The sequence below is a fragment of the Vulpes vulpes genome, chromosome 4 (assembly GCF_048418805.1).
Source record: "Vulpes vulpes isolate BD-2025 chromosome 4, VulVul3, whole genome shotgun sequence".
Classification (NCBI taxonomy): Eukaryota; Metazoa; Chordata; class Mammalia; order Carnivora; family Canidae; genus Vulpes; species Vulpes vulpes.
This window is the reverse complement of record NC_132783.1, coordinates 17,077,106-18,080,489: the sequence shown is the minus strand read 5'-3', so window position 1 is coordinate 18,080,489 and position 1,003,384 is coordinate 17,077,106. Positions and strand designations below refer to the sequence as shown.

Here is a 1,003,384-nt window from a genome sequence, read left to right as displayed (position 1 = left end):
GAATTAGGCTTTTTTTTTTCCTTTTTCTTCATGCTTTTTTAAATAAAGGTCCAAACACTCCCCACTGCAGGCAAGGAGGAACTCTGCAGGGGACTGACCAGTGGGAAAGAGAAGCCAAAACCCAAGAGCAGAGTGCACACAGCCTACACCAGAAACACTTCCTAAACTGCCAGGCCCTGAACAGTATATGACCTCTTTTTAATGTAGTATTACTCTGAGGTACAGGAAACATAACAAACTTTCATAACCTACTGCAAAAGAGAGAAACTTGGCCAAAATGACAAAATGGAGGAATTCTCCCTGAAAGAAAGGTCAGGAAGATATCACAGCTAGACACTTGCTTAAAGCAGATATAAGAAATATATCTGAACAAGAATTTAGACCAACAGTCATAAGACTACTAGCTTGTTTTGAAAGAAGCATAGAAGAAAGCAGAGAAACTCTTGCTGCAGAGATAAAGACCTAAAAACTAGTCAGGCTGAAATAATAAAAATGCTGTAATTGAGATGCAAAACTGAATAAGATTACAATGAAGACTGAAGAGGCAGGCTAGAGAATAGGTGATATAGAGGGTAAAATCATGGAAAATAATGAAGCTATAAGAAGAGGGAAAGAAAAAGATCACAAAGGTAGACTGAGAAAACTCAGTGATTCCATAAAGAAAAATAATATCTGTATCATAGAAGGTGTAGAAGAAGAAGAGTGGGAAGAAGGGAAGAAGGAGTGGACGGTAAAAAAAAAAATATTGAGATCATACCATGCATATTTTCAGACCACAAAGCTATAAAACTTGAAGTCAATCACAAGAGAAAATTTGGAAGGACCACAAATACATGGAGGTTAAAAAACATCGTACTAAAGAATGAGTCAACCAGGAAATTAAAGAACTTAAAAAATACACGGAAGGGGGCAGCCCGGGTGGCTCAGTGGTTTAGCATCTGCCTTCAGCCCAGGGCATGATCCTGGAGATCCAGAATCAAGTCCCACGTCGGGCTCCCTGCATGGAGCCTGCTTCTCTCTTGGCCTGTGTCTCTGTGCCTCTCTCTCTCTCTCTCTCTCTCATGAATAAATAAAATCTTAAAAAAAAAAAATACGTGGAAGCAAATAAAAATGAAAACATGACAGTCCAAAACCTTTGGGATATAGGAAAGGCAGTTCTATGAGGGAAATATAGAGTAATACAGGCCTTTCTCAAGAAGAAAAGTCTCAAATAGACAACCTAAACTTATACCTAAAGGAGGTGGGAGAAGTAAAGCAAATAAACCCTAAATCCAGCAGGATAAGAGTAATAATAAAGATTGTAGCAGAAATCAATGTTATCAAAATTAAAAAAAAAAAAAACACAGTAGAACAAATCAATGAAACTAGGAGCTGGTTCTTGTTTTGTTTAAAACAGAAGGAGAAGAGACAGAGACAAAGGCAGAGGGAGAAGCAGGCTCCATGCAAGGAGCCCGATAAGGGACTCGACCCCAGATCCTGGGATCATGCCCTAGGCCGAAGGCAGATGCTCAATCACTGAGCTACCCAGGCCTCCTAGGAGCTGGCTCTTAGAAAGAATTAACAAGATTGGTAAACTCCTAGCCAGACTTATCAAAAAAACAAAACAAACAAACAAAAAAAACTGAGATGTCCATTCTCACCACTGCTGTTCAACAAGTCCTAGCCTCTGCAAATCAGACAACAGAAAGAATAAAAGGCATCCAAATCATCAAGGAAGAAGTCAAACTTTCGTTCTTCACAGATGACAGTATACTCTAGGTATAAAACTTGAAAAACTCCACTAAAAAAATTGCTAGAAATGATATAAGAATTCAACAAAGCCACAGGATATAAAATCAATGCACAGAAATATGTTCCATTTCTAAACACCAAGGATGAAGTAGCAGAAAGAAAAATCAAGGAATTGATTTCTCTTGGCAACTGGCTTACAACTGCACCCAAAACAATAAGATACCTAGGAATAATCCTTACCTAAGAGGTAAAAGATCTGTACTCTGAAAACTGTAAAACTGAAGACACAAAGAAACAGAAAAGCATTCCATGCTCATGGATTGGAAGAACAAATATTGTTAAAATGTCTGTAACTCCCCACAGCAATCTGCACATTCAACACAATTCCTATCAAAATAACACCAGCATTCTTCACTGAACTAGAACAAACAATTCTAAAATTTGAATGAAACAAGAAAAAACCCTGAATAGCCAAGTAATGCTGAAAAGAAAACCAAAGCTGGAGGTATCACAATTCCAGATTAAGCTGCATTACAAAGCTGTAATCAAGACAATATGTTACTGGAAAACAAAACAAAACAAAACAAAACAAAACAAAACAAAACAAAACAAAACATAGATCAATGGAACAGAATAGAGAACCCAGAAATGGACCCCCAACTCTATGGCCAACTAATCTTCAACAAAGTGGGAAAGAATATCCAATGGAAAAAAGTCTCTTCAACAAATGGTGTCAGGGAAATTGGACAGCCACATGCAGAAGAATGAAACTGGACCACTTTGTTACACCACACACACACACACACACACACACACACACACACACACACAATTCGAAATGGATGAAAGACCTAAATGCGAGACGGGAAACCATCAAAACCCTAGAGGAAAACACAGGCAGCAACTTCTGTGATCTCAGCCACAGCAACTTTCTACTAGACACGTCTCCAGAGGCAAGGGAAACAAAAGCAAAAATGGACTATTGGGACTTCATCAGGATAAAAAGCTTCTACACAGGAAAAGAAACTAACAAAGCTAAAAGGCAACCTATGGAATGGGAGAACTTAACAAACTCAACACCCAAAAACCAAAAAAATCAGATTATGTTGGAAGATATTCTCAATGATCTCCCACATTTCCAAATCTAGCCGCTCCTTGTCCAGGACAATAAATATTGTACACAATATTTATTACAAATATTTCAAGGATATTTGTATTTCAGTCAATCTTGAAAAACAGAGATAGTATCTACCTCCAGTGCAAAGAGTAGATTTGCTCGCAGCCCTGGAAGATACTGTGTCTCCTTTGCCATTATAGAAAATTAGATTTCCCTTAGTTCGGAGTTCTACTCTAACACACCCCACTGTGCATGCAGCATGCATCTGGACCCCTACATACTACCTCCATGTGATCCTGAAACAAGTAGAACTATGTTGACATGCAGATAACCATGCCATGAATAATAAAGTCCTTAGTCTCTGACCCAGGAGTCTTAGCATCTTCTACCAGCATCCATGAAACTGGGGCAAGCTAACTGTAAAGCTTTAAAGCAGAGTAAAATATCACACCTTTCACAGTTTTGGCAGATTATTTAAATAGGGAGTCTTTATCCATGTGTCAGTTGATAGATGCTTGGGCTGTTTCTGTAATGTAGCTATTGTAGATAATGGTGCTATAAACATCTGGGTGCATGTATCCCTTTGAATTAGTATTTTTGTATTCTTTTGAGTAAATACCTCATAGTACATTGCTGGATCATAGGGTAGCTTAAACTTTAGAAGAACCTCCATACTGTTTTCCACAGTGGCTGCACCAGTTTGCATTCCCACCAACAGTGCAAAAGGGTTCCCCTTTCTCCACATAGCCAACACCTGTTGTTTCTGTTGATGAGTTTAGCCATTCTGTATTGTGTGAGGTGATAGCTCATTGTAGTTTTGATTTCTATTTCCCTGATGATCATGATGTTGAGCATCTTTTCTTATGTCTGTTGACCATCTGTATGTCATCTTTGGAAAAATGTTAATGTCCTCTGCCCATTTTTTAATTAGGTAATTGTTTTTTGGGTATTCAGTTTTATAAATTTTTTGTGTTCTGGATACTAGCCCTTTATCAGATATGCTGTTTTTCAGTTTTGTTGATTGTTTCCTTTGCTGTGCAGAAGCTTTTTGTTTTGATGAAGTCCTAACACTTTTTGTTTTTGTCTCCCTTGCCTCAGGAAACGGATCTAGAAGGAAGTTGCTATAGCCCATGTCAAAGAGGTTACTGCCTGTGTTTTCCTCTAGGGGTTTTATGGTTTCATACCTTATATGTAGGTCTTTAAACCACTTTGAATTTATTTTTGTGTATGGTGTAAGAAAGTAGTCCAGCTTCATTGTTTTGTATGTTGCTGTCCAGTTTTCTCAACACCATTAAAGAGATGGTCTTTTTCCCATTGGATATTCTTTCCTACTTTTTGGAAGATTAATTAACCATAAAGTTGTGGGCTTATTTCTGGGTTTTCTATTCTGTTCCATTGGCCTCTGTGTCTATATTTGTGCCAGTACCAAACCATTTTGATAATATAACTTTGTAATATAACTTGAAGTCCAGAACTGTGATGACTTTAGCTTTGCTTTTCTTTTTCAAAGTTGGCTATTCGGGGTCTTTTGTGGTTCCACACAAATTTTAGGTTTCTTTTAGCTCTGTGAAAATGCTGGTATTATTTTGATACAGATTGCATTAAATGTGTAGATTTGGGTAATATAGACATTTTAATAATATTTGTTCTTCCAATCCATGAATAGAATATGTCTTTCCATTTTTTGTGTCTTCTTCAATGTCTTTCATCAGTGTTTTATAGTTTTCAGAGTACAGGTCTTTCACCTCTTTGGTTAGGTTTATTCCTATGTATCTTGTTTTTGGTGGAATTGTAAATGGGATTGATTCCTTAATTTCTCTTTTGAAGCTGCTTCATTATTGATGTAGAGAAACACAACAGATCGCTGTAAATTGATTTTGCATCCTGTGACTGAATTTGTGTATGAGTTCTAGCAGTTTTTGGGTGGAGTCTTTTCAGTTTTCTATATAGAATATCATGTCATCATGTGAAAGTTTTACTTCTTTCTTGCCACTTTGAATTCTTTTTATTTCTTTTTGCTGATTGTTGTGGCTAGTAATTCCAGTACTATGCTAAATAAGAGTGGTGAGAATGGACATCCCTGTTTTGTTCCTGATCATAGAGAAAAAGCTCTCAGTTGTTCCCCATTTAGGAATCTACTAGGTATTTCATAGATGGCCTTTATCATGTTGAGGTATTTCCCTCTAAAGCTACTTTGTTGAGGATTTTTATCACAAATGGAATTTAACGCAACATCCAGGCAATGATTTTTTGGGAGGGATTTGACACCAAAAGCAAAGTCAACAAAAGCAAAAATAAACAAGTGGGACAACATCAAATGAAAAAGCTTCTGCACAGCAAAGGAAACCATCAACTAAAGGAAAAAGCAACCTATGAAATGGAGAAAATATTTACAAATCATATATCAGAATAGGGTTAGTTAATATACAAAAAATATATAAAATATAAATAATACAACTCAGTAACAAAACAGAACAATCTGATTAAAATACGGACAGAAGATCTGAACTGACATTTTTCCAAAGAAGATGTATGGATGGACAAAAGATATATGAAAAGGTGCTCAACATCACTTATTCTCAGGGGAATGCAAATCAAAACCACACTGAGATATTACTTTACATGTAATAGCTGTTATCAAAAAGAGAAGAAATAGCAAATATTAGCAAGACTGTGAAGAAAAGGATATACTTGTGCACTATTGATGGGAATGTAAATTAGTGCAGAAATCATGAAAACAGTATGAGGTTCCTCAAAAAATTAAAAATAGAATCATTATATGATCCAGCATTCTACTTCTGGGTTGTTGGGGGAGGTCATCAGGAAGATGACCTGCTGGTTACCTGACCCATGAATTGGAGCTGGCAATCACTCCCTACCTTGTCCTTAGAATATGAATTCCACTTGCTTTCCCCACTCCCAGAACCTGCCCCAAAGACACAGCCTTGAATTAGTGAGGTGGTATGGAAATCAGCTGTATGGTGTGACTAAACCCAATCGATGTCTCTACATAAACTGTTAAGTTTGATGAGTAGATGCAGAAACCCACTCATCTGGCTGTCACCTGAGAGAAATCTTATATATAAGTCCCCTTTGCTTATTAAAACTGCCACCTACCAATCTAGAATGACCTCTTTCTTTGGTCTTCCTCTGCCCTCCATGTACAGGGACAAGTCTGATTATACCAACAATTGCTTAGCCAGTCCGGAGACTGAAGAAATTGGCCTTGGAATTGAGATGTCCATGGGGGAAATCCTGAGTTGGCTATCGACCTCTATGTGGGGGGGGCCCATATGTCAGATGCTTGTGGACTGCCATGTGAGCACAGGAACACCCCTAAAACGCTAGCTGCTTTAACGGGTTTTGAGGAACTGCACATAGCGCACTAGGGCAAAAAAAGGGAAACATTGCTACACAGTGGGCTGGCCTCCACTCTGAGCAGTTGCTGAGCTAGAGGCTGAAGCTCAAGTTAGAAGAGCTGAGCTGATACAAGAACATATGAGTGTCCACTACTGTGTTAGATTTGGGGCTGGCAGACAAGCTAGGAGAGCAGGATAATAAGTGAGAGACTTTAGTGTCATGTTTGCAAAGCAAGGAGAGCACAAGAGGCCCCAGTTTAAGATCTAGGTACTTCTGAAAAAGCCTGATTAGGACACCAGGAGGTGGAAATCTCTGGGAAAGTGATCAAAAAGAGGAGGACGTTGTGGTAAATAACAGTGAAATAGACAAAATACCTGATGCAGGCCAACTCACAATACAAAGTAAAATTTTAAATATGTTACCCCCAAATTCCTGGTAAACTTGCATTCTTTCCTTGTCCTTGGTAAATCTTACCATGTCTTTGAAATATAAACACCTCAACAGATAACTGAAACACTGCCCACAGAAAGTAAAGAAGAAAAAGCAGGGCGGGGGGCACTTTTTAAAATACAGCTTGCCCTACAAGTTCCCTTACTCAAAAATCTGGTCTATAACCTCCATAAGGTCACACATATTAGAAAAAACTCCAGCCATGTGAGTGGGTACCTGATTCATGACCAGAATTATGGAATGAGAGCTGTGGGGTTTCTGTTTGTCTTTCTGTATGTTTATATACATCTATGAATTTATGTACATTAAAAAGAAAAAAGGAGAGGTTTTTTTTTTAAAGATTTATTTATTTATAATTATTTATAATAGACATAGAGACAGAGAGAGGCAGAGACACAGGAGGAGGGAGAAGCAGGCCCATGCCCGGAGCCTGACGTGGGACTTGATCCCGGGACTCCAGGATCGCACCCTGGGTCAAAGGCAGACGCTAAACCGCTGATCCACCCAGGGATCCCAAGAGTTTTAATACCAAAAGTACATTAGTACAAAATTGGAATTTGGGTTTCTCGCTGTTAAAAGAACAAAGTTTTCTTAGATTATTGACCTGCTTTTAATAAGAAATTGTAAGCGAGTTTTTCTTCACTTTTAATGTAATCTTCCTAGAAAACAAAGGCTTTTTTTTTAAAGATTTATTTATTCATGAGAGAGAGAGGCAGACACAGGCAGAGGGAGAAGCAGGCTCCACACAGGGAGCCTGACGTGCGACTCGATCCCAGGTCTCCAGGACCACACCCTTGGCCAAAGGCAGACACCAAACCACCGAGCCACCTGGGGATCCCCACAAACAAAGATTCTATCTTGTCTTTACCAGAGAATTGCTTTAAAAAGCCAAGTCTTCTCTATTAAAAGAACGAAGTTTTTTTTTTTTTTTTACAACTATTTAACTTTTTGTATACAATAAATCTCATGAGAAGCATTACCAAATAAGTGATGCTAAACTTTCCTTAGGGTGTATTTGTGTGGAATGCCTAAAAGTCTGATATGGCCTGGTACAATCACGCTTTTAAAATGTTTGTCACAAAAATAACCAAATTCCCTTGTCAACTGCATTAGAATGACTCTCACCAGATCTTTATCCACGGCCATTTTTAAGTCTTCTGTCATTTATACACAGTTACTGCTTTACTTAGATGCTTTGGTAAAAAATGTTCTTGCACAAGTGCTTCATCTTCAAGGAGATTCATGGGACTTTGACAGGTTTCTGATAAGATCAATGTGCTTTATATGGGAGGAACAATAACAAGCCTTTCAAGTGCTTCCCCAAGGTTACCTGCATAACCCAACACTGTCATTTGATGGTAGCCCACAACCCATCTCTGTCCTCTTTCCCCACATAAGTAAAATAGGCCCATCACATTGATGACATAACATTAATGCGACTATGTGCCTCTGCTGCAAGACACTCTGCAGGCTTTGGTGAAACTTCTGCAAGGGAGAGGCTGGGCAGTGAATCTATAAAAATTCAAGGCTCAGGCACTGCTATAAGGTTTTAAGAATCATTTGGTCAGGTAAGATGGATGTTGCCCCCAAAGCTATGATTCCTAAGGTGCCAGCTTTTTCAACCCCCAAGAATGTGAAAGAGGTACAAGCCCTTACACAGATTTTGGAGGACTTTCAATCCTTACCTTGCACAGTGCATTCATCCCATTCAAACTGCCATCTACTGACTTGGAATGGCCTCCTCTCTTTGCTCTCTCCCTACCTTCTATGAATGGGGACCAGTTTCAGATTACACCTGGGAAGCTCCCAAGGAGCAAACCAACATGGATATTTAGCCTGAGGAAATAAAAACACTACCTCATAAAAATATCTATACCCCCACATTCATTGCATTCCTTATAATAGCTGTGACATGGAATAACCTAAATATCTGTTCATCAACAGATAAAGGGATAGGGGCACTTGGGTGGCTCAGTTGGTTAAGTGTCTGCCTTTCAGCTCAGATCATTATGCCGGGGCCTGAGATTGGCCCTGTGTTGTGGTCAGGCTCCCTGCTGGGAGCAGAGGGAGTCTGCTTCTCCCTCTCCCTCTCCCCCCAGTGCATGCTTTCTCTCTCAAAGATTTTTTAAAAAACAGATAAATGGATAAGGATGATGTCACACACACATACACACACACACACACATAAATGATGGAAAATTATTCATCCTTCATCCAAATAAAATAAAATCTTGCCATTTGGAACAAGATGGATAGACCTTAAGGGCATTATGCAATGTGAAATAAAGTTAGATAAAAATCACAAATCCCATATAATCTCGCTTGTATGCGAAATGCAAAACAAGCAACCAAGCTTATAGAGAACAATGAAGAGAGACTGGTCACTGGTAGCGGCCAGGGGTGTGAGGATCAAAAGGTACAATCTTCCTGTTATAAAATAAGACCTGAGAATATAGAGCATGGTGACCATAGCTAATAACAGTGTATTGTATAAAAGAATACCTCACTCTATTGTGCTTCACTGTATTGTACTTTGTAGATACTGCCTTTTTTTTTTTTTAAACAAATTAAAGGCTTATGGCAACCCTGAGTTGAGCAAATCTATTAATGTATTTCTCCAACAGTATTTGCTCACTTCCTGTCTTTGGTCCCATTTTGGTAATTTTCACAGTATTTCAACTTTTTTCATTATTATTGTATTTGTTATGGTAATCTGTAATCACTGATACTTAATGTTACTGTTGTAATTGTTCTGGGGTGCCAAAAACTGCACCCATATGACATAGACTTAGTTGATAAATGTTGTGTGATTATTCCACTGACCAGCCATTCCTCCCTTTCCCTCTCCTCGGGCCTCCTTATTCCTTGAGTCTCAACAATCTTGAAATCAGGCCAGTTAATAACCCTGCAATGGCCTCTAAGTGGTCAAGTAAAGGCAGAGTTGTATGTATCTCACTTTAAATCAAAAGGCAGAAATAATTAAGCTTAGTAAGGAAGGCATGTTGAAAGCCAAGACAGGTTGAAAGCTAGGCCTCTGGCACCAAACATTCAAGTTGTGAATGCTAAGGAAAAGTTCTTGAAGGAAATAAAAAGTCTACTCCAGTGAATACCAATGATAAGAAAGCAAAGCAGCCTATTGAATACAGAGAAAGCTTCAATGGTCTGGATGGAAGATGAAAGCAGCCACAACATCCCCTTCAGCCAAAGCCTAATCCATAGCAGGGTTCTCACTCTCCTCAATTCTAAAAGGCTGAGAGACGGAAGGAAGATGCAGAAGAAAATTTGAAGCTAGCAAAGTTGGTTTATGAACTTTAAGAAGCCACTTTCATAACATAAAAGTACAAGATGAAGCAGCATCAAGTTACCCAGAAAATCCAGCCAAGACAATTAATGAAGATGGCTACACTAAACAACAGATCTTCAATGTAAATGAAATAGCCATCTGTTGGAAGAAGATGCCATCCAGGACTTTCAGGCTAGAGAGAAGTCAATGCCTGGCTTCACAGCTTCAAAGATCAGGGTGACTCTCTTCTTAGGGGCTACTGCAGCGGTGAGTTTAAATTGAAGCCAATGCTCATTTGCCATTTTGAAAGTCCTAGGGCCATTAAGGATGGTGTTACTCTGCTTATGCTTTTTTTTTTTTAATTAATTTTTATTGGTGTTCAATTTACCGACATACAGAAAAACACCCAGTGCTCATCCCGTCAAGTGTCCACCTCAGTGCCCGTCACCCATTCCCCTCCAACACCCGCCCTCCTCCCCTTCCACCACCCCTAGTTCGTTTCCCCAAGTTAGGAGTCTTTATGTTCTGTCTCCCTTCCTGATATTTCCCAACATTTCTTTTCCCTTCCTTTATATTCCCTTTCACTATTATTTATATTCCCTAAATGAATGAGAACATACACTGTTTGTCCTTCTCCGATTGACTTATTTCACTCAGCATAATACCCTCCAGTTCCATCCACGTTGAAGCAAATGGTGGGTATCTGTCGTTTCTAATTGCTGAGTAATATTCCATTGTATACATAAACCACATCTTCTTTATCCATTCATCTTTTGATAGACACCGAGGCTCCTTCCACAGTTTGGCTATTGTGGCCATTGCTGATAGAAACATCGGGGTGCAGGTGTCCCGACGTTTCATTGCATCTGAATCTTTGGGGTAAATCCCCAACAGTGCAATTGCTGGGTCGTAGGGCAGGTCTATTTTTAACTCTTTGAGGAACCTCCACACAGTTTTCCAGAGTGGCTGCACCAGTTCACATTCCCACCAACAGTGTAAGAGGGTTCCCTTTTCTCCACATCCTCTCCAACATTTGTGGTTTCCTGCCTTGTTAATTTTCCCCATTCTCACTGGTGTGAGGTGGGATCTCATTGTGGTTTTGATTTGTATTTCCCTGATGGCAAGTGATGCAAAGCATTTTCTCATGTGCATGTTGGCCATGTCCATGTCTTCCTCTGTGAGATTTCTCTTCATGTCTTTTGCCCATTTCATGATTGGATTGTTTGTTTCTTTGGTGTTGAGTTTCATAAGTTCTTTATAGATTTGGGAAACTAGCCCTTTATCTGATATGTCATTTGCAAATATCTTCTCCCATTCTGTAGGTTGTCTTTTAGTTTTGTTGACTGTATCCTTTGCTGTGCAAAAGCTTCTTATCTTGATGAAGTCCCAATAGTTCATTTTTGCTTTTGTTTCTTTTGCCTTTGTGGATGTATCTTGCAAGAAGTTACTGTGGCCGAGTTCAAAAAGGGTGTTGCCTGTGTTCTCTTCTATGATTTTGATGGACTCTTGTCTCACATTTAGATCTCTCATCCATTTTGAGTTTATCTTTGTGTATGGTGAAAGAGAGTGGTCCAGTTTCATTCTTCTGCATGTGGATGTCCAATTTTCCCAGCACCATTTATTGAAGAGACTGTCTGCTTATGCTTTATCAATGGAACAACAAAGCCTGGATGACACATCTGTTTATAAGATGGTTTACTGAATGTTTTAAGCTTGTTATTGATACTTACTGCTCAGAAAGATAATCCTTTCAAAAATAGCACTGCTCATTGACAATGTACTTGGTCACCCAAAAGTTCTGATGGAGATATATAATAAAATTAATGTTATTTTTGTTAATACAATATCCATTTTGCTGCTCATGGACCAGATTAACTTCAACTTTCAAGTCTTATTAAGAAATCCATTTATAAGGCTAGAGCTGCCAAAGATAGGATTCTTATGATAGATCTGGGCAAAATAAAGGGAAAACCCTTTGGAAAGGATTCACCATTCTAGATGCCATTAAGAACATTCGTGATTCATGGGAAAAGGTCAAAACATCAATATTAACAGAAGTCTGGAGGAAGTAACTGCAGGTGTGATGGAAATAACGAACTATAATTAAAAGTGGACCTGAAGATGTGACTGACTTGTTGCGATCTCATTGATAAAACTTGAATGGATGAGTTGCTTCTTATGGATGAACATGGAAAGGATTTTCTTGAGAAAGAACCTACACTTGGTGAAGATGTTATAAAGAGTGTTGAAATGACAACAAAGGCTTAAAATATTATATAAACTAAGTTGATAAACCAGCAGCAGGGTTTGGAGGATTAACTTCGAATTTGTAAGATGTCAGTAAAATGGTTTAAAACAGCACTCTGTGCTTCAGAAACATTAGTGAAAAGAAAAGTATTGATGCAAGGAACTTCATTGTTGCCTGAAAGAAACTGCCACAGCCACCCAACCTTCAGCAACACCATCCTCATCAGTCAGCAGCCATCAGCAGCAAGGCAAAAAGATTACTACTCCTTGGTAGTATCTTTTTTTTAAGCAACAAAGTATTTTAAAATTAAGGTATGTACATTCTGTTTTTAGACATAATGCTATTGCACACTTAATAGACTGTAGTATAGTGTGAACATTACTTTTACATGCACTGGAAATCAAAAAATTCATTTGATCTGCTTTGACATTCACTTTATTGCAGTGGTCTAGAACCAGACCTGCTATATCTCTGAAATATGCTTGTATTTAAAAGTTGCTAAGAAAGTATATCTTAAAAGTTTTTTACTGGCAGCCCAGGTGGCTCAGCAGCTTCAGGCTGCCTTCAGCCCAGGGCGTGATCCTGGAGACCAGGATGGAGTCCCATGTCTGGCTCCCTGTGTGGAGCCTGCTTCTCCCTCTGCTTGTATCTGTGATTCTCTCTGTGTGTGTCTCTCATGAATAAATAAAATCTTAAAAAAAAAAGTTATCACAAAAAAGAAAAAAATTGTGGGATGAGCGTAACTATATAGTTAACAAATCATTACACTGTACACCTGAAACTAACTTATGTCAATCATATCTCAATAAAATTTAACTTAGAAAGCATTTTATTTTATCCATTCATTCATTCATGAGAGTCAGAGAGAGAGAGAGAGAGAGAGAGAGGGGGGCAGAGGCACAGGCAGAGGGAGAAGCAGGCTCCATACAGGGAGCCCAATGCCAGACCGATCCGGGGTCTCCAGGATCAGACCCTGGGCTAAAGACGGTGCTAAACATCTGGGCGACCCAGGCTGCCCGAAAGCATATTTTTTAATAAAAACCATAGTAATAACAGCTGCAAGCAAGATCTACAGATTAATGAAAATTAGTAAAACTCCACGGAGAAAGAGGGCATTTGCATAATCTCAAATTATCTCCCTCAAAACATTTATTAATATGCTGGCGGGGCACCTGGGGGGCTCAGTTGTTGAGCATCTGTCTTTGGTTCAGCTGGTGATCCTGGCGTCCTGGAATCGAGTCCCACATCAGGCTCCCTGCATAGAGCTCCCTCTACCTGTGTCTCTGCCTCTCTCTCTCTCATGAAAAAATAAATAAAATCTTAAAAAAAAAAAAAGGCAGGGGAGCATTTATAGACTGTTATAATGCTATCTATCCCTCACTTCCTTGAATTTCTTCTGGGTTAGGAGCCAAACCTGGTCTGTAATTTACTAAAGAAAAACTGAGCCAGGCATTAGCGAGAAAGTAATGATTTAGTCATAGATGTAGTGTGGTCCTTGAGGAGGACGGAGGGCTTGAATCCCTATAAGGTGATTCCTTTACACATCCATAAGTAATTGGGGTTAGTTTAATAAAATCAGCTCCCTGCGATCTGGGCCAAGACTGAAACCACTAGCACATATTGGAATCTTGTGTACAATATCATAAAGTGCATAAATTAGGAAACCAATTTATTTAGACTTTCCAATATATTTAGAAAGCCTATTACATACATGTAACCACCTGTCAGCTAACGCCTCCGTTAGAGTCGGCTTCAACTTTCACGAGCGCCAAGAACGAAAACACCCACAAGGGGGGCTGATCACTCAGCCTGCACAGCCATTAGCTCTCAACGTCCCCACCTTTTTTCAGGGTTGTTCATTGTTGGGCTCCACAGGTCTAACTTCGGCAAGAGCCCAAGGTGGTTTTTTTCTGTGAACATTAAAGACAACGTTGAGGTTGAGCTCCTGCCTTCGGCCTAGGGTGTGATCCTGGAGACCCGGGATCGAGTCCCACGTCGGGCTCCCTGCATGATGGAGCCTGCTTCTCCCTCTGCCTGTGTCTCTGCCTCTCTCTCATGAGAAAAAATAATAATTTAATTAAAAATTAAAGACAACGTTGAGGCCCAGCCTTGTCACGGGGCCTTCTCAAGAGAAGCCCCAGGGAAGGAGCCCAAGGTTTCCTTCAAACCACCCGCACACCGGTACCTCCAGGCCGGCCTCCGTGCGTCGTGGATGAGGAGACGCCGACACAGGGCTCTGCGAGGACAGTGGTGGGGGCGGGGGGGCCACTCGGTACCACACTGACCCGGCCGCGCCGCACGGCCTCACCCTCCGCCGCAGTGAAGGCGCCGCGGGGCCTGAGGAACTCCACGTTCCCAGAACGAGGCCGGCGTCACCTACGGGGCCTCGAACGCGCGCGCCTGACGTGCTGCGTCTCTCCGCTTGTTGACGCTTGTTGACGCAGGACGCACGCACGCAGGGCGCGCCGAGCCTGGCCAGCCTAGCCCTCGGGGCACTGCGCTGGCGCGAGCTCAGGCCCACAGGCGCCGCGGCAGAGACGGTTGGTGATTGGATGAGGCCCAGCGTGGGGGGGTTGGTCCGGGTGGTGCGGGACGCCGCTGCGAGGCCGCTTTTGAAAGACGCAGCCCCGGCCGCGTGGCTCTCACGCAGAGCGCCCTGAGGCCAGAGGTTGAGGCCCGGAGGGGGAAGCAACGGCGTCGGCGGCTGGGGCCGGCGAGCCCCGGGCCTGCGGCTCGGTCTCCCGCCTGTAGGACAGGAAGGCCGATTGTGGTGGGTGGGAGTTGGGCTCGGAAGCGGGCCGTTGAGGGGCTCGTGTTTTTGGGTTTTTTCCTCTTTTTCCCCTGAACCCCCCCCCCCCCCCAGTGGATGTAGGGGCTCTCCCTGCCGACCGCGTTGACCCTCCTTTACCCTTTGTAGCGCAGCTTTGGAAGGTGCGTAGGAGGGACGAGCCCCTGCCTGTTGAGACTCTAGTCAGAAAACAGTCGTGGCAGCAGTTACGGAGATTTCGTTTTAGGTCGTGTGTGTTTAAGCCATTTAGGGGAATCTATATTTTTAATTTCGGAATATTTTTATCTAGTTCTTTGTTTTTGTTTTTGTTTTGTGTGTGTGTGTGTGTGTGCGCGCTGCCGACTTTGTAGGTGAGAAAATGTCTGGCAACAACGACTGGTTCCAGAGTTCCCGGGTCCCCAGCTTCGCTCAGATGCTGAAGAAGAACTTGCCAGTTCAGCCCTCAGCCCAGACGGTAACTACGCCCACAGGATATTCTTCAGAAAGCCACAGCCTGTCGAATATGGCTTCCAAGGTTACGCAAGTGACGGGTACGACTTCTTTTTCGTTTGCAATAACTATTACTTCAGTTATTTTAGGATTCTGGGATGGCCAAGGAGGACTCTTGAGCTTCCAATTTAAATGTTGCCTAGATCTATATCCCATCTACCAGTACCAGTGGCTGTTTCCCATCTGGAACTCCAGTTTGGACACTGTGAATGGCCCGTAGAAACCCTTCTTGGGGCTCAGTTACTCTTTATTAACTGTTCACCCGCTTCAAGCATGTCTTGCCTTTTTTTTTTTTTTTTTTAAGATTTTTTAAAATTTATTTTTTCATGAGAGACAGAGAAAAAGAGGCAGAAAGAGAAGCAGGCTCCATGCAGGGAGCCCTGGGCTGAAGGCGGCGCTAAACCGGTGAGCCACCGGGGCTGCCCTGTCTTGCCTTTTTGAGGTGAGGTTGTGTTAGCCCCTTCAGGGCAGGGACAGGACTTCCGCCGGTTTCTATTACACGTATCGCTTAGCTAATTACAAAGCAGGGACTAACACTTGAATTTAACGTGAAAAGTGATGTAAAATAGTGAATAGGATACAGAATGATCTTAGTCCTGGGTCTGTGCCTTTAGTCCAGGCCTCAGTGACATAATGTGTGGGGGGGAAAAAAAGGCTTTGAGAGCCTTGACATCATTAAAAAAAAAACAAGGCTTTGAAGACCTTGACATTATTAAAATTCTGTGATTCTTTGACAATGATAGCACTTATTTGCAAAAATGGTTTTAGTACGCCAAAAAGGTTTATGCATCAACAGGTTACACTCCTCAGCTGTGTCAAAATTTTTTAATAGACACTTACTTGTAATGAACACATACACCTACATGTATCAGGGATAATCTTCCACTTTAGAAGAGGATTTAGTAAAAAAAAAAAAAAAAAGAGGATTTAGTGTTTTTGATTTTTTTTTTTAATTTTACTAAACTGACAACTGTAAATATTTATTTTTAGGTAATTATCCAGAGCCATTGCTTTCCAAAGGTCTTTCATCTATTTCAAATCCTGTCCTTCCTCCAAAAAAAATACCTAAAGAGTTCATAATGAAATACAAACGTGGAGAGATAAATCCTGTGTCAGCTTTGCACCAGTTTGCACAAATGCAGCGGGTTCACCTTGACCTTAAGGAAACAGTAACAACAGGCAAGTGCACAGTTGTATCTGGTTATTACAGTACTGGAAGACATTTTCCTTTTAAAAGCAGAGCATATAAATAGTACTGAATTTAATTATTTTCTGTATTCACGTTTGTGTATGGCTGGTTGAACTGAAATCCCATTAGCCACATGGGTTATTTTCAGGTGTAAATAGTTGTAGACTAAACACACTTTTGAAGAGTTGTTAAATATTTGAACTATGATTAGTTAGAAGGATTTTGTGATATTGATACCTAACACAATTATGGTCTAATTTAGCTTCTGAAATTCAGGGTTTAGAGGTGAAAATAGCACTTACATGAGCTACTCCATCTGTAGACTTGTCTGTGACTATTTTCTCCATTCTCTTTTAAACTACACCCTCCCCCCCCCCCCCCCCGCCAACCTGTGGAAGTCTATATAGTACAGCTTCTGATCTCTTTTCCTTATGACCTGTGATTAGAAAGAACTTTATAGAAAAAAAAAAAAAAGAAAGAACGTTATAGGAAAGTGGAGGGTTAAGAGAATAAGTGTTCTTGATAGACATGGACGGGGTAAAAGTATGAGACTCAAAGAAACACAATCCTTCATGTACAATTATGTGTGTGTGTGTCTTTGTATATATACAAGACATCAAGTAGTTTTTAAAATTTTCTCTTACCGATGCTAACTTTTGCCAGTACAGTCTCAAGGCATCTTTGCTAAAGAATTTTAAGTTTTTTGAGATTTTTAGCTAGGATTGTCATAGGTCGAATTTCCAGGCCGTGATTTTGGACGAAATGACAGTAAACAGGTGACAGAAATAAAATTTTAATATAGAAGGTGGAGTTTTCTTAGGTCAGATCACTGTTGGTTGGATTATTTCATGGTCAGTACTGTGGACTTAATTTTTGTGTCACTAGTTTTCTAGTGACACAAATATTCTTTTCAGACTATTATTAGAAAATGTAAACTATTGGTCATGGTAAGAAAAAAATGTGTAAGGGCAAATCTTTATTCATCTGAGCAGAAGCTACTCAAAAACACAATCATTGATTAGTAATGATATTCACTTTGTGTGCATAGTACTAGTTGGATAATCTGAATCAGGTTTAGTGATGGGACAAGAGTATCAGTATTTTAACAACTCTACAGGTGATTTAGGTGTATCCTAAAGTTTGAAAACATGCAGTATGATGGGATGAACTTAAAGACTCAGCACTCTGATGCAGAGTACTTAATTAACAAATTGGATGTGTGCTGTCTCACAAAGTAAAATCATCTGGGCCACTAATTAAATATACAAAATATTCTTAGGTTTTGTAAATTTGGATTAGAACCTAGGTGATCAATAAGGAAGGAACTTGGGAAACTGAAGTCCTAGATAGAGGAAAGCAGTTTACTCAGATGCAGTCAGGAGTTGCTTGTAAAACATTGATGTACATCTCAGTCGAAGTTAGTGTAATATTTGAAAATGATGACAAGGCTTATGTGGAGTGACATTGTACCTAGCCATCCATAACCAGAGTAGAGTCTTAAATTAACAAGGCTTTTTAAAGTCTAAATAACAAGTAAAACTTGAACTGAAAAAAATCTTTGCCTTATAAATACAGATGATTCCATTTCATTTTTCATTAGGCAAATATGAAAACTAGGTAAAAGTAATTGTGTATAGGTAATCCTAGGAATTTTGGATGGCTGGACATTCCTTTTAAATCTTTAGCATATCTTCTGTATTATTTATGTTTTGGTTTTCTTTGTGGATTCTCTCCCCTCCACTTGCCCTCAAGGGTATGGTTGCGTGAATTGCTTACCATAACACCCTGGTAAGTTCACAAGATTTCTGCAAAGGGATCACTTTTATTCTGGAACTTACTAAGAATATCAGAGCACTCAGAAGGTGGGAGAAATTCAGCTTTATTGGTATTGAATTTCAAAAGAAGAGCGATGTTGCCAGAGGCTCCACATTTTTTACCTCTCATTGGTAATTTGGTAGATATTTGGATGCTTATTATTGCCAGGTTTCATTAAACAAGACACTGTTTCCATGTACAATCTGTACTTTAAAGTTTTCCCTACTGTTCATGCCGAATATGGAGCTAATCTGGCTGCTCTATAGGTTCCTCAGAACTAATTTAGGGGCTCATCCAGCTTTATGTTTAACTTGCATTAGCTCTAAAAAACCAAACACAAAACTGATAGGTCAGGATGATTTTTCACAATTTTTGTAGTGGGTTATTTTTCTATATAAAAATGTCATTTGTAAGTTCATACTGTGAATTATGTAGCATTCATTCCGACTTATTTTTAAAGGTAATGTTATGGGACCTTATTTTGCTTTTTGTGCTGTGGTCGATGGTATTCAATATAAGACTGGACTGGGACAAAATAAAAAGGAGTCTAGATCGAATGCAGCAAAATTAGCTCTTGATGAGCTTCTACAATTGGATGAACCTGAACCAAGAATTTTAGAAACATCAGGTAATTACTCTTAATTATAAAGTATTTGTAAAATTTGTGTTTTTCCAGAAGGAGTCACCTGAAGGATTTGTTAATGAAGAGTTATTTGGCAACTACAGGATAGAGCTAGCAGAACTTATTTCCTTCCATTGCTATCTGATTGCTGCGACATACTAAATACTAGTTAAAATGCTCTTGTATAGGGTATTAAAAGTATACTTATGGTCAGAGTCCTGAGTAATGCATGGAATTGTTGAACACTATATTGTGCACCTGAAGTTAATGTATATTATCATACTGGAATTAAAAATAGCAAAGTGAAAAATAAAAAGATTTTATATAAAAGAAAAATGCTCTTGTATTTTTCAGCATTATAAGCTATAAATATGTTGGCTGAATTGTCTGATAATTTGTCAGATTCTCAGTAGCTTCATATCTAGAAACTTGATTTTTTTTTCTGTGATTTATTGGATTCTTACTCTCTTAATATTGTGCATTTAATGCTTAGAGTTTTTAAATACAATTTTTGTGAAGTTGGTCTATATTAAGTTCATGGCAGTTACCATTCTATTTTCTGTCTATATGAATTTGACTACTGTAGGTACCTCACATGGAATCCTGTAGTATTTGTTTTTTCATGGCTTGCTTTTTTTCCACTTAAAATGTCCTTACAGTCCAATCTACATTGTAGCATATGTCAGAATTTCCTTCCTTTTTAATGCTGTGTGTATATACCAACCACATTTTGTTTATCCACTGGTGGATACTTGGGTTGCTTCAACTTTTGGCTATTGTGAATAATGCTGTTATGAACGTAGGTGTACTGATACCTCTGTGACATTCTAGTTTCAGTTCTTTGGGTTTTATACCTAGAAGTGGAATTGCTGGATCATATGGTAATTTTTTTTTTTTAAAGAACTGCCATATTCTCCATATTGACTACACCATTTTACATTCCTACCTACAGTGCACAAGGATTCCGGTTTTTCCACGTCCTCACCAATACTTGTTATTTGCTGTGTTTTGTTTATATATATATATATATATATATATATATATAGTAGCCATTTTACTGGGGATGATGTGCATCCCATTGGGGTTTGATTTGCATTTTCCTAATGATTAATAATGGTGAGCATTTTCTCATGTGCCATTTGTATATTTTCTTAAGAGAAATGTCAGAATTTTTCCCATTTCTGAAAGGATTTGTTGGGTTTTAAGAGTCTTCTATACAGTAGTTTCCTCTCTATTCACGGTTTCACTTTGCCTGGCTTCAGTTACCTGTGGTCAGCTGTGGTCTGGAAGCAGATGGTCTTCCTTCTGACATATCAGAAGGTCATTAGTAGCCTAACACTATGTCACAATACCTATGTCATTCATTTCACTTCATCACATTTTATCTCACATTATTACAAGAAGGGTGAATACAGTAAGATATTTTGAGAGAGACTATATTCACATAATTTTATTCCAGTATATGTATTATTTATGTTATTCTATTAATCTTTTACTGTGCCTAATTTAAAAATTAAACTTTATCATAAGGATGTATATGGTATATAAAGGGTTTGATATCTGTGGTGTGACTAATCCCTTCAAAAGAAGGGAGGACTAAAGTATATTCTGGATATCAATCACTTATCAGATACATGATTTGCAAATATTTCTCCCTTTTTGTGATTTGCATTTTTACTCTGTTCATAGTGGTTTTTGATTCACAAAAGTAATTTTGATAAAGTCCCAACTTTTTTTTTTCTTGTACTTTTAGTGCCCTATTCAGGGGACTGTTGACAAATCCAGTGTCTTCATCAAGCTTTTCTCCTGTTTTCTTCTAAAAGTTTCACCCTTAATGTTTGGATCTTCAAAGCATATTGAGTTAATTTTTGTATATAGTGTTAGGTAGGAGGTCCATCTTCAATCTTTTGCATGTGGATACCCAGTTTTTCCAGCATCATTTATTGAAAAGACTGCCCTTTTCCCCCTTTGAATGATACTGGCCCCCTTGTCAAGAATCATTTGACAAATATGTGAGAATTTATTTCTGGGTTCTCAGTTCCATTGGTCTATGTGTCTGTATGCCATTACTCTAATGTTTTGATTTAATGTCACTTTGTATTAAGTTTTGAAATCGGGAAGTGTGAGTCCTCCAACTTTGTTCTTTTTCAAGATTATTTTGCCTGTTTGTATATGGTGCAGGCCAACGTGTGCAGTCACATTTTCTTTGTTGAAATTATTTGTGCTTAATAAACAAGGTTTAATATTTTTGGTTTTCATTCTACCTGAACCCAACTCTGAGTAAATGGAAAAAAAATCCATCTTTTTCTGAGTTTTTAAAGTTCTATTTTTCTATAGTCCAGAATGTATGTGTCTAATTATAGTTATCCTTTGCCTAATTAATGTGAACCGCAACTAACATTGCTAGTCTTTCCTTACTAATTTTGATATATTAAGTCAGTATTTCATCTTACTCAAAATTAAGTCCGGAGTAGTAGTTTTTTTGCTTCCTTTGTTTTTATGAATGATTCTCAGGAGATACTAATTACTTTAGTTGAACTTTTGCTCCTGGAACCTCTTCATTTAAACTTTTCTGATCTTTTTATTTGTTTCTTTGGTTTAGTGTCATGTTCTTTTATTGTTTTCCTCAGTTCCCTAACTCGGGATCCAAATCGGAAAGCCATTGCAAAGAATGGGACTACAAGCTTTGAAAACTCTGAATGTAGTACCCCGCTAGGAAAAATGATAACTTTTACTTATTAAATTTTAATAAGATATTAATTTTAAGTTTTTTACATAGTATTACTATAAATAGAAAATTGTTCATGAGCATCTGAAACAAGGTTCATTTTAAATACTTTTAGGATTTGTGGCATCTGTGATAATGCAAAGTATATAACAGCATAAGATTAGGAAATCCAGAACTGTGTGTGTATAATTTCAACATAGGAAAGACCTTTATCAAGGATGAGCTATGGATATTTGATGGCTTGGAGTTGGCAGAACTATACAGAAAAAAAGTCATTCTCAGACTGCTATTTATTAAGAATAGTAAGGTAGGTATCTGCTCTTTGGAACATTGATGTTTTATGTTTCTTTATGTTTTTGTTTTATTTACAGGTCCTCCTCCTATCCCTGCAGAACCTGTTGTTTCACCTGAACCAGCATATGTCTCAAAAGTACATTATGGTAGGAAAGTCCCTTATGATCTTTTTTAGTATAACCCAATAAAGAATTATAATTAAACATGTATTAAAATATGCTTAGATATGAAAATATATACTAGTATTTTATTATTCAAACCTGTAACACTTCTACAAAGAGGAGACTTTCCTTTTATATTGTGCTAAAAAAGAGAAATAAGGAATGGAAGAAGAAAGGTTGAAGAAAATTTGAAGAAATGACTTTTTTTCTATAAGGAAGTGGTTCATCAATTTCATATAGCTGCTCTTTTGAGAATGCTTTGGTAGGCTTGTCATTAATGAAAACCAGTGGCTTTCTGATGCTTAATGGTTGGGGTTTTTATTTTAAATAATTATTTACTTTTTTTTTTTGACTTTATTTTTTCATGAGAGACACACAGAGAGGCAGAGACACAGACAGAGGAAGAAGCAGGCCCCACGCAGGAAGCCCAACGTGGGACTCGATCCCGAGTCTCCAGGATCATGCCCTGGGCCTAAGGCAGATGCTCAACCACTGAGCCACCCAGGCATCCAATATTTGTTTACTTTTAATGGCAGTTATTTGTCACTCAAGCTCAAGAAAACTGCAATTGCAGTTACTAGTTGTATGACCTACAATCAGCTACTTCTCTATGCACCTTAATTTTTTCATTTATAAAATGGCTATAACAGTAATTACCTCAAAGGGTACTTATGAGAATTTAATGAATTCATTCGTGTAGAATACTTAAATCAGTGCTAGTAGATACTTCCTAAATAGTAACTTTTTTTTTTTTACAACATTTTGTCATATTCGGCATTGTATGGTAGTAGTTGTATACTTTTCATATCAGATCATAATTCTCTGAAAGTCAGGAAATTATTTCTACATTGCCTACACAATAGTTAATACTACAGACTTTAAAGTTTAGAGTATTTACAGAATTAAAATGAAAAATACCCTTCTCTTCTAGGTCTAAAGATGAGGGTTTAAAAAACAGGAGGACCTGTAAATACATAAACATGAAACATCAATGTTCCAATTTATGCCTATTCAGACTTGGGTTGTCCATTGTCAGTCACTCTTTTTTTTTCCTCCATTATCATTCTAAAACAGAAAACGTGTGCTTTTGTGAACTTGTTTGGAGTAAAAGAACAAACAGACCAGGGAAATAGACATATTCAAATGACAAAATCCATCAAAGTTCAATACAGTAATTTAATCTAACAATCATAAGAATTGGTGAAAAGAAGGGAAGTGAGGGTTGAATCCAGCAACAATCATCCCTTAATATGGGGACAGGGCTCTAGTGTGTCATTTCAGCCTCTGGGCAATTTTAATTAATGGCAGGACAGAATCTCTGGTCAGTAACTGACAATATAGATTAATATACCCTGAGAAAACAGACCAATCTGTGAGGAAGGAAGAACACATAGTTAACAGTGTTTAAAAAAATACATGATTAGAGTCAGGTTTTAGTAGGCTCAGACACGAGTCAAGTTGTCATAAAAGGGAGAGCAAACTCATCCTTCAAGCTAATGGGTAAACACAGGAGTTGGATGTTATTGCCTTTGGGAAAAAAAAAAGATTTTAGACCCACAGTAATTTCCAGGACAGATCCTATTTGGCCAATTAGAGAGAGTATTGGTATTACACAGACTGTCTGCTTTGCCCTGTTTCTCACTGGACCATATTTCATGAAAAATAATATTTTGGGGCACCTGGGTGGCTTAGTTGGTTAAGCGTCTGCCTTTGGCTCAGGTCATGATCTCAGAGTCCTGGGATTGAGTCCCAATCTGGGCCCCCTGCTCAGCAAGGAGTCTGCTTCTCCCTCTGCCCTTCCCACCACCCATTCCCTCCCTCCTTCCCTCCCTCCCTCCCCCCTACCCCCCTCCCTCCCTCTCTCTCTCATAAATTAAAAATAAAATCTTTAAAAAATGATATTTTGAGGTGACTGGGTAGCTCAGTTAGTTAAGCATCCAACTCTTGATTTAGGCTCAAGTTATCTCTGGGTTGTGAGGTGGAGCTCCACACTGGACTCCACACCAAGTGTGGAGCCTGCTTAAGCTTCTCTCCCTTTGCACTTCCTGCCCTGTCTGCAATAAATAAATACAAATTTTTAAAGTGGTATTTTGGCTCTGAGGATACGTTCAGGTGACACGATACTAAAGATCACTTGAAATTAGCTACTTAAAACCGAAGAAATGGTGTTAAATGGCATTATGTATGTCATGTTTTTATCTCATCCTTCATTTTCAGCAACTTGGGAGAACATTTTGTTTCCTCAATAGCCAGGACAAATGTATAAGGGAAATGGTATTGCATTTGATTTTTATTCTTTACGTGCATGGTAATAAGAGACACGTTTAGTAACTAAGACTTGGTTATATTCACAGTATTATTTCCTTCAACACTGAATTAAGATCAAGAGGTATACTTAAGAGGTATACTTATATGTTGTTAAGTCCCAAATGTTCTTTATGATATTTAGGTGCAACCTTTTAAAGTGTAGCAGAACATTTTTTTGCCCATCCACAATTCTTATTCTGTCAGTACTAATTGCAGTGTGTTTTTCTACTCCATAACACAAAATACACGCTAACTATATATGACATGATTAAACAAATTATAGTACGTTCATTCTGTGGACCCACAGAAAGGATGAGGTAGTCCCTGAGTGATGTCTGAGACCAGGTAAATGCAAAAGGTGCATTTCAGAATGTTCCAGTTTTTGGTTTTTTGAGTGACATATGTTTATATTTACAGATTCTAAAAGTTTCTATTAGAAAGTGGTAATATTATCTGCATTTGGCAAAAAGTTAAATTTAGGGCAGCCTGGGTGGCTCACAGGTTTAATGCTGCCTTCAGCCCAGGGTGTGGTCCTGGAGACCCAGGATCGAGTCCCACATCGGGCTCCCTGCATGGAGCCTGCTTCTCCCTCTGCCTGTGTCTCCGCCTCTCTCTTTCTCTGTGTCACTCATGAGTTAATAAATAAAATCTTAAAAAAATAAATAAATAAATAAAATCTTTAAAAAAATAAATAAGATAAAAATTAAACTTAAAAATATTTTTATTTATATATTTTTTATTATTTTTTTCCTCTGTATCATGAATTTTTGGTGATAAGCAGAGCCAAGTTGCTGAGTAGTTCTCATTACGTTTTTATTGTGTAAGGACCAAAAACTAATTCATACACCACACATGGATAGTTTTGTTGATAACAGTTTTGGTGAAATATATGCTAGCATGCAATTGTAATAATTTACATCTCCACATTATATGCTTTGTGATGAGATAAAAGAATATAGCCCTTCATTTTTTCCGGAGCTTCATTTTGTGATTGATTTTGTGATTGTTCGCATTCTTCGTGATAATGTGAATTTGTTTTTGCCAATAAGAGAGCATTAACAATAGTAACAGAAAAATTAAAGTTTAACAAATATAAACAAAGCATGTAAATGGCCTAACTGAAATGTGTTGTGTCCCATTAGTAGGATGTTAGTTGAGAATGCTAATATCATACTTTTATTATTTGTGTGCTTTTTTAACGTAATGATTATTGAGCAGGTAAAAAGAATTTCTGTGAAAATAATTCATTTCTTATGTAATGCATGACAGCAAAGTTGTTTCATTGCTTTTTGTTCTCTAAAAATGTGAAACGGACTGCAAACCACTTGGTAGACTGCTTAGCAATCATCATGAAACATCAGGAGCTATTGGTGATTTGCAGCTAATCTTGGAGAAACACTGTATTGGATTCTGCAACCTCTCATTCTCTAGAACGATGGTTCTTCAGTAGGGGTACACAAAACAAATGGCCAAGGCCCTACCCCAGAACCTTAATTTTAATAAGCTCTGTCATTTTTTTTTTAATCCACAGGTAACTTTTTATTATAATCTTGATTATCAACTGTTTTCTAGTAATCCTAATTACTTAAAATTATCTTTATCCCCTTGCAAAGTGCAGGACTTCTTCAGTGGGAACATGGAACTGTATCAAGGGTCTAAGTGCTTAGTGCTTTGCAGTGGTTCTCAGCGGGGCGAGTACTAAGGGGAATGTATTTTAATTGTCACAGTGTTGAGGGAAGACTACTGGCATTTGGTGAGATGTTAGTTGGCAGTGTGGGACAATCCTATTAAATGACTTGTGTCTTGTATAATTTTTAAATACTTCATCAAATATAGATCAGTAACTAATATGAAGTATTAATCTTTTTACAATTAATTTTCCATAAAGCTCAGTAACATGTCTTTTTTAGAATTGAATGTTTTAAAGTATCAATCAGTGGCATAAATTATAATTTGTTCACATATGTAAATTACAAACTCAATTGTAAGGTTATAATAGGAATAATAGAGGCCTCTGGGAGAAAGCACTGTGTTCTTCAAATCATATTCCATTTGATTTTTTTTTTCCAGAAGGGAGACATATTCAGTATGCAAAGATATCACAAATTGTTAAAGAAACATTTAATAAACTAATTTCTAATCATTCCGAATATCTGAAATGTAGCAATTCATTGGCTGCTTTTATAATTGAAAGAGGTAAGTCCAGATATTTGGGATGTGTTGGTTTATGGAAAAAGTGTTAAATAACCTCATCATTTGAACCATATATAGTAGTATTTTGACTCTTTGGTCCTTTTTACAATGGTGTTGCATTGATTTGAAGTGGCCTTTTCTAGTGGATGTGGATCATTAAATACAAAGGCTCTCAATGTTACAGTATACTGACCAGAAGCCAATAGAGAACTGCAGAAAAGTAAAATGCCTAACATTTTAAACTAACTCTGTTGGAACTACTACCAACTTGAAATCTAATTTTCCATTGTAATAAACATTGAGAAGGACCCCATAAAAATGAACACATTTTCAAATACGAAAATATTATAATACGAAAAATCATGAGCTTCTGGTTTTTTCTTGTGGATATTATGATACGATTCTAACTACATTTTATCTTTTATTTACCCTTTAGTGTTCTAGGTTAATAATTTAATAAAAGTATTTGAATTTTATGGTCATCTTGGAGTAAGATGTTGTAGATGATATAAAACAATTGAGATTTGGTCTATTTTTTTTTTTAAGATTTTACTTATTTATTCATGAGAGACACATAGGGAGAGGCAGAGACACAGGCAGAGGAAGAAGCAGGCTCCACACAGGGAGCCCGAAGGGGATATTGATTCCCGGGGCCTCCAGAATCATGCCGTGAGCCAAAGGCAGGTGCTAAATCACCGAGCCACCCAGGGATCCCCAGATTTGGTCTATTCTTAAGGAGTTTTTATAATTTAGGGAGAGAATATTTATACACACATATATACACACACTGTTGAAAGTCTAAGTTGATAACAGGTATTTTCTGTAATCCAAAAATGCATGAAAATTAATAGATTGTAGAGAGCCAATAAGGTTGAAATCTTTGGGACATGAAACTAAGGGTTAATAAGGCTTGGATAAATAGAAGAAAAGACATTCTTGAAGAGAGAAAGGCATAAGGGAAGAAAGTGGGAGTGAGAAAACTTTATGGAACAATGAGAGAAATTTATTACTAGTGCAGAAAAGTGTGTACGTATGTATGTGTATGTGTGTGCATAATACAAAATATAGTTAGGTTGATAAGATGTTACCAGATTATGGAGTCCTTTAAAATCCAGTCAGAAGTTGGATTTCATGAAATAGAAAGTGGTGAAAGATTTTTGGTTAGGGATTGATACTGTACTCTAATTGTTGGATACAGCATGAGAAAGTGACTTTGGGCATGTTATATATTTAACATCTCTCTGCTACAGTTTTCTTCTAATTTCTGAAAAATAGAAGTAATAACTTCTACTTCATGGAGTACTAGGATTAGATGTGATAATATAAATTATTTGGCACAGTACTTGGCATTTAGGAAAAGCTTAAATTACATTTGTAATGATTAAAATAAGTTGATGTTTAAGCAATAATTGCCAACAGTTTTTTAAAAATACTACAAGGATTGGTCCTAAATTAGAGTATCGTAACTTAGATTATTGTAATGGAGCTGCTTACATTAGAGTTGAGAAAGATATGAACAGGAAAAGAAGATATTATTTTTTAGAAATTGATGTGATTATATGAAAGTGACAATGACAGATGAAATGAAATAAGACCTAGCATTTCAAGTTTACATAGTAGAATGATCATTGTTCCCATATACACAGGAATCTGGAAGCTGATGTGAAGTTGTATGAATAGCATGGATGAGAGTAATAAATCTGGTTTTAGTGATACAATTGTAAATCTAGGGTGCCGAGACACTGAGTAAAATTAAGTACACGTTCCTGGAATAAGTGACTTGATCAATGCATACTTAAAATGTATTAGAAGCCTCAAGTGGATATTCTTCACTGCCCAGCCAACCAGTGTCTAGCAGGGTTGATCACACATGCCCTGAAATGTCTGCTTCATACTTTGCTTTGTCCTCAAATATCCCAGATCCTCTTTTCTATCCCTGCTTTTAACTAATGGCCATGTGTCATTTTTTTTTAATTTATTTATTCATGAGAGACAGAGAGAGAGAGGCAGAGACACAGGCAGAGAGAGAAACAGGCTCCATCCCGGGAGCCCGACGTGGGACTTGATCCAGGGTCTCCAAGATCACACCCTGGGCTGAAGGCGACGCCGAACCGCTGAGCCACCCAGCTGCCTCATGTGTCATAATTTTTTATTGTGTCTGTAAGAAACTATCAAATCCAAACTTCCTTTTGTTCTTTACCATCAAATCTATGTAATTTCTTGCATTTGAGCTCATCTTCTCTGCTGTGAGTAGAGGAAGGATCTTTCCTTTGATAGCTGATCCCTTCACTTAAATATTGGTTCCATTCCCTCTTTCAACTTGATGAATCCCTTCTTTTTGTTACTGCCTTTTACTGCATTATGAAACTAGTATCTCCCTGAAACATGACAGGTCCTGTTACAGAGTTTAAATAGAAACTGAGTTTCTATTTATAACTCAGAACTTTACATCACCATTCCAGAACTTAGTGACACTATATAATTTGCTTTTACCACCACCATCCGCTTACTGAAGCAGCTACATTTGTGATGATGGAACTTCTTATTTTTCCCATCTAATTCTATTTCCCCTCTAGCTTTCTCCATCTCAGTAATTGGCATTTTCCCAGTTGTTCAAGCAGGCTAAAAAGCTGATTTCTTTCCCTAATAACCTAATAACAGTTTATGTCTAAGTTTTGTTATGTCCCCAAACACTACATCAGATCTGATTATTCTTTTCCAACCACTCTTCATTACTCAAGTCTTAAGTTATTATGTCTTCAGCTTCTTGGACCCTAAATATCCATGTAAAGGAATGATCTTAAAATGTAACACAATATGGTTTTCAGTTTCTTACCCTCAGCTTCACCATACATAGCTCTTGAGTAAAATCCACAGACTCCTTAGCATGATTTATGATGACTCTCTGACCTCATCTGATGCCATTTCCATACCTCTTTACTGGAGCAGCTATACTGGTCTCCCTGCCCAGGGTCCACAGAAGCTTGCTGTTTTGACTGCAATGCCCCTTACCTCACACCTCATGTTGAAACTTAAATTTCCGTTTCATAGAGATTCTGCAGCTAGTTTGTATGAGGTAACCTCGCCCTCCATTATTTTTTACATTGGCCCCTTTAAAGCACATGTCATAGTTTGTGGTTTGTTTAGTCTTTTTCTGTCTTTATTAGAAGCTTCATGGGGGCATGTCTTGCTCAACTTTTTATTCCTAGCATATCCTTTTTAGTTCTTCAGTTTTTGTTGAATTAATGAAAGTCCTTTTAGGTATTTGCAAAGGTGAAACCGTTTTATTTAAGATTTATTTATTTTAAAGAGAGTGTGTGAGTATATGAGCGGGCAGAAAAGAGAGTCTCTAGCAGTCTCCCTGCTGAGCATGGAGCCTAGCCTGACTGAGGGTTCTGTCGCACAGAGCTCAATCTCAGGACTCTGAGATCATGACTTGAGCCAAAATCAAGAGTCAGACACAACTGATTGAGCCCCCCAGGCACCCCTGAAACTGAACTTTATTTGAAAGTCTAAGACTAGAGATTTTCTGAAATAATCAATATGAAGTAAAAGAAAACGCAAGATGTTCAGAGGAGAATATTCTAGAGAAAAAAGAGCAATGAGCTTAGTGACTACACTATAGAAAGGCCTTAGAGTTAGGATGTGAAAGAAAAAAGGATTATGTAATCTGAGCATAGAGTTTCAAGAAATCTCAAATAAGGTACAGAAAAATAATGGAGAAGAACTGTTAGAAAAAGAATAAGGTGCTTGTTTCTTTAAAACAGTTTCAGGGGTGCCAGGGTGGCTGAGTTGGTTAAGTGTCTGCCTTTGGCTCAAGTCATGATCTCAGGATCCTGGAATCAAGTCCCTGGTTGGGGTCCCAGCTCAGTGGGACGACTACATCTTCCTCTTCCTTTCCTCCTCCTCATGTGGACACACTCTCAAATAATCTTTAAAACAGTTTCAGTAGAACAGAGAAACTATGATTTGCAGAGTTTGAGTGGATTAAGAAAAAAATAGGAAAAAAATAGTCATTAAATAACTTTAAGGCAGAAGTAGAATGGCAAATGAATTCTCTAGTAAGCCAAACACATCTAGATGTAGAAGAAATAGATGTGTAGTTGAAAACTAAGAATATCTGATAATTCTGTTGATGGTGGTAAAATTTTAGATGAACTATCATAAAATATCTGCCTTTTTAGGAATATTATTGAACTATTAAAAAATGTTCCCAGAAGACCCTCAAACTCTTATTTAAAACTGGGATTTTCCATTTTTTTGGTCAATATATTTTAGTAACTTTAAAATGGTAAGGTAGAATATAGAGAATGGTAAGAGGTTGAATATAGAGAAGAAAGAGGCCAGAATAACCTGTTACTGTTAACCTTTTCCTTTCAGCTGGACAGCATGAAGTTGTAGCTATAGGCACAGGTGAATACAATTACAGCCAGTGCATTAAGCCAAATGGAAGAGTGTTGCACGACACTCATGCTGTCGTTACAGCCAGAAGGTCTCTCCTTAGGTAAGGTAACATATATTTAATGCCACCAAATATTAATTCTTTCAGCCCAAAGTAACCACATATCAGTGTCTTTATTTACAAATGGCATTTTACTGATCATTGAGTCTTGGATATGACAGTCTCTGATTATTTCTATGTCATTTTTTTTAAAAACTTTACAATAAAAGCAGTGTCTTAATTTGTAGATTTTAGTGGCCTTTCTTATCAAGACTTTATGAACTCAGTTTTAAGAGTCCTACAACTTTTTTCATAATATACCATCTTTATTACTGATCAAAGTAACTGCGTATATAGCTTTAGATCTGGACCAAGTAGACTTGGTGTAATATTCACCCCCAAATTAGCCACATTTAAAAACATCACTAGAAGCCAGTAAGTTTGCATTCATGATGTCTATGCAGAGTTTATAGCAGAATGTAGATAATGGTATTCTTTTTATTAAATTGAGATATAGTTGACATATGATGTTAAACATGTTAGTATGCAGCAGTCACCATGCTCCGCATCATGGTAAATGTAGTTACCATCTGTAACTGTACAATATTATTGACTCTGTTCCATTTGCTATACTTTTCATCCTCCTGACTTTTTCTTTTTTAAATATTTTATTCATAGAGGCAGAGACATAGGCAGAAGGAGAAGCAGGCTCCATGCAGGAAGCCCAGTGTGGGACTCGATCCCGGTACTCCAGGATCACGCCCTGAGCCAAAGGCAGAGGCTCAACTGCGAGCCACCCAGGCATCCCTGTTTTTTGTTTTTGTTTTTATAACTATAAGTTTGTACAGAAACTGGCAGAAAAGGCTGAGATGAGCATACCTGTTTCTTAAATTCATTGGTAGTCACTCTGCTCTTTACAAAAGGCGTGAATAGCAGGTAGAGAAGCTAGGAATGAGAAAGAGAAATAGAATGAGAACGAAAGTGAAAATAGCAGAAAGAGAAGCCAGGAATGTTACTCCTTAAAAGTCCTCATGAAAAGTGAAGAATTTGTTACTTTTTCCAGTATCTACCAGATTTTGGTTCTGTTAAGCCATTGAGTTTACTTTTTTTTTTTTTTGAGTTTACTTTCTATAAAACTTTTTAATGGAAATTTTCAAACAGTAAGAATAGGATAATGAATTCTATCATTCAGTTTATTAGCATTCTGATACCAATATCTGTGATCATATCCAGTTATCAGCATATTTAGTTATAGCATTCTGTTCTTATTTAATCTTTGCATCGTCACTTTTTGTTGGTATTTTCAATGGTAGAGTATTTTAAAACAAATTTAGACATAATTTTGTCTGAAAAACTTAAGTACATGTTTCTATAAGGAACGAATCCTATAATCTTAAAGGGAAAATTTTGGGGAAGTTAATGCAACTCATTGTTCTCTAATCTTCGTTGGTGCTTATTGAATTATTTGACCTCTTTAAAATTACTTCTTTTATTTCTTCCCATGTTGGCCCTATTATATGCTTGTGCTGAGTCTTTAAAATTATTTCTGATGAAAGGACTAAAATGTTTTTAATAAGCAAAATAGTATTTGTCCCCTGATTGATTTGTATTAGTTTCTCAGGAAATTTGTTCCACTTCTTACTGTGACTTATGATTTTCATCGTATTGTTTTTGCAATTCTTTGTTTTTGTCTTCAAAACCACTATGAAGCAGGAACCACAGTGGTTGGTTGTTTTGTCAGGGAAGGGAAAAAGAAGCAAGGAGAATTTTTACACTTCACGTAGGAGGCTGAGAGCAGAACTGAGAAAAAGAGAGGAACCAATAGAGAAATGGGTCATTAGCTGGATGACTATGACTGTTTAGGACTCAAATGTGAAATGAGTGGAGTAGTAGTCAAGGAATGGTGCTTTTAGGCCGGTCACATGTCAGACTGGGCTACAGTTGAGGACTTCTTACAGGATTTAACTCTTCTCTAAATAAGGCAAACGTTATTTTAGGAATTCTTAATTTCCAAACTTTCCTTTGGAGAAATAGCCTTTCAATGAGGGACATTGTTCACGACACACATGAATATGATGCTTAAAATAAATTACTGTAAAATTTTATTACTTAATAAAGTTATAACTTTTTTTTAGGTACTTTTATAGACAACTTCTACTCTTCTACAGCAAAAATCCTGCTATGATGGAAAAATCAATATTTTGTACAGAACCAGCTTCTAATCTACTGACTCTGAAACAGAATATCAACATTTATCTCTATATGAACCAGTTGCCTAAAGGGTCAGCTCAGATTAAGTCACAATTGTAAGTATTATAGAAGTTGTTTTTAAAAGCAGTTAGAATGGCTAGATGATATATTCTAAGTCCCTAGAACAGCACTAGAACAAGTAAACTCATACCTATTCGTATTCTCCCTCTGACTTGAGGTGTTATTTGTGGCCTCTAGCAGGGGCCTCTCCTCCACTCAGTCTGATCTGTTACTACTACTACTAAAATTATTCCACATACTTCTGTGCTGTTGAAAATTTTCTTCTTTCGAGTTTTAAGACTTCATAAATGTTAGGAAAGCCTGGTTTTATGTATTCTCACATACTAATACTGGAGTTAATGGAGTTTTTCTGAGTCTGTAGCTAAAACTTTATTATCTTGATGAATGAGTAGCATCAGCATGACGCTTAAAACAGCACAGACAAGCACAAAGGAGAAAAGCAAGTCTACCTAGAGATAACCATGGTTAATATTTTTTTTTAGAAATTCTTCCAGTTATACCTTTGAAAACAAGTGCAAGGACTGTTCCTGGAGAGAAGATTCAGGACAAATGATTTTACATTTTTTTTAACATATTTTACTGGAGATTAATCTTGAACACAAATTGTCAGGCTTTTTTTTTTTTTTTCTTCATTCTCTTGTAAATTTTTTTAAATTTTTAAAAAAATTTCAGAGAAAGAAAATGACTTAACTGTGGAAGGAATAAAACTTAAGTTTTCATTTGATTTTAAGGGACATAAAGGCAGTAAAAAGAATTTATCTTTGCCTAGAAGCTCTAAATATGGTTAATTTCTGTTTGGTATTAATCTTAAGGAATGGCAAGTTAAACATGTTTGAAAACAATTCTTAAGTACATATAGATTTTACTTTGTCCACTTGTTTAAATTGTTTTAATGTTTATTTAAATTCCAGTTGACGTACCGTGTAATATTAGTTTCAGGTGTACAATATAGTGATTTAACACTTCTGTATGATCCTAGTGCTCATCACAAGTGCACTTCTTAATCCTAATCACCTTCTTTTTAACCCATCCCCCCACCCACCTCCCCTCTGGTAACCTTCAGTTTTTTCTTTGTAATTGAGAGTCTGTTTCTTGGTTTGCCCTCCCTCTCTTTTTCCCTTTAGCTCATTTGTTTTGTTTCTTAAATCTCACATATGGCTGAAATCATATATTTGTCTTTCTCTGACTTTCACTTAGTATGCTAAGTGCATGTCATTGCAAATGGCAAGATTTTGTTCTTTTTTATGGCTTAGTAATACCCCATTTTGTATACTTTGTTTTGTAAAAGAAAAAAAAAAAAACCTTTCCTTTTTCTAGGCGTCTTAATCCACATTCTATATCTGCATTTGAAGCCAATGAAGAACTGAGTCTCCATGTGGCTGTTGAAGGCAAAATTTATCTCACTGTCTACTGTCCTGCAGATGTTGTTAATAGAGTAAGCAGTATGTCCTCAAGTGACAAATTGACAAGATGGGAAGTGCTTGGTGTACAGGGAGCATTGCTGAGTCACTTTATACAGCCAGTTTACATCAGCAGTATACTTGTTGGTAAGTGGGATTTCAGTACCTCTTGGCCTCTTTTCATTAAGTAAATATATCAATATAAAATCATATTTTGCATTCATGATCCTTTATTTAAGGTAAACCACATTCATTGTTGAGCTTTTTATTTCACGGTAACTTGTAATCATACTTGGTATTTTGCATGAATAGATAATATAGTTCATACTTTTCTGCATCTTGCTTTTTTCATTTAATGTATTTTGGAAATATTTCCATGTCAAGTATGTAAGAATTTCCTAACTATTTCTCACTGTATGGGACGTCTTTGTATAAAGGTATCATAATTTATTTAAGCACTTACAGGTTGAAGGAACTTTAGATTATTTCTAATATTTTTTTACAGCTACCAAAATGCATAGTGAATGACTTTTTTATATTTGTTATTTGCACTTGTAAGTCTGTCTCTAAGATGAATTCCTAGAAATAGAATGGCAGGTAAAGATGTATGCATTTGCAATTTTGAAAAATGTTACTAAGTTACCCCCCAAATCACATTCCCACTGGTAATATATGACAGTGCCAGTTCTTCTTACCCTCAAAAGTAGTTACTTTTCTACCTCTTCTTTTTCCAAATATGAATTCTTGTGGATAATAGTTTCTTAGATTTAATTTGGTTACAAAAGTTCTTTGCCATATTTCCTTTTAGGTCTGATACTCTCTCAGATACTTAAATTTTTCTCGGTCTCCTTTAAGAAAGGCTTTTTCTTCTTGAATGTCTATTAGGTCTGTAAGAATTGTCTATGCTTTCACTAGAATCATAGCTTTCTTTGATGAAGATGTAAAATTAGTTGCTTATATGATATAATTCCATGCTATATTTAGTTTCTTAAAAGGATGGATGGTTATAGATTTTTGTAGAATTACTTTGTAAAAGCTAGTGGTTTGGGACAGGAGCTTAAAAATTAAATCTCTTGTCATTTTGAGTTTCATCTTGCACCTAGCAATGGGGAACATCAGGTAGCAATAAAAACATTCTATAAGACTTTGTAAAATTATTTCTGTTCTCCTTCTTGGCATCTTTGTGGAACACACCTAAAGCTAATTTGCATTCTGCCTGGTATAACCTAAATGATTTTTAATCTGTTTAAGTTGTTTATTAAAAAAATGCAGAATTTTGAACATCTTGAGATCCTTATTCTGCCTGGGGAAGGGGGTAGGAGTTTTGAGGCAGAGGGATACACATTTTAGAAGCACCACTAGGTGATTTGGATACAATTATGTGAATGGCTCTTTGAGAAACACTCATTTAAAATTTCTTTAAAAGAGATTTGGAGAGCTAAAAGAATCTTCAGAGTTCACTGAATTTTATTAGTAGGCTAGTACAGCTTCTTGCTTAGTATATAAACTCTTTTTATGCCATTCCTGATAGAATATCATCTAACCTCAGTTTAAGAGCATCCAATAATGTGGGTTGTAGGATTTAAAGTCAGTCTGTTAAACAGCTCCAATTGTTTTTTTTTTAATTCCTCCTCATTTAGAATTGAAATTTGCTTCCCTTTAATTCTGTACTGACAACATAAGTGAGGGTAATGACCTCATCTTGTTCTGTTGTATATCTTATGAAATCTTTTACAGTTCTTTAATTGTTAAAAACCTAAATTACTAGATCAGTTACCAATGTGTAGAGTATTACATTTTAAGACTTCTTTAACTTTTCAAAAAGTTTAGAGAAGCAAATTTTATGCTGTACATGTTCATAGATGTTCATTTTATCACTTTATGGCAGTATTCTTTTTTAGGAAAAAAGTCTTAGGCTTGCATTAAAAAGACATTTATTATTATTTGAATAGAAAATAATCCACAATGGGGTGCCTTGGTAGCATGTTGGGTTAAGCGTCTGACTTGTGATTCTGGCTCAGGTCATGATCTCAGGATTGTGGGATCACCAGCATGGGGCGCTATCCTCAGCATAGAATCTGCTTGAGATTCTTGCCCTCTCCCTCTACGCTTCCCTCTGCTCATGCATGTGCACGCTTTCTCTCTCAAAATCTTTAGGGGGAAAAAAAAAGGAAAATAATCCAGAGCAATATGGAAGAAAATTCAGTTTGCCTAAGTACTTAAAAACAGCTGGATTTATATTACTTTTCAAGCTTTTTAAGGTATATCTTGCAAATTAGGTATTCTGTTATGGTAAGATCATCTGTCTAAATATTTCAAGAGTGTTTATCCAGAGGTATTTCCATCTAGGAGTTCTTTTCATACACAGATTTGAATTGTACATTTGGAGTGTAAAGCATACCAATTGCTAATTCCCTCCTAATGAAAAAATCTGTTTTAAACATAGTTCATGGACTTCTAAGAAACATTTGATAATGTTAGAGATTCTGTTATTCATTCCCCCCCCTTTTTTTTTAAATCTCAGTAAGAGGTTCAAATGTTAGTTAAATACTTGCCCCATAGCATTCAGTTTGCCTGTTGGCAGAGTCTGGACTCAAAATCAGTTTTATAACTTCTCCTACTGCTGCTTTTTGTATTAAGTTGAACTCTGATAGCTTTTTTTGAGCATAGCCAGTGACAAGAATCTCACTGCTATGGCTGTTAAACTTGACCATCTTGAAGGCAGATCCTTTGCCACACTCATCTTGGTCCAATTTGTGCTGGAGGTGTTGGTCAGTAAATGTTTCATGAATAAATGGTTTGAATCAGCATGTTTTTTTGTTTTTGTTTTCGAAAGTGCTTTTATTTTTCTACTTAAAACTAACTCTGGAATACAGGAAAAATGTTATTCTTGTTGCTTTTATTCCCACCCAGGAAGCTTTAAAATAATATGAAATGGCATAGGTATTAATATTCCCAATCCTTAAAGATTCTAATGTGCACCCAGGATTGATAATTACTGCTCTCTGATAATATATTTTATATTCCTTTTTTGTCAGGTTTTTATTGAACCATCTATATGGTTTTTTTTTTCATTTACTATATGTTAGGTGTTGTGCACTGTTGCATTATTCTCAAAGGTACTATTCATGTAATGAAATGCAGAGTGAGCATTATGAATACAAAGGCAAGATGCTTCTTGCCTTATGTCTTCTACTCACACATTTGTGTTTCACAGGAACATGATTTGTTTTCTCCAGTTCTGTGATAAGCGGGTGGTGGTGTTAAAATGTAATGCCCCAGACTAATTATGTTCCAGATGTGGTAGGGCCAGTACATAGTTCTTTAATGTTTGATTCTTTGATTTATGTACTTTATTCTTATTCATGCAGCCTTTTTAAGAGCTGTTTCCACAACCATTTCTGTGGGTTTATATTACACTTATGGTAGATTAATCTCCTGAGAATCTTTGTGTATAAAAAGCTGTCCAGTCACGTCTGCTGTGGTCTTTGATTAGATTTAGTTTTTGACTTACCTTTGAGCTTCATGTTATTTTAGATAACTTTAGATAAATCAAATTTTCCCTACTATATGACACATTATTAGATCTGTATTTTTCCAGGAACAAGATTTAGCCTCTGTATATAACCAAAACCATACTTCATATTTAGTTAATAGTTAAAGCATACATATGTAAAGGGGAACAGTAAAATTTCTAATATTAATATTCTTTTCTATAAAATTATTGTTTTTATATTAAAACATTTTTAAATAAATCAATTTGGCATGTAAGGAATCTTAAATGGAATTTGACTTGCAGGGCTCTTTTTCCCCCCACATATGTCTTTGTATTTTAGGCACAAACAGTGCCATTATCTCATTACAGTATGTCTTTGGGATGCTACAATAGAGAGGATGTGATAGATACCTACAATGGAATATTACTCAGCCATAAAAAAGAATGAAATTTTGCCGTTTGCAACAACATGGATAGATCCAGAGGGTATAATGCTAAGTGAAATAAGTCAGAGAAAGACACATACCATATGATTTCACTTGTGTGGATTTTTTTTTTTTAATGCAGCTCACAATTTTATACTGTACTAATGACATTACATCTTTTTGAGCTTTCTCTCAATAGTTATTTTAACTGGTTTTGTTATTAGCAAAAATTATAATCAGGAATAGACATTATTTAAATGATTTTGTGTTGTGAAACTGAAGCATTGTCCTCCTGGAAGAGGTGTAATTTGTGGCCCTTAGATATGGAAAAATAGCTTAATCTCACCAACTATTTCTCAGCCATGCTTATCCTTCTATATTATGTGCTGGTTTCATGCTGTAATCTAAGGAATCAAGACAGGATGAGCCAGTTCTGTTGGGCAGAATCTTATAAACAGTACTATATTTTTGAGAGGACATTTCTGGCTCTTCATTTTTATTCACTGGAATGTCAATTTGTTATTTTCTGTAGATTCTATTTTGAATGGAAATTATGACCATTGTTACCTTGTTCTGATACTGGTAAAGAATTTAGAAGTAGTTGGTAAGAGAGAGGTGGGAAAGGAAAGATATTATTGCAAGATAAATGATAACATTAGACTATTCCCCCCCCCCTTTTTTTTTTGGTCTATTGATATTGAACTTCTCAGCGTTTTGTTTTTACTTTCTAGGTGATGGGAATTGCAGTGATACTAGAGGTTTAGAAATTGCTGTAAAGCAACGTGTTGATGATGCACTTACTTCAAAACTTCCAATGTTTTACTTGGTCAACAGACCTCATGTTAGTTTAGTACCTTCTGCATATCCACTGCAAACAAACTTGGAATATAAATCCTTGAGTCTGAATTGGGCACAGGGGGACATTTCTTTGGAGATTGTGGATGGCCTGAGTGGAAAGATCACTGAAAGGTTAGCATTACTAATTTCTTTTAAAACCACGTATTTAAGCAGGGCACTTGTGAGCAATGAGTGTTGTTTGTAAGTGTTGAATCAGTAAATTGTATACCTGAAACTAATATTACAATGTGTTAACTAACTGGAATTTAAATAAAAAAACTAAACAAATCATAAGGAAGAGAAAATACAATACTGTACTGGATTTATCAGAAAAAAATCTACATATGAATGGAACTGTGCAGTTTAAACCTGTGTTGTTCAAGTGTCAACTGTATTTAGAAAGGGCCCGCACAAGTATAAGGGGCCCAGAAGTTAAGCTTTACAGTAAATCTACCTTGGTCTATACTATAATATAAACAAAACAAATCGCTTAAAAAATATTAAGCAAAAATACATTTTAATAGAACTTTTAAAATTATTATTTCTTAGATGCAGTTTTTAAAATTCTGAACAATAATAATAGTTATTGAGTATGACAATTTTGCAGGCATTGTACTAATTAAAAAAAAATCTTTGTTTTTCTGATGAGAAGACAGAGCTGGAAAAGTTTTATAACTTAAGTTACATAGTAAGTTGAATGGAGCCAGCATTGAAAATCAGTCTCCAGAACCTATAATTTTCTGAGTATCATTTCATGATTATAATTAGCAAAAAAATCCTATAATGTATTTGTTTTAAAAATTCATTTTCTCGAGGGGAGGGGCAAGATGGCGGAAGAGTAGGGTCTCCAAGTCACCTGTCCTCAACAAATTACCTAGAAAACCTTCCAATCATCCTGAAAATCTATGAATTCGGCCTGAGATTTAAAGAGACCAGCTGGAATGCTACAGTGAGAAGAGTTCGCCCTTCTATCAAGGTAGGAAGACGGGAAAAAAGAAATAAAGAAACAAAAGGCCTCCGAGGGGGAGGGGCCCCGCGAGGAGCCGGGCTGAGGCCGGGGCGAGTGTCCCCAGGACAGGAGAGCCCCGTCCAGGAGGAGCAGGAGCTGCACAAACCTTCCCCGCGGAAAGGCCTCCCGGGGAATTGGAGCAGGATCCCCAGAAAGGCGGGGGTGCCCTCGGGCTCCCTGGGACAGTAACAGAGGAACTGCGCCCCGGGGAGATGCACTGAGCTCCCTAAGGGCTGCAGCGCGCACGGCGGGACCCGGAGCAGCTCGGAGGGGCTCAGGCGGAGGCTCCGCGGAGGGGGCTGCGGGGCTCCAGGAGCAGCTCAGCGTCGGCGGCGGCTCGGGCGGAGGAAGAAGCTCCCCGCAGAGGGGGCGGCGCGGCTCCGGGAACAGCTCGGAGGGGCTCGGGCGGCGGCTCCGCGGAGGGGACTGCGGGGCGGGAGCGCGAATCCAACAGCGCAGGCCCCCGGAGCACAGGGCGTCGGGACAGAGCCCAGGATCCGGCCTCCCCCCGGGACAGGCAGAGGCCTGGAGGGCCCAGGACAGCAAGGACGCTCCTGCCTGGAGCTGAGCAGATCAGCGGCCCCGCCCGGGAGCCCCCAGGCCCTGCAGACCGAGAGCCCTGGAGTTACTGCGGGGGCTGACTTCAGGGTCCCAGAGCTGCCCGGGGCCTCACGGGATAAACAACCCCCACTGAGCCCTGCACCAGGCAGGGGCAGAGCAGCTCCCCCAAGTGCTAACACCTGAGAATCAACACAGCAGGCCCCTCCCCCAGAAGACCAGCGAGACGGACCAGTTCCAAGGGAAGTCAAGGGACTTAAAGTATACAGAATCGGAAGATACTCCCCCGTGTTTTTTTTTTTTGTTTCTTTTTTTGGGTTTTTTTTTGGTTTGGTTTTGTGCTTTTTTTTCTTTCTTTCTTCTTGATTTCTGATTGCTTCCCCAACCCCACCCCCCCTTTTTTCTTTTTTCTCCTTTCTTTCTTTTTCTTTCTCTTTTACTTCTCTTTTTCCCTTTTTTTTTCTTCTTTCTCTTTTTTCTTTTTCTCTTTTCTTTCCTTCTCTCTCTTTCTCTCCTTTTCCCAATACAACTTGTTTTTGGCCACTCTGCACTGAGCAAAATCACTAGAAGGAAAACCTCACCTCAAAAAAAAGAATCAGAAACAGCCCTCTCTCCCACAGAGTTACAAAACATGGATTACACTTCAATGTCAGAAAGCCAATTCAGAAGCACTATTTTACAGCTACTGGTGGCTCTAGAAAAAACCATAAAGGACTCAAGAGACTTCATGACTGCAGAATTTAGACCCAATCAGGCAGAAATTAAAAATCAATTAAATGAGATGCAATCCAACCTAGAAGTCCTAACGACGAGGCTTAACGAGGTGGAAGAACAAATGAGGGACATAGAAGACAAGTTGATGGCAAAGAGGGAAACTGAGGAAAAAAGAGACAGGCAATTAAAAGACCATGAGGATAGATTAAGGGAAATAAATGACAGCCTGAGGAAGAAAAACCTACGTTTAATTGGGGTTCCCGAGGGCGCCAAAAGGGACAGAGGGCCAGAATATGTATTTGAACAAATCCTAGCTGAAAACTTTCCGAATCTGGGAAGGGAAACAGGCATTCAGATCCAGGAAAGAGAGAGATCCCCCCCTAAAATCAACAAAAACCGTTCAACACCTCGACATTTAATAGTGAAGCTTGCAAATTCCAAAGATAAGGAGAAGATCCTTAAAGCAGCAAGAGAAAAAAAGTCCCTGACTTTTATGGGTAGGAGTATCAGGGTAACAGCAGACCTCTCCACAGAGACCTGGCAGGCCAGAAAGGGCTGGCAGGATATATTCAGGGTCCTAAATGAAAAGAACATGCAACCAAGAATACTTTATCCAGCAAGGCTTTCATTCAAAATGGAAGGAGAGATAAAGAGCTTCCAAGACAGGCAGGAACTGAAAGAATATGTAACCTCCAAACCAGCTCTGCAAGAAATTTTAAGGGGGACTCTTAAAATTCCCCTTTAAGAAGAAGTTCAGTGGAACAATCCACAAAAACAAGGACTGAATAGATATGATGACACTAAACTCATATCTATCAATAGTAACTCTGAACGTGAACGGGCTTAATGACCCCATCAAAAGGCGCAGGGTTTCAGACTGGATAAAGCAGGACCCATCTATTTGCTGTCTACAAGAGACTCATTTTAGACAGAAGGACACCTACAACCTGAAAATAAAAGGTTGGAGAACCATTTACCATTCAAATGGTCCTCAAAAGAAAGCAGGGGTTGGCATCCTTATATCAGATAAATTAAAATTTACCCCGAAGACTATAGTGAGAGATGAAGAGGGACACTATCTCATACTCAAAGGATCTATCCAACAAGAGGACTTAACAATCCTCAATATATATGCCCCGAATGTGGGAGCTGCCAAATATTTAAACCAATTAATAACCAAACTGAAGAAATACTTTGATAATAATACACTTATACTTGGTGACTTCAATCTAGTTCTCTCCATACTAGATAGGTCTTCTAAGTACAACATATCCAAAGAAACGAGAGCTTTAAATGATACACTGGACGAGATGGATTTCACAGATATCTACAGAACTTTACATCCAAACTCAACTGAATACACATTCTTCTCAAGTGCACATGGAACTTTCTCCAGAATAGACCACATAGTGGGTCACAAATCGGGTCTGAACCGATACCAAAAGATCGGGATAGTCCCCTGTATATTCTCAGACCATAATGCCTTGAAATTAGAACTTAATCACAACAAGAAGTTTGGAAGGACCACAAACACGTGGAGGTTAAGGACCATCCTGCTAAAAGATGAAAAAGTCAACCAGGAAATTAAGGAAGAATTAAAAAGATTCATGGAAACTAATGAGAATGAAGATACAACCGTTCAAAATCTTTGGGATGCAGCAAAAGCAGTCCTGAGGGGGAAATACATCGCAATACAAGCATCCATTCAAAAACTGGAAAGAACTCAAATTCAAAAGCTCACCTTACACATAAAGGAACTAGAGAAAAAGCAACAAATAGACCCCACCCCCAGCAGAAGACAGTTAATTAAAATTCGAGCAGAACTCAATGATATCGAGACCAAAAGAACTGTGGAACAGATCAACAGAACCAGGAGTTGGTTCTTTGAAAGAATTAATAAGATAGATAAACCATTAGCCAACCTTATTAAAAAGAAGAGAGAGAAGACTCAAATTAATAAAATCATGAATGAGAAAGGAGAGATCACTACCAACACCAAGGAAATACAAACGATTTTAAAAACATATTATGAACAGCTGTACGCCAATAAATTAGGAGATCTAGAAGAAATGGACGCATTCCTGGAAAGCCACAAACTACCAAAACTGGAGCAGGAAGAAATAGAAAACCTGAACAGGCCAATAACCAGGGAGGAAATTGAAGCAGTCATCAAAAACCTCCCAAGACACAAGAGTCCAGGGCCAGATGGCTTCCCAGGGGAATTCTATCAAACGTTTAAAGAAGAAATCATACCTATTCTACTAAAGCTGTTTGGAAAGATAGAAAGAGATGGAGTACTTCCAAATTCATTCTATGAGGCCAGCATCACCTTAATTCCGAAACCAGACAAAGACCCCACCAAAAAGGAGAATTACAGACCAATATCCCTGATGAACATGGATGCAAAAATTCTCAACAAGATACTAGCCAATAGGATCCAACAACACATTAAGAAAATTATTCACCATGACCAAGTAGGATTTATCCCCGGGACACAAGGCTGCTTCAACACTCGTAAAACCATCAATGTGATTCACCATATCAGCAAGAGAAAAACCAAGAACCATATGATACTCTCATTAGATGCAGAGAAAGCATTTGACAAAATACAGCATCCATTCCTAATCAAAACCCTTCAGAGTGTTGGGATAGAGGGAACTTTCCTCGACATCTTAAAAGCCATTTACGAAAAGCCCACAGCAAATACCATTCTCAATGGGGAAGCACTGGGAGCCTTTCCCCTAAGATCAGGAACAAGACAGGGATGTCCACTCTCACCACTGCTGTTCAACATAGTTCTGGAAGCCCTCGCCTCAGCAATCAGACAACAAAAAGACATTAAAGGCATTCAAATTGGCAAAGAAGAAGTCAAACTCTCCCTCTTCGCCGATGACATGATACTCTACATAGAAAACCCAAAAGCCTCCACCCCAAGATTGCTAGAACTCATACAGCAATTTGGTAGCGTGGCAGGATACAAATTCAATGCCCAGAAATCAATGGCATTTCTATACACTCACAATGAGACTGAAGAAAGAGAAATTAAGGAGTCCATCCCATTTACAATTGCACCCAAAAGCATAAGATACCTAGGAATAAACCTAACCAAAGAGGTAAAAGATCTATACCCTAAAAACTATAGAACACTTCTGAAAGAAATTGAGGAAGACACAAAGAGATGGAAAAATATTCCATGCTCATGGATTGGCAGAATTAATATTGTAAAAATGTCAATGTTACCCAGGGCAATTTACACGTTTAATGCAATCCCTATCAAAATACCATGGACTTTCTTCAGAGAGTTAGAACAAATTATTTTAAGATTTGTGTGGAATCAGAAAAGACCCCGAATAGCCAGGGGAATTTTAAAAAAGAAAACCATATCTGGGGGCATCACAATGCCAGATTTCAGGTTGTACTACAAAGCTGTGGTCATCAAGACAGTGTGGTACTGGCACAAAAACAGACACATAGATCAATGGAACAGAATAGAGAACCCAGAAGTGGACCCTGAAATGTATGGTCATCTAATATTCGATAAAGGAGGAAAGACTATCCATTGGAAGAAAGACAGTCTCTTCAATAAATGGTGCTGGGAAAATTGGACATCCACATGCAGAAGAATGAAACTGGACCACTCTCTTTCACCATACACAAAGATAAACTCAAAATGGATGAGAGATCTAAATGTGAGACAAGAGTCCATCAAAATCATAGAAGAGAACACAGGCAACACCCTCTTTGAACTCGGCCACAGTAACTTCTTGCAAGATGCATCCACAAAGGCCAAAGAAACAAAAGCAAAAATGAACTATTGGGACTTCATCAAGATAAGAAGCTTTTGCACAGCAAAGGATACAGTCAACAAAACTAAAAGACAACCTACAGAATGGGAGAAGATATTTGCAAATGACATATCAGATAAAGAGCTAGTTTCCCAAATCTATAAAGAACGTATTAAACTCAACACCAAAGAAACAAACAATCCAATCATGAAATGGGCAAAAGACATGAAGAGAAATCTCACAGAGGAAGACATGGACATGGCCAACATGCACATGAGAAAATGCTCTGCATCACTTGCCATCAGGGAAATACAAATCAAAACTACAATGAGATACCACCTCACACCAGTGAGAATGGGGAAAATTAACAAGGCAGGAAACCACAAATGTTGGAGAGGATGCGGAGAAAAGGGAACCCTCTTACACTGTTGGTGGGAATGTGAACTGGTGCAGCCACTCTGGAAAACTGTGTGGAGGTTCCTCAAAGAGTTAAAAATAGACCTGCCCTACGACCCAGCAATTGCACTGTTGGGGATTTACCCCAAAGATTCAGATGCAATGAAACGTCGGGACACCTGCACCCGATGTTTCTAGCAGCAATGTCCACAATAGCCAAACTGTGGAAGGAGCCTCGGTGTCCATCGAAAGATGAATGGATAAAGAAGATGTGGTTTATGTATACAATGGAATATTACTCAGCCATTAGAAACGACAGATACCCACCATTTGCTTCAACATGGATGGAACTGGAGGGTATTATGCTGAGTGAAATAAGTCAGTCGGAGAAGGACAAACAGTGTATGTTCTCATTCATTTGGGGAATATGAATAATAGTGAAAGGGAATATAAAGGAAGGGAAAAGAAATGTTGGGAAATATCAGGAAGGGAGACAGAACTTAAAGACTCCTAACTCGGGGAAACGAACTAGGGGTGGTGGAAGGGGAGGAGGGCGGGTGTTGGAGGGGAATGGGTGACGGGCACTGAGGTGGACACTTGACGGGATGAGCACTGGGTGTTTTTCTGTATGTCGGTAAATTGAACACCAATAAAAATTAAAAAAATAAATAAATAAAAATAAAAAAATAAAAATTCATTTTCTCTTACTGACTCTGAGTTTCTGGATCTAAGGCTAAGGATATGTGTTCTCATATATTATTCACATATACTTACATGTGAGAACTAATGTACTATGTTATACTGCCTTCTTAAAATAACCCTGATTACATGGTGCTGTTGCTCTTTGACAGATAAACTGCTTCAAGCTAGGTTTATTATTTTTCTTGATGTCACACACAAATAATAATACAGCTGGGATTCTTATCTGGATATTATTTCCAAAGCCCTTGTCAATAACCATAATATGTTATGCCTTTTAGACATTTCTTTGTAAATTCCTGCCATTGATTAGCAAGTAAAACTACAGCTGCTCTTCTAGTGTATGCTCTTCTATGGTCACAACCATACATTTTTAATGAGATGATAGTGTTAAAAATTAAACTGCTTTTTTGGTGAAAGATGGATTTAAGACCACATGCAAGCCAGTGTTACAATCAACTAGGCATACTATTGTTTACTTCAACTAGTGTGAATTACACTGTTCTTGCTTTGAATCAGCACAAAGTAATATCACTGTTAACAGTGGACAAACTGTGCACATTAAAAAGTCTTTTACTGAAAACACAAAATACTAGCATAAATAAGCTGAAATGTAAAATGAGTTTAATTTATTATAGCTAAATACTTGCCAGGTGATTGATTACAAGTAAAGAGAGCACATATGATCTAAATAGTAGATTACACTGTTGGTGGGAATGTGAACTCGGCCACATTCAGCTCCAAAGCACTACATAAAAGATACTATCATTGTAATGTGTAATTTACAAGGAAGAAAGAACCATTAACAGATATATGTGCAACAACATAGTATCATTATTCAAAAAAAAAAGAAGTTACAGGAGGAAAAATAGAAATCCAGTAGTAATTGAGACAGTAATTTACCTTTCAGTTCATGATCAAATGAACAAAACAATAAGCACAAGGATACAGTGGTTTTTAATAACAAAAAGGTAGATTTGATTAACTTATATAAAACTGCACTGTAAAAATATAAAACACACCTACTTTTGAGGAACCTATAGAATATTGAAAAAAAAAATGATCCTATGTTATTCCACAAAGAAAATCGCAATTCTGAAAGTTAGAAGCCATGTGAGAACCTAGAACTGGACCCTCAGTTCTATAGTCAGCTAATCTTCAACAAAAGCAGGAAAGATATTCAATGGAAAAACACTAATCAACAAATGGTGTTGGGAAAACTGGACCACATTTTACACTATACACAAAACTAAACTCTAAACGGATGAAAGACCTAAATGTGAGACAGGAATCCATCAAAAACCTAGAAAAAAACAAATGCAGTGACAGCTTTCACCTCAGCCGTGGCAGCTTTCTATTAGGCATGTCTCTAGAGGTGAAGAAAACAAGAGTAAAAATGAACTATTGGGACTTCATCGAGATAAAAAGCTTCTGCACAGCAAAGGAAACAACAAAACTAAAAGGCAACCTATGGAATGGAAGAAGATACTTGTAAATGTCTTATCAGATAAAAAGCTATAGTAGTATCCAAAATCTATAAAGAACTGAACAAACTCAATACCTAAAAACCAAAAAATCCAGTCAAGAAATGGACAGAAAACATGAAGTGTTATTTTTCCAAAGAAGACCTACACATGGCTAACAGCCACATGAAAAAATATTCAACAGCAGTCATCATCAGGGAAATAAAACCACAATGAGATACAACCTCATACTGGTCTGAATGCTAAAGGAAAAACTTAAGGAACAACAGACGTTGGTGAGGATGTGAAGAAAGGGGAACCCTCTTGCACTTTGGATAGGAATGCAGACTGGTGCAGCCACTCTGGAAAATAGTATGGAGGTTCCTCAAAAAGTTAAAAATGGAGCTACTCTATGACCCAGCAATTATACTACTAGGTATTTATCCAAAAAACACAAAAATAGTGATTCAGAGAGCCAGAGGCACCCCAGCGTTTGTAACAGCAATGTCCACAATGGCCAAAATATGGAAAGAACCCAGATGTCCATTGACTGATGAATGGATAAAGAAGTGGTATACACACACATATACACATAAAATGGAATATTACTCAGCCATCAAAAACAATGGAATCTTGCCACTAGCAACAGTGTGGATGGAACTAGAGGGTATTTGTTTTAAACTAGAGGGTAAAAAAAAAAAATAAACTAGAGGGTATTATGCTAAGTGAAATAAATCAGAGAAAGACAAATACCATATGATTTCACTCATGTGGGATTTAAGAAAAAAAACAGCACAGAGGAAGGGAAAGAAAAACAAGATAAAAACAGGAAAACAAACTAAGGGTTGCTGGAGGGGAGGCAAGGGTAGATGGGAGAACTGGGTGATGGACATCAAGGAGGACACTTGATGTAATGAGCACTGGGTGTTCTATGCAACTGATGAGTCCCTAAACTCTACCCTGAAACTAATGTACACTGTATGCTAACTAGCTTGAATTTAAAGGTAGAAGTGATGTAGATAGTATTTTTGGTTGTGATACAGTAAATCTGTAAAAAACAAAATCAGTATACTAGGAGTTTCATTGGTGGGGGGAGTCTTCTAACTTTTGACTCAAAGAGGAAATATAAGGGATGCCTGGGGGTGCTCAGTGGTTAAGCATCTGCCTTCAACTCAGGGTGTGATCCTGGAGTCCCAGGATCAAGTCCCATGTTGGGCTACCTGCACGGAGCCTGCTTCTCCCTCCTCTATATCTCTGCCTCTCTCTGTGTCTCTAATGAATAAATAAAAATCTTTTTTTTAAAAAAAAGAGGAAATATAAAATGAAACAGCAGAATATTTGAGACAAGGATATTGAAAGCATTCAATATATTCTATATATATATAGTTCAGTATATCAGAACTTGTAGGATATACAGCTAAATGCAAAGCTGAATGGAAAAGACAGTAGTTGAAATGCTTATATCAGGAAATAAGCAGAATGTAGAAATCAACAAAACTAGAAATGTAACTTAAAGAGCTAAATAATTTAGGAAGTAGTCTTAGAAATCTGAGTCTGTGAAAAAATATCTCTAGCGAGTCTCTTGTTTAGTGAATTAAGGGAGTAATTAACAGAAACTGAAAATTAAAGGTTCATAAAAACTTCTCTCAAAATGTAAATATTTTTTTAAAAATCCTGTGAAATGCATATATCTTTAGGAAAAATTATTTATATAACTGGTACAAAAGAGGGAAAAATCTCAACAATATTTTCATAAGAAAGTAAGGTACCCTGTTTGCAAAGAAAGAGCACCGTGCTGAGGTGGTTCAGGGGAATTTTAAACCTTTATAAATAGAAGAAATTTCCAGTGCTATCTAAGAAGATGGAAAACATTAAAATTCTTTTATGAAGCAGGTGTATCACTGCTACTTAAATCCGATAGAAGATTGCTGCCCTCCCTCCACAAAAGTTGTATATGAAGCTTTCTTTTATATCCAAACAAAATATTGCTAAATAAATTAGTAGGAATCAGGATGTAGTAGTATATTTAAAAATACATATTTTATACAACAATACCAATTAGTATTTTTTATAGGAGTGAGGATAGTAACATAATAGGAATAACAACAGGCTAGAAATAAATTCTTATTAAAATAGTCATATTGATTTAGGGACATAATATATTCATCCTATATAAATTCTAAGAAGGCATATAATATAGCTCTTTAGCTATTCTAGATAAAGATAATAAAAAAGGAATAGTTTGATATTTTTGTTAAGGATAAAATGTGTGTTTTATTAGTCAAAAGTATCATCATGGTTGATAATATCCAGAACAAGAAACGATTGTTTACTGTTAGTGTTAATATTATACTTAAAGCATTTGGACAAGAGAAAGAAATGAAAGATTATAAAATATTGGAAGGAAGAAGGTAAAATTACCATTCTTTGCATATGGTATCATTTTATACCCTAAAAGCCCAGGAGAATCATTGAGAAAACTACAACCAAAGGTATCATGATGAAAATATTAACAAAGAGATAATTGATTTCATACATAAGAGCTTTTGTTAATTATTGCTGTGAATAAAACTACCTCAAAACTTAGTGATTTAAAAATAACCGTTTATTACTGCTCGAAGTTTTTAGGTCAACTAAGCTGGATATTGTGGAGCTCCCTCTTTCATCCAGGGTTAGCTCTAGGTCAACTGAAATTCAACTTGGCTGAACTTAGAAGGATGACATGGCTCTGGTCCACGTGTTGTCTCACCCTCTTGTAGACTGGTCCCAGCTGGTTCGCTGGGCAGAGATAGGATTCCCTAGAGAATGAGAACACAAACCTATAAGTCCCAGGCTCAGAACTGACACATCATCTATTCTGTTAACCAAAATAAGGCACAAAGCTAGCTCAAATTCAGGGAGATGGGAAATCAACCATAGTTCTTGAGAGTAGAATCTGGAAAGTCACATAAAGAGTATGGAGACGGGAAATGAAGGATTTGAGAAATTTTTGTAAATACAAGAACAACGAATAAGATAAAGCAAAAAATTTCGTGGTCTATGGACCCACTTTTAATTAGAAACAAAAAATATATGCAAGGACATATACAGAAGGTCATGAGGGGGTGTATATATTCTTTTAGTGAGTTAAAATTTACATGTAGTAAAATGGGCTATATAGCTTCATGACTTTTGATATATATACACCTGTACTACTATTACTCCATTAAAATGCAGGACATTTTCATTATTCCAGAAAATATTTCTGTCCCTTTTTCCAGGCAGTTCTAGTACAGCTTTTAATTTGGATCAATATAGATTAATTTTGCTTCAAACAGTAAAATGTTCCAGTATCTGCTTTAATTTTTAATGCAACACTATAATTTAAACTGTAATAAAATTAGCTTCAGAAAGTAAATATTCAGAATGATTTTATGTAAAAATCTTTCACTATTTTCATTGTACATAATTGGAAAAAATATTTGTAGATTTTGTGTTGATTTTCATCTTTACAATTGTCAACATCCTTGAATAATGATTGTGAATGTTTCATTCTTTCTACTTTAGTTCCCCATTTAAAAGTGGTGTGTCAATGGCAAGTCGGCTTTGTAAAGCTGCAATGTTAAGTCGATTTAACCTGCTTGCCAAAGAAGCTAAAAAAGAAGATTTACTTGAGGCTAGTACATACCATGCAGCAAAGGTAAGTCCTTAAAGGAATGAAATTGATTGTAGAAATAAAATTTAAGAAAACAAAAATGTAATTTTATGATAATGAGACATAGGAGAAGTTGGTTGAAATAGTTCCTGAGTAGGCAGGGGCAGAGCAGCTCCCCCAAGTGCTAACACCTGAGAATCAGCACAGCAGGCCCCTCCCCCAGAGACCAAGGAGACGGACCAGTTCCAAGGGAAGTCAAGGGACTTAAAGTATATAGAATCGGAAGATACTCCCCCGTGGTTTTTTTTGTTTTTGTTTTTGTTTTTGTTTTGTTTTGTGCTTTTTTTTCTTTCTTTCTTCTTGATTTCTGATTGCTTCCCCCACCCCACCCCACCCTTTTTTTTCTTTTTTCTCCTTTTTCTTTCTTTTTCTTCTCTTTTCCCCCTTTTTTTTCTTCTTTCTCTTTTTTCTTTTTCTCTTTTCTTTCCTTCTCTCTTTCTCCTTTTCCCAGTACAACTTGTTTATGGCCACTCTGCACTGAGCAAAATCACTAGAAGGAAAACCTCACCTCAAAAAAAAAAGAATCAGAAACAGCCCTCTCTCCCACAGAGTTACAAAATATGGATTACACTTCAATGTCAGAAAGCCAATTCAGAAGCACTATTTTACAGCTACTGGTGGCTCTAGAAAAAACCATAAAGGACTCAAGAGACTTCATGACTGCAGAATTTAGATCCAATCAGGCAGAAATTAAAAATCAATTAAATGAGATGCAATCCAACCTAGAAGTCCTAACGACGAGGCTTAACGAGGTGGAAGAACAAATGAGTGACATAGAAGACAAGTTGATGGCAAAGAGGGAAACTGAGGAAAAAAGAGACAGGCAATTAAAAGACCATGAGGATAGATTAAGGGAAATAAATGACAGCCTGAGGAAGAAAAACCTACGTTTAATTGGGGTTCCCAAGGGCGCGGAAAGGGACAGAGGGCCAGAATATGTATTTGAACAAATCCTAGCTGAAAACTTTCCGAATCTGGGAAGGGAAACAGGCATTCAGATCCAGGAAAGAGAGAGATCCCCCCCTAAAATCAACAAAAACCGTTCAACACCTCGACATTTAATAGTGAAGCTTGCAAATTCCAAAGATAAGAAGATCCTTAAAGCAGCAAGAGAAAAAAAGTCCCTGACTTTTATGGGGAGGAATATCAGGGTAACAGCAGACCTCTCCACAGAGACCTGGCAGGCCAGAAAGGGCTGGCAGGATATATTCAGGGTCCTAAATGAAAAGAACATGCAACCAAGAATACTTTATCCAGCAAGGCTTTCATTCAAAATGGAAGGAGAGATAAAGAGCTTCCAAGACAGGCAGGAACTGAAAGAATATGTAACCTCCAAACCAGCTCTGCAAGAAATTTTAAGGGGGACTCTTAAAATTCCCCTTTAAGAAGAAGTTCAGTGGAACAATCCACAAAAACAAGGACTGAATAGATATGATGACACTAAACTCATATCTATCAATAGTAACTCTGAACGTGAACGGGCTTAATGACCCCATCAAAAGGCGCAGGGTTTCAGACTGGATAAAAAAGCAGGACCCATCTATTTGCTGTCTACAAGAGACTCATTTTAGACAGAAGGACACCTACAACCTGAAAATAAAAGGTTGGAGAACCATTTACCATTCAAATGGTCCTCAAAAGAAAGCAGGGGTTGGCATCCTTATATCAGATAAATTAAAATTTACCCCGAAGACTATAGTGAGAGATGAAGAGGGACACTATCTCATACTCAAAGGATCTATCCAACAAGAGGACTTAACAATCCTCAATATATATGCCCCGAATGTGGGAGCTGCCAAATATTTAAACCAATTAATAACCAAACTGAAGAAATACTTTGATAATAATACACTTATACTTGGTGACTTCAATCTAGTTCTCTCCATACTAGATAGGTCTTCTAAGTACAACATATCCAAAGAAACGAGAGCTTTAAATGATACACTGGACGAGATGGATTTCACAGATATCTACAGAACTTTACATCCAAACTCAACTGAATACACATTCTTCTCAAGTGCACATGGAACTTTCTCCAGAATAGACCACATAGTGGGTCACAAATCGGGTCTGAACCGATACCAAAAGATCGGGATAGTCCCCTGTATATTCTCAGACCATAATGCCTTGAAATTAGAACTTAATCACAACAAGAAGTTTGGAAGGACCACAAACACGTGGAGGTTAAGGACCATCCTGCTAAAAGATGAAAAAGTCAACCAGGAAATTAAGGAAGAATTAAAAAGATTCATGGAAACTAATGAGAATGAAGATACAACCGTTCAAAATCTTTGGGATGCAGCAAAAGCAGTCCTGAGGGGGAAATACATCGCAATACAAGCATCCATTCAAAAACTGGAAAGAACTCAAATTCAAAAGCTCACCTTACACATAAAGGAACTAGAGAAAAAGCAACAAATGGACCCCACCCCCAGCAGAAGAAGACAGTTAATTAAAATTCGAGCAGAACTCAATGATATCGAGACCAAAAGAACTGTGGAACAGATCAACAGAACCAGGAGTTGGTTCTTTGAAAGAATTAATAAGATAGATAAACCATTAGCCAACCTTATTAAAAAGAAGAGAGAGAAGACTCAAATTAATAAAATCATGAATGAGAAAGGAGAGATCACTACCAACACCAAGGAAATACAAACGATTTTAAAAACATATTATGAACAGCTGTACGCCAATAAATTAGGAGATCTAGAAGAAATGGACGCATTCCTGGAAAGCCACAAACTACCAAAACTGGAGCAGGAAGAAATAGAAAACCTGAACAGGCCAATAACCAGGGAGGAAATTGAAGCAGTCATCAAAAACCTCCCAAGACACAAGAGTCCAGGGCCAGATGGCTTCCCAGGGGAATTCTATCAAACGTTTAAAGAAGAAATCATACCTATTCTACTAAAGCTGTTTGGAAAGATAGAAAGAGATGGAGTACTTCCAAATTCATTCTATGAGGCCAGCATCACCTTAATTCCGAAACCAGACAAAGACCCCACCAAAAAGGAGAATTACAGACCAATATCCCTGATGAACATGGATGCAAAAATTCTCAACAAGATACTAGCCAATAGGATCCAACAACACATTAAGAAAATTATTCACCATGACCAAGTAGGATTTATCCCCGGGACACAAGGCTGGTTCAACACTCGTAAAACCATCAATGTGATTCACCATATCAGCAAGAGAAAAACCAAGAACCATATGATACTCTCATTAGATGCAGAGAAAGCATTTGACAAAATACAGCATCCATTCCTAATCAAAACCCTTCAGAGTGTTGGGATAGAGGGAACTTTCCTCGACATCTTAAAAGCCATTTACGAAAAGCCCACAGCAAATACCATTCTCAATGGGGAAGCACTGGGAGCCTTTCCCCTAAGATCAGGAACAAGACAGGGATGTCCACTCTCACCACTGCTGTTCAACATAGTTCTGGAAGCCCTCGCCTCAGCAATCAGACAACAAAAAGACATTAAAGGCATTCAAATTGGCAAAGAAGAAGTCAAACTCTCCCTCTTCGCCGATGACATGATACTCTACATAGAAAACCCAAAAGCCTCCACCCCAAGATTGCTAGAACTCATACAGCAATTTGGTAGCGTGGCAGGATACAAATTCAATGCCCAGAAATCAATGGCATTTCTATACACTCACAATGAGACTGAAGAAAGAGAAATTAAGGAGTCCATCCCATTTACAATTGCACCCAAAAGCATAAGATACCTAGGAATAAACCTAACCAAAGAGGTAAAAGATCTATACCCTAAAAACTATAGAACACTTCTGAAAGAAATTGAGGAAGACACAAAGAGATGGAAAAATATTCCATGCTCATGGATTGGAAGAATTAATATTGTAAAAATGTCAATGTTACCCAGGGCAATTGACACATTTAATGCAATCCCTATCAAAATACCATGGACTTTCTTCAGAGAGTTAGAACAAATTATTTTAAGATTTGTGTGGAATCAGAAAAGACCCCGAATAGCCAGGGGAATTTTAAAAAAGAAAACCATATCTGGGGGCATCACAATGCCAGATTTCAGGTTGTACTACAAAGCTGTGGTCATCAAGACAGTGTGGTACTGGCACAAAAACAGACACATAGATCAATGGAACAGAATAGAGAACCCAGAAGTGGACCCTGAAATGTATGGTCATCTAATATTCGATAAAGGAGGAAAGACTATCCATTGGAAGAAAGACAGTCTCTTCAATAAATGGTGCTGGGAAAATTGGACATCCACATGCAGAAGAATGAAACTGGACCACTCTCTTTCACCATACACAAAGATAAACTCAAAATGGATGAGAGATCTAAACGTGAGACAAGAGTCCATCAAAATCATAGAAGAGAACACAGGCAACACCCTCTTTGAACTCGGCCACAGTAACTTCTTGCAAGATACATCCACAAAGGCAAAAGAAACAAAAGCAAAAATGAACTATTGGGACTTCATCAAGATAAGAAGCTTTTGCACAGCAAAGGATACAGTCAACAAAACTAAAAGACAACCTACAGAATGGGAGGAGATATTTGCAAATGACATATCAGATAAAGGGCTAGTTTCCCAAATCTATAAAGAACTTATTAAACTCAACACCAAAGAAACAAACAATCCAATCATGAAATGGGCAAAAGACATGAAGAGAAATCTCACAGAGGAAGACATGGACATGGCCAACATGCACATGAGAAAATGCTCTGCATCACTTGCCATCAGGGAAATACAAATCAAAACCACAATGAGATCCCACCTCACACCAGTGAGAATGGGGAAAATTAACAAGGCCAGAAACCACAAATGTTGGAGAGGATGCGGAAAAAAGGGAACCCTCTTACACTGTTGGTGGGAATGTGAACTGGTGCAGCCACTCTGGAAAACTGTGTGGAGGTTCCTCAAAGAGTTAAAAATAGACCTTCCCTACGACCCAGCAATTGCACTGTTGGGGATTTACCCCAAAGATTCAGATGCAATGAAACGTCGGGACACTTGCACCCGATGTTTCTATCAGCAATGGCCACAATAGCCAAACTGTGGAAGGAGCCTCGGTGTCCATCGAAAGATGAATGGATAAAGAAGATGTGGTTTATGTATACAATGGAATATTACTCAGCAATTAGAAACGACAAATACCCACCATTTGCTTCAACGTGGATGGAACTGGAGGGTATTATGCTGAGTGAAATAATTCAGTCGGAGAAGGACAAACAGTGTATGTTCTCATTCATTTAGGGTATATGAATAATAGTGAAAGGGAATATAAAGGAAGGGAAAAAAATGTTGGGAAATATCAGGAAGGGAGACAGAACATAAAGACTCCTAACTCGGGGAAACGAACTAGGGGTGGTGGAAGGGGAGGAGGGCGGGTGTTGGAGGGGAATGGGTGACGGGCTCTGAGGTGGACACTTGATGGGATGAGCACTGGGTGTTTTTCTGTATGTTGGTAAATTGAACACCAATAAAAATTAATTAAAAAAATAGTTCCTGAGTATATGGTATTGCCATGTTCTGATAGAATTATTTTTTATTTGAGATTACATATGTAAATGAGTGTTGCCACTTAAAGTAGCCACCTTAGTATGGTATATACTTATTTTGATGATACTGATCAAAACCTGTTTTCATACCCAGAGGGAAAAAAATGGTAATAAAATTTCTTCTTGTATATATTAACTCTGCTAACTGTAGAAGTTCAGTATTCTAAAATAATACATTAAGATATTCATATAAATTAATTATCCCATTAAAGTTGTGGAACTGCTATAATATCAGCAGGAGTTGAACCTGATTAAGTAGATGGTGTACATAGCTTTTTTCTCTCTTGAAAGATATTTTTTTTAGTATTATAAACATAATGTATGTTTAGAGAATTTGGCAATCTTTTTAAATAGGAAAAATACTACTAGTAATCCTTCTATTCAAATTATGACACTCTTAATCTTCTAAGCATGTTATTTCAGTTTCTGTTTATGTGTGGCATGCATATATATATGTATTTTTGTATATCTTAAAATATTAATATACTAAATGTGTTTTTTAATCTTTTTCATTTGGCATAGTCTGACATGAACCATGTTATCATGATAACATTGTTTCTGATAACTTAAACTCATTTTCAGTTAATAATATAGTATCATATGAAACTCTTAATTTCAACAATATGTTAATGCTTAGACTTTATAATCTGTTATATATAATATAATTGAAACAATTATATTAACCACAGGTTTTTGGGTATGTACACACATATTTAAGTATAAAAACTTATGTAGGCAATTTCTGGCTCTTTGGTGGCATGAAGAAGTTGTAGATCATGTTTAGAAAAGCAAGTATAAAAACTGGACAGAATTGTCCAAAAAAAAAAAAAAAACACCTACCACTCTGGAAATTGAAGACAGAAAACATTGAGAAGTGTATATTGTTGAAAAAGTGCTTGAGCTTTGGATAAGAACAAAAGGAGTTTGTGATGCCTTCACCATGGCTGTTCCTGTTTCTCCCTCCTCTCTGGTAGTTTGAATGGCAAAAACTATAGTTTTTACTAGAGTGAGGATGCCACTGGAAATAGATTTGATGCTTAAGAGTGGACTTACTTGGGGTAGAGCATAAGAATTTGAAGCTTTGTCAGCTAAAAATGCCAATCCTAGTAGGAAACAAAGGGAAAAAATAATAATTTTGCTGGCCCAAGGTTGAAGTCCTGGGTGGGGCAAGTGATGTACCAACTAGTAACTTAAGTAGATTGTAAAAATGAAAGAGCCACCCAAGTGCCGAGAAAAATTCTCTATATATCATTGGCTGAATGAGAGCCTTCACTCATGCAAGGAAGACCGAACTCAGTAAAGAGTGAAACAGTAAAAGAGAACTGACTGCAACTATAAATCCTGTAGTCCCTCTTTATCCAGAGGGGATACTTCCAAGAACCCCAGTGGATGCCTGAACCACAGATATTACTGAATCCCATATACTGTTGTTTTCTTATACATACATACCTATGATAAAGTTTGATATAAATTAGGCACAAGAGATTAACAACAGTAATATTAAATAGAACAATTACAACAGGGATCCCTGGGTGGCGCAGCGGTTTGGCGCCCGCCTTTGGCCCAGGGCGCGATCCGGGAGACCCTGGATCGAGTCCCACGTCGGGCTCCCGGTGCATGGAGCCTGCTTCTCCCTCTGCCTGTGTCTCTGCCTCTCTCTCTCTCTCTCTCTGTAACTATCATAAAATAAATAAATAAAAAAAAAATTAAAAAAAAAAAAAAGAACAATTACAACAGTGTATTATAATAAAAGTTATATGGACTCTTTCTCAGAATACCTTATTGTACTGTACTTTGTTGTGATAATGTTAATGATAAAATGCTTATTTGCTAAGATGAAGTGAGATGAATAATACAGGCATTGTGACTTAGTGGGACATAGTGTGAGGCTACTAACCTCCTGATATATCAGGAGGAGGATCATCTACTTCCTGACTGTGATTGGCCGTGGGTAACTGAAATCAGGGAAGAACGATGGATAAGGTGGGGGGACTATGTACACAACTCCCCCCACCCTGCACATACACAATTTGATGAGACGGTAGCTGCCTAATAAGTTTAAGGTGTTTGAACAGTGTCTACTTAAATCATTATTATTAAACTATGCAGATACAGGGTAACCATTAGGAAACCAGGCTAAAGTATAAAAATAATAGAAAAACTGGAAGAGAGAACAGTAGCTTCATACCATGGAGAAAACCGATCTTAACAATTTAAGCAAGCTAAATTAAAAAACAAAAAAACTTCAGAAAAATCATATCCAGAGTTTCTACAATATATTGTCTAAAAAAGTTTAAGATTCAACCCAAAATTATGGGATATGTAAAAAACAGGACAGTGAAACCTATACTCAGGAAAAAATAACAGTCAGTAGAAACTGGTTCTGCGTAGGTCCAAATGTTGAAGATATCTAAGACTTCAAAGCAGCTATTATAAATAAGTTCGGATGAAAGGAAAATATAGATGTGTATCAATAAGTAGGCAATCTCAATAGAGAAATAGAAACTACCAAAAAAATTCTAGAACTGAAACAGTAAAGGTGAAAAATTCTTTAGATGTGCTGAATAGCACATTTGAGATGGCAGATATAAATAAAAGAATTTTGAAGATACATCAGTAGAAATTATTTTAAAGACAAAATGAAAACAGATTGAAGAAAAATAAACAGAGCTTCAGAGATTTGTGGAACAGTATTAAGTGCACCAACATGTCTGCACTAGGAATCTCAGATGGGAAGGAAAGAGGAAAACAGGAAAAATATATGAAGAGATAATGACCAGAAAAATCCCCCAACTAGATGAAAAACATTAACATATTCAAGAAACCCAGCAAATCCTCAAGGAAAAAACATTTGAAAAGATCCATACCTGCTAGATCTATTAGTCATAGAAAGACAAACACCATATGATTTCACTGATACATGGAGTTTAAGAAACAAATGAACAAATTAAAAGACTCTAAACTATAGAGAACAAACCGGTGGTTGCCAGAGGAGAGGTGGTTGGGGAAATCAGTGAAATAGGGGAAGAACATTAGGGTACATTTACTGTGATGAGCAGTGAGTAGTGTATAGAATTATTGAATCGTATTGCATACCCAAAGTTAATATAACACTGTATGTTAACATAATGGAATTTTTAAAATAATTTTTTCAAAAGATCCATACCTAGATATGTCAGGTATGGTTGATTTCTCTTAGCAACAATGGAGGCCAATGTAAAATAGCCCAAACAGTCTTGAATAAGAAGAATAAAGTTGGACAGTTCACACTTCCTGGTTTCAAAGCTTATCACAGAGCCACAATAATCAGGACACTGTAATACGACATAAGAATAAACCGATAGATCAATAGGATACAATTGATAGTTAAGAAATAAACCATAGTATTTATAGTCGATTGATTTTTTTTTAACAAGAGTACCAGATAATTCAGTGGGGGGAAAAATAGTTTTTTCATCAATTAGTCTTGGGACAACTTGATATCCACGACCTCATACCATATACAAAAGTTAACTCAAAATAGATGATAGACCTATATAAGAAAACTATAAAACTCTCAGGAGGAAACACAGAAGAAGATATATGTATTTTTAAGTTAGAGAAAGGTTTATTAGATCTGATACCAACAGTACTATCCATAAGAAAAAAAATAGTATTTTAGACTTTATAACAGTAACAACTTTTGCACTTCAAAAATTAAGAAAACGAAAAGGCAAGCTATATAACTAGGAGAAAATATTTGCAAATCACACATCTGGTAAGGGACTTATACCTAGAATATACAAAAACTCTTGCAACTCAGTAATAGATACATGACCCATTTTTAAAAATTACCAAAGAATTTGAATAGCCATTTCTATAAAGAAAGTGACTAAACCAATAAGAATATTAAAAGACATTCAACATCATTAGTCATTAGGAAAATACAAATAAAAATCAGTGATTTACTACTTTATACATACTAGGATATATCAATAATAAAAGAGATATTAAGTGTTGGCAAGTATGTAAAGAAATCAGAACCATCACACATTGCTGGTAGGAATGTAAAATGATATGGCTTCTTTGGGAAACAACAGTTCCTCAAAAACTTAAATATAGAGGGAGGGGTGGCTGGGTGGCTCAGTTGGAAGAGCATGTGGCTTTTGATCTTGGGGTTGTTTGAGCCCCACACTGGATGTAGAGATTACTAAAAATTTTTAAAAACAATATTAAAGAAGTAATAGAGTATAACCCAGGAATTCCACTTCTAGGTATATGCATTAAAACATAAATTAAAAATATATTCACACCAAACTTGTACATGAATGTTCATAGCAGCTGTATTCATAATACACAAAAGGTGGAAACAACCCAGATATTTATCAGCCAATGAATGGTTAAATAAAATGTGTCATATCTCTTTAATCTTCCATAAAAGAGAATGAGGTATTGATACAGCATGGATTACCTACAGCATGGATCTACCTTGAAAACATTAAGTGAAGGAAGCCAGACACAAAAGCCCACAGATAATATGATTTCATTAATACGAAATGTCCAGAATAGACAAATTCATAGAGACAGAAAGTAGATGAGTGGTGTCCAGGTACTGGGGGAAGGAGAGAATGAGGACTGACTGCTAATAGGTATAGGATTCACTTTTGGAGTGATGAAAATTTTCTGAAATTAGGGATGATGGTTGTATAAGTTTGTGAATATACTAAAGACCATTTATTTTGTATACTTTAAAAAGGAACTTGATGACATGTGAATTATATCTTAACAAAGTTGTTAGAGAAGCATGCAGTAAAATGTGTTTATGGATTGGAAGAACACATACTGTTAAAATGTCTATATTACCCAAAGCAATCAACACATTTAATGCAATCCCTATCAAAATACCACCAGTTCACAGAGCTGGAATAAATAATTTGAAAATTTGTGTGGAACCACAAAAGACCTCAAATAACCAAAGCAGTCTTGAAAAAGAAGAAGCTGGAAGCATCACAATTCCAGACTTGAAGCTGTAGTCACCAAGATAGTATGGGTACTGGCACAAAAACAGATACTTGACTAATGGAAGAGAATAGAAAACCCAGAAAAGGTCAGCTAATCTTCAACAAAGCAGGAAAGATTATCCAAAGGAAAAAGTCTTTTGAACAAATAGTGTTGGGAAAACTGGACCAGTTTTTTACACCATACACAAAAATAAATTCAAAATGAATGAGAGATCTAAATGTGAGACAGGAAACCATCAGATTCCTAGAGGAGAACATACAGACAGTACCCTCTGTGTTGCATTGGTCATAGCAACTTCCTACTAAACACATCTCCAGAGGCAAGGGAAATAGAAGCAAAAATGAACTTCTGGGACTTCATCAAGGTAAAGAGTGCAAAGTATACGAGACAGTCAACCAAAAGGCAGCAGAGAAGATATTTGCAAATGACAAATATAAAGGGTAAATACATGAAATACATAAAGAACGTATCAAACTCAGCACCCAGAAACCCAAAAAGTCCAGTCAAAAAATGGTGAGAAGACAGCAATGGACAGTTTTCCAAAGAAGACATCCAGATGGCCAGCAGATACATGAAAAAAATGCTCAACATCATTCATCATCAGGGTAATACAAATCAAAACCATAGTGAGATACCACCTCACACCTATCAGAATGGCTAAAAGTAACAACATAGGAAACAACATGTTGGCGAGGATGTGGAGAATGGGGAACCTTCTTGCACTGTTGGTAGGAATGCAAACTGATGCAGCCACTAGGGAAAACAGTACGGAGGTTCCTAAAATAGTTAAAAATAGAACTACCCTACTATTCAGCAATTGCACTACTGGTATTTACTCAAAGGATCAAAAGTACTGATTCAAAGGAGCACGTGTACCCAGATGTTTATAGTAGCATTATCAATAATAACCAAATTATGGAAAGAGCCAAATGCTCATTGACTGATGAATAGAAAAAGATGTGTGTGTATGTATAATGGATATATGTTACATATATTAATATGATGGAATATTACTCAGCCATCAAAAAGAATGAGAACTTGCCATTTGCAACAACATGGATGGAGCTAGAGTATATTATACTAAGCAAAATAAGAGAAAGAAATACCGTATTATTTCACTCGTGGAATTTAAGAAACAAAAGAACATAGGGGAAGAGAAAAATAGAGAAACAAACCATAAAAGACTTTTAACTACAGAAAACAAACTGCTGAGGGTTGCTGGATGGGAGGTGGGTGGAGGGGGCTAAACGGGTGATGGGTACTAAGGAAAGCACTTGTTGTGTTTAGCACTGGGTGTTATGAGTGATGAATTACTAAATTCTACTGAAGCCAGTATTACATGATAACTAGAATTTAAATAAAAAATGTAAGAAAAAAATATGTTTAAAGTGCTGAAAAACCTGTCAGCCAAGAATTCTATAGCAAGATAATTCTTAAAAGCAAAATAAAAAAATTCCCAGGCAGACAAAAATTGAGAAAATTTGTTGTAGGCAAAACTTCCCTAAAAGGAATTCCGGGGCAGCCCCGGTGCCACAGCAGTTTAGCACTGCCTTCAGACCAGGGTGTGATCCTGGAGACCCGGGATCAAGTCCCACATCGGGCTCCCTGCAAAAATAAAAAAATAAAAAAAAGGAATTCCGAAGGAGGTCCTTAAAGTTTGGAAGAAATTAGACCACTGATACATAAATCTGCAGGAATCTACAGGAAGGAATAAAGAATACTGAAAATGGTAATCATAGAAGCAAATATAAAAAGGGTGTGTTTCCTCTGATTTTCTTTTAAAAGTGGAATTTCTTTAAAACAATTTTAACTGAATTACTGATTTTGTAGGGAAGGTAGATGGAATATAAACAGCAATAGTATAATAAGGACAGAAATAAATCAGTACTAGAACAAATTTAACTGTATTCATATGAACATATGAATCTGAAATAGAATACGGAGACATATTATAATTCCTAAAGTAACCGTGAAGAAAATAACTGGAAAACTACAGGCAGAATATTGGCACACTAATTAAAATGATGTAATAAAATGCATTTTAAAAAGACTAGTAGAAGGCAGTAAAAAGGAAGTAGAGAAATAAAAGACATGGGCCTTCAAAAATAGTGAAATGGCAGACATGAACCCACTATATCTGTAATCACATTAGATTCTATTAGACTAAATGCTCCAGAGAAAAGGCAGAGAATATCAGAGTGGGTTAAAAAAAAATAAAGCAAGATCCAACTATATGCCATCTGCAGGAAACATGAAATTCAAAAACACAGATTGAAAGTAAAAGGCTGAAAGAAACATACCATGCAAACAGTAGCGATAAAGAGAGCTGAAGTGTTTACATTAACATCAAACACATTAAGATGAGAAATATGAGACAAAGAACAGCATTTTATACTGGTAAAAAGGCTAATACATTGGAACATATAACAAATATCATAGTTATATATAATTAAATAGTAATTGCATGTGTTAGTAACAACAGAACCCCAAAATACATAAGCCAAAACTGACACAATTGAAAGGTAAAATAGATCATTGACAATTATTGTAGGAGGTTTTAATAGTCTTGTCTCAGCAGTTGATAACATAACTAGACAAAATAAGATTATAGAAAAACAGTGCCAACTAAACTGGCCTGTCAGCAACACTACATCACAGCATAATATAAATTATTTTCAGGTACACATGGAATATCTTCCAGTATAAACAATATAGCAAGTCTCTATAAGTTTGAGAGGATTAAAATCAGACATACGTTCTTAACCACTATGGAATTAAATTAAAAATCAATAACGAAATGAAATCTGGGAATTTACCTGTTTGAGAATTAAACAGCATAACTTCTGAATAACCCATGAGTCAAAGAAGAAATTATAAGAAAATTTAAAAAGATCTACAACTGAATGAAAATACAATATTAAAATCTGTGGAATCAAAGGCATGGTTAGAAAAAAAAAAGCTTTAGTCACTTACATTAGGAAGAAGAGAATTGTAAAATCAGTTATTTGAACTTCTACCTTGAGATGTTAGAAGAGCAAATTAAATGTAGGAGAGAGGGAATAATAGAAAATAGTATGGAATTCAGTGAAATAGCAAAAAAATCAATGAAATAAAAGTATTCATTAAAAAAAAAGCATCGATAATCCTTTAACTGATAAATTGGAGATAACACAAGTGATCAAAATTTGGAATGAAAGAAGGATCATCACCACATACCTCAAGAGCTAAAATAATTATAAAGGAATAATATGAACAGTGTTTTGCCAAAAAATTAGACCTGTTAAATGAACACATTCCTAGAAAAAATCTAAAACCTGACTAAAGAAAATACGTAAATTGAACTAAAGTAGTTTAATTATTAAGATTCTCTTCCTAAAAATAGAGACAAACCAAGAAACAGACTGGGTTAAAAAATTAAATAAAACCAAGATCCAACTATGTGCCATCTGCAGGAAACATAAAATTCAAAAACAGAACAAACTGATGGTTATCACAGGGGTTGGGGTATGAGTTAAACAAATAGATGAGGATTGTCTCTGAGTACCAAGTGATGTATGGAATTGTTGAATTGCTATATTGTACACTTGAAACTAATATAACACTATATGTTACCTGGAATTAAAATCTAAAAACTTACTCTTTTCCTAAAGAAAAGCAGAGTGCAGATATAGCCTTACTGGTGCATTCTATCAAATTTATATGCAGAAAAAAACCCCAAATTCTACAGAAACTCTCCCATAAAATAGAAAACATTTCCAGCTTCTTTTATGAGGTCCCTATAATCCTGTAGTTTACAGCAGCATTATTCATAATAGCCAAAAACTGCAAACATTCAATTGTTCATCAGTTGATGAATGCGTAAACAATGTGATAAATCCATATGATGGAATACTAATCAGCAGTAAAATGGAACAAACTACAAATACATGAAACAATGTGAATGAATCTGAAAACATTCTGCTAACTCAGAGAAACTTGACACAGAAGAGTTTGTATTCTGTTCATCAATATTTATGAAATTTCTAGAAAAAGCAGAACTCTAAAGACCGTAGATTCATGGTTGAGTTGTATCTAGGAATACAGATTGGAAGGCAAATGGGCACAGTGGAACTTTTTTGCAGGTGATAGAATTGTTTTACAACTTGACTGTGGTATGATTGCATACCTTTATAAATATACTAACAATCATCAAACTGTATACTGTGAGTGCATATATGGTATGTAATTATACTTCAGAGCTTTTTAAAAAGTTCATCTATATGTTCATTCATAAAAAGTGAAATCAAAATTGTGATGGTGGTTATCTATAGTTTGGGGATTACAGGCAGTTTTTATTTTCTTCATTAGATTTTCTCTGCTTTTCAAGTTTTCTGTAATGAGTATGACTATTTTTTAAAAATGTTGGAAACAAATTGTCTTTAAGGAATGTCAGAAAACAAAATGGTTAGCTTCAAAAATAATAAGAAAAATAGGAATTCAAAAATATTTTCATTAATTTTTAAAATGTCAGACTGAAGAAGATTAGGGCTACTTAACTTTTCATAAGCCAAATTCTGCCTATATTCTATAATTCATTTTTTTTCTTTCTATAGTGTATGTCTGGATCCTATCAAGAAGCTAAAACTTTGTTGAAATCCTACTTGCAGCAGCATGGCTATGGCTCCTGGATTGTGAAATCTCCCTGTATAGAACAATTTAGTATGTGATTTAGGCAATCCATTGTCATATTAAAAATCTTTTATTTTTTGGTGTCTTTGACTAGTAAATATGTTTTAAAATTTTTGGTGGTTTTCAGCTTTCAGAACAGTCTTGCAACAGCAGTGTCCAGATATTGCTGAAAATAATAATTTGCATTGAAATGTTGGTTTTTTTTTCTTTTTGGAAAAATTATTACCTGAGTCATTATGCAGCAATTTTGTATTTATTTTTACAGGCATTATAAAGCCACTACCCTTTTTGTAGTTTAGTGGAAAATTTCTTCTAAGTTTTTGCTTAAAGCTGTCCATACAGCAAATATAGTCAACATTATTTCTGGATAGTTCACTCAGGTTGTTTATTTTTTAATTAAAATTAGAATATGGGGATACAAATAATAGTTCTTGCTATTGATTAATTCAACAAATATTTGAGTGCCTAATATTTGCCAATCACCATGCTTGTGTGATAGTAAAAATAGCAACTAAAACATCATTTCTCTTGTCAAAAAAGTTTATGAATGCAAACTGCATATATGCATGCAGAAAAATGTTTACCATGTTAGAGAATAATTTTATAAATTAGCTATTCTGATTAAGGGTCATCATAAATGTTTTAAATAAGATTGCTCATTTCAAGTGTTATATATGATCTATCCAAATGTGATTTAATATTTATAATTTAGATAAGTAGGCACTTCTGATAAATAACAAAAGATTATTTAGCTTACACTTGTATTTTTCACAGTGATTAGATCAAAAGAGAAAGTTTAGTTATACTTGAATTAGGCTATATTAGTAATTAGTAAAATTGTGAGTTTGTTCCCTACTTCAACCTCTTCAACCTATTCCTTAGTTTCAGTTGCAGATGAATTAAACATTACTGGTTCTCAGACTTTGTTCCTCTTAGCTTGGATCTTTATGATCTCCAATGAGGTCAGTATAGGGTTTTTTTGTCTATTCTAAAAGTATCTTAGCAGGATTGAAATTGATACTAGTGGTTGTCATTCTTTGTTCAGAGTTAGAGGCTTGATAGAAAGGACTCTGAATTGGCCTACATCAAAAGCAGCAATGCTTAATTCTTTTATGTATTCTGGTTGTATAAGATACTTTGCTTGAAGAAAAGCAAACTTGATCAATATAAGAAAGTTCAGATTTCTAAACTTCAACTTTTAAAATTGTTCAAAAGCCACTAAGCTAGTTACATCTAAGTTTAAGTCCTATTTTAACTCTCAGGTTCTGTTATCTGAGATAAACATTAAGGGATGGGTAAAAATTAGGAAGGCTGAAACGGGAGAGAGAATGTATTCCAGTTGGAAATAATAAAGCAAAGATTAGAAAATGATACAGTGTTTGAGGCTATAGCATAGAACACTGGATGGGAAAGTTGAGGATTGAGTCTAGCAGATGTTCTCAGTTGGGTAGGTCAGAGGGGAACCCTTGAAAGATTTTGTGTAGGAAAAGACACCATTCCACAACGTTTTTTTTGTTTTGTTTTGTTTACTTACTATAGAAATTTCCAAACATACAAAAATAGAATAATGGATGAATCCCCATGTACTCATCACCCAGCTTCAGTAATTATTAAAACAACAATCTTATGTCATATATATCTTCTCATGCTGGGTTATATTAGAACAAATACCAGACATGTTCGTTCGTTCTTTCTTTTCTTTCTTTCTTTTAGTTTTTTATTAAATTCCAGTTAACATACAGTGTAATATTAGTTTCGAGTGTACAGTATAGTGATTCAATACTTCCATATATCACATGGTAATACATCATCACAACAAGTGCACTTCTTAGTTCCCACCTCCTATTTCACCCATTCCCCCACCCACTTCTCTCTGGTAACCATCAGTTCATTCTCTATAATTGAGTCTGTTTCTTGGTTTCTCTCTCTCACCTGAAAATACTTTGATACAAATCTGTGAAATATGAGAACTCTTTAATACACACACACAACCACAATCTAGTTAGTACACCTTAAAAATTAATAGTAATTCTCCAGTATGTAGGTGTTGTATAGGTTGTTGGAATCAAGATCAAAATCAACATCGATATTTATTGGAATTTGTGTTAAATATCTATTGACCTATAGATTTTTCTCTTTTTTTTTTTTCTTTTGGTTAGTTCCTGAAAAACACCTGGGTTCTTAATGGAGTCTTCTGCAATCTCATTTTTGCTGCTTACATCTCCATGATGTCGTTTAATGTGTTCCTTTGTGTTTTGTATTTCCTGAAACCGATAGTTACAGCTAGAGGCTCTTTCAAATAGAGGTTCAGTTTTCCTAGCAAGAATACATCATAGGTAGAATTGTGTACTTTTATCACAAGATACAATGTCTGGGTTGTCATTTTTTTTAAGGATTTTATTTATTCAGGAGAGAGAGGGGCAGAGGGAGAAGCAAGCTCGCTCTGGGGAGCCTGATGTGGGACTCGATCCCAAGACCCTGGGATCACCACCTGAGCCAAAGGCAGACGCTCCATCACTGAGCGACTCAGGTGCCCTGTATGGGCTGTCTTTTTGTGATACTCACAGTCATTGATCATTGTCTAATTCCAATATTTCATTAGGAATTACAGGTGATACTCAAATTCTCTCATTAGCTGGAATCTTTCTGTTAAAAAAAAAATGTTTGCTTATAGATAATTTGATACCTGAGGGGTAGTTGGTACAAGGCTAGATTGTTTCTCTGTCTCTATGTTTTTAAAATAGTTGGTTCCCTGTCATTTTTTAAAGTTCCTCTGTGAGAATTTTTTTTCAGTATCATTATGAATTTAAACATATATTTGTTTCACTCATTACAATTCATATTGTTCTTTTGTCAGTAGGAACCTATTCTAAACCTCTCCGTGTTTTCTTCTAGTTGATGTTTCTAATGCTTTAGGTAATATCATTTTGTATATTCTATTCTCTGTTTCTGATACCTAGACAGAAAACTATTTTTTTTATTTTGGCCTTATATCCAGGCACCCTGCTAAATTAATTCTAATAGTTTATTGTAGAGCTTTTGGGATTTTAGTCATACACAGTCATGTCATATGTGAATAATGACATGTTTTATTTCTTCTGTCCCAGTCTTTATCTTCTAACTTTTCTTTTTTCTACTGGCTATAATTTTCCGGTACAATGTGAATAGAAGTGGTATAGCTATGTTTGTGTCTTACATGAGAACTGTGTCATGTTGATGCCTTTGTCTTTTGAACATCATCTCAATAGTCTTTGTTATTTCCTTTCTTTCTCCTATGACCAAATGTTCTTGCCTCATCTTGTGCATTTGTTGCCCTGTTCTTGTAATTGGTTGTAATTTCTCTCCAGAAAGCTCTATTTCCTTTTCATAGAAAGTGGTAATCTGGATGCTAGGATCTGGTATCATTAATACTGAGTTTTCCCTCCCTAGGTCTTTTTAGAGAAAAAGACCTTGGAAATATGTACATTAAAGTAAAATGTTTATTTGTTCATGTTGATGCTTTCATTTCAAATTTAGGTCCGCAGGCTTTTTAATTAATCTCGTAAGTCTTAACATTTGTATCTCCTTTCTCTCATACGAAAATCCTGACTGTAATGAATAGCTACATGATTTCTTATTCATTTTTTCCAATAACTCCTACACAGTAGTCTCAGAATAATATATACCATCAGTAATAGGATTGCTGAAAACAACTTTTTTTGATTCCTGAAAACAGTTTAAAATTGGTTTTGTCCTTAGGATGTATTGTACCAGATTCATACAGCCAATTTGTTTTATTTTTTAAAAATTTTTAAAAAGATTTTATATATTTATTCATGAGAGACCCGGGGGGGCTGGGGAGGGCAGAGGCACAGGCAGAGGGAGAGGCAGGCTCCATGCAGGGAGCCTGATGCGGGTCTCAATCCTGGGGCTCCAGATTCAGGCCCTGGGCTGAAGGCGATGCTAAACTGCTGAGCTACCCAGGCTGCCCAAAACCAGTTTCTTTTTTTTTTTTTAAAGATTTTATTTATTTATTAAGGAGAGACACAGAGAGAGAGAGAGTCAGAGCATAGGCAGAGGGAGAAGCAGGCTCTATCCAGGGAGCCTGATGTGGGACTCGATCCTGGGTCTCCAGGATCACGCCTGGGCTGAAGGCGGCACTAAACCACTGAGCCACCCGGGGTTGCCCTGTTTTAAAGTAACTTAAAATAACTTCCTTATAGTGAGTTGTGCCTCTAACTCAAGACACAGTTATAATTATTTAATTTAGCTCTTGATACTTAAAAATTGAGATTTAAAAATTATTATATAAAAATATAACATATCTAGGGGTGCCTGGCTGACTCCAGTCGGTTGGGCTTCCAATTCTTGGTTTCGGCTCAGGTCATAATCTCAGGGTCCTGAGATGGCATGACATGTCAGGTTCTGCACTCAACAAGCAGTCTGCTGGAGATCCTGTCCCTCTGCCCCTTCCCCCATTCATGCGTGGGTGTGCATGCACTCTCTCTCTTTCAAAATAGATAAGTCTTTAAAAATATCTAACAAATCTGTAATACACAGTATATGCAGAAACATCTATCTTTTTTCCCCTGTCCCTTCCTGAGAATGTGTGTGCATTTGTACTCTCTGGCTTTATTTACACCCATGTAAAAAAAAAATATATATATATATATATATATATATATATATATATATATATATATATATGCATATGTACATAAAATTATTAGGTTTTTCATTTATCCTTTATTTTTAATGTAATATACACATAAACATGAATAGTCATTTGGGTTGTGGTTTTTTTGCTATTATAGTGCTCTAATGGCAGGTTTTTTTTAGGTTGCTTAGAGTAGAAGAGACTAGAAAGGCAGGAGGCCATTACAGTAGCCTAATAAGTGATGATGACCTCAATCGAGGTTGTGACCAGTTATTAAAGGAAAGAAAAATTCAAGCAGTGGTGGGGAGATAGGACCTAACAATAGAATATATGAAACAAAGGAGAAGACAAAATGAAAATGATACTGTGGGTTTGAGCTAGAAACTGGAGGTACTATAAGTAGAGGAGTCAAAAATGGAATCTGATGTGGCTGAAAATATTGGAAGTTTTGATACATATTTTTAAGGGGGTAATAAGATCATCAAGTGGAAATATTCAGCAGTTGGAAATATAAGTACAGAGGTCTTTTGAGAAAGCTGTGGAATAGGATAAATTAAGAATCCCTTGCAAAGAAGCAGTTCTCAAGTTGTGAGAAAAGATGTTTCCTTTTTGGGGGAAAGTATGAAAAAATAATATTGGGACTAGATTCCCAGGAAACTCTTCTATTTTGCATTTCGAAAAATAAGCAACAGGTGGATGAAGAATGAGGTTGGCAAAAAGATATTTGAAAGAACAGAATAGGCATTCTTAGGTGCTCTGCAGGTCAAGAAAATAATTAGAAAAATACCACTAGAATTGGCAACCAGGAGTTTACAAATGACTAAAATAGCAGTTGCCGAAGCTGATTGCTCAGGAGAGCATCACTTTTTTTTTTTTTTTTTTTTTTTTTTTTTACCAAACCCAGTATTTATTGAGAATAAAGGAAACCAGCTGGCATAGAGGCCCAATTTCAATTCATCAAATGTCAGCTGAGGAGGGGGAACAGGGAGTGGCCAGCCCTGAATTCACCCTCCCAGGGAGGAGCCAGCTCTGGGAGAGAGGGGCTGTCAGACCTCCAGGGCCTGGCTGGGTCTTGGCAGAGGAATGTGTGAAGGGGGAGGGGTGAGCCGATGGCAGCACCCTGCAATGATCTACTCTGATTGAGTAGATCTGGGAAAAGCCCCCAAATCCACAATTTAACAAGTTTTTACAGATGTTTTGATGTGGGTAGTACATTTACCACACTGAAAAACACCACCCCGCAAAGTAATAAAAGTTTGGTGGTGGCAGAAAGATTGGTCACAATTAAGGAATAAATGGGAAATGAGGATTTGGAGTCAGTGGCTGAATTCTATTCTTTCTAGCAGCTTGATGATGAGACTAATACGGTTGTTTGGATTTGGGGGATTTTTTTGCTTATAAAGAAGGGGGAGATCCCACCAATGTGTGTGAATTTATAGTGGAGCCACATAATGTGATGTTTATGACTTGCTTTGGGGAATAGGGGATGTTAGGTCAGATAGTTGGCCTACTTACAATCAGATTAGCCCTACTTAGGGAATTTTGGGTGATGTGAATGTATTCCTGAAATGGCTCAAGCCAAAATGGAGGAAATACACTATGAGTACATAGAAATAAGTGGAAGTAAAACAGTTTCACTGAAAGGGCAGATATGAAAGAATAGGAGATTGTGTTCAGGTTATTTTCAAAGTCTGAATTTTTAGATACTTAATTCTGGTCTATATTTTGTCAGGTTCCCTTCACCTCCAGTCTTACTCAGTTTTTAGAACTAATACAGTGGTTGAAATCTAGGGATAAAAGATGGCTTATGATTTGAGATTTAGTGTTCATTCCATTCAGTCTTTGAGGGATCTGTGTGGTGCCAGAGATAGCTAGAGCCCTGAACAGTCAACTCTGGCCTTAGGCAGCCTATTATTTACCCCCATGTTTAATAGTGCCATTTTCTTGTCTGTGCCATGGTATGAAAAAGGTTAGAAAGAAGTATTTTAAACTTTTTTTTAGATTTTACTTAAATTCAATTTCATTAACATATGCTGTATTACTAGTTGTACAGGTAGGATTTAGTTATTCATCAGTTGCATGTAACACTCAGTGCTCATATCAAGTGCCCTCCTTAATGCTCATCACTCAGTTTGGTTACCCTATCTCACCACTCAACCTCCCCTGAAGCAGCCCTCAATTTGTTCCCTAGAGTCAAGAGTCTCTTATGGTTTACCTCCCTCTCTGTTTTTATTTTACTTTACTTTCTCTTCCCTTCCCCTATGTTCATCACTTCTGTTTCTTAAATTCCACATATGAGTAAAATCATATAGTATTTGTCTTTCTCTATTTCGCATAGCATAATACGCTCTAGTTCCGCCCATGTCATTGCAAATGGAAAGATTTCATTCTTCTTGATGGCACACAAAAAGGGTAATGTTCCCTTTGTGTGTGTATATATGTATATATATGTACATGTATACATATATACATATACCACTGCTTTATCCATTCATCTGTTGATGGTCTTTCCATATTTTGGCTATCGTTGACCAATGTTTATAGACTTATCTGTAAACACTGGGATGCATGTGTCCCTTCTAATCACTATTTTTGTATCCTTTGGATAAATATGTAGTAGTGCAATTGTTGGCTCATAGGATAGTTCTGTTTTTTAACTTTTTGAGGAGCCTCCATACTCTTTTCCACAGTGCACCAGTTTGCATTCCTACCAGCAGTGCAGGAGGGTTCCCCTTTCTCCACATCCTCACCAACGTCTGTTGTTTCCTGAGTTTTTCATTTAACCATTCTGACAGGTATGAGGTGGTATCTCATTGTTGTTTTGATTTGTATTTCCCTGATGATGAGTGATGTTGAGTATTTTTTCATGTCTGTTAGCCATATCTGTATGTGTTTGGAGAAATGTCTGTTCATGTCTTCTGCCCATTTCATAACTAGATTTTTGGGTTTTTGGGTGTTGAGTTTGTAATGTTCTTACAGATTTTGGATACTAGCCTTCTATCTGATAGGGCATTTGCAAATACCTTCTCATGATTCTGTAGGTTGTCTTTTGGTTTGTTGATTGTTTCCTTTGCTGTGCAGAAGCTTTTTATTTTGATGAAGTCCCTCATTTTTTGTTTCCCTCACCTCTGGAGACAAATCTAATAGAAAGTTGCTGTGGCTGAGGTCAAAGAGATCATTGCCTTTGTTTTCCTCTAGGATTTTAATGGATTCCTGTCTTCTATTTGGGTCTTTCATCCATTTTTGAGTTTTATTTTTGTGTATGGTGTATGAAAGTAGACCAGTTTCAGTCTTCTGCATGTTGCTGTCCAGTTTTCCCAATACCATTTGTTGAAGGGGCTTTTTTCCACTGAATATTCTTTTCTACATTGCCAAAGATCAGTAGACCAATTAGTAGAGAGTCCATTTCTGGGTTCTCTATTCTGTTCAGTTGATCTGTGTGTCTGTTTTTGTGCCGGTATCATACTGTCTTGATGGTTACAGCTTTCTAAACTTTTTAACAAAAATTGTGATGATGTTGATTATGTATTAAGGCACTACCTATAGGGAGGAGAACAGACATTTAATTATATCTGTGTTAGAAAAAATTTCTAGATTGGGTGGTACTTTTAGATAATGATATTTCATTTTGCACTTAAAGTGAAGTGACATGACTGAGCATTACTTTAAGGAAGCCTTAGATGAAACCTGTGAAAAATAATTTGAGTAAAATATATACATTAAATATGTGCAAATACTTTGAAAATAATGATGGGGACTGGATATGAATGTTGTCAAGCTTCATAGCAGTTAACGAAGAGTCACTGTTACTTTCAAATGCAAGTTTATTTTCTTTCAGAATGAGCTAAAATTGATGGTTCCTAGATAAAGATAATTGTTCTTTGATGTGAAAAAGGAAAAAGAATATTGTTAAGTAAACAGGAAGCATGAGAATTTCCTCTTTAGAAATCTTTTGATCCTGAGACCATCCTATAAATTGTTTTAAAACACAACTTTCTCTGTCACTTATGTTATTATAGATGTCAAAAATGTCTGATTTTGTTTAGTGTAATAGTTTTTGTAGTACCAAAGGAGCATGTCAAACACTGTCAAAACAGCATCTGTTTTTGGAAATAACATAATTTTTGTTAAAAATTCTGCAATTGTCAAAACAATTTGACATCTGAATTGTTTTCTGTTTTCATAGAAACCATAGTTGTTGTTTGTTACATGATGGTCGAGGTAAAAATATACCAATCCTGGAAGGTTGGTATTATCATTTAAAACTTTAAAATGAATTATTTCTTGGGAGTTAGAGTTTTAATTGTTCTGCATGTATGTGTATGCTTGTCAGTTTTGCTTTTCATTATGACTGTAATATAGAGGAAATTCATTGTTGTAGAGGAAGCATTCTAATATGTAACTTGTTTGGACAGATAACTTGATGAGAAAATGAAGTTATATCTGTGGACGCTTTTCCAGAATTTCAGTAATTTTTTCTACCCACTCTGAATTATTCCACTAATTGAAAAATAAAGTACAGTTTTATATCATTTTCAAATTAAACTTTGAATATTTTAACTCTGAGACTGTCAGACTTTACTATACTTGAGAACTGAAAAATACAGTGTTGGCACTGCCTGCAGTGTTTTTTTACCATAGGAAAATCCTTGATTTGGATTTTTTTGGGGGGGGGGTGTCTACAACAATTATTCTTCCAGTTTGCTTACTACTTCCTACTTTATTGTTTTTTTAGCCAGTTAAGATAATTCTGCATTTTTAAAAATGTAGCCTGTCTTTCCTGCTGTATTGTCTTATGTTCTTCCCTCAAATCTGTAAGACCAATATCTCTAGTTTGTCTTACATATAACAACTTATATTTATAGCAACCTATTTTAAATTGATACAACTTAAGTTTGAATGCATTCTGAAGCCCCTCATTTTTACTCACACAACCTGCATTTCATGTTTTTGACGTCACAACTTAAATATTATTTATCCCTTAAATAATTATTATAGTTACTTTTACTACTATTATCTTTTAACTTTCATATTATTCTTAAAATTGCTTGATTCACTACCTTAACAATACATTTACCTATACCAGTGAGATTTATACTTTCATATATTTTCCTGTGACTTAGTGTCCTTTTGTTTCAGCTTAAATACATTTAACCTTTCTTGTAGGGTGTTCAATGGTGATGAACCCTTTTATCCTTTAACTTGTGCTTATCAGGAAAACTCTGTCTCTCCTTCAATTCTGAAGAACAATTTGAAGAGTATTTTTGGTTGGCAGGTTGTTGCTGTTTTTCTTTCAGCACTTTGATTATATTGTGCCACACTCTTCTGGCCTGCAAAATTTCTGCTGAAAAATCTTATAATCTTATGGGGATTTTCTTGTACATAACAAGTTGTTTTTCTCTTGCTGCTTTTAAGATTCTCCTCTTTAAGTTTTGTTATTTTAATTATAACATCTTGGTGTGGGTCTCTTTTGGTTCATCTTAGTTAGAACTCTTTGGACTTTTTGGATCTGGATGTCTGTTCCTTTCCCCAAGTTAGAAAAGTTTGTAGCCATTATTCTTCAAGTTTTCTTACCCTTTCTTTCTGTTCCTTCTGGAATTCCTTCAGTGCAAATATTGGTCCACTTGTAAGCTGTCTTCATCTTTTTCATTCCTTTTTTTCTTTTTGCTGCTCTGATTGGGTGAGTTCCATTGCCCTGTGTTCAAGTTCACTAATTGTTTCTTCTGCTTCATCCAGTCTACAATTTTGTCCCTCTGTTGTATTTTTTATTTTTTTATTTTATTTTTTGAGGTTTTTTATTTATTCATGAGAGACACAGAGAGAGAGGGAAAGGCAGAGATGCAGGCAGAGGGCAAAGCAAGCTCCATGCAGGGAGCCTGACGTGGGATTCAATCCTGGGTCTCCAGGATCATGCCCTGGGCTGAAGGCAGCGCTAAACCGCTGAGCCACCCGGGCTGCCCTTTGTTGTATTTTTTTAGTTCACTTACTATAGTTTTTAGCTCTTTGACTTCCTTTTGGCACTGTCTTTTATATTTCTGTCTCTTTGTTAAAACTCTCATTCTGTTTATTCATTATTCTCCTAAGCTCAGTGAGCATCTTTAGGCCCATTGTTTTGTAGTTTATCAGGTAAATAACTTCTCTCCATTTCATTAAGGACTTTTTGAGGTTTTATTTTGTTCTTTCATTTGAAACATACTCCTTTGTTTCCTCATTTTCCTTGACTTTTTGGTTGGTTTCTGTGCTTTAGATAAAACAACCTCCAGTGTTGTAGGAGTGGCCTCATGTAGGAGATGAACCTTACTGCTCAAATTTTTTATAGCTCTTATTGTCTCTTAAGCTTTTGTGAATGTCCAAGCAATCTATTTTTGTTTTGCTTTGTTTTAGTTTTAGTTAGTTTGTTTGTTTTTAAGTTTTTATTTAGATTCAAGTTAGTGGCACTTCCTCAACCACTTGGAACTATTAAGTATTCTTTCTTTCTTTCTTTCTTTCTTTCTTTCTTTCTTTCTTTCTTTCTTTCTTTCTTTCTTTCTTTCATCTGTATATCTATCTACATTCACACACACACACACACAGTATGCCATATTCCAATACAGAACTGAAAAACTGTTTTATTTCTAATAGCTCCCAGTAGTTTAAGGTGTGCCAAGGCCTCTGTGTCTCAAAGGGGAGGATCTCAGATCTGACTGGAAGCTAGATCCTCAGGCAGCAGTTTCTATATATACAGTCCTGTGTGACTGCTAGCTTAAGCCCTGCTGACCCCAGAGCCAGGCAATCTCGAGGTATCCTCTAGGCAGCAGTCATAAGGATTTGGGCTGAAGACAAGTGTACAAGCTCTTTTATAGGAGATACTAGTGAACTGCAGCAAGATAGAGTGCAAAGATGATGTCCCCAAACTTAGCTCCCTGAGATGACCTCTGTAGTCTCTAGCCATATACCAGACCTAAAGCCTGCTACTATAGAAACTCCAGGATTAGTAAGTAGGCCTCTTTCACAGAAATCCTAGGGTGGGGGTGAGGGTATGTTTTACTGCTGTGTAGTGCCCTGGGAGTGGTAACCTCCCAAGAACTGTTTCTTTGATTGTTACAGTCCCAGAGGATCCAGGAACGCAAGCTCCGGCTACAACCCACCAGCCACCAGAGCCAGGTGAGTGAGGGGTGTTATCCCCTGAGTGGCAGCCACAAAAACTCTGTCACCAGATGTAAAAGTCAGGGTACTCGATGTGTAGAAGATCCTGTCCAGGAGATATTGTCACTAGGGTGTGTGGGAGAGGGAGAACACAATGGTGGCACCCTCGGGCTAGAGTGAGGCAGTAAGGGAATGCAAAAATGACACCCACTGCAAAAAAGAAAAAAAGGAAGATGATACTCACTGGCTTTAGCAAAACAGAGAGCAAGAAGATGGCACCCGCTAGCTTCTGTCCCTGAAGGATATCCCAGAAGACCCCTGACCTTCAGACCAGTGCTTTAAAATTAAGAAATAACTTCTTTCATATAAAGTCTGGGAGCTTTTCAAATGGTTACTTCTGTGCTGGGCCCTGGAACAGCTGGGTCGGTGCACAAGCCCTTTAAGAACTATTCCTCCCCATAGATCTCCTTGGCAAGAGTCCTATTGATATTCAAAGCCAGACAAAGCCAGGGGCTTGTCCTTCAGATGCTGGTTTTAAAAGCTGGGGTACCTGCTGGTAGGATACAGACTCTTTGCTCCTCAGGGAGAAACTGTACATTTTCAGCAGCCCCCCTGACCCTGCCCCAATTCTGTGTCACTGTGCTGAAAATGGAATTTATGGTGAGATTGCGTCTCAGTTCTTCCTTACCTTTAATACAGTTTCCCTCCTATTTGCCCAATGTGAGGGAGTTGGCCTGGAAATTTTTAGGTTTTCTTCAGAGAAAATTATTCTACGTATATCTGTAGGTCCAGTATGTCTGTGGGAGGAAGTGAATTAAGGATCTGTGTTGCCATCTTGAACTGGAAACTCCAATCCATTTGTATCAAAATTCTTCCCATTTTAGCTAAGCTTATAAAAGTTATATAAGTATAACTTTTCCATGAAATTTTTCTGAAACCTTTAGTGTCTCTCCTATCTCTAAAATCTTATATATCCTATCCTTATTTTATTACATTTATTTTTACACATGTATTAAATTGTAAATTTACTCATTTTTTACTTATTGCCTCTTGGACAAGGACTTTCTTCTAGTAATTAGTTCATATTTATTTATTGAAAGGTGCAGTCAATTAAAACAAAATTTTCTCAAGAATGGAAGGTACAACTGTCTTTCATATCAAGAAATAGTAAAGTTTACTACTACAGAAATTTGGAGGATTTATTGGCTCCCATAGCTATATGTTCTCGTAGATGAATTGTCTTGTTTAATAATTTACTACTAGAATTTTAATGACTACATGTCCTATATAATTGTATACTTACTAACATAACTTATATTTTTAGAATCCAAGAACTTTTTGAATTATTAAGGTATATGATGCTAAGTTTAAGGTGTTCTTTTTTAAATAAAGGAGTTATTTTTCCTCTAAGAATTTTAGAAACTCTTATTTTGAAATAATTAAAGGCTCATAAGTTAGTTTCATAAATAGCACAGAGAGATCCTTTGTTAGCTATTACCCACCTTTAAAGGTGCATTTACTTAATTATAGAGCATTATCAAAACCAGGAAATTGACTTAGGCACAATACTATTAAATAGACCACAGAACTTAGATTTCCTCAGTTTTCATATGTACTCCTTTCTCTTTTTTTCTTTTTTTAAAGATTTTATTTATTCATGAGGGACAGAGGGGAAGAGAGAGAGAGAGAGGGAGAGAGGGAGGGAGGGAGGGAGAGGGAGAGGGAGAGGGGCAGAGACACAGGAAGAGGGAGAAGCAGGCTTCATGCAGGGAGCCCTACATGGGACTCAGTCCCGGGTCTCCAGGATCACACCCTGGGCTGAAGGTGGTGCTAAACTGCTGAGCCACCCAGGCTGCTCTGTACTCCTTTTTCATGTGCATAATTTTATGAAATATTTTCATATGTATATATGGATAAATTACCACCATAAAAGACAAATTTGTTCCATCCACAAAGGAACTCCCTCAGGCTTTTTTTTTTTTTTTTTTAAGATTTTATTTATTTATCAGAGACAGAGAAAGAGAGAGAGGCAGAGACACAGGCAGAGGGAGAAGCAGGCTCCATGCAGGGAGCCCGACATGGGACTTGATCCCGGGACTCCAGGATCACGCCCTGGGCTGAAGGTGGCACTAAACCGCTGAGCCACCGCTGAGCCACTGGGGCTGCCCTCCCTTGGGTTTTATAGTCAAGTCTTCTCCCCCACCCTCTGGCAGTTTTTCTCTCGTATAATGTTTTTGTTTTGAGAATGTTGAATAACTGGAATTATACAGTATAATGTTTGAAAATTGTCTTTCTTTCCCACTCATGATGAGGACCTTGAGGTCTGTCCAAGTTGATGAGTTTTCAACAGTTTGTTCTTTTTTATAGGTGGAATAGTATTACATTTGGTATAGTGCCACAATTTGTTTTCTCTCTTCACCATTTAAGGACATATGAGTTGTTTCCAAATTTGCCTCTTGTAAATAAAACTCTAATGAATAGTCATGCATTTTTTATTGTTATGAAAAATATAGAAGAAAATTTACTACTTTAACCGGTGCTATTTAATACTGTACAATTTAGTGGTACTAAGTACATTCATAATGTTGTACAGCCATCATCATTACCCACTTCTGGAACTTCTAAAATCATCTCAAACAGAAGTTTTGTACCTATTAATAACTCCTATTCCCTCCTTCCCCCATCCTCCAGGTAAGCACTAGTCTATTTTCTCTCTTTGAGTTTGCCAGTTAAAGGTACCTCATATAAGTGGAATCATACAATATTTGTCCTTTTATATTTGGATTATTTCACTTAGCTTAAAATTTTCAGTTTTGCTTATGCTATAGCATATATTAGAATTTCCTTTTTAAGGCTGAAGAATATTTAATGGTATGGATATACTGTATTTTTTGTTTATCCATCTGTTGATTGGTATTTGGCTTATTTCCATCTTTTGGCTATTATAAATCATGCTGCTATGGACATGGGTGTATAACTATGTTGGAGTCCCTCCCTTCAATTCTTTGTGCATATACCTGAAAGTGGAATTTCTTAATCATATGTTAATTCTGTTTATCTTTTTAGGAATTACCACTATTTTCTATGGTGGCTGTGCCATTTCTCTTACAAGTAGCGCACAAGAGTATAAAGTTTCCACATTCTTGTCAAAGGTTTCCTTTCCTTTCCTTTCCTTTCCTTTCCTCTCCTCTCCTCTCCTCTCCTCTTTCCTCTCCTCTTTCCTCTCCTCTTTCCTCTCCTCTTTCCTCTCCTCTTTCCTCTCCTCTTTCCTCTCCTCTCCTCTCCTCTCCTCTCCTTTCCTCTCCTTTCCTCTTTCCTTTCCTTTCCTCTCCTTTCCTCTTTCCTTTCCTTTCCTCTTTCTTTCTTTCTTTCTTTCTTTCTTTTTCTTCTCTTCTCTTCTCTTCTCTTCTCTTCTCTTCTCTTCTCTCTCTCATTCTCTCTTTCACATAGTGTTCAAGGACTTTCTTTAAAAAAAAAAAAGTCTATTCAGTTGGCCTGGCAGTAATTTTGAAAAGACTGTTCTTTCCTCACTGAATTATTGTTGCTCAGGTCACGTAACTTTATATACGTTGGTCATCCTCTTCACCACTGCTCTGTCCTTCCATCAGTGCCACACTCTCTTATTTACTTAGTAGCTTTTTAATGTCTTGATGTTTGGTAATGTGTTTTTGTTTTTCTTAAAGAACGTCTTGGCTATTTTATGTATTTATATAATTTATTTTTGGATTTATTTTTGTAAATTCTAACTACAAAATAAGGGTAATTGTTTTGTAAGAAACAAAATGAAATAACTTCAGTTTTTTAAAATGTTAATTCCAGTTACTTACCATACAGTGTTATATTAGTTTCAGGTGTACAGTATAGTGATTCAGCAGTTTTGTACAGTATTCAGTGTTCCTCAAGTAAGTGTACTCTTAATCACCTTCATTTATTTCACCCATATCCCATCCCACCTCCCCTCTGGGAACCATCAGTTTGTTCTCTCTATAGTTAAGAGTCTGTTTTTTAGTTTGTCTCTCTTTTTCTTTGTTCATTTGCTTTCTTAAATGCCACATATGAATGAAATCATATGGTATTTCTTTGACTTAACTTAGTATTTTACTCTCTAGATCCCTCCATGTTGTTGGAAATGCCAAGATTTTATTCCTTTTTATGGCTGCATAATATTCCATTGTGTATATGTTTGATACACACACACACACACACACACACACACACACACACGACTTCCTTATCCGTTAAACTATCTGTGGACACTAGGGCTGCTTCCATAAGTTGGTTTTATACATAATACTACAGTAAACATAGAGTGCATATATCATTTGAATTAGTGTTTTTGTATTTTTCGGGTAAATACACAGTATTGCAATTAGTGGGTCATATGGTAATTATATTTTTAACTTTATGAGGAACCTCCATACTGTCTTTCACAGTGGCTACACAAGTTTACATTCCCACCAGTGCGCAAGGGTTCCTTTTTGTCCACATCCTCCTTGCCAACACTTGTTTCTTGTATTTTTTATTTTTGCTATTCTGACAGGTGTGAGGTGATATTTCATTGTGGCTTTGATTTGAATTTCCCTGATCATGAGTAACATTGAGCATCTTTTCATGTGTCTGTTGATCATCTATATGTCTTTGGAGAGATGTCTATTCATGTCTTCTGTCCATCTTTAATTGGACTATTACATTTTTGAGTGTTGAGTTGTAGAAGTTCTTTATGTATTTTAGATACTAATACTTTATGAGATCTGTCATTTACAGATATCTTCTCTTATAAGGTAGGTTATCTTTTAGTTTTTTGATTTCTTTGCTGTGCAGAGCTTTTTATTTTGATGTAATCCCAATAGTTTATTTTTGCTTCTGTCTCCATTAGGACACTTACCTAGAAAATGTTGCTCTGGCTAATATCAGAGAAATCACTGCCTGAGTTCTCTTCTAGGATCTTTATGGTTTCATGTCTCACATTTAGGTCCTTAATCCCTTTTGAGTTTATTTTTGTGTATTATGTAAGAACATGGTCCAGTTTCATTCTTTTCACGTTGTCCAGTTTTCCCAATACCATTTGCTGAAGATACTGTCTTTTTCATTGCATATTCTTGCCTCCTTTGTTGAGGATTAATTGACCATGTAATCCTGCTGTATTTCTGGGCTCCATCCTACTGATCTGTATGTTGTGTGTGTGCATGTGTGCCAGTACCATACTATGTTGATTGCTACAGATTTTTAAGAAATTTTCAGATCTGGGATTGTGATACCTCCAGTTTTGTTCTTTTCCAGGATTGCTTTGGCTCTTCATTGTCTTTTGAAATTCCATAATAATTTTATAATAATTGTTCTCGTTCTGTGAAAAACGCTGTTGGTATTTTGATAGCGATTGCATTATATCTTTAGATTGCTTTGGGCAGTATGGACATTTTAGCAATATTTGTTCTTCTAACCCATGAGCATGGAATATCTTTCCATTGTTTGTGTCATCTCCAATTTCTTTCATCAGTGTTTTATAATTTTCAGAGTACAGACCTTTTACCTCCTTGGTTAAGTTTATTCCTAAGTATTTGAATATTTTTGCGATTGTAAATGGGATTGTTTTCTTAATTTTTCTTTCTGCCACTTCATTACTAGTGTATATAAATGCAGTGTATTTCTGTATATTGATTTTGTGTCTTGTGATCTTTCTGAATTCTTTTTTTAAAATATTTTATTTTTAGAGAGAATAAGACAGTGGGAAGAGGAGCAGTGTATTTGTCTTGGCTATTTTAGATTCTTTGTATTTCCATATAAATATGCCTCACTTTCATGATTTTATCTCTACTTTCACCACATACACACATGTATGTGTGTATGTCAAAATCTAGAACTTTGAATGGGATTACATTAACTCTAGATCAATTTATGAATAATTAATATAAGAATACTGAGTCTTGTAGTTCATGAATGTAGTTTATGCTTTCATTTATTTAGGTCTTAATTTCTCAGTAATGTTTTCAAGATGGAGGTATATATATTTCATCACATCTGTTCCTAATTTTTTAGTACTTTTGGCTCTATTGCAAATGATATTGTTTTTAAATTATCTTTGTCTGATGCTGGCATATAAAAATACAATTGAATTTTTATATAGTAATCTTACAGTGTTTACCCATGAATTCTGATAGATTCTTTCAGATATTCTATTTATACAGTGGCATTTGTGAAAAATGATTTTAGTTCTATTAATTTACTTCTTTTTCTTGTCTTGCTAAATTTGTTAGAATCTCCACTTCACTACTGAATAGAAATGGTAATACATATCCTTGTCTTAGTTTCAAACTTAGTGTTCCATATTTTATCATTAATATATTAGGTGTGGTTTTTCTGAGAAAGATACTCAGGATAAGAAAATACCCTTCTAGTCATAGTTTTCTGAGCATTGTTAATTTTTATTTCAATTTTCTTAAATGATATTTATACACCAATTGAATTGATACATGTAGTCTGTATCAGTTTATTTGTATGAAGTGAGTTACATTTTATTTTTTAACACCAAGCCAGTCTTACATACCTAATTTGGTTACATATGTCACCTTTTATATATAATAATGATTTTTATTTGCTAATATTTTATGAAAGCTTTTTGAATCTATATTTATCAGAGATATTGGCCTATACTTCATCTTTTTTTAAAATTTTTATTTATTTATGATAGTCACAGAGAGAGAGGCAGAGACATAGGCAGAAGGAGAAGCAGGCTCCATGCACCGGGAACCCGATGTGGGACTCGATCCTGGGTTTCCAGGATCGCGCCCTGGGCCAAAGGCAGGCGCCAAACCGCTGCACCACCCAGGGATCCCTTCATCTTTTTTTGTAATGTTAGTTTGGTGTTTAGATGATGCTGGCCTTAGACAATGATTTTTGAAGTGTCCCTTATTTTTCTACTCTCAGACTGTTTATGTAAGATTGCTTGTGTTTATTCCTTTAATATTTGAAGAATAAAACAGAAATCCCATTTAGTTCTGAGGTTACCTTCATGGGAAAATTTTAAATTGCAGAATCATTTTCTATTATTTTTTATTATTTTTTCAAACTTTTTTTTCTTTCCTCTTTTTCTGGTATTCCTATTACATATATGTTAAGTAATTTGATATTCTTCAACAAGTCGTTGAGTTTCTTTTTTTTGCTTTGTGCTCTAGTGTCATTGTTTCTTTGGAATTTATTTCAGAGTATATTAAGTTCATTGATCTTCAGTGTCTAATTTTTAAAAGGCCGTCTAGTGAATTTTTCATCCCATATATTTTTCAGGTGTAAAATTTCTTTTCTAGAACTTTGGTTCATTTTTTAGTTTTTTAAATAGTTTCATCTTTGCAGTTTTCATTTCTCTCAGATTCTCTATTTGTCTCTTCATTGGGTTCAGCTTATCCTTTAAATCTTGAACTTATTTACAGTAGTGAATTCCATCATCTCTGTCATTTTTTTCTGCTTCTATTGAATGTTTTTTCTCTGCTCATCATAGGTCACATTCTCATACCTATTCATTTTTTATTTATGCTGGCCTGGATTTTGGTTTTTATTTTTTATTTATCTTTGTTTCAAGTTTTTATTTAAATTTTAGTTAATGTATAGTATAACGTTAGTTTCAGGAGTACAATTTAATGACTCATCACTTACATACAACACCCAGTGCTCATCACACGTGCCTTCCTTGATGCACATCACCTACTTAATCCATTCCTCTGTACACCTCTCCTCCAGCAACCCTCAGTTTGGTCTCTCTAGTTATGAGTCTGTTTTATGGTTTGCCTCTCTTTTTTTTCTTTCCCTGTGTTCATCTGTTTCATTCCTTAAATTCCACATATGAGTGAAATCATATGGTATTTGTCTTTCTCTGACAGACTTATTTGGCTTAGTATAATACACTTTATACTCCATTCATGTCGTTGTCTTATTTTAGACAATGTTGAATTTTGTTATAGAATGGAAACTTGGATTATCTTGAGTCTTCTAAGATTTCCTAGGGCATGTGTAGAGTGGTCTTTACAAAAGGCTAGATTGGTCCAAACTCTTAAGTCCTGGTCTTTTTAGGATTTCTACCAAATTTCCAGGGCTTTATTCAGTAAGGTTTCCCTGCCATGTTAGAATTTGAGCATCTTCTAATCTTGTACAAGTTTTTATGGTTGTTTAGACCACAATTTTTAAGAATTCATGCTTTCCCTGTTAGTTGTTCCTTGTTTAGCCTTGTGGAATCTCACCTCTAAATAGCCACAGCTTAGTATTCAGCCAAAAATATAAATAAATAAATATCTTCTGTACATATTTCTGATCCTTCCCTCTGCAGCTCTCTTCTCTCCAGTGTGCTGCAGCACAAATTTCACTTGTTTCAGTAACCTTGAAACTCTGGTCTCTGTTGCTTTAGCTCAATGAGGTTGTTGCTTTAGGACTCACCTTATTTGTGTGTGTTTTCTTAGATGTCACATTTCTGTACTGTCTGTTCTTCAATGTTCACTTTTATGGTTTTAAGAGGAAGACTAATCTGGTACCGGTTACTCAAAATTGGAAAGCAGAAGTCTTGTTCCATATATTTTGAAGCTATGAAATTATTAGATGGATCAAATTGAGAATTGTTACATCGTCTTATGGAATAAACTCTTATCATTATGAAATTTATCTATCTATAGCTATATCTTTTGCTTTAAAGTCCCATTTTTAAAGTTAATACAGCTATCTCCGTTTTTTGGGGGGATGTTTTGGTTTTAGCTAGTGTTTGCATTGTATATCCTTTTTTATTCTTTTAACTCCTCTATTTATGTAAAGCATGTTTTTATAAACAATGTAATATTTTATCTGAAAATGTTTAATTCGAGTTTTTAACTCATTTTTATTTAATGAGATATTGATGGGGTTTAAGTCTCCCTTCTTGCTATTTGTTTTGTTTCATTCTTCATTTAGTTTCCCTTTGTTCCTCATTTCTTGCCTTTTTCTAGGTTGAATATTTCTGATATTTCCTGATTTATTACTTTTTAGTTATACTGTTCTTTTAGAGGTTACCTATATTATAATATGCATTGACTTATGTTAAAACTTCAGAAATAACAGGAATAAAACCAGTGAATTACTAAAGCAACAGTAAGTACATTTTGCTGGAAGCACTCAGACCAAAAGATAGACTGAGGCTTTGGATATATTTAAATCAGCTTACACAGTGGGGGAGAGCAGTAACTCTGTTCTTCATGGTGATAGATTATATTAAAATTTTCTTAAATTATAGAGAATTGTTCAGTGGTTATCTCATATCAACCTGGGAAACAGTTCAAGTTTTATTTATGATTTCCAGAGGCATAAACAAGAAATGACCCAGGTCAAGTTAGCCTTGCAAAATAAGCTAAATTAAACTTTGGTTTGTATGATTAACCTGGTTTTGTTTGCTTAGGAAGTTTCAACACAGGTCTCCATTTGCTCTTTATTTTAACACTTATTGCAGTCAACCTAAAATACATTCCTTTAGCACTTCCCAAACAGTGCAGGGATCCTGTAACATTTTAATTTTTATCTATCTTAATTTTCATTTATCATCTTTACCCTTGTTTTTTTGTTGTTGTTGTCAGATATGTTACTTATGTATATGTTAAAATGTCTTAACTAGCCCTGATCGACTGTATGTAGTACTCTTCATTTCTTTTTCTTTCTTTTCTTTTTTGTTTTTTTCAGGTTTGTGCTTCCATCTAGGAATTTTCCCTTCAACTGAAAATTATTCCTTTAATACTTCAGGTCTTCTTTTGACTAGTTTCCTCAGAGTTTTGTCTGTAATATCTGTTTCACTTAAATATCTTAGGAATTCTGGGTACAGAATTCTAGATTATACATTTTATCACCTATATGTCATCCATTGTTTTTCCAACTTCCATGGGGTTGTTGAAATATTAGCCAACAATTTTATTAAGCTCTGTTGAAGGCAGTGCCTTTTTTTCCCCATTGGGTGCTTTTTGTCTTTGCTTTTCAACAGTTCTGTGATTTCCCTAGGTGTGGACTTGAGGGTTTTGGATGTTTTGTTGTTTTGTATTTATCCCACTTGCTTTTTTCACTTTTTTCTTACGTTTTTCTTGTTAGCACCTTCTTTTTTCCTCTGGGCTTCACTATGGATATATTTTTATTGGCCTGTCTTTGGATCACTAATCCATCTTCTGCTATGTCCAGTATGCTGATAAACACATCTAGTGATTTCTTAATTTCAGGTACTGTATTTCTCAGTTCTAGAATATTACACTTAATTTTTTCAAATAAATTTCAATTTTCTGCAGAAATCTACCTTTTCATCTATATTTAGGCGTTATACTATTCTCTTGAGCATATTAATCAGTTATTTTAAAGTCTGTGTGTCATAATTTATATCTGAATAATGTATTAGAGATTTCTATTACTGGTTTTGCCTCAATTTTGAGTGTTTGTTAGTATGCCTCATAATTTTTTTTCCATATCATTATTTTTAATGTCCAACATTTATAATATGAGGGCCAGGGCTTTCTCTTCAACTCAAGTTTATAAATTTTCGATTGGCTTGTGAAGCCAATAGGGATACTTCTTGTCTAATTTGGTTTCTGGGAAGAGTTCATTCAGGTCCTCAATGGTCATCTGATCAAATGGAATTATGTTCTTCATCTTCTCCAGCTCTTTTTTTATATTCTTCAATCCTGGCTTTTGAGAGGGACAAACACTCAGCACAGCTTTTCACATCTTCTTTTTCCTCAGCATCCACCTGGACAGTGTATTTATCCTCTGGCACAGGAACCTTCAGGGCATTAAACTTCCTCTCAAAGTCATCTACCAAGCCAGCCTTTGCCACATTGGCCTTGTAGTAAGCCCAGTCGATAGCAGGTGGTTTCTCAGGAAGAGTAGCCAACCTGGAGGTAAGCATCTCATTCCAGGATTTCAGGGAGTTGGCAATGGCCATCTGGTTTCAGGGTATGATCTCCCCAAAAGCTACCCAGTCAATGGTTTTTAGAGCAAGTTTTTGCCCAGCCATCTTGAGATCCTTCACCGACCCCAGCGGCCCACTGCCTCATAATTTTTTAATGCCACATGTGGATGAAATATAATAGAGGCTCTGGATGATAGTGTAAGTAAAATTTTCTTCAGGAGGCAAGTAGAATCTGCCAGATACCTTTGATCCTTTTGAAGTTTGGTTTTAAGCTCTGTTAGAGCCTAGTATATTTCAGATATGACCTTATATTGAGGCTTGTTTATCTGGAACCTTGGCCTTTCTTTTTTCTCATCTGAGTCCTGACATGCTTATTAGATCTTACCCCCATGGCAGAGCTTAAACTCCAGCCTGCGTCTCCTCAGCACCACACAACTCTATATAGCTTATTTGCCCCCTAGTTGCTGTTTTCTGCCATTTTATTGTAGTGGTTAATAGGTGCCTTAACTTGTGCATGTGCAGCTGATGGATCAGTCACCAAAGAGAATTTGGGGATGTGTGGGCTCCTCCACAGTTCCCTTTGTTCTGATTCTCAAATCCCATACAGTTTGAAACCCTGAACTCCTACTTCCTTGTGGGACTACCACTTGGATTCCATTTCTCTGTGCCATAATTTGGAACATATCCTCAGAGAAAATCCAGGATGTCCCTTGTGCACATTCCTTCTTTTGAGGAATGTGACCTGCAAGACCTGCCTGCATTGGTTTCTGTGCTCACATAGAGAAACTCCGACCACACTTAGGCCTGAAGGGAGGAAGAGTGAGTAGATTACTAGAAATTTAAGGACAAAGGCATAAAGAAAGGACCACTTTGAGAGGAGTATATGTTTCATCAAGTGATGCAGTCATCTTGAAGTGATCCTTCATCCAACTTTGGCCAAACTCAGCCAGAAACCAGAAGGCAAGAAAACACATTAACATAGTCCACACAAGTTAGCTTAGCAGGGTGGGGAAAGATGTAGAGTCATCAAGGAGAAAATAGATAATATTTAGCATAGTTTACCCCTTTATTCTTCAATATGTATACTTTTTCTTCATTTGGGAAAAAGTGTCTCAACCAAAGGAGACACATGAAGTTCTACCAACTCTGGTAGCATTGTGAAATAGTATCAGTTCAGAAATACTTTTCCTGAAACTTAAAATGTTAGGCACCACTAGAATTTTTCACAGAAAGAAAGCAAGATTATATAAAATCCCATTTTGCATGGCGTGTGACAAGAAGAGAGAAAAACAGGTGTCTGCTCGATAGCTAGTCATGAGAATTGGTAATCATAGCTTCCTTCTTCAAATAGTCTGCATATTCTCCTTTACCCTCTGCCATTACTTTGCTGGATAGAATTCTTTACCTGGTAGTGGACTTCAAATCTCAATTCTAGGGAATCTGAATCTTTGATGTTCCTGCATTTTGGGGATTGGTACAGTTTTTCATTGACCAGTACTTTTGTAAAGAGTGCTGAAAAATGCCCTGCTGGATTTCCTGGGTTCCAAATACAGTGCTACCCATTGTATAGCTGTTGCTTCTGTTTGGTAGCAGGAACTTCCATTTCCCCTTGTCATCAAAATCAATCAGTCTGGCCAGTACAGCAGTCCTTTATGTACCTATTAATTCAGCTGCATGGAAAGTCCTTACATGGTCAGTACATAGTCTTAGCTTCCATTTAATCAGTTTTCTGGTAGAAGTCAAGATTCCTGGTAAAAACTCACCTCCTTGAGCACTAGGTCCTTAAAATGACAAAGCTAAGGTTTTATTGACTGGAGGTATACATTTTTCAAGTCATTAAGTATGATAATGAGAGGGACCACTTTTACTTCTGCTGCTTGATTGCCAGACTTGTGCAATCCATCAAGGGGAGACTGTATCATATATTTGTTGCTGGTTTAAAACAAATAGTGCATCCTCTAGGATGATAACTTATCTTCATGATATTGTTTTCAACAGATATGGATGGTAGCTGAACCTTCAGTATAGGTCATTTCACTCCCTTATCAAGCCAACTGTTTCTGAATGATGGAATACATAGTGAGATCAGTAAAATCCATAAGCATGATGCCATTGCCATACTTCTTTTGTCATAAACTATATTCTTTGTTTGAAAGCAGTGTTGTAATAGATAAGCATTCCATAAATGATGGTGCTGCAGAACATGAGGCACAGAAAGAAAATCTGAATTAGAACACAGATCTATCCTTTTAAGGACAAAACTGTTCACCCTCAAGTGATAGGGATCCATCAATCTACCATCAGATATCCAGCCAGCTGGTTCCTTTGGGGGATGGTGCCATATTGAAAGCTCAGCATGCATTGACTTATGCTTTTGGGAGGTTGGACACTCAACAGTGGTGGTAACCAGATCAGTGTTTGTGAGTTAATGACCATGTTGTTGGGCTCATACATAATCTCCATCCTTGTTGCCTTAGCCACTTTGTACATAGGTCTATTGAATAAGCACTGTATTAGCCAGGGAAAGAAGCTGGCTGGCACTCACAAGAAGGGTCACCTTGTCCACTTGAACAATGAGAGTCTTCTTTATAGTGGGACATTAATATTTTTATATTCTCTGCTCATTCAAGAGGTCCGTTCACATACCACTTACCCACATCTCTTAATCATCATTTTTCCATTTTCTTTTTCAAATCTGTGGTCATCTAGTGAACTTGTCACTTCCCGTAAGTCACTCTGTTCTAGATCCATACCTACGTTCATTATCCTTTCGCATGAAATAGACAAATGCACAATTTTGAATAGGGTTATAGATGTGGGATCATCCATTTTCTGGCTGATAACAGCATCTGATGCAAATCCATTTTTAAACTAGGTTCCTATTCCTCTCTCTTAATGTGTGATAGGAAAGTCCCCAAGAAGCCAAAAGAATGGACTGAGGACGAAGGGTTAAATTAAGTACCATGAGATTCTAAATTGACTGCTTATGCAATTTAGGTATCCCTCCCGTACCTGTTCAAACCTACTCAGTTTCATTTTATGATGAAATTGTTTGTCTACCCAAATTATGTTTCAGTACATCAGTTAATGACTAGCTCATGATGGAAGTTCAAGCGGCATAATCATTTGGTGTCCTGTGGTCAGGCATTTTTTTCTACCAGGGTTCTGTCACAAGCCAGGTAATGTTTGTAAATCAAGTGTTATGTGCACAATAGGGCTTTTCTTTTTTATGAAAACTAGGGACTTTCTGGAGACTTCTAATAGCATTTTCATTATACATTTGATTTTAGCCAAAAGGCCAAGAAGCAGCCAATGCACAGCATTTCTGTCATAATATCTTAAACAGTCCTGGGTCTCCTGGGTCATAAAGCCCATGTGGTTGGGGAATATATATTGAGGCCTGGACCTGTTAAGGAGCCCTTTCTTACTATGGGCCACATTGAAAACTGACAGCCTACTGGGTTACTTCCCCTGACCAGATGGCTCAGAGTAACAAAGCCCACCAACCTTTGTACCTCTTTGTAGTGGGCTGTTCAAACACATCATGTAGTCCTCCACTCTAGAAGAATCTCTTAGTATGCATGAAATGCCTGAACTTTAGAAACTTCAATCTCCTGATACATCCCTGAACTTTTGTAGGACTTAACTCTCTCCTTCTGCTAAACAATTACCTTGCTCAGGCACTACCTCTGTTATTTCTCATCAAATCAGTTAACATAATATCACTAATGTAATGGCCCAGCATGACATTCTGTGAGATAAGAAGGTTAAGTACTCTCCAGACTAATTACAACAGAACAGAACTGATTATATCCTTGGGACTAGACATTTAAGGTATTGTTGCTTATTCATATAAATGCAAATGACAACAGCTAGAGATTGCAAGTCCTCTATGGTGTCTTGAAGTCCTAAACAGTGTGCTTCCTTGGCCACTATAGAGGTATGTCACAGGTAGGGTCTGTGATCCCTTTGGACCCTCTTAAGATGGACTCAGGCAAATGTTCCATCTCTGATGTGATCCCCATAAGTCCCAGGCTGGAGGCTCACATGGAGTTTCAGAATAACAAGGTACACTTAGAGCCATTAACAAATAACTTCCAGAATATACAGACATTTTCCATTTCTCAGTAAACGATCTCCTTGTCAAAAAGCTCTTCCAAAATGGCTTGGGAGAAAAATTGATAGTATTTATCAGTGGTCATATTATTGGGCCCTTCCTTAGAGGGATCGAGCCTCCTTGGAGACCAGGTCTAGGAAATGGCTCAATTTTGAGAGCTGGAAACAGATCACGAATTACAGTAATTTTTATTTATCTCTGCCCAGCAGATTTAGTCTTTTAAATTTTGTGATCATTAGTCATCATTAGCACTCCGCCCTATAGTTTATTGTAGTGATTGCTTCCACCTTGTCTCTGAGGGCTAAATGCTGTTTACCTGGTCTTTATCACTCCAGGGTTCCATTATTCTTGGACAGATCAGGGAAACCAATCCCACTGCAGCACCATCTGTCATTTCTGATTTAATGAAGAAAAATTACCACACAACTGTCATGGATGCCAGTGTCTCCCCTTACCAGTGCCTTCCTAGGCAAGATGAGAAGACTGCACATAATAGATCCATTCCAGTATTTCCATTTCCATGGTCCTTTGGACTCTTTGTTCTATAGGGAAATTCTAGCATTTAAATACCATTTAAAAAGGCCACTGTGGAGTCCAAGAATTTATTCAACTAACTGTTAATGCTGTTGCAAGTTCTCATTAAATTCTGAATCCCAGGGAGTTACACATCTAAATTAAATCAGCCTACACATGACTTAATTTTCACCTTTGTTGGTCTAAAACACCTTTTTCTTACTGCCTCAGAAGTGTTGAGATCTTAACTTTCATTTTAGGCCTAGAGGCAATGAAAGGTGGTAGAGGTGAGTGCTGAGAAAAATTTCCCTTAATTTGTGAGTCACTGGAAGGTTTTTAAGCAGAGGAGTGATTTTTTTCCTCAAAAAGGATACTATTAAAAGAAAAGGGTTTGCCTCTGTCAGTAGGATATTTAAAATTCTCAGCCTCTGTGTCTGGCAAAATACATTTCATATCTCATGGTTTCATTTCTTCCCCATTCTTACTGTAAGAAACCTGGAAGGCTTAAATTTTTAATTGGCACTATACCTTTACAGACCTTACATCATGCTCTTGGCTTTGTCCTATGTCGTATGCGCTGTCTATAGCAGAAGAAGGACTCCTTCAAAACTGCCTGCAAGTATTTAATTGTATATCCATAACATTTTTAACATCTCTCTTATCTGAGACCATCAGAAGAATTTAAGTGATAATCATAATTTTTATAACTGTTCTTATTGTAGCAATTAAATGTCATGACCATTTGATCTCACATCATGCTCTCAATCTGCATTTCACCTTGTGCTACCATTGATGCTAATTAGAGTAATCAGGATGCTAGTACATCCCATAGATCATTATGTTCTTAATGAACCCAGTCCCAGATCTGATCTTGATGGTCTATTTCTTGGGGCTATTTCTGGTATGATTACTGTGTTTGAGCCAGAAAAGAGATGGCATACTCAAAATAAGTCAAGGAAGATCTAATAGACCATTTACCAGACTGTGGTCATAGTATAGGGTTAATGCAAGGGGAAATGCAGTACACTAGAGCGGTAATGGTAGAAGTGTTACTATACCTAGGGCTGAAAGGAGGAGTAGAAGGGAAGTTAGCAGAACCCAGAAGGAAAAAGTCTTGAGAGAAACTGGATTCTTTGGGAGGCACAGCCATCCAGAGGCTTCACATGGAGAGTCAGGGGATCTCTTCTGTCCTACCAGAGCTCCCCAGTAGTGGGACCCATTGGTAAGCCAGAAGACAGGGGAGGCCTTTAATATATGTTATAGAGGTCAGCCTCCTGACAGCAAGTTATAAGATGATGGAAAATGGATAGAGAGGCACATCAATTAAATGAAGAGTTTCTATAATATTATTGGAATCTTGTTAAAGGCATAGCCTGAAGAAGGAAAGTAGTATAATTTGATGAGGCTTTCTTAGACTAGAACTAAGGATCCAGTCAGCTTGGGAAAGGAGAAAGCAAGAACTTTGAGAAGCCCATTTCCCTATTCCACATACCTCTCCAGGGAAAGAGTGACTTTTGTAAGCATCTTAACTATCTTATGTGTTCACATGAGTAATTCAGAAATGTTTTACTCTGTACTATTTCCAGGATAATAAATGGCTTGGCTTTTTATTCATCAACTTTATTAAATAATTTTATTAACTGATCTACATAGACATCATATTTAATAGTTCAATATAAAAAATAAATATTTTGGGATAAATAAGTGAGTTTTTAGAGCCCCTAGGGCTTACAAAAAGAATCTTAAAAGATCCATATTTATCATATGAAGTATAAGAATAATAATTACAAAAGGTAGCAAAACGTACATCAAAAAATAAATATAAATTTTAAATATTTAAATAAATAGCCTGATACATTTTAAATAGGCACTTAATTATCAAGTCAGTGTTGAGAAGATGCTCTGACAAAAGGTAATCCATTTGTTCAGAAATTCTGTAATGGTTGCTGTCTCGTCATCATATTCACAGTTGTAACTTGTTTCAGATCCCTATAAAAGAAAAATTTTAATTTTTTTAGTTCAAAGTAGTTTTTGATATATAGTTATTCTCAAATAACTTATAGCTTATGGCCTTTATTTTTTAATATGTTTAATATATTAATCATTCACAATTTATTGAAATGATCAAAATACATGCCAAAAAGTTATATGTTGATACAAGTGATGATAGCATATAAACCAAGATTTTCCTCATTTGTCAATTCTTTCAATCTCAGTGAACACAAGAATTCTTTTTCCTGAATTGTATACAGGTAAACATTTTCAATAAAAACAGTTCTAGAAAAATATTTCATTAAATGTTACATGCAAAATAAAGTTGTTAAACCTTTCTTTCTCTGGGCATGTCTCTATGTATGGGTTACATGTATGCAGTCATAGACTCATTATACTTAAGTTTCTATATATTAACTTTAGTGAATCTCCTCATAATTCCCCAAAGCAAGATAGAACCAGCCCAGAGTCAGGACAACCTTTTGTTTGGAAGAAATTTGTGTGAAGAACATTTTTAGAAATATTCATACTGACTTCACTCCACCTTAGTTAGCATCAATGCATGCAAGTTTCCCAACTTTTAAAACTCTAAACAATAGAAATTTTGTTTGTGGACTGACTTGTTAGAAATTAACCTCCTCTGCTGATAGGAGCTATTTCAACTCAGCCTCTAGCTGACAAAATATTTTGAACTATAACAAGAAAAAAGAAAAGGCTTTTTCAAATTTGAGGTACTTCCTATTCTGGAAATATAAACCAAGTAAGATAAGTATTCTCTTTAAACTGTACCAGTTTAAAGGGAATACTTACATATAATCATTTAAATATTATGACCTTTTGGGAAGGTTTAAATTTTTTTAAATAGCTGGCTTTTGAAACACATTTCTGACTTTCACATATTTTTAATTTTGCATCAAGAATTTAGAATGAGTTTTCTGATGGTCAGAAATTCTGGAGCAAACCTTCTGACATATATATTGTCTATCAGTATCTAGAGGCCATTGATTTCAATGTATTTTTTTAATTACATGGAAAGAAACAGTGTACTAATACAATGACTTATTTGGAAACAACTGGGATAATTTTAGAAACTTTGTTCTACTTATGCTATGTAGGATGGCTGTTAACTCATGAAGTTTGTACTTTGGTAGATGGGATGAGAAAACAGAGCCATGAATTTCTTCATATTGCCTGAGTCCCTTGTATATCTAATATTTCCTGTGCATTTAAAAATACTTAAGTTCTTGAAAGTATTACCTCCAAATAAGGAGTTAATTATCTAGCCCATTGGCCATTTTAGTAATTTCCTTTTTTTTAGATAAATCTCTTAATCATTCCACTAAGTAATAGGAAAACCCCATACACACACACACACACACACACACACACACACATACATATATATATTTTTAAAGATCGTATTTATTTATTCATGAGAGAGATACATAGGCAGAGGGAAAAGCAGGCCCTATGCAGGGAGCCTGATGTGGGACTCCATCCAGGAACTCCAGGGCCATGCATGCCCTGGGCCTATGGCAGACACTGAACCGCTGAGCCACCCAGGAATCCCAAAAACTCCATTTTAAAAGCCCTTCAGGTAGGGATGCCTGGGTGCCTCAATGGTTGAGCGTCTGCCTTTGGCTCAGGTCATGGTTCTGGGATCATGAGATCGAGTCCTGCATGAGGCTCACCACAGGGAGCCTGCTTCTCCTTCTGCCTATGTCTCTGCCTCTCTCTTTGTGTCTCTCATGAATAAATAAATTTAAAAAAAGAAAAGCCTTTCAGATAATCCATATTGGCTATTCTGGAAAATGATCTGAAAGAAAATATGCAACAAAACCTGCCTGCTTTTTGTGAAATTCAATTGTCTTCTCCCACTCCCAGTTTTAATATGAGAGAGAGGTAACAGAATGTTAGGTTACAGACTTATCCCTGGGTGGATGGAAGAAATAGATTATACTTCCCAGCTCCATAGTATATCATCTAGCATAAAAATGGTTCATGTTCACATTGGTTTTAAAATGCATGAGAACTTTGCCAAATTATAAAAATGTTATACCACTTTAAAATGCCCTTCCATTTATTTTATTTTCAGGAGAACAAATAGAGTAATGCCTTACCTTTAGTTTCAGAAGTGTTACATTCATATTGCTGATTAATTCCTTGGTGTCTGTCAAGTGAACGTTTTTGCTTTGAGGTAAACCTAGCACTTCCTCCAGGTTTTTGAGTTCTTCTGCTAGACATTGAAGGTGTGTAAATTCTGTGGCCTTGAATAGTAATAAAAATAATTACCAGGTCAGTTTTCCCTAAAGGTAATCAAATTAATCTCAAATTTATTTTATTAAGGGCAGTTTTTTATTCTCCCTCTTCTCAGCATTACAGTGTAGATGGACCAGTATAGTTTATAAGACTGGAAAAACTAGAGTTCATCTACCCATGTTAGCATTAAATTTGTAATAATGAGGGGTGCCTGGGTGGCTCAGTAGTTAAGCTCTGGCTTCGACTCAGGTCATCATCCCAGGGGCCTGGGATAGAGCCCTGCATACAGCTCCATGCTCAGTGAGGAGTCTGCTTCCCCCCGCCATGCCCCTCCCCCATTTATGATCCTCACATGCTCATGTACTCTCTCAAAATCTTTATAAGTGAATAAATAAGTGAATATTAAATAATGAGTCATTAATTTCAGCTTAATTTGGCTTTGCCAAAGGCAAACATCTCTGTACCCAAATGCAAATCACAGACATAGGCAGAATTCTATTCTAGTCTATAGAAATTAGAACTAGAGCAGCCACAGCATGGAAGTATAGGATCACATTGTATGATTCTAATATTTCATAATAGTTAAGAATCATAGGATGTTAAGGATAGAGGAATGCTTGGATACTGCCATAGTCCCAGCATTTTATAGATTAGGCAATTGTAACTGTATAGTAAAGACTTTCAATATAGCAAGTCCTATAACTGTCCTAATTTTTTACTCTTCTATAATAAGTGTATTCAAATGCATTTTTTAAAATTCTGTATCACAACCAAATAAGAGGTTAGAATATTTGAAGGACTTTTGGGTGGCCTACCTGATTTAGATCTGTACACTCATCCATCCATGTGGCCTATCTTAATGGTAGTATTTCATACTTGTACATTATAATTTTAAAGTGTCTTCTTCTAAATAAGACCATTTAAGTCTCACAGGCCCCCTTTGAGATAGCAATGCAGTGTTGTCTCCATTTTACAAATAAGGAAACTAAATCTCAGAATTTAAGTGTTTTCCCAAGGTCATATATGATTAGGTGGAGCCAACATTACATTTTAGTTCTCTTTGTAGCTCTAACATAGCATCCTTTGAATTAAGTGTTTTTATAACTTTCTAAAATTTTTTTTGCAAACATAGAATGGTGGTAAAATGAGCAAATGAATGGAGTTTATCACCTTACTTTGGGTTTCAAATAGATTTTGAGTTGTCATTTAGAAACTTAGATTTCAAAGAATTTTGCCACCCTCCAAATTATGCACATAATCTCATCTTTCTAAAAATCTTTAAAGGGAGAGAGAGGACTACACCACATGCATTTTATGACCTTTCCATCCACTGCACTTTCAACTTGCTACTACAAGTTCAGGGCTTAAGTTTCTGGCATAGCAAATTGGAGCTGTTTCCCTCGGGAAGCAGTCTAGTGTGTTAATATTGCTGGAGTTAAAGAGTTATGTAGCTCTGATTAAGTTGAAGAGACATCTCTTAAGTTATTTTCAAAAGAGTAGTTGGAAGCATAATTTCCTTCAATGAATATGAGATGAATGAAATTGCATCCATAACCTTTAAATCCCTTTTTTTTTCTGAGCTTGGATTTACCCTGTGACAAACTTTCTAGAACCAAGTTATGTTTATTCTCTGTTTACTGGCACAACTACTAGGAAATTTTATACTCTTAGTATAGGTGTAGGAGCTTGGATAATCTGTGTTTATCTATCTGAATCCCCAAATGAACAAATCTTGGAAAACAAGTCATATAGCATCATAAGCCTCTAGATCTATTGGCATAAAGGATGCGTAAGTCCAGAATTTTACTTTATAATACTCCCAGGGAGAATTCTGTTTTTACTATTACCAATAACTAACGCTTATAATATATTTACCTATGTCAGACACTATTCTACTCAGAATACATTTACCCATTAATCCTCACAAAGCTATATGAAGTACATAATATAATATTTATATTATAATAGCATACAGAATATAATATATTTACCTATGTCAGACACTATTCTACTCAGAATTACATTTACCCATTAATCCTCACAAAGCTATATGAAGTACATAAAATCATCATTCACTTAAGTAGATAAGAAAGTGAGAGTAGATAACTTGCCCAGGGTCACAAAAGCTAAGACATGACATAACTGGGATTTCAGTTCAGGTAATCTGGCCCTAGAGACTATGCTATTGGTCACAATTAGGCTACCTCTCAAAGATAGACCATTAGGAATTTTTCCTAAAACAGTAAAGGATTTTTAAAAATTGGCTTCTCTGAAATCAATTTTTATAATTTGCATGGTAAAATGATATACTCAAATATCTCTCAAGTTTTACATTTTTAAATAATCAGTCAACATAATCTTTTAAAACTGTCCCATCAATAAACTGGGAATGTTATTCTTGTCTCTTCCCCTCCCAAAACACACACAAATACATTAAAAAAATATATAGGCAAAGCTATTTTACAGAAGCTTCATTACCAAATTGTTTTTTTTAATATTGATTTTACTGATTCTTTTTCTCAGATGAGGGGCTATAAACCTAATCACCTACAACTTTTCATATTTGAATCTTATTAAGACATAAATTGAACATAAAAAGTTGTACTTACCTTCTTGGGTGTGTAAAACTTAAATGTGAGCATCCTGGAGAGTTGGGGGTTCTCATAATTCTGAGAAAGCATAATATATTTTCATTAAAAAATGAACTCCAGTTCAAAAAAATTGTAATTTTAGTAAGAGATAGAATATACTCACATTAACTCCATTCAAAAGCAACTGTAAATCCAGCAGTAATTGCTCCATCTGTTGCTCTGTTTCCTTCGTTGAGCTTGAAGTAATAGGTGCACTGTTTGCGACGAGTACAAGCATCAGTGCGATGCAAGACAAGAGTTGCATTTTGTACATTGTGGCAGGAGTTGAGGTTACTGTGAGTAGTGATTACAGAGGCTGATAGGAAGCTCTTGAACAAGAGAAGCAATTTATACTGTTAATTCTGGAAAAATATTTATGGGGGTGTCAAAATGTTTTACATATTACACATATTTTCAAAGATTCTACCTGTGTGGCAAAAAGCATTACCTTTATTTTTCCTCTTCTGATGACTCTTTGGAATTTCTTTAAACCCCCATAAACTGACTGAATGGATGTAGGTAAAATCCCTGTTGGTTACAGGAGCCCACACTTAGGTGGCAGTTGTAATTCATACAACTAACGCCTTCTGTATGAAACAATTTTTCCTCCCTCTTTCTTTAAGGGGGTGGGGATACAAAAGTGGCTCATGAAAATTTTCTCTTTGTCATAAAACAGTGATGAACATGTGGAGCACTATGGTGTGGTGGACAAGAGTAAATAGTTGAAAAGAATAAATTTTTAGATTTGTTGATTAAACAGGAAGAATATTGGTTTCCTGTTTAGGATGGTTTTACCTTTTGATCTACACAATGACTGCGCTAATGCATACATGATAGATTACTACTTACACAATCAGCTAGAGAAACTGAGATTAGAATACATAAAATACTCATTGAGCTTGAGGTACAGTTTTGTGCTATTTTAGTTTTAATGTTTTTTGTATCTGTTTTAATCTCTTAGTATCTATTATACATTTTTAAAAATGGATATGATGTTTAACAAATATATACCCAGAAAAGGGTTTGCATGCAAGGGGGTACTACTAATGTTAGTTTTGGGGAAGAGGGTTTGGACAAATATATTTTTGCTGCTTTATTATTTTTGCTGGGCATCAAGGGCATATAAGTTGAGTTGGAATGTCACCAGTACCAAGGATGCTTTTTCTTCCTCTTGGTCTCAGGGAGAATAAAGGGATCACCAAGTTTGTTTGTAGGAAGCTTACTAACAAATTTCTAGACACTATTTGTACATTCTTTAGGAGAATGATCTGGCTAGCTTGAGGTGTGCCAATACTGACCTAAGTAATGTGGCTGGAGCTGAGAAAGTTATGGTAATAAACAGCCCAGGAAGCTGAGGTGGGTCATGGGGTGGGGAGTGTTTGTGTGTATATGTGCCTTGTGGAGTAAAAGCAGTACTCAGAGAAGGGATATTTGGGCTCATTTATTCCAAGATGATATACAGAGGCCAGAATTAAATTGACAGAAGTTACTAAGAAGGGGTATCCATTACAATTTTGGAGCACCTTTTATGAAACAATGAGTAAAGTACTATAAACAACTCATGACAAATAGAAAATGCTTTGCACCCAAGGGTGCTGATGCTAGTTTTATAATAGACTTTTTATGTGCTGTATGTAAGCCAATCCACAAATTTCTACTTGTTATGTTTCACCTCTTTAATAGACTTAGGTTTATCCACTACAGCATCTAGGATACTGTATAAAATAATAGTGCTGAAATAAGATCATATTGATATTTTTAAAGTCAGTACACTGTGTGGGACACTTAGGGCGTGTGTTAATGTTTCCTCAGTATAATGCACTAGCTGCTTTGGTATAATGATGGGCACAAGTATATACCTATAACTCAAACTTGTAACCCTTCCTCAAAGAGATTGCTTATAACTCCTCCAATTTTACTACCTTACTCATTTTGTGTCTAGTCTTTAGAAACACATTTATCTAGCACCTCAGGTATAATAGGAAGGGAGAAAAACACAGCCTAGTTTGTGAAGTAATGATTCCCATTTTGCAGATTAGAAAACTGAGTCTCAGATACATTAACTAATTTGAAAAAGCTGAATTATATTGTGCCTACTATTCCATCTCACTTCACTTTATCAGTGATAGCTGATGAGTCAGTAGGTCATGAAGCCCTTACTGCCAATAAGTGGCAGAAGAAGGATTTGAAACCAGAATATTCTGACTACAAAGGCCACTTTTACCTTTTGTATTCTTTCTTAATGAACCTGATGTGAAATACAGAAGACTTGTACATAGACGAGCATAATCCTAGGTAAAACATAAAAATTGTTGTTTCAAGAGAAGTGGATATAAAGAATTTTGAGGAAGGAATATAACTTCAAACTGGATTTTGACAACTTCATTAAACTGTAGATATGTAAATTTAGGTTTAGGAAGCGTGTAGTAGGCAGGAATGGTTAACCATTCTAAGAAGCATTTGTACTACAAAAAAATGGTTTAGTACTATTTATGCATTAGATAACTGAAGAATATAAAACATCTTTGTAAAATTTAAAAATAAGCATTAAATAGTTCCTCAGGTGGAAAAAAAATGAAGGAAAAGACAGATTAGGAATCAATGATTTTTTGAAAAGATTAGCAATAAGTTAGGAACAAATGATCATGACCTTTTCTTTTTATTACTAAAAAATGCCAAATGTCTCTCCACATCTTTCAAATCAAAACTATGAAATTAGCATTAGTTCTAAGGGAAAAGGCTATTTAATGATCTGTGGGTCAACTTTATTATACTTGTTTTTCTTCTTTAATGACTTCAGTGTTTCATCCCAGCATCATCAGCTCAGGCCTTTACCCTTCCAGAATGGAAGAATTCAGGCCCACACATTTTTTCTGTGTGGGGGCTTTTCCAAAGAGGCCTTTGATGTTCTCATAGTCATGATATTTCTATTTCTCCAGCTATTTCCATTAGAGAATGGGTCAATATATGGCTACATTTATGGGACCCTGTAGAAAAGTGAGTTCCCAAGCACCTGGCTTATCCCGATTATTGCATAACAGGCACCATTATGGAAGCTGGCCTTATAATTTCTTTCTTGATATGCTTGGGGATAAAGCTACCATACGCTGTAGCATACTTTCACTTTTTAACATGTCTGACACATCAGCTGGCTTTTCTGGCTACAGTGGTGGTAAAGACAGTGGCAGACTGCAGGCTACTGCATGTGTCACACCCCCTACTTCCCCTTTGAAAATAAAATTCTACAATTCAGTAAGAAGCTATTTTCATTGCTAAGCATTGTTTGTGACTCAGCCTCTTAGATTCAGGAGTAGCCCAAGTTCTTTAAAAAGGAAAGCCCTAGTCTATGAAGCTGCCTACCAAAGAGATTGGTCAGTCAGATGCATGCACTGTTTATCCATCAAAACTGACTTTCAAGGACTCCACCTCCTGCAAGAATGTTTTCTTTCTGACCCTTTCTCGTTGCTTTATAAAACTTTAATTTAGACTGGCGCTTGATGCCCATATAAATGCATCTCTTGTTAGTCCCTCTACAGGCCTCTTTTCAAGATACAGTTATCTTCCTTTGAAATTAGGACAGATTGGTGAATAATCTCCATACCACCCACAGAGTATTCAGCTAGGAGCTCTGTGTTTCCCATGAGACCTGAATTTTCTCAGGCATAGGTTGGTGCCCAGTCTTTGTCTTTATCAGACCTGTGGTCCTCCATGATGTGATAATACTGTAAATCTATCTGTGGGTCATAGTCAAGTCTCATTCATGTGTGCTTTTCTTCCATATGGTAAATTTTAATGATGATCTTTTGGGATGGAAGAACTATTTCCTTGGTACGTTTAGTTTTACAAAGTATTTTCAAATTCATTATCTCATTGAGTCACATTTTACTGATAAGAAATTTGACGTTTGTGCAGGTTAAGTGACTAGCCTGATATCACATTCTTAAGTTAGTGGTGAAGTTAGAGTAAAACCCCAAGACTTCCTGGCCCCTAATGATCTTGTGTATTTCCGGTGTAAAAGAGTGATGCCAAATTCTAGGTGCATTAGGCCACAGAGAAAAAGCTGAATTATATTGTGCCTACTATTCCATCTCACTTCACTTTATCAGTGATAGCTGATGAGTCAGGTGAGGCATCATCCATTTGGCCTAACCCAATACCTTGTCTGGGCAGTTTTAGGATTTCTAAGAAGTTAGAGCAGCTAAATTCACGCAGCTACAGAAGCTAGGTTTTTACTTATGTTTTTTCATCTCTTTTGGGGGGTCTTTTAAAAGCAGTAGAGCACTAGATGTTTCCTAACACTTCTCCTATATCTGAAGTAAGAAAAAGATTTCATCTATTGTGGATTTAAGTTGCATTGTATTTTCAAGAGTACAGCATTCTAAGGCTGACATGGGGTTATCACACTAGGCCGTTGTCTGCATTTGGCAACCAGGAGACATATTCACTGCCTAAATATAATGAGAATGAGAGTATCTTCAAAACTCTTGGAACTTTACTTTTTGTGTAAATATAAGACGTCAAGTTACATAGCTGTTACCAGAAGTAGAATGGGATAATCTGACAATAATGGCAATAGATTTATTTGCAAGGCATTTCAAGTTTTATAAAGTGCTTTCACATCTATATATCTCCTCTTATGGCAAAATAGGTAAAGAAACATTTTCTGGTTATGTGTATTTTACTAAAAACTTTTCTCTGTACATCACAAATTAAGCTTGCAACTTACAGATAAATAGCTTTCTTCTCTGCCAAGATAAGTGCTTTCATTAAAAACTTAATGAAAGTTTTAAACTTATCTTGGCAGATAAGTGCTTTCATTAAAACCTTGTAAAAATAAAAGTTATATACATTTATCTTCATCCAATTACTTTTCCTGTCTAACTTTGTTTCTAAGTTCATTTAATTATTCTTTCCTTTTCTACAGTAGCTTTGTCAATGAAGTTGACAGTCCATTGTTCCATCATTCATGTTAAAAGATAAACTGAGACGAATTTGAAATTTAAGAATTCATTTGAGCAAAAACTGATTTGAATTGGGCAGCATCCCTCTAGCACATAGAAGAGAGCTCTGAGGAGTTGTACTAAATGAACAACTTTTATAGCCAGAGGGAGCAAGAGTTAGGAAGTTACGCCAAACACACACAACATACACAGGGTTCATTATTACAAGGCTACTTTCTTTTAGGGGATGACATGGGGCTATCAAGTGGGTTATATAGTGCTGATGATCAGGCAGTTTCCAATTGACTGACTGACTTGCGATTTCATTCCTGAGAGAACTGAGGCTGTAATTAAGTCTTGGTTTAGTGACATGGGGCTTAGCATAAGTGACTTCATTTTGAGCCTATTGTCTTGTTTTTAACACTAATAATAATTTTTAAAGACTATAGCCTAATTTTTTGTTTAAAAATACATTATCTAATCACAAAATAATACATATTCATTATAGAAAATTTGAAAACTACAAAGAAGCTAAAAAAGAAAAGAATGAAAATCCACAATTATCTTACAGATAGAGGTAACTGTTGATACTACATACTTATACATATATAAGTCTATCCAGTCTTTTTTTTCTGTGATACAGCTTTTCATGCTTATTTTTTCTTTTAACGTGTTATAAATATCTCGTGGATTTCTTTAAGACATTATGTTTAATAATTGCATAGAATTCTCTTGTGTGACTGTATTCTGTTATTAGAGTGTACATTAATTCGAATGGTTCATCAATGTGAACAGTGCTATAATTTACTGAAATCTTAAGCACATAGATATTTGTGTAAACTTCTAGTCCTCTTATTAGGATAAAATCCTAGAAGTGGAATTACTGGGTCAAAGACTATGAACATTTTAAGGCTTTTAATGCTTATTTAGAAAGTTCATAAAAATTTAATATTCCTTAATAATGTTTTTTTTTAATTGTAATTTATTTCTTCATGAGAGATGCAGAGAGAGAAAGAGAGAGAGGCAGGCACAAGCAGAGGGAGAAGCAGGCTCCATGCAGGGAGCCCGACGTGGGACTCAATCCCGGGTCTCCAGGATCAGGCCCTGAGCTGAAGGCAGCGCTAAACCGCTGAGCCACCCGGGCTGCCCCCTTAATATTGTTTAAAATGCATAGGTATGCATGTAAGTAATTAAAATTGTCGATTTTTTAAAATGATGACATTTGCTTTGCATAATATCTTGATATCCAGGTTTACTAATCTGCCTAATCTGAGGGTTGAGAAAGAAACAGATAATTTTACCATGCCAACATTACCCAAATTAAAATTGAAATTAATTTAATTAACCAAATAATGTTTAATCATTCTAGAGATAAGGTTATTATCTAGAGATAATAAGGTTACTAGAGATAAGGTTATTATTCCATAATATGTCAGTCCCATCTAAAGGGGATCTCTGTCCCTTGTAGAGAAGGAATGAGCATTTTCCCTCTACCCTCCTAGGTGCTTGGCAGAGAGACCCTTCTTATAAAAAGAAAGATTAATAGAAGAAAAAATTGACAATTTTAATTACTTACATGCATACCTATGGAAACCCCAGAAATATATTAGACTCAAAAGGCAGCTAAACAACTGAAGTGTATATCCCATCCTGAGCTAAGGAAAGGGTTGGGGATCTGTGGTTTCAAAGGAGGGAAGGTAATTCATAGGAAGGTGAGAAGAGGAAATGTTTGGTAAGCAAAAGTTGTTTTGCCAGCAAGCTAAGTCTCTCAGGTGGAGAACTTATCTCTGATAATAGCTTTCTTCCAGGCACAGGCTCCTTTTGTCCCCCCCCCCCCCCCACAGGCTCCTTTCTAATGTAATTTCCTTATAAACATAGTTTTCCTTTGTAAAAGGCTACCTTCTATTTCTATTTTCAGAGCCTCTTCTGGGTCTGCAGTTTTGCAAAATAATCTTAATGCCAAAGAAGCATATTTTGGAATGTCACATTCTGCTACCACTCACCATCATGATTGATTTATCCCGATCTGAGTTAAAAGACAAACTCATTTCTTTAAAACAACCAAAAACCAGAAATTTTTTTTTTAAAGTCCTTTGTGCAGCATAGCTTATAGTGAAGATGGTAAATGGGTTTCCTCTCATGTGCTGAATTATTAGCAGTGTATACTTGGAGCACTATACTGAGAATAATTCTATCCTCAGTAAAGAATCATGTTGTGGATATTCAGTCTGAGATGGGCTCTGGAATGTGGAGTATTAGCCTGGATATCCTTTATTTCTACTATGTCTATGCTTTCTTTAGGCCCAGTTCTAACTAGCTATGTTACTTGCTTTCAAGAGCATGGGAGCTGTGAAGGAACTGTGAGAATTGGGCTGTGTTCAGAATAAATGATCAGTTTAAAAGGATTGGGCATACAAGGCAGATAGAAAAATAGAAAACACCTAAAGTATTTAAAAAGTGAAGTAAATATAAGGACCAAAGAGAAGTACAGCCTTCCGGAACCTTAGTATATGACCCAGTCATCTCATGCACCCCAGCAGGTCCTGAAACTCCTGTGTAATATCAGAGTATAGTGATTGACATTCATAGTAATGACTCTACCTCCTCAAAAAAAGTTGAAATTATGTTTTGCTTTGTTTATGTCTGCTTTTAGGAAGCCAGAGCATGTCTAATATTTTGAGTAGGGATTTCCATTTCAAATGATTAAGATAAAACAGATGTGATGTTAGAGCAAAAGCAAATAAGAACACTTCATACATCAGCAAGTCAAGAAAAAAATTATTATAGAAGACAGTAATAAGAGAGAGAAGGAGGAAATAAAGTAAATCACCCTCTGTCAGGGCATACCCATGCAACCAACCCATAGTGATGGGAGGAGGAGCCAGCCTCTGCAAATAAGATGCATCTATAGCTTTTATTACTAGGTACAGAGAGAAAGCTTTCACCACCTCATGGAAACTGGACTTCTTACACTGATAGAGCTTCTAGAAATTATTATATAGGTGGCTAATTTTATTTAGAATCAAACTTGCATCTTATGTTTTTAAATAAATTTATGAATACCTATTCTTAATTATCTTTGATAAGTATCAGGCTAGTCCCACAGTATTGGGCAAATAATTCTGAACTACTCACCTGGTGATACTTAGATTCTTGTAGTATTTTTAGGCTTAGCTTGTTTATAGACTAACCCATATAGACCTTCTATCTTTATATGTGTATATATCTATAATTATTTCTTAATTCTTAAGGATTCCGGCAAATTTTTCCATGGAGTAAGAATGTATTATGGGTTTTTAAGTATTTTTTAAAGACTTTTTAATTATTTATGAGAGAGGGAGAAGCAGGCTCCATGCAGGGAGCCTGACGTGGGACTCGATCCCCGATCTCCAGGATCACGCCCTAGGTGGAAGGCGGCACTAAACCCCTAAGCCACCGGGGCTGCCCTGTATTATGGGTTTTACAGGCATTGGCAAGTCTCTGGAATATTTTAATCTGATTCATAAATTGTGAGCCATAATCATTAATAGATAAGGGTATTTTAACCAGGAATAAAATCTTGTAAGTAAGCCTGTTGATAGTTACTGTATCAGTCTTTGTGTACAAATATGACAAAGCTTCTACTCATCTTAAAGGCACACAGTCACTGAAAATATTCACATTAATAGCACTTTTCCTATGCAAAATCAACCTGGAGAAACAGATTTTTTTTCATTCCCACCCCACACTCTTACTCTCTCCCTTTCTCACTTTTCATGAATTTCCCCCATTGTGAGTCTGCAAAATAGGGTAGTTCTTATAAAACCATTTAGCTAATTTTAAAATATGAAGCAAACCAAGAACAATTAGTTATCTTAGCATTCCTTCTTTCCTAAAGTGAGGGAGTAAAACCTTGGAGCAATCCAGAGACCATCTGGAAGGTACCCTAGATGTTGTGGGTATAATGGACATCCTTGCAGTTTTGTTATTCTGAGTTTGGGTTATAGCTTGGGGGTGGCAACAATAAGAGTTCTCCAAGGAGGGGCAGCCCTGATGGCTCAGCGGTTTAGCACTGCCTTCAGCCCAGGGCCTGATCCTGGAGACCCGGGATCAAGTCCCACATCAGGCTCCTTGCATGGAGCCTGCTTCTCCCTCTGCCTGTGTCTCTGCCTCTCTCTCTCTCTCTGTCTCTGTCTCTCTGTCTCTCATGAATAAATTTTTTTTTTAAAGAGTTCTCCAAGGAGAACACTTGCTCAGTGAAAACACAAGTACAGTTCCTAAGGGATCCCTGGGTGGCACAGCGGTTTGGTGCCTGCCTTTGGCCCAGGGTGCGATCCTGGAGACCCGGGATCGAATCCCACATCGGGCTCCGGGTGCATGGAGCCTGCTTCTCCCTCTGCCTATGTCTCTGCCTCTCTCTGTCTCTCTCTGTGACTATCATAAATAAATAAAAATTTTTAAAAAAGTACAGTTCCTAAAAGAAAGAGTGGCTATAGGTTGGCTGCTTCAGGTACCAGAATGATAATACAATGTTTTGAATATAGCAGGAAGAAGAATAATGCGTAAAAATTTTACTTCTTCAAATGAGAAATTACTGTTGTTTGATTTAGAACTACCCATGAACAGGGTAGGAGGCAACATAAAAGTATAAAAAGTATTCTTAAGAATTGAAAGTATATATACAGGTCAGGCAAAAGATAATATGTTGTCTGTGTAGAATATACAGAAAACGGTGAGTTTTGGTTGCCTCACAATTGTGTAATCCAGGATAACATACTCTCTTACTCATACAGTCTCTGTGGTTGGCTATGTGGTGATGAAAATCCCAAGTATTAGAACTACTTTGTGTGGCTAAAATATCACTGAAAGTTCTGTTGACTTGCTCATATACTAAGAAGAATTAATGTAAATAAAACCCTAGTATTTCTTTGATTTTAAGAAATTAATTGGTTGTTTTCTACACTAGAGTAGGTTCTTATAAAATGGAACACTAAGTTGGATAGATTAAGCATTTAGGGAAGACTTAGATTTAGATTGTGTGGTACTATTCCGTAGGGAATAGAAATTTAAGTGCCACACCCCACTGATGAGGATAGAACCACATAAGGGTCCCAATTGGCTAGGGCATCAGAGCTGAAGTAAAGGAAGAACAAGCTCCATATCCATCCCATGCTTGTCTCAATCCAGTCCTGTAGGGGCAGCTACAAGACAGTAAATCACCTTGGAGCTTCCTAAATACCTTGCTTCTTCAGGCCCACAGGGATTTTGAAAATTTATTCTGTTATTTCTGTTGTAGAGAATGCTAATTTTATCCTAATATCCATCCTTCCCTCCTGCTTAGAAAAAGAATTTTGATTCTTAGCTGGATATGTTGCTGCTTCTCAATAAAGATCATATTCCCTAACTTCCCTTTGCAATGAAGTATGGCCATGCAGATATAATGGCTGGAGATCTAGTAACTCTTCTGGACCTTAAGGATAAGGGACCATACTCTGGGAATGTTAAAGCTAAGAGCTGTGTTACTAATAATTTCATGTAGCTGCCAAATCAACTCTGATTGCCTAAGTTCTTTTATGTGAAAGGGAAGCAATTATATCTGTTTAAGCCACTGTTATTTTGACTTTCTCATTACAGCTGACCCTTGAACAACATGAGGGTTAGGGGCACCAAGCCTTGCACTGACTCCTCCCCAAATTGAATTAATAGCCTGTCGACTAGAAACCTTACTGATAAACAGTTGATTAAATCATATACTATATATTATATGTATTATATACTGTTTTCTTAAAGTAAGCGAGAGAAAAGATGGTATTGTTAAGGAAATCATAAGAGAAAATACATTTACAGTATGATACTATGTTTTTTTTTTAAAAAATCTGACCTGTGTAGTTCAAGTGTTTAAGGGTCAACTATATATGCAGTTAACAACACTGTATGAGTACATTAGGCCCATGTTCTTTTTAGACAGTCCTATTTGGGTTTTTTTTTTTTTACTTGAAAAATGGTAATTTAAGGTACATTATCAACATCATGGGCTATAAGAAGACAAAAATAAGTAGCTATCCTTAGCCTACAAAATTTTACATTTTAGTAGGAAAGATAGATTTAATAGGAATGCTTCAGTATAAAACTGTGAATGCAAAGGGATAGGTGGGCAGTTAGTTCCTAAGCATACAATTTGCTAGCTTCTACTGGCATAACAATAGACATATAGATCAATGGAATAGAATTCAGAGTCCGGAAATAAACCCTTAAATTTATGGTCAGTTAGTTTTTGGCAAGGGTGCCAAGACAGTTTAATGGAGGAAGGAATAGTCAACATCTGGTGCTGAGACAACTGCATATTTATATGCAAAAAAATAAAGTTGGACCCCTACTTCATACCATACATTAACATTGACCAAAACTGAATCATAGACCTGGATTTTATACCTAAAATAATAAAACAGAGGAGTAAATATTTTTGGCTTCCTATTAGTTGATGGTTCCTTAGATATGTCATTGAAAGCAAAATCAACAAAAGAAGTAAATTAGACATTATCAAAATCTGAAACTTTTGTCCTTAAAAGGACACCATAAAGAAAGTAGGAAGGTAACCCACAGAAGGGAAGAAAATATTTGCAAATCATGGATCTTATAAGTGGTTTGTATTCAGAATGTATAAATAACCCTTGCAATTCAACAATAAAAAGGTAAATAACCCAATTTAAAAATGGCCAAATGATTTGAATAGACATTTCTCCAAAAAAGATGTGCACATGTGGCATATCCATATGATAGTATAGTATCTGACACTAGAAATACTGAAGTACTGATACATTCTGCAACACAGATGAGTCTTGAAAACATACTAATTTCAAGAAGCTGGTTGCAAAAAAGCCAAATATTGTATGATTCCATTTATATGAAACATCCAGGAAAAGCAGATTCATCATGGCAGAACCTAGTTTACTGGTTTCCAGGGGCTGGAATGAGGGAGAATGTGAAGTGAGTGCTAATGAGTATGGGGTTTCTTTTTGGGTGAAAATGTTCTAAAATTAAATAGTGGTGATGGTCGCCTAACTTCATGAATATACTAAAAACCACTGGATTTATACTCATGTAGATTATATCTCAAAGTTGTTATTTTGTTTTGCTAGTTTCATAATTGTGGTTGAAATGGCTATAAACAATGTCCCTAAATGAAACTATATTTATATCTAAGAATTGTGTATATAACCAGTGTATGTAAAACAACTGCATTGTTAAAATTAAGAAGAATGAAATCAATAGATTAAAATTTAAGATTGTCATTATTAAATAGTAAAATATATATTCAATCAGTATCCCTATTGCCAATTATCATCATCTAGTTAAGGTTCAAACATCAAAGAAGTGGTAATGCTTTTTCTTTGAGTGGCAAATGAAAATGGTATCTTTCAACACATCAGTATATTTGAATGTTTAAAATATATATTTAAGATAAATAACTGTGGCAGTGGTTCCAGAAAATATGATTCCATAGGTTGTCTTTGTCACTCGTTATTGGGAATTCCATATTCTACTAATTGCTCAAAACAAAAATCTTTGTTTTCATTCTTTCTTTTGTACCTCATATTCAACCTGTCAAGAAATCTCATTGGTTCTGTCTTCAGAATTTATCTTTAATCCAGCACTTCTAACCACAGCTATCTCTACCACTTTAAACCATTATCAACATTTGTTTTAATATTTCAATCATTCTCCTAAATGGTACTCCTTCCTTCAGTTCTTGTTCTACTAAATGCCTCTTTTCACATAGGAGACTGAATGATCCTTTTAAAATATAAATCAAATTATGTCCTGCTTATCAGAATCTTCAAGTGGCATCCTGTCTCACCAAAAGTAAAAGCCAAAGTCATTAATTGGCTTACAAGCCCCCTCCCACCCCCCCCACCCCCCACCCCCGCCATCAATAATGTCCTCTCCCACTACTGTTCTCTCTTACTCCCCTTCAGTCACACTGGCCACCTTATTGCTCCTTGAACAAAATAGCATGTGACAGCCTCTGGGCCATTGCATTTGCTGTTCTACCTAAAGTGCTCTCTACTTCAATATCTGCTTGACTTATTCCCTTACTTTCAATCCTTTGCTCGCATGTTTTTTTTTTCTTTTCTGATCACCTTATTAATATTGAGCTCCCAGGAACTAGCTATCCCCCTCCCTAACTTTTTCCCCCTCTGTAGCTTATTATCACCTTCTAATTACTCTGCATAGTTTTTAAATTTATTCTGTAATTGTCTGTGTCATTCTACTTTAATATAAAGAAGGGAGATTTTGTTTTGTTTGTTGCTATCTCTAGGGCCTATAACAGTATCTGACACATAGTTGTCATTCAATAAATATTTACAGTATGTCATTCTAAGGAAGTAGGATTTTTCCTGAGAACGATGGAAAGCCATTGATAGATGTTATTTATTTTTATTTAGCTATCAATAGATTTTATATTTGCATTTTATAGTAATATTACCAAAGAGAAATTGGAGAAGCCAAACATAGGAATTACTTCTTTTTCTCATGTCCAAATTTTGCAGAAACACACTATTTGGACCATAACATAAGGAACAGCACATACCATTTCCTTGATAAAAACCTTGATTAATTAAATAAAAGATAAAAGTTTTTACAAATTTTATTTGCCAACTTGTGAGCATGAGGTACAGCATCAGTTTTGTATGTAAATTTATCATGTATTGAGAGATTTAAAATGAAGCAACACTATTATATGTGGAATCAACAAGAGTGTTGAAAGTTTTGGTAGGCAAAGTTGGAGTGGGGGAGAAAGATGTGTACAGTAATCCATCTGAAGTTCTGACAAAAAATTATTTCATCATGAGTAAGCAAGGAAATTATTATTTTTTCTAATTTTGGCCAACAAATAACCTGTAGTAGGTATCCATTTTATAGTGTTCTGGATGGAAAAAGTTAACTGCTTCTCAAATAAATGAGTGCCTGAATTTGAGGGGAGCAGAAGAATGTGTCCTTATAAAAACAACCTTCTTTGTTGATTTCTGCTATGCATGGTCAAGAGTATGTCCTGATTTCTTTGGAAGTTTATAATCTGAAATGAAACATTGGCCTTTCCATGGAACTTTTCCATCTTCACACTACTCTTCATTGTTAAATGGCATGCTTTGACGGTTTTCTCTTTGTGATTAGGCTGTATATTTTTTTTAATTGTGATACTTAGTTATACCAGGATAGATAAAGTCTGTTTTTCACAATTACCATAACCATTTAGTGTGACATGTAGTTTATTTCCTAAGAGTGTATTTTCTATTAATCTACATATTGCTAATTTTCTGGCCAAAAAGAACGGAAAGAGCTGTTGTCTTAAATTGGATAGCTGATTGAGAGACCATTGCTTCTGCCCCACTGAGCAGATAACAATCAAAGGAAGACTTAGGCACATCATTTGTGATATTTCTTCTTGGGTTTATTTTTTCATACCTGTTCCTTCTTGGATTCATATAATTTACAATTATATGATAATTTAATTTTATAAAACACAAATGTCAAGATGTTAAAATTGGATTCATTAATCAAAGTAAGTAATATTTATTAAAAGAAGGTTGTATTAACATGACCGAGAGACCCCTGTTGTCAAATTGTGTGAGTTACATGGACTGAAGTTCGTGTTCTCAGCCACACAAAGAGTGATAACTGGAGAGAGAGGTCATTTTCCCCTTTCCTATTTTTGTGCAATAGAGTGTTTCTCGGTTGAAGTATTGCCTCCGTTTCATCAAATAGGGGCAAACCAATCTTTTATAATCTACTTTTACCCATGAATATCTACAGTTTTTGCAGAATTTTACCAAGAAAATTGCCATACTGAAATCTTTTACATTCTTTCAAATATTCACCCCCTAACAGTTCCACTGGATTTCAGTGTTTGCTTGGTCATGTATATTGGGCTTAGAATTCCTATCCAAGTCCTAAATAAACCAGTAACTAGAAATAGTGTAGGTAAAACATGAAAGTTATGAAGTTAGTAGGAAATGGTTAACCTCCCACTGTCTCCAAATTTACTATTCAATACAAATTATTTCCTCTGTCTCCAGATATTAAGAAAGCTTTGTGGGGAGTGGGGAAGCAGGGAGATTGGCATCAATGAGCTTGCTTTCCCCCTACTCAATCGTTCCCAGTTGCTTCTACTCAGGTGTTTAGCCTCAGAGAGATTCACTTTCTGAGAAAAAAAACAACTCTCCAATTTTAAGTCAGTTGAGATCTAAGATGGAAAAACAAAGATAAAACCACAAACCCATGGCATACAAAAGAGATTTAGATCTTCCATGAATGAGCAGTCGTAGAAACAACCATTATATTTTAATTCTGTCAGCAATATGCTTGTGACTCAAAAATCTTGTGTAGCTAGGGATATTATTTCATGGGCAAATGTTTTATTAAATTGGAAACTTCACATTTTATGGTTGACCACAATAAAGAGATAGCTCAACCATATCTGAACCTAATTTCTAAGAATAGAGATGCTTTCAGGCTTTATTAACTATTTTTCTCCCTTTAATTTTTTAAAGTGTTTAGATATTTGAGAGAGAGGAAGAGAGTGTGTGTGTGGGGGGGGGGGTGAGCACAGGGATTGGCAGGGGGAAATCCCAAGCAGACTCCCTGCTGAGTGTGGAACCTGATAGGGACTCAGTTCCATGACCCATGAGAACATGAGCTGAGCTGAAACCATGAGTTGAACACAATTAACTGAGCCACCTAGGGTGCCCCTTTCCACAACTTTATTGAGATATAATTGATATACCAAAAAAATGCACGTATTTAATGTATGTAATTTGATGAGTTTGGACATAAACATACTCATGAAACCATCACCACAATTAAGGTGATAAACATTTATCTTATTATACTCTCCTCGTTTTTCATAGTAATAACACTTAACATGAGCTATGCCCTGTTAATTATTTTTTTGAGCAGACAATATAATATTATTAGCAATAGTCACTATATTTTACAGCAAATCTCTCAGAACCTATTCATCTTGCACATGTGAAATGCTTGAAAAATAGCTTCCCATTCCCCTGTCCCACAGCCTCAGGCAACCACCATTCTACTCTGTTTCAATAAGTTGAACTATTTTAGATACCACACAAAAGTGGAATAATGCGGTATTTATCCTTCTGTGACTTTTTTTTAAGATTGTATTTATTTTAAAGATAGTGTGAGCAGGGGGAAGGGCAGAGAGAGAGATCATCCCAAGCAGACTTAATGCTGAGTGCAGAGCCTGATATAGGGCTTGATCCTAAGATACTGAGATCATGACCTGAACCAAAATCAAGAGTTTGATGCTTAACCAACTGAGCCACCCAGGCACCCCTGGTGGTTAAATAAGTGACTAACTTATTTCAATTATCATAATGTCCTCCAGGTTTATCCATGTTTTTGTATATAGCAGGATACCCTTTTTAAGGCTGAATAATATTCCACTGTGTGTATGTACCATATTTTTTTTATCCATTCATTTATTGATGAATATTTAAGTTGTTTTCATACTTTGGCTATTGTGAATAATGTTGTAATAATATAGGAATGCATACATCTTTTGAAATCCTGATTTTAATTCTTTTAAAAATACCAGAAATGGAAATGCTAGATCACACAATAACTATATTTTTAATTTTTTGAGGAACCACCATATTCTTTTCCTTAGCTGCTGCACCATTTTACATTTCCACCAGCAGTGTACAAGTGTTCCAATTTCTCCACCTCCTTAGCAACATTTGTTATCTTTTAGGCTTTTTACAAGAATAATAGCCATTCTAACAAGTGTGAGGTGATAGATAGAGGTGATAGCTCATGGTGGTTTTGATTTGCATTTCCCTAATAATTAGTGATGTTGAGCTTCCTTTCACATATATGTTGGCCATTTATATCTTATCTGGAAAACTGTCTATTCAAGCTCTTTGCTCATTTAATCAGGTTATTAATGTTGCTTTTTGGCTTTGAGTCCTAGGGGTTTTAAAATATATTTTAAATATTAACCCAATATCAAATATATGGCTTGCAACTATTTTTTCTCATTCTGTAGATTGCATTCTGTTCTTTTTGTTCTTTGCTATGCAAAAACTATTTAGTTTTTATGTAGTCCTACTTACAGATTTTTGCTTTTGTTTCCTGCAATATTGGTATCATATCTGAGAAATCACTGCTAAGATCAGTGTCAAGATTTTACCATATGTTTTCTCCTAGGAGCCTTATAGTTTCATGTCTTGCATTTAAGTTTTTAAGCCATTTAGAATTGATTTTTGTGTATGGCATAAGACAAGGGTCTAAGTTCATTCTTTTCCATGTGAATACCCATGTTCCCTACACGATTTGTTGAAAAGATTATCCTTTCCTCATTTTGCATTGTTGGCATTTTTGCTGAAAATTAATTGAATATATATGCATAGGTTTATTTCTAGGCTCTCTATTCTGTTTCATTGGACTACATGTCTGTCTTTATACATCATATTTTAATTGCTCTAGATTTGTAATACATTTTGAAATCAGGAAGTATAATGGCTTCAGCTTTGTTTTTCTTTCTCAAGATTGTCTTGGCTATTTGGGGACCTCCATGGTTCCAAATATGTTTTAGGATTTTTTTTTCTATTTCTGTAAAAAATGTCATTGGGATTTTGAAGAGGATAACATTGAATATATAGATTTATTTGTGTAGTATGGGTATTAAACAACATCCATGAACATGAGTTGTCTTTCCATTTACTTGTGTTGTCTTTAATTTCTTTTACCAATGTTTTGTAGTTTTTAGTGTATACATCTTTCACTTCTTTGGTTAAGTTTATTCCTAAGTATTTTATTCTTTTTGATACCATTGTAAAAGTGATTATTTTCTTAATTTCTTTTTCAGATAGCTCATTGATTTAGAAATGCATCTGATTTTCATATGTTAATTTTGTATCCTGCTACTTTACTGAATTTGCTTATGAGTCTTAATAGGTTTGTATGTGTGTGTAGTCTTTAGGGTTTGCTACATGTGCGATCACATCATCTGTGAAGAGACAAATTCCATGTCACATTTTAGGATCTGAGACTTATAGCCTTTCAGTTTCAGGTACCAAATTCAGTGTCACATAGAATACCCTCAGCCACAAGTAACAGAAGCCCTTCTTCAAATTTGCCTGAACACCAAAGACATTTATTTCATGTATTAGGAAGTCTAAAAGTGGGATAGACTCCAGAGCCAATTGATTTAGCAGCTTAGAGATGTTATTAGAGACCCTAATTCTCTGCTGCCATGGAGTTGACTTCCTGCCAAAATGGTAACTCTCATGGTCATAATATGCTTGCCAGCAACAACTAGAATAATATACTTCCTTGATTATTTCGTTTTGTTTAAGATTTTTTTTTTTTTTTTAATTCATGAGAGACAGAGAGAGGCAGAGACAGAGGTAGAGGGAGAAGCAGGCTCCATCCAGGGAGCCTAATGTGGGACTCAATCCTGGGCCTCCAGGATCTCGCCCTGGGCTGAAGGCAGCGCTAACCCACTAAGCCACCAGGGCTGCCCCTTCCTTGATTATTTCTAATAGGAGACTGACACTAGCTCTTTTTCCCAGGTCCTTGATCCATATTGGCTTAGGTTTACTCATCCCTCAATTAACCAGTTCCAGGGGGCATAGTCTTATCATGATTGGCTTACACTAATCTTCTGAAATAAAATGGATGTTAGGAACATTAGCTCCAATATCCTCTATAGCCAGGTCTTTGCCAGTGTATTCATATGTAAATGAAAGTCCTAACTTCCTAATATCTTTTCTCTAGCCAACTTTATCACTGTGCTCTTATACTGAAGGTCTTAGAGTGAAGACTATTGTGCATGAGTAGATACTGGCAGAAAAATTATTTAACAAAGCCATGCATCTCTCAGTTTACTTGTGGCTTAAGTCATTATCTACAACCAACACTTTATTTTTATTATTTATTTTGATTACAGTATAGTTAATATACAGTGCTATACATGAGTCGATCATCATGATAAGTGAGCTCCTAAATCTCTTCACCTATTTCACTCTATCCACCTCTCTGCTGGTAACTGTCAATTTGTTCTCTGTAGTTAAGAGTCTATTTTTTGGTTTGTCTCTTTTTGTTTATTTGGGTTTTTTTTTCTTAAATTCCACATACAAGTGAAATCATATATTTGTCTTTCTCTAATTTATTTCACTTAGCATTATACTCTCTAAATCTATTCATGTTGTAGCAAATAGCAAGTTTTCCTTCTTTTTTATGGCTGAGTAATATTCCATTGTGTATATATACTACATCTTCTTTACCCGTTCATTTATCGATGGCCACTTATGCTGCTTTCATGATTTGGCAATTATAAAGAATGCTGCAATAAACATAGGGTATATATCTTTACAAATTAGAATCCTCATATCCTTTGGGCAAATACTCAGTAGTAGAATTACTGGGTCATATGGTAATCCTTTTTTTTTTTTTCATTTTTTTAAGATTTTATTTCAGAGAGAGTGAGCACAAGCAAGGGGTGAAATGAAAGGGAGAAGCAGAGTCCCCACTGAGCAGGGAGCCCAACGTGGGACTTGATCCCAGAACCCCGGGATCAAGACCTGAGCCAAAGGCAGACACAACCAACTGAGACACTTAACCAGGCCCCCCTGGTAATTCTATTTTTAACTTTTGAGGAACCTTCATACTGTTTTCCAGAGTGGCTGCTCCAGTTTACATTCCCACCAATAGTGCATGAGGGTTCATTTTGCTCTGGATACTCTGTTGTTTCTTATGTTGTTGATTTTAGCCATTCTAACAGATATGAGATGATATCTCGTTGTAGTTTTGATTTGCATTTCCCTGATGACAAATGATGTTAAGCATCTTTTCATGTCTGTTGGCCATGCATATATCTTCTTTGCTCATGTCTTCTGCTCATTTTTATTTGAATTATTTGGGGGTGGTTATTTTTTGGTGTTAACTTACATATAAATTCTTTATATTTTTTAAACACTAACCCTTTATTGGATATATCATTTGCAAATATCTTCTCCTATTCAGTAGATTGTGTTTTACTTTTGTTGGTTGTTTCCTTTGCTGTGCGGAGGACCTTTATTTTAATATAGTCCCAATACCTTATCTTTGCTTTTGTTTACCTTGCCTCAGGAGACATATCAAGATATTATTATAGCTGATGTCAGAGAAATTACTGCCTATGCCCTCTTCTAGGATCTTTATGGTTTCAGGTCTCACATCTAGGTCCTTAATCCATTTTGAGTTTGTTTTTGTGTATGGTGCAAGAAAGTGGGTCCAATGGCATTTTTTTGCATGTAGCTATTCAGTTTTCCCAACATCATTCATTGAAGAGACTTTTTCACACTGCATATTCTTGCCTCATTTGTTGAAGATTAAATGACCATATAACCGTGGGTTTATTTCTGGATTCTCTATTCTCTTCCATTGATTTATGTATCTGTTTTTGTGCCGGTACCATACTGTTTTGATTACTATAGCTTTGTAGTATGTCTTGAAATCTGGGATTGTGGTACCTCCAGGTTTGTTTTTCTTTTTCAAGATTGCTTTAGCTAGGGGCAGTCAGTTAAGCATCTGACTGTCGATTTCAGCTCAGGTCATGATCTTAGAGTTCTGGGATGGAGCTCCACCTCAGGCTCTGTGCTCAGTGAGCAGTCTGCTTGGGGATTTTCTCTCCCCTCTTTCTCTATCCCTCCCCCTGCTTTCACTTTCTCTCTCTCTCTGTCTCGTAAATAAGTAAATTTTTTTTTTTTTAAGATTGCTTTGGCTATTCAGTCTTGGAGTTCCATATAAATTTTAGGAGTTTGTTGTAGTTCTGTGAAAAATGTTGATATTTTGATAGGAATTACATTAAATCTATAGATTGCTTTGGGTAGTATGGACATTGTAACAATATTTATTCTTCTAATCCATGAACATGGAATATCCTACCATTTGCTTGTGTTGTTTCAATTTCTTTCATCAGTGTTTTATAATTTTCAGAATACAGCTCATTTATCTCCTTCATTAAGTTTATTCAGAGGTGTTTGCTTATTTTTGATGCAATTGTATGTAAGACTGTTTTCTTAATTTCTCTTTCTGCTACCTCATTATTAGTGTGTAGAAATGCAATGGATTTTTGTATATTGATTTTGTGTGCTGCAACCTTATTAATTCGTTTATCAGTTCTAGTGTTTTCTGGTGGAGTCTTTAGAGTTTTCTATATATAGTATCGTGCCATTTGCAAATAGTGAAAGTTTTACTTCTTCCTGGCCTATTTGGATACCTTTCATTTCTTTTTTTTATCTGGTTTCTGTAGCTAGGACTTCCAGTGCTATGTTAAATAACAGGGGCACCTGGGTGGCTCAGTGGTTGAGCATCTGCCTTTGGCTCAGGTCGTGATCCCAGAGTCTTAAGATGGAGTCCCACATCAGGCTCCCCACACGAAGCCTGCTTCTCCCTCTGCCTATGTCTCTGCCTCTCTCTGTGTGTCTCTCATGAATAAATAAATAAAATCTTATAAAAAAAGATAACAGTGTTAAAAAGGTGGACATCCCTGTATTGTTCCTGACCATAGAGGAAAAACTCTCAATTGTTCCCCATTTAGGATGACATAAGCTGTTGGTTTTTCATATATGGCTTTTATTATGTTGAGGTATGTTTCCTCCAGATCTACTCTCTTGAGGGTTTTTATCATGATTGGATATTGTGCTTTCTCAGGTGATTTCTCTGCATCTATGGAAATGATAATATGGTATCTATCCTTTGTCTTGTCAGTGACACTTTAATAATTCAGTAAAGCAACTGGACTCCCTATATCATTTAGGAAATCTTTAAGGTTGTAAGTGACCCCAAAAGAGTGGCTTAAAACAAATAGTTTTGTATCACAAAAGAAATCTGAGCATATGTATTTGCTTATATTGGCTCTGTAGCTTGACAATATCAAGATTACTGTCTATGATTTTCAGCCCTTTTTATATAGGGTGACCCCTCCTAGTGACAAAATGGCTGCTGCAATTTCAGATATCAAGTTTATATTTTAAGCAGGAAGGAGTAAAGGTGACCCTACTTATATATAATTAGCCAGAATGCGTGAATGACCCATGGCTTCCCCTGGCTAGTAGGCGACTAAGAAGGGGCCTGCAAACATAATATTTTCTTCACACTATGAACTTGATGATGTATGTAAGCATACATAATTAATTATAGCGTAATACTTTCTTCCAGAAGATGGAAATGAGTTATAGGTGATGATAGGCATAAATTTCTAGATATGTCCAGTCTAGCTACCCTGTTCTGTATGAGTGCTGCAGGCTGTTTACTTGTGGCAGCTCTCCTAGACATGGGAGACTCTGCTAAGCATAGCCCCCTCTTACCTTTTGGTTTTCAGCCCAACCTCCTGGGTTCCTGTCCTAAAGAACCCAGTTGGTCTGGTGAATTGAATCACAATTGAGGCTGGAGGAAGCTGTGGTTGACCTGTTTTCTTTGTTACCCCTATAAAAAGCCTATATGATCTATTCTCATAACTCTTTCACAGTGTCTATGTGAGGAATAAGGGAGTCCTTATCACTGTCTTTCTTCCTCAGTCCCCCAAAGTGGCTTTTGTTATTTTGGATTGGCAAGCTCTGACAGCTCAAGAGTTGTCCTTTTCTTTGCTTCAACTCTATTACCTCCTCTCTTTATCCTTTATAACTCACTGGATACTGGGTATGAAGAGGCTACAGTAGATAGAGAAAGGACTAAAGCAAAAGTGATTTCATTTTGGCCTTCATTAAGTCTTGCTTTGTTCCCACAGCATTTAGGAGCTGGATGCAGAATAGGACAAGACTGGAGGATCTACTTCCCACACCTCCACCATTCTCAGATTCATCCTACTCTGAACAGAGAAAAGACTGAAGCCCTTCTGATGACTCCTTGGAATCCCAGACCTACTAGGAACCAAGGCAGCAAGTAGGAGGTAATTGTCTTCTGTTGCCTCCGGTTCCTATTCTCTTCTGTTAGAACAGAGCATTGCTGTCCTCCATATGAACTTCCTTTCTGAGCCTGCTTCTTAAATCCTATAATGGAATTCACCCCTCCTACACTAATGGTTCTGTTCTAAGGCAAAAAGAAATAAAAAAAGTTACTTTAGATTTCTGAGTCTCAGGACCTGGCTAATTGTTTTTTCTTTTGGTGCTTAATGGAATATAGTACATATTTTTGTTTTTTGATGGAAACTGGTCATTCAGACATAAAAGTGATATACATGTAGAACATCAACACCAGAGATCCAAACACAACTCATGAATGGATGTGGCTTCCAAGGCAATGAAGATTAGGTAGTAGGAAGTGTTCATAGCCAAAGACGCTAAGTGGTGACAGCATTTTACATGTACCCAGGACTCCCTATGTTCTTTTCCAAACACTTCAGGTTTTATCAAAGAGGCTTAAGTTTACAATAAGCACTTGATTGTTTGGAAGGACAAATTTTTGTAAGATTTTGGGTTGTTTTTTTTTTTTTCATCCCAGTGCTGGGCACAGTACTTCGTGAAATACTCAGAAGCTGACCTGTATTGGTTTAACAGTCTCTCAGTGCTCTCTGTTGTTGGAGAGAAATGAGTATCCTTGGTTTTATTTTATTTTATTTTATTTTTTTAAGATTTTATTTATTTATTCATGAGAGACACAGAAAGAGGCAGAGACATAAGCAGAGGGAGAAGCAGGCTCCCTGCAGGGAACCTGATGCGGAACTTGATCCCAGGACCCCAGGATCACGACCTGAGCCAAAGATAGATACTCAACCACTGATCCACCCAGGCGTCCCATATCTTTGGTTTTAAAACACATCCCTGATTCCCTGAATAGATTATTGGCTGCTCAGGAATGATTCTTAAGGATCCTATAAATGAAAAAAGGGAAGGAAATCTTGGGCTTTTAGTAAAAGGGGTTCATTAAAATGTTTTAAATAGAGAAATGTAATAGCTTTTTCTAGCTCAGGTGTAAAATATTAGTTTTAAGGGATGAGAACCAACAGTATATTAACTGGTTAGGAAGCTATCAAAATAGCCATGCAAGAGACAGTGAGGACAGTGATAATACAGATGGAAAACAAGGTACAGATTTGAGGAATGTTTGGAAGACAAACTGATAATTGAATTGATATGAAGAGTGAGTGTCAAGAATGAGTTCAGAATGACTCCTAGGTTTCTGGCATGGGCAACCTATGAATGCTGTCTCTTTAACTGAAGTTTAAGGACTTAGGACAGAAAACTGGTTTGCAAGGAAGAGATGAAAGATACTCAGTTCGGTTTGGGACATTTTATGTTTCAAGTACTCCAAGTCTACACTTTTGAATATATGCATCCAAGTTCAAGTGTCATTTTTTCAAGGAAAGCTGCTCTGAGCAGTTATATCTCCATCTCATAACTTCTTATATTTTTCTGTTGTGCTAATCACAGTTTAAGGTAAGTAACCAGTTTTGCAGTTAACTGTTTAATGTAATCTTCAGGAAGACAGGTTCTATTTCCCTGGCCTAGGCCAGAACCCTTGCCATAGTAGACTCTCAGTAAATATCTAATGAGTGAATTCTCACTTAACTTGGTGCTTCTCTATCACCTAAGAGTTAGTTATTGTTATCCTGCATCTTACAATGCAGAGCTAGAAGTTTTGAGAAATAAAGTACCTTGTATGTGGTCATACATTGAGTGAGAGTAGGGTTGCAAGATTTAGCAAATAAAATAAAAATACACAATGCACAGTCAAAATTGCATCTCATAAATAGCAAATATTTGTTTAGTATGAATATGTCCCAAATATTGCATGCAATAGACAATAAACAGCCCTAAGTGTGTGGCATTTTATTCAGAACGTGTGATTCCACAGTCCAACTTTTTCTACTCTTTTATTCAGAGAATATCACTCCTATACTGAAAACCTTGTTAGGGATTATACCAGCATTAGTCCTCTTCTCTGTTAATAAAAGTTTTTGTTTTATTTCACTTTGTTTTTAAATTCTCACTTTGATGAAAAGTAAGTCAACTTATCCTGGGTGCAGATCAGCAACTCTAACAGATTCCAAACATTTGTTAAAGTCTTTCGGGGATGCCTTCTCCAAATATAAAGGTAAATTAAAATTACTTGGACTTTCTGAAATATCAGATGCAGGGAAATGAGGTTAAGGACTCTCCCTGAGTAGAAGCACTCCCCACCCACTTCTGTGGTATTTTGAGCCACTCAAGGACTGTGGCCCTATCAGATGACTATGTACGTCAAAGACAGTGCTTTATAGTTTATGAGTTTCCTCATAGATGTTCTGAATCGCTCTGGAAACAAGATAACAATGTGGTTCTTGCAATTTTCCTGAGCGATCTTTAGGGCTGTCCTGTGTGGTTAATTTGATCTGTGGAGCTGCTGTGTTATGGGTAATTTTGAAACATGGGGTTTGCTTATCTGTCTTTCTTCCCTAGGTGACAACATTTGGGTACTGATTCAAGGGGCAGTACCAGGCTTTTCTTGAGGGACCTAGAAAGGTTCTTGCATAAGCTCACTCTCCCTTCTTTTTTGTCTGTCTACATGTATGTATATACATGGAAAGACACATATAAATTCTATCCTAAAATATTAATTTTAAATTAAATATAAATTCATATAAATTCTATCCTAAAATATTAATAGTGATTATCTTCTGAACAGCGTGATTTTGAAATAATTTTTGTCTTTCCTTTATATATTTCTATATTTTTTTAATTTTTGACATAAGCAATATTACCTTTATAATAACAATAACAATAAAGACTATTACCTTCCTGGCAGAAAAACAGCCTCAACTCTCTTTATCAGCCTTGGGTTATCCTCATACCTGATACTCTTCTGTTTCTTTATCTTCACTTAGGAAAGAATGATAAAAGAAAAATAAGATAAAAAGGAAAGAATCTAAAAGATTAATAAAAAGCAAAAGAAAAACCAAAACAGCTCTTTAGAAACTATAACATTGGTCATAATCATCACAGAGAAACAATTACCACTGATTTAAATATAAGCAAAGAGAACATGTAAGTTAAGAATTTGATGTACAGGCTCTTTTTAAAAGAAATTTGAAAGCAAGTATTCCTAAAGTTTAACTTTTTTTTTAATTTTATTTATTTATTCATGAGAGACAAAGAGAGGGGCAGAGACATAAGCAGAGGGAGAAGCAGACTCCCTGAAGGGAACCTGATGTGGGACTCAATCCCAGGACCCTGGGATCATGCCCTAAGCTGAAGGCAGACGCTCAACCACTGAGCCACTCAGGTACCCCAAATTTGACATTTCTAAGTAGTAAAAAATTTCAGGGCAAGGAGCACCTATTAGAACATTGAGCTTTAGGCAGGAATATGTGTTACCACTGACAAGACAAGGCAATTGTCATCTTTCAGTTCCTAAAGGCTGATTCTTATCCTGCAGTATAGGCCCATTTTCTAAATGGATTTCTTTTCTGTAGCCCCCAGGCAGCTGCTACCATTTAAAAGGACTCCTGTCAAATAGCTTTGAAACAGTTTTGTTTTTTACAGATTTTATTTATTTATTTGACAGAGGGATTGAGAGAGCAAGAGCACAAGCAGGGGGAACAGCAGAGGGAGAGAGGGAAGCAGGCTCCCTGCTGAGCCGGGAGCCCAATGCGGGGCTTAATCCCAGGACCTTGAGATCATGAGCTGAGCTGAAGGCAGTCACTCAACTGACTGAGCCACCCATGTGCCTCTGAAACATTTTCATCTGTAGAAAACAAATAGAATGCAGAACACCTGATGGGGTTCCATGGAACAAATGTTGAAGCTTCAACTATATTTTAGGCTTTGTGTCCCCAGTCCTAGCTCTGGGGCGCAAGCAGAATCACAGTCATAGTCAACAAAACTTCCAGATGCTTTCCAGATATTCCTCCCAGCTAATTCTAAAAAGCCCAGTGGGAGGTCACTTGTGTTTGCTAACTTAGTTTCTGCCCCACCATTTTCCATTCCTGCTCTTCTCCAGCTCACTGTGGTGATATCCTGAAACTGCCAATATTGTCAAGGCCCTATTGGCTTCTGACAAAACCTTCTCCTGATTTTACTTTGGAAAGCACTGTCTTGGGTTTCTTAAGGTCTATAAAGGTTAGTGAAACAACTCGTTCAATTTTTATTCATCCTTTATTGTAGCTTCTTCCCACCCTGCACACCTGAATTAAGTGCATAGGAGTTGGAGAAAAAGACAATCTGAGTAGTAAACACCATGGTCTACTCCCTTCTTTGACTTCCTTCTTTGGCTTCCTTCTGCATTACCCACCTTGATCCTTTGTTCTTGAATCAAACTTGAGATGTGGACACTTGTGTTTGTTTGAATGAATTCTTTCTTTCCCAGGAGGCTCTTCAGTCCTTTAGACAAATAAGCCCATTGTGGGCCACCCTGCTGGCTTTCTGGCTATGCTCAGACATCCCTGCATTCTAAGATAAATGTGGCATAAGTTATCAAATCCACTCTGTTTTCCATGAATTTAGATTTGGGGTTCCAGTCTAACAAAGTGCTGTGGGATAGAAATGTAAGAACTTCAACCAGCACTTGAAGCTGCCAGGACCTACAGGCACTTCTTTTTCAAGATAGTCATTTGAATGATCCCATATAGTTATACAAACAAAAGGCACACAGGTACCTATTGCCTCAGGAGAAGGGTGAAACAGAATGTCAATATGGCCTGACTATAAGACCTCTCTTAAGGCCCTGTGGTGTACATGGCTAATCACTGGAAAAGAGGTACAGATTTGCATAGATGCCAAGCAACTTCCTGGGAGAAAAAAGGGGTGTAAAGCCTTTTAAAGTTCAGTTCATTAGAACCTTTCTGATGAATTGGGATGGTTCTCATTGAGATTTTACTGCAGTTTTGAAAGGATAAGAGGTCCCAGAGGAAAGCATACCATACAGGATGAGAAGCCTGGTTTGATGGGTTCATGAGGCAGGGGAAAATCTGTATCACATGGATGAGGCTGCAAGGTCTCCCCAGGGAGCGCCTCTGGCCTAGAACTCAGTCTTTAGAACAAAAGACTTTGAACATGTGGACTGGCTGGCCCTCTCCTTAAAGCCCAATGTGGCAGTACTTCAGCCTGGGCATGATCTGGAACAGTAGAACATCAGTTTACCTGGAGAAAGTGTCCATTGGTCTGTGTGGCCACAGCAGCAACCAATGCAAGAATCTCTTCTACCTGGTGCTTAGAATCAAGACTGACCTTCCTGAAATGAATAGGCACCTGGCTTTCTTGGCAATTCACATGGGTTGGGGGTTGAGGAAGTATGAAGGGCTCAAAATTGAGATATTAGACTTGTTGATGACTTGCAGGTGAGGCTAAAACAATTAATGGCTAAAATTAGAGCATCATGACAGCTGTTGTGCCTCTAAACTGATAAAGCCAGTCATGGGTTATACAAACAAAAAGAAAGGGCTTACCCACTTTTTGTTAGTTTTATTAACAAAGACAAAAAAGGCTCACTCATTTTAAAATTTTTGTTAGTTTTAAAATTACTGTCCATTCTAACTCAGGGTTCAAATGAGGTTGCAGATTTACACTTTTAACTTTAATTCTTAAAATATTAAATAATTCTGGGTTTTAAAAGTAGAAATTAATGTGGTTATTTGCCCTACCCTGTCAGGACCTATCCACATAGATCTTTCAAATTAATCCTGATTGTCTCCTCCTCGGCTGGTACCACTCACCAGTTCATGCCCTGAGATTTCTGACTCTTGAGTCCATCTCCAGATGTTAACCCCTCCTGTCTGCCCAACCCTCCTAGACTGACTCCTTGTTCTGGGCCAGATTTTTTAGGGAGAAGGGGGCAGAGATACTCTCCTTCCAGCCAGGCCTTTAGCAAATACCTACCTATCTCCTGCCCTCAGCTCCTACTCCTAAGCTGCCTCCTTAGTGGAGGAGAATAAGCAGGAGCACCAGGAAACAGAGACTGGAGTTCACTCCATCACTACATGTCTCTGCACTGTAGGCTAGTCTTTCTCAGCTATTTCACACTCTGCTGCTTCACCTGTGAACGGCAGAGAGAAAACTAGAGGTTCCCACTGTGCATTTTGTATTGAGAAACAAACATTGTTTTTTGTGTGGTAATATTTTTTGTGAGATACACTTAAACAAATTTCCCTCAAATCAAATGTGAATTTTAGCCTTGGAGTACTCGCAGTACATTCATAGGTCTCAGTTTTTGATAGGATCATGATGATGTGAAGTTTTTAAAAAGTTAAACCTTTGAAAAAAAATGGAAATTTTTAACAAGTTACAAAGCATCGTATCTAACCTTGGTATGTATTTCCCCTTCTGAAGAGGGAAAGATGAAAGTTGATTAGAGTTGATACAATGGAAAGAAATGCTGAAATCCTGGCATTAATTTTACCTTAAAAATCTGGAGTTTTTATTCACATCAACTTGATAATATAAGCAAAAGCAATGGAGAAATTTGCCCAAGAGTTGGTCTTCCCACCTTTATTCAAATTACCATCTTTATTACTTTCCATATCTTAACAAGGGAAAAACTGAAAGTAAGGGAGGTGTGTACACCACAATGACTGCAGTCATACCTTCCATCACTGAAAATGAGAATGAGCAAGCAATTTGTTTTTCCACATTCAGAACTTTATTTTTTTAAAAGTGCAATTTTCAATGGCATTAAGATTAAAATCAATCAACAAAGGCAAGAAAATTCACTATGGAGGAAATGAAATTCCTTCTTAAATCACAAACCCAAGAAAACATAGTCTAATGGTTTGATCATATCAGGAATCCCCTGCCCATACTCAAAATCAATCTTTTTTCCCTGTAATACATCTTTTTAGTCATGCACAATGGTGTTTCTCATACACACAATCATGAACAGATTTTTTAAATCAAATTCTTAAGAGCCTTGTTAGGATGGCTTGTATCTTTCTTTGAGGTTCTTTGACAAGAACAATCAAACTACAAAAACTTTCTAAGATTTCAAACCTGAAAAGATCATGTTTAATTGGACGGGGTGGTGGGGGAGTAGCAAGACAGGTCTAGTTTTTATCTTCAGCGAAATCAAGATGAGTAAACTGAAAGGAAGATTGGGTTGGGGTTTATGCAAACAGTTTCTTCCTCTCTACCCCCTTCTGCCTGCAGAGAAATTTACCTCTGCACTTCTGTATTTATCCCTTCATTCCCAGAGCACAGCTAACCAATCCTGGGCAATTCTAGCATTTTATGTAAGTCTTGATTGAATGAACAAGGTCAACATTTCTTAGGGTTCACCCTGTAGAAGCAGAACCTCCAAACTGAAAAATATTACAAGACACACTGTTCATTCAAACTGACATGAACAGAAACCATTTGGAGCTATGTGGCCATGACTATCAAGAAATACTGGGCAGCCCCGGTGGCTCAGTGGTTTAGTGCCACCTTCAGCCTAGGGTGTGATCCTGGAGACCTGGGATCAAGTCCCACGTTGGGCTCCCTGCATGGAGCCTGCTTATCCCTCTGCCTGTGTCTCTGCCTCTATCTATCTATCTCTCTGTGTGTGTGTGTGTGTGTGTGTGTGTGTGAGTGTGTGTGTGTGTCATGAAGAAGTACTTGTTAGGGACCCATTTATGTCAAAAGCTGAGGTAAAATGTACAGTTCTGACCCTAAGAGACATGGTTGGTAACAATAGTAATGATAGCCACTTAGCAAGTAAGTGGTTATTGTGACTACTTTAAGGAGAAGGAAGCAAAGTTTAGAATCATTAAGCAATTTGCCCAAGGTTGCACACATACACTTTGTCTCTGAAGAACACACAACTAGATTGTATTCTCCTTGAGCCTAAATGAAGACTGAGCATGTAGGACTTGAAATAGCCTCTTTTCATTTGTTTGCTTGATTGTAAACATATAAATGCATCCCCCTTGGGTGGAGGGGGGAAAAAGAGAAAATAGTAAAATGTCTTGTCCAGATGGCCCAAGACACTAGCCTCCTGGAATGACTCCCTAGAGAGAAATTAGGAAGCAGATACAAAGGAACCATAAAATATCTATAGAGCTTTTTTCCCCCAGGTGAATGAAGTTTATAGAAGAAATACACTCTAATTAAAGATGTAAAGAACACAGAAATGTGTAAAATAATCCCACCAGAGAAGATTGCTGTTAATGGTTTGTATGTATTTTCCTGGATTCTTCCCATATAGAAATATATAATTGTCTTAAGATAATTACATACATACATACTTTTCATCTAATAATATGCTACATAATTTTTTTGTATCTTCATTTTTTTCCTGAGAGTTCTCAGTATTACATTGTATGGCTATACCATAATTTATCTTACATTCTGTTGATTTAGACATTTGAATTTGTTTTAAATTTTTCATTATTACAAATATTATACAATAAATATTTTTGTATACACATCTTTTCAATATGTGTAAAATAACTCCCTGGAAGTGGAACTGTCAGGTAAAAGGAAAGGCATATGTAAAATTTTACGGACTATTGTCAAATACCCTCTGCAAAATGGTACTATTTTGTATTTCTACCATCAGTGTAGGATAGTGCCACACATAGGATAAGACATTAAGTGGTAATTATTATGGGAGATTTTAGGGAATTACAGACATAGTCTTTACCACTCCTGTAGCCATCTTAATGGCATGTTTTAAACTTGTTTCAGAAAGAACTGACTCCAGTGGAGCATCAATTAAAGTCCAGTAGTGCTTATGTGTGTTTGTATGTGATTTAGATATAGACTCTGTAGGAGATATGGAAGAAGCATTAGACACAGTCTTTACTTTCAGTTAAGTCTCCAATTTGGTTGGAAAAAATAGATTTTCATTCAGGAAACAAATGAAAACACAAATAAGGATGCTATTAAGTTCTAAATTGATACAGAGATGCATTTTAGGTTGTAAAGATAAAGTTGTAAGAGGGATGGAAGTGAAGGCCTTGAAGAACGCATGGAATTTGTGCCAAGAAAGGGGCATTCCAGGTTTGGGAAACAGCATGAACAAAGCCATAGATAAAGGATTCTGTGTGTCACTGTGCATCTCTGCAGATGGTGGGGGGAAATGAGGAAAAGGGTGTGAATGAAGGCAGAAAGGAAAGGACATGGCCAGGGCAGAATTGTCGGGAATATGCTGGAATAAACATGTTGAACTAAGTAATCAAGGGTTACAGCTGTGGGCTCAGTATTTTGGAGAGATACCACAAGGGTCTGTGACAGTATGAAGTTTGGTGACATGGGCTTATCACTAACAGAACACTGTGAGCACTCACATGGAAGTTGAAGCTGTGACTGTGGATGAGAATGTAAAATGAAGAACTGCATTTATTGTCACTAACATTATCAATAATGTAACGTAAAACGGATTTTCAAGAGGTTTGTTTAATCTCATCATTTAAGCTTGCCGTTATCACTTAACACTACAACAACTGTAATAATTCAGGTGACATCCTTATTCTAATTTTACAGCTGAAAATATTGAGGTATAGAGTGGTTAAGAAACTTGCCCGGGAAGAGAGAGCTATCTTCATTAACACTAACAGGATCTTTAGAAAAGCCACTCATAAAATCAAAGGCCACATTACAAAGAATAAACACCAAGCTCTCACCCTCTTTTGAATGCGCCTTAGGACATAGGTCGATAGGCAAGATGAAGATGGGGTTACAGTGTCTTGGTGACATGTGCACCCTCATAGTATGATATATCCAACGGCCTTTCAGAGGATTAGTGAAAAAATAAGGTTCACAGATCATCAGAAAAAGTCTATTCAGGTTAAAAAAAAAGCGTTCATTTTTGACTCATTGGTGTTCTCTGCTCATTGAGTCATGATTGCTTAATGTTGCCAGGTGCTTCAATAATGCCCTCTTTCCTTTTTTGACTATTAGGTACTTTCTCTCACTTTTCCTTTCCAGTTTTGGGGATTTTTTTCAGATTTTAATTTGCTACTAAGAAATGGGGAGAGAGAACCATTGATTTTTATAACAATTTTAACATTTAGGTAAACCATTATTCGCCTCCGAATAATCAAGAATCCTGCCCAAGAAAACGAAGTTGATCCCTATTAGCAATAGAACTCAAATGTCTGAACATTCTTCTTTGGATCTTTTTTATCCAAGTACTTTTTATAAAGTTACCAGATTCTGGGATACTGTGCTGATTTCCTTCCTGAGACCTAATAAATTCAGCTTTTATTTTCAAGTCCCTAAAAGCAAGCGAGTCATTCTCTTGAGGAGACTAACCCTTAGGTGAGTTAAATGACCACCCAGTAAAAAATGGAGACAATAGGAAGTCTGACAGATAATCTGTCCTGAAGTTTACCTATTCAAAAGGCAACTATGGGAAAGTTTTTTCATGTAATGAGCAGAAATCTGTTTTCCTGGAGTATCAACTCACAAATATAAGGCTGAACCAAATTGAGTGTTTTATAATGTGAACTCAGAATGAGTCTGGGATTCACTCTCCCAATCCAAGGATCAGAGGAGCATAACTTCGGTGACTATTTAGATTATGCTTCTTTTCATTCATGTTTTCAGAATACATAGTGCCAGGTGTTTCAAATCTGAAGTATGAACAGCCACTTATTATCAGTGAGAACAGAAACTCTGCTACATGTTAGGTTTTTTTTGTTTTGGGTTATTTTTTTGGATTTTAGAAGACAACCAAAAAAAAATATTTGATATGCCTGTGGCTTACATGAAAATACTTTTCTTTGGTTTGTAAGAATTCAGGAATAGATGCATACTTTTCGGTAGATGATATATCAGCAAACTGTTGTTAGCATCTCTATACTATATCTCAGATATATCAACTTGCCTTCAGCCCCACTATAGCTCCCCAGGTCCAAGTCACTCATTATCATTTTTTCTCCTGGACCACTATAATTACCTCCTGGCTTGGTTTCTAGCAGCCAGTATATTTTTTAAATCAAAAGTCATTTCTGAGTTCTGTTCTGCTCAGAATCTCCCAAGCCCTACAAGCCCTTGCCTAACCTGGCCTTTAACTACCTTTTCAGTTTTGTCTCATTCTACTCTTGCCCCAGCCCTCTGGCCTCTGGCGTTCAAACTTAACCAAGGTTGTTCTCCCTAGTGTTGCAGAATTGGTTTCCTCTTCCTGGAAGTCTTTCTTGTTTGGTACAGCAACCTCTTTCTTCTCTTTAGATCTCAGCCTGATGTTAGTGCCAGAGAGAAACCTTTCCTTACTACCCTAAGCAAGACCCATATTTTTACTCCATTTCTTTATCTTGTTTATTTTATAACAATTATATTAATTTTTTATTTCTTTACTTTTTGTTATTTTTCTTTATAAAAAATATGAAAGCTCTTTGGTAGCAGAGGCCATCTCTGTTCACTACCATATACTACCTAGTGCTTGGTAACATGCCAGGAATACAGTGGGTTCTGATGCATATTGATTTCTTTATGTTCCAAAGAGGAACTTAAATGCATTTTTGCTAGTCGTTTTTGTTTTGATAATAAAGGAATAGTTTGAAATTTGATTGTTGGGCAGCCCTGGTGGCTCAGAGGTTTAGCGCCACCTTCAGCACAGGGCGTGATCCTAGAGACCCAGGATCGAGTCCCACATCGGGCTCCCTGCATGGAGCCTGCTTCTCCCTCTGCCTGTGTCTCTGCCTCTCTCTCTCTGTCTCTCATGAATAAATAAATTAAATCTTAAAAAAAAAAAAACTGAAATCTGATTGTCAACAAGGTTGACTTTGAGAAGACAACTAAGACTGGGCTAGTGATATAGATAACTAAGGCATGCCTACGAGTCATTGGAGACATTGGTCTCTAGGCTAAAATGTTAAAGTGGCCTGATTAATCAACAGATACTTGCACTGGTAATATTTCAGTGATAACTCCATATTCAGTTACCAAGGGACTGTGGCAAAATCAAGTGTCTTTGGAAGAAGACAGCGAAGATGAGGAAGGGTTTAGAAAGCATGGGATTATAGTAGAAAATGAACAGTGACGGAAGAAAAGAAGATGAGGATTTTAATGTCAGCATGAGGATAATATTGTAAAAAAAAAATGAGATGAACCTCAAAGGAGTGTTATATGGAAGAAATATTAGATTTATTCTAAATTGTTCCAGAAACAGAACTAAGATCAGAAAAAAATACATTTCAGATCATCATAAGAAAGAACTTGAACAGCTGTTCAAAAATAAAATCTCCTTGTGAAGAACTTAACTTTTTGTCATGACAAATATTCAGGCAAGACCAATAGCCTCTTCAAATGAATATTAATGTAAAAATTTTACACATATTGACTTGTATGGAATAAACCCCCTTAATTCATATTGTTAAGTAATTGAAACTAAAGTGATGGATATGTTAATTAGCATGATTGTAGTAATCATTTACAATTTATGCATATGTTAAAACATCACATTGTGCCCCTTAAATATACACAATTTTTATTTATCAATTATGACTTCGTTAAAGCTGGAAAAGAATTCACATTTGGTAAATAAATGAATGTATTACTTTAAGTGGCTGCACAAATCTAGAATGCTAACACTCTGATGTTTCTAGTATCCACTCTGCACCATGTGGGAGTTACAGAGAGAAATCAACACTTGCTTCTTGCCTTAAAAGTTGCTGAAAAGATAAAGGAAACGCTTGAAGCAATGAGAAATTCTAACAGTGTTTTAACAGAGGATGTTAGAGAAGGTAAAACCCCTGAGCTGCTGTAGTTTTATTAGAGGAGTTGTATGAGTTGGTTCCTGAAAGTTTAATGAAAGTTCCTGAAAAAAGATATGGCATTTTAGAAAATTAGTACAAAGCTCTAGAGATAAAATTGAGCATGATATAAGGGACAGACAGTAGATAAGCTGGTTAGAGTGATGTGTTCACCTGGCAAGGAAGAAACAAGGCAGTGGGCACATAGAAGCCAGACTGAGAAGTTTGGGTTTGATTCAGGGAACACATGGAAGTTTCATAAATTATTAGGTAGAGGTGGGTCATAATTAAAATGTGTATGAGAAACATTCACTTACAGATTCATGCTGGACAAAATAGGCGTGTGCTTTTCAAATTGAGGTGTATAGCCACTCATATTCACATACCCAAATGTTCATGAGCATGGATTTTTACTTGAAGATTCTGGGGAAAGATAATTTAGCTTGTAAGTAATTGAAGACATTATTTTATATCAAACAAATATGATAAAACCTGATTTCAGAGAAATGATGTTCTTGTTGCAGAACGGCCATAGGTCCTGCTCAAGGGTCCTGCTAGCTCTCATGGGCTCTCTGTGGTAGGTGGTTCTCAGATGGGGAAATCTGATGAGCAGCTTGTGAGGGAAGGCAAAAGAGCCGAAGACAATGCTCAGTTAATAAACACCGAGAGGGCAGCCCAGGTGGCACAGCGGTTTAGTGCCGCCTTCGGCCCAGGGCCTGATCCTGGAGTCACGGGATTGAGTCCCATGTCAGGCTCCCTACATGGAGCCTGCTTCTTCCTCTGCCTGTGTCTCTGCTTCTGTGTGTGTGTGTGTGTGTGTGTGTGTGTGTGTCTCATGAATAAAAATCTTAAAAAAAAAAACAAGAACATGCTGCTCTGGACACTTGCGCTAAGTTCTGGGGGTGGAGAGGTGAAGTCAGTACTGCCCTGGAGTCGCTATTCATCTGGGAGGGATAGATATAAAAGAAGATAAATATATTTTGGAAACAAATAAAAACCAGGTATTCACAGAATGAGGTCTGGGGTAAATTAGAGGAAATAACTAGAATATAATGACAAATTGAATACAGAGGCTAAGGGGGATGACACAAAAACCAAACTAAGATTTCTGCCCTGGGAAACCCAAGGGATGAAGCTGTTTCTAACAGAAAATGTAGTTGTGTGATTAGTGCCCAAAGTGGTGACTGTTACAGAAGAAATGTCTGTTAACCGAGAACTCATGCCTAGGAAGAAAACAGCACATGAAAAAGACAAACACCCACTTAGAGAACTTGTTGTTTGCACCCACACTGTCTTACCTCGCTCTATGGCTCTCCCACCTACCCATGTACATGAGCTCATTTCCATCAATGGTTTTAATGCAGAAGTTCTGATATTTTCCTATATTTAACTTACCCTACCTATTAGAATAAAAGCAGTTGAAAACTCCAGAGTAACCTTTCCAGTAAAAAACCCGGAGTCTTACAGCTCTTGATAACAATTAAAATAAAGATCTAAACGTATAGAAATAGAATGTACCAAAAAAAAAAAAAAAGAAATAGAATGTACCTTGTTGAGAATGGTACTTGAACTATACACATGACTTGGATGTTTAGGTTTTTGTGAAGAAGAAAATTATAGCAAATTTGAAACACATAGATTCTACCTTTCTTATAGAGCAGTGGTTTATGTTCATTGAATTGAATACCAGTGGCACATTGGCAAATGAAATCATTTGTTATTAATAATGGTTTTCAAATAATAATCACGAGTAGCTATTGCTAGCAATTAACATTTATTGAGTACTTAGTCTATGCTAAGCACTGGTTTAGCTCAGCACTTATTCTTGGTGCAAGAAATGAATTCACTTGTCACATGACCAAATTTGGTGGATATCATTATCTGTGTTTTATGGATAAGGTAAATGAAGCAGTGGAGGTAAAGATATCTGTCCAAGGTAACATAATTAGAAGATGGCAGGAGTTGGGTTGCTTAAGAACTCCAGAGCTCAAATGCTTATACCTTACTCTCTAATAATAATAATCTCTATGTGTGTTGCCAATAAACAGCATCTGAAATATTTTTGAGAAAATTATCCCAAAGGATTTCAAAAATGGGCCAAATATTAGGTAATTCAAACTGACAGGAGATCACCCACAGCAATTAGTTCTTTGGAAACTGTATCAGATCTGGTTTATGCACCTTTACAGATTTACTCAGACCCACCTGCCCTCTGGGTTCTTACTGCCTGGTCAGGGGAGTGCCCTGGCCACCACTGATACCTCCACCTGCCGTTACCACCTCCTCAGGGTGATTTCTGGGCTCCAATATGGTCTCTGTTTTGCTTGTGGAGAATGCAGATGTAATCTGACCAAACCTACACAGAATCTGGCTCCTCCCATCACTCTAGTCTCAAACGAAGCATATTAATGTAAGGTGTGGTATCTGGCTTCTCCAGGAGCTGTCTGGACAAGTGGGGTAGGACAACCAAGAAGTGCAAGGGAGTTAATGTACCATGTGCCAAACTTGACTTTTGAGGCATGGAAGATGGAAAGTGATTGGATGATAATTCCTCGACTTGATGAGTTGTTTGAAAATAATACGACTCCAGAGAGCCTGTTTGAAATCTATGTGACTGAACAGTCATTAGTGTTTTCTTGTGAAACTAGTCAGCTTGTTAATACAATACCTGTCCTTGCTTTCTGTCCTTCCTTGCCTCATATTTCTTTTCCCTTTTTCTGCCCTAAATATTGTACCTCCAAATAAAGTCTTTACATATAAACGTTTCCTCAGGCTCTTTTCTAGGAAATGTACGCTAGGTCAAACTAATTATCCACTATATAAATGGCTGTTATGCACACATGTATAATTAGATAATCCCTCTCCTCAAGACTTCTGCTCCTGAGGAACGCCTGGGTGGCTCAGCAGTTGAGCGTCTGCCTTTGGCTCAAGGCGTGATCTCAGAATCCTGGGATCCAGTCACACTCACATCGGGCTTCCTGCATAGAGCCTGCTTCTCCCTCTGCCTATGTCTCTGCCTCTGTGTGTGTGTGTCATGAATAAATAAAATCTTTAAAAAAAAAAAAACTGTTAGCAAAATGAAATCTTGCCATTTGCAGAGATGTGGATGGACCCAGAGGGTATGAGGCTAAGCAAAATGAGTCAGAGAAAGACCAATACCTTATGATTTTACTCATATGTGGAATTTAAAACAGATGAACATAGGGGAAAGGAAGGAAAAAATAAAATAAGATGAAAATTAAGAGGGAGGCAAACCGTAAGAGATGCTGAACTCTAGGAAACGAACTAAGGGTTGCAGGAGGGGAGGTGTGGGGGGAAAGGGGTCATTGGGTGATGGGCATTAAGGAGGGCACGTGATAAGAGCATTGGGTGTTATGTGAAACTGATGAATCACTAAATTCTACCTGTGAAACTAATAAAAAAAGAATATGAAATAGAAGTGGTGAAAGTGGACATCTTTGCCTTGTTTCAGATCTTAGGGAGAAGGTATTTAGCTTTTAATCATCAAGTATGATATTAGATCTAGGTTTTTCATACATGTCTTTTATCAACATGACAGTGTTACCTATTCCTGAGTTATCTGAGAATTTTTATCATGAATGGGTGTTGAATTTTGTCAAAGTTTTTCCTGTTTCTATTGAAAAGATCATATGAATTTTTTACTGTAGTTATTATATTAATTTTTGAGTATTAAACCAACCTTTCATTCACAGGAGAGACCTCACTTAGTAATGATGCATTATCATTTTTATATATTACTGAATTTGATTTATTAATATTTTGTTCAGAGTTTTTGCATTTATGTTCATGAGAGAGATTGATCTGTAATTTTTCTTGTGATGTCTGACTGATTTTAGTATCACAGTAATACTGGCCTTGTAAAATGATTTTAGAAGTGTTACTTATCCTTAATTTTCTGAAAGAGATTCTATTAAATGTTTAATAGAATTCTCCAGTGAAGAAATTGGATTTAAAAAATTTTTATTGGAAGGTTTATAATTATGAATTCAATTTTTTAGTAAATATAAGATTATTCAGTTTCCTATTTTTTCTTACAAGAGTTTTAGTAATTTCTATGTTTAAAGAATTTTATCCATTTCATCTGGTTGTCAAATCTTTTGGCATAAAGTTGTTTGTAACATTTCCTGATTATCTTTTTAATATCTGTAGGATCTGTATTGGTATTTCTTTTTTTTATTCCTGATTTCAGTAATTTGAATACTCTCTTTCCTGTCCTGATCATTGTAGCTAGAAGTTTATGAATTTTATTGGTTTTTTTTAAAGAATCATCTCTTGGTTTCATTGATTTTATCAGTAGCATGTCTATTTTATATTTGACTGATTTCTGCTCTTATATTTATTAATTCCCTTCTTGTACTAGTAGCCAGTAAGAAACAGATTTCAAAACTCATTTTCATTTTTGAGGAAAGTCCACCAGACTGTAATATTATTAATATGCTTTTATGGTAAAAGATGGTATAGTTCTTTAAAAATAAATTAAGAAATTGCTTTCTTATTATTTGAGGAACTAATTATACTTTATGGGCAGTATAAATATTGTTTTCTATGTCTGTTTTAATTTTTCCAGCTTTATTAGAATATAACTGACATAACATGTATAAATATAAAGTGTACAACATGATTTTATATATATATATATATATATATATATAAATGGACCACCAGAGTAAGGTTAATTAACACATCCATCACCTCTCGTTGTTACTGTTTGTGTGTGTGTGTGTGTGTGTGTGTGTGTGTGTGTGTGTGTTTGTGGTGGAAATGTTGAAGATCAACTTTCTTAGCAACTTTCAAGTATACAGTACGGTGTTAACTGTAGTTACCATGCTATACACTGAACTAAATTTTTTCAAAGTTGAAATTAGAGTAAATGAGAAAAACTAATGTGGGAGGGAAGGAGAATTAAGCAATAAGATACTGAGAAAATTAGTTTCTAACAAACTTTTTTAAAAGTCCTTTGAGTTTTGGGGTGAAAAATAAACAGTACTCCTCGTAAAAGTCCTGTGTCTACAATGGGAAAGGACCTAGGTCCCTTTCTCTGTTATTGTTAAGTTTTCGAATAATTTAACTTGAGTAAATTCCATGTAACTGAAGTATCTTTTGGATAGATAGTTTGCATCCTTACTCACTCTTCCCAGTACAATCATCCCTTTCCAATAAGGAGAAATAGAAATTTGCTAAAAATAACAAGGCTAAAAGAGAGCTCTCCAACATTTGCCCTGTGGAATTTTAGAAAATATAGTTTGGCATGTTTGTTAAAGGGAGATGTTGATAGCAGACTGGTGTCATACCATAACTCCAGAAGAGTGGTCTTGGGCAAGATATTACATATTCTGTGCTTTAACTTCCTCAAAATGGAAATGAAAATGGAAATGATGATAGCCACCTCAGGGTCATTGTGAGTTCATGAATATTAAGTGCTTTACAAAGTGATCATAGGGAATTCCTCATGAGGCCATAGGTGCAAGCTGGGAGAGACAACAGTATAGCAGGACTGGAAACTATGGGCATTTGGGTACTTCTTCATGTAACTTAATTGTGCCTTCAGGGCCTGATCAGACCTGATCACATATATATACCACTGACATCTGATGAAGGAATGTTGCTGTGCATGTCCAACTCTATGATTCGATGGGTCAGGTAAAACCAGTTCATGAGAGGCAGCTCAGGTTACATGTGTCAGTGGTCCATGTTTAAGCATTCAGTTTCTGTGAAGGCCAGGAGCAGTTTCTCGGGAGGGAAGTAGAATGACAGGGTTTTGCTCCAGTATCCTAAGGGCCTACACCTATAGGGACCTTCCTAAGGCTTCATACAGCATCCTTGTCTGCCACTGACATTTCAGGCACCATTGGATATACTAAACCATATGATCCAAGAGGTGAGGAGGCTTTCACAGCAGCCTGGACCTGTTGCAGAGCCTTCTCTTGCATTGAGCCCCACATGCGACTTTAGGGATAACCTGATAAATGGGCCAGAGTAACATTTCCAGATGAGTAATATGTTGCCTCCAATATCTGAAGAGGTCTGTTGGGCATTGCACCTCTTTTTTGGTTGTAGGAAGAGCTGGATCCATTAACTTATCCTTCACCATAGAAGTGATATCTCAATGTGTCCTACGTCACTGGACTCCTAGAAATTTCACTGAGGCCCCTGAACTTTTGTCAGATTTATTTTTCACACTCTGGCATGCAAATATCTTACCAATAAATTTAGAATAGTTCCTACTTCTTACTCAGTGGGTCTGGTCGGCATAATGCCATCAATGTAATGAACTGGTGTGATACCTTATGTACATGAAAGATGATCAAGATCCCTGCAAACTGAATTGTGACATGGGGAGCATTTTTTTCTTGTGCCATATGTGTAGGTCTTCTTTTGAGAAATGTCTGTTCATGTCTTCTGCCCATTTCTTGACTGGATTGTATGTTTTTTTGGGTGTTGATTTTGATAAGTTCTTTATATATCTTGGATACTAGCCCTTCATCTGATATGTCATTTGCAAATATCTTCTCCCATCCTGTAGGTTGCCTTTTAGTTTTGTTGACTGTTTCCTTTCTGCAGAAGCTTTTTGAATTGTGACATAGGATTGTAGAGTTAATACATCCCTGAGGTACAGTGAAGGTATATTGCTGGCCTTGCCGCTGAAACCAAGGTGGTCCTTACTGACAGGCCTAGAGAAAAAGACATTTACTAGATTGTTAGCTGCATACCAGGTGCCAGAGGATTTGTTAATTTGCTCAAGCAATGAAACCACATCTGGTATAAACCTTCAGTTGGAGTCACCACCTGGTTAAACTTATGATAATCCAGTGTCATTTTCCAAGATCCATCCATCTTCTAAAGAGCTAGATAGGTTAATTGAATGATAATGTTGTGGCAATCACACTCCTACACCCCTTCCACTGACAAAACTCTTCAGAATTTAGATACTTAATGTCCCCAGCTTCATCAGAAGTCTTTCCATACATCTCTATTCCAGATCATATCATGGAATATCAATGCTTTATTACTAGATATAGAACCATTAACATATTAAAATCTAATCAGAATAGAGAATCAATTCCAGAAATAATTCAGAAAACACATCCTTAACATTCTGTTTTCTAGAACCACTCTCAGTACCAAAAACTATTAGTCAGGGGTTCTCCAGAGAAACATAACCAATAAGAGATAGATAGATGGATAAATACACAGACTTTTTGATCATAAGGAGTTGGCTCACATAATTATGGAAGCTGAGAAGTATCAAGATATACAGTTGGCAAGCTGGATAGCCAGAAGAGCCAACGTTTAAGTTCCAGTCTGAAGGCCAGAAAAGATCAGCATCCCAGCTCAGTCAGGTGAGAGTTCCCCTCACTCAGCCTTTTTGTTTTATTTAAGTCTTCAATGGATTGTATGAGGCCCACCCACACTAGAGGGCAATCTGCTTCACTCAGCCTACTGATTCAAATATTAATCTCATAGAGAAATATCCTACCAGACACACCCAGAATAATTTGCCAAAAATCTGGGCATTTTGTGACCCAATGAATTTGACACATAAAGTTAACCATCATAGCCATCTTATTTTCATAAATATTATCTCTAATATTTGTAGAATAGATTTAATTCAGGTCCTCAACATTTCTTACCTGAACAGACTTACAACTAATCTCCTAATATCCAATTTCTCCTTCCTTGCATTCATCCCTTAAAGTACCCAACGTTATATTACTTTTTTTAACAACACAGATGGGTAGTGTTTTCCACCCTCAGCCCTTTGCCAGAACACTGTAGCAACCTCCAGTGGTTTTTCTGAGCTACAGGATTCAGTACAATCTCAGTGGTATGGGCATGAGGAAGTCTTGCTATCTTCTTCCACTCCACATCTCCTCATGGGAATGCCTACTCATCCTCCTGAAGATAAATCAGTGCAATACAGTATATTTACTATCAGATTGAACCATATGAAATTGCCGTTTTTGTGGGTAAAAGATGGGAAATTGGCAGACTGTGTTGCAGTTTAATCCAATAATATAAAAGAAGGAATATACCTGAAAACTCTAAAGGGTAGATCACTCGTCTATTTCATCTTCATTTACCTAGCGGCTAGCATGATTTTGGGCACATCATAGCCCATTAGGAAATGTTTACTGAATTAGTCATTTTTATAGTAAAGAATAGTCAAGAAGTGAAAAGTTTGCAGTATATAGTAAATTTTTATTATCTTAGATTTTTCTCTGACTTTATACACGACTCTACCATTTTATAAAAATTAGAATTACATTCAAAGATTCAAGTTTAAAACAGTTATTCTCATAGTTAAGTATTAGTTTATCTAGACATTTTTAAATGTTCTTAGTCTGAATGGAAGAAAAAAATAAGAGACTACTTTAATTTAATTTAAGCTAAGTTTTACTTCAATCACCTGAAAAGTAGCTCACTGCTTGTGGCCAAAAAACTTCCTTTTTAAAATAGCACTTAGGGTTTGTTGGGATTTTTGGGTGGCTTTTTCTGGCTTCAGAAAAAAATGTTAAAAATATAACTTAACTCATGGGAAAAGTGAAACCTTATGATCAGGTAGAGCCTATTCAATCCATGAGAGCACCGAATCCTAACCTCTAGACCACCAGGGATTATTCAGTCCATGAAAGCACTGACCACAACTTTTAATTTGACAGGAAATGGAAAGATTTTCAGTAGAGGGTCTCTCAGGGCTAATTATAATCCACATATAGAATTAATTGGAGGGCTGGTATGGACTTTGGGAAATCTGTTTATCTGTTCTCTGGTAGTAGAATATTTAAGCCATCCCCAACAGGTAAGAAGAATCTATCCTGTTTATAAAAGGCCTGTAAGAAGTGGAAATTTAAAATCATAAAGCCTCTTATAAACATAAAAGTATACCCCCAGAGGGACTGCCAGTGTCATAATTAATTCAACATACGAAGTACCTGGGACATAAGCAGTCAATAATTATCAGCTCTAATTAATTTTGCATAATTAAGATGACCAGAAAAAGCATATTCCTGAGGATAAGAAAAATAAAACTTCTCTTAATTTAAAAAAGCAAAGACAAAGTGTGTATACTTATGTGATTATTTTGGAACTGGATGGTACATATGAAACACTTGAAAACATGAGCTATAGAGCTCCTAGTAGATGTGGGCCTAAATTTCTTCTTAAAATGGGGACAATTACACATATCCACCTTGCAGGACTATTGTGGAGATTAAATATATTATTTGTAAAATGTTTTTTACAGTGCCTTCCCATTGTGGGCTCTTCACAAATAGTTCCTATTAATAGTAGTCGGATTCAGCTTAAGCATTAATACATGCTTACAGAAAGAGTGGATGATGAATGCACTATACAGTCAGTCTGTGAAGCGATAAGCACAGCTCTACAGGGAAAGTCTCATTTCTTACACTTCCTGCAAAAGCTGGATGTTTACAAATCAAGAATGTTAGAGTAGATATTCCTCCATTTGAAAGAAAGAACTGCATTAGTGGATCACTGACAGCTAATCCCTCTCTAAATCACCTAGGGAAACTTCTGAAAATACATTCTTGAACTCCAAGTCAGATCTAGAAAATCAGCCGCTCTGAGGGTAGGGAAAGAGAGAAGAAATCTTGTATTAAAAAACAAAACAAAAAAACAAACCAACAAAAAGCAACCTAGGTGATTCCCATGATAAGTTAGCGAGATGACCTCTCTATCCCCTTCAAGATTAAGATTCTGTGATTCTAATCACCCCTTCTAAGTGACTCAGAGCTCAGAGTTATGCAAAATGAAGTAATTTGTGGCTTCCTGTTTTAAAATTATGGTAGAGGGAAGTATCACATAATGAGTATTGTCTGATAGATTAAGGGAGATGTTACAACATTTTCATAGAAAAATGAAAACTTGCCTGATTAAACCCTTAAGCTTTCCAGCCCTAATATTCTGGCAAATAAGGTGAACAGAGCAGGCTGAATTTTAACATGATGGATATATTCTGTGGCCATAAAAATTCCTGACAAAAAGGGAAAAAATACCCAGGGGATACTCAAGCAAGCTGCAAGGGAGAATTAAGCTGAAGGTAATAACAGACATAGAAACCTTGCTTTCCCTTAACTGAACCACTGAAGTCTTGAGACTGAATCAGTAAAGAAAAAGAATAAGCCTTTGTAGGAGGACCAGCGTGATATTTTTTTTACAAAACTGAAGCATGATTGCTGTCTGAGGCCCTTATGGCCAAGGGAAATACTGCTAAATTAGAGTTCACAAATGTGTTTGATTCAATCCAAGGAAGAAATCTCATATTAATTTTGCAGTGTGTCACAGACTTATGCAGCAGATCATGACCCCCAGGATAAATCATTCCTGTATAGACTAAGAACAAACTTCTGTATTCTGGGGGTACCTGTGTGGCTCAGTCAGTTAAGTGTCTGCCTTCAGCTCAGGTCATGATCCCAGGGTCCTGGGATCAAGTTCCATATTGGTCTCCCTGCCCAGCGAGAAATCTGCTTCTCCCTTTCCTCCTGCCCTTCCCCTGGCTCACGTGCATGTGCACTTTCTCTCTCTCTCTGTCTCAAATAAACTCTTAAAAAAATTTATATTCACAGCACTGTATGTATCTGGCTTTCAAAAAGACACTAGTGTTTATAATGGCTGTCAGGTTCCAGAAAGCAGATAATATTTTCAGTGGTCTCATTCTGGGAAGGAAATGAGAGGGTTGCCTTTTACTCCTGAATTGATATAGACAGAACTAAGATACAGGCAGTTGATGATGCCACCTCTCAGAAATATTTGCCTACATCATTGACATACATGGAATCCGTTCTTTTGAAACTGGGGTAGTGCTGGTTATACCACACACTAACCTTGGGAATAGGTAGGCTTCCTAAAGACCTCAAGTCTTAGCAAAACAGCAGGACAAAACCATGCTTTCAAATAGGTGTACAATTTTTTAAAAATTCTCATTAATTTACATAATTTTAGGATTCTAGCTACTGGGGTATTAACATACTTTGGAAAGGGTAAGTACCCATATAGGGCTATCTCTAAGACCCTCATCAAAAAAGCCAATCACTTACAAGGTAGAAAGGAATCGATTCTTAAGTGTCTGAGTCTTATACCTCTCAAGTATTTTGTGGCTTTACACCATCTCATAGCTGAATAACCCTGTCCTGTCACTTGTTAATCCACCTCACAATGATTTGTATCAGCGTTGATAAAGTTGAGGTTTAGAGGCTAACACTCTCTTCGCTATAAGAGGGAGTTCTCAAGGACTCCATATCGTGTCCTGTTTTTAACTGTCTGAAATATATTAACCTATTCACCCCTGTGTAGATGACACAGAAAAGGAAATGATCAGGTTTTATGACTATTTTTAACTTTCTGATTCATTCATGGTCTCAGAGATCTGTGGGTGTATACTACAGTTTAGCAACTTTCTTTCATAAAGTAATGCCCAGTAAACCTCTTCTTGGACCACAGCCAGGTACAAATGGTCTCATAATCCCATTTTGCATCAGTGCATTTGATTGCCTTCAAAGGTGAGGACGATGCAAAAAGAAATTCCTCCCCAGGAGCTAACCACTAACTGGAAAGGATTCTTGAATGCTAATGAATATTTTCCACTTAAACTCCTAGATTTGGGGCTGTATTTTAAAAGGCCCACTTAATGGAAGAACTTAAGTCTAGTTGTAGAGTGATTTGGGGGAAATCAAACAAAGCTGTGTGCTTTCCCTGAGTGTCGTCATGTCTGTGGCAACAAGCCAAGAGGGGAAAACTGATTTCCTTGGAGTTCTGTCTTTGGAACAAGGCACTGAGTTGTAAAGTCGTCCCAAAGTACTTGAATCAGCAATTCTAGGAGTATTTCCCGTCTACGATGAAATTAAGATAGTTTGTCTTATAGGCTTTCTTCACTTTCTCTTTCTTTTTCACACTTACAATGCATTCCTTTGTTTTACTGCATTCCCTTTAACTGCTTCTTGTCCCATTCCCTTACCTCTTTCCCCCTTATCCTTTAAGAACTTCTCAGATGGAGTGTTGATGGGACTAGTAGAAAAAAAACATGCTCATCTGACTTAAAAGCCCGATAAAGGAAAAATAATCCGGGATTTCTGTTTGTTTTCTAAGGTCAAAACTCTCTAAATCTGTTAGGGGATCATGACTCCGGAAACCCAGTCATATCAGTTGTGCTACTTAGAAGTTGTTCCAAGTTTGTTGATGCTGTTTTCCAAAGTTTGTCTTTAGTTTGAGGTCAGTTTGGGGTAGCACTTGAAGGTCATCTGGCCTTAACTTGAGGTGCCACTAATTGGGTTTAAACAGGAGGCCTGGTAGAATGAATGGTTTAGAGCTGGGTTGGCAGCAAAGTGATGTTGCATCACCTTGTGAAAGCCCAATCTTTTTCATACAAAGGAAAGAAGAATCAGTTGGAAACAATCTGTTAGATATACTTAGCATGTGTGAAGATTTTGGTGGGGGTTGTCTTCACTACTAGCAAATGGTGCACAATTCTTGGTTTCAAAACTAGTACTGTAAGATGGCCTGTGATGATTTTACTGACAAGTTGGTGTCTTTTGGTGTATGAATTACAATAAGGCATTTGACTGAGTGACCCAGGGCTTGAACACTGCTATCACAAGAGAACATCCTCCCCTTTTATCCCACCTGCCTCCACCCCCAGCAGTATTTTTACATCCACAGAAAAGCAGGAGAATTTGGGAGGTAGAGGAAGGAGACGTTTTCTGGGGTTTGAGCCACAGCAGAATAAAGAAACTGAAGAAAATGGAATGATGGTATAGCTTCTGTCCTCTATCTAGCTCCTAGAATTGGGCCAGGTAATGGGATGGATGTGGTATTTAAACTCTGCCACCCTTTGGAATAAGAAAGAAAAGCCGATGGGCAAAGGAGGTGTGTTTTGGATAGACTAAGTGACAAAGCACACCAAGTTATAGAGAGAATTACTTCCTGGAGCCCATATACTGTCCTGCCTTCAGAATTATCAGCTTTGGGAGCACTAGAGAAGCATCCTTGGCATGGGCCTTGATGTTTCTCATGAGGGGCTACAGTGATGCTCCTTCCAATGGCCCTCTGAACTGTGGACACTGGGAAAGTGTGGCAGATTTAAGTCAGACACATGTGAAGTATACCCTTTGAATTGGTGCTCTCAATTATGGGAGATGTTGTGGGAAAATTGAAATCTGCAATCAAGCATAGGGACATAGTAGTTTGGAAATTTCTAATGAAAACTGATATATGCCTATTAAGAAAATCAGAAATGTCCTCTATATGACCCTGTGGTGTGTGTGTGTGTGTGTGTGTGTGTGTGTGTGTGTGTGTGTTTATGTTAGAGGTAGCCAGGATTTAATATTTAGTATAATTACATAGTGAGGGGCATCTTTATTTTATATAATTAGATCTTTTTCTTGGCATTCTCTTTCCTTTATAATTCTTAAAATATCTTTCTTAATCTGGTGATTAAGAACTGGTAGAGACTAGGTATAACTGCAACATAGTTTACTATAAAGAACATTTTCTCACCAAAATTAATCTAAGGAAAAACCTTGTAGACCCAAAGATATTTCTGTCTTTCCTCCCTCTAAGCCTGTAGTTAATATAGTCTCATTTTGCTTTAGTTTACCCTTTTTTCTGGTAAAATGAAAGTATATGAAGTATAGGACATTTGAAATTATGGAAATTTAGAAAGAAGTAAAAATATCACAAATCATATACTGCCATAGGCCTGTTTTGGAAATCACAACGTGTACTTCCAGGATCAGAGAAATGGACTCCAGTTCATTCATAGGTGAGGATCAGAATTGCCCCTCAGTTTATTTATAGCAGAAACAAAACTGAAGCAGTATTCCAGTCTGCTTCTAACTATATTTTAATATAGTGGCTTTCTGGAGACAGTGCCTTGGAGAGCACCTACCCTTGGGGATTTCAGACCACATAATAGAGACAACACAAGAGGCTATTGGAGAGCCATTGTAGGTTGACAGGGTCCCTGTTGTGATTTGAGCCTGGATGGGGACTTTAACCCTAATGGGGTTTGCAAAGAAGGCACAGGCAGAGGAGAGAAAGACAAGAATCAAAGAGTCTCTGTTAAGGAACCCAAAGCTATCTATTTCTGCCCATATTTCCCATGAACAAAATACGATATTTCTGTTCTATCACATTCTATCCAAAGGAAAACATCAGAAAAATTAGTTTACTCCAATCTAAATGTAATGTCTCCCCTAGAAACAGTTGCAACTGTTATTTACTTGCTTGCTTGCTTACTTATTTTTTAACAGTTGCAACTTTAAAGAGAGACTGAAGATGTAAGTCAGGGAATTAATTTTTTTAGTCTTCTTTTTTTTTTTTGAAGATGTATTTATTTATTCATGAGAGACACACAGAGCAAGGCAGAGGCTGAGGAAGAAGTAGGCTTCCTGTGGTGAGAGCCTAATGCAGGACTTAATTCCAGGATCCTGAGATCATGACCTGAGCCAAAGGCAGACACTTAACCCCTGAGCCACCCAGGTGTCCCTCGGGGAATTAATTTCTTTTTTTAAAAAGATTTGATTTATTTATTCATGAGAGACAGAGAGAGAGAGGCAGAGACGCAGGCAGAGGGAGAAGCAGGCTCCATGCAGGGAGCCTGACGTGGGACTAGATCCTGGGGCTCCAGAATCACGCCCTGGGCTGAAGGCAGGCTCCTTCACTGAGCCACCCAGGGATCCCCCAGGGAATTAATTTCTAATTGTGAAGTTTCCAGTATCACTAAATAAAATGAAGAAACATTGACTAAGAGGCTATGGCATTAGTATATCATTATATATCATTATATGATACTGCGAAGGTACTATCTGAGAAGTCCAGGGCCAACTTCAGGTACTCCAAACCCTAAATGAGTCGTACTGAAGCAAGTTCAGAGCACTCTCATGGATTGTATTTCAGACACCAGGAATAAGACCAAGAATGACTTAACTAGACTGAAGGCATTCATTCATTCATTCATTCATTCATTCAATACATATTCATTAAGCACATAGTATTTATAAGATTTAATCTTAGATTTTGGAGAAAATAAAAGATGTTTAAATTTTATTCCTAAACATATATAGAAATAATTTTAACAAAATTAGGTAAAAAGTGGTGGTGTCATTAGAGAGGTTCTTTTAAAAAAAAAAAAACCTAGAAGGTGCTAGAGAATGATTATTTAGAAGAAAAAAATGTCAGCGGGGAGGGGATGATTACAGGGTCAAGAGAAAGAGATTTTTTGAGAGAATGATGCTCCTGGGATCAACTTGGCAGAGTAGTGGGAAAGAGACATAAAGGAAGGATATGTGTGTGTGTGTGTCAGAGAGAGGGAAGGAAGGAGAGAAATACTGAGAAAATGTTAAGTTGAAAAGGAAGAATGCATAGATTTATATTGAGTGGCCTTGGTCTACATTAACTAGAATGGAAAGCTGTTTATTGAGAGTGAATATGGCAGCCGGGATACATAGAAATATTTAAAGTAAATGTCTAGAGACTTGTTATCAAAGCATCCATAAAATAGAGAGCCTTGTGAATTAACAGTGAGGACTCAAGTAGGGTCATGTTGGGTGGTTTAATTGTGGATTAATTCAGCCTAGGTTTGTGACTTTATTCTAAGGTTGAAAGCAAGCACAGAAAGAATGGATGGGGACTTTAACTTAATGAAGTTTGACAAAGAAGGCACAGGTGGAAGAGAGAAAGGATCAAGAATGCCAATAGGAACATCACTAAAAGGATGAACCAGGGCTTTGGTTGGTGGGGAAAATGTATCTGGAGCTAGAAGGACCGGAGTATCTGAGAGGATCCAATACTGGTACTCTCCCTGACACATTCATCTAATCTCTACCATCTCTACCTAGTGATCTCTACTCTGCCCTGTGAGTGAATCCCTTTAAATCTAAACTTTCTTGGTAGGAGAGGAGTTGGGTGAGTGTGGTGATAGGGCTCCAAAGGGCAGAGTATTAATGCAGTGACTGACTTTGAATGCAGCTAGACTTCTTATAATTCATGGAAATAAAAATAACGTTATATTCTTTCCCACTTAAATTCTTGAAAATGTGAGCAAACAAGACAAAAACATCTATGTAAGTCATATTGCTAAAAATTACAGGAAAGATGATTAAATAAATAAAAACAGGAACAGTTAGGCACTTTACAAATGCTTAGCTTTCACCAATTACTACTTAATCTTACCCTGTTTCTTTGCACTCATATAGGTTTCTTTTTTCTCCACCTTGACTCTTTATACTTAGAGTTGGAAACCATTCCAGAATTGGAAAATGTATACCAGGAGTCAGTATATCTATGGTTTTTATTTTGCTATAGACTTTAAATTCCCTGGAATGGGGATTTAAAAAAAAACAAAACTGTTTATTGGTCCTTTCTATGTGTTCTAAAATGAGGAAGAAACGTTTTTTTTCTCCATTGCCACTTCTGAAAGAGAACAGATGAAGTCATCAAGAAAACCCTGGCTTTCTCCTTGGTTAAGATTTTCTAGTTAATTTTTCTTCTTGGAAAAGACTTCTTGGAAATTTTTCTTCTTGGAAAGGACGTATACTTCTATTCCCATGTCCCAGTCAGCATCCTCTAATGGTTATCTCCTTTGGGACAGCTAATTGCTCCACATCAATGGATGAATTCTAACATAGAATTTTGGTTGTAAAATTAGACTTACCAGAATGTGTCTTTTAACAAGAGAATTCACCAGGCTTTTAAGGCAAAACTTAAGTTCCACGTAAACTTGTGGATGAATCATTTCCTCAGCCATGGGCCATTTAGGAATGAGAGGTTCTGGGGCCCCCTCCAACAGAACTTCTGGAGTGTTGCCCTAGGCCCTAGCTCCGTCTAGCTGATTTAAAAATAGTGTGCACCCATTGCCCATCTTATGCTTTAACTTCTCTGCCATGCCAGGCCCCCATGTGGTCTCCTTTGTGACACTCCCAGTGCTCAGATTGATTGGTTATGTGGGCAACATTTAAAGGAAAAGGCTTTAAAAGAAATTAACTTAAAATAGCCAACAAAAAGGATAAAGATCGCAACTGAAACAATGGCTTTTCCCTGGAAAGTAGCAGGCAGCTATAGGCTTGGATCCAGGTTTCCTTACTTGCTCTGTGAGCCTAGGCTAGGTGCTAGGGCAGTCCCAACTCTATCAGCAGCTCATTCTGTTTTCTTCCCAGTATCACCTTTGTTTTTTGTGGGATTTTGTGTGTGTGTGTGTGTGTGTGTGTGTGTGTGTGTGTGTGTGTTTTCAATAGGACCAAACACAATTTAATGTCTTATGTCCAAATGGCCTCAGAAAACAAAAAAAACACAATCCGTCTAAACCAATATCTGAAAGCTCTCGGTAGATAGCAATTATGGTCAATTATTTACAGTTCTTTGGTACTCACATCAAATTACCATATCCTACTCATTCTATTTCTGAATATCTTGACTTAATTACCTTTGGAAGGAAAAGGAATAAAGCACTGATCATACCAGCTTTGTAGAGTGAAATCACTCTTTGTGCCCCGACCCTTCCTTTCTTCTTTTGGTCTCTGTGCAGGAGTCATGTCACTGTGAGGTTCCCTCCCAGGGGCACCTGGGATTGGTATTGTGGTGAAGGCTCCTCCCCAGAGTGGTTGGCTTCTCCAGGACTCTGGCCTCAGATGTGCTGAAGTTAGGGCTGGGTGGGCTCTGAAAGTTTACAGTTGGGTTTCAGGTGAGCTTCAGGACAGGATGTATAAAAGAGCAATGGCAGGAGTTTGTGGTGTGTCTAGATCAGAGTTTCAGACCTGTTTGTACTTTAGAATCGTCTCAGTAGTCTCGAGAAAATTCCAAAGACTGGGCCCATCCCCCACACTAATTGAGTTAATATCTGAGTTAATATCTGGGGAGTCCAAGCACCAGTATTTTTTGAACAGTTCCCCCAGGTGATTCTAATGCACAGACATGATTGAGAGCCACTGGCCTAGAGCTTGGTCGTCTCCAAGGCCTCATTCTTTATGTGTATAGTCTGCAGCTAACCGACCTTACTGGCCAGAGAGGAAGCAAAGATTAACCTTTATTTGCGATGTAGCCACTAAAGTGCTCTTGATGCTATTTCCTTTTGTTTAATGTGAGTACATTAGTTATTGAAGGGTCTATAGATTAACTATTCAGTTTTCACAAATTCCTATATTGTTTATTTGGAGGCAGAAAGCATCATGATTAAATGCACAGGCTCTGAAGTCCACCTGCAGGCTTTCAATTCCAACTCTACCACCTACTAGCTTTGTGACCTTGGGTAATTTAGTTAATCTCAGTGATTAAAGGACCATGAGTTTGAGAAATGATAGTATCTTCCTTTAATTTGTGTGTATGTGTGTTTGTGTGTGTTGTAAATTTAATGAGTTACTGTATCTAAAATGCTTAGAGTAGTGTCTGACATAGTGATTGCTCAGTAAATGTTAGGGTTTTTTTTTTTTAAATCATTTTACTACCAAGTCTCAGAAGCATTTAATAACATTTAATAATGGCTTGTCTTACTCAGGGAAGCCTTGCAACTAAAACATATTTTATGGTTTACATCTGCTGAGAAGCACATTTTTTTTCTCAGTTATGCACACCAAGTAATATATCTTAAATATATTCATTTTTGTAACCTAATCCAAATACATCCAATACAATTTTGATTTCATAGGAAAAGTATATGCCACTGACCTAAACCAAAAGTATTTCCAATGTAATTCCCCTTAGTGCAGTGCTTCTCAACCTTTTTTCTTTTTTCATTTGTATTGCCTTTCTTCATGGAGTATTCATAGGCATTTTTTCTCCTAATTGCTCTCCACATGAAATTTTAATACCAAGAATATGTTATGTATATGTTTATGTAATGTATACAGATATATTGTATACATAAAAGGTAAGATGTTTCACCTCTGTTAGGAGCAATATCACCCCCAGTGGAAAGCATCCTTTATCCAAATCCCCTCAAATGTTTATGCCATTCTCATGCCACTCAACCCAAGGGGAAATGTGACAGAGTGTAAATTGGAAAGGAGAGAAACATATGACCATATAAACACATTGATAGGAACCCTCCTAGTGCTGTGGAAGGGATCAATTTAAGTGAGGAGTCCCACGGTTTACCCTGTCTTTCCTTCACATTAAATATACCTCTGCCAACATGATGTGACTTTTGTGGCCTGACAAAAAAAAAATCACAGGGAAAAATGAGAACATCCTCTCCCTTCAGAAAACCAAGCAAATGTCCTATTATCATTCTTATCTCTCAGAAACATTTCATATGCTCATTCCAGGTCTAAAAAGGCAATGAAATAAACTAATGAAACCCCAGAAAAGGTTGTGAGAAATCTACAGATAAACTAATCCCTATTATTTCAAAACTAAGTGACTTACTTTACAATAGCCATATTAGCAATTGATTTCATAATATAGCCATGTGTTTTTTTAGATTAATGTTTCTTATAAAGTGTTCATTGATTTTGCAGTGATAACTAAAAACATTTAAAATAATCGGAATATTTATATAGTTGTCAATATATTAGTCTAATTATTGGCTTTGAAAACAAACTTAAATTTATTTTTAAAATGTCAGAATTTTAATAAGTAATAAGAAAGTATTCAAACTGTAGCCAGTATTTGTAAATATGGGCCATTTAGTACTATGGTACTACAAATAGAATTACTGATTTTCACATTTCCTCATGCTTTGAAGGAAAAGTGAATTTGAAGTATGTGCATATTGATATTACTGTGATTATAGAATATATTATGAGGATCAATAGGGTCTCATATACCTAGTTATTTAATCTCCGTTGAGCTGTGAAATGCTGCTTGATGTGGCTGTTTGCTAAATGTGGGTCCTGAGAATATTGATTGCATTATAAAGGATCATTCAACATGTTTTTACAAACTTAAAATAGAAAGACAGGTTTTACTTTTTTCCCATGTAGGAGAGAGTGGAACATTTTAAAATTGAGAAACTTAAAAAGAATTCCAAGATAAAAGAAAGTGAGACTTGAAATTTCTAAGTAGTTCTGGGCCTTTTAGTCACAGTCCCCAAGTCATTTCTCATAAGGTGCTTTTATCTTTGGTAAATATGTCCCTGCTTATATAAGAAAAAAATCTTATTTATAGTATTTAGGAGTACAAAGGTTTAATACAGAAAATTAAGAACAATTATCAAGTAACGTTTAGTACAGAGTATGCCAATAATAAACAGTGTCATGTACTATCATCATTGAAATGTAAAAGGAGTCCCTCAGAATACCTTAACTTTCCTAAGCCACAGTACCGTCTTTTGTAAAGTGTTATAATAAGATATTTCTCAAGTTTGCTTATGGATTAAATGAGATTACATGTTACAAAAGTTTAGGAGTCCCCCTTTGCTTTGCAAGTATGAAGAATCATTGCCATTATTATTGTCATTATGAGCTCGAGTATCAGGAAAAACACAGAACCTCTTAACTCAAGCTCTCCTGATAACTGGGTGTTGATCTACTTGTATGTTAACACCCACATTTTTAAAATACAGGAATTAGCAGGATTTGCTTTGACTATATTATACATAATTGTCTATTGATTGTGTTGTGATTGTCCTCTGTTTACATTTCCTATTTACTTTTTTGTATCCACTACTAACCTCTAAGCTAGAAAGGCAGTATATTTGTCTTACTTATTTGTTGCTCTACCCCAATGTCTAGTGTATATGACTGAGCACCCAGTATGTGCTCAATTATGTGTTGAATGAATACAGGAATAGGTGGCAATGATATCATGATAGAGAATTATATACTTTGATTTCCTTAGGTAGAATGTTTTTCCCATGTGGTTTTAAAACCTGCCTCAATTGTGACCTGAGACCTCCGTGACTCATTTGGCCTCCCAACGAAAAACACCAGGAGTACTAATTACTGTAAAAGGCAATGTCTTCAGAAAGAAAAGTTGTCTACCTACAGTAACTAAACAGAAACCACCTACCATCAAATTTTATGTTGGCTCATGAACCACCAAAGAGCAGGAATGTTCCATTCCCATCTAAGAAGACTGCTGTTTAACAACTGGTCTAAATCACTTTAGAAGGTGTTCTTGAAATAAAGAAAGCGATCTACCGTATCCTCAGAGCCTACTATTTTTATGTTTCACTCTATATAGATTTTTGCTTCTTCTACTTAGTACTGTAGTTGAGGAGAACCTTTGACCCAGGGTCCTTCCTGATCCTCCTTTGGATGTAAGAGTTCATAAACACAAAGGCTGGCTTCAGGAAGCCAATGAAAGACTTAATTCTGGCAGAATTTGAGGTGGAGGAAAAGGGAACTGGATACTCTTCTGCTCTGCAGTCCTTTGTTTCCCCATGATGTTATCTCTGCCCTGAGGAAGGCAGGGTAAGGCATGTGGGAGCAACAGAAGGCAGTGTGGCCAGCCTAAAACAGGTTGGTGAGGCAAGAGGGACTGAGAGCTACTGAGTGGGAATACCACTGAAAGGTTAAATCCAGAACCATTCTTGGAACAATGAGATAGTGATGGGAACAAATGGATAGGTAGAGATAGAGTGATGAGTGGCTCAGAATCAAGGCTAGGTTAAAAGTGTGTTGCCGGTAAGACTATCCTATGGCAATTGAGCTTAAGCTCAATTTTCCTTGAGCTGGTCACCTTTTCATAAAGGAAATGTTTAGGTGAAGCAGTGGACAGGGGCCTCATGTATGGCCTGGCCTGGCCAAGGCTTAACGGGAGCCAGCCGTATTGGGATTTATATTTCCTCTGTATCAATTAGGACTGGTTTCTGCCTCATGTGTCACTTCATGGCTCTAAGATGGACACTGGAGTTCAAGATATCATATCCCCATTCTTCCAAGACATTAAGGAGGGGCAAGGAGAAAAGAGTTAGAGTCAACAGATTTTCTCTAACGTCTTCTTGCCAGGATGGTATCACTTGGTAATGCCTGGGGATTCTAGCAAGGAAGGCAGGAAATGAACAAATGAGCTTTTGCATCCTCTTGAATAGATAGAATCAGTAGAGAGCTGATTTGGGTATGGGGAAACCAACATACACTGTCTTTCACTGGTTCCAAAACACTCCTTACCACTTGCTTCCTTCCCATTCTATCCCACATGACAATGTTTTCTAAAAAGTAGAGAATGCTCAAGGATGTTTCTAGTGGAAATAGTCATCGAACTCATTTAAGTCCTCTTCGGGTATCCACCCAATCTGCTTGGATATGCAGAAAACCTATTTCTCTTGTTTGATCACCTTTCATTCTTGTAGCAGATGTGTTTCCTCTTGGCCCACCTCTGATTTCAACTGCAGCCATGGTGGACATTTCTATGCATGCCACTAAAAATCTTCCACCTCAGACACCCACCTCCTCTCTATTTACCTGCCCCAGGGTTTTCAGCAAACCCAAAACAATTCATTGGCCCATACATGTGAGTAGCCCAGAAGTACAGGAAAGCTTATTTTCCTGGAGATAACCCTTCTTCAGGGGCAGACGGGAGTCAGTAGACAATACCCCTAATCTGCACTTGGACAATATTGAGGAGCATTCTACATGCTTCTTTGAGGTTCCCAGCTAGTTGAACACTGTGGAAAGCAGCCCAACAAATCCCTCTTACCTGTTTGTTTTCTTCCTCTGCCTAATTCTCCCTTCTTTATCACTCTTGCTTCTTGGGATCACCTGTATAGGTGAGGAGGCCTGCACCCACATCCTTGTCTCAGACCCTGCTTTGAGGGGAACCCAAACTAAATCTCATTGGAACTCCGTGATAATTTTTACCTTTTGGCGTTTCCACAGTATCCTTCTTTTTACATACTACCTTTTGAAGAGAAGCTAGGCTTGATTTCTCCATGAAAACTAAAAATTTAGGTATGTGAACATACCTAAATTTAATCTATTATACAAATATAAACATGTCATATGTTTTTCTGTTGGGAGAAACAAATATGTCAGAGAGTATTCTTCTCTCAGAATCCCTTATTGGACCAAGGTATTGACTGATAATTATAAATGTGTATGTGTCTAGGAGAGTCAGCAACAATATAGAAGCATTTACAAAATAGTGTGCCAAGTGCCTGGTCCAATGTTATGAGCGAAGAATCCACCATCAAACAGACATAATTTCTGCTCTCAAATCACTCATGGAGTGGAGGTGGGGTGTGGGAATGGTCAGGTAAACAATGATCCATGTGGTAAATGCTATAAGAATCTGCAGATCTTTGTGACTGATGAAATGGGGAATGGGAACAAAAAAGACATAGGGAGGACGACCTTGGATGACTCCAAGCTTTCCAGCCTGATGACTGGGTGGATGGGACAAAATTAACCAAGACAGAAAATGCAAGGGCAATAACAGATTTAAAGAGAAAGATGACATGTTGAACTTTAAATTATTCAGGTGGAATATCTAGTAGACAAAAAATTAGGTCTAGAGATAAGGAAAGAAATCTGGATTGGACTGCAGGTTTGGAAATAAGGTTAACAATGAATAAGGTTGATACTATGGAAATAAATTAGATCAGCAGGAAAAGAAAAGGGAAAAAAATCAAGTGGAAGATCAACCCCAGGAAGCAGCAGGACTAATAAAAGGATTAAGAAAGAGGAAACAGCAAGGACTGAGAAGGATTGACTTACAGAGGTAGAAGAATCAGATGGGAGTGTTTCTCAATTCTTGAAAGACAAAGGAGGTGAGATGCAATTTATAGTGCCTGATGCTATGCTATGGAGAGCTTAAGTAAGAGATAAAGACGAGGGCCTTCAGTGTCAGTGACTTCAGATATCAATTTCAGTAGAGTGGTGGACAAAGGACATCTGGTACATTATTTTACTTGCTGCAGCCTGTGTCTCCTCAGTAGCCATAAAAGACAGGCATTAACATTGCTTTCTAGAGCCTCTACGTATAATCCCAGCTTCTTCTGACAACAGAAGCAGTTTTCTTCACCTTCCTTTTTTTGTTCTCCTTCTCCTCCCCAAACGTACTGAGATTTATTTTCCTCCTATGTGGAGGATCATTCTCCCCCCACCACCTTTCTATTTGCCATGTAGAACATGCTGCTGTTTCCTCGCTTATTTGCACACCAAGTTGTGGTAAAAAGAACTGTCATACCAACAGAAACTCTCTGAGTTAGTGGATAGTTTCTAATTTGTGTTAATGAACTTGGCAAAAAAAACCCCACTAGACCATTACTCCACCAACAAGGCTATGTGGCACATGCCAGATGATTGGGTTAAAACAATTTGACTGAAAAGACAAATTGGTAGAAACCCCAAACTGGTTGCAAAACCATATTTCCAATCACTTGTTTCACATCTTTTCAGACATTGATGCTTGCTTATTTTACTTTATCATGACGAGTCATGTAAAGAGACTAGTCCTGCACTTGGAGTGGGTTTGCTAAATGCAGAAAAATTACAAAACAAAACAACCCACAAACCCACCTGAATTTTTTTTTTCAAAATGGTTATGGGAACAACCTAAGATCAGAAATAAATTGTGATGTGAAACATAATACAAGTTATATAGCAAGCTGTTTAGCCCTAAGGCAGTAAATACTGAGAGGGTTTAGGAAACTATGTGCTGTGAGCTGGTTATGTGAGTGTAGAACACTGTGGAAGCTGGTTTAGGGATTCGGTAAGATGATTATAAATCTGGTTCTAGACATACTGAATTTGAGATAGGTCTGGATACAATCTATAGAAAGGTCTAGATGAAAAAGTCAAAAAGGAATGTATAAATGGGAAAGGAAAAGCTGAAGAGAAATGAAGCTGAAGATTTGAGAGGCCATCCATGCCACTGTTACTTTCAACTGAATGTGATCTAACTAATGCAACACAGGGTGAAAAAGGAAAGAAGTGCTAAAGAAAAAGACAAGGCGAAATCTAACATCAAAATTTAAATCTTTCATCCAATTAAAGTTTATCCTACCTGCCAGCTCAGAATTGACTCATGGCTATAAACCAGCCATGGGGAAAGAGGGAGTGGGATACTCTACTCTTTCACTATCCTTTCTCTCCCCTTGCAAACACACATTTTTCGCTACCCTTGGCTCCTTCAGGGCCAGGGGCAGAAGAGAAACAAGAAATAAGGCATGATGCTTTAACTAATTGGTGCTGTTGACTATACTCTCTCACACTGGGGATTCAAATGCTGACTCTTTCATGGCACACATTGGTGAATTCCTCAGGGATCTCCACTTGCCCTGGTTCTTGACTTAGGTGGTTTCCTCTCCGGATAACCTCTTGTGATACCCCATCAGCTTCTATCCCTGGTGATAACCCCACATGACCTTGTTCTGCCATGATTCCCTCACCCCAGTGCACAGCCTTTTGTGTTGGAGCCCTTTAGGAATGGCTCTCAATGTGACCACTTCACTACCCATTCACCCAGAACTGGCCTGAGTAACATTTGGCATCTTTGCTCTGCCCAGTCCTATTGCTGCCTTCTCCCCTTGTCTTGCCCTCTTGGACTACTCTGGTTTCTTATTCGCAGTGCCCCTAAGCTCCTAGTAGCACACATAGGTTTGACCCCAAAACTCATCTGTGTGCACTCTGGTCATGGCAGCACATGGCAAGTGTTGAACCAAGAGATGCAAGGTCAGCTCCTGTTCTGGCAGATAACCCTAGTATCTAGGAGTCCTTCTCTTGAGGCCTCCCAAATGTACTTATGAACATGTAGCTCCTATCTTTCCTCATAGAGAGAGCAGGGGAAATGCCTTCTCTACAATGAACTCTGTGCAAAGATTTCTCTTCCCAGGAATCCTTAATTTGCTTTTATACAGTGTGTTGGGGGTGAAGGTCACAGAACTAGGTTAGATACTTCTCAGCAAATCATGCTGGGATGTATCTAGTGACTATAGAATGTAGAGGGATTACCCATTATCTTCAGCTTTGTATTTTAGCTGAACTTTCAAGGCAATAGGAAATGTTCTATTCCATTGCTTGCTACACTTGTGCTTGAGAGTGTGCGGTAATTTTTATGGGTTACTTATAAAATGAAGAGGTTGAATTCATCTTTCTAAAGTCTCCTCTGTCAGTAAAATATGCTAGGACTTCCCTGAATCCCTTTATTTGAATCTAGCTTCTCGAGAAAATAAAAAATCAGGAAGTAATCTTCAAAAGGCCTCAGAACAAGTAAAAATAGAATTTAAAAACACATACACAGCACGGGTACTTAATTTAGTAGGAGAGTCCCTTGGTTCTCTCCTCAGTGCCTAATTACCCTGTTTCATATACCTTAGCTCAGATTAAATAATTGAATACTATAAAAATTAGTGTTCTTTTGTTGCAAATAACTTAATAGTGCCTATCAACTAGGATATGTATTACAATCAAAAATCTAACTCAAATAGACTTTAAAAATTTTTAAAAAGGTACCATCCATGTAAGTGACATGTCTACAGGCCTCAGGCAAACTTTGACCCAGGTTCTTAGCAAGGACCTAGTTTCTTCTCTTTTTACCTGCTGGTTTTGACTTTATCTTAAATCTAACTTCCCTTACCGTTGTGAGGAGTCTATCAGAAGCACCTGACACTTAAATATCTCATTTATGTCCACTGGGCATTTTTGCTAACTCCTTTAAAAAAAAAAAGATTTTATTTTTTCATGAGAGACACAGAGAGAAGGCAGAGACATAGGCAGAGCGAGAAGCAGGCTCCTTGCAGGGAGCCCAATGTGGGACTCGATCCCAGAATTCTGGGATCATGCCCTGAGCTGAAGGCAGATGCTCAACCGCTGAGCCATTCAGGCATCCCTTTTTTGCTAACTCCTAAGAATGAGAAAGGAAACTTTTCTCTCAGAAGTTCCCAGAAAATCCTTTTAATAGCTGAATCAGAACAAATGAGGTCAATGCGCTCACTTCTGCATCAATAACTTTATACAGGAGTATAGAATGTTCTAACTGGCTTCAGTCTGGGCCCACTCTGATACCAAAGTTTAGTATCAATTCTACTCAAAACATATGACTGGATATTTGGGGAGTTGTTAGGAAGGAAGAAATAAAGAATGGATGATGAGAAGCATCAACAAATGTCCACTACACCAACTAGGGGGAGGGAGAACAGAAATTATTATCAAAATATGGTAATGTCTTATAGAACCTAAGGACAGGAATGTTCTGGACCTCAAGAAGGATGGGTATTATGCTGAGTGAAATAAGTCAATCGGAGAAGGACAAACAGTGTATGTTCTCATTCATTTGGGAAATATAAATAATAGTGATAGGGAATATAAAGGAAGGGAAAAGAAATGTTGAGAAATATCAGGAAGGGAGACAGAACATAAAGACTCCTAACTCGGGGAAACGAACTAGGGGTGGTGGAAGGGGAGGAGGGCGGGTGTTGGAGGGGAATGGGTGACAGGCACTGAGGTGGACACTTGACGGGATGAGCACTGGGTGTTTTTCTGTATGTTGGTAAATTGAACACCAATAAAAATTAATTAAAAATAAAAAAAAAAGAAGGAAGGGTATTGGTAATGATAGTTTCTTTGTGAATCCTTGCACACTTTTTCACGGCCTCTTGCTTCTCCTCATTAAGCATCTACTTTACATAGATCTTAGAAGACAGGCCATATGATGGGCTTAGCTAATATCTTCTCATAACTCCCAAGTTCATGTATTACAATTACAGACTCACAGAGAATTTGATCTCACTCTGGGTCCAGACTCCCCATTACTGAGAGGGACCATTGATTAGTCTAGTCAGATAGGCTTCCCTTCATGCAGTCAACTGTTACCAGGCACTGGGTACCATAAGTAAACTTTGCTTCTTCTAGGAACATGCTCCTGTTTATCAGGGAGGCGTTAAGGTCACCACAGCGAGCTAGGCACCTTTCACACAATGTGTCTACCACAAATAGTAACTGCTTGAGACAGACATATCACTGCAACCTGTTAACAACAAGAGAAAGAAAAAGAATTTACAAATCAGACACAAAAATTTAAGAGTATGGAAATTTATCAAGATAGTTCCAAATGACCCAATAGTCCATATTCATGATGATAATGCTGAGTCATTTAATGAGACACTAGGTTTACTCTTTTCTAGTTAAATTGAAATTTTATCCTTCTGGAATTATGTGGGGCCACTGTTATCTAGTTAGTGTAACCTACAGCTACCCTATTCTGTCTTTTGTCATTTCCTTAACCTCTATACATTGTTGAGATTAATTGTTAAGATTCCCTTCATTGTGCGTATCTGCAGTTATTTCCAATTCTGAACCACTACAGTTGTTTCTGACATGAGTTCTTTCAACACACATTTCCCTCTCACCAAATAGAGATGCTTGATGATGATTTTCCTCTCGCTAAATAGTATGCTTGCCTTCTTCCATAATGTATATGTTTTTCTTTACATAGTTTTGACTGAAGTGATGAAGGTGGATGTTATTTATTTTAGTTCCCAGAGGAGAACTTGTCATCAAACTGTTTATAGATATCATTATTCCCAAGTTTTGGTCACAAACTGAATATGTGTACTAAATGGTTTTTCTGTGCTGAAGTCTGATCTACTTGAGAAATAATGCTGTCTGTGCTAAAAGACCCTCAAGCACACAGAACTAGAATAAAGTAACAGAGATTTATTACCAGAGAAACCAAAATAAATTGTACTCATCTATCAGTGTGGCAGGAATGCTGAGAAGCTAGATCCAGGACCACCTCCCTTGAGCGTCTGTCTTGTTTTTCCTTAATTTTTCTAGATTTATATACCCTTCTGGAGACAGAGCAGCGTCATGGTTCAAAATGCAAACTCTAGAGTTAGGAAACATGGTAGCAGTTAAAAACATGGGCTGGATTACAATCCGATGTCTTTCACAGGGAAATTAGGAAAATTACTTACTTTCCCTCACTCATTTTTCTTCTTTATACAAGAGTAATAATGATAATAATACCTACCTCACAGGGTGGCTGTATAAATGCAGTGCCCATATTTAGTGCACTCCGTCTATAACCTTCTTTTGTATTCTTTACTAATCTGTTTTCTTTTTCTTGTATTTAAGGGGGAAAAAAAACATTTTATTGTGAATAAGCATTAAAACCTGAATACACATTACAAGCAATCTCCTAAAAGATTGCAGAGACAGAAAGATCTCATCCCCAGTTACATAAGCTGAACCATAACTAGTCCCCAAGTAAGACAGTTTGATAGTACCATTTGTCACATATAGTTTATCTTAGCTTACCTGGTTATTAGAGTAATCCTTTGCACTAGCTAATTGACTTTATCTGAAGGAAAAAAAAAAACAGCTTTCCATTTCTGTGGCAGGAGGTGGTATTATATCTTGGAATAAGGCACCCATCTAAGATGGGTTTCTATCCTCCTACAGAAATTGGAAGACAGAGGTGCTTATTTCCTTTGTTCTACCCTAAATTACCAAGAAATTTGATATTTTCAGTATTTTTTAAGGTAATTTAACTTTAATAAAAGATTGAGAGGGGCACCTGGGTGGCTCAGTGATTGAGCATCTGCCTTCAGACTTTGGTCATGATGCCAGGATCCTGGGATTGAGTCCCACATTGGGCTCCCTGCATAAAGCCTGCTTCTCCCCCTGCCTGTGTTTCTGCCTCACTCTATGTCTCTCATGAATAAATAAAATATTTTTTTAAAATGTTAATTGAGATATAATTAACAAATAGCATTATATTAGATGCAGATGTACAGCACAATAATTCAATATTTGTATATATTGTGAAATAATTACCACAGTAAGTCTAATTCTTCCAATCTTAATGAATCTTTATATACCAATGTAAGATATCTGAAAAATTTCACCATACTTGAATATCAAATCATTCTTTTTTTTTTTTTTCAAATATTTCTCAACACTTTTCTGAAACCATCTATCTTAGTTAAAGCCTAACTCTCTTGGTCAGTTCAGATTTCTAAGGAGCAAAGGCCAAATTCCTTGGTAGTGACTGGTACTTTCTTCTGATCTAACGAAGAAATTGCTGGCCTGTTTTTTTTATCTCTCTTTTCTGGAAAATGCCTGGTAATACTCTGGTGCTCATTAAGGATTAAATAGTCACAGTTTGAACTAATGACTGAGCAATGGCCATATGTATCATAATATTTACCTTCCTTTGCCAGTACCTTTATTTATAGTAATGAACTCTTAAAAACAAAGTAAAGAAAATACTAAATCCACATTATAATAGCAGATGCTTAGGGATAATGGAATGAAGCCACTGCCCCTGAGGCAGGGGCTAGGAGTCCTCTTGCTGGAACCAGTCAAAGCTGGTTTACAGGCATTTACTTCTAAGAAGTACCTCATTATTGTAACTTTGTGGTTTGTACCCAATGGAGGCTGAAGTGGAACGTGTAATGACCTCTGGGTCTATATTTTGATATAGCACCATGTGTTAAGTAGCATCATGTGTTAAGTAGCATCTTACAGTAAAGGGGACTTGAAACAGAATCCAAGATAGTCCTATTTATTAAAACATTGATATTAATAGAGATTTACAAGTGGGCCTATAACCAGAATTTAAGTTTAAAAGTAGAGGTGTAAAAAAAAATAATAATGGAGAAAGACAAATTTCTGAAGCACAATTTATGGAATGATTTTATCAGTAATGCTTTCTAGTCTAGAGCAGCAAACCCCTTGAGCCAGTTTCTTTAACTGTACTGCCCCCTGGTGGTAGGATGATTTAGTTCATTGACAGAGGCAGGTTGGAAGGAAAGGAGAGGCTGGAACAAGGCAGGGGCAACAGGTCAGATAAGTAGAAAAAAGAAAAAGAAAGAAAGAAAATAGAAAATAAGTTTGCTAGAAGAATATTCAGGAGATCCTGCCAGTGAGAATGTTGGGGACAGCACTTGGTACCCTGTAGGCGCTGCTTTTGCTGCCCATCTATATTGGTGAGCGCTCTTGAATTCCTTAGGACAGACAACGTTTTGTTTCGTTTCATTTTACTTTACTTTGAAGCCCTGTGCAGGGTAGCTGTTGTGATACTGAGTCACAGTTCTCAGCCACCACTATCTCAGTGCTCCCTATCATCTTGGAGAAATGTGGCCTAGGAAATTGGAGGATACTAATCCACAAGCATACACTTGGCAGAGGAGATGTCAGAGTAGCTCCGTGGCCCAGCGGAAGCCACTTGGAGCTGATGGCCAAAAGAGGGCCTTGATGCTTGTTTATAAGTTATGCCTGTCTAATTTCAGTGAGGTGAGGAGGCTTATAATAAAGATCCCATTTAGAGAGATGTTTGAAAAGTAAAAAAAGATAACTAGAACCAATGTTGAGGAATCAGCAGAAAGTGCCAGCGGCTGTGGCACAAGGTGATTGTCACAATTGAGCATTACCTTTAGTTTTAAATTTCCTCCTACCAAGGAAAAACTGGAAGTACAGGGACTAATATAGTGTGCATTGCATGAAAGGATGAAATATAACTGTCCTTCAGAGATACATAGTTTCTGTGATTGGATGGAGGTGTTAACTAATGCTGCAGTGGTAATCATTTTGCAATATATACATGTATATAAATGTATCAAATCAACATGCCGTAGTAGTAGTACGTACATAGTAGTACGTACACCATAAACTCACACAATGTTGTATGTCAATTATATTATATTTCAATAAAACTGAGGCAAAATTTTAGATGATTTAAGAGATACAGGGGTCCTGGCATTACTTTCCAAAAGGAATTTATCCTAGAAATTCTAGACTCATAAATAAACACTGAATTTAAAGGCATCCAGATGCATAGTCAATTCTCTTCCACCGGAGCTTGCAGATCTGTTACTTTATCTAGGTGAGTACTAGATATGATGAATAGTTCCCGTTTGTCAGTGATTCCTAGCCTCTGGTGGGACCCCTAGTGGGCCATGGAGTTATTGCCATGTGTCTGTGAATATGTATTTTAGATGCATGATTTCAGGAGTAAAAAATTAATGTAATGACTGCTAGAACTAGTAATATATAAATTTATGTAAAAGAGCTGAATTCACACTAGCTTTTGGTTATTATATGTTTTCTAAGTTAGATTCTACTAACAATACAGTTGTTAAAATTTGATATTACGAGTAGGTCCTTATGCTTGACCAGGTTATGAACCATCACTGGTGCAGACTGTCTAGATGGTGTTACTGTTCTGAGCAGAGAAAGAAGACTCCCCAGTCCCAACCCCCACCCCTTCCCCAGTCACTACTCTCAATAACTGTTTTTTGTTTTCTGAGATGAGCTCCAGGAAAGGCACCCATGTGCTCAGATGCTCTGGGGCTTTGTTCAGTAATCAGCTTTGTGGTTTTAGGAGGCCCAAAAGAACTTCAGGGCTTTCCACTCTGAGCACTTTGTTCAGGAAGCTTAAGAGACTTGTTGTGGTTTCAGAAATGACATGCTTGAAGTTCTGGAGTTGGCCCAAATTACTGCTCCTGCTCAAATTGATGGTAGGAAGAGAGGCAGCCATAGGGGCTGTTGGCCCAAAAACTGAAGCTGTGGTTATCTCCACAGACAACGGCTCTTTAGCAAGCTTGCAATTGCTCCAAAGCCCTTTCATGTGGGCAAAGAAAGAACTTTATCAGACAGAGAGTCTCTATTCTCTTGAAACGCTGGGGTGAGAGGAGAGGAAGTTGGGCAGTAGATCAGGGCAGAATTTGCAACAGGGAAAATCACGTTTCTGTTGAGTTGTTCCTTATCACAGGGGCAACTCCATGCCCCTGGATGCGTCATAGATGCTCATGTGCTGGCTGATGCTCAGACTGTAGCATGAGGCCCCCAGAGAGAAGGGAGATCTCTCTGAAGCAAGTTTAAGTCTTAAGCCAGTGGACTCTGGATCACCTGTCTTGGCTTGGCTGTTTAAGGACAGAGGCCAACGGCTGCAAGATTGCATGGGCATTGCAAAGCCTTGTGAGAGAAGCAGAGGTACACAGTATTTCAGCCTTGCCCCTTGCCACAGTGCCGTTAAAACAAGCCATCCAATCACCACCCAAGGACAAGCTGGCACATTTGTTAAGGAAAGTACCAAGGTCACAAATTGTACATCTTTAGTTATAACTCTAAGGGCACATATAAATTTGAGCATCCAACCAAAAATGTCTTTCCCGCTATTTATCATAGCCCTTCAGCTGTACCATTGGAAATTTATTTCTTGGAGTCAAGAGTCTTTTCAATCTCTCTTAGAATACAGAATGCATCCAGATGGTGCAGTCCATTGAGTAGCCAAATAGTGGTTTCTGCTCCAGTCATGATTTCAGGGTCATGAGATGGAGCCCAACATCTGGCTCGGGCTCTGTGAAGAGTCTGCCTGAGTTTCTCTTGCCCTCTCTCTCTTCCCCTCCCCACCTCTCTTTCTCTTTCTCTCTAAAATAAATAAAATAAATCTTGTTTAAAAATACAAACATTCTGGTGGGTTTATCCAGTAGGAATAGAGGAAATGACATGTCTGGAGGTGGGACAGATTGCTGGGAAGGAGCACAGAATGATAGAATAAAAAGACATTGTGTTTACAGCTTGTAATACCTGGAATAGTAATCCATGGTCAGAAACAAGGTGGCAAGATCACAGCCTGTGCAGAGTCTGACTAGCTTAAAGCCCAAATTCTCAATTCCTCCTCCTTTCCTGCCAACCCCTCTTCCACTCTGGCTGACTTAACCTCAGACTTTAAACTCTTCCCTTACTCCTTTTGCTTCAGCAAACCCATCATATAAAAAGCACTGAACCAAGGAAATCTTCACTCACATCTTGATTCTTTAGGTAAGGAATTCCATTTTTATTTTCTCATATAAAAGAGAGCTAGTCCCATCATGGTTCCCTGATGCTAAAATTTAAAAAAAAAACCATATTTTTCTTGCCTTTCTGAAATATGGAAACCTCTTAAAATGTGTACATTTAATATGGTAGTGTTTCTTTTTTTATATATCCCCAAAAACTGTTACTAAATACATGGTGTATCTTCTAATTAATGGTCCCATAGCACTAAAAAGATACAGTTTGTTTTTGTTTTGCTCTTTCTCACAAGTTAATGTAAGGAATGAATGTGATAATTCTTGTGAGAACTTGGCAGTATATCAAGGTAGACAATAAAATGCCATGGGATTTTTTTTTCCCTAAACGGCCTCTTATCTCTTTAATGATGGTTCGAATGATTCCCAATGACATCCTATACAATAGACACATGAGGCCTTCTTTCCTAAAGGCACGATGTTATGAAGCTGAGTTCTATTATTGAAAAATTCTTTAATATCATAGAAGTGTCCTGATCATTAAAATAAAAAAGAGATAAAATACAAATATATGTTCTTACAAACATTAAAAGTAAACATAATATAAATTACATGTTACATATATTATATACATTAATTAATACATATTGAAAGGAAGCATTATATATGTTCCTATAGGGATTTTTCTGCATGTCTGGGTTGACTAAAGTTTCTTAAAATATTTGGATAGGATATTTGGATATTTGGATAGGAAATATCTTCTTATTTTCCTAAATATCCCATAGAAAACATAGTTGGTCTTGATTACTCTGAGACTTATTAAGGTATGATGATTGTTTTAGGGATGATGGCTCTTGGGTTTCTGGGAGACCAAGAAACAGGAAGGTTTGGGTACAAACCTTGTGAGTACCTCTCGTTGATACTAGGTAAATAGCCCCCACTCTTCTTCCTGGTCTATTCTTTAGAAAATTTTTATATAGGAGGTATTCTTTCTGAAGTGTCAGACTTCAGAATATACAGTGTCAGGGCTACTGGGGGTCTGACTATGGTCATCATTTTCAGATTCCAAGAATTGATTTTCCCAAAGTTAGATGTAAATTTCTGGCAATCAGGATTCAAACTTAGAACCCCTGGTCCTGTGTCCTATGGGTATAAATATTTTTTGCAGCTAAAAAATATGTTATTTGGTGAATAATTACTATGTGCTAAATTCCATAGTAGGCATAAGATATGCAAAGATGAATACATGCTCTTACAAATGGATAAGGAAATATGATAAGGACATAAACTAGAAACTCACAGAAGAGAATTCCAAATTGTCAAAAACATTTAAATGTGTGTGATTTGCTAGCAATTAAAAATATGTTAAGAGTCTCCGTGGGGAGCCAGGTACAGGTGACCATGTGGCAGCTGCTTGAGCCAGGGGGCCATTCCTGTGAGCAACACTGTCAGATTCTTAGGCAGTCCTGCCCACCAGTGGGGGACTACAGATGCTGCTCCCAGTGGCAACTTCTGAAGATGTTTCCATTCCTGAAAAGCCTAAGCTTAGATTTGTTGAAAGGCACCACTTATGCCAAAAGTGGGAAGAGAATCTAAAACCTTGGGTGACATATGTGGACCTTTACTGAAGCTACTGAGTTCACTGAAGGCAATTTTGCAATCTTGGCACTTGGTGGTGGTTACCTCCATTGGGACCATTTTAAAATGATGTACCTGACAATGAACTGCTCTGTGGACCCCAAGAACAGGTTTGCCTTATGGAGAGTACCACCTCCTTTCAGGCCTATCACCTGCAAGGGTATGAGACAGTAAGTGGGGGGAGGCGAAAGTTCCTTTGGTCACAATATGACTTGTGAAGGCTGGCTATCTCATAATAGAGATGAGTGGGAATTGTGAATTCAAAGAGATACAAGGTTTCCTTGACTATATTGCTCACAAATTGCCCTTCTTGGAAAGGAGAAAAAATGAATGGGAAATATCAGAAAGGGAGACAGAACATAAGAGCCTCCTAACTCTGGGAAACGAACTGGGGGTAGTAGAAAGGGAGGTGGGTGGAGGTGACTGGGTGACGGGCACTGAGGGGGACACTTGATGAGATGAGCACTATGTGTTATTCCATATGTTGGCAAATTGAACACCAATAAAAAATAAATTTATAAAAAATAAAAAAAACAAATTGCCCTTCTCAGCAAAGTCTGTGTGTATAAGACTCTAGAGAAGATGTGGAAAGATCAAGAGGAATGAGAACAGAACAACCAAACCCCTGTATCTTTCAGCATATAGCCACTGCCAACACTGAGGATGTGGGAAGTCCTGAGCCCATATGACTTTATCCAGAAAGGCAAGTTCTGTATGCCTAAATGTGTGTAGTGATAATGTAAGAAATAAATGTACAAAGGTTACTGAGAGAAAAAGAATCTACACTTTTATTCCTCTCATTCTACCCTTAAAGTCTTTGGGTAGCTCTGATGTCTAACCAAGGAGCAGCATATGAGTAGATGATTCCTGAAAAACTGTACAATATCTGTTGATTTTTTTTATTTTTTATTTAATTTTTAATTTTTATTTATTTATGATAGTCACAGAGAGAGAAAGAGAGAGAGGCAGAGACATAGGCAGAGGGAGAAGCAGGCTCCATGCACCGGAAGCTCGACATGGGATTCGATCCCGGGTCTCCAGGATCGCGCCCTGGGCCAAAGGCAGGCGCCAAACTGCTGCGCCACCCAGGGATCCCTATCTGTTGATTTTTAAAAATCTTTTTCAAGTTTTTAAATTCTAGTAGTTAATACACAGTGTAATATTAGTTTCGTATAATTTAGTGATTCAGCACTTACATACAATACCTGGTGTTCATCATAAGTACTCTCCTTAATCCCTATCATTCATTTAACCCATCTCCCCACCAAACCCCCCCCCCCCTCCAGTAATCCTGTCTATTCTCTGTAGTTAAGAGTCTGTCTTCTGGTTTGTCTCTTTTTTTTCTCTCACTACTACGTTCATCTGTTTTGTTTCTTTTTTTTTTTACTTTTTACTTATTTATGATAGTCACAGAGAGAGAGAGAGAGAGAGAGAGGCAGAGACACAGGCAGAGGGAGAAGCAGGCTCCATGCACCAGGAGCCCGATGTGGGATTCGATCCCAGGTCTCCAGGATCGTGCCCTGGGCCAAAGGCAGGCGCTAAACCGCTGCGCCACCCAGGGATCCCTGTTTTGTTTCTTAAATTCTACAGATGACTGAAATCATGTGGTATTTGTCTTTCCCTGATAGACTTATTTCACTTAGCATAATACTCTCTAGCTCCATGTCTTTGCAGATGACAAGATTTTATTTTTTATGTCTGAGTAATATTCCACTGTGTGTGTGTGTGTGTGTGTGTGTGTGTGTGTGTGTGTATCACATCTTCTTAATCCATTCATCAGTCAATGAATATTTGGGCTCTTCCCATAATTTGGCTATTGTTGATAATGCTGCTATAAACATTGGGATGCATGTATTCCTTCCAATCAGTATTTTTGTATCCTTTTGGTAAATACCTAGTAGTACAGTTGCTGGATCATAGAATAATCATATTTTTAGTTTTTTGAGGAACCTCCATACTGTTTTCCTGCACCAGTTTGCATTCCCACCAACAGTGTAAGAGGGTTCCCCTTTCTCCACATCCTTGTCAACATCTATTGTTTCCTGTATTTTTAATGTTAGCCATTCTGACTGGTGTGAGGTGTTACTTCACTGTAGTTTTGATTTGTATTTCCTTGCTGATGAATGATGTTAAACATCTTTATATGTCCTGGAAAGAGGAGAGAGAAAGGAGACAAAAGTTTATTTGAAGAAATTATAGCTGAAAAATTCCCTAATCTGGGGAAGAAAACAGACATCCAAATCCAGGAGGTCAGAGAACTCCCATCAAAATCAACAAAAGCAGGCCAACACCAAGACATAATGTGATAAAGAAAAAAATCCTATGGGCAGCCCAGGTGGCTCAGCAGTTTGGTGCTGCCTTCGGCCCAGGGCCTGATCCTGGAGACTGGGGATCGAGTCCCACGTTGGGTTCCCTGCGTGGGGCCTGCTTCTCCCTCTGCCTGTGTCTCTGCCCCTCTCTCTCTCTCTGTGTCTCTCATTAATAAGTAAATTTTTAAAAAATTTTAAAAAAAAGAAAAAAATCCTAAAAGTAGCAAGACAAAAGAAGTCCCTAACTTATAAGGAAAGACAAATAAGGTTAGCAGCAGATCTCCCCACAGAAACTTGGCAAGCCAGAAGAGAATGGCATCATATTTCAATGTACTGAAAGGAGAAAATCTGCAGCCAGGAATACACTAGCCAGATGGCTGCATTCAGCATAAAGGAGAGATAAAGAGTTTCCATGACAAACAAAAACTAAAGGATTTCATGACCACTAAATCAGCCCTGGAAGAAATATTAAAGGGGACTCTGGAAGGGAAGACCAAGAGCAACAAAGACTAGAAAGGAACGGAGAAAATCTCCAGAAACAATGACAAAACAAGTTACAAAATGGCACTAAACACACATCTATCAAGAACTAGTCTGTAAGTAAATGGACGAAAAGTTCCAGTCAAGACATAAGGTATTGGAATGGATAAAAAAATGCAAGACCCATCTATATGCTGCCTACAAGAGACCTAAAGACATCAGGAGATTGAAAGTGAGGAGATGGAGAAACACTTATCATGCAAATAGACCTCAAAATAAAGCTGGAGTAGTCATACTTAGATCAGACAAACTAGATTTTAAACCAAAGACTGTAACAAGAGATGAAGAAGTGCACTATATCATAGTAAAGGAGTTTATCCAACATGATCGAACAATTGTAGATTTTTATGCCCCCAACTTGGGAGCACCCAAATATGTGAAACTATCTGTTTTTTTAAGTGCATTATTATACTTACATTAAATAAAGTTTGAGGATTACCTCAGGAAAAAAATGTATATCTGTAAGTTAATATGAGAAGTCATTCTTTTCTTTTTTTGCTCTGTTTAAAAATAATGGCTGTATCCAGTAATAGAGAAGGTATGGGTAACTTTCCTATACTGTTGATGAAACAGGAGTTTGGCAATATGTATGAAAATAAAAATATATATCTTTAACCTGACAATTCCCATTTGGGAATTTAAGCAAGGCAAATAATAGAAAAAGGAGCTCAACAATATGTATAGATTTTCATTGGAATATGGTTTGTTTGGTGTTTTTTTTTGGAATATGTTTTTAAATAATGGTTTCATATAAGCTTCATTTATAGTGTTGTTAAATAATTTATGTTACATACTTTCAGTGGATTGCTGTGCAGTTGATTATGTATTCCTATGTTAGGAAAGCGATCTACAATGTAGACCAAGTAAAAATAACAGAATGCTATATACAGGCTCATCCTGTTTTTAAAACAGGATTTTCTATTTCTGTTTTTAAAAAAGTATACATACTTATATGCATACTAAGACATTAAGAAAGATCCTCCAAGATGATAAACATGGACCAATCTTTCATTTCTTTTTTATACTTCCCTGTAGTTCCTTAAATTTTTTGCAATGAGCTTTAATTACTTTTATTATATGAGAAAGGTATTAAAATATAAGTATCAAGCACACTGTCCTCAAGGATGTCACATTTGTATACACAGGCATATTTTTCCAAGATGAAGTAAAAATGTCTAATAATTCTAGAATTTGATGAATTGGCAGAACTAAGCTGTGAGTTCATCTCTCATTTCAAAGCCCAAAGTCCAGCTCCAGGAAGAGAGCAGGGGATCCAGACAAGTCTTGCCTTCCTGTCTTCCAGTGAGCCAGCCACTCTGATCCTTTTCTCAGCATTTTTCTGCTTATGGTAAATCAGATCCAGGTGATATCATTTTCTTCAGCAGGAGAAGAACTAGAATAAAACAGGAGGTTCCTAAGTTCTAAGCACTCTTTTAGATACTCATATATCCTCCACTGATGAGGTGAGTGTTGATAGAATAAGTGGCCCTAAATTGACAGGATCATGACTCAGCTCTAGTCTTCTAGTTCCAAAATCCAAATACACTTCTATGTATTTGTGTGTTCTCCAACATATAGATTCCTGCTTTAGTGTAAAACAGTTTGTGCCTAAAGGTTTGCATTTAATTGAGTCTTCCTTAGAAGACGTCTATAGAGGGCATATTTCTCTATGTCTTAGCTTTCTTTAACTGGCTAGAGACCTGCACACTCCACCCATCCCTCCATCTGTCCTTGCATCCATCCATCTATCCATCCTTACATATATTATCTCCATTTACCCATTTTTCCATCTAGTATTTGTTAAGAGCAACATTGTTTAGAGTTTAAAAGCATGGTCCATAGAATCAAATTGGCTGGATTCAAATCGTAGCTCTACCATTTACCAGATAGAGACCATGGACAAATCATTTAAATACTTTGTGCCTTTTTTTGTAAATTGGGGATAAATTGTAAATTGGGGATAATTGTAAATTGGGCATACCAGTACTTACCTCATAATGTTGTGTACATTAAATGACTCAATGTACATGAGTACATGCAAGTACATGTACTTGCCTTGTAATAAGTATATTTCCTTGCATGTAATAAGTATATTTCCATCATGATTAATATCATGCTTCAGGCACTGCACTTGATACTAAAATTTCAAAATAGAATAAAATAAGATTTCTGCCTTCAAGACTAGCGTATAGTCTAGAGGCAAGGACAGGCACACCTATGATCATAAGCACAAAGTTCTGTGGGGGCAACACTGGAGAAGGCGGGTGTTAAAGAGGGTTCCTAGGGAAGAGATTGTCTAATCTGAAGTCAACCAGCTAAAGATGGGAAATGCTGGGAAGAAGGCCTGGAGGCAAGAATGTGTGGCAAGCTTGAGGTACCCAGATGGTTCAGAACAACTGAAGTGCAGAGTGCCGGAGGGAAGGTCAGCTGGCTCTAGTTCTTTGACAACTTTTATAGAAGTTCCTTAAATCTAGTGGCACTCACGACACCCCTTCCCCTTTACTTGCATTTAAATCTTTTTGCCTATTATTGCCCTTAATTAATAACAACACATCAGACCTAACATCTAAGTTTGGAGTTCATGGGTAAAAACTCTCCTTTCATCATGCTTTCAGTTTCTGGGGTGAAATGACTAAGTGTTTCAGCTACACCTGTGTCTGGAAACTTCACCATATTTACAGTCTCAGACTGTGGAAGTGGGATTCACAGTGTCCCCAGCTTTGGGGAAAAGTGATTCCCCCAGCCATTGGATTTGGCAGGCTTTTTGGGACCAGCTGCCTCCCAACACAGAGAACAAGGACATATAGTGGACCCACACTCCTGCCTTCGGTGGAAATAACAGTGTGCCTGGCAGACTGACCAGCTTAAGAAGGCAGATTTATTTTATAGTTCTTATATTGTCTTTCTCTATGATAATAATGTTCCAAGGAAGGAACTTGAGTGCTGAGACTACCACTGACTAAGATTTTTATGACTGTCTTGACTATTCCCAAGTCCTACTCTCCCTCTATTTCTTTGTTTGCCTTTAAAGTATCAAGTATTAAAATATTTTTTGATTACTCAGTTTTAACTGATGCCTTATTCATCACAAAAGTTATGTATTCTTAATTTTTTTCTTCAATTCTTTTCGTATATTTTCTCTGAAGTATGTGTCTCCTGTTCTATTTTGAGATTCTATTTGAAAGTAACATAAGGATGCTCACTGGCCTGGTTGCCAGTTTCCAGAGAAGGTTCAAATCTTGTTACCTATATCTTCAAAAGGATTTCTGTAGCTCTGTCATAACACCTTCAGTGTTTCTCTGTCGTCTTCTGCTTTCTTTCTGTTTTTTGGTGTAACATCCTCCAGAGGGTATTTTTGGCAACAGAGCTTGTCTGAATCAGTCTCCCTTTCATTTCTGAGGCAAACCAGTGATTCATCTTTGGTTCAGGAGGACTTTCACAAACACAGCTATATTGTTTTGTATCATTAAGGTTTGAGTTAGGGAGACAGATCAACGGGAACTGTCTCAGGGGCATTCAACTTTCCAGTTAGGTCCTCATTGTTGCTTCTGTCAACAGTAACAGGAAGACTATGAGTGCAAGTGAAAGTCTTCTGAGCCTGATTTTGACACCTCCTCCCCTGCTCAGGAGACCATGAGGTGGGTAGAGGAAGAAAAGCTGGAAGTTGAAATCACAAGTGAATTAAAGAGTAATGAAATCATGTGTGTCCTGATGTGCTATCCTGAAAAGGGGCAGGATCCCCTATATTGTATTCCTGCCAAAAGAATTTAGTCTAATTATGCAGAAATAATCAGTCACATCCAAATTATGAGATATTTTGCAAAACAGCTAGCTTAGGATTTTCAAAAATATCAGTGTAGTAAAAAACAAAAGATTAGGAAATTATTCTAGATTAGTTTTTAAAATGTGCCAGCAGCATGAGCATCACCTAGGAGTTTATTGGAAATACATAATTTCAGGGCCCACCCCAGAGTTAAAATCAGAATTTGGATTTAACAAGATCCCCAGATGATTTGTGTGCACATTAAATTCTGAGAAGCTCTGATCTGATGTACAATTCATGCTCAAATTTCCCTCAGTTGACCAATAATATTCCTTTTGGCTGTTCCCCAACCCACCCTACTCCAAAGTTGAATCTAACCAAGTATCACACCATGCATTTAGTTGTCATATATCTTTATCTTTTAATCTAGAACTGTGGCTCTTACTCTTTAGCATGCATCAAAATCACTTATAGTGTTTTTAAAATATAGATTGCCATCTCCTAAGACAAGGGAAACAAAAGCAAAGATAAACAAAAGCAAAGACTACTCCAAAATAAAAAGCTTTTGCAAAGGAAACCATCAACAAAACAAAAAGGCAGCTTACTCAATGGGAAAAGATATTTGCAAATTATATATCTAATAACAAGTTAATATCCAAAATATGTAAAGAACTTATGCAACTCAACACCAAAAACAATCTGATTAAAAAATGCAGAGAGGACCTGAATAGATATTTTTTTCCAAAGAAGACATACAGATGGACAACAGGCACATAAAAGATGCTCAACATCACTAATCATCAGGGAAATGCAAATCAAAACCACAGAGATAGCACTTTAGACTGTTAGGATGGCTAAAATCAGAAAGATAAGAAATAACGTGTTGACAAGGATATGGAGTAAAAGGAACACTCATATACTATTAGCAAGAATGGAAATTAGGATAGCCACTGTGGAAAACAGTAGAGTTTCCTCAAAAGCTTAAATATAGAAATGTAATGTGATCCATTATTCCACTATTGATTATTTACCCAAAGAACACAAAAACAAAACAAAACAAAAAAGAACACAAAACCCCTAATTTGAAAAGATATGTGCACTTTTATGTTTCTTGCAGCATTATTTCTAATAACTAATATATGGAAGCAAACTATGTCCATTGATAAATGAATGGATAAAGGACATGTGGTATATATATGCAATGGAATATTACACAACCATTAAAAAACGAGATCATGCTGTTTGAGACAATGTGGAAAGACCTAGAGGATATTAATGCTAAATCAAATAAGTCACACTGAGAAAGACAAATATCATAGGATTTCACTCATATTTAGAATCAGACAAACAAAAATCCACAGATGAATAAACAAAAAGCAGAATCAGACCCATAAATACAGAAAACAAGCATGGTTGCTAGAGGGGGGACAACGGGAGGTTGGGCAAAATGGGTGAAGTAGCATGAGAGATACAGGCTTCTAGTTATGGAATGAATAAAAGGATAAAAAAGGGATAGCATAAAAATATTGTTTATGATATTGTGAAAACATTGCATGGTGACAGATGATAGCTATACTTGTAGAGAACATAGTATAATGTGTAAACTTGTTAAATAGCTATGTTATATGTCTGACACTAGTGTAACATTATGTGCCAACTGTACTCATAAAAATAAATAAAAATAAACTTAGAACCTTTACAGGATTCCAGGTAAATCAAAACAAATTCTATAAAATTCAGTGTTTTTGTGGTGCATTTTAGTGGAAGTCTTTGTCTTAATCATTTCACACTATGAAACAATAGGTCTCTTCCCAAGTGCCGTATTTCAGGGGCTGTTTATTGAGCACCTGAAATAGGCACTGGATTCCAAGACAGAAAATAGAGACAATATTTCTGCCTCCCAATGCATACATTGCTGGGAGGCAAAATGTGGGAATAACTGGTCTACATCACATCTTTGCATGTCTGGTTTAAAGAAAATAGTATATCAAAACTAAGCATGCCTATGAAATTCTTTGATTATATTAACATAAAAATAAAAAATTTAAAGAAAAAAACCCAAATCCCACACACCCTCCAACTTCCAGATACTGAGAGTTCCTAGAGGTGAGTGAGGTCAGATGCTGCTGGCCCTAGGACCACACTGTGAATAGCAAGGAATTAAATAATAGCATTAGTTCAACGTGAAATTTCTCAGTGTAATAATTAGTTTGTATAGATAAAAGACTGTCTTTGGAGATTCTTGCTGAAGTATTTAGAGATGTAGTGTCATGATATCTACAAATAACTCTCAAAAGATTCAATAAAATAGATAAATAGCTATATGGTTGGGTGGATCATGAATGCATAAATAAATGGATGGATGGGTGGATAAATGGATAGGCTGATAGAGCAAACATTAACAATCAGTGAACGTAGATGAACAGTGAACATAGTGAACAAAAGAAATAGTGAGGAAACAAATCAGCTGTGGGGAAGGAAAATCTTCTCTGCCCTTTCAGGTTTATTACCTGGGGCTTTTCATATTGTATTGACAAAAGACAGATTAACAGAAAAAAAAGTCATGCAAATTGTATTTGATGTCAATTTTTATAGGACATTGTGGTTTTTCTGGAAAAGAAGGAGGACTCAAAGAAGTGGATAGGCCTAACAGCTTATATAGCATTTTTAACAAAAAATGAGAAATTATGGAGGTGTCACGACAAAGGAAAAAGCTTTGGGCTTCCAATGGTGGCAAACTGTGGGCAGATAAATACATGGAGGAAACTAATGAGACATAAGGGCTGTCCCAGTCAGGTTTATTTGTACAAGTCCATCTCTGAGATGGGGGATGTATGGCAGCTCTTGTTTCTCAGTACTTTCTGCCTTTAGTCAGATAAGGAAATCTCTGGGGAAGCTTCTTTATGTATCTGTTGATTCTCAAAAATATTCAGCTCAAAATAATCCTTATGCCAAAGTGGTAGCAGGGTTCAGAACACACTAACCCAAAGTATGATACCTTGGCATATTGACTATTTTAAGCTGGAGGAGTTTGAGAAATGGAAGGGGCAGAAGGACTGTCTAATTTCCTCCATTTCCCCTGAATTAGGTCTTAAGATGCTCATGTGAGAGGTGTCCTCCTTATAACGAGAGGAAAGGAATGTCCTTATCTCCAAAGATAGAGGGACCCTGAGAGGAATCTGAACCAATAGCCCTTGCTAAGTTTCCTCTGTTTACTACCTTAATTCATACCACTTTGTCCTATCACATTTTCCCATGACTCTCCACACTTCATCAAACCTCGCATAAAAATGCTCAGGTTTAAACCACTTCTTTGAATCTCATTTCCTCACATAAAACTTACATTACATAATTTATGTTTTTCTCTGTTAATCTGTCTTTTGTTAGTCTAAATTTACAGGATCCCAGCCAGTGAACCTCAGGAAGGTGGAAGAAAGCATATTTTTCCCCTCTCCCCAGTGGCATATTTTGGAATGGCATAATCTGATCTCCTTCAAAATAAAAAAATGTCTACGTTGAGATTGTAGCTTTTACTGTCCCTATTAACATTATACCAGCATGGAGTAGTGTGGAGTGTGGTAAGAGCAGTCTTTGGGCGGGTCTGATCTGTACCACTAAGGCTGCTGGATGAGTGGAATGTAGCGTATGGCTCAGTAACTGGCCTTTGTGGTTTTAACCTGAGAAGCTGAGTAATTTTTATAGATAAAATAAATACTCATAGATAGTGTTTTGTACCATAAGGACTAAAATGAATTGTGACAATGAACTGATTTATTTCATTAATACCAGTTAAGTCCTCAGTCAGTCGTCCGACATCTTTTACTATTCCTATGGGACGTCAGGAATATATGACCCTTGCCAGCTGTGTCCAACCAGTGATCATCCTCAGGGACTTACAGCAGGAAATACTTCAATCTCTGGGAGGGGTGGTTCAAAGCACCCTGGTAGAGGTGAGGAAGGAATGCAGATTCTGCCTCAGGTAATGCCAAATTAGAGAGCCATGGCCTCAGCAGGTCGCTCAGGCCTTTTGGGACTGTTTTCTTGTCTCTAGCCTCACCATTGTACTGGGGCAGGAATTTTCAGATTGTGCTTTGTGGAACCTTCAGAGATTCCCTGAAGAGAACTCAGGGGCCCCCGGAAGGAGTGAGAACACACTTTAGACAGGGCTGGAAGGTAGTCCCTCTCCTGCTTCAACCACACCTGTGAGCTATCCACCCCTGCACAGCAAATGACAGTCCTGATGGGCATTATAGGTTATCCAGTGGTGAGTGGGGCACTGACAGGAGGAATGGGATGGCAGGGTGGAGAGAGAATACAAAGGAAAGAAGAGGCTTCTACCAGGACTGGGAAACACACCAGAAAGCCTCATTCTTCTCAACATTTGTTGAGTGCCTCCTGACTTAGACCAGACAGTCTACATAAGGACTGAGGAGGAGGTGATGACAGCACAAGGTCCAAAGTGACCATACAAGGCTTCTTACAGGAGATATTTTTCAGTTAGATCCCAAAAAGGAATCCTGATATCGAGGCCGGTGTATGTCCTGCCTTCACCTTCCATAGCAATGAGAGAGGACTCTTCATGTTGTCTTTGTAAACGCCTTGTGAAGCTCTGTGTTTCAGTAGGAAATGCCAAGTATCCCCTAGCACCAGGCAAAATTGCCCATTACTTGTGAGCCTAGGAGAACAGGTCATGTTTGTTGGATCATTAACTGTTGCTTATGCTTAGATATAATTTTAAGCAAATGAAAACAATTTTGCTAGTGAGTTGTAGTGTTTACACTGACCATTATTAAGGTATTTTCTTAACAGCACGTCTTGCCACAGGGACTGTCCCACCACCAGGCCCAGGTCTGTAGGCTGCTTCCTATTACAGGAAGAAATGGCAATGTTAGCTGCAATTTCTGGTGTTTAGCATCTGCCCTTACCAAAAACTCCCTCATCCACAGTTACTGGCTACCTATTAGTCACCAAGATATAAATTTGAAATGTAAATAGCATCATATTTGCTATTGTTTCAGGTTCAGTCCAACAGCTAGTCCTAGTTTAGTACTTACTCATCCAGTCATGACTCCAGGTGCTAGAAAATAAACCTTTAACATATTGGAACCCCATAGTCTCAAATGTTGCAGTAGGCAAGAGCTTGATATTTCTTTAAAAACATGAATACACATGCAGAGAGAGATAAGCTTCATATTAAAGATTTCTTCTGGATTTGCATTTACCCCCACTACATCCACTGCTGCTTCTGGTTACACTGACCAGTTCATAGCCTTGCATAAGGAACTGAGTTTTTCTGAGCCTTAGTATCTCATTTATAAAATGAGAAGGTTGCAGGCTCCTGAATGGCCATCCTATCTTTGGTCTGATTCCATGCTATGTCCTTTGCTGAGAAACTAATACCAAACCTCTAGACCAGTTTTGCCTCTCAAGAGACATTTGGCAATGTCTGGAGACATTTTGGGTTGTCACAACTTATGGTGGGGCTATGAATGGCATCTAAGGGATAGAGACCCGGAATACTACTAAATGTCCTATAATGCACAAGGCAAGCCCTCACTACAAATGATTATCTGGCCCAAAATATCCATGGTGCCAGGTTCCTAAACTCCCTTCTAGAACTGGTAATTTCTGCAAGTCTTTAAGCCTGCAAGGTAAATGTCACTTCCCACAGGACATTTGATCTGATGCCCTAAATTGAACATAAAGCTGTCAGAACACTTTTCCCCATATGCTATAATTGTTTACCCATTTTTCTCTGTAGGAGATAAGGTAGTATATCTTGTTTAGTGCTTTATGTCTCTCGAGCTTAGTATGTAACATAGTTGAACAAAGAAATATGAGTGGACAGTTGGAGTCAGCTAGAGCTGTTATAACAAAGTATCACAGACTGGGTGGCTTAAACAACAGAACTGTATTTTCTCACAGTTTTGGAGGCTGGAAGTCCAACATCAAGGTATTGGCAGGTTTTGTTTCTTCTGAAGCCTCTCTCCTTAGCTTGCAGAGATGGTTGCCTTCTCATTGTGTCCTCACAGGGCCTTTTCACTATGTACATGCATCAGAGTCTCCTCTTACAAGGACATCAGTTAGATTGGATTAGGGCTTACCTGATTTTTAACTTCTTACCTCTTTTAATGTAATCACCTTGTTCAAGACCCTGTCTCCAAATATAGTCACATTCTGAGGTACAAGGCCTGAGGTAGTTAGGACTTCAACATATGGATGGGGGCGGGGGGGGACATAATTCAGACCATAACAATAGGTTTTTATTATCTCTTACATTCTGAGGTTTAACTCCATAGGAATGTTTCAGTTGAGAAAGAACAAATCTCCTTATCCCTTTCCAATTCTGGCTCTTCTTCAACAATCTCCCCACCTTCTGCCTCCAAATTATGGACAGTTATGAGATTAAAAAATGAAAACATCTGGTTTTCTTGGCACTAACACCCTTTCACAGGTGATCAGAGGCAGATATCAGTGCATGGTTAGATCCTGCCTCGCCAATAACAAGCTGAAGGATCTCAGGAAATCTTAGTTCTTATTCTGAAAAATAGGACAATTTTTATATCAGTCTCTTAGAGTTGGTGCCAGGATTCATCAAGATAATGCATAAGATGTGCCTAACACAGTGCTCGGTACATAGTAAGTATTCAATAAATGTTAGCTTTATTTGACCATTGTTTTTTTGGGGGGGCGGAGGGTTGGCAATAAATTAGACATTTTTTTGTATTACAGCAAAGTTCTTTCTTTCACCTTAGAAGACCTTGATCTTTATAAGACGAAACAGTTTGCTAAGTCTTTCCTTTTTAACTGACATTATAGATGATTTGAGAAACCCAATTGTCATCTAGTTTTTGCTTACAACTCCTACCTTAGTACCCTGTTTGCCATCAACTCTCCAAAGCTAAAGACAGACTAATCGGAAAATGAGATTCAGATTTCCTCTGAAACCTTGTTATCCCCTTCTCACCCATTCTGGAATCCACACCTGCATTAAACTTGTAGATTCTACTTCTTTACTACCACTTAAAGTTTTCTATCTCTCTACAGGCCTCTCTCTCCATCTTGACTGGAATCGTCACGCTTTCTTATCTAGTGCCACTTTAGAGTTCAACTTCCCTGACCCTGGATGAGTCCCTTCACACCCACCCCCTACACTACTCTTAGTTTGATCTTGCCAACAAAAAAAATGCCTCAGTGGCTTCCCCTGGCTTTCAGGATTGAACTTCAAGCTTAATTGCAAAGCCCTTTCTAATTTGGCCCCTACTTCCTTTTCCAGCCTTCTGTCTCCCAGCTCCTCCCCCTAAAGGCATTGTGCAGTGTCACACTTCTGTACCTTTTCCAAGGGTCACACTGTCTACTTCCAATCTCCTTCCATCCTTCACCTGGGCAACTCTTACTTGTTCTTTAAACATCTATCTCTTCCTGGAAGCCTTTTTACTGCCCCCTAGCTCCAATTATAGCTTTTATTTATTCAGGGATGTTTGAATACAGTGAAATGCACAGATCTTAAATTTCTAATTCAAGGAGTTTTAATAAACTTATACACATTCACGTAATCTCTACCCCAGTTGAGACATAGAAAATTCCCTCATGCTCCCTCTGAGTCCACCTCTACTCCACTCCCCACCCCTGCATAGACAACCATTCTTCTAATTTCTATCACCACGGATTAGGTTTTTTCCTGTTCTTAAACTTTATATAAATAGAATCATATGGCATATACTCTTTTGTCTATATTTATGGGTCTTTTGGGGAGCTTTAGTCTATTCCTTTAATCTATTTATCTATGTTTACACCAATACCATTTTGTCTTAATTGTTATAACTGTGTGTAAGTCTAGAATTCAGATTATTCAGACTTCACCTTTGTTCCTCAAGACTATTTTGGTTAATCTAGGTATTTTGCATTTCTATTTTGCATTTCTGGGTATTTTAGAATCAACTTCTACCAAAAACAATGCCTGTTGGAATTGCAAATGTGATCATAATTATACTGAATTTATAGAATTTTGAAATGAATTGAATTTTGAATTGAATTTTGGGGAAAATTGACTTGGTAATATTCAATCTTTCTAATCCATGAACATAATCTACTTCTTTATTTATTGAGATCTTTTCAAATTTCTCTCAGCAGTGTTTTGTAGCTTTTAGAGGTTCTGCATATCTTTTATGAAATATATTGCTAAGCATTTTCTAATTTTGATACTATTATGAATAAGATTAAAAATTTTTCATTTCTCAGTTTTTGTTGTTGGTATATATATAATTGATTTTGTATATTGGCTTTATATATTGAGATCTTGATAAATTTAACTATAGTAGTTTTTTCACCTCCATGGGGCTTTCTATATAATCATGTCCTCTGTAAATAGAAAGTTTTCTTTCTTCTTTCCAATATTTATACTTCCTGCATCTTTTGTCACCTTATTACACTTTTTTGGACTTCTGAAACAATTTTGAATAAAAGTGAGAGTAGACATCTTGTTTTACTCCTGATCTTAAATATTAAGAATTTAATAGTTGATAATTAAGTTTGATGTTAGCAGTCCATTTTTTAAAAACTGCTTTTTATCAGACTAAGGAAGTTTTTTTTCTATTTTAGTTTGGAGAAATTCTTTGTTGTTCTTAAATCATGAATAGGTATTAAATTTTATCAGATGCTTTTTCTGCATCCATTGAAGTGATACTTGGCTTTTTCTTTTATTCTATTAATATGTAGATTACATTCATTGATTTTTGTATGTTAAACAATCCTTTCATTCTTTGCATGAATTACAGTTGGTCATGCAGTAATAAAGTTTTATGTGTTTCTGGATAAAAATGTGCCAATTTTAAAGCATTTTTGTAACTATGTTTATGAAGGATATTGGTCCATGATTTTTCTTTTCTCAAAAGATGTCTCTTAAATTTTGGTGTCAGAATGCTGGTCTCATAAAATGAGTTTGGAAGTGTTTCCTCATGCTCTGTTTTCTGAGAGTTTGTATAACTTGACATCATTTCTTCCATAAATGATAGAATTCACTTAGGGAAGCCATCTGGACCTGTAGGGTTTTTTGTGAGATATGTTTTTATTATGAATTCTATTTCTTTTTTTTAAGATTTATCTTTTTATTTGAGAGAGAGAGAGAGAGAGAGAGCATGCATGCGTGCACATGTGAATGAGCAGGGGGAGGGGCAGAAGGACAGTAAGAGAATTCTCAAGCAAACTACGGGCAGAGTGGAGAAGCCAACTCAGGGCCCATCCCAGGACTCTGAGATCATGGCCTCTGAAATCAAGAGTCAGACACTTAACCAACTAAGCCAACCAGGCATCCTTGCGTTTTATTTTTTTTAGTAGAGATAGAACTCTTCAGCTATTCTATTGTTCCTTGTGTCCATTTTGGTAAATTTATGTTTTAAGGAATTTTTCCATTTCATTTCATTTTTAGAATTAATTAATACAAATTTTAAAATAATACTGATTTGTTATAATGTCTATAGAAGCTGTAGTAATGTTTCTTCTTTTATTTATATTAGCTGTCTACATTTTCTTTTTTTGTTCATCAGCCTTGCTTGTTTTTAAAGTGGAATCTTAATTTTAGACCTTTTTATTGTCTAATACAAGCATATAGTACTAAAAACTATATATTTTTTAAAGATTTTATTTATTTATTTGCGAGAGAATGAGAGTGAGAGAGATCACCGAGGGAGAGGAGAGGGAGAAGCTGACTTACTCAACTTGGGGCTTGATCCTGGGACTCCTGGGGCCCCACAACTATAGTTTTTAGTACTGCTTTAGATACATCCCACAATTTTGATTTTTTGTGTTTTTATTATTACTAATTAAAAATATTTTCTAATACTCCTTATTTCTTCTTTGATGCATGAGTTATTTATAAGTCTGTTTCTTAATTTCTAAATATTTAGGGTTTATTGGGATATCTCAGTAGTAATGACTCTGATTTAATTTCATGTGGTTTAGGGGCAGCTAGGTGGCTCAGCTGGTTAAGTGTCTGCCTTTAGGTCAGGTCGTGATCCCAGGGTCCTAGAATAGAGCCCTGTATAGAGCTCCCTGCTGCCTGCTTCTCCCCCTCTCTCCCTCTGCTGCTCCCCCTGCTTGTGCTCTCTTGCACTCTTATCTCTTTCTCTCAAATAAATAAATAAATAAAATATTTAAAAAATAGTAATTTCTTGTGGTTTAAAAATATATAAATATATATTCAGATTTTGAAATTTATTGAGATTTATTTGGCCAAGCATATGGCCTATTTTGGTAACTTCCATGCAAACTTAAAAGGAGTGTGTATTTTTAACTTAAGTTGTTGGTGTTCCATAATACTAGTCAGATCAAGTTGGTTGATAATGTTATTAAAATATACTGTATATTCAGTGTTCTATCAATTACTAAAAGGTGTCTCAAAATCTCCCATTATAACTGTGGATATTTCTATTTGTCCCTTTAGTTTCCTCTATATTTGCTTCATTTATTTTGAAGCTCTATTTAGATGCACACAAATTTATAATTATTATGTCTTCCTGATGAAGTGATCTTTTTATAATTATGAAATGTTCATCTCTTCTACTGGTAATGCTTCTTGTTTTTAAATCTATTTTGTCTAATATTAACATAGGCCCAACGTTTTATTATAGTTATTTTTTATTGCATATCTTGTCCTATCCCTTTACTTAGAACTTATTCTTATATATTTACAATATGTCTCTTGTAGAAAGCCGTTAAGTTGTGTCTTATTTTTTTTATGCTGCTAAGTCTCCACTTTTTTTTTAAGTCTCTACTTTTAAATAGAGAATTTAGTTCATCTTCATTTAGTGTAATTAGTTACATATGGTTGGATTTAATTCTCTCTTTTTCCTATGTGTTTCTCTTTCTCCCATCTGATTTTTTCTTGTGTATCTTCTCCCCTGCCTTTCTAAAAGTTAATTAAATATTTTTACTATTCCATTATAATTTCCCTAATTTTTAGCTATTCTTTTTAAATCCTTTTTAGCTGTTACTAAGATTACAGTGTCATAGTTGCTGTAGAGTTAGTATTATACCATTATGTGTTAAATTTAAGGACCCTGTACAATATGATTAAATTTGCTATCACACCATCTTGTATGCTATTGTTGTCATATTTTTTAATAATTTCCACAATAAAATGTTTTGTTTTTCACATTGAACAGATACTTGTCTTTGAAAGAAATAATAAGAAAAAAAGATACTATGTTTATCTACACATCTGCCATTTCCAAGAATCTTTATTCCTTCCTCTATATTTGAGTTTCCATCTGCTGTCATTTCTTAGTTTGAAGAACTTTTAGTAGTTCTTATAGGAATTCTATAGGCTTTTAGAAATGCCTTCGTTTTTTTCTTCATTTTTGACATTTTTGGGGTATAGAATTTTGGGTTGACATTTTTTGAAGCATGTTAAAAATATTTTCTTCATTGTCTTCTATATTTCTTATTTCTGATGAGAATCAGACAGTATTCTTATTTTCATTCCTCTGCCATGCCCACTGATGCTTTCAGAGATATCACTCTCTTTGGCTGTAGCAGTTTGTCTGTAGTGTGTAGAATGTGGTTTTTGTCTTTATACTGCTTGAGATCCTCTAAGCTTCTTAGATTTGTAAGTTAACGTTTTTCACCTAATTTAGATAAATTTTAGCCACTATTTCTATAGATTTTTTTTCTGCTCAATTATCCCTCTTTTCTCCTTCTGGGACTCCAGTTTCACATATTAGACCAGTTGATATTGTTTTATATGTCCCCAAGGTTCTGTTCATTCCTCAACTTGTAGATAAATATTTGAGCTTATCCCACTTGAGGAACATGGAGAAAGAAAATTTAAGAATGAATTTTTTTCCATGCAATGAATGTTTTACTTCTGATACTATACTTTTTGGTTTTATAATTTCCATCATTTTTATAGTTTCTATGTTCCTAATGAAATTCTAAGCTAATCAGTCATTGTGGCCATTTTTCCCCTAAGTCCTTAAACATGTTTATAATAGTTGCTTTAAGGTTGTTTGCTAATACAGATATTTGAATTATCCTGGAGTCTGTTTCTCTTGAATACTTTTTCTCTTCAGTTTGGATAACATTTTTTTATTTTTTTTGCAAGTCTACTAATTTTGTATTGATATTATGTATTATGCATTGTAGAGACTGCAGTCTGCTGTCTTTCTGTAGAAAATGTTGATATTTGTTATAATAAGCATTTAAACAACTGGCTCATCATTTGAATTTATGTAGGCTTGATTTTTACATTTTCTTAAGGTGAGCTTCTTTTAGTTTGTTTTGGGCCATGGCCCTTCTCACTCTTGTAGAAGGGATACAGATAAATAATATTTAGTCCAGCCCAAATAGATTTCCCAGGTCTATGAAGCTGCTGTGGATTCCACATGAGAAAAAAATGGAGAGTAAGGTAATTTAAAGTGTTAGGATTGAGGGATCTATGAATTTAAAGATCTTCCAGTCATAGTGACAGAAATACTATTGAAACTAGGTTAAATATAAAAGGAAATTTATTGACTCACATAATAAGGTTTAGTGGTGAACCTTCAGGCACAATCTGTCTCCCTCCCTCTTACTTACTCTGTGCCCAGAAAGCACTTCCCAAAGAGTGACAAAATAACCACTGGCAACTCTGGCCTAAATCCCATCAGCTTAGCAACCCCTGTAGGAAAACATTTATTTCTAAATAATTACAACAAAAGTCACAGGAGGACTTCTTCATGCTCTGGCTTGTGTTATGATTCCCAACCCTGGAGTGGAGAGGAGGTGAGACCAGCCCCAGTTGACAACAAGGACTAAGAGTTGGTCAAACAGGGATTCCTAAAGAAAAAGAGGGATTCTAATACCAGAGGAGGCAAATAGATGCTGGACAGACAAAACAAAGAATTTGAGTTCTTTGTTGGTTTATGTGTTGCTCCTCAATAGGGAAAAAGAAGTTTTAGCACTAAAAGTAGAAGCAATAGAGGCCAGAATATCTGAGCCATCATTAGTCTAGACCTGATGAGGAGGGCAGAAATGGGAAATGAGAGAAGCAAAATGATATAGAATTGGTTAAAACACTGATACTATATTGAGAAGAGTTGTATTATGCAGAAAATAAACTTTTGAAGGGAGGGAACATTAGAAAAAGATTTAATTGACCTGTTTGATTAAAGTGCTGCAACCTCCCACTCTGGAAAACTGTGTGGAGGTTCCTCAAAGAGTTAAAAATAGACCTGCCCTACGACCCAGCAATTGCACTGCTGGGGATTTACCCCAAAGATACAGATGCCATGAAACGCCGGGACACCTGCACCCCGATGTTTATAGCAGCAATGTCCACAATAGCCAAACTGTGGGAGGAGCCTCGGTGTCCATCGAAAGATGAATGGATAAAGGAGATGTGGTTTATGTATACAATGGAATATTACTCAGACATTAGAAACGACAAATACCCACCATTTGCTTCAACGTGGATGGAACTGGAGGTATTACGCCGAGTGAAATAAGGCAATCGGAGAAGGACAAACATTATATGATCTCATTCATTTGGGGAATATAAAAAATAGTGAAAGGGAATAAAGGGGAAAGGAGAAAAAATAAATTTATAAAAAAAAGTGCTGCAACCTCAAATCTTTCTTCTGTGGCAACCACTGGAGCATTTTTTTAATTATTAGGAAGCTGCATATTAAAATACAGGTCAGGGCACCTGGGTGGCTCAGCTGGTTAAGCATCTGCCTTTGGCTCAGGTCATGATCCCAGGGTCCTGGAATCAAGCCCTGCATCTCCCTCTCCCTCTCCCTACTGTTCCCTCTGTTCATTCTTTCGTGTTCTCTCTCTCTCTCTCTCTCTCTCTCTCTTTCTCTCTCTTCTGTCAAATAAATAATTAAATCTTAAAAAAATAAAATGAAAAATAAAATTATATAAAATACAGTTCAATGAGGTCAAGGTTATAAAAAAGAGGTTATGTCTTGAGCTATTTGTCATGAGAGAAATTCCCAAGCAGAATGAGGTAAATGGGAATTCAGCACAAACTAATTGTCACTAGTGGCAAAATAAGTCTGAAACAAGCTCCTATATTATCAAATGTGTAAACACTTTATAAGGCACTTCCATGCCTTAGGTCCTTTATCTTTATGAGCACTCTATGTTATGGAAAATGCTTGAATTTTACAACTATTTCACAGGTGGGGAAATCTGCAGTGTATTTCTGGCTTCATCCTAAGCAAAGGATAAAGATTGACAATGTCCTGACTAAGAACTCCTAAAAGGATCCCAACTAGATTACTGTTACTTTACTGGGATCTAGTGGCCTGGCATTATGCCTATTTAAGGAACCTGCAAGGTCTCATTTCAGATATTTCTGTATGAGCAGGATATCAGCTAATGATACCAGAACAGATTTCAAACACTCCCATTTTTGTTCACACTGAGTTCTGTAGGTCCTAAGAGAAATGGTTTTCCTGGTACTGAAGCTCCTTTTATAAAGTATCTCAGTAGTAAAAATTTTCATAAAGTCCAAGACTGAACGAGCTGAGAAAATCTTTTAGAGTTAATACCATTTGCTTTTCACAGGATCCTGACATTTTAGAATTTGGGTGTCGGTGTGTATTTGCAGTTTCAATAGGTGGCAGCATGTCCTCTTCTTTAAACGGTATCTTTTTGAAAGGACATCCTCAGTGAAAAGCTTCTGCTGGGAAAGTAAGAGGTACTACTAACATATAAAGTAAATTCTCTTTATGACCCACCATGAATATGCTCATGGTCACAACTCAAGTACAACAGGTTTTGATCCCACAGGAATAGCTTCAGTACAAATGTAGCATGACACTTCTACTTCAGATTCTAATGCTATTTGGTTCTCTCCTCATCAGTGACTTAGCATACTGGAAAAACTGCCAGACAACACTGAACACTCTTCCACTCACCATTTTGTGGATGATTCTGTTTCCATCCTGGCCGCACCCTTTCCTTCTGCACCCTTTTCAGAGTGACCAGCTCCAAACACTTTTTTCTTTTTCTTTTTTTTTTAAAGATTTGTTTATTCATGAGAGACACACAGAGAGAGAGAGACAGAGACAGAGACACAGGCAGAGGCAGAAGCAGACTCCATGCAGGGACCCCGACATGGGACTTGATCCTGGGTCTCCAGGATCATGCCCTGAGCTGAAGGCGGCACTAAACGGCTGAGCCACCGGCTGCCTACACTTTTCTCTTTTCAAGATGGATTTATCTATCAGCATATATAAATGTTTTAATTCCATATACAATGGCATTTCTTCCAAGGGACCCTCCAAGGAACGGTTGGCTCCGAGTCAAAAAAAAAAAAAAAAGCAGTAGGGAGACATACTAGAAGCTTGAAATCCATCAACTGCCCTGTGTTCTAAGAATATGAATATCTTATCAGAGAAAATCTTTTCTGTTTTCAGTATGGGAATGATGGCTGTCTTGGGTGGGAGTGGTAATGAGGGAAGCAGTTCCTGTTGGTATTCAGGACGTGGGGTCTACATCAGTGGTGTTGTATTATTGCCCTTGAGCACTCACTCTTTGTGCTACAAATACATTTCTCTCCAAAACTGGGCTTCTTTAGGTAAAGTGGGCTTTTGAAAATTAAATTGTGGCCCCCAGAAGGAATTAACCTATGTAAAATATATACATAATAAATATATACATAATAAATATATACATAATTCTATATAATTACATATGCACAAATATATCCTAACTTTCCTAAAACTACCTCTGTTTTGATAATAAAATTAATCTTTGCCTAAGCCTTCTTCTTATCTTAGAAAATAAACTTCCAAAAGAAAAAAAAATTCACTCTCACTGTAACAGAGTTAGTGCCTGTTCAGATACATTTTGATCCTTTCCATCAGTTCTATGCACTCATCCCATCTGTGTGCTTTGATGGCCACTTGTTCTTGGGACGCTCAGAGGATGGACCTTGGGCCCTGGAGCAGCCTCACATCTGTACTGAAGTTCCACAGACAAAAAGAGTAGTTGTGGGAATACAAAACCCTAGTTCCTTTGTCTCCAGGCAGAACTAACAACTCATGTGTAATCTAGGCTCCAGTGCATCTTGCAGGATCAAGTAGAATATGACACTTCACCTGAATTTACAGCCAGGCCTCGATTTCCCCCTTCTCAATCCTGGCTTCCACATGCCCTTCCTGGTTTCTCTGGGGGCATTTGCTTAGTAAGCCACTTGCACCAGAATTCTGGATTCAGGCTCTACTTCTCGGAAAACCTGACCACCGACCAAGGATGTTTACTATTTTTTTCCTTCCCCTCCTCCCTCTCCCTTCCACCTTCTCCCCTCCCCTCCTCTTCTCTCCTCTCCTCCCCTCTCCTCTCCTATCTCTCATTTTCTCTCTCTCTCCCTTGTAAGTTATATTTGGGAAATTGCTTGAATTAATATTATAGAGGGAAAAACCACAGCAACACAAACGTTTCTTTTTGAAATCAGCCATCTCTCAGCCTAATAGGAAGACTGTAATGATCAGAGCCATTTTTAAAAACGTTATTTTTGAATGAGGTACCAAAATCTAGAATCTTATCTTCCGTTGTGGCAATTGCTCTGTTTTTCCCCTTCCTTCCCTTCCCTTCCCTTCCCTTCCCTTCCCTTCCCTTCCCTTCCCTTCCCTTCTTCTCTGTTATCACTTAGCCAACGGTTTCTCTCTCCATGCTTTTAAAACTCTCCAGGTAATTCTAGTTTGTAGTCAGGACTGAGAACCACTGAATGAATCAAAGTAATGCTGACATATTATGGCTAGGAGACAGAGATGATATATACTACAAAATTACAAGCACAATAATGTACCTTTTTTTTTTTTTTTTTTGGTATAAGCTCTAAAGATGACTATGATGCATGCCAGAACTGAGAACCATTTGCCAATTTGTTGACATTTGTTTGATGATTAATTTGAACTAAGTCCATTTCAACACTGTACCTTAAAAAATTATCTTTCATGTGACTGCTGCTCACTTTTGTATTATTACCCATTTAAACACACTGGAAGTAACAAAAGATTCCACTGGATATATAGGATATAAGTAGGTTTTCATCCTACTTAAAATTTTCTCCAGAAGGGCTCCTGGGTGGCTCAGTCCTTTGGGTGTCTCACTCCTGTTTTTGGCTCAGGTAATGATCTCATGGATCTTGAGATGGAGCCTGGTGTCAGGCTCCACACTCAGCAGGGAATCTCCTTGAGGATTCCCTCCTCTGCCCCTCCCCCCACTCTCTCTCTTTCAAAAAATAAACCTTAAACATTTTTTTTTCTTCATCTGCCTCACACATGCCCCCACCCATACCCTTTCTCTGCCTGTCTTTCTCCAGAGCACTTTATCATCTCATTCAGAATGAATGAATAAAGGAAAAATTTTAAAAAGTGAATAAAATAATTTGTAACATAAAAGGGACTTTCTTGAAAGTAATATCATGAAGGAAGATTGAAAAAGATACTTCTAGAGACAAGGGGTTTTGTGGATGCTTTGAACTTTCTATTTTTATAAAGGGAGAAAGGATATCATTTGGAAAATATAGAAGAGGTGTGGTCACATTTGATAAGAGGATGGGGGTAAATTTGCAGAAGGTACAAAATACCCAGAGATGAGGGAGAAGCTATGAAAGAAAAAATTCAATAGTACACAAGTTGACTAATAAAGAAAAGGCAATTAAAACGCTGTGGGACAATTGCCAAACTGTGGAAAGAGCCAAAATGTTCACTGAGAGATGAATGGACAAAGAAGATATATAACAGAAATTACTCAGCCATCAGAAAGGATGAATACTTACCATTTACAATGACCTGGATGGAACTAAAAGGTATTATGCTATATGAAATAAGTCAATCAGAGAAAGATGACTATCATATGGTTTCACTCATATGTGGAATATAAGAAACAGTACAGAGAATCATAGGGGAAGGGAGGGAAAACTGAATGGAAGTCACCAGAGAGGGAGAAACTTGCACCATGAGGGACTCTTAACTATAGGAAACAAACTGAGAGTTGATGAAGGGGAGGTGGGGGAGGGGACAGGGTAATTGGGTGATGGGCATTAAGGAGGGCATGTGATGTGGGGAGCAATGGGTGTTACACACAACTGATAAATTATTGAACACTACATCTGAAAGAAATGACGTACTATATGTTGGCTAATTGAGTTTAAATTTTTAAAAAATAAGGGGACAAAACCTTGTGGGTGAACTCCAATACCAGCTATAGTATGTAGAACACACCAATTCTTTCTAAAAAAATTTTGTGACTTCATTCTATGTTCAAAGCATTGTTTTAGGTGCCAATTACATGGCAGTGAAAGCAACAAGCAAAAATCTCTGCCCGTATTGAGCTAACATTGTGGTGGGAGACAGAGACAATAAACACATAAATTATTAAAATACATATGAGGGTGGTAAGTGCTATGGAGAAAAATAAAACAGTGGTGTTTAGGAGAGCTCCAATTTAAAAGAGGATGGTAGTCAAAGAAGACCTGGTTGAGGAAGGACATGAAGGACAGGAGGAAATGGACCATGTGGACATTTGGCAGGAGAACATTCCAAACAGAGGAAACAAAAAGTGCAACTGCCCTAGGTGGGCAGTGTTCTTGGAGACAGGAAAGAATACCAATGTGGCTTGAGTTGAATAAGAAGAGTGAAAATGAGGTCAGAGAGATGAGGGCTGTAGAGGAGACATGACCATGTAGGCCTGTTGTAGAACTCAGGCTTTATCCTGAATGAGGTGGGAGCCATTGGAAGGTTTTGAGCTAAGGGTGACATACTCTGGTGTTTTAAAAGATCTTTCAAGTTGCTTGTTGCAAATTGGTAAGGAGCAAGAACAAAATCAGGAAAACTATTTAGGAAAGTATTACAGTCCTCTGAGAGATTGTGGTGGTGTCGAATAAGGTGGAAGCTGGAGATGGTGACAGGTGGTTGGCTTCTAGAGATATTTTGAAAACAGAGATGACTGTCTTTGCTGATAACTGGATTCAGTGGGTAAGAGAAAGAGATGTCAAGGAAAATTTCTGTTCACAATTATGTATTTTGTATTTGGTTCAATTCAATTTTGTAAACATTTGTTTTCTACTGTATATTATCGACTATATGTGAGGCACTGTACTAGCAATTTCTTCTACCAAAGAGACTTATATTCTGGAAAGGGAAACAGATGTATCAGTCAATAAATGTGTGTATACCACATTAAAACTAACAACCAAAGTATGATCAAGTTCTAAAAGTGGGAAGAGATTAATATTGTTACAGAGATAGAAGAAGATGGTCATGGAAATCCTTCTGGAGGAAGTGATAATTAAGTTGAATATTGACAAATGCATCAGGGGTTTTCTGGGTGTTGAGCAATATTCCAGGGAGAAGACACTGCAAGTACAAAGACACAGAGAAATGAAACAGCATGGTGTGTCCGGGAAACTACAAGCAGATTGGACTGGCTGGAATTTTGAAGTTCAAAGTGAAGAGAGGCTGGGAGCTGAGTGGAGCAGATGATTAAGGGTCTTAAATGCCCAGTTTTAAGCCTAGGCTTTACTCCAAAGAAGAACCAGTGAAGGGCTTTCCAAAAGGAGACACTGTGATTGATCAGAATTACATTTTATAAGGTATTCTAGTGACTGTGCAGAGATAAATTGGAGAGAGGTGAAAGCAGGAGTCCAGAAACCCAACAGAAAGTTGTAACCGTTGCTGAGAGCCTGCATGAAGATGATGGCAGAGGGCATAGAAAAGAAAGGATGTACTTAAGAGATTGTAATAGCAGGGTCTAATGACCAGTTGGTTATAGTGAATGAGAGGGAAGGCAGAGACTGGGAGGCTAGAGATTCATTCCCATTAAGATTAGAGAACACTGAAAAATAAAGGAGGTTATGAAAGTGGGAAAAGTGATGAGATCAATTTTGGCATGTTGAGATGAAGGGCTTGGAGGATAAAGATGGAAATCTTCAGGGAGAAGTTGAATATAGGGGACTGGGAATTAACAGAGATGTCTGACCTTTATCTATAGATTTGTGGGTCAACAACATACAGGGAGGTATTTAGAACACCAAGAATCCACTGGACTATCAGGGGAAGAGGTTTAAAATGAAGAAGTGTCCAGGACAGAATGCTGAGGAACATCAGATTCTAAGGGGAGGATACAAGAAAGCAAACCAACAACTGACATTGTGTAGTAAGACAGGTAAGACAAGAACCAGGAAGAGGGCCCTCCAGAGTCAAAGAAGGAAAAGATAGAATGATTAAAGGTAACAAAAGCCATGATAAGATCACATAAGATAAGGACTTAGACACATTTGTGAGTTGGGTAATTTGAAGATCATCCTTGACCTGACAAAGGTCAAGTTTGATACAGTGATAGGATATAGGATGTTAGAAATCAGACTATCGTGATTTGATGAATGGATAGAAGTTGAGGGAGTATAGACACATGTAGAGACTACTCTTTCAAGGAGCTTAACTGTGAGTTCCAAATCTTTCCCCTCCACATGAGGTGAGGCTACACCTGGACTAATCTGTGAACTACAAAAGGTGGAGGCAGATAAGTGGTGGAAAGCAGATGAGTGTTCAGAGCTATGCATGAAGTGAGAAAGTAACTCTAGTAGGCCAGATAGGGAAGTTGAAAGTGTCCCCAAAGATGAGGAGTGAGATCTTGTATTTGAAGCTAGAATAGGAGACCTAGGTTAGAACGGCTAGGTAGGCAGTTTGTAGGCAGCTTGAGAAGATTGCTGGGACTGACGTTCAAAGGATTGATCAGGGGCCTAAGCTCTGTGGAGACAAAGAGGAATTAGTAAACTGAGAGAATGGTGAGGGGCAAAGGCCTGGCTGTCGTGATGGGGTCTTGAGACAGAGGGGTAGAAGTAGGGAAGTTTGAGAACTAAGAGACTAGCAGATAATGGCTTTATATATGTAAGGATCTCATACAGAGAACAGTTTGAGGCAACAAACTCTGGCACATGGCCATGGGAATGGGATGATGATGGGATAAAAGATGCAGGTGTTTGGCTGAGGTTGGTAAGGTTCTGGAAAGTTGCAGTGATGGTGGAATCTTCCCCATGGGCACTCAAGTTACCCAAAATGATGGCAGAAGTTGGATTCAAGGGAAAAAACACGCCTAACTCCCCAGTAAAGATAAAGGAGTGACAAGGAGATGACAGTCATCAATAACAAGTAAGGGGATAGAAAAGCTAAACGGGGTAAATGTCAAAGCAGGAAAGATTTTTACACAAGAGTGTACACATAACGGCATCAGGGAGGATATCTTCAACTCCTCCAGGACCTGCCATACATTTGGGAGAGCTGCAAAAGGAAGTGGTATCCTTGAAGTAGATACAGGAGTGAAAGTTTCCATTTCAGTGAAGTACGTAAGGAAAGATTGTCTTTGTAATATACATATAAAAGCAATATGCTCCCAGAAACTAAGGATTTTATTTTCTGCTAAGGCTATTGAATTAAGGATTTCCAGGGAATCACAGAAGACAGTTGTACTGACCCGGAAGTATTTAATATGATCAAGTCTTAAATAAGAAGCCATGAACATAAACATTTAAAACCAAATATATAATAAATAATTATTAAGTTATAAAGTACATAGTTCGTATTAAAACTAAATTCTCAGATGCAAATGTAAATACAACAGAGCAATAATATAGAATAATAATGCTACAATTTTATACAAGCGTCCAAAGAAGACACTTTCAGCTACAATAGTAAAAATCATGATTAATTTTCCCTGAATTTCCATGACCTACTGCAATGTTTTTCTATCTTTCTTTTCTTCCTTACTTCCTTTTTTTTTTTTTTTTTGGAACATCTTTTTTGTTCCTGCAGTGAGTGTTGCTACAAGTGCTTTTGAATAAGATTGTGCAACTAAATATCAGATTCAGTAAAAGTTTTACTCAGAAGTATGGTCAGATGTTCCCATAAGAGTATCCAGAACCTTAGAGACTCATAGACACGTGTATAAAGCTCTAAAAAAGGCAGAATAGACCTTAGAGATTCAGTTCAACACCCTCATTCTACAGATAAGGAAATGGAAACCCCCAGAATTTAAGCAAGTGACCATGATTTCACAGCCAGTAAGATTTCAGGCCTCCTATATCACCATCCACAGGTGAAAGTAATGTTTTTAGGTAAGCCTTATATCCCTTGTGAGAGCTGATTAAGCCTTGAACACAGAGCAGTGAAGATGGAACTGTTCAAGTCTTCTTCATCTTGTTTATTCCAATGCAGTGCTTTTCTTGGGGGTGTTGCTAGATCTTTACTTGAGTCCTCAAACTCAGTTTAGTGAAGGCTCTTAACCAGCACCCCCATTTAATTATTTTTACTTTTAAGATAGAATCTCTGGTCAAAGGATTAGAACAGAGATTTTAACAGTAAACACACCAAAATAAATACATTATTTTAAATATAAAAATCACAGTGTCAAAGAAGTCAACAACTATAAAGCCAGAAACAAGAAATACAGACTTCATCCTTCCCTAGTCAACTTTATGGCTGCTTTCTACTTTTATCCCAACAATCTGGCACCATTTGACATATGGGTAGGCTTTATATGCATGTTTTCATCATTACTGTTTACATGATCGATCCCTCTGTAATAACATTTGAAAATTTTAAAAAAGAATACCTTGTTTCTGATGATACAACATTTCATCAAGAGTTGATAAAATCATTGATGGCTAATATAGCTTTTAGAACTATGAATTTTTCTGTACTTGTTTTTAAAATACTTTTAAGTAGATAATTTTTTCTTCTCAGGACATACAGTGTTTCCCATCCCACATCCTCTTGCACATTCACAGCCATTTTAACAATAAGAGATTCTCAAATAGCTTATAACATTCTAGCAAACATTTTATTTTTCTAGAGTTTTTAACTTCATATTTAAATAAACTCTACTGGAGTTGATATGAAATGGCAGTTAAAGCAGGTTGCTTATTTTTACTATCCATGGTTGAAAGATTGGAATGTTTATGCAGAAGTCTGTTTTCTATTAGGACAGGAGTCTTGGCCTCTTGATTTGTCTCCTGATTTTGATCTCATATAAGTGATTAAATTTGTTTTAATGCAAAGCATGCAAGAACAAACTGTCACTTTTAAAAGAAGAAGGAAAAGAAAGGAAGGAAGGAAGGTGACTGACATTTGGAGTTACTAGCTTGCTCCCACACAATCATTATAACAATTTGAGATGAGAGCTATAAGACTTTTTAAAAATATATATTGTTCCAGAAAACCACCTGATGTATGTCCCTCTATAGGTTTTAATTGCCATTTCCACAAGCTTAAAATATTAGCTTATAAGGGACTTGAACTGGGAAAGATACTGTTAAACCCACTTAAGGAAAAAAAAAAAAGACTAAAGAGTGTCTTCCATAAATACATTCATATCTATAGCATTTAAATATTTTTTATAAATCTCAATAAAGGAATAAGACTTTTTTGTAGCCATCTAGTAAAGCTATCCCCTGGCACATAAATAAACTATATATTTATATGTTAGGTATTCTGAGATAAAAAGTAAACTCTTCAGATATACATTTGTAACACTCCACTTTTGTTTCCTTAAAAGAATAAAGACCAACTTTTTATCTTGACCCTATGCTTCTGTATTTCAGCTTGAATAGAAGGTAAATAACTTTTAAGTTATGAGCCTTAGAGACCTCATTCTTGTAATCAAGATCAAGACAAAAATAAGATCAATAAATTCCCAAACTACATTTTTGGTTAAAAATTTTAAGCTTCTCTCCTAATAAAGGAATGTCATAGTTGGGCAATAATATAAAGTAAAAACTTTAGAAACCATAGAAATCCATAACATAGGAAGTCAAACTCTAATTGAGTAGAAAGCTTTTTCAAGCTTTGACCAAACAGAGCATGTGAATCAAACTGAAGTATTGCATAGTAATTAAGGGGAAATAATCCTGACTTTGAACAGCTATCTGAGTCTTTTTCCCCATCACTAATATGTTGTACTCCTCCATTTAGAATACCAAGAAGTGAGTTTCACTACTGTATTAGAGTATGTAATATAGTGTCCAGCTTCAAGTTAGATCCTCAGGAACCTTCATATCTCATGTGTTCTAGGAGAGATGTTGATGAATCATCTGTGAAAATAATATACCATGAGTAACATAAATATAAGCAGCAATCTGAATAAATAAATATGAAGTAGAAAATCAAATATAATTTCAGTTACATACCTTTTGGATGAGTGATTTCAGTCTTTCTAGGAATTCTTTGGGTGGTGCTTTCTCATAAGAATCACATGAGGGGCATGCCTAGAAATCAATGAAAAAGTAACAATTCTTCTTTAAAACATTTTTCCTATTTAATAAAATGTTCAATTAAAATTTTTTTCTAATTAGAGATATCATTCATGTCCACTGAAAAAAACTCAAGATGTGCATAAAATTGTTCAGGAAAAAAACAATGAGAAAAATCATTTGTAATTCCATCCTCAGAGATCACCACTGCAATCTTTTGATGTATATCCTTCCAGTAATGTTTTTTTTTCTTTGCATTTATGTTTTCTACAATGGTTGGTAATTTGCTTTATTTACACTCAGCGTATCACAAGCATTTCCTATATGTTAAATATTCTTCAAAAATATGATACATCATGGTTGCTTTGTATTCCAACATTGGATCAAACTATTACTATTTTTGGACACGTAGATTGTTCTAACTTTTCACTATTGTATATAATGCTGCAAGGACATTTCTGAATAACTTTTGTATGCATCTTTATTTTATTTGATAAATTTCTGGAAGTAGAATTACTAAATTAAAGAAATAAAGATTTTTGTCTCAATATATATTGTAAAAAAAAAAAGTATGCTTCTATTCATGCAAACCATTCTTACTATTGTTGAGTATTGTTAAAAACTTTAATTGGAAAGAAGCAGGATTTCCTTACATTGCATTGATTTGATTATAGGGAGACGGAACAATTTTTATATGTGTATTGCCCATTTATATTTCTTTTAAAAAAAATTCTAGGGACGCCTGAGTGCCTCAGCAGTTGAGCAGTTGAGTGTCTGCCTTTGGCCCAGGGCGTGATCCTGGGGTCCTGGGATCAAGTCCCACATCGGGCTCCCTGCATGGAGCCTACTTCTCCCTCTGCCTATGTCTCTGCCTCTCTCTCTCTCTCTCTCTCTCTCTGTGTGTGTCTCATGAATAAATAAACGGAGTCTTAAAAAATGAAAAAATTCTAGCTTTTCTCCTTTATCCTTATTCCTTTTGAGACACTGAACACAAGGCTATTGTTTAGTATTCAGCATCTCTAAGCCAATTTGAGGTGGTGAGAGCATTTGACCAAAGGGTAAGAGATATAGGTTGTAGTTCTCATTCTGCCACTTAGTGTTTGTGGGGCTTGGGACAAATCACTTAGGCTCTTTAGGTCTCATTTTCCCATCTACCAAATGAAGGTGCTTAACTAAATAGTTCTAAGTTCAGTTCCAGCACTGCCATTTCATGAGTCTGTTGTTGACTGGCTCCTTTCTTTCTAAGGAAAGTTTTATTTATTTATTTTTAATTTATGATAGTCACACAGAGAGAGAGAGAGAGAGAGGCAGAGACATAGGCAGAGGGAGAAGCAGGCTCCATGCACCGGGAGCCAGACGTGGGACTCCATCCTGGGTCTCCAGGATCGTGCCCTGGGCCAAAGGCAGGCGCTAAACCGCTGCGCCACCCAGAGATCCCTCTAGGGAAAGTTTTAAAGCAATACTCTTCACAGTGCACCTGGCTAAGCAATTAAAGGAAACAAAAATCATCTTGATAATGTCATTAAGATATCATTTGAATCATATGTGAAATTCCTTGGAAGAAAAGAGGACTGATTAAAAAAATATTTTGGAGGGACACCTGGGTGGCTTAGTTGTTTAAGCATCTGCATTTAGCTCAGGTCATGATATCAGGGTCCTGGGATCAAGCTGCCTGTCAGGCACCCTGCTCAGTGGAGAGTCTGCTTCTCCCTCTCTCCCTCTGTCCTTCCTCCCCACTAAGGACTATTAAAATTCTTCAGCCAAATAATGAGGTCTATCTATTTAAATATAGTACTGACTCTGTGATTGTATAGGATAATAATATTTTTTAAGAGAAGAAGGGCAAGTTTGAGATTTTTCTTAGTCTCTTGTAGGCCATCTCTTTTCTTGTAGGAAAGCTAAGATATAGGTCCTGTTAATAAGAACACAAGTTATATGTGACCATATAATGAGAGAAAAATATTTAACTCCTAGGTCACAGGTGGATTCTCAACCTAGTAACATCCTCACCTTGGGAAGTTATATTAACATTTCAGCTACCAGGGACTTTTAGCAAATTCTGATAGGATTTCTGGGCACTTTCAAGTCTGTGGATTTGGAAGAGGTGACTGCATTTCTCAAAGCACACCATACATAGATAACATGTAACTGGAAGGAAGGCACTGGAATCTCTAGCTACAAGTGTGTGTGTGTGTGTGTGTGTGTGTGTGTGTGTGTGTTATGTCATGTAAGATATAATTAATAAGTACAAATAAAATAGATGGCAAATGACAATCTTACTGGTCTGTGTCTCTGTCTTCTGCCTGCATTTGTGGGAGGTAGTTTCCTCTTCAGCTGTTTAGTTAATACATTGATTATCTGTTCATTGCCTCCTGTGTTTGCTGCCTTTAGTTGGACCTTCTGAAAACATGAAAAAGCTGACCGCTCACAATGCCTCTGAAAGAGAAATTAATTATATATATGTTAACAAAGCAAAAGTTATCCATAAAGTAAAAATGACCTTCCCAATTCTCTTTTTCTACTTCTACAACAGTGTATTAGATTTCATTTATTCCCACGGATGATGAGGAATGAATTCACATCTTACTTAATGTTTGGGCTGAAGAGAAGGAGGTCCTGCAATGTAAAATTTCACCCTATATTAGGGAAGAGAGGATATATTCCTGCCTTGCAGGCAAGAGGAAGGAGCCTCACCTTTCCACAGCTCTCTATTCCTAATTCCATTTGAGGTCCGGGTGGTGGGCAGGATCTTTGTGTTTTGTGAGTTTGGTTTTAGAAAAAATTTTCTAAAAGTTAACACTGACTGGTTGCAGCTTTGGGTAAGATAAGCGGTAGTCCAATTAATAATCTCTTCTATTTGTTTTTTGTTGTTGTTGTTTCTTTCCACAATTTACTGGAAGCATCTAACAGTGACATGTCTTGAGCAGCATCTTATCTTGTACAACACCTGGCATCATATCATGTCTTATTGCTTTAATAAATATGTATGGAGTTGACAAATGAAGTAAATGAGTCAAAGCCCCTACTTTGGGGAAAGGAAGTGGCTACCTACTTTTGTTGGCATATTCCACATCTAAGATTCAATACACCTGCACAGACTACACATGACTCTTCTAAAATCGTATTCACACTCTTAGGTCCATTAGAGTAGGATTCTGCATAAATCAAGCAGTCAAGGAACAGAATTTGAGTCAAGGAACTTTCCCAACAAATGGGAGGGAAGACTGTTTTTCAGAAACTAAGGGTAGTGTCTCAAAGAATGGAGAAGTGGACAGAACAAAGATCAAAATCTTGTCTCTTAGTTTAGTCAAATAACTAGTGAGTAGTGAGTAAGTCAAAAATTTTAAAAATCAAACTAAAAATAAAATGAAATTTATTGGAAGAACAAAATTTAAACTGACTTATTGAAAACCTTTTAATGCTGATCTAAGAATTTGCAGCCAAGTGTCTTTTTTCTTTTAGCAAATGTGTGTATATTATGGTCTTCTATCCCCACCCCACCCTACTCCCGTTGCTGTATCCTCATTTCTCTAATGTGTATGGAAGTCACTGCCATATAACCAGAAACCTCCATCTTTCTAAGTTCCTACAAGGGCAGTTCCATATTTAACAAAATTACCTGAGTCTTCTCATGGACAATCAGCTGAAAATAGCATCTGGCCTGCTTTGCATTTTCCAACCCATATGCTTACCCAATATGAATGTTGATTAATAACATGCATCTTTAAGACACAACCCCATCAGGTTTGCTTTGCATACATAGCCACAAGCCGAGAACCAGCTTATCTGGTTTCCTTATATCAGAGCAACTTGCCTGTCTCATAGGGCAAGGTAATATCCTTTCCATGTTTGCCAAAATGCTTATTTAATAGAAACTATTTATAAATGTTAATTATAGCACTTTTTTTTCCTTGAAAACCACATGTTCATGTTTGTTGAAGTTTTTTCTTTTCTCTTCTTTTTGACCACAACCGGCTTAACTTACTGGAAAAAAATAATATTCATATTTAAAGAGGTAAATTTTCCAGCTGAAACTGAAAACACTAACTGCTTCATCCGTGATGATCTGAGAAACCAGCATTTCTCACAGAAGCCCATTTTGCTGAGTTAACATTTACATGTGTATGTTGAAAGAAAGTTATGTTCCAAAGAAGTATAGGGGCCCTACCAAAAGAACTCCCTTGATATTGCCAGGAATGGTCAAGATCAGTGATGAAAGATTTTATACCTGAGAAAGCTTTTCTGAAAGCCCCTGAATGGCATCTGGATACTGATGCCCATATGGACATGCTGTGCTGTCTCTCCTACCCTTCTTTGTTCACTGGTCTCAGTAAACAGTGGTGTTGCTTTGTGCTTTCTGCAAGTAGCAGAGTGGTGCCTGGCAATGCGTGGTCCAGGACAAGTAGCTGCTGGATTTGGCTTCAGATGCACATCAAAGGCAGCCTCAAAAAGGAAAAGAAGTGGAGGAAGTGTCCTGATAACCGCCTTGAGGATGTACTGAGAAGGGGAGTGAAGAGATTAACCTTGCTTCAGACAGCCACCATGCCCTGTCACTTATGGGGTTTACAGGATGAACCCAAATGCATGCACAATACCACTATCTGGGAATATAACAATTATTTTCCTTTGCTGTGTCTCAGTGACAGCAAACTAGGAGGGCAAGGCTTTGATTCCTTCATCCTCTAATGCTTGATAACATGAAGAGTTATGTGTCCTACATTAATATTGCAGAATAGAGGGAGCAATACAGAAGTGAAAAGCAAGAGTAACAAAGAGAACGGCCAAATGTTGCTTTTGCAAGGGAGTGCATTTGGCTTTGTTGTTTTGCAATTGAATATTTGAAAATATTTTCCTCCTTATAGTTTATTTTTAACCTACTTTTTCCCCCTCCTCACAGAAAGGCCTAGCCACTCACACTATGAAGTCTTGGGCAAGATTACCTTTGTCCCACACACAAACCAGGTCTAAATTGAGGTTTCTCAATAACAACACAATTGACATTTTGGGCTAGATAATTCTTTGTTGTTAGGACTGTCCCATGCATTCTAGAATTTTTAGTAGCATCTCCTACCTCTCACTACTAGATGCCAATAGAAACCACTCCCCTATACCACAATTGTGACAACCCAAAATTTCTCCAAACAATGTCAGATGTTCTCAGGTGGCAAAAGCATTACCAGTTGAGGACCACTGGTTATGTAATTAGAAAGAGATTGATGCCTGGCAAGGCCAATTAGGGATCAGAGATAATCAACATTTATCAACATTTACATGCAACATGTAAATGAATTTATTTTCCTTAAACTTTTTAATCTTTTCAAATTTCTAATCGACAGCTGCTTTGATGCTAGCCCTGAAAAACTTGAAATAATGCTACTGTGGCCTTGAACTATTTTCTTTCTTCCTAAATTTGCGTATCAGCATAGCTTAAAGATCTTAGTTACAACATTACTCACTTGTATCATAGCCAGCATTGTTTGAGAAGATTGTCAGATAGAAACAGTGTCACTGAGACAAAATCTTCTCATTATGATGTAAGATTAAAAAAAAAAAAAAAACCTCTATCTTTAACAAAGCATAGATATTTAACAAAGGAAGCACCCACAGGATCAACTCAAGTTAGAAAATGGGAAATCTTTCTTATTTCTCATTTTGCAAGTTACAGATGGGGCTAGTCCAAAAGGAGTCTAATCACAACAGTTAGACAAAATGCATGAGATGCTAAAAATGCATGTTTTGATAATTAGGTCATGATTAAGAAATATTCTCACTTATTGGAAGTCTTTCCAATAAGCTGAATATGCTACTTTCATTTTAGATGCTGCTTATTAGAAAAGGACCTAGTAAATGAGAGTGGTTAGGTTCAGAGCTAGAGAGTGAATTTTAGAGAAAAGCAATAGTTGTGACTCATTCACTTTCTAAACTTTTACACATAGTCATTTACGATAATTGTTTTCTTTCCAATATATCTTCATGTCTCCCCCTCTGCAGTGTCCTAATTACTGGTAGCACTTTTATAGGAACTCTAATTTATTCAGGTAAAGGTCTGTGACAATGAAAACATTTCCCCAATTGCATTTATCTCCTCAGGATACCAGACATGAAGATTAGAGCGAAGTTACTAAGGAAAAGATCAGCACACAGCACTCTTAAACTATAATGCTAGATGTTTTCTTCCTGGGACTTAATGGATTTAAGTGGCTTAAGAGAATGGGATGAGTTTGTGGAAACAGTCCTCTTGAAAGACCTCTCCAAAGGCCGAAGGCAAGACCCACTGAGGCCAAGGTATATGGGAATTCTACTGTTTTTCCATGCTTTTCCTGCAATTTGTTCTTTTTTCTTTTTCTTTCTTTCTTTCTTTCCTTCTTTCTTTCTTTCTTTCTTTCTTGTTATTAAAAGGTGAATTCTGCTTCTTCCGGTGTGTGTCTATATTTCTTAGATAGGTTTGCAAAGGAGGACTCAGTAACTTTCATGCACTAGCTCTTAAATGTAATTTAAAAATTGTTCAGAAACTGATTATAGTATAGTTTTCTTATTCTGTCTCAACAGTACTACTTGAAAGTACTCTTAGAGATAGTTGGAGATAAAAAAATATTTTATAAGGTATAAAGGTTATTTTATTGGTTGGCTTGTTGGTGAATCAATGAATGTTTGACCAAAATAAGAATAACTATTTTACCAACTATTAAACCCCCAAACTCATTGAAATTATGTAGATTCCTTGATAATTATATTAATGCCTTTCTTAATTGGATTTAAACACTTGTACCACATATATTTTCACAAATAAATTCAACTGGTCTTACCTTTACATCTTCTGGAGCTGGCAGAGATTCAGGGTCCTAAAGCAAAAAAAAAAAAAAAAAAAAATTAGTCCTGGGTTATTTTTTATAAGTCAAAAAGCTCCTTTTATATTAATTAAAGAATATTATTTAAATTTTGTTGTGACGAAAATGGCCTTACCAAGTCATTCACATAATTTTTAAGCTGATCAACAATATCTATAAGTTGACGCATTCTAATCAAGAGAAGATCTTGCTCTTGGAAGCTTGATTTATGGGCCACTGTCCCCAAGAAGATGACCAACAGGCAGATGACTATCTTCTCCATGTTGCCAGCACTGGATCTTCTAAGTGCCAGTAGAGCAAGACCTTGGTCTCAGTTTTCACTGCAGTTTGACTGTGAACAGGTTGTCAGTAAAGCTACCTATTTATTCATCCTTCAGGGAGAGGTAAAGCCCTCCCATTGCAGCCTGGAAATCTTTGTAAAATGGATGAATGTGAGTAACTCTTTTTTCTTTTCCACTGGCTAGGTATACGTGTGCATGTGCTAATGCGTGGGGGCAGGGATTGATGGAGTCAACGAAATGTGCCCCATCTGCATCTTACACAGGAAAAGAGAAATGGGTGAATTCCAATTTTCAGCATGAATCAAGAAGTATGCATGGTAAACAGTAGGTACTACAAAACTTCAAAGAAGTAAACAAAAACACTTTGATCTCTCTTTCTCTGCCTCCCCTGGCATCTTACCTGTTCCCTCCAACAGTCATAAGGACACTTCAATAATGAGTAAAGTGGCAACAGTGCTTTCTTGCAGGAATTTTTCTTATGGTAATAACAATGCCTTTTGACTGAAATCATCCAGTATTCCATTATAAAGGTAGTAGGAGGGGAGCTACATTTTAGGAAATTTTAAATATTGGGGTATTTTCCAAACTAGCAAGACTATTTTAGGATTTTAATGAAGTTAAAGAGTTTAAAGTAGAATTTGCTTACAGTTGTTCCCAAGAGCATCTTTAAAAAAATTAATCTTGGCCTCTAACATTTTACTTAACAATGTGGTTTTTATATATATATCATAAATGATTCTAAAAGACTCTGAAGTATCTCCCAATCAGGATCCCATTCTACCTTCATTTAAAAACAAAAAGTAAAACAAAACAAAACCTCTCTTATGTCGATCTCTTCTATATAGTACATCAATTAAATGAATTCAGGGTACTAATACTCATTCCTGTCCAAGCCAAAAAATTTTTCTACAGCAAAATAAAAATAGCCATAAATGATCCCTTTTCTTTTGAGGTAGTGTTACGTATTTCTTTTAGATATTAATTCCTCTGGGGATGATCAACACATTTCTAACTATGACCAGGTAGAGGTTATAAAAGACTCAAAGTCCAGAATTGATTTTATCATCTTCCTCTCTACTGCTTCTTTTATCCCTGTTACTCTACTCATTTGAAAAAGTTAAATATAGTATTCTAATCAGAGTAGTTTTGTACCACAGTCAGTTAGGTCTTGCAAATTTAACTCTTGACAATAGATTTTACTTATTCATTTATTCCTTCACCTATTTCATTGCATGCTTACAGCCATACTTTATTCTAGACTGGTATGCAGCCAAGATAATTTGAATTTGCACTTTCTAAACTTCTACTCATAGTCATTTATGATAATTGTTTTCTTTGCATGTTTTTGATTTGCTTGCCTATAATTTCTTATCATAAATAACTATTCAAGGCTACTCAGGTTTGGTCCTATAGAGCAGATAAGAATTCTTACTGTATAATCATTAAATTCTGTAGGGGAAGGTTCTAGGTAAACCTGCGAAATACTGTGGACTAGGGGTTTGCCACTTGGCACCTTGACATTGCCTGCATAGTCTTTGTACATGCTCTCCTTATCTGCCTCTTTAAAGAGATGTGAGTCTCCGTGTAGAAACTAACCACAGTGGTTAAGAGTTTAATTTCTAAAGTAAAGTGCTTAAGTTCAAAACCAGGCCTTAGCAATTAATAGCATATCTGACCCCAGGTATGTTAATGCAAAAGGAAGATAAGTACAGACCTAATCATAAGGTTGTGGTGAAATAGACATTCCAAACTTGGAATGTCCATACTTAGGGCTGACTACTCCACATGATAAAATCCCAGAAAGCTTGTGTGTTGATTATGGATAAGGAAGAGCATGGCAAGTCAGTGGTCAGCCAAAACACACAGGTATGGTTGTGCTGATTGTAAAAAAAGCTCAAAAGTCTTTTATACTGCTTAGAGAGAACTACTCCTCGTAGTCCTGGAATGCGTCACCAATGCCCTACATACTCCATTTCCTCCCTGAGACCTCTCAGACCTCTCTACTATCCATCAACTAGTGTGCCAGGATCTCCAGGGTCCTGCTTCAGTATTATGAAAAGACTTTGCTGAGCATCAGACACCCTGCCCTCAATGGTGTATCAATTGTTGAGCATTTTGAATATCACTACTGGTGTAATAAGCTAATCCCTGGAACCTGTGAATGTGCTACTTTCACAAGTAACAAAAGGGACTTTGCAGATGTGATTAAATTAAGGATTTTGAGATGTGAGAGGATCCAGACTATCCAGGTGTGCCCAATATAATCACGGGGGTCCTTATAAGAGGAAGGCAAGATGAAGTCAGAGAAGGAAGTCAGAAAGGTGTGCTAACAGAAGCAGATGTCAGGGTGATACGGGGCCAGAAGCCAGTATAACAGGAAGCTTGTAGAAGCTGGAAAAGGCAAGGAACAAATTCTCTCCTGGAACCTCCAGGAGTGCAACCCTGTCAGCACCTTGATTTTAGCCTCATAAAGCTCATTATAGACTTCTGACCTCCATAACTGTGAAATAATAAGTTGGTGTTGTCTTAAGTCACTGATTCTGTGGTAATTTATTAAAGCAGCAATAGATTCTGTGGTAATTTGTGACAGCAGCAATAGAAATAATACACCTATGTATGGAGTTTTTACTCTTGGAAAAAAGGAAAGAGAGGAAGGGGTAATGAGAGACTCCATAAAGTCTGGAATTTTGTTTTATGGGCTTTTGGGGGTGCACACAGAGGGGACAAGAAATGGTAGAGAAGAGGGAAGTAAGGTTAGTGTTGGCTGCCACATAGTGTGGGATGATAAGAATAAAAATGTATAATGAGGATTTTTCATGAAGTCTGGTGTGTATTGTTATAAGTTCTTCCCAGCACCAAGAAGGCTTTGCCCAGGGTTAACAGGATGTTTCAAGGTTATAGAGCCAAATTTGCATTTTACTTGAATTTATCACAAGTTTGAGATAGAATTTAGGACAGGAGTAAGAAAGCTCAGATTTAATTGAGTTACATGTTACCTGCTTTGAGATAACCTTATTGCTACTTTTATGGCATCATTCCATTGGGTTATTAATGACCTTAAGTTTTAATCATTTTTATAATCTAGATTTAGTCAGTCCTGCTATCATCTCGTGTTGAAATGAGAATTCATTCCATTGATTATATATACCAGGGAACAATTTGAGCATAACAAGAATTTTGTGTTTGCCTACATGTGATTTCATCTACAAGAAACGCTAAGTGAATGCAGGAAACTGCCTCCAGCTGAATTGAGCTGTATAGGAATGCACAAATGCACACACGCCTCAAACATCCTCCAGCTGCCTCAGTTCACCAAGTGTATGATGAGCCATATTCATCCACATCTGGTGTTACAACCTTCCACCCTTGAAAACGCTCCCTTGCCATTTCTCAATAGCTCAAGAAACCACCTCCACAAGCAAACTTCAGATATTTTTTCTAGGCAAAGTGCCATATTTATAGTAGTATTTATGTGTTTCTTAACAATTTAATATGTACAAAACTGATATATTTATTATTAGGGTCCTATCATCTTTTTAAAGTATCTCTGACAACATGTTTTGAGTCCTGTGCCCTTAATCTCATTTTCCCCCTAAGCTCTGTGATGGTTGCTGTGCAATGTTGTATAGTACAATGATTTTTAGGGAAGTATGTGTCGTGTTATAGAAGAACTGACTGTATTTTGTCTGGAAGTGGTCACATTTAAGCCTCAACAGTGACTAGTTATGTCCAGGCAAAGAGCAAGACTAGGATATAGAATTTATTCTTGAGGAGGGAGGGGGAAAAAGATGGTAGAAGGAGGGAGAGAGAATAAAAAACAAACTATTTCATATTTTTACAGTTGGCTCAACTGAGCTTGGGTGTTTTAAAACTCTGGTGTGATTCCTCCCATGGCCCTTCCCCATCAGCACAAGAGAGTTTATCTTGGCATCTGGGGATCCCCCGGGACCACTGTCAATGTATTTCAGAGGTCCATAAGCCTCCTGAAATTATTCACAAAATTTTGTGTTCATGTTTGTGGTAAGAGGAAAACATTATATTTCATCTGCCTCTCAAAGGAAATGTCAGGCAACTGCTATTTTTATTTTCCAGAGACTTCTTTGAACACAAAAGTAAAACAAAACAAAACCTCTCTTATGTCGATCTCTTCTATATAGTACATCAATTAAATAAATTCAGGGTACTAATACTCATTCCATATTTCTGCATATATGTATCACGGTGTAAGTGTGGCAGCTTCAGACCTTCTATCTGGAGAAGCTTAGGGGCAGCACTTTGTCTGAAAGCCATACTTATATAGCAAACATATTGTTTTTACTTAGCTTCCATGTTTATTTAGCACCTTGTAGTGAGGTGGTGGGTTCTGCTAGATGCATTCTTTCCAGGAATATAACTCAGATCATCACCATGAAAGCATGAAGCTCTAGTCATCCATGAAAGGGATTATGGACATATTTCAAGAATTTTCTCTAATTGGCTGCTTAGAGACTACCTGGTTTGTGTAGGAATGAAGCCTGGAAACTGAAGGAAGGCTTCCAGCCAGGGAGAAGAGGGTAAGGGTGAGAAGAATAAAAGGAAGGAGGAGTTGAAGTCTCTAAATGAATGCTACTAGTTCATGGTTTTGCATGGGAAAGCTGTGCTGGCAGCTATTTGGCCCAAATCCTTTTTCCTATCTTGCAGCTCTTCCTAATGATCATCATGTATCAAATGCTTTCTTTCTGTTTCATTTGCTTTGTCCCCTCATGAGTAGAAGAATTAGATGTTTTTTATAGCAAACTCAGAGAGGCTTCCACTGTTTTTTTTTTTTTTAAACATTTTATTTAGTTACTCATGAGAGATACAGGGAGAGAGAGAGGCAGAGACATAGGCAGAGGGAGAGGCAGCCTCCATGTAGGGAGCCCGATGTGAGACTTGATCCTGGCACTCCAGGATCATGCCCTGATCCAAAGGCAGATGCTCAACCGCTGAGCCACCCAGGCGTCCTGGCTTCCACTGTTTTGAGTAATATTAAGTTTTTACAATATGTAGCGCTCCTACAAACTAACGGTATTCAGACAGATGGCTCATCCCTCGGCTGGTCTCTAGGTAACTATGACACCCATCAGTGAGGTTAGAGATCAGATGTTCATCATTCTATCAACCAAGTTCCACCCCAACCTCACACCAGGAAATGTGACAAGCTCCATCAGCCTTGCCTAGAATCCTTGTCTATGATCAAAGAAACATTATTCTTTCCTTCCCTAGAGTGATGAGTAGCTATGAACATCTTCGGTCTTGGCTCTGGAACCCCTAACACATGGTTATAAAAATTTTATTTATTTATTCATGAGACACAGAGAGAGAGAGTGAGGCAGAGACAGAGGCAGAGAGACAAGCAGGCTCTATGAAGGAAGCCCGATGTGGGACTCGATCCCAGGACTCCAGGATCACTCCCTGAGCCAAAGGTGGACGCTCAACCACTGAGCCACCCAGGCATCCCAATAAAATGGAATTATATATGAAGATGAGGTATATGGAAACAAAGAAAGAAAGATGCAGACATAGAAAAATGTGTTTTTAATACAAATTTAATCTTACTATACATACTCTGCAACTTTTTTTATTGACAATATGTTAGGGACAGCAATCCATACAGTATTCATATACAGGGCTATCTCATAGCTGGGTTAAGATTTCATTATATGAAATATAATATTTCATAATTTCATATAAATTTCATAATTTATTCATTCATAGCCCTATTGATATATTTTTATGTTGTTTCCAATTTTTATCCCCTACAAACAATGTTTCAATGAACACTCTTAAACATCTATATCTTTAAGCATATGTGAAATATATCCCTTTAGGATACATACACCACATTTCATTTCCCAAGTGGAAAGATTATATCCTTTTAACAGTTTGATAGAAACTGCCAAAATGCCCTCCAGTATATCATATCTACATATTGACACTCTTACCAACAACAGAATTTCCTTTGTTCCTCTACTCGCAAACACATGATGTTATGAATATTTTAAATATTTGCCAATATGCTTAGGCAAAAACATAATTTGTCATTGGTTTGTCTTTCCTTAATCAATAGTTAAGTTTGGTTCATTTTCATAACTTTATTATCAGCTTATTCTTTTTTCTGGTAGTAATTGCTTTAGTGTTCATCTTGTTTGAGTAATTCTAATGCCAGGGGTGTCACTATGAACTCAGGAGTGCTTTTAAATGAATTTGCATTTAATTCATCGCAAGACTAGCTATATGCTTTTTTGAAAATAATACATATATGGTTGAAGATGATTTAGCCAATTTATAGATAATGCCCCATGCATTGATGGATACTGTTTTAGAACAAAGATTGGACATAATATGTAATCATTTTGTACATATAAATCCAATCTTAAACCACACTCATAGGGGCAAAGTACTGAAGAACCCTGAAATGACATCTGAGTCATCAAAAATCAATATTTTTCATTGACATTTTAGTGCTGAATGTTTAGGACAGTTTTACTACTTCAATTTTTAAAATATTGATTGTCCATGTACAGTGTGCATAAATGAGAGTGACTACTTAGCAAAGTAGAGGTCAGGAAAACAGACTCCTTGAGATTTGCTCAGAGGCTCAGGGCTCAAAGTCTCAAAGAAATCAGCCTTTAAATTGAGAAATAGTTACACCTAGGAGAGGTCTTCTGCTGCAAATAAAGAGGATAGGGGTAGCTCCTGCTAGAAAAATACCTTGGACCAATAAAAAAATAGTAATATTAATGATTATTAGAACAAATGCTTATAGGGGCACCTGGGTGGTTCTGTCAGTTAAGCGTCTGACTCTTGATTTCAGCTCAGGTCATGGGTCTTAAGGGCTTAAGATTTGACTGCATTGGACTCTGCCTGTCTGTCTCCCTCTGCTCCTCTCCCCACTTGCGCATGCGCTTTCTCTCTGTCAAATAAATAAGTAATGATAAAATCTTTTTTTTAAAAAAAAAAAAGGAAGAAAAAAGAAACAGAACACTTGTATACCTAAGTGCTTTACAGACATTATCTCGCTTAAAGCAATAAATAATGTGAGAAGTAAGTACTCTGATTACACCACCTTATAGACAAGGAACCCAAGGCACAAAAAAGTTAAGTAAAACATTGAATGATTGGATGAACTGCCTCTAGAGACTGACCACTTCTCTCCACAACAGGAAACTGCCTCCATTGCCAATAACATTGAGTTCTAACAGAACAGTCTGTGCAGTTCATGATACTCCATGAAAGGATTGGACCCCAATAATGATGCGTCTGACACATGGATTTGGGTAAGGTGGGGTAAGGAGTCCTTTTGCAAAATTATTCTTGGTGGTATGCAGAATATAAATGTGTATCTTTTCTGGATTAATTAAATAATCAGCTTTCAATCTGGGTTGGAATATCCAATTGCCTCTCTTTTATTTATTTAACCAGTGACAACCTGGTCCAGTGCTAAGACTTGACAATAATTTCTGATATTTTATATCCATAAAAAAGAAAGAAAAAATGAATAAACTCCTTGAATAACACAGACAGAATCGACAGAAAATCAGCTATCTTGACAGTTTAATGGCCAAAAATGTAACTAAGTTATTTACATTTATTTCATCAATTATTGTTCATTTTCCATGTTATTTGAGCCTTCTCATGGTAATGAGAACATTAGAACACTTACTTCTGTTCCAGTTAGCCCCCAGAACTTTAGAATAGACACCGAGGGGCAAATCAGTAGAGAGGAAGACAAAAGGAACATGCTTATAAAGGGAGTTAACTAGGGATGCCTGGGTGGCTCAGTGGTTGAGTGTCTGCCTTTGGCTCACAGGATCCAGGATTGAGTCCCACACTAGGCTCCCTGCGAGAAGCCTGCTTCTCCCTCTGCCTATGTCTCTGCCTCTGTCTCTCTCTCTCATAAATAAATAAATCTTTAAAAAAAAATAAAGGGAGTCAACTAAAATTGAGGCTTCATGATATTAAGAGATGGATAGTTCAGTATTTGTGGATATCTATAGTTAAGTCATCATAGGTCATGTCAGCAAATTTAGCAAAAGTCCTGTTAGTTCTGCTGTCTGTATGTGCATCAGCTGGAGACTTTAATGGCATAACAGGGATGTAGACTCTGGCCCTTGAGTTGATTTTTACCCGTCCTTCAGAACCACTGCTCTGATCATTGCTGCTATATTTAGAGAATAATTTTTAATGGAATTGGTGTTTAGATCATCATTTAGAATGGAGCCCTTAGAAATGTAAGGATTGGGTGCCTGGATGGCTCAGTGAGTTAAGCATCTGCTTTCAGCTCAGATCATGAACCCAGGGTCCTGAGATCAAGCCCCACATCAGGCTCCCAGCTTACCAGGGAGCCTGCTTCTCCTTTTTCCTCTGCCTGCTGCTCTGCCTCCTTGTGTTCTATCAAGTAAATAAATAAAATATTTTTTAAAAAAAGAAATATGAGGATTAAGGCAGTTGAAAAAGATCAACAGTGATCATGGAGAATGATGACCCCCAGATGACCACAACCCAAATGATCCACAGAATTCAGGAAACTTCTTAGTATACACATCCTGCTTCTTTTGACTCTGTCTTACTTTCTCTCTGGATGTCTCTATTCTTCCTTTCTATTTTGTTTATTCAAATTTCTTCTTTCTCTTTCCCCAGCTTTGTTTGCTTTCATCCCAATTTGTTTCTTGTTCAGTCCTCATACCACGAAACCAAAATATATTTTAATTATAATTCTTTCAATATATAAAGCTTTCTAGTTTCTAAGTGTTCATTTAAAGTAATATGACTTGAGTGCTATATTTTCTTTTAGCAGCAAAGAAAGCCTTTTTTATGACCTTTGGTATTTGATCTTTGTTGCTTTATTCCCCCTTCTCTCATGAGTCAGTGATACTTTTACAGGAAAACAACCCTTCCTTTTCCTGATCTATGAAAATATAAATCAGGGAAAGCTGTAAAAAGGCAATAGGCAATATCTGCTTAATATCTGAGGAAGATATAATTTGGGAATATCCTGTTTTCTTCCTGAATCTCAAGTAGCTATTTTATTTTAGAAAGAGTTCTCTTACCTGTGTTATTTTTTTCCTGTGTTCAGAGCTCTCTGAACTGCCACAGTCATGGACCTCTGTGGAAACCTCTACACTGTTAGTTCCTACTTTGCACATAACACCCCAGACCTGAGAAACACACACACACACACACACACACACACACACACACACACATACACTTTCAGCAGGTACCACCAGGGAGAAAACACTCTTATGTGAGTATTTCTATTTTATTTCCTTCACCTACTAAGTTTTATGTGGATAATCCAGGAAGAGAAAGTTGTTTGGTAGGTTTATGTTTCCCATATAATATTGTATATCATAATTGGTGCATAATAATAATTAATTAAATTTATTATTGGGTGGAGGCTTCCTGAGACAGAACTCAAGGAGAGTTTCAAGAAAAAGACATTAGAGGGGTGCCTGGGTGGCTCAATTGGTTAAGCGTCTGCCTTTGGTTCAGGTGATGATTTCAATGTCCTGGGATCAGCCCTATACCGGGCTCTCTGCTCGGTGGGGAGTCTGCTTCTCCCTCTCCCTCTGCTGTTCCCTCTGCTTGTGCTCTTACTCTTGCTGCAAATGAATGAATGAATGAATGAATGAATGAATGAATAAAATCTTAAAAAAAAAGACAAAGGCATTAGATTAAAAAGTCCTTGATAGCTGAAAGCTCTATGTGGAATAAAAGCTGGACATCCTTCATTTTGTGTTATCTGAGAGCATTAGACTACATCTGGGGGGATCACAAGGTGACTTGGTTGAGATGGAGAGACAATCTCAGTCATATGCAACAGATTCAGGGAGTTTAGAAACAAAACTAGAGGAAGGCAAAAAAAGTACATGGAAAGTGTGTTCTGCGTACATGTCTAGTGCACATATCAGGCACTCACATGTGCCACAAATAAGGTGACATTTCAATAAGGTAAAATTTGACAAAGTTTAAAGTGATTAACAAACACCTGTAGAAGTGTCAGGAGACTCATTATCTTACTATGTTAATGAAGCGATAGCGCTGCCCTGCAAGTGAAGGGGAGGGAAGATGAACAGCATTTTGTGCCCCTCCACTCCTGCTTTCATCAGAGAAAATGCTCTTTTATCTGTTTTGCACACTGAGTCTTATGTAAGATTTAGTGTAGAAAAACAGCTTACCCTCTAGGAAAAAAAAAAAAGTTTTAAAGCGACCAATTGAGCTCCCTATTTAGGGAGTCCAGGGTAGTGGAGCCTTCTCCCCATGTCCAGGTGTTCTGCCTTGGGTGAGGGAGCCATGCACTCCATGGCCCACAGAGGGTTTGGCAAGCCCACTTTTGCACTGTGACCCACGGTTTGCTAATAGATCATTAAAGTTAACATTTTTCGGGTGCATACTCTGTGCCAGGCATTATTCTCAGTTTTGTACATATTCTTGGGCAATATATTCATATATTAATATATCATATCCAGGCTGCTTCTTCCAATCAATGGCAACTTAAGGTCTATGAAGTACAATAAACTACCTAATGCTCACCTTTGCGAGGTAACTATTATTATCATTCACTTTAGAGATGAGATAACTGAGGCACGAAGAGCTTGGGAAATTTGTCCAGGTCACACCTGTAAGTGCTAATGTGATGTGTACTGCTAAAACACATTGGCAAGGTGTTAACAGGCCCAGGATGATTCCTATTAGTGCTGGGAAGAGACATTTCGATGTGGGAACCAGTGACAACAGATCACTGGCATCCTGTGAAATTATGTGTAACCTGCTGGGAAAAGAGAGCCCAAGACTCACAATTCTCCGTATTTCTATAAACTCTGACCACTAATCTTCTTATTCACAGTAAAAATCATCAGTGTTTTTTTTTTAAAGATTTTATTTATTCATTCATTCATGAAAGACACAGAGAGAGAGAGAAAGAGGCAGAGACACAGGCAGAAGGAGAAGCAGGCTCCATGCAGGGAGCCCAACGTGGGACTCCATCTCGGGGCTCTGGGACCATGCCCTGGACCTAAGGCGGCGCTAAACTGCTGAGCCACCCAGGGATCCTCTCATCAGTGTTTTAATGAGAAACATGATAGGAAAGTTTTTGCCTTTAAAGGGTATATGTTAAGTTCGTTAAAACTGATCCTTGTACACAGCTGGATCCATTAAATGTTAGTTCCCTGACTTTCTTCGGGGGTCAAAAAAAAAACCCGCTTTCACATGGATCATACTTTTAAAATGTCATACTGGTGGCTGCCACATCCGATGTTAAATTCATTTGCTAAATAGGATTGGGGAATTTTGTGGTTAGAGCTTTGACAATCTCAGTTGATTTCTGAACAGATTTAAAATATGTAAAACGATTTTCCTGACTACGCAATAGAAAGGAAAGGCCTTTAGGCAAAGGAGGATCATCTCTAATTGTTTGCTATAAGCTCATCAGAGTAAAGGTGAAGAGAGTTAAAATGAATCGCTCTGATCAGGTACAGAATGTCTTGATTGTTAGAAAGATGAATAAGAACAAGACCCACAGGGGAGCTTGGTATACTTCCGCTTTGTGTGTGCATGAGGTGGGGAAAATACATGGTTTCCCTGTCACCTAGTGAGAGCAAATGGGCAAATGACGTGAATTTAGCATACGTCACCTAAGAGGCCCGTGGCTTAGGAACATGCTGAGTCAATTTGCTACTTGAGAATTTACATCACCTTGATGGTGGACTTCCCCAAAAGTGGAATTCTAAGCAACCTCACATCCCTACCTGGGGAGAGCAGAGATTGCCTTTTTCCTATATCTCTGACACTCCAAATCGTGAGGTGGATACAGATCAGACCTTATTCCCTCCACCCACATTTTCCTTTACATAACAACAGAAAAAGATTTTTCCTACAGCTTAGTCACTAGCAGATTAAATAGCATTCTGAAAATTAGGAGGCAAAGTGACAAAACTGCTTTCAAGGAATTTGTTTTTCATCTCTAAGTTGGGGAGTCTTGAATTCATTATTCAGCATTTACCCTAAACAGGTACCAACCTGAAAGATAAAGTAAGTTGCTACTTAAAACAACAAATAGGAAGCATTACATCATCAGAAAAACACTTATGGAGCCTGTGTGTATTTGGTATTTCTTGAGATGCTATCAGGTCACTGCTCTGTGAAGACACACGGCAAACTTAATGACACACATGCTTGAGAAAATGAAAGCATGCTAGCCTTTATGTGTGAAAATGACACTAAATATGATCAGACAAATGTGCGCTCGAGGTTTGTTTTTCAGTTGCACTGAGGTTTTTTTTTTTCCATAATTTCTGATCACATTTACAGCTGGTGACCCATGTCACGATTTTTAAATGATTAGCAAGAGTTATAATTATAATCTTTGCTCATAAAATGTTTTTAGCCTTTTAGATTTTCACAGGAATTAAAACCGTGAACAAGTGCTTAGTTGGCATCATACTATGAATCTTCAGTAAAAATAATCCGGACTTATATGAATTTGGGGACAGGCTAGGAAAACACATATCTTACTGGTAAGATATGGAAATCATGACAATATTAGTTACATCTGAATTAATCTGATAAAATTAGTTGGGTGAATTATTATGGAATAAGAATTTCAGCTATTTAACATGCTGGTGAGATTCCTTCATTAGGCTTAGCATTAGAATTCATCTCAGTCATCTTGATAATATTGGGTTATATTTCTCGGTCACTTTTTCCATTTTTAGGGAGAACATCAGATAACTGTCACCTGCCACAGTGCAAAGACTCTGTATGACTGTCATTCTCACTGCTTTTTTTCCGGAGTCTGGCACAATGCCTGACATGGAAAGGCACTTAATAAATATTTGTTGCCTGTATACATTAATAATTGATTGATTGAATGATTGAAAGATTTAACTCATTGATTATTGGCATGTACAAGAAATGTAATCGGATATAGTAGGAAACCAATCACCTGCTCAACCCTGATTCTTACAAATAGAATGAGATTTAGCAGACACCAAAATGAGAGAGAACAATCAGTCTATTAATCTAAGCATCACAAAAGTAGATAACTCAGGGTCTAAAAAACAGATGATGACTTTCCTGCAGTTATAGCCCCAAAAAAAGCCTGCAGGTGTACCCTAGATAAGACAGTTTCCGCTCGTGAAACAGAAGCACTTGTTAATTAACGTAGAAGCCGTCACTTGAACAGAAAGCTAGGCAAATGCCTTGAGCCGTTAAAAAAAATTTCCTTCAGAAAAGCATTTCTTTTGATGATAACTTTTAAAATAATTTATGTAGTTTCTTTTTCAGTAGCTGTGCTCGATCTATATCGTGCAGCATTATTAGCATTTGTTAACAACAGAAGTGGTAAGGAAATTACTCACCACAATTGTTAGACTGGGTTATTAGAGGCAAAGAGAGAAGAGTGGCCTTCATGAGTACTCAGTTCAGATTGCTGCTGTCAGCAGAGGTGTGGGCCATAGTGGGGGAGGATGTGAGAATGGAGGAGGGAATTGGCTTGCCTCAGTTTCTGGTGAAGCATTAAAATTTGTAAGGTAAGTCACCTAGCTTACAAGAGCAATTGGTTTCTTTTGTTCTAGAAGAGAAGGGTTGCTGAGGAATACATTCAGATGAGGAATAAACATGACTCTAAACTTTCTTTGAGTTGGAATTTCATGAAAGCTTCAATTATAAAAGTAAGGTGATGGCTCAGGAAAGCAGTATATATACAATTTAAAAATTTTTCGGACTGGAAAATTAGATTGTATCAATCATTTCTCAAGAATGATTTGGTGCCGTGGATTGGGTCTCCAGTGACAAATTTGCATGTACTATGTGCTTTGATCCCTGTGTGTCTGTGCATAATGAAGACATCTTTGTTCATTTAAAATTTATTTCATTCAACAAGTATTTATTGTCCATCAACTAGTCACATTTGATTTTTTCTATGTGTGAAAAAATGGAATGGTCTTTAGCTGTGTTTTATTGCACACAACTTGCAAATGTTTTAGCAGGAGTGTCCTAACATTGGTGAAAATGAAAAATAAAAACAGCTCCCTCTCTATGCAAAAGAATTATTTTCAAAAGTGCCCTTTCTTCTGAGAAAAGGAAGCCCTATGTCCTGGCTGAGAGGTGTGCATTCTGGATTTCAGCCCCTAGCTGGGCACCATTTTGCAGTACACAAAAAGTATACCTATATGTGGAAGCTAGTCTTAGGTGCAGCCTCACAAAAACAGTTTGGGTTTTGTCCAGTTTTCAGTGATTTGGACCAACTGTAGGAGAGTTCCTTCAATCTATCTTAGACAAAGAATCTGTATATCCAAAGACTCTGGTCTCAGTTGCTCATCTGTCAAATGAGGGAGTTGGACTTGATTCCTTTTTCTTCCCCTAAAAAATACGTATTTTGGTTATATAGCAGGGAAGTCAAGAGCATAGGCTTTGGAATCAGACTACTTGAGTTTGAATTCTGGCTCTATGATTTGAAAGCAATTCCATCTTGGAGAATCTCTCTGACCTTCAGTTTCTTTATTTGTAAAACAGAGATGATAGTACCTAGTATGTAGTTCATAGAGTTATGATGAGAATTAAATGGGATATGGCACACAAAGCACTCAGTACAATACCGGGAGTAAGTATTCAGTAATTATTAGCCATGAGGATGGTGTTGATGATGATTATGACGATGATGACCATGTGATTCCACATCTCAAGAAAACCAAGAGCATTTGTCTAACAGGGTTCTAGCATCAGTAATCTCATTAATACTCAATAGTCTGTCCACATTCTCCACTCAGCCCGTTAGAACACCTTCTGGGTCACTTATCTACAGTAAATAAGGACATTCATTTTGTAGACCTTGACAAGGCTACTGCCCTCTATCACCTAATACTATTGTAATACTCCTATAGATACTTGCTGTCTTTCTAGGGGAGAGTCAGATAGCAGTCAGTTTTGCCTGCATCAAATAATTGGTGTTTGAACTGATACCTCATCATCCCAAAAGCAGCCTCTAGGGAGTCTTAAGAATAATCCCTCAAGCAGATGAATTCCTGAAGCACCTAAGAACCATGATGTATCAGTTAGCCATTGCTGTATAACCACAATCCCAAAACATAGTGGCCACAAACAACCGTTTATTATTATCATAAGTTGTAGGATGGCTTAATAGCTCTGCTGATCTGGAGTAGACTTAACTGATCTTGGCTGGGCTCACTCACGTGTTTGCAGTCAGTAGCAGATTGGTCTTTGCCTGGACACTAAATTCTCCTTACATGGATCCCAAATCTCTCCAGCCTAGGCATATTTTGATAGTGGTGGCAGGGGTCCAAAAGAGAAAGTGGGAAAACAACTCATTTTTTTTTTAAGTCTTTGCTTGGGTCAGGTTTACTACTATCTCATTAACCAAAGCAAGTCACATAGCCAAGCCTAGAGTCCACATGGAAAGGTACTACTGAAGGATATGGATAGAGGGAGGCATGAAAAACTGACACCATGACTATAATCTACCACACATAGTAAATATTACTTTTAAAGATTACTATCAGAAATTTATCTAATAGCTTCATTGTCTTACTATTCAGTCACTAATATATATATTACATATAATATCTATAGTTGTTTCTTGCTTTATTCACCAAAAATGTCTTAAAAAGCATTACAAAATCCAGAGGTAAGTTTCTAGTTCCTAATTAAATGATAAAATCATATCTGAAGCATTCTGTTTTGTTTTCTATTTCCCTGTATGGCTTAGTCAGGTTCTTTAGAGCATTGGTCATCTCAGATATAATTGCCACCAACCATAACAGCTGAAAGACTTTCCTGTACCCCAAAAATTGTTTTATGGAAGCCCTCTAAAAGCTCCATGTGCACTTTAGACAAAGAACAGAAAGAAAGCTAACAGATATTTGAGTGTTAATGATTGGGCAAAATCTTGGTCAAGTTCTCTTCATGAACTCCCTCTGATATGTTGTTTTAGAAATCAGTTAGCAGAATCCTTCTAAGGCAGATAAAAAATGAGGGAGGGTGACTTTATCCCTGCTAAGGTAAAACTGAAGTATTGAATTATGCACTTAAGTCATATGCTAGGGGATGCCACTAAGACAGTATAGAAGCCTGGGCTTTCCCTTTTCATAACAATTAGGTGTCCTGCCTGCATAGAAGCCAACCCGGAGATGGCAGACAGCACCCATCAAAGAGCTGGTTCAAAGTGGCTTGCAAAATCCTAGTTATTAAAACCTGCAAGTCCTCCAAAGTGGAAGTTGTTTATTAGGATTTTCGTTTGGACCTTCGCTTAGGATCTACAAAAACACTCTTGAAATTGTCAAATACACCTCCTAATTTATTTCATATCTCCAAATTCTGACATACCAATACAAGGGCTCAGACCCTTAAAAAAAAAAAAAACCCTCGACATATTTGAAGACACTGTGTGGTCTACTCTCCTCTAACTTACTAATCAAACCAGTTTAATATTTTCTCATAGGACCTAGTTTCCAACAATATCATCACTTTGTTCCCTGTTTTTCTCTAGACCTTGCAGCTCTTGGCCACATCTTCTCTTAAATGTGGTGACTGTGCTGCCCAGGGTATGATAAATTGGGAGAGTTCCCAGGCCTTGTGTCCCCCTCCCACCCCCCCACCTCACATACACAGGTGGCTAGGAAATGACTCAGGAGATAGAGTGTGAAGGAACAAGAGATTTCCAGCACAAGTGTAGAAAAACACTTGAAAGTCTCACATATAAGTGTACTCCATCAGTAAATTCATCCTTCCTTACCACAGCAGATAGTACCAGAGTCCTTCCCTTTTTCCATAGACTCTGTAGGATGCATGTGACTAATTAAGATTCCTATTTTCTTCAAAGTCTGTCTTTAATATTCACTTCCAAGTTATCTAAGTCAGCCCTAAATGATGTGATTTACCCTCACCTGTCTCACAGCACAAACCATTTTTAGTAACCACCATTGTTGATTACCACTAACAATGACTCCAAGTAATAAGCAAAACTCTAATAATGGCAAAAACAAAAACAAAAACAAAAACAAAACAAAACAAAAAAACGAACTCCAGCTTGTATAAGTCATTCTTCTAACCATGCAGCCCAATATGTGTTTCTCCTTGGATCAGTACTCCAATACTCACTATATTCAGGTTGGACTTCTATAACTCTCTAGTCTTTTTTCCCTTGTTCTCTTTTGCTTTCCTTTTTTTTTTTTTTTTTTAAGGTACTCAAGTCTTAGCATTTTCTCACAAAAGTAGCAGAAATAGATTGGCAGTGTGCATAAAAAAGAAAGTTACCCCCATAGGTCCTGCTTTACATATTTGCCTCTTCCTAATGGAGTATTTGCATGTGACAAGTCCTCCAGGAGCCACTCCGGACTAACTTTTATTTTTTATTTATTAATATTTTATCTATTTATTAGAGACACAGAGACATGGGCAGAGGGAGAAGCAGGCTTCATGCAGGGAGCCTGATGTGAGACTCGATCCGAGTCTCCAGGATCACGCGCTGGGCTGACAGCAATGCTAACCCGCTAAGCCATAGGGGCTGCCCTGGACTAACTTTTAGAGACATAGCCCTAGCACAGAGCTCAAGCATCCCTCTCAAGGGAAGCAGCTGAACAAAACAAGCTTCCCCCACTCAGGTTTTCCACCTAGTCATTGAGTTCCAACAGGCTAAATTCAGCTGCCACCACTCAGAGACAAATGGAGAGATAATATAAAATACCCTTAAAGTTCTTTGTTAGTAACCTAGCATGTAAGTAGGGATATTTACTGTTTTCTCCCACTGGTTTTATGAATCTAGAGTTTAGGATTATTCATTCAATCAACAAATAATCGAATATTTTGTGCCAGGTAAATAGACCAAGAAACCCAGAGCTCATGGAAACAGATCATGGACAGATAATAACACAAAATGTAAGGTATATCAGACACTGATAGTTTCTTAAGACAGAAACAGTAGAGGAAGATAGAAAATGTGGGGTTTGGGGGAGTAGGTGCTGTTTTTCATAGTGTACACAAAGAAGGCCTTAGGAATGAAGAAATGAGGAAGTAAGCCTTGTAAATATCTGCTGGAAGAACATCCCAGGCAGAAGAAATAGCCAGTGGAGATGTCAAGTAAGCAGTTAAATGTACAAATCTTGAGTTTGAGAGAGAGTTCAAGCCAGGAAATATAAATTTGGAGTGATCAGCCTGCATACGGTGTCTAGGCTGAGAAGCCAATTGAGATCACCAAGAGATCTAGTGTAGATGGAGAAAAAAGATGGTGTAAGAATTAAACCCCAAAGTTTAAAGTTTGGGGTGATGAGGAGCAATCAGGAAAGGAACCAGGCAGATTGCACACTGCTGAAGGAGTAAAACCCAGAGAGAGTGGAAGCCAAATGAAGAAAGATTCAGTGATTGATACAATGAAATGCTGATAGATGAAGTAAGATACAGGCTGCAAACTGACCTGGTTATAGCAGTGGGAAAGTCGTCGGTGAACTTGAAAAGGGCTATTTCAGTGTAGTAAGGACAAAATCTGGGTTTAAAAAAGAAGCAGAGGAGATAAAGAGTCAGTGAGATCATTATTTCAAAGAGTTTTGTTATAAAGGGAAGCAGGGAAATGAAATCATAGGGAGAGAGGGGTAAATAATCAAAACTTTTTTTAAAGATTTATTTATGTGTTTGAGAGAGAGCACAAGTGGGAGAGGGAGAGGGAGAGAGAATCCCAAACAGACTCCATGCTGAGCACAGAGCCTGACGTAGGGCTCAATCTCACAACCCCAAAATCATAACCCAAACCAAACCAAGAATCAGATGCTCAACCGACTATGCCACCCAGGTGCCCCAAAGCTATTTTTAAGATGGGGAAAAATAGTAGCCTGTTTTTATGCTAATGGGAATGATCTATTAGAAATGAGAAAAATTAATGGTTTGGTGTGTGGAGAATTGCTACAGTGATGTCCTTGAGTGGTTAAGTGAAGGTGGGATCCAGGGCACTAGTGGAGGGCTTGCCCTTAGACAGGAGTACAAACCATTTCTTCAGTGTAACAGGAGGGAATGCTGAGTATATGGATACAGCTACAGCTAGGTAGATAGATAGGGTGGTAAGAACATGAAGACGTTCTCTTCTGATTGCTTGATTTCCTCAGAGAAAATGGAAATCAGTCATTAGCTGAGAATGCAGATGAGGAAGGTGGTATCTGAAGAGAAGATGTGAAAAATCATATGGGAGTTGGAGAGAGTGAATGAACTAGGGAATTTTGTGAGATTATTTGGTGCCTCTGTGGCCCATTTGAAGTTGATGGTTATGCATTTTTAGTGAGGCCGATAGGCATGGATGCATGTTTTTCTGTAGCCAAGGTTAGCTCTGTGCATGTGAACACACAGTAGGTGTAGACACGGATTTAACCATGGCTGTAATTTTGCCACATGAAGACAAGAAAGTGAGTATGAGGATGATAATGATGATGGATAAGAGGCAAGTGATGACATTAGGATGGAGTAGGGGACAATAGAAAGTTAGTAGGAACAATAAATTGCAGGAGGTGACATGAAGGATTGTTGGAGTTAAGGCACTAAAGAGAATAAACTGGAAAGACAGGAGATGGTGATCAGGGAGTGGGATGCTTGGAAATGAGATTATAAAGGGATTAAAGTGATTGATAACAACAGGGTCTAGTAGGATGTGTCCATGGAAGTAAGTGGCAGAGAAATGATATAGGCAAGATCTTTGAGAGAGGTGAGTGAAGGAACTGACCAGAATATCAGAAGGATTATCTATGTGAACATTTAAATCATCAAAAATTGTCAAGAGCAATGTTGAAGGAAGTAAGCAACAATTAACTAACAGTTAAAATTTCAAGGAATGAGAGAAAGGGACCTGGGATATGTGGTTAGGGTGTGGGGGCGTTGGGTAAAGACAGAAACAAGGAAACTAGCTGGTGCTATGGGCCTTATGGCATGCAGTTCAATGCAGGTGCTTTATTTTTAGGGTGGAGGAAGGAAGAATAATCTGAAATTAGCAACAAGGAGCAAGTCATTTGCATCTTGCCTTCTTTCCTCTTCATCTCTTGTATCTCCTATAGTATATGCTTCCAGTTAGGTATTTTAGAGGCATATTGCTTCTTGGCTTTCTTTACTCCTAAACTTTTTTTTCTTATTTTGTTCACTTAGTGCCCTAGGGATCCAATGCTTAGGCCTGACTATAAAGTAGAATCACCTGAAGAGGTATTTGAACATTACACTATACACAGGCCCTTTGAGCTATACTTATTAAATTGTTTTGGGATGGGGTCCAGGTATCTAGAGTCTTTGAAGTTCTCCATGTGATTCTATTGGACAGGCAAATTAGGAGCCACTGTCCTAGGGAAAAGTTTGAAAAGGTTTGAATCTTTGTAGACATCTGCATTGTTATGGAGAATGCTCCATGGTTTTCATTATATCCTTGAATATATTCCTGACTCAAGAAGATTAACACTAAGCCCCTTATTTTTCTAATGAGAAAACTTGAACCTTAATTTATTTTTTAAAAATATTTTTCATTAGAGATGGAGATAAAAATTGGGAAAAGGGAGAAATCTAGAAAGAATGATACCAACTATGTAAAATGATGGTGTCTTTTCCAAAACATCAGTAGGAATTTGAAACCTCCATGAGTAGAATCCATGAAGCTAGCCCACTACCCTGTGCATCCAAGATCATCTCTGCCTCTCTTCCTGCCCTCTAAAAATGTGACATGTATATGGGTAGCTGACTCTGGAGCTCTCTCACAGATGGTTTCTGCGTAGGAGTGGTGCATACGCTAGGCTCACTTAGCACCTGCGTTTTATGATGTGAAAACTGCACATCCATCATATGATCATCACCTCAAATTGTATAATTTTTTCTCACAAAGTGGAAAAAAGAGGTTTCAGAATATGCATTCAACTTCTGCTGGCCTCCTAAAGGAGCAAGATGGGTCAAGAATGAGGTTTCAAAATTGGGGAGCTCAGGAGGCAGAGGCCCTTTCAGGCTGTGATGGCTGCCACTATACTTCACTTACTGTGTCCACACCCTTGTTCCTTCACTGCTGCAGTAGGGCCAGCTGCCAGTGCACTCAGTTTTGTGAATTTACTCACGTATTAAAATGTTTGCCGATGTTAACTCAATGGTTCTGGTTCCTTCATTACAGACCTTAATCCTCTGATAGGGAAGACAGGAATGTCTTGGAATCATGTGGTTTAATTATAACCATCATTTTTACTTAGCCATCTTTTATCTATTCAGTTGGGATCCTGAGATGCTCAAACTAAGCTATGACATTTCTAAGCAGTTAGCACAAAGATAATAGGGAACAGTTTAGAACTTGTTAGACAAGAAAGATTCTAGTGAAAGCAGCAGCCAGGAGAAATTACTGAATATATTTGCCTTGGCTATGAAATTGCCATATCTAGCCCAGTGAGTATTAACACTTGCTTGCCTCTGCACATATGAAGGAGAAAAGATTGGCAAATAGAACATGTCCACAGATGTACTGGGTGAAAGTGCAAATGGCTTCTCCTTTGTCTCTTGTTCTCTCCCTTTCTTCCTACCATTGACCATCATATCCCCTTTTTTCTTTCTGCTTATAGTCCTTTACACCGACCTCACACGCACACTTGATTTCCACCCCCACATGTCATCCACTGACTCATGCTCTCATAGTCACCCACACAGTTGCTCACTGTGTGCTTCTTTCATATCCATTTCTGTCCAGAAGCCTCGGCTTCTTAGCTTTTGCCTGATTCTCAACAGTAGTAGCCTACAGGTCTGCAGGCCTTTGGAGTCCAAAATGCCTAAACCAACCATAGGTTGTTAACTTGTGACTCTCCTCAGTACTCCATAGTATTTGGATCAACTTTTGGAGGAACCTGTGATGACACACATAAATCTAATGAATTCAGCACAAGACCTCTGGAGTGGAGGTTGAAAATTAGCAGCTCTTAGGTGATTCTGGTCAGTGTTGTCTTCATCCTACACGGAATCTTAAAAATACCCTTGGGGCCATGTTATCTTTTTTTTTTTAATTTTATTTATTTATTCATGAGAGACATAGAAAGAGAGGCAGAGACATAGGCAGAGGGAGAAGCAGGCTCCATGCAAGGATCCTGATGTGGTACTCCATCCCAGGACCCCAGCATCATGACCTGAACAGAAGGCAGACTCTGAACTGCTGAGCCACCCAGGTGTCCTGGGGCCATGTTATCTTTAACAAAAATATTGAGTCAACATTTAAAGTTAGGAGATACTACAACTTTTATGTAACATTGAGTCTGCATTCCCACCAGGCAATTGTCAGTTAGAGTTGATTCACTCCTGTGCCCCTTTATATAGGTTTAAATTTGCCAGTTTCCCATAGTCCCCACTACCCCTCATCCATCCCAACCTCCTGCCTTTTCATTTATTTATGGTAATTGTCTGGCTCATGGAGGCATTTGTGCTGGACATATTCTCTATAGCTACCACAAATGGAATCCAACCCAGCTGGGCAACCCAAAATTAAAAAGATAAACTACCCTGGTGGTTGTGAAAAACCAAAAGGAAGAGCTGCCTCCTGGCTCTTTGATGTAATAGAAAGACCATCTGCTTTGGGAACAAATATGTCTAAGTTCAACTACTTGCTAATAGTTTAACTTTGGGTGATTCATTTATCTACTACAAACTTAAGTTTTCATTTTTATCAAATGGAGTTATTAATGGAGACATTGCTGTAAAATAATGTATTTAATAAAATACCTAACACAGTAAATGCTAGCTGCTATTAGTATATACTTCCCCTCCCCTTTCTTGAGTACTAATGAGTACACATGCACAGTAGTGATGAAAATGTCAGCAGGAGAGAAAGGATGATGTCAGCAATACTGGCCAATAATGATGAAGCCAAACAAGCTCAATGGTATTCCTAAGATTTTGGGGTGCCCCAAGAGCTAGATGGGCAGAAGCTCTTGCCATAGGGCCTACAAGAAGGACCTGAAAATTCATCAAATGTTTTGCATCTCTGCTATGCTGATAGGCCAGAAGAGAGACGCCAGGGATCTGTACTAGAGCAATTATAGTAGAGAAGGAAAGAAAGGGACAAAAACTTAAGAATTAAAATTGATTGATATGTAAGGATTATGTTGATTTTATACTCTGTCAACTTTGCTAAGTTGGAATTGCATTTTTCATAATTTCCTTCTCTGTGTGGATCAAGGGTGACCACATAAGGCATTTGGCCATGATTTGGAAGGTGGAAGTAAAACAGCAGACATCATGTTGTCACTGACCTGCTGACTCACCTGGTCAGCACCAAGCCCACACCTTGTCTAGCTGTTACCCATCTCTTCCTTCAGCCTCTCCAAATACTGGGCTGACACATGAACAGTTCTCAGATTTGTGGTAGCAGCTTTTCCTGCTGGTCATCAGGATTAGGTACAGTGAGAGAGACATGAACTCCAGTGTTTCCTTTTAGGCTCTAGTTTATTCTTTGATTCTAGTTTTTTCTCACTCTTCTCCACAAATGTCCATCTTTCCTTCCTAACTGCCAGCCCTCCTGACCAAGAGTGACCCCAGGCTTATCATAAGATAGTTCGCTGGGATTCACAGAGGCAGTTGTCACAAAGAGCCAACAACCTTCCACAAACTTCAACATCAGCTTTCTTCATCTTTCCACTCCAGCAACTGGTTAGTGATTTTTCTCTGATCCTTTCAGACCTTTATTTCCCTAGATTCTCCTATAATTGTATGAGGTCTAATTTCTACAATGAATTCCTTAGTCCTTAGTGTCCACAGTGGTTCTGCTTCTTAAATGGAACCCTGATCAGTATGGGGAATAAGGGAAGGAAATGATGGAAGGTTTCCGGGCCACTGGTTTGGAGATGAACTAAATGGATGTATATGAAGAATATCAAAAGATATTCTTAGCTATCTATCTATAGATAGCTAAAGACATATATCTAAAGCTCTTGAAAAATACCCCCTGCCCAAAGGCTCTCAAAAGAATGGAAAAAGCACTGAATTAATCTAGAGAACTCAGATATCTAGGGAAGTTCTTATTCCCAATGTAGGACTCACCCTTTCTTTCTTTCATTCATTCATTCATTCATTCATTCATTCAGATTTTATTTATTTATTTGACAGAGAGAGCACAAGTAGGAGGAGCAGTAAAGGGAGACGGAGAAGTAGGCTCCTTGCTGAGCAGGGAGCCTGAAGCAGGGCTTGATCCCAGGACCCTGGGACCATGATCTGAGCTGAAGGCAGATGCTAAACCAACTAAGCCACTCAGATGCTCCCAGGACTCACTTTCTTTCCTTCCTTTTTTTTTTTTTTAAGATTTTATTTATTCATGAGAGACACAGAGAGAGAGGCAGAGACATAATCAGAGGGAAAAGCAGGCTCCCTGCGAGGAGCCTGTTGTGGGACTCTATCCCAGGATCCCAGGATCACAACCAGAGCCAAAGGCAGACACTCAACCACTGAGCCACCCAGGTGTCCCAGCGGTGACTTTCATCAAGGCTTCCATCTCTAAGTCACAGCTTCATCCACTTTACTACTCTGGCTGTGCATACTCTAGGGATAAATCTGTCTTTGGATGTATCAGGTACTATCCTCAGAGAAGTCATGGCTATAAGTATTTTATCCGAGATCTTCACTTCTTTTTGTTGTTGTTGTAATATCACTTTCTAATATTTCATAATTTATTAATATGCTATGTTTATTATTTATTTTCTGTATTCTCCCACTAGAATATAAGCTCCTCAGGGGCAAGTCTTGGCTCTCTGTACCTTAGTGCAAATAAAATACCTAGACTGTGGTCCTAACTGTGGCACATAGTAAGGACCCTTAAAATAGTTGTGGAGCTAAACATAGTGAGATTCAGCAATTGCAGCATAACAGGCTCTATTATATGTGTTCAAAATCAGAAACAAATGTGCAAAAGATATGAAAAAACTTGGTTGTAGAAGGTATTGGTCATATGGGACATGATATAATCAGAGTTAATGTACTTACAGCTTTTGGGTCCAGACATGATGAATGTTATTCAATGCACACCAATACCGCAGCCACCTGTTGTCCTAACAATGATAGAAGCAGCTATCTCAAAATATGAGAAGAGGCAAACAAAGCATGATTTGGAAGGGATACTCAAGTACTAGCATCTGAAATAATTTACACTTTGTATAACATTTCAGGATGCAGAATTTCCAAGAATTGAGATATTTTAGACTTTAGTAGCTATTGCAGGTTTCCAACCTGGTAGATATTGTATGAAGTACTTTTTGTGCTTTCACTCATTTTATCCTTCCGCAAGCCATCAAATAGATCTTATCATTCTGCAAATTAGGAAATGCTTGTACCAGGCTTGTACCAGGCTACATCCTAAGACTTGTTTCTTTGGTAAATATACATCTAAAAAAAATTGCAAAAAATTTTTGTTTTCTTATTTGTAGTTGCAACATGGGTAATCTCACTCTCTTGCCCACTCTTTCCTTCTAAAAGGATTCTTTGCTTTTGAGGATAGTTCCTGAGCTCTTCTTTTTGTAGTATGGAATGCAAATACTGAGAGGATAGAAAAGCTGAAAAGATGGAGGTTAATATAGATCCACATAATAAAACTCTGACCAATGAAGAGAGTGGTAAAAGCCTACCTTGCTTGAATTTATGGCTCAGTTTTTTGGAAGATCTTAAAGACAAATTTTGGAGCTAAGTTGGTATCAAGGCAATATGGAGGATCAGATGGGAAATGAGATTTTAAAGAAATGTAACTAAGTAGGGCACCTGGGTGGCTCAGAGTTTGAGTGTCTGCCTTTAGCTCAGTTCCTGATCCTGGGGTCCTGAGATCAAGTCCCGCGTCGGGCTCCCTGTAGGGGATTTTAATAATAAAATCTTAAAAAAAAAAAAAAAGAAATGTAACTAAGTATTCTGAAAGTGGTCCCCCTCCAGCATATTTAGGAGAGACTGTTGTAAAAGATTAAATAGTGTTTATCTACTTTTTAGTTGCCAGACAACTGTTTCTTTGAATGAAAGTCCACATGAGATGGGATCACAAAGTGGCTTGCTTATATGGATTATGTTTTGAAAAGAAGAAAAATTGATGATGAGCTCCATCATTACCCAAGTCTGAAATCATAAAATAGTCCGATACCTCCTCTATTAGCTATCTATTGTTACATAGTAAATCATCCCAAAATGTAGTAGCTAAGAACAATAATAAGAACTTATTATGTCTCTGAGTTTCATCCCCATGTGGACCTCCCTATGGGACTTTTAAGTAGCCTCATAGCATGGTGGCTGGCCACCCACAGAGTAGGCAAACCAAGAGAGGTGGTAAAAGCTGCTTTTATGACTTACCCTCGAAGGTCACATGTCATCACCTCTACCACGTCCTACTGGTCACACAGGTCAGCTCTAACATGAGAGGAACTCACCAAAGCATGAATACCAGAAAGCAAGGATCACCATAGGGAGGGGGCTCATCTTAGAGACTGGCAACTACACTTCACTGTTTCTTTCTCCCTAAAAACAAATGGTCTCTGAATATGGACTGTTCTTCCTCTATGCCTCTTCCTATTTCCATTATCTGTACTATTTAACTCCTTCACTTTATCTTGAGTATGCCCTGACTAATGCAATGGTCTCTTAATTGGTTTTCTTACCTCCAATTCACTCCATATCTCTTTTTACCATATCTATCCTTCTTCTTTAACAGAGCTTATTCTAAAAAACAAACAAACAAACAAACACACACAACAACAGAGCTTGTTCTATAATTATAATTAGTTACATATATTTCTACCCATTTATTTGCCAACTAGGTTGACAGGCTTTGAAGGTAGTTATTGTTGCATACATTTGCATATTTCACAGCTCCTAAACTGTGCCTCAGAAAGGTGTGATAAGGGGAAAAGCAGTAGAACCTAGTGGGTAAGCACAGAGATGGCTGAGCCAGACAAATGTTGAAATTAAATCCTAGTGCTGCTACTTCTAAGCTGTGTGATCTCAGGCAAGCTATTCAACCTCTCTGAGCCTCTGTTTTCTCACTTCTAAAAAGCAAGTTAGTCATAACTAATTAATAATATTTATAACAGATATAAGTATTAATAATTATTAGTAGTATGATCATTAATAATGTCTGCCTTTCAGAGCATGATAATTAGATAAATGATGTATGTAAAGGGTTTAGCATTATGTTTTGCACATACTAAATACTTAATAAATTGTAGCCAGTAATACATCACATAGTTGGCATTTAATCACCTTTTTAAAAATTAATATTGAAGAAGGAAGTATTTGGCCAAAGGGCCCCAACTCTGACAATTCTCTTTCCCCAGCTTTCAGGGCCTTTCTGAGGAGTTTTAGAGCAGCAGTATCCAGTAGAATTCTTTGAAATGACTATTCTATATCTGCACTGTTCAGTGGGGAAGCCACCCACCACATGAGGTCACTGAGCATGTGATATGTGGCTAGTGTGAAGAAGTGTGTTTTTAGTTGTATTTAAATTTAAATAGCCACATTGGTAAGTGGCAATCACAGTATTCAGGACACTTCAATAATCTATAGTTCTCACAGTTTACAGTCTACCATTATATAGTCTATATTTCTATAGTCTATAGTTCTCTGGTTTTATAGCACCATGTTAGGCATCCCAATAGACAGACCTGATTTCCCTCTTCTTTATGGACAGGTATGGTGCTATAAAAACTCCTCTATGAAAATCTGAAGTTGAATGCTTAAAGATAGAACAAAGATCATGTTATATTTCTCTTACTCAAGAAGTGTTGACTGACTACCCTCTTTTTCTATGAAGCAGGTATGTTGGAGAGTAAAAAGAAGTGACTTCTGTTTTCAGGAAGGTATGAGGATCTAAGGCATTGAAGCTGCATACACACTAGGAAATAACTTGATTAAGAAGTGAGAGAATAATTAGTATACAATTGCTAGTTATGATTTTATTGTCAATTAAAACCATTTTAACGTAATCCCATGTATATCATCCTTACCACATTCTCCATCTCATCCCCAGGCCCTCCGCTTCATACTGTGTTTAATCCTTGCAAAACCCTATAGTATAGATGTAATACCCTCCTTCCTTTTTATAGATGGGGAAACTGAGGCTCTAAAAGGCTAGGGAACTTTCCTGCAGCCATACTATCAGAAAGTGGCAGAGCAGGGCTTTGAACTCAGTACTATGAGGATCCAAAGCCTATTTTGTTAATCATTCTGCTGTACTACCTCATTCTTTATAATGTGTCCTTCACATTGCTTGCATGGTTTTGAGTGTCCATTTACAATATTATTTTAATTATACAATTACATGTATTCATTGGAGGAAATTTTAAAATATAGAGTTGCTAAATAAATAAATAAATAAATAAATAAATAAATAAATAAAATTTAAATTGGCAGTTGTTGTAGCCTTGTTGACCCATTGCCAAGAGTAATCACAAAACATAATCAACTACCAAGCCTGTCTACCCAAGGGAGAGAGGGACAGCCCAGTGTGAATTTCTCTAGAGGGTCAGTTCACATGAGCACAACGGAATGTCAGCCTCTCAAGGGATATACTGAGTACAAAGGATTCGAGACTGATTTGCTCACTCTCAGAGGAGAGAATTAAAGACCCACAAGTTTGAATAACTTGCAGTGATAATTCTCAAGAAGGTAAAAGTATTCCTTACAGAGAAAAGGCAGCAGAGCATTCAGAAACTCATCTATGCACATATAGGTTATATTTCATTTTATGATATTCCTAAATCCATTTGTTCATAAATTCAGTGACAGTCTATAGGCAGCCACTACTGCCATCTGTTGGTGGTCAGCAGAGTTGATGCATTTCTACACAGGCGCATAAAATGGTTCTTATCTAAGTCTGTAAGTTGAATCATCATAACAGGAACTTCTGTATTCATGAAAAAAAAAAAAAAGCATGTGGAATCAGATAGACTTGGGTTCACATCTTGGCTGTGCCTCATGTGAGAAGTGTGACCACTTTCATTCTGGGTTTTCCATTTTTTCAATGGGGATAATATCAAGTTCATATGAATGTTTTAAGAATTATGCAATGAATGTATATTAGTTTGGATAGATGCTAGCCAAAATATCAGTGGCTTAACACAGTCGCTTGTTAACATCATAGTGTCTTGCTCATAAAACAGTTCAAAGTGGATGCTTCAAATCACCAGGCAGCTCTCTTCCAAAAGGTGATTCTGGACCAAGCATTTTTTATCTTATGACTCTATCATCTACAACTCTGGCCTCCAGGGTCACCCTAGAACCCAACATCAACCATCAGAGCAAGAGAAGAGGGCGTGGGGGTGTGCAAGGAGGTTTTTATGAGCCAGACCTGGAACTACATACATTACTTCTATACTTCTTCCATTTGCCCCAACTCAGTCTCATAACTGCATCTTACAAGCTGTTTTGTAAAACTGAGAAACATGGCCCAGAAGTCTCTCTGTCACAGCCATAATTTTAAGTAACAAAAACATAAGCATCACTCAAATGCAGTTGTAAATTTTTCTTTATGTATTATGTAATGTTATTTATATTTTTCTCAGTCATTAGTATGATGTAGATATTAAAGTAAAAGGCAATGTGATAAAATGAAAAGAGTGGTGATCTTGGAGATGTAACCTAATTCTGTGTGATCTTGAACGTATTGTACTCAGTAAATCTGAACTGCAGTCCTTATCTGGAGATTGGTGGGGTGAGGCCAACAATGTATTGTGTCTTTTGTTCCACCCCCATATCCCTAGCTCTAAAAGTTTACACTTTTTGCACAAAAGTAATACAAAACAAAACTCTCAGGGGCTCCCAGAGCAAGCAAGTGATAGAACACAAGTCTTGGATGGAATTAGAGGGAAAGGTTTCTAGAAGACAAGCAGCTTTAAGCCCATTTTTGGAAGAGGAGATAGTTCCAAATAGAGGGAATAAAGTATGGAATGCCATGCAAGAAAGGCATAAAGAAGATCATAAACAAGAGTCTGGGGGAAGGGGAATGGTAAGAATAGCCTGGCTGAAAAGCACTATGTTAGAGTGAGGTTGGGGATGAATTTAAGAAGTAGTTTGATAGGTAGAAAGAAAAGACATTAATGTTAAGCTTCCAGACTTAGGCGGCCATATTTAATCCAAAAAGATCCCAGAAGAAAGCCAGTTATGGTTTCTGTATGGGCAACTGACATCATGAAAATCCGTTAGTCATTATGAAAAGAAATGTGATTAGATCATAGCACCTGACACGACAGTACCTTCTATTAAATTGTTGGATGTCCAAAATCTAAATGCTCCATAATATTCTTCCAAATATGCCGGTTATCTGAATTCTATACACATTTCAAGGAAGAAGAGTTTTATGTGGTAATGGAGAAAAGCTGAAGATGTGGGAAGACTCAAATAGTTCACATTGAAAGAGAGCCCTCATTTCTTGGCTTTATTTTGTTTTATTTTTTTTTTTTTAATCAAGGATAAAAATGTAGGTAAGACATGAGTCAGAGCAAACTCAGAAAGTACCTAGAAGCCTTCAGCATTTGAAGCCTGCTGGCTAGTTTCATGTGGGTGAAGTTCGGTTTTCAGAAAGACAAATTGAAAATAGAACTTGTTTGTTTAGATTTTGCCATTCTCTAGGGGACGTGCAAGAATGTTCAATGAACTGGGAGGGGGGAAGAATTTCTTCTTGGGAACTGCCCCAGAGGGCCTTGGTTAGAGAGAATATTGCCCTAGAGCAGACCCTGAGCACGTTGCAGTTTTTCTCTGGACCAAGTCTGAGGAGACATGGTCTTAGCCAAGGTAAGCGCAAGCAGAAGTTCAGCACAGTCCTCCAAGCAGGTTTCCAGTAAAGGCCTCTGTCACACTCTCAGGAAACACGAGATGATTGAAACATTCCTCGGGAAAGCTATCGGTGACAACTTTGACTCTTCTTCAGCTCTTGGGAAGCACTATTTTTGTTTTTATTTTGAAGAAAAAGGTTATTTTTGATGGGTAACTTATTCACTGCATATTAACTTTTTTACATAAATAAAAGATTCTATTAATAACCACGTGACTGTGGCAAGTCACAAGCTTTTCTGGGCTTCAGGCTTTGGTTTTCTTCTCTGTAAAATATAGAGACTAGATTATATAATCTCCGAGGCCTCTTCCTGATCTGAAATGATAAGTTCTAATTCAAACAACTTCCTCTTTCTGGTGAAGTAACATGAAGCCTGAGGTTACTTTATCACATTCTTCTAAATCTCTATCACTCTTAAAACGTATAGGAAAAAAACGAACAGCCCATTGAGCATGTACCGCGGGAAGAATCCTCTGTTCAGCGCAACAGCATGTTGGTTGGGAGCACTGAGCTCAGAGCTACTTTCCTCCCACCCCCAGGACAAGGGGGAGTTCACATCTTTTTGCTTCTTAGAAACACCAGTGTTTTTATTGTGGCTGTACAATATGTTCTCTGGCTGCACTTTCCAGTTTGGCAATAGTTTATTTACTATCTTATTCTTTATTTCATCTCCATGTTTTTAGATGGGTTCTACTTCTTTCTCAGGAGCTAATTCCCTCTAAATAAAGACCATATATTAAATAGAGCAATTTTATGTACGGTGTCCAGGACAGAGTATGTGATGATAATGTGATAGGCCACGATGATGAGACCCAAAAATATATCAAGATTTCAGAGCCAGTAGCCATTAGCCATCTGTGGCTTTTACATTGAAATTAGCTAGAATTCAATTAAATTAAAAATTCAGTTCCTCTGCCCTACTAGCCACATTTCAAGTACTTAGCAGTCACATGTGGCTAGTGACTACCAGTTTGGACAGCAGAGAGATACCACATTTTTATCACTGCAGAAAAAGTTCAGTCGGATAGTGTTGCCTTAGAGATCAACTAGTCACAGAATCATATTCGATAGTGTTGCCTTAGAGATCAACTAGTCACAGAATCATATTCTTAAGGAATGTCAGGGAACTCAGAAACCACTTAAAACATTCTTCTAGCCCGTCCTGGCAGCTCAAATCTCTCCAGTACCAGAAAATTTATCACCTTTACAAAGTGGTTCATTTCATTTTTTGAAAACTTTATATTAGAAAGTTCTTCCTTAAACTGGGTCAAAATCCATATCCCTTTAACTTCTACTCTCCCTCTAAACACAGGATAAGTGAATGGTTCTTCCACCTGGAACTTCATCAGAGCATCAGTGCCTCTATTGTATCGACTTAGACTCCTCTTTTCCAGTTAGGCCATGCCACAAATGAGGCAGCTGAAGCATGGAGCAGTTCTGCCTCACGATTCCATGGCAAAGCTGGGGCTGAATCCAGGTTTCCAGTTGGTGTGTTCCAGTCAAACCTTACTGCTTCCAAGTCTAGCAACTATGTCATTAAAGAATGTATGTATACAAATTCATAGAGTTGAAGCTCTTGGTCTTTTGTCTCTCTTCTTACTTTGTTGTTGTTGTTCCATTTTTATAGTTTTCTTTTTTTACTGCATGAGTCTCACCTAAGAGACTCAAGGTTATTTCTTCCCCAGTAGAACAAAGTGTGTGTGAAGTCTGCACGAATATTTCAGAACATAAAACTATTGCCTTCCCTCAAAATAATCTCAGCTGGCAAGTCCACAGATAACACCAAAAGGCTTGCTTCAGTTTGCTAGTTTCAAAGCAGTATGAGGATGGAAGAGGAAGTTAGAAGCACTAAAGAGAAATGACCTACTTCCAAATGGTGTCTAGAAGAGAGGATGCTCTTGATGACTATTCAGTACGAAAGGGCATCTACCTCTCCATCGGGCACTATGGAGACTTTGCAGGTGAGATATTGTAAATGCCAGTTACAGCTTCAGATCTGTGCAACAAGCACTCACTGAGGTATGGGGTCTGTGCTGGAGCAACAAAAATGACTGAAACATTGTCTTTACCCTCTAGTCACTGACATGGAGGCGGGGTGGAGTCAATAAACAGCCAATTACCACTCTAGACCACTCCATTGAGTATGTCAATGGGTGTGTTTCAAAGGAACCAGCAGATCAGTCTTGGAGCTCAAATGGTCACAGCAGTTGCTGTCATAGCAGAGCAACTTCTGAGAGTCACTAATTAGGGGGACACCCACAAACCGAACTTCTTAGGAAAGAAGACTGCTCAAACTAGCCTGGGCCCAACAGAAGATCTGGCACTGAATAAACAGCTATCTTCTCTAACAACAAAAAACTGCTCCCTGATTCACTTCATTAAACTTGGCATACCATCAGAAATAATGTCACCAGCCTCCACCACCAGCCATGCCCCTTAACATTCAGGTCACAGTTGACTATATATATGTATGTCTCTGTGTATATGTATATACATACACATATATATATAAACAACACATGTAGTTAGGATAGATAGGGCTTTATATAGAATTATTTTATATATATGTATGTATACAAATACATATATGTATGGTTTTATAAGTTATATTTTTAAATATTTTAACAGTCTCATATTTACACATAGGGGCATATTTATATATACATACTTCTAGTTATTTATACATACTTCTAGTTGTGTACAGTTATAAATATATGTAATACTTTTATATAAAACATATGTATACACACATTTTTGGAAGGATACATAAATTTTTCATGGTGGTAACCTTGGAAGAGCTGGCCTAAAGATCTTGGGGGGCAGTAGAGAAGGATAAATGTATCCTTCCTGAATTTTATTTTATAGCTTTTGTGTATTTTATATTTTTTTACTAGCTATTAATTACTTTTAGAACAACAAAAATATTTTTATTAATATTTGGTTAAACTAAGGACACTGTCATCTATCTTTGCTCTGTTTTCCAACATGGATTCCAAAGTGCAAATAGAGTTAAAAGACCTTGTTTCAGGCTGGGCTCACCCAGGTACTTTGCCTTAGAAGACTTAAATTGCTATGTTTTTCTCTACATCTGCTGACCGGAGACAAGTAGGCCCAAATTAAGATTATATGAGATGATATATGTGACACTGTGACAGTGCTTTGCAAACCATAAACTATGTGCAAGCCCCAACACTGGCTAGTGGATGAGTGCCCAGAACTACCCATCTTGATTAATACCACCTGGGTCCTGGTATGTGTGTGGCAGACAGGGATGGGTGTGATGTAATGACAGGGAAAGGAAGAGGAGCAGGAAGAAAAGAAATGAGAAGGGACAGTAACAGAGGCTGAGATAGGGTAGGGTGGACAGGAGTCCTTGGGGAGTCCTGATGCAATCCGGGTCTCCATGCAGAAGGGTGCTCTGCTCTGGCATAAGGCCTGAGCTGCCATAGCTTGCAAGCTGATACCTGAATACCTTCATTAGAACAATAACATATTGTTCTAGACATTTTCATGAGAATATGGGGAATTCCTATCTCTTTGTCCAAAAGTTGAGCTTCCTCCCATTGTCCTAGAGTCCTTTGTTAACTCTCTTGGATCCCCTAATTATTAATTCAAACCAGCATACATTGAGTTTCTCCTCTCAGCCAGGCACCGTGCTTAGTCCTAGAGACATGGGATGAATATAATCATCCTGTTAGTCCTGTCAATAGTGGGTAAGGGCAGGGAAATAACAATTGCAATCCAGCATGCTATTACAGCAGGAAGATGTGCAGAGATGTGCTATGATGGTGACTATACATAGGAAGGGGGAAGAGACATTGAGAAATAGGTAGGAGTTTGCCAGACAAAGAATTTGAACAGAGAGGCTTGAAAATGCATGAGAGATTCAGAGGAAAGTGAGTAATTGGGTTTGGCCAAAATAGAGAGTGAGGGCAATGTGATAAGTTAAATCTGGAAGTGCTGAGCTGAGTTGGTTGTAAATGGCATTTTGTATTGTGCTAAGGAGTTTACACTCTTGTTCAGTCAGCCAGAAGGGGCTCAGGAAAATGAGAATCAGCTCATTTGATTTTACATCTTTTATGAAGGAAAGCTTATATAGCTACACAATTATTTACCTTTAACAAACTAATATTTTATTCATAGTAAGAACCTTTCAACCTACTTATTTCACTGTAAAGTGCAACTTATTATTTATATTCTATATCTCTCAAATAATTGATTGGCCACTCACTATTATTGGGTATACAGCACAGAAGAAAATTTAACCTTGTTTGGGAATCAGAATCCCTGGTTAGATGAATTGATAAGTTATGATTTTTCTCCTGTGAAAATGTAAGTACAAAATATTGCATATAATTTCAGGGAATTCATGGAACTCTTTTAAAAATTCCTAAGTTCAAGAGTTGTAGAGATAATCAAATGACAGTTTTTTCTTGACAGTTTGTTGGGTTTTTTTCTAGCAAGGAAATCATGTACAGAGTCTTAGGTACTTACCTAAAGCCTCATACTAGATTTAATAAAATGAATTCAAAATCTTATTTCAGTGATAAAGTCTGAGGTCATCTTCCGAATACAGTGTAGAATATTGAATTATTTTGAAGTATTGATTAAATGAACTTTAACACATATTTTATTAACAAAGAGAGAGTCATTCAGCTATTTAAGGATGACCATACATGAAATGATAGAGGAAATAATTATATTAAATAACAAGTCTGTCAGACATAAAATTTTCAAAAGCCTTCTCCTGCTGATGCCACATTAGTGCTAGACTAAGTCTAGCCATAAATAAAAATCTCTCGAATATCAAGGCTTGCTAGCATTCAGAGTAAAATATGATTCCTTTATGGGTTTATTAATCTAGAAACCCTTGAAATTGCAGCTCTTTTTGCACATGGAACAAGAATAACATCTTTTGGAAATATATTACTGGGCTTTCCTATTTGGAACCTGCAGAAAAGGCCAGGGGCAAAGGAGAAGCTGGAGGTGGAGGGAAGGTTGTGTATTTGAACTTTTTGTGGCAGGAGTGCAAAGAAAGATTCACGACTTGCCTTCTGAAAACCAAAATAAGGTTTTTCTTTTTTCAGATTTTTTTGAAAAATAAAACACTTTTCCTAACACCTTATTAACATGGGAAGAACCTGATCCGGAGACTTGATCTTGAAGTTTGGTGTAAGGAGGGAGGATTAGACAGCTGGAACAGGAGTGTGAGAAGAACTTGTGAATACGTACATGTGGGGAAAGAGGCAGGTGACGAAAGGTGTCCTGGCCTCTTCCTCTTGGCTGAATCCCCAACAGGGACAGATCTGCTAGAGTAGCAGAGCAGCTCTACTCCTATCTGTCCTGGTGGGAGAGCACTGGTTTGCAGTGCATGCTGGGCTACCCCACATTTAGAGAGTGTATGAGATGGCCCTCTTGAGGACCCTTGGCCCTCAGACAACACAGTGAGTTCTGAAGTTTCTGCTGGCAGGAGGAGAGCTGCAGAAGAAAGCAGATGGTGTTGGCTGTCCAACTTGGCAGAAATCTCCAGGCCAAGCAAAATGGCTTTGAAGCTAGGTTGCAGCCAACCTTCAAGGGCCAAGTCACCAGAGAGAAATCTTGGTCTCAGGCTGACCTGAGAAAGCACAGACCCATCACGCCAGCCTGAGAATTCAGGAGCAGCCACCAGCAAGAAGCCCAGGGGAAGAGGCAAGGCGGTCAGATTTCAGAGGACGGCAGCCAGTGCATGGTGGCCAGGGATATCACAAAGAGCACAGGGAAAGCTCCTCATACACCCAGCTGCTACCCAAAAGGGCGGGGTGGGGGGCATTCTAAGAGCCTGAGAATTGACTGAAAAACGGGATCGCCCAGAACAAAACATTTAAACTAGTTCTGATTGATGGGATCATATCATATTTGAATAGATTGGAATTTAGACTAAAAGGATACTGTTTAAATCATCAATCATTTGTTGGTGCCTCTAAATGTCTGCTCCATCCAGCAGGATAGAGGCTCATAGGGGAATGAAGTCAGCCATAGAGAAATGAAGAAGCTACATGTCCTTTGCACGTGTGAAGACACTGCGAGTGAATTTGGAATCCAGCTATACCTTTTTCCTGCTACACAGTTCTGCCACAAATTCAGGATCATATCATAATGTATTACTTTCCTTGAAAAAATGAGAAAAAAATCCAATTTTAATTATCAGGGTTTATTATTTTAAATACACTAGGCAAATATCATTATATGTGTTTAACAAATCATTGACTTGTCTGTTACATAGACCATATATTTTGTACATGTGCATGTGTGTGTGACACATACATGTATGTATCTTAATATTCTCTATTTCCTTTTTTTTTTCTGGTTACATTTCCTGTGTGCTGAGCTGGGGTATTTATTCTTCTGAATGATGCAATGGGTTAACAAGATAATAGGAAGGAAATCTTTTAAGGTACAAGGACCTTGACACTACATTTTGTTTCGATTTGATTAAACAGATGGAATTCCACGCAAGTGGAAAGTTGTGAAGGCGGACACCTATAGCATATACAACATCAGTGAACAAAAGTGGTGGGAAGTCGCAGAAATGAAAGGCGGCAGAATGGTTTCTAGCATCTCACCTTTTACCAACAATACTCTGCTGCTTTGAGCCTTCTCTACATTCAAAATCCAGGTTTTGTAACAATAAGAAAAAGTGATGTTTTTACTTGCGAAATACTAAATCCTAACCATCAGAGAATGGAGTGGGTGATTGCCTGGAAAACGACTCATACATGCTTTGAACATCTCTCTCAAAGAGTAATTATTTTATGAACATGTAGAAGAACCACTGGGAACTACAGTAAATGTGGGAGTCTTTTCTGAATAAAACTATTGACATCTATGATAAGAAGTATTCTTCATGTTGTCATACGTATTACCGGGATGGCAAAAGCTAAACTTTAAGTGTCATATTTTAGAAGGTTTGATATGACCCAATTTTAGTTAACCGGGAAAATTTCTAATTAAAAATGAATATATTTGGAGTGACAGAAGGCTGAAAAGACGCTTGCTTCCCAACTAATTCTGTAATGTTGAAACTAGAATTAGTGAAAGCAATACTATGAAGATCCAAATTTAACTTCCTTCATTTTTGAAAAGGACATAAACCTTGTCAATTTAGAACCTATTTCTCTTTTTTCCTGCTTAGTTGCATTTTGGTATCACAGAATTGAAAAAAAAATTTTAAGTTTTATTTATTTATTCATGAGAGACACAGACAGAGAGAAGCAGGCTCCGCAGGGAGCCTGAAGTGGGACTCGATCCCGATCCCGAGTCTCCAGGATCAGGCCCTGGGCTGAAGGCGGCGCTAAACCACTGAGCCACCTGAGCTGCCCAGAGTTAAAGAAATGATCAGCACTCCGGTAAATATCTTAGCACCATTAATTTTACATACATTATTTTAAATGAAGAAAAAATATCCAATTTAAAGCACAGAAAAGATACTTAATGTTAATAGACGTATAAGGTGTGCTCTCTGTAAAGAAAATAGTAAAAGGAAAGCGTATGTTTTAAGACAGTATCCATCAAGGAGGTAAAGCAAGAAATTATGTTTTTTGCCGTGTAACACTTGTACCATTGCTGCATGCTTGATTTTCCTTTGTTCCTTCTTCTGTTTAGGGGCACAAGTGGTTTGTGGCCAAAGAAAGTGCAGGCTGCTTCATTATGTGCCATCACCAATACCCACCAGCCCTCTGAGAAACAAGCCGCTCAGTGATGGTAAACAACACTCACGAGGAAACCACTTCAAAAAGCTCAGGTCAGTGTTCACAGTTTTCCTGCCAAGTGCCATGTAAAATGAACTTTGATGCTAAACAGAGGAGAGCTTAGGGAATAATGCGGTCAAGGGAAGAGAGCACAAGAAGACCGCACAGATGCAGGGTTTGGAGGTGGCACTGCCCTGGATTTCAATCCCAGTTTCTGTACTTGCTGGGAAAAATCACTGGAGCTCTCTGCACTCCCATCTCTTCACATATCAAATGGAAGGAAGGATACAAGCTTTATTAGGTGGTTATGAATATTAAATAAGTCAAACAGATAAAGTGCCTGGACTTTAGAGGAGTGTATCAGGTCCCCTTGCCAGTATTCCTACTCACATTAACAAATAGGGACACGGGGATTAAATGCTTTAACATAATCACCTGCTTGTTCACATGTGCACACAAGCCATCCCGGGGCTCTCACCCTGGGTGAACATGGAGTGATTTGAGGAGTCATTAGTGCCTACGCCAGGCAGCTCTAAATGGTCTTCATCTAGAAGCTTTCCTGCCCCATCTCCAATTGTAAGTCAGATACTCAGATGAATCCTCTGAGCTCTATCAGTTTTATGATTATGTTCTGCTCATTCAGCAAAAACCAGATGTTTTTTTTAATCCTTTCTAGAATAATTTAAATCATCTAGAATAAATTAGAATCATCTACAGAGGGCCCTCCTTTGCCATGGACTTTAATTTCCCTCACCCCCTTCTCCCATTTAACATTAACAACAATAGTAACGGTAACACAACTACCATTTAATGAAGGTCTGCTAGGTACCAAGCCCTACTCTCAGTCCCTTGTGGATATGATCCTTTCCGTAATTCAGGGAGGTGAGGTTTTTATCCACACATGGGTTTCTGAATATCAAAGACTAACCTTTCCAAGGAAACATTCCTGGAATATTTTGGAGTCCCTTAGAAGCAAGCTCTCTGGACATTCTGATGCTGCCTGCCAGAGGTCTCCTCGGCTGAAGGGATTATTTCTGCCACCTGCCATCAGAGACAGCATGGATCCCCAGACCATACGGCCTCATCCAGCAGCGACTTCCACTTCTTTTCTGCAACCTTGTATGGCCATACGTCTCTCACCCTTCCCCTGGCCCAGGAGAGAGAAAAACCCAACGCTGGCCCAATTATAGCCTTTCTTGTTAGTGCAGAAGGTCCCTTAGCTCTTTGTGTCACACTGTTCCTAGCCCAGAACTTCAAGGTAAGATCCTTGAATGTCCTCTTGACTCTCTCACCTTCTTCTACCATACTGTGTATAACATTAGTGATTCCACATCTCCTTAAACTGCATTGGTGTAGATGAATCCCTCTCTGTCCTAAACACTCTCACATTAAATAATCTCTCTCATAATACTCATAATAATGTTCAGATATTACTGATAAAGCTGGGACTGAAGCGTAGAGATATCAAATAGTTTTGCCTAAGATGACCCTGGTAGTGAGAGCTGGGACTAGGATCTAGATCTTTTGACTTCAAGTGCCAGCGTTTTTATATTTATACTGTTATTCTGCTTCATGATCTTGTCAACAATTAATATATTTTCTGGAATGCCAGAAACAAGACACTGTCCCTTCATATCTCATTTCAATACTAACTCAATTCTATGGAAAATGATGATTTTACAATGCTGTTTAGCAGCATTCATATATAGTACATTTAGCAAATATATTAAGTGTTGAATGCTAAGGAACATTAAGTACTTAAAACATTTTAAAAAAGTGATTCACTACTATTACTCAGAAAATATGCAATGAGGATGATTCACTATAGAAATTTTAAATGAGACTTTGAAGTAGACATTGTACGAATCATAAATTTAAAAAAAATGTTTAAGACAGAGAGAGAAGAAAAAAACCCTTTGTGGTTGCTTTTCTTACAACTAAATATCATTTTACTAGAAAAGGGCTCGGCCAACATATTGATTCATCCTGGACGGATGCTGTTTTTTGTTTTAGTTTTTTTTAAGATCTATTGTTCATTTTAATAATTTCATTTCTTTTTCTCCTCCTTCTCATTCTTGATCTCCTTTTCTCCTCTTATCTTCTACTTCCCTTTCATTTTTTCATTTTTTGGTGTATTAAAATTAGTTCACATGAAGAAATTACATATTGTACTACATCTATCAACATTTATGAAACATCTGTGTTTGGCTTCATTTATTCTTTCGCCTCATCTGTAGATAATGCCTATTCTTTTTCTCCAAGAAAAATAAAGGTATTAGAATGGTCTGCCTCTAAAAATAGAATAGAGGAGAGTCAGTGTGGAGACATTGTGAACTCACTCTCCAAAGAAGTTTCCAAGTTAATGTAGGATAGAGTCTTAGAATTCTCCAGAGAATCAGAACCAACAGAATATACACATATGTATAGAAAGAGAAAATTTTATTTTAAGGAATTGGCTCATGCAACTATGGAGGCTGGCAAGTCCAAAAGCTGCAGGGTAGCCTGACAAGCTAGAGACACAGGGAACAGTTGATGCTGCAGTTCAAGTCTGAAGGCAATATGTTGTCAGAATTCAGGAGTGGTCAGTCTTTTTCCATTAAGGCTTTCAACTGCTTGGAAGAGATCCACCCACATTGCAGAGTACTGGTAATCGACTTTACTCAGTCTGCTGATTTAAATCTTAATGTCATCTAAAAAATACTTTCACAGAAACATCTAGAATAATATTTGACTAAATTTCTGGGTAGCATGGCCTAGCCACGTTGACACATAAAATTAGCCACCATGGATGGCCAGATATTTCCTGTAGAGAGAACACTGCCCCATGTCCCATTTTCAACTTTATCAAAAAAAGTAGAGTGGTCCCTCAATAAACAATATCAGATACAACTCATGTTCTTTCTCTGGCTTAGCCAGAAATGTTTATGTTTTTACTGTCTAAAACCTGGTTCCCTACATTTATGGAAATTCAGAAAGAAAAGTGTTACCTCAACTCGGCTGGAGTGTGATAAATCAATAGCAATTTTCATAGCTGGCAAAGCTGGTAAAATTCTTTCCTGCAAGCTCCAAAGATTTTTTTTTTTAGAGATTTTATTTATTCATGAGAGACACACAGAGAGAGAGACAGAGACAGGCAGAGGGAGAAGCAGGCTCCCCACAGGGAGCCCGATGCAGGACTCTATCCCTGGAACCAGGATCATGCAAAGAGCAGAAAGCAGATGCCCAAACACTGAGCCACCCAGGCATTCCCAAACTCCAAAGATTTAACCATTTCTTCCCTACTAGTCACTATGGTATAAATTTATGGAATATTAGAATCACTTTCCCAGAATGTCATAATTCCAGTTCTCCATTACTTTCTTTAAGCTTCTAATATTGACTCATCCCTTACTCTATTACTCATTTCTTATAGATATAAAAATAGCTCAACAGCAGTTAAGTTAAACCTGGGGAAAGCAGGGGAACTTGTGGGTCCTGACTTCCCACAATTCTAAGTAATCCTATCTTCCCCAGGGCTTACACCTGAGGAAATTGTTATATTCTGTGTGTGTGTGTGTGTGTGTGTGTGTGTGTTTCTCTCTCTCTTTCTGTGTGTGTGTATGTGTATCTTTGAAGGGTAGAGATCAGAATTCAAAGAAAGATGCAGAGGACAGAGAATAAAGAGGGAATTGGAATTTTTGTGGGGTTTTTTTTCAGTTCGCTATCCCTAAGTGCCTAAAAAATTAGGACTGAGAAGGTGTAATGAAATTTAGAAAAGAGATACTTTCTGTATTATAGTAAGTTCCTCTAAATCTTTCTCTAGCAAGATTGGCCTCATGCTGGTGCTATGAAGACTAGAGTGTAAAAGAGGGATTCTGGAGGGGAAAGGCATCCCAGGGCCCAGGAGCATGCGCAAGTGGCAACAGTTTGTGAGAAAGTGGCCTGACCAGCATGGACAGCGGAGAAATAAGGTTGAATAAGGAGCATAAAGCCACATTTTGGAGGCCTTGGAAATCCTGAGATAAGACTTGTCACAATTGCATTGTGATGAATAGGGAACAGACATGATAGGGGAGGAGCAGGTTGAAGAAGAATGAACAGAGGGCCATGGAGGGAGCTTTGAGGAAGCCCTGCTCCTAAAAGATGAGTGGACATCTGTGTATCTTGTCTCATGACTGATTTCCTCCCTGGAGTTAGAGGAAGGTTATCTGATGATGGTAAAGGTGAGAGGTTAGGATTGAGGGCTTGAGAGAATATTGTTCAGTTGAATTGCATAAATTAAACAATTTATGAGCTTCTGCTCTGAACTGGACACAATGCTAGGTGTTAGAAATATAAAAATGAATAAAATATGTCCTATCTCTTCTGGAATCCCTTTATCTTTCAGCATCAAGAAGAAAAGAGTTTTTAATGAGCTAGCAACACAAGCCAGGCTTGATCTCCTATTTGACTGTGAGCATTGAGACTTGGCAGTCTAGTGGGAGTTGGAGGCAGCTTACCATGGAGGCCACTCTAGTGTTGACAGGTCTTGTCAGAGTGAGCTGATGATTGGAGGTCCCAGGTGAATAGCAAGTTCTATACATGCAGGGAGTTGGGTGAGGCTCATGCATAAGACAGTTGTAGCTTAAGATTCAGTATAGATTCTGAGATCCCACGATGAGGTCCAGGGAGGGAGTACACAGATATGCTGTTGCTTTGTAATGGAGATGGAGGTCAAGAACTAGAGTAGGTGAAGAACCTTGAGATCCAACGGTAGGATGAGTTGTTAATGGACAATAACTTTTGTGCACTTGTGACAAGGTGAAATTGCTTCTCAGAGTGGACTGAGAAAATATTTCTTTATATCTCCATAAGGCATCTCAATTTCTTCATGACTCCATCTTCTAGATAATAGAAAAAAACACATAAATATTAGGTTAGTCTATAATTAAACTTAAAACATTGTAATGAAAAGGAAAAGCTATGCAATTTGCAAGGCTCAGCACAAAACGAAAATGTGTCTTCCTCATCAAACATTTCAGAATTTCAAGATGGCTACAGGAGAGTATTAATCAAACCAAAGGTGCCGGTGGTAACACATTCAGAATGCTACACCTGGTAACAAATTCAACAATACCTTTAGGGAATTGTCCATCTGTTTAAAGTGCTTAGGGTCTTATTTGTTTTCTCTGCCTCTATCTCTCTCTCACACACACACACACAAACACACAGAATTTTATCTCAAACATACTCATCAGTGTACTACAGTCAGCTTGTACCAACGCAAGAGAGTCAACAACTGCCCATCCCTTTCCAGCTCTGTATTTAATGATATTATGTGGGTAACTTGAAATCAGCCATGGTGGGTGAATTTACAGCATGAAGTTAGCAAGTACTAGAAAACAGAGCCTTTTTCTCCAAAGAGCCAGTTAATAAACATTTACCAGCACACCATTGTATGTATGTTCCCAAACAAAGATGGCCTCCTTTGTTCACTTATTATATTCCTAACACTCAGAATGATGCCCACTGCAAAGAGGACACTAAGCTGTTTAACATATGAATAAATAACCTTCTCCATCTATAGAATATCATGTTCATGACCTAGACAGCACAGTTGAAGGTATCATTTCTGCCTACAGAAGAAATTCTATCACTTGAGAGCTAAATGAATTTAGAAAATTCTCTTTTCAAAAAGTCCTGCTTCACCAAGTGCCTTTTACATAAATCCTATAGTACATAAGCTGAAAATTAATGTTTCTATTCTCTTTGCATTCCTGTCAGAACAGTTCTAAACTTCTGTTAGCCAAATAGATGCCTCTGGAAAAACTGGAGGGAGCAGTCTATACAAGGGCATGTATGCAAAATGATAAATATTTCAAAAAATATTAACTCAGATACACATTACTTTTTTCAAGAGACTAAACCAAAGAGAAGGCACTATGGCTGGCAATTATAGACACTGAGGAGGACAGGATGCCATAAAAAGAACCAAAGAGAGAGATTATACTTCTATCAGACATGTGTCTTAGAGTCATTCAAATTATTTCACAAAGATGGAAAGTCTATTTCTGTAGTGTGGAGGGGAAAACTATACTTTTCCTGTATGTGTCTCTCCTTTACTCCTCAAACAGAACACTTCACTTTTGACACTCTGGTCACCAAATGTATGAGGACTTTTCCCCCAAGCAGTGCTTCTGAGACAACAGCTGGGTGTGCTACAATTCGATTCAATTCTGGTGCTAACTTGAATTAGTGCAGGACCTACAGGTTAAGAGTTCAGTCCTATAAAACTGCCCCCCAACTTCAAGCACCAACCACACATAGTAGGCCCTAGATTACCCACATCTATCCAACTTGGCTATGAATCAGAGGTTCCTATGACTTTTTTCCTTGAACTCAATCATTCCCAGAACAGCCCACAGAACTTAAAGAAAAACATTTTACAGTTTATTATATAATAATAATTAATTATATAATTATTATATAGTAAAGAATATCATAAAGGATACAGATTAACAGCCAGATTAGAGGCACATAGGATGTGGTCTGGAAGGGTCCTGAATGCAGCAGCACCTGTCTCCATGGAGTTAGGATATACCACCTACCCTGAATGCAGATGTTTTTACCAACATGGAAGCTCCCCAAATGTACTTGCCTCATGGAGGCCTGATCTATCATTAACTCCATTTCCAGCCACTTTCCCATCTCTGGATGATGGGGGATGGGGCTAAAAGTTCTAAGCTTCTGATCATGGTCTGGTCTTTCTGGTAACCAGATCCCATCCAAGATCCCACCAAGAGTCACCTCATTAAAACATAAGACATTCCTGTCACCCAGGAAGTTCAAGGGATTTAGGAGATCCGTGGCAGGAATTGAGGACAAAGACCAATATATATTTTTCGTTTATTTTACACAAAGAGGACCAGTCACACTTCTTTATATGTATGAAGCCACAGCTTATTTGCAAGAAATGCAGAATTAAGGAAATGCTGTTTGTTTTTAGATAATCTACCTTCTTCTTCTCTCTCGGCCTCTCGCCTCTTTCTCTCTAAATGTGCCCTCTATTCTCTCTCTCACTTTTTTCATTTTCCCCTTTTTCCTCTGTACTTCTACCTTGGGCACCTCCCTTCTATAGACAGTCCACAGTAAGGCAGATTACTGAGTGTGCATGAAAGGAAAAAGTAAAGAAATAGGGCCAGAATTCCATCTCAGAGAATTTTACATTCCTAGGAATTGAAGCACCGGGTGCTCTGTGTGAGTATAGGCATGTCTGCGAATAAGTTTATTTACATTTTGGTATATTTCTAGGTGTGTTATACATTTTGGAAAATCTTACATGAATCTTTTTATGGAAAGAAAAATTAATTGTGACATTTTATGCATATTTAAGTGACTATTATTTTAGTTTTTCCCATACCCTCCCTCACATGGCAGAAAGAGTCCTATATGTTTATTATTATCATTTTTAAAGATTTTATTTATTTATTCATGATAGACAGAGAGAGAGGCAAAGACACAGGCAGAGAGAGAAGCAGGCTCCATGCAGGGAGCCCGACGTGGGACTCGATCCCGGGACTCCAGGATAATGCCCTGGGCCAAAGGCAGGCACCAAACCACTGAACCACCCAGGGATCCTGTATATGTTTATTAAATCTTAATTAGTTTTCTTCTTGCTAGACTATAGAGAAGACTATATTTCCCACTTCTTTTGGAGCTCAGCTAAAGCCATATGATTGAGTTTAGGCCACTGGAAATAAAGCAAACCTAGCCATACAAAATCCATAACTAACTATGTTCTCCTCTCCTTTTGCATTTGCCATCATTTGCTTAAAATGGCAGTGTACAAAATGCTAGATCACTGAATTAACCACTTAGAGAGTTGCCCAAAAAAATGCCTTCTTCTCCACATGAGCATTCATGTCTTAGATGAAATAAACCTTACTGAGTTAAGCCCCTGAGATTTGATATTTGTTACTGCAGTCTAGTCAATCCTATCCTGACCCTTTTCTGAGGAACATCCTCATAGGTCCTAGGATTCATTCTAATTGTGTATACAGAGGTCATATACCCATCCTGAAACAATTAGTGTGGCCAAGGAGCATTTGGCACATAAATAATCATGGGTCATATGCTGCACTCCGGGAGTTGGACAGAGAACCTTAGCAAATAACCTGATTGACATTGAAGTAAGAGTTGATATGCCAGGAAAAAATCATGGAATTAGTTTGTCTTTTTTTTTTTAAGTGGGAGAGCCAGGGAAGGGACAGGTGTACATGCTGGAGTCCAAAAACATCATGGGCTTTTAGGAATTATAAGTAGACTGTTTTTATTTTAATAAACACTAATGTTAAGAATTTGTTTGTAGACAAGTCTAGAAGGGCAAATTATTTTTTTTTTGATTTTATTTATTTATTCATGATAGACACAGAGAGAGAGGCAAAAACATAAGCAGAGGGAGAAGCAGACTTTTTGTGGTGAGCCTGATGTGGGACTCCATCCCAGGACCCTGGGATCACAACCTGAGCCAGAGGCAAATGCTCAATCACTGAGCTACCCGGGTACCCCTAGAAAGGAAAATTAAATACAATTTTAGAAATTCAAACCTGGAATACCAATATAGGTCATCTATTCTATACAATTTAGGGTATCATATATGTTTTTGAGGTGAGAAGTTATTTGATATGCTTAATGGAAGCAGTTTTTAAAAGAATAATAATTTGAGAGCAGTATGCAGGACAGATTGAGATTGGAAAAAAACTGAAATTAAGAAAGTTATAAGAATCCAAAAATGCAATGATAATTGATAGTAATGGTGGTGAAGGGAATGACAAAGAATTGACACATTGAGGGGTATCTGGGTAGCTCAGGCAGTTAAGTGGCCTACTCTTGATCTCAGTTCAGGTCTCCATCTCACAGTCATGTGTTCAAACCCCACATTGGTCTCCACACTGAGCATCGAGCCTACTTTTAAAAAATAAAAAAGGAAGAATAATTGACACATTGAGTTACATAAGGAAGAATGGAGAGGACTTCATGTCTAATGTGATGTGGAGAGATAAGGAGGAATCAAAGATGATTTAAAGGTTTAAAACTCTCATAGGAAATTACATTTGAGAAAGATGGTGATCTTCAGCACTTTGAGTCTGAGATGCCTATTAGATGTTCAAATAGAAGTTAAGCAGTTCTGCAATTGTAATGTGGGGAATGATCTGATCTAAAAGGAAGGATTTAAGAGGCATCTACATAAGGATATTTGTAGATAAGATTACGCAGTGGGAGTGATTATGTGGAACAAAGTCCAGAGGACAGCTCCTGGGACTATAACCACTGTTGGGATAGAGCTGAGGTAGGACAAATGGAATGAAGAAGGAAGAAGAAACAAAGGAATAAAAGGACAAGAAGGTAGTGTGTGTCAAGGGAGGGGAAATCTCAACGTTTTCTTAAAATTGCCTAATGCTGCACAGAGTGACACTGAGTCACTGAGGATCTTGAAGTTTCAACAGAGTGAAGATGAAGTTTCAGAAGAGCTACATTTTGAAGTGTTAACAAGATAGCAAATGGTAAGGAAATGGTGTTAAAAGGCAGGGAGGAGATAAAATGGTAGTTTGTAGGCATATTGTAGTCGAACCAAGATTTCTCTAGGACTGAGCAGACATGTGCATTTTTTTTTTTTGACATGTGCATTTTTAAATCAGAGGAAAGAAAGCCAGGGAGGAGGAATAATTTCCATTGTTCATTGTTGTGTCTGTTTGTTTATTTGTTTGTTTTTGGCTGCTTTTGTTTTGTTTTTTTTTTTTTCAGAATACTAGTAACAATAATAATGATACCTTTATTGTCACCTAATAATGTGTCAGGAGCTGTGATAGGTGCTTTTCAGTTATATTTTTCCAAATATTGTACTCATTTTACAGAGGAGGAAGTGAAAAATCAGAAAGACTAAGTAGCTTAACAAGAACAATCAGCTCTTAAGTTGTGGAGCAGGATCAATTCCCCTTGATGTGAATTTACTGTTAGTGATTCCCCATAGTCTCTGAAGTGCCCAACAGTGCTGTCATGATATAATCCGTCAGAAAGTTCTAAGAGAATGGTAGATGATGTCTAAGAGCCTGGGTATAATATGAAAGTTTTCCAGGAATTTCTAACAAGGGCCCATGAAAGTAAGCAAGGGCCCTGACCCTGGTGGTTTCTCTTCTGTGCCCATTTACTAAAAGCAATAACGTAGTTACATGTGGTTTGAATTTTGCATCAGGAATTAATCACTCTTTGAAGGTAAACGAGCTTACTTTGTTTGATCATATAAAAAAAAGTTCAGCTTTTTAGGCAGCTGGTTTTAGGTTAAAGTATAGAAGGAATATAGTCAAATAAATGTTTTAGACGACTACTCCTGCAATCCTGTAGGCCAGAGTTGAGCGATTTTCTCAAGATGTAGCCAGATGAGTGGTTCACCTGCCAAGGCGATATAGTTATTTTGCCTTTTAAATTAAGAAAAGTCAAGAACCAAATTAAAAATCCAAGAGGTGGGCAGCCCAGGTGGCTCAGCAGTTTAGTGCTGCCTTCAGCCCAGGGCATGATCCTGGAGACCTGGGATCGAGTCCGCGTCGGGCTCCCTGCATGGACCCTGCTTCTCCCTCTGCCTGTGTCTCTGCCTCTGTGTGTGTGTGTGTGTGTCTCTCATGAATTAAAAAAAAAACAAAAAAACAAGAGGTAAGAGATCAACCCAAATACTTGAACACATCTATTGCCTAGTGACCTTTGTCTTCCAGTTATCTTATTTTATCTTTATTTTGCATTTTTTCAAGTTCTTTGGGTATCCTTTGGGAAAGTCAGTGATACATAATGTTGGATTTATGCTGTATATACTGCCTTGTTGAGTGGTGGTTCTTCTCTCTGGAGAGAGCTGAAGGATGGGTAAGTTTTCGGCAGGAATACATATTGATGAGAAGGACATTCTAGATGAAAAATAGCATAGGCAAATAAGCAGAAGCAAGCAAGCTCATTTCAGAATACAAGTAGTGCAGTTTGGTGATGTTATAGAAATACGGAATAAAATGTTTAAATTAAGAAGTTGTTGCTTACCATGCAAAAAGGAGAGAGAGTACAGGGTGCCTGGGTGGACAGCTCTACACTCTCAGCTCCCCTCAAAACTATAAGGTTCATTGTGTGCAGCCATATGCAAATTCAACATGCATAGCTAAAATAGCAATGTGAGCAAACCATTGGGGATTTTTATCTAAGAACTGTCTCTCTTCGGAAGAAACACTTGGTTTGGCATGTCCAGAGGTTTGTGATGACACAGTGAAATTGTAGTCAGGGATACTTTCAACCATGATGAGGAGTGTTTGGACAAAGTCTCTCGAGTCTGTGTCATAACTGAAGATTGAATGCCAGAGGAAGAGCAGAAGCTCTCTTTAATAGCTGTTTGATCAATCAGCATCATAGATAATTGATGCTTCTCATTCTCTCTGTAGACTTTGTTTTCTGATGCCTCCTGCCTCTGGACTTGTGAGACTAAAATAATTGATATTAAATTAGCTATGTATGAAAAAGTTCTTTCAAAAATTGGAAAAATATATAAAACTCCAGAACCACAGCTCAGGTTGCTTCACAGGTATCTTTCAGGTCTTGTTCCACCTTAAAGAAATGAAAGTTCCAATCATAAAGTGGTGTGGCCTGCAATGTGGCTTAAGTAAGAAGGCACCTCTCAACTCCACCAGGACTGCTGCTAAGGACGAGGCCCTGGCTCCATATGATGTGTACTGCCCATGCTTCAAAGCAAGGTTAAGATATGAAGGTGTGTTTGTGGCATTTTCTCTGATTCCTCATTTTAATTGATTTCTTCATTTAGTCACTTAATTATGGGTCATAAGGAACCACTGGAGATTTTGACATAATGAAGTGGTATATTCAACACAATTACAGTGGAATTCATTCTATTCAATAAACATTTTTAGCTGCCTCTCAGCATGAAAATTTCAAGACACTTGCATTAAAAATCCATCAGCTTTCAGTATGGGTTAAATAGAATTTTCTCTACAACTGAATTTGACATTAAGGTACAAATGCAATATGATGATGTCATGGGTCTAGAAGAAGACTAATGGATTTGAGTTCTGGCTTTACCACCTAGCAATACATAACTGGACAAGTTAGTTGGCCTCTCTTTGCCTCAGGTTCCTCATCTTATAAAGGGAGTTTAAGAATAGAACCTATCTGGGCTGAGATTAGGGGTAAACTTATTTCAGAGACTCAAGGGTATAGGATACTTTGCCTGATATAGGAAGATAAGGATTTTGGTGAACCTGTACTGTACCTTTCTAAAATATATTAGAAAAAATTCTACAAAGTGGACACAAAATCCATAAAACTACTACTTGATTATCTTGCTTCTTAATTATATACCAACCTGGCTATTTGTCAGCAATTCTGAATACCTGTTCATGTACAAGAGCATTCTAGTCAATTGGGAGTGTCTGGTATGACAAAGGAAGTCTTCTTTCACTTCTTCTCCTGGGGCTAGTTATCTCTCTAGACCTATTTGGATATAGATGTGCTATATCAACTTGAGCCCAGAAGGAAAGTGTTTGCTAAGTCAAAAGCAGTTATTATAATTTCCCTTTGGCTAAAGATCATATTATAAAAAGCAAAATTTTTAAGCTTTCTACAAGGAATACTAAATATCAGATATGTCTTTAGTAAAGGTATAAAATGCAATATATCAAAATATAATATTCCTGGGGACCAGTCTTGCTATGATGCTCTGAGACTCAGAAGATTTTTTTTAAAGGTTATATGTGTATGTATGCATGTATGAACCCAGAATAAAAGAGACACAAAATTTAGAATACCTCATATATGTAAGTAAAAATTCCCTTTTTTTTTTCTTAAAATGATATTCTGAGTCATGTTTCTGACAGCTTTCAGAGTTATAACAGCTTTTATAAACATCCTTGAGGTCTATGGATACCTGTGATATTCAATCATTGTCCTCACCAAGTTTCACATGAATAGTAATGAAAAATTTTTAAAGAAAGAAGAAAAAGAGAGGGAAAGGAAGTAGAGAGGAAGGGAGGATGGAAGAGAGAGAAAGAGAGGAGATTTATTGCTCATTATTGCCACAAGTGAAAAGGAAGAGAAACTGTAAGTGGAGATAATCTTTCTGGAACATTCCTGCTTATAAACAGTCCCCCAGATTCCAGTAACTCCTTTTGGACATGTCTCTTTTCCTCTTGTTCCCTACTAGATGAACTGGAGCTCAGCTCTAGGAAAGCCCCGGCAGAAGGAGGGCAGAGAGGGTGTGAGGTAGCCAACCTTTCCATTTCCCTTCTTGGGCTCTGTTTTTCCATCCTACGGTTTACCCTGATTCAGAACGAGAAGGTGAAAACATACAGAGGGAGATGGCATCAGCCACTTTCCCTCTATGACCAGACCACACAACAACCAAGCCTTGATAACAAAGAATCCATGAAATGAAGGCCTCACCATTCAAGACAGGCTAGTTTCAACTCCAGGTCCTGCTTTGTCCCATGAATGTTGGACTTTCCCAAAGGAAAGAGTTTGGAGCAGTTGTTGAGCAAACTTCCTGGCAGCCACAGAGGCAGTGGATTCTGTAATGTACACTCACAGCCTGCCCTCACTGACACTGCCTCCACTTGTCCTGACTCCCCTGTATCATTAGCCACTGCCAGTGATGCAGATGATGTTTTTTCTTTTACTCATCAGCACCCAAATCCATGGGGTTGTGAAGATTAGCAGCCTTTCTTATTAATAAGAAACTAGTCGGCCCTGTGGTTGGAGAAGCAAAATGAATCATGGTTAGAAATATCCATCTCTGGGACTTCTAGGTGGCTCAGTCATTTGGGCATCTGACTCTTGATTTCTGCTCAGGTCTGATATCACTCTGGGTCATGGGATCAGCCCCTGCACTGGGCTCTGTGCTGATATGGAGCCTGCTTGAGATTTTTTTCTCTCCTCCCTCTGCCCCTCCCTTCCTCACACTCTTGCTCTCTTTCTCTCTCTCTAAAAAAAAAAAAAAAAAAAAAAAAAAAAAAAAAAATCTCCCCCCTCCCTTGGTATGATGCCATCAATTAAAGCATCAAAATATGGAAAAATCTCAATTTATAAAGTCCTAAAAAGAAAAATTGAGTTTAAAACTTTCCTTAATTATGCCAGTGTTCAACAATAAACTTTGGAGTATGAAATCTCAGCTCACTGCCCCAAATATTCATTGACTTTCCTTTTACATCAAGAGAAAAATGTGTTTAAACTTTCTCTTATTAAAACTTCTTTAATCATGCCAAGGCTTAACAAAAATATATATAATCTAAAAATCAAGAGTCACTACCGATATATTTACTGATTATGTTTTTAAAGATTAAGAGATTCAGTTATAAGCAGAGAATAATATTATTAAACATTACTTTCTGCAAATAACTGAAATTGCTACTCCTAGTTGATACTTTACTTCTATGCTAAAGTATCACCAGTTTGTGGGGTGAATGTGAAGAATAGAAACTTCTCTCTCACCACTATTACTTCATCAATTTCCATCTTACCGCTGGCCTCTTTCTGCCCCTTTGTTCATCTGTCCCAGGAGAGGGGGTGGACTTTGGGGAAGACTGTTTCAAAAATGGCTTCCATATTTTCTCTCTCCCTGGCCCTTTACAATATGACTTAGCCACTTGTACCACCCGGAGGTGAAATTAATTTCTTCAACCTTTCAATCTTAGCTGGTTTTAGGATTGACTTTCACCAGCAGAGTGCGTTGCAAGTGATGCGTTGTGGCTTCTGAACCTCTCAGTCTTCAGTTGCCTTGCAGCTTCTGCTCTCACCCCTTGTGTGCTGCCACTGCATAAGAAGCCCAGACTAAGCTTCTTAACAAAGAGAGAACACATGAGAGAAAGGCCCAACCAACAACCAAAGTCAACCACCAAATGTGCAACACAGCTCACCTTAGACCATCCAGCCCCAGTCAAGCTGCAGGTGACTGCAGCTACATGTGTGACCTAGACAAGACCAGCAAAAAGACCTTCCACTGGGTTTGGTGCAAACTGATGTCTCATGGTATTTTTTTATTGAGATATAATTTACATATAGCATTGTGTAAATTTCAGGTGTACACTGTGTTAATTTAGTACATTTATATATTGCAATATGAGTACCAGCACAGCTTAAGTTAAATCCCTCTATAATGTCACAAAATTATCACTTCTTTTTCGTGGTGAGAACATTTAAGAGGCTTTTAGCAATTTGAAGCATGTAACATGGGACTGTTGACTGCCATCATTATGCTGTGCATTAGATCTCTAGAACTTACTCATTTTCTAACTGCAAGCTTATGTCCTTTAACATCTCCCCAATGTCCGTACCTACTAGCCCTTGGTAACTACCATCTTACTCTTGTTTCTATGAGTTTGCCTTTTTTAGATTCCACACATGGGTGATATCATACAATATTTGTCTTTCTCTGTCTTCTTATTTCACTAAGCCCAAAGTCCATCCCCATTGTTGCAAATGACAGGATTTCCTTCTTTCCCATGCCTGAATAATATTCCATTGTATATACCACAACTTCTCTATCCATTCGTCTATTGACAGACACTTAGATTGTTTCCATATTTTGGCTATTGTGAATAATGCTGCAATAAACATGGAAGTGCAGATATCTTTTCAACATGCAGTTTTCATTTCCCTTGGATACATATTTCCAGAAGTGGGATTGCTGTATTTTATGATAGTTGCATTTTCAATATTTTTAGGAAACTCCACACTGTTTTACATAGTGGCTACACCTATTTACATTCCCACCAATGGTACATAAGATTTCCTCTTCTCCATCCTCATCAACACTTGTTATCTCTTGCCTTCTAGATGATAGCCATTCTCCAGATATGAAGCAAGCACAAATATGAAGCGACACCTTATTGTGGCTTGTATTTGCATTTTCCTGATGACTGGTGATTTTGAACATCTTTTCATGTATGTGTTGGCCATTTAGATATCTTTTTTGGAAAAATGTCTGTTCATTTCTCTGCCCATTTTTAATGGATTTGTTGTTGTTAAGTTGTAAATTCTTTATGTATTTTGGATATTAATCCCTTATCTATGTATCATTTGCAAATATTTTCTCCTATTTCAAAGATCAACTTTTCATCTTATTGATTGTTTTTTGTTTGGTTGGTTTTTTGCTATGCAGAATATTTTTAATTTGATGCAGTCCTGCTTGTTGATTTTTGTTTTTGTTGCTTGAACTTTTGGTGTAATATCCAAAAAATTCTTGTCAAGACCATGTCAAGGAAGTTCTTCCCAATGTTTTCTTCTAGGAGTTTTACCCTATGTGCTCTTCTGTTTAAGTCTTTAATCCCTTTCAAGTTTATTGTTGTGAGTGGTGGATGATAGGGATCCAATTTTCTTTTTTTGCATGTTATCATACAATTTTTTTTAGTACCATTTGTTGAGGAAAATATCCTTTCCCCATTGAGTTTTCCATGTCAAATATTAGTTGACAGTATATGTGGAGGTTTATTTCTGGGTTCTCCATTTTGTTCCATTGGTCTATTTCCATCTTTTTTTTTTTTTTGGTCTATTTCCATTTTATGCCAATATCACCCTGTGTTAATTACTACAGCTATGTAGTATAGATTGAATTTGAGAAGTGCAATAACTCTAGCTGCATTCTTCTTTTTCAGGATTCTTTGGCTATTTGAGTCTACTCTGGTTTCATACAAATTTTAGGATTGTTTTTCCTATTTATGCCATTGAAATTTTGATAGGGATTGCATTGAATCTATAGATGGCTTTGAGTAGTATTGGGTAGTATAGATAATTTAATATTATTAATTCTTCTTATCCACAAACACAAGATCTTTCCATGTATGTCTTCTTCAGTTTCTTTCATCAAAGTTTTGTAGTTTTCATTGTATAGACCTCTCACTTCCTTGGTTAAATTTTATTCCTAAGTATTTTATTATTTTTGATGTTATTGTGAATGGTATAGTTTTCTTTATTTCTTTTTCAGACATTTTGTTATTGGCATATAGAAACATAATTGATTTCTACATGTTGATATTATATCCTGAAACTTGACTGAATTCATTGATTAGTTCTGTCACTCTTTAGTTCAGTTTTTAGGATTTCCTACACAAGATTATATCATCTGTAAATAATGAAAATTTTACTTCTTCTTTCCTATTTGGATGCCCTTTATTTCCATATCTTGCCTGATTACTCTAAAGAGGAGTTCCAGTACTATTTTTGAATGGGAGCGGTAAGAGTGGGTACCTTGCTCTTGTTCCTGATCTTAGAGAGAAAGCTTTCAATCTTACACCATTGAGTATGATGTTAGCAGAGGCCTTGTCATCTATGGCTTTTATGATGTTAAGATGTGTTTCGTCTATACCTAATTTGTTGAAGATTTTTATCATGAAAAGATGTTGTATCTTGTTATATGCTTTTTCTGTACCTATTGAAATGATTACATGGCTTTTATCTTTTATCCTATTATTGCAGTGTATCACATTAGTTGATTTGTGTATATTGAAACATCCTTGCATCTCAGGAATAAAACACTTAATGTGTTCTTGAATTCAGTTCACAATTATTTTGTTGTATGTTTTTGCATTTATATTCATTAGGATATTGTTTTATAGGGTTTTGTTGTTGTTGTGCGTAGTATACTTAATCTGGGTTTTGATATTAGGGTTATGCTGGCCTTGTAAAATGAAGATGGAAGAAAGTGTTCCCTCCTGTTCAATTTTTTTTTTTTTTTAGAATTTTAAAAGTATTGTTAATTATTCTTCTAGTGTTTGGTAGAATTTACCAGTGAAGCTGTCTGCTCCTGGGCTTTCCTTTGTTGGAAGGTTTTTGATTACTGATGCAATCTCCTTACTTATTATTGGTCTGGTAACATTTTCTATTTCTTCCTGATTCAATCTTGATAGGTTGTATGTTTTTAGGAATTTACCCTTTTCTTCTGGTTTATCCAATTTTTTGGTCTATAATCGCTTATAGTAGTCACTTATGATGCTATGTGTTTCTGTAATACCAGTTGTAATGTCTCCTGTTTCATTTCTTATTTTATTTATTTGAGTTTCTCTTTTTTTTTCTTAGTTGGTCTAGCTAAAGGTTCCCAATTTTGTTTATCTTCTTAAAAAAAACCAGCTTAGTTTCATTGATCTTATTAAGTGTTTTTTCTGGTCTATATTTTATTTCTACTCTAATCTTTCTTATCACTTTCCTTCTCCAACTTGGGTTGTTTGTTCTTTTTCTAGTTCCTGAAGGTATAAAGTTAGGTTGTTTGGGATCTTTGTATATTCTTAGCATATGCATTCAGTGCTATAAACTTTCCTCTTATAACTGCTTGTGCAGTATCCCATGTGTTTCCATTTTCATTTGTTTTGACATTTTTTAAATTTACTTTTTATTTCTTCTTTGACCTATGAATTGTTCAGGAGTGTGTTGTCTAGTTTCCACATGCTTGGTAAATTTCCAACTTTCCTCTTGCTGATTTCTAATTATACTTTTGTGGTTGGAAAAGATACTTGCTATGATTTTAATCTTCTTAATTTACTAAAACATGATTTGTGGCCTACCATATGATCTATCCTGGAGAATGTTCTGTGTGCACTTCAGAAGAATGTCTATTCTCCTACTGATGGACAGAATGTTACGTATATGTCTATTAGGTCCATTTGGTCCAATGTATGGTTCAAATTTAACATTTTATTATTGATATTCTCCCTGGATGCTCTATCTATTCCTTTAAGTGGGGTATTGAAGTATCCTACTATTATTGTACTATTGTCAGCTTCTCCCTTCAGAATTGTTAGTATTTGTTTACTACATTTAGGTACTTTGATGTTGGGTGCATATATTTACAATGATTATATCTTTTTGATGAATCAACCTCTTGATAATATGGAATGCTTCATGAATTTACATGTCATCTTTGTTCAGGCACCATACTAATATTCTCTGTATTGTTCCAGTTTTAGTTTATGTGTTGCATGAAGCAGGCACAGGCCGTGGTATTGTGAACAGATAATATTGCTGTTGTTTAAAGCCACTAAATCTTCAGGTAAATTTTAAAGAGCAATAAATAATTGATAAAGATTTAATCTGATTGATGAGTCAAGAAAGAAGTTGAGGATGCACAACCCGACTTCTTTCTCTCATTCTTCTTTAGTGAGTAAACAACCTACTAAGAATCCATGTTCTCTTTCTGTGATCTGAACCATAAATCTTACAGAATTAGATGCACTGATACATATTTTTTGCAAATGCTAATGAGCCAGGAGTTAAAGTTCATATTTGGCTGATATCAAGGCCAAAACCAAATACTGCAATAAAGAGAAAGAAGTAGGAATCAAGCCATGTTCTCTAGCCCAGCCCTTACCAAGAATACCTCTGGAAATAATTTTAATAACTAGTATAATAATTTTAGTAGTCACAAATTGAAGATGATCAGTGAAACGAAAATGTTTTAAATATTTTTTCTACAATATATCCCATTTTCCTTTCTCTTCACATTCTTTATTATGTCAAAATTAAAAGTAATTTATCAAGATTTTGATTTTTTTCCTTCCTATGAAACTTTAAGGTGGCAAAACTAATTTAATTCATCCTCATAAGACATGAAAAATTCTCATATAGGACTTTTTATTGAAAACAATGTCTTTGGACAGCCCCAGTGGCCCAGTGGTTTAGCACCGCCTTCAACCCAGGGTGTGATCCTGGAGACCTGGGATCAAGTCCCACGTCAGGCTCCCTGCATGCAGCCTGTTTCTCCCTCTCTCTCTCTCTCTCATGAATAAATAAATAAAATCTTAAAAAAAAGAAAAAAAGAAAACAATATCTTTGTATGGGTTTTGGCCTTGACACATTTCTGTTACTCATTTTTATGTGAATTCAGTTTTCCTGATTATCAGAAGAACATTTGTTTTAACAACTCCTGTGTTTCTGTGCAATGTTTAAAATTTTTTTTTAATTTTTTAAGGTGATTTTTCTGAGTTATTTCTGCTTTTGTTTTTTTGCTCCATTTGTGGGGAAAGCCCCACTTTCCTTTATCCACATTGTTCCTTCCTAATCAATTTAGATTTAGCCCTTCCTATTTTGCCTGAGTCTGAGCCCCTTGGAAGGTGGGAAGGTGATGCTGCTGATAAGCCATCAGCTGGCTTGCTGCAGGACCCTTGCCTCATCTGCTAACCTAGGGAAAGATCTCTCTCATTTCAACTGTTGCTCTCACTGACCACTGTGCCTCCCCATGGATGGCTGTTTTGAGGTCTCCTCTTGTCAGGTTGTCAGTCATCCCATGGCTTCTCTATGCTTTCTCCTGAACAGATGCTGTTAATGTGTTGGTCTTGTGGTTTTTGGTGGTTTGCATTTCAGGGTTCCTGGAGTAGCTTGTCACCTAGTTTTAATGTAAATGCTGTCCATTGTTTTTTTGTTTTTTTATTTCAATATTTTTGTGTTGGAATTTGGCAAGATCTAAAAGCTATGCCTCTTCCACCAATGCCATCTTTGCAGAATTCGATAAGAAGAGTTTTAATGCAAGTTCAATCTTGACTGTTTGCCCATAATTTGAAAGTGAATACTCAGATATTTCTTTAGGTTAATGATAAATCAAAATTACATTCTCTTGTTCATATCTCTTGTTTGTGTTACTACCACTGCTACACTAATTAGCTGTGATGGTCACCTATAATATCACATGAAATCTGATTATCCACAAGTTTGAAGATATGAGAAATGCTGTGAAATGGCCACCTGGATGGCTCAGTCAGTTAAGCATCTGCATTTCACTCAGATCGTGATCCCACAGTTCTGAGATCAAGCCCCTCATGGCGCTCCCTGCTCAGCAGGCAGACTGCCTCTCCCTCTGCTTCTGTCCTTCCCACTACTCCCTCTCTCTCTCTTTCAAATGAGTGAATAAAATCTTTTTTGAAAAATGCTGTGAAAGTAAGCATCTGTCATTTGTACCTTCTGGCAAAATAACCAAGGTAGGTTCAAATTTAGGTACATCCCTGTATATCACTGACATATTTGTGATCTGGCTGCCCTGATACCAGATGCATACATTGAATCCTGGGCTTCAGTATTAGGGACCCCACCTGCACATATATGGAAGCCATGTTCTCTAGCCCAGTCCTTACCAATTAAAAAAAAAATTTAAGGTTTACTCCAAATGCTAACCAACTCCTTCATATCACTTTTTGATTACCTTAGAACTTGGAAAGAAAGAATTTTTCCCTTTATTATATGAAAAATAAACTAGGAATAAAGTATCGGAGAGCACTTTAGTACACTCATCCTCAACACATGGAGACTGAGACATCTGGCAGGGCTGGAGAGGATAACTTTAAGTTTTGGTGGCTCTTACTAAGTGTTGCAGGTTGAATTGTGTCCCCTCAAATAAGATATGGTAAAGTCCTGACCCTGAGTCCCTCAGAATGTGATCTTAGTTGGAAATAGGATACTTATAGATGTAATTATTAACCAATTACACGAGGTCATACTTGAATTGAGTGGAATGTCCTTATGAGAACATGGCCGTGAAGACAGTTAAAGAAAGAATGCCATGTGAAAACAAAGGCAGAGATTGGAGTTATGCAGCCACAACACAAAAGAATGCCTACAAACCACTAGAAGCTAGGAAGAGGCAAAGAAGGGTTCTCCCGTACAGGTTTCAAAGGGAATGCAGAGCAGCTGACATTTGATTTCAGACTTCTAGACTTCACAACTGGGAGTCAATAACTTTTGTTGTCTTAAGCCACCCAATTTATTGTGTTATGGCCCCATAGGCAACCAATACTCTAAAGGCTAATGGGAGCTTCTTATCTTCGTGGTCTGCAGCCTATATTGAGCAATGCAGCTGGTTTTATAGTCACAAAAAGGCATAATATAATAAGAATCTCACTGAGTCTTTACTGAACACAGAGCTCAAGACCTAAGAATTTGGAAGCATGAATGTCGACTAACATTTCTTATGGTAAAGTGTTTTCCTTTAGCCACACCAACTACGAAAAGGCTATTTGGCTCTAGTTCAGTATCAAATACAGCAGTCTCTTACTTGCAATAGAGAATATGCTGAGTGATATGATGTAAAAGAGATTGAGGACAATGTTGGGGAACTACAAATTTTTAAAAATCTGCCAACCAAGAGAAATTCTCTACAAAAGTCAAAGGGAAAAAAACAGTTCTATACTGAATAAGTGTTAAACCAGAATGTGATGCACATCTCAAGTAATCCACTGAAAGATTGCAAAAACAGAAAGAAATCTTACCTTTTTATATAGCCAGGCAGATACAATTCATTCCATAAAAGTTGTCAAAATAAGCAGTAACTAGTCCTCAAATAAGAGGACTTGACAGTACCGTTTGTCACATAGAGTTCACCCTAAATTAAAATCTGGTAGTCGGGGTGCCCATCTGATAGTTAATTGGCTTTATCCAAAGGAAAACAAACTTGTCATATCTTTATGTAATTTGGAGCAAGGTGCCCCTCAAATTAAGCTGCTTCTTTCCCACAGAAACTGGGAAGTAAGGCTTCTGTCTTGACAATTACATCTCAAAGAGATGGCTTCTTGGTACTTAGGAAATATACTTTCAAAAAAATTATTGCAGTGGCTAGATTCAAATGAAATAGCATTAATTCTTCCTTTATGTGTCTGGTTTCTGTAAGAATAACTCAATAAATCAGTTTGCCAGCCCTAGCTCTCAGACTCTTCCAATGAATTGCCTTGGATTCTTAGTGGTTGAGAAAATACTGTCAAAAGTAATGGGGGCACCTGGGTCATTCAGTCAGTTAAGCATCTGCCTTCCACTCAGGTCATGATCCCAGAACCCTGGGATTAAGAGCCCTGCATCTGCTTCAGGCATCCTGCTTAGTGGGGAGTCTGCTTCTCCCTCTCCTTCTACCCCTTCCTCCCACCCCTCCCAACTCACTGGTGTTCTCTCTCTTGCTCTCTCAAATAAATAAATAAATAAAATATTTAAAAAAGGAATTAATTTATATCAACGCTTTCACAACTTTTTTTTTGTGATATGCTCCATGAAATAAAGAGTTTCATGGTTATGGCAGAGATTGTTCATGGTCCTCTCCGACTCTACCACAAAAATAGAATTTTTAACCAGGCATGTGGCAACACAGAATAAAGACTACATTTTTAGCTCTGTTTTTCAGGTAGGTATGGCATAGAACTAAGTTCCAATCCATAGAATATAATCAAAAGTCACTTTGCAACTTCTGGGAAGCTTCTTTAATAAATTAAGGAATTCTCTTCTTTTCATTTTCTCCTTCCTTCTGGATGGATCATGGATGTATTGGTTGGAGCAAGAGCAGCTATATGGGACCATGAGGTAGTCTTAACAATGGAAGACTGAACCATGATACTGTAAAGAGCTAAGATTGCTCTAGACTATATATCTGTGAAACTTTACTTGAGAAAGAAATAAACTTTTTTCTAGTTTAGGACATTAAGACACTTATTTTTTAGATTTTTTTTCTGTCACTCCTAGTGAATTTAATGCAAGAGTCTAATATAGCTGGGAAATTCGTGTATCTTATCTATTAGGGGATACCGGCATATAGAGACTCCAAAAATATCTATAGCAAATAGTTTTTTTACCTCTGGAAGGATCCACAACAAAATGGCAAAAATGCTAGCTTCTAGGGATCCCTGGGTGGCGCAGCGGTTTGGCGCCTGCCTTTGGCCCAGGGCGCGATCCTGGAGACCCGGGATCCAATCCCACATCGGGTTCCTGGTGCATGGAGCCTGCTTCTCCCTCTGCCTGTGTCTCTGCCTCTCTCTCTCTTTGTGACTATCATAAGTAAATAAAAATTAAAAAAATAAAAATAAAAAACATTAAAAAAAATAATAATAATCTATTCCCAGTGTTTTCTTTTTTTGTTAACGTGCTGCAAGGAGAGTTAATTTCCATGTTATTAGTACATAATAGAGGGCCCTGCTACAAATGCATTAGATTTCCTATAACAATACACCATTGCTAGTGTTGCTGCCATTTGAACAACTAGGATCTCCATATTTGAGCTGTAGTCTAATGAATATTCAGCTCCATTCTTTGTTCAGAGTGATTTTTCAAATATACATTATATTACCTGAATTCCATGAGCAAAGGAGGGTGGGTGGGCAATACTTCCAGAGTCTGAAATAAGTTGTCACTTAACAGGTTAAGTCATCTATAGACATTTCAGGGCATATACTTACTGAAGTCTGTTCACACTAATGTCAAGAGGTTATAATGGAAAGTATTCATTCATTTCTATAACAAGGAGTCTCACTGTCTAGGGTCTATTCTTCAGTCAGATTTGGTTCACTCAATCGGAATCACTGGATGACTTTATCATGAGCTACAGCTATAAGTCAATTTTGTGACACGTCATCTAAGAGATACCTAAATTACAGTGTTGAGACTTAACCTTAATACTTCAACAAATATAGCTTTAAATGTAGCTTTAGTCTGACCAGCAATATATTTTATTCATGTAATTTTAATATCTGGCAGTACTGAAAAGACTGTCGTTAATAGATCCACAACTCATCAATATTACTATTAAGCTAATACAAAAGTTCCTGGAGGGCATGGCTTATTTTTCTTTACAACATCTTTGGTGACAAGCACAGGGCACATGTATGAATTGAGGTTATTGCTAGGTGGGATGGAGTGGAATCACCAGGGTTCTCTTAACAAGCACAAAAGCAATTTCACAGAAGCTATATGTCAATAGGTTGCTTTAACAGTGCGTCTTTTTCTTTGCTTCTCATGAAACAGTTAAGGATTTGTTGGGTTTTTCTTTTAACAACTTAATAGAATCTATTTTGGTTTCCCAATATTTGAACTAGTCTTGATGCGTATACACAAACATGAAGGGCAAGAAAGTTTTAAATTATGCTGAGGTCCAAGTCTTCTGTAATCTAATTTGGTGATACTGATATTTTTAGAAATCTTAAGATCAGAGGCACATTCAGTGTGGTCCACAGCTCAGGTCTATCTGCCCCCAAAGCCCTTGAGAGGCCATGTGCCCTGCACATAGATTGCCACCTTGCATTCTTCTGTAACGATAACATTATTTTTTTCTTTTTCTTTTTTTAAAAGATTTTATTTATTTATTCATGAGAGGCAGAGAAAGAGAGGCAGAGACATAGGCAGAGGGAGAAGCATGCTCCCAGGACCCCAGGATCACAACCTGAACCAAAGGCAGATACTCAACCCCTGAGCCTCCCAGCTGCCCCGATAACATTATTTTCTGTCATGAAAAAGTTTTGTTTGACTTCAGGATGGGTGAAGCTTAGACATCTTCTCTATTAGAATTAGTTTTTTTAAGTTCTGAATCATCAAATACAGAACACTTTTTGTTGTTAATTGTAAAAACGAACAGATAGCCATTAGAGAAGGATTCTGACTTTAATTCTTCTCGCTGAAGCAGGAGCTGCTTGGGAAAGATTCTGCAGCTATCATTCAAAATAGCATCAAAGATAAAGCCTTTACTGTGATTGGAGAACCATATGAAAACATTTTCTGATAGTTTCTTTAAATGAAATACCAAATAATCCTGCCAAAATCATACCCACATTTGAAGCCATTACACCAAAGATAGAGGGTATAGTTTTCTATGGGCCATTCCCTATTAAAATTTAAACTTGTTCAGAGTTGTAGGACTTTCTTTTCTTGTCTCACTTAACTCATGTTTTCCCTCCCCCTTTAATGGTCTCAAAGTATTTTTGTGACTCTGGAACAGTTGATTTTTCAAACCTAATTATCCATGAGGCTCAAATTCACAGATTGATTCAGTACAACTCGTCTGAATTCAGAAAATCATATATATAACAAGATCCAGATATTTATTTCTCTTCTTTTCTTTAACACTTTGGGGCCATTCCCACAACTGGCCATTCCCTATCACTGCCACTATCTCCTTCCTTCACAATCATCTGAGGACAAAAGAAGCAAGCTTTTTAATATCTGGACCTCTGTAAAAAAAACTCCATAAGGAAAAAAAAAAAAAAAACTCCATATGGTAAAATTATATTTGGCCAAGTCTGTTCCTTGATATGTTAAATGGGGAGTTAAGCTGGTGGTTGTGATTTTATTTAATGCATTGATTAGTGAGGGACCCATCAAGATAAAGAAAAAAATCTGGTTCAAAAGGACACACGTACATGCATGTGCGCACACACATACTATTAGGAATACTGAAATAAATTTGCAAACAGACAGAAAACTGGTCAATAATCCACAGGGCTGTGATAAATTGTATTCCACATGAAAATACCATTTGCATTTCTATGGGAAGAAATAATTTACATTACTGTAAATTATCTAAGACTTACAGAGTTGTAAAACAGCCTAAAGACTGGTCTCAGACCCCTTGTAGAACTGGATGACCTGGCGGATATGTAAGTGATTTTTTTTTTTCCATTTGAACATCTTCCAAATTTTTTCCTGACACAGCCAGAGACCTAAATTTCCTTATCAATAAAATGAGAGATTTGGACTAGTGACTTTCAAAAAAAGTTGTATTTATTTAAGAGAGAGAGAAAAAGTAGAAGCAGGGGGAGGGGCAAATGGAGAAGCAGGTTCCCCACTGAGCAGGGAGCCCAACATGGGGCTTGATCCCAGAACTCTGGGATCATTGACCTCAGCCAAAGGCAGATTCTTAACCAATTTAGCCACCCAGCCACACCTGGACTAGTGACTTCTGAGACCCTTTAATCCCAACATCCTAGTCCTCTGATTTCTTGGCCATTATCTATGTGTGCCTTTACATGACATATGAATGTCTTCAGATGGTTCTCCAAGCACAGTAAAGGCTTTACTTTGATGCAATGGAATATTTTTTGTTCCTCAGTCAGACTGTTCTTGCAGTCATTTTTATTAGTCAAATCACCCATAACTATGAGTGTATCCTCTTGCAGTCTCTGCCTAAAAATAAAATCAAAACACAAATTCTACTTTTTTCCCAGTTACTGTTAGGCCATGTGATCATATGTGTGTGTGCACTTGCAAATGAAAGCAGAATCTGAGCATAGGTATCCTAGGCATATTTGTTCATTGTCTTTACCAAATGCTACCTACAGAAGAAACTGGTAACTTGGTTAATGTGACAATTCAGGACAATATTGTATAGATTTTGCAGATCTTTGAGAAGAAATGAATCAAGATTTCTCTAATTCCTGTAGACTTCCTGTCGGGCAAATACAGCAGACCTTTTTAAGATTGCTTTGTGATGGCAGAGATGATCATATTGTTACGGGTTCAAAAATTGGCAGAGTTGATAGAGTCCAGTGTCAGGCAGTAGAGAATAGCAAGATACTGAAGTGTGATTTTTGTTTGTTTGTTCACTTCATTTCTCTCTATTAGAGTAGGCTTTAAACTTTAAAGCAACGGAGAAGGACAGAGCCTCTTTAGCTTTGTAATTTAACAAATATTTGTTGAAAGAATAATCAAAACAAAATTCAAATCAAAATTCAAATCAAAATTCAAATCAAAACAAAATTCCTGTTCTGGAAACAGCCCAGGTATCCTAAAAAAAAAAAAAATCTCCTAATATATTGAGTTTTTAAAAATTTTACCATATTGGAAGGGGAGAAATGATTACATGCAGCTGATGTTTTTTGAGAATAAATATTCTGGTTTGTAGATTTTATCAGGTAAAACCCCACTCAGTTTAGAAATTGTCCTCAAAACTTCTTTTTTATTTAAATTTGTTTATTCTCATCTGAATGGTCTCATTTTAACTAAAACAATATTCTTGATGGTACAACATGAAAACAATCACATTTCTTTGTTTCAGTCTTTCTTTTCTTTCATCCTAGTCATTTCTGTAAAAACAGAGACCAAAATGACTGGGTAGCATTATGGAGGATTTCTGGTAATAATACACCTACACAGTGTACTGCAGGAAGTAGAAAGCCCATACCTGATCCCCTCAGTAACTTATGACATGAATCATATAAGATCAGAGGACTATTGCTACTGAATGTTGAAGATTCACGTCCCAAATATATTTTTCTGCACCAATAACGTAACATAGGTTCAAGGGGCAAAAATACTGAAGCCTGGACCTTATCTACAACACGTATACATTTATATCTGTGTACATAGATATGCACATCCATAAATGTGGTTCCAAGTAAGGTGCAGGGGGTGGACGGAGAGGGTGGGATGATGAAAAAATAACTGATAGTAATTAATACAGCTTATGTGGGAATGCAATGACATTCGTTCATTAATTTTTATCATCACAATAACTCCGAGAAGTAGTTTCTAGTGACACCATTTTATAGGCAAAGAAGATGAAGCCCATATCTGAAACAAGTTCTCCCCGATTCCAAAACTAATAGGACATATAATAAGATTTTTCCTGTTGTCCCCGAACTGCAGCTAGATTCCAAACTAAAGCCAAAACTCAGTGAGTAGGTCCATTTTAAAATCAGAGAGCTGCCAGCATCTAGATCCAGCCAACTTCTCCCAGAGTTTCAACCAGCAGAATTGCTCCTGCCACCAATCCTATGTACCTCGACCTCTGCTTCCCCTGCTGAAAGGACTAAGAGGGAAAGAGACGTAGCTTTCCCTTCCCCAAAGCTAATGGGAAGGAAAAAGGAGAAAAGAGAGAATTTTCCTAAAGATTTGGATACCTCTAATTAGAGGACAACATTTTTATCCTCATAACAGGATTTGGTTCAAGAGTGGACATGTTGCTTGGTCCCCATGTGATGTGAATAGGGGCACAGATTTGGAGAGACAGAGCAAGGTGAGATCCAAGGACCACTCTGCTTAATATCTGTCAGTTTCCATTAGAAGATGAATCCCATGTGTCCCTGCTGACCTCATAGTTTGCTAAAAAATGAGAACCAGGGCTAGTTTTGGACAATGTAAGTTGTGTGTGTGTGTGTGTGTGTGTGTGTGTGTGTGTGTGTTAGAAGCAGGATGATAGCAAAGAGGGTCCCTCTCCCCTACCATTCGTGAAGGATGTTGGAGCCTCCTCATCAATCTGTATAAACCTTGCACACAAGTACAGTCATAGGTTAACCAAGAGGAAGTCTACAACTTTGCCCTTCTTCCCCACCTCCACTTGAAATATAATTGGAAGAGGGAGAAGGAGGTGGATATGGATGCAACCATGATCCCTCCAGGCAGATTTAGCCTGAGCTGGAGGAAGGAGATCAACCTTGAATCATGTTTGAGAAGACAACTGAATCTTAAATGCTAGAATTAGACTGTTCTAATAACCAAAATAGGCTGAAAATTTGTAATGACTGGCCAAGATGTTGTTAAAGAAACCAATACTAGAGGAAAATGTTGGAGGGAGAGGATCATTTAGAATAGCTGCCAGGAGAGTTATAGGAAACTATAGAAGCTTTTTATTTATACACTCCCACTCCTAGAAAAGTTAAGCATAGTGACCAGGCCAATTATTCTATCATTCTTTCCTCTATGTGATCTTGATAAAGGTATTGAGCCAGAGGGATATCTCTAGCACTTCAGGGCTCTTCTTAAGACTTCCCCAATCAACTGGGACTCCTCAAAGCTGGTAAAGGTCCACCTATTTCCTATAATTACTTCCCCCTTAGGTGTTCCTGCCTGTGTTGGGCATCCACCTCCCATCAATCTGATGGGAAAGTTCTTGGCTGGTTCTATTTGTCTCAGCTCAAAGATGGCGAAAGATGACTCCAACTTTCTGTACAGGAGCAGTGGACCAAATGCTTTAAATATTCTCAGATCCAAGGAGTCGTAAATCTCTAAATGGTAGGTTTAAGTATTGTGCCTTGCCATGACATGCCACTCAAAACCTTACCCAGCCCCCCTTTCCCTGACCCCTAACTCCTATGTACTTACAGAGATATGCGAGTCTTCAAGGAGTAGTATCTAAATTAAGTTTATTAGACCAGTGATCACTGTGCTAGATTGCATCATTGGTTCCAATTCTCTGCCCCTTCCTGTGTCCATGCCTTTTGCCATTGACCTTACAATCCTGCCCACTAAAGGTTCAGAGTATATTTCCCCAGCCCTTGACTTTGACTTAGCCATGTGACTTGCCTTGGGCAATAGAATGAAATGGAAATGACAACGTACCAATTATGAGCCTAGGCTTTAAGGGGCTTGCATATTATCTCTCATGGACATGTAAGTCCGAGATTTTGTTTCAGCCACTAAATTTTGGGATGGACTTTATAATGCACTAAAAGCTAACTGATACAATTATTTTTTCTGCCACAGAGAATAAATACAGGATTTAAGCCAGAAAAAAAATGCTCTTATTTCCAGAATAACTTTCCCTTTGATTATATTTGCTAGCTTAATAAATGATTATATTAATTCCTGTTTGTATTATTTACTGAAATAAGTGTATTTCTGGGCATAGTCCAAGAAGAAAATACATCTATACTCTCATTCTATAGAACTCTGGGAGGACTCTCCAGTCATTGCTGACAAAGCATCCTCCTAGATACATCATCATAGTACAGGATGCATGAGCAGTTCATTTGAAAAACAGCTAAATCTGCTTGATGTGTTGTAGTCCAGAACTTCATTTATGAGTCACTTATTTAGAATTCATAGAAACAATATTTCCCCATAGAAACAATATTATAATGTTCCAGGGCAAACAAACAAAAGGCCATTTAGCCCCATAATAAAACTGAGTGATATTAATAATCCCAAGGTGATTCCTTGGATTCCCAAGGTGATTCCTGCTCGTGTTTCCTTCTCTTTTGGCTCCCATTTCTCTTTGTTTGCTCTTTCCAAAGGAAGAGGAGCAGCTGATTGGTTAAAGTCTACTGTTTGTTGGGCCACCTTTCCTAAGTAGGTAGGATCACTGTAGGATAGGTGATAAGGACCACCACTATCTCAGCCCTGTCGTCTTCTCACAATTGTTTACATTCACAGACTTGGAGTCTGCTCTGCAATCTCTCTCACACTTTCTCCCTCTCCCTCTCTCTCTCTCTTTTCTTCCCTAGACATACCTGAGCCTACAGTTCCCGCATTTCATGCTTGCAAAGGTATCAGGAAATTACAATTTAGTCTCAGGCCTAAGATGGGTTTTTCACCACAGAATACTCCAAATTCCTTAATCAAGGAGTTTTTAAAAATGCTTGTGCAGATTAATAAATCAGTGTTTAACTTCTCTTCTTTGACTAAGGGTCCTTACTAAATACATCATTAGTCAGAAAGCTGAAAGGCCAGGGATAGCTGGTGTTTAGAAGTCCTAATACCTGGCCCTTTATGCTCCTTGTTTCTGGAAAAATTCTTCCCATGTTCCAACCAAGGAAGCTGGGACACATCTCAAATTCAGCCTCCTTTCATGTCCTGGGTGGGGTACTGCCTCATTTCACAATGATTCATCTTTTGGAAGAATCTCCAGTTCTTTTGTGGGGAAATAGTGGTCATAGTTTTGTTAGAAGAGGGACATAAAAGTTGATTTTACAGAAACTAAAAGAGATAGTTGGAAGTATATGTGTGTTCCATTTCTTTAAAAATTGCATTAAAATGTATTAACTTGTTCTCTGTTCAGAATGCAGAGATTTAGCTGTTTCCTAACCTTAGCTTCAAATTATATACTTATTCCAATATAAACTCTCAACGTCATGTTTTCAGAGAACTCTGACATTCTTCAATAACATTATATTCTTATTCAATTAAAACTTTATTATTAATTTTATCTCATTTTTTTAAAAAAATCAAACTATTTACCATAGCCATATGACCTTTCTGTTTATAACCAGAAATTTCTCCTTAAATTCCTTCTGGGAGCCATTTCTCTCCATAATCTATGTCTTATAAGAGCTTTATATACTGAAAAAAGATCATGGAATCATCACTGAACTGTTTTCCCTAAAAATTTTATAGCCAGTAAAACATTACCAATAATCATACATTTTAACTGTAAAAATGTAATAACATTATTAAAACTTTGAGATTTTCCAGCCCTCATTTAATATAGCTGGTATTTATGAATAAGTTTAAGTCTATGTATCTTGTCATATATACAGTCCAAATACTTGTAAAGGCCATTGTAAGACTTCATCTCTAGTTAACAGGTGACTTAAACCAAGGGATTAAAGACTAAGTAAGGTTATCTCGTGAATCAATTCTGAGTACCCAGCAAAATCACTTCAAAAACTCTCTCAGGGGGATCCCTGGGTGACGCAGCGGTTTGGCGCCTGCCTTTGGCCCAGGGCGCGATCCTGGAGACCCGGGATCGAATCCCACGTCGGGCTCCCGGTGCATGGAGCCTGCTTCTCCCTCTGCCTGTGTCTCTGCCTCTCTCTCTCTCTCTGTGACTATCATAAAATTAAAAAAAAAATAAATAAAAAATAAATAAATAAATAACTCTCTCAGGAATGCCATATTCTTACTGTTGAGTGGCCCACCCAAGCTGGACCAGTGGAAGCTGCCACCCCTAGTCAGGTCAGTTGCACTATGTATCTGTGGCAGATAGAGATGGAAGGTTTTTGGGTTTTTTTTTAAGATTTTATTTATTTATTCATGAGAGACACAGAAGGAGAGAGAGAGGCAGAGATACAGGCAAAGGGAGAAGCAGGCTCCATGCAGGGAGCCCAATGTGGGACTTGATCCCGGGTCTACAGGATCACACCCTGGGCTGAAGGCAGCGCTAAACCGCTGAGCCACCCAGGCTGCCCGAGATGGAAGGTTTTGATGCAGTGGGAGGCCGGCTTCTCCCGTGCAGAAGAGGCTCTTCTGTGGAAGAGTACCAACATTCTGAGAGAAGCAGGGACGAGCAAGGGAAAGAGAGAGACCCCTGATAAAATTTGATCCTGACTTCATGTGCCCAACACTGGGTACATCCCTGTGCCTCCCACAGGTACATGAGCGACTAAATTCTCTTTAAAACAGGTCAAAATACTCTTGTCTTTGAACAGCAGAGGTAGGGACATGTCCAGAGTCTAACACTACTTTTGGCCTCTCTACAAGCCCTCCAGTGAGACAACTACCAGCTAATGAGGCCTCAGAGAGGCCAAGCAGAGGAGTGGGTTAGTTTCCCATAGAGAACACAGGCATGAGCCACACCCTTTTGAGATGCCCCTCTTCCTAAGCTTCGGAGGAAGTAAGGCCCTACTACCCAACAACTTTCTCCTAAAATGTATAAATGTTTCTTACTTTTAGAAATCATAGCAAAACTACTACTAGTCGTGGTTTACAAGTCTCTTTTACAAGAGAATTTAGTTTACAAAACCTCTGTGCTCCCTTCGGCAGCACGTATACTAAAATAGTTTACAAAATCTCTTTTATGGACTATAGATTTTGGGATCTAATATCATAAATATAAAGAAACCATCAACTAATCAGTATTTCAGTATAGAACTAAGGCTTTATTGTTATTATTGTCAACAGTATTAATATACAAAAGTAAAACATTTTATTCTTTGGGGTTCCAAGGACAAAAAGCATGCATCCTAGCAGACAAAACAAAATCAAGAAACTGTAGATATGGATCACTTGTTTCACGAGTGTGTATAATGCATATATGTATACACATATAATATACATGCACTAATCAAAAATGTAAAATAAGGATTATATACATAGGAATATGTGTAACATAAGAATTATAAACACACAAATTCCTTTTTAGTGTTTAAGGATTTAAGAAGGTGGCTCTTCATGTTAACAGCTTAATTGAAGACAACTTGGGGAGAAATTTTACCTGTTAATAGATTTTATGCTTTTGGTCCATTTATGTAGCTTTTTCTTTTTAGGACTTGTTTCACAGCAAATAATGGCAGCATTTACTCAGTGATTCTAAAAAAAACTATTGTAAATTGTGATAAATGAAATAAAATTGGCAAATGAACGCTAAGAAATAATAAATGGGAACCAAAAATATAGATTGAAGACACAGCTGGTGTTATGATAATTAAAAGGGTTTTACTCTAGTTGGATAACTGCCTTAATGCTGTCTCACTTTGACCCTGATAAAGGAGTCAATGATGATATGAATTGTAACACCCAGTGACTTCAAAAGAGGTGTCCCAATAATGATCATACTAATTACTGATTTTTGAGCTATAAAAATGATGCTTATTTACCCTAATTATGTATGTATACATTCAAACTGTAAGATGTTTTTATATAGATCAGCTCCTAAGGAGTAGAAATTAAAGTTTTAGCCGTCAAAAACCAAATGGTTTGACATATAGAAATATTCAGGTTTTCCTTTGAAGGTTGAAACCACCTTAACCTAAGTCTTTTCATGTATATTATGTTTATTGCTCAGCAGCATGGCAGAGACACATTCCTTCCTCCCTTCATAAAGAGAAACATTATGGTGATTTCTTGATATTTCATGCCAAAGACAATGAATGGTAGGTTATCCAAAAATGGCCTAATTTGAGTATGAGAGAAACATTCTAAAAATCCAGAGTCTTTGAGATTGAATAATAAAGATCTCAGGCAAGAACAACTGTAAAGCTATTCAACTACCCCATGTTGACTCTTACTCAGAGAACTTTTTTCACCAGATAATGCAGTGAATCTGCATAGCACTAATTAAACAGGTATTTATCGGTTTGTCACTCAGAGAGCTAGGATTATTCATAAATGGTTGCATGTATTAATTTTTTTAATATTTTATTTACTTATTCATGAGAGACACACAGAGAAGCAGAGACATAGGCAGAGAGACAGCAGGCTCCCCGCAGGGAACGGATGCTGAACTAGATCCCAGGATCCTGGGATCATGCCCTGAGCCAAAGGCAGACACACCCACTGAGCCACCCAGGTGTCCCTTGCATGTATTCATATTTAAACACTTTTCCCAGATCCTGCTGGGTTAGACGGGCATGATGTTACAGTGGATAAACTGACAGACATGGAAAGAGGGAGCAAGGGACAGTGAAGGGAATTCATTATGACATGCAAATGTAAAGTTCCCTACCTAGAACAATGAAGCATTTAAGAAATACATATAAAAGTATTGTGGTACTTTTCCATTAATTTTTCAAAGGTCTTGACCTCCTAAAGAAAAATTTCTGACTAACAGGGGTTTTCCTCACCACTCAGTTCCTTCTTCTGCTGGGTCCTACAGAGAAATAATGCTCCTATATTTGGCCCTTCAGACAGTTGCCACGGAAATGAGAGCTGCAAACACTTTCAGCTTTCTGGCTTCACTGTGGGATCCAGCGTAGACCATGATTAAGCTGTCAGAGAACCTCCCTAAGTACAGTTTTACCTGATAAGTAAGAGTTTCCAGAAAAATGTGACACATACAGGAAGGAAAATAAATTGTTTAACTCACTGAAAAATCCCTTTGATTCATAGACTGTCTACAAGATTGAAACCATCTCTTTCTCTAATCAGACTCTTCTCAATTCACAGACAAGTACCTCAGGGGGGCAAATAAAATGCCCCTACCTTTGCATGAGGAATCATCACATTAACAAAAGGAAAATAGGGTTCCTGAGTGCTGAAGAAATAAGAAAGCAAAATGCTAAAATTGGGGGAGGCCAGAGTGAAGGAGAGGGAGAGAATCAAATGCCATTCAAACCATTTTAAAGAACATTAAATACGCTATCGGAAAAAAGAAAAATCATTGTGGATGTCAAAGAACACTGGCTTTTCACAACTGGAAACAGAGATGATTGGATTTGAAGAGTCTTTATTACAGTAGGCTCAAAATTGTGTTATGTTTTGTTTCCAGCAAATGAGACCTGGCTTCTCTGGAGAAAACTCTAGCTATCACTTTGAATCCACTGAGTAGTTCTACTCTACATCATTGACCCCTAATGAAACTCTATTGATTAAGGTCAGTATTTCTTATTAGTTTTAGAATTACAGAAGAGAACACATCACTCCATGTGGTACCATGGCTGCAAATGAAAAAATTGGTTGGCAGAAGGCCATGTTTAGACAGCTACTTGGAAGAAGACTTTCCAGATAATGGTGGAATAGGAAAAAGAGGTTACAACTTGAAAAGACTGTACCTTCTATCTTACATTTGGAATTTATAAGTTCTTTTCGTTAAAAATACCCTGTCGTCTATATACTTGCTGGTGGGTGTATAAATTATTGCAATCATTTTGGAGAACAATTTGGAAATATCTAGAAAAATTGAAGATGTTGGATTCCATTCAAACTAGCAATTTTACTATAGATAGATGCTATGAATTGCAGTGTCTTCCCAAAATTCACATGCTGAAGCCCTAATCCCCAATGTGACGATATATCTGGTGATTGGGTCTTTAGTAGATAATTACAGTTAAATAAGGTCATAAGGGTGGGGCCTTAAACTGATAGCATAAGAACAGGTCTCTCTCCCTCCCTCCCTCTCTTCCTCTTTCTCTCATTTCCCCTCTTTCTGCCATATGATGACATAGCTAAAAGGTAACTGTCTACAAGCCAGGGCAGAGCTCTCACCAGAACCCAACCACGCTGGCACCTTGATCTTGGACTTCCAGCCTCTCGGACTGTGAGAAAATAAATTTCTGTTGTTTAAACCACCCAGTGTATGGTATTTGCCTATGATAGCCCAAGCTGACTAAGACAGTAGCTATCCTAGAAAATGTAAAAATGTGCATTATATTGTTATTCCTAAAAGTTCAAATATGGAAACAATCTAACTTCTTGTAGAAAAATAGATGTACACTGTTCACATAACAGAATTGTACAGAGTAGTTGAAATGAATGAACAAAAGTAACATGTATCAATGTAAATGAATCTCAAAAAGAAAATGTCCAGCAAAAATTCAAACTGTAAAGGATATTTATACATGCTATCATGTAAATTTTGAAATACCTAAAACAAGAGTTTATAATTTTAGGGGTATATACTTGTATAATAAAAGTACAAACATATGCCTGGAAGTGATACATACCAACTACTTCTGAGAAGAAAGGGAAAAATAATAGTTAAGGCAAGGGAGTGACTTTTGCTATATCTGGAATTTCTTTTTTTTTTTTTTTAAGATTTTATTTATTCATGAGAGAGAGAGAAAGAAAGAGACAGAGACAGAGACAGAGACACAGGCAGAGGGAGAATCAGGCTCCATGCAGGGAGCCTGATGTGGGACTTGATCCTGGGTCTTCAGGATCAGGTCCTGGGCTAAAAGCAGTGCTAACGCACTGAGCCACCCGGGCCACCCTGATAGTACTTTTTTAGACAGATTTCTTATCCACCTTTTATATATGCTGCAATAGGAAGCCCAGAGAAGTTAGGTGACATGGCGAAAGTGTCCAATCTAGTTAAGTGGTGACCTGAGGACTAGAGATGAGTTGTCTGCCCATAACAGTCTCCATATGTCTGTTAATTTTCTGCTATAGAGACAATAATTCCACCCCTGTCATCAAAGACAGAAATAATCCAAATCACATCTAACTATGGAACAGCACATTTGAACTCATTAGACCTTTTCTGTCCCCCAAAATTAAACACCATGATTAATGTATTAACATATCTTGCTTTCTTGCGGGCATCAACATAACCTAAGAGAGTTCAGATTTTCCACTTTTGAAAAAAAAATGATGTGAGGAAACAAGACTGCTTACCAATCTGCAAATTTTCTGAAACAATTGACAAGTTAGCAGAAGCCTTAAAAAGGGAGTTTTACTGACTATAATTAATTTTAGTAAGAAGATTTTAGGAAACATATCCTTTGTAAGGTAGAATTTTAATACCATTCAACACAGATTTACAGCATGAGAACTAATAGCCATTTATACTGAATTTCCAAATTAATTTGAATAATTGAGTTTTTGGCATGAAGGATTTCATGACATAATATTGAACCAATGGGTAGTAAATGCTCAGGGACATTAAGAAACACATTAAGTGTTTTTTCTGCCAATACCTAACATATCAGACAAAAATAATCATTATTTAACATGTGCTCTTTATCATGTTTTACATAGTTGGGGCAAGAAATTTTGGCTTTGTAAATTAGGTAGTGTCGACTCACTTTAAATAGCTGATAGGATTCTTTAATATTTTATGAAACATAAATAAATGCATATATATATAAATAAAAAGGACTTGAAGGAGGATTGAACTTATTTTGCGAAATAATGACTATACAACTTATGCATAATTTCAAACTAAAATTTACTAAAAATACATAGTTGGGGGAAAGTGATATTTACACAATGGCTGGTGTGCAGAAGTGCACACGGGCACCACATTACATGCTTAGCCAGGTCTCAGATTTGCTAGAATTAGATAGCTGATTTTTGTTTTTCTATTATGTTCATTTTTCTGATTCTTTAGTGTGTCCCAAAGTATTCTCATCGTTGCTTCCATCATCACAGGTCTTACCTCTATTTGCTTATCTGACTGCTCAAAATTAATTAAAAATCTTATGTTGATAAGTAGTATTCCTAAAATGTTCTCTCCTTTCACCATGCTTGGCACAAAGTTGTGTGCACTTTATTCTCGGCCAAATGCCTCAGTGATACTCGCATACTGTGTTCATGGAAGAGATATTTTAATTATAGTCCTTTGGGTAGGAAAAGTGCCTTTTTGATCAGATTAGCAGTAAAAACATGAGTCTTGACACTTCTTGTGCCCAACCCCTAAACACTCCTAAGGGCATAGCAAGCTGTTCGAGGGTGTTTGGTAAGTGATAACATGATTACTTGCTACTTGTATGCTATGTTATAGGCTTTTGCTTCATTATTTTTAAATGGTTTGATATGTAGCTTATTCATAGTATTTCCAAGAGAAGTAAAAGGTACTTACATATTTCTAATAAAAGAACAGAAATAAATAATGCATTATAGTGTACTTATAAATTTTTTCATTCTCTTAAAATTAATCTAAAGGAACTTATTTGAGAACATAATTTATTTTAACTATCGGTGTTCAATTCTCAAGTAAACTAGTATATTTAGTGTTAGAACAAATTAAATAAGTTTTGTTTCTGAAGACCCCAATACTATATACAATGCAAGATGCTAAAATATACAGTTAACACTTTTCTTTTTTACTTCATATTGTAGAATGCTTATTTGTATCACTTAGACTTGTATTTATTCATATTTAGGGAGATTTTATAAACTTGGACTTACATTTCTAATTAATTTTAAATTGGTGTCCTAACCCAGTTTTTAAGTGCACCGAAGTTTTTATCTCTTTTTATTTAAATTGTAAAATTTATGTTCATAAAAATTCAAACCATATGTAGATATAGTGAATAAAAAGAAAACACCTTTACCTTCTCTTTCCCCAGAAGTAACCATTGTCAACAGCTTAGTAAGTCTCTTTTTAGTCACTTTTATAAGAAACAATTGAATTCCTACTTCATAGAGGAAAATGTCAAACATCTTCAAAACTGGATTGGAGGGAAAAATATTTTTAAAAAATCTTCAAATAATAGATTTCCCCCATAATCCCATGGTTTACATTTTGAGTAGTGTTAGATTTGGTTTTAAGTGCAATTCTTGACTTTTAATTAATATAAACAATTAGTTTCCATGAAAGTGAGATAAATAAGAATATTATTTAAATTTATTTTATTTAAATGTAAATTTTATTTAAATTTCTCCAAATTGTCCTAGATAAATTACATCTTTAACTTTGATCTTTCCTTAAATCCTTCTCTGATTTACATCAAACAATCAAAATAAGCATAAATCAAACCACACCTTCATTCACCAAACTGAGACAAGACCTCAACGCCCTCTAGTGGGGTGACCTCCATCCTCCATCATGTATGACCAACCCCCTGATTCCAGTGGGTAATGAAGTAACATGAGCTCTTAATGTTAGAATTATACTTCCCTCTTTTATTCATTCAACAAATATTTAAACTTGAACTGAAAATTTTCTGGTTAAAATTAGCCATCACCGAGAAAGCAAGGGAAATTTATTTTGGGAGGAAATGTCTGTATATATCAAGTAATAACTTATATCACTATAATCAGTCTCTGATCTTCCAAGTTATCCTCTTGCCTTAATTGCCTACTCTTGGCCACCTCCTGACTCTCTACTATTCAACTTACAAAGAGTTAAATCTATTCTCTCACTTAAAAAGGAAGAACAGGGGCAACTGGGTGGCTCAGGCAGTTAAGCAATTAAGCATCTGCCTTTTGCTCAGGTCCTGGGGTTGAGCCCTTCATCTGGGTCGCAATTCAGCAGGAAGCCTGTTTCTCCGTCTGCTCCTTCCCCAGCTTGTGCTTTCTCTCTCTCTCTTAAATAAATAAAATCTTAAAATAATAAAATAAAAAATAAATAAATAAGAAAAACAGATTCATCTTTTTCTTTGGTTTCACTTCTCTGGATTTATCACTTTCATTAAGTATTACTCCACTTATTTTTCCAAACAATAACAAAAAGTATTCAAGAACCACCGCATCCATTTTTCTGCTTTTCTCCCTTTGGAATATGTGCTGTCAACCTCCCCCACTTAAAAGATAACACCCATTCCAAGGAATGATGAAGGCATAGTGGTTAAGAGCACAGAGGGTGGAGCCTGCAGGCCTAACTCAAAGTCCAGATGAGCCACTTATTGTTCATGTGATATTTTGCTAGTCACTTAAACCATCTGTATCTTAGTTTTCTTGTCAGTAAAATCAAACTGATAATAGTATTCCATAGACATAGGATTTCAGAAAGTCCATGTACAGGAGGTAGAACAGTGCTCAACTCAGTAACTCAGTAACTGTTATGTAATACTACTCTTTCATCATAGTTCTGTGAATGAAAATAAGATAGCCTGAATAAAGAGTCATACCTCTTTTTTTCCAAACCAAAGGCAGCTATCCATTAGGTCCTCACCATCCTTTGTTTAAATTATTGCAGTAGCCTCTTAACTGGCCTTTCAGCCTGCAGTCTTTCCCTATGCCAGTCCAGGGTGATTAATCAGATTCATTTTCCTAAAAATAATATTTATATTTATAGTTCAGGACATGATGAACTACTATTCCTGCTGAAGACAACTATAAAAGCTACTATATGAAAAAAGAATTGTGTGCAGGAACAGGAAAGTACCTAGTTTAGGCAAGATTGGAAAGGAAAATTTGCAATCATTGAGAGAAGAGAAGCACTGGAGAAGAGCACCATACTGATCATGACTTTTCCCCTTAGGGCATTTTCCAATTCAAAAAAGTAGGGAAATATCCCTGATGATGAGTATGCTGAACATCTCTTCATGTGTCTGTTGGCCAATCCAAAAGTCTCTTTGGAAAAATGTCTATTCATGTCTTCTGCCCATTTTTTAGCTAGATTGTTTTTCAGGTGTTGAGTTTTCTAAGATCCTTATATGTTCTCACACTGGTCAGAATGCCCAAAATTAACAACACAAGAAACAACAGGTGTTGGCAAGGATGCAGAGAAAGGGCAATCCTCTTACACTCTTGGTGGGAAAGAAAACTGTGTAGTCTCTCTAGAAAATAGTATGAAGGTTCTTCAAAAAGTTAAAAATAGAACTACCTTATGATCTAGTAATTTTACTGCTATTTACCCAAAGAATATAAAAATACTAATCCAAAGGTATACATGCACCCTGATGTTTATAGCAGCATTATCAACAATAGTCAAATTATGGAAAGAACCCAAATGTCCACCCACTAATGAATGGATAAAGAAGAGGTGGTATGTGTATGTGTGTGTATACACACATATACATATAATGGGATATTACTCGGCCATAAGAAAGAATGGAATCTTGTCATTTTCAATGATGTGGATGGAGTGAGAGGATATTATGCTAAGCAAAATAAGTAAGAGAAAGACGAATACCATATGATTTCAGGCATATTTGGGATTTAAGAAACAAAACCAATGAGTAAAGGAAAAGAAAGAAGCAAACCAAGAAACAGACTCTTAAGTATAGAGAATAAATTATGTTTACCAGAGGAGAGGTTGATGGGGCGATGGGTTAATAGGTGATGGAGATTAAGAAGTGCACTTGTGATGAGCACTGGGTGTTGTATAGAAGTGTTGAATCACTAAATTGTACACTTGAAACTATTAGTATGTTAACTAATTAAAATTTAAATAAAAACTTAACAAACAAACAAGCAAATAAATAGGAGAAATAAGCCCCAAGCAGAAAGGCAGAAATCTTACTGAGATGAAGAGAAACAGGTTGGAATTTGGGGATGCCAAAGTATCTAGCACTTGGGAAAAAAAATTACACAGAGCAAGGATTCAAGGAAAAGTTAACTGAAAAACTGTCCAAATACACACCTCCTCCCATCACTGGCTAACTCCTCAGTTACAGATGCCCAGGGTGAGATTCCAAAAATGCAGCAGAAACAAAGACCTAAGCGAAGTTTAATTAAATAGCTGTGTGATACTGCAAAGATTAAAATTTGAGTTCAAGCCCAGGCAAGGTTAAACAGGATAGTGTGGTGTCAGTAAGTGCCCCTGGGCTTTCAGTCAACACAGAAGTATCACATCTGGGAGTAAAGGCAAACATGAAATAGAAAATCCTTAATAGTGATGAAAACCTTTCTCAAAAGAACAAAAATTATACTCCTATATTTTATATACCTGCTGGAAGAAAACAACTTTCTGTGAAAGAAGATGACAGCATCTATAATCTCTCCAATTTTTCATCCACAATATCTGGATAAGGAAAAAAAAAAAAGAACCAAGAACCTAAAAGCTACAATTTAAAGGAACAATAAAAATTGACTTAGAGGTAAGATATTGAAGTAATCAGATGAGGACTTTCATAATAATGATAATTTATATGTAAAATAAAACTGAGGAAAATATGGAGAATTTCAACTGAGACCTGGAATCTGTAGAGAACTTCTGGCAAACCAGAAAACAAGTCAGTAAATGATATTTAGTTTGAAGCACAGAGAGAAAAGGGAATAGAAAACACCAAAAAAGAGTGTGAGAGATATATGAAGAATAGTGATAAAGTCTAACATGCATTTATTTAATTGGAGTCTTAGAAAGAGGGGATGATGGTTCAGCCAAACAATATTTAAAGAAATACTGGCTAAAGTTGTTTCAAAGTTAATAAAAAGCCATCAAACAACAGAATCAAGGCACTATGAATCTCATGTAGGATGCAAGTATAAGGAAAACCACAGGTACATCATAGTTATGCTGCTAATAAAAAGACAAAAATCTTAAAAGCACTCAGAGGGGGAAAAAACCCCACACATTATCTTCAAAGACTCAACAATAAAGCTATAAGCTTACTTTTCAACAGAAGTTATGGAAATCAGCACATAATGGAATAACATTAAAAGGCCAAAAAAAATTTTTAACGAGACTTTCTTAACATTTCACCTAGAATTCTATACACAGTAGAAATATTATTCAGGGAAAAAAAAGCAAAAATTACTGCTTTTTCAGACAAACAAAAGCTGAGAGAATTCCTCACCAGTAGATCTTCACCACAACAAATGCTAAAAACTTATTCAGGCAGAAGAAAATGATCCCAGATGGAACCAGAAGCTTGCATAAAAGAATGAAGAGCACCAGAAAGGGTATGTAAGTAATCTGTATGAAATAGACTGGTTTATAGAAAACAAGTAATAATAATATCTTGTATGGTTTGGATTATAAATAGAAATAAAATACATGACTTTAGCACAATACATCAGAGAGGTAAATGGAGTTAAACTTTTGTGAAATTCTGTTTTGGGGGAATTGTAAAAGTACTAATTAAAGGTAAGGTATAATTAGCCTAGGATGCATGTTGTATTCTATTGTTGTTCAAAATACCCCAAAATTTACTGGTTTAAAATAAGAACAGCATTTATTTTGCTTATAAATCTACAATTTAGGTAAGACTCAATGTGGATATCTTGTATCTACTCAGAATCAGCTATGGTGGCTCAAAGGCTAGATGCTGAAACCATCAAAGACTTAATTATCTGTCTGGCAGTTGGTGCTAGCCTTTGGCTTGAACCTTGCAGCTATGCCCAGAATACCTCCATGTGGTGGTTCCTTGTGGCTACCTAACACCATGGTGGCTGGATTCCAATGTTGGGTGCTCCAGAAAGAGAGCCAGGCAGAAGGTATATCACCTTTCCTAACCTATCGTCACAAGTCATGCAATGTCACTTCTGCTACATTCTATTGGTTTATAAACAAGTCACCACGGACAACTCATATTCAAAGGGAAGAAAAGTAGGACTCTTCCTGTTGATGTGAGGAACATCAAAGAACTTGTGAATGTGTTTTAAAAGCATAAAAGTTTCAACAATTCTCAAATAATTGCTATTATACAGATAACTCTTCCTGACAACAATGCAATTCGGCTATTAATCATTATCAAAAAGCAGCATTTAAAATTTTAAAAATTCCCTCTATATTTGGAAAATAAAGAGCACACTTGCATTAATAACATATCGGCCAAATAAATCAATAAAAATTAAAAATTACTTGGGATGAAATCTCACTAAACCTACTGCATACTGAAATATATATTTAGAGGGGATATTTAAGGAAAAACTGTACCCTTAGGGAAAAATGCTGAACAGTAGTAACAGAAAGAAGTAACTTCAAAAGTAAAAAGCAAAAAGCAATAAACAGAGAGAGGAGGTAGTAAAATACAAATAAAATTAATAAAATAGAAAACAAAGATAAAATAGGATAAAGTCAAAAGTTTGTTGTTTAAACATTCTAGCAAAACTGATAAACTTCTAGCAAGATCAAGGGAAAAATAGGACAGAATTATACAACATTTGCATCAAAAAAAGGTATATAACTAAGATGTAACAGAAATGTATTTGGTTGAAAATGTTTGCATATTCATTACAGACATTGTTTCTTTTCAGTATTGGTTCTGATAATTAATAAGGAGTGGAAAACAAAGGAAGGTCCACTAGGTCCTTTTGCAATTGAATGGCAGCCCTCTCTAATATGTCAATGTGTTGGCTGACAAGTTTTCCTTATTCTGGGACTATCTCTATGTTGCTAGTATAAATGACACAAAGTCATGATGCCTAACAGTGTAGACATGATTTTTAAAATGTTTTTATTGAAGTACAACACTCACACAAACGCACAAGCCAAACAAACAGCTCAATGTGATAAGACAATACAAACACTTAGGTAATTACTGTATAAGCCAAGATACACAAAGTTGCCAGCACTTCAGAAATCCCCTGTAAGCCTTCTTCTCCTCCTCCTACTTCCTCCCTCTTTCCCACTATCTGACTCCTAACTCTATAGTTTAGGTATGCCTGGTTTTAAACTTTATAGAAATGGCATCTATGCAAGACATATGGTTTTGTTCTTCATTTCTTTCAGTCAATGCTATGTTTCCAGTTCATCCATGTGGCTGCATATAGGTGAATTGTCTTTTTCATTACTATATGCATTCCATTGTACAAATATGTAACAGTTTGTACATTTTATTGTTGATGAACATTTAGAGTGTTTTCAGTTTTTGACTATTAGGTATATTGCTGCTGTGGAACATTTTTTGTAGTCTCATGGCACGCACATAAATTTCTGTTGAATACACTGGTCATGACATATATGTATGTTCATCTTTATTAAATTATGCCAACTATTTTCAAAACAATTGAGCAACGTGCAGCAGTAGTTGAGAATTCCCATTGTCTCACATTCATTTCAACACTTGAATTATTTGTTATTTTAGTTTTACCCATTCTGGTGGATTAATAGTACTATCTTAGGATGATATTGACTTGTATTGCCCGTGTATTAATTTTCTGCGACTGCTGTAATAAATTATTCACAAACTTGATGTCTTAAAACAACAGAAATGTATTCCCTCACAGCTCTGGAGTCCAGAAGTTCAAAATCAAGGCCCAGATCAAGGTGTCAGCCAGGATACAGTCCCTCCTGAAGCTTATTCTTTAACTCTTCCAGTGCCTGGCAGCTGCCAGCATTCCTTGGCTTCTAGACACATCGCTTCATACCTTTAGTAGTTAAAATTTTCTTCAGTCTAGAAGGAAGTGCTATAGAATTAGGAGTTAAAGATATGACCATCCATGCCATTCTAGCAAAATATTTTCTGCCTCCATGATTATATTACTCTCTCTTCTGTGTGTCACATGTCTCTTTTATAAAGATACTTGTAATTACACTTAATGCCTACTGGGTAATTCAGGAAATCTAACTTACTTGTCCTTAATCTAATCATAATGCAAAATTCTTTTTGTTTGTGTGGTTTTTTGTCATATAACATTCATGGGTTCCAGGGATTAGGAAATGGATCTTTTTAGAGGCCATTCTTCAGCTACTACTATATCCCTTAACTTTAACACTTTTTTTTATATCATTTTTATATGCTTTTTCTATGAAGTGCCTACTCGAGCCTTCTGCTTACTTTTTAAAATTGGGCTTTTTCTTACAGATTTTTAAAAGTTGTGTGTTCTAAATACAAGCATTAGGTAGACTTAATGAAAATACCTTTTTTCCACTTAGTAGCTTATGTCTTCATTCTCTTTCATGAAGAGCAGTTCTTAGTTATAGTACAATTTATCAGTTTTTTCCTTTAAAGTTAGTGGCTTTTGTGTCCTAATTAGAAATCTGATCTCAAGGTCATGATATATTCTTACCTTTCATGTCTCAACCAACAATAATTTAGAATTAGTTTTTATGTACAATGTCAGGTTGGGGTTATGTTTTCTCTTATTCTTTTTGATAGCCTATTGACTTGAAACAATTTATTATAATGAAAACGTCCCCCTACTCTGTAGTTATCTGTGTCTTAAGTCAATGGCCATATACATATGAGTCATTTCAGGAATTTCTGTTCTATCCCATTGGTCCATTAGTCTATCCTAGTTAACACCACACTATTCTAATTATTACGACCCAATAATAAATCTTGATAATTGGGCAAGCTAGCTTCTCACCTTGTTCTTTGAGTGTATATTGGCCCCTTGGATTTCCATATAAATTTTAAAATAGGCTTGTCAAGTTTCACAAAGGCTAGGATTTTGATTGCACTATGGCTATAGATCAATAAAGGGAGAATTGACATCCTGAGTTTTCCTATCCATGAACATAGTATTCCCTCATTTATTTAGGTCTTCTTTCTCTCTGTACTCTTTTATAGTTTTTGATGTGGAAGACCTGTGTATCTTCATTAGGTTCAGTCTTAAGATTTTTATACTTTTAATACAATTAATAGTCTCTTAAATTTCATTTTCTAATTATTCATACCTGGTTTGTACAAATAGAATTGTGCTTATATTTGTATTTGCCTAACAACTTTTCAAGTGGCAATCTGTAAATTCTTTAGGATTTTCTATGTATACATATAATGTCACCTGCAAATAAAAAGAAGTTTATTTCTTCCTTTCTGATCTTTTTTTTTTTTTTTTTCCTGTTTCTTGCCTTAATGTACTGCCTAGTACTCCTGTGCAATGTTGACTGAGGTAATGATAAAGGACATTCTGTCCTAGGGAGAACTGAGGATTGAATGAGGAGACTTCTATTTAGAAATCTTGGAACTTGTTGATGTGTAATTTTAAGTATACTACCCACTAAAGAATATAAATCATTTAACAACTTAAAGGCCATAATTTTTACATATGAAGCATGTTTAATAGTTATATCTTTAGAAGAAAATGCTGCATAATTAGGAATTAAAGATACTGTGAAACACTTAATGAGCATAAGCATAGATGCCATTCTAGTTTCAATTGAAAAAAACCTCTCTTGTGTGGACAAAACCTTGAAACTTCATTTCAGTTGAGCTAAAAATGAACTAGGTGGGGCAATTAAAGTTTGTTTTCTATAATCTTTTCTTGCTCCAAAGATCATTACTTAGGTTTAGAAATTTTATATCCAGCAAGTGGCATCTGTTGCCCATTATCAGGAGCAGAAATCTGAGAGCTTCTCCCAGTGCATCTAGGTATCAGTTTAATTGACAAGGAAAACACAATTACTGAGTGGAACAATGCTTCACTCATATAGAGACAGAGCAGTATCAGTTTCAGTAGTGAATGTCAGTTTCCCATGGCCAGCAGGTCCCTCCCAGAAGCCTATACAGAGCCTTGTTTGCAGATAACACCCATCTTGTTGTTTCAGCAGAAGGACCCCACTCACCCCCAAAGGGGACATCCCCTTTCCGAAGCGGGGTTGGTCAGGTGCCATATTACACACACAAGCACCATATTACACACGTGCTTAAGCAGAAAAAAAGTATACATGGAGTCTGAAATGCAAAGATATTCACAGACAATTCCAGCACAAGCTATAGAGACTCTCTCTCGGTAAGGAAGTGTTCCAGGCCCAAGGCCCAGTCTTGTGTGACCCCATGGGGAATCAAAAGACTGTATCTAGAGACCGCCTTCCCAACAGTTTGGCTCTTTCATAGAAAACGTTAAATTACAAGAGTCGTAATATTAAATGAGTTAGAAAATATATACGTTATCTTGAGATTTATCCATAGGATAGCTGCGTAGTGAAGCATAGGATACAAGACTTAGAATCCATGTTTTATTTATCTATGAACAGTTGAGCAATTTTTAAATTCTCTGAACTTTAGTTTCCCAAAATACAGTAAAATAGAGCCAATACTACCAGCTTCCAAGTTGTAACATATTGAGATAACATATGTAAAATCTTTAGCACCTCCCAAAACAGAGGTATTAAATGCTCACTTGCAGGGTCAAACTTATAGGAAAATCTATATAGTATAAGTGCTGCTTTGAATTTTCCTTATAAGAAGAAAAGTAGCAAATAATGTAGTTGCTAGGCAATTTTATTTAATACTTTCCATATCTGAGCAACTGATTAAAAAGCAAATATGTATCAGTTTCAAAGAGTTGCACAAAAGGAAAATAATAAGGAAACTAATTGCTTGTTTGCCAAATCCATTTGCATGTGGGGTAAGTTTCATTAAACTTAAAAAAATGCTAAGTCTTTAGATCCTGGAGCTCTAAAGTAGCAGTTGGAATTAAATACTGGTTTTGGATCCACGGTTCACAGAAATCATTACATTTTCTTTGTGTCTTGATGCTGCAGATTAAGCAATATTATTGGTGGAAACATGTAACTTCTCATAATGCTTAGACATCAAGAAGCCAATTTGTGCATATAAACTAAAAATTTTAAAGAATACATTCAGATATTATGGAACTGTTTAACAAATATAAAGTTGTTAAACACTTTCCAAAAGGAATTTTAAAAAGTATTAATAAAGAGTGGTATTTTTCATCATTCTCAAAAATTCTTCCTCATTTATTTCTCCATCCCTATCACGATCAGCTTCATCAAGCATTTCCTGTAAAACAAAATGTAAATATGATGTGATATCATTAAAAATGAATAATGATATAATGTTCAAATATACAAATTTTATTTTGATTGTATTTGCGTCCAACTAAAGACTATAACTATAAATTATATGAATTATATGTTATAATTATACATGTGTTATAATTATAAAAATAGGTAAAAAATTACCTGAAGTTCATCATCTGTTAAATTTTCCCCGAGTTCCTTAGCAACCCTCTTGATATTGCTTAGTGTTATGCTTCCAGTATCATCATCATCAAATAATTTGAAAGCCTTCAATATTTCTTCTTTTTCATTTTTTTCACTCTTTAAAAAACAGAAACAATTAAATGTAATTAATCTTTCATTTATCTTTTCTATCAAATTGGCCTTATGGGTGTTTGAGGTCTAGAGCGCAATGTATCAGGTAGCTGAGTTCTGACTTTACTGCTCTTTTTTTGTTTTTAAAGATTTTATTTATTTATTCATGATAGTCACACACACAGAGAGAGAGAGAGGCAGAGACACAGGCAGAGGGAGAAGCAGGCTCCACGCAGGGAGCCCGACGTCGGATTGGATCCCGGGTCTCCAGAATCGCGCCCCGGGCCAAAGGCAGGCGCCAAACCGCTGTGCCACCCAGGGATCCCCTGCTCTAACTTTTAACACTTATTCCAACGCACTCACATCTGCTCTCAAGGTATTTAAATTCAGGGTTTGTTGAAATGGAAGAGACCAGGCTGATAAAGAGAACATATCTTGTATTAATTAATACCAGTAATTAATACCCATTACCAAAAATGTAAGCTCTAAGAGAACAGGGAGGTTGTCTCATTCAATGCTCTGTAGAATAGTGCATGGCAAAAACAGGCACTCAGGAGATGTTTGCTGAATTCAAGCCTTCAAGATGCTGACCCCATTCTTTCTCCAACCATATATCCTTATTATTTTTTTAAAGATTTTATTTATTTATTTATAAGAGGTGCACAGAGAGAGAGAGAGAGAGAGAGGGAGAGAGAGAGAGAGAGGCACAGACACAGGCAGAGGGAGAAGCGGGCTCCATGCAGGGAGCCTGACGTGGGACTGATCCTGGGTCTTCAGGATCACGCCCTGGGCCGAAGGCGGTGCTAAACCACTGAGCCACTGAGGCTGCCCTCCTTATTATTTTCTAACAGGCTTCTCCACACTGAACAGTTTTCATTATTACCCTGAAATAATCTTTAATCTTGCTAACTATATCTATCTAAATCCCATCCATCTTCAAAGTCTTCCTCTGTGAAACCTCTGCTCCAACTAAAAAATGTAGGTTATTGCTTATATTTCTTTGAAAAACAAAATCACTACTATACCATTTTTACACTCATTATGGCAAAAAAATCTTCAAAAGTAATGGTGCCAATTCCTTCTTTGTCGATTTCAGCTATCATTTTTTTAATTTCTTCTTTCTTTGGTTCAAATCCTAAGGCTTGCATTGCAATCTGAAATAGGAAGCAAATAAATTATACTATGCCACAATCTCATTCTTAGTTTTTAAATTACCTCTTAATGACTAGATTTTCTCTTTTTTTACTATGGACTATGCATAAACCTAGAAAGTCAGGTCAGCAGGCCTAGGTAGGTTCCAATCCTACTATGCCATAGGATATGTCACTGTCAGATCTTGTGTTTTGTTTTACTCATTCATAAAACAAGGGTAAAATGTGTAACGTGATACTATTTTGTTAGTATGGGGTAGGTGTATACACTGAAGGTGTAGGTATCCACACTGAGGAGATTTTATACCAAGCTTTTAGAAGGCTGCTGTTAAAGATTGAAAAATTGGCACAAATAAGTAATGGTTTTTACAATGTTTTAGAATTAGAAGTAATTTCAAAACCTTCAATTCTTTCACATCTATGGTTCCAGACCCATCAACATCGAATAAATCAAAGGCCTCTTTAATTTCTTGCTTTTGGGTTTCATTCGATTCAAGTTTTGCTGCTCTTTTCTTCCATTGGTCTGAACCTATGCAATAGTTGGATGCCTGTAATAAATATGCATGTGCATGAATAACTGGAAAAGTTACCAGAACCAGAATAATCAATGATAAATAAGCATAGTCAAGAACCCTATTCCCTACTACACAATGACCATCAGCAATTTCCTCCTTTCCCCTTTGCTAACATTTGTACTTTTAGTTATTAATATCTTGGTGGAAATCCTGGTTCTTTTTACCACTCAAGTTTTTCCTTCAACAAACAAGTGCCTTTGAAAGAAGAGGCAAAAAAAAAAAAAAAGAAGAAGAAGAAGAAGAAGAAGAAGAAGAAGAAGAAGAAGAAGAGGCAAAGGCACGCATGCTTAACAGTAGATCTTAAGTTCCAATACGACTGGCCTTACTTGGTATATTTGAAAAGCAGTGCCTAAGGCATCCCTTTTATCTAGGCCTCTATGTCTCATAATAAAATTTGTTTCTTTTGTGGGATATGCTTGACCGAAACATAATATCCTTTCCCATCTTTTAGCATACTTTTCTATATTGCAGAAGCTGAGAAATGGGGAAAAAAAAAAAAAACACCTACATTTTCCGGGTGAAAAACTATTCCAGGGATCTGAGTAAGAATAAATGTTGGGCTAATTATCAGTATCCGGGGGTATGGTGGAGGTCATCTTGCTGCTTTGTGCCAATCCCCGCTGACAAGCAAGGTCAAAGAGTTGCTTCTGGGGTGTTGCTGCAGCCTTATTTCGGTATCTGGTCTCCAGCTTCCGGTCAGGCAGCAGTGGCAGCAGGGACGGCAGCTGGACCTCGCGTTCCTGGGCACCTAGTCTCGGGTTCCACGTGGATTAAGGGTTCCTCGTGGCAGCGGTGGATTCTCTGGCCTCGGATTGCAAATACACCGGTGTGATCTCCAACTTAACAGCTCCAGCCTTTAGGACCTTTACCTTCCCAAGAGTGGGAGGGCGGAGCTACCCTGGCCGGTCACTTTCTCCGAGTTCAGGACCTCTTTTGTAGAGGTCTAGACCCTCCAACAGTTTCTTTTTAAAGATTTATTTACTTAAGAGAGAGGCCGAGGGAGAGCAGGCCCCCTGCAGGGAGCCCCAGGTGGGGACTCGATCCTGTATCTCCAGGATCACACTCTGGGCCGAAGGCGGCGCTAAACCGCTAGAGCCACCCTGGCTGCCCCTCCAACAGCTTCTAAGCCTCTTATTCTCCGTCCTCAATTCCTTTCTGTTTCCATCACGGAACCTATCGCAGAGCGCGGGTATCAGCGGCTGGTGGGGTCGACGAGGGAAGAATGAACTGGAGCCCCGCCCTGGCGTGTCCCCCAGAGCCAGGGGCAACGTGCTTCCCCTGGGCCACAAGAGGAGGCGCCACTAAATGACACTCGAGGATCAGGAGGCCAATAATACATTGCATAAACCAAACAAAATTCCTCCCCTGCTCCGAGGTGACACTTCAACCCGGGCCCCGGCCCAGCAAGGGCTTACCGGCTTGGCACTCACCATGTCACCAAGCGGTGCCCTTTGCCGGGACCTCCGGGTCTCAGCCGCCAGCCGCGCAGCCCTGCTGCAGTCTTCCCGGCTCAGCAACCGTTGCTAAGGCCGCTCTCGCCCGGCTCTCCAGAAGCCCCGCCCACCAGATTTGCCTACCGACTGACAGTCATTCCACCCAATGGAAAGAAAGCAGGGCCCTTGAGGCCCGCCCCCTCTCTCTACTCTCTACCAATAGAGTAGCGCTCTGCTTTTCCGAGCCGACCGTGGAGCAGAACTCTCCCTCTGGGTAATCTTAGAGACCTGCCCCACGCCGCCGGCCCCCCGCTTGCTCCGCCTCGCACATGCGCAGAGAGGGGGGCGTCCTCGGCCCGGCTCCTCGGCGCCCCGGTGCCCGCGGGAACGCCGCCGCCCGAGGCGGGCAAGCGGGGATCTGGAGCCTCGCGTGGGGACGGAGAGAAGAGCGAGGTTAGTCGCGAGGTACTTAGTGCGGGCGCGGAGAGCCCGTTTGCTTTGTTGCCCTCTTCGAGCCCCGGGAGAAAGAATGAGAACCGGGGCCTGGCGGGCGGGGTAAACTGATCCAGTCTTGGCTTAACGACCCTGCTGGGGTTATCGGAGGTGGCGGGGACTGAGCTTCCCCAGGGCCGCTAGATAGTTTTTGGCCTCCTCCGTGCCAGGGGCTTGGCCTGTAGTGTTTCGGTCTTGCCCGGGTCGGAGGGATGCGGCGCGGCAGCCGCAGGGGTGGAAGGGGGCGGGCGGGGGCGGGGGCGGGCCGGGCGGGGCGGGCTGGTGCTGGGCCGCGCCTCGCCTCGCCTCGCAGCGCTGCAGCACTTGCTGGCCGGTAGGACTTTGGCTCCAACCGAAATCACGATCAGACACCTCCCCCTCTCCCCCTGGCCCACCCTCGGCCATGCCTGTGGCTGAATGAATGAGGTCCGGGCGGCTTTCCGGGCCTGGTATCCAGCAGAGATCACAGTCGTGGGCCAGACGCAGCCTCATGATCCTGCCGGCCAGCCCCTAACTGCTGCAGCTCCAAGCAGACTCTTGTCCACGGGGCCGGACTTGTCGGTTTGTCCAGTCGTGAATCCGGTCAGAGACCAGCTAAAGGGTGGGAGAGAATGAGGTGGACCTCTGACTTCCCGGTAGAAATGACGAGGAGATAGCTCCTCCGACCTGCAACTCTGTTCCTTACGCCTCAGGGCTCTGCATCGGGGCTCTCCTTACGCCTCCTGCAGTGCCTTCTGCAGAGTAAGTACTTTATTTTCCAGGAATCATACTGGATTCTGCAGCAGTGGATTGATGAGGAACATTAATTTTTGCCTAGCTGGTTTTTTTCCCCCTCCCCTTTCTCCCACTTAACCCCCTGCAGGTAGGGCAGGTAAAATGTGCAAAGTACATTCTTGAAGCAGCCTCCCAAATCACCGTTCCTATTGTAATATGTAGAAACACGGCACATTCTCCAAAACCATCATCCTGTCTGCTTCACCTTCTATCCCAGTTACCCAGGCTTTGTAATCATAGATAAACAACACGTTAGGATTCTGGAAAACTGATAAGATTATTCTAATGTTAGATTTTTAAAAAATATTATTTATTTATTTATTTATTTATTTATTTATTTATTTATTTATGATAGAGAGAGAGAGACGCAGAGACACAGGCAGAGGGAGAAGCAGGCTCCATGCAGGGAGCCGACGCGGGACTCGATCCCGGGACTCCAGGATCGCACCCTGGGCCAAAAGCAGGCGCTAAACTGCTGAGCCACCCAGGGATCACCTATTCTAATATTAGAAGTGATTTTTTTAATATATAAAGTTGCAGTGGAAATTAAAATTACACAAGTTCAAGATATTTTGTGAGTTAAGTAAAGTGTTCATTCGCTTGATTATAATATAGTAGACCCTTGCTTGAACAACAAGGATTTGAACTGTGTGGGCCTATATATATGTGGATTTGGGGGGCGGGGGGGATTTGCCACAATTTGAAAAAAACTACCAGTTGAACCTTGTAGAGGTACTACAAGATACTAGAGATATTATTAAGACACTAGAGATACTGAAAAAAAATTAAGAAAAATATTATTGTAAGAATACAGTATATAATACATATATAAAATATGTGATAATTGACTACTAATAGTATTGGTAAGGCTTCCAAACAATTGTAGGCTATTGGTAGTTAGGGTTTGGGGGAGTCAAGAGTTATGTTTGGATTCTCACTCCTGCAGTGGTTGGGCCCCCTAGAAGGGTTAACTGTGTATTGATTTTTCAGCCATAATCTCACTGGGAAAGTTGCTCTTGATCAGTTTTAAGGACATTTACTTCATCTTTACTACTAATATTAAGGGGACTTCTGAGACCCAGAAATGAATAGTGACCAAATATATAGAATCAAATTCTAACCTAGATCAAGTTTAATCTCATGGCAGTTCAAAGGCTGAGTAATATGTTAACCTGCTTTGATATCTCTTTATGATTTAGGGTCTTATATTTAGGAAGTTAACTTCTAGTAAAAATGATTTTTTTGATGATAGGCTCAGATTGCAATTTCTAGTTCTTAGGTAAGAAATACTTAGTCTTGAAAAATAGCCGTTACTAATCTAATTGTATTATAAAACATTAGTAATAGTAATGATAATAATTAGTCTAGGAAAATATAAAATCCATTGGCACTCTTAAATCTACTAAATTTACCTACTGCTTTTCACATGTCCTATACTGTGTCAACTATTGAGTTTGAAAGGAACTGAGTGTTGAGTATAAAGATGAATAAAAGCAAGGAACCCACAGATTAGTGGGAGAGAAAGGGACAGACATAGATACAGAGTTTTAAATTCAGGATGCTAAATGCTTTAGTATGTGTGTGTAGAAAGTGACTGAGCCCAGGAAGGAGGCTGGACTTCCTGGGGCATTGGACAAGATTGTATCAAAAATGTGGCATTTGCCTTGGGTCATGAAAGATATATAGCATTTGCCAAGATGAAGAAAGGGTGGGATATTCAAATCTGAATATAGCATGTGTAAAAATGAAAATAAATGTTCTAGTGAGGCAAGATCTTAGGATTCATAAGGAAAGGTGGAAAATGAGTCATAAATTATACTGAGGTCCGATTATAGGATACCTATGTCAAACTAAGGAGTAAAGATTTTATTTTCTAAGATAAATAGATGTTTTTAGACAATGGAATGCTTTAATTAGGTTTATGCTTTGCAAAGATAGTTCTGACAACCATGTGAAGGAGGAACCATTTTGGAAACAATTAAAGGTCTCACCTAGGGACGCCTGGGTGGCTCAGTGGTTGAGCGCCTGCCTTTGGCTCAGGGCATGATCCCTGGGTCCTGGGATCGAGTCCCACGTCGGGCTCCCTGCATGGAGCCTGCTCCTCCCTCTGCCTGTGTCTCTACCTCTCTCTCTCTCTATCTCTCATGAATAAATAAATCAATCTTAAAAATAAAATAAAATAAAATCTTTAAATAAAGTAAAATAAAGGGTCTCACCTAAGGCAGTGCCAAATAGGAATCACATAACCTCTAAAGGTGATTGAAATTTAAATTTGTGGAGAATAATACTGATAGCGGCATCTGTTTGATCTTGTCATTTTTATACCTAAAGGTAAGATAGCAAATATGGTGAATGCCATTCATTCATTTGCTCACCAAATATTTATTGGGTGTCAGCCGTGTGTCAGACAATATTCTTGGTATGTGGGATACCTCAGTGACTAAAAATATTTCAATAAGTTTCTAGGTTCCAGAATATGTAAAGAAATCTCACAATTCAACAACAGGAAGACAACCCAGTTTCAAAATGGGCAAAAGATTTGAATAGATATTTCTCCAAAGAAGGTATTACAAATGGCCAACCAGTACATGAAAAGATGCTTAACATCATTAGTTGTAGAGAAAAACAAATCAAAACCACAATGAAATATCACTTCATATCCACTGAAATGTCTATTATTGAAAAAAAAAATAAAACGAAAAACCAGAAGATATGTATTGGTGAACATATTGGGTTGAATAGTGTTCCCTCCAAAATTCATGTCCACACGAAATCTCAGAATGTGATTTTATTTGGAAATTGGGTCTTTATAGAAGTAGATAGTTAAGATGAGGTCATACCTGATTAGGGTTGGCCCTAAGTACAATTAATGGTGTCCTTTTAAGAAAGCCATATGAAAGAAAAGCAGATATTGAAGTTTTGTTACCTTCAAGAGCCAGCTAGAAGCTGGAAGAGCCTTTTCTAGAGCCTTCAAAAGGATCACGGCCCTGCAAACCCCTTGATTTCAGACTTCTGGACTCTAGAACCCTGAGAGAATAAATATGTATTGTTTTAAGCCACCCAGTTTTTGGTAATATTGTATAGCAGCCCTAGGAAATCAATACAACAAGAATATGGAGAAATTGAAACCCTCATCATATATTGCTGGTGGGAAAGTAAAATGATTTAGCTGCTATGGAAGACAGTTGGCAGTTCCTCAGAAAGTTAAACATAAAATGACCATGTGACCACTCCTAGGTGTATACCCAAAAGAATTGGGGACAGATACTCAAACACACTTGTACACAAATGTTCATAGTAGCACAGTTCACAATAGTCAAAAGGTAGAAACAACTGAAATTGTCCATCAACAGATAAACAAGATGATACATACAATGAGATTTTTCTCAGCCATAAAAAGGAATGAAGTACTGGTATATAATACAATATGGATGAACCTCAAAATACTATGCTAAGTGAAAGAAGCCAGACACAAAAGGTCACATATTGTGTGATTCTATTTATATGATATACCCAGAATAGGTAGATTCATAAAGACATAAAAGATGAAAACCATAACAGTTTTAGAAGAAGTATAGAAGAATATCTTTTGTACACAGGGTTAGGCAAAACTTTTAAAAATAGAACCCAAAATGTAATAACCTTTTATAAACAGGAAGAAAAAAAGATAAATGAACTAGGGAAGTAGATTGCCAAGCAACAATAAAGGCCATTTGAGGTTTGAAATGATACCAATGTGGTTGTGTTTGTTTTTCTGTTTATTTTCAGTTGATGCAAGGTAAGCATGGAGTGGACAGAGTTGGATTTCATCAAGATTAGTGGCTTTGCAAGGTGAGTAGGATGGACCTAAAGAGGGATAAGGATTTTGAGAGTATATGTGCGAGGGAGTGATAATAATAATTGACAGGTAGGAATTTAAACTAGATAAGTAGAGAATAAATACGGAGGTAAAAGGTGAGGGACAATGAAAACATGTAAGAGCAGGTAATTAAGATATGATGGGTTTCAGGATTTGAGTATCAGAGTCCTAGAGTATATTTTGGTGCTGTCTAGGCATGTGCCTAGGTGTATCAAGAGTTTTATTTTATAGAATTGAAATTTTTACAGAACATTTGAAACTGAGTTCAAGCAATTCATTATACCATTTTCTAGGCTCTATTAGCTTTTCTTCTTAGTCCTTGAAAGCTTATAGGAAGCTACTCTTGAGAAATAGTTGGGTTATAGCTTCTTCTGATCTCAGATATCTCAGATAGTGGTGTTCCTCAGCTTCAAGGATGAATCTTGGTATTATAGACACAAATTTATCAGATGAAAATCAAAACTCTTGCTTTTTGACATTTTGGATTTAAAAGACTGTGATAAAAATATCATTCAAAGAATTATGAAGTCTTAGAGTTGGAAGAGAAGTTTATATTATCTACAATTTTACTTCTAGTCCATTAAGTGAGAGCTCATACCTCAAAAGATAGGTCATTTTATTATAGACAGCTTTTCAATTAAGGGGTACTTTGTTAAAAAGTTCTCTTTACTGGGCTAAAATTTTTCTCTTTTAAGTCTTATCAAGTCCATCCTCTCACCTGCATCCCTCTTCCACACTCCTTATCTAGATAACTATAGATGATTCTTAGCTGGCCTCTCTACCTCCAGTGAGGCACCCACCCAGTTCATTCTGTGTTATTAGAGTGATGATATATCCAAAACACTAGTAGTAGTAGTAGTAGTAGTAGTGGTAGTAGTAGTAGTAGTAGTGATACTCAGAAGGGATTATATTCCAGGCATTGCTATAAGCACTGTACTCATTTACTCCTTATAATAACTCTATAAAGTAGATTCTGTTATAGTCCTCATTTTTCAGATGTGTAAACAGGGTCGAGTAGTTAAATAACTTATGAAGTCTACACAGCTCATAAGCATTAGAGCCAAGTTCAAATCCAGACTTCTACATTCAGAGCACATGCTTTCACACTCTATATCAAGCTGTTTCTTAATGTTCCTTTCCTAAAACACTTCAGTGGTTCCCATCATAGGATCGGGTTTGATATGGCACATAATGCTCTCATGATCCAACCCCTTTTCTCTTCTAGAGCTTCATCTCCTGTTTCCTACTATTTTCTTTATTCCTGTAAAAATAAACTACTTGTATTATCCCAATACACTGTGTTTTTTCACATATGTGTGCATTTACTCCCTCCTTCAACTTGCTAACTCTTTCAGATTATTCTTCAAGACTCATTTCAGGCATTGCCTTCTTCTGGAAACACTACCAGGTTGATTGCCTTCATGATCCACTTCCCCTACTGGATGAAGTGTTCCCTCTCCACATGGCCATACCTGTATCATAGTGTCATTATACTACTATATCTTTCACTGACCATACTTAATGGAAACTGTTTCTCCCAGAAACCCCTCAAAGGCAGGGACTATATCTGATTTTTCCTTTATAAGCAATTATAATCATGAATTACACTGAATAAATTTCCAAGTTTTTATTTTATTTGCAGATGATGATTCATGGTGATGGCTTGCAGGGTCATAAATAAAAGAAGGCACATGGGACTTCAACAACTTTCATCATTTGCAGGAACAGGAAGAACTTTCCTAGGCCCAGTAAAATCATCCAAATTTATTATAGATGAAGAGTGTCATGAAAGTGTGTTAATCAGTTCAACCATAAGACTTCTTGAAAGTTTGGATTTAACCAGCGCAGTGGGACAACTTCTCAATGAAGCAGTTCAAGCACAAAATAACACATATAAAACTGGAACCAGTACTCTTTTGTTTCTTGTTGGTGCATGGAGCAGTGCTGCTGAAGAATGTCTTCATTTAGGTGTCCCCATTTCAGTAATAGTGTCTGTAATGTCAGAAGGCTTGAACTCTTGCATTAAAGAAGTAGTTTCCCTCCAAGTACCTATCGACGATGTCTTTGACCATTTAGATAGCACAAAGACATTTTCTGGACTTGAAACATTTAATATCAGTTTGTGCCCTTTTCTACAAATCCCTTCAGATATTGGTTTACAGAAAGAGCATGATCTCAATGATGTTGCCTCTCCATCATTGACCACTTACAGTCTTTCTGGGATACCTGTTAAATCACCTAAACTCTTTAGACGTCAGACTGAAGTTGAAGCAGATAAAAACACGTTACAAAATCCTCAAACTCTGAAGAACAGTCTGCTCGCAGGCAGCCATTACAGAAAGTCAATACTAATCCACAGTAGGCATTTTAATAGGACAGCCAATAATCAACGAATAAACAAACCAGATGGATTTCTAGAACAACATGGTGCAGCTACTCCCAATTACAGATGTAATGATTTGGTAGAGTTGGAGATGGGTTTGAGTCATGGAGATCACAACAGCATGAAATTAGTAGATGAAGCAGTACGGCTGCAATATCAGAATGCAAGTATTCAGCAAGGTAACTGTACAATGCCGTTTAGGTTTGACATTTCAAGAATCTTCACTTGCTGTCTACCAGGTGTACCTGAAACTTTTTCTTGTGTCTGTCCAGGATTTATCACTGTTGTATCAATTTCTAATACTACTCTGATCAAGGAATTAGAGAATCAGCCAGTCCGGGTTATTCTCATTGAGGGTGATCTCACAGAGAATTATCGCCACCTGGGATTTAATAAGGCCACAAATATTAATACGCTATTAGAAAGCATGAAGATTCAACAAAACAGCTCAGAAGAAGTGTGGACAAATGATGTATTACAGGTCTTAATGAAATTCAATGTGAACCTTGTGCTGGTACAAGGAAATGTGTCTGAACACTTAATTGAGAGGTGCATACACAGTAAGCGGTTGGTAATTGGGTCAGTGAATAGCACTGTGATGCAGGCTTTTGCAGAAGCTTCAGGAGCAGTACAGGTGACCTATATTACACAAGTAAATGAAAACTGTGTGGGCAATGGGGTCTCTGTGGCCTTTTGGAGAAGTATTCCCTCGGATGTCATTGATAGGATCAACGTAATCACAATTGTGATAAAAACAGAAGGAATTAATTTGGTTACAGTAGTGCTCACCAGCCCAGTCACTGCACAGATGCAAACCAAAGAAGATAGGTTCTGGACTTGTGCCTATCGTCTGTATCATGCTCTAAGAGAGCAAAAGGTCTTCCTTGGAGGTGGTGCAGTTGAATTTTTGTGTCTTAGCCATCTTCAAATTCTTGCAGGGCAATCCCTGAGTAAAAGAAACCATGTCTGTTCAGGATGGCTTCATAATACTTCCTCTTGGCTGGCCTCATCTCTGGCACTATACAGACCAACTGTGCTTAACTGCCTAGCAAATGGATGGCACAGATACCTTTCAACTCTCATGTATAACACTGCCAGTTGCTCATCGGAATTTGAAGCCAGCACATTCATTCAGCAACATCTACAAAATGCCAGAGACTCTGGCTCTCCTTCATCTTACATCTTGAATGAATATAGTAAACTAAATAGTGGAATTTTTAATTCAAGCATTTCAAATAAACTGGAACAGATTCCAAGCATTTATGACATTATTATACCGAAGATTGAGGCATGGCGCCGAGCTTTGGATTTAGTACTGTTAGTACTTCAGACAGACAGTGAAATTATTACTGGACTTGGACATACACAGTTAAATTCACATGAAACAGAGGGTTTTTTATTTTTGTAGTGTTACTGGCTAAGTCTTCGGAAAATATATTTTGTAATATATCATGCTATTATAATTTTCCTAGTAGCCAAGCCATAGTGCCTAAAATGCCAGCCAATACCAAGAAGAAAATTATTGATGTCTGTCAATAACTACAGGGCCTGAGATTTCAATACCCAATTTACAAGCTCACAGGTTAGCTCACAGGTTACATTGCTACAGAATACATGAGACACTTGGATCAGAGACAAAGCACTTTTATTATTTACAGTGAAAGTGTTAGCCAGAGCTTCCTATTGGTTTGTATCAGTTCCCATTTCTCTGAGCCCCATAAAAGCAACATAAAAGGCCAGTGATGAAAGCCTGAACATGCAGTGGGTTGTGTTACAGAAAAGGAGCACTGACCTTGGGACATTAACTGCTTTTATAGTGACCAGAAACAATCCTGTTTTTTGTCCAAGGGCAGCTGTTAACTCATACCTCAGGGTTGCTCAGTGTTAACACAAGCCTGAGACATGGACTGGGTAAAGATAGATCAGGTCCTTGCATTCATGGCATACCCAGAAAGTATGCAATGTGTGATTCAGAGCCCATAATGGATAGCCTCTTCCAGCTACTCACTTTTTAATCTGACATGCTTTTGGTCAAACTTGAATTTTCATGAAGAATGCCACTCTATTGGCCAGTCTGATTAACCTGGCAAACAAGTTGTTTAGTCAATACCAAATCTATTTGATTGATTTCATATAGCAGTTAGTTAAGGTTACTATCAATAGACGCTGAACTGCAGGATGAAACCAGTCTAGTAATGACCTCGAGTCACGTCCCCGAGGGTCTTGAATTTAGTGAATTTTAAATTCCAAAGAAGGAGGGTCTTTTTATTAGCCTGAAGTATTGTAAGACCAATGTATCATACGTTATGACTCACACAAGGGAGCTTTGAGTTGCTGATCTTTGGTGTCAATGACAAAATTATAGGAGGCAGTAGATGGGCAAAAAAAAAAAAAAAAAAAAAACCTCCCTAATGAAGAAATCTATAGCCCGTTTTCCCCACATACCAGCATATAACCCCAATGGGGTGAGGTCACTCTACTTCAGAATTTGTTGTGAAACCTGATTTGAATCACCATTATATGGATGAGCCTGGGTGTCTCAGCAGTTTAGCGTTGCCTTCTGCCCAGGATGTGATTGATCCTGGAGACCCGGATCGAGTCCCACATCATGGTCCCTGCATGGAACCTGCTTCTCCCTCTGCCTGCCTCTGCCTCTCTCTCTCTCTCTCTCTCTCTCTCTCTCTCTCTCTCTCTCATGAACAAATAAATAAAATCGTTAAAAGATTTTAAATCTTTTTAAAGATTCTTTTAAAAAAAGGAATCGCCATTATATAGATTTGATAGGTGGTGTCACCCAGTAGTTGCGGCCTCAGTTGCTATACATGGCAAAATCCAAGGCTACTCAAACATTAAGGAAAGCGTAAGATCAGTCAGATTAAAACAAGGTTGTCCTGGTTTCTGTGTTTGTACATTTTCACATCTAGTCTAGCAGGTGCCCTTGATGGCATTATGAACTACCTCCAGTACTGATAAGAGTTTTAATTAGGAGAAAACATTTGTTTGACTCCCAGAGAGATTAAGTGCTATGACTGTCCAAATGATACTGAGAAACTACTTTTGGGTTTAGCAGCCACGTCTGCTGGTGGAAGTTAATAATGGCCACAGTCAGAACCATTGGGACAAGCTTCTAACTTTACCAGAACATCATCTATATAGTGAACATTAGGGATATCAGAGTATAGAGGCACTCACACTGAATCCCAACCTATCAATAGGTTAGAATTGGTTAGGGCACAATAGTAGATGGAGGAAATCTGTCTCATTCCTCTATCTGCAGCAATATCTTGATGGGAAAAGCTCTAGAACTTTATAAGCATTTTACGGTATAAGCATATAACACCTCAGTACCAGTTACGTATTTTCATAACAATTTGTGCTAATCTTACCAGTTGACTTCAGTCACTTTTTCCCCATATGGGAATATAGACCAAGAAGTTTAACATTGACACATTAGGAGCTCTAACATTGCCAAGGAATTATGTTATCTCCCTGGCTGGTTGCTTAGGAAGGAGCAAGGGATAAGGGCTGCATCCAAGGAGACTTTTTTTTTTTTTTTTTTTTTCTTTTCTGGCCTTGTCTTAAGTGCTGGTACCAACTTCTTTAGGTGTGCACTTCCTAGTATCTGAGAACACCCAGACTCTGGAGATTTTTCTCACCTTTCATGTAACACCACCTCTTCAGTGTCCTGTAGCCCTTGGCACTTTTGACAAACCTATGCCCAATACCAGTTTCCCCTATGGGACTGGGTAGAATGGTGATTTGAGCTGTATCTAACAGCTATAAAAGTTTGAGTCACTTTGTTCCCCCAAGTTGTCACATCACATTTGGCTTTTCCTTAAAGCAGCTGAGGTCAGCTATCAAGAAGTGTGGAGGGAGAGAATGGGCCCATGCTAGTAAGGAACACTTTGCATATACTTTTGGTTTGGATGAGCTGCCCAACCTATGCTCAACAACCTTGTGATTTTGGTCTACTTGGAAGTTTTATTTCCTTATTGCTGGTAGATTTGTTTCAGCTTTGAGGACCCCCTTGACAGCAACAGCCAAACTTCTTGACTAGAGCCCTGGATATGCTGCCTTGTTATCAGATTAACATCTGCTCTTCCCACCCTGAAATGAGTGAGCAACAACAATACACCATTTGGGTGGCTTGTTTTAATCCTCCTCACTGCTAAGCCTCCAAACATAAATTAACAGGTAGGACAGTGGGGGACTCATTCCCCTTCCTCTTTCCCACTAGTTAAATGAGACATTTACTGTTCGGTCCCAGGGAGTCTTAACCCAGCCCATTGAGGCCCTCATCTTTTTCAGAAACCATGGCTCTCAGCCAAAACAATCAAGAACTGCAGGGTCTGAGATTTTGCCCTGTTTACAAGCTAACAGTTAAAAATATTTTTTTTTTTTTAAATCACACCGGTCTGCTAGTCTTTATTATATCTTTGTCAGGCTGTTTCTGAGTAGCTTTTTATTTATGCATTTTTTTAATAAGCTGTATGCCCTACATAGGGCTTGAACTTATGACCCTGAGATCAAGAGTCAGACACTCTACCAACTGAGCCAGCCAGGTGCCCCCTTTAACAGTTAAAATTTAATAGGATACTGGCAGAAAACAGAATCCTGGATCATAAACAAATGACTTTATAGTGGCCAGAGCTTCACATGGGTTTGTGTTGGTCATCAGTCCTTTCAAGTCTCACAGGGGTGACATAAAGAGCCCATGATGAATGCCTGCATACACTAGGTTGTATTACAGGAGAGGAATGCCTAAGTTGGGCAAATAACAACTATTGCATTAAGCAGAAGTAATCCTGTTCTTGGTCTGGAGTGAGATATTATGTCATAATTCAAGGTTACTCACTGGAAACATCCCTGAGAAGTGGCCTGGCAAAGGAGAGCTCAAATCCAGCAAGAACACGCAGGGATGCTGAGAGCCCATAGCATTCTGTGTATCCCAACAAAGTCTTGCTCTTTTGTTACTAGCCATAAATTGAACATCGTGAGAACTGAATTTTTTGTGGAGTTGAATATTAGAAAAGCTCTGGGGAAATAATAACAGTAGTAACTAAGTTATTGATTACCTACCAAGTTCTGAGCACTGTTCTAAATTCTTTAATTTGCTAGGGTTGCCATAACAAAATATCACATATTAGGGGGCTTAAACAGCAGAAATTTATTTTCTCACAATTCTGGGGGCTAGAAATCTGAGATCAAGGTGTTGTCAGAGTCAGTTTCTTCTGAGGCCTCTTTCCTTCACAGACATCCTTCATGCTGTAGATGGATGTCTCCTCCCTGTGTCTCACAATGTCTTCCCCTCTGTATCTGAGTCCTGATTTCCTCTTGTAAGAACACTAAGTCATAATGGATCAGGGCCCTCCCTAATGACCTCATTTTAACTTAATTACCTCTTTAAAGAGCCTCTCTCCAATACAGTCACTTCTGAGGTATCACTTCTGAGGTAACATGAATTGGGGGAGGGGACACAATTCAGCCCATAACCCATATATTATCTCAATCTTTGGAACATTCATTTTCTCCATTGTATGATGAGGAAGTGAGTTTAGTAAGGTTAAGAAACTTGCCCAAAGACTTACAGCTAGTAGGTAGTAGAGCTGGAGTTTACACTAAGATTTTACCTGTCTCCAGAGTATATTTCTAAGTATTAACGGTAATAGGAAGCTTTTTCTATAAAATAACAAACCAACAAAACGAGAAGAATGCCTAGTTTATTTATAGGGATAATTTAAATGTATTAAAAAATATAAAAAAAAATATAACTTGGTTATCTTCTATTCAGGTAAAAGAATATAGCTTTTGGTTTAGTGGTTCTCTTAAATGTGGTCACATGAAAATCTTGCACAGATAATCATTCCAGTTATATGTACTGTCTTTGTTCAGAGTTAGAATAACAACATTAAGTGTTGAACTGTTTTTAAAAATGAAGTGTATTATTTCACTTGTGTAGGTATTGATACTTTTACTCTCCTGTGTACTATTAACACTTAGTTTTTGTTAAAATATTATAAAGGTTAGGAGCACCACTAATATTAATGTAGATGCTCAGCTCACTTCATATAATAGATTTTTTGTGAAGTTGGTATTTGCATGTATTAATACTATTAAATATTTAATAAAATCTTGTTATACTTTATTTTGACACTAGAAGTGTCATTTTAATACAGATTTGTAAGTTCATTTTATTTCCAGATTGTAAAACGCTTTGTAATAGTGTGTGGTTTATCAGCTATTTTTCTAATTCTCACAAGAAATACCTTTAAGTTTTAATTACTCAAGGAAATGTTCTGTCCTTGCAGAAGGCAGTCCCTCACATAAACTCGACTCATTTAAGTAAGTGGGTTTTCCAAGAACCCGTGTGCATAATCAGGTAGACATTTCTCAAAAGACCAAAGAAGTATTGACATCTTTGAGACCAATCTGCTTCTTTAATATTATAAACTACGAAGAGGGTTGCAGTTATCCTACAGTGACATGATAGCCAATCTTTCCAAATATAAATAACTCTTCCTGGACCAGGGGTTAACTGGCTCATCAAAAAATAATCTTTAAGAAATTCCAGCAATGAAATATTCAGAATATGGGCAGGTGTACCTGCCTACCTAGATGCTGGACAGAGGCAGAAGCAAAAAGGAAATGGGAAGCAGCAAGAGTGAAAGGGTTACTGACTGGTCACTGTGAGCTATTGTCCCCTAAATTGTTGAAAGGATTCCACCTGAATGGAAATACGGGTAAACAAATTTGAGACACAGGCATCACATTCTGGGAGAGTCCAAAGTGACAACAACCCCACTGTATGTGTAGATGGAAGAGAATTGACTAGCACTGTAGTGGTCTAAGCTCTGAAGAATATCAGAAATATTCAGCACATGCTTCTTCCCAGGATGACTGAGCCATACTCTGAGGGGAAAAAATGTTGGAAAGAAATAAAATAGAACAGGACAGAAAGATTTTGAATAAAGGAGAGGGGAAATTTACATTTGGGAACGGTAAAACAATGACATTTTGTATTTTGGATGGCCAGCAGAATCAAGATGAAAAGATCTCTAAAAATAACAACCTTGAAGTTGTTAAATGTAAACCTTGAAGGCAAGGACTGTAGACTTCTAGGAAACACAGAGCTAAAGGCAGAAAATATTTCCAACTAGTCTTAGCTTTGACAAATAGAGAAGGGTTACACAAAAAGGCTATATTTTTGGTTCTTCATCTATAACAGGAGCGAGACCATGAACAATGAAGCTGAGAAACTGACCATGGCCCATCCACATCTCCATAGGAAACCCCTCCTGTGATGGGATCCACAAAAATCCCTGTAATTTGGACATGGGGGAAAAATAAATGCTAATATTTAACCTCAAATGACCTTAGTACAAGAAAAGAGATTAAAATGGATTAAAGAATTTTGAACAGACCATGAGAATTTAACCAGAAAAAAACTCTAGCTATAAGGCAGATGAAAATATTTTTAAATGAGTCAAATCATTTAGATTGAAGTTTTTGAAAAAGCAGCGCACAATAGAAATTAAGGTCTCAGAAATTAGATGTCAAACAACAGGTTATGGAATGACAACTGACACAACTCAAAAAGAATTGGATGAAATTACAAGTAACAGGAGCCCATGGAGTCCAGAGCAAGCATGGTAAAGGAAGTAAGTTTCTTTCCCAGGAACTCAAGAGAGGAATCTCTTTTACAAACCCCTCTAAATTTCCATAACAGAGATCTACCCTGTATCTTTTTTTTTTTTTAAGATGCTGTCTTATGGGGGTGGGGGTGACTGGGTGACGGGTACTGAGGGGGGCACTTGATGGGATGAGCACTGGGTGTTATTCTATATGTTGGCAAATTGAACACCAATAAAAAATAAATTTATATAAAAAAAATGCTGTCTTAAATGGCCCCTCTTTACAAAGAATGACTTTCCTGTACAAAGCACAGACCAGTATAACATTAGAGTCACCCTCTGGAACTTTACAAAGCCATTAATGACTCATTTAAGTTCAGAGCAGTCCGTGGCTCGCTAGTTCATGCTATCATTCAACTCTAAAAGGCTCTGTTACGTGAGGGGAAAGCAATGGTGGGTCAAAGGGGTCCAGGGTCTCTCAGGGTGCCAACACCTTGCAGTCCCCAAATGGCAGGGTTTCCATGAGTATAGCTTTCCAGGCCCACAAACTTTTGTCAGGTTAACAAGAGATAATCATCAGAGGAATTAACTCTTAATTTGTACTAACCAAATTCACAGAGAATTGTGTAAACCAAGATGCTATTTCATATTTGTAACATAACTCTACTAGAAAAAAACAATACTCACATGAAGTGAACCAAGAATTATTTTCTCCAGTGTCTGAAAGTCTCTGGGAAGCTAGAAATATTGCTTGTTGGATGAATTGAAGCCAAGGGACCTCTCTGATGCAGCACTGGCCAGATACCTCCGTCAGAAGAGTGCACAACACCCACCACTAACCAGGAAGGTCAGCTCTTTGCTCACTTCTGTGTTAATTAATTAGACACTGCTTTGCTTTTACTCAATTATATTTCATACTTTGTCTCTGGTGACAGCATCCCATAGCTTCTCTGAATGTTAACGTACTGATTTGGGAGACATCTCCCCTGGGGTGATATCTAATAACCACAGTCACCACTTTGTGATGTTTGCTAACCCCCCCAGAACTTAACCTTATATTCAGATTCTGGAAGCAACAGATCAGTCTCCTATGGACCAACTAGAAATTCTCCCTTCCATGATGAAAGAATGATAAAAAGGAGGTATCTATCAGCTTCCAAAATATACTTGTAGTGTAGTCAGATAAGTATTAGACTTAAAACTAGGAGAACTTTTTCATAATCTAACTTTGCCCCTGTGTGATATTGGGCAAGTCACTTAACTTCTCTGAAATCTGTTTATCTGTAGAATGTATTCTTAAAGAGACTTTGAGGTTTAAATATGCATTCTTGGGACGCCTGGGTGGCTCAGAGTTTGAGCACCTACCTTTGGCTCAAGGTGTGATCCTGGATTCCCAGGTTCAAGTCCCACATCAGGCTCCTTGCATGCAGCCTGCTTCTCTATCTGCCTGTGTCTCTGCCTCTCTCTCTCTCTCTCATGAATAAATAAATAAAATCTTTAAAAAAATAAATATGCATTCTTATAACCTAACTCAATATAAACTGCATGCAAATATCTAGGAAAATACATCAAGCATTTGAAACTTCATTATAAAGGAGTTTTGTGAGATTTCTGTCCCTTTCCTAGCTTTACAATTTTAGCGGCTCTCCTTTGTGCTCCTTCCTCCCTTGCCCTTCTTATAGTGATTAGAAATAATGACCATGAACTAAAACGGTCAATGTGCCTATCTTAGAGATGAGAGCAATAGGAAAGGAGAGTACTAGGCAAGATGTATTTCGCTTCTCAAGATGCTTGGAGGAGAAAAGAACCCAGACAGATGAAGATAATAATGACAAAAAATAATAGTAGATTTGGTGTAGTGCTTTACCCTTTTAAATGGTTACTGACCCTTGTGGGCCACTTCTAAGAATGGCAGGGCTACTATATCCCACATGGATTTGCTGGCCTAAGGGAGCAGAGCCAAGCCCAACCTAGGGAGACTCAAGAGTAAGCAACAGATGATTGTAGACCACAGTACCCTTCTGTCAGCCTCCCTTGAAGTGTGTGTGTGTGTCATTTGTTCCAAATCATGTTGTCAAGCTCTTATGATTGCCAGATATTTTACTTTAGTATTTTGTTTACATAGAGCAATATTTCTCAACTTTGGCTTCAAATAAGAATCAGCTGGGGAGCTATTATGACTGCTAATGTCCTGACCACATCCACAGATTTTAATTAGTCTGAGATTAGGGCGCCAGGCATTGGTAGTGTTAAGAGCTCCCCAGGTGATTGGAACATGTAGCCAAGACTGAGAACCATTGACATGAAGTGATCATTTTTCCTTTGCTCAATGGTCTTCAATCCCTGACTGTGCTTTTAGTATCACTTGGGGAGGCTTTAGACAAATTAAATCAGAAGCTCTGGAATTGGGGCCTGGGTATATGGGTTTTTAAAGCTTCCTCTATGATTATGATGTGCCACCAGAATTGGTCACTGCTATAACTTAAATAGTATATGAAGTATACTATTTGTATATTAATACAAAATAGTTGCTATCCTTCCTTGGGGAAACTGAATCCACATGTTAGGGGAAATACACAGCTGCAATTTGGCAAAAATATGAAAAATCTTGCACTAAGCTCCTAGTTAAGGAGATAATGTAGGAAAAAAGCACAGAGATAAGGAAAAATAAAAGATAACAAATCTCCGTGCATTATTTTATATCATACAACTTGAATTCCTAAAATACAAGATATAATCAACTTTAAGGGGATCCCTGGGTGGCGCAGCGGTTTCGGCCTGCCTTTGGCCCAGGGCGCGATCCTGGAGACCCGGGATCGAATCCCACGTCGGGCTCCCGGTGCATGGAGCCTGCTTCTCCCTCTGCCTGTGTCTCTGCCTCTCTCTCTCTCTCTCTGACTATCATAAACAAATAAAAAAAAATTAAAAAAAAATAATCAACTTTAATTCATCGATCTTCTAAAGAAGGATCATTCCTTGCAGAGTATCGATCATAGATCATATCTATCATTAAAGACTACTTCTTCATGCCAAGCATGATAAGGAGCATTTTACAGGCACTGGTTCACATAATCTTCACAGCAATTCTGTGAAGCAGGCTCTATTATTATCCTCATTTTACAAATAAACTGAGACACAGAATCTACGTGTCTTGCCCAAGTTATACAGCTACTTCAGAGGTATAGTTTGGCGGTGGATCTTGAGAGACCCTAATGGCAGCCAGTGATCTCTGAAGAAGGGCAGAGGCACAGACAGGAAAGTACAATGTAGTGTAAGAGGAATATCTTAGAATTTCTACTACCTATTTTTTTTTTGTAATTTTAACTTTTTTCTTTATGTTATATAATTTACATATATTAGTTTGGTAGGATACATATGCATATATATATAAATATGCATATTTGGGGTCATACATTCAAAAAAGTTTGAATATCACTTCTCTAGAAGCTAATGGGTACACAAATAACAAACACAAATATACAAATTTTGTATATGGCAGGAATCTAGGAGCAAATTATTCATTTGTGGGTGAAAATCAGGGGCTCCTGGCTGGCTCAGCAAGAATCATGGGACCTTTGATCCCAGGGTCCTGAGTTTGAGCCCCCCATTGGGTGTAGAGATCACATAAATAAATAAATAAACAAACAAACAAATGCATGTTTAAAAAACAATAATAAAGTGTGAAAATCGAATGAATTTTGGTTAGCTCTATCTTCTATATGTAACAGCATTGAGACTTTAAAAATATATATTTTAGTGACATACCCTCAAACATTTTGAAATATGTTTCAATGAGCCATTCTAAAAACTCTAGCTTCTTTGTTATTTTTATTTTTTCTTTGTTATTTTTAAATGAGTTTTTGCCTGTGAACTTTTAGCAATATGTTTTTATGGAGCTTTTTAGAGACCTTAGGTCTTTACTTAAATTAGAATTTTTTTTTAAGATTTTATTTATTCATGAGAGACACAGAGAGAGAGAGAGAGAGAGACAGAGACACAGGCAGAGGGAGAAGCGGGCTCCATCAGGGAGCCCGACGTGGGACTCCTGGGACTTGTGGGACTCAATCCCGGGACTCCAAGATCACACCCCGGGCCAAAGGCAGGCGCTAAACCGCTGAGCCACCCAGGGATCCCCAAACTAGATTATTTTTTAAACCGTTTTTAGATTGACCCGTGGGGTAACAAAGTCCATGTTGTACAAGTAGCAAGCGTGCTGACTTATCTGAGCCCTTTTGTGACTTTACTTCCAGACTCCTACCTCTGTCATCTGACTGTATCATTGATCAGTTTTATTACATGTTCTGGCACTTCCATTCTTCCTAAGTACTTTTATTTCTTTTCTCATAACCAGACCCTATTCTTTTTTTTCTTTAACTATGTACTACCTTGTTCTCTTCCCTATTTACACTTCCATCCTGGGAGTTGTTTTTGTTTCGTTTTGCTTTTTAAAGCACATTCATCGAGTCCCACATTGGGCTCCCTGCATGGAGCCTGCTTCTCCCTCTGCTTGTGTCTCGGCCTCTCTCTCTCTCTCTCTGTCTCTCATGAATAAATAAAATCCTAAAAAAAAAAAAAAAAAAAAAAACACATTCATCCTTAAATTCTTTCCATTATTCTTCAAGAACATTTTTAGAGTAAGCTCTTACTCTCTTTTCCCCCTACACATCAGAGTAACCATTATTAATATTTGGTGTGCAGTTTTCTGAGGCCTCGGCTATGTATATGGATGTATATGTGTTTTTTTCTAATTAATAAGTCAGCTCATACTAAGCATACTGCCATAAAATCTATTTCTGTCAAGTAATATATTAAGAGATTCCCCCACATTATTAGAGTTCAGTAAAATAATTATAATGGCATCATATTATCCCAGTATAATAACCTACTATAATTTATTTAACCCATATCCTATCATTTAGTTCAATTCTGCTTGGTTAGTGTTATAAACAAAGCTATAAAAAATGTATTTGTATTGAATCTTACCTCTTATTCTTTATTATATCCTTTGGATAAATTCTTACAGATAGACATTGGGTCAACAGTTAGCTGGACATTTTAGCATTTCTCATATATTTTTGCCATATTGTTCTTTTAACAGCCTCCACAAATTAAAGTGTCATTTCCATGGCCATTGTCAACACTTATTATTAAAATAATAAGGATCTTATTATTAAAATTTTGACTAATTTGTGAGAAAATGTGATCTCGTCTTACATAATCTTCAAGAAAGAACAGTGGTCTCCTTTATATCTCTAATGTTTGTAAAATATCTATATTTTCCTTTGATTTTCTTCCTTTGGTGTTGTGTTTAGAAAGATCTTCTCGGGCAGCCCCAGTGGCACAGTGGTTTGGCGCCGCCTGGAGCCCAAGGTGTGGTCCTGGATACCCAGGATCGAGTCCCATGTCGGGCTCCCTGCATAGAGCCTGCTTCTCCCTCTGCCTGTGTCTTTGCCTCTCTCTCTCTCTCTCTGTGTCTCTCGTGAATAAATAAATAAAATATTTTTTAAAAAATAAGAAAGATCTTCTCTACTCCAAGATTATGTTGCAATCACCTATACAGACTTCTAGTAATTTTATGGTCTTGTTCATCTTTCACATTTAAATATTAATCCAGGGAGGCCTGGATGGCTCAGGGTTGAGAGTCTGGTGTTGCCAAGAAACATTTTCATTGCTTTCTAATTATGGATTTATAGTGTTCAGTGTTCAATGGTCTGCCATTCTTTTTTACAAACATAGCACCACATACTGTTGGAAAAGGAACCCTATAGAAGCTTGTCAGACCAACAGGGATGAGAATGAAGGCAGCATCCCCGTGATAAAAGTCTTCTCATGCTGTATTGAGAGCCACTCCCCGCAAAGAAATGTTTTAAAACACACCTTTGCTTTATAAGGGTCATCAGAGCTTTACTTTGGAAAAACCTTAAAGATTTCTTCTTTCTTTTGACCTGTAGGTGGCAAACTTCCACTCTTATCCTCTTTTACAATTTTGACCTGCTCATTTAAAGTCCACAAAATGAAAGGTGAGATTATTTTAGTATGGGTTAGCATAAATAAGAAAGTGAAGAGATTTAAAGTAAAAATAAAAGGCAGTTCCTTTTACTATTGTATGTTTTGAGATGACTAGAGACAAGGGTCATAGTCCCAGCTCTGCTGTTAATTAACTAGCTGTGACTTTGGGAAGGTAATTCAAGTTCTCTTGGCCTCTGTTTTCTCACCTTTAAATCACAAAGTAGAATGAGGTCATCCCTATTATACTTTCCAGCTCTAAATTTTATGATTCTTGTTACCAGTTTAAATCCCTGACAGATTTGGAGTGATAGTGAAATGCATTTGAAAGGGAGTAAAAATGTCAAATTGTTCTTTCAGAAATTCTGAAAAAATTCTTAAAAGATTATAATGCTGGTACTCCTGGGTGGCTCAGTGGTTGAGCGTCTGCCTTTGGTTCAGATCGTGATGCCGGGGTCCTGGATCGAGTCCCACGCCAGGCTCCTCTCAGAGAGCCTGCTTCTCCTCCCTCTGCCCATGTCCCTGCCTCTCTCTCTGTGTCTCTCATTAATGAATAAATAAAATCTTTTTAAAAAAGATTAAAATGATTAAACCAGATGTTAAAGTTGATTACAAAAGCTTTAGTGCATGAGGGTTTCAAAAACTGGCCAATTATAGATTGAAACCTTTATAATGACTTATTTTATTACAAACCAGAAGTTATATAACAGTGAACTAGCTTTTTTTTTTTTTTTTTTTTTGAGTTGGCTGGACACCCAGCTCAGAGCCCAGTGGAGGGCTTGAACTTACAACCCTGAGATCAAGACCTGGGCTGAAACCAAGTTGGATCTTTAACTGAGCCACCTAGGCATCTCATAACTTTTTCAATGATATGAAAAAGAATTAACTTAGATCTATTGTCATTGCAGCCATATCCATAAATTACAATGGGTTCAAAAGAAGTATGTAAGTTGTAAATCTTCAAGAAACCAGAATATAAAATATAAAACCCAAAGAAACCAGAATAACATATTCATCCCTTTTGTGGGTGGGAGATAAATTAGTGGATATTAAAAAATAAAGGATGCCATTGAACACAAGATACATTTTTCCATACTACAAGAATAAAAACATTTTGAAATGACAGGAAAAACTGAATGTGACACACTATTAAAAGCTTACTATTTAAAAAAAAAAAGCTTACTATTTTAAATGTATAAATATGTATAATCCAGGCAGCAGCGTACCCTAAACTCAGGTTAAATCTGACCCAAATCTTAAACCCAGTTACTCTGATATCAAAAACACTGGCTCTGTGGGTGGAGTGTGAGACTCTTGTTCTTGGGATTGTGTGTTCAAGCCCTATGTTGACGGTGGAGATCAATTAAAAAATTAAAAAGACTACTCAGAATTTGATTGTGCCCTCCCAAATACACACACACACACACACACACACACACACACACACACACACATATTTTTGCTGCTCTCTGCCTTCTATATTTTATTGGCAAACTATTTTTTTCTTTCTTCTTTCCACCCTTTACTTCTCTAAACTTAGTGTCTACAACTAATCTACCCATTCATATTATGTACTTCATGCATTTTTAAAAGTACTTTAAGATCTGAATAAGTTTTAGAGCAGATATCAAAACATGTAGCGTTGACTTTTCACTATTTCCTCATTACACTCTTCTTTCTTGCTTTGCCTCTTTCATTCCCCCATCCTTCTTAATAAAGTTATCCCTAGTCTCAAAATAGCTCTTCTTATATTTGCCCTTGACTACAAACTCCCATTTTCCAAAGAAGCCAGTGCTCCCTAAGAGGATAATAGTAAATAAAACTTCCTCCATCTAATTCCATCCATGAATTGGCATTTAAGTTACCATTTGAAAAAGAAGAAACAGTTTTCACAAGGAGACATGGAAAAATGAACAACTTTGGTCCAATAATAACAGTATACAGCAAAGCAAATTTAAAGCAGCATTGTAGACTAAAATAGAGAATATATGAAAGAACTCAGAGTTGGTGATTATGCAGAAAAGCCTGCATTACGTAGATTGCAGGAGAAAATGCAAATAAGTTCAACTTTATATTGTTCTTGTCCAAAGGTATTAATAGTAGTATTATAAAAAACAGAAACAAACCAAGTATTCAGCAATGAGGTTAGTTAGTCAAATACAATATTTTAGTATAATAGAATGAGCCCTATTAGACTGCTGTAAAAACATCTAGTATATATTTTATTTCAACATGTGAACAAATTTATAAATAGTGAAAAATTAAAAAACAGAACGCAAGGTAAAATGAACTTTATGGCTATGTAAGTAAAAGCAATAGCAAAGATTGGAATCCAGAGGAATGTAAATGATTTCATTTCTTATTTATAAAATTAAGTTTCAATTTTTAGAAATGACATAAGTCTATTAGTCCTAAATAGTCTCTCTTGTATTATACCTCTACATACACTAAGACCAATTGCTCAAGTCTATTTGAATTGATTCTAGTAGTTTGAACTATCTCCAAAAGAATTTTTTTCCTTTTAGGATTAAGTTAAATTTTTCTAAGGTGTTAATTGAATCTAAGAATGAATTAAGTATCTTTAAAAGTTTATTTGTATGTGACACTCTAAAACTTATCTGACCAGCACTGCTCAAAACTGTAAATATTATAAAAACCAAAAAACAAACAAAAAAAACCCAAGGGAAGTCTGAAAAATAGTCACAGCCCACAGGAGTATAAGGAGACAAATCTGAACAAAGTATGGATTCTGGATTCTAGTTAATAATTACATATAAATACTGGCTCATTAGTTGTAATACATGTGCCATACTAATAATTATATTATAATAGGGGAAACTAGATATAGCAAACTAGATAGATACTGGGCTATTTTCACAATTTTTCTGTGCATCTAAACTATCCTAAAATTAAAATTTTGCTTTAGAAATGTTCGTATGTTTAGACAACTATAATCCCATGTAATGTATTGAATTAATGTACTAAATAACAGAACCTACTTTACTGTTAGTGACCAATTGATAAGATGAAAAATTACCAGGTCATATTTATAATCATGCAGTAGATCAAAAGAGCATTTTAATAAGGAAAGATATCTTTCAAAAATGAGAATGACACGTTATTATTAAGAGCTGAGGATGTGAAGAGTACTGTATATAAAGCACTGTCTTTGCCCTGGGTATGTATAAACTATCTCCAGCAGGACCAGATGATAGAAATACATTCCAAGGGCACAATGGCAACTCTAGCTTCTAAAAAAATGTTCTTATTTATCAATTTGTAAAGTTGTTACTATTATACTACAATATATAATGAAGTCTGTTTCAGACTGTTTTGGGATGTCTCTTCCTTTTCTGATTTTTTTTCCTTTTCCATTTTGTTTGCCGTTTTTCTTGGCAATTGCATTTTCAAAATTTCCCAATATGTTTATCTGGTGATGTGAAGAAGATTCTTTGTACGTTGTCCACTACGAGTGAAAAAGCAAATTGCAAATTTCAGAGTCTGTTGACAACCCTGAGACTGGATTGATGTCTAAAAAAAGAGACCTGTTTCCTGTGCTAACCTCAGAGCAGGAGGTGGAAAAGGCTACTTCCCAATAGGTTTTCACTTTGGACCAATATCAAATTAAAAGAAATGAGGCAGACGTAATATATTTTGTCTCTCATCACTCTAATTAAATCACACATGAAAATAGTTTTTTTTTAATGTATTAAAAAGAATGTATTAAACTGGCATTTGTTTTTTCTCGTTTAGAAGCAATAGAAGCCTCTGTTGATGAAGTCATTTATTTTTTTAGAAATAATTATTGGTTTCCTGCAGTATTTCTGAAACTACCTTATAAGAAGCACATGGGTCACTTGTCAAAATGCAGATTCTCACTGTTTCAAGAATCTAATTCAGTATGCCTGAGGGCCCAAGAGACTGTGTAATTAGAGCCACCTTCTCTTCAGGCTGTTTTACTAATTAGTTGTTTGTAGTAGTTCTTAGCTCTGGCTACACAACAGAATCATCTGGATAATTTTTAAAACTACTAAAGCCCCAGCCTATCCCTACCATACCCCCAATATAATTTATTTATCTGGAATAGGGCCTACCCATTAGTGTTTTGTTTTGTTTTGTTTTGTTTTGTTTTTTCTTTAACTCTCCCTGGTTGCTACTACTGTGCAAACTGGGTCTAAACCATTGTTTTGGTATGGAACCATAATTAGAAAAATCTGCTCTTTACTCCTTAGGCTCTCTTCAAAAAAATATTGGCTACTGAACACAGCATATGAATCTCACAAGCACAATTTTGAGCAAAAGAAGCCAAAAGCGAAAAGAGAACATATAATTGGGACTTACTGCTAATAGGTACAAGGTTATTTGTGGGATAAAATAGCAGATGGAAGTATTCCTGAATTAGATAGTGGTGATGATTTCACAACAGAGATTGTAGTAAAAACCATTGAAGTGGGGCACCTGGGTGGCTCAGTGGTTGAGCACCTGACTTTGGTTTAGGGAGTGTTCCTGGGATCCCAGGATCCAGTCCCACATCGGGCTCCCTGCATGGAGCCTGCTTCTCCCTCTGCCTATCTCTGCCTCTCTCTCTGTGTCTCATGAATAAATAAGTAAAATCTAAACAAAAAACAAAAACATTGAAGTGTACACTTTTTTAAAGTGGTGAACTTGGGACATCTCGGTGGATCAGCAGTTGAGCATCTGCCTGGTTGAGCATCTGCTTTTGGCTCAGGGCATGATCCTGGTCCAGGGATCAAGTCCCACATCGGGCTCCCTGTGAGGAGCCTGCTTCTTCCTCTGCCTGTGTCTCTGCCTCTCTCTCTCTCTGGGTCTCTCATGAATAAATAAATAAAATCTTTAAAAAAAAAATAAAGTGGTGAACTTTATGTTGCATGAAGTATATCTCAATTTAAAAAGCTACTAAAAAAGAGAACATATGGTTTAATCATTCTTGTAAACTTCAAAATTAGGCATATCTAAACCAAAGTGTTTGAATTCAGGTTAGTGGTTATCTTTGGGGAGACAGCCTGGATAGTGCCTGGCAAGGGGAACAAGGAGGACTCTGGAAGTGCTGGCAGCGCTCTTATTTCATGACCTGAATTGTAGTTACAGGGGTGAACTCACTTTGTGATTATTCATTTTGGGGCTGCATATTTATAATTTGTGCTTCCAGAAAAACTGAGTTGTCAAGAAGAGGTTAAAAGATATTTAGACTCCTCCACTTAAAAATACACGAAGATTATCTGAGTAATCTAAATCTATAATAAAAGCAAGTCTGACGAGATTAAGGTAATGTTTGACAGTACAGGTCACTTAATATTGGAATTGTTTTCCAGACATGGCTATAGAATCTCTGTCTTCAGAACTCTCTGAAAAATAACCTTGCAGTAAAATCAATTCTATTTTGAGATGGTATCTTGTAGTAATTGGCCAGATAATATTTTGAGATTTGATCTAGTTCTTTTGAGTCTACCTTTAGTTTATATTTATTTTTTTACTCTGGGAAATAAACAGACAAAATAAAAATTACGAGAACTTTGAATTCCCATAGAGAATTGACTAATTCACATATTTTTTAGTTTCAGCAAAACTTACTGTAATCTGTTTCATCAGTCATCAAATTAATTTTTTCTAAGCTCAATTTAATTTCCTTTCTTTTATATTATCACCAATAATTTTTCTTAAATGCCATTAATATGCTGATAATCCTGGATTCTCCTTCCTTTCTTTGCTTATTGCCTTTTCAGGCTCAATGAATTTAGTTGTTTCGGCTTTCTTTCTTCATATGTTCCAGGATTTCATTACTTTTTGGTTCTTTTATATTTCTTTAGCTCTACTTATATTTCTAAGACCTTTGGTTTCCAGAGATGACTACAATATTATGAGGTTCTGGAAAATATCCTCTTCCTTTTGCAACAGTGTTTATAAACTACAGTATGGTTCAACATTGACTTTTCTTGTTCCAGGATTACGTCTTTAGAATTGAGTCAATTTAACATTGCCACTGATTTCATAACCTCTGTTTTGTATGCAATCTATTACCTTTGAAATCTTTTCATGAATTTCCAGAACTCCTTATTCCATTAGCCACTTGTAAACTATGGTTTTATATTCTTATATCTAATGTTTGGGGTTTTTTTTTTACAAAGAAAACAAACATCATTTTAAATTTGCTTTGTTCTTAATTATTCGAATTTTTCTGAAGACATCACCATAATATAAGCACCCATGATATTAGCCAGATTCAGAGATAATGAGTAATTTTTTTCTTAGTTCTTTTTTTTTAAGATTTTATTTATTTATTCATAGACACAGAGACACAGACAGAGGGAGAAGCAGGCTCCATGCAGGGAGCCGGATGTGGGACTCGATCCCAGGTCTCCAGGATCACACCCCAGGCTGCAAGCTGCGCCACCAGGGCTGCCCCTCTTGTTCTTAATTTTTTCAATTATTTCTTTTTTGGTTGACAAATCTCATGTTGACTATTTTACTAATGATGCTATTTTAAGGAAAATAAAACCACAGAAAAAAGAGTGTATCTTGTTTCTGAGCAGCTAAGCAAATATATATATTATGTATATTCTCTTTTATTGAAGATAAAATTTTGTTGTAGCCATGGATAATTTTGTAGCTAGATGGAATTTTGTAGATTATTTTTTTCAATTTCCATAACTACAGATGAAGAAGCTGATACTCGGAAAAATCCACATAGTTAATTAATGATAAAGCCATTTTCTTCCACATTCTTTATTGTTTCCTTGTACTTAATCTTCATCTTTTTTTTCTATGAAATTTATTTTTTAAAGATGGATTTTACTGACTGATTGAGAACCAGGGGAGGGGCAGGAGAGGAGGGAGAAAATCTCAAGTAGACTCCTTGCTGAGTGCATAGCCCCACACAGGGCTCAATCTCACCACCCTGGGATTATGATCCAAGCTAAAATTGAGAGTTGGATGCTTAATCAACTGAGCCCTCTATGCAGGTGGCCCTCTATGCAATATTTTTAACATGTAAGCACAATGCATCATTTTAGCTTTTTTTCTCATTTAATTTCTTTAAAGTTTTTTTTGTAAATTGGTTAACTCCTTTTTAGTACTAGACATTCAAGCTATTTCAGTACCATTTAATACATTATGATATTAGCACAACTTTAAAACCTTCTTCAGTGCAAAATACTTTTCTTTGTTGGTGGCGGTTTTTAATATATTATATTTTTTCCCCACCCTTTCTGAATTTTCCAAACCAGATACTCCCAGAAAAGATCCATCCCTTCACATTGGATAAGAAGAGCAGCTGACGGATACTGAGCTCCATGTTAATTGTTCCCATTTTACTGGCAAGATAACTGAGACACAAAGATTTTTTTATGGCACAATGAAATGAGACCTAGGCTTCCTTATTCTGGATTTGGTATTTAACTTTTTATATATATTCCTTTAATAATTTCTATTTTATGTGTTTCATAATGTCCATTATATACTTTTATGTAGTATTTGTAAAAGTAAAGAATTAGTCTAATCGAAAGAGAAGCCTGGCATTTGCCCTCAGCTCCCAGAAGATGATGGCCCAGGAAATGATCTCTTGGAATGTCCTGCCTGATAACACTGTCTTTATTTACCTGAGGACCTTGGGCTACACTAGATGGTTTAACAACGTAATAATGTATATTAGGGGCTTTGGACCCAGTAGTATCAGCTTAACCTGCAGAGGAACTGGACGCTAATGGTGTGACCAAATCCCAATAAAAACTCTGGACACCAAGGCTCAGGTAAGCTTCCCCTGTTGGCAATACTGCAGGTGTAATGTCACACATTACATTGCCAGAAGTTAGTGCCATTCATGACTCCATGGGCAGAGGACAGTTAGAAGCTCCATCCATGGAATTCTCCTGGACTTTGCTCTACATGCCTCTTCCCTTGGCTGATTTTAACCTGTATCCTTTCACTGTAATAAACCATAACTGGATATAACAGCTTTCAGTGAGTCCTGTGTGTTCTTCTAGTGAATTACCAAAGCTGAGAGTAGTCTTGGGGACCACCTGAACTTGCAGTTGTTGTCAGGAGTGAGTGTGGTCCTGGGAGCTCTGAAACATCTGATCAGAAAAGTTTGGAGCTATTAGTCTAGACCACGTTGGCAAATGATTATCTATTTTCTTCTTAAAGATCTTTGGAAATGTAAATATCTGTCAGTGACCTATTTTACAGTGATGGTATAAATATAAAATCACTGCAATAATAAAGGTCAAATTACACCTGCTCTAAAAGTATGAGTCCTTTTTCTTTTCTTTCTTTTTTTTTTAGAATCTCTTTGGGTTATTTTGTTTTTATCTTCTTGGTTCTAATGACTGCATTAAAAATTGTTGATGGCTCCATCTCTCTTAAAACTTTAGCTGATCTCATAGTACCAAAGGTCCCTAAGAGCTGAAACCACAATTTATTTATATTTTTAGTCGTAACACTTAATACAATGCCTCAGTTCCTTTTGTCAGGAGAAAAAAACTAAATCGTTGTCTCTATATTAGAGATAGTATTAGAAAAAAAGACATTTCTAGTCCCTGTTTTTTTATTTGCTTTGTCAGCAGTGAGTAAGTCACTCACCTTCTCTGAACCTCTTAATCATCTGTAAAACAAAAAAGGTGGGTTCAGTGTTTTTTAACTTTCTCTCTTCTCTTTCTTTCTTTCTTTTTTCTTTCTTTCTTTCTTTCTTTCTTTTTTCTTTTTTTTTTTTTTTTAAATTAATTTTTATTGGTGTTCAATTTACCAACATACAGAAAAACACCCAGTGCTCATCCCGTCAAGTGTCCACCTCAGTGCCCGTCACCCATTCCCCTCCAACACCCGCCCTCCTCCCCCCTTCCACCACCCCTAGTTCGTTTCCCCGAGTTAGGAGTCTTTATGTTCTGTCTCCCTTCCTGATATTTCCCAACATTTCTTTTCCCTTCCTTTATATTCCCTTTCACTATTATTTATATTCCCCAAATGAATGAGAACATACACTGCTTGTCCTTCTCCGATTGACTTATTTCACTCAGCATAATACCCTCCAGTTCCATCCACGTTGAAGCAAATGGTGGGTATTTTTTCTTTCTTTCTTTCTTTCTTTCTTTCTTTCTTTCTTTCTTTCTTTCTTTCCTTTCTTTTCTTTTCTTTTCTTTCTTTTCTTTCTTTCTTTATTCTTTCTTCCTTTATTCTATCATTATGGCACTATTTTCAAATGAAATCTCACTCAAAAGCCCACTTGAAGCCCAAGCCAGTTGGAGAAGCTATGAGAAGGTACCCAGGGCCTCCTCTGCTCAGAATCCTCCCTCTCCCTCTCCTGACCTCAAAGGCCCTGCAGATCCCTGTGACTCTTGAGAGCAGCATCAGAAACTCACTGAGCTACACAGTTTTCACAATCCTGTCAGGTTTTAAAATGCTGTATTCTGGAAGCAGTATCAAAGTATTTTTTTAATAGTAGTATCATCCCGAATGTTATTTAATGGCCAAAAAAAAATTCATTTGATTCAATTTTGCTTTCTTTTTTTAACACAATATTTACATTGTAAAACAGATTCAAACTGAAGCCCTGAAGAGATGGAATGAAGGACACAGTAAATTGGAAGCCAAATCCATCATTTTCCTTTTTTTTTTCCCCAACTTAAGTCCACTAATGTTAAACAGATGGTGAGAAATTAACCATCCCAGAATACTTCAATGAGGGTGCTTCATCTTGTCGGGAGGCTGTCATTCCTGTCTGCTGGGAGAATGGGAAATCCTAAGATGAGAGGCACTTATACAAGCTGAGTACTGAACTTTCTAAATGATTTGGGAACAGTCTTCCAGTTAGTCTGTCTTCAAAGTTATTGGTAAAACCTGAACTTGGTTGGAGAGTGAACAACATTTTGCATTGTACTTATCAAGCGTTTACATAGCATTTATTTCACCGAAATCTTACAACTTTATGAGCTGAATGTTAATATTTTATTATTATTGTCATTGTTAATTCACTAATAGGTTTAATGCATTTATTTTTATTGTGATTAATAATGTTTGAACTGACATTCACCAACTTATTCTATGCTTTTTTACCATGCATTTTCTTAACTGTCTGTTATTGATCTGCTAGACAAGAGGAAGATTATACTATTTCTGTTCTTTAAGTGGTTACTCTTAAATTTTAATATGCATATTTAATTTAATGAAGTTTAATTGATAGATAATCCTCCTATCAAACAATGAACCTTAATATTCAACTGACTTTTTTCCATACCTATCCCTGGGTCAGATGTTGTGGTTTTCTGAGCCCCATTTTATGGCTGAAAAGCCATTTCTGGGCCTCTTAGATCCTTAGGTTTATGAAAGGACCTCTGCTCTAGCACCTAACACACATGGGGCCATACATACCTTGACTTCTTTCCTCCCATAATTATAATCTCCAGCTCTTTAGCTGTATATCTTGTTCTGTGACTGTATTTAGCACTAGCTCTCCCTCCACATCCTGGTTTCTTATTTCCTCTTTGTTTCATTATTTGGAGATCTCCCTTTCTTACATTTTAGACTATTTTAAAACTTTGTGGAATGAGCAAATCTCCGATGACGGTTTAATCTACCATATTACCTGGAAATTTCAGAGATACTTTATTACCTTCTTTACAAATATGGAAGCAAGCATAGAGAAGTTATGACTAGCCCATGCCAGTATTGAAAAATAATAGGCAGATTCTATTTTAGATCTTATAATTCCAAATCCAATATTATTTCCATAATATTGAGATACTTTCTTTTTCCCTTCCTCCTTACTTATCCCTTAAAGTTTTTCCAAGATTCCTATTGACTCATAGAACACCAGTCAAATTTTACCCTTCCAAAGAAAGTCCTGTGCATTCATTATGATCCCAGAAGCCCTAGCCCCATTTTTACCAGTATAGTTTTTTATAGCCATATTAAGCCGTTTTTCCAAGCCCAGGATCAGGGAAAAAAATGTAGATGCTAAAGTTTTAGATGAATCATGAAAGCTAAGGTTTACTTTAGTCCTCTTTTACCTCTCCTATCCTGATACAAAGCTATGTGAACCTTGTCCACTTTATTCCTAAGTCCACACCTTTCTTTTACCTTCGTGAATAAGAAGTAGTAGCCTCTGGACTCCTGTGAACCATGCATGAGAGACTTACATCCATAGCCATCAGTATTCTTAGCTTTCAAAAAATTACATCTCTGTGTCATTTTAAAAATCATACTCTTTCTCTGAAGAATTATTCCCATCTTCACTATAACAAACATTTCCCCTATCTCAGTTCACACCAAGATAACACTCAGCTCACACTCATACACAGGTTTCTTAAAGTTCACTATTCATCCAATGATCATTTTTTTACTGTTAGTCTTGGCTAAGCACTAGAATCCCAAGGATGAGGAAGAGAGCAAGTTTATTGTGAAATCAACGCTGGCATAGTCATATGCAGATTATACTACAGAGTAAGAAGGAGCATTTACTCCTTTGGAGATAGAAAGCGCAGGGATAGGAAGAAACTACAGCATGTGCAAAGGCATGGAAGTCAGGGCACCTCCAGGAAACTGCAAGTCTGTCTGGGGTGGGGGATCTCAGATGGGAAGAAAGCCTGGCAGGGAGGATCCCAGAGAGGCTGGCAAGGGCTGGGCTGTTTATGTCACATTCAGGTGTTTGTTTCATTCCGGAAGCACTGGGCAGCCTTGGAATAACTGTAAGCAGAGAAGTGGATTACAGTAGGGAAAGCTGGACCCAGAGAGGCACAAGGGATAATGATAATGCCTGGCTCCTAGTTAGCACTCAGTGAATGTCAGTTGAATTGTTACATTTTTATTCATGGATGAGTATCCATCCCCATATTGGCCAGCACACATTTAAAAATTTTAAGTGTAGAAGAATAAATGGTGTCTGCATGAAGTAGACACTAGTTTGGCTAGACCACTTTCATTGTTTACATTCCACATGTTCAAATATCCTCTTAATAAAAATGGGCTCATTTAGCTTGCTATTTACTTAGTAAAAGCAGCTCGGTATCTGACCACAGCTGGCAGAAACCTTGCTTAGGTTCTGCACAGGATGTGTTCACAGCTACTTTTTGATTACTCAGAGCCTCTGTTACTCTATTTATAATCCAAGTCCTTTGCTGTTCTTCTTGTTCCTTCTGGTGTCCAATGTTTTACACTCACAGTTAAGGACTCGTCACCTTTGCAGGTAGTGGGGAGAATGAAAGAACAGAATAAGTTAACTTTTATAAACATTTTTGGAATAGGAATTCTCACTAAAACTTTTCCTAAATCCTATACACTTCACTAAAGATTTTAATATCAGACATATATTTATGCACTTTGAGAATGAGGTTCTTCTGTGCAGAAAATAGCCATTCCACCCAAATTTTGTTTATTTGGAAAGCTATTTACACAGCAGTAAAATTAAATTCCCAGTATTACTGATTTATTTTTCTGACTTGTTTTTCTTTATGGACAGGTGACAACAAGAAAAAAGAGAATTCATGAGTTTTGTCTTAAATATTTCAATAGCTTGAAAATTTATGCCACAGTGTTTACGCTTTGCTTGACATAGGAGTTAAAGTTTCAAATATTTGCTGTACCTTTGTTCCGAGTCAGTATTTTCCACTATGCTACCAGAAATAAGAGGAAAAGTAGTGGCTGTGTATCTATGTAATAAACCAAACCAAAACTTAGTGGTTTAAACCAACAACAATTTACTATTTCTCAAATTCTATGTGTTGGCTGGGTGCTACTGTTTTTTCCTGGCTAGAGGTTCAAGATGGCCTCAGGCATATATCTGGCAGCTGGTGCGTGGCTATCAGTGGAGGCACTTGGCTCTCCTGTGCCCTCTCATCCAGTAAACTAGACTGGCCGCCTCACATGTCATTCTCAGGGCAATATTCTCAAAGAACAAGTGGAAGCTTAAGATCTAGTTTGGAAGTCATAACTTCACTTCTACTATATTCTTTTGGTCAAAGCAAGTGATGAGAACAGTCTAGATTTGAAGGGTAGGGAATAGACTACTCTTTAAGGGATGGGTTGCAGAAAGAGTATGTTGTGTTTTTCAGTCTACAATGTAAAAAGACTTGATTAAATGACTTGATTAGGTGAATAGCTTCATTGAAGCCCAAATAAAATGGCTTAACTTTTCATTCAGTAGGTAAGAATACCAGTTGACTAAACATCTTCATTTCTGATCACAGCAATAAAATCACTATAACACTAACAAGTCACAAGGATAGAAAATTAAGGAAATTGTCGTAGACCCAGAAAATATTTGCAAGAGGATGTGGAGGTACTAAGTTTTATTTCTGTAGGCAAAGTGACCAAACTGGTTTCCAAACCTCAGAGAGTTATTCCAAACCTCTTTAGTTAATAATAGAATGGAGAACACCAGCCAAAGATTTTGTTACTTACAGGGAATTTGCAAATTAACTGTCTTAGGTAACTATTGGTTGGCCAATACTCACTGACAGATGTTTGCTTTTTTACCATCTACCTTGCATAACTGATGTAAGTGAAATGAGTACACTAATGTGCCTAGTGTAATACCTGGTTTCTCTTTGTCTCTAAAAAGATATAGTTGTTACTATTATTTGAGGCTTCAAGAATTTACATTGTTTAACGATAGATAGCCATTGTGTTAGGTACTTTCTTAATATATATTATAGTCAAAGTGGGTGCTTGATAAATTTGCTTTAAAAACTTTCCAAGCTAAAATTATCATTGCTGTATTCTATGGGGTAAAAGTTTAGAGCCTCCACTTTCTAGCTATTCATATGTCGGAAACTGACCTAGCACAATTGCAATAGTCAGCCATTGGTGTGTAACAAATAACCACACACACACAAAAATCCCTGTGCCATTTAACAAAAGCTTTTATTTTGCTCATGGATCTGTGAAGTAGCTAGGGAAGATGTGCCTCAGCCTGCAGCACCTGACTCTGCCTCATGCTACAGGTCTACAGATAGGATGGAACAACTCTGCTCAACACCTGTTTATTTTTAGACCCAGGTGAAAGGGACAGCAACTATCCAAAGTAAATTCATTTTATGGTAATAGCATAGGCTCAGGAGAACAAGCAAAAATATACAGGATCTCTTAAGGTCTAGGTTCAGAACTGGCATACTGTCACTTCTGTGCAAGGCACTGGAATAACCAACTTCACCTTTAGTAGGAGGAACTACTGAGTAACAGGGCAAGTTCCAAGTTATAATAAGGTATGAGGAATCGAAGCCAATAATGCAAACTACCACAGTAGCATTTAAAGAATTTTGGCCTACTGTAAGACACTCCCTACTCTTAACTCCTAAAGAGGCATGCATGGTTAGGTTAGTTTTCTCATACTTTCTCAACAGGACATAAATCATTTGGTTGATTGACTATTGAATCTTATTATTCCATCCTCAATTAATAATATGGGATGTCTGCCTGTTAGTTACCTAACAGAGCATATCTTTGAATTCTGAATTATGCTGCCTCATAATTATAAAATCTCAGTTTGGAAAATCACACTTATGTAGGATTCCCTAATGGATCATCTCTTTCTCAAAATAGTCTAAATTTCATACTTGGACCAGGCCAGGTTACAGAAGAATTTCTAAGTACAGCATATCATATTGCCCTCTGATAAAACTGATTTATTTAACTATGCTTGGGTCTTAAGCTCTCTATGTTGAAGAAAATTATAAGGAAATTAGGTAATGGATCTAATTATTAGAAGTCAAGATTGGCATTGGTGTGCTCTACACCTACCAGTTTTTTTAGGATCCATGGGAGAATTTTCTCTTGACTCACAAAAACAAGAATTTTCTGAAAGAAAATTTGAAAGATTAGCTAATTTTTAACTTAGAGTCACTGTGATGTAACTTTTTGTTGTTCCATTCTTAAATTGGCCACTAGGAAGCTCTGAGGCAGATTTACAAGCCATCTCTGCTAGAGCAGAACCTCATGTAGAGTATAGCCATTATGTGTCAAGCTTTAAGTGAGTTAATACATACTAAGTTCTTAGAAATTGCTTGGCAAAGAGTAAATGCTATAGATATTTGCCATTTTGATTATATATATATATATTTCAAGTGTGGTTGGCACACAGCGCTACATTAGTTTCAGGAGTACAACTCAGTGATTTGACAAGTTTATACATTATGATATGTTCACCACAAGTATAGCTACTATCTGTCCCACTACATCACTATTACAATACCATTGACTATATTCCTTATGCTCTGCTTTTTATCTCCAAGAATTAATCATTCAATAACTGGAGGTGTGTATCTCCCTCTTCCTTTCTCCCATTTTGCTCAACCCCCCACCCCCCTTTCCTCTGGTAACCATCAGTTTGTTCTCTGTACTTCTATTTCTGATTTTGCTTGTTTGTTTATTCATTATTTTTAGATTCTACATGTGAGTGTAATCATATGGTATCTGTCTTTCTCAGCCTGACTTATTTAACTTAGCATAATATCCTCTAGCTCCATCTGTTGTCTCAAATGGCACCATCTCGTGTTCTTGGTTTTAACAGGTGTGAGGTAATATTTCATTGTGGTTTTGATTTGTATTTGCCTGATGGCTAATGATGTTGAACACCTTTTCATGTGTCTGTTGGTCATCTGTATGTCTTCTCTGGAAAAATATCTGTTCATGTTACTGCCCATTTTTAAATTGGATTATTTGCATTTTTGGTGTTCAGTTGTATAAGTTCTTTATATACATTGCATACTAACCCTTTATCATATATTTCATTTGCAAATAACTTCTCACATTCAGTAGGCTGTCTTTAAGTTTTCTTAATTGGTTCCTTTGCAGTGCAAAACCTTTTTATTTTGATGTGGTCCCAATAGTTTATTTTTGCTTTTGTTTTCTTTTCCCTTGGGAGAGATATCTAGAAGAATATTGCTATGGCAGATGTCAGAGAGTACCTATTACTACTTGTGTTCTCTTCAGGATGTTTATGTGTTTAGGTCTCACATTTAGGTCTTTAATCCATTTTGGGTTTATTTTTTGTATATGGTGTTAGAAAGTAGTGTAGTTTCATTCTTTTGTGTGTGGTTGTCCAGTTTTCCCGGCACCATTTATTTATTGAAAAGACTCTTTTCCCCCATGGTATATTCTTACCTCCTTTGTCATAGATTAATTAGCCATATAATCCTTGGTTTATTTCTGGGTCCTTTATTTGATTCCATTGATCTATGTGTCTATTTTAAAGACAGTACCATACTGTTTTAATTATTACAGATTTTTAGTACGTCTTGAAATCTGGAATTGTGATACCTCCAGCTTTGCTTTTTCTAAGGATTGCTTTGGATCTTTGTGGTCTTTTGTGATTCCATGCAAATTTTAGTATTATTTATTCTAGTTTTGTGAAAAAATGCTGTGGGTATTTTCATAGGGATTGCTTTGAATATTTGGATTCAATATTAATTCTTTCAGTCCCTGAGCATGGAATATCTGTTTGTTCATGTCATCTTAATTTTCTTTCAACAGTGTTTTGTAGTTTTCAGAATACAGATATTTCACCTCTCTGGTCAAGTTTATTTTAAGCATTTCATTATTTTTCATGCAATTGTAAATGACATTGTTTTTTAAATTTCTCTTTCCATGACTTCATTGTTAATGTATAAAAATGCTACTGATTTCTAGGTGTTAATTTTGAATCCTGCCACTTTACTGAACAAATTTATTACTTCTAGTAGTTTTTGGTGGAGTTTTTTTAGGATTTTCTAAGTATATATCATGTCATCTGCAAATGATGACAGTCTAATTTCTTTACCAATATGGATGCCCCTTATTTCTCTTTTTTGTCTGACTGCTGTGTCTAGGACTTCCAGTACTACATTTAATAAAGGTGGCAAGAGTGGACATCTTTGTTTTGTTCCTGATCTTAGAGGAAAAGCTCTTAGTTTTTCACAATTGAGGATAATGTTAACCATGGGTTTTTCATATATGGCCCTTATTATATTGAGGTGTTTTCTCTCTAACTCCATTTGAGGGTTTTTTTCCCTCGTGAATGGATATTGAATCATGTCAAATGCTTTCTCTGCATCTATTGAGATGATCATTATATGACTTTTATTCTTCTTTTTTTGGTATGGTATATGATGTTGATTGATTTGCGAATATTGAGCCATCCTTGCATCCTGGGAATAAACTCCACCTGATCATAGTGGGTAACCTTTTTAATGTATGCAGTTTGCTAATATTTTTTAAAAGATTTTATTTATTTATTCATGAGAGACACACGGAGAGAGAGAGGCAGAGACACAGGCATAGGTAGAAGCAGGCTCCATGCAGGGAGCCCGTTGTGGGACTCGATCCTGGGACTCCAGGATCAGCCCTAGGCCAAAGGCAGCGCTAAACTGCTGAGCCCCTCGGGCACCCCAGTTTGCTACTACTTTGTTGAGGATTTTAGCAGTCATGTTCATCAGGGATATTGGCCTGTAGTTCTCTTCTTTTGTGGTCTCTTTGTCTGGCTTTGCTATCAGGGTAATCCTGGCCTCATAGAATATATTTGGAAGCTTTCTTTTCTTTTCCCTTTTCCAGAATAGTTTAATGAGAATATGTTTTGGTTCTTCTTTAAATGTCAGGTAGAATTTACATGTGAATCTGTTCAGTCCTGGACTTTAATTTGTTGGTAGCTTCTTGATTACCAATTCAATTTCATTTTTTAATTGGTTCATTCAGATTTTCTATTTCTGCCTGGTTTGGTTTTGGGAGATTATATGTTCCTGGGAAATTATCCATTTCTTCTAGGCTGTACAGTTTGTTGGCATATATTTTTTCGTAGTATTCTTTTATAATCCTTTGTATTTCTGTAATGCCAGTTGTTACTTCTCTCTTGTTTCTGATTTTATTTATTTGGTTCCTCTCTCTTTTACCTTGATGAAGCTTGCTAAAGTTTTGTCAATTTTGTTTATATTCAAAGAACAAACTCTTGGTTTCAACAAAGTTTTTCTATTTTTTTTTTTTTTTAGTCTCTGTACCATTTATTTCTGTTCTGATCTTTATTATTTCCTTTTTTCTACTCACCTTGAGTCTTGCTATTTCTTTGTTTTCTAAGTTCTTTAGGCATATTGGATTGTCTATTGGAGATTTGTCTTGTTTCTTGAGATAAGCCTATACTGCTATATACTTCTCTCTTAGAACTGCTTTCACTGTGTCCTGGAGATTTTGGACCATTGCATTTTCTTTTCTTTTTTTTTTTTTTTTTGTTTGACCATTGCATTTTCATTTTCATTTGCCTCCATGTATTTTTTTGTTTCTTCTTTGACCCATTGGTTTTTTAGTATCATGTTAGTTAGTCTCCACATGTTTGTGTTTTTCCAGTTTTTTCTTGTGATTTATTTCTAGTTTCATATGATTGTGGTCAGAAAAGATGAATGGTATGATTGCAATAAAATTTATTGGAGCTTGTTTTGTGGCCTACTATGTGATTTATTCTGGAGAATGATCCATGTGCACTTGAAAAGAATGTGTAATCTGTTGTTTTTGGCTGGAATGTTCTGTATATATCTGTTATATCCATCTGGTACATTGTGTCATTCAAAGACATTGTTTCCTTATTGATTTCCTGTCTGGATGGTATATCTATTGTTGTAAGTGAAGTGTTAAAGTCCCCTACTATTATTGTGTTATCATCAATTTCTCTCTGTATATCCATTAATATTTGCTTTATGTATTTAGGTGTTCCAGTGTTGGGTGTGTAGATATTTACAACTATTATATCTTTTTATTGGCTTGATCCTTTTGTCATTGTGTAATGCCCTTCTTTGTCTCTTGTTAGTCTTTTCTTTAAGTCTATTTTGGGGATTCCTGGGTGGCTCAGTGGTTGAGCGTTTGCCTTCAGCCCAGAGCATGATCCTGGAGTCCTGAGATCAAGTCCCGCATCCGGCTCCCTGCAGGGAGCCTGCTTCTCTCTCTGCCTGTGTCTCTGCCTCTTTCTGTGTGTCTCTCATGAATAAATAAATAAAATCTTAAAGTCTGTTTTGTCTGATATTAGCATTGCTATCCCAGTGTTTTTTTTTTTCTCCTTTTGCATAGTGAATGTTTTCCATCTCTTCATTTTCAGTATTTATGTATCCTTAGGTCTGAGATAAGTCTCTTGTATGCAGCATACAGATTGGTCTCTCTTTTTTTTTTTTTAATCCATTCTGCCACTCTGTCTTTTGATTGGGGCAATTAGTTATTAATGGGTATGTACTTATTGCCATTTTAAAAATTTGTTTTCTAGTGGCTTTTATAGTTCTATGTTTTCTTCTCTAGCTTTTTTTCTTTGTGCATAATGAGTATCTATAGTGTTTTGTTTGGCTCTTTTTCACTTTATTTTTTGTATATGTATCATATTACCTAGTAAATAAATAGGCCAAGTGTTAGATGGGGATATTTTATTCTCCTTCTACTTAACTAATGCTTTACTGATTAAGGTTAATTTTGTATCATTTGGCCAAAATAGATTTCCACTTCTTGCCAAGAACACTTAAATGAAATAAGTGAAAGCTTCAGTAAAGCCTGGAGTAAATATTATTAAAGAATGGACAAGAGATTGAAACTCTCTCTAATGGCTTGGTGGGATAGGGGTTGGGGAGGGTAAGAGGTCCATAAGGAACTCTCTTTTTTATAATACCTAAGTTTTGGCCTAAGCTGGACCACTAAAATATGATTTTCTTCCTCTGTACTGTGGCTCAGAGAAATAAGGGATAGACTGGAAGTGAGGATATTTGGAACTGAATCCAAAATCAGTTAGCATTGATAATCTCACTAATTAAAACACTACTCCCACTGGGTGTTCTGCAGGGGCAAAAGACAAAAGCATCAGTATTCTTCCTTTCGAGTTTGATGCACCCTTGCCTTAATGGTCTCCACAGTCTAATAACACAAAGAAAGAAAACAATTGTTTTACCAGCAGCCCACAGGCAAAACAAAGACCACAAACTGTCAACCCCCACCCCTCAAACTCTTGACCAGAAGGAAAAACTCAAATAGTTTCCTGGAATTAAGGAGCAAAGAATCAAGGAAAAATTTCCCAACCAATTTGAGGCTAATTCTGTTATTCAAAAGAACAGATTTTGGTTAAAGAACAGAAACTGAATAAAAAATTTTTTAAAGAAAAGAATAGAACATAACATGCAAAAAATATATGAAAAATCTATACTAGAAGAGGACAATCCAGGATATAATTTCAGGTAATTAATTGGAAAGATTTTATACTCTAAAGTAAATTAAAGATTATATTTATAGTGAGGAGTCTACAAATACTTTATATTTCAATGACAAGAGTATAAGAGGAAAGTTAAATTAAATGTAGGTAACTAAAATTAGATATTAAGATGCAGACTATTTAATTAACTACATTAAGTTAAATTGTAGATAAATAAAATTAAATGCAGATAGTTGGTTTTTAAAAATAATACCAGGCAGTTTTTATAAGAAATAATCTCTATAAAGATATCTATAGGGACGCCTGGGTGGCTCAGTGGTTGAGCATCTGCCTTTGGCTCAGGGTGTGATCCCGGAGTTCTGGAACCGAGTCCTGAATCAGGCTCTCTGCATGGAGCCTGCTTCTCCTCCCTCTTCTATGTCTCTGCCTCTCTCTGTGTGTCTCTCATGAATAAATAAATAAAATCTAAAAATATAGAAGTGACAAATGTCGATAAAAGGACTTTATCCTAGGTATCATATGTGTGTAAAATATGTGTAAAATCATATATATGTGTTTAAAACGATGTACACATGAGATTATTTACTGAAATACTGTTTGTGAGAGTAAGATATTGGAAATGATGTAAATGCCCATTAATTGGAAGCCAGCTAAATAAATTATGACAATTCATACATTGGAATATGCAACCATTAAAAGAATGAGGCAGATATTTATGAAATAATAATGCAAACTTTCCAAGATATATTGTAAAGAAGGTGTGGAAGAGAGACGTAAAAATATTTATTTGCGGGGATCCCTGGGTGGCGCAGCGGTTTGGCGCCTGCCTTTGGCCCAGGGCATGATCCTGGAGACACGGAATCGAATCCCACGTCGGGCTCCCGGTGCATGGAGCCTGCTTCTCCCTCTGCCTATGTCTCTGCCTCTCTCTCTCTGTGTGACTATCATAAATAAAGAAAAATTTAAAAAAATATATTTATTTGCATTTACTTGTTTACGCATACATATCTCTGGAAGGATCCACAACAAAATGGCAAAAATGCTAGCTTCTAGGCAGGACCTGAGTATCAAGTGCAGAGGGAAGAAGGGAGTGTTTTATTCTATATGTATGGGTTCCTTTTGAAGTTGATATCATATGCATTCAAATTTATTAAAAATAATATCATTAAGGAAATGATTTATGCAAAACAGCAAGTAGCAAAATTGACAAGGTGCTGCTGTGATGTGAAAGACAAGCTACAGTAAAATAATCCAGAATGCAGAGAAAAAAGTCAGATTGTCCAAAGATATATGGAAGACACATCACAAAGCTTCAACTTATGATAAGTATCACTAAAGTATGTATACTACGATTCTAATTTTATAAAGATGAAGCTATACATATAAATTACCTTATATTTTTATGTATAAGTATCTACTTATATGTAATTGTGTAATCATCATCATCAATAAAAACCACACTTGCTATGTACCAGGCACTATTCTAAGTGCTCTATGAATGCTATTATTAATCCTCACAACAACTCTATGAGGGAAGGGATCCCATCCCTGTACAGATAGGATTCTAAGATACTAAGAGGTCCTTGCCCCACAGTCATACAGTTAATAAATGACTGACCTAAAATTTTCACCCAAGGAGTTTGGCTCCCAAATCTGTCTTCTCATAGCGGGATAAGCAGCAGTTGGTTAATATCTGGAGAATGAAACTTTTGGGAATTTTTATCTTTTTAAAAATTTTTAAAAATATTTTATTTATTTATTTAAGACTGTGATAGTGAGACAGACCATGAGCAATGGTGAGAGGGAGAAGCAGACTCCCTACTGAGCAGGGAGCCTGATGTGGGCTTCATCCTAGGAACTTGGGATCATGACCTGAGTCAAAGGCAGACATTTAATCAACTCAGCCACCCAGGCACCCTGGGAATTTTCATTTTTGCTTGCTGTATTAAATGTCCGTGTCATTTGGTTTTCTTTTTTTTTTTTTTAAGATTTTATATATTTATTCATAAAAGACACAGAGAAAGAAGCAGAGACACAAGCAGAGAGCGAAGCAGGCTCCACTCAGGGAGCCAGTTGTGGGACTGGATCCCAGGACCCCAGGATCAAGCCCTGAGCCGAAGGCAGGTGCTCAACCACTGAGCCACCCAGGCATCCTGGGTTTTCATAATGAAGTAGTGCCTTTGTAATTTACCAAAAACTAGCTACAAATTAAAGAAAAGATATAAAATACTAAACAAATATCTGAGACCATTCACCCTAACTCACCCTTACTAATTAAAGTTTTGTAAGAAACCATGTTTTTGTAAGAAAGCTATAGGGCCTATAATAACCCCTTCCTCCAAGTGCAGTGTTTGGGGTTCACTCTGATACTCTCTAGTTAGATAGTTAATCAAGCTCTCTAATCTCAGGTAATTAATACCACTTTTGCTCACTCACCACATCACTCTCTTAAAACAGAGTATGCTCAGGATTCCTTGTCCCTCCAACCTGCTGTCAGACATCTAAACCACTGGGTTCTGGCTCCTACATTTATGTATATAGTTGAACCTTGTTGCTACTCTTCTAACCATCATGTCAGCATGAAAACTCTAGCCTGGACATTAGGGTCCTCTCTGCAAGGATTACTTTTCTATATCTTCCTCTTTCAGTTAAACAATACCACATGTCTTAGTTCAGGCTGCTGTAACAGAATACCATAAACTGGGTGGCATATAAACAACAGAAATTTGTTTCTCATAGTTCTGGAGGCTGGGAAGGCCAAGATCAGGGAGCCAGCAGTTAGTGTCTGGTGAGAGCTTGCTTCCTGGTTCATAGACAGCCACCTTCTCACTATGTCCTCATTCAGTGAAAGTGGCAAGGTATGACAATGGAGTCTCTCTGCTAAGGGCATTAATGCTATTCTTGAGGACTTCACCCTCATAGACCTAATCACCACCTAAAGGCCTCAACTCCTATTACCATCACACTGGGGATTAGGATTTCAGCATATGAAATCCTATGGGGGGTGGGGGGTGGGGGGAGGAGATACAAATATTCAGTCTACAGCAAGCAACATAGCAAATTTAGGTGAACTTATGATAGCAATTGCAACACTTCCAAACCCCAAAATTTCAGAGATATTCCAAACCCAAAGCAATGGTAATCAATAACCTTTCAATAATAAGAATTGCATAAGAATGTAATTCTTATAATACTTTAACATAATTTCTATAATAGAATACTATACTATTCTATTATTTATCAGTACATTTATAATAGTGTGTACTTCTATACACACACACACTAGATATTTACCATGTTAATGATGAGGGACACAGATTATTGAGGTCTGTTTGAAACTTAGGCTTTTCACCAGAGCATTGTTTGATTAGCTATATGCCTCATATCTTAAAACTTCCGGTGCTGATGACATTTACCCTTTTCATGACAATGGGTTATCACTTAGTAAGACACTAAGGCTTATATACAATATTTAAAATTATTAATAAGCAATTACAAAAATTTCAAGAGCATCTTTCCCTCTCAAGAACCTAGATCTACATCAAAAACCTAGATCATCTTACAGTTAAGTTGATGGTAGACTTAACAAATTCCACTTGTTCCTGGTCTCAATAGGGTTTATTATATACAATAACTACTATATGTGGGCTTTCACTGAGACTATAGATATGACATGATGTAGCTGTAATAAAGATAAGAGCTTCTGTATGTCTGTGCGTGGTGGGATCCCAGCTTGAACTTAAAGTATATCTACAGTTTTATTGACAATCCCCACCCACCTTCTCCCACCATTGCGTTATCAGGATTCCACAGGGCTCTTGGTTTGGAAGAAATCCAATCACCAAACATGCCCAGACATGTTGGAACAATGTGAGATTCCACTGCTTATGATTTAGTGCTGTTAATATTATGGGTCTTCTATATAAGTATAAAAGAGAAAAGTTTCATATCACTTTTTCCAGTAGATTCCTTATATGCACGTTTGTTTCTGTGTATTGCCTAAAGATCAGAAATTACCAAAAGCCATGGGACAGAAATTACAAAAGGCCACTAGTTGGTCTAGTTTCCTTAGCATTTCAATCTCATGAGTTAATCTTGTGTTTCATTCTTTTAATTCTGGAATCTGGTTCTTATTTAGCCATCTGATTACTAGGAATTACTTTTGAAATATAACATTACAGGAAGACACAGGCTAGAAGAAAGCATTACACATACGATTTCCTGTTTATAGATTTGCAAAAATACTTTAAGACTCTAATTAAGTAATTGATGGAGGAGAATAGAATATATCTAAACAATGTACTCACCACAAGTTTCTACACAGCTACGCTGGATAGCTTGCTCTAATGCTTGACTCAGAGTAAAACATTCTGATGCATTCATGTACACAAGAGAAGAAATCTGACCTTGATAGTAGATGGATCCAAATGTTGGGGTCTACTGGGAAAGAAGTAGCAATGTTTAATACCTCATTAAAAAGATTTCACCCAAAAATAGTATTAGGATGCTGAATTTTTTTTTACTTTTTTATTTAAATTCAATTTAATTAACATATAGTGTATTCATTTCAGAGGTAGAATTTAGAAATTTCATTAGTTGCATATAATACCCAGTGCTCATTTCATCAAATGCCCTCCTTAATGCTCCTCACCCTGTTACCCCATCCCCCTACCCACTTTCCATCCAGAAATTCTCAGTTTGTTTCCTATAGTTAAGAGTCTCTTATGGTTTGTCTCCCTCTCTGTTTCCCTCTTATTTTATTTTTCCTTCCCTTTCCCTATGTTTATCAGGTTTGTTTCTTGAATTCCACATATGAGTGAAATCATCTGATATTTGTCTTTCTCAAGCTGGCTTATTTTGCTTAGCATAACACTCTCTAGTTCCATCATTGCAAATGGCAAGGTTTTGTTCTTTTTGATGGCTGAGAAATATTTCATTGCACATGCATATATATACATACCATATCTTCTTTATCCATTCATCTGTTGATGGACATCTGGGCTCTTTCCATATTTTGGCTATTGTGGACATTGCTGCTATAAATATTGAGGTGCAGGTGCCCCTTCGAATCACTGTGCTTGTATCCTTTGGATAAATACCTAGTAGTACATAGGGTAGCTCTATTTTTAACTTTCTGGGGAACCTCCATACTGTTTTCCAGAGTGGCTGCACCAGTTTGCATTCCCACCAACGGTGCAGGAGGATTCATCTTTGTATCCTCACCAACTGTTGTTTCCTCAGTTGTTAATTTTAGCCATTCTGACTGGAGCGATTCTGAGTTTCTTAATTGACAGGATATTATGCTGTCAAATTGTCTATCAACACTATTTAGTGTCTCTTTCCTTATAACTTCAACTTCAATTCTCCGTTCTTTTTCCCACCATTTAAAAAAATAAATATTCAAGAAAGTCACCAACAATAAACTGTCACCATTTTAATCTTCTAACCTCAAGCAAATGTTGACTGCTCCCTCTTTCTACAGTATTTCTGATTGCAGAGCAGAGGAATTTTCTGATTTCTTAATAGCAATAACAATATTTGGAATTTTAGTATTTTGGGAGTTTTCTCTAAAGGGCACATTAATCTTATATGCTCTCTCCAAAAATTACTATATGATAGTTTCTAATCTTATTAAGACTGTTTTATCTATGCAGAGAGAATTCAAAGGAAATTAGTATTCAGTACTCATTATCAATTTTTTAAAAAGGAGAAGTCTGCATTTTATTTCTTTTCTCCACATCTATAGTATATGTCAAGGAGTTCCTCAAAACTTTTAGAAAAGAAAAAGGAAACTTGAAAGGAAAAAAGGAAATAGATTCTGTTCAAGCTTAGAAGGTTCTTGACTTTGATGAAGTTATAATATAAACAGCTTAAGGGAACGTGGGATTTAAAAGCAATTTTATATGTTGGAAAACAAGCAGCATTTTTATGAGGCTAGTCTTGGAATATCTACCATTTCCAACTCCTACTTTTAGAGCAAATGAAGTCTTCCATTACCAGTCCCTTAGCCAACCTGTTCCGTTCCAGCTAAAGTTTTGTAAGGTATGTTTTCCCATGTCAAAGACAAAACAGAATGACAGCAAAACCCTGTCACTAATGAGCATTTTATTAAATATACTATTTTCCAGCTATTTTTTTTTCTTGTTGCTTAATTACAGGATAAATGGGTTATTTCATCTGGGTCCACATCTGAAACTCTTTCTAGTGATAGGTTTGTTGTAAGGATCAGAAAGACACTATATATGAAAGTGCTTTTAAACATAAAAAAAATCCTACAAATATAAGTCAGCATCATACCAAATCATTTTATGATATGTACATTTTCTCCTTTTGTTTTTATTTTTCTCTCTTATCCCATCATTATTTTCTGAATAATCAAAACTATTATATTAGAATTATAATGTTATTTAGTTAGGTTGAAATGTTAAACCTTTGGTTTTGCCTTTCTGTAAAACTAACAACAGTACTCTACACTGCAAATTTGTACATCCAATTAAGGCTGGTACATTTAAAAAGATTAGAAAACATGATCTAAAGATCTTATTTTCTTATTTTATTTTTAAAATTTGTTTTAATCTGGTGAATTTAACATACAATGTTATATTAGCTTCAGGTTTATAATATAGGAATTCAACAATTCCATATATTACTCCGTTTACCTAAGTGTAGTCTTGATCCCCTTCACCTATTTCACCCATCCATCCACCCACCTCCCCTCTAGTAACCATTAATTTGTCCTTTATAGTTAAGAATCTAAAAAAAATAACTCTTTTTTTCCTTTGTTCATTTGTTTTGTTTCTTAAATTCCACATATACATGAAATTGTATAGGGAGATATCCTATCATCTATCATCTATCTATCTATTATCTATCTATCTATCTATCTATCTATCTATCTATCTATCTCACATCTTCTTTATCCATTCATCTATCCATGGACACTTGGGTGGTTGCCATCATTTGGCTATTGTAAATAACGCTGCACTAAACATACTGCATATATTCCTTCATATTAGTGTTTTTGTATTCTTTGGGTAAATATCCAGAAGTGCAATTACTGTGTCATAGGTCAATTCTGTTTTTGATTTTTTAAAGAACCTCCATACTGTTCTCCACAATGGCTATACCAGTCTATATTCCCACCAACAGTACAAGAGGGTTCCTTTTTCTCCACACCCTTGCAAACACTTGTTGTTTCTTGTCTTCTTGATTTTAGCTATTCTGACAGGTGTGAGGTCAGCTCTCATCGTAGTTTTCATTTGCATTTCCCTGATCATGAGTGAAGTTGAGCATCATTTTATGTATCTGTTAGTCATCTGTATGTCTTCTTTGGAGAAATGTTTGTTCATGTTTTCTGCCCATTTTTAATTGAGTTGTTTGTGGTGTTTTTTTGCTATTGATTTGTATAAGTTCTCTATATATTTTGGAAACTAACCAAAGGGTTAGTTGAGATATGTCATTTGCAAATATCTTCTCCTATTAAGTAAGTTGCCTTTTAGTTTTATTGATGATTTCCTTGCTGTGCAGAAGCTATTTTGATATGATCCTAATAGTTTATTTTTATGTTCATGTCCTTATGTTTGTGTCTCCTGTGCCTCAGGAGACATATCAAGAAAGAAGTTCCAATGGCTGATGTCAGAGAAATTACTACCTGTGTTCTCTTCTAGAATCTTTACGGTTTCAGGCCTCACATTTAATCCCTTCTGAGTTTATTTCTGTGTATGGTGTAAGAAAGTGATCCAGTTCATTCTGTTGCATGTAGCTTTCCAGTTTTCCCAACACCATAGGTTGAAAAGACTGTCTTTTTTCCATATTGAATATTCTTGACTGCTTTGTCAAAGATTCATTGTCCATATAATTGTGAACTCATTTCTGGGTTTTTCTATTCTGTTCTATTGATCTACTTGTCTATTTTTGTGCCAGTACCATACTGTTTTGAATACTATAGTTTGTAATATAACTTGAAGTCTGGAATTGTGATACTTCCAGTTTTGTTTTTCTTTCTCAAGATGCATTGGCTATTTGGGGTCTTTTGTGGTTCCATACAAATTTTAAGATTGTATTAGCTCAGTGAAAAATACTATTGGTGTTTTGATAGGGATTGTATTAAATGTGCAGATTGCTTTGGATAGTATATTTTAATAATATTTGTTGACATTTGAATAATATTTGTTCTTCCTATATATGAGCATGGAATGTCTTTCCACTTGTTTGGGTCAATAAAGACATCATTTTCTAAATAGTAGTTTTTCTCCTTACTTTTCAGTGATTAAACAGCTGCTTTTGTTGTCATTAAAATTGTCATGGAAGTAAAATTTCACAACATGGTACACATCCCTCAGAAATCTTGTCTTATATTTCAAGGTAATTCAAGCTGTTCCAAAGGCACTAAGGAGAAAGAAATGAATGGTCATAATAAATTATTTCTTTACTTGGTGTTTATAAATAAAGATCTCCTTTGGGAAACTGAATGTATACAAAAGAAGACAGAGAAAACAAGAACAAATTGTCAGATGCCTACAGACATAGGGAATATGGTCTGTATTTGGCCTGTGTCCCTTTCCAAGGGGGTTCTGTTCAGACCAGTACTATAATGTGCATATATTTTGTATATTAAACATGCAAAAAGGAAAAGTGAAAACCTGAAATGCAGTCCACTTCCAGTCATCTACATGCTTATTAATTTTTTCTGGTTTATAAAAAAAAATGTTTCATATGAGATGAAGGCTCTGGCTTACTCCTATGCTGCTTCCCCTAATAATTACTTTGTGTTTACTATGATATCATAACCTAACTTTTTATTATTATCCTAAGTAAAAATAAGGGAGAAAGAAGTAAACGTGAATGCATTATAAAGAAAAAAAAATGGAATTTGGGAGTTAGTGCAGTTCATGTGTCTAGGATGGATAATTATAAGGAGCTCTTGGGCCAGAGTATACCAACCAGAACAGAGGCATGTGCAGAAGGCAGACCTACCTCACTGTTAGTTACTAGTCCTTAGTTTGTCTTCACTCAGTTTTTGCTCATCCGGAGGACACAAGCATGGAAGAGCCAATGCCAATAAAAGAATGTTCTACATCCTTTACCATACCTCTTCTTCTGAAAGTCCTTTTCTCCCACAGCTTAGTCATTTTGCTCTCTTCATCTTTAAAAACCTATCAAGATTAATTTACCTTAGAATCCACAGTGAGGTTGAAGAATGGTGGAATATGCCTTGCCAAAATATACCGTTTTGGCATAAGGATTATTTCTAATTGAAGGCACTTGAAAAACAGCATTTGCAAGAAGGGTATTCTGATTTCCCCATTTTCTTCCTGAAAGCAGGTGGTAAAACTTCCCCATGAAAGGTGTCCTTCCAGGACCAGGAGGAAAGAAACATTTTATCACCAGAGACAGGGAGTGGAGGCTGAGAGAAATCTATACAAACAGACCTTGTTAAAATAACTTCATTTCCTATAGGTTTTAATTACTTCTTTATAATTCTCTCTCTTTGTTCCACCTAGTATACAGACATGGCCTAGCCACTTTCTTGGGTCTTCATTTTCTCCTGAAGTTTCTTATGTACATGTAAAAATAAAATTTGTATGCTTTTCTCCTCTTAATCTGTTTTATTTTAACTTACTTCTCAGGCCCAGTTGGAGACCCTAAGAGAGTAGGAGAAAAGTTTTGTCCCCCCAAGTGTAGACATTGTGTAAGATTCTTTTAGCTCAGATTCTTTTAAACTACGTTTTCTTTATTGCTTGCTGGTCCTCTAGCCCATCTGAACTAAAATTGAAATTGTAATCGTAAAGCTCATCTTCCACGCGATTCTATTTACTTTCTGGTTTCTTGCTTTTTACTCGAACTTCTGCCTTGGGTGGACATTAAAGAGGGAGGTACTTCAGGAGGAAATGTGATAAAAGCTTTCAAATGACACACTTCAATAAAATAAAATATGCACACATTTTCACAGATGAATGCTGTATATTTTGATAGCCAAAATTTCTATTAGTATCCCATGCTGATCTGTTTAATACTTTTGTTATGCAAAAGTTTTTCCTCTTGAAAAATCACCATTAATATTTGAATAAAAATGAAAAATTCATACTGCCTATATATTTTAAGCAAATGTTTTATTTTTGCAGACATTTTTTTTCTTTTTGAGACAGAGTGTGTAAGTGGGAGAAGAGGGGTGGAGAAAGGGAGAGAGAGAGTTTTGAGCAGGCTCCACCTCAGTCTGGAGCCTGATGCAGGGCTCCATCTCACAACTCTGAGATCATGACCTAAACCAAAACCAAGAGTAGGACACCTAACCACCTGAGCTACCCAAGTGCCCCGTGGTTAATTATTTTTAATAGTATTAAAATTTCTCTACAATAAACAGTGCTTTCTTACATTTTTAAGTTCTCACTTAAAGGTTTAGTTTATCCTGAAATAAGTTACGGAGGAGAAATGGAAGGATTTTTTTGAAAAAAGTAAGTTTTGCATATATTATGTAAAACCTCTGCATTTCCAGTTATTACTTGCTGCACTAAATTAAGTATGCCATCATTGAAACTAATAGGAAACATTAGGTTTGAAGCTTTTTATTGACTTTGACTAAACCACAATTTGCCTTTATTTACTTATATTGTGAAGAACCATATGTAATAAGATAAAAAGTATGTTTTGGATTATTTTTTAAGTTAGAAATTGAATTACAGAATTATAACATTTCATAAAAATAAAACACATAGAAACATAGAAGAAAATTAAATCGAATATGAATAAGGTAAAAACATAGTGAATCAGTTTGTCATAGTGACAAACAAAAATAGCAATACAAGGCAAAATTGGTATCACTGGCCAAATTATACACATCTTGTATTCATTTGTGGTGTGGAAATTAATTCAGTTCTTCAAATATGTCTCTCTCCCTCTCTTTCTTTACACACACACACACACACATGTTCACATACAGATATATTCAACTACTTTGTGCACAATCTACCAGAAAACATTTTTTCTTTTTTTATTTGAGTATAGTTGACATACAGTGTTACATTAGTTTCAGGTGTACAACACAGTAATTCAACAAGTTTGTATGTCATCTGGGCTGACCACAAGTATAGCTACCACTTAATGTTCCAATTTTATTTTATTTTAAGATTTTATTTATTTATTCATGAGAGACAGAGAGAGAGAGGCAGAGACACAGGCAGAGGGAGAAGTAGGCTCCATACAGGGAGCCCGATGTGGGACTCAATCCCAGGACTCCAGGATGGCGCCCTGGGTCAAAAGCAGGCGCTAAACCGCTGAGCCACCCAGGGATCCCCCTGCTCCAATTTTAGTATATGTGCCATGGAAGTGAGCATGACAATATTTTTTTCTCAATTTAATTATCTCCAACAAATGTGTTTTGAATGCCCTCTATGTAGTAGAGGCTTTGAGGATTATCAAGTTAAGGAAGACCTGGTCCTCCAAGAACTCATAGTCTAGGGGGAGAAATGAATTACACACACAGTTATAATAGAAAATGGAATCAAATAAGCACCATACTTGAGAACTCGACAGTACAGGAATCCAAGCAGTTCATTTTGCTTGGGGAAACCAGAAACATCTTATGGAAAAGGTTTCATTTAGTGTGGGCTTTGCAGGATGGCGAGCTTTTTATAGAAATGAAGGCAGAAAAGCTGAGAGGACTGATATCAAACCAACAGCATGAGCAACGGCAGAGAGAGAGCCCGTGTAGAGGAATTAGGATCCAGTCGTTCTGTTTTGCTACAACGTGAAAAGTGGCAAGTAGCTGGCATGGCAGGAGGGTGGAGAGAAAACGAGAAAACGAGGGAAATCACTGGTAGAAAATGGGCCTTTATTCAGAACACAGTGCAGATTCCGCAGGGGTTCCGGAGGAAGAACCTGGCATAATCAAGTAGCAGCTCAAACAAATTATTTTAAAAATGAGTCTGTAGGTTAGACTGTCACTACAGAGACTGATTAGCAGGTACTTGCATTGCCCCGAAAACCAAAGGAGGCAGTGGAAGTGAACAAGAGGACACAAAGCCAGAGATATTTCAGAAGCAGAATCTTTAGGACTTGGTAGTCAGGAGAATGAGGGAGCTAAAGGTGGTAACAGAAGGGTAAACTGAACTAACGTAGGCAGAGTTTACAAAACCCAGCCCCAGAGCAGTGGGAGCCAAGTGGAGGCAGGGAGCCAAATGCCACCAAGTCTCTCATTTCCTGTCTTCCCTGCAGGCTAACACCAACCTTTCCTCCCACAGAAGAGCTTTTTCCACATGGCAAATGGGACACCAGCATCTCCTGAAGTTTATGTCTGAGAGGACTGCTGAGGGGAACTGACAGACAGACATGGCTTTCTTCTCAAATCCAGACATCCCAGGGTATAACTGTGCCATTGTTAGGTGCTTTCCCTATACGGGCACCATGCTAAGCAATTTACATGTATTAGCTCACTTAATATTCATAAAAGTTCTATGAAGTCGGTACCATTATCATATTGATTTTATAATTAGAAAAACCCACGCAACCTGGATAGAGGACAGTAGCGTGGTGATGGAAGTCCTGCCATTTGACTCCCTGGTCAAGCCATTTACCACTGTGTATGAGAGCTCTTTAGAAGCACACTGGATCTACCCTGGAACCAATCAACTGAGGCCAGAGAAGGTAAAATCCCGCAAGACCATGGCCACGTAGCTAGGGTGGGACAGTCCTTGAAGAAGCAGGGGTGGCAGACAAAAAAGCCTCTAGGAAACCACTAAACAAAGAAAAATCCAATGTTTTGAACCAGGGTGCTGAAAGGTAAATCATCAAGAAGTAACCATCTGCAAGGGAACAGAATGAGCTTGCCATGGATTAGTTTAGTCTGTGCTGGCCACTTACGTAGGTGGATGTATCTACCAGGTAAGTGGGGATGAGAGGCCCATACATCCAGATAGAGGCTAAGTTTGTAAATCTAGAAGTCACACTCTGAGCAGTAATCGAAGCAAAGGAAGTGGATGTTTTTTGAGGGAGAAAGTATGGAAAGAGTTCCAAAAATATAAGAAACAGTGTGAATGCCTGGTGGAGGAGCTGGGGAAAGGAACTTGGGAAATACTACTGTATATGGAGAGCAGAAAAAGGAACAGGCAGTAATAATGGAAACAGAAAAGAAGCCACCAAGAAAAGAGGAAAAGGATGAGAGAGGAAATCCAAAGACAAGAACACTGCAAGATGAAGTGTATCATCCTACACCAGAGGAGGGCCAAAAAAATCCAATCACCAGTATCTATTTTTCAGCAAAGTGTGGGAAGGAATATTCAAACTAATAATGGTGTAGAGAAGAAGGAGGGAAGTGGGTCAGGAAGTGGCTTGCAGGTATAGATGAGTCTTTGAAAAGGGTCAGTGGTAAAGGAAAGGAGAGATATGGGATGGAAAAAAGCATTTTACGATAGGGGAGCCTAAAGTCTGCCCTAGACCTGGAGGAGAGAGCCAATAGAAAAGGAGAAATCACATGTGGAGAGCTCTGGGAAGGAAGAACCAAGAAGCAAAAATAGTATGAACAGCCAAAATCAATGCCGTATTCAGTTAAGCTCATGGATCTTACATCAAAGAAAATGGATTCTTTTGTAAAACAGAATTACACTTATTCTAGTCTAGATCAGAGATGAAGAAATATTTCTCCTGAGCTCTAGTATGACAACAGAAAACTATACCCACATATACACATAATAAAAGGTTAAATAAATCGAATTCCCATTTAATGTGCTAAAGATGGCCATGGAGCAGGAACGAATGCAGCATATTTCAACATGGCTTTCCTTGACCCCAGAGTCCCTGGGATAGGAGAGGTGGGATAAGAGCAAAGGGATAAAACTGATACTGTCCATACAAGGTAAGGTTTTTCCACCTAGAAATGTAATTCTGGCTACAATTCTGTCCTTTTTTATTTTAAAGTTTTACTTATTTCTTGAGAGAGTGAGAGAGAGCATGTGTGTGTGTGGGGGGGGGGGGGGGTTGGGCAGAGAGAGATGCAGACTCTTTGCTGAGCAGGGAGCTCAAAGCAGGGTTAGATCCCAGAACCCTGGAATCACAACCTGAGCTGAAGTCAGATGCTTAACTGACTGGGCCCCAGGGGCCCCTACAACCCTGTCCTTTTACACTTGGTGTTCAATTACCATGCTACGACATGCTAACACCGTATGTCATTACATTTAATGAAAGGCTTATAAACACCAGGCTTTCCTGGTTCTTGAACTAAACTCAGCATCAGCAGGACAAACACATCAGTGTACATTCAGTGCCCAGGTAACCCCAAATGGCAGTTCTGCTTCCAGTTTTCTAGTATCCTAGAAAGTACATTTCTCTTCTAAATGCCAGAGGTTCCCTGGTGCCCCTGTGTCCCTTCACTATCCTGCTATGTGCCCTGGGAGGCAGATCGGTATGGCTTGCATCAGCGGAATCTATCTTGCTTTCTATGGGCTTAAGCCATTGGAAGAACTGAAAGGACACTGGAATATATGAGGAGAATGAGGTCAAGGATTTATTCTCACAACCCATCTCCCTCCAAGCAGGGTCTTTGTAAGTTAGCTGCAGCCTCCCACTCAGACCATAGCTCCTGGCAGCAGTTAGATCTAGGTTCCAGAATCTGACTTCTCCCTCAGACCTAGAGTTTGCATTTATCCGCACTGTTAGTAACTCCAGAGTATGGCGGAGTGCGGCTTCCTTAAACCCTACTCAGACTTACATAAATAGAGTATTATACTCTTGTCACATCAACCCAGTTTGAGGTGCTATTTATTTCTTGCAGGACTTGACTGCTACAACTATCTCATAGCAGATAGGTTTCAGCTCCCATGCCAATTCTGGGCAGTTGGTAGGAGCTCCTTGGAGCATCTTTTGTGAATGATTCTGAGGACCACATCTGGGGTTTTAGTGATTGATGGGTAGTGATGGGGATGAGTAGCTCTCGTGCTAGGTAATGGCAATCCTTGTTTTGGATTCTCACAATTATGACCACCTCATGTCCAAATTCTCAGAAGGTTTAAAACCAAACAGAGAGAGACCCATTACAAGTAGAGACACTGAGAAAGGGGTAGTTGACAGACTAGCAGAAGAAGAATGAAAGGAAAGCTCAAAAGTAGACAAACATACAAGCAAACAAAACCACTAGTGCAGACAAGAGCAGAGTGCAGGCCAATCTAGAGTTCAATCTACCCAGTTAATGGTGTTCTTGAGCAATTACAGAAAAGGCAAAAAAATATATATATTTGACATACTTTCCTTGGAAAAGACAAAAAGCAGATCATGCATTGAATAAAGATTTCTATCCCAAAGGGCTAAAATGTGTATCAGTGATGTGAAAAGCTATTTTATATCTTGCTGGCTGGTTTATACTCCATGTCAGCTCATCAGTAACTAGAGAGATTTCATGAAAGATCAATTACTCATTTATTCCCCACTGTTGCCATTGCCAAAATTCCTAAAATTCTTGACCATCACAATAGACAATGGCAGCTGGTGACTCCAGCCCTACTACAGATCAAGAGCCAATGATGCCAAACTAGTGATGGGGAGACAATGAGCTGTCTGTTCTTCCCCTGCAGTACTTAGGGCCCTTGCTTACTCTGACTTCCCAGATCTTGTTGCTACCGTTCCCTTTTTCACCCTGTTGAAATTCATTGCTTGGGCCAGACTGTGTTTTAGGCAGTGCAATGCCAATAATTTCTTTAGGATTAATAAACTAATGAGAAGAAATGAATGCGTCTTCCTCTGATCTGAGAGAACAGAGATCCTGCTTCACATCAACCTTCTGGAGCTGGGCAGCCCCCGTGGCACAGCGGTTTAGCGCCGCCTGCAGCCTGGGGTATGGTCCTGGAGACCCGGGATCAGGTCCCATATCGGGTTCCCTGCATGGAGCCTGCTTGTGTCTCTCTCTGCCTGTGTCTCTGCCTCTCTCTCTCTCTCTCTGTGTCTCCATGAATAAATAAATAAAATCTTAAAAAAAAAAAAAAAAAGAAAGAAAGAAAAAAACCTTCTGGAGCTATGTGGCAGCCACTGTTGAGGCTGTGTCATGCAAGGAACAGTTATTATGCAGCTTACTTAAACCCTACTCAGGCTTCTGTAAATTGAGTATTATACTCTCTATATAGCTTTGTAGGGGGTGCAAAATTGTGTGAGAACTTGATGCTCATCTGACAAGCTTCCAGTCTGGTGAAGAAGGCAAGTATGAACATTACTAACTACAATTAGAGAAAAAAACTTTGCCAAAGCAGTCAGCCATGCAACCTTGAGCATGCTAGAAAGCCCAATGTATTCAACCCTGGACCTCTCTCAGAACAACAAGAGCTGTGGGAGCTCTGAGAACTGGACCTCCCTTCCATGACAGGGCCAATGTCATGTCCAGCTGGAAAGAAAAGTTTTTGATCTGCCATGTAAGCCAACCAGAGATATGAACTTAGACTTCTTTGGTGAGTTTCCTACTTTGTGCCTTATCCTACCTCTAACCCTAAATTCCTGTTCAAGTCATTTCTTGAGTGATATGGCTCTTCCTTCCCAGGTGAAAGAATATGCTCAATTTTGTCTTGTATTGTTTTTTGGCCAGCTCTCTTGGTTTTTGTACTTTGATCTGACACTAGAAACATGCCAATAAAATGGATGCTGTAAAGGGGTGGCAACTGATCTGGACTGTGAAAGACGAGAAGCACTCTGACAGGTGAAGAAGAAAAGTACGTCTTCTACGTATAACAGGGTCAATACTTCACAGTATGACCTCCTGTGTGAAGGAAGGTAGTATTTTAAATTTTTTATAACTAAACTTAGTCTTTGCCTTTTGACATAAGATTACTTTGAGCTGGGGCACCCAAGTGGCTCAGGCAGTTAAGCATCCAACTCTTGATTTTGGTTCAGGTCATGACCTCAAGATCATGAGATCAAGCCCTGCATCAGGCTCCATGTGAGTGTAGAGCCTGCTTCCGATTCTCTTTCTCCCTCTCCCTGTGCCCCTCCCTGGCACGTTCTCTCCCTCTCTCTCTCTCCCTCTCTCTCTCCCTCGCTCTCAAAAAAAAAAAAAAAAGAAAAAAAAAAAGAATTACTTTGAGCTAAAGGCCTTGGAGTTCCTCAACCCATTATCTGCCTCAAAGCAGAACCTCTCAAAAGAACTCAATAGTCATAAATTTTCCTAGGAGCAAATCTAATCTCTTCCCAAAGAGAAGCTGAAAAGTTGACAACACACCCAAACAGGGTCACAAATTGTCATATCTCCCATCTGTTCTCCTAAATGCCCTTTCATCTTCTAAAAAAGTCATTTTTGTTTCCATAAGTGCCTTCTGCCTTCCCTTCTAAGAAGTCATTTATTCTCCTAGAAGTACCCCTTTGCCCTTCAGCATCACTTATTAATATGGTACATATATCCTCAAATCCTACCACTCCTTTGGGTATTCACGACTTTCTGTGATGTTCCCATGCATATAAAATTAAAAATTAAAAAACAAATACCCACCATTTGCTTCAACCTGGATGGGACTGGAGGGTATTATGCTCAGTGAAATAAGTCAATCGGAGAAGGACAAACAGTGTATGTTCTTATTCATTTGGGGAATATAAAAAATAGTGAAAGGGAATATAAAGGAAGGGAAAAGAAATGTTGGGAAATATCAAGAAGGGAGACAGAATAAAGACTCCTAACTCTGGGAAACGAACTAGGGGTGGTGGATGGGGAGGAGGGCGGGGGGTGGAGGGGAATGGGTGACGGGCACTGAAGCGGACACTTGACGGGATGAGCACTGGGTGTTTTTCTGTATGTTGGTAAATTGAACACCAATAAAAATTAATAAAAAAAAAAGAAACTGAAAAAAAAAGAATTTGTATGCTTTATCTTTTGTTATTCTGTTTGTTGTAAATTTGGTTTACAGGACCCCTAGCTATGAAATCTAAGAAGGTAGAAGAAAAGTTTTCCCTCCCTACATATGTCACCTGATATCTCAAAACATAATTGAGTCGACTCCAGTAAATTCGATCATTTCAGTAAGTTTCATAGTTATTTCAAATTTAAACTTGGTCAGTCATTCAAGAATTCTCCCCATCCTCTCAATTCTCCCCAAGTGACATCTGTTTGAGACCGAGTGTCTTTGTTAGATTCCCTAGAAGCAGAGCCTAAAGCAGAGATTCTTCTAGAAGTGATTGATTGAGGGAGTGCTCTCAGGAGAAAGTTGTACAAAAGTGAGGTTAGCTCAAGAAGAAGCTAAGTACAATGCAATTTCTGTTGAAATCTAACCTCAGCTTGCCAGTGAGCCCTGGAGTGTGAATGGCACCACAAAATTGACAAGGGAGACAGGGTTCCCTGGTTGGGATGGGGTGGAGGTAACCTCCCAGGTAATTTGGGATAGTTCCTTGATGAGAACAATTCTCTGGAGAAAAGAGTGGCTCCAAAAGGTGATATTAACAGCGAACACTCATAACAGCTGAGGATGGTGTACTGGTCAAATAAAGAGGATTGGATGAGGCCAACAGTGTCTACTAGAAGGGACTTCTGAGGGATCCAGGCATTAGGCCAGTGTTCTAGATATTTGGTCTTCTCCACTCTATCATGTAGCAGTCTCCATTTAACACCAGTTACTGACACTTGTGCCACACAGATGTGCTATTACATTTGATTTTCAAATGGCCATAATCAACTGAGACATAACTGAGAATTCATCTGATCCCCAGATGTAGCCATTGTAGCACCTCTGCCTCCTAGCCCTGAGAGCCCTATTGCTCCCCCACCCTCTCTCTCACTCCCTCACATAACCCTTCTGTTCCTCCCAGGGCCTGGAAAGCACTGACTATGCTCTGTACCTTGCTGCATGAACAAGGTGTGTGAGGGTGGACCAAACTTACTGCCATCCCAGAGCTACATTTTAGGACTTGAGGCTCCCCAAACTCGGCATTCTGAAAACTTTTTTGGTAGATTTTTTTCAGTTACCCTCCAGGGTTTCAACTCTATCAGCAAGTAGGACATGCCCCTTTCCTGACCCATATGCCAGCCATTTCCTCTGAGTCACTTTCCTCTCCTCTGCTGGCGCAATGCTTTTCTAGGCTGTAGCCTGAGTGATTCTTCATCTACTTTTTCTAAAAGATATTATTTCTGTTAAACTTTATTTGAGGGATTCTTTTTATTGATACTTAAAATTAGCCTTTTGGAACTAAAAAATCTTTTCTCTCTTAAAAACCCCTATTTGTTTTTTCTTTCTTAACTATTGTCCCAGCTATGGGTTTCACAATCTATTCTTGAAACACAAAAGCTGAACAATAATCGCTTCTTTGTTTTTGCGTGACTGCTTTAACAATTCTAATCCTTGAGGCACTGGATGCCTCCAACCAAATTAATAGACCCTCTGGAAACAAGGAGGTTTTCAGAAAAGAGGGGCACAATCCTGCCATAGCCATGAGAGGCACAGAAAAAAGCAGGCCCCATCTTGGAGTCACTTGAAGGATAGGAAGTTTTTTAAAGAGAAAGCAAATGTGTCAGAAAGGCAAATGGAAAATGAATGTGGAAAGAAATCAAGATGAGTGTTTTCATTTTCAGAAGTTTCAGTTTCATGCTCAGTAGGGGAAATCCCTAGGTTACTTCACCTCGCCTAGGGCTACCCTCAGGAAGACGTGTCCAGACTTGCAGAATCTGGACCCTGAAGAAGAGAATAAGATGGGAAGGAATAGGAAGAGAAACCACTCTAAAGTGGTTCAAGATATTTAAAATAGGCAGCAATGAATATTTGGCCTAGGTCCCAAATACATACTACTAGAGAAGAATTTAAAAGACATGAGAATTTAGTTCAAAATATACGTGGCAGCTAAATAACAAGAGAAATATGGAACCAGTCAGAGGAAAATATTACTTTTCTTCATTCTAGGAAATACAGATGAGAAGGGAATGTTATTTTGGTTTAAAAACCAAAATTAATGGCATGGTTGAAAATGGGCTTAGTACTTTAAATAAAAATACAACTATCCAGTGTGTTCCAGAAACTCACCAGTGTAAACTGAAGCTTGGCCACATAATCCTTCTTAGCTTCAGATATTTGGGTCAAAGAAATTTGGCAAAGGAAAAATTTTCTCTACCCTTCAAGACTCTTCTAGCTGGTCTAAGAATTAAACTGATTTGAGACAGATTAACAGGAGAAAACCCCCCATACTCTAATTACGTGTTCATGGAGGTCCAATAATGACATTGAGATCTAAAGAAATGACTAGGGTAAATCGTTTTTGTACTTTTTAGACAAAGAAACAATAAGTGAGGAATTAAGAGGGCAAAGAAAATGTATGTTTGGGAGCTCCAATTAATATGGAACACTAAACAGAATTTGAGCTGAAGTAGTAAATTAGTAAAAGTAACAAGGTTTGTTTATATAGTCTTTTCAGCTCTAAATTCCCTGTAGCTGATGAAAAGTACGTCTCTTTACCTCTTAGTACAGGGAGAGTATCCCCTTTTTTTAAAAAAGATTTTATCTATTCATGAGAGACACAGAGAGAGAGGCAGACACAGGCAGAGGGAGAAGCAGGCTCCGTGCAGGGAGCCTGATGTGGGACTCGATGTGGGACTTAATCCCAGTTCTCCAGGATCAGGCCCTGGGCTGCAGACAGGCGCTAAACTGCTGAGCCATCCAGGGATCCCCCCCGGGAGAGTACCTTTTGTGTGGGATATTTATTTCCTGTTTTTTGGAGACAAAAGAGGGTCAGAGTGTTCCCTCCTGCATTGGCTGTTTCTTAAGTGACTTTTACTTCAAAATAATCAATATACCAAAGTGGCACATTTTATTATTTTATTTTATTTTATTTTATTTTATTTTATTTTATTTTTATTTTTATTTTATAGAGTGCACAAATGATTGGGGGTGGGGAAAGGGCAGAGGGGGACCGAGAGAGAGAATCCCAAGCAGGGCTCAATCTCATTACCCAGATATCATGACCTGAGCTGAAATCAAGAGTCGTATGCTTAACTGACTGAGACACCCAGGCACCCCAGCACATTATAGGGCAGGCTGCCCTTGGCCCCTACAGAAACATTTGCAAAAATTTTAAAGCATTTCTGTATAAATAAATACAAGTTTATCTTTTACTTTTTTGGACTTTAATTAATAATTCATTATCGGTCAGTCAGCTCTGAATTGGTTTATAGTAGATAATCATCTTATAACATTTACTGGATGTTTATTATATGCACTTCACCAGGAATAGCTTATTTAATACTCACCAGAACCTGATAAGATGGATACTATAATATGCCCAGTTTACAGCTGAGGAAAGTGAGGAGATATTAACTAACCAAATACATGTACAGGGACTGTATGCTTTGTATATAGTATTTCATTTACTCCTTTAAAAAATAGCTATGAGAGCCCCTGGGTGGCTCAGTCAGTTTAGTGTCTGCCTTTGGCTCAGATCATGATCCCAAGGTTCTGGTATCAAGTCCTACATCAGGCTCCCTGCTCTGTGGGGAATCTACTTCTCCCTCTGCCCCTCCCTTGCCCCCTACCTGTGCACATGGACACACACACACAAATAAAATCTTTTTTAAAAACTTTAAATTCTTGGCTCATCTAATGTTGAAAAGCTCGAAAGAATAACAACAACCCTTACTAAACAAGTCTTATTTCCTATAAAATTCCTGAATACCTTTCTGCAATTTACCACTTAGGAGCCCAAAACTCCTTTTGCTTTGTTTATTCACTGCTTCACAATTTATTGCCCTTTGTTAAAATGGCACATAATCACGGTCTAATTGCTCCTTTGAGTTTTCATCTATTTTCTGTGGAGCCCCTTTGCATGTAACAATATTAACATCAATGAAGAAACATGATTTTTCTCTTGTTAATCTGTCTTCTGTCAATTTAACTTGTAGCCTCCAGTAACTAAGCCTAAGAGGAAGAGGTTTCTTTTTCTCCTGTACTTGTCAGCATTGTGTTACTTGTATGTCTTGTTTTGGTAATAAGAAAAAAAACAATAAAAGAAGTAATAAAAGAAAAAGCATCAAATGTGGTGGTGGGAATATCAGGATATATATATATGTTTATGAATATATATATATATTTTTCTAATTGCCTGCCTGCCTTCTTTCTTTCTTGCCTAAATAATTTGATCTCAAAACCAATAGGTAGAGTTGAGCAAAAGTAAGCCTTCACACTGGAGAGTGGGTGTTAGTGGCCCAGCACAAGGAGGTGGAGCCCAAGAGGGATGAGAAAGGCATCCACATGGAGTAGAGTAGTAGCAATGGTATGGCAAGTGGAGCCCAAGTGAGATAAGGACAGCATCCATACAAGGGAGAAATCACTCAACGTGGGATATTGGAGGCAGAGGGAGGTGAAGAGGATGCCCATGCAGGGGCGGTGGTACTGAGAAGAGATTGATTACATGGGGGGTTGGTCCAACAAACAAGTATATTGCATTAATGGGAGCTAACTTTCTTACTGTTAAAATAAGAAGTTACAAATATGGAAAGGGATAAAATTGAGATAAACCCTATCATTATAAGATTACAATGGATATACCAGTGATTTTGTGTTTTCCATAGCATATGTGTGTATATGTGTGTGTGCGCACACATATCTATAGATGTATATTTCCTAGCTCTTTCCATTGGGAAGGCCTAAGAACAGTGTCACTGCAATAATACTGAGCATACCTAGTGTTCAGATCTCAGTTTCTAAATAATAGTCTCTGCAAATAGTAACAACACTAATAAAACAAAATCAAACAAACAAAAAAGTAGAGGTCTTTGAAAAAATGCTTGATTCAAGGGCTGGCGCAAGAAAAGTGCAAGGTAAATCTGTAACATTTTTGTGTATGTAACAGAAAATAAAAAAAGCATTCAAAGATGATGGGAATATGTCAAAAAAATGAGGAAGAGTGGTGAGGGGTAACTAGGAAGAAGATGAGGCAACCATCATCCCATCCCAGCTCCAGCTGGATGTGATATTATTAGGGTCTTATACTATTTCCATTGCAGATTGAATATTAGTCACTATTTCGTAGGATAGTTGCACCACATTTTAAAGGACTCCTCCACAACATATACAAACAATTCACACAAAAGCTATTGGTAAATTGGTAAATTATGTACGTGAGGCACTTTGCCACAGCAGTATTTGTAACAATGGTAAAACTATTTCAGGCCATCGATGTGGCCTGAAATAGTGGATAGTGAAATGAAGTATATACATACCGACTTGATGACATTTAATCCTTAAAATATGAATTCTGTAAATAATGTAGCAAGATAAGAAATTATAATGGCAAATAAGGAGAATAGAAAATAAAATTGTTCCTAGACTATGATTGCAACAGTCCAAAAAAAAAAAAAAAAAAAAAAAGGACATTAGCCAATGAGCAAAATAAGAAGAGAGCACAAATAAAATGAGAATAACTGATGTCTGAGGCCAGTGGAATTTGGGTGACATCTTTTTTGTTGTCATACAGTTGCTTAAGCCATAGATGAAATCAAAGTTCTAAAACAGAAACAAATGGGTGGAAGTGGAAGAGATGACTATTAGACAGTCCTTTAGGAATTTTGCTGTAGAGAGAAGTAGTAAACAGGTAGTATCTGAAAAGTAGTGATGTGGGGTCAAGGGAAGAGAGGGGCTTTTTTGACCATAGGAAAGAGATGGGAGTAATCTACTAAAAAAGAGGAAAAGTGATGCTGGAGAAAATTCCTTCATCAAGAGGAAAGGAAATTTGACCCAAGGCTTAGGTGGGAGTAGGCAGAGGACAGAACAGGGGCTGGGTAGACTACATATATGAGGCCAGAGCAGGTAGTTGGTTATTTTATGGTGGGAAGGTAAGGAAATTCTATTCTTATTGATTCCATTATCTTCAGTAAAATAAGAAGCAAACAAGATGTCAACTAAAAGTGAAGGCTGTTTGATGTTCAAGAAAGAAGTATGAAATGGTCTTAGAGATTAAAAGAGTTAAGGGACCAATAAAATATGATCGGATTTCTTGAGAACTGAAGATCTACTCAAGGTTTGGGCAGTAACAGGTCTTATTAACCTGTCTTGACTATATAATGGCAATGCCTTGCACACAGACTTTAATTTTTTCTATAATTCTTTTTTTTAATTTTTTTTTTTACAGATTTTATTTATCTATTCATGAGAGACACAGACAGAGAGGCAGAGACACAGGCAGAGGGAGAAGTAGGCTCCATTCAGGGAGCCTAATGTGGGACTCAATCCCGGAATTCCAGGATCACGCCCTGAGCTGAATTCAGACCAACCACTGAGCCACTCAGGCATCCCTATGATTCTTTTTTTTAAAAGATTAATTTATTTGAGAGAGAGAGAGAGCAGGGGGAGGGGCAGAGGGAGAGGGAGAGAATCCGAAGCAGACTCCTCACTGAGTGCAGGGCTCTGTGATCCTGAGATCACAACTGAAGCCAAAATAGAGTCAGAAGCTCAACTGACTGAGCCACCCAGGCACCTCTATTTTTCCTACGATTCTTAAAGAAAAGAGTTCAGTTTCAGTATCGTAAGTTGCTGTTACATTCCCTCTTCATTCTGTGTGTGAATGGTAATGTTGAAACTACACTGTGACCAGTTGTCTTGAAGTCTCAGCTTACATTTACTCTGAACATTTTATCATTATACAAGAATATTCTCTAGAAACATCACAATGAGCTGGACCTAAACACTAACACCACCACCCATCAGAAGCCATGACCTGTGATTAATGGGTGTGAATTAGATTGTAGATCTCAAGAGAATTGATACCCCTCAGCAACTGCAAAAAATAAAGAAATCTGTATCATATTGCTTCATATGAGTGATGTAGTTTTTTTTTTTTTAATTTTATGGCTTTAAGTGAAGACAGGGCCACACAAATTGCATGACTAACCCCTCTCAAAAGTCAGATACTTTTTGCAGCCTACACACTGATGTCATTAAGAGTACTTAATACCAGTGATGTGGCTATGACTGCACACTGGAATTTATTCTAAGTGGATCAGGAAATGGAGAAAAGAAATGAATAAGGAACTGTGAAGGAAAACAAACACATTAGAAGCAAAAATAAAATTAAGACTAAATAATTGACCAGAAAAATGGTTAATGTATATTTTACCTTTTGGTCCTTTAAAAATACATATTTTATGGGAAACATGATGAGCAGAAAAGAACAGCCAAAAAGTAAATCTACCTGACTGGATTTCTTTTATATTCCCTCAAATATCCAGCTCATAGAGATTTCTATGGTTCATTTTTGTGCAAACATGAGACTCATTCCCTTTCCGACTAAAAGTTAAAGTTCTGGATGTTTATAGCCTAAAGATATTGCCTGTGAATCTGGTAACTTAGACCAGAGAGTGTTGCTTTGAACATTGATGTTTTAGGCACTTCTCAGAAAACATTTAAATGACTGTGTCTTAGCACTTGTCACACTTAAGATTAACGAATCACAAAACAAAAAGACAAATATGTCCAATAAACTCATGAAAAAGTGTTCCATTTTTAAAAGATTTATTTATTTATTTATTTATTTATTATTTTTATTTATTTATTCATGAGAGACACACAGAGACAGAGAGAGAGAGAGAAGCAGAGACACAGGCAGAGGAAGAAGCAGGCTCCATGCAGGGAGCCTGACGTGGGACTTGATCCCGGGACTCCAGGATCATGCCCCTGGGCTGAAAGCAGGTGCTAAACCGCTGACCTACCCAGGGATATCCTATTTTTAAAAACTTTTTAAAGACTTTATCTTTTTTTTTTTTCAAGAAAGAGAAAGAGACAGCATGAGCAAGGGGCAGAGAGAGGGAGAAGCAGACTCCTCTCTGAGCAGGGAGCCCAATGCCAGGAGAGATCCAGACCCATGTCCTGGGATCATTACCTGAGCCAAAGGCAGACACTTAATCAACTGGGCCACCAGGTGCCCCGAAAGTATTCAATTTCTATCATAACTTTAGAAATCCAAATTAAACCAATAGTGAATTGCTTTTTTTTTTTTATGTCAAGTAGTTCAATGATTGTATTTAAGACAACACGTGAGATAAAAAGAATGTAGAAAAAGAGGTTTCCACCATGCTTTTGGGAAAAGTATAAATTGACACAACTTTTTCAAACCAACTTGATAAAATGCACCCAAATGAATGGAAAACATTCATTTGTTCCATCAGAAGTACTATTGAGGGTTTTCTATATCAAAGACTGGAAATCATACTCTATCAGTGAATAGACATTACACAAATAATTATAAGCACAACAGTCTTGTGAAAGGGAAATCAAAAGGAAATAAAAGCAAGGAATTAGGGATGCCTGGGTGGTTGAGCACCTCCCTTCGGCCCAGGGCATGATCCTGGAGTCCCAGGATGGAGTCCCACATTGGGCTTCCTGCATGAAGCCTGCTTCTCCGTCTGCCTATGTCTCTGACTCTCTCTGTGTGTCTCTCATGAATAAATAAAATCTTTAAAAAAAAATGTTTTTCCTGATTTGCTTCACCTTTTGCAGGGACAGTGAAAACACTAACTTTAGCTCAATCTATTCAAATTGCAGTGGTTCTAAATGGAATCTTCACTGTAATTTCATTTCTCATTGACTAAACTACTGGCCAAAACGTTAGCTTTTCAGAAAGCATAATGTTCTAGAGAATTTCAATCAATGAAATACATTTTTAAAATTTTATTTTATTTTTAAATTTTAATTCCAGTATAGTTAACATAGTGTTACATTAGTTTCAGATGTGCAATATAGGGACTCAACAATTCTATACATTACTCAGTGTTCATCATAACAAGTGTACTCTCAATCCCCTTCACCTATATTGAAATACATTTTTCTATTATAGAGGGACTACTGAAAAAACATTTCAAGTTTTCAAGTCTAGTTAATTCCTGTTCAGCTTTTTAAAAAAGTCATTACTCATTCTTTCTGTATTACTTTTGTGAAAAGACCTTAACCTTAAGAATACTAATTTCAGATAAAATTTTGTATTCTCCTAATGACTAGGGGCTGAGGTGTTTAAATGACCTTTTTCATCCCAGGAGATGGGCTGCTGTAGGTCAGGCTTGAGGTCATCGTCTGATGAGTTACAAACAAAGTCATAGTTTTGGCTGATGTTACAGTAAACTTGGACTACGGACAAAGCTGATGCTTCCTCACTGATGAAAGAAAAAAAATATTCAATCCTGCCCTCTGAACACAAATAAACACGGGCTATAATCAGCCAGTTTTGGTGAGTTGGAGTTTATAATATTTCTAAATCTGGTACCCATTGCTGTGTGACCATATGTGGTCAGGTTAAAGTTAAATGTTTGGAAAGATTTCTGGGAAAATAGAAGTATTTCCAAGGAAGGAGAAAGAATCTTAGAACTGAAGAGAGGGAAAAACCCTATTCTTGGTCTATTTCATTCTTTTGTATCCAAAAAGACTAACAAAGAAAGAGTCCATAAGTGGATACTCTATTCGGAGAACTGCAGGAAAAGTGTTCTTATAACTTCCTGCTGTGATGCACTCTAATTCAGTCTTTGAATAAAAGAAGCTAATGATGCATGGGAATTTGGATGATTACCACAATACGTGAATATGGTGATGAGAGTTGCCCCATCTTGAAAACTATTTGTCTTGTTGGTGTTCCTTTAAGATGTGAACATTCAATACTTAACGGAATTGTAACCTCCGATCACCTGGTCACTAAACATCTACTAATAAAGACCAGTTATTTTAGCTTTATTTACCCTACCGGTTTCTACTAACCATGTGTTCTTGTAGGGAGATAGGGAGTGCAGAAGTCATCAGAGAGCTGTCTCCTGGAATCCCACAAGACGTAGCCAGAGATGACTGACACACAGCATTTTACTTTCTGGACCCTCTGCATTTACTTTTTTTTTTTTTTTAAGGATTCTCATAGAAAATTATTATATTTTCCTTACTACATGGATTCTAAAATAAGTTATTTAAATGAGAAAAAGTAGTACATGCATGTGGTTAAAAATTAAAGTCACACAAAAATAGGACAATTGAGAAGCCTTCTTTTGCAGTTTCCAGTTCCCAGTTCTTCCCAGATGTAGACATTACTGAAATACTCTATGCCTATCCAAGCATACATATTGTGGGTGCATGCATGTTTTTCCATCATGAAAATGGAAGCAGAAGGGCACCTGGGTGGCTCAGTCTGTTAAGCACCTGCCTTTGACTCAGGTCATGATCCCAGGGTCCTGGGATTGAGTCCAGGGTTGGGGCTCCCTGTTTAGCAGCAGCCTGCTTCTCCATCTCCCACTCTCCCTGCTTGTGCACTTTCTCCCTGTCAAATAAAATCCTTAAAGAAAAAAAGAAAGAAAGAAATTGGAAGCACACCATACACATGGCAGCATGCCTTATATTTTCCACTTGTTTTCCATTTTGTCAATATATCTTGGAGATCATTCCATAGTCATACATAAAGATTGACTTCATTTTTTTTTAAATTTTTTTTTTAATTAATTAATTAATTTATTTATTTATGATAGTCACAGAGAGAGAGAGAGGCAGAGACACAGGCGGAGGGAGAAGCAGGCTCCATGCACTGGGAGCCTGATGTGGGATTCGATCCTGGTTCTCCAAGATCGTGCCCTGGGCCAAAGGCAGGCGCCAAACCGCTGCGCCACCCAAGGATCCCTTTTTTTTAAATTTTTTTTTTAATTTTTTTTTTTTATTTATTTATGATAGTCACAGAGAGAGAGAGAGGCAGAGACACAGGCGGAGGGAGAAGCAGGCTCCATGCACTGGGAGCCTGATGTTGACTTCTTTTTTTTTTTTTTTTTTTTTTATTTGCTATAGTTCATTACAGAATTGCATCTGTAGTGATGGGCTCTCAAAAAATATTTATTAAATGAATGACTTTATTATAATTTCATTTATAGGCCTGATAGGTACTGATACCCCTCCTTTTTTTTTTTCCATTAGGCTCCACCCTGGGCATGGAGCCCAATAGAAGACTCACCACCCAGAGATCAAGACCTGAGCTGAAATCAAGCATCCGATGCTTAACTGACTGAGCCACCCAGGTGCCCCAATAATTTTTTTTTACTGCTTAATTCCAGGCTTTTGCAACCATAAACAAAGCGGAAGTACATACATTCATACATCTATGGACACATACATCTGTAGGATAAATTTCTAGAAAAGACTTGCTGGCTTCAAAGGAGCACACTTCAAATAATTGAGTGCTCTAGCCAGTTTGATCTCAGACGAACAGTGACAGAGAGTGCCTATTTCCTTCTATCCCCTAATGCTATACATTGAACTTTCTATGTCCATCTGAGTAGATCAATATATCTCATCCTAGGTTTAATCTGCATTTCTTTTACTCACATGTTTGATATTTCATTTATATATTTTGTAAGGTAATCTACATAAATATTATGTGCTTATCTATATACTTTGTTTATATTTCTTTTTCTATGAACAATTTGTTCATATTTCTTTGCCTCTGAGTCTTTTCTCAGTGGTATTTAAGGACTCCTTACGTGTTTAGAAGATTCACTTTGAGATCATGGACACTGCATATCCTCCCAGTTTGTCATTTACCTTCTGAGTTTGTTTAGAGCAGGGGCAACCCTGGTGTGGGTATTTGTACTAAATCCCTATCATTGAAGGGGTCATTCATAGTGCTTTCCCAAAACCAAGAAAGTTTGTCCCAAAGGTAATTTCGGGTTCCCACTTTTTCAAGGTTGCTTTAAGATGACTGGTATTTTGTTGCTGTTGTTTTCTATTAAAGTCCCAACTGGGATCTCTGTCCATTCCCACAACCCCAGACCCAGGGTGCCCTCCCAGGCTGATAGAACACTGACTGAGTCCCAGAGGCTCCCATATGCATGGTTTGTTCCCACAACCATCCCCTCAGCTATTGAGCCCTTAGGACCGTTGGATAGGCCACACCATAGCCTGCCAGACATCCTGGGAAAGCGTTTCCCGCCCTGCGCTGCCATGATGCATAGGTTTGAATGCTACTTCCTGACAGCCCTCATCTGTGGGACTAGTGGCCAGTCAGGCCATCTTTTTTTTTTTTTTTTTTTTTTTTTAGATTTTATTTATTTATTCATGAGAGACACAGGAGAGAGGCAGAGACACAAGCAGAGGGAGAAGCAGGTTCCCCACAAGGAGGCTGATGCAGGACTCGATTCTGAACCCCAGGATCACGCCCTGAGGCAAAGGCAGATGCTCAACTGGTGAGCCACCCAGGTGTCCCCAATCAGGCCATCTTGATGGATTCCTAGGTGTCTCCCATCTCACACAGCTCAGTTCAGACCCAGAATCTAAGATAACAGGTTTTTTTCTCTGAGTTTTGGCACATAAAAAAAAGTATCTTAATTGAGGGCCAGGATGCCCATTTAAACTAACGTCAAAATAAAAACAAATGGTCAATGAGATTAGTTTCTGAACAGATTACACAGAAAATAAAGAATAACAGAGCTTTCAGGTAAAGGGCCATCTTTGTCACGTATTTATTACTAATAACATGTTTGAATGGAATGAATATAAGGACGGCTGAGCTCCTCCTTTGATTTGATAGCTCTTCCCACGTAATTCTTACTATTGAGTTGACCTAATTAAAAAATATAGACCATATGAAAAAAAAAACTATTACTTTTTAGCATCCCCTTCTTTAAAAAGTAAAAGAATAAGTCTTTGTGGTTGTCCCTTGGCCCTCACAAAGGCCCCAAAGATACCTTAAGAGTAAAAGACATCATGAAGTTTTAATTTTTCTGAACTTAGGGGTTCAACTTGGGAAAGCAACATCAAAGAGTCTAATGAAAGGAGACTAGTTGCTTGATTAATGGAGTCACATAGGTAACTGAAAATAATGAATGACTAGATTGGCTATTTAGTAGAGTGACAATATAATATTTAAGAATAAGGGGAGGTGGGCAGGGGGATGGGGTGACTCGGTGACAGGCACTTGATGGGATGAGCACTGGGTGTTATGCTACATGTTGGCAAATCTAACTCCAATAAAAAAAATACAAAGAAAAAAAGAATAAAAATTGCCAACTGTAACATAATTAAGCCTTGGCTATTTCAGGAACCTTTAGGTGTTTATTGTTTGTTTATTTGTTTTTCAAAATCAAGAATAAGAAGTCAAGATAAAGCACAGAACATTATTCCGGTGAGATCAGGATCTGCTACCTGGACATAAAAGATAAACAGAAAAAAAAAAAAAGATAAACAGTACTTTTTTATACCTCTTGTGGAAGCAAAATAACAGCTGATAGTCATAATGACAACTTGAGAAGTGATAAAATTATTTTTGATGTACAAGGTTTTAGAAGACAGTCATTTCTGCATTTTAGTGGGATTTCATAAAGACATAAGTTTAGTGTGGTTTCATTAAAAAACAGTTAACATTTAGAGTTCCACAGTCATTGACCACACCCATACGTAATGTAGACAAGGAGTGGTTTTCAAAAACAACTTTTTAAAATGAAATTAATGCACACATTCTTTTAAAAATATTTGTTCACGCCCTACTTAGAGCAACAAGGCCCAAGGATACTACAATATTTAGGGTAGAAAGAGCCCTCCTTTAAGAGGTCTTGTGTTCTACTAGAGTAAAGGAATTGATAATAAGTAAGGAAATAAATAAACAAGATACAATTTTAGGTAAGTTTTATGTGATAGTAGCCAGAAGTTATTGATATAAAATAAAAATAATTTGACTACCCAAAATAATGAGTACTAACATTTTAACACATATCATTCTAATATGTGTTTGAGAGTATCCATATGGCTACACAGAGCATGTTAGTTTGTATGAATATAACACGATTTATTCAAATTAGTTTGTTCACTTTGTTGGTCTCTCATTTTTTTCTCCATTAAAATCAATGTTATAAAGAAACCAAAGTTGCAAACATCTGTAATTTTTTTCTTTAAATTTCTTGCACCAAACCTTATTGGCTCAAATGAAATTTAATTTCAAAAGTTGAAGGACTCAATGCACATACTTTTAAACTGCCCTTCCAAAATGATACAGTAATTTATCCTCCATCCATCAGTTCATGAATGACATGACAGTACTAACATCAGTTCTTTTTTTCTTGCAACTTTAGGGGAGAAAATTTTCATTTTTATTCTAGCATACATGTCTCTATTTGTTCTAATACGTAATTTACATACCAAAACATTCACCCCTTTAAAGTGTACAATTCAGTGTGTTTTTAGTATATTCATAAAGTTGTGCAATTATCACAGCTATCTAATTTCATCACTCCAAACAACAACAAACCCATACCTATCAGCAGTCATTCCCGATGTCTCTCTTCTTGTAGGCCCTGGCAACCACTAATCTGCTCTGTGTCTCTGTGGATTTGCCTATTCTGGACATTTTGTATATCCTACAATATGTGGGCTTTTCCATCTGGCTTTTTGACATAGCATAATATTTTAAGATTCATCTATGTTTTAGCATGCATCAGTTCTTCACTTCTTTTTATTGCCAAATAATATTCCATTGTATGGACATACCACATTTTCTTTATCCATCGCCAGTTGATGGACATTTGGGTTGTTTCAACTTTTTGGCTATGAGAAATGATGCTGCTAAAAAAATATGATGCTGCTATAAACATTCATTGACTTATTTTTGCATGGCCATATGTTTTTGTTTCTTCGGTATCTATATGTATGAATGGAATTGCTAGGTCATATGGTGACTCTGTGTTTAATTTTTTGAGGAACTACCATACTACCAGACTGTTTTCTAGATCAGTTTTATGTTCCCGCCAGCAGTGCACAGAGGTTCCAATTGTTCCACATCCTTGACAACACATGTTATTTTCTGTTTTTAAAATTATAACTATCTTTGTAGGTATGAAGTGGTATCTCATTCTGGTTTTGATTTGTATTTTCCCAATGACTAATTATGTTGAATATCATTTTGTGGGCTTATTGGCTCTTTTTTTAAAGATTTTTTTTTTTTCATTTGAAGAGAGAGCAAGAGTGTAAGCAGGAGGAGGGTCAGAGAGAGACAGAGGGAGAAGCAGACTCCCCTCTGAGCAGAGAGATTATGACCTGAGCTAGAAGCAGATGTTTAACCGACTGAGCCACCTAGGCACTCCTGGCTAGTTTTATACTTCTTTGGAGAAATGTCTATTCAAATACTTTGACTACTTTTCCTTTTAAAATGGGTTCTTTTGATTGTTGAGTTGTAAGTGTTCTTTATATATTTTGGAGACTAGATTCTTATCATATATGATTTGCAAATATTTTCTCTTATTCTCTGGGTTCGTTTTCATTTTCTCAATAGTTTGATGCACAAAAGTATTAAATTTGGATGAAGTACAATTTATCTATTTTCTTTTGTTGCTTGTGTCTTTAGTGTCACATCTGAGAAACCATTGCCTAATCCATGGTTACAAAGATATACACCTATGTTTTCTTCTAAGAGTTTTATAGTTTTAGCTCTTACATATAAGTCTATGATCTTTGCTATTTTTTTATATGGTGTAAGGGGCCCAAATTCACTTTTTTTTCACATGATTATCAGTGTCTCAGCACTATTTATTGGAAAGACTATTCTTTCCTCATTGAATAGTCTTGACACCCTTGTTGAAAATCAGATGATCTTAAATGTCAATTATTTCTTGACTGTTAGTTCTATTCCACTGATCTATATGTCTATCCTTATGCTAATACTATACTGTCTTGTACATTGCAGCTTTGTTGAAAATTTTGAAATCAAGTCTTTCAGCTCTGCTCTTCTTGTTTAGGATTGTTTTAGCTATTCTGAGTCCTTTGTGTGTCCATATTAATTCAAGGATCAGCTTGTCAATTTCTTTTTAAAAAAAGAATTTTGACATTTTGACAGAGAATGCATTTAGTTTGTAGTTTAATTATCTTAACAATATTCAGTGTTCCAATCTATGAATACAGATATCTTTACATTTGTTGACATCTTCTTTAATTTCTTTCAAACAATGCTTTGTACTTTTCACTATACAAGTCTTAAACTCCTTTAGTTAAATTTATTCCTAAATATTTTATTCTTTTTGATGATATTGTAAGTGAAATTGTTTTCTTAATTTCATCTTTAGATTGTTCTTTGGTAGTATAAAGAAGTACAACTGATTTTAATATATTGGTCTTGTACCCTGCAACCTTGCTGAACTCATTTATTGGCTCCAATTGTGTATGTGTGGGTGGATTCTTTAAGATTTTCAATAAGATCAGGTCATCTGTAAATAAGGGTTTGCTTCTTCCTTTGTGATCTAAATGCCTTTTATTTCATTTCTTGCCTGGCTGCCCTTGCTAGAACTTCCACTATAATGTTAAGTAGAAGTGATGAGAGTTAACATCTTTGTTTTGTTCCTGATCTTAGGAGGCAAGTTTTCTTTTTCTTTTCTTTCCTTCTTTCTTTCTTTCTTTCTTTCTTTTTTTTTTTCTATTTTAAGTGTTGTGTTAGCTGTGAGTTTTTCATAAATGCCCTTATCAGGTTGAAGCAGTTCCCTTCTATCCCTAGTTTGTTGTGTTTCTGGTTTCATTTTTATCATGAAAAGGCGTAGGATTTTGTTAAATATTTTTTAAAATGTCCATTGATATGATCATGTTTTTTTAACCTTTATTCTGTTCTATTAATATGATGTTTTACTTTGACTGATTTTGCTATGTTTAACCAAACTTGCATTGCTGGAATAAATCCCATTTGGGCATGATGTATTATCCTTTTTCTATGTTGCTAGATTCTGTTTGATAGTAATTTGTTGAGAAACTTTGCATTTATATTCATAAGGAATATTGGTCTATGGTTTTGTATTCGCTTATGATGTCTTTGTCTGGTTTTGGTGTAAGTATAATAGTAGCCTCTTGAATGAGGCTACTCATTACTTCCTCTTCTATTTTGTTCTTGTTTTTGGAAGAATTTCTGAAGGAGTGGTATTAATTCTTCTTTAAACATTTGATAGAATTCACCAATGAAACCATTTGGTCCTGGGCTTTTCTCTAGTGTGTGTGTGGGATATTATTTGATATGCTTTTTTGATTCCCAGTGACACTAAAATTTTTATTTTGTTTTTTACTGTTGTTTCTACTTGTTATTTTTTTTTGTTTTTCTTTTTAATTTTAATTCCAGTAGAGTTAACATACAGTGTTATATTTGTTTCAGGTAATAGTGACTCAACACCCAGTGCTAGTCACAAATATACTCCTTAATTTCCATCATCTATTGACACTAACATTTTAAAAAATATTGTTTTCACTTACAATCCTTTTAGGTACATCTGAAATATTAATCCTTGTATTGATCTTTCAATCGCTGCATGCATCTGTTCACAATGTTTTATATAAAATAGGTTTATAAAGGTATTCCCCAGTTTTTGGAAGTTCACATCATGCTACTATGCTTTTGTGAAAGACCTATATCAGTACTTGTTTTTAGTAACTGAAAGAAATCTGAAGATGTTTTTCACTTTCACAAAAATAGGCGAAAGCTGAAGGTTGCACTCAGCGTTGGTTTTGTAGCAAGCTGTTATAGAAGCAATGCAAACCCCAAACAATGAGCAGCCTTGCCAAGCTCCTTCCCTGAGAACTGTACACAGTATTTCAGCATCAAGCTGCCAGAGCTTTGAGCTCTGTGAGCATCTGCACTTTATCCCCATTTATTTTGTGCATATATTAGCAAGATGTGTCCTGAAGTATCAGAAATGGCTTTACAAGGTTATTTTTGGGGGCCTGAAAATAAAAGATTTTCCAAATACATTAATGGTAATTGCTTCTTAACCTTACATCATTTTGACTTAATGAAAGTTTTCACAGGAATGGTCTACTTTTGGATAGTTGAAGAAAACTATAATACTTTTTAACATCTGTAAAGGGCAAGTTTCTCTTCATTACTCTTACTATTTTAAAGGATAGCTTTTTTTTATTTATTTTTTTTAAAGGATAGCTTTTTAAAAGGTAAAATCATAACTGTCATGAAGACAAAAAGTGAATATTAACATTTATATCTCCTAAAATATAGAGTTTATGTTATCTCGTTAATTCATGAGGAAACCAGTAGGACGTGACAACAGTTTTGAAAGAATTCAACGAGCCACACATATCAAGGCAGAATAGCTTATTTCATAGGTAGAAGATGTATACTCATCAGAGTTCTCCAGAGATAAGATCCACGAAGATACACAGATATATGTAGATAGAAATGTTAGCGATATATCAGAGATTTTTATAGAACTTGGCTTATGTAGTCATGATTGTTGAGAAGTTTCATAGTCTGCCATCTGCATGCTGGAAGACTAGAAAATCTGGTGGTTTTAACTTATTCTGAGTCTGAAGGCCTGAGAACCCGGGGAGCCTACGGTGTGACTCCTACTCTGAGGCTGAAGGCCTGAGAACTAGGGATTTCCATGTTTGAGCGCAGAAGAGAGATACCCCAGTCCAAGGAAAAAGAAAAGAATTCATTATTCCTTCAATTTTTGGTTCTATTCAGCCCTCAGTGGATTGGATGATGCCCACAGCATTAGAATGAATTTTCTTTACTTGGTCTACTGATTCAAATGTTAATCTCTTCTGGAAACATCCTCACAGACATACCCCAAAACAATGTTTTACCAGCTCTCTAGGCATACCTAGCCCAGCCAAGTAGCCAGGTAGCCAAGTAGACAGGTCAACTGACCTGTGAAATTAACCATCACAGAAGGGAACTCAACGTCCTTCATCAGCTATACTTCATTTGTGTGTTATTGGCTATTGTATTAGTTGGCTAGGGCTGCCATAACAAAATGCTACAGACTAGGGGGTTTAAACAACAGAAATTTTATATTCTCTAGTTCTTGAGGCTAGAAGCCCAAAGATTAAGGTCCTGCCTACAGGCTTGGTTTCTGGTGAGACCTCTTTCCTTGTCTTGCAGACAGCAGCCTTTGGCTATCTTCAGATGGTATTTTCTCTATGTGCATACTCCTGGTTGGTGTTTTGTATAAAGACACCAATCCTATTGGATTAGGACCCCACCATATGACCTCATTTAATCTTAATTATCTCCTTAAAAGGTCCTATCTCCAAATCTACTCATATTGGAGGTTAGAGCTTCAATATAGGAATCTGGGAGAAAGAGGGACACAATTCGGTCCATGACAGTTAGCTACAGTATGTAAAGCTAAGTTGTAAAGTTGCTCAATTAAAAGTATAGAGATTCCATAGAATCAGATGCCTAGATGATGCCTAATTTTCCATTGAAGATATTTTATAATCTTTTTAATCCTTTCAAAAGTCATTCACATTTTTCCCTACAATTAGAAAAAGTATATGCTATTCTTATGCTTATTTATCCAAATGAATTTTACAATACTCTTGTATAGTTTTGAAAACTGTGCTACAATTTAAACTAGTATGGTTTTAAATTTTTAAAACATGGTGAGAGGAATCTTACATTGGTATTTTACTATATGTTTCCATCCAGGAACATCTGGCTTTTTTTTTTTTTTAACTCTCATTAAATCTTTGTGTTTTTCATCATTTGGATTCTGAACAATTCTTAATTTCAAAGCAATTTATCTTGGTATGGTGAGGTAAATTTCTCTTTCCTTTGTAAAAGTTTTTAAATAGTTATCACTGGAACTTAGTGGTTTTTAAAAATAATGAGTTTTGTACCCGTTGTCTTACATTTATTTTTATTTTTATATTCATCCTTATAGCTGGGTAAATTGAGAATGTAAGTAACTGGACCACTCATAGTTCCAGTAAGAACAAACTGATTGCATCTAAGAATAGTGTGTCTATCTCTGCATGTGTACAAGTGTGTGTTGGGAGGGGGCTGGGTAGGAACTTGAGACAACTATCTTAAGGATGCCTTCTTGGAATTAACACTATTTATCTTGGAAACCTAGATTCCCAGAACTGGATTAACCATTTCCTATGATATCTCCTCTCCTGGATTTGGAAGGACTAGGAAACAAGGGGTTATTGTACATGTAATGAAGTTCCTTGAGATCCACAGTGCATCAGCATACAAATTACTTGACTGCATGTAGCTGTTCCTCAGATTTCTGGATACTACTGTTAAAAAAAAAATGTTTTGATTTAGATTTTATCCCTTTGCTCTTGGAATACTCCGCTTTCTCTGAGAGAGTTCAAGGCTTATTCAAATCTACTTTCTTACAAAGTAAGTGGCAATCTCATGAGTGCTATAGTACCAGTAAGCGTTCCCTAGGATACCTACAGAGATCATCTGGAAGGGATTATTTGTTTTAACAGATAAGCAATGCAGATAAAACCAGTCCACTTTGGAGAGGCCAGAGAACATATACCAGCTCAGAGAAGAGTATGCTTGGTTTTAAAGCTCCAGTCTTCTATTTACCAACATAGGAATGCATGTAGATTTACTCTACATGCATTAAACGCCTCATGGAGACTTAGAGCAAATGCTTTTGATGCGCTGATCTTTTGAAACCAAACATCTTTCTAAATAGAGGAACTACCATATTCTCACATATTCCTAGTGGCTTTCTCTAACCCCTGTGTACCCCCAAAACTGAATTACCCCTTGTCTGACATCTTACACCACCACCTCATTTTACTCTTGTAGGGGCATTTTGTGGTGTTCATCCTGCCCACGGATCGCACCTCTGTGCGGAGGTCCTGTGTGATCCCAGCACCTCCCACTGAACTCAGGCAAATGCTTTGCATATAGTAGACACTTGAGACTCAGAAATTTTCTGGATGAATATTTGACTAATCCGTAGTACCTGTTCTATTCTACTGAAAATTACCCAAATCCAGTTAACTTCAATTTTGTAGTTCGGGATTCTCAGAAAGCCACCCTCCCTCCTGGCAACACCTAACCATTTCGCCAGGGCTAGTGCCAGCTTCGGAGTAAGACAGTAGCATCCTTCCATCACACGAGGGTTTGCGGCCTCTCCTCGTCTTTCCACGTCTCCTTCAGGCCAGGGTGGTAAAAGGAAAACCTTTTTCTCCCAGCAATGCGGTCTGCTCCCCTCCTCTGGCCTCTTTCTTTCCTTTTGTTAGTCAAAGATTTCGGCCTCGCCTTCAAGTTCACGGTGTGCGCCCACGCAGGCCCCGTCTTCTGCAGATCAGAGGCGCTCAGAACTCGCACGGGACACAGAACCCCCCATTTCCGATTCCTTTACTTCTTGGGGGGGGGGGGGAATCGTTATTGGCTTTGAATCGCTGACAAGGAAAAAGAAGGGGGTGGGGGGGGGAGTTGCCTTTAAACGTTTCAAAGCGGAGTCACGGCGGGTGGCACAGCCAAAGCTCCGCAGCGTGGAGACCGACCCCGTGCGGCCGGGCCGGCGCGGCTGCGGGGGAATTTCGCGGGGTCGAGCCCCGGGCGCGGCGGCCTCCGCGGCCCCCCCCCGCCCCCCGCACCTCCCCGCCCCCTGCGCTCGGGCCCCCCCCGCTGCTGTCGCGCGCTTGCGTGCTGCGGCCGCGGCTCCCGACCCGGAGGCCGGCCCCACGGAGCCCCCAGCGAGGAGGGGGCGGCGCGCAGGAAGGGAGGAGAGCGGGGCGCGGGGGGGCGGGGGGCCTCCGGGGGTGGGAGGTAGAAGATGTGACGCCGCGGCCCGGCCGCTGCCAGACGGCGGACGCGGAGCCCGGGCTGGCTGCTGCTCCCCGCGCTGCGCTAGGGGAGGCGGCCCTCCCGCGACCGGCGGCCGCGGACACGCCCGGCCCCGGCCCGGCCCCGAGCGCAGCTCCCCGAGCCCGAGCGCAGCTCCCCGAGCCCGAGCGCAGCTCCCCGGCCCCGGCCCCGGCCCCGAGCGCAGCTCCGCGAGCCCGAGCGCAGCTCCCCCAGCCCGAGCGCAGCTCCCTGGCCCCGGGCGCAGCTCCCCGGCCTCGAGTGCAGCTCCCCGAGCCCGAGCGCAGCTCCCCGGCCCCAAGCGCAGCTCCCTGGCCCCGAGGGCAGCTCCCCGGCTCCGAGCGCAGCTCCCCGAGCCCGAGCCCTAGCGCAGCTCCCCGAGCCCGAGCCCGAGCGCAGCTCCCCGGCCTCGAGTGCAGCTCCCCGGCCCCGGGCGCAGCTCCCCGAGCCCAAGCCTGAGCGCAGCATCCCGGCCCCGCACCAGCTCCCGGCCCCGCGCCCAGCTCCCGGCCCGCGCGCAGCTCCCGGCCCCGCGCCAGGGCAGCGGGCGAGGGGAGCGGCCGGGCGGCGCGAGGCTGGGGGCCCGCGGGCGCGGCCGCGCGCTGCCGGGCGGGAGGCTGGGGGGCCGGGGCCGTGGCCGCGCCCCGGACCGGGTCGGGGGCCGGGGCCGGGGGGCGGCGGCGGCTCCTCGCGCGGCTCCGGGGGCGCGGACACCCCGGCAGAGCCCCGGGGGGCCCATGGCAGCCGGGAGCATCACCACGCTGCCCGCCCTGCCGGAGGACGGCGGCAGCGGCGCCTTCCCGCCCGGCCACTTCAAGGACCCCAAGAGGCTGTACTGCAAGAACGGGGGCTTCTTCCTGCGCATCCACCCCGACGGCCGGGTGGACGGGGTCCGGGAGAAGAGCGACCCCCACGGTGAGTGCCGGCCGCCCTTCCCCGCGCTCCCCGCGCTCCCCGCGCTCCCCCCGCCGCCCCATTCCCGCCCCTTCCTTCCCTCCGACCGCAGCGGGACGTGTGGCTCCTTTCCGCGCGGCCCTCGGCGGTTTCGGGTTCACCACTCGCCCCCTCCGCGCCGGAGCTGCGGGTCGCGGTGGGCGCTTCCCCGGGCTCCGGGTAAACCCGGGCCTCGACCCCCCCCACCCCCCCGCGCGGGCCACCTGTTGCCGCGGGGATGCCCGGCGGCGGGGAGGGGAGCGGGGAGGGGAGCGGGGAGGTGGGCGGGGAGGGGAGCGGGGAGGGGGGCGGGGAGGTGGGCGGGCTCGCCCTGCGCGCCCCGGACCCGGGAGCCCAAGCAGGAGGGACCCAGGCGGAATAAATGCTCCTTATTGGAAAAATACCTTCCCAGAGTCGTGCCCTTAAACTCCGATTTGGTAGGATCCGAGCCAGCGGGCACACTGCTCTCCCCCATCTCTGTCCTATCCTTTCCTTTCCCTTTTCTTTTCTCCTTTCTTTCTTTTTTTCTTTCTCTCCCCTTTTCTCTTTCTCTTCCCTTCCCTTTTTTCTTTTTTCTTTTTCTTCTTTCTTTCTTTCTTTCTTTCTTTCTTTCTTTCTTTCTTTCTCTTTCCTCTTCCCTTTTCTTTCTTTCCCCTTCCCCCTTTCTTCCTTCCTTCCTTGCTCCCTTCCCTTTCTTTCTTTTTCCTTTCCTTTCCTTTCCTTTCCTTTCCTTTCCTTTCCTTTCCTTTCTCCTTTCCTTTCCTTCCTTTTCTCAATTACCAAAAGCTTTCAGGGCAAAAGATATGGACTTTGTTAATAAACTGCGACACACTTTTCTTTTAATGGTGACAAGAACTGCAAAAACTTTAATCTTCCACCTGCAGTTATTAGTTTTGGGACCTCGAGCCAGGTTCCTCATTCTTGAAGTGGGGATAATGTCTACCTTGCATCAGGTTTGAGGATCAGATGAGAATTTCTCCAAAGTGCACAGAGGACTCGATTTACTACTGTACACTTTTGTGTTCAGTAAAAAACAATCCATTTGTGGTATAGAAGTAACGCTAGCCTACAGTCATTGGTTCTCAAACTTGAGGGGTGCGTTAGAATCACTTGGGGGGGTGGGGGTTATAGCCTTTGCCCAACCTTGTCTCCCAGAGTTTCTGATTCCTGAAGGCTGGAGGGAAGCCTGATGATTTGCATTTCTAACAAGTTCCCAGGTGATGCTGACCTGGGACCACACTTTGAGACCCAGTGATGTATAGAAAAGATGAGGAAAGGGGCATGAAATGGACTGATTAACAACACTGATGGAATTTGAAGTGAGAGAAAGAGGATCAGTATATTTTAACTGTCATCCTGTAAGAGCACGTAAAACATCCATTTTAAGAGCTGTGTGTCTGGCCTTCCTTAGTGGTTTTTCAGGTGAAGAATCCAATCCTCTGTTTGCCTGACAAAAGACCAGCAGGAGTCCAGGGCTCCACTCCACAGCAGTTACCTCTTTATCATAAGTTGCTTCATGGAATGTCTGTCATTCACACCTGCGGAGCCATAGGTAGAGGCCACCTGAGTTGACCTGAGCTCAAGCAACCTGAGTTGACAAACGAATGGGAAATGTGCTTTTATATTGCTCGAGTATTTATTGATTCCAAAATAGCAACAAGCAAATGATACAAGTCTTTAAGTTTTTTTCAGGCCTGCCATAATTTTTGGATTTTATTAAGCACCCACATGATCCAGTAAAACTGAAAAGATACTTGTAACCCAATAAATATGTGTTAGTACTGTTTCTCTATTTTATGGGTTAGTACTGTTTCTCTATTTTAGTAACTTGAATAGGTTTCACAAACTTAAGTTTTAAACTTTGTGTTTGAAGTTTATTTTGCAGTTGGCTGCTAGGTTAGCACAGCAGATTAGGGCCAGGTGCCTATGTGTCCCAAATAGTCTTGTTCTTTTCTAGTAGCGCAAATGGTCTGTAATTAAAAATAAATAGAGATGCCTGGGTGGCTTAGCGCTTGAGCGACTGCCTTCAGCCCAGGGTGGGATCCTGGGGTCCTGGGATCAAGTCCCAGTGCTCCCTGCATGGAGTCTGCTTCTCTCTCTGCCTGTGTCTCTGCCTCTCTCTCTCTGTGTCTCTCATGAGTAAATAAATAAAATCTTAAAAAAAATGAATAATAAAAATAAAAAAGGTATGTTCTATGATTAGAAGACAGAAGAACTCTCCTCCAGATTAGGTTCATGTTGAGACTTCCCCTAGTACTTTCTTTTTTTTAAAGACACTTATTAATTGCTGCATCATTTTTTTTTTCTTTGAAGCTTTTGATACTCTTTCCTTTAGAATAAAACTGTACAGGGGCTAGTGTGGGAAGATAATTCTGAATTGCCATAGCACACTACTGCCCTTGTAATAACAGCTGTTAACTTTTTCTTCCTAACTATGAGTTTTTCATAATCTTATTTTAATTCACTGGTTCTCAGAGGGGGGTGATTTTGCCCCTGCCCTCCCACCCCCAACGTTTGGCAATGCCTAGAGACATTTTTGGTTCATATTTGGAAGGGTGCTACTAGTACCTAGTAGGTAGAGGCCAGGGATGCTGTTAACCATCCTACAATGCACAGGATACATCCATTATCCCCAGCTAAAAAATTTCTGACCCCCAATGTTAATAGCGCTAAGGTTGAGAATCCTGCCTACTTGATAACTAGCTAAAGACCGCATGTTAAAAGTGAAGAGTAGAATACTTCTCCAGATTTGTGGAAGGTATTTAATTTTTTTTTAATCACCTTTTACCAGGCAATAGACTGATAAGAATAAAAACCTAAAATGATGAATTTAGACCACTTCTGTGTAGCCCAACCTGGACATAAGTTTAAATACACTATATTTTCTGACATGTCAAAGATGTACTGATAGTTGACCAAACCAGGGCTAGACTTTCTTTGGATACAAGAAAAAAACATGATTATGGATGTGCTATAACCATATCTTCCCAACCACATCTCCATTACCCAAACACAAGACTGACCAGAAAACACCGAGAAAGAAAAGCAAGAGCTCATGGTTGCCACAATTTCCCACTGAATTATGGCTCAGAAAGCCAGACTTATTTGAAAAGTTGAAAATTGCTGATCTTGTTCCTCAAACTGTTTTGTCCAGTTAACCTGAAAATCTTTGAGAGATTTATTAACATTTTCTGTCCAGACGTCTTGTAAAATGCAAATACCTTTGAAAAGAAGAGTTCAGTCGGTAACAGATTTTAACATTTCGTGTGAGTTAAATTGTGAGCTGACGCCACAGCTGACCAGGACCAGAATTTAGGGACGGGTGGTAGAAATGTGGGGTGCTGATTAGGGATGGGGGGTGTGGTGCAGGTGCAGAAGGGGAGACAGGGCAGGGGGGGCAGACCAGAAATGAAAGGGGAGGGAGAAGGTGACTGAACATCAGTTTTCCATCTTCGAAGCGTGGTTGAAGGTCACCTTGGCCTCACACCTGGGTATTCTCCTATGGTGTTTTTGCTTGAAAGGGCTGGTTTTCCTGCAGGATCCCCCTAGTCCTAGAGTGACTTTTATTTGACATGAGAGTTTTGATGAAAGCAAGATAGAGTACCTGTTTCTCCAGCGTGTGTGCTGCTCACCCAGCTTCCCTTTGGTGTCTTGGATGTTTTGATTGTCCTCTTCACATGTCCATGGATTGTGTAACATGAAGTATATACTCTGAAGTCATGACCCATATAAAAACTTCAGGAAAGAGAACATTTTATCCCAAGTAGCACGTACAACACGTGATAGAGTGTAGTAAGTGAAATGTACGCTGGCTGCTTATGTATGTTTTAGCATTAAATTTGTTCCAGATGCTCTTAGGAGAAAATGGAGGTGGTTAGCGGTGTTGCTTCTACCCTTGGGCTTCTCCTAGGAGGTGACCGCCTGTTTGCCATACTTCTCTGCTTCTAGGCTCTAGAGGATACTGAGACTTGGAGAGGCAAGAGGGAACTGCCCACTCCTGTGTGGGGCAGGGATGGGATCCAGGCCCGCCTGACACCCCTGCCCTTTGCCACGGCACGTATCCCATGTAATTCTGGTCATAAAAACAAGGGCTTGTGAAATTCAGAGGCATCAGACCTTTTAGTTCCCTGGTCTTGTTTTATAGAAGAGAGTGCAGTGTTGAGGTTCAGCACAACTGATCACCTGAGTTCATCTGCTGATTTCCCCTGGGCTGCTCATCTCCAGCCAGCTTCTTGCCCACCAGGTCCCCTACCCCCCCCCCCCCCCCCCCCGCCCCACTGCACTCTTCCATTCAGTAGCAGAGAGCACCCTCTGGGGCACCCTTCTATGGGCTGCTTCTGTAGTGTTGGTGAGGCCAGCCCCCTGTGGAGTGGAGCCCTCTTACTAGTTCATGGGTGGCCCCTAGTTGTGTTCCTGGGGTATTGGAGAAAGTCACCTTTCATTCTCTTCCTTCCTGGCACTATTGATGCTGTGTTCTCTCCTCTCTCTTCTTTGGGTAATATCTGGCAAGTGGATCCCCCTAATTTGCCTTAATAAACACAGTGTTTATTTACAGTACTGCTATTTACGTGCAGTAAACAAGTGAAGTAAGAATCTAATAGCTCACTTAATCATGGAAATCATGTAATTGGTACAGCAATGAAAGAACAATTTATGAGTCATAGATATTACCACACCTTAGAAGCCTTTTAAGAAGAGTTTCATGCCAAGTGACTTCAGCCTAGAAAAGGCAATATCCCCTTGTGACACACCCTGAGGGCTCTCCTTGTGTTTATAAAATGGCCATTGTGTAATTAGACTTTGACAATGGTGTAACGTTGGTGTTCTAAGTGTTCCCACTTAGATTTATGATACTATTTTAAATGCATGGCCATGATTTTTAAGTTTGATTTAAAAATAATAATATTACAGATGTAATAAAACACAAACCATTCTTTATATATTATAAAATTGACTTCATTCATCTATGCAGTGATTCTCAGAAATCCCCATCTGCGATGCTGAAAAAGGTAATTTTTAGGTCTCACATCATTAGAACTGTTATTTTTAAACCACAAGATGCCTGTACAACAGGATAATAACTACACATGTGCCATAGCCTTTGCTTGTTTTTCCAAATTCCAGTGTTTGTTGATTTTCCAAAAACCCTGCTTGGGCCCCTTTGTCCTGTAGCACACATCTGTTAGAAGGCTGGCCTGGGGTAAGAGTCTAAGACGTGAACTGGAGCAAGGCAAATCGCATTCAAGGCAAAAACCTTAACCCTATGATTGTATTCTATCTAAGCAAATGTATTTTGTTCTGTTGCTTTTGAGCTAGTCATTTGAAATCTGATATCTGGTCTTGTACTGTCAATGTTCAATAAATATTTACTGCTTGATTGTTTGCAAAATCATTTGGAATATTGTGACATTAGGAAATCATGCAGTTATAGAAACATGATTTTCAGTGTTTCCTTGTTGTATCCATTGTTGGATTTGCTATTGTGTTCTCTTTTGCTATCAAACTCCTTCTGGAAGCTGGGTTATTTATAGCCCCAGAAATTTAGGCAAGGACTCAAAGTGGTGACTCCCAGGGAACCTCACCCCTTGAGCCATATACTGGTTCTTAGAAGCCAGACTAGTCCCATTCTAAATTCCTGCAGGATATTTTTAGTTTGAAGAAATTTGGAGGACCTGGAGGCAACAGCCAATATTTGGTGTTTAATTTATGTCTCATCCCAGCTGTCCTCTGTCACTCTTTCTATGCAAGGTGACTTTTGAATTGACCAGTGTATCCTTAATGCTTGCTTATTCATTTACAGAAATCTGTAGTGGATGTGTGTTTATATTTTCAAAGGACTACTTACTTCTTCACATTAACTTACTTTCTAAATGGAATTATTCTGTAAAATTCTGGAGTGGAAGGTTTCCCGATTTTTAAGATATTCTGGAGATAAAAGAAAACAAGGAGGAAGTTCCAAGTATAATTGAACTGTTGAAAGGAATTTTCCTGTTTAATTTATTATTTATTTAGGGATCCCTGCGTGGCGCAGCGGTTTGGCGCCTGCTTTTGGCCCAGGGCGCGATCCTGGAGACCCGGGATCGAATCCCACGTCGGGCTCCCGGTGCATGGAGCCTGCTTCTCCCTCAGCCTGTGTCTCTGCTTCTCTCTCTCTGTGACTATCATAAATAAATAAAAATTAAAAAATTTATTATTTATTTAATTATTTAAATTAAGCTATACATTAATTTGACATTGAAATTTATAATTAATAACCAAAATGAGTCAATAAAGAAGTGTTTGGGTTTTTTTTTTTCTCCCTAAAGGAAATTTGTACAGACTAGTAATGATCTGGCTAGATTCTCTGAGTACGTTGTTCTCTGTTCATAATTGAGAAGGTGCTGGGACCTTATGGGTGGGGACCATGAACTCTCCATATAAATAAGCATCATAAACAGCTTAGGACCTTTAACTTCAGGAAGCGCTTACTAAATGTCAGCTGCTGATGAAAACATTTTGTGTGGACCACCTACCCTGTGTAATAAGTGTTCATGGGCCAAATACTGTAGAAAGCTTAGTTGTGGTGTGTTGCTTTCTTGGCATAGTAATGCATACATTTAAACACTTGGCCAATCTTTTAATGAAGATGATTATATGTAAGAAAGTCATATTTGAAAAATATCTGGAAATCTTAGAGGCTGGCTATTAGCAATTCATAGAATAGGCCATATAGAAAATTGAATCATTTATAAGGATTCATAGTTTAAACTTGTTAGGAATTCTGTTTTCCTTAAAAAGCATTTTGGATTTTTATCATATACTATGTGGTATAAAATTCCTTAGGTCTCCTGTACATTGTTCATTCTTTTGTGGCCAATATCCCGGAATCCTGTGCGCTCTTCTAGTTCATCTCCTTTTCACTTTTTAACTCTGGATCCTGCCCCTCAGAATTCTACTTAAATCATTCTGGACCCCAGCAGTTTTTCACTTCAGTCGTGTGGCCTTATCCAATTTGTCACCCTCCTTGACACTTGACACCCTACAATTTGACAACTTGATATTATTTTCTGTCTCTAACTTCTTGAGACTTCTTTGGCTTCTGTTATACCACATCAACCTGATATTCTCAGTCATCCAGCTTCTGGTTTTGCCTCTTTTTTGGTCTTTTGATTTCATATCCCCCAAGGCTCTGTTTTTGGCCCTCTACTCTTCTTTCTGTGCACTCATACTTCTTTAGCAGAACACTTAGAGTCTCCATCTAAGTCCCTGATTTCCCATCTGTGTTAGGACTGTGTTTCCCTCTGCTTGAAGGACAGATAAACTGCCTAAGTCTCAACTCAAAATGCATGAAGAAGAACTTAACAACTTTTTCTCAAACTCGCATCCCTTTCTGCCAACTTTTTGTTTGTAGTGAAATTATTCTTCTAGTCTTCAAAGCTAGACACCTCAGAGTCCTCCCTGCCTTAGTGATATTTCTTTGCCCTTTTGATTTCCCCCGCCCTTTACTTACCGGAGGACTAGACCAGACCCTACCTGACTTCCCTTTTCAAATGTCATCTACTGGCTCAATCTTATTTCCCTGCTATTACCATCCATACTCCCCTGATGCTGCCAGTGCTCTTGCTTAATTGTAGCCTCTCATCTGACTGTCGCTGTTGCAGTGATTGGCTTTCCTCATGTGAGCCTCGTTTTTGGAAATCCTTTTCCTTATCAATTCCTCTTACATACACTCTTTCCATTCCCACCTTTCTCTTTAAAAATCTCCTAAGAGCTAGCTTGCCAGTCTTCTCCTTTGTGAAATGTTCCCTACCTTTCCATGGAGAGTTAATTGTTTTTATTTCTGTTTTCCCTGTGGTGCTTGGTACTTGTTCTCCTATAGAACCTAATGATTGGGACACCTGGGTGGCTCAGCGGTTGAGCATCTGCCTTTGGCTCAGGGTGTGATCCTGGAGTCCTGGGATCAAGTCCCACATCGGGGAGCCGGCTTCTGCCGGCTGTCCTCTGCCTGTGTCTCTCCTTCTCTCTCTGTATCTCTCATGAATAAATAAATAAAGTCTAAAAAAAAAAAAAGAACCTAATGATTTGTTATACATTGTTGATGCATTTCTCTCCTGCAGTGGGAATGAGCTCCTTGCTGGCAAGGACTGGGACAGATATTTTGTATCTGACCTCATGCACAGTGGCCACTCAAAAGAGTGTTTTCTAAGTTCTACATGTAGCCGACAAATTAGCCGAGTCTTCTCACTTCTGTTCTGACCTTCTCACATCTTCCTCTTCACTTCAGTCCAGCTGTTTCCTTGAGCTGGAAAGTCCTCTCAGTCCTTTTACTTTATCCTAGTCGAAATTATACTTCAGACCATATTTCTTTCACACCATCCTGGACCATCTTTCCTTTCACATGTGCTTCTAATAGTTTGATGTGTTTTAATTTCATGTCCCCTAATATTATTGGAAATTCCTATTTGGGAAGGATTTAAAAAAAATCAAACATTACCTAGTAATCTCTTACTCTCTTTTCTTCTCTGAGGGTCTGAGCCTGAGTTGACTCATCCCAGATCCTCTTAGCTCCAATTGCTGAATGAATGGCCAGGCTGAAGCCTATGAAGAAGGTCAATCAACATTTGCCAAATGAGCTAGAACTTTAAGTAAATAAGCATAAATACTTCACTATGTAAAGTATAAATACTTCACTATGTAAAGTGGACAAATTGAATGCAGCATCACTGTACTTCTTTCTACAGACACCTTTCACATTATTCAAAGGAAGTAATAAAGGTAAAACATATCATTTGTTAGGATCACTTTTTATTGTGGAAGTTTTCAGGTATTGAATAACATCAATATTTCTAGCCAATTCCAGAACTAGTTCTAATCCTCTAATAATTAAGGAATACAGATCTGAGAATTCACACTTGAATCAGACACTTTATCCTTAAACCTCTCTCTCTCAAATCTAAAACTAGTGAATCATCTTATAAATTAGGATTAAGAACTATCTGGTACCATTGTTAGTATCTTTTTTGGCTGTGGGGGAATGGCACAAATAATTTAATCCTAATATTCAGATATATGGGCCAGAATTCATTACAACAATCTTAAAATTCTTAAAAGGATAGAAATTGTATGACAAAGTGAGTCATAGTCTTTGTGATGTGATGTCTGTAAGGGAGGGTGGGAGAAATTGCTGAATGACCAGTCTTATTCTACTCCTTTCTAAGCTGAATCATTTTGCAAATAGAAAACAATTCATAGCTTTCTCAGTGGTCATTCCAGAGATAGAAAATGGAAGAAAGTTTAAAAAAAAAAAAGAAAGAAAGAAAATGGAAGAAAGTAACAGAAATAATACCTCTGTTTAAAAAATTACTTTTTGAAATGTATCCCTTGATGAACAGTCTTTATCTTGAATTAGAAACAAAATTAATTTATTTAATGCTTCATAACACCTAACACCTTCAGTTTCCCCTCCACCCCCTCTTATCTATTAATTTTTAAGCCTAGATTTTTTTTTAATTCTCCTGTGTAATTTGACCTTTCTCTTTATAGCTTTTTCTAGTATATGTGTGTTCAGAGAGGGGAGGTGTCATTTACCTCCTAGCTCAATGGCTACTTGAATTGGATAGAGACTCAAGGAAAGAAAGTCTCTCTCTCTCTTTTTTTTAAGATTTTATTTATTCATGAGAGACAGAGAGAGAGAGAGAGAGAGAGAGAGAGAGAGAGGCAGAGACACAGGCAGAGAGAGGGAGAAGCAGGCTTTATGCAGGAAGCCTGACATGGGACTCAATCCCAGGTCTCCAGGATCACGACCCAGACTGAAGGCGGCGCTAAACAGCTGAGCCACCCGGGCTGCCCAAAGAAAGTCTCTATAATCTTGGAAATTATGATTCTGGGTTGACATAACCTTGCATTTTGCCTTGTTGGTCCTCTTTTGTTACTTTTCTTCTTATTAGAAACAGAAGTTGGGAGAGCTTTTCTCAGAGTCCAATTTAGTCTTTAATCTTTAAATGTAAGATTAATTAACCTTATTTCCGTATCTTCTTTGAGGGTAAAGCATTTGTCCAGAAAATTATGTAAAAAAAGAAATAATCTCTTTTGAGTGTGTTTCTAAGTTTTAGAAGTTCTTCTAACATGCTTATATTTTTACATTACTCTAATCTCAATAATTTAGTACTAGGAATATAATGCAAGTAAAATTGGGAAGACAGTCTTGTTAACTGGTTCATTAATAGAGATAGTATATATAAAGAAGGTATATACAACAAGTGTTGGATTAAAAAACAGTGAATTATAGCATCTCTCTAGGCTGTTACATTGTGGGAAAAGTGAGGCACAGATTATTTTGTAGGGAGGATTTTAAAGCCATGAAATATTCAGGGATCTGTCCAACCTTGGCTACATGCCTAGGGAGATTGCCATAGTGATAAGCAAAATCTCTGTACTGGGCAGTAGAGGAAGGGCCAGTTGTTTGGACTTCACCTCTATAATTCTAGGACCTTGGTGTTTACGGAGTATTTTTTTTTTTTTTTTACGGAGTATTTTTTTAATGAATGAATGAAATTCTTGAGAATATGCTCTATGTCAGCTTTACAAATAACATGTTTAATCTAGAGTACAAACTTAAAAAGCACAAGTATCATTAACCTCATTTATAGATAAGAATAGTTTTTGCTATTGCCTTTTCAAAACACGTTCTCTTTGTGACGAGTAATGAATTATACTTTCTAGACTTCTTGGTGTTTAGAATACAGATTCATGATCAGAATTCCAGATAGACAATGTAGCAGAAAGTTAAACAGAAATAGCAATTTCAAAAAAGAATTTGAACTCTTCCCAGAAGCTTTGCCAGGTCCAGCAAAGTTAGGGTCTGGGCCATCTTTTCTCCCACCATGTTATTGCATTATTTTTGTTTAGAAAATATTAGTCATCGAATATAAAACAATTCCTTAAAATTTAGGCATTGTTTTCTGAAGAACTCAAAGATTTTTGAATGGCATGTAAATAAACTAGGACATAATTAAAGGTAAATACTATATAAGAATGGAATGAACCTTAAAGGCAGGATCTGGAAGATTAAAATGCAGGATAAGCTGGGGCGTACAGAAAGTACAAAGCAAATAATTGAAAGGGTGTTTTAAAAGCTAAATCCTTTCAAGGAAATTCAAGATAGGCCACTATTTAAGAACACGTGGTATAAGACTAAAAACCAATCCGTTAAAAGCAGATGTAGTTTGACCTATTTTATTTTTATTTTTATTTTTTATTATTATTCTTTTTAATGATAGTCACACACAGAGAAAGAGAGGCAGAGAGGCAGAGACATAGGCAGAGGGAGAAGCAGGCTCCATGCACTGGGAGCCCGATGTGGGATTAGATCCCGGGTCTCCAGGATCGCTCCCTGGGCCAAAGGCAGGCGCTAAACCACTGCGCCACCCAGGGATCCCCTGACCTATTTTATTTTTAATCTTCCATTGCATTTTAAACTTCTTTTAATATGATCCATCAGTAATTTTTTGGTGTCTGCTACGTGAGGAAATAAAGACCAAGATAGAAAAAGACATGTCAAGAAAGCACTTAACCAGACACATCCAGAGATGTGTCTAAAATTGAGCAGCTCTTTCCTTGAAGTCATTTGCTCCCCTTTTTTGACTCCCCAATATTTTTCAACAGGTTTACCATCTTTCTTGCCAGCCAGGCCCACCTGTTGGAGCAAATGTCTACTCTTCATCTTCCTTAAGGGTCACATCCTTTTCTCCAGCTGTGTGCAATTCAGTTATGCGATGTCTTCTGCACTCACGCTGGTCTTTGCACCCTTGCAACTGCTGCTGTGATCTGTCCCTGACTCTTGCAACTGTCTTCTAACCCATCCCATCTGTGTATGAGTTTGCTGGGCTGCTGTGACAAAATACCACAGACTGAGTGGCTCAAACAACAGAAATCTATTTTCTCATAGTTCTGGAGGCTACAAGTCCAAGATCAAGGTATCTGCTGGTTTGATGTCTTTTGAGGCTTCTCCTTGGTTAGTGGATGGTTGCCTTCTTGCTGCCTCTTCACTTGATCATCCCTCTGTGCAGGCACAAAGTTCTACTTGTGAAAGACACCAGTCTGATTGGGTTAGGGCCCTCTATAATGGCCTCATTTTAACGTAATCACCTCTCCAAAAACCTGGTCTCCAAATACTGTCATTTTCTGAGGCAGTGGAAGTTAGGGCATAAGCATATGAATTTGGGGTGTGAGATATAATTCAGACAGAGTAATCCTTCTGAAGACCAGCTCTCATCATGTTACTCCTCTCCTCACTAAAACATATGGACTGGAAGGTGTCCAACCTCTGGTATGCACATTGCTTACAGATGTGGGCACTGTTGAAAATCTGTAAGAATCATAGAGAAGAGGAAATTTACCAGCAGATGAGTAGTTGTCATATCAAAAAGCAGAAAAAGATGTTTTCCGGAAACTAGAGACAGGTAGTAAGTTTAATGTAGGTCCTTGTTAAAAAAAAATTCCAAGAGGCTTGAGAATACTAAGAAAACACAATAAGTAGTATATAGGGTAATATAATAGAAGAGTAACATGTGGGCTCGTGGGTGGCTCAGTTGGTTAAGTGTCTGCCTTCAGCTCAGATCATAATCCCGGAATCCTGGGACTGAGTCCTGCATCAGGCTCCCTGCTCAGCAAAGACTCTGCTTCTCACCCTGCCCCTCATCCTACTCATTTTCTTTCTCTCTCCCAAATCAATAAATCAACAAATAAAATCTTTAAAAAAATAACAGTAACATGCATACGCTTAATATGTTGATTTCAATGGGGTATCTGACCAATATTTTTCAGATTTTATAATATTTATACTGTTTTTAAAGTTTTTATTATAATTTCAGTTAACATACATTGTTATAGTAGTTTCAGGTGTGTATACCTGATATATCAGTATAGTGATTCAACCCTTCTGTACATCACCCTCTGGTCATCACAACAAGTACTGTCCTTAATCTTCATCACCAATTTCACCCATCCCCCACATGCCTCCCTTCTGGTAACCATCAGTTCTCTACAGTTAGTCTGTTTCTTGATTTGTCTCTTTCTCTCTTTTTTTTCCCTTTGCTTGTTTGTTTTATTTCTTAAATTCCACATATGAATGAAATCATATGGTATTTGTCTGACTCATTTTGTTTAGCATTATAGTCTAACTCCATCCATGTTGTCACAAACAGCAAGATTACATTTGTTTTTACAGCCAAATAATATTCCAAAGTCCCAATTCCATATTATTTATATTCCAATTCCATATTATTTATACACACACACACACACACACACACACACCTCACATTTTCTTTATCCATCAACTGATGAACACTTGGGTTGCTTCCGTGTCTTGGCTAATGTAAATAATGCTGCTGTAAACCTAAGGGTGCATGTATCCCTTAGAATTAGTGTTTTTGTATTCTTTGGAATACCCAGTAGTGGAATTAGTGGATCATGCGGTAATTCTGTTTTTAACTTTAGAGGAACCTCCATACTGTTTTCCACACTGGCTACACCAGTTTGTGTTCCCACCAGTAGTATACAAGGGTTTCTTTTTTTCCACATCCATGTCAACTCCTGTTGTTTCTTGTATTTTAAAATTTTAGCCATTCTGACAGGTATGAGGTGATATCTCATTGTGGTTTGGATTTGCATTTCCCTGGTGATAAGTGATGATGAAAATCTTTTCATGTATATCTTCTCCTATTCCATAAATTGCCTTTTACTTTTGTTGATTGTTTCCTTTGTTGTGCAGAAGATTTTTATTTTGATGTAGTCCCAATAGTTTATTTTTGATTTTGTGTCCTTAGCCTTGGGAGATATATCTAGAAAGGAGTTGCAATAGCTGATGTCAAAGAAGTTACTGCCTATATTTTCTTCAGGCCTCACATTTAGGTCTTTCATCCATTTTGAATTTATTTTTGTGTATGGCGTAAGGAAGTAGTCCAGTTTCATTCTTTGCATGTTGCCATCCAGTTTTCCCAATACCATTTGTTGAAGAGATGGTCCTTTTTTCCATTGGATATTCTTTCCTGCTTTGTTAAAGATTAATTGACCATATAACTGTGGGTTCATTTCTAGGTTTTCTATTGATATATGTGTCTGTTTTTGTGCCAGTACTGTAATGTTTTGATTACTACAATGTTGTCATATAACTTGAAATTCAGAATTGTGATGCATCCAATTGCTTTTCTTTTTCAAGATTGTTTTGGGTATTCGGGGTCTTTTGTGGTTCCATTAAAATTTTAGGATTGTTTGTTCTGGTTCTGTGAAAAATGCTGTTGGTATTTTTGATGTGGATTGCATTAAATGTATAGGTTATTTTGGATAGTATGGGCATTTTAATATTCTTCCAATTCATGAGTGTGTATTGTCTTTCCATGTCTTTGTGTCATCTTCAATTTCTTTCATCAGTCTTTTTTTTTTTTTTTTTTTTTTTTAGTTTTCAGAGTACTGTTTTTTAACTTCTTTGGTTCGGTTTCTTCCTAGATATCTTATTATTTTGGATGCAATTGTAAATGGGATTGTTTTCTTAATTTTTCTTTCTGCTGCTTCATTATTGGTGTATAGAAATGCAACAGATTTCTTTTTTTTTTTTTAACATTTTATTTATTTATTCACAAGAGACACAGAGACACAGGCAGAAGGAGAAGCAGGCTCCATGCAGGGAGCCTGATGCGGGACTTGATCCCTGGACCCCGGGATCACGCCCTGAACCAAAGGCAGATGCTCAACCTGCTGAGCCACCCAGGTGTCCCGCAACAGATTTCTGTACATTGATTTTGCATCCTGCAACTTTACTGAATTCGTTAATCAGTTTTAGCAGTTTCTTGGTGGTGTCTTTAGGATTTTCTGTATATAGTATCACATCAGCCAATAGTGGATGTTTTACATCTTCCTTAAGGATTTGGATGCCTTTTATTTCTTTTTGTTGTCTGACTGCTGTGGCTAGGGCTTCCAGTACTGTGTTCAATAAAGGTGGTGAGAATGGACAACCCTGTTTTGTTCTGACATTAAAGGAAAACCTTTAGGTTTTTTCTAGTTTTCCCCCCATTGATGATGATGTTATCTGTGCATTTTCATATATGGCCTTTATTATGTTGAGGTATGTTCCCTCTAACCCTACTTTGTTGAGAATTTTCCTCATGAATGGATGTTGTACTTTGTCAAAGGCTTTTTCTATGTCTATGTAAATGATCATATGGTTCTTTTCTTTTATTGATATGATGTATCACATTGATTAATTTGCAAATATTGAGCCACACTTGCAACCCAGGAATAAACCCTGCTTCATCATGGGAAATGTTTTTTTTAATCTGTGGTTGAATTTGATTTGCTAGTATTTTCTTGAGAATTTTTGCATCTGTGTTCATCAGGGATTTTGGCCTGTAGTTCTCTTTTTTAGTGGCGTCTCTATCTGGTTTTGGTATCAGGGTAATCCTGGCCTGATAAAATGAATTTGAAAGTTTTCCTTTTCTATTTTTTGGAATAGTTTTAGAAGAACAGGTATTAATTCTTCTTTGAATGTTTGGTAGGATTCACCTGTAAAGCCATCTGTTCCTGGACTTTTGTTTGTTGGGAATTGTTTGTTTGTTTCTGACTCATTTTCTTTGCTGGTTATCGATCTGTTCAAATTTTCTATTCCTGTTTAAGTTTCGGTAGTTTATATGTTTATAGGGCTTTATCCATCTTTTTTTTGGTTGTACAATTTATTGGTATATAGTTTTTCGTAATATTCTCTTAGGATTGTATTTCTGTGGTGTTTGTTATTTCTCCTCTCTCATTTGTGATTTTTTAAAAAAAATTTGGGTCCGTTTCTTTTTTTCATGGTAAGTCTGTCTAGAGGCTTATCACTTTATTGATTTTCTCAAAAAAACCAGCTCCCTGGTTCACTGGTTTATTCATCTGTTATGGTTTTTTGTTTTGTTTTGTTTTGTTTTAGTTTCTATAGTATTTATTTCTGCTCTGATCTTTATTATTTCCTTCCTTCTACTAGTTTTAGATTTTGTTGTTCTTTTTCTAGCTCCTTTTGCTGTAAGATTAGGTTTTCTATTTGAGATTTTTCTTGCTTCTTGAGGTAGGCCTATATTGCTATGAACTTGCCTTTTAGGACTGCCTTTGCTGCATCATAGAAGTTTCGGACTGTTGTGTTTTCATTTTCATTTGTTTCCATGTACTGTTATGTCTCTTCTATTATTTCCTAGCTAGGAAGCATGTTATTCCTAATAGTTTGTTATTTAACCTCTATGTATATGTGGTCTTTCCAGAGTTTTTCTTGTAGTTAAGTTCTTGTTTCATAGTTGTTGTGATTAGAAAATATGCATGGTATGAATTCAATCTTCTTGAATTTGTTGAGGCTTGTTTTATGGGCTAATATGTGATCAGTTCCAGAGAATGTTCCATGTACACTTGAAAAGAATGGATTTCGTATTCTGCTGTTTAAGAATGGAATGTTCTAAATATATATGTTAAATTCATCTGGTTCAGGATATTCAAAGCAGTTGTTTCCTTGATTTTCTGTCTAGATGATCTATGTATTGATATAAACGGGGTGTTAAAGTCCTCCGCTGTTATTGTATTATTATCAATTAGATCTGTTTTGTTTGTATTTAACTGTTTTATGTGTTTGGGTGCTCCTATGTTGGGTGCATAAATATTTACAATTGTTGTATTTTGTTGGATTATCTTCTTTATTATTATATAGTGTCATCTTTGTCTCTTGTCACAGTCTGTTTTTTTTTTTAAAGATTTATTTATTTATTCATGATAGACACATAGAGAGAGAGGCGGAGACACAGTCAGAGGGAGAAGCAGGCTCCATGCAGGGAGCCCGACGTGGGACTTGATCCCGGGACTCCAGGATCGCACCCTGGGCCAAAGGCAGGCACTAAACCGCTGAGCCACCCAGGGATCCTGTCAGAGTCTGTTTTAAAGTGTACTTTGTTCAGTATAAGTATTGCTACTCTGACTTTCTTTTGACATCCATTTGTGTGATAGATGTATCTTCACTCCCTCACTTTCAGTCTGCAAGTATCCTTAGGGCTCAAGTAAGTCTTTTGTAGGCAGCATATAAATGGGTATTTTTTTAATCCATTCTGTCACATTATGTCTTTTGATTGGATTATTTAGCCCACGTATATCCAAAGCAGTTATTGATAGATGTGTAATTATTGTCATTTTATTATTTGTTTTATGGTTGTTTCTGAAATCTTTTATCTAATCCTTTCTTGTCTTTCTCCCATGGTTTGCTGATTTCTCTCAATCCCATAATTGGATTTCTTTCTCTTTTTCCTTTGCACATTTATTAGTGTTTTTTTGTTATATGGCTACCATTAGGTTTGTATAAAACTTTTGCATATAGCAGTCTACATTAAGTTGATGGTCATTTAAGTTTGAACCCATTCTTTACATCCCTCCTCCCCATATTTTAGGTACATGCTATTATATTTTATATCCTTTTATTTTATGAGTTTCTTGACGTTTTTTTTTACAGAAATACTCAGTTTTTTACTGCTTTTGAATTTCTACCTTATGTTGTCACTTTTGGTTTGGCTTTTGCACTCAAAGGCTCCCCTTAATATTAATTGAAGGGTTGGTTTAGTGATCATGAACTCCTTTAGTAATTGTTTGTCTGGGAAACTCTTTATCTCTCCTTGTGTTATGAATGATAGCCTTGTTGGGTAGAGTATTCTTACCTGCAGATTTTCCCCATTCATGCTGTTTCCTTCTAGCTTGCCCAGTTTCTCTCAAAAAAACCTCCTGTCAGCCTTATGAGTTTTCCCTTAAAAGTTACTGTTGTCTTTTGTCTTGCTGCTTTTAAATTTTTTTTATTGTGATTATAGTTTGACAATTTAATTACAACATGTCTTGGTGGGGGCCTGCTTTTGTTGATTTGGTGGGAGTTTTTTGTGCCTCCTGGATTGGGATATCTGTTTCCTTTCCCAGATTAGAGAATTTTTCAGCTATTATTTCTTCAAATAAATTCTCTGCCTCATTTTCTCTCTCTTCTTCTTCTGGGACTCCTATAATTGCAAATGTTACTATGTTTGATAGAGGCACTGAGTTTTCTAGGTCTATTTTCATTCTGCATAATTCTTTTCTCTGTCTTTTGTTCAGCTTGATTATTTGCTATTACTCTCTCTTGTAGGTTATTAATTTGTTCCTCTACTTCTTCCAGCCTGCTGTTCATTCCATCAAACATGTTTCTCATTTCATTTTTGTGCTGTTTCTCTCTGCTATGTTACTCCTTATTTCTGTGCTATGGGTCTTACTCATGTCTTCCACCCTTTTGTCAAGTCTAGTGAGTGTCCTTATGATCATTACTTTAAATTCTCTATTAGGCATGTGACATATCTTTTTCACTTGGGTCTCTGGCCATGGCCTTGTCTTGTTGTTTGGTTTGCGATGAATTTCTCTGACTTCTCTGACTTTCTCTGACTTATTTTGTCTAAGTCTGCATGTTTATTTGTGTTAAGAGATGTAGCTAACTTTTCTGTCTTTGAGGGCAATGTCCTTATGAAGAAGAGGTCCTGTAGTGCCCTACTGTATGGTGTCCCCTACTCCCCAGGGCTTGGTACTTCTAGGAGTGTCTCTAATGTGTGCCATGTATGCTCTGCAGTTTTGTCCTGGCCTCTTCATCTTCAGGCTAGTCATCTGTACAAGTTCTCAATGTGTGTTGTGGGTGGCATTTGGTTCCTGGCCTGAAGATGGTGCATTGTAACTACATGTGCCTGGTGTATTTGTGAAATGAGACCTGTTACCACCACTGCTGAACTGAGGCTCTACAAAACTCCCCTGTCAGGAGCCATGGTGTGGGCAGGGGTTTGGGCTGGGGAAAGGGTCCCGGTGTGCTGGGCCTGAGGCAAGTGTGACAGGGAGGGGTGGTTCCACTGGGGCAGGGTGTAAGCAAGGCAAGCAGGGCTTGGTGTAAGCAAGTTAGGTAGCCAGTGTCTGAGCTGTGCTCATTCCTGCAGGTGACTGGGGAGAAGGTGGGGAATGGTGCCTACCAGTTCCTATGTTTCTGGAGATGCCTTTCCATGAGCTACCTCTCTGGGACATGCTTTGAGATGAGCAACTAACCTCCTCATGTGCATCCCATGCTCCTAAGATCACGGTTTCCCTGCTATATGTCCATAGGCTATTTCCCTTGCCCTTTATCCAAGAGCAGAACAATGCCTTTCAGCCTCTTCCAGAGCCAAGCATGATGACCTTTAAAACTACAGGCTTTAAGTCCCACTAGTTGTAAGAACTCACAAAATTCATTTTCCAAGCCAATTGCTATGGTGAATCATTTCCCCCTTGAGCTCCCCTGTGTGTTATTCTGTCTCTTGCCCTTCTCTACTACTGTGACTCCCTCCCCACCCCATGGGCCATGATCTATTTCTTTCCCAAAACATGTCTCTGCACTTCTATTTTCTTTGATATGTCCTCTTCTCTATCTATATCCGTGGAGTTTGTTCTGTCAGTCTTCAGGCCAATTTCTTGGGGTATTTAGATGATATGATAGTTGTATTCATGGAACAAGAGGAGCTTGACTCAAGGATATATAGTGTATTTTTACTCCAGGTTGGAGAGTTTAACTTGAGGGACCCATCCATAACCAAGCTTTTAGGCTTCCATGATTCTTTAAAAATAAGTGAAAAATATTATGCCGGGGTGTTTTTCTGAGAGGATACATAGCAATTTTTATCAGATTTCCAGAGTTGTCCATGATCCAAAATATGTTAAGGACAGTACACTAGAATCACTAAAATATATCTTATAATTAGCCTGACCAGAAGTGAGAGAACCAATTTGAATGTGTGGTTGGTATGAGCCTTTAGCTTATGGTGAATGATTTTTGATTCTAACACCTGTAAGGAAACTAATCTCTGTGTTAAATATAAGAATTGTTTTAAGTTGCTATTTATCTCATTTCATAGTGTCCACTTTGAGGTCCCTTGGGAAAAATTTCTCTTTGGTAACTATGTCAGAAGTACTTACGCTTCTCCTTAACAGCCAGTTTGTTTTAACCTTACTGTCTCTGAGAAACTTGTTACTGCTGTTGGCTTCCAGGATGCCAAATATGTGGTCTGCTTCTTGCGTGTATAATGATCTCAATTCTGGCTTCACCAATTTTTAGCGCTTGAATTTTTTTGCCTCATTTATTTTTCTTTATTTGCCTCATTTAAAAGCCATTTTTAACCTTTTTTTTTGCCTTGATATGTTGTCAATATCTTTGTAACTCATCTTAAAAATTATTTGGGACCTGACAAGTTTTTATCTCAATAAAAATAATGTATTTGTTGATTTGTTATTTTAACCACAAGATGTATAATATATTGTCATATATGGCATTAGATACTGAGAATTAAAAAGTCAAATAAGATAGACCCATGCCCCTTAAACATGTATTGTCTGGCAGGACAAGAAGAGATGTAAAATGTTTTGCCTGCTTTGCAGTGTTGTGTCCTTGTGTTGTAACAGAGTGGGGTCATTCCAAGGAGAATAGTCAGTTCTAACAGGAAAGCCTGAAAAGGCTTCAAACAGGAGTGACTGCTGAACTGGGTCCTGGGAGGCAAGTAGGTATTACCACCAAAAAGTAATGTTTTAGATTTTTATTCTAAATTAAAGTTATAACTTTTTGGTAGACTCTCCACCCAACTTTCAAGCAATGTGACTAATATCCCCATTCAGGAGAATTCATTTAGTTATTTACATATATGTTTTGCAACTCAGTTTTTCTTGGAAGGCAAATGAGGGCATGAAGGCCAAGGAAACAGTGCCAGGTCTGGTATGCTTTAGAAACTGCAGAGGGTTGGTATGGCTGGAGTGTAGGGTTATGGTAAACAGCAAGGCCAGCCACATAGGAAGGGACTGGGTTCTGATGGGCCTTGTAAACCATGCTGTACAATTTGATCTTTATCCTCAAGGCAGTGGGGAGTCAATGACCTATTTTAATCAGAGGAATAAGAGTATCAGATTTGGGTTTTTATGAAAGCACTTGGGTGTGTGGGATCAATTGGAAGGTGTAAGGCTGAGAATAGGGAGGACAGTTAGGGAATTATTACAGTAGTCCAGTTGAGAAACATAATTTTTACACCATTGCCTGGCACTCTGTAAATGATGTATGAGCACCAGGGTGGAAGGGTCTCTATTTTGTCAGGAGAAAAAAGGAAAGTATTGGAGCAATATTACCTGAAAATATTACCCCATTTATGGAAATTCATACACACAAAAGGGTTATATACTTACGGACTATGTAAGACTAAGGTCTGAAAAGGATACACACCAAACTGCTAACAAGTGGTTATAACTTTGGAGAGAGGAATGGAATTGGGAGAGAAGAGATGAAGGGGAATCTTTACTTCTTTACCCATTTATTGAGAAAATTTTAAATGTAATATATCCACATGTTATTTACATACATAACAGTTTCTGAGAAGAATAGATGGGAAGTAGGGGAGTGGAGGCAGATGTTGAATACTATTCTCTGTGGAATGTGAATGTGAAGGGATGGAGACAGATAAGATAGTGACCTATAGGTTCCTGTCTCAGGAGGTACAGGTGAACAGAGCACACTGATGGACTATGAGAGCACTGCTTGTGAGCAGTGTTAAGGCCGTGCCTTTCTATTAGAAGGATCCCACCTGTCATTCATCTATCCCTTGGCTTCTCTCCTTTTCACTCCCACTCAAGAGATGCATGGCCTTGGCTATTCTCACTGTAACTGCTTTACTTTGCTAACAAAATGAGGTTTAATTAGTACTTGAAAGCAGAGCATTATTTATTTCTTTTTTTTTTTCAGAGCATTATTTCTAATTCACTGTATAGTCTAAGTAAAAGCACACCACAAATTTAAATCTGAACTTGCATAATGCACTTTACTTTTCTAAAGTTTGAAAATCATAACTGTGTTCTTTGGGAAACTCCTATACTGAGAAAACTCCTATACTGAGTATACTCCTATACTGAGAACAATGATTTAGGATGGATGTGAAGGGACTGGATCAGAACCCAGAGGGAGGGACATGTCACTGTGCACTGGGCTTGATGTATGAGCAGCGATGCTCACCGAAGGTCAGCCTGGCTTTGGACTCCCGTCAGAGGCCAGTCCTTCTGGGTGGAGATGCTGCAGCCTAGAGCTACAACTGGACAGATGCTCTCTCTAATGGCCTAGCAATTTGATTTTTAGGAGTCCTGTATGAGTGAGGGTTTACCAGAGAAACAGAAGCATTTGGAGACAGATAGAGATAGAGAGGGAAGGGGAGGGGGAGAGAGATTTTTTTTTTTAATTTTAATTTTTTATTTATTTATGATAGTCACAGAGAGAGATAGAGAGGGGCAGAGACACAGGCAGAGGGAGAAGCAGGCTCCATGCGCCAGGAGCCCGATGTGGGACTCGATCCCGGGTCTCCAGGATCGCGCCCTGGGCCAAAGGCAGGCACCAAACCGCTGCGCCACCCAGGGATCCCAGAGAGATTTATTTTAAGGAATTGGTTCATGTGATTATGGAAGCTGGCAACCTGTCAGGCTGGACACCCAGAAAGAGCCAATGCTGTGATTCAATTCCAAAAGCTGTCTTCTAGTAGAATTCCTTCTTATTCAGGGAAGATCAATCTTTTGTTCTATTAAGGTCTTCAACTGAGTGGATGAGGGCCCCTCACGTTATGGAAGATTATCTGCTTTACTCAATGTAGAATGATTTAAATGTAAATCTCATCCAAAACCATCTCCACAGAAACATCCAGAGTGATGTTTGACCAAATATCTGGGTACCATGATCCAGTCAAAGTGACACATAAAATAGACAATCACAGGGCCTTTATTGGCGTAAATTTTAGAGTGACCTGAGGTATCCAGGCCTGGCTTGAATAGGACTAACTTCTTCGCTGTGATCTCCCAGGGACGTGGGTCAGAGAGTTCCTGATAGAGGGACTAGACCGGCCTCTTGTTAATCCCAAGAGGTTTAGTTTTGCTTTGGTCCCAGCTCATCACTGAGGCCCTAAGGCAGCTCCCTCTTATGTGACTGGTGCTTGCCGTGGGACAGGGAGTCTGGCTTCTTTCTTCTCTCTCTCCCCCATCTCCTTTCCTTCTTCCTCCTCTTCCTATTCTTTCTCTTCCTCCTCACCCTCTTCCTCTCCTCCTCCTTCTCTTTCCCCTCCTCCTCCTCTTCTCCCCCCCTTCAATACAATTGACGTTGCGCGTTACATTACTTTTAGTGTACAACATTTGATGTACGTATATTGTAAAATGATAACCACGGTAAGTTTACTTAAGAGCCATCACCTCACATAGATTTTTTTTTTCTTGTGATGAGAGCTTTTAGGATCTACTCTTTTAGTCATTTTCAAATATGTGTTACAGTTTCATTAATTATAATTACCATGTTGTACGTTACAACCCCAGGACTTATTTATCTTATATTTGGAAGTTTGTACTTTTTGACCACCTTTACCCACTGTGCCCACCTTCCTACCCCCTGCCTTGGCAAACACTAATCTGTTCCCTGTATCTATGAGCCCGTTTGTTTCGTTAGATTCCATATACAGGGTGTCTTTGTCTGACTTATTTCACAGAGCATAATGCTTTTGAGGTTCATATTGTCATAAATGGCAAGATTTTGTTCTTTTTTTTATGTCAGAATAATCATTGTGTGCATACGCACACATATGTTTATCAATTTTCTTAATCCCTTTATCCATCGATGGGCACTTAGGTTGTTTCCATGTCTTGGCTATTATAAATTAGGCTGCTGTGAACATAGGGGTGTGGTTACCTTTTTAGATGGTGATTCTGTTTTCTCTGGTTAGATATACCCAGAAGTGGAATTGCTGGATCATATGGTGTTTTTAGTTTTAATTTTTTGAGAACCTGCCATAGTATCTTTCATGAGCTTTTTCTGCTTCACTTTTTCTTTCTCTGCCATGTATGGGTTAATTTTGCTTCTTTAAGATTTCCAAAAGCCAGAATAATGCTCCTATTCTAGAAGAAAGAGTGCATTATTAAAGCAAGCAAACAAATAGAGGATTTCCGGCAAGATCACAGAGAGATTTCCCTGTGAAGCTGTTTTAGGCCACTGCTGCCTGTGATCATGGCAGGACTACTAGTGTCTCTGATCCCTGTCTACTGCCATCTGCCCAGGGGCTGCCTTGCTCTTCTCTTTTCACAGAACTGAACTGGGCATCAGATGCCTGTTCCTGAGGACTTGTCAGCAGAGGGGAGTGGAGGCTGTAGTCTGATTGGTAGGACAAGTGCTAGTTTTTTTTTTTTGTTTTAAAGTCTTATTTGGGTCTTACTGGGCATGTCTGTTGCTTTTGTCATAGCATCCTCTTTTTTTGTAGAGGAAAATCACCATTGATTAGAAGCAGTATAACCAGAGGCATTTCTGCTATAGCTTTTTGAGCCTCTGGGGAAGTCCAAGGTAACAAATGTACGCATCTCATTGGCACTCCTGGGAGAGAGCTGGAGATGTGAGGGTGTGGGTGGGATTAGGTGCTGGGCCAGCAGGGAGTTCCTCTGTGGTCTGCACATGTTCTTTATTTCCACCCTGGACACTTGGGTCTCCTTCACTGGCTCTGTTTATCTTTATGACCACAGGGGCAAAGTGATTCCCCCTTGGGAAGCTAAAAGGCCAAACCAGAATACCACCAAATACACAGAGATTTCGCTGTTGTAGCAAAATGGCACAAGATGACAAACTCTCTTTGGTAACTTAGTTGTTGCAAAAAAATAGATGAATGTGTTCAACTAAGTGATGAGCTTAGCTTGGCTAGCACAGTGTGGGCAATTAGGTTTTTAGATATGGGAACATTTAGGGACATATGTCTGTTCTAATCAGATTTTTCTTTGAAGTAGGGATAAACATATGTCCAAGAAATATTGTGCAGGCAGCCATGAGGAGCAGAATCAGTAGCTCAAGTTTTGCATTGCTTTTTGTCATTAAAAATTTATTTATTTATTATTATTATTATTATTATTATTATTATTATTATTTTACAAAGAATACCCTCCACTTGGGGTGAAAATATTATCTGGTTAAGTACAAAATATAGTTTTTATCATACAAAAAGATAAACAATTAAGAAACAAATGAAACCACCTTCAGCCCACATACTTTCTCAAAAAAGGGTGGAGCTCAGTGCTCTGACACAGGACAGTGAACAAATTGCTAAGGCTGAGGGTGACTGACCAAGGGCTAGGGGCTGCAGTGAGAGGGCTGTCAACATCCTTGCCTCCTAACATTGGGCAGAAAGGGAGCCCTGGGGGCTTTGGTTAAGACTTGCCCTCTCATTTCTCATGGCAATGTCTGGAAAGCTCTGATCGCAGTGTTGTGGGCATCTTGATCTGGAGTTCCTCCTTTGGTGTGGAGAAGTCACAGTGGACAAGGGTGACAGGAGCAACCCTTCTCAGAGAATTAGTGTTAGAATTACAGAATTCTGTACATTCGGACAAAGTCTCAAAAGTGAGGAATAACACTACATTTGTTTTTTGTCATTGTGCTTACTCCTAGAAACATAATAGACCAGATTTAGCTTACATTTGAGATAGGGGGAAAAAAACCACACACACAAAACCCAAAAGTTGACAGGAACTAAAGTGCTAAGAATGATCACCTCAGAATCCATTCCAAGGAGTCATATGAAAAGAAAAACACTCTCCCACATGAAAATGTTTGTGAACAGGAGAACACAGTGCAAAAGGCTCTAAAAACAGCTTTTAAGACCTTTGGTTGGGCATAGTTAGAACTGCTTTAAGCCAGATTCAAGTACATTCTAAGCAAAGATAACCTTAGAGCTGCTTCTCTTGAATTGACATGGGAAGCTGTCTCCAGAGTTCAAACCAAATGCCCAGCTGTGGGCTGGGCAACCTTTGAGCATGGTGTAAGTTTATATGGCTGCTATAGAGAATGGGAGAGGAAAGAGATCTGGGGTATACCCATGGCTGCTGGACACTGGCCGAGGGCTCATCTGAGGCTGGAGACCCTACATTTCTAATAACACCTAATGACACTAATGACTGCCAGATAGATTTCTGTCATGTATGTTCAATAGTTTGAGTGTGGGAGTGGAGAAGCTAGATGGCTATTTTGATCTAAAACTGGGGCTTGGGGGATGCCTGGGTGGCTCAGCGGTTGAGCATCTGCCTTTGGCTCAGAGCATGATCCCGGTCCTGAGATCGAGTCCTACATCTGGATCCTTGCAGGGAGACTGCTTCTCCCTTTGCTTATGTCTCTGCCTCTCTCTGTGTGTTTTTCATGAAAAAATAAATAAAATATTAAAAAAAATAAAATTGAGGCTTGGCTTTAGAAGTGTTAGAAAGAAAAAGCAGGAGAATTGAATGATACCCCAGAGAATTTAGACTGATAATGAAGTAAAGCCCAAGAAGCTGAGAACTGGTGGATAAATGGAACCCAGGTCAGTAAAGTAAATGAGGCTGAGAAACCAGCAGAGGGAAACAAGGAGAAACTGTATTGGAGACTAAGATGAAGCAGCAGCCCTCTAATGTTGTCATGGCATGGGAGTGGTAAGTACAGGGTGTTGGATTTGGTAAATTGAGGATCTTTGAGGTTGGTGGCTGGTTAGGACCTCTATCTGAGCATAAGGTCTTTTAAGAGGATGAGAAAAGATGGGGGAGGGGTGCCAAATTGCAAAGTTTTCAGTGAGTGACAGTGACCAGACAGTGGATGGCACCAAGAAGAGGACATGAGGGTATGAACCTTGAAGAAGGAAGGACTTCATTCAGCATGGCAGCCAGAAAGTCAGAGTCATAGATGCTGGCACAGGAACCTGGAGAAAGGCTTTGTACCCTCAGAGGAGAAAGACCTGATCCCAGTTGAAAATGGCTCTTCAGAAGAATTAGCTGGGCCCCAGTGTGCTTAGCTCCCAGTGGTGTTGCAATGGCCTGTGGTGACCAGCAAGCCCTTAGGATTTGAGTGTTGTAAGGGAGAGAGGTCTGGATGGAGTAAGAAAACATCTTTGGGTTGGGAGCCTGTTTTCTGTTTTTAAAAACATCAGTATTGGAACGAGTGATCTCCAAGGCATCCTCCTGGTTTAAAAGTTCTTTCCATGTAGCTGAAAAAAATGCACATCAGGAGTTTGATCCCTTGTATTGCCCGGCTAAAAGACGATGGCTAGATTCTGAATGATATTTTCTGTGTGTGAAAATCACCATTCCCTTAGAGATACAAAGTAGTATACTTTAGAAATTCTTGGGAAAATTAGATAGCTATAGTAAAAGGTGTGAGCTGAACAAAATGAAATGCATTTGTATCTGGTCTCGGAACAGTTTACTTGGGAGGGCCAGACTCCCTTCCCTGCCGGAGATAAGATATTTCAGTTCAGGACTTCTGAAACGGAATCACTTTCTGTGCCTAAAACCTGTTTTTATTCCTCCAAAAATAATACTGAGATAATGGTGGATGCCTTTATAGATGTGTGGGTTTTTTCTTTTCCTTACATAGCCTCATATATCTTTTGAAAGAAGCAGAAAGAATAAGTCAGGGGAGCAGACAGTAACGGAGGTGGGAAGTGGAAGAGAGGAAGGAAGAAGGAGAAAACAAATAAGCACCCAAGATGCACAAGAGAAGATTTAGGCTGAAACAGACTTTCATATTCAAAACTTGTAAGTAATTAGTTGTATGGGACTCTTGGCGTGCTCTTTAGAGGATGGTTCCAAGTCTGACAGGGAGAAAGGAGCAAAAGAAAACAAAGTGACAGTTTTTGTGGCACACGGAAAGGAAGTACTTTTAATAGTTGTGATTTTAGGCTCCTTTTTGGGGGTAGAAATAGGAATAGTAGAGCCTGAGCTCTATTTGCTTTACTACTTGTATACTTTTATGACTTTTTTTTAACTTTACAAACTATAGTAATTAACTCTTTGTCTTTTGATTATAAAGGATAGGGAGAGATCACATAAGATTTTCTTTAGGAAGGTAAGACGTCTTATTTCTTGGTATTTTCCTCCCTTCCCCTTCTTTTCCACCACCCCTTCTACCCCCACATAACTACGTGAAATGAGGCACAATTTTAGCATTATTTCAACCAGCTATTCCTTGAGGAATGGCAATTGAAGAAATGATAGTGACGCACTTCACAGAAACAGTGTGGTTCAGCATCCAGCTGTAGGTGAGGACTGGGATTGCTGATCTTTGGCCCTTGGTCACTACCAACCCAGGACTCTGCTTCCTTATCTTTATTTGTTTTTAATTTTTAAAATAGATTTCTTTTCCATGAGAGACACAGAGAGAGGCAGAGACACAGGCAGAGGGAGAAGCAGGCTCCCTGTGGGAAGCCCGATGCAGGACTCGATCCCAGGATCCCGGGATCACGACCTGAGCTGAAGGCAGATGCTCAACCACTGAGCCACACAGGTGTCTCTGCTTCCTTATCTTTAACTGAGAAGTGTGGACTAGATAATTTCTATGGACCAGGCTTTGAGGATTTTTGGCTCAAATTCTGCTGGAGGTTCAAAGAATCAGTTTCTGGAAAGGACTCATAATGTCATAAGAAATAGGCATGGCCAAAGGACAAGAGTAGGAGCCCAGAAAAGAGGGTGCTTTGTGTCAGGCCTGTCCCTGGAGATGGCCAGAGTGATCCTAAAGTGATAGACTTGTGAGGCCGGACTCCCTTAGCTAATAGGTGGCCTTCAGTGTTGGCTCTAGGAGACAGTGTTGTCATCAGAGTGGACGTAGAGGGGTAGAATGACAAGCAGGAGCCAACCTTCTAAATAGGGGCTAGAGGTGATTCTTTAGCAAGAATGTGTTGAATAGCTATTATTGAAATTGGAGAAAAATTCAAAACTGTGATCAAGTGATTGTTCTTTCTGGCCCTACCCCTACCCTCTGTTTTCTTTGTTCTCATTTCTTTGTTAAGGTCATTCTCATGGCTTCATCTTTCACATTTATGCAGGTAACTGGTAGATCTGGGTTTATGTCTCAAATGTGCCTTTTTAAAAAAAATATTTATTTATTTATTTATTTGAGAGAGAGCGCACGTGCACACACATGTTGGGAGGGGCAGAGGGAGAGGGAGAGAGAATCCAAGCAGATGCCACCCTGAGCACGGAGCATGGGGCTTGATCTCACAACCCTGAGATCATGACCTCAGTCAAAACCAAGAGTCAGGGTGGCTCAGTGGTTTAGCACTGCCTTCAGCCCAGGGCCTGATCCTGGAGACCTGGGATCGAGTCCCACATCGGGCTCCCTGCGTGGAGCCTGCTTTTCCCTCTGCCTGTGTCTCTGCCTCTCTCTCTGTCTCTGTGTCTCTCATGAATAAATAAATAAAATCTTTAAAAACAAACAAAAAAACCAAGAGTCATACACTGAACTGACTGCACCACTCAGACACAGTTGTATGATTGTGTGTATGTTGCTTAATTTCTCTAGATACCAATTTCCCTATCTGCCTAGTGGTAATGCTAGCTGCTAATGGATACTATTAGGACTAGTGTTAGTCCTGTTGTATTAACACCAAATGACACAGGCAGAGTATTTAGTATGGTGCTGTCAGATAGAAAGCCCTAATGTTAGCTGGGACTGTTAATTATTCCTGAATCTCCCTTTGTATCTCATCTGCTCTCTAGAGCTTCAGTTACCTATTGCTGTCTAACAAACCTTTCGAAATCTAATGGCCTAAAATAACCATTTTATTATTTCTTATGATTATGTGGATTGACTGTGGTTCAGCTGGATGGTTCTTCTGCTAGTATAGTTTGGGATTTCTCATGTACCAGCAGTGGGCAAGGCACCAGCATGGCTGGGTAAGGAATATCTAAAGAGATGTTACTTACATGTCTGTCACCTTGGCAGGGGTAACTGGAATCCTGTGGATCTCTTTATTTCTTCATGTGGCGTGGGCTTCTTTACACAGTGGCTGGATCTCATGAGCAAAGTTTCCAAGAGAGCAAGCTCCAGTGTGTAAGCACTGTTTACGTCATGTTTGCTAATGTCCCATTGACCAAATTCAGTCAATGCGGCCCAAGACTAGAGTCAGTATGGGAGAGGCTACACAAGGTATGACTATCAAAAGGTGTGGTTCATTAGAGCCACCAAAATAAGTCTACCACATCCAGTTTCAAAATCTCCGCTGTCTGGAAAACATCTTCATTTGGACGTCACTCTGTTAGTTTGAACCTAACTAACTTCACTTCCAATCAAATGAGCAATTCATTGTTGTTTTTTTTGATGAGCATGGAGTACTGCCTATTATAAACTAGATGTCCTTATTTTATCAACTCTCTCCCAGATTATTTCATTTCAGTTTTCATATTTCCAAGTTGAAGAATAAACACAACTTTTAGCTCTTCTTGTTTTTGTTTTGTTTTGTTTTGTTTTTTAACCAAAATTCAGACTTAATGAAACCCTGGCATTTATTCCTTTGTTCTCCACCCTCACTGTACCATCAAAGTCTGCATCCTTATTATCTTACATGTGAACAGCTACAGTAATAACCTTTCAGTTAGGTTTTCTTTAAACACCATTTTTAGTCTGATGCATTTCTTTTCAAGAATCTGTGGTATGATTATAATTCTTGTTGAATTAAACTAACTTTCCTGCTTGTTTTTTTCTGAGGCCCTTATTTATCTGACCCTATTCCATTTATATAATGTGGTTTTTAAAAAACTATCTTGTGTCATTCACACTCCAGAATCAGAGAGTGAGGAGGGAAGATACTTAAAGTATGTTTAAACCCATCTACACTATAAATATCTTAGAACAGAGAGGGATGGAGGGAGCCAATGTAGAAGCAGATCAAAGATCCTGAAAACAAGAGAGAAAGTGGAAGAGACTATTGTTGCTATTTGTATTTTTAAGAATTAGGTAGGAGGAAAAGGGGGGAGTCAGATATTTCAGGGGATTAGAACTTAAATCCCCTTTAGTGGAATATCTTAATTAAAAAAAAAAAAATCTTGAACTGTCTTTTGTTCATTGTACTACCCCTGACTCAGTTGGGTCATACATCTGAAGTCTTTTTTTTTTTTTTTTTCAGTCTTTTTTGTTATTATCAGTGATGCCAGGGAGTATGTTCTGGGGCCGTGCTCAGTACACAATGAGTGCTTTATAAATGTTTTTTGGATGAAGAGTATAAACAAAATTTAGTTAAATCCATACATATATAAACTAAATAGGTATCAATAAAATAAAATAAAATAAAAGGGTATTTTTTTATATATTAAATGAAGAGAGATGCAGAACCTAGATTTATGAATTCACCATTAAATACTGACATTTGTTAAGTATTCAATACATGTACTCTAAGGACGGAGACTATAGCTGAGGTGAATGAGGGCTTAGCTAGTTAGACCACGCAGTGAGAGTCCCTGTCTCTTCTGATAGAGCATATAAAACATGTTAGGAATGTGGGAAGAGAAAGCCATTGGGTTGTTTTTTCTTTTCTTTTTTTTTTTTTTTCTTTTTTAGATCTATGAGACTTTGAATCAGATAACATTTTTAAAATAGGGCGTTGATTGAATAGCTTCCTGTTCATTTGAGGAAATAGCATTTTAAAGTGATAAACATAGAAAGGCATTAATCTAAGGAGGTTTAGCATATTAAGTTATTCACTGATTTATTTTGATACTGTTCATTTCCATCCCAGGGCATAGTATTTTTGTGAAACCAGTGAAAGGTATTTAACCTCAGTAATTAAGATACTGTATAAGGATATGGCAAACATTTTTGAAGAATCTTTCCCACCTCTCCAGCATTTAACCATAATTTAAAATATTCTATTTTAGAGAACTCAGCTGCAGAGTAGTCCACTTAACTTTCTCAACTTGGATTTCAAGGCAGGGACATTCTTGGGGGTGGAGCCATGATCTTCTTTAACTGTGATCCTGTTTTCTCCTTTTAAATCCTCAGCACAGCTGAAGAAGGGGCCCTGTTTCTTACTAGAGACTTTCAGGCAAAGGAGCGGTTTCCAACTTCCTACTAAATCCACCCAGCTATGTCATGCAGGGGATGCAGGGAAGAATTTTCCTTGGGAGGGCCTCCTCAGAAGTTTTGGAGATGGGCCTTGAGCTCTTGGCTGGAATCAGGGTTTTCCAAAGCGGAGGCTGGAGTACTGCTCGTCACTGATTGGGAGACGTGCTGCCTGGATTATTTTCATAGGAGTCAAATAAAACTCTCTTGTCTTAAGTCTGCTTTGAAAGGTGTTTTCCTAATGATTTTACCAGTCAAATAGAATGACTGTGTGGGAGAACGTAGTTAAATAACTGGAACACTCTGAGCAGCTTCCTTCTCCACCCTGTGCCCCTGCTTGCCTTCCCCTCCAACACAAGCTCCTCCTTTCCCAGGCACACACTTGCGGCTCTGTTTTCTGTTCTGGAGCTGCCTGAGTTGTATGATTTTTGTACATGAATGTGAACTCTTCAATCCAGAAAGAAATGCCAGGAACACAAACAGTCCAGCTAACTGGCATTCACCCCTAGGGGAGGAGCATGACCAACTAAGCTGGTTGCATTATCTCCATGGGGCACTTAACTTTGAGAGAAACTTTAGGCTTTCTCATATCATCCAAGAAGCATTTCAAAAAAAAAGAAAGAATCGCCAAGAAAAGGCTGTAATCAGGAGGTGCTCCATCTCTTGGGTATGTTGGATTGATGGCAAAAATACTTGCTTGTGGCAGCGTATATTTTTATCATTAATCTTATCCGAGCTGTTTGTGATTTCAGGGTACTCCAGCCAGGGTAATAGCCTTTGGGAAGAGGGATTTCAAATTGGTGACCCACAAACCAGATCAAAATTACCATGATAGACTCTGAGTGTGAGTGTGTGTGTGTGTGTGAGAGAGAAAGAGAGAGAGAGAGAGAGGGAGACAGGGAGAGGGAGAGAGGGTGGGGAGGGAAGGAAGGAGGTTTGGGAGTGGAGGAGATTCAATCTCTGCACTTCAGTGGTGCTGAATAGTGGCTGCCCCACTAGCTGGGGATCGGTGTCCTCTAGTCCGTGGTCCGTGACCGTTCCCCCCTCCTCCCTACTTCCCTTCATTTCATCACCCAAACTGATTCACTGTTCGGGGTTACTTGCATGGTCCCGACCTTTGAGCTGGCTACCCTGCTTTTAGTACAAGTATTTTCACGTGTTCCTTGAATGCTGAACTCCATTTACTCTGAAACACACCATAGGGATTAAGGACTTCTCCAGAATTGATTTGTATTGTAGAACTAAAATTTAGTAATATCAGCAGTTGTTTTTCAGTGAAAATATTTTGCAGCTATACCAGTGGCCGACCCCTGACTGAAGATCTGACTTTCAGCTCTTTGTTCCATGTTACCAGATTGACTTCCTCTAGGGCCTGTCTGCTGCTGTCATCTAACAGCAGAGCAGCTCTTCTAAAGCCCAGTGCCTCTCCCTCCAGCTTCAGAAGGCCTGTGCTGGAAGGAATCTTCTCACAAGCAGCACAGATCCCTGCCCCAGGGGCCAGTGAGCTTCCTGCTAACTCAGTAAACATTGTAGGGCTTACAAAGAAAGGTGAAGTGATCACATGTTCTGTATTCACCAGAGCAGTTCTTGGAGTTCTTTTACTAATGAAAAATATAAAAAACTGTAGACATTCAGCTATGTAAGGCACAATAAAATCTTTTTGTCTTACTTTGTACTCCTTCTACCACCTAGTGTTTTAATATGACAAGAAACAGGTAGCAACAAGTGATTTTGGAACATATTTCTTTTTTTTTTTTTAAAGATTTTATTTATTTATTCATGAGAGATAGAGAGAGAGAGGCAGAGACACAGGCAGAGGGAGAGGCAGGCTCCATGCAGGGAACCTGACATGGGACTCAATCCCGGATCTCCAGGATCACACCCGGGGCTGAAGGCGGCGCTAAACCGCTGAGCCATCAGGGCTGTCCTGGAACATACTTCTTTCTTTGACCCTTGTATCCTCACCTTTTAAGTGGAAGTAGTCAGAGGCTATGAAGAATAGAGAATGGGGGGATCCCTGGGTGGCTCAGCAGTTTATTGCCACCTTCAGCCCAGAGCGTGATCCTGGAGTCCTGGGATCCCTGAATGGAGCCTGTCTCTCCCTCTGCCTGTGTCTCTGCCTCTCTCTCTCTCTCTTTCTCTCTGTCTCTCCTGAATAAATAAATAAAATCTTAAAAAAAAAAAAAAAGAATAGAGAATGGAAGAAATGGAGAACCCCATGGTCATTGAAGAGCCCACAAACCACATAATCAGCCTCTGAATAATTGAGAATCTGATAAGTAGAATAAAACAACAAAAAAAGAATTTTCAAATAATGATTCCTCTTTGAATCATTTCGTGTATTTTCCCAGGATTATTAGAGTAAAATTAAAATTTAGTATTAACTGAAACTTTACATCAGATTTTTATGTTATACAGTTGACCCTTGAACAACACAGAAGTTAGAGGTGCCCATCCCCCACTGGATAGTTGAAAATCAGCATATAACTTTTGACTCCCCGAAACCTTAACTACTAATAGCTTATGATTGATTAGAAGTCTTGCAGATAACATAAACAGTCAATTAACACTAATTTTGTATTCTGTATGTATTTATATACTTTGTTCTTAAAGTAAGCTGGAGAAAAGAAAATGTTAAGAAGGTCATGAGGAAGAGAAAATACATTGACAGTGCTATACTATAAAAGCTCTGCATGTAAGTGGAACCACACAGTTCAAACCTGTGTTGTTCAGGGGTCAGCTGTATTGTGTTGTATTCCATGTGCCCAAATAGGACCGAGGCTCATAGTGAGTCAACAGTAAGTTGTAGAATGAAAACACATACAGTAGAGGCCAATCATTTGGGCTGTTCTACCTGTGAGTTCTCAATTTCTTCCATTTCTATTTTATATGGAAAATGAAGTTACAGTAAAAATAATGTCTAGAGGGATCTATCTTCCTTACATTCCTTGGCTTTTATTTTTTTTTCCTCTCAAATAAGTCTATGTATTTTAAAAGTGTTATTTTTCAAGTGTTACTAATTAGATGAAATTTTTAACTAAGCTGACTTTTTAAAATTAATATTATTTGGAAGTAGTATAGACTCATTAAATGTTTAAATTGTAGGAAATAATACAGAGAGATTCCGTGTTCTCTTTACTCAGTTTTCCCCAATTGTAACATCTTGCAGTACCAAAGTACGATATCACAATCGCGATATTTGATGCAGTCAAGATAAGAATATTTCCATCCTTACAAGGATTCCTCAGGTTGTCCTTTTATAGCCACATTCAGTTCCTCAATCTCACCTCTGGAAACTACCAATCTGTTCTCCATTTCTATAATTTTGTGGCCAGCTTATCTTTAGAAACATTTCTCTGTCGGCCTCTGGGGAGAAAAGATCATGTAACACGTATATAGGGTTGATGACTTTTATAGGCAGGAGCTTATATTTACAGATGCATGTTGTCATTGACGCTTTGTGTTGCTGTGCCAGCGGACAGCGTGGGCTTCTGAAATCCAGATTACTGAGACATCAGTACTGGTGCTGTTCTTGCTAGAAAATGCCCTTGCCAATGGTTGACAGAATTTTCCTGCACGATTATGCTGCCTCCACAAAGTGGGCCAAGAAGCACCCCTGCTGGCAGAGCAGTTCGGGCCTCTTCCTGATGCTAGGAGAATCAGATGCTGTCTGGAGGCACTGGCAGGTGTGGAAGGAGTGTGGGAAGATGTTTTCTCTGCCTGTCTACTTGTTGTGACTATTTACTGATGAGCGCTGAGACGGTGGACTCTTTCCTTTTCTCTCCATCTTTGAAGTTATGTGCAGCCCTACTTGGACCCTATATTATATAATTGGAACTTCTGGAATGCATCAAGATGCCAAATAGTCTTTATCTGATGCCACTTATAGAAGTAAAACCAATCACCATTCTTAAACAAGCAGCTGTGTTATTAGAAGAGTCAGCAATCCTCTGACCTCTACTGCCATTTGGGTCTCCTGTTACACTTGCTCTTATCTGTAGCTCAGCTAGCCCAACTGCTAACATTTTAGGTCATGAAGTTTAAAATCCAGTAGAGGAGATACTGGAAGAAACAGATTTTTGTGGGGTTTTTTGGTTGGAATTTCTTGTAACAGCCCTCTCTTTGGCATAAATCAGCTGTACATTTTCAGTTTTTTACAATTGTGGAAATTAAATGATATAGTATAGAAATAAAACAATTATGGTAATAAATTTGGTATTTCAGACATAATATATTTCACTTATTTAGATGTTTTTAAATATTTTGTCATTATCGTTCCATAATGAAAACAATTTTTACTTTATGGATATGAGTTGATATACAGATTAATGGCCTCATAAAGCCATGTCCTGACTGAGGAGTAATGAAGGAATTAATGAATTTCTAAAGTTCTTCCCGCCCTTCTTTTCTTCCTTCCTGTTTTTCTTTCTCTCATAATTATGTTCAATTTAAGCTTTTTTTTTTTTTTAAGATTTTATTTATTCGTGAGAGACAGGCAGAGACATAGGCAGAGGGAAAAGCAGGCTTCCTGTGGGGAGCTCAATGTGGGACTCAGTCCTGGACCTTGGGGATCATGACCTGAGCTGAACGCAGATGTTCAATCACTGAGCCACCCAGGTGTCCCTAACCTTCTTTCCAAACTGAGGAGTTGCTAAGAATTTTAATCAACCATCTGTGTGCTGGGCAGTGAAGAAAATGGGGTGTGGATTTTGGGTTCTGGGATAATAGGCAAAAGGAAGTAATAAAAAAAATGAAAGTGTAACGAGAGGGGCTTGTTAGTTGTTTTGTGTTCACAAAAAAGGGAAGAACGAAATAAATAAATTTAGGTTCCTGAGCTTTGTTGATTATTACCTCAAGTTCTCCATATAGGTATGGAGATTTAGAGTTTTTCATTTTCAACAAATGGGTTTCTTGTGTTACCTAGGCTCCTTTGTCAGTTATCTACATTAAAAAGTTTTTAGCGCCTGGTCTTCAGTATTAAATTGGATGTTTCCAACATATTGTTTTGACTCAAAAATATAATTCTAGTGGAAAGCTAACACTCACTCAGTTTTAAAAGTAAGTTTATTTTGAATGACTAAGAAAATAATGTACAGTGTTCTTAGATGAGGATGCTAGGAAATAGGAGTGCCTGTCATCTGCAGACCAGTAATCTAGTATTAGACAACTGCTTTTTTTTTTGAGAGAGAGGACAGGTGGTGAGGCATAGAGGGAGAGGGAGAGAGAGGATCTTTATCAGGCTCCATGTCCACAGAGCCCAATGCAGGGCTCAATCTCATGACCCTGAGATTGACTGAGGCACACAGGTGCCTCTGGATAACTGCTTTCTGATTATCTTTGTGTATTGAGAGTTTCTGTTTGCTTCTGTTTCAAATTACTTAAATGACAAATAATATTAATGCTAGCCCAAAAGAAACATTGTGCAGTTGCCATTAGAAGGTATGCTCTCTGAGGGCAGAGACTTTATAGATCTTGGTTACAGTTGTACTTCTAGCTCCTAGAATACTCCTGACGTAACAGGCACCAGGACCACTTTATTGAATGAATGAATGAATGAATAAATAAATAAGTAGTAAGCACAGGGTAATAGATTGAGAAATTGTATGTCTTTGTCTTCTCATTTTGAGAATAGTGAAACTATAATTTATTTGCTGTAGGTAAAGAATCAGCCTCCCTATGGTAAGATATTATATATGAGATAAATGACATATTTTTATAAGATGCTCCAGCCACATTTTGTATGCTACAGTTGCCCTCCCCTAGTTGTTTTCATGCTCAAGTACAAGGTTTCCTAACAATATAATTCCTTGAATCTCAAAACAAAGCAATAGAAAAGAAATAGAGTAAGAGCCCAACATATTTGATGATTACTGTGTACTAAAACATGTATATAGAGAGATCTAATATCTCATCTTCACTATAGCCTTGTATAATAGCAGTTCTTATCCATTGTGCAGGTGAAGAGGTAAGCTCAGCCAGTGGTGAATCCTGATTTTGAGTCCAGTTCTGTCGGACTCCAAAATCCATGCAATTTGATACCATGTTTTTTCTGAGTACCACATTCCAATACCTGTGGTTTATTTCAGTCAAACTTCTTAGAGAAGTTGTATTTACTGTTCCCAAATTCTTACTGTGGTTAAATTCAGTGAATACTTTTCAATCATGTTACCGGCCTTCTTTTGCACTCTTTGACTATGAAGGGTTTGAAGGTCCCACTTGAGATTATGTCTTCACTTGTTTTTTTTTTTTTTTTTTTAAATTTTTATTTATTTATGATAGTCACAGAGAGAGAGAGAGAGGCAGAGACACAGGCAGAGGGAGAAGCAGGCTCCATGCACCGGGAGCCTGACGTGGGATTCGATCCCGGGTCTCCAGGATCGCGCCCTGGGCCAAAGGCAGGCACCAAACCGCTGCGCCACCCAGGGATCCCCTTCACTTGGTTTTTACTCTTCCTGGTTTTCTACTACTGACTACGCCCTTGAGGTTTCATTAAATTTATGGATTGTTTGAGGGGGGAGAAGTGACATCTTAACTATATTGAATTTTCCCATTTGCAAGCTTTCATACTTCCCCTTTTAAGGCTTTTACACATGACTTTTGATAAAGTTTTATAATTTTCTCCATAAAAGTCCTAGGAGCCTTTAGTTATTATCACAAATGGTATCTTTTTTTTTTTAATTTTTATTTATTTATGATAGTCACAGAGAGAGAGAGAGGCAGAGACATAGGCAGAGGGAGAAGCAGGCTCCATGCACCGGGAGCCCCACGTGGGATTCGATCCCGGGTCTCCAGGATCATGCCCTGGGCCAAAGGCAGGCGCCAAACCGCTGCGCCACCCAGGGATCCCTACAAATGGTATCTTTTAAAAAATAATTACATGTTTTATCAGTTTGTTGTGAGTTATAGAAACTCAATTGATTTTATATATTCTTATATCAAGCAACCTTGCTGAATGATTTCTAATAGTTCATTTGTATTTTATTTTGACATTTAAAACACTTTATTTAGAAATAATCTTAGATTTATGGAAGAGTTGCAAAGATTACAAAGTTCTCCTATACCCTTCACCCAGCTTTCCCTATGCTTAACTTCTTATGTAACTGTGACACTTTTGTCAAAAGTTAAAAAGTTGATACTGATATGTTACTGTTAACTACAGACTTTATTTGGATTCCACCACTTTTTCCATTAATGTCCTTTTTCTGTTCCAGGTTCCAGTCCGGAATATCACATTGCTTTTAGTCCTTGATTTTTAATGTAGAAAATTGTACTATCTGCAAAGACTAACCGTTTTGTCCCTTAGTTGTGTGTGTGTGTGTGTGTGTGTGTGTTTGTGTGTGTAGGTAGGTATCAGGTGTGTATATACATACCTTCTTGTACTTGCTTGGGCTGATGACTCTTACCCAGGCTCTACTTGCTCTACATCCTTGTTGGTGCTTCCCAAGATTCTGTCCTTTGTCCTTAATTTACACCTGCTACACATTGGTCGGGAGGGTCTCATCCATTTTCTAGATCCCTAGGTGGGATTAGGTGTAGCCTCTGCTCTATGCAGTCACTTGTTTGCTATAATTATCAAATCTTTATTTCCAGCATAGATTTCTTCTTTGAGCTCCAGATTCATATAACTGTCTTCTGGATATCTCTTTATGGATTTTCCGCAGATTTTCGGTATGTCTTAAGGGAGTACATCTCATTGTCTTCTCTTGTCCCTCCTCTTTTATTTCCCATCTCCATTATTTCCCAGTAATCCAGGATAGAGAAATCTGGGATTCATACTGAACTCCTCCCTACCTTTCTTCCTCCCTCTTTTTTTCCTTCCTTCCTTCTCTGCCTTCTCTTACCTCCATTCCCTTCATATCTGCTCCTATTTCCTTCATTTGTCACATTTTTACCAACTTCTCTCCATTCTATTTCATTAAGAGCCCTTATCATTTCACACTATCAAACTCCTTAACACATTCAGAGCCTCTGGCCTCTCCACCTTACCTTGTCCCACGATGCCCTTTCCACAGCACACACAACACCCTTACTCTCTGTGCTAGCCACCCCTAATCACTTGACATTCCTTGGATATGCCATGCTCTTCCCTTTCTCCTTTGGAAGTTGTATAAGGATACTTATTTTTGGTTTCTACTTTTTCTTTTCCTGACTAACTCCTGCTAATTCCTTTGGTCCCCATTCAGCTGTCACTTTCCAGGAAACCTTTAATTTCCCGGACTGGGTTATAGGTACCTCCGGGAACTCTCAAGGTAGTTTGTCTTTATTTCTCTCATGGCACTTAAAGTATTTAGCTTGTTTAGTTATTTGCCTGTATCCATTGATCTTCTCCTTGACAATACTGTATGTTCTTCAAGGTCAAAGAACAATGTTGTATTTTGTTTTTTACTTCCCCATTGCTTAGCATAGAACCTGGCACATAGCCATTATTAGCAAATGTTTATTGAATGAATGAATATATTCACCATTCTTGGAAACACAGACTTGACTGTTTCCAAAAAAGATATCTTTCACTATATACAAAAGTTTCTAAATGTCAGCTTCCTTATTTATAAACGAGAAGGGACTAGGCACTAGGCAGTGTACTCTAGGCACTAGGGTACACTGGATGATCTCTGAAGTCCTTTAAAGCTCTCTAACAAATTGGTTTTTATGACTTTAAGATTTATCATCCTTGAGCATATTCAAAAGAAAACAATACAAATTATGGGGGAATTCCGAAGGAGTTCCAAAATATTTTGAGCAGCGGCAATAATACTAGAATAATAATTTGGCTTTTTTGTTATATTACATAATTAAATGTGTCAAGTGCTTAATAATCTGAGCACTTGAACATTTATTTGAGTGGTTTACTTAGGATGATCAGTTTCTGTTCCTTTGCTTACATAGCCAAATTATTTTAGAAAGACTGTAAATTTTCCTTTAGTGAAGATTTTCAAGTAAAAGTAAGATAACTGCCTCTCATGGATATTGTAGATGGGATTTAAAATGTAATTGTATAATGAGGGGACTAATTGACCAGTAAGGTCTTGCCTAGTGATGAGATCTTTCAATTTTGTGGTTTACGGCTTTTGGTTTTTTTTTTTCTATAACAACAACAAAAAAAGGGTTGAATTATAAACTTGAATAGCTCAGTATTTATTTTTCCAAGTTCATCTTACTGGATTTAATATCAACAATAGAAAGCCACCAGAAGTCTATGTTTATCAAAATTGTTGACTTCTATGCATCCAAAACTCAATATAGTGAATGGTCTCTAGCTTGCTGAAATGATATGGGTTAAATCAGTATCCATATTTAGTATTTTTTACAGTATATATATATATATATATAGTTTCCCAGAGTAGATCTAATATATATCATTGATACAGAAAACCACATAGAATATCTTCTATTTTAATAAATTACTAGCTGAATATTCTTATAACTGTCACTCAGATTAAAAAAACAAAACAGAATTTTGCCAGCCACCTAGAAACCTATGTCTCCTGTCCCAGTCCCTTGTCTTCCCAATAAAAGTGTACAGATTTTTAGTCACTTTTTCTTATTTCTTACTAATTTCATCACACCAATAGACATCCTTAAATATTCTACTTTGTTTTGCTTTTTAAATATATGTGTTTTAAGCTCTCAGTCTGGATTTTGTTGATTACTTTAGGTGTCTAGGACTTGGCTATTTAGGACAATTGTGGTTTATTTCATGCTTCAGTTCTGGAATAACATTCTACCTGGAATTCCTCCTTGTTTCCCTACCCTGTACCTTCTTCGTGAAATTCTTTCCTCGTACCCTTCAAAACTTAGGTGAAATCTCATCCCTCCTAGAAAGATTCCCTGATTTTCCATCTAATTACATGTCCTTTTCTAATAGTCTCATAGCACCTGTATAAAACTCAAGTATCACACCAAGGGCATTGCTGCAATTGTTTCTTTACCCATTTTCTCTTTCATGAGATGCTTTCATCCACAAAACATTCACTAGATACTTGTGTACACCTGGCACTGTGCTAATACATAGGTATAGAGATAGATAAGGTACCTCTCTCTGCCCTCAAGAAATTTATAGTCAGGGAGGGACAGACATGTATAGTATAAAATTGTTCTGAGTGGGGAAAACAGGACAATATGAGAGTATAGAGGAGAGGGTTCCTATCCTAAACTAAGGAGAGAAGGGAAGAGGGAATGACCACAGGTTTCCCAGAGTAGATTATAATTCCAGAGTCTAGCTCAGTGTGTGCCACAGAATAGTACTTATAACAAAAAGGAATGTTCTATTTTATAGTCATTTATTATTTATGTTTTAAGAAAGATTTTATTTATTTGAAAGAGAGCAAAAGCAGGGGTAGTGGTAGAGGGCAAGGGAGAAGCGGGGCTCTATCCTAGGACCTCAGAATCAAGACTCCAGCAGAAGGCAGATGCCTAACTGACTGAGCTACCCAGGTGCCCCTATAGTTATTTATTAAGCACTTTTTAGGTGGCAAATTTCATAGTATTATCATGGAGAAAATATCTTTTTAAATACCTATGGTAGACAATTTTCAAATGTATAACAAAGCCTATATTTAAAGTAGGTTTTAGTTTTTATATAAGGTGAAATACAAGGCTTTAACCTTTATCTAAGTATAATATTATAATTTTATATTTCCAGACACTTTTAAATTTCCAGGCTGAGGTTGATACTTTCCTGGTTAGATGCAGACAGAATGGATTTTTATGGTTCAGAAGAGTTGATGATTAAGTCATCCTCCATTTTTCAGAACAAATTTTGTTTTGCAGTCTTGTCTGTTATGTTTTATTTCCTGACAAATGTGGAAAATTTTACAATGTACTCTTGATATGGAAATTTAATGTAATTCCTTTCATTTCCTATCTGAAAGTATTTAATATTTAAAACTACTCCTTATGAACACCTTCTTCCCCTTTTCTCCCCAGCAAATGAAATGTGTCTTTGGCTTATGCCTTTGCTAGGTCATAAGATATAATGACTTATTAAGAGTCTTCTAAATCTCAAGTATGATTATTGTATCTTTCCATCCCATGAAGCCAGTGCAACATGGAAGAGTGACAACTAAAAATCTAACTTGAATGCGACCAGGTTTAGTTTCACTGGACTGTACTGTTCAGTCTTGAGTACTAGCTGAGATTTCACATTGTATAGAATCTGCAGAGTATCTGAGGGACTCTATCTGGAACGTTAACACAATTTTTATACGTGTTATGCACTGAATCTTTGTGCTCCCCCCCCCCCCCCAATTCATACATTGAAGTCCTAACTTCAGTACAATGGTATTAGAAAGTGGAGCCTTTGGGATGTCTTCTCTCACCACTTTTATGCAACACAGTACTAGAAATCCTAGCCATAGCAATCAGATAAGAAAAAGGGATAAAAGGCATCCAGTGGTAAGGAAGAAGTAAAACTTTCACTATTTGCAGATGAAATGATACTATATACAGAAAATCCTAGAGATTCCACCAAAAACTATTAACTGATAAATGAATTTGGCATGATTGTAGAATACAAAATCAATGTACAGAATTCTGTTGCATTTCTATATGCAAATAATGAAGCCCCAGAAAAGGAATTTAGAAAACAATTCTATTTACAGTGTACTAAAAATAGTAAGATATCTAGAAATAAACCCAGCCAAGGAGGTGAAAGACCTGTACTCTGAAAACAAACACAACAATGAAAGAAATGGACGATGACACAAATAAATGAAAAGATACTCCAGGCTCATGGATTGGAAGAACATATATTGTTAAATTGTCCATATTATCCAAAGCAATCTACAGATTCAATGCAATCAAAATACCAACAGCATTTTTCACAGAACTAGAACAAAGAATCCTACAATTTGTATGGAACCAAAGAAGACCCCCAATAGCTAAAGCAATCTTGAAAAAGAACAACAACAACAACAAAAAAGAACAAAAAAAAAAAAAAAAAGAAAAAGAAGAACAAAGTTGTAGGTATGAGAATCTAATTTCAAGTTATCCTACAAAGCTGTAGTAATCAAAACAGTGTGGTACTGGCACAAAAATAAACACAAAGATCAATGGACAGAACAGAGAGCCCAGAAGTAAATCCACGATTATGTGGTCAATTAATCTTTGACAAAAGAGGCAAGTTTTTTGTTTTTTCTTTTTTTTTTCCTATGGGGAAAAAAGATAATTTCTTCAACAAATGGTGTTGGGAAAACTGGACAGCTATATACAAAAGAATGAAACTAGGTCACTTTCTTACACCATACACAGAAATAAATTAAATTTAGATTAAGGACCTAAATATGAGACTTGAGGCCATATACATTCTAGAAGAGAGCACAGGCAGTTGTCTCTCTGATATTGGCCATAGCAACTTCTTTCTACATAGGTTCCCTGAGGCAAGGAAAACAGAAGCAAAAATAAACTGTTGGGACTACATAAAAATTAAAAATTTCTGCACAGCAAAGGAAATAATCAATAAAACTAGAAGACAGCTACTGAATAGGAAAAGGTATTTGCAATAACATATTTGAAAAACAGTATCCCAAATATATAAAGAACTTATACAATTCAGTACCCAAAAAACCCCACCAAGTAATCCAATTAAAAAATGATCAGAAGATATGAATGTACATTTTTCCAAAGATATACAGAGGTAAACAGACACATGAAAAGTAGCTCAACATCACTCATCATCAGGGAAATGCAAATCAAAACCATAATAAGATATTATTTCAGAATGGCTGTCAGAATGGCTAATATCAAAACCACAAGAAACAAGGGTTGGCAAGGATGTGTAGAAAAAGGAACCCTCTTGTCTGTTGGTAGGAATGCAAAGTGGTGTAGCCACTGTGGAAAACAGTATGGAGGCTCCTCAAAAAGTTAAAAATAGAACCACCCTATGATCTAGTAATTGCATTCCAAAAACCAATTCAAAGGGATACATGCATCTCTATGTTTATTGCAGCATTATTTATAATAGATTATGGAAGCAACCTACATATCCATTGGTAGATGAATGGATAAAGAAGATGTGGTGCATGCAACACACACACACAGGAATATTATTCAGCCATAAAAAATGAAATCTTGACATTTGCAACAACATGGATGGATCTAGAGAGTATAATGCTGAGCAAAATCAGAGAAAGAAATACCATAGGATTTCACTCACATGTAGAATTTAAGAAACAAAACAAATGAACAAAGGAAAAAGAGGCAAACCAAAAGACTCTTAACTATAGAAAACAAACATGATTACCAGAGGGGAGGTGGGTTGAGGGATAGGTGAAATAGGTCAAGGGGATTAAGAGTACACTTAATCTTGTCAAGATTTGAATAATATATAGGACTGTTGAATCACTACACCTGAAACTAATATAATACTATAAGTTAATTCTACTAGAATTAAAAAAAAAGGGTGGGGCCTTTGGAAGTTGATGAAGTCATAAGGGTGGAGCCCTCATGAGTGGGATCAGTGTCCTTTTAAAAGAGACCCCACAGAGCTTCCTAGCCACATAGCCAATGAGCACATAAAAAGATGCCTAATATCATTACCCATCAGAAAAATGCATATCAAAACTATGAGATATCACTTCACACCTAAGTAGGCTAGCTGTAATAAAAACAAACAGAAAAATAGAAAAAAAAAAAACCCCACCCCAAACACAGACTATAACAAATATGGTCAGGAGGTGGGGAAATTGGAACCCTCAATTTCTAATGGGAATGTAAAATGGTTGTTTTGAAAAGTCTGTCAATTCCTAAATGAGTAAACATAATCACCATAAGACTTAGTAATTTGGCTTTTCAGTGTATATGCAGAAGAAATGAAAATATATCTACTCCAAATCTTGTTTCTGTAGCATGTTCACAGCAGTATAATTCATAATAGCCTAAAACTGGAAACAACAGATGTTTATCAAGCGTGGATGGGTAAATCAAATGTGATTCATTGATCCGGTGGAATGTTATTTGGCAATAAAAAGGAACGAAGTATTGATAATTGCTACAACATGGATGAACCTTGAAAACATTATGCTAAGTGAAGGAAGTCAGTCACAAAAGACCACATATTGCATGATTCCATTTAAATGAAATATCCAGAATAGGCAAATCTATAGAGACAGGAAGTAGATTAGTGGTAGCCTAAGCCTGGAGATAGTAGTATTGGGGACATGGGAGATGAATACTAAAGGGTATGTATGATGAAAATGTCCTAAAATTAATTGTATTGGTGGTTGCACAACTCTGACTATATCAATAACTATTTGTTTGTACATTTTAAATGAATTATATCATATATGAATTACTACAGACTGTTAAAGGAATTAGGAGCACCAGTAGTTCAGTACAAGAGCCCCCCCCTCTTAAAAAGATTTTATTTATTCATGAGAGAGACAGAGAGAGGCAAAGACATGCTCAGAGGGAGAAGCAGGCTCCTTTTGGGGAGCCTGTTGTAGCACTTGATCCCAGGACTCCGGGATCATGACCTGAGCCAAAGACAGGCGCTCAACCAGTAAGCCACCCAGGCATCCTAAGAGCCCTTGATATTATTTAATATCATGGTGACTTTGGAAAAAAAACTTGTCAGCTGGAGTTGATTGATTTGAGCAAGTCAAGTTCACTAGGCAAATAAGCATAGAATAGCTTACTATGCTGGCAGTTAATATTTTTTTTAGCACAGTTTTCAAATAACTATGATGTTAAGAGGAGCAGAAAGTCCCAGGTGAATGAAAGCTACATGATCTAAAAAAAAGGTCAATTTGGTAGATAATATTCATAAATTCCATATTCTTAATTTTTGCTTCAGTTATTTTAGGATTCTATTAGGTGCTACACATTTAAGATTATTATGTCTTCTTGATGTATCTGACCTCTTATCATCATGCAATTACCTTGTTCATCTCTATACTACTTGCCCTGAAGTCCACATTATCAAATATTATAGCCATACCAACATTCTTATACTTTTATATTTTTCCCACATTTTTACTTTCAACTTGCCTTTGCCTTTGTATTTAAAGTGCTTTTCTTATTAACAACACAGCTGAATCTTGCTTTTTTATCTTGTTGACAATTTTTTCCCTTAAATGTAAATGTTCATTTACATTTAGTGTAATTATTGATATGTTTGGGTTTAATCTACCATCTTGGATCTTATTTTCTAATTTCCTCATCCGTTCTTTGTCCGGTTTCTCTCTTCCTTCCTTCTTTTGGGTTAATTGGATAATTTTTTTTTTTTTTTTTGTATTCTATTTTGCCTTATAGCCCAGCTGACAACTGTTTGGGTAGGTCAGCAGTTAGCCTTGCTCCTGAACTTGTCTTGTGAGATCTCTCTTTATCCTGCTTTGCATTTGTGAAGGCTTCTTGCTTGTCAGAGGGATCTTACTCAGCTTTGTCCTGCTTCTAGCCTTCAGTGAACTGTGGCTTTACATTCAGCAAAGGCCTGAGGGTACTTCAGGAGAATTTCTCAGCCCTTTTGTTCTGTCCCAGCCTTTGATGTGTGGTGGTTGTGCACTCCATGCAAGCTCTGTGAGAGAACCGGCAGGTGGGCATGGAGTTGTACTTTGATTAGAGCTCCTCAGAACTCTAATTCCTCACATCAACAGCTGTTAAGAGTTAATAAAATTTCAGATGGTTTCGCCATATTTCCCTTTTTGCCAGGTTTATTCTTCCTTCTGTTAGAGATAAAAGCAATTAGTCATCTCTTTTATGGGAAGGGATCATTTGTATGTGGAATTTAGTTCATTTAGGTTGCTTTGCATCTCAGCCTTAATGGGATTTTATTTATTTTATTTTTTAAAGATTTTATTTATTTATTCATGAGAGACACAGAGAGAGAGGCAGAGACACAGGCAGAGGGAGAAGCAGGCCCCCTGCAGAGAGCCTGCTGTGGGACTCGATCCCGGGTCCCCAGGATCACACCCCGGGCTGTAGGCAGCACTAAATCGCTGCGCCACCGGGGCTGCCCCTTAATGGGATTTTAAAGAAAATTTATGATTTTATGGCTCATACAGCTTGTTTTGGGCTGTGGTTATCTTTAAAGTGTATATTTTTAAGATTATATGGCAATGGAAACATTTTTTAAGCGTCTACAATTAATGTTTGTTTTTTAGTGGCTTCATATTGAGTGATAATTGCTTAGTGTGGAATACCCAAGGAATCTGTACAAGGTCAAGGAGTGATGGCGTTTGCTTGGGGTATTGAGTCACTGGTGTTGGCCCCATGTTAATATACATAATCCCCCTTATGACCAGTAATACACACTTAGTGATGGTAGGGTACAACTAGGCTATACAGTTTATTGATAAAGCACCAAAAGAAAGTATAGTGATTATGCAGTCTTGTCTCATGAGCATGTATGCAGCCTTAAGAGTTGAAAAGAGATATAAATGTATTCATAATTAATATGGCTTATCTGGATCATATTAGAGCTGTATACAAGAATTTGTTTATATTCATTAACATAATTTTGGTTTTATCTGTTAAAAATAAAGCTTATTTTCTATCCTTCCCTGTAATGTTGTGAAAAAGACCTTATGCCCTTCTTTGTTTAGTTTTCATGTTTTGATTATATTTCTCTTACCTTATATTATCTTTTAAGATTCTGTAGAATTTTGCCTGGTAAATGCAAGCTTACCTAATGCTATGTTCTCTGAAATCTAGGAGACTTTTACACAGAGGAGAATCAGACATTAAATGTTCAACAGATTTTTTTAAATGTAAATTCTCATTCATAAAGTAGAGCAAATAGAATAATAAGCTCCCATGCTTCTAATAGCTATTGACATCAGTTAATCAAAACTTGTTTTATTTATCCTGCCCACTTTATAAAAAATTTTATTGGCTGCTAGAATATTTTATTTTTTGCTAAAATGCTTTAAAGCTAATCCCAGATGTTATGTCTTTTTTTACCTGTATGTGTCTCTGATATGGAAAAATTTAAAACATAATTACTATGACATAATATCTAACCAAGTTAGTTATTCCAGAATCTTTGAAACATTGCTTTTTCATGCCAAGTTTCCCTAGCTACTTGGACACACCTGGGAAAATTAACTTACTTTGTTTCTAATCTTATCTAATTAATATTATTATTTCTAAATATTTGAATGTTTATTTTTCTATTGCTCTGAAGAATGTCCTAGATACATTCATAGATATGTTCATAATTCATTCTGAGACCAGGTAAATTTTATAAACAATGTATACCCTTATGGTGACTTATAATGCATTTGTAAGAAGCAAAGTTCTGAGAAACTTGGCAATAAAGAGTTAACCTGGCTTAACCAAGAATTTCCGAAATTTATTTGGCCCCAGAACCTGTTTTTTTTTTTTTCTTTTTTTATGTAATCTGTTAGCTAAAAGATATTTTGAAGAATACTATTTTGGCAGAAAAATGCAACCTCTGAATAGTAAAACAGAAGCTGTTAACTTCATTTTTATTTGAATTAATTAGATAATTATCCTTATGGGATAATCATAATCATGTAATATCTATTTTTTTCCTACAGTCTGCTTAATGTTGATAATGCAGTATTAACAAGTCATCCTTTTCAGGATCTTACATTCTGAAAATCTTTCAACACACTGTAAAAGCAAATTAAGTATGAGCATTTTGTTTTTCCACGAGATAGATATTTGCCAAAAAAAAAAAAGGTATACATCACAATCCATCCATAAAGAAAGGCATATACATTGGTATTGTATTAAAGGGGAAGCTAGAAATATGTGTAGAAACTCAAGGAAATACAAACCAAAAGATAGTAGTGAGTAATTCGATTATATTTTGTGAAGAATTGGTTAAAAACTTTTAAGGGGCACTGGGGCGGCTTAGCTAAGCATGGACTCTTGATTTCAGCTCAGGTCATGATCTCAGGGTCTTGAGATTGAGCCTGGGTTAGGCTCTGCACTCACCATATCAGGTCATGATCTCAGGGTCTTGAGATTGAGCCTGGGTTAGGCTCTGCACTCACCATAGAGTCTGCTTAAGATTCTCTCCCTCTCCCTCTGCCCTTCCTTCCCCCTCTTCCAACACATTGTGTGAACGTGTGCACTCTCTCTCTTTTTTTTAAAGATTTTATTTATTTATTCATAGACACAGAGAGAGAGGCAGAGACACAGGCAGAGGGAGAAGCAGGCTCCACACAGGAAGCCCGATGTGGGACTCGATCCCAGGTCCCCAGGATCACACCCCAGGCTGCAGGCGGCGCCAAACTGCTGCGCCATCGGGGCTGCCCTGCACTGTCTCTCTTAATAAACAAACAAACAACCTTAAAAAAGTTTAAACTTAGTGTGGAAATTCTCACAAGTGGTTTATATCTTTACATACTTTTATTTTAAAAAATATTTAATAGAGAGCATGAGCAAGGGCAGAGGGAGAGAAAAAGAGAGAATCCACAAGCAGACTCCTCACTGAATGCAGAGCCTGAAGCCAGGTTCAGTCCCAGGATGATGACCTGAGCTGAAACCAAGAGTTGGTGGCTTAACTGACTGAGCCACCCAGGTGCCCTACATTTTTATGTACTTTAAAATCTGTTCACTTTTTAAAACCTCGTAAGCAGTTAACAAGGCCAAGTAGAGGCTAATTGCACATCAAAGGAAAGGAAAACATTCTCCATTCTGTCACTGTTTATTGACTCAGGAGAAGGGAATCTAGAGGCACTCAAATTCTAGAGGATCTGTATCTCATCCTAATATGATCTAATCGACATCTGTCTCATCCCCCACCTTGCAAACCCTCCAGAGTGGATTAGCTGGTTGCACTTGACTTCATATTGTGTAAATGTGCAGACGGCTGTTTTTTCTGTGATGCCACAAAGGTAATTTTTCCATTACAGTCAAATTGCAACTTCAAGCAGAAGAGAGAGGCGTTGTGTCCATCAAAGGAGTATGTGCAAATCGCTATCTTGCTATGAAGGAAGATGGAAGATTACTGGCTTCTGTAAGTAATGTTCTCTGTTTTTTTTTGTAGTTTTTTTTCTTTGTTAGCTTTTGTTGCTGTTAATTTACTAGTATTGGTATTTTTTATTACGGATTTTATAAGTATTATATAATTTAATCTTCGAGTACCTATAAAGTAGTGGTACTCTGTTTCACAGATGCAAAAACTGAAGTTCTGGGGCATAATAAAGTAACCATGGAAACACAGCTCACATGGGATAGAACATAAGATGGCACCTGAGGCATTCTGGACTCTGGAGCATGAGCTCTAATTCATTGCATTTTACTGCCTTCTCTGCAAAGCTATTAAGCTACAGTTGTTAAAATTCTTATATTAAGCAGTTGTTTGAAGATCAGTGAGATGGACATATAAACTTTTCAGTATCAGGTTTCTTCTTTCAGATTTCACATACAAAATGTTTACAGTATAGAGTACTAGTTGAGAATGTGGGCTTTTAACCTAGACACTGATACTCGCACTGCCACTTATTAGCTGTGTGTTCTCAAGCAAATTATTCTGAGTTAGATCCCTTACCTGTAAAATAGAGACACTAATGATCCTACCTTAGAGAGTTCTTGTGAGGACTAAACTAGATAATTTATATCAAATGCCCAAATCTGGATCATGTATCATAGATCCTCAAAAATTTTGCTTCATCTTCTATTTATATATAAATTCATTAAGGACAAGGACTTCACTTTTTTACTTTTTATCAACAGCTAGTCAGGAGTCACAGCTCCTGGCTAGTATTCTTTTCACTAAAGCAGCCCTGTGAACTCCACCATTGTCATTAGAACCAGGATTGCATGTCTGTTGGGCAGACATGATGTGTGGGAAATACTGCAGAGAAAAAAAGCAGGATAAAAGACCCCACTTCTGTCTCACTGGGGGAGTAGATGGGATACATACCTAAAAGTGTGTGTATGTGTGTGTGTGTATACACATAAACTGCAGCCATGATACCAATGCCAGTAGCCAGTTATTATTGCCTATAACTTTCCCCACAGAGGAGATCCAGTATTACTGAGCAGTTGTATTTTAAGCCATACAGAGTTTTTGAATTTTTTTTTCTGAGTGAAGACCTTTGGATTTCCAAAACAGAGTTATAAAGATAAAGAATATTTCAATCATCTGATCGTCTGACAAAGATGTATTTATGTTGACATATTTTTCAATTTACATGACTTTTGCAGGATAAATAACAACTCTGGGTGTAATGGTGTGTGCTCTCTCTTTGGTAGTTGAATAAACTTTAGAATCCTCTTCAAGATTAGCCAGTATTGAGTATACAGTTGCCAGACGCTAGGCATATGGGTTATAAAATTTAATACAAAATGATCTGTGCCCTTAATGAATCATATCCTGGGGAGGTAGAAGTGTAAATAAATAAGTATTTGTAAGTGTAAGGGTTTTGATGTGTTCCTTCTATATACTGTGTAAATGTATAGTAATATTGGATAGGAAATAAGTATTATGATATAGGAGGTAATATAGGAAAAGAAGTGATTAAACTTGTCTTGGAAGACAACCTATAAATGATGTAGGAGGAAATCATCAGGCAGTCAGGAGCAGAGGAGTGGAGATGAACATAGTATATGCAAAGGCATGGGTGGAGAAGGCTTAGGAAGTACTTCTCTAATAATTCACTACTTCTGGAGAGTAAAGTGCAAAGGAAATGCAAAGTAGAAGGGAAGAGATACAGCTGGAGAGATAGACTACCTGCTTAAGTGCCTTATACACCATGTGTTACACACAGTGGAAATCCATGAAGGGTTTTAAGAGACACAATCTGTTTTGAATTTGAGAAAGATCACTCTGCAGCAGTGTAGAGGATGGATCTGATGGGGCTGAAACTGGTGGAGACAAACCAGTTAGAAGGCCATTGTAATAGTCCCGATGATGAAAACCTGGCAATGACAGGACAGAGGATTGAGTAAAGTACTAGCACTTGAGATTGATTAGATTTAGGAGTGAAATAGAGGAAAAAGTCCTCAGTTTCTGGTTTGTATGAGAAGGTAGATGAGAAAGGGGAAGGAGGAAAAGAGCAAGTTCTGGAAAAAGGTAATACAGGTTCAAATTTAGATTTACCTAGTTTGAGTTGCCTGAGAAATTCAGATGGAGATGCTCACTACATAGTTGTGGTCTGGAATTTGGAAGAGAGGTCTGTGCCACATATAGATTTGGGTGTCATCAGCATATAGGTAATAGTTGTGTTACGGGAATGGATGCGATTCCCAGGCAAAAAATATAGTCCTACAAGATGGACTACTTGGGACTTTTACTTCTACTGTGCTTGTCTTTTTTTCTACCAGTCTGTTGTCAAGTTAAAGGGTGATGTAATACACTGGGAATCTACCAAAGTAGCACTTTAAATATTTCCAGGACAGTGAATCAGTAATTTTGGACAACTTTGAGTTTGTAGAGAGGAGAGGTTTACTCCTACTCTTCTCACGTCAGTATGTGACAAAACACCTGTAGAGTGACTCATGATGGCTTCTGCAATGGTTCGGTGTTGCTTTGGCTACTGTCAAACAATGAAGGTGGTGGGGAAAATAAAGGAGATACATACATTTGCTTTTGTTATGACTAACTGTAGACAACACTAGTCAAGTGGTTTTAAAGTTCTCACTTTTTCTCTTTTTTAATCTAGTTCAGTGGACAATTTGAAACTGTTATCCTGTAGTTTTCCACTTACCGATATTAAAGGATCAAGTAACCTAGTAATCATGGTGGCATTGGAGGGATTATTTATCTCAAAACATAGGCTGGAATATATGTTCATCTGTAATGATTAAAAGCTTCATAGGTGTCAAAAGTGTTGAAAACAGAAACTACTTTCAAGAGCATCTCTGAAACTACTGGAGTCCATAAAAGAGGAGATGAATTTAAAACAATAGATACGAAAACTGAACTATCTTCTCATTCTTACAGAATTCTCTACAAGTTAGAATTAAGAGGATTTGACCTCTTCTCTTGGTAAACAGTCATTAAGCTTTCCAAACTGTTGATTCTGTGCCACGAGAAGCAGAAATTGCTCTAAAATAAAGTGTTTTATAGTTTCTTCCTTAGTGCAACAGGACCTTTCGCAAGATTAAGGTCATAGCATTTTATTTAGTCTTAAATATATTTCTATCCCTTTGGCTATAGGTTCATTCTTCCTGATCCAACAGATTTCCTTCAAGTTGATGCAGTAAGAGTTAATTTAGCAATGCTTAGAAATTTATCACAGACTATGTAGGAACAAAGCTGCAGGTATTACACATATATGGAAAATTAAGGATTTATCAGTGGCAATAGCTAAGATTCAGTTGTAGCTCCCATCATAGGCTCTATTCCTGCCAAGTTCATGAGTTAATCTCCAGTTTTACCATTCAATGTATGTGGCTTGCTTCCTTGACATTTCAGCAGCAATCCTCTTTCTCAAATTAGTCTGGGTGGGCTACGTCAATTTTCAGATGAGAATAAGTGCCCCTACCCTCAAATCAAGGAGGTGGTGTCAGTAGGTCAGTTAAGTGACATATTTCTTTTTTTTTTTTAATAAGTAGTTTTATTTTTTTTAATTTTTTTAAAAAATTATTTATGATAGAGAGAGAGAGAGAGAGAGAGAGAGAGAGAGAGAGAGGGAGGGAGGGAGGGAGGCAGAGACATAGGCAGAGGGAGAAGCAGGCTCCATGCACCGGGAGCCTGACATGGGATTTGATCCCGGGTCTCCAGGATCGCGCCCTGGGCCAAAGGCAGGCACCAAACCCCTGCGCCACCCAGGGATCCCCAAGTGACATATTTCTTTCTGAGTCAGACCCCTAGGCATCGAGCTGTCAATAACAGCAACTTTTAGGCAAGAAATTAAAAGTCTCAACCCGTGGCTATTAGTATCTGTGCCAATATTTAATGGGTTGAGATGAATCTCTGATGGTAAAAGACACCATAGCCAGGGACGTCAGCAGAGACCTCACTCAGGTGACAATGATAAGAGACACCTGGCATATAAAAAGCCAAACAAAAAACCTAAGAGCAACTTTTGGTATAAGTCCAGTGTTGTGACCACTAGCAATCATGAGGTTGCAGATACTCCTTATAACCTGGAGAAATTGAGGGTTATGAACTTGCACTTGCCACAGGCATACTTCTTTCCACTCTTCTACCTGGCCCCATTTCAGACTGTTGTGTTATGGCACATCCCTGGAGTCTACTGCCTTCTTCCAGGTGTATGATTCCTTCAGCGATTTGCAAAACATCCTCATTTCCTCTCAGAAAGAATAGTCTGGACACATAAAATATTTTGGTTTCTAAGAGTCATGTTTTGTTGACTGCTACCAGTTAAGAGTATGAAAAAGACTAAGTTGTGTACTATTTTTGTCCCCCAATACCTTCACATAGTAATGGCATGAATGCTTTCAGGCTAAGGAATTCTCACTGTTTGAAAACATTTAAGGGTCTTTCCTCTGCCCTTTTTTGAAGCTAGAAAATATAAAAGTTTAAAGAGTAACTATATTTAACTGCCAAAGCCTATATTTAGAGGCTGAAATTGAGTAGTTTTTAAATATGCAACAGACTTTTATTCCATTCCATAGCAGGATAAATTTTGTTGCCATGAACAACAGAAGTCAAGAACAAATATTAGGATTCATGATTTATGTGTTCACAAAATTGTAGGTTGTAAAAAACTGCATATAGTGAACTTAGCTGTAGTTTTAAATTTAAGTCACCAAACAGCATCAATATTAGCATTGGTATAGAAAATTTACCTGGTCTTTATATGCTAGGAAATTGCATATTGATTTCTATATAATGCTATTCATCATGATATCTTGAACAAGATATCTCAATATTAAAAATGTGTATATAACTTGCATTGATCCATTATAGTGAAACATGAAAAAAATGTATTTGGACGATATACACTTAATTACAGTAAAAAGTAAAATTTTTTTTTAACCTATAGAATAACTTTCTTAGTTGAAGGGCCTTAATCATGAAATGAGACTAGGGAAAATAGATTTTTGAGGGCTCAATTATCTAGATTGGCAATATATACTGATCAAATTTGTCAGAAAAATAGAGTAATTGAAGAGTAATGTATATTATTTTTAAGAGATAAATGCAAAGTTTAGTTTCAGATTAAATGCAAAGTTTACTACCTAATGAAAATTATTGGTTTTAGAAACCAATCTTATAAAATTTACACAACATATATGTATATACAAAGATTAAGGTCAAATTTGCTTTTACCTTTTCATAATTTGAGTGTTTTATTTTGTTCTGAAATAACCAACATTGATACATCATGTCTGGTTTTAATTCTCAGAAGTGGTGTAAGCAAAAGCATTTTTGGATCCATGTTGAGCAAAACTCCCTGTTAAGCCAAAACTGAAAAATCAAAGTACTGTAAAAGAATAAACAATCCAAAAAAACAGAGCATGGGGAAATGGCCATAAAGTTCACATCTAACATTTAGCAGTGGACCAGATTTGTGCAATCGGTGCATAAGGCGAAGAAATAGCAGTGAGGAGGAGAAATTACCCTGCTTATTTTTTCATTGTATATCAAGACTTATATTAATCTTGATCATCTGGCTGAGGTAGTGTTGTCTCTACTACAATAAACATTATTCTTTTTCCTGCCTTTCCACACTGTATTCTTTATAAGTAAGTCACTTTACGTAGTCCACATTTAAGGGATAAGGGCTTATGCTCCATCTCCTTGAGGGGGAAATCCCTACAAATTTGGAATTCTTTTGCATGAGAAATTTGTCTCTTCTCCATTTATTTATTTAATCACATCTATCAGTATACACTCATGGATACTGATTTTATACTTTAGGTTATAATCCAATACTGTGTTATTTATTTTGTTCAAACTACTTTTGCCATGGCCATTGGGAACTTTTCCAGTTGGCTCCTATACTCTTTGACATACCCCCATCAATGTAGTTGGAAAAATGTAGTTTGTTTTCAAGTGTGTAATAGTTTAGTAAATTTACATATCTGAACATGCACAGGTGCAAGTTTTTCTTCCCTCCCGTTTGTTTTTGTAAAGGTACAAGTAACTTATATTTAAAAAAAAAAAGTGGATTCATGATGTATTATCCACTTAATCACTGGTACTATTACTTTTCTCTGAAATAGTAGGAACTAGCTGAGAAGGCAGATATCGTTGACTTGATATATATCCCAATAGGTCTGGCATTGTAGGGAGTGTCAACTTAGCAAGGAGGGCACCCTGGAGGCTGACAGAGCACCCCAAAATCAGTGTCCAGAATGATGTGGTTTAGGTCTTCCTCTGGGAAATTAGCCTGTGAAGCTCAATTTATAATTATCTTTATGATTAACATGATTTTTTTTTCACTCTTGCACCTACTTCTTTTACTCCTGATCTTAAACCTGGAATAGGGAAAGAGGAAGACTTTTTATCAGTGGTACTGAAAGATGACAAAATAAAGTAACACTGGTTGACTTATGTTAAATGAAAAGCATAATAAATTTCACCAAAGGTAAAGTGGAAGTATTGGCCATGGAATATCCACATTTTTCTAGGTATAAGTGTTTCAACATTATCACACTTGAATCTTTACATTTATCACAGAGCTGGGTCCTTGTGCAATGTGTGCTTCTCTGTAATGCTGTCATTTATTTGCATCGGAAGACTAAGTTGCTTTATTAGTAATTTCTTGCAAAAAATGGGCAAATCAGATAAATTTGTATTGCCATTCTTAAAAGTTAACAGTGATCAAAAACATTAAAGCCAAGTAAATATCCAGTTAAATTTTTATCCCTAGAAGCAAATTATAAGATCTAATACCACACCCTTACTTTAGATGACAGAGACACCTGTTACTCCCATTTAGACCATTTGCATTTTGGTTATTATGTCAGCTCTTTTCATTGTTCTGTTTATTGATTTACATTTTTCTCAGTTTGTGCCACTGTTTATCTAAGAACTAAAGAATCTGGAAAAAGTCTTTTGAATGTGTCTTTTCCTAAACCTGAAGTTTCCTAGATTTGACTAGTAGAAATAAGCTGGAATCTGGTACACTCATTAATACAAAAATATAGTCTTATATCATATATCTATGTATGCATGTTGTACTTATATGTAGATACAAATATGTATAAATTTATATGGTTTTCTATAGGAGTTTATAATTTTTTCTTCCTAATTGTAATATAAAAAGTAAATTAGTTTTCCTTTCTTCCCTTATAGTAAATCATTTGTTGACACCCCCCCGCCCCACCCAACACACACCCCAGGGGTCAGAAACTATCAACAGTCTAACCTGTCAAGTTGATTTTTGAACATTTACTTGAAATAATGTAGTAGCCTATTAGACTCCATTACTTGGAATAGTATTTCCAGGTCTAATTATTTGTAAAGCTAGCTATCCTCCGCCCCCAGTAAAGAGTTGAACCTAAATGATAAGGGAGAGTAGTTTCCTCTCTCACAAGAAAGACACTGCCAGAAGTCAGTATGGTCTTCGTTACTTAGTAGTCTCAAAACACTAACAGATAATGATTCATCAGATGTAACGTTCCAATACTTTTTTTGGCATTATATACATTAGCTATTTTCTGTATAATAAACTGTTCTTTTTATGCCTTAGAAACATTAACCATTAGGAAAACATTGCTATAATTTAAGGAATTGATTCTGCTTCTGTGAGTAAAGTAGCAACAAAGCCCTTCTTCTTTAGGAAGGTTACTTCTGGGTTACTCTTCTAGCACTTTCATGGAACCCTGATAAAAAGAAAAATGATCCCTAATCGGTAACCTGCCTCTGGACTGGGAGGACTATGGATGTACCATAAATACCTAACCGGAAACCACTAAGTGCACTGCGCTCTTTGTTACTGGGTGTATCCCCCTTTTGAAATATGTGTTCGTTCACGGGATGTTTCCAGTCTGAGGCAGTGTGGTTCCTATAGCAGCGGTGTGCTCTTGCTGCCTAATATCTGGCCTGTCCATTGTGGGGGCTGGACATTGGTCCTTGGAGTCTTCCTTTGAAGAGATGTGCTTGAAAGCTCTCCTGCTGACTTGCTGTGTTCCTTCGTGCATCCCTCTACAGAGTTAGATCCTGTCTGACTTTGGCCTGTTGAGTCTTGCAAACTAGTCTGTCCTGCGGAAGTCAAGAGCACTGCTGCTGGTTGAGCAGAATGGACAGTGTAGTATCCTAAGTATTTCATATGAAAATATAATAGTAACTATTAATTCTTCCTTTATTTTTCAGAAATGTGTTACCGACGAGTGCTTCTTTTTTGAACGATTGGAATCTAATAACTACAATACTTACCGGTCAAGGAAATACTCCAGTTGGTATGTGGCACTGAAACGAACTGGGCAGTATAAACTTGGACCAAAAACAGGACCTGGGCAGAAAGCTATACTTTTTCTTCCAATGTCTGCTAAGAGCTGATCTAAATGGCAGCATCTTATCTTATTTCACATGAAAGAAGACGTATATTTTAGAAATTTGTTAATGAAAGAAAAGAAAAAATGTGTACAGTGATCTGCTCGGTTTGGATAAATGGTCAGATAACCTTTTATCTAACAGTAAATATTTAATCATTGCCTTACTAAAGAAAAAGCAACAAAAATGCCTGGAAAATGTATAGACTTCCACTTCCGCATTTGCCTTTATCTAGTGAAGCTTACTTAGAGCTACAATCTTTTTCTTACATTTGCTTCATTTTAAAAGAGGCTTTTAAAATTTGCACATTTTCTTCAAGTAAGTTTTCTTCATGTAAATTATACTCATGAGAAAATTAAAATCAGATATTTAGTTAACCCCAAATGTCCACTACTTTTTATAATATGGCACACATTATTCTGCATGTACAATTTACTTAAGATTTTTTAAAATGTGCAAATATGGATTTAATCCATTCCTGTCATAGTTCTGTAATTGTCTGGCAGTTCCTTGTGATAGAGTTTATAGAACAAGCCTGTGTAAACTGCCGGAAGTTCTTCCATGGTGAAATCAATCTTGTCAAACCCTTCTCTATACCCATAGAGCAGCAGCCTAGCAACTCTGCTGGTGATAGGAGTTGTATTTTCAGTCTTGATCAGGTCATTGAGATCCATCCATTCACACCTTAAGCATTCATGCTGGCAAAAATTTATGGTGAATGAATATGGCTTTAAGCGACAGATGATATACATATCTGACTTCCCAAAAGCTCCAGGATTGGCGTGCTGTTGCCGAATACTCAGGAGGGACTTGAACTCTGATTTTATACCAGTCTCTTCAAAAACTTCTCGAACTGCTGTGTCTCCTACATAAAAGATAGGTGTACAAATCAGTAAGGATCACACTTTGAGAATTTTAATCAACAAAGATTTTAAGATAAAGTGGCATTATCCAAAGGTAGAAAAGCAAAACTTCAACATAAACTCTTTGCCTTCTGGACATCCTGAAATACCAAAGTATTTTCTTACAACTATATATCTTAGAAGCTTTTGAAATATCGAGTATTTCTTTGGCTGCTATTTGTAGACTTACCCACCTGGTATGTATATTTTGGGGGTCACATTTTTAACCTCTTCTGACTCTATTTCCCAAAAGTTGAAAATACAGGTTCTTGCAGTTAACATTCTTACATATTTCTTCATTATTTCCTGTTTGTGATCATCCATCAAAACTGCTTAAATTTATACATATCAGTATTGAGAAAAATTGATTCATTCTTCCTTACAAAAGTCTGTAGAGCTGCAGAATGTACTGAGCTGTGAAAAGTTCAAAACCTTCCTGGTGATCTTGGGTGGGACTGTCAAGCCTCTAGTCATAGAAGAGTTTCATTTATAACCATTTTGTTATGCTCCCCTAATTATTCTATTAGTGGAATCCCAGTAGTAATTTTTGGCATTTCCTTGGTTTCTTGAGATTCCAAAGAACTATTTTATCAAAAGTATTAAAAAAAAAAAAAAAGCTTGCAATTAACAGAATTTTATAATACAACATAGATTTCACATTTTATAAGGTTGATTTTTCAATATGATGCAAGTTTCTGGGACAGGATTTTGATTGCCATTACTATTTCTGTGGTTGCTTTTTCTAAATCTCCAGAAGAACCCCCTAAATGGGCTTTCTCTAATTTTGTGATGCTTTGTCACTGTCTCCTAAAGTGTTTATGAGAAACTCTTTAAATAGCTGCCTTCTTTGCTCAGTTTGCTTAGAAGCTTCCCAATTTCACAATTGTCACAGGCATAGATTTTTGTTCAAAGACCTCTATTCAATGCTTCTATTTCCTTGTCAAATAGAAAATTATACTGGTGAAGAATAGGTAAGGAAGAAGAAATCAAGGAAAAACATTTTCCTGTAGTTGGGCTATTGCCTTGTCTTAACAATTGCCTACATAAGCTCATGTTTGTTTGTTTTTTAAGAAACAACTATAGCAGTATGCACAGGAAAAACAAAGTGTTCTAAAATGTAAGACATTTGTCCACCATTTTGAATTACATGCTGACTTCCCCTTGAGATTTTGCATAGATTAAACATGGTTTGAAATTACTGTTTTAAACTAAAAACATAAAAAAAGAATTTATGTGAATAAAAGGAAAATCTTCCTTAAGAAAGATAACTTTCAGCTGGGAATACAATAGATGTTTGTTATTAAATTTGTTACAGGTTGTGGCACTAGTCTTAAGTGAAATCAGCAAATGATATTTACAATTTAACTATTGTTTAAATGTTTACTCTGTTAGCACTTTAAAAAAAATAACCATGGGAAAAAAAAAATAACCATGGGGGTTCCGTTAAGCTCTTACTACCACTAATCAAGAATTTGGCATTTCATTCGGAATCTAGCCTTTTTATGTATCATGGAGGCACAAGACAGACTAGTGAGTGAATCTACCTTACTCAGCAGTCACCTTAGCTGTTGATTAGAAATCAGCACCACCTGGGTAGTTTGATCAGTTTAACTTGAGTCAACATATTATTGACTAGACTAAAAATTGACTAGGTATATAAGTGCTTTTGCATCCATGATATGAGTGACTCCTTCCTCCTCAAAATGGAAATCTTTACCCCGCAGCTTTTTTGCCATGAATTTAAATTTTATTATCCAGATAAACTGCTTTATTCTGTTGTACCTTTATTTTAATGTACTGTAAGCTCTAGTGAAATAACATTTACTATTTTATATGTTTAAGGAACATAGGAAAAACCAAGAAGTTTTTGTTTTTATTTTTGCTGATTGAGAGATATGTTTAAATATGTCACAGTGTTTTTGTTTAGTTACAGGACAGTGAAATGGAGTTTATTTTGTTATTTCTAGTTTGTAATATTTAACAATAGGATCAGGTTGAAATAAAATAGGAAAAACTGTGCAGAATGTGGGTTTCCCTGGTGTTTCCCTCTGATTCTGGTGCACTGATGAGCTCTGAACAGACCCCCTGCTGCTTTCTGGTCCTTTGACCATGCAGGAGATTCTCTTCCTGTCGATGGTAATGATGATTTTTTAGGAAGGCAATTTCTCTGTTTTTAACCTTGTAGATACTTTTGTACTATTAGGGTATTAAATTAAAGATTGAAGATTGTATTCTATTTTATATATGCCACCCCCCCTTAATTTTTTTAAGTGCTTCATTTACCTAGTATTATCAAAGAATGAAGGATTCCAAACAAACGTGTTTCCCAGTTAACTAGAGTTTACTACTCAAGAGCTAATATGAATGTGTGCACATTTGTGATGGTTGTATTCCTAAAATAAATACACTCCTAAATACAGAGTTTAAAGAAAATAATTTCAATACTTAGGTAATTTGGCTCATCCTCAAGGATAATCTGTTGTGTTATAAGACAGAAATGCTCTAATATGGACATAGTCTCCAGAACTCTTTTGTGAGTTATCATTTCTAGCTGCTTTCAGGGTTTTATCAGTTCTAAGGGAAAGCTTTAATTTACATACTCCTAAGCAATATGATGAATGCCATCTGCTTTTCTTGTAACTCCTCATGGTTGAGGTATATATATCCTCTCTAGATAGGTAGGGTTGTTGTACCAACCACAAATACTTAATTCAGAATTCACTACTTTTTTTTGTTGTTTTTAATTTGGACTTTAAGTGTTCTGGAGTACACTTAAACCTAAAATTATGTATACTTGGCTTGAAAATGTGTTCTTCATTTGCATTTAAATATAAGTAAACTGAAAATTCATAAGATCCATAAAAACTCAAAAGGAAAAAGTCAATTAATTTGAGAAGGCAAGCTACAGGAAGCTAAACATACTTCCTGTAGCCTGATTTTTGTCCAATATGGATTGGGTAAGGATGTAAGACATAAATTTAACTAGTTCACACACACTCTCATATATCACATAAGGATAGTATGAAATAATTAGGTGTTCCAAAATAAGTGGCCCTTTCTTTCACTACTTGCACCACCACAAAATCTGTTATTTCAACAGAAGACCTAAGCAATAGAATCTAAGCAGAAGATCCTTAAGTACCTAAAGGGCAAAATTTGCTATGGACATAATCTCACTGTAGTAAATTTACTTATGGTTTGTTAGGAGTTGGCTATTTACTGTTTACAGGGCATTTTCATCTGTGTAACATTTTTACAAAATCAAGTTTCAAATATATATACATTTTAAAATATTTATAAATAACCTAGGAAGTTGCCTTTATATATAAATGTTGGCTAAGTAGGAGACATGCATATGGAGGAAAAAAATCATGGAGCAATAATACTGAGATCAAATGAGGCATCTTGATTTATTATGATGCAGACTGCATTTGACCCAGTCAAGGGTCAGGAATAGGTAGGAAAACTCTGTCTTTATTCTTTCTTCTATTTACTGTAAAATCAGTAACATGGAGAGTTCTTAGCTTATTTCACATTTTCTTGTTTGAAAAACAAGAGCTGATTGAGCTCAGGAAGTTGTTTTAGGGAGTTCTCATTTGAGACTTTCTTGTATGAGACATTTTACTAAGTTTTGACTTCCTGACTATTTAAAATAAATAGTAGATAAAGAGGAGAATTAAATCACTACTGCTCTATAGGTGACTTTATAAATACTTATTTTGAGGTTCATTTAAAAGTTACTGTTCATCCTTGTGGGGTGAAATGGTCAAGAATTTGTGTTTTCTTATAGTTTAATTCCAGTAACAATATTAGTCAAATCCAAAATAACCCTTATTGCTAAAATTTTCTAATGTATATGCAAAGCTTTTTATTTCTTTTTCTAAAATATTTTATTTATTTATTCATGAGAGATACAGAGAGAGAGAGAGAGAGAGAGAGAGAGACGCAGAGACACAGGCAGAGAGAGAAGCAGGCTCCATGCAGGGCGCCTGATGCGGGACTCGATCCCGGGTCTCCAGAATCACGCCCTGGGCCAAAGGGAGGCGCTACACCGCTGAGCCACCCAGGGATCCCCAAAGCTTTTTATTTCAAACAAATTAACCTAGGAGCAATTCTAAACAGAATAGGTGTTGTGCTCCTAATGGTATTTTTTATACTAGTGGGGTAAGTTGTAATATTACAAGTTTTGCTGCTAATTTTGTAGTAGCTCTGAAGTAACCTCTCTGAAATTTCTCAGTATAAACCAGTTAGAAAATTTTAAATCTTATTTTCAGCTATAGAGCAAAAAAGTAAACACAAATTTCCTGAACATTTTCAAGCCAGTTAAAAATATGTAAGGTGTACACACCGATATCTTCTCCAGGCTCTGACAGGCCTCCTGGAAACTTCCACATATTTTTCAACTGCAACATAAAGTCAGGAAATAAAGTTAACATAGCTTCATTCACTAACACACACGGAGACTCCATAAAATCCACCCATAATTCGTCAAGAGGCTGAGAATTTACTTTTTGGTAATTGCATGCAAATTTCTTTCACCTTCCTTTCACACTCCACCCTTTCTTCTTCTTGGGGGAAACTGTTAACTTATGAAATATTTTCCTATTTTTTTCTTCAGGAAATAGAAGTGGTTTTGTTTGATTAATGTGATAAATTCTGTTTGAATGAAACAGTGGAGGGAAACATCTACTGAGTTTGTGTAATTTTTAAAATTTTGCTGCTAGTTAACTATTAACAGATAGAGGAATCATACAGATGCTGCTATAAATAAGTAGAAAGTACAGTATAAGTTTAATAACTAAAATGCTATTTTTAATTTTCACACTTATTTTTCTGTATTGTATGTCTAATCAGATTTCTCTTGTTCTGTGTTGATTTTATGTACAAATGTAATTGCTTTTCTTGGGTAGTATGAATAAATTTGATTAGTATAAGTTTGCATTGTTTTGTGTGTGTATCATTTCATTTTTTTGGTGGACAGGGCAGGTGGGAAGGCATGATCTTAGAATGAGGGCACATTTGGAAAACTGATTATCAATAATTATGAAATGGCATGGGACAATATTCTTATGGTTGACATTTTTTCCCTGATAGATAGATCTATCTGTTAACATAAAAACTGGAGAATGACTGAAAAATTATGATGTACTCAAAGGAGCTGCAGCTTGGAGTCAGTATACTTTATACTTCATTCATAAAACAAGTTTATGAACCTTTTACTGGTGTGCTTTTTGACCCACGCATTTCCTGGATGAGTGCTTTATAAAGAATGTGTCATTTCCCAACTGTGCTAAGTTGGAGACCAATGGCATGGGTCCCAGTTTCCACAGACTGTTGATTATGTGGATATAGAATTCAGGCTTTTCACCCTTCTGTGTCTGGCTCAGACTTGAGATTAATTTATAAAGCATATTTTATTAATGTAGAAATATATCTCTACATGAATACACTGTCTTTGGGATTGTTTTGAAATGGTTCCAGAAGCAGTTTCTACAGAAACTACGCAGTCTTTTTCCTGATAGGATTTTAGAAATAGAACTTATGGTAGTGAAATCGAGCAAAAGAAATGTTATAATGGGGCAGAAAATGCTTCCCTAAAACAATAATTTAAAATGTTCATCTAGAGGGATGCCTGGGTGGCTCAGTAGTTGAGCGTCTGCCTTTGGCTCAGGGCGTGATCCTGGAGTACAGGGATTGAGTCCCACATCAGCTCTCTGCACAGAGCCTGCTTCTCCCTCTGCCTGTGTCTTTGCCTCTCTCTCTCTCTGTCTCTCATGAATAAATAAATAAAAACTTTAAAAAAATAAAATGTTTATCTAGACTTGAGTATAAAAAATTGGAAATTGCTGATTAAACTTGAACTTAGTAGAAGGGGGGGTAATGCTAGATATACGGATTGAAAACAGCTTACACAAATTTGATTTTGATTATTTCATAAAATGTAGGTATGGAAAGATTAAGTATTTTTGTGGTAGTTTGTGGTATTTTCTGGCATCACTTAGGTTTAAAGAACTTGTTTGGAAAAAAGCTTTCTCCACCCCTGCAGAAAGCTTGAGCCTGCGGTTAGGTCAAAGTGGTAGGTAGAAAGATCTAAGTTAAGTGATTTGAAAAACCTGGTTAATGTTGCAGATATGATCAGTGGAGGAAGAAATATATCTTCTCACCTTTTTAGTATTAAAACATACTCCCATTTAGGTTTTTTAAGATTTTTTAAAGGTTTTTTTTAAGATCTACTTATTTATTTGAGAGAGTGAAAGTGTAGGTGCTCAGGGGGTGGGGGATGGGAGCAAAGGAGCATGGTGGGGAGAAAAGCAGACTCCTCTAAGCCTGGAGCCTGACATGGCTTGATCTCACAATCTTGAGATCACGACCTCAACTGAAATCAAGAGTCAGATATTTAACTGACTGAGCTACCCAGGTGCCACTTCCCATTTAGGTCTCTAATCCATTTTGAGTTTTTGTATATGGTTTTAAAAAGTAGTCTAATTTTATTCTTTTACATTTGGCTCTCCAGTTTTCCTAGCACCATTTATTGAAGAGACCATCCTTCCCCATTGTACATTCTTGTCTCCTTTGTCATAAATTAACTGACCATATAATTTTAGGTTATTAAAAAAACACATTCCCATAACTGGGCTTAGCAATATAAATAATAACAGCAACTTCCAGGGAAGATGGCTGAGTAAGAGGACCCTAAGCTCACCTCATCCCATGATACACCTAGATAACACAAGAAGTACTCAGCAGTTCAATGCTGCTGTACCTCTGCCAAATGCCTGGACTGACTCATTGCAAGCCCAAGGCAGACCAAAACTAGTACAACACAGGGACCAAACCCTGTCCACAATAGGAAAAGAGCCATGATTGGACTAATACAAATGTGGCTCAATTACAATAGCAGGGCACATGCAATATACATAAGAGACACCCTTGAAGAGCCAAGTTTTGGTGAGCAGGATACTCCAGGACTACTACTTCATAAGGCCACTACTTTTAAGAACAAGAGATGGAGGTGATTTTCTCAACACACAGCAGACACAGAGAGTCAGACAAAATGAGAAGACAAAGGAATGTGTCCCAAATGAAAGAACAGGACAAAATGACAGCAAGAAACTAAACACAACAGTGAAAAGAAATATGCATGCTAGAGAATTTAAAGTAATGGTCATAAAGGTATGGGACTTGAGAAAAGAGTGGAAGACCTCAATGAAACATGCAAGAAATAGAAAATGTAAAAAAGAACCAAGCAGAGATGAAGAACACAATAAATGAAATTAGAAATATACCAGATGGAATAAATAAGAGATTAGAGGAAGCAGAATAGATAAGCAACTGGGAAGACAAAGTAATGGAAAGCAATCAAGCTGAACAGGAGAAAGAAAAAGTAATAATAGAAAATGAAAACAGGAGGGCATCTAGGTGGCTCAGTGGTTGAGCATCTGCCTTTGGCTCAGGTCATGATCCCAGGGTCCTGAGATGGAATCCCACATCTGGCTACCTGCAGGAAGCCTGCTTCTCCCTCAGCCTATGTCTCTGCTCTCTGTGTCTCTCATAAATAAATAATAAATAATAAACAAACAAATAAATAAATAAAATCTTCAAAAAAATGAAAACAGGGAACTTAGTGATACCGTCAAGCATATTAATGTTCATATTATTATAGGAGTCCCCATAAGAAGAGACAATAGGGCCCAGAGAATTTATTTGAAGAAATAATAGATGAAATCTTTCTGAATCTGGGGAAGGTAACAGAAATCCACATGCAGGATGCAAAGAGAGCCTCTAACAAAAGCAAACTAAGGTGGTCCACACCAAGACACAAGTAATTAAAATGGTAAAAATAGTGATAGAAAATTTTACAAGCAGCAAAGGAAACAGTAACATACAAGGGAGACCCCATAAGGCTATCATTTGTTAGAGAAAGTTTGACATTAAACGCCCAGCCTACAGGTTGATAGGTCAAATTGTGTCTTTCCTCCATCCCGGCTTCCCTCAGATTTGACGGAGCCCTGAATATTGATCTGATACAATTCCAGACCCACCTGGTGCCCTATCCCTACATCCACTTCTCCTTGGCCACATACACCCCTGTCATCTCTGTTGAGAAAAACCTACCATGGACAGCTTTCTGTAGCACAGATCACCAATGCATGCTTTGAGCCGGTCAACTAGATGGTGAAATGTGACTCTAACCATGGTAAATACATGTCTTACTGCCTGCTGTATCATGACAACTCAGTTCCCAAAGATAGCAGTGCTGCCATTGCCACCATCAAGACCATGCATAGCATCCAGTGTGTGGACTGGTGCCCCACTGGCTTCCATGTTGGTATTACCAGCCTCCCAGTGTGGTACCTGGTAGAGACCTTGTTTAAGTACAGTGAGCTATGTGTATGCTGAGCAACACCACAGCCATTGCTGAGGACTGGGCTCACCTGGACCACAAGTATAACCTGATGTATGCTAAGTGTACTTTTGTTCACTGGTATGTAGTGAGGGCATGCCCTTAAGGATTATGAGGAAATTGGTGTGGATTCTGTTGGAAGGAGAGGGTGAAGAAGGAGAGGAATATTAAAAATGTCACAAAGGTGCTGCTTTTAGAGGGAACCTTATTCTGTTTTGAACACTGAAAAATTGTACTCTGGTCAGTAATTTGTATGTAGCAGTGTATACTCTCATATATGATTACGGACCTACGCTTTAAAATACCATGCTTTGTTACAGATCCAAGTTGTCCATTTCTCTGATGGGTTTGAATAAAGTATTCTCTGTCTTAAAATAAAAGGAAAAGTACAGACCTGCTAGCTTCTTCCTTTTGGTTCTCTTATATGATCTGATCTTCTTCTGTCTTTCCCTTATTCCAAGTTGGCTGAATGCCAGAAATTTGATTTTTATTTTCACTATTCTAATCTTCAATGCTACTACTCTCACTTTTCAGAATTCAGAGCCACTGTGTTTAGATAAATCTCACTAGCTACAGTATTATCACTGTTGCCAGTGAGACAGAAGCTACTATAGAGATGTCTTAATATGTTTGTTCATTCAACAAAAATTTATGGAGTGCTAGATCAGTGAGGCATACAGAAATTAATGCACGATTTGGCAAGCCCAGTCACTCCTTCTCCATGTACTACTGTATTTTTCTTAACACCTACCACCAACTTATATATATTTATTTATTATTTGTATATTACTCATTCAAATATAAGCTCCACATGTAGAAACTTCACTTTGTTCACTAATGTTTGCTTACTGTTTAGAAGAGATTCTGCAATGTGGTATGTGTAGAACTCAGTAATGTTTAGTTAATGAATGAGTAGGTTCCTACTGTTAATTCAGCTCTTTAGCCACTATTAGATTTTTTATTTCTCAAAATCATGGGGCAGGAACAAAGGAATGGAATATATGAGTAGGAAAGGAAAAAGGATGAGTTTTAATTATCATTTTTGGATTTGTATTTCAGTGTATGCATATGTTCGTGGTAAGGGTTAAACTTTCTCTACAAGAAACACTTTATACTATTGCTTGGGAGAATGAGACACTTAAGGGAAAGGAGAAAAACTGGCTCAGATACCTGAAAATAATGCTAAATATTATTTATGGTTAGTAACTATCATTTCTACTTAAATTATACCTAATACTAAAATAATTCTAGATATTAGGTATGATTCAGTGTCTCATTTTATACTTTTTATTACAACATTGAACTATATACGAATACTCAGTTTTTATATTTTATTGCTCAAGAGATAGTATGTTTATAACTTAAAAAGAAATCAAATCCCTAAGTAGGAGTATCATTCCTACTTAATTCATAAAGTCTTATATACTTTGGATTTTCCTAGAAGCAGAGGGGGACCACAACTAGATTTTGAAAAGTACCTCTTTCTCATTCTTAAGGAACCCATCATTAGCAAGTTTGAAAATCAGCAAATGAAGAGATTGGAAGACCAGTATTCTAGTTTGTTGGCTCTCACACTTGACTTGTACCTGAGTCAAGCTAGGGGTGCTTTTTTTTCTTTTTAAGATTTTTTATTTATTTAATCGAGAGAGAGAGAGAGAGAGAGAGAGAGAGAAAGGCACAGGAAGAGGGAGGAGTAGGCTCCATGTCGGGAGCCCGATGTGGGACTCAATCCCGGGTCCCCAGGATCACGCTCTGGGCTGAGGGTGGCACTAAACCGCTGAGCCACTGGGGTTGCACAAGCTAGGGGTGCTTCTTAACACAAAAATTGCTGAGCAGCATCCCCAGCATTTCTTTTTTTCTCTTTTCTAAAAATATTTATTTATTCATGAGAAACACAGAGAGAGAGAGAGGCAGAGACACAGGCAGAGGGAGAAGCAGGCTGCCTGTGGGGAGCCCGATGTAGTACTTGATCCTAGGACCTTGGGATCACGCCCTATGCCAAAGACGGGTCAACAGCTGAGCCACCAGGCATCCCATTCTCAGCATTTCTAATTCATTAGGTCTGGGGTGAGGCCTAAGAATGTGCATTTCTATTAAGTTGATGCTGCTACTGTCTCTTTGCTTCAAACCCACCCTTCGTGTTCCCCCTACTAATGCTGGAACCGGGACCCCTCTAGCCAATTTCTGCTTTGCCAGCTGATTCCTTTGATTCAGTCTGAGGCTCTACCAACAGACTGTAAGGCTGGAGCAGAAAGAAGGGACTAGCTCCTTCTCTCTGCTTCCTGTGGGCTCTTCACGTGCTTGTGGATCTGGATTGCCTTAGAAATGCTGCTTCATTCTGGCAGTGGCAGTTCCTATCCAGAGCATCAGCCAAATCCAGTTTGGAGTTTTCCTCGCATTTCCGACATAAACTTCATTGTGCAGCCCCTCCCCAAAGGCATCAATCAGTTGAGGCCTCCTTCTCAGGGGTTCAGGTTCTAGGCCCTTTTGAGCTCCAGAGATAGCAGCAGCAGCTGAACAGCATTTGTTGAGTTAGCTATGTGTAGTTCCAAATGAAGGAACACAACCCACCAGAATGACATAAAGATGACTTTGAACTGAAGACATCTGAGATATAGCAAGATACACAAAGAAGCCTTTTCAGAGTTTCCCTTATCTGGTTAAAGGCAGAATTTTCTCAACAGATGCTGCCATAAATCCACTTGGTGCCAGCTTCCGGCCAGGAAGGAAACTAACGTTTAGCACCTAGATGGGACACTGCATAAACAAACATCAGAAGCTGCCATACATATTTCACAGAGAAGTCCTATCTCTCCCTTCCCCTTTTCTGATATACAAACCCCTACTCCTGGTTGTTCAGGAAGTACTCCCCGAGCTGGTAGGAGAAAAGTTCTTCCCAATAATAGTTGATGACTTAACTCTGGTTATATTTCCCAGTCTGTGAAATGAGGATGAATAGGTAGCTAAGATGTTTAAAGTAACTATATAATATAGAGCACAAGTCATAATCTTTCTGCTGGTAGAGGGTCAAGCCTCAGTGCTGATGGCTGCTGATTGATCAGGGAGGGTGGTGGCTGCTGAAGCCTGGGGTAGCTGTGGCAATTTATTAAAACAATAATAAAGTTTGCTACATCTACTGACTCTTCCTTTCATGAAAGATTTCTCTATAGCATGCAATGCTGTTAAATAGCAATTTACCCACCAAACTTCTTTTAAAATGGGAGTCAAGGGATCCCTGGGTAGCGCAGTGGTTTAGTGCCTGCCTTCGCCCCAGGGTCTGATCCTGGAGTCCCAGGATCAAGTCCCACATCAGACTCCTCAGGGAGCCTGCTTCTCCCTCTGCCTGTGTCTCTGCCTCTCTCTCTGTTTCTGTGTTTCTCATGAATAAATAAATAAAATCTTAAAAAAAAAAAAGACTTAAAGACTGGTTTTAAAGCCTTTAAAGGCTTAAAGATTGGAGGTTAAATAACATGCTACTAAACACTGAATGGGTCAACCAGGAAATAAAAGAAACAAAAAAAGTACATGGAAACAAATATAAACAAAAACATAATGGCTTAAAACCTTTGGGATGCAGGGCACCTGAGTAGCTCAGTGGCTGAGCATCTGGCTTTGGCTGAGGTCATGATCCTGGAGTCCTGCATCAGGCTCCCTGCAGGGAGCTGGCTCTTCCCTCTGCTTATGTCTCTGCCTCTCTCTGTTTTTTCATAAATAAATAAATAAATAAATAAATTAATTAATTAATTAGTTCTAAAAACAAAAAACAAAAAACAAAAAACCTTTGGGATGCAGCAAACACAGTCCTAAGAGGGAAGTTTATAGCAATAACAACCTAACCTTACACATAAAGGAGCTCAAAAAAAACAAGAAACAAAACCTAAAACCAGCAGGAGAGCAATAATAAAGATCAGAGCAGAAGTAAATGATACAGAAACTAAAAAAACTAGAACAGATCAATGAAGCCAGGAACTGATTCTTTGAAAAAAAAAAATCAATAAATTGATGAACTTCTAGCCAGACATATCAAGAAAAAAAAGAAAGGACCCAAATAAATAAAATCACAAATGAAAGGGGAGAAAAAACAACTAACATCATAGAAATACAATCATAAAAGAATATTATGAAAAACTATATGCCAACAAATTAGACAACTTAGAAGAAATGTCTAAATTCCTAGGAACACATAACCTACCAAAATGGAAACAGGAAGAATTTGAAAATTTCAACATACCAGTTACCAGCAGAAACTGAATCAATAATCCAAAAACTCCCAACAAACAACAGTCCAGGTCCAGAGGCCTTCATAGGTAAATTCTACCAAACATTTAAAAAGTTAGTATGTATTCTCCTCAAACTATTCCAAAAAATAAAAAATGAAGGAAAACTTTCAAATTCATTCTATGAGGCCAACATCACCCTGATACCAAAACCAGGTAAAGCACTAAAAGAGAACTACTGGCCAATAACTTCAATGGATGTAGAAGCAAAAATCCTCAACAAAATACTACCAAACTGAAGAACACATGAGAAAATCATTCACCGAGATCAACTGGAATTTATTCCTGAGATGCAAGGGTGATTACACATTCACAAATCAATGTAATACATCACATTAATAAAAGAAATGATGGGGCGCCTCGGTGTCTCAGGCAGTTGAGCATCCAACTCTTGATTTCAGCTCAGGTTATGATCTGAGGGTCAGGAGATGTGAGCCTCTCATTGGGCTCTGCACTCAGTGGGAAGTCTCCTTGAGATTCTCTTCTCCTCCTCCCTCTGCTCATGTGCATGCCTGCTCTCTCTTTTAAAATAAATAAATCTTTTAAAAAAGGGGATAAGAATCATATGATCATTTTAATAGACATAACATCTATTCATGATAAAAACCCCCAACAAAGTAGGTGTAGAAGGAACATACCTCAACATAATCAAGGTATGAAAAACCCACAGCTAACATCCTTAATGGGGAAAAACTGAAAGCTTTTCTCTTAAGATCAGAAACAATACAAGGATGACTCACCATTTTTATTGAACATAGTACTGGAGTCCTAGCCACAGCAGTCAGTCAACAAAAATAAATAAAAAGCATCTAAATCTGTAAGGAAGAAGTAAAACTTCTACAATTTGCATATAATATGATACTATAAATAGAAAATCCTAAACATTCCACCAAAAAAAAAAAAAACTGCTAGCATAAACAAATTGCGTAAAGTTGCAGGATACAAAAATCAATGTACAGAAATCTGTCACATTTCTATATACAAATAATAAATGAACAGATGGCAAAATTAAGAAAATAATTCCATTTAAAATTGTACCCAAAATAACAAGATACCTAGGAATAAAGCTAACCAAAGAGGTGAAAGACCTGTACTCTGAAAACTAATATACACTAATGAAAGAAATTAAAGGTGACACAATGACATGGGAATGCTTGTGGACTGGAAGAACAAATATTGTTAAAATGTCCATACTACCCAAAGTACTCTACACATTTAATGCAATCCATATCAAAATACCAACAGCATTTTTCACAGAACTAGAACAAATAATTCTAAAATTTGTGTGGAACCACAAAGGCTCCTGAATAGCCAAAGTAATCTTGAAAAAGAAAAGCAAAGCTCTATGCATCACAGTTCTGGACAAGTTATAACACAAAGCTGTAGTAATCAAAGCAGTATGGTAATGGCACAAAAATAGATACATATATTAATGGGATAAAGTAGCACACAGAAATAAACCCACAATTATATGGTCAATTAACCTTTGACAAAGCAGGAAAGTATATCTAATGGGAAAAAGATAGTCTCTTCAACAAATGGTTTTGGGAAAACTAGACAGCAACATGCAAAAGAATGAAACTGGACCACTTTCTTACACCATACAGAAAGATAAATTCAAAATGGATGAATGACCTATATGTGAGACCTGAAGCCATAAAAATGCTAGAAAAAACTATACAGGGGATCCCTGGGTGGCTCAGTGGTTTAGCACCTGCCCTTGGCTCAGGGCGTGGTCCTGGAGTCCCAGGATGGAGTCCCACATCGGGCTCCCTGCATGGAGCCTGCTTCTCCCTCTGCCTGTGTCTGTTTCTCTCCAAGTCAATCAATGTGATACATCATATTAATAAAAGAAAGGACAAGAACCATATCATCCTCTCAATGGATGTAGAAAAAGCACTTGACAAGATACAACATCCTTTCTTGATAAAAACTTTCTACCATGTAGGGATAGAGGGAACATACCAAAATATTATGTGAGCCATATGAAAAACCCACAGTGAATACCAACCTCAACAGGGAATAACTGAGAGCTTTTCCCTGAAGGACAGGAACACAACAGGGATGTCTACTCTCACCAGTGCTATTGAACATAGTACTGGAAGTCCTAACCTCAGCAATCGACAACAAAAAGAATAAAAGACATCCAAATTGGCAAAAAAGAACTCAAACTCTCACTTTTTGCAGATGACATATTATATGTAGAAAACCCAAAGGTTTCACCAAAAAATTGCTAGAACTGATACTGAAATTCAGCAAAGTCATAGGAAATAAAATCAGTGCACAGAAGTCAGTTGCATTTCTATACACTAACAATGAGGGAGAAGAAAGAGAAATCAAGGAATCAATCCTGTTTACAATTGCACGAAGAAACCATAAGATACCTAGGAATACTAACCAAAGAGGTAAAATCTGTACTCTGAAAACTACAGAACACTTATGAAAGAAATTGAGGAAGACACAAAGAAATGGAAAAACGTCCCATGCTCGTGGATTAGAAGAATAGATATTGTTAAAATGTCTATGCTACCCAAAGCAAATCTACACATTCAATGCCATCCCTATCAAAATACCATCAGCATTTTATAATTGTAAAATTTCTATGGAACCAGAAAAGATCCTGAATAGCCAAACAAATGTAGAAAAAGAGAACTAGAGCTGGACGCATTACAATGCCCGATTTCAAGTTGTATTACAAAGCTGTAATCATGAAGACAGTATGGTACTAGCACAAAAACAGACACATAGATCAATGGAACAGAATAGTGAACCCAGAAATAGACCCTCAACTCTATGGTCAGTTAATCCTTGACAAAGCAGGGAAGAATATCCAATGGAAAAAAGATAGTCTCTTCAACAAATGGTGTTGGGAAAATTGGACAGCCACATGCAGAAGAATGAATTAGACCATTTTCTTACACCATGCACAAAAATAAACACAAAATAAATGAAAAACCTAAATGTGAGACAGGAGTCCATCAAAATCCTATAGGAGAACACAGGCAGCAACTTCTTTGACCTTGGTCGCAGCAACTTCTTGCTAGACTTGTCTCCAAAGGCAAGAAAAACAAAAGCAAAAATGAATTACTGGGACCTCATCAAGATAGAAAGCTTTTGCACAGTAAAGAAATGGGAGAAGATATTTGCAAATGTCTTATTAGATAAAGGGCTAACATCCAAAATCAATAAAGAATTTATCAAACTCAATACCCAAAAGAACAAAAAGCCCAGTTAAGAAATGGGCAGAAGACATGGACATGCACAGACATTTCTCCAAAGGAGACATACAAATGGCCAACAGACACATGAAAAAAATGCTCAATATCACTCATCATCAGGGAAATACAAGTCAAAGTCACAGTGAGATACCATCACACACCGGTCAGAATGGCTAAAATGAACAACTCAGGAAACAACAGATGTTGGCGAGGATATGTAGAAAGTGGAACCCTCTTACATTGCTGGTGGGAATGCAAACTGGTGTAGGCAATCTGAAAAAACAGTGTGGAAGTTCCTCAAAAAGTTAAAAATAGAGCTACCCTATGACCCAGAAATTGCACTACTAGATATTTATCCAAAGGATACAAACATAGTGATTCTAAGGGCACCTGCACCCCAATGTTTATAGCAGCAATGTCCACAATAGCCAAAATATGGAAAGAGCGCAGATGTCCATCAACAGATGAATGGATAAAGAGGACATAGTATAGATACACAATGCCATCAAAAGTATGAAATTTTGTCACTTGCAATGACATGGATGGAACTAGAGGGTATTATGTCAAGCAAAATAAGTCAAAGGGCTAGTTTCCAAAATCTATAAAGAACTTATTAAACTCAACACCAAAGAAACAAACAATCCAATCATGAAATGGGCAAAAGACATGAACAGAAATCTCACAGAGGAAGACATGGACATGGCCAACATGCACATGAGAAAATGCTCTGCATCACTTGCCATCAGGGAAATACAAATCAAAACCACAATGAGATACCACCTCACACCAGTGAGAATGGGGAAAATTAACAAGGCAGGAAACCACAAATGTTGGAGAGGATGCGGAGAAAAGGGAACCCTCTTACATTGTTGGTGGGAATGTGAACTGGTGCAGCCACTCTGGAAAACTGTGTGGAGGTTCCTCAAAGAGTTAAAAATAGACCTGGCTACGACCCAGCAATTGCACTGTTGGGGATTTACCCCAAAGATTCAGATGCAATGAAACGTCGGGACACCTGCACCCCGATGTTTCTATCAGCAATGTCCACAATAGCCAAACTGTGGAAGGAGCCTCGGTGTCCATCGAAAGATGAATGGATAAAGAAGATGTGGTTTATATATACAATGGAATATTATTCAGCAATTAGAAACGACAAATACCCACCATTTGCTTCAACGTGGATGGAACTGGAGGGTATTATGCTGAGTGAAATAAGTCAATCGGAGAAGGACAAACAGTGTATGTTCTCATTCATTTGGGGAATATAAATAATAGTGAAAGGGAATATAAAGGAAGGGAAAAGAAATGTTGGGAAATATCAGGAAGGGAGACAGAACATAAAGACTCCTAACTCGGGGAAACGAACTAGGGGTGGTGGAAGGGGAGGAGGGCGGGTGTTGGAGGGGAATGGGTGACGGGCACTGAGGTGGACACTTGACGGGATGAGCACTGGGTGTTTTTCTGTGTGTTGGTAAATTGAACACCAATAAAAATTAATTAAAAAAAATAAGTCAGTAAACGGAAAACAAACACCATATGATTTCATTCATATATGGAATTTGAGAAACAAAACAGATGAACACAGGGGAAGGGAAGGAAAAATAAAGACGAAAACAGGGAGGGAGACAAACTGTAAGAGACTCACCTATAGGAAACAAACTGAGGGTTGCTGGAAGGAAGGTCGGTGAGGGGATGGGGTAACTGGGTGATGGGCGTTAAGGGCACTTGAAGTAATGAGCACTGGGTGTTGCATGCAACTGATGAATCACTAAATTCTATTTCTGAACTAATAATACAGCATATGTTGATATAAAAAATTTTTTAAAAAAGTTACTGAAGACTAGGCACAATATTATTTTAGGTACTCAAAATATTTGTTGACCATAAAGCTTAGTTTGAGTCAGAGATCCTGCCTTAACTAAAACTGAAAATTATTTATAGCTAATGAGAATGCTTTTAGATAGCATTTCTGAGAAATGTGTCACACTTTCAGATATCATTATAAATATTTAGTTTAAAATTTAAAAACATATATGGTGGGGGAAAATGTTTGACTAGTTTGACTATATTACTGAAGCCTCAGAAAGCATCTAATTATTCTCTACCGCTTACAGTCCTAAGCATGAAAACATCTGATGCCAATCATGGTTCTTCTCTTAAAAGCCTTTGTCGTTTCTAGTTGTCTAGACTTATTTTGTTGTACGAGGCTCTTTACATTGTGTTCTTAAACTACCACTCAAGTCAAATATTTTACCACTCCCTGTACTCCTAGCCGCAACGAACTTTTTAACCATTATTTTTATACTACGCAGAATGGACTAGATGTTTACGCCTCCCCAAATTCATATGCTGAAATCCTAATCCTGATATCATGAGATGAGGCCTATGGGAGGTGACTATGTCATGAGAGTGGAGCCTCACGAATGGGAGTAGGGTTCTTGTAAGAGAGACCCCAGAGAGAACTGTTGTTTCTTCTGCCATGTGAGGACAGAGTGAGAAGCTGAACATATATTACCTGGGAAGAGGAAGCAACCAGACCCTGAATCTGCCAGCACCCTGATCTTGGCTCAGCCTCCACAAATGTAAAAAATAAATATTTGCTGTTTAAGCCCCCCAGTCTATGGCATTTTTGTTATGGTAGCCTGAACAAACCAAGGTAGCATGTGTTAGCCCTTGTACCTTTTTATGTGCCATTTTAATTTTTGTTTTTCTATCCTCCCACTCTCCCTCATACTTTTTTTTTGGCCCAGTAAGCTCCTACTTCTCCAAGATCCAGTTTGAATGTCCCCGCCTCTGAGAAGTCTTCGGGGTTTTTTAAAACTGTTACTATATGTTGCATGACTGATTTCTCAAATAGGTAGTAAGCTGCAGGACATTAAGGGAAACTGGCTTAATAATCTTTGTATGCTCAGCACTTGGCTCAGAATGGGAGCTTGGTGAATGCTGAATGAATAGAAGAATATCTTAATCTATGAGAAACACAATTGTCTTCCCATATAGCCATTATAATTTTTCTGTAGCAATAATATAACAATGAGCAATACTTAAGTTATCCTGATATTTTCAAGGCCTCATTAGGTATTTTTTTAATTAAATAAATATCCTAATGATTCATAATTGCTTAGAAAGAACTTTTAAAATCTTTTATTCCTTGAGCATATCAAACTTTCTACATTTTATTTTTCTCTAGAGAGAACTGAACATTTAGAAAGCAATTTACAAAACAAAACAAATGACTGAAGAAAAAAGAGGCAAAGAAAACAATAGACTTTTAACTATAGAGAATATACTGGTGGTTAACAGGGGGGAGGTAGGTAGGGCATGGGTGAAATAGAGAAAGGGAATTAAGAGTAGACTTACTGTGATGAGCACTGACTAAATATAGAATTGCTGAATCACTATATTGTATACTGAAAACTAATACGCTTTATCTTAATTATACTAAATTAAAACACATTTTTTTAAAAAGCAGAAGCAACTTACTTTTTTTTTTTTTTTTAAAGATTTTATTTATTCATGAGAGAGAGAGATGCAGAGACAGAGGCAGAGGGAGAAGCAGGCTCTATGCAGGGAGCCCGATGTGGGACTCGATCCCGGGACTCCAGGATCACGCCCTGAGCCCAAGGCAGACGCTTAACCGCTCGCTGAGCCACCCAGGGATCCCAGCAACTTACTTTATTTCGGTCTTGTACCACCAAGATTTTTCTAGTATTTTCATCAAATACAGCTCCTGTTGGGAAAAAAGCAAAAGATAATTGAGAATTATTAATTTCATTCTCCTTGGATTCCTCCCATACTCCTATCTGTGGTTATCAAAATCATACCCATTCTGGAAGGCCTCGTTCAATTACCACATGCCACCCATGAACACTTGTAAAATCTCTCCAGCAATAAACCAACTGCTCAGTCACTCAGGTCCTTTTAGCAACTTGGATACTAATGATGGTTCTAACATATGGTAAGTTGTAAGATAATCAGCTGCATAAACTTCATCTCTAGATTATCTATTCCTGATGGTACATAGTTAAATAAATTAATCTATCTTTCTGTAGCATTTATTTTAATGTCTAATCTTAAGCACTTAAAAATATTTATCTTTGAATATATGAATAAATGAATAAATGAAAGTGACTTTTCCATTCTCATTTTTATTCTTTGAATCACTACATATAGAACATGGGTTATGCCCCTGATGATCTAAATCTCAAATATCTCAATATTCAGTTCAGGAGTTCCCTAAAGCCACTTATTTATTTTTTTTAACCACATGTGATGACTTTATAACATACCAATATATTGCTTTGGGATAATCATTTTATAAATGTCTTAAGTTCTAATCCTTTTATTTTTTCATTCAATACACACACTGCTAAGCACACTATGCATTTGGCTAGATGTTAGGCACTCAAAAACAATAATTAGGTTTATTTGTTCTTGATAATTTTGGGTCAAAAATATAAATGACACCTTAATGATTTGTAATAGGTTCCTTTAACAGCTGTAATTTAAAAATGATTTATATTTACCCAATGTGAGGAAATACTGTTTAAAGGGTATTTTCTATATACCCTTTCATCCTTTCAATATTAATTGAGTTCCTATATATAATACATATGGGTTTTCTAGATATTAATTGAGCCCTGTTATATGTCAGGCATTTTTCTAGGTGCTAGGGATATAGTGGTAAACAAAACAAAATTCCCTATCTTCAGTGGGCTCACATTCTGGTGTGTGTATGAGAAGGTAACAAATAGAAAACAAATTATATAGAACATGAGGTGACAATGCTGTGTAGAAATAAAATACAGAAAGAAAGGTATATGTAATACAAGGAAGAAAAACTTTCTCTGAAATGGAAATAAAAAGCATTTTAGTGTTTAAAATAAAGAAGGAAAACCACTAAGTGAGATATAATTAACATTAATGTTGGCTTCCATTAGAAAATATAAACTATAATTTAATCGGACTTATATGGGTTAGAATGCCAAAGAAATGCCAAGGAAACCTACTCTTAAATTTTAATAATTTGTGATTACTCAAATTGCACTTTTCCTTAATGAATTATAAGTATGAGCAAAACACTTATTTCGGACAAAACCAGGACTGCTTAAAGCACAATGTGAGCGACCCCTGCTGGTCACAACTCAAAAGGTAAATAAACACAAAGATAGGGATTAAATAGAGGTTTTTATTATATGATTATTAGGTACTAAGCTAAGTGCTTTATGGCATCATCTCAGGTATTGTGTGAGTGGTATCACTTTGAGTTCCAAAGTTCACATAGCCCTAAAACTGTCTGTCTGGATTCTGAACTCGTAGTTTCAGTTGTGCATCTGTGTCCCAACTGTGTTCTCTGGGGACTGGAGTTTCCACTTGAAGAGCTATCTAATCATTCATTCAAGAAATATTTATTGAGTATCTACTTTATGCCAGACACTCTCTTTAACCTGCCAATACAGTGGTGGAAAAGACAAAATACCTGCCTTCACAGAACTTATATTATCACGGGGGAAATGAATTAAGTACATGATATAATTTCAGATTGTGGTAAGTGCAATATAGAAAAACAGACCTGGATAAAAAGACCAAAAATGATGAGATTGGAATGCTGGAGGACTGCATTTTAGACAGGAAAGTCAGGAGACTTTTGAGATGCTGAAGCAGAAACCTCAGCTCTAAGGAGCTACCGATAAACAAAGCCCTAAGAAAGAGCACTGCTGGAAAAGGAGTGTGAAAGCTCTGAAGCAGATAAGCTTGCTGTGTGAAGAACAGTAATAAAGCCACAGCTTACTCCATTCCAGTGTGGGGAAGAAAAGAGTTTTCCTCTACCCACTTAGGTTCTATGTCTAGGGCTGCAGAATGAACTGACAGAAAACAGATTAATGGAAGAAAAAAAGTATGTATATTTCATTTTTATTATATTTACATGGCCTGAGGTGGTGATAGAGGATTGATTAAAAGAAGTGAAAAATCCCATGTCAATTATTTTCCCTTCCTCTAAAAAGCACTATGCCTTTCCAGAACAATTTCCTAGATGATTTCATTGTTACCCCTAATAGTCACTTCATAACCTAGTTATACTTCAAGACTGTTCAAGTCCCAGATCTCTCACTGCCTGAGCTCCTACGGCATACCTTAACTATAATATATATTATAGCATTTAGTCATGAACAAAGTGCTTCATTGAATATTCTTTATGCATATACTACTAATTCTGTCGTAATAACTGGATTTAAGGATCTAATTTAAAAGTCTGTACCAATGAATTGATAATTATCTGCATGACTTTCTAATGAAGTGTGAGGGACCTATCAAGTTAGCAAGTTGTCTTTTGAAGTAGAGCAGAATTGGCAATTTCTAAATGCCTCTACTTGCTACAGAGGAGTCAGATCCTGGATGGAGAAAACAGTAGACATCCTTAACAACTCCTTTTTAACTTCAAAGGTGCAAACTACCTTTAAAAACTCTTGTAAATTATATAAAGGCAAATAAAATTATTAGTTAAATTACTAGCTTATCTATAATACTGCTCTCATTTAAGCCATAAGTTGTATTTACTATTTCAGTTTTTTTGGAAGTCTCAGGATTTTCCTTCTTTTTTTTTTTTTTGCTCAGGATTTTCTTAACCTTGGTTCTCAAAGGATGGTCCAGGGACCAGCATTAACATTAGCAGTAGCAACAGAGATTTAATTAAAATGCAAATTTTTTGGCCAACATCTCAGAAACTTTTAACATGAGGCCCAGCAGTGTTTTCAGCAAGCCCTCCAGGTGATTCTTTTTTTTTCTTTTTTTTAAGATTTTACTTATTTATTTATAGAGACACACAGAGAGAGAAAGAGAGAGAGGCAGAGACACAGGCAGAGGGAGAAGCAGGCTCCATGCAGGGAGCCCGACGTGGGACTCGATCCCAGGGTCTCCAGGATCACGCCCTGGGCTGCAAGCCACGCTAAACCGCTGTGCCACTGGGGCTGCCCCCTCCAAGTGATTCTGATGCACTCTACAATTTGAGAATTCCTGCCTTAACCTAAAGCAAATCTCTCAAAACCATGCCTTTGAAGTTAATCAGTGACTTGAAAATTATGCTATCTTAAACAACTGTTTGGCACTATTACCTTAATGTAAGTATCTTTAAGAAGTAATGTCCAAATCAAAAATCTGCTTTGCTTTACCTTAAATTTAAGCTAAATGTTATCTTTTATTTCACACATTCACATAATTAGTACAAATATGTTTTCTCATGATTTATTCCCTGATCCCAATTCAGTGTTACCATTTGAGTAAAGTTCAAAAACCTACGTAAAAATGTTCAAATGGATCCTCCGGAAAACTAAACCTCCAACTTGCTTGTTCTCTGTGCTGCCCTCTGCTGATGCAAAAGGCAAACTTCATCTATTTAAAGCACTCCTCAATAGTCCCAAGGATAATCAAGTTATCTACTACACATGAATAAACTATCGCTTAGCTGTAAGAAAAAATTGGGTGAACCTCTAAAAAGGTTAATTTTATTGTTAGTTTCAAACTGACCTGCAACTCCTAGTTGATGTGTAGCATATCCTGGTAATCGGCTGGGTCCCTCTCCCAGCCATAGTGTCAGAGTGGATGAATCCGATTCTGCATGGTGAAAGCAGAAACCCAGGGAAGCAGCAGGGGCAATAAATCGGCTTTGGAGGATGGGGATATGCAGCCATACTGCTATCCTACCTTCTGATCTCCATTGCTGTATTGCAGCTAAAATGCAGATAAAGATAAAAATCTGTAAATATTTTCCAGTGAAAGAATGAAAGAAATAAAAAATCATCCCAGGGTGTCACCTCTTCCAAAAAGTCATCCTAACACATCCAACTTCCTTAGTAACCTTCCTAGGTAAGGTTGGGGAGGAGAATCCCAAACTGCTCTGTTCACATCAGCAGCATGAGAAGTACCATATTTATGTGATTTTTCCATTAGAATTCCTTAAGAATAGTCAGTACAGCTTTGTGCAGTGGCAGTATCATAGCCAATGAGTTTACCTGATATGCAATTACTGTTAATTGAAGAATATAGTCAGTATATTCATATCACCTGCTGCAATGCGTGGCATATAACTGGAGCTCAATACTGGCAGAATGAACAAAAAAACTATTTTAAACAAAATACCATTTTAATGCTGTACCTTTTAACATTCTTAATTTTAATCTTTATAAATGACTATTATGGCCTTCTATTTATTCTTTCTTTATTCTGTCACAATTTTTTTTGGCTTATAAATTTCAAGGTGGTTAAAACTCTGTTTTTAAATAATGTATACCAGTCCTAGAAAAAAACTGAAAACATAACCAAAGAATCAAAACTTCTTATCTTACTAGCATGCAGAGATAAAAGTTTAAATCTCGACATTTTTCCATGAATATAATTTTGGAATTGACATCACACCATACATAATTGACAGCATCTCTTACTATTTGTTATAAACATTTTGCTATGCCATTAAAATTTTTCATGAACATAAGTTTTTAATAACTGCATAGCTTTCCTCAAATAGGTACACCAAAAGCTACTTAACCAACCTCCTTCTCCTGGGTATTTAAATGATTTCTAATTTTTATCATAAATAATACCAAGATGAACATAATTTTTTGTTTTTGACTTATGCAGATTCTCTTATTACTTAAGATTGAGCCAGAAAAAAAAAAAAGATGCTAACATTTGGTCCTTGCTAAGTTCCAGATACCCTACATATATTATCTCATTAAGTTCTCACAACCCTGAAGGGGAAGTATTATTGCCCCTATTTTATGGGTGAGAACACTGCAGTCTCAGAACTTCTCAGATCACTTTCTCCATTAATCACCTCACTTAATCTTTACACTAATCTTGCAAATTGTGCGCGTGTGTGGTGGTGGGAAGGCTGGATTATTTAATAGTTAAATTTCTTTCCCGCTTCTTCACTTCCCCAGCTGTGCAGAAAGTGACTCCCTGTAAGGATCATGTTCTCAACCTCTTTAAAAGGCAGTGGGTCTAACAGTGACAAACACATGGGAGCCTTTCATAGAAGCTTCTTGATTTGGGGCTATGGAGTCAGATCCTTCTCACCCACCTCCTTCTCTAAGTCTTTTTTAAATTGATGTACAATTATGTGAAGTGCACAAATCTTGAGTGTACATTTAATGAGCCCTGACATAGGCATACACCTGTGTAACCCACTCAAGATTACAGAACAGTTCTATTATCCCAGAAAGTTCCCATATCCTCCCCAATCATCCCAACCAAGTGAAAAAGCTAGTTTGATTTAATAACAAAATTTGCACTAGCTCTTGGAGGCAGCATAATGAATTAAGAATAGATTCCAGAGCCAAGGGAAGTTACTTAATCTCTCTATGCCTCAGTCCCATCATCTTTGATACAGAGGCAATAGTATCCACCTCAGAGTTATGAGGATTAAATGAATAACTGTAAGATTCTTAAGTGTCTAGCAATAGGAATTCAAAAATGCAATAGAATGCTTTATTTAAAAACTATAAAATGTATATAGTACTACACAGATCATAAACTGGGTTCACATAATTTATCTCTGATCACATGTATCCAGTAAAGTATTTAGGGCTGGCATTGCTCACATAAGCAACCTAAGAGTATTAGTTTTAGTGGTGGCTTGCCTAATGCCTGGTTAAGCACCTAGAACCTGGGGCTTGAAACCTGGATGTGTGACTCTAAACCCAGCCCTCCTGCTTTGCCTTGTTGAGGAAGGTTAGGGCTTTAACCACCTGGCCACTGATAAGTGACAAGTGTGTGCAATAAATACCTGCATCTACCCCACACATAGGTAGACATTAGCAGATGAACATTTGATTCTCCTACTGCTGGTATTGTTGGGAGTCGGCAATTATTCACAAGTAGGAGAGAAAACGCAGTGAAGAGGTAAGTAGTTTGGGAATGAGAATGATTAAAGAGAGAAAGAACTATCTCAATTACATTTACGTAGATGCTCACTTGCCATACTGCTCAATAGGCTAAAGATTATTTGAGGTTTCTTTTTGGAATTAGAGGGTCTTTCGGTGGCTGAATTTCCATGCTAGGGCAATTCCAGTATAAGAGCCATGGGGCGGGGGGGGGGGGGGGGGGGGGGGGCTGGGGGGCTCAGTGGTTGAGCGTCTGCCTTTGGCTCAGGTCGTGATCCTGGAATCCCGGGATTGAGTCCTGCATCAGGCTCCCTGCATGGAGCCTGCTTCTCCCTCTGCCTGTGTCTCTGCCTCTCTCTCTCTCTCATGAATAAATAAAGACTTAAAAAAAAAAAAAAAAGAAAAAAGAACCATCAGGGACAGTTTGAATAACTCCCAACCACATCAAGGGCGTCTCTAAAATTGAAGGCTCCTCCAGCCAAGCTTTCTTTCCTATCTCCGGACCTAGGTTCAAGGAGAGTGAAGAGTTTTCTTACTGAAGACTGTAACCAACCTCTACCCTTCCTGGTTAATCATAAGTCTAGTTCTTGATGTGTCGGCCTGACCCAATTTTTTTTTTTTTGAAGATTTTATTTATTCATGAGAGACAGAGAGAGAGAGAGAGAGAGAGAGAGAGAGAGAGAGAGAGAGAGACAGGCAGAGGGAGAAGCAGGCTCCATGCAGGGAGCCTGACATGGGTCTCGATCCCGGGTCTCCAGGGTCACGCCCTGGGCCAAGGCGGCTCTAAACCCCTGAGCCACCCAGGCTGCCCGGCCCTGACCCCATCTGTGTACAAAAATGACCACTTAGACCCCCTGTCTCCGGTGTGCAGTCATTGCTCACCCCCCTGTATAGTTTTGTCTTGCGCCAACTGGCGGGTAGAACTAAGGCTCGGTAAATGACAGTAAATAATGAAATATTAACACCCACGGAGCGCCGTGTGCGGGAGGGCCCGTGCTAATTAGCACTTTCTATGCATCACCCAACGGAACCCTCGGCAATCCTCTGCGTCACTAACCGGTTTTATGGGAGGGGCGATGGACGTTTACAGAACGTGCCCAAGGTCACACACTAGAAACAAAGTAGGACGAGGGCAGCCCGGGGGCGGCTTAGCGCCGCCTTTGGCCCAGGGCGTGACCCTGGAGACCCGGGATCGAGTCCCGCGTCGGGCTCCGTGCGTGGAGCCTGCTTCTCCCTCGGCCTGTGCCTCTGCGTCTCTCTCCCTGTATCTGTGATGGATAAATACATCAAAAAAGAAAGCGGGGCTGCCGATCTCAACGTCTAGGATGGTCCCTGTTTCACCCAGCTGACCCAGCTGCCTCGGAAACGTCCCAGCAAAGGGCACAGGAACGGAAGGGGCGGTTCGGGTCACGCCTGCCCGGTCTCCCTAAGGCTCGGTTCTCCGGCGGAGGAGGCCCCTGGGCCCAGGCACACTTGCCCTGCAAGCCCCTCCGGAACGAGGCGGCGTCCAGGCGGTCCAGCGCACCGAGCCGCGCCAGCTGCACGGAGACGCCCCCGAATCTGTCCGGCTCCCCGCGCAGCTCGTCCGCTCCGGCAGGGGGGTCCCCGCGGCGCCCCGCCAGGACCCGGGAGCGGCAGGCCCTCGGCAGCACCGCGCGCCACACGCCCCCGCCCCGCCACGCCCGCATCTCCCCGCCGCGTCCCGCCGCCCCGGCCGCCCCCGGGTCAGCCGTCCCCGAGCTTCCGGAGCGGATGCCGCTACCGTAAATTCTAGGAAGGCGCCACCCGTCATCTCGGAATTGCGCTGACGTCCCCACTTTTTAAAGCGCTGACGCCGAAGCCACCGCCAAGTCCGCCCACCGGCTCCTCTCAGGAATCTGCCCGGTTCCTGGAAAGCCAGAGAGAAACTTTTCCACCCACTTTCTTTCTCTAAGTCAACAGACATTTGTTTAGATATGGGAAAGGCAGAGATTAAAAAAAAAAAAAAAAAGATTCCTATCTTTCAGGAATTTAGTCTAAACATCGGTTGTGTCCACGTCATCCATCTCGCTTTCCAAGTCAGAATCTTTTCAACTTCTTCAAAGACGGCTGGTTCTGAAGATGCTGGGTGGGGGTGGGGGTGGGGGTGGGGGTGGTGAAGGGGGGGGTGTCTCTCTTTTTTTCTTTTTTAAACTGCGCTTCACTTTGGGAGATTACGGCGCGGGGCGGAGTCCCGCTGACCTCTGCCCCGGAAGTTTTTCTTCCAGAGCCAGGAGCACGTTGAGCCGGCTTTGCGGTGGCTTTTCCTAGCGGGTCTTCTCCTCATGTCTTCCAAGAAGAGCAGAAAACGGCTGAACCGAAGCGCAGAGAATGGTTCAGCCTCGCCTGCCTGTGCCTCCTCCCCTTCGGGGCCCTCGCTGCCTTCTGCGGGGCCGGGCACGGCTGCGGCGGCCGGGATTCTGGTGGTGACCAACTTCTTAGAGATGGGTAAAGAGTTCCGGGTGGGGGACCTGGTGGCCGAGCGGGCGCCGTGCCTGCCCGGGAGAAGTTAGGCAGGAACCGTTTATCCGTGGCTAAGTCAAGCCATCGCCTTTGTACATTGATTGGAATTTGTAAGTTGCACTTGAAACGACTTTGCCTCGTTTAAGATTCACGACATATTTAACTGCAAAATTGCTTAAAGCTACGAGCTAAGAAATAGATATAGATATAGATATATAGATCTATAGAAGTCTGATAGACCTATAGATCTATCTATATCTGTCTATCGATAGGTCTATTGATAGAAGATCTGATAGATCTATAGATCTATCTACATCTACGATAGATCTATCAATAGAAGTCTGATAGATCTATAGATCTATCTATGGGAGACCTGATCTATAGATCTATCTATCTATCTATCTATAGATCTATCAGACTTCTATAGATCTATCTATATCTATCTATCAGACTTCTGTAGATCTATCTATAACTATCTATAGATCTATCTATATCTATATCTATATCTATATCTATATCTATATCTATATCTATATCTATATCTATATCTATATCTATATCTATCTATCCCAGAAAACTAACAGTAAAGATGTGGACACATCCTACCCAAGAGATCCCACTGTGAATGAAAGGCTTTAAGGTTTCTTTCTTCCACTACACAGGTTCCAGTGTTTAATAAAAGCTACCAATTACATAGCATTGTTATCAGTAGGTTGGGTATGCCACACATACACATCTCATTTAATTTTCACAGAAACTCTAGAAGGTGGGTACCGTATTATTATGCCTCTTTTACCGAGGAAGAATAGTTAATGTGATTGGCTCCGGGTTCCACAGGTACCGAGTGGCAGGCGGTATTTGACTTTAAAGCCCCTTATCTTAGATCAGAGCTTCCTTGAGTTAGGAGAACGGATTTTTTTTTTTTTTTTTTCTGAAAAGTTAGTTGGTAAATTGGGTTGTAAATTGTGTCTTCCGCGTGTTGAAGCTGTGGGTTGTAACTTTGACAAAACGGAACACCGGCTAAACTTGTGGCAAGAAGTTTATGTCTAACGCACACCCCAATGACAATTTTAGAGTTAAAACCGCGTTTTCGGTTTTCCTTTAGGGATCAGAGGATAATTTGTTCTGTCCTGCATATTTAACCTTTTTCAACTGGATCCTTCCCGTTGAAATTTAAATCTGTTGGTTTCTCTTGCATCTTAAATCAGAACAGAGATTCCACATTTTTTTTTTTTTTGCCACCACCCTCTCTCTTTCCATCGTTTCGTTGCCAATTTTTTTTTTTTTTTAAGATTTCCAGTAATCTCCCAATGTTGGACTTGAACTCAAAACCCCGAGATCAAGAGTCACATGCTGTACTGACTGAGCCAGCCAGGTGTACCTCATTGTCAAGTTTCTTTCTTTTTTTTTTTTTTTTTAAGGTTTTATTTATTAATGAGAGACAGAGAGACAGAGGGAGAAGCAGGCTCCATGCAGGGAGCCCAACGTGGGACTCGATCCTGGGTCCCCAAGATCAGGCCCTGGGCTGAAGGCGGCGCTAAAACCCTGAGCCACCCAGGCTGCCCCATTGTCAAGTTTCTTAAGCGGAGTAGTCTCTGTCTCCTCATCTATCACCTACTCCTTAGCCTATTTCTGTTTTGAGATCTAGCCTATCATTCTATAGAAACTGTCTCTGTCATGGTAACTGATCATCTCCATGTTGATAAGTACAACAGTTTTTCTTTACTTCCCTAACTTAACCTCTTAGCACTTTTTGGCATTACCATTTCCTTTTTCTTAAAACATTTTAATTTTTGGCTGTGTGCCATTAAACTGTCCTAGTTTTTCTCCATCCTTTTGTTGGTAGGTAGCTTTTCAGTTTCCTTTGCAGGCTCATTTTCTACTTGGCTGCCAAATGTTTTAAGTTCCTCAATTCTTAGTCCTAAAACCCTCTTTCTCTGTATAAATCTTTTTGGCAAGTTCATCCAGTATCCATAGTCTTTCATCTTTTTCAGATTTATATTTGTGCCTTCTAGACCAATACTACTCAAACTCTACAGGGGAAGTTTTAAAATATATATTACAGCTCAGCGCTGTTGTAAATTACAATAAAAAGTAATTACTAGAAAAGTAAGTTTAAAAATAGAAATTGTATTAGATTCCACAGATGTATGATTACTCTGTCCAGTTGTCATAAAAGCTTCTAAGCCCTTATTTGCTGTACTTACCCCACCATGAACCAGTAAAATAGTTCGCTGACCAACTTTGTATAGCATTGTGCTATACATACATCTTCTCTTTGATTTTTCTTTCTTTTTTAAAACATTTTTAAAAAATTATGTACTTATTTTAGAGAGAATAAGAACAAGCTGCTGCTTGATATTGCCTACTGCCCTAGGGTATCTTGATTTTCCTTAGGTGGCCCCTTCTTGTCTTCTATGATTTTGCCTGTACTCTTTCCTCAGATGCACAGTGCTCCTGTCTGTGCAGTACTTCTCTGTCCAAGCTGTTCTCTTTGCCAAGAATTATCTTTTTTTTTCCCCCCCTCTTTGATTAATTAATTCCTACTCTTCCTTTGGATCTGAGTTTAAACATTACTTTCTTGGAGAAGCATTCTCTGTTTCTTCCAAACTAGATTCCACATAAGAGGCTCTCCCAGCACTTTTAGTTATTCTTGCATTCTGTTAGTTTCCCATTACACAGTTATTCAGCGATTAATAACTCTCTCATCCTGTTAGATTATAAGCTCTTTGAGGCTAGGAACCATCCGCTTTTGTTCACTTTGTATCCCTTGTGCCTAGCATATTATCTGCCATGTAGTAGGCACATAATAAATGTTTGCTGAATTAACAAATGAAGAGCGGTGGTTGTTTGAAATTACCTTTACTAATCTGGCACATGAAGTGCTCAATAAATGTATAGTTAATTAATGAGGAAAGTGGATGTTGAGATGTATTTTTAAAGTACCGTATTGGAGGAATGAGGACTTGTGAAAGGAATTGTGTGGAGGACAGCTTGAGTAGATTTGAACACTGTAAGAGAATGCATGGAGATGTATTAGGAGTTAAGACCAGTGGATGAGAATATGAACATGATCTTCATAGGGAGGAAGTGGAGGTATTTGTAGAACTGGTGATTTGTCAGATCCTGATGCATGGTGAATGTGCAGGACAGGACGGAAGGAAGAGAATAAGAAAACCTAGAATCTTGCTAAGGACTGAATACCCCTGTGAGTTACTTATCAAGAGGGAAGAGTAATTCATTGAGGTTTAGGAAGAAAGAAGGGGTAGAAACTGAACATTATGAAATCGTCAAAAGGATACTTTGCTGTTATTGATTAGTAAACTCTGTAAGAGACTGAATGCTCATAGGAAAGCTGAATTTCTTTTCAGCCTCGTATTATGAAATACGCTTATTTTATAAATGCTCAGTACTGTTGATCTTAGCTCCGTGAGATGCTTTGTTTTTCTAGATTTGTTCAGCTGATGACAGAAGGAAAATATGTTAGGTAGGTATTTTGTAGTGGCAAAAATAATTAAATCAGACATTTTCAGAGGTGTTGCCAGCTGGGCTGAATTCTGGTCTGTTCCTTTGCCAAAAGTTGAAAACACTAATGATCATTTTGGTCAGTATATACTTGCTTAAGGAATAAGACTTGTGCTATTATCTTACCTGTGTATTTTGGGGATTAGAAAAGAAAAATATCTGATTGGTATCATGTGGCTCAGAAGTGGAAATTTAACTTAACCCTCCAGAGCTAAATGCCAGTTATCCAGCTCAAGCCTTTGAATACTGTAGTCAACTCAACTTAGAATCTATAGTACAAAAGTTACTATGCAAATACGAAAAGCCCTATTGCAAGTATGTTCAGTTTTTTAAAAATTAGAGATGATTTTTCTTAAAAGGTGAAAACTAATACCTTCCCAATTAGACATCTTTTTTAGTTAGCACTCCTGTCGTCAGTCAGTGGATCCTCAAAAAGGTTTGGTTTTAAGTCTTTGTGTTTAAGGAGAAAAAAAAAAAGAGGGTTGGAACTGGTTCCTCCAGGGTATGGTAAGTGCATTTATGTGGTTATGTGGATAGAGGATTTTTACCTACTCCAAAAGAAAGCAGGCTTTGACTTCACTTAGAAAATAGTGTGAAAATAATTTTCTTTCCCTTTTTCGAAGATGACAAAGTTCCTAAAACATTCCAGAATTTCCTTGTTCAACTTGGACTCAACACTATGAAATCTGCAAATATATGTATAGGTCGACCAGTGTTGCTAACCAGTTTGGATGGAAAGCAAGAGGTAAGAAAGAGTCCTTTTCATTTCCTTAGAAATCCTTAGAAAAATTTGAGATGGTTTTTCTTTTAATTTTCAACAAAGCAGTAGTAAACGAAAAACTGTATCTTAAAAGATCCTCACATCTGTTGACCTTTTACTTTCTTTGATGTCTGTAACTTTCCTGGGTATAGTAGCCCCTAAATGTCATGCTGTAGAGAGAGGCTCTTCCTCTGAAGGTAATGACACACACACTATCAGCCCTATCCCCCCCCCCCCACCCAGTCTGTTAGTTATATGTATTTTTTTCCCACAGAAATGCAGTTTGGGAGTATGAAAGTCATCTCTTTTGTATACAAATATTTGATTACCCTCCCCGTTTTCAGCTGTTCTTGCTGCTATTCATCATGCTTGAGGCTCAAAGCCCAGAACCTTTCCTTGATCATTTTTGCCAGCTTGGCCTTCTTCCCTGCGGCTGGCCTCTGCTTCTGCCATTTCTTCTGCTGCTTCATCAGTCAATGTTCTCTCATCCAGCAGTGTCCTCTGAAAATAATTTGAAATCTATTATGTACTGATGGCACACCTCTCATTCTTTTCATTATTCTTACAAAGGAAAAAAAAAATCCTGTGTCTTGTGGAAGATTATACATGTATGAGCTCAGCTCACTATCTGGAGCTGGAAATCTTTGCTTCTCTCCCTTAACATTTCAGTCTGATGAGATCCAGGTTCTCATGAACTTCTGGTGTCAGGTTCTTCACTATTTCCTGGATGTAGTTTATGCTCCAGGGTAGATTACCTTGCAGTTAGCTTGTCTTTAGTATTTTCTTCCTGTTACATGTTAATGCCTTTGTGACTTTTCCTAAATTGCCTTTCAAATCTTCTACCATTTTCACTCTGGTATCATTCCTAATCTTCACAAGAAGATGTAATATTTATTTTAAAAGTTTTTTGTAATTTGTGTCTGATTATAACTCCTTGGGGGTAAGGACTATGTTTTACAGCTCCATATGCATAGCTATGCTTAGTTTTCTAACTTTATAAATTAATGATATTCTATGAATATTTATGTTCTCATATTTTTATTTCCTGTGTTCTGGGCAGGTCTATACGGCCTGGCCTGTGGCAGGATTTCCTGGCGGCAAGGTTGGCCTGAGTGAAATGGCACAGAAGAATGTGGGTGTGAAGGTTGGTGATGCTATCCAAGTCCAGCCTCTGTTGGGTGCTGTGCTACAGGCTGAGGAAATGGACCTGGCACTCAGGTTTGGCTCTTTTCTTTGGTGACAGTCTGGATCAGTGCTGCCTAGTGGAAATAAAACAAGAGTCACAAATGTGAACCACATATGTAATTTCGCATTTTCTGGTAGTCACATTTAAGAAAGAAAATGAAACTGGTGAAATATTTCATTTAATGATTTAGTCATTATTTAAATATCATCTAACATTTAATATTTAACCAGTTATCATAAAATTTTAACCTTATAAAAATTATTAATAAGATACTTTTCAAACTAAATCTTGAAAATCCAGTTTGAATGTTATATTTGTAGCACATCTCAATTTGGACTAGCTACATTTAAGCACTTGATAGCCACGCATGGTGAATGGCTAGTGGTCTACTGTTTTAGATAGCACAAGCTAGATGAGTGCCACCTAAGGTATCGACTAGAGACTCTCTAATGCCCTATGATTAGAGTATGACCTGATATTTTAGGTGAGAGGAATTAGTATTGATATATATTTAGCAGTAGTTTTCATCTTGTTTTGCAGTGTAATCAGGGCTGTTGTAAAGGAGGGAGTAGGTTACTGTGAATAGACAAGAAACAAGTTTTTGTTTTTTTTTTTAAGATTTTATTTATTTATTTATGAGAGATACAGAGAGAGAGAGAGAGAGAGAGAGAGAGGCAGAGACACAGGCAGAGGGAGAAGTAGGCTCCATGTAGGGAGCCCGACGTAGGACTCGATCCCAGGTCTCCAGGATCAGGCCCTGGGCCGAAGGCGGCACTAACCCGCTGAGCCACCGGGGCTGCCCAGAAACAAGTTTTAATCAAGACTCTTCCAGGGGCACCTGGGTGGCTCAGTCTGTTAAGTGTCCAACTCTTGGTTTCAGCCAAGGTTGTGATCTCATGGTTCATGATATTAAGCCTACCACCCCTGCCACAGGCTCTGCGCTCTGAGGAGTCTGCTTGAAGATTCTCTCCCTCTGTCCCTCCCCTGACTCATGTGTGTACTCCTGCTCTCTTTATCCCTCTCTCTCTCTCCAAATAAATCTTTAAAAAAATGGCTTCAAGCAAAGTACTCGATTATATATTTTAACTTGCTGATTATTCAATCTAGTTAAAAGTTATTTCTATCAGGTTTTGAAATAGTCCCTTTCCAAGGACTAACTGAATTACCTCATCAATACAGTTAACATATATCACTCATCCTCTTGGATACTCTGTATCTAATGGGATTGTAACTGAGTTCACATATGCAAGTCTTATCAAGATTTGTTTAAAGAAAGCATTTTTGATACTTTAATACTTGGGAATTTTGGGAAGGTATTTATATGCAAGAATTACAAAACATTTTCCAGTCATTAGCTTGATTTTATCTATCTTTTAAAAGATTTTATTTCTTGATTTGAGAGATAGGAAGAGAGCACACACAAGCAGGGGGAGGGGCAGAGGCAGAGGGAGAAGCCGACTCCACATATGAGCAGGGAGCGGGACGTGGCGTTCTGCACCCTGGGATCATGACCTGAGCTGAAGGCAGATGTTCAACTGACTCAGCCACCAAGGTGCCCCTTATTAGCTTGATTTTAAAATGTTTTCTTCTCTTTTGCTACTTTTTTAGATTCCAAGCTTGAGCTTCAGCAGATTTTATTTTATTTATTTATTTTTTTTACAAACCGGGAAACTTTTCAGAGGAATTAATCACATTTTAACAATAAAATAAAAGGAAGAGGGGAGAAGAGAACTCAACATGCGCTGTGTACTAGCACACATACATGCACACACACTTTTTCCCTCTTCTCTCACTTACTCCTCCTGCAAAGTGCCCCTATTTGTTCTTTTCTTAAGGATGAGGAGATGGGCTCCATGAGAAGTAACTTACCCATTATTTTGTGGGTTAGGTTTTTCTACTCAGATTAAACGGTATTAATCTTTAGATTGTTTTGAGACAGTGCTGCAGGTTGCAGTGATCAGTTGACTGGATTCTTGATGATCTAACTAGTGTGACCTCTTGAGGGCGCAGCAGTCTTAGGTGATAACAATTGTCTACAACAGAGGAACTAGTGGAAGTTGGTCTTTAAAATTTTATTTTAAAAAAATCTTGTGTTTTAAATGTAGCAGAAGGGCTTATGTAAGAAACTTACTTTCCAGTAAGAAAAATCAGTAATTTTATTCTGTTGATTAAATCCTTCAGTTGCTTCTGAAGTTTTATTAGTAAGATTAGAGCTCTTTCTAGTGGAAGTGATTTTGTCTGTACCCACTTTTCTTTTTTTTTAGATTTATTTATCCACTCTTTTTTTAAAAGCAAAACTCTTAATATTTTTATGCTTATACACATTTGTAAGTATCCTCTCTTCAGAGTTTAATAAATAGGTATAACTGGTTTCAGAATTCTATAAACAAGTGATTTTGAGAATTTTAAGGAGCTACAATTTCATATGTAGTCTATATATATATATATATATATATATTTGATTTCAAATTTCCTTCTATTTTTTTTCTCCTTTATGTTAATATGTACTCAGTTCTCATTATTAGTGGTCAGTATGTTCTATAAAGTTGCTGTGAACATTACATTAGCAAATACTGAACCATTGCTCCTAGAGGTATCTATGTTTATATATACATTAAATATATGCTTGTATTTAATGTTATGTTTATATTTACATATACTTAATGTGTATTATATATAATAGTATGTACTAATAACATTAATATATTTAGTGCATATTTAATATACAAAAATATATATATCTTATATACATTATAATCTTAAAACAACTCATTCTGATAGATTTTGTCTTCTTTAGTTTATGAAAGAGCAGCAGTAGTTCAGGAGTGTTAAGTGACTTGCCTGAGGCCACCTCACTATACAGATGCCAGAGTTAGAATTCAAATCTCCAGCTGTTGTAAAGAGCTGGGACTTTTTGCTGTATACTGCACTGCCTCCTCCTGTCTCTACTCTTCTTGTTACTTCTGAAAGAATTGAAATAAGAGTACTTTTTCAGCCTCTGCTAGGAAAGTGCTTAGCGACTCAAATTTTTTTTTGCCTGTTTTATGTATGTCTGTTAGTGACTAGGAAAGCTCTGGTCATATTGATTTTTAGGGTTACAAATACATTTTAGCAAGTAGGTGAATCTGGGAATAATGAAGTTTACTATATTGATTTTGTTTGTTGCTGATAAAGTATTTGGAGAAGAAAGCTTATATTTGGACCAGATGAGTCTACTAAACTATCTTCTTGAGATAAACTATTGCTTCTCCACTGCTGTCTGACAGAGCTCACAACTGTAGGCCTTTTCTGCCCATATGGGCTTCTTATATGGGGGGAGGTAGGAAAAATGCACGTATTCTGAGAACTCTCCAAGAACATGTTCCTTTATAAGTATATGTACCTACTTCCTGCACTCAAGCAACCTCCTGGAAGTTAGTCATTAGTAGAAGAAGGGGTTCTCATTTTTCCCTTTCTGGAGAAGGGAAAGGCATACTCCTCTCCAGAATTAAATTTCATTATACTATTAATCTCCTGTCTTCTTATTTCTACCTTTTTAGGTAATGTCCAATAAAGGACTTAATTTTCCTGAAAGATAACTTATAAATTTTAGAAAGGGAATGAAGTAAGCTATTAAAAGCCTTTCTGGCAGCCCGGGTGGCTCAGCAGTTTAGCACCGCCTTCAGCCCAGGGCCTAATCCTGGAGACCTGGGATTGAGTTCCACGTCAGGCTCCCTGCATGGAGCCTGCTTCTCCCTCTCCCTGTGTCTCTGCCTCTCTCTCTCTGTGTCTCCCATGAATAAATAAATAAAGTCTTAAAAAATAATAATAATCGTAAAAGCCTTTCTTCAAGCTAGGCAATTTCAGAAAGGAAGTGATTAATTTAGGCCAGTGTTTTTCAAATGTTTTTGGCTATGACACACAATAAAAAATACATTTCATTGTGATTCAGCATATGCATATGTGCACAAATACAGTGCACATATTCACATACATGTGTGTACCTGTATATGTGAGTATATAGATGTGTGTATGTATGTGTAAGAAAGTAATGCTGTTCTAAGCAGTATTTAGTCTATATGTGATGTACTTTGACATTTTTGTATTCTATCAAAAAAAAATTTCTGCATGGGATCGACTGAAATGATTTCATAATCTAGTAATGGATAGTATTCTATATTTTGAAGAACATTGGTTTAGGTCATTAGGACACTAAATTGCAAATGATATTTTCATGCCTATAAGAAATACCTGAAAAACATAAATCATTCCCAAATTGTATAAACCATTTCCAGTTTGTAAACTAATTCTTTTGACTAAGTCTGCCTTGTAATAATGTACATGAAATTTTATATTACATTTAGTTTCTGGTGTACTTAATGCTGTTTTCTCTTTCCCCCACCCTTTACAGTGACAAAAATGTGGATATTAATGAAGAACAACTGACTGGTTGTCTTCTAAGAAAGCTAGGTGAGGCATACATTTTAAATAGTTTTTTAAATTATAAGAAGCAAGGTAGTTAATAAAGTAATGTGTCTTTGAGGACTTGTATAGATTGTAATTTTCTTCAACATAATGTGAAGAGTGTTATTCTTAATGAATTAATGTCCTTTTGGGATAGGAATTTTTTCTCCCCAATTAATTGATTGGCAGTTGGAGAGAATTGGAGAGCACTGGAGAGAATATATGACTTATCTTTGGACAAAGTCAGTGGTAGAACTGAAACTCTTAACCCTTAAGCTCTTCCTCTTTCCAGTGAGAAATGTTATCTTGGAGTGTTAGTTAGGTATGCCATTTTAGGTTAGTTTGTTATTGGATGTGGAATGCCACATTATTATTATTTTTTTATATAGTTGATAGAATTCTAGATGTATTGAACATGGAGGAGTTTAAAGAGTTATCTTGCCCTTCTGTCTCCAGATGGTGCTCTATCAAATGGGAATTGTCTCTTTTTCATGGCAATCATTTTATTAATACTCTTATCTTTGATTTAGTCTTTCTGTCAGATAGGTTTTGTTAATAGATGGAATAAATTGTTATTTAAACATGAAATGGGTGAAGAGTTATGCTAACATTTATATTTTAAAAATTATTTTCTAGACGGCAAGATTGTTTTACCGGGCAACTTTCTGTATTGTACATTCTATGGACGACCATGTAAATTGCAAGTGCTGCAAGTGAAAGGGACAGATGGCATGATATTAAGAAAGCCTCAGAATGACTCTGACACCAATGCTCAGGGAATGGCCTCTGAACAGTCCAGCATGGAAACCAGTACCCTGGATGTATCTCTACAGCTAAGCCAATTAGATCTGGGAGAGCCTCAGGACCCACCATCGAGCAGTACTCCTTGCAAACCGGTAGATGACAGAATGATAAATAAAGACAGTGACGTTTTGTTGGATGTTACACAGAATCATGGGGATAGCAGCAGACCTGGACTAGTGGAAGTCACAGAACTTAAATGTAGTTTTGAGTCGGCCAGAGGAGGAAATGAGCAACTTATCAATGAAGAGAGATTGCTGAAGTCAGCCTGTGTAGGAGCAAAGTGCAACACTGATATTTTTTATTTTATTTCTTCAACAACAAGAGTTAATTTTACAAAGGTTCATACAAATTCAGAAGAGGAAGACAACCAATTCAAAGTAACTTATGACATGATAGGAGGCTTAAGTAGTCAGCTGAAAGCAATTAGAGAGATTATTGAATTGCCTCTCAAACAGCCTGAACTTTTCAAGAGTTATGGTATGATTCCTTCAGTGTATTGCAACAGAAGTATTAAATTCAAACAGTCGGTTCATTCCACTTATGTAATAATTGTTCATCTTCTTTTCTTGTTTTTCTTTCCTGAGTGGTAGGTATGGTAGGAGGTGTGAGTTGCTTTGGGAGATACCAGTTAAGTGAGCCTTTTTTCCATGCTTGATCTCTTTAGGTTGTAATGTCAATTAGTTTCAGCCTTGTCTCTTCTAATTGCATACTTCCACAATTGTTTGTATTGGATCTAGAATTAGTATCTTGTCATTCTAGATCAGCTGTAATGACCAAAGAAGGAAACCGAACATTTAAATATGTTGGATGAGGCTTCTTTGTTAGGAAATGTAACTGTGTGCACATCTCTTTGCATTGAAGCAAGTGGTTAAGGGAGTGGTTGGTTCCTAGGAAACTCAGGGCTTCCTCCTGTGTGGTAATTGCCCAGATCCTCTGCATGTATTTGGTGCCTACCATCTCTTTCTCTCTGCCTTTTCATTTTTCATGAATCTTTACATATATATATGTAAAGATTCATGAAAAATGAGACTTGAGACCATGAGACTTGATATATGAATATATATATAAAATATGAATCCTTTGATTGACATTTTGTTAGTAATGCTTATATAACCTAAGATGACTAGTTGAGATAAAAATTAGGATTGATGGCTTCCTTTGGATGCCTGTGTTCTTGTCCGAGCTTTGTGTTCTGATATTGAGCTGTGCTATCTGGGATGGAACATGGCAATTGTTTGGGTGTCCAGCCAGTTTTTTACCAGTGTGCATGACCTGGTTGGGTCTACAGAGAGAAGGTCATTGCCAGAGAGTAGCATTTGGGCCAGTTAGTACATTTTTGGGGGAGGGGGCAGGGGCAGAAGGTCTGACTCTTTAGTTTTGTAATACGAGGTAAATTTATATTTTACAACTCCTATTTGCAGCCACATGACAATACAAGAAACCTAGTAATGCTGAATCCATTGTTCTCTTCTTTTTCTTCTAGGAATTCCCCCACCTAGAGGAGTGCTACTCTATGGCCCTCCAGGCACTGGAAAGACAATGATTGCCAGGGCTGTTGCTAATGAAGTCGGAGCCTATGTTTCTGTAATTAATGGTCCTGAAATTATAAGCAAGTAGGTCCATAATTTAATACAATAAAGTGTTATTAAATGCTTCTTAAAAGTGATTTTAAAAAAATGACTGCATAGCATTCTGTCTGGCTAGTTCATATGTTGAAATACTTTAAATTTGCTTTTAATTGTGTATAAAAATTAAGTTTAGAAAATAGTTTTTGAAAGTAATTTTAAGTATTCTGGAAGTATTAGAAAAATTAAATGAGCTTTTATAGACAAACTTTAAAAACACTAAGAGTTGATCCTCAAATGTTATTTTATTTGTTACAGATTCTACGGGGAGACAGAAGCAAGGTTACGTCAAATATTTGCTGAAGCCACTCTACGGTACTTACATTTAGATTTGTAATTAGTAATCAAGATTATGTTAAAGTAGAGTTACTAACACCTTATATGAAACATGAAAGAACACTAGAAGAATAATACTGATAGCACTAGAAATGATTGTAAATCTAATGAAGTTGTATTTAATCTATTTTTATTTAGTATTGTTTTGGAAGTTTGATCAGTGAGTTATTGAATTACATAAAGTAGGAAAATTAAGACAATGTTGTATGGTAAGTCATGATTTTACTTGAGCATATAAATTTATGATTTAGGGTACGTGGGCATATCTAGTTTATCTAGTTTGTCTTAGTAGATTGTATTATATTAGCCCTTTATGCTTAAAACCCTTTTTTTAAAATTATAGTTTGTTTCAAAGGGACAAATCTTTTGGTCTTTTTTTTTTTTTTTTTTAAGATTTTATTTATTTATTCACGACAGAGAGAGAGAGAGAGAGCAGAGACACAGCAAGAGAGAGAGGCAGAGACACAGGCAGAGGGAGAAGCAGGCTCCATGCAGGGAGCCCGACGTGGGACTTGATCCCGGGTCTCCAGGATCACACCCCGGGCCGAAGGCGGCACTAAACCGTTGGGCCACTGGGGCTGCCCTCTTTTGCTCTTTAAAAACAATTCTTATTGATTATTCCTCAGTTTAGGCTACCATATTACATTGCAATGAGTATAAGAATGTGGTCTATAACTTGGTCTAATGTATTATTCATAATAAGGCTATGTCCCTAACATTGTTTTGGTATTTAACTGATCATAATTCTGCTCTTATCAAAAGAACTTTCATTTTTGAAGTTTTTTTTTCAGAGATAGCAGATGAAATAAGGTAGTCCTTTATAAAGTTGGTAGTCCCAGTACTGAAAATTTGAGAACCAATGGTATACTGTATAGTGTAGTGTGTTTTCATTATTATTACGTTCCTGGCAGTTGAAGCTTTCTTTTTTTAAAAGACTTTATTTATTTATTCATAGAGACACAGAGAGAGACAGAGAGGCAGAGACACAGGCAGAGGGAGAAGTAGGCTCCATGCAGGGAGCCCTATATGGGACTCCATCCTGGGTCTCCAGGATCATGCCCTGGACTGAAGGTGGCGGTAAACCGCTAAGCCCCCTGGGCTGTCCTGAAGCTTTCTATTGTGAGAGAATTCACATCTTTATATGGGAGAACCGATCACCTCGAAAGTTCTTTTTCTAATAGACAAAAAAAAAAAAAAGAGAGAGCACATTTGGAATTTCTATCCCTTGGACTTTACACCTGCTCCAGGGGACAACTCTGGCTTCCTGAATTGATGGAATCATAACAATTTACTGGGTATTAGCAGGCAAGTTCTATTTTGGCATAGACTGATTTCATGAGCAGTAGACTATTCTTAATACTCTACTTTTTATTGAATTTAGATTTGCTGGAAAGTGATGAATTAATAATTTGGACTAGAATTAATGTAAGGTTTTTCAGTTTAACATCTTGTTGCCTGTGTCTTTAATATTATTAACTGAGTCCTAAATTTGATACATTGCATTTCTTTTTTTTAATTAAGTTTTTATTTTAATTCCAGTGTAGTTTACAGTGTTGTATTAGTTTCAGGTATACAACATAGTAATTCAGCGATTCCCTACATCACCCTGTTCTCACGATGGTAATCCCCATACCTATTTCAGTCATCCCTCTTGTAACCATCAGTTTGTTCTCTGTAGTTAAGTCTGTTTTTTGGTTTCTTTTTTTTCCTTTGCTCGTTTGTTTTATTTCTTAAATTAAACTGATAAGTGAAATTATATGGTTTTTGTCTTTCTGTTACTTATTTCATTTAGCACTATACTTTGTAGCACTATACTTCATCCATCTCATTGCAAATGGCAAGATTTCTTTCTTTTTATGGCTGAATAATATTTCATTGTGTATATATACTACATTTTCTTTATCCATTCATTCATCAGTGGACATTTGGGCTGCATCCATTATTTGGCTATTGTAAATGATGTTGCTATAAATAAGAGGTGCATGTATCCCTTTGAATTAGTGTTTTTGTATTTTTGGGGTAAATACCCAGTAGTGTAATTTCTGGGTTGTAGAGTAGTTCTATTTTTAACTTTTTGAGAAACCTCCACAGTGGCTGCACCAGTTTGCATTCCCACCAGCAGTGCATGTGGGTTCCTTTTTCTTCACATCCTCGCTCATACCTATATCATGGTTTTTGATTTTAGCTCTTCTGACAGGTGTGAGGTGATAATCTCATTGTAGTTTTGATTCACATTTTCCTGATAAATGATGTTGAGGATCTTTTCACGTGTCTATTGGTCACCTGTGTATCTTTGAAGAAATGTCTGTGTCTTCTGTTCATTTTCAGTTGGATTATTTGTTTTTTGGGTATTGAGGAGTATCAGTTTATATATTTGGATATATGTCATTTGCAAATACCTTCTTCCATTTAGTAGGGTTGCCTTTTAGTTTTGTTGATTGTTTCCTTTGCTGTGCAGAAGCTTTTTATTTGATGTAGTCCCAATAGTTTATTTTTGCTTTTATTTCCCTTGCCTCGGGAGACATATCTAGAAAAATGGTTCTATGGCTGATGTCAGAGAAATTACTCCCTGTGCTCTCTTTGTAGTTTCAGGTCTCCTATTTAGGTTTTAATCCATTTTGACTTTATTTTTGTATATGGTGTAAGTTTCATTCTTTTGCATGTGTGTTTCAATTAAAAAATTGGAAGTGTTCAGTTTCACTTGAAACACAATACATCAAATCTAAAAATAAGATGTATATTAAATAATTCATTTTACTTGTTTGTTTTTAGACACCCATCAATTATTTTTATTGATGAGCTGGATGCACTTTGTCCTAAAAGAGAAGGGGCTCAGAATGAAGTGGAAAAAAGAGTGGTAGCATCACTCTTAACATTGATGGATGGCATTGGTTCAGTAAGTATAGTACCAATATCTATTCTGTGTTGTGAAAGCAATGATTCCTAATAATACATATATAGTAGCAAAAACTATCAAATATATCTGAGTTTTGGGATATTATAGGACAGGGAAAAATATTAGCCTTAAAAACTAAAGGAAAGAATCCATAAATTAATTTTATTCAGCAGATATCTTAGTAACTTCTAGGATGATATAATGCCATGTGTTCCTACCATATGAAAAATAAACAGTGATGGATTTCTTTTGTAGTAAATGGTATTAACTTAAAAATCTGAAGCAAAAATCAGTAAGGAAGATTTAGATCAATTTTACTAAGAAATTTCATGAGTAAGTCTTCTATACTGTAAAAATTGATTCTTTTGGGGCTTTAGGTTTAACAAGTGAAAGAAAAGAAAGTGAAAATAATGGAAAATATGTACAATATCTAAAAAGAATCTACCCGTGTTACCACATTCTCTGATAGGGCATTTACTCACATATTAATAAAACCTATGTGCTTATTATGAAAGGAAGATCCATAGGAGCAATGGCAGGAATGAAGAAAAATTTTGTCAGACTCCTGTGACAGCCATTTACCAGAATACAGTTCTTATGCAGGATTGTAAATAACACAATTTTTAGAGTCATAGTATGTTAGAATCAAAAGAAATTTTAGAAAACATGTAGCCCCAAGCCCTCCTTTATACATTAAAAAACTGGACAGTTAGAACTTTCCTACTGGTAGAAACTAAACATGTGAACGTAATGTGAAAATTGGGTTTTAAGTCTCCATTATTTGCTAGCATGTTACAGTTTTGTTTTGTTTTTTTAAGATTTATTTATTTTAGAGAGAGTGAGGGAGAGCGAGCTCATGAGCGTATGTGTGCAAGTGGGGAGAGGGAAGGAGAAGGAGAATCTTAAGCAGACTCCCCCAGCATAGGGCTCAGTCCCACATCCCATGAGATCATGACCTGAGCTGAAATCAAGAGTTGGATGCTCAACTGACTAAGCCATCCAGGTGCTCCAACAATTGTGTTGACAATTTTAAGAGTAACATAAAAGAAGAATTGATACCTGAGGGAGGCTGGATGACCACATGATTCTAAGTCTTGGTGCAATAACTAGGTGTGATGATGTCACAGATTTGGTTCTCAGCCTTTAAAATTGGAGAATTCAATGATGCTAGTTGTTGGAGGTGGCAGGGCTCTGAGAATTGATCCATAGTAACAACACTCACAAAAGATATACATAAACTGAGATGCCAATTTCTGTTTACAATAAGTAGTAGAATTGGGGATCCCTGAGTGGCTCAGCGGTTTAGTGCCTCCCTGCATGGAGCCTGCTTCTCCCTCTGCCTGTGTCTCTGCCTCTCTCTCCCCCTGTGTCTATCATGAATAAATAAATAAAATCTTTAAAAAAAAAATCATTAAGCCAACCAAATATCTTTGTTTATTGATGACTTTGTTTATGGATGACTCTTTCCACCTTGACTGAATATTTCTAGAGAGCTGTATTATAATTAGAAGAGTTCTGGTAAGTATGAAATCAGATGGAAGGCTCTGTTTTGGAGGATCTTAATTATTACATCCTTGCTGCCTCTTTCTCTCCTGATGGGATAGGTCCACTGTGGACTGATATTCTTGCCTATGAGCAGGACTGGAAGCGGGTGACATGGATGTTTAAGTATGAAAATGCTTACAGGCCTGTTTTTGTCTCCTAAATACGTAATTGATAGATTTATTGTAATCCATACATTTTCTGTTGGGACAGCCAGTATAATTGAATAGGTTTCAGTTTCCTTACTTTGAATCACATGTCAGTTAAGCTTGTCTCTGTGGGATTATACTTGGGTCATCAGAATAAAATGGATAACTTTCACAGATGGCTGATCATTATAGTTCTTTATAATTTGTTGTTCCAAATTTCATTCCTATGTGAAAAATCTATATGCATTCAAGGGTGGCTGATACTCAGGTATTGGATATATTGCTGTCTTTATTACTAGGAATTTAAACATCAGAATAAAAAAAGTACAATCCACATGTGAATAAGATTTCTAAGACAACTGTATAATAGAGTCTTGTTCTATTTGGATAATGTGCTGGCCGTAGTCTTTGTTTCAATTAGGGGGAAAAGGACAAATTAAAACAACTCTATGGTAGGATATTATACGTTCTTATTCATGAGAACAGTGAAGTTTAGATGCCAAAACGGGGAGAGAGACATCACTATAGTTGGGAAAGTACATAGTGAAAAACTTTCTAGATGAGGGAGTTTTGAGGCTGAACTTAGGAAAATGTGGGATGCGTAATAACAGTGTAAAGGATGAGACTTAGTGTGGACACTTAGATCCATATTATCTATATAGCCAGTACTTCCGTATGTTTAGTATAGATATAGATAATTTCAGATCTGTATAGATATAGATATGGCAATTGTATGTATTAGCGTTAGAAGAATGTGTAATTTATTCTTATTTTATTTTGTAAGGAAGGAAGTGAAGGCCAGGTGTTGGTCCTTGGGGCCACAAATCGCCCTCACGCCTTAGATGCTGCACTTCGAAGACCAGGACGATTTGATAAAGAGATAGAGATTGGAGTTCCTAATGCTGCAGATCGGCTAGATATTCTCCAGAAATTGCTTCAAAGGGTACCCCATTTACTCACTGAAGTTGAACTGCTACAGTTGGCAAATAGTGCTCATGGGTATGTTGGAGCAGACTTGAAAGCCTTATGTAATGAAGCAGGTAAGTATGCTTTGCTACTGTGAGTCTTATTATATCTTATTTCTTGAAATCACTAATTTTTTTTTCTAGTCATGAAATATATATTTATTGAAAACTAGATAAATCAGAAAACTATAAAAAAGAAATAAAAATCACTTTTACCTAAAGGTAACCACTGTGATAGTATATATCCTTTCATACTTTTCCTAAGTGTACACACACACACACACACACACACACCTGTATAATTAGATTCATTAATGGCAGTATTGATGGTAACTATTTATTGATATCCTGCTATGGAAATTAGGGAGAAGTGCCTACGGGGGGATCAGAATTTTCCTTAAGGAGCCCACTTTGTATATTTTGAAGTGCTGAAAAAATACTTAGCAAAATCTAAAAATTCTATACCTCAGAGTGTGTGATGGTAATGTTAAAGTCTGAAAATGTATAAGGGCTGTTATTAATCAGTTGACTGGCTTTAAGAAATCTATCTAGGCATAGCTGTCTTTACTTTGGAAGCCCTTAAAACCTTTTAACATTTGTGTAATTTTTCAGAGTAATTTTAACCATGAAAAATGTATTCAAATCAGGGCAGGTTTTATAAGCTATTGAAATATTTCATCAGGCAAATAAGAACTTACTGAAAAAAATATCTTGTTGTTTTGTTTTCATTTGTTTGTTGGTCCTAAGAAGATGTGTTTATTTTCTGGTAGCTTCTAAAGGCTGGGCATATACCTCATAGCATCCCTGGCTTGCCAGTAATCTCAGGTTCCTTAAATTTATTCCCTTGGATATATGTTTCTAGGTCCTTTTATACTTTAGAAGGAATTTTTTTCAGTTGTATGCCCTTGTTCCAGTTTGTGACCTATCCAACATTTTCAGAAGATGTTTTACAGAAAGTTTAGCCCTTTTAGGTAATGGAAGAAATTGGATTTTTGAGTTGGAAATTTAGTTGTTTTAGAGCTTTAGTATAGAAATATGGTAACTTCAACTTCCAAATTATTGATTCACAATTAATCTAACATAGTAGGTTTTGAAGACCCTTCCTTTAGGCCTTTCATCTTTCTAATCTGGCTCAATATGTGTAGAGAAGAGAATATAGAACAAAAAGCAGGTTTAAAGAGAAAACTTGGAAGGGATATTTAGGGGTCTTTTAATATCTTACTGTTGGTAGAGAAAATCAGTTTTATTCTTTTTGATCATTATCATAATTTTCACGTTAGAGGATTCACAGTTGGAAACTATAGGTTATATAGGCTACATGGCAAATACAAACATTCTTTTGGTGCATTTTGGTCCCTTTCTATCTAGTTTCTTGTGCTTCACAAGAAATGGTGGGTTTAGTCATGAAAATGAATTCCCTAGTGAACAAGAAGTATCAGGGGATAACTTTGCTTCCTTCATTCCATTAGGTGATAATGAAGAGTCTGGATTACTATTTAGGTATTGCTTTGGATTTCACCATCTAGGCAAGGATTCATTCTTCAATATCCTTTATCAGACTTTTTTTTTTTTTTTTAACTTTCTCATATATTTCATGCACTCTAGAAGGCTCTGGGCTTCTTGCTGTCCGGAAAAGAGATGAAAGAAAGAGATTTGTGAATAACTACTTACACAGTGAGATATATACTCATTAAACTATGGAGAATGTAGTGACTTTTCCTATGGGGAGAGGAATGCTCTGATTATATAGAAAAGTCACATCTAGGAAGAAGCTTAAAAAAAAAAGAGTTCCATAGGCAGAATAAGGCAGGTGAGAAGGTGGGAAAGGGAATACATTCTTTCCCACTGATCCTCACACCAACCTTGTGATATGAGTATCAGATAGACTCAGGAGAGGTCTCACAGCTGGTATGTGTCAGGTAAGATTTAAATTTAAGATTCTTTTATTCCAAATCTATGCTGTGCATCAAAATTAAATAATAAAACACATGATTTTGTCAAAGTGGTGTAAGGCTTTTTTTATTTAATTTTTTATTTCAAAGGTAAGTATAATCTGTAAATTAAGTTGTGTCCTGGGACATCAAGGGGAAATATGATAAAGTAATTTACATACTAGATATAAATAGGACCATCTACCCTCATGGGCACTGTAGTAACCCAAAGAACTTTAGGGGAATAACAAGAAGATTTAAAAGATTGTACCCTTTACTATGTTACATTTAATTTAAAAAGTTGTGAAAGGATGAGAAAGTGGGATGGAGAGGGGCCTCCAACCTGAAGATAGAGGGGTGAGAGAGAGAAAAAGAGGGAGATATGGGGTATACTTGGCACATACAAGCAGTAAATAAATAGTAACTTCTATTAATGTGACCTAATAGTAATTTCAAATTATCAGTATTGAACTGATCTTTTTTCCTCTAGTCTGTGAATTGGTTTATGAGAAGGTAGTTTTTAAAAAGATTAGCATTAAAATTAAAGTGTCCAGTAGGGAAAATAGGTGGTTTTGTGTATACTGTCTTAAATACTAACATATGATTTGTTATGTAGTTTCATTCTCTATATAGCAGAATAAAGTTTAAGAACCATGTAGTAGAAAGGTGTTTTTCCAAAGAAGCAGGGGATATAGTAGAAAATGGATTTTGAGAGTTGGACAGACCTGCTTTTAAAATCAGGCTTGTGACCTTCTTGGCCTTATCTGAGCTTTAGTTTTCTCCATTTGTACATTTAGAGGGTTGTGGCAGGTGATATCTAAGTGCCCTTGTAAATATGACATTCCTAGATATAAGGGAGAACGAAAAAGAAATGGGGAAAAATCAAAAAGAAAGGATGGGAAAATTAGAAAAAAGAAAGGGGAAAATAAATGCCAACTTAACTTGCTAAATGTGGCCTGGCCTCATTGTTACTTTCTTCATACACCTGGCCTTTCTGCCCTTCATTGTCTTCTCTTTAGTATCTGTTTTTTGAATAACTTAAATGTAAGTGATTAGGGCTTGCTCCCACAGCGTTTTTAGAGAGAGTGCCACAAAACATACTAATGTCCATTGTGAAGTTATAGTTAACTACATTTTCTTATTGAAACAATTTTATAATTTCTGACTGTGGAGTTGACATGAGTAAATTATTAATTTGGCTAATAGTGCAACTCAGAAGGGAAGATGAAATAACTCTAAAACTCAGTAAGCATTAAAAATAGTAGAATTACATTCCAAGTGCTATAGAATAGGCATAAGCATGTCCCACACATTGAACACACAGGGGTATCCATCCCCATATATTATGATGTGTATATTAAGCATAGGAAGAATAAACTCAGCTTTGTGGTAAATTTAAGCTACTCTCCTAGTTTAAAAAACTGGGCACTTAATATTGCATCCTACCTAAATTTAGAGGGGTTATTAGGAAATAATATGAATGGCTCTCAGTCTTTTAAAATGACTACCTAGGGGAGGTTTGAATTGGTGCCTTTTATTTTTTTAAAACCTGTTAAGTTTCCTTGGGCAAATAGAAGCAGTTGCAATCATTACATTGACCTTAGAGAATCACTGTATTTTTTTTAAAAAGTCATGATAATATATTAATATTTGGAGGTAGTAGTAATAATTTCTGGCACATAGTAGGTGCTCAATAAGTGTTTGATCTGAGAAATATATGTGAAAGCTGGGAGACATAATGAGACTACCACCCCACTGCCCTTGTAGAGCAATAAAAATGTTTATTAACCAGAGAGTTGAATCGATGTTGTTTTTAAACCCCTGGTGAGATTCATGTTCCTCTCTCTATTGCCTTCAGAAATCCCTGTCTGTGCTGAGAAAACAACTCCAAGTGGCTATTGCTACCTTTATAGGTAGCAGTAAATAAGGTATTGTTTTGTGATGCCCAAATCACTGTTTTCTTGAACATTCCAGTCCATTTTTAGCTTCCTACTAACAAGATTTCTCAGTCATGGCTCTGACTGTGGACTTTATATTTTGTTTAAAACCAGTGCTTTTCAGGAGGCACTTTTCATTGTTTGCCAGTTGTGCTATGTTTGCGTGGACAGCTTGAGAATGTCCACTGGCATATCTGGGAAGTAAAGGCACTTTAACTTCCAGATTTGTGAGCACAGTGAGATAGTCTAGCTCCAGGAGATGTATTCCCGAGTACGTAAGTTAATTCTATCTCTTTCTGTAATTTGTTCTTCTCCACGAAATCCACCTTCATTTCATACGTGCTCAGTTCAGGTGGGATCACTTGGAGCAGAGGTTCTCAGATCTGCTCATGTATCAGAATCACTTGGAGAACGTAGTAAAACAGATTGCTGGGTGTGTGCCACTCCCAGAGTTGCTGATTCAGTCTTGGCTGGTTCTTGTGAATTTTAACAAGTTCACAGCTGATGTTGTTGGTCTGCAGACCACACTTTGAGAGCCACTAACTTAGGTAAGACATTGGTTCTTAAACCTCATTATGCATCAGGTTCACCTGGGAAGCTACACACACATTCCCTCTCCATATTTAATTAAATTAAGGGAAGTAGGGAACTGGAGCCAGTATTTGTTTTCCAACTGATTTTAAAGCAGCCAGTCTTGCACTTGCAGTTGCCTATGAACAAATATTCTGAATTACTGGTTTAGGCCAGTGGTTCTCCAGTTTTAACCTGCATAAAAATCACTTGTAGAGCTTGTTAAAACAGAATTCTGGGCCCCATCCTACTGATTTATTAGGTCCAGGTGGGGCCCAAGAATTTTCATTTCTATCAAGTTACAGGAGCTATCAATGCTGTGGATGCCAGGCTATACTTTGAGAAGCAATCATCTTGGCTCACTAACCCTGTTTTTTGGAGGCTCTGTAACTGACTTAAATAACTAGATAAATTTAGGGACTGTAAATCTCTGACTACCTCTGATGGTGTTGAGTTTTCCCCCGAGTCTTTTTTATGTGACAGTTGTACTATTCTGAACTATATCATTTAACTCTCTTTCTAGAAGAAAATAAGTATCCAAGTTTGTCTTGTAGGTACATATAATGGTTCTGAATAAAAGTTAAAAATAACCTTTCTGAAAGTTAGAACAGCCACAATTAAGGAAAATGTTAAGAATTAACAATTAAGAATACAAATAAAAATATAGACTTAACATTTTTCCTAGAACATTTCCTTCCTTAAGATTTGTGGACCTGTGTGTTCTTTGCGTTTTTTGCTCATTGGTTGTCTAATAGTTTTCCTTCTTTCTAGAGTGCCTTCTAGTCAGGGAAACCTTACCCTTTTTAACAAAGAGTGGTACATAGGTGTCTAATAATAGCATAAGTTTTTTTTTAATAAATTAATTTTTATTGGTGTTCAATTTACCAACATACAGAATAACACCCAGTGCTCATCCCGTCAAGTGTCCCCCTCAGTGCCCGTCACCCATTCACCCCCACCCCCCGCCCTCCTCCCCTTCCACCACCCCTAGTTCATTTCCCAGAGTTAGGAGTCTTTATGTTCTGTCTCCCTTCCTGATATTTCCCACACATTTCTTCTCCCTTCCTTTATATTCCCTTTCACTATTATTTATATTCCCCAAATGAATGAGAACATACACTGTTTGTCCTTCTCCAATTGACTTACTGCATTCAGCATAATACCCTCCAGTTCCATCCACGTTAAGCAAATGGTGGGTATTTGTCGTTTCTAATGGCTGAGTAATATTCCATTGTATACATAAACCACATCTTCTTTATCCATTCATCTTTCGATGGACACCGAGGCTCCTTCCACAGTTTGGCTATTGTGGACATTGCTGCTAGAAACATCGGGGTGCAGGTGTCCCGGCGTTTCATTGCATCTGTATCTTTGGGGTAAATCCCCAACAGTGCAATTGCTGGGTCGTAGGGCAGGTCTATTTTTAAGTCTTTGAGGAACCTCCACACAGTTTTCCAGAGTGGCTGCACCAGTTCACATTCCCACCAACAGTGTAAGAGGGTTCCCTTTTCTCCGCATCCTCTCCAACATTTGTTGTTTCCTGCCTTGTTAATTTTCCCCATTCTCACTGGTGTGAGGTGGTATCTCATTGTGGTTTTGATTTGTATTTCCCTGATTAATAATAGCATAAGTAAAGTGATTCAGAATTTCATTTAACCTAAGTGGATTATGTTTCCCATTGTTTTTTGTAATCTAAAGGTTATTGTTTGTGGGATACTAATACAAAAGATCAAAGTCCGTTTAGAATATTACTTGTTTGTGCATTCTTTTCCAAAGGCTAGAAGTTTTTTACAATCTATTCCAGTTTGTGAGAGTGATCTACATCTTCTACAGGGTGCTTATCTCAATTTTTATAATCTTTTCCAGTGTTACTAAATATTTTCTGTACCTTTTAATTTTGTCCTCATAGTGAATATGAAAATTGGAAATACCACAGTAGTGTTGCTTTCAGCACTTGGATCTTTTATCTGAACAGATACAATGTTTAAATATTGAGGGTTGGGTGTGAAACTTACTTTCAAATGTTATAGTTTTTTTACAATTAATTTTTGAGCTAGAGTGTGGTTTGATATGTTGTGACTTGTCCAAAAGCCTAATGTTTTGTAGCTCACCTTTTTAAGCAAAGAGCAGCTGCATTTTGAAATGTTTTATCTCAAGCGGACAAGTTGTTTACAAGCTCAACTCTGACACATCCTGACATTTAATATCTATGTTTGTATTCTTCCTGGGATTAGGCTGCCTTTCTAATTAATTAGTTGCATAGCCTTTTATTAATTCCCTTAAAATTTATACTGTTTTAAATTAACAACATAGATAAGCATACCACACTTTTTTGGAAAACATGAAATGTTAATTATGTAGCAGAGACATGAATTATATAAACTCTGCTGAATGTTAGAAGATGCTTAGCAACAATGTTTTCCAAATATAGGGATTTATTATAAACTTATCCTTCTAAGGCTGCCTGTGCCATTTCAGGAGAGTGAATATAAATAGAGCTTGATTTCTTCAAGAAGTGGACTCAGTCATTTTGTTTACAGAGAAAGGAAGTACTTGCTTCACATTCTAAGAATTTATCTTTAGCATCCTTGTTGATTACACATCATTTCAACATGTTCATACCAAATATTTGGGCCTTGATAAGATAGCATCACAGACAGGAAGAATTAAAACTCTTATTTAAACAATGATTTTGTCTTTATTACACTTAAGTAGGTCTAATAACAATACAGAGTCTAATTACTATAACATAACTTTTTTTGAAGCAGAAACTTTATTGTCTTATACCAGAATTCTGAGATATTTATATCTGTTGCTCCCCTCTCCCACTCTTCACTAGCTTATTTTAATAGGAATTTATGGAGGATCTACTATGTACAAAGTATGCAATGGTCCAGCTCTTATGAAAGGATAAAATTTTCCACCATTTTTTTAATTTTGCCAATGTTGTTTTCTAAGTTAGAATTAAAATATTGATTCTGCAAAAATTCAGTATTTTTAAGTGAAATTCAGGGAAGTAATGGTATTTAAGGAAAGCTTTTGGTGAGCTGCAGATTCAAATGCTACACTACCCATTTAATTTCTTAAATTCTGTTTCCTCACCTGCTAACTATGGATACAGTATTTTTTTAAGAAGTTCTTACGAGGTTTAAAAATGTAGTCTGGCTGCAGTAGTTGTGGTTTCTATAGAACTTCAAAAAGTATCACTTTCATTCCTTTAAAAAAACATTCAAATTTTGTGTATTTGTGCATTTCTCTGATAGAAGCTTATTTGAATTTTGGCAGTACTGGTATTTTATGAAGTATTCTTGGTTATTCCCGTACAGGTGATGTTAGGGAAATCTGGCAGGATCCTTTACCTTGATGGAGAAGTAATTTTTCCTGAATTTGGATAAGTAAAAGTCTTTCCCATCAATAACAAAATGTGAATTAATTTGGTAGGGCTTGTTTTGGGGTGCCTCCATGACAGATTTTCTTGCTGAACTGGGTAGCTCTCATGTCATATATAGGCAATCATAGTCTTTCCCCTCTCCATCCTACATGTGAGTCTGCTACAGGCCTGCAGTAGAGCAACAAAATTAAATTGATATATCATGATCATTACTCTAATTAATGCATTTTATAATGGACCATATCTATTCATTTTTGTGCCTGGGTAAATAAGTATTTATGCAGTGTTTCTCATGAAACAATGAATTTTCTCCTCTGTTTTGTAATTATGAAATGTAGTGGGAGTTTTATTTGTAATGTTGGGAACAACACTGAATATAGAGGCTGCCAGGTTCTGTTTCTCTATAGATAGACTTGCTTGTTTTCCTATAGCTAAAATTTATAATAAACAGGACCTGACCTTTACCTCCTTTCAACTGTTTCAAAGAGGTGCAGGATATCTACGTCTCAGAATTGGAATTTCTTCTAATTAATTCATTGATTTCTCAAGAATAGATTTATCTGAAAGAGCCCCCTCCCCCCCCAAAAGGATTTTTTTAATAAGAGGTGAATTTTTTTTTTTCTTTTGGTCAGTGAATTGGGTATCTTAATATTACTTTTGCTCTTCATTTGAAATGACTGGAGCTGAATGGTCTGTTTCAGAAAAACAGGTGGTAGTTTTGATTCTGTTTAAGCTCTCAGTGATATATACCATTTACTTCATTAGTGGAAACTTTTCCGAGCTGTCTTGCCAAGACTATAAAAGTAGGAAACTTGAGGAAAGGTTTTCTTCCTAATTAAAGCAACCACAGAAGTAAAATCAGTATATCTAAATAGTCTGAGTTATTTTTTTAAATTATTTTTAACTCTTTATCAGATCCTGTCTGCTTGATTTTCAAAATTTATTCAGAATTTGAGCTTTAAAAAAAATGAAACTGTTTCCATTGCTCTCATCTGGACTGTGGTGATACCTGTTTCCTGCCTACTCTGTCTTCCAGTGCCCAGCCCTCTTTCCCCTTACCATTGAGGTGCAGGACCTTGAATTGTAGGCTTTGGAGATGAGCAGAGTCTTGGTGGGGATTTGGAACTTGTCAGCAGTGAGATGGTGACTGAAGCCATTGAAATGAATGAAATCACTTGGAGTGAGTAGAATTCAGTCATGTATTCATTTATTGAGTCAGACACTGCACGGGGTGCTAGGACTGCCTCAGTGAACAAGATGGCCCTAGACCTCTCCTCTTAGAGCTCAGCATGCCCAGGCAAGTACTATGGAGTAACAGGTAATTACAGTACAGTGTGTTGGGTGTTTGTGAATGATCAGGGAGGTTTTAAAATGCTAATGAGGAGAGAAGAGGGGTTCTAGGGAACACCACCATTCAGTGGTTGGCTTGTTAGAAAAGATCTGGTATAGGAGACTGGGGAGTGGGTAGAGAGATGGGAAGAGAACTGAAAGAAAGTGCTAACTCGAATAAGGGAAGATTGCAGAGAGGAAGTAATTAGAATTAATATTGTATTAGTTATCATTAATCCAGTGTGTTAGCCACTGTTTAAAGTGCCTTATACATGTTCATGCATTTTTTACTCACTGCATCCCTTATAAGGTTACCTTCATTTTATAGCTGAGGAAACTTAAGTCAGAAAGGTTAAGAAAAAAAAAAAAAGAAAGGTTAAGAAACTTTCCTAAGATCATATACTAAATAAGTAGTGGAGCCAGGATTAACAGTATTAAAGACCACAGTGACATCCATTGCTTAGTTTCTTACCTGGGAAAGCACGGGGGCTTTGGAAGAGAATAGTTTATGGTGGAGTCCTGTGACTTGCTGTTAGATTGTGATAAATTGAGGGATTTTTGAAAGTTGAGGGAACAGAGATAGTACTTGTGAATTACTTTTTCAATTTTAATGTTGTGTTATTATTTAGAGTTTTGTACCTTCCAGAAAAAACGAAGGAATCTAGTTGCCCTGCCCTCTGCCTTTGCCACTTCTGTGCCCTGTTTTCCTCCTCAGGTCAAAACCAGATCAAGTTATATTCCATTATTATTTTCCTGGTTCCCCATCTCTGACCTGGGCCTTGTTCCAGTCTACCAGGGCCATAAATCTTCAACCTGTCTTGGCATAAGAATTGTGCTGTAGTCAACTATCTTTTTTTTTTTTTTTTAACTCAACCTTGTAATATGGTTGATAAGCTAAGTAGGTAAATAATTTGATACTAAAGATTTGAAACTAAAAGCTATATTTTTAGGAAAATTTATTAAACCTGGGCCTGGTGAAGTGAATGAATCTTAATGTTTTAGAACTAGAAGACCCTCTCAGAAATCATTAATACATTCCCTTATTTCATAGATGGGGGCAGACTATGTGATCTGTCCAGGCTCAGGCAGTGAGTGAAATCTTGGCCCAAGATTCAGATCTTGAAACCAGTATCCCTTCTATAGTGCCATTACTTTTATTTTTTTTTATTTTTATTTTTTATTTATTTATTCTTGAGAGATAGAAGGAGAGACAGAGCCAGAGACACAGGCAGAGACAGAGCCAGAGACACAGGCAGAGGGAGAAGCAGGCTCCATGCACCGGGAGCCTGAAGTGGGATTCGATCCCTGGTCTCCAGGATCGCGCCCTGGGCCAAAGGCATGCGCCAAACCGCTGCGCCACCCAGGGATCCCCTGCCATTACTTTCAAAAGCAACTTTTGAAAGTGATAGTGGCTTCATAATAGACCTGGCTCCTACAATCAGCTTATGTGACACCAATCACTTGGAATATAAATAAAGCAAGAACCACAATACCCTCTTTGAGGGTATTTTGTTTGATTTCTTTTCTAGTAATGAGCAGTGAGAAATGGAACTCTCCCAGTGATGTATCAAGTGATACTTATCACCTTGTCTATGTTTAATATTGAGTTGAGGGAGAGTAAAGGCTCTAGATAAAACAAATTTTCCATAGTTTGGATATTTTGAAGAAAATATGTTTTTAAAAAGACTTAGATTTTTATTATCGTTGCATTCAGTCTTCATGTGCCTGAGGAAATTTTATGTTCAACTTTTACAATTCAAATCTGACATCCAGATGCCATGTTTCATGTTACTTTTTCATATAATTAAATGTCTGTAGGGTAGGTAGTAATTCCGAAAAGCATTATTATTCCTGTGATCAGTTTAAGTTCATTGTTAGTTTCCAATGAAGGAACCTAATTACAGTCTCAAAAATAATATCATTATTTAGTAAGCACTGGGTATAAAATTGTCAGGATTCCATATGTGTAGGGCAAGATGGTGTTTGTTGATTGAATCTGGAGCAGATGGCTTTGCAGAACATGAATTTAGAGTAATTGCTCTTGTCCGGAAGTGATTATATCTGGAAAGTGATGTGGAGCTTGAGGGGGAACATGTTTTAGATTGGAAAGAATGTGTTGGCATTAGGCTTGCCTTAGGCGTCTTGACTTTTCTTCATTGTGTCTTGTTTTCTATTCTCAAAACTTTTGAGAGCATTGGAAAATAAAATAATTAAAACAAAATGACAGATTTATTGTTTAATTAACTACACCTGTTTTTTGTCTCAAAGTTATGTTTTTTAAGAACAGAGATGTACTGCTTCTGTTTTTGTTTACATTTTAAAAATTAAACTTAGAAAAGGAAATATCATAGATAGCTTGCCCTAAGCTATATTCGCTGATGGTGTACATGTGTCCATTTGCCCCTCTAGTTGTTTACTTCTGTTTTATAAAAATATATATATATTTTTAAATTTAATTTCTTGGCATAGGCTCTAGGATGGCCTCATTAGGAATGGTTGATGTCCAATCATTTAAGCTTAGTGTAATAGAATTTTAAAGCTGAAAAAATAATTCAGATAAAATATATTTTATTTTTTCCATTTAATAAGTGAGATAACCTATGACTAAAGAGGCTAAGTTTTATGTAAAGTGACACCTGAGCTGGTAGCAGATCTCAGACCATGGAGAATTGGGTGCATTAATATAATAGCTCCAAGGATCTTTAATTTTCGCAAGCTCTGATTTACTATTTAATTTATTTAACATTTAATTCATATAAATTCTGTTTCAACTTGCACGTTATTTTCAAAAAGCATTTGTATAAAATAGAGTAGCTCTATAGAGAGTCTAGAATTGTGGAACCTCAGATTCGTAAAGAATTTGAAGGCTTATAGCAGGAATTTCATGGATCCCTTAAGTTTTTATAGCTTTTACAAATCTGTAATTTTCCATATTGTTCTTTTTCCATTTCTGACCATGCTATATGTTGTCTTCTCAAATACCTGCAAAGAAATTAATTGAGCTGGATTTAGGTTTATATAAAATATGTTCCTTTATATTTCTAAGTGTGAATTCTTTTAAGGACAGGGATTTTGTCTTTTATTGTTCTGCAGGGCCTCATAATCTCTAAAGTTATGCTCATTCTTGTCCCTAGGCTTTTGTATCTGCTATTCCCTCTGCCTCAGATATGTTCTGCTTCCTCTGTGGCCTCAATTCTCATGTTACCAGTTTAACATCAACTCATTTTTCAGGTCTGACAACTTGAGATTGGACACATATTTTAGTCTCTCTTCATTTGTAAAACAGAAGAATACACTAAATGATTTCAGTGAGGGTTGTCTAACTCTAAACTGTGACTAGTCCCACAAAACTGGGTTAGATGTCCCTGACATGTGTTTTTGTACCATTTTGTACTTTCCATGTCATAATACTCTGCACAGTTTATAATTATTATGTGTTGTCTCTATTAGACTGCTAGACTCTGAGAGGCTTATCTGCTTCTTGCTCTGTGTAGTCTTACATGTAAGGGTTCAATACATTTGTTGAATAAATTATGTTTAGGAGGTGTGCTTGGTGAATATTTTGAATGAGTGAATAGGTGAATTAATATTGAAGAAGAGTGCCTCTGAAAGGGTAACTTTTTGATGAATATTTTCCCAGTGCCTTCATGATATAATATTTTATATTAATAGTTGCTTTATTTTAATGTGAACTGTAAATGAATGCCAGGTAAGTAATGCAGTATGGCATAGTGCTTCTCTTATTGAGAATTGTTATTTTAAAATATACCTTCAGATTAATTAAGTGTAAGGAATGCTGTTGTCTCTCCTCAAGTCCTGTTCTTTTCTTCTTTCTCACCCCCATTCCCTTACCAAACATATCCTTTTGTATAAACATATACTGAAAATTAGAACTCATTGTGAGGGCTGTAAGTCATATACAGAATACATATTTTGCAACATAGTATGTTTTGCACACAAGTCAACTTATTTACTTATTTTCTAGGTTCTCACTGATATTAGGACTGATTAAGGCTTCTGTACAGACAGTTCACAGAACTTTTTTTACTATTCACATATGCATACAATTTTTCTGTTGTGTTGCTTTTTTTTTTTTTAATTTTTTATTTTATTTTTTTTTATTTATTTATGATAATCACAGAGAGAGAGAGAGAGGCAGAGACACAGGCAGAGGGAGAAGCAGGCTCCATGCACCGGGAGCCCGATGTGGGATTCGATCCCGGGTCTCCAGGATCGCGCCCTGGGCCAAAGGCAGGCGCCAAACCGCTGCGCCACCCAGGGATCCCTGTTGTGTTGCTTTTTTAAAAAAATCATTGATTTGTAGGAATTCTTAATATAGTTTGGTTATGAGACCTTTGGATACATAAATGTATATTTTAAATATCTTCTACTCTGATTTTTACTCTCTTCATATTGTCTTTGGAGGAACAGAAGTTTGTAACTATATATAATATATTTATTATATATAAATATAACAAAACCAATTTATCAATATTTTTCTTTGTGGCTTGTGATTTTTGAATCCATTTATTTTTTTATTTTTTTTAAGATTTTATTTATTCACGACAGACACACACAGAGAGAGAGAGAGAGAGAGAGAGAGAGAGGCAAGGACACAGGCAGAGGGAGAAGCAGGCTCCATGCAGGGAGCCTGACGTGGGACTCGATCTGGGGTCTCCAGGATCATGCCCTGGGCTGACGGCGGTGCTAAACCGCTAGGCCACCAGGGCTGCCCCTTTGAATCCATTTATATCTATTGAGGCACCTGAGGGGCTCAGTTGGTTAAGCATCTGACTCTTGATTTCGGTCCAGGTCATGAACTCAGGGTTATGAGATCAAGCCCTGTGTTCCCCTTCATGTGCTGGGCATGGAGCCTGCTTAAGATTCTCTTCCTGCCCCTCCTCTCTGGTACACTCTATTTCTCTCTCAAAAACAAAAACAAAAGCAACCCAACTATGTTAATTTCACTGTCATGAATATTTTATATTATCTTCTTTCATTCTAAAGATGTTTTGGCTTACCTTTCACATTACCATCTATAATTTATTCCCTTTTTCCATGTATATCATCAGTTGTACCAGCACCAGTTAATGAAATGACCATCTGTCTTTCCTTGCTCTACATTGTTACCTTTGTCATACATCAAGAGTTTGGGTTCATCCTGAATTCTCTGTTCAGTTTCTATTTATCCTTGTGTGAATTACTGAAATGTCTTTAATCACTTAAGCTTTATTAAAAGCTTTTAATTCTGGAAAATAAGTGATCCTTCTTTCTTCTTCTTATCAAGATTGTCTGGACTATTCTTGGCCCTTTGCATTTGCTTATAACTTGACAAATCAGCTTGGCTGCTTGGATTTCTCTCTTCTTCTCCCTCTGTCCTGCCCTCCCTATCATCCTCCCTTCCCTGCCACCATGCTCACATGTTCTCTCTCTCTCTCTCTCTCTCTCTAATAAACAAACCTTTTTTTTTTTTTTTTTTTTTTTTTTAAGATTTTATTTATTTAATCATGAGAGACAGAGAAAGAGGCAGAGACTCAGGCAGAGGGAGAAGCAGGCTCTCCACAGGAGCCTGACCTGGGACTCGATCCCAGACCCCAGGTTCACGTCCTGAGCCAAAGGCAGGTGCTCAACCACTGAGCTACCCAGGCATTCCTCAAATAAACAAATCTTTAAAAAATATTGGGACACTTGTGTGGCATATTCAGTTCAGAATCCAACTCTTGGTTTCAGCTCAGGACATGATCTCAGGTTTGTGAGATTTAGCCCCAAACTCAGCTGAGCATGGAGTCTGCTTTGGTTTCTCTCTCCCTCTGCCCCCCGCCTTCTCAAATAAATAAATGAATCTTTTTTAAAAATCAGCTTGATAGGCTTCGCCACCCCAAGCTGGACTTTGATTGGAATTTTTAAATCTCTTGATCAGTTTGAAGGAGAATTAGGAAGTGAACATCTTTGCAATCTATCAATATGATAAATCCCTTCACTTATTTTAGGTCTTTAACTTTTTAAAGTTTTTTGTGAAGAAGTCTTGCATAATATTCATCATTTATTCTTAGGTAGTTAGATTTTTTTGAATGCAGTTATAAGTGGCATCTTTAAAAATTTTGCTTTATAGGTTTTTTTTTTTTTTTTTTTTTGCTGTTACCTAGGAAAAGTAAATTTTTGTGTATTGACTTTCTGTCTGCCTGCCTTGCTAAATTCACTTATTAGTCTTAATAGAGTAAATGTCGATTCTTTGAGTTTTCTATGTATATGATTATGTTGTAGCTTTACATGAATGCAGTCTTATAATAGCAGTTTTATTTTGTTCCTTTTAATCTCTATGCTTGTTACTTCTTTTTCTTGCCTTATTACACTGGTTAGGATTCCTAACATTGTATTTAGTGTAAGTAATAAGTTATTCTTATCTCATTCTTGATACTAGGAAGAAAATTTGTAATATTTTACAGTTAAGAATCATATTCACTCTGTTTTTTGTAGGTAATCTGGTAAAGAATTTCCATCTGTCCTAATTTGTTTTTATAATTGTTTTTTTTTATATTACTTCTCATGTGTATTGAGATAATCATACTGTTTCTCTTCTAATACTGTGGAGAATGATGTTCATTGATTTTCATATGTGAAACCAATCTCATATTCTTAGAACATAGTCATCTATGTATGTATGTATGTATGTATGTTTTTGCTGATGTTTTGTTTGGTGTATTTGCAGATATGTTCATGAGAGAGATTCTCAATTATAATTTTGTTTTCTTATAACGTACTCTTAAGATTTGAGAAACACAGCTATGCTGGCCTTATGATTCAGTTTGGGAATTTTTCTGGCTTTTATTTTTCTCTGGAAGAGTTTTTGTAAGTTTAGTGTTATAGTCATCCTTAAATACTCTGTAACATTTTCCAGTGAAGCCATTTGTGTTTGGATTTTTGTGAGACAAGTTCTAATTACAGAAACATTCATTAATAGCTATTGGAATATTCAATTATGTACTTTTTGTTTATGTGTTAATTCTGGTAAGCTTTGTCTCCTAGAAATTTCTTCATTTCATGAAAATTTTCAAATTATTTCCTATAAGATTATTCCTAGTATTCTGTTATTAGTTTTTCCAATATCTGTAGGTTCTGTAATGATGTCTTTTTTTTTTTTTTTTCATTCTTGATATTATAATGGATCTTTTCTCACGTTGCTCTGATTCAACTGACCAGAGTTTCAGGGAATAAAACTTTGGCTTCAGTTTTTAAAAATTGTATGTTTGTTTTCTATTTCATCAACTTCTTTCTTCATTATTTCCCTCCTACTCTTTTTTTGTTGTTGTTCATTTTATTGTTCATTTTATAAGATGAACATCTCATTGACTCTCACTCTTCTTTCTTTCCTAATATGTGCATTATGCCTATCTGTTTTTTTGTACAACTTTAGCAGCATCCCACAAATTTTTGTGTTATATTTTCATTATTATTTATTTTTAAAAATTACAGTGTTTGTTGAACTTTTTCTATGACCCATGAGTTATTTGGAAATATATTGACTAATTTCCAAATTTTTATGTATTTTTTGGTATCTCTCTGTTACTGATTTTAATATTAATTCTTACTGTGGTTAGAGAATATATATACTGTCTAATTGCAGTACTTGAGATGTACAGAGAATTGCTTTGTGTCTTAGCATATGTCAGTTTTGATACATCTTCCAGGTACACTTGAAAGCATGGATATTTTACTATTTTAGATATTTTTTCTACATATGCCTAAGTTTGATGCTTCACCAGGAAGGAGCATATAGTTCTACTCACATCTATGATTTATTAAATGCAAAGGATACAAGGTAGAGTCAGCAAAGGGAAAAGGCATATGGGGCAAAGTATGGAGAAAACCTGGTACAAACTTCCAAGAGTCCTTTCCCAGTGGAGTCACATAGGACATGTTTAATTCCTTCAGCAGTGAGTTGAGACAGCACGTATGAAGTGCTGTCTATGAGGATAATTCTTTAGAGACCCACTGCCTAGGGATCTGCACAAGGAATCCATTTTCCCATTATTCAGTTACCAACTGAATAGCCTATGCTTTCTACATTGAATTGTGATAGATTATCAGAAGTGTGTAATGTATTAAATTTATATGCATATGGATCAGTCTCTGAATTCTGTGTTTCTTTGTGGTCTATTTGGTTTTATAACTGTTACATGCTCTATTTGATACTACTAATTATAGTATATCTTCATATGTGGTAAGATAAATCCTACTTACTTACTTGCATTATTGTTGACTTTGTTATATACAGACCTTTGTTCCTCAATGCTATTTTTAGAGAAAGTTCATTCTGATTTTTTTTAAAGATTTATTTATTTATTTATTTATTTATTTATTTATTTATTTATGAGAAACACACACACAGAGGCAGAGACACAGGCAGAGAGAGAAGCAGGCTCCATGCAGGGACCCTGATGTGGGACTCGATCCCGGGTCTCCAGGATCACACCCTGGGCTGCAGGCAGCGCTAAACCGCTGCACCACCGGGGCTGCCCAAGTTCATTCTGATTTACCAAAAGTATACAATTGGCATTTTGATTGGGATTGCATTTAAAATAAGTAGATTGTTTTGAATAAAATGGACATTTTTATGATACTGTTTTCCCATCCAAGAAACTGGAATGTCACTCTTTGATTCATATTTTTCTCTTTATTAAAATGTCTCTAGAGGTCTTGTATGTTTTGGTTAGGTTAATTCCTAGTTATTTACCACTTTTGTGATTATTGCAAATTTTTTTTTACTATATGAGTAAAAATCATTATTCTCAATTTAGTGTGGTGAGTTAATAGTTTTTCTGATGAATGTGTTTTTTATTTCTGAGATAAACTCTTTGTGAATATACGGATTTTTTTAATACACTGTTAGATTTAGTTAACTAATGTCTTATTTAGAGCTTTTGCCCCATGCCCATAAGTGAGAAACAATTTTTTCTTGTTCATACTTGGATTTGGGGAGGCACATTACATTATCCTAAAATGTTTGAGTGCTTTTGCTCTCACTTATTAAAAGCCTCAGCCCATATACATAATCAAGAAAGAAAAAGGATAATTCCAAAAACATCTCATCGTATTGTTTTTGTCATGATCCAGTTAGGAGATAGATCCTATACCAGTTACTTTTACAGAGAAAATTTTATGTAAAGAATTGATAACCAGTTATAAAATTGTTAACTAGGTAATTGAAAGGAAGGCAGCAACTATAGGAAGGAGCTACCACTCCTAAGGCTGGGAAAACAGGAAAGGTTGAAATTATTAAAACCTAGAAGATGAGCTGTAACTCAGATTCCCTAAGAGGAGTAGTTTGATACTCTGAAGGCTAACTCAGACTTCTAAGAAGGTAGCACTGCTGGGTCTGTGCTGGTGTCCCTGAAGGTTTGGTAGAATGGTGTTCACAGGAATAGCAAACAGACAGGAAGTCCATGGGACAAAAACAGGAAGGAGTTCCTTCTTCCCTCTTCAGTTCTACTGTCCCTAGAACTTTGCTCTAGCTTTGGCAAAGCCTACCATGTAGCTAAAAAGTAGTTTGCAGTTGAAGCCCCAGTATTACAAAGCTGGGTATAGAAGCATGATTTTCAAGCTGATAGTAAGTAATTTAATAGGTAGTACAATTGAAAACTATATTAGGTAATACTTGTAATCCCCCTGTGAGCTACAAAGGACATCATATAGCACATTAAATATTAAGAATAAAATGTTAGTAAAAATTCAGTTTTAAATTTTCTCTAAGATGAAATCATAACAAATATATTTCATTAGGAAATAAGGGTTAAAAATAATTGCATTCAACTCAAGTATTAGGAAAAGATCAACAGAATAAACCCAGAGAGGAAGGAAATTAAAAATATAAGGTTAGATTTAGCAAAATAGAGAACAAAACAATAAAGTTAGAAAATTATTCTTTGCAAAGATTTGTAAGATTATAAAGTCAGAACAATGTCCATTTAAGAGACAGGACTATACATACTATGTTGTTTTTGGTGAAAGAGAAAAGATACAAATGAAATACAGAGAGAAGAAATAACTACAGATCAAATAGAGATTTAAAGAACAAACAAATACTCTTCCTGAATGTTAAAAACTCTCCCTTCAGATGAATAATGTAAAAAAAAAACAAAGAAGAAGAAGAATGTGAGATAACTATCTCACTGACTTTCCTATTAATTTTCTGGGAGCCTCATGATTGACTTTACTTGATTCACTGTACTCTGTTAATGTAAATACATGCGTTAACATTTTTGCATAACTACTAAAATAATAGAAAAAGAACAAAACAAAAATCAATCTGAAAGAATGCTAGAAAAGGAGAAGGTAGGGATTAGACTATAGCTATGTTAACATTAGTCCAAGTAATTTTACGGCAAAAATCATTCCTGCTGATAAAAATGAGTACTGCATATTGATAAAATATTCATTGCATTGGGAAGGCATAATAACTATTTTAAAGGTAGCTGTGAAATGTATAAAGCAAAACTTTATTCAGGAGAAATGAACAGAACAACCATTTTAGTGAGAGATTTTAATTTATCTCTCTCAGTGTTTGAGGATAGAGAGATTTGAGTAACAAAATCAACAAACTTGACCTAACGGTAATATATTTGGAACACTGAAACCAACAATACATGTTGAAGCACACATAGAACGTTTATGAATTTATAATCTAAAAAAATGACAATATAGGCCTTGTTCTCTAACCAAAATTCATTAAGTTAAAAATCAATAAATTAGAAAAATTTTTAGCTTGGAAATTTGGAAACTCTAAATAACTCATTGGTTATAATTTGCAAATGAAAAGCTATTTAGTATGAACAATGCAGATATATCAAAATTTGTGCTAAAGCACTGCTTACAGGAGAATTTATAACCTGAAATTGAAGTTAGAATTGAATATTAGAAGTTAGGAAAGGGTCAAAAATAACATGCCAAGCACTGTCATCAGAAAATAATAATCTCAGAAAACAATTATTTAATACAGATTGGGCAGAAATTAATAGAAAAGAAAGACAATTACAAGAAAGAGGTAGAGTGTTTTGTATGTGCTTCCATAGTAACTGCATGCTCCCTTCCTTGGTACTTCTTCATGGTCATAGTGAGTTCTAGGGTTATCTCAGCCTCTGCTTAGTGTCTTTTGTTGGTCTTATTACTTCGTTGGAAGCTCATCTTGAGTAGATTGTTTACTTTTATTTAAAGAAAAGTTCTTGGTTTTATTGGGGAAGGGAAGCAAAAACTTGCTGGCCTTTTCTAAGTCCCACCTGCTTGCAGTCCTTAAATTACCCAAATTATCTTTCAGGGCACCACTACTCTTATATTTGTTTTTTCTAACGTTATCACTGGTTCTTTAGGTTGCTTTTTTTCTCTGTATTTTGTTTCTTTATATATATTTTTTAGAAATGATAATAGAATATTAACAATGAAAGATATCCAAAGATATAATTGAGTGAGTTGCTAACAAATTATCAATATGATGCCATATTTTGGTGAAGCTGAACATAAATCTATTTTATTATGGATGCCTGAAGAAAAGTTGGAATGGATGCTCTTTATAATATTAAATGGTTATCTTTGGATGGTAAGATTTTTGGAGAAATTTTACTACTTAGAATTTTAACTAAGTAATTTATTTTTAATTAAATTCAGTTAACATATAATGTATTATTAGTTCCAGAGGTAGAGGTCAGTGATCTTGTTTCTTGATAGTGCTTGTTGAAGGCATCCTTAGATATCTAGTGATCTTGGGTGTTTTTCTCATATTTGAAAGTGGAGCTTCTAAAATTGATTAGGTACTCTGAACTATTGGGGCTTGTGAGCTTGTGGTCTTGTAGTGAGTTTTGCATGGGCCATTTCCTTGGGTGAATGAACCCCTGTCAGTATCCTTAGTCTTTTTTCTGGGGCTAGTACCTTTCTAGAAGGATCTTTTAGCTTCAAATGTGGCACATGTATCCTGATTATAAACTCTGGGAGCAGCAGGGAAGAGTAGAGTAGAGGAGGCGAGGTCTCCCTAATCTCTCTATTCAGTACACTTCCCTTGTCTTTAACTGCTTTGCTACCCTCAATTCAGAAACTGTATTACTTAGAGAAGACATCTTTAGATGTAGAGTATAGGAAAAGTCATCTGACTCCATGCAGTTGGAGAGGGGATCTTGACTTTTCTTTTAATCTAACATTTTCCTAACCCCAATTTTTCTTTTTTTTTTTTTTTCCAGAAGTGATATGTGCTGTCTAGCTTTGAGCTTTTTTGATTATATGTGGGTGCGGTGAATAGAAGGGGATATATGGCATAAATCTGGTTGCTCTCAGATTTTTTTTCACTGTCTGCTAGTGTGTCAGCTTTCCTCGATCAGTTATATTCGGGTATTACTTGTTCATTTGCCGTCCAGCTTCCAAAAATTTTGTTACTGTTGTATTGTTTTCTCTCCTATTTGCCCTTCTAGGTTTATGCTTCCTTAAAAAATCCCTTGGGGCACCTAGGTGGCTCAGTGGTTGAGCATCTGCCTTCAGCTCAGGTCATGATCCCGGGGTGCTGGGATCAAGTCCTGCATCAGGCTCCGTAGAGGGAGCCTGCTTCTCTCTCTGCCTATGTCTCTGCCTGTCTCTCTGAGTCTCTTATGAATAAATAAATAAAATCTTAAAAAAAAAATCCCTATTGTAGTGGGGTTTTAGGAGGGAGCAAAAGTAAGTGCTTGGATTTAATCTACTGTCTTTACTAGCTTGAATGACTTTACTTCAAACCTTTGTTTTTCAGCTCTTGATTGATATGCTTAGTAGTGGCTCACTTTAATCTTTTAATTTAAATATATTTGAGAAATAGTAGGTAAATATATGTTACCTATCATCATTTGGAAATGTTAAGTTGTGCTGTGTTTATCACAGAATCGGTCTTTGTATTTTACTGTTTCTTAACTTGTGAAAACTCCTGTCTTTATTTTTTTGCCTTTTTTGTCTTTGGGAATTACTCCTTTTTTCTTGCTGTCTTCATAGATGTGGAAATTTTTGCCCAACTCTAAATTCTGTAGTTTGCATTTGAAATCACAGATGTTTTACTATTTTTTAGGCTTTTTAAAACCATATATTGTCTTTTTTTCCAGACCTCCTCCTCACATGAAAATAATTGGTCTTTTTTATTGTCAAACCTTATGCTTACATGAATGACATAAATGTGGCAGGAAAATTATTTGACTACTTCCTTTCTTTCAGTTTTTAGTATCTCAATTCTGGTAAGAGTGAGGTATATGTTTTAAATTAAAAATAGTGACCAGTATTGCCAGAGAGCCATTTGAGACATAAAGAAGAGTCAGATTTTTCTAGTTTTTTGATTACTTCCACTTATGTAAGGTTTTGTAGGAATTCCTTAAGTTCTTTTGTATTAATGTGCTGTTTAATACAACACAGCACCTTAATTACTGCAGTTTTATCTATTTAGGTTTCTTTATTATGCTACTATACCATTTAACTAAAACATATGTTGGGGAATGAAACAACCTAATTTAATATTAACTTTTATTTTTGTGTCAAGAGTTGTGAGGTCTGAGCTTTTACCTTGTCTGCAAGCTAGCAAAATTTCCAAGTGCTTGCTGAAGATACAATATTCCTGGGTTATGGGGAGTCTGGCTAGCTCAGTCAGTGGAACATGTGATTCTTGATGTTGGGATTGTGAGTTCAGGTGCCACAGTGGGCATAGGGCCTACTTGAAAGAGAGAGAGAGAGAGAGAGAGAAAGAAAGACTACTTTTTTTTTTTTTTTTGAAAGACTACTTTAAATAAATAAATCATCCATCCATCCATCCATCCATCCATCCATCCATCCATCCATCCCTGGGTCACAAAGGATAGAATATCACAACAGAAATAGCCAGAGCAGCATTTGCACCAGTTCCTTGAGCCTCACTTTTCACAGAGTGACATGAGGAAGGCTGGGTGACCTCTGTTTCCAGACAAGACATTGTAAGAGGAGAACCTTGAATTTAAGGAACCTGGATCTTTTGTAACAGACAGTAAGCATATCTGCCTTTTGCTTCGGGGGGTGAGGGGGGTGGGGAGACAATCTATCTTCTTGTGTATAGACATCCTTGAAAATACATCTGAAACAGAGGCAGTTAGTGCTTTTGCTCAAAAGATAAGCAGAAATGTGAGAGATGTAAAGAATTGTCTTTTCAGCGTTTTAGAAGGCAGATAAACCAACTGGGTGTTTGTAAGATGGCTTAAGACATTTTCTGTAGAAAACAATGATTTTTTTTTTTAACATATATCTTCGATTTCCTCTTGTGTAGCTATTTTTCCAGTTTAGTCTACTATCTCAGAGTCCTCCATGAATATTAAACTCACACTGATAGTTTCGTGGGAAAGATTAGTATAGATCATTTTTCTGAATATCATTGAGGTATTCACTTTTTTTCTTACTTGTCAAAGATACCTCCCTTCTGTTTTGGGAGTTTGTGTATGCTTTCCCTTGTATCACTGCTTCTGTTTCTCTATAAAAGTTCAAATAAATGAGATCAAGTACAATGTTAGTTATGGTATCATTTTAACTTTGTAAAAAATCCTCAGAGGCATACATCTGTGTCTTAGACAAAAGACCTTTAATATGATGGGGCTAGCTGGAGTCTTAGGGCAAATTCAGATATTCAGACTGAATTTCTAAGGGATTTCTGAGACCAGAATTCTTCTAAGTGGACCTTCATCATTCCCTGGAACACAAAAGTCTCAGTTTATTAGGAGACTGAGGCGAAGAGCATATAGATAGGGACTTTGCTGCCTAGAAGTCTTTGTCACAGATCGAAGGGCTCTAAATCTTAGTTGTGCAGGAAGCTTAGCTGTGCAGGGCAACTTACTTGTGAAGGAAAGGGAATTGGAATATTCTGTCGGTGTATATACTGCAAGCAAATAGCAAAAGCAAGAATTTGCATCTGTCCCTTTTCAGGACAGCGTGATCACTTTTAAGTTATTCCTGATTTCTGTAAATTTGATTTGGTTCAACATTTGGCTCCTGCAGTATTTTACTACTCTGATTCCACTGCTCCATCTCTTTGTATTCTTTTTTTAAAACCATCATTTCTTCTTATGCTTTTTGAATGATGGGCTTTCTTAAGATTTTGCCTTCAGCTCTCATTCTTTCATCCCCGGTCTCTTTCTAGCCTCTTTTCATAGGTCTCTCCTCTTCCTATAATACTGGATCTCATGTGTATGCACACAACTCTAAAGTCTGATTCTTTCTTGAGTTCCAGAACCACACTTCCAACTGCCAACTGAATATTTCCTTTAAGATGTTCTGCCAATACCTTACAAAATTTATAACTCTGGGTTGAATGTATTAATATAAAGGGCAAAGGCAGGAAGTATGTTATATTCCCCAGGTTATTTTGATAATTCTTTATAGTCTTTTTTGTGGATGTTGCTTTTTAAGTTTTATTTCATGTTTATAAAGTATCCGTCTTTTCATATTTCATATTAGTTTGTAATATTTTTACTACCCAAACTAAGCATTCAGATTCTTGCCTTCCTCTCCGATATTCTTCAGCACCTCCCTTCATTCCCCAGGTTATATATGTGTGATGCTATAAATGTGTGGTTTGGGTTTATTATTAGTTTTTTGATAATGATTCAGTTTTTATTTATGGGGCAAAAAATAAATCTTGTATTTCTTTCCTCTTTGCAGGTCTTTATGCTTTACGGAGAGTCCTGAATAAACAGCCTAATCTTTCTGATAGCAAGATGGCTGGGTTGGTGAAGATTACTCTGAATGATTTCTTACAGGGGATGAATGACATCAGGCCCAGTGCCATGAGGGAAGTAGCAATTGATGTTCCAAATGTAAGTCATTTGTACTCCTATGCTAGTTACGCTGTTTGAATTGAACTCTGAAAGAAACTGAGACTGCAGGGAAACAACCTGCTTAGGCTAAACTTAAAAAATAAATAAATAAATAAAATTTTTATGGGTGTAATTGGAGATTCAGTGCAGTTGTAAGGAATACTTTAGGGTGATCTTGTGTATTTTTCACTTACTTTCCCCCTCAGTGCTAACATCTTTCAAACAATACTACATCACAAGTGGTATATCCATATTGATATAATCACTGATCTTATTCAGATTTCCACAGCATTACTTGTGTGTGTGTGTGTGTGTTAAGTTTAGTTTTATGCAGTTTTATTACTTATAAAGATTTTCATGCCTATCACCGGAATCAAGATACCGAATATTTCCATCACCACAATGATCCCTTGATTTGCCCCTTCATAACCATACTTACCTTGTTCCTGTACCCATTTCTAAAATTCTGTCGTTTTAGAAATGCTATGTAAATGAAATTACACAGTATGTAACCATTTGGTATTAGTTTTTCCCCATTTAGCATAATTCCCAGGAGATTCATCCAAGTTGTTATGTGCAACAATAGTTTGTTCCTTTCTATTGTTGAGAAGTATGCCATGGTATGGCTATACCATAGTTTGTTTAACCATTTATCTGTTGATGGACATCTGGGCTGGTGTCCAGTTTGGGGCAATTATCAGTAAACCTGTTATGAACATTCATGTGCAGGTATTGTGAAAGTGTAGATTTTTATTTCTCTAGAATAAATGCCCAAGAGTGCAACTGCTGGGTTGTATGTTAATTGCCTATTTAGTTTTATAAGAAAATGTCTACTAGGCTAATTTTAGAATTAAAAAAAATCTTCTAGTTATGATGCCTCCACTATTGATGCTTGGTGTTTCCTCAGGTCCTTTTACATTTTCTTCATCATTGACATGCTTTGCAAAATTCAGAGTCAGATTACCACAGGGACAACACCTTTTATGGATGAATCATCTGCTAGGTTATCATCTGAGTGGGTCTAACATTCTGAAAATAAGTGGCCTTATAGTTTTCTTTGAATATATTAATATTTCTGGAAAATGAATAGTGAAACAAAACATTGACAGCATGGCCTACATTATTTTGGGATAGGGTATGGACTGTTAAATTCGGCTTGATCATCAGGAGGTTTATATCTTAGCGTAGCTGGAGGAAAGTTTACAGATTGCTGTCTGATGGTTTTAGGAGAGCTCTGATGGAAGAAGAATTTTGTGACTGTTCTTTCCCTTTGCTTTTATAATATCACTCTATTAGTTTTTCTTTGTTGAGTTAGTCTTACTGTTTCTGAGATACTCCCTTGCAAAAGCTCTAACATTACAGCTGTTTGAAAACTTAGAGCCTTGTTGGAGAGGCAAGCATAGTTTTGTGCCCTTTCCCCCATTGAGTGTATATTTGTAGTTCTCTTGGTCATTAATTGTTTTTTAATTGCTGTAAGCTAAAACAAAAAACCCCCCAAAACTTAAAGAGTCTGAAAAGATATTATTAAGTCACTGGAATAGACTCTGTGGAATGATATAGTGGGGAGAAAGAAATCAGTGGATTTGTTTTCATTTTTTTGTTGTTTTGTTTTGCTTTTTTGTTTGTTTTTACTTTTAAAAGTGACTGCTTTTGGAAAATGTGTTTTATGGCCAAATAAGTTTGGGAAATGCTGGTTTAAATAAAATCAGTTGTATTTCTTTATTGTAGACCTTTTCAGTATCAAAAGATACTTATGGAAACTTATTTGGCCATGGACCATGTGAAGCAAATACTTTCTGCATTTTGCAATGCAGTAGATTGCTGAAATGACTGCAGAGTGTTCCCTTCATTGTATGTTTGCCCTTTTTGCACTGCAACTTTGTAGCTCCTACCATAAAAGAGATGAAGTCAAGTTTTCCACCCCCATGTAACTTTCTTTGGCTAATAGAGATCTTAGCAATCATGATGCAATCAGGTTTGAAAGCATTTAGTCTTGCCTTTTCTTGCTGCTCTTTGAAACCCTGAATTAGTTATACTAAGAAAACTGTGCTAGTTTCTTGGAGGATGAGAGACCATGTGGAGCAGAAGTGAGCCCTCTTAGATGAGATCCAACCCTTTTAGCCACCCTTCCAATTGTCAAACATGTGACAGATACCTAAACTATCTCATCCTGATTGACATTTACCTAGACCAAAAGAGCCTTCCAGGAACTGATAGAATTGTTAAAAATAACGAATGTCTTTTCTTTTGAGCCACTAAATTTTATGGTAGTTAGTAAGAGCTTAAGTGGCAAAGATGCTTGCTGACTTCTTATAGAACACAATAGTTTTGTAAATTGAGTTGAGACACCGTAGAGATAGGAACATCTCTAAAGACTAGCTTCTAGTTTAAGGCAACTTTATGTGATTTTAAATTCTTTTTGAAACTTTTTAAAATTCACTAATGAACTTACAGCTTAACTTTGGGGTTTTACCCAACCTCTGTAACATAACATGCTAACTTAGTATGAATAATTTGACAACTGGAATTATAGAATAATGAATGATTGATGTTGAATTAGTAGAAGCTTTTCATTTCTTTGAAATTTATGGTCTAAAGTTTGGACACATTGGTATGAATACTTTCACTTGTAGTATTTGCCTGTATTTTTTTGGTTACTGTCTCATAATAAAATGGGTCAAGTAGACATGTAGTTGCCAAATGCCACATGGGAAAATATCAAAAATTTCAGATGATAGGGTTATAAACCAGCTACACCACCCAAAAAACCCTTTAGTGTTTAGAAAAGTTTAGGTTTGCTTCGACATGGATGGAACTGGAGGGTTTTATGCTGAGTGAAATAAGTCAGTCGGAGAAGGACAAACATTATATGGTCTCATTCATTTGGGGAATATAAAAAATAGTGAAAGGGAATAAAGGGGAAAGGAGAAAAAATGAGTGGGAAGTATCAGAAAGGGAGACAGAACATGAAAGACTCCTAACTCTGGGAAATGAACTAGGGGTGGTGGAAGGGGAGGTGAGCAGGGGGTGGGGGTGACTGGGTGACAGGCACTGAGGTAGGCACTTGACAGGATGAGCACTGGGTGTTATTCTATATGTTGGCAAATTGAACACCGATAAAAAATAAATTTGTAAAAAAAAAAAAAAAGAAAAGTTTAGGAACTAAAGAGACATACAGCAAATTTTTTAAACTTAAAATCACTGCCAGTAGAGAATGTGTTTAAATACGCATTCTCCACTCTTGGAATTGCTGAACTGATTTATTCATCACAGGAACTGGTACTACAACTACATTTTTAATTGCTCTAATGAAAGATTTTTTTCCTTTATTTTCTTTTGATACAGTATTTACAGTCCATGGACTTGTGCCATTTTCCATTTGGCACTTTATTACTTGGCCTAAGGCCATGGTGTACTGTGATGTTACTCATGAGCTCCAGAATGATTAGCCCTGGTCAAAATCCTTTTTTACATTGCTTTTTATGTTCACTTTAGATTGTAAAAATTTTCCTGAGAAGTCAACATTTCTATAATTGGATTCCTAAACTTTACTCTTCTGCTTTCAGACTATTACAATGACAAAAATATCTCCAAATTATTTCCGCAGAGGTTTACTACTTACTTTGCTATAGAAAACCTGTTCAAGTAGGTAGTTAATTGTGAACATTTCTTAATAGTAAATTGAGCATTCAACATCTTTTGAGAAGAGATTTCAATGTGTGAAATTAAGACTTCTAAATCACACTTGCCTAGTTATATTTAAGTTTAAAAGAAATGTCTTAAGATGGGAATATTGCCAATTATAATATAATGCATTATTAATTTCAGGAGACCACAAGTGTTAGCCACTTACTTAAATGTAATGTTTCCTTTTTGTGGACTTTCTGAGTTGGTGATTATACCAGTTGGTGTATTAAAAGTCAAATGTATTTTACAATTGATTGGTAATTAAAATCAAATGTATTTCTTTACCACATGAATCTTTAGAATCTTTGACTATGCAAGTATGAATTTTGAAATTTCAAATTTTCACCCAGAAATAACAACTGTTAACATTTTGTTACAGTTCCAATAGATTTTTAAAATTTTTATAGGTTGTTTTTCTGTGCATGTATGTATTTTTATATAGTTAATCTTAGGATATATATAGTTTTATATTTGCTTTTTTTCACTTAAAATTACATAGTAAACATTTTACTTTAAAATTTCTTAGCAAACATCTTTTTAATGACTGTATAATAGACTGTTATGTGGCTAAACTGTAATTGTTTTATCCTTCCTCCATTCTCAAATATCTAGATTTTTTTCTGTTTTTCTTTAATATGATTATACACATATTTATTTTCAAATATTTACATTTATGATCCTAGAAGTAGAATTACCACACTAAAATATGTGGTTTTAAAGCTTGGAACAAATGTTATTAAGCTTTCCCCACCCCCCTTCCCCAAAAGATTGTTTTAATCTATAATTATGTGATAAAAATTTAAAATTACAAAGAGCTTAATTGAAATCTCATTTTATTTTTATTTTAGTCCTCTTTTATTTGCCACTAGAATCTATTTTCTCGACTAAAAAGATCTTTGTCATTATGAGGAATAATACTGGATAATCTTTAAAGCAAGAGGTAAAAAAAAGAACATGAAAAAGAACTGTTAATTACATATCTTCTTCTTCCTATAAAAATGTTAAATTTTTAGATAAGGAGTGTAAGCTGGATGATTTTTTAAAGGAATTTTAAGTTCCATGAAAGCAGAAATTCTTACTTTTTATTTTTATCCTTTTATTTTTATCCTAGCATATAACAGATATCAAATCAGTATTTGTTCAATGGACAAATGAAAAACTATAATTTTCACAAAAAAGTCAATTTCACATGTATTTAAAGAGTATCGCATCCTTCTGTGCTAAAGTATAATTTAGTCTATTATTACCTTCATGTAAGATTCTTCAGATGCTTCATATTTTATAAAGCAGGTGGTTTCCTTTGTGAATTTTAACTCTTACCGTTTGTTCAGTGAATTTAACAATTTTGGAATAAAGAAAGATATAATAGTGCTAAGCTGTCTATTCTGGAAGCTACACTGTAGTCCTTTATTTTTTCTGTTAAATAACTTGCTTTCTTGATCTATTGAAAATTCTTTTTATTAAGGTAACCCCTCCCAAAAATATGCTGCTTTTAGTAGTTGTATTTACATATTATCTTTGCAATAAATCATTTAATGTATACTATAGCAATTATTACTGATAAATGGCATTCTTAACCAAATATATACAAGTTGACCACCATCAAGTTTAATTAATTAATGCATCTTAAACCATCCCTTCCCCTATTTTTTTTTTTTAATGTTGTTTTATGTTGTTTCATTATTTGGAAATAATCCATCTTTATGCTTTTGGTATTGCTTTTGGAGTGCAGTTTTCAGAATTTGGACATTTAGTTCAGAATAAACTAAAAGCCAATAAAAAGGGCTCTACTTTCATGTGAACTCACTTTTGTAAAGTGAACTGCAACCAGAGCCTCAAGACTAATTGTATAGTCTCAAACCTCTTTGTAAGCTTGAATCCGGGTTAAATTTAGAGGTTGTCTGCAGTCAGGTTGAGTGTATACCAAATGTCATTAGTTAAATAAACATACTTCATTTACTCCCATTTTAAAAAAGTAGCAAACTTAATTATATGTGAATAATCAAAAGACTCTCTGTTTCACTAATTACATATTCAAAATTTACTAATGTATTTTCATTTGGCATCTTTTCAGATGAGAATAGAGAACATCAGAATGTGACAAGGCAGTTGAATTTCATAGGATGAGCTCATTAGCATTACTTTTCTTGTGCAGAGATTTGAGTTAAATAGTTTAATTGACCATAATTGCATTTCATTCTTCATGTACCCTCAGGATAATTAGAAGGAATTTGAGTTTCTATTCTTTAAAAACAGTACTGTATTCTGTGTGTTCTTTATTTTTTTACAGATTCAAAGGATTGAGGGTTTTGTGATGCTTTACTAAATAACAGATTGCTTTTTTTGGAATAGATATACAACCTGTGGAAATTCTATTAATTCCATATTGGTTCTTGGCAGAGCTTTTGAATTCGGTTTCTTTTGATTTTGCTTCTTGTTGTCTAGACAGAAGAGTGTCTTCTATCACTCCCAAGATCCCAGTCTTCCCTGCCAACTTTTCTTATGCATTTTTATAGTTTTAAGTAATAACAATTGAACAGGAAAGCACATTTGGGAAAGTAGATTACTTTTAACCAGGAAATACTCTGTGCCAAAATCAAGACTGTAGTTTTAACTGTATTAAATATTTTAGAAGTTTAACTCTTTCATTCCACTTTCCTTTTTATACTTTCCTTTTTTCAGGCTTATAGTCTAGAGGAGATATGAGAGAGGTGCAAAAGTTAGTGTAAAGATCAACAGTTTCTGTTCTCAGCTCTGATCCTGGTTAACTGGTGAAATCATACACTCTTCAGATGACAGAAGGAAAACTCTTAATTTGCTGTTTCTGATATGTGTCTTCTTTTGAATTTATAAGTAATGCTGAGGTTATCATAGAGGCATATGCTACACTAGTATATTATGGGTGATCAGTACTCAGTACTTGATGAGTGTTTGATAAAAACACAGATTTTCATTTAGTGTAAAGGAACTCACTGGTAGGGTTGATGTGGTTCCTCTGAGACACTACAGGTCTTTGCTTCACCTTGTACTAGTATGGAGTAATTGCACACTCATCTGATCTTGTCCTTTTCCCCGCCCAACACTTTGTTGAGTAATTTTTCCAATAGAAATTTCTGATCTGGCTTAAAAGCCATCAGCATGACTACCTGTTGATCATCTCTAGAATGAAGTCTAAGCACTTTAGCTTGGTATGCATAACCTAGCTCATGCCTCCTTCTTTACATTCTTCTATTATTCTCTCATGTTGTTGAATCACTCTGTTCTTGCAGATGTTGTCATCTCTGCCTGAAAAGTTGTTTTCTGACTTCTCAGTTACCAGAGATCTTGTAATGTGATCCTTTACACACACACACAAAATACACATAGATCCCTGTGGACCTTTTGTCTTGTCCACATTTGTATCCCCACTGCTTGGCAAATGGTAACAACTAAATAAAAGAAGTTTGGGGGCAGCCCCGGTAGCTTAGAGGCTTGGCGCCACCTTCTGCCTGGGATGTGATCCTGGAGACCCGGGAGTCCCAAGTCAGGCTCCCTGCATGGAGCCTGCTTCTCCCTCTGCCTGTGTCTCTGCCTCTCTCTCTCTCTCTCTCTCTCTCTCTGTGTGTGTGTGTCTGTCTCTCATGAATAAATAAATAAAATCTTAAAAAAAAATGTTTGGGGGATCCCTGGGTGGTGCAGCGGTTCAGCGCCTGCCTTTGGCCCAGGGCGTGATCCTGGAGACGGGGGATCGAATCCCACATCGGGCTCCCGGTGCATGGAGCCTGCTTCTCCCTCTGCCTGTGTCTCTGCCTCTCTCTCTCTCTGTGACTATCATAAATAAATAATAAAAAAAATTAAAAAAAAAAAAGTTTGGTAAATGAATATTTTGTGAAGCATTTTGGTTCATAAAGGTTCTTATTTTTCAGAAATAGTTCTTTTACCCTTCCACATAAATATGTTTATTTTTTTGGTAACAACTTCATTGAAATACAATTTATATATTGATTCAGTCATTCGAAGGGTATATTTTGGTGGTCAAGTATATATAAAGGCCATTCCTGCAGTAAGTTTCAGAACATTTTTCTTATTCCCAAAAGAAACCCTATATCCTTTACCCATTATCTCCCATCCTGTCCATCCTCACCAGTCTTAGGCAAACATTTATCTATTTTATATCTATGTATAGTCTCTTTGTGACTGATTTCTTTCACTAGGCATAGAACTTTCAAGGTTCATCCATGCATCATGTATCAGTACTTTATTCCTTTTTATTGCCAAATAATATTCTGTTGTACGGATGTAGCACATTTGATTTATCCATTCATTAGTTGATAGACATTTGGATTGCTTTTGCTTTTTGGCTATTATAATTAAAGTTACATTTGAACATTTGTGTACAAGTTTTTGTTTGAGCGCTTGTTTCAGTTCTTTTGGATCTGGTAGTAGAATTGCTGAGTCATTGGTGACTCTATGTTTAACCTTTGAGGAACTAACAGTTTTCCAGAGTGACTACACCATCTTCTGTTCTCACCAACAGTGTATGGAATATTGCTTGTTTCTGTATGTCCTCACTAAAACTTATTATTTATCTATGTTCAAAAAAAATCATTTATTTATTTATTTATTTACTTACTTACTTTTGACAGAGCAAGCAAGCACAAGCAGGGTGAGTGGCAGAGGGAGAGGGAGAAGCAGGGTCTCCACTGAACCGGGAGCCTGACATGGGGCTTCATCCCAGGACTCTGGGATCATGACTGGTTAAGCAGATGCTCAACCTACTGAGCTATTCAAGTGCCCTATTATCTATGTTTTGATTATAGCTAGCGTAGTGGGTGTGAAATGATAGCTCTTTGTGGTTTTTGATTTGCATTTCTTTAGTGGCTAATGATATTGAGCATCTTTTCATTGGCTTTTTGGCCATTATATCTTCTTTGGAGACATATCTCTTCAGATCCTTTGCCCATTTTTAATTGGGTTGTCTTTTTATTATTGAGTAGTAAGAATTCTTATATTTTCTGGAAGAAGTCCTTTTTCAGATAATGATATTTAATATCAGATATGTATGATTTGCAATATTTTCTCTCATTCAGTGGGCTGCCTCTTTGATTTTCTTGATAGTGACCTTGAAGCAGGAAAGCTAGGTTCTTGTCTGACAGTCAAAGAATGAATCTAACAGACAAAAGGGAGTGAATGAAAGGATAGTTTTATTAAGTGAGTATACAGGAAAAGCTCTCAAGAGTGAGAGGGGTCCCAACAGGGTTGCCACTGGGGGGCTTGTAGGGTTGGTATTTTATTGAAAGCTAACCAGGAAACCTAAATCCTTTTAACATCTCTATTGATATCACCCCTGAATAAGGACTAGTGATAATACCTTCAATGGTTTACTTCCTTTTAAGCTCTGGTCATTCTTTGTTGGTCACAAGTAGCTATCATAACAAGACCCCACCTCGGAGACCTAGGACTGGATGATCTGGCTTGTTTATTTATCTCTGGTTTCCTCACACTTTCACATTTTGGAATTTTGTGAGCCTAATCCTGTGAACCTCTTTCCCTACCTAGCTGTGCCTGCCCCTTGCTCAAGGTTTAAAGCATAAGTTTTTAATTTTGATGAAGTCCAGTGTACCGGTTTTTTCTTTTGTTATATGTACTTCTGGTACCACATTTGAGAAAGCATCTGCCAAATCCGAGGTCATGACGATTTGCCTTATATTTTAAGAGTTTATATTTATATACTTTTAGATTTTACATTTAGGTCTTTGACTAATTTTTCCCCCAGCTAGGGTTAACCCTGCTCTCTTGTATGTCATCATAGCATTATAGAAACTACAATGATAGCTTGCAGCCATGAGAACCATCTATGGGGAAAGTGTTGTTGTTGTTGTTGTTGTTGTTGTTTTTTACCTGTGTAAAGTATATAACAAAATTTATCATTTTAACCATTTTTAAATGTATAGTTAATATATAGTTTGGTGGCAGTAAGTATACTTACAGTGCTGTGCAGTCATTACTGCCATCGATCTCCAAATCTCCAGAACTTTTTTTTCGCCCAGACTGAAACTCCATACCTATTAAACAACTGTTTATTCCCTCCCTCAGCATTAAATATGATGCTAGCTTTTTTTTCTTAAACTGTTCTTTATTAGGATAAGTTCCTTTTTATTTGCTGAGAGATTTGCTATTTATAGTTTGCTGAGAGGTTTATTTTAAATCCAAAATGGAAGTTGAATTCTGTTGAATGCATTTCAGTATCCTTTTTTTTTTTTTTTTTAAAGATTGTATTTATTTATTCATGAAAGACACAGGGAGAGAGAGAGAGAGAGAGAGAGAGAGAGAGAAGTAGATACATAGGCAGAGGGAGAAGCAGACTCCATGCAGGGAGCCCAATGCAGAGCTAGATCCTGGGACTCTATCCCGGGACTCCCGGATCACAACCTGAGCCAAAGGCAGAGGCTCAACCACTGAGCCACCTAGGTGTCCTGCATTTTCAGTATCTTTGAAATAATCATAATGTGTTTTTTAGTTTGTCGATATAGTGAATCTCTTTTATTTTCAGTGTTGAATCAGTCTTGTATTTCTGGATGAATTTCACTTGACTGTGATATAGTACCCTTTTTATATAATTGCTGGATTTTATTTGCTAATATTTTGTTGAGAATTTTAGCATACAAGTTATGAGAGTTAATGGTCTGTAGATTTTTTTTATGAGATTTTTTGGTCTGGTTTTGGTATTAGGGAAATGCTGGCATTATGAAATGAATTGGAAAGTGTTCTCTCATCATTTATGTGTTGGAAGAAATTGTATAGAATTAGTATTATTTCCTTAAATGTACTCCACTGAAACCATCTGGGCCTAGAATTTTCATTATTTGAAAGATGTAAGTACAATTTGATTTTTTAACAAATATAGGACTATTCAAATTGTTTACTTTTTCTTGAGTGAGTTTTGATAGCTTGTATCTTTTGAGGGATTGGTCCATTTTGTCTTACTAGTTGGATTGATGGAGTTAGTCATTAATAGATTTCTGTTGTTACCATTTTCCTGAAGCTGTTTAGCTGGGTACTTGTCTCACAGAGTGGAAGAATGAATCTCACAGACAAAGAAGAGTGAGTAAAGCCATACAAGTTTATTAAGTGAGGATACAGAAAAAGCTCTCGGGAGGGAGAGGGGTCCCAACAGGGTTGCTAACTTGGACCTCCACTGACAGTCTTTTATTTAGAACTGATCAGGGAGCTTATGGCCTTACTAGTCTTGTGAAGTCTTGGTTTAAGTAAGGACTGGTGATAACATCTTTAATGGCTTACGTCTTTTTTAGGGTCTGATTATTCTTTGTTGGTCAAAGGTGACTGTCAAAAAAAAAAAAAAAAAAAAAACCCTCCCCCCTCAACACACCTAGGGCAGAGTAGTCTGGTTTGTTCCCTTATCTCTGATTTCCTGAACCTCAGCATTTTTGGGATTTCTGTGAGTCTGATCACATAGCACCCTACCCATTTCTCCCTATTTACCCCACCTGTCCCTTACTTATTACTGTCTGCGAGATCAGTAATGATGTCCTATCTTTTATTTCTCGTATTGTAATTTTTGTCTTTCCTCTCACCACCCACCATGGTCAGTCTGACTGAAGGTCTGTCAAGTTTATTGCTCTTTTCAAATGATCAGTTTTGTGTTTTATTATTTTTCTGATTTTGATTTCAGTGGTTTCTGCTCTAATCTTTATTTCCTTCTTTTGTTTGCATGAGGCTACATTTTCTCTTCCTTTAGTTTCTTAAAACAGGAGTTGTGGTTAATGATTTAGGTCTTCTTTTCTAATATAAGCATACAGTTACTTTAGCTGCATCCCACATATTTGATATGTTATGTTTTCATTTCCATTTAGTTCACAGTATTTTTAAATTTCCCTAAGACATTTTTGACTTATCACAATCTATCTTCAAATGATAATATATCATATGTATAGTATAAGAACCTTAAAGCCGTTTATTTGCACTGCTCTCCTCCTGGCCTTTGTGCTGTTGTCATGCATCTTTCTTTTTTCTTTTCTTTTCTTTTCTTTTCTTTTCTTTTCTTTTCTTTTCTTTTCTTTTCTTTTCTTTTTCTTTTCTCTTTCTTTTCTTTCTTCTTTTAAAGATTATATTTATTTATGAGAGAGAGAGAGAAAGAGAGGCAGAGACAGGTCCCCAGGATCACGCCGTGGGCTGAAGGCGGTGCTAAACTGCTGAGCCACCTGGGCTGCCTGCATTTTACTTTCAAATAAGTTGTAAACTCCACAGTACATTGTCATCATTTTGCTCAAAATGGATTTTCTTTTAAAGAGACTTAAATAGTAAGATAATAAGATCTTTATATTTACTCAATTTACCATTTCCAGTCCTCTTTAGTCTTTTGTATGGATTCAGATTTGCATCTGGTATCACTTTTCTTTTTCATAAAGGGCTTACTTAACATTTTCTGTAATGCAGACATGCTGATCATGAATTCTCCCAGTTTTTGTATGTCTGAAAAAGTTTTGTTTGTTTGTTTTAGATAGTTTCATTTTTTAGCTAGATAGAGAAATTAGGTTGATAGTGATCCCCTCTTTTCCAAGTTGCTTTTGCTCTATTTTTCTATCTTGCAGTATTTTTGAAAAGAAATATACTGTCTCCATTTCTTTGTTTTCCATATATAATCTTTTTTCTGTGATTGCTTTTAATATTTCCTCTTTATCACTGGTTTTAAGCAATTCAATTATCATGTGTCTTGGTAGTTTTCTTCATGTTCCCTGTGCTGGTTCATTGATGATCTTGTGTTTGTAGGTCTATAATTTTAATCAAAATTGGGATGAGGGGGAAAGCCCTGGCCATTATTTTTTATATTTAGTTTGTTTCTTGCCTCTCTCTCATATTGGGGACTCAAAATATATATGTACATTTGTCTGCTGGATACTGTCCCAAAGCACAGTAATACTATGTCTATTTTTTAATTTTCTTTTTCTTTTTCTTTTTTTTGTTTGTGCCTGCCAGTTTACTAACCTGCTTTATCTCCCTGAAGTATCTTCTATTAGTATTATCCATTGCATTTTAAAAATGATAGACAGTTTTCTTCTCTAAAATTTTAAAAATGATAGACAGTTTTCTCTAAAATTTTGATTTTATGCTTTTTATGTTTTCTTCTTTTCAACTTAGTGTTTTCAATGTTTCCTTTATTTGAACGTATGGAATACATTTATAATGTTTGTCTACTCTATCATCTGTGATTTCTGGATCAGCTTCAATTTATTGATCTTCTTCTTATGGATTGTCTTTTCTTGCTTCCTTGATGCCTGATACTTTTTTATTAAATTCCAGAAATTTTGAATTTTACTTTGTTGGCAGCTGGATAATTTTTATATTCATAAAAATATTTCTAAAGTTTGTTCTGGGATGTGGTTAAGTTACTTGGAAATAGTTTGATTGTTTGGGTGGGGGGTCTTGCCTTTAAATTTTCTTAGGTGGGACTGGGGCAGTATTCTGTATATAAGGTTAATTTTTTCCTACTACTGAAGTAAGATCCTTTTCAGTACTCTACCTAATGCCCTGTGAGTTATGAGGTTCCTGTTGAGAGCAAGCACTATTCCTTCTGTTCCTTTTGGGTCTCTGGCCTTTCTCCCACACCTCCCCAGCCTCATTTTTTTTCCCTCACATATGTGCTCTAATAACAGGATATATGAAGGAGATCCTCACCAGATTTCAGGAGTTCTCTCTCTGTGGACTTCTTTTATCTCTAATCCTCTGCTCTGTGATACCTAGCCTCTTTGACTTCTCCATACTCCTACTTTATCTTCTCATCTCAGGGGGACTGTGGGTTCTGCCTGTGTTTCCCCTTCATTACTGTAACCTGTGACCTTTTTCCAGGCTTCCGGTTGAGTATATCAGTTAGTTGGTTTCTTTTCTCCAGGGATTGTTGTCCTTTGTTGCCTGATGGCCAGTGTTCTGAGAGTTGATGCTTCATATATTTTGCAGTTTCTTCAGTTTTTTTTTCTTTTTCAGACAAAAAAGTAAATCTTATCTCTTTTACTTATTGGCCAGAAACAAAGGTGTCTATTTGGCAGTTTTTAAGTGTCCCATATTGAATGACCTACATCCAAGCCACAGGGTGAGATATATTCCAGTGTCCCATATTAAAATTGCATTACAATTTCATGTACTTTTCAGACAAATGCTTTGTAGTTTTTTAATGTAGTTTGTTTTTGTTTATTTGATTGATTGTTTGGGTATTAAGAATAAGGGTATTAACCTTCTGGTTTTGACCCAATAGAAAGACCAGTGCTATAAGGTGGAATGGAATATTATGCTACAGTGGGAAAAATAGAAAAAATAGATTGATTAAACTTAATCTGAAAATTAGCAGATGTCTGAGAACTCTACTATAAGCTGAAGGTAAATTTAAAAAATAAGTTTAAAGGCTTGAGATAAAAGTTTTTTTCTGATATCCAGGGCTATAGATGGATATTAAGAAGTAGAAGGGGAGTATGTGAGAATATGAGTTCTAGAGAATTCTAGGAGTTGTATAGTTTAATCATCTGTCTCTCTTTGTTGGGGAGCCCCAAGACCACCGTTAGGCTTCATTCCCTAGGACAACTAACTGGACTCAAAAGCCATTATACTCGTGATTATGATTTATTACAGAGAAAGGATACAGATCAGTATCAGCAAAAGGAAAAGATTCATGGGGTGAAGCCAGAGAAATTAGGCACAAGCTTCTAGGTGTCTTCTTGCAATGGAGTCACATGAGAACATAGCTTAATTCCATCTGAAACAAAGTGACACTATGTGTAAAGTGTTATTGACCAGGGAGAATCATCTGAATTTTGGTGTCCAGGGTTTTACTGGAGGTCAGTCATGTAGGGATACATTAGCTCCATGTCTGAATTAGCTACTTAAATTCCAGCCTTTTCCAGAACAAGAACAGATGTTCTTAAATCACTTTGTCAGGGTAAGCTTATCTGGTCAAACTGGTACAGCTTAGCCTAAGGCTTCACCTACAAAAACATTCTTTATCAGGTACAATATTTAAAAGGTCCAGAGATTATCTCCCAGAAGGCTGCCAATGGCAAGTCCTAGAGACTGGCCTTTCTTTTTATTATTTTTATTATTTTTTATTTTTTTAAAGATTTTATTTATTCATGAGAGAAAGAGAGAGAGAGAGAGAGGCAGAGACACAGGGAGAGGGAGAAGCAGGCTCCATGCAGGGAGCCCGACATGGGACTCGATCTTGGGGCTCCAGGATCACAACCTGGGCCGATTAAAGGCGGTGCTAAACCGCTAGGCCACCAGGGCTGCCCAAGACTGGCCTTTCTTTAGAACAGGCAAGGTTTAAGCAACTCAGGTCTTGTGAACTAAACCTTTTTGAACACTATCCCTACTTACTAACTCCATGCTTTATTTGGGTTTCATTAGTTTTTTTCTGATGTCCTTTGTGTATTTCAGAATTCCATCTAGGTTATCACGTTACATTTAGTTATCGTGTCTCCTTGGCTTTCTTGGACTTTGAGAGCATTTATTCTTAGCTTGTTTTTGATGCCCTTGATGGTTTTGAGTATACTGTCCGGTCTTTTGTAGAATGTTCCTCAGTTTGAGTTTGGCTGATGCTTTTATTACGGTTAGGCTAGGATATTATGGGTTTTAGAGAAGAACACCACTGAGATGAAATGCCATTTTTATCCCAGCTTAACAAGGACATATTATTAATTTTGAACTTAATTTTCTGATTTAAAAATCCTTCAGCCCCTCATGAATACTTAATGAGATTTTAGGTGGATTGCTGCTCACATGCAAAATTTGTTCTCCATGGTTTTTTAAAATCCGTGTTTAACTGCCTTACTGCTATGCTTTTTCAGTAGTGTCTTGATGTCTAATGTGCACAACTTAGATTTTCCTAGAGATAGCAGAGAAAAGAAGCCAGGAAGGAGAATGATAACTGCTCAAGTCACAGATTAGGGAAGGTAAAATGGGTCTCTTTTATCAGATTACAATCTGGAGTAAAACTCAGGTCCCTCAGTATAATTCTGCCATTGTCTTCTTGTGCATCTCTTCTTTTATATTATTCCATTATTAATGCATTTGTTTAACGTCTGCCTCTTCTTCCAGACAGCTCAATGATGTAGAGACCATGTCAAATTTTCTTTCTTTTCTTTTTCTTTTCTTTTCTTTTTTTTCTTTTCTTTCTTTTCTTTTCTTTTTCCATGTCAATCTTGTTCATTCTTCCTATCTCCTTCTGTGTACCTACCTATATTTCTAGATAGAGCCTGGCCAGACACTCCAAACATAACAACCTTGCAGTAAAATGAATGTATCAGAGTGAATGAGTGAATAAATGAGTAGTAAGTGAATGAATATTTTATATTAAAACCTCTACCACCTGTACCTATGGAGCCTGACTCTTTTGTTGATACCTGTAACACATGAACCCCCCCATACCTATCAGAAGTTATAAAAGATACACAAATTCCTCCCTAAGATAGTTAAGTTTTGTTCAGGAGTCTACCGCATAGGGTTGCTTAGTTCCTGAGACTTGCTTGACCTGTCTTACTGAACTCAGTACATGCCTAAAATATATGTCTCATTTCTCTAGGTAACTTATTCCCCAGAATTGTCTCATCATATCTTTCAGGCTTGGTTCCCAAGTTGGTTCTATCCTGCTAACCTTTATATCCCTAGTTGTTACATGTAGCACATTCAGCATCCAGGACAAGCTTTAACTGTAAGGTAACATCCTTTGTTCTTTTTCTGAATATTGACTCTTAGTACTGTGCTATAAGAATTATTTTCTGATATCCCCTTTACTCTGTCATGGCTTTCTCCTTATATCTGTTACCTTAACCCAAAACGTCAATAGTAATCTTCTTTCCCCAACATCTTGACTTTCTGGCCTGCATTGGTTATTCTTCCCCATGTGGGAACTTCCTTTCTGGTCTATATCTCACAACACAGAGGGAAATTTTCTTTTATAAGTTTGCTCAGTTTTCTGACATAGAGGGGACCTTCTCCCTTTGCTTCCTATTTCACAAAAATTTGGAGCATCTCTGGCCAGTCTTGACAGGGGAGTGTTTTTCTTTCCATTATGCAAAACTTTTTATTGTCAACCAACCATCAAAGGAGATCAGAGGAAATGTCTTGAATTTATGATTCAACTATTTGGACAGATCTGGGCTACAAAATGTCATGCAAGGCATATGTATAGCCTTTGTACACTTTTACATGTTAGCAACACTTTTTCATTAGATCTGACCACACATGCTGGCTTATCCCTAACTCTCCTATTTTTCCCATCTCACCTCCTACCAGCCCATCCCCCTGCTATTTCTGTCTCCTATGCTGCTTTATTTTTAAATTAATATAAGGGAAATATGTGTGTGCCTATTAATTTATTCCTTTACTAGACATTGAACATCTGTAATACACAAGACACTATCTGTTAAGAAGATCCTGATGATATATAACAAAAGAGCCCTTCTGTTTAACTATTTACTTGTAAACTCCCAAAGAAGACTAATCAGGACAAAACTCATTTAAAAATGTTTACTATTTAAAATATTTTTTTCTGGACCATTTATATTTCTTTAGTATTGAGACATTTTGTCACTATTACCTGTGGTTAATTTAAAATTTACTTGAGAAACTTGTGAACATATGCTTCTTTAGCACTTGGGTTTGGGGAATCAGTCTTTCTCTTTCTTCTGTTCATACATTTTTTCATTTCCTTTATCCATATTCCTTTATCTTTTCCCAGTTCTATGCCAGAGTAAGAATGGCAGGGATTTTCTAAGCAGTTTCCTTAAATATTCAAAGCATTTTTCTCTCTTCACAGTTAAATTATTTAAGGAATTTGGTAAATTAGAAAAAAACATAAAATATTTTAATGAGATAAGATTTTTCTAAGTGAAACTTTATATAATTTTCTTGATTTTTTTTTACTTTTAAAATTATTGCTGCTGTTATTATTTTTTTTTTCTTGTTTAAAGTTTCCATTTTTTATGAGATTTTTCCTGGACTTGCTTATCTGGCAAAGGTAGGTTGGATTTTAAAAGCTCTTTTTGGAAATGAGTAACAATGTTTTTAAAAGATTTATTTATTTATTTTAGAGACAGAATGAGTGAGAGACCATGCACACACGATAGGGAGGGTGTAGAGGAAGAGGAGAGAGAGAACCCCAAGCAGACTCCTTGCCAACTGTGGAGCCTGTTGTCGGGTGGGGAGGGGAGGGTAAGGATCAGTCCCACAACCCTGAGATCATGATCTGAGCTGAAATTAAGAGTCGGACACTTAACCAACTGAGCCACCCAAGCACCCTAACTTATTTTTAAGTTGAGTTAAATTATAGAGTTTTATGATCTAAGGGAGGCTTATTTAAATAATAATATGTTATTATGTTATACAAGGTTTATATGTAACCAGCTCTCTGAGGACAGATTATAGTAAACTTATTAAAATATGATCATAAGATAATGATATTTTGGAAATTGAACTCAGGTTTTAATGTAACCATTCAACTACTTATGAAATTTATGCAGTTTGAAATTTGGCTAAAACATTTGCCTTTAAGTTGATCATACTTTCCATGATATTTGCAATTTGGGGATATATCTGTGATTTTTTTACTTGAATAGTTTATTTCTTCTTTACCTTAATTTTTTTTTCCTTATTAATTAGAAGTTATAGGAGCATCTGTTTCCCTTTAAATGATTTAAAAGTGAGATCCTTAATGTTACTTACTAAAGAACAACAAAATCACCCAGATTAGTGGCAGTTTGCAATTAGTGGCAAAGTTTTGGTGTGCAGTTTCTTTTTTTCTTTCTCATCTACTTTTTAAAGCTCTCTCTACTCTTAACCTCTGAAATTTTAAAATATTTTCATCCAAGCTTGCTTATGTAAAATGGAAGTGAAACAGGAAGAGGGGGATAAAGTGAGTGGAGAGAGAAAAGAGAAGGAAAAAAATGCTTAGAATACTTAGCTCCTCTTACTACCCTGTGCATATATTTGTACTTCCCTCACAATTTACCTACTTTACTTTTAAGAGTCCTCACTTAGTTGTCTTTTTTGTTGTTGTATTTTTTCTGAAGTTTTTATTTTTAATGGATTGGGGTGAGAGAGAAACTGTAGATGATTTATGGCACTATAGTTCAACTGAAACTTTGACTTTTTTTTTTTTTTTTCAAACCCTCCATAGCACGTGTTTTTAAAACATGGGGGATTTTTTTTTTTTGTCTTTTCACTATATAAAGCTAATGGCTTTCACTTATTTTCCCTTAGAGCTAAGAACACATTTTGAATACTAACTGCTTCCTAATTTTGCTTTACCTCCACTAAAGAGGCATTTTGAATATATTGATACTTCTTTTGGATCTTGGAGGTTGGGTTTTCTCAACTTATTTCTCTCTGAATTATTTAGTATCTTTAGTAATTTTATATGTTTATGATTTCTAAATGAAATAAATGTATTTTAAATATTTGAATTGGTTAAAGGCGAAGGTGTGATCCTGCAGAGAATTTTGAACAGGCACCAAACCACTTGCTACTCCTGGCTTGTCCTCCTGCTGGGACTTGTTAGCATGAAAGAACAAAATGAAAAGTACTCTTTGTCACAATATTTTCTATAAAAATAACACTTTCAAAAGAATATTTTTTGTACCTGACAGCATAAAACTTGGCATGTAACAAACATGAGCATCTTGACTCACAAATGTGTAAAGACATTATCAGTCCCTCTGGAGCTACTGAATTCCTCTCATTGTATTTCTCCCAATATCTGCAGTTCAGTTCATTACTTTTTACTTAGTCCTCTTGGAACTTGTCCATAAGTTGTTTTTTTGTTTGTTTGTTTTTTTAAACATGACCATCAAGTCTTTTGGTTTCTGTTGGGTATGCAGTTTGAGGGGTTCTTTTGTTTTTGTTTTGGTTTGTGTGTTGCTGGATGGATGCTTGTCCAGAAAGTCCTGTAAGAGGTTTATAGAGGGCATTTCCCTTGGGAAATTTATCTCACTGCTCTGTCCGTACTTGTTTGACAGCTGTTCCTTTACTTCTAACTTTATTATTAATTTAAAAAGTTATAAAGCCATATGTGAGCAGCTGTTCACTATTTTCATTAGGACCAAGTAAGAAAGAAAGGACCCAGCTATTATCAGGAGTGATTTAAGTTAGATTGTAGGAATAATTTTCTGGCAGTTATGATATAGTGTAACTTATTAAAAAGAGAGTTACAGAATTTTTTTATTTTTTTAAAGAGCATAAAATAGTGTTTGTTGAAAGATGAGAGGAATTGAAAGATGAAATACTGTCTGAAGGTAGGATAGTGAACCAGCTAGTTTTTGAATTCCTGTTCCAGTTTTAGGATTTTATGATTTCATGCTGGTATTTATTCTTCTCTGACAGACTAACTTTTCCCATAACTTTCTGTGCTTTAAGATTCTTCTGTGCAATAGTAAGCTCTTTAAACTGATTTATATTCATTTTTTAATTGATATCTTAGCTGTAGATTTATTTATGATTTACTTATTCATTTATTTGGCATTTAAGTGCTAAATTAAAATATGTAAAACCTGTTTAGTTTAAGAAATGTAATGATCAAACACAAAGGAAAAGCATAGAAAAGTTACAGTAGTTCTAGATTGCTCATGAAACTACAAATACAATTGCCTGAATGGCTTTTATCTTTTGTTACTAGTCTTTCAAAATATAACTATTCATTGTAATCATCTTTCTGACATTTAAATAAAATAATACCTAGTATTTATTAAATAGTTACGGTGTGCCAGGCAAAGTGCAAATAATATAAACTATGCTGTTTAATTCTCACAATAAAACTGGGAGCTTAGGTTTTATTATCCCCATATTCTAGATGAGAAAATTTAGAAAGATCAAGTAAATTGCTCAAAGTCATACAGTAACTGGAAGATCTATAATATCAAGAAATATAGGAAGTTTTAAAAAAGCAGAATATAAAATTGTGAATACATTATGATCTCAGTGAACACACACACACATTTGAAAGGCTGTAAGGTACCATTAACAATGGTTACTTTTAGGTGTTGGGAAAAGAGATAATTCTTATATTATCCTTCTAATTTCTTACAGACTGTATCTATTCTAAGGATTGCTGATACATAATCATTTGAGGTGGGAATTACTTTTTTTTTTTTCAGGAGTTAACCTTGATTCTTCTCATTCCCTCATTTTGTAATCAGTAAGTCCTTCTGGTTTTGCCCCCAATATATATGCTCATGCCTAAATTGGCCCTTCTTGCCGTCTCACTGCTGTAATCCTGCTCCAAGCCACCATCCAACAGTTGTTACATATCCAATTTTGCCCCCCCTCCAAGTACTTTCCCCATGCAGTAATTAGAGTGATTTTATTTTTAATCTCTTACTTACTGTGCTTTAACCCTGAGAGCAAAGATTTTGTAGACCAGCCCTTGGTATGGGATTGAAAATGGAGTAGGCACTTAGTGGTTTTTTGAATGGATGACAGTGGCATGGAAAGGTGTTTCATTGCTCTCAGATCACCTTGCAGCCAGTTGACAAGTGACAATAGGAAACTGCTTTAGACTTAGTTGTAGCTAGCTCTCTGTGTGATGGATTACAGTAGTGTTTTTTTGATCCATTTATTTTATTCCTTTTTCATTCATTTGCTATCATTTTCACATTTGAATACCTTGACATAAGTCTTACATATATATGTACAATTTCCAAATGCCTGTCCTCACTATCTCACCTATCTTAGAACTGTAAAACTGTTGTATTTTTTTCAGTAGTTTTTGTATCACTTTATGGGGAGACAGCTATTTTGTGTCTTTTAAAGACTGTGTCTTTTAGGATACTCTTCTTATTTCTTTTTCTAGAGTACAAAATTTTGAGGACATTTTCTCACTTGTCTTTGTGCCCTCACAGTTACTAGCACAAGCCCAGTACATAGAAGACATTTCTTAGTTTATTGAATTTATTTCACTCATAAATTCCAACCACAGGATAGTAACTAAAAACTATTCCTAATTTCCAAACATGTTCCTTTTTCTCTTTTAGTGTGACTCAGGTGCCCAAGTCTGAATTGTGGCTGTAACCACAATTGATTCTGTATTCTTTTTTCACCACCCCTTCTTCAGATATACTTAATTTTTAAGACTCATTGATTTGCTTTATTTAATATAGTTTACTATGGTTTAATACAGCTTTAATCTTGTTTTTCCTCTATATAGCCCCACTGCTACTACTTAGTGCAGGAAATCACTATCTCTTATCTAAATTACGAGAGGAGCCCTCTCCAAGTTTTAATCCCTACTCTATCTTGTGACCACAGTTGTCTTCCAACTGTGTTCCAAATGATCATGTCATTTCCCTGATTAACTTGTTCTCCACATCTCTCAGGATAAGGTCTAAACTTCTTGATACCTTATGAGTTTTCTAGGTCTGATAGTTTCCTACTTGTAGTTCTCCTGATGTATGTTGCTATTTTTTGTCTCTCTCCTCCCATGGTATCTACCATTCTTTTCAGGTGGCTAGTTCCATCAGGTCCCAGCTTATATATCACCTCTGAAAAGTTTTTGTGGCCTTGCATTTAAATTCTGTGACTAGGGGATCCCTGGGTAGCTCAGCGGTTTAGCATCTGCCTTTGGCCTAGGGCGTGATCCTGGAGTCCCGGGATTGAGTCCCACATTGGGCTCCCTGCATGGAGCCTGTTTCTCCCTCTGCCTCTCTCTTTCTCTGTGTCTTTCATGAATAAATAAATAAGTAAAATATTTAAAAATAAATAAATAAATTCTGTGACTGTAGCACATACCATTATGGAGATATGCCTCTTTAAGGAAGTATTCCATCAGGTCAGAAACTCAGTATGGACAAGAAGTATTTTGTCCCCAGCAACCAGCATATTATGAAATAGGTAGTCATTATATGTTAGATTAATTAATATTTCTGCAGATGACATTGCCTCATGTTTTCCTCAGAGGGTAAAGACCTTCTGGTCTAATTCTCTCAACTCCCTGCTTTCCCACCAGTCTTATGCTTTTTATCTTTATCCTTTTACACTCCTTTCCTACCACTGTTTGGCAAGACAAGTACTTAACCAAACTATAAGGAGGTAAATGCATTAGGAATGGAGGAGTATTGACTATCTTCCAAAAAGTTTCAGTGGTGAAAAAGAATGTGATAGAACATTAGGTAAAAACAATATCAAAGTAAGGTTATTTTGAAGGATAGGGAGAAACAGAATATTTGTTGGCTGAGGAAAGAATATAATGAAAAATATAGTCAAGGCAGGAATAGAGACTAAAGACGACTGAGGACAGGATTATTTCACTTTTCTTCTGTTTCTTACAGCCTTAGGGCAATGGACCAATTCCTCAGCATAAACTACTAGGTCCATGCAGTGGCATTGGTGTTTTGGCTTCTTCCATGCCAGTGAACACTAAGTTTTCCAGTAAAAGCATCTTAATTTCTCTTGAGGGACAAGCCCTTTCCAAATTCTGGTCCACTTGACTCTGTTTGCTAGTACTCCCTGATCCTTATTAACTAAAGGGATCATCTTTTATCACACGGATTTCTTTGTGTTTATATTGGTAATTTCCATGTGTGGTTCACAGAGGTACTAAATATCTGTTATTAAGTTCCTTTAAAAAACTCTTTTTTTCAAGACTCTTTCAAAACTGATTAAAAACCAAACACAAAATGTATTGAAAACCAAGTTTTCTCATAATTAAGATTTGCCAGTTTTATTTAGTTTCATATAAACCTGAGGAAAAAAATCCTCCGTAGGCATTTATAGGCATATAATTGAGTTTTTTTATAAAATGTCATTGATTAGGAAAAATATATTTCTGCATTAACCATTAAGAAAATTTTATCTGTATATGTGTACTTATTTAAATTAGTTTAAGTAAGTATTCTGTTCTAATGCTCTATTACTCAAAGGAAAATTCAGGGTGCCTGGGTGGTTCAGTCAGTTAAGCAACTGACTCTTGATTTCATCTCAGATTTGTGAGGGTGAGCCCTGAGCTGGGTCTACTCAGGGTATGGAGCCTGTTTAAGATTATCTCTTTCCCTTCTTCTCCATGTCTCTTCTCTCTCTCTCTCTCTCTCTCTCTCTCTTTAAAAAAAAAAAAAAAGTAAAACTTAAAACATCCTCCAAGAAATGGAAAGTCTGCTCCTCATGGAGCATGTTTGCAGTGTGCTCATCTCATTTTATAGGTCTAATAATTGCATGATAACAATTGAATGGGCATCATGCAGGATCATAAGAATACACTATCATTTTAATATTTACAAGTTTAAGGAGTTGCATCTCTGACCTTTACATTTCTGATAGTTATTATAAATATAGCTTTTATACATTATATGTAACATATATGTACTGTCTGTGTGTGCTCATATATGTGTTTGTGTTGTATGTGTATGTATTCTACAACTAAACTACTGATGTAATTATACCACTCAATTCAGTAACCTTGTTAATCTACTTGACCACTGCTTCTTTAATACTCTATACTTTCTGTTCTCTCTATTCAGTTTTTGATAGTCGTTGACTACCCTCCTTTTTACATTTTTTTTTAAAGATTTTATTTATTTGAGGGAGTGAGAGAGATCACGAGCAGGGGGTGACAGGCAGAGAGGGGAAGCAGACTCCCCACTGAGTCAGGAGCCCGGTGTGGGGACTCCATCCAAAGACCCTGAGATCATGACCTAAGCCAAAGGCAAGTGCATACTCAGCTGAGTCACCCCTGTTGACTACCCTCCTTAACACTTTCTTCCCAGAATGTTTATTTCTATGAGAGTATGCTGAAGTACTTAGAAGTGTCTTGGTATCTGCATCTTAATTTAAAAAGACTCGATGGCAAATTTAAAAATTGATAAAGTATGTGTGTTTGCATGTGTGCTATTTGTGTGTAGAGAGAAAGTGAGAGCATGCACCATAGCATATGTGGCAAATATTTAAAAATTGGTATATGTTTCAAAAAATATGTATACACTTATTGTGTCCATTTTTTTGACTTTTGTGTATGTTTGAGAATTTTCAAAATTTAATTAAAAAATAAAAGGAAAAGAAAAATCAGACCAGCGTGTGACAACTCTGGTGCTGAAAAAACAAAAACAAAAACAACTCTGGTGCAATTTTAGGTAGGCCTGGTTTTAACAGTAAGTCACCTCCTGTGGTAAACAGTCACTTGATCCTGCTGATGATAACTGGATATTTTTAGGGCCATAAGCTTATGTGCATTGATCTCAAGTTTAATTTTAGTTTTATTATTTGGTAAAATCAGAAAAAAAAACCAAAAAAGGCAAAGCCCAAGGCTGATGATACTGCAGGGAAACTTATACATGTATCACTTATGCTACTAAAATAAATAGAGTGGTTGGGATAGTAAACTGACATTATGCATCAAGGACCTAAAAAATGTTCATGCCTTTTAATCCAGTAATCTTACTTTTTAAAGATAAATCCCAAGAAAACAATTTAGAAAAGAATAATTAAATCCTGATCTCAGGATTGTGGTTAATAATACAGCATTCTTCTGGTTCTGTGGACAAAAAACCCAAAACAACAAAGTCCCTCTCTCCCCCGAAACCATGCAAATTCTTTTTAAAAAAAAAAAAAAAAAAAAAAGACTTTTTTTCTGATATTAACAAACAAAACCTTTCTCTTTTTTGGATTTGTGATTTTTTTTGTTTTTCTGATTTTTTTCTTCCTCTGTTTTCCCTCTTCTTGCCTCTTAAATGTAGGTATTTCCCAGCAATCTCCCTTTCACCCACATCTCTCTTCTTGTGGTCACAATTTTAATTGATCTCATGGTTTTTATTGTTTGTATGTAGATCTCTCTGAAATAGAAAATTCCAGCCCTATCCTCTTTCCAGAGCTCCGTTTGTGAAGTTTCCGTTCCAACTGCATCCTTTTTGTCTCTTGAATATTATCCTGTTCTGTATTTCAACTCTATATCCAGAAAGAAAAGTTTATCTAATATATTTTCCCTCTTAAAAATTATTTTCATGTTCACATACTATCAACTCATCTTGAAATCTTCAGCTTTACATTCTTTCTCCTTCTTACTCTACCCTCAAAACCCTCATGCTGTGGACCTGCAGTATCACTCCTAGAGTGTCTTCATCCTCTGTGTGGAGTTACCCTAGTTTATGTTTGTTTTTTTATTTTAAGAATGTTTCTGATAGGTCCTAAATTGATCTCCCTGCATTCTTTCTCTCTTCTCTCTAAATGAATCTTGTCAGAGAAGTCTTCCTAAAGCACAGACCAGACTATATCACTCTGCAAATTAAAAATCTTCAAAGGCTTCTTATTATGAGGAAAGAAGTTCTTGAACTCCATCACCTAGCCTTCAGGGTCTTCCACTTTATAGTTTCAACTAACTTTACTTTTTAAAATTTCCTTCCTCATATCTTTTTTCTCTTACTCCATACTTTTTTCTGAGCCTTTTGTAATTTTTTGGCCTCTACCTGAACCATTCCCTGTTTTCACATTTCCAGATCTCATCCATGTTTAGAAGTTGGCTTTCAGATTAGCCTTCCAGCTGGAAGTAATCTTTTCTTCCTGGGAACTCCCAAAAGCTTTTTCTGTGTCTTTGTTACCATGCTTAGCATCCTTTCCATTGTACTGTGATTATTTATGTACATGTTACTGGTGGTAGTTAAGTTCTTTAAAGTTTGGGTTCATGTCTTGTTCTTCTGTTTCCTGTGTATATTATCTGATATGTAGTTCTTAATGGATATTTACTAAGTAAATAACATGTAAAGAATTGTCTTATTTTGGGGGTTTCTTTGTTGAGAAAAAGGAACAAAATTTTAGGGATATGTCATTAATATATCAAAGACAGAAAAAATCATATGCTCCCTGAGGACCTACAGAAATATTTTTAGAAGTAATATATAAAGCAAATAAATTTGCTAAAAAGATGTATATAGATGAGACCATGAATCACTAATTCAAACCATTTTCAGTCATATGAAATCTAATTTTTATTTTTATTTTTTATTTTTTATTTTTTTTATTTATGATAGGCACACAGTGAGAGAGAGAGAGAGGCAGAGACATAGGCAGAGGGAGAAGCAGGCTCCATGCACCGGGAGCCTGATGTGGGATTTGATCCCGGGTCTCCAGGATCGCGCCCTGAGGCAAAGGCAGGCGCCAAACCGCTGTGCCACCCAGGGATCCCTGAAATCTAATTTTTAAAGCTGTCTAGAAGATAGACTTAACAGTATGTTTGATCATTTAAACATTTATATAAGCAGAAAATATTTTCTTTAGTAATTCTGTAATTACAGCTCACATTTCATGTATTCTAATTTATTTCTAAATAGAACTTTTTAACTTTTAAGGATCTTCTAGATTCTTTTTTTTTTTTTTAAGATCATTTATTTATTCAGAGAGAAACAGAGAAAGAGAGAGAGAGAGAGAGAGGCAGAGACACAGGCAGAGGGAGAAGCAGGCTCCATGCAGGGAGCCCGACATGGGACTCCATCCCGGGTCTCCAATATCACACCCTGGGCTGCAGGCAGTGCTGAACTGCTGTGCCATCGGGGCCGCCCAGGATCTTCTAGATTCTTAAATGCTTCTTATTCCCCCTCTTGCACTTTTTATTGATTCTTTTTTTCCCCCTCTGTTTGTCCTGGCAAAACTTACATTTAGATAATGCTCTGTTTTACAGGTATCTTGGTCAGATATAGGAGGACTGGAAAATATCAAACTGAAGTTGAAACAGGCTGTGGAATGGCCCTTGAAACATCCAGAGTCTTTCATTCGAATGGGTATTCAACCACCCAAAGGAGTTCTTCTGTATGGACCACCTGGATGCTCTAAGACAATGATTGCAAAGGCTTTGGCCAATGAGAGTGGCCTCAATTTCCTAGCTATAAAGGTAAAGTGTTAAATTTTTTTATTGCTACCTTTCTTCCAGCCCCACTAACACCTTTGATTCTTACCCTTAGGAAAACATGAAAAGGCATCTTAAGGAGTAGCTGATTTTTTTTTTTTTTTTGAGGTTGAGCAAGATAATATAGGGCGATGAGTTCTAAATAAATTAATGCTTATAATCGGCAAAACGTGGCAGACAATAGGAGACTACTTTATTTAGTTTTGTGAGTCTCAGTATTTCTTACATCCATGTATAGTATAGAAACCAGTTTGGTTTAGTTTCTACATTTTTAAATTGTGCTAATAATCTCTTGCTTAACTAAGATTTAATTATAAATATGACTGCAAACTTAATATTTATACAGAGAGAGTTTTCAAAGAAATCAGATACTTTATATGGCAAAACTAAATACATTTAAACACTTTTCTAGTTAGGGAATATATATGTACAAGGTTTCTGTTTGAAACACATACATACATTATTTGTTCATTGCCATACCCCTGTTACTTGGGGTAGATAATCTTACTCAACATGTAGTTTTACATTTACTTTAGGGCCAGATGTTTTTTTTTTTTTTTTTAAGATTTATTTATTTATTTTAGAGAGAGTACCTGAGCATAAGGGAGGGACAGAGGGAGGGAGAAGGAGAGAGAGAACCCTCAAGCAGACTCTGCTGAGTGTGGAGCCTGCTAGGACTCTGAGATCATGATCTGAACTAAAATCAGGAATTGAACACTTATCCGACTAAACTACCCAGGTGCCCCAGGGCCAGATATTAATTTTTAAATGAACTTTTGTGTAATTTGATCGTCTATCCAGTTACTAAATATACATATATAAAACCTTGAATCCATTAGTGGAAAGGACTTTATCACAAAAATATATACTTCAGTCTGTCAAATATGAAATTCATTTCAGAAAAAGCACATGATAAAAGGCTCTGTTTTGATAGTACCAGGGAATTTTTTTTATAACAAAATATGTTTTCTATCTTAGAACACTGAAATCCTTGGCAGCTTGAAAGCATAAAATTTATTTCAGATTAGAGTCAATTTTTTACTTAAAATTTTTTTGAAATAATGTTTAGATATGTTTAGGCTATTTGCTTTTTAAAAATACGTATCTTCACAATCACTAGTGTTTACATATTTGTGATTATTTGGTGGAAGATATTAGATACTGAAGATAGGAGAAGGAGGACCATTTTCACAACCACTTTTAAAGCTGGCGGGTTTAAATGTTGGAGTAATGAGTAATTTTGAAATTTCAGAGGCATCTTGATTTCTCTTTGATCCCTGTTCTCTTATCTCATGATAATGGACATGACCATTTTACTGGCACTTCCTACTCTTTTTACTGTCACCTCCATTTTTCTGTGCCTACCTTGTATATTCCACGATTATATATTCATAATCCTTGAATTTTTTTCTGTCAATTGGAAATCTGAAACTTACATGATGAGAGCTTTACTCGCAGTTATTTACGCTGGAATCTCAAAGAGGAGTGAGCACATGTATTTTCCTACGAACTAGTGTCTCATTCTTATGTGATCTAAGATAACTGTTCCAGATGTTACCAGGACTACTTTCTGGCCTATCATAGGAGTTCTTAGAAATACATTTATTACTGTTTTTGAGTACAAAACATTTTCATAACTTTAGACAGTTTTACTTTTTTCTTTCTTCACTGTGAGAAAATGTACAAAGACTTTTTGAAAAGTTTATCTTTTATCTTGCACACTGTTCATGTAAAATAGGCATGCATCTGTTAACTTATTTGAGCCTTTTCACTAAGTTCATTTTCATTTTTCTTTAAGTCACACACACAAAGGATATGTGATGTTAAGAAATTTTCTTATTTAGTTGAGTTCATACTTGCCAGAGATAATTATGTATTCTACTTACTATTTTTTTTTATTTTATGTGGATTTTTATTCAATATACATTTTAGTATAGTTTGGCAGTATTCAGCTTTTTTAAAACATTTATTTATTAATGAGAGACACACACACACAGAGAGAGAGAGGCGCAGAGACCCAGGCAGAGGGAGAAGCAGGCTCCATGCAGGGAGCCCAACATGGGACTCAATCCCAGGTCTCTAGGATTAGGCCCTGGGCCGAAGGTAGCGCTAAACTGCTGAGCCACCTGGGCCACCCGGCAGTATTCAATTTTTGAATCTGAGTGGAGTATATATTAAATGAACAATGAATGTTCATATTACCACTTTTTAAATTTTCCTACATGTTTAAAAATTTCTAAAAGAAAAGGTTGGGAATATGAAAGAATTATTTGTTTTTCTCTGCATTTTTATTGGTCTTTTCATCGTCGTCTGGCCATTGCTTATGAGAAGAATTTAAAGTAGCTATGCCATACAGCTTATATATGCAGAAAGAAGTCAAAAGAAGTTGGGAATTAATATTCTTCCTAGCTTTGTTTTTCTATGAAGAAAAACATACATGTTTCTTTTCCAAGGGATTTAAGTGTTATAATTAAGTTTGAGCTTTTGAAATAATAAGTCGTACACATTTTGAAAATGACCAGAGAAACATAGATAGACAATAAACTTTTCTAGTCAGTTGGAAAATACAAGTAAGAACATATATTGAAAGGAAAAACTCCCCAGCATTTTTTGTAATTACCTTTAATTCCCAAAATAACTTAAAATGTTTTAAACATTTCTTTCTCTGAGTTTATGAAAGAACCCTTAGCTTCTCCTGTGCATCTTTCCTGAACAGTGATTAAAAAATATATACTCCAGGGCAGCCCTGGTGGCTCAGTGGTTTAGTGCCGCCTTCAGCCCAGGGTGTGATCTAGAGACCGAGATCGGACTCGGATCGAGTCCCACATCGGGCTCCCTGCATGGAGCCTGCTTCTCCCTCTGCCTGTGTCTCTGCCTCTCTCTCTCTCTCTCTCTCTCTCTCTCTGCATCTCTCATGAATAAATAAATAAAATCTTAAAAAAAAAAAAAAAAAAGATGTATACTCCAAAGTTCAAACTTGACGTTGGCCTGTGTGGACTCCTAATATTCTTTGGCATCTATGTGTTTTTGTGTAGACTGTAGCACTTGACATGTGCTTAAGTTTAGTTTGTCATCTGTGTCAATTATGTCAAAATGTTTTCCAGTTGAAATTTCATCTCTGCTTCTCTCTTTTGTCTGGAGTGCTGTAATAGATTAATTACCTTTGTGTAATTGGGCTGCTTTACTTTATGAAGAACTGTTACTGATTCTGGAAAAGGGTGGTCAGGCATCTGACGGATTTTGAGCAAGTCTTTTATTAGCTGCTATTGGTGAGTACAAGAATATAATGAGCTTAGTATATACTTGACTTTTGGGGGAGGAAATTTTCTTCTGATACTTGTATCAGAAAGGAAGTATCAGGAATAAATAGAATAAACAGAAACCTATTTTATTCAAAGCATGCACAATTCAAAGTACTTACTATTCTTTATTTAACTAGTTCCCCTACTATTATCAAAGGTACAAAATAATCTGAATTTGTTAAGTTGCAAGTTTATCTTTAAGCTTTTGTTTTTAAATCTTGTAGGCTAGTCTATAAATCATAGATTTCCCATTTTGCAGATGCTGTGTGGAAAACTACATAGATACATTTCTTTTATATACTGAATGCTTTCAGATTAGTTTCCAGGATTGCAAATAAGAATAATAATGTTTAGGAAGGTGAAATGACTTTTCTAAGGCCATAGTTGTAGTGGTGAAACTGAAATTTGATCTCAGAACTTTCTGATGGCAGAGTCTAAACTCTGAACCACTACATTATGCAGTCTTCTCTTCCCTGCCCCTGCCTTTAAAATTTAGTGCCCCCCCCCCAAAAAAAATTTAGTGCCCTCCCCCCCCCCCCCCCCCACTAATTACACCATGACACTGGTAAAGGTAGTTCAGGCAGTTTCTATAGGGTAGGTTCAGAGAAAGTGGAAAGATATTTCTGGTACAGTTAAAAAAATTTTTTTGTTCCTGTAGGACTAAGAAAAACTGAGAAAAATAACATGGCTTTGGAGTAGAAGTTGGTTAAATTAATAAGAATGATCACTGCCAAAGAAACAGGAACCTAATAAATAAAAGAGAAGTATATGGAAGGAGACTAGTGGTTGAATAAGGTAGAGCTTGAAATTTACCTATTACTATATAATTTGTGGTCTTGAAATTGGGTTACAATGAAAAAAGTAGTAAGCCAGGATTCAGATAGCTTTGGTTTGATTCCTAATCCTTGTACTTTTTAAACTCTGTAGCCTTAAATAAGTTCTCTTGGTCTCAGTTTTTGTTGTTGTTGTTTTTGTTTTTGTTTTAATCTGTATAGGCTCTTTGAGATGATTGATATATTAAGAAGTAAGTGAAAAAGTTCTGGAAGGCATAACTACTCAATTCTTTAAGTGCAGACTGTGTATAGTTATGACTTCCTGTCAAAGAGTTCAATATGGAAAGGGAATGGGGAAGAGCTACTTGAGAGTAGAGAAATCTGGCAAATACTACTTCAGCCAAGTGATGAAGGTTAACATCTTCAATGATTAGGGATGCTTGAGTGGCTCAGTGGTTGAGCATCTGTCTTCAGCTTAGGGTGTGATCCCAAAGTCCCGGGATCAAGTCTCACATTGGGATCCTTGCATGGAGCCTGCTTCTCCCTCTGCCTATGTCTCTGCCTCTCTCTGTGTGTCTCTCATGAATAAATAAAAAAAAATCTTAAAAAAAAAAATCTTCAGTGACTAGTCACATTGATAGTGTGTACCGTTATATGATGTGGCAAGAATGACACTTGATTTCTGGACTCTTCTTCCCAAAGACTCATAATCTGTGTCTGACCGTGAGATAAACATCAGGCAAAACCAAATTGTAAGACATTTTATAAAATATCTGGCCAGTACTCCTGAAACCGTCAAGGCCATTAGAAACAAGGGAAGTCTGAGAAACTCACAGCAAAGAGTAGCCCAAAAAGACATAACAACTAAATATAATGTTATGATGGTTTTTTGGGTGAAATCCTGGGAAAAAAGGACTTAGATAAAAACTAAGGAATTCTTTGGGGCAGCCCTGGTGGCCCAGCGGATTAGCGCCGCCCTCAGCCCACGGTGTGATTCTGGAGACCCAGGATCGAGTCCCACATCAGGTTCCCTGCATGGAATACTTCTCCCTCTGCCTATGTCTCTGCCTCTCTCTCTCTCTCTCTCTCATGAATAAATAAATCTTAAAAAAAAAAAAAAGAAATCTGAATAAACTGTGGGCTATGAATCAATATTGATACATTATTATTAGTTGATTATAATAAAGGTACTATACTAATATATGATGTTAATAATAGGGGAAACTAAGCGTCCATGGGGGTTTAGGGGTGGTGTATATAGGAACTCAGTCTTAATTCTTGTGTCAATCTTAAACTTTACCAGAAAAGGTCTATTAGCTAAATAAAAGAGTTTCAAGATCAATATTACAGATCCAGACATAGTACAGACCTTTAATGAATGTAAGTGAAGTTAAAAAACCTGGCTCATAACTCTGTACTGCACTGAATAAGAAGAGTGAAATGTATGGAAGGAGAAAAGACATGGGGGAGATTGTCAATTCCTTGGGTGACAGCTTTGGGGGAGACCTTCGTTCCTATTGTCAATTCCTTGGGTGACAGCTTTGGGGGAGACCTTCGTTCCTATTCATCATCCCTTTGTTTGTGGAAAGTTCCTGGGAAAAGAAAGCCCCGAGAGGAAATTGGCTGGGGAATCTGGGTTTGGGGCTTCCCTGAGCTTGCCTATTTCACTGCAGTTCTCAGTTGAAGCCTGTAAAGGAGTGTGTTGGTTCTGGCCCTAGACCCCAACATTATAAAGAATACTTTCTTTTAGTGTTTTGGTTATTTTTTCTTTCACCTTGGATACAGCTTCTAATTTAGAGTCTCACCAGGAACTATGGCCAGATTCATGCCTTTGTGGACCCTAACTCATTATTCTCCTTCTATATAGGTTTATTGCCATTTGGGCTCATCTAGATTCTGAAACTTTTGAATTTCTATTTCATTTCCTTTAAGGCCTTTTTTTTTTTTTTTAACTTTAATAATTCCCTTGACTTCTCTAACTAGTGTTGTCTTATGTGCCTCATATGCTTAAATTGGCAGCTATTAGCATCATTATTATATATATATATACTTAGTTTTATCACTGTTTGAATGGCTATTAGGGAGTAACTAATAGTAATTGATTATTAGGACAAATAGAATGATGTGCCATTATCAGTATCACAAAATTATGTAGAAGTTAGATTCATTTTACTTAAATTTGGCATTATTTATACACTATAGGGGCTGACATGTTAAAGTTGTAACATCGTATGTTAAAACTGCATGTTAATAAATTTTTTTTTTTTGCGTTGGGCCTGTATCAGTCAGTAAAACTGCTATATACAAAAGAACCCTTGACATGAAAATATTATATAATATTTGGCTAGAAGCAAAAAATGACAATAATATGAACTATAATAACAAAACTTTTAGCATTTGGAATCTTAGAAGACAGATTTAAAAAGAGAAGAATACTTTCAGACTTTGAAGAAGTTTACTTAATAGAAAATTTTATTGTTGGGTTGATTTAATTTTTTATTCATGGATTCCAGCTGAGAGATTAGTCATTTTCTCCTTCTTTTAAATCTCTTTTGAATAAAATTTAATTGAAGTCAAAATATTACAATTTCATGTCTATAGTGCTTTAAAAACTATTTGAAATGTTTTATGATTGCAACAGTTGTGTAACTCAGATTATTTCTGATGTTCCTTCTGTGTGTTCTATGTTCTCTGTTTCTGTACATGCTAAACAAAAATGCATTTGATGAAAAAAAAAATGCATTTGCTGGGCTCCTTGCTGCCTGTCAACTCATATTTAGTGAGAGAGACATTTGACTAAACCAGTGATATAATGAAGTTGGTAATATATAGAATCTTGATGATTAATTGTACGTGAGAAATGAGAAAGAAAGAAGTCAAAGGTGATTAAAATTTTCACTTTCAGTGACTGATAGATGAAAATGCCCTAACTCTTGGAAGAGTTAGCACATGAGGAAGAGAAGCAGATTAGAGGTGGGAGAGCAGATGCCAGAGTGGGATTTAGACATGTGGAATTTGAAATCCTGGAATAACATGGCAGATATATCCAAAAGACCATTTTAAGTATGAGTTTGGAGCTCATGAGAATGGTCATTTCTAGTGATGAAAGCATGGAAGTTGAAACCTAGTGTTTGCAGTTCTGTGTATTAGTAAAGGAGTTGGAGAGTGACTAGAGTGGTCAGCGATAATGTAAGGAATTTCTGTGGGCATGTCTACATTCACACAGCTCACTGGATTATATTTATCATGGTGTTGCTGTACAAATTCTAAAGTGTGTCATTTTTGTTTCCTGAATAAATAAATTGTGGGGAATGTTTGTGTTCTATTTTTTTGAGAGGTACAGCTTAAATTCTGTTCCTTCTCTGCTATTCCCTCTCACTTCTTAAGGTTTTTACTTGCCCAAGGCATTTCTTGCCTAATACTTAATGTCTGTTTTCAGACCTTTTGAAATACTTTCCCGAATTGGCCTTTGTATGTGCTGATGCTGTACTTCTTATTAATTTTCTAGATCCTTTACTCACATTACATATATGTAATTCTATCTCATGTGAGTTTAGGTTTTTATGAGTATATTCCATAACATTTAACCATAGTTAACACTTAGGTTAACTTGCCTTCCCTAGACATTTTAGAACTTATAAAAACCTGGTTTGAATTGTAATAGCCAAAAGCAACAGGCAGGTGTCAGACACATTTAAAAAGCCCTTGGGAAGACTGGAAGAAACCCAGTACTGATTAAAGGGGCAAAATTGCCTTACAATTTTGCATGAGGCATAAATATTATATTTGAGTTTGTGACTGATAAGAGTATAAAATCATGAAACAGTAAAAGATAAGTCAGATTTAGTTCTCAGTGGATTAATAGTACAACTGGACAAATATCTTTACATATATTTATGTTATTTTGTCAACTTGAACACTTGAAATCTTAATCATGGAAACATGAAAAATAACATTACTCCAAAATAAGCCTAGCTATGGTACTTAATTTATTTTTTGTAGTTTTTCTTGTGAAGTGAAGCACATTATCTGGGCAGGTAAAATGTGGCAGGACTAACATACCACAGTTACTTACTTGGTAAGTAAAGTTGGAAAAAAATAACCTTATCTAGTCCCATCAACCTTATCTATTCTATGGATTTATGTATTACTTTTTTAAAGAGTTAAACTTATGAGCAGATGTGGCACTCATAGCCCATACTATTCTTACCTAACCCTTAATATATTTTGATGTAAATGGCTTCTTGTTTATAATGAATATCAATTAAATTCTTATTTTCTTTTTTTTAAATTATTTTTTTATTTTTTATTTATCTACGATAGTCACACAGAGAGAGAGAGAGGCAGAGACACAGGCAGAGGGAGAAGCAGGCTCCATGCACCAGGAGCCCAACATGGGACTCGATCCCGGGTCTCCAGGATCCGGCCCTAGGCCAAAGGCAGGCGCCAAACCCCTGCATCACCCAGGGATCCCTTATTTTCTTATTAACTCATGTTAGCAGCTATCTATTGAGAATTACACTGTGCTGCTCCCACAAATACTTTTTTTTTTTTTTTAAGATTTTATGTATTTATTCATGAGAGACACAGAGAAAGAGAGAGAGAGGCAGAGACACAGGCAGAGGGAGAAGCAGGCTCCTTGCAAGGAGCCTGATGCAGGACTCGATCCCTGATCCCTCCCCTCCTCCCCTCTAGGATCACGCCCTGGGCCCAAGGCAGGCACTACACCCGCTGAGCCACCCAGGGATCCCCTCCCACAAATACTTTTGAATTTGAATTGCTGCTACCCTGTGAAATCTTAAGGGCACACTTCCTTTTTAATTTTAATTTTTTTTTTTTTTAGAAGATCTTGGAGAAAATAGAAGACATAGTTTCTAGAAAGAGTCGTAGTCTGGGAACCAAAATTCTACATTTTTATCATTTTCTGCCATTTAACCTTGCTAGGGCTTTCGGCATTTTGTTCAACTTTGTGTTTTGTTTTCCTCAAGATTTAAGTGAAGTAAGTTAGTTTAAATGACCTCTAAAGCCCTTCCACTAATGACATTCTGAGTAGTTAACATAATGCTTATAGTCTAATCTGTTGCTTATCCTTTGTTCCTATTGATTGCTAAACTTTTAGGGCATTTCTCCTAATTGTCAGATGTAATGGTTAAGAGAATTGTATGCCAGTTCTACCATTTATTAAGTTGTGTGACTTTGTGCAAATTAATTAAACTTTTTTCATTTCATGTTACTTTCCCAATAAAGTTATGATAATAAGAGTATCCATTTCGGAGAACTGAGTTGTAAGCAGTGGTGGATAATACATATGAAACCTTTAGCAAGATTTCATGAAATTAGTTGACACTAGTTGCTACTTCCTTCTGTTTTTAAGAATTGGATATATATTTGGCCTCAAATGGAGCAAGAAAGTATACATGATAGCTTATGACTCCTTCTTAAGTTTTCTGTTAAAATGTAATATCTTTGAAACTGAATTTAATCTTTTGCAACAGTGATTTTTGGCCATTTGTACTTTAACCTCAAAATAGACCTTGCTTGGTTATGGTGTTGCCTTGACTTCCTATAGAATTCTGAACCCTTGTAACATATCAGTGTAGCTACTGGGTTGCATTTTGTAGGCCGGTCATCTAGGTTAGAATCATCAGCATGGGATGCCTGAATGGCTCAGTAGGTTAAACATACGGTCTTTGGTTCAGGTCATGACCCCAGGGTCCTGGGATCAAGTCCCCCATTGGCCTCCCTGCTTCTCAGGGAGGCTGCTTCTCCCTCTGACTCTGTCTCCCTCTTTCTGTTGCTCATGAATAAATAAATAAAATCTTAAAAAAAAAAAAAAAGATTCATCCTCATGTTGTTTTCTGCAACATCGTATATTCTCTAGGGGCCCTACAGAAGTCTTTTTTATTACTGCTATGACCTGTTAAGTAATACTTGAATTATTTCAACCCATATTTTCTTTATAGTGCAAAATTCTTAAGTTAGAGTGTTAATCTATTGTTGGTTTTTTTTGTTTGTTTGTTTTTTGAAGAAAAACAACCACCTTGTTTCTTATTTACAGGTTTCCTGTAGCCTACCTCTGTGTAGTAGAGGAAAGACCTTTACTGGTTGAGGTTATATGCCATATTTTCACATTTCAACAAAATTCCAAGTCTATTTGCCTGTATATTAGATATTTAAAACATTAATCTTTCTGTTGTTAGTAGCAAAATATTGATATTGTATTCTCAGAGATCACAAAATGATCATAATCTTGTACTTTTCAACACTGATGTTCAAGTCATCTTTTTTAGATCATCTGTGGAAAATAATAATTGTTTCTCCAGATTCTCTAGTTACTTTCCTTCAGTTAAACCAGATAATTAGAAAGCAGTGTATATGCATTGTGTATATTGCCTAAATATAAAGATATGTCTTCACTATATTACTCTCTGATGTCATGTTCTTGACTTTTATGGAGAGTTGCTGTAAGAATAATAACAATAATACAGGGTTGGCATGATAATAATTACCTCAGAAACAATAGTGACACCAGCATTTTTCTTTCTGATTATTATCAGGCCACACTTGCCTAATTAGTTACCCTAAATGGAATAACATCCTACATAAAACTTTCTCACCTTTTCCTCTACCCCCTCTGACCTTCTCTCCAACAAAAACCCATTTTCCTAATTATCTAAAGTTTGTTTTATTGAGTGATCCGTGATTCTTGTTTTATTGTTCATTTTCTTAACTGCCATAGTCTCCTATGGGTAAAAGTGTGATTTATCATATTGCAGATGAATAGCACCTGCTTTATTTATTTGGCTTTATATATTATGAACTGGGAGACATTGTTTTGCACTGTAGTGCAGGACTAAAAATGATCATGCACGGTGAAGCTATACAAAAATGATAAATGGGAAAAATTACAACTGTTCTATAATCTTTAAAAATTTGGCAAAACATTAAAACTCTTACTCTTGGTTATAAATATATAAGGCAGTGCATTTTGACTGCATAACAACAGCTTTCTTGCTGGTTTCCCTGCTTCCAAACTGTCTTCTTAGTGTGGCAATTCATTTACTTTATAGTTTAATACTCCATTTTATGAGGACACTGCAATTTATTTATCTGTTTTTTTAATTGAAGTATAATTGGCATACAATGTTATACTAGTTTCAAGTGTACAACATTGTTTCAACAAGTCTTATATATTACTTAGTGCTCACCACAGTATGGTCACCATCTGTCACCATATATTGTTATTACAATATTAACTATATTCCGTGTGCTGTACTTTTTATCTCCATGGCTTATTTTATAATTGGAATTTTATATCTCTAACTATTTCACCCATTTTTATATTAATGAGTTCCAGGTTTAGGATTTGTTTTTGGTTGTAAACAGTGCTTCTGTGATATTCTTGTATATATCTCCTTTGGTGTATGTACAGGAGTTTCTCTATGGTATATATACCTAGAAGTTGCTATCATGGAGCATGAACACCTTAAACATAATGAGATATTTCTAAATGGCTTTTTAAAGTATCATTAATCTTTTCCCTTGATGTTTTGATCAGTTTTCTTTTTCTTTTTCTTTTTTTTTGATCAATTTTCTTAATACTTTTAATGTATAAGCTTTGTACTCACCAATCATGTTGTTAACATTTTTGATGATTTTTTATCTTGTTGACAGAAATGGACTATTTCAAACTGTGAGAGATTGATCTAGATCAGGGGTCAGCAAATTACACAGCCTTTGGGCCAAATCCAGCCTGCAGCTTGTTTTAATCTAGCCTGTTAGTTAACTATGAATTTTACATTTTTAATGAGAAAAAAGGAAAAAAGAAAATTAAGTGACACAAGATGTATGTGTCCCATAGAGCCTAAAATATTTACTGTTTGGCTCTCTATATTTTGTCTTCTTGATTCCATAGTACTCGGGGAAATGCCTTCAAGTTTATTTATCTCACTGATGGCCGGAAGTGTAAATTTGTTTTCTTATTATGTAGTCTAACGTGTGTCATAGAAACAAGCTTGTAAAATTGGTTTGGTATTAAGTCATTGCTATTTCTCCAAAATCTTTTAAAAAGTGAGAACATACTGCTTCAGTATAACTAATGTTTGTTTTATCCTTTGTCTTCATTGAAGTTAAATCTATTTGGGGTTGCATTATTTAAGAAATTAAGATAATTAAATCATTGGTGATGAGATTAGAGTCATGAAGTCTCTAGCATTTTTGGAGAAATGAGCTTAAAAACAATTTCATTGTGTAAACCTGATTGTTTGGAGACACTTTAGGTACTAATGACTAAAGAGTTGATATACTAATTATAAAGTATAGTCATCAAAGCACTGTCCCAAGCAAGTTTTCTTAAAGACATGTTTGCTTATCAGTGATTTTCTTAAAGATCATGTTCCCTGGTTGTTGATAGATTTTAGTCAGAGATATAGAAGTACTTTAAATGTTAGGTGACGTTCTATAATATGTCGTAATTATGTTTTTAAATACATCTGCCCCCTAATTAGCCATAAATACTAATATTTTAGGTTATGTGTAATCTGTTACTCTGAAATAATTTTGAAAAGATTTTTTATAAAGAAAAGAGGAAAACACATAAATGATGAGACTTTGTTAAGGAAACATAATTAACTTTGTTTAATGTTATATAAAATTTAATACATCATCTTAGATTAATAAAAAAGAAAGATGAAACTGTCTCATTACTTAAGGATTTGTGTTGATGCTATCAAATAACTCATCCTAAGTGAACATAACTAATGGTAGTAACCTTGGAGCAGCTGGATTTTGTCAGCCTGAACGTTGTGGTTCTCTTCCTAGTCTTATTCTTATCCTCGATGTCCACCCTGTTCTCTATGTGTTCTAATGTACTCATTTGTTACCATACTATCATATTTCAAAATTTGTGAAGCACCCATTGTGGAGGTAATATATAAAGATGGTATTAAAGATTGTCTCCTTTCCTTCAGGCATATGTATTAGTGTATCGAATCTTTTTTACCTGTCCCACTCTAATATTTCCGTCTGTGGATCAAAGTGTTTGTCTTTTTTCTTTCTTTTTTTTGAACTTCTAAACTTTATAGAAAGTTTGCAAGAGTGGTCACAAATAATTTTTTTTCCTTAATGCATTTGAGAATAAGTTATCACTGTATTGCTCTATCACCTTGAATACTTTCATACCTATGAAAAGCACATCCTGTCACATAATCACAAATTAGAAAAGAACGTAATTATTATCATTTAATTTTTGTCATTTGTCCCTATACTGTCCATAATCATGTGCTGTATTGGTCATGTCTCTTAGGTCTTCTTCAATTGTGAACAGTTCCTCACTCTTTCCTTTACTTTTGAACATTATAGGTCAGTTATTGTGTAAAATATATCTCAATTTGTTTTTTTCTAATATTTACTAATGATTAGAATCAGATTTTCTCATAGAAATAATGCTTTGTTCTTCTCATTGCCTCCTATCAGGTGACACTTGATTTTAAATTGTCCCGTTGCTAATAATGTTAACTTTGATTGTGGTGGTATCTACTAAGCTTCTCCATTGTAAATTTACCCCATGAGTTAATATTGCTTTGTGGGTAGTTACTGCATAAATATCCTGTTCCTTAACAAATGTCTCATTTATTTATATTCATTTATATCTTCATGGACTTGGGAATTCCTGTGCTATTCAATGCATCATCATTCATTTGCTAACATCTGTATTGATGCCTTAGTTGTATCAGCTTGGCATTCTTTCAGCCTTGCTCTTGTGTGCTTTTGGCAGGTTTCCATCTCTCTGAGCACTTTCTTACTATCTATGCAGCAAGATTTCCAGACTCATTTTGTATGTTGCCTGTCCCAAGCCTTGAATCTACCATTTCTTTAAGAGGCCCTGTTGCCTTTTAGTGGAGAATTTGGAAGCCAACTTTTTAGAATTTAAGAATCAAGCTCTGGGTGCTAGGTGTGCTTATTGTTACTGGAGTAGAGCTGTTCTCAGGTTCTCCCAGGCAACAGAGCTCAGGAATACACACACACACAGGTACATACTTGCGCACACATTTTTATATTTATTTACCTAAATATATTGAAAATCTTGAATTTATACTGATAATTCTAATTTCAATTCAATACAGCAGAATTCATTCTCATTTTCTTTATTTATGTATTTATAACTCCTCTAATAGTGAGAAACCTGGCTACTATTATATTTATTTATTTGATCAGTCTTCCTACATATAATTCCCCTTTACTATCTCTGCTCCTTTTCTTCCAGAGCAAACATGCTCATCTGTCAGGGTAATACCACCATCTTCCTTTCTCATCATTCCCCACCTCTTACTGCACCCTCCTCATCCCATTGACTTTAGCAAACTCTGCTGGGCTGCTCTTCCCCATGTGTACTTTTCTTACTCCAGAAAAGTGACACTCTGTTGCCTCACTACTTTCCTTATTCTATTCTGCCCCTCCATGATCTTTCATGCTGTGCACCTGCTCACTCCCTACCTTTCCATAAAGACACCTGTCTTACCCCACTGGAGCTGCAGTATTCTATATAATATTGTACTGGGCTGCTTAGCGTTAGTACTCCATGCTGTTCTGCTCCCTTCTATGGGAACTCTCCATATCATTCCTTTGTCCAAACCTTGCAGGAATGCCCTCACTCCACTGAAACGTGACACCTCGTGTTGAGCCACCCTTCCATTGGGGAAGTTCTCCTTACCTCTATTAATCTCTGATACCTCATGTTAGGTGGCTGCCACCACTACCCCTATGCTGATTTCCACTTCTCCATTTGTGTTCTTTCAACCCCCCACCAGCCAGAGGAGGTAACTCCTTTTGAACAAAATCTCAGGACTACCAACACTGTTAACCCTCAGGCAGAGATTCACACTGTGACAATGACAATGATCCTTTTCACCTCCAAAGTGTCCATTCAGCTTCTGGTCTGAATCTCCTTTCTGATAATCTGCCACTCAGCACCTCATACAGTTGATAGAAAATCTCTTTTCCCTTCTTGCGTCCAGGATGAAATCTCTATACTTCTAGTAATATAATTCTATCAGTTTTTACTAACTAGCCATCAACAGGAAAATCCCTATAAAAGTGGCTGGTCTAGGGATCCCTGGGTGGCTCAGCGGTTTAGCGCCTGCCTTCACCCATGGCGTGGTCCTGGAGTCCCAAGATCGAGTCCCACATCGGGCTCCCTGCATGGAGCCTGCTTCTCCCTCTGCCTGTGTCTCTGCCTCTCTCTTTCTCTCTCTCTCTCTCTCTCTCTCTCTCTGTCTCTCATGAAGAAATAAATAAAATCTTAAAAAAAAAAAGTGGCTGGTCTTCAAGTTATACACTGCATATCACTGCTGATTCAAAGATGTACTTTTTTTGTTTGTTTTTAACATTTTAGAATGTTAATATTTTTTTCTTTATAAAGTATATATTATATGAAAAACAGTAGGCTTTCTTTTTTTATTGCTTACCTATCTACTTTCTCATGATACATAGTCATCACATTACAAAAGTCATGGGATATTTAAAAACAAAACGAGGTGCCTGTGTAGTTCATTCAGTTAAACATCTGGCCCTAGATTTCAGCTGCAATCATGATCTCAGGGTTATGAGATTGAGCCCAGCGTTGGGCTCATGCACTGGAGATTGAGCCCAGCACTCATGCACTGGATATGGAGCCTGCTTAAGATTCTTCCTCTCCAAATCCCTCTGTCACTGCCCTGCCCCCTAAAATAAAAAATAAATAAAACCAAAAAACCCTATTGCCCTGAGTACTGTAACTATTCCCTTCAGATACTGGTATAGAGTTTGTTCTATAATGCCAAATATCTTTCTCAACTGTGGAAACTTTTTCCTCACTGTACTAATTTAAATTAACTGAGAAGAGCATATTTGGCCCTGCAGATTCATTCAGTCAGTATCTACATATCCAAGTCAAGTGAGAGTAGAGAGCTCCAGAGTGGCATTTATAAAGGAAACACTCAAGGATCAGGTGGATCAGGTACCATGGATTACCCGATTTCCATTCCATTTTCCGGTATTATCAGGGAGTCATAAAATGAATGGCTCTGAGTTCTTGTTTCTTGTCAGATGGGGATATCGATCTAGTGGACTGGGAGACAAAATGACATGTAAACCTACTCAGAACTGACCACTGATTAGACCTGGGAAAACATGGATGGTATCTCTTTATTAGTCTTCCAAATTAGACTGTTTTATCTTCATTGCCTAGCTCCATGCCTGATAGGTAGTAAAAATATGCATCAATAGGTAGACAGATGAAGAAGAAGTTAAATTATTATGTTGTTACAGCCTTTCCTTTGCATGGATGTGTAGTTTTTGGTATATAGAATGGCTTTAGTATTTGAGGCATAAATAACACCCAATGAAAATAAGTTTCTAAAGGAGCCAGTTTAATTAAGAGCAGATTTTTATTTTTTCCCCTCTTTTTCTTCTTTTGTGGATTCATTTTCTCTTTCATAGACATACCTATCATTGCATTTATAAAGACATTGAACAGTTGTTTTCTTTTCGTGCAGGGGCCTGAATTAATGAATAAATATGTTGGTGAATCTGAAAGAGCAGTTAGAGAGGTAAGATAATTATGCCTTGAAGTGGGACTCTGCATAGAGGAACTACCCTTCTGTCCTTCTGTATGGTTTCCATTTTGTTTTGGGTTACAGATTCTGAAATTTCCAAATCAAATTCTAGTGGTATGTTTTTTCTTCAGGCAAATATTATTTTATTATTTAAAAATGTAACTTTGAACATCTACAGTACTTTGTTTTTGACTTTAAACATCTTCATACTACAGGCCTTTAGTTTCACCAAATAAAGATTTAACAACTGCCACCGTTTCAGTAAAACAAACAAACAAACAAAAAACAAAACACTTGTACTTACAAGGAATGCTTGATCTCAGAATGAAATTTAAACCCTTTAAATTCTGTAGTCCTTTAAATCAAATTAGCTTAGTATATGAAAGTTTTACTGTACCCTCCTTTTATAAATTATTTTACCTTTGGTTATTTAGACAATGCATCCCCCTCTTCTAAGATTTAAAGCCAGCACCTAATTAATAGGCCACTCATTCATATTGTGGGAGCTGCACAACTGATAAATTCATGCAAAATCAGGGCATTTGGAGTTGGGTAACTACAGCAATTTGACCACAAGTCTTGGCTTTCTTAAGCAGAGTTTGGCTTGTCTCACACAGACACCCTGTATTCTTACAGAAGCTAAGCAAGCACAAGAACATGCAAACAGCAATGGAATGAATGGTCTCCAATTGTGAATACCTGGGTGCCAACCCAAGAGTATTAGAGATTGGAATACTCAGTTTTTCATCTAAGAAAAAAATCCTAAGTTACTTTTTGACCTATTTTTTTTTCTTTAAAATGTAGGCAATGGTTATTGTAGATAAGTGTAGGAAACAAGAACAGTACCATTGATTAAAATAAGAAAAAGACAATGTTTATTAATATTAATGTTCTAGTAACTGTTTTTTATTTTTATGTCATTATCCTTGTGACAAGAAAATGGGGGCCTACATTACAGATAACACACATTTGAATTTCTTTCTGCCTCTGCTGACTTTTTCTTTCCCTATGGCTACCACGCCAATCCGTATTGATAGTCTGAATTCTGGTCTAATCAGTCTATGTGCTTTCAGAGTTTGGTCATTTTTCTTGTCCTGGCTTTACATCAGCCATTACTTTCCCTCAAGATCTTCAGAGAAATGAGCAGTGGCTTTTGGGTTTATGGGTATTTTATATGCTCAGCTATAACTGATTTTACATGCTTATGGTTTTTCTTTAAAACGTGTTTATGATCGTTAATAATAGCTGTCATTTACTGAGCTCTTACTATTCCAGGCACTGTGCTAAATGCTTTGCATTCTTTTTTTTACTCAGTTCTTAAAATAATCTTCTGAGGCAAAAATCTATCATTATCTCCATTTTCTAGATGTGGAAATTGAAGTTTAGAGAAGTTAAGTTACTCACCTAACGTCATGATTGAGCTGGTTGACTTGCACATAATAGATTTAGTTTTTTACATAGTTCCAAACTAAAGCCAGCTGCAGAATTTTCTGAGGTTTGCTGATCTTTAGCTAATGTGGAACTCTTTTCACCAGATCTTCCGAAAAGCAAGAGCGGTGTCCCCTTCCATTATTTTCTTTGATGAACTTGATGCCTTAGCAATTGAAAGGGGGAGGTAAGAAATATTTAAAAGAACTGCTATTAAATATCTACAGTTATATTATAAAGTAAATAGCATTTCTTACACACATTTTATTTATTAATACCTTTGGCCTAAATAAAAACATTTTTTAATTCATGTAGTTTTTTTCTCTTGTACTCAACTATTTCATGTTATCACTTTATAATACTTTTATATATGTATATTTTTAAACAGTGATATCCATTTGGGGCATTTGAATTAATTTCTATAGCTTATTACTTACAGAGACCCCTGGCACTATCAAACTTTGGGTTGTTATATATGTATGATAAAAACTGTAAACAAAATTCCATTAAGAATAATTATCCAATACAGTAAAACCAATTATATAATAAAAGGTGCTATTTTTATGGATTTTAGTATTCTCTGGATTAGATTGTTTCCTAAAATACAGTTATAGTAGAATAAAAATTAGTATTAATAGTTTTGTTCCTGAATCTTAAACAGTAAAGATTATTATTTATATAATTTTAAACAGATGTGTATATAGATATACAGATGTAAATATATGTGTGTATGTATATGTATGCATACTTTTGTGTGTGTGTATTAGAACTATTTACAAGTATGATTTTTTTTCTTCTACAAATGTTGGGATTCCTGGGTGGCTCAGCGGTTTAGCGCCTGCCTTTGGCCCAGGGCGGATCCTGGAGTCCCGGGATCAAGTCCCACGTCAGGCTCCCAGCATGGAGCCTGCTTCTCCCTCCTCCTGTGTCTCTGCCTCTCTCTCTCTCTCTCTCTATGTTTATCATAAATAAAAAAAAACAAAAACAAAACAAAACAAAAAAACCATAAATGTTTAGAGGTCCTTTTGAGGATTATACACTCCAGTACTTTATGTAGAGAATGTTAATTTGTGTGCTGTGTGCATACCTTCTTGTGCATACCATTCCAAAATACTCGAATCCATTCCAAAATACTCAAATCGAATTGAAAATACCCAAATCCAATAGAAAATACTCGAAATGAATCGAAAATACTCGAATCAAATAAAAAAAACTTGATTCGAATCGAAAATACTCGAATGGAATAGAAAATCCTCAATGTATATCGATTATAAAACTTTTGCTGATGATAATTACAGTGATGGTAGAAGGCACCTTAGAGACCCCAGTATTAAAATCTATAAGAGGCATTGGTGCTCTCTTCCTTCCTGGTGTATCGCTCTCATCAGATGAAAATATAAACTGTCATTAGGAGACTATTACCAGGAAGTAGTCTGTCCTGCTTTTCACTCTACCCATTCGATATCCTGTAAATACCTACTAGTCTTTTTATTTTATGAGTTGAAGCATTTGGATGCTCTTATTACTTCCAAGGTAGATGCCACAAAAGGCTACAAAGAGCCCAAGTTCACCTTAACTACAAGAGAAGAAAAAGAAGCCAGAAAAGTTTGCTGAAAGTAGTGTGACCTGCCACAATTACATAACATCAGAGACATTTTTGGAGCCTAAAAAGGAACAGGGTGGGATACATTGTTAAATATGAACCAGATGGGAGGTAGAATATGTAGCAGAGTTCTCATAAAATGCTTTTGAAATAAAATGGTGTGAAAAACCAGACAAGGCACTTGATAGGACTATCCTGTTTTTGCAGGCGATTTGGCTCAGTAGAAGTTTGCAAATATATTAGAGCTGCTAATGATTTGCAGCCTCCAGATATCGTTTCCCCTAATAACTTTCATCATATTGTGGATTGCATACCTCCCTTCCTCAGTGGCTTGTTCAGACCAAGGTCAAATAAATTCCATGGTGTTTCCTTTGTATAGAAAATGTTTTGGTCAAAATCGTTGATAATTCAGAAAACAATGAGGGGCTTCTCGGTGGCTCACTAAAGTGTCCAGCTTTTGATTTCAGCTCAAGTTTTGATCTCAGGATTGTGAGTTCAAGCTCCTGCTGTACATGGAGGCTACTTAGGAAGGAAGGAAGGAAGGAAGGAAGGAAGGAAGGAAGGAAGGAAGGAAGGAAGGAAAGAAGGAAGGAAAGAAGGAAGGAATGAAGGAAGGAAGGAAGGAAGGAAGGAAGGAAGGAAGGAAGGAAGGAAAGAAACAGCTGAGCGCAATAACAAACATAATGCTAATGGTCCGAAGTAGGGACTTCTGGTTGTACCAAAAGTAGATGTACTAAGATGTACTTAGATGTACTAAGTCTTAGGTAGATTTTTTTTTTCATAGACATAAGAATCTCAAACATTGATACTGTTTTCTCTCTCTCTCTCTCTTTTTTTTGCGTGTGTGTGTGTGTGTGTGTGTATGTGTGTGTGTGTGTGTGTAATGGGCCAACATTGCCTAGAAAGTGATTGTTTTATCTAATTAGAATACTGGCACCTCAAAACTAAACATATAAAACCTCCACATGTATATTTTTGTTCTTCAGCTATTTGGACTATTCCTAGAAATTGAAAAACCAGCTATTGATAGATACCAAAAGTATAATATTTTCAAGATACTAAACCAATTTTATGCATTGCTAAAGAAATAGAAAACAGAAAAATTAAGAATTCCATAAACTAGGAAGCATTTCTTCATAATGCTGGGCTATGGAATAGCTATTGCTTTCATTTGTTCCATGTTTTTATGTTTTCTATGATACCATTCAGGTCAAACCCATATGACTAGTTCAAAAATGACATAAAATGGCATAAAAAGATTGTTTCTTCTTATCAAGATTTTAATTTCTAAACTTAAGATGTTTAAAAAATTGAGCAGAAAATTATGGTATAGTATAGTCCCTATTACCCTTATGTTAAATCAGTTATTTGACTATTTAAAGTTAGTCAAAGTAGCCATGAAACTGAGGTTTGCAGCCAGCAAGCACATTATAAATAGAGCATTGATGAATTTTGTGCTTAGCTTTAGAAATAGTTGTGCTTTTAGAATGAAAGATTGTTCATGCTTATAAAAGTATCTAATTACAACCATTATTTTCTCCTCCTTCCTGTCCTATTTAAATTTCTTGGGGATTTGAAAAATAATTAAGCCTGATGTTTACTTCTTTTTTTCTGAATGCCATTTAAATTCTGGGTGTTCTGAATTCATATTATGAGTTGGAGAAAATGTTATAAGATTTCCTTTATGAAGTGTTTTAAAATATCTCCATAAGATTTGGGAAAACTGAAAATACTGTTAAAGTAGTAGAGCTCTTTGAAAAACAGATATTATATCAGAGAGTAAAGCACTGAGGTAAGGAAGAGATTTGAACTATCCTGGGCTAATAATGATGTTAGGTAATATTCATTTAGTGCTTGTTATGTACTAGTAACTGTTTTAAGTGCTTTACATACAGGTAAAGAAAAAACTCAGAGAAAGGACCCTGCATTAATGCAAGGTAGGATATTATACAATTGACAGTTGACTCCAGTACTCTGCCTCACCTCCCAACTAGCTTAAATATTTACCCTTTTGAAGTCATAGTGGGGAGGAGAGAGCAAGCTGGGCCATACATCATCAGTCAGCCTTGTCTTAAGCAGCAGTCCTCTCCTCAGAAGTGGAGACATATAGAGTCATATCGTATATTCTCTTAACCTAGTCTCCTCTGATGGAGGAAATGGCCACTGACCAACTTGGAGAGGACTAGAAGAACTTACTTGGTCTAGGACATTTTAGTTAGTCACAGGATTCTAAATCATCCTCTTTTCCTGACGTTGATGGCCTGGTAATGCCAAACCTCAAGCAGGATTAGAAGAGGTTCAAAACTAGGAACATGTCTCTGGAGCTAAAGAGGCTCATTTTATTTGTTTAATTAACTTCCAAATAATGTGACTCCCTTTGTTTGGACCTCATTCACTATGTTATGGTCTTTTTTTAAACTTGTAATTATCACAGCAGCCTCAGAAAGTGTGGGTCCTATTTTCATCTCCATTTACTGATGAGAAAGCTGAGATATATAGATGCATCAGTATCTTAGCTTAAGGTCATGTACATTAAAAGCAGAGCTGGGATTTGAATTTAGGTATTTTGACTCCAGAACAGATACTCTGAGCCACTTTTTGACTTGAACCATACCAGATTCTAGGATTCCACATATAAGTGAGTGGTTAACTAACCTTTCAAGCTTGTAATTTATTTTGCATTTTCTCTGTGACTTACTTTAGTAATGACTCTAAGTGAGCTGTTGTGACATTCCTTTGCAGGCATTCATTTACTCACTTGTTCAGTAAAAATTTATTGAATGCTTATTTGCAACAGGCTTTATGTTGAAGATAAAACAGTGAACAGGACCTAGAACATACCTTTGTTTCTTCATTTGTAAATTGGAGATGATAGAAGTAACAAATTTTAGGTTGTTAGAATTAAATACTTGTAAAATGCTTGACACAGTGTCTGGCATTTTAGTAGTAACTGCTTACAAAACTTTAGTATTTATTATAATTTCTGCATATATATTCTACTAATAATAATTTCCATGTAAATAGAAATACAGTAATAGACATTGAAATAAATTCTGTCCTAACAGAGTTTATGTTCTAGTGGATGAAACAGAAACATTTGGGAAATTAGAAAAAGTATTCTACAGATGAGAGGCAACATGGCATTTCATCAGTCTAAGATGCCTTTAGTTTTAAGACACGTCATTATTATATGTACCATTACTGATGAAAAACGTAGCCTTAAACTGTAATTATGGTGCTGAGAAGTCATCAACTCCAAGAGACATCTTGATTTAAAAAATTTTAAATATGAAAAAAGTTTGTATCTTAGAAATAGAAGAAAGTGGGGTGCCTGGGCATCACAGTCAGTTGAGCATCTGATTTTTTGGTTTCAGCTCAGGTTATCATCTCGTGGGTCATGGGTTTGAGCCATGTGTCTGACTCTGCACTCAACGTAGAATCTGCTTGAGATTATCTCTCTCTGTCCCTCCCCCACCTCACCTGTGCACATGCGTGCTCACTCTCTATTCTCTCTCTCAAATAAAATCTTTAAAAAAAGGAATAGAAGAAATGTAGTAGTGTTACTTGGGAGAAGGAAGATCTCTTTTGATTTATAAATGCAGTGCTATTAAATATAAAAAATGTTTGGAATATTGTTTTATGACTAGAATGTAAAGTGATGATTAAATATATAGAAAAATGAAAAAGATTAAGTGCCCAGTTAAAAGCTGACTAAATGATAGCTTCTTGAGGTGTTGGGAATCTGTGATATTAACTACTTTGTTACTGCACTTAATCGTCAAGAATTAGTACTTGGAGTGGTTGGGGGAGAAAATAAGAACCAGCTTTCTTTGAAATTGAAGGTTTCAGGCTTAGCAGCATTCTGAAAAGAGCTCTGAATTTTAAAATAATGATCAGGAAATGGAATAGCCTCTTTTACAGCAAATCCAGACTTCTGGTAAATTCAGTGAATTCACGACACTAAGAAGCACTGTAGAAGAAATTTTTGTGGACATCATTTCTCTAAATGACACTTTCAAGGAGGCTTATACATTTTTCTAATGTGATATTTATGGTGGTTTTAAATTTTTCATAAAATCATAAAATTTTATGGTTGAAAAAGTTCTTAGAAGTCATCTAGTTTAACTTTTAGTCTTCAGAAGAACAGAAGCCCCTAGATATTAAGAGAAGGGGCACATAAGTCTTTTGTGGCCTGGACAAGACTAGAATTCATATCTTCTGATTCACTGCTCTTTGAACTGTACTCATACTGCCTCTTAGACTATCAGGATTTGAGACAGAAAAAGTGTGTTTATGTTGTGGTAAAAATTCTCATGTATCTAAATATTTAGAGAATATTTTTTATGTTTAAGAAACTCTAACAGTAACCACTTATTAAATACTTTTAACCACTGGTTTGTAAATCTGTATTTCAATTTACTAAATTAAATGCCTTGTTCCTGGTATGCAGATTTTCCTAATTTATATTTAATTGCCTCACATATAACATAGTTTTCACACTTGTAAACTCTTACTATTAAACAAATGCTGAGGAAAAGAGCAAAGTGTTACACATTTTGCATTATAATAGTTCCATAAAGTATAGCGGAGTTTATGAATACTTTTTTTGCTTTGTGTTGTCTGTGCATTGTGGCTGAATACTATACCACAGATTAAAGCTATGACTTTCCTTGGAGAGGTCTGTTGCAGCGTTTATTAGAAATTGGAAATTATTTTTTGTTGTTGTAGGACACATAGGTCTCGTAGCTGTCTTGTCTTTGAAATGAACGATTGCTTGTGTTTTACGTGCATTAAGAAAATTATCATAGGTAATGCTTGTGTTCAGAGTAGTATGTGTTTGGTTAGCCTTCTTTAGACCTCTTTTAGGTCTCTCCCAAGCATGAATACTGACTATGGGCGTGGGAGGTAGTTTTAAGAAACAAAGTCAGATGCCTACCATTTAGAACTTGATGACATTTAAAAATGTGTACTAGAAAAAATTTAAATTGGATAGATGAGATGCCAGTCTATAATTTAGAAATCATATGAAGGGGCAAATGATGGGACATTTTATTTCATTGAAGAAGATGAAAGAAAATCATTTTTGTGAAAATATTAGTATTAAAGGATAAAATCATTTCATCATTACTGTCACAGCAGTGAGATTTCCATAGGATACAAGTTGGCACACGTTTTCTATAACAGGCTAGTTAGCAAATATTTTCGTCTTTTTGGCCTATAGTCTCTATACAACTATTCATCTCTGCTGCTGTAGTGCAAAAGCAGCCATAGAGAATATGCAATCAAGTAAGAAAACAGTTGGCTGACCAGATTTAGCCTGTGGCTGTAGTTTACGAACCCATTTTAAGATATCATAAACATCCCCTCGGTCCATGGCACTGTATGACTCTTGAATAGGAATAATTTGGAAAAGGGGCTTGACTTCTGAAGGGAAAAGAGAATTAATGTTTTAGGAAAGTCTAGCTTCAGTATTTTGTACAGCTGAACATCTTTTTTCCATTGTTGTGTTGCCTATCTCTAGCAGATAATAAAGTTTTATAAAATCATTTCATTATGTTAGTGATTACACATTTGTTTTTAAGCTTTTTCTTGGAGTTGGTTTTGATTTCCTAGGATGTCACTTTAATGGTTTTTGTTTCCTACTGCAGCTTTGAAAGTCAGCCAAGAATATTTCTCAGCCCATAAAACATTTTCACTATGCTATTCTCCAGCTAGCTCTCAATGATCTGTGGAAATAAAGGGCAAAGGCAGCATGGGTAATGGGAATCCAAAGAATTTCCTTCACCTAATCATCAACATTAACTAGCCACCATTTCCTCCTATAACAAATAGCAAATTGGACAAGTAGGAGTTTCACTTCTTTCTGTTTAGAAGTGCCAGTTGGAAAAAAAAAAAAAAAAAGAAGTGCCAGTTGGAGGTATCAGTAATAAGTTTTTGAATATGAATATTTTTATTAAAAAAATAAGTTTACTTGGGTCCTATACAATACCAGCACAGAATACAGAATTTTAAAACTAGAAGGATCTCTCTCTCTCTAATATCTTCATGCTCTTGTCTCAGATGTCTAGATAGTGCTTAGCAAAGAAGCACCCACACATTTATTTTTTGAATATGTGAATGAAGGCTTATAGAAAACTAGAGATTAAGTTCACTTAGCTGGTTGTTAGTGGAGTCTAAGAAAACACTCTATTTTGGTGTCCTTTATAAACCAGTTTTCTTTTAAAATTAAACACTGAGACTATCTTTCAGAATTTTCTCACTTGTCTTATGTTCATTGAAGCACCATCATCTTCATTATAAATTGTAAGCTTTGGAATACATTCACCTGTCAGAGTTCTAGAAAGAATTAAATGAAGTGCTAAGTGATACTTTTTTCAAAAAAATTCAAAGTTTTTATACACAGTAACTCTGAAAGTGGATCTGGACTCACAAAAATTTGTCAGTTGTGCTAAGGATACAGAATGACAGATACTCTTTATAATGTACCTGATAGCAATGTAATTAAATGGTTAACAAAGGATAGTAACAATAATGTAGATCATACTTTTTTTTTTTTAGATCATACTTTTTAAGTCAGTGAGAAGACATTTTGAAAAAGATTCTTAAAAAAAAAAAAAAAGAAAAGAAAAAGATTCTTGCCATCCTTGGCACACTAATTAATTCTTTAGAAGGGTCTACCCAAAAGGCCATTCAATAAGACTTAACTTATTGTAGTCACACTTGATCCAAGCATTTCTGTACCTGAGAACACAATCTTATAAGTGAATTATATTTGTCTCTACTAGAAGGTTTTTCATTTTAAAAAAATTTAAATATCTGAGAAGTATAAAAGTATCCTTATCTGGAAATTTTAGCTATTCAAAATAAATCATTCCTTGATGACTCATAATAGCGGAGCCAAGCTGTTATTACATTTGCACAGCTAATACACGGTTAACACTAAAATGTAAAGAACTCTTCAGTACCAGTGTATAGCAATCTCCTACTAATACATCTTACAGAAACAAAGTATCTTAGTTTATTTTATTAGGCTTACTGGTTTGGGCATGCCTAATAGTAATGAAGAGCCTTAGAGGGGCCGTTCTTATCTTAGTATTATGTTGGTGGTTTTCATAGCAAAATGAAGGAAATTTGATAACTGAATCTGAATCTGGGTGTATGTACTAACATGTGCTGTACTAACTTCTGAAAATTGTCTATCATATGTCATGTTCATGCTTTGTGTCAGCAACCATTATATTACCAGTGCACCCCTTATTAGTTTGTTAAGATAACTTAAAAAAGTTAGAGATATTTTTATTAAGACAATTATAGCATTGATAATTACAATAATGATAATGCCTATAACTACTACTTGTTAGCATTTTCTTTGTGCTGAGTATTGTGCTAGATTCTTTATACATTTTATCTAATTTTGAGAAAGGTATGAGCCTACTCATGTTTTGAAAGAATTGAGGTTCAAAGAGTTTATGTACCTTTACCACAGATTACACACACAAAAAAAATAAAGTTGGCATTTGAACCTTAGCTTTTGAATATCAAAGCTCTTTTCCAAATTCAAGCAACCTTCCCAATGAGTAACCAGTAAAGGTTTTACTGGAATGATTTTTAAAATGTCTTATTATGGAGCTGAAATGGAGTGAAGGGCTGATGTCCTAACATTGCTGGCTTTGCCTTCCCCTGAGCATTACTAGCAGTGGCGTACTCAATTTATGAGAACAATGAGCAGAATTTCTCTGATGAGGCATAGAAGAATAAAGTGTGATTCTCACATTGGTTCCAGTTAATGAGGAACCTAATGAAGAACAAATGGAACCAAGTGTTTCTTCAACTTCAGACATCAGCATGAAATCAAGCGATAAAGTTTGTCATCCTCAAATAAGTGAACAACTCAGGTTTTGCCCAAAACATAGGTGTTGTAGTATACCAATCCTTCTCTTGTCAGCCAGTTTGCCTCCAGTTAATGAAGTATATTGGGACACTTTGCAGAACTGGTGCCAACAATTTAATTTGGGTACTGATGACCCAGAAAATAGAGTTTTTCTGAGTCTCCAGAAACATGCTTACTCTGAAATAAACCAAGAGTGTGGTGACAATGTAAAGATGATTCCTGAAACATCACCAGAGGCTAAATTGCAGTCATGTTTGAGGAAATGCAAGATGGTGGCCAAGAAAGCAAGGATTTGGAAAAGTTGTAAGAAGAGTGAGAGGGAGAGAGGACTTAATACAGTCAAAGTGGTAACTAGAAGGCATATTGACAGCATGGTCAAGAATTGCTGCAAGAGCCAATCAATCCAACTGTGAATTCATGTTCCATTCCTGCTTCTGTTGAGACCTTTCTGCTGCAAGCCTCTTGTGTCAAGTGGTGTGTGGTCCATGGCAGACCTCTCCTGGCAGATACACAAGATTGGGTTCGCCTCCAGTTTCATGTAGGTCAGGCCTGGGTGCCTGACATTCCCAAAAGATGATCTTTCTCTTCCTATTACCTGCTTGCACTTCCCATCCCGAGGCCTAGAAGATAATATGTTATACCTCGAATGTACTAAGATAAATAAGAAGATGATGAAAAGATTAATTGTATTGGGGAAGGAAAAGCGACCTCTTTTGAACACACCAACATCATTCCATTTGAATGGGCCATATCTTACTACAGAATACATGGTGGAGAACCCCGAGCTGCCACTGACTTGCATCCCAGTGATTGCTGCCCTCTGTCTTAGCCAGCCTCAGCATCGCTTGATACCTTGACTACGGATGTGAATGTCTGGATTCTGTACTTGAGGTTTGCCATGAAGTGACTGCTCCTCCTGCTTCAAGTATTTAGTTCTATAGAATATAATTTAGTTCTGTTTTAATTAATGGATTTTTTTTTAAAGTTTTAGGTTTTCAGAAAAATTGAGCAAAAAGTACAGAGTTCTGAAATACTGCTCTACCCCCTTCCCCTACTATTAGCAGCCTGCACCAGAGTGGTACAATTGTTGAACCTACATTGACTTACCATTATCATTCAAAGCTCATAGTTTACAAAAGGGTTCACTTTGGTATGGTATAGTCTATGGACTTTGACAAGTATATAATGACCACTTATATCCACTATTCAGTGTCCTCAAAATAGCTTCCCTACTCTAAAATTTTCATATTCCATCTATTCAACACTCTCTTTCCTCCAACTCCTGACCACTCCATAGCTTTGCCTTTTCTAGATTGCCATACATTTGGACTCATGATAGCCTTGACTAATTTCACAACAGTATGCATTTTAGATTCCTCCTTTTTCATGGCTTAATATTCCCACTTCTTAGTGATGAATGGTCCATTGTCCGCATGTACCTTAGTTTGTGTATTCATTCACGTATTAAGTCATCCAGGCTGCTTCCACCTTTTGGCAATTATGATAAAGCTGCTACAAACATTTATGTACAGGTTATTGCGCAGGCATACGTTTCAACTAACATAAATACCCAGGAGCATGATTGTTGGAACGTGGGGTAAAAGTATGTTTAGTTTTATAAGAAACTGCCAAACTGTTTTCCAAAGTGACTGTACCATTTTCCATTCCCACCAGCAATGATTGAGAGTTCTTGTTGCTCCACATCCTTACCAGATTTGATGGTATCAGTGCTTTGGATTTTGGCCATCCCAATGGGTGTGTAGAAGTATTTCATTATTTTAATTTGCAAGTCCCTAATGACCTGAAATGTGCAGAATCATTTCATATGCTTATATATCATCTGTATATCTTTGGTGAGGTATCTAGATTTTTTGCCCATTTTTCCACCTGTCATTTTCTTATTCTTTGGGTTTTAAGAGTCCTTTTGTATTTTGAGTGATATTCTTTTATTGAATAAGTCAAATATGTTTCCTAGTCTGACTTGTCTTCTCTTTCTCTTCTCTTTCTCTAATTTGTATATTCAGATTATTTTTTTTTTTTAAATTTTTATTTATTTATGATAGTCAAAGAGAGAGAGAGAGAGGCAGAGACACAGGCAGAGGGAGAAGCAGGCTCCATGCACCGGGAGCCCGATGTGGGATTCGATCCCGGGTCTCCAGGATCGCGCCCTGGGCCAAAGGCAGGCGCCAAACCGCTGCGCCACCCAGGGATCCCTCTAATTTGTATATTCAGATTATTGATATTGATATAAATGGCTTAAGATTTGTAAAAAACTAAATAAATAAAACTTCATATTATGTAGTAATTCATTATATCCTGTGACTTTAACTGAATGCATTTATCAGTTCTAACAGTTTTTTGGTTGACTCTTCAGGTTTTCTATATATATAAAGTATCATGTCATCTGCAAATAGTGAAAGTTTTACTTCTTCCTTGCCCATTTGGATAACTTTATTTCTTTTTATTGTCTAATTACTGTGGCTGGGACTTCTAGTACTGTGTTAAATAACAGTGTTGAGAGTGGACATCCCTCCCTGTCTTGTTCCTGACTGTAGAGGAAAAGCTCTTAGTTTTTCTTGGGAATTAACTGTGGTGCTCGCTTCGGCAGCACATATACTAAAATTAGAATTAGCTGTGGGTTTTTCATATGTGGCCTTTATTATGTTGAGATATGTTTCCTCTAAACCTACTTTGTTGAGAGTTTTCCTTATGAATGGTTGTTGTACTTTGTCAAATGCTTTTTTTGCATCTATTGAAATGATCATATGATTCTTACCTTTCTTTTATTGTGGTATATCACATTGATTGATTAACAAATAGTAAACCACTGTTGCAACCCAAGAATGAATCCCACTTGATTGTGGTGAATGATTTTTTTTAAGTATTGTCGGGTTTGGTTTGCTAGTATCTTATTGAGAATTTCTGTTTCTGTTTTCTTCAGGGATATTGGCCTGTAGTTCTCTTTCGTTGTGGTGTCTTTACCTGGTTTTGGTATCAGGATAATGCTATACACTAATAATAAAGCAGCAGAAAGAGAAATTAAGGAATCCCATTTACAATTTTACCAAAAATAATAAGATACCTAGGATTAAACAAATCCAAAGAAGTGAAAGACCTATACTCTGAAAACTATAAAACACTGATGAGAGAAATTGAAGATGTCACACACACACAAAAAAAGGACATTTCATGCTCATGGGCTGACAACAAATATTTTGAAAACATGTATACTACTGAAAGCATCTACACATTTAATGCAATCCCTATCAAAATACTACCAGCATTTTTCACAGAGCTAGAACAGATAATCCTAAAATTTATATGGAACCACAAAAGACCCTGAATAGTCAAAGCAACCTTGAAAAAGAAAAGCAAAACCGGAGGCATCACAATTCCAGACTTCAAGTTATATTACAAAGCTGTTAGTAATTGAAGCAATATGGTACTAGCATAAAAATAGATGTATAGATTCAATAGAACAGAATAGAAAACCCAGAAATGAACCTACAGCTATTTGGTTAATCAATCTTCTAGGTACCTGGGTGGCTCAGTTTGTTAAGCCTCTGCCTTCAGCTCAGATGATGATCTCAGGGTCCTGGGATCAAGCCCTACATCGGGCTCCTTGCTCAGCGAGGAGCCTGCTTCTCCCTCTCCTTCTGCCTGCCACTCTCCCTGCTTGTGTTCTCTCTCTCTGTCAAATAAATAAAATCTTTAAAAAAATTAATCTTCAACAAAGAAGGGAAAAAGTATCCAGTGGGTAAAAGACCACTTCTTTAACAAATGATATTGGGAAAACTGGACAGCAACATGCAGAAGAATGAAACTGGGCTACTAAATAAAATGAATTAAGTACCTAAATATGGGATCTGAAATCATAGAACTCAGGCCATAACTTCTTTGACATTGGCTTTAGCAAATTCTTTCTAGATATATCTCCTGAGGCAAGGGAAACAAAAGCAAAAATAATTTATTGGGACTTCATCCAAATAAAAACCTTCTGCACAGCAAAGGGAACAGTCAATCAGCAAAACTTAAAGGCAACCTATGGAATAGGAGAAGATATCTGTGAATGACATATCTGATAAAAGGTTAATATATAAAGAACTTATTAAACCAAATGCCCTCAAGTGAATAATCCAATTAAAAATGAACAGAAGAATGAATAGATCAATGAATAGATGTTTTTCCAAAGAAGACATGCATATCATCAACAGACACATGAAAAGATGCTCAACATCACTCATTATTAGGGAAATGGAAATCAAAACTGTAGTGAAATATCACCTCACACCTGTCAGAATGGCTAACATCAACAACACAAGAAACAACAGGTGTTGGTGAAGATGTGCAGAAATGGGAACCCTCCTGCACTGTTGTTGTAAATGCAAACAAGTGCAACCACTGTGAAAAACAGTAGGAAGGTTCCTCAGAAAGTTAAAAATGGAACTTCCCAATGATTCAGCAATTATTGTACTCATTATTTACCCAAAGAATACAAAAATACTAATTCCAAAGGATACATGCACCTCAATGTTTATAGCAGCATTATCTATAGTAGCCAAATTATAGAATCAGCCCAAGTGTCCATTGATGAGTGGGTAAGGAAGAGATGGTCTATATCTATGTCTGTCTATCTATCTATCTATCTATCTATCTATATAATGGAATATTACTCAGCCAAAAACTAGAATGAAATCTTGCCATTTGCAATGATATGGATGGAGCTAGAGAGTATTATTCTAAGTGTAGTAAGTTAGAGAAAGACAAATACCATATTTCTCTAATATGTGGAATTTAAGCAAAGGAGAAAAGTGGGGACAACCCAAAAAGCAGCCTTTTGACTATAGAGAACAAAGTGACAGTTCCCAGAAGTCAGTTGGGTGGATGGATGGATTAAGTGTGTGATAGGGATTAAAGAGTGTACTTGTTTTGATGAGCACCTGGTATTGTATGGCTGTGTTGAATACCTGAAACTAATATGCTGTATGTTAACTGGAAGTTAAAAGCTTTAAAAAATAATAATTCATTATAATAAGTATAGAATTTTAATTTTTTGTGTCACCATTTCTATATCTATGGCACTAAGAAATGATGCATGTTTAGAAGCATTTTCTTTGCTTCAATTATTTGACTTTCTTTTCAGAGAATTAGTGTGGACAAACATATAATAATTTTCCTTATTATTTATTTTATTGAATTACATTCATGACAGTAGTGTGGGGATGTCCAGGAGTATGAAACAATTCTCTTTAAAAAACTGCTTTTGGCAAAGTGTAGTTTGAACTGTGAAGTTAAGGATTACTTGTTTCTCTAACACTGTGTTTTAGTCAAAACTATACAGATGTAATGAGTGTTGCCTATGTTAGCTTGGAATTTTTACTGGAAGTCGTGGCAAAATGGAAAAATACATACTTTTATGTCATTCTCTATGTTAACAGTTTATACAAAGCTACAGTTATGCAGAGCATATGCAGCTTACAGAGCTTAGGACAGCTGGAGAATATAACTTACTATGGATGTCTCTACTTTTATAGGATATCCTGTTAATTTAAAATAGCTTATTTATTGTTCGGTTCATGCTGAATATTGATCATACTCTGACAGCATAGTTTTAAGCTAGAAAACTCAGGGTATTTTTGACATCCATTCAATAGTTTTTGCTTTCAGTTTTTGAATTTTGGTGGTTATTTTTTAATTGGCATCGATTTAATTGTACTGAAGAGTACAATTAAGTATTTTCCTTCAACTATAAAAACATCTTCCCCATCTCCCTCACTGTGTGCTGGTTTAAAAGATGGCTGTTTTAGACACTTCAGCCTTACTTTGGCATGTTGGTGTATTTGGTTTGCAAAACTTTGAAGTTATTTATGCTTTATGATGTTATGGAAAGAGTATAGACTCTGGAATCAAATAGGTATGTATTTAGATCCTACCTCTGCCATTTGGTAGCTGTGAAATTCTTGGGCAAATTGCTTAACCTCTCTGTCTCAGTTTTCTTATCTATAAAATGAGATTAAAAGTTGGATTTACCTCACGGTGCTGTTATTGGAATGAATAAAGTAGTACATGGGATTCACAGCACAGAGCAAGTTACATATGTGTCATTTGTTATCAACACAGTGTCTAAGAGGTAGATATTCGATGAACAGTAGGTATTTTCTATAATTATTTATGAGGGTTTTCCCTCACATCTGTGAGAGGTCAGAACAGCTCATGTTCCTGAGACTGTAAGTCGGGCACAGATAAACTGCCTTGTGCAAGCAGAATATATACTGAATTTTAATAATGCTACAAGCAAATGGTTTATCAGGAACAAGGGAACTTAATTTTTTTTTTATGGAAATCCGAGATCTTGTTCTGGAGATTATTTTTAAGTCAGCCCAAAAAGGTGAGCAAGGAATCTTAAGAAATCTCTGATTTTGGTAGACTCTTCAAATGTTTAATTACTAAATGTTATTGTCACTTTCACAACTATATGTATGTTGTATAGGTAGAGTTTTAAGCATGTGGAATATTGTTTACAGGAAAATGGAATATGTAGACTATGATACAATTTTGCTTTCCTCTACATTTTTATTTCAAAATCCAGTCTAACATCAGTTAGATTTCTTCAGTTTAAGTGGTATTGGAAATGACTGGTTAAAAATAATGCATTTGTGGGGCTCCTGGGTGATGCAGTCCGTTAAAGTGTCTGACTCTTGATTTTGGTTCAGGTCATGATCTCAGGGTCATGAGATCAAGCCTTGTCTTGGGCTCAGCACTGAGTCTGCTTGACTTTCTTTCTCCCTCTCCCTCAGCCCCTCCTACTTGCTCTCTCTCTCTCTCTCTAAAATAAATAAATAAAACCTAAAAATATATATAATGCATTTGTTTATGGAAGAGGCAATTTCTTTCTGAGGGAAAGAGATGTGTTCTGTAGATAAATTTATTACTATAGTGTCAACACATTTTATTTAGAATATAAAGGCAAGGCTTATGTTAAAAAATTTTTAATTGTTTAACATGCTTAATTATCAAAACAAATTGTTTAAACTAGTTAAATGTTTGAAACTTTAAAATTGTTTTAAAGTAAAAAAAAAAAAATCTGCTTAACTTCCCAGCCTCTTTTGTCTTTTGTTTTCTTTGCCTATAAGAAAAGATATTAATAATTTTAGTGTTCTCATAACTTATAAGCTCTTTAAAAAGAGAGCTTTTTTTAAAAACAATATTGACAAAGCTAATGTTTCATGTGATTTTATTTTTTATTGATTATAGCTTATTTAAGTATTCATATGCTTGGAATTTTTTAAAATATAAAATTGGTTCTCCCTTAAATTTATTTTATTTTAAAGAAATATGTATAGAGGAGCCAGAACTGTAGTTATTGTTCCTGTAGTGTTATCATTCTCATGGTATTTATTTGACAAAAGTATGATTCATATGCTTTCTGAACTTTGCTATAAAAAGGGAGAAAATAAAAATCTTTTTCTATTTCTTTCTATCCCCAATTCATTTTATTTCAGATGGTTATACCCCCTTTTCATCAACCCCCCCCCCCCAGCTTCTTCCTAAGTGTATGTAGGTTTCCCTAATGATGATGATTCATTTTAAAAGAAGTTTATGTTAGGCTTGGCAGGGTCAGGTAGAGAAAGTTAAAGCAAAATAGGACCTAGAACACTTGGATCTATTCTTGACATTTTTAATGAGTAAGGAGTTAGTTATTGGTGTGTATGCAAACAAATGGTGCCATAAAATCTACAGTTTCTATTACTAGGGGAACTGATACTTAAGACTGAGAAATATGGTGATTTGTATATGTTTCAATAATAGATGCTGATTGCAGCGGTCATTTTACAAAGAAACCTTTTTTAAAAACCTTAACTGTAAATTTTGGTCATAGATTATTATCTCTAGTTAGCAACAATTTTATTGACTTCAGCATTTGAGAATCCCGAGTACATTCTTGATCTCTTTGATTCTTTTTGATAGTTTTGGGGGATTCTCAGGGTTTTTTTTTTTTTTTTCCTGATATGGCTTTTATTCTCTTATCTCTCTATGGAACTGTCTCATATGGCACTATATGTTTCTTAGGTTTTCCACAGGATTCCATATGTCTGTACACTGGTTTCATTCTGTTTTTTTTTTTTTTCCTCTCTTTTTGTGCATCAGTTTGGATATTTTCTACTAGCCTGTTTACCAGTTCAAGAATCCTCTGTTCTCCTGTGTCTATTCTATTAAACTTATTTTTTTTATTTTTTTATTTTATTTTTTAAAAATATTTTATTTATTTATTCATGAGAGACACAGAGAAGGAGAGAGAGAGGCAGAGACACAGGCAGAGGGAGAAGCAGACTCCATGCACGGAGCCTGACGTGGGACTCGATCCCGGGTCTCCAGGATCAGGCCCTGGGCTGAAGGCAGCACTAAACCTCTGAGCCATCAGGGCTGCCTAAACTTATCTTTTTTAATATTTAATTTCAGCATTTATAGTTTTGGGTTCTATCTAACGTAATTGTTTTAATTTTCCTCTCAAATATTATCACATGTGAAAGTCTGTATTGAATTCAGTACTAGCCCTGGCTAAACCTAACTTTGATAGCTATGAGATTGCTCTTATTTTTCTAGAAAGGATTCTAAATGTTCTATGTACTGCGATCATCCATGGTTATAGTTAGAGCCACTTCTTCATTACTGATAGGGTAAATGGTCGTCTTAATCTAGTTTTATTTAGTTTCATATATTATATCCAAATTCTTGATTTAGGGACACCTGGGTGACTCAGTGGTTTAGTGCCTGCCTTCAGCCCAGGGCATGATCCTGGAGTCTCGGGATCGAGTCCCACGTCGGGCTCCCTGCATGGAGCCTGCTTCTCCCTTTGCCTGTGTCTCTGCCTCTCTCTCTCTCTCTCTCTCTCTCTCTCTCTCTCTCTCTCTGTGTCTCTCATGAATAAATAAAATCCTAAAAAAACAAACAAACAAATTCTTGATTTAAATTAATAGCAAATGTAATCTGTAGTTATTGAGTCAGTCTTTCAGGAACTGTCCTGTGTTTTTTATTTTGGAAAAGAAAGTAAGGATGATGGTTTTTTTCTGCCTTCTAGATTCTGAAGTCCTTGGGGGAATAGGGGACTTCCTTCTCAAGTTTTTCATTCCATTTCCTAAAACTGTTCCTGACTTGCTAGGCAATGAATGTTTGTTGAATGAATGAGGTGAATTGAATTGAACGAATTGCTGAAATTTCTAATGAAATTATTCAACTCATTTTTCCTCTGATCCTCCCCACATACCATACCACAGTGACTTTTGTCTAATCAGAAACAAAATCTAGTAGTTGTTTGTTTGTTTTTTTATACTTCTCAAATGGCTCAACTAATAAATTCACATTTATAGTAATACATCTAGCAGTCTTACTAATTCATTGGAGGAAGAAGGGAGAGTGTACAAGACATAGGTAAGGATGGGTTCTCACATTATTTGAGCATAGCTCCTAGTAGGGGAAGGCAAAGAAAGCAATAGCACACATAAAATTAGAGCTGATAAAAAAAAAAAAAATTAGAGCTGATATGGGCTCAGAATTTTTTCTTTTGGGATCCCTGGGTGGCGCAGCGGTTTGGCGCCTGCCTTTGGCCCAGGGCGCGATCCTGGAGACTCGGGATCGAATCCCACGTCAGGCTCCCGGTGCATGGAGCCTGCTTCTCCCTCTGCCTGTGTCTCTGCCTCTCTCTCTCTCTCTCTGTGTGACTATCATAAATAAAAAAAAAAAAAAAAAAAAAATTAAGAATTTTTTCTTTTGATGTAAGTTCACTAGGCTGTTCACTAGGAGCTATTCATTATGTTACACAAACTCCTCTAGGTAGGGCACAAAAATTAGAAGAATTTTTTCATTATTAAATAGCAGTTAGGTTAACATTTTTTAGTCTATATGTTAACTCCATCCATTGCTAGGGAGTGAAACCTTCATATGGATAAATCAAGATGACTTTTTTATTCCTTTTTTGACTCCGCAGCATTTAACATAGTTAACTTCCTCTTTCCCGAGACACTATCCTTTTACCATTCCCAGTTTTCCTTCTTCCCTCTCTGGCACCCTGCTCTCCCCCTAAACTGTATTCCCTCAAAATTTATGTTGAAGCCCTAACTCCCACCTGATGGTATTTGGAAATGAGGACTTTGGGAAGTAGTTAGGTATAGGTGAGGTCATGAAAGTATGGTCCTCATGATGAATTAATGCCCTTATTAGAAGAAAACACCAGAGACCTTGCTCTCTCTTTCTCTCCCCCATGTGAGGACATATCAAGAAGGCCACCATCTGCAAGCCAGGAAGAGTGCTTTCACCAGACTCCAGCTATCCGGAGCTACAAGAAAATAAATTTCTTTTGTTTAAGCACCTTTGTATATAGTATTTTGTTATGGAGACCTGAGCTGACTAATACATACATCTTTGTAAATTCCTCTACCATTTCTTTTTTCTTTTAAAATTTTAAAAATTGTAATTCCTGTTTAGTTTATATACAGTGTTATGTGTGTTTCAGGTATATAATACGGGATTCAACTCTGCCACTTTGTTCGTTATTTATTTATCTTTCTTCACTCATAGTACACTTTTTTCTACTTACATCATTCTAGATACCATCTTTATGGCAAAGATCCATATTTTTGCCCCACCTCTTTCTTGTATGTCTAAACCTCGAGTTGTCTTATTGACACTTCAAATCTAACATTTTCCAGTGACTCAGTGGAGGCATTGGTTTAGCAGAGGAATTGATTGTATCCTCTTAATATTATTCATATATATCTACTTACTTTATCCCTGTTGCCATGATATTTGTTTACATAACTCTATATATTGGATTATAGAGAATTTGTTCTAACTGAATGGCTTCAATATAGATTAATTTTTTTTTTTTGTATTTTTCTAAGTATACTTTTTAGAGCAGTTTTAGGTTCACAGGAAAATTGAGTAGGAAGTACAGAGAGTTCCCATATACCCCTTTCCCCCTACACATATCATCTGTCTACTGTCATCATCCCACAGCAGAGAGGTACATTTGTTACAGTTGATAAATTTATATTGACACATTATCACCCAAAGTCCATAGTTTACATTAGGGTTCATTCTTGGTGTAGAACATCCTATGGGTTTTGACTAACAAATAATGACATGTTATCCGTCTTTGTAGCATACAGAGTAGTTTCACTGTCCTAAAAATCCTTCATACTCTGCCTGTTTGTCCCTCTCCTACCTTTAACCCCTAACAACCACTAATCCTTTTATTGTCTCCATAGTTTTACCTTTTCCAGAATGTTACATAGTTAGAATTATGCAATATGTAGCCCTTTCAGATTGGCTTCTTTCACTTGGTAATATGCATATAGGGTCCTGCATTCTTTTCATGGCCCTTAGTTTTTGTTTTTTGTTTTTTGTTTTTTGTTTTTTGTTTTTTTTTGATTACTATTACATTGTATGGATGTACCAGTTTATTTCTCCATTCACCTACTGAAGCCCATCTTGGTTGTTTTCAGGTTTTAGCAATTTTAATAAAGCAACTGGTAAACATCCATGTACAGGTTTTGGTGTAAATGTAAGTTTTTGACTCATTTGGTAAATAGCAAGACTCATGATTGCTAGATGATATGGTACAAATATGTTAAGTTTTTTAAGAAACTTCCTTCCAAACTGTCTTCCAAAGGAGCTATACCATTTTGTAATCCCACCAGCAGTGAATGAGAGTTCTTGGTTTTCGATATCTTCATCGGCATTTGGTGGTGTCCGTATTTTGGGTTGTGTCTATTTTAATAGGTGTATAGTGGCATCTCATTTTCGTTTTAATTTACAGTTCCCTAATGACATGATGTTAAGCATCTTTTCATGTTTATTGCCATCTGTGTAACTCTGGTGAAGTGTCTGTTCAGGTCTTTTGTCTACTTTTTAATTTGGCTTCTCAATCTTTTTTTTAAAGAGTTCTTTTTATATTTTGGATATCAGTCCTTTATGAGACATGTCTTCTGCAAATATTTTACCCCAGATTCTGGCTTGTTTTCTCATTCTTTTGATAGTGTCTTTTGCAGAGCAGATGTTTTTAATTTTAGTGAAATGAAACTATTATTTCTGTCATGAATCATGCCTTGGTGTTGTGTCTAAAAAGTCATCAACATAGCCAAGATCATTTAGATTTTCTTTGCTGTTATTTTCCAGGACTTTTATAGTTTTGCATTTTGTATTTAGGTCTATATTCCAGTTTAAGCTACTTTTTGTGAGGAGTATTAGGTCTGCGTTTAGATTCTTTTTTGCACAGGTTTGTCCAATTCTAGCAGTATTTGTTGACAAGAGTTTTTTGTTAATGCTTTTTTATTTTCTATAAGGACAGTCATTTCACCTGCAAACAAATACAGTTTTATTTATTCCTTCCCAATCTATATACCATTTCTTGCCTTTTCTTGTCTAGCTATTGCACTAGCTCAGACTTGTAGTACATATTTGAAAAATAATGATAAGAGGGAATATCTTAGCCTCATTCCTGATATTAATGGGAAAGTTTTTTTTCCTCAGCGTTAAGGTGTTATAGGGTTTTTTTGTAGTTTTTTTTTTTTTCCATCAAGTTGAGGAAGTTCTCTTTATTATTAGTTAGCAGTCTGTATCATGACTGGGTGTTGAATATTTTTATTTTTTTTGTTGAAATATAGTTGACATACAATGTTATATTAGCTTCAGGTGTACGGCACAATGATTCCACAAGTTTTATACATTATGCTGTACTCACCACAAGTGTAGCTACTATCTGTCATCATACAATGTTATTATAATACCATTGACTATATTCCCTGTTGTACCTTTCATTCCTATTACTTACTCATCCCATAACTAGAAGCTTACTCTCTTCACCCACTCTCCTTCACCCATTTCTCCTTCTGCATGACCTCCTCCTCTTTGGCAACTGTCAATTTATTCTTTGTATTTTGGGGTCTGCTTCTGCTTTTTATTTGTTTTATTTTTAGATTCCACATATAAATCATACGGTATTTGTCTTTCTTTGACTTGTTTAATATACCTTCTGGGGAGTCCATCCGTGTTGTCACAAATGGCAGGATCTTTCTTTTTTCATGACTGCATAACATTCTGGGGTGTGTGTGTGTGTGTGTGTGTGTGTGTGTGTGTGTGAGACTTATGTTGCTTCCATATCTTGGCTGTTGTAAATAATGCTATAATAGACATAGAAGTGCATATATATTTTCAAATTAGTCTTCTCATTTCCTTTGGATACCTAGTAGTGGAATTACTGGAACTAGATCAAATGGTATTTCTATTTTTAATCTTTTTGCGGGACCTTTATACTGTTTTTCACAGGCTATACCAATTTACACTCCCATCCACAGTGCACATAGTGTTTCCTTTTTATAAGTATCCTCACCAATACTTGTTCTTTCTTCTGTTTTTAATTTTAGCCATTCTGAAAAGTGGAAGGTGATATCTCACCATGGTTTTGATTTGCATTTCCCTCATGATTAATGATGTTGAGCATCTTTTCATATGTCTCTGTTGGCGATCTGTATGTCTTCTTTGGAAAAATGTCTATTTAGGTCCTCCGCTCATTTTTTAATTGGATTATTTGTGTTTTTTTGGTGTTGGGTGTTATGAATTCTTTGTATATTTTGGATATAACCACTTATCAGCAATATCATTTGCACATATCTTAATTTCACTCAGTATCATTTGCAAATATGAACTCCCATTCAATTACCTTTTCGTGTGTTGGTAGTTTCCTTCACTGTGCAAAAGCTTTTTATTTTGATGTAATCCCAATAGTTTATTTTTACTTTTATTTCCCTTGCCTTAAGAGATATACCTAGAAAAATGTTGCTTTGGCCAACATCAAAGAAATTACCACCTGTGTTTATTTTTTTTTCTAAGAGTTTTATGGTTTTAGGTCTTACATTAAGATCTTTAATCTGTTTTTAGTTTATTTTTGTAGTGTAAGAAAGGGATCATTTCATTCTTTTGAATGTTGCTGTCCAGTTTTCCCAGCACCATTTATTGAACAGACTGTCTTTTTCCATTGTATATGCTTGCCTCCTCAGTCATAGATTACTTGACTATATAAACATGGTTGTTTTGTTTTGTTTTTAATTCATGAAAGAGAGAGAGATAGACACAAAGGTAGAGGGAGAAGCAGGCTCCCTGCAAGGAGCTCAAGACAGGACTTGATCCCAGTACCCCAGGATCATGACCCGAACCAAAGGCAAATACTCAGCCACTGAGCCACCCAGGTACCCCTAAACATGGGTTTATTTCTGGGCTTTTTATTCTATTCTATTGGTTTATGTGTCTGTCTTTGTGCCCGTACCATGTTGTGTTGATTCCAACAGCTTTGTAGTATATCTTAAAATCTGGAATTGTGATATCTCTAGCTTCAAACTTCCTTCTTAAGGTTTCTTTGGCTATTTAGGGTTTGTGTGGTTCCACACAAATTTTAGGATTATTTATTCTACCTCTGTGAAGAATGCTATTGGAACTTTGATAGCAATTGTATTAAATCTATAGATTGCTTTGGGTAGTATGGACATTATAACAATATTTTTTTTTCCAGTCCATGAATAAAATGCCTTTCTGTTTGTGTTGTCTTTAATTTCTTTAATCAGTGTTTTATATTTTTCAGAGTACAAGTATTTCATCTCCTTAATTAAGTTTATTTCTAGGTATTTTATTCTTTTTGATGTAATTGTAAATGGAATTATTTCTCTTTCTACTACTTTGTTATTAGTGTATAGAAATTCAACCAATTTCTGTATATTTTGTATCCTGCAATTTTACTGAATTCATTTATTCTAATAGTTTTTTGATGAAATCTTTAGGGTTTTCTATATATAGTAGCATGTCATATGCAGATCATGACAGTTGAACTTCTTCCTTATCAATATGGATGCCTTTTATTTCTTTTTCTTGTAGATTGCTGTGGTACTATATTAAATAAAAGTGGCAAGGGTGGACATCCTTGTCTTGTTCCTAATCTTAGAGGAAAACCTCTTAGTTTTTCACTATTGAGTATGATGTTAGCTGTGGGTTTTTCATATATGGTTTTTATTATTTTGAGGTATATTCCTTCTAAACCCACTTGGTATAGAGTTTTTATTATGCACAGACTAGGTGTTGGATTTTGTTAAATGCTTTTTCTACATCTGTTGATATGATTATATGATTTATTTTTCTTTTAGCCTGGTTATATGATAGATTACATTTATTGATATTTTGAATGTTGAACCAGTGATCCGTATGTGGGATAAATTCCACTTCATTACAGTGTACAATTTTTTTTATCCATCATTGAATTATATACATTATTATACTTTGTTGAATTCAGTTTGTTAATATTTTGTATACCTGTCTTCAATTTTCTTGTAATGCCTTTGTCTGGTTTTGGTATTAGGATAATGGTGCTCTCATAGAATGACTTAGCAAGTATTCTCTTTAATTCTATCTTCTAGTAGAAATTGTAGAGAATTGATAATTTTTTTCTGTAAATGATTATTAGAATTTACTATAAACCCATCTGAGTCTGATGCTTTCTGTTTAGATTATTAATTCTTGAGTTAATTTCTTTAATTAATATAGGCCTATTCAGATTATCTGTTTTTTCTTGTGTAAGTTTTGGCAGAGTATCATTTCATCTAGATTATCAAGTATGTGACCATAAAAGTTTTCTTGTATTATATTTCATAATTTAGTTGACTCTTGAACAATATAAGGGTTAGGGGTCTGACCCTCCGTGCAGTTAAAAATCTACATATAACATTGACTCCCCCAAAACTTAACTACTAATAGCCTGCTATTGACCAAAAGCCTTACTGGTAACAGAAACAGTTGTTCAACTACATACTTTGTATGTGTATTATATACTGTATTCTTACAATAATGTAGAGAAAGATAATATTAAGAAAATTATAAGAAAGAGAACATACATTTAAAAGTACTGTAACATATTTATCAAAAAAGAAATCTGCACATAAATGGACCTGTGCAGTTCAAACCCATATTTTAATGGGCAACTGTAAATCCATTATTAAACTTTTAAGGTCCATGGGACCTGTAGTGATTTCCCTTTTTTTCATTTCTGATATTAGTAATCTGTGTCTTCTCTTGTTTTTCTTAGTTATCCTTGCTATATGCTTATCATTTTTATAGATCTTTTCCAAGAATGACCTTTTGCTTTTGCTGGTTTTTCTCTATTGACTTCCTGTTATCAATTTTATTTCTGCCCTAATTTTCCTATGTTTTTCTTGTATTTACTTTGGATTTAATTTGCTCTACTTTTTTTAGTTTCCTGAGGTGTAGATGCTTAGAATTATTGATTTTAGATCTTTCTTTTTTTCTAATATATGCATTCAATGCTATAAATTTCTCCTTAAGCACTACTTTTATTACATTCCACAGATTTTGATTATTGTATTTTCATTTTCATTTAGTCTAAACTAATGAAACTTTTTATTTCTGTTGAGATTTCTTCTTCAATCCATGTATTATTTGAAAGTGTGTTTTTTAACCTCCATGTATTTTGTAATTTTCCAAATATCTTTCTGCTACTGATTTCTAGTTTAACTTAACTGTAGTCTGATAGCAGACACTGTATGATTTCTGTTCTTTATGATTTGTTAAGGTAGATTTTATGGCCTCGATGTTGAGACAAATATGTATTCTGCTGTTGTTGGATGAAGTGGTATTTGAATAGCAATTATATCTAGTTGGTTGATGGTGCTGTTAAGTTCAACTGTGTTCTTTCTGATTTCCTGTTTGATAGATCTATCCTTTCTGATGGAGGAGTGTTCAAATTTCCAACTATATGAATGTATTCACCTCTTTCTTCTTTTCTATCAATTTTTGCCTCACATATTTTAACAACCTACTTTTAGGTGATGCATATTAAAGATTGTTAATGTCCTCTTGGAGTATTGACCTCTTTATCATTATGTAATGCCTCTCTTCATTCATGATAAATTCTCTTGACCTGAAATCTGCTTTGTCTGAAATTAATATAGCTACTCCAGCTTTATTTTGATTAGCGTTAGAATTGTACATCTTTTTCCATCCCTTCTACTCTCTTTGTATTTAAAGTGGATATTTTTGTCAACAACATATAGTTGGATCTTGTTCTTTGATCCTCTACGACAAATGTCTTAACTGGTGTGTTTTAGACCATTGACGTTTTAAAGTGATTATTGATATAGTTGCATTAATACCACCATATTTGTTACTGTCTTCTATTCCTTGTTCTTTGTTACTATTTTTGTCTTTGAGTATTTTTTTTTTGCCTTTTCTGATTTTAATTGAGCATTTTTAAATTACATTTTCTCTCCTTTCTTGGTATATGAAATATATATTTCCATTTTTTCTACTCTTTTCAGTGGTTACCCTGGAATTTGCAATATACATTTACAACTAATCTGTCATTCACTTTCAGATAACACTGTTCTGCTTCACAGGTAATACAACTATTTTATGATAACAAAAATTTGAATTTCTCCCTTTAGTCCCTTGTATCATTTCTGTCATTCATTTCACTTATACATATGCTATGGTCATTGAATACATTGTTATTTGTTTTTACTATTATTTTTGGACAAACTATTATTTGTTAGATCAATTAAGAGTAAGAAAGTTGAAATTTTTATTTTACCTTCACTTATTCCTCTTTAGTGCTCTTTCTTTTTGTAGATTCAAGTTTCAACCTAAATCGTTTCCTTTTCCTGGAACAACTTTTTGAGATTTATTTATTTCAGAGAGAAACAGAGAGGGTACAAGTAGGGGAGGTACAGTGGGAGAGAGAATCTCCAGCACACTTCCCACTGAGTGCGGATTCCCATGTGGGGCTCAGTCTCACAACCCTGAGATCATGACCTGAGCCAAAATCAGGAGTCTGACACTTAACCAACTGAGCTACCCAGATGCCCCTCCTGGAACAACTTTTTAAAACATTTTTTGCAAAGCAGTTCCATTAACAATTCCCTCAGTTTTTTTTTTTTTTTTTTTTTGAGAAAGTCTTTATTTCTCCTTCATCTCTGAAAGATAATTTCACAGAATACAGAAATTTAGGTAGGTGATTTTTCTTTCTCAGCACTTTAAATATTTCACTCCACTCTCCCTTATTGCATGGTTTCTGGGGAGCTATCTTAGGTGAACAGTTTTATTCCTTTGAATTTATTCCTTCTTTCAAGATTTGTGTGTTTGTTTGTTTTGTCTTTGTTTCTTGTAGTCTGAATATGATATGCCTGGATGTAGTTTTTTGCCAGTTATCTACTTGATGTTCTCTGTGCTTCCCAGATCTGTAGTTTGGTGTCAGACATTAATTTGGGGAAATTCTCAATTATTATTGCTTCAACTGTTTCTTCTATTCATACTTGTATCTCCTTCTGGTATTTCAGTTGCACATATATTACATCTTTTATAGTTTCCATAATTCTTGGAAATTCTTTTGGTTTTGTGTTTTTCCTTCAGTCTTTTTTTCTCTTTGCTTTTTCATTTTGGAAGTTTTTATTAATAATTAAGCTCAGGAAGTTTTTCCTCAGCCATGTCTAGTCTAACAAGCCCATCAAAGGTATTCTTTATTTCTGTTACAGTGTCAGATGCTTATAGCATTATGTAGGAGTCCTTAGAGCTTTTGCTAACAAAGTTTCTATCCGACAGTTAAACTCTCATGTGGAAAAGTTATATTGCGGAGGATTTTTCAAAGGTACATAATCAATTTTTTCAAAATGTTCAAAGTTTATTCTTAGAATCAGATTAGCAAATCCATGCACCTGCCAATTAATTACTTGCAAGATTTAGTGCTAGCCAAAATAAATCTCAGGGGCTTCTTTGGTATTCCTTGGTCCCAAACTTTTTAGACATTGGGAAGGACAATTTAATTTAACAAATTGACTGTGATTTTTATAACAACCTCATGTGTGTTTGATTGATGAAAGTTAGAGGTTACTCTCCTATGTATACACTACATCAGGTTTTTGAACTTGTAATGCATGTTGAGATCCCTATTCTGTTATTTAGAAATCCTAATTATCTAATTAAATATGTTACATGATGATTATACTAAGGTACACTTGCTCTGTCACTGATGACAAAGATATGAAGTGTGTACCTTCTACCCTGTTTTCTTTTTCTCCCTCTCACCCCATGCATCTGATTGAGTTTATATGTTTATGTTTAATACACTTACAATGCTATTATACTCTGTAATTGTCCACTCGGGTGTTTATTACATATTTCTCAATTCTGAACAGTTCTTAGTAAATCTCAGCTGGTGCTAATGAGAATTGTTACTTGTGGGGCCTTGATTATGTCATAGAAGGGTTTTGTTCATTAGTAAGACTTGCTGAATTTCCTTATTAATAATTAGTATTCAGTTTTGTTTTGGACTTTGGGGCAAAGAAAATGTGATTAAATTACAGTATGTCTAGTAGTAGCTTTGTATGGGTATATTAACAAAAGGAACATAATAACTTTGTTTGCCTGTTTCTCCAGATATGTGGATTATGATCACTACCTGCCTGCTAATGTGCTTAAAAATATTTATTTTTAAAAATATCAAGATATATCAGAAATATCCCATTTGTTATGGGTAAAGAATATAGTTTTTTTTGTTTAATATAGTCTTTAAACTTCTCCCCAATGTGAAGAATGGGTTTTTGTTTTAGTTTCTTTATTCCCAATTCCTGTCAATAAACTTGCCATATAAAATATAAGTATTAATGAAATTATACGATTTTCTATGTATTTGATGAACTACTTTAAATAATCCTATATATTTCATTATTGGAGAGAAAATGAGCATAGTTGTCGATGGAGGAAAATAAATTATTTGAATAATGTTAGTTTTAGGTTATAATTCAACAAGCAATGAATTTTGAAGCAAGCATTGTATATTTTGAAACAAACATAATTTTTCTTGTTATAGAATATACAGTCTTTTAAAAGTAATAAAGTACTTGGGGATAGATAAAGAATTTTAAAACTATATTTTTAAAATTTAGTTCTTCAGGTGCTGGAAATGTTGCTGATCGTGTTCTGGCTCAGCTCTTAACGGAAATGGATGGCATTGAACAGTTAAAGGACGTGACAATTTTAGCAGCTACTAACCGCCCAGATAGGATAGACAAGGTAAGAAAGACAGTAGTGTGAATATTGTAAAATCAAGAACTGGGTCATTTGATTGTCCTAGGTTGTTTTTTTTGTTTTTTTTCCTATCAAATTACCTTGTAGTCAGTTTTTTATTTAGAAGTTACCAGAAATCTTAAACTAAAGGAAAAGAACAGAGTAAAGCTTCTATATTTTTATTGCTTATGATTTGATATTAATGGAACTATTTTGTAACTCCTTGAATTTCCCCTCCCTTACTGTCGCATCAAACTTTCAGGTAGAGAATTGAAGTTTTGAAATTCTTTGTTTATGTCATCTGACTTATTTTTGAGAAGTTTTTAACATTTTCATTCATATTAAGGTAAATTTCCGGCTATTTAATTCAGGTTAGATTCAAGTTACTATCAACAACTTTTTAGAATTCTTGGCCTAGCAGTTGCTTTCAGGGTGATGAGGATAGGGGGGCAATGGATTTTATCTCTCTTAGAAATAACTTAGGCTATAGCATTATACTAAGCTATGTAGTTGCAAAATTAACCCTTTAAAGCTATTGCTACCAACTGTTCTCCCTGTGACAAAGTTTTAATAAAGAGAATCCACTAAATTTTAAATGCCTAATTTATATGTAATGTATAATTTTTTTCCAAGGATTTAAATTAAGAGTAAAAATTTTCTCCTGTAGCATGAACCAATCTTTCTTTTTTGTTTACATTTTTGCTTCATATGACCTTATGAGCTCTTCTCTCCTTCCCTCTGCACATATACACAGTTTCAGTTTTTAAAATTTTTTTTTTATTTTTTTTATTTATTTATGATAGTCATATATAGAGAGAGAGAGGCAGAGACATAGGCAGAGGGAGAAGCAGGCTCCATGCACTGGGAGCCTGATGTGGGATTCGATCCCGGGTCTCCAGGATCGCGCCCTGGGCCAAAGGCAGGCGCCCAACCGCTGCGCCACCCAGGGATCCCAAGTTTCAGTTTTTAAAATGGGATTTAGAAAAAATGATCCTTTCAAAGATATGAAAGGAGTTTTCACGTGGAAAACAAGCTTTACTTTTGTTCAGTTATCTTTACTATAAGATAAAGACATTTTGGTCAAATAAAAGTGAGAAAGCTTTGGACTTTAACAAATTGTTCCTTTTCTGATGTAGTGTTTTATAGGAAGATAGGTATGTTCTAAGCACTTATAGAATCTGGGTCCATGCCCCAGGGGTCCAGATCCCTCTGATGTCTATGAAAAGAAACAAAGGACTGTACTTTAAGAAGTATCATGGAAAGTGCTGAAAAAGCCCCTAGAGATTACCTAATCCCACCTTTCACTTTCACAAATAAAAGTGCTAAATCCAGGAAAGAAACCTTTCTCTCCTAGTAAGAATACATTATATTTTTATGACATTTCTTCTGGTTACCCCATGGCTAATGAGCTCTGAAATGTCTTAGGTTTCCTTCTCAACAATGCCTAATCTAATAGTTAACTTCTTTGGTTTGTTGATAGAGTGTGTCCTCAATGTTAAATACATTTCTTGAAACAGGACTTTTGGATTTACAGTAAACTTCTCTGGGTTCATCTAAATCAAGCTATCTGATTCCACCTGATTGGTGCTTGTATTACTTTTCTCTTGCTGTGTTAGAGATTACCTCAAATTTAGCAGTTTTATACAACACTCATTTTTTAGTATTTCTGTAGGGCATGGCACAACAGAGTTATCTGTTCCAGAGGCTCACTACAGGCTGAAAACAAGGTGTTGGCTGGACTATATTGTTGTCAGGAGCTAGTATTCCTTCTCTAAGCTCACATGATTGGGGCAGAATTTATTTCTTGTGATTATAGGCCTAAGGACTGAATTTCCTTACTGGCTGTCAACTGGGAGCTACTGTCAGCTCCTAGAGACCACCCACATGTCCTCTTCCATTTTCAAAGAAAGCAATGAGAATAGCCATCATATTTAATCCCTCTCGTGCTTTAAACTTCTATTGCCAGGAAAAGCCCAATGTCTTTTTTAGTCTTACCTAATCAACAAAGGATTATCTCTCCACCTTCATGTCAGCTGATTCAGGACCTTAATTATATTTGCAAAAGCTCCTCACAGCAGCGCCTAAATTAGAATTTGATTTAATCACTACGAGAAGGTGTGGGTCCATGTAGGGGACCAGAATCTTGTGACTGTACTAGAAGTCTTCCTACCACAGTACTTGTCAGGTTCTCCCTGGTCCTATCTGAATTCTGTTTCAAGTCCAAAGAATGACTTCTAACTTTCTCAGAGATCAGCTTTTTTTTTTTTTTTTTTTTTTAAGATTTTATTTATTTATTCCTGAGAGACACACACAGAGAGAGAGGCAGAGACATAAAGGGAGAAGCACTCCTCACAGGGAGACTGATGTGGGATTCGGTCCCCAAATCAGGATCACGCCCTGAGCCAAAGGCAGACGCTCAACCGCTGAGCCACTCAGGCTTCCCTCTCAGAGACCAGCTTACCCTTGCCTGTCATATAATTGGCTGTGAACCAGCTCCTTTGAAATGTTCTTGTTCTGTGGAATCTGCTGGTTTCTCAGACGCAGCATTTCTTTGCCTTGCCTTGTCCAGATATATCTTTCTTCAAATTATAATCTCTCTTGAAACAGAAAAGAATAAATAAATTTTAACTCCTTTTGTAAAGGATACATTTTTTTTCATGTTCTTTATATGTGTAACACTTTGTAGGTTTGTTACTTAACAGTGGAATTACTGATTTATAATCTGTTTTGCTTACTTTTCCCCCTGTAAGACCTAAATTGAACCTTAACTGTTGTGTTTTACAGTAGATGTAATTTATGCTAGTTTTTCCAACGCCTGGTATAAAAGACCTTGAGAAATTTTAAAGATAAATGTAGAGATTAGAAGTTATTCTTGGGCCATTATTAGGTTTGGGACCTTTTTTAAAGCTCAGTTTTCTAAGTCAAAATCCCCAAGATGATGGTAGAGAATATCCATTCTAATATTTTTAGGATAGTTTAGTTGTGGATATCTTGGATCTCTTAGAGAAAATATGTAACTGGATTTTGGGCAGAAGTTGTCTCCAAAGACAGGAGATTGAAGGAATGAAAGTGCTTTTCTTTCTTTCTTTCTTTCTTTTTTCTTTTTGCATTTCAAAGATTTTGCATCATTTTCGTGTTTCTTGCCTGAAGATAATATTTGCCTTAGGAAGGCAGATAAAGTGTTTCATTAACACAACCCATGAGTCTTCAACATCACAGAGTTTCAGTAATTAAAGTTTAGGAAATATCTTGCTGAAATTCAAGCCGTGTTTTTTAATCCTTTATAAAATGTTATGTTGAATTCATCAGTTCTAAAAACACGTGATTGTACAAAATAAATATTTTAAGTATCAATGTTAATTTACACTGTTAACACTTCTTGATTTATTAGCTTTTGGTTTAAGATGTTTCAGAGAGAAAAAAAAGATGTTTCAGAGAGAAGTATAAACATATGCAAACATCTATGTATGTAGATATGTGTACTTCTATATATGCTCGTGTGTTTGTATGTGTATATACATATATTTGCATTTATGCACATTCTTTGATTAATTTTTAGATATTAGAAATCCAGCTTTTTTTAACAAACTAATTTTGGATGAGCACATTTAAATTAAGATATGGAAAGTATCTGCTAATTAGATACAAAGACTTATTTTCACTAGGTCAGGGGGATCTAAAGGTTTTTAATTTAGTATTCAAATTTTTCAAAATTTATAAAGTTTAATTTGTAAAGGATGCCTAGGTGGCTCAGTGGTTAAGTGCCTGCCTTCAGCTCAAGGCCTGATCCTGGAGTCCCGGGATCGAGTCCTGCATCGGGCTCCCTATATGGAGCCTGCTTCTCTCTCTGCCTGTGTCTCTGCCTCTCTCTCTGTGTGTGTCTCTCATGAATAAATAAATAAATAATTTAAAAAATAGTAATTTTTAAAGGATGAAATAATACAATTATTCTTGGCAGCAAAACAAAATTGGTAAATGGGAAAAAAACATTTTTGAATGGTGTAAGAATCGTTTCAGGATCATCAAATAATGTGCTGTGCTTTCAAGTACAACTTTGAATTTGGTACGTTACACCAGAGTCTAATGTTCTGCATATTGTGTAATTCTGTGGGGAAAAAAAACAAACTTTAAATAATCAGTGATCTTTGTAAAAACTGTTTTAATTCTTTTCTGTTTAAAGTAGAATTCTCTATTTTTGTGGAATATGGATTTTTTTTCTTAATTGCATTTTTGTAATTACTCATATAATATATACCAACATCAAAAGTCCTTTTCTTTACAGATTTTTTCCTCTGAAGAACAATTTTAGAGCATTATTTGTATATTATTTAATAGCACTATAAAAAAGTTTCAGTGCATGTGTGATTATAACATGGTGATCGCTCAAAATGTGCCCTGAAGGTCCTGTAGAAACTAAACAGTCTTAAAAGGCAATATAAAAACAAAACTTCCTGTTATGAACTGACTAGACAGTTCCTTGTCTGGATGAAACTGTAATAGGAAAAATATAGTTGACAGAAGAGTTAAAGTAAATTTCATGTGCTGATGCTAAAAGGTAAAGAGGTGTTTTTTAGGTTTTTATTGTTTTTGGTTTTTTTCTTAAAACGAATTAAAAAAAAACACTTTTAGTGTCAAAGAAATAATACATTTGATCTAAGTTTGGCTAAATTTAATTAAGGTGTTTGGCCTCATAAATTAGCTAGCATACTTTACAAGTCTATTGCCTGTTAACCCACAACCTCTATGTCATGGTGACGGTAAGTTAGTATGCTAAAAAGAGGAGAATACGGAGATCCCTGGGTGGCTCAGCGGTTTAGCACCTGCCTTTGGCCCAGGGCGCGATCCTGGAGTCCTGGGATCGAGTCCCACGTCGGGCTCCTGGCATGGAGCCTGCTTCTCCCTCTGCCTGTGTCTCTGCCTCTCTCTCTCTCTCCATCTATGTCTATCATAAATAAATAAATGAAAAATAAATCTTAAAAAAAAAAAGAGAGGAGAATTCTTGGACTACCAAAGGAGTGAAATTGGCATCATTGTGTGACCCATATCTTGTATGTATTTGTGTCCTTCATGGACAATATTTAAATTTCATGTAGTTTGGGAAAACTAAAGCTGGAGTTTCTTGGGGATTCTGGTGATTCAGCAAAGGAAGTAAGACACATAGTTCAAGAATCACATTCTGTTTCCTCGTATGTCATATTTACACGTCAAATACATTAGTTGTGATGTAGCACACTAGACTTAGTAAAGTGATTGCTTGTGGTCCCTGGTGGTATCCTGAAGTCTCCATAAACATTTTATGTACTACTCTCTCCTCCAGCTGATAAGTAAGTGAAGAGAACTCCTATCCCCAAATGTCCATTTTGCATAAGAATGACAGGATGTGAGGGATAGATGAAGATTAATGAGATTGTATAATGTCAAGTTGACACATTGTCTTTAGATGGATGACGGTCTGGATTTCCTCAGCATTAAGAGACTTAAGAATAGCAAACAACTGAATTTTTATTGATGCCCAAATAATAAAGAGCCCAAACTTTAGGAGTTTATATTGTTCTTTGTTAGGCTTTTGTTTGTGTGGCCCTTGTAGAAGAATATAACGTGCAATCCAAGGCATTTCATGCACTTGTATCGAATGTTAAGAAGTGGTCATGTCTTCCTTCCTAGGCATTAAAAAAACCTCAAAAGAGTTTGGTTTTATGAATATTTTTTAATTTAGTCATTTGGTTACTTTTAGTACCGGTACCTGGTATATAGTAGGCTTTCAATAATTATTACTACTGCAAAGTACATAGCCTATAAAGCTAGTTTTTTTATACTAGTAAATTTGTAGAATTTTGAAAATTCTGCTCTGAATCCTCTATGGAAAAGATTGTTCAGTTGAAGAAAATTGTGAAAGTTGTGTAGAAATATTGAATAATTCAGAGTTCAGAATCATTTTCTAACTTAGTATGTTTAATTCATGGATATGATAAACTGGCATTAATTTCCTTCAGTTTTGCTGGGAGAGGAAATGTGCTTGATAGGGTAAATATGACATAACATTTTTATTTCTTAAATATTGCAAATGAAAAGTTGCTTTTATGGATATCTTTGTAACATGGGAACTTAATTAGCATATTCAGAAATGTCAGCAAATGAGAAACTAAACATATGTGGCTTCCAATTTTCAAGTGAATTGGGTTCTAATTGGATTCCATTGGGTTTTTCTTCTTTAGAAGAAAAGGTACAGATATGTTTGTGGATGGCTTTTCTCCCTACCTTTCCTAGTCGTGCATGCCATTCTTTTAATATTACTGTTCTCAGCTAAGTTGGAACTCAAAAACAAGCTGCTTGACCTAATAGACATTAAAATTTTAAATAAATCATAATTCTTTATTTTCTTGTATTTTAGGAAAAATGTTTACTAATCCTTAATATTGTTTATCAAAATGATGTGGAGTGTCTTGGGGGGTTATAAAGTGAGCTGCTGTGTAGTTAGGTCTGGGAGGCCTCCTCCAAGCTTATCTTCCAATTTCAGCTTTACCTTCATTTTATAGGACTTTCAGAAGTGGTTTTGTCATTATCAGAAGGTGTTTGTGTGTGTTTTGTTTTCTTAAGGCTTCAAGTGTTTTCACCATATCTATTACAGTAGCAGCTATAAGGGTTTCCACTTTGGGGATGGGAAAGATGACAAAAGAGAAGTCCATCAGAGGCTGTATGTATATATGGGTCATATCTCATTTAGATGCTAGTAAGATAAAGGCTGTTTATCCCAGGGCTCAGCAAACTGGGCAGCTACTTGTTTTTATATCTCTCATGATCTGAAAATGGTTTTTATATATTTAAATTGCTGAATAATATGAAAAAGAATAATTTTGTGAGCTGTAAAAATGAGATGAAATTCAAATTTTGATCTCCTTAAGTAAAACTTTACTGGAACATAATGACCCTAATTTGTTAATATAGTGTTTTCGACTTCATTTGTACTACTGTAGTAGAGTAGTTACAATACCGTAGAGTATTTATGGCCCATGAAGCCTAAATTATTTACCACTTTGATCTTGACAGAAAAAGTTTACTGATCATTGATATTTTCTTGTAAATGTTTAGAAGTTTAGTAATATCTCTTAATGTGTGTTTCATCCATGAGCCACAAAGTTTTTCTGAAGATTGTTTAAATATATTGCAGTAATTTTCTGGGGTGCCTGGGTGGCTCAGTAGGTTAAGCATCTGCTTTCGGCTCAGGTCATGATCCCAGGGTTGGGATGAAGCCCTGTGTCAGTTCCCTGCTCAGTGGGGAACCTGCTTCTCCATCTCCTGCTTCTCCATCTCCTACTCCCTCTGGTTGTGTTGTCTCTCCCTCTCCCTCAAGTAAATGAAATTTTTTTAAAAAACCCTTTTAAGGGATCCCTGGGTGGCGCAGCAGTTTAGCGCCTGCCTTTGGCCCAGGGCGCGATCCTGGAGACCCGGGATCGAATCCCACGTCGGGCTCCCGGTGCATGGAGCCTGCTTCTCCCTCTGCCTGTGTCTCTGCCTCTCTCTCTCTCTCTCTCTCTCTGTGACTATCATAAATAAATAAAATAAAAAAAAAAACCTTTTAATATTTAAACTTTTAAATATATTTTAGACTAAATAATTATTCTTTACAATTGAATAACTCACCAAAATCCATAATCTAGAAATGCAGCTTTTTAATTGTATGAATAATGTATTTCTTCATGGCACATTGAATCTTAAAGTTTTAGTGGCTTTTTTTTTAACTTTTTTTTTTTTTAAGATTCTATTTATTTATTCATGAAAGACAGAGAGAAAGAGAGAGGCACAGAGACATAGGCAGAGGGAGAAGCAGGCTCCATGCAGGGCGCCCAATGTGGGACCCCATCATGGGCTCCAGGATCACACCCTGAGTTGAAGGCAGACCTTCAACCACTGAGCCACCCAGGCATCCCACCTTTTAGTTTTTTATAATTGTGAGTTGAATGCCCTTTTTGGTATTATTATAGGAATTTTTGGGCTCAGATATTTAAATTTTGAGAAATTAAGTTTCTATGTTTAGATGTTTGGCAAATAATATTTGATATCAACATGCAAATAGGAGTGCATTTAGTCTTCTGTTAGAATAAATGACACTGTACATATTGCCCTTGGCACCCAATTGTAAAAGAAATTAATTTTAATTCTTTCAAGATCAGAGAGAACTTGGAAGGCTTTGATAGTCTGGTTAACTTTCTGATACATTGACTGCCCCTCACCCCATTGTAAAATTTCTAATCATCATTACTCCATCTTTTGCTTACTCACCCTACACTAATGGGGCAGGTACTTATTAATTCATGAAATAGAGCACTCCCTCTTTGTCTCAGACTATTTTTAGGATTTTGTTGTTCTTCTGAACCAGCTGCTATGTGTCTCCCCAAAGCTTCAACATACCAGCCAGAGTTCTCTAAAGAACAATTTTTAGTCCTTTTTCTAGTATGGTTCTTTATTTTTGAAAACTATTATGTGTCTTATCTTTATATTCTCTCTCACCAACTAGTCTTCTCTTCTCCAGACTTGACATCTTGTTTCATTTCATCTTTGGCATTCTTGTCCTTTTTTTCCCCCTCTAAACTGTTGTCCATTTGTTGCTTTCTCTCTGAAATTATGGCATCCACAAATGAATATACTGTAATAGGTTGTGGTCTGATCAGTACCAGAGTTTAGTGAGTCACTTAATGCCTTTAATCTGAATACCATGTTTTCTGCTAATGCATTCCAGCATTGTGGTAGTTTATTTGCCAGCTGAATCACACTGTGGACTGCTGTTGAATTTAAAGTCATCAAGAACAAAACAAAAACAAAACCAAGAAGCCCAAGTCTTTCCTCAGAGTTTTCTGTTAAGTTATAGCTTCCCTGCCTTGGGCTCGTGTTATTAATTTGATTTAAGTCTTAGAAGTTGAGACACACTGCGATCAGATATAGAGGTCTTCCTTCAAGTTCAGCTCCTCTGAGCTTTTCCTACTCTTCATATGCTTTCTAGAGATTTGTTTTCCTTTTTTTTTTTTTTAAAGAGATTTATTTATTTATTTATGATAGACACAGAGAGAGAGAGAGAGAGAGAGAGAGAGAGAGGCAGAGACACAGGCAGAGAGAGAAGCAGGCTCCATGCCGGAAGCCCAACGCGGGACTTGATCCTGGGACTCCAGGATTGCGCCCTGGGCCAAAGGCAGGCGCCAAACCGCTGAGCCACCCAGGGATCCCCAGAGATTTGTTTTCCTAAGTCCCAATAGTTTCTTCCAGCAGCTGCTAGAGCTTTAGGCCTTAGAAATAGAGGAATTAATTGTTATTAAATTCATCATATTAGATCTGATAGATATAATTTGTCAAGTGTGGGATTCTATTTCTGCCACTCTCTATGTGTGTCTTACATGTATTAATAGCAGAGGTATAATATATCTTAATTATCAAGAAGAATTTCTGTAGTTTTTTGACTTTTGAAAAATAATTTAACCTATATAATTTAAGAAAGTAAAATATACCTAATTTACCTTAAGAATACATATTTTTTAAATAAATTAATTTTTTATTGGTGTTCAATTTACCAACATACAGAATAACACCCAGTGCTCATCCCGTCAAGTGTCCCCCTCAGTGCCTGTCACCCATTCACCCCCACCCTCCGCCCTCCTCCCCCTCCACCACCCCTAGTTCATTTCCCAGAGTTAGGAGTCTTTATGTTCTTTCTCCCTTTCTGATATTTCCCACACATTTCCTCTCGCTTCCCTTACATTCCCTTTCACTATTATTTATATTCCCCAAATGAATGAGAACATACACTGTTTGTCCTTCTCCAATTGACTTACTTCACTCAGCATAATACCCTCCAGTTCCATCCACGTTGAAGCAAATGGTGGGTATTTGTCGTTTCTAATGGCTGAGTAATATTCCATTGTATACATAAACCACATCTTCTTTATCCATTCATCTTTCGATGGACACCGAGGCTCCTTCCACAGTTTGGCTATTGTGGACATTGCTGCTAGAAACATCGGGGTGCAGGTGTCCTGGTGTTTCATTGCATCTGTATCTTTGGGGTAAATCCCCAACAGTGCAATTGCTGGGTCGTAGCCAGGTCTATTTTTAAGTCTTTGAGGAACCTCCACACAGTTTTCCAGAGTGGCTGCACCAGTTCACATTCCCACCAACAGTGTAAGAGGGGTCCCTTTTCTCCGCATCCTCTCCAACATTTGTTGTTTCCTGCCTGGTTAATTTTCCCCATTCTCACTGGTGTGAGGTGGTATCTCATTGTGGTTTTGATTTGTATTTCCCTGATGGCAAGTGATGCAGAGCATTTTCTCATGTGCATGTTGGCCATGTCCATGTCTTCCTCTGTGAGATTTCTCTTCATGTCTTTTGCCCACTTCATGATTGGATTGTTTGTTTCTTTGGTGTTGAGTTTAATAAGTTCTTTAGAGATTTTGGAAACTAGCCCTTTATCTGATATGTCATTTGCAAATATCTTCTCCCATTCTGTAGGTTGTCTTTGAGTTTTGTTGACTGTATCCTTTGCTGTGCAAAAGCTTCTTATCTTGATGAAGTCCCAATAGTTCATTTGTGCTTTTGTTTCTTTTGCCTTTGTGGATGTATCTTGCAAGAAGTTACTGTGGCCAAGTTCAAAAAGGGTGTTGTCTGTGTTCTCCTCTAGGATTTTGATGGAATCTTGTCTCACATTTAGATCTTTCATCCATTTTGAGTTTATCTTTGTGTATGGTGCAAGAGAGTGGTCTAGTTTCATTCTTCTGCCTGTGGATGTCCAGTTTTCCCAGCACCATTTATTGAAGAGACTGTCTTTCTTCCAGTGGATAGTCTTTCCTCCTTTATCGAATATTAGTTGACCATAAAGTTCAGGGTCCACCTCTGGGTTCTCTGTTCTGTTCCATTGATCTATGTGTCTGTTTTTGTGCCAGTACCACACTGTCTTGATGACCACAGCTTTGTAGTGCAACCTGAAATCTGGCATTGTGATGCCCCCAGCTATGGTTTTCTTTTTTAAAATTCCCCTGGCTATTCGGGGTCTTTTCTGATTCCACACAAATCTTAAAATAAGTTGTTCTAACTCTCTGAAGAAAGTCCATGGTATTTTGATGGGGATTGCATTAAATGTGTAAATTGCCCTGGGTAACATTGACATTTTCACAATATTAATTCTGCCAATCCATGAGCATGGAATATTTTTCCACCTCTCTGTGTCTTCCACAATTTCTTTCAGAAGTGTTCTATAGTTTTTAGGGTATAGATCCTTTACCTCTTTAGTTAGGTTTCTTCCTAGGTATCTTATGCTTTTGGGTGCAATTGTAAATGGGATTGACTCCTTCATTTCTCTTTCTTCAGTCTCATTGTTAGTGTATAGAAATGCCACTGATTTCTGGGCATTGATTTTGTATCCTGCCACGCTACCAAATTGCTGTATGAGTTCTAGCAATCTTGGGGTAGAGGCTTTTGGGTTTTCTATGTAGAGTATCATGTCATCGGCGAAGAGGGAGAGTTTGACTTCTTCTTTGCCAATTTGAATGCCTTTAATGTCTTTTTGTTGTCTGATTGCTGAGGCGAGGACTTCCAGTACTATGTTGAACAGCAGTGGTGAGAGTGGACATCCCTGTCTTGTTCCTGATCTTAGGGGAAAGGCTCCCAGTGCTTCCCCACTGAGAATGATATTTGCTGCGGGCTTTTCTTAGATGGCTTTTAAGATGTCAAGGAAAGTTCCCTCTATCCCAACACTCTGAAGGGTTTTGATCAGGAATGGATGCTGTATTTTGTCAAATGCTTTCTCTGCATCTAATGAGAGGATCGTATGGTTCTTGGTTTTTCTCTTGCTGATATGATGAATCACATTGATTGTTTTATGAGTGTTGAACCAGCCTTGTGTCCCGGGGATAAATCCTACTTGGTCATGGTGAATAATTTTCTTAATGTGTTGTTGGATCCTATTGGTTAGTATCTTGTTGAGAATTTTTGCATCCATGTTCATCAGGGATATTGGTCTGTAATTCTGCTTTTTGGTGGGGTCTTTGTCTGGTTTCGGAATTAAGGTGATGCTGGCCTCATAGAACGAATTTGGAAGTACTCCATCTCTTTCTATCTTTCCAAACAGCTTTAGTAGAATAGGTATGATTTCTTCTTTAAACGTTTGATAGAATTCCCCTGGGAAGCCATCTGGCCCTGGACTCTTGTGTCTTGGGAGGTTTTTGATGACTGCTTCAATTTCCTCTCTGGTTATTGGCCTGTTCAGGTTTTCTCTTTCTTCCTGTTCCAGTTTTGGTAGTTTGTGGCTTTCCAGGAATGCGTCCATTTCTTCTAGATTGCCTAATTTATTGGCGTACAGCTGTTCATAATATGTTTTTAAAATCGTTTGTGTTTCCTTGGTGTTGGTAGTGATCTCTCCTTTCTCATTCATGATTTTATTTTATTTATTTTTTTTTATTCATGATTTTATTAATTTGAGTCTTCTCTCTCTTCTTTTTAATAAGGTTGGCTAATGGTTTATCTATCTTATTAATTCTTTCAAAGAACCAACTCCTGGCTCTGTTGATCCGTTCCACAGTTCTTTTGGTCTCGATTTCATTTAGTTCTGCTCGAATTTTAATTAACTGTCTTCTTCTGCTGGGGATGGGGTCCATTTGCTGCTTTTTCTCTAGTTCCTTTATGTGTAAGGTGAGCTTTTGTATTTGAATTCTTTCCAGTTTTTGAATGGATGCTTGTATTGCGATGTATTTCCCCCTCAGGACTGCTTTTGCTGCATCCCAAAGATTTTGAACGGTTGTATCTTCATTCTCATTAGTTTCCATGAATCTTTTTAATTCTTCCTTAATTTCCTGGTTGACCTTTTCATCTTTTAGCAGGATAGTCCTTAACCTGTTTGTGGTCCTTCCAAACTTCTTGTTGTGATTACGTTCTAATTTCAAGGCCTTATGGTCTGAGAATATACAGGGGACTATCCTGATCTTTTGGTATCAGTTCAGACCCGATTTGTGACCCAGTATGTGGTCTATTCTGGAGAAAGTTCCATGTGCACTTGAGAAGAATGTGTATTCAGTTGAGTTTGGATGTAAAGTTCTGTAGATATCTGTGAAATCCATCTGGTCCAGTGTATCATTTAAAGCTCCCGTTTCTTTGGAGATGTTGTGCTTAGAAGACCTATCGAGGGTTAGAAAGAGCTAGATTGAAGTCACCAAGTATAAGTGTATTATTATCTAAGTATTTCTTTAGTTTGGTTATTAATTGGTTTAAATATTTGGCAGCTCCCACATTCGGGGCATATATATTGAGGATTGTTAAGTCCTCTTGTTGTATAGATCCTTTGAGTATGATATAGTGTCCCTCTTCATCTCTCACTATAGTCTTCGGGGTAAATTTTGGTTTATCTAAGGATGGCTACCCCTTCTTTCTTTTGAGGATCATTTGAATGGTAAATGGTTCTCCAACCTTTTATTTTCAGGTTGTAGGTGTCCTTCTGTCTAAAATGAGTCTCTTGTAGACAGCAAATAGATGGGTCCTGCTTTTTTATCCAGTCTGAAACCCTGCGCCTTTTGATGGTGTCATTAAGCCCGTTCACGTTCAGAGTTACTATTGACTAGTGACTATTGACTAGTTTAGTGTCATCATGATATCTATTCAGTCCTTGTTTTTGTGGATTGTTCCACTGGACTCCTTCTTAATGGGGAATTTTAAGAGTCCCCCTTAAAATTTCTTGCAGAGCTGGTTTGGAGGTCACATATTCTTTCAGTTCCTGCCTGTCTTGGAAGCTCTTTATCTCTCCTTCCATTTTGAATGAGAGCTTTCCTGGATAAAGTATTCTTGGTTGCATATTCTTCTCATTTAGGACCCTGAATATATCCTGCCAGCCCTTTCTGGCCTGCCAGGTCTCTGTGGAGAGGACTGCTGTTACCCTAATACTCCTCCCCATAAAAGTCAGGGACTTCTTGTCTCTTGCTGCTTTAAGGATCTTCTCCTTATCTTTGGAATTTGCAAGATTCACTATTAAATGTCAAGGTGTTGAACGGTTTTTATTGATTTTAGGGGGGGATTTCTCTATTTCCTGGATCTGAATGCCTGTTTCCCTTCCCAGATTAGGAAAGTTTTCAGCTAGGATTTGTTCAAATACATATTCTGGCCCTCTGTCCCTTTCGGCGCCCTCGGGAACCCCAATTAAACGTAGGTTTTTCTTCCTCAGGCTGTCGTTTATTTCCCTTAATCTGTCTTCATGGTCTTTTAATTGTCTGTCTCTTTTTTCCTCAGTTTCCCTCTTTGCCATCAACTTGCCTTCTATGTCACTCACTTGTTCTTCCACCTCTTAACCCTCGTCCTTAGGGCTTCTAGTTTGGATTGCATCTCATTCAATTGATATTTAATTTCTGCCTGATTGGATCTAAATTCTGCAGTCATGAAGTCTCTTGAGTCCTTTATGCTTTTTTCTAGAGCCACCAGGAGCTGTATAATAGTGCTTCTGAATTGGCTCTCTGACCCTGAATTGTAATCCAGATTTTGTAACTCTGTGGGAGAGAGGACTGTTTCTGATTCTTTCTTTTGAGGTGAGGTTTTCCTTCTAGTCGTGTTGCTCAGTGCAGAGTGGCCAAAAACAAGTTGTACTGGGAAGAGGAGAAAAAGAGAAGAGAGAAAGAAGGAAAGAAAAGAGAAAAAGAAAAAAGGAAGAAAAAAAGAAGAAAAAGAGAAAGAAAAAGAAAGGGAAAAAAGGGTGGGGGAAGCAAACAAATCAAAAAGCAAAACAACAACAACAACAACAACAACATGGGGGAGTATCTTCCGATTCTGTATACTTTAAGTCCCTTGACTTCCCCTGGAACTGGTCCGTCTCGCTGGTCTTCTGGGGGAGGAGCCTGCTGTGCTGATTTTCAGGTGTTAGCACTTGGGGGAGCTGCTCTGCCCCCCTGCCTGGTGCAGGGCTCAGTGTGGGTTGTTTACCCCGTGAGGCCCCAGGAGGAACAGCCACAGTGGCGGGGGCAGTTCTGGGAACCTGGATTCAGCCCCTGCAGTACCTCCGGGGCTCTCTGTCTGCTGGGCCTGGAGGCTCCGGGGCGGGGCCGCTGATCTGCTCAGCTCCGGGCAGGAGTGTCCTTGCTGTCCTGGGCCCTCAGGGTCACTGCCTGCCCCGGGGGGAGGCGGGATCCTGGACTGTGTCCCTGCGCCCTGTGCTCCGGGGCCTGAGCTGTTGGATTCGCGCTCCCGCCCCGCAGCCCCCTCCGCGGAGCCGCCGCCCGAGCCCCTCCGAGCTGCTCCGGGTCCCGCCGTGCGCGCTGCAGCCCTTAGGGAGCTCGGCGCACTCTCCCGGGGCGCAGGTGCCTGTTAGTGTCCCAGGGAGCCCGAGGGCATCCCCCCCTTCCTGGGTCCTGCTCTAACTCCCTGCGGGCCCCTTTCCGCCCGGGAAGGTCGGTGCAGCTCTTGCTTCTCCGGGCCGGGGCTCTCCTGTCCTGGGGACACTCGCCCCGGCCTCAGCCCGGCTCCTCGCGGGGCCCCTCCCCCTCGGAGGCCTTTTGTGTCTTTATTTCTTTTTCCCCGTCTTCCTACCTTGATAGAAGCCGAACTCTTCTCACTGTAGCATTCCAGCTGGTCTCTCTTTAAATCTCAGGCCGAATTCGTAGATTTTCAGGATGATTTGAAGGTTATCTAGGTAATTTGGTGGGGACAGGTGATTTGGGGACCCTACTCTCCCACCATCTTGCCCCTCCTCCAAGAATACATATTCTGAAATGCTTTCTGTTTTCTCCAATGGAAATAGGCAAGATTTAAATTACATTCAATGAAATTTAGAAATGAAATTATTTTAAAGTATTTTTTTATCTTTAAAACAATGCTGAAACATGTAGGTAATGTCCTCATCACTTACCTCTCTTATAGCTGCAGTTTCAAGAATTTGTGATGCTAGAAGTATTGCATTGTATGAGGAGCTGTGTAATTTTCTTCTTTGAGCATTTTATTTATAGCATTTTGGGCACAGGCTTTCCCAAATCTTAACATTTCTAGATGAGTTTTTGGAGTATGTATAGCATCGGAGAGGGGGCTTTTGCATCATGTAAGTAGTTTAACTGGAGAAATGGGTCTAGAGGAAAAGGAGGTTGGCACATGTAACGGATGGCAAAGATGATCGGAATTAGAATGTAAGAGAAAGGCTAGGAATTGATGGTGAGAAATGAGCAATGGGGAAAATGAGGCAGACAGACACAGATTTGGGGATCTTTGTTTCTAATCCTAGCTCTGTTGCTAACAAACTATGTATCCTTTGAAATTATTTAGCCTCTCTGGACCATTATTTCTGTACCTGTCAAGAATGTACTAGATAATCACGGATATATGGTTTGCATCCAAAAATTCTCATATGTTGTGACTTAGAGACAGAAAATAATAGATTTTCCAAATGTTGCATAAAAGGATACTATTTACCAAACAAATTTCTGAGGGTTTTTTTGGGGGTAGGGGCTTTTTCAGGTGTCACCTCCCCAAACTTTCATGTTACTGAAAAGTTCTTTTCTTCAAACATGTTATAAAGCAAGCAAATATTATCCAGGTGTGCAAAGATGGCTTTTCTTTTTAACCACTTGATTGTCAGAAAAAGGGTGAAAGCCATAAATCAGCCTTAAGGCTGCTGTTGTGTAATAAAAACTATGGTTGACAGTTGAAGAACACCTTAACTTTTTCACTGAAAATTTATTACTCTTAGAAAAAGGAAAACTTGTTGAACCGCATATTTTCTCCTTTCACAGATGTCTGATCAGTGTTACAATATCTGTAATGTTTTGGTCTATTTAATATGCTGTTTTTTAAAACTTAAAATGAAAGTAAGAATAATTTTGAGTTAAAGCAGAAATGTCTAAACATGTGATTATTTAAAGTTGAGTCACTTTTAAATTTCAAAAAGTTTCTTCACATATATTTTTAATGCTCCTAGGATCTCATATTTGATGTTCATTGTAGCCAAGAACCAAATCTGAAGCCCTGTATTGAATGTTTTAAAGTCATTTGTAGAAGGGCCAATATGGCGATTATTTTTAAAGTGCATAGAGAGAATTGTTGATAATGTACCATTTCTGTGCCTGGCATTCTATTCAGATGTGTATCTGTGTGTGTACATGCGCCTTTGGAGGGGATGTACAAAAGTATCAGAGAGGGACATGTAATAAAAGAAAACTTAGTTCTTTTCTTTAGGATATGTACTATATAATTTGAAATACAGGTAAATTTTGAAGTATTATCATAAAGCATGCACAGTCTAAGCCAGTGTTGTACTGGCGTGTAATCACTGTAGACTGGATCTTAGATCTAATAGCCTTTGGTCTCTATCATGCATTGGTCTCTATTTTACAATGAATGTGGTATTGCAGTTACCCTGTTTTGACACAAGGTGGTGATACTTATCTGAAATGTTTTCTGAGTACAGTATCTGCAGCCTTCACAGGTTTCTCCTCCATCCAGAAGGCAGTTTAAGAAAATAGGTGGAACTGGCTTTGCTTTAAAAAACAATAGATGAAATGTGTGTGTGTGTGTCCTACTGTATATAACTTACTTGATAAATAATGATTTAAAATTAAGTGTAGGCTTATGTAAGTTTGGGTTGGGATAAGGTAGGAACATTGAGAAAAGGGAAAGTTGAACAGTAGAGAGAGAACTGGCAGTCACTGGGTACACACTAGGCACCCAGTGTGTGCTGAGTGATTTGCTTACAATCTCTGATTCTAGTCAAATATAAGCATATATATTTTATGTAATACCAATGTATTGCTTAACTCAATAAAATGTGCAGTATTAGTGCTGTGTGTGTTCTCTCTTGTAAAAACTGTGGTGTACCTTCAGCCTATGTAGTAGCTTTTTTCCTATAGTTGTTGTTTTTTGTTTTTTTTTTTAAGATTTTGTTTATTTATTCATGAGAGACACAGAGAGAGAGGCAGAGACATGGGCAGAGGGAGAAGCAGGCTCCCTATGGGGAGCCTGATGCAGGACTTGATCCCAGGACCTCAGGATCACGACATGAGCCAAAGGCAGATACTCAACCACTGAGCCACCCAGGTGCCCCTTTCTTTTCATAGTGTAAGTGAAGTTATCAACCTTTTTAAATAAAAAAATTCTTATATAGTTAAATATACACATATTAATATATAGCAATTTTACTCATATTTATCCAAAAGAAATAAAAACAGTTGTCTACACAAAGACCTAAAAGTGAATATTTATAGCATTTTTATTCATAATAACTAAACAGTCCCAAATATCTATTAATTGATGAACGGGTAAAGAAATTCGAATAAGGTACAATGAAGTACCACTTAGCCATAGAAAAGGAAACATTATTTCTAATATATGCAGTAAGATGGGAGAATTTTAAAAGCATTATGCCAGGTGAATGAAGCTAAACACAAAAGGTTACAGGATATACTGACTGATTCTGTTTATGCAACAATCTGGAAAAGGCAGGACCACGGGGACAGAAATCAGATCCAGGAGTTGCAGGGGAAGGGATTGACCACAAAGTGCCATGAGGAAACTTTCGATGATGATGGAAATATTTTACATTTTGGTTGTGGTGGTGATTATAGGACTATATGTGTTTGTCAGAACCCTTCTAACTATAAAACTAAACCTGGTAAATTTTACAGTATGTAAAGCGCGGACCTCAATAAACCTGAGCATTAAACACACTTGAGAAAAACGTTTTAATCATAAATGCAAAGGAAAATGTCCGCTCTGCTTCAGCAACAGTTCCTCTTCACTCAGAGATAAAGCATTTTGCATCTCAGTTCTTTCCCAGCCTTCACCTATCTTTTGATAATCCATTTACGCAGACCTGTCACTGCTTTACTAGGCCCAGAACATCCTAGCAAAGATTTTGCTTTCAAACATTGCTACCCAGCTTTTAGTGCACAAGGAAGTAGAATTTTAGTGCTAGAAAGATTCTTAAAGAATTTGGCTGACAAACTAGAGATTTTAGAAATGAATCTTTTAGAGAAGTTCTTCAATAATAAAAGTTGTTTTGCATATGCTAAGGACAGTTTCCAGTCTGGTTCTTACTGTAATAAAGTATAGCTAAAATTATGAAAATACACTTTTATACCTCCCTCCTTCCCTCCTCCTTGTGCTAGATTATACTTCTGTCCCCTGAAAGGGACAGTGTAGGAGAACCAGACAAGTGCTTTGGATCATTATGTTGTATATCAAGTAATAGTGTTTACTTTTTAGCGCTTTTCAATCTATTAAGCCAGTAAAATCTATGGCCTGACGGTTGCATGTTTGATGACAGACTTATTTAGAAGTATATTTTGTTATGGAAAAAAATGATAAGCCACTTATATATAATACTATTACCTTTTGGAAATATTGATTCCGAAGTTGTTTTTTTTTAATCAATGTGCAAAAAAAAGAGTATTAGATGTAATAAAAGCAAGAGATAGTATATTTTACTGAAGTAGAAAGGTGAAGAAAATTGAATGTTAATGTACGAGAAGCACACTTAGGATACTTCTCAATATTTAGGAGTATTTCATTAGTTTCATATTTTCAGGCTTGATGATGCACTTGTTTCCTCTTGAGAAAGCATAGATGTGTTTTTTCAAAGGCTGGTAGAAGGCTGATTATTTTATTAAAAATATTATCCTATGTGGTAGTCACTATTATTGCCCCTGTTTTCCTGCTGAGGAAACTGTTCCTTAGAAAGATTTAGTAAATGGCCTAATTCAGTAGAGCTGGCAGCTTAACAAATCCAGGCAGTTCAATTTCAGACTTCATACTTTAAACCACTAAACTAAATTAATTCTTAAAGTCTTGCTAATGTTTTTGATTGTATATTTAATATTTTGATCACCTTATGCTTTGTGTTGATAAATAAACTTGAATTCAAACTCTGATGTTTGCATTGTATTCAGATGACTGCTAGGACTCTGTGTATGTGTTCTCTCTCATAAAATCAATGGTGTACCATCAGCCAGTGTAGTAGCATTATTCACAGTTTAAGTGAAGTTATCAATTTTCACTTAAAAAACAGAGAGAAAGGAAAAGAGGGAAAGGAGAAAAGGAAGAACTGGAATTTGTGTGTGTTATTGTTGTAGCTATGTTTTATTTGATTTAGTTGGTTAGAATTGAAAAAGTAAGCAATTTATTTTTATATTCCTAGGAAAATTTAACAGAAGATGTAAAGCAGTTAAATAGATACAGAATAAACTAGCAGAGATTAGAAAACTTCTGTGCTCTCTGCATATTTTTGTAAAGTTTTATTGGAACACAGCCACACCTATTGTTGCATAGACTGTTTGGCCAACAAGATAAAAATATTTGCTATCTGGCCCTGTAAGAAAAAGTTTGCCAACCCTTGAACTAAATTTTGGATCAGAACTATTCAGATAAACTGTTTATAGTCATCCACCAAATATTTATTGAGCACCTCCTATGTGCGAGGTAATATTCTAGGTGATAGAGAGGCAAAAACAAACATGTCCTACAATATGATTGACTTTTTTTTTTTTTTTGACTTTCTTTTTTATTAATAATTACAGCACAGGTTATTGGGAAATGCTCATAAGATGACTCTCATTTGTCTGAGCCAATATTAATACTGCACCTCTTAGGCAGTGACTATATTAATTATCTGATACTATTGATGCTCCAGTTCCTCTTCTTTGTCTGGTTCTTCTTCTTCTTCTTTTTTTTTTTTTTTTTTTTTTTTTTTGAAGATTTTATTCATTCATTCATGAGAGAGAGAGAGAGAGAGGCAGAGACACAAGCAGAGGGAGAAGCAGGCTCCACACAGGGAGCCCAATGTGGAACTCGATCCCGGGACTCAAGGATCACACCCTGAGCAAAAGGCAGGCGCTAAACCACTGAGCCACCCAGGGACCCCCCCTCTGTCTGGTTCTTCTGATCTCCTTTTATACTACTCAGTTTTTCTATAGTACTTATTACCATACAGTTTACTTATTTATAGTATTTATTGTTGCTTGTCTTCCCATGTGAGCTTCATAAGGGCAAGGATTTTTGTTTACTGATTTAACCAAGTACCTAAAACTCATAGTAAGCAATTAGTATGAAAGAGACCTGCCTTACATATTCTTATTAGTTGTATCAGTGCATTTGGAAAATGTCAGCCTTTTTCATGTCAGCTATAATTTTGCTGATTTAAATGAAAAAAAAATTGCTGAGCTAGCTTGTATATCTTTTTAACTTGTTTTATATGTTCTTCATTGAGAAAACTAGTATTTCTCACTTTTTTTTTACCTCCTCATTTTATCACCTGTAATATACTGTTTATGTGGTTTTTTGGGGAGAGTGATAAATATTTAGTAAAAGATGTTTTGGGTAGTTCAGTAATATATTTATTGAATAGAAAAATGCACACTAAGATCAAAGCTTATGTTAACTATTCCAATGGCCTTGTGGAAGTAATGTGGGTGCATGTTTAATCACCATTAAAATAATTGAGAATAATTTCTTATAAAACTTCTTTCTTTTAGTTATATTCATGAGCATATTTTAGTGATAGTTAATTGCTCTGCCTACATAGTTTGCAGAATCGGTAAGGAGAAGAGTGTTGTGCAGCCAAGTTTCCATATGTTAATATTTCACATCCACATTTGTGACCTAAACCTGCATCCCTTTAGACAGTGAGAAAAGCCAAATGTTCTTATAAGTACCAAGGATTTTCTTCATGGAAAAGAAAGAAATAAAAATGTAGTTCAAACAAAGGTATAATGTGGATGTTAAGTATTATAGATAGATCTATCTACATAAACATGAATATATTAATATATGCTTTTAATGCATTTAATTGTAGGATTTTTCTTCAGTATTATATTGAAGGAAAAAATAAAATACAAAATTGAATATATGCAGGGAATTAAAAATCCAGACATATAGCTGATAACAATTATTACCATTTTAATTGAGCAGGGATACATCATTTAATACTAATGACCCTGCAAAACAATATTTCTGTTTACATTTGAAGATCAGGAAATTGATATTCAGAAAGATTAAATAGCTTGCCATGGTTCAAGAACTAATAAGGCATAAAGGCAGTATTGTAAGACAGGGCTTCCTGTCTCTAAATATCTTATTTTTTATCCTACAGCATGTTGATTTTTCATATATTGTCATGCTGTGCTACCACATGACTATATTTTATATCCATATTTGTTTAAAAATTTTATATTTTATAATACATTATGTAGTTTTTTAAACTTTTTACCATTGTTTTATTATTTATTTAATTTTTATTTTTTAATCTTAATTCCAGTATAGTTAACATAGTGTTATGTTAGTTTCAAGTGTACAACATTAGTGATTCAACATTCTATACATTACTCAGTGCTCATCATGATAGGTGTACTCTTAATTTCCTTCACCTATTTCACCCATTTCCCTACCGATCTCCCCTCTGGTAACCATCAGTTCTCCATAGTTAAGTCTTTGGGTTTGTTTCTTTTCTTTGTTGTTATTTGTTATTCATTTGTTTTGTTGCTTAAATTCACATATGAGTGATATTATATAGTATTTGTCTTTTTCTGATTTATTTCACTTTACATTATATCCTGTAGATCTGTCCATGTTGTTGGAAATGGCAAGATTTCATTTGTTTTTTGACTAAATAATATTCCTCTGTGTGTGTGTGTGTGTACCATATCTCTTTATCCATTCTTCAATCGATGAGTTGCTTTTTTTTTTTTTTTTTTTTTTTTTATTTATGATAGTCACAGAGAGAGAGAGAGGCAGAGACACAGGCGGAGGGAGAAGCAGGCTCCATGCACCGGGGGCCTGATATGGGATTCGATCCCGGGTCTCCAGGATCGCGCCCCGGGCCAAAGGCAGGCGCCAAACCTCTGCGCCACCCAGGGATCCCCGATGAGTTGCTTCTGTAATTTGGCTATTGAAAATAATGCTGCAGTAAACATAGGGGTGCATATATCTCTTCAAATTAGTGTTTTTGTATTCTTTGGGTAAATACCCAGCAGTGAGATTACTGTATCATAAGGTAATTCTTTTTTTTTTTTTTTTTTTTTTTTAAGATTTCGTTTATTTGACAGAGGGAGAGGGAGAGAACACAACAAGGGGAGTGGCAGGCAGAGGGAGAAGGAAAAGCAGGCTCTCCCCTGAGCAGAGAGCCTGATGTGGGGCTTGATCCCAGGATACATGGATCATAATCTGAGCCAAAGGCAGGTGCTTAACCAACTGAGCTACCCAGATGCCCCAATAATTCTATTTTTAATTTTTTGAGGAGCCTCCATACTTTTTTCCACAGTGACTACACCAGTTTGCATTCCCACCAATAGTTATGCAAGAGAGTTCCTTTATCTCCACATCCTCGCCAACACCTGTTGTTTCTTGTGTTTATTTTAGCCATTCTGAAAAGTATGAGGTGATACCTCATTGCAGTTTTCATGATTAATGATGTTAAACATCTTTTCATGTCTGTTGGCCATTTATATGTCTTCTTTGGAGAAATATCTATTCACATCTTCTGCCCATTTTATTTGGATTATTTGTTTTTTGAGTCTTGAACTGTATAACTTCTTTATATATTTTGGAATCAAACCCATTATTGAACATGTCATTTGCAAGTGTCTTTTCCTTGGGGTGCCTTGTGTGGCTATCTCTTAAGTTTCTGCCTTTGTCTCAGGTCACGATCCGAGGGTCCTGGGATCAAGCCCCATATTGGACTCCCTACTGAGCAGGATTGCTTGCTTCTCTCTCTCCCTCTGCCCCTGCTTTTTTTTTTTTTTTTCTCTCTCTCTCAAATAAATATTTTTAGAAATTACATTAAATCTGTAGATTGCTTTGGATTGTATGGACATTTTGACAATATTTGTTCTACACTACATAGTTTTAAAATTTAAAATTTAATTATGTAGTATGCTTCTAAATAACCCGAGGAGAGTGTTATACAAAAGAAAATGGTTTACTAATTCCAGAGAAAGAGTAAATACCTTTTTCAAATTTTAAAGTTAAAACCATTGCTGTCCAATTTTAACCTGACATATATTCTTTCATTTTTACCTGTCTCATCCTCACTTTATTAGGCCTTATATAGCCATGTACATACAGGCATAAATCACCAACATGATTTTTCAATTTTGTTTTTGTTTAAAATGTTTAATGAGGGGATCCCTGGGTGGTGCAGCGGTTTGGCGCCTGCCTTTGGCCCAGGGCGTGATCCTGGAGACCCGGGATCGAATCCCACGTCGGGCTCCCGGTGCGTGGAGCCTGCTTCTCCCTCTGCCTGTGTCTCTGCCTCTCTCTCTCTCTGTGACTATCATAAATAAATAAAAATTTTTAAAAATATTTTAAAAAAATAAAATAAAATGTTTAATGATTCAAAAGTTTTAAAATAAGAGTTTTGTACTTACAGGAGTTACTCAAAGAAGATCTTTATTACATTAGTCAATTGATGAAGAAACTGGGATGTTATATGATACTTTTATCACTGTAATCTATTTTGTTCATATCATTAATCAGGATTAGCATGCCATGTTAGCCAGGAAATTGAGATAACTTCATTTTGCAGCCCTTAACATAAGATTCTCTTCTAGTTCTTCTAAATTCACATGTTTAGTTCTAAGAATGAATACTTTGCTTCATTAATGTTTTCTTTTTTTAAAGCATTAAGAAATAATGTATTGTCTTCACCATGATTTGAGGTTATGTGACCTATGAACCCTGTGTTCTGATTCAGTATAGAATTTTATATTATCTGGTTAGCATAGACAACTAAATTTGTGGATAGCCTTCAGATTTTACTTTTAATAAGACAATGAAAAGGACTCATTAAGCTTTTTATTTGATGAAAAGCTGAGAAGCCACAGGGCAGTGAAGGAAGTAGCATTTCTAATAAAGATTATATATTAAAATCTTGTGGTGGCTTATGAAAAAGAGCATTAGTCTCAAAAAATTGGGAAACTTAACTTTAAGTAGTGTATTTAATTCTGTAACTTTCAAATGACTCCCTGTGGCTGCCTCCCATTCCTACTTCTTACCACAAATTTAACTTTTCCCCTTTTATAGTAGATTATGAAGCCAGGAAAGAGTAAAACATCAATTATAATATATAGTGAAGATGTTTTGTACATATTTAAACATGATATAAATGTTAGTTCTTATTATAATTATTATAATACAAGGACCTTATGAATACTATTCCTTAATACCAAAAATTTCTATAAGTTTATATGTATTGCATAAATTAATGAATTAATTAATTAATTAATTTTGGGCCCTGGACTCCTACTAAATTATTTAGAACCTCCCTTGGAATGGAATATCTTCCTCCTTGGTTTTGAAAACATTAAATTAAAATGTATCTTAGGGGTGGTTGGGTGGCTCAGTCAGGTAAATATCTGACTCTTGATTTCAGCTCAGATCATGATCTCAGGGCCTTGGGATTGAGCCCCACATTGGGCTCCACACTCAGCATGGAGCCTGCTTGAGATTCATTCTTCTCTCTCTCTCTCTCTGTCCCTCCCTCTGCTCAGGTATATTCAGTCTTGTTCTCAAATAAATAAAGTCTTTTTTAAATAAATGTATCTTAATGTTGATATTTAGCTATTTTCTATAATTGTCAAAAAGAATATACAGTCCTCCTAAAGACAGATAAGGAGATAGAGAAAAAAACACGATGAGCTACATTATTAATTTTTGTTTGTTTTATGTGCTCCTCAGTTCACTGAGATTAAAATTTAGACATTGATACAGTCCTCTTTTGAGTTAATGTGAGTGTTTCACATTGGTGCTCTCTATATCAGGCAGTAATACTGCCCAATATAGTTCTTGATTTAAGGATGTGATTTTTTTTTTGATAGTCTGAGTTTCACAGGACTTAAATGATACCTAAATATAATTATGTTCATTATTCAGATTTCAGTTTCTTTTCTTTTTGTTTGAATGGTTGGCTAAAAGTTACAAAATATGGAGGATAGAAACTTCAATAGAGAATAGAGAATTTTTTTAGTTCTCTTTTATCTGTTTCCCAAACATTAACATTTTTTTGTTTGTTTCCAGTGTTTTAAAGGTCCTTCCAAAATATCGGTAGGGTTCTGTTTATTAGATTTTTTGTACGAGCTTTATTTTCTTGATATTTATATTTCGCGGAAGGAATTTGCCATTTACTTTTGATAAAGTTAGTAAGTACATGTATGGTATCTTTAGAATCTGTTTCTTGGATTTAGAGGATAATCTGAATATTAGATTTCAAAAGGTTTATATATAAATGGCCTTTGGTGGTCAAATCTGATTTGTAATTAATCCACTATAATTTAGTTGCCAGGGGCTGATGAGGAGTCATTCACATATTTGTATTTTCTGTTTCACATATTTATATATATTTGATGATTGTTTTTTTTTCTGTAATGTGTTCTGAACTTCAAGGAATTAAGGCTCTGTGTAAATACTCATCTTTGTGCATTTTGTTACATTTATATTCATTGGTTTTGAGTAATTTACTATACGTATAAATGCACATTTTAAAAAATGGTCATTCTAAAGCTTGTGGTCTTTGCTAGGAAGATGATTTAGATGCACGGAGAAGGTTGCTTGCTTTACTATTTATCATTTTCCCAGACAAATCCATGGAGACAGGCTGCTGATAGGATAGGAGAAAAACAACAAAAACAAATACAGTGCTTTGGCCTGGAACTGAATTGTATTATCTGTGCTGTCAGCTAGAGTCTTTGCTCACTTACCCAGACAATCTCCACTGGGATTAAAACTTCCCTCTGCATTAGTGATAGCTTTTAGTATACTGCAGCCTCATGTCCAGTTAAAAAAAAAAAATCTAGTTATAAACAGTTTGTAATAGCTTGCAAAATCATCACCAGTTCAATCTTTGAGGAGAGTAATAATGCTGATGAATCAAGCAGGTATATCATAATTAAATTGCTAATCACTTAGATTTCAGTTTTAGTTTCCACATATAGCTCCTCACAACCTCCAACTTTGGGCCTGATTTGAGCACATATAGTGATGGGTGTACTGGTAATTCAACTTATTTTTTTAGGACATTTCTTTAAAAAATACAAAAATGTTGTAAGAATTCTGATTCTGCATCAAGATTTAGGAGGATAGGATTATAGGTACAAAGAATAACAAAAAGAAAAACCTCAGAAGATTCTAAACCAAACAAAACCAGTTAAAACCAGCTTCTTCATCAAGCAGTGAATGTCTGAACTATCTAGGAAGTTGATTATCTGTTCTTTTCTTAAAGATTTCTGCTAATAAGGATTTTATAACCTTCTGTGGTTCTCAACCTGACAATTTTTCTCCCCATCCCACCCCCTAACATTTGGCAGTATCTAAAGACAGTGTGGTTGTCACAAATGGATGGATGATACTGACCTCCTTTTTTTTTTTTTTTAAGATTTTTTTATTTATTTGTTCATGAGAGATACACACAGAGAGAGAGGCAGAGACACAGGCAGAGGGAGAAGCAGGCTCCATGCAGGGAGCTCGATGTGGGACTCGATCCCAGGTCTCCAGGATCAGGCCCTGGACTGAAGGCGGCAATAAACCGCTGAGCCACCTGGGCTGCCCGATACTGACTTCCAATAGGTAGAGGCCACAGATAGTGCTGAACAACCTACATATAACGTACAGGAGAGCTCTGACAACAAAGTATCATCCAGTTCCAACGTCAGTTCTGAAGTTGAGAAACCCTGCTCTCAAGCATGGATTTTTTTATCTTGACAGGAGTTTCTTCAAATGAATAGCCCCATAGATGTTTACGGTGTTTATAGGGAGAGTTTGTCTTACTCGTTTGAGTTACTAATAAGAGAGAAAAGAGGGTTTAGACATTGACTTGGGGACTTACGAACATGGTATACACAAACATTCCTTAAAAGTGTTCATGGAGACAGTATGCTGATTTCATGATACAAAGAAATGGAAAATAGTCCTATTTCATCATAGAAGGACATTAGAGGGGCAGCTCTGGTGGCGCAGTGGTTTAGTGCCGCCTGCAGCCCGGGGTTTGATCCTGGGGACCCTGGATCGAGTCCCACATCAGGCTCCCTGCATGGAGCTTGCTTCTCCCTCTGCCTCTGCCTCTGCCTCTGCCTCTGCCTCTCTCTCTCTCTCTCTGTGTATCTCTATGAATAAATAAATAAAATCATTTTAAAAAAAAAAGGACATTAGAAATTTTGTGGGTTTTTTTTTTACCTTCACAAATATTAAAGGAGAGTTCTACTTTGTAGGAGGTAGGATTATATAAAATTATTTCTATATTGGTGAATTAAATCAGTTAATAAAAAAGTAATCACAATATGCAAAATTATTTTGGTAAAATACTCAGTAACATGAAGCTCTGAATTCATTTCTTAGATGTGACTGTTGGTAATTTATTATATTGGCTAAGCCTCAGTTAACACATCTAGAAATTCAGGTGGTTATTTTAAACTTTTCAGATGGATATTTACTAATTTCTATTTGATAATTTGTATTGACACTAAAGGGTTTTTTTTTTCAGATGAATCGAAAGAATTGTCCAATCTTTAGTTGATGGCTGGCCTCAATATAAGGAATAGGCGTGCCCTTGTTCATTTCTCAAATGGAGTACAACAGTACTTCCATTCATTTTTATATTGTCTACTCAATCATAATTTGCAGTAGAAAGAAGTATATGTAACCACACATGTATAAACACAAACACACCTAGTGACTTAGTGGTGGTAGGAAAGTTAGAGACTAACAAAAAGTGTTTATTTACATTTGCTTCCAGAGATTTAGGTTTTGGGAACCTGACCTGGGATCCAGGGCATGCCCATAACAACCATTGAGGTTCATGGAAGAAGGACTACGTGAGGTAGAACATATAGCCTCTAAAGACATTTGATAATATTCCATCCATTGTGCTAAAACAAACCCAGACATTGGGGACTAAATGTGATATTCTTAAACCTACTATATTAAAAAAATTACAGTTGATTTTATTTTTCGAACAATCATGTTATCTTCCATGCCACCCACACCCCATTAATGAACTGAATGCATACTGTGGAAAACGTCATGCTTTTTGTAAGGGAGAGGGTGAAAAAGTACAGCTTGAAGTAAAAACTCATAGCAAATCTTTTACCTTTGTTTACATATTTAAGAAGTTGTCTTGTTGGTGAAGACAGACAGGAAATCTGCATTCTGTCACCACCAAAAGTCCTCTTAGGGTTTTTGTTTTGTTTTGTTTTTTAAATAAAGAGACCAGCCTCAGCTATGTTAGTATAGAAAAAAGTTCAAAGAAATTGGAGCTCAGCTAGAGGTGAAACATATAAAGTTAATTGCAATTAGAGACTGTAATATATAAAATAAGCTATTTATGACTAATAGCAAAGTAATAAATTTCATTATTCTCTATACTTCTAAAGAATATTTTGTTAAGATATTTTGAATTGGTAATATATATTAAATGTTCAAAGATCAAATCTGTTGAAGGATATATATAGTGATACTTTACGCCCACTTTTGCATCCCATTCTTGTCTCCCTCACCTCATTTGTTTATTAGTCTTTCTTCTTCTAATGTTCTAATACAAGCAAATATGTATATTTGTTTGTTTACAATACCCATATTCCCCAAAAATATAAGATGTAGGAAACTATGCATACGCTGTCAAGTGCTTTGCTTTTTTCATTTAGTACCGTATCTTGGAGAACTTTCTTTTTCAGTATATGGGTATTTTCCACATCCTTTTGTAGGTTGCATATCCACAGAACTACATACTTAGAGTCCTCTATCAGCGGACACTTAAACAGTTGCCAGTCTTTTGCCATTACTAACATCCTTACTCAAGTGTTATTTTGTAGTTGTACAGGTTCTAAAGTGGGAGTACTATTACTATGCTAAAGGGTGTACATGCTTTTATAATTTGGATAGATGGTGCCTTCTTACCTTCTATAGTGGTTCTACCATTTTTCTTTTTCACCAGTAATTTTTAATGTGTCAAGATTTCCAGGTTGGTAATTTTCAGGTAGCTGCTGGTTGGTAACCAATAGTTAACTTAAAAAAATAAATCAAAAGAATTATTATTATTATATCTTAGGTAAAATTTAATGATTTTCCTTTAACATAGACTCTTAAATTTTTTTCAAAGATTTCTTTTTCTTTTTTTAAGATTTTATTTATTTATTCATGACAGACACAAAGAAAGAGAGGCAGAGACACAGGCAGAGGGAGAAGCAAGCTCCATGCAGGGAGCCTGATGTGGAACTCGATCCTGGAACTCCAGGATCATGCCCTGAGCCAAAGGCAGATGCTCAGCCACTGAGCCACCCAGGAGTCCCTAATATAGACATTTAAATATGCATTAATTTGCTATTCATTTGTTTCAGGGCAAATGAGTTTCTTTGAGAATAATCCACTGACTGGAGTTCCATGATACTAAACTTCATTGTATTGATTTCAGTGTTTGACTTTTATATAGTGAGAACTTAGGGCACTCTGAGTTTCCCCATTCTTTTACAGATGTTCTATTTATACCAAAATAGTTATTTTAGTTCTTCACCTTCATTGAATTTTCCTAAGCATTTGCCTTGGTTTTTATAGACACAGTCATGTTCTTATAACAGTCATGTTCTTATATTTTACTGGTTTATATAACATTTATTTACATCATATTTTAATATTAAATAACTGTTAAGCTAGAATTTTTGAATCAGGATTTCTTTTTTTAAAAATAAATTAATTTTTATTGGTGTTCAATTTACCAACATACAGAAAAACACCCAGTGCTCATCCCGTCAAGTGTCCCCCTCAGTGCCCGTCACCCATTTCCCCCACCCTCCGCCCTCCTCCCCTTCCACCACCCCTAGTTCGTTTCCCAGAGTTAGGAGTCTTTATGTTCTGTCTCCCTTCCTGATATTTCCCACACATTTCTTCTCCCTGAATCAGGATTTCTTAATTGTTTTTGTTCACTAATGTGTCATTGTGCTTTTAATCTTCTGGCCGTATTAAGTGCTCAGTAAATACTTATTAAATAGAAGAGAGGCAGGAAAGAGGAAGTGTGGGAGGAGACTAAACTAATTTTTGCTGTACACCCAGAACAATAGAGCAAAGGTTAGGTGAGGAGGAGGAAGTGGGGGCATAGCAGAGGTAATCTTATCAGCCAGCAATATTTAGCCTGCCATGGCAAATACAGTCATGTATTGGAAAATTAAGACTTAAGATTTTACAATTAAGAATTAAGATTTTTCCCTGTGCATCATCATGAATATACCATTTTACTACTATTTACTTTATATTTTTCTTCAATTAATATTTAAACACTTAAGTAAATTTAATGAATAAGAATCATTTATATCTCCCTAAAAGGGATGTTTGCCATAAATAAAAACAATGGTAAAAATTAAATACAATGAGAACAAAACATTGCTATTAAATGCAAGTTAAGTGTGATCTTTGCAGAGAGCTCTAAGTGAAACAAGATTAGCAAGTGTTATGTGCCCACCAAATACACGAAAAAAAAACACAAAAAAACAGAGAGAGAGAGAACCACAGAGCACAAGAACAAAGATAATGCAGAAAGGGTAAAATGTTAATAATAGGTGAATTTGAATAAAGGTTATGTAGGAGTTCTGTGTACTCTTCTTACAACTTTTTTTTTTTTTTAAGATTTTATTTACTTATTCATGAGAGACAGAGAGGGAGGGAGGTAGAGACAGAGGAAGGAGCAAGCGCCCCATGGAGCAGGGAGCCAGATACAGGACTCAATCCCAGGATGCTAAGAATCACAACCTGAGCTGAAGGCAGACACTTAACTGAGCCAACCAGGTGCCCCTATTCTTACAACTTTAATGTGAATTTGAAATAATCTCTAAACAAGAAATTTAATATATACAATGGAATATTATTTAGCCATCAAAAAAATCAAGTTTTGACATTTCCAGTGACACAGGTGGAACAGAGGTTATTATGTTAAGCGAAATAAGTCAATCAGAGAAAGACAGTTATATAATTTCAGTCATATGTGGAATTTAAAAAAACAAACAGAGGAGCATAGAGGAAGAGAGGGAAAAATAAAATAAGATGTATTCAGAGAGGGAGACAAACCATAAGAGACTCTTAACCATAGGAAGTAAATTTAGGAAAGGGGTAACACGGTGGTGGGCATTAAGGAGGACACGTGATCTAATGAATACTGGGTGTTATATACAACTGATGAAGCACTAAATTCTACTTCTGAAACTAATAACACTATATGTTAATTAATTGAATTTTAATTTTAAAATGCAAAAAATAAGTGATATACAGATAAAGTAAATTTGGATAACTAAAAAATAATCCTTGAATATTGGGAAATTGAAAAGGGAATAAAATTTTTATATTATTTATTTAATGTATCCATGTATCATCTAAAAACATTTCAGGTTGTTGGAGTCATTCCACTCCTCCAGAAATATTATGCTAGATGATCTCTAGGGTCCTTTCTGGTTCTTATGTTCAGTGTCACAGTATACATTGTATTAAGGCAGCATAATTAAAGCTACATACAATCCCATTTCAGTATTTCAATAAGTAACATTATGGAGGCTCAGAATGAGGTAAGGCTATTGTTAGGTAAGATAGCCTGAATGGGTTAAAGAGTAGAAATAGCTTAGGAAGAAAACCCTGGACTGTTACAGTTGTGAGAAAGAAAAATATTAGGTCAGAAAGCTTTTGAGAGGGTTCAGAGAGCTTCTAACACAAATTATTAAGTTTTTATTTCTTATTTTCATCATACTGATCCTGCTATATTTGATTTCTGATAATGAGAGACTCTTAAGAAATTTAGGTATGGATATATTTCTGGAAAATAATACTACTTTATAGTAGAGATCCATTTTTTTCTTATGGTTACCACTGTAGACTTATGGATTCTTACTTTATTCATTGACTTTTAATACTTCAGTATCACTATTTATTTGTGGGGGGTGGGGGGGCATCTCCAGGAACAAAGAATTTGGCTGGTACCATTTTCCCTCTCCTATCTCCTAGCTTAAGAACATGGCACTGTGTTGACACCCTCTACCTAACTTGCTAACAGTGTGCCCCACCCATGTGTGGCGCTGCAGACACACCACTTCAGCCAGGCCTCAGCTCAAGGTCTCCTCCACAGCAGGTCAGCACAAACCTTGCTAACACCTGCCTGTCCTGCTGGCTTCTGTGGATACAACCCCTCCACTACTCTCTTGGCCAGAGCCCATCTTAAGCTATGCCACAAACCTGGCAGTGTACAAGCAGCCTCCAGGGGCCAGCACCACTTCAAAGTCACTCTTGCCTCAGGGAGAGGGGAAATTAACCACACACATACCAGTCAGACTGTGTCCCTAGCAGCAGGCTTGGAACAGAGAGCTGGTCTGACTGCAGGCCCCACCTACCAACAATGGCTTCTTAGGGGACAAAAGAGGGAAAGTGTCCTGAGGTTCAGTGCTACTACATTTCTGGCAAATGCCTGGTCTGACTCAACTCAAGCCTAAGGCATCCCCAGAGCAGCCCACCAACAGCACAGGAAAGAAACACTGCCCACAACAAAGAGAGCCATTGCAGACAGCTGGATCAAAGGAAAGAATGGCTCAGCCACAACAGCAGGGCACACACAAGGCACATAGAAGACACCCCTGAAGCACCGAGTTCTGGTGAACTGGGACACTGCCCTGCACAGCATTATGAGACCTCCTCTTCATAAGGCTACTGCTTTCAAGAGCAAGAGATGTAGCTGACTATCTTAACATATAGAAATAGGCATAGAGTTAAAATGAGAACAAAGAGGAATATGCCCCAAATGAAAGGACAGGACAGAATCACAGCAAGAGAACTAAGTGACACAAAGTATGCTTGATAGAGAATTTAAAAGAGATACCTACTGGACTTAAGACTCTTAAGTCTCTCAGTGAGACTCTTTACAAAGAGATCGAAAACATAAAAAAGAACCAGTCAGAGATAAAGAGCTCAATAATTGAAATTAGTAGTAGTAGACTAGTAGACTAGAGTAGAGTAGTAGACTAGTAGACTAGAGGAAACAGAAGAATGCATCAGCAACATGAAGGATGAAGTAATTGAAAACAATCAAGCTGAGCAGGTAAAAGGGGGAAAAATAATAGAAAATGAAAATAGACTTAGGGAACTCAGAAACACCATCAAGTGTAATAACATTCATGTTATAGGGATCTCAGAAGGAGAGGAGAGAGAAAAGGGAGCAGAGAATTTATTTGAAGAGAAAAGAGCTGGAAACTTAATCTGGGAAAGGAATCAAATCCAGGTCCAGGAGGCACAGAGAGCCCCCAACAAATTTAACCCAAAGATGTCCACACCAAGACATATAGTAATTAATATGGCAAAAATAGTGATAAAGAGAGATTTTTTAAAGCAGCAAAAGAAAATTGTAACATACAAGGGAAGCCCCAAAGATTATCAGCTGATTTTGCAGCAGAAATTTTTTAGACCAGGAGAATGTCATGATATATTTTAAATGCTGAAAAGAAAAAACTTGCAACCAAGAATACTCTATCCAGCAATGCTATCATTCAGAATAGGAGAGATTATGAATTTCCCAAACTAAAATTAAGGAATTCACGACCATTAAACCAGCCTTACAAGAAATGTTAAAGAGAATTCTTTGAGTGGAGAGGAAAGACAGTAAGTAGAAGAAAAGTGGAAGCACAAAAGCAGTAAAAGTAAGTATATCTACAAAAATCAGTAAAGGGACCCACAAAATAAAAGGATATAAAGTATGACATCATATACCTAAAACATCTTGAGGAGAGGGGTAAAGAATGGGTTCAAACATAAGTGACCATCAACTTAATATAGACTTTGTTTTTTAAAAAATTTTTTTAAATTTTTATTTATTTATGATAGTCACAGAGAGAGAGAGAAAGAGAGAGAGAGAGAGAGAGGCAGAGACACAGGCAGAGGGAGAAGCAGGCTCCATGCACCGGGAGCCCTATGTGGGATTCGATCCCGGGTCTCCAGGATCGCGCCCTGGGCCAAAGGCAGGTGCCAAACTGCTGCACCACCCAGGGATCCCTTTTTTTTTTTTTTTATATAAAATTTTTTTTTTAATTTTTATTTATTTATGATAGTCACAGAGAGAGAGAAAGAGAGATTAAGATAGACTTGATATGCAGGAGATCTTATATACAAACCAAATGATTAATGACAAATAAAAAACCAGTAATAGATATGCAAAAAAAATAAAGAGACAAGAATTGAAGTATGTCACTAAAGAAAGCAAGTTAATCATGAGAGAAAAGAGCAAGAGAAGAAAGGAACAGAAAAGAACCACAAAACAACCATTAAACAAGTGGCAAAATGGCAAAAAGTATATACCTATCAGTAATTATTTGAATGTAAATGGACTAGGGACGCCTGGGTGGCTCAGCAGTTGGGTGTCTGCCTTTGGCACAGGGCATGATCCCAGAGTCCTGGGATCAAGTCCCACATGGATTTTCCTGCATGGAGCCTGCTTCTCCCTCTGCCTATGCCTCTGCCTCTCTCTGTGTCTTTCATGAATAAATAAATAAAATCTTAAAAAAAATGTAAATGGACTAAACACTCCAATCAAAAGACATAGGTTGATGGAATAATTAAAAAAAACAAGATTCAACTACATGCTGCATACAAGAGACTCCTTTCAGGCCTAAAGACACATGCAGATTGAAAGTGAGAGGATGGAGAAGCATTTGTCATACAATGGATGTCAAAAGAAAGCTAAGGTAGCAATACTTATATCAGACAAAATAGAGTTTAAAACAAAGACTGTAACAAGACAAAGAAGGACACTATATAGTCATAAAGGGGACAATCCAGCAAGATAGAACAGTTAATATATATGCACCTAACACAAGAGCACCCAAATACAAAGCAGTAAATAACAAAGGAACTAATTAATAGTCAAGTGGGGGATCCCTGGGTGGCTCAATGGTTTAGTGCCTGCCTTCAGCCCAGGGCATGATGCTGGAGTCCTGGGATCGAGTCCCACATCAGACTCCCTGCATGGAGCTTGCTTCTCCCTCTGCCTGTGTCTCTGCCTCTCTCTCTCTCTCTCTCTCTCTCTCTCTCTCTATGTCTCTCATGAATAAATAAAATCTTTAAAAAAATTAATAGTCAGGTGCACATGGAACATTCTCCAGAACAGATCATGTATCAGGACACAAGTCTAGTCTGAACAAATTTAAAAAGATTAAAGTCATTCATATATCTTTTCTGATTACAATGCTATGAAACTAGAAATCAACCACAAGAAAAAATCTGGAAAGAACACAAATCCACAGAGGTTAAGTAACATGCTATTAAAGAATGAATGGGTCAATCAGGAAATCAAAGAGGAAATTAAAAAATACATGGAGACAAATGAGAATGAAAACACAGTGGTCCAAAATCTTTGGATGCAGCAAAAACTGTTCTAAGGGGGAAGTTTATGACAATACAGGCCTACCTCAAGAAACGAAAAATCTCAAACAACCTAACTTTATACCCAAAAGAGCTAGATAGAAAAAGAACAAACAAAACCCAAAACTAGTAGAAGGAAGAAAATAATAAAGATTAGATCAGAAATAAACAAAATAGAAACTAAACAACAACAGAACAGATCAATGAAACCAGGACCTTATTCTTTACTTTATTCTTTAAGATTTTATTTATTTATTCATGAGAGACACAGAGAGAGGCAGAGACATAGGCAGAGGGAGAAGCAGGCTCTTAGAGGGGAGCCCAATATGGAATTCAATCCTGAGACTCCGGGACCACTCCCTGAGCCAAAGGCAGATGCTCAACCACTGAACCACCGAGGCATCCCACAGGACCTGATTCTTTAAAAACATCAACAAAATTAAGAAAACTTTAGCCAGATGCATTAAAAAAAAAAAAAAGGACATAAAATCAGACACAAAAAAGCGGAAATAACACTGACACTATAGTAAAAGGATTGTAAGAGAGTATGAAAAATTATATGCCAACAAATTGGACAACTTCAAAGAAATGGATGAATTCCTAGAAACCTATAATCTCCCAAAACCAAACCAGAAAGAAATAGAAGATTTGAAAATAGATGTATTACCAGCAGTGAGATTGAATTGGTAATCAAAAACTCCCAACAAACAAGAACAGCTTCACAGGTGGATTCTGTCTAACATTTAAAGAAGAGTTAAGATCTATACTTTCAAAATATTCCAAAACATAGAAAAGGATGGAAAGCTTCTAAATTCATTCCATGAGGCCAGCATTACTTTGATCCCAAAACCAGATAAAGACACTACAAAAGAGAACTACAAATCAGTCTCAGTGATGAACATAGATATAAAAATGCTCAACAGAATATTAGGAAACCAAATCCCAACAGTACATTAAAAAAAAAATCATTCACTATGATCAAGTAGGATTTATTCCCAGGATGCCAGCATAGTTCAGTATTGGCAACTCAATCAATGTGATACATCATACCAAGAGAAAGGATAAAAAATATATAATCATTTCAATAGATGCAGAAAAAAGCATTTGACAAAGTACAATATCCATTCATGAGAAAACACCCCAACTAAGTAGGTTTAGAGGGAACATACCTCAACATAATAATGTCCATATATGAAAAGCCCACAGCTAACATCATACTCAGTGGTGAAAAACTGAGTTTTTCTCCTAAGGTTGAGAACAAGACAAGGATGTCTACTATTACTACTTTTATTCAACATAGTACTAGAAGTCCTAGTCACACCAGTTAGCCAACAAAAAGAAATAAAAGGCATCCAGGTTGGTAAGAAAGAAGTAAAACTTTCAATATTTACAGATGATATGATATTATATATAGAAGACCCTAGATACTTCATCAAAAGCTACTAGAACTGATAAATGAATTCTGTAGGTGTCACAATTCCAGATTTCAAGATATACTACAAAGCTGTAGTAATCAAAACACTATCGTGTTGGCACAAAAACAAATACATAGATCAATAGAACAGAATAGAGAGTCCAGAAAGAAACCCACAATTATATGGTCAGTTGATCTCTAACAAAGGAGGCAAGAATATGCAATGGGAAAGACAGTTTCTTCAACAAATAATGTTGGGAAAACTGGACAGCCACATGCAAAAGAATGAAACTGGACCACTTTCTTACATGCACAAAAATAAACTCAAAAGGGATGAAGAATCTAAATGTGAGACCTGAAACCATAAAACTCCTAGTAGAGAGTACAGGTAGTAATTTTTCTGTCATAGCAACATTTTTCTAGATCTGACTCCTAAAGGCAAGGAAAACAAAAGCAAAAATAAACTCATAGGACTACATCAAAATATAAAGCTTCTGCACAGCAAAGGAAACAACAAAACTAAAGACAACCTACTGACTGGGAAAAGACACTTGCAAATGACATGTTCAATAATGGGTTTGATTCCAAAATATGTAAAGAAGTTATATGGTTCAACTCTCAAAAAACAAACAATCCAAATAAAATGGGCAGAAGATGTGAATAGATATTTCTCCAAAGAAGACATATAGATGGCCAACAGACATGAAAAGATGCTTAACATCATTAATCATTGGGGAAATACAAATCAAAACTGCAATGAGGTATCACCTCACACTTTTCAGAATGGCTAAAATAAACACAAGAAACAATAGGTGTTGGCGAGGATGTGGAGATAAAGGAACCCTCTTGCACAACTGTTGGTGGGAATGCAAACTGGTGTAGTCACTGTGGAAAACAGTATGGAGGCTTCTTAAAAAATTAAAAATAGAATTACCTTATGATCCAGTAATCCCACTACAGGGTATTTACTCAAAGAATATGAAAACATTAATTCAAGAAAGATATATGCTCCCCTATGTTTACTGCAAACGTAGGCAGAGGGAGACACACAGGCTTCCTGCCGGGAGCCTGATGTGGACTCAATCCCAGGACCCCGGGATCAGGACCTGAGCCAAAGGCAGACACTCAACTACTGAGCTGCCCAGGCATCCCATCTTACTTGGTTTTTGTTTGTTTGTTTGCTATGTTTTGTCGTCTTACTCATTTCTACAAATCAGCCTCTACTTCCAGTCCATAAATTCAAAACTATGGTTTTGGTGTCTAGGGTAATATTTAGATAATCAGATAAATTATTTCCCAAGGATATGCTGATAGGAAAGAACTAGATTTGCTCTGAGATACACTTTAAAAAAAAAAAAACAAAAAACTCTTGCACCTTTGGATACAAAATTGCCTACTTTTGTTGTCTAACACAGTAGTACCATAAAGAAAATGAAGGAAAATATCATAAAGATTTTTGAGGTATTGATAAACTTCTTTTACATAGAAGACCTTCTATGTAATGAAGGAAAATACCATAAAGATTTTTGAGGTATTGATAAACTTCTTTTGAAAATACCATAAAGATTTTTGAGGTATTAATAAACTTCTTTTACATAGAAGACCTTCTCTTTATATTTGTAGTCTCCTTTAGTGACTAGAGTATAAAGCTATTATTTTGGCCATCTCCTCTCTTATTGATTACATATTTGGTAGACAATATATTCAGTTGTTGATAGTGTTTTGAAATCCACCTCTATCTGTATGTGTCCTACATGTAGTGTAGTTTAAAATCTGCTCTGCGTTCCCTCAGTTTTAAATGGTCATTTCTATTGTTTTATTATATACTTTCTGAAAATTACCCCCTTTTTTTTTTTTAAGGAAATCTCTTGTCAGAGGAACTTTTGTTTTTCAAAAGGCAATTGCCTTGGAAAAATTCACTTTACTTGACTTTGAAAATGGAAAACTGGTACTTTTAATGTTTAAAATATCTAAGGTATAACCATTTCTATAAAAGGTGTTCATGTATCTAAAGCCTAGAGAATAATATTCAGAGAAGAAAACAAGAATTAATTCTTTTTTCTTTCTCTAAGTTTTTTTTAATAACTTGTGTACACTTTTTCCATTTAAAAGAAAAGATGTTATCAGGTCCCTGCCTATTTAACTTTAGAGAAAACTTAGTTTGGTGTATTGTATAGACATGTAATCAGTGTAGCACTTTTATTCATTCCACAGATACTTATGAGGTCTTGATGATTTTTAGTCTTTTTTTAAGGAAATATTAATTAGTGTTAACATCTCTACCAATTTATTATAATACTTGGAGTTCTTGATCATAAAGAAGAACAAGGCCTTGCTTCAAAACAACTGGAATACTCTCCAGTAAGCATAATATTATCTTGTTGGACTTACATACATCTTAATATTTACTGCATTATTCTATGAATTTAAGTTTTGAGAGGAAACTTTATTATTATGATATCCATTTTTTAACAGTGACATTACCATACAAGATAGTGAACTGGATCAGAAGAATTACAAATGGATTTACTCTCTAAGAAAATGAATTAATTGAAACGTAACTTCAAGTATTATAATTTTTTCAACAAAAATTCCTTTGCAAAGAAAATATATAATGCAAAATTTTGAAATTATGATTTTCTGTGGGGTTTTTTGGGTAATTCTGAAACAAGGCTACACTTTTAGCAAACATTACTTTTCCATGAGGTCTTACCATTACCACTTTTACCTGTGGCCTGTGAATATGGTCTACTCTTGAGTTGCGTGCTTGATTCCAGATGTCTTCACATAACTGTTTGGAAAGACTATACTTGTATATGTAGGAAACAGTGTCATCGGTGGGTCAGCTTTGAACATTTTTATGAAATAGCACACAGATTTTTCTAGACAGGGATAGAAAAATGAGAAGTCTTGGCTAGAGGAAGCCATCCCTTGGGACTGGGCATCTCCACTAGAAACTGCACTCCTGGACAGAAAAGTGATATCAAGTATTTTCCAATTTTTTACCAAGTATTAATCTATCATTCTTATTTGAGAACTGAGTCTGGAAACCAATTCATAGAGATAATTGAGACCATTTGCCAAGAACTTCTTTATGTGTCCCCATCTTTAACTAAACATTGCCATGCCATAATTTAAATGCTCCTTTACTCTTAGAGACAGACATGTTCCCCTTAAAGTGAATTGCTCCATGGAGTTTCTCTATCTCATCTCAGTTTTTAAAATGTGCAACTCTCTAGTTCCTCCTGACTGTACAACTTTATTAATAAAGTGAACCTACAAAAGTCACTAATGACTATCGAACAAAATTTAATGGCTTCTTAAGGGTTCTTATTTTCTCAAATTCACAAATTTGATCCTGCTGACTACCCACATCTTGAATCTCTGTACTCCAGTAGCTCCAGTGATACAACAGTCTTCCCTTCTGTTAACTGTTTGCCCACTACTACTTTTTTATTTCAGTTGAATTCAGTAGTCACAGTATGGCATAAGAATTGGACAAAAATCTGACTCCATCAGGCACCTAGTTTTGTTTTTAACTCAAGATGTATCTCAATGTCATTACTGTTTTTCATTCCCATTGCTTCTTTCTTGGATTACTAGAGTTATCTATTAACCAGTTTCTCTGCCTCTTAACTTGTTTCTCTGCCTCCAGTCCCTTTCCTCTGTTTAATCTTTGTTCTATTTCACAGTTCTTTTCCTAAAGGAATATATTTAACCAGGTCATTATGATGCTTTACCAGATTACCATACTGCTGAGGAACCTACATTGGCTCCCTGTTTTTGCCTCAAGTCCAGCTCTTCATTCTGACCTTTATTTTGCAAAAGTTGGGCGTATCTTTCACCGTTATTTTCTGTTTTCATGGAACATAACTTTACCCATTTATTCTGACAATTAAGGCTTCTAGTGTCATGTATTCTGCACATGCCATGTTCATTATTTCCTCCAGGCTTTTGCTTCTTTTGTCTCTTTTCCACTTCGCTAACATCATTCTCATTACTTTTTCTCAGCTGTTTTGGTCTTAACAACCTTTTACTTAAAAAAATAAATAAATAAACTAATTTGGCTTTACCAATATCTTTTTCTCTAGCTTACTTCTCTTCAGTACCACTTAGTTTAGTTCTTGATTTTTTTCCCACGAGTTTATTCTTTTCCATATTTTTTTTAACCATCTAATAACTTCTAGGTATTTTGAGGTCAAAGAGATGAAACTCTGGGTCAGGTAATAGATATTCCACAAATATATGACCATTGAGTGAAAGAAACAAATCAAATATTCAAATCTTCTTAGTTTTCTCTAAAAAATTTGAAAACAATTTCTGAGTAGAAACAGTTTTTTAAAAATGATAACATCACAGTTTTATCATATCAACTTACATGAGTTTTAAAATTTTCACATCAGCAGGGGGCACTCAAACCAAAGTTCATTCTGCTATCTTATGAAAGATTAAAATTTATCTCTGTAACAGTTTATTCTACTTAAAGACCAGCTATGTTTTATAGTCTGTTTATAAATAAATTTTAGAGTTGTTCAGTAGGTAATTTTTTAGAATTGTATTTTTTTTAATCCATAGAAGATAAATTGTGGTTTTTTTGGAAAAATGTGTTTTAGAACATGAAATGCTTTATTTGGTGCTTTTGTTGGGTGGCTAGTTTACATAGAAATTTGTTTTCCCTGCTTCAGAAACAGTATTTCAATTAAATTAACATATCAGTAAACTCTGTTTCATTCAATAAAATATTAGCTTTTATAAAATAGTAGTTATATTTTACCCCATGAACTTGAGAAAAATGAGCTTTTATGAGAGGCTGTAGTTTAACACTGACTAAAACCTAGTTTGGCGAATTCTAAAAGTTTCATTGAATTTTTCTTCCTGAGCCTTTCTTCTGGCAGACTGCAAACAACTAGTGGTATGTGTTTACAGATGTGCTCATTTTCAACTCCTCCTCTCAGAGGTTAACCTAGTACTTATTAAGGGAGAAACACAGTTTATAATAAACAGTGTTTAACATATACTGATGGTATTACTGTATTTCCTGTTTTGTGTTCACAATAAGAAGATTCTGAAAAACTGCCTTTGTATAAATACTTCACTGACATTCCAGACAAGTATAATCTTGTCTGCTGGTAGGCAGGAAAGAGTGATGTCCTGGAATGCTGTTACAGAAGGAAATCTCTTTGTGTTCCACAAATGATACCCCTAAACCTTTTAAGAATATAATTTAAAAATGACAACTCTATATTTGCTTTTCCTTCCGTTTATTAACTTTACATGCATTTACTTCAGAAATTCAATTAGTTAAAAAAAAATTCCATTATGTCTGAGAAAGAAGCATCTTCCTGGTGGTTTGCTAGAAATTTGTTGGTAGACATGTCAGAGAGTCAACATAAAAACCCATTTAGTAAGTCATTACTAGTTTTTGTTCTTTTAGATTAAAACTATTTTTGATATTTGAATGAGGCTTTTGTGAATTCTCTGCAGGCTTAAAAGGTGCAGAGTTTCCTACTCCCTTCCAAAATTTCCAATGAGGAAATAATTTGAAGATTGTTTTTAGAACACAGATTATGTTTTTTAAAAGTTAGATTTGGAATTTTTATGTTATTATTTAATGTGAGTCGTTAAGATATATCAAAATCAGTTAATATTCTAATGAATAGATTTTCTTGGTATTTAATTATGATAGCCAAAATTAAATTTTTATTTTAGTACAATTTAATGTTTCTTTTCAGTGACTGAAAAAAATAGTTATGATTTAAACCCCTAACTTATTGCCAAAGCAGATTCATAAACTAGACCTGTGTCTAATTTCTAGGTTGGTGGTTCTTTTTGTTCTGTCTCATTACTTCTACCATTAATATGGGAAGTAACCTAACTACTCACATTGATTCTCTACTTCAGTCCTCACTCTGTCTAAAACCCAGCAAAATGGAAAATCACCTGTAGAATTTGCAAATACAAGGTTAAAATACTTGATCACTTTCAAAGTGCAAAAAAAATATGCTTTTTATGATCAGATAGTTCTTATTTATGTACAAGTCATATGTTACACTTTTTAAAAAAATAGTTGCTTAAGAATATGTGACATTATTCTTTGTATGGGTCCCTTCTCATAAATCTGCTGTATTGAATTCTGAAATACTAAAGCTCTTCATCTTCAATTAAAGGGAGTAGCTTAACAGAGCCATTAACTGATATGGTGGTTCTTTTAATGGTGTGAGAAACTCATATTCTTTCTACCTTGCTCTAGTACCATTCCTTAGCCACGTTTAAAAATCTCACTACTGCCTCAGGTGGATTCTCATTCAGGTGAACAGGAATCAAGAGGTGAGGAAATAGTGAACTTACTCTTCACTTTAAAGACATCACCCATAAATTCCATGTTTTCATTTACATCCCATTGGCTGATCTTAGCTACATGACCATATTCAGGTACCAGAGAAGCAGCAAAATATATATGTTCTCTATTTTGAGAGAGCTGGCTGAGCATACAGCTTAAATTAAGAGGTTTTATTACTAAAGGAAAAAGGAAAAACTAGCAGTCTCAGTCATTATCTGTTGTTTTGTTCACTTGCATTGTCCACTTCTTTTTCAAAATTCTCTCTGGCTTTGTTTTCCATGACACAACAGTCTCCTGGTTTCTCTTCTATTTCTGCCCCTCTTGACTCTTAAATATTCTCCTCTGCTTAATCATGAAATGTTGCAGTTCATCAAGGCTGAGTGCTAGGACCCCACTTCTTTGTTCCTTGTGTGCAGTCTCAACTGCATCTATGGCTTTAGGTATCAGGTGATTGCAGTTGATTTAGCTAACTTTCACTCTGACCTCTTCCATGAACTGCCTACTTAGATATCTCAAAGACATTTCAATTCAACATATCCTAAATCTTAGTCTTTTTCTCTATATATTTTACTCAATAAATCTTAACTTTATGAGGTAAATAAAATTACTGATAACTGATCCTGTAGATGAGAAACTGAGATACAGAGAGGTTAAGAAACTTGACCAAGTCACAGAGCTACTAACTGGTACATAGTCTGTGAGGTTTTGACAAATGTGCAAAATTGTGTAAGTGCCACCAGAATCACAATACAAAGCAATTTATTCACTCCAAAATTTCCTTCATGCTACCCCTTTGTAGTTAAGCCTCTTTCCTCTACTAATGGCTGGCCACTAGTAATTTATCCCTCTAGTTGCCATTTCCCAAATGTTATATAAGTGGAACCATGCACTACATGACCTTTTAAGTATGGTTTCTTTTACTTAACATATTTTTAAGATTAGTCTCTGTTGTTGTGTATATCAGTAGTTCCTTTTCTATTGCTGGGTCATATTCCACTGTATGGATGTACTACAATTTGCTTTTCCATACACCCATTCAAGGACATTTTAGATTGTTTTCAGTTTTTTTGTGAATAATGTTACAGTAAACATTAGCAGGCAAGTTTTTGTGTGAACACAAGTTTTCATATCTCTAGGATAATTACTAAGAGTGGAACTACTGAGTCATAGAGTATCTAACTGTATGTATAACTTTATTGGTTTCCAGATGTCAGAACTTTATTGCCCCACCAGCATTATATGAGTTCCAGGTGTTCTGCATTCTTGCTAGCACTTTGCAGTGGCAATTAAAAACAAACAAACAAGCAAAACAACTTAAGCATTATAATAGGTGTGTAGTGTTACCTTATTTAAATTTGCATTTCTCTAATGAGTGATGACATTGGGCATCTTTTCATGTGCCATTTTTCATTAGAATATTTTCTTTGGAGAAATGTTTCAAAGTCTTTTGAGCACTTTTTACTTTTTTAATTGAGCTGTTTGTTTTCTAGCTTTTATTCTTTATAATCTGATTACAAATCCTTTGTCAGGTATATTGCAAGTATTTTCTCATGTGTAGCTTGTCTTTTCTTTCTCTTAACAGTGTATCTCACAGAGGAAAAGTTTTGGATATTGAAAAAGCCCAATTTTCTTTTCAAAAGCCCAATTTTCTTTTCTTTTTTTTTTTTTTTTATCAACTCTTTGCTTAACCTAAGGTCATGAATAATTTTTTAAGTTTTTTGTTGTTATAAGAAGCACATAACATAGAATTTACTATCTTAACCATTTCTAAGTGTACCATTCAGTAATGTTAGGTATATTCACATTGTTGTGCAGACAATCACCAGAACTTTTTCATCTTGCAAAAGTTTAACTCTATACTCATCAATCAACAACTCTCTCTTGCCCCCTCCACCTAACCCCTGGGAGCCACCATTCTAAGATTCTATGAATTTGACTACTCTAGATACTTCATATAAGTGGAAGTATGTGTCTTTTCATGACTGGTTTATTTCATTGCATAATGTTTTCATGTCATCCATGTTGTATTATATATCAGAATTTCTTTCCTTACTGAGTGGTATTCTGTTGTATGTATATAGTACATTTTGCTTATCTATTACTTGTCAGTGGACACTTGCGTTGCTTCCATCCCTTGGTTATTGTGAGTAGTGCTGCCGTGAACATGAGTGTGCAAATATCTCTTTGAGATCCTGTGTTCAGTTTTTTTTTGGATATATTCCCAGAAGTGGGATTGGTGAATTATATGGTAATTTAATTTTAACTTTTTGAGGTACTACTATACTGTTTTCTATAGTGCCTGTACCATTTTACATTCTTACCAACAGTTTGCAAGGTTTCTACTTTTTCCCCATTCTTGCTAACAATTGTTTTTTTCTTTTTCTTTATTTTTAGATAACCATCCTAATAGGTGTGAGGTGGTACCTCCTTGTGATTTTGATTTGCATTTCCCTAATAATTAGCGATGTTGAACATCTTTTCATGTTTATTAGCCTTTTATAAATCATCTCTAGAGAAATATCTATTCAAGTCTTTTGTCCATTTTTTAATTTTTTAATTGAGTTATAGAAGTCCTTTATATATTCTAGATATTAGCCCCTTATCAGATATGATTTACAAATATTTTCTGCCATTCTGTAGGTTGCCTTTTTTATTGTGTTGATTAATGAAAGTTTTTCATTTTAATTCAGTTTAATTCACATTTGTCTAGTTTTACTTTGTTGACTATTCTTTTGTTGTCATCCTGGGAAACACTTGCCAAATCCAGTATCATTGATGGCTTTCCCTTTTGTTTTCTTCTGAGAGTTATATAGTTTGGGACTTTATGTTTATTTATGTCTTTGATCCTTTTTGAGTTAATTTGTTTATAAGTTAAGTTTATAACTTCTTTCTTTTACATGTGATATCTAGTTTTCCCAGCACCATTTGTGGAAGAGATTCCTCTGGGGTTTTTTTGTAAAAGTTTTACATTTCACATTTAGATCTATAATCCAGTTTTGAATCTAGTGTGAATTAAAAGTAAAGATCCATGTTTGCATATGGATGTAAAATTGTTCAGCATTTAGCTTATGTATTAACTTTTTTAAGCTTATTATTTAAATGAATGTTTTCCTGTTTTCAAATTGAGATCCATTTCTTCTCAGCCATAGCAAAGGAATAGGTTTCCAGGATGAAACAAATAATTTAAAATATTGTGCCCAGTAGGGATAGGGCTGAAGTTGGAGAACTCACATTCTCCCTTCTTTTCAGTTCACACAAAGCGTAAAACAAGATAATTTGCCTGTTCATTGCCATCAAGACACGTCAGATTTGTATGTCAAAATAATAGCCTCACTCTGTCAGCCCTGTGTTGAGTACTCTCCAGAATACTGTGGTAAATCACAGGTGGATTGTTCAGGTGCTCAAAGAGCCCCCAGGAGTGGGCAAATAATCAACTGACAGGTTATTGCTGGATCAAGGAAATTACCCTTTTCTTTGGCATATCATAGCTCATGAAGGCTAACTTTCGGTAACTGTTTCAGGAAAAGAAAAACTGTAGTATATTTTCTTTCTTCCCTCCAGTCCCTGTTACACAAAGCAAACAAACTTGTTTACAGAACATCCAGCATTTAGTTGAGTAAATGACGAGTAGGAAATTAAGCTGTTAATACAGGAGGATGACTAAGTGAGGAAATCCGTCTTTTGTCAACTACTCTTATATTATTATTATTATTAAAATAGAATCTGCTTTCAGTTTCAGTGGTTGGGAGTGTTAGATGTACATGGTTTAATGGATTTTGTACTTAAAATTCTGGTTTCTCTTTTTTACTTACAATCCAACATCATAATAGAAAATAAGGCAAATAGTCTTCTAAATGATTGATATAGAATGATGGCTTAGGCTTAGTTATTGAGTCAAAGCTCCACACCTGTTTTGTGTCATAACAACTTCCTCAGAGGATGAGTTTTAAAAAAATACCATTCTTTCTTGCAATGCCAGAGGCATTATAAATCTCCAAATTGAAAAATGCTGAATTAAATTAGATTCTTATTTAAATCTGCTGAAAATTAACTCTTTGGGTACTTTCTGGCTTTTAAAATGGATTGCTGATTGTCACATTGCTTTATATGTATTTTCTTTTTTATAAACCTTGGTAAGATACTAATCTTGATCTTCATGGTGATATGGAGAATAATCTTAAAATTATATACATGCTTCCCCTAAAATGAAGTTTACTAAAAACAAATTTAAAATATAATAATTCACCAAAGTAAATGCATATAGGATGAAAAATATTTTACTTGTTTGGTGGTACATGGAAATTTGAGCTCGTGTTTAATATAACAACATTATCATGAACCTATTAAAAAATGCTCATGGCATTTTAGACTGCATTAATTATAGCATCCAGATTGCATAAACTAATAGTTTTGTGGTATTTTGTCCTGGCCGGATCACATCTAGAATATAATATACAATTTTGGGATCTCATGGTTTGTAAATCATTTTAGATATGACAGGTATAGACCTGAGTATGTTTTTAATTAGGAGAAAAGAAGAATAGATGCAGATACAGGTATGGCTTTCATATATTTAAAAGCCCATCCTCTAGAAGAGACAATTTAAAAGATTGTGGTAAAAGAAATGGAATAACTTTTTTTTTTTAAAGATTTTATTTATTTATGCATGAGAGACAGAGAGGCAGAGACATAAGTAGAGAAGAGGCAGGCTCCCTGCAGGGAACCTGATGTAAGACTCGATTCCAGGGCCCTGGGATCACAACCTGAGCCAAAGGCAGACGCTCAACCACTGAGCCACCCAAATACCCCAAATGGAATAACTTGTCAATGAACTACAGTTTTTCACTTAGTCAACTTGCTTGTTCTAGGCCTTGATCTCCCTGTTACTCCAATTGTTTTTAAAAAATAATTAATTGTGCTATAATTTCTGTGCAATTAATTTTTGAATTAATTGTGCTATTAATTTCTGCTATATTGATTAGGAAGTTGGAAAAGAAATACTGATCTCTTCAATTTTAAATTGAATTGGCAAGCATAAAATTATTTCATTTAGCACATATGTGAGTATTTGCAAATTTGGGTTTTGAATTTTGAAAATAAAAAAACTACATTTAGCTGGCCCTATGAACTTTCCAAATATTTTTGCTCTTATATTTCTTCCTCTTTTTAAAAATAATTCAAAGTATTTATCAAAAAGAAAAAGAAAACATTGAATTTTGGCCCAGGTCCTATAAATTCAGTCTGAATTTAGAGGTAGGAATAAGAATGAATAATACAGGTCCTCTGTTTAACATGTGAACCCCACTTACCCTGTCATATGTGAAAGTTGGACATAAGGAACTTAATAGCATGGTCTAAGGACTTGATACTTTATTTATAGCAAACATGGCCTTCCTAACAAGGGAGGGGGGGCATATATTTGAAGATCATTCCTTGGCAGGATTGTCCTTTGAATAGATAGGCTTTTCCCATCATGAGAAAACATCATGACATTCTTCTTTCCTTTGTGTTATATATATTTAAGAGAGCAAACAGGGGTGCCTGGGTGACTCAGTGGTTGAGCATCTGCCTTCGGCTCAGGTCATGATCCCAGGGTCCAGGGATCAAGTACCACATCAGGCTCTCCAGAGTGAGCCTGCGTCTCCCTCTTCCTATGTATCTGCCTCTCTCTGGGCCTCTCATGAATAAATAAATAAACTCTTAAGAAAAAAGAAAAGAGAGAGCAGACAGTGAATAGGGGTATTATGTTTGCAGAATTCAGCAAGAGAGGTTGGCTGTTTAGCATTAAATATCTATATTACTGTAATTTTTCATTGTGTTTAGATACTAACACTGAGCAGCATGCAGAAAATACTTTTTACTTTGAGTTGCTCATTTGTGGAACATAGGAGTTAATGAATGTATATATGCATGCATCTATATATGTATGCGTGCCTGCATCTTTGGTTAGTACATTAAGTGCAGTAATCACTTTATCCATGGCTAGTCTAGAATAGTTCGTGGCACTCTTAAATCTTGGTGGACCTTTTTCATGTAAATAAATATGTTCAATTTAGATAATATTGGATAGATGTTAGCATTTGAATAAAGCAAATATATTGTTATTTTAAAATTATATATGAGTCATTTTATTTCATCTTTAGATTATGATTTTTCTAAGGAATATGTATTATATACTGATTATATATGTGATGTCAATTATGTGTGTCAATTATATATATTATATGTCAATATATAATGTATCAATATATATTTTATATAGATAGATTTCACTCGCATTTAAATTTTTATGTAGATATGTTAACTTTGGCAGTCTACATAAACATTACTCCGTTCTTGTGGTCATTAATTTGGAAGGATGGTAGTTCTTAAAAATAACCTCTCAGTATTATCCTCCTAAGAACTAAAAAAAAAAAAAACTAAGAACAGTTTTTGTTTTTGTTTTTTAAGATTTTATTTATGTATTCATGAGAGACACACAGAGAGGCAGAGACACAGGCAGAGGGAGAAGCAGGCTCCATGCGGGGAGCCCAATGTGGGACTCCATCCCAGGACTCCAGATCACGCCCTGAGCCAAATGCAGATGCTCAACTGCTGAGCCACCCGGGCATCCCTAAGAGAAGTTTTAAAAGTACTTTTTACATGATACAGAATGGCATAGCTACTTTTTCTTTGTTTTTCCCATAAAATAATCTACAGTATAAATAGGTCTTAAATCATTTGAAGCTGAATTTGAATTCTGTTTTGGCCTTTACTGAGTAATATGAGGTACTATTTGCTCATCTGTAAAATAGGAATACTACATTTTTCCCGAAATGTTAGAGGATTATATGAGGTAACTTATATGAAGCATTTAGCATAGAGCCTTTTACAAAGTGAGCCCTGGAGACAAAATAGTTACTGTTTTTTTCAGGGGGAGAGATTAAAATATCATGGATAAATACTTGGCTTTAGCACTTAAAAATTTAAATTGTTATGCCTTCAGTTGTCTTATTTTTCTCTTTGAATTCTAATGTTGAACAATTTCTTCCTAATATATCAACAATTTCTCATTAGTCATCACTATTAAATGAATTGTACATTAGGTATACCTTTGGGAAGCTTGATGACATCTCCTTTTTTCTCTCCTGTTGTGATGGTTCATGCATGTCATATCTATGCCCCTTCCTTACGTCCTTCTGCACAAAAATTTCTGAGTTCTCAAGGAATCTACCGTGGTTATATTTTATATGGTCTTCATCCACTGTCAAGAAACCAGCTTCTTAGAGGCTTTTCTGGTTTTTTGGCAAATTCCTAACTAGATTGTTCTGACTACCTAAACTTGAAGACTAACCTTTCTGTATTTTTTAAGTGGCCTGAATTGAGATGTGTCTGTTTATAGCAGAGTAGGCTGTTAAGTGTTAAGCCAGAAACAAGAAGACTGACAATTGAAGCACGCTGTCATTCATTGTATACCCACTACATTATTTTCTCTGAGGTTCCTTTTAGCCTATCTGTGGCTCAGTATTGACCCAGCAAATTTCCTTTTCCCTTATTCCCCGCACCATATGATTTGCTTTATACACATGCACACATATACATTTGCCAATATAATGTATAATACATACTGAATAAACTACCATCTGTATCTTTTTATTCTAATCTTGGTCAACATCTGCATAGCACTTCTGATAGAATTACATGACATTTATGAGCTTAAAATAAACATAATAAAGTTTTAAGACTTTCATCTTTATTCTAGGAACATTCATTCCCCGAATCTAAAATACTTAAAATACTATTTTCCTACTAGTAAATCATAGAACAAAAATTGTTTCGTCCCTTCAAATCAGAACCTTTTTCAATTTATGGCTATTTGGAATAAGAACAAATGTTTAAGAAGGCATGGCTTTTAAGTAGGAGGAAATAAGGAGAAAGTGTTATGTTAATAAATTAACATTGTATGTTCATCATCGTTCTCCCAATCTGTAGAAACAGGAAGACTAAAATTCAGTGATTTGGGTGTCTCAGAGTGAAAGACCAATAGGATTTTTAAGTTTGATAACTGGAGGAGAAAAGAAAACACTTTTGAAACTAAAGCCTTGGTTTATCCAGGGATAGGCATGAATTTCTTCTTTTTCTGTCTTTAACCTAAAAGTATATTCATAAAGTTAGGCCTCACCAGAAACACTATGGATTCTTTGTAAGGATTATAGTATTATATAGCTTATATTTCCTAGCTCCGACTTTCTTTTAGCACTAGAAAGCTCACATCCATGGTGAATAAATAAATTTATTTGGTTATTTCAGAGTAGCATTAGGTGAAAAGGCCTAAAATAGAGAGCACTCATGATACATTTGTAGTTCTGGATGACTAGGCCATAGAGGGAAAGCTGAGAATGGCAGAAGTCAGGCTGAAGAGAGAATCAACGGGCCAGTCGTGAGAATCTTTAAATGTCATAGGAAGGAATTTTTATTTTATTCTGGGAACAAGGATAACCCTTAAGGCCTTTGAGCAGGGAGTGATATAATCAGATTTGTGTTTTAGAAATCTCTTATACTAAGAAAATGGACAGTGAGGATCTATTAGTAAAAGTAATATTTCGGCAATCTAAGAGGAGAGTCAGTGGCCTGAACTAAGGAATAGTGAAGATGGGATGAACGGAAGTAGCTGGCATCAAGAGTAGAATGTGCAGAACAGCATAGTTGGTTAGAATCAATCTCATTTTCCCTAGAAATTTCCAATATAAAGTCCAAAAAATAAACATGTTACTGATATTTGTGTATATGTAAACCTTTGTTTATAGAAAAAACCTAAAAGGATATATGTGTTCAAATGTTACAAAGTGACTTATCTGTAGCAGTAATCATATGTATGTATTTCCCTCTGCTTTCTAATTTTTCTGCAGTGAACAGGCATTTCTCTTGAAATTATTTTTAAAGGGCAGTTATACAATACAGATATAAAAACCTACTATCATAAAATTTTGATAGTGTTGTAAATTAAGTTTCCCAAGCTAAATTTTCTAACCTACCTGGTACCATAACTACACACATAAACACACACTTGATCTCAGTTCCACAATGAGTTAAAGACAAATTCAACAATTATTGGGCAATGAAAGATTTATTCAGATGAAGCAAATGATTTTTTTCCTTAAGTTCCAGTAGATGACCTATTTTATATAGGCATATTATTTTTCAGAGAGTACTTAGCTTACTCCAGCATGTTATAATTGTCTCCACTAATGATTAAAATCTCTGATAGTTATTATGGGAAAACTATAAACACCTGTATCTCTATAATAAGAACATACTAACACAACTGAAATAAACAATCAGGGTTATGGGTTTTGAGATTTAGAATTTTATAATTCTTATATATATTTTACTGAGAATTAGAGCTAGCAAAAGTTAAAAATATTCATTTAACAGTCATAAAAATTAAACTGTGTAAATATTCAGGTTTTGAGAATGTTTATTACTGAATCATCTGTTATCTTTTTTGTACCTAAACCAAGCTGCAAATATTGGTTTCTATTGATTTTAACAATGAATATCTCTAATCAAAGTACTTTGAAAATAAAAGCTCTTATTAGTCTGTAATGTTACTTTAATCTGTTCAAGTCAAGAAAGTACATTTATAAGTATGTATTATCTCAGGAATTAAGCTGTGTCCTATTTGCACCCCCAGAGAGAGACTAGTATACTCTCCATCATCAGTAGCATCAGGACAATTGTCTTAATTAATTTGCCAAGACATTCTATGAAGTTATTAAGTGGTTATTATTACCTTTTTATAAATGAAAGACTTAGGGACAGAATATGTTAGGCAATTTTCCAGGAGACAAATAATAAACCATTGGAAAAGCTTAATTATTTCCTAGGCCAATGGAATTCACAATCTTTCTAGTTGCTCTATGAATCATTGAAACAAGTGTATTGTTATTATACTGCTGTCAGACATGACAGAAATTTTGCGAAGAGCATACATCCTCAAAACTTTTTAGATCTCTATATGTATTTCATTTGGTTTTTAATATTTTCTCTAATAGATACATTTCTTTCTTGCTCGACGAAGTTCAATAGTTTAAGGATAATCTTTATAAATGATCAAAATTGATTTATTTACATGGTTTAAGTAATATAGTAATGCTAATTATGCTTTCTCTGGCTTTTGTTCTGTTATTGTCTGAGACTATTTTATAGTTTTCTTATACTGTGTCCTGCACTGGGTACCAGATCCAAGGAAAGCCAGTAAATAACTTAATAATATCCAGAGAGATCCCTGCTTTACCTGAAAATAGAAGATACCTTGTAAGTGGAACTGTTGTAAAGCACAGTTATTATAAAGCTCCATAATTATAAAGGGGCATTTTCTCTCCTTTCTTTAACCTCTCTTAGGTGTTAGCAATGATTAAAAGCAGAAGTGTTTCCCTCAATAAGGAAAAAAAACACTACTTATTTTTACAGTTTGTCAAACAAAAGAAAAAGCTCCCCTGGGATAAAAATATGTACACACAGGGTCAGTCATGTAAAATTTTCAAGACTCAAAGGGACTTGAACCCTTTTTCTTAGTTTTTGGATGAAATTGATCATAGTAGTTTATGAACAGTTCTGGATGTCTTTGTATTCTTCTTTATTATATATAATATTAAAAAACTCTTGTCAGTTTTGGTTTATTACATCAGTGGATGGTCCTGTGGAAAATGGGACTTGTTTAGAAAATGCACTGAAAGCAGATATTTTCCCAGCCTTAAATAATTTATTTTCTTCTTCCAATCTCTTATAGAACATACTATCAATTGTGTTTGCTGAACATTTAATGTGCATGACTTTCAGTGGCTTTTTATCTTTTTGTTTATCCCTAAATTACAAGTTTCTTTTTGTTTTGTTTTTGTTTTTCTAAAGATTTTATTTATCTATTCATGAGAGACAGAGAGAGAGGTAGAGACATAGGCAGAGGGAGAAGCAGGCTCCCTGCAGGGAGCCCGATGCGGGGAGGGACTTGATCCAGAATTCCGGGATCACCCCCTTATCTGGAGGCAGATGCTCAATCACTGAGCCACTCAGGCATCCCAAATTACGAGTTTCTAAAAGACAGAGATTCACTCCTTGACTTGTGATGTTTCTAGGGCATCTGTCTTACTTGGAGTTAAATTTTTTTTTATAAATTTATTTTTTATTGGTGTTCAATTTGCCAACATATAGAACAACACCCAGTGCTCATCCCATCAAGTGCCCCCCTCAGTGCCCGTCACCCATTCACCCCCACCCCCCACCCTCCTCCCCTTCCACCACCCCTAGTTCGTTTCCCAGAGTTAGGAGTCTTTATGTTTTGTCTCCCTTTCTGATATTTCCTACCCATTTCTTCTCCCTTCCCTTCTATTCCCTTTCACTATTATTTATATTCCCCAAATGAATGAGAACTTATAATGTTTGTCCTTCTCCGATTGACTCATTTCACTCAGCATAATACCCTCCAGTTTCATCCACGTTGAAGCAAATGGTGGGATTTGTCATTTCTAATGGCTGAGTAATATTCCATTGTATACATAAACCACATCTTCTTTATACATTCATCTTTCAATGGACACCGAGGCTCCTCCCACAGTTTGGATATTGTGGACATGGCTGCTATAAACATAGGGGTGTAGGTGTCCCGGCGTTTCATTGCTTCTGTATCTTCGGGATAAATCCCCAGCAGTGCAATTGCTGGGTCCTAGGGCAGATCTATTTTTAACTCTTTGAGGAACCTCCACACAGTTTTCCAGAGTGGCTGCACCAGTTCACATTCCCACCAACAGTGCAAGAGGGTTCCCCTTTCCGTGGAGTTAATTTTTAACAAATCATGAATAAATTATTATTTTGAAAATTTGTCTTAGCTATTTTACAGTTTGAAGAATAATTTTATCTAGCTATACTGACAGAGCCTGCATATATATCCCAACTCTCTTTTACTCAGTTGCTAGTTCTTTAATTAAACTGAAGCTGGGGATAAGTCCATGAAGAGGACCGTAGAGCAAGCCTGCAATAGACACAAGACCCTTGAAAGTGGCTGTAGTTTCTTCATTTAATCTTGTGAATGACAAAGGAGTTCTTTAAATAAAGCTCATTAGTGACAAACTGAACAGTTGATGATACTGCACGTGTAATAATAACAGCAAATGGTGCACTTTCAATTTGTTAGTATGCTAAGCACTTTATATTACCTCCTTCTTTTACTAGAGAGGAATCTGAAGCTCTAGAGTTTAAAACTTCCACAAAATAATTGTTAGCATTGGATAGATTAATATTGTGTGAATTCAAAGCCAATGATTTTAACAATGTCCAAACAATTAAAATAACACAAAATGAGAAACATTAGTACCATTTCTTGAGAGTTCACTGAGGCAGACATTATCTCACTTAATCTCCCCAGCAATTCTCTCCCAAATATTTTCTTTTTAATAGATGAGAAAATTGATCCCCAGTGAGATATATCCATTTGGTATACTGGTTTTAAAAATAATACAGCTCATTTAAGAGTAGCATTGTAATAAATGACGACAGAACTACTAAATTGGCAATCATTTAATATCAAGTATATTTTATACAGTATTTCTTCATCCTTGGACTTTGTTTTGCTTTTTGGAGGTTGTATATGGATTACACTTAATGTTTATAGCAGTGCTTTGGAATAGTTTAGAACGGTCCCAGCCTGGAAATGCCTGAAATGTTTGTATAGGAGTAATGCAATTTTAGTATCTAGAATTGCGCTAACATATATGATAAATGTCAGCAGAAAAACATATATTTGCTGTCTTTTTATTTATATTTTATAAAAGAAAGCATTTCTGTTATGTTAGAAAATAACCAGGATTTCTGTTTTGAAAAAGAAATCACATGTAAGTTACTCTAAGTTGTAGCTTTATATGTTTTATAATACATTAATTGTTCTAGCAGCATTCAGAAACCCTAGTGTTTATGAGTATGACTTGCTGTAGATTCCCATGGCCCCTTACAGCCCCAGGTCCTTGAAACAAACAAACAAGGCTTTACATAATAAAAATTGAAATAAAATTTAAAATATGACCCATAACATGAGGTGTGAACTTGCTTAAACTGTGGTTGCTTCCTGCTAGTGCACGAATTTTCAGGATGTCATTGCTAACTGTATAAGCACTTTGAGAGTCTAGTAAGAAATAATTTTAGAGCAAATCAATGCTGTGTTAAAAAGGAAAAGGAAAAAGGAAAAAAAATATTCTTTATTCAATTTTAGAAGCAGGAAATGTTAGACCTTAAAGAAACCTTAAAAATGATCTTAGCCCACCTCCCAAATAGGGAAGTGCAATCAGCTTTCTCATGTAGGTGAAAGTCACCAATCATAAACCAGGGATAATAAGCTAAGACAGAATTTTCTAACTGAGCCCTTTTCTCTCCATAATACCCCAGTAATTGCTCATCCCGTCTTTAGTATAAGACAAGAAATTAGCGGTCCAATGCCAGCTAGAGGCAAACAGTAATATCAGGACAATGAGAGAGTTTTATTAGCAGTAAGTAAAGGCATCTCTACTCTCAACTCTCCTCACTCTGTGGATTTGACTATTATAGAAGCAGGAGAGCCCCAATACTAAAAATGTGTAGAGTGGAGGTCCTAAGAAATTTACTAGTGGATAGAGGCCATAGGAAAGTGGAAGTGGGATTACAAAGTAAAAACCGGAAGTGATTGAGTGCTCACTGCAACATCAGAGGAACCCTTTAAAACTCATTTGGAAAGCACAAACTATGGCTCCTCCACCCAAACAGAAATTACTAGATGAGTCAACTAAAAGATACAACAGAATAAAATAAGTAAAACCAGTGGCACAGATAGAATGTGAATTAAAAATAACTATAATAGATATCCTCAGAAAAGAAAAGGAAAGAGATTGGATTCATAAAGAAAGAACAAATAGTTATAACGGATAGATGTATTAGGTTTGAAAAAGTACCACTAAACACTAAAAATCTTTAAAAAAAAACACTAAAACTAGATGAGTTAAATGAAAGAATGGATGCAGTCAAAAAATTAGTTTATAATCTGGAAAATCAAGTCCAGCAATTCTTTTAGAAACATCAGGAAAAGGTAGTAAGATGAAAAGAAAAGAATGTAAGAAAAGTCAAGAAATAGGAATCGCAGAAATAGACATGTCATCAGAAGAGACAAGAAGTAAATTGAGGGGAGGAGATATTAAGTCAGTTAATAACTAATAAGAATTTTTTAGAACTAAAGAAAGATACAGCAATTAAGCTTTGAAGAGTTCAGAGAGAGCTGAAGAGTATAATAGGAAGAAAACCTACATCTAGATCTATTCTATTCAAATATTAGAACATCAAAGCTTAGGAAAAAAAACTCTAAAAGCTTTCACATTTAAGGAAAAACAGATAACCTATATAGAGAAGCATGAATCAGACTTATATTAGATTTCTCAGCAATAACAGATTCAAGGGGAAACTGAGATGACATCTTGAAAATCTTGAAGGAAAACAACTGTGAACCTAAAATTATATGCAGCTTAACTGTCAATTAAATGTGAAGGACATGGAAGGATGTTTTCTGATAGACAAGATCTCAGAAAACCTACTATACAAAGACCCTTGCTGAAAGCTCTCAGAACATAATACTCTGATGAGAAGAGAAGTATATTCAGGAGCAAGTAGTGAGGTATATAGATAGTAATAGAGAATATAGAATCCAAGGATGTGTGTAGTTTTGTAGATAAGCAATGGCCAAAGAAAAACAGAAGAGGAAAAAAAGAAATACTAATGACCAAGTATCTTATCAGTCTCGAATTAAAACTACAGCTAATATTAATCTTTTGAGAATCATGGGGGCAAGAGGAGTAAGGGAGGGGTGAAGTTAGAGACCAGAGGAGGTAAAACTGTGAAAAGGTTCTTTAGACAGAGTATACAAACATTAGTTAACTTGAAACATTTACAGTGAAAAATAAACACAATTAGGGAATTCAAAATTAATCTCTTTGCTTAGTAATAGACATCATAGATAACATGAAAAGATTGTGATAAATTAGAAAAAGTTCTAATATCAAAATAACATTGATTTCCAGATGACATATCATCTGCCATGTTTGAGAACCATTGTGTTACTAAAACCAGGGCTCTAGTTTTTATTCCTTGAGACTTCAAGGGGTGGGCACCAAATCTCCACAATTTTTACTTCATCATTACATCCCAAGTCAAGTACACAGTGTTTGAATTAGTTGCAGTTGCTAGGGACATATACTGAAGGACTGCTAAGACAGTTTTATTATGTTGCCATGTTATTGTTTGTAGAACCTTGAGTAAATCTCTCATGAGCTCAGATTTGCGGTTCAAGACCCTTCTCTATCTTGCACCATTTTTCCTTCCTCCCAGCTGGAAGCTCCAAGATATATGCATTTTGTGAAATCCTTGATCTTGTTTTATTAATACAACATATTTGTGTTACAGTTTTGCCCCTCAGTTATCTTGACTCTAATAATTAAATGCTATATAGAAATCTTGCAGAAGTTAGATTCTTTAATTTCTTTAAACCAAAACACTCTGTATGTAGGGTTTCATGGAATACATAGGAATGATAGTTTAGAAAAAATCAGTTTCTAGATCTCTGATTCCTAAAGCTGATCTGAGAGTCCATTTGTGATGAGAGTGGAGATTTCCCCTTTGCACATTATTCTTTACAAACCTCTGAGACACCAAACAAGAGGACAATGGGAAATAGAAGTTATAGATTTGAAAGAGTGGATGATTCTGAAGCACCAATTTTCTACCCATGGTCTGGAGATCATAATAATTACTATTTGCTTTTTTCACTCATTTTCTCAGGAGTTAAAGTGAGAAAGGACTTTCCATTGTCATTTGTCATCTTTTCTGTTATATAACTTAAATTTCAAAGAACTGAGGGATGGTACTGTAACAGACTTTCTTCTATTCATACCTGCTTATTTACATGAACGAGTTCTCTGTACTTTATTGTATTAAAAAAATTGAAAATGAAGTAAATACTAGCAATGAGTAATAATCCCCCATGTTTACCGGAACTTATCAGGAAAGAGGAGACTAATGAGATAATTCCATCTGCCTTATTAAGAAATGAACCTCCAATAAACTTTAACTTTTTATGCATAACATTTCCTCTAAATATTTAAATATATATAATTTTACATAAATAATTGTAATGCTAATTCAATCCAGAAGAAATTTAATACTTAGAATCTTATATTCATGTGACTTTTTTAAAGCAATGTGTGTACATAATTTTATTTCTGAGAATTATTACAAGATAATTGGTGAAAAAATGAAATTCTCTTGGTAGTGCAATGGAATACAAATTTAAGGAGAAAAAAAGCAAGGCAAAGTTTCTCAAAGCTAGTTTTTAAATGAATGTGAGTATTAAATCACTGTGGTTTAAAATCTGCTCAATACATTGGAAAGAATTGATGTAAAGGACTTATTTTAAAATTTCAATATTTATAGTACTCTGGAAATTACATCCTTCACAACTATTTAAATATACATGGATACATGTAAGAAGGCAACTATCTCAATTTTCTTTTTTTAGTATACATACAGTTCTTTTTTTAGCATGAGTAAGAGCTACATGTGCACACTGATTGAGACCAGAACTCTACATTTTTGGAAAAAGAGAGGGCAGTAAAGAGAAAGAGAGATGGTTTTAAAATTAAACAATGAAATTTTTTCTGGGAGTGGTGAATCAAAAAACGATTAAGGAAGCAAATCAGCCAGAAAGGTGAAAGGATCAGAATGCAGATACGGCAAAAGATTATGGAGTTAGTCCCTAGCCAGCCCATAGCAACTGCCTTATTATATTTTAATACATGTCATTAAGCTGTATATCTTGATACCTTCAACTTTCTGCCAAAATGAATGACTCTTATTTCAGTAGTAACTAGAGTTATGTTAACTGGACAACTGATAGCACCACAGCCTTTCTAACCCAATGTGTATTTTTAAATATGGGATAGGATGATATGGTGGTGTTCCTTTGATTACCAGTAAAAAAGAACCCACCTGGCAAAATTTGTGACATGGTAAATTGAAGTCCATTAGAACATAAGCATATACACAAATAACTACTGGATTTTGCAGATGGTAATGTGCTTTCATTCCAGTAAAATTCCATGATTTTTATCAGACCGCAAACGTGAAAATTTTAACATTCCTAAGCATGATTTTAGGATATGTTTTTTTTTAATGTCTTCTTTGTTTTTAATAAAGATTTATTTATTTGAGAGAGAGAAAGAGCAAGAGTGCCTATGCACAAGCAGGGAGGGAGATGGAGAGAATCTCAAGGAGACTCCCCACTGAACGCAGAGCCCCTTCTAGGGCTTGATCTTACGACACTGAGATCATGTCCTGAGCTGAAACCAAGAGTCGGCACTCAACGAACTGGGCCACCCAAGCACCCCTAAAATGCTTTTTTAAAAAGAAAGCTTTTAGCTAGAATAATTTTAGTACTACTCATTTAACTGAATTACAAGTAAAATATGAATAAAGAAATATGGCAGCCATTTAAAATACATAATCTGCAACATTTCTTAAGGGGAATGGGGTGTTGGTAGCTGGAATACTTTCTACTCTGTGCTGTGATGGGTGTGTACAGGCACATCTAAAGAGAAGGAAAGCTAGGACTGGATTGGCCACATTGCCCACCCAGACAAAGGAATTGCTGACTTAACAGATAAAATAATAAATAATAGGGAAACCTGGGATATTTCTATGGCAGTAGTTATAATAGCTAACATTTATTGAACAGGATATGTCAGGCACAGTCTTAAATATTTTATATATATTAAATTATTTCATTGCCACAATAATAACTACATGTATATCTTACTGTTAAAGAAATGTCCCAGATTTTCTTATGTATTCTTTTATTGTTCAGGTATTTATTAGCTATCCTCTTGTCCAAATGGTTGAGTTCAGTCCTAACTTCCTCTTTAAATGGAGGCTTGACTGGCCGAGAATGTCCACAGCGGTTCACCCTTATGTCTGGCTCATCTGGGTCATTCTTCTGGAATACTTTGGAGCTCTTCCGTATAACCTTTCTATAAGCACGGGCTTCTATAGGCATGGCAGCTAGCTTCTAAAATGAAACCATTTCAGCCCAGAAAAGCAAAAGTTGCAGATATCTTGAAGCTATACTGTGTCACTTGACCCAGTTTCCTTTGCCCTTGTTTTGGACAGAGCACCCCCCAGTGCTGGCCAGATTCAGTGCATTCAACCTCTTGAGAGTAATGGGAAAGTTTTTGCAGCCATCTTGAATCCACCGTAGATAATATGACAGCTTTCAATGTTATTATTATTATCCAGCTCTATTTATGAGAGCCAGCCGTCCATTTTACTTGCAATACAAAAATATCTTGCCTATGACCATTTTCTTTTAAGTGTTTACACTGTTTTGTCCTGGAAGGATGGAAAGAAGGGGGAACTGAGGGTGCTTGTGCAGAGTTTGCCCTAGGCCTGACTCTTTACTCAGCCTCAGCATTCAAATAAACTACTAAAGAGTATGAGGCAGAAAAGAATTAAAGATACTTTATCCCAGTACTTCCCAGAGTGCAGAAATTTCTATTTTATGGGGTGTCGGAGGCAGAGAGGAAAGTATTTCTGCTTATAAAATCATTTAGTGTATATGTCTATATCTATATTTTTCATTTATGTATCTATTTCCATTTAGTTTTCTCCATAGAATACCTGTTGATATTTTTAAAGTAAAAAAGAACTGCAAAGGTAAACAAAAACACCAAAAAGGCTAAGAAAGAAAACAGAAGTCTTCTGCACTTTCCTCCTCATTCTCAAATTTCTACTCCCCAAGGTGAACCACTTTCTACTTACTCAGTTAGGTACCTCCCCAACCCCCACCTAATTTTTAAAATGCCATGTTTCTGCGTTTATTTCTTGAAAAAAGAACCAAATGAAACATATAAATCTGAGAAATACAAAATCTGAAATGAAGCATTCACTGGGTAAGTTTAACAACAGATGAGACACTGCAAAAGAAAGATCAGCATACATAGCAACATACTGGCAAATGAACTCATTCCATCTGAAGCACAGAGGGGGGAAAAGGCAAAAAAAAAAACAAAAACAAAACAACACCACACACAAAAGCAAAGAGCCTCCACAACTTGTGGAGTATAGTATCAGATACACTAATAGATGAAAGTGAATTCCTGGTGGTGGAATGGAAAAAGGATCAGAGACCATGTATTTGAAGGAAAAAGATGCCCCAGATTTATTCAGATCTGATGAAAATATCAACCCAACAGAAAAAAGTAACTTCTATTAGGATAAGCAGGCACAAGGAAATTCAAGCAAGATAAGCACAAGCAAACCACACCAGGGTGTATTATAGTAAAATTACTGAAAACCCATTATAAAAAGAAAACCTTAAAAGCAAACAGGGCAGGCAGGAAAAGCCATGTGAAAAAAAAAAGCCTGTGAAACAGGTAGGAATGATCAAAAACTATGTAAGCCAAGAGACAGTAAAGTGATATCTATACAACACTGAAAGAAAAACTGTCAATATAGAAGGAGCAAAACCTATTCAACTTCATGAAATGTGGTCTTGTAAAAGGAGTCACAGAGAGTGATGCTAGGAGGGACCTTTGAGCTTATTAGCCTGTAGCATGAGAGCAGGACTAAGAAGGGATTAGAGGGACTGCCCTGTAAACACACACATGCACTGTAGGTCTGTCAGATACACCTGGAAGCCTTGTCGTAGGCACACTCACACACACCCCTCACCCTTACCTCTCACTGTAATGAGAGTAGGGAGCCTATGAATAATGAGACTGAGTAGGATCATCTCTGGTATGTTGAGGCAGAAGAAAGGGTAAAAACCACTGACAGTCCAAATCCTCACTTTACACATATGATCATTCAAGCTTTGGGAGGATAAAATGACTAGTCCCAAATCACTTCTGGCAGAGAAAATAGTAAACTTGCATCTCAGATCAGGTTGTTCTCTTTTTTTGGGCATTTAAAAGTTCAGTAATCCCCTTAGACTTAGTCTATGACAGGGTATTTGCACTAAAAGGTGGGTATCAGGAATTTCAGACTGAAGGTTGTGTAGGTTGAGGGTGGATACTTATAGTTTTTGTATCGATGCAATTTTATATAAACTCTCAGTATAAAGACTAGAGCGTATTAAGCTATTAATTTATTGAGGCATAACAATAGCGGAGATGAATAAAACATCTTTTCAGTATTTCATCTCTCTCTTTGACAAGTAAAGTTCCGGATGTGGTAATACCTATTATGAAGTGGCTCCCCAAAGATGTTCAAGTCAAGAAAAACAGAGTACACAGCCAGTATATAAACATGCTTATTGTTGCATCATGTCAGTGGAGGAAAATACAGAAGGAACATTTGAGCACAATAAATCTCTCCTAAAGAGAGCATTACTTGCTACAACCTGTCTGCAGCAATCAGAGGAAGGAAGTTAGCAAGAAAGGGAAAGAATGCCAGGTTGCAGGTGCCAAAATGTCTCATCACTTGTAACTGAAGGGAGAAAGCAGATTCCTTTAACTCAAAACAATGTTCAAATTCAGCTGCTAGAATTACAGTCGTGTCCTAGATTTTAAAATCTGTTTCCCCCTTTTTTTTCCACCAATAAAGGTGATCTTTATCAAAATACCAATACTGAAAACCACAGAAATTAAGTGTTTGAGAGGAACTAAAATCGTGTCTAACTCTCTTATTTTCAGCTAAGGTAATGTGGATCAGAGAACATTATTTGATTCCTTATCCAGTGTTGTGTCCATTACATTCTGCTATGAAGAATTATTCTAACCAAATCACTTAAGTTCCAGGTAAATCATGCCCCACCAAAGGTGTGTATCTTTTGTTATTTAATTATGACTATTAAGTGGTTCTGAGGAACTAATTCAGAAGGACCTACAGATAATATTAGTCAGGATTTTTTTTTTGTAAAGGTTTTGACAAGTTGTTTTTTTTTTGTATATATTTTTTTATTGGAGTTCAATATGCCAACATATAGCATAACACCCAGTGCTCATCCCATCAAGTGCCCCCCTCAGTGCCCCTCACTCAGTCATCCCAGCTCCCCTGCCCACCTCCCTTTCCACCACCCCTTGTTCATTTCCCAGAGTTAGGTGGACAAGTTCTTAATCTGATAATCTGATTCATTTGGGAGCTACCAAAGGTTGCTTTTAGAAGTCTGAAAACAATAACAAAAAGATGTCTGTTTCAACTATATTTTTTTAAAGTCTCATTTTTCACTCAATTAGTTTTGATAAAACAGGTATGATTCTGTGGGGGAGTATTTTGGTGGATACATAGGAGCCAAGTTAGATGGAATTCATAAAAGTGTTAAGCCACTGATTTTAAGATCCACCATTACTTTGTAGTAGACGACTAAGAAAATGTATCCAGTTAAGCTGTGATGTGCATTGACTGCAAAACACATACTGATTTCTGTGGTGTTAAAGAATGAAGGGGAAAAAAAAGAAAAGAAAAGAAATGTGCTTCTTAGAATTATTGAAATATTGGAGGCAAAGTAAGGAAAAGTAAGACTCTTTCTGGAGGATAGGAAGCAGAATGGAGACAGGAATGCAGAGTAGAGCATGGGCCGTGGAGTAGAGGTGCCTTGCTGAAGCTCACTCCTCTGGGGAACTGTAGAAGGCCTTGGCTCATCGGGGGAGGAGGGTGAAGAAAGTGAGGATCTTGCCCAGACCAGAGCCCTCAATCTTGAGCCTCAGCCTCCTGGTTCTGTTCAGTCATGAACAGAGGAATATATCAGAAGTCGAGTCTTAACAGTTTAAATGGGAGAGCAACTCTCACAATTTTGAGACTCTCCTAGGATTTAGAAGACAAGTTAAAGGATTGAATGCTAGCCTAAAGCATTTAACTCTCATTTTTTAGTCTTTAATGAGCCTCCTAAAAAGAGCAAAATAAAGTTAAACAGATGTTTTCAGAAGATGAATCTAACTAACAAGGTGTGAATAATTATAATCTGCCAAATATCTTTTCCTCGTTTTTTTATCCTCACAGCAGGTACTCCCTCTGGAAAATGAGCAGTAGTGTTCCAGAGTGTGATGACTAGCCTTTTCTCTTTCTATTTTACCAAGTTGTGCTACTTTTGAGAAAAATCCATGTTCTACGCATGATATTAAGGAAGCTAGTAGTTATTTACATGATATTTTAATCCACCATCACCAGTAAACTCAGTTCTAAAACACAACATTCAGTTACATCCTTAAAAAAATGATTCACTTTGGGTGGAGTACAGACTTGCCCGTAGTCATCAGTTTTACTGCAGGCGAAATAAAGACACACCTCTTCCTGAAAACACAGACAACACAAATTACTGTGGCCAGCTTCTTGCATTATCACCTTTACATCAGCTCATCCCTAACTGCTAATCACCTAATACTACTAATGTAAACACTGCCCTTTCCAAGCACCTGGCTTCCTTTGGTAGTATTCTGTGATATCCTCTCATTCTGCAGTATCTTCTGTAATATTTCTTATTCCTACAAATTCTCTAATCTCTGAGAATAGATTTCATCACCTCCATCATATCACTGTGAACAATAATTTGCTGAGCTATTTGTTTGACTGCTAAATTCCTACTCGTCGTTTAAGGATCAGGTCTCCTAACCACTCAAGCAGAGATTTGGGCTGCTTCTGTGCATGAAAGAGTGTTTGTTTGTTTGTTTGTTTGTTTGTTTTAAATACTTCAGCTCTCTCATTGTATTGCATGCTCATCAAAGGTAAGGACCACATTTCTTCAGATTCGTATCCCAAAAACTTAGCAAAATGCCTGGTATATATCAGATGAATACTAAATATTTGTTGAAACAATTGATCAGATGGAGATTTATATCATATGCCAACTACAAAGTTTGTATTTACCACACACAGTATTAACTTAGTAGGATATATTCTCTAGCTTCAATATTAGAGCCTAATAGAATACTTAAGACACAACTAAATTGAAGACAAGAAGCAAGAAATAGTCTTCTAAAAAGAGGGTCAAGAACATCCAGATAGGACAGACTGCTCTCAGCAGGGATGACTAAGAGATAAGAATTAAGTCTTAGGGAAAAGGATGATATTTCAGGACACAGAAGAGAGGACTGGTAGGCATTCCATATGGAACTAACACTAGGCAAGGGACAAAGATATGAAAGGAGGAAATATATTTGGAGAATGGTCAATATTCTAATTGCATGGTTCAGAATTATAAATAGATCGGGGGCACCTGGGTGGCTCTGTCAGTTAAGCATCCAACGTTGATTTCTGCTCGGTCATGGTCTCAGGATTGTGACATCAAGCTCAGCATGCTTAAGAGTCTGCTTAAGAGTCTCTCTCTCCCTCTATCCTTCCTTTACCCCTTAAAAATAAATAAGTAAATGAATATATAAAATATATCAGTGGCTGATAAAGCTGAGCAAGTAAGTTAAAATCAGCACCTAGGAGGAGTTCAGACTTTAGTGTAAGCAACTGAGATACATAATTTCTGAGTAGAAGAAAGATATATAATGAGGTTTTAGGAAGATTAATCAGTGTTCAGACTGCATTAGAAGAGGCAGAAACTAAAAGCTAGGGTGAAGGGTTATAGTGTTTCTTTAGGAAAGGAATTTAAGACAAGAAGCTAAACTAAAAACAAGAGGAGGATGTATATGAGTGACATTGCTAATGTAAAAAGAAAAAAAGGTCTCACTGTATTGCATGTTGGTCAGTGTACATTTAAATTATCACATTTTAAGAGAAACCCAGACAAGCCAGAGTAAATTCAAAGGAGAGTAACCAGGATTTGGGTGGGAAGGGGGCAAGGGTCTACAGACTGAATCCCTGATTAATGAGGAAGGGAACCAAAGATTCTGAAGGAGAGTGTGAGAGGGAGCTTCAGTTTTTCAGAGGGCTGTCTTCTAGAAGAGACAACAGCATCCTTACTCTTACTCCAGAGGGGCAAGATACTGGACTGCATCAGTTACAGGAAGAGTAACTGATGTATTTTGAGAAGTTTAATTTATGATAAAGATTTGTAAACCTGAACACTATCTTCAAATACATGAAAAATCTGCCACATGGAAATGGTACTTGTAAACAGATTCGGTTAACTCCATATATCAGAACCATTTGTAAGTTGTGGATAAGCAACTTTTCTCTTCATCATAGGAACTATTAATTATAGCAGACCACCCATCAGAAATATTATTAAAAATGTGGGTATGTTAGAAGTGGATATTGATGGTGTCAGTTTTAAAAGGACAAATTAATAGTGTCCATTGGATTTATTTTATCAGTATCTATATTAGAGGGTAAAGAAAGAAGAATCTTAGAACTTACATCAATACTTTTTACTTAAAAAAAGTAAAATTAAATTAAAAAATAAAAATACTTTTTACTTATGTTTGTGGATGTTTCACAATTTGTTTATTCATGAGAGATAGAGAAGCAGAGGCATAGGCAGAGGGAGGATAAGGCTCCCTGCAGGGGTCTGGATGCAGAACTCAAATTCAGGATCCCAGGATCATGACCTGAGTCAAAGGCAGATGCTCAACAACTGAGCTACCCATGCGTCCCGGTATTTCAGAATTTATCGTTCTCAGATAAACAGAAAATACAAAGAAACATATAAGGAAGTTCAGGTACCCATGTATAAATAACAATATTTCTTTTTTTTAAATGCATACCAAATAAGAAGGTATGGCATAGTATGAAGAGGGATGGGTTGACATCAAGCACACCTGAATTTGAACCCAGCTCTGCCACTTAGCTATTTTAACTTTGGTATATTATTTGGCCTCTCTAGGTCACAGTTTAATCACCTGTAAAACAGGGATATAATTACTCTCTTCCAGGCTTTTTTTTTTTCTTCCAGGTTTTTATACAGATTAATAATAATACTTATTCAGTACACAGAAAAGAACCTAGAACATTTTGGTATTAAAAATTGGCAGCTAGGGGCAGCCTGGGTGGCTCAGCGGTTTAGCGCCACCTTCATCCCAGGGCGTGATCCTGGAGACCCTGGATCGAGTCCCATGTCAGACTCCCTACATGGAGCCTGCTTCTCCCTCTGCCTGTGTCTCTGCCTCTCTCTCTCTTCTCTCTCTCTCTCTCCCTGTGTCTCTCATGAATAAATAAATAAAAATCTTAAAAAAATAAAAATATAAAAACTGGCAACTATTAAAATTATTATCTGAAAAGGTTTTATTTAAAAAAAAAACATTTTATTTCTTTGAGATAGAGAAAGCGAGCATAAGAAAGAGAGAGAGCTTGAGTGGGGAGCTGGGGGGAAGGGCAGAAGCAGAGGAAGAAGCAGACTCCCTGATAAGCAGGGAGCCTAATGCAGAGCTCAATCCTAGGACCCTGGGATCATGACCTGAGCTAAAGGCAAACACTTAACCAGCTGAGCCACCCAGGTGCCACAGAAAAGGTTTTCGATAAGAATACTCTGTAGACACAAAGTGGTTAAGTGGAAAGAACATAGGCTTTGGAATCAGACTGGCCTGACTTTGAAGCTTAGCTCAGTCACTTGTTAGCATCAAATCCACGTTTAACCAATATGACTCAGATTCTTTATCTTTAAAATGGGAACAATTATTACCTACTCCATAGGTTCAGAATATCAAATGAGGTCATGTTTATTATTTCTGTATTTAGCAGAGTCTGGTATGTAGTAAAACCTCATTGTTCATTTCCTTTCATTTCTTCAAATGTATATACAGGTAGTACCCCACTCATGACCTGTTAAAATGTATTTTGTAGACTTAGATGGACTGGAAGTCCTGGCTGGGCTCCACAGTCCCTGAGGAAAGGGAGAGCTATTCCTGTTTGCCAATGCCAACTCCTGGAACTGATTCATCTAATGGACTGCCCTCTATTATGCAACCCTTGAAAGGAAATGTCTGAGTTTTATTAGAGGAAGAGAGGATAGAGACTCATATCTTGTTTTATATGAAAGTGAAGACTTTAAGTTACTGGGTGTTCAGGCACACTTATTATAATTCCCCCTTTCTAAACCTTATCCAGTGCTTCCAAAGTCTACCGTTTCCAGAAAAGTAATCAGAGGAGAAAGTTGAAGTTTGACACTTATACCCACTTTCTTATCCTCTTATTTTCAGCCAAATATTATAGTCCATTCATATTGACTGTTCTAATTGTGCTTGTTTCCTTATGATTGAAATAACTTTCTTCTTTCTCTGTGCAAATTGACCATAATATTCTTCTTATTTAGAAAACCACTCTCTTTGGGCCCTTATGTAATTCTGAGCCACTTCCAAGAGTCACCCTAAGGTCAGCTCCCTCTGTGTTCTCTAATGATCTTTCTAGCCCACAGTATTTTTCCCCACCTTGATCTCTTTCAGTCCCAAATCTGACTTCACATTTTGTCACTTGTTTTCTATCTTGAGTTCTTTGCAGATTATTTCATGTGTGTAATTTATCTTTCCCAGTAGAAATTTAAACACTTGAAGGGTAAAACATTACCTTACTGTATTTCTATTATGTACTCCATTGTGCCTAGGGGGGAAAAATGTAGTTTTGTATGGTAAATATTTGATAAAAATTTATTGAGTTGTTTAAAGTTTTTGGATATCTGCTGAGGCCTCTAGGCCAACATTTCATTACTTTGGTTAGTTTATTTGCCTTTGAGAATTTTCTGAGCACTTCTGATTTATTTTCATAATAGGCAACACTTGAGGTATCATGACTAGGAATCACTTAGTATGAAAAAAATATTCTAAGTGTCCTGATTCCTAGTCTAGTTTTCTTTCTCCTTGATATAATACTGAAGCAAATAACAAATGGAACTTCTACTTACTTAATGATTCTGTAATTCTGTGTGTGTTTTTAATGGCAATAAGAATGTGAAGTTTGAAGTTTCTTTTAGTATCTCTGAGAAGTCAAAATTTTTCCTTTTCATTCAATATATGGATGATGACAATTTCTGATAGACATCTCAAATTTTCATCTTTGGTTGACGTTAGGTGAATTTTATTCTGAGAGTCCTATAAAAAAGTACTTTGGGTCATAGAAAAATCTTCTTAGTGTAAAAGTAACAAATTATATGATTCCATTTATATGAAATGTCCAGATAAGGGAAATCTATGGAGATGAAAATTAGATCAGTAGTTGCTTGGGGCTGGAATTGCAAGATACTTAGGGGATTAACTATAAACAGGCATAAGGCAACTTTTGGGAGCAACAAAAATGTTCCAAAACTAGATTATGGTAATGGTTGCATGATGTAAATTTACTAGAAATCATTGGATTGTAGACTTAAATTTGGTGAATCTTATGGTATATAAATTACTTCTCACTAAAGTTGTTAAAAAATAATTTATGAGATTACATGGTTAAATGTTATTTTCTAATAAATTGTCCAGAGTGATAATATTTCCATTAGGAAAGGCAAAAATGTTGATTCAAATTATTCCATTAGAAAAACTAATTATTGCTTTTCTTCAATCACTGTATCAGTATATATATACTTTTCATATATTATTTCTATTAATAAATTTATATTGCACTATTTAGTAGAATTTTCAAAAATAAAACTACTTCTGTGTAAAAAAATACCAGAACGATCTTTTTATTATTTTACTTTTCTGACCTTTTTATGTCAATGGAATTCAAATGATTTCTCACTGTTTTCTATTCTGAAAATAATCATCACTTGCCTTTTTTAATTGAAGTATTCTACCAGAGTTGACTATACAGTGATATTTTTTTCCCAAAGGAAATCTTAATTTTTCATATATTTCTAAGATTAAATTTGAGAGCTGTTCGTTCTGGGGGAAAAAAATCTAATTTAGTAAGCTATAAACTTTTGACAATGGAAGACTGAACAACTGGCTTAAATATTTAGTAATTTCTGCACACTATTCTATTCCCAAGTATAATAAGTATTTCCCCGTGTCTGATATCTTTTGGCTTCATACTTTTCGCCTCTGTTTCTATCTAGACTTGTGTTCTTTTGTCCAGTTGAGCAGTAGCGCTGATTTTTTCATTTGACAAATATGTATTTTCAGAACAGGAAAACTTGAAACCACAAGAGAATTTAGATATCATCTAATCCAATTTATTAAGTTGTGGATTTGATATGAGACCCTCAGTGGTTAAGGGACATATTTGAATACATAAAGTCAAATAGTTATCTTAATTTTCAAGATTCACTATTTACAATAAACCAGCGCAATTTCCTCATCTAGTCAAGAAGAGAGGCTGATTTTTTCAGTTCCTTGAAACTTCCAAATTTCATAAATTTAAGGGTACCATGGCTACACATGTTACTTCTCTTAGCCTTACCTAACTACATTTGCTCATAGTGTAACTAACCCTAATTTCTTTTTTTTTTTTTTTTAAGATTTTATTTATTTATTCATGAGAGACACAGAGAGAGAGAGAGACAGAGGCAGAGACACAGGCAGAGGGAGAAGCAGGATCCATGCAGGGAGCCCGACGTGAGACTTGATCCTGGGTCTCCAGAATCAGGCCCTGGGCTGAAGACAGTGCTAAACTGCTGAGCCACCAGAGCTGCCCCTAACACTAATTTCAAATTACAATATGTGGATGCTATTTATCTTGCTCCTTGCACTTTTTATAAGAAGGAATATACTATAATAGTAAGAGTTTTCAATTCACACTCAACTATATTTGAGTCTAGGTCTGCCATTCATTTACTCTGTGACCTTGAACAAGTTATTCTCCCCTTGGTATGGGGTAAAAAGGCAGAGATAGTAATAGCTTTTTTCCCTATCCTTTTTAGCCTTTCTGTCTTCATAGATTTAACTCTGGGGCTATCTCTTAAATCTGAATTGTTTGATTAGTGAAAGTAACTCATTTTTTTTTTCTATACTTTTATTAATCATTTGATTTTCTTTTGTGAGAAAATTCAAAAATAAATATACTTTTTGTTTCCTTACTCATTAAGCTATTGAAACCTTGATATTTTTTCTTTATAATTTGTTTAAATTCTTTATATAGCTAGGTTATTAATCTTTTCTTGGAGATATTTTCCCAGATGGCTGTTTACTTTGGAATTTCATTTGTAATGTTCACTAATGTGCATAAGTCATCTCTACAGATTCTTCCTTTGCTTTTAAACTTAGAAGATCTTGAGGGTAAGATATTTGGAGATAAGATGTAGCTGCAATTACATTACAAACTATTAAGCTTTATGTTTTTAAAAAATCTAAACTTACGTTCTCTCTTAAGCAGTTCATTAATGAAGAGACAGATAATTTCAGAGGTCCATGCAGAGTCTTCTTAACTGTAAAAACAGATAAAGGGAGAATGAGAAAGCAAATCTCAACTGATTGTTTACATTTTAATTTTTATTTCAATGATACAGTAAATGATGTAATGTCCAACTAAAAATGTTTGCAAGATAGGATTGCTAGTATTGAAAATAATTTATCCAAATAAGGTAATAAGAAGTTAACTTTCAAAACCTAGGGTAGTTTTGCAAAATAAGAATAAAGTTAAATTTTGAAACCTGCTATGTTAATGGTATACCACAGTCATTAATTCTACTAGCATAAGAGACAGAGTAGTTCCCATTTTCCCATTTTATAAATAAGTGAAGCTTATTTATAAAAAGAATAAGATCATAAAGGATTATTAATTGACTACTTGAAATGGAGGATAATTATACATAGAATATTTGGGGTATGTATTAAAATAGAATTCATTCAAAATGTAATAAGCATTGTGTCATTTTCTAAGTTCCTTTCTATAATTTTAAGGGAGAAAGCCAAAGATTCCTTTTGCATATATGAAAAAAATATAAATATTATTAATTTATGTCTATGGAGGGATCCCTGGGTGGCGCAGCGGTTCGGCGCCTGCCTTTGGCCCAGGGCGCGATCCTGGAGACCGAGGATCGAATCCCACATCGGGCTCCCGGTGCATGGAGCCTGCTTCTCCCTCTGCCTGTGTCTCTGCCTCTCTCTCTCTCTCTCTGTGACTATCATAAATAAATAGTAATAAAAAAAAAATTAAAAAAAAATTTATGTCTATGGAAAAGGAAAAAATTGATATTTCCATAATGTGCTCTGTTCTTCATATGAATAGTTGAAGCTGATTGTAGGAGATGGGATTTCATTTTGGCTCTGGTTATCATGTTTAGAGTCTTATCTTGTGACATGATTTGTTTTAGAGAAATGCATGCTTGCAGTTAAGTACATCCATTAGCGGTAAACCTGGTTAAATAGTGCCTGTCCTCAGTTGGTAAACGTCTACTTGGATAATGATAATGCAGTAACAATCTGATGGGTATAACAACTGCAGTATTAAATCTGCCATGGTGAGATAGAAACTCTCTTGTCAGCTTATATCATTTTCAGAGGGTTGCACTTTCAGTGAAGGGAAGAGGACAAAATAATAACTTCTTGTTAGAAGTACAGTAAGTGAAAGCTCATATGAACATCTCTTACCTTCCTTTAATGACTCCTTAAAAGGTGACATTTTCATTTTTGCTTTCAATTCTTGCTTATATAATGAAAACAAAGTGAGGAACTCAGAAGTATGGGTTTAATAAATTCTCACTTCTATATTCACATGCTATTTTTTATTTTAGTCAATGAGGAAGAAAATTTATATATATATATATTTTTTTTTAGAAAATTTATATTTAATACCTACTTATAGTATGCCTGTATTTTAAATTATTAATCCCCACAATAACCCAGTATGAGCCAGGGAGGATTAGTGACTTGTCTAAGGTCATATAATCCTGAATAGGTAGAGTCTAGACTAGATCCATGTTCTTTCTGACTGTAAGGCTTAACTCTTTTCCTCTTAAAGAAATAGATATGTATGATATGCGATGTGCAATATAAAATAGATACAGAAACAATAACTGCCAGTATAGTGTGGTTTCTGGTTAGTGCCAGATGATTGGAACAGAGAAAGGAGAGAGATTGCTCTAAACTGGAATAAGGAGGAAGAATTATATGAGGATACAACCTGAATTGGGCTATGAACTCTCTCAGTGGATTATCACTAGATGGAGATAGTGATCTCATATGAAATGAAAACTAAGAGATTTTTGGAAGATAATAAGTATGTGTTTGAGGACAAAAGGGAGGATGGTCTCTGGGTTACTTAAGGACGCCATCTTAGTTATTGGTGTCTCAGTACCTAACACAGTGCCTTACACCTAAGTAGGTACTTAACAGTGTTTAAATGGTTCTTAAACGTGTTTGTTGCATTGAAAAATGAGAGGTAAGAGAAGCATAGTTGAGAACATATCGTCTTGCAGTGTTGAAGGTAGTAGAATTAACAGTGCTTTTTTTATAAGTTACTAGCCTGATACATGGGGATGGGGGTTGGGAATGATAAGAAAGAAGAGAGTGAGGGCAAGTCAGCTTTTCCTCTAATATAGAACAATAGGTCTAAAAAACGAGGAATTTTGAGGCCATGAACAACACTGATGAAAGAGTTAACACTTGATACCCTCAATCAACTTTGAAGGATGGGAGACTTCTTTGAAACCTTGAGGCAAATAGAAAGGATTTGGATAAGCCACTGAGGCAAGGAAAAATGGTCTCATAAAAGAATAGCCGAAAAGCAAGCAGCAAAGACCAAGTTGAAATTTTAAGAACTAAGTTTGGACTGTGTTCATTCCATGGTGTTTTTCTATTTTCTTCCCAGAAATCAGAGGTACACTGCAGAGCAAACAGTTCTGCTTTAATATTTACCAGCATAAATCTAACATATGTAATCATATCCAGTTCCATACTTTTTTCAGGTCATGTGATTTGGCTACAAATGTATCCCTAGGTCTTTGTGCAGAGTTGAAACAGTATGTAGGCACAAATTTAGAATATTCACCCTAAACAGTTGCTCTCGAGAATGCTTAGAAAAGCTTTTGGTCGCACAGTTTAAGTAACAGAGCTGGAAAAACAATTTGGTAGGGAAAGCTAATGGGTTCATTTTCTCACTTATGATGATTGTAGTATTTTTAGTAGTGATGTAGAACTCTGTCCTTCCCATCATCTAATTATAATGTGCTAGGACTGATTGCATGTGCTCTTTGACTGCTGTCCTTGGCACTAATAATCCTTAACAAAGCTGCAGGCCCTAATTACCTCCTTTTCCTAATCTGAATTTTTATGTGCTTTTGAACTAAGTCTTCTAGTAGTCTAAGAGGGCTTCCCTCGTCTTTGGAAAGACATTTACTTCTCCTGAATTCAAGGAACTAGATTTTGAATTATTTTTTGGAGGAGTTTGTTACGCTTATAATTTTATAGTAGCACAGATAAATCAGTATGCCTTGGTTTGTTTTTATATACCTAAACTAATATTGTCTGCATATAAGGAGATCATTACAAAAGTATACTTTAAGATATATTTGTGAGATGTGTGTACATGTTGATAACATGGAGACAGAGAGGGTTGATTTTGTCTTCTGATTGTCAGATTCCATGTAACTAATTGATAATGTGATCCTATATCTCTTTTTGATGTGCTATAACCTGAATTTCTTGTGGTAATATTAAGAAGATAAAATAAAAATGGACTTTGGGTTTATGTCAGTTGAAAGGAAGGTGATTTGCTGAATTACTGAGCACATTGGAAAAATGACAAGGCAAAGTCTGTTTATTTCTTCTTGGCTGAAGAACCAGCAAACACTTCTGACTAGTGACATTGAAATGAGTCAGAATTATTAGCTTGAAGCACAGAACTATGGTTTTTTTTCAAAGTCTTGACCAAGAGAATATGGCCTCAAGTGAAAATAAAGATAATTTAGATTTTGATTTTTCTTCTCTTTTAAAAATTCAATTTTCTTAAATTTTTTTCTCATGTTTAAAAATTATTATTAGTTATATGACTTGGGCAACTCATTCTGCTTTAGTTTCTTTAACTTTAAAATGGGGTTATTGTAGGTATTTAACAGAGCCATTGTGAAGATTAAATGAGATCGTATTTGTGGAATGATTAGAATGACTAGAACTGATAAATTACTCAGTGAATATTAACTCTTGTTTTCATTTAACCAGTATGGCTTCAACCACAGTGGCAGGGATAATATTCTAGCTGGGCACTCTAATAACTATTCGACCAGAGAAAATTTACTTAACCTCTTTGTGCCTCAGTTTCCACATTTGTAACATAAAAGTAATATGTCTACTGTATCAGATTTTTGTGAAAATTTAGTGAGTTAATGTATGTTAAAATGCTTAGAACAACCTAACACATACTAAGCCTATTATTATAAATATTTTCAACATTAACATTGTTTTTATTAGGACACATTTTTTTAAAAATAAAAAGTACTTAAATGTACATAGTTCTGCATCACAGCCAAGTAGGGAAATTTAAAAAGATAAGGTAAATTAATAAGACATGAGGGACAAGAAAAGAAGGCAAGATGATAGGAATAGCCAGAAGAGTAAATACTACAGTAGCAGACAGTGTAAAACAAAAACAGCCAGAGGGAGAAGACAGATAAGATAGGAAAGTTCCAGAAAGTTCTTCCTACTTCAAAAATTCATTTATTTGTTTATACACATGCACACACACAAGATAAAATCCTAGACTGGGTAACATGTTCTATAGGCTACTATCTCCCAACACTTTATAAATTTTTTTATACTGTATTTATTCTTGGTTAATTGAGCACCTTCCCCATCAGACTGCAAACTCTTTGAAGGCAAGAACCACATTTTGCTCATCTTTGGAATCATAGTGTCTTGCCCATAGAAGGCACTCAGTAAATATTTAAAGTACAAAACTAGGGCTTTGCAATACTAATTTGTGTTTTTCTTTGAAATTTTTTCCTTTTTCCTAATATTTCCCATAAATATGCCTTGAATATAAAACATATTTGTGTGTATGTACCTTTACTGCATGTAATATTTTAGTCTCTAAATTTTTATTTTCTTTTATTAAATTTTGTTGCTAAATTTTTATTTTGGAAGTCTCCGTACTTTACTAAAATTACTATGCTATTTGACATAATAACACTCACCACATCTTTAGGAAAATACAGTTGTCTTGTTCACCACACTTTATATCATATGTTAATTTTTCTATTCTTTTCTTTGGAGTCTATTGTTCTTTTTGTTTGTAAAACAGCATACTTGATGCTGCAACCAGTGGCTTTTTGCCATGCATTCTTAGTAGTTCTTGGAACATTTGGTTTAGGAAGTAGGATAATTAGTATATAAACATTGTGTAGCAGAACTACTCTAATTAGTGCCTTTTGGCCAGAGTTGAGTGATAAACAAAGTAAGATGCACGTCAGCATTCATCCTAACAGTTTATAAAAATCCTGTTATGGCCCTATGGGACAGCATACACAAGCTATTTTGAATAATGTAGTAGTTGAAACCATGAGAAAAGGTTCCATCATTTCAATTTCATAGTTGCAATATAATTAGCTAACTCTACAGACTTTCATTAGTCTTCACTATTCAGAAATCTTAAACTTAGCTGTCAAAGTATATCCCTAATAACTTTTCACATCTTTAGTGAAATATTTCCTCTTTAATCTATACCTGAGCCCATTTCTTTATATGCCTGTAATCTACTAGTTAAAAGAAGAGCATTGATGTAAACCATCAAAATGAAATAGATTAAAAAATCAGGTTCAGACACAAAAATTTTTCACTTACTTTATGGGGCCTTCAGCAAATTTTCTGCTGTTGAATTTACTATTTAGGTCCCTTACTGCTGAAAACTACTAAATACTAAATACTACTTCTTATTTTTGATGTATAAATACTCAGAAGATTTTTCCTATTAAGATGTCCTGTAAGTCCACATTTTTCAAGCTGCTATCTATATATGGACAAATAATTTTTTATAGAGTAAGAACAGAGCTTTTTGCTAGACAGCTCCTTTTTTTAGGGGCACTTTGGGCCTAGGGTACGAAGTCTAAGTACCAGTTCTTAGGAATCTCATTTGTATTCAGAATGTCAGTTGTCAAAAACTTCTTTGTGACTAATTTCCTTGTATGAGACTGCTGAAAACAGAAAGCAAATTATTTTTTAAGATAGAAAGCTTAATAAAATATTTGTCAAAGAAATAGAAATGATAATCAAAGCTCTCCCTAAATTTTACACCTGAAATAAACACTTGAACAGACAGATGTACTTCCCCAAGTTGAATAACTTACACAAGATACTTTTTTTTTTTAAGATTTTATTCATTTATTCATGAAAGACACACAGAGAGAGGCAGAGACACAGGCAGAGGGAGAAGCAGGCTACCCACAGGGAGCCCCATGCGGGGCTCTATCAGGATCAGGCCCTGCGCCAAAGGCAGACACTCAACCACTGAGCCACCCAGGCATCCCACAAGATGCTTCTACTAAATTTTCAGGAGATACAGCTCCTCTCTCTAGCAAATAATCAAAGAAAGAAAAAGAAAAAAAGTTGAGGTGAGGGAATGCTTTCTGGCTAATTTTTTAAGTCAGTCTTTTACAGTAGTAAGTGTGGGAATTCTAAATGAAATGTTAGCTAACTAAATCCAACAGATTTTTTAAAAAATGTAATTATCTCTGGACAGCAAAGATGGTTTAACATAAGAGAAATCAATGAAACTAGATTAATAGTGAAAATATATAATAGACAAAAACTTATATAATTACCTAAAAGAAGATTTTTAAAGTATTTGATAAAATTTAACTCTAATTTACAACTAATAGTCCTAAGACTAGGAAACTAGGAATGGAAAGAAATTATAATTGATAAAGGTTAAATACTAAAACCTATAGCAAACATCAAAACTAAATCTTTGAACTTTAAACAAGTTTTTGACAAAGCTAGACAACTTTTTTTTTTAAGAGTTTATTTATTTATTTGACAGAGAGAGCTATGAACAAGCAAGGAGAAATGCAGAGGGAGTGAGAGAAGCAGGCCTGATGTAGGACTGGATCCCAGGACCTTGGGACCATGACCTGAGCCAAAGGCAGATGTGTAACTGACTGAGCCACCCTGGTGCCCCTAGTAATATTTTTCATATAGATCTGGCTAATCCAAAAAGCAAAAAAAAAAAAAAAAAGTGAAATAAAGATAGAGAAGAGAGGGGGAAAAGGGAAAAAATAAAAGTCTTTATTTAGAGATTATATAATGTCTACATAGACAAAGCATTAGAACTTGCAGAAATAACTTACATACTTTCAGAAATCAATAGTTTTGTTTTTCCACACTAGCAGTAACTACAGTCCAAAGTTCACAGTAGTTATAAAAATTGTAATGCATTTAGACATTAACCTAAAAAATGCATAACAACTTTATAAAACAAATTGTAAAAATTTACTGAAGGACATAAATGAAGCCTTGAATAAATGAGGAACTATAACAGACTCACTGGTGGGGCATATAACACAAAGATGTCAATTCTCACCAAATGCAATTCTAATTAAAATTGTAATAGGATTCGGATGGGTGGGGGCAGGGGTCAAACTGACTGTGATAAAGAATAAAATCCACAAATAGTTAAGTCTATTTTGAAATATATATGGAAGAAGAATTGTATTTTGACCAGATTTTAATCCATAATGATGAAAATAGTTTGGAACTGGCACAGAAGCAGACAAATGAAACAGAGATGAGTCCTCAAAAATAGACCCAAAGTGGGATCCCTGGGTGGCGCAGCGGTTTAGTGCCTGCCTTTGGCCGAGGACGCGATCCTGGAGACCCGGGATCGAATCCAACGTCGAGCTCCCGGTGCATGGAGCCTGCTTCTCCCTCTGCCTCTGTCTCTGCCTCTCTCTCTCTCTCTCTCTCTCTCTGTGTGTGACTATCATAAATAAATAAAAACTAAAAAAAAAAAATAGACCCAAAGTGGGGAAGAAGTGTGTTTCTTAATAAGTTCTTAGGAAGACCTGTTCACTAGACAAAACAAATAAATTTGGACTGCTCCCTCATATCATGTACTATATGAGATCCAGAGAGAACAAAGACCTAAAGGTGACAGGTAAAACTGTCGAGCCAATAAAAGAAAATGTTAGAGATCTTTGTGACCTTGGTCTGTGGAAGAACTTTACTCCAAAAGCACAAACTATCAGGGATAAATTGGTAGCTTTACAATGGCAAAACTCAGAATTTCTGTATGGTGATTTCTAGGATAAAACAAACTTCACATAACAGTGACTGATTGGAAGCAGATATTTGCAGCATCAAAGCCTGAGAAGAAATACACATGTGGACTCTGTGAGAAATCCTTGCAATTTCAAGAATAAGAAAGGGAGAGAAATATACAGATAAAAGCAATGGTTATTACTTAACACATCATGGAAGGAGGCTCCTGAACCACCAGGTATATGAAGAGAGTTATTCAACCTTATAAGTAATTAGAGAAATGCCAATTAAATTAATAGTAACATATCACTTTGCACCCATCTAACTGGAAAGAAGTTTTTTTTTTTTTTAAAGATTTTATTTATTTATTCATGAGAGGCACAGAGAGAGAGAGAGAGAGGCAGAGACACAGGCAGAGGGAGAAGCAGGCTCCATGCAGGGAGCTCGACATGGGACTCGATCCCAGGTCTCCAGGATCATGCCCTGGGCTAAAGGTAGCACTAAACCACTGGGCCACCAGGGCTGCCTGGAAGGAAGTTTTTTAAAAATCATTAGGTAAATCAAAATGTAGGTGAAGATTTGGGACGGTGGGACATAAGTACCACCAGGGGAAGTCTAGACTGATATAACTGGTCTGAAGAGCAATCTCATAATCCTTAGGCAAAAGTATGGTTATAATTTGTCACTCAGTAATCCCTTATCTGTGGATATACTACAGTGAAACACAGCTCAAGTCTATAATGGAGTATACCCAGGATGTTTACCTCAGAGTTGATTTTGGTAGAGTTGAGGACAAAGTGTCTATCTTTAGGGGAATGGTTAAGTACGATATGATGGATGCATCCTATGGCACCTGTAGCAGTCAGAAGCAGTAAAATAACTTCTGGCAGTGCCCTCCAACCAGAGACCCTTGGGAACACAAACCTGTAGTGGAACAAATTGGGTTTATTACTTGTAGGGCAGGGGTAACCCACACTGTGGAGGACTGTGGGACATCTCATCTATACAAGGGACCAACTATACTATGATTCTCATTCTCAGATGTTGGGAAGCACTTACAAGGGCCGAACTTAACATTAGATGATGGGTACAGGGTTAAAGGTGGGACTTTGCTTTGGCTTGGATGCTATCAGAAAACAGAGGTAATTCTAGGATTGGTTTTGAATGAGGCAAAGCTGTAATTGGCAGAGAAGTAGCAGTCATTCTTACTAGCCAGGATAGGGAATTTTGGGTTGTTTTTGTGGCTTGGACAATGTTCATATTTTGTCTATGTTCAAACATGATTATGAAGTGGTCTGTGTTTGTCTTGATTCATTATGGACACAGAGTGGCCTTTTCTGATGTTGGTGTTTTATAAAATGACTCATGTTCAGCAGAACACCAAGTGTCAAACCGGCTTGTAATAGAATGAAGGCTTTGCTGATAATACCAAGCCAGCTCCTAGATGTATTACTTTTCCCTCTCATAGTGCTACAACAACACAAAGAGAACTTAAAACCATGATAGATTATTATTTAAAAAAAAAAAAAGATTCTTGAAAAGGGCTGACAACAAGATATATGGCATGGTATTATTTATGTAAGTTAAACATACAAATGAAATAATATGTATTATTCAAGGATGAATATACACACAAGGCCCTGTACCAAACACATAGCTTTTCATCTTCAGTGAAGGTGGAGGGAAGGGACCAGGGGCCAGATACTGGGGCTAAAAGGAAATATTAAGTAAGAGAAGAACCTCGTGATAGTGTGCTACAGATGAAAGATATAATAATTCAGTCTCAGCAACCAAAACCCAAAAACCAGTCTCTACATCATCGGAAATGTAGCAGGGGAAAGAATGGGAGCCTGTGGCCCAAATTCTTATTTGAATTTACTGCCATAGCCGTGTGGGAGGTGAGGGAAAAGGAATGCCTTCTTTAAGCTTTCCTGAAATCTCTTTCATTTCCCCCATCCAGGAATGAGCTACTGTAATGATAGCATGTTGATGCTAGTTGAAATAAAACATGCCCTCCCAGCATAAAATGAGAGCATCAGTATTTTATGTGGGAACTTGATTCAACTCTTGATTCAACTTTAAACATACCCAAAAGCTTTAGAATTAAAAACAACAACCAAAACAAACCAAAACCCCCTTTCATATTAGCTGCAGAGAAAACTACTTCATTACATTTTAGGTAATTGATTTCTTCATAAACCTTAAAATTAGCATCTGTTAGTATTTTAAGATTACTTTTTAATTAGAAGAGAGCTTGTGATTTTAAGAAGTAAGGAGACTTATCTTCCATTCCTCCCCTCAGCCTCTTATCAGGGATTCTTTAAAAGCAAATGTCCTAGTGTCTTAAATGAATTTCCTTCAGCTTCTGTAGTAAATATTTAGAGGTAGTATTATAGGTAGTAAGAACAAAAGTTTTCTGATTTAGGAATGGAAACTTAATTTTTTCTTTAACCCTTTTCTGCTCAATTCTAAAGTGAACATGTAGGTGTGTCTCCTAAAGTTCTTGTTGGGCTGTTATTTTTGAAACATTTGTTCTCTTAATTTATATCATTTTCTGTTATAGTTGGCAAGGGACCAACTATACTATGATCGTTCTTTTTTAAGTTTTTATTTAAATTCCAGTTAGTTAGCATAAAGTTAACTAGTTTCAGGTGTACAATATAATCATTCAACACTTCCATACAACACCCAGTGCTCATCACAAGTGTACTCCTTAATCCCCATCACCTATTTAATCCATTCCCCCACCCCCATCCCGTCTGTTAACCATCAGTTTGTTCTCTCTAGGTAAGAGTCTGTTTCTTAGTTTGCTTCTCTCTCTCTCTTTTTTTACCTTTTTGTTCTCATTTCTTAAATTCCACATATGAGTGAAATCATATAGTATTTGTGTTTCTCTGACTTATTTTGAGTAGCATAATACTCTCCAGCTCCATCCATTTCTTTTCAAATACCAAGATTTCATTCTTTTTGTGGCTGAGTAATAGTCCATTACACACACACACACACACACACACACACACACACACACACACCATCTTTATCCATTCATCAGTCAAGGGACATTTGAGCTCTTTCCATAATTTGGCTATGATTGATAATGCTACTATAAACATCAGGGTACATCCCTTTGGATTCGTATTTTTGTATTATTTGGGTAAATACCTACTATTGCAATTTCTGTGTCATAAGGTAGCTCTATTTTTAACTTTTTGAGGAGCCTCCATATGGTTTTCCAGAGTGGCTGCACCAGTTTGCATTCCCACCAACAGTGCAAGAGGGTTCCTTTTTTCTACATTCTCACCAACACCTATTATTTCTTGTGTGTGTGTGTGTTTTTTTTATTTTAGCCATTCCGACAGGTGTGAGGTGTAAGGTGATATTTCATTGTAGTTTTGATTTGCATTTCCCTGATAAGTGTTGTTGAGCATCTTTTCATGTGTCTCTTGGCCGTCTGTGTGTCTTCTTTGGAAAAATGTCTATTCATGTCTTCTGTCCATGCTATGATAGTTCTTATGTCATCAGATCTTGTTTAATCATCTCTGTAGTTATTTGAGCCTTCATTAACACTATAGGAACAAATATAGAATTTCGTTTATAAGCATTCAAAACCCTTAAATTAGTTTTTAAGGATAACTACTCTTTATTACACTACCTTTATAAATCCCTGTCAGATTCCCAGGTTTCTTTCATGTCTGTTAGTAAATATAATGAATTTTTATTTAAAAACAAATGTACCTCCATTCACATTCTTACACAATACCCCAATTGGTGAATTACTTTGGAATTTTGCTTATTAAAACATAAATTATGAAATCTCTGTATTATGTAAGACTTCTGTTTTCTTGGGAGAAACCACATTGTTTCCAATAGAACTTACTCATTCAGACTTCTGGGTTTGATCTGGGTTTGAAATTTCTGTGTGTTTCATCTCTAAAAATATTTAGCAAATCCCACATTTGTTTTATGTAGATAGGGTTGTATATTAATTACTCTAATTCACAGTTTCCTGTAAAACAGTATGAAGAATGCTAGATCGCAACCTCTTTAAAACCCATGGCATGACGGACATACTATGTTGCAATAAAGAATAGTAAGAATAAAATGTTGCTGCAAGCATTCAGAATACTCTTTTTAATTCTACATGCCCCTGTGCTTCATTAATACCTGTTGATAGGCTTCCCACAGCTGCATATGGTCCATTCCAGATTCTGAAACTTGGTTGCATTAAAATATGAGTGAAAATGTTTGAACTGTCTTTGAGTTTATGGAATAAAGGGACCTAATGGACAACATTATACTTTTATCCTCCCTTCTCCCAGTGAGTTTGCCTTCCAAGGCCTGTTTATGGTTTTTATCTCCCCTACATCCTTGGGCCCAGCATTAAAAGCACAGTGAGAAGCCAATATAAATAAATAAATAAATAAAATACCTTTCAAGGAACTGTTTCCAAGTTAGTGTACCTAAATGGACAAGGACCATAGGCAGTTTTTCCTGCAGATGCTAACAATCTGGAAGAAGGAACAGACAGGTTTTCTCCTCACCTAAATACCTGAATGTTGGTTTTTTTTGTAAAATCTTCAAATCATCAACTCACACACCACACTTTAAGCAGGACTTTATTTAGTATCTCCATATCAGGAATGGAACTTGACACAATTTTCCATACATGTGCACACACACATAATAAATGTCACCCTCTTGTAACTGCTATAAGAGTTAGTGCTTACAGCATTGGGCATTCTGTTAAAATCATTAACTTGAAATAGTGTTCTTTCCAGGGGAATTTTATCAGAAAGAATATAAGGTGTTTTGAGCATGTGATTCCAAAGGAAAGGGAAAGCTAATAAAGAACTTAGTAGTGTAACCACTGATTTAGCTATTTTACAGGTACAATTTGGAACTAAAGTAATTTTTTAAAAAATAGCTACTTTGGCCACTATGGTGGTAGGAGACAGATTTAATGTTTATAAAGGTTCATATGTGGTACATTTGGCTGTAAAAGTAATTGTGGTTGGCACTGCAGTAGGAAGTCATCTCGGGTCACTACCGACAACTAATACCCAAGGTTACTAGTAGTGTGGGCCAGAGTTTGATTTGTTTTTTGAGGAAGTGATTATATATCTATGTAGGCAAGGTAAGTTTTATTTTTGGCATTCATAGTAGAATTCTCTATTCTGGTTCTTACATTTTTGCACATTATAGACAAGTTGTAAATTCCATGATTCTCCAGTCAGAGAAATTCCTGATGACACAGTTGTTTAAAACCTGAAAACAGTTTACTCTAAAACATTTTAGTGTTTTGAAAAAGAAAAGGATTTTGCTTTTATTCCTTCTTTATAGAGAAGTTTTAACTACATTTTTAAATTGTCTTTTATCCGATATACTAGTGTTTATGGGTAGTATTCTTTTTGTTCTGAGGTCTCAGTATCTCGCTTTTTCTTTAAAATGAAGATCTGCAAACTTTTTCTCTAAAGACCCAGATAGTAAATATTTTAGGTTCTGCGGGCCACATATGGTCTCTGTTGCATCCCCTCCCACCCTGTCATCTTTCTTTCCCTCTTTCTCCTTCTCCTCTGTTTTTTACAACCTTTTAAAAATACAGAAACCAATCTAAGCTTGAAGTTGCATACAAAAGCAGATTTTGACCCAGTGACTGTTTTAAGTGAGCCCTTAGTTTCCAAACCCAGTTCTGCCCAAGCTCACTTGTGGTTTGGGCCCATTGATACATAGGGCTTTGGCTTCTCTGACTCTTTTATGAATAGAACCTAGTAGTTTCTTCCAGCTTTCATGATCTGTGAAATACCTATGCATCTGTTTTTTTGTCATTGTAAGTGTACAGTTTAATTGTTACAGAAAATAGTTTGGTTGTACTTCAATTATATTTCATTAATGCCTGGGTTAGTATTATCTAGGGCTAAGCTATCTGGCATGTGAACCCAGTGTCAGAAAGTCTGAATTTGAGTCCTTGATTTGCCACTTAATAGATTCTAGTCTAAAGCAAGCTACCAAACCATTCTAAGTTTCATTTTCCTCTTCATCAAATTATGATTGATACCAATTCTGCTTACTTTGTAAAATTGCTTAATTGTTTTCTAATTGAAATGTAGATACTGGGGTGCCTTTGTGGCTCAATTGATTTAAGCGTCTGCCTTCAGCCCAGGTCATGATCCCAGGATCCTGGAATCAAGCCCTGCATTGGGCTCCCTGCTCAGTGGGGAATCTACCTCTCTGCCCTTCCCTCCTGCTCATGATCTCCCTCTCTCTCACCCTCTCTCAAATAAATAAATAAAATCTTTAAAAAAAGAAATGTAGGTAGCTAAAATGCTTTGTAAACTATAAAACATAAAATATTATAAATCATTCTTTTAAGTTACATTACTTTTTATAACTGCGAATTTCCCTAAAATTTTATTATAGGAAAAAAAATTTAATTTAAAACCATTAGCTTAAATAACACTAGACAATAAAGCCAATAGTTCTTAGTGTAAGGTTTGGAAAAGAGTAGAGACTCAAATGCCTAGTTCATCAAGGCAGCAGTGGCTTTTTCCAGCCAGAACTAATACTTAGATTTTGATTACACTATTCCTTTTCTGATGGTGTCAGGTGTTCTCTAGAATATAGATAATTCAGTTCTTTAAAAAAAACAACAACAACAGATTGTATTTATTTATTCATGAGAGACACAGAGAGAGAGGCAGAGACCTAGGCAGAGGGAGAAGCAGGTTCCCTGAAGGGAGCCTGATACAGGACTTCTGGGATCACAACCTGCACACACAAAGTATTTCCTAACACAAGCTGAGCCAAAGGCAGTTGCTCAACCACTGAGCCACTCAGGTGCCCCTCAGTTCTTAATATAATGCCTTGCACATAGTAGTCTCTCAAGTATTTGCTGATTTCCTCTAGGACCTTATTCTACTTTGGCATCAGATGTTCCTATTTAACCTCTCAGCTGTAAATAATTGCATTTTTATACTTGGAGTGTAAAACTGTTGGTTTTCCTTCCTTCGTAGCTGATATTAAATTTTCTACAGATGTTTGCTCCATTCCCTCAATAGTTCTCCTTTCTTTTTTCTTCAGTGGCAGAAGAATGAAAAGAAAAATATTCCCTAAGACTGGACAAGTTCTGTCCAATTACAAGATAGTTTCCCAGTTCGCTTTTTTTCTTAACCTCCCCTCCCATCAATTTTTCCATCAAAAGCCACTTTAAACCAATTTTCTTGTAATAAAATCTATGCCTTGGTCAATGGACGCTGATCTGAATGTAGGCAGGTGGGAAGGAAACTCTAGAAATCTGAGATGGATTTCTCAGATTTATTTGGTTTTGTGATATATACAATTTAAAGGAGGCAAAAACTGACCTAGTTCTGTACTCTCCAAATCTAACTATACATTAGAATCACCAGATGCGGGATCCCTGGGTGGCGCAGCGGTTTGGCGCCTGCCTTTGGCCCGGGGCGCGATCCTGGAGACCCGGGATCGAATCCCACGTCGGGCTCCCGGTGCATGGAGCCTGCTTCTCCCTCTGCCTGTGTCTCTGCCTCTCTCTCTATCTCTCTGTGACTATCATAAATAAATAAAAATTAAAAAAAAAAAAAAAAAAAAAAAAGAATCACCAGATGAACTTTGGAAAACCAAGGATCTCCTGGTCCTGCTGCAGACTTACTGAATCAGAATCTTAGAAGGAGTCAAGCCTAGGAATCCATATTTTTAAAAAGACTCAGATTTGAAAAAGAGTAGAGTAGTTACTAGCATGGTCTTTAGAGTAGGACAGATGTAAGTTTGAATTCTGGCTCTGTTATTTACTACCCACATGAATTCGAGCAAATTATTTTATCCAAAAAAGTAAAGATGATAATAAAAGTTTATGTTGTGCAAGTTTTCAAGGATTAAATGCAAGAGTATAGCATTTAAATGCTTGACACATTACATTCAATAAATTGTTTATTACAGTACATGACTGTATTATTATTTTTCTTACAGATACTGTATTTCTTAGAAAAATAAACAGATTTTAAATTTTGAATAGAAAATTAGAATTAGAATTTGAATTTGAATAGAAATCTATTTCATCACAATCCCATATTAGTTATGCTACTTGTGAATTTTCAGCATCTTAATAAATATATCAAGCTATATATTCACTCTGTAGTTTTCTTATGAAAACTTGGCACTTTTTGTAGTAGTAGCATGTACATGTTGCCAGTAGGCCAAAGAGAATGGTTCTACCCATTTGGCAGAAACTATTTATAATTCTAATCTAATGCAGTTAAAAAAAAATTGAAAAGAGAGTGCATTTTCTCTTTTTTGTTTATGTTCACTGCTTGATTTCCAGTAGACCCAACCTGATTTTTTTAAAGACTAAAAGCCACAACTGAGTCAGGGGAAGCTAGTGCATCTGAGAATATGAGATAGATATGTTAATTTTAGCAAATATTTAGTTTTCTTTTAAAAACTGATTTCAAATACTGTAGCAGAAAGAAATGATATGTCTATTGTATGTGTTAAAGTAAGTATCCATACAGACTTCTCTGGTTTTTAGCATCCTAAATAGTTGTGAGATCTTTAAAAATATTTTTACCCTTTTATGTCTGTCCATACTTTGAGGAAATAAGTCCAGACATGAAAAGTAAGACTGTTTCATGCTTCACACCCAATACCATGCAAAGTATCGTCTTATTTTTTTTTTTAATTATTTGCCCTGTAGTTTGGATGTGTTCTATGAAACACTGAATTTCCTACTACAATTATGTACTGAGAGGATTCCATTCAGCAAGTTCTAGTATAACCATTTCTAAAATGAAAATAAGCAGTGAAAGGCCATTATAAAATAGCCAATAATGTTGGTTCTTTGGTTTAGAATAGTAAATTCCTATACATAGCCATATAAATTATTTTTTAAAGATTTTATTCATTCATTCATTCATTCACTCACAAGAAACAGAGAGAGAGAGAGAGAGAGATGCAGAGACACGGGCAAAGGGAGAAGCAGGCTCCATGCAGGGAGCCTGATGTGGGACCCGATCTCAGCACCCCAGGACCACACCCTGAGCTGAAGGCAGATGCTCAACCACTGAGCCACCCAGGTGTCCCTAGCCATAGAAATTATTGCATCAGTTGAATTTGGCCAAGTCAAAGCTCTAGTTTGCCATAGAGGCAAGCTTAAAACTCTGGTCTTCTGGTGGAAGCCATCCCTTTATACAGGATAAGCCTGTATAAAGCCTATGACAATTTGTTGCTCACCTCTTCCAAGAAATGGATTTAGTTGATGGATTTTTAGAGAGTATTGAGACCACGTCTCTGAAGAACTGGAATAGTATTAGTAATAATAGATCACCTTTATTCAGGCACTGAGTTGGTGTCTTACCTATTTCTAATTTAATTTGCACCCTAACACCTCATGAGATATTATTATTATGCCCATTTTAGAGTTTATTATCTACCTAATATTAATAATTTCATAACATTAAGAACAGCCATAATATTAACTGTTATTAGAGCAGATACTGTGGGACCTTATATTTGACACTGCACTTTACTTTGTGTTTTACATATTATTTAACATTCAAGACAACCTTGTGAGAGTATAAGTATGAATATTCACATTTCAAACATACCTCCTGACACCAAACAGGTTACAGTAGCTTACCCAGATTCACACAAACTGAGGTTTGAGCTCAGGTTTAAGTCCAAATTTCATTCCTGTCCCACAGCTGTTTTTGTTTCTTCAGAGCTACACTCAGGGATTGCTAAAGTAGAAGTGGCATTAGTTGGATGAATGGTACTAGGTAAACTGGACCATTTCCTCACACCATACACAAACATTGACTCCAAATCGATGGAGGACCTAAATGTGAGACAGGAATCCATCAAAATCCTGTATAAGAACACAGGCAGCAACCTTTGTGATCTCACTGCAGCAACTTCTTATTAGACACATCGCCAATGGCAAGGGAAACAAAAGTAAAAATGAACTATTGGGACTTCATCAAGATAAAAAGCTTCTGCACAGCAAAGGAATCAAACAGTTGACAAAACCAAAAGACAACTGACAGAATGGGAGAAGATATTTGCAAGTGACCTATCAGATAAAGGGCAAGTATCCAAGATCTATAAAGAACTCATCAAAATCAATACCCAAAGAACAAATAATCCAATTATGGAATGGGAAGAAGACATGAACAGATATTTCTCCAAAGAAGACATACAAATTGTCAACAGACACATGAAGAAATGCTCCACGTTACTCAGAATTGGGGAAATACAAATCAAAGCCACAATGAGATACTGCCAACACCAGTCAGAATGGCTAAAATTAATAAGTCAAGAAATGATGGATATTAGTGAGGACAGGGAGAAAGGGAAACCCTCTTACACTGTTGGTGGGAATGCAAACTGGTGCAGCCACTCTGGAAAACATATGGAGGTTCCTCAAACAGTTGAAAATAGAGCTACCCTACAACCCAGCAATGGCACTACCCCAAAGATACAAATGTAGTGATCCAGAGAGGCACCTGCACCCAATGTTTATAGGAGCAATGTCCACAATAGCTGAAGTATGGAAAGAGCCCAGATGTCCGTCAACAAGTGGTTAAAGAAGATGTGGTATAGAAACACAATGGAATATCACCCAGCCATCAGAAAAGAAAAAAAAAATCTTGCCATTTGCAACAACATGGAGAGAGTAGAATATGCTAAGCAAAATAAGTAAGTCAGAGAAAGACAATTATATGATCTACTCATATGTGGAATTTAAGAAACAAAACAGAGGATCATAAGGGAAGAGAGGAAAAATAAATCAAGATGAAATCATAGAGACAAACAAGAAGATATTCTTAATCATAGGAAACAAACTAAGGGTCACTGGAGGGAGGGCTGTGGGGGAATGGGGTAACTGGGTGATGGACATTAAGGAAGGCATGTGATGTAATAGCACTGGATATTATATAAGACATCACTGACCTCTACCTCTGAAACCAATAATACATTATATGTTAATTAATTGAATTTAAATAAAGTGACAATTTTTTAAAAACAAAGCTAAAATAATATAAAATTGAGATCTACCATTCATCAAAAGGCCACATAAAGAGAATCAGAGAACACGCCACAAAACTGAGAGAAGTTATAACTGACAGGATTAGTATCCAGGATATATCAAGAATGCCCTCAAATCAGAAAGAAAAAGACACAATCCAATAGCAAAGTGGGCAGTAAAATGAAAAGACACCAGAAGAGGCAGCATGAATGGCTAACATTTATGGAAAAGGTTGCTCAGTCTATGATAATCAGGGAAATGCAAATAAAACCTTAAATAAGGTTTCACACCAGCCAGATTATTAAAATGAGAATGTCTAGGAGTCTTTAAATATTGGTGAGAATTTACAGCAATCAAGAGTAGGAGTATAAATTGATTCAACTACTTTGAAAGATTACTTGGCATCATTTAGTAAAGTTTAAGATGAACATTAAAAAAAAGTGGCATTACTTGGGAAATAGGGTAGGAATGTCAGAGCAGAACATCATCTTTTCTTAAACATATAGGAGTTCTCCCAATTTGTATGCTTTAATTTTCTTTCATTTTTTTTCCCCTAAATATTTTATTTATTTATTCATGAGAGACACAGAGATAGAGGCAGAGACATAGGCAGAGAAAGAAGCAGACTTACTGCAGGGAGCTTGATGCGGTAATCAGTCCCGGACCCTGAAATCACACCCTGAACTGAAGGCAGATGCTCAACTGCTGAGCCACCCAGGTGTCCCTGTATGCTTTAATTCTCTAAGATAAAAATATGTTACTGTTTTATTGTTGTCCAATTATGAAAAGTCAGTTTAGTGCCACAATATACAATGACTTTAGAAAGTTACTTAGAAGCTAAGTGTTGTATTGGGCTCTCTATGAATTACTCAGAAATCTTCTCCAGGTATGTTTCAAGGGGATTTTTGTTAGATGAAGTTGGAACATAGATTCAAAATGCTAAGCTTTGGATCTTCTGTAGTTAATCTGATTAAACATTTAAAGTCACACATTTGGAGTACCTGGGTAGCTCAGTCCATTAAGCGTTTGCCTTGGGCTCGGGTCATGATCCCTGGGACCCTGGGATCAAGCCCTGCATTGGGCTTGCTGCTCAGCTTGGTGTCTGCTTCTCACTCTCCTCTTCTGTCCTTCCACCACTTGTGCTTGCACACTCTCTCACACTCTCTCTCTTAAATAAATAAAATATTAAAAAAAATAAAGTCACAAATTCATGATATGAATGTAATATCAAGATTTTTATAGGTTTTAATTATTACTAACATAGCAACCTAGGAAATCCTGTGTAAAAATTATTTTGGAGACAGATCATACATACATTTCTATTTTAGTTCACAGCTGACAATAGGATGATACCAATAATATATTGATTCTTCTTAGTTGGATATTATAACTACCGAATAATTAAAATAAGGGATAATTTTAACACAACCAATGGAAAATTAAGTAAAAATTACTAAGGATGGAATTTTCACTTTTCCAAGGTCGTGGCTTTTCAGAACATAAGGCAGTTTAACATTATTAAATTCTGCCTAAAGCAGCTTTTAGTGAATAATTATAACATGTTCCAGTAAAAGTTGGTGGGCATGTCAAAGCTGGATGCTTTATTTTCTTTAAAGGTAATATGCTCTTCTGGTTTGTAAACTTTAGTTTTGTAAGATCTAATAACCTTCTAAAAGATACATCATTTTTAATTTGAACTCTAGTTGGAGTGTCTAACTGAATGCCTTCAGTCATGGTTTATAGTTTTCCTTAAGGTTTAATTCTTTAAAAATATTGACCTTGAGGATCATGAAAGGAAAATAATGAAAATTATATTTATGAAGAGTGATAAAAGAACCAAACATCTATGTCTTTGGGGCTGAAGAGCGTAAAGCCTTTTGAGATGTTCCTAAGAACACCATATGCTATTTGGCCAATATTATCTCCAGGTTAACAATTTTTTTTTCCCTTAGTCTTTTTCCTTCCTCAAAACTTACTGATCTTTTCCAAAAGTCTTGATTTGAATAATTCTATTTTAAAATGCTGGTCATAAAAATTAATTCTGTTTCAATGGTTTATTATATATCAAATCATAAAAGCATCAGATTATATATTATATGATACCATATCAGATTATAGTTAGGCATCCTAATAGTTGTAGACTACTAGATATTGTATTGGGCCCCTGAGTTCTGTAAATCAGCTAGTTCTTGTTCTGTAGAACAATGTTGAGGCAGTTGATAAATTCCTTAAATTTGCAACTTTATCAGGTAAATTACTATTCATTATTCCTAAATGTATATCTTTCTTACAGGTTTAAGTATATGAGATAATTTCTATAAAACACTAAAGAACCAAACATATTTGTTGGCTGTGGCTATCACGACTTCATGTTGTCATTCTTCCCTGGGGCACACTTTCTCTATTTTTCTAAAGACTCTAGAGCTTTTATATGCAGCTTCAAAAAAAAAAAAAGAAAGAAAAGAAAAAACACAAACATTTTTTTTCTCAAATCAGTATATTATGCACCTGAAACCAGTATAACCTTGTATATCAATAATTTTAAAAGTGGCATTATTTTGTGTTGATTTGGTTAACTCAGCAGCTGAGTGGAGGTACATGATGAATTGCTGGGGAAGGTTAGGAACTGCTGGAACTATTGCACAAACACTTTTCCAATCTCTTCTTTATATGAGAAAAGTTCTTGTATTTGTCTTTCTAGTAGGATCACTACAACCCAATTAATAATATATGAAAAGGAAGGATGATTTAGATGGAAGAAATAAAACAGGCAGAGCCAAACAGTGGAAATTGCTTATTACTCCCCAACTTTTCTTTGAACATCACCATAACATAATATGTAAAACTATATTAATGTAAAATAGCAGAAAAAAATAATATTCAATATGAATACACCCTGGTATTCCTGGCCAGACTTGTTTATTGGCTTCTTGTTACAATTCTTGAATTTCCGAATCCAGGTATTAGCATGTGCTTTAGTTAAATATTCTTTAAAATTTGAGATTTAGAAAATAGCATTACATATTTGGTTTCTGAATGTTAAAATTCTAAGCTCCCAAACACATCTTTATGTAACAGTCTCCCCCCATTTTACTAATTTACCATGTAGGGAGGGGTCTTAGGATATTTAGGAGCCAACTTATTGGAGTTAAAACTTAGGCTCCAGACCCTTTGGTTTAGAAATTGATTATGTACATATCTCCATTACTTTGCCTTTGTACATTATTTCCCCTTCTTGGAAGGCCCTCTCAGCCTAACAAGCCCTAGCTCCTCCTGTAAAATACAGTGTAGGTGTCATATGTGTCCCTATGCAACTTTCTGCCCTCTTCACATCTCAGAGATATTCATTCAGATCAAGTTGTTAGCAACAAGTAGATGCTTTCACTTTGCTGCAAATATTAAGATGGACTACTCAATATGACCATACCCTGAACAAGGTTCCTGCCACTGCTTTTCTCCAATTCCCTGACCATGCCTGCTCGCCTTGACTACTACCTTAGCCTTCATTCCTGATCGCTGCCCTCCCCTTATCTACACTGACCTGTTGCCTAGATTGCTTCTACCCATTGGGTCTGGGCTCATTTTAATCTTAACCCATTTGCTAAAGTCACTTGAATATTAGAAAAACACTCTTCCTAGGTAATAGTCTTAGGATATTATAACAATACTGTGATTTTTCTCTTTTCAAAAATGCACATCAGCTTAAATGTTTAAGAGATGGTGAAGAGAAGCTCCTAATGATGTATGTACCAACAGTTGAAGTAGTGGGTATATCTCTACTTCAGTAATAGCACATTTGGCTGCTTCCATGCAATATTTGCAGAGATGTCACTTTTTACCCACTACTCTAATAAATGCCCCCCTCATGCTATCCAGGAAGCACTTTTCATAGACTGCTGATGGTAGTTACGTATCATTTATAGGAAGTCTTTTTTTTTTTTTTTTTCATTTATAGGAAGTTTAGCAAAATAAGTCAGAAAACTGAAGGAAGGGACATTATTGTTTGTGTTCATTTAGTCATTTTAAAAATGAAATTACTGTTTGATTCTTAGAAATGATATTGTCACAGAATAAATATAAACTCTGTCTTTAGATGTTTTTGTCAAGTATTACCAATTCCATAATATTAGCTCAATTCCATGAGAAGGAATGTCTTAACTGATTGATTGATTTAGGTAAAAGAACTGAACAAGCCCACCTCAATCCATCTGAGCTTTTATTTATTTATTTTTTGGAACTGCCTGGAGACAGAGTTCTATGATGCCTACCCTCCCTTACTATTAGTTTACAGAGTAGGTTTTGCCCCCAAGGAAGAGCTTACAGGGGCTGAATAGCTAAAAGCATCTAATTCAGAGATGAAATGTTAAGAAGCCCACATGACTGTACATTTAAGCTACATTATCCAGTAAGAAAATACCTATTTTGGGAAGTTAATCTCTGTATTTCTTTCTCTTCTGTGTTCTCATTCTCTCATATCTTTCTTCCTCTCTCCTTTTCTCCCTCCCTCCCCCATCCATCCCCTGCTGTGTTCAGGTTGATGGGGGAAGATAGGATTATATTGTATATATAATACCCCCTTCCAAAACTTTAACAGTATCAGTGCCATTTTAAAAATTATTTTCTATGAGTAATTGTCTTTTTCCTGCTGCTTTTTGGGTCTTCATATATTCTGATTACTAATCCTTTGTCAGTTATATGTAACTTAAATGTCCTCTCCCAGTCCTATTACTTATATTTACATGTTGTTTATATTTTATAGTCTTAATTGTAGGGAAGTTTTGGACTTTCATGCAGTCAGATTTATCAGTCTTTTCCTTTTTTGTGTTCTTTATGACTTCTTAAAGAAATCCTTCTGTACACCCAAAATTATACTTTTTATTAAATGCTTTAAAGTTGTCTTTATGTGCTAATACTTAATAAGCAATCTAGAGTTTCGAGATAATATTCAGTGCTGCAATAAATACTCATGCATCCCCTCATACAGACATGCATTGTCCAATACAGAGGCTACTAGCCACATATAGCTCTTTAAATTTAAATCTGAATTGAAAAAAATGTAAAATTTAGTTCTTTAGTCTCATACTAGCCTTATTTCAAATGCTCCATAGCCACTTATGTTTGATGATCATTCTGTTGGACAATACAGATTCAGAACATCTCCATCACCACACTCAGGAGTCTTTTGCTCTCTCCTAGTGTCTTTCCCAGGATTGTCTTCGTAGTAGGCTGTGATTCCAGTTTCTCTCCTCCTGGACCCTTTTCAAGTGTGTTGAAAAGGCAGCTAGCTTCTCATGTTTCAATAGCTTCCTCCTTGAATTAGAGCTGTTCCCAGGTGAAAAGCTGTCCTAAATACAGGACTCATCCATGTAGTCCTCCTTCTCCCATTATTAGTTGTTAGTTTGCGGTTTCCTTTAACTAGTTGTTTTTCTCCAGTTTTCTAGTTATTCTGAGTGAGCAGGAGGGTTTGTTCACCAGATCTCCATTATCAAAAATGGAGCTTTCAAGCTTGCATTCATTCCTTAACTAAAGTATTGTTCATTTATATAAAACTTTGATTCTTTTACAGTTAATCTGGAACTGACTCTGTTTGAATTAAATATATTTTATTTTAAAGTCAATATTTTTCTTTCTAAATTGAAATCTAGTTTTTTATCCTACCTTTGGTTAGGCCTATCTGTCAGGTAAACAGATTGATTCATTAAAAAATATATCAATTCAACATTAACTTTAAGCATAAACATAAATTTAGAATATCTGCTTAATATTTCTAAGGTACTCATGAATAAATAAGACATAAGTCTAGGTTTTATCTGAAAAATATGTTGTTCATTTCTTTTTATATGTTTTGCTTGCTCGATTACTGAACAACTGCAATCCTTCTGAGGATACCAGTAAACTACATGTGAATACAAGTGGTCTTGGAAACCCGACGCTTCTAGTAAAACTTTGCTGAAACATGATTTTGTGGAGAGAATTATAAACTTTACAGATTAACACAGTGAGAACAATCCAACTTGCAGCATTAAAAGCTAAACTGCCTGATACTGATTTCAATAAGGCTATTGTTAATGCAAGTACATGTTAGCATCCTTAGTGATATTAATGCAGTGCACCAACTTTAAAATAAATAATCCAGACTTCACAGACTTCAGTGCATTCAGAAAGCATGTAGGTAATTGAAAATACTCCTTAAAGTTTGTTTTTTAAACAAACTAATGTTACAACATTTTTATATTTTTACCCATATGAAATGTTCACCTGCAATGCAATATGCAGAGGGTATGATTGAAGATAACCGTTATTACCAATTATTGCTGATAAACTTTTAGTTACTGAATGCTATAATAACAAGGTTCACTTTGAAGTACTACAGATAAGAGAAAAGCATAATCATTCAATAGCCAATGAATAAATGATTTCACAGTTTAAAGCATTTAATAAGACTAAAACCCACAACAAAGTTGTTCTCTGGTGTACGGTTACCAGACAAGTTCACTAGGTCAGAGTAAAAGCAAGGAAGATTAGTCTTAACATCTCATATGCAATATACCTTTGTCTCTTAATCAAAATGTGAAAAAGGACATGAAATACAGACTTGTACTTTCATCAAAACTTAACCCAGAGTTGGCACCTTTGAAATATGCCTCAAAAATTAAAAATATAGAAATGTCATCACTTACACAAATGAGAAAATATAACACATGTATAGCCTATCTGAATCATTCCTGAAAACAGACCACACACAAACTTAACATTTTTAAGCCAAGAGGGCTTTAAAATGTAAAGGGGGGAAAAAGAGACTTAATGGCATCAGAGCTAATGTCCCCTGTGTATTGAACGGAAAGGTATAGTGTAATAGGGCAAGTATTCCTCCATCAGCCTCTCAGTTTACTTTCCACAGTTTCCTAGTGTGAGAAAGTAATTAATTCCCTGTACTTTATTGAATCATAAGGCTTTATTAAGCAACAACTTGAAATGACTATATAAAATGTCTTATTATGTATGGACTGTAGTCTTGGACAAACTAATCATCAAATTTCGTTTTATAAGGCAACTTACAGAGTTGTACAGTTTTTATTTTAATACTTAACTCACAGGCTGCTTTATGTTTTACCATATTTTATAAGTGATTCTTGGAAATTTTAAAGAATTTGTACAATTCATTATTTGTTCTTGGGTGGCTTTGAGGATTTAAGAGCAGGAGAATGCCAAAGGGAATCATCTGCTTTCCTGCCATAAGAAACAGTAGCATTAGTGGAGAGAAAGCATGTTTGATGTAAGAGTTAAGAGAAAAACTCCTTGAAACCTCAGGATTTCTTTTTACTTTTCACAGTAGCTTTTTTTAAGGATATTTGATATTACATTAAGACTAGCCATTTTAAAAATATATATTCATAGGGAAAGCAAATGTGTCCCAATGAGTTATATAAAATCTAAGGGGTTGGCACCTGGGTGGCTCAGTGGTTGAGCGTCTGCCTTTGTCTCAGGTCCTGATCCCGAGGTCCTGAGATCGAGTCCCACATCAGGCTCCCCTCAGGGAGCCTGCTTCTCTCCCTCTTTCTATGTCTCTCCTCTCTCTCTCTGTATCTCTCATGAATAAATAAATAAAATCTTAAAAAAAAAAATCCAGGGATGCCTGGGTGGCTCAGCAGTTTGGCACCAGCAGTTTGGCACCAGCGGTTCAGCCCAGAGCATTATCCTGGAGACCCTGGAGCGAGTCCCATGTCGGGCTCCCTGCATGGAGCCTGCTTTTCTCTCTCTTCCTGTGTCTCTGCCTCTCTCTCTGTATCTGTCATTAATAAATAAATAAAATCTTTAGAAAAAATCCAAGAGGTTTCAAAAATTCAAAAAGATATAAAGGAAACATCAGTTCCTTTTGATTAATAAATTCATTTATTTAGAGTTTTGAATAATGTTTAAATTTTTGAATAGCTAATTAAAGCGTGGTGATCAACGTATGACCTTAACCATGAAATTTCCTTGTTTGATGGTGATGACAAACATAAGTAGTTCATAGGTTTTGGACAAGATTGGTACTGATTAACAGGAGTAGAAATAGTAATGAAAATAATAATCTCTTAGAATATTACTCCTTAACTTAATTACCATCTATTTTCTAATTTTCTTTTAGGATATCCCCCATAATATTATTATTCCTAAATAGTAAATGGGGAAGATAAGGCAAAGACAAGTCAAGTAACTATAAATCTTCATCATCCTTTCATTCATTCACTCATTAATTTTTTTATTCTCCTCCTAGATATTAAACTAACAATAGAGTAATGGTAGACATCCTGTGGTAATCTGAGCAGTTAAGCAAAAGTTGACAAAGTAAAACAAAAGAATGAATATTTTACACACTTCTCTCATCACTAAGGCATCATGCCAGTTAATAATCAAGTAAAAAATAAGCAAATAAATATATCAAGCCAATCTTTTTTTAAGATTTTATTTATTTATTCATGAGAGAAACAGAGAGAGAGAGAGAGAGGCAGAGACAGAGGCAGAGGAGAATCAGGCTCCATGAGGGAGCCGGTTGCAGGACTCAATTCTGGGACCTTGGGATCACGCCCTGAGCTGAAGGCAGATGCTTCAACCCCTGAGCCACCCAGTTGTCCCTCAAACAAATTTGTTTTATGTAGAGAAGAGTTGACCCAAGGCATTCACTTTTCTCACATTTGTTTGCTATCGTGAGAATTCAGTGTGAATCATGTTAAAGTTAATGTATAAGATACATACCGAAATGTATCACAAATATAAAGCTCCATGAGGTTTAGTCTTTTGGGTTTCAAAATTTGTTTGTTTCTAATACTAAAATAGTTTAAAACTTGCATTAAGAAATGTCAGATTCATTTAACAGTTAATACTTCTGCATAGAAGTCTTTCAGTGGAAGATAATAGTAAATGAATGTTTCCAAATATAGTGCATGTAGGAAGAGAGATTGTAAGTTCATGTATGTGCAGTATACACTTACGTTTTTAAAATCTGGATTACAAAACATACAAAATTCAAGTTTAACAGCATACCGTGTTAAGATAAGAATCTTAATCCTCTGTGAAAAGAAAAACAAAACAAAACAAAGCCCAGATAACAGGTTTCTTTTGGTGATGATCTACAAGGTATTAGGGATGTGATTTCCCTCTTGTCCTGCTGTCTCTGTGTCCCTCAGTCATCATAGGTAGAGCATCACCCCAGTAACTCTTCCTGTCAGTATTGGTGGCGACAGCCAGTCTGACCTGAAAAGAAACCAATACTCCTTCCCAACCTGGAAATGCTGGTAATTTATTTCACTAGCCCCTACTCCCTGAAACCCACTCCTACCCCCACCAACAGCAGGTTTTGTTTACTTAAAATTCAGAATACCTTTTCATATGTAAGACGATTGAATTCTTTAAATACTAAGCAACTTACCATAGGTTTCCTGAGCATTTCACATGAAAAGAAAAAGGATATAGTTTTTTCCCACGTTAGACCATTACTTCTAAAATTTAAAGAATTTCATATGGTGCATGCTCAATATGGTTTATTTGCTCTTTGTTGTTCAAGTATAATTAGATGGGAGGATGAGTGAGGGAGAGGAATGTGAAAATTACAGAAGCATACTTCTGATACTTTCTGAGGTTGTTACTATTTAATAGTATTAGAAACAGTGTCACTGTAGTTTCATTTCCAGCCCTATGTGTAGTGTAAGTTTCTTGCCATGGGTGTCTTTACTATTTCTAGATTTGTAACAGCCATTTTTCTGTCAATCCAAACTTCTCTCTTAAATGTAAAACCCTAAATAAAATGAGTTGAAAAGATTATTAATAATATTCAGCAAGAATGCTGTCCTTTCCTCTCAAAGAAGATGATATTATCAATATCAATATTAACAGTGGCACTTGCCTTAAAAGACTAAGTATCCTACTCCTGTTTTTCATTAGAACTATAAGCAAGAATACTAACAGTCTTTATTGCAATAATCAATCATTTGAAAGAGTTGTCTAAAACCATTGGATTTACATACTTTACATTGGCCATACCCAAGTTTATTATAGGTAGTTAAATACATTTAAAGTACATATTGAAACCCATCAATCCAGTCAAAACAATTTAAGGGGACACTGGTTCTTGTATTTTAGACAGTTTTAGCTCAAATAATATGAACAACCATTAGTGTTTATCATAATTGTGTATTTTTCCCTACTTACCCCTAGTTTTCAATTTTGTTATTTCTTAAATCCATCCCTATGTTGAAAACAAAGATGTTTGCATGTGGCAGATATTATAAAGATAAATAAGATTTTTAAAAAGTCAGAACATATTAAATTCCCTATCAGACTCACTGGCCATGCTCACTAGTTAGACTCTAATGCCTTTTTCATAAGAATATGTACTTAACTTTCATGAATACTTTAAGAATCCATGGATACTTTAAAATTCAAAGCATTCACTCTATAAATTACGTTTTTGAATGCTGACTTACAAATCCTGTTTAAATAACATTAAAAGGGGTGCCTGGGTGGCTGGCTTAGCCAGTTAAAGCACATGCCTTCAGTTCAAATCATGATCCCAGGGTCCTGGGATCAAGCTCTGCGTTGGGCTCCCTGCTCTCTGCTTCCCCCTATTCCTCTGCCCCTCTCCTACCTGCACACACACTCTCTCAAATAAGTAAATAAAATGTAACTAACTAACATTAAAGTAGGATCTCTGGGATCTTGAAGTCTCCAACAAAACTGTGCATAAGATGATAACAGAAGCCAAGTTGAGGAATCCAGCATACAACTGCCCAGAGCCCCCTCCCTTCATCATGCACCCGCTTTGCTTGGTATTGGGGGACGGGTACATGTATGTGTGTGATTATATCTGTCTGACTAGAGTGCTTTTGGATCTCTGGCTCTGTAATTGAACCCTGTTTGAGACCACTGCCTTGTATGAAGGAATCCTGCCAGACTCTTCCTAGAATTGTATCTGTGTTTTTGAGTTTATTTCTTCTCAGATGGATACCTTTAAATGAAGCAGGACTTTACACAATACTAAAAATCACTGCTAAGTAGGACCATGGAAAGCCAGAATATCTTCCTAGCTTACGATTGGGTTCTTTTCACCTCTTGAGATTAGTATGTGTTAAAATCGACTTATATTTTTTTATGTATCCTCTTTCATTTTTTATAAAATAGGATAAGAGATGATTGGGAAAAGAAAAGTTAGGGAATGTATTGACATTTGTGGGGGTTTGATCTAGGAGATGAATGATCTGGAAGTCTGGGTCTTGTGGTAGTATGACATAACATAGGGAAGAGCAACATGAAATTAGTGCTGATCGATTCAAGGCACAGATAGTAATAGTGACAGTGTAAGTGGTGGGAGAAGGGAGATCAGATGTTTGTGGCTCCGTCTTAAACCCATTTATGAAGAGTTTAATGGTCTAGGGAAGCAAATCTACGCCTCAGTGAATAGAGTTCATGCTTAACCTCTCTGGAGCAGGGCATGCTCCTTTTCTTATAGGTCAGGGCTACTCCTTGAATCTTTGTGAGTTATAGACATTCTGGGTCAGTTAATATATGATAGGCACAGGTGTAGAAAGAGAGCCTCCTTAGGAATATAAAACAAATATAAATCCTGACCTCTCCAGACTAAATATAGGAGAATGTAAGTGTTTATAATTGTACAAAAGGACTTTCATACAAACTGAACTTGGAGAATTTAGATGATGCACAGACACTGAGTGATTTTCAGAATTATTGATAACATTCTTTTGTTTTTGTTTTTGTTTTTTTTTTTAAGATTTTATTTATTTATTTATTCATGAGAGACAGAGAGAGAGAGGCAGAGACACAGGCAGAGGGAGAAGCAGGCTCCACACAGGGAGCCTGACGTGGGACTCAATCCCAGGACCCCACGATCATGCCCTGGGCTGAAGTCAGGCGCTAAACGCTGAGCCACCCAGGGATCCCTATTGATAATATTCTTGTTTTGAAATTATGAATGGAATCATAGTGGTGATATAAAGAGACTGCATAGCTCTAAATAGATACTACCATATTAATTTTTCCACATCAAAATTTAATTTGAGATAAATGCTGTCATATTATAAGCACTAGATATAAATTATAGAATCTTCTGATGATATACACATATTTTTGATGTTTTATCTGTTGTCTTTTCTACAAACCCATCGCCACGTATAGATCTATTAATCCTTATGGCAAAGTATATAAAAATATTTACCTTTATGTAGTCTGTATTTTGTGTGGAATATTTGCCTAAACCAGACTTTGCTTTCTTCTGGACTTTTTCTTTCTCTCTTTTTTTTTTTTTTTTTAAGATTTTATTTATTTATTCCTGAGAGACACACACACACAGAGAGAGGCAGAGACACAGGCAGAGGGAGAAGCAGGCTCCATGCAGGGAGCCCGACTTGGGACTAGATCCTGGGTCTCCAGGATCAGGCCCCAGGCCAAAGGCGGCGCTTAGCCGCTGAGCCACCCGGGTTGCCCTCTTCTGGACTTTCTCAAGGGTATTTTAACATATCATTTAACATTATTCTAAGGAAATGGAAAATTATCTTTTAGATTCCTTTGCATACCACAGAACACTTTGTTAATTCTATATCCTTACATATCTACCTCTCTCCCTCTCTTTTGGTACGTGGAGCGAGACCTTAATTTTTCTCTTTTTCAAATTTTGAAGTAAGAGATATGTAGTAGTTTACATGTTTTGATTATTTCAGAGATGAACCTCACATCACAGGACTTTAGTAGACCCTAACCCTGAAGATAATGAATAAACAAAACACTGGCACCAATTACTCTGTTCCAAAAGGAAAGTTCACATTATGTGATTAATTTATCTTCTACCATAAGCATTTCATATGGTACTCAGTATTATGGGAGGAGTTACAGTTATTTTCTCCACTCTTCCTTTACATTGTCTTGGAAATCCAAGGGAATGTTATGTTCAGAACAGCAATTTGTGCTATCACCAGTACATACTGATAATATAGTGCTAACATAACTGAGGAGCTGAAGCATATGTAATCTGCTAAAATGTTTCTTTGAAGAGCAAACTTGTATTTGCCCACGGTGCCCGATTGGGAATGCTCCTGTGTATACCATAAGCTTGGCCCTGAGTTTGTCATTGCTCATGGTTTGGAGTGGCTCCTTTCATTGTTTGAATTTGGTTGTACTGAAAAAGTAAGCCTGTTACTTCATTTTAAAAAAGAAAATGCTTGTCCAAGCTCGTTGCATGTTGGCATGTTTAGAGGCTGCTCTTTTGCTGTCTGGAACTTGGACAACTTTTTTAACCTCTCCAAGGCAAGGTAGCTGTGACAAGGTGTCAGTTATTTTCAAAAAGCAAATAAATCACAGGCTTTGAGTCTCAATATAATAATAAAGATCTAATGGCCTCACATGAGTTTCTCATTCCATGATTTTGAATCATATTTTTTTGTAGTGAATGCTCTGCCTTCAAAGTAAAATCTTAAAAAGCACAGTTTAGAGAGCCAAGTACCCTAAGAGAAAGATTTTCAAGAATTCACAATGAAAGAACAATGAGTTAACTCTAATAAAATGAACTAAAGAATAAAAAAATGAAAAGTATATTTGATATTTAATCTTTCTTTGCCTGTTTTCCTCACCAAATCAGGAAAGACCAGTATAGCTGTAGAGTGAACATCTTTGTATATGAGCGAGTGACTTTAAATGTTTTAAGTATTTTGTAAATCAGTTAATCACTTGCTATAAGCCCACCTAAGACTTAACAAATTTCCATGAATAATTCTAAACTTACTCTTTTGAACAGTATCTCAAAAACACACACAAAGATAAGAGCCTTTACAGCTTAACACTTTGATTAGCTAGTATCTAACAACGGTCTGCATTTGCCAGGTTCTAATCCAAAACCATAAATTGTACTTTTTTAGAAAGGCATTAAAAACACTAATAATTAGTTGAATAAAGAGACCAGAACAAAATGGTCTGCAAATAAATGAAGATTGAGTTTGCTAATCTGTATGGGTAATTTCCAATGTTCTTCAAGTATGTGTTGTAAAACAAACATACCTTGCTGAGAAAAAATTGGATGTTTCAGTTTCATTTCAAGTGTTCTTACAATCTCCAAAACTATTGCTAGTGTTAATTCTAAGTCACAAATTACCCAAAAAAGAATAAGAATATACAGAATATTACTAGTAATAATAACACAAAAAATTAGATAAAAAGAGCTTTTTACAGCTGATTGAAAAGTGTATTAGGATTGCCTTTTCTGGGAAAAAAAAACAATATAAACTACTAATTGCTAGAGTTGGTGGCACTTCATTCCATTGCTACTTAGCGTTTTTTAAATGTTGTTGTTCTTGCTTAATGCTAGGTTAATATTTTGGAAATAATATTACAAAGGAATACCATATTGCATTTTGCTTTTCACTGTTTAATAAAGATATGCTAATAATCCTTCAGAGCAGTGGCCTATAAACTTTTTTATTACATGTATCTGTGAGAATATTATAGCATGAACCACCAATATATGCAAATTTATTTATTTATAAATTATATACAAGTACATTATACAACATTAAAAACAGAAATTTTAAAAATTTAAAGGGGTAAAATTTTTTATATCTTTAATATCTATCCTAGTGTCTTAGTTTTATACCCAGGAGATTATTTTTTTCTTTCCCTTTATTTTCTAACCTTTTATTTTGACATAGATTCACAAAAAAATAGTACAAAGAGGGGTATCTGGGTGGCTCCATTGGTTAGGCATCTGACTCTTGAGTATCACCTCAGGTCATGATCTCAGGTGTGTGAGATCAAGCCCCTCCCCACTTCTCTGTCTCTCTCCCCCTCTCTCATAAAAAAAAAAAAAAAATAGTTCATAGAATCCCACGAAACCCTTGAAAACAAAAATGGAGATTCAGAGACTTTAATTTTACAAAACCATGCGCCAGTTTCAGAGCTGGAATTCAAATCTGCTTTACGGGAGATATCCAGGAACAGCTATTAGAAAACTTGAAAAGCAGTAAGGAAAGCATACTGAAATTTGTTTCAAATGGATGCAGTGTCATATTGTTTCATATTGTGTCCTTTCCATCTCTTCTGCCCCTACAGGAAGTTTTAATCCTCCTCTCCAAATCCATTATATAAGATACAGTTTACAAATGTGTGCTTTCTGGTGTGACAATAGTTGTTTTCCATTATGCTAGTATAGTTACCTCTCATTTCATTTTTTACCCATCCTTCAGTAAATATTTTTGAAGTATCTGCTACAAAAGAATTAACAAAATGTATTGGGAAGTTTGCTAGACCTTTTTGCTCTTGCTTATCTCATGCAATCAAGTGACAAATTAGACTTTCTTAATATATTTCATTTACCATGTATTTCAATTCAAAGAAAGTCTGCTTTAATATGGGCAGTTGAACTGTGCATATCCTAAATGCCAGCCTCATGGAGTCCTAGGGTATTGAAGCAGTAACTTTCAATTTATGTTAGGAAGAAGTAAATTAGGAAGAAAATCGTAAATGAAATGTTGAAGCATTCAAAAGAATTCTATTGAACATTAGCTACTAGATCACCATTGCATGAAATGTTCTAGAGAAAAGCAATATGATATTCACTCAAAAGTGAGATTACATTCTAGCCATCCTGTTTTCTAGGTGGCACTCAAATTATTTTAGGTTATGTTTTGTATACCAACAGTGAACAATCAGAAGATGAAATTAAGAAAGCAATTTCAGGGATGCCTGGGTGGCTCAGTGGTTGACCTTCAGCTCTCAGGGTGTGATCCTGGGTCCAGGGATCGAGTCCTGCATCAGGCTCCCTGCAAGGAGCCTGCTTCTTCCTCTATGTCTGTCTCTGCTTCTCTTTCTCTCTGTCTCTCATGAATAAATAAAATCTAAAAAAAAAAAAAAAAAAAAATTCAGGGCACCTGAGTGGTTCAGTTGGTTAAGTGTCCAACTCTTGATCTCAGTTCAGGTCTTGATCTTAAGGCTGTGGTTCAAGCCCCACATTTGGCTCCATGAGCCTACTTAAGGAAGGAGGGAGGGAGGGAGGGAGGGAGAAAGAGAAGGGAGGGAAGGGAAAGAAAGGAGAAAGAAAAGAAAAGAAAGAAGTTTCATTTACAATAGCATCCAAAAGAATAAAATACCTAATAATAAACTTACCCAAGAAGGTGGAGGTGAAATACTTAGACACTAAAAACTACAAAACATTCCTGAAAGTCAATTAAAGATCTAAATAAATGGAGAGTTGTCCCATGTCCCATGTTCATGGATTAAAGACCCAATATTGTAAAGATGTAAGTATTACTCGAAACAACCTACAACTTTAATACAATCCATACTAAAGTTATAACAATGTATATTGTGGAAGGGGAAAGGTCAGGCCTCAAATTCATGTGGAGTATAAGGGGTCCTGAATAGTCAAGACAATACTGAAAAAAATTAACAAAGAGGACCTATACTTCCTAATATCAAAACTTACTACAGTGCTACAACATTCAAAACAGTGTGGTATTGGGGCACCTGAGGTCACTCAGTTGGTTAAGCATCTTCCTTTGGCTTAGGTCATGATCTCAGAATCCTGGGATTGGAGCCCTGAGTTGGGCTAGCTGCTCAGTGGGGAGTCTGCTTGTCCCTCTCCTTTCCCCCCCCTCCCCCCCCCCCCCCCCCGCTTATGCTCTTTCTCTCTCTCTCCCTCTCTCTGCCTCTCAAATAAGTAAAATCTTTAAAACAAAAAACAGTATGGTACTGGCATAAGGATAGACTATATAAGACAGGTGGAATAGAATTGAGTGTCCAAAAATAAACCCATGAACATATGGCCAACTGAATTTTATCAAAGGTACTAAGATCATTCAATGGAAAAATAGTAGACTGTTTAACCAGTAGTTCTGGAACCAGTGAATTTCCATATGCAAAAAAATGAAGGTGGATCTCTACTTCAACTATATACAAAAATTAACTCAAAAGAGATCAGTGGTCCAAATGCAACAGCTAATATCATAAAACTCCTTTCCAAAAACATGAAAATATATCTAAAATGACTCTGGATTTGACAATGGATTCTTAGGTATGACACCAAAAGCACAAAGAAAGAACCAATTTAATAAGAACATCCTGGCTAAACAATAAACCCAGACCACAATGAAAAAACTATTATAAAAACAAACAAAATAGGGAGTGCCTGGGGTGGCTCAGTTGGCTAAACCATCTGACTCTTGCTCTTAGCTCAGGTCATGATCTCAGTGTCGTGAGTTCAAGCCCTGCATTGGGCTTCACACTGGGTTTGGAGCCTACTTTAAAAAAAAAAAAAAGTTAGATCCATGTAAGCAGATTATCTAACTATCCACTGATTTTTGCTGTTGTTGTTGGCAGTTAACTTGCATAGAATAACTAACCTCCAGACTTCATCTGGAAGTTTTGTCAGACTTTGTAAAGTTAAGATCAAGAGTACTATGGATAGGATATAACAAAGTCTTTAAACAAAGTAACCTGTTTAGATGGTAATGAGAGTTAGGGATATTCTCTAGAATACTCCAGTGGTTTTTATCAAACAATATTAAGAAATAATAAGTATTCTGTATTTCATTGTACTGGTTGTTCTCCTTTCACTCCCCAGATCTGTTCTTGCCTTTATCAGGGTTGCATGTGTATATCTGTATAAAGAAAGGAGGTTGAAATGATGCCTGTGGATTATATATAGCATGGCTTCCATTCCACTGGGTTCAGCCAATGGGAAACATCAACAGGAGATTAAAAGGTAGGAGGAGAAAGAAGTTAAGATATGTGATAAGTCTTCCACTTCCTTCCTGCCATAGCACCATAATTCTAACATTGGCCATGTCACCTTATGACTGTATCTCTTCTGCTTTGAGCTGCCACACCCTCCCAACAGGTTCATACTTATTTAGGTTTTGATAAAACTCTCCTCCTCATCCCCCACCTCAACCACCAGGCTTCTAAACAGTATAAGCTTCCTGTAGTTGCTAGACTTTGGGTTCTTCAGCATCCCTTCTAGGTACTCTTAATTTCTCCTCCTCTTCTAGAAATATTTGCTAATTTGATATATCTTTTCAAAATCCCTGCCAGAACCGGGGCTGATTTACTGTTTTTCTAAATTAATTTTCCTTTTCTGTTGTTTAATACAACTTTGACTTGTCAAATCGTAGTAGACATTCTGTAATTAATGTCACTATAATAGAAGCCATAATGTTTTGCAGAGGAAATATAGAACAGAGACTAAGTCTGGGATGGGATGTCAGATAAACAGAGGTAGATTAACAGAGCCTCTCCTAATTATTGTTACTGTCTTTTGTTTTCAAACTCAAAGTATCACCAAAAAATTTGAAATTTGTATGTATAATTCAGTATCACATTAGAAGATAAGAATTTTACCAGCACATGGGCTTAATTTTTGTACTTCCTATCTTCACTTTCCAGTCTCCATAATACTCTTAAACTAGTAATTCTTGACATTCATTGGTTCATGCTGAAGATGCTCTTCTCAGAAAAATACATATACATGTAAAAATTTGTGTTTTCAACCTGTTTGCCAATCCTTTGACATTTGACCAAGAACCACAAGGTGTAAGAATGCCTATCTTAACTATTTTAAAAGTTTTCCTGTTGTGCTTGGTTTAAGGGAGAAAAATGTTCTGTGTCAAGTGCTACTTTTATCAGCAAGCTAGTAAAGGTCTTAGAAACTGCTTATAAATGGAGAGAACTAAGAACTATAGGAAGAAATGAGTAGAGATTTCACTCCTTTAGACCCATACCATCTAGTCCAAGAAATCACAAAGGACCTACATCTTGTACAGATTACCACAACATACAAGCTGGATTGGGACACCTGGGTGGCTCAGTGGTTGAGCATCTGCCTTCGGCTCAGGGCGTGATCCTGGAGTCCCAGGATCGAGTCCCACATCAGGCTCCCTGCATGGAGCTTGCTTCTCCCTCTGCCTATATCTCTGCCTCTCTCTGTGTGTCTCTTATGAATGAATGAATGAATGAATGAATGAATGAATGAATGAATGAATAAATCTTAAAAAAAAGCTGGAAAGCACAACTTTATATATGGATAGGCTATAGTTAAAAGTCAATGATAGTGGTATATTTTCTCACTTTTAGTTATACTATTTATAATTCGGAGTAAATGCTGAGAAATTTTTAGTCACTTAATAATTTTATTTTACTGAGACTAATTTGTTTCTAGGATTCAAATGAGTAATGGAATGAAGATTAAGCTTGAAAATCCTGCTACTTTACATCATTGAATGCACTCTGCCCTCCTGCTCTATGGGCTCAGTAGAGTAAACCTGGGGCTGTCAAATTGTGACATGGTACTTTTAAGATGCTGTAGGCAAAGATTGATAAATTTTGACCAGCAGATTAAAAACAAGCAAGAAAGTATAATCTCTTTTTACTGAGTTTTGTTTGTTTTAATGGACAAGCTTGTATATATCTATCTAAGAATAGAAATGTCTGAGAGAAGATGGTTTCTATGAAAGGAAATTAGTGGAAAGAGGAAACAGGATTTTTCTTTTCACACTACACTTTCTATACTGTCTGTTCTTTTATTCTTTTACAATGAGCTTGTGTTATTCAATAAGGTAACAGAAATAGATGAGAACAGGAAGGACCCTTTTTTTGTTATGTTGACTATTCTTGCCTCATCCTTGGTTTACTGGTTCCCTAGCTTCCCTTACTGGAGTTATATTCTCCAGTTCCTTTTTTTTTTTTAAGATTTATTCATTCATTCATTCATTCATTCATTCATTCATTCATTTATTGAGAGAGAGAGCCTGTGCCTGTGTGTACATGCAGATATGAGTTGGGGGAGAAGCAGAGGGAGAGGGACAAAGAAAATCTCAAGCAGATTCCCTGCTGAACAAGGATGTGGGGGGTGGGGGGTAGCTCTATCCCAAGACCCTGAGATCAAGATCTGAGCTGAAAACAAAAGTCACACTTAACCAACTGAGCTATCCAGGTGCTCTTTCAGTTATTTATTTTTAACAGCCTATAGGGGCCACCTGAATTTTTTTTTCTTTTCTCTTGTTCTGATTAACAGCTTCTCAGTTTATTTCATCATCGCCTGCCTGCAACCTCCATCCTCAGAACATACATAAAACTTTTTCCTTATTCACTAATCCCACACATGTACATCGCCTTTTTCTTATTTTAACTGTTCCAGTGATTACATTATTTTCGTTCTATGCCCTTGGGAATGTTTTTTAGTACCCTCAGAACATAATAGTAGGCAAAATAGATACCATAAGAACATACAAAAATCCCACTGAAGGGAGTTTATCATAATTAGGAAAGGCTTCCAACCTTAGATGAGAAGTAATAAAACTGGAAATTATTGATATTTTATGATATATCTACAAGTCCTTCAGTAAGGATTCAGAGCCACAGATAATTTTAGTCTCAAACTAAAGAGGGAAGTGTATATAGATATGTATGTGGGGAGAGTATGTGGAGAGCATAAATCTGGCCCCCAGACTCTGGCAGGGGTTGTGGCTGAGAGGCTGTGGGACAACAGTTTGGCGACTGACATGGACTTTGCCTTTAAACATTTGACACAATTCCGCTATGAGCTGCTAAGGTGAGGTATCTAGGCCCAGCCCCTCAATGTAGGCTACTGTGAACTGGAGTTTGAACTAACCTAAGCAAGCAACCCCAGGCACTGAGGAGGGTGCTGGCCCTAGGAAAGCAGTAACTGGGTCAGGCTTCCACTGCATCTCGGAGGGGACAGAGCCCCTTGCCACGTGCCCCTGTGCATGGTGCGCAGGTATTGGCGCACTAGCATCCAATAAAGAGTGATGTGGCATTTTTCCTTTAGAAAAAGAGAAAGAGAGATCTGCATTACCAGAATGGGAACTTTCACCTGGGGAGCCATTTGCATGGAAATACACTATGGTATGAGCTTAGCCTCTGTATCTGACTTCACTTTTCAGTGTCTGACCCTGACAAGTTACTTAGGCTCTTTGAGCTTTAATTTTATCATGTTAAAAAAAAATCAGAATTTTTAAAATACCACTGCTTGGTAGATGATTAAATTAGCAATACATAGAAAATACTTAGTGCAGTGCCTGCTTAGCAATTAACACATAATATCATAATCAGAAAAAAAGCAAGAGATTCTTTCTACCCCCCCAATAAAAAAAGGTTTTACTTAGTTTTAGCATTTGAAGCTGTATCACCAGCATCAGTCTCTTTTTTTTTTTTTAGTCTCTTTACTTTTTTTTTTTTTTTTTAAGATTTTATTTATTTATTCATGAGAACACAGAGAGAGGGGCAGAGACACAGGCAAAGAAAGAAGCAGGCGCCACACAGGGAGGACTCGATCCCTGGTCTCCAGGATCTGAAGGTGGCACTAAACCGCTGAGCCACCCAGGCTGCCCCGTGTTTTTACTTTGTATAACTACAAAATTAGTAGTTGGGTTTTTTTTAGTTGAATGTAATAGTAGTGGTATTTATGAAATTTATTTCCAGTATTTGAAATTTTGGTACCATTTCTTATATGCAGGTTGATCCTTGCTTCCAAGGTAAAGCTATCTGACCTAACAATACTTAATGGATACATATCCTTTAGGGAATAAAATCTTTTCTGAATTTCATTTTCCTTTTTGTGAATTTCATTCATACATGCTTATGCAAATACAGCTAAGCATGCCTCTATTGTGCCCTAGCAGAAAAAAAAAAATGTTTAAATTTAGATTCCATGTGATTAAAATCAGATGTTTAGTTCCAAATCTACAAATGTATTTTTAATTTAGGAAAAAAGAGGGCACTCCCACAAAACTATTATTCAGTGCACTTCTGAGCAAAGCACAAGTCATGTCTGATTTCAGGTGGATACAATTAGCTACTACTAAAAATGAGCCATTGGTGGTGGAGTCAGTGAATACTGAACAGGGGATTTGTAAGACTTGTGGGAATGACAAATAATGGAAAGAACATTTAGTGCTCTAATTCTAAGAAGAGCTGATCAGGAGGCTGCTGTAGCTGGAGTTACTTTCTGGGGTGTCTCCCTGTCCTGAAGGCTAATGCTCCGTTGTTGCGGCTCGGTAATCTCTAACGCATTTCATTGATGCTTCAGGGAACTCCTGTCAGCCAGCCTTCTAGGTAGGAAATGAAGCTTTCTTGCCAGCAAGTCCATATAATATAACTGCAGTTTTTATGTATAGGTTATTTTGGCATAGGTACATACTACCTAATAGGCATTAAACTAGAATAAGCCTATCTCATTTTCTTAAAAATAACCTTATTAGTAAACAAATCCTCTATGTCCCAGGTAACTCAGTTTAGTCTGATTTAGCTTAGGAGAGCAAACGTATACATCAGTCACTTAAGCAAATATTTACAGAAGCTATATAAAGTTTTTTGTTTCGGTTTAGTTTTTATATAATTTATTTTTTTTTAAACTTTTTTTTTAAATTTTTATTTATTTATGATAGTCACAGAGAGAGAGAGAGAGAGAGAGAGAGAGAGGCAGAGACACAGGCAGAGGGAGAAGCAGGCTCCATGCACCGGGAGCCCGACGTGGGATTCGATCCTGGGTCTCCAGGATCACGCCCTGGGCCAAAGGCAGGTGCCAAACCACTGCGCCACCCAGGGATCCCTAGTTTTTATATAATTTAATAGTATAAATTAGCTTATATGTAATAAATCCTTTAAATAGTTGAAATCATGAATAACCCCATTGGATTTGCTTTTACTAATTGTCCTATCCCAGGTTGCATATTTATAAGCAAGTATGTTTGGGTATTTTGATGCTAGATATCACATGTAATCTATTATTATTATTATTATTATTATTATTATTATTATTTTAAGATTTTACTTATTTCATGGGAGACAAAGAGAGAGGCAGAGACACAGGGAAAAGCAGGCTCCCTCTGGGGAACTCAATCCCAGGACCCTGGGATCACAACTTGAGCGGAAGGCAGATGCTCAACCTCTGAGCCACCCAGGCACCCATATCTATTATTAACTCCAACAAAGGTCATTGGGATTTAAAACAGCAGATTAAGCAGTGGAGGAAAAGCATAGGACATTTGTAACACATATTTATTTCAGTGTCCTCAAATACTTTGCCATTAATGGAAAATTTAGTAAGCAAAGAAAACAAATTATGACAGCTTTCATAATTATAATATTAGAGAATTTTAAAATATGGCATTAAACATTAGTCTTACTGAAATTTTTTGTTTTGGCCAGATGATAACTGCTTTTTCTGAGATAGTTTTAAAAATCTTAAAATTATATTATGTGGATTCAGAAATATAGGTCAAACACTATTTTATTTTATTTGAAAGAAATTAAAATTGAAAAATAGTGCTCATTCTTCTCTGTTTATTTTCTATATTGATATATATGTAATAATTTCACACATTAAACCCAGTCTCAAGCTGAACTAGTTAAGACAAAGCTGACAAATGAGATTTGCCACTTTTCCATGGAATACTTTTGTGTTTTAATTAGGCCCTAAAATAATCTTCTAATGCTAATTGTAATGATGTAGGTAATATGGATCAATTTTATTTTATTTCTTTAAGATTTTATTTATTTATTCATGAGAGACACAGAGAGAGAGAGGCAGAGACACAGGCAGAGTGAGAAGCAGGCTCCCTGCAGGGAGCCCAATGTAGGACTCTATCTCAGAACTCTAGGATCATGCCCCGAGCCAAAGGCAGGCGCTAAACCACTGAGCCACCCAGGCGTCCCTCAGTTTTATTTTTTAAACGTTGGAAATTATTTGATAAATTGTGACTGTTTTAATGATTTCTAGACTTTATTTGTAGAATAAAGTCTGATCAGAATGTGTGAGCTAAAGAAGATGCCAGATATAGTGGTCCGGATGTCCCTCTCCTTGATGAGGAAACTAAAATTCCAGCAGTGAATAGCTTCACCACAGTCACCCAGATGATGAGAACAAACCTATGGGTGTGAACTCCAGTCTCATTCTTTTTTTAAATTTATTTAATTCTCATAACAACTTTATTAAAGGGATTTTATGGTGATCACTATTTTACAGATGAGGAAACTAAGAATTGAAAGACGAAAGTAATCTTACCAATTAATTGGCAGTTTTGGTCAAGTATAATTATACTTCTAAGCCTTTATTTTTTTAATTGAAATGCAATTGACATTTTAATTTCAGGTATACAACATAGCAATTCAATATTTATATATGTTGCAAAATGATCACCCAGCCTATTTCTAAAGCCTTTGTTTTCCTTACTCTATTACAGTACCTCTCACTTTTAACTTCCCACCTGTTGGTTCTTCCCACAGTGCTTCTTCCACATTCCAGATAATTTACTGTTTTTCCTACCTTCCCTTAACACAGCTGACTCTCTGCCTCCAGGGATGTGTATTGCCTGAATTAATCTCTAAGTAGCACGTTCAAAAGTGTGTAACAAGAAAAAAAAAGTGTAACAAGATGAAATGAGTGTTCTAATGTCAGAGGAGTTCTTTGTGGGGTGGGCCAGTGGGCTACTAATGTGGAGGCTTTTCTGCCCTGTGAATCTATCCCAGTTCCAGTCTCACTTCTCATATTCTCTTGCTCTTTAGTTCACTCTTGAACTGCACTGAGTCTCTTAAAAACTTTTGTTTTTACTATATGATCTCCTAGTAAGGGCGAGTATAAAGGGGAAAGACTTTTTAAAATATATGTAGAGACTATTTTTAAGTAAATTACAGACATTTAGGACCTTGAATTTTATGTTCCAGGATAGCAAGAGAGTATATGCAGCACAATGTCATGAGATTTGACCTATGGGATGTTTTTCCTGGACACTCCTAGAAGGCATTTCACATTTTTTTTCAGTATCAGATATCACCATATTACATTTATTAAAATGTACGTAGATAAAAGTAATTGTGAGGCATAAATTACCATAACCTTCCTGAAGGGTAGTTAACAAGTAACAAAAAACTTTAAGTTATTCACCTTTTGAATTATACTTGTAGGAATTTATCCTGGGATACAATAAGCAATCCAAGATGTTAATTTAAAATGTTTACTGCAGGACTTGTTATAGGATTGAATCTATAAAATAGTACTAATGGTACTACTTATAGAGTTGCTTTGAGAATTAAATATTACATATGTACTGTATGTACACAGCAGAGTAATAAGTAACTTAAGGTGGTGATATGTATATGTATTAATATTTTTAAAAGTCCATGCATTGTATTTCCTTGGAAATAAAAGTAGATTACAAAACAGTAATAAATACAAATGTTATATAAAACAATGTACATTACAATGGTTTGGAAAGTTGTTTCCCCAAATATTACTAAAGCCATCATTTTGGTGATTTTAGTTTCTAATTAATGTTAATCAGTACTGTGTCAAGATTGTTTCCAATAATATGAATCACTTTTATATTCAGAGAAAGTAATGAAGTTATTTTTGTTTTAAAAATAAACTGTGCATATCTATTTACAGTATCACTTTTAATTTGTTTTAAACTTCCTTGTGTGTAAAAGGAAAGTAATAATAAACTTTAAGCATAAATGTCACTTCTAATCCTCCTCCCATCTTCCTCCCCATTTAGGAGTCCTAGCCATTCTTGGCTTCATAATAGCTGGAGTGAATTCCTTCCCCAAAGGGTATGGGGTCATATTTCTCATCAGCAACTTCCTTAGCAAAAGTAATGCTGCCAGAAAAGTGGAAGGGGATAGAGAGAAACCAAGATATTAACAGAACCCAAGGGAGAAGTCAGCATGGTGATCCAGGCCAGTATTGGCAAAGTCCAGAATTATGTGGCAGTTTTACTCATTGTTTAGAACTCAGTCATGTTTTAAACATTCTCTTGGTGAATTTCAGGAAAGGAGGACCATCTCTTTCCATTCATTTGGACTCAGCAATTTTATTTTATTTATATATATATATACCAAAAAAATATGTGTGTGTGTGTGTGTGTGTGTGTATGGAGGAAATTCCCTCATTTAAAAAAAACTTTTTAAAGAAGAATCTTTAGACAGCTAGCTGAAGTAAATGGTACTCTAAGCTTATGTGTGGAGCATGTAGTGAGTGACAGTGTGTCATACCCCTTCTACCCACACCAGAACCTTGAGACATGAGTGCATTTCCCTGACTATTTTTAGAAATAATCATGTTATTTTAAGAGTACTGTATCATCAACTCTGAGGGGTTTAAAAACAAGTCGGACAAGGTATCCTGCATTGCAGCATGTGACTCAAGTGTTCATAGTTTCTTTCTCTCTGTCTTTCCTTCTCTATTTAGTTAATAAGGCAGTAACAAACCCATATCAGAATTATTCACTGAGAAGGAAATGGCATAGCTATTCACAGCTGTAGCTACATAGGTCCTCAACAGCTCTCTGGGATTTAGAATCAAATCTGAGTTGATATTACCAGACTCCCTCTGCTCAAGATAATAAAATTTGAAGTCCTGTGTGTCAGGACAACTACATATGTGCAAGTACTTGAGGAAGTCTATTTAAAGTATTTCCATTTAAAAAAAAACAAAAAACAAAAAAACAGGAATTTAAAGAAGCAGGGTTGCCGGACCAGAATGGTGTACTGGGGATTTTAGTTTAAGTTTTCCTTTACAATTTCTTCCCCTGAGGAATTTTAGTTTTCTTTAGCGACCCCAGTTGTCAAGTACAATAGTGAATCTTGCAGAAAATATGAAAACTGGAGAATGAAGAAATACATTTGCACCAAAATATATTTGTACTGAATTGTGTGCAGGTGTAATAAAAGTAGGTAACTGACACAAGAAAATTCCACTTTTTATTGAACTGAGCTGAATCTCATCTCATTAGATAGTTTGATATGTTGAAAGGCTTTTTGCTATAATTATTTTATTTTGGCAAGTTAGCAGATTCTGCCTTTAAGAACAAGATTTTCAAATCTAAGGGGTCTCACCTTGAATTGAAATTATTCATTAACCGGGGGGATCCCTCGGTGGCTCAGTGGTTTAGCGCCTGCCTTCCACCCAGTGCATGATCCTGAAGTCCCGGGATCAAATCCCACATCAGGCTCCCTGCATGGAGCCTGCTTCTTCCTCTGCCTGTGTCTCTGCCTCTCTCTCTCTCTCTCTCTCTCTCTCTCTCTCTTTTTCTGTGTCTCTCATGAATGAATAAATAAAATCTTAAAAAAAAAAAAAAGAAATTATTCATTTACCTGTCATCTCCATTCTTCTATAAGCTCCTCCAAGCCAAGAGGGGTATGGGGTATTTATCTTTGATAAATCCAGTACCAGACTCCTAAATACTTTTTTAGTTGGGTAATTAATTAATTTGCCTTTTAATCCAGTTGATTTTGCCTAGCAGTAGTTTCACACACATGGGCCTACTACCTTCTGATTTCTGCTGCTTCTGACTCCAGAAGTTTGGGAATGGGAATATTTTTGCTACAGCAATTTACAAAGTTTTAGCATTAAAAGATGAAATCACCCTAAATTGAGTGGGAGTTGGAGGGAACTGTAATATTGGGTGCTGTTTTTGTATTTTAAAATCTATATGCTAAACATTAGTAAATGGTTAGCCCTGCCTATCACTATATCCAAACATCAAAATCCATGACAAAATGAATTAGCCACCATTTCTCCATCTTGGCACTTAGTGTGCCAAGTCAACACAAAATATAGAACAATTAATTTACATTATTTCTTTCCATATTTTAATTCCTATGGATAGTTTCTGTGTAATTTACATATAAAAGTAAATATCGAGAAACACTTGTGATATCTATTCAGTTTAAATATATTTTATTTCTTATATGTGGTATATGTATGTATTTATTTACAAGTAAATATATAAATACATGCATACATATTTCTAAAGGTAGTACCTAACAAGAAGACCTTGGCCTTAATGCTTAAAATGAATACAAAATCTAATAAATACGCATTTGTTCGTATCTCTGAACTAATCAACAGGAATGAGTTGAAAATCTTGACTCTGTACTATAAAGTCTTTGACAAGAATTTGGGACCCAGGGATGCCTGGATGGCTCAGCGGTTGAGCGTCTGCCTTCAGCTCAGGGCATGGTCCTGGAGTCCTGGGATCGAGTCCCACATTAGGCTCCCTACATGGAGCCTGCTTCTCCCTCTGCCTATGTCTCTGCCTCTCTCTGTATGTGTCTCTCATGAATAAATAAATAAAATCTTAAAAACAAAAAAATAGGTTGTATTAAAAAAAAAAGATTTTGGGACCCAGTGTCATAGAAGCAGTGCAATTTCTATTCTATATTTCTCTTAAGAAGTAAAAGTCTACAGGGTTTACAGCTTCCTTTGCTTTCTCTAACAGTGAATGACTCTAATAGAAATCTAAACCAGATATAAAACTGAATTTAGTATATAATTGAACAACAAATTAGAATTCTACTTGAAACACATTTCTGTTGTTACAGATTCTAGTTTCTAGTGATCTGTAGCAGAGATTCTTTTGTTATTAGTGAGTTGAATATTCTTCAGCTGATAATACTTAATCTTTTTTTTAAAGAATTTACTCATTTTTTAATTTAACAAAATTGATCATATTGGATCTTCAAGTGGGCCTAATAACTGAGTTTCAAATGTGATGTTGTATAGAAATTGAGATTCAATGGAAACTGATTATTTGGCAACATGAGAAGATTGATTAAACAAAAGTCTTTGGATGTGAAGAGTGCTCTCTTGTATGAAGGAAGTTGATGAAAATATGCTTTCATAGGGTCAGTGCTTCATACGGATAATTTATCTAGTGCCCTAACAATTTAGTATGTATCTGGGGATAGTTTCTTCAGTGGAGGTCTCTACAAACCCTAGAGCTTCCTGTTTAATTTGGTAACCACTGGCCATATGCAGCTATTGAGCATTTTAAAATGTGATTTATCCAAATCAAGATGTGCTTTAATTGTAAAATATACTCTAGATTTCAAAGGCTTTATACCAAAAAAAGAACGTAAAACATTTAATAATTTTTACATTGATATTTAAATAACACCTTGGATTTGTTGGATTAAATAAAACATTATTAAAAGTAAATTTACCTTTTTTAAAAACAAAATATAGGTATTAGAAAATTTAAAGATTATATATGTGGCTCACACTGTGTTTCTGTTGGACAGTTCTGATCTAGAGTTTTACGTTTTTTAATTGTCAGAGTTTAAATGGATGATGATCTGTCCACAGGTATAGTCAAGTTGGAGATAGCAAATGTTTTGAGAGCTGTGAGGGTCTAGGTAAGAGGTGAGCACCAGCCTTTACTTACCTTTGTTCTGGCCTCAGTTGTGTCTTGCTTTTTATAAGAAAAGCAGTTTTTCCTGAGCTAATAGGATAACAGATTTTTTTCTTCACTTCTATAGATCTGGTAAAATAAGTTAGGATATTATGTCAGGAATGGCTCTTTACAACATAACACTTTCTTGTATGTCTGTTATTTTAAATTTCAAATTCTCCTTTAAAGCTCTGGGATGGGTTTAGCACATGTTTCTCCTTGTTCTAAAAGGTGTCATTTTCAGGCACCAAAAATTCTTAAGCATTAATATTCTGGTGTGTAGGTGCTGTGTATTTTATAATGTTACTGTAATAACAACCATGCATGGTTTTAATCTTGACATAGTATTATTTTTATAGTTTTTTTAAAGAGACTTTCCTCATAATCACAACTGAACATATTGCTGTAACTAAGTTTGGGGGCTCATACTGAACAAAGAAAGGCCCCCAAATTTTAGAGTTGTTTAAACTACTTCTTACAGTCTTTCTTACGTATTTTAAGTTCATAGATTACTTATAGTGGCTTTTTATATGCATATAAGTGGGCATTTATAAGAAAGGGTAATTTTCAACAAGTCTTTTTAGTTAATTTCTTTCACCACAGGGCCATGGAATGAGTAAAGGAAGGGTGTCTGGAGGGTAGGACAATATCAGATAGGTCTGTGAACTGAAGAATTTTGAGCCAAGAGAACACTCTGCTTCAGATAAAGGACAAGTGGGCCCATGTTTTTGTTACTGTTTATGTTTAATCCTCCCAATTATTTTTTCCAAAGTTTTTGAAATCTCTAGTCAAGCTTGAACTGATATCCAAAAGTGATGGTGATTTGCTTCCTAGATTTGTGAAAGGATAACTTAGAGGCACTACTCTTTCAGCAGTGATTTGGCAGGAGTTTCCTAACTTCCATTAGCATTGGGGAATGGTTAAAGACCCTAAAGCATTTTGTGAAGCTGGAGTTCTTGGTCTTGGGTATCTGGGCCAACATTCTTTAATAAAATAAATCTTATGAAAGGGCAGCCCATGTATTCCCCTGGAACAGATGTCCAGCAGTATAATGGCAATTCCTATTGTGTACAATGATCATCCTGTTTCTTCTGATCTTTTATTTTTTGGTTCCTTTCAATTTCTTAGAATTATTTAAATTAGATATTTATCTGTTATTTTCAGAACCTCCTCCTCAAAAAAAGGTATTTCATTGAGGCTCATTGAAGGTAATTAAACTGTGATTTCCCAGTTTCTTTTTTCCTAATTTCAGTTTCTTTTAGAGTAACATTCCATTTATTCCAAGTTATTTTCCAACTTCATAGATGATTATCTCACATGATATGTTCCCTCTCTTCAAACTTCTAGTACCATCTTCTGTAACCTCAGTCACCCCTGATGTCTTTTTAATAAGAGGACTGAATAATTAGAAGGAAAATCAGTCAACAGAAATAGACCATAACTAATAAGAATGATAGAATTAGCAGATTTTAAAATAGCTATTCTAAATGTATTTAAGGATATTTAAAAAAAGCGTGATAGGAGATAAATGGGAGCTATGAAATCAAATGGAAGTTCTAGAGCTGGAATATACAGTATCTGACTTTTTAGGAGATAAATGGGAGCTATGAAATCAAATGGAAGTTCTAGAGCTGGAATATACAGTATCTGAAGTAAAAAGTCATTGGACTTATCAACAGATTAAATACTACATAGCAATAAAACTATTAAAACTGAAGCACAGAAAGAAAAAAGTGTTAGGGGGTGGAGATGGTGGAAGAAAATACAGAGCCTCAGTAATCTATGGGACCATATTATTGTAGTTGGGTTACTTAAACAGGAAAGACTATAATAATAGAAAATTATTTGATAAAATAAAGTCACAAAAATCTCCAAATATTAAAAACATGTATCTTAATAAAGCCCATGCAGAATATACAGAAAGAAAATTACACAAGGCACACCATGATCAAATTTTGTAAAACTAATGATAGAAAAGTCTTAAAAGCAGCTAGAGAAAAAAGAGATACTACATACAAACTAACAAGGTAACTGTGCTGATTACTTATAGAAACCATGTAAAGCAGACACAGTATGATGGCAAAGTACTAAATAATGAATGCATGAGGCCAGATTATTCTGAATAATGATAACTTCCATTTATTTAGAACATATTATATACCTGAAATTGTGCTGATAATTTTATTACACTTTATTTCATTTAATCCTTAGAACAACCCTGAGAGGTAACAAAATTACCACATCTTAGAAATAAAGAAAATGAAGCTCAGATAAAGCAAAGAACTTTGCTAATAAATGTTACACACTTAGCCAATGGAAAATTAATGCTTTGATTGCCATAAAGCCACTTCTCCTTCCGCTTTTAACCATATGAAGTAGAACATTTATATAATTTTGTTTATATATCATCAATTATATCATTATATAAGACAGGGATCATGCCCTGGATGGAAGGCAGACACTCAACTGCTAAGCCACTCAGGCATCCCTATATAACTTTGATTTTGTTGGTGAACTGATTGAAGGCTATTTGATATGATTTGTGTTTCGTAAACTACCCTCAGTAAGTCAAGAAGTACTTATTGAGCACATAAGATTGTCCTGGCTGAATATTGGAATTAAATAATAAATAATACAAATGCAGTTCCCCTCTCATGGAGCTTATAGTCTGGCAAATAGGAGAAATGTAATTCTAGCTACCTCTCAGGGGTTTTCTAGGAGTAAGTGAAATAATGTATATTATAAGAATCAATACAATTTCTTGTATATATAGCATTTTTATTAAATCATTTTATATTTGATTTATATAAGAAAGTAATTCCAGGTATTCAAAGTGCTACAAATAAATACCAAGTGCTATGGAAGCATGTGGGAGGGGGAGTCTAACTTAGTCTGGGAAATTAGAGAAGGCTTCCCTGAGTTACTGATTTTTTTTTTTTGAGTTACTGATTTTTTAAGCCAAATTTAAAGAATGAATAGGCCAGTAGCCAGAAAACAGAAAGTGGAGCAATCATTCTATTTAGAGGACCCAGCATTTGAAGACAGAGGTTGGAGAGAGCATAGTTTGTCCTTTATACTAAAGACAGTGGAAAACAATGCAAGGTATTAGGATGTGGGTAGAGAGTGACTTGGCAATTACCACATCTGCATTAAAAAGCCATTTCATCATCCCAGCACTCATCTGAACAATCGCTGAGGGATGTGACAAGAGCAGACACAAGGATAACCACAAGAAAGTGGTTCAAACAGTGGGAGTGGAACAAAGTAGACAGTTATTTATATGGAATCCATAGAATCTGGCAGTTTTGAAAGTGGGAAATGAGAAAGAAGGTGCATGGTTCCTAGGTTTCTGAGTTGGTGTAAAGGCCATTTTCTGAGAATGGGAATCTTAGAAATATCAAAGCTTTAGAGAAGAAAATTATGAATTAGGTTGGGTATGTTTATATGGATATCCCTATTTAACATCCAAGTGGAGATGTCAAATAGAAAATTCGACATATGAGTATGGAGTTTAAAGGACAAGTGTGGACCGGATATGTAGATTTGGGGAATCTTTTTTTGTAGATGGTAATGGAAGTCAAAGGAATGGTTGGGAAAATGAAGAGAAAGAAAAGGTTAGGTGTAAGGTCTGCAGAACTTCAGTCTTTAAGTTTAGGTAAAGTAGAGGGAGAGGAACCCGCCAGCAAATGTGGCTGAATAAGAAAATCCAGAGAAAGAAGAGGTGTATGTAATGCAGGGTATCAGAAGCCGAGAGAGAAGTGTTCTAAGAACAAAGGACTAATTCGGCTTTTTAAATCCTGCTGAAAGTTCAGGCGAGATATGTGCAGAAAAAGTAATTTCTTAAAATTTAACATTCTGGAGATCATTGGCAATTGTAACAAGAGTCATTCTGGTGGAGTGATAGGGACAGTTTGGAGTCAACTGAGATAAGAATGACAGGTGAGAAAGTAGACACTGAGTTGTTTTTTTTTTTTTAATATATATATATTTATTTATTCATGAGAGACAGAAAGAGAGAAGGAGAGACACAGGCAGAGGGAGAAGCAGGCTCCATGTAAGGATCCCAATGTGGGATTCGATCCTGAGACTCTGGGACCATGCCCTGAACCAAAGGCAGACACTCAACCCCTGAGCCACCCAGGCATCCCAGAAACTGAGTTCAAACCACTCTAACTATGCATGAGGAAAAAAGAGGCTGGGCAGTAGCTGAGACAGCATGACTTGTTAAGACTTGTTAAACAAGGCTTTGAGTAGCAAAAGGTTTCTGGTATGTTTAAAAGAGGATGGAAAAGAGCAAATAGAGTAGAGCTTAAAGATACCCCAAAGGGAGATAATTGCAGTGCCGTGTTCCACCATGGCAACATGAGGTAGGATTTGGAGGGAATGCTTTCTACATAAGGAGAATGAATACCTGGTCAGATAGAAAGGTAAGATACATAAAAACATAACTATTGAGTCTAAATGTCAATTCTTACCATCACAGTGAAATCATGAAAACCAGGCAAACATTTTGCTATTTCTGAAGAAAATCTTCCTTGTTACAACAAAAAAACAAAGCAAAAGCAAAAGAAGGTACTAAACTGACATCAAGGAGCAGTATCAAGTAATGAAAAACAAAATTCATTTTTTAAAATCATTTAAACAGAATTGCCTATTTGAGAACTTTGTATTCTCTGTCTTTCTCTGTCTCTCTGTCTCTCTCTCTCTTTCTCTCTTTTGTAAGCTCTGTGCCCATGTGGGGCTTGAACTCACCCGAGATGAAGAGTACTGTACCAGCTGAGCCAGCCAGGAGCCCCTTCCCACAGTCTTACTAACTTTAATGCCTGAGGCAGTGTTAATTCCATTGGCCCACATAAAGGATTTTTAAAAATACTTTGTTAGAGAATGTGGTGGACTTGTAGTTGCAACTTCCAAACTCTTCTTTAAAGATTTGTAAAATTTGGCTAGAGTTCCATTTTTTTCTTTTTCTTTCATAAAAAGAAATCACTGCTCCCCGCACCCTCAGAGTAAATTTGAGATGATACAGCCACAGCTGTCAGAGTTCTACTAAACTTGATTGCCCACCTGTTTTGGTTATAATATTTTCCTTCCCTTTCCTCTCTTCTCTCTCCTATTATAACACACCTTAGGAAAAAAAAAAAAAGAACAGTAGAGAGTAAAAACAAATCGTCTCTCTTTTTCATATTGATATTTAAGGTGGAATAAAACTGGTTATAAAAGTATCTATCAACACAGCGTTAACTTGCCAAGCTAAGTATTTGGGTTGGAAATCATGCTTTCCCAACTGCTTAAAAACAGGAAGTATCTCTGGTAAATGACAGATAGCTCTCTGTTGCTATAAAGGCTGCTTTCATTTCTTTGTACATATTTGAACAATAAAACGAGTTCTGCAGTTTCATACATACTACACACATATATCCATATATATATTGCTGAAATCCATCTGCATATGTATGCATGCACACACATCAATATATGTTAAAACATCTTCAAAGGCTTTAAACAGAATCTCTTCTCATAAGCTAGTCCAGACACATCTTACTCAACAATTCAAGCAAAGCCCTTGGATCTGTCAGAAACAGCCTATAGGTTTGCACTAGGTGATTAATTGCCAGGAGAATCTAGTTCTATATTCCATTACATATAATTGTTATCTTTTCTAAAGGTGTCCTTTTATTAAGATTCCATCTCAAACAGGGTTAAATACATGCACATAACTTAAATTCCTGATTTTTAGCACTTATTATAATCAAAAAAAAAAAAGAGGAAAACTTCAATCCACTAACAAAGGCATATTTGTCTGGGTTCATAGGCACTTTTTTCCCCAGACTTTTTCTAAAACTTTAATAGTATTTACATTTACCCAGAAATTTGTCTTAGGATAGCAGTATGGAATAATGGAATATAGTTTAGTTACCAAGGTCTAAGGGTGTGGAATCAGACCTTAGCTCAGATTCCCGCTTTACTGCTTAATGTCTCCTTGACCTTTAGCAGTTATTTAACCTCTTCAAACCTTATTTCCTTTCTTATAAACTTGGTATAAGAATATCTCCTTCTGGGTGTTACCATGAGGGTTGCATGAGTTACCATAGTAAAGCACTTATCACAGTTCTAAATATATAGTAGGCACTCAATACCTTTATCATTTATATTATTAGATTGCTTCTTCTAAGGTCTACCACTTAATTGTGTATTATGACTCTTGCCATTAATTTAACCTCTCTGGACGTCAGTCTTCTCGGGAAATGCAAGAGAGTAAAAATAGAAGGAATGTTTGTGATACAAATATCCTGTGATTCTCTAATTATTTTCATATCAAATTAAGAAAAAATGTTTGCTTTTGAAAAATTATCATTACCCTCAGGGCACCTGGGTGACGTGTTGGGTTAAGCATCTGACTCTTGATTGTGGCTCAGGTCATGATCTCAGGGTGGTGAGATCGAGCCCTGTGTCAGGCTCCATGCTTAGCCGGGGGTCTGCTTGAGATTCTCCCTCTCTCCCTCTCACTCATGCTCTCTCTCTCTAAAATGGATGGATAAGTCAAAAAGAAAGAAAGAAAGAAAGAAAGAAAGAAAGAAAGAAAGAAAGAAAGAAAGAAAGAAAGAAAGAAAGAAAGGAGAAAGAAAGAAAGAAAGAAAGAAAGAAAGAAAGAAAGAAAGAGAAAGAAAGAAGAAAGAAAGAAAGAAAGAAAGAAAGAAAGAAAGAAAGAAAGAAAAAGAAAGAAAGAGAGAGAGAGAGAGAAAGAAAGAAAGAAAGAAAGAAAGAAAGAAAGAGAAGGAAGGAAGGAAGGAAGAAAGAAAGAAAGAAAGAAAGAAAGAAAGAAAGAAAGAAAAGGGAAAGGGAGAAAGAAAAGAAAGGAAAGAAAGAAAGAAAGAAAGAAAAAGAAAGAAAGAAAGAAAGAAAGAAAGAAAGAAAGAAAGAAAGAAAGAAAGAAAGAAATATTATCCTCACCCTCGTTACTGACAAAGCAAGTACCCTGGCTTCTATTTATAATGTAATCTTTGCTTTACTTTTGACTGTGAATTTTCAGTCAAGTGTATCTTGGTGTAGTGGTTGAGTACGGACTCTAGAGCTAGACTGCCAGTGTTTCACTCCTGGCTCCACTACTTACTAGCTGTGTGACTTTGGGCAAGTTACTTAAACTCTGCCTATCTCATTTTTGTTATCTGCAAAATTGGGCTAATAATAATACCTAACTCACATTTGGAGGATTAAATGAGTTATGTTATATAAAGGACTTAGAACAGTGTCAGACATATAGTACATTTCACATGCAGGTATTGTTTGTCATTGTCATTGTCATTATCATCATGATCATCATCATCATCCTGGAACAGCCTCTCCATTGCTTCTTAACCATAGCATGGGTTTATTATAATAGGTGGATAAGGATTTGATTTTCTGAAATACAGAGATAGACCCATAAGCTTTGAATATGCTGCCTATTACTTATGAGTAGGATCTCTAAAAAGGCATGCACACACCACAGGGTGAGGAAAGAAAATATTAGAAACCTGTATTGATTATTTTATGTAGCATTCTTTTTGTTTTGTTTTTTTTTAATTTATTTTTTAGAGAAAGAGCAAGTGAGCATACAAGTTGGGGGGATACAGGGGAGGGGCAGAGGGAGAGACTCTTAAGCAGACTACACACTGAGCATGAGCCCGAGGTGGGATTCATTCTCACAACCCTGAGATCACGACCTGAGCAAAAAGCAAGAGGCAGACGCTTAACCAACTGAGCCACCCAGGTGCCCCCATAAGCATTCTTTTTTAATAACATATGTGTGTGTGCTATAATATACACAATATGTTAGTACAGGTACATATATGTGTGTATATATATATTTGAGCACTTCCCCCAATAGTTCTATATACTTTCTGAATAAAAGTTCTCAAATTAATATTGGTAATATGAATGAGTGATCACAAAAGTTTGGAGACAGCAGTCCTAGGTGACAATGTCTTCCAAAAATGGTGTTAACTTCATGTAACTTTCAGGCTCAATTGTCTACTGTACTAGATGGAGATGAACATTTACTAAAGAAGCAAATTAGACTTCATAACTCCGGAGTGTTTGAAAGGACCATAGCCAGTGAGTTCTTTGCTAAAGATGTGGTAAACATGATGGCTATTCTGGGTGTGTCAACTACTTGTGATTGAATAATGAGATATCTGAGCAGTATCAGGTCAGTCACTACTTACATTTGGACTTGGCAATGTAAGAAAATACTGCTGTTCTCAACAACCAGGAACCATAAAGACATACTCCCATGGGATAACCAAATTCTTTTTTTGCTTATATTTAATAGCAATGCATCTGAGACTTTTCTGGCACATTAGAAAGTTTTTATTATAAATATTGTTACCTTTACAGAAATGGAGAAGTTATTATTAATTTTTTACCTACTTTGTTTAGGAAACACCAGAAATAAAGGAAAGCTAAAGATTTCTTTCTTAAATGGATTCTTTTTAAACCAGGACACCAACATTTGGAAATAACTCATAATGGACTTTTTTTTCTCTCTGTTAGAACTTCTTTTAATAAATTGACATGACCCAGGCCATATGGCATAAATACTAAGGCTAAGTGACTGCCCTTATTCTCTTTTGGGAATTTGATAGAAATTCTCTCCTGAAAAAATATGCATGCAAAACTTAGCCTGCAATGTCAAGGGTTTACAGGTACTCCCTTCCCTAAGCCTATCCAAGAACCTTTAGGTAATTGAAATCCTCTGGACAATGAAAAGGATTTAGCCACATTTGTGTTCTAACTTAGGAGCCACTGTGTAATCACTACAATATGTGACCAGCATTCTGGAAACCTTTCATTATCCAGGTTTGATTTCAGAAAGTCAATGACAGGGATCCCTGGGTGGCGCAGCGGTTTGGCGCCTGCCTTTGGCCCAGGGCGCGATCCTGGAGACCCGGGATCGAATCCCACGTCAGGCTCCCGGTGCATGGAGCCTGCTTCTCCCTCTGCCTATGTCTCTGCCTCTCTCTCTCTCTGTATGACTATCATAAATAATAAAATAAAAAAAAATCAACAAACTTTAAAAAAAAAAAAAGAAAGTCAATGACACAATTCTTAGTTATGTCTTGTTTTTACATTTGAAATCGTGCTCAAATTATGGTATGTGCGTTATCTGCTTGTTATGTGATGTCTGCTTACTATGTGTTGATTATCTAAGTTTTTTAGAGACCACATTAGATATAATCTGAATCTTCCAGAAGCAATATCATCTTATTTTGATCATGGAATTAGAGACTTACAAATCTAACTGACAAAGTATATCTCATCTCAAGCTTTTGAGGTAGGCAAGGCAGATAGACAAAAAGCCCCATTTTACAGATGAGAAACCTGAGGCTTAAGAACAATTACAATGATTTGATTCATTATTGGGGTGAGGACAGGGGGCTTTTCAAATATACCTGTAGCTCAGTGGTTGAGCATCTGCCTTTGGCTCAGGTTGTGATCCCGGGGTCCTGGGATCTCATGAGGCTCCCTGCAGGCAACCTGCTTCTCCCTCCACCTATGTCTCTGCCTCTCTCTCTGTGTCTCTCATGAATAAACAATACACACAAACACACACACACACACACCCCTGTGAGGCTTTTTCAAAGCAACCTCTATAAGCCATATCTCTCAAAGTTGGGTCTAAAGACTCCGTGCATCAGAGTCAGCTGGCATACTTACTTAACATGCAGAGTTCTGATCTCTCCTTCCAGAAGTCATAGTCCAAATGGAGTATAAGTAGGTGGGTGACAGGACTCTTCTAGATAAATAAGTCAGATGATTCCTGTACACACTGAAGTTTGAGAAATCCTGAGCAGTAGTTTGACTTTGAATGCGCATTAGAGTCACTTGAGAAGCTTTGGAAAAATAATTTCCCTGGACTTGGGTCAATTGAATAAAATCTCTGGGGAAAGGACCCCAAGGAAACCTGCTTTTCTGAAGTTCACTCAGTGATTGTGTTGCACAATGAGTATTAAGAGTTACTACTACTGTAAGGGATTTAGAAACTTTTTCCATAAAGAGTCAGATAGTAAATATGTTAGGCTTTGCAGACTGCATTAGTTATCAGTATCAATCTGTATCAGTTATTTATTGCAACTACTTAGGTTTGCTGTCCTAAAGTGAAAACAGCCATAGTTAATCCCTAAATGAGTAAAAATAGCTGAGTTCCAATGCAATTTTATTTATAAAAACAGGAAATGGGACAGATTTGGCTCATGGATTGTAGTTTATCAAGCTATATGGTCTCGCCCCACATGCTTCACAGAGCCAGAATTAAAGTGTGTCTTAAAAATCTCAGATGCTTCTGGTTATTGCATGTGAGAGTTGAAAACTACTGTATTAAAATTCAATTAGTAGGTAATAGAGCCAGAACTTTGAACTATGAAAGACTTAAAATTTTTTAAAAAGGAAGAAAGAAAAGCCTGTAATATGTATTATCAAAGATAAGAAAAGGTATGCATGATGAGGAAGAAGAAAGGTGTACTGAATAGCCAAACCAGATGTGATACTGATGGTCACGGAACACAGAAGTAGGCCAACACCAGCCTGAGGCTTTATTTCAAAAAAGAGGGGGCAAAGAAAAATGGTAAAGCAGCCCTGCACTCTTAGGTGTTGGGATTGATAAGAAATAACCTTCTGAGGGGCACCTGTGTGGCTCAGTCAGTTAAGCCTCTGATTCTTGGTTTTGGCTCAGGTCATGATCTCATGAGTCCTGAGATCTACCATGTAGGGCTCCATGCTCAGCAGGGAGTCTGCTCAAGATTCTCTCCCTCTGCCCCTCCACCCACATTCCCAGGCACTGTTCAGCATGTGCACTCTCTCTCTATTTAAAATATTTAAAATATTAAATATTCTATTTAAAATAAATCTTAAAAATAAAAAAGAACTACCTATACTTTAGTATTTTGTACCCTAAAAAATTGGGGTTTTGGCAGGAGGGGAAAAAAATGATCAGTCCATTCGAAGAAGGAGGCAGGGAGATACCTGTGTTCAGCTTAGTGCCTATAGAAAACTTGGGAACCGGACAAGTATGGGCTGCTCACTCTACAGGCAGTCCCATCAGTCCTGTGGTGCCCCTTCAGGTCACACTACATAAATCTGTCTTGCTATCCTCTCTCCTTAACAGTTCCCTTTAGCAACAAATAATGTTTAATTGTGAGGAAGGTAGAAAACTTTTAATTCACAAGAAAAGTTTCACTTACATTAAACGTATCTATTGTACGTAGTATGAGTCAGATGATTTCTATTTTACGTTTTTCAAAATGGTTTGTATATGAGTTGAAAAAAAAACAACTGTCCAAAAATTCATATTCTCAGCAATGTATTATTGGTAACACCTGATATCTTACATATTTCTTGTCTGCATTCTTCTGCATCTGGTAGGTGTCTGCTGGTAGATCACTTTACATTTTGATGAATGATTTTTTTTTTCAATTTGGAAAAATACATGTCCCTTGAATACTTATAGATCATTGAGGGCATTAGAACATGTAAAGAAATCTTGTAGTGTAATATGTGCAACAGACATGTGAACAGTATTTAGAAGTAATATAGACAAGAAAATAACTATTCTTTTGTGTATGCAGAACTGATTTGAAGGGAGAACTAGAATTTTCCTGGAGTACATGGCTTAGGGATAGGTAGGACTGTTCAGACAGAGAGATCAGCACATGCAGAGGTACAGAGGTATGAGGGGATGTGCTATTTTCAGGGAACTAGAAGGAGTTTGGTATTGGTAGAAAGGAAAATGCAGGGAGGGGCCAAATAATGGGAGATGATACTGGAGAAATAAGCAGGGGGTGGCTGATTTTTCCACATCATGGCCACCCCTCACCCTTCACCCCTGTTTAGAGCCTATGGGTTCCTTGATATTTCATACCATTAAAACCAACATATACATATGTAAGGAGATCCTCCTCCCCATCCTTCTATCCTTCTATCCTATAGAGAACTTTTTTTTTTTTAATGTAATCTTTATTTTTTTTTAATTTTTTACGATAGTCACACACAGAGAGAGAGAGGCAGAGACAGAGGCAGAGGGAGAAGCAGGCTCCATGTACCGGGAGCCCGATGTGGGATTCGATCCCGAGTCTCCAGGATCGTGCCCTGGGCCAAAGGCAGGCGCTAAACCGCTGCGCCACCCAGAGATCCCTCCTATAGAGAACTTTTAAAAGATTGAATTTTACAGTGATATTCAAAAGATTACGTGCACTGTTTTCAGTTTTCCTCTGTAGTTCATCAAAAAGCAAATTCACTTTTTATAAGAGGAAAAATTAGGATTAATTCTAGATAAATACTGTTTTGGTTTTGTAAAAGGACCTTTTAAATAGAAGTTGATGAAAAACATTCTAGTAGAAGAATTTAAGAGTGTGTGTGTTGTTGTTCAGTTTTCTTTACTCTTTTGTACTCATCATCAAGTACTGCCATTTACTGTGGTACATTCTTCCTACACACCTGCTGTCAAATGCATCAAGTCTTTTCTTGCACAGTGCTACGAGTTTTTACAAAACTGAGCAAGCCCAACATTAGACAGATAGCCTACAGACCAATTGACTTATTTGTGTTAATACAAACACATGCTCAGATGTTGTCATACAGAAATCCTTTTTAAAAGAATTATTTTTCAAAGAACAAAGAACATTCTAACCCTAGTACCTAATCCTGTGCCTGGCACATAAGTAGATACTCAGCATATGTTTGTGGAATTGAACTGCTCTGTGAAGTCTCAAACTTAGCACTAAAAACACCAGTAACTCTGATAGTAACTGAATATTGTAAGTAGCTATAATATGAATTGAAATGTTGTTTAAAAAGCATTTCCAGCCGTTGAAAAATGAAATCGTGGCTTATAAGATCCAGATTTAATTTGGTAAGTATTGTTCTCTTTGCAGAATACAAATACAAATTAAAATCTATCTAAAATAAATCCTGCCTTATCTTTATCTTCCTTTGCAAAATGGAGAGGCATTGTCAAAAGGGGGAAATGTCTAATAATAAGTTGAAAACTTTGGACAGTTCTACTTCAAAGGTATCTCTTAAATCGTCCATTACAGGTTCACTGCCTCTGTTATTATTCATGTTCTAATTTAAGACCTCAAGATTGTATTAGCTTCCTAACTGGAAGTTACACTTCATTCCTGGCCACCTCCATACTGCTGCCAGAATTGTTTACTTTCTTAAAGAAAAATTGAGCCCATCCTTCGCTTGATTAAAAACCTTCCACAGTTTCCTATGGGCTGTAAGCTAAAGACCAAAGTCCTTGACATTACCCACTATATGTATATAATCATACCCCCGGAGTTGTATTTTGTTATTTCATCTACCTTCGTATCCCCATGTTTTCAAGAATTCTCTGCCAGTGCTTCTTAAATGTTTTTATGACGCGTCACACTTGGAATAATAACCAGATAAAGTCACTCTGATCACCTAGAGCCTCTGGCTTCTCTGGGCTCCTAGCCCACCTGAGAGCTAAAGGAAGCAGTATGTTAAGCACCACTGTAGTCTAATCCCTGTGTAGCATTTGAGAAGGTCTGTCTCACCCTGTGACCACAGTAAACCTTTTTCCCTCAAAGGAGTGGTTTTTTACATTGCTGTACCTTTAGTTATTTGTGCATAGTATTTGCTCTGCCTTTTCCTACCTTTTCAACCCAGTAAATTTCCCCTACTTGTCCTAAGATCTAGCTTACTTAGATCACGGAGGTGTTTCTAGATTTTTTTAAGGAAATTTGAAGTGCCTCATTTCCAAAGTCTTAAATCAGCTAATTTTAAATTCTCACTTTCATTTTCTGAGCCAGATGTAATCATTTAATTTTAAGCTTAGACAGTTACCTACCACACAATGATTTTATGTTTTTAAAAATACAAATAAAAACTCTTGCTTCCTTGGCTTTTGTAAACAATTTCTTTCCCTCGTAGATTATATTCCCCGTGGAATCATATATACCCATCTCATAGGGATTACTTAATTAAAGGCTGATGAGCATAGTATAAATATATATCATTACTACTCCCTAATTATACTATAAAATCAAAAATCAAAAGATGTCAAGTTATTTCTTATAAAAATGTTTACTAAGCTGAAAGCTATAAAAGAAGAATTCTAAAAATTGATTTCCTTGGTTCAACCGAGCCTATTGGTTATTTTAGGTGTAATTGATCTTGATCTTTAACATATTCCTCTCAATTATTTCTGCCTTTATAAAAATGTTTTATATATCCATTGGTAAATATTGCTGATTTTATCTCATTAAATGATTGGCTTTAGTATCCCAGCATTCATCAAGTTCTAATTTAATTCTCATCCTTAAATTTTTGATTAATGTGGCTAAAAATTATTCATGTGGTTAAAATTATTTTGTCATCTTTTCTGCTACTGTCTTAGCCTATTGATTAAAACTTGCTGCACTTGACTCTGTATGTGGACTGTTTTCCACTTTTAATAAGTTAAGTTCTTAAAAGTAAGGACCAAGTCTTATGCTTCTTTGTATTATTAATAGTGCTTTGCACAAAAGAGCAGCTCAATTGGTGTTTTTTTAGTTACTTTCAAAATATCACGTGGATATTTAAGATTTAGTTAAAGGGTACACTTTCAGTTATAAGAGGAGTACGTTCTGAGTATTTAATGTTCAGCATATAGTGAGTATAGTTAATAATAAGGGGTTGTATACTTGAAATTTGCTGAGAGTAGATCTTGAGCGTTCTCATTACATACAAAATTGAGTTCACTATTTTGGATATGTTAATAGATATGGTAATTACTTTTATCTTGGTAATCATTTCATAATATATATGTATATCAAATCATGTACACTTAAATATGTGCAGTTATATCTGTCAATTATTCCTCAATAAAGTTGGGAATAAATAAAAATTTTAAAGATAACAGCTAAAGGCAAAGGTAGAAAACATTTCCAGAAGTCAACTGTGTCCATCTCTAGGCTGAGTAATGTGGGTCAGCAACATGGAAAGATTTAATAAATACAGGCACATTCTAGGCCCTCCTGTCTTTTAGTGATTCCTTTATCAGATTTCTATTGAAAAGAGTAAGTATGTTGCTATAAGTTCTCCTTTCTCTATTATGAAAAGGCTGTGAATTGAGCATTTCAGGGACTATGATAAAAGCAAAGAGAGGAAAAGGCAAGTAGAGTTGTTAAATAACAATCCTTTTTAACATTGAGATTTTGAAAGATAAATCAAGAATCTGTGCTTTGGGGTGACTGGGTGGCACAGTCAGTTGAGCATCGGACTCTTAGTTTCAGCCTGGGTCATAATTTCAGGATCATGAGATCGAGCCCCACATCAGGCTCAGTGCTCAGCATGGAGTACTTAAGATTCTCTGCCCTCCCCTCAAAATATATAAATAAATCTTAAAAAAAAAAAAAGAATCTGTATTTTAAGCCTACTTTTCTGTCATTCTAATCTCATAGTTTTAGAACATTTATTCTCTCATTCATTCAAAGAACATTAACATCTACCATGTGCGGGCAGCCCCGGTGGCACAGCGGTTTGGCACCACCTGCAGCCTGGGGTATGACCCTGGAGACCCGGGATCAAGTCCCACGTCGGGCTCCGGAGCTTGCTTCTCCCTCTGCCTGTGTCTCTGCCTCTCTGCCTGCCTCTTTCTCTCTCCACCTCTGAAAAAACAAAAAGCAAAAAACATCTACCATGTGCTAAGATCCAAAGATAACAAGCATGTCCTATGTCTAAGGAGCTTGGTCAAGTACTAGGGATAATTACACAGGAATAGTAATAATGATAATAGCATCTTAATTGAAACATCCATGCCATGTGCTGAGCACTTTATATAGACTATATTATTCAATTCATAGAGCCATCCTCTGAGTAGAGACTAAAATTGTTAAGGATTTGAACGTCCCAAGAGGTTTAAATGATTTGTCCAAACATACAGCTAATAAATGAGGGACCGAGAATTTTAACCCAGGTAGGCTGAATTCTTTTATCCTCACTTTTAACATGTATGCCAAATTACATGTACCTGGTAGAGTCATAAAAGGTTATAAGGAGTAGACTTCTAAGCTGAGACTTGAACAAGAAGTAGAACTTGTCTATAGACAAGAAGATAAAATATTCTGAATAGAGAGAGAAATATGTGTGAGGACAAGGAGGTAGAGAGCAGCATGATGTTTTTGGCTAACTGTGACTGCTTAGGTGTACTTAAGTAGCTGCAAATAAGGTAGGAGAGTTACAGCAAAATCATAGAGATATGAAAGCCTATGCTTGAATTTGACTCTTTCCCAATATTTCTGCATGTAGCAGCAGATAAGGTAGGAGAGTTACAGCAAAACTATAGAGACCTGAAAGCTTAAATTTGACTCTTTCCCTCATTATTTAACAAGAAAATCCTTTTCTGTATTATAAGAATTATTTTCATTTGTCCATCGATAAGGTGTATCATTAAATGATTAGAAAATAGGTTTCATTATTTGCAATATAAGAATGATCACTCTAGCAGTGATGTAGATAAGGAGTGGTTGAAGAAGGAAAGAATAAGACTACATGCAGGAAAAACAACTAACAAGGCAGTTGTGATATTCCAGATAAGAGATTGTGTTGTATTGAGTATACTGAGTGCCTTGTATTGCCAAGTTTACAGTGTTGAATAAAAGAATATGATACCTGCCATTGTATACAGCCCTGCAGGGAAAGAGGAACCATAAACAAACACATGCATATGTAGTACAGAAGATAGAGAAGAAATGACTGTTTCAAGAAAGAATTAAGAAGTAGCATTAACCATGCCTATTAATCAGTCAAATTTAGAAGGAGACAGAGAGAAGCCTAGAATAAGTTACAGATTTCTTTTAAATAAATCAGAGCTGTTACAGAGGATTCACTTCTCTTCCCAGTTTCTGGAACTCTTTTCTCCAAGAATCATGATACATTGATATGTTTTTATTAGAGTAAAATGTAAAGGCCCAGTGGTTGTTTTTCTTTACCAGAGGAAGGTACTCCACTCCGTACAGTGAGACATATACCCTATTGATCATTTGAAATGCATTGGAGCCAAGGGACTTGATTTCTCAAAGTGTCTATTTTAATGTCGTGGTCTTAACAAGTATTTCTGTGCTAACTAAACTAGATTTGAGCATTGATAGAATATGAAATTACAAGTGTTGAATTTCAGAATTTATAAAAAGGAAAGGCAGCCCCATAACTGAGGTAATAGAGTTGGATCAGTAAGAATCCTTAATATGAAATACCAGAAATGCTCTTAAGTCTCTTCTGTAAAGGTCAGAAGAAGAAAAGATAATGGTATTAGTTTAATTAATTGGTGTAATCACTAAAATAGTTAACACATTTTCAGCAAACACCATGTACCATAAGCTATGGGCATTTCCTTGGGAAAGATACTACGATGGGAGTCCTAGAATAAGGGCTGGAAGTCCTATATAAAAGGTCATCTAATAATTCATAGTCTTGGGTGCACAAGCAGATTTCAGGTGAATTTTATGGTATTATTTACAAAATTGTGTGGGGCTGTTTCTTCTGTGTATTTTGAGGAGAATTCCTGTCAGAGTTCATAGTCCTCTCTCTGATTAAAGAACCACCTTTTCACACAAGAAGAAACTAGGGCTGAGATGTAGAGACTTGCCAAGGGCTTGAATAAGTTCTCTTGAAAAGGCAGTTTGCCCTGTGATATTTTTAAATAGAGTTTTAAGGTAGCAGCACAGTATCTATGACCTTGGGGCCAGAAGGGCTCTGAGTAGTATTAGGAAGCCTTGGCTTATTTTTTTCATTGAGAGTTGTCTATACGGTGATTTTAAAATAACACAACATGGCATCATTCAGAAAACATTCTTCCACCTAATATCCCAGAACAGTATTTTTAAAGAAATTCTAGGAAGGGTGTTAACTCATTCAGGGTTCTACAGGAAGGAAAGCTCTTTCCTACTATTTTTTTAAGCTAACTTTCACTGACAAGATCAGACCAGAAAAGACCAGCTGGCTGTTGGCCCAGACAACGTTATAATCATTGAAGTGTACTCAACCTGCACTGCCCAGGGACAGTTACAAGTTGGGGGGGGTTGGGGGGGTTGCTGAGGCAGGCACAGATGCATGCTGAGTGTTGTTCCAGTGACTTAGATGACGTGTATGCTCTATATCCTTTGCTGTGTTGTTCTTTCAACTATTAGAAAGGAAATTTTAAAATAGCCTGGAGTATGAGTTTTCCCATAAGGGTAAAAAGGATAACTTCAACTGAAAAAAAAATAACCAAGCTATTCACAGCTGTTTCCCCCATACCTAAAACAGGGCCTGGCCCACAGTAAATGTAAAATAATTTTTCTGATGCAAGAATTATTTAAATTTCTTTTATTACCTATATCATTTCAGAATAAGATTTTTTTTTCATTTGTCCACCGATACCGTATATCATTGTACTGGCAGGAGAGTAGAGTAAAAAAAAAAAAAAACTGGGATCCCTGGGTGGCGCAGGGGTTTGGCGCCTGCCTTTGGCCCAGGGCGCGATCCTGGAGACCCGGGATCGAATGCCACGTCGGGCTCCCGGTGCATGGAGCCTGCTTTTCCCTCTGCCTCTCTCTCTCTCTCTCTCTCTCTCTCTCTCTCTCTGTGTGACTATCATAAATAAAAAATAAAAAACTGATTCAATATTCAGCCTTTCTGCCATTTATTGTGTGATCTTGGGCCTCATTTTCTTTTTCTTAATGGTGGTATGACAATAACTACCCAGGATTTGGAGAGATATTAAGTGAAATACAATATTTGAAAAGTGCTTTATAGATTCTTAAGGACAATATAAATATTAATGTTATTTGTCTTAACTAGCATTTTTAATAATTTGAAGCCATGTATTTACTGGAATCATTCTAATTCACTGAATTCTGTATTTGTTTTAGGTAGGAGAGAAATGATCCCCATAATTAAAATGCAGTTTGAATACTATTATAAATTACGTTTCAAGGAAGCTGATCATGCCTCATTTTTCACCGAATGTCCTAATGTTGGGTGTGGAGAATAGTCTGCAAATAATTAAAACATTCATCTTTAAACAAAGGAAGTATCTTTATATTTGTCAACTGATTTTTTGCTTGCCCATTTATACATAACTTAAGAATTAATAGTTATCTGGTAGACATTCACCACTATATTGTAGGTTTTGAGACTTGCAAAAAGTACACACCAACATTTTACAAAGTGAAATGGAATATTAGCTTTTGAGATGTTTTATGATTAGAATTTGGGATAAAATTTGTATATACTACTATAGCCTTCTCTTGGATATTTTTAGTATCTATTAGTATGGGTTCCAAAAATTTTTGCATATGGAAGGAAACCTATCTAATTTTGCTTCTATCCATTGCTTCCCAAACATTATTTAACAAGAAAATCCTTTTCTGTATTACATCTGTTAACATTTACTGGAGTGTTTTATGAAGCAGTGGTATGAGGTACAATGGAATTGATCCCATGAGTTTTAACAATCTATTTAGAACTCTAAACATAAACATGACAAAGTAAAGAACATTTTTATTTTATTTATTTATTTTTTAAAAAAATTTTTTATTTATTTATGATAGTCACACACAGAGAGAGAGAGAGAGAGAGAGAGAGAGAGAGGGGCAGAGACACAGGCAGAGGGAGAAGCAGGCTCCATGTACCGGGAGCCTGACGTGGGATTCGATCCTGGGTTTCCAGGATCACGCCCTGGGCCATAGGCAGGCGCCAGACCGCTGCGTCACCCAGGGATCCCAGTAAAGAACATTTTTAAAAGAGAGAAAGAGTTTACTATAGGATTGAATTGGTTGTGATACATGCCAATCTATCACCATGGCCAAATCATAAAATTCGATTTTGTTGCAGCTTGTTAAATAAGTATTCTTTCTCTTATTGACTACTTCTTCTTTTTTATTGACCACTTCTTATGTGAATTTTTTCAAACTCCTTAGTTGAAGGAGGTAATCTTTCCTGATAGAGACAATCTGAGAACATCTCCAGTGCCCTTGTATTTACTGATTGGTAAATATTGAGAATCTAGCAAATACAAGTTACTACTTTGTTAATTGACTATAATTTACGTACAAAAATAAACTGCACCAACTTAAAGTGTGCAGTTAATGTAAACATGTATGTAAACCTGTGGTGCCACCTGACCACTTTTGCAATCAAGGTATAGGATATTTCAGTCGATTCCCAAAAATTACTTTTGCCCCCTTGGCAATCCATCTTTTCTTCTGCCTCAGGATCCAAACTACCACTGGTCTGCTTGTTGTAATTATAGATTAGACTGGCTTTTTCTAGTATCTTGGATAAGTGGAATTATATAATATGTATTCTTTCACATCTGATTCCTTTAACTCATAATAATTTGAGACCTCATGCATGTTGGTGTATCAGTCAGTAGTTCATTTTTTTTGCCAATTAGTGTTCTCTTATATGTATATATATATATACTTTGTTTATTCATGCATGAATTGGTGGACATGTGGATTGTTTACAATTTGGGGGTATTGTGAATAAATATCCAAGTCTGGATATATGTTTTTATTCCTCTTGGCTAAATACCTAAGAGTAGAATAGATGGTTGTTATGATGGGAAATGTTTAAATTTTTAAGAAACTGTGAACAGTATTCAAGTAATTGTTGTATTTTATATTCCCATTAACAGTGTATAAGTTCTTGTTGCTCTGTATCCTTTTTTCAGTATTTGGTATTGTCAGTGTCTTTAATTTTAGTCATTTTTATAAGAATATAATGACGTCATAACATTGTGGTTTAAATTTGCTTTGATCTGATAACTAGGGATCTTGAGTATCTTTTTATTTACTTCTCAACCATATAGCTTCCTTTATTAGACTCTGTTCAAATTTTTTGCCCATTTTCTGTTGATTGTGTTCTTACTATTGATTTTTAAGGTTTTTTTTAAATATAGTTTAGATCCAAAATTTTTTTGTCAGATATGCCAATTGACATTTTATTTCAGCCTGTAGCTTGCCTTTTTATTTTCTTAAAGGTAGCTTTTGAAAAGAAAAAAAAAAAATTTTTAGAAATGAGTTTAATTTTTTTTTATATTTCTAGAAATTTGTAGTTTTAGCTCATATGTTAAGGTTTATGATCCATGTCAAGTTAATTTTTAGATATGATGTCAGATAAGGATCAGTGTTCATTTTTAAAATATGAATATCTAGGGGCACCTGGGCTGCATAGTCGGTTAAGCATCTGACTCTTGGTTTCAGCTCAGGTCATGATCTCAGCATCATACTATCAAGCACCAGGTGGGCACCACAGTCAGCACAGAACCTGCTTGAGACTCTCTCTCCCTCTACCACTGTCCCTCCCCTCTGCACGCTCTCTCTCTCTCTAAAATAAAATAAACTGGGATCCCTGGGTGGCGCAGTGGTTTGGCGCCTGCCTTTGGCCCAGGGCGCGATCCTGGAGATCTGGGATCGAATCCCACGTCGGGCTCCCGGTGCATGGAGCCTGCTTCTCCCTCTGCCTATGTCTCTGCCTCTCTCTCTCACACTGTGTGCCTATCATAAATAAATTAAAAAAAATTAAAATAAAATAAACCAATCCTTTTTATAAATAAATAATAGTGTTTCATCATTGCAGCATTATTTTTTTAATGCTCTCCTTTCCTAGTTGAATGCCTTAAAAATAAAAAACATTATGGACTCCATTATCTGTTCTATTGATCTCTGAACCTTATCACACTGTCTTATTTTTTTAGCATTATAAGTTTTGAAATCAGATAGTGTAAGTCCTTCAACTTTTTTTCTTTTTTACCCTGCTATCACTGTTCTCATTTGCATTTCCATATAAATTTTGTCAGTTTTTTTTTTTAAAAAAGCTCTTGTAAAATTTTTTTGAAATTGCACTGAGTCTATAGATAAATTTGAAAAGAATGAATATCTTAATAATATTGAGTCTTCTAATTCATGAACATAGTATTTCTCTATGTAGGTCTTTAATTTTTCTTGATAGTGTTCTAGTTTCCAGTGAAGTGTTTGTTAATTTTATTTGTCTTAACATTTTGTCACAAAAGCTTTTTATGTATTCTCATAAAGTGTATTTTTAAAACTTCATTTTTATTAGTTTACTGCTTAATATATAAAATATATTTTTTATGATCAGCTTATATTCTATAATCTTGCTAGTAGTTTTATAGATTCCTTAGTATTTCTACATAAACAATCATGTCATCTGCAAATGAGGATAGTTTTAGCTTTTCCCCTTCCAAGTTCTATATTTCCTTCCCCCCTACCAGCCCGGTTTTTGCCTTTTGTCCTTTATCTTTTGCCTTTGAGTGAAGACTAGTACCTCTATTATATTTTTCAGTAGAAGTAGTGAGTTTTTACCTTGCTCTTGATCTTAGGTAGAAAGTATTCAAAATTTCAGCATTAATTATATTAGCTGTCAGTTTTGTTTTGTTTTGTTTTGTTTTTTGTTTTTTGTTTTGCTGCCAGTTTTTTTATACCACTTCTCATATTACTAATTTGCTGAAGGTTTTTTAACATGAGTGGATCTTGAATTTTGTCAAAAGCTTTTTTACACATAGGAAAATGATCATGTGAATTTCCCGCTTTATTCAGTTAATATGGTGAATTATACCAGTTGCATTTGGTTAAGATGATTTATTCATTTTATATATTGTGAGATTCTGGTTGCTAATATTTTTCTAGGGATTTCAGGGTCTGTGTTCACACGGGTCATTAATCTGTAATTTTCCTTTTTTATGATATCTTTGTTAGGTTTTGGAAGTTAGTATTATGCTGGCTTTCTAAAACAACTGGGAAAGTGTTCCCTTCTCTTTATTTTGAAAAGGTTGTACAATTGTGATGTTATTTCTTCTTTGGTAGAATTCAGAAGTGAAACCATCTAGGGCTGGAGTATCTTTTGTGTGAAAGTCATAATTAATTCAATTTTTAATTAATTCAGTTCCATTTTAAAAAAATACTTTACATATAGAGCCATTCTGATTTTTTTTATTTCATTTTGTGTTCATTTTGATAACTGGATTTTTTTGAATTTATTGCCTTGAAGTTGTTCATAAATTCTCTTATTCTTTTTGCTATCTATAGAATCTATAGTGATAACTTCTCTTCCATTTCTGATGTTGGTGATTTGTTCTCTCTTCTATCCTTGTTCAATCTGGTTAGAATTGTAAGTTTTTTTAAATCTTTCCAGATTTCAGCTCAGGTCATGGTCTCATGGGTCATGAAATCAAGCCTGGCATTAGGCTCTGCACTGAGCATGGAATCTGCTTGGAGATTCTCTCTCTGTCCCTCTCCCCACTCATGTGCTCTCTCTCTCTCTCTCTCTCCGACTCTCTCTAAAACAAATAAATAAATCTTTTTAAAAATGTATTTTCAAAGAACCACGCTTGACTTTCAATTTTCTCTATTGTTTGTTTCCTATTTTATTTCCTTCCTTGTATTTACTCTTGAACCTTAGGTTATTGATTTTGGACTTCACTTCTGCCATAAACATTTTTTTCATGGTGAAAAATTTTATATTTAGATTTATAGCTGGCTGGACTCAGTTTAGATGATCCCAATTTTGTTGGCAACTTCCAAAGCATCATAGTCAGGAGCCAGTCAACCATATGCTTTCTTCTCTCCATTAGGCCTGATCAAGGTGTTGACCTTGGCCACATTAATGTCATAGAGCTTCTTCACCGCCTGTTTGATCTGGTGCTTATTGGCCTTGACATCCACAACAAACACAAATGTATTGCTGTCTTCTATTTTCTTCATGGCCAACTCAGTAGTCGGGGGAAGCTTGATGATGGCATAGTGATCAAGGTTGTTTCTCCTGGGGGTGCTCTTTTGAGGATATTGGGCTGCCTTTGGAGACGCAGGGTCTTGGGTCATCAGAATGTAGGTGACGCCCGGATCTTCTCTTTTGTGTGACTGTTCAGATCCACGCCTTTCAGCACCACTTTCTTAGCTTTCAAAGCCTTGCTTTGGCTTTGGCTTTGGGAGGCGCAGGGGCTTCCTTCTTTGTCTTTGGCGCCATCTTCGTGAAAGGCCACCATAAACATTTAAAGTTATATATTTGTCTCTAAGCACTGCTTTTAACCAAATTCCACAAATCTTGACTGTTAGATTTGCATTATCATTCAACTCGAAACATTTTCTAATTTCATTGTGATTTCTTCTTTGACCTGTGGTTGATTTAGAAGGGTATTGCTTAATTTTCATGTGCTTGAGATTTTCCTCTATGTCTGATTGTTACTCATTTCTAATTTACCTTCTTACAGTCAGAGCACTACTTTGTATGATTTCAGTCCTTTTGAATTTGTTGAGTTTTGTTTAATGGTTCATCATATGAGCTGTCTTGGTGAATATATCAATTGTACTGAAAAAATATGTATTCTGCAGCTGTTGAGTATAGTGGTCCATAAATAAATATCAATTAAGTCACAATGATTGATAATCTTGTTCAGATCCTCAATCCTCTCTATCTTTACTGATTCGTTTTCTAGTAGGTCTGTAATTGCTAAGAAAAGAGTTAAAATCTCCTATTATGATTGTGGAATTATCTTTTTATCTCTTTAATCCTGTCAATTTTTGTTTTATATTATTTTAAGACTCCATTTTTAGGAACATACGTGTCAAGAAGTATAAAGGTTCTGAGACTTTAGCCTATTAGAAAGCTAACAAGTTAGCCTGCCACAATTTCATGCGGGCTTGGCTAAAGACATGAGATTCTTGGTTCAGAGACAGAGGACAATGTATTACTCACAGAATGTCATGATGTGTGTGTGTGTGCGTGCCAATTCTCTAAGAACTAATTTCTACAGAGCAACCATATGAGGTTTGATGTTGGTATTTTCTATAGTGTTTTATGTGTGGCCTCAGTTACATTTTCAAGGTTTTGATTTTTTTTTGTTATTTTAATTAGAAGATGTTCATATCTTCCTTGTTTTCTTTTTTCTTTTTTTTTTAGTAAAATCCTTTTTTTTTAATTAATTAATTTATTTATTTATGATAGACACAGAGAGAGAGAGGGAGAGGCAGAGACACAAGCAAAGGAAGAAGCAGGCTCCATGCCGGGAGCCCGATGTGGGACTCGATCCCAGGTCTCCAGGATCGCGCCCTGGGCCAAAGGCAAGCGCCAAACCGCTGAGCCATCCAGGGATTCCCTTCCTTATTTTCTGTATTTACTTCTATCAAACCTTGTTTTCTGGGTATTTCATTCAAAAGTGCACATATAGAAATGTGCTGTATTGCACTATAAGTGTCTCTTAAATCTTCAAGAAATGCCATTTCTGATTATGTCAGCACCAAGAGTAATTTTTTAAAGGTGGAAGGCATGTACAGTTTCGTGGTGTTTCATTTCCAGTGCTCTTCATTTCTTCCTAAAGAATCAATTTTCCATCTTAGGTTATTCCCCTTAAACCTGAAGAATGTCATTTAGCATTTTTTGTAGTACAGTTGTGCTAGAAACAAATGTTCTCGTTCTCTTTTATCTGAAAATGACTTAATTTTTCTTTCATTATTAAAGAATATTTTCACTGGTACAAGAATTCTGGGATGACATTTTTATTCTTTCAACACTTTAAAGATGTTGTTCTGCTGGTTTCTGCCCTTCATTGTTTTGATTGAGAGTCATTGGTGATTCAAATTATTGTTCTCTGTATTCAGTCTGGCAGCTTTCAAGATTTTGTCTTTGGTTTTCAGCAGTTTGCTATGACGTGTCTAGGTGTGGTTTTCTTTATATTTAATTTTAGATTCACTGAGCTCCTTAAATTTGTTTATTTACCAATTTGGAAAAATTTTGACTCATTTTTATTCAAATTTTTCTGCCCAATCTTCTCTTTCCTTCTGGGACTTAGTTACACATATCATCCCATGAGTGATCTTTTTTTTTTATAATTTATTTATTTATTCATAGAGACACAGAGAGAGAGAGAGAGAGGCAGAGACACAGGCAGAGGGAGAAGCAGGCTCCACGCAGGGAGCCCAATGTGGGACTCGATGTGGAACTCAATCCCAGGTCTCCAGGATCACACCCTAGGCTGCAGGCGGCGCTAAACCGCTGCACCACCGGGGCTGCCCCCATGAGTGATCTTTTAACATAAATCATACCAGTTCATCTTCTACTTAAAACCTTCCAATGACTTCTCTTTATGAGTAGAATACAATCCAGACTCTTTACCATGTCTTTTAAGGCCATAAGATCTGCCCATGACTATCTTTCGGACCTTATTTCCTATCTCTTTTCCCTTCATCCAGTCTACCACACTGATTTTTTTTTTCTTCTTTTTTCTTTTCTGGGAACATATCAGTCATTCCTGCTTTCTCTGCTTGATACCTTGAATACTCTTCTCCCAGATCTTTCTAAGGCTGACTCCTTTGGGTATCTGCCTAAGTTACCTCCTCAGAGAGACTTTGTCTCACTACCCCAACTAAAAGTTGCCCTAGCCCCTTAATACACACACATATTTTAGATCTGTATCTGTTTTAATAACTTTATTGAGATAGAACTTACATAACAAATTTAACCCATCTAAAATATTTAATTCATTGGCTTTTAGTATATCCACAGACATATGTAACCATCACCACCATCAGTTTTACACATATCTATCTTATTCATGCTATTTTTTAGTATCAAGAACACTGTCTAATGTATAGTGCATGCTCAGTAAAGTTTTCTGAATAGATTAATTCATTAGCTCTAAGATAATTTGGGCATTAGGCTCCAATAAAATATGAAGGAAGTTCATTTGACTACTTCAGGTCTAGAAGTACTCTTTTATCAGAGCTGTGCTATTTTGAGGGCTCTCTCAAACAGCTTAACCCATATTTTAAGAGTTATTGCAGGAAGTCCCAAAAAAAGTGTTTTGATATAGTGAATACAAATCATATTACACATTTCCCTAAGAGAAAATAGACATCTTTTATTGACCTGACAGTTGCTGAGAAGCAGAAAACCCCTCAGAAGCATTGTTTTTGCTATTTTCAAAAGTACCTTGAACATTATTTGTTTGAATCTTTGAAATAGATTATAGAAATCGCTAGCACTTGTTTTATGTGCTAATTATGGGTGATAGTGGGTTATTCATGAGATTATAGATATCCCCCTTTCTTTGGTACCTTTCATGCATAATGTCAGTTCTGAGTTTGGTTAATCTGCATTGTCTCATCTTCCCTGTAGGCTTTGATGCGGCCTGGAAGAATTGACAGAATCATCTATGTGCCTTTACCAGATGCAGCGACAAGAAGGGAAATACTTAACCTGCAGTTTCACTCTATGCCAATCAGTAATGACGTGAATCTGGATGAACTCATCTTCCAAACAGATACATATTCAGGAGCAGAGGTAAGAGAGTTCTCCTCAAGATACCTTGGGGGCAGGAAAGCAGCGGGTTGGGGTCATTAGCAAAAAGATAGCTTCCTGCCAACTGTTTTAATAACTATCCGTTGGGCAGCCTGGGTGGCTCAGCGGTTTAGCACCGCCTTCGGCCTGGGGCATGATCCTGGAAGACCTGGGATCAAGTCCCACGTCGGGCTCCCTGCATGGAGCCTGCTTCTCCTTCTGCCTGTGTCTCTCTGCCTCTCTCTCTGTGTCTCTCATGTATAAATAAATAAAATCTTTAAGAAGAAAAAGAAAGAACTGTATGTTAAGAAATCTTAAAACAGGAAATGCACTAAATGACAGGTAATCAAAAAAAAAAAAAATGACAGGTAATCACTAAATTGCATTTTACCCGGCCTCTATTATATCTCAATTGTTTTTACTTGGCTTCTGTTACTTCTCAAAAAGTAGTCTTCAGAGAATTAACATGGTATAGTGGGGAGAACAGTGGACTAGAAGTACAAGTTTCTTCTTTGGGGTTTCTTGATACATCAGCTCCAACTATTCACACGTTTCTCTGAATTTTGATTTCTTGACCTATCAAATGGAAATAGTACACAACTTTACATACTATTTTCTTATAGAGATCATAAAAATGAAATTAGGATATCATACAAGTGCTCAGAAGTACAAGACTTGGCAGAGAGATTATATTATTACTACCTTTAATCATTTTGGAAAATTTTGTCGGTTTACTTATATATTAACAGAAATTCTCTCATAAAAACTGTAAAAGAGGGCGCCTGGCTGGCTCAGTTGGTTAAGTGGCTGTCTTGGGCTCAGTCATGATCCCAGGGTCCTGGGATCCAGTCCCACATCAGGCTCTCCCTACTCAGTGGAGAGTCTGCTTCTCCCTCTGCTCCTGCCCCCTGTTTCATGTTCTCTCTCTCTCAAATAAAAGTTAAAAATAAATAAAAAATAAAAGCTGTAAAAGGGACAGTCTGTCCTTAGCTGTGAACAGCAAGACCTCTGTGAAAATATGAAACTTTTTTTTTCCTGTCCCTAGCAACTTTTTGCTTAGGCCATTTTTATTTACAAAATAAAATTCCATTAAAAGAATTGTGCATCTTTTCTACATGCATTTCTCAAAAAAGGACAGACTGTAGTGCTCAACATAGAAATATCTTCTGAATACCACTGACACAGATTTATACTGGGAAATTAATATTTTTTAAATAAGAAATTATAAATTCATTTTATTCTGAATTATCCAGCAGACTGAGACTCCATATTCTTCTGTCAGCTTGCTATTGTTTATAATCTGTCTTCTGAAAAAGCCAAAGAGATTAATACATAATAGACAGCGTACTCAGAGAGTATTGTAGGTAAATTCACATGTAGCATTGGGCTGAATGTATCATTCAGTCGTAGCTAATAACAGCAACCAAAATAAATCCCAAATCTCCTCATTATTTTGTCTCAGCTATGAAGTGTGTACATTTGATTTTCCCCCTGTAGGATTTTCATTTTCATTGCAGGAGGGGAGTGGGGGAATCATGTAGAAAGTTACCTCGAGAAGCAGTTGAAGTACATACACTTTTTTAAAGTCCTAGCTGAAAAAATAATCCTTATGAACATCTTCTTGACATGACTGTCCATTAAGTTAAAATGAATATATAGTTGCTGTTAAATGACTGCCCCAGCATTTCTAGAATTCAGTTTTTGATATTTTGATGTGAGACCAAGGGCTGGATCATGTATATGATATGTTAGTTTATAGGAAACAGCAAAGAGAAGAAACCATAAATCTTTCAGTTGAGCAGAGTGAAATGGAAGAGCAGTCAGCAAGGTATAAATGTGCTTTTCTCACTTTGAAGTAAATCATAGTAGTAACATAGAAGTGCTAAACAAAAATCAAAGCCAGTGAGATTCTGTTTGGCTGAAAGGAAAAAACTCATTTGGTGCCAGGAATTATTGTACCAGCTTGCTAGTTCTTATGTAGTACCTGTCTTATTCAATCTATTATATAAGCACATTCATTTTTGGTTAATTTTTATATCAGATCTTCTAAAAATAGTCACAGAGAAAAGTAAAAGAAAATTCTGTCCCTCCTTGAATTACATTTTTGGGTCCCATAATGGTTGGGTGAGGGAAGTATATCCCACCCTGGTCTAATTATAATCTATATACATGTAATCCATTACAACTTCATAAAATTTTATTCCGAGCTATATCTTAGTAGTTCTGGAATTTTGATTTAGGCAAGACAGATTTGTTCCATATTGTTTGTTTTGTGGGGGGTTTTTTTTGGTCTAATTATTTAGGCAGTTCACACAGGAGCCCTATTTTTTGAAGAGAACTATGGTTTCTTAACAGTTTTAAAATTAATAAATAGGAAATTTAAGATACATAACTTTGAGCTTCAAATAAAATATAAGATCCCATCTTTCCCCCCACCTCTTTCCATCAGAATGAAAATGGTACAGCATTGGTGAAAGCCAAAATTAGTTTGGAAGTTTTGTTTTTGTTTTAGCAATAAGACAAATTCAAGCTGGAACTTCAGTCACCTGACTCCTACAGACCCAGTGCTTTCCCACTGATGTAACTAATTTATTTCCTCCTCAGTCTAAGGCCAGAACCTTTAGCACAAAACCTATTACATAGTACATATTTAACAAGCATTTAACAAACTGAAAACGAAAAAAGATTTTTAAAATTATGGTTTAGGAAAAATGGACTTTCCTTCATCATTATCATAAGGAGAGCCCTCTAACTTTGTAGCAATACACCCTGATACAGCCATAGCTATTTTTTCAGATTTAGAAAGTGTGTCATTGGCCACTTTTGGTATAAAATGAAAATATTGATAAATTAGTTGTCTTCACAGGAGAGTGGTATCATCAATATTATTCATTCATATATCATTCATATAATGATGTATTATATATTAATTTATACACTATTAGCTATATGAACAAGAATTTGGCCAGATGAGCCAGAGATGACGAAATTATTGACACCAGTGTCTGTCTTTTAGAAACATAAAATGTTTAACTGTAGTGAGTATTTTTTTATTTTTATTTTTAAATCAAAAATCTGTAGAGAGGAGCACCTGGCTGGGTCAGAGGTAGATCATGAGACTCTTGATCTTGGGGGTCATGAGTTCAAGCCCCACGTTGGGCATAGAACTTACTTTAAAAAAGAAAGAAAGAACAATAAAAGCTGTAGAGAGTGATTGGAGATGATATAGGTACTTTTAATGACTGAGATAGAGGAGAGTTACTATTTAAAAATATTTTCTTTCAACCCAGTGCTTTATTTTGCCCAGTCGACATTGTTTCTTAAAAGCTAACACAGGCCCAGTGTTTCAAATAGCCCCTTACACCCCAATCTATTTTCCCTCCCTGGAGAGGGTATAGAGAACTGCACTATTTCTTAATTTTCAGGAGAGTTCCAAGGGGAAATTTGTTGCCAGCTGGAAGAGGAATAGGGTCACTAAGGAGCAGCCTCCACAGAGAGGCTAAAAGCAGGTAGCATCCTTCAGCCATCCCTGTGCCTGCCATTCCCGGGTGGCCAGAACCTCATTGTCTTTGCCTTCTTGGCTATAGCTCCCAGTTAATAGAAAAACATGTTGCCATTTAAAAGCAGATGGGAATTCAGTTCAGGAGGAAATAATAAGTCTTTTTTGGTTATAGCTATTGTTTTCTTTTGCTTTGATTTTTGTTTTTTAAGTTATTTGTAGCAGATTCCATTTCATTTTTTCATTTGTCTTTTATTCAATTATCTTAGTTACTTTAGGAAAACTTTTATCTTACCCACCAACAGGAAATCAAGAGTCACAAATATATGCACATGAAAGGCATAGCCGGTCCCACTACCCATGCACCATGTGCTTGGGAACAGAAGTGACAAGTAAGATAATTTCCTCTCTGTGTAGGAATTTGCTGACTTAGGCTGACAACTAGTATCTGTAAAATTTGAGTTGAATGTTTATTTGCATTTGGATGTTATCCTCTGTTAGTGATTATCTCATTAAGTGAAATTGATAATATGTCTAAGAGCCAGGTACCAGTTATAGATTTTATAAATAATTGAGGCAATCATAGCATTTATTTCATACATCAAGATTTGAGGATTCACTTCCAAGAGAGGCAGTAAAGGGAAGACAAAAAGGAATTCTGATGGTGCATTTGAGTAAGACTTTTAAATTGTAGTCTTTTTCTTTCAGAGTGGCATCAGGAAAGTTATTTAACCTCTTTGGACTTTAGTTTTCTCATTTGTAAATTAAGTGTTTGCAGTTGTTTTGAGGGTTAAATGGGGTAATAAATAAATATAAAAGCACTAAGAAACAGTGTGTGACACATGAAGAGTGCCTCCTAAATGTTACATCCCTTTATTCTTTGTTCCTCTTATCTGTTCAGTGTTTATATTTACCACTGAAGTATTGGATGATGTTGCTATAAGATGGTAATGTTTTGCATTGTCTCAATAACCATATAATGTATCTGAAAGCTAAATTATAAATGAGTTACTTCTTTTTCTTTTCTAAAGAATATAGCATCTGCTTAATATGGTGATTTTTAGGATAATCTTGTGACCTAGTGCTAGAAAGTCTTTTTAAAGCAATTTGTTAGAGTTAAATACATTTCACCCTATATTTTTAAAAAGCTTTAACTTCATGTGAAGTCTATTTATTCTTGTTTTACTAAATCACATGTCTTGCCCTAGATTTTGTTTTGTAGTCTCTGCCCTTCTGTGTCTAATTGCTCAAGGTCTTAATGCCAGCTTGACATTTAAAAATTACCTTCTGATGTGCTTCATTACTTCAAGAAGGTTCTAGTCACAATAAAGAGAGAACTTTAAATTAATTTTCTATCTTGCTGATTAACATTCCTTCTGACATTCTCTCTTTTCTCTAACAAAATGAAAATATATATAAAAAAAAATCATTGCCATTTAGGGTGTCTGTACTCTACCTACATGAAGTCTCTTGTGGCGGTTTTCCCCAAAACTAAAAATCAGGATCAGTGTATTTGAATTTGGCATAGATTTACTCTATCTAACAATGCATCTGAGATAATAATAAAGGAGACCTTTTAGCCTGTCTCAGGCCCTCTGGTTAGTATTTTTAGGGAGCAGAGGCTTGGCCGCAGTGTTCCTGTCCCCAGAGTGAAGCAGAGTACCACAGTACTTAGCAACCTCCTGTACACTGTCTTGCAGCCAACTTGTCCTGCTTAATTGGAAACTGCCCTATGAACACATACTGCTGTAACCAGCTGGTCTACTGTTCTTATCTGAGTTGTTTGTTATCTCTCTACTCCTTTTTGTGCATTTATCCTAAAACTCTATGCCCCAGAATTTCAAAATACTCTTTTTTTACACAACCTACAGAAATCACTGCTTTGTCATTAGAACATCATGATCACTGGAAGTCAGGTCCCTGGAAGTGACTTCTCTTTTTGACCTCTTTTACGCTGATTTCTGTTTTACTTGTTTAGCTCTTTGTACATTTTTTCCTGATAGTTATTTTAATATGAGCAGCCACCTTGTCTCCCCAAAACAAACTGTAAGATTCTCTGCAATGGAAACCAGTTTTTTACTCCTTGGAGTCCAGCGAAGCAGCCAGTATCTTACACTCAGTGGATATTAATGTTAGATGAGCCAAATTTATGTGTTGAATCTGTCATTCTACCAACAAAAAATGTCAATTTTAACATTCACCTAAAGTGGCATTTTCTAGTTTTAAGTGTGTTTTTGTATACGTTATTGATTTGAGTATCTTAACCCTTTGGGAACAGTGCTCTGCCAAGAGAACTAGAGCCAAGCAAAAACAATGGATTACCTGAAGTCCCACAGTGAATAACTGACAAACCCAGGACCAGAAACCAAATATTTCAACTCCTCCTGAAAGACTCTTCATGATCTCTTCATGCCTCTGAGTCAACTGAGGAGTCTTTGAAAGTGTTTCATTATTCTCTTTGGCATATCTAAATCTTTAGTAAGATTTGCCTACTCTTATGGACAGTGACTTAGCAAACTAAGCAACAGATATGAAACATCTTTACATTTTTAGGTGTACATATCTTATATGTGATTATTTTTAGTTACCCTGTTATCAACTTCCCAAATAAGTGTAAGCTACTTCAAGTTAGGAACTATGTTTTTCTTTATTCATGTACTGTATTTTCCAGATGGTGAAAATAGGACTGGCAGTTTTGAAGGGAAAACATAAAAATGACTAAATTCCATATCATGTGTTCATGTGGCATGATCTAATGATGTGCTGAATACTATGGGAGAAAGAAGTGGGTATGACTCACGCTAGCTGGATTTGAGGGAGAGGGTAGTTGATCTGAGTACTAATTAGTAAATAGGAGTTCCCTAAGTCAAGTGGAGCTGGGGAGAGAGCATTCCAGGCTGATAGGAAGGCAGAGATGCATAAAAGAACATGGTACGTCCTAGATTTGGTTAAAGGTTGAAATATGACTAGAAGAAGGAGTCTGCATATAAAAGTAGTAGGTGATAAAACAAGAAAAGTAGGTGAGGCAAATATGAAGGACCTTGAATAACTTGCTTTTCTCCTTTAAGCATTGGAGAGCCACTGAAAAAGTTAATAAAAAATGTTGTGATCAAACTTGTGTCATCAAAAGATTGGTAGCGTTTTGTACTTAAAACCACCATTAGTCTATCCAGCACTATTATGTGAATTGGAAAAAGGTACTCCTTTGCCCCAGTTGATGACAGTTACCTGCCAGGGCAAAAGGTTTGTCAAGCCGAGCATGAGCTTTCATAAAGTCCCCATTTCAGTCTTTATTCACCCCCTCAGCCGGGCATCCTTGTATGGACACAAACTTCACATCTCTATAAGGCTGTCTCATTTTGGCTTATCCACTTTTAAATATCCCTCAGGGTTCCTAGCACAGTAGCTTATACAAGGTTGATATGTATTCATTGAATAAAGAAATTTAGATTTTATATCCCAAGTAGATAAACTACTTTCTGGGTCTTTAAGATTTGCTTCATGAACCCTTGGACAAACATGTTTTGTGAGTGAGATAAATTTTGAGAATTCATTATTTATTACAAATTATTGGGGGAGATGGAAATATTAGATGTCTTTTTGATTGTGAGGGTGATCTGGCTGTGACATCTGTCACCCCATTGATCATTAGGATTGATTCTGTTGATCTGGCTGGCTAGGCGGATATCTTCCTCCTTTACCACTCCACATGCATCCCTCCCAAAGGTGTGCATTCAGTTGAAGAGGACTCTTCTTTGGTCAAAGGTATACGAGTCACTATGCTTCACTGCTAGAACCTCCAGACAAGCTCTCAAGTACCATTTGTAGGAGAATGTAGGGTAGTCAAGCTTCCAAGACTCAAGACACATACAAACGAAGCACTGCACAATCTGCCTTTCTTTAAAACAACAAAAAAGATATCTTTTGTGCAATGTTAAACCAGCTGTGAGGTGCAGCACCTGGTATAAATGACTGAAATGTTGAAAGTCAGGTTCATCATGCGCTCTGAGCCATCTTATCACATATAACATTGAATATATAAGGTCCTAGGGCCAACATGTGCTTCAGAGTACATTTTACACATTTAATCTCCACAGCTCTTTTCAGTTGCTAAAATGTGGCTACCCTGTTGCAAATGAATTGTGATAGAACCTTCAGAGCAAAAGTCAGCATATACTGAAAGCAGATATTTAGGCTGTAACTTCAAGCCAGGCCACCACCCCTTCCCTTCCCCTGTGCCCACAATTTTACAATCTACGTACTAAGTCAAGAAGTTTTGTAAAAGCCAAGACTTAAACTTTCATTCTACCTTGGCCATGTATTACAGTATTGGTTGGGTCAAATCAGTTATCATCTCTCGAACCCAGTTTTCGTATTTTAACAGAGGAAGTGGAAATATGGTCTCTGTGATCCTTTCTAGTTTTGAAAATCTATGTGGTTATATACCTATCATAGATTAAATTAATTGTATAAGGATCTCTTAGGGATGGACTTCCCTAAAGTCCATAAATACATAACATGGTTTTGTTTCCTTTATTGTGTTTCTAGAAACCTAGGATTTTAGGGTCTCATTCACTGTCTCTATATTACTTGCAACTGTGGCCTAGCGATCCTGATCATAGCACCAGAAAAATAGGATTAGAAGACTGACAGTGCATAGAATTCAGATTTTAATAAAGATTCTCCTTAGCAAATTTTCACAATTTTCTACTGAGTGGAAATGGAAGTTTTACCTGCTCAGAGATTCCCAGTAATTTTTTTTTTTTTCTGAGAACTTTGGTTTCTCTGCTTTTCAACTTCCTTACAAACAGTCAAGTTTAATACCTGTGATTCTGGAGGCATTATGATAAAAAGTGTTGTAAAATGGAAATAAGCCACCAGTCTTTTTCCCTAAACTCTTTGTTAGGAATGTAAGTGAAAGTTACGAGATTATCATGTTCATTTTAATGTACAGTTTTTAAAACTTCCAACATATGGAGATGTAAACATTCTCTGTATTTCCAAACTTCAGCTGCTACTCAAACTGGCAACACAAAGAATCTTAATTCAACTTACCTGAAGGCTACTTTAGTTAGGATGTTTACACCAAAGCAAATCGTTTTCCAGAACACCTTGTGCTGTGATACCTGTATTACTGACCCCTTACCAGATGTTTAAAGCTACTGTTAGCTTACAAGGAGCATTAGTCAGAAAGGAAATGGACATTGAATGAGAGGCTGGCTAGCAACAAACTTAATAGAGTGTTTTATAACCAAGTACTGAAACCCTTTGTAAGGAAGCAGTGTATCAAGGCAACAAATTAGTCAAGACCTAATAATAATCTAGTCCCCAAAGCTGGGTTCCAGGCTAACCCATATCTATGAAGAATTACTCAGGCTAGTGGTAATGCTGATTTAAGCATTACAACGTTCTGCCTTGTTTCTCCTTCCAGATTCACAGTCTCTGTTGACACATGCTGGTTCCCTAGAATTTTTGCACATTTAATCTGTGTTTCTTCATCTTCAAAAGAGTGATAAAATGTAGGGGTCCTACTAACTTGAGAGGAACACAATTTTAAAAAGATGTGTAAAGCATGCTATTCTGGTAGAATTGGATATTTTTGTTTGGTTATTTGAAGGTAATAGAAGGCTAATATTTTTTTAAAGATTTTATTTATTTATTTGAGAGAAAGAGAGAGAACAAGCAAGGGGAAGAGCAAAGGGAGAAGCAGACTCCAACCCTGAGCTGGATGATCCCAGTATCCCAGAATCATGACCTGAGCTGAAAGCAGACGCTTAACTGACTGAGCCACGCAGGCACCCCGGAAGACTAATTTCTCTAATAATTCTAATTGATCCGTATATGAAAAGAATGCCACAAATATATGTAAAAACTGTTTATTCTTTTAAGAATATTTTTTACCAGATACCCAGGTGACTCATTTGGGTTAGGCATCCAACCTTGATTTCAGCTAAGGTCATGATCTCTGGGTTGTGTGATTGAGCCCTGCTTCTGGCTCTTCACTGGGCATGGAGCCTGCTTAAGATTGTCTGTCCCTCTTCCCCTCCTCTCTCTTTCTCTCCTCTTAAAAAAAAAAAAAAATGTTAGGGACGCCTGGGTGGCTCAACGGTTGGGCGCCTGCCTTTGGCTCGGGTTGTGATCCCGGGGTGTGGGATCGGGTCCCACATTGGGCTCCCTGTGAGGAGCCTGCTACTCCCTCTGCCTGTGTCTGCCTCTCTCTCAGTCTGTCTCTCTAATGAATAATCAATCTTAAAAAAAAAAAAAGTTAAAAGGAATATTTTTTTACATACAAAACTGCATTATAATTAAGCAAATGGATTATGGAATGAGAAAGATCTAAATCCAAATGCCTAGTCTACCCATTTCTTACCTTGTGATCAGTTTCTTTATATGTAAATAAGGTTAATAAGAGTCTCTACTTCATAGATCTGTTTCAGATTAGATGAAGCAATTACCATAAGGGACTCATCCTTGTAAGTACATAGCAAGTGCTCAATAAGTCATTTTTGTTATATTTTTTATAATCATCAAATTCAGTCTATTTAATAATTGGTCTTTAATATGAAAATATCCACAGTTGGCTTAGATTTTATGAATACAGTGTTTCATGTGTATTCATTTTTTTAGTCTTAATAGTATGTTCTTTAAAGCCAAACTGAATTTCATAGTTACATGCAGTATTTATTTCAGCTAGTTTATATTGATAAACATTTGTAATCCCTATTTTTATTTTTTTTTCCTGTTAAAGGTATAAACTATTTTTTACTCTCAAGTGTGTAAAGCTGGTGTTTCCTTATAAACTGTTAACATAATATCCCTATATCAGCATATTCTTCAGGGTAATACTAGTATACAACTTAATTCTAACTTGCTTTAGCATAAATTTTGTTGGTTAAAAGAAGTGAACCTAGCAACTTTAGAAAATTGAGGGATTTTTCTTTTTTTCTTCTTTTTTTTTTAAGATTTATTTCAGAGAGAGGAGGTGGAGAGAGCATGAGAAGGGCAGAGGGAGAGAGAGAATCCCACACAGACTCTGGGCTGAGTTCAGAGCCCAATGAGGGGCTCAATCCCATGACCATGAGATCACGACCCAAACCAAAACCAAAAGATGGGTGCTTAACCGACTGCGCCACCCAGGCGCCCCTAGAATAATTACTTAGGAAATAAGCATACCCAATTACTGTGCCCTTTCATTTAGGTTAGAATTAAACCCAGGTATTTAGGTAAGGCTCAGAAATCTAACACTAAAGACAAAAGCACTATATGTCATTAAGCGTCTGATGGTGACAGAGGGATGTTCTTGTTCTTCATCCCCAAATGACAGTAATTCTGAATTCTCAAAGGCGTCATTCTATAAAAATGTTGCTAAAACTCTATCAAATGGTTGTTCAGAATTGTAGTGCAATCATTAAGTTGTTCTTAAATATAACCTTCACTATGTTTTGGAAATTTAAAAACAAAATCTAACCTTAAGCCAGAAAGAAAAGTAGAAAGAATTATTATTAAGACTTTCAGAACTCTCTTTTTTTGTTTCATCTATGTTTTTAACCTTCAAATATTATTGCTGGTGTCCTTTAACAGTGGTTAACTCTCTTTTATGCTATTAAAATCTGGAAAATGGATTTTGCTTTTTTGTATTTGTAGGAAGGTTTCCTTATTCAAGACATTAGACATAATGCACATGCCACATTTACCATTATGGGAGTTTTAAAAAATTGTTTTCTCTTTCTCTTCAGAATTATTTTTTAAAAATCACTTAAACTGTTTTTGGCATTAGGGCAAGACATTCTTTCAGTGGTAGTAAAAGTAGCCCTTGGCATATTTTATTCACTTCAAAAGAGTCCTTAAGGAGTAGTTTTGTATTTAAAACAAAGAATTGTATTTAGTTTGCCTAACATTAACTTCTTGCCAGAATCCTTAAAAATATAAAAGGTCACACAAATACTCTCAGATATAAAAACAGTAGTCCCCAGCATTTCTTATTTTGTTGTTGTTATTGTTATTGTATGCCATAAGCCTGTGTCAGGACTGGATATTAGGCGGGAGATAAATCTAGAAGTTGTCCATTGAAAATGAACTTTCGGGGAATCCCTGGGTGGCTCAGCAGTTTGGCACCTGCCTTTGGCCCAGGACGCGATCCTGGAGTCCCGGGATCAAGTCCCATGTCAGGTTCCCGGCATGGAGCCTACTTCTCCCTACTCCTGTGTCTCTGCCTCTCTCTCTCTCTCTCTCTCTCTCTCTCTCTCTCTCCATGTCTATCGTAAATAAATAAATAAATTTTAAAAAAAAGAAAATGAACTTTCTTGTTATACAACCTAGTTGATCATAATTGGCATGTAATATGCATTCATGCACAGGTTCACAAAAGCTGGTCTGATGGTTCATTTATAGTTTAATAAAAAACATTTAAGCTATGATTTCATTTCTCATTCATGAAGTTAATTTTCTGCATCTCCTTTGTATAGCACATCAAAAAATTCCTGCCATGTCTGGTCCACTTTAATTTCGAACCCTATGGGATATTTTCACGGGTAGATTATACTTTCTGTGCCTTTAAATTAGGCTTTTTTTTTAAATATATTTATTTACAAAATTTTAGTACATTTATTATGTAAATCAGTTAGCATTAATATTTTTCATTCATTTTGTACTTGTATATAAAACTAGAAATCAATAATTGAATTTTAAGGACATAATAACTCAAGGACAAGACTTGATTGATATTATACAGTATAAATTCTGTAAAAATTAAAACACACTGAAGTTCAACTTTAGTGTGATCTAGCTTAGTATAAAATTTGGTTTAATGTCAGTATGACTTGGATTCTATCCCAATTATTGCAATTAGTACCAAAAGACCCCATTATAATAATTTTTTTCCGTAATAATATATTGCAGGATAAAATAGTATATAACTATGTTCTGTATTATTTTGAACTTTTATTTTTGCTATTCCAATAATGATGTATCCTAAGGATCTCTAAAAGCCTAAACATAACTTTATAGGTAAAATCCGTTGACTTACTGCCTAAATCACCTTCTCTGTAAAGCTGTGTTAAATACAGCCCTATATATAGACTGATCACGCTCTAAAGGCTAACCATCCATGAAGGTTGTATGTTTTCTTCTTTGACAGCCAGTACTTTAGGTGATCAATGTATACAATTCATGTTTATAGTCATATAATAGACAAAATGTAGACTAAAGCAAAAGAGAATATGCTCCCATTTTATGTACTTCACAAAGAAAGCCACAGGCTGGGGGTGGAGAGGAGATCTCAGTGCCTAATAAGTTTCAAGTTTTCTTTCTTTTTTTTTTTTAAATGGTAATTGCTTATAATTTTTAAGTAGTCTACTATGGGCTGAATTCTGTCTCCACAAAATTCATATGTTGAAGGCTTACCCCCCAATGTGATTATATTTAGAGATAGAGCCTATAAGAAGGTAATTAGAGCTAAGTAAATTAGTAAGTGTGGGACCCTAATAAGACCTCCTGCGCTCACAGAAGAAAGGTCGCGTGAAGATACAATGAGAAGGTGGCTGTCTGCAAGATAGGAAGAGCGCTTCACCAGGAGTTGACTGTGTGGGCATCTGATCTCAGACTTCTAGCCTCGAGAAGTTATAGCAGATAAATTTCTATTGCTTCAGCCACCCAGTCTTTGGTGTTTGTTATGGCAGCTGGAGCAGACTAAGACAGAGTCAGTTATAGTTCATGTCATTATAGCACTGGTCATGTTATATTTGGAAGTTTTTTTTTTTTTTTGTAACTGATAAAGATGATTTCTATTGACTTATTTCACCCTACATTGTCTATATAGGCAGTTCCTAGTTTACCAAAAATTGGTCATAAGTTAACTTTTCAGAATTTAGAATACACTTATTTCTAGAAGCAGTGCTTCTATGATGGGTAGTTTCCCATGCCTGTCCCCTGAAATGGATTACATCCCTAGTATAAGTAATCCAAAAGGAGTAAACATAAGCTGAAGCTCCTGGAAGTAGGAGAACCTGCATTATTTAAAGTCAACCAACAGGAAAAAAAAGGGGATTTTGTTTTCTTTTTTAGGCATGATTAGATTAGACAAAGTTTGTTTTCACTTTTCACTGTTTATCTTCCAAGTTTCCTGCTCCACACCCAGTATCCTCTAGACCTACTTTTCTGAGTGCTTTATTTGAGAGTCCCAGTCAACTCTCAGAAAACAGTCTGATTGAATCAAATCACAATAAAAGCCAAATAATCAGTATGACTTCAGGGACATATGCATTTTAAAAGATTTTACTCTCCCAAATAAATTTCTACTTGGTCAGTTTTCAGGTTGTATAAAAATAAATGAATAAAAAAGAACTCCAGAGTATTCCAGTCTGCTTCCTGTAGCTTTCTTAAACTCTTAACTTTTACCTTCCCTCTTCGCTGACTTTCAAGGTACTTCAAGGGCTCAAGTTTCCTTGTAAAAAAGATTTATTCTACACCAACAATTTTTACATTAAAAAGCACCCAATGAACATAAATAAAAGTATTTACAATTTGTTGAAAGGACTTCTAATCTTTTCTATTGTATGCAATTACATTTTCACATGGTTATAATCAAATTGCACAATACATTTTACTGACTCTGGTATTAGTCTAACCTCATCTTAAACACTGCTATTATATTTTACTGAGCTTTATTAGCATGGACTTAGGGGTGGAAGCTAAAAGGTAGGTACTGGTAGTAGTAAGTGATCTTATAATTGGGAAATCCATATATTTTAGAGGATAGGTTAAAATTTTCTCTCTGAAAGCATTAGGGTTCTTTGGAGCTGTGTCAGATCAGAATAGAAGAATAGAAGGGGAAGGATCCTAGAGCCTCTCACCTGGACTTCAGTTGAAGGAACTCAATTTTAGTTTAATTTAATTTAATTTTAATCTATAAGATAAAAAGGTAATTTACAATAAATTTTTGGTAAACTAGGAACTGCCTATCAAAACAATTCAGGCTGAAATTAATGACTAATTTAGGATTTATTCCTAAAAGAATTTTGGTTGGGGTACTTGGCTGGTTTAGTCAGTGGAGCATCCACTCTTAATCTCAGGGTCATGGATTCAAGCCCGTGTTAAGGGTAGAGATTACTTTTAAGAAAGAAATAAAGAGAGAGAAGGAAGGAAGGAAAGGAGGGAATAAAGAGGGGAGGGAGGAAGGAAGGAATTTTGGGTTGAAGGCCCCAATGTAAGAGGAAATTCATAGTTACAAATACAGAAAATTGAGTTTACTACACAGGCACCAAAAAAGATAAGTGAGATAAAGAATAAAAAAGTAACCAATTTCTGCCCTTTGTAAGAAACTTTTATTAGACATTTTTATATAAAATTTTTGAAAATGTATTAGGTATAGAAGTCACCAACTAAAGAACTTCCAAAGAAAAAATTTACATGTATTTCATCACCAGTCCATAAGCATGACCTCTAAAACTAGGATATACATACTTAACACCATATTTATCTACTATTTGTGTACAAAATTTAAAAAGTAATATTTTCTATTATCAAAGGACCAAGTTTTTTTTCCTATTTCAGTGATACATTTTTATGACTGGAAAGTTATATAAGGGAATCTCATCTCCAAACATTTATCTTGCTAGGAAAATTAGGAGTGTTTCTCTTATCTTACAATAAGATATATTTTTGTAGCTAGAATTATCTCTTAAATGTCACTTTTAATTATGTGTATATTTCTTATTAATACATTTTAGTTTTGAGCAGTTTTAGGCTTATAGAAAAGTAAGCAGAAGATGCAGAGTTCTCATTTACCCTTCTCATCTCCTCCTCCCAGTTTCCCCTCTTATTAATATCTTTCATTATTGTGTTATGTTTGTTAAAATTGTTGAGCAAATATTGATAAATTATGATTAAAGTTCATAGTTTACATTAGAGTTCACTCTTGATGGTGTACTTTCTATGGATCTGATGAAGGTATAATGATAATAACATTTGGATACACCATTACTGTATTATATAGAATAATTTCACTGTCCTAAAAATCTCCTGTGCTTAACCTATTTATCCCTACCTCCCTCATCCCAAACCTCTGATCTTTTTACTGTCTCCCTTTTCCACAGTTGTTTACCCTTTTCCACAATGAAATATTGTTGGCATCTTCTTTCACATAAAAATATGCATTTAAGTTTCCTTTGTGTCTTTCTGTGGCTTGATACCTCATTTCTTTTTACTATTGAACAGTATTTCATTGTCTGCATGTGCCGTAGTTTCTCCACTCACCTACTGAAGAACATCTTGGTTGCTTAACAAGTTTGAGTGATAAAAGCTGCTATAACCATTACATGAAAGTTTTCTTATGAACCAAGATTTTAACTCTTTGGGGTAAATACTTAGGAGTGTAATTGCTGGATCATATGGTAAGAATATGTTTACTTTTATGAGAAATTGACAAACTGTCTTCCAATGTGGCTGTGCCATTTTGCATCTCCATCAACAGTTTTTATTGCTGCATATCCTCACCAGAATTTGATGATGTCAGCATTTTAGATCAGAGCCATTCTAATACATGTGTAGTAGTAGCTCATTGTTAATTTGCAGTTCCCTAATGACATATGTTTAGCATATTTTCACATGGTTATTTGCTATCTATATGTCTTCTTTGGTAAGCTGTCTATTCACATCTTTTGCCCATTTTTTAACCCGGTCATTTGTTTTCTCATTTGAATTTTAAGAATTCTCCGTATTTTTTAGATATCACTTCTTTATTACCTTTGTGTTTTCTAAAAATTTTCTCCTAGTCTGTGGCTTATTTTTTCACTACAGTGTCTTTTGTAGAGCAGAAATTTTTAATTTCAATAAATTATCAATTTTTTCCTTTCAAGATATATTTAACAGTGTTAAATGTATTATTTCTAGGAAAAGATATACTTGGAATCCATTTATGCTTTGTAAATGTTTATAGATAAAAAGCACCATATTTGCTCAATAGTTTATTTTTGTCCTCATTTTATAATTGTTGTGATTTATAACTTTTAATGGCAAGGAAGAATTATTCCCTCAAAGAACTGTTAACCATGAAGAAAACCATTCTCTTTTCTTTGAACATTATGCTACTGTATTTGAATCAGATATGCTGCCAGTATGAATAGAAAAACATTCTCCTCAGAAACTGGGACTCCCTACCCAACAGGAGCAGTTTTAACTTGGACACATGCGGTATTTTATATGTAGATCACACACTACACAATGGTAGTACTATATAGCCGTGTTTTAAAACACAGGAGAACTGTACTAGGAGGTGATAGATGAGGGGAGGGACATTTTAACTGAAGAATTACTTTCTAGAAAGAAGTTTTTACATTTTTAAAGTTTTCTCTGATTCAGAAACCTTGTCACATCACATATTGGCAGCGATTTAATGGAGTCTCATTCTCTAAGTTCTGCTGCTAAGTCACTTTTTTACCTCAGACAGGTCTTAATTTCTTTGTATTTCTATCTCTTTATATTGAAAGAAATAATTCCTGAGAGCCTTTCTGTCTTTACATATATTTATGACTCTTACTTTATCATATTATTTTTAAACAGTATTATTATTATTTTTACTACCTATTATTACCTATTATTATTAATACTACCTATTATTTTTAAACAGTATTACAGCTAATGTTAGGGGAACCTGTCTAGAGAAAAACACAAATATTCCCACATTATAAAATGGTAAGCCAGAAATTTAAAGCAACTAATTTTTTTCACTTACAGTATTTTCTATTTTTTAATCTTCAAAAGATAACTGATGGTTGATCGATCGATTGATTGATTGATGTAAAGTAGGCTTCATTGCCTGGTGTGGAGCTCAGTGCAGGGCTTGAACTCACAACCTTGAGATTGAGACATAAGCTGAGATCAAGGGTTGGCTGCTTAACCGACTCAGGCATCCCAGGATTTTTGAATGATAATTTGCTGACATGTCTCTTAGACATACACCTATTTGGTATTATCCCAGTAGGTACAGGGCAGCAATACATGATCATTCTTTGGTAATTCTGTGCATATTAGAAAAGCTCAAAGCTTAATATTTTTAGACTAAGGTTCTTTCCTGCTTGCCTCTATACAGAAAACAGAGGGAAGGCAGATTTAAAAACTGAGGAACCATTACTAAATGGCATCCAGGTTACACAAAAATACTGCCCTAAAATATTGGGATTCTTTTGGCCTAATGTTTCCATGCCCCACCTTGTACCCCCCTTATTCTTTTTGTTTGTTTTAAAGATTTTATTTATTCATGAGAGACAGAAAGAGAGAGAGAGAGAGAGAGAGGCAGAGACGCAGGCAAAGGGAGAAGCAGGCTCCATGTAGGGAGCCCGACGTGGGACTCGATCCCAGGTCTCCAGGATCATGCCCTGGGCTGAAGGCAGCGCTAAACCGCTGAGCCACCCAGCCTGCCCCCACCTTGTTCTTTATTTTATTCTAGCTAGAACTACCTTCTTAATATTTTTGTGATTAGAACTCAAGTTCATTTAGGAATTATATGCAATGGGTCATTTACCAATGCATGCATCCATGAAGAACAAAATAACTGTCCCTCCTAAGGAACCCTAGGTTACTGTCTCAGTAAAGGAAGGGCAGATTTGTATCAACAATACTCTTCTCCTTTCCCTGGCTAGTGTCTTAATAAGAGTTTGTATTGCTCTTCTTCAAACAATGTGTGTTTTTAATTCTGAATCTTTCAAGTAAGCTAAGTCTTAAAAAAAAATTCTAGGAGAGATTCATAAATTATCAATGATGAAAAATTCCAAAGTCATTAAACTTTATAGTTTGTGAGGAAAGTTTAGAACTTCAGACATGCTTTTCAGACTTTGAAGATAGTGTCCATCTTCAGATCTCAATATGAAATTCTGCTCTTCTTCCTAATTAATTTATACTGAGCCCACCAAAACCTATTTTTGTCCCCAGAAGTATTTCCCAAGCTGACAGCATCATTATTGGGAAAATACCTGGGGCTGGGAAGGAAAAAACAACAGAGGAACTGAAGGCTGCTGAGAATAACCAAGGAGACCTGGAGTGATAGGGTGTGTGGTTGGTTCGTTTTCTCTCCCTGTTTCAGTAACTGATGCACTATCTTTTTTGACACTTGTTGGTAAAATTTTTCTATAGGGATCCCTGGGTGGCGCAGCGGTTTGGCGCCTGCCTTTGGCCCGGGGCGCGATCCTGGAGACCCGGGATCAAATCCCATGTCGGGCTCCCGGTGCATGGAGCCTGCTTCTCCCTCTGCCTATGTCTCTGCTTCTCTCTCTCTCACTGTGTGCCTATCATAAATAAATAAAATTTAAAAAAAAAAAATTTCTATAGATGAATTGTATAATTAATATGAGATTAAAAAGGAATGAAATTAGACAATTGAACAGTAGTTAAGACTATACTCTTAAGGAAGAAAGGATTTATAAAGACAAATATCTGAAAGAGTCATTTTATTTAAAGAAGTGAATTAGTATGAAAATAAAAATTGCTTTTTTTAAATTGTTTCAGACAAAGTCAAATATTGCAGTCAATCTGAAGATTTCTGTTTCCAAATGAGTATCAGTGTATCCCTTTATTCAGTTATCTCTTTTTGGTGACACAATTTAAAAAAAAAAAAAAGACCTTAACAAAATCCTATATAAAGTAATACTGAACAATCTAAGGTAATTTTTTTCTTGTTACATGGACATAGCTTTACCTGTATTTTGTGGAGTGTCCTATTACCACAACATATGATGCATGTATGTTTATGTCCACCTGTATACATAGATCATAAGCAACTGTTAAAAATTAAAACTTCAAACCTAGCAGAAACAAAATTATATTCCATATCATGCAGGTTCCCCAGAATTAACAAAGTTACCTTATGGGAATCAGAGTAAACTTGTGCCTTTTATTATACTGCTAAAAATGACCATAGAATGAATAGGTCATGCCCTGCATGTTACAACAACTCCAGAGAATGAAACCTTGGCAGAAGAACTAAATACACAGTTACATTTGAGTGGCAATAGCAGACAAGCTGTCATTTAGAGTTTAGTATAGACAATAAACATTCACCTTTGTTTTATCTTCCCTTCTTCTCCTTTCCTTTTTTTTCCTCAGCTTTATTGAAGTATAATTGACAAAATTATATTTAAAGTATACAAATGATGGTTTGTGTGGGACACCTGGGTGGCTCAGCGGTTTAGCGCCTGCCTTTGGCTCAGAGCATGATCCTGGAGTCCCGGGATCGAGTCCAGTATTGGGCTCCCTGCATGGAGCCTGCTTCTCTCTCTGCCTGTGTCTGCCTCTGTGTGTGTGTGTGTCTCTCATGAATAAATTAATAAATAAATACAATATTAAAAAAAATGATGGTTTGTGAAAAGAGACCACCTCCTTCAAGTTAATTATCATATCCATAACCTCACATATGTGAGCTGTATATGTGAGAAAACTTAGCTTCTACTCTCTTAGCAAATTTCAGTTATGCAATAGTGTTATCTACTCTAGTCATCATGGTATACATTAGGTTCTCAGACCCTGTATTAATCTTATTAACTGAAAGTTTGTACCCTTTTTTTTAAAAAAAAGATTTTATTTATTTATTCATGAGAGACAGAGAGAGAGAGAGGCAGAGACACAGGCAGAGGGAGAAGCAGGCTCCACGCAGGAAGCCCAATATGGGAGTTGATCCCAGGTCTCCAGGATCACACCTTGGACTGAAGGCGGCACTAATCTGCTGAGCCACCCAGGCTGCCCTGTACCCTTTTTCTAACTTCTTTATATTTCCCCAACTCTCCATCCCCTGGAAACCACTCTTCTATATTCTCTTTCTGTGTTCAACTTAACTTTTAATCTATTTATATTTTTTTAGACTCCACATGTAAACGATACCATACACTATTTGTCTTTGGTGTATTTTACTTAGCAGAATGCCCTCCATGTTCATCCATGTTGTTGCAAATAGCAGGATCCTTTTTCCTTTTTTTTTTTTTTTTTAAGATTTTATTAGAGAGAGTACAAGCAGAGGGAACAGCAGAGGAAGGGGGTAAGCAGGCTCTGCACTGAGCAGGGAGTCTCATGTGGGGCTCCATCCCAGGGCCCTGGGATAATGACCTGAGCTGAAGCAGACACTTAACCGACTAAGCCACCCAGCCACCCTTGGGATTTCCCTTTTTTAAGGTTGTATAATACTCCATTGTCTGTGTGTGTGTGTGTGTGTGTGTGTGTGTGTGTATGCACATACACACTCCACATTATATTTATTCATCCTTCTATTGATGGACACTTAGGTTGTTTTTGTAACTTCACCATCATAATTAATACTGCAGAGAACATGTTCAAGATATGCTATTAAAGATAATGCTTTCATTGTCTTTGGATATATACCCAGAAGTGGGATTCCTGAATCATATGATAGTTCTCTTTTTAATTTTTTGAGGAACCTCCTTGCTATTTTCCATAATGCTTGTACCAGTTGACATTCTCACCAGCAATACACAGGGGTTCCCAACATCTCTACCTGCATTTGCTATTTCTTATATTTTTGATAATAGCTGTTCTGTGTGACATGATGTCTTATTGTGGTTTGGTTTGCATTTCCCTGATTAGTGAGGTTGACTACCTTTTCATTTACCCGTTGGCCATTTGTATGTATTCTTTGGAAGAATGTCTGTTTGGGTCCTTTGCCCAATTTTTAAATTAGGTTATTTGTTTTTTTGCTCTTGAGTTATATATTATGTATATTTTGGATATTAACCCCTTTTTGCAGATATGGTTTGCAAATATTTTCCCCTATTCCATGGGTTGCTGTTTCATTGTTTGATGTTTTTCCCTGCTATGCAGTGGTTTTCTAGTTTGATGTAGTCCCAGCTGTTATTTTTGCTTTTGTTCACCTTCGGTGTCAAATCTAAAATATCATTGCCAAAACCAATGTCAAGAAGCTTACTCCCTATGTTTTCTTCTAGGGATTCTGTAGTTTCAGGTCTTATGTTCAAGTGTTTAATCTATTTCAAGTTGATTTTTGTGTAAGGATAAGGTTTTGAAAACGTGGCTAAAGACTTAAGATCCACGTAGGCCAGTTTTGTTTTTTGTTGTTGTTGTTTTTTTGTTTTTGTTTTTGTTTTGTTTTTTTTTTTGGTAACTAAGTCAACATGGGTTCCTCAATTTAACACTTGGTGATGATAGGAAAAGTTGAAAATATCTTAACATACACAGTGTAGATTTTACTGGCATATCTGCTGCCTTGTAATAGTTTCTGATGGTTTCTCATTCCTACAGGATGACTAGGGGAAATATTCTGGTTCACTTTCATATCTCAACCACATCTTGGTGCTATTATCTCACACTGTATCCACAAGTCATTTTCTCATTTCAGGGCTGTTATTGCAAAGTCCTAGAATGTGTGCTTCCTCAATGTAGCCTTTATTTTTTTTTATTTTTTATTTTTTTATTTATAATAGTCACAGAGAGAGAGAGAGAGGCAGAGACATAGGCAGAGGGAGAAGCAGGCTCCATGCACTGGGAGCCCGATGTGGGACTCAATCCCGGGTCTCCAGGATCGCGCCCTGGGCCAAAGGCAGGCGCCAAACCGCTGCGCCACCCAGGGATCCCTCAATGTAGCCTTTAAGAACAGAGCCCTTAAAATATTAGTTTCAGAAAAAGGTTTTATTTCTCCAATTTATACATCAAAATGCTGTTTGTGCCTGTATGATATGTATGATACTGTATAGCTCTGGCTCTTCTGACTGAAACCTTGTGTCCATATCTGTGCTCTCTTTGGTGGCCTCATCCCGCCTTCACACCATCTGGATTCATGGCAAAAGGAAAGGTGTTTACATACGTTTTGACAAAGAATTCCTTCTTCCATGGGCTCCAAACTGAAATCAAATCCCCCTGTTTTATAGAAATATGATACTTTCAGTATATTGTAAAATGTCCCCAGAATCAGTATAACTAAATCAGCCATTAAGGACTGCACAACTTCTGTTGCATGGGCCACTCAACACCCTGCCTCATAGTCATCTGCAACTGCTGAATTATAAGCTTCCCAAAGAGAGGATCTGTAGCATATCTTCGTATCCCCAGAACTTAAGCACTTAAGAGATGCTTTAGGACTTTTTTAAGTAGAAGAATAAATGATCAAATGAAAAATTAAGTGCCTCATGGGTCCAGATGCTATAAACTTCATACTGACTATGATCTCACTTTTTTCTGAAAACAGCACTATTTATACATATGCATATTTTAAAAAAATAATAAGCCAGCAACTCATTATTGTACTGTTTGGTGATTTTATATACTTTATGATATGTTAACATAGTAAACTATCTTAACAGAATAGAAGAAGTTGAGTGGGAAAGTACTACATTGCAGAAGCATGCTGGGAAAACTAATAAAAGCAACTAGAATATAAGCACATAGTATCTCTGCCACTGTTCTTAAGATTTTATAAGAATTAGTTTGTGTCTCCAACTACCCTTTCAGATGGGTACTATCTTATCCTTGATTATAAGATACCATCAATTGTAAGAAACATCATCAAATTAGTAATAGTCTTACATTGTCTGTGTGTTTTGGAGTCTTAGAGACTTCCCCTTCAATATGCGTATGTATTTTATGACAAATACTAATTTTAAATGTCAAGCATTTAGAAAAGCATATCTTAGTAATGTCATTAAGTACTTCAGAAATTGATGTCCAGGCCACAAGATACAGAATGCTGGCATGATTCTACATGCAGGTGGCTCTGCATGTTGAGTGCTGACTTCTAAGACATAGGTATGTTGAATGTATGGGCGACCTGTAGAAACTGACTGAATATCCTTAAACAAATTCATAAAACTTCTTATTAAAAATGGTAACCTGAACACACTCATTTACATCTGTTCCCTTCAGAACTGTACTAAAATGAAAGTAAAGAATAAGAAATGCATAAATCAGTAATGACAAAGAGTATAAAGAAGACGACAGCAGATGAAAATATAAGTTAAATTTTTGAAGCTGGACAATAAATGAGCAGGTTAGAGAATGCTGGAAACGTTAGGCAAGAGAAACTGATAAGAAGCATCTGATTGCCACAAAAGAACTTAAGAAAGACTCAAGAAATTAGAATATAGGGCACCTTTGAAGAAAGGGAGGAAGGGCTAAAAATGGACTTTGTTGCAAGTCTTTACATAGAAGAGGTACACATCTAGATTCTTTCCCCTGCTCTTCACAGACAGGAGACAATCCTCAACAGAAAACTGGAGCTTTATATTTTTAGAAAAGTTGAACTACAGAGGTTCTGGACATGAAGGCAACCAGTTCCATATGAGGTTGGGTTGGGGGGGAGGCACTGTCAAACTAAAAACAGAGTATTAAATGACAAGGAATATACTTCATGCTGAGACTTCCAAGCCCCCTCCCTTGTTCTGCCCCTGTCCTGCTGTCAGACAAGCAGGTGATTGGTAGATTGCCCTCTGGAGTCTAGAACAGCTCTGCAGATACTTATAAAATATATCTTCATACATTTTCCTTCATATAAAATATTGTGTGGAAAGACTATTATATAAAAAAGATAAGAATGAATCTGCTTAAACTGGGGCCTATCTCACCTGCATACCTTTCCCTTTTATTCGTGCTGTTACTTCTGGGCATGTTGGAGATTCCATAGAGCAGTTTAAAAACTATTGCTCTAACTAAAACTAATGAACACATGACTTATTTCACTGTTATTTCTCAGAATTATAACCTGAGCACCCGTGAGTTTTATGGACTCAAGAATCAGAACACTCATGTGGCATTGCTTACATAATGAGATTGTGTGTCTGTGTGTATGTGAAATACCACCAAAATTCCATCTTGAAAAGTGTGCACCTATCAGTCTTCTTTTTATTTATTTTTATTTTTTTTAAGTTTCTGTGTTATTTTTTTTTAAGATTTTATTTATTTATGCATAAGAGACATAGAGAGAGAGAGAGAGAGGCAGAGACACAGGCAGAGGGAGAAGCAGGCTCCATGCAGGGAGCCTGACATGGGACTTGATCCCGGGTCTCCAGGATCCCACCCTGAGCTGAAGGCGGCACTAAACCGCTGAGCTACCAGGGCTGCCCCAGTCTTCTTTTTAATAAAATGGCTTTGCCTCAGTTTCAAATAAAATTTAGAACCTCCAATTTTTATATTCCGTACATTTTTAAATTTGAAATTAGTAATTCGTATTTATTTTCCCTTGTAAGCACGGACTAAGGCAAACATAGAACATCCAAATAGCACTGTATTTGGGGTGGGAAGTCCTGTATGTCCAGTGTTCCTTGTAATACATCCTTTGTCCCTCTAATTGCTATCCTTTCTTTTTTCCCATGTCATTCCTGTAAAAGCAACTGTTGACAGATTTATAGTTTTAAATAGCTTTCCAGATACAATCTCCTCTGGTAAATAAAACTAGAAGATGAGATTAAAGAATAAAAACATAACTTAATGCTATGAGAATTTCAATTTTTGTATAGTGTGGTCATTATGGGATGCCCATGACATCGGGTTTGAATCTGCCTGCATACCATGAAAATATAAAACACAATAGTAGAACATAGCAATAGCTTTCCTGTCTGAAAAATGATTTATCATTGTTAAGTATTAAAAATACCGACTTCATTGCCTTTATTACTTGCATACTTTCTGTGAGGAAGGGTAGTCCCTAACCAAACATTTTGAGAACTGGTTAATGTTTATATTTATTTGTAAATATAGAAATACAATGAAGATATAACTGTAAACCTTTTATGCTGTGTGCATCAAAGAATTTAAGTTCATGTTGCTTTCCCATTCATCTGTTCCTCTTAGATTGTTCAACTAAATAATGCAGAAAACATAACTTATGAAATTAAAAAAGAAGGAACATAACTTTTAAAAAACTCTACCTGTAATTTTGAAGAATTAAAACCTTAAGCAAGTGAGTATCCTGGCAAATTATTTTAACCTGAAGCTTGATCAAAGTACAATTAGAAGAATACACTGAATCACAGATATATTATTATCTTTTTATGCTCAACCTAAAAAGCAGATGCACAGATTACCATTTCAACTCAGAGGGTAGGTTTTATGAATATAAGTTACATGTGAAAATCAGCAGAGCAGCCCACCATTTTTATCCCCCAATCCTTCTCTGAGGACTTTTGTAACACCTCTGAAGCAGCAGAGTCATTGAGTTATGTCCACATCAGTAATAGGATATACCCGGATTTAACACAATTGATGATATCCTTATAGTCTACTGCAGCACAATGCTAGAGAGTAACTGTAGCACTCCAGAAAACAAAACAAAACAAAACAAAGCCAACAACCATTTAGGTGCTATTTCAAGGTCAAAGCATTACTTAGATACACCTTTAAGGAAAATTGTAGCTTCCCAACTTGGCAAGAAATAGTTGTAATGGCTTGAAGATAGGTATCTTCAGCTCTTTTTTTACCATCTCCTGGCTTTCTGCCTGTGGAAACAGCTTAAAAATACCCATTGCGGGGGGGGGGGGGGGGGGGTATTTAAAAATTTATTAATTTAAAAAATTTGATGAGGACTCTTTTGTAACCAAAAGTTGATGGCATTCATGAATTCCTGCCAGTGAAACACAGCAATGCATAGCCCTGGGGAGGCAGGGGGAGTCCATGTGAATTTCACCCCTTAACTTAGGCAGTACTCAATCACTATGGCCTTATTTGGTGTCCTTGCCTGTAAGCTTCATTTTTATATAGTTTTTCATACAATGTTCTTGGCCTGAAGGATATCCTGAACCCTCTGTGTTAAGTTTTCCTTTTACTCTCCTTTGGTTTCTAGCTGGTTTACTCATTCCTAAGCACGAAGTTGCCTAGGTACTTGAGACTCATTGTGTATTTGATAAATTGTGATGTATGTATATAATTAGTAGTAGTATGTCACTGTTTTTCTTTCTTTATGTTCCAAAACTATACTGATAATTTTGGTTTTCTCACTGGAATATGAATAAGACTTACCTGTACTGGTTTTGAAAGGATTAGATAATTAGTATTTTAGAAGCTAAGTATCATGATGACATTAACAAAAATGCACTGCAGTGCATAGTGATTCTTTGAGGTGCTGGCAAGAATATTCTTTCCTATCAACTCATCAGTGCTTCCACCAGTCATCAGAGGCAGTGGAAAACTTCATTACTTTCCTGACTAAATACACACTAAGTCTATCTCTAGGATTTTACTATTTGCAAAACTTGGCTATGCACATGTATGTCTTAAACCCATGAAACTTCCCTTCCATGTCTCTTCACATTGGCTTGCTGTTTAACAGTATCATTCTCCTTCAGTTTCCACTGGATGTTAAATGACTGGATGCTAAACATTAGGATTGCTTTCCTGATAGTCCTCTCACATCAGAGCTTCCCTTACCAGCTTCACTTATATTCTGGAAAATGATCCAGAAGAACTGGAACTTCAGGAATTAGAGACAAGTTACAGCCAGAAAGGGGGTATATTCACCTGTGGAAGCTGATAAGGATACATGAGATACAAGCCTCTTAGATCACTCACAGGGACTTATACTACTTAAATTGGGTTATAAATCATTTTTGTTGGGGAAAATATGGTAGATTCTTTATTGGCCTTCATTATATTAATATTAGGAATGTTTGCCAAAATTTTGAGTACTTACTATGTGTTAGACATAATAGTAAGTACTTTAAAATAAGTTATTTTAATACAACAGCCCTCTGAGGTACAAAATTAGTATACTCATTTTACAGAAGAGAAAACTATAGCTTAAAGTAACTTTTTCAAGATCTCACAGCTAACATGTAGTGAAATCAATATTTAAACCTAAGTGTGACTCCAAAACCTATGCCTTTAAATCCTGATTTCCTTGGCTATTCATTGTTCCTTTAGACTGGTTTTGAATGTTTCCAGTAGATGGGAGTGGGGTGGAGGAGGGAATGCTTGGAGAAGACAAATGTACTGACAATGGAAGATTTCTTTCAAAACCTTGAGGAAAATGATTTATAACTTAGCATTATATGCCAGACCAAACTTCAGAAATGTGAAGATTGAATAACGGCACTTTATAATATTCCTGAAGAGACTCAACATGTACTTGTTTTTACAAAGTTACTTAAGGTTGCATGCCAGCTAAACAAAAGAATAACTCAAGAAATGGGAAGACAAGAAAGAGTAATAATGGAAAGTCTTAGGATGAGCATTGTGCTGCAGGGCTAGAGAGCAGTCAGTTCATATGGAACAGGAGGAAAAATTCAACTTGCCTTCAGAGGCTTCCAGATGAAAGTAACCCTCACTGAAGAAAAAGATCACAAAAGTTTCAACATAAATGGTGAAGAGTATTATGAGAGCAATGTAGGATGTCCAGAAAGGGAAATAAATGCAATGAAAATTAAAAAGAAATAGAGAACACATCCAGTGGGGGAAGATCAAAAAAGCCTTCATGGAAGAATTAACATTTTGATGAGCCTTTAAAAGATACAAATAGTTTTGTGAGGAGACTATGGGAGAGATGCATTTTAGGCAGAGGCAGAGACAAAGAAGTATATGTGATTCACTAGAGCCTAGACATACTGAAAAATGAGCTGTTCAGTGTTTCGAGGTAAGGCTGTAAAGTTTGGTAAGGAGTATTTTGTAGGGAGCCTAGAATATGTACATTCTGGAAGCTCATCCTTTACTAGGTAAGCCTAAAGAACTTTTGAAAATTTCTGAAGTGATATCAGAGCTATGATTTTGGAAAATTAATCTGGAAACAAGATGGCTAGTCAGGAAGCTAGGAGAAAGGTTAAGAGTGGTATAAAGTAGAAAGAAGACAAAGTAAATGGAGTAAAGATGAGAGTCAAAGTCAAACATCAAAACTGACTCAACCCTTTCAGCCTGAAGACTGGGCAAATGATATTTCTGTAACAGCAAGTATAATATAGTAGTTAAGGGGTGCCTGGGTGACTCACTGGGTTAAGCCTTGAACTCTTGATTTCAGCTCCGGTCATGATCTCGGGGTCATGAGATTGAGCTCTGAGTTGAGCTCAGCTGGGTGTGGAGTCTGCTTAAGATTCTTTCTCCATCTCTCTCTTTCTCACACACAGATACATACATACATATATAAAGTCTTAAAATACACACACACACTTATATAGTAGTTAAGTTTCTATTTATTGTAAGTAAAAGATACTGGCTAAAACTGATTTGAGCCAAAACAAAGGATATTTTCAAAATAAACTATGATATCTCAGTATTTAAGGAACAGGACTTTGGACTGTCAGGGACTAGAAGGACTCCACAATCCTCAACAACAGAAATTATAACTGCTTTGCAGCTGTGAATGTGAATCATTTACCCTCAACTTTTGTTTCTCTCAGTTCCAAAGTCTGTGGAGAAAGAATCTGATTGCCTCATTCTGAGTCATGTGTTTGCCCCTCAACTAATTAATTCTGATAGGGGAACAAAATCATACCTTTATAGATAAGGCCGCTGGAAGACTCATTTCAGTGGTATATACTAGAGAAGAGGAAAATGTTATGAGATAGGCCGTGTATAATTGATCAGTGTATATGTTCTATTCTTGAAAGCACAGATTAGACACACACTTACCTACCCATACTTCCAGACGAGTGTCTTGTTATTCTGTAAACAACTGTAAATATGTTCTGCCCTACAAAGGAAAGTATTTCAATAGAGGATCATTTGACAACCAAAAAAAAAAAAAATGCTATAACCAAGGGATTAAATTGTAAGTATAAGTAATACTTTCCTCTGTATACAATGGTTAGAAAAAGATATAAGAAAAGCTAATGACAAAGTATCATTTTTAAAAAGAAAAGGAAAATAAAAATAAAGGCTACATTCATAATTTCTGCACTTGGCAATGGGACTATATTCTTTAAGACTTACTTTCTCCATTGACACTTCGTGTTCCTCTTTGCCCTTGATTAGTACTTCATCAAGTCAAAGTAGAGTTCTTATACTGTTGATATGACCCAAACCTACATTCCTAAAGAATCTGAGCTCTGGATGGAATTGTTTGTTTAAAGTTGTGATAATCATCAATTAGTCCTAACCAGTGGTCATATTAGTACAAGATGTTCTGCCTCAGAGGTTACCAAGGTCTAATGCCAACTCATTATTCATTCAGCTCTGTCCTCTTTGGCTACAGTATCTAGTACTACCCCATCCATCCTGAGCCTGGGAGTTTGTGAATGAGCCTCAAAATAGCACTTGATTTAGTTTTGCTCTACTGGAAGGTTTAACTAAATATCCCTAGTTGTGGTATGAAGAGTAGAGTTAAGATAGATGAGACTAGAAGCCGAGGTAATAGCCCACATGAAGGAATATTAATTAGGGCCTAACCTTGTATTAGTTAAAGATAGTGAAATGAGGGAAATTCATAAAGCATTTAGGAAGCAGGATTTAGGGGATTAATTAGAAAGAGAAAAGAATCAAAGGTGACTTGCAAGTAGCTACCTTAGGTGATGATAGTGCCATAAAGTGAGAGAAAAAAATATAGGGCAGATTGGGACTTGTTCACTATCAAGGACTTCTGAATTACCCAGGAAGAGATGTCAGCAGGTGGTAGTTGATATACAAATTAGGAGGTGAGACCAAGAGAATAAAGGAGATTACACTGTAGAATATTTAAAATAGGAAGAATAAAGGGTCCAAGAAAGAAATCTGGAACACCAAAATCTAAAAGGTAGACATAAGAAACAAAGCAGAAATGGGTTCTGGAAATCACTGGGATACCGAGCATTACCAAATACAACAGAAAGGTTTGGGTCTATTGAGTTTAGCAATATGCAAGTCATTAGCGACTTCATTGAGAGCAGGAGTAAGTGAGGGCAAAATCTAAATTGTGGAGAACTGAAATGAAAATGGAAAGTGAGGTGTAGGTGTCTCTTTTAAGAAATTTGAACAAAAAAAGAATAGAGAGAGATTAGATTGATATCTGGAGAAATATTGGTGAGGCCAGGACTAGGATGGGATAGACAAGTATGTTTATAGACTGAGGAGGAAAAGTCAGACGGAGAATGAAAACATCCAGGCAAGAAAATGGGGAAAGGAATAACTAATGAAGGAAGGTCAGAGAGGATTGGGATCATGAGCAAAAAGTAAGGCTTGGCCCTCAGCTGAAGGAAGGGAACCCTATTCTCTTATATTGTTGAGAAAGAAGTAAGGATCATAGCAGATATAAATGATTTTGTAGGTAAGGGCCTGGAGAGGTGAAGAAGGGGAATGGATTCAGTGATCACAAGCCTCAACTGGAATCTGTTTCATGAGTCTTTTATCTGACCCATAGAATTATTAAATTCATATATAAGATTAAGTTTTACCCTTTTCCATGTGTGATGTAATACATAGTAAAGTCCAGTCTCTTTTTTGAGAAACAGTATACAGAAAATCAAATTTTAAAAATTTGATTTTTTTAAAATCATAAACATACTGAGTTGAAGGTGTCTATGGATTCTCTTAATGGAGTTGATCATCTAGACTAGTTTTCATTTTGTTGGAACTTTCCCTCAAGTGAAAAGATCCATTATGTAACATTTTAATTAATATAGATCTATTGCATAAAGAAAAATGAGAGGCTCTGTATATGTGGATGATCATATACTCATAGGAAGATTTTATTACTACAGATAACACTATTTTCTCGATAAGAAAGTCAGATTGAATATACTGATGTGACAAATGATCCTTTAGTCTCTTAGTTTTACATACTTACTGTTTAGGTCAGGACCTGTCTGTGTTAGTGGTCTTGTCTATGAAACACTTTTGCTCAAATGAAATTTCTACTATACTATGTATTGCTTACATTCTGACCTACTTGACAATCTAGTATCAGATTCACTATTACAAAAATTAGCTATATACTATGTTAGCTGTAACTCAGTGTAGTCTTTTTTTTAATTAATAAATTTTTATTTAAGATGTTTGACAAAGTTAATAAAATTTTTATTTAAGATATTTGACATGTGATTCCTTCTGCCGCCAATCACCATAGTTCCACCAAAGCCAGAGTGATGATCTTCAAAATAGCACTTTTAAAACAAACTTTTGTTCAATCCACAGCTGTCACTGTCCAGAGATCTTCTTGGATCTCCACTTGAATATGGACATACTTCAAAAACTTCCCACCATTTAGGGTCTAAATAGATAAATGATCTTCCTGGTTCTCAAACATCCTTTTTAAGTCCAGACACTGTTTTCAAGTGAAAAGCCTTAATATTCATCTTCCTATCTCTTCCTTTTCAAACCATTCTATCCTCTGCCCCATGTTTTTGGATTTTGATGCTCTCTTTTTAGACGAAGCAGCTTCCTCAGTATATTCCTCTTCCTAAATACAGATTCATTTTCTTTGGTATTTCAGAACTTACTATAAATTCATTATTGTCCGCCAATTTGATATCACATCCATCATCATGTCAAGAGTTGTTGCAGCCTCTTCCACTGTTTCTGACTCTTCGATAGGAGAGAGAGATCCATCATCATCCAAGTATTTGTATCTACGACTGTCAAAATCTTCCCTTTCTAAATCTTCACCAACATTCGTTTCAAGGATTCCTTGAGATAGTATTCATACTTCACTTTTTCAAGGTAGTTGAAAAATCCTCTTGCCACCGCTTGCTCAAAGCTTAAAATCTTTCTCCATGGTAATGGCTTTTTTACATTCTCAGATTCTAAAAATGGGAACCCAGATCCTTTGTCTTTAACTTGTTTCTTTATTTGGGAGCGTCTAGTGATTTTTCTTCCTTTTGGTCTTCCCCTTGGTCTTTCTTTTGGCTTATATTTCCTCTTTTTACGTTGCTTTTTTTTTGAATCTTTCAAAAATAGCTTTTAATGTCAGTGGTCTTGGTTCAAAAGAAGAGTCACTAGATGAATCCCTTGCTTCAACACCTCCAGATGAACGAACAAACTTTCTAATAGGGTTTCTTTGCCCCTGTTTTGGTGAGTAAGGGACACACTGAGTCTTAAATAAGCTGCTACCAGAAGAATTATCACTTTCATTGTCAATTTCTACAGCTGAATTAGATGCCATTATAGGTTGAGAAAATTCATTACTTACTCTCCCCCAAGTCCTCTCCAAATTGTATTCACCACTTGTTTGCTTCAGAGTTCTCAACAACCATGCAGAAGGAAGGAACTCAGTGTAGTCTTAAAGGGTTTTCTCAATTATTTTAATACTTGTTCTTTTGCAGTGATCTGAAAACCATTTCTACTTTCCAGAAAGAATGCCTTTGTAATAGCATTAAGGCTTCAGAATCTTTTTTTTTTTTTTTTTTTTTAGATTTTTTAAATTTATTTATTCATGAGAGACAGAGAGAGGAGAGAGAGAAGGAGGCAGAGACACAGGCAGAGGGAGAAGCAGGCTCCATGCAGGAAGCCTGACGTGGGACTCTATCCCAGGTCTCCAGATCAGGCCCTGGGCTGAAGGTGGCACTAAACCTCTGAGCTACCCAGGCTGCCCAGGCTTCAGAATCTTAAAGTGAATTGATTGATCAGAGAAGATTTAACAATGCCTGGCTCACAGTTTGTACTTAATAAATGTTTGATGAGTGAAAGACTGAATGCATGCAATTTCATTTTTGTGAAAATTTACTACCCTAAAAATTTGTCTCTGTAAAGAAGTAGTACATGTTCTTTTTGGAATATCTGAAACCATTGAATCTTACTTAATTCTATTAACAAAAACTTTTGAGTCCCAGGCCCTCACCATGACACTCACTAAAGGTAAAGAGACCGTGCTTACTTCCTTTTACATCGGTTATGAGTTTTGATTTTTGATGATAACAATTATGGATCAATACTGGGTTTTGGCAAGGTTCAGATTAATTATATAAAAGAGTACATTTTAAAAAAATAAATAAATAAAAGAGTACATTTAAAAACAAAATTCTATCATATGCAATTACCCAGTTCTCTAGGACAAGTGCTTTAGGCACTGACTTAATCTAGAAATGATCATGTGTGAGGCCATCTGGTAATGACAGGATGTCATTCTTACATGAAAGAACCTAAGGCAATAATCTGGAATAAAGGACCATCAGTTGATCTCAAGAGAGCTATTTGAAACATTTTGGTCAAAGTCAAGTTCACTGAGGGTCATATTTTCAACTAAGAAGAAGATTCCCAGAGTAAATTCCAGGGTTCGAATAAAAACAACTCATATACTGTTATTTTAATTGAATTATATCCCACCTTAGTTTTCTCCATAGTATGTTTTCTTCAGACACATTCTTCTTCCATGATTGTCTGATGTTTTGTTTTGTTTTTTTGAACCTCATGGTGTTCCAGTTACATGTAAACAATACAGACAGTGATACTTTGTAAAATATCCCATTTCTACCCCTTGAGTCTCTGTATTCCCTTTTCTGGTAAATGACTTTGGGAGCCTACAGAAACCAAATAATGAGAACCCCTAGAAGTAGTGTAGTAAATGAGATTGCTAGTGGTATTTTCATAAAGTTCTAGTTGCCTCTACTATTGTCTTTGATTTGTTCTTTTAAAAGGTTCTTACCTACAATGTGTTTTCATTATTTTAGTCTCTTTGGGGTCAAGAAAATGACCTGGAGGTAAAAGGAAGTCCTGTGGCAATTTGACTTATATTCTTAGCTAACTGACTTAATTGGCTTATGTCTTAATTTTTGTTTATGAAACAAAATATAAAGTATGTGATAAATGCATATGTACAATATGATGCTTTTTCTTGGGTATGTACATTCCAGAAATTGGCTGTATTTATAAATTAGGGTGGCTTGTGTACTGAAGCTTTTTTGGGGTTTTGAGGGTTTGTTTTTTGTTTGTTTGTTTGTTTTTTTAAGATTTTATTTCAGACAGAGAGAGCATGTACCAGCAGGGAGAAGGGGCAGAGATAGAAGCAGACTCCCTCCTGAGCAGGAAGCCCAACATGGGGCTGAATCCCAGGACCCTAGGATCATGACCTGAGCCAAAGGCAGATGTTTAACCAACTAAGTCACCCAGGCACCCTTGTACTGAAGTTTTAGAGGGAAATTTTAAGTCGTAATCTCTATGTCTCTGATATAAAGAATACCTGGGTATAAATGATGCAAATCTTGTGGATTCTGAAATAGACCTCAAGATTTAGAACTATGGTAAAGAAATCTGAAATTTATTAATTTATTTCCTTACTGTGAGATCATATTGTCTCTGGTTAAAAAGACACTTTCTTTTAAAGCTTCAACTAAAAGAAATGTATGCAAAATATATATACAGATTAGCAGTATTGCAGAGATAAAGAGTTCAGTCTCAGGAATTAGGCAGACCTGGATTTGAATGTACACCACCAAGAATGAACCCTAATATAAACTATGAACCCTGGGTGCTAATGATATGGCAGTGTAGATTCATGGATTTTAACAAATGTACCCCTCTTCTGGAGGATATTGATAATGGGGGATGCTGTGTATATGTTGGTACAAGAGGTATCTATATTTTCCACTGTGATTCTGAAGCTGCTCTTAAAAAAAAAAAAAAAAAAAGTCTATTAAAACAACAACAACAAGAAGAAACAGGATGGGAGGAAATAAAAGGCTACTCTCTGAGCCTGCCCTTTTTGCCACTGCCTATTGTACACATTCAGCCTTTGCACTCTCTGCGGCCCTCCCTTTCTCCCAACCTCAGTCACATCCATGTGGATGGTTAAAGCAGCTTTTTTCCCTCCAGTCAGTTCCTAGAGACCATCACAAAACAGATCGTTACTGAAAGAATTATATTTCCTTATACAAACAACATTATAATGGAGGATTGCATTGGTGCCCAGAACTTGCCATCAAATAAAAAAAGTATGCTCCAAGTTCTCTTTAATGAGCCTGAGGATACACTACACACTAATCAGGATCCTGTATACCATAGGTGATTGGTCCATAAAAATACAACTCTGGAAATGTGTTTTATAACCACTTTTGGAGAGCGTATTCCTTTTAAACCTTACATGAATTGTTGTTACGCTTAGGATGCTACCTGTCTGCATCAGCAATGTCATGCAGCTGTCTTTGTGGCCTGAAGGACAGGGCACCAAGACTAGTTTATCAAAGGATTGAAATGGTTGAGGAGCAGTTCCCTAACGAAGGGGGCTTCATTTGCTCAGGAGAAGCACTGAGATTATCCACCCCCCTCCCCAAAAGAAAATAACAATACAAGGAAGAAGACGGAGACAGGGAAGGGAAGGCAAAAGAAAGAATGGCATACTTCCGAGATCAAGGTTGTGAGACAGCTACTTAGGATGTTTTACAAGATTTTCTTTTAATACAGAAAGGAAAAGTCAGTGTTTGTTCCATAACAGAACATTTATTATATAAAAATTATTTTGCTTTGGGATGCCTGGGTGGCTCAGCCGTTGAGCATCTGCCTTCAGTGATCCCGTGGTCCAGGGATCGAGTCCCACATTGGGCTCCTGCATGGAGCCTGATTCTCCCTCTGTCTCTATCTCTGTCTGTGTGTGTCTCTCATGAATAAATAAATAAAATCTTTTAAAAAATTATTTTGCTTCACAAAAACTATGAACATAGATGCCTCGCACTTTTATATTTCCTTTGTTTCTGATAGTTTAGGTCGGATGCTCCATAAAGTTTTTATCACCATGTGATCTGTAAAGCATATGTTCCATCAGAAAATCCTTCTAGTCACCAGCTCTCTGGTTTCCATAGAGGTGATGATGGAAACTTACATATAATTCCAGAGTAGCATTCTGCTGCAAAGGATTTTATAAAACATTAAATTCTGATACGGGGGATAATGTTGTAAAAATCATTCTTGATCCCTGAATAATGCTGCATATTAATGGCTATGTAGCATTTGGCTTCAAAATTTCTAACTGCATAAACTTGGATTTCATACTAGTGTAAAAAGTATTCTGCTAGAAAAAAGTAGATACTTGCCTTTTTTACAGGCTTAGAGAGATCTGCTGTATCTTTCAAGTAAATGTTTCCTACCACTATTACCATCTTTCTGTTCATCTACAGGGGGAAAAAAAAAAAAGAAAAAAATGCCAGTTTTTCTTACCCAGAATCCACAATTTGAGTCAAGCCTAGTTTCATATGAATGTTCTGTGTAATGGGGAGTTAACTAAATCAGGGGTCAGCAAACTAGGGTCTGCAGGTCAAATCTGCCCCACAGTCTGTTTTTGTAAGACCTGGAGGCTAAGAATAGTTTTACATTTTTAAGTCTTTGAAGAAAATCAAAAGTAGAAGTAAAATACATGAAATTCTAATTTCAGTGTCCATAAAGTTTTATTGGTACACAGCTACACACATTCATTTTCCTATTGCCTATGGCTGCTTTCACACTAGAGATGGATCTGAGTACTTACAAGAGGGACTGTGTTCTATGCAAAATCTAAAAAAAATTGCTACCTGACATAAATTTGTTGGCCCCTGATTTAAATAATTTCACCATCTACCACTCTACCCACATACTTATATTCACTTTCTCTCCCTGTCTCCCTTTCCCCCACCCCATCCTATTTTCCTCTACACAGACAACCGTTTTGAATTTGGATATTACAATGACAAAGAAATCAAATTGTGAATCTATAGTAATTCGTAAGCGGAAACACGTTTTAATTTCCCCTTGACTTGTCAACTCTCTCCTCCCTGTCTGCTTTCCCTTTCCTCTGCTGCCTTTAGATAAAGTTTCTAAGGCCATGCCATTTTCCCAACATATTTTGTTTTTAAGGTGGGGGTTAGATCTTGATACATCTTTTAACTTCCATGGAACGTTCCCTGTTAGTATGTGGTCCCATTTTTAACCTATTTGCAGACACCCCCGATTATCTAAAATCACTTTCACATGGGGCTGAGGTTAAGCTTTATTTCTCTTGGCATGTCTCTGCCACAGCAGACACTTCCTCTTTGCCTTGAAAGGACAAAACGATGTTCAGCTGTCTGGGCTTAGGCCCAGTATTTGATTTATACATTATTTAATTTCCTCTTGAAAATTGGAAGCAGGGCTTTCAGGAATGGAAGTCAGTATTTTTCATTTGTTTAAGAACACTTTTAGGTCTAATATAATCATCAGTAGTAGATGTCAGCATGATTGGGAGTGACTTAAGGTAAAACAAATAAAACATGAATACAAAGGAAAAGTATTTGACAATGGAGAATATCTGAAGTTTTTGAATAATCATTATTGTATTTGTTATTAAGTTTTTTTGTGCTAATGTTCATTCAACAAACTTCTCTGAGCTACATTTTGGGGCACCTGTCTTTACTCATTGGAGGAAAGACCTTTCATCATTATGTTAATAGTTCAAATTTTGGGGTGATTAGAAGTTCGAGGAAGATTTAATGTAACCATACCAGTAATTTTACAGAGGATTTTTGGTTTCTGTCTAAGCTGCTACTGCATTTTATCTCCACAATTAAGTTCATGCACATGCCAGGATATATATGCCAAAGTGGTTTGAAATTCTTACAGCAGTGAATGCAGGAAATTAAAAATTAACTCTGGAAATACCATTTCTTGTTCTACATCCACTTTTGGGTAGTGTGTTCCTTTTTAAATCTTACTTAGATTGTTGTTACTCTTAGGTTACAACCTGTCTCCTTTTTTTACCACCAAAGTTCTCAAAAATCTGGCACACCTAGTGCCTCCACTTCCTCACTCCTGATTTACTTCTCAAACCCTGATGGATGGCCTCTCCCTCCTTCCACCACTGCTGAGCCGATCTCACTGTTTCCTCATCTCCAATCCAGTAACCAGCTCTGAGTCCTTGGCTTGCCTTCTGCCCATATCCCAGAATACCCCTTTCCTGAGACCCTCGTCCAGTTTTCATGTGGACTGTTTTAGGTTCCTCTAATTCTTCATCTCTTACACACACTCCTCTCCTAGTATCAATCTAAGCTAAAATATTCCCAGAATTCTGTTTCTTGGACCTCTTCTCTCCCTATACTCTTAGCCTTTTCCTTCTTATCCTTCCTCAGTGCCTGAGATACTTGAAGAGAATTTAGAGGGCTGCAAGGAGCACAGTTTGAAAAAACCACCCCAGTCCTGTGAGATGACTTCATTTGAGTCCCTGGGTTCAGCCCACCCTGTGTCACCTCTGGGCCTTGCTCAGGACTGTTCCCTCACATGGAGGGCCTTGCTGCCAGCACCACTATCTTTATCTTCACATTCCTTTTAAGCTCATTCCTCAAGAGTCTACTCTTTAGTGTCTCTGAGCTCCCAGTAGATGTTTTCTCTTCCTCATCTGAGCTACAGGAGGGACAGCCTGATATGATGGATAGAGCAAAGATTCTGGATATTTAAATCTGGACCCACCACATGCCTGTTTGTGTGATGTTGGGCAAATTTACCTACATGCTATAAATGTCAGTTTCTTCATTTATAAATGGTGAGGGAAGGCGAATGCTACCTACCTCATGGGCTTTACGTAGATTAGACATGTGCAAGTCTAGAACACTGGTGGTGCTGGCTGTAGTAGTAGTAACTGTTATCATCCTCATCAGTAGTAGTCTTCTATCCCAGCATTCCATGCTTCCCATGTCAGTTACTTCACTTCACTTGCTAAGTAGGCATCATATAGCTGCCTTTAATTTATATTTAAAGTTCTTACATTAAAATGTATCTTTGATTTTATACTTTCTGATTTATAAAATTGAAGCCAACTGCATAGTTTTATAGCTTAAAAACTATAGTTTTTAACATAGTTTTTATAGCTAGTTTTGTAGCTAGCAGTTTTTCCTTTTACATAGTAATTTTTTCTTCTTAAATCCTTATTTCCTACCTCTGAAATATATTTCTGGAAACAGATTTTTTGCTTCACAAGAAGCGTCACTTTTTAACAAATCACACATTTTCCTGAACTGCCTTGTTTGTTGTTCGGCGAACCAGGAATGTACATTCCTGGTGATTTTTGAAGAAGAAAGTAGGGAAAGAGTTGTTGTGCCTTCACTGGTCTGAACTTCTGTGATGGAGGACCGCTGAAGCTCGTGGATATGACTGACAGACAGGACAAGTAGGCTTTGAGAGAGACAACAGCATAAGTCCACCAGTACCCCAGAGTCACTGAGATCTCCCCTGGTCAGGCATCCATCAATCAGAAAGCCCCTCTGGAGCAGCAGTTTCACAGAGCTGGGTATTAGATGGTGTACTCAGAGCTGGGAACAAGCTGTGCTTCCCTGAGCTAAGGATACCTCTGCGGTGAGCTCTGGGAAGGTGTGCTTGGGGTAGCGGCGAGGTCAAGAAGGGGAAGGGATGGCCAAAGTGAATTCACACTTTGAATGTTTTCAGGAGTTATTTGTAACCACTCAGGAATATAAAATAGTATCACAGCTGAGAGCTTTGTTTAACATTCCATTGAGCTCTAATCTCTACTTAATCTCTACTATTTTGGTTTGGTTACTAGGTATTTAATGCAGCCCCATATTGCAGAAGGCTGGCCAAAAGCACACTTGAAATCAGTAGTAGTCAAAGCTAGCTCTGCTGAACCTAGATTAGGACATGAGCATGCAAGTTTAGTGGTTCTGAAGTTTGTGGGATAGTTGTTTTTTTAGCCTTTTGTAAGCCGTCTTAATATTCTGCCAAAGTTAAGTGTAGCACCTGCTGTAAGGCATAAATGCCATATTTAGTCAAAAAATAAAATGTTAGGACTGAGGACTTAACTTTAGTTAATGTTGTCAAGTATCAAACCTTATTGTCTGTATATATTCTCCTTCTTTCTTTCATTGTCCTCATTCATTAATTCACCACGTATTTATTGAGCATCTCTTATGTGCCAGGTAAAGTTCTAGGCACTAGCATACGTTAATGAACAAAATAAGCAAAAGTCTGCACTCTGTGTGTGCTTCATTTTTGTGAGGGGAACAAACCAACAAAATAAATTAAAATGCAATATATGAGGGGTGACTGGCTGGTTCAGTCAGAGGAACATACAACTTTTGATCACGGGTTCATGATTTTGAGCCCTATGTTGGCTGTAGAGATTATCTTGAATAACTAAAACTTCAGAAATGATAAAAGTTGATTTAAAAAAGAAAATGCAGTATGTGGAATGGCAGTAACAAGATAAGGAGCAAAATAAAGCAAGAAAGGAAAAAAGGATTATAAGAGAGGAGGCAGCAGTTTTAAATAAGGTGGCCAGGGAAAACCTCGCTGAAAAGGTGACATCTGAGTAAAGACCTAAGGCAAGTTAGTTATCTGAGGAAGGGCATTTCAGAAGAAGGAACAGGTGCAAATGCTTTGAACAAGACTGAGGTTTTGTATTTAAGAACAGCAAGGAAGCTAATGTTTCTGAAGTGAAGAGAGCGTGGGGGTGTTCCAGTGTGCAAATGAAGAAAGTGAGAGGCCGTGATTGGTATCAGATGTTGATCATTGGATTATGGTCTTGACAGAGCAATTCACTAGAGGGTCAGAAGTCTCATTTGAGTGGGCTTGAGTCAGAATTGGGAGGAGAGGAACTAGGGAACTACAAATAAAGACAGCTCTTCCAAGGACTTTTGCTGGTGGTGGATTAAAACAGGTATGGAGACAAGGGAGGGATTATGCTTTTAAGAAGAGTAATTGCAACATATTTTTATGCTGGTGGGAAAAGTTGATTATAGGCGGAGGAACAATTATAGTGGCAAATCTTGACTTAGGAAAAGAGAATGAAATCCAGTGCATAAATAGAAGGACTGGTCTTAGCAACTAGAACAGTTCATCCATTGAAACAGGAAGGAAAGGTAAGAGTGCAAGTACATACAAGTAAGTAGGATAGGGCAGATTGAATGGTGATAGCATACTGAAAGTTCTTTTCTGCCATGTAAACAAAGTTTATTTCCAGTGTTTGAATAAAATCTACCATATCGCTGTCATATGTTTATTTATTTACTCTCTCTAGAGAGTAAGTTTGGCCAGCTTGTGATTCGTGTATATACATATATTTTTTTTTTCCTTTTTTTGAGCAAAAACCTGTCTCCTGTTTTGCTTTCTAAACCCTCACAAGAATGACAGTTCCAATCCTCCTCCATGAGTCTTTCAAGTACTGGAGGGTTGACCTGATTTCTCACTGCTGACTTCATTCATCCTCTACCACACCTTACCCTCAGTGTCTCTGTTGGCATTTGGTGTAAGCCCCCTCTCACATCTGATCACTCTCCTGAGAGGAGCCAGGTTTCTCTCATTAGTTACTCATTGACCTATATAGTCTTTTTTCTCCTATGCTTTTTTTGTCACATACTCAGTGTTTCTAACAAATATTTATACCCAACTGGCATGCCGACAAGGTTTTTATCTAATGTGTTTATCCTACAACAAAGCATAGCTATTAAAAGAATCTCCTCCAATCCCACCTTTATCCACTAGTTAGTCCCTTGTGATAGGATTGTCAATTCTCCGTTTTCACGTGACTCCAGGTAAATCAATATCTAATCCAGATGTAGCCAGATTAAGTGGTATGGGGCAAAGAAAAAAGGATATATTACAAACGATTTAAGCCTGGATGACTGGAAGAATGGTGTATCCCTGAAAATGAGTTAATGGGACATGTGGTTTTCAGATCAAGATGACACATCTGTCGTTGAATACTTTGGATTATAGATGCCTGGAGACAGGCTGAGCTAAAGATGAATATTTCAAAGACATCTGCATAGGAGTGATATTTGAAAAGATGAGAGTAGATTCATTTTTCAAGAGGTGATAGGTAAAAGTCTAGAACCCAGAGGCCAAGAATAATGTGTCTATATTGGAAATGTCTCTGGCATGTGAGCATGTGATCTTCTGAGAATTAGAAGTTAGTCCTGGCATCCCTGGGTGGCGCAGCGGTTTGGCGCCTGCCTTTGGCCCAGGGCGCGATCCTGGAGACCCGGGATCGAATCCTACGTTGGGCTCCCGGTGCATGGAGCCCGCTTCTCCCTCTGCCTGTGTCTCTGCCTCTCTCTCTCTCTCTGTGTGTGTGACTATCATAAATAAATAAAAATTTTTTTAAAAAAATTATTTAAAAAAAAAAAGAAGTTAGTCCTAACAAATGTACATGAAAAATTGATGTAAGACAACCACACTGGTTTGAATCACAAGTATAAAGAAGAGTCCTGATTTTCCTGTTATCACTTCCCTAAACCCAAGAATGCTGCTGTGCCTGAGGTGACCTTAATTCCACTAATATCGCCATTAGCACTACTACTGCCTTTACCATAACAACAGAGTCTTAGTGGCAATAGTGATCACCTGGAGGCAGTGACTGAGTGTGAGCTTCAATAACCAGGCTTAGGAGAACAGCCAGGTGAGTTCTGTAGCATGAAGCCACTTGGAGATGTGGAGAGGTTGAATGGTGACTAGAGCTGGTAAAGGCTGAGGCCTTCAGCGGCCAGTTGGAGCTGAGAAAGTGGAAAATTGGAAGAACAGAGGCACATAAAAGAAACAGAAAATACTGCTTTTAAGGCCTATCTTTTCTAAAATTCTGAATGAGCAGTGGTTAAAAAGCAAGTTTCTATAATCATATCCGTCCTACAGTGAATAGGAGTGTCTTACCAATTCTTTGCTTTTTACTTTTGTCCTACTTGACCATTTTAGACTTTGATCAAAGGAAACAAAAGACTGGAAACAACTCAAATGTACATTAGTTGGGACCTAATTGAATAAACTCTGCAGTTGTAGAAAAGGCAAGGCACAGGAAAGTGTGACAGTATGCTAACATTTATCTAACAGGATGGCAAGAGGGAGTAGGAAAGCTTCCCTTCATAAATATATCCTGGGCAATAAGTGGAGAAGGAATAACAAATAAGCACCATTTTGCTATCTTTAATGAAATAAAGAACTTAGACAATCACAAGTGACAAACCATAAAAAACTACTAAAGCCTATGTATTCCAACATCACGTGTGAAGTATTTATTCCCAAAACATCAAACCACTCAAGCCTCTAGATCTTATTATGAATTTACAGGAACTACAGGAGACAGAAGAACATGTTAAATCACACAGAGAGATGCTGTTCAAGAAAATAAAAAAACTGTATAGGACATATAACCCTAGTTTCTTCAACATAGAGTATAAGGAATTTTTTAGAAATGAGATACATTAGTACAAAGTGTAGGTCTTTTTTGATCCCAATCCAAACAAAATAGCTATGGAACACATTTATGAATAATTGGCAAAATTTTAAGACTAAATAGTGATAGTATTAAGGAATTGCTATTTTTAATGTGGAATAATACTGTGGTTATTCTTTTAAAAAATTCCTTTCAATATATGCTGAAATATTTATGGATTAAATGCTGTGATTCTGGAATTTGCTTCAAAAAATTAGTGCCATGTTGGGGTGAAGATTAGAGCATAGCTAAAACCATGGTCGGCCATGGGTGGTCAAAGCTGGGTATCAGGTGAGTGAGAGTTTGCTCTAAGTTATTCTCCCTACTATGGTGTATGTTTTACTTTTCTCTAGTTTAAAAAGAAAATAAAGAGGGGAGGGTAATTATTGTCTCCCTAAATGTTTGCCAAGGATTTTGTCTCCTCTGTCTCCCCTTTCTCCTCTATTCTCAGGGCAGGAATTGGGCATGTTTACAAAGTAGGGTGGAGCTGTTGTGAAAGACACTTCCAATCACCTTTCAGCCACTTAGCAGGTAGAATGAAGTCAGAGGACTCCAAGCTTCAAATACTGTCTGCTTCATTCCCTCGCTCCATAAGCCTTGTCAACACGCATTTCCAGTTACATGCATTTCCAGTTACAATTGAATTTAGGGACTGTCTCCAAATAAAATTTCCATAAACTTCCAAACTAAATAGCTCCAGACTTGAGCCTTGTATCTATTAGCTGTTTATGACCCCTCCCCCCGCAAAAAAGTTGAGTTTTTATTTGCTTTCTTTTCTGATTTTCACTGTGACTTCTCCAGTTGCTAAGAAAGAGAATAGATTTAACACAAAGATAACTTTGACTTTAACCCATGCTGGAATCATCATTCAAAAGAATAGCTTTAATTTTTCCTATAGATTTCCATAATCCTTTCCAAAGAAATTGGTGGCCCCTAATTCAACTTTATCGTATTTTGGATAATATCTGTGGCCTGGAAATCAGTTTTACAGCTCAGAATGTTATCTGGACCCCTGATGAGCAGCATGGTCTAAGAAAATGGCAGCTACAAACAGCTGGTCCTCCTGCAGCATGCTGAGCACTATTTTTTGGAAGCAGAGCTGGAGCAGAGGAGGCAGTTGCACCACTGGGATAAGTTCCAGAGTGGCACTTTCTCAGCAGAACATATAGAGGTAATATGCTCTAAATGTTGCCAAGACAGCATTTGAGAGGAAGCAACATATACGCAACAAAAGTTTACTTCTACATAGAGAAGGATAAAAGCCATCCTCTCTTCTCATTTCCTCCACCCACCAACAATAGCCTGCCTTAAATCACCTGTACTTCCAGCCCCCCAAGAATCTTCACCTCCTGCCCCCCAAAAAAACTAGAGTTTCCATGTCATCACAGTATGCCCACACACAGTTGATTTGGTACAGAAAAATGATCTGTCTCAGTTTGGCCCCATCTTCGTACCCTTCCCCTCAGCCACAGTGATTGAACCAGGCTCCCCCGACACTTTCCACAAGAGTTTTCGTTACTAGAACTGAGAAAATGAGGACTTTGTCCTGGCTGAGGCTGTAAGGTATAAAACGTGTTTGCCATGTTGTCTTCAATGTGGGAAAAACCATTCTGTAGTTAGAATGAAACTAAACCAAGTACAGAGAGAAGCAGAGATCAAAATTATGGAGAGAGAATCCTAATAGCATTCCAGTCCCTGGTTCCAGTTGGTGTGCTGAGCCCAGCCTCACTCTTGTCCCTAGGTTCTGTTAGGTTCAGTAAATATCCTTATAATAAATTCCTCCTTTTGATTCAAATTAGGTTTCTGTCCCTAGCAGTTGAGCCCTAACATACAGCAGATGTCACAGCTGATTGCACATATTTGCAGACAGAAGAGAAGCTGAGGCCAGAATTCAGTCCACCTTGCTTAGAGGCATTCACAAATGTAGTGTGAAAACTACTCAGGAGTCTCCTTTGATTAAAGCTAGCCTGGTCACATTTGTTATGGCAATTAAAGAATACACAGCCTTAAAGTCTTTTCAGGACTTGTGTTTCTTCTTAAAGAAAATAAATCAGAAGTGTTCATTAAAAGATTGATATAAAAATTTAATAATTCTGAGGTTAACCTAAAACTTAGCCTAATCTTCCATGGGAACATTTGTGTATGTGTGTGTGGGTTTTAAATTCCACAAATATTACTAAAATGAGCAGTCGGCAGAAAGATGTTTTAAAATATTTTGTTTCAGCATGTAAAATCTCGTTTTATTACAGAATTCTTTTGTTAAAGGCACAGCTATGCTGGGTTGCTGCCAGAGTGATGAGATTTTAAAAGCTCAGTTAATTTTAAAAGATTTGCAAATGCTGGGCTTCAGAACTACTGATGGTGGAATGTACTTCACACTTTTTTTTTTTTTCCTAAGATTTTACTTATTTGAGAGAGAGCACAGGAACAGAGGGAGAGGGAGAAGCAGACCCCCGCTGAGCAGGGATCATGACCTGAGCCAAAGGCCGACACTTAAACTGACTGAGTCACCCAGGTACCCCTTATTTTTGTTAAAGAGTTTTTATTTATTTATTTTGAGAGAGAGAGCAAAAGGGAGGGGAGAGAGTGGAGCAAGCAGTCTCCACACCAAGCACTGAGCCCCATGACCCTGAGATCAAGACCTGAGCCAAAATCAGGAGTCAGCTGCTCAACCCACAGAGCCACCCACGTGCCCCTTTAGTATAGTGCTTAAACTCACATCTCATCTTGTGAACACTTACACTGCATTTGCAATTGAGTTTGCACATGCGTGTGTACGTGTGTGTGCATGTGTGTATAGTCAGTTGTCTATATTAATATGTGTGTATGTATATGTTTATTTTAAAGAGAACAGAGTTGGGGGAGAGAAGAGGGAGGACTTGTAAAATAATTCAGAATTTCCTTTGGCTTTTGTATTCTTCAGTGTAAATATGGAATGAGTACAAAAGATATCTTGAACACACTGTAGGAAAGGTGATATGGGTGTATTTCCAGTTACATACCAGCGTGGTAAAATGGAGGTGCTCATTGTCAAGATCTATCCTTTCTAGTGATTAAGTCTCCAAATGAAAACATACACCCATAAGAAGAAAGTCTTTACATTTCAGTTATCTTTACCTTACAACATTATAGAGTGCTTTTATGTGGATATTTATCATTTATAGTAGAAAATGCAATGATTAAGATTACAAAATAGTTTCCATTTTATCATAATCCCTTTGTGTTCAATTGACTCATCTCTGTGAAAAAAAAAAATTCCATTCGTTACAAATGTTTACTGGTTTCTTTCCAATGATACATTTTTTGATGGTTAGAAAGCTGAGGAAAGGGGGATCCCTGGGTGGCTCAGCGGTTTAGTGCCTGCCTTTGGCCCAGGGCGCGATCCTGGAGTCCCGGGATCAAGTCCTGCCTTGGGCTCCCGGCATGGAGCCTGCTTCTCCCTCTGCCTGTGTCTCTGCCTCTCTCTCTCTCTCTCTCTCTGTCTATCATGAATAAATCAATCAATAAGAAAGAAAGAAAGAAAGAAAGAAAGAAAGAAAGAAAGAAAGAAAGAAAGAAAGAAAGAAAAGCAAGCAAGCTGAGGAAAACATGCCTAGTATAAAATGATGAAATAGAAGTATGGATACAGTCTTGAAATTTATTAAATACACATACTCAAATTCATTCAATTTTATGTCTTTAGATTTGAAGAACTAGGTGAATACCATGTGCTTTAAAAATTCACCATGAGCTCTTTAAATGTACCAACTGCTGCATTTCTAATTGCCAAACCAATCCCACTAAGGGATAATTTAAGGGACCATTTAAATTAAATTTTTTGAAGCATGATTTCTTTATTACCAATAAGTAGTTTTATCTACCCTCTTTTCCCACAACCCTTCCCATATCAGTCCATTGCTCTAATGGCCTTTCTCATAGTTTTTAGTTTAGTCTTTACAAGTAGACATTTTTCAGTCTTCCTTTAGGAGACTTTTTGGCTCTTTCATTGCTGAACTTGATATAAGCCTTATTCTTTCATAAGCATTTTTGCAAAGGAGTTTGGGTAATGGTAGTTAAGTAGGAATGGTTAGGTTTCAGTGTCCATTAAGGAATGGACTTAATGGTCAGGAGAAAGAAATAGATGAATGTTTTGGTTAAAGCCTTCATAAAAAGAATTATCTTTATTCCCCACCTTGACCTGGACTTTGAGTAACTAATGAAAATGATTGCCTTATGAGGCTTTGACAGGTATTTGTAACCTCTTCTAAGTTATATCACATACATATATTTTAATTGTCAAAAAATAAGAACTGTATCTTACTACTAGCTTTCAAATCAGTAACATCAAAGATTTTCCTTTTTTTTTTCTTTTTAATGGACACGCAACTAATAGAGTTCAAAGTGTGTCTCACTCCGTATAAGACAATAGGCAGATAAGAAAACAACCCTGCAAGTTTCTAAATACCCAGTGTGTAATGTTATTACCAAATATCAAAACTTACATTAGGTATTTAAATCTGAAAATTCATTTATGGGTTAGGTAAAATTACTATAGTATTTGTAAATTCTAATCTTATCTTGGGTACTTGGGTATTTCATTCCTCAACTAGTGTGCTAAATTTGCAGTCTTAGTGTATTACCTTAGCTTTTTCTTAATAAATGAAATAGGATATTGGTTTTTAGGTTTCTCTTCTTGTCAATAAAGACCGAAGTTAGTTACACCTAGGGGCAGCTATTGAATGTTTATAAGGTACAAGAGGAAGGTCTAAGAAAGTGATGAACTCCATATTGTAACTCCTGTACTCTTCAATTGTGATCATTCTAGACAAATTACATTCTGGAAAGGGGAGGATAGATATTACTATGAAGCGCTCATAGGATTTAAGATTTGAAATATAGTTACCATAGAACAGTGGTTCTTAAGCCTTTTAGGGTAATGGTTTCTTTTTAGAATACGATGAACGCTTTGAACAATCTCTCTAAGAAAAAAAAATGCATAAAAGTTTTCATAGGTTTCAGTATATTCCTAGACCCTTTTGGATATCCAAGAACCCTATGTTAAATATCTTTATTATATGGCCAATAAGCACACAAAACTGGTGATATTTTTACCTAAAATATGATATACTTAAGTACGAGATCAGTAATTGTATTGTCTTTTCACTCCCTGTCATGTGCTGATGGTATACTTAGTTTTTGCTCACCAGGACCTATCTTTAAATGCCCCTCAGGTAGCTACAAATTGTCGTTATTTTTTTTTTTTTCTGTTTAACACAGCCATTAACATGATACCGTATTCTTTAAAATGATTTTAGAGATGCCATGCAAGAATGCTGATCGGCTACACCAGAGCTGCTCAGAGAATGGACAAAGAGAAAGGAGTTCATTATAGGTTAAGACTCAGTATAGGGTGGGTGAAATGGGTGAAGGTGGTCAAAAGGTACAAACTTCCAGTTAAGAAATAAATTTGTCCTGGAGATGTAAGGTACAATATAGTGACTATAGTTAATAATAGCATATTGTATATTTGAAAATCACTAGGAGCATAGATCTTCAAAATCCTCATCACAAGGAAAAAAATGTGGGACTGTGTAGTGATGATAGATGTTATATTGTGATCATTTCACAATATATACATATATTGAATCATTATGTTGTACACATGAAATGAATATAATGCTGTATGTCAGGTATAGCTAAAAATAAATAAATAAATAAAGACTGGCTATAAAGAGGGAAAAGATTCTAACTCCCAAATACTCCACTTTGTGAATATTCAAAGATCCCAAGCTAGACAAAAATCCAAAAAAGGCCACCCAGGGTATCTGAGAGGCTACAGAGTTTCAAAGGAGGCATTTTTATGTTTGTGTTGGTGGGGCAACATGTGGGGGCTAGCAGTGAAGATGGCTGGCAGGTAAGGGACCACAGGGTGTGGTTTAACACTGCTGTCTACACCCTCCCCACCCCCATGCCAGCCACCATCTCCCTATCTCTGGCAACACTGGAGGGAGAATCCAACCCTCCAGACTTAGAGGGAAATCCTACAGCAAGCTGACCCTTTGCTGGATATCGTCTCCCAAAAACATTCCCTGCCCTGCTCTTCTTGGGACCTCTTTGCCTGGGACCAACCTCAAGCTCTCCCATACCTGGATGCTTTTACCCAATTCTGGTGCTTCTTCCAGCTTTCTGGCTATAGCTTGGTCAGCAGCCTTACAAGATTCATAAATACATACCTCAACTTATAATGACCCATTGCTCTCAAGACATTTTTACTTTTTTTTAGTCCATAGTAGGCAATTATTTGGCTGCAGTTGTCACAGCAGGACTGTGTGTGTGTGTGTGTGTGTGTGTGTGTGTGTGTGTGTGTGTGTGTGTGTTTAAGGCAAAAACTAATTTATATCACTGTTCAGAGATTACTTCAGCAGGAGGTCCCAAGGGAGGGACAGGTCAAGGGACATGCTAACCTGGTACATTTGAGGAGTAGAACAAATACTAAAGAGCCTTTGTGGGACTTCTAGTCTAGTGAGGGAGAGAGACATTTACCACAAATAACTCTGTATCTTTGCTGACAATTGTAATATGATAGAACAGTACAAGTTGCTGCCAGACCATAAAACAGGTGATTCTAAAGCAATCAGGCCTGGGGAATTAGTGAAGTTGCCTTCAGGGATGCCTACCAATGGAAACATTTACCAAGAACCTTAAAGAGTAAATAGATTAGCCAGTACTTTGCACACCTTGTTCCATGAAAGCATTTTGTTTTCTTCCCTACTAGATTCCCCTGGGTACCTTGTACCTGGTACCTTCTAGGTGGTCAATAAAAACTTCTTGAATAGAGGAATGACTAGGGGTTCCCAATGTGTTTGCCCTGTCATCCCTCTCCTTACCTACCCCGTGGTTCCTGCTTTCTCCATTCCCGTACCAGTTGGTATGTTCTTTTCAAAACTAAAAATACTCTTTTTTTTTTAAATCTTGTATGGTTCAGTTGTTAGAAACATTTAAAGTTCCCCTAAGTGCAGATGGTTGTAGAAACAATAAGAATGAAAACTCCAGATCTTTCCTGCCCCAAAGCCCTGTGGAACGATGGATTCCTTTGTAAATTTTTAAGAAGTAAACACTAGTGTGGTGTTCTCCATGCAGATAATAATGAAATGTTGCACACTTGATGTACATCTACTTCAGGTATGTATTTTAGAGACCTCAGAATAACTTTAAAACCGTAAAATTAAGCCACCAAGGGGTTTTTCCACCTTCTTTAATGTCATTAGGCTTTAATGTGTTTTTACAGAAATTCTTAATTTCTTTTGACTTGCTACTATGTATGGCATTCTAAACAGTGTAACCCTAACAGAATCCCAGCCAGATTGATCATCATCAAGCGTATTTCGCAGACAATCCAAGGGAATCTAGCCCAAGGACAATAGTTAGGTAATTCCTTAAAATGTGAGATCACCCCCACCCCCACCCCCATCATTTTGTTTTCTTCACTACTAGATTCCCCTGGGTACCTTCCAGGTGGTCAATAAAAACTTCTTGAATAGAGGGGCAGCCCGGGTGGCTCAGCGGTTTAGCGCCTGCCTTTCAGCCCGGGACCTGACCCTGGAGCCTCGGGATCGAGTCCCACCTCGGGTCCCTGCATGGAGCCTGCTTCTCCCTCTCCCTCTGCCTGTGTCTCTGCCCCTTTTTCTCACCGTGTCTCTCATGAATGAATAAATAGAATCTTTTAAAAAAAGAAAGAAACACTACTTTCAGACAGTAGGGAAACGTGTTTAAAAGAAAAAAAAAAACAAATCTTCTTGAATAGAGGAAGGACTAGGGGTTCCCAGTGTGTTCGGCTCTCGCCCCTCTCCTTCCCTCTCCTTCCCTCTCCTTCCCTCCCGCGTGGTCCCTGCTGTCTCCATTCCCATACCAGTTGGTTTGTGCTTTTCAGAGCTAAAAATACACGGTGGTGAAGTGCCGCGGTGCGGGCCGCCCGCGCCTCCGGGCCTCGGCTCCAGCCCCTGCGCGGCCACCCTGCAGCCCGCCTCCCGAGCGCCCCAGGGCCCGCCGCGCGCTGGGCTCCCAGTCCCCGGGCGGCTGCAGCCCCGTTGCGCAACAGGCCCCAGGCGCTCCACGCAGAGGACGCCTTGAACAAAGCCCCTCTCCTGAAAATGCCCGAGGCCTTAAAAGCGCTGCAGCCCATTCCTTTTGGTGGATTCTTTAAAGCTACTTAGCACGCTCGGAACACAAGCCGAAAAGCCCATGTAGGCCTCGCGGAAGGCGCGCTTTCTTCCCCAGCAGCCGGGCGGCGGCGGCCGGTGCGTGGGCTCCGTGCAGACCCCGCAGACCCCGCTCGGTGGGGGCGCCCAGCCCCGCCGCTCCTCCTGCGGACGGACCGACGGCTGCCGCCTGGCCTGCCCGGTGCCCCGCCAGGAGCCCGCGAGACCAGGTGCAGGCGTCCGGCCACCCCAGATCATCTCAGCGAGGGGGGTGGGGACCCGGGACCGCTGCCTTAGGATCTCAGCCTGCCTGTGGGGAGTGAGCCTCTGTGGGGAGTGAGCCCCGGAGTGCCACTGGGGCAGCAAGCTTCTTTCCCAACCTTACATGCCGCCTGTGGGTCTGTGTTCCAGATGTCCTGCTCCTAATCTGGTTACAGTCAAAAGAAGGGCACATACTATCCAGGCCTTACTGGAAATGGAAGCAACTATACCTAAATTAATACATGAAAAAAATAAATAAAAAGAAATTAATATGTGGGTTCCTAATCTGTCAGTGCCCCAGAAAAGAAGATGGTGCTACTGCTAAACTGGAAAAAAACAAAGGCAGAGTTAGAGCACAGGAGGATGAATACCCAAAGAAGTGCCCAACACTTTCAGGTTTTCCTTCCTACTGATTAGTTTTGGTGAAGTCTTTGCCTTGACTATTTATCACATCATTATTTTTTAAAATTCCTACTGCCTACTTAGAAACCATGTGGGTTTTAATTTTTGCAATCCGCCTGTTTCTCTTTTACTAAGCTGAGCCACCTGTTTAAACTCCTCTTGTCTGGTGGATTGGGGGAAAGAACCGTAGGCTATGTGTAAGAGGTTCATTTTTTTTTTTTTCCACAGTGAAGTAAGACATTGTTCTTATTCTTCATGGCATTCAGAATTCTGCACAATTGCCTCTTTTGCCCTTTTGCATTTAAAAGTGAGGTAATTAGATTTCCCAAGGTTCAATGGTCAAGAGCCTTCTCATCCTGGGAAGTTGCTTCCCCACACCCCCCCCACCACCACCAAGTGGAGTTGTCTCAGTAATCCAGTTATTGCTGTATTGTTGCTGTAAAGGCACTACTTATTCAGAGGGCAAGCATAGCATGAAAATTCATATTTATATGTCCTCTTTTACTGCTGAGTTACTTTTTTTCCTGCATTGAAAACAATTACTATTTTCCTCAGTTTTGAAGATTTCTAAACATTTTCATTAAAAATCTTTTCCTACCTTTGAGGAACTCGTTTCAAATATGCCTAAATCTTTCATATAGGAGTTCCTGCTTATTTTATGTTGTTTTTCAGATACTCTGATAGCTCTGTTATTATTGCAGAATAAATGGAGAGAATTTGTGACATGTTGGTACCAAATAAATGGGTTTCATCGCCACTGAATGTGTCTTAGTTTATCTCTGACAGTGAAATCTTAGGCCCACTCTGCTAGTCTTTTGTCTCATTTTCTCAAACAAATAATATTGTCACTTTTGCAGCAAGGCATACATATATCTTAAAAGTTTGGGTATTGATTTTTTAGTCAAAACTGAAAAAGAACACAGACTACAGACACTCAGTTTTACAGAGCCAGCCAAAACGGTGTTGCTTTTCTAGCCTAATGGCGAAAGCAACCTTACTGGTAGTTGACTGATAATTCATTTAAATGATCCGCCCTATGGGGAAAGAGGAGGACATGGTGAACGGATTAGGGGAAAGCTTCCAAGAGTCTTTTTGCCAAAGATGTTAAGGCATTCAAGTGCCAAGAGGTTTCTTTCTAAACAGGTTGGTTTAACATTCCAGACAGTCTGTGTTTCAGTCATCTATCCTACACATCTTCTCATGAGGTTCTTCTGTGGTCTCATGGGAGAAATTCAACTGAATTCCCCCATCGCTCAACAGTCCCAGACCACATGTGGTTTTGAATGTGATGCTAGTAGAGTGATGAGTTGTGTGGGCCCTGGATACACCATAGAGAGGTCACACATATACATACACACACTTACCTCATTAGGTTGTCTCACAAACCTTAGAGATAAGATGGTAATGAGAAAGGCCCTACTTTAAATTGAAAGGCCATTAAAGCAGATTACCATTGCCATTAAATTGGTAATGAGAAAGGCCCTTCTCAGTTTCTATAGTACACAATCCTCAATAGAGAGAACTTGGCAAATTTATCTAAAAAGCCCTCACCTTTTCAAAGTTTAATAACAGAAAAGAAAATCCCTCAGCAGTTCATGGATGCCACGGTAGTTTCATCAAATGGGACAACAGATCACTGTTTGTACTTTTTTTTTTTTTTTTGTCCCCAAGCTTCCATTTCAGTCCTCTAACCTGATATGTATTACTACATTATCAGTAAATTTTCAGGGCTATTTCTCAGTGACAGTGCAGTTTTCCCCATGACAACCCAGCAAAAAAGTTCCTGTCCACATGTAACAAATGTTGATGCCTGAGGAAGCAACCCTCAAAATAATACTGGCATACTTGTATTCTTGATAACATTTCTAATTTATATTACTTCGAAGGAAAGAACTAGGTTCAAAGTAGGCCCCAGACTGAAATATTGCTTCAGATAACATACATCATAGAGTTAAACAATGTTTGTTACTGATGTCACCATCCCAGAAACTTAAGTATAACTGACAAAAGTGTAGGCTATATGAAGCATAAGTAAAAATATTATAGGATATGGACCAAATATGAAAAACATGCACATAATGTGCACTTTTTGGAAACTCGTTTATAGTTTAAGGAACTATTTGGTTCGATTCTACAAATATGCATTGACCATTTGCATCTCCAGAGCACAGGTGTGTGCTGTGGTTGCTGCCCTTTGGCCATATTAGACAGACTGGTCCTTCCCCAGTCTCTTTTTTCTGCCTTCCCCTCTTTTCTCTACTCTGGAATAGGAGAGAGCCAAAGAAAAAAAGGATATGCCGTAGGCAAAAGCCATATTGTGCCCTGATTAAATTGTTTGGTATGGTTAATACCTCCCAGAGTGTGTGCTGAAGATCCTCGAAAAATAGCCACCTATTTTTAGGTGTTCTGCCAAAACCAGGGCAGTAGGAGAGGTCTGTGGGAACCCCAGGGTTGAAGACAATTAAGCAGATTACCATTGCCAGCCTTCGCAAAAATCTTTAAAACTCTACTGTGCAGTGTGGGCAGCAGAGTCTGTGCACTGTTACCTAAAATTTATTTGCCCATGAAATACTTCTTCCTCTGAAAAGATATTAATATGTCAAGGGCGATGCTGGCATGGGCCCTGAGAGCAAGCAGGAAAGCTGCACTTTTCTTGGGAAGTATGAGTGACCCCAGAGCAAATAGAAACCAGCCATGAAATGAACCTCCTAAGAATACTTCCATTATCAGGCCTATCTTCTTATTTGGGTTAGGAGAGAAGATCCAGTAATCCAATTAATGATTTTTCCTTTTGGGATTTCTAAGAAGCCCTTTCATGAGGAAAAAATAAAAACAAAGGAACCTTTAGGAATTATTCTCTGTCAGCTGCTTACGCATCAGCTGCTTGTGAATCGGGGTTAGAGCTTTAGAGAGGACTGTCATGGACTAGGCTTCACTGTCAGTAGGGCCTGCATGACTTCTGAAAACTATCATTGTTCTTTTTAGTGACATTTTGATGACAGAACCACTCTTCTCTCTTTCTTTTTTTAATTCCCCATCCTGGCTCCTGAGGCTAAATCAATACCATCTCTGGTCTCTCCCTCCCCACCTGGCTGTTTCTTTGCTCACTTTATCCCTCCTGCCCAGCATGCCCTCTTCTGTCCTGTATACATACCGAAATTCTGTCCTTCCCTCTGTGGTTCATGAAGCAGTAATTTCTCTCTTGCTCTCCATACCAAAGCACTTTCCTGTTAGCCATGCTTTGCAGTACCTCTAACACCATGTCACACGTGGCTGTCAGTTGATGTCCACTCCCCCCACACACACTGGCTGGGGAACACCAGACGACAGATAACCCTGTCTTGAACATCTCTGGATCCTCTCCTTAGCCTCCTCCAGCGGTTGTACAGAGTAGCTATTCAGTGGGTGCTGACTGACGGTTAGTGATTTGTAGCGTCCTACTTCTCTCACCTCCTGGTTGCGCATTGCTAAAGCAAATATGATGGGAAAATAGCGGCACAAAGTATTGCCTAATGGACCGGTTCTTCATGGCATCCCTTAAAAATAATATGAAACAGGAAAACATTTATTGGGGCAAGTGTTGAATTCAGACAGTCCTGCTGCTGCTCCGGAAGTGGAAACGACTATTGTCCTTCTTCTGTGCAGAGGAAGACACCTCCATACGAGGTGCTTGAAAGCATCAGTATTCAGTGTTCTCCTGGTCATTGTCTCTCAAAGATTCTAAGGGTCATCTCTGTCGAACTCAAACATTTCTCAGTGCTCTCGTCAAAACCCTGTCCAAGTTTCCTATACCTCACAATTTTGTAGTTCTCCAAATTAGGTGGAATTGTTCATTAAGGGTCAGGCCAGCACTAACTATAGTAGGGCAATTACTCTTGAATGTTAACATATGCCAGAGGCTCTAAGTTACAAATGTCTAGCTTTCAAGTGGCTGTTACTGCTCTGACTGCATCTCACCACCAGTGCCCCCTCTGGCACTGCCCTGAAAGCTACCACAGAAAGGCAAAAATTAATGTATAGCTTCGGAAAATCTGTAGACAAAAGATGTGAAGGAAAGAAAGTTGATGCGCAAAGAGGAATTGCGCAAGGTTGCTGACCCCAAGGACAGCCTTCAGGACCTCAGTGACCTGTCACTCCCTACTACCTACGTTTCTCTATCCTGCCTTATTAGGCTGCCTGAGATTCCAGGAACTAGAGGTGTATAACCATTTCTTCTCCCAGTTTGATTACTGTGTATTGAGAGAGGAAGCCCATAAGACTGTTGGTCACTTTCTCAGATGTACCAGCAGTATGAGCTACTCACCCTCTGGCCATGTGAACCAATTCCAAGAATTTGGAAAGGGTCCAGGCAGCCTTGCAGTCACCTCCCCTTTCCTCAACCTAACCTCCCCACACCCCCCACCATCACCTTACACGTGCTTATCTGACCACTATTAGTGGGACCACTGCATTGTACAAAATTTGGGGGGGAGGGGGCAGTGTTCACAAAGCAATTAATTAGCACAGTCATTAGTAATTATCTAGCATGTGTGGTAGATACTAAGTAAATGTTTCTAGCCATTGTGTGCTAGGTCTGGTGTTCTCGGAGATAAGTCTCAGTTATGAAGGGCATTGGCCCAGGGCTGGTGACTTCTCTACTCCACTTAGCCTGGGGAAGGATCCACATAAGGCAAACATTCCCTATACTATCTCAGAGGAAGAGCTAAAAGTCCACCAGCCAGCAGGAAAAAACTCAGTCCTTTTTGCCTCTTCAGTGATTCTTCTTCAAACTTCTCAGCCTTGCAACCATTGCTTCAAATTCTTGCAGATAACAGGGGCGCCTGGGTGACTCAGTGGGTTAAGCATCTGCCTTCAGCTCACATCATGATCCCTGATCTCGATGGAGCCCCAGGTGTCGGGCTCCCTGCTCAGTGGGGAGTCTGCTTCTCCCTCTGCCTCTCCCCCACTTGTGTGGGCTCTCCCTCTATCTCTCTCTCTCTCAAATAACTAGATAAAATCTTTTTTTAAAAAAATTCTTTCAGATGACAGAAGTGCTGCTCAGATGGAGGAAAGGAGAGGGTTGAGGCTTGGTCCCTTTACCTCCCTTCGTGGAGGTCCTCAAGCTCCCTTTGGAACAGAGTGGAACCATTGGATAGCCAGCTTACCGTTCTGGGCATTTCATGTGCTTTTACTATGCTTATTAATTATTACATCCTGTTTTCAAAATAACTCTTTTTACACCAGAATACGTGATAAAGTCGTTTTCACAAATCCCTGAAAGTTTTGTTCTTTCCTTCCCCAAGTTGGTAACCACTCTTTTTGGAAAAGCATTAACATGCGTAACTACTGTAGTCAACTTCAGTGCTCATTAATGAAGCCCAGAACTAATAGCTACATTGTCGTAATTTGACAAAGCCATCTAAATCTATGCATGTTTTTTGAAAGCTCCCTAAACATGCTGCTAAATCCCCTAAAAAGCTACTAAACTGCTTTGGCAGCCATTAGCCCAGCATAAGCAGAGGAACTCTTTTCAGTAAGTGAACAAACAGAGAAAATATGCTGAATGGCCGGACAAATGTGTTTCAGCTGGCCCTTTCATTTACCGATATAAAGGTGCAGTCAGTATCAATCACTGTTTTCCCTGTTGCCCTGAAAATCACAATATCTCTTTTCATCCCACAAGCTCTTTTCACCACAGTAATGTGTCTTTAGAATGACACTGGCATCAGCCTGCTTCCGCTGTCTGAAGTCCAGAGAGCTTAAAAACACATTTCAGGATTCAAGACTTGAACCTTCCTCCCCTTCCGTTTTCCTACCGCCCACTCTGTCTCCCCACCCCACCCCCCTACAGCCACTGCACCCCCCCCCCCAGATTCTTCTCAACTCTTCCAGCTTTCCTCACTGAGTAAACAAAATTCACTTCTCTGTTCTAATGCAGCTCTCCAAAGTAAGCGGAGAAAACCTCTATCTGCTATTCCCAAGATTTAAGAACTCATTCAAGAGATGCACCTAAAGAAATGCTTTTACAAGTCGGTAATACATCAAAGGTTGAGAGGAATGTGGAAATCCTCGGCCGTGACAAGGTGTGCGATGAGCAGGACCTCACTGTATATCAGAGTAGCTCCTTCCTCTGCCCTCACCCCCTTACCACTCAGTTCTTACCTGTCCCCACCGCACAAACACACTCCTCTTTTGTCGTCTCCTATTAGAAGAATGTGCCTGCACGTGTGCTCCGCCTTTCCAGTTGTGAGCTTCCTGAGAACAAATGCCGTATCTTATATATCTTTCTGCTGCTCCTGATTCTGAATACTTAATACAGTGTTTTGGAATGAAGGTGATTACTTTTTATCCTTTTTTTTTTTTTAAAGACTGTATTCATTTATTCATTAGAGACACAATGAGAGAGAGAGAGGCAGAGACACAGGCAGAGGGAGAAGCAGGCTCCATGCAGGGAGCCCGACATGGGACTCGATCCCAGGACTCCAAGATCACACCCTGGGCCAAAGGCAGGCGCCAAACTGCTGAGCCACCCAGGGATCCCCACTTTTTATCCTTTTGAAAGCTGAACCGGAATAACCGTGGAGATGGATGTTAGCAGAGTGCTTATAGTTGTAGAGAAGTTGCCACAGATGAATATTTGAAATATCACATTTCTAAAAAAAAGCCAGCATTCATTGTTTTTTCTCTCCCTTGTTTGGTATGTTTGTTTTTATTTGTTTGTTTTGCCTCAGATTATAGCTGTCTGTAGAGAGGCAGCCCTTCTGGCCCTAGAAGAAGACATTCAAGCCAACTCCATCACGAGAAGACATTTCACTCGAGCCTTGAGCACTGTGACACCCAGAATTTCTAAATCACTCAGACGTTTCTATGAAGAGTATCAAGAAAAGAGCGGGCTACATACACTCTGAGAAAGAATACCTATTCAGGATGCTAAAATGCTTTCTGAAGAAAATTTGTTTCTTTTTTTAAAAATTCTGTCTTGAGAGTGTCCAAAAAAAAAAAAATCCTTCAGAAGCAAAAGGTCTGAAATATGTTGACTGGAACTGAGAGGCTTCAGTGTTTAAAGACATTTTAAATCATATGGATACAATGAAAATATCCATGAAAATCTTTGAACATGAGTTTAAATCAGTTTTATCTGGAAATGTGTGCTGAGTTTTAAAAAGCAAACTTTAGCTTTTTCATTTTTGACCTAGTTTATTCATCCCATGAAATGCTTTCCTTACTCCAGAATCTGTTTCACTGCATTCCTAAATGCACAGCCTGTAAGCATCAGTTTTATACATTTATAAAAAATGCATGTGTATTATTAGTCCTCATAGTGAGAAATATTTATGGATCTTTATTTTTAAAGGCCAGCCAGGTTTATATGGCATTGTTTCCAGATATGTATTTATTCTCATTATAATTCACACCTATATTTTTGCTTTGGCCTTCTTAATCTATACTTATGGCAGTAAAAAAAAGAATTAAGAGTTATTTCAGGTAATGCTCTTTGCAAATTTAAAAAATTGGAAATATAATCCCAGTCCAGGCCTAGAGCAGTAGACTTGCTTAATTTTGTTTCATAAAATATTATAAATAAATTGTATGTTCATGTTTTCCTTTGCACATGTTTTCAGGTTACCAATAAACTCTCGGTTCAAAGATAAACCAAATTGTACTCTTAATAATGTCTTATGCTGTATTCAAAATATGTATACTTGTGCTCTTAATTATTTATCTTTAGGATTTCTTGACACTTTAATATTCCATAAATATCTTTGAAAAACTCTCAGAAATTGATTCTCTGACTTCCAGTTGAGAAGGTGGCAGTGGAAGGAATGTGCACTGAGACATGCTCACTGTAGATCTTTGAAAATTTCCAGAAAGACAAGTCAGGCGAGAAATACCTGATTATCACAATAATGGGACTATACAGTTTTGTGGTGGTAGATATTCTGAAGTCACGTCTCAGATATCCTTTGACTATCAAAAAAAGATTTGCAAGGCATTTTTTTCCCAGACTACATTGGTTTATGAGTATATACATAAAACCACTCAGGGGACAGAGAGTATTACCACTACTTAGAGCTCTGCTGTCAAATATAATAGACACTAGTCACATATGGCTATTTAAGTTTAAATTTTAATGAGTTAAAATTAAATAATATTAAACATTTAGTTCACCAGACATGTTAGCTACATTTCAAGTGATCAGTAGCCACATGTGACAAGTGTCTGGCCATGTGGACAGAATAGGTTGTGGAACGTTTTCTGCTGATTTAGAATATAAGGCTTACATAATGAAATAAATAGGACCTCAAAATTACTCATATGCTTCCCATTTTCCCTTTAGTTATTAGAGGACCATACCTTCTTCCCTCTAAGTGCTAAGGGCACAGAAAATAAGAGAAAAACCTTATCCCCAAACGCGTGAACAGAAAAACATTTAAATTCTCACTGCCAATAAAATAACAACCAGAACAGTAAGCTTGAACTGACACAGGCTTTCAGGCTGGAGGCTGGGTGGTGGGGAGGAAGGGGGCAAACTCAATCAGGAGGAGTTCGGATGTTAATGACCACTCAGACCCTTCGACCCACATGACATAGAAGTTCTAACTGAGCCTCATATATCATGCCCAGATCATTTAAAAGATCAGCACCTTCGGTGTAAGGCCAAATTAAAGAATTCCTCCTGCTGACCGGAGAGATCATAAGGAGCCTTTCTTGACTTGGCCTGTGCTGTGGTTTGAAAAGAAAAGAACAAAAAAAAAAATGTTTCAAAAAAAGAAAAGAAAAGAGCCAGCTCCTCTGAGAATTCTATGAGCTTACCTTACCTCTGGGTTTGAATTCACACCACCTTTCTGATACAGAAGCTTGAAACCTGAAAATTAACATGAAAATATGGATCCACACTAGAAATATCCTTGGGATGACTAGCAGTTCCAATAGTTGGAGAAATATATCCTCACCCAGGCCACAGACGATTCCAATGATTCCAGCAGCTAAAACCCTGCTCACAGAGTTTATAATCCCAAAGGATGTGGAGCAGTGGAGCTTCACACTCTGTTGCTAGAGCATAAATTTCAGCTACTTCAGAAAGCAACTAGCATATCTTGTTATGTTGAAGACCCTATAATCTCAGAGTTGTCGGTGTGTATCTCAGAGCAAGTTGTTTTCAATGAGGTAATGTTTAAGAAAATCATAGCACCATTATTTGTAAATAGTAAGAAACTGGAAACAACCTACCCATGAGAGAATGGATTTCTATAGGATACTCATACACATACAGTGCAATACTTATGGCAACAAAAAAGTAATTAGAGCTAAGGGAAAACATGAATTTCAAAAACGAACATTTCAGAAGAATACTTATGCCATTTAGAGTTTAGGGCATGCAAGATAATTATGTTGTTTATGGGAACACGTGTAGTAGAAAAAGCATCAAATACTGGGGAGAATTTTCTCAGGGGAGAAAAGTTGAAATGTCATATCTTAAACGGGGTGGGTGATGCAAATGCAGGTGTTGATTGTAATACAGTCTACATGTTTTTATGCCTAAGTATTTCATAATAATGTTTAGATCAGCCTTAAACTGACAAGTTATGTGCAAAGGGCAAAATGCATCTCTAGCCCTATTCCGCATTCTAACCAGCATCACAGTCCTATCATTCCATCCAATTCCTGGACCTCCGATGCAATGCACAATACCTACCACTGCCTGTGTGTCTGAAAATCAGAAGTACCACTAGTATGGGAAAAAAAAAATGCAAGAAGGCTAAATAAATAAATAAATAAATAAATAAATAAATAAATAAATATCAGGCTTTCGGGACCCAGGAAATGAGAGAAATTTGTTGGTGAGAGTTAGTGGTTAGGTGATACAGGTCTTTTGGCGGGGGTGGGAGAAATTAAATCTGGAGTCAGACATCTGTTTCCATGGCACTGGGATCGTGCAAGGGGCAGGAAGCTAAGAATTTAAAAAGATTTTAGAGCATTACATCTTTAATCTATTACAAACCAACTATTTTTATATCTTTAGATACTAATTATTACCATAAAAAGGCAAATGATCTTTCTTTATTTGTAATTTGTGCCCTTTTTATAACAATATTGGTTAAATCTGAGTCATAGAAAAGAACAGGTCAGGTGTCAATAATAACAATGTACCACAGCTTCATCTGCATGAGGACTTTACGTCTGATTCCTGAGTCCCATGTGTATGGATTTAAAATACTGTGTGATCCTATTATTTGGGTTTGTTTGTGATTGAATTACACAGTATAGTTCATGGAAAATTTAAGTTCAGCAAGAAGAGAAAATGTCCAGCTTCCCGTCTTAAGAAAACAATTTGCTTTATTGGCATCTGGTCAAATGTTTGTCGTTGGTCCAGATTCTCTTCAGGGTTTCAGGATACTCACATTGACACTTTTTTTTTTTTTCCCAGTGCTCCAAGAGGTTTTAGTTTGAATAGTGAAATTAGTGTTTCTGTCTAACAACAAAATTTAGAAGAATGGCTTCCAACTTTTTACTCTTATGACCAAGAAAGTGTATTTATAAGGTTAACTCTGACTTCTGCCCTCCCTTGCTTGAAAAATGTTTAGTTCTAAGTTATTTCTAATGTATAAGACAGGTTTTTAAAATAATGTATGGGTTTTCCACTTTGGAAAAATAAGTACTGAATTTATAGAAAAACCAAACTTGAATGTATGTTTAATTTATCTTAATCAAGAGACGGCTACAGAAAAGTTGCTATAAAGAGAGAATGAAGTTATTTCCCTGGCCTGTTGTTACTTAAATTTCTGAATGTTAGAGTTCGTTTTGTCATGTTTCCCTGAGTCCTTCCATTAAACCTGAGCACACACCAAAGCACCCTTTGAAATTATATATGGGTTGAATTAGCCGTATTTTTTCAAGTATAGTCCACATAGAAATTCTAATGCTCCAAATTGATTTGCTTTCCTTCCTTCAGTTTTCATTTTAACAGTTGTGTGCATGGTTAGGCTTTTTACCTAATGTCTATGTCAGATATATCCCAGTAGCCTATATCTTTCAGGATTCACTTTTGGGGAAAAGAATTCATGCTAGCAGATCTCGGCAAAAGAGATATTACAAGGTTTTAAATAGGTTATGAAATTACTGGGAAATTTGTAGACTCCTCTTTCAAGACCTAGTGGTAAACATTTCTGAAAAGATGGTTAAGATGATGCACTTAACACACAACACACAACAAAACCAAAGGAAATGAAAAGAAAGAAAAATAGAGTTCATCTATGCTGAAATCAGGGAACAGATAAACCCCAGGTAAAGTATTTCAAAGGTTATGCATCAAGTACAACATATTGTGAACCAACTTAAAAAGTTGGTTGATTCCATGAACTCCAGGAAGTTCAACACATCCTCTGCTTCAGAGCACATACTATGTGATAGGAAATAATTGGTTTTAAGACACCATCAATTGTAAGACTATTAACTTAAAAACATCCTTTTTGGGGAAAAAAATACTGTGATTTTAATATTAATGATATTACATCCTGATTTCAAAAACGTCAAACTGTGAAAAATATTTGGGATGCCCATGTGGCTCAATCAGTTAAGCATCCAACTTTTGGTTTCAGCTCAGGTTATGATCTCAGGGCCCAGGGACCAAATGTAGGATCGAATGAGGGTTCTCTCTCTCTTTCCCTCTCCTTCTGTCCCTACCCCCATTCACACACGCTCTCTCAAATAAATAAATGTCTTTTTTTAAAAAAATGTGAAATATAGTCATACTAAAATCAGTTGAATACAGTTAAGTGAGATGGGAAATGACATGTAATAATGTGTTGATATATTTGTCATAAACCCACAGCAATTTAAATACTAATTGTGCCAACATAATCATAAACAATAATAAAAATTTTGACAGGTAAAAGGAGTGCCAAGGACATGGAGCACAGATTATCTGGGACCAAGAATATTCACAGATTAATATATCCCAGAGGGAAATAGCAACAGGGGAACTATTCCAAAAATCTGGGGGGAAAGGTTGGCAGTGGGGAAAAAACAAAGCACTGAAAGATAAAACTAGAGTACATTAGGAGGGACATTTTCTGAGGAAAAAGGAAAAGTTTAGAATACAACTGCTTCGAAATCTCAAAAATGTAAAAATATAGGCAATATGATTTCGGATATAATAAAACATTTGAATATGATGCAAAAAAAAACAGAGCCAATGAGATTTATTTATAATTTATTCCCCAAATATACTCCCACAGGTACAAAATGGCATATTATTTACCATTTAATGGTGAAGTATTCATTATAGACTTATTTGTTATAATAGAAAAATATTAGAACAATTCAAGTATCTATCAATAGAGTTTATTTAAATAAATTATAGTATATCCATACAATGGAACATTATAGAGCTGTAAAATAAAAAGAAGCTCTTTGTAAATTGACCTAATAATTATCTCCAAGATACAGAGAATCTAAATAACTTATAGCAGATAAATATGCTTAAACTCTGCAAACAGAGAATGCATAATATTTTATTCTCGCATTATATAATCTATATAAATTACATAATAGTGTGTATACATACACACAAAATATTTGCAAATACAGAAATGGTGCAGAATATGCCCTCTAATCACCATGTAATAAAACTAAAACTGAGAAGAGATGCCTGGGTGGCTCAGCTGGTTAAGCATCTTCCTTTGGCTCAGGTCATGATCCCAGGGTCCTGGGATCAAGCCCCTGAATCGGTCTCCCTGCTCAGTGGGGAATCTGCTTCTCCTCACTCTGCCCCTCCCCCTGCTCCTGCTCTTTCTGTCTCTCAAATAAATAAATAGAATATTTAAAACAACAACAACAACAACAACGAGGTGTCTGGGTGGCTCAGTCGGTTAAGTGTCTGCCTTTGGCTCAGGTCATGATCTCAGGATCCTGACACCGGGACGTGCCCAGGGCTGGAGCGGAGCCCCATGTCCACCCTCCTGCTGCTGCTCTTGGCCTCGGGAGAGGCGGGGGCCCAGGGCCACGGGGCTGCCCCTCCTGGGCCTTGTCTCTGTTGATTCTTTTGTCAATGTTGCACAGTTTTTACTCCCTCCCCTTTTTGTAATGGGCTGGGTTTTAAATTATAAATTTTAGCTGCCTCTGGGTGGAAAAATAATTTTTAATAAACACATTACCTCTTCACAAAAACAAAAACAAAAAAAAAACCCTGTGTTGGGCTCCCTGCACAGTGACGAATCTGCTTCTCCCTCTTTCTCTCCCTCTGTGATTTCTATCTCTCAAATAAATAAATAGGGATCCCTGGGTGGCGCAGCGGTTTGCAGCCTGCCTTTGGCCCAGGGCGCGATCCTGGAGACCCAGAATCGAATCCCACATCAGGCTCCCGGTGCATGGAGCCTGCTTCTCCCTCTGCCTGTGTCTCTGCCTCTCTCTCTCTGACTATCATAAATAAATTTTAAAAAATTTTAAAAAATAAATAAATAAATAAAATCTTCTTTTTTAAAGGCAACTAAAACTGAGACATGTAGAAATAACAAAAACCCAACTATTTGAAAGTTCAGAATTCATCTTGAAATGATTCCTTAATCAAAGAGGAAATCAAAATAGTAGAATATCTGGAAAATAATGAAAATACTATATATCAAAATCTATGGAATTCAATTAACACTACACAGAAAATAATTTATAGACCTAAACACTTTCATTAGTAGAATAAGATTAACCTAATTAAGAAATCTCAAAAAGTTATCATAAATAACTTCAAAAGTAACCTTAGGAAAATATAAAGGTAAAAGCTGAAATTAACAAAAAACAACAGAAATGATTGATCTAATAGCCTATTCTTTGAAGAACAAAATTCAAAACAAATTAATCTTTTTGTGGTAGACAGAATGATCCCCCCACACACAAATATACACACAGACATCCACATTCTAGTCCCCAGAGACTGTGAATAATATAATATGTAAACTTTAATGCCAAAAAAGACTTTACAGATATGATTAAGTTAAACATCTCGAGATGAGAGTACCCCGGATTTTCTGTATAGGCCCAACATAATCCTAAAGTCCCTCATAAGGAGGAAAAGAAGGAGACAAGAGAATCAGGATCAGAGACGGAGAGGTCAGAGAGAGAAATCTGAAGGTGCTACGCTGCTGGCTTTGAAGATGGAAGAAGGGACCACAAGCCAGGGAATGCAGGCAGCCTCTGGAAGCTAGAAAAAACAAGGAAAAGGATTCTCCGCAAGCCTCCAGAACAGCCCCACCAATACCTTGATTTTAGTCCCATTTCATAGACTTATTGCAGACTTCTCACCTGCAGAACTGTTACAGAATAAGTTTGTGTTGTTTTAAGCCACTGTGATAATATATTACAGCAGCAAGAATAAACTAATATGCTTTTCGGCTTGCTTTTTGAAAGATAACAAGGCCACAAATACATAAAATTGAGGGGAAAAAATCATATTTATGAATGAAATAAAAAATCAAGAAGTCGGTATAATCGTGCCAATGAATGTGAAAACCCTGGTGAAATTGTTGATTTTCATATAGCTACCTCTCAAAAATCCTTTTTTTTTCCTCTTAAAAATTCTTAAGCTCAGATGGTTTTATAGGCTAAAATTAATTCAAGTCTCCAATCCAATCATTGTTAGGCTATTGAAACTATTTCTGAGCATAAAGAAAAAGTTCTCCCAATTCCTGCTCTGATTAACCTAGTGCCAACCCCCTTTCACCAGCTACATATCTGTAAAAGAAGTACCTTTAAAAAATTACTACTCAAAAGCAAATAATCTAGCACATTAATAGATCAAAATAGAAAACTGCATTCAGTATGGAATCAACATTCATTTCTTTTTTTTTTTTTTTTTTTAAGGCAAAGGTAACATTAACATGCTCAAAATAGTAATACTAAACCAATGGCCCGGAACATGATTAAATATCAGAAACTAGGGCAATCGTTTATCATTGTTCTTTGAGTGCTAGTGCATGAAGTCATACAAGGGAAGAAGGTAAAAACCCCAAGACAAACTGAGGGGTTGTTATGTAACTAGTATAGTCTCAGACTTCACTGGCTCTTACAACAAAACAAAGGCACATTTCCTTTCACACCCAGTTTATGTCTTTAAGTTTTCATTCCCCTCTAACCAAAAGTTCACTCTACTGGTTTTACTCCTTCAAATACTGACTGGGATTCCACTGATGAATACTTCAGTGTTTGTCAAGTACATATTGCCAGTAGCTTAACACGATCTTTGCTGCCCTCCTCTATCCCACAATCTTCCCTATGTAAGCTACTCCTCACTCCTGGGCCTCAGGTGCTAGCTCTTATCAAGCCTCTCCATGTCACCAGCAATCCCCTATCACTCTGTCCTGACTTTGGGCAAGGACCTCGCCTCAATGTCCCCAGTGCATAGGCTAAGGCCAGACCATGGATTTTTACAAATCTACTACTAACAAGGAAAAGCTATAGGGACATCTGGGTGGCTTAGTGGTTGAGCTTCTGCCTTTGGCTCAGGTCATGATCCTGGGGTCCCGGGATTAAGTCCCTCATTGGGCTCCCTGCAGGAAGCCTACTTCTCCCTCCATCTATGTCTCTTCCTCTCTCTGTGTGTTTCTCATGGATAAAAAAAATAAAATCTTAAAAAAAAAAGAACAATTACAATGATGAAAAGAAAACATTTTAATTTCATATTGGATATCAGTGTTCCTAATGTCTATATGCATATTCCTCCATGGGCATGTGCTCAATCTTGCTCTATCTCTTCCTACCACCCTGTTCAAAGACCAGCCTATCACATACTAAGTGTCCACAGAGGAGGGGACAGAGGTAAGGTGCTGGACATAGGATCCATGCCAATGGCCAATGATTTAATCAATTGTGCCATGTAGCAATGGGTTAGTCAACATACGGAGATTTGGGGAGGGTGGCTCAGAGAGCGTGGAAGCTCCGTGCCCTTTCCCCACATCTTGCCCTATGCATCTTTTCCATCTGGCTGATCCTGAGTTTTATCTTTTATAATAGACCAGAGATTTAGTGAGTAAAATGTTTCTCTGAGTTCTGTGAGCCGCTGTAGCAAATTCATCAACCCAAAAGAGTGGGTCATGGGAACCTCTGATTTATGGACAGTCATAAGCACAAGTAACAAACTGGATTGATGATTGTCATCTGAAGGTGGGTGGGTGGGGGATATTGTGGTGGCTGTAGGGGGAAGTAGTCTTAAAGGACTAAGCTCTTACTGTGTGGGAGCTGACTCTCCATTACCAGGTAGTCCTGGAATTGAATTGGATGGAGTTAATAGCTCAATGATTGGAAGAAAACCCCCCACATCAGAATTGATGTCAGAATCATATTTGTTTTTTTCTAAACTTCTGAAAAGGAGTGTCAAAAAAATTTATGCCACACTAACTATGTGGCCGCAATAATTATTACTGATGCTGATCTTCATATAGTAATGATATATACTATTTTATTATAGGAAAGTATTTTGTTTCCTGAATTTTATTAGTTGTTCAAAAATTGTCTTTAAAATGCACATGGTCAAAGTCTTTTCTGCAGGTTCTCATGACAAACAAACTCAACAACATTTAGATTTGGAAGCAAGTTATATAAGGCGATTTCACCATAATTATACAACTTTGTTTTCCACCACTCCCAAACAATACCTTCTATATTTGCTAAAAATTGTGAGTTTAGCTTTTACTTGGTTTGCAATGAGAAGCTCATGTTCTGTTCTGAGTTTGATGGTCTATAGAGCTTTTCTCATTTCTAATCTCTTGGAATCCTTTTAGCCAAAAGTATCTCTTTTCTCTCTCTCTTTCTCTCTCTCTCTCTCTCTCTCTCTCTCCTCTCAACTGTTGATACCCATCAACAGTTTGGTATTTGCATGAAATATCATAAGTACTGTGGAGTGTACTTGGTTGGTTGTCTGAAATGGTCTCAGTGGTGGCCTACATTTCATAAGATTAAGATACCAGAGCTTTCCTGACATAATAAAGATGAAGGAGTTTAGCCCTAGATCCTGACCTAATAAGTGACAGAGCCAGGAAAGATAACAGGCCCCAGGCCCTGGGGTAGGCTTGGCCTTTAATAGAAGCACACAAAGGTGCTCTCTGGCTATAGAGAGAAAGGCGCAGTAGATGGTACTGGGCTGTTAAGTGGAGAGATTTGATGGAAACTTGGGACTATTTTTCATAATGAAATAGGAAGCCCTGTTCTCAGCTGAGTATGGGGATGGAGGAGGAAGTGTTGGAGTTTTGGGAAGAGAGTAAATGGCCCATAAAAGTGTAGTAAGACGGCGGGGCAGCACTAAGCTCCCACAGAGGTCAGTGGTCAGGAAATTAGAGCACAAAGAATTTCCTGTCATTGGTCAGATTCTTATATTTTACCTTAAATTCATACTATTTTTATAGCTTTCTTCCACATTTCCCCCCCTCCATCTTATTTTAGCATGTAACAGCCTAAAACCAGTCCAAATTTAAACCCCAATTTCCATTGTAAGTGAAGGAAAATCACTTGGCTTCTGTGCCAAATAAAAATTTTTAAAAATCCTTTTTTATTTGCATATTTCCACAAAAAATTTCTATGGGCTTGCCCCTTCCAAATAACTTCTCAGTAGGAATTCCTCAGAAAGCTTGATGAGGGTGATCACTTGAGTGCAAACGAGTCTATTGGCTGATTGTTAGAGGATAATGATTAGCCACTTCAAGGGCTCCTACTCAGCCCTCTTGCCTTCGGTCAAAAGGGAAATCCGGTCCTATGTCTTCTGGGTTCACCTTTAACAAATGGCCACTTTATTACTCTACAGAGCTCCCATTTTAGTAAATAAAATGTTTAGTAAAAACTAGGACTTGGAAACATCTGAGTAGATACAGAAATGCTAACATACATCTTCAAACATTTTGTAAGTCATAAAGACCCAAACTTTTGTAAAATGTTGAGACATTTGGTAAGTTTTCTTACAAAAAGCTGGTGAAAAAATATCACAGTGAAGTTTTAGCACAGAGCCTGAAGAACAGTGAGGATTTTTCCATTGGCTTCTGAGCTAAGTTGTCCTTTTCACCTCTTGGGGTGGGTTAAGGTTCGTCCCCACAGAGCCCACCAGCCCTGGAAATGGCCCAAGAGCTCAGAATCACAGGAATTCGCCCATCACTCTGGGCGGAAGTTGCCTGTCATCGCCACCACATGTCAGGTTTCTCCTCAGGTCTCACGAAGAGAAGGTCCCCATGTGCTTATCTCCTCTGCCTTCCCTGGTGTACCAGCCAGGGTGGAGAATGAGGAGGGTCTTTCCACTTCCCACTGAGTCTGGATACCACACTTCATGCCTTTCTTTTGTGCTTCCTTTGGTTGTGCTTCGTTCCTTTACCATGCAACTAACTGGCCGGCTCCTGTGGATGAAAGGTGAATTCCATTAGGAAGCACACTGGGAAAGAAAGTAAAAGAACTTTTGGCGAAATCACAAAATGTGGATAATAATATGCCGACTGGAATGGAAGACTCAACCATTTCACGGGGGTGCTGGGAGAACTAATTAATGTTTGTAAAGGCCTTTGAGTTCCCTGGGAGGGAAGGTGCCACCAGAGTGCTAAGCATTATTGTGAAGGGATTATGTGCACAAATACAATACCAGGAGCCAGGATATTACTAAAAATAAAGCAGAACTTTCTGTGAGGAAGGTAAGGAAGGAAATGCCTCACTGAAAAAAGCTTAACTGTCTTTTAATACAAATGCTTAGGCCACCGGGTAATGGAACAGCAAATCTGAGATTCTATTCTAAGTAAAGGATTATGTTTTCTCGGCATTGTCAAGGTGGGGTGGAACAAAACAAAATGACTGCTTTACCCAAAAGAGGGTTATAGTCTTTGAAAAAGAGATTAAGAGGATGTTGGGCTATTGCACCGTGCAGTCCATCCAGGAGGAACAAGGCAACAGTGAAGCGAATGTGTGTTTGCACTTGAAGGGAGGGGAGATGTGAAAAGTAAAGAAAGGAGAGTGTTTCAAATTGAAATGACAAAAAAAAAAAAAAAATGAAATGACTATTACTGATTGCTCCCAATGAACCTAGTGATAATAAAGCTTGTTAGAAACCTAGATGCATTTTTGCATTTGCTTCTCTCGTAGACAGCTGCTCAAAATCCTAAGTTTGAAATTACAAAAGTAATATATCCTTGCTCGTGTATTCACAGAGAATGATCACACTAACTGTGTAAAAACAAAACAAAACAAGCAAACAAAGCCCCTCTACTTTGCCCATATCGTAAGTACTACATGCCAGATTTATGGGTGGCTTCTACAGAGCTTTAGCAGTCCCCGGTAGGCGTTGGGTTAGCAAAACTCAGAGCAGAAACGAGAATGACAACTGTCTCCTTTTCCTCAACCTCTTCTTTCTGACCATTTCCTTCTCCTCCACCTGCTTATTTTGTAACAAGCCCTCTGAGGTCTGAAGCAGATTAGCAAACAAATAAATCCTTTAATGTCATGGAATACTTTCCCCAGCATAAATGGGATTAATCTGCCAACCCAGCAAATTCTACATTTCAAATACCTCAGCTGCATAATAAGCCATTTCTGCCAATCCCCTAATTTATGGCACAAGGGTCATTTTATTTTCATGTTTGCACTGCTTAGACTTTCTTTCTCCATTCTTCCTTCCCATTCCATCTCCAACTCTCTGTTTTCTACCTTTGAAACTGCATTTAGAAAAGCATCAAAGAACACACACTATACCCTGGGGTTCTCAGAGAAGGCAGAGAGTGAAAGAATGTGGAACACGAACCACCTTCCTCCAGCCCAGAGGAGCCATCTCCGCAACCTCCCGAGGCACCTTCATTCTGGCTTTGGCTGTGGAACTCTGGGTGTGGGGACCAAACATCATGGCCAAGCACGAGGACTATATAGCCATGAGTCTTTGTTTCTCAAAAATTGTGCTATAATAATGTGGAAACCCTGGGCTGGTTCCATAAACCCTATTTGGACATTTTAAGAATTAGAAATGGGTTGAGTTTTCTACAAGTAGAGAAGGCAAGCAAGCAGAATGGCCTCTGACCTTAGAACTAAAAGATATTTTTAACAATTATTTAATTCAGGGGATCCCTCAGTGGTTTAGCGCCTGCCTTTGACCCAGGGCGTGATCCTGGAGACCTGGGATGGAGTCCCACATGGGGCTTCCTGCATGGAGCCTGCTTCTCCCTCTGCCTATGTCTCTGCCTCTCTCTTTCTGTGTGTCTCTCATGAATAAATAAATAAAATCTTTTAAAAAACCAATTATTTAATTCAGTGACTTGCCCAAGGTCACTCAGTAAGAGGTAGGGACAGTTTGGTGGATCACAGCTACACCTTCTTCCTGCCAGAGCCATCCTGTCCTTACCACACCATACTGCTTCCCTAAGGAAAGGACTACCATGCCGCTCTTACTCAGGAACCCAAGGGGAAAAAGACTATTTTGGGGGTATTTACTCAAAACCATTGGGTAAATTCTGACTCATATTAACATTTCCCTTTACTCACCCTTTGAAATCTGAGCAACATGAGTCACTGAACTATTCTATCCTCTTGGTTGATGACCAAAGGGAAATGCTTCATTTTAAGAAGTAGGTCCTCATAGCTGTTATGGATAAATTTCTGAGAGTCACAATGAACAAAGAATGACGAATAATGAAGCAGGAAGATCTCTGCAGCTGTGGGTCCCAAAAGTCCTCATGGCACGTGAGCCAGAGAGACTCCTCTTTCCTGAAGTACAAGGTCTCCATCAGTCCTCCCGGTTAAAATAGTAGGAACAATGGGGTAAGGAAGAATGAGAATGTAAGCATGTTTCTAAAGAACGGTCATGACATCAGGACATTTTATTTCAAAACACCAAAATAGAATAACAAATGAAGAACAGCAACACACAACAAAATGTGATATTAAATTAGCAATGTGATATTAAATAAAAAAGACTATATACCACATGATATCTTTTATATAGTTTAAAGAAAAAGTTTAAATATGTGCAGTTTAGGAATACAATAAAACTATGTAGAAAGAAAAACAAGGAAGTGAGTTCAGAATTCAGGATGATGGGTGGGGAAGTCAGGGATCACATCTGTGGGGGAAGGTATGATTAGGTATGAGTTATTTTCTGGTCCTATTTTTGTTTTGAGAGATGGGCTCATAGATGTTTATTACATTATTAAAAATACCTAAAATAAATTTAGACCAAACATTCACGTCCGATGACAGCAATGTTTCATGAATCAAGGATCTTGATTGATCCGATTGACACACGCCAAATTAAAACATTTTTACTTGTATGTCATTTTTATGACCATTATATTAGTTTCTTAAGACTGCCGCAACAAACTGAGTGGTTTAACAACAGAAACTCAGTGTCTTTCATCCCTGGAGGCTCTGGAAGTCCAAAATGAAGTGTTGGTTCCTTCCCAGGGCTCTGAGGAGAAATGCTATCCAGGCCTCTCTCCATGGTTTGCAGACACTGTCTTCTCCCTGTGTCTTCACATCATCTTCTCTCTGTGCTGTTTCTGTGTCCAACTTTCCACCTCTTTTAAGACACTGGTCATTTTAGATTAAGAATCCTTCTACTGCCTTCATCTGAACGTGATCACCTCTCTCAAGATCCTTTGTCCAAATGAGTCACATTCTGTGGTTACTGGGGTTGGGATTCAACATATCATTTTTGGGAGGACACAACTCAACCTGTAACAACAATGTGCAATACTTGACTTATTAGGATCCATGGCATTGGGAAGGAAAGAAGAGAGTTACTGTAACTGTGTATTAACAAGGTCGTTTTTAAAGTTGGTTTTTTTGTTTTGGGGTGTTTTTTTTTCTACTTTGGCACTGCTGGCTGAAACGTTGTTAATGGAAGAAAGCATAGAAAGATCACTGGAAGACTCTAAGAATTAGCAAGAGACAGAGACAGAGAGAGGCAGGCAGAGAGAGAGGGAGGGAAGGGGAGAGGGAAATCTCTTTCCTTGAAAGTCTTTTGAATTGATTACAAATTCATGCACACCTCAAAGATATTGTAGCTTTGGGTCCAGACTACCCCAATAAAACAAACATCACAGAAAAGTGAACACCGCAATAAACCGAGTCAAATGAGTATTTTGGTTTCCCAGAGAAAATAAAAGTTAGGTTTATACTATACTGTGGCTAATTAAATGTGCAATAGTAGTCTGTCTTAAAAAAACACAATGTACTGCCTTAATTAAAAAACACTTTATTGCTAAAAAAAAAAAAAAAAATTACTTTCTTGCTAACCATCATCCAAGCTTCCAGTGAGTCATCATCACTAATCTCAGATCATACAGATCTAATAAAAACGACAATGTTTGAAATATTGTGAGAATTACCAAAATGTGATACAGAGACACGAAGTGAGGCAGTGCTGTTGAGAAAATGGTACCAATAGACTTGACACTGGGTTGCCACAACCTTCAGTTAATTAAAAAACAACAACAACAACAAAAAAAACACAGTATCTGTGAAGCACAATAAAGGGAAGTGCAACACGAGGTAGGTCTGTGTAGATTACAAATCTTTAAGCCCACTTTGATTCATTCTCTTAAACAGCTGCTAAATCCAACTATTCTCTCTTTAAAAAAAATTTTTTTTAAAGATTTCATTTATCTATTTGAGACAGAGAGAGAGAGCACAAGCAGGGGGAGCAGCAGAGGGAGAGGGAGAACGAGGCTCTTCCTAAGCAGGGAGCTCGAATGCAGGCAGATGACTGAGCCACCCAGGCGCCCCCCTGGGTGTCCTTTCTAATATGCAATCTCTATCAACATTTCAAATGTGCCAGCCCCTCTCTTTCTGGAACCAGTTTATAACGAGTTAGATGTACAAGGTTGCTTATGGCAACATTGTACTAACAACAACAACTAGGAAAGAAATACTATCCTAAAAGTGTACCAGTAAGGGAATGGTTAATAAGTTATGGTACATCCATTCTGTGCAAGCGTAAAAATGAACACAACAGAATAAATAATAAGAGCCCAGTGATGATTGAGCATTCCCTACGTCCAAGCTCTGTGCTAAGTGAACTTATAGAGTTTGTCCTGTTTATTCGCGACCACGTGGCTTATTTGCCCCATGAACCATTGAGGAAAGTGGGAACTAAGAGACTTGAGAGGCCAAGTAACTTGCCCAAGATCACATAGCTAGTAACCTAGCAGAGCAGGACTCAAACCAAAGAAGAATATAAATGAGAAAAAAAAAAAAAAGAAAAAAAAAAACCTTTGGAAAATGTGTACCAAAGTGTGAACAGCGGTCATCACTCTAAATCAGACGAGGTTATGGTCAAATTTCCTTTTCTTTCTTAAAAATCCAAATCTGGGGAGCCTGGGTGGCTCAGTCGGTTAAGCATCTGCCTTCGGCTCAGGTCACGATTCCAGAGTCCTGGGATGGAGCCCCGAGTTGGGCTCCCTGCCCAGCAGGGAGTCTGCTTCTCCCTCTCCCTCTGCCCTTTCCCCTCTCATGCTCTCTCTCGAGCTGTCTCGAATAAACAAATAAAATCTTTAAAAAAAAATCCAAATTCGTGTCTCTCAGACCCATTCCTTCCTTCCTGTCTGTTCCCATTGCTCCCACTTAGATCCAGGTTTCATCATCCCATGCTTAGTGTACACACCAGCCTCCTGATCTCTGCTTTCCTCTAAACATCCTGCATGAGCCTTGGATCACCTCTTGCCTTCTAAGGAAGTCCAACTCTTCAGGCTGGAACTACCTAGCCACTGCCTAACAATGTTAGGCGTCATCAGAGCTGCTACAAGAAGCCTCGTCTTCTTCCCGCCCCTCCCCATCCATGTTTCTAACACCAGGGGGTCCTTACATAGTTTGCCCCCTCAGCCACCAGGCCCTTTTATCCCTTCTCCGCTGAGCTGAGGCCTTCAGCACACAGCGCAAGACCTCCCACTCCATGAAAAGTGCCCCTTGCTCTGTCAGCCTTCAGCATCGTCTCCTTTCCATGAGCTCTCGTGTCATCTGCACGATTCATTTTGGCACTTCACTTTGATGCTCTTGTATTGTCATTTTACTGTTTCATTTGTGCTTTTTTTCCTTGTTGGATAGTAGCTCAGGAAGGCAGATAGCACTTATTTTCCTTTTTGAAAACTCTGTACCACTCAGCCCTGTGCTGTATCTCTACGCGGTGCCCAAGAAACATATATTTAATAATGCCAATGAATTAAGGTTACTATATTTAGATTAGCAGCTTTATGGGGGCACTTGCATGGCTCAGTGGGTTAAGCATCTGCCTTCGGCTCTGGTCATGACCTCAGAGTCCTGGAATCGAGCCCCACGTCAGGCTCTCTGCTTGGTGGGGAGTCTGCTTCTCCCTTTCCCTCTGCTACTCCCCCTGCTTGTACTCTCACACACTCTCTCTGTCAAATAAGTAAATAAAATCTTTTTTAAAAATAGCAACTTTATGGATACTGTCCACAAACAAAATAATGAATAGTTTACATAAGGTAAGATATGAAGCATAAACTTTGCCCCAGAGTAAATTGACCTGGCATAGGTTTATGATGTAATGGTCTGCTGTGCTTCTGTTCCTGCAATCCTCTAAACCTTATGCCTCATCTGAGGTTCCCACCCCAGTCTTTGAGGAGAGGGAACAGATAGGATGATGGGTTAGTAGCTCTAATCAGTTTAATATGTTGACTTTGGTATCCTAGCTTTCTCCTGTGACTGGGTTTCTTTCTACCTCTTTTCCAACGGGCATACTTCCTGCTTGCTACCCTGATCCTTCAATGATTGACTTTCACACCCCTGGTCTGAGCCCTCTCCATGACTAAGGCCCCATTTCAGCTGCAGATTTCCTATGTCACCAATCTGCCTGGCTGGAAATCTACAAGAGCTTGTACCTGGAAATTTCCTTGGATTTTGGACTAGGTTTGAACCTTTAGTTAATGGCACTTAAATTCCATGCATACTTTTCTGATATGGATTTATCTCCTGATTAATATTTTGTATGGGATTCATGGGATTCATAGCAGAGAATTATTAGAATCTCAATTTCCAAAATGTTGCTGTGAATAGACTCGGGATTATATAAGATCTTTTCTTGATGAAGGAAGGCTGGTTAGCTTGATCACTGGGAGAAGATAATCAGAGTTAGGTCAGGGTACAGGCTGGTAGGAACAGCAATGTTGAGAAGGGAGCAGATGCCAAGCCCTGGCTTCAAGCCTGAGCACCAGGATGGTGGTGCATTTCACTGGGGCAGCCCTCACTTTGGTGACCTTGACTCTTGGCCACCTCCACTATCCAACCCTCGAAAGTTGAAAGAATGTGTAGAAAACTCTCATTAAAGTAGGAGGAACCAAAAAAAATAAAAAATAAAAAATAAAAATAAAGTAGGAGGAACCAAAATATCTATATGGCACCCAAAGCACTCCTGGCCCCCTACTCTAAACATTCAGGATCAAGGTCATTCTGCTGAGGAGAAGGCAGCCAGAGCTGTGGTAAAGAGCTTAGACTTCACATTCAGACCATTCTGGAATTTAATCCCAGCTCTTCTGTTGACTTCCTATGGGATACCCAGTAAATCCCCCAACCTCACCAATACAAATTTCTTATCCTGTCCTAGGAAGACTTGTTTTTACCAAGAATATTTTGGACACCAGATGTGTGGGCTTTCTAGACCAAGCAATTATCTCTGGGTGCCAAGAGAGTGTCCTACAGTCCATTAGATTCAGACACTAACTACTTGAATTTAGCACAAATCCTACAAGCTAAGGGCTCATCCCATAAGGTTGCCCCCCATTTCAGATACCAACTGCAAGTCTGGGTCACTTGTATTTCTGACTGAATGACTGGCTATAAATCAGAGATTCCCATGACCATCTCCTTAGATTTAGTCATGTGCTAAAATAGCTCACAAAACTCAGGAAGGCATCTACTGACTACCACCAGTTTATTAAAAAAGCATATAGCTCGGGGTTAGCCAAATGGAAGAGACGCATAGGGCAAGTTATGGAGGAAAGGGAACAGAGCTTCCATGCCCTCTCCAGGCCCACCACCCTCCCAACACCTTCATATGTTGGCCAACCCTGAAGTTCTCTGAACCCCTCTGTTTGAAAAAGGGAGCGTTCCATTACATAGGGATGATTGATTAAACCATTAAGCCATCGGCCATTGTTGATTAACTCAATCTGCAGGGTCTCTCCACTCCCCAGAGACTGAGGGTGTGGCTGAAAGCTCTCTCTAATCACATGGTTGGCCCCTCAGGCAACCAGCCCCATCCAGAAATTACAAGGGTTTTTAGGAGGTGGCAGGAACTGGGATGGAATCAAATATATATTTCTTATTATACCCAATATTACACTTGGAAACACAAAACTCATAACATCTACCTTTTAAGGTTGTGCAGGACTAAAGAAAATCATGTACATAAGGTGTGACCCAGGTTTGTCTTTAATGAGAGGTCGTTGGCCTCTCCTTCCCACCTCCCCTCCGGGGCTCCGAGCACAGGGCACAGCCTCCCTGAGTGTACATCCTTCTGCCCTTTATACACATCCTGTGGACATATGAACAATTCAGAAAAGTTCTTCTGCGGCAGCTATCACCTGTTCCTTTTCACAGGAATTATTTACGAGTATTCGACCTGACGTGGATCTTCTATTTGTGGTTGCTGTTGTTTCTGCAGAGTCCCCTCTTTCTCGGGAATGATATTTCTGGCCAATGGCAGCATATCCATCATTTTTCTGAACTTTCTAAAGCCTGTTTTCCAAAATCCAGGACTCACGTCAGCTCGGCCTGATGGTCCTCTTCCTCTCTTTGACCCAGAATGACGCAGTCAGTTTTTCCCTAAGATCCTGGAAGTTACACAATAGCCATCAAGTTCTTTGTCGTCAGAATTAAGTCAAGAATAGTAGTTCCCTTGTTGTTTCCTCTGTCTTTCTGGTGATGAGAGTATTATGAAGACTGGCAAGGGCTTAATACACGGTTTACTTCTAGCAGAACAAGACTTCTAGTAAAATCTGAACCTTTGAAACTGGTCCCCATCACCACCCAATTTGCCTGTTTATTATCTAGTATTAATAAACCATTTTCCCACACAGCTTTCACAATAATAAAACAGTGATGGCTTACATTTATTGTGCATTTTCAATGTGTGTACCAGGCACTTGCTAAGCACTTTAAGAACATCATAATTTTTAAGCTTAAAAACAACCCAACGAGGAGCTTGGGTGGCTCAGTCGGTTCGGTGTCTGCCTTCGGTTCAGGTCATGATCCCAGGGTCTTGGGATAGAGTCCCTGAATTGGGTGCCCTGCTCAGTGGGGATCCTGCTTCTCCCTCTCCCTCTGCTCTTCCCCCTCACTTGTGCTCTCTTTTATTCTGTCTCTGAAATAAATAAATAAATAAAATCTTAAAAAATCCCAATAAATACATACACACACACACACACACACACACACAGTAGAATATCATATAGCATTTAAAAAGAAGGGAATCCTAGGGGCATCCAGCTGGCTCAGTGGGTAGAGCATCTTGACTCTTGGATCTTGGGATTGTGGATTTGAGGCCCATGTTGGGTGTAGAGATTATTTAAAAATAAAATCTTAAGGGATCCCTGGGTGGTGCAGTGGTTTGGTGCCTGCCTTTGGCCCAGGGCACAATCCTGGAGACCTGGGATCGAATCCCACGTCAAGCTCCTGGTGCATGGAACCTGCTTCTCCCTCTGCCTATGTCTCTGCCTCTTTCTCTCTCTCTGTGTGACTATCATAAATAAATAAAAATAATAAATAAATAAATAAATAAAATCTTAAAAAAAAAAAAGAAGGGAATCCTGCCATATACAACAACACAGATGGAACTTGGGGACTTTATACAAAGTAAAATAAGCCAAACAGAGAAAGACACTGCACAGTATCACTTATATATGAGATTTTAAAAACAAAACGAAATGAAAATTCAAATTCATATAAACAGAGAGTAGAAAAGTGGTTGCCAGGAGCTGTGGGGTACAGGAAATAGGGAGTGGTTGGTAAAAGGGTACAAACTTTCTGTTATAAGATGATTAAGTTCTGAGGATCCAATCTAATGCATAATGTGGTGACTATAGTTGATAACACTCTATTGCATAATTGAAATTTGCTAAGAAAGTAGAATTTAAATGCTCTCATCCAAAAAAAAACAAAGAGGCAAATACATAAGATGATGAATATGTTAATAAACTCAATGGAATGGGGGGATCCCTGGGTGGCTCAGCGGTTTAGCGCCTGCCTTCAGCCCAGGGTGTGATCCTGGAGTCTAGGGATTGAGTCCCGCATCGGGCTCCCTGCATGGAGCCTGCTCCTGCCTCTGCCTGTGACTCTGCCTCTCTCTCTCTCTCTCTCTCTCTCTCATAAATAAATAAATAAATAAATAAATAAATAAATAAATAAACTCAATGGGGGGGGGGCCTTTCAAAATGTGCATGTACATCAGATCATCACGTCATATGCTTTAGATACCTAACAATTTTGTCAATTATACCTCAAAGATGGGGGGGAAACGGTATAAGGTAAATGCAGTTACTAGTTCCCATTTTGCAGGTATGGAAACTGAAGCACAAAGAGATTATGTAACTTGCCCGTAGTTGCACCTACTGTAGGACAGTCAGGATTCTAAACCCAGGGCCTTAGAACCATCAGTTCCCTATTGCTTCTCCCACTTGGGCTCTAACGCTGGCTCCTTCACTCACTAGCTTTGTGACTTTGGAAAGTTGTTTAATATCTGTCTCTCAATTTCCTTGTTTGTGAGAATGAGAATAACAGTATCAACTTCACAGGGACTGTTACACGAATGAAATGAGATCACATTTGGGGCAGCAGGAAGCTTCTCTAGAAAACAGGTGCACACGGGCAGCAGCTGTCAGGACTCCGAGCATCCCTCCTACTCCTGCCACCAGCGATTCGCCTTGCTCTCAAGCTGCTCCTTTATTCACACGTTCATATTTCTGTTTTGTTTTTTGTTTCTTTATCTGAGAGAGAGACAGAGAGAGAGTGTGCCCGTGCACGAGTGGCGTAAGAGCAGAGGAAGAGAGAGAATCTCAGGCCGACTCTGGCCTGAGTGGGGGAGCCTGTCACAGGGTCCTATCCCACCATCCGGAGACCATAACCTGACCCGAAATCAAGAGTCAGCACTTAACCTACTCAGCCACCCAGGCGCCCCCCACATGTTCATATTTCTGAAGCCGGATTCTATCTTATAACCAATGTATGCATTTGATGAGATTTAGCTTTTCTCCCCAAAGAGTTATTACTTGATGGTATGTCTTTCTATAAATGGCATCTCTGAATCATAGAAATATAGTATTTCCATGTATTTCTTTTATTTGTCTGGCTAGTTTATTGAGAATTTAAGGGCAAGAGGCATTTCTTAAATTTTTCTGGGTTCTCTCAACACCCATCACCAAGTCTTACATACTCTAAGTCCTCAATAAATAGTTGCAGAACACATGAATGTTTGTCAAAGGGAATTCAGCTCTCTGCGTTGTATAGAGTAAAATATACTTCCCATGGGCAGCCGGGGTGGCCCAGCGGTTTAGCGTGGCCTTCGGCCCAGGGCGTGATCCTGGAGGCCCGGGATTGAGACCCATTTCGGGCACCCTGCATGGGGCCTGCTTCTCCCTCTGCCTGTCTCTCTCTCTCTCTCTCTCTCTCTCTCTCATCTCTGTCATGAATAAATAAATAAAATCTTTAAATATATATACGGCCCCATGGCCCCAAGGTGGGCAGGGTATATTTTCCTCCAGAGTCTTTGCACCTCCCAGCAGAGTGGGCCCCTGGGTGCTTCCCAGAGGGATTTGAGAAAATAGCAGCCAGGACAGCCTCTGTGTCTACAGAGCCTTTCCCAGTCCTGCCTTTTATCAGGAAACATTAAAGCAAAGGAGACTGAGAAGCCAGAGGTCAAAAGGAAAATTGATTTGTCTGGGCCACGGTGCTGAGCTTCAGCTCTAAGGCGAGCCCAGTACGGGAGATCGGCAGAACTGGATTCTGTTCTCCTAGGTGTGAGGGCAGGTGTGTGTGCTCGTGCTTCCACACCCTGCTCCCAATTAGGACCTGCTGATGCAAATGTCTTAAAGGGACTTTATAAGACAGTTAATGCATTCAGGAAGTGGCCTTGCTAAGCATGCAGCTGTCGGGACCAGGCACAGGTGGAGTTAAAGCATTAATTGTTGGGAACAGAGCATGGGGATGGTGTCCTGGGGCTGCATACGCGGTTGCCATGTCCAGCCCTTTCAAGACTTATATAGCTACAGAGAGGGAGCAAGTGAACACATAAAAACTAGTCTGGAAGTCAGTCTGCTAAATTGCAAACTGGAGATAATCTTTTCCCCTGAAATTGAGAAAGTTTCTAAATTATTGTTCTGTAAATGAGTAAAGTGATGGCTTGGCTCTGAGAACATTTTTAAAGATTTCAAAGTTGGAAAGAACAGATTGCTGAGTTGTATCTTCCTCCAGGATTACCTGCCTTTTTTTTTTTTTTTTTTTTTTGATAGAAAGGTGTTAGAAGCAACATTCAGGTGGAACAAAGTTCTGCAGCATGTCTACTGTTTTATAAAAACTCTACAAAATTTCACTAATTGGATGTTGAAAAAGAGCAAGCATTGTCCACCTCCACTGTACACATTGAAACTTCTCTCAGGGTTACAGGGGCTTTTTGTTTTCTTCTCTGGTTTCTGTCTTGATTGACACGGCCAAATGCTGTGCTGCTTTTCTTTGTGTGTTGATAGAAATTGAGATATACTTCTCGATGAGCTCCACTCTCCCAATAAAAGGGGATGGATCTATTTTCTGCTTCTTAAGTCATGTAGCTCAGGTCAAGCGCAGAAGCAGCTCAAATGCTCCTCACAATGGGGGTGACTCGTGGGGGGTGAGGACGGCACCCTCCCCCCAATCCGTTAGGGTCTATTTGCTTTGGTAATTAGTGGAAGAGTCTTTTTCTGGACTTTTTTTTTTTTCTTGGCTAAAGATTTACATTTTCACCTCTTCTCAAATGTTTATCTTGGCCTTTGCTTGTCCATCCTGTAGGTGACTGTATTGTCAACTGCAGGGGCAGTGTCCCCTCTGGGTTCCACATGCCAGGTGTCTCTGGGCTGTACAGCCACTGCTGGGAACTTACTGGTACATGGGAGCGATTGCCTTTCTCGCCCACCACGCCATTTCTTTTCTTCCTGATGCTCTTCTGTCATACCCTGGGTAGTTCTTTCCTCCCTGCTCTTTGGCTTTCCCGTCCACCACAGCTCTCCCCGAGACCCTGCATCTCTCCTTGGAGGAGACTCGAACCTCATGACAGACTTTGGAAAAGAATTAAAGAGTCATGTTTTCTAGAGTGTCTACCTTGGGACGTTAGTTCTGGGAGATGCTTCTCGATAGAAAAGGTTTCTGGTCATTTTGAGAAAAGCCCCATAACAGATCTCACTTTTGGATAGTCAGCCTTGTTAGTCAAGGTTAAAATAAGCATGGGAGAAGTCATGTGCTTAAAAAATAATGAACCAACCAACCAACAAACAAACAACAAAAATGAATGATATTTCACTTTGTCTACCCCAGAATTTCCCAGATGATTTGTACTCGGATGTTTCATACCAGTGGCTTCTAGAAAAGACTTCTGGCATTGCTGTCCTAAAGCATCCCAGCCACCTGCGAGGCCCAAAGAAGCCATAGCAATTTAGCAGAACTGTTTAATCAGGTTCCAGAGAACTGCATGTGATCTCAATTATATTTAAACTTTTACATTGTTGTCCTAAAATAGATGGCCCTTAGAAATCAAGGTGGATTATTAATCTTCAAGCCCCATTAAGTAGAGACCATCAGGCCCATACACATGAGAAAAGGCAATTGCTACACTGGACCAAATCTAAGCAGTGAGATTAGAAATAGGCAAACTCGTGATGTTGTGGACTAAGGTCCCCTGATCCAAGAACAGCCTCTTGAGGAAACAACACCCAGTTCTGGTCCTCAATTGCATTCACGTAATGAAACTTGATTTGGTCAATGCCCTCAGGAGTGATTGGTCTCAAAACAACTGACTCCCATTAAGAAACCACACACACAACACCAAGTGTTGGCGAGGATGTGGGGTAACAGAAACTCTCATGTATTACTAATGGGAATCCAAAATGGTGCAGCCACCCTGGAAGACAGTTTGTCAGTTTTGTACAAAACTAAACATACTCTTACACTGTGATGCAGTCATCATGCTCCTAGATATTGACCCAAAAGAGTTAAAAACCTGTATTCACACAAAAACCTGCATGCAGAGGTATATAACAGCTTTATTCATAACTGCCAAAACTCAGAAGCAACTCAGATGTCCTTTAGTAAGTACAGGGATACATGGTGGTAGATCCAGACAATGGAATACAGAGAGCTAGAAAGAAATGAGCTATCAAGCTATATAATAAGACATGGAAGAAATGTAAATGCATATTACTAACTAAAAGAAGCCAATTTGAAAAGTGTATATATGGTATTATTCCAACTCTATGACATTCTGGAAAAGGCAAAACAATAGAGACAGTAAAAAGATGAGTGGTTGCCAGAGTTCAGGTTGGAAAGATGAATAGGCAGGACACAGATAGCGTTGCCCTAGTTTTAGGGCAGTGAAACTATTCTGTAGGGTATTGTAATATTGGATATGTGTCATTATACATTTGCCTAATTCCGTAGAATTTACAACACCAAGAGTGAACCCTAAGGTAAATTTTGGCCTTTGGGTGATGATATGTCAAAGTAGGTTCCTCATAATAAAAATACCATTCTGGTTGGGGGTGTGGACAATGGGGAAAGCTCTACATGAATGGGGGCAGGGGGTATACGGGAAATATCTATTATCTCCCTCTCAACTTTACTATGAAACTTAATATTGCTTTAAAAAATTGTCATAGGGATGCCTGGGTGGCTCAGTCATTAAGCATCTGCCTGTGGCTCAGATCATGATCCTGAGGTCATGGGATCAAGTCCCCGCTCAGTGGGGAGCCAGCTTCTCCCTCTTCCTTCACTCCTCTTCACTGCTTGTGTGCGCTCTCTCTCTCTCTCTGTCTCTCTCGCTCTCTCTATTTCTCAAATAAATAAATGAAATCTTTTTTTTTTTTAATTGTCTTAGGGCAACCCAGGTGGCTCAGCAGTTTAGCGCCGCCTTCAGCCCAGGGCGTGATCCTGGGGACCCGGGATCAAGTCCCGCGTCGGGCTCCCTGCATGGAGCCTGTTTCTCCCTCTGCCTCTCTGTGTCTCTCATGAATAAATAAATAAAATCTTTAAAAATAAATAAATAAAAATAAAATAAAAAATTGTCTTAATGAAAAAGAATGCAACTCAGAAAAAAAAAAAAGAAAATTCACACAAGGTCGACATATAAACCAGAATGCTGATGATGTTCAGTAAGAACAGAAATGCCAAGGGTTGCCACATGGTCACATTAACTGATCAGTACATTCTCTTACTATGGGAACAATGCACAGAAGCCAGAAATTGCAATCACAACATGGCTTTGTGAAGAAGAAATCTGAGCAAGGGAATTTCATTGGATAGTAATGTTCAATACAGGGTTAGACTTGATAAATAGAAGGATAATTACACTGGCAGATCCAGACATATCTCTCCCCTGGAGTTGCACTGAAACATTCTTCCTATGAGAAATCCCCTTGTTCTACATTGAAGATCACACCTATCAGGAGAAGAGACAGAAAGTTTCCAAATTAGATTCCAGGCCTTTCAGTACCCACATTCTAATTGTCTGAGTAGTACTTGATTTTTCTCTAGAACATCTCTACTTGACATTTCCAAATAGTTGATCTGCAGATGACTGGTCCCCAAAACTACTCCCACTTTCAGAGACTTTTTTTTTCATATTTGGGCTACTCATTTCATCCCATGTATCCTGACTACTTTATGGTCCAGCCTAGCCGTCTGGACCATTTCCTTAATTCAGATGAATTGACCATCTTGCGGAAGGTAGACATATGTGATGTTTGTCTTTAATTAAATTTAATTTAAATATATTAAAAAAAAAAACTGGTCTGGACTGGTCTGCCTTTGGTAGAGGCCTGAGCAGAGACAGGAGAACATACAGATAGTGCTCCTTATATTTGCCATTCAGGAACTTCTCAAACAAATAACTTTTGCCCCCAGTTTGTTATGCTTCTTGGGTTAATTCAAGGCAATTCAGGTCAACAAGTATAACAAATATTTGCTTGCCAAGTGTTATGGACTGAATGTCTATGTCCCCAGAAAATTGGTAGATTGAATTCCTTTTTTTTTTTTTTTTTTGGTAGATTGAATTCCAATAGGATATTATTAGGAGGTGGGTCTTTGGAAAATAATTAGGTCATAAGGGCAGAGCCCCCATGATGGGAGCAGTGTCCTCATAAGAAAAGAGCTAACCCTCTCTCTGCTCTCTACCATGTGAGGATATAAGAAAAAAAAGTCTCTCTGCAAACCAAGAGGAGAATTCTCCCCAGACACTGAACCTACTGACACATTGGCCTTGGATTTCTCAGCCTCCAGAATTGATATGAAAAAAAATCTTTGTTGTTTAAGCCACCCAGTATATGCTCTTCTGTTATAGCAACCCGAACTAAGATCCCAAGCTTCTATTATGTCTAATAGTGCTGTCAAGGAGCTAGAAACAGAGAGTCAGGAATTCTGACCCATGTTCTAGGATTCCACTCACATACTGACCTTAGCAAATAGTTGTCAAAACATCTCTGAGTGTGCACAAATTCTGCACTGAGCAATTGAAAATACTTCCTCCCATCTGTCCTGTCACACTGTCTCACTTCACCCTTGTTTTGTTTTTCTCCCAGTACCAGACCTGGATGCCTCAAACTTTTATCATTAACTTCTATAACCGCTCAGTCTAAAGTCATGGTCCATCACTCTCCATCCTCACTTTGCCTTTTGAAGCACTCATTATCAAAAACTATTTTACTCATTTGTTAATTGGTAGCCCCTGTCTTTCTCATCCAGAAAAAGTAAGCTCCACGAAGGTAAGGACATTCATTGCCTCTTATAAATGGTGATACTCCTGAGTCCCTAGTCCCTAGAGCAGCCTTAGTATGCAGTAGGAGTTTAATCAATACACACTATAGGGAAGAGTGACTGAGTCAGTGAGACTTGTAACCACCATCCCTAAAAGCTTCAGTCAGAACCTGATTATCTACAGAGACAGGGAGTGCACATTCTGTGACTCCCACAAGATAACATTTCTAGCAGGTGGTAGTAGGGGTTGCTATCTGCTCTGTCAAATGAGACACACTCAAAGTGCGTGTTCTCGCAAGACCAGGGGAACCAACTCAGCCATGGAAGTGAGGGACTGGCAGGAACAGGTGGGTCCTGATTGACATGGAGCTGAGTGGGAGGGCAAGTGAGAACTTGCCTGTGTTTTGCTCAAGGGCAGGAAGGTTTTAACAGGAAAGAGAGGAAGGAGAATGAATTAAAGATAAGGAACATGATAGAAAGGGTAGTGTCAGGGATGGAATAAAGATTTATAAAATTTATCATTCTAGGGATGCTTCAAAGACATCAGAGTCAACCCTCTACCTTTACTCTCCTCTACAACCACCCTGATGAGTGGCCATCTTTTCTTAGAACAACTTTGCCTCATGATGGGAAACTTAATACGCAGTGTTACTAATGGCACCTGACATTTATTGAAAACCTACTATGTGCTGTACTGGGCTACCAGGAATTCTGCACAAGGAGCGCACTGCATTTTGCAGGGACTATGACATGAATAATGGCTCCTCTCATGATGGATCATCGGGTGCCACCCCCTGGGGTAGGCACGTGGTAATCCATGACAAAGATGGGAGTTAAACCCCGAAGTTCCTCCTTAAAGTGATCTGACCCCTTGACATCCACCTCCTTGTAACTTCCACCTAATGGCCCTGACTTTGCCTGCCGAGACCCTCCAGAATGCCATCAGCCCTTCCCTTTCCCATGCCCAGCTCCTCTACACACATACCCCGCTCACTGATTCTTGAGCTCCTCAAAACATAAATTGGTCAAACCACTTCCGACTTAAAAACCTTCAGTGGCTCTTGAACAAAAGGCCAAATTCCTCCCATGGTTGTTCCTAAGGCCTGCGTGACCTCCCCTGCCTATCTCTCTCCTTTTTTTTTTTATTTTTTATTTTTTTATGATAGTCACACACACAGAGAGAGAGAGAGAGGCAGAGACACAGGCAGAGGGAAAAGCAGGCTCCATGCACCGGGAGCCCGATGTGGGATTCGATCCCGGGTCTCCAGGATCGCGCCCTGGGCCAAAGGCAGGCGCCAAACCGCTGCGCCACCCAGGGATCCCCCCTGCCTATCTCTCTACTCCCAACCTGAGCCACTCCCTTTGTCACTTGCTTCCCTGAAGCCACACTATCCTCTTCTAGGGATCCCAAACATACCAAGGTCCTTGCCACTCAGAGCCTTCACATTCTTACACCCTTCCTTAGCATCCTCTTTACCTCTCTCCTTATATGTTTATTCCTTCTCCGTTTTTAGGTCTCTGATTAATATCATATCCTCAAAGCGGACTTTTCTAGCCATAATAGCTAAATATTCCAATGGATTTTCTATCTCCTGTGATCTTTTCTGTCTCATTTTCATGTTTATTTCCTTCCCAAGATTTTAAAGCTCACGTTAAAATAATAATAATAAATCTGCTTACTTGTTTTTACCATTTTGCTCGACCCAAATGCAAACTCAAGAAGACAGATACTGCCATCTTTTATACCACTGAATCCCCACTTCACTCATAGAAAGCATTCCACAAATATTTGGTGAATGAGTGAATGAATAAATGAATGAATGAATGCTAATAAGTCGACTTTTGATGGGCCCCTAGATAGCTTTAGAATGGGGGCTGGTTGCCAGAGGAACCAACTGTATGATTAGAGGGTTATGGCCTTCAGCCCCACCCCCTGAGCTCTGGGAGTGCAGAGGCTAGAGATCAAGTTATCCATATTGGGTCCATTCTTCTCCCAGATAAAATGTGCTCAGTTCTTTCAAATGTTCTTCATATGCCATGCTACTTCTGGCACAGAACAACTTTTCTACGTTATCCTTAAAGTACAACTCTCCAGGTGTAATTGAACTAGAACAGAATACAGTGGGATGGTCTTCTCCCCTTTCTATCCATGCTGGGGCCCAAGAATTAGCTTTTATTAGGGGAGGTGGTTGAAAGAGTTAAAAAACTGCCCTGTCTATGCAGTAACCTCAGATTTTGCCTAGACTCCTTCTCAGTAGTACACTAGTTAATATTTATTTACTTTTCACTAGTTAATATTTGATAACAAGCTATCTCTACTCCCCACCCGCTGCAGCCATGATCTGTAGAGCTTGCCATTTCAGTGGTGTAGATACTCCCACCATGGCTGATTTCAAGATACAAAATGAGATCACTGGACATAGATTTGGGGAGAGCTGCTGCCATAGAGCTGGCTCCAGAACACCACTGCCGTGCCCCTAGCTCCTGCCCCTCCCCCACATTTCTCCACTCCCACACAGACCCACAATCTCCCATGTCACTGAAAAACATCACATAAGAGAACCCACACATCAGTCTATGCAAACACTCTGAGTTTCTCCATAAACTTATTAAAAATTCTTTGTTTCCTTTTTCTGACCAAAATCAGTGGGCAAGAGAGAAGTAGTTCTTTTGTTGTTGTTTTGGTTTCTTTCTTTTTTTTTTTTTTTAAGATTTTATTTATTCATGAGAGACACAGAGACATAGGCAGAGGGAGATGTAGGCTTCCTGCAGGAAGCCCGATTCAGAACTTGATCCCAGGACTCCAGGATCACGACCTGAGCCAAAGGCAGATGCTCAACCACTGAGCCAAACAGGTGACCTGTTTTGGTTTCTTTTATTCACTACATTCATTTCTTTTTCTCCTTAACTCTCCCAACAGGTGGTACAACTTAAAAAGACATAATTTAGCATCAGGCTCTTCAGTGAGTGTGTGGTTTTCCAACACATAGGGCTGTGATGTCATTTGAACACCAAGTGGTGTGTTTCTTTTTCTTCTTCTCCTCCTTCTCCATCTCCTTCTTCTCCTCCTTCCCCTTTCTTCTTCTTCTTCTTCTTCTTCTTCTTCTTCTTCTTCTTCTTCTTCTTCTTCTTCTGAGCATGCTTCGAAACTGTAATTTATTTACCATGTTTTTTATTTGGGTCATTGGGAAAAGACTGGCAATTAGTTATTTTGGCAAAGTTTCAGTTATGCCTGAAAAAGGAACACAGACTTAACATGTTATATAATCACTCTTAAACCACCTCTGGGAAGTTCTCCAAGCCCTGTGTGTCAGTCTCCATTGTGCATGTCTGGACATAACCTCTATAAGAATTTCCATTTTGTGAAGCAGGGTGGGGAAATGCTGTGAGACAGAACTGAATTTAACTGTGAGGTTGACTTGTTATGGGAGAAGTAAAAGGAAGAGTTTATCTTATCCTGAAACCCACACATTAATCCTTAGGCAATGCTGGGGCACAGTCTGTCTTCCCAACCACTGGACTCCATGTTGTAAAGTAGATTTCCTGTGGAATACACTTGTTTCTGTGGGTGATTTTTCATTTTTGTATGGTAAACTTTTTATTTAAGTGTAACTGTAACATGCTTATGAAAAAGTGCACAAATCATAAACCTGCAGCTCAATGAATTATCACAAAGTGAATAGACCTCTGTAACCACTTCCCAAGGCCACAGGAAAAAAAAAAGAGCACTACCAAAAGTTGTCATGTGTTCCCCCAGGTATTGCCTCCCCACTTTCCCCCAAATGTGACCACTCACACTTCTATGGAAAAGTTTTCATTTTACTTCTCTGATTCTAAATCAAAGTTCTAATTTTTTCCCCATAATTGTCTTAAAGAACTCTTTTTCATGTTTATGAACTAGAGATTGAGAAATTGGGGAGCACATTAGGGGGCATCACTGAATCAGATGTTGAAATCTAGTAGAGGTCAAGGCCACCTCTAGGGCATGTAGGAAACTGAACATACATTTTTTGCAAGGGTCCTGTCTATACAAACAATTTAACTAAAATGTGTACTACAAGATTCATAGAGCCATATGAGGGATAGTGATTTATCATAAAGATTTATAATAGTGGTTACAGGACAAGTACTTAAGTCTTTGTTTATTGTCCAATTGATGCAGCTGGAGAGTTAGTACTGTCCGGGCACTATTTATTCTGCTTCAGATCCAAGAAATAGCTCTTCCTGTCCTTTATTGTCAAATGCCTTGCTTCTGGCTAATTTTACATCTCTTACCACAAGAAAAGATAGCAATGCTGATATTACTCACAAACTACCTGGCTCTTCTGAATCATGAAACAATATAACTCTTCTTGCCTGTTCCTAATTCTGTTTATTTAATTCTGGCTACATCATTACTTGTGATGCTGCATAGTTTACCATGTCATTCCTTTTTTTTTTCTTTTTTTTTTTGTATTAAAGATCTTATTTATTCATGAGAGAGAGAGAGAAAGAGAGAATGGCAGAGACACAGGCAGAAGGAGAAGCAGGTTCCATATAGGGAACCCGATGCAGGACTCGATCCCGGGTCTCCAGGATCATGCCCTGGGCTGAAGGCGGTGCTAAAGTGCTGAGCCACCTGGGCTGCCCTTGCCATGCCATTCTTAGATACTGGCTTCCAATGACACTCTCCAAGTTATTGTTCTTTGTTGAGATGCTTAAGAATGCAAGTATTACCCAAAGCATGCAGGAAATTGTGAATAATGATTCATTTTTTTGGTCGTGTTAAATCTGTCATTAGGAATTTTACAACATTCACATAGAACAATACATCTTCCAATCATGTTTTCTTGAACTATTTAAGGCCATAGTCATCACATTTGTAGGATGTGACTACCATGTTGACTGTCCTTCTGCTTTCTCTACGTGGCCACCAGCAGGGAGGATGAGTGAAGCACCCATGAGCAGAGAGAGCATAAATGGTTCCATTCTCAGGGTCATGTTCACACTTTATCTTGCACAGGTCAAGATGGGCCCAACGAGTATTAATGTCACCACATCATTAGGAGGCAAGAGAAGACATTGATCAGAAAGATCTATTGGCTTTGCTCTGCAAGGATCTTAAAAGCTCTTGGATGAGGTAAGTGCTGCCACCTCTGGAGGAGTGCCTAACATGTAGGGTGTGGCATATAGATAGTCCTCAGCACCAGCAGTACACAAAGTAAAGGATGCCTGCCATGACCACCATTGACTTCAGGTGATTTAGATCAGAGGCAATACCACAGTTGGAACACAGATGGGAAGAACCAGTGCACAGGCTCAAATGTGCAGCTTAAGTCCAAGAACCCATTGCTGATCCCCAGTAGTCTGAAGTCCTGAACTTTTCTTATGTCTGACATGAGTGAGAGTCATCTAGAATCAGTGTGTCCATACCATCCTTCTGGATGATCCCATAACATGGTATTTGGTATTTGGTATATGGTATCAGGGCCCCATAATATTGCCATAGATGTGACCCCAGAGTTTCTTGGGGCCTCTGGTCAATCCCAAGAGCAAGGTAGAGGATCAGAGAACACCTAAAGGGAAGGATGAAGCACGTGAGGGTACAGGCCTGAGCATGGGTCTCTGTTTCTGAATGGATCTGCAGGCCCTGGGTGGCTCTAGGCACCACAGGGAGACTTAGATATTTTCAAAGAATGCACTTCAAAGGGTGGGGGCTCCTGAGGCTTGTGGTCTGGGAGAGGCGCTGGGCTTTCATAGGTATAAGGAAGATACTGATATTGATAAGATTACTAATCTTATCAATAGGCCCTTAGCAGGGCCTTTTATATTGATTTTCTTACTCCCAAAGTCTTCCCCTAGACTTCCTATTTCCTGAAAGATCTGCTATGGTACCAAGGGAGAAAAAAAGGGTGTGCTTATGGCTTTTTCTTTCTTTCTTTTTTTTTAGCGAGGAGGTATGACATTGCAGAAATTGTCTATGCCTTAAGGTCAGTCTTGGATTCCTGCTAGATGCATATCTTCAGGTATGTTATTAACCGTCTGGTTTCTTTATCTATAAAATGGACATAAAATAATACACAATAAAACACACAAGACGTTGTCAGAATTATTAGGAGATAATGTGAATGCAAAATGTTTGGCAAACTGGAAAGGACTATCCAAATATAGGCTTGTGTTTTTTTAATGTTTACATGTACTAATTGTCCAGCTGAGTTCTTTCAATTCACTCTCCTTTGAATCATAATTTTAGAATTTATGCCAATTATACTATTTGAAATCTATGTCCTGAGTCCAGTAAAGGATACCATGGTCCCTTCTTTACTCTTCTTGGAGAGTTCCTTGACTTTGAGACCCTGATTCTGGCCTGCCCCAAGCACTAACCTATGTGTCATACTTGCCTTGAAGTAGAATAAAAATAATATTTTACCTATTTTTCTAACTAAAATATATTTTTAAACCCATCAGTCTTGATAAGGGATACATACTCACATGACCCAAGTTCCTAAAAAGAAGTGAATGAGTGAGGCCATGCTGGGCACAGCCTTGACTAGCCCTGAGTCTCTGGCACCCAAGTAAGAAGGAGCCTAGGGGAACAGGGTTTTCAAATAAGGTGTGGAAGGCAGCCTCTAAAGTGGTCTCCAAGGATCCCCACCTTCTTTGTCTACCCCCTCCCTCATGGGGTAGGCTTGGCTTACTGGCTTGCTCCTAATGAAGAATATGGAAAGGAAACAGCGTGTCACTTCCATCAGTTAGACTCTATAAGATTAAAACTTTAATCTTCCTAATGGACTATCTTCCTTTTGGTTCTAATGAAGCAAGCAGCCATGGTGGAGAGGCATATGTGGCAAGGAATTAAGGACAGTCAACCTTAATTGACTGCTTAAAGTCCACCTTTCAGAAACTGAATCCTAGCAATAGCCATGTAATATGGGAAGTGAAGTTTTCCCTAGGTAAATCTGATGTGATCCCAGCCCTGGGGGACACTTAGATGGCAGCCATGTGAGGAACCCTCAAGTAGAAGATCCAGCTGTGCAAGTCTGTAAGAAACTGAGAGAAAATAAATGTGTTATTTCATGGTGCTAATTTTGTGGCAATTTGCTATGTTGCAATCGATAACATACATTTTTTAAAATTCTAAGAATTACTAAATGTAATTAGTACATATAACCATAATGAACACAGTCCCCTCGCTACTGGAGAAGATCAAATATTTATTAGCTTTAAAACAGTATAGGTTAATTCTGTTACAATGAATACTGCTACAGACACACTTAAAAAAATTATACCAGGATTCATTTTTAAAATATTTCTAAACTCCAGGATTAATAATATTTCTTGGTCAAATGAACCAGGACATCTGACTTGAACTTACTGTGTCTACCTTCAGAACGAATTACCCTGCTTGCTCAGCCAATGTTTCTGTCAGAGAAAATACTCTTTTGAGTTCACTTGGAGACCACTCACCTGGGCATTTTACAAGCTGAAATGAACTGGGATTCCCGAGACTGAGTGACATACCTGAAGCCACATGGCTCATTAAGGCAGGGGCAGCACGAATTGCAGCTCTTTCTGTTCCTGCCTCTTCCTCACGGAACACTGGTGATTCTTCTGTGATCACGTGTGGTCCCTCTGCCTCTTTCCCACTCGGGCTGGCCCACTTCACACCTCCTTACTGCTGGAGCCTTCCAGTTGGTCTTCTGCATTCCTTCCAGTTCTTTCTTCAAACCATGTTAAGACTCATCTTCCTACAACCTCACTTTCCTCCTGCCCCCTCCTTGATCAAGAATCACAAAAGGCTACCTATACCTAGAGTTTTCTAAATCAAATTCAAACTCCTCTGCCTTGTTGTCAAATCCTCCTGAAACTGGCCCCAGCTTACACACCCACCCACATTTATTCCCCATTCTGCCCAGCACACGTGGGCACCATCACCAAGAGCTCTCTTACGCTCTGCTGTGACATATGTCTCCCCACTTGCCTTTTTCAAAGGTAGGCTAGTGCCTCCTCTCCCCTAATACCCTTCCTTCTTCCTATTATGAGTCCTTAAAAAACAACTTCAAAGAACATCTTGAGCTTCATATTTTCCCCTCAGCACTTATCATGACCTACATTGTATGTTCACCTATTCATCCTGTTTACTGTCTTTCTTCTCCCCATGGAATGTAAGCTCCATGATGGCAGGGGGATTTTTACTATTCTATTCACTGCTGTTGTCTCAGAGTCTAGAATAATGCCTGACACAGAGGAAGCAATTAATGTGTATTTCAATTAATAAATTAAATTCTACTTGCTCTATGAAATTCTCCCTCACACTGCTATCTTTCTTTTTGCAAATACCTAAACATTTGGTCTCTCTAGCACCCAGTCAGGCTTTGTTTTATGAATTCTATTTTGTTTCTCTGATCTGTAGAACTACTTGTGTATGTTTATGGATGTCCAACCTCCTTTCTTCCCTTCTTGTTCTAGAAATATACTTGCCACCCCACTTCGCCTAACTCCACAGAGGCGGACCCTAAGCTGGGTCAGTCATTCCTCTGGCCACAGACAATGGTCAAGGGATGGGCGTAAGACTCATGCAAGGACAGTTGGAGGCCTTCTCATGACTTCATTATTGAGGTTCCTATAGCTTTTCCTTCGATGCCACAAGCTACCCTTCTAATAAATCCCCTTTTGCTTAAGTTGGCTTGAGTTACCTTTCTGCCATGTGCAACTTGAAATCTGTGTCTTGTATTTTCCTTATCTTTTTCAGCTTGCAGACCAAATACATGCATTTGGTTGTATATAGACTTCTATATTTTAAATGACAGGTAGTTCAGTACAATGTACCCCCTACTTTGTTATGAAAGTAGTGAATTACTACAATGAAAAAGCATAGGGCAGCCTGGGTGGCTCAGTGGTTTGGTGCCACCTTCAGCCCAGGGCCTGATCCTGGAGACCCGGGATCAAGTCCCACATCAGGCTCCCTGCATGGAGCCTGCTTCTCCCTCTGCCTGTGTCTCTGCTTCTCTCTCTCTTTCTCTGTCTCTCATGAATAAATAAATAAAATCTTAAAAAAAAGAAAAAGAAAAGTGTATCTACTACACTATTAACCTGTGATCCAGGTGAATCTGTATGACAAACATAAGAGAACAGTAATGGCAATAGTGATGGGGGAAAAATACAGAAGGCAACTTTTTTTAAGTTTATTTTTAATTTTTTTAACATTTTACTTACTTATTCATGAGAGACACAGAGAGAGAGAGGCAGAGACATAGGCAGAAGGAGAAGCAGGCTCCCCACAGGGAGCCCATGCAGGACTTGATTCCAGGACCCCAGGATCACACCCTGAGGCAAAGACAGATGCTCAACCACTGAACCACCCAGGCATCCCACAGAAGGCAACTTTTAAGTGTACCATATACTATACTTGTTATAGTTCCACTTTCCAGATGGAGGAATTTGAACTCAAAGAAAGCAAATATAAGGTCTGGTTTTATAGTTGCAGAGTTCTTTCTTTCTTTCTTTCTTTCTTTCTTTCTTTCTTTCTTTCTTAGAGAGAACATGTATGAACAAAGAAGGAACTGAGGGAAAGGGAGAGAGAATCTCAGGCAGACTCCCAGCTAAACATGGATCCTGATGTGGGGCTTGATCCCAGGACCCCAAGATCATGACCTGAGCTGAAAGCAAGAGACGACTGCCCAACACACTGAGCCACCCAGGGGCCCTGCAGCTTTCTGAATTCTTTAGTAGTGATGGACCGGGATGAATTCTGATTCAGTTTTCAATAGCCTGACTAGGTTATTTACCACCAATATTTTCATTTTTATCATTAGTGCATAAAAAAAGATGACAGGCACCTATTTCTCAGGATTGTTTGAGGATTCTTTTTTGAGGTAATATGTGTAAATGATTTAGCTTAGTTTCCCAAGGAAACAGAACTTGAGGCAAAAGCTTATACGCTAACATTTCTATGGGGGATATAATCCCAGGGAAGCATATGTGAAGGTTAAAGAGCAGAGGGGCCAGGAAAGAAGTAAGCAAACCTGCCAGAGTTTGGTAATCCTCATGGTTCTGCCTCCAAATAGTCTGCAACTCCTGGTACAGTCTATCTGGGTAGAAGAAGGGAGAAGAAATCGTGGGCTGGCTTCTACTCCAATTGGCCAACATTTTCCCACAGAGCGTCAGTTCCCTGCACTTCCAGGGTGTATGACCTACCTTCTCTGGCAACTGATACAGGAGACCTCAAAGTGTGAGCCACAAAAAGTTATCAGGACTCCTACTTGCTTATCCTCAGTCTGCAGACTGATGGGACAGCTAAATGAGCTATTGAAAAAGTATGGGCACCAAGAGGTCTCCCAGAATTTCACATCTCAGTGGCAATAAGAAGTCCCAGAGCAGGAAATGGAGAGGTTCATATAGTGTGAGGCCCACCCAATTAAGCCGAGGAGCCATGACAACATGATCCTGTCAAAAAGGCAGCATTTTGATCTCCTACCAAGATCAAAATGTTTCCTCCAACCCATAAGAATGTGGCTGGTGCCAGGCCCTCTGGGTTAGGAACAGAAAGCCATGGCTAAGCAACTCTGGAGAACTTGCTTTTCTAGCCCCAAAATAGTGACTATGCCTACTATGGTGGCTGGTGCTGGAAGATGTTACATACTGTTCGTTTTCTTCCTTACTTAGGAAGCTCAGACACAGGCTGGAATGTCTGTAGCTCTGATATTAAAATGTAATTCTATTAAGAACAAATTATACAAGATGATTCAAACTGACTACAGTGGACATTAGCTTTATTTATCTTTTTATTTTTTTCTAAGATTTTATTTATTTATTCATGAGAGACACAGAGAGAGAGAGAGAGAGAGAGAGATAGAGAGAGAGGCAGAGACACAGGCAGAGGGAGAAGCAGGCTCCATGCAGGGAGCCGGACATGGGACTCGATCCCGGGTCTCCAGGATCAGGCCCTGGGCCAAAGGCAGACGCTCAACCACTCAGCCACCCAGGTGTCCCAAATTCCCCCTTTCTAAACACCACCAATGGTGTCTAAGGCTTTGTGCTCTCTGGGCAAGAAGTGTCTCCATTTCTTAGACATTTGGCTCTTTGGGGTGAGTCTCTGAGGCACTGATGACTTTCTAATTTCTATAATGGCCTAGGGGCTTTTTGACCTCTTTTTTTTCTTATTGAAATCTCTGCCAGAGTTGGCCACTTTCCAAGAACGAACTCCAGAAAAATGTGAAAGTAGGCAGCTAGCTAGACTATGTTAAAGCACCTAGGGTTTAAAAACCACCTCATGGACCTGATGAAAGAACATGGCAGCAACAATACCTACAGGCCAGGTGACCCCACAAGATGTCTTTAACGTGAAGTTGGCAATTTCTCATGGAGACATCTAATCTCCCCAAATTCCACACATGATTTCCCAAACCTGGCCAAGTAATGTGAGTTACCAGCTTTATCCTTAACTTGGGAAAATTTGTAGTAGTTCTAAAAACTGCCTCAGTGTGTGAGTTTCCTTGGACTACAAGAAAAAAAAAAAGGACTTATATGTTCCAACTGCCTGAACATTTTCTACTTGAAAAAAAAAATAAAATGAATTAGACAGGAAGATAATGGTACATGACTCATGGTAAACAAATACCAAACACATATTATCTTAATCATCCTGTACCAAAGTCAGGAAATTGTGTGAAACTAAAAAGGAATTACCCAGAAAGGAAAAATGAAGGATATCCAGAAAACAAATTTGAAGGTTTTATTTTTTCAAATTGTCAATGTGTATGACTTCAAACAACCACGTCAATCCGAGATAGAATAGAGATAAAAGAACACTTGGATATCTTAAAATCTACCCCTGTCTCAATAAGCTAGTTTTTAATTAATGAAATATCTATTTATGAAAGTCTCCATTAACGTTTTGCAATCCTATACTACTTTGAAAGATCAGAATTATAACTTATTACTCCTCTAATAAGCAGTATCCCTAAAATCTCTTGACTGCTAACTGTATTTCCTACATTCTGTTAGATGATCTAACATACAAAATGTTTAAGTCATCCTCTTCTTCGTGGAGTTTTCGGTGTAGTTAAATAAGTGGATATTATGTGAAAACTCCATATTTTATGAAATGGTAAGAAGCTAGCTTGGAACAGGAATGAATTCCTCTCTATAAGGTAATCTGATGTATTTCCTCCTAGAAATAAGTCAAGGTGGCCAGCGAGGGATGGTGGCAGAAAGATACTCAAAGCTATAGAAAATTCTTATATAGGATTATTATTTGTATTAATATGTATCTAGACATATTTACCCCCAGAACAATATAAGTAACTTATAATGTTGCATAAAATATCTGAAGCACATACATTTAGAGTGAAAGAAGAAAAGTAAGAGGTTTAAAATTAGAACCAGGAATTAAATGAAAGCAAACATGTACATTTAATGATGCTATGGACAGGTAACAAATTTGAACCTAAGCTTTCCATCAGTTATTATGCAAAAGGGAAATCCAGGCAGCTCTGCAGTTCACAGGTGCACAAGCCGAAAATCTACCAAGTACTTAGAAGAAGTGAAACTTAAGAGAGCAAAGAGGAATTTCTTCTATGGTTGTTGCTAAAGAAGGCAGCAAGTGACGTAATGAGCAATACTTTTTAGAAGACATTATTTAGAGTAGACAAAAGTGAGTTTTATGGACTCATTTCTTACATTGCCCTCTCTTAATATAGGTCAAGGGTATCCCACAAAACATTCAGGAAGCATTTAGCTCTATAGGTGTGCAGATGTTGAGGTGGGCAGAGTGGAGAGGTGAGGAAGACAGTGTTCAAGGAACACAAGCATTCTACACACCTAGCTTACCTGGGATGGGTTTGTTTGTTTTTTAAGATTTTATTTATTCATTTGAGAGAGAGAGAAAGAGAACTCAAGCAGGGAGGTGGGCCAGAGGGAGAGGGAGAAGCAGACCCCCTCACTGAGCAGGGATCCCAAGACCTTGAAATCATGACCTGAACTGAATGCAGACATTTAACTGACTGAGCCACCCAGGAGCCCCTGGGCTGATTTTTAAGTATGTTCTCTAGAGCCTTGTTAGTCAACATGAGGAGCCTTGTTAGGTCCTCAGACCAGCAGCAGCAGCGCTACCTGGGAGCCTGTTGAAAGTGTTGAATCTCAGGCTCCACTCTAGAAATATTGAATTAGAATCTGCATTAAAAAAAAAAAAGAATCTGCATTTTAGCATGGTTCCCAAGTAATTTGTATGCACAATAATGTTTAAAATTTTACTGTTTAGAGAACAGAAGGTATGTGCCCTCAGAATATTGTTTTTCTTACCTAAGCTTTTAATAAATAAAATTTTGACCCATTCACAATTGCATCTTGTGTCTAGTTCACTACCTGGTGTATATTAGGTACTCCCTAAATGTCTATTGATTCACTAATTGACCAATAAAGCTGTATTTTGGAAAAATTTTAAGGCAAATACAATTAAATATGCTTTGTCTTGGCCAGTAAATATAAATTAGAGTCAACATGGTCCCCAGGACTATTGCAAAGATGCCTTCTTTGCCTTCCATTTCATGATATTCTACTTCTATAACCTGCATGTTCTTTCATGTAAAAGAGGATGAGATATGTCCTAGATGCCATTGATGTGTTAGAATACAGCTGACCAAAACCCAAAGGAGGACAAAGAATCCCAAACTCTCCTTGAGCGTAACTCACCCCCTTCCTCCAAATTCCACGGAATTCCTCAACCCTTAACCTAACTCACATTAGGTAACAAACTTGAGTATCTATTTTGAGTATGCCCAAGGCTGATACTAGCTCTTTTCTCCAAACCTCTTGAATTCCAGAACTTGGGAGAGAACAGAATGCAAAACTCCCAAAGTTCCTCTCCTCCTTCCCACTGTGTCTGTGGCTCCAGGAGTTCTTCTGTCAGGTCAGGCATTCCTCACACAGACCCAGATGCACCGGCTCCCTTGTCCATTATCCCTACGTGGTTGTGAGCGGGATCCATACTGACCAACTTGACACATAAGTATATCTTCACCTTACTCTATAAAACTCACCTGTTACATTTGAAACTTCTATAAAATTAGTTAGAAACTATCAGTCTGATTTTATTTTAAATTATGCATTTTTATTTAATATAAATGCTTCAATTATAGTTGAAGCTTACTACAAAATTTTTTAAACAAACCTTCCAACTATCATAAAAGTCTTTATCATAATCTTAAAAGCAAGACATGTGTCTTATTCATCTTTGTATTTCTTACACCTAGTACAGTGTTTAGAACATAGTAAACACTTAGTAAATATTTAAAGATTGAGTGGTTAAATGAGTAAACTCCTTCAGCAAAGAGTCTGAGCTAGAACACAGGTATCCACTGGTGGTCTTAGAACATATCCCCTGAAGATAAAGGGGGGGACTACTGTGTGTCATCTTTAGGGAGATAGTTACAGTTTGTCCACCAAGAGCCAGAGCCAGTGAATTGCCCTATCCTTGTAACGGGGCCTGGATCCACGAAGGCATGTTTATGCAATACTCCTAGTAGTAGGATCAAAGTCTCTGAAATTGCCAGCATGATTGGCTAAACTGGCGTAAACCCTATCTGTTTCTCTATGTATCTAGGTCACATGTAGGTGGCCCACAGGTCAAACTGTGGTTTGATATGCAGAAGAGTAGTTTGAAAAATGAAATGAACACTTAAAAATCAAAGGACTTCATGTTAATAACCTTGATTAATACTTTTTTTTTTTGCTAAATTTGGAAAAGCTGCCCACACTGGGTCCATATTCCCAAGGGGAGGCATTTGGCTGCAGTTGTGTAGCAGCTACCTCTGTGGATTAGGTAACTGACCACAGGGCCGAATGGTATTGTTAGCTATCAGAGTGTTTTGTTGGTTCTCTTAGAGTAGAAAAAGTTCTTGATACCCATATTACTATGAAAAAAGAGGAGTGAAGGTAGACAGAGAAAGTCCTATGTTCTTACACCAGACCCTCTTCACCCATGCATCTACCTGCTTGGGCCTGAGATGTCCTCTTAACATTGTTCCCCTTCAAAATTTTTACTATCAGTGCCAGCCACCTCTGGTTTCTTTTTCTTCACACCTGCCTCCTCCACCCGGGAAGAATGTCTAATTGTCATTGTTTATCAACTCATACATTCTGTGGTTCCTCCATATCAAGAGTGGGACAGAATCTTTTCTCCCACTTGGTAAATCTGAGAGTAGGAAGTATATTTGAATTATCAAAGTTTGGCACCTTTAGCTTACTTAGCTTAGCTGATTTAGCAAAAGTAAAGATTGCTCATGGTGTGGTCTGGGAACAGGAAAGAGTGGCCAATGCCTCTAATCATCTTGTGTGCTGCATCTGTGGCATAATATTCATGTTCATGATTTGCTAGTCACCATATTCCATGTATTCATGTCCTGAGGCTCTTTTTTGTTGAGCTTATAGGTGCAAAGTGATTAAAACCAAGAAAGAAATCTGAATCCATCTGTGGCTTTACTGGGCTCCAAAGTTTATCTTTGATGATGAGCTGGAGATAAAAAGATGTTACTTTCATTTCCACTCACATTTTTTAAAAGTTTTTTTCTTTGAATCCTTATCTATTTGTGGTTGTAGTAGGAGAAAGGTAGTCACGGGGGAAATTAGGTACAAGATACATATTTGCTAATTGAATGAATGAGTGAACATCAGAGGTAGTATCTAGAAGGTTGATTTGTAGCCTGGAGCTTATTGGCGATCAAAATGGAGAGGCAGAGGATGGTGTTATGAAAGCATGCAGGTGTTATGATGGCCCAGGTGAACTATGACAACCTGGTGGCATCAGTTACTGATCAAAGCTGGTTTGGGGGGACTGGGAAGACAGAAAAAAAACTGAGAGAAATGGGGGACAAATGACTGACTTTGTGCTGGTGATCATTTTTCCTGGATATTTTGCAGAATTGCTATACAACAATCATAGAACAATAGTGGTAGTGTTCTATCACAAATATCCCAACTGTACAAGGAAGGAAAAAAAAAAATAAGAGAAAGTAATGATCAGTCCTACTCACTTAAAGAGAAAAGGCCCAGCATGATTCTCCAAATGTAAAACCAGAAAAAATTTCAAGCACTTTGACAAAACTAGTCAAGTTACAATTTGTGGGCATTTCATGTTTCACTACAGCCTGCCATGACAAAGTAATGCAGCTCAAGAAGGTTTGGCGATTTCTGTGCGAATATAGCTGCATACATCAGCATTTCCCCCCTTTGCCTCCTGGAAATCATCCAAAAGCAACAAGGAGAATGAAAAAAAAATGCATACCCCATTTTTAGTGAGATTAGGAGACAGGTAGATTCTCCAGACTCCAAAATATGTAAAAGGCCACCAAATGCCACTGAGTTCGTAGGAGAAAGGGGAAAATGCAGAGAATGGGCTTACAGGGTAAGGGAACCCAGGGTGGAAATCTATCTAGGCAGGAACCAGCAAAAATGCACTATTAAAGGTGAGAGCCTCATCCTGAGAGGTAAAGATTTCCCCATGATAGATTGTGTTAATTGTTCAAAATACTAACCGACCCCTCCTAGCAGTCTCTCCTACCACCTGGAACTTTCTAGCCCCGTCTTAAGCAGGGCTATCCCTGCTAAAGATTGATATATCCCACTCTCCTCGCACGGGGTTGACCATGAAGTGTGCTTTAGCTAATGAAATGTGAGTGGAGTGACAGGTACCACTTTGGAGCAGAAGCTTTAAAGAGCCATCATATGGCTCTGCCCCTCTTCTTTCTCCTCAGTTATAGACCAGCAATGTCCCTGATAGGGGTACTTGGATTAAAGAGGATGTATTTCAGAATCACAGCCAACCCATGATGTCCAGCTGTAAAATGAATGAGAAACAAACCTTTGTTGAAGCAGTAGGATTTGGGGGCCATTTGCTACAACATAACTTAGCCTAAGCTAACTCATATAAATGTTTTCAACGGGAGGTCCAACAGTTGTGATGAACTAGGTTTAGAGCAGAAACCTCCCTGGATTTGGGTTGGTTTAGAGCAGAAGGAGAAGTCTACTCCAAGAGTCACACAAAAGGCCATATACAGGAAGAAGTGTCTCTGCAGCAGCAAAAAAAAAGCAGCTAGCATGGGATACTATGAGGAAATCTACTGATTTTATCATTCTCATAGCTGGGCACTAGCAGATATTGTCTAAAGAAATAGAAGACTAACGTTACCAAAAGTTTGTAAATCAAGTTATAATTATGAAGAGCAAAATAGAACAAAAGTAAAAACCTTCTGAAATATTAGAAGAACATGCCCTCTCCCCCCTCCAAAAATCCACATAATGGAAGGCTTCTTAAAACACTATGAAAATAAAAAACACCAAGTTCTAGAGAATGAAACCCAAATATACGCACAGATAGGCTAAACTCACAAATGAAAGAAAAAGACTTTCAGATTTGATTATTGTGTTGGCAGACTCTAAGGTGGCCCATTTTATGATCTCTGCTTCCTGGGGTTCATGCCCTTGTGTAGTGCCACCACTTGAGTGTGGGAAGGAATGGAGAGCTGTGTCTTGCTTCTAACCAATATAATATAGTAAACATGATGGAACATAACTCCTATAATTATGTTAGGTTATATAAAATTCCATCTTGCTAGCCCAACTCCCTCTAGAGATTTTCTTTGCTGGCTCGATGAATTAAGCAGCCACATTGGGAAGTCCATGTAGCAAGGAACCATGGGGGGCCCCTAAGAACTGTGGGCAGCCTCTAATAACTGTGGTTGGCCTCTAACAGCCGAAGATGGCCTTCAGACTCCAGCCAACGAGAAGCTGGAACCCTTAGTCCTACAATCATAAGGAAATAAATTCTGCCAACAACCTAAGTGAAAAAGGAAGACTATTCCTCCCCAGTGAAGCTTTCAGCCCTGCAGACACCTTGGTTGAAGCTTCGTTAGACACTAAGCACAGGACCCAGCTAAAGCGTGCCGGAACTCTTGACCCACATAAATGGTAAAACAATAGTTGCCCATTTTTCATATTGTTTTAAGCTGTAATTTGTGATACAACAATAAAAATTTAGTATAATCACAAAGCAAAGTTTAATGCTATGCTGATACAAGAGTTATATCTAAAAGAAAATTATTCAAAAATATTGAAAATAAAGGATAAGGAAAGGTACGTTGGGCAAAGGCACACAAAAGGTAAACACAGACTGCAACCACAAGACAAGGTAGAATTCGAAACAAAAACATTATTGAAGGCAAAGAGAAATGTGAAAAGTACAACTCAAAGTAAAGCCATAATAATAATGACTTTTATATAACAACATAGTGGCATTCATAAAGCAGAAATACAAAAAGAAAGGAGAAGTTGACAGAAAAATATTAGTAGTAGATTTGTTTCTTCTAAGTTCCAAAGAGATCAAGGGTTCAAAAAATATGAAAGGGCATAGAAGAAATAAATAATATCATTAATAAGCAAATAGTTCTATAATGCATTTCAAAATTTCTTAATAATAATAAAAAAACTTTCTTAATAATGGGGAATGTATTCACAAGTATCCTAGAATGAATACCTTATATTAGCTCCCAAAGGAAACCTCAGCAAACTTCCAAAAGTTAAGTAGCATATTCAAAATTCTCTGGTTGCAACAAAAAACACCCAGAAATTAATAACAATAAAACAATTTTAGGCCCCTATGGCCTAAAAATGAAAATACAAAACAAACAAATCCATAAAGTCTTCACATATTGGCTCAAAGAACGAATACAAACTGAAATACATGGAGAAAACATAGAAAATGCAAGGAATAGAAAACATACACATCAGAACATATAAGATAGAGCTAATGCAATTTTTAGAGGGACACTTCATAACCTTATGTGCTCGTATCGATAAGCAAGGGTGAAAACAAGCATCTTAAGAACAACATCTATGCAAAAGGAAGGCATACAAAAACAAAAACAGAAATTAATAAATAAGAAAAATGGAAAAACAGCAAATGTAAATGTATTCAAAATAAGTCTTTGGAAAATACAATAAAATAGACAAATTGATAGCTGAATAATGAGTTCACAGGAAATATTGACAGCCTTTAATATAGTCTAAAAAGATGTTCAACACTACTGCTACTATAAGAGAAATATAAAATGAAACCACACCTAGGTACCATTTTTTACTTATCTGATTGGCAAACAGTCAAACACTTGATGACACACTTTTTTGGAAAGGCCTTGAGGAAATAAACTCTCTTTAATAGTTCTAATGGGTGTGAAAAATTGTACCATCTTTGTAGATGGGAATTTGGATATACCTAGCAAAACAACAGCTCCATAAACCTCAACAATCCACTTCCAGGATTTCATCCTGCAGATATGTTCATGCAAGGATGAACAAGTTTACTCATTGAAGCATTGCTTGTCAAAGCAAAAATCCAAATGCTCATGATTTAATAAACTACAATCATCTATGTGAAAGTATACTATGCAGCTGCAAACAAGAGAGAAAAAGTCATTTATACATTGATATGAAAAGATCTCCAATGGGGATCCCTGGGTGGCTTGGCAGTTCGGCGCCTGCCTTTGGCCCATTGTGTGATCCTGGAGTTCTGGGATCAAGTCCCAGGTCGGGCTCCCGGCATGGAGCCTGCTTCTGCCTCCGCATGTGTCTCTGCCTCTCTCTCTCTCCCTCTCTATGTATATCATGAATAAATAAATAAAATCTTTAAAAAAAAATAAGAAAAAGATCTCCAAAATAGAATGTGAAGTGAAAGGGGCAAGGTCAAGAAAAATGTGTAGAATATTCCGTCATTTATCTTAAAAGGAGAAAATATATATATTCATAATTCTCTGTGTGAGCATTAAAAAGTTCTAAAAAGGATACCCAAGAGCATAATAGCTGTGGTTACTTGTTCAGAGGGGTAGGAGCAACATAGGTGGGGAATGTGAACAGTTTTATACGTTTTAGTCAAATATTTTAAGAGATAATTTCTCAAAAACTGTAAAGTTTTAAAATTTGATATGTGCTGCTAGATTGAAATACAAATTAACAATATTTTTTATGGCAAAGGAAACCTCCAAGCACATCATTTTGCAGTTTATTTCTTCCATGATAAAGAGTCTCTATTACTCAGATACTCTTTCTTAGTAATAATTTAAATAACTAGAAGTTTAACTATATATATGGGCCTGTTGGTGGAATGTGAAGATTAAAGCTTGTCTTAAAATAAGATAATTTTGAATAAATGAATAAATATAATATGAAATCCATTATGCACACCTGTATTCATCTACATTTTAATAAGTTGTTTTGTTATAAACAAACCATCCTCATGGTTTCTTCATAGGTATGTAAATACATAAAATATATATATAAAACAGATGGTCAGCACCAGGGCCTGCAGTAGATCAAATAAGTCAATAGAATGAGTGTCAAATTAAAGGTGAATAGGGTTTGGGCACTATTAAATGAGTTGTGTTTTGACCCTTTGTAGCTAGAAACCAGAGAGTGGGAAGTTTCCGTAACAAAGATACCCAATTTAAAAAACAAAAACAATAAAACAAACAAACAAACAAAAAACAAAGATGCCCAATCGACTATGCCTGGCCCCACAGCATAAGAAGGTGGGAAAAGACCAGCTCTCAGGAAGTAGACCTGGGATCTGTGAATCTGATCACCTCTACCTTATGGGAGCTAGAAAAAAGGAATTTAATCCTAACCTTTTTTAGGAGTAATAATAATGGCTCCCAGTGAAAACTCAGTTTATGAGAGTCCAGTTTATTCTGGGCATTGTCGTCATAAACATGTGAAATTTTCCAGAAAGAGTTTTTTTTTTTTAAACAAATTCTTTTTTTATTTTTTTATTTTTTTTTATTCATGATAGTCACACACACAGAGAGAGAGAGAAGCAGAGACACAGGCAGAGGGAGAAGCAGGCTCCATGCACCAAGAGCCTGACGTGGGATTCGATCCCGGGTCTCCAGGACCGCGCCCTGGGCCAAAGGCAGGCGCCAAACCGCTGCGCCACCCAGGGATCCCCAAGAAAGAGTTTTAGATAAATAAATACATTTCTTTAGCACTGAAACTTACATTTGAAAGGAGGCATTGGCAGAGGTGCCTGGGTGGCTCAGTAGATCAAAGGACTGGCTTTTGGTTTCAGTTCAGGTCATGACCCTGGGGTCGTGATCAAGCCTAGTGTTGCATTAAGTGGAGTCTGCTTGGGATTCTCTCCCTCCCTCTCCCTTTGCCCCTCCCCTTCCATGTCTTGCTCTCTCTCTCTTTCTCTCTTTAAAACAAAAATAAATAAATAATTTTTTTTAAAGGAGGCAATGACCAACTAAATTTAAGTATTTCCATGTTATTGAACAATGGAAACAAAAACGTATATGCAGCCTTGGGTAACCTAGTTTAACTTTAGTTAAGTATATTAATGTAAAGTAAGTTAGTAAAGTACATGTCTTAACTGTCAAAACACTCTTGACAAAAGTGAGGTGCAATGCCAGAAATAATGATGTTTGTAATTGTGACATTATTTTTAAAAATGCATTAAACTCACTGCAAAATGAAGATCTGTGAAAGATAGTTTATTAAGGCTGGGAAATGGAATATGAAAGTATCCTTTGTCCTTGAATCAAATGAACAAAAGGAATGAGAAGCTTTTAACAAATCTTTTTTTTTGCTCCTGTTGGGTAGAATGAGCTATTCCATTCCAATAGGCAAAGACTTATTTCATCTATCACTTTATTCATCACAGAAAACTTTTTTTGATATTTAAGAAGTAGAGAGGGAACTTTCTGTTTAAATTTAAAGAAAAAAAAGTATCATTACGCCAACAATTTAGTCTTCTGATTTCTAAATATAATACCTGAAATTATTAATGTAGTTAGTGAATATGGAAAAATCACCAAGTAATTATGTCTCATGAATTAGCAAGGCAGCACACATTAATGTTTTTTATGTATTATGATTTCTGCTGTAACTTTTTGGTTTTCTGCCTCAATTTAAGAATTCTGGTTTGGAAGACTGGAAAGAACACTGCACCAAGAGTCAGCAGCTTGCAATCCCATTGTAGCTTTGGTACGAAAGCTAAATGAGTTTGGGAAAGGTTATGTTTGCTTGTTTCTGCTGAGGAGAGAAGGGAATTGATTGAACATCTATAATATTTCAGATAATTCACATATATACCCCATTTAATTCTGAGAATAAGCCAGTGATATGTTATTCTTTCCATTTTATAAACAAAGCCACAGAAGCTAAGAGAGATAAGTCACTTGTCAAGGTTACTCAGGTAGGGGATGCCAGAACTGGTTTAAAATCCTGCTTTGATCTGTCTGATTCTAAAGTATCCCATGTGGACTCTCAGGTATTATGTGTACTTATCTGTAAAAACCAAAGGATTGATGAGCTTGAATTTCCTGTCAACCCTGATCTTGGATACAAACCCTACTCCCCTTTTTCTCAGTATGATTCCCTTCTCAGGTCATTGTGAGTATTGATAGTTTGTTTCTTTTTTCTTGCCAAGTAGTATTCCATGCTAAGTGGGTACTGCAGTTTGTTTAACCATTCACCTATTGAAGGACATCTGGATTGTTTCCTGTTTACTAGAAATAAGATTTCTCTGAACGCTTTTGTACGGATTTTTTTGTGTGTGAACACATCTTCATTTCTTTGGGATAAATGCCCAAGAGGACAATTCCTAGGTAGTATAGTATTTGAGTATTTCATTTGATGAAAGACTGCAAATGGTTTTGTTTTGTTTTGTTTGTTTAGAGAATGAGTCAGGGCAGGGACAGAGGGAAAAGGAGAATCTTAAGCAGACTCTGCTGAGCACAGAGCCCAACACAGGGCTTGATCCCACAACCCTGAGATCATGACCTGAGCTGAAATCTGAAATCAAGAGTGGGGTGCTTAACCCACCCGAGTCACCCAAGTGCCCCTGCAAATGGATTTTTAAGAATGTCTGTATCATTTCACATTCTCACCAGCAGTGTACGAATGACCCAGTTTCCTTATGTCCTTGCCAGCATGTGTTATTGCCATTTTTCATTTCAGCCATTCTGATAAGTGTGTAGTGATTACCTTATGTGGTTTTAATTTGCGTATTCCTGATAGTGACACTGTGTATCTTTTTTAAAGAAATGATTGTTCATGTCTTTTGCCCATTTTTCTATTTGGATTGTTTGGCTTTTTGTTATTGGTATTCTAGAGTTCTTTATATATTCTAGATACTAGTTCTTTGTCAGATAATGTGTTTTGCAAATACTTTTTCCATCATCTTCTATCAGAAACTATCACAAAGTAAGTTTTCAATTTTGATGAGGTATAATTAACAACTTTTTCTTTTGAGTCATGCTTTTAGTGTTAAATTTAAGAACTCTTTACCTAACTATATAGCCCAAAGATTTTTTTCCTTTGTCCTTTTCTAAAAGTTTTATAGTTTTATGTATTACATTTAAGTCCATTATCCATGTTGGGCTAATTTTTATATCTGGTGTGAGGGTTAGGTGTTTTGGGGTTTTTTGTTTTGTTTTGTTTCTTAAGTAGGCTCCACATCCATCATGGAGCCATATGGAGCTTGAACTCATGATCCTGAGATCAATACCTGAGTTGAGATCAAGAGTCTGATGCATCAAGTGAGCCACCCTGAGGCTATTTTTTTGTCTATGAATGTCCAGTTGCTTCAACACCATTTGTATAAAAGGTTATTCTTGGGGGATCCCTGGGTGGCTCAGTGGTTTAATGCCTGCCTTTGGCCCAGGGTGCAATCCTGGAGTCCTGGGATCAAGTCCCACATCGGGCTCCTCGTGTGGAGCCTGCTTCTCTCTCTTCCTGTGTCTTTACCTCTCTATGTCTATCATAAATAAATAAATCTTTCAAAAAAAATAAATAAAAGGTTATTCTTTACCCCATTGAATTGCTTTCACAGTCTTGTCAAGTCAGTCGTATATGTATGAGTCTATTTCTGGAATCTTCATTCTTTTCCATTGATCTATATCTCTAACCTTTCACCAATATCACATTGTCATTGATTACTGCTGCTATATGTAAATTTTAATATCAGCTAGAGAGATTCCTCCAACATTGTTATTCTTCTACAAGATTGTTTAATCTATTTTAGGACTTGTGCCTTTCCATATGTATTTTAGAATAAGTTTGTTTATGTCTAGAAAACAGCTTGTTGAGAATTTTTTTAAAGATTTTATTTGCTAATTCATGAGAGATACAGAGATAGAGGCAGAGACATAGGCAGAGGGAGAAGCAGGCTCCCTGCAGGGACCCCAATATGGGACTTGATCCTGGAACTCCAGGATCAGGCCCTGAGCCGAAGGCAAATGTTCAACGACTGAGCCAATAAGTGTCCCAACTTATTGAGAATTTGATAGGAATTGTATTGAAACTACAGATCAACCTGGGGGGATTTTCATCTCTTCTAGGTTGAATCTTTCAATCCATGAACATGGTATGTGTCTTCATTTATTTAGGTGTTAGATGACGTCTTTCATCAGTATTTTGTAATTTTAAACATATCAATTCAATACATATTTTAAATTTATATCTAAATTTTTCCTTTTCTTTGGAGTTATCATAAATGTTATTTTTTAAAGACTTTTTAAATTTATTTATTCATGAGAGACACAGAGAAAGGGGCAGAGACACAGGCAGAGGGAGAAGCAGTCTCCATGCAGGGAACCCAATGTGGGACTCGATCCCAGGACTCTGGGATCAGGCCCCAGGCCGAAGAAGGTGCCAAACCGCTGAGCCACCCAGGGATCCCAAATGTTATTGTTTTTAATTTTGCTTTGTACATGTTATTGTAAATATATACAAGCACAGTGGATTTTGTGTATTGACCTTGTGTCCTGTCCTGCAACCCTGCTGAACTCATCTATTAGTTCTAGGAATTTATTTATAGATCTCTTGGAATTCTTTTTTAGATTTTGTTTATTTATTCATGAAAGACACACACAGAGAGAGAGAGAGAGACATAGGCAGAGGGAGAAGCAGTCTCCCCACAAGGAGCCCAATGCAGGACTCAATCCTGGATCCTGGGATCACACCTTGTGCCAAAGGCAGACATGCAACCGCTAAGCCACCCAGGCATCCCAGGATTTTCTATGTGTACGATCACATCATCTCAAATAGGGAGAGTTTTATTTATTCCTTTACAATTTGTATGACTTTTATTTCTTTTTCTGACCTTTTTTCAAGTGGCTAGAAACTTCAGCACTTTGTTGCATAAGAGTAGTGAGAGTGAACATTCTTACCAATCTTAGAGGAAAAGCATTCAGTTTTTACCACTATGTTTGGTGTTAATTGTAGGGTTTTTGTAGATGCTCTTTATCAAGTAGGGTTAGTTCTCATTCCTAACTTGCTGAGAGGTTTGTTTGTTTGTTCTGCTTTGTTGTAATCATAAATGAGTGTTAGATTTTGTCAAATGCTTTTTCTGCATCAGTTGATATGATAATGTGATTTTTCTTCTTTTTTTAAAGATTGTATTTATTTATTTGAAAGAGAGAGTGAGAGAAAAAGCACCAACTGGGGAAGAGGCAGAGAAAGTGGGAGAAGCAGCTCCCTGCTGAGCAGGGAGCCCCATATAGGGCTCAATCACAGGGCACTGGCATTGTGACTGAGCCCAAGGCAGACACTTAACCAACCGAGCCACCCAGGCATCCCTTGCTAATTCTTTTAAAGGACTGCTGCATCTGAGTTTATGAGAGATATTGCTCTGCAACTTTCTTTTTCTTTTCTTTTCTTTTCTTTTCTTTTTTTTTTTTTTTTTGATTGAGAGTAATACTAGTCTCACAAAATGAGTTAGAAAGTGTTCTCTCCTTTTCTATTTTCTGGAAGAGATGGTATAAAATTGGTGTTGATTCTTCTTTAAAGATTTTATAGAATTTTACAGTGGGGATATCTGAGTATAGAGGTTTGTTTTTCTGGAGTTTTAAATTATAATTTAAAAATTATTTTGATGGTACAAAATAATTTAGATTATTTATTCATCTTGGTTGAATTTCATTAGTTTCACTTTTTGAGTAGTAGATCTGTTTCTTATAAGCTGCCTAATGTATAAACATAAAGTTGTTCATTGTAATCCCTCATTTTTATTTTAATGGCTGAAGACCTGTAATGATATATTTTGTTTAACTTCTGATATTGATGATTTTCATCTTTTCTTTTTTTCTTCAGTTGTTGAATACCCCTTTTAATTTTAATTTGCATCATCTGTAAAACAAGATTTTTAAATAAACAAATAAGATTTTTAAATAAAAAAAAAAGATTTTTAAATAAACAAATATCCTGTAAAACAAGATATTTCTACTTGCTGTAGTAACAAATTAGCATAAATTTAGTGGCTTGAAACAACACAAATTTATTAATTTACAGTCCTGGAAGTTTGCAGTCCAAAATAGATCTCACTGCATTAAAATGACTCACTGAATGTCAATAGGGCTGCATTCATTTCTGGCAGCTCCAAGGAACGATCTGTTTTCTTACCCTTTCCAGCTTCTAGAGACTTCCCACATTCCCTGGTTCATGGCTCTTTCCATCTCCAAGCCAGCAATGGCTGGTTGAGTCTTTCCCCTTTTGGATCACTCTGACCTCTTCTGCTGCTTGCTTCTCTATTCCACATTTAAAGATGTGTTGATCACATTGGGTTCACCCCAATAATCCAGGATAATCTTCCTATGCTAAGGTCAACTGATTATGTCTTAATTCTGTCTGCAACCATAATGCCTCTTTGTCATGTAACATAATATATTCACAGGTTCCAGGGATTGACATGGACATTGTTGGAGGGCATTAATCTGCCTACCAAAATGATATATGTAAGAGTGTTTTGCAAATTTTAATGCACTCACTTAATATTTATTGAGCATCAACTATATGCCACATCCTATGCAAGATGCTGACCTCAGCTGAGTTTTCTCTGCAGCAAATAAGCATTTGCCTCCACTCCATGAGCTTTCTCATTCTTGACAGTAAGTCTCATGCTTTTCCTGTCTCCAGGAGTACTGGATATTAGAGTTCTCCAAATCTACCAGGCATTTCCAAACTTGCATGATTTAGAACATGTTTGTTTTTCCTAGAATGTCACTTCTTGGCCCTTTCTGCTTAATCATGAGAGCCTCCCTTTCCCTCCTCCAACCCCCTGATCTCATGGTTCTGATTGCAGATGCCTGTATCACCCTTAATCCTCTTTGAACACTGATAACATTTCCACTCTGCCATAATCCTTGTTTTATTGCCCAACATCTGCACAGACCTCTAAGATATGCGAAATCTCAGCAGGGACTGAGTTTTTTATTTTTTCTATTTTGCCAGTGCCTGGCACAGTGCCTATAATGGGCACTATAATAATAATTTTTTGCTAAATGTGTGAACAACCCCTAAATCCTAAAGTTCATTGTTTAACTTTTTCTGTTCTTTGTTCTCTCCTTTAGGGGTTCTTTTCATATATTCAACTATCTTCTCTGTGCATAAGATTCAAATATCTAAATTCATTGAAATATTTACTCTCCCAAGTTAGATGAAGCTCTACCCTCATAGAATTCTCCATATAATTTCAAGCTCACCATGTTTAAATTATGATCATTTTCCTGCCAAATTAACTATTTAAAATTTAGTTTAATACCATATCTACCTCTTACTAGCTCAAAACTTTCATGCTGCCTTTCTCTCAAATCACATGTCCAGTCTGTTGCCAATTGTCATGAATTGCCTCTTTCCCAAATCCCCTCTCTTTTATTTCTTCTGGAGATTTTTTGCCGCAGCACCTCACAGACGGCAACTCCAATAGCCACCTAACAAATCTCTGGTTTTTCTGTCTTCTTATCCAGCCTACACTACAGGACATGCTTCCAAAATATTATCAACAATCATACCATTATCCTGCTGATAAATTTTGGATGCCTCCCATTGTCTTCTGGCACATAGATGTAGGTTCTCCATAAAATATAACCCTTATCTATCTATCTTCCCGCTCTATTTACATGTCCCGGCCCTCCATCTAACCAAGATTACTGTGTAGGCAGAATCATGACTCCCTTCTCTCAAAATGCCATGAGCTAATCCCTGGAACCCTAAGTATGCTAACTTACATGGCAAAAGGAACATTGCACATGTGATTAAGGAATTTGAGATGGGGAGATTATCCCAGATATTCCAAGCAGGTCCAGTATAATCACCAGGGTCCTTTTAAGAAGGAAGCAAAAGAATTCGAGTCAGAGAAAGAGATGTTATGATAAAAGCAGAAGTCGAGGTCATATGGGGACATGAATCAAGGAATGCAGGCAACTTCTAGAAACTGGAAAAGGCAAGGAATGCCGAGGGGCCTCAAGGTCACCCTGCTGACCTATTTCAGACTTCTGACCTCCAACACTGTAAGATAATAAATATGTATTGTTTTAAGCCACTAAATTTGTGGTAAATTGTTACAGCAGCAATGAGAAACTGATACAACTATTTACTTGTTTTTCTTATTCTGTGATACAGTTCAGGTTACTCATTAGCATGCTTCTTTTTCATTGTTTAAATTTGCTGAGTATATCCACCTCAAGTCTATCCATCTATTCATCCCAAATGCTGCTGCTGCTTCTCTGAAACCTTCCTGGAACCTGATCTGGAGCCATATCATTCAGGGACACATTTCTGTTTACCATGCCGACTACAATAACCTCCAATTAGTTACCTCCTCCCCAGCCTTCGCACTACTGTTGAAGATGTAGATCTAAGTTCTCACCCCACTCATAGTCAGCCAAATTTGAGGTTCAGGGCACGTGCTTCCAAACTGCCAGGTCTGCTCAAGACTTCTTATACCAGAGCCACTCTCACTTCAGACCAGCTGACTACAAATTCAAGGGTCTCCATAGTCACCCCCTCCCCGCCCAGCCCTTAGGCTCAATGATTCGCTAGAATGATTCACAAAACTCATGAAAGTCCTATGCTTAATGATTACAGTTTTATTATAGAAAAATTTACGATTCAGAACCAAAGAAAAGGATACATAGGAGAACCTGGGTGGCTCAGTGGTTAGGCATCTGCCTTTGGCTCAGGTCGTGATCCCAGGGTCCAGGGATTGAGTCCTGCATGGAGCTCTCCACAGGGAGCCTACATCTCCCTCATGCCTATGTCTCTGCCTCTCTCTGTGTGTCTCTAATGAATAAATAAATAAAACCTTAAAAAAAAAAAAGAAAAAGAAAAAGATGCATAAGGTGGAATCTGAGACTGAGGAGATTCCAAATGTGAAGCTTTCCGGTCCTCAGGGACACATTACCCTCCTGGCATCCATGTATGGTGATATATTCGTTGAGCACTACTGTCTGACCCAAGAAGCTCACCTGTTTTCATTGAGGCTTCATTCAGTAGGTGTGATTGATTGGATCATTGCCTCTGTGGTTGAGCTCAATTTCCAGCCTTCCTCCGCTCTTCTAAGGTTAAGCAGACCTCTCAAAGCTCCATTATATGATTGGTCTTTCTGGCATGGCCACCCTCTACCCTAAGACTATGGGTGTGGCTCGCCCTAGGCTGAATCATCTACTTAGCATAAACTATCAAATGCCCACTCTTGAGGTACCTCCTTAGAGTAAACTATCAGATGTGGTCAGAGGGGCCCACCATGAATAACAAAGTTCCTCCTATCACTCAGGAGGCCCAAGGTTTTAGCACTACCTCCGCAAACTGGCAGCAAAGGTCAGAGAAATTCTTTATTCCATATCCCCTGATTGGAATCCTTCATTGGCTTCCTTGCTTTGAAGATGCAAACTACTTAATTAGATATTCCAGGGCCTGCACGAGAAGCAGTCAGATCAAAGGGGTATAAAAAAACCTCTTTGTTAATAATGGAAGGACTAATGCTTACTACCTAGGACATAGTAGACACTCAATAAATTCTTTTAAAATTAATTATTGATTGAGAAGATGTAAGGGAAAGTATTAAGCAAACAAAAAATATAAATGGCCTGCCTACAGAGCTATTTCCCAGGTACTAAGAAAATATGAACTTTGCCAGTGAGATATTGAAGAGAGGAAAATTATTTATTTAAAGATTTTATTTATTTATTCATGAGAGACACGGAGAGAGAGAAAGAGACAGAGACACAGGCAGAGGGAGAAGCAGGCTCCCCTCATGGAGCCCAGGACTCGATCCCAGATTCTGGGATCAGGACCCAAGCTGGAGGCAGATACTCAACCGCTGAGCCATCCAGGTGTCCCAAGAGAGAAAAATCTAAAAAGCATTTATAAACTAAAAAGGGATTAAGAACTTTCTAAGGAAAAATAATGAAATTTAGGTCTCTTTTCCATGGTTCTTAGAAACCGAATGCTTTAATTAATAGTTTTTCATTCTGGCTTTTGGATTTAGCTTAGAGTCTAAAGATTTTGTTTCCTCATTCCTAGACCAACACCAGTCAGTCTCTTTTGTGTGTGTGTGTTTTTATGAAGTTACTATAGCTAAGTAGTGTGAAGTAACATCATTGTAAACTATTAAAATAGAAATTGATTCTTGGAATAAACATTATCCAGTGTGTACAATAGAGACAAGAATTAGAAATGTGTATTCTTGAATACACAGCTAATTTAATATTCTAAATCTCCTACCAAGATATAAGAGAGTAATGCACATAATGTATAATAAGACTTTCAGATGTTGTTACAGGATTTTTGTCTCCTTAGTGGCCATGGTTCTTGGTCACGCCGCTTCAAAGAATGAAGAGGGAGACCAGATGAAGAGTGGTGGGCGGCAAAACAAAGTTTATTGAGTATTGAGTATAAAGCTCCAAGAGAAGCAGAAGGGCCTCAGTGGGTTGCCCCCAGAGTTTCTAGGTTTAGGGGTTTTTTATGAGCTCTTCTGTAGAACTATCTGAGGCAATCAGGGTGTGCTGAGTTGTGCCAGTCAGGGCTTTGGTCACGTATCTGTCTACCTATTAAGTTAATGGCTCTGTGCTGATGGTTTTATTTTGCTGACATCTTGGAGCTGCTGTCTTGACTGCCCTTTGCCCATGAGTGTGACAAATACTTTGTGTTTAATTGTCTTCTTGGGATATTTTGCAGAAGTTATTTCTGCAAGGGCTGCAAAGCAAAATGTTAGTGTGGACCTGTCTCAGCTGCAAAACAGGATGTTAGTGTTGTTTTACTATCTTGACTCCGTATTTTCTTGTTGAGGACCCTAGCTCTGACTACCTAAGTGTTCAACTAACTCCTAACAATGATAATGTCTTGGATTAAAAAAAAAAAAAAGTAATTGATGCAATTCCCATTTCTTCTTCCTATTACTTCAAACACAAATAGGAAGATGTCAGCTTATTAGTTTGAATACAATCATGGTTACATTGTTTGATTCTATACCTTTGTGTAGAATAGAGATAGAGCTGTGGAATACATAAGTAGGAAAAGAGGATATATATCTCTTTATGTGACTTTAGATTTAGAGAAAATGAAATCAGCAAGAACAGTCTCAGATTTTTACTTCATGTCAAATTACCCTAAAATATCAACCAAGGCATAGTTGTTATAACATGAAGAATACAATGTATTATTTTCTTCTTAAAGTATTTTTGTTTTTAATGTAAATATTTCTTTCTGCATAATTGACAGTTCAAAGAAAAATGATTTTCATATTTTAACAAAGAATTTAAGAAATAAAGTTCTCTTCTAACTCAGACTCAGCTAGGGTAACTACAAATACACCACACATAGATTTAACAAAATGACCTCTCCTTATCTTAATATTGGAAGAAGAGGCAAGATGGGGAACCAGCCTTGATGATAGATGGACATGAAGGAGATGGGACAAACTGCTATGTATTATACTGGCTTTTTCCCATCAGAGCCCCACACAGCCCCTTCCAAAACATGTAAACCTGATGTCAAAATAACATAATATGAACTGATTTGTGCAAATTATTGCGACTACTTTATAATTAAACATCTAGGGAATTATATATATGAAATAGATATCTCTACACATACCAGGGATTTAATTACATCCTGGATTAAAAGAAATTTTGACCCAAGATTGAAAACAGATGGTCCATCACCTCATGTCCCAATGGTTGCTTTGTAAGCAAGTGACACTGGATTCTGGGCCTCAAGAACATTTCCCCCACCTCATTGTTTTTGCCAAATACTCATTAAATAAGAAACACAAAGCACACCACTGTTAGATTTCTCCTGGGTTTCTTGAATGGTAGAAATCAACAGGATTAGCAATGTTTGATTGGAAAATTGTCTTAAGCATTTACCCTTGTGATTTGTCTCTAATCTGAAAGGAAACAGCAGATTTATTAAATCACCATGTTACATTTTGTTCTTCCTACTTGGGAAAACCCCAAATCTGGAATTTAGATTGTGGTTTGTCTCATTTTCTACCTTTATGTCTTTAACGTTATACAAATGAGCAAATAATGTGAGAAGGGGATATAGGAGATATACTCCCTATTTTGATGATGGGATAGTGAGTTCCACCCCCTACAAAAGATGCAAAATGTATTTGAATAGAGAGATATACAAATAATTCTTGTTAATAATTTGATTTCATTGTTATAAAAAACAGACGTAGTTGTAAATTTCCCCCTTAGTCAATGAATTAGATCTTTCCTGTGAGGGCACCTCGGTGGCTCAGAGGTTGAGCCTTTGGCTCAGGTCATGATCTTGGGATGCTGGGATGGAGTCCCTCACTGGGCCGCCTTAGGGAGCCTGCTTCTCCCTCTGCCTATGTCTCTGCCTCTCTCTCTCGGTGTGTCTCATGAATAGATCAATAAAATCTAAAAAAAAAAAAAAAAAGATCTTTCTGGTGAGAGAGAGATCCCTTGTTTAATTGCACAAATATGTAGATTGAGCCTCAGGCATCATACAGATGCTGGGGATGTAATGGTGAACACAAGAGACACATCCGGCAGCCTCACAGTCTAGAAAGTAAGAGAGATTTTAGACAAATTATTCAAACAAAAAATAATTAAAATTGTGCCAAATTATGCAAAGAAGTCTAGTGTGTTGGAACATCATATAACTGCAGGAGAAACAATGTGCAAAGCTTCTGAGGTTAGAAAAGCCCTGGCACATTCAAGGAACTTTTAAGAATTCCAATGAGACTGCAGCATAGAGGACAAAGATAAGACTGCAGAGAGAGGCAGGGGCCAGGGCACAGAGCCACCTCAGGCTGTGTTACAAGTTGAGACTTGGAGGCTGTGGACAATGAGAAGCAATCGAAACACTTTTATGTGAAAACAAAGTAATCAGATTTGTGTTTTATTGGTGTAGTTTTTGGTTATAGGTGAGGTTTGGTGGGGTGATGTCTGGAGCCGACAGCCAAGAATGAATTCTTGAGACATGTTCTGTACAAAATGGTGCTTTTATTAAAGCAGGAAGACAGGAGCTGTGGGCAGGAAGAGATGCTGCTCCGGGATTGTGAGCAGCAACTGACTACATACCTTGAGGTTGGGGGAAGTAAAGATAAGGGAAGTTCCAAAATGCTAAAAGAAGCCCCTGGAAACCTGAGGCCTTACTATTGTCAAACCAAGGTTTTTCTCCCTCTAGCAAGGTATTAACATTAAGACGGTTAGGACCTTGGGGCACCTGGGTGGCTCAGTGATTGAGCATCTGCTTTGGCTCAGGGCCTGATCCTGGGGTCCTGGGATCGAGTCCCACATCGGGCCCACTGGCGAGGAGCCTGCTTCTCCTTCTGCCAGTGTCTCTGCTTCTCTCTCTGTGTCTCTCATGAACAAATAAATAAAATCTTAAAAAAAAAAAAAAAAGGACAGTTGGGAGCTTCCTGGAGGAATGTTATACGCTGCCTGCCTCTGTCAATGGGCTGCAGGCTATAAGGACATTTAACTGTATCTACCTTCCTTTCTGCCTTTGTTCCCCACATCAGTATGAAGATCACACTGGCTGCAGCATAGAAGCTAGTCCAGATAAGAGTTGATACATCTTGTTCTGGGGTGACAGTGCTGTTGCTGGAGGGACTTGGAGGGCTCAAGGCAAGTATAGGAAACAGAACTGTCAGAACTTGGTGATTAATTGGCTGTGAAGGAGCAGAAAAGTCTTGATTTGGGCAAGTAGATGGATAGAGCTGCCTTTTTACAGAGATAGGAAATGCAAGAAGAGGAATGAATTTGAGTGTGAATATGAAGAGAGGATATTGTATGTTCCTTTTTGGAGTTAAAGAGTTACAAGTGCCCGTAAGACATCCTAGTGGAATAAAACTTTTTCTTAATGGGTCTAGTGCTCAAAAGTGAAGTCCAGACCAGAGATATTTGGCATCATTTGGTCAAATATGATAAAGAAGCCACTGGAGTGGTTGGGATCACTTAGGGAGAATGTGTGGAGAGAGAAGAGAAGATGGGCCCAGGAATAGGATGTCTAGAAACCCTGGGGTGGTCCCGGTTAACACCCATTGCCCCAAGATAATTGTTAATTGCAACCCTTTTATTCTCAAAAGTTGACCCCTTTTGGAGAACAAATATATAGTCCCTCTATTTCAGGCAGAACCAGAGGAATGCCAATATTTAGAGCTTGAGTGAAATAAAAGAAAGAAAGAAAACGAGAAGCCAAAAGGAAGTAAACAAGGGCAAAATGATGCTGTTGAAGCCAAGGGAAGACAACGTCTCAAAAATTTTTGCATATGGAATTGCATAGGGTTTTCTCTTGGATTCCATAATGATGGAGTTGATGAGGGAGCAGAAGGCCAGCTAAGGACAAAGCACAAGCTGACATCCCCACAATCAACCCCCATCCCCCAAAAGGGATATGTGTGACATTCATTCCTCAGGCACTCCTCGCTGCCCTAAAGCTAAGGGAAAGGAAAAGCAAATAGTTAATTTATAGAGATAGAGGTTATAGCCCTATAGACAAAAGTCTCCCTCAGTTTACAAAATGTCTTAGTGATTTACAAGAAAAAAGCGTTCTTATCAATAACCTAACTTCCAGAAGGAAATGCCCAACTATCTTAATGTTAATGCTTTACTAGAGGGAAAAACAACTTGACAACGGCAAGGCCTCCAGTATCTTTGGTACTGAAAAAAAAATGTGTAGAGCTTAGACATTACAAATACAAAATAATTTTCTCATCTTGGCAAATACATTGGGGAGGCCGTTCAGAATGTTAATATCAGTTGACTGGAATAATACGTAACTGCTTCTAGTTGCTCACTCAAGCCATGCCATTTCAAAATCTGCATGATTTTGTTGTGATTTTTATCCAGGCTGGAAATCCTTTTCCCTCCATCTTCTTAACTTTCAAGATAAGGTTCTAGTGCTCCAGGGATCTTCTTACCTAGGCATTCCTCTGCAGCTGGGTTCCCTCCTCTGGCCCAGCTCTGGCCCCACAGCTCTGTTTAGGTTTCGGCTATTTTACAGTGAAATTTGTCTCTCTTCTTTACCAGATTGTAAATTCTCATTCTTAGACTAAATTCCTTAAAGTCAGGGACGGTGTCTTATTTATTTTTGTATCCTTGGCCACTACAGAGAGTTTTTATGCAGTAGAAACTCAATAAATGTTGAATTAAAGAAAAATGTAGGAGAGAAGAATCATTTTCTTTTTATTGAGGCAAGGTGGATATAAATGCACAATTATTGAATTTTCATAAATGTAATTCAATATGACTGCTATCCTAATAAATAGACCTAGAACATTCCCATCATCCTAGGTTTCCTTGTGCCACTTTTCAGTCAATCCCTACTCATGATAGGTGATCACTGTTCTAATTTCTATTCTTATAGATTAGTTTTTGCCTGTATTAGAAGTTTATAAAAATGGAATCATATGGTATACACACTTTTGTGTCTGGCTTATTTCATTTAGCCTTATGATTTTTGTGAAATCAGTCCGTTTTGATGTGTGTATCAGTAGCCCTTTCCATTTTAATGTTGAGTAATATTTCACTGTATGAATATACCACAATTTGTTTATACATTCTCTTGTTGATGGACATTTGGGTGGCTTCCAGTTTGGGGCTATTATGAATAAAGTTTTTATGAATAATCATAATACATTGTTATGAATAATCACGAGGAAATCTTTTTATGCACATATGATTTATTCTTTTTAGGAAAATATCTAGGAGACTTGCTGACTTATAGAGTCATAGGCTCTGTGTCTATGTGTGTGTGTTTGTGTGTGTGTGTGTGTGCTGTATAAAAAAACTGCCAAACTTTTCCCAAAGTGATTGTACCATCTTTGTGTTTCTGCCAGCAATGCACAAGCATTCTGGTTGCTCCACTTCATTACCACCATTTGGTATTGTCAGTCTTTTATAACTTTAGCCACTCTAGCAAATAAGATGGTATTTCTTTGTGGTTTTATCTCTATTTTCCTGATGAGTAGTAAATGATGTTGAGCAGCTTTTTGTGAGCTTGTTGGTATTCATATATATTCTTTTATGATGTCTTTAAATCTTTTGACTATTTGAAAATGTGGTCATTTGTCTTTTTGTTATAAATTTATAGTTCTTTATTCTGAATACAAATCAGGTATATGGATTTCAAATACTTTCTCCTACTCTGCGTATTGCCTTTTTATTTGCTTACTAGTGCCCTTTGATGAAAAGAATTTTTAAATTTTGATGAAGCCCAACCTACCTTTTTAATGTATAGTACTTTTTGTGTCCTTTCTATGAAAATATTGCTTTTTCTCAAGATCATGAAGATATTCTAAGCTTTCTTCTAGAAGCTTTATAGTGTTAGCTTTCATACTTAGGTCTATGACTCATCTTGATAAAATTGGAATTGGAGACATTTTTAATAATTCAAAAAGTGTGATGAAGTCACACTCCATTTGGTTGACCTTATAAAAAAAATATGCCATTCTCTTATAAAGAGACTCTGGTCATCATTTTGAATATTGTGTGGGCTTTATACTCTTAAAGTAAAATTTATCCATTTTGAAAAAAATACTAACAGGCCTGGGCAGATAAGCAACAGACTAGAAACTCAATTACTGTGTTTTTTTCTAAACCTTTGTATTAGTTAAGACTCACTCACTAAGTTCACCTTGATTTTTATGTCTGAGTTTTTAGGTAAAATGTGATGTTATAATCTGCTTACTCCATAGCATTGGAATGAGCATATAAAATGGTCATAAAGCTTTCCTAAAACACCGAATTATGTTATAAATCTTTATCAGGTAGTGATGATAAGTTGTGAATTGTATAGAAGTTGCTTAAATTACAGACTGTCCATAAATGTCAACCCAAACCCTGGTTTTGTGCTTGGGTATCTCTCTTGGACTCCAATGTAGATGAAACTAACAACTTTTAAACCAACGTAAATGCGTAACCTTTCTATGGCACTGCTGCATAATGAACAGTTTCAACCCATAGTCTCCTGTAATGAGTAAGGATTGCTACCGTGATGTATGCTCATGATCTTTACTGTCACAATGACCTGAGAGGAGGCCGAATGGTGATGTTTGCACAGGGCCTTATAAAAATACACTCATCAAATGGCACATTGTCATGGAGTGCAGGGCCACTCATTAATAACACTCTTACTCCAGGATCAAATTCCCTGTGTAGCATAAAAAACTCTCATTAATCTCATTAATTCAGAACCACTTTGCAATAATTCAGACCTGGTATATGTGATTCTTGTTCAGTAGAAAGGTCACAGTTAAAAATAGAAGGTGGAATTCAGAATGACTGCATTAAATAATTATGGGACAAGAAACTACTGTGAATTACTCTTTTTGGATCTTTCGTTTTTAATATGGAATGTACAAGACATAAGTATAAATTTATTCTTTTTTTTAAGATTTTATTTATTCATGAGAGGCCCAGAGAGAGAGGCAGAGACACAGGCAGAGGGAGAAGCAGGCTCCATGCAGGGAGGCCGATGTGGGACTCCATCCCAAGACTCCAGGATCACGACCTGAACTGAAGGCAGACGCTTAACCACTAAGCCACCCAGGTGTCCTGCATAAATTTATTCTTAATGATAATTTACTGTTTAGCCTTTTTGCTAGTTAAGATACCTCTCTCCTTCCTGCATTTCTTTTTCTCTCTTCTTTCCTTCCCTCGCTTTCTTCATCTGCAAACCTAAAACCCCAGAGTGCATGTGACCACACAGATTCACATGTATCAGAAGGAAAGAAATGTGGCAGGAATGCTAGTCCACACTGTATCAGTGACATTTTCTGTATAAAATTAAAGGTAAACTTGAATAAGATGTAAATGCTTTGGTTTAAAAAGTAAAACCACACACTCTTAAAAAACATCTCCTGACATTTGCTTTTTCTTCATTTTAATAAACATTTTACTTGGTACAGTCTTTTTATTCAACATAAATCCCTTAGAGGTAGGAAATACTTCTTGCTTTTGACAAACCATATAAAACATTTCAAGGCTAGTGCCATGGTTCTGAATGCTTAATGATTTTGCTTTGGTCAGAATGTAGGCAATGAAAGATGGGAGAGGAGAGATCTAATTTATGGAGGATGCTGAATACTTCATTTCTTTGATCACTATCTTCATAGTGATCTTCATAAAGACACCAATAGTGGCATGGCACAAGAGAAAGGGCTTATATATAATGCATCTCTTGGTCAGAAAAAACACAAATTTCTCATATATTTTAGTGCCATGTGGAAAAGATTTTTTTAAAGCAGTTCATAATTATCATGTTTTTATATATATATAATGCTGTCTTGGTTATATCTATTAAATGGTAAGAGGGCTAGCAAATTAATGGTCTGAGGGAAGAAATCACTTCAGGAATTGTATCCCATACTCAGGTATTTTTCACTTATTTCTGATTTTGGTTTCATATCAACTACCTAGGAACCGTGTATCCTGTACCTGATTATCAGTGTTGTCCTGTTTCTTACACCTAACGTGTGTGTATGTGTGTGTCGGGAGTATAGGTTAATAAAGGAAAGAACGAACCCTTTTCTTTTTCACTTCTATATATCTCTTGATTGAAACCTGATTGTTGGGAATCCTTGGGTGGCTCAGTGGTTTAGCGCCTGTCTTAGGCCCAGGGTGTGATCCTGGAGTTCCAGGATCAACTCCCACATTGGGCTCCCTGCATGGGGCCTGCTTCTTCCTCTGCCTGTGTCTCTGCCTCTCTCTCTCTCTCTCCCTGTCTCTCATGAATAAATAAATAAAATCTTAAAAAAAAAAAAGAAACCTGATTATTTCCTGTATTAGGTATCACAAAAATAGTATTGAATTCAATGTTAAATTTGGGACCTTAAGAACAGTATTTTAGCCACTAAGATGCACATGTGTACAATGGGCCCTAAATAGGAATAAGATATCTTCAGATGTGTGAGTTGTGCTTATGATTTACCTCACAGGCACAAAGTCCCTATGATGGGCAAGGCAAAAGAAATAGATATATAGGGAAAACCAGAGGAGCCAAAGCCTCTGATAGGTGCCATTTGTTGTGAGAAATTTGCTATTGCCAAAGACGTGATTGTTTCCACTCCTATGGTTAGCAAGCAGGATTGTGGGAGTGGCATCGGGCAAGACAGTGAAAATCAGCTTTATGATATCTTGATTATCAGGGTGGAGATTCAGCACTATGGAAATTTGTGCTTTTCTTTTTATAATTTGGAACTGGAATACTTAAGTAAATTGTAATATAGTATCAGTGGAATATCAGTATTTAAAGTTTTTGGAAGGTTTTTAAATAATAAACTAAAGAGCTGGTGTTCCACAGTCAAACAAATCTATCTACAAATCTCAGCCTTGCCACTTGCAAGTTGGGTACTTGTTTTGGGTACATTATTTAATCTCTTAGAGCATTAGCGTCTTCCTCTATAAATCATAATACTTAACTAATATGATTTCTGTATGGATCAAAAGAGATGATGCATATCAAATTCATAGAAAAGTACTGTCACACAATAAACTTATAGGTGTAATCTGTAAAATATTATGGATTATCATAATTTTATAACAATACAGCAGAAAACAAACATAAATGCATTTCTTCTCATTATTTAAACACATTAGAAAACATTCACAGAAAAAGAAAAAGACATCTTCCATCATCTGTGTTCTTCCACTTCCACTTTTTTTTTTTTTTTTAAGATTTTCTTTATCTTTTCATGAGACACACAGAGAGGCAGAGAGACACAGGCAGAGGGAGAAGCAGGATCCCTGCAGGAAGCCTGATGCGGGACTGGATCCCAGGACCCTGGGACTACGACGTGAGCCAAAGGCAGATGCTCAGCCTCTGAGCCACCCAGATGCCCTTCCAATTCCACTTTGTGTTTAGCTAATTGTACTTTGTTTTCTGTCCTCATCTGCTGTCCTTGTATGAGAAAGCCCTCTTTACCTAAACTTCTCTTGCAGTCTAACCCTGAGGAAGATGTGGCATTCCCCACTTCTCAGTTTCTTCCCCAGATGGTTGTGATGGATTCCTAGTGACCAAGAGCAATGATCTACTCTGCCCCTCCATCCTCTTTACTACGGACAAGATGATCTTTCTCATGTAACTACTCTGGTCATGCATTTTTAGCTTGAGAAATGGATTTAAAGCTGTGTTGTGTGGAGCTGCCTTTGGAGAGTCCTCTTCCCCCACTCTGTCCTTCCTTCTTTAGTGCAGCACCCCGTATCCCTTACGTATTTTGGAGTTTCATATAGCATTATTTTTGAAAAAATAGGTCACATCTAAAATGAGTTTGAGACCCACTCTTTTATAGGATAGCATGCAGTTACTTTACATGGCACAGTGTCCCCATGTTTTCTGACCCTTTCTTGGCTACTCAGACTTCTCTTAACCTTTTCCACCTCTTTACTTTCTGCTTTAACAACGTTGAATTCCTTAGGATATTCCCTGGTTATCTTGCCCTTTGTACTTTTGCACACACATTTAGCTCTTCTAGAATGTCTTCTCTCTGTTTCCTCCCCTCCCTCCCACCTCAGTTTTGTCTCCTCTCCAACAAATCTAAGCTCAGTGTGCCTTTGTGCAACATTCCCAATTCTCCCAGGTATATATATCCATGCTTATATTTATTAGAATTATTGGTTGTAAAAAGCAGATACCGAGTCAGGCTGCCCCAATCATGAGATCTCATGGGAATCCAGGAAAAGAACCCCCAGTATAACTGCACTGCTTTAAGAGCCAAGGAGTTTTGAAAACATCAATAGTAGGTGGATGGCAGATCTTTGACGAAGTGCCCTGTTATTACAATTCAGCTATCCTTTTCTGTCTCCTTTTCTGTCTACCAACTAACTTCCTCACCCTCTATATAAGTGGGTTCAAATCCTTGTCCCGCTCCTTGTCAACTATGTAATCTTGGGGAAAATACTAAACCTCTTTGTGCATCATAGGTACAAAGGTTAGATAAGAAAAGCACGAGATTACTGTAAAGATAAAATGCTAGGCACTGCATTTCATCAATTCCGGGAGGCACATTTTCATCCACATTTTAATACTTCTGAAATTTGCTTGCATCTTATAATTACCGTCTATCAGACAGGAATTAAGTCATGAAGTAGTTATTGCCTACCCACCCAGGTGTAAACTTGGTTGTTATTCCTGGCTGCATGACTCGACAACTGCAACCTCTCCGTGTTTGATGGGGAAACTATTTAAGGACCATTTGAGGCAAGGCTATGAGTTCTGGCTATTGTCTGAAAACCTTCTACTGGCATTTGTGATAAGACTAAAAAAATGCTCCGGTATCCAAACTTGCAGAGTAAGTGTTAGTGGCTTAGAAGACATCCTCACAATAATGGTGGGGTGCCCTTTTAAGAATTGTTGCATCTTTTAAGAACTGCTGCCAATGTTCTTGATGGCCAGAACATTATGTTGTATAAAAAACACTAGCACTAATGACCGAGTCAAAAGTGATTCAGAAGAATTTGCGAGGAAGTTTTAGCAACCCTAATCTACTTATTTTGCATATATTTCGTTTCCACGTGTGCACAAGAATGATATATGATAAAAATCTATGTATAAATCAACATTAAAAGCCCTTTCAGAAATATCAGAAAGGGAGACAGAACATGAGAGACTCCTAATTCTGGGAAAGGAACAAGGGGTGTTAGAAAGGGAGGTGGCGGGGGGTGGGGGTGACTGGGTGACGGGTACTGAGGGGGGCACTTGATGGGATGAGCACTGGGTGTTATTCTATATGTTGGCAAATTGAACACCAATAGAAAATTTAAAAAATAAAAAAAAATGTAAGGATGCCTTGAAATAAAATAAAATAAAATTAAATTAAATTAAATTAAATTAAAGCCCTTTCAATAAATATAAAAGAAAATTCTAATGATAAGAACGCATTATGCCTTAGATTAACCTGCAGCATTTTTTCTTTCATAGTGGTCCGTAAAATAAAAGCATATCATACAAGTCATGATATCTTAGATTTGATTAGATGTGTGGTATTTTGGTTATTGTTACCTAATAACATGCATTTGCTCGTAAGTTTTATTTACCCATGGTCCTTTGTTGCCTTTTTCTTCATGACTTTGTAGCTTTATGTCATAAAATAACTGCCTTACTCTCTCCATAATTATCAGACTGGTCCAGCGCATTCTTTCTTCTTCTTCCTTTTTTTTTTTTTTTTCCAACTGTGTTTAGGTCCTGAGCCCACCATAATCCAATCAACTGTGGGGCGCAGTCATATAGTAGAGACTGGGACTGCTAGGGCTTCTCTAGGTATTTGTTGTCATCTTTGCATCACCAGCACTTAGCACAGCGCTAATACATAGTTGCTGAATGAATGCATAAACTAAAATGGTCTTGCAGGAAAGGGAAGTTCATGACTTATTTATTGCATACAGTTTGACAGTGAGTTATAAAGTTTTCAGTGTTTTTAAAAAATCACAATAGCATCTCTAACTGGCTATTATTAGTATTTGATCTCAATTTTTTATAAATAAAATTTGAGATCATTCTATAAATATAAATTTGAGATCTTTCATGGATTGTTTCTCCAGCATTTACACAAGTTCCTGACTTGGGAGAATTTTTCAGTAATCTCTCCTGTGCCCTAATTGATTAATTCTATAATGCAGCAAGCATACTGATTGGTGTCTCTGAAATAGCAGGATAATACATTCAACATCTTACTCCTTGGGTTGGTCAATTATAGTTATAAACATTAGTGATCTCTTATGAATACATTTCTCCCTGAAAGTCTTTTTCTTCCTATTTCTTTCAAAATTGAACAGAAGAAAATGTAAGATATGAGTGCATAATACATCTCTAACTTTTTTTTATGAATTCTGAATTCCTTCACTCTGAATTCCTTCACTTTTTTTCTTTTATCATTTTTTTTTTTTTTTAGGTTTTTAACCTATGCATTTTTTGGTATGAATCATGACAAAGACTGGAAATAAAGGGGGCAGTTTAAGTTGTTTGTTAACTACTCAATGAAACACTTTTTTTTTTTTTTCAATGAAACACTTGTAGGAACTACAGGTGTCTGAAGGTTAGAGCCAAAACCTGATCGAAGGGGGATGAGAACCCATGAAATAAGCAGCAAGAAAAAGAAGGCAGTATTGCATCAAGTGCTGAGTCTATTGCCATGTTCTGCAGGCACTGAAACAGGAGAACCTTATGAACCTTCACTTTGAAGGTTCACAACATTGGGGAAATTCTATAAACTTTATGTGCTCAAGTATCCTTGTAAGACTGGTTTATTCTACTCTATGTATTAAGTAAGGTCTATATCCAGTGTGGAGCTTGAACTCATGACCCCGAAATGAAGAGTCACATCACTAACTGAGCCAAGTAGGTGCCCCGTGACTGGTTTATTTTCAAAGTAAGTGTCTTTAGTATAAGTGACCAAATTGGGTGTATTTTAGCATTCTTTAAGGTTTTGTTAAACCCTGTGGGCAAATCTTTAGTCTTTTGCTATCATATCATTTAACAATTAGGCATGTAATGAATCTTCATTTGAAGTTAGATCTGGCCCTTTCTCCTCTTTTCCCACTGCCACCCTGATCCAAGTTCTGGTTACCACTCATTAGATTACTGTACTCATCTCTAAGGCAGTTATCTGACACCAGCCTTTTCTTGCAGCAATCCACATAGACAAATATTTTAGGAAGATGTAACTCCTTTGCTCTTGATTTCCTCGAGATCAAATCCAAATCGTCACTGTGGCATTAAAATCCCTCTGTAATTGGTCCTTACCTTACTTTTCCAATTTGGACAGTTATGCTTTTATAAAAGAAGCCTTCCTTTCAGTCATGCCAGTTTTGTAAAACGTTGTGATCATTTGCCTATTGCCTATTTTCTCCTTCTGGTGTTTCCTTCTGCCGTGCCCTAAAGATAGATTATCTTTTTCTCTTCCTCTCCTATGAATACTACTTATTCTAGAATGAGATTTAAGGGGAGCCTGGGTGACTTAGTTGGTTAAGCATCTGCCTTTGGCTCAGGTCCTGGGATCCTGAGATCGAGTCTCATATCCAGCTCCCTGTTGAACAGGGAGCAGGGAGCCTGCTTCTCCCTCTCCTGCTCCCCTTGTTTGTGCTCTTTGTGTCAAATAAATAAATCAAATCTTTAAAAGAGAGAGATTCAAGTTCTCCTTCCTATAATTAGTAATACCTTATATTTTATAACAATACAAATTTATGTTATGTGTTAACATAAATAACTACTTCCTTTCACTCTTGATTCTCCCCATGGCAGCAAGTGATCCTCTAAGATTTTTGAACAGTTTTGTTATTTTTATTTAGGTAGGTTGTTTTTCTTCTTAGACTTTTAGTCAGCTTGCGCACTCATCTTAATACACTGGCTCCTATTGATTTATGGGTTAACAAAGTCCAAATCCATCTTCAGAAGGGAAATATTTTTCTAATATTGATATTATTTATAATATATACACTATACCATATACAGTATTGATATACAAGATTGAGCGTATTTAAAAGAATGTGATGTGTAGGCCCAGATGCTATTTGTAATTAAGGATCTTAAAGAAAGATTTATCCAATTGTGGCATTGCTGTAAGAAGATATACCATTTCTAAGTAACCACTATGAGTGGGAAAACATTTTGGGGTGTATATGTTGATTAAAAGTCAATATCATTACTTTATTATCTTCTCCGTTGATATTGTAACTTCAGATAGGTGCAGTGTCTTTTTTTTTCTTTTATTAGATTCTTCAAAAAAGCACCCAATGTATATAATGCATTTTTTGCAGTTTTATCGAAAACTGGTACCCTAAATCATAACACAATGTTGTAACTTAAGGGGAAAAAAAAGACTACAAAAGACTGATCAATATAAATTGATGAATCCAATTTCTAGACTAACGCATTTTCTAGTTTTAATTGAAATTTGAAATGACTTCTTTCCAACAATAGGTGGCGCTTCACAGGTTTTTTGTTGTTAATGTTCATCGAAATGCACAGGCTGGATGACATACCTCTTTGCTATCAATTTTAAAAATTAGTACAAACATTAGATTCATATAGTACTTTGGTAATTGACAGAAATTATCTGTTACCATATCTGCCATACATAGTATCAAAATTAACATTATCAAAAAGAAGCAAGAGTATGAAAATATGTAGAAGGATATCTGCTTTTTTACCCTTCTATTTTCAATGTTTAAATGTTATCCAGCTATTTAAAAATATATATATATTTGCTTTATTTAATCTGAATGATCACCGAGTTTACAAATTTCATAGAAGAGATTTTATTTGCAATGAACTTTATCTTAACTAGAAGTAAAATATAAATAATTAAAAACTCCAGATAAATATTAAAGTGATCAAGGTTCATTTAGTTTCTTAATCTGAAATTATTAACAGCTGCTCCAAAATCCCAGTTAACACACATGTGCGCCTGCGCGCGCGTGCACACACACACACAGAGAAATACAATTATTTAAACCTGAGGTGAGCCTTAGGAAAACAAAAGTAAAACTGAATTAACTTGAAACAATTATAAATAAATTCATTATTTAGGGATGAAGCACCTAGAAAGAGGACTTGAAACATTTCTTCATCATACAGTGTGTTTAAGGCAATGCTAACTCACAGAATTTATGCAGAGCTATAAAGCTTAGAGCACTGCATATACCTTGAGTCCACAGTAGCGCTACAATTTGGGAAAGTGAAGGATTGTTATTAACTTCAGGTTATTGATGAAAAAGTAGACTAAGAAAAATTAAGTGTAGATCACCAAGCTAGAAGGTGGCAAAGCTGGGACCTGAACTTCCTATCATCTGACCCCTGCATCAGTTACTCTTTTCTCAATACCATGCCGTCTTCATACTTGTAGTATTTGACATAGGGACATTATGGACAAATATGGCAGATTAGCTAAAGTTATAGACCATAATATAGAAGAATGATAGAGTAAAAACTCAGATTTTCAATACGTGTGGCCTATCAATTATTATTAACACATGAAATGTTTTTTTTTTTTTACGTGGAATTATTTAAAATGCTCCAAGAGAATTGCAAATCAAAGAAAACTCTAAGTATAAAGTCTTTTAAAAAAATCTTGAAAGTTTTTTCTTCTTTCAGTATAGGAAATAAAGATTATAGTAGGTAAGCCCCTGGAGATGTTTTACGTTGTTTTTGTTTTAATGAAAACATGATTTTGTTTCCTCGCTGTTCTATCTTTGGGGGCAGTTACAGGTTTAAATTAACCTACATTCTTACACATTTGTCTCTGAAGATGAAGATAGCAGTAAATCGTTATGGAAATGAGAGATTGCTAACTTTTGCTAAATCAAAGATTATACTATGTGATCTATTTATAATGAGGGCATTCAGAAGTCAAATCAGTAGAAGGGATGGCTAATTTTGTTTTCTTGTGAAAAAGAAGAACAAGTTAAGGCTCAGAAGGAACAATTAATATTAAGGAGGAGGAGAGAAGAGAGGATTTATTCTTCAATTGGCTAGATAAGAAATGAAGACTGTTTTGTACTAGGGCAAGATGTTTCCTTATACAACCTTACCATGTGGATTTAGTTAGTAAAATCTTTGATATATAGTAGTGATGCAGTTTGTCTGAACTCTTGTCACTTTGATTCTCTGTAAAGGCATATGACACTTAAGGAATAGAGGGCAATTCAGAGCCCTTCCATGTACATTTCTTTTTTTTTTTTCTTACAACTTGAAGAAAAATAGAATCACTTGTGACAAAGTACATAAATGATTAGTTGTAGAATTATAGAGTGGACAGAAACTCTACAAATCATTCAGTGCAATTTACTCAATGTATTGTTTGATTTGCCCACTTCCAGAATTTGAAACCAATACGGAACATTTGTGTTTCAAATAGGGCAGAAGGATGAGAATTAAGCTTATGAAAATAAAGAGAATGTTTATGGAAAATTTACAGAATAGGTTGGTCTATTTCTGTCAACTACAAAGACTGTTTACAAAAGGAAACTGAAAATAAAATGGCCTATCCTTGCCAGCTTTTCTTGGGAAGTATAGTAATATAATGACTATTGCCCTAAAAGGAAAGTAGAGACTTACTTCCATTCTTGATTCTTCATTAATTTATTAGATACTTATAAGCTATTTTACCAACTTATGTGATTATTTTGTTTCTCAACAAGATAAAAGATTATACTTTTTACCATGAATTCACAGAAACACAGGGAGAATTAATAAGGTATTTTTTTTCAAGAGCTTGGAACACATTATGTTTCTGCTACTTTGGCAAATAAAGTAGATAAATGAGTAAGTTAAGCTTTTCAGTACTATACTCTTTCTTTTTTTTTTTTAATCACTAGCAGTTGTGAGGAGTTACCAGATTGTCTTTTCATTTTATTTATTCTCTTTTCAAAAATCAAATCAGCAGAAGAGATGGCTATTCTTGTTTTTACACGAAAGTGAACAACACATCAGGGCTCACTCTTCATTCCACCTTATTCTTCACAAAATTGATTTTATTCTTTTAGACATATCTTAATTTTTTTTCATATCTTAATTTTGAACTGAAAATTATTGTAAGATTTTCCCATGCATATTTACATTGTTTTTCCTTTCCAGGAAAATGTCATGCTCCACTTATCCATTTCTAGCTAAGGCAAACTGAAATTAAACCTACTAAATAAAGAACAAGGTTTATTTTAAGCTAAAAGTTTAGAATTTTTACCAAGTCTTCTGAGTTGTAGGCAATCAAAAGATTTTATTAAATGTCTTCTAGATCAAGGTGGCAAGACAATATCTATATTTATTTGTAACCTAATATTGAAAACATATTGATGTATTTTATTGCTAAATGATGTAAAGGGTCATTGGTCAATGTGGTTTCTTGATTTTAAATAGAACATGACCCATGATGATGGTGTTGTAGATAAAACTTCACAGATTTAATTTATTATTGTAATTCAAAAATACTTAATCACACAGATTGTAATTCAATACATCTGTGGTTGAAACAGTTTGAAGCTTATTTGTAACAGAAATCTTTCAACTATATTTTAGTAGGATTATGGAACTAGTGTTCAGTGCTCCCTCTCCTGGTTTTATCATATTGGTGAACTGACCTCTCATCCTAAAATTGTGGTGATAGCTGAGAAGACAACTTTGAAGAACCAAACAGAATACTCTGATATGATATTCTATCTCTGATTTGACTATTCCAAATCCATTCATAATGGCCAAGAAACCTATCCATAAGTGGTTAAACTTCATTGCATCCCAAAATATGAGATCCAAGAAAAAAGAAAATATCTACAAAATTGATTTTATCCTTTTACCCTATTTTGGTTTTATAGTAAGAGTGAATATGTAGCCTTTTGGCCTCATTCTTTTTTTTTTTTTTTTCTTCATTCTTGTTTTGTGTTATTTTCTAGGGATGCTTTCTTCTTGTTGATGGTCTTAGCAATGCCCTAGCTTCCAAAAGAGGTTAATTCCAAATACAACTTTAATGTTTTAAAGTGCTCAAACATTGAAAGTCTAGAAAACACTAGTTTCAACAGAATCATTTGTTATAGTAAAGAAGGAGCTTAAGCATTGAAAATTCCCATACCTAAATTTATACATGGTTTAGATTCTGGAGTTTTGTTTTGTTTGCCTTATTTTGTCAAAGACTAAGCTACTTATATCTAGTACCTGGAAAAAATACTTCTCTACTTACTATATATATTTTTGGTTTTTAGGTATCTTTATAAAAGATGTGCTCTGTGGAACCTTAACTTTCACATACAGTTATCCTCACTGCAGCATAAAGTACACAATTTTTATAATAAATGTCTAAAATCCCATAATTTGTAAGAAAACAAAAGGTGAGTTTCCTACTGATTAAAATACTTCCTCCCCCCCCCCAGTAACACAACATATATCATTAAGAATTATAAAACTTCTTGGTAAATTATTTCTATTTTAATTGATTTCCAGTTGGCTGATTTTTAAAAATAAATGAGTTGGTTGCAGGTTTTTTTTTTTTTCAAAATTATGGAAATCAATTACAAAATTGAAGGAAGTTGGGATTTTTAAATTCGATTTTTAGGAAATTATATCACAAGACAAGGTAGAGCACTTACTATAAAATCTACAGCAGGAAATTTCACCTTTATGAGGTAACGTTATATACATTTGCAGTAAGGAGTGTCACCTTTTGAACTTTCAGATTTCACACATTCTGAATTTGGCTTTAAATAGTAACTGTAATGTTACATCGTCATCTTTTTAATATCAATATACATTTTCTCTCTAGCTGATCAGAAGTGATGGCTTGGCATACGACCTTTTTTTTAAATCTTCTTTTATTCCTCAAAACTATTTTCTAATTCAACCTTAAAGACAGTGTCCGCCAATCCTTTGAGACTGATGACTAAATTTATAGGGTTCTTCTGTGACAAACTGCACTTGTAGGGTCTTTAGAGGCCATCTCCAATTTTTAGAGGATGTTTGTCACCCACGAGTGTACAGGGCAACATTTCCAAGTTGGTGCACACGCACGAGAGAGGGAAACGACAGTTGGAGAAATCCTGTTCCAGGTTTTCAGGCAGCCCGAATGATTGACACATGATATCACTGGAGGCGTGTCCTGGAGTGGAGGTGGAGGTGGAGGCGAGCTGAAATTCTGCGGAGCTGGAGTGGGATTGCTCTGTAAGGCACGCAGTGGTTTGCAGAGTGATAGCAGCAGACAGAGCTCCTTACCCTGGATAAGGAACAGCTACAGTCGCTGTAAATGTGCCTGAAAAGCAATTTCCAATCTTTGCGTTAGGTAAGAACTGTTTCCTTCCTTTCATTCCGTAGGTATTTTAGGAAAGCTTAGGTGAGAAATGTTGGCTTTTGCAAGGAACTGCACATTTCTTTGAACTCGCTTTAGATCTAAGATTACTGGTTGCATTTCAAATTACCAGTAGCATTCCCAGTGCTAAGACGAATGCTCTTGAAAAAAAGTAAACGCTACTGCTAAGAGGAAAAAGTAGGGTCCTTTTCTTTTCTTTTTTTCTTTTTCTTTTTTCTTTTTTCCTTATCCGAACAAGTCTGAAGCCTGAAACGGTCGGTTGTGTGAAAAACAGGGTGGTTTTTGCCGAAGAGGGGCTGGCACTCGGTGTGTGGACCGGTGCATGTTGGTTTAGGCATTGTTGGCGACCGAATCCCGAGCCGAGCGATTGTCTAAAACCTGAATTTCCCGTCCCCTGTGTATTGATTTCCAATGCGCAGAGGCGTTGCTTGAACGTTGTTTGAACTCCTGGCATTCCGAGGGGCAAGAGCACTTGGGCAAAACGTGCAAGACGGCATGTTACTTTGGTTCGCTGCTGACACGCCGACCGTGCGCCGGCCTGTCAATCACCGCGAGCAGCAACAGGCAGCACATGGCAGCGGGGCTGCGGGCGGCGGGCGGGCGGCGGGCGGGCGAGCGGGCGGGCGAGCTGGCGGGCAGCCCACCCCGCTCCCCGCTCCCCGCTCCCCTGTGCGCCCGGGCGGCCGAGCGCGCGGCGCGTCCCGCTGCCTGCGGAGAAAGGGCAACTAATGTGCTGTTGTGTTTTGTTTTCCGATCGCCGATCCTCGGGAGCAGGCGTCGCGGCCGCGGACCCGGAGGGTCGGAGGACTGGGAGCGCGGCCGCCCGGGAGAGGCGGACCCAGGACCAGAGCTCCGGGGGCCGCGGTGCCCCCCACTTGCCCGGCGCGCGGGATCGGGAAAGTGCCTCGACCTGCGCGGGGGGGGGGGGGCACGAAAGACGACGCCCCGCCTCTTCCCTTGGGAGGAATCCCCCCAACCTCGCTCCCGTCACCGCCACCCCTAAAACAGCGGGGTTAAAACACAAAACAAAACAAAAAACCCCCAGAATATCCCACCCCCCCCTCCCCCGCGCCCGCGCCCGCCCCCGGGGGAGCCGCAGCCCCTGCCTCGCGGGCGTGCGCTCCCGGGCCGCGCCGGGGCCTGCGCGGTTCCGCGAGCCGCCCGGAGACGCCGGTTCGAGCCCCGTGCCCGGCGCCGCGGAGTCTCGAACGCCCGTGACGTGGGTTTTTCAGTCGTCGGGGGCCGCCTCCCCCTCCTCGCCCGCGGGGAGCGCTCGGAGCCCGAGACAGGACCGTCGCCGAGCACCGCGTGCCCGTCCGGGGTTTTCCTGCCGTTTTCTGAGACTCGAGAGCCCTCTCGCAGGGGACTTTTTTTTTTTTTTTTCTTTTCTTTTTCTCCCCTCCCCGGCTCGCGGGAAGGGGGCTGCGGGAGAGGAGCCCCCGGGGTGGCTGTGCCCGAGCCGCGCGGCGCGAGTCTCCGGAGAAGCGTCCCCCGCAGCCGGAAGGCGGCCGCGGGGGGCGCCGCTGCCCGCGGGGGGCGGGGGAGGCCCGGGCCCGCGCCCTCCCCGCCGCGCCTGATGCGGCGCGTGCACGCTGCCGCCCGCCGCGGGACCTGGGCCGGGTCGCGCCGCTCGGGCCGAGGTGAGTGTCCCGCGGCCTCCGGGCGCCGGGGGGGGGGGGGGGGGGGCGGCGCCGCGCGGCAGGTGCGGGCCCCGGGGCTCGCGGCCCGTCCCCTGGAAGGGCGCTCGGGGGGGTGTTGGCTCCCTGGCGGGCTGTGGGCGCAGACGCGGCGGGGGCGGGGCGGGGGCGCGCGTGGGCAGGAGGGGAGCCCCCCCCCCCCCGATCCGCGCTGACCCCTGGACAGAACCGGGCTGCGCCCGACCGGCGGCGGCTTCCTTCGCGTTTGGCGGGGCGAGGGGAGGGGAGAGGGCGCTGCCGCTTTAAAAACGGGAAGTCCGCCCCCCTGAGGTAATGGTAACCTCAGCCTCCTCCCCTCCTGCCCGGGGAGAGGGAGCGAGCGAGAACTTGTTTTCATTCATAACTTTTTCCCTTTCCTTCCTCTCCGTCAACTGTTTATCCGCCGCTCCCCGCGCTCGGGTTGCAGAGGGCGCAGCTCGGCCGCGGCCACCGGCGGCGCCGCAGGACTGGGGGCCCGCCCGCCTCTCCCCGGGACCGCTCCCGCGCTCCGTGGGCCGGGGCGGGCTGGAAGCGCCCGGGGCTCCCGGGAGGCGCCGCCCGCGAAGGTCCCGGCCGCCGAGGCCCGTCCCCGCGGGCGGCGCAGGTTGCCGGGGGCGCGCGGGCGCCTGTGGGGACGCGCCGGCGCCTCGGGGCACGGGCCGCGCCGTCTCGGTCGCGGGGATCTTCACGGCCTCGGGGGCGACGACCGCGCGAAAGATGCGGCCGGTGCCCTTGCCCCGCTGCTCGTAGCGCCGCGGCTTTCCCCGAGCGTGTGGGATGTGCCCGCGCGCCGCGGGAGGCCCTGCCCTGCGAGCCCCGGCTCCGAGCGCCTTGCCGGGAGGGATGAGGTCGCTGTGCGCGGAGGCTCGCGCTGTGCTCGCCGCCCCGGACTGCGGCGCTAGACCCGGCAGGTCAGCAGGGCGCTCCCCCTCCGGTGCACAGAAGGTGAAGTGGGGCCGGGCCGGGGCGGGGCGGGGGCCGGGGCGGGGGGTCTCGGCTGCGAGGACGAGGGTCGGGACTCGGGAGGCCGCGTGTCAGGCTGGGTCTGCCGCCTTTCGGCCCAGGCAGTGGCTGGAGCGGGCTTCTCGCAGCCTCATCCCTGAAGCTGGTGTTGCTGCCTCAAGAGTGGTAGTTGAGAATGGACATTTTTTTTTTCTTTCTTTCTTTCTTTCTTTCTTCTTCTCATTCTTGAATTGGGAAGGATCTGTGGGCGTCAGGAGGAATTTGCGTGAGGGCTGCCCTGGCCCGCTGCTAACTGACAACGGAAATTCGGTGTTTGGCGGCGTGTGCGTGTGAAGGGCGCATCCCCGCAGGTTAGAGAAGGGACTTGCTCCCGGTGCGGGCACCTCGGAGACGCTCATTTTAATCAGGATTTTACTGTCCTCGTGACAACAAGTCCGTCGGCTCAGATCTGGCAGTGCTTTGGGAAATCCAGGTCTGTCCCGTAAAGACAGATTTTAAAATGAGAGGAAATGCAGGCAATTAAAATGGCCAGGGTTTCCCCAGACTGCTTTAAAGGCCTAATACTTGTGCACGAAAGTTATCTTGTTATGTGAGTGAGCCCTTCCTTTAAACTTTAAAAAAAAAAAAATCCTTCCGTGATTTCAGATTTGAATGCTTTTTAACATCACAGCGTTGTACGCCGAGTTTTGTGTGCGTGCTTCAGAGCTGCTTTCTATATTCACTTTTGCATCTTGTAGATGAGTAATGAGCAAGCTTTAAAATCCTGGTTTCTGTGGAAAATGCCCTCTTATTTTGAGATCCCATTTTATTTGCAGTCTCCTGGATTTTTTTTTTTTTTTTAACGCGTGCGGTATACCTCGACTAGTTTCCTTATTATCAATCTAATGCTTGTAACAGCAAACAGCAGAAAGGCAGAAGCATCAAAGCCATTCTTAATTTTTTAAGAAGTGGATATTTTCTTTTATGGAAAATACCAGTGAGCTAATGGCTGAGCTTTCTCTAGATGAAAGCTATTCCAGGGCCTATACTCAATATTCCCTAGAAGGGCATACCCCATTTTAATTATTTGTTAGATTCACAAACAGGAAGATAATACTTCTGGATTCTGCCTTTTGGAAGTTGAAAAAAACTTTTAATTTTTATGGCATGGGGTCTCTTGCTTGCATTCTTTTTCTATGATGTGGTCCTCAGCCTCTTGGAATTGGACCCTGGCCAGGACCCCAGCATCATTGTAATCCGCTGATGAAGGAGATCATTACCAGGTGGTTTAGGCAATTTGTGACTTGACAGGATTCTCCCCCCCCCCCCCAAAAAAAATGCTTCCTGTCATTTATTTTCTTTCTCTGTTTTTTTCTTTTTTTTCATTTTTGGTTTCCTTTTAGGATTTCAGATGCATGCCAGGTTTCTACTGATTGCCAGAATTCGAGATCACTACACATGGATCCCCAAAATCAACATGGCAGCGGCAGTTCATTAGTTGTGATCCAGCAGCCTACATTGGATAGCCATCAGAGGTTAGACTATGAGAGAGAAATTCAGCCTGCTGCTATTTTGTCTTTAGACCAGATCAAGGCCATCAGAGGCAGTAATGAGTACACGGAAGGGCCATCTGTGGTGAAAAGACCTGCTCCTCGAACAGCACCAAGACAAGAAAAGCATGAAAGGACTCATGAAATCATACCGATCAATGTGAATAACAACTATGAGCATAGACCTACAAGCCACCTGGGACACGCAGGACTCTCAAGTAATGCCAGAGGCCCCATTTTGAGCAGATCGACCAGCACTGGAAGTGCAGCCAGTTCTGGGAGCAACAGCAGTGCCTCTTCAGAACAGGGACTGTTAGGAAGGTCACCACCAACCAGACCAGTCCCTGGGAATAGATCCGAGAGGGCAATCCGGACCCAGCCCAAGCAGCTGATTGTGGATGACTTGAAGGGTTCCTTGAAAGAGGACCTGACACAGCACAAGTTTATTTGCGAACAGTGTGGGAAGTGCAAGTGTGGAGAATGCACAGCTCCCAGGACCCTGCCCTCTTGTTTGGCCTGCAATCGTCAGTGCCTTTGCTCTGCTGAGAGCATGGTGGAATACGGAACCTGCATGTGCTTAGTCAAGGGCATCTTCTACCACTGCTCCAATGATGATGAAGGGGATTCTTACTCGGATAATCCTTGCTCCTGTTCACAGTCACACTGCTGCTCTAGGTACCTGTGTATGGGAGCCATGTCTCTATTTTTGCCTTGCTTACTCTGTTATCCTCCTGCTAAGGGATGCCTGAAACTGTGCAGGGGGTGTTACGACTGGATCCATCGCCCAGGCTGCAGATGTAAGAACTCCAACACTGTTTATTGTAAGCTGGAGAGCTGCCCCTCCAGGGGTCAGGGTAAACCATCATGATTTTTGGAAGTGGGTTGGACCTCCTGAACTTCTGGCTTTCAAGCTGTGGCTCTTAAAAAGATTCTATTAGATACTGGTTTTATTTTCTTTACAATTTTCCCGCCTTTCTCCCCCTGTTCCCAAGGTTTGACTCATGGATCTTAACTCTTCTCAAACGGATGATCTTCAGTAAGAGTGGACTGTGAAACTGCACCTGGTTCCCACTTACAGCAAGAGCCTCTGCCATCCACTGAAGAGGGTATTGAGAGCTAGTGGGCTTTTGTGTAGCCTTTCTGTTCTGCAAGCAGCTTTTCAGAGTTGTTGTATACGTGAACATACCTAGCTAGACACCTACCCAGTCACTCTACAGTGATTTGATTGGGTACTCTGGGAGCAGGGAAAATGATTTTTAAAGAAGCAACGTTTTTATTGCTTAAATAAGCTATGGTATTAAGTCTGTCTCCAGTTAGGGCTATCTTCATAGCATTGGACCCTCAAGAAGCGTGGGGGATATATTTTTGTTATAACATAAAAGTTTTTCCTTTAACCACTGCCCTTTACTTGCCCCCAAAGTTCTCTTTCCTCAGTTTCTTATTCTGCAGATGCCAGGTATTTTTCTTTCGTATGTAATCTTAGATTTGCTTTACAATGTAAATCTTCACATTGGAGATATATTGGTTGTATCTTGCTCATCTTTATTCTGGCTTTCATATTTGTGAAGGATTCAACTGCCTTCCACACCCCACACTTTTTACCAAATTTCTCATCATTGAGGGCACTTGGGTAACTGAAGTTGATATTTATAGCTGATCGATCTATAGGTGTCACAGAATTATGCTGCCTAAAGTGATCTTGGCCCCTTAATGGTCCTTTTGGTCCCTTGGTGAGTTAACAGCTGAGTAATTCTAATTTTTTTGTGTGTGTTTTCATCGCCTTAACCACAAATTGTGGTGCTTTTTGTATATTTTATGTATAAATCACAAAGTTGAATTCTGACTATTTTTAAGACAAAAGTCTGTTAAACTTTTTTATTGTAAAGAATATTTATTATGCGAATCTCTATTATTTTATGATATTTATTGCAAAAGACTGTTGAAATGTACTCATGTCTGAATATAACAAAATATCAATACGTAACGGAAAATAAGGTGACACGAAGAAAGTACATATGTTAACTATAATGCAGAAAATATATTAATTAATGAAACTGTCTCTTGATTCCTTCATTTATTAGCCTGTACTATTATGGTGGTGATCTTTGTCATTTGCTTTGACTCTCTTCATACGCACCCATTTTATTTTTTCTCTTTAACGTACTGAATCTAGACAGAGGTGATCTCTAATTTTGAACTGGCTGTTTCCTGGAAAAGGCATTAATCAAAATTTTGTGATCCCAATTGTTTCAACAAGTGCCATAGTGAACCACTTTATAAAGTGAATGTTTTTTGGAATTAATAGTCACTCCCTGCTTTGGCTGTTTTGTAAGCAAGATGTTTTGTATATATCATAGATTTTTGGAATGGAACTTATCTGTAATTTTTCAAAAATGTTCATTTTAATTCTCGGGTTAATCAGAAATTAGTCTTCAACAGTAAAACTTAAGGAACTTAGTTCTGTAGGTATGTTAGGGGCTTCTGGCACTGTCACTTTAATAAAACATTCTAGACGTTAGAGTACACCAAGTAAATACATCACATTATCAAAGAGATGTTTTAAAAACATTCCCGTCCCTACCGTTTCATTTTCTTGAAGTCTTGATGTGGTCTGATCAAGTTACATACAGTCACACTCTGCGGAATAAGAAATCTAAGGGCCTGAAACTTTATATAAAAGTAAATATTTTTATTTTTTAGTCTACTGAAACCACTCATAGCTAGAATCTTTGGGGCCTGATAAAATTTTGTTTATGTGAATCTTCAGACTCAGTTTTACCAACCTCCCATGCCTAAGTGGTATGTCAAACTTGAATAGTGCTCTGCATTTCAGAATAAGATGGTGACATAATTTGAACCCACAATTCAGACTACCAAAATTCTTACCTGGCTTTTTTTGTTTTGGTCATTGTTTTTTGGGGTGATTTGGCTGCTAGTTTTAGGAGTACGTGTTCTTTGTAAATAAGCTTTGATTTTGTTTTAATTGGACAAGGTATGAGTGATAGGAACTTGTTTAATGCTTTTTCTTAAGCCACTAAACCTACTAGTTGGCATTGTGACACACCTGATATAATCAAAAAATTTCTCTGTGCTCTGAAAGCAGGAACATTTTAGAAATGAATATTTGTTTTGGAGGCTACCTTATGATCTATAGTATTTCAAAATGTGAAGTTATTTTCTCGCATAGTCATTATGTAATGTTATCACTGGTCCCTTAATACTGGGTTTTTGGTTGAGCTTGGCTCCTTAATGAAGTGTATAAACACAGGCTCCCTCAAAATACTGTGTAATTTTTTTCTGTTATTCAGACTCAGTATAATTAGGATCTGGTATAAGAGCTGTCTGTAGCTATAATAGCCAGACTAAGAAGCTGTAGCTTTTATTGAAAGAAATTTATAACTTTTATGAGAATGAGGTATGTTGTGGAGTTTTAACTTCTGGCTATATGCAGAATACATAAAAATGACAATATTAAGATGGTGGTCTGCTGCTGCTACATGCATTCTGGCATAATGTCCGGCCCATATGTGAAAGTAGCATTAAGTTAGAAGTTCACTTCTGACAAGCTTGTCAGGTGTCAAAGCATAAACACTTTGAAAACTACCTCCTTTGTGATGGTTTAAACCTAGGAGGAAAAAAATAGTAGAATTTGTCCTCATAAGTGCTTATGAGTCCTAGGCTTTTCAACCTAATATTGATCATCATTTTAAAGTGCTAAGGCTTTGAGAGCAACCAGCAAGCAAAGCTGAAATTCCTTACCGTGCCACTACAACTTATTTGATACTTCTGAATGAAAACATACCATGTAGATGAGATATCCTTCTTTCCTTCTTCCATGATTTTGTCCTATTCCTCAACTACCACAGCTTAACAGAATGAATGTTTGTGTTAAGTAGTTCCTTTCCAGTATATTTTCTGACTGCCAATTTTTTCATTTCAGAGAAGTTTTATTTAGATAATTTAATTGTGAATAAAGCCAATATGGGATTTCTATAATTGAGTAGTTTCCTGTCAACAGAGTTTATAAAATATGACCCAGCAGGAAAATTAACTGTGACAAAGTAGATATACTTTTTGTGAAGGCTTAAGGTGAAACCTTAAATTATAGTCTGTAATAATTATTTTTGTTATTCAAAGTCCAAGCCATAGAAAATTCCAGTTATTAAGAAAAGTGAAAAATATAAAAAAAAAAAAAGTTCTTTAAAGTGAAAGGAAGTGAATTAAAAACTAGTTCTGTTTTTATCCTGATATGGATATTGGAACCAAAGTCCGAGGATTCATTCCCAGAAGACTGATTTAATTTTTGAAATTGTCCCCTTTTCTTAAATACCTCCCACTCCGTTTTTAAAGTGATGTATTTCATGACAGGTTTTGTGTATAGCTCTTTAGCAAAAAAGTATACTCCCTTTTTCAAGCCATGAAATACTAGAACAAAAAAGAGGGTCTAGACAGTTCTCTTATAACCTACCCTACCTCCCACCATATATATTCGTTTTAATTGCAAGAGTGTTTTATGTTTTTAAACACCTTGAAAACAAAACTTTTAAGTCTTCCTTTTGGCCAGTTGACAGTTGGAGGACTTTTTTCCCATAATTTCACTGATTCCATATAATAAAAATAGCCATGTACTTACTTGAGAAGTTACTGATTCTTCTAACAGTTTCTCACACTATTACCAAGCCATCTTGCTATATTTACTGAACGTCTGCTGTGTGCATTACTCTATATGCAGAATTCTAGAGCTAGAAGTAGGTTTAAGTGTATCTTGCTTAATACTTCTCAACTATGTGTGGAAAAGTTTTTCTATTTCAGAAAAATCTCCAGGGGAGGAGCTTTGTATTCTGTATTAAAAAGCTTCTTGGGTGATTTTTATCAGACAATTTTGAAACTGCTCTTTTAGCTTGAAGTTTTCATTTTGAGGATGTACAAACACAGCCCTAGCTTGGAAGATAAACTTCATGTACATTCATGTAACTAGAGTACAGCCAGGACTCCTTCATCTGATACAGGATTTTCTTCATTTCTTAGCTGCAGGCCAGTACCTTTGTGCTGCACATTAGCTTTTACCATTCCATTCTCTACCAGGAAGTTTTTACTTCATTATTAATGTATTTGACTATAATTTAGGAAATGGAATGTTTATCTGCATACATTATTTGCCCCTAGCTATCAGGAATAAGTAGCACATGACTTCATTGCCACGATTATTTTTTACATGTTAATATTAAAGTTAACAACTTCACTGGAAAACAGCATGTGTGCTTCCTCTGGCCAGGTCTATATAGTAATAATATGACAAATTGATTTAATCAGTTTGTAAAAGGTAGTAGTAAATTTGCACCTAGATTTAAGGATTTAGGTGATGTTACTTCTTACCATTGTTTTGGTTGCATTAGGATTACAGTGATTAAAAAGCAAATTTAAATGTCCTATTTTGCATTTTTAAAAAGATTGATATTATTAGATGGTCGAATCATACTAGATATGATGATAATTCTAATTGCAAAAACTATCAGAGAACCTAGAACTGTTTTGAATTGGGCATTTTTGGGGAAATGTACGAGAAGCTTCTACCGTTCACTAGTAGACCAAGAGTTTGTTTTGATAAATATAGAATCATAATTTTAGTGCTAGGAGGAAACTTACAGGTCATCTAATCCATCTTTAGAGATGAGAAATCAGGTTTGGAGGTTAGTTACCAAAAGTTATGATCTAGTTGCCAAAAAACAAAAACTTTATTAAAAACTTCTTGCTGTATATGTGAACATGTGGTAAATAGTTGGAAGGAAGGAAAGGTTAGTTGGAAGGGGGATTTGAACAAAAGTTCCAGGTTAATTTATAAATTATAAAATTGAACAAATTTGTTAAAGCACAGTGGATGAATGTCAGTTCAAGGCGGAGAAATAAATGCCATAAGAAGAGAGTGAGATAAAACTAGTTGAGTAAGTTTAATGTAAGAAAACAGTGTGTTTGAGAAAACTGACTTCCAGTTTGGCTAGCTAGCAGTGAGTGGCTCTTAATTTTAGCTATGCTTTAAAGTCGTCTGAGAATAAAAACTAACAACAAACAAAACCTGTGTTTAGATCCCATCTTGGACTGCTTCAATCAGAATCTCTGGGAGAAAGGCTTGGGCTTTTGTTTTTCTTAACAAGCTCTGAGATGATTCTAAGGTACAGCCACAGTCCAGAACCTCTGAATTTGATTATAGGTATGTGGGGAATTGTGGGAGATTAAAATGGCAGGTATTAAGATAAGGAGGCTAATTTAGAAAAAGAAAGCCAGAGGTATTAAGAATCGGAACTGACAAAAAAAAAAAAAAAAAATCGGAGCTGACTTGGAGGTTAGGAAGAATGAAAATAAGAGGTCAATGTGAGGAGCATTACAAATGTTAAATCCATAGGACTTTGCTGTTATTCATATGTGGGTTTGAGATAGAAGAATTGAAAATGATTCTGAAGGTTTAGACCATGGTGGATATGCAAATGGTAGTTCTGTTAAAAGAAATGGGTGGGATTAGTTTAGTTTAAGAGGTATGTGGAGTAGGAAAAGTTATGAATTCTGTTGGAATAAACTTAAAGTGTGAATCAGTTATCAGCAGGTCATTGAAAAAACTGTCCAGGGCTTAAGAAGGATGGGCAATGGCTGTGATCCACATGGGGGTGATAGGGAATCTGTAGCATAGACCCCTAAGGGAAAGAAAGGCTAGGGACAAAGCCTTGAGGAACATAATCTCTATTTAGGCGAAAGAGGGAGGATATAGAGCCAATAGATAAGCGCGGTAGTCCAAGAAGGATAGGCACCAAGCGATTGGTGTGTTTTAGAAAGACTTTCAGTATGGAAATAAGTAAGTAGGTATCAAAAGCTGTGGAGACTCCCAGCTAGATTTGGTGAGTGGTATTTGGGTGAAATTGTAATCACCAGATTGCAAATAATTAGGAAACACGGGTGGTACGTCAATGCAGGTGACAGCTCTATTCATTCTAGGATTTTTGAGATGGTAACAAAGTGGAGGTAGGTAACAGCTGAGGAACATTTTTAGAATAACAAACCTGAACCTTTTGGTAGGAAGAGAGCAAGGGTATTTGAGAAAGCGATGGGGCAGAGGAGAGAGCTGAAGGAACAGAATTCCGAGAGGGAGGAGGGTCTGGAAGAGAAAGCACAAAGGGTTGCTTTAATCCTGGCAAGAACAGCTCTTCTCCCAGAGGAAAGAATAAAGAAGAGGAGGAAGCAAAAGGTCTAGGGGAACTGTAAGACAGAGAACAAGGAAGTTGTAGAGACAGACACACCCTAATTTTGATTAAAAGATGGTCTTCTGTTGACAGGTAAGACCCATCTGGCACTGACATTGGTTCTTAAGGGCAGAGGTCTAAAATAGCTAGATGTGGGGATACTAGTGCATGGTCAGCAAGAACTAATGACGTGAAGAGCAGTGCCCAGAGCTCAGCTCAGGTTCAACAGAGGATGTTTTGTGGACCTCTAAGCATTTTCAGATTTTATCTAGACATGGCTTATGGCTGGTTAAAGGAACAGTTAAGGCAATCAGGAGCCAATAAGAAATGGTGAACTTGAAGGAGGTCAGGAATTTTAGGGCAGTAGTCTACATGCTGAAATGACTGGTCAGAATAACTGCATAAAGTTTCCGATGAGGATGAAATAAATACAGGTTTACGGTATCTAAATAGGAAGGATTTTTCAGGCCAAGATCTTAGAAGGTGGGCCGTTTTTAAATGCTAAAGAATTCTGGGGTTTCTCTGTGCTGATGAGTAGCTGAGGTAGAGAGATTTTTGGAGCTAGAGAGGAAGAGAAGAAAATAGACTATGAGTTAAGAGTTGTTAATTTAGGTATTAAAATACCAGAGGTAGAGATGGAGAGGAAGATTTAGAGGCTGGTGTTTGGGAAGGATGTTTTTAGACAGTTTAACTTGCTTTTAAGCTAACGGATTATAATTAAGAACTGATAAAAATGTAAGTTTTCTTCATAAGGAACGAACAAGTGGAGTAGAATTTATTTCAAATGGGATGTGCTCCATTCATAGCACAAATTGCCTGTTAACAAGATCAGTTACTGAATAAAGTAAATATCTTCATGAAAATTGATTGATCAGTCAATTCAGTCAAGATAGTACACAGAGCCAGAAGAGCTTTCGCTTTCCACATTCCCTTCTTTAAGCTTTTGTGCACTTCAGAAGACAGAGGGATGCGATGCAAGATCTTAGCCCTCTCTACTTCACAGAGTTTGCATGTTGCAGATCAGCAGTAGAAGCTGTGAGTAAATTTGATTCCTTAACAGAAGTACATTTTACTCTTCTGGGCCACATGGAATCTGCCTCATACTCCAAGCGTAGAGAGACCTTATCTGTATAAAGAAAACTGGTGGTGTCAGAGTTCTTTACAGAGAACATGGAGTTCTAACTGGTCAGTTTGTGGTTTATAGACCCGCTCTTGGAACTACCTATAACTTATTTATATCTGTCTTTGACCATCTTTGGCTTTTGCTCGTTAGTACTAGAAATACAATTCAATTAGGGAAGATAGCATAAAGGTGAAACTAAAATATGTCAATTTAATCTCTTGCTATCTTATACCTAAAACAATGCTTGTTGCCATAGAATAGAAGCTCAATAAATATTTGGTGTTGGTTGCGTTGCTAGGTTTATTCTTAAAAGCTTCAAATTAAGGAAATACGTGGAGGTGATTAACCAAATTGAATTCTTGTTTTTGCAGAGTTTTTAAAACTGTTTCAATTGTCAACAAAATAGGCAGTTTTGAGAGAAAAGAAGAATTGCTTGGCTCTGACAACCCTTTGATCGTTGATTCAACGACAATTTCTTAGGTGCTAAGGATCCCAGTCTTTGGCTAGTAATTCATAGGTTTTTAGCCATGCTATGGGTGCTATTATATTAGTTGGGAAATGGGGCTATGGAATCACTCTGGGAGAAGACAGCCACATCTCTCTTTGCAAGCCGGGGAAGACTTCATAAAAAAGGCATGAAAGATGAGTAGTAATTTATCAGGTAGATGGGAAAGAGAAAAGCATTTCAGATAAGTACAAAGGCATGCAAGTGGCAGTGAAGATGGCATGATGGGAAAATTGCAAGTAATTTAGCGTGTTTGGAATGTAAGGAGCCTGTGAGAAGGATAGGAGCCAGTCATGGAAAGTGTGAATGTCACGTGAAACAGTTTGAGCTCTATCCTGTGGGAGAAGACGGAGCCACAGACAGGACAGATTATCAACAGGAGAGTAACGTGACCAGATTAGAGTTCAGGCAGCACAGGGGAGGATAACCTAGAGTGGAAGAGGGAGACCAGCCAGATAGTTAATATAATGGCTGAGGTGATTAATGTGACAAGGACGATGGAAATTAAAAGGAAGGGATGAGTTTGAGACAATGGCTTGAGGAAGACGAAGGAGGAGGAATCTAGGTGACTCAGTGCTCCTCAAGTTATTTCTGGTAACATGGGGGACAGAGAGAACATTTGTATAAATGAATTGTATAAAGAGACCACAATTTTCCACACTGAACATTCTACTAATTGGGCAGATTGAAGAATATTTTTTTTCCCCTAGACCACATCTCTCCCAGAACAGTTAATGAGTAATGAAGTAGACTGAGTGAGCACAGGAAACAAGAAGGCAGAGAACAGAATCAAAGGCTTTGAAAAATCAAACAGAAACTAAATTATTTCTTCTACTCCAGCTCCCCAGAGTTCATTGTCTATCACTCAGAAGAGTGAATTATGTATCTGAACTCTGTTGTCAGAAATACCAAATTCCAGAACTAGAAAATTCAGTAGGCCAACCATTTTCTCCTGATTGTCTAAAAACATTAACCCCCTATTCCCTTTGCACCCTGCTTCCCTGATCCCTCAGGCTTTACATCTTGAATTATTGAAGTTAAAGAACACTGCTAGTTAAATACTAGCAACTTCAGTGTTCGTTTTTATTCCCTGTGTTTTTCTCTCCTGTTTGTCAAAGTCAAAGTGGTGGTGACAGTAGTGGAGAAAGGAGGGGAGTGTTTGGGAAATATGTGTATTAGGTGATTGGGAATTAAGATTACAGAGTAATTTGTTTTTAAAGACTGTATTTAGGGACGCCTAGGTGGCTCAGTTGTTGAGCATCTGCCTTTGGCTCAGGTCGTGATCCCAGGGTCCTGGGATCGAGTCCCACATCAGGCTCCCTGCAAGGAGCCTGCTTCTCCTTCTGCCTGTGTCTCTGTCTCTCTCTGTGTGTCGCTCATGAATAAATAATATTTTTTTAAAAAGATTTTATTTATCTATTCATGAGAGACACACACACACAGAGGCAGAGATACAGATATAGGGAGAAGCAGGCTCCTTGCAAGGAACCAGATGTGAGACTCTATCCCAGACAAGGGATCAGGCCCTGAACCGAAGGCAGATGCTCAACCACTGAGCCATCCAGGCATCCCAAGATTACAGAATAATTTGAAGCCACTCAAAATCAAACCTGGACGGGACCTTAACAGCTACTTAGTTTTCTCTTCCTTCATTTCAAAGTAAGTTGACCTCAGAGAGATGAAATGACTTATCCAAGGATAAACATCTAATAGGAAAGTGAACCAGCAGAGTGAGAAAAATATATGAAAAATACTTTTAAGAGGCCTATACTATATACCTTGTCTATACTCGAAGCCTGGGAATTTAATTTGCAATTCCTAAATAAAGTGCACCATAAGAATATGTGAAGGCAGTAAAAATCCAAATTCTTGCAGAACCTATACAAAATGAAGGACAAAACAATTTTGGGATTGGAATTGGTTATTTTTTTATTCATAGTTCGAAATGATTTTAAGGAATGGTATTGAAGTTAAAATTTTTCTACATTTTATAGGTGGTATGTGGCACATGTAGAGACTTGGAAATGCTTTTTCGAGGGGTAATCATTATAAAGTAGAATAACTTGAATTTGAGGAAGCTGGCATTGCTTGATTTCAAGAGTTGAGTTAAAAAAAAAAAAGTCAAATGTGAAAGCTCACATTTTCTTGCATCCTATGCAGATAGTGGGATTTTTTTTTTCTCCTTGGCAATGACATAGGACCATGTGGTCCCTTAATTTCTTAAGTAAAAATTTTAATTGGGGGCGGGGGGAGAGAGAGTCTTTTAATCCTTAGGGAAATAAATATGCTTCATATGGATTGTAAAATCTGGCAAATTTTGGAAAGAAGAAAAGCAGGCAGTACTCTTGGGGGGAAAAAAAAGGTCTGCTAGAACTTGCCTTTCTTGAAAAAAAACAGAACAAAACAAAACCCAACATTCTTTCATAAAGCATTTTTTTCAAAAGTATTTGCCCTTGAGCACTTTTTCCTACTTACCTATGCTTATCTTTCAAAACAAACATTTATTTCTTTCTACTATAGAGTGTGAGGAAGTCCCTTTGAGGTTATGCCCTACAAACATATCCAAGCAGTAACTGTCACCTCCTTCCTATGGCACAACAAATGACTAACTTAACCACAGGCAGCGCGGAGTATAGAGTGGTGATTTCACGATGGGGGCCGTTCAGATGTTACCTATGGGGCACTTTCTCAAGGGGAAAAAACAGAACTGTATTTTTGTGTGCAAATAAAATTTTGGGTCCTTTTGACCCAACGGAAAATGTGTGTCTGTTGGTGGCTGCCTAGTTGGAATATGATGATTTACACTTGGAAACATTTGTGTCATTTATCATATGATGTTACTGGCCTACAGCATGACTGCATAACAAATAACCATATTAAAAATTAATCTTTTCCAGTTCATCAGACTGTATGTCTTTCTGAAGCCCCAAGTTTTCTCTTTCCTTCTTGCCCTCGCCTCTTTTCCTGCAGTCACTCTATGCATTAACTATAGGATTAAGTGAAAACTCATGCACTAGGTATTCATAGCTGTGTTGTCAGACCCCGACCCCGCACCAGCCCTTTCACCTTCTCTCCTGCTTATCCTACAACATAAATCTTCTATCTAGTAGAATTGGTTCACTCTCTGTCCCTAAAACACACCTTCAAATCCTGACCTCAGGGACTGCCTTTACCTTTTAAACTTTATTCTTTAATAGCTAAGTCTAAATCCTACTTCTCTGACTGAATCATGATAAAATAATCTCTCCCAGAATTTTTTTAGTAACAATATTGTGTAAACTGCTTATTAATTTTCGTGTTTACTTTTTAATGTTGTAGAGGAGGCAAAATTTCACCGCTGTCGTCTGAAGGTTTCTGGCTGGGCCTGAGAATTAAATTGGCACAAGATGGATTAATAGGAGAAAAGCATACAGATTTTCACATGTATATAAGAAGCCCCCTTAGGAAAATGAACACCCAAGGAAGTGGCTAGGTCTAAGTATTTATATACTAGGTTGAACAAAGACAATTGGGGAGAAGTAACCAAGACATATGGGGAGACTAAAGGAAGTTATCTTTTTTATTTTAAAGAGAGGCAGAGATATAGGCAGAGGGAGAAGCAGGCTCCATGCAGGAAGCCCAATATGGGACTCAATCCCAGGACCCTGGTATCACAGTATCACCACCTGAGCCGAAGTCAGACGCTCAACCACTGAACCACCCAGGAGTCCCAGGAAGTTGAGTTGCCTTAACTAGGTCCATCTGTATAGATTTCTCTCAGCCTCCACTCCCCATCTCTGGTGTTAACAATATTCCTTTCCTCCTGGTCCTGGGAAGGCATCTTTCCCAAGGGAGTTTTCTCTCCTGCTTTCAGAAAGTAAAGGGGAGATCAGAGTGCCCTTCTTGCACATGCTGGTTTTTAGTGCCTTTAGCTCAAAATAATTCCTATGCTAAAGTGGCATAATTAGGTATCATTTTCTGGCACTTTTCAAAATTTGTGTCTCGTCTCTCCTTTTATATTGTAATTCTTTGAGGTTGACATTATGTTGTGGATTTACCTGCATCCCAAAGGTGCTTTGCTAATTCTAGGCATTCAATAATTATGTATTGATTTTTCCCCCCCCTGCATTTTACAGTTGAGTTTAAAAGCCTATAACTGAGGGGCACCTCTGTGGCTCAGTCGGTCAAGCACCTGCCTTCAGCTCAGGTCATGATCCCATTGTCCTGGGATTGAGACCCACATAGGGCTCTCTGCTCAGTGGGGAATCTGCTTCTCCCTTGCCCTCTGCTGCTCCCCCCTGCTCTCTTGCACTCTCTCAAATAAGTAAAATCTTTAAAAAGAATAAGTAAAAGCCTGTATTTGGATCTTGTTTTTCTGACCAGAGGGACATTTTCTGTAGTGATAAAATATAAATTCTGATAAGCTTTAAACGCTTTTAGGGATGCCTCAGTGGCTCAGCAGTTGAGCGCCTGCCTTCATCTTAGGGCGTGATCCCTGGGTCTGGGATTGATTCCTGCATTGGGCTCCCTGCATGGAACCTGCTTCTCCCTCTGCCTACGTCTCTCTGTGTCTCTCATGAATAAATAAATAAAATCCTTAAAAAAAAATTTTAGTCTTGCATATACTAAGTAAGTAGAGTTCTAAAAATATTATGTAATTATTATGTAATTATTTGATGTAGAAAATTTTGGTAATATCATTGATTACGTTAAAGCTTCCAGAAGAGAATCGTTTTGAGAATTGGGGCAGTAGGGACCCCTGGGTGGCTCAGCAGTTGAGTGTCTGCCTTTGGTTTAGGGTGTGGTGTGATCCTGGATTCCCAGGGTTGATCCCGGCATCAGGCTCCTTGCATGGAAGTCTGCTTCTCCTCCCTCTGCCTGTGTCTCTGCCTCTCTTTCTGTGTCTTTCATGAATAAATAAATAGAATCTTAAAAAAAAAAAAAAAAAAGAATTGGGGCAGTAAAATTTTGGCGCTGGAAGAGACGGATATTAGAAGTCATTGAAACGTCTTCCCTTTTACCCACTGTATGAGTGCATCCTCTCTATAACATCCCAAATAGACCTGACATGGAAGTGCCTGGAATTACTCCTTCATTTTAATAATCCATTCTTAGTTGTTCATAATACAAACCGCTTGGTCTTTTTCATTAAGGATCAGAAGTATCCTTCAGAGTAACTAACATTGAGTTGATTTAAGAGTCTTGGAGAATGCCAGAGCCCTTCTCAGCTTCTTAGGTACTAATGCTCCTTCTCCTAGATACTAAACTATTGTTTACTCTTCTTGCTGAACTTGGCATAGGGACAAAACTCTTCAAAACGTCCCTTTTTTCAAATGCACAGTGGCTATAAATGCTTTTGAATGCTCTTTGGATAGATCTATAATAATATGTAATTCAATTTATTACTCAAATCAGAGCATTATTCTTAATAAATATAGTAATACCTTAAGTTGTATATTCCATATAATATTTTTGTAAGTACTTAGGTTTATAAAAATTTGGTATCACAACAAACTTGTGAGTTAAGAAGGAGCCTAAATATTAGCCTAGTTTTATACGTAAGTTTGACACAGGGAAGAAATTGGATTTTCCCATTTATTAATAAAGTTAGGACGAAAACCTCACTTCTCTGGCTGTGTTAGTTAATTCTGGTCTTTCATGCCCGCTTTGTAAGAACAAATGAATATGCCACACCAGCTGATGATGATGCAGCAGTGTTCTGCTCATGACTTTTGCTGTGATGGACCGTCTAGTTGAAAAAACTATCCCTATATTCATCCTTGAATTTTACAGGAGTTTCATTTTAAATTGTGCTATTTCATATGAAGGATAATCTGGCCAGTTTCTTCCCTGCTGCCATTCCTATGGCTTAGAAACAATGTTGTAGCATTTACAAGGAATGTATATAGCCTAAATACACAAAAGCAAATGTAAATCGTTTTGGATTTTGATTATTTTAGTATACTAGTTTATTATAACCCAGCTATGTATAGTGAACAGTTAGCCTCTTATTATGTTGTCTCCTCCAACTCCATCTCTGCTCAAATTATTAAGTGGAAAGTCTTCTAATTATATAGTCCCATTTTAGGGAAAATTGGGAAGGTGGAAATCTAAATGATGCGTGTTACACTCAGAGCTAGGAAACTAGAGCCAGGTCTCCTGGTACTCTAATTAAAACTTTTATTTCTGCAGATTTATTCTGTGGTCCTTACTGAACAGATCTGCCTTGGGTTTCTGCTGGTGAGTTTTTCAGCAGGAATGCGGGCTTTGTTTCTTTGAATAGTTGAGTGCAGATTAGTGGTATGCCAATTTCCTGTGGCCTTTCAGAGCTGCAATTTGAGCCCTGTTTGCTCCTGGCCCTTGCACAATTGAAAACAATGGGTGACTTCTTTTAGGTTTCACTTCAGGGCTCTTAGAAACAGGGGAAGTGGCTAAAGCCCTACTTTACAGGTAATTAACAATAGATAATGTTTGCTCTGCATTTTTAGAGCCGATAAAAGGTAGAGGAACATATTCAGCTCCTGATTTAGACACTGTGCAGTGGTTTTATGGATACAATAGCTGTCTTAGCATTAGCAAGGTGGCATTGAATATCTGGGTCACATATATGATTGAACACAAAACTTGTAAAAGGTAAAAGAAAAAAGTGTATTATTGAAACACAGATGGGTAACTTCAAGAAAGTACCCTTAGAGATGCTAAAGAAATCATCACTATAAGTCATGCATTTTGGTTCAGGGTACATCTTTTATATCGATCTCTGTTTTATATAAAGTGAACAATTTTCATGACTTGATCTTATTCAGACTAATTTTTTATTCTGTAAATTCTACTCTAGAATACACCTGTTTGTTAAAATGATACCAGCTTAAGAAGTTTTTATTAGTCATCACATTTAATTATCAGCCTTCTGTATTCTCATGAACTGGTCTAACATGTAGAAAACAGTGCATTTTGTCCTTTTATTGTATATTTGGTAGGGTCTTTGTTATAATACTCTAAATAAATATTTTTTGTAGACTACCCTTCTTCCTGAACATACTAGATCCACTTTGTGACAAACTAGGTTTGTAGCTATGTTGGCAGATTAATTAATGTATTCACTCTTCAACAGTTATAAAATACCTAGTCTGCCCCATAGACTGGCCAAAGTATTAAGCGGGGAAAGATTGGGGGGCCCTGTCTTTAAGGAGATTATGGCAATCTCTTTCCCAGCACTGTTGCCAGAAGTGGAGGCTTCTCTTTGAGGAAAAAAATAATCTCAATTTTAATACTTAAACTTTGCATCTAATGTGGAGGCAGCCTTCTTGATAAAAATCTAAAGACTAAACAAAAAAAAAAAATCTAAAGACTGGGTCATGTCTGAGATCCCCAAGTAACTTATTTTTAGAGCAAATCTTCATTCTAAACCAAAAGATAGTGGCTTTCTGTTCTGAGCAACTCCCAACTAGCAACATGAAAATGTCACCTTACTCATCTGCTCTTAAGAGATGATGAATATAGAGAAGTTACTTTAGTAGAGAATTTATATATCATTTAAAACCAGAGCAGCTTTTTCTAAGTGTGTTTAGACACCCTTGAGAACAGTGTTTTAAGTACAGAGGTGTACAAAAGTGAAGGAGCCCTACATCAATTAATTAGTCAGTCCAGACTTGCTGAACGCCCAGAACGTGTTCAACACTGTGCCAGTACTGTGGTTTTAAGAAAAAAAAAAAAATAAGCTCTTGATCTTCACTAAGAGCTGGATCAGGAGGCTGACCTGGCAACCGGAAATAGAAAAGCACTTAAATCCTCTTTTCTGCTGATAAAAGTAACATGTGTTTATTGTAACACTGTTTTTGAAATTTTAGAAAAAGCATGAGGAAGAAAACAAAAGTTACACATAATCCTGCTACCCATTTCTTAGTTACAGAGTGATTTTTAACAGTTGTTTGGTTACTCTTTACCTATCTTCTAGTTTCTTTACCATCTAGAATTAGAATTATAAGGAAAAACACTCTTCTACTTTTATTCTCCCTTTATTATTTTCAATCACTCATTGAATCTTTTAGAATAGAGGCATTGATTCCAAAATACAGTATAGACCAGAATGATCTTTCAGAAAACAGTCATTCTGAAGAGAATCAGAATTTGTATTTTATTTCATTTACTTACTTCCTTTCTATCTTCTTAATAAAAGGGAGCTCTTTTCAGAGAGTTGTGAAGGAAAAAAACTGAGCTTGCCCTTTTCAGCTTTCCAGTACTTAAACCCAGCTCACCACATTTATTGGAGGAAAACTAAGGCACTTGATAAGAAAGAGAGAGCTAAGAAAATGGGGATCACCAGGGAAAGCTTAATGGCTCAGTGACAAGAATATACGATTTTTATTTCAAAGAAACTATAACTATTTCATACTGCCAATAGTTACAGCAAAACAATCCTGTAAAGAAAAGACTTTTTAACACCAAAAAAATGTCAACTACAGCTCTGCTATGAGAGCTAGATTCCTTCTCTTCCTCATCCCCCACTTTTTATGTTAACCACATTAATAGTGCTAATAATTTCTCTTAAGAAACTTTGTCTCTGAAGACTAATGCTCATCATTTTCCCCACGGTGACTGGCTTGGAATTACGTAACCAACTTTATTATCACTGTCATTAAAATCAGTGTATATTTCATTCCGGTTGTACAGGAAGTGATTACTTAAAGTATCCATTTAAAAGATGACTTAATGTTTAGATAGTGAACTTGTATGTTTATCATGTCAAAGCCTCAGAGAATTATTTTATTTTCCTTAAGTGCTCTAAATGACTGCTCAGTGGCCTACAGTTGTGATTAGCTATGTGTACATCCACAGAGTTATCAGTATTAAAATAGTACCATTATAAGGATACTATTAGAATGTTCAAGTTCTATTCTCTTATTCCACGAATGAAAGGAACTTTTTGAGTTGTGAGCAAAGTAACTTCTTAAGTGTACATCATTCTTACAGGAGAATGCTGACATCTTTCATCTTTTCCCTTGAAGGAACTCATTTGCCAAGACAACTTAGGATGCACTTAGGAAGAAGTGACGATCCCATTTTTATTTTATTTAATTAACCTTTTACAATGACTCCTAGATAGGTAAGTGTTCTACCAAAAATTAAGGTATTTGAAAGCAGCAGTGAGCTCACTTAATTTCTCTATTTTAAACAGAGTGCTTTTGATGGTTTACTAGACACGACATCACAGTTTCCTGTTTCATATTTGAGTTAAGCAGGATTGGAGAAAACCATTTGCCCTAGGTTTTGAAACATTAGGGACAAAAAGCCCCTGACCAGAAGTTTCAGAAGCACAGTAGCTTTTTTAAATTGTAAAAGAGAATGAAAACCACAATCCTGATAAACCAAACAAATATACACCCTCCCTCCCACTGTCCCCCGCAAGAAGGGTAAAAGCTAAAATAGAAGATTGGATGATGGAAATGATTATTTAAGCCTTTCACTTTTAAGGGCTCACAGGTTTTTATTATTTTCCTTCTTCCTAATAACAACTAGCCTAGCACTCTGTATGTTGGCAAAATTGTTTTGTGTTCTCAATTGAGAAAGGGAAATTGAAGGTAGAGTTAAGCTTTTAGGCTCAATAAATCACTTGCAGTTAGAATTTAGTGTTGATGGCGGTTTTAGAACTGAGGTGTTTAATAGTGTGGTAAATAAAGAGAAAATATTGAATCTTTTCTGCAATTTGTAGGGAATAAAAAACATATTTGGCATCATGTATTATATACTCTTGTGTGTGCTCACTTATTTTATTACTTTTTGAAAAGGCAGGAAACCAAATTGCACTACAGAAAACAAGACACTTCGAAAACCTGCATAAACTATTGGTTTCTTAAGATTCCTAGAGAAGAAGTTCGAATATGTGACAAATTAAAGTTATAAATATGATCATTTTTAGAGGTGGAATGTAATAATTTTAAGTAATTGAGGAATTTAGCAAAATTGTTTTTTCTAAGCTTTTATTTAAATTCCAGTTAGTTAACATACACTGTAGTACTGGTTTCATGTATAGAATATTGTGGTTCAGTACTTTCGTACAAAGTCCAAACCCTACACGCCCATAGTGAGGAATTGGAGTGCACTAAATTTTCTTAGAGAAGAAAACTGAAATACTGAGACTTTGGAGAAATAAGTAATTATTTCCTGAGATAGGGCTGAGGGAGCAGGCCTTGGCTAGGGAGACAGTAAGTCAGATGCTCAAGTGGTGGTAGCAAAAAAAGACAGACATATTGCTTCCAGTTTGATTTCTTCTCCTCTTAATTACAGAAGCAGAAATATTTATTGGGAAACCTTCATAAATTCGGTACTAGTACCCAACTAGCTCTCTATTCCAGATACCACTACCCTTAAGAGATGGAAGTTCTCTTTTTCTTTGAGTTCTGGTCTTTCTTTGGAACTCAAAAAGGCTAGCCATTTTCCATTTCCCATACAGGGATCCAGGTCACAGAGTAGTGGAGCCATTGGCTGGGGTTCCCATCATTTCAGTTCTTATTACCAAATAGGACTTTTGAACTCTTTGCTTACATTGTGATTGCCTCCTCTGGAACAAAAGGCTACTAGCATTGCTCCTATAATGTCCATTTCCTGAAGTTTCAGTTTGTAAGGTATACATTTATTCTTACGCATGTTAATGTTGACTCCCATATAATTTATTTCATTTATGATTTGCTTTCCTCACTGTATTATACGTTCCTCCAAAGGATAGATCTCTCTTTTAATATCCTTTCATTATTTTCATAGCTCAAATTTACTGACTGCTTACTATATGCTGGGGTAAGCTGGCTACTGTTCTTTCATTAATTATTTATTTGATCTTCTCAACAATTGTATGAAGTAGGTACCATTATTATCCTTTTTTTATAGATGAGGAGACCCAGGTGCAGGGGGGTGGAGTAACTAGCCCAGTTTCCCCAGAGCTAAAACTGAGGGAATTAGGATTTGAACTCCAGTTATCTGACTCCAAAGACTGTGCATAATGTGTGACTTTAAGATCTGTCTTCGATTGTTTTAGCCATAGATTTCTAGGAGTGACCATTGCTACTTTTTCTTAGGAATAGAAACTGAGTGCTATTGACTGAATGTTTGTGTAGCCCCCAAATTCATATGTTTAAATCCTAAGGCCCATTGTGATGGTATCTAGGGGTAGGGCTTTTGGGTGACAATTAGGTCATGAACATGAAGCCCAAAGAGTGGATTAATGCTTATGTAAAAGAGATCCCAGAGAGCTCCTTTGCCCCTTCCATCAGGTGAAGATAGAGCAAGAAGAAGGCCATTTATGAACTAGTGAGCAGGGTATCACCAGACACTGAAATATACTGGTGCCTTGATTTTGGACTTTCCAGCCTCCAGAACTATAAGAAATAAATTTCTGTTGCTTATAAGCCACCTCATCTATGGCATTTTGTTATACCAGTACAGACTAAGTACCTAAAGAAACTAGGATCATTGCTTAAGGCAAAAGAGAATAATTATCTCTCTCTCTCTCTCTCTCTCTCTCTCAGTAAAAAAATCTTGGGAAAAAAAAAAAAGAATAGATTGGCTTTTTTTCAACCTTAAAACAACGTAGATATGTACTTTGACCTGTACTTCCTTGGTTTGTAGATTGAAACGCGTGGGTGTGTGGGAAGGTATAAGTTTTAAAGTTTCTTTCTTTAGTTCAAGTGAATAATAAACTAACTTTATTGGCACAAAAACCATACTATATTTAATAAGACTGTAAAATTAAGTTGAGAGTTAGATCCATCCCTGATGAGATGTGGGGATTAGGAAGGTCAGTGCCTGACCTTTCTAGCCTAGCAACAACCGTGAAAGAGCTTGTCCTGATTCATGACTTAAACATGTACTGTACTATATTGTTTGGTCCTTATATTGGTCACTTGACTTTGCTTTATTCATTGCTAACCTCAACCCTAGGCAGGTCTATAAGATCATGCTAATAATGATTGGCCAGTCAGTAAATAACAAGACTGAATTTTGTTTGTATATTAGATACTACACAGCAGCCATGGAGAATTAACAATTAGATAGTAAGCTGGACAAGAGTAGGGTTCTTCCTCATTCACTTCTGAATCTCCAACACCTAGAATAGTTCTCAGCTTTTAGCATTGTGGGCCCTCCAGAGTAATTTTAACCGAAGAGATACTTCACTAAAGAAGTCTTCAATCTTATAGAATGAGATAAGACTAATATCCAGAAAACAACCAATAAATGCTATGGTATGACATCTAATGCAATATTATTTTAAAACAAATGCTCCCAGATAAATCTTGTGATAAGCCTGGTTTAGATCCCCTGGTCCAATTCAGAATGTTGTTTTGACCAAATAATGTTGCCTGAAAGTCAATACATAAGAGATTAATATGTAGGCATTCCACTTGAGAGAGGGGTTGTAGGGAGCTCTTCTTCCTCTCTTACCTCCTCAGCTTTTCGCTTCCTCCTCTCCCAAAGCCCACTTAGAATGATTTAAAAACCATGAATTTAATGACCAGTTGAACAATTATCCTTAGAGAACCTTCAGGAACCTATAAACTTTGAAATGATATACAAAACTCTGTGTGTGTGTGTGTGTGTGTGTGTGTGTGTGTGTGTGTGACAGAAAGAGAGAGAGTCTTTCTTGGAGAAGAGTTCAGGGTTTTTTTCAGATTATCCGATAATTTCTGTCCCCAAAAAAGGATAAGAGCAACTGTCTCACCCATAGGGAAGATACTTTATTTTCTATGTATAACCTCTTTTTTGAGGCAGTTAGTGAAGATTGCATAATTTATAACAGATATCATATAAGGTTTTAAAATGCTGTCCCTTATCTGTTGGAAGCTGGAGGGGGACCATTAAGTGATTTCACCTGGATTATCATTACATAGCAGTCAAATGGTAATTACCATCTTTTCTGTGACTGAATTTGGTCCAGATTTTTTAATTGAAATATAATTAACATATAGCATCCTGTTAGGTATATGTCATAGTGATTTGATATTTTTATACATTATAAAATGATCCCATGATAAATCTAATTACCGTTTGTCTCCATACAGAGTTATTACAGTATTATGGACTATATGCCCAGTCTGTATATTTGCATCCTTATGACTTATTTATTTTATAACTGGAAGTATGTACCTGTTACTTCCCTTCACCCCTTTTGTACCACCCCCAACTCCTTTGGTAACCAACCATTTGTTCTCTGTATCTATGAGACTATTTCTGTTTTGTTTGGTTTTGTTTGTTTGGTTTTTTAGATTCCATATATAAGTGAAATCATATGGTTTTTTTCTGCCTAACTTATGTCACTTAGGGCCAACCATTTTGTTGCAAATGGTAGGATTTCATTTCTTTCTTATGGCTGAGTGATATTGTGTTGTATATATGCACCACATCTTTATTCATCTATAGATGGACACTTAGGTTGCTTCCATCTCTCAGCTATTGTAAGTAATGATGCAGTGAATATAGGGCTGCATATATCTCTTAGAATTGATGTTTTCATTTTCTGTGGGTAAATACCCAGAAGTGGAACTGCTGGATTGTATGGTCTTATTTTTAATTTTTGGAGGAACCTCCATAATGTTTTCTATAGTGGTTACTACCAATTTACATTCCCACCGACAACACACAACAGTTCTTTCCTCCACATTTTTGCCAACACTTGTTATTTTTTGTCTTTTTGGTAATAGCAATCTGACAGTGTGAGGTGATACCTCCGTGTAGTTTTGATTTGCATCTCCCTCATGATTAGTGATGTTGCACATCTTTTCTTGTGCCTGGTGGTTATCTGTATGCCTTTGGAAAAAGAAGTGTATTTAAGTCCTCTGCTCAGTTTTTAATTGGCTTTTTAAAAATATTAAGTTGTCTAAGTTCTTGCATGATTTGAAAATATCCTCTTCCATTAGGTAACTTATTTTTTCATTTTGTTAATAAAAATGAAAAGCTTTTTAGTTTGATATAGTACTATTTGTTTATTTGAACTTTGCCTTTTTATGGGGAGACTGGTCCAAAAATATATTACTAAGACTGAAGTCAAAGAACTTACTGCCTGTTTTCCGCTAAGAGATTTTCTGATTTCAGATTTTACATTCAAGTCTTTAACCCATTTTGAATTTATTTTTGTGTATAGTGTAAGAAAGTGGTCCAGTTTCATTATTTTGCATGTTTGCTATCCAGTTTTCCTAACACCATTTATTGAAGAGACTGTCTTTTCCCAATTGTATTTATTGCCTTATTTGTCATATATTAATTGACCTATTTGCATGGGTCTATGTCTGGGCTCTCTATTCTATTCCATTGATCTATGTATTGGTTTTCCTGCCACTACCATGCTGTTTTGATTACTATAGGTTTGTAGTGTAGTTTGAAATCAGGGAGTGTAATATCTCTAGCTTTGTTCTTTCTCAAGACTGCTTTGGCTATTTGGGGTCTTCTGTGGTTCCATATAAATCTTAAGATTCTTTATTTTAGTTTGTGAAAAATGCCATTGGTATTTTGGTGGGGATTGCATTGAATCTATAGATTGCTTTGAATAGAATGGATATTTTTATGATATTAATTCTTCCAATTCATAAGCATCATATATATTTCCATTTATTTGTGTCATTTTCACACTCTTTCATCAGTGTCTTAGAGTTTTCACCTCCTTGGTTAAATTTATTCCTAGGTATTTTATTCTTTTTGATGCAATTATAAGTGAGATTGTTTTCTTAATTTCTCCTTCTGATAGCTTGTTATTAGTATAGAAAGAAACACAACTGATTTCTGTATGTTAATTTTGTATCCTATAACTTTACTGAATTCATTTATTACTTCTTCTAATAGTTTTCTGGTGGAATCTTTAGGGTTTTTTTTTTTTTATATATAGCAGCATGTCATCTGCAAATAGTGACAGTTTTATTTCTAACTTTCTAACTTTATTGCCTAATTGCTGTGACTAGTCTTCAATACTGTACTGAATAAGAGTGGAGGGAGTAGATATCTTTTTCTTTATATTAGAGGGAAAGCTTTCAGCTTTTGATTGTTCAGTATGATGTTACTGTGGGTTTGTCGTATATGACCTTTATTATGTTGAGGTACATTCCTTCTATACTCATTTTGTTGAGAGTTCCTATCATAAATGGAAGTTGAATTTTGTCAAATGCTTCTTCTACATCTATTGAGATGATGATAAGATTTTTATTCCTTTCTTTGTTAGTGTGATGTATCACATTGATTGATCTGTGGTTGAACATTCTTGCATCCCTGGAATAAATCCTATTTGATCATGGTATATGATCCTTTTAATGTATTGTTGGATTTTGTTTCTTAACATTTTGCTGGGATTTCTGCATCTATGTTTATCAGAGATATTGGCCTGTGATTTTCTTTTTTGAGGTGTCTTTAGTTTTGGTCTCAGGGTAATAATATTAGCCTCATAAAATGAGTTTGGAAGCATTATTTTCTATTCATTTTTTTGGAATAATTTGAAGATAGGTACTAATTACTACTACTTTTTCTTCTTCCCTCACCCTCCCCTACCCTTCCCTTTCCCCTCCCCCTCTCTTCTTGCTCTTCCTCCTGGTCCTTCTTCAATTAACACATACTTTATTTACTCGATTGAAATCCTTATGGTACATATGAGGTTTAATAGAATTGACCTCAGTTTTGTTTACAGAGACTCCAATGAATTGTATTTTGGTTTTCTATGCTTGAGACTGCTCAACTGCTGGAGTTGCCATTGGTTTGTTTTCTGTCAGGATCAAGGTGGGTACTTTCATATAAAATCTTATTTTTAATTCCTTCTCTGGAAGTTCTTTCCTGGATTCTTGCTTTGCCATAATTATATCCACAATGGAACCAACATCCTAAAGTCACCAAGATAAATCCTTGTACTCCAACATCATAACAAAAAAATGTTCAAGGTCAGGCACAGCAAATCCTAATGAACCATACAATATCAAATCCCATGCACAGGGAATATTTTTGTCATATAAAATTCCTAGAAGCTTAAAGCACTTCCCCTTGGTGGGCTTGCCAGGCTCCCACATGGGGGCTGTGGGCTCCAGTGGGTCCCTGTACTAATTCCTTTAAATGAATGCTTCATAGAATTTACCTGTGAAGCTGTCAGGTCTTGGACTTCTCTTTTTTGGGAAGCTTTTAAATTACTGATTCAATCTCATTATTTGTAATCAGTTTCTTCAGATTTTCTTTTCTTTATGATCAGGCCCAGAAGATTGTGTTTCTAGGAATTTATCCATTTTTTCTAGGCTTTCCTAGAAAAAGGAAACATGTTGATGTATACATGTTCATAGTAATCTCTTATGATCCTTTGTACTTTTGTAGTAATGGTTATAACTTCTCTTTTATTTCTGAATTTATTTGGGCCTGCTTTCTTTTTTTCCTTAATGAATCTTGCTGGAATTTTATCAATTTTATTTATCTTTGCAAAGAACCAGCTTTTAGTCTCATTGATCTTTTCTATTTTTGAAGATTCTAATTTATTTCTGTCCTGATCTTTATTATTTCCTTCCTTCTACTAACTTTTGGCTTGGCTTGTTCCTTTTTTTTTTTTTTTTTTTCTTGTTCCTTTAAATGTAAAGTTAGATCGTTTACTTGGGATTTTTCTTGTTTCTTGAGGTAGGCCTGTATCACTATGAATTTTCCTCATACAACTGCTTTTGCTGTATCCTATGGATTTTGGGAAGTTGTGTTTCCATTTTCATTTGTTTTGTGTATTTTTAAAATTTCATCTATAACTGTGCCTTTTTCAAAAGTTGGCTTTACCTATAGTTTTTTTTTAATGTACCAATCAAAATAGATATATTTTTAAGAGCTTCATATAGTATGATGCTCAGAAATTGCTTAACTGAGTCCTAGGTTTGCCATCTTACCAGATAAAGGAATACTGGGAAAATGGTAGATTGAATTTGATTTTCTTTCTAAGTTCCATTTCTTCTTTGGAAGCTATTCCAAAATTAATTTAAATATGCAGATTAATTTAGCATATTTCTATTATTCCTTGTATTGAATCACTATATTAAATAGGGATCACTAACTTTCTGAAAAATGTAAAGTTAGGTGCTGTACTTATTTATAAAATGTTCACTTAGGTTACTGCAGTGAGGCAAGATAAATATGGGATGTACTGATGATGCAGCCATTCTTTGTATATATGGCACTTCTCCCATCTAAGTTGGAATCGAGTCATTCAGTTCAACAAATTTATAAAATTTTTGCTAGAGTTCTAGTGATACATCATTAAATAGGATAGCTACAATATTTTCCCTGACAGAGCTGATGCACTAATAAGAGACATGTACAAATATAAACAGGCAATGCTATATGTTATAATTGCCATTGTGCAGTGGAAATAGAGTGTGGGGTATGAGCATGGTAAATAGATGAACAGCAATCTTTTTTTTTTAAATTTTTTTATTTATTTATGATAGCCAGAGAGAGAGAGGCAGAGACACAGGCAGAGGGAGAAGCAGGCTCCATGCACTGGGAGCCCGATGTGGGATTCGATCCCGGGTCTCCAGGATCACGCCCTGGGCCAAAGGCAGGCGCCAAACCGCTGTGCCACTCAGGGATCCCGATGAACAGCAATCTTTTTCTGGGATTCTTGGCTTTCTTGTCATGACATATGGAGAAATAAATGTATATATTTTATATATTTCTTTAGTCCATTTGGACTGGTATAACAAAATACCATAGACTGGGTGGCTCATACACAATAGAAATTGATTTCTTACAATTAGAGAGGTTGTGAAGTCCAAGATCAAGGTGCTAACATATTCAGTGTCTGATTGAGCATCTTCCTGTTCATAGAAGGTCATCTTCTTGCTGTGTCCTCATGGTGGGAGAGGTGAGGGATCTCTCTGAAGTCTCTTTTATAAGGGAACTAATCCCATTCAGGAGGGCTACACCCTCATGACCTAAATACTTTCCAAAGGCTTTACCTCCAATTATCATCATGCTGGAGATTCAGCTCCAACATAGGAATTTGAGGGCACACAAACAGTCCGTAGCAGTAAATGTATATTTAACTTTGTAAGGAACTGCCAAACTTCTCCAAAGTGCTACATCTTTTTTTGCATTCCCATCAGCAATAAGTGAGAATTCCTATTGTTTCATATCCTTGACAGCATTTTGTAGTCTTCTAATGCACCTTTTCTTGTTTTCCAATATGCTTCAGGAGTTATTCTCTCCCATGTTATTTTTCCTATTTGTTTCAGAAGGTTTTAGATAGGGAAGATAGTTGCTTATGTTTAGTCTCCATCTCGATCTAATTTTCCATAAAGGGTTTAGCCTAGTCCTTCTCACCTACTTTGTGAAAATTTATTTGTCCAGAGACTTCCTATCAGTCTCCTATCAGAATATAAATTCCTTTGCTTAAATTTTTTTTCAATTTAGTTGGGACCACAATACAAGGCAGTGTTTTTATGGAGGTCTGTCACATTTGTGAAGAATTTCAGGAAGACTTTGCCCAGTTTTTTGTGTTAGTTTTTCTTTGTTCAGTGATCCAACAACATACTGTTTCCTGGCATCCATACATGATTGATAGATTTTAAATATCATCAACACATGTTGCTGATATTTTGTAAATGCATCTCCTGGACTTTTACACAACATGTGTAAAACATTTGCACAACATAGTGCAACATGTTATTCCAATGCACTTATTTTGTGCCATGATGAAAGGGCTAAATATTTTAGTTTCTGATTTCTTTGACCTTTTGTTTCATAAACTCCCTTTCCAGAAACTATGGTTTCTAAGGCTTAAAAAAAACTCCACTTTTCCTTAGGCATTATTCTTATCAGTAAGAGAGGCCTTGAAGTCACATCCTAGCACATGCAGAGACTCAGAAAGGGCATCTGTCCTTTTCCTCCTGGATGTCCTGCTGTTGCTGCTGCTTTTGTTTACTCTTTAAACTGTGCTGTCTGGTGACACACTACCTGGTATAGAGGTCCAATGCAGAAAACAGTAGGCTCATATCAACAACAGGGTAGAGCTTATTGCCTAGTGACTATTGCTAGCTAAGATGATATACTACCAATCAGTATGAAAGTTAATTTGTATATAACGGCTTAAAATTATCAATTTATTCTGTTGAAAGCTTTGTTTCCACTTTTAAATGGGTTTTGCTGCTTATGAAACTTTATTTTCATCATCATTGCTAGGTATTCATTTTCCTGAGTATAGTGAATGAAAACTTAAGGATAAATCAGCATTCTTTTCTTTGGTAGCTTCTCTATTTTTTTTTTTTTTTTTGTAGGTATTTTTTTCACAGAAACTGGTATCTGCCATCTGATTTTTAAAAATCTGCTTCAATTTTCACTTGTAGTGCCAGGGATATCTTTAAACACTATCCTTTTCATGAAAATATGAAAAATGAACCTGCTAAAAAAAGCATATTAAGAGAATTTTTACTAAAAAAAGTAATAAGAGAATCAGGATGAAAAGCAAAACATGTAAGAGGATGGTTGCAAATATAAGTAAATAAGTTTTCTATGTTTGAGCTTCCAATATGATCCGAAATTTCCTGCCAGACTAGAAGAAAAAGTGAAAATATTATAGTATGAGGTTCTTGGCATTTTAAGGAATTATAGGAAGTTCTCATGGAAGACAAATTTTTGCCCCCTGGCACTACATCCTAAAAGGCAAATCTTATACAGAGCCCATGTAGAAGGAACTAAATATTCAGAATAGACAGTATTCTCAAAAACTGGAAAATAGTTCATGTGACAAACTTCAGTAAAATCTACAAATATAAAACTAAAGCATATTTCACTGGAGATGGAATTTTTTCCCCCCAAGGAGACTTACAAGGGCCTAAATTGTGTGGCCTAAGTATCAATCTTCTGATAGTCTTACATAACTCTCTTAACTTAAGGTATGTATAAGGACTGAATTGTATTCTCCCCAAATTCCTATGTTGAGGCCTAACTCACAGTATGACTATATTTGGGAGGTAGGGGAATAAGGAGGCAATAAAAGTTAAATGAAGTCATAAGGATGGAGCCTTATAATCCAATAGGACTGGTGTGAAATTCTGATGTGAAGAGGAAGAGACAAGAGAAAGTCTATCTCTCTCATCCAACACAGAGGAAAGGCCATGTGAGGATACAGTGAGAAGGTGGCCATTTACCAAACAGGAAGAGAGGCCTCACCAGACACCAATGTTGCCAGCACTTGATCTTGGACTTCAAGCCTCTAAAATGGTGAGAACATAAATTTATGTTGTTCAAGCCCCCCCCCCCCCCCCAGTCTGTGGTATTTTGCTATGACAGCACTAGTTGATTAATGCAGCATGGCTTCTAGATAGAAGGTAATCTTTCAAACATTATGATAAGGATTCCTTGGTCTGCAGGCATTAAAGTGACTTACTTGCATGTAGAGGTAGGCAACGTCTTTATATTAAACCTCTGTTGGGCAGCTCCTCAACTTTCATGAGAGGTTGTCAGCCCTACCAACTCTTTTGACTTCCAAAGCAGATGGATTGCCTTCAGTTGGCAATGTAATGTTTACTATAGGTTAGTTTCAACTCTTCAGCTAGTGAATAAGCTCCTCAGGAGTGGCTCTGGGCCATATATAACTAATCTTTGCCATGCTAAACACTCTTCTTCACTATTCAACAGGAGAAGGATTGTTGAGCTGCATGTTTTTTGTTTTGCCAATGTACTAAGACAGTGAATAATGTATTTTTCCTCCCATACTTTCATCAGTGTAAGTAGCTAGAGAGACCAAAGAGATGAAGGCAGGAGAAAGAAGCCGTGGGCAGGAAGTTGTGACTTCAGTCTCCTTCTCCTTCTCCTTCTCCTTCTCCTTCTCCTTTTCCTTCTCCTTCTCCTTCTCCTTCTTCTTCTTCTTCTTAAGATTTATTTATTTAGGAGAGAGAGAGAGAGAGAGAAATGCATGGTAGGGAGGGACTGAGGAAGAGGATCTTCAGCAGACTCCGCTGCTGAGTGTGGAGCCTGATGTGGGGCTTGATCTCACAACCCTGAGATCATGACTTAACCCAAAACTGAGAGTCATGTGCTAAACTGACTGAGCCACCCAAGCACCATGATTTTAGTCTTCTTAATTCTCTTCTAATCATTTGAATAGCAGATTTAAGGCAATAAGAGTACATCATGTACTATAAAACTCATACTGAGTTTTAAAACATATACATTGCTATGGCCTTTACTATTTCACGTTATAAATATTGGCAGTAAGTTTTCCCAAGTTTACAGAAAATAGAAGAATTTGAGTCCAAATTTACCCAAAACTGAAACTAAAATTATGTTAAATCTGGCAAAATTTTGAGAAACTCAAAAAGGCTAGGAGAAAAGAATTCATGAAATGGACATGTTTTGACACTTTATTTTTAATTTTTTTAAAGATTGTATTTATTTATTCATGAGAGACAGAGAGGCACAGACACAGGCAGAGGGAGAAGCAGGCCCCATGCAGGGAGCCTGACGTGGGACTTGATCCCGGGACTCTAGGATCCTGCCCTGGGCTGAAGGCAGCGCTAAACAGCTGAGCCACCCGGGCTGCCCCTGTTTTGACACTTTAGATAATACTTTATTAACTTAGTGAATGTCAGGTATGGCCATTTCCAAATAGTAGCTATTTTAAATGTACAGTTTTATTTATTTATTTTTTAAAGGTTTTATTTATTTATTCACGAGAAACACAGAAAGAGGCAGAGACATAAGCAGAGGGAGAAACAGGCTTCCCACAGGGAGCCTGATGTGGGACTCCACCCCAGGACCCCAAGATCACAACCTAAGCCAAAGACAGGCACTCAACCACTGTGCCACCTAGGCTCCTTCCTCAATGTAAAAGTTTAAATATTTGATCTGTTAGGTAAAGATGGAAGATTTAGGAGTAGATAATACCCTAAATCTCATGGTGACAAAAGGCACATTGATCAGTTTCCGGTCTGTTTGTGTATCTATCTTTCCATCTATCCCTATCTGAGTTTTTATCTGCAAAGTTCTTCTTCCTCACTGTGTGATGTTTGAGTGTAAGTACTTGTGCAGTAGTATAGTTTACAACTTAAACATCTAGCATAGTGTGAACTCTATAAAGAAAACATACCAAAAAACCCATATACTCAGAAAACATAAAATTCCCCCAAACTCTATATATTAGAAGCCAATTATCAGTGAGATAGGATGAGGGAAAGGAAAAGTTGCTTAGATAAACCCATAAGATAAATATATCAGGCCTTGATTGATTGCTGATAAGTTTTACAATTTATAGCAAAACAAAACAAAAACCCACATTGATTTGGCTTAGTTTGATTTAACAGTTTGTCAATGTCTCACTGGATGGATTCAAGCAGATAAAATGTAGACTAGAAAATGATGATGTGCTTGCTTTGTCTTAAGGAATGAGAACTACAGGACTGGCCATGCCAAAACCATGCCTCTTTTTCTAGACTCATTATAAGTTGTGAAGTGGCGTGATGCAATGTGAATGTCTGGACAAGTATCCCTTTTGTTGTTTTCAAGGGGGTTATGTCCTGGATTTGTTCCTTTGCAAACTCTCCACAGTTTACATAGCTGGAGAGACTTAACGCCTTGGCAGACCTTGGCAGGGGCACAGGTTTTATCTGTGGGTTTGCCCTCCTAGAATGGGAGGCAGTTAGTGTATGTAGGAACTGCATTCTTTTTGCTTATGGTTACTCTTTATGTTTTATCACTATTTCTTCTAATCACATGAGAAAAATAATATTTTCTATGCATACTAGACTTTCTGAAAGAGAAAAACAGGGAAGAGAGCTCTTGGATTTCTCCTGCCCTCTGTAATCTTCAACGCTCACTTCCTCTTAAGAATATGTAATCACAAATTTGATTAAATTCTTCAAGAATTGGAGCATTTGCTACTGAAAATACTAGGCCATGGACTTTATGTTTTTGGGTGAGAGATGGTAATATCACAAGTCTTTCTGAAGACTGTGAAATAAGTAAAGAGAGTATACATGTTCCCCATGCTCCTTCTGGGTCGTTTTCCCCTTAAACATGTCATTGCCAGGACCATCAATACGTTGGTCAAGAGCAAAGTCAAAGTAATCTTGAAGAGAAATTGTGGAAATCACGAAGTATCAATAAGAATTACTGTACTGACTGTGAGAATTCTCTGTGTCAGTGGCTACTTTGTCAGTCACTTTATTTTTTTTTTAAGATTTATTTATTTATTTATGAGAGAGAGAGAGAGAGAGAGAGAATGAGAGAGAGAGAGGCAAAGACACAGGAGGAGGGAGAAGCAGGCTCCATGCCGGGAGCCCGACATGAGACTCATGAGACTGGATACCGGGGCTCCAGGATTGAGCCCTTGGCCAAAGGCAGGAGCTAAACTGCTCAGCCACCCAGGGATCCCCCTGTCAGTCACTTTAATGATATACCTTAGAGGCGAGATTGTCTTAGTCTAGTTAATACTTCTTCAGAAAATCTAGCTGAGCAATTCAATAACCAATATATGGGTTGGGTCAAATAAATTTGCCTTGCAAATATTCTAACATATTTCCTCTGAATTTCTAGTATATATCCAAACCAAGAAGTTTAAACTTGATGGTATTCTCCTTATAGTTCATTTTTATAAGTGTTTTAATGACTAGGTTAGAAACTTTCAATGTCTCAGCCATCTTTGATTTCACCATAAGATTTAATACGTCTTGACTTAATATTGTGAAGTACCTGGATTTCAGGCAAAGCTTAGCTTCCAATTTTCCAAAAACACTTTTTTGAACACGAAGAACAAATCCTTGAACCCCTATAATACTTCTTTGGATCAAAGCCAATCTACTTTTTTGCCTATAAAATATATCCTGAAATCTTATTTTACTTACAGTCATTAATTGTCTGGATAGTCAATACTCAGCAATTAAAAGCAGGATGAAAGATGAAAGGATGGTTTTTATTGTTGTTGTTGTTGTTGTTGTTCTTTCGGTTTTGCAGCAGAAATATGAGAAAAGTAACAAGAGAAGTAACGAATGTTGACCTAAAGATGCTCTCTGAGCCTTGGAGTGAAGGATTCAAGCAGTTCTGAGCACCAAAATTTTTCCTGAAAGTATTAGTATATTGCAACCCAGTATATTTTATTTTCATGATAAATGAACTTAATGAATAAGAAAATTGTCTTTATATTTTGGCACAAAAAATATATTTTAGATAAAGTTCAAAATAAAAATGTTAATATTTAGGAGACTAAATTTCGGTTATTCAGAAAATTATATGTATTAACTTAGTGTTAATGAGTGACTAATGAATATTAATGAGTGAGTTAATGAATTCAAAACAAAATGAAATGTATATTTCTTGAATTAAATGATAATTTCTCTGTTCGGATATCTAAGATGGTTCCAATTTATCCTGTATATAAAATCTAGATTATTATTTCCTAAATTGGCTGTAATAGTCACCCAGTGGGGGTTTTCTCACTTTCCTAGCCCAGCCACAGTGACTGGGCTAGGGCTTCAGCATGTGACCAAGTCCAATCAGAATCTTTCCCCAGGATTTTTCTTTTTTTTTTTTTTTCCCCAGGATTTTTCAAACAGCACCAAAGGAAGAGTTCTTCTTATCCAGTTGTGAAAGCATAGAAATGTCTGCCTGAAATCCCATGAGTCATATTCTCTAGCAGTCAGAGAAACTACTATGCAGAAATGACAGGTGAGATTAAAAGAACTTGATTTTAAATTGGATGGCGGCTTCGTTCCAGTTGTTCTTTGACCCTCTTGGAGTTTGCTTCAATAAGCCAATAAAGTCCCTAAGGCAGGTCATTTGTGGTTCCATTTCTTGCAACCAAGAATTCTAGTTAATTCATATTCTCTGTGGTATGGGTGCTTTACATTATTTCTTGTATTTATGAACTTATTTATCTCCATTCCATAGTTAAGGAATTCAGACCTCAATGAGCAAGTACCTTGCCCATGGTCACATGGCTGTTAAATGGCAGAGATGGTTGTTAAAGCTAGCCTCACTGACTTTGAAGTTCATCTTTTTTCTTTTTAAAATGTTATCTTACTGCATTATTTTTATTGTGATAAAATATACATAACATACAACTTACCATTTTAACCATTTTTTAACTGTACCATCCAGTGGCACTAAGTACATTTACCTTGTACAATCATCACTGCTATCCATTTCCAGAAATTTTTCATCATTTCAAACCAAAACCCTATACCCATGAAATCATAACTCCCCATTACTCTTACTCAGCCCCTAGCTGTTATTCTACTTTCTGTCTCTATGAATTTGTCTACTCTAGGTATCTCATATGGTGAGAATTATACATTATATGTCCTTTTTTGTCTGGCTTATTCATGTAGCATAATGTCTTCAAAGTCCATGGATATTGTACCATGTGTCAGAATTCCATTCCCTTTTAAGACTGAATAATATTCCACTGTATATACCACATTTTATTTATCCATTTTTCTGTTGATGGACATTTGGGTTGTTTTCTACCTTTTGGCTATTGTGAATAATGGTGCTTCGAACGTGGACATACAGTGTTCTGTTTTGTGTGCCCACTTTCAATTCCTTTGAGTGTATACCCAGAAGCTGGATCATGAGATCATTCTATGTTGAATTTTTTGAGGAACCACCATACTTTTTTCTTTAGTGGCTGTACCATTTTACATTCCCACCAACAGTGCATAAGAGTTCCAATTTCTCCACATCCTCACTAACACTTGCTATATTTAAAAAATAATATCCATCTTAAGCGTCTTGAGGTTTTGATTTACATTTGAAGCTCATGACTTTTAAACTATAATCTTTTCTGTACCCTCCTCTCCAGCAGGCCTTGCTCTCTAAACTGTCCTCATCTGTTGTATCCCTTCTGCTCAGAGCATCAAATCCAGTTGAGTAGACTCAGATTTTCTTGTCCCATCTTTAAACTTCCTTGGCTAGAAAGACCAATGTCCAAAGCACGTGTCTATGTTTCTTTAAAATTTTGTTTGAAATTCATCTTTTCCCAAAAGAACTCTACCTAATTCAGAGCACATTGTATTCCTGTATCCCTTAAGCATTAAGGAACAATTAGTATTGGCCTTATCTATATATTCTTTTGCATGTTTTCCAAGTGGGCTTATCCCACCACTTTGATATGATAAATTCCTTGAGGAAATGGATTTTGGGTACCTTTCAATGGCAATCCCATTATATCTATTACTCAGTGTATACTGAACATATAATAAAAGTTGACCACCAGGATGCCTGGGTGGCTCAGTGATTGGGTGTCTGCCTTTGGCTCAGGTTGTGATCCTGGGGTCCTGGGATTGAGTCCTGTATCAGACTCCCCTCAGGGAGTCCCCTTCTCCCCCTGCCTATGCGTCTGCTTCTCTCTATATGTCTCTCATGAATAAATAAATAAAATCTTTCAAAAAAAATTCACCACCACCACCACCATTATTATTATTACTTGTTTATGTACAATATGGCATTTAAATTCACCTATGGTATTATTCTTCATGAGAAGAAATCTTAATATATATTTATGTTATAATTTTTATCATATATCAATAGTTTCTCATGACTATGATAGATGTCAAAAAAGCAAGTTTCAATTTTATCTATGTTTCTGTTTCCTACTTACATGAAATTTCCTCTGTAGAACAGTTTCTCAGTGTGTTCCATTGGGACAAAGGTTTAGTTGTCCTAGGAGAAGACATTTAAAGTTCTATTTCCTTTCTAGCAGTACTGCTGGAGTGGTTGGCAGACATTTATTCCAAATCCCAATTCTTGGACACAGCCATTTTTAAAAGACGTTCATATTTAGAAACATGAATATCCTACCGTGGCCCATCCTGAACTGTCTCAGATCAGCTGGTCTGTTAGCCATGCTCTACTCCCTCAGAAGAAAAAAGGAAGAAGGAGAAGGAGAAGAAGGAGAAGAAGGAGAAGAAAGTCTAAAAATGATTTGGCTTCCTGTCCTGTGGATTTTGAATTACTGTAATTAGGATCTCATGTTTGCAGCCACAGTGGTCTCTCAGCCTGAGTACTTTCTATTTCAGTTGGTAATTACTCAGTGGTTTAAAAAAAAAATCACAGATGAGAAAATTGAGGACATAGTTAACTTGGTACTGACTTTTTGTTGGGGATGGGGGGTGGGAAAAATAGAGTACACTGCCTGTAATTCTATCTTTCCCCAGACCAAGGCATCTAGGCTGAATATAATAGGGCCCTTGACTTACCTTGTACCCATTCCAAGGTGCTTCAATAAGAACAAGAGAGAAAAGTACCAAAGGAAGAGGATTAGAGAGCATGGGGGAAGGGAGGGGTGAAGTAGGAGGACAGAGGAAGAAGTTAGCACCACTGTATCATTAAAAGGATTTTATATTCTTTTAAAAATTATGTGTGTCTGTGTGTGTATTTTACCTTAAGGTTAACTTTAAATAATGCTTAAATGCTATTTGCTGGGCCATCTACTTAGTATTTATCAAGAGAGTTTATTTACTGAAAAGCAATGCATCCTCCACTCAGCATTTGTGAAGGTATCTCCTGTCTGGGAAAAGATTTCTTCTCTCTGTCTCTCTGCCTCTCTGTCTCTCTCTCTCTGATTTTTTCTGTGCCTGGGAAAGCTGGTTTTATATTATTAAAAATTTGAATTGCACAGCCCAGAGTCACTGGCCCCTTTAAAGGGGGCTTTCTCTCTTGTCTTAAGAACAGACCTCTGACGGAGCCAGATGGTTCCCGTCTGCTGCCTTGAGTCAATGCACTTCCTCCCACAGACGAGAGCCCTTTTGCCCTCCTTCCTTCCCAGCTCCTCCCCACTTTCTACCCCCCACCTCTGGGCCTCTCTGTTTTGTCCCTAGAAATAATCTTTTATTGCCCAGTTGTTCGGAAGTGACCTTTTGCCCTTGATTAGATAGCACCAGGCTCTATCACCGGATTGCTTTTGAGCTGGCAGTTGCTTTTTTGTGTTGGCTGATCTGGTGTCAGGGAGAACAATGGAAGGCTTTGCAAAATTTTAGTATAGCTCAGGCCTTGGGTGGGGTAGGTGGGGGTGGGGAGATTGGGGGCTATATAAAGCAGCCCAGTTGGATCCTGGTTGCAAAAATATCTTTTTTTTTTCACAGACTTAGAAACAAATGGTGTATTTTAAAATTCATTTGTACATATTTTAACTCACTTCTGTTTAATAACCATGTATTTCAAAGGAATAGGAGATTGCTTCAGGATTTCAGTATATAGTTTTTAAGTATATTAATATACTATTAAGCTGACTTGAGTGTATAGTCTTACATTAAAATATTAATCAAATGGACTATTGAATTTCTCAGAGGGCAATTTTCCAGAAGGCCTAATTATTCTAAGTAACAAGTGTAATAAACCATATAATGGGGAATGTGCTCAATCACTAAAAGCTAATTCACTTTTTTTATTTTAAAAATTAGGAAAAAAAATTAGGAAAAATACCCATGACTTTACTTGCTTCCTGGATTAAGTGAAGGAATTTGTGATTTTTGTACTCTTCATAATAGTTCTCAAATCCTTTTGATTTCAAATTCCCAGGCATATCGGCTAGAACTATAGAATGGGTTCGTTTGAAATTTTTGTTTTGAAACTTTCAATTTCACTCTACCGGTGAATACTGTACTATACTGGTATAGAAAAATTTTGAGATTCTTTTTGAAGCTTATTAATACATTTATTAACTTCTAAAATTTTGAAGTTTCCTAGCCCTCAACATGAGGAGGAAAATGGCTTATTTTCCTCAACTCCCAGCTTCCAAACCATGCAACCCTAAATTTTTATTGTAGGCAATTCTTAATGCTAATGACCATACTGTTTCTTAACTCTTGGCCTACCAGTTGTGGTGGCTTAAAATGAATGTCACCCTTTTGCTTTATTTCAGGTGATCTTCTCCATTTCTTGTTTCAAAGATTTGTAGTGGTGGGCTATACCTGAGAAGTTATTGTGACTGTTTTCCATTGAGGGACTTTCTTTGCTCACAGGGTGGAAATATGTATGACAGCTTTCACCACAAAGGAAGTTAAGGATATAGAGTGAGTAAGTATTACCAGTTCCATTTTATAGACAAAGTAGCAGAAACCTTCATAGTCATGCAAATGTCTAGAAGGATCCAGACCAACCCCAAGGTTCCTAACTGTCTTGTTTCTATGCTGTAAGATTGATTGTCTTCATAAATATTGTGTGTAGGGAACGTCACAAAGAAAAATGATTTTTAGTTTTTGTTATTTGTACTTTCTTGGTTAAATATATTTCTCTCAAAAAATCAGCATGAAACATGGAAAATTTACCAATGCATAATCTTAGGGATATGGTACATATCTCTGTGTTTATATATACATATGTGTTTGTATATATGTTTCCATGTTTTTAAAAAAGCAATGGAGGGCAGCCCGGGTGGCTCAGTGGTTTAGCGCTGCCTTCAGCCCAGGGCGTGATCCTGGAGTCCCAGGATAGAGTCCCATATCCGGCTCCCTGCAGGGAGCCTGCTTCTCCTTCTACCTGTGTCTCTGCCTCTCTCTCTCTCTCTGTGTGTCTCTCATGAATAAATAAATAAAATCTTAAAAAAAAAAAAGAGCAATGGATATGGTTAGTCAATTTTATTAGCAGACAGGATAAACAGTTTGCCAGATAACTTGCCATTTGGTGGGTTTCCTGGTTGAGCCTAGGAAAGTGGGAAATGACCAAGGAAAGATGGATGTTTGAGGCATCACTGAGTGAAAGAAAACATACCATTCACATGTTTGTAGATCTCCTATGGTTTCAATAATCTGCCTATTAGCAGGGGGAATACCTCTGTATCTCCCTAGAGAGGTGATGGTAGATTTGAATGGTAGCATTTGAGTTTTTAAAAAGGATCAGAAAATAGTTTTGAGTTCTTCTACTTCTTCTACTCCCCCCCCCCCCCCCCCCCCACACACACACACAAAGAAGGGAATCCTCAGCTCTGATACTGTTCTCAGACTTGTTCAGGTTGCAACAGATGAACGGGAAAATATTGGAATGTTCCTTTAGGGCCTCTGGATAGGTAACAAGGGAAGTACTGTCTGTTTATCATTATGACTTACGGACAATAGCTGAGGGGATCATAGTAGTGCTTATTGCATTTTATTTTCTTTGAACTCCCTCTGTCTAAAATAAGGATACTTCTCTTATTTTATAGGGATATTGTGGAATAGTTTTTCTTTTTTTTTTTTTTTTAAGATTTTTATTTATTTATTCATGAGAGACACACAGGCAGAGGCAGAAACATAGGCAGAGGGAGAAGCAGGCTCCATGCAAGGAGCCCAATGTGGGACTTGATCCTGGGACTCCAGGATCACGCCCTGAGCTGAAAGCAGACCCTCAACCGCTGAGCCACCCAGGCGTCCCTCAACAAACATTTTTTATGTCAGTATTAATATATTAGTAATGCAATGTTATAAAAAGTTTATGTTAAAGCTGTGAACTATATTCTCTTGTTGCCATGCCCAGAAAGATAATTATCTGCATTCTTAACATATCAGTGTCTACTTTTGACTTTTATAGTTAATGCCATATAAATACAAAGATAAAATTATACTTTCAAAAAAAGTAATATACTAGCAAATTATTGATAAGGTTAACCTTATGAGATGCATAAAGGCTTGGTAATAAAGGCCACAGAACAAATTTGCTGATTATTATATTTGTACCATAGAAAGTCACTAATGTAAGCCAAAGTAGATTCTTCTGATTGGGAAGAAAATTATAATCCATTCCTAAAGATTGATTGAAAATAAAGGGTAAATTAAAAATAAAGTCATGGTAAAATATCATATAAAAACAGCTGCCTTCAGCCAATTAATTGGATATTATTTTTGTCATGAAATTAAAAAAACAGGGACACCTGGGTGGTTCAGTGGTTGGGTGTCTGCTTTTGGCTCAGGGCGTAATTCTGGGTCCAGGTTCGAGTCCCACATTGGGCTCTCTGTGGGGAGCCTGCTTCTCCTTCTGCCTGTGTCTCTGTCTCTCTCTCTCTGTGTCTCTCATGAATAAATAAATAAAATCTTGAAAAAAAAATTAAAAAACATTTACATTATAATTGTCAATTTCTTAATATTTAATTTTACAGATGCCACTCTACAATTTGAGTTTCACTGCCATCACTGACATGGTCTCCAGAGTTCTTGGAAATCCTTTAGTAGGTCCAATCCTAGATCTCTCTGTGATTACCTCTATCATCTCAGGATCTTTCCTCATCTCAATACTTTCAATCACCGATATAAAAGAATCAGTCATTTTATTAAATCAAGCTGGTCAGCAACTTAATTGGTTCATATTAGTGAGACTTTATTTTTGCCACCTATTATATTCCCTTGGTTTCTGAGTTATGGTTTAATAATAAATTAGGCATTTAAGATGTTGAATATATTTTGGTGGTACTCTAGATAGTTAGATTTACATAGTTACAGGAAGAATGGAGTTTTATTTTTGCTTCTTTAGACTGGTATTCATAAGTGGCAAATTTTGAGAGCTTAAAGTTGATTTAAAATTTTATTGACCTAAAAAAATACTTACTGACCCTCCATTAACCAGGTAGCACTAAAGATACATAAGAAATATAATATCACTTTTCTCAAATGGAGAAAAACCTATCTGGATCCATGAAATTTAATGATATTTGGGGAAGAAATATCATTAGATATTTCTGGTGATAGTTCCTCACTAGAAAGAGTGAAGAAAGAATAATTTTAGAAGATTCCATATCCTTCACCTAATAGAAATTAATCTGAACTGTAATATATGTTACATTAATTGCTAAACATATCAGAGAAGTAACATTGATCTTTAAGAAAATATTTCAATTTTATTTGTTGATGGTTCTTTTCTGGATTATTTTGGGTTATAATGACTGTTTCAAAAAGGAAAAACTTCAAAAAAAACTTCAAATCTATTATTAAATTCTTTTAAATTAAAAATAATTTATTAAGGAATCTGTGCATAGTCAAATGGAAAAAATTCAGATAAAATAATTGTAGAAATAACAATTTTATCAAAACATTTCTATACATTTACTTTGTAAACTTAACTTTTATTTTTCTTTTTTCAAAGTAGGTAAATCTTTTTTTTTTTTTTAAAGATTTATTTATTTATTCATGAGAAACACAGACGGAGAGACAGAGAGGCAGAAACTTAAGCAGAGGGAGAAGCAGGCTCCTCGCAGGGAGCCTGATGCGGGACACCATCCAGGATCCCTGAGCCGAAGGCAGGTGCCCAACCACTGAGTCACCCAGACATCCCAAAAGTAAGTAAATCTAAGTAAGGCTCTTAAACATCTTTAAAAGTAAGCAGTTCTAAACCTTCTCATGGATTTTTGATGTCCTGGGTTACTTGAATCCATTAAATCAACCAAAGGCAAAATTAAACCATTCAGAATGGAACAAACTGTGTCTGATTAAATGTTAATTTCCTGAATGAAAAAAAGTTTTGCTACATCAGATAGTAGGCAGTACCCACTGCTCACTATCAGATAGAGGAACCCACACATGTGCCATTCTGGGACGGTTGCCAATGCTGCTGTCATCACTGGTGCCTAGAAAAAGGCATCATTAAAAGATTTGCTTGTAGTGCGCTCATCATTACTAATTTGTATATCCGGTAAGTAGACATAAATAAAAGCAGCTCTCTCATTAATATTTTTACCCTCCTCCATTCTCTCTGATCCCCTTAAGTTTTCTGTGGACCTCCTCAAAGGTGTGCTGGTCTTTCAGACTCTGCAGACATGATTGGATGGTAGATTTAAGTTCATGCACCCTGAGCTCATCTGCTCCTCTTGACTAGCTAAGCTAAAACAAACAAAAGTCTACCTCCAGATTCTATCACAATCTTCACTTGTCTCCAGCTAAAATTTATAACATACTTTATGTGTTATACAGCGTTTTTCAGTCATAAGGTAGGTGGAGTGGAAAAGATGACTGCCATGAAAAGGTCAGGGCAACTGCTGATGACAAACATTGCCCTCACAGGGGTTAGTAGAAATGAAGAATATTTTATGAATAAATCGAGAGGAAAGAACCTACAAAAAAGAAAATGGCTTTGTTAAACAATGGGAATGAAAACATTATGGTGACGTTAGAATGGCAAAAGTACAGAATGACTTTTTTTTCTTTTTTTATGAAAGCCATCCGAATTGAACACGAAACAAAAAAACTGGCTTATTGAAGGAAAGAGGGACAACATTAAATGAACATAGGTTAAAGGAGGAATCTAGTGTATGCACAGCTTTGAGGATGAGGAATGAGCTAATGAACCATTCATCGTTACATGTAAAATGTGGTGTGACACACCAGGGAACCGCTGTTAGTCACAAAAGAGAAATTATGGTACATCTTTCAGGCTTTGAAGGTCCTGCCGGAGCCCATTAGCTCTGTGCCAGGCTCCCTCGTGAGAGGCAGTAGGCAAACCTATTTAAAAATCTTTTTTTTTTTCTTTTCCTGTGAGAAATTGGCCCTGTGGGACAAGGAATTCCTGCTCCTCCTGGGCACCCTGGAGATTTACAAGGAAACATTGCATGGCGGTGCAGCACCCTTGTGCATTTATTTCTTGTCATGTTTTCTGACACAGGAGGTAATGAGGACACTTTTGAGTCCACTTAAAATCTGTGTTCCTGGGGGACATCTGAATGGGGTTAAATCAGTCCACTGCTGTGAAAAGTAGATTCTGTATCTCAGTTTTCTTCCTCAGCAAAATAATGCAACTGTTCTGAGGGGAAATTTTCTATACTTTAACTTCTTTCCTTCTTAACTTCAGGAAGCTCAAAGGCCTTTCCAGAACACCACAGCCCACTGTTTGAAATCATTGTATCTCTATAATGCACAGAAGTTAGAGGTTAGAGATATGTGATAAAGATGGAAAGGGTGGGCTTAGGATTAGACAAATAAAGGTTTAAGACCAGTCTCTGCCACTTGCAGGGACCAGGATCTACTTCCAATACAAGCCTTAGACCTGAGCACCCAGGTCTTATCCTGGCACATTGCCCCTCCCCACCTCAGAGGACCCTGCTCTGCCCTTTCTCTGACCTCATCTCCCATGTGGCTGGGAGTCTGTGGCTCCAACAGGATATGGCCACGCTGTCTGTGCCTCCCCATATTCTGAGTACCCAGACCCCAGAATTCTGGACTCAAACAGCAGCCTTCAGGTGATTATAGGACTCTTACTAGGTCTTCTTAAGGTAGACAATGGGGCTATAATGCTACTATCAAGGGAAGAGGTCAGCAGAGGTGGATGGAAATGGATCTAGGACATGGTAGGAGGCTTCAGTGTCTATATGCATGTGTAAGGTGCTTGTGACATAGGACAGAACTGGGTATGGGAAAGAAAGATCCCTTCATATATACACCAGACCCTACCTATAGATATTAGAAGTTGGCTTGTCCATCTAGTGAAGTTATCGTGATGTTTAAATGAGCTAATGCACGTAAAGTGCTCAGCATCAATTTGTAAACTGTGGGCATTCGGTAAATATTTTTGTTCTGGGATGGTTTCTGTATTAAATTAAACCTGATAGGGGCACCTAAGTGGTTCAATTCATTAAGTGTAGGATTCTCGATTTCTGCTCAGGTCATGATCTCAGGATTGTGAGATCCTGGGTGGGGCTCTGTGCTCAGTGGGGAATCTGCTTCTCTCCCCCTTCCTTTCCTCCTGCCCCCCTACTCTCTCTCTAAAAATACATAAAATCTTTTTTTAAAAAATTGACTTAACCTCTTCTAAATGCCCAAGAAAAGCATGTATCTAGAGGCCTGAAATAAAATGAAACCTCCTTAGCAACACTGAAAAATAAGACTTGATAGCCATCTTATTGTCAGAATCTGGGTGGAATCTATAAGCACTACAAAAACTATAGAGCAGAATAAATAATCAAAATGGGTATTTTGGGTCATTTTATGATGATGAAAAGCACACCCACTCTATGGAAGAAAAAGTCATAAACCTACAAAAACTGAGTTAAGTAGGTATTATAATAGGAATAAAAATCAGTATATAAGGTAAATACTAGAAATATGTAGAACAATGAGCAAAAACAATTATTGTGGAATAATACACTTTTTAAAGCTTTTGACAAATCAAATAGCTAATATATAGACAGAAAACTACAATAGAGAAGTTGAATTTATAGCTAATTATTGAACTTTGTATAATTCAAAGAATATACATCTTTTTAAAATATATGTGAAATTTTAAAAAATGTATGTGAAATATTTTCAGAAATTATATTATGCTAGAAAGAACATCTCAATAAATTCTTCCCACATAGGAAGTGGAGGCCATATTGTCTGATCTTAATGCCATAAAACTCAAAACTAATAACAAAAGATTAAACAAAATAAGCAGTTGCCCTGCAAATTAAATACCACATTTTTGTGAAATTAAGGCACCTTTGATTATCAGTCACATCTCAACCTGACATGTTAAATGTGCAAAAATGTTGTTTTACAACTGATGAAATGCTTTACCTTCTGGGTCAAAGAGAAAATGGAAAATTTGCCAAGGAAATAAAAATACTAAAATGACTGGGCTATACAATGAAATGTATCCCTAATCTTAAAATGCTTTTCTTATAAAGAAGAAACAAATGAACTAATACTTTGTTCAACAATAGTTTCATTTCATAGTGGACCCATTTCCTTTTCTCAGAGACTTATTAAATCTAGCCACCATCTTAGACTTCTTTGTGAATTTCTTTAATCTCAGAAGCTCTGCTCTGCTGTCTTTCCTTGAAATTGGTTTTCTGTTATTCAAGTTTTCCTCCTTCCAATCCTGTATTTCAGGCATGTTTTACATGGCTAACCTCAATTACATAAAAGATGCAGATTTTTTTACAATGAAGACTGTTACCAATCAGATGGTGTGGTTAGACACTATCATAGAGTGAATATTGCTTGACACTACATGCTGTCTTATCTAAGTTTCAGTCCTAATTCTGTAGAAACCCTAAATGATAGAGAATTCCTACCGAAACCAAGATTCAAGATAAAAAAAATTTTTTTAAAGATTTATTTATTTATTTATGATAGAGAGAGAGAGAGAGAGAGACACGCTCCATGCCAGGAGCCTGACGTGGGACTCGATCCTGGGACTCTAGGATCTCGCCCTGGGCCAAAGGCAGGTGCTAAACCGCTGAGCCACCCAGGGATCCCCAAGATTCAAGATAAAATTTAACAATGGAATGCAAGAGGCAAAATCAGGAATACCATAAGGATGCTTCTGTAACTCATTAATTAGTATTATTCTGTTTGAAGTAAAAATGGGAAGTATAAGTTCCAAAAAAGGAAAAACCAACTCATTGTTATTTATGATGATGTGTATATAGAAAAATATAAGGGAAATCAACTTTGAAATATTTACTACAGCCAATTTCCACAAAGTGGCCAGGTAATGGATAAATAAATGAATAATTTGCAAGATAAATGTCCCCAAAATAGCCTTCCCTCTTGGCAGCAAAAACCAGAAAACAAAAAATGAAAAAGAAAAACCCCACCCAAAATGAAAAACAAAAATCTAAAAAAAATAAAGAAAATATAATACGGGAAAAGAGTTCATAATAGTAATAAAAACCTCTACTAGAGCATTAGGGAAATATGAAAACTTACTTTGCTCTTGGATGAAAGGACTGAATTATGGTAAAGTTGACAATGATTTCCAAATTAACTTACAGATATAATGTATTCCTAATCACAAGACCAATATGGTTGCCTTTAGGAACGTGAACAAATTATTCTAAAGTTTGTCTAGAAGACTAAACATGTGAAAATGTCCAAGATTTATTATTTTTTTTTAAGAATGATTAATGACACTCTATCTCTTTTAAGGGAAGTGACACAAATTAAATAGCATGGAACCAAAACAAGAATAGACAAATAAGACAATTCTAGAATAGAGGGCTCTGGAAAAGTTCCTCATGTCACTTTTTCTATTTTTTATGCTGGGCATGGAGCCTGAACTCACAACCCTGAGATCAAGACCTGAGCCAAGATTAAGAGGCAGTTGCTTAAAAAAAAAAAAAAAAAAAAAAAAAAGAGAAAAGAAAAAGAAAAAGAAAAAAGAGGCAGTTGCTTGAGCACCCCAAAGTTCTTCATAGTTTAAATGACAATTCATGATTTAAAAATAAATTCTTGGATAAAGGTTGATTTGGTTGGGATACTAGAGCAAGAATTTGGAGAAAAAAATAAGTTAGAGTCTCATTCTTTTACTATATGTTAGAGTAAATATTAGATGACTTAAAACTATAAAATCCTGGAAGAAAATATATGTATTGAACTAATTTTGAGATGAAGATGAATTTTCTCAGCATATAATAATGTAGTAAATGCAATGCAATAAGTTCTAAAGGAAATTTCTTTTCAAAAATATAAGTAAAATAATGAAATGGAAAAAAATATTTGTAAAAAGCATTGCTCTCACAGATTATTTAAAAACATTTTTTAAAAAGGGTATTATAAATCAGTAAGGAAATCATGACTACTAACAAAAAATCTCAATATCACTGGTAATCAAAAAAATACAGATTGAAAGCAATAATGGTACATTTAAAATATGTATATATACTATATATTTATATATCTTAATATATAACATTATTTAATATTTGGTGTTAGCAAGATACATTACTTGTGGGAGTATTAATTGAAAATCATTTTGGAAAGTAATTGTGCTTTCAGTAGTAAGATATTATAAATGTTTATGTCTTTCAACTCAGTAATTTTTCTTCTAAAAATGGATCCCAAGGAATAACTAGAGATAGACTGGAAAAGTGCATAATCTTCTATAAACAGTGAAAATTTCCTTTATATATATATATATATATATATATATATATATATATATATACACACACACACACACACACACACACACACACACATATTTGCACAGCAAAAGCCCTGAACCAGGGCTAAATTCAGCCCAAACTGTGGGTGCTACCTCAGTTTAAAGAAGCTCTTTCAGGTTAAGATATGGTTGTTTATGGATTTTAAGATTTTAATTTTTGTATTTTTCCAATTTTATATATTTGGCCTGTAGTGCTTTTGTAATTAAGAAAAACAATCGATTATCTTTGAAAGTAAGAGTATTCTTTTCTATTTCCATATAATCTAAGAGCTGTGAATAAGTGACCTGATCTCTTTTTTTTCTGGTCTCTCACCTTATCTCTCAAGATGCATTTTACATTTTCTCTTAAAGTCCTATAGCTCCTTAGTAAAGACAAGTAAGTCATATTCTTGTAACTATGAATTTTTGCTTTAACTGCTTTATGTAATCATCAAGAGTTCCTAATTCACATTTCAGTTTAATATTTTGTCTTTGGCTAAACACTTGATTAATCCCAGTGGTAACAGCCACGTAACTACTTAGGTGAGATTCTTTTGGCAAATATCCAAAGGTAAAATTGAATATTGCTGTTAGAATATTTTTTAAAGGCTATTTACACAAATTATTTCTCTTGACTGGTAAGTCTCAAAAATTGCAGCAAAGAAGTAGCTTTCCAAAATTCAGCTTAATCTAGTCTATTTCTCACTTTTTTCATGATCTTCATTATACTTAATATCCAGAGATTCTGACTATCATATGTGGTTTAAAAGAAAATCTTGATTGCAACTATGGCCTTAAAGTTAATCTTGAGTAAAAACTGTCTCTTCCTCTCTAACAGTTCCTTGGATTTCATTAAGGTTAAAGGGGCAATTTATTATTTTTTAATTTTTATTTTTTTTAATAAATTAATTTTTTATTGGTGTTCAATTTACCAACATACAGAATAACACCCAGTGCTCATCCCGTCAACTGTCCCCCTCAGTGCCTGTCACCCATTCACCCCCACCCTCCGCCCTCCTTCCCTTCCACCACCCCTAGTTCATTTCTAAAGGGGCAATTTAGATTATCATATGTAACTTTTGAGCTGAGAATGTGGCATGTTCCAGGCTAAATTCAGCCCAAACTGTGGGTGCTGCCTCAGTTTAAAGAAGCTCTTTCAGGTTAGGATATGGAGTCCCTCGATACCTAGGAGCTTTTATAATTTCAAACAACCTAATGGAATCATGCATTTTCCCTTGGGAGGGTGGTTTTCCTCCCTTCTTCCTCCCTCCCTTCCTCCCTTTCTTTCCTTCTTCCTTCCTGTCCTTTCTCCCTTCCTCCCTATGTCCTTTCCTTCCCCTCCCCTCCCCTTTCCTCCCCCTCCTTCCTTCCCTTCTTGCTTGCTTTCTTGCTTTTGGTTGAAACTGTTTTTATAACCCAGGTACTCTTATATTAGTTAGATAATGTGAGAGCTCTATATAACTTTGACTAATAGAAGACTGTAAATTTTATCATTTCATTTTAAGAGACAATTTCAAAACTTGTGGTCACTGGATGAGTGGAATTTGGACCCACTGACTCACCCTTTCCCCCATGTCCCACCATAACAGCTCAGGAAAGTTCCTTACTTGAAGGGTTTTCGTTTCTGTATGGTAGAATTGACTTCTATGTTTTCCATAGTCAAATGTTCAAGAACAATTGACAAGCAATACAACAATTTGTATATATAAACCTCCCTTTATATATATCTACTATGTGAAAATATGGATCTACACAGCAGATATATTTTTCTTGGACTGCCTTTGGGTGAGTGTATACATATAGGCCTCTAGAGTTTATTTAATCCTTCAAGAATTCTTTGTATCAGGAATAAACCTATGTTGGTCTGACTTACTTTGGGGACATTGTTAATGGCCATGCATGTCTCAGTTTCACCAATGAAGGCATACATTTTTGGAGCTGGAGGGTTCATGACTTTTTGGAATCACACAGTCAGATCAATGGTCAATTTCCTTTTTGGTGAACAATTTGGAAATCTTCAACAGGTACCGGTAGATCTTGAAGCAGCTTACGACACATTTCTTCCCCTAGGTACCTCCAAAGTTTACTTGGTACTAGATGCTTTGGTCAGCTACTTTTGAATATACAAATGGAAAATTGAAAGGAAAAAAATGTTATTAAGCTGTCACCAATTATGCAGGAGACAAATGGGGCAATTTGTAGGTAAGAATTGGGTTGATATGATTGGAGGCTAAATCTTAAAAAATAAATGAGTTTGAATACAACATAATCAAGGTTCTAAATATTTATGTCATTTTCCCCATCAACTCCTCCTGACTTTTCTTCCCATGACAAACTAAAGAACAAATCCTTAAAAATAGCAAATAAGTAAAAGAGAAATTTCTCAAGTGAGTTTTTGACTCATTTTTGCTGTTATTGTTGGGCCCCATTTCCAATAGTTGCTTTTTTGAGCTCTTAGGGAAATAATTCATTGAAAAATATCAGTTTTCTCTTGAATCAGCTAAAATTGTGTGTGTGTGTGTGTGTGTGTGTGTGAAAAATGTTCCTAGGATCAGCTCTATTTGCATTGGTATTTCCAGTGGAAATGTCAAGTGTGACCTTTTTCTTGTTTGGGTGTCTAATCCTATTTTAAAGCCCTGTCACGCCCCTGCTGAGGGTCAGTGCCCTTGTGAATAGAACTTCTGCACCTGCTCCCCCCTTTCTTCTCCTCTTCTTCCCCTCTGCATGGAACTGGAGGATGTTCCGGATGGCAAACAAAACAATACCATGCTTCAATGACTGCAGTGATGGAAAATAATTCTAGACTTGGGAATTTGGTAGAGTAAGTTTTGAAACCATGAGAAAATAAACACAAAAATAAGAAACCTGAAAAGAGAAAGAGAAAATGTGCAAGAACATTGCATTTCATTGCTACAAATATCAGGGCTAGCATACCCTTGAACTTTTCAATTGATAAGACAGAAGCTCTGATAAAAGATCAGTTCTTGCAAATACTGGCTACTAAAATCAGTGTCATTGACATTTTACCTGTAGGGAAAAAATTATTAACATGAAGGAATTGTGGGAAATATAACCAAGGGCGTCCCAATTACCATAGTGACTGGATTGGTTTGCCTGTTTCCCAAAGTAGAATTTTGAAGAACTAGGCTCAGTGGAGCTGAATTAAACAGTAAATAAGTGGATGTAGACAATTGGTATAGTAATGGATTCTATACTTAGTTTAAAATTTTTAAATTTAAAAATAATGTTCTGTAAAAATGATCTCTTTTTTAAAAAAGATTTTATTTATTCATGAGAGACACAGAGAGAGAGAGGCAGGCGGGGGGAGACACAGGCAGAGGGGGAAGCTGGCTCCATGCAGGGCGCCCGACATGGGACTCGATCCTGGGTCTCCAGGATCAGGCCCCAGGCCAAAGATGGTGCCAAACCCCCGAGCCACCCGGGCTGCCCCAAAATGATCTCTTTACAAGTACTTGGGTTGGATCATTATTTCCCATCACAAGAATTATTAGGTAGTTAACAAAGAATTTCTTGTTGGATCCTAACCAAATTTAAATATGTAATTTGTCTTTATGTTATATTTGTTTTTAAAGCTAACCATGAGGGAAAAAGCTTAATCCACACTGAAACTCTGCTAAAGGCAGATCCCTGGGTGGCTCAGCAGTTTAGCACCTGCCTTCAGCCCAGGGCAGGTCTATCTTGACCTTGGGATAGTTTTCTGATTTCCTCTCCTGTAGCTTCCTACCTCCACCCCATCCATCCTGCATACTGACATAAGAATCATCCTCCCATGGTGTGTGTGTGTGTGTGTGTGTGTGTGTGTGTGTGTGTATAGGAATACTGCTCAGCCATCGAAAAATGATATTCTATCATTTGCAATGACATGGATGGAACTAGAAGGTATTATGCTAAGGGAAATAAGTCAAACAGGGAAAATCATATGATCTCCCTCATATGTGGAATTTAAGAAACAAAACAGAAGATCATTGGGGAAGAGAGAAAATAAGAAAACAAGACAAAATCAGAGGGAGACAAACCATAAGAGACTCTTAATCAGAGGAAACAAACTGAGGGGTCGCTGGAGGGGGTGAGGGGATAGGGTAACTGGGTGGTGGACATGAAGAGGGGCATGTGATGTAATGAACACTGGGTGTTATAGAAGAAATCACTGACCTCTACCTCTGAAACTAATAGTACACCATATGTTAATTGATTTTTTTTAAAGCGTCATCTTCCTAAAGGATAACATGATATTCTTCCTCAAATAACTCCAAACCCTAGAGGCAAAAAAGAACAGTGTCATCAATTTCACAAGGAGTAAGCAAACTGGTTAGAAGGTAAATGGGAGAGATGGAAAGCACCAGGGTTTAGAATTCTTCAGAGATCACTGAAGTGGGAACTATTCTAGAATTGGGAGGGGTGGGGCTTGAAAGAAGCATCGAAGAAATAGGGAGTATTTGACTAGAAGAGAAGTGGCTAGGGAACATTTGTCTTCTTTTAGGGAACAGTGACCAAAGACACAAAAGTATTTTGGAGCAGCTTGACAGGCAAGGAAGACTGTGGGGAAAGGAATCCGAAGGATATCGTAGGCCCTGATTATCAGCTTATAGATCTTTGTACTTCAGGTTTTAGGAAGCCATGGAAGGTGTTTAGGCATGGTAATGATATTATTATTGAGAAAGACTCACTTACTGGAAATAGGACAGATTGGGTGGGGATGGCCTGTTTGAAGTCAGAGAAACTGGTTAGGAGACTGTGGTCTAGGTGTGTGTAATGACCTTGAGTAGGTGAAGACAATGAGAAGAGAAAAGTGGAGGCAGATATGAGAAGCCCTGGGAAGGAACTGCTTACAGGATTTGGAAATGAAATGGGTGAGAGGGAGCAGATTAAAAGATGACTCTAGGATTTCAAGTTTGATGACGAGGAGAAATGGAGGAGGTGTCAGAGGAAGCAGTATGGGGTTGACAAAGCACATATGAATGAATGACTCTTCCTGTCTATGAGTAGCTACATGCTGAGTGAATGTGACATATAACTGAATTAACGTGATATTTGAGGTGACTGTTGAAGTTTGTCCCTGTAGAGATGTATGGGTATATGTTTGTTTGTATGTGTCTGTCGGGACATGGATGGAGGTGGGGATGGGTACCACTGCTAAATACATGACTGGAATGTTCAGTGGCGAGTAGAGCAGGTTGTCTAAGTGTGAGAGGACAAAGGCGTTCATTTGTCCCTGCAGGTGCCAGTTACTGGTGCCTTGTGATACTGGAGACTCTGATATATGTTCTTAGGTTGCAAACATAGTCCAAGCAAGAGGACCCTAGAAGGCAGAAGTTTCATTTTTAAATAGTTTTGTCTTTTGGTGTGATAAGGTGGAGGGATAGAAAATCATATCATAATGCTAGCTGGTTTTTGTTTTGTTTTGTTTTTTGATTCTCATGTGCTATCATACTTCTATATGTGTACCTCATTGTCTTGTGATCATATTTGCTTGTCCACCTTCCCCACCTAACTGTGGGCTTCTCAGGGGCAGAACATGGGTCTTTTTTTTTTTTTTTTTTTTTAATTTATGATAGTCACAGAGAGATAGAGAGAGAGAGAGAGGCAGAGACACAGGCAGAGGGAGAAGCAGGCTCCATGCACCGGGAGCCTGACGTGGGATTCGATCCCGGGTCTCCAGGATCGCGCCCTGGGCCAAAGGCAGGCGCCAAACCGCTGCGCCACCCAGGGATCCCCCGAACATGGGTCTTTTATCTTTGAATCACTAGTACTTTGGTCCTGGCATAAAATAAGCAGCAGATAATGCTGGTTCTATGAAGTAGGGAGGGAGTAGAGGTGTAGTAAGTGCAGGACAGGAGAGATATGTCTTCTCCAAGGCAGGAGAGAAAAGAGAAGAGACTCATGTAGAGACATAATTTAAAAAGCTTAAGTCAAAGGAAGGGAACACTCATGCAGGATGGTTTCACTTTCTTTAGTAAAGTGGTATCCATGAGGATATTCTGAGTGGAAGAGGTAACAGGGTCTAAAGAAAGCCACTGAGTGTCTTCTATGAGTGAGTTACTATGTAGACACTTCACATACACTTTCCTTTAAAGTCCATAACAGTACTGTAAAGACATTATTATTCCCATTTTGCTGATAAGGAAATTAAGGCTTAAATAGCAACATGCTTATTTACAAGCTCATATTAAAATCTGGGTCTCTTGATTGCAAAACCTGCATTTCCTTCCACATGCCCCGTTACTGAAGCATTTATAGGAAATGTATAAAAGATTGGGAAGATGAAGAAAAATATTATTGAGCAGCAGCAAGGGTCTAGTAAGGGTGAGTGAACTTAAACTTGCTCCAAATCAGGGCAGCAAAGTTCTGTGACTGAGAAAAACAGAAGCAGAAAGCTGTGGAATCCGGGCTTCCTGCCTGGTATGGCAAGGGAAGTTTAGGCCAGGAGGATATGACCAAGGACAGAGTTGAAGGAGCTGTTCATTACTCATTTTAGGTCATTAAATCTAGTTTCTTTAACAAGATTGGAAGCCTCTGAAATGTTTCCTCATTGTTTCTTGCAAAAATGCTAAGGGCCAGTTCAACACTCAGTAACTACTTGTGGACTGATCAACATAAAACACTGCACAAACTCAGATTAAAATGGAGACGTATGCTAAATAAATCCAACATTATTTTGGAGTTGTGTGCTTTGCCTATTAAGATGCTATTAAGGAAAATATGCTATTAAGCCAACCTGATTTGATTAATAGTAATAATGAAAAAAATAATAATGAAGCTCTTTGTGAAGGTAAATCTGGCTGAATAGACATGCCTGGGTCAGACTAAATTCAAGAAATCTAATAGCTAATCTTTGGTGAAAAAAGATTTTGGCAGATGTGTTTTCCCTTATATTGTGTTGCTCTAGGAAAGTAGGTAATAACAAATATTTTTGAGTACTTATTTGTGGTAGGCAGTGTTCTAAGTACTTTACATGCACTAGTTTATTTAGTCCTCTTAATGACCCTAGAGGTAAATCTTGTGACTCCCATTGCACAGATGCAGAAACTGAGACCAAAAAGTTGACTACTCGGGGGTCCCTGGGTGGCTCAGTGGTTTAGCGCCTGCCTTCGGCTCAGGGCATGATCCTGGAGTCCTGGAATCAAGTCCCGCATCAGGCTCCCTGCATGGAGCCTGCTTCTCCTGTTTTCCTGCTTCTCCCTCTGTTTGTGTCTCTGCCTATGTCTCTACCTCTCTCTCTGTGTCTCTCATGAACAAATAAAGTCTTTTTTTTTTAAAAAAAGTTGACCACTCAAGAATACAGAGCAAATCAGTGGCAAATTTATAATTTAAACTTGATGTTCAGCTCCTAACTCCATATTCCTAACACTTTTGCCATTCTCCAAATTCTGACATTTTCTATTTTATGGGACAAACAGCTTCTTTGTGTTTGGTGAGAAATATGAGTAACCTTTAACAAATCTGAAGTGTGTCCTTCCTTAGTGGTTGGATAAATTCCCTTTTATCCAGCACCTGTTCTGTCAGTTGTGCTCAGAAGGAAATCCTCTTCTTACTCATTTGTGTGACATTTGCATCTCAGTGGTTCTTTGACAAAAACATTCAAAACCTAAAGAAAACTATTATGACAAAAGACGTCTTCTTATGTCTTTCCATAAATAACAGCAAGGCTGAGTCTGCGAGTTGTCAGAGTTCTCCTCTCTGTTTCCACTCAGTTTGCTTTAGAAATGGTGTTTGAAAAATCTTTTAAAAAGGCATTTAATCTGATGACCATTGTAAACTAATCTCCCCTTTCTTCCTCCTTCCCTCCCTTTCCTTCCCTCCTTCCTTCCTTCTTTCCTTCCTTCCTTCCTTCCTTCCTTCCTTCCTTCCTTCCTTCCTTTTCACCTTTCTGTGTTTATTTTTCCAACTTTCTTGAGAGATAATTGACATATAATATTGTGGATTTTTAAGGTGTACAATGTAATGATTTGATACATGTATATATTACAAAAGGATTTCAACAGTAAGGTTAGTTATACCAATCTTCTCATGTAAATATGGTTTTTTGTGAGTGTATGGTGAGAATATTTAAGATCTACTGTCGTAGCAACTTCCAAGTACACAATACAGTATTGTTAACTAGAGTGACCATGTTAAATATTAGACCCCAGCATTTACTACTCTTATACTTGGAAGTTTCTGCCCTTTGACCAAAATGTCAAATGCTTCTTGCAATTCTAAATGTATTGATCAGATAGGACTAAGAAAAAATTAAATTCAGTTTTGGACATTAATGTGAAGTTTGTATTTTGTCATTATGGTCTGTCAAAGTCTTTGTGGATTGGACTGTAGGAGGCATAATATTAATAAAAATTTATGTTAAAGAATAATTCTCTAGAACTTTTTAAAGCTATACTTTAAATTCTTACCAGAGGCTCTTTTTTTTTCTTCAAGATTTTATTTTTAAATAATCTTTACACCCAACATGGGACTCCAGCTCACAACCCTGAGCTTAAGAATCACATGCTCCCCCAACTGAACCAGTCAGGCACCCCCTTATCAAAGACTCTTAAATACTTCATCCAGTGTTTGAAATTCAGTTCATTCTAGGGCAGCCCAGGTGGCTCAGTGGTTTAGTGCCGCCTTTGGCCCAGGGTGTGATCCTGGAGATCCAAGATTGAGTCCCACGTCGGGCTCCCTGCATGGAGCCTGCTTCTCCCTCTGCCTGTGTCTCTGCCTCTCTCTCTCTCTCTCTCTCTCTCTCTCTCTCTCTGTGTGTGTGTCTCTATGAATAAACAAAATCTTAAAAAAAAAAAAGAAATTCAGTTCATTCTAATTTAAAGAAATTGTGATTTTAATTGCTTATAGTACCTTACAGAATGACTAATACATATAACAAACTCATTTCTAATTGGAATTTGCTGGTTCTGTTTCCAAAGCAGAGCATTACATCTGACATAAATAAATGAAGATGTAATCAACTATTATCTACTAAAGAATATATAGCACACATAAAGTTAAATTCTGTTGGCCAGATCATTGCCCACCAGAAAAACATCTTTAATCTTCAAGACCTTATCAAATTTCTTGTTTGTTTTGTAGTGCTAGGTTTGTATCCTTCTAAAAGAAGGCACATCCTCTTAACAATACAGGCATACCCATATCTGACACATCCATATGCGCTAAAGTATTGTACTTTCAATAGGTCTGTGTGCATGTATAGTTTTATCATTCTATGTCGTTAACACATATTTTTTATTTCTATTTGCCCATGTACTTGTGGTTTATAATCAATTTAGTAACATTTCCATGCTAAAGTTTTATAATGAATGCTGTCAAATTTAACATGTACTTAAGTTTTTTTCAAAAATTTCTAAAGCACAAAATGTTTGACAAATAGTGCTAAGAAATGAATAGATAAAATAAACATTGAATTCCCTGGCAAGTAGGATTTTCCCCACCCCAACTTTCTGAATTTTATACTAGAATGATTTTAAACATATGTGGTTATAAGCTTATCAGATTTCCAAAAAGGAACCTTCTATAAAAATCACACGGGGCCCCTCAGCTGTGTTTTCTTCCATTATTTATAGACAAATTGAAAACAAATGTTCTTTAAGAAAAAGTACAATGAACTGAAACCAGCTGTTAGGATGGACTTTTTCTCTAGAATTCATCTGTAATACAGACGTGTAGTAAAACAGAGCGTAAGTATCATGAAATCATGCCATACTTAATAGTAGTTTTAGTGTCAATTTAGAGATATAAGTGTTACTGTCTGTTGTAACAAGACTTCAGTGCTTCATTTAGTATAATTAAATAAGCAAGTGACATGGGATAAATGCAAATATTTTCATTTGGAGGTCTTGATCGCAAAAGATGTTTTAAAAAGAAGACACTTTTTGAAAACTCATTTGAAGTGATTTAATGAATATTATAGAGATGGTTCTACAGCTATTGTAGACTACTGAATAGCCTACAGCTATTGAGTGCTTGCTCATAAAAAAGATCACAGAAAAGGTAATGAATAGAAAAGCTGAGAAAATATATACATAAAATGTTGGATGACTTTCTTGTCTTAAACATAAAAATTCTTATATGTAATAACATTTTACTTAATTTAGAAAAAGCATATTAAATTAACAGGAGCTTAATTTTTACATTAAACAATCTATTAAGGTACTATGGAAAACAGTTTTTTCTTTTAATGAAAAAGTATTATCCTTTCTGGATGCAATACCTTGAGAAGGACATAACATCGCTTTATATAGAATTCCTGCCAAGAATTCATAATCTGAGTTTATAATGAGGGAAAACTCAGGCAACTCTAAATAAAGAAAATTTTGTTAAATAAATGAGAGAGAATGAATTCTTTAAAAATATCAGTGTCATAAGAGACAAAGAAAGGAAGGCCTAAGGGGATTCTCAAAATTAAAGGACACTAAAGGAGTTGACAACTAAATGCAATAGGTGACTTTAGACTGGATTCAGTTCTGAAGGAAAAAGTGTTATGAAAGATTATTGAGGCAAGTGAAAAATTTGGAATATAAATAGTAGGTTAGATAGAAGTATTGCATCAATGTTAAATTTACTGAAGTTGATCAATTGTACTGAGGTCATATGAGAGAATATCTTTATTTTTAGGAAATACATACCGAAGCACCTGGGGTGGAGGGCTGTGATATATACAAATTAGTCTCAAATGGTTCAGAATGATCAAGAAAATGGAGCAAAATGTTAACAAATAGAAGAATCTGGGTAAAGGGCAAATGGGTACTCTTTTTACTATTGCAACTTCTCTGTGCATCTGAGTTTATATCCAAACAAAAGTTAGAAATTAAAATCTAAAAATCATCTTAATTGAAAAAAGATAATTTCTGGTGAACATGAACTCATTTTAGATAAATGATGTTTTAGGAATACTATACCTATAATCAATCACCTTGTGTCATCAAACTTTGGTTGAATAATCCATGACTGAAAGAAGGAATATAATTGACATGGATAAATTACTTTAGCTTTTCATTTCAGATTCTGTGGTAACTGACATGAAAAAAATGAGTATGTTGACTAAGTCTTTTAGTGATCAAGATTGTACTGTACACCTCATTTTGTAGTGGCATAAGTTTCAAAGGACCTTTCTTTTGTAGTTTTACCCTGCTGGTCATCAGGTTGTAAAAGAGTCCAGTAGTCCTCAAATTTCTCTCCAGGAGATATGTATAGATTCTAACAGTCACATTTTCTTTACAATTTTATTAAAAAGTGATTGCCTATAACATATTTCATGAGAGCAAATTTTAAGGTTTTTTAAAAAATTGATTTAAGTAATCTCTACACCCAATGTGGCACTCAAACTCATAACCTAGAGATCAGGAGTCACACACTTCTGGCTGAGCTAGCCAGATGGCCCTTAAGTATTTTTAATTATATGAGATTTGCCACCTGAGAAACCCACAGTCCTTCGTATAACTTTCTTCTGGAAAATATGGTGGGCAATCTTGTCCCCATTATAAGATACATGATAAAGAACCCAACTTCCCACTTTATTTTTGTTTCACCAATAGTTCCATACTCAGCTATTTGCTCCCCATTTTCCCTTATTTTCTTCTTGTTTGTGGTAAAATCATTTTAAAAATTCAAATACATAAAAAATTTTATTCATTCTATAAAATCAGCTTGTCATTAATGATGAAAAAGTTCTGGAGTGGAAAAGAGTTGTTGGCTTTGACCATGCATGCAATTTAATTTTTTGACATGTCTGATATCAAAATAGCTACTCTAGCTTTCTTATACTATTTGTATGTTTTTAATCTCCTTTTATGTCTAAGTTATCTGTTTCTTTATATGTATGTGTACACAGCATGTAGTTGGATTTTGCATTTTCATCTGGTCTAATAAAGTTTGCTTTCAAATTGGGGTGTCTCTGTAGAGGCAGATTAATAGAGGACTCTTTAGAAGGCTGCTTTTATATATGAGCTTTTCCAGGACAAATCAGGTATTCTGAATGGACTTTTTTAAAAAAAATAAATTAATTTTTATTGGTGTTCAATTTACCAACATACAGAATAACACCCAGTGCTCATCCCATCAAGTGTCCCCCTCAGTGCCCGTCACCCATTCACCCCCACCCCCCGCCCTCCTCCCCTTCCACCACCCCTAGTTCGTTTCCCAGAGTTAGGAGTCTTCATGTTCTGTCTCCCTTCCTGACGTTTCCCACACATTTCTTCTCCCCTCTTTCATATTCCCTTTCACTATTATTTATATTCCCCAAATGAATGAGGACATACACTGTTTGTCCTTCTCCGATTGACTTATTTCCCTCAGCATAATACCCTCCAGTTCCATCCACGTTGAAGCAAATGGTGGGTATTTGTCGTTTCTAATGGCTGAGTAATATTCCATTGTATACATAAACCACATCTTCTTTATCCATTCATCTTTCGATGGACACTGAGGCTCCTTCCACAGTTTGGCTATTGTGGCCATTGCTGCTAGAAACATCCGGGTGCAGGTGTCCCGGCGTTTCCTTGCATCTGAATCTTTGGGGTAAATCCCCAGCAGTGCAATTGCTGGGTCGTAGGGCAGGTCTATTTTTAACTCTTTGAGGAACCTCCACACAGTTTTCCAGAGGGGCTGCACCAGTTCACATTCCCACCAACAGTGTAAGAGGGTTCCCTTTTCTCCGCATCCTCTCCAACGTTTGTTGTTTCCTGCCTTGTTAATTTTCCCCATTCTCACTGGTGTGAGGTGGGATCTCATTGTGGTTTTGATTTGTATTTCCCTGATGGCAAGTGATGCAGAGCATTTTCTCATGTGCATGCTGGCCATGTCCATGTCTTCCTCTGTGAGATTTCTCTTCATGTCTTTTGCCCATTTCATGATTGGATTGTTTGTTTCTTTGGTGTTGAGTTTCATAAGTTCTTTATAGATTTTGGAAACTAGCCCTTTATCTGATATGTCGTTTGCAAATATCTTCTCCCATTCTGTAGGTTGTCTTTTAGTTTTGTTGACTGTATCCTTTGCTGTGCAAAAGCTTCTTATGTTGATGAAGTCCCAATAGTTCATTTTTGCTTTTGTTTCTTTTGCCTTCGTGGATGTATCTTACAAGAAGTTACTGTGGCCGAGTTCAAAAAGGGTGTTGCCTGTGTTCTCCTCTAGGATTTTGATGGACTCTTGTCTCACATTTAGATCTTTCATCCATTTTGAGTTTATCTTTGTGTATGGTGAAAGGCAGTGGTCCAGTTTCATTCTTCTGCATGTGGATGTGAATGGACTTATTAAAAAACCTTTAGCCTCACTGGTAATCAAAGATATGCATATTATATTAACAATGGGATATGATTTCCCTGGTAAACATAAGGGCAAAGAGGTTTTTTAAATGCTAATCTCAGAACACCTGAGGATGAAATGAAATAGGTAGCACTGGTGAAGTGTAACTTGGTACATATTTTCTGGAGGGCAATAGACAAAAAGGGTTTCAAAATTGCTTATATTCATGGATATTCATCACACAGTTATTTATCTTAAAGATCTGAAACAAGCAAATAATGAAGGAATATTATATTTTCAGAGAATATTAAATAACATGGGAAAATGCTTTTGATACAATATTGAGTAAAAAGGACAACTAAAAATTACACTTTTAGGATTAGAGTTTTGATAAAAAATTAAAGTAGCATTTTAGAATATGATGTCATATACATGGGTGCCTGGGTGGCTCCCTTGATTAAGCATCTGCCTTTGCCTCGGTTCATGATCCCAGCGTCCTGGGATTGAGTCCCACATTGGGCTCCCTGCTAGGAGGGGAGTCTACTTGTCCCTTTCCCTCTGCCCCCTACTTGTGCTGTCTCTCCCTCTCTCTCAAATAAATAAAATCTTAGAATACTGTGTCATATACAATCATAAAAATGTGCAATGTACATCTATATTTTTTTAATCTTAGAATTAAAAAAAAAAAGGATTTGTTTGTTTAGCAAGGAATACTCCAAAATATCCAGGCCAAAAAATAATCCATTTGAGGATCTCCAGGGATGGAAATTCCAGAACTATTCCTAGTGTTTTTTAACTATGGAAATCTGAAAAGTTTTAACTGAAGTCTCCCTGATTTAATTTAAATCTATGTCTCATTCTGATTTGCAATATTGTAAACATTTTTCAAAATTCTCCTCCTTAAAAGAAACTGTAAAGATACTACTAAAACCACATTAGCCACCTCTTTTATCAAATATCTGTATTGTGATCTTTTTTCTCATTATTTAGCATTATACCATTTTTTAAATGTGTCTTTCTTCCTTGAATCTGCTTCAACCCTGTAAATTCACTGGTAGGACCCTGCAGCAAAAAGAAAAATCATGTTTGTCATGAACTTCTTTCCCTTCTTATGCCTTCTCATTTATTTTCTACCTTTGCTGGAATATTGAAGGCTTTAAGAGGATCCCAAAAATAGTTGTAGTAACAACAATGGGTTTTTTAAAAATTTCTTGTTTATCTTGGATAATTTAACTGTCAGAGGGCGGAAGGGATGGATTTATATATGCTGGAAACATGCCATGTGGCAGCACTGTGAAAAGTGCTTTACATGTATTACCTTGTACAGTTTTACAAAACCTTTGCGAGTAGTGATCATCGTTCCTGTATTAAGGAAAGGACAGGGCAGCCCAGGTGGCTCAGCGGTTTAGCGCCGCCTTCAGCTCAGTGCCTGATCTTGGAGACCCAGGATTCAGTACCATGTCAGGCTCCCTGCATGGAGCCTGCTTCTCCCTCTGCCTGTGTCTGTGCCTCTTTGTGTGTGTGTCTCTCATGAATAAATAAATAAAATCTTAAAAAAAAAAAAGGACAGGACATCAAGAGTTATACAGGTTAGGTGATTTGTCAAAATCAAACAGTGTATCTACATTGGATTCAACCTCAGGTATGTCTGAGCTCTTACTGCCATTCAATGCAGTTTTTTAAAAGAATAAAATCTCAGCTGGATCTTTTTTAGCTTGATCTGAAATGCTGAAATTAGCATTTTTAGTATGTCATCAAAGCTTTCAATTAGGCAGAATTTTTTTGTTGTTGTTGACCTGATTTACAATGAGTTAACAGCAAGGAGAGTTTCCACTTTATTTACTTTGCCACATGTCTGCCATGGTGGTTCCATGAACCTTGAGGTTCATATAATTACCTATAGTCACCCTTGGTGGCAAATGGTAAACTACTGACCAACTAGAAGGATTTGAAATATGACTGCTAGAACAGCCTGTCTGCGGATATATGAGGAAGATTTCAGTGAGGTTCAAGGTCAGGGACATCACAGAGCTACGGAATCCTCCTAATTGTTTAGAAGGGGGACATGGTGGTGGGGATGGCAGTGAACAATAAGGATCCCTCCCAGGCCATAGCGCCTCTTGCTTCCCTATCTTTAATAACTGAGAATGACACTAAAATGATAATTTAAAATTATTTTATAAAACTTGTTTTTATGACATAGGCATATAAATAACATAGATAATATAGTATTTATTTGCATTCTGGCATTCTGCTTAAGACATTAAACATTACAAATACAATTGAAACCCTTTCTGTATCCACCCCAATCCTGTCCCTACCTTCCCTCTTTCCCCAGGGGTGGTATATATTTGAGATTTATGCATATTAATAATTATAGCTTTAAAAAAATTGTAGCTTTAATTCATTCACTTTCACTGATGTATAGTATTCCACTCTATGAACATATTATAATTTATTTACCTTCAAATTGATGGGCATTTAGGAGACAAAGATAAGGCTGGTGGAATGTTTGATTAAAAGCAAGTTATTTCTAGTCTTATTTGTGTTGGGAGATGGGATAACAGATGTTTATTTCATTAGATAAATAAATAAATAAATAAATAAATAAATAAATAAATAAATAAATGTAAGCCTAACATTCATAGCCCAATGATGACGATGTGTCATGGACCAAGGATAATGATTAATCCAATTAATGCATACCAGATTTCTTTTCTTTTTTTTTTTTTTTTAAGATTTTATCTATTCATTCATGAGAGGCACAGAGAGAGAGAGGCAGAGACACAGGCAGAGGGAGAAGCAGGCTCCCTGCAGGGAGCCTGACGTGGGACTTGATCCCGGGGCTCCAGGATCACACCCTTGGCCACCCTGGGCCAAAGGCGGTGCTAAACCGCTGAGCCACTGGGGCTGCCCACATACCAGATTTCTAATAAAAGTGTTAGCTGTGTTAGTTTGCTAAGGCTGCCAAACGAAGTACTATAGACCAGGTGGCTTAAACAATAGAAATTTGTTGTCTCACAATTGTAGAGGCTAGAAGTCCAAGATGAAGATGTTGGCAGGGCTGGTCTCTTCTGAAGCCTCTCCTGAGTTTATAGATGACCATCTTTTCCTCCTTGGATAATTCCTCCATGGCTGTGTCTTCCTATATCTGGCTCCTAATCTCCTTTTCTTATAAGGACACTAGTCACAGAGGATTAGGGATCACACTAATGACCTCATTTTAACTTAATTACCTCTCTGAAGACCCTGTATCCAAATACAGTCACATTCTGAGGTACTGGGAATTAGGACTTCAATATATGAATTTGGGGGGGCACAAGTCATCCTCTAACAACTGGTATAGATAATGCTTCAAAGACATTCCTTTAAAGGATTCTTTGTACAAATAAGTGCAGGTTTCCCAGGGGAATCCACTTAAGTATAGAATGGCTAGATCATATTACAGAATATTATTAAATGAATGATAGCAATGATGTTCGTACAGTGAAAGTTTGAAAAAAACGGTTATAGTAGCTAGTATTTCTCAAGTGCCAATAACTATATTATGCAAAATGATGTTTAATTTTTACAGCATCTATTTGAGGTAGGTATTATCATTATTCCCATTTTACCAAAAAGGAAGCCGAAGCTTATAGAAATTAAGGAATCTTTCAAAGGGCCTGCAGGAGCTATCGATGACGCCGGGATTCTAACCCAGGTCTGCTGGTTTCCAAAGCCCACGTTTTTATAATCTAGCAGCTTCTGTCACAGCTTCATTTGGAGAGCGAACACACACACACTCCCCCTACCCTTAGGAAGTGCCACCCCAGAGCACAGTTAGCCACTGGTTCAAAAATCCATTTATCAAGCCGCACTACATGTGACTGGAAATGGAATGACAACACTTCATGAGAACAGCCCAGGCAAAGAAAAGAGGTACAAATTCCCTGAAAAACAATGCCCAAAGGCACATCTGTGTTAATTTCTAAAAATAGAAAAGCATAGAAACCTCGTGGCTGTGGAGCCCTTGCTTAAAGAGCAGAGGCACCACATCCTGTGACGCCAAGAAGTGGTGGCGGAAGGCCCCGTGAACAATGGCCCCAGATGCCAGCCGAGGAGAGAACAGTGCAGGGGGAAGGACCGGGTGTCACCCCCCAGCTGTGGGACGTGCAGAGGAAGGAAGTACAGGACGAGCTACAGCTCGGGCCTCGGCGGGTGGCTGTGAGCATCATGCACCCTCATAGGTGCAGGGCGCTGTGTGTGGCACCTGGCACAGAGTGCGCGCTCGGTTCAGGTTGCTTAGCACTGCTGTTATTCTCTTTACGTGGTCCCTTTCCCCATGACACACAAGACAGAAACAGCAGCCTCTTTGAAGGAGGAGGTAAGAATAAGGTCTATTAATAAGTCCTCCTTTACTATCCTGTGGTGGAGATGTGTGTTCCATTAATCTCATTAACACAGTCTTTAAGTAACAGTTTTGCAAATAGATCCTGGACAACACTTGGGGGGAAAAAGTGGTACTTTTTTACTTTTATAACATGAAAAGTCTGAATATGTTTGCCTTATCACCCTAACTCAAGCTGGAAAAGAAAATTCGAAATTTCACTTGAAGCATAAGCACTAGTAATGTTTAGCCAATGAAGATTCAGTTCTTGGGGTGGGGATACTAAATATACAGGGTCAAGTGATTTGAGATGATTTTTGCTCTTTTTCCTCTCACTCCTTCCATCTCTTCAGCCCGACTAGAATTTTTTTCTCTTGAAAAGTTCTAAAAAGGGGCACTTGAGTGGTTCAGTGGTTGAACATCTGCTTTTGGCTCAGGTTGTGATCCTGGGGTTCCTGGGATCGAGTCCCACAGCCTGCTTCTCCCTCTGCCTCTGTCTCTGCCTCTCTGTGTGTGTGTCTCATTCCTTCCATCTCTTCAGCTCAACTAGAATTTTTTCTCTTGAAAAATTCTAAAAAGGGACACTTGAGTGGTTCAGTGGTTGAGCATCTGCTTTTGGCTCAGGTTGTGATCCTGGGGTTCCTGGGATCGAGTCCCACAGCCTGCTTCTCCCTCTGCCTCTGTCTCTGCCTCTCTGTGTGTGTGTCTCTCTCCTTCCATCTCTTCAGCTCAACTAGAATTTTTTCTCTTGAAAAATTCTAAAAAGGGACACTAGAGTGCTTCAGTGGTTGAGCATCTGCTTTTGGCTCAGGTTGTGATCCCGGGGTTCCTGGGATCGAGCCCCACAGCCTGCTTCTCTCTCTGCCCCTCTCTCTCTCTGTGCCTCATGAATAAATAAAAATAAAATCTTTTAAAAAAATCTAAAAGATCATAGAATTAAGGGTAGGAATAATTAGGTCATTGAAGCCATTTTTCTGCTGATAAGATATGCCCAAGGTACAATCTATAATGCTTTTCCTAGTGTGGCTTTGAACAATGTGTCTTTTATGAGATAAACAGTTGTAGAGATGGAGGCCTCCATTTATATCCAGAACAGGGATGGCACAGGGAGGAAGACGCTCTCAGAGGCACACCTCCCTGAACCAGACCTGATCTGCTGGCAGGAACTCAGAAGGGCAAAAGGGTAGTAAGGACTCCACTTTGATGTGGAGTCACTGCTGTGTGGATGTGTGTGTGTGCAGGGGGGCAGGGCGAGGGTAATAAATACCAGGGAGAGTTTTGCAATGCATGCCTATCAGCTGAGCATTGGACAAACATTTTTGCCACCAGCTATTTCCCCAAGGCTTCTGACAGTTTGTGCAACTTGTGTAAGACATTCCTGAAAGAGAGGAGCATTTGTTCAACTTATATAACTTCTTTTTATATCATAAGACTAAAGCAGTCCTTCCGGGCTCATGTCCTGTTGAACGTTGTCCAATTGAAACTTCTTTCCTTTCCATACTCAGAAACCTGACTACCTGTTTAAATTCCTCCTGATAGCACAGCTTACTGTTTGCCCTCGGTCCTTCTCTGGCCCTCCCATACACACAGATTTCATAATGACATTCCTTCTTCCTCTTGTAATTCAATTTAACTGTTAAAAAAAAAAGAAGAAGAAGCAACAGCTTATGTTTGAACAATTTCTACAATGCGTTCTTAAATTGAATATGTGTGTAAAATGCATATACTTTTAAAGCATAGGGAATACTATGTGATTCTAGAATTGCAAGGTAGGAGTTTAGCTAATGGGGTTTTGGGGGGATATTATGATGTGTGCATAGCTGGGGACACAGCCTCTCAGGAATCTGGGGAATTTGTATTCACGTACTTCCTGCCTCCAGTAAAGGAGTTCAATAAAGCATGTGGAACTTCTTATATTTGTTATAGCTTTTGTTTCCTGACCACTTTTTTTTTTTGAAAGAAATGCTGATAGGTTATGCTTTGATGTATTTTTATTTAGAGGTTTTCTATACAAATTGGTTTAAGGTGTTATGACTGAGTATAAGTTCTCTGATAATCATTATTCTACTCCAGTGCTGTCTAGTACTTCTTCTGTGGCCTCATAAGATTTCCAATTCATCAAAGCAAGCTTGGTGGGTGAGGGAGTGACACACACCTCGTTTAAAGGGTGGCAATGGGGATGCCTGGGTGGCTCAGCGACTGAGCGCCTGCCTTTGGCTCAGGTCCTGATATTAGAGTCCTGGGATTGAGTGCCACATTGGGCTCCTTGCGGGGAGCCAGCTTTTCCGTCTGCCTATGTCTCTGCCTCTCTCTGTCTCTCATGAATAAATAAATAGAGTCTTAAAAAAAAAAAGATTGACAATGTATGGTTTACCTTCATGGAGACATTCCTACTTGCCTTTCATGGAAGCCCATGAGTTAAGAGCACAGATGTTATTGGATTCATCTGACACGTGAGGCCATCAGGCTCAGGGAAGTGAAGGGCTTTGACCCAAGTCATGCAGCTAGTAAGTGGCACAGCAAGTCTTTTCACCCTAAAAGCATTTTTGCTTAATCAGGCTAGTTTCTACTATTGTTGTAGTTACCGTGTGCTAGTCACTGAACTTAGTGCTTCGTGCACATTATTTCAGTGAATACTGCCTACTACCAAGGAAGATGGCATTCATTACTGCAGAAGAGGAATCTGAGACTTATATCACCCAGAATTTTCTCATTTAGAACCAGGTCATTTAATGCACCTCTTTGAAGCCCTTTAAACTATAGCACACTCAGTTTAACCTCTGTCTCTCATTAAATGTTAGATCCCTTTCCTTTCTCCGTAATACCTGTTGGTGCCAGGGTGGGCTTTGCTTTAAGATCATGAAGATAGAAGAAAGAAAATGCACACAGGTATGACACAGTAGTGGTGGAGATTTGGCTGTCATGAGAATGCTCGGTGGGGTACTCTGAACCATGTACTGGGAAACCAAGAACAGTATGACACTAATGCAGCCTGAACCCAAAAGTGAGAAGTGAGGAAGACATGAGCCGTCTGTGCTCAGTACAGCTGCTCCCACAGGGAAGAGGCCAATGTGAACTCCAGGCTGTCTCAGTGTTGCATCGCTCTGTGTTTATAGTGTCCTGGCATTCTCGACATTGACTGGAGAAGCCTGTCCCATAATTCCATGAAGGGTTCTCAACTTGGGGCTATCTCTTTTTTTTTTTTTAATTGTTGCTATTGCTGCACCGTTGGTATTATCTGTGAGCAATCTTAGTGGATTTGGTAGGCATTGGGACCAAACTGCACTGGGAAATTCTGGAAGTGGAAAATCTGAGTAAAAATCTTTAGGAAAATACAATAAAGTGTTCCCAAGAGTTAAAATGAATCAGTTGACTATGTGTGGCTTATATTCTTAAGTTTAAAATTAAGTTTTACGGTGCGGCCTCTTATTCATGAGGCTGGCTACAAAAAAATTACCATTATTTTTGAAACCTTCTATTTCAAATGATATTGGGTTTTTAATGTTATTCCAAAGTAAGAAATGTGATGTATCAGAGCTACTATTGACTCTGGTAGGTTTCAGCTTTTCCGGCTATAAATGGGAATGAAAACATACCTGCTGAGAGTATGGATTTATTTTAAATTATTGGAGATACCCAACAAAACTATCATCACGAAATTAAAATGGTTATTCAGGAGAACTGAATGTCTACTCTACAAGCAGAGTTAGGTTGATATCCTAAAGAATAACTGACTGAATATCATTTGTCCTATGTGAAAATAAAGTCTTTTCTCTCTGTGGACTGGTTTCTTTTTGTCCAAAGAGAAAGCTAATCTGAAATTACTGAGATGGAATAATCCAGATACAGACACTGTTCATGTGAGTGTGGTCATATGTGAGGGCCGGATAAACTTCTGAATGGACAAGTCAGGTTTGGGCAAGGAAATAGAAACCATTCTTTGTGTTCCAGATATAAAGAGTTTAATTGATAATGAGGAACTTGTACAATTTTTGGAAGAGCTGGAAGGGGGGGGGGAGGGGTTCACCAGTGCTGCCACTGAAGGTCAGAGAGGCTGCCGTGAAGGTCAGAAGACATGACACTGATGCCCACAGCCTGAAACACATGGAGTAGTTTTCAAAAGCTTGTTTGCAAGCCTCTGCACTTCTTGAGAATCTCCGAGAAGCCCTCACTAACTCTATCAGCCTAGTGGGTGGATGTCCAAACCTGGTCTGTGTGTATGTGTGCAAATGCCTCCAGAAAAATCAGAAAATTAGCAGAAAATTAGCTTCATTTTCCACATCTATCCCAGGTCCTCTTCCATAACTCTGCAAGTGGATTCCAGTGCAGTTCTCAGGCGTGGAAGAGGTTGTTGGTGGTGCCAGCTTGGCAGTAGCCTATCTAACACACAAGGCCTACTTTTCTAAATTCTTGAAAAATAAAATTTGATATTTCACTGAACAAAAATAGACCTTGGCATAACCGGCTTCCTTCCTTCCTTCCTTCCTTCCTTCCTTCCTTCCTTCCTTCCTTCCTTCTTTCCTTCCTTCCTTCCTTCCACAAAATATGCTTTGAATAGCCAGGCTATTGCTATGTGCTAGGAAAACTATTGTACCGAGATAGGCTAATATTTGCTCTAGTCAGGCAAACCATTAATGTACAAGGAAACTCCACAAAAAATAATAGCTTTTGATGCTCTGAAGGACACAGGTGCTATTGGGGAGTAGCATTTTAGATTGATTGGTGCCTCTCTGGTATTTCACATAATGCCTCTATCAGACTTATCTGGATGTATTTCTTACTTTGTGGAGTTTTAAGCTCTTGGGGGACAGGTAAGGTAGCCTACTTCTCATTTTATTCCTTACAAGTTGTACAGTAGAGCAAGCACCAAATAAATGTTATTAGTTGGGCAAATGTGGACCACAGTTCAGAATTCCATAGAGAGTCAGGTGGTTCCAGGTGAATCAGATGGATGAAATATTTTAGTTTTGTGTGTGATTCACATACTTGTGTAAACAAACCTACGTGGTAGGGATTGGTCATATATTCCTCTGATCCTTTTGTTGAATACCTGGCATCTAAGCCTTGACAACTCTGATTCTCAGAGTTCTGATAAAACAATCCTCCTTTGAGGGGGTGGATTCTTCTAGGCTAACTGCATGAAGGTGGCAGGGTCAAATGTAACAGAAACTATTAGAAGATAAAACAGGTCAATTAATATATTATTATTATTATTATTATTTTTAAATAAATTAATTTTTTATTGGTGTTCAATTTACCAACATACAGAATAACACCCAGTGCTCATCCCGTCAAGTGCCCCCCTCAATTAATATATTAGACTAGAGTTCCATTACACCTTCTTTTTTTAATTTAATTTTATTTATTTATTATAGTCACACACAGAGAGAGAGAGAGAGAGGCAGAGACACAGGCAGAGGGAGAAGCAGGCTCCATGCACTGGGAGCCCGACGTGGGATTCAATCCTGGGTCTCCAGGATCGCGCCCTGGGCCAAAGGCAGGCACTAAACCGCTGCGCCACCCAGGGATCCCATCCATTACACCTTCTGATCTCCACTTAACAGTTTTCTTCTCAGAGAATTTTTCCCTGGGCAGCATGACGCTTCTCAAAAATGATGCAAGTGAAAAATTAAAGCCCATCACAAACTCAGGAGAATAAATGTTTTGGTTTGAATTGTTCAGATTAAACAGCTATATCGAATGTAGTAATTGACTTGTGAGTGGAGTAATTGTGTACCTCTTGTGAGAATGATCCATATGGTGAAACACAGATAGCTCAAACATGGGGATAACGTTGGGGATAATGTTGAAAGCCCACATCTTCCTGAAAAGCAGATCATATAATGAATTGTGTCAATCGTTTCTTCTTCCCTGTTGTTTGCAAGTGTAAATCTCCTCTCTTCTTTTGTATTTCATCAAAATTGAGATAGCTGGAAGAAGAAATATGCCAAGAGTTAAGTTCTTCATCTTTTTGGCTGTCTCTCCACAAAAACATATCCTATATCATCTCTTCTGCTGGTGATTGTGATTCTCCCTGGTAAGAAACAGTCTTGTACCAGGGATTGATTGGGAGGACCAGGTTGCAAATTTTGCTGCTGTCTGTAAACACATTGTTAAATGTGGCTAGTTAGAAGGCAGGCAATTGTGTGAACCTTTCTGTGGCTTACCATTTCCCCTTCTGCTTCCCAACTTCCCAAAACTATTAATGGCACATTTTGCCCCAGCCTGTGTTGCATCCAATGATAAACAGATGGATCCCAGCCACAGCATGAAGATGGGAAGTCTGTTTGGGCACAATATGTTTCATATTCCTATCCAGCTGCCTCCTGCTTCCGTCTTCATGGAGTCTGCTGAAAAATCAGGACTTCTCATTGTAATCTACAACCCCCACCGCCCCGCCCTTTCCTCCTCTGTGGCTGTAAATTATTTCTCCAGTAGTGATTTATGTAGTATCTTTAAGGAAGAAAGTCTGGCAGCAACACGAGGAGAAAGATATTCTGGGAGAGCCACAAGAGCACCCCTAACCCCTCCCGCCGCCCCCCCCCAGGTAATGTCCTGGAGCATTAAACCATAGTTCTCTTTGATTTTTTGACTGTGAAAGAAAACAAAAACTTATTCCCTCTCCCACATCCTTCTCCCCACTTCAGACCAAAGTACATTTAATTACTTCTCAGTGTCATGTTAAGATGTGCTGATAATTCTTCTGAAAAAGATCAATTTAGTCACAAGAGCAGTGTTACTTGAGTAGGCCCTCGGATCACCATGCCGCATATCTCATTTATCCATGTTGAACCATTTAACCTATTAAATTGGCTTGACTTCACTTGTCTCTACTAGGCGTATGACGGGAGTTATATGGTAAGGAAACATTTCTGGGGAATTTTAATATCCAAAAAGTATGGATTGCTATGTTGGTTTTATTTTACTTGCTGTGACAACCAATTAGTCAAAATATTTACTGGGTGCCACTCTAGGCAAAGCACAATGCCATATGCTATCATGAGATCTACATCATATCCTGGAATGGCAATGATCACTTAGATTTTTTTTTTTTTCTGTAGTGGGTGTAAAGACCTACCCCTCCTTCCTACTTTAGAGCAGTGTCTAGCACATTGTAAGCAATTTTGACTGGAGAGTGTCATGCAGGTTGGAGACATAATCTTGCTTTATAAAGATTAATATGAGAAGCTGAATTTCAAATCAGAAGGATAGTGAATAAACATGAAATTGGCACAAAGGGAATTAGTTTCGAATAGAAGGCTTCAAGGTGGTAATCTTTTAGAGCTACTACCTGAAGTCAGACTGTTGTCTATCAAGTGGTCTCATAACATGGCATTTAGTTTCATGAATTTATGATGATCTGAACTTGTAGGATCAGAAACTTGGCTTTATCACTGTGTGGAAAATGAATCCTTTCATAGGAGCTGATTCATAGGTCAAGCTCATAGAGACTGATGTATAATCACAGTGTCCGTTTATTAATTTAGATTTAGAAATAACTGGCAGAAAGATCCAGATTCAAATGCTTTGGTTAGCGTATTTTCATTTTTTCTCTTTATAAATAGACATACTTCTGTTATGTCATACAAATGATACTCAATTTAAGCCACTGTAGGTATTTTGTTGTTGCTGGTGGTACTTTGCAGTCAGATGCAATCTTGATATTTCTTGTTCTTTGACTCAAAAAATGTTTCTCCTGGATCTTTCCTCTTCCACGTGAGTTTAGGATCAGCTTAACGAGATAGACATATGTACATCGAGAAGGAAAAAAAGAAAAAAAGAAGAATCTATTGTGATTTTTAATTTGAATTGCATGGAATTTAGAGATTGATCTGGGGGAAATGAATGTGTTTCTGATGGTGGATATACCCATCTACGAATATTTTATGTATATGTAAGTAATTTTATGTTTATTCTATGTGCATATAGATATATTTTTAAATCAGTCTTATTTTATGTCTTTCAATGATGTTTTAAAGTTTTCTTATGTAGATCTTTCTCACCTTTCTGACATTTATTACAAAATGTCTTAAATGTCTTTAATAGTTAAAAATTACATTTCTTTACCATTTATTATTGGTGCGTATCAATGAACTTGGTTTCTGTACATTCCAAGTAAATTTACCAACATATTAGTTCTAATAGTAAATTCTATATTACTTAATAGTATATAAATTCTCTTAAGTTTTCTACACAGTCATATCATCTGCAGACCAAGACAATTTATTTTTCTCCTTTCCAGACATGGCAGAAACATTTAAAATCCTCTGAATATTCACACGCTTTCCCCCACATTTTTAGCCCTTTGAAGTTAAGGCCATGTAACTTGCATCTAAGTTCTCAAATTTAGTTATTCATATTTTTCTCTTAAGATTGAAAAACCTCCACTGCATGTGTAATGAGCCCTTTTTATGTATTCCTAGTATCAGTAGTTAAGACTTCTAATGTCCTTTTTATTATTATTATTATTATTTATTCATGATAGTCACACACAGAGAGAGAGACACAAGCAGGCTCCATGCACCGGGAGCCCGTTGTGGGACTCGATCCCGGGCCTCCAGGATCGCGCCCTGGGCCAGAGGCAGGCGCTAAACCGCTGTGCCACCCAGGGATCCCCTTTAATGTCCTTTTAAATACCTACCTTGAGGTCCCCAGGTGGCTCAGCCGGTTGGGCAAATGACTTCTGATTTCAGCCTGGGTCATGATCTCAGGGTCGTGGGATTGAGCCCAAGTTGGGCTCCCTGCCCTGTGGGGAGTGGGCCTGAGGATTCTTTCTCTCCCTCCCCTCCATTCCTGCTTGCATGTGCACCTAATTTCTCTCTCTCTATAATGGGTAAAGAAATCTTTAAATAAATACCTACCTTAGCTTATCTTACATTAATGACAGTACTTTTATTTATTCAGTTCTAAGTATTTTCTAATTTGTATTGTGATTTCTTCTTAAGTCCATGATTTAGAAGTATTTCAGGCATGAATTTTTAAAATCACTTATTTAATCTTCTACTTTTAATTAATTATATTAAAAAATATGATCTACCAGATGTCAGTTCTTTCTTACTAGCCGAGATTTACTTTGTGGTGTCATGTGAAGCAAAATTTTCTAAACATTCCATTTGCACTTGAGTAGAATTTTTGTATCTTAATTGGCAGATGCAGTGTACTGGATAGGTTTCCCAAATTTTCTATATCCCTATAGATTTGTTTTTAACAGCTTTAATGAGGTATAATTTAAATGCTATAAAATTCACCCATTTAAAATTGCATAATTCAATAATTTTTAGTAAATTTATAAATTGTGCAAACATCACTACAGTAATTTTAGAACATTTCACCTTAAAAAGATCTCTCCAGTCTGTTTGTAATAATCCCTGTTCCCATCCTTATTGATTTGTGTAGGCTTGGTCCACCAGTTTCAGAGAGGCATGAATATGAGATGGCTTTGTCAAATTTGTCTTTGTAATACTGTAAATTTTCACTTTTCACATTTTATAGCTATTTTATTAAGTACATACAAGTTTACATTGTCATATTTTGTAGACAAATTGTTCATTTGATCATTATATAGTATCCATCTCTAAAATTCCTTTTGTCTTAAGGCCAGTTTTGTTTGCTGTTACTCTAGCTACAACAACAATCTTTGGGTTAATATTCACTTGATATATCTTTTCCATCACATTAATTTAAATGTTCATGTCTTTAAATTATATGTATATCTGCTGGAATCAGGACATAATTGTATTTAGTCTTTCTGTGTAATCTGATAATCTCAGTCTTTTAAGAGGGAAGGTAATACATTTACATTCAGTGTGACTGTTGCCCTATTTGCTTTTTATATTTATTTTTTAAGATTTTATTTATTTATTCATAGAGACAGAGGCAGAGACACAGGCAGAGGGAGAAGCAGGCGCCATGCAGGGAGCCCGATGTGGGACACGATCCCGGGTCTCCAGGATCACGTCCCAGGCTGCAGGCGGCGCTAAACCCCTGTGCCACTGGGTATGCCCGCCATATTTGCTTTAATTTCTACATATTATTTGGTGCTTTTTATTTTTTTTATTTTTTTTTTTTACTGTGCATTTTCCCTTATTTTTTTCCTTTCCTCCCCCTACTTCCTTTCCTGCCTTTTTTTAGTTGACTGATTTTTTTCCCCAATTCTCCAGCAATTCCAGTTTGGAAGTCTTATCTTCTATATAAATACATACATACATATACTTGTATGTGCATATGTGTATGCATATATATGTATGTGTGTGTACCTGTGTATAAAATCCTTGACATATCTTTTACCTTAAAAGTTATTTTTTTAAAATTTTTTTTAGATTATTTATTTATTTATTTATTCATGAGAGACACACACACACACACAGAGGCAGAGACACAGGCTGAGGGAGAAGCAGGCTCCATGCAAGGAGCCCAATGTGGGACTCGATCCCAGAGTCCAGGATGACGCCCTGGGCCAAAGGCAGGTGCTGAACTGCTGAGCCATCCAGGGATCCCTACCTTAAAAGTTATTGTCACGTAGCATTTTAGTTCCATCCTGATTTTTACTCTTATACTAGTAAAGTATTTTTAAGATTTGCACATGTTTACCATTTCTTGGCATAAAACTATCTCTTGCATCTTATTTCTGCCTTCTGAGTTTGAGCTCTTCTTCCTGAAGTACATATGTTAGAAATTTCTCAATGAGAATTTGATAATAGTGAAGACTGATTCTTTGTGTGTGTGGAAATGTCTATTTCATCCTTATTACTGAATAAGAATTTGTTTGAAAATAGAATCCTGAAATACCTGGTATTTTCTCTCAGCGTGGTGAAATTATATTGACTTGTCAGCTGTGTCTTCTGTTAAGAAATCTGATATAAATCCATTCTTCATCTATTTGATTTTTTAATCTTTGCTGCTTTTATGGTCTCCCCTTTATCTAGATGTATATTTATATTTATTTACTCTGTTCAGCACTCACCATGCTTTCTAAATGTAAGAATTCATATCATTCATCCATTCTGGAAAAACTTTAGCTACTAGATCTTCAAATTTTACTTCTCCCTCATATTTTCTATATTTCTGAAAATCCTGTGATGGATTTTCTCATTTTATATTCTATGTTTTTTAAACTCTCTTCCATATTTTTAAATCTCTTTCTGTGTTGAATTCTGAAGTGTCTTCCATAGAGTCCTGGTCTTTTAATGTTTTTAGTTACTTATTTTAGGTCTTTAAAAATTCTAAATTAGATACTATTAAATCATACATTTAAATTGGTTAATTACTTTAATTTTGCTATTTAATTCTGTTGCTGTGTTTGTTGATTCCCAAATGTGGTAGATTTCTCATATATTTTATACTTGTTAATTATGTGTGGATCATTTTTAGTAGGGCTTTGTCTATGTGAATTTTGTGCACCTTGAATTGAGGGTGTATTTCTCCTTAAGGTTTATATTTGCCCTGACAGAATTTCCAGGGATATAGAGACATAGAGACATAGGGCCAATTTGTGTGTTAACTTTAAGGTTTGGGGTCTGAGACTATGTTGGTATTACATACATCTTAATTTCTAGCTATGTATGAAATCTTAATTTCTAGCCAATGGTTATTGATACCCAAGTCCAGACTGAGCTAAAAAGGTATCTGCCAGTTAGTGCATCCTTTAGTCCACCTATACTTTTCCAGCTACTTTTGTTTTCTTTTCCTCCTACAACCAAATCTCCACACTCTATTCTGCTTCTATCTGGAGGCAGAGCCTTGTTCATTTTGCCTGCTTGAGAACAATGATGTGTCTAGATGGCCCATCGTAGTATTGCAATTAGTCAATCATTGTGTAGCTTGACTATTCTTCCTATACCTCCAAACATGATCATGCTATTTAATTCCAAAGTGGTAGCCTCCTGACCTCGTTCTTGCCTATGGCTCCCTTCTTCTACCCAACACTCACAGCAACACCTAAGATTAGTGTTTGATTGAATAAATGGGGACTATAGCCTAGCCAAGTTGACATACAAAACTGATCATCCCAAGTATTTGCTTGAGAGAGCCTGAGGATGTTTCATTTACCCAAGTAATTAGGTATACACTGGTGAGGGGGCATTAACTTCACTGAGAAACTTAATGATGGCTCTCTTCCAGAGTGAAAGCTTAATAATACATGACTCTATAGAACTGAACTCTGAGAGCAATGAGGATGACCAGATCTAAAAATAAGAGTCTAAAAAATAAATAAAAATAAATAAAAATAAAATAATAGAGTCTAGGTGAGGATGCTGAACAAATCAAAAGCAAGGTGGCTGCAAGTATGGTGGAGAGTGATAAGGTAAGATTGGCAGACAGGGGTCTTCACCTACAAAGAGGAATGAAGATGGTTAATACAACAAGGCATTCCTAGGGGTGATATAGATGGGAAGCCAACAAAGATATGCTTCATTTACACAAAAGAAGTTAAAAATGGATAATCATGAGGCTGAGGGGAACCACTCCAATAAAAATCACAATCCTTTTGCCAGTTTCCATACCTGAGCCAGTTTGTTTTTGACCTATAACCCACTGACTATAGGAAAGGACAGGTTCCCCAGGAGGAAGGACTACAACAAGATAGCAAGTCTACATATGATGATTCCTTCCAATTCTTCCCCATGAGCCCATAGTCACTACTTGGGAAACCATACATCGAGGAAAGGGAATACCCAAGCCTTCCAAGGGCTGTTTGATCTTGATATTCAGGGATTTGAAGTGTCATTATGACTTCCCTATGAGAATGGGAGCACATAGCAGTCAGATAATATATGTCATGGTAGCTTAAAATCTGACTCCCAGTGGGTCCAGTGGGTCCCATGGGTCCATGGATCAACTAATGGTCATTTTACTGATCCCCAAGTGTATAATTTGTTTTTATTTATTTATTTATTTTTTTATTGGTGTTCAATTTGCCAACATATAGCATAACACCCAGTGCTCAACCCATCAAGTGCCCCCCTCAGTGCCTGTCACCCAGTCACCCCGCCCCCCACCCACCTCCCTTTCTACCACCCCTAGTTTCCCAGAGTTAGGAGTCTCTCATGTTCTGTCTCCCTTTCTGATATTCCCACTAATTTTTCCTCCTTTCCCCTTTATTCCCTTTCACGATTTTTTATATTCCCCAAATGAATGAGACCATATAATGTTTGTCCTTCTCCCCAAGTGTATAATTTGAATGGACACACTTGGAAGTTAATACAATCTCCCCACTGGTTCCTTGGCCTATGAGGTAAAAGCTATTATATTATAGTAGGGAAGGACAAGTGAAAATCTCTGAGACTACCACCTCCTTCAATTCAGCCACAATATAGCATCTCAGGAAAAAATGGCAGCAATTAGGTCTATTCTTAAAACCTAAAATGCAAGATCCTCATTAGATCTCCATTCATTTCACCATTCTGGCCTTTACAATAACTAGATAGATCCTGGAGGATAACAGTGGATGATCACAGATAAAACCACATAGTAGTTTAAATTAGAGCTGCTGTGTCAGTTGTGAGATCTTTGCTAGAGCAAATGAACACTGCCTGAAATACATGGCATGTGGCCATTAATTTGTCAAATGTTCTTTCCTTCCTCATCAGAAAGAAGAATCAGGAGGTACCTGGGTGGCTCAGTTGGTTGAATGTTTGACTCTTGGTTTCAGCTCAGGTCACAGTCTCAGAGTCCTGGGATTGAGCCCTGCATTGGGCTCCTTACTCAGTGGGGACTCTACTTTCTCCCTCTCCTTCTGCCTCTTCCCCCCCATTTGCACTCTCTCCCTTCACTAAGCAAATAGATATTTTTTAAAAAGAAAGAATCAGAAACAGTTCACACTTCAAATGAACAGTAGTAGTGTTGCCTCAAGGCTATGTTAACCTCTCACCCTCTGTTATAAAAAAACTCAGAGAGGCTTGAGCCATCTAGACATCCTCCAGAACATCAAACTATTTCACTCTATTAATGACTTGATGAAGTTGATGATCATTAAGTGGCAAGTATGTTGATAAGAACCTTGATAAGAAAAATTCCCTCCCAGAGGTGGTAGAAAAAACACTGTAATGATTCAGGGGCTGGCCTTAGTGAAATTTTTGAACTCCAGTGGCCTAAGGCATGCTGAAACAGATTCATAGTTGTGCCAACTTCAAAGCAAAGGACAAATTATTGCATCTCACATCTCCCATCACAACAAGGAAGGCATAATACTTGGAGCCTGATGGGCTCGGGGGCACCATATTCCACATCTGGCAGGGCTGCTTCTGTCTATATATTAGGTGACCCAAAATACTTCCAGCTTTGAGTGGGATCTAGTATAGGAAAGGTCTCTGTAGGAGGTCCAAACTGCATTTGGACCATATGGTCCAGCAAATACTATAACACTGGAGAAATCTATGGTGGGAAAATGTGCTGTAAGGAGTTGAAGGCAGTCCCAATAGGAAAATCACAATATAAATTCCTACAGTTTACAATATAAACAGCTAGGCCATGTTATCTGCAGCAGAGGGTTATATAGGTTTAGAAAAACAGCTGCTGACAGGCTACTGAGCACTGGTAGATATGGAACACCTGACTATGGGTCACCAAGTGGTCATAATACCAGAATTATACAGCCAGAGCCAGTTTTTTTTTTCAATATTTTATTTATTTATTGTACTGGTATCCCTTTCTCACCTCATGCCTGTGTGCCTATGAATGTGGGGAATCTATATGACTGCTGAATGAGGCTAGAACTCAAGTTCAGTTTATAATGGGTAGGCCTGGTATGTGGTAGAAGCTGAAAATGGACTGTTACAATATAGCCGCTGGTGCACTGGAGGTGGCTCATACTAGATATGTCAAATATACATACCCAAATTCTGCATTCAGAGACATCACTCTGGGAGCTTGATAAGGCCATGGTGGAAGTATTTTCCCTGCACAATACAGTAAATATTGTAAATTGGTGCTCCTTTTGTCTCTGGAGAGTTGGTTATAAAACATTTACCAGCGCACCACTGATCACAACCCTGCTCAAGAGTGGCTTTGAAAAAAGTGGTGAGAGGAAATTGGGCAGAGATATTCTCTTAATGAGCGAGCTTTGGGTGATGTACCCAGACATCTACTCTATGTGGAAATAAAAGTGGCCCAAACAAGGACATATCTGGATTCAAGGGCAGTGAGAAAAGGCTGGATCAGAAGCTTGGAAGGAGAAAAACTGGAATATTGGGAACAGGGCTGTAGTGAAAGCATATGAATGGACTTTAGAAGCATGTTAATACCCACCTGAAAGCATCCACTATGGAGGGAGACAACAACCAAGCAATGAGAATTGATTCAGCCAGTTGATGTTGGCCAGCCTTGGACATGAGACACTTCAGTGCTGGCACAATAGTCCCATGAACAAAGCAGTAGCCATGGTGGACTAGATGGAGGCCGTGTATGGGCCAAAAAGCTTGGGTCCCACTTACTGGGGCTGATTAGTTCCTGCCATTGTATGATCATGTGACCACAAAATCTTCTAGTCCTATCAATCCACTACCCTGAAACTGCTGGCTTGATTGAGCAGGGAACTATTTATTGAAGGCACAGCTGAGGTACCATCTCATAAATGATAACTGTGAGAATGGACACCTTTTTTAGGGTGTGGTATGTACTCTAATCAACAACCATTGTATGGTGCTATGTTCCCAGTAGGTAAGAATTGCACGGGTTCAGGAACCAAGGGATGAATGTAGGAGTTGCTGTGTTACTATCACTTTAAGTGACCCACTTTGAAATTTATGCCTCTCACCCCTATAATTCTAGGCTCACTGGTTTAGAGGTCCTGGTTTCTAAAGGGAGAATGCTTTAAGGGGGGAATAGCAAAAGTCCTATTGAATATTATGTTATGGCTACCCCCCAGGTATAGTCTGTACACTAAAAGAAGAGTCACCAACCTGGAAGGACTAACTCACCATAATCTTCAGGAGAAGATACAACTTACACAATGTAGGCAGGGAAGAATGTGTGTGACATCTAAGTGATCCACTTATGCATCTGTTGGTACTCCTTTTCCAATTTCTATTTGCTCAATTTTTATTAGCCATGGCTTGAGAAGGGTACTGTGACTAGGGAATCACATCTCTCAGGGATGAGGATCCTAGTCATCTAACCAAATATTTAAACCAGAAGAGTAAGCTAAAGGTTAGAGAGATCTAAAATAATAGTAGAGGAGCCATGCAGGGAGACCGGTTGTAGTGATGGGGACCTTAGTTTGTCCCTCTAGCCTTCTTATAACTTAGTACCAGGGAAAGAGGCCATCACAGTCCTGGTGGAGCTACTCCCAGAACTGATCTGAAGTCTGTGGATATAAGCAACATAAAAGATATACCCTGGTGGATGTTATAATCCTCCTTCAGTCCCGAAGGGTTTATTTTGCTGTAAGTGCTGCCAGATGTGCAGTCCACCAGCCAGTCCTGTCTGGGAATTGCCCTTGACTGAAGAGAGCCCTTGCCCTGCGTGAAGATGCTTGGCCCCTTTGCCTCAACTCAGGACAATTCTGAAGGGCCATCCCAGTTTCAAAGCTTCCCTATAGGGTCAGCTGAGGCCTTAGATGACATTGAATGGCAACTGTACTTTGCTTTCTGCCCGATCCTGCTTCCTTCACTTCCCCCACAGATCTTGATCCCGAGAGCGCTCTCCAATAAACTCTCTGCATGCTAACCTCCATTTCAGAGTTGGCTTCCTGGGAGGAAACCTGAAACAGAAGTAGATGTTAGTGGCTGCGTAGAAGAACCAGATCTGCCACGGTCCTTGCCAGATCTGATCTCTGTGTGTATGGCCACCGCCTCATACTGCTCCCGTCTACATCCAGATCTCAGTTTTGGTGTAACTGAATGGAGGAAATGTAGTTAAAGGGACTCTTGGAAATTTAGGTTTTAGCTTTCCAGCCTCTATAATATGGGAAGTTAGGCTAGAGGGTAGTTTGAATGGGTATAAATTGGGTGAGACAACTTATAGAATCTGCCACACTCTCTCTCTTTACTATTCAAATTTCATTTATTTTTGTACACATAAACATCCAAACAAGAACAACATGCTCCCGACTGACATAATGCCATGATTCCTTCCACAAATGTACTCTCACCCTCTCCTCAAAATAATGGAGCAAAAAAGTCAATCACAGCATCTACTCTGAGTGATATTTATTTCTACTTTAATTCACTCATAATCCCATTTGCTTATCCTGTATCTTAGGAACTAAATTATAAAATTAATGCCACTAATGTATCTTATTTAAGATAATGGGGAAAGGGATATGGATTTAAAAAATCAAGAAGAAAAAATAAGGTAAAACCAACCTCATCTTTTTACATCTGGTCACAAGTTTATTATAAACATTTATAATTTCTTTCCTCTACTACCCATTCTGGTTTTGCTAAGCTTTCATGCAGCATCTTGTCTGGTCAAGTTTTTTCTCTGATAATGCAACCATAATTTTCATGCCTGAAAGGTCTGAGTTTTTGGTGATCTTGCTTATATAGGGTTGCTGTAGTCTTTTGGGGTGCTCCTTTCTTTTTTTTTAAAAAAATATTAATTTATTAATAAGAGACAGAGAGAGACAGAGAGAGATAGAGAGGGGGGCAGAGACACAGGCAGAGGGAAAAGCAGGCCCCTTGTGAGGAGCCCTATGTGGGACCTGATCCCAGGACCCTGGGATCACAACCTGAGCCGAAGGCAAACGCTCAACCACTTGGGCCACCCAGGTGCCCTGGGGTGCTCCTTTCTTTATAATTGTGGCAAACTATACATAACATAAAGTTTACCATTTTAACCATCTGTAAGTGTATAATTTAGTATTAAATATATTCACAGCATTGTGTAACCATCACCACTGTTTATTTCCATAACTTTTTCATCATCCCAAACAGAAACCCTATACCCATTAAGCAATAACTCCCTGTTCCACCCTCTAACACTTGCCCTTAGTGCTCTCTATTCTACTTTGTCTTTTTGAATTCGCATATTTTAGATTTTCTCATATAAGAGGAATTATATTTCTCCTTTGCTGTCCAGCTTATTTCACATAGCATAATGCTTTCAAAGTTCATGTATATTGTAGGAAGTATCAGATTCTTATGCCTTTTTATGGCTAACACTTCTTCGTATGTATATACTCATTTTATTTATTTACTCATGTGTTGATGGACATTGGATTTGTTTCCACACCTTAGCTATTGTGGTATACTGTACAAGTATATCACATTATTGAACATTATTGTAGAAGTATCTGAGCCCCTCTCTGCTTTCAGTTCTTTTGAGTATATACTTAGAGGTAGAATTGCTGAATCATATCTGGAACTTCTATGTTCAACTTTTTGAGGAACTGTCAACCGTTTTCCACAGTTGGCTGCACAATGTTACATTCCTACCATCAAAGCATTGAATGTTCCAGTTTCTCTACATCCTTGCCAATACTTGTTATCCCCTCTTTTTTATTATAACCATCATAGTAGGTAAAAAGTGGTATATTGTTGTAGCTTTGAATTGCATTTTCCTAATAACTAAGGATGTTGAACATCTTTTTCATGTCTTCCATTAACTTTTATCAGATATCTAAAAAGAACCATAGAGGATATCCTAGGTTCAGATGTATCCCCTCTCTAGGCCCATTGTGTACCAGCTATTTTTTTTTCCTCCTTTGTATTCTGGAAAAATTGCTCCAGCCAACATGATAACTGTTAATTCAGCAGTTTAGGAGTCCCCAAATGACGAGGTGGCAGTCTCAACTTCCAATTTGATGCGATATTATTATATCTTCCTAAAAAATAAAGCATTCTATCTTTGGCTAATAAAACTTTAAGAGAGATAAAGTCAAGGAGACTGGAAACAAAAACATTTTGCAAATGAAACATTAGGTGTAATTAAAGAGAGACCACACATTTTCCATCCCTTTCTTCCTGGAACCACCTCTCTTGGCTACTGAAGAAATAGTATCATAAGTAATTCAGAGAGTATGTCATTTCCTATAGGGCAGATTCCCAAGTACATAAAGTATCTCCCAACCAGTACTTAGCTAAGTCTTTAATGAGCCATTCCACAATTATTTTTATCAGGTAAACTACTGGCGGATGAAATAGACGTGAAACCAGTGAATCCTATGGGCATGTGACCATTACCTTATTTATTATTATTCTTTCCAATTAATTTACCTCCTTAGTCGGAAATAATGAGTATGTAGGATATCATGTTGGTGAATAAAACATTCATTTAGCACATGTAAATTAATGCACAAAGAAGCAATTGCAGCTGGGTGGCCAAATCAATATCCAAAATAAACATCTGTGGGGACAATAACATAGTGAAAGGGAGCCAGTTGCTTACTTGGTTCCTTCATGTTAAGGTTGCCCTACTAGGGGCTCAGCACTGGTTTCTGTTGCCTGGAGATTGGAAACTTAGTAACAGCAGGGGATAGTTTAACCTTGGCAGAGAAAAATTCATGTTTCACCCGTATATAACCCTGTATCTACAACGTCTTATTTCCTAAGCCAACTAAGCATGGCTGAAGGAAGAGAACCAACCAATATACAAAATAGGTAACCTTGACTATTATTGAACACTTTCTTTACAGAGGAATCTACTATTGAATATTGACATTGAACACAAATACCTCCATTCTCTTAGTGTATATTCTTAATGGTCCATTTACATATGACTCTTTCCCAAATCCCCTTGTTACCAATCCTTCAAGCTTGTTTTTCCAAGACCCAGACATCTGACTGAACTATTACTGATGTCTCTCTCACTTGAAGAGATCCCTACCTCCAGTTATCTTTCCTTACAGTCAAAGTAGACATTAAGATGTATTTCCCAAAGTTCTGTCCAGTTGTAAGCATTTTCCATCCCTTGTCAGTCTTGGGTGAGATTGAAAAGAACACTTACAGCTGGAGCCAGCATATGTTAAAAAACCTCTAAACAAGGCTTGAATACTTTACCCTCAGCCACGTGGCTATAGGGAATTGCCACTGAGGTCTTAGATATATGTTGGTGAAGGGATGGGTGAGAGGCAGGAGTAATACACTGGGAGTGTGAAACATCTGCTGGCCTCAAAAAGAAAGTAGCTATTTGCTGAAGAGACTTTACTCCAAAATTCTTGGAGTTTTTACTGTAATTATCCTATTGCCACAGGCTCCATATAGTGTTTTGATCCACAGGGTCATAGGAGATAATAGCAGAATTAATTGCCGTTTAGACTGGAAGAGCTGCCAAATCTTCTCTGGACTCTCACTCAATGCCTTAGGGGTTATTTTGTCAATGAGTTAAAGTAGAACACTTGAATCTAGAGAGGCTACCAAACACTGTGGGAGAGGTTACAATGTTTAGCCAATTGTTTTTTTACTTTGGAATGAAGATATTGACATTCTTGGACCACTGCAACCCCAGAAACTGCATGGAGAATAGATCTGAATTTGCTTGGGTTTTAGCTCCTATGGCATGTGCACATCTTTCTAAGACACCTAGAGTACTTGTTACTTCCAGTTCACTAATCCTGTTAGCATGTTATCATCAATGTAGGAGGCCAGAGGGATGCCCTGTGGGATGGTGATGATCAAGTTCTTAGCACACTAAATTACATCATGGGACCAGGGGTTGGTAAAAATGCTAAACCTTCCAGGTAAAAGAAAACTTTATGTAGACATAAAGGCAGGGTAGGAGGCATTTTCAGGGTTAGTAGGCACATTCCAGATCCTAGGGGTTGTGTTCATTTGTTCCAATAATGAGCTTACATTTGAAGCGGAGCACACTTGGAGCAATAATTGAGATCATACATGGAATCACCAACTGAGAAAGCTTAGTACTTGGTCTACTATTATTCTCAAAAACTTAGCTTTTTCACATAGGTTAAACAAATGACTTAAAAGAGGCTATCATGGGAATAACTATCTCTCAAACTTCATTTCCTATTAAGGAAACATCATTAGATGTTACTCTATCATCCCCCAAGTGATAATGGTATTCACTTTGGTTTACATTTTGGAAAGTGAGGAATAGATTCCAGAGCTTCCACTTATCCCTTCCTTTTCCATGATAGCCTCCAGCTACATAGGTCAGAATTCCAGTGTAGGGGATTCTTCTGATTGCTTGGAATAGTTATTCCAACTACGTGGGAATGACAGCAAGTGGACAATCAATTTATTTTGATCTTTTTTTTTTTTAAAGATTTTATTTATTTATTCATGAGAGACAGAGAGGCAAAGAGAGAGAGAGAGAGAGAAAGACAGAGACACAGGCTGTGGGAGAAGCAGGCTCCATGCAGGGAGCCTGATGTGGGACTCAATCCCTGGGCTCCAGGATCACGCCCTGGGCTGAGGGCAGGCGCTAAACCACTGAGCCACCCAGAGATCCCTCTATTTTGATCTTAAAAGTCCTGTGATCAACTAGTAACCCTTAAAGATTCTTACTGTTCAAACAAGTCTGTTATTAATCTGATTCTGATACCTATTTTGGGAATCATATCTGCCTCACCTCTGGCACTTGCTACTTAGCCAAGCCATTCTAGGATTTATTTACCCTCATTTAAATAAGAAAGCCATTTTCTTTTTTTTTAAATTTATTTTATTTTATTTATTTATGATAGGCACACAGTGACAGAGAGAGAGAGGCAGAGACACAGGCAGAGGGAGAAGCAGGCTCCATGCACCGGGAGCCCGACGTGGGATTTGATCCCGGGTCTCCAGGATCACGCCCTGGTCCAAAGGCAGGCGCTAAACTGCTGCGCCACCCAGGGATCCCCAAGAAAGCCATTTTCAATAGGGTTTTCTTTCACCTTCACTTATGACCCGTAGAGGACAGCCACCACTACACTTAAAAAATACTGTCACTTGTCCCTTGCCAATGCATTGCTTAATATCAAGATTCAATGAGTGTTCTCTGTGCCCTTTTCCTAGATATAGTTAGAGAGTGGGCAAGCGGATTGAGCATGAAAGTTTGTCCCAACCTACCTATTTTCTGAAGTTTTTACATTCTTTCCTACACATTGTATCAAGAAATTTCTGGCATCTCAACCTCATTTCACGTAGAAAACCTCTGAGTCCAGGTTCAGAAAAGCAAGTGAATAAACAGGACTGCCAGCTGTTTAGGCCAAAATCACTGAAAAATGCAGCCATGTTGATTGACTCAACTTGTTCTGGAATTATTTACCTCCCTCTTTAGAGACCTTAGAATCTGTTCTCGTGCCTATTATGCAGCTTCTTGATGATCTAAGTTAGAAAAATTTTGCAATTGTGTTTGTCTTTCCCTCTTTAGTTTAACTTCATAAACTAGCAAATGCTAAATATGACTGTAATATAATATAAATCTGGAAGCAATGAATGGTGGTAAAGGAAGATAAGGAGAACTGGCACCTACTGCAAGTTATTTACCTGAAGTGAGATTATTACAGACTCTTTAAAAAGACAGTTATAATCTCAACCTACAAGAGAGGAGGGGCTGATTATTCTGGAGTAGCTCAGTGGGGGTTGGCAATTCAGATACGCATTGTAGTTAAATCCTCCCAAATATCCCCATTCCAGTTATGGGTGGAAGGGGCAGAGCACCAAGCCATCCAAACTTTCACATGAGACCTAATATGACTGTAAATTCACCTATGTCATAATTCAGAGATTCATAGGATTGGACTCTACATACAATTTTTGGCTATCAGACCAAAAAAATGTAGCTGACAAGAGATAAAGTCTTTAGGGCAATTACATTAATTCCTTGGTCTCTTGGTCTTCAACCAAGAACGTAAAATCTTGATGTTATCCTTTTCTTTTCTATGGACTCCAGTAGGATGAGGACCAGTCAGTTCTCCACAAAGACTATATTTATGTCCCTCCATTCTGTGGTATAATAGCATACACTTGGTCATCTAAGAGCTAGCCTTCAATAAATATTCCAGTGCTTCTGGTGACTGTAAATGTTTAGGGAACTTTCACCGCTGTGTCCCATCATCTGTTCACAGTAAGATCCTCAGTGCCTTCAAATCCGACCAAGACAGACAACCAGTTTCAGATTTCTATTTCCCTTACCTGAAAAGCCACATCTGTTATCAATTAATTTATCCATCAGCATTCACTCTAATCAGTTTAAGCAGATACTATGTACTTTAAAGAATCTTTAGGAGAGTCAGAGAACCAGGCTTGAGTGATGGCTACACAGCTAGGAACAGAACAGCCTTGAGAAATACACAAGTCCAACATAATAATGTTTTGAAGAAAACACTCCTGGTATTACCTTGTCATTTGGAACCTATAACGATAGGAACTGGACTGTAGAAATTTTACCACAGCTGCTCTGGAAGAATTGAATGTTTCTACTTTCCAGATATAATCTTCTTCTCTAAGTCCACTGCTCACGCTATTCACTTCCATCTTTGAGGTGTTTTTTTTTTTTTTTTTTTAGATTTTATGTATTTATTCATAAGAGACAAAGAGAGAGAGGCAGAGACATAGGCAGAGGGAGAAGGAGGCTCCATGCAGGGAACCTGATGTGGGACTTGATCCTGGGACTCCAGGATCATGCCCTGAGCCTAAGGCAGATGCCCAACAGCTGAGCCACCCAGGCATCTCCCATCTTTGAGTTGTGAGTAATTTTATCTGCTTGATATAAGCTAGATATTATCAGGACCCCTAAGCTGCAAGGGAGTCTGGGAAGTATGTAGTTCTGCTTTTGGTTTCTATCATACAGGAAGTCAAGCTACAGGGAGGTTATATAAATGCTGGGTTACTCAACTTAGTTATCGTTCACACTTATTAAAGGACCTGTCAAAACTCTGACCCTCCCCTCCATTTTATTTATTTATTTATTTATTTATTTATTTATTTATTTATTTATTTATTTAAAATATTTCACTTATTCTTGAGAGACACAGAGAGAGAGAGAGAGGCAGAGAGAGAAGCAGGCTCCATGTAGGGAGCCTGATGTGGGACTCGATCCAGGGACTCCAGGATCACACCCTGAGCCAAAAGCAGATGCTCAACCGCTGAGCCACCCAGGCGTCCCCTTTCCCTCCATTTAATTAAACTTATCATAGGCAGGTCAGGTAGGAGTCAAGGAGGCCGAATTAGCTGTGGGTCATTTCTTCTTAAAAATAAGGAATTTTACAGGAAGAGTGGAGCTATCCACAATGTACTAGAATAATAATATAAAAATAGAAAGCAGATGTGTTAAACATTACAGCAAGGAAGGAAAAGAAGTCAATATTTACAAAACAAAAAACTAATGGCATTTTTTTCCCCTCAATCTTCTAAGGTATGACAATGGTAGAGCCAAGAATAACAAAGAACAGGAACTAGAAAAAAATGAATTGCAGTTTCTCTTAATTTTCATTCGTATCTAAATCCTCTGTTCTTAGATTTTTAAATAAAAAACAGCAACAGGAACTTAGCTTTGGGCTAAGACTGGAAACAATTCAGGTGGTTATACTTTTCTGAAAACAAGATTTAATTTTTTCAGGTTCAAATGAGCACAATTCAAAGTAATGTAACGATAATCGTGAATGAATGAGAAGTATGGGGAGGAGGATAACATCCTAAATAGGTACGATAGTAATTAATTTAGGGACAAGTTCATATCTGCTGTATCTAAGAAGCTTGAATCATAAAAATCAGAATATGAAAATTAAAAGGAACCTACAACCAGTCCAACTTCTTACTGCAAGGTAGAATTCTTTCTACTTACATCCTTGACAAATAGTTCATATTCTTTCATCTATGTGAATATTTCTGGGAACAAAGAACAAATCATCACCTTGGTTATCAAATGAGAAATACACTCAGTTTGGTATAACTTTATTTAAGTGAAGTTTTACTATTTGTTATCTGGTGATTATCAGTTTGCAAGTTCTTGCAACCTATGTTATCTGTTCTTTTATTAATGTGATTATAAATTCATTAAAGTTCTCAATAGGTGTGAAAAGATTTTTTAAAGCTACTTCGATGTGTCATATATTTTCTAATAATCAAAATTAAAACTGGTTAGGAGGATTAGTCCCTTGGATTGTTTCCAGCCTTCCTACCTAAACCCCCCATTTAGTATTCTAACTGTACTAAACAATGGAAATTGTCAGCAGAAATGCCTTCAAACCCCCGAACAAAATAAAGATCCCTTCATGTCTTTTCTTTTAAAGTATTATATTTTGAAAAGGCAGGGAGAGGGGAATGGTTGTTCCTAAAGTTGATTGATAATGATTTACCTGTTACTGAAAGAATTATGACCTGCAATGACAGCAAAATCCAAAATAAATTCACTTGCATGACGTCTGTCGTGAGATTTACCTCTCTCTACTGTGGCAATCACGTTGGTCAAGATTCTTTTGGATTGCAAATGATGGAAAATCAATAAATTTCATTTATTCAATGAAGGGATTTATTGGCTCATGTAATTGAAAAGATGATTGATTCAGATGAGGCTGGATAATCTCTCACGTGGATTCTATCTCTTGCTTTTGGCTGACTCTTCTCCACTGGTGACAGTGATGATCGGTCACGTGTGTCTATCTGCCACCATTTAATCAACTACATCAGAAATGTTTAATGCCTCTTTTCTAATAATTACAGGTAAGTTTCTTTGGGCTCAACTTGGTTCACATACTTGTTCCTGAAACTCTTTGCTGTGGCCTGAGAACTGGAGTAGGCTGATTTGCCAGTATGAATGTACTGCTGGAAACAGGAAGAGCTGAGTGAGTAGAACAGAACTGCCCAAAGCTTCTGGCTGACAGGATAGCGCAGACCCCGCTCTTTGCTGGACAAGGGCTTCATCTGCCTGGAAGAAGGGGTGTATTTTTCTGATTTGCACAAAGGCATCCTATGGACTAGCTGTGACTGTGAAGCCATTGATGTGAACCACTTGGACTATGAGTGGGGGAGGGTAGTTCTCTGGATGCAAATCAGGTGACCTGTCTACCCTAAGGTGGAAATGGACCTTGGACAAGCAGAACTATCAGATTCACACTACAGAAGAAATCCCATTACACTAACGCCAAGAGTGTAATTCTGAATGTCTTGTTTTGTAGATCCAACTCAATTCAATTTAAATTTACTTAACTCAGGTCAATCCAATCCAACAATATTGATCCCTTATTAAATAGGCCAAAAGTTATGTTTGTTTGGGCGTGCATTGGGTAGGTGTGTTGGGAGGCACTACCAAAATCAAACCAAATCAACAAAGAAAAAGGACAGAGGACACCCGTCCTTCAAAAATTATAAAATTTTCTAACTTTACATTTTCAGCTATGAAATTTATTTTTTCTTCTTAAATGTGATTCTATTTTGCTTTACCAAATAATTTGAAGGAAAAAAAAAGGCGGTAGAATGTAAATCTTCCTTTACTTGGCTTTTTAGCAAAGAAATTTGTGTTTTTGAGTGAATCACACATGTATTATATGTTCAAATATAACTATATTCTGGTAAACTTACAAAATTAGGGGATTTGAAAATCAAGATTTCCTTCATTGTATTTGCTTATAGGTGTATCCATCCCCGTTTCCTCAGAGTCTGGTACAGCAAATATGTATATCTTGTAGAGAAAGTCAACTTCTGTTTTCAGGTGATCTTTAAATACTGGTTAGCTTAAAAAAAAAAAGCCATTGCTAGTAGCTCATATTTTGCTAAAAAAAATTTTTTTTTTTTTAAATTAGCCTTGTGGGCAGCCCGGGTGGCTCAGCGGTTTAGCGCCGCCTTCAGCCCAGGGCGTGATCCTGGAGACCCTGGATCGAGTCCCACGTCAGGTTCCCTGCGTGGAGCCTGCTTCTCCCTCTGCCTGTGTTTGTCTCTGTCTCTCTGTCTCTCATGCATAAATAAATAAAATCTTAAAAAAAAATAAATTAGCCTTGTATTTCTGTAAAAACTTATCTTTACCCCCGCTCCCCTTTGTAGGTTCCCTAGTTGTTTTAACAGTGCTCACATCAACTTAAAACCTTAGGGAAAGCACAAAATAAACCAGGAGCTGACAGTATTATCTAGTCAACGTAAAGCAAAGGCCCAAGGAGTGGGGGGAGGGCGGGCAGCACCCCAAAGCCAATTTGTTTTGACTTAAGCCATTTACAGACCAGCAAGAACTTCCTTCTACAAGTATTCAGCACCAGGAGAAAAAAAATTTTTTTCTTTTTGTCTAGTTCTTTCTGGATAAAAGAGAACAGAATTTAAGTGAATAAATACTTAAAGTTAAGCGAGGAAATGCTTCGGGAAGGGGGAGGCTAACCGCCACTGTGGAACTTTTTTTTTTTTTTTTTTTTTTGTGGAACTTTGGAACTCCTTTTTGTTTGTTTGTTTGTTTTTGACTCGGCCGCGGAGGGAGTTTTCGTGCGCGGCGGACCGTGCTGGGGCCCACGTGCGCCGGAGTCCAGATGCGCTGGGGCTGGTGTGCGCTGGGCCCGGCGTGCGCTGGAGTTGATGTGCGCTGGGATCCACGTGCGCTGGAGTTGATGTGCGCTGGGATCCACGTACGCTGGAGTTGATGTGAGCTGGGATCCACGTGCCCTGGAGTTGATGTGCGCTGGGATCCACGTGCCCTGGAGTTGATGTGCGCTGGGATCCACGTGCCCTGGAGTTGATGTGCCCTGGGCTCCACGTGCGCTGGAGTTGATGTGCGCTGGGCTCCACGTGCCCTGGAGTTGATGTGCCCTGGGCTCCACGTGCGCTGGAGTTGATGTGCCCTGGGCTCCACGTGCCCTGGAGTTGATGTGCGCTGGGCTCCACGTGCCCTGGAGTTGATGTGCCCTGGGCTCCACGTGCGCTGGAGTTGATGTGCGCTGGGATCCACGTGCCCTGGAGTTGATGTGCGCTGGGCTCCACGTGCCCTGGAGTTGATGTGCGCTGGGCTCCACGTGCGCTGGAGTTGATGTGCGCTGGGATCCACGTGCCCTGGAGTTGATGTGCGCTGGGATCCACGTGCCCTGGAGTTGATGTGCGCTGGGATCCACGTGCCCTGGAGTTGATGTGCGCTGGGATCCACGTGCCCTGGAGTTGATGTGCGCTGGGCTCCACGTGCGCTGGAGTTGATGTGCGCTGGGCTCCACGTGCCCTGGAGTTGATGTGCCCTGGGCTCCACGTGCGCTGGAGTTTTTGTGCGCTGGGCTCCACGTGCGCTGGAGTTGATGTGCCCTGGGCTCCACGTGCGCTGGAGTTGATGTGCCCTGGGCTCCACGTGCCCTGGAGTTGATGTGCGCTGGGCTCCACGTGCCCTGGAGTTGATGTGCCCTGGGCTCCACGTGCGCTGGAGTTGATGTGCGCTGGGATCCACGTGCCCTGGAGTTGATGTGCGCTGGGCTCCACGTGCCCTGGAGTTGATGTGCGCTGGGCTCCACGTGCGCTGGAGTTGATGTGCGCTGGGATCCACGTGCCCTGGAGTTGATGTGCGCTGGGATCCACGTGCCCTGGAGTTGATGTGCGCTGGGATCCACGTGCCCTGGAGTTGATGTGCGCTGGGATCCACGTGCCCTGGAGTTGATGTGCGCTGGGCTCCACGTGCGCTGGAGTTGATGTGCGCTGGGCTCCACGTGCCCTGGAGTTGATGTGCCCTGGGCTCCACGTGCGCTGGAGTTTTTGTGCGCTGGGCTCCACGTGCGCTGGACCTGACGTGCGCTGGCGTTGATGTGCGCTGGGGCTGGGGTGCACTGGAATCCACGTGTGCTGGAGCCGGTGCTGGGGCCGACGTGCGCTGGGGCCGACGTGCGCTGGAGTTGATGTGCCCTGGGGCCGACGTGCGCCGGAGTTGGTGTGCGCTGGGGCCCGCGCTGGGGCCGGGGTGCGCTGGGCTCCGCGTGCGCTGGGGCCCGCACGCCTGCGGCTGAGCTGCGGGGGGAGCCGAGCGCCGCGGCCGGGGGTGGGGGTGGGGGTGGGGGTGGGGCGCGGGGCCTGCGCTCGGGTCCGCGGCCACCAGCCGGTGCAGCGGCGCGAGGCGGCGCGGCGCGGGGGTTGACAAGTTAAGGGGCGGGAGGTGGCGCGCCGGGGCCGGGGCCGGGGCCGGGGCCGCGCGATTTGCATGTCAATGAGACCCGCTTGTTGACTCAGTGCCCGGCGCTTCCGCCGCTCCCACCAGAATCTGCCTTTGTTGGTTTTAGCCGCGGTCAAGTCCACTCGGTGCGCCGGGAGCGGCGCGCATTCAGCGTGTGTGGCGAGGCGGAACGGCCGGCAGGAAGGAAGGAGGAAGGGGCGCTGCGCCGCCTTTGTCTGGCCGCCCGGCTTAAGCCGCCGGTGACTGTTTAATCTGTGAGGTGCACGTGAATCCCTCGCAGATCCGCCCGGCGTGGGGCAGGGGGCGCCCGGACGGGCACAGACGGTGCAGACCCCCTTTTGTTGGGAAATAGCGAAATGCGCCTCCCTTCACTCAAGGGGCTGCGCGCTCCTGACTGTTGCCATTTCCCCGTTCGCGGCGGCGTCCGCGGGGGACCCGGAGCTGCCGCGGGGGGTCAGCCCTGCCCAAGCGCCCCCCACGCCCCCCTTTACATGTGCGCCCTGGGAGGGAGCCTGCCTCGTCCGTAAGCCCCTTCCAGGGGGCACCCCTTGTGCCCTTGTGTCTTCTGAGCTTAGGCGGAGCAGCCGCAGGAGACCTGTTCAAGAGTAGTTGTTTTAAAGATTTTATTTATTCGTGAGACTCACACACACACACACGCACACACACACGCACACACACACAGGCAGAGACACAGGCAGAGGGAGAAGCAGGCTCCATGCAGGGGGCCCCATGTGGGACTCGATCCTGGGACTCCAGGATCACGCCCTGGGCTGCAGGCAGATGCTCAGCCACCGAGCGCCCCTGTTCAAGAGGGTTTGTTTGTTTGTTTTTAAGATTTTATTTATTCACGAGACACACACAGGCAGAGGGAGAAGCAGGCCCCATGCAGGGAGCCCCATGTGGGACTCGATCCCGGGACCCCAGGGGCACGCCCTGGGCCGAAGGCAGGAGCTCAACGACTGAGCTCCCCTGTTGAAGAGTTTGCCAGACCTCGTTTGCAGAGGCCCCTTCCCTTTGCATTTCCCTGCTGAACGTCAGATTGGGGGGGTCAGGACGCCTCGCCTTCAGCGCGGTTTCCCTGGGGAGGGGGGACCCTTGACGGTCTGCGGGGGCTCCCGACGCTTCGCGGAGACCTGGGCCCCGGGGAGCTCGGGCAGGACGGCCCCTCGGCTTCCCGGGGCTGGAAGGCCGCGGCGGCCGCACGAGGCGCGCACGTGTTGGTGCTTCCAGAGCTGGGTGTAGGGTGTGCGCGAGGCCGCGCCGTGCAGATGTGCTCGTACACGTGCAGTTGCAGAAGCGCCCACGACTCCGCCCCATAGAGCCTCTGCGCGTGCTGACATTTCACGGGATGGAGTTTTCTGATCATCCTGTCGGGCTCGAGGCCTGCATATATTCAGGGGGGCCGGGGGCGCATTTAGTAACTTCTGAACACCCCCCACCCCCCACCCCAAGCCGGCCTGCAATGAGGTCAACCCGCTGTCCACCCACATGACCTTTTTTTTTTTTTTTTAAATTGTCCCAGCTTTTGTTTAAAACATGGCAGTCTAGGGTCCTGCTGGACTGTTCTAGCCACAGTCATTAATACAAGGCAGTTAGAGGAAAAAGCTGAATGGATACCTGCGCGGTAAAAAGCGGACGATTTCCCATTTTGAACACAGATTACACAGGAAACAGATGACTGGGGTTTTGAAGGTATAAAGCTGACACATTGGAAAAGAGATTGTTGAGGTATTATCATCTCGAGGTGTTTAAATCTTGGGCGTGTTAATACATTTATGCGAAGAGACGGATGTCTGGTCTCTAATTCTCATGCAAACACTTGGGTGAAATGCTCATAGTCCATTTCTAGTTTTCTTGGAAGGCGCTCATCCCTGCCGTGTGGTTGCAGACTCCTGCTCTTAGGCTGTCCTGACATGCTCTAAGGACATACATAACATACATGGGACACCCGGATGTGAATTAATTACTCTGTAGGCTACCACTGAGAAGCTTTCTGAGCAAGTGCAAGGATCTTCTGTTTCGTATCCAAGTAGTTTCTTCCGTCACAGCCCTGAGTCCATGAGCTGACCCTTAACTATGAATTCTTGCTACATTTCCCTTTAAGTCAACCATTTCAGGGCAGGGAAGAGCCAGGAGCAGGTGTCAGCCAGCAAGTCTGGCTTATAATTCATATTTTTTGCAGATAAATCTCTCTAAGCTGTTTTCAAGTTATCCTGTTAGAAATTAAAAATGTGGGAGCGGGAGGATCAGTATTTTTACATGCTTAAGCATTGTTCTGTAAACAAATTTGTTCAGAAATTCAAAAGTTAAGGGAAAGAGGGCTTTGCTTGCAGTTCTGAAATTTTATGGGGTTTTCTTCCAAATGATAAGAAATGGAATACAGTATTATTATTATTATTATTATTATTATTATTATTATTATTATTATATTCCATGGGCAGGTGTGAGCTTGGGAATATTAAAGTTCTTGGCTTTCTTTTGATTTTATATAATGAGCCTTTTCTATGGCTATGGTCTCCCTTTCTGATTCTAATTAAGCGTGAAAACCCACACACTCACTGATATTTGTCATTTGGTTTTGGTTGGTAAGTGGATTTTGATGATGTAACTGTAAAGCCACAACTTCCCTAAAGCACTGGAGTGCAGTAAAAGGTGCACAACACCTAGCAAAGAGCGTTGATGTTAGTTGACTCTGCAGCTTCATGCTCACTCATAGTTAACAAATGATGGTCATTTATCTAACCCAGGGGGATAAGATTGGGGTTGGGGAAAGCATTCTCAGGATGCTCCTAAAGCCAGTGTGTTACATGAGACCCACCTGGGCCTCTACTAAAGATCAGGAAATAAGACTATGGATTCCCATAGGGAAAGGCCACTTTGACAATTGACCCCGCTTATGGGAGGATTTTGGCTAGTTGGGACATGAATTTAGATCCTTCGGTTTTGAATCAGTTCCTATAAGACTATCACATCTGGGTTGAAGTTACTCAGATTGAACAGTTATTATTAGTTTGGCATTGCTTGGATTTGTCCAAAATGAAAATAATTATGGTGATCTTCAAAACCAGTAATTTCTCTTCTGTTGTGGACTTGGTTTAGGAAAGTTCTTCGAGTCAGTCAGCAATTGCTTTCCTCAAAGGCAGGACAAATTCCTTGTTGCCAACAGTAAAATATTTTTGTTGCTTCTTAGCTGATCTCTGAAGTGACAGGGCACATTCCTGTTTTTTACTGCTCTGGCCTCTCCTTAGTTTTTTTTTTTTTTTTTTTTTTTTAAACAGGCTCTTTGCCTCCCTTATCTTTGCTTACCCCTTATTGTGCTCTCTTAGGGCTTCTATCTTTGGTCCTCATCTCCTCTGTACATTGTCCCATAGTGAGATTTCTGGGAGATCTTTCTTGAACATACTAGGTACCCCTCTTGCGTCAAGACCTTTGCACACACCGTTTTCTCTGCTTAGAATGTTCTTTCCCCAGGTATGGGGATACCCGGCTTGTTTCTTTTCTTAGTTTTGTAGCCAGATGTCACATTTTGAATAAATCTTTTTGTGGTTATCCATAAAAAAAAGCAGACAGATATCCAATTAGGGCTGGGACTGGGATGAGGCAAGCAAGATATGCAGGACAGAAAATTTAAGAAGGCAAGTTCAGAGTCAGTACCCTATGCACCTCACTTGCCTTGCCTGTCGTAGTCCAACCTGTCCTAGCCCAGTACCTGTATTCAGTCACTCCCTAGTCTCTTAATTTATTTTTCTTCACAGATATTATCACAACTAACATATATAACTGATTATTGTGTGTCTCCCCATCGTTGACCCCCTCACACCATTAGAATGTGGGACCTGTGGGAGCAGGGCTCTTGCCTGTTTTGGTTTTTGCTGTACCCCTGGAGTCTAGACCAGAGCTCAGAACATAGTAGGTATTCATTATATACTTATATTTAAATGAATAGGATGTATTCATCTACCACTCATATTACTGATGACTCTCAAATGCACAAAAATAAGCTTTGTAAATGGACCCTTCCCCTCTGATGTCTGTCCCACAAGCTTTCCAACCTCAGCATGCCCCAAATTGCATTTATCACTTTTCACTCCACCAAACTACCTCCCACGTGAATTCTCCTTTCTGATGAATCGTACCTCCATCTAGCTCAGACCAAAATGCGAGAGATGTGGTAATTCAGGCTTATCAAGTTTACTCCCTAAATAACTCTGGGCTTCTCTTTCTCCCTCCCTGCCGCCCGGCCTTAATTCACACTCTCCTCTTTTCCCCCCTTTACCATCACCTTCCAACTGACCTTGTGGCAAATAGCTTGTCCTCTGCTGCAAATTTCTGCCACGTAGCCGCGAAGTGAGCTCTCTAAACCACGTATCTGATTGCGCCACTTTCTTTTGTTTTTTTTTTTTGATTTTTGATTTTTTAAAGACTTTATTTGACAGAGAGACAGAGAGAGAGCACAAGCAGGAGGAGCTGCAGGCAGAGGGGAGAGGTTGGAGCAGGCTCCCCATGGAGCAGAGAGCCCCATAGCAGGCCCCAGCTCAGGACCTTGGGATCAGCCAAAGGCAGATGTTAAACTGACTGAGCCACCCAGGCGCCCCTTTCATGCCACTTTGTTATCTTAAAATCCTTACATGCAGCCCCATACGTTTGAAGATATAATTAAAGACCCATGGTGATCTGTCTGTGGACTCCCTCCTTGGCTTCAGTTTCCTGCTGTGCCCCATCCTCTCTTCCTGCTCCTCTTATCTACCCTTCTCAACACTTTGTGTGCAACTTGCGGAGGACATGGAATTTTGGAATCATCTAGCTTCTTTACTATTGCCTGGCCAATTTCTATTTATCCTTCCAATCTCAGCAGAATGGGCAATTTGAACTTTCTTCTACCTACCATGCAATTTGGTGATGTTCTGTTTATAGTTATCTGTCTCCATTATACTGTGAGCACCTTAAGAATAGGAACTGGATGTTTCCTTTTTGCATATCCACTATAGAGTTGGGCCTCCAAGTTTGTTGAATGAATGTATAAATTCATTAATTTTTTTTTTTTAAATGTTGGCTAAGGTATGGATCTAAATGGCTTTTTTAAGGTACCTGGGTGGCTCAGTCAGTTGAGCATCTGCTTTCAGCTCAGGTCATAATCCCAGGGTCCTGGGATCAAGGCCTGCATCAGGCTCTCTGCTCAGCCTGTTTCTCCGTGCCACTCTGCCTACTTGTGCTCTCTCTCTCTGTCTGTCAAATAAATAAATAAATAATAAATAAAGTCTTTTTAAAAAATGACTTTTTCCTTGGGTGCCTGGATGGCTCAGTTGGTTAAGCCTCTGCCTTTAGCTCAGGTCATGATCCCAGGGTTCTGGGATTCAGCTCTGCAGCAGGGCTTTCTGCTCAGAGGGGAGTCTGTTTCTCCTCCCTCTGTCTGCCACTCCCCCTGCTTGTGGGCTCTATCAAAAAAAAAAAAAAAAAAAAAAAAACAACAAACCTTAAAAAAAATGACCTTTTCCTTACTTGCTATCTATTTATCTATTCCAACACTGTTTAAAAAAAAACTTCCTTTTTCCCTTCTGTGAGTTTACTTTGCCATATATTCGATTCTTACAGATAGTTGGGTATAGTTATAGTTTTTCATTTATCATCTTGGTTTATATATCCATTCCTGTATCGATAATATACCAATCTAGTCTCCCACAGCTGCTTTCTTCCCAAAGCATTTTTTGGGCTGTGCGTATGTTTATTTCCTAAATCTATTTAGTATCAAATGTATTTGGTATCAAATGTTTTATCAGTTTTAATAGAAAAAAATAGAGTTTTAATTGGAGTAATTATCTGAAAATTAACTTGAAACAAAAAAGCAGAGCTCTAATTTTTGTTTTCTCCTGAAGTTGTTTGGTTGCCAGTTTAAGAGTAACCAGATAATAGAAAACCACATCAAAAACTGGCATTGGGCAGCCCAGGTGGCTCAGCGGTTTAGCACCGTCTTCAGCCCGGGGTGTATGTAATCCTGGAGACATGAGATCAAGTCCTATGTCAGGCTCCCTGCATGGATGCTTCTCCCTCTGCCTGTGTCTCTGCCTTTCTCTCTCTTTCTCTCTCATGAATAAATAAATAAAATCTTAAAAAAAAAAACTGGCATCAAGTGATAGCCACTTTTTCAGTGAATCACTACTTTATATGCTCTTCCTTTCTGAGATGATCCACCCAGCAACCTAATGTATTTGTCTTTTTAAGACTTTCTAATGGAAAGAGGCAATGTCTTTAATGGATGTACCCTTCTGGTGTTAGATGGCATATTATGGATGGAAAGTTCTTCTTCTTCTTATTTTTTTTTCTTTTTGGTCAAATCCTAGTATTTAAAAACAAATTCAGCCTATTTTCTTGGTGGAGATGAAAAACAGCTGGTCGCCATCCCCTATCCACACACTCTTCTTATACTTTCAACTGGTAACAAGGAAATGCGTCTTTAGCTCAGTTTGTCTGAAAATTTATTTTGTGGACCTTCCAAACATCCATAAATTTTACACAAACCATTCGAGCATCTTACATGATTAATCCTCTATTGTTTATCTCACGCAAGATGCTGCATACTATCTGAAACTGCAGTTATAAGAGAGGGCCATGACCTTGGGGGAGTCTGGGCTTCATGTTCACTGCATCATCAGTCTATCCCATCCCCTTGTTTGTATTTTGGGATTAAAATCACAGTTGTTTTGTTTTTTACCCTCCTTATTTTAACTCCCAACATGTAATTTTTTTTTTCTTCTGGGAATAGAGTCTAAACTTTCTAATTTAGGCAAATGAGTTTATGAGCCCCTGGGGCAAAGATTTCATTCCATAGCCCTGGAGGTTGGAAGCCGGGAGATGATTTGGTTCACTGGTTTTTCTTTTGAGTCCATTTCTTTCCAGTTCTCTAGACCCTGATCCCTATCTACCATGGGAGTAGTTAATAATTTTTTTTTCTCATATCCTCTGGTTTTCAATTAATACGTGCTCAGATGATTTGATGTAATGTATGCCTTGAGTTTGTACAAGCCACATTCATGAGCCCATAGATAAAATTTATTCAAGGTAAAGTTATTGATACTGGGTAAGGATGACAAAACATGGCTTACTGGATAAGGTTTTCAAAACATGAAATCATTTAATTTTTAAGCCTGGTTTTACAAAAATATAGTTTTAAGTATTACCTAGAACCATAGCAAAGGAAGTCCACTCCCACTCCATGTATACTTCCATGCAGTATGTTTTTTTGAAATTGCTTGCTTGAGACAGCTGAGTTATAAGCCACTGCCAATCAAAAACAAAAAGAAATCCAGCTTACCCCCTGGACCACTGTTTACTGGCTTTTCCTCCTCTTTTCTGATTTTGCAGATACTATGAACGAGGCAGGTCAGATTTTAAAGCAACTTCATAAAGCAGTGGGTACATTCAGGATGTACTGCATGGGTCTGGCCCACCATATATGCAGGGCTTGTAGGAAACAAAGCAGAACAGAATGTGTTCTTCCACAGTAATAACTTTGGAAAGCTCTGTACTTATTTCAGGGATGCTGCTATTACTGAAGATTCTTTTTTGTGTTTTGTTTTTGGAACTCTCCTGTAGGAAATGCCTTTAGACTTTCTAACCCAAAATATTTCCTAAATCTGTCCATTTATTGTCATCCCTACAGCCCATGTCCTAATTTAGCTGCTTACCATCTCTTAATCTTGGCTGTGGAAACATCTTCTCACTAGTTTTATGCCCAGTTTTTATATTCCCTCAGTTAATTCTCCATGCTGTTGCCAGAGTTGTCTTTTTTCCCCTGATGATATCCCTTAGCATGACATTCAAAGTTTTCCACAATCAGACCTTGTATTACTTTTCTAGCCTTTCCTTCTCTTTATCCCCTTCGTATATCCTGTTTTCAGGCAGTTATTAAAAGCTAGACAGAGCCTACATCCCCATTTTGTCTGTACAGTCTAGGTTAACACCTGTTATCCTGAAGCCCTGGGCTGGTTCAACATATTTAGCACTTTCAAAAGTGCCCTTGTTTGGATGGTAAGTTATAGGGTCATTCCTTTGTATTTTTTAAAAGCTTTATTGTGACATACGCGTCATTAAGTTCATCCATTGAATGTAGAGAATTCGGTGATTTATAGAATATGTAGAGTTGTGAAACCATCACCATAATGCAATTTTAGAACATTTCCATCACCCCCAAGAGAAACTTTGTACCCATTAGCAGTTACTTCCAGTCTCCCTCCTACTTCCCTCCATCCTACCTCTTAGCCTTAGGCAACCACTAATTTACTTTTTTTTCTCTACAAACTTGCCTGTTCTGAATGTTTAAAATAAAAGATACTGGGCAGCCCCGGTGGCGCAGTGGTTTAGCACCGCCTGCAGCCCAGGGCGTGATCCTGGAGACCCCAGATCGAGTCCCGCGTGGGGCTTCCTGCATGGAGCCTGCTTCTCCCTCTGCCTGTGTCTCTGCCTCTCTCTCTCTCTCTGAATGAATAAATAAATAAATCTTTGAAAAAATAAAAAATAAAAGATATTATATAACATGTGGTATTGTGTGTATGTTTCTGGCTTCCTTCACTCTGTATGATGTTTTTTGATACAACACTTTTACTGGTTTACTGGATAAGTTTTTCAGATAGCATCCTTACTTCATTCCTTTCTATGACCAAATAATGTTCCCCTGTATGGAGATATCAATTTTATTTATCCATTCATCAACTGAAGAACATTTGGATTATTTCCATTTTTTGGCTGTTATGAAAAATACTGCTATGAACATTAGGGTACAAGTCTTTTGTGGATATGTTTTGATATACGGATATATGTTTTGATTTCTCTTGATTATATACCTAGGAGTAGAATTGCTTGGTCATATAGTAACTCTGTGTATAACATTCTGAGGAATTGTCAAACTGTTTTCCAAAGCAGTTGTACCATTTTATAGTCATACTAGTAACATATAAGAGTTCCAATTTTTCCATGTCTTCACCAACACTTGTTATTGTCTGTTTTTTTTTTTAATTATAGCCATCTTGTATGTAAAGTCATATCTCACTATGGTTTTGATTTGCATTTTCCTAATAAGTATTGATGTTGAACATCTTTTCACATGCTCATTAGTCATTCACTTATCTCCTTTAGAGAAATATCTATTTAAATCCTTTGCTTATTTTTAAATTGGTTTGCTTGTCTTTAAATTATTGAGTTGTAAGAGTTCTTTATATATTCCAAGTGTAAGTCCTTTATCAGGTATAGGAGTTGCAAATATTTTTTTCCCTTGTCTGTGAGTTGCCTTCTCACTTTCTTCATGGTGTCCTTTGAAAAACAAATGTTTTTCATTTTGACTTAGTCTGACTTGCTAGTCTTCTATTTGATGGTTTATGCTTCTTGGTCATATGTAAGAAATCATTGCCTAACCTGAGATCACAAAGATTTGCTTATGAATTTTCTTCTAAGACTTTTATGACTTTAGATCTTTCATTTAGGTATTTATATTTAATCCACTTTGAGTTACTTTTTGTGTGCAGTGTGGAGTTTGAGGCTGAAGTCATATTTTGCTTGTGAATTTTCAGTTCTAACACTCTATGTTGAAAAGACTATTCTTCCCCCATGAAATTTTCTTGGACTTTTCCTACCTCTGTACATTTTTATGGTTTAATTATTTATATTATTACTTCAACCTAGAATTGTTTTGTTATCATTCTTTTCTTCCTTGAATCTCATGAATTAATTCCTTCAAGATTATACTCAGATTTACCATCTCAGTGAACGGTCCCTAACCACCCAAGCTGAATTATTGCTCCCTCTTTTGTGTTACTGTAAATAACATTCATTTTATATCTTGAATATGGCACGTATCTTCCTATATTTTAATTCACTGCATGTACTTCTGTCTTTCCTACTGCACTGTGTGCTTGTTATGGGAGGACTTTCTCGTGTATGCGTGGTCAGTACAATGTGTGGTGACTGGTAGACACTCAGTACATAGTTGCTGATTACAGAAATGAATGAACAAATAATTCAGTGAAAGAATGAATATCTTAAATGAGAATACATTTCTATCCTATGTTAACGGATTTTGTTCTTAAAAACAACAATGAGTATTCAGTAAGTGAGGGTTGTCTGGTTGGATAATACTATTTTGGCCAAAGACAAACTTGAAAGGCCGTTCTAAAGGAGGAGACCCACAATGTTTTGACAGTGGTAGCGTTGGTGAAATAACTTCTCCAGATATGGAGAAGTCTACCAAGGAGGACAGCATTTGAACTTGTAAATAAGGGCTAGTATGTTTACTTAAAGGCCTTGTTATTTAGTTATTACATTTCCCCCCAAAGACATCTATCCTTGGCCAGGGGAATGTGAGGTATAACCCCAGGGTAGGAATTATGACTGAGGGTTATTACAAACCTCTGCTTAATTCATATTTTCCTCATTCCCTTACTGACTTGTCACTGTGCTTCTCTTTCTTCTCTTTGGCTCAGGAGCCCAATTTTCATGTCAGTATTCCATACAAGACACCAGAAACTGAAGCATCATTTCTAGAAGGTCACATTTAGAAAGCCAAGTCACTACTAAGGGAAAGCAAATTCTCTTTGGGCTGGTCCTTGGCTATTAGCAGAGCTAAGTTGATCATACCTGGCTGTCGTTAGATAGGTTATTACATGGGAGGGCAGGAGATAGGTTGACAGAGGCAAGACTTGGTTTTGGCAGAAATCTGAGGTAGCTGGGCTAATAAATAGACTTTGTGTCCTTTACGGATTTTAGAAAAAAAATACATTGCTCTTTTGCAGGCATCTAGGATCTCCTGGTCCACAGCTGAAAAGGCAGGCCCAAAGAGCTAATGGTCAGGAAAATCAGTTTCAGCTTTAAGCCTGTGCTTAACCAGGACTTGTAGTGTTAAGGCGATTAGTGCTGAGATAGTGAAATCTCATTGTAACCCATTGTCCAGAGATGAGAAAACACCCATATTATTGGCTTCTAGTGTCACAATGAGAGAGCTCACTTTACACCATCGCATACTTGGGGGATGTGATTTGATCTGCAATATAACTGAGTCCCTGGAAAGGCCAGGTATGGATCTCATGTGGATTTTTACTGCATTTATTCCAAATTAAAGCAACAAAAATTAATAAGAACCTTTTATTGATTGTCAAAAGAGGAGTTAGTTGAGTGTCAGCACTGTATAAGCATGATCTCCTCAATTTACGTATGTGGCTTCTGAACAAAGCAGCATTACAACTAGTGTGTATGGGGGTGGGTAGAAGGTGCTCGTGTTTTAGAATTAGTGAATGGCAGCCAGAGAGCATAAATGGCAATGAAAACTTTCAGCTAATAGATTCACAGATGGGCTTTCTGCTGAAATGACTAACAACTGTTGTCAGATCAACAAGTAATAACTACAAAACACCTGCACGTTTCATATGTTTAAATTCACATTCATTAAAATAAATGATTGCTCATTTATATAACAGAAATTTAATTTTCATAATTTTCAGGATTCATACAAGGCTCGCATAGCCAAAGACTATAGTTGAATAACGTAAGTCTGTATCAGAATAAAAAATCAAATGCTAACCATTATCCACAGGTGGGAGGATAATTGAAAAATTATCAAACTGTTTAACCTTCTATTGGTAGGGTAATTTACATAAGTTGGAATACTCAAATTGATTAAAAGCATATGGCAAATAGAAACCTAAGTGATTTCTTTCTCTTTTTTAAAGATTTTATTTATTTATTTATTCATGAGACACAGAGAGAGAGAGAGGGAGAGAGAGGGGCAGAGACATAGGCAGAGAGAGAAGCAGGCTCCATGCAGGGAGCCCAACGTGGGACACGATCCCAGGACTCCAGGATCACGCCCTGAGCCGAAGGCAGGTACTCAACCACTGAGCCAACTAGGTGTCCCCGAAGGCAGACGTCCTGAAAGCTAAGTGATTTCATAAATCATGTTATTTGTCCAAGTATGGCATGCTTAGCAAATTTAATCAGGAAAGAAGTTATATAACAACAGATTTGCTTTGAAAATAAAAAACTGAAAACAATTTGTACATTTCTTATTTAAGTAACACTTTTCTATTTATTTAGTCATCAAGAAGGGCATATACTGACATTTGGTAGATATATAGCAAGAAAGGCATGTTCTGGGGCACCTGGGTGGGTTAGTGGTTGAGTGACTGCCTTTGGCTCAGGTTGTGATCCTGGGGTCCTGGGATCGGGTCCCGCATCAGTGTCCCCAAAGGGAGTCTGCTTCTCCCTCTGCCTATGTCTCTGCCTCTCTCTGTGAGTCTCTCATGAATGAATAAATAAAATATTTTTTAAAAATGCATATTCTGCAAAGTAGGGTATTTTGTACACTTCTAGTCTTTACCAGCTGTCTGATTTATTGCACATTATTTGACGTTGTTTGGTAGAGCCAATGATGAATGGTCTGTCAGTAACTTTATGAAAATGCCTGCAGGAGATAGGAACTGAGACTAGATTCGGTGAATCTCAGATGTTGGGGTGCCACAAAAATTACCTGGGAAGCTTGTTCAAAATACAGATTTCCTGGCCCTGGAGCATCTGTATTTTGACCCATCTCATTGAGGCGATTCTGGTGTGCACCAGAACTTATGAAATACTTACTTAGGTGACCTACAAGATTTGTTTCAACTCTAAAGGTACATGAGCTTATAAAACAGGCATATTTGTGTCTTGAAATATCTTAAGATACGGAAGCTCGATCAAAAAAACCCCACCAAACTTATTTTGAAAGTCTCTTATAAAGGAAACCAATGTTTTTGTCACTTTTCTTTGTTCCCGGTCGTCTGCCCACTGACTTTGTGTCACCCTTCACAGCCTGCGTTTGTCCTGCTTACTTGGGATTCCCAGGCATTACACAAAGTTTGAGGGCATATGAGATAAGCTTTATAGAATGGTTCAGAGTTTGAGGGCTCAACCCCTCTCCCCTCTGTTGTGTCAGCCCACCACCTACAAAGGGATGAGGCTAATCCACTGGCAGCTAATCAGAAAGTTTTTTTGTGAAACAAAGAAAGTCCTCCTTGCTTTTGAAAGCTTTGGTTCCCCCTTGCTTAGACCTAGTTACAGACTGCTGGGGATTCGAATCCTAGAGACCTCAGGAGGCTGAGGGAGGGGCCAAGTCTGAGCAAATCCAGACTGTCCTGCCAAAGCCCACATGGAATGAGATACAGTCCCTCCATTCGCTCTTTTCCAGAGGGCAAGGGCCAGTTTTCTGTATTAGTGGAAATCAAATCTGTAAGACATGGCAGTGAAAAATCAGATTCCAGGAAGGAGGGTCCAATGCTATTTAAGAAAATGAGCTTTTTCTAATTTCACCTTCTATTGCCCAGGCAATAAGGATACCACCCCGAGGAAGCTAACAGTGTCAGGAAAGAAATTCTTTCATGAATCTTGGAGAGGAGAATATTCCATTTTGTCATGTTGAATGTGTCTTTGCCACACAAGTAAGTTATACAGATTTGCCAGTAAGGAACAATGTTGCTGTTAGTTTTTAAAATTGTTGGTGTACAGTAACTTATGTAGAGTTGGTGGCTTAAAAAGACAAATAGCCGATTCCGCACAGACTCAGCTTGAACATTAAATCGCTCACACTATGCCATCTTCTTTCCTCATCTCCATCACAGTATACTGTTCACCTTTTATGGCCTTTCTCTTAAAGCATTAGGGAATGTCATATGGTGGAAATCTTTTATGCAGAAAGTCAGGTTCCCAGAAAGCAAAATCATGCCTGTCTATGTGTACGCATACATTTCAGAGGCAGGGAGGAAAACAAAGCTGAAGTTTGTTTGCTAAGAGAGGATTATGTTAGCTAAGTTTATTATCTTAATTTCTGCACCTGACTATGTCATCAACGAGTTGGACTGATTAAACTTATAAGAACACTCATTATAGAAAGGAAATAAGTCTAGCCTGTGGTTGCTCAGCTAATGAATAGGGAAAACGGGATAATTTCAAACTGGGGAAAGAAGAATGTATATAACAAGTATGCTAGACTATATAAAAGATCTGAAGTCCCTACCACGGTCAGCCCACGTACCTAAAACATTATTTTATTCTTTAATTGACTTTTGTGGGACATGAAGCCTTAGACTGAATGTGCTAGGTAGGATATTAAATGAAGTAAAATTTCATAAATTTAAACTAAGAAAGAATATGAGATAGTAAAATGTATTTTAGAAAAATATTTTAAGGTATATTTAAAAAATAGATAAACCTGACTGTAAAAAAACAAAATGTTTTAATGATTCTTAGACGGGAGCCAAAACACGTTGGACTGATTTTATTAACCTGGGAGTCCTCCATCCTCTGCACCTTGTTTAGAATCATTGCCAGGTGAATGGTGGTTCCTAACCGAGGGGGAGCCGACATACTTACAGTTGGGTGGGGCAGGAAACAAGACTGGGAAACACTGAGCCAGATTGTAAGGCCTTAAGCATCTTCCAGACAATTTTATTTATATCATTCAATTTCTTTATATTTGATACAAAGGTAGGCTTCACTCTGCTGCTGAACTCAAAAACAGTTAACGGATGATTGGAATTATAGATAATGAAGTTTTAGTTACAATTTTTTTTTCTGTTTTAGAAGCACATGTAGATATGAAATAATGTACAAAATGTAGAAAAGTAAAATAGTGGAAGGGACATTTCATCTGTAATCCTACCACCGAGAGTCACCGCTGTCATTTTGGGTGTACATTTATTTATGGCAGCTAGTTTGAGATGAAGCACCTGAATTTTTCTGGGCTTCAGGGGAGTTTCCTGGATATGGGACTGTCAGTGCTAAAACTGATGACAAGGTTCCGGGCAAAGTGGGATGAGTTGGTCAGCCCAAAGTAGTCTCCAAAATGAGAGTAACGCAGCAACTGTTTCTTAGCCAGTCATCTCAGGCAACTCCTGGAAAAGAGAGAACAAGCTACTTGTTGTTTGAAGCTGCTAAATTTTGGCATGGTTTGGTTCTATCTATCCATTTATCTGTCTGTATTAAATTATACGTAGAATTTTGTGGCTAGATTTTAAAAATAACAGTATATTATGGGCATACTGTCATGCTTTAAAATAGTTCTCCACAACACCAGTTTTAATGGCTGCATGGAGTTCACTGAAGGGAGGCAGGGACCACAGTCTAACAACTCTCATATCATTGGACATTTATGTTGCTTCTCTCTCTCTCTCTCTCTTTTTTTTTTTTTTTTTTTTTTTTGGCTTTTCCAAGGAAAGCTACCCCAAATACCCTTATGGCGTAATCTTTGCATTCAAACTCGGTGACTACTTCTTTAAGACTAATTCTTATAAGTGAGTCAAAAGGTATTATTTTGAAGGCTTTTGCCGAGTATTACCAAATTGTCCTTCTTAAATATTGTGCTAATTTACAGATCCACTGACTCTGTAAGAACGCGTATTTTGCAAACGCTGGTTTTGCCACAATAAAACAAGCTCCCAAACTCTGTCAACTTGACAAGTTAATGACACTTTCTTTTATTGTACAGTTAGTCTCATATACCATAGTGAGATCCCTCTGGTCAATTTAAGTTGTGCCATGAGAATATGTTCTGTGCAACAGCTCCTGATGTTTACGTAAGTTATTACTTAAGCCCTCAACATCATCAAATATTTATTTAACATCCACTATAGGTTAAGAATTGCAACCAGAGGCCCCAGTGCAACTTAGAATCTAAAGGGGAGAACAGAGGCAGCATTCTTTATCTTTGCCTTGGGAGTAATTTTAGTAACTTCCTTCTTTTCTTTCCTCTATATAATCAAATTACAGGAAAACTGTCCTGCGATTTAGAAAACTAAACATTTTACATCGTGAAATATAAAATACTTACGTAAAAGAGAACCATACATACGTAGGTGTGAATAAATGGTTAAAAATGGAATTTCTGTGTAACTACCAACAGATTCAAGAAATAGAACATTACCGACACCTGAAAAGCATCCCCCAGCCCTTTCTCATGTGTCTTTATGGAATTCCAATCCTCTTCCTGCTGCAGAATTGTAACTGTTATAACTCTATGGTGATCATTTTCTTTCTTTTCTCTCTTATTTTACCATTGTTTAGTTTTGCCGGCTTTTAGCTTTAGCTCAAGAAAGTCATAATGACTTATTCTACTGACTTGCTGTTTTTGTGCAACATATGTAAGATTCATCCATTTTATTGTGGGTACTTGTATAGTATTCCACACTATAAATATACCATAAATTTTAATGCATTCTACCATTGGTATATTTGGGTTGTTACCAATTTTTGGTCTTCAGGCCAGTTTAAAATTCATGATGTAAGGTAATAGGCTTCAGATGAGATGCACAAACAAATCTAATATTTAAAGGATTTAGTTCTTTTGTGATAAGTTTTTCCCTTCCAGTGCTTTCAGCTTTGATGATTTGCTTAAATTATAGTTTTGATTGTGAATCTTATTATCTTGAATCTTCTTTAGTTATAGCTGTTTAATGAAGGTTTTTTCCTTCCTACGTATGGAATTTTGTAGGAACAGGAAACACTCATAATGGTGGCCACCCTGCAACTGCTCGAGCTCTTTCCTTCTGCCACAGTTATTGTCCTCAGTGAAAAACTTGGAGTTTCTGAGAAATTGGTGGGTTCAGAAGTGGGTGGGGTTAAAGGAACTGACCTGGGAGAGAGAATAGATCCACCAAGTTGGAGATTTATTTAGATTAGAGAACGTCATATTTTAAGGAAGCAGTTGTCTTGTGGAAAGTTGGGGAGTCATCACTATGCAGAAAAATGGAATTCTTACCTGATTCAAACTGGGTTCAAATCTGTTTCCACCACCTTATGGTTACATGATGATGAGTGATTTACTCACTCAAGAATCTTTCATCTTTAGCAAAATCAGGATGATAAAACCTTTCCTAAAAAATTAGGGAGTGAATGCAAGTGGTTTAGAGGTATTTATGATTTGCAGTATAGCATGTTGATAATATTCAGCTGTTGGCCTTTAAAAATAACTTTTAAAGTTTAAGGAATTGTAAATATAAAAATGGCATATAAGAAATGATATAAAATGTAGATGAAAAGAATTTAATTTGGGCTTAAATTCTGATTAAGAATGTGAAAGTATTTTAAAAATCTCTTATGTTGGGGCACCTGTGTGGCTCAGTGGTTGAACATCTGCCTTTGGCTCAGGTCATGATCCTGGGATCCTCGAATTGAGTCCTGCATCAGGCTTCCCTAGGAACATGCTTCTCCCTCTGCCTGTGTCTCTGCCTCTCTCTCTCTGTCTCTCATGAATAAATAAATAAAATATTTAAAAAAATAAAATCTCTCATGTTGAGAAGACTATTGCTCTGTGTCCTTTTATTTTTGTCTCTTTGGGTTGAATATTGTATTTATCCTGATGTAACCTAATAATTCAGTGGGCAGATTCTTCACGAAATGGTTAAAATGGAAGATTAAAATATAGCATTGAATACAAAATTAGAACTTTGTATATAAAAGATAATATAATCTATCTTGCTATATATTTTTTTTAAAGATTTTATTTATTTATTCTTGAGAGATAGAAGGAGAGACAGAGCCAGAGACACAGGCAGAGGGAGAAGCCGGCTCCATGCACCGGGAGCCCGACGTGGGATTAGATCCCGGGTCTCCAGGATCGCGCCCTGGGCCAAAGGCAGGCGCCAAACCGCTGTGCCACCCAGGGATCCCTATCTTGTTATATTTGTTTCTTTCCCTCTCTTGAAAATATACATATTTCAAGATAGCCTTAAAATTTATGTAAAGTTATGATGGTAAGGGAAAAGTAATGTGAAATGTCTCAGATGTAAGTAGTTACATACAAGCAAAATCTTTATCCTTCTAATATGTTGGAAGATTACATGTAAGTTGATTATATTTATTTTATATCTTAATCTTTCATGAATGGAAACAAACTGGAGGTAATATTCATACTTAGAAATTCTTAACAGTTGGAATGAAAGAACCAGTTTCACGCTTAACTTACAAATATATGGTTTTTGGTAAAAAAAAAAAAAGTGAGAGATAAATATCAATGAGACAATGTAATATCTGGGATTTTGCTTTTGTTTAAGATTTTATTTGGTTATTTGAGGGAGACAGAGCATACATTAGGGGGAAGTGGGGAAGATGGGAGGAGGTGAGAGGGGCAAAGTGGAATCTGCTTGGGATTCTCTCTCTCCCTCTCCCTGGGTCCCTCCCCCTGCTTGTGTATGTGCTCATGCATTCTCTCTCTCCCAAATGAATAAATAAGTCTTTAAAAATTTTTTCCATAATAAAATGTGAAAATAAGAGGATCAAACAAGATAATGAATTTATAGTATTACTTCCATTTCTAGTACAAAATGGATTTAATAAGTTTAACCTCCTCACTTGAGTGTATCTAGGCGAATGACACATCGGCGCTGAAGGAATGGCAGTTTTGATGGCTGGAGAGTAGAAATAGAAATACATCTTCTTATGTGCCAAGGACTGTGGTAGGTTTTAGGGATGCCAAGGTGGATAAGACTCGGTTCCTGTTTTTGAGGAGCTCTGGGCTAGTGGGAGAGAGAATGCATCACTGGGAGAGCATGGTAGCTTCGGGCCAGTAATGGGGTGAGGAGGCTTACTGTGGTATTCAGGAAGTGGGACAGGGTTGTGGAAAGAATGATGTATGGCTGTCAAAGCAAGCTCTGCCTGTTTTGGAATTTGCCTTTGAACCAGCTTCATGTCCAGCAAAGAGGGTGGGGAGATCTCTTTCCCTTTTAAAATGTGTTTTTTCTTGAGTCATGCAGCTTTAATTCTACAAATCAAGAATTCATGCTATTACTCTCAGTTTCCTTGGACAGCTACACTGTGGATTGAGCAGAAATTTGGGAGCTAGACCCCACATCACCCATGTCACCAAAGAGGTTCTTATCTCTGTATGAACCCCCCCCCAAAAAAAAAATCCAGTAAGAGCTAAAAAGAACCAGCCAAACTTCAGAGTAGGTGTCATATCTGGGCAGCATACCACATGCGTGGAGAAGCACAGTGGCTGACTTGATGTGCCACAAATGGACCACACTTTTGAGATGCTGAGTGCTGTTCAGATGCATGGCAAATACAGTTGAACGTTGATGTGTTTTTGAGAGGACAAACAACAGAAACTGGGAGACTCAGCGGGTGTTCATTCTGATCCACAAACTACTGGTCTTAGGGCCCTTTTCAAAGTGTATGAGCAGGTTCAATAGCTGGGTTGTGGCCCTGTGTTTAATTTAGTTTCCTTTGACTTCTGTTCACCTTTAGCCAGCTGCTCAGGTTCCCAACAGGGGAGTTAGAGGAGGATGGGCCTTTAAATCATGATGCAGACTGCATCTTCACCACATGGGGTATATTTTTGTGGTTAAGTAGTTTTTTTTTAACTGTCTCTTCCAAAGTTAGGGATAACAAAGAACAAAGAACAATTTCTAAATTTTATCGGGTTCAGTTTCTAATGGATTCTTGATGGAAAAATCTGTCACGTGGGATCTATGTCCAATGAACTTGGCAGGAAGATTGACGTGAATCAGAGACCATTCCCATGAGACTCACTAAACTTATTTCAGATGGTCTCCATTATGCAGGGTATGCCACTAAGAGGCTTCGTAAACTGAGGATGACAACGTCTGTCTTATTGGAGGCTTACAGGACATATATAGAGAGAACATTCAACACAATGCCTTATGCAAAAGCAACATTTGTTACTAATATATTAGGAAACTGATGTGGTCTTCACTATTGGTAAGGATAGGCAAGGCTTATGAATACCTCTCGGATAAACACCTGATAAAACTAGCCAAAAGGCTAGAGAGAAGGTGTACAACTGGGCAATTGTGCTGATACTTAGTTGGCTTTCTGTTTGAGTTGAATGGACTCAGTCTTGTTGGTGGGTCTCCCAAAATGTGAACCAAAGGCTTGGTTTCTGTTCCTTTTTTATCTCTCTCTTTTGGTGCTGTTGCGTGGTGCTATAGTCCAGTAGAAGTCCTTGATGATTCCAGCTGTTGATGAATATCCGGTGTATGACAGTGCTCATATATGAACTTGGTCTTTGGTGGGTCCTTGTCTCCTCAATAGAGAACATTGTGCTGACTCTAAAAAAGTCCAATAATACCTCAACACAGATACCGAGCTTCCACAGGATCCATAATATTTTGGATTTTGCAGGCTACAGTCTCTGTCACATGTTCTTTCTTTCTTTCTTTCTTTCTTTCTTTCTTTCTTTCTTTCTTTCTTCTTTCTTTCTTTCTTTCTTTCTTTCTTTCTTTCTTTCTTTCTTTCTTCTTTCTTTCTTTCTTTCTTTCTTTCTTTCTTTCTTTCTTCTTTCTTCTGTTTTTAAAGAATGCTTTAAAAATGTAAAAATCATTCTCTGGGGGGTAGGGAGTGGAGAGATAGTAGGAGGGATGTAATGTATAAAATTGAGGCCAGAGACCCTAGGGCTGTAATTTGCCTACCCCTGTATGACATCACATTGGTACATAATAAAAAAAAAAAAACATGATCTTGTGATGTGAGCCTTGAGGAATCAGAATGGGCTGACTGATTTCCCATTCCTGAGTCATTCTTTTGGTGATGGGGAGTTGAATTGGTCAAGACACTACCCAATCCCCCTTTGTAGCCATATTACTAGGGAGTAAACTTAAGGTGATTATAAATTTCTCTACTAGACAGAACTTCATTAGTAAGTGTCATGAGCCCTGTGGTAACAATTTGTGAAGTCCTTCGAGGTGAAAGGCAAAATCATAAATATTAATTATAGCCATTGTTTTGATGAAAGAAGGATTACGGAGGTACAGAAGCCTCTAAGTCTACCTATTAAACTGTACTCCAGCTCTTAAGTTCTTGAATGTAGGGGCTGAATTATATTAGAAAAAAACTCCATGGGATTCTTCTGTGGTCTGCAGTCTAATAAAAGGCCAACTTTTCATATGACATTATTTTAAAACACTTTCCAAAGCTTTCAGAGTCATTTTCATGAGAAAAAAAAATTCAAGAAAGACACATTTTAAGCTATTAGTGCTTTTCATCAGGAATGCAGTAATAGAGTCAGGTTATTGGTGTAAAGCCCCAGACTTCAGTATTAAAATGAACCCCATCTATAAGGTAAATTTTTAAAGAGGTATAAAATACACTTGAGGCTCTTTGAACTAGTTATGAAAAAGAAGAAAAAAAAACCTTGAATAAACATATTTTTCATATTTTATATGTGTTACTATGGAGAAAAATAATTAGAAAGTTACTGAGTGACTTCATTTAGATCAAAATGTTTCTTTTATGCTTTGCTACACTAGCCAAAAAGCCATGAACCCCTGGGGAAGGTGCTGATTATTTACCGTCCTTATAAATGTCATCTTTTAAAGTGCCAAGTGCTTGAAAAAGAAAAGGGATGATGTGTCAAGAAAACTTATTTTGAAATAAAGGGTCATGACAAAATTAGAAGTATATCGGTGGGTGATTATGTTTTAATTTGTACATAGACTTGTAAAAAGAGTGGGCCAAAGGTTTGGTTCTCTAGTATTGTTTTCTTATAAAAGTAAAATTATGAAATATGGAAAATTATTTTTAAAAATCATGTCCCAACACCCAGAAAAAAAAAAGCCATCATTGCAGTGTTTTCTCTATCCATCTCTTTTTAACACAATTAGTTAGTACATGAATATTGTATTGTAACTAGGGTTTTTTTTTTTTTCTGCTTAATGTATCAGATCCTCTTTGTGTGCTATCCATTCATTTAACTTTTATTGAAAGTTATACTTTGGTAAGATCATTTTAATGACCACACAATTTTGAGTTTATGAATATACTATAGTTTACTTAACCAGTATATTTGGCTGTAGTGACAGAAACTGATTCCAAAAATATTATCCAAAAAAGGGAATTTGGTGGCTCTTGATATACAGAAAGAAGTAGGGCTGGCTTCAGAGTCACCTGGATCCAGTATCAGGACTGTCTTTCCATTTCTCTGCCTTAAGTCTTGGCTTCTTTTGTTGTCACTCACTCTCTGTCACTTCAGATGGCTTCTTGAATGCAGATGGCCACAGGCAGCTCCAGAGTTTTAAGGGCAATACCTAGGGAAAGCTTAGCAATGGCAAAGGAAAGGAGCTCTTTCTTCTACCTTCAGTTTGGGGAATCTCTGGAAAAGAGAAGTCTAGAAAGGCTCACCTTTAGGCAGTTACTCATTCCTGGGCCAATTTCTAGGGCCAGCAGGCATTACTCCAATTGCATGGGTTTTGGTCATGGACCTCCCTGTGGTCAAGGGGAGACATGAGATGTCAGCCAGAGACATGAGATGTATAGAAGGATTCAAATTGAGAGGAGGCACAGTTTTTCTTCTTAGGGACAGAGGGGAGGCTGGTCCCAGAGGATTGGAAAATATGGTGTTAAGCAGTTAAATATAAGCTTTGTCCATTATGTGAACTGCTACCAGTTTATGCAATTAAATGTTTATGTTTATAGCTAAATCTTGAGCAAAAGTTTAGAAATAAAGTTAAGTTGGTTTTTCCAGATATCTTTTGCGTCTGTTTTAAACTTCAGAGGATTAAAACAAAGTCTTAGAAGGATGGTACAACGTAAAAACTGAAGAGTTATAGCTTCCATGCTATTTAACTCCAAACCTTAAAAACGGAGTGTTCTAGCTTCTAAGTACTTGGCTGTATCTGCTTTTCCTTTTATTTAATAAATTGGTTTCAATTTCACCAGCTCCTATTTCCTGAATTAGGAACTTCCTGCATTAAGAAGTTCATTATCTAAATTACAACTTGCTATAATCATTCCATATACAAGCCAGCAAAACTTTAAGTTGTCCTAGGGTCTGAGAAAAACTGCTTTCATCTGTTCTCTCAATGGAATCAGGTTTGTACGTTGATGAAATGTATAACCCATTATTGCTCTCATCTTCCCCATATTATTAAGTGAAACATCTTTTAAGTAGTGGAAAAGCCTAGGAGGAAATTGGGTGAGTCCAAGAAGACTAGAAGAAGGGTGCTTTAGGAGAAAAGCATCACGTGATAAAGCATGCATTCCTTCCTACTTTCTCTCACCTCCAAAAAGCAACAGTGACCGCAGACCAACTACTGCTTTTTGCCACCAAACCTCCCTCAGGCAATTCTTCAAGCAGTAGCCATTCAAAAATCATCATCTTGTTTATTTTATTTTGCTGAGCCTTTTTTTGAACTTTTATGTATCTTTAACATATCACTTCATTGTTTATTTAGGCTAGAATGAATGTTTATGGCAGTGCAGAAGGAAAAACATAATTCATATCTGATTCTGTACATTATCAAGTACTGCATACAAAGATGCCCACTAATGAGTTCATTAAGTGTTAAATAATTAGGTAATTGGTGTTTTAAGTGTTTTGTAGTATGCAGGAATCCTTGATGCATTGTTATATAGACACCTAAGAGTGTTTCAGTGATGTTTGGGGAAATTGGTTGGGATTTTCAGCCACACTGGGAATACTTTATTATCCCTTCCATCAAAAATAATGGATTTATAGTTCCTGCCATCCAAAAATTAGCCAATCTGTTTTTGGAAAAGGATTAAACTTACTATGCAACATATTTTTTCAGGATGGGATAATGAAGCATTCCTGTATAAACTAAATTTGGATATTATTCTGATTAAACCACAGTGAATGCCTCATAACTGAAATATAGTGCATTTTAGTTACACAACTCTTCCTCCCCTGCCAAGTACCACCATTCTTTCCCCCAGATAATAAAATCTAGGAGAATTTAATGACTTCATTTTGCATAAGTTATTTGAGAGTAAAGTCAGCATGCTATTCACCTTTGCATATGAAGGGGATCACAATATGCCACCCCAAAAATGCCATGTTGGTATAAGGATTATTTTGAGCTAAAGGCAATTAAGAAACAGCAAACACAGGAGGAGCTCCTGCCCTCCCCCTGTCTGCCTAAAAGCCGGGTCTAAATTTCTCTCTCTCTCTTTTTTTAAGATTTTATTTACTTATTTGTCAGAGAGAGCACAAACGGGGAGCGGTAGGAAGAGGGAGAAGCAGGCTCCTTACTGAGCAAGGAGCCCCATGTGGGACTCAATCTCAGGACCTTGACAAGAGGCAAAGGCAGATGCTTATTAACTTACTGAGCCACCCAGGCATCTCTAAATTTCTCTTTTGTAAAGGAAATTTCCCCTTGTAAAGTTAGTCTTCTCTTCTGTGAGTCTCTTGAGATAGTTCTTATTAACTTGAGACATAGCACACCCTACTAAACAACCCTTATTTACCATGCACTTCCTAATCATCTTCCTAAAATATATCCCCATCCTCACCAGGGCTCCTTTTTTTCTTTGTCTGGTCTCCTCATCACCCTTTTTTAAAGTGGTATATAAGAACTGGGGTCTCTCTGGGGTTTTTTCATTTCTCTTCTATGAAGCCTTGCCCCCTGTCCCATGTACAGGAAAAAAAAAAAAAAAAAGAAACAAACAAACAAAAAAACCCTTTTCCTATTAATCTGTCTTTTGTCAGTTTAATTCACAGATTCCAGTCACTGAACCTAAAACACTAGAGGAAAGGTTTTTTTTTTTCCTCCCCTACACATAGCTTATGCTCAATGTATTATTTTTAAAGAGATAAAAATTGTTTTATTTAGTTGATCTTGATACCAGTTATGTATGCACTATCCTAAATGGAAATCTGGAAATTTTTATGCTAATTTTATCAAACGAATGGTCAAATTAGATAATTCAAACACTACAAATGGATTAGGTTTTATTTTTATTTATTTATTTATTTTGCTATATCTGGATTACTACCTCAAACTACAGATACGAATTGGAAGTTCAGGAATTAGGCTTTGTTTAAAAATTATGAGGAAATAGAGAGTTACCCCATCCTTGATGAGTAATAAAATGTGATTGATTTTAGAAATGCTTCTTTGGTACTTGGGAGAAGTATAGGGCTTAAAAGAGGTGATTTCCCAAAAGTCAGAAAAAAATGTGAGATTAAAACCTTAGTAAGGTTTTGGAGGGGATTTATGATGGGAAGATAGATGGGGAACAGAGTTGGGTGGGGACTTGGAGCTTGATAGAACATGGTGGGTTTAGAGATGGCATGAGGAAGCCATGGAACAGGGCATTGCTTATGGGGGCTGAGCTGGAGCTCTATCCTCAGAGAAGGAGATAAAGGGGTGGAACTGAGTGGAATCCAAGGAATCCACAGAGTTGTGATTTTGGTGTCTGCAAGGAAGATGATTTCAGTCAGAATCAACAGGTGGACCTGAACGGAGGAACAGTTTTCCTTCACTCCTTCCCTATTCACCCCCAACCCTGAGGCCATGAGTACCGACTGAACTATCACTCCTTAGGAAGTAGATTTGAAGGTGAACCAGAGTGGGAATTGAACAAAATCCTTAAAATCCTAATCTGTGTCCATCTAGGTCAAGTTTAATAAGCCCAAATTCCTGGAAATTACCCAATTTGTATTTTTTTTAAAGAATTTTATTTTTTTGAGAGAGAGAGAGCAAGAGAGAGAGAGAGAGAGAGAATATGAGGGGGAAAGGGGTAGAAGGAGAAGCAGACTTCTCGCTGAGCAAGGAGCCGGATGTGGGGCTCAATCCCAGGATCCTGGGATCATGACCTGAACTGAAGACAGACAACCTGCTCAGCCACCTAGATGTCCCTGTAGCCTTTGATATTACCTCAGTATTCAGAGTTTACTTTAAGTCAGTGACCACATGTATGTATTCTAGAGCACAGAGGACAGGAGTAACTACTCTATCGGAATAAGAGTATTTCAGGGACTTGGTCTCTGGAGGAGAAACCCCAATTCTTGAGAAACCCCAATTCTTGAGGTAACTAAAAGTAGACATTCAGAAGATCAGGGCTTCTTCACAGAAGCCTTAAGGACTACAAATAACATGGGTTCTGTTTTTCAGGCAACAAGACTATCAACTCTGAGATTTAAATAAAGGCTGAATTTATCTCTTTTAGCAAGGAATATTGGAACATGGTTTACCTAAGGATTGCTTGATCAAGATTTATATACTTTTCTGGGTGAGTACAGAGGGCTTGTTCTAACAGAAGGGAGAAAACTTTTTATTAGCTCTAACAGGATTGGGGGATAATGTGAATTGGCCCTTGTACCAAAGCTGGGCTGCTTTAGCCTACTCAACTTAAAGCTGTTTCATTTTGGCGTATAATCCCGGATAGGATTTCAAAAATCCCAGTTCCTCAAGGTCCATGATTTAAACAATAAGGTTTCTTAGGACTGTCCCTGATGCTCACCAGCAGAAGCAGTTTTATAGTTTTGGCCATATTCAATCAGGCAAATCAAGAAATAATTAGAATTATGTGGTCTAGCCATGTTAATTGATCAAATTAACTGGAAAATACTTTAATCTCTTATGTATTTATTTTGTATTGTAAAGACTCAACCTTTAGCAAACTAATACTCTTTTGTTAAGAGTATTAAGAATGGAGAGTCTAAAAGAGGTTGTGTGTCCCAGGAGTATTAACCATGGGTTATGGTGTCTGAGCCAGGGGGATTCCAAAATATGTTAGAACAGTCTGTTCCATTTCACAAACATTTGTTAAGCACATGATAGTGAAATCATATGTACCGTTGTTATGTGCCAGTATGCCCATTACTTTATGTAATCTCTAAATCTCAACAATCCTGCAAGAAGGTAAGGGTGTTACTATTACCATTTTACAAATGAGAAATCTGGGGCTTAGTTAACCTGCCCAAGGTCATCCAAATGGTAAATGACTGTATCAGAAATTTAACAGGGTATTTCTTTTTTTTTTTTTTTTATTTATGATAGTCACAGAGAGAGAGAGAGAGAGGCAGAGACATAGGCAGAGGGAGAAGCAGGCTCCATGCACCGGGAGCCGGATGTGGGATTCGATCCTGGGTCTCCAGGATCGCGCCCTGGGCCAAAGGCAGGCGCCAAACCGCTGCGCCACCCAGGGATCCCAACAGGGTATTTCTGATTTCAGATTCTGTGGTCAAACCGCTAGACCTTGCCCCTTACCTTTCTTACTCTCTTTGTGAATCTATTACAAGTTAGTGCCAGGACTGCCATAGGTTTATTTCAAGTAGTGCATTTTTGCACAGGACAAATGATTACTAAGAGAATATCACTTTCCAGTTTAGGACTCCTACAGGATGCATACTGTGTCTTCCATAACTAGTAGTAGCTCATGGGATGAACTCCTGTCAACAAAATCACCAAGCACTACGTCACCACCTATCCTTCGGGTAAGAAGGAATAATACTATTCAGGCTCAACCTGTGGACAAGATGAAATATTGGTAAATGCTTTCCCTCCATGGTTTTTATTCTTTATGCTGACTTTTGTTTCCTCTCCTCTACCCATATTTTCAAATCCAATAGTGCTTCCTATCTGGACAAGAATCACCAATTGTAATAATCCATATTCAGGTTGACTAAGTGCATTAATAAATATGTTGTCTTCTTTTCAAAGGACAAACAAAAGCAAGGGACAACAATGGCTAATATAGAGAAAGCAACTATTAGCAGCACAGAGACCGTTAGGTGCTCATTAGTCATAAGTATCTAACTTTTTTAATATACTTGATACTGAAGGATAGTAGAATATGCCTCCTGGAAATATGCTGTTTGGGGATATGGATTATTTTGAGCTAAAGGCACTAAAAACCAGCATGTGCAAGAAGGGCACTCTGATCTCCCCTTTACTTCCTGAAAGCTGGAGATAAAACTCCCCTGGGAAAGATGCCTTCCTGGGACTAGGAGGAAAGGAATATTCTTATCACCAGAGACAGGGAGTGGAGGCTGGGAGAAATCTGTAAAAACAGATCTTGTTAAAGTAACTCCTATCTGGGCAGCCCGGGTGGCTTAGCAGTTTGGTGCCTCCCTCAGCCCAGGGCATGATCCTGGAGACCCAGGATCGAGTCCCATGTCAGGCTTCCAGCATGGAGCCTGCTTCTCCCTCCGCCTGTGTCTCTGCCTCTCTCTGTCTCTGTGTCTCTCATGAATAAATAAATAAAATCTTAAAAAAAAAAAACCCACAAACTCCTATCTTCCTTTAGTCTCTCCATGGGTTTTTAGTTACTTTTCCACAATTGCATCTCTTTATTCAACCTCATATATATGCACTTGCTACTTCTTTGCGTTTTCATTTCCTTATGATGGCTCCTGTGTCCAGTAAAACTTATATTAAACACATCTGCTTTTCTCCTGTCAATATTTCTTATGTCCATTTAATTCTCAGGCCCAGCCAGAGACTCTAAGAGGGTAGAGGTTAAGTTTCTCTTCCCCTACAGTACCTGGAGTACTATGTTCCACCTTGCAAAGTGAAACAATAGAATCCACTTCCCACCCTCAAGAAGCCTATATTTCAATGCCGGAGCCAGGCAAGTCAACAGTGGCACAGCAGGAGCATCACTGGAGTCATGCATGAGTACCCAGAGCACAGAGGGAGGTGATTGGGGGTGAGTGTGCATCAGTGTCCTGGAAGCAGTAGCTTCCTCTTGCCGAGCCATCATATTCTGTGAGGTCGGCATTATTTAAACTGTGAAATGTGCAGGTCAAATAGCTCTCACAGCTTTCAACTGTTGGGCAACCTCAGTTGAAGTAGGTTGTTGAATCAGCACGTCCATGTGATCTTGCAGGTGTGTGTATGTCCTTGAGCACAGGAGTGGAGATGAGAGTTATTATTCTCCTAAATGTCAAGGGAGTCAACAGCATCACAGTAGAAGTTTCCAGAGATCCTTGCCAGTGCCACGGTAAGGATGGAAGGGTAGAGTAGTGATTTTAAAGAAACTTCCAATAAATTAGGATTGGGGTTACGGTGAACCTGCTTCTGGCTTCTGAAGAATCATATTAATGACTCCTATGGAATTTGGAGGAAAAGGAAATGGCTTTCATCAGGTCATCAATTCCACTTTTTGTAGGGGACTGTTTTTTATGGTTCAGGCTATCCATACATTCTGATGATGTTTATTTTTAATTCCTTTGATGGTGTGTCTCTTGATTATTTAATGGATGGCTTTTAATTTCTTTGAACATAGTCTTATTAGTATGTAATTCCTTGCATTTTGCATAATTAATTCAAAGATCGGAGTGATTCAGGGATCAATCCATGATTAAGATATTGTCACATTCAGGGCCAGAAACTGAATCTGTCCAGTTCATATTCTTACTATTCAAGAGTCATTCCTTTGAATGAAGTCTCACCTCTCACCCAGCCATTTCTTGTAAAGGTATGTTTTTGTTATTGGGCCATTACAATATTGGCTCATTAAGACCCATAACTAAATAATATAGGATTATTATTATCATTTTTATTTAATTTTTAAAAAATTTTTTAAAAATTTATTTATGATAGTCACAGAGAGAGAGAGAGAGAGAGAGGCAGAGACAGAAGCAGACTCCATGCACCGGGAGCCCGAAGTGGGACTCGATCCCAGGTCTCCAGGATCGCGCCCTGGGCCAAAGGCAGGCGCCAAACCGCTGCGCCACCCAGTGATCCCAATTATTATCATTTTTAAAAAGAGTTTATTTATTTATTTATTTGAGACACAGAGAAAGAGAGTGCAAGCATGCACGTGAGAGAACAGGGGGAGAAGGAGAGTGAGAGAATCTAAGGCAGACTCTGCGCTGAACATGGAGCCCAACTTGGGCCTCACTCTCACGAACCTGAGGTGATGACCTGAGACAAAACCGACAGCCACACATTCAACTGACTAAGCCACTGAGGTGCTCCTGTTATTATTTTTAAAGAAATCAGAGAGCCAGTGAGAGAAGTCAGAGAGACCATGTAGTAAATGGAAAATTGGGAAAAGGTAGTCTACTGAGGGCTTCTAGAAGGCATTCACTAGCTCTTGACAAGGAACTCTGAAAAATAGCCAAAACTAGGGGACAGACTGTTTTGTGGTTTTTGCATTGGTTGAGCCTTTTAAGGCTCCTAGGGCAGATGATTTTCTTTGCCTTCTTAGGAAAACGCTAAATTTATAGTAAGTAACCTCAGATTAAATGATGATACAGTCAGCAAGTCAATTTGTTTTTGGCATAACATTCAGTCTTAAAACTTTTTTTTAATACTAAAAAATGAAGCATGGTTGACCAATGCACTTAAAATATGTAGAATATATTTAGTTTTCTTCTAAAACTGTTTAGATCAATTTCTTTTAAAGATTTTTTTTTTTTGAGGAAGAGAGAGAGAAAGAGCACATGCATGAGTTGGGGGTAGGGCAA

At 37.2% G+C, this 1,003,384-nt stretch overlaps 9 protein-coding genes, 1 non-coding gene and 2 pseudogenes across 25 annotated transcripts; 6 read left to right on the top strand and 6 right to left on the bottom strand.

Moving 5' to 3' along the window:
• The first annotated feature begins 14,778 nt into the window (after nucleotides 1-14,778).
• On the top strand, nucleotides 14,779-67,284 carry ADAD1 (adenosine deaminase domain containing 1). Its single transcript, XM_026016818.2, has 12 exons — nucleotides 14,779-14,959; nucleotides 15,328-15,507; nucleotides 16,457-16,645; nucleotides 18,931-19,098; nucleotides 22,192-22,260; nucleotides 26,653-26,778; nucleotides 31,156-31,279; nucleotides 33,352-33,522; nucleotides 34,805-35,034; nucleotides 39,540-39,777; nucleotides 51,816-51,948; nucleotides 67,111-67,284. The coding sequence occupies exons 2-12, from the start codon at nucleotides 15,336-15,338 to the stop codon at nucleotides 67,222-67,224; spliced, it is 1,734 nt and encodes a 577-aa protein (XP_025872603.1). The 5' UTR covers nucleotides 14,779-14,959; nucleotides 15,328-15,335; the 3' UTR covers nucleotides 67,225-67,284.
• Nucleotides 67,285-96,228: 28,944 nt separating this feature from the next.
• On the bottom strand, nucleotides 96,229-101,638 carry IL2 (interleukin 2). The gene is made up of 4 exons (XM_026016786.2): nucleotides 101,474-101,638; nucleotides 101,329-101,388; nucleotides 98,581-98,727; nucleotides 96,229-96,457 (listed from the first exon to the last, which is right to left on the bottom strand). Exons 1-4 carry the CDS (start codon nucleotides 101,621-101,623, stop codon nucleotides 96,347-96,349), a joined length of 468 nt encoding a protein of 155 aa, XP_025872571.1. The 5' UTR covers nucleotides 101,624-101,638; the 3' UTR covers nucleotides 96,229-96,346.
• Nucleotides 101,639-171,416: 69,778 nt separating this feature from the next.
• On the top strand, nucleotides 171,417-172,852 carry LOC112933639 (large ribosomal subunit protein uL16m pseudogene; annotated as a pseudogene).
• Nucleotides 172,853-202,874: 30,022 nt separating this feature from the next.
• Nucleotides 202,875-210,179, bottom strand: IL21 (interleukin 21). The gene is made up of 5 exons (XM_026016816.2): nucleotides 210,021-210,179; nucleotides 209,864-209,899; nucleotides 205,338-205,493; nucleotides 202,995-203,072; nucleotides 202,875-202,898 (listed from the first exon to the last, which is right to left on the bottom strand). The coding sequence occupies exons 1-5, from the start codon at nucleotides 210,165-210,167 to the stop codon at nucleotides 202,875-202,877; spliced, it is 441 nt and encodes a 146-aa protein (XP_025872601.2). The 5' UTR covers nucleotides 210,168-210,179.
• Nucleotides 210,180-267,585: 57,406 nt separating this feature from the next.
• Nucleotides 267,586-267,693, bottom strand: LOC112933653 (U6 spliceosomal RNA). Its single transcript, XR_003237715.1, has one exon. It is a non-coding gene; the product is annotated as a U6 spliceosomal RNA (small nuclear RNA).
• A 29,591-nt stretch (nucleotides 267,694-297,284) lies between these two features.
• Nucleotides 297,285-301,419, bottom strand: LOC140598500 (centrin-4). The gene is made up of 5 exons (XM_072755302.1): nucleotides 301,295-301,419; nucleotides 299,691-299,837; nucleotides 299,164-299,292; nucleotides 298,007-298,144; nucleotides 297,285-297,824 (listed from the first exon to the last, which is right to left on the bottom strand). Exons 1-5 carry the CDS (start codon nucleotides 301,295-301,297, stop codon nucleotides 297,735-297,737), a joined length of 507 nt encoding a protein of 168 aa, XP_072611403.1. The 5' UTR covers nucleotides 301,298-301,419; the 3' UTR covers nucleotides 297,285-297,734.
• A 191-nt stretch (nucleotides 301,420-301,610) lies between these two features.
• Nucleotides 301,611-311,536, top strand: BBS12 (Bardet-Biedl syndrome 12). Of its 4 annotated transcripts, none has more exons than XM_026016799.2 (3): nucleotides 301,611-301,750; nucleotides 306,332-306,394; nucleotides 308,065-311,536. In XM_026016799.2, the coding sequence occupies exon 3, from the start codon at nucleotides 308,075-308,077 to the stop codon at nucleotides 310,211-310,213; it is 2,139 nt and encodes a 712-aa protein (XP_025872584.1). In that variant the 5' UTR covers nucleotides 301,611-301,750; nucleotides 306,332-306,394; nucleotides 308,065-308,074; the 3' UTR covers nucleotides 310,214-311,536. The 4 variants fall into 4 exon arrangements, with proteins under 4 accessions (XP_025872584.1, XP_072611401.1, XP_025872585.1 ...); XM_026016800.2 differs by having other exon boundaries at nucleotides 301,633-301,762; XM_072755301.1 differs by lacking the exon at nucleotides 301,611-301,750 and adding an exon at nucleotides 302,057-302,530.
• A 71,172-nt stretch (nucleotides 311,537-382,708) lies between these two features.
• FGF2 (fibroblast growth factor 2) lies at nucleotides 382,709-448,059 on the top strand. The gene is made up of 3 exons (XM_026016823.2): nucleotides 382,709-382,983; nucleotides 433,720-433,823; nucleotides 442,044-448,059. Exons 1-3 carry the CDS (start codon nucleotides 382,806-382,808, stop codon nucleotides 442,227-442,229), a joined length of 468 nt encoding a protein of 155 aa, XP_025872608.1. The 5' UTR covers nucleotides 382,709-382,805; the 3' UTR covers nucleotides 442,230-448,059.
• NUDT6 (nudix hydrolase 6) lies at nucleotides 438,357-462,745 on the bottom strand. The gene is made up of 3 exons (XM_026016822.2): nucleotides 462,699-462,745; nucleotides 447,474-447,528; nucleotides 438,357-443,088 (listed from the first exon to the last, which is right to left on the bottom strand). Exons 2-3 carry the CDS (start codon nucleotides 447,517-447,519, stop codon nucleotides 442,691-442,693), a joined length of 444 nt encoding a protein of 147 aa, XP_025872607.2. The 5' UTR covers nucleotides 447,520-447,528; nucleotides 462,699-462,745; the 3' UTR covers nucleotides 438,357-442,690.
• An 8,366-nt stretch (nucleotides 462,746-471,111) lies between these two features.
• AFG2A (AFG2 AAA ATPase homolog A) lies at nucleotides 471,112-1,001,192 on the top strand. Of its 8 annotated transcripts, XR_012000935.1 has the most exons (22): nucleotides 471,139-471,368; nucleotides 475,532-475,653; nucleotides 476,729-476,886; nucleotides 481,245-481,303; nucleotides 481,934-482,578; nucleotides 483,585-483,714; nucleotides 483,985-484,041; nucleotides 486,835-486,958; nucleotides 489,434-489,689; nucleotides 514,445-514,599; nucleotides 541,919-542,128; nucleotides 558,752-558,805; nucleotides 560,347-560,426; nucleotides 589,728-589,854; nucleotides 738,395-738,559; nucleotides 830,800-830,916; nucleotides 831,727-831,802; nucleotides 908,888-909,071; nucleotides 913,386-913,511; nucleotides 917,807-917,861; nucleotides 999,081-999,198; nucleotides 1,000,296-1,001,192. XR_012000935.1 is itself a non-coding variant. In XM_026016788.2 (16 exons), the coding sequence occupies exons 1-16, from the start codon at nucleotides 471,206-471,208 to the stop codon at nucleotides 797,762-797,764; spliced, it is 2,682 nt and encodes an 893-aa protein (XP_025872573.2). In that variant the 5' UTR covers nucleotides 471,112-471,205; the 3' UTR covers nucleotides 797,765-798,509. The 8 variants fall into 8 exon arrangements, 4 of the variants coding, with proteins under 4 accessions (XP_025872573.2, XP_025872574.2, XP_072611394.1 ...); XR_012000934.1 differs by lacking the exons at nucleotides 830,800-830,916; nucleotides 831,727-831,802; nucleotides 908,888-909,071; ... (2 more) ...; nucleotides 999,081-999,198; nucleotides 1,000,296-1,001,192 and adding exons at nucleotides 796,795-796,939; nucleotides 797,066-797,190; nucleotides 797,588-798,509; XR_012000936.1 differs by lacking the exons at nucleotides 830,800-830,916; nucleotides 831,727-831,802; nucleotides 908,888-909,071; ... (2 more) ...; nucleotides 999,081-999,198; nucleotides 1,000,296-1,001,192 and adding exons at nucleotides 699,634-699,753; nucleotides 797,588-798,509.
• Nucleotides 770,242-771,054, bottom strand: LOC112933622 (TATA box-binding protein-associated factor RNA polymerase I subunit D-like; annotated as a pseudogene).
• Nucleotides 875,477-882,089, top strand: SPRY1 (sprouty RTK signaling antagonist 1). Of its 6 annotated transcripts, XM_026016796.2 has the most exons (3): nucleotides 878,241-878,449; nucleotides 878,740-878,851; nucleotides 879,884-882,089. In XM_026016796.2, the coding sequence occupies exon 3, from the start codon at nucleotides 879,939-879,941 to the stop codon at nucleotides 880,896-880,898; it is 960 nt and encodes a 319-aa protein (XP_025872581.1). In that variant the 5' UTR covers nucleotides 878,241-878,449; nucleotides 878,740-878,851; nucleotides 879,884-879,938; the 3' UTR covers nucleotides 880,899-882,089. The 6 variants fall into 6 exon arrangements, with proteins under 6 accessions (XP_025872580.1, XP_072611398.1, XP_072611397.1 ...); XM_026016795.2 differs by lacking the exons at nucleotides 878,241-878,449; nucleotides 878,740-878,851 and adding an exon at nucleotides 875,477-875,835; XM_072755297.1 differs by lacking the exons at nucleotides 878,241-878,449; nucleotides 878,740-878,851 and adding an exon at nucleotides 877,413-877,502.
• Nucleotides 1,001,193-1,003,384: the final 2,192 nt, after the last annotated feature.

What these genes read in the sequence shown, in the direction of transcription:
- ADAD1 (XM_026016818.2), top strand. Translation starts at nt 15,336, where the DNA reads ATGTCTGGCAACAACGACTGGTTCCAGAGTTCCCGGGTCCCCAGCTTC. An exon ending in AAGAATTTTAGAAACATCAG is followed by an intron (nt 19,099 to 22,191) that starts GTAATTACTCTT and finishes TTTTATTTACAG; the next exon opens with GTCCTCCTCCTATCCCTGCA. An exon ending in TGTCTCAAAAGTACATTATG is followed by an intron (nt 22,261 to 26,652) that starts GTAGGAAAGTCC and finishes TTTTTTTTCCAG; the next exon opens with AAGGGAGACATATTCAGTAT.
- IL2 (XM_026016786.2), bottom strand. Translation starts at nt 101,623, where the DNA reads ATGTACAAAATGCAACTCTTGTCTTGCATCGCACTGATGCTTGTACTC. An exon ending in TGCTTTTGAATGGAGTTAAT is followed by an intron (nt 101,389 to 101,473) that starts GTGAGTATATTC and finishes ATGCTTTCTCAG; the next exon opens with AATTATGAGAACCCCCAACT. An exon ending in AGTTTTACACACCCAAGAAG is followed by an intron (nt 98,728 to 101,328) that starts GTAAGTACAACT and finishes TTACTATTCAAG; the next exon opens with GCCACAGAATTTACACACCT.
- IL21 (XM_026016816.2), bottom strand. Translation starts at nt 210,167, where the DNA reads ATGGAGAAGATAGTCATCTGCCTGTTGGTCATCTTCTTGGGGACAGTG. An exon ending in AAAATTATGTGAATGACTTG is followed by an intron (nt 209,900 to 210,020) that starts GTAAGGCCATTT and finishes TTTTTGCTTTAG; the next exon opens with GACCCTGAATCTCTGCCAGC. An exon ending in TGAAATCACTCATCCAAAAG is followed by an intron (nt 202,899 to 202,994) that starts GTATGTAACTGA and finishes TTATTTTCACAG; the next exon opens with ATGATTCATCAACATCTCTC.
- LOC140598500 (XM_072755302.1), bottom strand. An exon ending in TAGATGTGAAAGAATTGAAG is followed by an intron (nt 299,293 to 299,690) that starts GTTTTGAAATTA and finishes TTCCTATTTCAG; the next exon opens with ATTGCAATGCAAGCCTTAGG. An exon ending in CCATAATGAGTGTAAAAATG is followed by an intron (nt 298,145 to 299,163) that starts GTATAGTAGTGA and finishes TGTTTTTTAAAG; the next exon opens with AGTGAAAAAAATGAAAAAGA.
- BBS12 (XM_026016799.2), top strand. Translation starts at nt 308,075, where the DNA reads ATGGTGATGGCTTGCAGGGTCATAAATAAAAGAAGGCACATGGGACTT.
- FGF2 (XM_026016823.2), top strand. Translation starts at nt 382,806, where the DNA reads ATGGCAGCCGGGAGCATCACCACGCTGCCCGCCCTGCCGGAGGACGGC. An exon ending in GGAGAAGAGCGACCCCCACG is followed by an intron (nt 382,984 to 433,719) that starts GTGAGTGCCGGC and finishes TTTCCATTACAG; the next exon opens with TCAAATTGCAACTTCAAGCA. An exon ending in ATGGAAGATTACTGGCTTCT is followed by an intron (nt 433,824 to 442,043) that starts GTAAGTAATGTT and finishes TTTATTTTTCAG; the next exon opens with AAATGTGTTACCGACGAGTG.
- NUDT6 (XM_026016822.2), bottom strand. Translation starts at nt 447,519, where the DNA reads ATGTGGAAGTTTCCAGGAGGCCTGTCAGAGCCTGGAGAAGATATCG. An exon ending in AGAGCCTGGAGAAGATATCG is followed by an intron (nt 443,089 to 447,473) that starts GTGTGTACACCT and finishes TCTTTTATGTAG; the next exon opens with GAGACACAGCAGTTCGAGAA.
- AFG2A (XM_026016788.2), top strand. Translation starts at nt 471,206, where the DNA reads ATGTCTTCCAAGAAGAGCAGAAAACGGCTGAACCGAAGCGCAGAGAAT. An exon ending in GACCAACTTCTTAGAGATGG is followed by an intron (nt 471,369 to 475,531) that starts GTAAAGAGTTCC and finishes CCTTTTTCGAAG; the next exon opens with ATGACAAAGTTCCTAAAACA. An exon ending in TTGTCTTCTAAGAAAGCTAG is followed by an intron (nt 481,304 to 481,933) that starts GTGAGGCATACA and finishes ATTATTTTCTAG; the next exon opens with ACGGCAAGATTGTTTTACCG.
- SPRY1 (XM_026016794.2), top strand. Translation starts at nt 878,316, where the DNA reads ATGTGCCCGCGCGCCGCGGGAGGCCCTGCCCTGCGAGCCCCGGCTCCG. An exon ending in TGCGGCGCTAGACCCGGCAG is followed by an intron (nt 878,450 to 879,883) that starts GTCAGCAGGGCG and finishes GTTTCCTTTTAG; the next exon opens with GATTTCAGATGCATGCCAGG.